Genomic DNA, 1,153,433 nt, shown 5'->3' on the forward strand with positions numbered 1-1,153,433 from the left:
ATGCCTTAGAATGCCATGCAAGGCTTTTACCTAATATGTATGACAGACTTGGATGGAAATTTTTTAGCAATGTTTTTTATTTTATTATAGGACTTTGATGAGTTTGTTTTTTCTCAATAATTGAATGTTAGACTATTGAATAGCACCCCAAATGGGAGTAGAGGCTAGTGACAAGTATGTACTGGTAGAAATTTGGTGAACATTTGAGCTTCAAAAACCAATTCCCAAGTCAATAAAATACTCTTGCTAATGCAAATGTTTGCATGTTAGGGCCATTCAGGTAGCAAGAACATAACCACCTTGGACTACCTCAAGGGATGAAGCTTTATTATAAAGATGAACAAGGAATTAAGAGAGATTAGAAACAGTTGCATAGCCAGGCTTCCAAGAGACTGGAATCATTTTCTGAATCCTTTCACAACAAACAAAGTTGGGCCTCATGGAGAACAGAAATGTCATTCAGTGTATAACATGTCTCTAAAGGCCTTGCTATCATTTTACCCCCCAAACAGTGGATTTTTTATGCCCTAATCATCGTGGTTACTCAGCTACTCTGCCTCTACTTCCTGTGCTCTGGCTGCAACTGATGAAACATCTCCTACTCTGCAGTCTGCCACAGAATTCTTACTTATTCACAACATCTGTTACCTCATAATTTCTACTGGATTATTGCTTCTCCTTGCTACCTTCTCTCAGGGTAAAGCTCCATACTCATGTGTTGTGTCCCTCTGCGTGTTTCATAGTTAACCACCAGATGCCATCGAGTTGACTCCAGCCCATGGCAACCCCACGTGTGTCACAGTAGAACTGTGCTCCATAGAGTTTTCAAAGGCTGATTTTTAGAAGTAGCTTGCCAGACCTCTCTTCCAAGATGCCTCTGAGTGGACTTGAACCTCCAACCTTTCTGTAAACAGCTGAGCATTTTAGATGTTTGTACCACCCAGGGTCTCAATTTCATATTTAAAACTCCCTAAAAGAGAGAATCTTACCAGATTTACTACTTAAGTCTTGGGTGCAGCTCTCATGGTAGCCCCCTCAGTAAGGTCACTGACTATTCTATAAATGTTTGGGTTAAAGCTGACATTCATTCTAGGTCTGGTGAGGAATGATAGTATTTCAGGGCCACATGGCACAAGGCATAACGTCCTATGCAAAGAAACCCTAACAAGGAGACAGTGGTTATGATATTCTCTGTGGAATATCAAAAAAGAGCTGTAAGTACTTTGCATGGTTTATGCATTAGAGTTTTATTGGATTTTGTACCTTCTTGAATGTAAAAAAAATAGCATTTTAAGTTTTTCATGCATAAAGTTGGTTCTTTTATTGTAATCATCAGCGGGATATGAGACTGCCCTTCAGGATCTGAATCACCATCCATCATCACCAAACAAAGCAGACTGAATGGCCTTAAGGAGCCAGAAATCTTTTCCTGCTGCTCCCATTAGCACTGTATGTTCACCACCTCAGCTAACCAGCACACTGGTTATAACACATAAGCACACCCTCACATCCAAACACAGCCATCACTAGCCAATGCATCTGTGATGAATGAGATTCAATCAACCTTCTGGCCATCCAGGCTCAAGATAACATTTCTGCTATTGATAGTATCAATCTATAATTTAATTTCAGGTCCTAGCTCTTAAGAGATAAGACTGTTTCCAGAGCTGAAATCTAATCCAGTAGAGGGTATTGGACAGAGTTCCATAAATTCTGATGACCACAAGATAGCCTGATTTCCTTAAAACCCTGCTAGATTATATTTTATAAACCTAAATTTCTAAGGTGAGTAATAATGAAAACAGTGAAACCAAATTTAATATTTGCTTATCCACCTACCCAGATTCATGAACTCAAGGGTCAACCTGACCGTACTCTTTTAAAAAGAGAAAGGAAAAAGAAATCCTACTGGTGATCTTTACAAAATATGGCTTCCTCTTAGGGTATTTTGTGAAAATTAATCCCGTATCTTTATTAGTTTATTGTTTTACAGAATTAAAAACAAAGGTCACCATTAATAGTTCCATATCTGGTTTCTTTGCTGTCTCAGGATCTGCCTTCTGTATCTTTATTTAAGCAGATCTGCCACTGTAAGACCTGCCACCTTCAGCTCTCCTTGAGTGCAGACGCCCCTCTCTGCTCCTTGATTGATGTAGGCATAGACTAAGTTATCAGGCAGCTCCTGACCCATCCAAGAAGGATAATATTACTGTGTGTCTGTTTAGCCTCTGTGGTGTGCTCTCTTGAAGGCATCAATTCTCCCAGGTGAAGAACACAAATAAAATTTAAGAAATTCTCCCTCAGACTAAGAGGTTAGAAATCATGCCAAGGTTTCTCCGAGTGAAGTCACTGTCTGCATAATTGCTCCGTGCTCGGGCCATCTCTGACAACCGGGTGCCGCACTTTGATTAGAGGAGAGTTAAAGGCACCGTAGGGTCACTCAGGGGTTTGATTGCCAGTTGTTTTCTTCTTTTATTCACTTTCTGTTTTATAGGATAATCCCCAGATGATCTTTTTTTCCTCCCCCCCCCCTTTTTTTTTTTGCCAGTTTTTGCACACAAGTGTGCATGCCTGTGTGCAGGAAACCTATGAAAGAGCACCAATCATAAACGAGAAGCAATCCCTCCCTCATTCTTTTTACTGCACCACACCCTTCTCCTCTCCTAACAAAGAATTTTTGAGAAACTGCCTTTTTTCCCCTGGTGCAGAACAAAATCATTAACTAAAAATTATAGGGTGGTTTAGCCAATTTCCCCACTATTCTGTGGATTCTTGAAAGCTGTTATCCCAAGATGCTGCCTGGGTGCTTCTCCCTATTCTAAGCTTCTTCCACGGAAACAGAAGCAGTAGTGATTATGTAGGAATCAGCTCATCAAACTGGTCACAGTTATGGAATTTAGGGCTTGACATTCAACCTCCAGTCTCCCCTCTCAGGCCAAGTTTCATCTATATTCATCCTTAAGCATCGTATCCTAAAGTAACGCAATGCTGAGTTCCTCGGAAAATAAATTTCTTCTTTACTGAAAAACTGGGAAAGGATAAAAAACTTCCTTCACAATTTAAATGTAAATAAATGTAAATCATGAGGGTGTAAAATATTTGTCATTAATAAAGTGCACTAGAGTGGTGGAGAATCAAACAAAAATTTTGCTAAATTCAATTCTTGATGTTTCTTAAGAATACAGATTCATATTTGCCAAATTGCCAAAAACTTTACAGGGTATTTTCAGAATGACATTTAAGAAAATTGACATCTAATCCTGGTTTTACTTCAAAGTCATGGGGAAACTTGGGCAATTTATTCCCCTCTTTTTCTATTCCATTAAATGAGAAGATTGGATAAGGTTTCTTTCCTGCCTTTATAGTTCATGGGCATCAGGGTAGAACACTCACTCCCCTACCCCTTCATGTTTCCATATGGAAGAACTTCCAGAAAGGATCACCTCAGGCCTCTCTCTGACTCTCTCGTAATTAATGAGTTTAAAAGCTCATTTCTTTTTGGGCATCAGCCTACCATAGGAAGCCTACTTTCTCTGCTTCTCCATACCTTAAGATTTCTTGGACAGACACTTGGGGGAAAAGCCTATGGTTTTCTAGCTCAGACTGTGACTGGATAAGTAAATTTAAGTCTGGAGTAAAGTATTAGCTCATCTCACACCACATTCTTCAGGGAATTTTATAAGCAATAAAGTGAATAATTTGTTCCTCATTTGCTCAACTCCTGTAGTTGTAAACTTGAAGGAGTAGCCGAGTAGAAGAGCACTGTTTTATGTTAGACCATCTAGAAATTCCCAACAAAAGGAGCAAGGGCTTGATGGAAACAATTAAAACTGATGAAGGAAGGAAGGGGAAAAGGAGGGAAGTAGAGAAAAATGGAAAGTCAACAAATATTTTGTTAAATGGGTCAATAAACTGATAGACAAAGAAATGAATACCTGTTATTATTTGGTAACAAGGAAATCTTATATAAATATTAATTTCAATGAAACAATCTAGTACTTACTGGGTTGTCTGGTGTGTGTGTGTATAAATGTGTTTTAACTTGAGTACATTTATACACAGACCACATTTCAGGTTATAGTGTATAATAGTACATCAACATTTATTTGAGGTTTCTTTTATGCACATTAAGTGACAGGTTATAAACTCCTATTGAGTAGGAAATCTATATCCGTGTTCTTGTGCCTAAGATCTGATTTCACTTTTACTTATATTTACTAAAATAAACATGTTGATGATTTGAAGGCACATCCCCAGCCCTCCCTGTCTGAGTGTTTGTTAGATGCAGGACACTGACTACACTGAACTCTGAATTTTAATTCAAAGGGACTCTTGACATGACCCAGGAAACGAAGGAAACTAGTGTGAAATTGTGTTTATCTATGAACACTAATCATTTATTTAATGATTGAAATCACAAATACTACTTTAATTTTTAATATTGGCTTTATTTTTTTTAATTAAAATGTCTTCCTAAAAATGGAAAATCCTTCATACCTGGTTGGTGGGAGTAAAATGTGATATGACCTTTTCTTAGAAAAAAATTGGCAAGATTTATCAAAAGCCTCGAAGATTATCATTGGCCCTCACCCAGAAGCACGGCTTCTAAATTTATTCTAAGGAAATTATCATGTATATGCACAAAAATTTGTGTTCAAAAATGTTGTTTTAGTGAGTATTGTTTATAATATCAACACTTAGAAATATTTTAAATGCTTAACGACAAGAAGACATGTTTATTTATTTTTTATTAGTAAAGCTACATTACTGATACGAGTCGGAATCAACTCAACGGCACTGGGTCTGGGTTGGATAGCCTATAAAATTACAGGGCAAAAATCACAATATATTAAGTAAGTTAAGGTGATAAAATAGTATTACAGAAGAATTTAATTTTTTAAATAAATATATGTATGTCTTAATATATCCACTAAAATCAGGGACTTTTTTCTCTGGGAAGTTGATTTGTATATGTTGGGAGACAATTCCAGTGAATTTCTCACATGTCTGTTTGCCTTGTGAATAGAGGCACTTACTGCTCTTTCTTCCAGGCTATTTTTCCAAGAATGTTTATATTGTGAACATCCTTGGAAGATAGGGATATTGCCAAAGGTCAGGCAGGCTTACCACCCACTAGGAAATATTCAAGTTCCCTAAGCTCAGTGTTCCCCTCCTGTAATGCAAACCACTTGTGTGTAAAGGTGCCATCTTGCTTTCTTTGTGTAACTGTGTAGGAATTGGGGCCCAGAGAACTGGCAAAAAACATACTGATACTCTGGCTACTGGTATTGGTATAATAAACTGGTGTCTATCTCAGGCCCAGGAGTCTCATGTCTTCTACCAGCACCTATGAAGATAAAAAAATATAATAGGTTAATTTTTCAGCTTATAGTTCTTGACAATGTATAGCTTTTATTTGTGATTTTCTAATGTATTTCCAGTTTACTACAATAAATGTGTATAACCAGGCTTTTAATGTTATTTTTTAAAAGAATTTGAAAGCCAGGCACAGTGTCACAATAATATGCCAACATTAATAACAATGGATGTTAGTTTATTATGGCAAGATGACGACTGGAGATGAGGCAGCGAAAGATATTTCATCTGTTAGCAAACTTGAGGCTTTTTGTGATTGCTTTTCAAATGTCAAGAAATTTTTAGGGCTCTACTTCCAGCTTAGACCCTGATGAAATCACAAACAAGCCACTGACTGTTCTTTATACGGTTCTTAGGACAAGGAAGTGTCCTAATGAAATGAACAGGTCTGCTGGAAAAATGTCAGCTGTGTCGTCTGATAGGGAACAGGTGTTTAATGCATAGGATTCAGAGTCAGGAGCCTGCTGCCTTTAAATATAACTGTCAAGTGATCAGCATCCGCTGGCAAATGGCACTGGGAACAGAGCCTTTCTTTATAGAACAGATGAGACTTTATAGTTGCTGGAGGTTATAAATGTTTGTGAATATGGCTGTGTGTACATATGTTCTCTCATTAGCATCCATGGGAATATAGATGCAAAGTGTTTACGAAAATGTCCTTATCTGGTGGTAGTTTCATTTCTATAATTGAAATGAGATTAAAAGAATGGATTGTAATTATCTAAAGGTGTCTTTGGTGTGTATCTCCACTGTACCTTGGCACTCAGAGATGGTGGTTTAAGGCAAAGAAAACAAAGGGAAGGATGGAAGGTTCTTTCCTTGCTTCTCAGCCATTGTGTTACATTCTGAGGAGCAGAAGGGCAAGGTCGGAGTCCATGTCTGATAGATTTCAAGGAATGCAGACTTAGAATAATTAAGTGGGACCTGCCATTCATCCCTAAAAGAATTTCAAAGTAACTATTCAGATGTAAATCCAACTTATAAGGAGCCGCTAAAGATTGACCCCCAACAATTAAAAGAGTTAATCCATTATAAATGAGTACGAATAAACCTAATCCAGTGCCCTAACATACAGTTGCCTCCCATTGATTAATTTAAGGTTGAGAGTGAGTTTTTTAACCTGGGCTTTGGTTCCCAGTCTTCTTTCTCTTGGAACTCAAGTTTTGTTTTGTTTTTTAAACCACAATGGCAAACCTAATAGTTGTTTCCACAAACATCTATTCTCACTGTCCACCTTAGTAACAGAACTCCAGTTGTATTTAGGATGGCAATCTGGCCATATGACTAAATTTCTGGTCCATGAGAAAAGGGAATGTTCTGTGGATTTTATACGCAGGTCCTTTAAAGGGGTAGTATTCTGTGTTCCTTCTTTTTCTCTTTTCTCTCTCTCTGTCTCCTTTTTTCTACCCTGGTGATATAGATGAAACTCCTGCAACCATCTTACACAGTGTAATTATCTTGTAGATTCAAGTCAAGGAGAACAGAAATGATAGAAGGATCTTGGATCTCTAGTGATTTCGTGTTTTCTTCAGACTCTCCTCTGAACTTTTTTTTGTTGTTGTTTTTACCTGAAAGAATTACCTTGTATGTATAAGCTGTTTCAGTAAGTTTTAACTGATCAACATGATTATAGTTGATACTGATAACCTACCCAGAAATTAACTATTTTTCACAGCTAACTTGGCAAATTTCTAAAACGGATTAGGAATTTTCAGGTTTTGAAAGAGATAAAGAAATTGTGTAAGAGACAGAAGAAAAAAACTATTAGAGAGGAGCTGGCTGTTTTCTAGTAAGGAACTTAAAAGGAATTCTAGATTGTTCCATATAAAAAGATTTTCTTTAATCAGTTTTTACCACATCAGAGAAGCATTAAGGTGATGTGACTTAAAGTTAGATGCCTGGGAGTGAATCCTGGTCCTGCCTCTTGCCAGTCGTGTGATACTGGACAAGATCCTCCTCCTTTTTATGTTTCATTTTTCCTCATTTGAAAATAACACCTTCTTCACAAATGTGAATATTACATGACTTAAATCAGATAGGTGGCCATAGACAGTGACTAGCATACGTTACCACTGTTATGAATTGAATTGTGTTCCCCCAAAATATGGAATCCTAACCCCTGCACCAGTAGATGTAATCCTGCTTGGAAATAGATTTTCTTTGTTACCTAATCGAGGTCATATCAGTGAAGGGTATGTCCTAAACCTAATCACTTCTGAGTTATAAAAAACAGCATAGACACAGTGACAAGCAAGCAGAAATAGCGGGAAGACTGATGCCAAGGAACCAAGGCTAGAGAAGCTGAAAGAGCCAAGGATCTTCCCCCAGAGCCAACAGGGAAAGAGCATTCCTCAATAATAGCTGGTGTCTTGAATTCAGACTTCTAGCGTTCTAAACTTTGAGAAAATAAATTTCTGTTCTTTAAAGCCATTCGCTTGTGGCATTTCTGTTACAGCAGCATTAGGTAACTAATACAGTCACATGTAATTATTATATTTATAAGTCTTCTAAACTTTAAAATGAGCCCTGGTGGAGCAATGGTTAAGCTCTCAGCTGCTAACTAAAAGATCAGTGGTTCAAACCCACCAGCAGCTCTCTGTGGGAGAAAAGACCTGTTGAGCTGCTCCTGTAAAGATTACAGCCTAGGAAATTCGATGGGACAGTTCTATTCTATCCTACAGGTTGCTATGAGTTGGAATCAACTGAACAGCATACAACAACATACTTGAAAATATTTTCATAAAATTTACTAGAGCAATAATCTTTGTTTTTTATCTAGCAAAGTGATAAAGCCCTATACCTCTGCAGGCAGAGAAAATTGAGGTGTGTGAATTTGTATGTGTTTTCTATGTATTAGAAGGTGAAGGGCAAAAATAATAAACAGACTGTCAAGAGCATGGGAAATTTTCTTTTCTCTTTAAACTTTTCCCCCTACTATTGCCAAGGGTGACACAAATGATAAAGTTGTTCAAGTACTGGATGAAGTAGTTTTTCTAAGTTATCCAGTGTTGCTATAACAGAAATACCACTAGTGGATGTCTTTACCAAAGAGAAATTTATTTTCTCACAATCTAGTAGGTTACAAGTCCAAATTCAGGGCTTTGGATCCCAGGGAAGGCCTTTTCTGAGCAGTAGGTCTCAACAGTGGGCTTAAAATATTCAATAAATCATGTTGTAAAAAGGTGTGCTGTCATCCAGGCTTTGTTGTCCCATTTATACAGCACAGGCAGAGTAGATTCAGCATAAGTCATAAGGACCCTAGGATTTCCAAATCGTAAATGAGCATTGGCTTCAACTTAAAGTCACCAGCTGCATTAGTTCCTGACAAGAGAGTCAGCCTGTCTTTGAAGCTTTGAAGTCAGGCATTGACTTCTCCTCTTTAGCTATGAAAGTCCTCAATGGCATCTTCTTCCAACATAAGGAAGTTTTGTCTACAGTGAAAATCTGTTGCTTAGTGTAGTCATCTTCATCAATTACCTTAGCTGGATCTTCTGGATAACTTGCTGTAGCTTCTACATCAGCACTTGTTCCTTCACCTTTTACTTTCATGTTATGGAGACGGCTTCTTTCCTGAAACCTCTGCTAGCTTCAGATTTTTCTTCTGTAGCTTCCTCACCTCTCTCGGTCTTCATAGAATTGAAAAGAGTTAGGGCTTTACTCCGGGTTAGGCTTTGGTTTAAGGAAACGTTGTGGCTGGTTTGATCTTCTATCCAGACCACTAAAACTTTCCCCGTATAAGGCTGTTTCATTTCCTTGTCGTTCGTGTGTTCACTGGAGTAGCAGTTTTAATTTCCTTCAAGAATTTTGCTTTCACAACTTGGCTAACTGTTGGGCACAGGAGGCCTAGCTTTCGGCCTGTCTTGGCTTTGGACATGCCATCCTTACTAAGCTTAATCATTTCTAGCTTTTGATTTAAAATGAGAGATGTGTGACTCTCCCTTTCACTTTAATACTTAGAGGCTATTGTAGCCTTATTAATTGGCCTAATTTCAGTATTGTCATGTCTCATTGATTAAGGAGGCCCAAGGAGAGGGAGAGAGATAGGGAAACTGCTGGTTGGTGGAACAGTCAGAACACACACATTTATCCACTAAGTTTGCCATGTTACGTAGGCATAGTTTGTTGCACCCCAGAAAAATTATAATAGCAACATCAAAGATCACTGATCACCGATCACCATAAACAGATATAATAATAATGAAAAAGTTTCAGATATTACAAGGACTACCAAAATGTGACACAGAGACACAAAGTAAGCACAAGCTGTTGGAAAAATGGCACCGATAGACTTGCTCAAGGCAGGATTGCCACAAACCTTCAATTTGTAAATAAATGCAGTATCTGCCAAGTGCCATAATGAGAAATGTAATAAAATGAGGTAAATAGACATAACAGGATTTAAGATACTATGATGAATTTAATTCCACTATTTGCTGCTACATAGTTTTGATTTGACAGGCTAAACGTTTAAATCTGTAAAATCTAAAAATAAATATTAATATCATTTGATTTGTTTCAAAACTTTTATTTTCTTTAAGGAAATGTCTTACTCATTTCCAGTAGTCTGTCATTATGTCACTTGAATCATTAAAAAATGATTTATATATTTTTTAATAACTGTCCACAGGAAATACAATGTTCTTTAGTAGCACTCAGTGTTCAGATCATCTGCATTGCTGGCCTTGTTCATATATCTGGGGTACAATGGGAACATACGATAGCTTTTGAATTCTCTTATTTATCTTTCCTTAGCTTCATTCAGCCTTCCCTCTCCACTTTTATTACGTTGTATTTCTTATTCTTCTCTGCTAATTTTTATTCTTGATTACTTTGTAGTATTTCTTATTCATCTACATTAAGGTTGTATGTCCTCAGAATTTATTACTGGAATTCACCCACAGAAGGAATTATCTCTTTGTCACCAAATTATGCCCTTTTTATTCGTTCGTAATTGAGTAGCACATAGTAATTCCTCTCTGGTCCTCATTATTAAAACTGAGGATAATAACAATGATTAATTATTTATTTTTTTGTATGGCCTAGTAAGCTGGAAAGATATTTTATGTACTATCTCTAGTAACAGTGAACCAGCTTTGTGAATCAGTCAAAATCATATTTTAATAAAGTAACTCCTTAGAAACATGCTTCCTGCTACCTCTGCCTAACCCTCCTATCTGCAATGCATTCATAGTTTCTTCTTTCCAAATCTCTACTATTGATAGTCTTTGCCTCGTCATGTGACTGCTGACCTTTAATCATGACTATTGACCATATTGCTGCTATGTCCAAAGATGCCAACCTAAGTTTCTTAGTTTCAATAGATGATATTTCAGTAATGGAGAATGTTTTATCTGCCCTCATAGCTTAAAATGTTTAGAATCCTTATTCTTTATGTCGCAAATCAAACAAACTCAAATCACATTCTCAAAGTGAAGAATCACTCAGAAGCAATTTAAAATAAATCCAAAGAGTAGCTATCTCCCAATTATCATCAGTGTTAGGACAGACTAAAAACTTAAGATTACAAGATCCCGGTGATGGTTTTCAAACTTTTGGTTTCGCTTGTATCTCCCAGTAAACACTTTGAACAGAATTGTTTAATTATGGCAGACCTGAATGTGCCAACTTTTTCTAACTTTTGTTTACCTTGCTTTCCTAACACCCTATTGTCCTGTTCTCCTATTCTTTCATAACTTACTATAATTGCCTCTGTTTCTCTCTCTAGCGTATACTTATATCCATTGTTGTAACCACAGAGTAGTCACATAACAACATAATTCAATAAATATTTGTTCGAGAGAAGGAAAGGATGGATAAAGCACAAACAAATGTTTAAGAAGGTAGCAAAGTTTCAAGTAGACAAGTAGAAAGAGGGGGAGAGAGGGTATGGTTATGAACAAACCCCGTATATTTGAGGTTATTATATAGATGCTAAATGTTTTCTTTTAAAATAAAAATGAGACAATGGCATTTGGTGCTTATTAACTTTTAAGACATTTTCTATTCCTTGTTTTGAGCTCTTCCTGTGTATTTTTTTATTAATATATTAATTTTTGTTCCTGCCAAAGAAGTCATTGGAGATAGGAACATTAGTTTGTTGGAGCAGAAGTATGTCAATATCACTCTAAAAGGAAAAAGGCTATATTCCAAACAAACTGCACACAAAGGCATGGTTTACATCCTTTTAAAGCCTCTCTCATTTGAAGCATTTTTTAGAATAACAGTAAGGGTACCAGTGTTTGAGGGCTTTCAGGGGTTCAGGCATGTTTGTAATATACATTATTGCACGTTATCCTTACAACAATCAGGAGGCAGACTTTGTGGAGAAAGGTTAAGAGAGCAGGGATATCTCTGTTAGAAAATACGCTTTATTACAAGTAGATCAGAGGTCTGGTTCCAATTCTGCCACTAACTACTTCAAGGAATTAATTCAAGTGACTTGACTCCTCTGGGATTTAATTTCTTCACCTATAAAATGAAGGGCTTAGATGGCAAGATCTAGCTCAAAACCCTGTGCATATTTCAACAAAGAAAATGCATTCCAACTGTTCATTTCAGAACCAGAATTCTTATTACCAGAGACAGAACTAACACAGGAGGCTTAAGGCATCATTCTAGGGAATAAGCTGCCTCCTTTTTGCCCCTCAGAAAGGCAGACCCCGTTACCCACTCACCACCCCCAAGAAAAGTGCGTTGTGTAACCTGGTCACATGCTTTGGAAATAGTCTCTTGCTGCCTCCCTGCGCCCTGCATAGGATCTCCTAGTGCAAATGGCCAATAGGTGCCTTCCAGGTAAGACCCTGGAAAGGCACCACTATGAAACCAACCTAAAAAACTGTAAAATTGGAAACAGGGAGAGAGCGAGTGGTAGAAATGTACAACAGCACTGGAAAATGAGGAGAAGGTTAACTATGTACCAGGAACTTTGATACATTTGGGACTGGCTTGAAGGAGGCATCATTAGCTGACTAACATCTCTGGTAAGTTAGTAGAGGAGATCCTACAGATAAAAAGAAACAAAAAAGAAAACCAGTTCCCATTGCTTCAATTTCAACTCATGGTGACCCCACATGTGCCATTGTAGAACAATGCTCCGTAGGATTTTCAGTGGCTGATTATTCAGAAGCAGATAGCCAGGACTTCCTTCTCAGGTGGTCCTGGGTGGACTCCAACCTTCAGCCTTTCAGTTACCAGCAGATCCCATTAACCTTTTGCACCACCCAGGGACTCTTGAACATCCCTGTTACTGTTGTTATATGTGGTTCAGTTGACTTTTGACACATGGCTTCCCCATGTGGCAGAGTAGAACCATCTCATAGGGTTTCCTAGGCTGTAATCTTTACGGGAGCGGATCACCAGGTCTTTCTCCTGCCCAGCCATTGGGTGGTTTGAACCATCAACCTTTCAGATAGTAGCCGAGCTATCTGTTGTGCCACCAGGGCTTCTTCTGGATATCTCTATATTCTCTAAATCAGTGGGGTGAGGGCAGTTCACGGGTAGGTACAGACATTACAGAAGCAGCAGGGTATCATCCTAAGTTGATGACTGGACACAGAACAATGGGCAAGGGTTTCTTCCAGAAAGGAGTGCTACATAGAACCAGGAGCATACCTAGCATATTTGAAACTTGGAGCAGAGCACTTTTGAACACTTCTTCTTCTATGTGAAAAAAAAGGCTTTTGGTAATAATCATGAAATAAAACAAGTTCTAATACTGGCCAGAAAAGAACCAGGGATATTGAAAAAATTCCTTTCATTGAATTTTGTCTTATAATGGTAAAAAAAATTACATTAAAAATTAAAAACAAATAAATTTCATAATACCAAAATGAAAAAAGTAGTGGAGTAATAATAATAAATTACATTTATGCACTTTTAAATGGAAATAAATCAAAAGCCTATATATTGGTGAGTTGCGGTATTAAATAAAAATACTAAAGTTTTTTTTTTTTCCAGATCTTAACCTTCTACAAATCAGTAAATAAAAAAAAAAAAAAAAAAAATAGCATCTCCAAAATTGTTTCTTTTTGCATACTCACAGTCATGGACAGTGCAGCCTGATTCGTCAATCTCCTGCTGTTGTTAGGTGTCCTCGAGTCAGTTCCAACTCATAGCAATCCTATGTACAACAGAACAAAACACTGCTAAGTCCTGTGCCATCTTCACAATCATCGTTATGCTTTAGCCCATTGTTGTAGTCACTGTGTCAGTCCATCTCGTTGAAGGTCTTCCTCTTTTTCACTGACCCCCTACTTTACCAAGCATGATCCCTCCTGATAGCATGTCCATAGTATGCGAAACTAAGATTTGCCATCCTTGCTTCTAACGAGCATTCTGGCTGTACTTCTTCCAGGACAGATTTGTTCATTCTTTTGGCAGTCCATGGTATATCCGACATTCTTCGCCAACACCATAATTCAAAGGCATCGATTCTTCTTTGGTCTTCCTTATTCATTGTCCAGCTTTCACATGCATATGAGGTAATTGAAAACACCATGGCTTGGGTCAGGTGCACCTTAGTCTTCAAGGTGACTTCCTTGCTTTTCAACACTTTAAAAAGATCTTTTGCAGCAGCTTTGCCCAATGCAATGTGTCCTTTGATTTCTTGATTGCTGCTTCCATGACTGTTGATTGTGGATCCAAGTAAAATGAAATCCTTGACAACTTCAATCTTTTCTCCATTTATCATGCTTATTGGCCCAGTTGTGAGGGTTTTTGTTTTCTTTATGTTGAGGTGTAATCCATACTGAAAGCTGTGGTCTTTGATCTTCATCAGTAAGTGCTTCAAATCCTCTTCACTTTCACAAGCAAGGTTGTGCCATCTGCATGAAGCAGGTTGTTAATGAGTCTTCCTCCAATCCTGATGTCCCATTCTTATTCAGATAGTGCAGCTCCTCAGATTATTTGTTCAGCATATGGATCGAATAAGTATGATGAAAGGATACAACTCTGACCCACAGCTTTCCTGACTTTAAACCACGCAGTATCCCCTTGTTCTGTTCGAACAACTGCTTCTTGATCTATGTGCAGGTTCCTCATGAGTACAATTAAGTGTTATGGAATTCCCATTCGTCACAATATTATCCATAATTTGTCAATATATAGTTGTTCATAATTGATCAAAAACTCTTTGTTAATTTTAATATCAAAAAGTGTTTTAAGTGAAGCAACATATATACTAATAGAAAAAACAATAAATGTACAGAAATGTTTTGCAGATATTTATAAAAATCCAACTTTATAGTAAATTCCAAAGCTTGCAATGATCCATTTTTTTATTTCTTCAGGATCAATTCTAGCAGCTCAAATGTCTCTGCACTCAAACAATTTCCACGAAAATAGCTTCACCAGAAAATTCATCATGTTCTGCTTCTTCCAATTTACAATCACTGTGCTCTCTTGTTCATTTCATAGCTACTATTTAACGCAGGAATATCTAGCTCCTCAGGAGTTGAAAACCTGTTCTCCACGCAAACTCAGATGACTGCAAACCACTACGAATTTATTCTTGAAAAGAACACGTGTAGCTAATCTCTGTGTGTTAAGAGCCAATTCTGTAATTTGGAGTTCTCCAAACTACCGTCCCTGTGGAATAAAACGCTTATTAGAGGATATGTGATTTTTGAAATGCAGTAATTTGAAGCCTTGCATGTTATTCAAACTCAACAATAACCATGGCAATTGTTTTGAACTTAGACCAATGAAAGATTTTAGGAGATGAATATTTTATCACTAACATTATTTGAACTTGCTGATACATGGTAATAATAAAAAGCAGATCAACATTTAATCAACCTTACTATTGTTTTTAAATCCTCTACATCAACTCATGCTTTAAATCAACCCATGCCCTTATGACCTGTGCTCAGGGCTGACCCTTCCCATGTCCCATGCTTTGTAGCCACTTACAAGAGGTAGAAGTCAGCCCAGCATAAGGGCTTCTCCAGGAATAAACAAACACCAGTTCTCTAGGTCAAGAAGGGAACACTGGGGAACTTAGTATGTTCCTGTTTTTCTTATAAGGCTATAAAAAAAAAAAAAAAAAAAACAGGAAACAGTTTTTTTTTCAAATATCTTGCTTTCAATAAAATTTTAAAAGACACTGTTGTTGTTGTTGTTGGGTGCCATCGAGTCGATTTCAACTCAGAGTGACTCCATGTGACAGAGTAGAATTTCCCCATAGGGTTTCCTTGGCTGTAATCTTTACAGAAGATCTCCAGGTATTTCCTCTGAAGAGACGATGGAGGGGTTCGAACCATCCAAGGATGGATTACCTAATAATCAAGGTACGGATGGGCTTAGTTGTGCTTATTACTAATCTGTAGTGTGCAATTTTTTCACCTATATGAAATTATTCACTACAGATTAGTAAACAAACACAGTTAAGCCAGCGTATATTTTGCTTACTGGTTAATCCTCTCCTGGAGCCACCAATCTTTTGGTGAGTAGCCAAATGCTTAATCACTGATGACTCTAAAGATGAAGGAAGCCTAAAGATTACTCCATGGAATAGAATGCGGAACCCAGAACCTGACTCTAGTAAACATGAGAAACTGGTACATAATAAAAACGACATCTGAGACTGTTCGGAGGAGAAGGGTTATGTAATATTGCTGGATTCCAGCTTCTGGTAATGCCATGTGTCAGAGCAGAACTATGTTTCATAGGGTATTTAGTGGCTGATTTTTCAAAGTAGATCACCAGGTCTTTCTTCCGAGGCACCTCTCCTTTGACTTGAACCTCCAACCTTTTAGTTAACAGCCACTTGTGCCACCCAGGGACTCCATGCAATATGTGCTGGGGCCATTGGATAAATACATATAAAAGAAATAATTTTCATCCCTTTCTTATTCCACACATCAAAATAAAGTCTATGTAGCCTAAAGAGTTAAATGTGTAAAAATAAAATAAACACAAAACTAGAAGAAAAAATAGATGAATTTTTATTTCCTGTTGGGTTAGGAGAGAGATTTCAAGGCATAAAATAAAAGGTAGGAACCATAAAGAAAAAGACTAATGTAGTCAATGGCATAAAAATTAAGTTTCACTACTTTAAAACAAAGCACAAACAAAATTCAAAGGAAAATGACATCCTGGGGAAAAATACCTTGGGTAATATATGACATAAAGAGTTTTCACAAATCAGTGAGAAAAAAGTAAGACTCCTGAATGAAAAATGGACAAAGAACATGAAAAAACTATTTACAAAAACAGAAATGTGAATGTCCAAAAAAAAAAAAAAAATCACCATTATTATAATCATTACAAAAAGGAAAACAAGAAAATAAAACAACAATAAAATATTTTTACTCCTCAGTGTGGAATTTATGTTACCATTTATCCAATGTTTGACAACGGATCAGCAAAATAGGTACTATTTGACATAGTGCAACGTGTAAATCACGATTCTGGGGAGCTAATATATCTGCAGTATAAATCAAAAGCTTTACAGATGTGACCTGTGACTCTACTTCTAGAAATGTACATTGAGAAATAATTAGTGATGCACCCAAGATTTATGTACAAATATCTTCAATGCCCTACTATTTTTTATATGAATACAGAAATAATCTAAATAACCGAAAGAGGAATGGTTAAATTATAATGTACCTGGTAACAAAATACCATGCAGATATTAAAAAAAAAAAAAAAAAACATAGTATTGAAGCATATTATTATATTTTCAAATGTTCATTATATAATGTTGAGCGTAAAAGACAGGATACAAAACTGTTTCTACAAGGCAATTTCAATTTTTGATACACAAAATGATTCAATTTTAAAAGTTATTTTAGATAGTGGGATTATGGCTTTTTTCCTCCCTCATCTATAATTATCTATATTTTCTACTTGTCCTGCAATGATCATATAATACTTTTATAATCTAAAATAAAGCAATCACGTTATTAGAAGGAAAAAAAGGACTGAACTTGGGCTAGCTCTGCAGCCAACAGCTGACTCTGTCTCCCCTCAGCTACAGTACTTGCTTACAGACTTCATCACTTCTTGGCAGAGGGGCAGGAAGGCAGCCTCCCCACCTTCCATCTGCCCTTCAAGCCAAGCTCAGCAAACTTGGTTCCTGACGATTCGTCAATGAAAGCATTGTGTAAGTTAACATGGTTCACAATATAGTTCAACTGGACCCTCCAAATGAAATAAGACCCCAAGGATTTTTGACACTTGATCAAGTAACTGTTTCTCTAAAGGTTGGAGCACATCAGAGGGCAATTATTTTTAGTTCAGGGCGCAATCACTTTATAATCCTTTTGCTTTGGCAAATGTAAAAAACAAATCCCATTCTCGGATGGAAAGGCCCAAGACCAAGAAGCTAAAATCTTTCACAAAATATTAAGATGGCCTTTGCCCAGATAGAATTGTACACCCACGGTTATTTTTCACTGAGAGAAATGCATTTTCTCTTTGGTGGTTGGGTGTGGGATTCTGGTAGTGGAGTAATAATTCAAGGAAGTCACTTTGGGAGCAAGAAGGCTTATTTACCTGACTGGAGACCACAGGCTGAGGAGACAGGGTGACCCCTTTTTGGGGTTGTGGATTGAGAATGACTATGGTTTCCAGTTTTATTCTCTCTGTATTGCAAATCTCTTCTATTACACCTAAGTCCTCAGGAAAATCTCCTTAAGGATTATAGGGGAATTTGAGGCCAGGGAATGTAATTTGCATGGGGGGAAGGAATTTTCCTTCAGGTCTTAAATTTAGTATCAGTTTCTCAGAGAAGCCTTCGCTGATCCTGAAATCTTAATCAACCACTGTTTTAACTTCTCATCACACTCTTTAAATTTGTTCCATTACAGCCATACTTTCTAATTTTCTAACTATATATTTATTTGATCATTTGTTTGTATAATATTGGTCTTTTCCACTTTTAAGACACATGAATGCATAAAAGATGTCTTAGTTTCCTAAGTGCTTCTAAAACACAAATGCTACACATGGGTGGTCTTAAAGAACAGACACTTGTTTCCTTGCAGTTCTGAAGGCGGAAAGTTCAAATCAGGGTCTTGGCTGTGTTGATTCCTCCTTTTACCAGTAGCCCTGGATCTTGCTTCTTGGTTCCTTGGTGTTCCTTGGCTTGTTTCATATGGGGTTTGTCTTCCCCTTTATGTGTGTCTCTGTGTATATTCTGGTCTTTTTACAATGCAGAAGTGATTAGGTGTAGGATCTACCCTACTCTGGTGTGTCTGCATTAGCATAACAAAAGGAAAAGCCCTGTCTCCAAACAGGATCACATCCAGAGGTATAAGGCCCAGGATTCAATGCTTATTTTGGGGGCTCACAATTCAGTCCATAACAGACAGCTTTCCTATTGGGCTCTGCTGTATTCTATCATGGCACAATTTTTGATACATAGTGAGTGCTTAATAAATACGTGATGAATAAGAAGGTAAATGCCCTTAACATAATACTTGAATGGGCTCTTAAAGCAAACACTGAAATATAATCAATGTTATGTTTTCAAGGCCAATATTATTTCTAATGGGGGAGATCTGTCTATATACTTTTAAAAAATGACAAATAGAATACCATGCAACAATAAAGAAAAATGATGAATCTGCGAAGCATCTTAAAACATGGGTGAATCTGGAGGGCATTATAATGAATGAAATAAGTCAATCACAGAAGGACAAATATTGTATGAGACCACTACTATAAAAAACCCATGAAAAGATTTATACACATAAAGAAAAAATCATTGATGGTTATGGGGGGGGAGGAATGGAAGGAAAAAACACTAAATAGACAATAGATCAGCGCTAACTTTGGTGAAGGGTAAGACAGTACACAATACTGGGGAAGCCAGCACAACTTGCCCAGGCAAGGTCATGGAAGCTCCACAGACACATCCAAACTCCCTGAGGGACCAAATTATTGGTCTGAGGGCTCTGGGGACCATGGCCTTGGGAACATCTAGCTAAATTGACAGAATATAGTTCATAAAGAAAATGTTCCACACTCTACTTTGGTGAGTAGCGGACACCCTGTTAGTTCAGTAATGAAGTCACTCCTGAGATTCACGCTTCAGCCAAAGATTAGACAGGCCCATAAAACAAAATGAGACTAAATGGGCACACCAGCCCAGCGGCAAGGACCAGAAGGCAGGAAAGGACAGGAAAGCAGGTAATGGGAAAGCCAAGGTGGAGAAGGGCAGGGTATTGACATTTTGTGGGGTTGGCAACCAATGTCACAAAATAATATCTGTATTAACTGTTTAATGAGAAACTAATGTTCTGTAAACCTTCATCTAAATTACAATTTAAAAAAGAAATTTAAAGTGACCAATAGAGCAGATCTCTAAATCTAGAATTTTTCAACTTCATAGAAACTGCCTTGCAAAGCTTCTCAACCCATCCACCATCTTGATGAAGTAAGAATGTCCAGGAATCTATTTTAGTGATATGCTTGAATGAAAGGCAGCCAGAATAATTTGACTTTTCTACCTCTAAACCTTGCTTATACATTATTTCATAAATTGTTCTTCAGCTTAAAGTAAGTACCAGTTTCTCTCTGAGAGAAAATACAGCCTCTTGCCTTGCCTTGTCTTGCCTTGGCTCTAACAATAACTAGGCATAAAACTTTGGGTCCTAGTTTTCTCATCTGTCAAATGGAGATAACATTTATTTTCCTGACAACTGTTTTGAGGATCGAGTGATTAATTTTTGAAAATTACTATGTCATAACATACCACAAAATATTAGACACAGAGCTATTACAAAACACTTATTCTTGATTCAGCGGTAGAATCCGCCCTGACCAGACTTGGCTTAGATTCCTGGCCAAGGTACTTCATGTGCGGCCACCACCTGTTTGGCAGTGGAGGCTTGTGTGTTGTTATGATGCTTAACAGCTTTCACGGGAGTATCCAGACTAAAACAGACTAGGAAGAAATGTCTGGAGATCTATTCCTGAAGATCAGCCAATGAAAACTCTATGGATCACAATGGTCAGATCTGAAACCAATCATGGACATGGCAGGAGAGTGTAGGACTGGCCAGGGTTTCTTTTGTGTATTACGGCTGCCATGAGTTGGGGGTGACTCAAGACAGCTAACGACAACACTGACTTACATAGACAAATGTTGCATTTCTAAAGAGTTTAGCCAATGGTTTTTACTAGCGTTTGTTCTTGTTTACTCCTGTCAGTAAGTCTCAGACTATGGCCAATCAGATAGGGAACCTGGGAATAAAGGAAAAAAAAGAAGAAACGAAACCCAGTTTGATTAATAAAATAGAAGCATTGATTTTTTTTAAGGTACAAATAAATTACCAATGCCAGCTTTATGTATTTTATTTCCAAAGCTTCTGAAAGTTCCCGTATATACTGTCTTAGCTTTCCATTTTGACAGTTTTATTAGTAATGCTGAAAGATTTTAAACTATCATAACTTTTAATCTTTTTCTTAAAGCTCCTTGTTTCTTTGGCAGTAAAGATATAAATTGTCATTGCCTATTCCTAGTGAACTTTGAAGTATAAAGTTCTTTTTTGCTTAGCTAACCTAAATCAACCATGTAATGTAATCCCTTTGGGTAATAATTATACCTGAAATATGCACCTGAGTAGAAGAAAGAAAAACATCTCAACTCCAGCTTCTTTTCATTCAGTTTTGTGATAACTGATTTATATATTTCTTGGGTCTCCTATTACTCAACAAGAATAAACCTCTCTACCTCCCAGGATATTTTGCAAATATATGCAATGAATTATCTAATCTCTCCTCCGTAATGTTTTTGTTTTTTAATAAATTAGCATAAAGCACATGCTTCTTGTCATTGTTCATCACTAAATTACTTTAGTAAATGCATTATTGAATCAATTTACAAATAGCAAGATTAAATTTTTGTAAACAATGCTGTAAATGTGCTATCAAGGGTTTGATACAAGAAATTTCACTACAGCACCTACGTCAAAAAAATTTTTTATGTCCTCAAAATATTGTGACTCATTGTAATAGTCAATTTTCACACCATCATCAGTAACAAAGAAAATTAATATTGATAAAGGCATTTTATGCTTATTGGGAAAACAGTTCTCCATTGAGCCATAACAAGAAACTCTAGGTCAAGTTTCAAGGATCTTTTCATTTTTTAATGAGAATATTAAAGTTATGAATCTTCTGCAAAATGTTAAAAAGAGATTTGGGGTTTTCTCATAGGTGCTTCAACACTAAAAAGAGAAGCAGTGAGATGATTTATCAGGGCAATTTCTTTGATGCATCTGGATGTCTTCACTGATAGCAAAGGTGCTGTGGGCTGGAGCAAGAGGGTAGCTGAGCAATTTAACTACCAGGATCATTGTGTCCTCCCTCCCTCCCTCCTTATCCTCCTCCTTCTTTTCTCACTTTCTTTCTTGCTCTCTCTCCCCAATATTAATCAACTGGGAATATCGAACAGTAGCAATAAAGAATACCTCCTTGGCATTCCACCATTTCCTGCGCCAGGTTGCTGGGCTGTTTGTGTACACTCAGAGTAGTGCCATTACCCTGCTTGATGAAAGAGACAGCTTCTTGTGTGTACATTCAAAGAAAGAGAGGCACCGTTTCTTTTCCAGGATATAGTCACTAATGAGACTCATGTTCATTGTATACAAATATGGCCAAAAATCTCTTTGGACAGTCTATGCACACTTTTTCTCTTTGCTTCAAAGTAAATCTAATACTTTCAGAACTTATCAGTTCTCATATTTACTACAATAATACATGTCTACAGCTAAAATTTATTAAAAGAAGCACAGTACGTGCAAAAAAGGAAATAGTTCCCCGTAATCCTAATATGCCAAGGCAAGTAACTTTCCAAAGCCTGTTTAATACATAAATGATAACTACAAATATTCAGAGTTCACAATCTGTTATATTTTTTTAGACATTATTTTTTATCTCAAGACATTCGTTTTATCTAATGGCAAGACCTTGATCTTAGTCAATTCACTGTAAACTCATTCCCATCAGTTTTTAGAGTCGATGCCGTATTTTCTCAGACAAATTAGAAGCTTTCAGTCAATAAGTTTTTTTCTGTCTCCTTTATCCCTGAGATGGTATCCAAACATTGGTTCAGTTTATGCAGTAACACCACACCAGGGAGGACATGAGTCCTCTTCCTTGTAATCTGTTTATAATATACTTTGGTCATTTGCAGGTATTCTTGGTGGTCTTTAACGAGATATCCTATATGGCATCTGGTGGCGTAGTGGTTAAATGCTATGGCTGCTAACCAAAGGGTCGGCAGTTCGAATCTGCTAGGTGCTTCTTGGAAACTATGGGGCAGTTCTACTCTGTCCCATAGGGTCGTTATGATTCGGAATCGACTCAACGGCACTGGGTTTGGTTTTTGGCTTGCACAGCATCTGAGTCTCTGTTTGTTGGGCCATGCCTTCTCCATCTTTCTCTTTCCAACAACAGGGCTTTTGATTCTCTAGCTCTCTGTCAGCTACATACACCTCCTGTTTGAGGGATATGGAAAATAATCAGCTACTCTCTGAAAATTCTGTGGGGCTCTTCTGAAACCTATCTGCCTACGTACTTCATGCAACCCTTGCTGCTCAACCTCTTTGGGGTCATGCAGGACATAGGGCTTCTCTATCACTCTCCTGTCCCCAACTATACTTTGAAACACAAGATATAGGTCCCTTCTGTATCCTGTTCCTCCCTGCTGCAAGCATAATTGGAATTTCTGGTCACTTGGCACTCAGTCATAGGTTATCTGAGGGGAATGTCACTTTCTCATGGACCACAAGTTTCTAAATTATAGTCACATCATCTCCAGTTCTCCTTCCTCAGATTGGTCAACTCTTACCTAATCTCCAGGGATAGGCTCCTATTATATTTCTAAACTATTAGTTACAGTAGACACTAGATGTCTTCTAGGCTTAGGCTTTTAGAAATACAATATTCTGACCCTTGCAGGTCAAAAGCCCTGGCTTGCAACAATATGTCTCTCCTATGGGTCTCAAGAGCCTATTTTGGAACTCAGAAGCCAAAGTATTGACACTTTGTCCTCTATATTCTATGTAATCCCTCCCCTGAGACATTGTATGTTAATGACTTAATAGAGAAAAGGCCACAGGCAACAGAGAAACAGACTGGAATTGTGGGAGAAGAACTTTAGTTAACAAAATAGAATTATTTCTGTCCATCTGCCTGCCTGTCTATCTATCTTTCCAGAACACTTTTTCTTTTTTCCTCTAGATTTCACATATGACCATTGATCGTATTTCTCAGAATTCCACAATTCTTCCACTTTGATGAAAGATCTACTTCTGCAAACACTTAAACTGTTTCTTCTGCCTTTATTATTTGGAATTGTTTCCTTTACCTGGCATTGAGTTGACTAGATAGTTTGTTTTTTCCCCAAATCATAGCATTCTATATGAAAGATCACCTCAAAAGTAATAAGCTTTAATTCATGTGGTACAGTTTTCTTGTGACTAGTTTGGAAATATCAGTATTTCACACTGGCTAAACTACTCAAAAGCTAAATGCAAAGTCTGTGGTCAATTTGGACATAAACACCATTTAGGCGTTCATCAGGAACCTGTAGCAAAAATTCTTCAATGCGTCTAATAATGACTTCTCCCATTCTATACTGCTAACTCCTTAATTAGTCAAGGTTTCCATAATCATCATTTAAACCAGGGGGGCCTACAATCTTTTTCTAGCAGATAGCAAACATTTTGGGCTTTGTAGACTATACAGTCTCTGGCTCAACTACTTAATTCTGCTGTTATAACATGAAAGTAGCCATAGAAAATACATAAATGAATTAGTGTGACTATGCTCCAATAAAATTTTATTTACTAAGAGAAGCGGTAGTTCAAATTCAGCACACAGGTCCTAGTTTAATAACCCCTGTTAGACTCTCTGGTCTCTACCTAAAAATGTCTTCCCGTTTCAAATCATTTTGCACTGTCTGCCTTGTTAATTTTGGGAGTGGGGGAGAGAGTACAGCCACACCTGCTGACATGACATAATTTAAGTATATACCAACTTCTTGGCTTGTCATTTAAGACTGTTCACAATTTCACTGTTAGAAAAGGAAAGAAAACTGGGATCAAGCAGACAAGAGTGTTGGGGAAAACTGCCCTAGCTATGGGTGCTGGCACTGGTGAGGACAGGCAAACTGTCCAAGGAGCATTTGAAAAGATACAGAAAATTCAGCCACAAACCAGATCAATATCAGTGCCCATTCACCCTTCTAGTAATATCAGACACCTGAGAGAAGGGTAGATTCACATGGCTGTCAAACACTAGGTGCTCAGGGAGTCATCCTCATTTTTTTTCCTATATATAAAAGACCTTCAGTCAGGAACCTAAGGGGATGAGGACAGGGTACAGCACAGGCCGTGAGTCAGGCACTTAGCAGGTTTATCTTCAATTCACAGTCAAGCCAAAGCTTTGTTGCTAAGCGTCTGGACACCACCCAAATAGCTAGAGTTCATGGCAGAGTAAGAGACTGGATCCATAATAAGCCGAGGATCTAGACTGACTGAAAAGCTGGAAGCAAAGAGAAGCCCAGTCCTATCTTACAGCAGATACTGTAGATCTATTCTGAAGGCTGACATTGGCCACAAAAAAAACAAAACAAACCAAACCCACTGCCGTCCAGGGGGTTCTGACTCACAGCGACACTACAGGACAGAGTATAACTGCCCATAGGGCTTCTAAGGAGTGCATGGTAGATTCAAACTGCAGACCTTTTGATTTGCAGCCATAGCTCTTAACCACTACCCCACCACTGGTCACAAAAAAGAAAAAAAAACCTGGCACTGTTGAGTCGATTCTGACTCATAGCGACCCTATAGGACAGAGTAGAACTGTCCTATAGAGTTTCCAAGGAGCACCTGGCGGATTTGAACGGCCGACTCCTTTGGTTAGCAGCCGTAACACTTAACCACTCTGCCACCAGGGTTACCAGCCATTGGTCACAGTACCATAAAAGGAAGGCTGTGTGGTGCTGGATCAGGCTTCCCTGGGGACCGCCTCTATTAAGCAAGTCACTGCAGAGGATCTGCTTTCTGTCATCAAGGTGCAATCTCCCTTCCTTGATGGTGGTCAATGGAGCATAAAGGTGATGAGAGACTGAATGACCCTAACTAAAATGCACCCAAGACTGGGGGAGACAAGTAAGTCCTGATCTGCAAGTTATTCAATCAGTATAACTGCAACACTGAGCAGAACACTTGCATTAGCAAGTATTCAGCTGCCATCTGGCTTTAAGAGAAATCAAATAATATTCAAAGATCACTTTATTAAGTCATCTTGAAAAATCACTGTCACAGACACCAATGATATCGTCTATTTGAGCAGTAAATGTTTGCCCGTAGAAAGAACTAAATAGGAAATCAAATCATAATTAGATGGTAACTAGGTAAGCATGGAATCAGCGTGGGATGATTAGATGTATAAATTGTTTAATGGCATTAGGCTAAGATAACTTAAAATATATCCACTTCATCACAGAAATATTCTTGTTGTGAATGGTTCCAGAACATACCATATTCATTGTGCCAATTCCTTGCCTCTATCTTCACAAAAGGGATGTCTTTCTTACGAAGGGAAGCACTCAAGCTCCTGAGGGATATTTAGGGGTACATATTCCCTTGAGTTTTCTTGGTCAACATCGCCAATATTTATCTACCTGCAACCCTCCTTTTCTATAGTGCCATGACTAGCCAACCTTTACTTTAATGGACACGGTCTTTATTTAAATAAATTAATATGGACAATTGAGTTGCAATCAAATCCTGTTAGCACGAGAACCATTCTTTACCTTTCACATGACTTGGCTTATCTCTGCTCCAGTTTTTTACCTAATGTTTTGATTCTCAAAGGATATTCTCTATTATTTAATTTCCAAGATGATAAAAGTTCTCACATTTTGTCAATGGGGAATACATGAAATGGAAACTACAGAGATACCCAAAGCGTACACTAGACACATTGGATTCCTCATCTGATTGGCAGAACTGGATATGTGAGGGCTCAGCTATTGGGGGCTGAATCAGTGACTCTCCTTAGAGAAAATTCAAGGCTATCTACACCAAAATCTACTTCCTGCCCCAATTATTGGCTGTGGAACAGATATGGAACAAAACTTATTTGGATAATTGGTGGGGGAAGGATGAATGAGGACATGCATGTTGGATGTCAGAGGAGACAGTTTCTGGGAAGCTGGTGAAAATAGGAGGAGCATGATATGGAAGCCAGCCATGAAGCATAATAGGAGCCCCTAGCAGGAAAAAAAGAGTCCCTGGGTTACCCAAACAGTTAAGCGCTCAACTACTAGCTGAAAGGTTGGCAGTTCAAACCTACCTGGAGGCCAGAAGACAGGCTTGGCGATCTGCTTCTGAAAACCCTATGGAGCAGTTCTACTCACCATGAATTGGAATTGACTTGATGGCAAGTAACAACAGTGGGAAAAAAGAGATGGTTAAATGTTGGTCTGTGTGAAGACAAGAGGAAACTAAACAGTACTATGGGAAGCTAAGAATCGGGGAGTTATAGTGAACACAGTTTGGAATAACAGCTAGTGTGGCATATAGAAAAGGAGAATACAAAAATAAGTAGCTATGAACAAACTAGTCAGTATTCTGAGGGCTTCAGTTATGGGCTGCTTAACCATGGACAAGTCACTGACACTTGCTAATTCGTTTGAAAAACGAGGACAGTGAAACCTAACTGACAGAGTTACTGTAAGAAGTAAATAAGACAGTGTATGTAAAGTGCTAATTATAATGTCTAATACATGAATACACTGATAAATCTTTTTCTTGAGTATAGGGGTTCTTAGCCTACAATCCATGGCCCCAGGGAGAATCATAGCTGGGTGTAACTGTGTGAACTTCTTCAAATTATTTACAAAAATTTCTCTCTCTCTCTCTCTCTCTGTGTGTGTGTGTGCATGCACCTTTCTAAGAGGTTCATAACTTTTATCCAATTTTCAAGAATTTCCATTACTGGAAAAAAGGTTGAGATGCACTGTGCTCCTACACAGTGGTGAGAGATAATTTCCAGATCCCACTTACTAATGGAGGAAAATGTGATCCTAATATATGAACAGGTGAGTTTCCTATTGATTCAGGCTGAGTAGGACTGTTGTTGTTTTTAGGTGCCATTGAATCTGTTTCAACTCAAAGCCACCCTGTGCACAACAGAGGGAAATGCTGCCTGGCCCTGCACTGTCCTCACAGTTGTTGCTATCTTGAGCCCATTTTTGCAGCCATCGTGTCAATCCATCTCGTTGAAGGTCTTCCTCTTTTTTGATGACCCTCTACTTTACCAAGCATGATGCCCTTCTCCAGGAACTGATTCCTCCTGACAACATGTAAAAAGTATGTGAGATTTAGTCTTTCCATCCTTGCTTTCAAGGGGCATTCTGATTATACTTCTTCCAAGGCAGATTTGTTTGTCTTTTGGCAGTCCGTGGCATATTCAATATTCTTCACCAGTACCACAATTCAAAGGCAATTCAAAGGCATCAAACTTCTTCTGTCTTCTTATTCATTGTCCAGCTTTCGCATGGCTTGCTTCAGGTGCACCTTAGTCCTCAAGGTGACATCTTTGCTTTTTAACACTTTAAAGAGGTCTCTTGCAGCCGATTTGCCCAATGCAATGAGTGTTGATTTCTTGACTGCTGCCTCCATGGGTGTTGACTGTAGACCCATGTAAAATTAAATCCTTGACAACCTCAAACTTTTCTCCATTTATCATGATGTTGCTTATTGGTCCAGTTGTGAGGATTTTTGTTTTCTTTATGTTGCGGTGTAATCCATAATGAAGGCCAAAGTCTTTGGTCTTCATCAAAAAGTGTTTCAAGTCCTCTTCACTTTTAGCAAGCAAAATTGTGTCATCAGCATAACACAGGTTGTTAATGAGTCTTCCACCAATCCTGATGCCCCATTCTTCTTCATATAGTCCAGCTTCTCAGGTCATTTGCTCACCATACAGATTAAATAGGTGTGGTGAAAGGACACAACCCTGATGCACAACTTTCCTGACTTTAAAACATGCAGTGTCCCTGTGTTCTGTTCCAAGGACTGCCTCGATTCATGCACAGATTCCTCATGAGCACAATTAAGTGTTCCAGAATTCCCATTCTCTGCAATATTATCCATAATTTGTTATGATCCACACAGTCGAATGCCTTAGCATAGTCAATAAAACACAGGTAAATTTCTTTCTGGTATTCTTTACTTTCAGCCAAGATCCATCTGACATCAGCAGTGATATCTCTGGTTCCACGTCCTCTTCTAAATCCATCTTGAATCTCTGGCAGTTCCGTGTTGATATACTGCTGCAGGCACTTTTGAATGATCTTCAGAAAAATTCTGCTTGCATGTGATATTAATGATATTGCTCAATAATTCCCACATTCCGCTGGATAACATTTCTTGGGAATAGGTAAAAATATGCATCTCTTCCAGTCAGTTGGCCAGGTAGCTGTCTTCCAAATTTCTTGGCATAGACGAATGAGCACTTCCACCACTGCATCCATTTGTTGAAACATCTCAATTGGTATTCTGTCAATTCCCGGAGCCTCGTTTTTCACCAATGCCTTCAGTACCATTGGTTTCTGGTCATATGTTACCTCCTGAAATGGTTGAATGTCAACCAGTTCTTTTTGGTGTGGTGACTCTGTATTCCTTCCATCTTCTTTTGATGCTTCCTGCTTAGTTAAATATTTTCCCTTCAAAATCCTTCAGCATTGCAACTTGAGGCTTGAATTTTTCTTCAGTTCTTTCAGTTGAGAAATGCTGAGCGTGTTCTTCCCGTTTGGTTTTCTATCTCCAGGTCTTTGTACGTGTTGTCATAATACTTTACTTTGTCTACTTGAGCCATTCTTTGAAATCTTCTGTTCAGCTCTTTTACTTCATCATTTTTTCCTTCTTCTTTAGGTACTCAATGTTCAACAGCAAGTTTCAGAGTCTCCTCTGACATCCTTTTAGGTCTTTTCTCTCTCTTGTATCTTTCTAATGACCTCTTGCTTTCTTCATGGATGATGTCCTTGATGTCATTCCACAGCTCATCTTGTCTTCAGTCATTAGTGTTCAACATGTCAAATCTATTCTTGAGATGGTCTCTAAATTCAGTTGGGATATACTCAAGGTCATACTCTGGCTCTCATGGACTTGTTCTAATTTTCTTCAGTTTCAACTTGAACTTGCATATGGGTCAGGCCCTGGCTTTGTTCTGACTAATGATACTGAGCTTTTCCATCATCTATTTCCACAGATGTAGTCAATTTGATTCCCGTGTATTCCATCTGGTGAGGTCCATGTGTATAGTCACCGTTTATGTTGATGAAAAAAGGCATCTGCAATGAAGAAGTCATTGGTTTTGCAAAATTCAATCATGAGATCTCCAGGGTCATTTCTGTCATGAAGGCCATATTTTCCAACTCCCAGTCCTTCTCCTTTGTTTCCAACTTTCACATTCCAATCACCAGTAATTATCAGTGCATCCTGATTGCATATTCGATCAATTTCAGGCTGCAGAAGCTGATAAAAATCTTTAATTTCTTCATCTTTGGCCTTAGTGGTTGGTGCTTAAATTTGAATCACAGTCATATTAACTGGTCTTCCTTGTAAGTGTATGGATATATTGTATCACTGACAGCACTGTATTTCAGGACAGATCTTGAAATGCTCTTTTTTCATGATGAATGCAACACCATTCCTCTTCAAGTTGTTGTTCCCGGCATAGTAGACCATATGATTGTCTGATTTTAAATGACCAATACCAGTCCATTTCAGCTCACTAATGCCTAGGATATTGATCTTTATGCATTCCATCTCGTTTTTGATGATTTCTGATTTTCCTAGATTCACACTTCTTACATTCCAGGTTCTGATTATTACTGGATGTTTGCAGTTGTTTGCAGGGCAACAAATACTGCCATATTTATTCTGGCTCTTCCTGGTCAGAGACCAACAAGATGGTCATTATAAACAGAAATACAGATTTCAGACAACATTCACCTCTTCCTACTCAGATGACCCTTTTGCCAATATTTATCCACATATTTAGCACTTAAGTGTTGATAGGGGAACACTCTAATAAAATGGATGTCTTCATTTATGATGAAAACAATGATGACAGAGAATACTCTCTATAATGACAGTTATAACATCTGAATCTACTTGACAACGTGGAAGTAACATCTTGAATTATTAAAGAAGAGGTTTTGCATTTATATAAAATAAAGAGTAGTTCTGGAAATAACAACCCATCTACCATTTTTTGTCAGATGAATGACAAAATCATAAATTATTCTGCTTATGCTGTAAAGATAGTAGGTTGAAACATGAATGTTTTTTGATAATTTTTAAAAATCTGTCAAATCAATATGTTTTTTCCTTGTTAATCTTTCAAAATAAATAGGAAAACATAGAAATAATAAATATGCAAAGGATCATAATTCTAGTCCACTTAAATATTCATGAGCCAATTAAGAAAATACGGCTGGCATTCCATTGTTGGTGGTTGAAGGTTTGGTTCAAAGCATTAATTAGTCTGCTGGTGGATGAGATTTTATACTGAATTCTACCTCATACATAACCTGCAGACAATTAATGTATATTTTAGGTCATTTAAAAAAAATTTTTTTTGGTGCTTATCTGGAAGGCAACAACAAAACGTTTCTAAGGACAAAATAAATATTTTATAGGTGATTCCCAGTACATAAGTAAGTATTTAGTTAGAATTGTATTTACAGAGCCATCAACTTCCTTCTACTAGAGCTACCATAATATGGATTCAGGCATTTGCATTTACATTGCTTTACTTGTCAATCAGTTTTACACACTGGAGTTTAATGAAGCAAGCTCAGGAGCCTGGGCCAGAGGAAGGGAAATGGTGAAAGTTCCAGTGCACCTGTTTCAGTAATTTAGAATAGCTAAAATGCTTTTTTTTTTTTTTAAATGCTTTGCAGGTAAACTAACCCATCACTAGCTCGAGTTTTCACCTTCAAAACTTTTTTTTCAGATTTAATGTAAACTTTTTCAGTTTACAGATCGATTAACTAAAGAAGGCCTGTTTAAGTTTGCAGAGGAAAGTAGTAGAAGGTGGATATGATGAAAGCTGATACCAAAAAGATAAATATTAGAGGGAGGTAAAATTTCTCATTATATATATGCGTATATGTATGTATATGTCTGGAACACTGATGGCACAGAGGTTAAGAGCTTGGCTGCTCTTGGTATTCTCTGTTGACAGAATGTGAGAACTTCTAATATCTTGGAAATTAAATAACAGAGAATATCCCTTGAGAATCGGAGCCTTAGGTAAAAAGCCAGAGCAGAGATAAGGTCAGCAGTTGGAATCCACCAGCCACACCTTGGAAACTCTACTGGGCAGTTCTACTCTATCCTATAGGGGCAGACACACCAGGCCAGTTATCAAAGGCACCTCTGGGTGGGTTCAAATTGCCAACTTTTTGACTAGTAGTGAAGTGCTTAGTCATTTGTGCCACCCAGTTACCTTCTTAAGAATAAAAAATCGGTTTCTTTCTGTTTGCAAAGTTTTTTTAAAACACCTTTCTAATGAAATTGTCCCCTTTAGACATTCAAATAATTTGTGATATGTTGTCATTTTCAGTGATTGGCAAGACCATAAATATTCAGCTTGACATTGCAAAACATCTGATCTTTGATTACAGTATGTTACTTTTATAGTTTTTGGTTCAAGAACTCTGAGTTTTATTTACATCTACTAGATTACTTTCTATAAAACTTGAAGTGACTGGTTAGCATTAAAACTTACAAATAATAACAACAAAATATATGCAGAAAAAAAACAATATACGCAGACACATGTTAATATGTTGGCCTTTATATTCTTCCCTCATGGCACAATAATTAATACCAGTTGCCACAGAGTCAATTCTGACTTACTGGGATCTCATGTGTATCAGAGTAGACCTGTGTTCCACAGGGTTTTCTTTCTTTTCTTTTTTGGCTTCTTTTATTTTTTTAATTTTATTTATTTTGTTGTTGTTGAGAATACACACAGCTAAATGTACACCAATTCAACCGTTTCTACATGCACAATCCAGTGACGTTGATTACAGCCTTTGAGTTGTGCAACCATTCTCACCCTCCTTTTTGCAGCTGTTTCTCTTCATTTTGAGTTGTGCCACATGAGCAAATGAAGATCCCAAAATCTTGGCTCCATCCATGTCATTAAGGTCCACTCTACTTTGAGGAGACAGCTCTTCTCCAGTTGTATTTTGAGTGCCTTCCAACATAAGGAGCTCATCTTCCAGCACTATATCAATGTTCTACTACTATTCATAAGGTTTGCACTGGCTAATTCTTTTCAGAAGTAGATTGTTGGGTCCTTCTTCCTAGTCTGTCTTAGTCTGGAAGCTCAGCTGAAACCTGTTCTCCATAGGTGGCCCTGCTGGTATTTGAATACTGCTGGCATAGCTTCCAGCATCATAGGAACGCGGAAGCCCCCACAGTATGACAAACTGACAGATGTGTGGGGGGTTTCCACAATAGCTATACCATTTTGCATTTGCATCAGCAATGGATGAGGATAACAATTTCCCCACATCCTTGCCAACATATGTTATTTTCTGTTTTTCTTTTTTTTTTCTTACCCATCTTAGTGGAAGTAAAATGGTATCTCATTGTGGTTTTGATTTGCATCTCTCTGATGGCTAATGATGCTGAGCACCTTTTCATGTGTCTGGTAGCCATTTGAGTGCCCTCTCTGGTGAAATGTGTCTTCAAATCCTTTGCCCATTTTATCATTGGGTTATTTGTTTTTTGGTGTCGTCAAAGTTTTTTATATATTTTGGTTATTATATTCTTATCAGATATATATGGTTTCCAAAGATACTATCCTACTTGGTAGCTTGCCTTTTCACTTTTTTGGTAAAGTCTTTTGATGAACAAAAGTTTTTTAGTTTTTGTGAGGCACCACATTTAATTAATTTTGTCTTGTTTGTGCTCTTTTTTTTTAATTAGATAATCCATTGTTAAAAGCTAAATCTGACAGCATTGCCCCTGCATTTTCACTTAAGAATTTTATGGTTTTAGTTTGCACATTTAGGCCCTTAATCTATTTTGAATTTTTTGTGTGTGTATGGTGTGAGGCGTGGGTCCTGTTTCATTTTTCTACATGTGGAAATCCATGAAGATTCCCAGTACAATTTATTGAAGAGATTCATCCTTACCCATCCAAAGGACTCAGCACCCTTGTCAAAAATCAGTTCAACATAGATGCGTGGGTTTATTTCTGGACTCATAATTCTATTCCATTGGTTAGTATCAGGCTGTTCTGGATTTCTGTAGCTGTATGTTTTTAAATCAGGAAGTGCAAGTCCTCCTGTTTTGTTCTTCTCTTTCAACATTGCTTTAGCTATTCATCCATAGGGTTTTCTATGGCTAATTTCTTGGAAGCAGATCACCAGGTCTTTCTTCTGAGAACATCTGGGTGGACTTGAACTGCCAACCTTTTGGTTAGCAGCCAAGCTCATTACCTTTGTATCACCTAGGGATTCTGAACTGTTAATAGTCCCTCACTAATTCCACAGAAGAATGGCAAGAACCCAGAGGGCTGAGAGTCCATTTCAAACTTGACTCTAATTTTACATACACGTAAAAGGAGTTAGAGTTTACGCCTAAGTTTTTTTTAAAAAAAAAAAGCAGGATATGTGTAGCAGAGGAGTAGGGTGCCATCAGGGAACCTTAAGGCATATATACCAAAAAAAACCAAACCCGTTTCTGTCAAGTCGATTTCAACTCATAACAACCCTATAGGACAGGGAAGAACGGCCCCATCAGTTTTCCAACGAGCAGGTGGTGGATTTGAACTGCCAACCTTTTGGCTAACAGTCTTAGCTCTTAACCACTGTGCCAGGTTTAAATGACACAGGCCCATTTTTCTTATTGAGATCTCAAAAGCAGTGTTCATGGTTTAAATTTTAATTTTCAGGGTGGATTTTCCCCAAATGTTTTGACTTTTATTAGAATATAAATTACTTAAACTTTGACCAGAAAGTGACTCTCCTAGGAATTATCAAAATGCTGTAAACTTTCTTTATAAGAAGTCATTTAAATGAGCAGAATTTTGAGTGGATACCTAGGACACTAGTCGTTTTAATTCACATTTGACATCAGTGTGTACACAAATATGAAACAGAGCAATAACAAATAGCTACTGTATACTTTAGTAAAAAATGTATTGCCTTAGAAATGTTAAGCAGAAAGATGAATAATCCATTTATTATATTGTCCAACACTGTCTAACCAAATAGAATTGTTACACATTATATTTTATACTCGTTTAGAGTCTAATAACTGCAAAATATTGAGGGAATTAAACCCATAGTAGCGCTGTTAGTGATTATCATAGTTCACATTTTCTGCTTTGAAAATGAATGCCTAGAAGCATTTCCAACCATCTTAGGTAATGTTTAACCTCTGAGCTAACTCTCCTCTGTCAGTTTCATGATGAGTTAGCAAGTACTCTAATTGGATGTTTTATTTCAGGTGCCCTGGATGAACAATTTCTGTTTAATCACGAGAAAGGCCCTGGGAAAGAAATAGAACTTCTGTTTATTGTTCACCATGTGACCAAATGAGGCCTGTGATATTTGTTTATTTTTAAATTATCTCCTTAAATGCAATACTAAGAGTCCCACATGATATATTTCTACTAGTTTTCTTAATTGCCAAAAATATACCAATATTATAGCACTGTGATAGAGCCCTAGTGGAGCAGCAGTTAAGAGTTAGGCTGCTAACCAAAAGGTCTGCAGTTCGAATCCACCCACCACTCCTTGAAAACCCTGTGGGGCAATTCAACTCTGTCCTATAGTGTTGCTATGAGTCAGAATCAACTTGATGGCAATGGGTTTGGTTTTGGGGTTTGCGATCTATTATATTTCACTAGTTTTAATATAAATTTAAGTAAAAACAAAAAAGTGTGGTTATATTCCCATTCTTGATTCTCTACTTTTTAAAAATAATCTATTTTACTTTTGTTGTCACTGTTGAAAATATACACAGCAGAACATTCACCACTTCAACAATTTCTACACGTACAATCCAGTGATACTGATCACATTCTTCAAGTTGTGCAACCATTTTCACTGTCCTATTCTGAATTGTTCCTCCCCCATAAACATAAACTTACTGCCCCCAAGCTTTCTATCTAACCTTTTCAGTTGCTGTTGTCACTTTGATCCCATATAGAAAGTTCTTCAGATTCGCTACTGTTTCAAGTAAACTGGTAGTCAGTCCAATTTATTAAGTATTCTTTTTGTCTGTTCAACAATTTCTTATTAAAACCCATCTTTGTCACGGATTAAATTACTACCCAAAATATTTTTGCATGTACTCTAGGCTTGGAGAAACTAAGGACAGAGAATATTTAGTGAGTATATACAATGTTCATATAAAATTTCATGTGGGCACACAGATACATATGTAAAATCTCAAAAATCAAAATTTGGCATCAGATTTACTACAGGGAAAACAAGTGAAATTAAAAATAACACCATAATGTTTAATAGTAAAATTTCAAAATGGAGCATATTGAGAAATTAATGATAGCTAGAAACGAGTGATACAGTGATGTCAAAATAGTAAGCACTTGAGAAAAATAATTTGTTAAAAAATACTAAGCAGTCTATAAAACAAGTCAAAAGATAGATATTACATAAACTTTTCTTCAAGCCAGGCATATTATTAAGATGTTCCGAGGAGGGGGGGAGAATAATAAAGGTCACTCTATGAATTGCCTTATGAAAAAAACACTGTGATTTTATTAATCCAAAATTATGATCTTCCAAATATACCAATGAGGCTTTAAAGTATTTGGGCCAGAATCATCTTGGCCAATGGTTTATTTTCCAGACTTTCCCCACCTGTCTACCAAAACCAGTTTGAACTGTGACTCCCATTAAAGTTCAAAAAAGCCAACTGCAGCAATTGCCAGGAACACCCTCCTAAAAGCCTACATTTAAAATAAGCGTGAACTTTCTCTGCATTCAACTTCAACAGTTAGCCACTCCCTTTGATCTCCTAAAAAAAAATTAAGTAAAGAGATTTATCCAAACGCTCCTCTTAGGCACTAAAAGTTTGAATATAATCTTAAATTGTTGTATGATCAAGGTTTCTTTTAGTGTATTTAAAGTTGAAGCTATCTTTTTCTGTCTTACAAGAAGTTACATGGGCTACAGTGCACTGGGACAAAGGCAGCCAACCCCATAAAATGACAAGATAGATACGATAAAATTGTTATCACATACCAAAATATTACCAAAACAATTTACTTCATATATATATATAAATGTGTGTGTATATATATGTGTGTGTGTGCATATATATCTATATGTATACACACACATATATATACATACACACACATACATATATATGTTTCTCTTCAGTACCAGTTAAACTTGACATTAGAAAATATTAATTAGAGAATTTCCCTATCCAAAAGGTGTCTACAGCACTGGCTGTTCACTCTGTACCTGGAGAGCTACTCATGTTTCTTCCCTTCCTCTTGACTTCAAAGGAAACCATCTCCTAATGACAGTGCCAGGAAACTCATTGCCATCCAGTCAACTCTGACTCATGGCCACCCCATGCGTGTCAGAGCAGAACTGTACTCCATAGGGCTTTTGATGCCTGAGTTTTTAGAAGTACATCACAAGGTATTTTTTCTGAGGTGCTGCTGGGTGGACTCAAACCTCCAAGCTTTCCATTAGCAACCAAGGATGCAAACTGCACCACCCAGGGAGTTCCATTGCCAGGAACTCAATCGCAAAAAGCCTTGAGCTGTTTTCCTTCAGTTGTTGTCTCAGTCACTTCACAGTCTCCCTGTTCCTTCCCTTCTGCCTGTCATCAGTGAGGACTGGTACACTCCCTCAAGAAAATCTTTTTCCATCTGACTTCGTGAGAGTATTTCCCCTTGTGTTTATTCAACAGATTCAGGTTAAGTCTCTTGTTTTTCTTCTGTGCATTCACTGTGTATGTAAATACCAACCATTCGCCCCACTAAAGCGTTTTTAAAACTTTCTTCATACTATAAGGGAAAATAAAGAAACCAAAATACCATCTTCAGTTTGATCTGAAATACATAAAATTCATGTAGCATAAAGACGGAACGGGATACTACAAATGTTAATAGTTGTCCTGGTGGCCTTTTTACTGCTTTACAGGGCCCTGGTGGTGCGTTGGTTAGGAGCTCAGCTCCTACCAACAGGTCTGCGGTTTGAATCCACCAGGCACTCCTTGGAAACCCTATGGGGCAGTTCTCTGTCCTATAGGGTCACTATGAGTCAAAATCAACTCGATGGCAATGGGCTTGGTTTTTGGTTTTTTAATGGATATGTCCTATTTTCAAAATGAAATATTACAATTATTTTAAAATTTAAAAAATTTTCTGATCTGTATTGTAATTTTGGAAACCCTGGTGGAGTAGTGGTTAAGAGCTATGGCTCCGAACCAAAAGGTCAGCAGTTCAAACTCATCAGGTGCTCCTTGGAAACCCTCTGGGGCAGTTCTACTCTGTCCTATAGGGTAGCTTTAAGTCAGAATCAACTCAACAGAAATGTTTTTTTTTTTTTTTTAATTGTAGTTTTCTTTTTAGCTCACTTTGAGGACTAAGGTGTACCTGTCCCAAGTCATGATATTTTCAATTGCCTCATATGCATGCAAAAGCTGGACAATGAATAAGGAAGACTGAAGAATTGATGCCTTTGAATTATGGTGTTGCCAAAGCCTATTGAATATACCAAGGACTGCCAGAAGAATGAACAAGTCTGTCTTGTAAGAAGTATAGCCAGATTGCTTCTTGGAGGCAAGGATGGCAAGACGTCGTCTCACGTACTTTGGACATGTTATCAGGAAGGACCAGCCCCTGGAGAAGGACATCAAGCTTGGTAAGGTAGAGGGTCACTGAAAAAGAGGAAGATCCTCAACAAGATGGAATGACACAGTGGCTGAAACAATGGGCTCAAACATAGCAATGGTTATGAGGATGGCGCAGTACCAGGCAGTGTTTTGTTCTGTTGTACATAGGGTATGAGTCAGAACCGACTCGATGGCACCTAACAACAACAACAACATTGTTGTTTTCTTTTTGACTTACATAAGAGTAACACTTTGAAATTAAAAAAACTAAGCAAATGTTCATAAAAATGATGAAATTATATGATATATAAGACTTTTGTCAGTATTTCAATTAAAGTTTGGAAACTATCATTAAAAACAAAAAATAAGGAGTACATAATAGATGCTTTTTAATCTTAAATTAAAACGAGAGCATAAAATCTATTTTTTTAATAGATGCTTTTTAATCTTAAATTAAAACAAGAGCATAAAATCTACTTCTTATATGAAAAAAGTGTTTCTGATTTTAAAAGATATATGATTATGGACATGTGCACATGTATTTTTTAGAAAATGAACAATAAAATTGTATTTGTATGCTTTACTTGTATTCATATTACTTTCCCACATTTTTTTCTTTTTTTCTACTTATTTTTATAAGATGCATATTGATTTGTTTTGTTTTTTATAATGAGCATCGTGCCTAAGTCACAACTAAGCAGAGAAGCAGAATACTCCGAGATGTTAGAAGGGCAACTTCAGTTCATTCTATCCCCACATGATCTCTGCTCAACATAACAGGGCTCTGGAATTGCCTAAAAGGAATTTAAAATGTGGGACTAAGTATACTTAGGAGTGCCTATACCTAGGCAGAAACTTAAACTTGTTCTACAAGTATTTATTCTATGGTGCCTTCTTTTCTGAGGTTACACACAGAAGCAAGAGCCATCCTTAACTGAAAACATTCACTAGTGAACTGACCACTTACCAAACGCCATCCGCCAGGTAACTTAATATCTAGTGATATCTTCGAGCATCATTCCCACCTTGATTTTGAGTCAGTTGATGATACCATGTAAATCATTTGCAAAGAGAAATTGAAATTGAAAGATTGCTTGAAAAGTACACAAAGCCTTTGACAAATTAATTTCTGGCAAAATTTGACTGACCAACACACAGTCTAGAAAAAATGGACAGAATGGTAAGGAAAAGCCAAGAATGATGGCTAACACAGAATTAAAGGAGACATTTTAGACAACGGATCTCAGGACAAATGACTCTATTTATGATTACACTGCACAGTCAAACATGAAAAGAAGAACATAATAAACTATTGTATTATTTTATCTGAAAAACTATGCCAATCAAAATTAATCCTTGATTCATTCTTAGCTTTAACTTATGGCATAATATATCACCTCATTTTTTAAAGATGACATCAAAACTTTTTTTTTTTTTTTTGGACTATTTACTAGACATTTTGGATGACTTTAAGTGCTTTTATTTTTTCTGAGATAACAATTTTTACTCTAGTACAAAGCGAAAGTATATTATTTTATGATATAATCCTTAACAAAAGATAATTGAGGAGAAGATCATATGCTAAAAGCTCAGATATGTATTTGGGAGAACAATCACAATCACATATCAGCAGTACCCCCTCCCATTCCCACCTATCCCCCAAGAGCTTCTGCATCTACAAAGCCATTAACACACCTGAACCATGTCTATTGGAGGTATAAATAAAATTTTAAAAGTAAGTAAGAATGGAAGTGAGATTCAAAGAGAAGAGGAATGACAGAGAAACAGTGTGTGACAGTTGTTAGTTGTATAAAACATGAGCTATATAGACAGCAAAGTCCCTGGGTGGCACATATGGTTTGCTCTTGGCTACCAAGCACAAGGTTGGTGGTTAGAGCCCACTCAGAAGCACTTCAGAAGAATGGCCTGGTGTTCGGCTTCCATAACGTTTTGTTGTTAGGTGCCATTGAGATGATTTCAATTCATGGAGGCCCTATGTGACAGAGTACAACTGCCCCATAGGGTTTTCTTGGCAGTAATCTTTTATGAAAGAAGATCACCAGATCTCTCCAGAGGAGCTGCTGGGTGAGTTCGAACTGCTAATCTTTTGGTTAGCAGCCAAGAGCTTAACTGCGTCATTAGGGCTCTTTCCATAAAGATTTACAGCCAAGAAAACACTTTGGAGCTGAGTGTGCCACTGTGAGTTGGAATTAACTCCACAGCAAAGGGTTTGGTGCTTTTGGATGTAGAGAGCCACAGGAATTATTTTAGTATTCCCAGGACCACTGCTTCGGAACCAGGAGCCAGTGAGAGAGAAAAACACATCATGCTTCCGCCTCACTTACCTGTCTTCTGTTATGTCATATGTATTCTTCTCCAATGTATTTATCCATTCTAATATTTCTGCCTAGAATTACCTCTGCCCTCTCATCCCCAGTTACACAAAACTAACCCTTTCTGCAAAGACCAAATTAAACCTCACCTCCTCCATGACTTCCATGATCACTCAGTTTACAATGGACTGACTACAGCACTTATATCTTCAACTCTAGACTCAAAATACTTTTGATGCTATTTAAATGTTACATTTGTATGATTGTTTCCACAATTACCTGTGAGCTCTTTGTGGGTAGGGGCTGGGTCTCATTCATCTTTGTAACCGTGGTGACTTGCATACCATCTAACACATAAAAGGCACTAAATAAATGGCTTTTTTTTTTTTTGAACAAATGAATAGGATATAATTCAGAAGCTTCACACAGATGAAGTAATTAATCAATTGATACAACCTGAGGCATACTTTTCTTTGTTTTAAAGCAACTAAAACTGAGTTTAGTAAACATTTTTCTGGTCTTTATATATGGCGTCTCCTATTATTTTTCTCCTTTATCTATCACTAGGCAAACAACAGAAAAAGGAAAATTTCAGAAGTTGAATTTCTTCTACCCAAGTTAGATGTATGTGATTGGTCACCTTTGCTGTTTGCAAATCTATCACTAAGTAATCAGGCCGCTTTTAAGGTAATTATTAACTCTGGAGTAGTTTTTCTTCTTCTGTTCTCACCACAGTCCAAATTTTGTTTTTATGTAAATAATTTCTGAAGTTGTAAAGAATTCCATATGGTTTTTACCTAACTTAAATCTCATCAGATCTGAGAAAAATCCAAAAATATCTCTCAGACAGAACTACTAAACACCAACTATCAAACCTTCAACAAAATAGTTGTAGAACATTTTCTTACCTAAATATACTAAATTATACTGACATTTCACTGAAGAGTAAGAAAAATATCGCTGAGAGCCACTAAGATAAACAAGTATGTGCTTGAATAAAAAAAGGATAGTGTATTAAAACCTTGTCATTCCATGGACTTGAATATATCATCCAAGTCCAGTCCCCTGGATTGAAATCATAGTTTAGTGTGAAAAGTAGGGTGAACTTAAATTTGACAATATCTTAGGTCCATCTTCAGATATGAACATTACCAAGTTCCATTATGTTTGAAAGTAAATTATTTCTGTGAAATTTTTTTAAATGCAGTAGACTTTCTCATAATTTTGAGCTGTCATATTTTCCTTATGCAATAAGTTTGTACAGGCTGAGCTCATCGTGCAGCTGTGTCAAACAGACTTGGAAATATAATTCCCTCCTGTGTAAGCCATTAAAACAGTCTCCAGGGAAACAAATGGGCTAAATGTTTCAGGCCACGGTCAGTTTTTCTTGCACAGCTATGCAGTTTGAAAGGGGAAGAATTTTTATTAGGCTTTTCCGGTAATTGTAGATATTATTCTTTGGTACTATACCAAAACTCAACAAGTGATGATTTCTTAAAGATTAGTAGCAATGTGGAATCTGAAGCCATCATAGTAAACTTTTTGCAATCTGTTACATTAAAATCCATTGGCCAATCTTTTATTTTGAATATATCTTTTGATCACATATGATTTTATAATATCATACATCGGTCTTTTGGAAAAGATTCGCTGAGTTATATAGATTTTCCAAATGTTAAAACTGTGAATTATGTGATACAGTAAAATCACATTTGTCAGTGTCACTACCGATCTCATCAGAAAAGACTAAGTATTGGGAATCTTTTAAGTTTATGGTGGCACATACTAGTTTTCTAAAATTCTAATTTTTACTTTAGTTTTATTATTGGTGATGAAAACTGCAGCTACATTCCTTGAAGTGACAGATTCACTTTCTGATTTTTTAAGAAAATATCTACCAAATAACCAAGACTGAAAAACCATAGTTTGTCTGCCAATCATTCTTTCAAGTAAAAATGGTGGCCCGTGTAAAACCCAGCTCACAACTCAAACAGTTGCACAAGCACATCATACTTTGATATGCAGCGGAAGTGGCTTATGCACAGAATATTTAAAAATATGTGTAATTAAAAGCCAAGGGTGAATTAAAATAATTTTTTTCACTGCTTCATCAAGGGGTCTCTCTTTTTTTTTTTTGGAACATTTTATTGTGATTTGAGTGGAAGTTTACAGAGCAAATTAGTTTCCCACTCAACAATTTATACACATTTTGGTTTTTGACATTAGCTGCATCTCCTCAATGTGATAGCACTCTACTCACTTCCTCCCTGGGTTCTCCATTTCTACCCGCCCATCTCTCCTGCCCCTTCCTGCCTTCTGAACTTTTTTTTCTTTTTTCCTGGGTAAACGCTGCCCTTTTGGTCTTGTAAGGTTGATTATTCTGAGCACATTCCTCACGGATGTTCTCATTCACTTTATAGGCCTATTTTTTGGCTGAAGCGTGATCTCTGGGAGTAGGTTCAGTTTCAGGTTTGTAGGGTGTCAAAGGGCCATAGTCTCGGACGTTCTGACAACCTCTATCAGACCAGTAAGTCTGGTCATTTTTATGAATTTGAATTTTGTTCTACATTTTTCTCCTACTCTGTCTGGGACCTTCCTTGTTATCCCATCAGCGGTAGGTTGGTAGTAGTAGCCCGGCTCCATCTAGTTCTTCTGGTCTCAAGCTAGTGGAGACTGAGGTTCCTGTGGTTCGTTAGTCATTTGGAATAATTGTTTCCTTGAGTCTTTGATCTTCACTCTTCTTTGCTTCAGATGGAAAGAGACCAATAGTTATATCTTAGATGGCGGCTTGAAATCTTTTAAAGCCCCAGTCACTGGTCACCAAAGTAGGATGTAGAACATTGTCTTTATGGACTAATTATGCCAGTTGATCTGGATGTTCTGAGAGACTGTGGTCCTAAACTCTCAAGCCCAGTTACTCGGTCCCTCAAGGTATTTAGTTATGGTTAAGAAGTTTTTATAACTTTGCCCCCTGTATACTCTACTATATATATGGATATCTTTGCAGCAATACAAATATATATGTAGAAGTATCATCTGCATATATATGTTTGTGGGTGTACTTGTATATGCCATCCCACACGTGTTCGGCTTACATATCTATCTATGTATCTGTTTGTAAGTTATTTTTGTGTGTGTGCTTTAGATGGAAGTTTACAGCTCAAGTTAATTTCTCATACAAAATTTTATACAGGTGTTGTTATGTGACACTAGTTTCAATCCCTATAATGTGACGGTATACTCCGCCTTTCCACCCTAGCTTTCCCATGTCCATCCAATCAGCTCCTGTCCCTTCTTGCCTTCTCATTCTGCCTCCAGACAGGAGCCCCCATTTGGCTTCATGTATCTGCTTGAATTAAGAAACACACTCTTCATGAGTATTATTTTATGCTTTATAGTTCAGTCTAATCTTTGTCTGAAGAGTGGGCTTCAGAATGGTTTTAGTTCTGGGTTAACAGAGTATACAGAGGGCATGGCTTCTGGGGTTCACCTGGTCTCAGTCAGACCATTAAGTCTGGTCTTTTTAGGTGCCATTTGTAAGTTATTGTTTGTTATTATTGTTATTGCAGGATTGTGTATGTAATAGTATTTACTGTTGTTGCCTTTTACTATTTCATATCTCCCAGTGTCTTCCTTTGCCTTGGTCATGTTGTGCTGACATCCCCCTTATGGCGCATTGCCTTTCCCTTCGCCAAGTTAATACGTGCCTACTATCTAGTTAGTGATTTCCTCTCCCTCCCCCTCTCATCCCTGGTGATCATCAAAAACTGTTTCTGTGTGTAAATCTTTTCTTAACTTTTTAATAGTAGTCTCATACAATATTTGTCCTTTTGTAATTGGCTTATTTCACTCAGCATAATATCCTCCAGGTTCTTCCATGTTGTGAGATGTTTCATGGACTCATCATTACTCTTTTAACATTGTGTAGTGTTCCATTGTGTGTACATACCATTGTTTGTCTATCCATTCATGCATTGTTTCCATCTTTTTGCTATTGTGAATAATTCTTCTATGAACATGGATGTGCATATACTTATTTGTGTTATGGCTCCTATTTCTCTAGGATATATACCTAGGAATAGAATTGCTGGATTGTGTAGTATCTTTATTTCTAACTTTTTAAGGAAGCACCATACAGTTTTCCATAGTGGTTGTACCATTTTACAATCCCACCATCAGTGTATAAGAGTCCCAATCTCCCCACACCCTTGCTAGCATTTGTTTTCTGTTTCCCTTTTTTTGTTTTTTTTTTGTCTTTTTGATCACTGGTGTGAGATGATATCTCATTGTGTTTTGATTTAAAGATTGTGAGCATTTTTTCATGTATTTGTTGGCCACACAAATGTCTTCTTTGGTGAAGTGTTTGTTTATGTCCTTTGGCCATTTTTAGTTGGATTGTCTTTTTGCTGTTGAGGTATTGAAGTTTTCTATAAATTTTAGAGATTAGTCCCTTGTCAGATATGCTGTTACCAAAATTTTTTCCCAGTCTGTAGGTTCTCGTATTATTCTTTTGGAGAAGTCTTTTGATGTGCATAAGTGTCTAATTTTTAGGAGTCCCAGTTGTCTAGTTTATTTTCTCCTGTTTGTGCATTTTTAGTTACATCTGATAGTCTATTTATGCCATAAATTAGGGTCCCTAGGTTTGCCCCTATTACCTTCCATGATCTTTATAGTTTTAGGTTTTACATTTTGGTTTTTGATCCACCTTGAGTTAGTTTTTGTATGTGGTCTGAAGTATGGACGCTGTTTCATTTTTCTGCAAATGGATGCTCAGTTTGGCCAGCGGCATTTGTTAAGGAGACTGTCTCTTCACATTTAATGGATTTTGGCCCTTTGTCAAAGATTAGCTATCCACAGGTGGATAGATTTACTTCTGGGTTCTCAAGTCTGTTTCATTGTTCTATGTGACTATTGTTGTACCACTACCATCAAGGACATTCTTAGGGCAAACTGGCGTTTTGTTTTTTAATGTGGGTCAGTGGTGGTGAGGAATAAAATGACTAACACCATAGTTTGCACCACTGCCTTTATCTGTGCTGAGGCACAAGTAGTTTTACCCAATATGGCTTTTATACCATCAGTACAAACGCCAACAGGATAAGTTAATCCATTGTCATTGAGTTGATTCCAACTCATGACAATCCCATGTGTCTCAGAGTAGAACTGTGCTCCATAGGGTTTTCAGTGGCTGATTTTTCAAAGCAGATTGCCAGGCTTTTCTTTTGTAGTGCTTCTGGGTGAACTCAAACTTCTAACTTTTTGGTTAGCAGTTCAGCCCTTAACTGTTTGCTTCATCCAGGGACTTCACAATAGGCTTGCTCTTGTGAAAACAGGTTTGACTTCACAGTCCTCTAAATGTGTTTTAGGGACTCCTCTAAACTGAGAACCAAATCCCATCACAATAGTAAAGTGTTCATCCTACAAAATAATACTGGTCAACAGTCATACAGACAGGTGTGGAATCTTTTCTAAAGCGGAGAAGCAGAGCATGTGGAGAAGTTTTCTGTTGACACATCCTTTCTGAGTTTCTAACAGATAGGTAGTTAGATAGGTAGATAGTGTTCATAGAGTTGGCTCTGACTCATGGTGACCTTATATACAATAGAACAAAACTTTGCCCAGTCCTGCATCCTCCTCACAATCACTGACATGTTCAAGCCCATCGTTGTGGCTATTGTGCCAATCTGTCTCATCGTGGGTCTTCCTCTCCCTTACTGGGCTTCTGCTTCACCAAACATGATACCCTCCTTCTGCCATTGATTCTTCACAATGACATGTCAAAAGCAAGTGAGTAGGACAATGTTTTCTAGTGATCCATAAGGTTTTCACTGGCTAATTTTCAGAAATAGATCCTACTCTGTCTTAGTCTGGAAGAACCCCTGAAATCTGTCCACCATAGGCGACCCTGCTATTATTTAAAATATGGGTGGTGTAGCTTCCAGAATCTGAACAACAAGCAAGCCACCACAGTACAACAAACAGACAGATAGGCAGTGGGTTTACATAATAGGTAAGTAGTTACAGAACCCTGGGCAGTCGCAGAGCCCATTCAGAATCAGTAGACAGATAAAAGAGCAGTATTCCATTTTCTTGAGTAAATCAACAGCTGGAAAAGACAGTGCCTGATGAAGGGGGAAATGAATGCATTATTTTGTAATCAATATAAAGACCATGGTTTTCTCTAAATTTTCTCTCTTGTTCACTATGCTATGTCCTCCCTGAAACAGGAATTGCTTTTTATTTATTTATTTTAATCTTTAGGCCAAATGCAATGATTAGTATATATTAGGGACTTAATAAATGTTGAATAATTGAACAAACACTCAAGCAGCTAAATATCGCTGTGACTATTGAGCATTGTTTGGCTTTAGGATAGGCAAAGCGGGAATTAATAGTTAAACTGTAAAACAGAATTGAGACTAAGAAGAGACTAAAGAAAAAGATACAAGCAAGAAAATTTTGACTGCTTGGGAATTTGTCTTTCCTTTGACTCGTCTCTGCATTACTTCTCAACCTATCAGAACAACTTTTCCCGTTTACCTAAGAATGTCTGCATCTGAGCAATTTTGCTAAGGAATTTAGTCAAAAAGTGTTAGAACAGTACACACAGATGTTATTTAAGTACTGAGGACCCCTAGAAGTTTAATCCTGCAATCACTTAGGAAGGGCAAATTTGATTGAGAAGTGTTGTTGAAGGTGGAACTTTCCAGTAATAATAATTTTTTAAAAATTTGGAGTCTGTATCCACCTTTTGGGTTTGAGTTTGGCCCTGCTCAGCTGCTAACCTAAAGATGGGGGTTCAAACTTACCCAGAGGCTCAATGAGAGAAAGACCTGGCAATCTGCTCCTGTAAAGATTACAATGAAGAAAACCCTATGGGGCAGTTTTGCTCTGTCATATGGGTTGCTATGAGTCAAAAATTGACTCAGTGGTACCCATCAACACCATAAACTCGGTTAACTATCCTCTCTGCCCAATCACCTCAAAAGCAAAGTTGAAATAACATCCCAAGATCTGCTTGCCTTACAATTTTAGGAAGAACAAACTATTGAATTAAAGACGGTAAGATAAACAATAAAGTCTTAAGCCAACAGAAAGTGTTTTTATCTTCCATTCTCCCTAGTTGCCACTAGGGAAGGTTAACTCTACTCCTTGGAACCACCAGTGGATGATAAAAGATGAAATTCATACAGACTACACCTCCCTCCAACGTGGCCTATGCAGACTAAAGCTTCAACCAACTCAAGCCACAGGGTATTTTTTGCTGGTTTAGCTCTGGATGTTCTCTCCGACCCTGCCCTGCCACCTCAGGCCAAAAGCAAAAAAACCAAACCCGTTGCCATGGAGTCAATTCCTACTAAAGGCGGCCAGCAATGTTAGGAAAAAAATGATGATAAAGAACTCAAGTAAATCTCTCCAGATAAGGAGAGGATTTAGTAGAGGAACAGAGAGAGAAGACAGATTTTTACCCAACACACCTCATCCTACCTTATACACATACACACACACACACACACACACAGAACTTTGCCACAAAGTCAAAGTATTGGTGGTTGATGACTACTCTGCCTTTTTTTATGGGCAAAGGTAGGAATGGGGGGAAAGAAGAAGCAACTTTCTTGCCTATATTCTTCTTTCCATTTCTTTCTAAAAAATGGATAGAAAACAAACATGGGCAAAGCATGCTTTGAATAAATAGCAATTATCTTGAATAAAAATAGCAATTACCCTAACATAAAAATACTTAAAATGGCTTGTAAGCATCAAAAAAGAGGAATACTCGGATACTTTTCTAAACTAATTATGAATAGCCTTACATTATTGAATTATCAATCCCTAAATAAAAACTCATAAAAACTCAGAATATAAATTGAATAAATGTGGTGAAAGGACACAGCCCTGACACACACCTTTCCTGACTTTAAACCACACAGTATCCCCTTGTTCTCTTTGAACAACTCCCTCTTGGTCTATGTACAGGGGCCATGAGCACAGCTAAATGATCTGAAATTCCGATTCTTCGCAATGTTATCCAGTTTGTTATGCTCCACACAGTCGAATGCCTTTGCATAGTCAATAAAGCACAGGTTAACATCTTTCTGGTATGCTCTGCTTTCAGTCAGGATCCTTCTGACAGCAGCAATGATATCCCTGGTTTTATGTTCTCTTCTGACTCCTGCTTGAATTTTTGGCAGTCCCATTTTGATATCCCGCTGCAACCATTCTTGAATGATCTTCAGCAAAATTTTACTTGTGTGTGATATTAATGATATTGTCCAATAATTTCCACATTTTGTTGCATCACTTTTCTTGGGAATGGGCACAAATATGGATCTCTTCCAGTCAGTTGGCCAAATGTCTTACCATAGACAAGTGAGTGCATCCAGTATTGGAAACTAGACAATATGAAGAAAAATGTGACATAAGGATTGGAGGAAGGTTCATTAACAACCCATGATATGCAGATGACACAACCTTGCTTGCAGAAACTGAAGAGGTCTTGAAGCACGTACTGATGAAAATCAAATATTACAGCCTTCAACATGGCTTACACCTCAACATAAAGCAAAGAAAAATCCTCACAACTGGACCAATAAACAACATCATGATAAATGGAGAAAAGATTTCATTTTACTTGGATCCATGATCAACAGCCATGGAAGCAGCAATCAAGAAATCAAATGACATATGACGTATTGTATTGAGCAAATCGGCTGCAAAAAAAACCTCTTTAAAGTGTTAAAAAGCAAAGATGGCACTTTGAGGATTAAAGTGTGCCTGACCCAAGCCGTGATATTTTCAGTCACCTGACATGCATGTGAAAACTGGACAATGACTAAAGAAGACCGAAGAAGAACTGATGCCTTTAAATTATGGTGTTAGCAAAGGATATTGAATACACTATAGATGGCCAGAAGAAAGAACAAATCTGTCTTGAGAGAAGTACAGCCTGAACGCTCCTTAGAAGCGCTGATGGAGAAAACTTTGTGTTACGTACTTTGGACATGTTATCAGGAGGGTCCAGTCCCTGCAGAGGGACATAATACTTGGTAAAGTAGAAGGTCAGCCAAAAAAGAGAAGGACCCTCAACAAGATGGACTGACACAACGGCTGCACCAATGGACTCAAAGAAAGTAAGAATTGTGAGAATGGCACAGGACTGGGCAGTGTTTCATTCTGTTGTGCATTGAGTTGCTTTGAATCAGAACCAATTTGATATCACCTAATAAAAACAAATAAAAATTAATAAATTTAGGTTGTCTACCTTGGAACAAATAATAGGAAGAAAATTAATTTCATATTGCACTAATATTTTCTTGAAAAAACAAACAACAAAAAAATCTAACTATTCCAAAAGTAGTGGGGATACAATTAGGTGTAAAAGCATTTTATTGCTCTTCTTGGTATCTGACATTTATTCAAATTAACAGTAACAAAGTCCCTCTTGAATTCTTTCTCTTTCAGAAAGTAAGTTTTAGGTATGTTACTTATTCCTGGAAAAGATATTTAACTCATTCATGCAAAAGATCACATCTTAAATCCAACATAAGAAAATAATGTAGAGAAATACACCCTTTAATACAAATTGAAAGTATGGCCTAAGCTTTTCTTAAGCATTAAAAACTTTTGTGGAGGTCACATGATCTTATATGTGAAATGGATGAAACCTTTTATTTGATGGATAATACACCAGAGAAAGAAGAGATGATGAAACCCATTTCCAATAATTCTATTTTCTTTTTTTTTTTCCATTGTGCTTTAGCTGAAAGTTTACAACTTAACTTAGTTTCTCATGCCAAAATTTATTCACACATTGTTTTGTGACATTAGTTGCAATCCCCACAATGTGACAGCCCACTTCCCCTTTCTACCGTTTGTTCCCTGTGTCCATTCAATCAGGTCCTGTCCCTTTCTGCTTTCTCATCTTGCTTTTGGACAGAACCTGCCCATTTGGTCTTGTATGTCTGACTGAACTAAGAAGCACAGTTCTCACATGTGTTATTTTTTGTTTTATAGTCCCGTCTAATCTTTGTCTGAAGAGTGGCTTTAGGAATAGCTTCAGTTCTGGGTTAATAGAGTTTCCTGGGGCCATAGTTTTGGGGGTTCCTCAAGTTTGACAGATTATTAAGTCGGATCTTTTTATGTGAATTTGAGATCTGTTCTACAGTTTTCTCCTGCTCTGTCCAGGACTCTCTGTTGTGTTCCCTGTCAGGGTGGTTATTGGTGGTAGCTGGGCACCATCTAGTACTTCTGGTCTCAAGTTGGTGGAGTCTCTGGTTCATTTTGTCCTTTCATCCTTTGGGCTAGTATCTGCCTTGTGTCTTCGGTTTTCTTCATTCTTGTTTTCTCCAAGTAGGATGGGGCCAATTGACGTATCTTAGATGGTCACTGTCAAGCTCTTAAGACCCCAGATGCCACTCACCAAAGTAGGATGTAGAACATTTTCAGAATAAATTATGTTATTCCACTTGAGCTAGATGTCCTCAAAACTATGGTCCTCAGGCCCAATAATTCTGTTTTCCACTAGAGACCTGGATTTAAGCACTGCTCTATGTTTTTTTCTATGTCTGTGCAAGAAGAGTGTCTGCTCAACACATATTCAGGAGAAAAAAATAATAAATTTATTGATGACAACACATTGTGACCTGCAAATATTTCATTAATAATTAATGTAGTTGATTTAAGTATGATGCTGTTTGAATCCTTTTGACAATGCTAAACTTGAAAACAAAAGTCAATCACTCATCATTATAGAGGACTATAGTTTCAGTTCTTTTAAGGCTTAACAATTAAACTTTACATTTCCTCACTGAAACTTACGTTTACCATGGTAAAACAAAGGATGATCATATCTTAATGGGTAGCTTAGTGTAGAGAAAGCAAACATTGACCTGTGCATATGAGTTAATACAATAACCATAAATATTCTCAATAGAAGGCGTGGACTTCTGTCCTTTTAGGACCAGATCACTAGAGACCATGACTCTCATCTTAACAACCAAAACAAGCCTGAGGAGCTACAAAATCATAGTTTTAATTCAAAAGAAAGTTGAAGACACAAAGAAACCTGAATGAACTAAATTCCAGAGAGTAAAAAACTTATCACGTGAGAGAAGAGTCCTGAGGCTGGTCTCGTCCTTATAATGCCAACAAGAGGAGGTAACCAGCCAAACCTTAAATCAACAGTTAATAGCAAAGTGTGGACAAGCATGAGAGATAAAAATTCCAAGAGGGTCCATACCCTGCACAGGCCTGCACTAATCTGAAAATTCTCTCAGAGGCCCTCACTGAGTGCTTAGAGGTTGTCCACCAGAGGCTGGGGGCAGGCAGGACAGCAAGATAAGAATGACTACAGACTTTGTCTCAGAAAACTCATAAGCCAGAACACAACGGAATGGGATAGGGTACTGAAAGAAAATGGCCAGCAACTTAGATTTCTATAACTAGCAAAAACATCTTTTAAAATAATGAAATCAAGGGAGCCAGGGCCAAGACAGCGGAGTAGTCAGACACTTCCAGTGATCCCTCTTACAGCAAAGACCCGAAAAAACAAGTGAAACAATTATATTTATGACAACCTAGGAGCCCTGAATATCAAAGGCAAAGTTAGAAAAAGGACTGAGCGACAGGGGGAGGGAGAGACAGTTTAGAGGCAGAGAAGAGTTCCAGACCTGAATCACTGGGAACTCTCAGGCACCATTCCCGGGTGCGACTGCGGCAGGCTGGTGGTAGCCTTCTGGCCACAGTTTCCTCAGGGAGAGACAGCCAGCCACACAGCCTACGCACACCTCTGGAACCAGACAAAACTGGTACTTTCAGCAACAGCTAAGTACTTGTGTATATTTTACTGCAACCCCAGCCCCCAAGCAGGCTTCAGTGGCTGTCAGTTTCCCTGGGCCCGAGATAGGATCTGCTGAGTACTCTGAGCCCTTTCACCCAGCTTTGGAGAAGGAATAAATTCACAGTTGAGGGAAAAGATAATCTGCAAACTCCACTAAGCTGGGGAGCTCAGGACGGAAGTGGCTTCTGTCCAGGCATAAATGGTCCATGAACTTTAAATATCTTTCCCCCCTGCATAGACCTGTGTGGACCTACTGCAGGAGAATAGGCCCTTGTTCGCAGGCTGCAAATGTTTCAGCCGTGCAGTGGAGAGGTGGGTGTACGATGTTTAACACCACTTTGCCTATTAAACAGGGCCCTCACCTACCCACATCAGGAGCCTAAGGACTGGTGGCTACACTCAGGTCACTTAGCCACCTGCGACAGAAGTTCAAGAATAACTGGTACCTCCCAGTCCTTACAACCAAAAGCACTGGGTACCCATGGCCCACCTACAGAACTGACCCACCTGTGCACTCTAGGGAACAGGGAAGTGTTTTCCTCACAGACACTTGGGGGATGGTTATCAGCCCCCTGCCTTGGTCAGAACGTGACCCCCTACTGATAATAGATACCAGCACCTACACCAATCACCCCTGCCAGTCTAAGACCGTGGGACAGAGACTTACCACACATTTGATGACCAACTACCTGGACACCTGAGCTAAATCCATATGAGAAATGTGAATAGACTCCTAGGCTGATACACTTGATAACAGCTATAGCCATCTGGTGACAGGACGTTAGAGCTTCAAAGGCAAAAATAATCGAGCTACCTCACTCAAACAACTTATTTGGGCATGTCAAAACAAAACAAAGGACGAAGCTAGGATACAGTAAGCAAGCATAAAACAAACTAATACATTAATTTATAGAAGGCTCAGAGACAACAGTCAGTATTAAATCACATTAAGAAGCAGGCCATGATCATTTCAACAAGCACTCAAAACAAAGAATCAAGGGATCTTCTTGATGAAGGTGGTTTCTTGGAATTACTAGATGCAGAATACAAAAGATTAATATACAGAAACCTTCAAAACATCAGGAACAAGATCAGGAAGGAGATCAGGCAATATGCAGAACAAGCCAAGGAACACACAGATAAAGCAGTTGAAGAAATTAAAAAGGTTATTCAAGAATATTATGTTGTGTGCTGTAGAGTCAATTTTGACTCATAGAGACCCCATGCAAAAGAGTAAAACTGCCCCATTGGGATTTCTAGGCTGTGATCTTTATGGGAACAGATCACCAGTTCTTTCTTTCATAGCGCCACTCTGTGAATTCAAACTGCAAATCTTTCAGTTAGCAGCTGATTGCTTAACTGTTGCACCACCAGGGCTCCTTATCGAGAACTATGCAGTAATAAAAAGAATGAGGAAGAGCTCTCTGAAATAATTTGAAGTTATTTACAAGATGTATTGTTAAGCAAAAATAAAAAGTAAAGTGCAAAAGAGTATTTATAGTACACAACCCTTCATGTAATTAAGAAGAGGATACTAAGATGGTTAAGATAAAAAAGACAGATAATAACAAGTGTTGACAAGAATGTGGAGAAATTGGAACCTCCGTACACTACTGGAAAGAATAGAAAATGGTGCAGCTGCTTTTTGAAAAACAGCCTGGCAGTTCCTCCAAAGGCTAAATGTAGAGTTATCATATATACTCAATCAATATATCCAAGAGAAATAAGAACACATGTCCACATAAAAATTTGTATATGAATGTTCATAGAAACATTATTTATAATACCAAAAAGTGGAAACAAGCCAAAAGTCCATTGGCTAATGAATGGATAAATAAAATATAGTATATCCATACATAGAACCAAACCAAACCCATTGCAGTGGAGTTGATTCCAACTCGTAGTTACCCTATAGGACAGAGTAGAACTGCCCCATATGGTTACCAAGGCTGTAAATCTTTACAGAAGCAGACTGTCACATCTTTCTCCCACAGAGCAGCTGGTGAGTTTGAACAGCTGACCTTTTGATTAGCAGCTGAACACTTATCTACTATGCCACTGGGGCTTGTATAGCCACACAATGGACCATGACTTCAGCCATAAAAAGGAATAAAGTACTGATACATGCTACAAAATGAATGGAGCTTAAAAATATTATACGAAATGAAAGCACCCAACCACAAAAGACTACATAGATTAGTGGTTGTCTAGGGCCAGGGGAGGGGTGGAAAGAAAGTGACTACTAATAGATACAGGGTTTTTTTTGAGGGGGTGATGAAAATGTTCTAAAATTGGTTGTGGTGACAGTTGCATATGTCTGTGAATATACTAAAAACCATTGACTTAATACACCTTCAACAATTGCATGATACCTGAATTAAGCTGTTACATTAAAAAAAAGAGAGAGAATTAAAGAAATACATATACATCTGCTCATTTATGCAAAAACAATACAGAAAGGATAAATCAGAAACTGTAGAGATTCGTCACCTACAGGGAGTGGGTGGTAAGGGGTAGGAAAAAGGAAAAAATGGGAAGAGGATGGTGAGGATGAAGACAAAGCAACACTTCTTGATAAGTTTTTAATATTTATGTTATTTTAAATGCAAACATAAGGTTTCTGGATCAAGACATATTATTCTTACTTACAGCAATAACCACATTAATTCCCCTTGCCCTAATCTCCCTGGAGCAATACAATGAAAGCCAGATGTCACCCTACATCTGTACTGCAGGAGAACAACTGGAAAATTATGAATCTAGCAGTTTGTATAGGAACAGAACAGCTGCTCTCCCCTCCCCCATCTGAGAGAGAAAGAGCAAACATTTGTTCCCCAGTTGTCTACAATACTTTGGAATGTAAATGATTGGCTGTGGGTTTCATCCTCATTTGAAATATAAACAAACTCTATCAGAAAGAAAAGATAAAGCCCCTACTCTGGAAGTTTTATTACTCTTTGAGTGGGAGCAGATGTCTCCAGGTCTAACACCGTTTAACTTCCAAGATGGTCCTTTAATCCAGGTTTCAGTTTTTTGTTTGTTTCTTTGTTTTGTTTTGATTTGTTTTCCTCAGAAAGCCCTAACTGCAGACATATGAAAATACTCATTTTGCTTCCTAATACTTCTCCAAGTATACCTTTATGAATAGCTTAGATTCTCAGAACCATAATAATGTTTCACATACCCATAAAACTAATTAATTAAATTCAACCAGAAACCCCAAAGTGGAATATAAAACATTAACAAATTAACCTAAATGTATTACAAATGAATAACATAACCACACTGAAGAAGTTGAGGAAGAAAAGTACTAATTTAAGTAACTTCGGAAAACAGTATTTTTTCTGGATGCTATAATAACTGTTTACAAATAATATACTCTAGTCAGTAAATATGTTTCTAACTGGACTATGTATACACTATGATTGAACAAATAAGTAAATTTATTATAGGTAATAAGATACAGATTTCCCACTGTCAAAAAGGAAGTTACACGTAAGAAAAAAGGAGGAGGCTAGAATTATCTCCATACTGTTGGGTTGGAATTAGAAGCATCATTATGAATTTATGGGTTTTAGTAAATATTCAGATAGAGAAATAAATATGCATGTATATGGATGTGTCCTTTGTGTACTTGTATATATTTCCAAGCTCTGTCTGTTGAGATGCCCTAAGAACACTAACACCTCAATAACAATGAACACTCTTTGTGCCTAGATCATGGTTTCTAAATACCATTCTCCAATAAAAGGAACTAGGAATTCTTGGAGAAGTAATTATCCCAAGGTTGATGCAGAGAGAATGGCATGAACCTGAAATATATTACAGTGTCATAAAACAAAGAAGTGCTCAAAAGGAATGGAAGAATATTAAAAGAACAATAATGCTACTATTATAGTTCATAAAATGAACGTTCATGTCTGTATCTTATAAGTAAATAATTGAATAAATAGAGAAATAGAGGTTTTTTTATTACAGAAGTGTTTAAATTAATAAATATAAAAGGAATGAAGGAAATACAAAATCATCATCAGGCAAACATCAAAGTAATCATCATTGCAGGCAAAAGTCACCAATAACTGCTAAAGTCAGCAGGCAAAAGTGTCAGGAGAGATGACATTTCCATAGTTTCAAAATATTGCCCCAAGATATTTATTAATTGTAAAAAAAGTAGCTTTACAGTAGCGAAAACTGGCAGACAACACAAATGATCATGTAATAAGACACAGTGCCATCATGTACCCCCTGATGTGTTGCACTAAGAAAGGGCACATCACTTCTGTGATATACTGGCTAAAAATGAATAAAATCAATCTAATAATGGGAATATCAGTTAAACCAAAATTGGAGAACATTCCATGACACAACTGACCAATTCTCATCAAAAGCATCAAGTTCATTGAAGACAAGGACAGACTGAGGAATTGTAACTGGTGGGCACTAAGGAGACACGCAAACTAAATAGAATGTTGGATTGGAATAGAAAAAATAATAAACTCGTGGAAAACTAATGGAATTCAAAGAGGGTCTATAGCTTAGTTAATAGTATTGTACCAGTGTTGGTTCTTTGGATAATTGTACTTGGGTAATAAACCCTGTTAACTAACATAAGGAAGTTGGGTGAAACTTTACATTAATTCTCTGAACTATTATTGCAACTTTTCTGTAACTGTAAAATTATCTCGAAATAAAAAGTTAAAGATAATTTATTGTTTAAAACAGAATATAATAATAAACTATTATGTATTTTATAACATATATAGATAAAAAATGTGTGAAAGCAATAGGTCAAAACATGGGAGAGAAGAAATGAAAGTGTATTGTATTGTGAGGCTTACAGCATATATAGAAGCAAAATACAAGGTAGTATAAAATATAGAAACAGTCCAATGGGAAGTAAACTACTACAGTGTTCTTAGACTCTTGGCAAAATACTATATTATTTGAAGGTAACCGTAATAACCTAAAAATGCATACTGTAATCTCTAGAGCAACTATCGAACACACACAGCTGTAAGTAAAAGAAAAAAATCAATACACAAAATAAAATGAAATAGCAAAAAATATAAAACTCAAAAGAAAGCAGAAAGAGTAGGAGGAATTGAGACAAAGTACAAATGGGACAAATAAAAACCAAATACCAAGATGGAAGACTTAAAACCAATCATTTCAATGATTACGTTGAATACAGATTGTCTTGGGGTAAGAGACAGGTATTGTTGGATTTTTTTTTTAAGCTATAAAATTACTATCTTTAAAAGTCTTTTTTTGCTTATAGATATGATGAATATATTATACATTTTTCAAATTGAGACACTTTTAAGAATGAAATGGATGCTAGTAATAATTATGCTAGACCAATAGGTATAAAAAATGTGTCGACCACAGGCAAGCCACAACTTATGATCTTTCTATCTGTAAACAACTATTGGTGGTAAAGCCTTTTCCAGTCCACAGCATTTAGATCACAGATACAGAAACTAAGCATTTGCCAGATTATCATCTGCTATCTCCCTCAACTTTTTAAATTCCTCTACTCTGTTATTCATTTAAAGCCATTCATTAAGGGCCTACTGAGAGGTAGTACCTAAGAATTCAAAGAAAGATAAAACACTTAAGAATTCCAGAATCTCACCAACTAGTGAGAGAGGCACACCAGCAAATAGATAAATTATACACCAGCTGATTAAGTCATATTAAGGTGAAAATGAACAGCACAGAATCAAATTTTTCCAGGAAATGTTTAGAACATTTCAGAGACTAGATGACATTTGAGTCTGCATCATAAAGAATTAGTAGAAATGGGTAAAAAAGGGTCAGAGAAAACCAAACACTCAAAGAAGAAACTAACCTACAGGAAAATTGCCTACATGAGCCTCAGCATTATTACCCTGAAAAAAAAAAAAAAAAATTTTTTTTTTGTTTTTTTATTACCCTGAGACCAGAAGAATTACATATTTTTTGGCTACAAATACCATCCATTCTAGTCAGGACCACCATAGACGGACTCTGATGAAATTTGAAGATAAATGTGAAACAGAATCTCAAATCCCTTTAAAAAAAAAAAAAAATCACACCTACTGTACTGGTTGAAGCTGGAGGACTCCTGGAGATATTGTCCTGAGATACTCTCCAAACCCCTGTAGCAAGTAACAAATTAGCTCAAAAAATAATGAATATCATCTGTAATGACAGTGCTCCTTTAAAAAAATCACCTATATGAGACTAAATGGCCATCAATTACTTTAAAAATAAAATGAGAATGTAAGGAGGCAGGGAAACTAGATAAATGGAAATGAAACAACCAGAATAGAAATAATGAGAATGTTCACGCAATGTGAAGAATGTAAGCAATGTAACTGGACAACTTGTATAGAAATTGTTGAATGGGAACCTGAACTACTGTGTAAACCTTCACTGAAAACACAAGAAAATATTATTGAAAAAGAACAAAAAATAGTTAGAGAAGGCAATTTCATAGAAGTGAAAAGTGAGTAGAAAGGCATGCTTAAAATAGTTTGGAGTTCTGGTCAATTGTAAAAATATTATCAAAGCAGTAACATATATTTTAGGTGAATAAAAGCTTAAAGGAAGATTGGTATAAGATGAGTCTGGAAAGCCAGTAGTGGGGATTTTTAAGGATATTTTAACAATTCAGTGTAAGGAGTTGGATTCTAAAACAAAGGAAACCAGTATAGGCTTCTAACGAAACTGGTGGGATCAGATATATAAGCGTCCAGTGAAGGTTAGGACAAACAAGCATTGGTTAGGAAAAATGAGGCCTAATATACTGAGGGCTGGGGACCATTGTCTCGAGAAACATCTAGCTCAACTGGTAAAACATAGTTTATAAAGAAAATGTTCTACATCCTACTTTGGTGAGTAGCATCTGGGGTCTTAAAAGTTTGTGAGCGCCTATCTAAGATACTCCACAGGTCCCACCCCATCTGGGGCAAGGGAGAATGAAGAAAACCAAAGACATAAGGGAAAGATTAGTCCAAAGGACTGAGAGACCACAACTACCACAGCCTCCACCAGAGTGAGCCCACTACAACTATATGGTGCCCGGCTACCACTACTGACTGCTCTGACAGATCACAGTAGACGGTCCCAGATAGAACTGGAGAAAAATGTAGAACAAAATTCTAATTCTCAAAAAAGACCAGACTTATTGGTCTGACAGAGTCTGGAGAAATCCCAAGAGTATGGCCCCTGGACTTCCTTTTAACTCAGTACTGAAGTCATTCCTGAGATTCACCCTTCAGCCAAAGATTAGACAGGCCCATAAAACAAAATGAGACTAAATGGGCACACCAGCCCAGGGCCAAAGACAAGAAGGCAGGAGGGAACAGGAAAGCTGGTAATGGGGAACCCAAGGGCAAGAAGGGGAGAGTTTTGTCATGTTGTAGGGTTGGCAACCAATGTCACAAAACAATATGTGTATTAATTATTTAATGAGAAACTAATTTGCTCTGTAAACCTTCATCTAAAGTACAATTAAAAAAAAATGGTAAGAGTGAAGGAGGAGGAGAGTAGGAACGAGATACCACAGACAGATTTTTAGAGATGAAGGGAGTCAAGGATGATGGATGTGTAACTTCGGTAGCTTGAGTGAATTCTGTTGCAATTAAATGGGTTATGACACCTAAGACAGAACTGGCTTGGGAAGGAAAAATAATGAATTTATTTCTGTAGATAATGGTATCGTTATGATAGTAATAAGGAGTACTGGTGGCAAAATAGTTAAGAGCTCTTCTACTAACTGAAAACTTGTCAGTTCAATCCCACCCAGTGGCTCCGTAGGAGAAAGATCTGACAATCTGCTCCAGCCTAGGAAACCCTATAAGGCAGTTCTACTGTGTCCCAGGGGATCACTATGAGTTAAAATTGATTCAACAGCATCCAACAACACGATAGTAATAAGGCTGGTGTTACTACAGGGCAGGATGGAACCCAACCTGAAATAAATATCTCAGCCTGCCCACTCTAGCCTTAGACACAAATGAGATGGGTCATATTCTATCAAACCTCCAAGAAGACAGTACATACATGCATCTTTCTGAAAAAGTCTAGGATTTTCCCATAATACCTGTATTTCTCTTCATTATTCCTTGAATTTCTAATTGATTTGGTTTCAGATATTTTAATATTGTATTATTTTTTCATGAAGGATCATGACTGCTAGAGCTGCAATGAGAACTGTTCCAGGTAATGATATGAAATGGTGCCTTTTGTCTTCTTTAGTGTTTGTTACCTGAAACAGAGGTTGCTATGCTTTTGTTTTCTGTTTGTATTTGTGTAATAAATGCTTGCTTGCTCTTTCATGTTAAACTTTTTGGTATCATTTGCTTTTTGGCATACCCCTCATAAAACAGCATGCAGTTGGATTTTTAAACCTTTCTGAGAGTCTTTGCCTTTAATAGAATATAAATATAAATTTATTGCAGTGACTAATATGTATTTGTTTATCCATATCTTGTTGTATGCACACTATTATGTGTGTTTTCTTGCTCTTTATTTCTTTACTTGAGTTAATAATGTATATTGCATTTGCTTTTTTTCTTTTCTAGTGATTTGAAACATGTATGTCTGTTTAAAGTTCCTCTAGTGATAATTTGTTTTTTCTAAAAATTTTAACTTAAATTTCTCTAATTACCAGGGCCACTAATGAATGAATCATTCCAGTATTCTTGTACACAAAAAAAGAACATATCTAAGTTATATAATCCAGGTTTTAATTTCTCTATTGACCCAAACTGTGCTTTTTATGCCAGTACTTAGTAAGACTTACTTGATATATTGATGCTAAGTAGCAAATAAGTTGACATGAATACAGGAAAAAAATTAAATGGTGACTTGATGTTAGGGGATTATGCTTGGAACAAATTAAAAGATATTTGCTTAAAATAAAATCTGTTGAAGTGAAACTCAGTATTCCTTTTTATCCCCTTTAAGGATACAAGGAAAGAACACTTTACTCTTATTCTAACCAAAAGTGAGGGCACCAATAGAGTGACGACATAAAGTTCAATATTCAAATAGCTGGCTTTTCCAGGGGGAAAAAAATGACTTGAGTTGACTTAATGAATCTCATTTATTGAAAGCACATTTTAAGTTTCATTTTCAGCTCAGACTCCAGGAACTGACTTAGTTAATTGGGACAATTAAGAATCATTGAGGGGAACCCCTGAGGGAGCAGGAGAACAGTGGGATGCAGACCCCAAATTCTCATAAAAAGACCAGACTTCATGGTATGACCGAGACTAGAAGGACTCTGGGGGTCATGGTCCCCAAACCTTTTGTAGGCCCAGGACAGGAACCATTCCCAAAGCCAACTCGTCAGACGTGGATTGGACTGGACAATGGGTTGGAGAGAGATGCTGATGAAGAGTGAGCTACTTGTATCAGGTGGACACTTGAGACTATGTTGGCATCTCCTGTCTGGAGGGAAGATGGGAGGGTAGAGGGGGTTAAAAGCTGGCAAAATGGTCACAAAAAGAGAGACTGGGAAGAGGGAGCAGGCTGTCTTATTAGGGAGAGAGTAATTGGGAGTATGTAGTAAGGTATATATAAGTTTATAAGTGAGAGACTGACTTGATTTGTAAACTTTCACTTAAAGTACAATAAAAATTATTTTTAAAAAACTCAAAGAGTTTTTCTTTAAGAAAAAAATTTTGAAATTAAGCAGAATGAAGACATCTATAAGGTAAAGAGTCTAGTCTTAAAAACTTTTTGAGAAAATTCAGATTTCTTCCTATTTAGAAAAAGATGTTCAATTTCCAGGGTAGCCCATGAATGTTGATAAATCTACAAAGATGCTGTCGTGGATTGAATTGTGTTCCCCCAAAATATGTGTATCAATTTGGCTGGGCCATGATTCCAGTATTGTATGATTGTACACCATTTTGTCATATACTGTGATTTTTCCTATGTGTTGTAAATCTTAGCACTGTGATGTTAACGAGATGGATTAGTGGCAGTTATAGTGATGAGATCTACAAGATTAGATTGCGTCTTAAGCCAATCTCTTTTGAGATATAAAAAAGAGAAGCAAGCAGAGAGACATGGGGATCTCATACCGCCAAGAAGGAAGAGCAGGAGGGCTTGTCCTGTGGACCCTGGGTCCCTGCGCTGAAAAGCTCCTAGACCAGGGGGAGACTGATGACAAAGACCTTCCACCAGAGCCAACAGAGAAGAGAACACCTTTCCCTGGAGCTAACACCCTGAGTTTGGACTTGTAGCCTGCTAGACTGTGAGAGAAAAATTTCCTTCATTAAAGGCAAAAAAAAATCTTTGAGGGTATAATTGCCCCTTTCATTTTGCTTTGGGAGGAAAGAAAGTGATTTATCTCAGAAAACAAGAGCCTAGGGCCTTCAAAGAAAGAGAATGAGAAAATTTTGGTTCAAGAGGAAGACAAGGGAAACTTTTGTAATCAACTCTACTCAAGAGATGACAAAAAGCATCTAGCTTCTCTCCAGGACAATGTAAATTATAGAATGTCTGAAATTAGTTGCTCTAAAAACCCTACAACCTGTGGTCTACTTTGGCAAAAAGAAAGATCTTGTCAGCCATATACCCCAGCTCCTATCCTTGATCAATGCTTTACACACACACACATACACACACAGATACACACACACGGACGAGCACACACTCAAACAGATCCATACATATACTCACCAGAACGAGTAGAAATGCTAGTGCTGATATTACTGGCATGACAATAAAATATATATATATTATCCTTCAAATCAGTACTATCAATAAAACTTCCAGATGCAATGAAACTACCTGGAGAACCTGGAGGAAATTTCAAGCCATTCTTACAATCAGTTAAGTGAACTTATGTTTTCTTATATAATAAATTAGTATAATTGCATAGATCTAATTTTTTAAATGCCATATTTGAAAAATCTTGAGGCTTCAGTACTTGTGAGTTGATATATCACTAATAGCACAAATCCATGAAGATATTTGAAAACATGAACCTTAAATCTTTTATGTATGATCCTATCATTTGAGCATATGAGACTTTGTTTATTGTTTTTAGAAATAGCTACAGTCCTTAATTTTTCACAAGTGTTCTGATCATATGAATGTGGGGGAGATGAGAAATCCATTGTAGGATGAGTCATCTTCTATATTTGCTGTGTCTACCTAACGCCAAAGTACAAAATTTAGTCAGATGTTCCACTGTTTTGTCTACACAAGGCCACCCATCTGGCTGTGGAATCTACTAGTATCAATTGTTCCACCCACAAAGAATATTTTGCTTGATAAGAATAAAAGATTTTTTCATCTTATATTTTGAAAACATCTGAATGCCTTCTGGTCTTTTCTTTTGGGATTCATCTAAATTTTACTTTAGGAAATTATGAGCCATGGAACTTAGGTTTGAAAATATTTGACTCTTGATTGACCTGAAAAAAATATGGAGGATGCCCTGTGTCAAGGTATGAAAATTGATATGAGAAAGGAGGGAAAATTATATTATCTATGAAGACTGAGGAAAGGGAAGTGTGAAATTGGAAAAGGCACAACTTCTGCAGACTTATCCCTCCTGCCAAGCCATCTCTCCCAGTGGAAGGAGACCTTCCAGTGAACTTTTAGAAGGCCTACAGGCAAATTTTTAGGCTGTTCATGAGAACTGCTCGTCTCCAGAGAAGGTCAAATTAAATTCCTAGATATGTATTCACTGAACGCTTGATGCAGCAAATGAAAACTTGATGTTAAACCTTGGTCAGTCTGTCATAACTTTCCTGTAATTTAAGTATCCCTTTGAGTTGAACAAGAACTAAAATTCTCAAGAAATGTGTTAGATATCCCTGTAGGCACATGGCACCACAACACAATTTCTTTTACAAATGTTCCTTCCAAAAATCTTAATACGGAACCATTAGTCGAATCAATTTGCTTTGACCTTTTCTCTTGCCAAAAAGAAACACAGGGTCAATGACATCCATAGCCCTCTCTACATGATGTAAAGTATGAAGCCACCAGGAAGTATAATATGACTGTCATTAAAAATCACAGCTCTCGTACCAGCCTAAAGCACCAACCATTTATGTTTTAGAAAACAATCATGAAGTAAATTTATCTACATGTCTAAGCTAAAATACATGTATCACCAAAAATCAGCCTTCTGGTACTTGCTCATTAACACTTTGACCCTGATTCATTTATTGGAAAATATAGTTTGCATCTTGAACCCTGAATAAATGAGATGCAATGAAGACTGAGAATATGCAGTTATAAAACGGTGGAAAGAAAGGCATTTGGGGGTAGGGGACATAATGAGGGTGGTATCTACACAGGACACATCTGGGATGGTAGTATGGGTGACTGAAAAAAGAGAACAGTCAAAGAGAAAAGATTAAACCAAATACCTTCACATATTCTTAGCTCTAAATAGACTCTTTTTCTACTCTAAGGGAACTAAAAGTAACTTGAAATGAAATTATTCTTTTAAAATTGTTTTAAATCCTCCAAGTGGAGTCATTAGAATTTGGTACCACTTGTATACTTTGAATCCACCAGCCGCTCCTTGGAAACTCTATGGGGCAGTTGTATTCTGTCCTATAGGGTCTCTGTGAGCCAGAATTGACTGGATGGCAATGGCTTTTTTTTTTCCCCCTTTTTTTCATATTTATTTTTGTATATTTAAGGAGCCTTGGTGGCACAGTGGTTAAGAGCTAGACTGCTAACCAAAATGTCAGCAGTTCAAATCCACCAGCTTCTCCTTGGAAACCCTATGAGTCAGTCCTATTCTGTTCTATAGGGTCACTACGAGTTGTAATTGACTCCACGGCAACAGGTTTTTGTTTTGCTTTGTGTATTTAAAACAGTAGGCTTTTAATTTCCTTTAAGGCAGATTTAGTGGTGATTACGTCTTGGAAATGGAGTCCCTGAGTGAAGCAAATGGTTAAGCACTGGTTAACTCAACAGAAGGGTTGGTGGTTGAAACAAGCCCAGAATCACCCTGGAAGAAAAATATGGTGAACTGCTTCTGAAAGATCACAGCCTTGAAAGCCCTGTGGAGCATAGTTTTACTCTGCAACACTTGGGGTCACCATGAGTCAGAATAGAGTTGACAGCAACTGGTAACTGGTATGTATCATAAAGCAGCTTAGGTGTGGACTCATGACATACCACTCAAAGTTTTGAAAAATATGTTTCTAATTTTCAGAAAAAAAAAAATTGTAAACCTTGACATCCTGCTCTGATTTTAGTACCACCCATTTCCCTCAAATTGATTCTGACTCATGCTGACCTCGTGTGTGTCAGGGTACAACTATGTTCCACAGGTTTTTAAACAGCTGATTTTTCAGAAGTAGATCTCCAGGCCTTTCTTCCAAGGAACCTCTCTCTGGGTGTGTTCAAACCTCCAAAATTTCAGTTAACAACCAAGTTCATTGACCATTTGCACCACCAGGGACCCCCCTGATTCTAGCTGATTTTAGTAGCTAGCTTTAAATTCTATTAGGTTCTCAACTATTTTTGCAACACTGGTAAAAAGCAGACTTAAAACTCAAGAAGTGGCTGGTGGATGCAAACTACTAACCTTCTGGTTAGCAGCCAATACTTAACCACTGCATCACCAGATCTTCCTCTAGTAAATAGCAATCAGTATTATGATTCAGGTCTTTCTGACTCTGAAGCCTATGGTCGTTATATTACATAAGGCTGTTTAAATAAATCGGGATTAGGCACATGGGTTCTGATTAAAATAATATGTGATGAAATTTTTGAAAGGTGGAATCTAATATAAATTTTGTTTCACATATTTTGATTGATTCTCTTTTAGGGCTAGTTTTAAAAAAAATGGGAATAATGTAGAATGCTCAAGAGTAATATATAATATCTATGGTTTTGTTTCTCCTGGGTCAAAATTTTTAACATTTTTCTAAAAACACATAAATATTATTTTAAATGTTTTATTTTTAGCTGTGGGAAAAATACTGGCTAGCTGTTGCTGAATCTTCCTTCCTTTTCTCCTGGGTGCTTAATGGGACTACAATTTGAAGTCACTCTAGTATTTAGATGTGGCCAAATGACTGAGTTCTTGTCATTGGAATGTGGGTAGATGTGATTGCCTCATTTCCAGGCATGATCCATAAAACCTCCCACACAATCTTCCATAATCTTTTTCCTCCAACTGCCTGCTGAATGGCAACACCCAGTATACGCTCAGAAGCCACATGCTGAAGATAAAAAGGCCTTGGTTAGCTTGGACCCACAAATAATTGTGTGAATCAGAGCTCAAAATATCCCCCACCCTGTCAGAGCCACTTACTTTAAGAGAGCAATAGACACCAAGTTCCCATTATTTTCAAGACAGCCTCAGTTTATAGATCTTGTCCAATCCAGTTTATAAGCTGTTCCCCTTTTCTCAAAGGTGCTCCAGTCTGGATAACAAATATGATCCCTGTAGTATTAGGCCACTGAGATTTATATATTACCACAAACAGATAGAGATCAATAGCTGCCCTGGAGTCAACTCTGACTCATGGAGACCTAATGTACAACAGAAAAAAAAGTTGCCCAGTCCTGTGTCATTCTCATAATTGCCAGCATGTTTGAGTTCATCATTGTGATCATCGTGGCAATTGTGCCGACTGATCCATCTCACCAAAAGTCTGTCTTAGGCTGAATTCTGTACAGAAGCAAAACCAATGAAGTGTGTATGTATATACGTGTGTGTGTGTGTGCTGTTGTGTTGTTAGGTGCCATGGAATCGGTTCCTATGTACAACAGAATGAGACACTGCCCAGTCCTGCGCCATCCGCACAATTGCTGCTATGCTTAAGCCCACTGTTGTAGCCACTGTGTCAATCCATCTCATGGAGGGTCTTCCTCTTTTTCCTTGACCCTCTACTTTACCAGGCATGATGCCCTTCTCCACGGACTGATCCCTCCTGACAACACGTCCAAAGTATATGAGATGTAGTCTCAACATCCTTGCTTCTAAAGAGCATTCTGGTTGTACTTCTTCTGTTTGTTCTTTTGGAGGTCAAATGGTGTATCCAATATTCTTCTCCAACACCACAATTCAAGGGCATCCACTCTTCTTCGGTCTTCTTTATTCGTTGTCCAGCTTTCACACACATAGAAGGCAATTGAAAACACCATGGCTTGGGTCACAGAGACCTTAGTCTTCAAAGTGACATCTTTGCTTTTCAACACTTCAAAAAGGTCCTTTACAACAGATTTGCTCGATGCAATGCGTCTTTTGATTTCTTGACTGCAGGTTCCGTGGTTATTGATTGTGGATCTGACTAAAATGAAATCCTTGACAGCTTCAATCTTTTCTCCATTTATCATGATGTTGCTTATTGGTCCAGGTGTGAGGATTTTTTTTTCTTTATGTTTAGATGTAATTCATACCAAAGGCTGTGGTCTTTGATCTTCATCAATAAGTGCTTCAAGTCCTCTTCATTTGCAGCAAGCAAAGTTGTGTCATCTGCATAATGTAGGATGTTAATGAGCCTTCCTCCAATCCTAAAGCCCAGTTCTTCTTCAATAGTCCAGCTTCTCAGATTATTTGCTCAGCATACAGGTGGAATACGTATGGTGAGAGGACACAACCCTGACTCACACCTTTCCTGACTTTAAACCACACAGCATCCCCTTGTTCTGTCTGAACAACTGCCTCTTCTTGATCTATGTACAGGTTCCTCATGAGCACAATTAAGTGTTCTGGAATTCCCATGCTTCACAATGTTATCCATAATGTGTTATGATCTACACAGTTGAATTCATTTGCATAGTCAACAAAACACAGGTAAACATCTTTCTGGTATTCTCTGCTTTCAGCCAGGATCCATATGACATCAGCAATGATATCCCTGTTTTCACATCCTCTTCTGAATCCAGCTTTGAATTTCTGGCAGTTCCCTGTGGATACATTGCTGCAGCCACTTTTGAATGATCTTCAGGAAAATTTTACTTCTGTGTGATATTGTTCAATAATTTCCACATTTGGTGGGGATCACCGTTCTTGGGAATAAGCATAAATATAGATCTCTTCCAGTCAGTAGGCCAGGTAGCTGTCTTCCAAATTTCTTGGCATAGACAAGTGGGCATTTCCAGTGCTGCATCCATTTGTTGAAACATCTCAATTGGTATTCCATCAATTCCTGGAGCCTTGTTTTTCACTAATGCCTTCGGTGTAGCTTGGACTTCTTCCTTCAGTGCCCTTGGTTCCTGATCATATGTTACCTCCTGAAACGGTTGAGGGTCAGCCAGTTCTTTTTGGTATAGTGACTCTGTGTATTCCTTGCATCTTCTTTTGATGTGTCCTGAGTTGTTTAATATTTTCCCTACAGAATCTTTCAGTATTGCAACTTGAGTCCTGAATTTTTTCTTCTGTTCTTTCAGCTTGAGAAATGTTGAGCATGTTCTCCCCTTTTGGTTTTCTATCTCCAGGTCTTTGGACAAATCATCATAATACTTTACTTTGTCTTCTCAAGCCACCCTTTGAAATCTTCTGTTCAATTCTTTTACTTCATTATTTCTTCCTTTCGATTTAGGTACTCAACATTCAAAAGCAAGTTTCAGAGTCTCTTCTGACATCCATTTAGGTCTTTTCTTTCTCTCCTGTCTTTTTAATGACCTCTTGCTTTCTTCATGAATGATATCCTTGATGTCATTCCACAACTCCTCTGGTCTTCAGTAATTAGTGTTCAAAGCATCAAATCTATCCTTGAGATGGTCTCTAAATTCAGGTGGGATATATTCAAGGTCATACTTTGGCTCTTGGGACTTGTTCTAATTTTCTTCAGTTACAACTTGAACTTGCATATGAGCAGTTGATGGCCTGTGTTCCACAGTCAGACTCTGGCCTTGTTCTGACTGATACTGAGATTTTCCATCACCTCTTCCCACAGAATGTGGTTGATTCGAGTCCCGTGTATCCCACCTGGCGAGGTCCATGTGTATAGTCACCATTTATGTTGGTGAAAGAAGGTATTTGCAATGAAGAAGCCATTGGTCTTGCAAAATTCTATCATGTGATCTCAGGCACCATTTCTATCACCAAGGCCATATTTTCCAGCTACAAATCCTCCTTCTTTGTTTCCAATTTTCACATTCCAATCTCAAATAATTATGAAATGCATCCTGATTGTATGTTTGATCAATTTCAGACTGCAGAATTTTGGAAAAGTGTTCAATTTCTTCATCTTTGGCCTTAGTGGTTGGTGCATAAATTTGACAAATAATTGTATTAACTGGTCTTCCTTGTAGGCATATGGATATTATCCTATCACTGATAATATTGTACTTCAGGATAGATCTTGAAATGTTCTTTTTGACAAGGAATGCAATGACATTCCTCTTCAAGTTTGTCATTCCCGGCGTAGTAGACCATATGATTGTCTGATTCAAAATGGCCAATACCCATCCATTTCAACTCACTAATGCCTAGGATATCAATATTTATGTGTTCTGTTTCTTTTTTGATGAATTCCAATTTTCCTAGATTCATACTTTGTATCCAAGTTCCAATTATTAATGGATATTTGCAGCTGTTTTTTTCTCATTTTCGGTTGTGCCACATCAGCAAATGAAGGTCACAAAAGCTTGACTCCATCCACATCATTAAAGTTGATTCTCGTTTGAGTAGGCAGCTCTTCCCCAGTAGTATTTTGAGTGCCTTCCGACCTGAGGGGCTCATCTTCTGGCACTATATCAAACAGTGTTCTGCTGCTACTCATAAGGTTAAATCTTTTCAAAAGTAGACTGCTGGGTCCTTCTTCCTAGTCTGTCTTAGTGTGGAAGCTCAGCTGAAACCTATCTTCCATGGGTGACCCTGCTGGTGTTTGAATACTGGTGGCATAGGTTCCAGCATCAACAGCAACATGCAAGCACCCACAGTACAACAAACTGACAGACGTGTGGAGGATATGTAGAGAGAGAGAGGGAGAGAGAGAGAAAGAGAGGTTTATATCAAAGAAATGGGTCATGCAGTTGTAGAGGTTGGAAAGTCCCAAGTCCATGTGTCAGGCTAGAGGCTTCTCCTGACTTACATAGCTGCAGGGGCTGATCAACCCAAGACTGGAAGATAAGCTGGCAGGCTGCTAGCTCACAGGCTATGGAGGCTGACGAATTCCAAGATTAGCAGGTAATCTGCTAGCTCAAGTCCCAAGAACTGGAGGTGAGATGAACAGGAGCCAAATGCAGGATCCAGGGCAAGCAAAAGCCCTGAAATTTGCCAGAAAGCAGACATATATTGAATGCAGGCCACACAACCAAAGAAACTCCCTTTCAACTGATTGGCTGCACATAGCAGATCTCATCATGGAGATTATTATATCAGATCTGACTATGGAGGTGATTACATCACAACACAGCTGCCAAACTGTAACTGCCAAACCTCTGAGAGTCACGACCTACCCAAGTTAACACACAACCTTAACCATGACAGTCCACCCCTTGTCAACTTGGCACTCATACACATCTCCCAAAACCAAACACAATCTCTAAAGATAATTATAAACAATACAAGTAACATACATGCAACTGTAAGCACACTAACCCTGTTTATATTTTATAAGTGAAGAAAACAAAAATATTATATGCACACATAAAAGGAAAAATGCTTCTAACAATTACTGTCCTCATTTCTGCAACTTGTCATGTGGTCATAGCTGGTATTTAGAGCCACTTTCTTCTACCACCCATTCTGTATTCCCTTTACTCTCATCAAGCACCTCAGCTGGTTGTGGTTCTTTGCCTGGTGAGGTGACCCAAATCTTCATTCCTGAAGGGTCTAGGCCATTAGCAGTCACGTTGGAATTGAGTTACTGTGGTTTTTCATTTACTTTAATTATAAGACATGGTAGTAGGAAGAGACATCCTAATTGCTTGCACTCTAGACATACTCTTCTTTACCTCCATTATATAATTATCAGATTTTCTCTTGGTAATCAGGACCAACCATACCAGCCAATACAACAACTCCCTTCTTTGCCTGTTGATCCAGGGGCATTAGGATCACAAAGTGGTTAGGTAGCATTCTTAATATCAGTTTAGTGTAATTAGTGTTGTGTCTCCTGGTGGGAGCATTCCTCCCTTTGGAACTAAGACCTCTAGACCTGCAGATCTTAGGAATTCAGGGACAGGAAGCAAAACTTTTGTGAGTGGGTCACTAAGGGTAACAATAAGTGGTGCCACTCCCTTATCCACCCCTTGATTCCTGGACCCATGAATCCTGGCTATGGGAGAAACAGCAGTGTATATTGGATGCCAGTTTAGAGCATATACAACCCTCTGAAGAACATTTCCCCAAGCATGCAAGGTATTGCCACCTACCTGTCTCCATAAGTGTGTATTTAGAAGGCCATTCCATCATTCTATCAAGCCACCTGCTTCAGGATGATGGAGAACATGGTAAGACCAGTGAATTCCATGAGCTGGGGCCCATTGCCATACTTCATTTGCTCTGAAGTGCATTTCTTGATCTGAGGCAATGCTGTGTGCGATATCATGATGGTAGATAAGGCATTCTGTAAGTCCTTGGATGGTAGTTCTGGCAGAAGCATTGCATGCAGGGAAGGCAAATCCATATCCAAAGTGTCTATTCCAGTAAGAACAAAACGCTGCCCTTTCCATGATGGAAGTGGTCCAACGTAATCAACCTGCCACCAGGTTGCTGGCTGATCACCTCAAGGAATGGTGCCATATCAGGGACTCGGTGTTGGTCTCTGCTGCTGGCAGATTGGGCACTCAGCATTTGCTATACTGCTGGCAGATTGGGCACTAGGCAGTTGCTATAGCCAAATCAGCCTTGGTGAGTGGAAGTCCATGTTGCTGAGCCTGTGCATAACCTCCATCCCTGCAACCATGGCCCTTTTTTCATGAGCCCAGTGGGAAATGACAGGAGTGGTTGGAGTAAAGGGATGACTGATTTCCATAGAATGCATCATCCTATCTGCTTGATTGTTAATCCTCCTCTGCCAAGGTCAACCTTTGGTGAGCATTCACATGAGACATAAATATCTTCACTTCTATGGCCCATTCAGGGAGGTCTAGCTACATATCTCTTCCTCATACTTCCTTGTCACCAATTCTCCAATCATGCTCCAAGTCACTGACCATGCAGCCAAACCATTGGCTACAGCCCATGAATTAGCATACAATCACACATCTGGCCATTTCTCCTTCCAAGCAAACTGAAAACCAAAGTGCACTGCTCAAAGTTCTGCCCATTGGAAGGATTTCCCTTCACCACTATCCTTCAGGGAGATCCCAGAAAGGGACTATAGTGCTACTGCTGTCCACTTGACAGTGGTGCCTGCATATCATGCAGAACCATCTGTAAACCAGGCACAAGTTTTCTCTTCCTTAGTCAACTGATCATAAGGAATTTCTCATGAGGCCATAGGTGCAGGCTGGGAGAGGGAGAATAATGTGACAGGAGTGAAGACCATGGGTATTTGGGTGACTTCCCCATGCAACTTACTTGTGCCTTCAGGTACTGCTTGGACCTGATCTCGTATATACCACTTCCATATAATGATAGAGTTCTTCTGTGCACATCTGACTTTATAACTCTGTGGGTCAGACAACACCAAGTTCATAATGGGCAGCTCAGGCCACATGGTGACTTGGTAGCCCATGGTTAAGTGTTCAGTCTCTACGAACGCCCAGTAACAAGCCAAAAGGTATTTATCAAAAGGAGAGTAGTTATCCTCAGAATATGGCAGAGATTTGCTCCAGAATACTAAGGGTCTGTGCTGTGATTCACCAATAGGGGCTTGCCAAAGACTCCAAATAGCATCTCTATCTGCTACTGACACTTCAGGCACCAATGAATTAGCTGGGTCATACGGCCCAAGTGGCACAGCAGCTTGCACAGCAGCCTAAACCTGTTGCACAGCCTTCTTTTGTTTTGGGCCCCACTCAAAAGTAGCAGGTTTCGATTCACTTGATGAATAGGCCAGAGTAGTGCATCCAAATAGGGGATATGTTGCCTCCAAAATCCAAAGAGCACACGAGACATTGTGCCTCCTTTTTAGTTGTGGTAGGGGAAAATTGCAATAACATATCCCTCACATAGAAGGAATATCTCAACATGCCCTACACAATTAAACCCCTAGAAATTTCACTCACGTGGAAGGTGCCTGCATTTTTTTTTTTTCAGATTAATTTCCCATGGTCTAGCATGCAAATGGAGCCCTGGTGGTGCAGTGGTTAAGCTTTTGGCTGCTAACCAAAAGGTCAGCAGTTTGAATTCACCAACTGCTCCTTGGAAACCTATGGGGCAGTACTACTGTGTCCTACAGGATCACTATGAGTCAGAACTGACTCGGTGGCAATGAGTTTTTTTGATTTAGCATGCTAATGTTTTATCAGTCAAGTCCAGTGTAATTAATACTTCTTCTTTACTAGGTCTAATCAGCATAATGTCACCAAGGTAATGAACCAGTGTGACATCTTCTGGAAGGAAAGACAATCAAGGCCTCTGTGGACTGAATTATGACATAAGGCTTGAAAGTTGACATTCCCTTGAGGTAGAGCAGTAAAATTGTACTGTTGACCTTGCCAGATGAAGGCAAACTGCTTCTGGTGGCCCTTCAAAACAGGCATGGAGAAAAAGGCATTAGCCAGATCAATAACTGCATACAAGGTAGTAAGAGATATATTAATTTGCTCAAGCAATGCAATCACATTTGGAACAGCAGCTGCAATTCAAGTCGCCACCGGGTTAAGTTTTTGATAACCCACTGTCATTCTCCAAGATCCACCTATTTTTTACACAGTCCAAATAGGAAAGTTGAATGGGGATGTAGTGGAAATCACCACTCCAGTATCCTTCAAGTCCTTGATGGTGGTAGTAATCTCTGCCATCTCTCCAGGAATGTGGTATTACTGTTGGTTTACTATTTTCCAAGGTAGGATTAGTTCTAATGGGTTGTACTTCGTTTTCCCTCCTAAAATAGCCCTTACTCCACTTGTTAGGGACCTGATGTGGGTGTTCTGCCAGTTGCTGAGTATATCTCTTCCAATTATGCATTCTGAAACCAAGGAAATCACTACAGGATGGGTTCAGGGACCCACTGAACCCACTGAGAGCCAAGGTTGAGGTAAGATTCCATTAATAACCTGAATTCCATATGCCCCCACTCTGACTGGTGGGCCACAGTGATGTTTTCGATCTCCTGGAACTAGTGGCAGTTCAGAGCCAGCATCCAGTAATTCCCAAAAAGTCTGATTATTTCCTTTTCCCTAATGCACAGTCACTCTCATAAAAGGCCATAGATCCATTTAGGGAAGACTGAAAGAAAGATTAATAGTACAAATTTTTGGCAATGTAGAGGGGTACTTCCTCAAGGGGCCTGACCTCCCCTGCATTCAGTGGGTTTTGGGTTTTTAAACTCTTTCAAGTCTGGGAATTGATTAAGGGGACATGATTCTCAATTCTGGCAATTTGAGTTAGACTGTTGTTCACTTGACCTAGAATTCTTCCCCTTGTACAGATCAAGTAAATATTTAGTTGATTTCCATCTATTTCACTCCTTATGGCACCAAGACTAGGTAGCCAATGCCATAAATCCATACATGTCAAACTATTCTGATGCTGCTTTGATTCTACTGTCCTTTAGGGTAACCATGCCTACCTTGTTTTGGTCAACTGAGTACCATCACTTGGCCCCTACCACCAGGGGGTCCCATCAGCCCCACGGTGTTTAGGAGTCTTAATTCAGTTAGGGTAGTTCCCACTGTCAGATCTGACTTACAAAAAATAACAACCACAGCAGTCTTTAAGGATTCTGGGGCCCCCTTCACAAATATGTTCCTCATCATTGTGGTAAAAGATGTGTCCTCTGGGCACTCCATGTGTGGGTCTGTGGGGTCTAACCTGATAAATACGCTCTAACATACCAATTTCCCTAAGCCTTTGGATTTCTTCTTCTATAGTATACCAAGGCAGGTCTGGCACTTCAATTTGATTTAGTGTGGGCCACCACATAATCCATGCTCCAGCAAACCAACCAAATAAACTATTAGATCCTTTGCTAACTAACCTCTTGATCCAGAACAATGAATGAAGAATATGTGTTTAGTGGGCCCATAACAATAAACTCAGACTTAATCAATGTTATGTCCCTAGCACCATTATCCCACATCTTTACTAGCCATTCCCACACATATTCCCCCAAGTATCTGTTTGTACATATTAGAAAACTCAAGCAGTTCTTTTGGAGTGTAGCATACCTCCTCCTGGACCATACTTTGTACTATACCTTTTGGGACTCACTGGGACTTGTCTAGTTATAGATCTAGGAGCAAAAATGAATGCTGGGAATGTGTTCTGAAAACATTCAGCAATGTCTTGTAAGGCATCTACCTTAGGGGATGCCCCAGGCAATGACTCAGCCTCCTACCCGGGGGGTGACTCAGACAAAGGCTCTTTAGACACAGCTAGGTTAATCTCATCAGATGGGGGTGGAGGGGCTAATGGTTTTACTGGGGAGGGTGGCTTAGAAGACAAAGATGGAGTAATCTCTTCAGATTGGGTGGGGGCAGGTTCTGTTGGCTGGAGTGATTCAATGAAATTTAGGGGCTCAGTGTTCCCAGCTTCCTTATTATCTGCTCATATGTCCCCATTCCAAGTTTCAGGATCCCATTTATTCCCAATCAATGTCCTCACTTTAACTTCAGACACCACTCGAGGTTAGGAATTTAGTTGGCATTGTAATTCAGCCACTTTTATGATAAGACTCTGGGTTTGGTCTTCACCAAATCTGCTCTGTTACTACAAGAAATAAGGCTTTCTTTCAAGGCTCAAGTGGAAACTCTGAGGTCATTTATGAGGCGCTTGAGCTATGACTCTGAAGCCCTGAGCTCATCTCTTTCTTTCACCACTTTATCTAGTAAATGTAGGACCCACCAACCAGCTTCCTTATACTTCTCATTCTGACAAAACCATAGGAAGGTATCAAACATGCTATCACCCAGAGCCTTGCCTCTCACCAATATCTGACCTTTTAGTGGTGATATTTTGTGTATTTCTATTGCCACTTCACACCATGGATTAGCAGTACCCTCTTTACTACTGGAAGCAGAGTCATCAACATCTTTAGGGCTGATCAGACTTGAGAGCTAATTTAGAAAACTCATCCTTATAGTTTTGTTTCTCTAAAACCACTCTTGGTACCAAAATGTCTTAGGCTGAGTTCTGTAGAAAAGCAAAACCAATGAAGCATGTATATACATATATAGAGAGAGAGAGATTTATATCAAGGAAATGGCTCACTGCTGATGAAAATAAAAATCAGTACAATATTTTTGAAAAAAAATAATCTGGTAAATTATTTAGGGTTCACTATGCTGTGCATGGAAACCCTGGTGGCATAGTGGTTAAGTGCTACAGCTGCTGACCAAAGGGTCGGCACTTCAAATCCACCAGGCACTCCTTGGGAACTCTCTGGGGCAGTTCTACTCTGTCCTATAGGGTCGCTATGAGTCGGAATCAACTCAACAGCACTGGGTTTAGTTTTTGGTTTTATGCTGTGCATAAGTAATCTCGTTTCTAAAAATCTATCTCCTTAGACAGGTTGAAAATGAAAGATCCACAATTCAAATTAATTTATACAAAAAGGAAGAGATTTATTAATCTAAATAATTGAAAATTTCAAGACTGTATCTTCATCTTCATGATGCAAAAGCAGATACATATGCAATACTGTTAAAAAACCATTATTTTAAAAGACAAAGAACTTGCTAGAGTTTAAAAAAAAAAGATGAGATAAATAAAAATTGTCTAAATCTACCAAACAGAAAATTAGAGGGGTAGTGTCTCTCCTGTCACTGTAGGAAAGTTAGATACAGAAAATTTTGAAGTGAAAGAATAGAAATATAATAGCGGTAATGCTTAAGCAGTTCAACAAATATTTGCTGTGCACTTACCCTGTAGGATGTGCTGCACCAGGACCTGAGCATAAAAGAGTGGTAAAGGCATTGTCCCTGTCCTCGTGCGGTCAGCCTATGTGTACACAGAAACTAAATACATAATTTAAACATATTATGGTAAAGCCAATGATAACAATGTTTAAGGATGCTAGGGAAATACAGAGACACTCCCATTAGTTAGAAAGGCTTGGATAACCCTTCCTGAAGGATATCTTATCTGAACTAAGTCTTCAGTACTAGATGAGGAAGGGAAGAAAGGGCATAAAGAACGTTTCTAATAGGGGAAAGCATATAAACAAAGGCACTAAAGAATAAAACAATGTATATTGATAAAGCAGTGGTAGTCTGCTTCTGTAAAGATTATCCGGCAGTTCTATACTGTTCTATGTGGTCACTATGAGTTGAATTTGACTCAATGGCAACAGGTTTTGGTGTATTGATCGAGGTGTTAATTCAATGTTCATGGACTTCAAATGCGAGTTAATGTTGACTCAAAGAGAAAAGCAGGATCCAGGTAATTGCTGACATTTTACATTGCACCAAGGAATTTTTGGATGTTATAGATTATGGAGAAGTACTGATAAATTTTGAGTGGAACAGCAGCTTGATTTAATATTTATTTTAGATAGACCATGCTGGTAGCAGTGAGCAAACTTGGAGACTGGGATATAATTATGAGTCTATTACAATATTCTAAGCAAGAGATCATGAAGACATCATAGGTAGTGATAGCTGGGTTGGAGAAGAGGTGACAATCAAAACAGATTCAGTATAATCAGTAGGATTTAGAGATGGATCCTAATATGGGTCAGGAGAGAGCAGAGTGGGAGAGGAGAGAATGGCGAAAACGAAAAGCACTTTAGACTGATCCTTTAGGTTTCTATGTTGGGTTGACTAAGTAGATGGTAATGTATTAATTGGGTGAATGAAGGTGCCAGATCAGGGTGAGGGAGGATAATGAATTTAGTTTTAGACATACCAAAATCCAAGGAGACTATTGGTTTTCCAGCAAATGTATCCAGAAGATATTTAATATATAGTTCGAATTTCCAAGGAAAAGCTGGCTAAGATACAAATTTGTGAACGGTCAGCACACGGATTTTAGTTGAATGTGTAAGGGTTCACGTAGAGGAAACAACACAGAGTGGAAATAGCAGGGAGAGCCGGAAAACAGTGAAGTATGAAAGCAGAACATAGAATGTTTTCGTTTTTAATGTTGAGTTGATTTTGGCTCATAGTGACCCCTTGCGATAGAGTAGATCTGCCCCAGAGGGTTTTCTAGACTGTATTCTTTATGGGAGCAGATGGCCAAGTCTTCCTTCCATGAAGTCGCTGGGTGGGTTTGAACCACCAAACATTTTAGTCAGCAGCTGAGCACTTAAGCATTGTGCCACCAGGGCTCCTTATGTAACCGAACTCTGCTTGTGTTCTTGTCCTGTACTATTAACCACCAAAATAAGAGGGACTCTAACTGCAAGGGAAAAAGGAAGTGGCAAGTTTATTGCCTGCGCAGGCAAGGAGCAACTCCGGGGGTCTAGCGACCATAAGACCACGTGCTCCCTGTCTAAGGGGTTTGGGGAGCTTTTTCTTTCCAATGGTGTCTGGGGCTTGGGTTTGGTACCCAGAATTCTCTGCCCTTAGCCCTCTCATGTCCACATTTTGAGGTCTGGATGCTAAATCATCTTCCGTAGGATGTCCATGTGGTGGGCCCCTCGCTACTCAAATGGAATCAGGTGAAACTATGGGCTTGGAAATATCTTTCTGTCCAGTGACAATTGGTTCCAGGGTTGGATGAAGGACCCAATCTCCTTAATCTGCACATGCTCCAAGGTGTGCTTTGGGCCAGTATAGTGGACCGAGCCACTACCTGCTGCGACTTCCTGAAAAATATTGCTCAAAACAAGCTCCTGGTTAGCAAGACAAAGAAAGGAGGGGGAGGATTGTTAACTAGGGGTTTCACTTAAAGAGAAGACACCACATAGGAAATCAAGAAATATTTGTCAGATGGTGACACAGGGGCAGGAAAAAGTCTTGCAAAACAATCCAAAAGAGACGTTTCAAGAAATAGATGATGACAGTATCACTGTGGCCAAACAACTAACTTCTCATCAAAAATCTATTCTCCCTCTTCCTTAGTAGAAAGTTGTCACTGGTTACCCACCCAGGACTATATTTTCCAACCTTCCATGCATCTGGGTGGGGCTATCTGACTGGTTTTCACCAACAAGATGTGAATGCCAAAGCAATTGAAATAGAGATATGCCTTCTCCATCCTCTTATTCCAATTCTGCCAGCTGGAAGCAGAGGATACCAAGGTGCTAGCTCACAGCAGAACAAAAACAGGGAAGGAGTCAGGGTTCCAAAAGCGCCACCCTCAACTACAAATACTCCCATCTGACTGATGTGAGCAAGAAAGAAACTTCTATTAAGGTACTTAAATGCTGGGGGCCATTTGTACTACAATTAGTGTTATCATAACTGCAGTAACAACTGAAAAGTTTCCATTGAATCTGACCACTAGGAAATGACTGACGACACAGGAGCGATGGGATAGTCACCACGTGGGATGCAAAGTCAAAAAAAAAAAGGTTCTTGTTCTCAAGTTAGGAACAGATCAGAGGCAGATTTAATCATGTGTTACAGGCTGAGCAAAAGAAGCCATTGGAGACAGGATGAGTCTATAGGAGAGACAGACCCATTCAAAGAGGAATATCAGGAGAGATTCTCAAACAGAAGAGGAGGAAGTGACCTTGATCAGAAGGCTAACAACTTATTCCTCTTCCTGTAAGAGCATGAAGACAGTAACAAAAGATAAATAAACTTGGAAGTAGACACGTTTAAGAAACACTTTTAAGATTCTAGTGACTATTATAACCATGAGAATTATTGAACACGAATGTTTTATCTATTTTGCCACTCAAATGCTTGTTATAATACTTTAAAGTGTTCAAAACGCATAAGAAAACACACCGATAGCTACACACTGTCATTTCCTACTTAGCATTACTGAAAAGGGGACCTTTCACATTCAGTTTTCCTCAACTTGCTCATTCTTATTCAATTCTCCTTTGAAAGTGATATACAAGATAAAGATCCCTTCCCACAAAACAGCATTACCGAAGATCTAACATCAAATACTGTCTCAAGAAGAGAACTACATATTAAGAGTAATTCTCTCTAGCTTTGAGACACTTCTTTCCTACTGAGAGCAACAGGACAAGGCAATCTGATTATTAGTCTTGGTAGTTGGTGATATTTCTGACTTAGGGATATATTTATCTCTACCCAGCCCCACTGTGGGACAGAATCTAAAATAACAAAATGAAACTAAAAATGTCCCCAAGTGCAGAATATGATTGAAATGAATGAGCTGGAGGACAGGGCGTGATGGGGGAAGGAAGGAGAAGGAAACTTAGCGCTTCTGTGTCTTTGTTATGTTCAGTTTCTTGAAGACGCAGTCCAGAGTCCCAGTCCAACCCTCTCTTTTCGTGGATTATTTCACAGTTTAGTTTTCATTGTAATTTACAATAAATATGTTTTTGTAATTTATAATAGATACATTTGTGTGTGAGGAGTCCCTGGGTGATGCAAACAGTTAACATCCTCGGCTGCTAACCTAAAGTTTAGAGTTTCAAGCCCACTGTCTTAGTCATCTAGTGCTGCTGTAACAGAAATACCACAAGTAGATGGCTTTAATAGAGAGAAATTTATTTTCTCATACTCTAGTAGGCTAAAAGTCCAAATTCAGGGCATCAGCTGCAGGGGAAGTCTTTCTCTGTCTGTTGGCTCTGGAGGAAGGTCCTTCTCATAAATCTTCCCCTGGACTAGAAGAAGGAGCCCCGGGTCCAAAGGATACTCTCTGCTCCCAGTGCTTCTTTCTTGGTGGTATGAGGTCCCCACTTTCTGGTTGCTTCCCTTTTCTTTTATCTCTTGTAAGATAAAAGATGGTGCCGTCTACTCTACAGGGAAACTCCCTTTACATTGGATCAGGGATGTGACCTTACTAAGGATGTTACAATCCCACCCTAATCCTCTTTAACATAAGATTACAATCACAAAATGGAGGACAACTACACAACACTGGGAGTCACAGCCTAACAAAGTTGATACATATTTTTGAGGGACAAATTCAATCCATGACACCCACCCAAACACTCCTCAGAAGAAAGGCCTGGCAATCTACTTTCAAAAAGTTAGCCATGGAAAACCTGACGGAGCACAGTTCTCTGACAACCTGGGGTCGCCATGAGTCAGAACCATCTCAGTGCAACTGGTAACTGATAACATTTTTTTGTGTGATGGTTGTCAAACCTTCCTGATAAACGAACAAGATTCATAATCATGGAGCAACTTTATCGTTTCTTCAATAATCCCTCTAAATCCTCTCTCTGGAATTTTTGTTTTTCCTTTCTGGATGAAATCTCAAGCAGATCCCAAAACTTTTCCATTCACACTCAGTCACTAGGAAAATTCTCATTTCAGATATGAAAATGTCCAGACCAACAAAATAGGTACAATTTTCCATGCCCTTCAAGTCATGGTATTTTCCCTTCCCCCAGTTCAAGCCTGATTCAGGCCTGGAGACCTCCAGTCACAGAGCACAATGTGTACAGCTTGCCCCTCCTAACTCCATCTCCTGGCCTTTGCCAGCTGGCACCACACCGAGAGCGAGAGGATCTTTGGGGAAAGAGTGCATACTTCAGAGGCAGATGAAGTTGTGGTCTCGTGTTGGTTCCTTCTCGATGGGACTGCTGCACAATCACCAAGAGCTCTCATGAGCACCTCTGTGGAAGAGGACCTCTGACTACATTTCTCTGAGGCAGGCCATGCTTCTCCTCCGCCTGACCACTTATAGCCCCCCTCCCTCAGACAGTAGGTATGCAGTGGTGCACCTTCCCATTTCCTTTTGAGGTTCCTTTGTTTTTCCCAAAGTGATTAAAGCGCTTGGATGCAAACTGAAAGGTTGGCTGTTCCAATCCACCAGCCACTCTGTGGGAGAATAATGTGGCAGTCTGCTTCCATAAAGATTACAGCCTTGGAAACCCAGTTCTACTCTGTCCTGTAAGGTTGCTCCCAAAAAAAAAACCCCAATGCTGTCGATTCGATTCTGACTCATAGCGACCCTATAGGCCAGAGTAGAACTGCCCCACAGAGTTTCCAAGGATCGCCTTATAAGTCGGAATTTGCTCAACAGCAACAATTTTGGTTTTTTCATTTTTTTCTTCCCAGCAGGTGTCGTGGACTCAGACTCATGTGACCATTGGGCCCATGGAAAACTCACACTTCCCTGTCCAGCAGTTTGGTGCAACCCTCTTTCTCTTTCTTCCTGTGTAGCCATTTTTATCTTGGCCATCACAGGGGTGCACCCCCATTTCCACAGTCTCTTGGCAGGAGTCAGACAGCAGCCACCCCACTTCTAAGACAATACGTGTCAAGCTCTCCAGATGGTTCTCTTAAAGCCCCTGACAACTCCTTTTTCCTAGGGAATTTATAATCTCATTCTCTCTTAAATCTCATTGTTTTATAGGCTGGCGGTGGAAAGTAGCTGATACTGGCAGATATGGTTTGCCCTTGGCATCTAATATCTTCTGCATGTGGGGTCTATGGACATGGAGTTATTTGGCAATCATGTTGTCCTCACCGCTAAGAGAGGTGAGAAGAACAGAAAGAACCCAACTGTAGCATTTTGATACAATGAGCTTACTACCCCTCTCTAGACTGGAAGGTTCATAAGGGCAGAGACCTTGTCTGTTTGTTCACTACTTTATTCTCCAGCACCTGATGCAGTGCCTAGCATATAATAAGTGCTCAAAAATATTTGTTAGATGAATAGATTCAGAATCATTTCTGGAAGAAAAAGAAGCGAACGAACTCTCCTTTCTTAACATGACGTGACTGCCCAAAGTCCAAATGAGCAACAAGTATAGTCTATCTTTGAAATGGGAACATCTTACTTTTTTTGCCACACAGTGGTAAGCCTTTGGATTGTTGTTGTTGTTAGGTGCCCTTGGGTTGATTCCGTCTTAAGGCAACACCATACGTGCAGGATAGAACTGCTCCATAAGGTTTTCAAGGCTGTGAACTTTCAGAAGCAGATCTCCAGGCCTCTCCTCTGAGGTGCCTCTGAATGGGTTTGACCGCCAACCTCTCAGGTAGTATTTGAACGCTTAACTGTTTGCACCACCCAGGGACCCTTGAGCCTTTGTGTAGACTTGGACTAATTAGAGTATTTTCCATGGTCTTTTCTGTTATTAGTATGTGGTTAAATGAAATGGTTTTAAATTACGTAATTTAACTGACAGAGGAGGCTTGAGAGATAGCCTAGCTCCTCAATTTAAAGAAGAGAAATTAAGTGATTTAAGCAAGGTCTCAAAAACAGATAGTTCTTGGCAGGGTGTAAGGCAGAACTCAGGGTGGTTCTCAGGCCAGTGTGGCAATAGGCTCTAATCCTTAAGCACAAGATGGCATCCAAACTACATTGTAGAGGACTTGCAAACCAGGTCAAGTTCAGGTTTTTAGTTTGAAGATAATAATAGGCTTTTCATTGAAAGGCCGCTGATCCACCATTTTGTAATTTTATTGGAATAGTGGAACTACTTTAAAAATGTATGCTTTTTAAATAAAATTCCAACCAAATTAGACATATTGGTTGTTTGAGCCTTAAAACTCAAAAAGGAACTTAAAGAAAAATGTTTTTAAGGTAATTAAGATATAAATCTGATCCTAGGAAAACTGCCTGATATTGCTATAACTTTGTCACTAGCTCTCATCATCAAATATCCATTTACTGTACATCTAATAGAACGGAGAGTTTTTTCTCCCTCTTTTTCCACTGAACCCCCATAGCAGTTACAACTGGAACTAGAACCCGTATAGAGAGGTCATGGTTTATTGCACTTCAGAGCATATTTCCCACTCCCTCTGTTAGATTATAAACAATGTGAGAACATTTCAAACAACTTTGTATCTTCTTACAATATCTAGCCCAGGAGAAATATTCATTAACATGTTTAGTGAACAAGTACACCAGAAATTATAGTTTGTATAATTTCTCTCTGGAACTACTGCTTTATTTTATTTAAGTATATATTGTCAGTATTTTAGAAAATTTAAAGTTTTTAAAGTAACAGAAAACCCCTACTAAATTCAGAATATATTTTTATAGTTTCTTTTATTTTCCTTCCGAATTTGACATCTTTAGTATTCAGTGGTATTCCTAGACTTGACCTTGATGTGCTCGCTACAAGAATTACTGTCCTTAGCAAGAGTGCAAACGCACAAATTTGGTTTTGGACTTACGGAGTCCATAATGAGTTATTGGCATACAGTGACTTTCTGAACTCCCACCTCACACCAGTTCTTGGATTCCAGAAAGCATTTAACATAATAATATTGAAGGCGTTGGCCTTTCCCAGAAACAGCTGGGCTTGAGTCTGGGTTCTTCATTTTTCTAGTGTATGATGTTGGCAGTTTATATGATTTCTCTAAGTCTTGGTCTCCTCTTTGAATTATTAGCAGAACCTACCTTGTAGATGAGAAAGACCAAAGAAGAATTGACGCTTTTGAATTGTGCTGTTGGCGAAGAATATTGAATATATACCATGGACTGCCAAAAGAACGAGCAAAAGTGTCTTGGAAGAAGTACAACCAGAATGATTCTTAGAAGCAAGGATGGCAAGACTATGTCTCACATACTTTGGACATGTTATCAGGATGGATCAGTCCCTGGAGAAGGACATCATTCTTGGTAAAATAGAGGGTCCATGGAAAAGAGGAAGACCGTCAACAAGATGGATTGATACGTGGCTGCAACATGGGCTGGAGCATAGCAATGATTGTGAGGATGGCACAGGACCTGGCAGTGTTTCGTTCTGTTGTACATAGGGTCACTATGAGCCAGAGCCAACTTGATGACAAATAACAACAACAACCTTGTACAGCTGTTATAAGAAATAAATGAGAAGAGGCCTATAAAGCATTGTGCATGCTACCTGATACCTACTTTGTTGTTGTTGTTAGTTGCCACTGAGTTGGCTATCCTGTAGTACCTTCCTGGAAGAGGATCATCTGCAGGGACTATATCAGATGATATTCTGTTGTTATCCATAAGGTTTTCATGGACTGATTTTTGGAAGTAGATCACCAGCCCTTTCTTTCCTAGTCTGTCATAGTCTGGAAGCTCCACTGAAACCTGTCCACCATAGGTGACCTCGCTGGCATTGAAATACCACTGACATATCTTCCAACATCATAGGAACACATAAGCCACCACCTACTAAGTACTCAATAAATTTTCTTAAAGTGCTTGGTCATGATTATCAAGATGTAAAAATTTTTCATTATGCTGACTGTAACTTCTTGACCTAAAAGGAGACAAATCACAAGAGATCACGTAAGCATAATTCCATAATGATACTCTGAATGTCACTGGACACAAGGGAAGACAATAAGAGATATGATGGTTACACACGTGAAGATTCTCAGAAATATATGGCTTTATAGTGGAAACCCAGCTGTATAATCAAGTACAGGAAGAACAGTTACAGCAGTAATTGTCAAATTCAAGGTTCTTAGAAATGCCCTGGCAGTTCTGAGAAGGTGATCACTTCCTATTAAGAGATGATCAGAGATAGCTTCAAAAATGGCTTCACTAAGGAGCTGAAACTTGAAGGATAAGGAGGAGAAAGCAATAGAGAGAGTGGCTTTGCCAACTGGAGAGAATCATACAAGGTGGCTTGAAGGAAAGAAAACATAGAGAGTCTTTGGAGAGCCTCTTTCTGTTCATGGAGTATGGCAGAAGTTGAGAGCAGAAGGATAGCTTGTTAGACAATCACAGAGTTCTATATTCTTACCAAGGACCATGGCCTTTATTCTGAAGACAACCACAATCAATTGTGCATTTTGGAAGCATTATTTTAGCAGTAAAAGATAGAGGGAGAAAGAAAAAAATTAAACAGGAAAATATTGATGCTACTGACATATTACAGTGATGAAGCCAGAACCAAGGCTGTTGCAGTGAAAATGGAGAGAAAAGTTGAATCCAAGCCATAGATTTGGCAGCACCAGAAGGCACAGATATCTTTGAGGTGTATGAATAAGATAAAAGGTGTGTTTTTGCTTACATGACGAATAGATGGTAAAGCAGGCAACGAGGTAAGAAACAGAAAACGGAACAAGGATTTGGGGTTAGTGGAGGTTGGTAGAGAAGAATTTATTGGCTTGAGACATGCTGAGTTCTAAGGGCTTACAGGAAATCCAGTTGGATATACCAATCTGGAATTCTAGAAAGAGTTGAGTTAGGAACAGAGATGTAGATACGTAGGTCAGTTGTGTGGTCAACACATTTGAGTCATGAGTGAATAACTCATGATAATAAACTCAAAAGAATTTAGGGATAGAAAGAGTCCTAAAAAACCTGCAGAAATGACTGCTGCTAAGAGCAGTTGTCAGAAGAATAAACAAAGAATGCCAAAAGGGAGAGCCTGTAGAGGCTGGTTTCAAACGTCAGAGACGAGAGAGCCTTGAGAATGCACTGAGAATCATCTTCCCATGCCCAAAGTCACACCATAGTTCAGTCCTCATATTTCTAGCCTGAATATCCTTCATGCTAGAGGGAATGCTAGCATTTGAGCTTTTTAAAAATAAAAATTTTGTCATGTCCCTTCTTGGCTTAAAATTCTTTAATAACTAATTCTCTATAACCTTCAGGATAAAGAAATTGAAGAGAATAAAAATCTCTTTGGGATCTAGCACTTGCTACACCTTCCATGTCATCTTATCTGTCACCATTCCTGTCCTTTGTGCTCTATGTTTTACTTGGAGTTTTCAAAAATAGCTACTGTCGCTCATGACTTGACCTTCAAAAAACACCCCTTTTATCTGGAATACCCAAATCTTTACCTGGATGAATCTGCTCACTTTCAAGCCTCAGCAGAGTATCACTTTTACCATTCGACCATCCTCCAGTTCCATCCAACATGTGGCACGTTGAACTTAATAGTAATTATAATTGCAGCTAAACTTATAATGTGTCAAACATTGCACTAAGCATTTATATACCTCATCACATTTTATGCTCTCAACAAATCTGTGAGGTATTATTGCTATTCCCATTTTACAAAGGAGAAAAAATGTACATCAGCAAATATGTAGTGACAAATACACAAGGTTATTCCTCATGGCATGACTAGTAATAGCAAAAGATTAAAGAGAGCCCAAAATTCACTGCAAGAGGAATGGTTTAAATAAATTATGTTACATCCACACAATGAAATAGGATGCACTGTATAAAAGAAATAAGGTAGATCTCGCAATACTCACACGGGGTAATCTTTGAGATATATTCTTCCATGGAAAAAGGAAGGAGCAAAAAATTCGTAAAAAGAAGCAAAGGAGGAATAACTGAAAACAATAGAAATGGTTAGCTATATGGGGAGGGAAGGCACAGGGTGAGGGTATATTGTTGTTGTTAGGTGCTATCAAATTGATTTCAACTCATAGCTACCCCATATGACAGAGTAGAACTGCCCCTAGCATAGTTTCCTAGGCTATAATCTCTACAGGGGCAGATTGCCAGGTCTTTCTCTTGTAGAGCCACTTGGTGGGTTCCAACCCCCAGCTTTTCAGTTAGCAGCTGAGGACTTACCCATTGTGCAACCAGGGCTCCCTGTGAAGGGTATAGAGATGAAAAAGACATTTCTTTGAAGATACCTTGCTATATTGTTTCAAATTTGAAATTGTGTAATAATTAAGATATTCAAAAAAGTTGAATTAAATTTTTAAAAATTCCTTAAAAATTGAAAACAAATAGAAATTAATGAACTTTAGTGTACATCAAATTAATAACATAAAGAAGACAATTTTGAGTGACATTAGAATACATGATTTTGATTTTATATATACATGTTGGAATATCTACTAAACACAAAGAGAATTGCAAAAAACATTTGAAACTTTGTTCATTAATCTTACTGTTAGTAATAAGATTGATATTACTATTAATAGATATAAATATATATACCCAACCCAGTGCCATCGAATATGTGTACACATATATATATTTACTAAATACATATAACACATACATATTTATCTTGAAATACAGATATAATATTAAAGAAATTGGAAAAGTCAGTATAAATTTGTGTTTTTTTTTATAAATATATATTTCTCAACTCTGTTCACTGTAAAATCTAGAAACCGTGACAACCTAGTATGAGAAAACCTAGTGTCTAGATTTTGGTCTTTCAATACCATTTCTCACAATAAGATTCACAGCTTTTTGGAGCAATGGCTAAGCCCAGGTCTGAAAATGTACAAACTGAGCCTAGGAGGTTTTTTGTGCCAGGAAACAGAATCTATCAAAGAACAATAGAAACATTTCAGAAGAACACTGGAGCCAACTTGAAAGGGCTCCATTTGTCCAAAAATGGAAAAATTTGGGAATCAAAATGAATTATGAGCCTACAAGTACAAACCGCAGTAGCAAGAGCACACCTAGGATCCAAATCTTGGTTTTCAACCTCCAATCAAAGGGCCAGGGCTCCTTGGAAAATGGCTCATTCTGGTACTGGGCAGGAAATATACAAGATGAGCTTGGAGTATTTGGTAGTGCCAGAAAGTAAGAAAAAGCTAACACACACACACACACACACAAAACACAATAATGGGGAGGAATAATGTCAAACAGAAATGTTAGAAAAATTTGTGCAACACAATAAATAATGTAGTATTATATTGTAACCCAAAGTATGAAAAAACTACCTATGAGTGTATAGTGATGTAGATGATTGAACAGATAAACAGAAGAATTCCAAATAATTTCTGTAGGTTCTCCACACTTAAGTATGGCCTGCTTAAAATGACTTCTTCCCCAAAAATACAGTATAGAAAGGTGAGAAAAAAGAGTAACTTTACAGTACAGGAAAGTGATCAAGGTCAACATCAACAAGGATCAATCCCATTTATTGTTTATACTCTTGATAGGACATGATGAAAATGGTATTTCACCTCTTTGTTCTTCCTCTCAAAATATTCATAACCTCAGTCTAATCTCAAGAACATCAGAAAATCGCAATCAAGAAACATTTTACAAAATACCTGACCAATACTCCTCAAAACCATCAAGACCATCAAAACCAAGGATAGTGTAAGAAATTGTCTCAGCCAAGAGGCACCTAAGGAGACATGAAAACTAACTGTAATGTGGTATTTTGGATGGGATTCTGGAACAGAAAAAAATGGCATTAGGTAAAAACTAAGGAAAACTGAATGAAATATAGACTTTTGTCAATGACTTGTTCATTGTTGTATCAAATATACTTACTAATGTGAAGCCCTGGTGGTGCAGTGGTTAAGGACTCGGCTGCTAACCAAAAGGTCAGCAGTTTGAATACACCAGCCACTCGTTGGAAACCCTATGGGGCAGTTCTACTCTGTCCTATAGGGTCACTATGAGTCAGAATCAACTCGATGGCAACGGGTATTTTTTTGGTTTGATATACTACTGTAGGGTATTAACAATAAGGGAAATTGGGTGCAAGGTATATGGCAGCTCTCTGTTATCTTTGCATTTTGTCCATAATTCTAAAACTGTTGTAAAACAAAATGTTTTTTCAAAAATAATAAACTATGACTACATTTGTTTCATACTCATGAATATATCAAAACTTTTCAATGAGTAATGAAAGAGTGGAAATAGAGAGAGAAAGACACAAAATCTCTTTGGTCATCATTGGATGTAAGTAAGACACTTTTTATACAGTTTGAAAATTGGCAATTAGTAGGCAAAGCATTAGGCATTTTCCTTGGATTTCCTGTACAAACCTTACTTCAGGATAGCCATATAGCTCCAAATAATGTGAAAAAGTGATTTTTCGTGATAAGCAGCAGCTAACACATATGGCAGAAATGATAGAATTAGACACCAGCATTCTGCAGCCCGTACTGAAATAATTGATTCAGGCAAAAACCATCAGTGGATGAAGCCATTAGCTAAATACTAGATTGGAACTTTTCAATGGAGGGTTCAGTCCTGCCCACTAAAAGTGGAAAGCCAGAAATGTTGTCTCTCCTGATAGGATGTAATATGAAGCCCACAACACTATTAAGCACCCTCACAAAACAAATAAATGAATAAAAAAAAAAAAGGTACCTAAATCTATTCAAGCTTTTAGAGATGGCTTCCATTTGTAGAAATTACGAGAGAGAGAGGAACAAATTTAATGACAACACAACGAAGCAAATGGATTAATTCAAATGTGAGAAATTTTACAAAACAATGCATCTAGTTTCTCTAATAAATCAGTTAAATGAAAAAGAAAAGAAAGAGGGAAAGAGGATCAAAGTAGGTTAAGAGAAAAAACAATGTGATATGTGAACATCGTTTGGACACTAATTCAAGCAAATGCAAAAAGACATTTTGAGAGAGCCTTGGAAATGTGAATATGTACTGCTTATAAAATAATACCAAGAAAGTGTTAGTTTTAAGTTTATTATATGTGATAATGGTATTGTGTTTTCATTAAAGTGCTCATATTTTATAGAGATGAATACATTTGTAGGGGTAAAATGGGATAATACCTGGGATTTGCTTTAAAATACTTCACCAAAGTAGGGAAAGGGAGGAAGGAAGGAAGGGAAAGAATGAAGGCAGGAAGAGAGGGAGAGAGGAAGGAGGGAGGAAGGAAGAGAGAGAGAGAGAAGTGGAGGGAAAGAACAGAGGAAACCCAAATGGTAAATTTCAATAATTGTGAAATCTGGGTAATGGCCATACTGGATTTCATCATACTTTCTTCTTTTATGTATGCTTGAAAACTTTCATATAAAAAACAAACAAAAACTCAAAGATTTTTTGCTTGTTATATAACTTGATGCTTTAAGTGCCATGTGTACAAAAGTAGATATTGATATTCTCATGGATATCAGTTTTTGGAATTTTTTTTCTCATTTCAGCAGTATGTAATAATGTTTCAATGTTAGCCAAATGCCATATTTTTACAACGCACATAACGTGTGCCTTCTACGTTTGTTTGCCAACTGTGCCCCCTCCCTGAGCTATTTGTAAACTCACTGTGCTAATTATTTTTTTACTGCAGCTTGTAAAAAAAAATTGACATAGTGGTGCTTTTGAAAATACCTCACGAGGGGAGAGTGCAGTTGGCCAACAAACGCAGAAGGTGCACATCATATGACAAGACACTCAGCCCATGTTGACTCTCATTTAGGCCAGAGAACTACAGTAGGGATTATTAAAAGTAAGACAGAGGCTATACCTTATATGCAGGCCTTAGAAATATATCAACATGATTACTCCTAAATTTCCTAAGTCAACATTGTAGCGTTAACTCTCATTTTATTACACGAGATGTTTGGTCAGTACACTAGTAGCGGAATTAGATGCAAGAGAAAAATGACCAGTTTTATTGGCTACATGAACATTTTCAAAAACTGTTTATAGCAGATGTATTTAATTACTTCAAGCTCTGGTAACTGTATACCATTTTGAAATGATTTCAGATAAAGTGATTATCATGTTTTTCATTGTTGATCTTGGCCATTATGTGTTCTTGATAAGGGACCAAAATTCATTTTTTGATATTTCTCATCCATCTAGGTAATAAACATTCTCTCACAAACTTCAAGTGGAAGATACAGCTACACTGCAAACTGTTTATTTTCCTTTAATGTTAACGTGAAATAAGCAGAAATTTCAAACATGATGAATAACTAAAAAATAAAACCTAAGTGTGAGACTTCAACATAGGGTAAAATAAAGTATCTTAGAGATAGCTTTCCAAAACTGATCATCTTGCTCGATGTATCCCAATTCAGGTACTTGAAATTGTGAAAATACTACCTGAACGTAACTTGCTAAATGCCTAAGGCAATGATGAAATTATTGCCCCATTTGCCAATCCTATATTCAGTAAACATCAATCTATTTCTATTATTGGTTTAATATGATTTTTGTTGTAACACATCTCAAAAGAAGCCTATGAGAATGCTCCAATTATTGCGTTCATTTTACGCATAAGGAAAAGGCATTGCAAAAGGCATATGTGACCTCCTGGAGGTCTACTGCTAGTGGGTGTGGGGAGAATGGAACCCAAATTTAGAACTTTTCAGCCTGAAGTTCAGTGGGTCATAGTTCTACTGCATGATGAAGACCAATAGAAGGAACAGTCCCTGACACAAAGGAGACTGTTACATAGTCAGTCTTTCCACGTTCTAATCTAATTTGTGGATTACAAGCCAAACAAGGGAAATTCTTCATAATACTACAAGATAAGAATGCAAGAGTGGCCCCCAAACAGAATATTATGCATCCCCAAATGAGTGAAGGAGAAATGTTTACTGACTTAACTTGTTTTATCATCAGTGTTCTTAACTTCTTTATATAAAATGCAGTAAGAAGGCAAAGATATGCTGTACATTAAGGTTGTTAAATTTCCATACATCTTGTAAGATATAACTATGTATTTCTGAGTGATTTTCATGATTAAACTATAATTGACAAAATAATGGGTAAGTCATCTGCTGTGCATTTTATGTTATACTTTCTCATTTAAACCTCAAGACAATACTGAGAGGTAGTTATTAGTCCCATTATACTGAGAAGAAAGCTAAGTCTTAGAGAGATTAAGTAACTTTACCATGAAAACACAGTAAGTGGGAGAGAAGCTAGCACTCCTCACCACAAAACCACATGTCCCCTCCTTTTCCTATCCCTTCCTAAAGTAGCAGTAACAGCGCCATACCAAAAAGAGCATAGTCTTTTTGTTTTTTGTAAATAGCAATCCTCTTCTTCAAATGGAATAATTCAGTCATGGATCCATTACATTTGTGTTGAACCTCTTCCACAAGCATACAAATATGTTACATGGTTTCTACTGTAAAAGATTTGCTTTCTACTTGAGAACACAACACACACACTCTTACATAGTACTACTACTAATAATAATTGCTGCTATTCACTGGGATCTTACGTGTCCAGCTCTGTTTTAAATATATCCCATCTGTTAATGTACTTAATTCTCACACTCCTACAATAGTTAGATTATTCCATTTATATGATCGAATATTATGTTGACTTATGTTTCAGGTTAATGCTAAGATTTTCTAATTTCTGAAATGGATGAGCAAGAGTAGAGTGTTTGGAGATGAGGATAGATCTGAGCAGGAGCAAGATTATACATGATCACCTCATGTTGCCCCAAGAATCCTCTAAAACCAAAAAGGGTCTGGGAAGACATGTTACGAAAGAGCACTCTATGCCCACCAAAACCTGTTGCCAATGAGCTGATTCTGACTTATAGCAACCATATAGTACAGAGTAGAACTGCCCCATAGGGTTTCCAAGGAGAGGCTGGTGGATTTGAACTGCTAGCCATTTGATTAGCAGCTGAGCTCTTAACCACTGTCCCACCAGGGTGCCTTCTGTGCCCACATGGCCCCAAATAACACCAGCAGGATTTAGTTTTGCCTAGATAATTCTGAGGTCTGCCTGTTTTTCCCACTCAGAATCCAATTTTATTATTCTTTAAAATCAGGTACCCACCCTTCAAGTCTGCATAGGTTGAATGGAGTCCAAATATCCTGCCAAGCTCTTGTCATTTCCCTTTTCCTGTCCCATAATCTATGACAAAGGGCCCTACTGTGTTGAGTAAATCTCCCAGGAAAACCACTGCCACCACCCCTAATTTAGCTCCTGATAGGCTCCTCCCATAACCCACCCTTTTGGAGACTCGGTATTAAAAACATCTGAATTTAATTGTGAAACTCTTATTTCCTTTGGGCCCAGAGTCTGGACTACCTGATTGCCCTCCAGGACTAATATTTGAAGTCAAATAAGTTTCCTCCAAACCCCTCTGGCCCCAGGGAGTAATTTTCCACTAAGTCCTGAGTCACTCCCTTACTTACTGTTATAATATCAAGGATGTTACCACCTTGCTGCCTCCTCCCCGTCACAGCAGAATAAGGCAAGTGACAAAAGGATGTAAACAATAACTCCAGCTTGGGTGACTGGTGGACTTAATGGAGTAGATGACATTAGAGCTATTCTTGTCCCGTTGCCTGACCCAGTTCCCTCACAGCTGAGACCACTCACATCCACACTCCCTTCTCCAACTTGTTGTTGTTGTTAACTGCTGTTGAGTTGTCTGTCTCATGGTACAATAGAATGAAACATTGATCAGCCCTGCGCCATCTTCACAATTGCTGACATACTTGAGTCCATTGTTGTGGCCACTACAGATTTCAGTGACTTCCAACCTAGGGGACTCATCTTCCAGCACCATATCAGACCAAATTCTGTTGTGATCCATAGGGTTTTCATTGACTAGATCTCCAGGCCTTTCTTCTTAGTGTGTTTTAGTCTGGGAGCTCTACTGAAATCTGTCCACCAGTCCATCATGGGTGGCCCTACTGGTATTTGAAGTACTGGTGGTGTAGGTTCCAGTATCATAGCAACATACAAGCCACTACAGTCTGACAAACTGATAGAGGGGTGGTGGCCCCAACTTATTAGATCAGTCCAATTCAGTTCTTGTCTCAGGGTCAATCAAGGCAAGAAATGTATCAGAAGCCTCATATCCAAATCCACTGGTTAATACATTGATTAATCTCATTACCAGAATTGGAATCTAAAGACTTCCATTTTGCTCCCTTTGCCCCCACCTTCCTTCACCTCCTACCATTCAAATGATTTTCCAAACCATCCCTATAAGTTCAACATGAATGTCACATGAAAATTTTACCCAGACAGGTGCCTCAGTGCCAGCTGGTCCTAATTGGGGATCTGTAACTCAGTAAGCTGGAGCCAGGAAGATATGATTTCTTTTATCCATCATACTGCTTTGATGTGAGTGATATGGCACCAAACAAATTCCTATACAAACTGCTTCTAGAGAATCTGTGATGGGTGGAACTTTCAGTAATATATGTTATTCATTTTAAATCCTTAGTATATATCTTTATTCACCACTCTAAAAGGCCGTGTTTTATTCATTTTTCCCCTCCACTGGGTCTGATTTAGTTCCTAATACATGAATGACACTCAATAAAAGCTGAATGGGTTACTGACTGACGTAATAATAATTAATTAGCATACAAACCAGATATAGGCTATGAGGTAAAGAACAGGCAGGATCTCTCAATTACAGCACTTTCTATTCATTTCTTGGGTGGTCCTGTACCCAGAACTAGACATCAACCTTATTTTTTCACTCTGCCATTTGCCTAGTTATTTTACCTGGTAGTTTAGTTGCTTTATAGGGCTAGAGGTCTACCCTAAAACCCAGCTGTTAACTAAAACTGGAAGACCAATTCTTAACAACGATTCCTTCAGAGGGTTGAGTCTTATTCTCCATATTTCCATTCTTTTGGCAAGTGGGCTTGTTCTATTTCTATTATCTCCAAAAACCCATTGTAATCCTGCTAGACTTCAAAGTTGGAAATTATCTGGAACCTGGTGGGACTTCTCACACCTTGTCTAAACCATACTTAGTCTTGACATGTCCTTTGGAAACCGGGCCTTAGAGCGTCCCTATCTGTTTGGTCAATATCCCTTTGCATCTTGTGTTTTAGAAAGTGGATCACTACCAAGCCCCAGAATCCTCCTTTTCCCCATATTTACTCATTGCAGAGAAATGAGCACATTCTCTTGGGTCTTTGAAAAATGGACTCTTTTGCTAGAAGCGGATTTAAAAGTGTTCTAGAAAAAAAAGTTGAGCAAGTGTGTGGAACCAAGAAAACACTTGGTTTCTTTAGAGAATGGAAAGCAGTCCTGTTTGGAGTATAAGGTTTATTTTAGAGATAAGACTGAAATGACTAATGAGACAAGAAATTAGGTAACTTTACATAAGCTAAATCTTCATAGTATGGAAATCTATCATAACCATACAAACTGCTATCAAAATGAAACATTGAAACCTAAATATATTAATGCATTTAAAAAAAAAAAGCAATAATGTTCTAAGAGTAGAAATTGGACATCTTTAGGCATAGGAAACATTCATAAGCCAGGGATTTGGGGTCATGGTTTGGGTGTAAGGTGGTGGCTGGTATGAAAATGAGATGGTGCTAAAATATTCAAAGTATCCCAAAGCAAAAATAGATGAGTTAAGCAAGATATTCCCACAGTAGGTACAAAACCAAAAAACCAAACCCAGTGCCGTCGAGTCGATTCCGACTCATAGTGACTCTATAGGACAGGGTAGAACTGCCCCATAGAGTTTCCAAGGAGCACCTGGCAGATTTCAACTGCTGACCCTTTGGTTAGCAGCCATAGCACTTAGCCACTACGCCACCAGGGTTTCCATCTTTCCAAAATACAGGTGGTTCTGCAGGGGCCACTGTACCCCCTACAAATAAATTCAGTCCAAACTATTCAAGGCTATATCCTTAGGAATATATTCACAGTCATAGAAGTTGAGCATAAAATACTTTCATGTCCAAAGTGTTTTTACTCAAGAGGGCACAAGAATTTGGTAGGACAGATCTGCATTCAGACTTTGACTCTTTTATTCAACAGCTCTGAGATCCAGGACCATTTCTATAGCTTCTCCAATATTGTCTTCTCATATGTGGAAAATAATACCTACCTCAAAAATACCCACACGCCCACTGCCGTCGAGTCGATTCTGACTCATAGTGACTTTATAAGACAGTGTAGAACTGTCCCATAGAGTTTCCAAGGAGTGCCTAGTGGATTCAAACTGCAGACCCCTTGGTTAGCAGCCATAGTGCTTATCCACTATGCCCCAGGGTTTCCCCCTCAATGATAGACAGAAGAATTATATGAGAGAATCTATATACACATGCCTAGCAAGGTGCCTGAGACATAAAAGCTGTTCCGTAAATGTCAGCTTTTCTTGCCCTTTATATCCTGCCCATATTAGTGTAGTAATTACTTCTACATTTATTATTAAATAGAAAACTAAAGAGGAGAATTATTAATGTTATGAACACTAAGGAGAAAATTAATAACCATGAATACTTTACAATATCAGTTTTAAACCTTAAATATCAGTATAGTAGGCTGAAAAAGAAATGAGAGGAATGGGGAAAATGAGTGGGTCACAAAACAGCCTCAGGCAACAAACTCTAAATGAATAAGAAGTCCAAAAATTTACCAAGGTGAATATTATTATCCCATGTGCCCTTTCTTCTTTTTTCACCCGTATATTTTTCAACTTTCCCATCTTTTCAGCAACTTTTGAAGTCCAATTTTACTCATGTGTTGAGAACCTCCTGTCTACCACATAGCGTGTGAGGGACTCAAGATACCACAGGTAGACACGGTACAATCTCTGCCCTAAAGTGGCTCAACCTACAGATGGTAAAGAAGAGCTAGAAAATATTGTGATACATTTCGGAGAGAGCTTTATATGGCACTATAAGAGCAGGCTCAGGTGCAGCCACCACGTATGTGCCAGAAGTGGTTCGCATGTTGCTGTGATGCTGAACAGGTTTCAGCAGAGCTTCCAGACTAAGCCACGCTAGAAAAAAAGGCCTGGCCATCTACTTCCAAAAATCAGCCAGTGAAAACCCTATGGATCACAATGATTTCCTTCCCAACTGATCACAGGGATGGCACAAGATCAGGCCACGTTTTGTTCTGTTGTGCCTGGGGTCACCCTGAGTCAGGGACAAACTCGAAGGCAGCTAACAACAATATGAGCGTAGACAAACATAGATCAAGTGGAGCCTGGTTTTGCTTGAGGAGCGAAGAATACTTTCACAGGGTAGGTGATAACTAAACTAAGCCCTGAAGACTGAATACAAGTTAAACAACTAGGCTAGGATATTTCAGTTACAGCACGTAATTAATATTTTCCCTATTATTATCCACTATGTCGTACACACACATACACACACACACGTAATTCTTCCTTCCCATTTTCTTCTTCTATATTCCAGGAACCTAAAGTTATTGATGAAGCAGATCTATTAATCTAGGACATAATTTATATCAATTATTTATTCAGTTGATTATTAGGAATTCTTAGAAGTTGAAACAGCAAATTTCATTAAAAAATTTAGTGAAAAGTTTATGCTTCCTGTGATCATAGCATCACCAGAAATCATTGTCTTCCACAGAAGCCTTACTGAGCTGCTATTAAATAAACCGATGGACTTCAAACTTGGGGGGTATATTAGAATCTTTGGGGGAATTTAATAAAAACTCAGGTGTCCAAGCATTCCACTTCCCTGCATCCTTCCTTTTGAAACCATGCCTCTGTCTACTAACGGTGGATCTGAATTTCTGGTGAAAGATTGAATTTGAGAAACTAAGGACTAAAATACCCACCATAGAAAGTTAATAGCTTTCATGTTAAGAAATGTGTACGCATACATATTTCCAATTGCAATTTTACTAAAACAAAATTTTGCTGTTACACAGACACTTCCTTAAAGAATAATGGGTTCTGATATTAACCAGTGGAAACACTTTTCTTAGTATTAATAAATTACCAATGTTCTCAACTTCCAAACCTCAAGTCATTAATTTAAAGGGAGGTTGTCAAAGTAATTTTAATTGTATTAAATTAAATCTTTTGTGTCTAAAGTCTCCAAGAAAAATATCTTTATCTTTACATAGTTCCTAAGCATAACAAATAAAAGTAATTTCAAAAAATTGTTACGGCAGAATTTTCTCAGACTACAAGTATTTTTTTCCCTCTGTCCTCATTATTATAATTTGCTGAATCAAATTGCAATAGCTAAAAAAAAAAAAAAAATGGTCAAAAATGTGTTCTACAGATGATTATTAAAAAAAAACAAAGAAGAGCAGATTAGAAAGAAATTTCACCTTTTAGAAGCAGCGGTCCAGATGGAGGTGTCACATGAGAGGAGCCGCTTTGCTGTTACTGTTGCTGTGTAATTCGATTATTTTAGTGAATGATTCAATTGTTTTATATCCAAGACTCAGATTAGGAAAATATCCTGAGACTTGTATATAAGTCACTCCTGAGAGGAGTGAGTGAGAATTTCATCCACAGAGATCCAAAACGGAGCTAATTAGTCAGGATCTGGAATTGGTGTTTGTTTGTTTGCTTTTCATAACATGTATCGCTATCCCTGTATTAGCTTCCCACTGCTGCATTAAAAAAAAAAAAAAAAAAATCTTAGCAACTTAAAGCGATGCGTATTTATTGTCACACAGTTTCCGTGGATCAGGCTTGACTTAGCTGGGTCCACTGCTCAGGGTCTCACAGATCTGCATGCAATGGGTTTGCCTGGGTCCATTCTTCTCTGGGGGACTGTAAAAAATAAAAATTTAAAAACATAGCTGCTACCCAGTCAATTCCAACTCATGATGACCCCACGTGTGTCAGAGTAGAACTGTGGCCTGTCTTCCAAGGCACCTCTGGGTGGACTCCAACCTCCAACTGTTCAATTAGCAGCCTGTCAGGGTGTTAATCATTTGCACTACCCAGGGCCTTCTTCTAGAGGGTTGGCTGGGGAAAATTTAACTTCCAAGCTCAGCCTGGTTGTTGACAGAATTTGTTTCCTTGTAGCTGTATGACTGAGGGCCCCGTCTTCCTACTGGCTATTGACTGAAGGCCAACCTCATGTCCTAAAAGTCACCCACAGTTCCCTGCCATGTGGCCTTCTCATAGATAGCTTACAACACAGGTGTTTGCTTCTTCAAGGCCAGCAGGAGAACCTCTTCCTACAATCTGCTGAGATGGAGTTTAATATAATGTAAAATGTTCATGGAAGTGACATCCCATCATCTATACCACATCCTAGGGTTCAAAGCAAGTCATACATTCTGCCCCTGCTCAAGGGGAGAGGATTATACAAAGGTATGACTCAATAGGGGTTGCCTTAGGGTGTGTTTGCCAAAATCCAAAATTACATTACACATATTTTATTAACTTTATTGTCTTCTCTCTGTCCTAAAATATATGCTCTTTGGTATTTGGAAAATTCTGTTAAAGTTACATTAAAAAGAAGTTAATTTTCTCAAGAATAAAATCTGGCACCTAGAAACTATTCAAATATTGTTTTACAAATTACTGATGAATAACTGTGAATGAAGGAGAACATTGCTATTTTCCTATTTTATTAGCTTAGTATGTTTTTAACTTAAACAACCTGCTCTTAGTTTTCTGCCTTTTTAATTGACTAGATCCTCTAATAATCGGCCGCAAAGAAATATATTTAATAATTCTCTTAATTGAGGCAAAAGTTAAGCAGATATTACAAAGAAGTCAATAATACAATGACTTAAATAAAGTGGAAGTTTGTTTCTCACACAACAGATTGGCCAGAACAAACTGGTAAAGCAGCTCTGTTCCCCAAAGTCATTCACATGCCCAGGTTCTTTCTATCTTCTTACTGTGTCTTCCCCCAAGGCATTATTCTTGTCTGTTTGGTCAGACCAGGACCAGTGACATGTCCATTTTCAGAGGACAGCAAAGAAAATAGAGCCAGGCTCCAGGGCAATCGGTTCTTCCTACACCCCATTGGCCCAAATGCAACTACAGGGTCACACATAGCTGCAAGGAAAGCAATGCCATCTAGTCTCCAGCTGTACAGTCATGTGACCAGGACAAAGGGAGAAACACCATGGAGGAAAACTAGTAACCTTCTGTAACAGTAAAACAATTTATCACAGTCCTTGATTAAGATCACCAAATCCACTGTACCTAACTGCAACTCTCTGATGACCCAGGTCAAGGTACAACCATGACATCACACCTGGAGGAGATGTGACTCACCTTCCAAATGCATCTACTTGCTCAGTTATAACATGGATTTAGTATGGGTTTTCCGGTGCTTGCCTTACAAGGTTGCTGTCAGGAAGAATGAGAGGATGGAGTTTCTCAGTGTGACTCTCTTGAGCTTAATAGGTTGCCTGTAATATTATAGTTGCACAAGGTCATTAAATAATTATACTACAATTTTCTTTTTGACAAGGGCAAGATTATTTTTCTCTAGAAAATAAGATAAAAATGTTTGCACTCTTTTTTTATAAAACAGTAAGAAATTCTCTTTTTGAATATTCATGGCTTTTAATTTTCAAATTCCTAACTTCCCAAATTTTACCTATTTGTGATTTACAAAAGTACTATGCTCTTGTTTTTACAAGTCTCGTTTGGCTCGTTACAGGCAGTACAAGCAAAATTCTTTCTCTACTTGCAAAATGCAGTGTTGAACAAATCATCTCCTAAATAACATAAGTTTTTAGAAGATGTAAGCAAGAGAGTTTCGGGGTTTTTTTTCTCCTGACACAGCAAATAGTTATTATTATTTTCACGTGCATATTTAACTTTTCCAAGGCATTTCCACGTGTCTTATGTAACAATTATAACTAGAAAAAGACTGTTCTCTTGTGTAGGGATTACTTATCTTAAGGGTCCTGACCCACTGAAAGAGTATTTTAAACAGATAAGGAGGTGCAAAGGCACTACAGTTACGACTGTGGATGAGACATCAGTTTGTTGTACTGATACATTAACGCAAAGAAAAGACAGGTAGGAAAAGGGAGAAGATAACCAAAATAGGAATCCAGAAAGTTCACACTTTAAAATTTATCAGTTTTAAACTGTTTGTCTCTTTACTCCTGATGCCACACACAGACATGTACACTTGCGTGCACACATACACACATGCTGTACTTCATCCAGTTGTTTGCTCAGACATATCTCCCAATCTGGCTTCCCTTTGTGTCCTCTGTTTTCCAAAATCGCTCAACTCATTTTAACCCACAGTTTAGTTATCATTTCCCCAAGTGGGTCTTTCTGTGCAGTTCAGGGTGGGTTGAGTGCACCCCCCTCTTGCCCATGCATATTTATCTGGTTACATTGACCACAACATGTTGTAATTATCTTCCACTAGACTGGAATTGGTGGAATCTTGGTGGTACAATAGTTTTAAGTACCAGGCTACTAACCAAAAGGTTGGCAGTTCAACTCACCTAACTGCTCTGTGGGAGAAGGACCTAGCAATCTGCTCCTGTACAGATAACAGTCACAGAAAATCCTATTGGGTAGATCTGTTTCATCACATGGGGTCATGATGAGTCAAAAATCAACTCTACAGCACCTAACAACAACAGGCTGGGGTCTCCTTAAAGGCCGCAACACATTTTATTCCTCTTTGTATTTAGATGCTTAGCTCAGTGCCTAATACATGATCCATACTCAAGAAATGTGTGTTGAATGAGTTAGAGGATATCACAATATCAATGACAATATTAAATGCCAGTCCACTGAATCATAGGTATAGTAATTTAAGGATCTAATTCATTCATAATTATCGTCAACATTAATCAAAATAATTATTTTCAATGTTCTGCTTTGTTAAAGGGGAAAGAATAAGTTACTTTTGGTTCAGCATCTATAATGTGTAGACATTTTGCTGGCCAAAATTGTCTCATCCTCTCATTCATCCAAAAATATTTACAGAATACCTACTATGTGCCAGCAAGTGTTTTAGGTAATAGACATACGCAGTAAGGAAAGAAGACAACAATCCTTGCCCTCATGGATTTCATCTGGAGCAAGGCGGGGTGAGAGGTGGTCAACAAGGGGATGGGAAAGAAAGCAAATAAGTAAAATATATTAAATAGTGCTGATTGCTAAGAACATTAACATAAAAATGGATATGAAACATAAGCGTTAAAATTTTAGATGGAGTAGGTGTGGAGACCTCACTAAGAAAGCAAATTTGAGTAAAGACCTAATTTAAGTGATGGCTTTGTGAGTGGACAAAAGATAGCACAAGTCTGATAAGAGCTGAGAAGGAACTTTCAGGTTCAGCAACGTGGAGGTCTTTGTGACCTTTCAGTAGAGAGGCAGAGGGAAAATTCAGTGGAAGTAGGTTCAAGAGAGAAAGTGAGGAAAGAATTAGGCAAAGGCAAGTCTAACCTAACCTTCTAAACAACACTGTGAGGTAAGAAGTTTTGGTCCATTTATAGATGAAGAAACTAAAACTCAAACACGTCAAATAACTTGCCTAAAGTGCTCATAAGGGACAAAATGGAGATTCTAACCCAAGTCAAATATATACCCCCAAGAACTCTCCACATTAGCAAACTGGTCATCAGCTATTTGGCCATTTTAGTAACTCATTTAATGTCAACCCCCCACCACACATGCACAGGAAGCAATAATTGTTAAGTAACTGATCATTATGACAACAAAAAAAGTGTGATTTAACTAGAAAGCTAGTAATTTAGCAACTGCATGGAGATGGGATTGCTGATTCCAACACTTGGCAAGACAAAATGAATGTTCCACATGGACATGTACTCAACAAAACCATCAGATTAAAGGGTGTTCATGAATCCCCCATGCAAAGCAATAAAGTAGACTATTCCCACAACCTTAAGTCAGTCAGGCCCAGATCCTATTTAAAACTAATAGGAATTAGAGCTGAGAATGTTATAATTAAAAGATAGTGGTGATGTTTTTCATGTTCTCATTCTTTAAAAATGTATGTGCACATGAAAGTGTGTGTGTGTGTCTGTGTGTGTGTATTTACTTTCCTGTAGGCTACCCTTCCCAACCACTAGAGCCAAAGATGAAGAAATAGAAGATTTTTATCAGCTGCTGCAGTCTGAAATTGATCAAACATGCATTGATAATTACTGGTGATTGGAATGCAAAAGTTGGAAAAAAGAAGAAGGATCAGTAGTAGGAAAACATGGCCTTGGTGATAGAAATAATACCAGAGATCGAATGATAGAATTTTGCAAGACCAATGACTTCTTCATTGCAAATACCTTCTTTCACCAACATAAACAGCGACCTATACACATGGACCTCACCAGATGGAACACGCAGAAATCAAATTGACTACATTTGTGGAAAGAGACGATGGAAAAGCTCAATATCATCAGTCATAACAAGGGCAGGGGCCAACTGTGGAACAGACCATCAATTACTCATATGCAAGTTCAAGCTGAAACTGAAGAAAATCAGAGCAAGTCCACGAGAGCCAAAATATGACCTTGAGTATATCCCACCTGAATTTAGAGACCATCTGAAGAACAGATTTGACGCATTGAACACTAGTGACTGAAGACCAGACAAGTTGTGGAATGACATCAAGGCCATCGTACATGAAGAAAGCAAGAGGTCATTGAAAAGACAGGAAAGCAAAAAAGACCAAGATGGATGTCAGAGGAGACTCTGAAACTTGCTATCGAACATCGAGCACCTACAGCAAAAGGAAGAATTGATGAAGTAAAAGAACTGAACAGAAGATTTCTAAGGGCGGCTAGAGAAGACAAAGTAAAGTATTATAATGACATGTGCAAAGAGCTGGAGATGGAAAGCCAAAAGGGAAGAACATGCTCGGCGTTTCTCAAGCTGAAAGAATTGAAGGAAAAATTCAAGCCCCGAGTTGCAATAGTGATGGATTCCACGGGGAAAATATTTAACGACGCAGGAAGCATCAAAAGAAGATGGAAGGAATACACAGAGTCATTATACCAAAAAGAATTAGTCGATGTTCAACCATTTCAAGAGGTGGCATATGATCAGGAACCGATGGTACTGAAGGAAGAAGTCCAAGCTGCTCTGAAGGCATTGGCAAAAAACAAGGCTCCAGGAATTGATGGAATATCAAGTGAGACGTTTCAACAAACAGATGTAGCACTGGAGGTGCTCACTTGTCTATGCCAAGTAATATGGAAGACAGCTTCCTGGCCAACTGACTGGAAAAGAGATCCATATTTATCACTATTTCCAAGAAAGATGATCCAATCGAATGTGGAAATTATAGAACAGTATCATTAATATTGCACACAAGCAAAATTTTCTGAAGATCATTCAAAAACACCTGCAGCACTACATCGACAGGGAACTGCCAGAAATTCAGGCTGGTTTCAGAAGAGGACATGGAACCAGGGGTATCATTGCTGATGTCAGATTGATTCTGGCTGAAAACAGAGAATACCAGAAGGATGTTTACCTGTGTTTTATTGACTATGCAAAGGCATTCGACTGTGTGGATCATAACAAACTATGGATAACTTTGTGAAGAATGGGAATTCCAGAACACTTAATTGTGCTCATGAGCAACCTGTACATAGATCAAGAGACAGTTGTTCTTACAGAACAAGGGGATACTGATTGGTTTAAAGTCGGAAAAGGTCTGCAGCAGGGTTGTATTCTTTCACCATACCTATTCAATCTGTATGCTAAGCATATAATCCAAGAAACTGGACTATATGAAGAAGAACGGGGCATCAGGATTGGAGGAAGACTCATTAACAACCTGCGTTATGCAGATGACACAACCTTGCTTGCTGAAAGTGAAGAGGATTTGAAGCACTTACTAATGAAGATCAAAGACCACAGCCTTCAGTATGGTTTACGCCTCAACATGAAGAAAACAAAAATCCTCACAACTGCACCAATGAGCAACATCATGATAATTGGAGAAAAGATTGAAGATGTCAAAGATTTCATTTTACTTGGATCCACAATCAACAGCCATGGAAGCAGCAGTCAAGAAATCAAAAGACGCATTGCATTGGGTAAATCTGCTGCAAAGGATCTCTTTAAAGTATTGAAGAGCAAAGATGTCACCTTGAAGACTAAGGTATGCCTGATCCAAGCCACGGTATTTTCAATCACATCATATGCATGTGAAAGCCAGACAATGAATAAGGAAAACCAAAGAAGAATTGACGCCTTTGAATTGTGGTGTTGGCAAAGAATATTGAATATACCATGGACTGCCAAAAGATTGAACAAATCTGTCTTAGAAGAAGTACAACCAGAATGCTCCATAGAAGCAAGGATAGTGAGACTGCATCTTACATACTTTGGATGTGTTGTCAGGAGGGATCAGTCCCTGGAGAAGGACATCAGGCTTGGCAGAGTGCAGGGTCAGCAGAAAAGAGGAAGACCCTCAAGGAGGTGGACTGACACAGTGACTGCAACAATGAGCTCAAGCATAACAATGATTGTAAGGATGGCGCAGGACCCGGCAGTGTTTCGTTCTGTTGTGCGCAGGGTTGCTATGAGTCGGAACTGACTCGACGGCACCTAACAACAACAGGTTACCCTTCTGATTTTATACACTTAGGAAAATTAGAAAAATTGGTGGTAGAGACAGACATCCATTGAAGAAGGATGATGTGTCACACAGATAAAGTAGGGGAATAGCTTTTAAATTCTTTATTATAGACAATCTCAAACATTAAAAAAAAATATAGAAAGTATTGTATAATAAATCCCATGTACCCATCACTCAGCATCAACAGCTACCAATTTATGGCCAAATTTGTTTCAACTCTATCCTTCCCTACTTCCCTTTCCCACAGCCAGATTATTTTAAAGCAAATAAGAGACATCATGTCACTTCATCCCTATATATGTCAGTGTGAGAAGATAGAAAAATAAGTAAATCATATGGTTTACTTATATGATAGGAAAAAAAAAGTTGCAGTCTAGTTAACTCCAATCCTATGTGTGTCAGAGTAGAACTATGCTCCATAGAGTTTTCAACAGCTGATTGTTTTGAAAGTAGATCACTAGGCCTTGCTTCTTAGGTGCCTCTTGGTAGATTGGAACCTCCAACCTTTTGGTTAGCAGCTGAGCACATTAACCATTTGTACCACCCGAGGACAAGGTGAAAAATATTTAAGTTCATCACTTTCATTTGTCAGTACCCAAGTTCTATAAGAATAATGGTGTCTATTTTAGATGACTACGTGGGCAAGGAAAAATTGAATCTTGGACCTCTCTTTGCATCTTATTGCTTTTCCATTTGTACTTTTCCACTTACTGCTTTTTTACTTCGTATTCTGGTCCCATCCTACAAGTAGATAAAAACTGTTTTCCAGATGTTCTCTGTACTGGTTAGTCCTCTTTTCTTGGTGCTATATTAAAACCTCTGTCTCTCCCAGGTCTAAAATACCACCACCCCTCTTCTCCTATTCAAAACCCACACCTCTTTCAAGGTTCTGCTCAAGACAACCTCCTTCAAGAAGTGTTCCTGAAATAGTAGGAATCACAATGGCCTCTTAATCACTCATCTGTCAGTTTGTCCTACTGTGGTGGCTTGCAAGTTGCTGTGAAGCTGGAAGCTATGCCACCGGTATTTCAAATACCAACATGGTCATCCATTGTGGACAAGTCTCAGCGAACATTCCATATTAAGACAGACTAGGAAGAAGGACCTAGCAGTCAACGTCTTAAAAAATTGGCCAGTGAAAACCTTATGAATAGCAGCAGAACACTGATACAGTGCTGGAATATGAGCCTCTCAAGTTGGAATGCCCTCAGAATAGGCCAGGGAAGAGCTGCCTCCTCAAAGTAGAGCCTACCTTAATGACACGGATGGAGTAAAGCTTTCAGGACTTTGAATTGCTGCTGTGACTTGACTCAAAATGAGAAGAAACAGCTGCAAATATTCATTAATAATCGAAACATAGAATGTATGAAATAGGAATCTAGGAAAACTGGAAGTTGTCAAAAATGAAATGAGACACTTTAAGATAGATACACTAAGCATTAGTAAGCTGCAATGGACTGGTAATGGCCATTTTGTATTGGATAACCTTATGTCCTACTATGCCAGGAATTACAAATTGAAGAGGAACGGCATCACATTCATTGTCAAAAACAATATTTCAAGATCTATCCTGAAGTATAAAGCTGTCAGCGATAGGATAATGCTTTTACGGCTACAAATAAAATGGATTAATATGATTATTTTTCAAACTTACACACCAACCACTGCAGCCAAAGATGAAGAAATTGAAGATTTTTACAAACTTCTGCAGCCTAAATTGATCAAATGTGCAGTCAAGATGCATTGATAATTACTGGTGATTGGAATGCAAAAGTTGTAAACAAAAAAGAAGGATAGATATTTGGAAGATATGGCCTTGATGATAGAAACGACACCGGGGGCTGCATGATACAATTTTGCAAGACCAATGACCTATTTATTGGAAATACCCTTTGTCAACAACATAAATGGCAACTATGCACGTGGACCTCACCAGAGGGAATACACAAGAATCAAATTGACTACATCTGTGGAAAGGAATAATAGGGAAGCTCAATATCATCAGTCCGAATAAGACCGGGGCCAACTGTGGAACAGAAAATCAATTGCTCATAAGCAAGTTCAAGCTGAAATTGAAGAAAATTAAAATAAGTCCATGAAAGCCAAAGTAGGCCTCGATTATATCCCACCTGAATTTAGAGACCATCTCAAGAATAGATTTGACCACCTAAACAATAATGTCCAAAGACCAGAGGAGCTGTGGGATGACATCAAGGACATCATACACGAAGAAAGCAAGAGATCATTAAAAAGACAGGAAAGAAAGAAAAGACCAAAACAGATATGAGAAGAGACTCTGAAACTTGTCCTTGAATGTAGAGTAGCTAAAGCAAATGGAAGAAATGATGAAGTAAAAGTGCTGAACAGAAGATTTCAAAGGGCAGTTTGAGAAGACAAAATAAAGTATATAATGAAGTGTGCAAAGATCTGGAGTTAGCCAAAAGGGAAGAATGGGCTTGGCATATCTCAAGCTGAAAGAACTGAAGAAAAAAATCAAGTCTCAAGTTGCAATGGTGAAGGATTCTATGGGCAAAATATCAAATGACACAGGAAGCATCAAGAGAAGATGAAAGGAATAGAGAGTCACCGTACCAAAAAGAAATGGTCAACATTCAACCAATCAATATCATTAATATCAGACACAAGTAAAATTTTGCTGAAGATCATTCAAAAATGATTGCAGCAGGACACAGGGAACTGCCAGAAATTCAAGCCCAATTCAGAAGAGAGTGGACTGAAGAATATCATTGCTGATGTCAGATGGAGCTCAGCTGCAATCAGAGAATACCATAAAGATGTTTACCTGTATTTTATTGACTATGCAAAGGCATTTGACTGTGTGGATCATAAGAAATTACGGATAACATTGTAAAGAAAGGGAATTCTAGAACACCTAAGCATGCTCACGAAGAACATGTACATAGACCAAGAGACAGTCGTTCGAACAGAACAAGGGGATGCTGTAAGGTTTAAATCAGGAAAGCTTTGCATCAGGGTTGTATCCTTTCACCATATTTATTCAACCTGTATGGTGAGCAAATAATCCAAAAAGCTGGACTGTATGAAGGAGAACAGGGCATCAGGATTGAAGAAAGACTCATTAAGAGCCTGCGTTATGCAGATGACAAAACCTTGCTTGCTGAAAGTGAAGAGAACTTGAAGCACTTACTGATGAAGATCAAAGACCATAGCCTTCAGTATGCACTACATCTCACCATAAAGAAAACAAAAATCCTCACAACTTGACCAATAAGCAACATCATGATAAACAGAAAATATTGAAGCTGTCATGGATTTCATTTTACTTAGAGCCACAATCAACACCCACGGAAGCAGCAGTCAAGAAATCAAAGGATGAATTGCGTTGACCAAATCTACTTGCATAAGAGCTCCTTACAATTAAAAAAGCAAAGATGTCACTTTGAGGACTAAACTGCCAGACTCCAGCCATCGTATTTTCAATCACCTCATATTCAAGTGAAAGTTGGATGATGAGTAAAGAAGACCTAAAAAGAATTGACACCTTTGAATTGTGGTGTTGGTGAAGAATATTCAATGTACCATGGACTGCCAGAACAACAAACAAATCGGTCTTGGAAGAAGTACAGGCAGAACGCTCCATAGAAGCAAGGATGGCAAGACTTTGCCTCACATACTTTGGACATATTAACAGGAGAGACCAGTCCCTGGAGAAGGACATCATGCTTGGTAACATAGAAAAAAAAAAAAAAAAAAAAAACATAGAGGGTCAGCGAAAAAGAGAAAAATGCTCAAGGAAATGGATTGACACAGCGGCTGCAACGATGGGCTGAAATAGCAATGACTGTGAGGATGGTACAAACAGGCAGTGTTTGGTTCTGTCATACTTAGGGTTGCTATGAGTCATAACTGACTGGACAGCAGCTAACACACACACACGAAAAAGGACTTCTCCATTTTTAAAATACTGTGGCTCTTATATTGGAAATTCACCATGTAACATTTTATTATATCTTCTCTTCCACGTTTTTCTCCAACTTTATTAAAAGCTCCTAATGGGCAAGAAATAGAATTTTTAATGTTTTAGTATTTTAAACTTCATAGCACCTGCCACAGAACTGGTTATATAACAAGTGTTTAATGAATATGTATCCATTTATTAATGGATTTAGTGGGGTCAAATATCAACACGAGACTAGAAATGCTGGACTGAGTTTCTCAGCATGTGTTACGTTTTGAATTGTGTCCCCCAAAAACACGTATTGAATGCCAGGTCCTTGTATCTGTGCCTGTGATCTTCTTTAGAAATAGAGTTTTCTTTGATACGTTAATGAGGTCATGCCAGTGTAGGGTGGATTCTAAACCTAATTACTTCTGAGTTATCAAAAGACCAGAATAGGCACATACACAGGAGTGAGACTGACTCCATATCAGGACTCATTTACAAGCAAAGGAATGCCAACGATTGCTAACCTTCACCGGAAACTAGGAGAGATGACAATAGAAGGCGCTGACATGGCTAAAATCCTGATTTGAACTTTTAGCCTATAGAACTGTGAGAAAAAAATTTTCTGTTCTTCAAAAAGACCCACTTGTGGTATTTTTGTTATGGCAACACTAGGTAACTAAGACAAAAACCAAACCAAACCCATTGCCGTTGAGTCAATTCTGACTCACAGCAACCCTACAGGACAAAGTAGAACTGCCCCATTCGGTTTCCAAGGAGCACTGGTAGATTCGAACTGCTGACCTTTTGGTTAGCAGCCGTAGCACTTAACCACTACACTACAAGGGTTTCCTGGGTAACTAAGACAGCATACAGTATATTTATTTAAATGTGTAAATTGCTGAACTTCCCCCAAAAGAAAAATTTAATAATAACCTACACTCTGTTAGCACATTTTAAAAATTCAAGACTCTGATTTTAACTCTTTAAGATTTGAGATTTAGCTAATCATGATAATAGTTCTAATATAGGTTTCTTTGATTTTTTTTTTTTTCTTTTTAGTCCCTGAAAGTCATCTCCTTAAGAAGTACCAGGAGTACTTGAATGAAGACTGAATGTTCTATCTTGTTTCAAGAGACTTCATCAATGCTGAGCAGGAGTTAGACTCGAAAATAGCATCACTCAATCTATTTCTTTTATATTTCAAGGCATTTGAAAATGGAATATTTCTGTACACTGAACCAATCTGATTTCTCTGTATGATTTACCATTCATGTGTTTTTTCTTTTTCCACTCAAGCCTATGCTTTTAATAGTGATTACATATAGTGACAAAAATGTAAATAAAAATGATATTGAATTTATGTCATTATTATTCTTGATGGAAAAAATATGCTGTTATGAAAATCTGGTATTAAATTGACTCCATGAAATATTAGGAAGAAAATAAGCTGTCTATCTTGATGATATTTATTAAAATATCTAGAGTAGGTGGTGAAAACCTTTAGGGGTTCTCATTTCCTGCACTGGATGTTTCTATATTGCAAATTTCTTTGAGGTATATCAACTTTTACTTAGCCTGACATCCCCAGAATGCAACATAGAACCTGATATCTATGTGCTTCATAAGTACTCGATGGAATGAATTATTGGGTTTATAATGCCAATTAATGCTAATTTCATGAAGGTACAGGAAAGAAGGTGTTTCTTTATGATAATATTTGGAAGAAATTATGACTCAAGTAAACTGATCATACCCCATCTCAAATTTCATTCCCCAGTTGGAGAATGCCAATAAGGGAAAGACAGAGTTGTAAGTTCCCCACTCTATTACCCTCAATCACTGGAAGGTACTACCAACATTCAGCAACTCAGGTATCAACCCCTGGAAGAAGTAGAGTAATAGCTTTGTGAGTTAGAACCATTAAAATAAATAATATTAGTTAAAATGGTGGTGGTGGTGCTTGCTATTAGCTGCAGTCCAATTGGCCCCCGATTCGCAGTGACTCCATGCACGATGAAACAAAATGCTGCCTGCTCCTGCACCATCCACATGATCATTTGAGGATCAAGCTGTTGTGATTCAGAGGGCTTTGACTGGCTAATTTTCAAAAGTAGATTGCCAGGCTTGTCTTCTTAGTCTGTGTTAGCCTAGAAACTCTGCTGAAACCTCTTCGGCATCATAGCAACATGCAAGCCTCCACTGACAGACGAGTGGCGGCTACACTTGAGATGCATTGGCCAAGAATCAAACCTGGATCTCCTGCATAGAAAGTGAGAATTCTACCCCTGACCCACCCACCGCCATTGAGTGTTTACTATGTATCAATCACCGTGCTAAGAGCTTTGTGGGCATTATCTCATTTTAACTTCATCACAAACCTATGAAGTCATTATCATTTCATGCCCAATTTGCAGATAAGAAAAAAGCTGAAAGCTCAGGGGCTTTAACCAAGAGCTCTCACTCTTAATATTGCCCCATACTGCCTCTCTATTGTTTTAAGTCTCTTCCCTAAAATAATTAGTGGACCCATATCTTAGGATTTATTCGCCAGTGTATTTCATGGTCCTTATGGCAAGCACCAATGACCAAACTTTCCCAAACCTGCCACTATAAAAATGGCTGCTTAAAAACAAAACTTATTGCCGTCAAATTGATTCCAACTCACAGCAATGCTATAGGACAGAGTAGAACTCTCCCATAGGATTTCCAAGGAGCACCTGGTGGATTTGAACTACCGACTTTTTGGTTAGCAACCATAGCTCTTAACCACTACACTACCAGGTTTCGGTAACTACTTAATGTATGCTTATTCTTTTGCTCACAGTCTTAATGTAACCCATAGCCTTTTGCGTTACTCTTACTCACCATCCTCCCTCGTGAAATTTTTATCTTCTGACAATATATGAACCATTATCAAACGTTAATCTCGGTTGTAGCACTTCAATTTGGCTTTCCTTTCCCTAATTGAAATAAAACTCTAATGTCTACTTTTTACTTTGTCCTTTGCCACGATACAAGCAACTTTCCCATACCATCATTTGGACTGAGCTCCCACTCTTAACCCAATCCTCTGAACTCACATCCCATGCCCATTTCCATTACATCCCCAGTTTTTAATGGGCCTTGTGATATTGCCTGGCTCCTGATCTCCCCTTTTCCCAGCCCCCAGCCAGGCTAATTCTGTTCCATTGCCCATCAGCTTCCATCCTCATACACAGGGAAGTAGCTACCTGAGGCTGGCATGGTTTCCTTCTTATCCACAACCCAAGGAATAAAATTTCAGAGCTCTTTTTGGCCCCAAATCCTTTATGAGTGATAGCCTTAAACTCGACATTCTTTCAATAGAAGTATTATACTTCTGCAGAAATATGTTTATGCCCAAAATTGTAATAAAATTAAAGTTATCTTTCAGCATCCTCTGGTGTCACCCAATCTGATGACATCTAATGAATCAGGCCAGCACGGCCATCCTTAGATGAATATGAGCAGTGGTGAAATGTGACCTCAGATCCCTCTGGCTTGTCCCCTTGATCACATTCTTCCTCCATTATGTTCACTCTCCACACAAGAAAAGTCCAAATGCTGCTGGGGTTGGCACCTCCATCAGGTCTACCTTCCTCGGGAGTTATACTACAACGTATTTTCTCTTCTCCATTTTACTCAAAACAAACAAAAAATATGACCCCTAACTTTTCCTTAGTCAGCTAGCCTCTGACAAATTCATAACACAGTAGCAATTACTTATAACAGCCTCATGTTTTATCCTTCTTGACAACAACTATATATTTAATGAGGACATTTGGGAAGCAAATGGCATAAGCCAAAGGAATACATTTCTATAGCTGGAGTTTCAAGAAATGTGATAACAGATAAATTAGAGGCAGAGAGATTCTCCTTATGCATCTAAATAACACCAACTGTTTAGCCTTTGAGTTGTGTTTCCAAATTTCACATAAAGATACACTCCGTTTAGAGAAGAAATATGATAATTTTTGAACACTGACTCCATGCCTATGTACTGTGTGTTTTGCAATGTGTAATTTCATTTAATCTCCATAACAGTTCTATGCAATAAACATCATTATCTCCCATTTTACTGTTAAGGAAATTGGAGTTCAGCAAAGTTAGGTAGATCCCTAATTTTTCCCAGCAAAACAGTAGACATAGGATTAAAACCCAGGCATAACTATCTGAAAACCATGGTCTTTATTCACATGCTCAATTTCACTTGGCCTGTTGATGGATATATTACTTAAATGGTTCCAGTGCAATCCTCGCTGGTCTTTCAAAACCCTGGCTTCCAATAGGAGGAGGAAGAGCTTGGGTTTTTTTTGTTGTTGTTGTTTGTTTTTTTGTGTTTATATACCTTGTACCTAGAACAGGGAATGAAATATGATAGTGGTTGCAGTACACAAAATAATGGTCCCCTGGGATGTTCATGTCTTAATCCACAGAACCTGTGAATATGAAAAGGACTTTGTAGATAGGATTAAGAGTAAGAATATTGAGAAGGGAAGAATAGCCTGAACTCTCCCAGTGGGTCCAATCTAACCACTTGAATCCTTAAACATGAAGAACCTTTCCAGGCTTTGGTCAGAGGGGAAGATGTGAAGATTAAAGAACGGTTACAAGATGTGCAGCATTGCGGACATTGATGACGAGGAGACAGCCATAAGTCAAGAATTGCAAGCAGCCTATCCAAAAACACCAAATCAAACCAGTTGCCATCGAGTCAATTCCAACTCATAGTGACTGTGTAGGACAGAGTAGAGCTGCCCCATAGGGTTTCCAAGGAGCAGCTGGTGGATTTGAACTGCCAACCTTTTAGTTAGCAGCAGTAGCTCTTAACCACTATGCCACCAAGGTTTCCAGACATGTTAAAGGGAACTTCAAATTGCCAAATAAGCTGATACGAAAAGTCCAAGAAGGTTTGTGTACTGGAATTCCAGGGTCAGAAGTTTGGAAAAAAGGAAAAGAAGGTGAAGGAATGTAAAAAAATGGGAAGGTACCCAAGGTGTCGTCGTCATATATACATTTTCTAAGGTTGGCAGAACACAATGATTTACGGCATTGAGGAGTCTCCTGATGGGTAATAAAAGGTTATGCTGAATGAAAATAAGGCTTATGGTTTCAAGTATAAAGTGTACATGCGGGGGAGCTGTTATTTAAATAAGCTATCTAAAATGAGTTTAACACTAATTCATCCTACTGATTGAAATAAACTACAGAAATTACGTTCAAATGTTATCTCCTAAAGCTATATCATATTTTATGTATGCTTTATTTTGTTAACCTAATTGACAATTACCCCTGTGCAAGTGACTGTTCAAGGAAAAGCAAAATCATATTGGCCTCAAATTACATACCTCTAAGAGAGTTCCACTACCTGTCTGTCAGTTTGTCTTACTGTGGTGGCCTGTGAGTTGTTAAGATGCTAGAAACTATGTCACTGGTATTTCAAATACCAGCAGGGTCACCCATGGTGGACATGTTTCAGTAGAGGTTCCAGACAAAGACAGACCAGGAAGAAAGGACAGGTGATCTACTTCTGAAAATCAGCCAGTGAAAACCCTATGCACCCACAACACAGCATTATCTGATATAGTGCTAGAAGATGAGCCCCCCTAGGTTGGAAGGCACTCAAAATACACAGTGGCTGCAACAATGGACTCGACCATGCCAGTGATCTTAAAGAAGGTACAAAACTGGGCAGCATTTTGTTCTATCGTACCTGGGGTCACCACAAATTGGCACAGACTTGACAGCAGCTAACAGCAACAACGAGTGAAAGTAACAATAAAATATCATAGAACAGGTGTATTACTAGCTCCTTTGGGACCCCTGAAATCACGGAAAGATCTCCTCTGCCGAAAAAGACAAGTGGAGTCATAGGTCCTGTCTATAATCAATCACATTGGGATAATTTTGGATCCTTCATCTCTTAATCAGAATGGATTCAGAATACTATAATATAAATCTTCCCTGAATCCAGTTTAAAAAAAAAAAAATACTGCTACCGACAATTTTGAGATCATCTTTTAAATAAACAGACACAGCCACAAGCATTCATGCGAAAGAAGAGGAAAATTGTGTCTTTCATCATGTTGTGAATTGACTCTACCTTAATTATGTCCAATAATATTCACAAATACACACATATTCTTATTTCAAGATTTCAATGTGTTTTCCATTCTCAGCAATTAGGTTATGGTATTCATTCTTGTAGTGCCTTGATGCTGCCTGGAGCTTTTTTTTTTCTTTTTTTCTTTTTTAATCATCCCTTGGCTGGTTTGAAAACATTTACCATTTTCTCATCAAGGATAAAAGACAAACGGTATTGATGTTCAGTCATTACAACCTCATGGATTTTAAAAACAATTTCCACGTATAGTATGAAGCCCGCAGATTCACGCTGTTGGAGTGTGCTTCTTTTTTATAATCCCCAAGGCCTTATGCATGGAATGGTGTCCATTTGCAAATCTTCTGCTTTGTGCTAAATTTCTCTCTACTTACCCAGTGCCGTTGAGTCGATTCCGACTCCTAGAGACCCCATAGGACAGAGTAGAAATGCCCCATAGAGTTTCCAAGGAGTGCCTGGAGGATTCAAACTGCTGACCCTTTGGTTCACAGCCGTAACACTTAACCGCTACGGCACTACTTAAGTCTGTAGGAATTTTCCACGAGGAGAACCAAAAGGCCACAAAGCATTCACACTCTCTATGGACGGCAGAAACGTGGACAGCAGACAGAACGGGAGTTGAGAGTGTTTTGGCAGAGAGCCACGTTAAGAGACAGTACTTGGCCACATTTAGGGCTACTCTGTATTTAGCTGTGATTGAAAGATGTGTAAATCATAGATTCAGCAGAAGTGCTTAGACACAGTAGTCACCTTGTAAAAATGAGCGATTCTATAGCTTTTATTTGACATTGTTCTCACACAGACATATGGCCAAACTCTAGTGAAAATACCAACTTAAAACATAGCTGTGAGACTTGTTTTATGCTCTTGGAAAAATCATCTCATTGCTTATCTGACAAGTCACTTCCAAAATACTTCTTCATTTTTCTTTAAAATTCCTCCTTCTTTGGCTTTTATCTTCTACCTTTAAAACTGGAGATCTGGCAATCTTCATTTCTCCCATATAAGAGATTATGTTTCTAAGTCTCTGAGTAGTGATTGTTATTATAATTATTGTATTATAATATGGCAGATTGTGCTTGTTGTTGTTAGTTACCGTCAAGTCGATTCCAACTCATGGCTACCCCCTGTATGCAAAGTAGAACTGCTCCAAAGGGTTTTCAAGGCTGTGGCCTTTGGGAAGCAGATCAGCAGGCCTGTCTTCTGAGGTGCCTCTGGGTGGATTGAAACTATCAACTTTTCAGCTACTTTTCAAGTTTGAGCACTTAACCATTTGAGCTACCCAGGGACTCCTAATATAGCAGAACGGCCCATACGGCTTCCAGGAGTTGCTGGTGAATTTGAACTGCTGACATTTTAGTTAGCAGCCACAGTTCTTTACCTCTGTGCCACCAGAGCTCCATACAGCAGATAGGAACTTGAATTCTAGAGCAAAGACTGTCTAGGATTCCATACTCTCCCCTACTCTCTCATCCTATGATTTTGACAAATATCTTTGCCTCATATCCTCATCTGCTCTCATGAGGATGAAATTATTTAATATATGTAACAATTTTAGCACATAGGCTTGCACATCTTGACTTGTTTATGTGTTTTCCATTGTTACTGACAGAAAAATAACGCCTTCTTGCAGGACATCAACTTCTAACACAATTGGTTGCAAGAAAAGTTACTTTATGGAGGTAAGGTTACACTGAGGATCCCCAGATTATTCAGAATAAAAGGCTCAGTTACAGACCCCAGCTGAGAGAGCAACTACTTCAACACAGAAGTTAAACAGCACTTCACCCTTACAAATCTTTCCTTATCTACGTAATAAACCCTGACCTTTGATGCTCAGATCAGCTTTCACCACAATCCTCTGGACATGAAGACTTAGAAGATCACTGAGAGAAAGCCTTTATCTGTTTTGTTTCTTCTTGTTACAAATCTCACAGAGTTTGTGAAAGGAGTACCCTGGCTGCTTCTGAAAACCCCTATCCACTTGGCAATGCAACAACCCACAGAGTCAAATCAGCAAAGGGTCCCCACTCAAGTAAAATTACATGCTAAGTCACTATTTGCTGAGACTTGATAAACCAAAAAAATCAAACTCATTGCCGTCGAGTCAATTCTGAATCATAGCAACAGTGGGATACAATTAGAAGCTGAATAGAATTGTTATCTTTTGTTCCAAATATCAACCCATTTCATTGAGTAATTCATTTGCTTAATGACTCAACAGTTATACACTAAGGAATGAGCTAAGCAAAGACAAATGTTGAGACTTTGAATAAGGAAGGCCTGGTAATCGGTATCACCTCTCCCACTGAGAATAATAAAAAATGCTTTATAAAACAGATTTTTTTTTTTAATTTCTTAAAAACAAAAAACAGCTAACAAGATAATGAAGAATATTCTGATCAAAACTTAGGGGAGTGAGAACTGGAGAGATGTCTGGCACTAAAAGCTTCCTAACGATATTTGTCAATTTTGGGGAAAAAAAAATCAACAAAACAGAGCTGTACTTTTGCAGAACATCAAAAGCAAACCAAACCCACTGCCGTCAAGTCAATTCCGACTCAGAGCTGTCAAAGTCTAGGATCCCAAATTTGGATTTCAGATAAAGCACACCCCAAATGCAGCTCCCCAAAACTGAAATTAAGAACTCAATGAGTAGATTTACATAAGGTTAGACGTAGCCAGAGAGACAATTAATGAATTGGGAAATAGATAAGAAAGAATTACCCAGCATATATCACAGATTGAAGAAGAAATGAAAATACAGAAAAAAAAGACATAGAAGCTAAAGTGAGCAGACGGATTGGAGAGAATGAAATAGAGGCATTATTTAAAGGTCTAATTAATTCCCAGAACTAAAGAGAAATATCAGTTCACAGATTCAAGAGTCCCAAAGAATCATCAGCAGGTTAAATAAAAAGAAAACCACATCTAGATACATCATTGTAAAATTGCATAAAAATCAAGATAAGTAGCATAATCTCTTCCCACAAGGAGTTTACAAACTAAGACGTTAAGAGTCAGGGTAGGAAGTAGAGAAGAACCAACCATGTCTTTTTCTTTGCTTGTTTTACTTTGGTTTTGCATTTAAATGATGAAATTTTACACACACATCACTTCTTCCATTAGCTGCAAAAGAACAGTTCTGCATTTTATTTAGCCCAAAATACAATACTAAAAGTATCAGGGAAAGCCCAGCTCCTTTGATCTCCCTGGGTTCCACAGGAACATACAGAGCAGCAAATGCAAATTTGAGAAATCTGCGAGGCCCTTGTTGTCTGTTACCGATAATGCTGAAGTATCTTAGAAACCCAATTTATGTCAGCAATACTAGAAGGGGAAAGTATAAAAAGACCCCCCCCCAACACACACACATACAGGTGTTTCTGAAGGTGAAGCATAGGTGGTTTTTATCTAATTCACAGGTAGCATCCAATATGTTTTTTTCTTAACAGGACACATTTCACTTGATAAAGAGCACGTTCAAAATGTATATCACATATTTCTATCTTCATCTCCAAGTAGAAAAGAAATACTATGTTTCATAGTTCCTTATGCCTTAGTACACAAAAAAGTGCTCTATACAGAGGAAGCTGGAGATTCCTGGTGTCATGGGTTGAATTGTTCCCCCCAAAATATGTGTCAACTTAGCTAAGCCATGATTCCCAGTATATAGGGAAGACAGTGAGAAACAAAAAGGATAGAGAGAGAAGCCCACAAACAGAAGAGATGAGAGTCAGCATCCTGATGGATTTTGAGATCTGCTTCCAGTTGTCTGCAAAGCCCAGCTATACTTTCACAACTTGGTTTTTCTGAGATAACCTATATACTTTCAAAAAACTGAGCTTTTTCCTTAAACTTTTTCCAATTAGGTTTCTCTCTCTTAAAACTGTAAGATTTCCTAGAAATATTATTTTTTGTATGAGACCAAAATAATCACACTTGTCTTGAAGGATTGTTGAGTGTATTAAAGAAATGGATATAAAGCTTATGAAGACCCATTTCAAAATATCTGACACATAAGAGAAACCATGAATAACTGGTGATTTTTATTAGCTCTATCACTGTACTCTAAGTGTTACAAGTATACTTCTTGTCAAGGTTGGGGTTAGATTGGGATTAGATTGCACCATGTAAGATGCAAATGGGATTCAAGGAAGCTCTAATAAAACCTTTTGGCTGGTCTTTCATTATTCTAACTTCCGAGAAAGCACATTTCCCAGTTCTAGCTCTGGGGAAGCTTCCCACCTACAACCACTCATACAGACTCATCAAATCTTAACTTTTGAAATGAAATTCATCCAATCCCAAATCTGTGCTCACTTTAAGGCTTTGGTCAGACTCATCTAATCTCCTTTCTTGTCTAACAGACTGCCTGAAACTCATAACCAGTTTCTCGATTCCTGTCTTTGCTTTTCTATTTCTTGTTGGGCAACTGTGTTTTCTACTCTCAGAGTCTACTGGCAACTCCATCCTGCCACGTTTTGTGCCACCCTCATTTGCCTGGCACCTAACCACTGGCATTGTATTGGAATTAGTAATTGCATTTAGCAAGATCACTAGAAACAGGGCCAACATTCAAAAATCAATTTTATTTTTATATAACACTATTACGGATTTAACCATGTCCCCCCAAAATACGTACTGTTAATCCTAACCCGCTGTGGTTATACTCCCATTTGGAATACTTTTTTTTATGTTAATGAGACATTATTAGTGTAGGGTGTGTCTTAAATCAATCCCTTTTCAGATATGAAAGAGATAAAGCCAGAATGAAAGGAGCAGAGTTGGGGGAAGAGAAATGCCAAGCCACATGAAGATTGTCCAGAAGCAGAAACTCAGAAGAGACAAGGACCTTCCCCCAGAGCCGACAGAGAGAGAAAGCCTTCCACTAGAGCTGGCATCTTAAATTTGGATTCTAGCCTCCTAAACTGTAAGAGAATTAATTTCTGTTTGTTAAAGCCACCTACTCATAGTGTATCTGTTATACTAGCACTACACAACTAAGACAAAAGATTTAAGAAATGACACATTTACAACAGCATAAAACATCAACCTCCCAGTAATAAATCTACTTTTAAAAGTGAATACAATCTTTACCCAATAAAGCAGTGCTCAGAGGTCAATTTATATCAATAAATGCACATATACAAAAAGAAGAAAGGGCCAAAACCAAAGAATTATCCCTACAACTTGAACAAATAGAAAGAGAGCAACAAAAGAAACCTTCGGGTACTAGAAGAGAGGAAATAATAAAAATTAGAGCAGAAGTAAATGAAATAGAAAACAGAAAAACAATTGAAAGAATTAACAAGACCAAAAGCTGGGTCTTTGAAAAAGTTAACAAAACTGATAAACCACTGGCCAAACCGACAAAAGAAAAACAGGAGAGGAAGCAAATAACCCGAATAAGAAATGAGATGGGCGATATTGCAACAGACCCAACTGAAATTAAAAGCATCATATCAGATTCCTATGTAAAATTGTACTCTAACAAATTTGAAAACCTAGGAGAAATGGATGAATTTCTAGAAACACTACCTACCTAAACTAACACAAACAGAAGTAGAACAACTAAATAAACCATAACAAAAAAAAGAGATTGAAAAGGTAATTTAAAAACTCCCAAGGGGAAAAAAAAAAAAAAAAAGCCCTAGCCTGGAGGGCTTCATTGCAGAGTTCTACCAAACTTTCAGAGAAGAGTTAACACCACTACTACTAAAAGTATTTCAGAGCGTAGAAAAGGACAGAATACTCCCAAACTCATTCTATGATGCCAGCATATCCCTGACACCAAAATCAGGTAAAGACACCATAAAAAAAATAAAATAACAGACCTATATCCCTCATAAACTTAGATGCAAAAATCCTCAACAAAATTCTAGCCAACAGAATTCAGCAACATGTCAAAAAAATAATTCACTATGACCAAGTGGGATTCATACCAGGTATGCAGGGATAGGAAACCCTGGTGGCGTAGTGGTTAAGTGCTACAGCTGTTAACCAAGAGGTCAGCAGTTTGAATCTGCCAGGCGCTCCTTGGAAACTCTGCAGGGCAGTTCTACTCTGTCCTATAGGGTCACTATGAGTCAGAATCGACTCAATGGCAGTGGGTTTGGTTGGTTTGTTTATGCAGGGATGGTTCTACATTAGAAAAACAATTAATGTATCCCGCCATATAAATAAAACAAAAGGCAAGAATCACGTGATTTTATTAATTGATGCAGAAAAGGCATTTGATAAAGTTCAACACCCATTCATGATAAAAACTCTCAGCAAAATAGGAAAATTCCTCAACATAATAAAGGGCATCTATAGGAAGCCAACAGCCAACATCATCCTAAATGGAGAGAGTCTGAAAGCATTCCCCTTGAGATTGGGAACCAGACAAGGATGCCCTTTATCACTGCTCTTATTCAACATTGTGCTGGAGGTCCTAGCCAGAGAAATCAGGCTAGATAAAGAAATAAAGTGCATCCAGATTGGTATGGAAGAAATAAAAGTATCTCTATTTGCAGATGACATGATCTTATACACAGAAAACCCTAAGGAATCCTCAAGAAAACTACTGAAACTAATAGAAGAGTTCAGCAGAGTATCAGGATACAAGACAAACATACAAAAAATCAGTCGGATTCTGCTACACCAATAAAAAGAACATCAAAGAGGAAATCACCAAATCAACACCATTTACAGTAGCCCCCAAGAAGATAAAATACTTAAGAATAAATCTCACCAGAGATGTAAAAGAGTTATACAAAGAAAACTACAAAACACTACTGCAAGAAACCAAAAGAGACCTACGTAAGTGGAAAAACATACCTTGCTCATGGATAGGAAGACTTAACATTGTAAAAATGTCTGTTCTACCAAAAGTGACCTATAGATACAACGCAATTCCGATCCAAATTCCAATGATATTTTTTAATGAGTTGGAGAAACAAATTACAAACTTCATTCAGACGGGAAAGAGGCCCTGGATAAGTAAAACATTACTGAAAAGGAAGAACAAAGTGGGAGGCCTTACTCTACCTGATTTTAGAACCTATTATATACTGCCATAGTAGGCAAAATAGCCTGGTACTGGTACAACAACAGATACATAGACCAATGGAACAGAACTGAGAATCAGACATAAGTCCATCCACATATGAGCAGTTGATATTTGACAAAGGCCCAAAGTCAGTTAAATGGGGAAAAGGCAGTCTGTTTAACAAATGGTGCTGGCATAACTTGATATCCATCTGCAAAAAATGAAACAAGTCCCATACCTCACTCCATGCACAAAAACAAACTCAAAATGGATCAAAGACCTAAATATAAAACCTAAAATGATAAAGATCATGGAAGAAAAAACAGGGACAATGCTAGGAGCCCTAATACATGGCATAAATAGCATACAAAACGTTACTAACAATGCAGAAGAGGAACCAGATAACTGGGAGCTCCTAAAAATCAAACACCTATGCTCATCCAAAGACTTCACCAAAAAAGTAAAAAGATTACCTACAGACTGCAAAAAAGTTTTTAGCTATGACATTTCCAACCAGCACCTGATCTCTAAAATCTACATGATACTGCAAAAACTCAACTGCAAAAGGCAAATAACCCAATTAAAAAATGGGCAAAAGATATGAACAGACACTTCACTAAAGAAGACATTCAGGTAGCTAACAGATACATGAGGAAATGCTCACGATCATTAGCCATTAGAGAAATCCCAATCAAAACTACAATGAGATTCTATCTCACTCCAACAAGCCTGGCATTAATCCAAAAACCACAAAATAATTAATGTTGGAGAGGTTGTGGAGAGACCGGAACACTTATATACCGCTGGTGGGAACGTAAAATGGTACAACCACTTTGGAAATCAATTTGGCACTTCCTTAAAAAACTAGAAATAGAACTACCATATGATCCAGCAATCCCACTCCTTGGAATATATCCTAGAGAAATAAGAGCCTTTACATAACAGATATATGCTCACCCATGTTCATTGCAGCACTGTTTACTGTAGCAAAAAGATGGAAGCAACCAAGGTGCCCATCAGTGGATGAATGGATAAATAAATTATGGTATATTCACACAATGGAATATTATGCACTGATAAAGAACAATGATGAATCCGTGAAACATTTCATAACATAGAAGAATCTGGAAGGCGTTATACTGAGTGAGATTAGTCAGTTGCAAAAGGGCAAATATTGTATAAGACCACTTTTATAAGAACTCGAGAAATAGTTTAAACACAGAAGAGGATATTCTTTGGCGGTTACGAGGTGGGGAGCGAGGGAAGGAAGGAGAGGGGTTTTCACTAATTAGATAGTAGATAAGAATTATTTTAGGTGAAGGGAAAGACAACACACAATACAGGTGAGGTCAACACAATTGGACTAAACCAAAAGCAGTTTCGTAAATAAACTGAACACTTCAAAGGCCAGCATAGTGGGGGCGGGGGCTTGGGGACCATGGTTTTGGGGTACATCTAAGTCAATTGGCATAATAAAATCTATTAAGAAAACATTCCGCTTCCCACTTTGGAGAGCGGTGTCTGGGGACTTAAACGCTAGCAAACAGCCATCTAAAATGCATCAATTGGTCTCAACCCACCTAGAGCAAAGGAGAATGAAGAACACCAAAGACACGAGGTAATTATGAGCCTAAGAGGCAGAAAGGCCACCTAAAGCAGAGACTACATTAGCCTGAGACCAGAGGAACTAGATGGTGCCGGGCTACAACCAATGACTGTCATGACAGGGAACACAGTAGAGAACCCCTGAGGGAGCAGGAGACCAGTGGGATGCAGGCCCCAAATTCTTGTAAAAAGACCAGACTTAATGGTCGGACTGAGACTAGAATGACCCTGGAGGTCATGGTCCCCAGACCTTCTGTTAGCCCAAGACAGGAACCATTCCCAAAGCCAACTCTTCAGACAAGGATTGGACTGGACTATGGGATAGACAATGATACTGGTGAAGAATGAGCCTCTTGGATCAAGTAGACACATGAGGCTATGTTGGCATCTCCTGTCTATAGGGGAGATGAGAGGGTAGAGGAGGTCAGAAGCTGACAGAATGGACATGAAAAGGGAGAGTGGAGGGAAGGAGTGTGCTGTCTCTTTAGGCGGGGAGCAATTTGGAGTATATAGCAAGGTGTTTATAAATTTTTGTATGAGAGTCCGGCTTGATTTGTAAACTTTCACTTAAAGCACCAAAAAAAAAAAAGTGTGGTATTTAGGCAAGGATTAAGAGGGCCTGTGTAGAAGAGAAAGTTCAGGAATAGGACAAAAGAGAAAGTTCAGAAACAGGCCCACACATTACAGATACTTGGCTTATGCTAAAAATAACAGAAGAGAATATCTTCAAGATTTTGCTATAGGCAAGAATTTCTTAAACAGAACATAAAAGGCATTATTCATAAATGAAAATTAATAAATTCTGTTTGTCAAAATAAACCTTTAAAAGATTTTAAAGTTTTGCCATAGATTGGAAGAAGCTATCATCTGAGAAGCATAACCAAAAAGAGACTCTAATACTAAGTAAATAAAGCTTCCCGATAGCAAAGTGGGCAAAAGTCTAAACACTTCGTAAAAGAGGATATATGAATTGTCAATAAACATAGGAAAACATACTATTCTCATTAGTCATCAGAGAAATGCAAATTAAAACACAATGAGATAACAATGCACACTCCAAATAAAGTCAAATTTAGTAGAGCCAAAATTCAGGAGACTGACAAAACCAAGTGATAGCGAAGATATACAGGAACTGGAAATTTCAGTGCTAATAATAATAAAAAAAAAAACATTCGGGGAAACTGTGTGGCAATGTTTACTAAAGTCAAACAGGCATGTATCCTATGACGCAGCACCAAAAACTGCAAAAAGGAAACCAAATATCCATCAAAACAAAAAAAACAAACCCACTGCCATCAAGTTGAAATGTGTTATACAAACGGAATTCCATATAGGAGTGATAAGGGACAATGTATTGCTACATATAATATATAACACGGATGACTCTTATTAACAAACTGTTGAACAAAATAAGCTGGACAAAAAGAATACATTCTGTATGATTCCGTAACATAAAGTTGAACTTCAGGAACAACTACAAGTTTTTTAAGTGGGGAATACAAAATAGTAGGAGGGGACTTTTGAAGTACTGGTAATATTTGTTGACCTATGTGGTGGTTATTCGTCAGGCTGTACCCTTAGAATTTGCGTGACTATCAGTATGAGTTCTACTTCAATGAATAAGTGTTTGTTTAGTTCTGTTTTTTACTATCCACATTACGTTCATGTTGATTAGATTGTTGATGGTAAGTTGATGCTAGGTTGAATTTTATTTCTTACTTTCAATGGCAATATAATCTCAAGGCGAAAATTTAAACTGAAAAAATGCTGCTAAGAAATTAGAAAAAAATACATATGCCAACATTTTCAAATAGATAATATTACTGCATTTCAGCTTCAGCCATGTGACCATTCTCAGAAACTACATCTGCAGGGAACCTCTGAGCAAAGGTAAAATAAGTTGATTAACCATGCTCTCTGATCTCTGAGAGTACCAATCAATCAACAAATATTTACCGAGCCCTTAACATACATAACATGAGATACTATAGAGAATTTTTAAAAAAGCATAGCTTTGATCTCTTTTCCTAGGGAGTTTAAAATCTGATGGGGAGACAAGCTACACTCAGGTACTTGAAAAAATGCATTTATCAATCCAGTGGAGTAAATAAACTATTATACAGATTGCAAAGAGAAAGGAAGCATCATAGACGGGGTGTGGTCAAGGGAACGTCTTTCTAGTGAAGGTGGTTTTAGCAAATTTATGAAGGATATATTTAAAGGACATTGAGCACTGAAGGCTAATGGTTAAAAAAAGGTTGAAATGTTTAAAATTAAATTGCCATTGAATAAATGAATGTTGGATACAAGTTATGTAAGGCTAAAGAGAGTGGAGAACCATTGAAGGTTTTGATCAAAGAAATTGTAAGATTTTTCTCCATCATGGAAAAATTAATTGCTGTGTCCTCACATAACATATGGCTTCATCTAATCCTGATTTGAATTACAGTTTGTTGTTCTGATGCTTGTCTTGCCCTTTAGATAGTAGCTAACCTTTGTAAAGGCAGGCATCAATTAACAGTCATCCTTATTTCTCCTAGAATGATCAAAATAGAGCCTCACACATGGTTAGCACTCAATAGTCATATGTTCAAAGAATCAATCAATCAAGATAGGTAAAAAGATAGAGACATCCTCAGACAACCATATAGTAAATCTAGGATTGAGGCAACAAGAGGCTCACATATCAATAAGTACATATTTATATTTTAGATAGTCATATTTCATGCTGCATCTGGCTCTAATGAGTTAATTGTGAGATTATGAAACTTAAAAAACATGATTGGAAATGAAAGAGCAGAAAAAAGGGGAACAGGTTCCCAGTGAATATGACAGAAAAGAAGGCCCTGCGTTATCTGGGGAATGGGCTTAGCAGCCAAGAGAGTTAGCACTTAAAGAAGGCCTGGCTCCTAAATTGGTAACTAAAAACAAAACAAATATGGTACCATCAGGTCAATTCCAACTCATATCAACTCTGTAGGACAGAGTAGAACTGTCCTGTTGGGTCTCCAATGCTGTAATCTTTTTTTTTTTTTTTTAATTGCCCTTTAGATGAAGGTTTACAGAGTAAACTAGTTTCTCATTGAACAGTACACATATTGTTTTATGACATTAGTTAACAACCCCACGACATGTCAACGCTATCCCTTCTCAACTTTGGGTTCCCTATTACCAGCTTTCCTGTCCCCTCCTAGCTTTTAGTTCTTGCCCCAGGGCTGACGTGTCCCTTTAGTGTTATTTTGTTTTATAGGCCTGCCCAATCTTTGGCTGGGGGGTAAACCTCAGGAGTGATTTCATTGCTGAGCTGATAAGGTGTCTGGGGGCCATACTCTCAGGGTTTCTCCAGACTCTGTCAGGCCAGCAAGTCTGGTCTTTCTTTTTGAGTTAGAATTTTGTTCTACATTTTTCTCCAGCTCTGTCCGGGACCCTCTATTGTGATCCTTGTTAGTGCAGTCAGTGGTGGTAGCCAAGCACCACGTAGTTGTACTGGACTCAGTCTGGTAGAGACCATGGTAGATGTGGTCCATTAGTCCTTGGGACTAATCTCTCCCTTGTATCTTTAGTTTTCTTCATTCTTCCCAAGGCTGTAATTTTTACGGAGGCAGACTGCCACATCCTTCTCCCCTGAAGTGGCTGGTGGGTTTGAACCACCGACCTTTTGGTTAGCAACCAAACCCTTAACCACCATACCACGAGGGCTCCTTTCTGAATGGGTATTAAATGCTTTGTATGTTGGGGACAAGCTCCTTTAAGACCAAGTAACTTGGCATTTATATGTTCTCCCCATAACTGTATTTACTTTCTTTTGGAAATTAATAGATAAATCTAAGTCTATAATTAGTTTGGTAAGTCATGAGATGAAACATGTTCTGTAAGAAGAAGCAAATTGTATATGTTCAACCATTTAGCCACATTCAGTTTCTAAACATTACTACTGAAAATATTTTAAAGTATGCAGTGAAAAGGGAAGCTTTCTTTTTTTTTTTTTTTTTATAGCTTTTAACCAACTTAATGATCTTTAAAGTGGCTTTGGTGTATTTAAATGGAGCGGCACTGCAGTACAGATTTTGTAAAACACACCTGAATAAATCCTACCACCCTGACCATGATCAAGATACATTTCTCCTTTACCTAACAGTGTTAAAGGGAGCACTAACTACACTAAGAACCAAAACCAAACCCACTGCGGTTCAGTTGATTCCTACTCATAGCAACCCAACAGGACAGAGTAGAGCTACCCCATAGGGTTTGCAAGGAGTGGCTGGTGGATTGAACTGCCGACCTTTTAGTTAACAGCCAAGCTCTTAACCACTGCACCACCAGAGGTCCAACTATACTAAAGCACAGACCAAACCACCCATTGTAGTCAAGTCAATTCCCACTCATAGTGACCCTATACAGCACCCAATACAATATGTGGCTCTTAGTAAGTAATCAATAAATATTCATTTCTTTTCTCTTCTTTCAGATATACCGTTAGTTGCTGTTGAGTCGATTCTAACTCATGGCGACCCCATGTGTTGCAGAGTAGAACTGCTCCACTGGCTATTCAAGGCTGTGAGCTTTCTGAAATAGATTGCCAGGTCCCATCTTCTGAGGTGCCTCTAGGTGAGTTCAAACCACCAAACTTCCAGCTAGTAGTCAAGTGCTTAACTTCTTGCACAAACCAGGGACCAGGTAAAACAAGTTAATAGACTATGGATGATGTAAAAACTTGTCATTTCCAATATTATTCTGTGCAATGTTAAATTATAAGGATTAAATTTTCTTTGACAAATAAATTTATAATAATTAAATTATAATTTATATCTTGACATGTAATCCTTCTTTCACCTTACCACCTGTAAGTTCTTAGAATCCCGTACTGAATATATGCCAAATAGATGTACTCTTTTTAGGAAGTCAAATGCATAATACTGCATCACCAATATCAAAGCATCTACTATAGAGCCTTAATCACTCTTACAGAGCTAAATTAACAAGGAGAAACCACAGCTTTGTGCCCTGGTTTAAAGCTATGAAGGATATAATAGGAATCTCCGATGAAAATCTAGTACTTGTATTACCACACGAGCGTACATACATAGAATACACAGTCAAAATTCTCTGGAGTAATTTCACATAATGTTTAGTGTAGAATTAATGACTTTATGCATTATGTGATTCTGGATTCAGCAATCTTGCCTCTGATTCCAAGGTGAAGGAAGGTTGCCAGAGAAATTGCAGAAGATGAGAAGTTCTTTGAAAATTGATTGTGAAGGATCTCAAGACCCAGCCTTCTTTAAATTCAATAGGGAAGCTCCCTCCCCTCCTCCCACTTTCCCAATTTATTCCAAAGTGTATGGAACCTCTTAATCATTAATATTACTCTTAGTATAATTAAATTTGGTGTGACTGGTTGACTGTCACAGCCAATATATAACTACAATTACCAAAAAAGAAAACCACAAGATATAGTTCTAGATGAAAACAAACCTTGTTTCCAGTTTATTGCTTTGACTCTCATAAGACTTGGTGCATTAGCTATAATCAGCAATTATAAAATAATAATTACGCTAGTTTCTAAATGTCATAAGTTTAATCTGTATCTCATCTTATTAGCTATCATATTATTGACTGCTTTTTCCATTGGTGTTTTGGCATAAGTAAACAAATAAATAAAAGGAGTTATTTAGGAAAATGAGCTAACATGCCTTCCTGTAAAATCTGAGATAGTTTATATGCTGTGTTTTCTTCCAGGTCAGGCATCGTTCAGTGTAATTATTCATAATATGTATAACAAGAGCTCCACTTGTTATATTCCACCAACAATCTGAGCCATATTCTATTACAAAATAAAGTTTTAAATTATAGATTATTTCCAGTTATTAATAGGGAAACAGAATGTAAGCACTACCCTTTCCCTTGTTATTATAATAGTCCCTCCTAATACAACTGCCTAGTGCAGCAAGAGCTTTGTCTAAGCAGACTGTCATTTATGTGGGAGGTTTCTTCCCCCCTCCCCTCTTTCCTTGACTACTGTTGTTTGATGGATGCTGTCTGAGAGAGGATGTGGTGTTTGCTTGATGTGTGGTGGGTAAAGAAAACACTGCAGTCTCAAATAGATGACAGAAATTCTTTCCCGATGAAGAAGTGAACATTAGACATGAACTCTCTGAATATAGTTGTAGCAGATACAGTCCATAATCATGTAAGCAATACCTTGATTTCTCTTTGACAAAACCGGTCCATTACTCACCAATGAGAGATAATCCCTAGGTAAGAACAAATCCTAATTTCGTGTGCATATCTGCTGCCACTGAAATTCAAACCTCAGGGAATGTTTGCCTCTCTCATGTACATTGAATCTGCAACTGAAAAATAAAATGCAAGTATAGTTAGCCATGTCTGAGAGGCACGACTGGAACGTCATGTTGCCCAGGTGGGAAGGCAGGCAAGTCTTCCTGGGGAAAACCATGGATTTAATCAGTAAAGAATTCTGGCTTTAATGTTTTTACCCTAAAATTAAGAATCATAAGACAGAATATGCAAAGTTTAGAGTCAAAATTCTCTGGAGTAATTTTACATAATGTTTAGTGTAGAATTAATGACTTTATGCGTTACGTGATTCTGGGTTCAACAATCTTGCCTCTGATTCCAAGGTGAAGGAAGATTGCCGGAGAAATTGCAGAAGATGAGAAGTTCTTTGAAAATTAATTGTGAAGGATCTCAATACCCAGCCTTCTTTAAATTCAATAGGGAAGCTCCCTCCCCTCTTTCCACTTCCCCAGTTTATTCCAAAGTATATGCAACCTCTTAATCATTAAGTTGTAGCTAAATTTGTAAAACCAGAAAACCAAACCCACTGCTCTTGAGTCAATTCCGACTCATAGCGACCCTATATGACAGAGTAGAACTACCCCATAGGGTTTCTAATGAGTGGCTGGTGGACTCAAACTGCCAACTTTGATTAGCAGCCAAGCTTTCCACTACACTACCAGGGCTCCAATCTGGTAAAAGGAAATAATAGTAATATGTTTAACTTTGAATCATATTTTGTGTAGGACAGGAGATGATAAAGAACATTGAAAAAGGCAGGTAAGCACTCATGCGCTCACACAGGCATAATTGTGTAGGAAAGAAATGGAGGTCAGTGTTGGTGGTAGGCAAAAAACTGGTATCTCTGTTCTTCACTAACCTGGGATCCTCATTCATCAGATAAAATGGAAAGTAAGGTTGATATACTCAATACCCAAGAAAAACGAATGAGGTCAATAATATTTAGAAAATCATTTTCCTTTCCTTTTTTTTTTTTTTTTTTTTGCAACAATGGAAAAAATACTGAAGCTTTCTTTTTAAATTAATTTTTCAGCTTTAGGTTTTTTCTTTACATTTTTTTCCAGATTCCAAGGTTCAACCGAAATCATATACAGTTCCTAATTTAAAATCTACCTTGTTTAGTTTTTCCTTTAAACAAAATGCTGATAATCCAGACACTTCCTTGAGTTGTTATTAATCTTCTTATTTTATTCTTTTCCATAATTTTCAGTTTCTTTCTTTCAGGGCTCTTAAAAGTTGTACATTCTTTGCCTTGTGGAGAATTAGTACTTAGAAATGGCCATAAATGGCATACCTCCGAAATTATCTTTAAACTGCTCAATGTCAGTTACAATCAGAGCCAAAAAACACTAGCTGCTCATGTCCTGTAAATGTTTTAAGATTTTCATAACCATATTGCTTAGAATCTAGTTCAAGAATTTTTAGAGAACCTTGTTTTTATATCATATTACCCTACCTTTGAGATATGATCTAGGGGTATGATCTTTAATTTTTTCTTCAAGAATCCTAAGGCATTTAGTAAATATCAGACCTCTTCTTTTTTTTTTAATTTTTTTGTGCTTGAGGTGAAAGTTTACAGTGCAAATTTGTTTCTCATTCAAAAATTTATACACAAATTGTTTTGTGACATTGGTTGTAATACCTACAATGTGTTAGCACTCTCCCCCTTTCCCTTTACACTCTGGGTTCCCCGCATCCATTTGTCCAGTTTTCTTGTCCCTTCCTGCCTTCTCATCTTTACTTTTGGGCAGGTATTGCCCATTTGGTCTCCTTTACTTGATTGAACTAAGAAGCATATATCAGGCCTCTTTATTTTTTATAACTAAATTTTCTCCTTCCATTTTTACATAGTCAATGCTTTTATAACTTTAATTTTTCATCACTTTAAAAAATGTACAACTTCTTAATAACTCCTATTCCAATTGTTTCTAATTTTTTAATTTTGACAATAATTACTTTTGAGAAATCAGTGTATTTCATTGCTTTCTCATCTACGATGTGTATGAATTAGATCAAATACAATTAATCTTGTTTTGAGAATTTTCACAATACCTTTTGACATACCCAGTCACACTCCGGTACAAAACCAGTCTTCAAAATTACTCCTTCTACTGCTACATCCTTGCTAGCACCTTCCAGACTCAAGGATTACAATTGTATCAGAGGTGGCTCCAGGGACATTGCTAGAATTCTTGGCAAGCAAAATTATAGACACATAGGAACTTAGAGCAAGAAGAGATTATCTGCACCAAATCCCTCAGAACAGACTGAGCTCTAAGTGGTGAAGGACTTGTCTAAGGTCTAGGCTCTAGTTCATAGGAATAAGAACCAGGGAATTGGGTAATCTTCCTTGCTCTGTTTTAAGCTGAAGACTGACAAATTAGTTGATGATATTGTACTCCAGTCCCTTTACCTTAAAATGACAGTTTTGTTCCTCTTAGGGAAGATGTGTCTAATAAGACAACTTTAAAACAACTTCATTTACTTAGAGGAAAAAAGTAATTGACTATGTGCCAATGTAAACAGTACAAAAAAAAAGCTACACTTTCTTTGCAGAGTTTTGCTAATCTTTATCTAGTTATACATATTTTTGAGCCTGAGTTTCCTCTTTAGAAAAAAATATCTGATTAGTCTTCCTCTGGCCTTTACAGGCTATAAAAATAACTCATTTAAATGCATAATAACACAAGCTAAGCATGTGTGAACTTCTATTCAATTTTGTCAGACTCGTCTATAAGAATGTCCATATCAATTAAATTTATTTTCAAATGACCTTCTCCAGAAGTTAAAAAAAATATGAGTGTATATGTATATGTATATGTGTATGTGTATGTATATGTATACATGCATTCATATACACAGAGAGAGACTATTCAATTTGATCTAAAAATGTGAGAAAATATGTTTTAAATGTGAAATATTTTAACTGATACCCATGGTCTTAGGATGGGTTCTCTAGTAAAGCGTATAAATATAGAGAGAGAGAGATTTATATCAAGGAAATGGCTCACACAGCTGTGGAGGCTGCAATGTTTCAGGTCTGTGAGTCCGGAAAAAGGCTTCTCCTGATTCATGTAGCCACAGGTGTGGGAGAATCCCAGGTTGGCAGGCCAGAGAGCAGGGCTGTTGCTCACAGGCTGTGAAGGTCAATGAATCCCAAGATTGGCAGGCAAGACCACAGGCAAGCTGCTAGCTCGAGTTCCAAGAACAGGAGATCAGATGAACAGCAGCCAGCTGTAGAATCTAGAACAAGCAAAAGCCCTGGCAAGTTGAGAGCAAGAACATGGTGGCGAAGGGCAGAGAGATGAAAGCTAAGGGGGGTGATAAGCCACCACAGGCCCCAACCCCACCAGTACTGACTCACAATAAATCCCACATGAGGGTGATCACATATCAAATCTCAACAGGGAAGTGATCACAACATTATACAGCTGCCAATACTCTGAGAATCATGGCACAGCCAAGGTGACACGCAATCTTAACTATCACACCCATATATGCTACATGTTTTATACATAAATATGATAATTATACCATTACTGGTGGTTACCATTATTTTGCTAGTTTCATTTTGCAAAGACAATAAAAAACTTAAGGACAAATGATGAGTCCAAAAATTCAATCAAAAAATGTGAGTTGCATTATTGTGAGAAAATTAGTTGTTGGATATCCTCAACTGCAATGATTTTCAGCCACCCTTCATTTCAGCAACTGACTCCCCAAGCCATTCTCTGCCCAAGCATGACCTATAAAATCATGAAGTACAAACTATACTCTGACTGCAACAGCCTATCCTTCTAGCTTCCCACTTTTTCACTCCTAATACCGTACTCTGTAACCCATACCCATTGCCATTAGGCTCACTGAAACCTTCAATCCGTGAATCACTCAGTTTTCTTCTCACTTTAGTCTGTCTCTTCTGACATCTCCAGGTTTCCACAGATAGGTCCAATCAATAGGAATCTTGTGTATCTGCCAGGTGACCATTTGTATTCTGTGCCAGCAGCAAATAAAGATGGAACCTATGAGCCATCTCTTCTAAAAACCTCTTACTATTATCCTTAACTGTTACCCTGCTTGCTGCTTTATCTCCATCTGCACCGGCCTTGCAAAACTCTAAACCTGAATGGGTAGAACTATCTCATGTCTCCATTCTAACACCTATTCCACAAACACTGCTGAGGAAATCACACAAGTTTAATTTGGTTTCACCACAGATTCATGCTGCCCGTGTTTCCTTTCAAGTCCCTCTCCCATTTCCTTCAATTTGAAACATTCACTTCCTTCTTCAAATTTCATAAGTGTTATCACTCTTTTTGAGCTTCAACAAATGAGTTTGCCTCCTGCTTCACTGTGAAAATTCAAGGCTTCAGAAAAGAGCTCTGCAATTTCCTCTGCTTTCCCCATCACATTTAAGGGAGCAAACTTTTCCATTCATTCCTGTTTCCTATGGGACATTTTTCCATCATTTATTGCCTCTTTCTCTTGTAGACTAATGTTTAAAAAATCGTGATTATATCCTGCCTAAATGAGAGTCTTTCCATTAATAAAATAAACAAAACCGTTAACCCTCCGTCGACTTTCAGCAACTATCCTATTTCCTTTCCTTCTTAGCCAGATTCCACAGAAGACATAGACTTGATCTCTTCACTTCCTCATTACATATTCATGACACCCTCCACTGTGACCTGATGTCCAAATCACCATTCTACTCACCAGGAGTCAGCAAATATTTTCTGTAAAGACCCAAAAACCCACCACTGTCGAGTCGATTCCAACTCATAGTGACCCTATAGGACAGAGTAGAACTGCCCCATAGAGTTTTCAAGGACCACCTGGCGGATTCGAACTGCTGACCTTTCGGTTAGCAGCGGTAACACTTAACCACAGCGCCACCAGGGTTTCCTTTCTGTAAAGGGCAAGGTAGTAAATATTTTAGGTTTTTTGGCCCATATGATCTCTATTCCAAGCACTCAACTCTGCCGCCATTGTAACATGAAAACAGTCATATACAATACATAAACAAATGATATTGGCTGTTTTTCAATAAAGCATTTTTTCTAGATGCTAAAATTTGAATTTCATATAATTTTTATATAATGTTCTTACTTTTTTTTTTAAAACCTTTTAAAAATACATATTTTTTTAATTGTTAGCTTACCGTCATATAAAGCCTTTGGGAAGTGTTTTCTAACCCCTGTATTGAACTCTTTCTTTCCAGGATTACCGTGATCTCCATATTACATACAAATCAATAAATATTTCTACTATCATTATGTCACTTGACTTTTATCTAGAATGGTCCCGTATACCACGCCCCTCTTGAAACTCTTCTCTTCCCTATATTTAATGACACTACTCTGCCCTACGGAAAGCCTGAGTGGAGCAAGCAGTTTGTGATTGGCTGCTAACCTAAAGGTTGACAGTCTGAACCTGCCCAGCAGCTCTGCAGAAGAAAGGGCTGGCAAACAGCTTCCATAAAGATTCCAGCCAAGAAAACCCTATGAAACAGTTCTACTTTGTAACACATGGTATCACCTATTCAGTAGAAGCTAACGACAAAAACAACTCTGCCCTATGTTTTCTTTTCCTCCTGTCTGAACTCATATTCTCTGTTTTCTTCCTGGAATCCTCTACTCCAGCTGCCCTTTAAATGTCAATGTTCTCCTGGGTCATACCTCAATTCCCTTCTTTTCATGCTATGCCCTCTTTTAGTGGGTGACCTCATCCACATTGATGGCATCAGGATACATACACACATACACGGTACATATTGATTTCTCTCAGATTTACAGCCACATCTTTGATCCTTGATTTCTGTTCTGAGCTCTAGATGATACAACTGGATATGTTTAAATATTCCAAAAATATTTGTATGTAACTATTCCAGAACTGAAATTAACATCTATGCACAAAGCCTTTTTCATCAATGAATGACACACCTGTTCATTCATTTGCTCAGACTATAAAAGCAACCCACAAATTGTCCTAGATACTCCCATTTTCTTCCATTTAATCTGGTACTCTTTCTCTTTCACACACACACACACACACACACACAATCACCAGTGCTGTTGAGTTTATCTCCTTAAAATCTCCCATATCTATTTACTCTTCTCGCTGACACTGCCTTAGTTCAAGTCTTGGTTAGTTCTTTCCTAGATTACTCTGCTATTCTACTGTGCTGGTTATTCTTAATTTACCATTATCCCTCCACCTCCAGGTACATTCTCCACGTCTCTGCCTTTCTCAATGTCCCAGGAGACTAAGGTCTTCTTAGTACAATTTGCAGATATCTTTCCCTGTGGTTTTCCACTGATTTCAGTTTCTGGTGACAGACCTAGGGTGTTAACAGTTCTCTACTGTCTTAAGTCCCTGAGTGTTTTACAATCCTTTGTTGATTCCCGTAACCCTGCCCACACCCCTGCCAATAATGCTTCCATTAAACTCTTCTCAGTGCCTTGTGTTTTCTGCCAAGACAGTAAAATACAAGATAACTAATATCCCTAATTCCAGTCTGTCCCTATTCATTCCATAGTATCACTAGACTAATACATTTTAGTCACAAACTTGATTATAGTTCCTCAATGACCTCCAGCATGTTTCAAGTTAAAGTCTATATCCCTTAGCTTAACTCACAAAGCCCTTCATGATTTGATCATATCTATTGGTACCTTCTACATCAATTTTCCCTCCCATATATGGAAAATTATTGGCTATTTCTCAAACAAATCATGATATTCATTCCTCCTTGCCTTTGCTTTTTTTTTTTTTTCTTCTCTTCATAGAATTCTTTACTCTCCATGAAGTTAATTAACTCCTACTTCTTTAAAAGTCAGCTCAAATACTCCTTTTAGGATCTTCCAGTCTCGCATAGATGCCTGCCAATGTATATATACCTATGATATTTTTACCAGACCTTAAAGACACAATTATTTTTTGCTTCAATTTTTTTATTGATATCATGTGTTTTCATTAATGGAAGCATGCTGAATCATTGAGTGTTGTTGAATTATGGGTAGGTAATATGGACTTTTTTTTTGCCCCCTCCAAAAATCCTACCCTGTGAGTCCTGAGGGACATATGTTGTCCCACTAATTCTACCTCAGACACCCCCTGGAGTCCAGAGAAACACACTGTGTCCCAAGAAAAATTTTCAAAATTTCTCTTTCTCCTACCAAAAATGCACACACCTCGTACAACACCCTGTAGAAACAGTAATTCACAGCATACGCCTGTTTTTTCTGTTTCAGTCAGTCAGTCATAAAGGCCTCTGCCTTGCAGCAGCACGCACTTTCAGCAGGAAAGCAGCAATAGGTGGTAAAATGAGTGGGCAACCGTATATCCCAAAGGTCACAAAAGGGTTTTAATAGCATATATGGATTAATATTATTCTCTTCCTTAATGTGACACATGTTGAAGGCAGGTGTCTTGGTCATCTAGAGCTGCTATTACAGGAATATCACAAGTGGATGACTTTAACAAAGGGAAATTTATCTCCTCTCAGTAAAGTAGGGTAAAAGTCCAGATTCAGGGGGTCAGCTCCAGGGGAAGGCTTTCCCTCTCTGTTGGCCTTCTCATCAATCTTCCCCTGGACTAGGAGGCTCTCTGCACAGAGACCCTGGGTCTAAAGGATGTGCTCTGCTCCCTGCATTGCTCTCTTGGTGGTATGAGGTCCCCCTATCTCTCTGCTTACTTCTCTTTTACATCTCAAGAGATTGCTTCAAGACACAATCCAGTCTTGTAGATTGAGTCCTGCCTCACTAACACATCTGTGGCCCATCCTCCCTTACTAACATCATAGAGGCAGGATTTACAACACACAGGAAAATCATACAATACTAGGAATCATGGCCTAACCAAATGGGTGCACACATTTTGAGGGGGGACATAATTCAAGCCATGATAGCTGGGAACACAACTTATTTTACTTCATAGATCCTAGCCACAAATTTGAGAGCCTTTGACTGGCACATTCCTTTCCTCCTGCTCTCTTTGTTGTTGTTGTTGTTAGTTGCCACTGAGTCGGCTTCAACTCATGGGAACCCCACGTATATAACAGAGCAAAATGTTGCCCAGTATCACTCCGTCTTCATGATCCTTGGTATGTTTGAGTCCATTACTACGACAATTATGTCAATCCATCACATTGAGGGTTTTCCTTGTTTTGCTCACCCTCCAATTTACAAACATGATGTCCTTCTCCAGTCATCAGTCCCTCCTGATAACACTTTCAAGGTAAAAAATTCAAAGTCTAGAACAATATTCTCCGATCTATGGTTTTTACTGCCTAATTTTTGGAACTAAATCAGCAGGCCTCTCTTTCTAGTCTATCTTAGTCTGAAAGCTCTGCTGAAACCTGTCTTCCATGGATGGCCCTGCTGGTATTTGAAATACGGATGGCATAGATTCCAGCATCATAGCATTTCACAAGCCATCATAGCATGACAAACTGAAATAAGAGTTTGAAGCAGCCAATTTCTCTCTCTATTCTCATAACTGTTAGAAATGCTCCTAAGTATACCAGAACTCTAATCCAGGGCTTTGCAACTTCCGTATTACTCCATATAGTGGTAAAATGGCCACTAGCTATTCTTTCCAGACCAGAGACTAAAGAACAATAGTAAAAGGGCCTGCCTGGAGGGCACATTCGAAGTGGCCACTCCCTCTCCTGCAATAGATCGTCCTCTTCCAAGGCACAAGGCTGAGAAGAGGAGTCTAAGAGGAACAATAGGGTATCACAACAGAGCCGAACAGGTTGAATACGCACTGGAAACAGATTTTTCTGTCCCCAGCCTTGGGAATTTTATACAGTGTTTGTTTGTCTTTAAGAGTCTAGAGAGCCAAGTTCTTTGGAGAGGAAGAAAACATGATGTACTTAGTAAGACATGGATTCAATCACTCCTGGCATCATCCTGGTCTTTCCCTACACTCCTATACTTAAGAAAGTGAGAGAGAGAAAGAGAGAGAGTCACTAGTAACGTGGTATTATCTTCTCCTGAATGGTCAGTCTAATTGTTAAAATGCACCACTTTCTATCACAACAGCATTTTTCCTTGAGTTACATCAAAATGTTTTCCCACCTCAGGTAGTAGAGATGGGTGCCAGAGGTAGTGCAGGGACTCTAACCAAAGGCCACTTTCATTCAGTCACCTACCTTTAAAGCGCCTCACACTCTCAAATCACACACATGGTTTTGGTTTGTAAATCACCATGGTAATGAGCACTACATAAATAACTCATAGCATTCAATGAAAAAAAAAACTGAACAATGAAAATGAATAATGAGGAAGTAAGGGCTTTGTGCACTCATACCAATAAACTGCTCAAAATAAATACACTCATGCTTTCTTGAACCTATGGGTGTAGGTCCTCTTTGCCTAGAGAAAATAAGGACAAAATAAGTAATAGAGAGGAAATAGATTTACTGATTCAAATACAGCTTAAAAAAAAAAAAAATGTCCTGAAGAGTAATAGAAAATAAGAGCCACTCACAAAGTCACTGTGTGCCCCTTCAAGATAAACAAGCTACATGAAAAACAAAGATTAAGAAGTATATATATACATATTTTAAAGAAAAAAAAAATTGCCGACAGGTTAGAGTTAAACATAAAACTAAAGAGGAGATAAAAATGTAAAATAAACAGTTAATAATCTTTTATAAGTTCAGCCATGACGGTGTTAATGTAGGAAAAGTCTGTCTTTGAATATTTTTGACACAACCTAATAAAGAACAAACAGGAGTTTTCGCACAGCACCTTAAAAGCCTATCTTATCCTTGGGGTTTCTGCAGCCAATGAAAGTTTGTCATGATGATGTAATGCTCCTGAGTTGTGTTTCAGCACCGGGTATGTGGTCACCGGGTAACAGGCCTGAGAGATAGGTAAGTTTCTGGATCAAATCTTTCTTTCCAGTCTGCTCCCCTGCTTAAACTAATTGCATCAGAAAGATCATTTGTTTCTAGTCTATTTTAGTAACTCTGAACATTTTTTTTTAAATGTGGGCTAAGGTTATTACAGAATTGTAAAGACAGCTGGTAAACAAAATGATGAGATCTTAGAGTCAATTTTCTTCTGCTATTAGCATGAAAGCTCTTACTCCTCAGCAATTTATCATCACCTCAGAGGAAAAGACCGGCAGTGTGATGTTTTATTTGTGAAGGGAGCTGTAGTCATTTAACAAAGAACTTTTACTAGAAAGGTATTTTCGGGGAGATGGAAAACATTTCTTTTGAAAGATTGACGTTGAATTTGACTGATATCATTAAATGAGCCCCCACTAAACTGTGAGCAGTGGAATAAAGTTTCAATGTTCTTTGTAAATAAAGAATACTTAGAGCCTACCCTCACAACAGAGATTAAAAATTTTAAAACCTAAAAAAAAAAAAAAAGAGAGAGAGAGGCAGCACACTTGTTTTTTATCAAGAATGTTTACTGAAGTAAGAAAAAGAAATTAGATTTTTACAATGAAAAGAAAATTAAAGACAGAAAGAAAGAAAAGAAAAGCTAAAAGTTTGTTTAGTGACCTTCAGGGTACTAACAGTTACATGAAGTTATGCGGGAAAAAGAAAAGTTAAATATAAATAAATATTCCAGTTTCAGCACATGGTTGTACAGATGCTTTTACATAGAAAAAACATTTTTAAATGTGGAGTCTTTTAAAAACTGGAACTAGGTAAGAAGCACAACCAATGGAAATATAGCTCTTTATTCTCCTTCTATGGTACCCTCTGCAGCTGTACAGATTTTTAGAGAACTATTATTGATATCAATCAAACTGGGTAGATTCAAGCAACAAGTACTGCAGAAAGCCATTATCCAGATAATTCAAGATTTTTAAGAAACGTTTTAAAAATTGCTGCTGAAGAAAAGGGCAGGTGTGTGAGGGTGTGGAGGGGTCGGTAATGCATTACTAGCTACGCTGATTGGATTATCCAGATGATTGCTCCTCTTTCCCCGTAACTCTGATTGTGTAGGCCCGGACTCTGTGAAGGGCACCTGAAATAACAGTGTGGAAAAGAATTATCTTCAGCAATGGAGAATGGGCAGAAGATGGGCAATGTTGTTGAAATTCTAACAAGTATTTTTTCTTGTTCTGTAGAAATTGATAACTTATGGGTCCTCTAGAGTGATTTCTTGTATTAAAAACTTCTCTACTTTCTATCTTGAGAACTACTCTTCCTCTGCCCTCAACAAGGTTTATCAATTACACATCACTTTCCACAGCACTTTCATTCACTTAACACTCCTAAGAATTAGGCCATCTCCTTCCTCATCAAACCTCCTGAAAGGTTAATAGGTACATGAAATTCCCTTCCTCCCCATCCCATTGTTAACTTATTCTTCTCCCTAATTAACACCAATGCCAATGCAATGTCCAATATTTTAGATCATGAAGTAAAACTTATATAAATAAAAATATGTACTAGTCTTCATAATGTGCCCATGATTCATTTTACTTTTTCATCACTATTTTCCATATCATTGCTCTGATGTAATAATTAGTACCGACACTTGGGACTTAATAGACAAAATTCCAGATTTCGATAGCATCCTATGCCTTGTTTTCTGCATCATGAGTTCTAAACAAGAAGATAACACAATTATAAGAGGCACAAAGTCGTGCTCTAAAACTGAGTGATTAAGTGTCTTACTTGAGAATGACTGTTGGAAAGATAAAACATTTCCTAGAAAGGGAAACTGTGTGGATAAAGGTGGGGAACAGTGAGAAAGATGTGAGATGACCTGGTTTCTGATACAGAATTGATTTGACTTTGGGGCCTTGGTCTACACTGGAAGCCTGTGCTTTTATCACAGGGCTGTGATGCGGTCTCTGTAGCTCATTAGACTTGGGTTCCCAATTATCACAGCACCCAGCTGGATGCAAAAAGTACATTGATGTGAAGTAAAGGAAGACTCATTAATCAGTCAAGTGAGCCTTCAGAGAGGCCTGGGAGGAATCTGCTTGAGGTTCTGCTTGATCTTTTTGATTCTCACTCTGAGCTGCAACTGTGCAGAAAAATTCAGAAATTTTTAAAACTCAGTTTTATAAGGACAATATTACTTAAAGAAAGACTTCAGGGTATGGTCACAGCACTGACAGTGACCAATAACACACCCTTGTGATTCATCCTGAGGACAGATTGGGCCTCAGAAAAGACCTTCCAGGATAGATCTCTGTATTCATAAGATCAGAAGGCTACAGTCCAATTTCAGAAATTCTGAAATCAGGAAGTTATATTTGAAAGACTACCTAGAGAATTTGTAGGTTGAGAGCCTCTGGTAATCCAGAGAATAAATTATTTTGTTGGAAAATGCAATATAGTGCTCACTGTATATGATAAGGGTTCCTGAGTGGTGCAAACAGTTTGAGCTCAGCTGCTAACCAAAAGATGGGCAGTTTGAATCCACTCAGCTGTGCCGTGGAAGAAAGGCCTGGTGATCTACTTCTGTGATGTTGTTGTTGTCAGTTGCCTTCCAGTCGATTCCCACTCATAATGACTCCAGGTATGCAGAGCAGAACTGCTCCACAGGGTTTTCAAGGCTGTGACCCTTCAAAAGCAGACCATCAGGCCTGTCTTCCAAGGTGCTCTGGGTGGATTTGAACTGCCAACCTTTTGGCTAGTAGTCGAGTGCTTAATTATTTGTGCCACCCAGGGACACCCTCTGTAAGATTAAAGCCATTGAAACCCTGTGGAGTGCAGTTCTACCTAAAACACATGGCATCATCATCAGTCAGAATCAACTGAACAGCGTGGTCTTTGTTTCTGTTATTTTTTGGTATTTGATAAAATAGGTAATGGTCTGGGCTCATTTAGTTCTTTTCCTTTTCATTAATACCGTGAGGGGTAAGCATGCTGGTGTCCCTGCCAGAGGAGACAACGGTGGTAGGAAAGGATAAAAAGGTGTTAGCTATGTCTCCCCAACATGACTATTGAGAGGTAATGTACTCCCTAAACAAACAGGGAGTTTGAATGTGGGAGCATATGTGAAGAGGAAGAATAGGTGTTTAAAAGCCATGCTTAGTTACGATTCCACAGTGACAGTCCAATGGGAACCTACCATGTGCCAAACACTAGATGAGATGCTGAGCATACACAAGAGGAGAAGGCATGGTTTCTGTCCTCAAAGAGCTCTTAACTTTCCTGGTACTGTTAAGTCTTAAAGAATAGGATAGGAGTTTGTCAGTTATAAAGAAGCAAATTGTGTGATAAAAGGAGGATCATGCATCTCAAGTTGCCAAGGATGGTCCCAGTTTGTGCCTGTCGTCCTGATATAATTGTCCATAGAAGTTCCTTTCACTTTCACAAGTGTCCTGGCTGCACACTTATGAAGGAAGGGCCATTCATTACAAGGTTTAAAACATGAGTTAATGAAAGGCCTTTAGCCTGGGCAAGGAAGAATGAGTCCTTGAACCAAGGCAGTGCTCATGATGATAGAGAATTGCAAACTGAGTCTGCTTCCTCTTCTTTTAGAAACAGCGCCCTCACGACCTTTGGGAGGATATCTCCTCTCCCTTTGCCAGAGATCTCTATGGCTCAGTAAATTAAGGACCATCTCCTTAACTTCTCTAAGCCACAGGGTGGGTATGTGGCCAATGGAACAGTCTCTCATGGTACTTTGACCCTTGAGCAGAGATGAGATAAGAGAAAGGGAGGGGGGTGGATATTATAGATCATTCTATTTGTCAGTAATAACAGATTGGCACAAACAATTCCAACAAGAAGTTCCTGCTATGGTGACCCTATAACAGCATGACCATTTTTTTCCCCCCAGAGTGTTCAGAGCACTCTTTTCTTTCATTATTGTAAAAATGTAGGTAATAGGGCATTTGCCAATTCAACATTTTTCACTTGTACAATTCAATGAAAGCAATTACATCAATCATGTTGTGCAACCATCACCAACATATATTGCCACATATCCCATCCCTATACCACCAATGTTTTCTGAGTTGATTTCTTCAACCTTCCTTTTATTCTGGAGTCCCTGGATGGTGAAAATATGTGCTTGAATGCTAACTGAAAGGTTAGAGGTTCGAGTCTGCCCAGAGGCACCGTGAAGAAAGCCTGTTGATCTACTTCCAAAAAATCAGTCACTGAAAATTCTATGGAGCACAGTTCTGCTCTGACACATGTGGGGTCACTATGATTCTATTTTTATTGTCATCTACCAACCTAAACATCATCTACCTACCTTAAATGGCACAAATAAAATGTTCTGATGTCACACTGTGGATGACTGTAACTAAAGAAACTTAAAGATAAAATTTGAAAAGTTGTGAACAGTGTATGAAAACACCTTTGGTTACCAAAAAAATCCAAACCCATTGCCGCTGAGTCGACTTCAACTCATAGCGACCCTATAGGACAGAACAGAACTGCCCCACAGAGTTTCCAAGAAGCGCCTGGTAGATTTAAACTGCTGACACTTTGGTTAGCAGCTGTAGCACTTAACCACTATGCCACCAGGGTTTCCAACATACTGTTACTTAGATGCAAACGGCAAGAACTAAGGCAAAGTGAGCTGATACGCTAGCCAGTGCATTTCTTTTTTGCTCTGTATCTTAACCATTATTTTTGGAAGTGAACTTCATACCATAATATCCCTCTATCACTTTAATATAGCTCTTAAAATAGTGTTATCGGCTTCTTTGCTTATTTTCCAATCATCATATACAAACCTATGCCCAGAAATGGGGATTGTTTTGTAAAAAGTGAATTGTTGGTATTGGATTTGGAGGTCCTGCTTCTGAAGGTGGATTTCTGTTTCCTTGTCTTTTGTGATGGTTCCACTACCTCACAGGGGATACAAAAACAAACAGCTAAGATTATTTGTAAACCAAACCAAACATCATGAAAACATCCTCCACAGACAGATCTTTTCTTGGAGGTTATTTGTCAATGAAACTAATTAATGAGAGGGTGGCCAGAACTAAATTTTCATTTTGGCATTGTTCTCCTTTAAACGAGTGGAGGCGTAGGGGGGGATGCCATTGCCTTTATAGCCAGGCTAGAGGGTGCTGAATGGTGATCTAACACCAGCAACACACACACACTTGTTTCCGGTGGGGGGAACAAATGAAAATTGGGGAGGGCCATATTATCCACTGTGATTGGCTGGATTTTGATGCAGCCTACACTCCAACGTCCTGATATATGGTCTGCAGGAAGTCTCCACAGATACACCCTGCTGCAGTTCTTGAAAGGCAGGAACAAATTTAAAGTGGATTTTGTGAAAACAGATGACATCATTCCTGCATAGCCTGAAAAGCTGCAGCCCCAATGGAGCATTTTTCCTATTTTCCCCTCTGCTCTTTATGTGTCTGACTGCAGGGTTTCAGGTTTTTATGCTCTACATTTAACTGGCTAAATCTTGCAAGGAATAACCTTTCATCACTTGCCTCTAAAAATAATAAAATCCAAAAAGAAGATACAGAGGTAGGTAAAAGTTCTTTGAACATCACATTTCGTTTCCATGTGGCTGTTATCTGAAGACATGACAGCGAATGGGAAGAATTCCAGTGATTTGAAGGCAACAATAACAAAACGCTGTTTTGGGGATTCCCATCATGGAAATTATGGCAGTGACTTATTTTGGTTTTGTGGTACAGTGCTCAGTGCTGGTGATCTGGAGGTCAAGGATTTCCATTTAGGGGTTTTTCTGGGTTTTCTCATTGTTAGCTGCAAAAGTAATCAGGGATCGGTTATACTTAAGATAGTCAGCTCAGGGCTGTCTTGAAATGCAGCTTTAGATGTGCTGTTCCTCACTGTAGAATTCTAAAACACAACAATGACCGAAAAGATCTGTGAGTCAGAAAGTTTTCAAAAACACAGCACTGCGAGCTGACTTTCAGAATATGACTTAATACTATGCTAGACACATAGTGATCTTCAGCATACCAGAATCTGATGGAAATTCTCCCTTCAGGAAAACATTCGTTTGATCACTGTCCTAAGCCAAAGGATATCCCAGAAAGTTTCCTATTTGTCAATGTCAGTCCTGTAAGAGCAACTGCCTGGACAAGTAGGGTGGGAAGTGCACCCAGCTCAAAACCTATCTGGTTTTCTAAATCCCACCTGAGCAACCCAGGTCTAATCGTTCATCTTCCTAAGACCAGTTTCCAGAGCTAATTCTGAAAATTACTTTTCTTTGCTGAGCAGATTATTAAAATATGTTCAGTTGAATTTTCTTCAAGATAGTTATCACATGGCAAACAGAAACTGAAACTACACAGATCAGTTTCATGTGAAAAACTATATGAGATGACTTCTGAACTAAGGTATGGATGTGATACCTTACATGCTTCAAACTTCCAGTCATTTATTTAGGAAGCAGAGGCAAGATGACGGTTATCTTTCTCTTTGAATGAACAAGCCCAAGGACAGTGTTAAAGAAAAATGAAGAAACAAGTCCAGGTGTTCACTCCCTCACTTTGGACATTAATTGGATAATTCCCGTTCTTGATCCTTTAGTCAACATAATCCCTTTGACCTTCAAACCTTAGAGGTCATCGTTGAAGACCTCACTCTTTCTCAAGCCTTTGTGTCTACTGTGTGAATGACATATACCAGCGAGAACAATCTCTAAAAAACAGAGATACATTTACTAGTCAAGAAATGTAACTGACTGTTTGGTTAAATAAATGTTTCTTTATCATCAAGGTTTCTAGCTTTTTTTTTTTTTTTTTCATTACCCAATCATTCTAAAAGAAAAATTTTAGAAAGATTTTTTTTTTTTTTTTAAATAATTGTTTCCCTTCAATTATCTGGGTTTTTTTACATTGAAAAAAAGAACACCCAGTCACTAAAAGTGATTTCCTCTTGCTGTAATGATTTGTGATGGTTGCAGTACTTCACAGGGGATAATGGAAACATTAAGGATACATTTTACATATGGAAGGCTGTATTTTTCCTGGTTGGAAAAAGGAGAAGTGAGAACCTTTCAGCATTTTCTACCACTTTCTAAACGCCTAGTGACCTTTCTTCCTCTTTCTTATTTTATCTTTTTTCACCTCCCCTGAACTGTTAGCCTTGAAGGAACTCAGCTGGGCTTCGGCCGCAGTGACTGCTTCGGCCCTCCATTGGCCCAAAGTTGCTTCGTTCTTAAAATTAAAAAAAAAAAAAAGTAAAGAATGCTAACTGACAATTTCTTAGCTCAAATTTCTCTGTTTGCATTTGTTGGCTGACATATACATGCTGCAGTTTTTACATAAAAACTGTCTCTGGCATTTCCTCTCAAAAATATGTCTTAGTAGGACTTAAGACTGGGAGACTGAAAAAACGGAGAAGTATTAGGAAAAGTAAAGCAATCTAAGTTCAATTTGATTTTGCTGATGTTATTTAGAAAATAGGGAGCCCTGGTAGCACCATGGTTAAAGCACTTGGCTGCTAACCACAGGGTCGATGGTTCAAACACGCTAGTCACCCTGCAGGAGAAAGATGTTGCAGTCTGATTCTGTAAAGATTTACAGCCTTGGAAACCCTATGGGGCAGTTCAACTCTGTCTTATAGGGTCACTATGTATCGGAATTGACTCAACGGCAATGTTTTTTTCTTTTTTTTCCTTTACTTAGCAAATAGGGAGAAAATTCTTTAATTAATTGAATTTGTCCAAAATTTGGTAGATAAGAACCCCACAATACTGACCAATTCTGTATATCTACCGATTTATGAAGCAAACAAATAAAAAGGTATTGTAAGGCCCAAATGTTATAAAAGCTCATACGTTTGTATATGAGGTTGATGACTAGAAAATCACCACAAAACCGTGCGAGTTCTTCCTGCTCAGAACTTTCCAGTGGCTTCTCATCTCTTTCAGAGACAGGCCAATGACCTTACAAAGGCCTCCATTGCTCTTTGCACTCTGCTGCTGCCTGTCTGACCTCAGCTCCTTCCATTTCCTTCTCACTCACTGAATCCCAGCCACATTAACTCTCTGCTGTTTATCAGACAGTCCAAGCACACACTGGCCTCAGGACCTTTGCATAAACTAATCCCTGCCTAGAACAGTGTTCCTCCAGATGGCTACAAGCTAGCTCCCGAGTTTTCTCCAGATCTCTGCTCAAATGCCATCTTAGAGACCTTCCTGACTATATTATGTAGAATAGAAGCCTTCCCCTTTAGTCAACAATGCTTGATACTTCCAGCATTCTCTATCCCAGTTGCCTTCTTTATTTTTTTCCAGAACACGTACCAGCATCTGACATTCTATACATTTACTTGTTGGTTTGTTGTCTGTATCCCCTCACTAGAAGGCAAGTTGATGGAGGTACAGACTTGGCTTTCTTCACTGCTATATCCCCGGTGTCTAAAACAATGCACAGCAGCACACAGAAGGAACTCAACAAATATTTGTTGAATAAATAAATGAATGAAGAACAAATGAACTTCTGATTTTTAAATCCTAAACCTCTTTTATATTTTGAAGACCTCTCCATTCTTAACTCCTCAGAGAAAAAAACTCCTATTTAACTTTTTTCTCAAATCTTAAATCCATGAACTTGCAATTAGAGATATTTAAAAGTAAAATAAGGTCTCTAGGTGGCACAAATGTTTTGCACTCAGCTACTAACCTAAAGGCTGGCAATGTGAACCCACGCAGTGACACTGTGAAAGAAAGTCCTGGCAATCTGCTTCCATTAAGATTACAGCCAAGAAAACCCTATGGAATAATTCTACTCTGTAATATATAGGCTTGCCATGAGTCAAAATGGACTCAACAGCCATGGGGTTTGGGGAAAATACAAATCCACAGGTTTTTTGCAAATTTAAAATTATACATTTATGTTACTAACAATTTCTCAAACTTAGTTCTTCCCTTTTTGTTCCTTAACCATTATACATATTGCTCTTTTTTTCCTCTTTCTTTCCTTAAAGACTAAACAGCAATGCTCACTCCTCTTTCCAGTGAACTCCCACAGAATAATTTCCTTGATTGGTTTCAGTCTGTGTTTCATTTGGCTCCAGAGAAGAAAGCTCTCCTTCACCTTCTCTTCATTCTTAAAGTTTTCCCTATTCCCACTCACGTCTCTGGAGCCCTGGTGGCACAGTGGTTAAGAGCCAGTTGCTAACCAAAATGTTGGCAGTTCGAATCTACCAGGCACTCCTTGGAAACCCTATGGGGCAGTTCTACTCCGTCCTATAGGGTCGCAATTAGACTCACGGCAATGGGTTTCTTTTTGTTTTGTTTTTAATTCATGTCTTTGGGGCGCTTTAAACCATGGAGTGTTCGCTCTGATCTCTCTAATTTCTCTGAGCCATGGTCCTACCCTGACCTGCTACATTGTCTTTTCCTTTTTTTCTTCCCTGCTGGCAATGTTGCCCTTTCAGGTTATCCCTACCGCAATCTTTAGAAAAACACAGTGGACTGGAAAGTCCTCATGCAGTTGAATTCTCCTGGAAGCCGTTTGAGCACAGGAGTCCCTGGATTTGATGAGTCCTGTGAAACATGTACTTCAAAACAACGTGGCTTAATCCCTTCCTCAAGAGTAATAAGGTGAGAAGCAGAAATAGTTGAATATAGAGTTAAAAGTTAACCCATTCTTTCTGGGTGTCTGCATTTTTTTTTCCATGCTTTTTAACTCTTAAGCTTAAAACTTTTCTTGTAAAGCTCTAAGTTTTAAAAAATTTAGGACTTTATACCTTTCCATCCTTTAAAAAAAAAAAAAAAAAACCCAACCCGTTGCATCAATTCAGACTTACAGCGACCCTGTTAAGACAGAGTAGAACTTCCCCATAGGGTTTCCAAGGAGCACCTGGTAGATTTGAACTGCTGACCCTTTGGTTAGCAGCCATAGCTCTTAACCACTGCACCACCAGAGTTTCCATCCTTTGTAACTTCACAAATGACCACTTACTGTTAAAACCTTAGTCCTGTCATTTTGGCCTCTCTTCTTTTTTTCTGCTCCGAACTCCCACAAGGTCTGAAATCTGTGTATAAGCACTACTGTACCACAAAACTTTCTGCAGTGATGAAAATGTTCTATATTCACACTGTTCAATACAGTAACCACTGCCACACCTGGCTATTGAGCACTTAGAAAGTGGTTAGTGCAACTGAGAAACTTAGTTTTAAATTGTATTTAATTTTATTGACTTAATCTTAAATTTAAGCAGCCACATGGGGCTAGTAGCTACTGTGTTAGACAGCACAGCATATAACCTGTCAGCCTATCAGCTTTCCGACCTACAGTTTCAGAGAGCATCTTTAATAAAGACAAATTTCCCTGACCAAACATGGTTTGTGGACTGTGGTGGCTTGTGTGTTGCTGCAGTGCTGGAAGCACTGTTTCAAATACCAACAGAGTCACCCAAGGGGGACAGGTTTCAGCAGAGCTTCCAGACTAAGACAAACTATGAAGAAAGGCCTGGCGACCTACTTCCAAAAATTAGTCAGTGGAAAGTCTGTAGCTCACAACAGAATAGAGTCCAATATAGTTCCTAGGATGGAAGGCACTCAAAACACACAGTGACCACAACCGTGGACTCGAGCATACCAGTGATCATGAAGACCGTGCAAGACTGGGCTGTTCTGTTGTGCGTGAGATCACCATGAATCAGAGCCAACTTGACAGCAACTAACAACAAACACGGAAGAGTAGATGGCACCTTGCCCGTTTTGTAATGCATGTCTATATTCACATCCAAATTCATGTCCGTTTCCTCTTTTGGTCACACAATTCATTATTCCCAATGTGTCTTAAGCAAATTTCTTAGAAAATTATTTGCATGCTTCAAAATGATATTGAGAGCCAATTCTTAGGTTTCCATAAGTGAAAGATTACATGTTTCTCAATAATGTAATGAAACCAGGATTTCACAGTAACTTTTGGTTTCCGTCTTCTACGTTGACCCTGCAGCTGCAACAGTGGAATATTTCTCACTCGTTTCATTCCTCTCGACAACCCCACAGAGTGCTTATAAACCATGATCGTTTTACTGGAAGCATCGGAAGGGGAAGAGAAATGGACACGGGAACCTTGATGACCTGAATTCTAAAATATCACCAATATTTGATTACGTACAATTTAAATTCTCCTATTTTTGTCGATGTATTATTATCACCTGTCATAATATGACATTCATTGGAAGTTTACAGTGTTCTTAGTAACACTGTGAAGAAAATATCAAAATTTAAATTTATTGAAATGAATTCATTCAACTGAAAATATGTTTAAGAGATTATATCAGATTCACTTGATTCTTAAATCTTCTATCTTTATAGGTAGATAAAAGCCCTCTACATTATGGGTCATCCTAAACTTTTATTTTTCCTTTGTCTCTTGGTATTTTTACAAAGGATTCTCTTTTTTATTACTCTCTAGACATCAAGTCTGCACAAAGTTGCTACAATGGTGCCATGCCAGAAAGTAGGATATTAGCCCAGAGCTAGACAACTTCTATCGAAAGCCCAGAAGGCAAAGTACACTTGCCCACAGTTCCACAAGGCCTATAGAGACGCTTCGTGTTTAATTTCCTGCTCTGCACATTACTATTTTTGAGATACTTCCTGACCAAAACAAATTGAAAAGTCTTCAACCATTCTGTCCTGGAAAAGTCACAATACACATTGGCATGTTAAATGTTCTGAGAAATCCTGCTGGTTTTTTTTTTCTTTTTTTTTTAACTCAGTGTTTCTGTGTATTTGGCCTCAAGACATTTTTTTTTTTTTTCCCATCTGGCATCTCTTAATACCCCATGGAACTAGTATTCTAAGAAATACACTTTGAAAAATCCTAAGCATTAAGCTAATCCTAGGTATCAATTTCCAATCTTAAAATATTTTGGTGTATTATAAATCTAGATGTATTCAACAGATACAGAAACCCCATAGATCCGACAGAATACCAGCTATGTCTAGGTTTGAGAGGTTTCCAAAAGGTAGACTAACAAACAAACAAAAAACAGTTCCTGTTGAACTGATTCCAACTCTTGGCGGCCCTGTATGTCAGAGTAAAAATGTGCTCCATAGAGTATTCTGTATGGTTTTTCAGAAGTAGATTGCCAGGCTATTCTCCTGAGATGCCTTTTGGATAGCAGTTGAGAGTGGTAACCTTTGCACCATCCAGGGGTAGATAAGACCCTAAAAAGGCCAATAAATGATTTCTCTGTGCATTCCCAGTCATAGTCCTCATTAAGAATATTCCCAACAGTTTACTGTTGCATTTCCAAGAGGTATCAAGCACATTGGGGACCACAATTGCTCCTGAAGCTACAAATTCGACATTAATTGCAAATGCAACTAGCTACATGGTTATAACCTATATCAGTAGGCTCTTGTAGACAAGATTTTCCTAGTGAAAATACCTGGAGGGCCTGTTACAAACAGCAGTTCCCGGAGCTGGATAACACAGAGCCGTTGTCATGATTTGCCCTGGTTTCAGCCTGAGACTACAGGAGTGAGCTCTCCTACATGATTTAGCTCAGGCAATTATTTCTGTAAGGATTGCCTATGAAACTCCTGTGTGGTGAAAATGAAAAGTATCTTTGAAAATCAAAAAGACACCATTAAAACCATTTTCCCTCAGGAACAAGACTGCTTAATGGTTTCTTCAAAAACAAATAATAAGTAAAAATGGAGGAATTTACAAGGTGTCCAGATTTTAGAATTTTGCAGTTCTGAGTTATGTTTTATCTCCCTAATAAGTACTATCTCCAAACCACTTAAAATGTGACTCTCGCTGATCTACTTTATCTACTTCACAAGTTCTTTTCTAGTAAAGATCTCTATCCATGCTTTTCATCTATATTTAAGAAGTTGAAGCCAGGCAGTGGGAGCAGGTTGCAGGAGATAGTGACCTACCGAAGAGAAACTTCAGAGTCAGAAAGATGTAGGTTCAAGTCCCTCCGCTAACAATTACAAACTATGCAACCATAGGAGGCTGCATCGTTCTGAATGTCAGTTTTCCTGTCTCTGAAATGGGCATAGCATCCATTTCTTTATACTACAAATCACATTCATTCCATTCCTTTATTAAACAAATGTCACTAAGGATCAGGAGATGAGAGAAAGTCCCTGCCACTGAAGAGCTCAAATCATGTTGCAGGGATAGCCATGGGCACAAATAATAATAGCATGCCATGGGAAGTATATTGTAAGAGAGGACATATCACAGTGGTATGGGAGAATGAGGAGGTAAGCAGCAAACTCTGCCTGAGTTTACAGGGAAAGGCTCTGTAAGAAGAGAATTGAGGACCTGTGCCCTGAAGGGCCAGCAGTCTTTGCTGGGTAGGGGAGAGCGGGCAGGGTCTTTCAGCAGAGGTACCAGGAAATTAGGTGTTCAGAAGGTTGGAGAATGCCTGTGGTGGCTTGTAGGGAGTAGAAGGAGGGTGAGAAGAAAAAGAAAAATGTTCAAGAGTGTCCATATAAGAGACAGATAAAGCCAGAAGATGGTCAAACTGTACAGAAAAGGGGAGGGTGGGGATAAAAAGGTCAATGAGCTACTGAATATCTAATATGACTGCATTGTGCTAAGTGCCTTACTTCCGCTCTTTCACTTTCACCTAAATCATAGGCTAACTCTATGAGATAAGTAGTATTATCTCCATTCGCAGATGAGGGAAGTGTGGCTCTCAGGAGTTAAGTAATTTGCCTCAAATTACATAAAGAGAAATTAGAGCACTTGGATTTCACCCCAGAGTTCTCTGACCACAGAGCCAGTGCCAACCTCTATTCTGAGCAAGGGGAACCAACAGGGGTCTTTAACTATGGAAATGACCTCACCAAAAAAAAATTTTTTTTTTTTAAAAGCAAGTGTGGTGACAGAATATAAGATGTTGGATTGGAGAGAGATAAGGCTGAGGACCAGGAGATAAATTAGAAGTTATTGAAGTTTTGTAGGTCAAAGATGGAGAAGGCCTCAGTTCCTGTGCATTTGGAGAGGAGATGAGAAACATTTCTTAGAGAGACTCAAAGGGGCTTGTTACCAATTAGATGTGAATGTGTCTCGGAATAAAACCTCCGAATCCAAATACACAATAGAATATGTGCGAGGGAGAAGAGTAAACTGCTCTAATTAAAACTTTTATGCTAATTTGGAACAACAGAACCAAACATGTGGCATTATGTCATCCACACCCTTGTTACTCCAAGTGAGGTCCACAGACCAGCACATCTCTTATGTGCTGGAAATACCGAATCTCATGCCACACCTGAACCTTCTAAAACAAGCTTCATTTTAACAAGATCCTCAGGTGATCGTATACACATTCAAGTTCTTTGTTGATAGGTGTTGTCAAGTCACTTCTGACTCCTAGCGATCCTATGTACAACAGAACGAGACACTGCCCAGTCCTGTGCTACCCTCAGGATTGTTGAGATTTTTGGGGCCATTGTTGCAGCCACTGTGTTAATCCATCTTGTTGAGGATCTTCCTCTTTTTTTTTTCTACTTTACCAAGCATGATGTCCTTCTGCAGGGATTGGTCCCTTCTGATAACATGTCCAAGGTACGTAAGATGAAGTCTCTCCATCCTCGCTTCTAATGAGCATACTGGCTGTACTTCTTCCAAGACAGATTTCTTGGTTCTTCTGGCAGTCCATGGTATATTCAATATTCTTCCCCAATGCTATAATTCAAAGGCATCAATCCTTCCATCTTCCTTATTCATTGTCCAGCTTTCGCAAGCATATGAGGCAATTGAAAATACCATGCACCTTAGTCCTCAAAGTGATGTCTTCGCTTTCTTACACTTGAAAGAGGTCTTTTGCAGCAGATTTGCCCAATGTAATATGTCCTTTGATTTCTTGCCTGCTGCTTCCATGGATGTTGATTGTGAATCCAAGTAATATGAAATCCTTGCCAACTTCACTATTTTCTCCTTTTATCATGATGTTTATCATTCAAGTTTAAAGAAGCACTGATCTAACAGAACTAAAATTGAGGGTAGGGAGTTGGAAGATGAAGGGGTCAGAGAATATAGGCAATTTCCTTTAAATATGAGCCTGGAATTTGGACCATGAATCTATAAACATTCAAAAGCATTCTGTTGAGCAGTGACTGTATTTCATATTACTGTTCCATCTTAAGAAGTTTCTAGAACAAGAAGCAGCCACAGACACTGACATGGCCAAATAAAAGGTAGATGCTCCTTCAAATTCCGTAGTTTATACTTGACTGACAAATCCAAGCTGTAACCGAATGATTAGGTAGCATTTGAACTGCTCATTTGGAAAGTCAGCAGGGATAATGCTTACATAAGTTCTATGCCACTTCATATTGTCCTTCAGTTACTGGGAAAATAGAAATCTGAAAGAGAGGCTATTTTATTATTATGATCTACTGAGAGTTTTTCTGAAACTTTAATCAATTGATCCAACACATATGTGTATTAATGTGTGGGCATATATGTGTAATGTTGAGGATGTCTTTTTGAATTTATTATTCTGCCCTCTAATTGTTATTGTTCTGTAAGTCCTTATGTTCTACCTAACAATTTATGAAAACTAGAACCAATAAGAGTGGGTTTGAGAGACTTCAGACAAAAAAAATAGTGGGAAGCTAGACTCGAGGGTCAAGTGCTCCAGGCAAAGCGGACAGAAAAGACAAAGTCCCTCAGGCAGAAGCATGTTAGGTGTATTTGGGAAGGCTCAAAAAGATCTACATGGCTGGAGCACAGTGAGAGAGAGGAAGATAAATGGGAAATGATGAGCCAAGGGCCAGATCATGTAGGTCCTTTAAGGACCTTGAAGGTCATAACAAGGTTTAAATAACAAACAAAAAAGAAATCTTTCATTTACGGAGACAGGCACTACACTAATAATGCATACATACATTACTTAGTTTAATCCTCACAATAGTCCTATACACGAGTATCATCATTATCCCAATGTTATAGTCAAGGAAACTGAGGCTTAGAGAGAGAATTATTTGGGCCAAGGTCACAAAGCTAGTAAGTGTTGGAGCTGGGATTTGAACCTAGGTCAGTCTGACTCCTAAGGCCATCATTCCTATCATGATACTGTTAGTACAGACAGATCTGTTGAATTAAAATTGACATGCAGTTTATTGGTGGTAATACTGTGAAGAAGGACAATAGAAGTATAGTTCTAGGTCCTTCTAACTTTAATAGTAGGGTAGGATTATATTTTCAATTAAATTTTATTTTTTATCATATTTTTTCATTATCTTAGCATAGGAAGATTCCATTGAATGTTCGAAGATCATGAATAATTTTCTGCAAGGATGTATTTAAAGTGTAAAATAATCGAATTTTGATAACCTGTCACCCCTCACCAGACCCTACAGATGATAAGCAATGAAGTACAGCTGTGAAAACACTTCACTTTCAAAAATATTTCATAGTAGCTACTAAATTTGAGATAGCGATGTTCAAAATATTTGGTACTTTCTACTTATTCCTAATTTACATCATCTTTTCTAATTAAAAAAAAAATTTCTAATTTATGCACCTGCTTTTCCAAAAGTATCTCATAAAACATGAAGACCTGGGCAGTACATCCTATCCTTACCCATCTGACTCTCCCCACACAAGAACCCTTTCCAGTCTCCCTCTGTCTGTTAAAATCTGGCCGTTCCTTTAATACCCTGCCCTTCCATGCTACCATTCCATGCTTCCATCCTGCTGAAGCATTTAATACACTGCCCTGCCTGTGTAATGGATTAACCTTTGACACACATGCTCTGCATCACCAGCTATGGACAACTTGACTTTGTCTTCTATGTCTCCAAGGACATCATTTGTCCAGAAAGGCTTTACCTGGAACCTCACTAGCCACTATATGTTAAGAGACTTTTTGAGCACCAACATTTGTTTCTGGCCTGCAAATCCCACTTGTATCTCATGCAGACTAGAATAGTTCTTTAAGTCCTTCATTTAGTTAAGTAATTCCTAACTCATGAGCAATTGACTTTATCTGTCGCCTTCACTACAAGATAGTGTGATTTTCAAGCCTGTTTGCAGGAGTTTCCCTAGAAAAGACCTAGAATCTGAGAGACCTGAACCACATGTTTTAATAACATAAATGCCTAATAGATTTGAAAATAAAATCCACTTAGGGCAAAAATAAACAAGTTAGGTCTCCCTTCTCCCAACTCCCTCTATCCTACAAACGAGTACATTTTAGAGAGAGTTCTTTTCAGGAGAGTTTTTTTCCATGGGTCCATAAATCATTGTAGAATAAATGGAATACTTTTGTTTTGAGTTAGGCCAGTGGTGATGATATTAAGCTCTGTATGATTTTTCTATAAACGCTCAAATAAGATTTCTATTGGAGTGGTTTATTTACAAAAATCAAGCTATTCTTATGCCGCTTTTGCCCTGTAAATGAACCTCGTCTCCGAGGCCATGTAAATCAGGTGTAAATTATAAATGGCTTCCATTTGTTTTCAGGACAACGATGTTTAAAATACTCTGTATTCTCTAACAGTTTGTTGAAGTGCAGAAGCTAAAAAAAATTCTAGGCTCGTAAAGAAACTGCAGGGCCTCAAAGGCTCCAGAAGCATGCGGAATGATGGGGCTCTCAACCAATAGACTGTGAGATGCAAGGAACACTCTGTCACGACTCAGCAAATAATAAGAAGCAGGTAGAAGTATGACATCATTGAAAGCCATTCTCATTGGTGGCTCCTTTGTGTGCTGGTTACAGTTCTATTTGTGGAAGCAGCAGCCTCATTCAAATTAACCTTTTCATGCAGAGGGGAGGAGGGAGGCGGTGAGTAATACGCTGCAGTCTTTTCCCTGAAGGTGATGTGCTTTCAAATTCGCTTGACATTGCCTTTGAGCAGACAAAATAAAAATAAATTCAGCTGCAGCAGTGTTTCACAGGGATAATAGCTGCTTGAATTAGATCAGGTCAGTGAAAAGGAATGGAAAAGAATCTGTTTCAGAGTTGATACAAATTTCTGAATTTTCTCTTCTCTTTTAATCCTTCTCCCGCATTTTTCCCTGCTTCTTCCTGGTCTCTAACACAGCGGAGACTTAACTTGGTATACCTCCCTCCAATCAGCCATTTGAAGGAGGAATTTCTCTGAATGCTAATACCTCTCGCCTGTGCTGTCTGGGGGTCTAGCAGATAGGTCGGATTAATGGATGGGTTTCTGGCATTATGGAAATACTCAGGAGTGTGAGGCTGATGAAATAATTTAATCACGTCTGTAAGGAACTGTCATTCTGGATCCTGTTACCGTTATATAATACAGGGTCTCCAGCTACATCAGTGATACGCAGGACGGTCCAGTCATTTTTCACCTCTTAGTACTTTGTATTAACTTATGAGCATCCCCATGTAGAAGGCAGCCCTTTAATAGTGTGTCTAATACTTCCGTAGATTTGTTTCTAGTACTTTGTACAACTTTGTTTAAGTAAAATGCTTAGGTCCTTGGCTCTATTTTATTATTTTACCTCTTCAAACTTCAGTTTCACCGTCTCTTGTCATCTACAAAGATCAGTCAGGATATAAGCTGTGTATATAATTTAGAATCCTGCTTTAGGGGAAATTTACTTCAGTCATTTCCCAACCATTTCTTGTGACTGTTTTTTTTTTTTTTTTTTTTTTGGTACTTATTTACGTTTTCTTCCCTTCACTTTTCACTTCTTCCTTCCCACCTCCAAACTTCTCTACTTACCGGAGACAAAAAAAGGAAAGAGAGAGAGAGAAAGTGATGAAAGTTTACAGAAAACGGCTAATAAACCCATTCTCTCTGTCACAATATGGAGTTAGGAAAAATGCTGTATTTCAGACCAGGAACAACCTGCTATGGGCGTAGAACTCTCTTTGCTCCGAACTCAGGAGTCCTTGCTTCACGATGGCAGTTCTCAGAGATTCTAACCTGTGAGGTCTTACAGTTTCCGTTGTTGTTGTTAGATGCCATCCAGTGAATTTCCCACTCATAGCAACCCCATTTGACAGAGTAGAACTGCCCCACAGGGTTTTCTAGGCTATAATCATTACAGGTCATTGGACAGGTCTTTCTCCCATGGAACCACCACTGAGTGAATTGGAACTGCCAACCTTTCAGTTAGCAGCCCAGCTCTTAACCGTAAGCGCCACCTCTGCTAAGTGTTAATAACCATGTCACCAAAAGTTAATGACAGTGTCACCAGAATAACATCAGATGTTATGATCCCATTCAGACTGTGCATTTCTTTTGCCTCTCTTCAAGTTACAAGTCCTTTAAATTTATTTGGGCATTGTAGCTGTTGCTGGGTTCTGAACAAAACTATAGATTCAGAAAATAGTAGCTTGTATGAGGATGGTTACGGCACAACATTTCTATCACCACTATTTCTTGATGTGAATAAATAATGCAAGACAAGAGTCTCTTCTGACATCCATTTTGGTCTTTTCTTTCTTTCTTGTCTTTTTTAATAACCTCTTGCTTTCTTTATGGATGACGTCCCTGATGTCATTCCACAACTCGTCTGGTCTTCAGTCATTAGCATTTGACACATCAAATCTATGCTTAAGATGGTCTCCAAATTCAGGTGGGATATACTCAAGGTCATACTGTGGCTCTCGTCAACTTGTTCTAATTTTCTTCAGTTTCAATTTGAATCTGCATGTACCAGTTGATAGTCTGTTCCACAGTCAGGCCCTGGCCTTGATCTGACTGGTGATATTGAGCTTCTCCATCGTCTCTTTCCACAGATGTAGTCAATTTGATTCCTGTGTCTTCCACCTGGCGAGGTCCACGTGTATAGTCACCGTTTATGTTGGTGAAAGAAGGTATTTGCAATGAAGAAGTTGTTGGTCTTGCAAAATTCTGTCATTTGATCTCTGGCATTGTTTGTATCACCAAGGCCATATTTTCCAACTACCAATCCTTCTTCTTTGTTTCCAACTTTTGCATTCCAATCACCAGTAATTATCAATGCATCCTGATTGCATGTTTGATCAATTTCAGACTACAGCAGCTGATAAAAATCTTCTATTTCTTCATTTTTGGCCTTAGTGGTTGGTACACAAATTTGAATAATAATTGTATTAACTGGTCTTCCTTGTAGGCGTATGGATATTATCCTATCACTGACAGTGTTGTACTTCAGGATAGATCTTGAAATGTTCTTTTTGATGATGAAGGCAACACCATTCTTCTTCAAATTGTCATTCCCGGCATAGTAGACTATATGATTGTCCAATTCAAAAGAGCCAATACCAGCCCATTTCAGCTCACTAATGCCTAGGATATCAACGTTTATAGGTTCTGTTTCATTTTTGATGATTTCCAGTTCTTCTAGATTCAACTTCGTACATCCCATGTTCCAGTCATTAATGGATGTTTGCAGCTGTTTCTTCTTATTTTAAGTCGCACCACATCACCAAATGAAGGGCTGGAAAGCTTGACTCCATCCATGTCATTAAGGTCAGCTTTACTTTGAGGAGGCAGCTCTCTCCCAGTCATATTTTGAGTGCCTTCCAAACGGGGGGACTCATCTTCTGGGACTATATCATACAGTGTTCCACTGCTATTCATAAAGTTTTTCACTGACTAAATCTTTTCAGAAGTAGACTTCAGGGTCCTTCTTCCTAGTCAGTCTTAGTCTATAATCTCAGCTGAAACCTGTCCACCATGGGTGACTCTGCTGGTATTTGAATACTGGTGGCATAGCTTCCAGCATCACAGCAACACACAAGCCCCCACAGTATGTCAAACTGACAGACACGTAGGGGCCCATGAGCTAGGTAGGGCATTTAAAAAAAAAACATTTTTTTAGCACAGCTCTGTTTCTTTTTGAAAAACACCAGTCTTGGCCACCCAGCCTTCCGTTTCTTGACTTTTTGCACCTTTCTTTGCTTAATCCCAGACCTTCCTTTGAAATCAGATGGCTTCACAGTCTACCTTGGCAAACCACTCTGTTGAGAGGAGCTCTAAGGTTGCCAGTTGGACCTGGTGTGCCACACATTTTCAGCTCATTATGCCTGCCTGAATGCTGCATTTTTCTCATGCTGAATGAAATTTTTTTTTAACATTTTATTATGTTTTAGGTGAAAGTTTACACAGGAAATTAGTTTCGCATTCAACATTTTATACGCAAATTGTTCCGTGACATTGATTGCTATCCTAGCAATGTGTCAGAACTCTCCCCATTTCACCCTGCCTTCCTCATTTCCCTCAATCCAATTTCCCTGCCCCTCCTTGCCGTCTCATCTTTGCTTTTGAGCAAACGTTGCCCGTTTGGTCTTCTATAGTTGATTCTTCTAAGGAGAACATTCCTCATGGATATTATTGTTTATTTTATAGACCAATCTACTTCTTGGCTAAAGATGACCTCCATCAGTTCCAGGTTAAAAGCGTGCCTTAGGGCGATAGTCTGCAGGGTTCCTGCAGTCTCTATCAGTCAAGTAAGTTTTGTCTTTTTTTATGAATCTGAGTTTTGTTCTACATTTTTCTCCCATTCTAACCAGGACCTTCTATTGTGTCCCTGGTCAGAGCAGTCGGTAGTGGGCACCATCTAGTTCTTCTGGTCTCAGGCTAGAGGAGCCAGTGGCTCGTTGGGCCATTAGTCCTGTAAGCTAATTGCTTCCTTGAGTCTTCCTTTCCTTCCTTCTCCTTTGCTCCAGATGGGAAGAGACCAATAGTTGTATCTTAGATGGCCGTTAGCAAGCTTTTAAAACCCCAGACACTACTCAGCAAACTGAGATGTAGAATATTTTCTTTATGAACTTTGTTATGCCAGTTGACCTAGATGGGCCCAAGACTATATGGTCCTTGGCCTTCAAGCCCTGTAGCTCAGTCCCACAAGGAGATTGGATATGTCTAAGAAGTTTCCATAACTGTGCCCCCATGTGTTCTATAATATATATATGAATATACATGCAGCATGTACAAATATGGGTATACAAATGCCCACAACTATACTATAACTCATCCATGTTATATAACATGTTTCGCAGACTCATTATTATGCTTTATTGTTGCGAAGTATTCACTGTAGGAAACTATATGCATGAACTTGCATGTACTCCAACGGGCCCTCCCACATCAATATTGCATACGTATCTACCTACATAACCACTTACAAATTTTTGGTTGTTATCACTGTTGTTGCAGAATTGTATATGTTATAGCATTTACTGTAGTCATCCTTTATTCTTGCATACATCTCAGTATCTTCATTTACCATGGTCACGTTGTGTTGACTTCCCCCATATTGTGTATTGCCTTTCCCTTCATCAGAATTAACATGTGTCTACAGTCTAATAAGTGATTCTCCACCCCTCTGCATTCCATCCCTCATAACCATCAAAGAATGTTGCTTTCTGTGTGTAAACCTATTTTGACTTTTTATAAAAGTGGTGTTCTACACTATTTGTCCTTTTGTGATTTACTTATTTCACTCAGCATAATGTCCTCCAGATTCACCCATGTCATATAAGATGTTTCGCAGACTCATTATTATGCTTTATTGTTGCGAAGTATTCACTGTAGGAAACCCTGGTGGTGTAGTGGTTAAGAGCTATGGCTGCTGAGCAAAAGATTGGCAGCTCGAGTCCACCATGAGCTCCTTGGAGACCTTATGGGGCAGTTTTAGTCTTTTTTTTTATAGGGTTGGTATTATTCAGAATCGACTCAACAGCAATGGGTTTGGTTTTGGTTTTTATTCCATTGTATGTATGTACCACATTTTGTTTATACATTCATCTATTTATGGACATTTAGATTGTTTTTCACCCTTTTCTATTGTGAAAAATACTGCAGAGAACAGAGGTGTATGTATGTCTATTCATATCACTGCTGTCATTTCTCTAGGATATATACCTCAAAGTGGAATGGCTGGATGATATGGTATTTCTATTTCTGACTTTTTGAGGAAGCATCTTACCATTTTCCATAGTGGTTGTGCCATTTTACAATTCCACCAGCAGTGTATAAGAATTCAAATCTCCCCACAACCTCACCAGCATTTGTAGTTTTCTTTTCTTTTTTTTTTTTTTGACCAGTGCCATTTTTACAGGGGTGAGGTGGTATATCATTGTAGTTTTGATTTGCATCTCTCTAATGGCTAATGATCGTGAGAACCTCTTCATGTGTTTGTTAGCCACCTAAATATCTCCTTTGGTGAAGTGTCTGTTTATGTCCTTTGCTCATTTTTTGATTGGACTCTGTCTTTTTCTTGGTGAGATATTGAAGTTTTCTATATTTTTAGAGATTAGACCCTTGTCGTTTATGTCATTGACAAAATTTTTTCCCCAGTCTGTAAGTTCTCTTACTCTTTTGGTAAAGTCTTTTGATGAGCATAAGTATTTAATTTTTGGAAGATCCCAGTTATCTAGTTTATCTTCTGTTGTTGTGCATTAGTTATGTTTGATAGTGTAAATAAGCCATAAATTAGGAACTTAGCTTTGTTCCTATGTTACCTTCCAGGAACTTTACAGTTTTAGATTGAGCATTTATTTAGGTCCTTAATCCATTTCGAGTTAGTTTTTGTGTATGGTGTGAAGTATGGATCCTGTTTCCTTTTTCTGCAAATGGATACACAGTTTTGTCAGCACGATTTGTTAAAGAGACTATCTCTTCCTTCATTGAAGGGACTTCAACCCTTTGTCGATGATAAGCTGTCCAATGTTCCTGGTTAGATTTGTTCCTTGGTATTTTACCCTTTTGGGGGCTATTGTAAATGGTATTGTTTTCTTGATTCCCTTTTTGGAGCTCCCCTTGTTAGTGTAGAGGAAATCCAACTGATTTTTGTGCATTGATCTTCTACCTTGCCACTTTGCTGAACGCTTCTATTAGTTCCAGTAATTTTCTTGTGGAATCTCTGGGATTTTGCCTTCTGGGAACAGGGATAGTTTTATTTTTTCCTTACCAATTTGGGTGAACTTTATTTCCCATTTCCCTTTCTTGCCTTATTGCTCTGGCTAGAATTACCAGTACAATATTGAATAAGAGTGGTGATAATGAGCATCCTTGTCACATTCCCATTCTCAAGTGGGGAATTCTTTCAAACTCTCTGTTGAAAATAATGACGGCTGTTGGTATCGTATATATGTCCTTAATTATGTTGAGGAATTTCTTTTCTATTTCTATTTTGCTGACATTTTGTATCAGGAAAGGGGGTTAGGTTTTATTAAATGCCTTTTCTGCATCAATTGAGATGATTATGTGAATCTTTTCCTTTGTTTTATGTGGTGAATTATATTGATTGATTTTCTAATGTTGAACCACCTTGCATCCCGGGTATAAATCCCACCTGATCATGATTTTTTTTTTTCCTGATATGCTGTTGTATTCTGTTGGCTAAAATTTTGTTCAGAATTTTTATATCTGCATTCATAAGGGGTATTGATCTGTAATTTTCTTTTTTGGGGGGGTAATATCTTTGCTCGGCTTTGGTATCAGGGTTATGTTAAGTTATGTTAGCTTCATAGAATTAATTAGGGAGTATTCCTTCCTTGTCTACATTCTGGAGTAGTGTCAGTACAATTCATGTCAACATTTCTTTAAAAGTTTGGTAGAACACTCCAGCGAAGCCATCTGGGCTAGGGCTTTTTGTTGTTGTTGTCGTCGTTGGGAGATTTTTAAATGACATTTTCAATTTCTTCTTTTGTTATGGGTCTATTTAGCTTTTCTACCTCTGTTTGTGTTAGCTTAGGTAGATATAGTATTTCTAGAAATTTGTCTCTCTTCTAGTTTTTCATATTTAAGTACAATTTTTTAAATTCTGTAATAATCCTCTTTATCTGGTTGGTTCTGTTGTAATGTTGCCCATTTCATTTCTTATTTTGGTTATTTGTGTCTTCTTATTTTTTTCCTTCATCAATCTGGCCAGTGGTTTGTCAATTTCATTGATCCTTTCAAAGAACTAACTTCTAGTTTTGTTGATCCTTTCTATTTCATTTATTTCTGCTCTGACGTTCATTATTTCCTTTCTTCTGGTGACTGTGGACTTCTCTTGCTGTTCTTTTTCTATTTGTTCAAATTGTTAGATTAAGTTATTAATTTTGGACCTTCTTTTTTGTTATGTGAATTTATTGCTATAAATTTTCCTCTGAGTCCTGCTTTTGCTACGCCTCAGACGTTTTAGTATGCTCTGTCTTCATTCTCATCTGATTCTAAGAATTTTTTTATTTAATTTTAAGTTCTTCTATGACCCAGTAGTTTTTAAGTAAGGTGTTATTCAGTTTCCATGTATTTGATTTTTTCCTTGCTCTTTCTGTTATTGATTTCTAGTTTTATAGCATTATGGTCAGAGAAGGTGCTTTGTATTAGGTCAATGTTTTGAATTTATCGAGTCCTGCTTTGTGGCCTAGAATATGGACTATTCTGGAGAATGATCCATGTGCATTAGAGAAGAATGTGTACTATGCTGCTGTTGTGTGGTGTGTTCTGTATATGTTTACAAGGTTAGAGTGGTTGATTATGTTGCTCTGTCCATCATCTAAAGTGGTGGCATGTTAAAGTTTCCTACTATTATTATAGAAATATCTATTTCTCTTTTCAATTCCTTTTAGTTTGCTTTATGTATTTTGGAGCTCTGTCATTGGGTGCATACATATTTATTATTATTATGCCTTCCTGGTGAATTGACCCTTTAATTATTATATAATGCCCTTCTTTGTCTCTTATAATGGATTTTGACTTAAAGTCTATTTTATCCAAAATTATTATCGCTACTCCTGCTCTTTTTTGGATACTGTTTGCTTGATATATTTTTTTTTTCCATCCTTTGATTTTTAACTTGTTTATGTCTTTGCTTCTAAGGTGTGTCTCTTGTAGGCAACATATTGATAAGCCAAGGTTTTTTAATCCATTCTAACACTCTTTCTCTTGACTGGTGCATTTAATCCATTTACATTCAGTGTGATTAATGATAGGTATGGATTCATTGATGTCATTTTGTTATTTTTTGTGTGTGTGTGGTGTTAACAGTTTCTTGTTCCTCTTAATTTTCTGTGTTGACTTCTTTTTGTATATGGGTTTTCTTTTCCTATCAATCATTGTTGTTGTTTTTGTGTTTACTGAGTCTTTTTAGTTTTCTTCTTCTTTATTTTGGTGAGTAGATTTCTTACTTTTCTTTGTGATTACCCTGAAATTTACCTTAATCATCTTAAAATTCAAAGTCTTCTGTATCTTGAAATTGCCTTGACTTCCTCCCCATATGGAAGTTCTATAACGACATCTTTATTCCCTCTTTTTGTTTTGAAGCTGTCGTCGTTTACAGCTTAACTCCTCTGGCTCCCTGTAGTCAGTTTTTAGCTTTATTTTGATCTCTCCTCATTTGCTGTTTTCATCCAGTTTCTTTTTCCAACTGGTGTTAAAACTACTTCTTTATCCATCCATTTGATGCTCAGGGTTCCAGAATTGTCCCCTCTATCTGTTTCACTTGGTTTCTCTGGTCTTTGTTATAGAGGGAGAGCAAGATGTGTCTGAAAGTCACCGCCATCTTGGACCATCTCCCTGAATGAAGTTTTGGAAACTGACTTTTAGCTGTTAGAATCCCTCCCTGGTACACTTTTACTCCCTCATGTCTTTTCCCATAGTTTACAGTCCCATAAAACTCATCAGCTTTGTTTGTCTCTGGACAAAACTGAAAAGGCTCATAAAATAGAATTCTAGATGAGATAGACTGATATAAATTTGAAATGTTACAGTTTATACCCCTACCAAATAATTTCATTATTGGCCCTCTACTTTACTTACCTTTTTTGGTTGTTTGCTTGCTTCTTTTGCTGTACCTCCTGTCTCCGTTGAGTTATTTTAGCCAGTGCCCACAAAATCCTGTGACTCTATCTGAACTCTGATCAGAAAGCCATCTAGCTCTCCCCAGGTTTTTTCCCCCCATGCTTCTTCCTCCCCCCTCCCACTCCCACCCCTTCAAACCAGAAAAGTAGCTGCTGAAAGCAGAACAGTTGCTATGGCAACCTCTTGGCAGCTTCCTCTGCGAGTAACTGTGTTGATTTCCCGAGGCCGGGTGGGAGGGGGTGGAGCTCTGAGGAGGTAAAGGAAGGTTACTTTGCACTTAGTTAATATGCAAAACCACTTGCGCAGTGCTGGATGAGCAGGGAGTAAGTGCAAACAAAGCCATGCTTGATCAGCTAACATGGACTTTACACACAAGTTGATCTGTCCAAGGATGCAGATGTTGGCTCAGAAAGAAATTTTGCAATTGGACAGTAAAGGACACACGAGGTAATACTACAAGAGGTTAAACACTATTTTCCGTAATGGTTGGTGAATGTGGAAGAAAGAAACAGAAGCTTGGGTGTGAGTGCCTCATTCCTCTTTGCTTTGTTCAAAGAAAAACAGCACTTTAAATCACAGGGATGGTGTTTTGTCTGCAAATCTAACATACTGAAGTTCAAGTTTGCATCAATTAAACTCTATGTAAGATAAACCAATATGTTCCGATATAAGCAAGCATAGCATAATTTGGTTTGTGGTTGAATGAAACATACGGCTCAAGTAGCATCTTTCACCTCGAGTTTTCAGACAAAGAAACAGCAGAGTAACTTGGGGAGGGAGGGAACGTGTTGGATCTCTCTTTCAACTTTGATAGATCCCTGTTTGTTTCCTGGGTCCTGGACAGGTTGGAAATGAATCCCTGCGAGAATACTGGTGAGACTCTGGTGCACCATAGTGCTGGCAGAGGTCACCTGCATGAGAAATGAGGAGACTGGCTGGAGTTGGGGAGGAGGCAGCCAGCCCACCCGAGCCCCTTACCTTGTGGCCTGCAGCTTTGCATTTTAAAGAAGAGGTAGGCTGAAGAAAATCCTGCAGTGAGGGAGCTGGGGTCTGCCCAGCACGTGTCACTAGGGGTTTAAAGCTTACCAGACCTTTGAGACAAGAGCTAGGAAACAGCCATGTAATTATTAATGAACCTCACTTTAAAATATTTTTGAGAGGCTGTATATGAAATAATTTTAAAGACCTCACCTTCCAAGAGAAGTAAAAATGACTGATACTTCTTGGTTAAAATGATTTCTGGACCATTCTGTCCAATGCTATCTCTCCATTTCTGAGTCCTCATTCCTAAAATCAGACATCGATATAAACCTCACAGTGGGAAAATGGACACACGAAGCCAAAGCAAGTACAGAAAATGATTGTTATGATAGAGATTCCTACTTGCAAAGCCATCATCCACATACTAAAACCACAGATGTTGATTTTATAAGTAATCTTAGCACTAAGACTGGCGTTCGCTGTAAAATAGACAACTGTACCTGAAGTCCTAGGATACCTGAGGTCAGCTTGTACTTTATCAATGGCTCCTATTTTTAACAAAGCCATATGAAGATTATCAAAACTTTAAAAAAAAAAAAAAAACTGCATTGAAGTTATTATTCAGCTTCTAATTTATGAACCAGAAACCCTGGTAGCACAGAGGTTATATGCTCAGCTGGTAACTGGAAGGTCAGCAGTTCCAACCCACCAGCCTGCTTCACTGGACAAAGACGTACCAGTCTGTTTCTGTAAAGATTTACAGCCTTGGAAACCCCATGATAGCAGTTCTACTCTGTCCTGTAGGATCATCGTGAGTTGGCATTAACTCCATGGCAATGAGTTGAAGAGTTTTTAATTTATGCATTAGGAATATGCATATGACTTTTAGGAGTCAGGGAAAATTTAAAGAAGAGGTAGGCTGAAGGAAAGCCTGCAGCGAGTGAGCTGAGGTCTGCCCAGCACGCGAATGCTTATTTGATATTTCCGTTTATGTCTTGTCTGCCCAGAAGCTCAATATTAAATTTTGCCATGAATTTCAATAGCTTCTCTAGCCTAAATATTTTTGTATAATTCTCTCCTCCATCCGTGTTCTATTTTTCAAAGAATGGCTTTTCCTGCCTTGTTTTATTCATTTTATGATTTTAAAATATCTGTACTTTTTTACCTGTACTTGCTTATTGTCTGTATTATCTCATATCCTCTTTAGCTGTTAGTTACCCACTCAGAAGGAAGAGAAGAAAAGAAAGGAAAGGAAGAAAGAAGAAACAGAGAATTGACCCTATTATCAATACTCAGAATCTTATGATAAGTTAGTGTCTCACTTTTGTCTTCAGTTATCCCATTGAAGGTAGCAAAAGGGAGACAGACTAGTGGTCTGGGAAGGCCTAAGCTTCATGTATGTACAAGTGCTCCTGATGCCTAAGAAGACAACTTAAACACCCTGGGTACTTGAAATGGTGCGGGAGCCACAATGTGGGAGAGTAGAAGCTGAAAGTCAAGCTGTGAGTGCCCCGATAAAATACACCTGCTTCAGGACTTGGCCGAGAATTGGTAGGCTGCCCTTACAAGCTCTTTTTGGAGCACTTCGCAAAGCATCCTTATGTGCAGTTTTACATTGCAATCTGAACAAAAGTTCTATCAAACAAATTTGATTCTTCCCATTTCACAGATGAGAGAAACTGAGGCTTGGAGAAGTTGTCATTTGCCAATAGTCACACACCGTGAGGTAACAGAACCAGGGCTAGAAACCAGGCTTCCTGTTCATAATTCTGCCACTGATGCTAATGACAGCATGAGAAGAAAGAAAGCCACAGAGCGTGAAGGGAAGCCATGCAAATCACCCTTTGTTTTCTGTTCTTTCCCATATGGGGTGCTCCTTTGCACAATACCACCAAGAAAGCTCTCCCACAAATGAAAACATCAGTCTGCTGTTAATGCAACTATGGCATCATTTTACTAAGATCTTAGTAAGCCATGATATTTATTTCTGTTTTATAAGGGAAAGAATAAATGACTTTAGTAGTGTTGGTGTCTATAGGCCCATTTTCTAACCACAACTGTAACCTTCTCTGATGGCTTAACTGGTGTTGTTTTAATGAGAGCCACTGTTACTATGCGTTACTAATAAAGGACCACCATTACTATTAATATCACTTGGGAAAGATTCTGTAAAGAGCTTTGAGACTGCAGATGCAATTAACAAGAAGCTAAATTCTCCATGGTGTGAAAAAAATCGGGTAGGGCTGGCTACGCGTGTTTGATCTTATAAAAGTGATATACCAAAAAAAAAAAAAAAAAAACCCTTTGTCATCAAGTCGATTCCAACTCCTAGTGACCCTATAGGACAGAGGAGAACTGCCCCGTACGGTTTCCAAGGAGTGCCTGGTGGGTTTGAACTGCTGACCTTTTGGTTAGCAACCTTAGCTCTTAACCACCATGCCACCAGGATTTCCTTAAAAGTGATATAAGGGGTCTTAAGTAGATTTCACTTGCCAAGGGGAAAAACCATGAGCCCCATGAAGATTGATGTATGTAGTATTTATCTTCCCCCATCTAGAGAAAAACGTGATGACTTGACAGAAACTTTCATAAACCTCTGACCTCATGACCATGGCAGTGGAATTGATTGTCTCACATTCAGGAAGCGAATGCTTACTGAAAAAATGGGTGAAAATAAGCATATTTACACTTTCAAATAGAACAGGGGATATTGGGTAAGGGGGAATGTTGTCATAATTCTCCTGGGTTTCATAGTACGTTTGTGAGCTAAGGACATCCCTTTCCCATGTCCTCTCTTTAATGACTGCTCCCATTGAAAGAATCCTCCTCTCCTTCGAAACTGCCATTTGCTAGTAAGCTTAGAGCCTCAGGATCACTTCATCCCTTTAACAAGGAAAGATGAAATTAAAAGTAGCTTGGAAACCCTATGGAGCACAGTTCTACTCTGACACACAAGAGGTTCTCATGAGTCAGAATTGACTCAACTGCAATGAGTTTGGTTTTGGTTTTGGTTTTGGGCACAGCCAAAGAGAACAGAGCCTTGATTGCTGACTCTGCTATCAACGGAAAAGCAAGTTTGGACTATGGGTTCCACATCTTCCAGGTGAGGGTGAAGTTCTGTGCTCAAACAAAATGATAACCTTAGCCAAGTAGGCCAATTGCTCACCATTCTGGGGAGTCCATCACGCTGTTTACATTTGTTCTCTCAGAAAGGGGGCTTATTTCACTGTGCCTGAAGGTTACATTTGAATAACACTCTCTTATCCCCTTCTAAGACTTTTTTTCCCTGAATCTGTTTTAAGGATTTGTCTCCCCCTGATTTTTTACACAAGGGTTGCCTGTAATAGTGGACTGGTGTTCAGTCTCATTCTGGGACAAAGAGGCCTGAGTGCATAAAGAGTGAGTCCACCTGCTGACTGATCACAGGCATACCTAGAAATCTTCCAGGCCTCCAATAAACTGACAAAGCTTTTTTTTTTTTGGGGGGGGGCAGGGGCAGTGGTGAAAATATACACAACAAGCCATACAGCCATTCAATAATTTTTATATGTACAGTTCACTGACATCGGTTATATACATCACATTGTCACCATTCTCCCTATCTCCGCCCATATTGTTTCACCACCATTAACTTAGACTCTCTGACCCTTAAAGTTCTTGTCTGTGTTTCAAAGTTTCTGTTGTCCATTTCATCTCATACAGATAATTCTTTAAAAGAGTGTAATGCTCAAGGTGAACACACACCAGGCTTTTGTACACATGTATTGATAAGACTCTTGCCAAAAGCCTCAGTCTCAATGAAATAGTAATAACCATTTATTTTTTCTAGAAATGCATAGGCTTTAGTTCTTTTAAAGCCCATAATTTAACCTCACTCAGGTCAGGTGAGCATCATTATCCTCATTTTAACAGATGTGGAAACAGAGGCACAGGGGTTAAGAATTGAGAAAGTCATGAAGCGAGATATTGACGAACCTGAAATAAAATCCCAATTCCTCTGAATTCCAGCTTGATGTTCTGTCTACATTTAACATATGCTGTCTTATTAGTTAAAACTCAACACCTGCTAAGGAGCGCCTGCATGAAAACACAGTAGGAATCTTTAGTTTATCCCTTGTCTAGATGCATTGATTTTTCTGTTTGATTAATGAAAAACTTGTGGGCTATTCCATTGGACTTATTTGCATTTTTACTTGCTTTGCTTTTTTTCCAAATTATGGCTCAGCAGGTAAAAGCAAGGAGGCTTTAACAGAAGTTTTGGATTATGCCAATAAGGTCTTGCTAATAATTTTAATCATCAAAGGAAAACATCTTGTTTATATTAGAATATTCATGAAGTAACCACTGAAAATGTACAGCAACTATTGAAACGTATCATTTTGAATTTTTCAAAGACATTTTCTCACTGGCTTAGATGATTCAGATAGAAAGGACAGTTCTGTGCAATTTGCAGCCTACAGTTCCTTTAGTAGCTCCAGTCGGGTAGGTTGAGAATTAATGTGCATATTGTTAGTTTTTAAGGAAGAAGAACTTTGCGAATTTTAAGACTTTTTATTTGTCCACTTGTAATTAATGTTCTTGCCAAATCATTGTAATCAATCCTCAGAACATATTTGCATTTTGCTGTAATAAAATCTATAAACATATTAAAAACAAAAATATGAGTGCTGAGATTATAGGGAACACAACAGCAACAACAATAGGACCCTAGAAGAGGCCTTTCCTGGTGGTAGAATTCTCACCTTCTATGCGGGAGAGCTGGGTTTGATTCCCAGCCAAAGCCCGATGGGCAGCAGCTACCACCTCTCCGTCAGTGGTGCCTTGTCTGTTGCTATGATGTTGAAAAGGTTTCAGCAGAGCTTTCAAACGAAGAAGAAAGGTCTGGTGACCTACTTCTGAAAATAAGCCAACGACCACCCTATGGAGCACAACAGTCTGATCAACAACCAATCATGTGGAGGACCAAGCAGAGTTTTGTTCCATTGTGCATGGTGTTGCCATGAGGTGAGTAAACACGATGGCGACTAACAACACAATAACAGGATGTTAGAATTATAAAACACATTACGAATCCTATAATCAAAAGACCCCCCAGAGGAGACTCTGAGACCTTGAGAAACCAAGTGACTTGCTGTATGTCACCTAGCATTCAATAATAGAACTCAAGGCATGATGGAGATCACCAACCTCTGGGACCCATCCCTATTTCATTATTTTTTCTGTTCATATTTTCTTCATTCTCCCTTTGGTTTGCTCTTCCTCCTTGAAGTTATTACCCCCACATTTGTTTTTCTGCACATGCTGTTGTGCCAAAACCTTGTGCAGATGCCCATAAATTTGAATTTCCATCATACTACCTCCCAGCAGGGGTGCCTCCATCACACTGATGCCAGGGTGGTGTGCAAAGATCTCAACATCATCACCCTGTAGCCCTAGGGAACCTCAGACCGTCAACATGCTCACTCTCTCAGTTCCCACCCCTGCAGTGTGAATCCATGGAAAACACTGACCATAATGCACGTGGAGAGCATACCTAGGTCCAATTGCCAAGCTTCATCAGCCACATACATGGCAAAGAAGAGCACTAGATTTAAAAGTCTTGCAACTAAGGCAGCATCTTAATCACATATGACCTGCTTAATTGTGCAGAATCTTAAGGCTAAATTTTCTACTAAGCTGTGAGCTCTGAAGATGAATATTAAATTAGGGTTTGGAAAGGAGAGTGTGCTCCATAGAAAAGCACTTTTATTTTAGCACTTAATTATGGAACTGCCCCACAGAGGAGCTTTGAGCTTGTTGCCCTTAGAAACTGAGTCATATGTGTAAAGGCTGTGGTCAAATTGTGGGTCCCACCCCCACTTTCCTCCAGCTACTCCAGTAATTGATTGACCTTACTAAGGTTGACTGAGCTGAACTTTAAGATGGTCCCGGGTGTTCAGTGACTCAGCCGCGCTTCTGAAGGTGTGTTCATGGGAAGGACATTGTTTTTTAAAGGCAGGAGGGAGCCCTGACTGACAAGAATTTCCAAGGAAATCTCTCAGTGCAGAAGCTAGTAATGTTTATAATAGGAACAGTTTTACATGCACCTGAAGAAAATGTCAACAAAGTTTCTGTTTATTTCAAACTGTTGTGAGAGGTATTGAATTATTGTGCAGGGAAAAATATTTGTCTCATACCCACTAGGAAAACTGCAATGATCTTCCAAAATGGAGAATGTCTTCTAACCAAGGACATATATCAAAAATTGATTTATGTGAGCCACTGAGTTTGTACATATTTTGACACTCTTCATTTTATAGCCTTATTCCATTACCTTGACAGAAGAAAATGTCTGTTTGCTTCTAAACTTACATCCTAGCTAATTTTGAAAATGTATTTATAGTTTAAACATACCTAAAAGTTACTTAATGTATTTTTTATAATAAAATATATATCCTGGTGCTTAATTTACTCCTACTTATCCAACCCCATTAACCGTTGCCTTCGAGTCGATTCCAACTCAGCGACCCTATAGGTCAGAGTAGAACTGCCCCCATAGAGTTTCCAAGGAGCATCTGGTAGATTTGAACTGCCAACCTTTTGGTTAGTAGCCATAGCACTTAACCACTATGCCACCAGGGTTTCCTGCTCATTCAAGGCAGGAACTAATTCTCCTTAGTTAATAATTTGCATCATATCCGATTTTTAAATGCGTTTCCTCCCTACGTGTCATGCACAAATACTCTAACATTATATACGTCTTAATTCTTATTTTCTCAAAGTTTTGAGAAGAGTGTCTGGAATCAGCTTCCAACTTTTCTTCTGATGACAGTCACTGAAAAACTACTTCAGCATCCCTGAGTGGTGGACAAATAGCGTTCGTAGCAAGTGAAATTTCTACCTCAACAACTCACAAAATGTGGTGAGAAATGGTGTGTGGCCCTCCTCAAGATGACCTTTTAAAAAAAAAAAAAATTGAGAGTTTTAAAAATCGTTCTATAAAAAGGGAAGATTAAAAGAAAAGGTTAAAAGGAAAAAATGAGCCAAAAAAATAAAATAAAATAAATGAAGCATGAGCATGCAGGAAAGTAGGAGGTAGAAACTGAGAGGAAACATCATAGCCATTTGGCAATGGATTAGAGTAGGTATTGCCCTCAATGAATTCCTCGTGGGAGAATGCGGTCTGTGAAAACTAGTGGCTATATGGTTATGGCTTCAAAGAAAGTATGTTCTTTAAACTTATATTCCTCTTTTCTCTCAACTTTTAGGTACAGTACTGGGTCATAAAATGTGAGTGTGGTTTCTACACACAGTTATACTTGTTTGCCAAAGTCTGTTAGGGAAAATAGCAGATAGAAGTGTTTGCAAAACAGCGTTTCCTGTGATTCTCACACAGTGGCTGCAAACCAAAGACTCTTTCACTGTTAGGTTTAATCCCATCCACTAGGGGATTTTCTACAATCGATTTACAGAAAACTAGAGATTGTGATCAGAGTTCATATTTGATCCAAAAATGCACTTCCCGTCTGTGTTTCTTTCCAAGTATTAGCCTCCTCTACCACACCCATAGCAGCAGTTTTCACTACCATGGAATGCCATCTGTGTACAGACTTTTGGTGTGTATTTTTACATTACTTTTGGACAAATCAGGTAATACTGCAAGCTCACTTCCCTGACCACATCTTTTATCAGCAGTCTAAGGAAAAAAAATTATGTTGAGCCTGCTTTCAAGGATTTCAATATTGAGAGAGACAGGGAAGAAGCTGGCAGTAGTTACAGGTTTGAAATCTGGGACAGATTTCTTAACCTCTCTGAGCAATTGTCTCTTCACCTATAAAGGAGAGATGAGACTGACTTGCAGATGTGTTGTGAGGATTGGCAATTGTTTTTATGCAACATAGTAGGAATTTAATAAATAGCAACTATTATTAATATGAAGCCCTCCCTGGTGGTGCAATGGTTAAAGCATTTGGCTGCTAACCAAAAGGTTCAAACCAACCAGCTGCTCTGTGGGAGAAAGATGTGGCAGGCTGTTCCCTTAAAAGTTACAGCCTTGGAAATCCTACGGGGCAGTTCTACTCTATCGTACAGGGTCGCTATGAGTCCAAATCAACTTGACAACAGTCGGGTTTTTTTTTTTTTTTTAATTACTGTGCTCACCAACCCACCAACTCAAACCAAACCCATTGCTATCCAGTCAAATTTTGACTAACAGTGACCCTACAGGACAGAGTAGAACTGCCCCAAAGATTTCTAAAGTTGTATACCTTTATGGAAGCAGGCTGTTGCATCTTTGTTCCATGGAGTGGCTGATAGGTTCGAACTGCTGACCTTTCAGTTAGCAGCCAAGCATGTAACCATTGCGCCACCAGGGTTCCTCACTCACCAACCACCCATGATAAATTAAAAAAAAAAAAAAAAGATTTGCACCCATAAAAAGGAAGGTTGCATTGTCCACCCTAGGGACATCCCACAGTGGCTGCTCGTGAGAAATAATACTGCTAGATCCACTTCCTTGTCCCATTGTTAAGACTGAAGGCACTCAACACTTCTGGTGTTCCACGCTTAAGACAATGCCCTTGTAAAACTCTCAGCTTCCAATACTGTCATCTATTACCCTATTTGCCCAAGCCCTACTTTCCTTTTGCCCATGAGAATAGTTCCAAGCTCCTTAGCACAGAATTTAAGGATCCTTAAAAATCTCAGACATACACGTGACAAAGTCCATTATGTACTCTTTACTCTTACTCTATTGAGCACACTGTACAACAGTCCCCTGAATGTAGTTTCACGTGCTACATGTTTTTATTCTGGTTAAACTTTCAAAAGAAAACAAAAATTCTCATACCTAGACCAATAAGCAGTATCACTATAAACAGAAAAGTTTCAAATTGTCAAAGATTTCCTTTTACTGGACCCACAATCAACACCGATGGAAATAGCAGTCAAGAAATCAAACAACAAATTGCATTAGGCAAATTTGTTATGAAAGACCTCTTTAAAGTGTTAAAAAGCAAAGAAGACTAAGGTGCAACTCATCCAAACCATGGTATTTTCAAATGCCTCATATGCATGCAAAAGCTGGACAATGAATAAGGAAGACCAAAGAGAAACTGATGCCTTTGAATTATGGCATTGGCAAAGAATATTGAATATACTATGGACTGCCAGGAGAGTGAACTAATCTGTGTTGGAAGACGTCAGCCAGACTCCTCCTTAGAAGCGAGGATGGTGAGACTTCATCTCATGTACTTTGGACATTTATCAGGAAGGACCTGGAGAAGGACATCATGGTTGGTAAAGTAGAGGGTCAGAGAAAAAGAGGAAGACCCCAACAAGTTGGAATGACATAGTGGCAGCAATGATGGGCTCAAGCATATCAACAATTGTGAGGATGGTGCAGTACTGTGTAGTATTTCCTTCTGTTTTACACAGGGTCGTTATGAGTCAGAACTGACTCAATGACACCTAACAACAACAACAAACATTTCAAAGGGAGATTTGGAAAAAAAAAAAAGATGGCAGAAAGTGAATTTTGCACCTTCTAAAAAAAAAAAAAAAAAAAAATTCACTTTCTGCCATCTTGTTTTGTTTTTTTTTTTTCCAAATCTCCCTTTGAAATGTTTGTTGTTGTTAAAAAAAAAATTTTTTTTAATGACATCAGCATGGACTGCTAACCAAAAGTTCAGCAGTTTGAACCCATTAGCTGCTCTGCAGGAGAAAGATGTGGCAGTATGCTTCCGTAAAGATTACAGCTTTAGAAACCCTATGGGACAGTTCTGTTTTGTCTCCTAGGGTAGCTCTAAGTCAGAATCAACTTGACAGCTGTGCGTTTGGTTTTCGTGTCCTAATAATATCAGACCTATGAAAAGTTAGAAAGAGCTGAGAAAATTGAGAGTAGAGATTGAAAGAGCATTTTTTGAGACAGCCATTGGAGAAGAGTGGGGTTGCTCACCTTGTGTCTTAAGTCAGAATGGCTTTAAAGAGACAATTGAAAGAATTTCATATACATCCTTGGCCATTTAGGGAATACAGAAGACAAATGCCTGATTCTTGCTCAGCAAATTTAAAGTGTAAGAGGTGGGCTGACAGGTTCCTTTGTGGAAGAGTGGAGTTGTTGCTGAACTGGAAATAATATGTAGGCATAGAGTGTGGCAGCTTGGTGGCATAACAAATGCATGAAATTTTCCTACCACGTGAATGAAAGAGAAATTGTTTGGGATCATAAGCTCCCCTAAGTAGGAACAGACCTCATCAGAGAGAAACTGATGGTATCATCAGATTCCTAGGGCCTTAAACCAAACCATTAGGAATAGGAAATAACCAGCCTAAATAGAGATCCTCAGCAACTGATTGGGGCAAGGAGGAGATGTTGGGAGGTAGGAAGTCGAGGGAAGTGGATAGGCTTCATAGAACTCAGGAGAGTATGTAACATAGAAAGTGTCAGCATCAAACATTCACCAATCCAAGAAAATGGCACTACGTGTCCCATGTGGTACCAGGCATAAAAGAAATAGCTTGATCCAAACTGTCTCTTCTCCTATCCTTCTCTGCACCAGCTCTGACCCCAAAAGAAAAAGAAAATTCCATTAAGAGAAGGTGAAAAAGTAGACATACACAGCAGGAAAGGAGAAGCCATCTACTCCCCATCCCTGGATTTCTGGGTACTAACTGAAATAGGCCTTTTTGGGGTGAAGAGAAGCTTCAACTTGACAGCAAGGCTGAAATTGAGATATTCCATGAGGCAGAACGTTCTAATTTCTAAATTGAGAATAGTGTTTTGTGCCCTATGAGTAAATAAAAAAGTCATAGGACCTGCCTGAGTTTTCATCTGGGGGAAGGGAAGGGACAAGCTTTATAGAGCTAATTTTAAGGGGGTCTGGAAAACAATTAACATATACTTTGTGATTGTACCCCCTGCACCATGTTTACTTCAATATAACCCTCATATCTGCCTCTCCACTGTGGTATCCCTGGTAGCAGCTACTCTGACTTCTTTATTTTTGTGTTCCCGGTACCTAGCCAAGTAACTGGAAATAGTGCTAAGTACTTGCTGAATAAAACAAGGGAGAATATCATGACTTCCTGAAAAGAGGTAAACAGAATTACAAGTTGGAACCAATTGCCATCGAGTTGGTTCCGACTCACAGCGACCCTATGCACAACAGAACAAAACACTGCCTGGTCCGGCGCCATCCTTACAATCATTGATATGCTTGAGTTCATTGTTGCAGCCACTGTGTCAATCCACCTTGTTGAGGGTCTTCCTCTTTTCCACTGACCCTGTACTCTGCCGAGCATGGTATCCTTCTCCAGGGACTCATCCTTCCTGACAATATGTCCAAAGTATGTAAGACACAGTCTTGCCATCCTTGCCTCTAAGGAGCATTCTGGGCGCACTTCTTCCAAGACAGATTTGTTTGTTCTTTTGGCAGTCCATGGTATATTCAATACTCTTCATCAACGCCACAATTCAAAGGCGCCAACTCTTCTTCGGTCTTCCTTATTCACTGTCCAGCTTTCACACATATATGATGCAATTGAAAATACCATGGCTTGGGTCAGGCGCACCTTAGTCTTCAGGGTGACATCTTTGATCTTCAACACTTTGAAGAGGTCCTTTGCAGCAGATTTGCCCAATGCAATGCATCTTTTGATTTCTTGACTGCTGCTTCCATGGCTGTTGATTGTGGATCCAAGTAAAATGAAATCCTTGACAACTTCAATCTTTTCTCCATTTATCATGATGCTCATTGGTGCAGTTGTGAGGATTTTTGTTTTCTTCATGTTGAGGTGTAATCCATACTGAAGGCTGTGGTCTTTGATCTTCATTAGTAAGTACTTCAAATCCTCTTCACTTTCAGCAAGCAAGGTTGTGTCATCTGCATAACGCAGTCTTCCTCCAATCTTCATATAGTCCAGCTTCTTGGATTTTTTGTTCAGCATACAGATTAACTAGGTATGGTGAAAGAATTCAACCCTGACACACACCTCTCCAGACTTTAAACCAATCAGTATCCCCTTGTTCTGTCCGAACAACTGCCTCTTGATCCATGTAAAGGTTCCTCATGAGCACAATTAAGTGTTTTGGAATTCCCATTCTTCTCAGTGTTATCCATAATTTGTTATGATCCACACAGTCGAATGCCTTTGCATAGTCAATAAAACACAGGTAAACATCCTTCTGGTATTCTCTGCTTTCAGCCAGGATCCATCTGACATCAGCAATGATATTTCTGGTTCCATGCCCTCTTCTGAAACTGGCCTGAATTTCTGGCAGTTCCCTGTCGATATACTGCTGCAGCCGTTTTGGAATGATCTTCAGCAAAATTTTGCTTGCGTGTGATAGTAACAATATTGTTCTATAATTTCCACATTCGGTTGGATCACCTTTCTTGGGAATAGGCATAAATATGGATCTCTTCCAGTCATTTGGCCAGGAAGCTGTCTTCCATATGTCTTGGCATAGACGAGTGAGCACCTCCAGCACTGCATCTGTTTGTTGAAACATCTCAATTTATATTCCATCAATTCCTGGAGCCTTGCTTTTCGCCAATGCCGTCAGAGCAGCTTGGACTTCTTCCTTCAGTACCATCGGCTCCTGATCATATGCCACCTCTTGAAATGGTTGAATATTGACTAGTTCTTTTTGGTATAATGACTCTGTGTATTCCTTCCATCTTCAAAAAGCAGGACAAAAAATATGGAGATTCAGAGACACGGCTGACCTCCAAAAATGAAAGATGTGACTGTGTTGGGTACATTGTACATGCATAATCATTATATAGTAAATGAAACCAAAAGGAGAACCATGATGATATTAGAAAGGCCAAAGCCGTTAGGCTGCTGGCGTGCCAGAAACAGAACGGATGAAGCTTGTTTAAAGAAAGTAGACTGGGAAACACACCAGAGGCCCATCAAGAGTGTTGCTGTAGATAGCATCTAAGGGATGCAGCCAAATCAGTGTTTAGGCCCAGGGAGGAGAGTAGTATCTACCCGATGTTTAGGCAGCAGGATGATTTTCCATACATAAAAGAACTTTGCTTCTCCAATCATCAAATTTGGAAGCAAAAGAGAGTTAGCTCACATAGATGGCAGAAGCTAAAGCAGTGAGAACAAAAGAGAAAAAGACAACTGGAAGAGAATGAAATGGCATAGCCTGACAGATGTATTGGGTTGATTCAAACCAACTGGGTTAAATAAGATGGACTGGTATCTATTCTATATGTAGTTTAAACTCTGAATTTCCTAACTCTCTTATAAATTTTGTTTAGTTCATTCAAATTGTTGACCCTTGCACCTTACCGATGCGGATGCTACTGCAGATAACATCAGAAGAGCAAGCCTGTTAATCCACGGTGGTGAAGTCTTTTGAGGAGAAAGTTCTCCAGTTCCCTCAGGTGGTAGTAATATAGTTATTTCAATGAAGTGACATGATAGAAAACATTGAAATGCCTCTGTTTAGTGATTTCTTCACAGAAGAAAATGTCTCAAGATTTTTTTTTTATCAACACTTTAGAATGATTTAGAGAGAATCAATGTATACATGACAGAAAAAATGGAGAAGAAAATAAAGTGTGAAGACTCTGAAGAGCCAAAAGACTTTAAGCAAAAGCAAGAGATGTCATCTACATTTAATGTTGCATAGAGTCTTCCCTGGGTTAGAGTCTTTCCTGGGAAGGCCAAATATATATTGTAAGCCTAGGAGGAAAACATAAATTACTAGAAAGGTCAAGGAATAAAAAGGTATTGAATGACTATTTTGTGCTCTATCCTACAAAACTTACCTCATTTAATCTCTATTAATGTCCTGCGAGGGTTTATTATCATTCTACCACTGAGCAAACTGAGATTCGGACAGGCTAAAAAAATTATTCAAAGCAATATATGTGGCAGAATCAAGACAAAAATCCAGATTTTTTTCCTCATAATACCAAGATGTCTTTGGGTATGAAATGCAAGCAGCAAAATATATTAAAAAGATAAAAGTCATCTATATGATGGTTTATTAAGAAAAGCATTACTTTTTATAGTAATGAAATCAGGTTAAAATGAATATCAAGGGAACTTAAAACTTAAGTAAATGAAACAAGAAATATGCAAGACCTGGATGTGGTAAATTATAAAACCATACTAAACAACTTTAAATAAGGTTTGAATTCCTAGAAGACAGTAGTGTACCGATTTCAAGATAATCTTCATTCAAATCGTCCAAAGTCACTGGAATTTTTAAAAACTTAATTATAACATTGGAACTCTGGTGGCACAGTGGTTAAGAGCTCAGATGCCATTAAAGCTCATATACAGAAAAAAATGCCCAATAAGAGGCAAGAGAATTTTGAGAAAAGAGTAATACAAAAGAATCCCTCCAACTAGATTTTAAAGTACACTTGCAAAGTGCAATAATTAAAATTGTGTGGTATTTAGGCAAGACAAATCCAAGAGACCAAAATAAAAAAAGTGAAAATTCCAAGTACACATTAACTCTATATATAAGAATTTAGTAATTTATACAAGTTGTATCAAAAAACCCTAACTGCTATCTCTAGGAAAAACCGATTATCTAATAAACAGTTTAAAGGCAATTGATTAAACTATAAAAGAATAAAAAGTGATCCTGTTAAAATGAATGTTGAGTCACATGACTTCTCTGCCTAAAGCTCTCAGTGGTTCCCCATCACTCTCAAAGTAAAGGCCTGATAGTGACCATGACGGCTATCTAATGTGGCCCGTATTTCCTCCCTGGCTTCATTTCCTAGTTCTCCTTCCTTGACTCACTCTGCCCTAAACAACATTGGCCCTCTTTGTGCTCCTCAGACAATACAGAAAGCCTCCACCCTCAAGGGTTTTGCTGTTGTGGTTCCCTGTGCCTGGAACACTTCTCCCCCAAATATTATGTGACTTCCTCTTCACCTGCTTCAGATTTTTGTTCAAATGTCACCTTCTCGGTGATATTTTCCCTTACAACCCTGAAACTATGAAAGTACAGGAAGAAAATATAGGTAACCATTCACATAATTTTCAGATATGAACAGTCTCCTTAACCAAGATGACAAAAGCAAAAACTACAAAATACTAATTAATAAATTACATCACATAAAAATTTAAAACATCTGCTTGTTCCAAATACGGGAGAGTAAAACAGCAAGCAACAAGTGGAAGAAATATATTGGCAACATATGATGGACAAAGGTTAATTTCTTTCCTATATTAAAAAAAAAAAAAAACTATTACATGATAGATATAAAAATGGAAAAAGAAAAGAAAATTTTTGGGTACTCATACAAATTGCCAACATACATGAAAACAATTTAATCTCCTTGGTAAAAAAAGTAACTGAAAATTAAAATAACAATGAAACACCAAGTTAGCAAAGATAAATACAATGACAACATACAACCTTAGTGAGAGTGAGAAGAAATAAACTTTTTTCTGTACACAGCCAGGATATAAACATTGTTGTTGTGTGTCACTGAGTTGATTCCTACTCAGAGCAACCCTCTATGACAGAGTAGAACTTCCCTGTAGGGTTTCCTAGGCTGTAATCTTTACAGGAACAGATTGCCAGGTCTTTTCTCCTGCGGGATGCTTCATGTTTAAACCACCAATCTTTCAATAAGCAACCAAGTAGTTAACCATTGTGCCACCAGGGCAAAGATGTATAATCTGTCTTAACAGCAAGTTGGCAATATGAATAAAAAATATTTAAAATGTATTTACCTTTTGACCCCAGAATTTCACTCCTGGAAACTGTTCATAAGGACATAATCAGGGACAGTCAGAAAGATTTAACTGCAAAGATATAATAAAATGGTAACTTGCAACCTTAGAGGGAATAAGAAATACGGGAGGAAGCAACAAGAAATACAAGAAGAGGCAGTGCAATTTCTCCCTTGTTGATGAAGATAGAGAAGAGGTATATAGGCTGGTTATATTTAAATAAGCCATATGTCTTTTTTTTTTTTTTTTTTAAAGCAACAGCTGGAAATGGCAGCTATACTGCATCTTCGCTAAGGCTAGAAAAGTAGTCGGCTCAAGCTTTCACAGAGGGATCTAGGTTAAATATAAGTAGGTATTTCCTTACAAGAAGGTTTGTAAACAGTGGTATTGGATAAAGAGGAAGGCAATACAATCACATCTCCTACCGGACTTTACTGCAGATTAAAATGATTTTTGGTGCAAGTCTACAATAAGCAGGATCTGATGTCTTAAACTGAAGTTCAGTCTATTTTTTAATTATGCTTTTTTTTTGTTTCCATGTTTGGTGAGTCCATTTGTGCATTTATAGTATGGGTTTATATTAGATAAATTGTCACTTCATGTCATAAAAAATAATCATTAAAGTTACTTTTTATTACTCAACTGTAGAGGCACAGTAGTGAACAGCTTGGCTGCTAACCAAAAGGTCAGCAGTTTAATACCATCAGCTGCTCTTTGGAAACCTTATGGGACAGTTCTACTCTGTCCTGTAGGGCCACTATGAGTCGGAATTGACTCAACAGCAATGGGTTTATGGTTTTGGTTTAATAGGTTTCCCAGTGAGAATTGGGATGGGAGACTCTATCTTCAACCCACCAGCTGCCATGCATTCCATAATCCCAGTAATACCTGAAATCCTTTGGGTTATTCTGATTTTTCCCAGGAAATTTTGAGCCTGAAACCAATTTATCAATCCGCTGAGAGGCCAAAGATATTCCAAGACCCCTTTTCCATTACCATGGGAGTTGAGTTTTCTAGTGTGCATATCATTCGGGATGGATGTTGTTATAGCTTTGTTTATTGAGCACTGATGACTATTACAACAAATACCAGACACAATTCTGGAACACAACAGAACAGGTCACAGCCATTGCCAAGTTCTGATACAAAGGGAAAATCTCCCAAATATGGAAAAAGATTTGTACATACTCACGGAAAAAGCTGGATATAAAAACCACATTACAGGAGTATATTAATAGGAAGTCAATTCTAATCATTTTTCAAGGCAATGCAGATATACTTACCAAGGAAAAAAATGAGCCTAAGAAGAAAAGAATATAAATTGCTCATATGGAAAAAGAAGGACTACTACTGTATTATTTACAGCTTAAGGAATCATTTTTTTTCACGTTTAATAAACTTCAAATATTCTCATTTACCAAACAAACAAAATATGGCTTCATTTCTCCAGTTGCATTTCAGTTACATGCCACAATATAGGGAATTCCGTAATGACTACCTAGCAATTATTTCTGTCCTTCGATTATTCCAAGCAGGGAAATAAAAATGAAAAGGAGCACTACTTGAAGGAATATTAGCAGAGAGCACCCCTTTGAAAAGAGATTCTGCATTTGTGGTTTCCCTGGCTCACTTTATTTTAAAGGAATACAGCTTCTCCTTTAAGTCCTAACCTTTAAAGCCAGTCTATCGTTTTTAAAATTCATTTTGACTTTTACTCCTTGGCTACACCGGGGTTTATCTTGCTCAGAAATCCAGGTGCCTGGTATATCAAGGTCTTACCTGCTTGCAAGTCAGACCCCTTCAGGGAAATTTTGCTCCTCAAATCACCTGAATGTCATCCTGACAATATTCCTTGGATTTATTAATTCTCTCTGCTGGACACATAGCCTAATTCTAAACATTTATGACTGTATTTTTCAAAATACCCTCTTCCTTCCTCCCAAGTAGATGAAATCTTTGTTCTTGTTTCTTACAAGTCTTTACTTTTACATTCTCTAAAAGCTCCGAGTTTTCTGCCTATGCCCCTTCCTGCGTCAACATTACCACCTGACTCTTCCTCCTTCCCAGAGCTGTGTACCTCATCTCTGCAGTCTTACCTTCAGGTCTCCCTGCGTAGGCATATTCTCTTGTCAAATACCTTAAAATGTCAACTAGCATACATATAATTTATAACATTTAAGTTTTACTCAGTAGCACTGTGGGTTCTCAATCTATAATTATTTTTAAGAATTCCTACTCTGTCCTCCCAATTTTTTTAACTTTTCTCTTCAATAACAATCCACAAATGTGACCTATGGTAGGAATTTCTGGCAAAGGAATGTGATAGTCTTAACTTAATCCTGTATGAATATATAGCTGTTATAGGAAAACAACAACAAAAAAACCCAGAACTCTTCCTTTCAATCCATTCTTTTTTGGGTTCCTGTGATTAGCATCCCAACACATCCCTAACTGATACAGTTGATAAAAAGTTTTGTAACAAACCTTAAACAAAAAAAGATATTTCAAGAAGTGGTATTTGTCATTGGAAAAGTGACTTTCCTTCTGAGTAAGAATTAAATTATTATTATAGATGTAGTTCATTAATTTATTTTTCTTAAATGGCTCTTCTACTTAAAGGTGTCTATTCTCTAGTACATGCAAATACAAAATGATCTTACTATTGTTTACTTTTTATTTTCTATTGGTCATAAGTTTACTCGGGAAAGAAGAGAAAATGAGGTGATTAGAGACTGCAGATCAATAGCAAAGCTTACCCTCAGTTCCCACGAAAGCTTTAGTACAATTTCTTACCATCACTCCTTATACCTATCAGAGCACTGGGTTGCAAACAACAGCAACTTACTCTAGCTAAGAAAAGCAAAAAAGGAATTTACTAGAACAATATCAGATGGTTCACAAAATTGACAGCATCCACAGGACTGTGCTTCCTTCAGAGCTTCTAAGGAAAAATCTGTTCCTTGCCTCTCTGAGCTTGTGGTGGCTATGTCACTCCTTGATTCGTGGTCATTCCTTGGCTGTGTTGGCCTGCCTTGATGGCATTTATGGCCCACCCAAATACTCCACTAAAATCTCATCTCAAAATCTTTAACTTCATCACATCTGCAAAGAGCCTTTTTCCAAAAAAGGTAACATTTATAATCTTCAAGGATTAGGATATGAATATCTTTTAAGGGGCTATTTTTTCAGCTGCCATATTAGGTATAATCTTGAGGAGAACCAAACCGTCTATCATCCCTTCTCCCCCCAACTCATGTATTCTGTCTATGGGAGAAATAACTCCATATATTGCTCTCCTGAAAGAGCACCCAAATCTTACAAAGTGTATCTCCAAGCTGGAGTCACATGTGAGCCTTTAAAAGGCCATCCCACTACCTGTAAGTGAACTGCTTTGGGGGTGCTGGGCTACATGATAAAACCAATTATCCCATGAGTACATTGCCTGACTTAATTTACAAAAAAAGCAAATGCTTGGTCAAAGCGATGCTGCACAGAGTATTTTGATGGAGTAAAAGAGTGGAGTTAAGGCAACAATCAATGGTGTTTCCAGAATTATAATAGGCAGAAAGAGCAAACCCATATTCTGAATGTTGTTTTCCAAAGGGTACAGATACTTGATGGAAAGTGTCCAAAATAATCAACCCACCACAAGTTTTGTCCAGGCTCTAGCTCCTTATTGCAGGCACAGCGTGGGCTAATTCTACTGGAAAACTGAGCCCTCAACAATGAGGTTAGCAAAATAAGCCTTAATGTAGAGAAGTCCCAATTCATAACTTGCATCACTGTAACCATTGCCACATTATTCATGAGACCATTATGCAAGCACCAAGAAGAGTGGGAAAGGAAGCTGGCTGACATACAAAGGTTGGGTCATCTTATCTAACCTGACCATTTACAGCCTTTTGATATGCATTTAATTGTACCCTAATGTTTCCCCACTCTAGGTCCCTTCCCAGAAGTTTATGTATACGCCTCTACCAAAATAGTCTCATTACTTCCAAATTCTGATCACCTGCTCAAACCATTAACAACTATCTATTGATTGTATCATTACTTAGCTCAAGCCTTGACTTTTTCCAGGCAAATTAGACAAGATGTACCTCCGTTTAGTATCACCACTGAGATGAGTGGTATGTTAAGATAGCATCACTCTACCTAAGGCTTTTTGTTGTTCTTAGGTGCCCTACAGTTGATTTAGACTCATAGCAAACCCATGTGACAGAGTAGAACTGTCCCATAGGGTTTTCTAGACTATAATCTTTTTTTTTTTTTTTTAATAATTGTGCTTTAGGTGAAAGTTTACAGCTCAAGTTAATTTCTCATACAAAAATTTATACACATATTGTTAGGTGACATTAGTTGCAATCCCCACAATGTGACAGCACACTCCCCCTTTCCACTCCAGGTTTCTTGTGTCCATTCAACCAGTTCCTGTCCCTTCCTGCCTTCTCATCCTGCCTCTGGACAGGAGCGTCCCATTTAGTCTCGTGCATCTGATTGAACTTCTTAGTTCTAAGAAGTGCACTCCTCATAGGTATTATTTTTTGTTTTGTAGTCCAGTCTAATCTTGGTCTGAAGAGCGGGCTTCAGGAATGGTTTTAACTCTGGGTTAACAGAGTGTTCAGGGGCCATAGTTTAGGGGTTCCTCCAGTCTCTGTCAGACCATTAAGTCTGCTCTTTTTTGCACGAATTTTAGTTTTGCTCCTCACTTTTCTCTCAATCTGTCTGGGACTCTCTGTTGTGTTCCCTGTCAGGAGGGTTATTGGTGATAGCTGGGCACCATCTAGTTCTTCTGTAGACTGTAATCTTTACAGAGCAGATTACCAGGTCTTCCTCCCATAGAGTGCCTGGGTGGGTTCAAAGCACCCATTTTTCAGTTAGCAGCTGAGAGCTTAACCATCGTGCCTCCAGGGCTCCTTATGTAAGGGTGGTACCAAGAAATAAAAAAAGAAGCATCAGCCAACCAGGCTTTGTTTATTTTTTTTAATGGTGTCTTTACTTCCCAGCCAACTAACTAGTCCTGGGAGCCCTTGTATGAGGTCATTCTTATGGTGTTGAGGGGATAGCAACATTGCTGCAGGAAAACACGCATTGGGAAGATGAACATACTCCTTGTGCAATTAAGATTGCCTTGGACCTACTGCTGTATATACCACTTCTGCTAGATAATGGTATAATGCTGGGTAAGCCTCACATTATGATTTGGTGGACAAGCTAATGATCAGTTTATAAGGAGCAGCTCAGGTCACAAAGTCAGGTATTTAGTCTCTACTAAGGTTCAATAACAATCCAAGGGTTATTTCTCAAAACAGGAATAGTTACTTGCTGAAGAGGTTATAGCTTTTATTGCTAAAATATTAGTGATCTTGACTGTGAATTTGCTGTTGGGGCTTCGTAAAGCATCCCAATCTGCCACAAACTGTCCAGGCTTCATTGGATCTGTTAGGTCATATGGGCTGCCTGGTAGAGCTGATTGCATGGCAGCCTGGACTGATTGCCAGGGGCTGTGTTGATTTGAGTTAGTAAGGAGACAACATCTGGAACAGCAGCTGCGCTTGGAGGCACCACCTAATTAAGTTTATAATAATCCACTCTAATTTTCCAAGACCCATCTGTCTTCCCCATCAGCCTAATTGGAGAGTTAAATGGAGCTGTGATAGCAATGACCACCCCTTATCTTTCCAATCATTGATGGTAGCACTAATCTTTGGGATTTCCCAGGAATGTGTTATTGTTCTTGGTTATTTCTTTTAGTGGAAAAAGTAAGATCCAGGCACTTTCATCCTTGGTCCTTGCCCTCATAATAACTTTTCCTTTAGTCAAGAAGCCAATGTGAACATTTTACCAGAATATACTCAGGAAGCGGTAGGAAAAAAAAAAGAATGCGTGTTCGAAGTCTCCACTCTACCAATGTGAGATAGACTTGTGTCAAACTTCCATTTATTGTCAGACCATCATAAGCTTCCACTCTGACCAGCAGACCAGACTGCTGTTCTTCTTTGCTGGGAATGTGTTATTTTGGAGGCATCCAAAAACAGCTCATAGGTCTACTTACATCCCTTTCTTCAGAATATCTTCCCCTGCCCCCCAAAATGACCACAGGTCTAGAAATATGGATGATGACTATATGTCTTTTTTGGTGAGCTCTATCCACAAATGAAGAAGCCCCAATGGCACAGTGATTAAATTCTCCGCTACTAACTAAAGGTTTGGCAGTTTGAACCCACCAGCCGCTCCATGAGAGAAAGTTGTGCCAATCTGCTTCTACAAAGATTGACAGCCTTGGAAACCTTACGTTACAGCTCCACTCTGTCCTATTGGGTCACTAGGAGTCAGAACTGACTCAATAGCAATGGTGTTAGTTTTTTGGTTATCCTCAAATGTGGCGTGTTTAATGCAAATGTATTAGGAATTTTGTGAACTGCCTATAGATTTCAAACTTATAGATGCCATGATCAATAAACTAATGAGAAAGACCCATGTGTCTCTATTAGGGAAGGCACAACTACATAGCCTCTGGATGTTAAGTGCCTGATGTGGCTTCTGCCCACTCCCCCCTCCACCACAGAACCTTCCAATCTCCACTGGAATCAGGCAAACCATTTTAATAGCAGTGTCTCCCAACAATATCCCCAATCTATAAGATAAGACACAACAGTGTTTTTTAAAGATCCCAATGGTTCCATCACTGAAGTATTTCTCAAAACCCTAGTAAAGGGAAGGCTGGCTTCTAAGTAGGTGAGATTTATATGATAAATCCAGTCTTTTGATTTATTTCTGTATATTATGGCAAATTATTTATGGCATCTTAACTTCCATTAGCATGACCCCATTTAATTCAGCTGCCTTTCAGCCAACCTAGTTAAGAATAAAACCACTTTGCCTTCACAATGAATCTAGATAATTGTACCTATGTAACTTAAAAAAAAAAAAAAAAAAAAGACTAATATAAAACTATATTTCTTCACTGTTTGGTTGAGCACTGTCATGGATTGAATTGTGTCCTCCCAAAATATGTGTCAACTTGGTTAGGCCATGATTCCCAGTATTGTGTGGTTGTCCTCCATTTTGTGATTCTAATTTTCCTATGTGTTGTAAATCCTAATCTCTGCTTGTGGTTAATGAGGCAAGATTAGAGGATTAGGATGGGATTGTAACACCCTTACCCCTTACTAAGGTCTCATCCCTGATCCAATGTAAAAGGAGTTTCCCCGGGGCATGGCCTGTACGGCATTTTATGTTATGAGAGATAAAAGAAAAGGGAAGTGAGCAGAGAGGGGGGAATTTACAACAAGGTGATCATCTTGGGGGTTCCTCTATCCTCTACCAGTTCAGTAAGTCACCTTCAACAAAGTTACCACTTATCTATCGTCTATTTAGTGCTTTTCCATCCCTACCCCTCCTCTACCTCATAATCATCAAAGATTGTTGCTTTTTGAATATAGACCTTTCATTAGTTTTTATAGTAGTGGTCTCATACAATATTTGTCCTTTCGTGATTGACTTATTTCACTCAGCATAATTTCCTCCAGATTCATCCAAGTTGTGAAATGCTTTGCAGATTCATCTTTTTTCTTTACCATTGCACAGTACTCCACCATGTTTAAGTACCGTAGTTTGTTTATCCAGTCATCTGTTGATGGGCGCCTAGGTTGTTTCCAACTCTTGCTATTGTGAACAACGCTGCAGTGAACATGGGTGTGCCTATGTCTATTCTGTGATGGCACTTATTTCTCTAGGATATATTCCTAGGAGTGGAATTGCTCGATTGTATGGTATTTCTATTTCTAGCTTTTTCCAAAATGATTGTAAAATTTTGCATTCCCACCAGCAATGTATAGGAGTTCCAATCTCCCCGAAGACTCTCCAACATTTGTTATTTCCTGTTTTTTGATGTGTGATAGCAATGTCAGGGTGAGATGGTATCTCATTGTGGTTTTCATTTGCATTTCTCTAATGGCTAGTGATCGTGAGCATTTCCTCATGTGTCTTAGCCATTTGAATGTCCTCTTTGGTGAAGTATCTGTTCATATTCTTTGCCCATTTTTTAAGTGGATTATTTGCAATCATTTTTGAATGATCTTCAGCAAAATTTTACTTGTGTGTGATGTTAATGATATTGTTCAATAACTTCTGCATTCTATTAGAATACTTTTCTTTGCAGTGGGTACAAACACAGATCTCTTCCAGTCAGATGGCCAGGTAGTTATCTTCCAAGTTTCTTGGCATAGATCAGTGTGCACTCCAGCACTGCATCTGTTTGCTGAAACTTCTCAGTTAGTAGTCTGTCAGTTCCTGAAGCCTTGCTTTTCACCAATGCCTTCAGTGCAGCTTAGACTTCTTCCTTCAATACCATTGTTTCTTGATCATATGCTACCTCCTGAAATGGTTGACAATCCATCATTTCTTTTTGGTACAGTGACTCTGTGTATTCCTTCTATCTTCATGTGATCTCCTGCATCATTTCTTTCACCAAAGTCATGACCCTCTTCTTTGTTTCCAACTTTCGCTTTCCAATCACCAGTAATTATCAATGCATTTTGATTGCATGTTTGATCAATTACAGACTGCAAAAGTTGGTAAAAACTTCAATTTCTTCATCTTTGGCATTAGTGGTTGGTGCACAAATTTGAATAATAGTCATATTAACTGGTCTTCCTTGTAGGCGCGTGGATATTTTCCTATCACTGACAACATTGTGCTTCAGGATAGATTTTAAATGCTCTTTTTGATGATGAATGCAATGTCATTCCTCTTCAATTTGTCAATTCCAGCATAGTAGACCATATGATTATCCAACTCAGAATAGCTAATATTAGTCCATTTCAGCTCACTAATGCCTAGGATATTGATCTTTATGTGTTCCATTTCATTTTTGATGACTTCCAACTCTCCTTTATTCGTGCTTCAAACATTCTACATTCCGATTATTAATGGATGTTTCCATCTGTTTCTTCTTGTTTTGAGTCATGACACATCACCATACGAAGGTCCCAAAACCTTTTCTCCATACACATCATTAACGTCAACTCTATTTTGAGGAGGCAGCTCTTCCTCAGTTGAATTCTGAGTACCTTCCAACATGAGCAACTCATCTTCTGCCACTATACCAGACAATGTCCCGTTTCTATTCATAAGATTTTCACTGGCCAGTTTTTTCAGAAGTAGACAGACAGGTCCTTCTTCCTATTCTGTCTTAGTTTTGAAGCTCCACTGAAGCCTGCCTACCATGGATGAAACCTGTTGGTATTTGAAATACCGGTGCCATAAGTTTCAACATCACAGCAACATTCAAGCCACCACAGTATGACAAACTAACAGATGAGTGGTGGCATGTAGCTATATGTATATGTATGTACGTGTGTGTGTGTGCGTGCGTGCGCGTGCATTTATGTTCATATATACAATAAAGCATGTGGGGGCACAGTTACAGATATTTCTTAGACATAACCAAGTACCTTGTTTGGTTGGTTTTCTTGGTTTGTAGCCACAGGAACATTGTCTCATGGAACAACTCAGTCAACTGAGTTCACAAAGTTTGTGTTCTACATCCTCGTTTTGTGAGTAGTTTCTGGAGTCTTAAAAAGTTGCTAGCAGCCATCTAAGATACAACTGTTGGTGTTTTCTCTCTGGAGCAAAAGAGAAAAAAGGAAACCAAAGATTTAGAGAAGTAACTAGTCTACAGGTCTAAGCCTGCATGAACCACAGCCTTATCTATTCTGAGACCAGAAGAACTAGAGGGCGCCTGGCTAACACTAATGACCATTGTGATAGAGCCACAATAGATGGAACTGGGTGGAAGTGGAAAAAAATGTGGAACAGAATTTAAATTCTTAAAAAGTCCAGAATTACTGGACCATTTGAGACTAGAGGACTCCTTGAGACTACCGCCCTGACTTATGCTATAAAACTTGAACAGAAACTACCTATTAGCTAAATAACAGACTGGCTCATAAAATAAAGAATATTACCAGTAACTACTGCATACTTTTAAAAAATCATCTATATGAGACCAAACGGTCAACCATTACTCTAAAGGAAAGATGAAAAAGTAAGGGAACAGGAAAACCAGATTATTGGAAATGAAACATCCAGAAGCGAATTAGATTATTAACACATTATGAAAATTATAATCAATGTCTCTGAATAATTTGTGTTGTAATTGTTAAATGGCGACCTAATTTGTTGTGTAAATCTTCACCAAAAAACACAATATTATTTAAAAAAAAAATAAAGTTAACGAAAGGATACCAACCACCAAAGCCGTTGCCTTCAAGTCGATTCTGACTCATAGCTACCCTATAGGACAGACTGAAATTGCCTCATAGGGTTTCAAGGCTGTAATCTTTATGAAAGCCGACTGCCACATCTTTCTCTCAAAGAGCTGCTGGAGAGTTCAAACCACTGACGTTTCGGTTTGCAGCCAAGACTTAACGACTGCAACACCAGGACTTCTTAATGGGTGGATACTGACACTGATTGGATACTCATATAATCAATAGAAGAACAAGATTAGAACTGGTCAAGATCCTATGGAACATCATGTTGCCTGAGCTTAGGTTCATATGAGCGCGTCCGAAGTAATGGGCAGACAGATGATATATCTTTCCATTCTCAACCCCCTTTAGCTTTCTTAGAAGAGAATTAAATTCAGTGTTCCACAAGAAATCAATATTGGTGCCATAGCATTGGGTGAATGTAATACAGGCTGCAAGTAACATAGACTACATGTCCTTTAAATGACCAACCTTTGGGTCCCAAACCCAGTTCTGTAAGCTCTTCTACTGGAATGTGTGCTCATAGAGATATGAGTCTTTATCTTATAGTTTTTGTTGTTTTTTTCCCCTAAATATCTTGTTGCACGTGATAGCAACTTACGTTGAACAAAGTATCTTTTATATTAATTTCTTCAATGTCTCTGAATTTTGTATGCGTTTGAGTGAGTTACTTAAACTATCTGTATCTGATTTTTCTTATGTCTAAAAAGCATGAGTAAAAATGTATATAGAGGAGTAATGTATTTTTTAAGTGGCTGTATAAGTCAAAAATGAAAAGGATTTTAGTTACAAGGATAAATAACTTATTTTAAATACCTATACTCTTCTAGAAATGAAAATGTCCCTGTCTTTCATAATCTTCATTAATTTGGTCATTCCTTTCTCTTTATGCCTTGGGACTATTGGAAAGTCAGTGTTTAAAACTGTTTGGCTCTGAGGCTGGTGTTTGGTATTTTATACTGAATCTTATTTTATTTTGTGTTGTATTTCCAACCTTTTAAAAATGATATTTGTCAACAACATTTGGGAGCCTGTAGTGTACATACTGTATTTTTTCATAGGAATGCATTCCTGGAATTGAGGGTGCTAACTGAATCAGATCATGCAGACCTTCTATGAAGACGCTTTCTTAGCATCTAAAATTGGCAATTACTCTCCTGTTCTTTTCAAATCCCATGAAGTTATAACATGTCTCAGGCCACAGGTCCTTCCAGCCACCATTCATGCAACTTTGATCAATTCTTCTTAGCTACACTTTCTTTTTTTTTTTTATTTAATTTATTATGTTTTAAGTGAAAGTTTACAATTCACGTCAGTTTCTCATACAAAAATTTATACACATCTTGCTGTATAACCCTAGCTTCTCTCCCCCTAATGTGACAGCACAGTCCTCCTCTCCATCCCATATTCCCCATGTCCATTCAGCCAGCTCTTGTCCTCCTCTGCCTTCTCATCTCAAGTCCAGGCAAGGGCTGCCCACATAGTCTCCTGTGTCTACTAGAGCCAAGAAACTCCACTCCTCAGCAGTATCATTTTCTGTCTTATAGCCAGTCCAATCCCTGTCTGAAGAGTTGGCTTCGGGAATGGTTCCAGTCTTGGGCTAACAGAGGGTCCCAGGGGTCACGTCCTTTGGGATCCCTCCAGTCTCAGTCAGACCATTAAGTCTGGTCTTTTTATGAGAATTTGAGGTCTGTATCCCACTGCCCTCCTGATCCATCAGGGGTTCTGTTGTGTTCCCTGCCAAGGCAGTCATCGGTGGTAGCCAGGCACCATCTAGTTCTTCCAGTCTCAGGCTGATGGAGTCTCTGGTTTATGTGGCCCTTTCTGTCTCTTGGGTTCATATTTACCTTGTGTCTGTCTTTGGTGTTCTTCATTCTCTTTTGCTTCAGGTGGGTTGAGGCCAATTGATGCATCTTAGACGGCTGCTTGCTAGCATTTAAGATCCCAGATACCACTCACCAAAGTGGGATGCAGAACATTTCCTTAGTACATTTTGTTATGCCAATTGACCTAGATATCCCCTGAAACCATGGTCCCCAGACTCTTGTCTCTGCTACTCTGGCCTTCGAAGTGTCCGCTTGTATTCAGGAAACTTCTTAGCTTTTGGCTTAGTCCAGTTGTGCTGACTTCCCCTATATTGTGTGTTGTCTTTCCCTTCGCCTAAAATAGTTCTTGTCTACTATGTAATTAGTTGAATACTCCAGCCTGTATGTAGTCTTTGGATGAGCATCAGTGTTTGATTTTTAGAAGCTCCCAGTTATCTAGTTTCTGTTGTGGTGTTTGTGACTTATTGGTAATGTTTTGTGTACTGTTTTTGCCATGTATTAGGGCTGATAGCATTGTCCCTATTTTTTCTTCCATGATCTTTATCATTTTAGATTTTATATTCAGGTCTTTGATCCATTTTGAGTTAGTTTTTATGCATGGTGTTAGGTATGGGTCTTGTTTCATTTTTTTTGCAGATGGGTATCCAGTTATGCCAGCACTATTTGTTAAAGAGACTGTCTTTTCCCCCATTTAACAGACTTTGGGCCTTTGTCAAATATCAGCTGCTCATATGTGGAAGGATTTATGTCTGGATTCTCAGTTCTGTTCCATTGGTCTATGTATCTGTCATTCCTCAGCCACAATTTCAATGATACAAGTGATGCCCTTCATAATCTCAGAGGACCAACAACAGCCCCTAACTGCCTAAAATCAAAAACCAAACCAAACTCATTGCCATTGAGTCAATTCTGACTCCTACATCTTGATCGTTTCTTTGAAGCCATCTCAAGTCAGTATAAAACTCAGATTTTAGCAGCCACCGTGATACTCTCCTGTGTTTCCGTACAACTCAGTTACTTGTACAACTTCTTTAAGCTTCAATTGTTCAAAACTGTAGAGCAGACCGCAAAGTATACGGCAAAAAGAGAAGGACCATTGAGGTGTGCAACACACATTTATTGCAGAGCACACTCAACTGTGGTCAGTACAGTGCTCTCTGATGGTGAGAATCTGCAGCATGTTGTGTTAATGTTCAGTGTCCAAAGGTGCCCAAAGTCACCTGTCATGTAGCCCTCATTGGCTGAGAGCTTACAAGAGCACTTAGAAAGTATAAAGTTTATTAGTGTACTGTAATGCACACACTTGTGTGTGTGTGTGCCCATTTTTTAAGGCAGATACTTTAGAGACAAATGGCTTTATAACAAGTCATTGCTACACACAGAAACATGAAATGAGGTACACATACATTTTTGTGGCCTTATTAATATTTTTATATATATATGCAATTTTTTAAACGTCTCTTGTCGTCGTTGTTATGTGTCATTGAGTCCATTTCAACTCATTGCAACCCATATGTTAGAGAGAAGATCTGCCCCATAGGGTCTTTATGGAAGCAGATTGCCAGTCTGTTTCCCAAAGGTCCTTTGGGTGGGTTCGAATTGCCAACCTTTCAATTAGCAGCCAAGCACTTAACTATTTGAGCCAGGGCTCCTGGAAATGTCTGTAGGAGATGTTAAAAGACATTAGATTCTAAATTGTGTATATAGCTGTATATGGAGCCCTGATGGCACAATGGTTAAGAGCTTGGCTGCTGACCAAAAGGTCAGCAGTTTGAATCCACCAGCCACTTCTTGGAAACCGTATTAGGTAGTTCTACTCTGTCCTCTGGGTTTCTATGAGTGGGCATTGACTCCATGGCAACAGTTTTTTGTTTTGGGTTTTTTTTTGTATTTGTTTATACACACACACACATATATATATATATATAATATGATTTAAAGAAGGAGACTGTATGTAGCCGCTTACTTGTTATTTTGCTATTTTATCACAACTCTTTTTTTTTTTTTCCTGGTAAGGTTCAGGAAAAGATAGCAGGCTTTTACTCAATCTTGTTTGAATACTATGGGCAAATAAAATTTCCTGTCATCCTCTATTGAATGCTTAAGCCAAAGTACTTTTCATTTTGAGATTCTTTTCAAAAATCGTTATGCCTCTCTTTAGAAAGTATCTGCATATCTATTATGGAAATTGCATCCATAAATAGATAAAATAATAAAAAAAAAAATGTGGTGAAATAATATTCTCCTATTCTGCTTATCCTCGAATTTTGTGTTTTTACCAGGAAAACCAAAATGCTTCAGAATTAAAAAAAAAAAAAAACCTGTTGCCTTTGAATCGATTCTGACTCATCGCGACCCTATAGGACAGAGTAGAACTGCCTCATATGGTTTCCAAGGAATGCCTGGTGGATTCGAACTGCGGACTTTTTGGTTAGCAGTCATAGCTCTTAATCACTACACTACTAGCGTTTCAGTTTTTTTGTTTTTTGTTTTTAATAATGGTTATTTATGTTGTTCTGTTTAACACTAGGTTTTTAAAAAGTATCTCTGCTATTTTTTTTAATTGTGGTAAAATATAGATAACACATTTGCTATTCCAAGTACATTTATGCATGCAATTCAATGACATTAATTACATTCACCATGTTGTACAACCATCACTACTACCCATTTCCAATTTTTTTCATCGCTCTTAATAGAAACTCAGTAGCCCTTAAGCAATATCTCCCTGTCTCTGCTGTCTTTAATGGGTAGTAATCTTAGCTTTTTAGTTTGTTTTATCTTTTCAAAATTTAGTTTGCTTTTCTCCCATAATCTACTATATATTTTTCAAAAAATAATGACCACGAAACTTGTACTCTCTTTTGCTCTTTAAACCAGTTTCTCTTTTTCTTGGTATCTGTATTATTAAGACAAATGGGTATGCATATTTCAATAGTTTAATTTTTCTAAGCATTCCTTACCAGTTTGCAATTACTATCTATTTTTCAGTACCTTCATTACTCTTCCTAATCACAGGATGTATTTCTCCTTTTTTTCTTCCCAAAACCCAATTTTATTTATTTTTTTCTTCTTCGGCAATTCATTTACTATACTTGAATTGCTGAATTGTGTGTGCCTCTGGTGGTTTAAGTTATCTCTTTCCAAAGTATGCAATGCTGGGCCTTGGAACTACTGAGTTAATTTTGTTCACAAGCATTTTGAAACTCCTACTCTGTGACGTACATTGCACATAACACTACAGAGGGGATACAAGAGAAACAGTCACCTCCCTTAACATGTTTATAAGTTCATTAAGTAAATGCTCAGAAGATGTAAAATCAATTATTCTTTTCAATATTAATCAGCCCAAAATGTCACACAAGGATTCAGCAAACTTCAATCAATGCCTACTATGTGCCAGGCACTGGGACAGGTTCCAGGGATGTGGCAAAATCATGGTACCCAGCCTCATGGTCTTTGAAGAGTATCCTGGAAGGATAATGGTGAAGAAGAAACTACAAGTGTGGTGATCACTACAAAGGATAAGCATTGAGTGCTTTTGGAGCAGGCAACAGGAAAACTCAACTTAATCGTGGGGATCAAAGAAGAATTCCTTGGTTTAATGGTTTTTTTAAACTAAAAAGATGAAAAATGTTGGATAAGCAAAGAGAAGGAAATAGAACAAAAAGACCGAGTGAATATTGACCAAAGGGATACTTAAAAAGGTGTGGAAAAGGCCTTTGGAAAGCAATAAGCACTAAATAGTATGTAATGCCAAATAAATAAATAAACAGTAGCTTTATTTTACATTCTACATGAAAAATTCTGTGTGCTAGAAAGGATATGGATCAATGTAATGATTGAGGAACTTTTTCCAAGGAAGGAGCAGGTTAACAAAGAATGATAGGCAAACATTATGTGTAGCTTGGCTTGATCCTAGAAGGGATGCTGCATTGATAAGTAAAGTGAAATGAGGTTGCACAGAGATAAAGAAAAATGGTAGAACCTTTAATATCCAAAGAACTATGCTCTTTTTTTTTTTTTTTATGCTCTAGAAGATGAATGAGAGTAAGGAGATTTAGACACTAGAAAGGGAATTCTTGGAACAATACATGTATTATTGCCTGGATTGGGTTGGTATGACAGATGCTGTTGGTGCCCTGCCCATATCCCCTTGGCATCACCATTCCCATTTCCATACACACCACCTGCTACCTACCACAAGCATCTGTGACTTTCTACCCTCAGGCTTTCTCTGGCCAGAGGGTCATGCTTGGTCTGCAGGGCAAAGGCCCAAAGTTTTGAGAGTTAACACACTTATGTAGAGAAGGATGGAAGTTAGTGTAGTCGTATCCCAGGTTCCTCGCCCAGCAGAGGGCTACAACTCGGGACATGTACTGCCCAATCTTGCAGAGGTCCCCAGCAGAATAGAGTTCCAGGTGCCTTGTATTAGCCTTCTTCTTTCTCTGTTTTACTTCCCCACTTCCCCATCAGTCTTCCTGGAATCACCTCCAAATAAATTTCTTGCACTCAAATTCTGGCTTCAGAGTCTGCTTCTGGGGGAACATAAGCTGAGCACTTATTTAGGAACTTGAGGAAGACTAAGGAACAGCTGGAGATGGTGATAAAGAGATATTCCCTTGTTGGGTATTCAACCAAAGAATTAGCCTGTTCCCCTAGCAAGTAGCCAGCACCATTTTCACCTAGTAACAAAGATTAAACAAACAGCTGCAGTTGAGTCTAGTCCTACTTATGGCAATACCGTGCGTGTCAGAGTAGGACTGTGCTCCATAAGGTTTAGGGTTGATTTTTCAACAGATGGTCCGGTCTTTCTTCTGAGGCACCTCTTAGACAACTTGAACCTCCAAACTTTTGGTTAGCAGCTAAGAATGTTGACTGTTTGCACCACCCAAGGACTCCACTAGCAAAGATAGACTTTCTAAATTGCACCTTATTTTTCCACTAAATGCAGAGCTTTGGGTCACCAATACTGACAGTGAAGAAGAGGCATGATCCTGCATTTACAAAAACACTATCCTTAGCTCTTTTCATAATTGTGTCCAGCTACTGATCCAGGCTTTTTTTGGTTTCCATCTCACAGTGAATGAGCACCCATGAAATTGGGACATTGCTGCATTAATAAGGGCCTAAAAAATACCTATCGGAAGATCCATTTTACAGGTAAGGCCACTGGGGCTCAGGTAAAGAAATGACTTCAGCAAAGTAACACAGCTGGTAAGTGGAGACCAGGGAATAAGATCTGGGTTTCCTGTCTGTCAAGTGCACCTCATTCACAATTGTCTGCTAACGGGGGGGAGACAAAAAAAAGAAACTCATTGCTGTGGAGTCGATTCTACTCATGGCAACACTATTGGACAGAGTAGAACTGCCCCATAGAGTTTCCAAGGAATGCCTGGTGGATTCAAACTGCCAACCTTTGGGTTAGCAGCCATGGCACTTAACCACTACACCACCAGGGGAAAAAAAAAAAAAAACTTCAAAAATAATATGGGACAGTTGTTTTATCATATGTATGGTAATAGACTAAGACAGGCCATTCAGAAGACAGTTGCCCTTTCTGGTAACAAAAGAACATGTTTTAGACACAAAAACCATGATTCATAAAATTCTAAAACTTGTCCTCTTGCTGTGTGCGTGTGCGTGCGTGTTTCCTGTGTTGAAAGATAATAGAAGTTAACATGTAAGCGAAGCTGTTCAGTACCCTCTGGTCATGATAAGATATGTATTGAGTGCACTTTGTGTTTAACACAGACAAGACCATTCAATTAATAAGGAGAATAGCTGTCAGTTGCTTACCAAAATACCACTCACCAGAAGCCAGAGATGAAAATCAAGCAGGGAAAGGTGGATTAGAGCTGAGCATGTCTAGAAAAAGGGTGCAAAGGCACCTGGGGTTGCACTGGAGTTTTGTGGGTACTAATACATACACTTGTGCAGCAGGAAGTAATTTGCATCCACAAAGTAAGATGTGCAAGAAATATGCCCTTTTAATTAATCTATGTTGTTGTTGTTAGTTGCCATCAAATTGATTGCGAGTCATGGCAACACCATGTGTGTAGAGTGGAACTACCCCATAGGTTTTTCATGACTGTGACCTCTCTGAGGCAGATTGTCAGCCCTGTTTTATGAAAAGCCTCTGGTCAGGTTCGAACCACTAACATTTTAGCTAGTAGTCACGTTGTTAACCATTTGCGCCACCCAGGAACGTCTTTATTAATTACAACTGAATTTATTTATTAATCCGTAACTGAATTTTCATATTAAGTTCACAGTCCCCTAGGGGACAAAAACTTAATCTGAATCCAGTCAGGGCCTTCCACCAGGGTTGCATCTACCTTTCTGAGGGGTCTTACCAGTTACCAGAGTATCAGTGAAGGGGGTGTGCTTTGGATCTTGGTAATCTAGCTATACATTTTCCAGCTACATCTGTTTCATGCTGACCATCAGGCCACTTGAGGTCTACTGGCTTTCTCAGCCACGTTTGCATCACCCTCAGCAGCATGGGAAGACGGTCTGCTTCCCCTTGGCCCATGCTGGAAAGTGTGGGGACTCTGGAGAGCTGGCGGAGATCCACCTGCCTGCACACTGCACATGACATTTCTTCTGCTTCTATGTCATGGAAGAACTGGGGGACCTTGGTGTCTTCCAAGTCTTACTGAGGAAAGGTGGCACCAATCTTTACTATGTCTCAGATTTCAAACTGCTTCCAGGTCCTGGGACCCAGGCCAAGGAGTGAAGGCAGAGGGTTTTCCAGGGAACAAGCAACCTCTAACGCTCTAAACCTCCCCAGAACACGCTCACTTTATCTAACCTTGACTGAGTACAGTTCTTCCAAATCTTGTCTTTGTGCTTTCACCTTAACTTTTTTTAATAGACTTTGTTTTTTTAAAGAATTTTTATGACCTCAACTTTTGAAAATCCTATTTGTTAAGAAATTTAGCCAGGCTACCACCACTGACTATTCTGACCAGAGACACAATGGAAGGTCCCCAACAGAATGGGAAAAGAAATGTAGAACAAAATTCAAATTCCTAAAAAAGGCCAGACCTACTGGACCTATAGAGACGAGAAGAACCCCTGAGACTATCACATTTGAACTTGAAACAAGCTATTTTTGGAGGTCATCTTTCAGCCAAATAATAGGTTGGCTTTTAACACCCCATGAATAATATGCCCCCTTAAACAATCAACTATATAAGACCAAATGGTCAACATTTACTCAAAAGCAAAGATGAGAAGGGAAGGAGGAAAAGGGAAGCTAGATCAATAGAAACAGAACAAGCAGAATGGAAAAAATGAGAATGTTGACACACTGTGAAAACTGTAACCAATATCATTGAACAATTTGTACAAAAATTGTTAAATAGGAACCTAATTTGCTGTGTAAACTCTCACCTCAAGCACAATAAAATATTTTTAAATAAATAAAAAACCAGTTGTTGCTGAGTCAATTCCAATGCACGGCAATCCTATATGTGTCAAAATGGAATTGTGCTCCATAGGGTTTTCAGTGGCTGATTTTTTAGAAGTAGATCTCCAGGCTTTGAGTGCTTAACTGTTTGCACCACCCAGGAACCCCTCACAGTACAGCTTAATGCTGATGAGCCACCCCTCTTCATTGCAACTCCCCTGCCTTAGCTGAAATGCTAGTACTATCCTGATAATTCACTAGTAGGCTAAATGCCTCAAGATCACACCCCAAGTAATTTACCTATTGGTGGAGCATCCCTTGATTATTTCATTAACCTTGCTCTACCGCACCAATCTGTAATACGGCCCCACCCGATTCACATGGTACTCAGCTTTTGATTTCACAACAAAAGTGAAAAGGGCAAGTTTCAGTGCCTTGATTTGAAATGTCCAAGAACCAGACACAGAAAGCAAGACAGGGGCAGAGCTACAACTGGAATACAGGCCTCTTTATTTAAGCCTTGTAGCATTCTGTTTTCCTTCTCACTTTTTACCCAAGCTGACTTCAGTGTTAGCCATTATCAGAGACAGGAGCACAGTGCATTTTCAACTTGAAGCTGCTCATTTTTGACTTCCTTAAAATAACTGGGTGTCATCTTCATAAATGATGACATTAGATTGGAACCTAAGAAAATCTGCTTGAATATTATGGAAACACAATTTTCTCCGCAGCAGCAGTAGATGGACAGACATTAGTGTTCCCACATAGAACAGTCTCATTTAGCAAGAAAACATTTCTTAGAAAATAATTTCTAGGGTAGAGACACAACGTTAACTAAGTAGAAATCATTCAATATAATAGAAGCTACAAATAACTGTTTTGTGGATATCCTTTTCAGGTAAAAAATAATTTAGTAAAACACTTTCTGAAATTATAACCATTTCAGGTCTCATTACATCATGTAATCGAAAGCCACAATGAAATGCTAATTAGTAGCCTGCTGCGAAATGATATAATATAAAAGGCTAAATGCCATTTAAGTGACAAGCAACTAAAAACTCAACTAGCCAGAATACCTTAAGCAAATCAGTATACTTCAAAATAATGATGGGATATCTCATCATTAACCCCAAACTTACATAAACCAAAACCAAAACCAAACCCAGTGCGGTCAAGTCGATTCCAACTCATAGCGACCCTATAGGACAGAGTAGAACTGCCCCACAAAGTTTCCAAGGAGCACCTGGTGGATTCAAACTGCCGACCCTTTGGTTAGCAGCCATAGCACTTAACCACTATGCCACCAGGGTTTCCCAAACTTACATAGTGGCAGATTAAACATGCTGAGTGAAGTTTTTCTTTGTGCCCAAAAGCCCTCTGTTATCATGTTGGAGAAGGACTCATTCTCATTTGTTAACTAGTATTTAGTGAAAACTTACTTGGGACTAGTTACCTGGTTAAGAACTCGGCTGCTAACCAAAGGGATGGCAGTTTGAATCCACTAGCCACTCCTTGGAAACTCTATGGGGTAGTCCTACTCTGTCCTATAGGGTCGCTGTGAGTCAGAAACGACTCTACAGAAAGAGTTTGCTTTTTGGTTTTTAAGTACTATGGAGCCTTAAAAGGGATAATAAAAACCATCCCTTCCTTAAATAATTATTTGTTAAAGAAGATGTATTTTAAAAATTGCTAAATTCCTGGAATTGCTAAATTATGGAATAACTTCCAGACATTAGAAAGAGCGGCACGATACAAGCTAAAGCAGCCAACCCTTGCAAGCACCAAAGTTATCTCCTGACGTTCTCCTTGGCAATCTCTTGCTAATAATCACAATAGCTGCCATTCTGAGCAGAGAAGTGTCCACCCTTAAGCTCTGTGGTCTAATCTAGACACCTTATCTTTTCTTAATCATTCATAGTGCCACTGAACTAAAGCCTGAATATTTAAACAAGGTGTATTAACAGCTGTTGTTGTTAGGTGCCATTGAATCGGTTCCAACCCACAGTGACCTTACCTTCAAGAGAACAAAAAGCTACCCCAACCTTTATCAGCTGAAAGATAACAAAAAGGAAATAAACACACATACACACACACACAAACACACAAATGACACTAGAAGTTGTGGGTGGCATAGAACCTATATTATTCACTTTCAACTTGGAGAGATGCCTCCCTGCTTAGCTTCCAGTCTGAGTCCATGTGGAACAGGATACTTTTATACCTTATCACCCTGGGAGCACAGTCAAGGGCTTCTGATTCAGAGAGACAATGGACAAAATGATTAAGATCATCAGCTTTATGTCAGATAGAAATGCCCTCAAACACAAAACAAATAAAATCCATTGCCATCGAATCAACTCTGACTCATGGTGACCCCCTGTGTTTCGGAAAAGAACTGCTCCATAGGGCTTCCTTGGATGTAAAGTTTATGGAAGCAGATCGCTGGGTGGATTCAAGCCACCAACTTTTAGGTTAGTAGGCAGTTGCAAACCATTTTCACTACCCAGGGACCTTTATGCCCCTGGAAAAATATAATTAATAATGCCTTCCTCATCAGGTTGTTTTCAGAATTAAAAGAAGCAACGAGTACTTGGCACACTGTAGAGTATATATTTAAATGCACAATAAATGGTAATTAGTGTTATCATCATTATAATAATGATAATCTAAAAGCCATAAAAGATAGCAAGACCCAGAGTGAATGAAGTTCCCTCTCTTCTTACCTACTTGCCATCCCAATTTTCATTTTCTGTCTCAATATCTGCCTCTTCCTAATTAAATGGCTCCAGAAAAATCTACCCCCATCAGAAAAGACTATGCTCACACTTAACAACAGACCTACTAACAGGCAAAAACAGGACAATTTACTCAATAAAATACACTAAACTCAACAATCCTATCTGACATATATATATATATATGTATATACTGTATATACTGAGTGGAGGTAAATTTAGTTATAAGTGTTAAACAATTTAGTTAAAAAGGTTAAACGATTCAGTTATAAGGGTTAAACAATTTAGATATAAGGGTTAAACAATAATTAATGTACAAGAGATAGTTCAAGGCTTCATATGATTAATTAGTGAACAAATTATATAGACCAGGTTTTCTCAAGAGAGAAAGAAAAAGGGTGAGAGAGGAAGAGATGTTAGTGCTATGCCTTTAAAAAGGCTTCTTGGTCAAAAAAGTTTCAGAAAACCTGGTTTAAACAAAAGCTGAAGAAGCTTATTATTGCAAGATGTTTCACAGCCTTTAATAAGCTAACGTGTCCCTTGGAAGTCAAATAGTGAGTACATTGTTTGCAGTATTTTCCTAACTTGTATTTTTTTTTTTATATGCTAGACTCTCGCAAACATTTTTTTTTTCTTTTTTGCTGGTAGAGATAGCTCATAAATGTGTTCTATGGAACATACTTTGAGAATTGCTGATAAATTTAAAACGGGATTTTTATTAATGTGTTTTTTATGGAACATACTTTGAGAATTGCTGATAAATTTAAAACAGGATTTTTATTTGAGTAAACAAATAGCTCTGTGAGTGGCTGAGTTTAACAGGCTGGCAAGCTTTAATAAACCAAAGGAATTTGGTCACAATGGATAGCATAGAACATTCAAAGTAGGAAGTAAAAGGAAAAATAAATAAATGAATATGTAGCTTCTTAAAAATATTTTTTACGTATTCATTATCTTTCCACTTTTATTCATTCATCATTTGTATATCCGCAAGGGATTTGAGGTGGCTCCAATGTGTATGTTTACCCCTCACGGCTGCCTATTACCACTTCTATTTTGTCCCTTATATTACGTGATGCATTGTGGTTTATAAAACCTTCATATGCAGAGTTCCCTAAGTACAAGGTGCATAAACATGATGGGGGCGGGGGGAGTATGTGGTCTTGCCAATACTACTGCTTCTCAGCCCCACGCTCAGATTCCTTCATGTTTAACAAGTATCTCAGATGACTCCAACCAGGAAATCGGAGACTACATGTTTTAAAATATGCCTTTCCTCGTTGCTGTCGAGTCAATTTCGACTGACAGTGACCCTATAGGACAGAAGAGAACTGCCCTGTAGGGTTTCCAAGGAGCAGCTGGTACATTCCAACTGCCGACCTTTTGGTTAGCAGCGGTAGCTTGCCGTAGCTCACCATAGCTCTTAACCACTGTGCCACCAGGGCTCCCTAAAATATAGCTTTAAATTAATGTTATTTAGAAAAGATCTAATTACAGGCTTTTATTCTCATACACTCTAAAAAAACATGGATATTTCCCCAGATAGGTAGATAGAACCCAAAGAGTTTTAAAAACATAAATTATGAATCACAATCATCTAGACCAGGGATTTCTATTCTATCCTGGAATGATCTATCCCAGCAAGGAGATGACTCACAATTCTAACTTATTTATTTCAACCTTAGAAATATAGGAAGGAAAAAAAAAAGTGGAGTGGGGGGGAGAAAAAGAAGAAGAATGGAAGGTAGACCCAGAGCTGTTAGTCAGAGTCAAATATCTCTGATTTTTCCAGTCCCTATTTTTTTTTTTTTTATGAGTTGGAACTGACTCAACAGCACCTAACAACAACAACACAATCATGATCATGGTTAATGAAAACAAATACTTTGATTTGGGGCCACTGAGCCCAACACCTGTAGAAAGTAACAGTTAATTCTCATAGAACTATATCAGCTTGGAAGGAACTTTAGTTATCCTTGGTAGCCCCTTACCCTCATTCTCCAAACGAGGGCAATAGAATCCAGGCACTGTGATATGCTGAAGGTTATAGAGTCAATGACAGTAATATGGTTAGTCTTCTACTGTGATTAGTGTGCCCTTGTCAAAAGGTGCAAGGGATGGGAATCCAAGGGGGTGTGTCTGAAACAGCCTGGGGCAAAGGGTTCACGCTCTTTCTGTGGTGAGGTGCTGGAGAGATGAGCAATAGCCCAAGTCACCATGTTTGGGGAGCAGGTGAAGTCAGCTGACTCCAGCTTGTATCTCCATCTAAGGGATCCTCTGAAGGGTGGAGCCCATCAACAAGAATCATCCAAGGGTATCAAAGGTTTGGGTTAATGCTCGTTTCATGTTGTTGTTAGGTACCATCGAGTAGGTTCCGAAGCACAGTGACCCTATGTACCACAGAACGAAACACTGCCCAGGCCTGTGCCATCCTCATAATCGTTGTTATGCTTGAGCCCATTGTTGCAGCCACTGCGTTAATCCATCTCATGGAGGGTCTTCCTCTTTTCTTCTGACCCTGTACTTTACCAAGCATGATGTCCTTCTCCAGGGACTAATCCCTTCTAACAACATGTCCAAAGTATGTAAGACACAGTCTCAGCATCCTTGTTTCTAAGGAGCATTCTGGTTGTACTTCTTCCAAGGCAGATTTGCTAGTTTCCTAGTGCTGCTATATCAAAAATACCCCAAGTGAATGGCTTTAAAGAACGGTACAGGAGGCTTGAAGACCAAATTCAGGGCACCTGCTCTAGTGGAAGTCCCTCTCTCTGTCAACTGTGAGGAAAGATCCTTGTCTCCTTCAGCTTCTGTCACCTCAGTGTTCCTCAGTTCCCTGGTGATCTTCCCCCGTTTTGTGTTTCCTTGTCTGTGTGTCTATGCTGCTCCTTATAACTCAGAAGTGATTAGGTTTACAACACACCCTACATTGATATGGCTCATTAATGTAACACAGAAAACCCTATTTCCAAACAGGATTACATCCACAGGTATAGGGGTTAGGATTCCAGCACACATTTTGAGGGGACATAATTCAATCTATAATAGTTAATATCTAGAAGCCTCTGGAAAATAACCTTAATAATGCTACTTATCAACATTTTTTTTTTTTAATAGCTTAGGGATAACAAAAGAGAAATAAACATACACACACACAAAACATGGCCCAAGACGGTATAGTGTGCAGGGTCCTTGCTGGGGGGGAGGGAGGGATGGGTACCTCCCCACATAAATCAAATTTACAGCTGTCGATTTCAGCCTGTCCCAGCCCCATCCCAACCTCCCCTAATAATTACCTGCCATCTGTGTCCTCAGCCACACCCATCTGGGCACCAATGACTGACTCAGCCGAGCAGAATTAGAAGCTTTGCCCCACCTACTTGCAAGTGGGCTCTGGAAACTGTCCATAGCTGTCTTCAGTCATCCAGCCTGGAGGTCAACAGAACTCTCTGTGCCAGGAAGAATATTACATTTCAGGTTCCCTAACTCACCCTCACAGTCACAGCCAGCAGGCCTGACCCTTAAGTTCAGGTTTGCAGTGCTGGTTTCTCTTCGGTGTTTTCCCCCAGGTGAGAAATCTGGCAGGAACCTATCTCTGGACACCCACCAGCCAACTAAAGAGCTGGACTTCTCTTACAGGGTGGAGAAGCGTGGGGAAATGGGAGAGGATGGGAGTATTTTAATCCCTGAGGAAAAGGAGGTGGCAAGAGGCAAGCAGTGCGTTAGGAACTCCGGCAAGCTGACAGCAGTTTAAAGCAGGGGCCCAGTCACAATGATGATCTGGAAAACAAAAGCCCTTGCCACAAAAAAGGGCAAATTAGAAAAGCACAGATGAAGGTAGCAGTGAAGGCCTCAGTTCGTGAGCCCACAGTGACATATCCAGACACTTAAGACATCTGGTCCAGGACTGGGGAGATGAAGCTTTCTTGAACTGGTGGCCCAGGGCAGGGCAGGACCAGGAACCAGGTGTGGCTGAGTCCAAGGACCAGAGGGCCTGGGTACCCTTGTACTCTTGAGAAGAACTGAGAAAGACGAACTGACTTTCATGTGCAGTGTTAAAACAGCAACACTTTCCGTTAATTATTCTTTGAATGTTGAGACGTTTTCTCTACCACTTTTGGCAGGTCTATCTCCTCACTGCTTTTTCAGCGCAGTGACTAATGCATGTAATGGTTAGAAGAAAAACATAAAACTTCGCAATGCTGGGATTGTTTTTATTGCAGCCTTGCTATTTTTCTATTTCTGGTGGAGTAAGGCCATCAGTCACTGGTGCGTTAGGCATAAGTGCCTGACAGACTTCTCTGAAGTGCTAGGGTTCCCGTTCCCAGAAGAGGGGCTTCCAACCTCTTCATTCAGAAGCACAGTTCTGGGATTCTGGCCCGCTTTGGCTCTACCCCTCCCTCAACACTTCCTTCAGCACTTCCTTTAGCAGTTCTCATGGTTCTAACCTTTTTCTTTTTCTATACCCCCACCACCACCTAAGTTCTCCAGGGCTCTTTTCTGAACACCTTCCTCCTTTTCCACACCCCTGATCCTTGTCGTCATCCCACCTGCTATGACCTTGCACACCATCTCTGTGCATATGATTTCAACATCTCTCTGGAGTAGCTTGTCATTTCTGTCAGTGAAATTTCTTACTGCGGAAAACAGAGCACTAAGAAAACAGATCTACTTTTTCACAAGCACGTGGCTGAATCTGTTTCTCCATCCCTCCTTCCCCAGCAGGACTGATTTCACCCTGAGTTCCTCAAATTTCTCTCACAAAGCGTGACTTCCTCCAGGAAGTTTTCCCGCTGGGGCCCTATGGTCTTTTGTTTTGGCTTGTTATAATGTCCTCCGCTCTGCTCTCCAGACCACACTGAATACCTCAGACGTATGTCATAAATGTGTCTCATTACTGAGCCCAAGATTGAGTGTCTCCAGCAAGGCTATCATGGTTCCCAAGTTTGGAAACTGTTGAGTGACCTGGCTGCCAAAGAGAGAACCTGAAATTGCAGCAGAAGAGCAGGACAGCCCTCTTCTCCCACCTCAGCCACTCAGGCGACCTTCTTCGGGGATGCACTCAGGCACTGGGAACCTCCGGAATTGTCTACTGACTCTGTCTACTTAATCAGTGAATGACTGAAGAAACTCCAGGTCGTTTATAATTTTCATATAAACATGTTTTTCCCAAGAAACCCATAAAGGATGTTCTAATCAAGTAGTCCTCAACAGAGCAGCAGGGATTAAATTTTTTAAAAGTTTTTCTTATGTATTAAAAAAAAATCCTGCTCATCAGAACTTTCAGAGTCCATATGTCTTCCTCAACATAATTATGGTTGATGAAAAGTGAAATTAAAAAGAAAGCTTGTTCTTCCCACCTCTCTCCTACTGTGTTCAAACTCCACCTTCCTGCCCTTCCCCTTCCTCACCTCCGCCAACAAACACTCTCCTATCTAAACCCATTCCTGGCCCCAAATGTTTGGGGAAAGTCCTGAGAAGCCTCTTGATAAGGTGTGCACATGTGTGTGCATGCGCGCGACAGAGAGAGAGAAAGAGACAGAAGGAGAGACAGAGGGGGAGAAAGGGTGAGGAAAGAGACAGGGGGAGACAGGGAGAAAGAGGGAGTGTGAGACAGACAGAGACAGAAAAAGCGATATTCCTGCTTTCAAGGAGTTCGCTGTGTAGTAGAACAGCAGGAACTAACATTTACTAATGTATTAAATATTTGCTATGCACTGTGGTGGATTCTTTATAGCACCAGATTGAGGATGAAGATTATCATAGGTTTTCAATTAAGTAGCTATTATTACCCTCGCTTTAGAAATCAACCAACCAACCAAACAACAGCCCCAAAACCCTGAGGCAGAGAGGCTAAATAACTCGCAGCAACACATAGCAAGTGTCAAGAGAGTCATGGTTTTGGACCCATGTTTGCCTGCCTCCAGAGCTCCTGAATTTTCTCAATTTCCAACAATCCACTTTCCCACCACCCCTACCCATGTTTCCAGTTCACTCCTCTAGTATCGCTACTCCATCAACCCTTCAGCCTCCCCAGAGAGAAAATCCATTGACCTTATCACGTTTCCACTGTCCCCCACCCCTCTCATGCCCTTCCTTCCTCTTCACTCACCTTAAAATCAATGGTCAATCATCATAATCGCTTCCTGGCACACTGTTGCACTTCCTTTACTGTCTGTTTCCTTTGCATGCTCACTTGGTAAAACCCCAACACTAATTAAACCCAACACTCTATCTCCTCTGTGCTGCTCCCCACCCTCTCTCCCCCAGCTACTCAAGGCTGGAGAGAAACACACAACTAAGAGGACTGGTCTCACGTGAGCCAGAAACTTCAGATGAACCCTCTTATCTGAGCAGCAATCCTCTATACTGCCCTAGTCCATTTTCTCACTCTCCTAGAGGGCTATTTCACAGCACCGCTCCTCAAATTTCCAAAACCTCCTATTTTACTGGGGAAATTGAGAAAAAAAATCAGAAGAAAATTTCCACCATTTCCCGCCACCACAAGTACCCAGCTCTCCAGCATATATTCTGAAATTTACAAGCACCATCTACAGCTGTGGTGGCACAGTAGTTAAGAGACTGGTTGCTAACCAAAAGGTCAGCAGTTCAAATCCACCAGCCACTCCTTAGATACTCTATGGGGGCAATTCTACTCTGCCCTGTAGGGTCACTCTGTATTAGAGCCAACTCAACAGCACCTAACAACGACAACATACACTGATGGGTATCTTCTATGGCTTCCCATTTCATGTATTATTAAACTGACTATTCTACATCACCACTTGGATGTCCAAGCTTAACATGTCCAAAAGTAAACTCCTGATCTTCCTCCGAGGATACTCTCTGCCGACAATCTTCCCATTAGTACAGGTGCTCAGGCCAAAAAAAATTGATGGTATCACTGAAATCTCTCCTTCTTCAGTCTTACAAATATCATTGGCTCTGTACAAATGTATCCAGAACACAATCATTCTTCCACCTGCGCTCCGTCTGCTCTGGGCTGGGACATCATTACCTCTTGCCTGAATTATTGTAATGGCCTCCTAACTAGCCTATGTGCTTCTACTCAGAATAAATGAAAAAGGTCTTTAAAATATTTAAATATTCTAAAAAGCTTTACATTATCTGATTCCCCCTGTACTTTCTAACCTCATCTTATACTATTTTTTCTCCTATTTGTTCAGCCCCACTACACCACACTGGCCTCTTGCTGTTCCCCATATACCCCAATGCAATCTCTCATCACAGGTCCTTCACTGTTACTCTTCCTTTGCTTGAAACACCTCCTCCAGAGGCCTAGACGGTTGGTTCCTCCACCCAGTTCATGTCTTTGCTTACTGTTAACTTCTCAGACCATCCCTGACCACCCCTATTTAAAAGTGCCAATCTCAAGGTCCCTGGGCAGTACAAACGATTTGTGCTCGGCTGGTAACCAAAAATGTTTATGGTTTGAACCCACCCAGCAGTGCCATGAAAGAAACAGACCTGGTAATCTGCTTCCATAAAGGTTAACCCACCAAGAAAATTCTATGGAGCAGTTCTGCTCAGTAACACATGGGGTCTCCTAAGTCACAAACCAACAACAAAATCAACAATAAAATTGCCAGCCTCCCTCTCTGCTATCCCAAATTCACCGTGCCCCTTCCCTGATTATTTTTGTTCACAGTATTTATAATGTTGTAATGTACTGTTTAGTTTACCTATTTATTTTGTTTATTTTTGTTTCTCCCCTCTAAAATATAAACTCCATGAGGGCATGGTTTTTTGTTGGTTGGTTGGTTGGTTGGTTTGGGGGTTTTTTGGGTTTTTTCTTTTTTTGGTCATCTTGATTTACCTCTCTATTTCCTGCAACCGGAACAGTACCAGGCCCATAGTAGACATTTCATACATGTTTGCTGGATGAATAATTAAACACTACACTGTTGCTTTACTGTTATTTTTTTTACATATATGATTGTTGCAACACGTCTGTGAAAACCTGATTATAACACAAAACAGAATGAAATAATTTCTATAACTTCCCAACTGCTACCCACTATGAAGCCTAGCTTATATATATGGATTATTAGTCATTGGCTAAAATTGCTTTAATAAAAGAAGGCTATTTCTCCTACTTTCTTTAGGCTCTCCTTCTTCTTCCTGGTAACAAGTAAGCTTTAGTTTTTATAACCAACATCCTCACCTTTGCTGAATTAATACAAAGGGAAATACAAATGACTACCACAGATTTGTGAAGAATAGCCTTTACCTTGGCCACAGTGATGCACAACGGTGTCAGCAGAGGAAAACTGGCAGGCTGCCTCCAAGTGTCCTCACAGCAATAACATTTTCACCCTCCATCTCTCAGGCTCGAAAACCTAATTCTATCAGGGCACCAAGAGCAAATGCAAGTTCTCAGTGTGAATTGATAGTAACTCACAACCAATGTAGAAAGCCAGACTACCAACTATAAATAAGCCTGTCACACAGTCCCCAAAATTTGAGTTGGCATAACCAGTATACCCTCCCCTAGATGAGGAGCTGAATCATAAGCAAAAAGTTGATTGGTGAGCACACGACCAGAGATCAAGAAGTTACCTTAACTAAGTGTATGACAGCACTAGTCTAAGGTAGCCTGAGGCATCCAACACCACAGTAATGATAATGTTGTTTTATGTCATGGAGTCAGCTCCAACTAGGGATGATTCAGTTTACAATAGAAAGAAGTGTTGCCTGGTCCTTTACGATCACTGCAGTCACTATGTGCTTTGAGTTCCTTCCAACCCAGAAAGCCCATCTTCCAGCACTATATCAGACAGTTGTAATCTTCCAGACACTATATCAGCTCTGTTGTAATCCATAGGATTCTCACTGGCTAATGTTAGGAAGTAGATCATCAGGCTTTTCTTTCTAGTCTGTCTTAGTCTGGAAGCTCTGCTGACACCTGTCCACCATGGGTGACTCTATTTGTATTTGAAATACCAGTGACATACCTTCCAGCATCATAGCACTACAGTGAGACAGGTGATAACAGCCTTGCCAATAAGACTAGAAATCTGATCACCTTTGGGCCCCACTGCCCCTCCACCACACAGCGCTTGGATGAGCACTTGTCCATACTGGCTTCTGTGATCCTCCCTCCATCATATTGACAATACCTTTCCATAGCAACATTAATTCATTCAGTCTGGTTACTGCTAAGTCTCACAGACCTGAAAACCATTGTGTGTTTAAAATGACTTGAAACAGCTCTGATCTTACATTTATTGGTTAATAGCTTCTCTTACCATCCAATTTATACCCTGACCTGTCCAGTCCTTCTCTGGCATGCTTCCGTACCTCCAATCCATCTGCCAGGTCACCCCCAGAGTGACCATTCCAAGTGACAATAATATTAATCTATTACTTTTATAAATTTAAAACATTTAACCACAACTTTGTTGCTTCTACTACCTTCTTAAAATCTGTCAGTGGTTCCCCATCACCTGCCTGTGCTTCTCAGTTTGGAGTAGACACATCCCAGATATACTGGCAACGTGCCAGGGAAATTGAAAACCACTGGATAACATTTTCTTGGAAATTCAATTTTCTCTAATGGCAAGCAATTTAAAACATTATTTTAGCATTAAAGTAATATGAAAACAATATGGTAGAATGCAAAAATATGTAAGGAGACTTTAAGTAAATTTTTCACTTATGATGGCCAGTTCAGTATGCCCCCCAAAACCCTTGGTGAGTGATGGGATATATTTTTTTTTTCCTCTTTGGAGTACATTAGACAAAATGTTTAAGAAGTATTGTGGATGAGGAATAAAATGCAGACTAGAACAGTATTTAAAACCCTCCATGATCCGGACCATGTCTGTCATCTCAATAGCCTCATTGTCATCTCCCGTTTCCCTCCCTCCCAGAGCTCCCGCCATGGCAAGTTATTTTCATCTCCGCTTGTGCTATGTTGCTTCAGGTACAAAGACATGAACTAGAAAAGGGTCTACGATGTGGGGGGACAAGGAATAACTCCAGGTGGTATAAGCTTAGGGGAAAAGAGCCTGGGTGCCACAAGCAGTTTCCAATCAGCTGCTAAGTCAAAGATTGGCAGTTTATACGTGCCCAGCAGCCCCAAGAAGAAAGTCCTGAGGAACTGCTCCAGTAAAGATTTCCGTTCTGTTCTGTAACACATGGGGTCACCACAAATCAGGCTCCGACTCGACAGCAGCTAACAACACGAAGTTTAGGAGACCTAATTGGGAGTAGAAAGAGATGAGTCTGGAAAGAGGTTGGAAAGGATTATTGAGGCCAATTTGTGAAGAACGCTGTCTGCCACTGTAAGAAGCTTGGGCTTGCAGGCAGCAGGGAGCTCCTTAACGTTTTAAGTAGATCATCTGTTTTTCAGAAATAAAAACTCTAAGCCATAATATGGTACTTCTGGTAGTAAAGTGGTGTATGGGTCGAAGGGATAAGACTGGTGTGGAAGCTCCGGGCTATGGTCCAGATAAAAAATGAAATCCTGAACAATCACTGAAGAGTCAACCCGTGGGAATGTAAGTGACACTTTTTACTCTAGGGGTTTGAGGTTAAAAACAAAAATTTCAACCACAACAGGAACTGTGATAATGATTCATTTTGGTAAACATCCGGTAGTAGATGGTTTAGATACCCACATTAGCACGTTCCATTTTTCTAGTCTAACCCCCAATACATATAAATTCAAAACAACAAGACAAGTCATGGGGCACTTCAGGTATCAGTTCCGAGTCTCTTTGGCTTTGCATGTGCATTCTGTTCCCGTTGCTTAGAATGCCCCTTGTCACCTCAGACACTTATTCCAAGTGTAGAACCTTGCCACCACAGACCCTATTCCAGCAATAGAACCCTTAACTGTATCTCCAGACCCAAGGCAAACATCTGCCTCCTTAAAGAATGCTCTGTGCCTGCCACCCACTGCATGCTGTGACACAAGCTGCATCCCTGAGGGCCCAGAAGTACACACATGATCCTGGTAGCCTCGCCTCACTGTAATATAATTACCTTTTGGTCAGCAACCGAGCTCTTAACCACTTTGCCACCAAGGCCCCCGTAATATAACGAGGTCTTTGCATGTCAGCCTCCCTTTTAGACTGTTAGCTTCCTGAGAGCAGGGCCAAGCTGTCTTTCCCTGCATCACAACCAAGAGTTCACCAGATGAGCACTTTAAAGAATTAAAACTCACAAAAAAGCCAGTTTCATGATGTTGTTAAGCCTCATATAGGCACATACTTGTCAAAGAAAATGGAGGAACTTGTGTAAACTCGTTGCATAATAAATATCTGTCTTACAAGATTAAACGTGCCTGCTATAAAACCTGACAGTTCAATGCATATATATTTTCCCTAAGTAGTAATGTTCTTAGTAAATATTTTATTATATTAGAGGAAAAATTAAGTATCAGTCATGCCTATAAATTACAGTTTTGTGTTTTTAAATTTAATTCTCCATTAACATTCTGTGAAGAGAGAGGAATGGTTTTTAAGAATCGTACTTGAAGGATTTGGTACCTGAGAATCAAAGCTGATGTGTGAATATCCAAAATTTCACCGCTGACCCCCTCATTAAGATGCTCTCGTGCGTGCTATTGAGGAATTTTAGTTTAAAACAAAATGCCAGGGGAGTAATATTTAAGTGGATGAAAATGAGTTTGACTGATTGCTTTCCTTTACCTTCAGAGATGACTTACCCGCTTCCAAGGGGAGAAACACTTCCCACCAAAAGATAACTACCAGCTGCCGTGGAGTTGGCTCCAACCCCTGACAACTCTGTGTGTATGAGAGGAGGGCTGTGCTCCTCAGAGTTTCCAGTGGCTCATTTTTCAGAAGTAGATCACCAGGCCTTTCTTCCAAGGTGTCTTTGGGTTAACTCGAACCTCCAAGCTTTCAGTTATCAGCTAAGCATGTTAGCTCTTGGCATCACCCAGGGACTCCCACAAAAGGATAACTCTTATTAATTATAAAAAACAAATATAAATAGAAATCAGATATTATTAATATGTCAACAGCGATTTCATTTTCTGTTCTTTTTCATATGTATTTTTATATACATATAGAGAGAGAGAGAGGAGAGAGGCCCTACTACAATTAATGTATGTATTTTAATCAAAGATGTATTCACACTATCTTTCTTCTTTTTTGGTCCTGTCTTTTGTAATTGAGGCATCTGAGATACTAAATCACCTTAAATCAGCAATCTAAGTCATAAAAACTAAAATTTTAAATGGATATAGGGAAGGGCAGAAAATGAATTATAACAAGGGTAACATTTATTGAATACTTGCTATGCATAATAACGAAGACAAACTCTCCACATGAATAATTTCGTTTAATATAAACCATATTATCTGGTTTTCCTAACAAACGCTTACCTCAAATAGCAGCAGCATGTGTTTTGTAATGTGAATTTAATTCCTCAAAAATTTACATCAAGTACCAAAACAAAAGGAATGAAAGCTCTATTTGTGCCTTAATCAATGGGGTTAATTGGAACCCTGGTGATGCAGTGGTTAGGAGCTTGGCTGCTAACCAAAATGTCAGCAGTTCAAATCCACCGGCCACTCCTTGGAAACCCTATGGGGTAGTTCAGCTCTGTCCGATCAGGCCACTATGAGTTGACTTGACAGCAACAGTTTTGGTTTTTGGTTTTATATAGCAATTAAAAGTCTGAGGTGCATCTGCCTTCTTGACTTTGGCAAACACCCCAGCAATCAACTAGTGTAATACCAGGGAGGAAATGATGACTGAACAATTTTTCCTGGGTTTCTAGCAGGCTGCACTGTATCAAAGAGATCATCGTAAGATGGAAATGACATACAATGTGTAATGCTGAGAAGAAAACCAGAGAACTACCTCTAAATCTCCAACATTTTATCCTGTAATTTAAAACTTCAAAAACTCTAAATAAAAGAGAAAGATATTTTAATTAAAATTAAAAAATAAATTATTCCTGTATATACATAATGGTCTTGGGCAGGGAAAAGAAATTTAGAGAGAGATCTCTGAAGCATTTTCAGAATTATAAAAATGAGTGAAAAAAACCTACAAAACAAAGGTAAATAAATACACTGAATGGTCTTAGAATGTGGGCCCAAACAAATTAATGAATGTTTATTTCTTCAGTAATTTCTTGTTAATTCTGGTTTACTACTAACCCTTGAAATCTGGAGAGCTTTTAAATGCAGCTTCACACATTAAGGACTGGATATTATCAGTTATTGGACATTTACAATGTGCCAGATACTGTTTTATGTGATTTGCCTACATAATCTAATATAAAAGAACTGGTTGTTTTTATCCATGTTTTATGGATGAGGAAAATAAAGTCAGAAAAAATTAAGCCATTGCTTAGAGTCATACAACTTTAGTAAGTTATAGATGTCAAATTTGAACCTGGGTCTTTCTGATTCTAAAACCTGCATGTTAACCACTGTGTTTTGGTGCTTCTCTTGGGATAAAGTTTACCTATGGGCTAATTTAATGTAGTAGTCATATATGTGTATATATATATATATATATATATTCCTAGAGTAGCACTTTTAAATATTTTAATACACTCTTATCATATGATGGGGAGTCCGTTGGTGGTGCAGTTAAACTTCTTAGCTACTAACCAAAACATTGGAGGTTTGGGCCCACCCAAAGGCACTTCAGAAGAAAGGTTTGGCAATCTAATTCTGAAAAATCAGCCATTGAAACACTTATGGAGAAGAGTTCTACCCTGACTCACATGGGATCTCCATGAACTGGAGTCAACTCAGTGGTAACTGGTTTGGTTTAGTTTATCTCGATGATCTGAAAAATGTCCATATGGTGACAAATTGCTGTATTATAAAATATCTTCTCTTCATTTCTAAAAAGTGTATTATAGATTTGAGATTAAAATTATTTTTATTCATCTCTCTTCAAACAGATTATTTAGCCAGCTGAAAAATCTCTATATATGTTTTATAAATTATTTTTAAATTGAGCATGATCATGATTTTCCAAACTAGAATACATAAAAAAATACATAGCCATCAAAAATGAATTGCCTTTAATTATTGCAGGTGATGGATGTACCTAGGCAAATATGCTTCTGGGAAAACTGGTAACAATAATACCTTTTTTCATTGTTTCCAAAACACTCTTCCCAAAGCAGTCTCACGTTCTTGCCTTGATGATGTGACATAGATCTCTGCAGGGACTGTTTCTAACCACAGGAATGCTTTTCTGGGCATGATACTGAGTGGTTTAAAGCCAGGAAAAGTGTACATCAGGGTTGTATCCTTTCACCATACCTATTCAATCTGTATGCTGAGCAAATAATCTGAGAAGCTGGACTATTGAAGAAGAACAGGGCCTGAGGATTAGCAGAAGACTCATGAACAACCTGCATTACACAGATGACACAACCTTGCTTGCTGAAAGTGAAGGGGACTTGAAGCACTTCCTAATGAAAATCAGAGACCAGAGCCTTAGTTATGGATTACAACTCAACATAAAAAAAAACAAAAATCCTCACAACTGGGCCAATAAGCAACATCAGGATAAACGGAGAAAAGATTGAAGTTGTCAAGGATTTCATTTCACTTGGATCCACAATCAACACCTATGGAAGCAACAGTCAAAAAATCAAAAGACTCATTGCATTGGGCAAATCTGCTGCAAAGGACGTCTTCAAAGTGCTGAAAAGCAAAGATGTCACCTTGAAGACTAAAGTGTGCCTGACTCAAGCCATAGTATTTTGAATCACATCATATGCATGTGAAAGCTAGACAAGGAATAAGGAAACCAAAGAAGAATCGAAGCCTTTGAATCAGGGTGTTTGCGAAGAATATCGAACATACCATGGACTGCCAAAAGAATGAACAAATCTGTCTTGTAAGAAGTACAACCAGAATGATCCTTAGAAGCAAGGATGGCAAGACTGTGTCTCACATACTTTGGACGTGTTACCAGGAAGGATCAGTCCCTGGAGAAGGACATCATGCTTGGCAAAGTAGAGGGTTGGCAGAAAAAAGGAAGACCTTCAAAGAGGTGGATTGACACAGTGGTTGCAACAACAGGCCCAAGCATAAAAATGATTGTTAAGGATGGCACAGGACTGGGCAGTGTTTCGTTCTGTTGTACTTAGGGTCACTATGAGTTGGCACTGACTCAATGGCACCTAACAACAACAGTGATGGAGAAAGGGTCCTGGTAATGCAATGGTTAAGTGCTCGGCTCCTAATCAAAAGGTTAGCAATCTGAACCCACCAGTTGCTCTGCAGAAGAAAAGACCTGATGATCTGGTCCTGTAAGGTTTACAGCCTAGGAAACCCTATGGGACAGCTCTGACTCATAGCAACTCTATCAGCAGTTCCTATAAGGTCACTATGAGTCAGAATCAATTCAGTGGCACACAACAATAACAGCGGTTGGAAGTCAAGGCTACCAGGCCATGGAATCAGGTCATCAGAGCCCTGAACAGACTATAGTGTCTTATTCGAAAAGTTTTTGTTCACAGCTGTAGCTGTTCGTGTAAAATTTGTGGACAGAAAAGGAGAAGCTTTCTCAAAGTGTGATCCTGTGGTTGATTGGTTTGTTTTGTTTAATAGAGGATCTCTTGTTCATAAGCAAGGTTCATAGTGGTCCAGACGGGAACTAGGGAACCAGAGCTCCCTAATGGTAAAATGAGGAGTTCCCTCACCTTTTGACAATGACCTCGGTAAGACTGTGTACTCTGAGCCTTAGATCTCTTTGTAGAAAAAGGAACTGTGATACTATTCTGATTGTCATCTACCAACCTAAATGTTATCCACCTACCTTAAATGGCACAAATAAAATGTTCTGATGTCACATTGTGGATGACTACAACTAAAGAAACTTAAAAATAAAATTTGAAAAGTTGGAAACAGTGTATGAAAACACCTTTGGTTACCAAAAAAAAAAACCCGTTGCCCTTGAGTCTATTTCGACTCGTAGCGACCCTATAGGACAGAGTAGAACTCCCCCATAGAGTTTCCAAGGAGTGCCTGGTGGATTTGAACTGCTGACCTTTTCATTAGCAGCTGTAGCACTTAACCACTATGCCACCAGAGTTTCCACACCTTTGGTTATGTGGATTCAATTTTCAGAGGTCAGAAATCCACAAGTCTCAATAGGACATGGTTGGAATGTAAAGCAAACTTATCAAAAAATATTTATTGAACCATTTTTAGACTCAGAATTATTAGTGGTATGAAAGCTAAACGAAGATGAAGAGATAACACACACAAGGTGGTTTCTTATCACAGAAACAGGACAAACATGCATGAAGGTAAAACCTATCCAGGTCAAACTTATGTAGTAGAAATTGAGATTTCCAGCGGAAAAGAGACAGGGTCTGATACAAAGAATCAAGGAAGTTTTGTTTTTTTTTTAAGTGAATGTTAGATAAAGGTTTACAGAACAAACTAGTTTCTCATCAAACAGTTAGTACACACATTCTTGTATGACATTGGTTAACAACCCCACGACGTGTCAACACTCTCCCTTCTCAACCCTGGGTTCCCTATTACCAGCTTTCCTGTTCCCTCCTACCTTCCAGTCCCTGCCCCAGGGCTGGTGCACCCATTTAATCTTGTTTTGTTCCATGGGCCTGTTCAGTCTTTGGCTGAAGGGTGAACCTCTGGAGTGACCTCATTACTTAGCTGAAACAGTGTCCAGGGGCTATAATCTCAGGGTTTCTCCAGTCTCTGTCAGACCTATCAGGCCAGCAAGTCTGGTCTTTCTTTTTGAGTTAGAATTTTGTTTTACATTTTTCTTCAGCTCTGTCCGGGACCTTCTATTGTTATCCCTGTCAGAGCAGTTGGTGGTGGTAGCCAGGCACTATCTAGCTGTACTGGACTCAGTCTGGTGGAGGCCATGGTAGATGTGGTCCATTAGTCCTTTGAACTAATCTTTCCCTTGTGTCTTTAGTTATCTTCATTCTTCCTTGTTTCCAAAGAGATGAGACCAGTGTAGTATTCTAGATAGCTCACAGGGTTTTAAGACCCCAGATGCTACTCACCAAAGTAGAATGTAGAAAATTTTCTTTTAAACTATGTTATGCCAGTTGAGCTAGATGTTCCCCAAGACCATGATCCCCACAGCCCTCAGTCCAGCAATTCCGCCCCTAAGGGAGTTTGTATGTGTCTATGGAAGCTACCATGACCTTGCCTTGTCCAGGTTGTGCTGGCTTCCCCGGTATCGTGCACTGTCTTACCCTTCACAAAAGTTACCACTTATCTATTATCTTTTAAGTGTTTTTCCATGCCCACCCTTCCACTCCCTTATAACCATCAAAGATTGTTTCTTTTTGTATGTAAGCGTTTTTATGAGTTTTTACAGTAGTGATTTTTCGTACAATATATGTCCTTTTGTGATTGACTTATTTCACTCAGCATAATGTCTTCTAGATTCATCCATGTTATGAGATGCTTCACAGATTCATTATTGCATAATACTCCATTGTGTGTATGTACCATAGTTAGTTTATCCATTCATCTGTTGATGGGCATCTACATTGTTTCCATCTTTTTGCTGTTGTGAACAATGCTGCAGTGAACATGGGTTTACATATATTTATTCGTGTGATGACTCTTATTTCTCTAGGATATATTCCTAGGAGTGGGATTGCTGGATCAGATGGTATTTCTATTTCTAGCTTTCTAAGGAAGAACCATATCGTTTTCCAAAATGGTTGTATCATTTCGCATTCCCACCAGCACTGCACGAGAGTTCCGATCTCCCCATAAAAAAAAAAAATAGCCTCAGGAAAATTTTCTTAACAACAATTATCAGTTTGGAAAAAGATAAGTAATTCTGAAACATACTACATCGTCAGAAGTTAACCTTCTGTTCAATGTCACCTTACGCCTTGGGAAGGTAGAGTTTTATGCTTGCTAGTGTTAAAAAACAAAAAAAAAATTTAGTGTTACTTTTTTTTTTTTTTTTTGAGCCCTGGTGGCATAATGGTTAAGACCTCAGCTGCTAACCAAAAGGTCAACAGTTCAAATCCACCAGCTGCTCCTTGGAAACCCTATGGGGCAATTCTACTCTGTCCTATAGGGTCACTATGAGTCAGAATTGACTCAACGGCAAGGGGAGAAATTGTTCCTTTTGTTTTTGTTGTTTCATAATCCATTCTCTATGAAGCACATAAATAATTAACTGTGATTCCCTCCCCCTTTTCATACTGTTTCACAATCCTTTTCTCTGTTAGCAATGGTCTCAAGGTAATTATTCATGAAATAAAGTAAGTTATATAAGTTCATGCAATGAATATAGCTTCTAGAATTTTAACACCAATATTTAATATTGCCAGTTCAGACAAAAATATTAAATTTCTTTTGAATATCTAATTTTCATAAGTTGGATGTTTTCTGCCTACTTTTCTCCAGACTATGCAGATTTAATGTAATAATGAAACCCAGTAACAAAATCAGATTTCCCAGACAGTAGAGTGTTTTCATTCCCGGATTTAAAATTTTGGTTGAGCCTATTTGCAAGCTTACAGTAATAATTCATGTTTCCAAGTTTCTGTATTGAATGTTAGATACTCTAAAAATGGTATGAAGGAAAGAGGCTCTCAGTTAGGGGGATTCAAACTGATTGCTAAGCTTCCACATTCACTTTACAGTTTCCTCTAATGTCAAATTTTGTCCTTATCTTTTGGTTGGATAAACCTGCAGAGCTCCAAACTTGTGTGTGCAGTATGGAATTATAGAGAAATCAAACTATTTGAAGGAAGGAGGTTTACTTCAAGTCCAAATCCTCAATCTTGTGACATTGTGACTTGGGGCACATCCCTTAGCCTCTCTTTAAAAAAAAAAAGAGAACCATTGCTTTCAAAAAAAACCATTGCTGTCAAGTCAATTCTGACTCATAGTGATCCTATAGGACAGGGTAGAATTGCTCCATAGGGTTTAAAAGGCTGTTGGATTCAAACTGCCAACCTTTTGGTTAGCAGCCTATCTTGTGACCACTGCGCCACCAAAGCTCGAATCCGAGTCTTAGAGCATCTCTCTATCTCAGATAATGGTTTTGTTCATCAAATAAAATGATGTGATGTTAAGAGCAAATTAGGAATCATTACAGATACCCAAGAGGTTAAGTGAAGATGTGGCAAGTGATTGACATATTTCTTCCTACTCTTTATTTTCTTAGCTTTTAATTTCTCAGCAATTAAAATTTATTAAGTGCTTGCTAAGTTTCAGGGATACACACATACAAATTACATGTTCTCTGCTCCAAAGTAGCAATGAAACAATATGATCTGACTTGGTTTTGTAAGCATCACTCTGGCTGCTTCTATTGAGAATGAAAGATAGCAAGGTAAAGGGAGAAGCAGGGACCCCTGATTTGCAGACTATTGTAACAATTCAGGTGAGAAATGATAGTGGCTTGGGCAGGGGTGGTAGCAGTGGAAGTGGTGAGACGTCAGCTAAGATCAAGACTTACGATCAAGTCATGAATTTAACATGGCAAAAGGAGGATTGGTGTTCTTGAGGCAAAAACAAAGTTCAGTCAAAGCAAGGAGATCAAGATAGGGTCCCATAAAGTGAATGAATAGGTGAAAGGGTTACTTACAAGAAAATGGGAATTCCATAGGAGACATTCGGAAGATTTGGAAGGAAGTCAGCAGGAGAATGAAGAAGAAGAGAGAAAATAGTACCAGGTTGCTTTTTGGGCAATGGATAAAGGCCTGAGAGGCATGAATACACGGAATGGTCATGAGGTTGGACAGATGGGGCTGTGGTGCCTGGAACTTATCCCAGGTACGTAGGGGAGAAAATCTATTCCCTTCATAGTTGCTCATTTTCATGCAAAATCAACTGACATCCATTTGACTAAGGGACTAAGGGAACCCTAGTGGCACAGTGGTAAAGAGTTCAGCTGCTTATCGAAAGTTTGGCAGTTTGAATCTGCCAGCTGCTCCTTGGAAACCCTGTGGGGTAGTTGTATTCTGTTCTACAGGGTCACTATGGGTCAGAACCGACTTGACGACAATGGGTTTCGTTTTTTGGTTTAGGAGACTACAATAAACATAGAACTAAATAGAGTTGTAGTGAAGCAGTAGAGTCCTAGCCCTTGAGAAGAAATTTTGCCACGTAGTTGGGGACAGGGTGGATTATATACAACTATGCCTATTATTTATTGAACACCTACTCTGTGTTTGTCACAGACAAAACCTCAAAAGATAGATGTTATCATCGCATTATAAAGATGAGAAAAGTAAGGCTCAGAGAAAGTAAATAACTTACCCATCTTTACTTAGTAAATGACAAAGCTAGGATAGAAATCCCATGTTTTTTTCCATTGTGATTTGAAGGACTATGAAAACTATGTCTTCTTTTTGAAGATGAAAATTTGGAAAAACAATATTTGGAACACAACATTTAAAAAAAAAATTAGACAGGACTAAAAGAGTCTGTATAAGAAACAAAACTGAGCTGGGGTTGGCCGAGGTTTTCAATCTTCCAAACAAATCCTTGTAGTTTACTGGGGTTCAGCCAATGGTTGTTAGTGGTTCACGAGCGGCTCCCAGAGAACAATGAAAGGCTGCAAAGTAACAGTTACCTTCTAAATTATAGAATCTAAAAGAAGCATTTATTATTTTAGATTGCTTTCCAAGTGTTAGTATGAATAAATAATTTTCATTAATTAAGACGATCATCATAAGCTCTTCCGCATTCTCACCCTCTCAAGTCTGACAGGAATAAAAAAAATGTTACCATGCATCACCTTCACCAGCACTTCTTTGCTTTTACAAGCAGCTGTGCACACTACAGGGCTCAGGAAACAGAATTATTGCCAAGCACAAGTTGGATCTGTGAACCTTGAATATTCAAAACTAGGAGTAATGAATCCACGAGTCAGAGGACTTTTTTTGGCCAGAATTTCCATCTTCAAAAATGTATTTTTAAAAATATTAAAACAGTTGTGGTCAACTCCAATTCATGGAGACTCTATGTGTGTCAGTGTAGAACTGAGCTCCATAAAATTTTCAGCGCTGATTTTTCAGAAGTCACCAATCCTTTCTTCCAAGAAGTCGAGCCTCCAACCTTTCGGATAACAGCTAAGCATTTGACCATTTGCACCACCCAGGGACATCAATTTAGTATTTACTGTATATTCTTACCTTGTTTCAAAGCTTTTTTCCCCTCCTGGAGAATACTCCTCTCCAATATAATTGTGCCCAAGTGTGGTATAACTTTGATGATGAGCTCTAAAAATCCAGGAAGCTAGGGATCATGGCAATATCATTATTTTGAGTCAATGCAAAATGCCATCTCAACTAGCAACTTTAAAGGAGTTTGTTCCCTTGTTTGTTTTGTCTTATAAGATGATCTGCATTATTGCTTTTTATTTTAGCGTGTAAATCCCAAGATCATAAGGATCCACTGTATTTAACTTTGAATAGACTCATATACTCAGCATTTTAATATTTGATCTTGGTGACGAAATGGCATTAAACTTATTTACTAAGTGTGGGGCACTAATGTTTGAGTTCCTTCATTTTTTCGTTATGCCAACTTAAAGAAAACCATAAAAACTGCATCACCAGGTCTCCTTCATATAATCTTTACATTGAAAAAAATTAACTAAGGGACAGTTTTTCTGTGTACCAAGTGTCCTGGCTTGAAGGGACAATTTTGATTTTAAATACTCTGTCCCATTATTTCCATTTAAGTAAAAGCCAACTGTTATAATATACTTCCTAGTTTTATGGTCAGATGTTATAAGCATCATTAAAAAAAACACCATTGCCATTGAGGCAATTTCAACTCATAGCAAACCTACGCAGGATGAGTAAAAAGATTTGCAGATTTGGAATCCGATACATTAAATTCTCATTTAAGCTTTGCCACTGATTTCTATTTGACCTTGGACAGGGCACTTAATGTTCCTAAACTTCATATTCCTAATCCATAAAATGATACAATTGGCCTAGATGATCTCCAAAGTCCCATCCTATTCTAAAATCTTATGAATATATAATGTTTTATGGGAAAATAGTACATAAATACTATTTCAAGGATTAAAAAAAAATGCAACCCATTATTTTAGAACATGATATGTCCAGCTCTTACTGGTTTGCTTTTCCAAAATATATTGTTTTCCTTCCAGTTCAATTTGAGGCTCTTTTCTCAGTTAAGTCTTGAATTGTTTTTGGTATATAATATGGTTTCAATTTTTCAACATTCAGTAAACAAAATATGACAAAATGCTCTACAACAAAGTGTATAAGAGAAGGATAATATTTCTCAGACACGGATGGTTCTGAATCTCATCCAAGTAGACAGGTAAAATAAGCTTAGGGAGAAGAAAACTGACATTTAAAATTGGTAGAGATACAAGTATTTTTGCAGAAATAACATCTTATACTTCCACAGCAATCTGTCTCCTTTTCTTTCTTCCAAATACACAAAAAAGACATTTGAAGTTACTGATTAACTTCAACATACTGATCTTTGGTTCTGTCTAAGGTCCATGAAAATTGACTAGATGTCTTCCTACCGAAGAGAAAACTACAAAATGAAGACTTATGTTTTGTTTTTGTTTTTTTTTTTGCTTGTTTGTTTGTTTGTTTAAGAATGAATTCTCTATTATCCTGATATATCACCCCAAACTTCATTTGGTTGGATTATATTATTATTTGTTCCTTTTCCTGAAGAAATTGAAAACTTTTAAATAAGTTGATCATTTTCTTAAATATGAAACTATATATTCATTATTAGAATAAACTGTATATTTTCAAAAGGTATCTTCATTCTCCTGATATTTTCCAGTCTAGAATGGAATCCTGGGATTGTAGGGAGTCAACTGTATAGCCACGAAGATTATCATCTATGGTTAGCCTTGGCTTTAAATGCAGGTAATGGTGAAAGAACTTTAGTCACTTTGAGTAAAATTATTTTTTAAACTTAAAAAAACTTTGAGCAGGACATCAAAATGAATATGTCAAATAAAAATTAGTTATTATTTATTACCTTGTAATGATCAAGAGACAAAAATACGAGAGAATGTAGACAGTTTATCTACCATTATTATGCAAGTCCTCTGTAGAGGCGCCATGATTCAATTTGGGGTGATACAAAAATGAACAAGGCAGCCCTTTCCCCAGAGAGTTTATGTGATATAAACCACAAACACACTAATCTAAGACATTAGGTGGTGTAACATTATGATGAATGTGCAAAACTCTGCAAGAGTACAGATTCCTGCTCTGACAGGCAAAGGAAGTTTTCTGGAAGTTGCTAATATATGAGCCATCCTTGAGGATTAAGAGGATTGTGACAGATATGGACAGATGAGAAAGGTATTCCAGACAGAAGGATATAAAAGCACAATTAGAGGCAATGGAGAGAATCATGTTTGAGTCAAGACAACTGATATTATGTAGGATGCGGGGGAAAGAAAAGAGTTAAGGAAAGGGTCACAATGAAAAGAAATGGCTTTACTCTATGTGTAATGGAAAGTATTTAAAAGATTTTTGAGACATGATTAGGACAAACAGTCTGACAACAACATGCAAAAAGCCTTGGAATTTGTGTGACTGAAGGCAAGAAGATCTATTATTTTCACTGGATTTTAATACTATCAAAATTATTATAATTTCACAGGATGATGGGTACATTGGGAAATAAACAAATCCATATCATTGTTTCCCAATCCCTACCAGCCCAGAAGAAGAGTGAGCCTTCTGTGGTTAAGTATGGCACAAGGTGCAGGATATCCACGAATGAAAATTAAAATCTCTGCCTTAGTCTAGTTGGAGACACAGGTGAATAAATAACCAATTATAATAGAGCAGGGTGTCGGCTCTACTGCAAAAGTATGTGCAGAGTCAAACAGATGCACTACAGACAGAGTGTATGGAGAAAACCATTTACAATTTGTTTCAAGGTACGCTAGAAGCAGGTAGGAGATAAAATAGGATGTGTTGGGGTTTTTTTGTTTTTTTTTTTTTAAATCAAAACCCATGGCTTTTAACATGATCTATTTGCTAACAACTCCAAAACCTCATCCCTAATTTTTCTGCTGAACAGGCTTTTATTTTGTACTGACTAGTGGATGTGCCCTTATGACTGTCCCACAGTCTTGTCAAATAGGTACATGCAAAATCAAACTCAGATTCCTGTTTCAGCTAGCTTATATCTCCTACTGTCTTAAATACCTAGTGCTACCATAACAAAAAAAATATCACAAGTTTGGTGTTTTTTTTTACCATAACAAAAAAATATCACAAGTGGGTGGCTTAAAAAACAGGAATTTGTTTCACAGTATTTGAGGCTAGGAGTCTAAATTGAGGGTGTCAGCTCTCTCTGTGGGTCCTATAGGAAGGTCCTTGTCACTTTTTCTTCTGTAGCCCCAAGCATTTCTTGAGCTTCCTTGACTGCTTTTAGATGCAACTTCATAAGGCATCTGTCTTCCCCTGTCTGCCTCTATTTTAATCTTTTTATAAGACACCACTCAGAAAGCATTTAGATTCAGTACCCACCCTAATCCAGTAATGGCCTCATTAACATAACAAAAACCCTATTTCCAAACAAGTCATATTTACAGGTACAGCAGTTAAGACTTCAGCACAACTTTGGGGGGTACACTATGCATGATACACTGAGTCTCTCAAGCCAAAAATTCCAAAGATGTCTTCTATTTATTTTTCTCCTTGTTACTCTCCCCCAAAACTGTCGACTCTTCCTGAGACACTTCTCTTGGGATTATTTCCTCCTCTCCTTCGTAAGAAACTCGGTTCAAGTTTCTATCAGCTTTCACCTGAATTGTTACATTAGTTTTCTCTCTGATCTCATTGTAGTTTCCTCTTCAAGACCATCCTCCACACAATTCCAAAAGTTAGCTTCCTAAAAATAAATCTATTCCCATCATTCATTTGCTTGAAATCCTAGATATTGATCTCTTACCCGGAATACAGAACTCAACCTCCTGAGTATGTCATGTTGTTGTCATTAGGTGTCATCAAGTTGGCTCTGGCTAATAGCAACCCTATGAAGAACAGAATGAAATGTTGCCCTGTCCTGTACCATCCTCACAATCATTGCTATGTTTGAGCCCATTGTTGCAACCACTAAGTGTCTTCCAACCTGATGAGCTCATTTTCCAGAACTATATTGGACAATATTCTGCTATTATTCATAAGGTTTTCATTGGCTAATTTTGGAAGCAGATTGCTAGGCCTTTCTTCCTAGTCTGTCTTAGTCTGGAAGCTCCACTGAAACCTCTCCATCTTGGGTGACTTTGCTGATATTTGAAATACTGGTGGTATATCTTCCAGCATTACAGGATCATGAAAGCCACCACAGAACGGCAAGCTGACAGACAGGTGATGGGAGATGGGTGAGGCCAGTTATAAAATTTTGAATAATCAAATCACTGTGATGGATCTACTTTTATATAAATTAAAAAGCACCAATTCTGATTTTAAACATCAGTCTCAATAATTTGGTTCTTGTGAGCCTATCCATGAGGAATGAATCTGTGGTTTGTGTGGGGATGCAATCAAATGTCTCAGCATCCAAGGCCTCAGGCTACAGGGTAAGTGACACTTTTCAGGAGTTTTTTTTTTTTTCCATATATTACTTATATATGGAAACAACCCTAGAGCGTACAGATCCAACAGTTGGTAGACTATGTCATGAAAGGACATTTTAAATATGACCACGACACAATATGCAACAAGCTCTAGCCACATTGAATTTATAAAGATCTCCCATGGATATACACCTAAATATTATTCTTTTATAATTTTTTTCAAATAGCATATTGCACATGCTATTTGCCGTGCCACAAATGTCTCCTTTTTCACTTCTAAGTCTGAACATCTCCTTTTCATCCTTCAAAACCCAGTTCGGGGGAGCAGAGCCAAAACAGTGCATAGCCAGATGCACCATACTGACTCTCTGCAGCAAAGACCGAAAAAACTAAGTAAAACGGATACAAATATCAATCCTGGTATCATCAGCATGAAATGAAGGGATAAAGAACTAGATTAAACGTGGAACGGAAGAAGAAACTAACAGAAAACAGAGAAAGAGGAGAGATACACAATGGAGGTCCCCTGCCAACTAATAAGGCACAGCATCACCATCTTGGAACACAGCCAGCAAGAACCCTTGACAGGGAGTATGGGAAGGCAAATTCATGGAGCTCCCAATGGCAGACAGAACACCTGGTAACCTGAGAAACATCCTTTTCTACCACTCACCTTTCTGCCCCGTATACCACCTCTACCCCTTCCCAGTGGGCCATGCCTCACTGCTCAGCTAGAGAACCACCAGCCTGCTGCCTCTCTGGGTCCACTGCAACCCCAGGTACACCCACCCCACCCACCAGCCCCCACCAAGCCATTTTATTTCCCCTTCTTCCTTTTCTTTTTTTTTTTTAAATTGTACTTTAGGTTAGGGCTTACAGAGCAAATTAGTTTCTCATTAAGCAATTAATATACTTATTGTTTCATGACATTGGTTGCCAACCCTATGATGTGTCAACAATCCCCCTTTCTCGACCATGGGTTCCCCATTTCCATTTGTGCAGCTTTCCTGTCCCCTCCTGCCTTCTCATCCTTGCCCCTGGGCTCCCTCCCACCTAGCCTCATACGTCACCTCTCCTCCTTTCCAACTGGCCCTCAGGCCTACTCTACCTCCACTCACTGGCCTCTACTATGCTACCAGTGTTTTTTCTTTCTTATGATTCTTTTTTGTCTTCTTTCCCTTTCCTTTGCTTCTCCCTCCCACCAAGCCCCATGCACAACTCTCCCCCCCTCCCCACCACCAGAACCTGCTGCACCAACGTGGCTAGAGAGCCATCAGCTCACTATTGCCCCAGGTCAGCCCCACCACCACCTGCTGAAACCTAACATGCTGCCATTTTTTTCTGTTTACTTTATTTTTCTTTCCATCTGCCATCAATCCCTGTAATCCATCTCCCCTCCCTTCCCACTGGCCCTCAGGTATCCCCTGTCTCCACTCGTCAGTTCCCATTGCACAGCCAGTTTTTTAAAGTTGTTACTATTTTTTTTTCTCACTTACTTCCTTTTCTTTCTCCCTCACACCAAGCCCTGTACACCACCTCCTCTCCTTCTTGCCAAACCCCACTGTGTCACCATGGCTAGACAGCCACCAGCACAACAGCCCACAGCTGCTCCAGGTCCACCCTGCCCTCATCTGTGGCCGGCATCATACAGCCACCATATTTTTATTTCTTTTCTTTCTTTTCTGTCTCCTCCCACCTAGCCCAGTACATCACCTCTTCTCCTTTTCCACCAGACCTGAGTCCGCCCCACCCCTACTGGCTCACCCTACTGCACCACCTTTTTTTTTCTTTCTTTCTTCCTTTTCCCTCTCCCCCACCCCCAGCTAGTCTCATATGTCCTCCTCCTTCCCACCAGACCCCACTGTGCTGCCACAGCTATAGCATCCGTGACACTCAGGTCTACTGCTAAACCAGACATGCACTGCCCCTCCTCTCCTTCGATCAGCCGTGACCCAGTACCACTCCATATCCAACACCTCCACATATCTGGCAAGGGGATGTGAATGCTTCTATATCTCGGGACCAGCATCAGGAGCCAGACACCACCGACCCAGTGCACTCTCAGCCACCTCACCAAAACAGTACACAGTGAAGCAAGCTCATTCCACCTGCTACTACTCTGCCTACCTGGACAAGCTGGTGAGAGTTATGCCCACAGATAAGCAAGAAGCAAAGCACACCTAGACCACCAACCCTAACATATAAAAGCAATACAAAGAAGCAGGACAAAACAAATGAACACACAATAAATGAAGAAAATAATACCTTAATGTCTCAGCAGATAATATCGAAACATATAAAAATGCAGAACAAAATAGCTCCAACACATGAACAAAGCGAATAATCCAATGACCTTCCAGTAAAAGAAAAGGCATAGGAACTCCCTGATACAAAATTCAAAAGACTATTATTTAGGGCTTTTTGAAAGATTAGGAAAGACATCAAGGAAAACATAGACAAAACCAAGGAAAAAATAGAAAAATCATGGAAAATACAGAAAAAATCAATGAAAACATAGCCAAAATCAAGGAACACAGACAAAGCAAATGAAGAATTCAGGAAAATAATACAAGTACAAAATGTCAAAATAAATGAACAATTAGAAATGACACAAAAACAACAATTAGAAATCCAAAAGATAAACAGCAAAATTTCAGAAATGGACTACTCAATAGAAGGTCTTAAGAGCAAATTTGAAACAATGGAAGACAGAATCAATGAGATTGAAAATAAATCTGTGACACCCATTTGTTTGAGAAAAAATTAGAGAAAAGGATGAAGAGAACCTAAGAACTATGTGGGACACAATCCAGAGCAAAAATTTGTTCATGGTCAGAGTTCCAGAACAGGAGGATAAAATGTAATACACAAGAAGAATGCTGAAGACTTGCTGACAGAAAACTTCCCTAATATCATGAAAAATGAAAAACTGACCATTAAAGAAGCTTGACAAACCCCATATAGGATAGAACCCAAAAGAAAGTCACCAAGAAATATCATAATCACACTTGTCAATACCAAAGACGAAGAAAGAATACTGACAGCAGCTTGAGAAAAGCAAAAAGTCACAAAAAATAAACAATAATATTGAATTCTGATTACTCGGCAAAAACTATGCAGGCAAGAAGGCAATGGGATGACATACATAAAACCTTAAAAAAAAAAAAAAAAAACTGCCAACCAAGATTATTATATCCTGCAAAATTCTCTCTCAAATACAATGATGAAACTAGGACATTTCCATATAAACAGAAATTAAGGGAATGCATAAAAATCAAACCAAATTACAAGTAAAATTAAAAGGAGTCCTTCAGTTACAGAATAAATATCGACAACATCCAGAGTCTAGGATGCAGGACAGCATCAGCCAGATATGAACCTAGGTAAAAAACTCTCAATAATAAAACAAAGCAAGAAGACTTCAAACAGGGAAACAGAGACCTCAATCTGTAAATGATGACAACATCAAAACAATAAAAGGGAGAATAAATGGTGTAGGTATAGAACTTCCAAATGGAGAGGAAGTCAAGGTGATATCAGAGTAAAAAAACAAGAAAAACATAAAGATTCAGTAAACACAAAATCTATTATAACAAAAGAAAAGAAAATCCACAAACAAAAAGAATTCAACAGAGGAAAGTAAAAGGAATGAAGAAAACATCAACACCACAGAAAAAAACACAACAATATGACAGTGAGAAATTCATATGTATCAATAATCACACTAAATATAAATGGCTTAAATATAACAATAAAGTGAGAGAGGGTGACAGAATGGATTAAAAACCTGACCCATTAATTTGAGGTCTACAAGAGACATGCCTTAGACACAAAGACATAAATACATTAAAAAATCAAAGGATGGAAAAAATATATATCAAGCAAACAGTAACCAAAAAGTGCAGGAGTAGCAATACTAATCTCAGATAAAATACACTCTAAGGCAAAATCAACCATAAAAGACAAGAATATTATGTAATGATTAAAGAGACAATCCACTGAGAAAACATAACCTTAAAAAACATCTACGCACCTAATGACAGGACTCCAAAATGCATAAAACAAACTCTAACAGCACAGAAAATGGAAATTGACGGCTCCAGAATAATAGTAAGAGACTTCAACATACCATTCTCAGTAAATGGCAGAACACCTAGAAAGAAACACAACAGAGATACAGAAGATCTAAACGTCAAAACTAAACAACTAGACTTCACAGACATACAGAGACCACTCCATCCAAGGGCATCAAAGTATACATTCTTTTCCAAAGCACATGGAACATTCTCCAGAAAGAGCATATTTTAGGCCGCAAAGCAACCTTCAGTAAAATCCAAAACACTGGAATAATACAAAGCATTCTTCCTGATCACAATGACATAAAAGTAGAAATCAATAACAGGAAGAGCAAGGGAAAAAAAATTACATAGAAATTGAATACTTGTTTGCTTAAAAAAAGACTGGGTAATAGAAGAAATCAAAGAGGGAATTAAAAAATTCCTAGACTCAAATGAGAATGAAAACACATCATAGCAAAACCTTTAGGTCACAGCAAAGGCAGTGCTCAGAAGTAAACTTACATCAATAAATTGTTGTTGTTGTTGTTAAGTGCCTTCAAGTAGGCTCTGACTCATAGAGGCCCTATGCACAACAGAACAAAACATTGCCTGGTCCTGCACCATCCTCACAGTTGTTGCTATGCTTGAACCCATTGTTGCAGCCTCTATGCCAATCCGTCTTGTTGAGGGTCTTCCCCTTTTCTCTGACCATCTACTTTAGCAAGCGTGGTATCCTTCTCCAAGAACTGATCTCTCCTGATAACTTGTCCAAATTTTGTGACACGTAGTCTCGCCATCCTTGCTTCTAAGAGCATTCTGGTTATACTTCTTCCAAGACAGATTTGTTCGTTCTTTTGGCAGTCCATCGTATATTCAATATTCTTCACCAACACCACAATTCAAAGGCATCAATTCTTCTTTGGTTTTCCTTATTCATTGTCCAGCTTTCACACACATATGAGGCGATTAAAAACACCATGGCTTGACTCAAGCGCTCCTTAGGCCTCAAGGTGACATCTTTTCTTTTCAACACTTTAAAGAGAACTTTTGCAGCAGATTTGCCAAATGCAATCTGTCATTTGATTTCTTGACTGCTGCTCCCATGGCTGTTGATTGTGGGTTCAAGTAAAATGAAATCCTTGACAACTTCAACCTTTTCTCCGTTTATCATGATGTTGCTCATTGTTCCAGTTGTGAGGATTTTGTTTTCTTTATGTTGAGGTGTAATCCATACCGAAGGCTGTGGCCTTTGATCTTCATTAGTAAGTTCTTCAAGTCCTTTTCATTTACAGCAACCAAGGTTGTGACATCTGCATAACATAGGTTGTAAATGAGTCTTCCTCCAATCCTGATGCCCTGCTCTTCTTCATATAGTCCAGCTTCTTGGATTATTTGCTTACCATACATATTGAATAAAAAAAAAATAGGTATGGTGAAAGGATACAATCCTGATGCACAACTTTTCTGCCTTTAAACCAAGCAGCATCCCCTTTTTCTGCTCCAGTGACCAACTCTTGATCCATGTACAGGTTCCTCATGAGCACAATTAAGTGTTCTGAAATTTCCATTCTCCACAATATTATCCATAATTTGTTTATGACCACAGAGCCGAATGCCTTTGCATAGTCAATAAAACACAGGTAAACATCCTTCTGGTATTCTCTGCTTTCAGCCAGGATCTATTTGACACCAGCAATGATATCTCTGGCTCCACGTCCTCTTCTAAATCCAGCTTGAATTTCTGGCAGTTCCCTGTCAATATACTGCTGCAGCCGCTTTTGAATGGTCTTCAGCAAAATTTTGCTAGCGTGAGATATTAACAATATTGTTTGATAATTTCCACATTCAGTTGGATCACCTTTCTTGGGAATAGGCATAAATATGGATCTCTTCCACTCCATTGGCCAGGTAGCTGTCTTCCAAATTTCTTGGCATAACCAAGTGTGCACTTTCAGCACTGCAGCCATTTGTTGAAACATCTCAATTAGTATTCCTTCAATTCCTGGAGCCTTGCTTTTCACTAATACCTTCAGTGCAGTTTGGATATCTTCCTTCAGTGCCATCGGTTCCTGATCATGGGTTACCTTCTGATATGGTTCAATGTTGACAAATTCTTTTTGGTATACTGACTCGGTGTATTCTTTCCATCTTCTTTTGATGCTTCCTTCATCGTTTAATATTTTCCCCATGGAATTCTTCATTATTGTAACTTGAGTCTTGAATTTTTTTTTTCAGTTCTTTCAGCTTGAGAAATGCTGAGCCTGTTCTTCCCTTTTGGTTTTCTATTTCCAGGTCTCTGCACATGTCATCATGATTCTTTAATTTGTCTTCTTGAGCCACCCTTCGAAATCTTCTGTTCAGCTCTTTTACTTCATTTCTTCCTTTTGCTTTAGCTACTTGACCTTCTACAGCAAGTTTCAGAGTCTCTTCTGACATTCATTTAGGTCTTTTCTTTCTCTTCTGTCTTTTTAACAATCTTTTGCTTTCTTCATGTATGATGTCCTTGATGTCATTACACAGCTTGTTTGGTTTTCAGTCATTAGTGTTCAAAGCATCAAATGTATTCTTCAGATGGCCTTTACATTCAGGTGGGATGTACTCAAGGTCGTACTTTGGCTCTTGTGGACTTGTTCTAATTTTCTTCAGTTTCAATTTGAACTTGCATATGAGTACTTGATGGTATGATCTGTAGTCTGCCCCTGGCCTTGTTCTGACTGATGGTATTGAGCTTTTTCCTTTCCACAGATGTAGTTGATTAGATTCCTGTTTATTCCATTTGGTGAGGTCCATGTGTATAGTCACCGTTTATGTGGGTGGAAAAATGTATTTGCAAGGAAGAAGTCTCGGTCTTGCAAAATTCAATCATGTGATCTCCAGCATTGTTTCTATCACCCAGGCCATATTTTCCAACTACCAATCCTTCTTCTTTTTTTCCAATTTTCAAATTCCAGTCACCAATAATTATCAGTGCATCCTGATTGCATGTTCGATCAAGTTTAGACTGCAGAAGTTGGTAAAAATCTTCAGTGTCTTCATCTTTGGCCTTAGTGGTTGATGCATGAATTTGAATAATAGTTGTATTAACTCATCTTCCTTGTAGGCATATGAATATTATCGTATCACTGACAGTGTTGTTCTTCAGGATAGATCTTGAAATGTTCTTTTTGACAATGAATGGTATACCATTCCTCTTCAGCTTGTCATTCCCATAATAGTAGACCATATGATTGTCCAATTCAAAATGACCCATACCAGTCCATTTCAGCTCATTAATGCCTAAGATATTGATCTTTATGTGCTCCATTTCATTTTTGATGATTTCTGATATTCCTAGATTCATACTTTGTACATTCCATGTTCTGATTATTAACAGATGTTTGCAGCTGTTTCTTCTCAATTTGAGTTGTGCCACATCAGCAAATGAAGGTTCTGAAAGTTTCACTCCATCCACATCATTAAAGTCAAGTCTACTTTGAGGAGGCAGCTCTTCCCCTGAGGGGTTCTTCTTCTGGCACTATATCAAACAATGTTCCACTGCTATTCATAAGGTTTTAACTGTCTAATTCTTTTCAGAAGTAGACTGCCATGTCCTTCTTCCTAGTCTGTCTTAGTCAGAAAGCTCACCTGAAACCTGTCCACCATGGGTGACCCTGATTGTATTTGCATACCAGTGGCATAGCTCCCAGCATCACAGCAACAAATAAGCCTTCACAGTACAACAAACTGACAGATGCATGGAGGTTACCAATGAATTCACACATCAGAAAAGAAGGATGGGCCAAAATAAAAAAGTTAGCCCTATGATTCAAATAAATAGAAAGAGAACAGCAAAAAGAAGTCTACAGGCACCTGAAGAAAGGAAACAATAAAGACTAGGGCAGAAATAAATGAAATAGAGAACAGAAAAACAATAGAAAGTGTTAACAACACCAAAAGTTGGTTCTTTGAAAAGATCAACAAAATCGACAAACCACTGGCCAAACTGACAAGAGACGAAGCAAATAGCCCACATAAGAATTGAAACAGGGGAAATTACAATAGACTAAACTAAAATTAAAAGGATCATAATAGAATACTATGAAAAATTGTACTTCAACAAATTTGAGAACCTAGAAGAAATGGATGACTTTCACTCTCAATTTAAACTAACACAAAGTGAGATAGAAAATCTGAACAGACCCACAAAAGAAGTTTGAAAAGGTTAAAAAAAAAAAAAAAAAAACCACCCCCTCCAAAAGAAAAAAAGCCCTGGCCCACACGGCTTCACTGGCGAATTCTATCAAGAATTGAGATAAAAGTTCACACCAGTACTACTCAAACTATTTTCAGAGCATAGAAAAGGATGGAATACTCCTGAATTCATTCTAAGAAGCCAGTTCAACCCTGATACCAACACCGGGCAAAAAATCACAAAAAAACAAAACTACAGACCAATATCCCTCATGAACACAGATGCAAAAATTCTCAACAAAATTCTAGGCAATTAGACATACTCAAACTCCTTGAGGGACCAAATTTCTGGGCCAAGGGCTGTAGGAACCATGGTCTTAGGGAACATCTAGCTCAACTGGCATAACATAGTTTAGAAGAAAAGTTTCTACATTCTACTTTGGTGAGTAGCGCCTGGGGTCTTAAAAGCCTGTGAGCAGCCCTCTAAGATACTCCACTGGTCTAACCCCTTCGGGTGCAAAGGAGAATGATGAGAACTAAAGATAGACAGGAAAGATTAGTCCAAAGGACTAATGGACCGCAACTACCATGGCATCTACCAGACTGAGTCCAGTACAACTAGATGGTGCCTGGCTAACACCACTGACTGCTCTGACAGGGATCACGATAAAGGATCCTGGACAGAACTGTAGAAAAGTGTAGAACAAAATTCTAACTCATACACACACAAAAAAAAAGACCAGACTTACTGGCCTGACAGAGACTGGAGCAACCCTAAGAGTGTGGCCCCAGAGACCCCTTTAGCTCAGTAACGAAGTCACTCCTAAGGTTCACCCTTTACCAAAAAAACAAACAAGACTAAAGAGGCACACCAGCCCAGGATCAAGGACTAGAAGGCAGGTGGGGACAGGAAAGCTCATAATAGGAAACCCCAGGTCAAGAAGGGAGAATGTTGACATGTTGTGGGGTTGTTAACCAATGTCTTAAAACAATATGTGTACTAACTGATTAATGAGAAACTAGTTTATTCTGTAAACCTTCATCTAAAGTTCAATTAAAAAATGAGAAAAAATTAAGATTCGAGTAATTGAAATGTCCCTTGAAAGTATAATGTTCATGTCGGTGATTTGATTATAATAAATAATAATAACACACCATGACCAAGTGGAATTTATATCAGGTATGCAAGGATGGTTCAACATTAGAAAATCAACCAACATAATCCACCACATAAAAATAACAAAAGAAAAGAATCACATCATCTCAATAGACATTAAAAGGCATTTGATAAAGTCCAACACCCGTTCCTGATAAAAACTCTTAATAACATAAGAATAGCAGGGAAATTCCTAAACGTAATAAAGGGCATCTATAGGGTCACTATGAGTTGGAAATGATTCCACAGCAATGGGTTTTATAGGGTCAATATGAGCCAGAATTGACTCAGTGGGAATGGGTATGGTATAGGTAGCCCTGGTGGCACAGTGGTTAAGCATTTGGCTGCTAACCAAAAGGTCAGCAGTTTGAATCCATGAGCCACTCATTGAAAACCCTATGGGGCAGTTCTACTCTGTCAAATAGGGTCACTATGAGTCAGAATTGACTCTACCGCAACTAACATCCTTGTGGTAGTGTGAAATCAAGATTCTGGCTGTGGAGAAGAGATTAGGGATACTCATTTTAGTCCTGGCTATCTTCTTTGCAGAGATAGTAATTGAGGTTTTGGAATAGGATGAGGATATCAAGGGATCAGGTGTAGGGACAGAAGAGTACATACATAATCCATGCTGACTCTCAAATTCTTCCTGAATATGCCACAGTCAAAACATTTCTGTTTTCGAGTTTGGTTGCTGTGTTATGTTTTAACTCTCCTTAACGTCATGTCTTTAATTTGTATGTAATCAAGGAGAAAGCCATTTCATAGTGAGAATGCTTTCAGTTGATTAAAAGCCCCAGCTTTCCTGGGTATTTTGCTCAAATAAAATGTAAATTTGGAAGAAACATGAAAATATTCTGCCTTTTCTGTTTTATGCACTTCTCTTCTTTTCCCATTCACTTGAGCATGTAATAATTTACCTGCCAATTCTTGAAATAGTTTTCCTGATAAAGTAAAACTGACATCCTTTCTTACATGCTTGGTAAAATTACCACGATATTCCTCTTAAATTCAACACATTCCTCATAATATTTATTCATTGTACTAATTAGAAAGAACTGATTCTAAGGTAGTTTCAGAGTAAACATAAAAATTGCTGGAAACTCAGAAATGCAAAGGTCTTCCACACTCTAGTAGAACTTTCATATATTGTGTGCCCAGTTACCTAATGGAGATTTAAAACAGTCAATTCCAAGCAGTTATATGCTACTAAATGTGATGACTGTTACAGGTAATGAAACTTGGGAGGAGCTAATAAGCTAGGGAAATGGAAAAAAGAACACTTCCACTTTTTTTATCTCCATTATTTAACATCAATTAGTCCTTTTGTGGGGTGTTGTCTGTCAGTTGCTTGGTTGGTTGTTCAGTTAGTTGACTTACTAGTATGTTAGTTTTCCCAGAGAGAAAGTTAACAGATCCTAGATTTTATAGATCTCACTAGGCTGAGTCAGGGGTTGAGGGACTTAAAACGTAGGAGAAGTGAAAAATACCAGGAACAAGTACTCAAGGATCTAAGAAATGTGTGTATTGAACCTTGCTATACCCCAGTAGTAGAAGCCCTGGTGGCACAGCGGTTAAGGGCTTGGCTTCTAACCAAAAGGTCAGCAATTTGAATCCACCAGCTGTTCCTTGGAACTCTGTGAGTTTTATAGGGTCACTATGAGTCAGAATCGACTTGATGGCAATGGATTTTGGTATACCCCCAGCATATAGGGTGGGGCCTCCAGTAGATTATTTTTTTAATGAATAAATGTGGTCAAACTTGTTTCATATTCCTACAGATGATCCATAGCTATGTTGATTACACTGTCTAAGCCATCAAATCTTTAAAACCAAAACCAGTTTCCTTCTAGTTGATTCCAACTCATGGCTACTCCATGTATGTCAGAGTAGAACTGTGCCCCATAAGGTTTTCAATGGCTGATTTTACATACACTATCCATGTTGCCTCTCAGATTCTTCAGTAGGCTTGTCTTCTGAGACACCATTGGGTGGGCGCAAACCTAGAAACTTTCAGGTTAGCACTGAGCACATTAATCATGTGCAGCACCAAGGGACACTATCAAGTCTTTAGTGCACATAGATTCTGAATTATTAAGAGATGTATAAGGTAGGGTTACAATATGAGTGGAAATATGATACCACGCCAGTGAGAGATTTCCTATCTTGGGTGAAAGAGCTGGAGAAGATTTTGTTTTTTAGGGAAAATATACAATTGTAGGAAAAGATAGGAGGGATAGCTAACATTTAAGTTCTTCATTACATAGGGTCCTCTTCTAGTAAATGGGTTTGCTGAAGAGACAAGACACTAGGTTTAGTGTTCTCTACTCCACAAATGGTAAATGTGGGAAAGTAAATACAAGAGAAATGTGTGGGTGTGCATAATACAGAATTGGTGACTGGTGGCCAAACTCATGTGACTGTAGAGGCCCTCAAAACAGTCACACTCAGTTGAAGCTATTGGTCAGCAGCACAGAGGCAAACTCCAAAGTTAAAGGGAAGCACAGAAAATTGACTGAGACTAATCTATGTTGTCTTAGTTATCTAGTGCTGCTATAACAGAATTACTACAAGTGGATGGCTTTAACAAAGAGAAGTTTATTTTCTCACAGTATAGTAGGCTAAAAGTTCAAATTCAGGGTGTCAGCTCCAGGGGAAGGATTCCTCTCTCCACCAGCTCTAGAGAAAGGTCTTTGTCATCAGTCTTCTCTTGATCTGGGGGCACCTCAGAGCAGAAACCTCAGGTCCAAAGGACACCCCCTGCTCCCACAACTGCTTTCTTGGTGGTATGAGGTCCCCCCACTCTCCACTTGCTTCTCTTTCCTTTTTATCTCTTGAGAGATAAAAGGTGGTGCAGGCCACACCCAGGGAAACTGTCTTTACATTGGATCAGGGATGTGACCTGGGTAAGGGTAGTATTACAATCCCACCCTAATCCTTTTTTAACATAAAATTACAATCACAGAATGGAGGACAACCACAGAATACTGGGAATCATGGCCTAACCAAGTTAATAAACACATTTTGGGGAGGACATAATTCAATCCATGACATATGTTGACGTTGATGTAGCTCAGCTTTGATTGCCCAACACAAAAGTAGTGAGAAGTGACCTCCCTGATCTTCTTTGGACCGTAGGGTAGTCCATCTTCCCTTTCAATTCCATTCATGTCATATATCTGGGGAGGCCTCACAAGATCCTAGAGACAGTTTGATGGCTAGACCTTTATTCCTTAACATAACAGAGTGCCTTCACCATATTTGACCCTGACATTTAGAGGCTTTCTTTTGTGTTGGAGAATATATAAAGAGGAGATGCCAGCGGAATCCACAGTAAATGAGTATAAAAGCTCATTGACTGTGTGGGGATGCATAAACTGTCACAATAGTCCAAAGAATTAGGTGAGGGTTCTCAGTAGATTTTGATACAACTTCTACTTGTAAACTCCCAGATATTATTTGCCGCATGTGTAGCTCCATCATCTCTTCATACTAAGTCACGCCCTATGATGGAACCACTTGATTGTGCATTGTTTAAATGTCAATGGCAGAGAACCGAGCCATTTACAATACCTTTGTTCACCCATAAAGCAAGTTACCCTTCCTTCCCTTTTCCATCCAGAAAATCCTAGCCAACTAAATTAAGCCATTTTAAAATCTGCAGAGCACCACAAAAAAAAAAAAAAAAGATCCAGATGTTTACAAAAGGAAAAAGGGTGGGGGTATTATATGCTTGTTTCCTTTTTTTGGCTTGTTTATTCAAAGTACTTTTTTTGTTCATTAAATCAACTAGGGTTAGCAGTTTCTTTTCTAAATCTTACAGACCAAGAATGCTATTTCAGAAAAATGAATTCAGTTTTATTAAATTCATTTGTTGTTTCATTTTACTATTATTGAGTTTCTACTCTGTGCCAAGCACTCAGCTAGGTTCTGGGAATATTTTAAGGAACAAGACCAACATGATCACTGTTCTCATGAAACAATATATTTTCTTTTTTAGTTAGTTGTAAATAAATCTTATCTCTTTTTGAAGAGCACAAAAATTACACACTATCATTTTGTTTAGCCTATCAATTTTTTTTTTTAAGGGGCTATCAAATCTCTGCAAATTTATCTACAAATATAATAAAAAAATCCAATATGATTGATTCAGAATTGTCAATTAATTGTAAAGCTCCTTTGGAAGAGTAAGTATTGGCAGCTAACTAAGCTATTTTTGAAAAGATAGAATAATAGTAGACGGATATCAACATATAACATGAAGTTATGATAATTAAGGTTGTGTGGTACTGGTGTAGGCACTGATCACTAAGCTAGCTCAACAAATAGAAATAAACATTCTAGAAACAAGCTCATGCACTTATTGCAAAAAATAACAGAATCCAGATGTTTACTCCTTCCCATGAAACTTAAAAAACCAAAAACTGCTAAAGATCCAAAGTGTAAACTATGAACAATGGTTTTTAAAAACTAAAAATACAGAGAAATTTGCTTCAAACCCAAAGAGAATGTCAAAAGTTGACTTACTACCTTCCAGATCTTGGTAAAGTATAAATTTCTCTGAAAAAAAAAATTTTTTTTGAGTATCCCAAGGTCTAACTTTTTTTTTTTTTTTAATAAATGCTAGAATTGGGATCTTGAGTGGGGAAGGCATAATGTTAGAGTTATATTCTACACTGTAAAATGGTGAGAGAGGTAAGAGGTTGGCTGAAAAATCTATGTGGACACATTTGTTATCTGTCCTCTCTTCCCTGACTAACTTTAATGTTAGAAAAATAGCCTTCAGTTATGGTGAAGTAAAAGTGTGTGAAGGGAACCAGCAAGAATTGAGCAAAGATTAAAAAGAAGAAGAAGAAGGAAGGACAGAAAGAGTTACCTTCAAATCGATTTCAACTCATGGAGACCCCATGTTTGCAGAGTAGAACTGAGCTAAATAGGGTTTTCGAGGCTGTGACCTTTCTTCCAAGGCACCACTGGGTGGGTTCAAACTGCCAAACGTTTCCACCACTCAGAGACCCCTGAGCAGAAGTAATCACCAAATAAAAGACCTGTAAACTACAAGGCTTCATTGCAGACCATTTGTCTTCTTAACCTATGTGATCTCTCCATCCCAAAATATGAGCTCCTTTTTAAAGCTAAAGAGCAATTGGGCAGACAGAACAGACTTTGGTAGGAAAGTGTTCTGAAACAACCTACCCAAATTAAAGCTGCCAGTTTCTCAAGATCATGTTCCCTTGATTAATACTATCAGTAGATATAACTGCCTTTTTTTAATATTTAATATTGACTTGACATAAATATAGAACCAAGTCATAAATACTGAGCCTAACAATCTGTTACAAAATAGAATGTGTTACAAATTTTGACAGTGTAAAAATAACATAACAAACAAAAAATCGAGGAATAGGCATGTGTAAGAAAGCATAATTGTGCTAAATTTTTTTTTTCATTTTTATGTTAGAGCGTTAAAAGGCACCCTATAAAGCTTAAATATCAAGGATTGTTTTAAGTAAATTATTTCGCGTTATAGAAGTAATCCTAAAGGACTAAAATATAGGCTACAGAATTTCCCAGTGACTTGGAATAGGGAAAAGCTAAAAGGAAAAAGTACATTGACCAAATAACAAAAAATTGAAAATTAAGAAAGCATTAAAAATAGAAATCATAACCTTAATATAAATAAATAAAGAGGAAGAAGACAAAATTTGTTGTATAAGCTTCCAATGATGGCAGGCTAGATAAATCAGAACAATTACACAACTGAGATGAAATATTTTAAAGACTCCTCTTAAAATCATTGGGGAGATAACAACATAATGACTTATTTTCTGGACAAAATCTAGAATGTAAGAATCCAGGGAAGTAAGAAAAGCACTTGTTCTATACAATAATCAAAATTAATAACTCAAACCATGAGTTTAACAGTAGATGAAACATAGTAAAAGAAAGAGTTCCTGGCCAAAAACTTCATCAAAAGAAATTAACAGAACAACGCACAGAGAGACAAAAAGTTGGAAAATACAGAAGAGACATAGAAGTTACAATTAGAAGTTTCCTGAAGATGAGAGAGTTGAGGCAGATGCAATATTTTAAGAAATAGTAGCTAAGAAATTTCCAAAAATCGATAAAACACGTTAGATTTAAGAATCAAGTTAAAAAAAAAAAAAAAAGTTTTAAAAAGTCCATACTTGGACACATTAGAGTGCAACTGTAGAAAAACAAAGAATTCATAAAAGTAACCAAAAAAAAAAGATTGTCTTCAAATAGCAACAGTTAGACTGAGAACTAACTTCTCAGCAACAGCAATCTAATACAAAATTTGGTGAGATGTTACCTTCAACAGGTTAATCTGGATTCAACACACAGCAGAAATATTCAAGTTGTTGTTAGGTGCCAACAAGTTGGTTCTAACTCATAGCGAATCTATGTACAATGGAACAAAACACTTCCAGGTCCTTCGCCATCCTCATAATCATGTTTGAGCCCAGTCTTGCAGCCACTGTGTCAATCCACCTTGTTGAAGGTCTTTCTGTTTTTCACTGACCCTCTACCAAGAAGGATGTCCTTCTCCAGGGACTGGTCCCTCCTGATAACATGTCCAAAGTATGTGACAAAGTCTCACCATCCTTGTTTCTAAGGAGCATTCTGGCTGTACTTCTTCCAAGACAGATTTTTTTGTTTTTCTGGCAGACCATGGTATATATTCAATATTCTTTGCCAATACCATAATTCAAAGGCATCAATTCTTCTTCTGTCTTCCTTATTCATTGTCCAGCTTTTGAATGCATATGAAACAATTGAAAAAGCCATGGCTTGGGTCAGGCACACTTTAGTCCTCAAAGTGACATCTTTGTTTTTTAACACTTTAAAGAGGTCTTTTGCAGCACATTTACCTAATGCAATACGTCTTGACTGCTGCTTGCATGGGTGTTGATTGTGAATCCAAATAAAATGAAATCCTTGACAACTTCAATATATTCTCCATTTATCACAATGTTGCTTATTGGTCCAGTTGTGAGGATTTTTGTTTTCTTTATGTTGAGGTGTAAGCCATGCTGAAGGCTGGCGTCTTTGATCTTCATCGGTAAGTGCTTCTAAGTCCTTTTTGCTTTCAGCAAGCAAGGTTGTGTCATCTGCAGATCACAGGTTGTTAATAAGTGTACTCCTCCAGTCTTGATGCTGCACCCTTCTTCATATAGTCCAGTTTCTCGGCTTATTTGCTTAGCATACACATCGAATAAGTATGGTGAAAGGGTACAATCCTGATGCACACCTTTCCTGATTTTAAACCACACAGCATCCCCTTGTTCTGTTTGAACAACTGCCTCTTGGTTTGTGTACAAGTTCCACATGAGCACAATCATTCAAGAGCAAGGTTGAAATACATTTTTAGAGATAAATTCCTAAGAAATCCCATATTCGAGAAAACTTTTTAAAGTTTTTCAAAATGTAAAGTGTACTCACTCAAAGTTCATGTATTTTTAATCCAGGAATTTCTCTCAAAAATTAATAGGACAAGCATGGAAAAATATATATACAAGATATTTTATTATTACAGGTTTGCTTATTTTAATTAAAAATTTGGAGACAAATGAAATGTACATCAACAGAGTATTATGGAATTAAAACATGATGTGTGCATAATATGCATTTAAAATATTACACAGATTTTTGTGTATTCACATGGAAATAAAGTCTCGATATCACAAAATTAGAAAAAGAAAAAGTAAAAAACATGTAATGGAGTAGCATTGTCATGTGATCTAATATAGGTTAAATACATAAATTTTATTTGTTGTAAATTTGCATATACAGAAAAGTCTGGAAGTATTTACACCCAGTCATTATTCCTGGGGTGTGAACTAAGGGGAAATTTTCAGTCTCTGTTTTTTTTTTTGCAATCTTTACTATCATCTTTTTCATCTGGAAAAGGAAAAAACAAAAGCTTTTCAGGAGTATCCCATCTTTATTGAAAGCTTTACTACAAAATTACATTTCTGAAGCTTACACCATGAGGTTTCCCATCTAGGCTTGTTAATCTCATTTGGTTAGGTCATGGTGTTAATGAAGCCTACCCTGATGTTTTGTTTCCTGTGTAGGTCAATTAGCTCCGCACAGAGAAGAAAATGACTCTTTTGTGCATTATCTATTAGCCCAAGGAGCCAGGCTCTCAAATCCTCACCTGAGTCTCAAGGCAAGAGACATATTGTACAGATACTGCAGAGGGTAGAAATGGAAAAAACAACTCCAACCATGTGCAGCCAGGGTTGGAGCATTTAGTATCACTTTCACCTACAAAGAATGACTCATAATTTGTTCTCTTTGAAAACCTTCCTTTGTTTTTCACAGACTACCACATTTCCCCGGTTATATTAAGTCAAAAAAAGAAAAAAAGTATTAAGTAAGAAGCTCTTATGTCTGAGTGCTCCCTTTCCGTTTGCCTTATTCTTTTCTCCCACTTTCTCTGCTTACAAGTATTTCCTGTTTTTCCCCTCTTCCTTCATAAAACAAATGGCCTCAAAAAAGAGAGGCCATTTTAACATAGAGAAAACTAAAGTGTCAAAACTAATTTCTAATTTTTCTTCAGTTATGACGAGGATCAATAATGGTTTTGGGGAATCTAATCTCACAATTTTCAAGCCTGAAGTTTTACCCCTTGAATTTGCAGCAAGTCAAGTCTAGTAACATTCTTTGGAGGCTTGCCTAATACAGATCCTGCCATATAAGCCTACGGCTTCATTTCAATTGGAATATATCACTGTCAATTTACAGCCAGAATCATGGAAGGAATTTGAACAGCTTGTTGGATTGTTTATATTTAATATATGGAAGGGTTAGGGTTATGCATTCCAGCACATTATGGTAAATGATGTACTATGTAAAATTCTAAACAAGTCATTTCAGAATTCTGGGTACTAGTTTTTTCCACTGGAAAGAATATCTAGTGTATAGATACACTGTAAGGACAAATGAGATCTTACAGCGTTCTCCACATGTCTTTTGCAATATGTCCTGAGCCTTTGGGCTAGCAACTAGCAATTTTTCAGTTGTCTTTACTTTGTAGAAGATATTTTACACTTTTAAAAGAGATACTACCAGTAGTGAACGTGAGAATTTTTTTCTTACCAAAAAATTATATTTTCTGACATTTAATATTCTGATGACCAAGAAGAAAAATAAATACGCTCCTAGAAATTTATTATTTGGGTTTTTCATTTTATAATTCCTGGATATTTCCTGAATATTTTCTCCTGGAAAATATGGAAAAAAATATGTGATAAAATATTTTCTCAAGATTTTTTTTCAGATATGCTGACTGCTCTCTAGATAATTAATATAAAGCCGTAAGTTTCCATAGAAAACTATTTCAGAAATAAAAGTCCTGAGAGAGAATTCATTGGCGACCTTAATTTGGGGGAACATACGTCCTCGTTTCTGGAACAGTCCTTGTTGTCATAAGCAGTTGTCCCTGGGTAATCAATAATAGCATCTATTTTTCTCTCTCAGAAGTTTTAAAAAAGAATTGTACAATCACTCTAATTTTAATAGTTTGATAACTTGTTGTGATAGTTTTCCCTTCACTGTGTCTTCTGGTGTACACGTCTCTCAGAAAGCGAGAGTAAATGAAGAATGCCGAAGCACTATCCTCACCTCCAATATTTATTCACCCACACCATCTGCTAAGGCTCGGGCAGGGCTGCCATGTTGCTCAATTCTCAGGGATGCCATTCACAGTATAATCTGCATGAATGGTGCCCTCCATTTCTTTTCTTGTACTTATTCCTTTAGAGGAAAAGTGTAATTTACATGGATTAAAAAAAAAAAAAAAAAAATTGATTAAGCTAAATTAAATAAGTTTTAAATCTATATCTTTCTTCTTTCTCATATGTGCTCCTGTGCTCAAATTCTCAATTCAATCTCATATGAGCACAGTTTATCATCTCTTTTTAACTAATCCTGTTTTCCAAGTGAAAAGCCTTTTTAAATTTCATATTATTGGTAAAATCTGGAGTCATATGAAAAAGCCTGGTGTTTATATTTAGTTATTTTTCTTAAATTCTGCCAGTGCAAAGTAAGGCTATTTTGTGTACATAAATTATATTCCTTCACTCTACTGAGACTTAATAATCACTTACTTATGTACAACACTATGCTAAATATGTGTTGAAAGTTGACTAAAGTTCTCTGTATGAGAAAATCTGGGTAACATATTTTTACGTATTATACATATGTACATATATACATATACATATATATAGTATAGCAAGCAGTGTTTACCTATGATATGCTCTTTCTAATATAGTATATATGTGTAGAACAGTATTAAAATTACCATATAATGTAGTATACGATGTTCTTAATAAAAATTGTCATGAATGAATGTGTGTTTAAATTTTCATTTAAAATATATGAACATCTAAGCACCACACACACATTCCAAAGATATGGAAACCAGAAAGGAAAAGGTGATGCCTTTGACTAAATATATTTTCTTACAGATATGGCCAGTGGAATACTTGGATTTAGTTTTATCACTGAACCTCACTAAAATGAGATTAAAGGGATTTTTAAAGTATAAACCCACAAAAATGAGTATAGATAGACAGATAAAGAATGTTAACCACTTAACGGTGTAAAAGAAACCCAAATTTGGGGGAGATATAAAAATTTGAAATAGTAGAGCTTGCTGTTGTTATTTGCCATCAAGTCAATTCCGACTCATGGCAACCCCATGTGCGCAGAGCAGAATTTCTCCGTAGAGTTTTCAGGGCTGTGACCTTCTGGAAGCAAATCACCAGGCCTGCTTTCAAAGTGTCCCTGGGTGGGTTCAAACTGCCAACCTTTCAGTTTGTAGTCAAGCACATAACCATTTGTGCTGCCCAGGAACTTCTACTAGGAGAGTTTAGAAGGTCGAATATTAAGTACGAGCAGAGACACTGCCTTGCAATCCCACACACGCTCATTACCCAGAGGTGCCAGTTACTATGAGGAGGCAGAAGGGATGCTAAAGTGTTGACTTCTGAAAGCACGTATAAGGAGAAGTCAGTTTCCAGGTTGTGTCCTAGATCAGGAATACTCTTGTGACTCTTCTCCCCTGCTCCAGAAGAAGGAGAAGCTCCAGACTCATGGGCACCAGGAACATGGAATGAAGGGGAGAAAAGTGCTGGACTAGAATAGAGGAATCATTAAAAATCTACATTTGGTACAGTAAGATTCTCCACCTCCCAACTTCTTTGTCTTCCTCAATTCTAAGAACACTAACTGCCAGGAACAAACCTACCAGGAAGGGAATTGGGGGGGTCTTGTTCTGGAAAATATTCCACCCAGAAAAATGACCTATAGGTACCAACATTAGAGAGAAAAACAGAGTTCTGCCACAAAATGGCCAGGTCCCCAAGTGGAAGCCCATCAGGTGACAAGTTCTAACCACAAACATAGAACTTCCAATCAGCATTTTCAGGATCTTTCTCTTAAGTGTAAAATTTCAGAAAAAAAAAAAAATCAGAAATTTGAGGAAGGCATCCAAATTCATAAAAGGCAGAGACCTGAACAGAAAAATAAAAAGAAAACCAGAGGAAACAAATATATGATAGGGTAAAAAAAATAAAGGTTAAAAAATTCTATAGTTGCTATCCTCAGAGATTTAAGAGAAGGTATTGCATCAATGAAATAATTATAGGTTGCGGGAAAACAAAAGAATAATTAGAAAACAATTTTATTTTTATTGAAAAATAAAAATAAGAATGCTACTTGGACCACAATGGAGTGAAGCAAGAAATCAATAACAGAAAAAAAAAAAAAAAAAAACCTGGAAAATACACAAACATATGGAAATGAAACAACATGCTACTAAATTACTAATGGGTCAAGGAAGAAATCACAAATTTCTTAGAGTCCAATGAAAATGAAAGCACAACATACCAAAACTCGTGGGATGCAGTGAAGGCAGTACTCAGAGAGAAACTTATAGAAATAAATGCCTACATTAAAAAAAAAGATCTCGAACCAACAACCTAACACAACAGCCCCAGCAACTAGAAAGAGAAGAACAAACTAAGCCTAAACCTACCAGAAGAAAGGAAATAACAAAGATCAGAGGAAAAATAAAATTGAAAACAGACACATAAATAATAAAAAAAAATAATAGACTCTATAAAATCAGGAGTTGGTTCTCTGAAAAGATCAATAAAATTGACAAACCTTTATCTAGACTAACAAAGAAAAAAAGAGAAAAGATGCAAATAACCCAAATAAACAGTGAAAGAGGGGACATTACCACCAACCCAAAATAAATAAAGAGAATTATGACAGAATATCCTGAAAACTGTTCAGTAACAAACTGGATAACTTAGACAAAATGGACAAATTCTTAGAAGCACACAATGTACCCACACTGACTTTAAGGGAAATAGAAAGTCTCAACAGACCCATAACAAGTGAAGAGACTGAACCAGTAATTGAAAACTTCCCACCAACAAAAAAAGAGTCCTGGATCAGATGGCTTCACTGGGAAATTCTACCAAAAAATTAAAGCAGCGTTGGCACTAATACTGTTTAAACTCTTCCAAAAGATAGAGAAGGAAGGAATGCTCCCTAATTCATTCTATGAAGCAAACATAACCCTGATACCAAAACCAAAGACTTCATAAGAAAAGAAAAATGTAGGCCAATATTTCTCATGAATATAGATGCAAAAATCCTCAACAAAATACTAGCAAACAGTATCCAACAGCATATTAAAAGAGTCATATATCATGACAAAGTGGGGTTTATTCCAGGAATGCAGGGATGGTTCAACATTAGAAAATCAATCAACATAAAACGTTATATCTACAGAACAAAAGAAAAGAACCACATGAACAATCACTATGGATGTAGAAAAAGCATTTGATAAAATCCAACACCATTTCCTGATGAAAACTGGAATAGAAGGAAAATTCCTCAATAGGATTCCAGGTATATATGAAAAACCAACAGCCCTTGAAATCGGGAACAAGACGAGGGTGTCTGCTCTTACCACTTCTATTCAATATGGTATTAGAAGTCTTAGCTACAGCAATAAAACATGAGAAAAAAATTAAAATATCCAGATTGGAAAAAAAGGAAAATTATATTGGGATGATATGATCCTATATAGAGAGAAAATCCCAAAGAGTCTGCAAGAAAATATCTAGAGCTAATAAAGGAATTTAGAAAAAGTTGCAGCGTATGAGGTAAACAAAAATCAGCTGGGTTTCTATGTACCAGCAATGAGAAATATGAAAGGGAAGTTAGGAAATTAGGGAAACAATTCCATTTACAATAGCATCTAAGAGAATAAAACACCTAGTAATAAATTTAATCAGGGACATGAAGGACTTATAAATGAAATTGATAAAACACTGCTGAAAGAGATTAAAGATGACTTAAATAAAAGGAAAGGTGTCCCAAATTCATGGATTGAAAGACTTAATATTTTTAAGAAGTCAGTACTACCCAAAGCAATCTATTGATTCAAAGTAATTCCAATAAAATTCTTTACAGAAATGGAAAAACCAATCCTCAACTTTATATGGAATGGCAAGAGGCCCTGGGTAGCTAAAGCAATGTTGAAAGAGAAGGGCAAAGTAGGAGGACTCACACTTCCTGATTTTAAAACATGCTACACAGCTATAGCAATCAAAATAGCCTGGTACTGGTATAACAATAGACATATAGACCAATGGAATAAAATTGAAAGTCCATAAATAAACCCACACATCTATGGTCAACACATTTTTGACAAGGGTGTTAAATCCATTAAATCAGGAAAGAAGAGTCTCTTTAATAAGTGGTGTTGGGAAAATCAAATCTCCACATGCAGAAAAATTAAACAAGATCATTGTCACACACTGTACCCAAAAACAAATTCAAAATGGATTAAGGATCTAAATGTGCAAACTAAAATCATAAAATTCTTAGAAGTAAATGCGGAGGCAACACTGTCAAGCCTAGATTTTAACAATGGATTCTCTAATACAATAACAAAAGTACAAACAGCAAAAGACTAAATAAGTAAATATGAACTAATAAAAATTAAAAAACTTCTATTTATCAAATGACATTACCAAAAAAGTGAAAAAACAAGCTATGGACTGGGAGAATATCTTCAGAAACCATCTATTTCATAAGAATTTAATAAACAAAATATATACAAACTTCAACAACTTAACAAAAATAGACTAGTAGTCCAATCATAAAATGGACAGCTATGTTAATGAGTCAGGACTCAATCTACAAGATAAGGTTGTGTCTTAAGTCAATCTCTTTTGAGATATAAAAGAGAGAAGTGAGCAGAGAGACATGGGGATCTTATACCACTAAGAAATAAGAGCCAGAAGAATAGTGTGTCCTTTGGACCTGGAGTCCTTTTGCCGAGAAGCTCCTCAACCCAGGAAGCTTGATGGCAAGGACATTCCCCCAGAGCCGTCAGACAGAGAAAGACTTCCCCTGGAGCTGGCACCCTGAATACAGACTTCTAGCCTCCTAGACTGTGAAAGAATAAATTTCTGTTTGTTAAAGCCACCCACTTGTAGTATTTCTGTTACGGCAGCACTAGATAACTAAGACAGAGGGTGAGAATGGTTGCACAACTTGAAGAATGTAATCAGTGTCATTGGATTGTGCGTGTAGAAACTGTTGAATTGGTGTATGTTTTGCTATGTATATTTTCAACAACAATAAAATAAAAATAAAAAAACCTAGTTGGCAGAAAGCACAGAGCCGAAGTGGTAAATGCTCAATAAAAATTTTAAAAAGTAGCAAGATTAATTGGTCGAATCTCTGAGAAAGGACAGAGCTTTTAGAGAGAAGATGGGGAGGGCAGGGGAAGGAAATATGGATACACAGAAGCTGGAATAGTACTCAGGGAGGACTCACACTCTGGAGATCTTGGACATCAAGACTTACCAGATGCTGAGAAGAATCAGAAGGGCTGTTATAGGAAATATGTGTCAAAAGGATCAAGGAGGGGCAGGCTATGTTGCCTCAGGTCAGTCCTGCTGGGGATCACTGAGGGAACCATTTGCCCAGTCAGCCAGAGATGCCAGTTCTGCAATTTTTTAACTTTTTAAAATTGAAGTAAAACCCTAGAGAAACAAGAGCCTTCACACAAACGGATATATGCACACCCATGTTTATTGCAGCTCTGTTTACAATAGCAAAAAGCTGGAAGCAACCAAGGTGTCCATCTACGGATGAATGGGTAAATAAATTGTGGTATATTCACACAATGGAATACTCTGCATCGATAAAGAACAGTGACAAATCTGTCAAACATTTCATAACATGGAGGACCCTGGAAGGCATTATGCTGAGCGAAATGAGTCAGAGGCAAAAGGACAAATATTGTATAAGACCACTATTATAAGATCTTGAGAAATAGTATAAACTGAGAAGAACACATACTTTTGTGGTTACGAGGAGGGGAGGGAGGGAGGGAGGGAGAGGATTTTTCACTGATTAATTAGCTGAAAAAAACTGCTTTAGGTGAAGGGAAGGACAACATTCAATACATGGAAGGTCAGCTCAACTGGACTGGACTGGACCAAAAGCAAAGAAGTTTCCGGGATAAGCTGAATACTTCAAAGGTCAGCGGAGCAAGGGTGGGGGTTTGGGAACCATGGTTTAAGGAGACTTCTAAGTCAATTGGCAAAATAATTCTATTATGAAAACATTCTGCATCCCACTTTGAAATGTGGCGTCTGGGGTCTTAAAAGCTAACAAGCGGCCATCTAAGATGCATCAATTGGTCTCAACCCACCTGGAGCAAAGGAGAATGAAGAACACCAAGGTCACACGACAACTAAGAGTCCAAGAGACAGAGAGAGCCACATGAACCAGAGACCTACATCATCCTGAGACCTGAAGAACTAGTTGGTGCTCGGCCACAATCGATGACTGCCCTGTCAGGGAGCACAACAGAGAACTCCTGAGGGAGCAGGAGATCAGTGGGATGCAGACCCCAAATTCTCATAAAAAGACCATAATTAATGGTCTGGATGTGACTAGAGGAATCCCGGCGGTCATGGTCTCCAAACCTTCTGTTGGCACAGGACGGGAAGCATCCCCGAAGACAATTCATCAGACATGAAAGGGACTGGACAGTGGGTGGGAGAGAGACACTGATGAAGAGTGAGCTAATTATATCAAGTGGACACTTGAGACTGTGTTGGCATCTCCTGTCTGGAGGGGGGATGGGAGGACAGAGAGAGTTGGAGGCTGCCAAAGTTTTCACGAAAGGTGAGACTGGAAGAGCTGACTCATTAGGGGGAGAGCAAGTGGGAGTAAGGAGTAAGATGTATATTAACTTGTATGTGACAGACTGACTTGATTTGTAAACGTTCACTTGAAGCTCAATAAAAGTTAATAAAAAAAAAATTGAGGTAAAACATATAATAGAAAAGTAGAGAAAGCAAAAATTTGATTAGCTCAGTGGATTATCACAAAGCAAATACTGCAATCACTAACCTAGTGAAGAAAAAGAACATTCCAGAGGGCTCCTTGGGTCTGCTCCCTGTTGTTTCCCTTCTCTCCTTGCCAGAAATAATCTCTATTTTGACCTCTAATGCTTTAGCTTATCTATGCCTGCTAAATTTTATATAAATGGAATCGTATCAGAAAAAAAGTAAGATTGCTAAAATTAGAAAGACAATAGAAGTATAGGAAGATAAAGTGAAGAAAGAATAATAAAGAACAAAAATACAGAATATTGGAGTAGAAAAATAAGATAATGAAAAGATCAGCTCAAGAGATAAAACGTCCAATAAAACAGAACAATAAGTTTTAAAAAGAACTCTTAGCAAAATTCATTTTAAAAATATTGGTTGTAAGGCACATGTATATGACATTTCAGGACACTAGAGATAAATAGAATATTACAAATGCTTTCAGAAAGAAATAAATGGATTTGAAAAAGGATCTAAAATCAGAATAGTGCGGGACAACGTTGCAATCACATTTGAAGCTAGACGATGATAGAGTAATGCCTTCAAATTGCTGAGGGAAATTTTTATTCAACCTAAAATTCTGTTCTCCAACTATCAAACTATCAAGTATAACAGTATACCCAAAAAAAACCCAGTGCCAGTATACTAAAACATTCTCAGACAGGCAAAAAAAAAAAACCCCAGTGCCATCAAGTCAATTCCAACTCATAGCGACCCTATAGGACAGAGTAAAACTGCCCTATGGAGTTTCCAAGGAGCGCCTGGTGGATTTGAACTGCTGACCCTTTGGTTAGCAGCCGTAGCACTTAAGCACTACACCACCAGGGTTTCCCCTTCAGACATGCAAGCCCTCAAAAATTTATCTCTCATGCACATCATCTCAAGATGTTACTGGATGATGAGGGTTGAAATTAAAACAAAGGAAGACACTGAATCCTTAAAATAAGGGACCTAGTACAGGAGGCCGAGAAGTCTCAGAATGACATCTGTGCAATTGCTCTGAAGAGAAACTAGTTGATATTGGAACAGGAGGATGAAGCACTCCATAATGGATGTTTCCAAGGGGAAGAGGGAAACTGATAAAACGCCAGATACGTTTGATCATATTGAAACAAGGATTCATAAGGGTTTCATTAAAAAGCTAGAGAGCTTGATATAATAATTGTGATATGCAAATCTAGGTAAATATAAAGTACAAAGGAATTACTGACCTTAGGAAAACAAAAAATTGCACAAGATAGGAAATATGATTATATTATACTACTTGGCTCAGCTCTGAACAAGACTATTGTAGTCTCTCGGTACCAAACCCTGTCTTAGTCATCTAGTGCTGCCATAACAGAAATACCACAAGCGGTTCGCTCTAACAAAGTCTAGTAGGTTACAAGTCCAAATTCAGGGCATCGGCTCCAGGGGAAGGCTTTCTCTCTCTGTCGGCTCTGGAGTAATGTCCTTGTCCTCAATCTACCCATGGTTGAGGGTCTTCTCAGGCTCAAGGACCCCAGGTCCAAAGGATGTGCTCTGATCCTGCTGCTGCTTTCTCGGTGGTATGAGGTCTGCTTGCTTCCCTTTCCTTTGTCTCTTGAGAGATAAAAGGTGGCGCAGGCCACACTCCAGGGAAAATCTCTTCACATTGGATCAGGGATGTAGCCTGAGAAAGGGTGTTACATCCCACCCTAATTCTTTTAAACACAGGCAGAGATTATGATTTATAACACTCAGGAAAATCACAAAATGGAGGCCAATCACACATGGCTTTACCAAGTTGACACATATTTTGGGGGGACATGATTCAATCCATTACACTCCACACGTTGGCTTCCCAAAATTCACATCCTTGCAACATGCAAAACATATTCACCCCATCATGTCATAGCAAAAGTCTTAACTCCAAGTCCAAAATCCAAAAATTCCTCTTCACCTGTGAAATCTAAAATACAAGTTATCTGCTTCCAAGGGAACGATGGCAGAATTCAACAAAATTAATTTAATAGCATGATATTGAGACAGTAGAGAAAACGTGAGCTGGAGTAAGAATGCTAAATCCTCATTTCATAGTAAGAAGGAAATACATAATAACTAAAATTGACAAGTTGAGAAACACCACTATAACATAAGAAAATCAATACCAAAGGAAATACCCAAAAGGATTTGTGAAGGAGAACATAGAAAATTTTTGGTTCAGGAGGTATTTTTTCAATATCGGCCTTATAAAAGTATTTTGCTGTTTAAATTATGTATGTGTATTATTTGGAAAAAAAATAATATTTCAAAAAAGTAGAAATAAAGAGAAAAAGAAAAAAGAAAGAAAAGAAGGGAGATAGGAAGGGAGGGGGAGGGAGGGAGGGAGGAAGGTAGGCTCCATCCATGTATTTCACATTAACCATTTAAAAGAGGTAATCCATCTGATCAATTCTAGAGATGTTGAAAAGTATTTGATAAAATTCTATATCCATTGCTGATATGTACTGACAGAAAGAAAGGAAGGGAAGAAGGGAGGGAGGGAGGGTAGGAGGAAGGAAGAAAAAGTTTCCTAGCACAATAGAAGTGGAAAGAGAAACTTTTTTTTTTTACCTGCCAAAAAGTAAAGTGATTAAAATGACAAACACCAATGGTTGCTCACAGCACTAAAATTCAGCAATGTGCTCACAGTCATACTGAATGCCACAGTAAAAGAAAAATAAATTCATTGTCATAAAAAATGGCCACAATATATATTTAAAATGAAAAAAATTTTAGTATGCTCCCATTTTTATACATACATACACAATATGTACGTATCTGTATATAGACACATGGAATCCCTGGGTAGTGCAAATCCTTAATATACACAGCAGCTAACCAAAAAGTTGGAGGATCTAGTTCAACCAAAGGTGACTTGGAAGACAAGTCTGGCAATGTACTTCCAAAAAATCAGTCATTAAAAACCAGACGGAGCACAGTTCTACTCTGACACAGATGGGGTCGCCATGTGTTAGAGTCAATTTGAGGGCAACTGGTCACTGGTATATACATATACATGTATGTATACACACATAATACTAAAAAGAGATATAAAATAAAATTTAGCATGGGTTACCTCTGGGTAGGATAAGGGAACTAAAGCCAAACCCATTGCCGTCAAGTCGATTCCGACTCACAGCGACCCTATAGGACAGAGTAGAACTGCAGCTTAGTACCACTCTCCTTTTTATTATAGAACCTCTCATATCTAAAATATTTTTTCTTATTCTTCTGAGACATCTGTTCTTACAACTCGTTTCCTTATTCTTCCTCCCTTCCTTTTGTTAATAAGCTTATCATCACAATTGTTACCAAGAATACTGAGTTGAAAATTTTATTTTTACACTATTTGTTACCATTCAGTCAATTCCAACTCATAGCAACCATTTATTTTCCTGCACTTCAGAGAAGGGTTGATCCTGGAAAAAAACAAAAATTTGAAGAGGTTTTTCTTCAATGACTCCCTGATTCCCTTATTGTCTTATTAACAAGACTACACAGAAAAAAAAAAAGAAAAGCCCAGATCCATTGCTATCGAGTAGATTCTGACTCACAGCGACCCTATAGAACAGACTAGAACTGCCCCCTAGGGTTTCCAAGGCTGTATGTAATCTTTATGGAAGCAGACTGCCATATCTTTCTCCAGTGAGAAGCTGGTGGGTTCGAACTGCCAACCTTTTGTTAGTAGCTAAGAGCTTAACCACTGTGCAACCAAGATGCTACCCCAGCAACCATTCATGAATTGCAAATAAATAAATAAATAAAACTTATTAAATCATGCATGTCTTAGGCTGAGTTCTCTAGAAAAGCAAAACCAGGGGGCCAAGATGGCGGACTAGGTGGACGCTACCGCGGATCCCTCTCGCAACAAAGACTCGGAAAAACAAGTGAATCGATCACATACATAACAATCTATCAACTCTGAACAACAAACACAGATTTAGAAACAGAGAACGAACAAATACGGGGAGACAGCGATTGTTTTCAGAGCCAGGAGCCAGCGTACTAGTCAGCGGATTTTCTGGAAAAACTAGTTTCCAGTGATGGCTCGGAGACAGCAGTCCATATCAAACCACATAAAGAAGCAGACCATGACAGCTTCTCCAACCCCCCAGACAAAAGAATCAAAATCTTTCCCAAATGAAGATACAATCCTGGAATTATCAGATACAGAATATAAAAAACTAATTTACAGAATGCTTAAAGATATCACAAATGAAATTAGGATAACTGCGGAAAAAGCCAAGGAACACACTGATAAAACTGTTGAAGAACTCAAAAAGATTATTCAAGAACATAGTGGAAAAATTAATCAGTTGCAAGAATCCATAGAGAGACAACATGTAGAAATCCAAAAGATTAACAATAAAATAACAGAATTAGACAACGCAATAGGAAGTCAGAGGAGCAGACTCGAGCAATTAGAATGTAGACTGGGACATCTGGAGGACCAGGGAATCAACACCAACATAGCTGAAAAAAAATCAGATAAAAGAATTTAAAAAAATGAAGAAACCCTAAGAATCATGTGGGACTCTATTAAGAAGGATAACTTGCGAGTGATTGGAGTCCCAGAACAGGGAGGGGGGACAGAAAACACAGAGAAAGTAGTTGAAGAACTCCTAACACAAAACTTCCCTGACATCATCAAAGATGAAAGGATATCTATCCAAGATGCTCATAGAACCCTATTTAAGATTGATCCAAAAAGAAAAACACCAAGACATATTATCATCAAACTCGCCAAAACCAAAGATAAACAGAAAATTTTAAAAGCAGCCAGGGAGAAAAGAAAAGTTTCCTTCAAGGGAGAATCAATAAGAATAAGTTCAGACTACTCAGCAGAAACCATGCAGGCAAGAAGGGAATGGGACGACGTATACAGAGCACTGAAGGAGAAAAACTGGCAACCAAGGATCATATATCCAGCAAAACTCTCTCTGAAATATGAAGGCGAAATTAAGATATTTACAGATAAACACAAGTTTAGAGAATTCGCAAAAACCAAACCAAGGCTACAAGAAATGCTAAAGGAGATTGTTTGGTCAGATGACCAATAATATCAGGTACCAGCGCGATACAAGGTCACAAAACAGAGCGTCCTGATATCAACTCAAGTAGGGAAAGCACAAAAACAAACAAATTAAGATTAATTCTAAAAAATAAATAAATAAATAAAATAATACACATAACAGGGAATCATGGAAATCAATAGGTAAAAGATCACAATAATCAAAAAGAGGGACTAAATATAGGAGGCATTGAACTGCCAGATGGAGAGTGATACAAGGCGACATAGAATGATACAAGTTAGGTTTTTACTTAGAAAAATAGGGGTAACCACAAAAAGGAATATCAACTCCATAACTCAAGAAAAAAGCCAAGAAAAACGTAACGACTCAACTAACATAAAGTTAAACATTATGAAAATGAGGATCTCACAATCTACTAAGAAAAACGTCTCAGCACAAAAAAGTATGTGGAAAAATGAAATGGCCAACAACACACATGAAAAGGCATCAAAATGACAGCACTAAAAACTTATTTATCTATAATTACGCTGAATGTAAATGGACTAAATGCACCAATAAAGAGACAGAGAGTCACGGACTGGATAAAGAAACACGAGCCATCTATATGCTGCCTACAAGAGACACACCTTAGACTTAGAGACACAAACAAACTAAAACTCAAAGGATGGAAAAAATATATCAAGCAAACAATAAGCAAAAAAGAAGAGGAGTAGCAATATTAATTTCTGACAAAATAGACTTTAGACTTAAATCCACCACAAAGGATAAAGAAGGACACTATATAATGATAAAAGGGACAATTGATCAGGAAGACATAACCATATTAAATATTTATGCACCCAATGACAGAGCTGCAAGATACATAAATCAAATTTTAACAGAATTGAAAAGTGAGATAGACACCTCCACATTTATAGTAGGAGACTTCAACACACCACTTTCGGAGAAGGACAGGACATCCAGTAAGAAGCTCAATAGAGACACGGAAGACCTACTTACAACAATCAACCAACTTGACCTCATTGACTTATACAGAACTCTCCACCCAACTGCTACAAAATATACTTTTTTTTCTAGTGCACATGGAACATTCTCTAGAATAGACCACATATTAGGTCATAAAACAAATCTTTGCAGAGTCCAAAACATCGAAATATTACAAAGCATCCTCTCAGACCACAAGGCAATGAAACTAGAAATCAATAACAGAAAAACTAGGGAAAAGAAATCAAATACTTGGAAAATGAACAATACCCTCCTGAAAAAAGACTGGGTTATAGAAGACATCAAGGAGGGAATAAGGAAATTCATAGAATGCAACGAGAATGAAAATACTTCCTATCAAAACCTCTGGGACGCAGCAAAAGCAGTGCTCAGAGGCCAATGTATCTCGATAAATGCACACATACAAAAAGAATAAAGAGCCAAAATCAGAGAACTGTCCCAACAACTTGAACAAATAGAAAGTGAGCAACAAAAGAACCCATCAGGCACCAGAAGAAAACAAATAATAAAAATTACAGCTGAACTAAATGAATTAGAGAACAGAAAAACAATTGAAAGAATTAACAAAGCCAAAAGCTGGTTCTTTGAAAAAATTAATAAAATTGATAAACCATTGGCTAGACTGACTAAAGAAATACAGGAAAGGAAACAAATAACCTGAATAAGAAACGAGAAGGACCACATCACAACAGAGCCAAATGAAATTAAAAGAATCATTTCAGATTACTACGAAAAATTGTACTCTAACAAATTTGAAAACCTAGAAGAAATGGATAAATTCTTGGAAAAACACTACCTACCTAAACTAACACATTCAGAAGTAGAACAACTAAATAGACTCATAACAAAAAAAGAGATTGAAACGGTAATCAAAAAACTTTCAACAAAAAAAAGTCCTGGCCCGGACGGCTTCACTGCAGAGTTCTACCAAACCTTCAGAGAAGACTTAACACCATTACTACTGAAGGTATTTCAAAGCATAGAAAAAGACGGAATACTACCCAACTCATTCTATGAAGCCACCATCTCCCTGATACCAAAACCAGGTAAAGACATTACAAAAAAAGAAAATTATAGACCTATATCCCTCATGAACATAGATGCAAAAATCCTCAACAAAATTCTAGCCAATAGAATCCAACAACACATCAAAAAAATAATTCACCCTGATCAAGTGGGATTTATACCAGGTATGCAAAGCTGGTTTAATATCAGAAAAACCATTAATGTAATCCATCACATAAATAAAACAAAAGATAAAAACCACATGATCTTATCAATAGATGCAGAAAAGGCATTTGACAAAGTTCAACACCCATTTATGATAAAAACTCTTACCAAAATAGGAATTGAAGGAGAATTCCTCAACATAATAAAGGGCATCTATGCAAAGCCAACAGCCAATATCACTCTAAATGGAGAGAACTTGAAAGCATTTCCCTTGAGAACGGGAACCAGACAAGGATGCCCTTTATCACCGCTCTTATTCAACATCGTACTTGAAGTCCTAGCCAGGGCAATTCGGCTAGACAAAGAAATAAAGAGTATCCAGATTGGCAAGGAGGAAGTAAAGCTATCACTATTTGCAGATGACATGATCGTATACATGGAAAACCCTAAGGAATCATCCAGAAAACTACTGAAACTAATAGAACTGTTTGGCAGAGTCTCAGGTTATAAAATAAACATACAAAAATCACTTGGATTCCTCTACATCAACAAAAAGAACACCGAAGAGGAAATAACCAAATCAATACCATTCACAGTAGCCCCCAAGAAGATAAAATACTTAGGAATAAATCTTACCAAGGATGTAAAAGACCTATACAAAGAAAACTTCAAAGCTCTACTACAAGAAATTCAAAAGGACATACTTAAGTGGAAAAACACACCCTGCTCATGGATAGGAAGACTTAACATAGTAAAAATGTCTATTCTACCAAAAGCCATCTATACATATAACGCACTTCCGATCCAAATTCCAGTGTCATATTTTCAGGGGATAAAGAAACAAATCACCAATTTCATATGGAAGGGAAAGAACCCCCAGATAAGCAAAGCATTACTGAAAAAGAAGAAGAAAGTGGGAGGCCTCACTCTACCTGATTTCAGAACCTATTACACAGCTACAGTAGTCAGAACAGCCTGATACTGGTACAACAACAGGCACATAGACCAATGGAACAGAATTGAGAGTCCAGATATAAATCCATCCATGTATGAGCAGCTGATATTTGACAAAGGACCAGTGTCAGTCAATTGGGGAAATGATAGTCTTTTTAACAAATGGTGCTGGCATAACTGGATATCCATTTGCAAAAAAATGAAACAGGACCCATACCTCACACCATGCACAAAAACTAACTCCAAGTGGATCAAAGACCTAAACATAAAGACTAAAACGATAAAGATCATGGAAGAAAAAATAGGGACAACCCTAGGAGCCCTAATACAGGGCATAAACAGAATACAAAACATTACCAAAAATGATGAAGAGAAACCCGATAACTGGGAGCTCCTAAAAATCAAACACCTATGCTCATCTAAAGACTTCACCAAAAGAGTAAAAAAGACCACCTACAGACTGGGAAAGAATTTTCAGCTATGACATCTCCGACCAGCGCCTGATCTCTAAAATCTACATGATTCTGTCAAAACTCAACCACAAAAAGACAAACAACCCAATCAAGAAGTGGGCAAAGGATATAAACACACATTTCACTAAAGAAGATATTCAGGCAGCCAACAGATACATGAGAAAATGCTCCCGATCATTAGCCATTAGAGAAATGCAAATTAAAACTACGATGAGATTCCATCTCCCACCAGCTAGACTGGCATTAATCCAAAAAACACAAAATAATAAATGTTGGAGAGGCTGCGGAGAGATTGGAACCCTTATACACTGCTGGTGGGAATGTAAAATGGTACAACCACTTTGGAAATCTATCTGGCGTTATCTTAAACAGTTAGAAATAGAATTACCATAAAAAAAAATTACCATACAACCCAGAAATCCCACTCCTCAGAATATACCCTAGAGATACAAGAGCCTTCACACAAACAGATATATGCACCCTATGTTTATTGCAGCTCTGTTTACAATAGCAAAAAGCTGGAAGCAACTAAGGTGTCCGTCAACGGATGAATGGGTAAATAAATTGTGGTATATTCACACAGTGGAATACTACGCATCGATAAAGAACAGTGACGAATCTCTGAAACATTTCATAACATGGAGGAATCTGGAAGGCATTATGCTGAGCGAAATGAGTCAGAGGCAAAAGGACAAATATTGTATAAGACCACTATTATAAGATCTTGAGAAATAGAAAAAACTGAGAAGAACACATACTTTTGTGATTACGAAGCGGGGAGGGAGGGAGGGAGGGAGAGGGTTTTTTATTGATCAATCAGTAGATAAGAACTGCTTTGGGTGAAGGGAAAGACAACACTCAATACAAGGAAGGTCAGCCCAATTGGACTGGACTAAAAGCAAAGAGGTTTCCGGGATAAAATGAATGCTTCAAAGGTCAGCGGAGCAGGGGCGGGGGTCTGGGGAACATGGTTTGAGGGGACTTCTAAGTCAATTGGCAAAATAATTCTATTATGAAAACATTCTGCATCCCACTTTGAAATGTGGCGTCTGGGGTCTTAAATGCTAACAAGCGGCCATCTAAGATGCATCAATTGGTCTCAACCCACCTGGAGCAAAGGAAAATGAAGAACACCAAGGTCACACGACAACTAAGAACCCAAGAGACAGAAAGGGCCACATGAACCAGAGACCTACATCATCCTGAGACCTGAAGAACTAGTTGGTGCTCGGCCACAATCGATGACTGCCCTGTCAGGGAGCACAACAGAGAACTCCTGAGGGAGCAGGAGATCAGTGGGATGCAGACCCCAAATTCTCATAAAGAGACCATACTTAATGGTCTGACTGCAACTAGAGGAATCCGGGCTGCAATGCTCCCCAGACCTTCTGTTGGCACAGGACAGGAACCATCCCCGAAGACAACTCACCAGACATGAAAGGGAGTGGTCAGTGGGGGGGGAGAAAGATGCCGATGAAGAGTGAGCTAATTAAATCAGGTGGACACTGAAGAGTGTGTTGGCAACTCTTGACTGGAGGGGGGATGGGAAGATAGAGAGAGAGGGAAGATGGCAAAATTGGCACGAAACGAGAGACTGAAAGGACTGACTCAATAGGGGGAGAGCAAGTGGGAGAAGGGAGTAAGATATATGTAAACTTACATGTGACAGACTGATTGGATTTGTAAATGTTCACTTGAAGCTTAATAAAAGTTAATTAAAAAAAAAAAAGCAAAACCAGTAATGCATATAAATATATAGAGAGAGATTTATATTAAGGAAACAGCTCATGGGATTGTAGGGGTTGGAACGTCCCAAGTCCTTGAATCAGAATAGAGTCCTTTCCCAGTTCACGGAGCTGCAGAAGCTGCTGAACCCAAGATGAGCAGGTTGGAAAGCAGGGATTTCGATCACAGGTTATGACATTAGAGGAATCCCCAAGGTCAGCAGGCAAGGCTGCAAGGTTTCTCCTGAGTCACTTAGCTGCAGGGGCTGGTGAACCCAAGAATGGCAGGTAGGGGAGCAGGACTCTTGCTTGCAGGCTGTGAAGATCGACAAATCCCAACATGGACAGGTAAGCTGCTAGCTCAAGTACCAGGAACCAGAGATCAGACAAGAGACAGCTGCTGGATCCAGAACAAACCAATAACGTTGTTTTTTTTTTTTTGCCTTTTTTACCTTTTTGTTTTTATTTATTTAAAAAAAATATTTTGTTGTTGAGAATAGACAAAACAGAGCATAAATCAATTCAAACATTTCTGTATGTACAATTCAGTGACACAATTACATTCTTTGAGTTGTGCAATCATTTTCACTCTCCTTTTCTGAGTTGTTCATCTCCCATTAACATAAACTCACTGTCCTCTAAGATTCCTATCTAATCTTTTGAGTTGCTGTTGTGATTTTTTTTTATTAACTTTTATTGAGCTTCAAGTGAACGTTTACAAATCAAGTCAGACTGTCACATATAAGTTTATATACACCTTACTCCGTACTCCCACTAGCTCTCCCCCTGAGTCAGCCCTTCCAGTCTCTCCTTTCGTGACAATTTTGCCAGCTTCCAACTCTCTCTATCCTCCCATCCCCCCTCCAGACAGGAGATGCCAACACACTCTCAAGTGTCCACCTGATATAATTAGCTCACTCTTCATCAGCATCTCTCTCCTACCCACTGTCCAGTCCCTTTCATGTCTGATGAGTTGTCTTCAGGAATGCTTCCTGTCCTGTGCCAACAGAAGGTTTGGGGACCATGACCACCAGGATTCCTCTAGTCTCAGTCAGACCATTAATTATGGTCTTTTTATGAGAATTTGGGGTCTGCATCCCACTGATCTCCTGCTCCCTCAGGAGTTCTCTGTTGTGCTCCCTGACAGGGCAGTCATCGATTGTGGCCGAGCACCAACTAGTTCTTCCGGTCTCAGGATGATGTAGGTCTCTGGTTCATGTGGCGCTTTCTGTCTCTTGGGCTCTTAGTTATCGTGTGACCTTGGTGTTCTTCATTCTCCTTTGCTCCAGGTGGGTTGAGACCAATTGATGCATCTTAGATGACCGCTTGTTAGCATTTAAGACCCCAGACGCCACATTTCAAAGTGGGATGCAGAATGTTTTCATAATGGAATTATTTTGCCAATTGACTTAGAAGTCCCCTTAAACCATGGTTCCCAAACCCCCGCCCTTACTCCACTGACCTTTGAAGCATTCAGTTTATCCCGGAAACTTCTTTGCCTTTGGTCCAGTCCAGTTGAGCTGACCTTCCATGTATTGAGTATTGTCCTTCCCTTCACCTAAAGCAGTTCTTATCTACTAATTAATCAGTAAGTAACCCTCTCCCACCCTCCCTCCCTCCCCCCCACCTCGTAACCACAAAAGTATGTGTTCTTCTCAGTTTATATTATTTCTCAAGATCTTATAATAGTGGTCTTATACAATATTTGTCCTTTTGCCTAATTTCGCTCAGCATAATGCCTTCCAGGTTCCTCCATGTTATGAAATGTTTCACAGATTCGTCACTGTTCTTTATCGATGCGTAGTATTCCACTGTGTGAATATACCACAATTTATTTACCCATTCATCCGTTGATGGACACCTTGGTTGCTTCCAGCTTTTTGCTATTGTAAACAGAGCTGCAATAAACATGGGTGTGCATATATCTGTTTGTGTGAAGGCTCTTGTTTCTCTAGGGTATATTCTGAGGAGTGGGATTTCTGGGTTGTATGGTAGTTCTATTTCTAACTGTTTAAGGTAACGCCAGATAGATTTCCAAAGTGGTTGTACCATTTTACATTCCCACCAGCAGTGTATAAGGGTTCCAATCTCTCCGCAGCCTCTCCAACATTTATTATTTTGTGTTTTTTGGATTAATGCCAGCCTTGTTGGAGTGAGATGGAATCTCATCGTAGTTTTAATTTGCATTCTCTAATGGCTAATGATCGGGAGCATTTTCTCATGTATCTGTTGGCTGCCTGAATATCTTCTTTAGTGAAGTGTGTGTTCATATCCTTTGCCCACTTCTTGATTGGGTTGTTTGTCTTTTTGTGGTTGAGTTTTGACAGAATCATGTAGATTTTAGAGATCAGGCGCTGGTCGGAGATGTCATAGCTGAAAATTCTTTCCCAGTCTGTAGGTGGTCTTTTTATTCTTTTGGTGAAGTCTTTAGATGAGCATAGGTGTTTGATTTTTAGGAGCTCCCAGTTATCGGGTTTCTCTTCATCATTTTTGGTAATGTTTTGTATTCTGTTTATGCCTTGTATTAGGGCTCCTAGGGTTGTCCCTATTTTTTCTTCCATGATCTTTATCGTTTTAGTCTTTATGTTTAGGTCTTTGATCCACTTGGAGTTAGTTTTTGTGCATGGTGTGAGGTATGGGTCCTGTTTCATTCTTTTGCAAATGGATATCCAGTTATGCCAGCACCATTTGTTCAAAAGACTATCATTTCCCCAATTAACTGACACTGGGCCTTTGTCAAATATCAGCTGTTCATATGTGGATGGATTTATATCTGGGTTCTCAATTCTGTTCCACTGGTCTATGTGTCTGTTGTTGTACCAGTACCAGGCTGTTTTGACTACTGTGGCTGTATAATAGCTTCTGAAATCAGGTAGAGTGAGGCCTCCCACTTTCTTCTTCTTTTTCAGTAATGCTTTGCTTATCCGAGGCTTCTTTCCCTTCCATATGAAATTGGTGATTTGTTTCTCTATCACATTGAAAAATAACATTGGAATTTGGATCGGAAGTGCATTGTATGTATAGATGGCTTTTGGTAGAATAGACATTTTTACTATGTTAAGTCTTCCTATCCATGAGCAAGGTATGTTTTTTCACTTAAGTATGTCCTTTTTAATTTCTTGTAGTAGAGCTTTGTAGTTTTCTTTGTATAGGTCTTTTACATCCTTGGTAAGCTTTATTCCTAAGTATTTTATCTTCTTGGGGGCTACTGTGAATGGTATTGATTTGGTTATTTCCTCTTCGGTGTTCTTTTTGTTGATGTAGAGGAATCCAAGTGATTTTTGTATGTTCATCTTATAACCTGAGACTCTGCCAAACAGTTCTATTAGTTTCAGTAGTTTTCTGGAGGATTCCTTAGGGTTTTCTGTGTATAAGATCATGTCATCTGCAAATAGAGATAATTTGACTTCCTCTTTGCCTAATCCAGATGCCCTTTATTTTTTATCTAGCCTAATTGCTCTGGCTAGGACTTCTAGCACGATGTTGAATAAGAGCGGTGATAAAGGGCATCCTTGTCTGGTTCCCGTTCTCAAGGGAAATGCTTTCAGGCTCTCTCCATTTAGAGTGATGTTGGCTGTTCGCTTTGCATAGATGCCCTTTATTATGTTGAGGAATTTTCCTTCAATTCCTATTTTGCTGAGCTTTTTTATCATAAACGGGTGTTGGACTTTGTCAAATGCCTTTTCTGCATCGATTGATAAGATCATGTGGTTTTTTTTTTTTTTTTATTTATACGGTGATTACATTAATGGTTTTTCTAATATTAAACCAGCCTTGCATACCTGGTATAAATCCCACTTGGTCGTGGTGAATTATTTTTTTGATATATTGTTGAATTCTATTGGCTAGAATTTTGTTGAGGATATTTGCATCTATGTTCATGAGGGATATAAGTCTGTAATTTTTTTTTTTTTTTGTGATGTCTTTACCTGGTTTTGGTATCAGGGAGATGGTGGCTTCATAGAATGAGTTGGGTAGTATTCTGTCATTTTCTATGGTTTGAAATACCTTTAGTAGTAGTGGTGTTATCTCTTCTCTGAAAGTTTGGTAGAACTCTGCAGTATAGCCATCCGGGCCAGGGCTTTTTTTTGTTGGGAGTTTTTTGGTTACCGTTTCAATCTCTTTTTTTGTTATGGTTCTATTTAGTTGTTCTACTTCCCAACAACCTTTGCAAGGCAAGCAGGAAGGAAGTAGAAAGCAGAAGGCAGAGAGATGAAGGCTGAGGGGATGATGAGCTTCCACGGGCCCCACCCATGCAGGTACCACTCAGCAGATTCCATCACAGAGGTGATCACATATCAGATTTCAACAGGAAACTGATCACAACATTATGCAACTGTCAAAACACTGAGAATCGTGGCCCAGCCAAGTTGACACACCATCTTAACCATCACAATGCATAAATTTAATATTGTGAATATTTTAATTTTAACTGTTTCTCCTGTTTCCTTTTCTGGTTTCCCAGGGCTCTCACAATTTCTGCTTTTCCCTACTTGCTGTTGTTAGGTGCTGTTGAGCTGGTTCCAACTCTTAGCAACCCTGTGTGCCACAGAATTTTTCTACCTATTCCATCCTAAATAAGCAGGACAGATTCTACAAAAGCTATTATCGATTGAGTGTGTAAATAAGTTTGTTGTGTATCCTTGTCAAGATAGTCTTCTAAGCCTTTCATCTTCAAAGCTGGTGCTCCCCAAGGTTCTCATGTAGGCCCTGCTTGATTTAATAACTACTCAGTTGCTTTTAGACTGCCTTTCCATAAGATCTAGTACATTCCACTTTAGTTTTAGTATTTAAGATGTTTTCTTAATAGAACTCCAATTGGTATATCAAAACTAAATGACTGCCATTGTCCATTCCCTTTGTGAAATATAATGGCTGATGCCCAAAACTTGCTAAACTTTCCCAGCTTTTGGCCTTAGTGAAGTAGAATCATGAACTTCCATTCCTGTCAGTTGAATCGTATGTTTACCAAAAATTTGGTGACATTTCTTCTCAAACCAGTGGTCCTTCTATTGTAATTACATAGTGAAATTACATAACTGATAAAATACTGTGTGAAAAGAAAATCGTTTCCCTGAAAACACATTTGAATATTTTGGAAAGACTGGATAAAGGTGAGTTGCTAGAAAAAAAAAAAAAAAATACTGTGAAATTAAGTGTTGGTGAGATAACTAAAATAGTAGTTTAAAAATATAATTCAAGTTTAGAAGAGTGAACACTCATATTACTTTCAAGAGTTTTTAACTTTTAAAAAAATCCAAATGGCAAATCATATACATGCATTATGTATGTGGTTTATGTAAGAAAGATGATATATACTTATAAGCAGAAGAGTCTTACTCAAAGAAAAGACCTTGACTCTATACCAAAAGAATGATATGTATCAGTGAAAGAATGCACATTTTTATATTTAAAATTAAAATATTAAAAGGTATTTCTTAATTCCCTCCTATAGCCCAATTTGATTGTGTTTAATAAGTCAAATTTTGGACCACATTGCATTAGATAAAAAAGCTCCAACTAAACATAAAAATCATTCATTTATATATCTGCCTCCCCTATTGAAATGTTAGCTCTTTGAAATCAGTTATCATGTCTTGGCCTTCTTATTCTTTGCTCCTCAGTACCAGCTTAATGTCTGGGCTGTTAAAAAATATTTGCCACTCACAAACCTTCATTGACTCTCCTTGGATAGATGATTTAATGTCCAGTTCTAGATTTTTAGGTTCAAAATTCCCCATGAAGTGTCTATTAAACACCACAAATCCAAATTGAGGCCTCTAGGCAAACTATTGCATATTACTTTCTTTAAAAAAAAAAAAAAAAAGACTCATCTGCCTCTCTTCATGTGGTTCTTCGACTTGGAATACTCTCTCACCAATTTCAATATTCTGTCCAACCATAACCCTAATTTAAACAATCATTCCAGACGAGGTGGTCCTCCTCTGACCCGAAATATTTGGTTATTTTCGTATACTGGCATTGAAGCACAATTCATAGTATGTCAGTTTCTATGAAAAATTTGGGGGCTGGCTCAGGACCCAAACACTGGACTGGCAAAGGCCTTGGGGAACCAACTCAGTTCAGAGCTAAATGCAGAAGTTCAAAGACACCATTGAACAGCTGAGACACAGCAAGTGGCAGCATTATAAGTTCAGACATGCTTTAGAGAAGAATCAGCCCAAGATTTCCAACAAGCTTAGAGCACAGGAAAGGCAATAAAAGGCTAAGAAACACAATTATGAATCAGGGTAGAAGGCTGCCATCATCCCTGAGATTTGTTTGTGAGCTCATAGACCCCTAACAAGAACCCAGACACTGCACAGGCTATGAGACCATGCAATTGCTGTGCCCTCCCTCCCACAACCTTGGCCAGGCAGGGTTGCCAGGCCAACTTCAGTGAGTAGTGATAAGTGCAGAAGCCAGATCATAATAGGACAAACATGCCTGTGAGTTGGCCAACAGTCAGGACTTGGAAGGAATAGAGACAAATAGTGGAAGCTCATGGGAACACTGGATCTAAGTTCTGGAGACCAACAGAAATAACAATTTATTATGAGAGTTCAAGAAACCAACTGGGTCACCGGGTCCCAGATCAAGAAGAATGACTTAATTCTAAACCATGAAGAATGGGGAACTGAAAAGGAGGCCCTGAATATAGATACTTCCTGCACTAGAGAATGCTCTGGAACTGATTGGAACATAACTCGCAGGAAGCGCATCAGTCCACCCAGATTTTATGACATTGGAAGAGACTTCATGTTGCTGCTGTTGTTGGTTGCAATTGCGTCAGCTCCGATTCATGGCAACCTTAATGTATAACAGAGCTAACCGTTTCCCAGTCCTGAGCCATCTCCATGATAGTTGGTACATTTGGATCCGTTGTTGTGGCTATTATGTAATGTCTTCCAACCTAGGGAGCTCAACAGTATTGTCTTCCACAGGGTTTTCATTGGCTAATTTTCAAAAGTAGATCTTCAGGACTTTCTTCCTAGTCTGTCTTAGTCTGGTAACTCCACTGAAATCTGTCCATCATGGATGACCGTGCTGGCATTTGAAATATCGATGGCACAGCTTCCAGCATCAGGGTAACAAGCAAGTCACTATAGTGCAAAAAGATGACGGATGCATAGTGGTGGAAGAGACATAGATGGGGGAATAGCATAGCTTCACAGTTAAAAACACTTGAACTTAGAAATTAGATTGATAATATTTTGTGGTATAGTGTACCAAAATAGTTTTTGGACCAGTCTCCTAAAATAGACTTAAAAACACAGTAGGTTTCAGAATTTTAAACAGGTTTTGGTGGTGAATAGTTGGGTAGAAGGAAGTGTAACCTTATTGAGCTAAGCACCTCATGGAAACCCTGGTGGTGTAGTGGTTAAGTGCTACAGCCGCTAACCAAAAGGTCAGCAGTTTGAATCCACCAGGCGCTCCTTGGAAACTCTATGGGACAGTTCTACGCTGTCCTACTGGGTCGCTGTGAGTCAGAATCAACTCAACAGCAAAGCATGGGGTTGGGTTAAGCACCTCATGAGAAGCTTCTCCTCTGACCTTAATAATTAAGAAAATTTTGTCAGTTACCAAGTTAACATGTTTTAGGACATGCTAGAGAATGTAGTTTCCTACGACTTGATAAAAACCTAAATCAACTACTATTGAGGTGTGTCAACTATTAGTTAAGGACCTGAAGTTTTTCTGAACTTGTTGCAATGATGTTTTGAGGTTTTTAAGAGCTGCAATTCAATTTCACTTATGTGATCGAAAAATCTGTGTCAATTTTGTAGTCTGGCCCCTATCTTTTTTGGGTTTGTGTGTGTGTGTATATATATATATATACATATGGAAACCCTGGTGACATAGCGGTTAAGTACTACGGCTGCTAACCAAAAGGTCGGCAGTTTGAATCCGCCAGGCGCTCCTCGGAAACTCTATGGGGCAGTTCTACTCTGTCCTGTGGGGTTGCTATGAGTCAGAATCAACTTGATGGCAGTGGGTTTGGTTTTTTGTTTTTGGGGGGGGTTATGTATATATATATATATATATATATATATATATATATATATATATATATATATATGTACATATATATATATATGTACATATATAGCGTTAAATTTTCTCAAATCTTTTAAAACATAGACAGGTACAAATAACAATACAGCTAGAAGTTATTCGGAGTCCCTGGGTGGCAAAAACAGTTAAGTACTTGACTACTAGCTGAAAACTTGGCATTTGGAACCCACCCAGGGACACCTCAGAAGACAGGCCTGGCAATCTACTTCCAAAAGATCACAGCCTTGAAAATCCTATGAAGCAGTTTTACTCTGCACACATGAGGTCAACATGAGTGAGAACTGACTGACGGCAACTAAAAACACAATAGTTGTTGAATGCTTATTATGTGTAAGAGCTTTGGCTGAGAATTTCACATACATTATTTAATTTAATCTACAAAAAATTCTGTAATGCATGTACTCTTCTATTTGCCATTTTGCTGGTGTAAAAACTGAGGTTCACAAAAACCAAAACCAAACACTTTGCCATTGAGTCGACTCTAACATGTAGTTACCCTATAGGACAGAGGAGAACTGCCCTCATGGGATTTCCAAGGTTTTAAATTTTTCCAGAAGCAGACTGTTACATCTTTCTCCCATGGAACAGCTAGTGGGTTCGAACTACTGACCTTTTGGTTAGCAGCCAAGCACTTAACAACTGCACAACCAGGCTCCTAGAGGTCCACATAGGTTAAGTAATTTGCTCAACATCATGCAGCTAGTGAGAGATGGAGTTGAAATTTTTAATTAAGGTCTCTAATTTTTAAGCTATTCATTTAACTATTAACTGTGTATGTTTGTGCATGCACATGTCTGTCAAAAGTTCTAAAATGTCCCTTTTTCTTCGTTTATTTTCTCCTATAGAAGTTTAAAAAAAATTTTTTTATAGAAGTTTATTAAATATTTAGTGCATTAACCAGTATAATGTCAAAATGGCTAAAAAACAATCCCAGTGCTCAGAAGGTTATTAAAAAACCCATTGCCTTTGAGTCCATTTGACTATTAGCAACCCAATAGGACAGAATAGAACTGCCCCATAGAGTTTCCAAGGAGTGCCTAGTGGATGTGAACTGCTGGCCTTTTGGTTAGCAGCTGTAGCACTTAACCACTATGCCTCCAGAGTTTCCCCAGAAGCTTATGGTAGATAGTAAATATTTTCTAATTAAAATGACAACTTTTTAATCAGAAAAAAAAAAAAATTAGGACTAGATGTTTGGCCCTCAAAGTTAGCCTAGGAAATTCAGATGTTGCAGGAAGGAAATTAAGTGGTTCTCACTCCTCTTCAAATAGAGTATCTTGAACACTGCAAAGAACATAATCCAATATGTATTGAATACAAATGGCATTTGCGTCATTATCCTTGACAGTGGAACATATTTTTAATATGTTGACTATGTGATAAGATTGTAGGTTCTTTAAGTGTCAAGACTTTTTATGCTTCTGTGCTACCACAAGCCTGTGCACTGTCATGTCAGTCAAGATTTTGTTTAATTGAATTAAGATAGGATCTTTTATCAGCAGTTAGAGCTTTTTCATGAAAAACGTAGGAAACCTCTCATCTTTTCTCCCTCCACAGCACTTAGGCCACTGTAAAAATAATCAGGCTACATTTTGCCCACAATTTTCCTTCCTAATGCAAAATAAAACTCTGCTCTTCTCCCTTTCTCAAGGAAGTGTCTCATATGCTATTTTATGATATCTTTTTCCTGAATTCTAATAGGACCTCCCCATTGCATTATAAATGATTAATGTAAAAGATTCTGATGACCCTTTTTGACAGGAAAGTAAAAGTTCGAAAGATTATCTTTAGAATTTAGGGACTCCGCCTTTCAACAAGATAATATATATTTCAACAAGATAGTATCACTGCCAAAAATATTAATGTTAGCAAAATGCTTAGATAAAATGTGTCTATTTTTTTAAAACATGCGTTCAATTTTTTATTACTATATTTTTCTCTCTTTGTTAATTGTACATAATTGTGATAGATAGGCATCCAAAATTTCAAATCCTTGAAGTAGCATGCTGCAGTGCTCTGAATTCCTGTGCATGCCAGATTCTGCTGCAAGGTTTAAGAGTCAGTTACGGTGAGATTTCAAATATATCCTTTAGACAGTGTCATGGATTGAATTGTGCCCCTCCCCTCAAAATATCTGTCAACATGGCTAGGTCATGATTCCCAGTATAGTATGATTGTCTACCATTTTGTCATCTGATGTGATATCCCTATGCGTTGTAAATCCTATCACAGTGATATAATGAGGTGGATTAATGGTAGTTATATTGGTGAGATCTACAAGATTAGTGTCTTAAGCCAATCTCTTTTGAGATATAAAAGAGAAAAGTGAGCAGAGAGACAGGGGGATCTCATACTGCCAAGAAAGCAGCGCCGGGAGAAGAGCATGTCCTTTGGACCTGAGGTTCCTACCCCGATATGCTCCCAGATCAAGGGAAGATTGATGACCAGGACCTTCCTCCAGAGCCTACAGAGTGAGAAAGACTTCCCTTGGAGCTGACACCCTGAATTTGGACTTGTAGCCTACTAGACTGCAAGAGAATAAATTTCTGTTTGATAAAACCATCCACTTGTGGTATTTCTGTTACAGCAGCTCTAGATGACTAAGACAGACAGCTTCTGCAGAGAAGAGTCAATCTCATTAATGTATTTTACCCTAATAACTAAATTTTGCAGGTTTACATAATTCATGTAAAAAATATGATTTGAATATTCCGTACTTTTTAAAAATATTGTACTTTAGATGAAGGTTTACAGAACAAACTAGCTTCTCATTAAACAGTACACATATTGTTTTGTGACATTGGTTACCAACACCGTGACATGTCAACACTCTCCCTTCTAGACCTTGACATGTTACCAGCCTTCCTATCCCCTCCTGCCTTCTAGTCCTTGGCCCTGAGCTGGTGTACCCCTTTAGTCTTGTTTTGTTTTATGGGCCTTTGTAAGCTTCAGCTGAAGGGCAAACCTCAGGAGTGACTTCATTACTGAGCTAAAAGGGTGTCCGGGGACCATACTCTTGGGATTTCTCCAGTCTCTGTGAAGGTAGTAAGTCTGGTCTTTGTGTGTGTGTGTGTGAGTTAGAATTTTGTTCTACATCTCTCCAGACTCTCTTTTGTGATTCCTGTCAGAGCAGTCAGTGGTGGCAGCCGGGCACCATCTAGTTATAGAGGACTCAGTCTGGTGGAGGCTGTGGTAGTTGTGGCCCATTAGTCTTTTGGACTAATCTTTCCCTTATGTGTCTGGTTTTCTTCATTCTCTCTTGCTCCCAACAGGGTGAGACCAGTGGAGTACCTTAGATGGCCCCTCACAAGCTGTTAAGACCCCAGATGCTACTCATCAAAGTAGAATGTAGAATATTTTCTTTATAAACTATGTTATGCCAGTTGAGCTAGATGTTCCCCAGGACCCCAGTCCCCACATTCCTCAGCCCAGTAATTCACTCCTTCAACGAGTTTGGATATATCTGTGAAACTTACATGACCTTGCTTTGTACAAGTAGTGCTGGCTTCCCCAGTATCATGTACTCTCTTACCCTTCACCAAAGTTACCACTTATCTATTGTCTATTTAGTGCTTTTCCATCCCCAACCCTCCCCTACCTCGTAACCTCAAAGATTGTTTCTTTTTGTGCGTAAACCTTTTCATGAGCTTTTACAATATTTGTTCTTTTGTGATTGACTTATTTTTCTCAGCATAATACCCTCCAGATTCATCCACGTTGTGAGATGCTTCACAGATTCATCATTGTTCTTTATCTTTGTGTACTACTCCATTGCATGTATATACCACAGTTTGTTCATCCATTTATCTGTTGATGGGCTTCTAGGTTTTTTCCATCTTTTTGCTATTGTGAACAACACTGCAGTGAATATGAGTGTGCATATGTCTGTTCGTGTGACAACTCTTATTTCTCTAGAATATATTCCTAGGAGTGGAATTATTTCTAGCTTTCTAAGGAAGCACGATATAGTTTTCCGAAATGGTTGTATCATTTTGCATTCCCACCTGCAGTGCATAAGAGTTCCAGTCTCCCCACAGCCTCTTTAACATTCATTATTTTCTTTTTTTGATTCATGCCAGTAATGCCGGGGTGAAATGGTATCTCATTGTGGTTTTCATTTGCACTTCTCTAATGGCTAGCGATCACGAGCATTTCCTCATAGGTCTGTTAGCTGCTTGAATGTCTTTCTTGGTGAAGTGTCTGTTCATTTCCTTTGCCCATTTTTTGATTGGGTTGTTTGTCTTGTTGTTGTAGAGGTGTTGGATTTTCCTGTATATTTTAGAGATTAGACCTTTGTCAGGCTTGTCATAGCCAAACATTTTTTTTGCCTGTCATTAGTTCTCTTTTTACTCTTTTGGTGAAGTGTTTCAATGAGTGTGTTTAATTTTTAGACAATCCCAGTTATCTAACTTATCTTCTGAAGCTTGTGTGTAGTTAGTTATGGTTCGTATCCTGTTAATGCCATGTATTAGGGCCTATAGCATTGATCCTATTTTTTCTTCTATGATCTTTATAGTTTCTGGTTTTATATTTAGGTCTTTGATTAATTTTGAATTAATTTTTGTGTATGGTGTGAGTATGGGCCCTGTTTCCTTTTTTTTTTTTTGCAAATGGACATCCAGTTTTGCCAGCACCATTTGTTAAAAAGACTGACTTTTCCCCATTTGATGGACTTTGGGCCCTTGTCAAAGATCAGGTGACCATAGGTGGATGGATTTTACATTTGGGTTCTCAATTCTGTTCCATTAGTCAACGTATCTGTCATTGTACCAGTACCAGGCTCCTTTGACTACCGTAGCTATATACTAGGTTCTGAGGTCAAGTAGTGCAAATCCTCCTACTTTATTATTCTTCTTAAATAGCATTTTACTTACCTGGGGCCTCTTTCCTTTCCATATAAAGTTAATGATTACTTTTTCCATCTCTTTAAAGAATATTGTTGGTATTTGGATCAGGATTGCATTGTATTTGTAGATTGTTACATTGTATTTGTAGACTCCGCATTTTGACAAAGTAGAGTCTACCCATCCATGAGCAGAGTGTTTTTCCATTTGTGTAGATTGCTTTTGTTCTCTTGCAGTAGTGTTTTGCAACTTTCTTTGTATAGGTCTTTCATATCGCTGGTTAGATTTACTCCTAAGTATTTTATTTTTTTAGAGGCTATTATAAATGGTTTTGATTTCCTGATTTCCTTTTCATCATTCTCTTTTTTGGTGTATAGGAATCCAACTGATTTTTTTATGTTTATCTTGTATCATGTGGCTCTGCTGAATCTATCAGTTCGAGTAGTTTTCTGGCAGAGTCTTTTGGGTTTTCTATGTATAGTATCATATCATTTGCAAATAGGAACAGTTTTACTTCTTCATTACCAATTTGGATGCCCTTTCTTTCTTTTTCTTGCCTTATTGCTCTAGCTAGGACTTCCAGCACAATGTTAAATAAGAATGGTGATAAAGGGCGTCTTTGTCTCAAGGGGAATGTTTTCAGCCTCTCTCCATTAAGAATGGTGTTGGCTGTTGGTTTTGTATAGATGCCCTTTATTACGTCGAGGAATTTCCATTCTGTACTAATTTAATTGAGAGTTTTTATCAGGAATGGGTGTTGGACTTTGTCAAATGCTTTTTCTGCATTTTTTGAGATGATCGTGTGATTCTTTTATTTATGTGGTGGATTATGTTGACTGATTTTCTAACATTGAACTATCCCTTGCATATCTGGTATAAATCCCATTTTGATATGATGCTGAATTCTACTGGCTAAAATTTTGTTGAGAATTTTTGCATCTATATTTGTGAGAGATATTGCTGTGTAATTTTCTTATTTTGTGGTGTCTTTGCCTGATTTTGGTATCAGGGTTATGCTGGCTTCATAGAATTAATTTGGAAGTATCCCTTCCTTTTCTAGGTTCTGAAATAGTCTGAGTAGTAATGGTGTAAGCTGTTCTCTGATTGTTTGGTATAATTCTCCAGTGAAGCCATCTGGGTCAGAGTTTTTGTTGTTGGAAATTTTTTAAATTACATTTTAGATATCTTCTCTTGCTATGGGTCTGTTCAGATTTTCAACATCATTTCGTGTTAGTTTGTGTAGGTAGTATGTTTCTAGAAATTAGTCCATTTCCTCTAAGGTTTCAAATTGATTGGAGTATTTTCAATAGTTTTTGAAAATATTCTGTTATGATCCTTTTTATTTCAGTTGGAGTTGTTGTAATGTCCCCCATTTCATTTCTTATTTGGGTTATTTGCATCCTTTCCTGTTTTTCTTTTGTCAGCTTGGCCAGCAGTTTGTCAATTTTGTTGATCCTTTCAAAAAACCAACTTTTGATTTTGTTGATTCTTTCAGTTGTTTTTCTATTCTCTCTCTCTTTTTTTTTTTATTTCTTTGATTTCTGTTCTGATCTTTATTATTTCCTTTCTTCTGGTGGCTGTGGGCTTCTTTTGCTGTTCTCATCCTTGTTCAAGTCGTGTAGCTAATGTTTTGATTTTGTCCCTTATTTCTTTTTTGATGTGTGCACCCATTGCAATAAATTGACCTTTGAGCACTGCCTTTGCTGCATCTCAAAGGTTTTGGCATGATGTGTTTTCATTCTCGAGTGCTTCTAGGAATTTTTTTATTCCATCCTTGGTTTCTTCTATTACCCAGCGGTTTTTAAGCAGGTTGTTATTCAGTTTCAATGAAATTGATTTGTTTACCTTGTTCTTCCTGTTGTTAACTTCTACTTTTATGGCATTGTGATCAAAGAAGATACTTTGTATTATCTGTGTTTTGAATTTTGTTGAGGGTTGCTGTGCGGCCTAAGATGTGGTCTATTCTGAAGAACGTTCCATGTGTGTTGGAAAAGAATGTACTTTGCAGCTATTGGGTGGAGTGTTCTATATATGTCTGTGACGTCAAGTTGGTTGATTATGGTCTTTAGCTCTTCTGTATCTTTGCTGAGTTTCTTTCTAGATGTTCTGTCCTTTACTGAGATTGGTGTGCTGAAGTCTCCTATTATTATTATGAAACTATCAATTTCTCTTTTCAGTGTTGTTAGTTTGTCTTATGTATTTTGGAGCCCTGTCATTGGGTGCGTAGATATTTATTATGGTTATGTCCCTGTGGTGGATTGTCTCTTTAATCATTATATAATGCCCTTCTTCATCTTTAATGGTGGATTTTGTTTTAAAGTCTATTTTATCTGAGATTAGTGTTGCCACTCCTGCTCTTTTTTGGTAGCTGTTTGTGTGCTATATTTTTTTCCATCCTTTTTTGCATCCTTGTTTCTAAGTTATGTCTCCTGTAGACAGCATATTGATGGATCCTGTTTTTTATCCATTCTGTCACTCTCTGTCTCTTTAGGGGTGCATTTAGGCCATTTACATTCAGTGTAATTATTGATAGCTGTGTGAGTTTATATATAGGATCGCTATGAGTCGGAATTGACTCGACGGCACTGGGGGTTCTGGGTGTGACTTTATTGCTATCATTTTGTAGTTCTTCTTTTTGTGGTGCTGATGTTTCTTCGTTCTTCTTATTCTCCTGTGCTGAATTCTGTTTGTGGGGTTTTTTTTTCATTTGTTTTTGTAGATTTTGTGTTTACTGAGACTTTGTTTTTCTTCTCAATTTTGATGAGTAGGTTTGTTAACTTTCTTTGTGGTGGCCTTGAAATTTACTCTTATCTTCCTGAGTTTGAACCAGTCTTTAGTTACTTAGTATTATCTTGCCTTCCTCTCCATCAGAAAGTTCTATACCTACACAGTTATTCCCTCTTTTATTGTTCTGCCTTTGTTGTCCTTTACAGATTAATCTCTCTGTTTCCCTGTGTAAATCTCTTAGTTTTGAGTAACCCTCGAGAGTTCATTTCCTAGGCTGGTATCTGGCTGGTGTGGTTTTGCATCCTAGATTCAGGCTGTCATCTGATGTTCTTTATTCTCAAACCAAAGGACTCTCTTTAATAATTCTTGTAAGTTTGGTTTTTACACATTCCCTTAATTTCTGTTTTATCTGGGAATATCCTAATTTCACCATCATATTTGAACAAGAGTTTTGTAGGATATATTATTCTTAGTTGACAATGTTTTTTCTTTCAAGGTTTTATATATGTCATCCCATTGCCTTCTTGCCTTCATGGTTTCTGCGGAGTAATCAGAGCTTAATCCCATTGTTTCTCCATTCTATGTGACCTTTTTTTTTTTTTCTAGAGTTGCTCTCAGAATTTGTTCTTTGTCTTTAGTTTTATCAAGTGTGATTATGATATGCCTTGTTGATTTTCTTTTGTGGTCTCTCCTATATAGTGTTCTTTGAGCTTCTTGGATGGTCAGCTTTTCCTCTTTCATGATATTAGGAAAGTTTTCTATTGTAATTCTTCGATAATCCTCTCTGGGTTCTCTGTTTTTTCCCTCTGTTCTGAAACTTTAATGATGCTGGTGATCTGGTATTATCTGGTGTTTTATTTTGGATGCCTACTAGAACCATCCTTTCCTATTTTTTTGATATGTTTGGATATTGTCTGTGGTCTTTGGGACATTCAGTGACTATTTTCTTTGTTTATTGATTGTAGATTTGTTTGTTTCATATTGCTTTTTTGTTTTATTTGGTTATTCCTTGAGCAGGTGGGCTGTGCATTCTTTGTTGTTTGCTCATCTGTGGGCATGATATTTCTCACCATCTTTCCAGTGGGCAGGGCCAGCTGCTCAGCTATGGTGCAATAAGGCATGTCCAGCTGTAGGGGAGAGGTGGCAATGGGTTGTTTGTGGCACACACTGGGACTGACAGGGGTCAGAGCCAGGGGTCAATGCAGGGCAGGTGGTGGTACCATACCTGTGCTGTGCTGGGGTGTGATCTTCAGTGTACAGTGCAGATAAGCATTGGAGGAGGGAGGAGGTTGTGATGTGTGGAGCTAAGTGGGTAAGCAAAAAAAAAGAGAAAGAGGAGAGAGAAACAGGAGCCCCCCCCAAAAAACGGGCTGAAGCAGTCTGATGTTGGAGTGGTGCAGAACTGGGGAAGCCATGTGCCAGTGGCTTTTTAGCTAGGCAGTGAAGCACAACCTGTCAAGAAGGGACAGATACAGCACATGCGGCTAGATGGGCAGGAGAAAGGAAAGGAAGGACAGGAGAGAGAGAGATAAGAAACTAGATTTAAAAAAAAAAAAAAGAGGAGAGAGAAAGGCACATGAAGCTAGATAGTAAGGAGAAAGGAATGGAAGGAATATAGAGAGAGGCAATAAACCAAAAGAAGGGGAAAAAAAAGATGACAGGTGGTTAGGAGGTAGGAAAAGAAGGATGATAAAGAGAGACAAGAAACTGAGAAAAAGGAAAGAAAGAGGAAAGAAAAAACAAAAAGAAAGAAAAAACGCCCCAAGGGAGCCACTGCTGGAAGTGGATCCCCAGTGAGTGGCACTGCATAGCCCATCCAGGAGGAGCAGAGATTGCACACAGCACCAGGTGTTCAGGAGAATGGTAAGCAAGGAAGGTAAGGAGAGAAAAGAAACTGAGAAAAAAAAGAAGAAAAAAAATGCCCCAAGGGAGCCCATTGGAAGAAGGTCCCCAGCCAAGTGGCACTGTACAGCTCATCAAGAAGGATTGGAGATGGCACACGGTGCCAGGTGTTCAGGAGAAGGGTAAGGAAGGGAGGTAGAGAGAGACAAGAAACTGAGAGAAAAAAAAGAAGAAAGAAATTAAAAATGCCCCAAGGGGGCCCACTGGAAGCAGGTCCCCTGCCAAGCGGTGCTGCACAGCTTGTCAAGAAGTAGCACAGATGGCACATGGCACCAGGTGTTCAGGAGAATGATAAAGGAGGGTAGAGAGAGACAAGAAACTGAGAAAAAAAAAGAAGAAAGATGGTAAAGAAGAAAAAAAAATGCTCCAAGGAAGCCCACCAGAAGCAGGCCCCAGCCGAGTGGCCCTGTGCAACCCATCAGGAAGGAGTGGAGATGGAACACAGCGTCAGGTGTTCAACAAGAAGGTAGGGAAGGGAGGTAGAGAAAGACAAGAAAACAAGAGAAAAAAGAAAAGGAAAAATGCCCCAAAGGAGCCCACCAGAAGTGGGTTCCTAGCTGAGCAGTGCTGCACGGCTCATCAAGAAGGAGCAGAGATTGCACAGGGCACCAGGTGCTCAGGAAAAGGGTAAGAAAGGAAGGTAGAGGCAGACAAGAAATTGAGAAAAAAAAAAAAAAAGATGCCCCGAGGGAGCCCACTGCTGTAGTGGCGTTGACCTGTGAAGTGATTCCCCAGGTCCAAGTCACTGCACAGCCCATCTAGAAGGAACAGAGATGGCAAATGGTGCCAGATATTCAGGAGAAAAGAAGGGAAGGATGGTAGAGAGAGACAGGAATTTGGGAAAAGAAAAGAAAAAAAATTCTCAAGGGAGCTCATTGGCTTGGGGGGGCGGACAGGGGAAGTGGCTCCCAAGCTGCACAGTTTAGCCCATCTAAAAGGGGCAGAGATGGCACACAGCACCAGGTATTTAGGAGACAGGAAAAGAAGATAAGTAGAGAGAGACCAGAAACCGAGAAAAGAAAATGGAAAAAAAAAAAAAAAAACCCAGGGATCCCACCAGCACGGCAGTTCCCCAGCCAAGTGGCACTTCACAGACTGTCAAGAAGAAGTGAAGATGGCGTACAGGGCCAGATGTTCCAGAAAAAGGAAGGGAAGGGGGTGAGAGAGAGGGAAGAAACCAAAAGAAGCCGAAAAAAGCAACAAAGAAATGGCACTGAAGGAGAAAGCTGGTGTGCACGGGGCGAATCCAAGCAGCACGGAGCTGGCACCTTCTGGGCCAAGCAACCTCCCCAAGCCAGAAAGTGGCAGAGTCTGAGCATGCGGAAGAAGGGTGGGGTTGGGAATGTGTGTATCGCTGTTACGGGGTGCTCTGCCTCCCGCTGGGAGCTCTGTGAAGTTGCATAACCATACTCCTTGTCCGCCGATCTCCGACAGGAGTCCGAGATGGTGAATCCATGTTGCGTCAGCTGATAGGGAACCTCCACTCCATATTTCTCCTGGCACTCTGTTCTCTGTCAGTTTCTTCTTACATTTGGTGCTTAGTTGAGTTCTTTATCTCTTCATTTGACACTTAGGGTTCCAGGATTGACGCTTGTCTGTGTTTTACTTAGGTTTTTGGGTCTTTGCTGTGGAGGGACGCCATGGTGCTTCTGTCTATGGTGCCATGTTGGCTCCACCTCCGAGTGTTTCATACTTTTTGACCTAACCCAGAATGGTCTTAAATTTGAGTATAAAATAAATTTAACTTCTTTGAACTTAAATAATACTGTTTTTTTTTTTTTTTTCCTCTTCATATTATATTTTTCTTTCACTGGGGACTAAGCTTCAAAATGTCTAATTCAATGATGAGCCAAGATCTGTAAAATACTTCCTACAAGGATACAATTCACTTAATCACCTGTAGGGCAACAGAGTAACATAGCAAGAATTATATTTTCTATTTTTCACCGTGGCTCAGGTGATAAAGTGATTTGCCCTGAATTATGAGATCGTGAAAAGAACAGTCAAGTAAGCACCCCCCTAGTGGCTTGAAAATGCAACAGGCTGTCATTTGACTTGAGGGGGATGGAATCCTTTTTCTACCACTTGCTGGGTGGCCTGGAACCTTCGATTCTCATGCTAAGAAATCAGAACTATTGTACTTCCCTGTTCCATAATGTGTTCTGTGCAGGACTTAGATAAGGTCTGTAAAGCAGAACAAAAGTGTTAATTAGTACATTTATTATTACCAGGGAGGCAGATACCAAACACTTGAAAAGTCTTAAAGACTGGCTTTAGATTCTTGACTGGTTTTTGTTCTAGTGCACAGGGTTAAATGAATCGCCACTGCATTGCGTTATGTTGTGTTCTGTTTCCCATAATCTTATGCATGATAAGCATGCCGCCTCATAAGAAAAAGGAAGTGTAGCTTAAACTGTCACTTCTTACTACAGGCTCATTCATTCTCATTCTAGGACCAACGCTTTACATTTTCCTTGTTAGAAAATTAGCAATGCAGTTCATATCCCTTGCATCAGTGGATGAAGGGAAAGAATAATTTGTATAGATTACCCGATTTCCTGTGGGTGAATAGGAACACAAAGAGAAGGGAAGAATAGAGAAGAAGGAAAATACCAGAGTAGTCAGAGACAAATGGGCTACTCAAAAGTGGTTGCATGGAATGTAGGGAATGGAAGCCTGAAGCACTTGTTTGAAATTGAATGAGTCAATTGTTTAACACTATATTAAAATATTTGAAAAATCTATATCCTCTAAGTAAAGTCAATGTTTTCATCACCAAGACAATCAGTATAGTACACAGCCATCACTCCTAAAAACACTTGAAATATAATTATTTTAGTTAGTGTTATAAAGTATGTTGTGTAAACCAGCTATTGAAATTTTTAGTGTAATCCGTAGTGTCATTATGAGTTGGAATTGACTTGATGGCAAAGGGTTTGGTTTTTATTTTTTAACATAAGAAAGGGCCTATAATGGGCAATAAAAACAGATGAGACGTGCTTTCCTAATTATTAGATGTCTAGATTTTATCATGGTTGGGTGCTATGGTTAAAAAAACAAACAAACAAAAAACACTTCAAGTCCTGGTAAATAAAATGGATCCAATCCAAGAACTGAAAAGAAGAGAAAGCAAATGACCTCTCCAGTAAGGCTATTGAATTCAGATGTCATATTAGCAAACTTAAATGTTCTGTCATCCTAGGGTCAGGCTGTTACCCACCAAACTACTGGAAACCCAGTTTACCACATTTAAAAGCTGTTAGTTACTGGTGACAGAGTTCAAATTTGAAAGTTCTCTCTTACTGCTATAATCTTAAAATCTCTGCCACCTAGAGTAAAGGTTTATCTTTTTACAACTCACCTGGCCCTTCCTCTTTGGTGTGGGCTTCCAATTCAGCTAACCATGTCCTCGCGGTCTCTGCCCAGTAATGAGCTGCAGTCTCTAGATGCTTTAGTTTCATTTGAATCTTCAGTTTGTTTTTTTAAATGACATACAGAGAGCCTATTTTCTCTCTATCCACGTGACTGTCAGGAAGATTATACAAGGGAGACCAAAAATATTAATCCTCAATCATACATGTTTATGCGTGCTCATGGGTCCAAGACCATATTTGTGGAGTCCCATCAATGTCAGGTTTTAGGTACTTTTTGTCTTTATGCACTTGAGTAAGAAGACGATCACACACTTCAGTGCCCATATGCCTGGCAGCACCTCTCACAAACCTCAGTCTATAGGTCAGCTGTCCCTGAACATCTAGTCAACCTCCAGTGTAAAGATTCCATTTGTCTTGGGAGAAGGAATTACATTTCATTTCACCCCAGGTGTAGTCACAAAGAACTTCATCTGACAACATTTTCTGATGCAATAAAACTTTGCCATCTTTTTTTAATGATGAATTTATTAAGTTATCTTAATTCAACAAAATGTATTTAGTGATTCCTTCTCCTCTGAACTCTGAGGGATTGGCTGTCAGTCTATGCCCTTAAGGGCTTTACACTCTAGCTAGTGTAGATGACCACTAGTGAAACAGGTTTTAGAATATTTACATAGCAGCATATAAGCAAAGACTGAAAAAAATACGGGGGAGCTCTTTCCGGGTCAAGGGAAGCTCACCTTACAAATGTAACCATAAAAGATCAGCAGTAAAATAACTCTAGAGTCATTTTCTTCCTTCAGCATATGCCCAGCTCTTTGGATTTTAGACTGTTTTCAGAAGAGACCAACACTCAAAGGGCTAGGAAGGCCTTCTGGAGTTTGCCAATGGTTGTAATAAATAAGGAAGACGTGGCTAGCAAGATCCTACAGTGCCATAATTAGCCCAAAAATCCCAAACATGCAGCAATGGTGGTGCGATCATCCAGCCAACCACGGATTCCTGAAGTCCCTCCAGACGCAATGCAGAAACCTGGGTTTTTGAATCATCAAAGTAATAGCCAGCCTCATACACAAAATGGAATTTTCAACATTTTTTTAAACACCAAAATTGCTTAACATTTAGAAGAAAATGAAGGCCTTTTAAACTGCAGTACTCTCTCCATAACTGGTAAGATGAGATTCCTAAAAATCTAAATAATTTTAATAAGAAACGTACTGTGGTTAATATACTTTCAAACTTAAAAGGAAGTAAATTAAGACGAATAATTATATTAAAGAACCTAGAAGAGATTTCATGGGTATTTTTGCTTTTACTAAAAAAAGAAAAATTTTTTTTTTGTTGTTATTGCTGTTGAGAATATGCACAGCAGAACATTCAGCAATTCAACAATTTCTGCTTGTATATTTTGGTGACATTGATTACATTCTTCGAATTGCACAACAATTCTCACCCTCGTTTTCCTAATTTTTCCTCCTCTTATGAACATAAACTCACAGCTTCCTAAGATTCCTATCAAATCTTTTGAGTTGCTTTGGCCAATTTGACCCCATATAGAGGTTTTTTATAGACAGTTCTTAAAAGGGCACAAGGCTCAAGGCAGACATTCTTTACTACTTAACCTAAATTAAGATGTGATTTAAAGAAGTCAGGGGATATTTTTGGTTTAATGTTTAAGGTTTAAAAATTATCTCAGGGCAATAGTTTTGGGGGTTTATCCAGCATCACTTTTAATAATAATAGCAAGCGTGCAAGCATTCTGATACTTTCTGTGTGCCAGGCACTTTGTATAGCTTACCTCTTGGTTTTTGCGATAACACTAAGCATCATTTCTACCCTACATACGAAGTTGCAGCATCAACCGCCCCATAGAGTTTCCAAGGAGCGCCTGGCAGATTCAAACTGCCGACCCTTTGGTTAGCAGCCGTAGCGCTTAACCACTACCCCACCAAAGTCTTACATGTGGTGAATAATGAAATCAGGATTCAATACTAGAGTGGTATCATTTCAAAGTTGGTTCTACGGCAGTGATGATGGTGGTTCTGGGGTAAAGGAAGGGAGACACTGTAAAATCTCCATTTACTTCGTATAACATCTCCATGCTCTTCTGGATGTTCTCCATCAAGTTTTGGAAAATTCATGATGTTCCTGTAGTCTCTGTGGGCTTCTTCAGAAGGTCTTTCTGCATCCAATCATTCAAGCTTTGTTTCTTCTGAGGGTCCATTTAGACATTATTTAAAATAGAGTCTTTAGGAGCTGGATATTTATAAAGCTGTTTTACAAAGTTTTTTCTCTCTTCAATATGCTCTTGCTAATTGCCAACTGCTTGCCATACTGGTCAGTGGGAATGGCTGAGTGATACTGTAGCTCTCTGTCTCTGTACCCTGAGGACTGTGTCTGCCTCTCTCTGACAGCTATGTTTTCCTGCCATAATTAGCCTCCTGTGGCCTGTGGCTGGGGAAAAGACATTTTTAACCTTCTTTGCTAGGAAGAGTCACTTCCTGCTTATATTCCGCCAAGCTGAATACAGATTTTCATATTGCATAGGATCATAAATTTCCTGTTTCACCATTATGCATCTCAACGACAGTGGTAACTCACAGGAGCTATCTTTTATCACCTTAACCTAATAGCCAGGTTGTTTTGGAGCACATCAGGAATCATAAGGAACCATAATGGCCTTATTAAAACAGTCTTTCCTAGGGAAATTATGCTACAGCCTGATATTTACAACTTGGTCTATTCATTTATACACCTGATGAAATGAAATGTCTAGGAAAAAAAAAAGTGATGTCCCATCCAACGTTCAGTTTGCCACCATCTCCTTGTATCTGGTCTTATTCCAGAGTGGAGAGATCAAAGATTCTCAAACAATAGTTTGGGATCTGTAACCTATTGGTCTCCAGATTTGTATTTGTGTTTGCAAATTGGTATCATCTCCTAGATGCTCCTCACATTCTCCACACTAGATGCACCCAGAAGAAAATTCCCCAACCAACTTCTTTTATCCAAGCCATAAATCCAGGAGTTTATTAAGAAATCACTAAGTTCTATCTTGTCAACTCCACCTCCTAATATCTTTCAATCAAACCTTTCTACCTTCTCCTGCCACTTCTTTTGTTGGCACCCTCATTATTGAAAATAATGCCTTCCATACCACCAAGATCTTCCCCCACCCTGTCTCCTTTAGGAAAGAATCATTAGTCTGTTTTTTTAACAAAGGTTGGCAGTAAATGGATTGGAGTACCCGATTCAAGAGTCTAGTCAGTGATTAATGAGGTTATAAAACTCAGAAAATTCTGCTCAACAGACAGGGGAATCTAGTAGATTAGTTCCTTCCTTAATTTGGATATGGAACATCAAGAGAATTCACCTGTCTATAGAAAGAGGCAAGTGGAGCAAATATACTGAAGTAAGCTAAGCATTCTGAGTGAGAAAAACAGAGAGAGGTTGGTCCTTAGAGGTGCTGCAGCGTAGACGGATTGACCATTGCAGGTCTGGTGCACAAGTACACTCAAATGGAACATCCATTTTTATTAAGGAAATTAGGCTCTATGCCTTACAACCAGAAGGAGGTGACTAATGCAGATAGATGGGTCATGTGTGGCCTTGCAGGACCAGACCTTTAGAGGGATATGAATTTGGCTGCAAGGCTATGGATGATTGGGCAACTCCTCCCAGGATGGAGAGCTAGCCATCCATGTGTGACAAAAATAAAGTGGATAACCTTGTGCTGGACTAATCAAGGCTTTGGTGATTTTGCTTTGGAATAATTTCAATCAAATGGGAAATGCAAATGAAATTCTCCCTCCCTCCTTATCTTTCTTTCCCCACTGCCCCTTCTGGAAGGATACACACCAAATTGTTAAAATTTTAGATGGTGGAAATACAAATAACTTTTCAAGATCTTACAAATTATTTGTATTTTCTTTTTTTTTTTTCTTTTTTCCCCAAAAATGTACTTGCTTTGGTTTTGGGAAAGAAATAAGAGGGCAAAAATTAAAAGATGAAAGAAAAAAAAAAAAGAAGAAAGAAAGAAATTCAAGAACACCAGAGCTGGATGAGTGCCCCTCATAGGATTAGACAGTGTGCAGTGGGGAAGCACATGCTATGTCCCAGGTTGCCTGGCTGAAAGCAGATAAGGAAACACAGGGCCACCATATGACTTGGCTTCAGGAAACCCTTTCTGTTTGTGACCGGTATTCTGAGACCACTTAAAATCAGATCCAAAACTAATAGTTCCCACTGCTGAATTGCAATGTCAAGCTAAAATGTCTGTCTTGCCAGATTTCTATGGTTAAAATTAATGCCCTGCTTGGCAAAGATTGTCATACTAGCAATTGGAGCCATCTGGGAGGAGCGAGAGAAGCCTGGACTTCCTGACTCTGGGGCCCCTCTGAATTATGTCTCTTAGTTCATTGGCTTTCCCTAAGAATGGAATGAGGTACAGGATAACCATCAGGATTCAAACACAGCAGTAGATCCAGTGATATGCAAAATCAGAGTATGGGAAAATGGAATTATAGAAGTTGTTTCAGGAATATGGGAAGAGCTTCAGAATATGTAGACATGAATTTTCTGTGTTTAACCAAGAAGCACAAAACAATTTGAGAAGATCAAGCCAAATTCATTCCAAGCTTGGGATGCAGAAGAAAGAGGAGGGAGGGGAGTACCAAAGGGTTTCAGCTATGTAGGTACATCCAAGAAGGAGCCCTGGTGGCACAGCCATTAAGAGCTCTGCTGCTAATTGAAAGGTAGGCAGTTTGAACCCACCAGGGGCTCCATGGGAGAAAAGACCTGGTGATCTTCTTCCATAAAGCTTACAGCCTTGGAATTTCTATGGGGCAGTTCTACTATCGTATAGGGTTATTATGAATTGGAATTAGCACACAACAGGCATATCCAGAGCCCTACAGTACCTAACAACCAGAGGGCGTGACTAACACAGATACAAGGCAGCAGTCAGCTTGCAGGCAATATACCCTAGGAGGGAATGTGAACTTGGTTATAGGATTGTGGAAGACTAAGGAACCATGAGGCCAACCCCTTTCAAACAACAGGTTGGGATCTACAATCTACATGCCATGACTTCCAAGTCAATTATCTCCAGCCAGATCTTTACCCTGAGCAGCCTCCTGCTCCTCTATTCTTTTGTTCTATTCAGCTGCTCGAAACTAGGCTCCCTTTTTGAACTGGAAGATATAACCTTCTCTCTGGTCATTCAAAATAATCTAATAAGAGAAGCCATCTTGGATGAAATAGTTTGGAAAAGGTTCTTGAGAAAGGTGGCATGACTTGAAGAGTATAACCAATGTCACTGAATTGTATGTGCAGAAACTGTTGTGGTGTTGTATGCTTTATTGTGCATATTTTCACCAATTAAGAAACGAAGGAAGGAGGGAGGAGGGGGGAGGGAGGGAGGGAGGGAGGGAGGGAGGAAGGAAGGAAGGAAGGAAGGAAGGAAGGAAGGAAGGAAGGAAGGAAGGAAGGAAGGAAGGAAGGAAGGAAGGAAGGAAGGAAGGAAGGAAGGAAGGAAGGAAGGAAGGAAGGAAGGAAAAAGAGACCTAAAAAATGAGAGAGAGAAGCCTTCTTGGGAATGAGAGGTGCTTTCGTGCCTGGTGCAGATAATGAAAGGGACAGCTACTAATAAACAAATAGATCATCTCTGTATATCTGCATTAAATAAAGTAATGGCACTCAAGGATCCATGGTATGTCTAAGGCTAGAGAATGAAGTCTAACACCCATTTATCTATGGTTTGTGCTCCTAAACTATAGAGTTTCAGGGAACCAGATTAACAGGCAGCCCAGTAAAGATCATCTTGATAGAGACAATACTAATAAACAAGACGACTTCCAGGGTTTGGGATAAAGAAAACCAAGGGAACGGATGATTCCATTTAGAAGGGTAAAGTACAACCACAGAGAGAAAGAAAAACACTCTATAATATTGAATTCATGTGGCAGATCAAATGGAGTAGTGAGACTAGCCAGTCTTGATTTCCATGTCCAGTTTTCACTCGAAGAAACCCCTTTTTCTGAAGGATGCCTGATTGAGTCTAATTTGGGCAACCAGAAAATTCTAACTATTGTCTCTCACCTAGACTTTTGCAAACTGGTTTTCTTAGGTTCTTTTACCTTCTGTCTTGTCTTGCCTTGGTCTACCTGCTACATAACTTCTAGAATATTTCTAAAACAATAATCTAGTTGGGCTATTCTGCTTTCAAACCCTTCATGACACCCAATAGTGCATGGAATAAAGCTCATATTCCTTAGAATGGCCTGTAAGTATCTATAAGATCCTGTAGGCCTTTCCAGTTTCAACTCTTAACACACCCCACAGATGCTCTATGCTCCAGTCACAGAACCATCACAAGTCCCTCCAGTGTATCATGCTCTATTGCCTTGGTAAATGTATGTATGGCTTTTCTTCCCCTTATTTTTTCCTTCCTAACCTGCCCCATTCTCCCAACCAGCCTTCTGGAAATCTGAATAATGCAAGACTAGGCCCACAAGATCTGCCTTCTCAGAGAGCCCACTGACTTGCCCTGGAAAAAGCACCATGTTTCCTTAACTCTGTTCTTTAGCTGCCTGCTGTCTTGATTATAGTGCTGATCACATCATTGTATCTCTGCTTACACTTCTGTTTCTCCCACTGGAATGTGAGTTTCTTAAGAATGAGAAGAATTATCTTTAAATCTGTAAATCATCTTTAATTATCTTTAAACCCAAGCATCTGGCATAGTTCCTTGGCTGCCATAAACACTTATTGAAAGAATGACTATTGATCTCTACATAATGACCCCAAAAGGCAGCAAATACCTAAAAGAGAAGTTGGAATTGCTAAGATAAAGTCTGTGTAGAGTTAAGAGGGGAGGTCACTCCTACCAGATCCATGCCATCCTCTTGGGGAAGCTCAGCAATTCTAAAAAACAGATAAAATCTGACCCCTCGGAAAATTTCCTATCTATTCCCTTACTCAGGTCTTTATTGTCAATCAACATGGCCATTCCCCTTTTACATAACTAATTTTTTTTTCACTTAAATATTACATAATAGAGCTGACATGATTGTGCCACCTTATGGGTAGAGAGAACTTCAGTAAATACTGCTGCTGTTTTTGTTATGTGCCGTTGAACCAGCTCCAGCTAACAGCGATCCTATGTGCTACAGAACGAAATGCTGCATGATCGGTCCCATGCCATCCTCACAATCTTTGCTATGTTTGAGCCCATCGTTGCAGCCACTGTGTCAATCCATCTAGTTGAGGATTTTCCTCTCTTTTGCCGACCATCTTACTTTACCAAGCATGATGTCCTTCTCCAACGTACGTGAGACAAAGTCTCACCATCCTTGTTTCTAAGGAGCATTCTGGGTGTACTTCTTCAAAGACAGATTTGTTCATTCTTTTAGCATTCCATGGTATATTCAATATTCTTCCCCAGTACCATAATAAAAGGCACCGATTCTTCTTCAGTCTTCCATATTCATTAGTAAGTACTACAATATCCTAATTCTGCTTATATGCCTATTTTTAAAATATGACATTCCTAGCCAGAATGCTCCTTAGAAGCAAGGATGGTGAGATTTTGTCTCACATCCTTTAGATATGTTATCAGGTGGGACCAATCCCTGGAGACGGATGCTATGCTAGGTAAAGTAGAGGGTCAGCAAAAAAGAGAAAGACCCTCCAAGAGATGGACTGATACAATGGCTGCAACAATGGACTCAAGCATAACAATTGTGAGGATGGCACAGGACCAGGCAGTATTTCGTTCTGTTGTATGTAGAGTCGCTATGAGTCAGAACTGATTTGATGACACATAACAGCAACAACGTTTTTTTTTAATATCTCAGCAAGCCTTTATTAAGCATATACTCAATGTCAGGCATGATTTTTATTGTTACAATATAGTGGGTGCATGGCAGGGTCAACAATTTATGCACTATTAATCAGGTGAGAAAGAAAAAGTAGTTTATTTTCTATATTTAATCTAATTTTGCTCTCAAACAATCACACTGTTGGGCAGTGGAGAAAACATGGCTGTTCAATTACAGTCTATAATCTTTGGGCAATCACTTTGCAATAAATCCTCAGTCCTTCCATTCTTCTCCACCCCCATTCACAAGATGACTCTTGGATACATGGGAGACTTTCAAGACCATAAATTACTGGAATAGAAGGGTCTAGAGGCCATGCCTAGGAACAGATGGCCTTTGAGTCCTTACTCACCTCTACAGTAATGTCCCACCTGCCTGTCACAGGATATCCTGCTGAAGTCTGGGTCTGGTGGACCCATGGGCTGTTCTCAAGCTGGTTCCATCCCACCTCAGCTCACTGACATTGTAGGCCTATTTGAGTCCTCCCTCCAGCTCTGGTTTTGGCTCTCTACCTTGCAGCTGGTGCTGTGGGGTCACATTTGTTCCCGCCACAGACTCACTGATTCTCCATCCAGGTACCTTCTATGTTCCCTACTGGTCAAACACACCTACTTCTGGATTCTTTCCAAGGCACACGAGGCTCAGGTGTGTGGAGAGTTGGAGGAGAAGTGGGAAACATGACCTCCAGGCGTCTATTTGGCTCCTCGCTTAGCCACTTGTAACATACCCTCTAGGACAGTGCTTTTCAAACTAGCTATAGTTTTTTTTTGTTTACCCAATGTATTGCAGAGCAATATTTTTGTATAATACAATAGAAATTAAATACTAGAAAAAAAAATAACAAAGAAGTGCAAAGTACAAGTACAAACCCCAGGTTTTCTTTAAATTTGATTCGAAGAGTGTAAAACTCATCTATCAAAATGCTATAAATATTTCTAAAAGCTTAGTTTCCATTTCAGAGCTTATCTAGTAGAGACGAGCAATTGCAGGCAGCACCTTCTCCAGACCACACTTTGAGTGCACTGGACTAGGACGCACACATTACCCCTAGCACTTCTCTGCACTGGGTTCTAATCTTCCCAGGCAGTGCCTGGGAAGGAAAGAACAAGCCCCAGAGCTCTGAGATTTGGCATAGTTCCTCTTTCATATTTTTTTCTAACAGCCTTCAAACACCACACCCTGTTATACTTGCTGGTGCCACACCCCAAGTTTTCAGCCTCCAAAGTAAAGCCAGGACACACTTGCTTTCCCTGCCTGGTCTCTCTCAGTGTCTGCCTCTCTGACTAAAAGCTTCTCCATTCTCCTCTTAGGCTCACTTTCCCTCTGTTTGGGATTTATAGGCAAAACCCTATCTTTGCTTTTGATATGTGAACAGGAGAAATTTTTTTTTTTTTTTTTTTTTTGGCATTTTAGAAAACTCTTTTCACTCTGCAAAAGGCTCAACTCTCTTGCTAGGGATTTTTTTTTTTTTTAAGTTGGCTTTGAAAACTCAAAACTGATCAATGCCCTCTTTGTTCTAGATGGTATCCACCCTCCTCCCAGAGGGATGACTGCCATTGACAAAATGGGTGGGGAGCCCCAGCAGCAAAAAAAAAAAAAAATTTACAGGATATGAAAATATTTCACAAAACGCCTATTACACTCATATCTGGGTGACAGAAATAGCAGTAATTTTGAAGGATTTTTAAATTTTTATTACTATTACACTCTCTACTTGTTGATAATTTCATAAAATGATGCCTTGGATGAAAATGTGTATATATGTCTTTACTACACACTCGACTCACAATGAAACAGGAAGAGTTTCCACGTTTTACAGCTTTAAATATATAGAACCAAAAATAATATCACTGGTATAAAATGAAGTTAAAACTGTAAGAGTTATTCCGTGTGTGTGTGTGTGTGTGTGTGTGTGTGTAAGCAACTGGAAAGATCATTAGTTTTTAACTGAGTGATTTTTCTGCAGTCTTGGAATTTTAACTTCATGGACCCATGAACTTCTGATTTACTCTCATGAAAATTGAGTTGTCCAGAGAAAATCAGATGGTTTCTCTTTAATATTCTGACATTTTGAATACTTCAATTTTGTAAATGTACCTGCAAAATTTCTTTATAGAATTCAAAATAGCTATCAAAAGAAACTAGAAATTCTAGACAGTGTTTGCATGTTTTTTTCTACCTGTTGTCAATTATTTATTATGACCACATGAATAATTCTAGTTATTATTTTCTGTTTCAATAGCCATTATATACTTGAAAGTTGCTAAAAATAAACCCTAGTTTTCTACTGCATCTCTTTAACATGCACAGCTGTAGGCAGGAACTTTGTCTTATTCATTTTGGTATTTAAAATTCTTGCTTGAGGCCTAGAACTTTGAAGAATTCAAATAAATGTTCATCAAGTTAATTAATTATTGGAAGTGAAATCTTACCTTTCCCAAACTTCTGTTAGGCACACTGTCCCTCATGTTGTGACCATTTTAGGTTAAACTAACTTAAAAAGAAATGTATAAAACACACAATTTTTTAAAAATCCTAAATTAACATTGCTGTAAATATTTATGGAAACCCTGGTGGCGTAGTGGTTAAGAGTTCTGCTGCTAACCAAAAAGTTGGCAGTCCCGATCCACCAGGAGCTCTTTGGAAATTCTATGGGCAGTTTTACTCTGTCCTAGAGGGTTGCTGTGAGTTGGAATCAACTCAACAGCAACGGGGTTGTATATAACTACAATGTCTTTTAGCAGTGTACTCACAAGAGCTCATTTAGGGTCCAGAATGGAAACAGATGGCACTCTCAAATTGCATAATTTGGGAAAGAATTTAATAAAGGGATTATTTTCAAATCCTGGTGGCATAGTGGTTAAGTACTAAGGCTGCTAACCAAGAGGTCGGCTGTTTGAATCCACCAGGCGCTCCTTGGAAACTCTGTGGTGCAGTTCTACTCTGTCCTATAGGGTCGCTATGAGTCGGAATCGACTCAAAGGCAGTGGGTTCGGTTTGGTTTTTTGTTTTCAGAGTATAGCGAAACACAAAGGATTGTGCAGTATCACAGGGCTGGTTACAAGGGCACATTGTTACCATCTGCTTGACAGTATCTGCACTTTAGGTCAAAAGACGCCACCAACCCACAGTTACTTCCCCTTCCCCGAAAGAAGAGCCTGAGGAATAAATATCCTGCCTCACTCCCCACCTTCCCTCTGATCTGCTGGGGTTCCCCATAGGCCAACTCAACCAGAAGCCTACAGGTGTAGATTTGTGTCCTAGTTTCAGAGCAGGGTGGGGGAGAGTGAAGAGTGGAGAAAGAGGAACAAACCCAAGACATTAGTACACTCAGCGTTGTACTAATATATTGTCTTGCGGTGTGTATTGTAGGAAGGCATGTGGTTGTGTGTGTGCTCTTTAAATTACTTTGCATGTGATATGTGTGTAAAAAGTATGAAAGAGCAAATGAAAGGGTTTATTCAAGCACATCAGAAATAAGGTATATTGTCTCATTTTCTTTTCATAATACCTTGTGGTAACAATAGTAAATACATTTTTTATTTTTACTGTGTGCCAGGTACCATACATTCTCTTTTTGTAGTGGACATTGATGCTTTGTTACTATCAGTCATAAACAGCCTCCTTAAATTTATGGAATTTTCCTTTTTGTGAATCTTGCACCCCAGGGTAGAAACCACAATTGGATTTCCCAACCTCAGGCATGTAGCCAAGATAAGGCCAACAAGACTCATCCAAACATGACTGGGTTTGGAAGAGAGCAAGTGTGGAAGGAGACCTCACATGGATTCTCTTTTCCTGGCCAGCATGGAGAAGCCTAGCATAGAAACATCCAGATTTCAGAGAGCAGAGTGGCAGGGTTCACAGCAGTAACTGTCCTATGCCTCTTCCTGCAGGGTGAGCTGCAGTGCCCACGCCCAGCATAGGTGTGAACTCGGTTATTTTTCTGATTTGATGTCCCTTCCAGAGATTCAGTAAACCATCTTTAATGACTTCATTTTCTACTAAAACCAGCTAAACTAAGTCTGCTCTTTTCAAGTATTAAATACACACACACACACACACACACACACACACAGTTTGAGTGATAGGCATTTTAGCCAATCTTTTAATACACTCTTATGCGATATTCTTGCCAATAAAGAAGCTGGAGCTTAGAGAATTTAAGATCATACAATTTACAGGTGTCCAAACATCAACCACAGAGAGATCTTTATGTAGCTAAAACCCATGCTCCATCCACTTTCCAGGATTGCCTCTGCTAGCTAATTCACCTAAGGGCTCAGCAACAAACTCAAAAGAAGGAAGTCCTAAAGAAAATACTTTGGGAAGAGTTGAGGCAAAAAGGTAGTTATCAGTTGAGAGGATTTTGCAGATTCATCTGCATCTGTGTAAAAGGAATAAAGGAAGCAAGCTGGTTTTCAATGTAAGCAGAAAAAGTGGTGGCATGATTCAATGTACAGTATATGGAAGTGACATCCACTTCAAACCCAAAACATTGGTTTCTTTTGTCTTCTTTTGGGCACCTTTAAATGTGAACCTCAGATGTCATCTAGGAACCTGTTGGCCCTTGTAGTGCAGCATATGTTTGACATCAGCTCTATTAATTCCTCAGGAGATAATTGGCAAAATTTCTGTACAATTTCTGCTCTATTCACTCTATTCTGATTCCTGAATCAGTGCATGCTCTGCTCTGCTCTGCACCCAAAAGATCACCTCCTTCACTAGTTGTCTTAGTTATCTAGTGCTGCTATAACAGAAATACCACAAACGGATGGCTTTAATAAGCATAAATTTATTCTCTCACACTCTTAGAGGATAGATGCCCAAATTCAGGGCACCAGCTCCAGGGGAAGGCTTTCTCTCTCTGTTGGCTCTGGGGGAAAGTCCTTGCTATCAATATTCTCCTGGGTCTAAGAGTTTCTCGGTGCAGGAACCCCAGGTCCAAAGGACACACTCCACTCTCAGCTCTTCATTCTCGATGGTAGGAGGTCCCTCTCCTTTCTGTTCACTTCTCTCCTTTATATCTCAGAAGAGATTGATTCAAGATACAACCTCATCATGTAGGTTGTACACTGCCTCATTAACATAACTGCCTCTAATCCTGCCTCGTTAACATCATAGAGGTTAGAATTCACAACACATAGGTAATTTCATCAGATCACAAAATGGAGGACAACTACACAATACTGGGAATCATGGCCTAGCCAAATAGACACACATTTTATGGGGGCACAATTCAGTCTACAACACTAGTTTTCAGGCACCACAAAAAAATTACTGAAGATTTGCAGGCACAATAAGGAGTTATAACATATAACATGCACCTTTCACACATCTTGTCTTCTCTTTCCTTATCCTCCCTTCTCTCATCTTTCCTTCCCAGATTGCTACCAGTGTCCAAGTTATGTTCCCTTCAGTAAAAAGAGAAACAGACATATATATCCAAACTCTTTAAAACAAAAAATCACTATCCACGTAATGAAACCCACCATCCTCAGAAGGCTATATCAAGAGGTGAAGAAACCAAGCTAAAAAGCAAACAAACGTACATTCATTCATTCCTGTTACAAACACAATTAGCATTTAAAATTATTTAATAAGGACGCATTAGCAATCATCAGGACTTTCCTCCAGACAGAAGGGACCAGAAAAAAGAGAGAAAATAAGAATCCTGAGGATGTATGAGACAAGAAAAAAAGTAGCTAGGAGAGAGAACAAGGGCTTTGTTTATAAGCCTGGTTCCTTCCACATCTTTAAATCACAAGTTGCCATCAAGTCAACTCCAATCATGGCAACCCCATATGTGTCGGAGAAGAACCCTACTCTATAGCGTATTCAATGGCTGACATTTTGGAAGTAGATCACCAGGCCTTTCTTTCAAGAAGCCTCTGGGTGGACTTGAACTGCCACCCATTTGGACTGTGAACAAGTGTGTTAACTGCATCATCCAGGGACTTCTTCCACATCTTTACTTGTTCTTTAAAAAGGAAATTCCTTAACAGAAAAAGTTTTCAGTATGATTCTAACCTAGAAGCTAATGTATGGGTGCGTATCAACAATTTGTGAAGTGACAGCAAGTCATAAAAAGAATAAATTGTATGTCAACATAATTGGTTTTCTTTGAAAACCTACGTATGTTGAGAATTTTAAGAACTACTTGGAAAAGGGGTCCACAGATTTCACCAGACGGCCCAAAGTGTCTTCTCATGTAAATAATGTCTCCTATGCCTCTTCTTTATGTACATTCAAATGCAGACAATAACTTTGCCACTGAACAGGCAACTTACACCCTTTTTATAAAATATGAGTGTCAAATTATAGAAATATAAAGTAATGAAACTGATTTCTCCTGCTACATATAAACATCCATTTCATTACCTTGTAATCACATATCACACTATGTGAAACCAAGCCATAATAAACATTCATAAATCATATTACAGAGCCTTGACACCTTACACATTCATAATATCTTTTTACAGATCCAATGGGTGTTTTTAGACTTCTTGGAAGTGATTTTTTAAAAGTAAAACCAGAGATTTTTCAAAGTAATTTTTTTAAAGTAAAAAATATTTGAAAGGAAAGACTAGATGTCTTAGTCATCTAGCCCTGCCATAACAGAAATATCACAAGTGGATGGCTTTAACAAAGAGAAATTTATTTCCTCACAGTCTAGTAGGTTACAAGGCCAAATTCAGGGCTTCGGCTCCAGGGGAAGGCTTTCCCTCTCTGTCAGCTCTGGAGGAAGGTCCTTGTCCTCAATCTTCCCCTGGTCAAGGAGCTTCTCAGGCACAGGGACCCCATGTCCAAAGGGCGTGCTGTGCTCCTGATGCTGCTTTCTTGATAGTATGAGATCCCCAACTCTCTGCTTGCTTCCCTTTCCTTTTATCTCTTGAGAGATAAAGGTGGTGCGGGCCACACCCCAGGAAACTCCCTTTACCTTGGATAGAGGAGGTGACCTAAGGGTGGTGTTACAATTCCACCCTAATCCTCTTAATATAAAATTACAGTCACGAAATGGAGGACAACCACACAATACTGGGAATCATGGCCTAACGAAGTTGACACGTACTTTTGGGGGGACACAATTCAATCCATCACACTAGGTATCCTAAAAAAACTGGTTTAAACTGCTACTTCTACTAGAATTTTAACAAACCGGCTTTTTACCTTGCAAAGAAAATGAATTGGAACAACCAGTCACGCTCTTTTTTTTTTTTTTTTTTTTTAATGATAACAGACTGTCAATATCAGGACAGCGGTCTGTATTTGTTTTTGAGGTCTTTGGGGAAGGACACATTCCTCAAGTGCCCATCAGTTTGCTGCCTTTTGTTTTCAAGGTTTAGTTAGCATGAGTTCCAATGTGTCTATTGAGGTTTTAGAATGGGCTGTGAACCTAAAGCCATGACGCCCAGCCAACATAAAAGATTTGAATTGAAAGGACAAAATGCCTGGCCTTCACAATTTATTTCAAAAACAGGAATCATAAAATTTTCAAAGAGGGGATTTAAATCAATCCTATTTTTAAGGTGCCACTAGTGAAGATAAAAATAATAAGTGAAAAGAAAGCTAAAATTTTACAGCATATATACACCAAATACTTCCTTCTACTTTATATTCAAGTGTGGTACTGTGGACAGGTGACGTATAGAGGTAGGAGCGGGAGCTCCCAAATGTGAGCCAGACTAGAAAAGCCATTTAACCTGAAAATCACTCCTATGAAGGACCTCACATTTAGACCTTTGCTATTACCTACAACTGAGGTTGTGCTCACAATTTGCACGAATATGTTTATGTGTATTAAAAAAAATATGCATATTTACTAAATGTAAGTATTTGAACTATGAACCTAGTTGCCATGGAGTCAATTCTAACTCATGGCAACCCCATGTGTGTCAGAGTAGAACTGAGCTTCATAGTGTTTACAAGGGTTGAGCTATTCAGAAATTAATCTCTAGGTCTTTCTTCTGAGGCACCTCTTCGTGGACTCAAACCTCCAAACTACTGGTAAGCAGCCAAGGATATTAAGCATTTGCACCATACAGGGACTCCCTTTAGCATTTCTTCATCTTTTGATGTAGCTGAAGCCTGATAAATAGAAACTCAAAATGGAAGTGAATTGGGCCTCTGTCACTCTTTTAGAAGTTTTGCTTTTCAAGAGAGTAAAGAAATAACTCATTTGTGGAGTCAGAGGCTGTATGCCTCCTAACATATCTTCTGAGTAGGCCTGTAGTCTACAGAGAGCTGTGTAGCCACCCATTGAGAATTTATTCAGGGTAATCCAAGGAAAAAGTCAAGACCACTTATTTTCTTGTCACAGGAGACATTCCGAATCCTGGACTCTGGAGCACATGGCTTTCCTTAACCAGGGAAAAGTCTGGCTTTTCATGAGACAGACATAGGAAACCTGACATATGAGGGGAACAAGCTCCTCCCAGAGTCCTTGTGTTGTGTAAATGTTAATGCTAACTGAATGGTTGGCAGTTTGAGTCCACCCAGAGGTGCCCTTGAAGAAAGTCCCGGTGATCTGCTTCCAAAAGGTCACAGACTTGAAAAACCTAGGAACAGAGTTCTGTGTTCACACACGTGGGGTCACCATGAATCAACTCCATGGCAACTGGAGCCTCTCCCAGGACTGCATCAGAATGCAGTAAACGTAAATGAAAACGAAGTTGGTTTTACTCAACAGAACAAAAAAGTTTTCAGACCTTTGGCCATTTATAGTCTGTGACACTAATAATGATCAAGAAAAAGGAAAATCCCTCCTAAGCCCAGTGATTAAGAGCCTAGTTTTTCCTCTGCATGTATATGAATTCTTTAACAGAATGGTACACCAGCTCTATTTTGCAATTTCAGACTTTTTTTTACTGAAATGAAAAAGCAAAGCATACATACGCATTATGCAAAAAAAGTAAACAAAAATAATAAGAAGAAAATCATCTATAGTCCTACAGCCCAGAAATAACAATTGTTACCATTTATGTGCATTCTTCCAGAATTTTCTTAATGTATGTGTGCATGCATACACACACAGATATTTTTCTACTGTAATAAGGTTCTTGTGTTTGCATTTTTAACTTAATGTTTTGTGATGAGCTTTCTAAGACAATGAAGTGTTTGTATACCATAAAAAAGAAAGGAAAAGGAAAATCATATCTTTGTGATAAAGCACCAATAAAGAAACCCCAGGCTGGGCCAAGATGGCAGAGTAGTCAGATCTTCCTGTGGTCCCTCTTACAACAAAGACCAAAAAAAACCAAGTGAATCCATTATATATGACAATTTAGGAGCCCTGAACATCAAAGGCAAAGTTGAGGAATCAGACTGAGCAGCAGGGAGAGGGAGCAACAATTCAGAAGCATTGACACAATGCAGGCCAGGTCAGTCGGCATGAACCATGAGGCAAGCAGTGGTGCTCAGGATGCATTTTCCACATCAGGAGAGATAGAGCAGCAGAGAGTCTGCTCAAGCTCTAGAACCAGTAAAAAGAACCAGTAAAAAGCTGCACTAAATTGGCAAAAGATAAGTACATGTGTCTAACCTACCACACAGATCAAAAAAACATCCCCTTCAGGAAGAACCTTCTCCCATTTACCTGCCCCCTACCTGCTCTGCACCAAGTCCTTGTCTGGCTTCAGTGATTGGCAGGCACTCTGGGCCAGAAGTAGGACCAGTCGAGAATCCTGAGCCATTCTCCTGGCTTTGGAGAGGGAACAAATTAACAAATAGGAAAAAATAATCTGCCAACTCCCCTAAGCCGGGAATTCAGGAAAGGCAAAGCCCCTTTGCCTAGGCACAGGCATAAGGGGTTCACAGACGTTGAACGGCTTTCACCCCTGCATGGACACGTATGGGCCCATTTCAACAGCATAGGCCCTAGTTAGCAAGTACAATGGGGTATATACGTGAAGCTTCTTTGCATCTGTATTAGCTATAAGGGGGTGTGGCCCATTCATGACATTTGACACCACCCTGCCCTTTAAGCGGGGTCATCACCTACCACATCAGGGGCCTGAAGACTGGTAGCTCCACCCATGCCACCTAGTCACCCTTGACAGGGGTCCAAGAATAAGTGACAACTCCCAGGCTTTACAGACAACAGCATTGGGTGCCCATATTCTAGCTGCAAAACTCACCCACCCACACACTTTAGGGAACAGGGACAAGCTTTCCTCCCAAACACTCAGGGGCAGTTGTAAGCCCTCTGCCTTGCTCAATGCATGACCCCCTACTGCAGCCTGATACCTGTGCCTACTGCAATCATCCCTGCCCTTCTAGGATTGTAGGTGAGCACCTACACCACACACTTGGTAAAAAAAAATCTACCTGAACACCTGAGCTGAATTCATATAAGAAAAGTAAATGGACTCCTGGGCTTACATACCTAGTAACAGCTCTAACCACCCGGTGACAGGATGTGAGAGCCCCAAAAAATGTCAATAATCAAACTGGCTCGTACAACAAGCTTATTTGGGCATATCAAAACAAGATACTAGGACACAGTAAGCAAACATAAAATGAATGAAGATAATAATTTATTGATGACTCGGAGACAACAGTCAATATCAAATCACATAAAGAGGCAGACCAAGACGGCTTCAGCAAGCATCCAAAACAAAGAATCAAGAAACCTCCTGGAGGAAGATAATATCTTGAAATTATCAGAGGTAGAATTCAAAAGATTAATAAACAGAGTTCTTCAAGAGATCAGGAAGGAGATTAGGCAAAATGCAGAACAAGCTGAGGAACACACAAACAAAGCAATAGAGGAACTTAAGAAGGTTATACAAGGGTATAATGACAAATTTAACAAGCTGCAAGAATCCATAGAGAGATGGCAAACTGAAATCCAAAAGATTAACAATAAAATTTCAGAATTAGACAACTCAATAGAAGGTGATAGGAGCAGAATTGAGGCAATGGAAATTAGAATTAGTGAGATTGAAGATAAAGCACTTGACACCAACTTATGTGAGGAAAAATCAGATAAAACATTTAAAACCAATTTAAAAAACTTATTTATGTGGGACTCTACCAAAAACAAAATTTTTTTTTTTTTTTTCTACCAAGAGGAATAACCTACAAGTCACTGGAGTACCAGAATGGGATGGGGGGGTGATAACACAAAAAGTAGAGAGAATTGTTGAAGATTTGTTGGCAGAAAACTTCTCTGATACCATGAAAGGTGAGAAGATATCTACCCAAGAAGCTCATTGAACCCCACACAAGGTAGATCCCAAAAGAAAGTCACCGAGACATATTATAATCAAATTTTCCAAAACCAAAGATAAAGAGAGAATTTTAAGAGTGGCTAGGGATAAATAAAAAGTTATCTACAAAAAAAAAAAAAAAAGAACTACAAAGGAGAGCCAATAATACTAAGCTCTGACTACTCAGCAAAAACCACGCAGGCAAGAAGGCAATGGAATGACATATATAAAGCACAGAAGGAAAAAAACTGCCAGCCAAGAATTACATATCCAGCAAAACTTTCTCTCAAATATGATAGCAAAATTAGGACATTTCCAGATACACAGAAGTTTAGGCAGTTTGTAAAAACCAAGCCAAAATTACAAGAAATAATAACAAGAGCCCTCCAGTTAGAAAATCAATAACATCAGATAAAAACTCAAGACTAGAACATAGGACAGAACAACCTGATGTCAGTCCAGACAGGAAAGTCACAAAAATACATCAAAGCTAAAACACTGAAGATAGGGAAACAGAGACATCAATACATAAAAAATGACAACATTAAAACAAAAAAAAGGGACTAATTATGTAGTCATAGATCTTTCATATGGAGAGGAAGTCAAGGCAATATCAAGAAATGAAAAATAGATTTAAACTTAGAAAAAGAGCGGTAAATATTAAGGTAACACAAAGGAAACTAATAATCCTCCATGTCAAAATAAAAAACAAGAAAAACATAGAGATTCAACAAATACAAAATCGACAAAAATGAAAAAGATGAAAAGAAAATACATAAAGAAAAACGACTCAGCACAGAAAACTAAGTGAAACAAATTGTGAACAACACACACACACACAAATTACATCAAAATGACAGCACTAAAATCATACCTCTCAACAACTATACTGAATGTAAATGGACTAAACGCACCAATAAAGAGACAGAGAGTGGCAAAATGGATTTAACAAAAAAAAATGAGCCCTCTATATACTGCCTATAAACTCAAAGACACAGACAAATTAGAACTCAAAGGATGGAAAAAATATATTGAGCAAACAACAATCAAAAAAGAGCAGGAGTGGCAATATTAATCTCTGATAAAATAGACTTTAAAGCAAAATCCACCACAAGGGATAAAGAAAGACACTATATAATAATTAAAGGGTCAATACACCAGGAGGTCATAACCATAATAAACATTTATGCACCCAATGACAGGCTGCAAAATACATAAAACAAACTCTAACAGCATCAAAAAGAGAAATAGACAGCTCCACAGTAATAGTAGGACACTTCAACACACCACTTTCAGTGAAGAACAGAATATCCAGAAAGAAGCTCAATAAAGACATGGAAGAGCTAAATGCCACAATCAACCAACTCTATCTCATAGACATATACAGAACACTCCACCCAAGGATAGCCAAGTATTTTTTTTTTTTTCTAGCACACATGGAACATTCTCCAGAATAAAACACATATTAGGCCCCAAAGCCAGCTTTAGCAGAATCCAAAGCATCGAAATATTACAAAGCATCTTTTCTGAACATAGAGCCATAAAACTAGAAATCAATAGCAGAAAAACCAAGGAAAAAAAAATCAATTACATGGACTCGAACAACACCTTGCTCAAAAACTACTGGGTTATAGAAGAAATTAAGGATGGAAAAAAGAAATACACAGAATCAAATGAAAAAGAAAACACATCCTACCAGAACCTCTGGGACACAGCAAAAGCAGTGCTCAGATGCCAATTTATAGCCATAAATACACATATCCAAAAAGAAGAAAAGGCCAAAATCAAAATATTAAACCTATGACTTCAAAAAATAGAAAGAGAGCAGCAAAAGAAGCCCTCGGGCACCAGAATAAAAGAAATAATGAAAATTAGAGCAGAATTAAATGAAATAGAGAATAAAAAAACAATTGAAAGAGTTAACAAGACTAAAACCTGGTCCTTCAAAAAGATCAACAAAATCAATAAGCCATTGGCCGAACTGACAAAAGAAAAACAGGACAGGAAGTAAATAACCTGAATAAGAAGTGAGATGAATGATATCACAACAGGCCCAACTGAAATTAAAAGAATCATAACAGAATACTATGAAAAATTTTACTCCAACAAATTTGAAAACCTAGAGGAAATGGACATATTTCTAGAAACACACTACCCACCTAAACTAACACAAACAGAGGTAGAACAACTAAATAATCCTATAATAAGAGATTGAAGAGGTAATCAAAAACTTCCAACAAAATAAAGCCCTGGTCCTGATGGCTTCACTGGAGAAGACTACCAAACTTTCAGAGAAGAGTTAACACCACTACTACTGAAGATATTTCAGAGCACAGAAAAGGATGGAATACACCCAAACTCATTCTATGAAGCCAGCATAACCCTAATACCAAAATCAGGTAAAGACACCACAAAAAAAGAAAATTGCAGACCAACATCCGTCAGGATCATAGATGCAAAAATCCTCAACAAAATTCTAACCAATAGAATTCAACAACATATCAAAAAGAAAAAAAATTCACCATGACCAAGTGGGATTCATACCAGGTATTCAGGGATGGTTCAACATTAGAAAAACAGTCAATGTAATCCATCGCATAAATAAAATAAAAGACAAGAACCACATAGTCTGGTTAATTAATGCAGAAAAGGCATTTGACAAATTCATGATAAAAAACTCTCAGCAAAATAGAAAGATAATTCCTAAAGATAATAAAAGGCATTTATACAAAGCCAACAGCCAACATCATCCTAAATGGACAGTCTGAAAGCATTCCCCTTGAGAATGGGAACCAGACAAGGATGCCCTTTATCATCACTCTTATTCAACATGGTGCTGGAGGTCCTAGCCAGAGCAAACAGGCTAGAAAAAGAAATAAAGGTTATCCAAATTGGTAAGGAAGAAATAAAAGTATCCCTATATGCAGATAATGTGATCTTATAAACAGAAAACCCCAAAGAATCCACAAGAAAACTATTGGAATTAAAGAAGAGTTCAACAAAGTATTAGGATACAAGAAAAACATACAAAAATCAGTTGGATTCCTCTACACCAACAAAGAGAACTTCGAAGAGGAAATCACCAAAATGATACCATTTACAATAGCCCCAAGAAGATAAAATATTTAGGAATAAATCTAACCAGAAGCATAAAAGACCTATACAAAGAAAACTACAAGATACTACTGCAGGAAACCAAAAGAGACCTATGTAAGTGGAAAAACATATGTTGTTCATGGATAGGAAGACTCAACATTGTGAAAATATCAATTCTACCCAAAGCGATCTACAGGTAAAATGTAATTCAAATACAAATTCCAATGACATTTTTTAATGAGATGGAGAAACAAATCACCAACTTCATATGGAGAGGGAAGAGGCCCCAGATAAGTAAAGCATTACTGAAGAAGAACAAAGTGGGAGGTCCCACACTACCTGATTTTGGAACCTATTATATCTCCACAGTAGTCAAAATTAACCTGGTACTTTTACAACAACAGATACATATACCAGTGGAACAGAATTGAGAATCCAGATGTAAATTCATCCACCTCTGAGCAGCTGATATTTGACAAAAGGCCTAAGTCCCTGGAATGGGGAAAAAGGCAGTCTCTTTAACAAATAAAACCCAAACCTATTGCCAAGTCGATTCTGACTCATAGCAACCCTATTACAGATAGTGCTGGCATAACTGGATATCCACCTGCAAAATAGTGAAGCAAGACCCATACCTCACACCGTGCACAAAAGCTAACTCAAAATGTGTGGAAGACCTAATTATAAAATTTAAAATGATAAAGATCATGGAAGAAAAAATAGGGACAATGTAGGAGCCCTAATACATGGCATAAACAGTGTGTAAAACATTACTAACAATGCACAAACACCAGAAGAGAAACTAGATAACTGGGAGCTCCTAAAAATCAAACACCTATGCTCTTCCGAAGACTTCACCAAAAGAGTAAAAAGATTACCCACACACTGAAAAAAAAAAATTTTGACTACGACATATCCAATCAGATCTCTAAATCTCTAAAATCTACAGGGTACTGCAAAACCTCAACAACAAAAAGACAAATAGCCTAATTAAAAAAATGGGCAAAGGATATAAACAGGCACTTCACCAAAGAAAACATAAAGGAGCCTAACAGATACATGAGGAAATGCTCTCCATCATTAGCCATTAGAGAAATTCAAATCAAAACTACAGTGAGATACCATCTCACACCAACAAGGCTAGCATTAATCCAAAAATACAAAATAATAAATGTTGGAGAGGTTATGGAGAGGTTGTGCTGGTGGGAATGTAAAATGGTACAACCACTTTGGAAATCGATTTGGCGCTTCCCTAAAAAACTAGAAATACAAGTACCATAAAAAATCCAGCAATTCCACTTCTTGGAATATATCCTAGAGAAACAAGAGCTGTCACAGGAATAGATATATGCACATCCATGTTCATTGCAGCACTGTTCACAATAGCAAAAAGCACCCATCAGAGGACTAATGGCTAAACAAACTATGGTATATTCACACAATGGAATACTACCCAATGATAAAGACCAATGATGAATTATGCTGAGTGAAAATAGTTGCAAAACGACAAATATTGCATAAGACCACTATTATAAGAACTCAAGAAAAGGTTTAAACGCAGAAGAAAATATTCTTTGGTGGTTACAAGGGTGGGAGGGAGACAGGGGTATTCTCTTAACCAGACAGTAGATAAGAATTGTCTTAGGTGAAGGAAAGGACAACACACAAAACAGGGGAAGCCAGCACAACTGGACTAAACCAAAAACGAAGAAGTTTTCTGAATACAACCAAACACTTGCACTGACAGAGTAGCAGGGTCAGGGGCCTATAGACCACGGTTTCAGGGGACATCTAGGTCAATTGGCATAACATTTTATCAAGAAAATGTTCTACATTCCACTTTGGTGAGTGGCATCTAGCATCTTAAAACCTTGTAAGCAGCCACCTAAGATGCATCAGTTGGTCCCAACCCACCTGGAGAAAAGAATAATGAAGAATACCAAAGACACAAGGAAAATATCAGCCCAAGAGACAAAAAGGGCCACATAAACCAGAGACTCCAACAGCCTGACACCAGCATGGTACCCGGCTCCCACCAATGACCACCCTGACAGGGAATACAACACAGAGTCCCTGATGGAGCAGGAGAAAAGTGGGGTGCAGAACTCAAATTCTAGTAAAACGACCAGACTTAACGGTCTGACTGAGACTGGAAGAGCCCCAGAAGACATGGTCCCCGGACTCTCTATTAACGCAGAACTAAAACCATACCCAAAGCCAACTCTTTAGACAAAGATCAGACTGGACTGTAAGATGTGAAATGATACTTGTGAAGAGTGTGCTTCTTAGGTCAAGTAGATACGTGAGAATCAACTGGCAGCTCCTATTTGGAGGCAAGACGAGAAGGCAAAAAAGGACAGAGGCTTGTTGAATGGACACAGGAAATCCGGGGCGGAAAGAGAGAATGTGCTGTCACATTATAGGGATAGCAACTAGGATTACATAACAAGGTGTGTATAAATTTTTGCATGTGAAATTAACTTGAGCTGTAAACTTTCACTTAATGAACAATTAAAAAAACAAAAACAAAAACCTCAGACGTGGCTTAGCCAGATAAAAAAAAAAAAGAAATGATAAATCAGCCACCTGCATGCCACAGATGCCAAGCTCTTTGAATTTCCTTGCTAATCCAAAAGCAGAATATACTGCTTGTCACATGCTTCCCATAAAATCCTTTGAAAAGGGAATTCATTAGAGAGTTCAGAATATAATGAAGCAGACATTTATTGCTAAAATGATTGCTGAGCTGGCTTTTTGGTGATTTGGATTCACATTAAGATACTCCTAGCTTCTGGCTTCAAAAGCTTACGGAGTGTAAAGTCATGTGCAGTGGTGCCCTGTGCTTCCAAGGGTCACACTTAGAGTCATTCCAGGCACCAAGAATACATCTGGAAATCCAAAAGTAATGGGGGAAAAGGTCTTTGAATAGTGAGGAAAACAGCTGTCACAAAGCCCATACACTTTTTTCCTGGAAGGAGGAAAGAATTGATGTGGCCATTGGAGCCACCTGTGGCAGTGAATCCTAGCTCTCCCATTTTATAAACCGTAGGTAGCCTGGGGAAACCCTGGTGGCACAGTGGTTAAGTGCTACGGCTGCTAACCAAAAGGTCAGCAGTTCGAATCTACCAGGTGCTCCTTGGAAACTCTATGGGGCAGTTCTACTCTGTCCTTTAAGGTCACTACGAGTTGGAATCGACTTGACCACAGTGGGTTTGGCTTGGTTTTTTTTAGGTAGCTTGGATTACTCCATCAGTAATAGGCAAATAATAATATCTACCTAATAGGGTTTATACTAAGTTTTAGTAACATAATGCCTATAAACACCTACCTGAAATATAACAAGCACTTAATAAATGGTAGTTGGATTCTACTCAAAAGCAACAGGTTATTGTTTTTTATCATAATCATTATTTTTGAAGACTCTTTGAGCCTCTTTCAGTCCTTCCTTCAGATGACAAAATATTAATTAAAGAAACAGATTTACAAGCCAAGAGCATATTCAAGTAAGTAAAAAGTAACAGCTGGGAGAAGAATTAAGTAGCCAGAAGAACAATAGAGGCATAGTGTTCAGGAGCCAGTCTTGGTCTTGGCAAAAAGTCTCCACTCCTCATTATTCCTTAAGGGTATCACTGCATCATAGCAGTTCGTGATGTCCATAACGATGACAGCTAAACACGAAAGAAATATTAACTTTAGTATAAGTCATCCAAGAAGGAAGAGAAATACACAATATGTTATTGAAAGATTTTTATAAATTTTTTTCAAAAAAACAAAAAACTGTTGCTTCTTCAAGAGATAAGCTCCATATTTAAACTACACTATAAAACAAACAAAAAACCAGTTGCCCTCAAGTCACTTCTGACTCATACCAACCCCTCGGGTACAGAGTAGAACTGTATTTCACAGAGTCTTCAAAGCTGTGGCCTTTTGGAAGCAGATCACCAGGATTTCCTCCCAGGCACCTCTGGGTGGGTTGGAACCACCAATCTTTTGTTAAGTATTCAAGTGCTTAATGATTTATGCCACCCAGGGACTAGACTAAGATATCTTTTTTCATCCGTTCAACTTGCAAAGATCAAAAAGTTTGGTTCATGGTGTTGGCATGAGTGTGAGTGAACGAGGCCCTTTCATACATTGTTGAAGAGCATGTATGTTGGTACGATCCCCACAGAGGGTAATCTGGCAATAATCTATGAAATTACTAATGCATATACCTTTGACCCAGCAAGTCTGCTACAAGAATGCACACTTAATATACATCTCAAGCGTGCGAATTGATGTATGTGACAAGATTACTCTTTGAACCAATCTTTGCAATAGCAAACAATTGCAAATACCATAATAATGTTTCTCCAATAGTATACTGGTTAAATAAATGAAAGCATGTTTATTTAATGGAATGGTTTGCACATATTAAGAAAAATGAAAGTAGAAGCACCTTACAGACTGGTCTAAAATAATCTAATTTAACTTAAGAAAAAAAAAATTTTGAAAAGCTTTAACGACATAACGAATGACTGGAGAAAGTGTATATGCATATGTTGCTTTTATGTGAATAAAATACCCCTGGAAAGATACAGCAGAAGTTAAGAACATTGGCTTAACTGGGTGATGGAAGGACTGGGTTAGAAGGGAGATATATCACTCTGTATACTCCTTTTGTACCTCTTGAATTTTGAACTGTGTGAATGAATTACCTATTCCAAAAAGAAACGACCTCTTGTTCACACTGTTAAGAGAGTGAAAAAGGCCTAGAAAAGAAGGGGAAGTGACATCTGGGGATGTTGATATATGTTCCACATATAAAGTCATATACATGAAGTAAGGTAGGTGTGGATTTGCCGCTGTCATCCATAGAAAGAGCGAGGAGTCTCTGCAGCCTCACCACTGTGAAGAAGAAAACGTGCCAGATACAGGCAGTGTTCAGGCAGAAAAGCTATTGATCTCAGGCATATTTTTGTTGTCCTGCTGTTTGTCTTACGAAACAAGATGAAAAATTAGTTCTCCAATTTTTCATATAAGCCTACCATTGTCTATAGTTCCTTTATGCCCTCTCTGCAAATAAATCATAAAGGAGGCTTAGAAAAAAACCAAGCCCACTGCTGTCAAGTCGATCCCAACTCATAACAACCCTACAGGGCAGAGTAGAACTGCTCCATAGGGTCTCCATGGCTGCAAATCTTTATGGAAGCAGACTGCCACATCTTTCTCTGAGGATAAGCTGGGGGGTTTCAACCGCCGACCTTTTGGTTAGCAGCTGAGTGCTTTAACCACTGCACCACTAGAGCTCCTTAAAAGAAGCTTAGCAGAATTTTTTTTTTTTTTCCAAAATGTGTTCATGGAAAAAATTGTCCCACAAAGAGATTCACTAAGAAGAGGGCTCCGTGATCAAATGGGTTTAGAAAATTCCGGGTGTCATTGTTTATGCTTGGAGAGTCACCTAGCACAGGAGAATTTCCTAACTTATTTGAGCAGGAAAATCACTTAAAAAAAAAAAAAAAAGAAAGAAAAGCTGAATAGCTACTAACAGCCCATGGAATACAATATTCAAATTATGGTTTAGGCAGACTGGCTCTTTGACCTAACTAGGTTTTTACCATCACGTTTGGTCAGGCATAATAAATGAGCTGCAATTTAGTAGATATTAAAAAAAAAATCACATACTTCAATTGTATTTATAATTTAGTAAACACTAAGAGATCTAGAACCATAGAGCTTCCAGTTATAGAATTTGATCAACTTCATAATATTTTCAGAAAATTATGTTTGCATTGAAGTAAAATAATTTTACTGTCAGTGTTCTGTTGTACAGCCTGAATGAGTCACATAATTTTTTCAACTTTATTGTGGTGAAATATATATACCAAAAGTTTGCCGTTTTAACCACTATTCTATTTCTAGATTTTTTTTTAATAATTTTTGTTGCGCTTTAAGTGAAAGTTTACAAATCAAGTCAGTCTCTCACACAAAAACCCATACACAACTTGCTACATACTCCCAATTACTTTCCCCCCCATGAGACAGCCCGCTCCCTCCTTCCATTCTCTCTTTTCGTGACCATTTTGTCAGCTTCTAACCCCCTTTACCCTCCCATCTCACCTCCAGGCAGGAGATGCCAACATTGTCTCAAGTGTCCACCTGAACCATGTAGCTCACACCTCACCAGCATCTCTCTCCAACCCATTGTCCACTCCAATCCATGTCTGATGAGCTGGCCTCGGGGATGGTTCCTGTAGTGGGCCAACAAAAAGTCTGGGGGCCATGATCACTGGGGTCCTTCCAGTCTCAGTCAGACCATTAAGTCTGGTCTTTTTATGAGGATTTGGAGTCTGCATCCAACTGTCCTCCTGCTCCCTCAGGGGTTCTCTGTTGTGTTCCTTGTCAGGGCAGTGATTGGTTGTGGCCAGGCACCATCTCGTTCTTCTGGTCTCAGGATGATGTAGCCTCTGGTTCATGTAGCCCTTTCTGTCTCTTGGGGTCATTATTATCTTGTGTTCTTGGTGTTCTTCATTCTCCTTTGATCCAGGTGGGTTGAGACTCATTGACGCATCTTAGATGGCCGCTTGGTAGCATTTAAGACCCCAGACACCACTCTTCAAAGTGGGTTGCAGGATGTTTTCTTAATAGATTTTATTATGCCAATTGACTTAGATGTCCCCTGAAACCATGGTCCCCAGACCCCTGCTGCTGCTTCGCTGACCTTCGAAGCATTCAGTTTATTCAGGAAACTTCTTTGCTTTGGTTTAGTCCAGTTGTGCTGACCTCCACTGTGTTGAGTGTTGTCCTCCCCTTCACCCAAAGTAGTTCTTGTGTACTATCTATTTAGTAAATATCCCTCTCCCATCCTCCCTTCCTCCCCCTTCTTGTAACCACAAAAGAGTATGTTCTCCTCAGTTCAAACTATTTCTCAAGATCTTATAATAGTGGTCTTATACAATATTTGTCCTTTTGCAACTAATTTCACTCAGCATAATGCCTTCCAGGTTTCTCCATGTTAATGAAATGTTTCACAGATTCCTCACTGTTCTTTATTGATGTGAAGTATTCCATTGTGTGAATATACCATAATTTATTTATCTGTTCATCCCTTGATGGGCACCTTGGTTGGTTTCATCTTTTTGCTATTGTGAACAGTGCTGCAATAAACATGGGTGTGCATGTGTCTGTTCGTGTAAAGGCTCTTATTTCTCTAGGATGTATTCCAAGGAGTGGGATTGCTGGATCGTATGGTAGTTCTATTTCTAGCTTTTTAAGGAAGTGCCAAATCGATTTCCAAAGTGGTTGTACCATTTTACAGTCCCACGAGCAGTGTATAAGTGTTCCAATCTCTCCACAGCCTCTCCAACATTTATTATTTTGTATTTTTTGGATTAATGCCAGCCTTGGAGTGAGATGGAATCTCGTTGTAGTTTTGATTTGCATTTCTCTAATGGCTAATGATCGAGAGCATTTCCTCATGTATCTGTTAGCCGCCTGAATGTCTTCTTTAGTGAAGTGCCTTTTCATATACTTTGCCCATTTTTTAACTGGGTTGTGTGTCTTTTTGTGGTTGAATTTTAGCAGAGTCATGTAGATTTTAGAGATCAGGCGCTGGTCGGAGATGTCGTAGCTGAAAATTTTTTCCCAGTCTGTAGGTGGTCTTTTTACTCTTTTGGTGAAGTCTTTGGATAAGCATAGGTGTTTGATTTTTAGGAGCTCCCAGTTATCTAGATTTTTTTTAATCACATCAACAAACTTAGTACTCCTTAAGCAATAGCTCCCCATTCTTCCCTTCTTCCCAGCTTCTGGTAACCACTAGTAAACTTTCGTCTCTATGCATTTGCTGGTTCTAGAAATTTCACATAAGTGGAATCATACAATATTTGTCCTTTTGTGTCCAACTTATTTCAGTTAGCATAATGTTTTCAAGCTTCATTCACGTGGTAGCGTGTATTAGAACTTCATTCTCTTTAAGGTTGAATAATACTTGATTTTGTTTTTTCACGTTGTGTTTATCCATCCATTTATTGAGGAGATTGATATAATTTTGATTTGTTTGGTCACTGGTATATTTCCAACTCCTAAAACAGTGCCTGGTGCATACTAGGTCATTCATAAATATTTGTTGGATGAATAATTGATAACACGAATAAAAAACCAAAACAAACCCAGTGCCGTCGAGTCGATTCCAACTCATAACACAAATTCATTATCTAAGAATTGGGTACACAAAACACCGAGATTGTACTAAACCAGTTTTTTTTTTTCTTTTCGTTGTTCCAAATGTACTTCCTAGACCTGGTCCTGCCTCAAAAAGACAGCATTGTATACATTGTCTTTTTTATATAAAAAAAAAATAGGAATAATTGTCATTTAGTAAGCCCTGATATTTGGGAAGTCAGATGTATTACATTTACTTAGCATTGTTAAATGACTGTATTTTCTTGGTTACACCACAGTCTGCAGCAACTCACAGTGCCTTGAGACTGGACTGGCTAGGATTTGTCGGTGTCTAAAACCATAAAATGTGCCAGAGTTGGGATCGTGTCAAAGTCAGACAGTGCCCAACCAGCTTAGCATATCACTGTCAAATGCCAGAATGTGGGTTTGCTGAGTCATCCTGGCATCCTTCAGGGAGCAGGAAAATATTATTCAACCTCTCTGGCCCCCGGTTATCCCTGGGGCAAATCAAACTTGGGCAAATTATTTAAGTCATACAGTCATTCAGTCTTGCATTAAATATTGACTTGCTATCTACTATGTTCCCAATGGAATGCTGGGAATTAAATCACTCCATATAGATTCCCTAACAACAACAACAATATTTAATGAGTGTTTACTACGTACTGAGAATCAAGTTTACATGAATTCCTCATTCAGCCTTCCCAGCAACCCTCTGAGATAGCTACTCTTGTTATCTACATTTTAAAAATGATGACCTAGGCACACAGAGGTTATGTAGCTTGCCCGTGGCCACACCAAATAGTAAAGACCAGCAGGCTTTTGAATCCAGGTTGACTAACTCCTGAGCCTACAATCTTAACCACTTAGCTATAATGGACTCTTTGTCCATGTACGCAAGCATGTATACTACCCGTTGCCGTCAAGTTGATTCCAGTTCATGATCACTCCATGTGCGTCAGAGCAGACCTCTGTTCCACAGGATTTTTAATAGCTTATTTTTGGAAGTAGATCATCAAGTCTTTCTGCTGAAGCACCTCCAGGTGGACTCAAACCTCTAACTCTTTGGTTAACAGCTAGACTCATTAACCATCTGTGCCACCCACAGATTCTGCAGACACATAGAAAGTACTATGTGTCTTAACTGTTACTATTGTTTCTAATATCGGTAGAATGTAGTTTAAATAAATAAAAAAGGCACTTTTTTTAAAATTATGGAGGGATTAGAAGAAAGCTAAATGATAACCATCCCCACCCCACACCCCACCGTGGGATGGTATGCAGCCACTATCCTTAGTTCCCGATACCACCTATACGATGTGTCTCTGAACCATCTGATGCAATTGCATACCTTCAGATGTACTCCCATATTGCACCCTTCTGGGAATTTCTAGCCACTCTGCTCCAAGCTGTCTCAGAATCCAGGACAACTACTTGGTCTTCTGTGGGGACTCTAGTTCAGGCCCCATCAATCTATTCTTTCAGCTGAAAAATGGGCTTTGGCTAGATCTTCCTGGCCCCGTGTAAACATCTGGGAAGGTAAATGCTGCTAAGTAAAATGAATTTAGCCTAATAAGTTTTCAGTGAAATGCATTACAATTGCCACAGAGTAAAACGAGAATCTACCAATGAGAAAAGCTGTTAACTAATCTTGATGTACTATAGTGCCCTAAACATATGCCCCTTGTTTTGCCATTATATGAGCTGAGAGATACGTGGGACACAGAAACACACACAAATTTTATACATATTTTTTTTCATTTGTATTTATATTCTAAGAAAAATACTTTTAAAAAAGATGGTCATTGGGTTATATGTCTGAGTTATATGTTTTGTTCTTTTTCTGAGAGATTCTAATGATTTTGATATGATTACACTTTTAAAGGATATGATATTAACTAGTGGGTATGAAAACTTCACTATTTTGAAATATTTAATTAATCACAAGTCATAGCCACACTCCTAGATCATCACTGTTCTGGATACAGAACTACGGATGACCTACAGCAAAATGAACAAGTATTACAAGTTAAAGTGATTAGTCTGGCCAGTGTTAGCACCATTCCAAGCTAAAAGCTCCAAGACTGTTATGTGACCCCTGCTGTGTCTTCCTACCATTCTATGCACAGCCCAAACTTCTTTGGCCCTAAATTACACTAAGCCTGTAGACTCATAGTGATCTGCCAATGAAGTTGAAATGACAGTCCAAACTGCTGATGGGTGAGTCAGAAAAAAATATTGTTGACTGGCTGAAGAGTTTACTTTTCAACTAGTTGTATATAGACATCTTCCTCTGTCCTTAGTCTTTAACTATTTTGAGACTTCTTTGATTTCTAAAGTTTATTGCTATAAATTCTGAGATTATTTAAAAGTATTTGGGAATGGGATAAAATGACCTAAATATAGAATTTCTTAGCATGTTATTGACTAAACAGGAAAAAGTATTAATTTTTTTTTATGGTTTATTTCTCAACATAACTTAAAAACAATATTGGCAGACATACTGACACTATTGTGAACCTTGATTCCATCTTGCTTAACCTGGAATCGTAAAGTTAATTGTTACAGGCTAGATAAATTCCTAGTGGGTAGTGGGCATGTTTGTCTAAATCATTTGTGCCTGATTAAAAGAGGCATTAATACAAACTCTTTATGATGGTCAAATGTTTGCACCAAATTACTATGTAAAATTAGTGCCAACTGCGTACTTCAATAGTAAAATGTCCAAATTATAGCACAATTACTAAAGTAACAAATTACTCTATACTTTGACACAAACACTGTGGTTTTCCTACACTAAAAAACTGATTGTGAAGTTGCATATTATTTAAAAACAGAACCAACAAAAATGCTTTTATTTCCAGTTAGGCCAACAGGTGGCTGGTTGGAATTCTATCAGTTGTTGTGTTACTAAAGATTGTGTCCCTCAGCTACAGCTAATGCTCATGGCCCACAGTGAATGAAAGCCAGGGCCCTCTGTGGATTGTACTGAGAGCGGATGCATAATTACAAAGTCTCCGGTAATTATGGTTTATCTGAGCATGCTTGTGAACATTTTATAATGGAGAAAACATTTGCTGGAAGAAATTCTCATCAAACCATTATTTGCAACAATGTTGCTTACACAGTTTTATCTCAATGTATATTACTGTATTCCATAAATAACAGTGTTAATTATTGCAGCATCCTTGGAAGGTAGTAAACAAAGAATATTATATTCATTTTTTTTTATAGTTTGGGAGAGGTAAAGGCTCTCCTGTTTTCCATATGGAATTAGGCACATCCATCTCTGGGTTCTCATAAAAATTTGTCATCCCTACAAGTCTGTGAGATCTAGGTAGCCTGAGACTCTATTTTCATTATCTTTTAAAACAATATTTATTAAGAATTTTTCAGACAGAAGGCTTAGAAAGCACAATATAAAGAATAAAAACTAAATGTCACTAAAAACATGTGGTATTTGAGAGCCCTCGTATGCTTCTTTTTCATGTTTCTCAAGCTTTATTGTACATATGAATCACCTGAAGGTCATGTTCAAATGCAGATTCTGATTCAGGAAGGTGAAGGTGGGACCTAAGTTTCTGTATTTCTATCAAGCTAGCAGGTGATACTGAGGCTGATGGTTCTTGGATCTCACAATGAATAGCATGGCCTGTATTATACCAGCTTCTGTTAACTTAATTAGAATGTACTATAAATGGTCTTAGAATCTTTATTTTTCCAAATATATTATGGATGAAATTTTTTTCTTTATTTTTTAATTATCCTGAAGTGGAGAATTGGTGCATAGTTTGGTGAGCGTGGTGATGTTTCCATAACCACAAAAAAAAAAAAGTTTTTGTGATTCAGGAAAAGAACTTACAGCCTTTTCCAAATGATGGTCAAAGAAGGTTCATGAGGAGTAACTTGGTTGGTGCAGATGACAGTATTTAGAAAACAGGAATGTTTTAGACAGTCTCAGTACTATGACAGAAATGCAAAGATGCCATTGAAGACCAAGAGGCTTGGAGAGTGGAGCTTAGATGCAAATCCATGACAAGTCAAGAAGACTTGGGGATTGGGAAAAGACAGAATGTTTATCAGAAGGCTGGATTTTTTAGCTACTGCGATACTTTCATGAGATGTCATCTTTCAGAGAAAATCATTCAAGGTATTTAATAGTCTAGCTACCACACTGTGTGCACTCGGTATTTATCAAAGGGTCATGGTATTCTAATAAGACTTGATAATGCTTGCCTCTCTTTTACTTTATGTACAGATTCTTTGATTTAAATACACTTCATTTTATCGCAGAGAGAAAGTGGGGTTAGTGCAGGTTGTCATTCAGAAATAAAAATATTTATTATCCAGCACTAAATTTTGACATAGTAGTTTTCCTGATAAGTTTTTTCTTGAAATAATATGCCTCATCTTTGAAAGAATATAAGAAATGTACTGCTCACATGAAAAATGTTGAATTGGAAAATGTTGTGCTATTTATATTTTTATAACAATAATAATTTTGAAAAAAAAGAAAGAAATGTATTCCTCAAGCCCATTTTACCACTTAGCCAGCTATATACGTCTGTGGCATGTTTGAACAAAATGGAAGGATTATTTTATCAGTTGTAACTATATAAATATTTTAGGTACCAGTATAAGAACTAAAAATAAAGTAATTCATTTTCTCCTGGATTTAACAAAATTTATTGAGTATCTACTAATTATCTAATAAGGTCTCTGTCGTAAAATATAGCAGGGTGTGAGCACCGGAAATAAATGAAGGCAAGGATGTGATAGCCGTGATGATACTATGAGTGCCCGATAGAAGGAGCGATCACTTGCACTTGAGAGAAAAATCACGGGAGGTGCTAAGATGATGTGACAGCTGAGAAGTAAAGTGGAAATGACTATTACAACATTGTTATATGTCAGTCATTGTGCTAAGGACTGCTAGAAATGGGTATGATGCAAGTTTAACATTCATTCCACAAATGTTTGTAGAGCACTTCATGAATGGAAGCCAGGGCCTACTGTTGATTGAACTGAGCACATATGCATAACAACAAAGTATCCAGTAATTATGGTGTATCTGAATGTAATGTAATGAGTTATAATCTTCACTTTTAAAGAGTCTAGAGTCTAGTTTGGGAGGCAAGACATACATGGGTACGTGTGTATGTGAGTGTGTGTGTGTGTTAACCTAGGGTTTAATTGCTAAATAATAAGTGGTAAAAGAGGGAGAGAGCTCTAGGAAGTCAGCTGATCCAGGAGCAACAAAGGGTGATGGTAAAACTTGGGTAAGACCTAGGTGAGGGAAAAGGTGGCCAATTTAGTTGGAGACAATGACACGGCAAAGGCATGGGCACAAGAGTTTATCGCTTAGGATGTTTCAGGTGCAAGCAACAGAAAACATAAGATAAATTGACTTGAACAATAAAGGGAATTTATTGTTCATCAGAACTGAAAAGTACAGAGGTAGGGTATTTGACCCAAAGGTCTTTGGCCCATTTCCTTCTAATTCTTTCAGCTCTGCCCTCTTCTGTTCCAAGATGGTTTTTCTCAGAGTAGCAGAAATGGCTGTAGCATATCAGGAAGCAAAAATTCAGGTCACAACATTCCAGGCATAATTCCTGAAATTCATTCTAACCAGACCGGCATGGGTCATTTGCTGTTCTTGGACCTGTCCTGTGCAAAAAGAAGGGAGGTGTTGACTGGATCAGCTCTGGTAGAGTCAGCTTAGCAGGAAATGCAACAATGTCCAAAGAGAAATAGGGGACTGTTGGGAGGTAGGGATGGATACCAGCTAGCCAGTCAATGAGTGGCAACTACAGCTTATCCAGAGGTTGCTCCCCTGCCCTCAGGACAAAATTGTTCTCGCCCATCTTTGTGCTGTCATAGGTAAGCACTCTGTTCATATGGCTTGTAAACAAGTGGTCATTTGTACTGTCTGCTTCATCTGGTAAATGATGAACTTTTTGAGGACCTGGACCATATGTCTTATTTGTATCCTCAGCACCAAGTAGAAAGTAGGCACATAGTAGACAATAAATAAATGCTGTTCAATGAATCAATGATTCAACAAATCGTCAAAGGAACTTTAATACAACTATGGTAAAGCATAAAATGAGAGAGAGCGCCTGAAGTTTAGAGACCATTATACAGTTGAGGCTTGAGTTGAAAAGGGTTAGGTTAAAGGTAGCATCTTCTGAAGTGTGTTCAAGAAATACGAGTCTTACTCAATGCTCCTGGAAAAAGAATGAATGGTCAAAACAGTTTGGAAAATACTACTTTCAATGTTCACCCACATGTGCCCTCAAGGAGATTTGTCATAAACATTACACAAATTTTAAGAGAAAAAAAAAAAGCTTAAAATATTTAACCCAGCAGTTCCTAAATTTATCTGACATATTTCCACTTCTCACGCACCTCCACACAATGCCTATTCATGTCTCGTGGAAGCAATGTTTGGTGTCTATAAGGGAGCTTTTCAATTATTCCAATGTGAAAATGCCAAGAACACGTTTTTTTTCTCCTGTGCATTCCTAATATAAAAAAGAAAATGGGACTGCTCTTCCCTCTCCCCACCCAGGGGATTCCTGGGTTTCCTCAGTAGCTAGTAGACATGGAGGAGCTCCTGATCCCAAGCCTTACAGCACGTCCATGTCCCCACGGAGGTAACAGAATGCGTTGTAAATCCTGCCATCTCCAGTGGGACACATTGCAGCCCGGGGCAGACCATCACATACGTAGTGTTAGTAGGATGTTTGAACTGATTTAAACCTAGCATAAAAATATGGCAATCTGCTAGTTTTCTAATTCTCTGCTCATCATGAACAGAGAAAATAAAATCATTCCCTGACAAAAGGAACCCTAGCTTTTTGTGTGTAGCTCTAAAAGAGACTTGTTTTTAAGGTCATAAGGTCATAACTGGCTGGTGCAAACGGTTAATGTGTGTGGCTGTTAACCTAAAGTTGGAGGTTCCAGTCCACCAAGATGTTCCTCAGAGGAAAGGCCTGGCAATCTACTTCTGAAAAATTAGCCATTAAAAACTGTATGGAGCACAGTTCTACTCTGACACACATGGGGTTACCATAAGTCTAAATGGATTCCATGGCAACTGGTGACCGGCAAAGTCATAAATAATCAAAAGAAATGGAAGTCATTTCCACTTTGTTTATTTGCTTATTTCTACAGTGATGGATTGGGCTTGTAATTTTTATTGTGGAAAATTTTCAAATCTGTAAAGCATAAGGAATAGTGTAAAAAACACTCATGTACCTGTCACCCAGCTTCAGCAATTACTGACATTTTTCAATTTGTTTTCATTTATGCCCTTCCACATTCTTTGTTATTTGTTTTCTAGACTATTTTAAAACAAATTCCAGGTATTATGCCATTTCTCCTGTAAATTCTTCTATGCATCTCTAACTGATATATATATATATTCATTATGCTGTTATCAAACTTAACAGAATTAATTCCTTATATCATCTGATTTCTAGTGTATATCTATAATTCTCAGGTTGTCTCAATGATACATTTTTACAGTTGGTATAGTCAAATCCAGTCAAGATAAAACATGGCCTTTATACTTTTGGTTGTTACCTCTTATGTCTCATCGTAATAAGTCTCCTTTTCCCCTTTTGTCTTTATTTCCTATTTTTGTATTTTTAAGATGTCTTTCCAGGATTTATTATTCTTATATAATAAAAGGGCATGAAAAACAAATCAAAGAGATAGATCCTATTTTAAAATTTGAGTGAAGTGCATACAAAATTAAATGGGCCTTAAATTTCAACCTTTTTAATGTCAGAATGATCTCAGTTTTCCTGAGAGTTTTCCTTTGTACAGGGGAAAAAAAAAAAAAACAAGCAAAAAACTCAGGAAGTATAGCTTCTGAGTAAGAATTATATTTTGTATTTATAATTTGTCACTTTTCTGAGGCAGGACTCCCACTTGAACTTACTGATTCCTGGGCATGTATTCTATCCCTGCAGAACGATGCCCATCCTTATGAAATGAGCCAAAACCTTAAGTGTGATAATATGTTCCTTTCGAAGGGTTTGCCTATATCCACATAGAATTTTTAGTTTTTTTTAAATCATTAGTGTTTAGAAGACATCATCCATGCATGCTTCATCTCACGTATGACATGATTGTGAAGAAATTCACAAAACAAATCTGATGATAATTTTCAGAAGCAAGATCAGGCCTTCTTAACAGTTTTGCCAGCTAACTCCCCCTGTTTCAGAAAAACTACATACTAAACGGAAAACTTCATTGGCAAAGGCAGTGATTTCTCGACCTCTATTTAGAAGAGATGAAGAAAGGGGGATAAATTTGTGAACAGAATTAGTAACACAATCTTTCAATTGCAGGTATTTCAATTGATTAACCGTCAGCCCAAACATTTACCTAAATTCAGCAAATCAACTCAATCTGTCTTTTGACATATTCTTTGCAATTTGTTAAGGCTTTTTGCCCAATCAAGAAAACCAAACACCTACTATTAGTTTAGGTTTGATATCTAGGTTGGAATTATGTTTCCATAGAGGAATCTATACACTGCATTATAACACACAACCGAGTTAATCAAAACCCTTACAACAGCTGAAGAATGTACTAGAAAGTCTTAATTAGACACTCAGATAATATCATTGTCTTTCAGATTTGCTACAAATATGATACCCCTTCTCGACCTGAACTTTCATAAAGTAGCTCCTCTGAAAGCTATTTTTTACCAACACGGGTAAGAACATTCCTCCTCCTTTTAAATACAAGTTAATTACGGGAACACTCAACATTATCAGATGCTGATTTGGGGGACTGTTTGCAAAGGAGAAGTTAGATACTGGTGAACCCATTTCTTAGAATATATCCTAATAATTACGAGCTAATAACCCCATTCACTCACTAAACCAAATGAGAGGGATAAAGCTATCAGTTTTCTAGCCACATGGACTATGCCGTTCTCCTGTGTTGATCTTGATAAAGAAGCCTCAGTTTTATAAGCTACTGAAAAAGTAGAATTTAACTGGCTGGCAGAAGAACCATGGCATCAACATGTCTTAAAACGGAGGTCAGGGAGAAGTTAAATTACCATCCGAATTGCTAAAAATCTTTCCCCTGACATATAGCTTAATTTTCAGTACATCTCAAGGCGATATTGTGTGGTTATATTCGTTTAAATCATTTTATTTCTACATTTTGCTCCACACTAAAAGAAGGATGGGTAAGCTGTGACATTGATACTCAAAAAAGGCAGTAGTATATAAGTAAGTGCACCTTCCTTGACTCAAGACTATTGTCAGAAAAGTAATCATCTACCGCAGGACAGATACAACCAATCATGTTGAACATACCCATGAGTCACTTCGAAGTTTTATTCATCTCAGCTAATAGGCAGATCTCTCAGCCTTTGCTGCGGTAATAGCTCCTGTCCAAACGGACTCTAACTACACATAGGAGACTTTCTTACCTCTCTTTTTTCATAACCGAAGGCTTTTGGATCAAGGAATCCAAAACCTTTGACAAGAGGGGCCTAAGTTGTGGATCTGATGGTCCAGGCTAGCAGCCTAGGTTTAGACTTCCTTGACCCAAGGTCCCTAGGTTTGCACTTGACTACTAAGCTAAAGGTTGACTGTTCAAACCCACCCAATGATTCCATTAAAAAAAAAAAAAAAGGCCTGTTGATTTGCTTCTGTAAAGATTACAACCAAGAAAACCCTATGGAGCAGTTCTACTCTGCAACACATGGGGCTGCCGTAAGTTGGAATTGACTCAACAGCAATGGGCTTTTTGGGTCTGACCAAAGGAAGGAAAGCTCTAAGGACTAGAGAAGTTTATATATGGCACATAGAGCACAGTAGACACTTGACCTGCAACTGACTGTACACAGTATGTATAAAGCCATTTTTTGAGGATAAGGCAAAAGGTTATGGTCTTAAAAATTAAAAAGAAACTGGATAACTGAAGAGTAACAGACTACATAAAGTGTCAATGAAACTGGGGAGCGGGATGAAAATGGGGATACCATTACATCCACTGGGTTGCCAGGGAAGCGAAGTATCAAAAGAAGACTCTGGAACTGGGAAGGATCAAGTAGAAAAATTCACCGTAAAACCTAGGCTTAAACAAATTATATTTAAAGAGACAGAGTCAGGATGGTGCCATCCTTGGTCCTTTCTATAACTGGGCTCAGTCTTAACCTATAGATTGGGATATGACCATACAGGAATATAAAAATCACATCTTTAAGAACATAAGAGATGAACCAGTCCTTAGTCATAAATGAGAAAGACACTTTACCACAGAGATTATCTTTTTTCTGTGACATCTTCATTCAATTTCCTGAAATTTAATATCAGCTTGAACCCTCTATTCTTGTGAGTACTACACAGAAGCACAAGGAAAACCTCTGGTCCTTTTAAGACAAAGATTGTCAAATCAATCAAGATAGCAGTATCCCCCCCCTTTTCTGCAGTGTTGTGCAGACACTGCTAATGCTTGCCTGCTAGAGATCAGTTTAGCCCCTCTTCCTTTTAAGAAAACCTGGACTTTTCTCCAGCTTGCAATGTGTGTAATGAAGACACTATTTTTCCCAGCTACGTTTGTGCCAGGGGCAAAAGTGATAAAGCAGGACCCATGAGTAGAGCTTTGGGGAAACCGTAAAAGGGGGTAGAATCAGCCAGCACACATCCTTTGCCCTTAAGTCATCCTCTTTGTCCTTCAAGGCATATGCATTCAATGCTTGGTGCCATGAGGTGAAAACCCCACATTAACATAAATGGAGAATTGATAGCTAGAAAGGACTGACTCCCTGGTGGCATTGTAGAATGCAATACCATTTCTGGACCACCTGACTCCAGACTTTTTTACATGAGGATATAAAACCCATAATTTGTTTAAGCCTGGGTTTTAGAAGTTTCTGTTGCTGGAAGTCAAACACAATCCCCAAGTGTATTTCCTTCATTAATATAATGTATTGCATACATTAGCTCATTAACATTTGATGATGTAAAATCCTCTGGGGTAGGGATGATTATTACAAAATCAAAGTGAATTATCTAGCATCAAGTCTTTTAGTTATCTCGAATTTTTCTCTCTGACTGAAATCACAAATTCATTTCCACCCCAAGGCCTTCTGGCCTCTCCTCTCTACCTGCACTGGCATAGTCTTAGATCAGACTTTCCGCGCTTAACTGTCGGAAAGGTCACCTGACTATTCTCTCTACTTTCAGGCTCATTCATTAACGCACATACTCGGTGACTATTGAATGGCAAGCACAAATACTAGATGCTGGGGAAAGGGTAGTGAAGTAAGTAGACGTGGTTCAAGCCCTTACACACCTTGGATTCTTCCTACTTACTGACACCAGCAACCTTCCAAAAAAGAAACTATAATCATGTCATTCCCTGATTTAAAATCCTAAAGGGACTTCCCATAGCCTATAATCAGTTGCTGTCAAGTCGATTCTGACTCATGGCGACCCCATGTGTTTCAGAGTAGAAATGTGTTCCACGGGGTTTTTATTGCTGTGACCACCCAGTGACTCCTCCATAAACTATAGGTAAAGCTAAACACTTTACATTTCGTGTAAGGTCTTTCATGTCCTTGCAATAACAAACCTAACTTTCCAGTCTCATCTTGCCACCTGCCATCATCTTTTTCTCTCAGGTTCATTATTTCAAAGTTCACTGAACTGTTTGCCAGGTAAAGTATAGAGTGTGCTTTACACAAGACTGGCAAAAAAAAACCTCACACTTAGAAGATGTGAGTTGCCATCTTCAGCCCTTCCCTACCCCATCTATACACTTTCCTACCCCTCTGAGTTTGCATATAATTTTGCCTGAATTTTTTTTTCACCTTCCCTCCCAGAAGATCTTCATTTCAGAGTTTAAGACCCACTTAAATATTGTGAGCTGTAGGTGTCTCTGATGAGGTAGAGAATTAAGTTTTATGCTTTCTACCTTCCGCATCTCAGCACAAAAAAAGGTTACTGAAAAAGTTGAATAGACTTACCCACAAGTGTATTTAATTCATTTCAAATAAATTTGATTCCTGGTAGCTGACCATTGATAATAATGCACTGTTAGAATCAAGGAAGGTCCTTTACAACAGGCTTGAGTGGGAAACTGGATTGTAGCAAATTCCCAGTTAAGGAAAAACCAAAAACCCACTGCCCTCAAGTCAATTCCAACTTAGAGCGACCCCAAAGAACGGAGTAGAACTGCCCCATGGGGTTTCCAAGGCCTTACAGAAGCAGAGTGTCACATCTTTCTCCCGCAGAGCCACTGGTAGATTTGAACCATCAACTTTTCTGCTAACAGCCAAGTGCTTAACCTCTGCACCACCTTAGTTCCTTCAATAAGGGAAAGGCAGCTAAAACCTCCAGCTCTCTAACGGTCAGAGGCAACGGTAACATTTAATGCGGCAAGTGCAACTAATTTAATAAATTCAATGTTTCTTAAGTATCTAATTGTGGACCTAAATGTAGGAGCTGAAAAAGCAGACAGTTGGATTGATGTAAATCAGGCCTTTTTCTGGGGAATTGGGAGAGTTGAGAGTATAGATAAAAGAATAAGTTATCAGGCCTCTGAGTTTAAATTAGATACAGAGGGAAATGAAAACCCAAAGAGACTGAGAAAGTTGGAGTAAAAAAGAGAGATTAAGCAACTGAACCCATCTCAATACAGTCACGGAACCAGTGCCATGGATGTGATGAGTGAGAATGCTAGAGCAGGAAACTGTGATTAGGAAATGGGGGCTTTGAGTTGAGGGCTAAACTGCTGAAGCAGTCCCTGGAGATAAAAACATGCACTGAGCGTCATGGCTATGGGGTGGAGTGAGGGTGGTGAGTCACTGGAGCTGAGGAGGACAAGGCACCATGAGGCTCAAACATTGGGCGGCCAGCCATATGGACAAGCAAGTCATCAGAATAATGGCTTGACCTGGGGTGAAGAGGAAGAATGTAAATCAAGTAAAAACTTCTATGTATTTGTAGAATATCATTGATGAGGAAGCACAGACAGTAGTAGAGCTAAATAGCATAAGCCTCACAGGAGAGAAGGGTGGAGGAACAATGCTTTGAAAACAGGAATAGGGATACAATAGTATATTGATATCCCCATTCCCTCCTCCTCTGTACCACTCACACACATGCATCAGAGCCTATTGCTTGAAAGGGAGGAATAATTAGTTTTATGTGATAAGACCAAGGGGAATTTTATTCTTGGGAGAAAAACGGGTTTAGATCAAATCAAGAAGGTGTAATGAGTCTTCTGTGAAGATGATTAAGATGGTAGAATTTTTCTTCATCATGAAATGGGATTTCTTGAAGATGTAATATATTGCCAATAGAAAGCTGGCCAGGGGAGAGGAAACAAAATTATTGGTATAAAATGTGGGAGAGAATAGATAGCTCTGGAGGAGTTTTTTGTTTTTTGGCAAGGATCATGTGTTGTGTGGCATGGTGGGATTGCCTGGCATCAAGGTTCTAATGAAACACTGGGGTCAAGTGCTCTCAGAGCTGATCCAGGCTGAGCTTCAAGTTTGTCCTAGGACAGGTAGAGTTAGTCTTCTGTGGCCTTTGCTCTAGGTTCACATGTAAACATTGGTGAGAAGTTGTTATGGTGTCTGAAGAAATCCTAGCCCAGGTACATAGTTCTGAATACTCACTACATGACGGCAACCTCCTAGCAAGTGGGGAGACTTATCCTTTGGAAGAAATAGACTGAGGCTTAAATTGGGTCTCATTTTAGGTATGCCCCTGATAACATCAGAGGTGAGATCCAGAAAACAGAGACTGTCACTCTCAAGGGCATAAAAAGGTCAGAAAATCAACTAATGGTTGTGTCTGAGGTATTAACATTCTTTTAGAACATAGAACTTTTGATACCACATTTTCATATTGCTGGGGAAAAAAGAAACAGTTGTCGTCAAGTCATTTCAGACTCATGGTAAACCCATATGTGTCAGGGTAGGCCTGTGCTCCATAGGGTTTTCAGTGGCTGATTTCTTAGAAGTAGATGGCCAGGCCTTTCTTCTGAGGCACATCTGGGTGGACTCAAACCTTCAAACTTTCGGTTAGCAGCTGAGCACTTTAACTGTTTGCACCACTCAGGGACTAAAGAACTGTAGGAGGTACTTGTTATTCTTTCTGGCCTCCCAGTATCTGAATCACTTTTCTGCATGGCACAATTCCCCTGTTATGAGTAAGAGTTAGAAAGTAACACCAGATACTCATTGTCCAGCCTCTCTTGAAAGTCCAGGGCATGCACAAGACCTAGGCTCAGCCAATGAGATGCGATTTTCTCAGGCTTTACATTGGGATGTAGAAGGTGGAATGGCAATGAAGTATGTCCTGTGGCTGAGGCTCTGGCAGCAGAATTAACGCCTGAGAGTTGCAGCAGCAGCAGAGGCAGGGACAGCACTCAGTGTTGCACGCTGGTGGTGTCTGCAGTGTAAGCTGCAGAGTGTTGTACTTAGAAGCAGTGGAAGCTGTGTTCTCACTCCAGTTCTTAATGCGATTTGTGGCATTCTTACCGACTACATGTCCTCTGATGCTGGTTTTTCACCCCACGTGATTCCTACCCAATATTCTTTTAATAAATTCAATTTCCCTTTAAATCGGATAGATACAGAAAATGATACAGATGTCCAGAAATGGGATGCAGAAAGTAACAGAGCCTAAGATGTAGAATTGGATGAATGAAGCAGATGATGTAGATGACAGCGAGGAACCTAACTGGGAAGTTAGTGACTCTTTTTATGAGACTGTGAAGCAGTAGATTAAACCACCTGTCGCTCTTGAACATGGACCATGAGCCTAAGGAGGGTTGGTATTTGGGAAAATGGTATGAACTTCAAAGGGTACTGGACACTTCTTGGAGTCTTTCGGTGAGGTTCCCTGGGGAAGAAACAAATTAAGACTAAGGATGGACCATCTTAGAGCAGAGAGAAGCAGGAGATTCAGCAGCATCAGATAAATTTGGACCAAAGGATAAGCTTAATCTTTCAGGCCTGTCTTAAACAATTTCTGCCTGACAAAGAGAAAAACCCAAGTGGCAAAGATTGGATTATGGGTATTGCCTCCCCACCCAAGGTTATTGTTTTAAATTGCCTCAGGGCAGAGGTCATTAATCCGAGGTCTAGGAGGACCGGCAGCATGTAGAAGCCCCTGGCAGGGAATCAGGAATTCTCAGACTCACAGTCTATTTCTAGAAATGATCACTGGCAGTGTTATTAGCCCGTGGAATTGACTGGAAGCACCTGAAGCCTACTGAGGTTTACAGGAATTGTATTACCAAAGAAAGCCCAAGGTTAATAAACAATGGCCTGCGATATTAAGGCAATTCCCTGAACTCCTGACCTACCACCAACAGGACATGGAAGAGTAAAGCTATGCAGCCCCCAGAAAGGGCATTTTCCCAAGTGTTCATCTCAAATGATGCCAGAAAGGAAAACTTATATTAGTCTTGGTAGAGTAACTGCCATAACAAATAGACCTAACATCTGAATGTCTAAAACACAACAGAAATTTATGTCTCATTCACATAGCAGGACCGAGCAAGGGAAAAGGTAGGTGGGGCAGCCTTCCACCACCACCACCAGCTGTTGAAGAGTTGATTCAGACTCATGAAGAGTTGATTCAGATTGCATCAGAAGAGAACTGTGACCCCTAGAGTTTTCAGAAATAGATCGCCAGGCTCTTCTTCTAAGTCACCTTAGTAGGTTCAAACGTCTAACCTTTTGGTTAGCAGCTGAGCATGTTAAACACAGAGATCCAGGCTGAAAGAGGCTCTACTACATTCAACGCATATCTTCTAAGCTTATTTTATCAGGTATTTCCATCTGGTGAGTTGGAAGGCGGGAAAAATAAACATGCGTGTGCACATGTGGGTAGTTTTATGGACCCAGCCTGGATGTGATGCATGGCACTTCTAATGATATTCATGGGCTAAAACTCAGTCTATATGGCTACAACTAAGAGGAAGGCTGGGAAATGTGGCCTAGATGTTTGCCAGGAAGAAGAAGATAAAGGTACTGGAGAGCAACTAGTAATTTCTGCCACAAGGAAGAAAACAAAGACCCTTGCTAGAGTGGATTTGGGCTTGTCCAATCAGGTTACCAGGTACTTCTCTCTACTGCTAGGATAGGGAGTCCTTGATACTCTCACCCAACAGAATTTAACTACTATGGACTGTGACTGTTTTGTTTGCTATTGTCTCCTTTTCAGAATCACAGTTGATTGTTTCTTTCAGTGGGAGGGGTTTATCCTATTTTATATTGGATGTACTAGTGGTGGAAGGCTTGTTTTTGAGTCATATCTCCACAAACCATGATACAAGGAGTTAAACACACACACACACACACACACAGAAGTCTCAGATAAGGCCTGAAAGAGACTGGAAAAACTCTGAGAATATGGCCCCTGGACACCCTTTCAGCTCAGTAATGAAGTCAGTCCTGAGTTTCACCCTTCAGCCAAAGATTGGACAGGCCCATAAAACAAAAGAAGACTAAAGGAGCACACCAGTCCAGAGGCAGGTACTAGGAGGCAAGAGGGAACAGGAAAGCTGGTAATAGGGAACGCAAGGTCGAGAGGGAGAGTGTTGACATGTCGTGGGGTTGTTAACCAATGTCATAGAACAATGTGTGTACTGACTGTTTAATGAGAAACTAGTTTGCTCTGTAAACAATCTAAAGTACAATAAAAAATTTACCAAAAAAAAAAAAATCCCAGATATGGAATTAGGTGCATTTGACTGATGAGACTGTAAGCTGTCTCCCTTGAGAGATGTGGTAGATATGTTTAAATAGATGTAAATACAGTCTTTTACAAGTATGAATGGATAAAGGTGTATATTTACGAGTTGGTTGTCTAAAGTGTGCACTTAAGGAGGTATTTTTGATTGCCGACCCAACATCAATTCACTTCTTCCTTCATTTGAAAAGAAATAAAATTCTGTTTTCGTAATCCATTCTCTTCTTGACTCTATTCAGTCAGCCATTGTCATCTCATCCTTTCCATGTGGTATAGGGAAGGCTCGTGATGCAATTCTACCCAATGAAACATGAGGGAAAATCTGTCAGAGGGCTTCAGAAAAAGATTTCATTACTGATAAAAGAGACTCATGAGGAGAAAAGTATCTCTTCTTCCATTTGACTTTGTTGTGTGTGCACACAATACCTGGAACTGTGCCGACTTTGTGAGACCATGAAGAAAGCTGGACTGAGGCTAAGTCAAAGGAGCATAACAGAGCTACAGACGGAAAACATCTCCGTTACAATCACGATACCATTAAGCTACTAAATTGACTGGCTTTGGAGCTACCTTTCCTCCAGATTTCTTACGTAGTAAAATACATTTTTATTAGTGTTTAAGACATTTAGAGTCAGGTTTTCTGTTACTTTTAACTGAAAACTTCCTAATTGATAAAGATCATTGGTGTTATCCAGTCCAAATACTTGATATTACACATAGGGAACCTAAGGTTTAGTGCCTCGTCAGATAATACATTGTTTACCTATCCATATGGGATCAAATGCACAACAGCAATGAAAAACAGATAGGAACCTTAGGGGGCAGTGAGTTCATGTTGATGGGGAGGAAGAGCTCAGAAAAAGAGGGTAAGAATGTTTGCACAGCTCAACACATATAACCAACATCACTGAAATTTACATGTAGAAACTGTCGAGTTAGTGTGTGCTTTGCTGTGTATTTTTTATATTCTCAACAACGATAATAAAGTACATAAACATTTTTTAAAAAGAAAATTGTTATACCTGATAAGTGTACACTACACTTTGTAGATGAAGAGAGTACTCAGAACACATGTCAGTAGTGTGTGTGTATGTTTCACTAAGGGGGTAAATTTGTATTGATCCATTTATGTTTTCTCAAACAGTCATCCTTGTAACTGAGAACATTTATTTAATAGCCAGTTGGCTGGGTGTTTGATTATGAAATAGGGTGAGGTTATGTCAGAGTAGAACCCTTTATGTTGTTCTCATTAGGATAGTGAGCTAGCCATCAGAAGTTATGCTCACTCCAAGAATAAATAACTTCATTACAAGCCCTGCAACATGAAGAGAATTGAGAATTCTCCTTCAGGTTCTATTATACACTAATTCTGTTGCATTGGGCAAATAAATAGTGGCAGAAATAAAGGTTTGCAGATGTGGGTGGCTTACATGGTATTTTAAGATCCAGTATTTGGTTTTTTTTGGGGGGGGGGAGGGGGAGCTGTGTGTTTTAGCAGCTGAACATTTCCCATGAATGTTTCTGAAGTTACTACAGATTATTTTCTTCCCATTCTATTATATTATTCAATTACTGTGAATACGTAATTGTCTTAGGCTGGGTTCTCTGGAGGAGCAAAACTAGTGAAGCACATGTGATGAGCCACGACGGCGCAGTGGTTAAGGATTCAGCTGCTAATCAAAAGGTCAGCAGCTCATATCCACCAGCTGCTCCTTGGAAACCCTATGGGGCCGTTCTTCTCTGTCCTGTAGGGTTGCTATGAGTCGGAATCGACTCAGCGACAACAGGTTGTATATATAGAGAGAGATTTATTTTAAGGAAATGGCTTACACAGTGTTGAAGGTGGCTGGGAAGTCTCAAATCCATGGGTCAGGTGTCAGACTGGAGGCTTCTCCTGACTCAAGTGGTTACAGGAGCTGACAAACCCAAAATTGACACGTCGGGCAGTAGGCTGCTGGCTCATGTCCCAAGAACCTGAGGTCAGAGGATGATGAGTCAGATGCAGAATCAAGAGGGAGTGAGTTTTGCTAAACATCCGTGTATATTGGATGCAGGCCACACCCTAAAGGAAAGTTGCCTTATATAGGATCACAAAATGGAGGATAATTATATAATCATGAGAATCATGGCCTAGCCAAGTTGACACAAAACATTAACCATCACAGTAATGATAAAAATAGCTACTATAAATAATGCATTGACTTTGTATATCACCTTTCCAAACAAACAGAAAAATTCATGCTGAGCTGCAGGGAGAATCAGATGGCAGCTACTGCAACATCTCAATAGGCAAAGATGGAAAGAGGCAACTTTTCCTCCTATTTGGGCCGAGATGGGAGGGAATGTGTACAGCAGCCATGCTGATGCTCCAGAACCCTCCCCAGTCACCCCATACTTCGGCATGGCCAAATTTAAAGACGCTCACTGTGTGTGGGTAATGTCTGGGAACACCAAGGGTGGTACTGCTTTGTTTTTCTTTTTTCTCAGGCATTAAAGAATCCTCAAAAAGACAGTAGAGGCAACCGTATGGACTTTGGGCAACATAATAGTTTTATTCTTAGAGGCAAGACATTAATTAAGTAAAATAGTACCTCACCATATTCTCAAGGGATGAATCATTCTAGAACCAATATGGGATTTAGCATCAAGAGGCTTGGGATGAACCCCTAAGTCCGCCACTTATGAGCTTTATAACTTTGCTCAGGTAGCTACCCCATCTCTAAAATTAGGGCAATAATAGTCAAATTATTCACTCATTCTTTTTTTTTTTTTTTAATTTTTTCATAGGTGCCCTCTTTCAAAACATTCGAAACAGATATAAAGGAAATTATACAATAATCACGTAAGATTGAAGAAAAAGAAGAGCAGAACAATGAAAAGGGAGAAAGTATGCTAACTATAAAGGTTGATATAAGGACCATAAATATTCATCACATTAGAATCTGAGGTTCCTAGAAGCCAGAGTACAAAGGGAAAAATGAGGTTACACATAATTGGATTTCATTAAGGAGGGTGAATATCACTTCCTCTGAGGACATATAGCATTTTCCCTGTACTGTATTCTCACAGAAATTAAAAACTTACAAGGATAATAAGTGTCCAACTTTCAGGGCTGTTAAGTGCATTAAATATATATAGGACCTTTGTAAATTATAAATTGCTATGGAAATATTCAAACCAAAACCCTTTGCAATGGAGTCGATTCCAACTCATGGCGACCCTACGGTAACACAGTGGTTAAGAGCTCAGGCTGCAAACCAGAAGATGGCAGTTTGAATCTACCAGCTGCTCCTTGGAAACCCTGTGAGGCAGTGCTACTCTGTCCTACAGGGTTGCTATGAGTCGGAATCGACTCCATGGCAATGGGTTTGGTTTTTGTTTGTTTGTTTATGTAAATATTAATTAAATGTATGTCCAGAGACTGAAGTTGAAAGCAGAGAGCAGAATTTTGTCATTTTATTCTTTTGATGGAAGCACTTCTAAAATGCTTTCCTGCTTTCTTAAGCCAGATCATACAGGGCATGTTGTCACTTTTAAAAGGGATTTGAGAATGTATGATCATAAATACCAATGGTTGTGGTATGTAATATAGCATGAAGGTGGATGAGGAAAAATGTCTGTGATATACAGGGAAGAATGGAAAGGATACCATCAGTGGGTCGGACACTTGCTTTCTGGAAAAAAAGAAATCGCCAATATTTGTTTACTTTTAAACAATTTGACTCTCGTAAAGGTAGAGTGAAAAATGTGCAGCTGCTGACCCTTGGGCAGTGTAACACAGCTGCTTTTCCCTAAAACTAATTAGCAAACTTAAAGTTGAAGCGAGCAGCCTTCTCCCAAGTGATTTTCTCACCCTCTGGACAATCTCCACTTTTGCAGTGTCTCTGCCTCCTCAACACGATTCAAAGCACTATCTTTTGTTTCTGCGTCATAACTCGATGGTCCAGGGGTGTTTTCTAGTCAGATTATAGCTCCTCTTGTAGCTCCTTTACACAGCATGAGGATGGAATATGTAGAAGGAGTTGCCCTTAATATTTCAAGAGGTTGTCCAAGGGCAAAGGGTGGCAGCTTACTCCAAAGCCTATCAGAAATATTAATACAGGCAACAGTTACATATCAATTTAAAATCTTAGAGAATGTATACTTATACACAATTTTGATGGTCACAATTATTCAGTGCTTTGTTATTATTATCTCCATTTTGCAGATGGAGTAGAACATACCTGGCTCTGTTCCTGATTATCTGTGGTCACTCAGGCAAATTATTTGGTATCTTTGTGAATCAGTGTCCTCACCTGTAAATCTGGCTTAAGATAGAATTGGGTTGTGGGAAAGACTGGATGAGATAATATCTGTGAAGCACCGTGTCAGACACATAGTTGCTACATGACGATGGTGATTATTACTAATTTATCATCTGAGCAGAACTTTGGCAGCCACAGATAACCTTATAAATTACATATTAAAAAGTTACAATACCATTGAAAATCAGAGTCATATTCTACTAAAACCTTTTCCAGGATGATATTATATTCGTAATACTTTGACCCAAAATTTGAAATAATGAATAACAATGGTTTTTTGAAAAGTCTACAAACACTAACCCAACTTCCCCAGAATGAGCCATAAACTCATCTAAGACTCTGTGAAGCTACCAAAAGACAACTAAATCAGTCTAAAAGCAATTCTGTCTCTGGTTGTGCTTAGTCTGTGCTCTGTACTCAGCCAGAAAATGCAAGGCAGTTGCAACACTCTAGAACTGTTGTTTTCAATTCCTAGTATTATTATATTATAGAGACCTTTACCACGAGTGCATAAAACCTTTTTCTTATTTGATTTCATCCCAGAGGCATCTGGTTATCTTTTAGGTATCTTCTGGATTAGAATTGCCACAGTAGCCCAGCTTCTTCAGTTTGGTAAACTGCTTATACGTGATTTACCTGAAAACAAGCCACAAATATTCTTCAGCAGCCTCCTAATTTGCTCTCCCGTTGTCAACAGTTATCTCAATTTCTGGTAACACGCCTCATTTTAAAACCCTAGCTATAGCTTTAAGAAAGTGAACTGCGGTCACTGCGTTTGCTTTTGTCACCCAGTCTTTGCAGCCAGCACCAGGTCAGACTTGGGGAGCGCTTTGATCTTTTCACTGAGAGGCACATGGCCTCCGTGTCAAATATCACCCATGGCACTATTTCACAAGTTGTTGCACCCAGGTTGGCATGAGGACTGGGCAGAAGTTAAACCTCAGAGTCAGTGATAGATGTACACAAGTAAATACTGAAAGCCAAGCATGTGTGTGCCAAAAGAAAGTTGTAATACAGGGAGGGAGATAAGATAAGGAGCCAGAGTCCAGTCAGGGATCAGAGGACAGTAACAGCCTGTTCAGCATCTAACACTGCTGTCCTCTTGCTAAGCTGTTTCTATCCAGTTACCTTCAGGCAGAGTAGCACAGAGTGTCTTACAGACACTAACACAGTCACAGACGACTCAGGATGCAAAGAATTTGAAAAAGCTACCATTCTGAAATCTTGATACGTTATAAGGTAAACAAATCTAAAACTCATTGACCTAAAGCTCGTTCATGCAATGATAAAATCATCTAAATTTATCTATTAAATAAAATAAGCATTTTATTTTTGGAATAACTATTCTAACCTATTATGGAAAACTTTGGGTTCTACTTGGTGTCTGTGAAACTTTTAAGTTTTGAACAATTTAAGAAAGTCGAGCCAATCTGTCAAAACATTCCTCCACTTTAACATCATAGCTTTAAAACATGCTTACCATAACTGCAAAGATAATTTACTCAATGTATCTTTTTTGAACAGTCCTGAATTTTAATGACTACTTTAACAAATTATGTAAATTTATTAAGTTAACAATAGCTTAATAAATTATTAAGTAATTTATTAATGTGTGTTTACTCCCATTTAATGAGGCATTGTTGTTTTCAGAATAGTAAAGATCTGCTGTGATTTTATGATTTAAACCTCAGGAACAATGAAGGACAATGAAGGAGTAAATTCAATGGAGAATTAAATTAAACATGAGATAAAGTATAAAAGCACAGCCCTTGGCATATGTTAGCTACTTAGTAAATAAAAGTTCCTTTTAGAGAAGTGAGAAATTCACTTTCGTTCATCGATTGCCTTGGCCAATGTTTCATATGCCTCAGACTCACCAGATTTTTACAAACTTTTCATTTCACTGTGAATCCCACTAACCTTGTTTTTATGATTTGAAGAGAAGGGAGATGAAGAAGTATTCCTTTTTAGAACCTATGAGGTTCCAGTTTATTTATTTTCCTTTCTTAGAAGTAGCCTCTGGGAAAAGGAGCTATTTTGACTTGACCCTATACTGGTTCCCGTGTGCTTAATACAAAACCTCTAGCCTTCTGTCCTCTGTAAGCCAAGGAGGGAGGTACACCAGATGTTCCAAAGCTTGCCTCTCCCCACAGGACATGCTGTGAGCAAGGAAGCCAATTCAGTTATGCCCTAATGCATTCTTCACCTGAGCATGTCTGTATGCAGTAGCTGGCCAGATAAAGAGAAAAGAATAAACAAGGTACAGGATCAGAGCATGTGAATGTGGGAGAGAGGACTGGAATATATTGGAAGAAAAGAGTTTGAGATGAGCCAAGAGAAGGATCAATACATAGTTTTAGTTTGGTGAAAGAAGAAAATATATTTTCGTTTGTCTACACTTGCTTCTGCGTATTTACAAAGGCACAATATTAGGTGCCAATATCTAATGAGAGAGAATGGTGGAAAAAAAGGAGAGAACAAAAATATGTGTTGTGGGTGTGTGAGTGTGATGGAAGGGTGGGTGATATAAATCAGTGAGATAACTTGGCTTTGGACGAAGGAGACGCAACTGAGCGTATACCTGAAAGAGGTTAAAGGAGGTGTGGAAGAATAACAGTGGGCTGTTAAGAGTATCAGATGTGTGGCACTGTGTATTTAATATTAGAACAAGTAGACGGTGAGACAGAGTCTAAAGAAAGAAACAAAAACGAAAGGCAATTAGTAGACAAAGAAAAGTGGAAAACAAAAAAATCACAGTGCCTTTTAGATCTCAAATGAATCATCTTAAAATAACATTTTTAAGTAATTTAGTACATTTTCTGGGTGTCTTAGGTCCAAATATCTGAAGCATGACAAGTCGTTCTACCTATTTTCATGTGTCATCACCTTCTACTGGGGATTCCAAAAAAAGGCTATAAAAGAAAATTAAAATATGAGTAAATTGCAGTAAAAACATAAGTACTTACATAAATACAGATATTTAAAAATAACATTTCCATGCTGACTCCAGATAATGTCTATTTAAGAAAGATACAAAATCAGCTTCTTAGAAAGCAAAGGACCATAAAAATGCTATTATTTTATCTTGGGAACAAAATAGAGGGGTTAAGTGACCTGTCAGTGTTCATTCAACTAGACAGTGATAATCAGGACTAGAACACAATCCCTCTTTCAGGTTAATTCTTTTTCCACTGTACAGTACTGATGTCCAAATGGAGACATGGAAGGACTGTCATAATAATTGGAATATGTTCCCTAGAAAGCAATGACCAGATATGGCATTTCCTGAAATGCCCTCTTAGTCATCTTCAAATCTTCTTTTATTATGTCATGCTCTTGTGCACTGGGCCTGTATTTCTAATTTTTTTAAATATTCATATTTTTCTTATTTTTTTACTTTTCTTTCTTATTTTCTCACCATTTCATTTGTTTCTTTTCTATTACTTAAACTTTCCCTTTCCTCTTCTTCTGATTACACACTCTATTTTACTCACTTGCTTTCATTTTTATCCCACCTTTTCCACCAAAGCCTAGCTTTCAGTCACTGAGCTACTCATCTATTTTCTCTGGTTAACATAAATTCATAGGACTTTACCACCTCATTTACTTTCATTGGCTTTTTTATAGTTCCTTTTTTTTTTTTTCTTTGACATAATTTGTTTTCATTTTTTAACCTCTTTTTTGTACATGCACTCTTTTTTAAAGGTACACTCTAACTTTTTATATACTATTTTATTCAATATATTTGGCCATTTTTCAAAGTTAGTAGAGCAGTAATAACCATGGGACCTGGGCCTGGCACTCTTGCCAATGTCATTGTGTTACACAGTTGATCTGTAAACCTCTACCAGTGGTAGAAAATAAAGACTATGCAGAGGCTAGAGAGGGAGCTGTGGATAAGCAAATGAATTCCTTTCCTAGGGCCTTCGTGACAAATATCGCAAAATAACCAGCTTATGAGAAAAGAAATTTATTCTCTCACAGTTCTAGAGGCTGGAAGTCCACGATCAGGGTGTTGGCCATGTTGATTCCTTCTGAGGCTTTGAGGGAGAACGTCTTTCATGCCTTTCTCCTAGCTTCTGTTAGCTCTAGGTGCTCCTTGGCTTGCTGATGCCATATCACATGGCACCCTTCCTCTGTCTCCCTCTCTCCGTATAATATCTTCTCTTTTTTAAGGATGCCAGTCACATAGGATTGGGACCCACCTTATTCCTGTATGACTTCCCATTAACCTAACTGATCTTCATATTAACCTAGCTGATAATATCTTCAATACTATCCTATTTCCAAATAACGTCACATTCACAGGTTCAGGGATTAGGTCTTCAACATACCTTTTTTTGCAGGGACCCAGTTCAGTCCTTCGCAGCAAGCTAAATCCAAAAAGGTAAGAAAGCAGTGAAGGAGAGAAGTAAACAGAAGGAAAAATAAACATCATTAAATTCTGCTATTTCAAAGCCATATTTCACGCATACAGACAAAAGAAAATGTACACGTTTACAGACTGATAGGATTGACTATTAGAGGAAAGTACAGGGCACCCCAAAATTAAGCATCTGGTTTAATTTAAGACTGAAACCCAAAGAGGTCAGAAGTAGGACAAAAAGAACCTGAGTTAAAGGTTAAAGATAAAAGAGATGATGGTCAAGGTCTCTTCAGTGTTGATCAATCTCTGTTGCCAAATAAGAGAGTTCTTTTGCAGCGTCATTCATCCACTCTGTTTGATGAGGAGGAGGACACTAGGCAAAGAGAAGATGGACGGAGAGTCTCATTTGTGTGGGATAACGACTGACTTGAGCACATTAGCTTATATCTTTTACAAGGTCCCATGGTCCTAACTTTGTTGCCACTACAGGTTTTATTGGTTTGTGATTCTGTAATAGAAATCCATCTCTTTTGGAAACAGAAGTAATGCCTGTTGCAGCCACTTTTCCAGTGTTCCACTCCACCATGAAATTTGTATACCTTATTAACTAAACTCTACATGATAGACAGAATATTTTTCTATAAAGGGAGTTGCTTAAAATGATAGATATAAAAAATACTAACTTAAAATATAATAATTAAATAGCACATCTCTATGTTAATCAAAGAATTAAAAGAACTTCTTGCATATTTCTTATGATTTCCCTTGACTCAGAAGTCTTTATGGGTGCTGTTTCCTGTGTGTTTTTGCTTTTGTATATGGAGGGCTTGAGGAAGTAAGAAGTGAGGGGAAATGAAAATTGCTCTCTATTTAATAGCTGAATAAATAAATTTACAGTCCCTATTTCTACAGGCAGAAACCCTGGTGGCATAGTGGTTAAGAACTATGGCTGCTAACCAAAAGGTTGGCTGTTGGAATCTACCAGGCATTCCTTGGAAACACTATGGGGCAGCTCTACTCTGTCCTATAGGGTCACTATGAGTCGGAATTGACACAACGGCAACAGGTTTGGCTTTTGTTTTGTTTTATTTGCATAGGCCACTCTGGGCTGGACCTAAAATTGAGGAATATGGGTTATAACAACAATTTTTTCATATACGGCAAGCTTGCTAAATCTCTAACTCAACTGCCCTCCACAAATCCTCCTTATGCAGTTTATGAAGCCTCACTAGGGTGCATTCAGAACATTCCATAACGCCCCAGGCTGATATCATACTCCGCACTCCTTCCTATGGACACTCGCCACACCAACTCCTTGGCCTCCTGCTTGGAATGTCACTATGTTTCCATCAGGGCTGCTCCCTTGTTGTCTTCTCATGGCTGTCTTGCTGAGAAGTAACTATTCCCTCCTCAGTCCTATCAGAACTTTTTTTTGTTTAATTGTGGCAAATTCATTTGTAACAAAACATTTGTCATTTCAACATTCTTTTTCTTCCCACAAAACAACAAACCTTGTATGCTTGCACTTAAAGTTAATTACAGCAGACCAAAACCTGACCCAAATTCAAGCCATATGGGTCTCAAGTTCCCTTAAGTCCACCGTCCAGAATTATTTCTCCCTGCTGACCCTCATCAGTGCACCCTCAGTCTCCAACCCTTGAGTCCCCTAATTCCTCAGAAGTTTCTTCCCCTTTCAGTACATGTGTTTCTGGAATTCTAAGAAGTAAACCTTTTTTCCTGATCTGAAGGTAGGTTTGTGGAGAAGGAGCCAAAACCCTAAGTGTCCTTATCGTCTTTAATCTCCCCAGGCTCACTAGGCACCTCAGTAAATACCCTTTATTTGGTCTATGGTCTCTGCCCTCTGAAAACTCTGAACATGTACCTGTCTTAGGCTGAGACCTTCCCTAAAAGCGCAGAAAATTCACTGTAGATAAATTTCCTTGTTTCCTTCTCTCCCCAACAAAGAATACAGGAATATATGGAGTTGTTAGCTGCTGTCAAGTAAGCCCCCGACTTGTGTTAACCCTATGCACAACTGAAGGAAATGCTACCCTGTCCTACCTCATCCCTGCAATTGGTGGTAGCTCTGACCATTGTGATCCACAGGATTTTCACTGGCTGGTATTTCAGAAGTAGATGACGAGGCCTTTCTTCCTAGTCCATCTTAGTCTGGAAGCTCCACTGAAACCTGTTCAGCATCATAGCAACACACAAGCCTCCAGCGACAGATGTGTGGTAGCTATATGTATTTGTATTTACATTTACATTTTATTCATATTTAGTGAGTATCTAGTTACAAGAAGGAGCCCTAGTGGCTCAATGGTTAAGAGCTTGGCTACTAACGAAAAGGTTGGCAGTTCAAATCCACCAGCCATTCCTTGGAAATCCTATGGGGCAATTCTACTTTGTCCTATAGGGTCTCTATGAGTTGGAATCAATTTGACAGCTAAGGGTTTGTTTTTTTTTAGTTACAAGATGGCATAAATATGATGAGTATGAGAGTCCTGCCAGCTGGCCATGTTAGACTGGGCCCCTTTAGGTGTCAGTGTATTAATGAGTGTACATGGGACCCAGAATTTAGGCTTCAGGGTGTGAAAGAAAAACGTGACTCATGCAAAGATTATGGGAACACAAACATCATGCCTTAGCCCTATACTGCAGAGGAAATTCTCTCTCTCACTTTTATAAGTTTTGAACTTGGATTTTCAATTCTCTCAGGAGCTTATTCATACTAACTAAATGGCAAAGGATTGATATACCTAAATGCCAAATTATTCATTTACAATGAGAAATATAACTGCCAGGTGGACTGGAATGCTCACTTTGACTAGTCGGAATAGTACTTTCTCTGCAGAAAAGCCCACTTGAGGGGGAAAAAAAATAAAATTAGAGGATACCTTGGTGAGTACTGAATGAGAGTAAAATTAATTGAATAACCTTAAGGTATAAGGCAGCTTCTCTGCCTTGGGGTTACACCTGCCAAACACACCAAAATATTTCTCCATTGCCCCAGAGTAGGCTAAAGTGATAATGGAATATACCCATTACCCAGCAATCAATTTTCAATATTCTTTATTTTTGTACAAAATTTCTGTGTTAGAATTATATTAATTATTACCCCCTCCCTCATTTTATTTTCAGTACAGTTTTAGGTTCAGGTTCCCCAGGTGGGAATTGAGAATGGTATTGTCATTTAACCTGTGACACACTGGTTGGGTACACTTCACATTTAGTGTGAAGTTACATTATTGGTAAAATATCCTCTTGAAAAAGCTCTAGTTGTATGCCATTGAGTCAATTCCAACTCATAGCAATCATGTATAACAGTAGAGTAGAACTGCCTTGTAGGGTTTCCCAGGCTGTAAATCTGGAATCTGCCGCCCCATTTCCAGGGCACATGTGGACCTAGGGGGCTCCAGTGTACTTAATCCCTAGAAGAAACATGGCAGAGTGGGCGTGCAAAGGACTAAGATCCAAGACACCCAGGTTCTGGCTTGAGTTCAGCCGCCAGGTACTTGCAATGTAGGAAACTCATGCCTATTCCCTTATATTTCCATGTAGAGAACTGGCATAGAAGATGTTAAAATCCCTCTGACTAGTACATCATAGGTACCCATGCTTGGTGAAGCAATCACCTCTAAGAGCTCTTTTAAATCTAAACAATTTTTTTTTTTAATCTTGGTGAATGATTTTTTACAAATCTATTTTTTCTCTAAGTATAGTTTCCATTTATTTATTCATGGAACATTCATTGCACGCAGCCTATGTGCTCAGCAAGGTCCTTGTCCACAAAGACTTTATTCCGCCCTATTAATTCCAAGCTTTTTCTTCTTTGTATTTTTGTTATCTTTCATCTACCCTACACACACACACATTCTGTATCCACAGATCACCTTCTTTTTACTCTAATAATCTTTCTTGACCACTAACTGCCTTGCTACATGTTTTCCTTTCTCATGATTGCCTCAAGGTTTGTTTCTCTCTGGAACTCACTTGTTTTGAACTCCTTTAAAAAAAAGCCTGCTTATTATTGTACAATCCAAGTTCAGAAGTTCAGGAAAAGCAGATATTAACAAGAAAGCAAGAGAATGAGTGAGGTATCCCAGTAGCCTTCTATTTACCTAATTCCAGAACATTGGCCGCTCACGTCTGCAACACTGGCAGGTCACTCTGACTTCCCAGCCCTGACGTTAGGTCGCTCTAAGTACCTGGAGCAAGCCCTGAACCTCCTCCCCTCTACTAATCCCCACAGGGTGGCTGAGAAGGAATCCAGCCAATCACCCTGCAGCCACACATATGTCTTTACTCATTTTCCAGCCCCCGCAGCCTTTACAGGTCGCTGCCCTCACAAGGACCTCCCCAGACCACCTACAAAGCCCTCCCCGAAGTCCCGAACATGCCTCCCTTCCTCTCCCACCTCTTAATCATGCCCAAACATGCTCAGCATTCACCCAAGCACTCATCTCCACTGGTGTCATCACAAGGGAAATTTTAAAGAGGTACATGATACTAAATGCCATAACATTTAACTTTGAATAAGAACAAACCAACAAAGTGCGGCAACAACTCACACAGTAATGAATTCAAGGATGAAGAGGAGAGAGGCACAGGAAGCTAAAAGGAACTTGTAGACTGAAACCTTTCCCTGACGCCAACTCTTCAGACAGGGATTGGACTGGACTATAAGACGGAAAATGATACTGGTGAGGAGTGAACTTCTTGGCTCAAGTAGACACATGAGACTATGTGGGCAGCTCCTGTCTGAAGGCAAGATAAGAAGCCAGAGTGGCACAGGAGCTGGTTGAGTATGGTCATGGGGAACACAGGATGGAGAAGAGGAGTGTGCCATCTCATCGGGGGAGAGCAGCTAGAAGTACATAACAAGGTGTATATAAGTTTTCGTATGAGAGACTGACTTGATTTGTAAACTTTCGTTAAAAGCACAATAAAAATAAAATTAAAAAGACCATATGTATAAAACCCTTTGAACAATGCCTAGCCTGTATATAATCTACTCTTAATAAATGAGAACTGTTATGACAATCCAAAAAAAAAAAAAAAGGGAGGGAGACTTATAGCCATTGTGGGGAAGGTGTTGGTGGTGGGTATACCTGCTGAGTGCCCTCTGAGAGAGCAGAATGTCTCAAACCCACTGAGTATCTTCGCTGGTCACAGTTAACCAAGACCCAAGAAAGCCAAATCCCAGATCTCTAAACTCCTTGTACATAACATTTTTTTTCTGATCCAGTAACTGGCCTCTCCCAGGATATTGACATTCTCTGTCTAGCATTTTAGGGGCCGGATGACAGTTCTGGAGTACAACTCAGAATTTTGTAATGGATTCACAGGGAGTCTAAGGGATCAGGGAAAACATGGTCATAAGTTGACTAGCTCCAGCCGTCACTCCGAGCTCCTCCTCTTTTGCTCTGTACTAGTATTTGTGTCCACCAAGTTATCAGATGCTGCTCTACCTCAGGGTCAATGAGCATAATCAACCTCCATCCCCACACCCACAAAAATTAAAGTAAAGCTGTGAGGAAACATCTTTTTAAAAATATAACAATTGTTTTTGTATGTAATTAGCTCAAGATTGGTAGAATAATTTGATTTAACAGCTCCTTCAGCCCTGGTATGAGGCTCTTGGCTGTAGGGTCAAGTAAACCATAGTATTTGACCATATGAGCTTTGCAAGCTCCATTTTAGAAATTTTTCATAAAGAGATAACTGAAAGAAATAAAGGTACATGTATGAGAGTATTTATTACAGCATTTTGTATACTTGGAAAATTTGATATATAAACCAAGTATCTATTGCTTAGTAAGATAGAATATGGTACATCAATACAATAGAACCCTAAAAAAAAAAAAACCTATAGCTCCTAGCAACCCTATAATACAGAGTAGAACTGCCTCACAGGGTTTCAAAGGAGTGGCTGGTGGCTTTGAACTGCTGACCTTTTGGTTAGCAGCCATATGCTTAACCATTGTACCACCAGGCTCCAATAGAACACTAGGCAGCCATTAAAGGTATATATCTTTATTCACTGATATAAAAAGTCCCCTGTGACTCCCTGTTTTTTTTCAACAAATATTTTATTTTATTGTTGGTTGAAAATATACATAGCAGAACATACACCATTTCAGCAGTTTCTACATGTACAATTCAATAACATTGATTACATTCTTTAAGGTGTGCAACCGTTCTCACCCGACTTTTCCAAATCATTCCTCCTATATTAACAAAAACTCATTGCCCCCTAAGCTTTCTATCTAATATTTTAAGTTGCTGTTGTCAGTTTGATCACATATAGACCGTTCTTTCAAAGGGCCCATTTCTTAAGGCAAATATTCTTTACTAATTAAGCTAAACTATTGTTTTTATTTATTTATTTATTTTATTGTTTGGTTTAAAGAAGGCTTCAAGGGATATTTCTGGTTTAAGATTTAAAGCTTACCTCAGGGCAATAGTTTCAGGGGTTCTCCAGCCTCAGTGGCTCCAGAAATTCTGGCTTCCTTGAGAATTTGAAATTCTGTCGCACATTTTTCCCGTTTGATCAGGATTCTTCTACAGAATCTTTGATCAAAATGTTCAGTAATGGTAGTTGGGTACCATGGTGCAATTTTTGTATTAAGCAGATAAAAATTAGAAATCAGGTGGAGAACCCACATCTAAAAAGAGAGTATTTTTGTGAGAATCCTTAAGGCTCTGCCAGGGGTGGGCAAACTATGGTTCATGGGTCAAATCTGGCCCACTGACTGTTGTTTTAAAAAAAATTTTATTGTCACATAGACACACACATTCATTTCCATACTGTCCACGGCTGCTTTTGTGGTACAACAGCAAAGTTGAGTAGTAGCAACAGAGATCATATGGCCTACAAAGTTTAAAACATTTACTATCTGACCCTTTTCCAAAAACATTTGTTGAACCTGGTCCCCATGCCCTTTTCAGCAACTCTAGGCTGATTTAAGGAAGCTTTTTTCTTGAAACCCAGCAACAAGCAGCACGAGTTCACTTTAGCAGATATGAAACTTGGATCCCAACAATTTCTTTTTCCCTTCCTCAACTCTTCTGCCCAACATGGAAAGTGGCCCAATAAGTGAAATGAAACTTGGTCAGATCAGCAAAATTGAGCAAGTGGAAGGTACAAGTATTGACGTCTGCTTGTATTTTGTGGCTGGAGTGTCTCTGGCACCATGTGATATGGTGAGAGTGTTCTGGTCAGCCAGGCATCTCACTTTCTGTGGTAGATCTTCTGGTGCTATCTGACCTCAGTTGGATTTATGCTTATGAAGAAATGCATCGTGATAAAAGATCTGCATTCCTTCCTACCTAGTGGCTTCCTGGTGAACTCTTCCTTCTTTCAGTTTTGACCGTTTCAGAATTACAAGAGACTTATCAGGATAAGTTCGTGGAAGCAGAGGTGATCTGGAGAGCATTCACACCACCATGATGTTCTGACTGGAAGAAAGAGAGAAGACTGTATTGGAAGTCTCCGACTGCAGCTCAGACCTTAACAAAGTTTTGGCCGGGCCAATGAGGCATCCTTGAGCCAAAGTTGTTACAGTCCCATGTCCCGAAGGAATGGGTTACTACTAGTATCTTCACGTGGCCAATCGTTGATTGGGAGCTGCTCAAAGGGTGTCCTTGGCATGAAAGTGGTGGTGGATCCATGGGGGTGGCAGTTGGGATGGTCAGTCAAATAGGCTACCCTCAGCAGAAGATCAGAGCCGCCATTTGGATAGCTGCCACACTCTTGTATGTCTTACATCTTCCCACCAAAGTTACCTTTTTCTAAAAACACAGAATACCCACCACATCATTTTCCCAACAGAACACTGATAGTTCCTCTCTACTTGCAGAATAAAGCTCAGGTCACTTAAGGCACTCTGTCCCTACTCCCCCTATCTTTTCCCCACCAAAAACATCACATTGCCCAAATGTGCCCTGAACTTTTCTGTCTTGAACACGTTGCCCATGTGGTTCCCTTTTCCTCTCATAACCTCCCTCTCTAAGTCACCCACTGGAATCCTACTTCCTTTTTTAAAAAAAACATTTTATTGAGTTTTAGGTAAAAGTTTAGGGAGTAACTTAGTTTCCCATTCAACAATTTGTACACCAAGTGTTCCATGACATTGTTTGCAATCCCCACACTGTGTCAGTACTCTCTCCGCTTCTGCCATGGATTCCTTGTTTCCTTTCATCTGCTTTTCCTACCCCTTCCTGCCTTCTCATCTTTACTTTTGGGCAAATGTTGCCCTTTTAGTCTCGTATAATTATTTGTTCTAAGGAGCTCGTTCTTTGGGGTGTTGTTTATTTTATAAGCCTGTCTATTACTTGGCTGGAAGGTGGTTTCCTGAAATGACTGCAGTTCTAAGTAAGTGGGGTGTCTTAGGACCATAGTCTCAGGGGTTCTTCTAGTCTGTATCAGGCCTGTAAGTCTGGTCTTTGTTTTTATGAATTTGATTTTTTTCCTGCATTTTTCTCCCACTCTGTCCAGAACCCTTTACTGTGATCCCTGTCAGAATGATTGGTAGCAGTAAAAGCACCATCTAGTTCCCCTGGTCTCAGGGTCATGTGGGTTGTGGTTCAGGTAGTCGGTTAGTCCTTTGGACTAATTGCTCCCTTCACGCTCCTTTACTCCAGACGGGAAGAGACCACTAGTTGTATCTTAGATGGTCACTCACAAGCTTTCAAGACCCCAGATGCTACTCACCAAAACAGAATGTAGAACAGTTTTTATGCAGTATGTTATGCCAATTGGTGTAGATGTTCCCCAAGGTGATTCATTGTTAAACGCAAAAAGAAAGTCAAAAATAACATTTATGCTCTCATTTATGATAAGTTTATACAGAAAGATGTTAATCAAAATGTTTAATACTTCCTGTCCGATCCCCAAAGTGGAATTTCAGGTGATATTAACTTTTTGTGTTTGTTTGTCTTCTGTATTCTTTGAGTTTTCTACAGTAAAATGAATCCTCTTTAGGGGAAAAGCAACTCAGTTAGCTATCTTTATTTTGAGAAGAAGGTAAAAACTGGGTATGGAAATCAGAATGAGGAAAAAGGTAGGTTCAAATCCTGACTCTCATGTACTGGTCATGTGACCCTGGACAAGTTATTTAAATTTGCTGAGCCTCAGATGCCTCAACTATATAATCATTCCCTATCTACCAAAAAGTTTGCTTCAGAATAATAGGAGATAGTAGTGGCAAAATATTTTACAATATTATCCAATGTATGTACCTTTCTTTTAATTCCTTTTTTTATAGTAGAGCCCTTCACCACTAAAACTAGACCAATAAAACTGAGACTTATAGCCTCAGGAAAGAGAGGACATAGAAAAACACAGTGAAAAAATATATAATGCGATCGATGGTCACATTTTTGTCTTTGAAATCTAAAATAAACTATTGTCATTTCTAGAGGAGACAAGACTTGAAAACCAAAGTTCCATTTAAAACATTTCCTTTCATGCATTTTTTCATAAGTTTTCATACTGCAAGTATTACTCTTGAAATAAAATACCTTTAATTTTAAATAAGAAGAGTTGAACCTCAAATTTCCAAACAAGCCTCCCAGTACCATGTTTAATTGCTTGTTACAGGGTAGGATACTTCATTCATTCATTCAATAATTTTTTTTTTCCAGGCACTTTTCTATGCACTGGGAATGTAATACTGGAGAAAACAAACAAAACTCTTATCTAATTTGTAAAATGTATTTTGTAAAATTCTTACGATATGTACCTTCATAAAGAGGGGAGGTACAGAGTAGCAAGGATGTGAAGCAGCCAGAGCTAATATATTGCTGTTAGGTGAGTCTAAATTGATTTAACTACTGTGGAAGATAATTTGGTATAATGCTGCAAAATTGAACATCTGGGTACTCAGTGAAAAAGCAAGCCCATTCCTAGGTATGTTCCCAAGAGATACAACTTGCACACATATATAAGAAACTTATAAGAATGCTTGTCATAACAATGCTCATAAGAGCAACAAATTGATAGCAACCTGTTATGGATTGAATTGTGTCCCCCAAAAAGATATGTTGGCATCCTAACTCCTGGTACCTGTGAATATGGCCTTGTTTGGAAACAAGGTCTTTGAAGATGTTATCAATTAAATTAACATGAGGTTATACAGGACAAGGTGGGTTCTAATGCAGTCTTAGTGGTGTTCTTATAAAAGAGAAAAACACACACAGACAGACACCTAGAGGGAAGAACGTTGTGTGATGAAGGAGGCAGAGATTGGAGTTACATAGCACCTATAAGCCAACAAATTCCTGAGGCTACTAGAAGCTGGGAGACACAAGAAAGGATCTTCTTCTAGACCTACAGTCTTCAGAGAGGGCCCTGAACTCAGACTTCTAGCTTCCAAAAACATAAGACAATAAATTTCTGTCATTTTATGAAACAACTTTGTGGTAATTTGTTTCAACAGCCCTAGAAAATTAATTGTTGTTAGTTAGTTGCAGTCAAGTTGGCTCTTACTCAGGCAATCCCATGTACAACAGAATAAAATGCTGCCTAGTCCTGTGCCATTTTCATAATCTGTCCATCCTAGGGTCAATATTTTGTCATGACCCATAGAATTTTCATTGGCTAATTTTTAGAGTAGATTGCCAGGCCTTTCTTCTTGGACTGTCTTAGTCTGGAAGCTCCACTGAAACCTGTCCACCATGAGTGACCCTGCTGGTACTTGGAATACCAGTGCCATAACTTCCAGTGTCATAGGAACACACAAGCCACCATAGGACAACAAACTGACAAACAGGTATAGAAGAAACTAATATACAACCCAAAAGAATAGATTAATAAGTTGAAATATTTTCATACAATGGTGAAAACATATAAGCTATAGCCACATGCACTATTATGGATGAAAGTTTGAAAAGTAATTGTGACAGGCTGTATTTTTCAAAAATGGCCATAATAGTATTTCCTATTCTATGTGCTTTTCCAGAACCTTACCGCCACCTTAGCCCTTTGCATCAAGAGATGGAGCCTATATTCCCTCACTTTGAATTTCGGAGGGCCTTCGTGACTGCTGCCACTAATATAGGACAAATGCTGTCTTAGTTATCTAGTGCTGCTATAACAGAAATGCCAGAAGTGGATGGCTTTAATAAAGAGAAGTTCCTTCTTTCACAGCTTAGGAGGCTAGAAGTCTGAATTCAGGGCACCAGCTCCCAACGAAGGCTTTCTCTCAATGTCAATTTTTGGAAAGGCCCTGGGCATCCAACTTCTTCTCATCTAGGTGCTTCTCAGTGCAGGAACCTGGGGTCCAGAGGACATGCTCTACGCCCTTCACTTCTTTCTTGGTGGTAATGAGGCCCCTCTCTTCTCTGCTTGCTTCTGTCTTTTATATTTCAAAAGAGACTGACTCAACGTACAACCTAATCCTGTAGATTGTGTCCTGCCTTATTAACAAAACTATCTCTAATCCTGCCCCATTAACATCATAGAAGTTAGGGTTTACAATGCTTAGGTTAATCACATCAGATCACAAAATGCTGGACAGCCACAAAAAACTGAAACTCATGGCCTAGCCAAGTTGACACACATTTTGGGGGGACACAATTCAATCCATAACACATGCTGTGTAACTTCTGAGGTTAGATAATAAAAGACGATACGGTTTCCACCAGGCTTTTGGGGCCCTGAGTTGCTGTGTAAGGAGACTGCCTGCCCTGAAGCCACCACTGTGGACAGAGTCCTGTGGAAAGAATACATAGGGGTAGAGAGGGATGCCTAGGAGTTCCAGTTGTTCCAGTCTCCAGAGGTTCTGGTCTTACCAGTCCAGGCATCAGAAATGTGAGTGAATATTTACCTGAGATAACTCCAACCCTAACAACCAACACACTAACTGCAAACACGTGAGGGACCGTGAGCCAGAACCACCCCATCCAGCTTCTTCTGAGTTCCTGACTCAGAGACACCCTGAGAGAGGACAAATGATTGCTGTTGTTTTAAGTCACTGACTTTTGGAATAATGGATAATGCAAGAATAGATAACCAGAACAATGACGTTGGGTGAACAGAAAAAGCAAGTCCCAGAAAAGCACTTATTAAAAGTTGTCATTATTATAGAACTCAAAAATGAGGAAAACACAACAGTAAAACTTCACTTTGAAAAAATCACTGGGGAAAAATGTAAAATTTTCTAGATTTTGATGTCAGTTTCTGATTTTATTGCTTTAGAATCTGAGGACATTTGTGTATTTCTACTTTTTGAAATTCATTAACGTTTTCTTCTTCAGGGTAATAGGTAACCAAGTTTTGTGAATGCTACTTGAGTAAATGAATGTGTATTTGCTATTTTGAAGATTCATAATATACATAATGTATATTCATATTATGCATTTGATATATACATAATATGTGTATTTATCAGATCTACTGTGCTTATCATGGAAACCCTGATTGGCGTAGTGGTTAAGAACTATAGCTGCTGACCAAAAGGTCGGCAGTTCAAATCTACGAGGCACTCCTTGGAAATTCTATGCGGCAGTTCTAATCTGTCCTATGGAGTCGCTATGAGTTGGAATCGACTCAATGGAAGTGGGTTTGTTTTGGTTTGGACTGTACTTATCATGATATTCAGGTCTTCTAGACTCAGTTTTGATCTGTCAGACAGCTGAATTAAGGACTGGAACTGCTAGCATGTTTCTTTCTTTTATGTATATCTTTTGAAATTTCTGCCTTATAAATGTTTTGTTCCTATTTTGGGGGAACCATAAACATCCATACTGTAGCTTCATGATGAATTACTACCTTCTTAGTTTTATTTGGAAACCCTGGTGGCGTAGTGGTTAAGTGCTATGTCTGCTAGCCAAAGGGTCAGCAGTTCAAATCTGCCAGGCGCTCCTTGGAAACTCTATGGGGCAGTTCTACTCTGTTCTATAGGGTCACTATGAGTCGGATTCGACTTGACGGCAATGGGTGTGGTTTGGTTTTTTTTGTTTAGTTTTATTTAATGCTTACTGGCCTGATAGCCACTCTATTTGATACTAAGATCATGACCCCTGCTTTCTTTATTTTTATTTGCTTGATGTAAGGTTGCTCATCTTTTTATTTACAACCTTTCTTAATCATAATATTTTAAGAATATCGTATATATAGCATAGCCTTTGGTTTTCTTTGAGATCTGTCAGAAAATCTTTCTTCTTCCATAGAGAGTGAAACCCATTCACAGTTATTAATAAGAGAAATCTTAATTCTGCCATTCATTCATTTAATAAATATTTATTGGGTGTCTACTATTCCAGGCATTATGGAAGCTGGGACTACAGAAGTGAAACTATATATATATATATATATATGAATGTATATATGTATGTGTATGTATATACACATAAATTTATGTATATAGAGTGAAACCTGTGAGAGCTAGAACTTGATGGAACTGCCTTGTTTTCCTGGTCTTGCACCTTTGACAGGGTGCAGCCTTTTCACTCTTCTATTGCTTGTTTTAGTGGAAAATATTTGAGTTTTCCTTCTCTGACAGGTTTCCACCTTACACAGGTTCTGACTTCCACAGGTTTTGCTGTATGTATTATTGTAATTATTGTTGTTAGGTGCCATCAAATCAGTTCTGACTCAAAGCAACCCTAGGTACACAGAATGAAACACTGACCAGTCATGTGCTACTCTCACAACCGTTCCCATGTTTGAGCCATTGTTGCAGCCACTGTGTCAATCCATCCCATTGAGGGTCTTTCTCTTTTTCACTGACCCTCTTTTTCACCAAATGTGATATCCTTCTCCAGGGACCGTGCCCTCCTGGTAGCATATCCAAAGTACGTGTGATGAAGTTTTGCCATCCCTGCTTCTAAGGAGCATTCTGGCTATATATTAGAGAGAGAGATACACGCACACCCATATACATATATATACATATGCATGTGTGCTTATATATGTATATATATGCCTTTATGGAGCTACAATCTAACAGAGATGAAAGACACTAAAGTTTTCTGCTTTACTAATTTTTTTTAGTTAAGCCTTTAACTCTATGGTCTATAGTTTTTGTGTCTGTGTATGTGTGTAGTTCTTCTATTATTTAGAAATTTTTGCATCCCTGTACTAGTGAAATCTTAGTAATTATAGCAATATAATATCCTTAGTTTTCCATTTCTTTAGACAGCAGCTATTAACTTACTAGAAACCCTGGTGGTGTAGTGGTTAAGTGCTATGGCTGCTAACCAAAGGGTCTGCAGTTCGAATCCGCCAGGCGCTCCTTGGAAACTCTATGGGGCAGTTCTACTCTGTCCTGTAGGGTCGCTATGAGTCAGAATCGACTCGACAGCACTGGGTTTGGTTTGGTTTTATTAACTTTCTATATTGAGCAATGATAAATTTAGCATGTTTTCTGTTTCCTCCCTCCTCTCCCTCTCCTTCTCTGTTATCTTTCCTAGTGTTTAATAGCACAGTTACATATGCTACTATTTCTATTACTTGATCTCTCATCTTTAAATGATATCCCTGATGTCAACTATTACAGATGAAGCAGTCAGAAAACTTATTCTACCTCCTATTTTCCTTCTACCTCTTCCAACTTTCATTAATTATATACTTTCTACATTGTTAGGGCATATAACACAGGTGAGAGAAAAAGAGGAAGACCCTTGATGAGATGGATAGACACAGTAGCTGCAACAATGGGCTCACATATAGCAAGGAGTGAAAGGATGGTGCAGGACTGGGCGATGTTTCCTTCTTTTATACAACAACATCTGTTCTGTCACCATATTCCCACATATTTGGTTTATATCTTTGTCTACAGTTAAATAGATTCAATGCTCACTGTCAGCTACTCAGTCAAAGTTTTCCAAGTCATCTCCAGGAATTTTCTAAGAAGAGTTCGTTGAGACAATACTGTCTGTGGCCTTGCGTGTTCCAAACAACCCAAACTGCCTTTAGCCTTTATATTTGAGAGATAGCTTGGCAAAGGATGTAATCTTTGGCTCACATTTCCTTTTGGGAGTATTATACAAGTGTTTTAAATATTGACATTTCGGTGCATGTTCTTCATCTACTGGTAATTTTTTTTTTTTTATGTATTTTTCTTATTGATAGTATTTTTTTAATTGATGTTGTAACAGCTCCTGGATATTTTAAATTAAAATAGTTTATTGGGTTTTCAGTGGACATTTACACAGCAAATTAGGTTACCATCTAACAATTTTTACACAATTTGTTCAGTGACATTGGTTACATTTTTCAAAGTGTGTCAACTTTCTTATTGTTTCTATTCTGGTTGTTCTATTTCCAGGAATCTAATTTCCCTTCCCCTTGCCTTCTCATCTTTGCTTTTGAGTAAATGATAACCATTTGGTCTCATATAGATGATTTTTTAAAGGAGTACAGTACTCACGCTCAATACTGTTTATGAGTCAATCTGTTATTTAGCTAAAACATGACCTCATGGGATAACTTTGGTTCAAATTTTAAAGATTATCTCAGGATGATAGTCTCAGGAAGTCCTCCAGTTTGAATTGGTCCAGTAAGTCTGGACTTTTAAAGAACCTGACTTCTGTTCCACATTTTGCTCTTATACCATCAAGATCCATCTATTGTGTTCCTGATCAGAAAGGTCACTAGTGATAGCCGGGTACCATCTAGTTCTTCTGGTCTCAGGATAGATGAGGTCATGGTTTACGTAAACTATTAGCCTTATGAACCAGTTTCTATTCAGAGTCTTTGGTTTCCTTCTTTCCCTTTTACTCCAGATACGCAGAGACCAATAACTACTTGGCCACTCACAAGCTTTGTGTGTATGTGTATGTGTGCACATGTGTGTGCTTTAGGTGAAAGTTTACAGCTCAAGTTAATTTCTCATACAAAAATTTATGCACATACTGTTTTGCTCACAAGCTTTTAAGACCCCAGATGTTACTCACCTAGGATGTAGAGCATGTAGGATATAAAACTTTATGTACTATATTATGCCACTTGACCAAGTTATCCCACTAGAGTGGTCCTAAGCCTCAGTTCCTGTAAACCAATCCCATGAAGTGTTGGGTTTCCTGGATGATTTTTTTGGTGAAGATTCCTGCTGGGTGAATGCCCCAGGGAAGCCTTTCAGACTTCATGACCTAATAGCTTTCTTCTAGAACAGGATAGACTATTTTCTGCAGTTATGGCTCATCTCTGTGACTTTTTGTTTAGCCCTGTCTCGTATGCTTCTTTGAACCAATGGATCTGGAGGGCCTCTGCCATGAGCCTTGCCCACCCCAGCTGCTGACTCATTGTTATAAACAAGCGATATAGAGCTTGCACTTCAGGATGTGCTTTTCATCTTCAGGAGGAGGCTCAATCTGAGCTCTGGCACACTCTGGGTTTCTTCTCTCCACTTCCTCCTGTCACTTTTGGCCATTCTTACATGACTTGGGAGCCAGTTGTTGATTTATGTACCTTGATTTCACAAAAAAATTAAGTTTTCAAGTTTCATTTTTATTTCTTCATTAGGCTTTTTGCCTTTTTCCTAGGAGAAGGGGCAAAAAAAGATGACCTATACAACCCTTTTCATGCCAAATATTTCAAAGTACTTTGGTTTGCAAGAAATGGGCTTAATGGGAAAGAAAAGGATTTGTGGTTTTTGAAGATCCAGGGCTTGCTCGACTCAGAGCATAGATGTTATTTGATAAGCTGGAGTGGAGAAAACCTTGTATAATGATTATAGAGCAGTTTCCCACATCTCAAAAGAGCTGATTTTGGAAGAAACATGGCTAGATCATCTAGAGGTCTCTGCGAAGTGTCTTGCACTCTGTCCCAATTTTGAGTCAAAATTATGAGTAGGGATAGCACCATGAAACCTATATTTGGGAATGAGTCTCAGAGCAGAGAAGACTATGAAGTAGCTCCCCAGAGTATAACTGGGTCTATTAATTTCTTAGGGCTGTTGTAACAAAGCATCAAAAACCTGGTGACTTATAAGAGCCGAAATTTATTGTCTCACAGTTCTGGATGTTGGGAGTCCAATAGCAGGGTGCCAGCTGTGTTGTATTCTTCCAAGGGCTTTGAGGGAAAATCTGACCCATGCTGCTTTCCTAGTTTCTGGTGATGGTCAGTGATCCTTGGCATAACTTCGCTTGTTATCACTCCAGTCTCTGCCTTCATCTTCACATGGCCATCTTCCCTCTGTGTCTCTCTCTGTGCCTCTTTTCCTCTTTTATAAGGACATCACTGAGGTTGGATTAAGATCTGCCTTACTCCAGTATGACCTCATGTTAAATTAATTGATAATTTCTTTAAAGATCATATTTCCAAACCAGTTCTGGTTCATAGGTACCAGGAGTTAGAACTGCAACATATCTTTTTAGGGGACAAAATTCAACCCATAACACCTGGAAAGGCATGTAAAGGAACAAATCTCCAAAACAGTGGCTGGATATTGGAAAAGAAGTGTATGCAAAAGGTCCCCATGGGCTCGAAGTGGCACAACCAAGAGAAGAACAAGAATATATAGTTCCTGAGACAGCCATGGATGAACCATGGGGGTCAGTAGCAGATGTAAGTGCACTGCAACCGGGACCAGTCAGTGAGAGTTACACCTCCTTGGAGGACAGCAAGTTCAGAAGGCATCACTTGGGCTGAACACTGCATGCCAAGATGACACATAAGCAACAGCCCTCCCCTCAACATAGATTATCCCGGAGAAGAGGGAAAGAAAGGGAAAACGTATTCAAAGGACTGAATTTTTAACTGGAATTAACCACATGTAAATTGGAAATGACTAAGTCACTCGAATTGCCCATGTTATCTTTCTGGTATCCTCAAAAAGGAAATTATAGAACTGAGTTCATTTTAGTTGTAGAGAAACAAGTAGTACTAAGCTTTTGCACTCCTAGATTAATGACTGTGAAGTTTTAAACGAGCTAAATGTGAGGGGTTGTCTGAAATTCCAAGAAACATACAGGCAAGGCGTACCTGCACCGTGAACTAATTCAGACGTTAGACATGAATTGGAATAAGTTAGACAGAGAGCAGACTGTGATCCTGTGAAAGAACTGTGTGCAGAAACAAGTCAATGTTTGGAACTCTAATCCATGACATCAAATTCACTCAGCAGGTATTGATACTCAACAGAGGAAAGAAGGGGCTATCTTAGACAGTTATATTTCAGGCCATTAGCTCTGACTCTGAAATGCTCAGAGAAATGAACCCCCTTATCATAGAAAAAAAAAGAGGGAAGGTTAATTCTAAGAGTACCAGTTTAAACCAAAAAACCAAACCTGTTGCCATCAAGTAGATTCCAACTCATAGTGACCCTATAGTACAGAGTAGAACAGCCCCATAGGATTTCTAAGGAGCAGCTGGTGGATTTGAACTGCTGACCTTTTGGTTAGAAGCTGTGCTCTTAATCACTGCACCATCATAAATAAGGTGGATGGCAGTATATTTGAAAACTTTGACTTTGGAGGAAGTAACAAGACCCAATATTCAAGCTGCAAGGAAAATTCACAGCTAATGATGTAGAAGCTAATAGGCTAGGGAATCCTTGAAGCCCCAAAGAGTAGAGCTACTGGGATCATGTAAAAGCCAAGGGTTGGCCAGAACTTATCATCTCTTGAGAAAGACTGCCAGGGCTCAGTGATGGTACAGTCACTACTCCTAGGAGCCAGGAGATTTAGATGGGGTTCTATACATCATTTCCTACAATCTTAAGCAAAGACATCTGCTCACCCTTATTAATTTCAGCTTCAGGGAAGCCCCTTCTATAGCAGAAACTAAGATCCCTAGGAGGGAAAGGGAGAAAAGAGAAATTCATGGGGAAACAGTGGTGACCCTACAGTGATAACAAACGAGAACTTCATTCATAGTGACATGCAACTCCATAGTCTTAGAGAATTTCAGGAGCATACTATGAATAATCAAAATTTGAACAGAGACCTAGCTACTATGCTTTTGGAAAAATAAATATTTTTTCCCCTTGGGATTCAAACTTTTACTAGGGGATAAAGTTTGCAAGATAATATTTTTGTATTGCAATTTGTATTCACAGTCATTCTTCAGTTCTTAATGGGCTCAAGGCTCTACTTGCTGAAAAAAAGAGTATTCATTGCTTCAGGAGATAGCCTGATTCAATCTAAAAGTCACTGTTTCATTTTAAGTTTGAAAGTAGAGGTTTAAAAAATCCAGAGCAGGCAGGCAGGAAGGTAAATTCCTGGGGGACATATCTAAAAACCCACAACTGTGGGTAATAGGTTCAGGGGGATCCCAGAGCAGAAGGGCAATTACTTGACTTCCCCAGGTAAAGCCCATAAGAATTGAAGCCTCCTAGAGAAGCTCTAAATCTAATATCAAACCAAATGCTCTTGAGTGACAATGGCTGAATAAGTTCTCTGAGTCCTTGGACCTCTGAGGCCCTTGACCTGAGTGTGGTGTAGGGAAATTCTCAGAGGTTTACACGGAGAGCACAGGTGAACCAAAAGAGACCTCATATTTGAAATAAGGAAAATGAAGAAAGCATCATCTGGCAACTGAGGACCATTGGTGGGGTAAGGGGTTGGCAATGTATGCAACGGATGCTTAAGTCCAGACAGGACCAGCTACAACTTGCTGGACTGAAGGAGCAAAGAGGATAACATCTAGAACACTTAGGGCAGGATGATATGTTTATCGGTCCCTCCTGCAGCCCCTTGCTGACCCAAGTTTTAGCTCAACACCTGGCTTAAAAAAAGAACAAAACAAACAAACAAAAAAACTGATAGAGAATCATAAACTGACTGATCAGAAAACTTAAATTAACCTCACTGAATTCAGGAAATGATTGAGTAAACTTGAATTGGCAATTCAAAAAGTTCCACAATCCAGGAAGACTGGGAGCTCCTAAGTTTAGATAATTTCAGATCTAATGGGGCCAAAAGCACTTTCATCTTTAAGACCCAAATTTTGTACCTATGTGAAAACTAAGCCCAGTATACATCTTGAGAGTGATTGGCACATAACCCAGAACAAACCCAGTGTGGTCAAGTCAATTAGAACTCATAGAGACCCTATAGGACAGAGTAGAACTGCCCCATAGAGTTTCCAAGGAGCGCCTGGCGGATTCAAACTGCTGACTCTTTGATTAGCAGCCATAGCACACAGCAAACATTTAATAAATGATAGCTTTTAATTATCATTATATTGTTATATCTTTCCATTTTTATCAGAACTTCAAACTTTGGTTTGGCCAACTTTTGGGTGTTAAGAGCCCTCTGTTTAAAAGCAAACATCTTTAAAATATCCTGTAAGTTTAAAGGGCGGTATCTAAGCATTAATAAACAAAATCTTTAGCAATAGAGTAAAAGAATGTGATAGACTAGAAGACTAAAGGTAAAGATTAATGTTTGAGAAGAGAGCAGTTTAGAAATATTTATCTAGTTCATAATTTTGCTGGAAAGAGAAAACAAGTGCACCTGGCCCCTAGGTCACACATGAATTATGTGTACCAGGATGACACTTGAATAATTAATAACAAGAAACTTAGCTTAATATTCTTACCAACCAGCCTGGGTTGAGAAACCAAATTTTAAAAATTGCTTGGTAAATCTAGGATCAGAATAAATGTGTTGGGTGGTCTTACAGGCTATTTTCATCATGTTGTATGTGCCCCACTGCTTTTCTCCATTAAAGTACTGTATCATCTAGAGCATCTATTTATATTCCAAAGTCAGGCCACTGGCTTGTTTGGGGAATACTGCCAAAAATGAAACATTCGTACATTATTAATTGCCTCTTTATCCTCTCTGAGTGCCATCACACTTTAGTATGTATTTGTCCACCTCATCCTTCTTCTTTCCAGCACATATTTTGAACACATTAAAAATTAAATACAGATTTTTTTTTCCTAACATTTTTGGTTGGCTCCTTTCATCAGCATATAAGGCGCCATCTTTAATCTTAATTTCATTACTATAATAGCTCCAAATCATATTGGAGATAGGTTACTTCTGTCAAGTCTACTTTCTGATTCATATATTTATAATTTCAATAATTTCCCTAGACAATGTTTCTTATGGTTTCCTTTGACTTTCTCCTAACTAAAAGAAAAAAAAATCAAACCCAGTGCCGTCCAGTCGATTCCGATTCATAGCGAGTCTATTGGACAGAGTAGAACTGCCCCATAAAATTTCCAAAGAGCGCCTGGTGGACTCGAACTGCCAACACTTTGGTTAGCAGCCATAGCACTTAACCACTACGCCACCAGGCTTTCCATGACTTTCTCGTAGATTTGGGAATTCTTCTTAGTTTGGGGTTTGTACAGCTTTGCCTACTGACTATAAATGCCTAATCACATCTTATTTTTATCCAGCTAGGATTACATTTTTAAAGGTAAATGGTGATATAAAAATGCCAATAAAATGACATTTTTTTCATATTATCTCAAGACCTACTATCCTTAAACTTCGGTTTTCATTATTTTCTCAGCACTCTAAAGCAAATTTTCCACTCATACTCCTAATTCCCTAAATGAGTTAATATTCGTACAACTAATTACAAATGAACTCATCAGCCATTTTAAATCTTAAAATTAATAATCAGGAACACAACATCATTATTTTGTTAAATTGTAAGTGATCAATAAAGATAACAGGAGTTTGTTTCTTAACTCATGGAAACAGATCTCTCTCCTTTAAAATACTAACTTCCCAAGTGTGAGTGTTAGCCTTTAACTGTATGATGATATTTTGGTGGGAAGGATTCCTGCTACATATATTAGAGTACTATTCATTATTTCATTAGATATTTACTGAGCACCAACAATGTTCCAGGTACCCTTCTAGACAACGAATATAACCAACAAAAATCTCTGTCCTTACTGAAATTACCGTCTGTTGTCGGGGGACAGAAAATAAAAAATAAGCTTGTTTTCAAAAGGTTATCTGGGAAGACCCCCCGGGCAGACTCCATAAGGAGGTGAGGAAATGCAACAGATACTATCTAGGCATTATGGATTGAATTGTGTCCCCAAAAAAGATATGTTGAAATCCTATCTCCTGTACCTATGAATATGACCCTATTTGTGAACAGGGTTTTTCTTTGTTATGTTAATGTGGTCATCAGAATAGCATATCGTATCAGAATAGTTGTAAACCTAATCCCTTCAAGTGGTGACTTATAGAAGGGAGTACAGACACAGACACAGACACACACCACACCACACACACCTCCCCCCGCCCCACCCCACGCACACACGAAGACAGAAGCAGATGCTTCTACAAGACCAGGAACACCAAGGATTACAGGCCACTACTAGAAGCTGAAAGAGAAAAAGAAGGACCTTCCCCTTTTTTTTTTCCCCTAGATCCAGTGCCCTTAATTTGGACTTCTGGCCTCCAAAACTATAAGAAAATAAATTTCCGTTCTTAAAAGCCATCCACTCGTGGTATTTTCTTAATTTTTATTATTACAGCAGTGCCAGGTAACTAATACACCTGGGGCGGAGCGTGCCAGGCAGAGGGAGTAGTAAGTGCAGGGCCCTGGGGCAGGAACAACAAAGAGACCAGTGTAGGTGAAAAACTGCAAGAGAAAGGAGTGGGACATGGGATTGCAGAGGTAGCAGGTAGACCAGATCATGACTGCTTCGTACTGCTGTGTAAGGAATGAGAAGCTTATAGAGAATGAGATGGAGCATCATTGTGGGGGCAATGAGCATAGGGGTGATAAGATCCGATTTATGTTTTAAGAGGTTTCCTCTGGTTGGTGTTTTGAGAAGGACCTGTAAGAGTGGGAGGATGAAAGTAGGAGGTTCGATAGGAGATTTCTGCAATAGTCCAAATGAAAGCTAAAGGATAGAAGCAATGGAAGTGATGAGAGAATGTGAGAGTCTGTCTATAATTTGAAGGTAGAGTCAACAGGATTTGCTGAAACATCATTTTTGATCTGTGAGAAAACAAGTGAGGCAAGGATGATACTAAGAGTTTTGCTTTAATAATGGGGAAAACAAAGGTAGTTCGTGTTTACTGAGATGAAGAATACTATGAAGAGTAGGTTTAGGGCCAGAGTTGGAGGACTGTAAGCTCTGGAGTTCAGTTTTAGACAAATTAATTCTGGTGCCTATTATACACATAGATAGAGTTTTGTTGTGTCGTTAGGTGCCATTGAGTCAGTTCCAACTCAGAGACCCTATGTACAACAGAATGAAAAGCTGCCTGGTCCTGCACCATCCTCACAATCTTTGCTATGCTTGAGCCCATTATTGCAGCCACTGTAACAATCCATCTCATTGAGGATCTTCCTCTTTTTTGCTGACCTTGTACTCTACAAAGCAAAGCGTCCTTCTTCAGGGACTGGTCCGTCCTGATAACATGTCTAAAGCACATAAGAGGAATTCTCACCATCCTTGCTTCTAAGGAGCATTCTAGCTATACATATTTGTTTGTTCTTCTGGCAGTTCATGGTATATTCAATATTTTTCACCAATGTCATAATTCAAAGGCATCAATTCTTCGGTCTTCCTTATTCATTGTCCAGCTTTCACATGCGTATGAGGTGATTAGAAATACTATGGCTTGGGTCAGGCGCAACTTAGTCCTCAACACTTGCTTTTCAATACTTTAAAAAGTCTTTTGCAGTAAATTTACCCAGTGCAATATGTCATCTGATTTCTTGACTGCTGCTTCCATGGGTGTTGATTTTGGGTTCAAGTAAAATGAAACCCTTAACAACTTCAATATTTTCTCCATTTATCATGATATTGCTCATTGGTCCAGTTGTGAGGATTTTTCTTTATGTTGAGGTGCAATCCATACTGAAGGCTGTGGTCTTTGATCTTTATTAGTAAGGGCTTCAAGTTCTCTTCACTATCAGCAAGCAAGGTTGTGTCATCTGCATGTTGCAGGTTGTTAATGAGTCTTCCTCCAATCCTGATGCCCCATTCTTCTTCATATAGTCCAGCTTCTTGGATTATTTGCTCAGTATACAGGTTGAATAAGTATGATGAAAGGATACAACCTGACTCATACCTTTCCTGACTTTAAACCATATAGTATCTGCTTGTTCTGTCCAAACAACTGCCTCTTCATCTATGCACAGGTTCCTTGTGAGCACAATTAAGTGTTCTGGAATTCCCGTTCTTCTTAATGTTATCCATAACTAGTTATGATCCACATAGTCGAATGTCTTTGCATAGTCAGTAAAACACAGGTAAACATCTTTCTGGTATTCTCTGCTTTCAGCCAAGATCCAACTGACATCAGCAACAGTATCCCTTGTTCCACTTCCTCTTCTGAATGCAGCTTGAACTTCTGGTAGTTCCCTGTCAATGTACTGTTGCAACTGCTTTTGAATGATCTTCAGCAAAATTTTAAGGTACAGAGTAGACAGTGCCAAACCAAACCATTGCCATTGAGTTGATTCCAAATCATAACAACAAACCCCATAGGACAGAGTAGAGCTGCCCCACAGGGTCTCCAAGGAGCACCTGGTGGATTCAAACTGCTGACCTTTTGGATTAGCAGCCATAGCTCTTAACTACTGCCCCACCAGGGTTTCCAAGTAGACAGTAGGATTTATAAATCTGGAGTTAACGGCACTTTAAGATATATATTTGGGAGTTATCAAAATAAAGGTGGTCATTAAAGTCATCAAGACTAGATGAGATCAATAAGAGGATGGGTGGAAATAGTCAAGAGATCAATCAGTGAACCTGGAATCAACGCTAGAAAAATTTAGGGGGAAAAAAAAAAAACACTGGGAAAGTGTGGTATTCTGGAAGGCAAGAGAAGAAAGTGTTTCAAGTAGGAGAGTGTGCTAAACTATCACGTTAACTATCAGTTTGTGTTAGTGTTAAACTTCATCTTCTTGATCAATACTGCTGACAGGTCAAGATGGTGAAGACTGAGGATTTACCTCGAGACTTAACCACTAGATTTAACTGTTGTTGACCTTGGCAGTTGCAGCTTTAGTACAGTGATGGGGGTGAAAGTCTTATTGAATTGATTTCAAGAAAGGATGAGAAAAGAGAAATAGAGTACAGAAAAGAAAAAAAAAAGAACACTTTTTGGCAGACTTGTGTTGTAGTAAAGCAGAAAAATGGAGTGGGATCTGAAGTAGACTCTGTGGTTAAGAGGGAGGTTTTAAAATATATTTTCTAATTCTGGGTAAAGGATAGCATGTAGTATACCGAAGGGAATGATTCAGTGAGGAAGGAAACACTGGTGATGCAGAAGTGAGGAAACAATTACTGGAGTAATATACGTGAGTGGGTGAGAATCTAAGGAACCTAAGGCCCAAAGTGGAAGAGTTGGTTTCAGATAGGAGCGTTGATGGTTTATCCATGGTGTCACAAGGGAAGACAGAGTTCTAAGAAGATGGATAGCTGGAGTGGTGAAAGCATATATGTGCAGATTCACTCCTGAGTGCTTCTGTTGTCTCAGAGAAATAAGAATCAAGGCTATCAGTGGAGAGTAAGGAGGGGTGAAGGCATATTGGAAGTTTGAGATGAGACAGGGGCTACAGAACAGTGAGCGGGCTGGGTAATGTCCTAGGATTGCTGGATAGTACATAATTTCCATGGGAAAATATTCCCAGAGTGTGAAAAGGTGTTTGAAAAATTGGGTGATTAAAATATTTGAGGAATCATTGGTTACTATGTGGCCCTGTCTTCTGGAGTCACAATGAAAATGAACAAGTTAACAGCCTGTTATGGATTGAACTGTGTCCCCCCAAAATATGTGTCAACTTGCTTAGGCCATGATTCCCAGTATTGTGTGGTTGTCCTCCATTACGTTATTGATGTCATTTTCCTATGTGTTGTAAACTCTAATCCCTTCCTGTGGTTAATGAGGCAAGGCTGGGTTATATTAAAGAGGATTAGGTTGGGATGTAACCCCATTACTCAGGTCACATCCTGATCCAATATAAAGGGAGTTTTCTTGGGGTGTGGTCTGCATCACCTTTTATCCTCTAAGAGATAAAAGGAAAGAGAAATGAGCAGAAAGTCGGGGACCTCATACCACCAAGAAAGCAATGCTGGGAGCAAAGCGTGTCCTTGGAACCCGAGGTTCCTGTGCTGAGATGCTCATAGTCCAGGGGAAGATTGATGACAAGGACCTTCTCCCAGAGCTGACAGAGAAGAGAGAGCCTTCCCCTGGAGCTGATGCCCTGAATTTTTGTAGCCTACTAGGCTGTAAGAGAATAAATTTCTGTTTGTTGAAGCCACCCACTTGTGGTATTTCTGTTATAGCAGCAGTAGATAAGTCAGACACAACTATTGCAGTATCCTCTTCAGATAAAGATGTTTAATATTGTGTAACCAATTTTTTTCCCCAGTGTTTAAAGCACAGAATTCATTTTGCTGCATTTTCTGTTAGCATCCTACAGAACAATGTTCCATGGACTCTGATATGGAAAATCACTTCCACAACTACAGCATCATCACAGGTGTCCCAGTTCCCCAAGAGAGGCTCTTGCAATCCTTACTCTTCCATCTACAAGGGGCATATCAGAACAAACTAAAAAATGCAAAACTTAAGAGACTAGGTAAAAGATTAGGAACCAAGCATTGTCATCAAGTCTATTCAAACTTATAGCAACCATACTGGACAGAGCAGAACTGCCCCATAGGGTTTCCAAGACTGTAAATCTTTACGGAAGCAGACTGCTATATCTCTCTCTTGCGGGGTGGCTGGTGGGTTCAAACCACCAATCTTTTGGTTAGCAGCTGTCATGGATTGAATTACGTCCCACCAAAATATGTGTCAACTTGGTTAGGCCATGATTCCCAGTATTGTGTGGTTGTCCTCCATTTTGTGGTTGTAATTTTATGTTAAAGAGGATTAAGGTGGGGTTGTAACACCTTGCTAAGGTCACATCTTTGAGCCAATGTAAAGGGAGCTTCCCTGGAGTGAGGCTTGCACCACCCTTTATTTTACAAGACATAAACGGAAAGGGAAGCAAGCAGAGAGGGGAGAGCTCATAAAGCAGTGCCAGAAGCAGAACACATCCTTTGGACCCAAGGTCCCTGCACAGAGAAGCTCCTAGTCCAGGGAAGAATTGATGAGAAGGCCAACAGAGAGAGAAAGCCTTCCCCTGGAGCTGATGTCCCGAATTTGAACTTTTAACCTACTTTACTCTGAAGAAATAAATTTCTCTTGTGGTATTTCTGCTACAGCAGCACTAGATAACTAAGATAGCAGCCAAGCGCTTTAACCACTGCACCACCAGGCCTCCATAAAAAATTAGAAAAGAGCTTACTAATATTTTTCTGAAGCCCCTCATTCATGAGCAGTAATGGGGGTATGAAAAGCCTTCAACAATAGTTCAGTCTAATGGGAAGAACAATGTGCTGGAATCTAAGAACTCAAACCTGACATGCACAGGCTGGGTAACCTTGGCAAATCATCAACACCGAAGTGTCTACATGTTCACCACCAAGTTACTTCCATCAGCTGTGGGCACAAATACATAGTGGTTAAGAGTACTCATGTGGAGTCAGTCAACCTAGGAGCAAAACTCAACTCCAACTCTTACTATGTCACACTGGACAATTTACTTAGCCTCCCTGTGTCTGTAAAATGAAGATGGTATCACCTATTTTACCGGCTATTGTAGGGATTAAATGCGAAAATACGCATTAAATACTTAGTATAGTGTTTTTTTTATACATATATTGTAATGATAAGTACAATGATGATAGGAAATAGCCTTCTAAATTAAAAGTTCTATGCAATCGCAAAGCAACTTTACTTTATAAATATTGGGGCAAGGAAATTAAGGGTATTTAAAAAAGAAAATGCATACCATAAATAAATTTATTTCGTAAAAGTATGAAGCTATTCCACCATCCAAGTAGTCTGGGATATTTTTTGTTTGTTTTTGTTTAGTTTTTAGTACTTTGACAACTGTCTCTGTCTGAGGTTTATCAAGCTTACGCTGCATTATTGCAGAAGGGAATGTCTCCTCTGTTGGGGATAATAATAGTAACAAAATAATATTGTTTTAGATCTGTGGTCTAGAATTTACTTTACAAGCAGGTATTGCTCCTGGTGGGAAAATAAAGGCTACCAAAGGGTTAACTGATTTAGAGAAGGTCAACAACGCTGTGCAATCATTCTGCCCATACAGCAGCAGGGCCCTCTTTTTTCTGACATATTTATAACTCCACAGTTAAGACGTTCGTTTAATGTTCTTTTTTATTCAAAGGTCTCTGTCCATTTAAACCTCTTCCTTTTCACTGAGATGTGCCACGGTAGCTATTAATGCCCCTTAAATACCTGTTTTATGCTCCCTTTAAGATCTGGACCTACCAATTTTCAAAGAGTTCTACTTTGACAAAATTCCGAGGTAATCATAGCAATTGTTTTTTTAAAAACATGTTCAAGTTAAAAATAAAAAATCCCTTTATGTTTGAAAATTTAAGGAACTAAGTTTGCCTGTTTGTTGTAAGAAGATAATGCTTAGATTTTGTGGTACTAAGAGTAAGAAATACACTCCAGTTTACCTATGGGTTTAAAGTGTGTTTGACTATGTTGGTTATTAACTTTGGAAGCTGATTCAAGAGCTAGGCTCAGAAGTAAGAGCTAAAAACCTGAATTCTAAGTTCCATTGCTAAATCCATAGAGAATTGCATATTTCTAACTTCGATGCTTCTAGATAAAATGGCAAAATATTCCTTAGCTGCTAGATTATATGTTACTAAATAAAAGAGACCTTTATTAGTGTCCCCGTGTCGAAATTATATAAATATTTTTATTAGCACATGATTGTTAGAGATACAGATTCCCAAAGTAGATGTGCATGAATGGACACAAGTCAATACACACACACAAAAAGAGATAGAATTACGCATGGTGTACATCTAGATTTTCACAGCAGACCCAGCCATATGTTTCTTGTCTAGCCTGCTGCCCAGAGAACTCAGGCATGCGAATAACAGTTCTAGCAGGCAAGACGCCATATAAACAATGAGCATAACTCATAATGAAACAAGCAGCATGCTAGTTGCAAATTGTGTCATTATAGAACACTACTCAACCAAATTTTTTTCTAAATGAAGAATTCTGGTAAATGAATAAATGACCCGTTAATAGAACCATCCATTGAAAAAGTCTTCCAAAGTCTGATAATAAAGGACTGCAGAGTATTTGGCACCATAAGATGTAACAGTCACATTCTCTCCCTGACTTTCCTCTCCAGTTATCTTCATTGTCTGGTAACCCTGGTGGCATAGTGGTTCAGAGCTACGGTTGCTAGCCAAAAGGTCAACAGTTCGAATCTACCAGGTGCACCTTGGAAACTCTATGGGATAGTTCTACTCTGTCTTATAGGGTCGCTACGAGTCGAAATTGACTTGACGGCAATGGATTTGGGTTGGTTTTGGTTTTAATCTTCATTGTAACCTTGCTGGAATCAGACAGTACAAAACTAAGCACAATGCCTGACACACAGTGGTTAAATTCTATGAAATCATTAGCTTATTTTTTCACTGCAATAAGAAAGAACTGCTCTCAGCTTCCGAGGAATAAAAAATGACTTTTAAATTTCTTTTCTCTTTATGTAATAAATAAAATGTATGCTTTCTACTTAGTGTGGGGGTAGGGTGGGTTGTGTATAAAGCTATAGAACTTCATTCATACTGGAAATTTTTTTTTTAAAGTAAGCCTTAGGTTTCACCTGATGTTTTCTGCTGAGAAAATACAATCGCCCTTTTAAATTCAATGAGCAAAATATTTAATAATTGATGAGGATTTGTGGAGTTGAAAATTATAAACAAGATAGTATTTCAACACAACAGCTCTAAAATAACCACATAGACTTTCTCTGTTGTATTTATTTACCTTTTTTTTTTTTTTATAGCGCCTATCATCTTAATACTAAAACATAAAATTACTAGGCAACTTGTGAGGAAGAAAATATTATTCTACAATCTAATTTTTCTCTCAGTGGTTTAAAATATATATGGCTGTGTTCAGCCACATACATATATATTCATATTTCTCCATGTTAATCTACTTGGTCACTGAGACTAAAGAATGGCAAAACTTGTTGCCATTTAGTCAATTCCTACTCGTAGCAACCCTATAGGACAGAGTAGAGCTGTCCCATAAGGTTTCCAAGGAGCAACCGGTAAATTCGAACTGCCGATCTTTTGGTTAGCAGCCAAACTCTGAATCACTGCATCACCAGGGCTCCAAAGAATGCCTTAAGCACTACAAATATGTGGTGTTTGGTGTGAAAGAAACACGAAGGTGTCACACTATATTTTAATTCAAAATTGCTATAGTTTATTTAAATACAAATAATATACAAATATGCAAGCTATAGTAGCTAGTGGCCATGTACTCGATTTTTCTTGTCTTGGTTTCATTCTCACTTTGGAAGAAACTGTTTTCTTGCTATGATCTGGAGAAAATCAGATAAGTTCCTGAGAGCTACAGTAATCTAATATGTTTGATGAGGTTATAAAGCTCTTTCAGGACAGGAAGAGACATATTGAAATGGTTTGTTCATAACAATGACAAATTTTACAAAAATCCTTGTAATTGTAGCTTTGGAAATAAAGTGATACTGGAGTATCAGATGCCTCGGTTTTCTTATCTGTGCAATGGGAATTTGTTCATTCACAAATATGTATTGAGTGCCTACCACATGCTGGGCATACTTTTCTACACAATAGCCTGCAGCAGTGAGCATGATAGAAAATATCTGTTCTTGTGAAGATTCCATTCTAGTGGGTGTGGGCTGGGGAGGGGTAGGTAGACCATAAACAACAAAAAAGTAAAATATATAGGATATTAGATGGTGATAAGCACTATATAAACCAGATGCTTTTTAATCAGCTCTGACTCATGGTAACCCCATGTGTGTCAGAGTAGAACTGTGCTCCATAAGATTTTTAATGGCTGATTTTTCAAAAGTAAAATGCCATACCTTTCTTCTGGTTTGGTTAGCTTGTTAACCATTTGCACCATTCAAGAACTCCCAGTGCTATATAAAGATAAAACAGGGAAGGAGGATCAAAAATGCTTGTGGGCTTGCACTATTCAATACTTTGGCAAGGTTCTTCCTGTGGAAGTGAAAGATAATAGTAAATCTTCATAGTAGTATTAATCTTCTTGCGAAGTTTGAATGAATTACTATATACAAAATGTTTTACCTGAGTGTGGCACATAGGAAATGGTTAATAAAGGTTAGTTAAAAAAAGAGGAGCTCATTTTGAAAAGGTTAGCAAGAATGGTTGCTCAACTTGAAAACTGTAACCAATGTTACTGACTTAGACATGTAGAGATTGTTGAATTGCTGTATTATTTGTTGTGTTTTTCATCACAATTAAAAAAAGAAAAAGAAGGAATTTAAAAAAACAGAGAGAGTGTGACAGGGTTGTTTTTAAGGAAGGTTTTTGTATCCTTTACTCAGGGCCAAATTAAGGCATGTAAGGACCCTAAACACTGACAATCTGTGGTGCCCCCTCCTCTACTTACTCACACATATGAACGTGATACGAGTTATACATATGCACGTATATATGTGTGTGTGTGTGCCTTAGCTATCCAGGATGTAACTTTTTAAAATGTAACTGTAGAATTAGTGACTGAACACAAAAGTGGTGCATGCCGTTTTAGCATAAGGAGATGAATGGATTATAAAATTTTTAGTGGATGTGGGGACTAAGATTTTTACTATATACCACATTTTCTACAAAAAGAATATTCCACATATTCCACAATGAAAGAAAATGAGTCAGTGAACTTAGTTGTTTCAACAATCAATTTAAAATTTTGTTGATCTCCCATAATGAAAAATTGGCTTTCATCAATCTTGTTTTAAATGACTTGTACTTGAATTTTGATGCTTGTTTCATAATAAATGCTATAATTATAAATGAACAAATGAAAAGATATCATAAAAGAAAATTTAATGGTCAGAAAACAAATATTACAACAAATTACTTTGTTTTTAGACAGATCTTTCATCTCTAAAATGTTGTCATTAAAAACTTTTCTTTCCGTTCTTTAGCCTTGCAAATTCTTCAGTGATTTCATTGCAATTAAGCTGCAAAACATTATCTACTTTCACATATAATAAGGACAATGGATCGAGTCTTTCTTGAATCATTGTCGTATGTTGAGGGTTTTTGAGTCTCTTTAGGGGCAAAAATGAGCGTTGTTCATTTGTTGTGCAGTTTGTGATCATTAAAGTTAGGGATATGCATAAAGCAATTTTAATATTGGGAAATATTCATTGTATTTTATCTTCTATTATGGAATCATACATCCCTACATGAGTAAAATTTGTCTTTCCTGAGCCGGTATACTTAGTTCTCATATAAGAAGGAAATTGTCTCACTTCTCTGTAAATGTTTGTATTTAAGTCCTAGGGAGAAGCCTGTACTCATTTCTTCAATGCTTTCATGCATTCTTCATCAGGTAAATCCACATTGTTTAAGAAGGAAAATCTATTTGAAAGAACTTCATACACTTCAGTCCTTCTTTTCATGCAAGATTCACGTGTGTCAATGATGGTGTAGTATGTTGTTATGCAAAATTGATCACTGGCACTCAATACTTCTGGAGCACTTCTGTCATTTACTTGTTTCTTTCTAATGCTTCAGCTTAATGGTGACTAGTTTGTGTTTGTATCATGGCAAAGGGTATTGCTGGCCCTCTTGGATGGACTTGCTGGATCACAGGCATCGGTATACAAGACAGTTCTCTCTCAATGGATCAGAGACTTGTATCTATTAATATAATTCATTCTCTGCCCATTAACCACTCATGTTGGATTCAGTAGCATATCGGGTGAATGTAGCAAGAGTTAGACTCAACAGCTCACCCTCACCTCTTTTTTATTAGAAAAATAGTATACTCCCAAGAGACCCACTAAGATAAGGAGTTTCAACTACATGCATGACAGGGCATCATAGGAGACAGATGTCAACGAAGGTGTTGAAGTGGTAGGGGCCTCATAGGTTAAACAACCTTGCGGGTGGGCACCCTTGTGACACTGTATGAACTTTATTTCTGGCTGGCACATTCTCATGCATTGGAGCTGGTATCAGTTTCATTTAGTGCCCTGCCAGTTCCCTTACACTTGTGGTGCTCACTTTTCCTTGTGTCCTGACAGCTTGGCATCTATGGATCTTTGCTTTGGACAACTGGTGTCCCTGTTTTGCTGATGCTCTAAGCACGTGCTTACCTTGCTTATTGGGTGATCTGTCCCTGCCTATACTGTGGCTCACTTTTATTTGCCACAGTCATTATTATTTGGAATTGAGAATGGAATTGTGTCTGCATTTTTCATAAAAGGCTCTAGAAGCTAATTTGTCAACCAGGTAAAAAGAAAGAACTGAGAATCCTAAGACTTCAGTGGGTAAGTTATCTACAACTTGTCCTTCTTTTAGAAAAAAAGAAAGGAAGGAAGGACAGGAAGAAAGAAGAAAAGAAGCATAAACAAAGTTTCTTTATTAAGATTCTACTTTAAGTATAAAATTGTTTTAAGTCAAAGATCTAGTGTAACTTATTTTAACTTTATCAGTGTTCTAAATTGGAAAAGCAGGTCAGTGAAAACAGATGCATGCCAAAGCTAGTAAAATAATAATCTTTACAAATTGAATTAACTGGGTCCAGACACTTTATTGAACTAAAGTATAGACATCTTACCTATTCCTCTAGATTATTTTTCCTGACAAAGAAAGACCTCTATTTTTTTAGTAGGTCATTGTATTAAGGTGTGTTTCAATAGTAAACAAACAATACATTATTTGTGTTAAAGAAGCTAATGGTTTCAGCTAATGCAAAAGGGAAATAAATGATTATAAGGCACCTACAAAAAAAAAAAAAACTTGTATTTTTACAATATGCTAGGCACTTTGGAAGTTCCTTTCAGTCTTCCAGCAAAAAGTTTTGAGGCTCTGCTGTGTGTCAGGCACTGAGTCAGGCACTGGTGGTATAACTGAGAAGTGGTCAGACACAATTCTTGCCAAGCCTTACAGAACTTAAAGTCTTGTAGGGGGAGGTACATAAGACCTCATTAGTTCCTCAAATCCTTGCAAAGAAGATGCTACCCAGGTATACAGTGAGGAAAACTGAAACCAAGAAAAATTGAGCAAGCTGTCAGAGGTCACACAACCAACTGGTGAAGCCCAGAATCAGTTTGGGTCTTTCCAGTTCCTAGGCACAAGCTCTTCCACTGCTGCCTCATTAATATTTGAACATGGAATACGAATAAAATTTATATTTAGGAGGGTACAGATCTACCTTTCTAATTGCCACTTGCTTATCCAACTTTTAAAACTTAATGTTCATTTCTCAAAGACATGTAAATTGATGGACTGGAAAGATGAGCCATAACCAGACTATATAACTGGATGAAGCTAACCTGGGATTCTGCTGTAGGTAAATCACATGTGGGGTATTTTAAAATTGACTACTTTATAATTTGTGCACTTTAATGGCTTATTTACCACATTCTGGGGAAAAGTACATGTTAAGAAACATCACAAAATCCTTTTGGCTGTTTACAAAGTGGTGTCTTTATAAGGATGATGGCAATAACTTGTAAGCCTACAGTATGTTTTTCTCTTTTAGGTGTCTGCTAGCAAGAATTCATCAGAGATTCTCAGTAATACAATGGCTTGCAATTTAAGACTAAAACATGACACAAAAGTGATATAGCAGAAGAGCAGACACTGTTGGTTGGCTGTCCTGAACTCCATTTAAGATGCCTTCTCCCTACCCACTGTCCTGTAATCGGTCTTGGGGAAGCCATGTGGCCCAGTTCTGGTTAGTGAAATATAAGCAAATATCATGGGTCAGGCTCCCAGAAAAGCTTTCTGAAAGGGAAAGACTTGGCCTTTGCCTTTAGTCTTTTTCCTTCTTCTTAAGCATGGAGGAGGGAGGGGGGAGCTACACTAAGAAGGGGGGGCAGGAAAAGAAAATGAAGTTGGGGACTTGGGGCACCTGAGAGCAGATACAACAGTCCAGAACTAGTGATGCTTTCCTTTGGACTTCTTGTATTCTTGCTCCAAAAACCAAAGCCGTTGCTGTTGAGTTGATTCCAACTCATAGGGACCCTATAGGATGGAGCAGAACTGCCCCATACAGTTTCCAAGGAGCTGCTGGTGAATTCGAACCTTTTGGTTAGAAGCCTGGGATCTTAACCACTGAACCACTAGGGCTCCTACATCCTTGCTACGGGTGGAGTATTAGTTTCTTACGGCTGCCATAACCAAGTGTCACAAATTGGGTCGCTTATAAGTACAGAAATTTATTGTCTCAGAGTTCTTGAGCTAGTAGTCTGAATTCAGGGTATTGGCAGGACCATGTTCTCCCTAAAGAGCCTTGTCTCTCCTGGCAGCCCCTAGTGCTCCTTGGCTTGCAGCTGCAGCATAGCTCCATGGTCAGATGGCCACTTTCCTTCTGTCTCTCTGTGTCTTTCTCCTCTTTTAGAGGACACCACTTAGACTGAGTAGGACCCACCCTGCTCTGGTAGAAACTCTTGTTATCTGATAACATCATTAAAGACCCTATTTCTAAACAAGGTCACATTCACAGGTACCAGGAGTTAAGACCTCAATATGAGTTTGGGGGCGAAGGGGACACAATTCAATCCACAACGAGTAGACAAAAATATATTCTTTAAAGCCAGCATTAGTCAGGTTCTCTGTTTTGAGATAAAAGCAATACTACTCAATACACTCATCTTTCTCCTTCCCATCCTTCCTTTTCCTCTCTCCCCTCTCCTATTTTTCTTTTAATTTAATTTTATTTCCAAGTTTGTGACCAGGTTTCAATCCTTTCTTTCTCTCTATTCTTCTCTACCAGCTATCTAATTTGTTATTTTGGCTTCAAATACAATGAAACTGATTTTCCTTTTAGATGACTTGCAAACTTATCAAATCTTCGTACATACTAAAAACAAGTTAATCATCCTGAATTCCATAGTTTTAAGACTCTTCTTCGTCTTATTACTAAGGCTTGAAATATGAGACAAAGGCTTTCCTAGCCTCTTCCCTTGTATTGCCTCCCCAAAATAACAAGTTGCTGAATTTTGGAGTCTGAATTTGTAATGTCTTTCACAGCTGTGCCAACATTAATTTCCTTTAGTACTCATCTGAGTTCAGACTCCCTTCCTTTCTCATCCAGGATATGGCAATAGCAGTTCTACTCAGCCCAAGCATCCTACCCACCAATGTTACATTTGTATCCCAAAAAAAAAATTAATCCCAAGAGTAAAGTTTAATCTCTAATAATCAAAGAATTAAAATTCAAGCCATTCTTCTTTATCAACTTAAGGTTATTGTTTTTGTTTAAAGCACCACCCAGCACTAGCAAGAGCACAGAGAAAATGGCAGTCTCATGGAGTCATTGTAAAGTGGTAAAATACTTTTAAAAAATAATTTTGAAAGTATATTTCTGGAACAGTAAAATCAAATTTATGTTATTTGTCTCAGTAACACATTTCAGAGGAATCCGTCTAAAAGAAATATTTTTTGAAAAAAAAATTAAGATTTTCACTATATTGTAGTTACAGTTGCAAACATTTGGAAAAAAATGTGGTGGAAATAATAAGCTAAATAATAGCAAGCTACACTCAGGAAAAGCGTTAACAAAAAACTATGATGAAATGATAATAGTTACCCTGTAGGGACAGGAGAGGGATGCAGCTGGGGATGACCATAGTGCAGGCATTGAGGTACTGGAAACATTCTACTTCTTAAGCTAGGGAGAGGCCACATGAGCATACCATAACGTATACATGATATGTATACATGATTTTATGTATTTTGCTCACGTTAGATTTCATATTAATAAAAAATAAAATATAAATAAAAATATGCCTTTTAAAGATCCTTTTAAGTGTAACTTTTACCACAAAGCCTTTCTTAATGTTTCCGGAGTATTTTAATTGCACCTTTTTTTTTTTTTTTAATGTTATAGTGGAAATCCTGGTGGTATAGTGGTTAAGTGCTATGGCTGCTAACCAAAAGGTTGGCAGTTGAAATCCACCAAGTACTCTTTGGAAACTCTATGGGGCAGTTCTACTCTGTCCTATAGGGTTTTTATGAGTCAGAACCAACTTGAAGGCAACACATTTGGTTTTGGATTTTAATATTATAGTCGATGCCGTGGATTGAATTATGTCCCCTCAAAAATGTTTGTATCAACTTGGTTAGGTCATGATTTCCAGTATTGTGTGGTTGTCCTCCACTTTGTGATTGTAATTTTATGTTAAGAGGATTAGGCTGGGATTGTAACACCACCCTTACTCAGGTCACCTCCCTGATCCAAGGTAAAGGGAGTTTCCCTGGGGTGTGGCCTGCAACACATTTTATCTCTCAAGCGATAAAAGGGAAGGGAAGCAGAGAGTTGGGGGCCTCATAACACCAAGAAAGTAGCACCAGGAGCAGAGCGCATCCTTTGCACATGGGGTCCCTGTGCCTGAGAAGCTCCTCGACCAAAGATTGAGGACAAGGACATTCCTCCAGAACCGACACAGAGAGAAAGTCTTCCCCTGGAGCCGATGCCCTGAATTTGGGCTTGCAACCCACTAGACTGTGAGAAAATAAATTTCTCTGTGTTAAAGCCATCCCCTTGTGGTATTTCTGTTATGGCAATACTAGATAGCTAAGATAGTCGGGAAACCCTAGTGGCATAGTGGTTAAGAGCTGCGGCTGCTCACCAAAAGGTTGGCAGATCAAATCTACCAGGTTCTTCTTGGAAAATGTATGGGGCAGTTCTACTCTGTCCTATAGGGTCGCTAAGAGTTGGAATCAACTTGATAGCAATGAGTTTGGTTTTTTCTTGGTCAATATAATAGTCAAGGTGCCCTGGTGGTACACTGGTTAAGTACTTGGCTGCTAACCAAATTTTTTCTTTTTTAACCAAAATGTTGGTGGTTCGAACCCACCAGCCACTCTGGCGAAGAAAGATGTGGCAGTCTGCTTCTGTAAAGATCACAGCATTGGAAACCCTGTGCGCAGTTCTACTCTGTCCTATAGGGTCACTATGAGTTGGAATCAACTCAAAGGCAATGGACATTATAGTCATCCATTAGTTTTTCATCTAAGTTCATCTTCATATAATAATAGTACCTAGGTTAGTGCCTTGTATGCATATAGGAGGAAATTAAAAGTTGTATTTTGTTAACTATGTACACTTTAACTAAATTTAATTATTTCCATAGGGGTACTATTTTTGTAAAACTAAAAAAGCCAAGGATAGCTGAAGTTCAAATCTTATATGCCTCAATTTGTTCTATTTGCAAATGTAGATGATTTCTTTTACATTACAGCTCTAAAGTTTGCAACCTAAGATCTTGCCAAGTACATTTTTTAAAAAACCAATGTGGATTTCTTCACTGGTATTGAAAAATTCAATATTAATTAAATACAATATAAAAAACAAAAACAAAAAACCCCAAACCAAACCCATTGCCATCAAGTTGATTCCAACTCATAGTGACCCTATAGGATGGCGTACAACTGCCCCACGGGGTTTCCAAGGAGCGGCTGGTAGATTCTACCAACCTTTGGTTAGCAGACAAATGGTTAACTATGGTGCCACCAGGGCTTCAAATACAGTATAATTTTATCTAATTCTAATTAAAAAATAAGAATGAAGAGTAGTATAACAGATGGAAATTTTAAATGATTAAATATGATAAGGACAATGTCTTAGTCATCTAGTGCTGCTATAACAGAAATACAATAAGTAGATGGCTTTAACAAAGAGAAGTCTATTCTCTCACAGTCTAGTAGGCTAGAGGTCTGAATTCAGGGCACTGGCTCCAGGGGAAGGCTTTCTCTCTCTGTTGGCTCTGGAGGAAGGTCGTTGTCATCAGTCTCCCCTTGGTCTAGGAGCATCTCATCAAAGGAACCTCAGGTCCAAAAGACGCACTCTGCCCCCAGCACCGCTTTCTTGGTGGTACGAGGTCCCCCACTCTGCTCACTTGCTTCCCTTTCCCTTTTATCTCTTGAGAAATAAAAGGTGGTGCAGGCCATGCCCCAAGGAAACTCCCTTTACACTGGATCAAGGATGTGACGTGGGTAAGTACAGTGTTACAATCTCACCCTAATCTTCTTTAAGATGAAATTACAATCACAAAATGGAGGACAACCATACAATATTGGAAATCATGGCCCAGCCAAATTGATATACACACTTTTGGGGGACATAGTTCAATCCATGACAGACATGAAATTAAGTAAAAATGCTCCAAATCTAATATATTCCTTCATATAAAAATTTCTAAACTTAAAATTGCTCAAGTGCTGCCAGACTTAATGTTCAAAACATACTTCTCAACACATTCCAGAGTTTTGCTTGTTATGTTCATCATGTGTAGTCAACACAGGTTTCTCCTAAATAGTGTTTTAGTGTATGTCATTCTAGTTTTACATACTCTGTTTCATTGATTCATCAAGTATTCATTAGTCACCTAATTATGTGCAAAATCCTGGTGGGAGGGGTAGCAGAAGGCTAAACCAATGATTGAGGTACAGTTCTTGTCCTCAAAGAGTTACATGTAATAGAGGAGCTAAGATGTGTACGCAAACCATATTTAAAGGAAGGCAGAAAGATGTAAGCACCTTAATAAAATATGAGGAAATTAACATTTGTTGAAGGCCCACTTGGGCCAATGTCTCCTGCGTCCACAAAATGTTATCTTTCCATGTGAAGAAAATATTATTTAATAGGTAGAAAAAGATTGAGGATCAGAAAAGAGATTTAAAAAAATCAGCTAGTCAGTGGCCGAGGCATTCTTTCCATGATAACAAGTTAAGATAAAAGAAGTTTCAAGAAGGGAACGATTATTTTTTTTGGTGAGGGGATGGGACATGTGTACATATGTGAGGGGTGACAAGGGGTCGTTTTTGCAGGATTCAACAGGAGCAAATGGAAGGGGACCATCAAGTGGAATAAAGGCATCAGGGATGGGTGGGGTGTGTAAGTGGGCCACATGGCTGGAGGGGTAAATTCAAGATTTGAGAATCTAAGTTGGGCCCTGAAGTGCCGCCATATTATATTAAACTTGTGCCACCGAAGGTTTTTAAGTCTATTTTTGTTGCTGTTAGCTGCCATCTAGTCAGCTCTGACCCATGATGATCCCATATACAACAGAACAAAACACTGTCTGGTCCTGCCCCATCCTCATGACCAGTTGCAGATCGGACTGCTGTAATCCATAGGGGTTTCATTGGCTGATTTTCAGAAGTAGATAGCCAGGCTTTTCCTCCTAGTCTTAGTCTGGAAGCTCTACTGAAACTTGTTTAGCATAATAGCAGCATGCAAAACTCCACCGACAGAGGGTTGTGGCTTTGCCTGAGGTGCACTGGCTTTGTTAGGCTATAATTACGGGCTTTGGGGTGGAAGGAATGGAGTGGTTCTAAGGGAAGAAAGAGACAGGATGCAAACCTGAGGGTAGGGGTAGGGGGAATTGGAAGCCAGGCAGGAGGAGGCCCGAATGAAAATGAGTGTGGAGGAATTTGGAAAAGAAGAGACACATCTGAGGTATGTCATGAATATTTAAACCAGAAGGACCAAAAGCTGTATAGATTGAGACCAAAGAAAGTTGTGAAATGACATTTTTTTCTAATTTTCAGTCAACTCCTCATCCAAACCAAAACATGATGTTTACCATGTAATCACGTAATATCACTAGCTCTTTGCATTTGCAGTAAGGCTTTTCCAGGCCTCTCTCATATCCGTATAGGGTGGCTATAAATCAGAATCAACTCGAGGCAACGGGTTTCGTTTTTTTGTTTTCTCATACTTCAACAGGAAAATTCCCCTTTGCTACATATTATTGCCAAAATAAGACATGTGAAAAACACAGGCATTGAAAACTTAACAATACATATTCACTCCTAACCCGAAGAAAATCAGGACTGTATTTTAAAATTTATTTAAAGCTCTGGGAATCACCTCTATTTTCACTTTTAGTCAATTCTAATACTAACCTTTCCTCAACAGAGCTTTCACTTCTGAAAATGGACACAATTTCCCCAACCGCCTGCGTGGGATTATATTAGTGTTAAATCATCCATGCAATCTCTGGCACCGCTAATCCACAGGTTTAAGAACTTTAAATGTACATAGATATTGAAAAGAGTTTTTACCTTACAGAAATCAGGGTGTGATACAACTAATACTCTTAGTAAGTAAAGATTTTTCTATCACTGACACTAAGTTTTCACAGATGGATGGAGCATCATGACTTGTTAACTGTAGGAAGGTCTGGCAAAAAGTTTATGGGTAAAAAAGCCTGTAGCGGTTGAGTTGATTCCAACTCACAGTAACCCTATAGTAGCTAACATTTACCTTTCTATTAGCAACTTAAAATCTGTAGTTGTTATATTTCACTGTATCCTTTACATTGAATTAGATACATTACCTGCTTCCGGAGTATTTGTGTATGCACTTCTCCTTTCTGGACAATGCTGTTAGGTAGCAGGAATCAAAGCATACACTCATAAGTTTCTAATACGTAAGAAACTCAGAATACCAACTTTTAGCCTCTTTGCTAATTCATTCTTATTTTGGTATTTGCAATAACAAAGTTAAGTCAAGCCTATACAGTCAGGGAAATGGGTAGGTAAGAAATGCCTCAGCAGCCTTGATTTTAAACAGGATTGAAGTATCATATGTAAGGACCGGATTTGACAGATATTTTCAAACCTGAAATTCCATGATTCTGTGATCTCTCTCCATGTATTCTTTTACTTGATCAGAATTATACATTATTAGTAAAATCATTTTGTTATGTTTACATTTTCTAATCTTTTTTCCCTGCACATTTATGGAAGTAGAGAAGGGAAAGTTCTAAACACAAAGATAAGCATGTCTTTGTCAGGGTAAGTATACTGCTTTTCTAATTTCTCTTCTGTTCACAGCTTACTTTTGGTTAAAACTAAGTGCCACACAGAGAGAGAATTATATGAACTGAGTTGGAAATGCATGTCAGTATATGTACACACACACAAAAAATCATTTTCCTCTAGTATCCACTCTTCCCATTAATTACATATCCATACTTTATCTTTGCTCTTCCACACCCATCCCCAGGTCACTCAATAAAGTGGTTCTCTCTTCTAAACCTCTACCTTAATCTAACATTTCCATTCCTTCTTATCTGTAAACACTTAAAAAAAAAAAAAATCTGCCAGCATTTTTTCCCTAATACTTTATGTGCTGATTTCTTTTAGTACACTGTTAGACTGTAGATCTTAACCTTGACCTACCCCTAGTTTCCTGATCCCTCTGAATGGCTTCTTGTACTTTATTTTGTCTCTTCCATCATTCTATTAACATGCCCGCAGCTGTTGCTCTAGGAAGGGAGTTTGCTTTTCCACGTGCAGAAGCAATCGGTATAGAATATATTTATGGTCTAACACTCAACTCTCTCTGAGAAAGAGCTGTTATTACAAAAACTGCCACGATGACATAATTTCTTATAGCATCCTTCTACCCTTACAGTTAACTCGCCTTTACTCCCTGCCCCCCCGCCCCGGGGGAAACTTTCAAGTGTTTCTAGTAGACCCAAGTTTTTCGTTCAAATGCTGCACGTTTGTTGATAGTGCCACCGTTTTCAAACTTGTGTTTTCACGTTGTTTCTCTCCAGATGTAGTGGAGTGTAGAGCTGTTGACATACGGTATCAGACCAGTGGGTGGGTTCCGCAACACAGACCCAACTCAAGGGACCAAGCCCTCAGTTTGCCGGTTCCATTTTCCTCGGGGTTCCTGATTGCCTTGCAGCACTCAGCTCTTCTTCAGCGTTTGGTTTCCGTCGTCTTCTGGCTCCCTCTGCTTTTCTAACGATACTTCCATTTAAGGAGTAGGCCACAATTTTCAGACACTTTCGCACATATTACCTCATTTGTTCTCCTTCAAAACCGTAGGACCAAGAGGGGCCCCTTCTTTTAATCCTGTTATATGCTAAGAAAAACGCAAGCCCACTGGTTCATTGTCAGGACTAGAAATGGGCTGTGGGAATCTTTGTCAAGGCTGGACCACCTTTCCATTTTCCACACACACAAAATGTGGCAGGAGGCAGAGCGCACCAAGCAAGCCAACTGCCTTTGTTTTCATTAATCACGCACACGAGGCCTTTATTAAGTGTTTGCAAAACCCCACAATGTCATACAAATGTAGAACAAGGCTTTTCCTGGCTCAAATTTGTTCCTTCGCTCTCATTTCCTGTTTCTCGGCCTCTCCCCTTGTTTCTCTTCCCATCCCACTTCATGCCACATTACTGAAAATCTTTCTCTCCTAACCTAAACTTCCCCTTCCCGGCGTTCTCACAGACAGGGCCTCGCCGCCTCCCGGGTGCAGGTCCCGGAGGCGGTTTCCCACGAAGGGCGGGCTCAGGGGCAACGTGCAGGGGTGTCAGCCCGGCCGGGGAGCCACCGCGCGCTCACCTTGGTTTGCAAGAAAGTGTCTCACGCAATCTCCAACAATCAATGACTGCCCAGCCTCGCCCAGTCCCACAGCACTACACCGCCCGTCCGCTTCCGCCCATCTCCTCCCCGCCTCCACCGACCCCCTGGCGCAGCGCTGACCCCCAGCCCTCCTAGCCGCCGCGGGAACTGCCGGGGCCCCGCCAGTTGCCTCCTCCTCCTCCCGCCCCAGAATCCCGCGGATCCGCTCCCCGGGGCGCAGAGGCGGGGCGGGCGCGGACGCCGGGGAAGGCGTCAAGGACTCGGCTCTGGGCCGCCCGCTTCTCTGGGCTCCTCTCTAGGGCGCAGGGCGGGGAGACTGGACTCCTTTCCTCCGACATCCCCAAGCGGACCCGGACCCTCCGGGTCTTTGGTGAGGGGTTCGCCCCTCCCGCGTTCTTCCCGTTCCCAAGTTTGCTTGCTTTCCTAAATAACTGTCTCGGGAGGTGCCCTTCCTATCCGGGTTCGGAAGCAAGGCAGGAGTCTCCGCCTCGGCCCAATTTATCCCACCTAGGTGAAACGCAAAGAGGGGAATGTGCAGGGGCGCCCTAATTCGCATCTCCACCGCACCAGCAGAGTACACCGCTTCCGAACAATGATTCCCCTTCCTCCCTCGCCCAGCCCTCCGCCGGCCCCACCCTCGCACCCGGGGCACCGCTCTCCAGCCCGCTCGGGATGCCCCCGCGCGGACCCCATTGTTGCAATGCGCGGGCGATGCCCAGCGCCCGGGGGCGGTCCCCGGAGCGGCCGCTCCGCCAGCCCCGCAGCCTCGCCCGGCTGCCGATCCGGCTCCGCCCACACCTTTCCAAGTTAGCTCGCCGGCAAGCCGCGGGGACTGCTCGGTTTCCGGGCCCCCTTCCCGCACGCCCCCACCCGGACCGGAGCAGGGGTGCGGGGGGAGGCGGCTCCGGGCTTTATTTGTCTCCGAATTCTCTTAGTAATGCTGTCTTGAGCGCGCTGACACAAAAGAGGGGACTTTCCCTAGCTCAGCGCAAGTCCTCGCCTTGCGAGTTGAAATCCGGGGGTTCCTTTCGCCGGGAGGCACCGCTGGCCCCCTTCGCCCAGTGGCTCACAAAGCTGTTGGCCATGTGTACATTATTTTTGGTGCCGCAGCAAGGTGGTGCAGGTGAAAGGGAAGGGCGGCCGAGAAAGGAGGCCAGGAGAGGCGGGAGCAGGGGTGGGGCGGGGTGGGGCGGGGTGGAGGCTCCGCGGACCAACCCCCCAGCCCGGCGGCCCGGGCGGCGAGACGAGGGCTGGGCAGTGGGTGTTGCCTTCTACCTCTGCGAGCGGGGAGGGGTTAGTTTCCCACAGGGGATTTCAACCATCACACTCAGAGCCCGCCTCCTAATCCTCGGGCGGAGCGGCTCGGGGGCCCCATTTTATGGCAATAAAGCGACTTAGCGCCTGCTGAGCGAGCCCCTCCCCGCCACCGCCCCCGCCCTCGGCCCCACCCCGGGGCTCGCCCGCAGCGGCGGGGCTTTGTTTCTGGGGAGGAGGACCCGGAGGTCTTTTGTTTGGGGGTTTGGTATTTTCACCCCCCCCCCACCCCACCCTCCCCGCCTCTCCGGTTTCCTGAGCTTGGTGCTGGAAAGGAGGAGAAGCGGCGTCTTGCAACCCCCTCGGCTGGGCCCCGGGGTAATTCGATGCGGGCCTGGCGAGGCTCCCCACGCTAGACCCGGGCTCGCGTCTCGGCAGCCTCCACCCACCGGCCCACCCTACATTTAGCGCATCATGTGATCCGGGTAAGTCATTTGCAAGTACAACAGTTCCCTGGGTTGCCCCCCATTCATTTCCTGAGAACTGCAGAGAGCAGCTGAGAGGCTCTGCCTGTGCGTGTGCGAGTGTGCGTGTGAGTGTGCGCGGGTGACGCCGTGTGTGTGTGTGTGTGTGTGCGCGCGCGTGTGCGTGTTTGTATGTGAGAGAGAGAGAGAAAGGGAGAGAGGGGGACTCTGTGTAAGGGAAAGAAAACAATTTCTCCTGCTCTGCAGCTTCTGTTCAGGTCTGTGCCGATTCCGTTTCTTATCAAAATAAACAACCCCCTCCTTTTTTTTTTTTTTTGCCATCCCAAATCAGACCGTATCCTTTTAACATGTTTTATTTTCCTTCTGTCATCTGCTCAAGTTAAATCATTTTGGTTGGTCTGTGTTCTTAAAAAGGGGAAAGTGTTGGGAAGCGGGAGGGGTCGGGGGTGGGCGATGGTACTGCAAAGCTAGTAGCGTTGGTCGGATTCGTGGAGAAGAAAGAAGGAGGTTTCTTCCCCCCCCATCTTTTTTTTTTTTTTTTTTAAGAACTTAACAAGTAACATGTATAAAGCAAATATTTTTTCTACCCCTAGTGGAATTGTTGGTTGCAATGTTTGCCTGACACTTGGCAAAGATGAAAAATAAAACACCGGGGCCGAATTGGGGGGTCTTGTTGAAGTAGTTTGCCCCCAGCAATAGAGAGGCTTCGATGAATAGCTGCCGCACTGGGGCTGTGGGCTGTGGGTGTGCGCTGGAGAGAGTGGCAGAGAAGGGGTTAAGGCGGAGATGACACTGCTGGCATGAATAGTGGTCCTGGTGCTACATTCATTATTGTCTCTTGTCGTAATGATGTGTAACTGTCACTTGCTACAGTGCGCGGTCCATGGAAGTAGCCAAGGGCTGGCCCGTGGCTGTTATTTTCAATTACTGGGGACCCGGCCGGAGTTGACAAGGGGCAACTTTGTTTGTCCACCCGGACTGGTGAGCCCGCGGAGTCGGCTTGCTAGTCACTTCTTGTCCTAAAAGCTCGCTCCGAAGACTCGGACTTGACCTCCACGACATTAGTTAGTGTTCCTGTTAGATCCTGTTAGATGCTCCCCTACGGGGACAATCAATCCTGCTTTTGTTGGGTAGAGAACTGCCTGTTAGAACTTTGAAAACTTTCATCTTTGGGGAAAGGGTGGGGTGCACTCAACAGTTCTGCTTCGCCGTGCATTTGAGGCAAAGGCTTGGAAAAAGTACCAATTCCTTTGTTATATGCCCTGCAGCTTCCCAACCCCCTTCACCCTGCGCTTCGAGTTTTGCATACTTTAATAGTAATAGCCTTAATTCAGCTGATAAAAGCTGACTGTGTTGAGTTAAGGAGTATTAGTACAACGGAATGTGTAATCTGGGTAAACGCTGTGTGGTTAATATTGTCAGCTCTCTAATTTCACTGTACAGACGGATTAAGTATCGTTCTATATGAATTGTTTTAACAATTCCACTGGCGAACAGGATTCTCTGCCCAGCCGTTGGATGTTACTTTGAATCAGCTTTAATATTCTCCCACTTTTCCTGTAACGCCAGGGACTTGAGCAGCTCTATTTATACCGGGAGCCTGTGCATTAGTTGCTTTGGTAGACATCTGCCAATCAAATACACGGCATTCTGAAAATCCACCTAGACGCCTCCATTCTCTTTTCTGACTGGAGGATAGAGTTGTTTAGATAAGTAAGTGCTTTGAAATAAATTTGGTGGCTTTTAGCAGGCAGCAGCTTGTGATGGGAATAGGAGTGGTCACTTTGAAGAGTGGGTGTAAACCATCTTCTAAGAAGTGGGCTTCAGAATTGGCATTTAATAGAAAAACAGTGATTCCCCCCAAAAGAAAAAAAAAAGCCTGGTTGTGCTACTTGCAGACTTCATTCACATGTTGTTTACATTTTTTAAAACCACATAGAAATTGCTTTATGATAAAGAGGTATGTTTTTAGCCTAGAAAATCAAACCGTAGAGGCTTAGAAATAGGATGTTGAAGGACAGACGTTTCAGTTGCATAAGTTATATCTTTATCACTGCAGCCTGGTGAGTCTTGGAACGAGAGCAATTATACTAAGCTCCTTACGAGTTGGGGATGGATCAACTTGAGTATATGACAATTGGCAGGAATTTGTAATGTATTCAGGAAGTTTATTATACCTTTTAATTCGGATCTGTTATGAATTATACTAAAACTGGTAAAATTTGGAAAGTTTTCACACACAATTTTCATGATTTATGAACTAAAACTGTGCAATTAGTATAGCTATGTCAGGTCATCAAAACATTCCTGAAGGGTTCCTGTTTATTTTTGAAGTGCTTCAGTTATTTATTATTATTTAGTAATGCACATTTGAAAGAAACTTCAGTGAGCTAAACTTTATTTTGGAAAGCTTTGTTATCTATTGAATGAAAATCGTTAAGTGCTGACGAGACCTTAATCATTTTTCCCCCCAAAAAGTTCCTTTGCAAGAAATGAATGCCATTTGGGTGAAAATTGGTCTTGGTGTAGCATTTGAGACCTTGACTTTAGCAACTCTTGGCTGGTAGTTGTTTACTACAGCTTTAGCCTGTGTGTGTGTACTGAAGGGAAAAAAAGGGACTGCAAACACTGGGACACTCACGCTTCTCAGGCCAAGGGAGAAAGGAATCAGGATGCTGGATGGGCGTTCTGAGAGCGAGCATCAGGCGCATAATATCGATAGTGTTCTGGTCATTTAAAAATACGTATTTTTCTCAGGGATTTCTTCCCAGTCTCCTGTAAAAGGCAAACATGCACTTTGACAGCTTCACCTTGAGTTTTAGATGCTCTATCATGAAACAGACTGTTAGCAACTTAATGAAAGAATTTGGTCTTAAATATAGGTGTGTTTTATCTCAACCAAGACAACATGAGCGCTTAGGCCTCTAGGCATACGCTGAGGGCATTTCGAATTCAGGCCAGTGTGTTAGTTATTCTGGAGTAACCTTACCCAGTGAGGTGATATTGTTAAATAGTTGAACATAGAAAGGTCCTGGACATTTCCTGCTTTATACAAATTGGAAAGCATGGAGAGTCATAATTTTGTAAATTAAACACCTTTAGAAGAATAATTACATTAAATTGGGGTGTCAAGTTGTTTTCCTTATACTCTGAGGAAAAGTAGTCTTCCTGTTGCCTTAATTTCATACATCTAGTGGGTGTTTTGCGGATTAATACAAAACAGTTACTGTACAAAACTAGAATGGCACGAAAGTATTTTAGAAGTTATTCTTTTTTTGAATACCTACGTGTCCCTTCTTGTGTGTGCATGTTGATTAATGAGCACAAGCTAAAAGGACACAACAGTTTTATTAAAAATTGACACCACGGGCATCCTTTTTTTCAGAAAACAACTCTCATTTTTGTAAATAATTCCTAAAATCGGTTGCAGTTGATTACCTCTTATTTATGTTTTGAAAATGCAGTATGATCCCGTTGCCATCGAGTTGATTCCGACTCATAGCGACCCTATAGAGAGTAGCTGTCCTGTAAGGTTTTCAAGGAGCGGCTGGTGGATTCCAACTGCTGATCTTTTGGTTAGCAGCCGAGCTCTTAACCACTGTGCCACGACAGTAGAGTGGAAATTTCTGTATTTTTGCTCAGTGTATTATTGACCAATATTTGTTTATTTTCATTTTCTTTTAAAAAAAAATTCACATGCATTTATTTTTCAGCCTACGTGTTATGCGCAGCTTTCAGCCTTAGGTATGTTCAACATCTTAGGGTAAAAATATTAAAATTTAATCACTGGCCACACCCTATAACCACAGCCTTAACTCATCTGCCACAAACACCCCTCCCAAAAAGCAAAATGCAAGTAAACAGATGGGCCTTGCCCTGTGCAGCAGCAGGTCAACAGCCTTAGGCTCTGTCCGACCTGCTTGGTTTGTAGATGCCAAGACTGCCCAGAGAGCTGGCTGAAATCAGCTCCCCAGAATTCATTCTAGGCCTGGGCCGACCACACCCGGTCTGACATCAGCTATTGAGTTCTGGGAGTAGGGAACACATGCTGGGGATTAAATGGTTACTTTCTCTATATATTCTCAGTAATTATGTTACAAAAGGATTTTTCGGTTTTGAGTGTTTATTGCCATAAAAGTGGCTACTTGAGTAGTCATATTGCTCCATAAAAATTTGTTTTGGTCTGGCAGGAGATTATAGGCTGTTGACTCAAAGAATTCTGCTTTGGTAAGGTCTTTCTTCCTGTCTCTTCTGTTTTTAACTTAAAGTCATATTTTTTTTTCTTTTGTTGCTAACCTCATGGTGTATATTTTTGAGTATTTTAAAATGTAGTAATTGGGCTGGTGCAAACAGTATTGGTGTCTAGAGGTACAGCGGGAGTAGCTGAAACCCCTTACTACTATAATGCTGCAGGGAAGGAGAGAAGGAAATCATTTGGAGAGCTTTGGGTAGTCTTGCCATCCCCACCAGAGGCTATGAGAGCGGACAGCTGCCACTGTCGCTACCTGCTAGCTTTGATAGCCAGGAATTGTCTTCCAGGTGCAGCATTTACCATGCTTATCAGTACATACAACTTTTCACAGTAATTCCTGGCCACGATGCCTGATGTATATGTGCATACTATGTGTACATATATATTCCTTATACATATAGTGACACAGTGGCTGCAACAGTGGGCTCAAACACAGCAATGATTGTGAGAATGGCACAGGACCAGGCAGTGTTTCATTCTGTTGTACATAGGGTTGCTATGAGTAGAAACCAACTTGAACTTGATAGCACCTAACAGCAACAATTATATATATTAAGGAGCCCTGGTGATGCAGTGGTTAAGCATTCAGCTACTAACCAAAAGGTTGGCAGTTCAAACCCACCATTTGCTCTGTGGGAGAAAGATGTAGCAGTCTGCTTCCATAAAGATTACAGCATTAGAATCCTATGGGGGCAGTTCTGCTTTATCCTAAACGGTCACTATGAGTTGGAATCAACTGGACAGCAGTGGGTTAACAGGTTATATACATTTATATGAAATATTATGTATATATAAAATAGTAAATATATATGTGATTGTGTGCATATATATGTATGTATATATATTCAGTTGTTGTCAAGTTGATCCTGACATGGTAATATGTACATGTCACACATATATACTACATATATTATAACCAAGAATTATAGTAAAAAGTGCATGTGTGCACACACACACTTGAAAGTAAAAAAGGAGAAAAATGCACAAAAGCCTGTTTTTTTCCAAATTATGTGTTTAGTGATAATATTCTCACTTTATTTTGAGATTTAACAAGCAAATTCAAAACATAAAAACAACTAAAGAAACAAACCAGCAAAGCTAACTGGCCACCAAGAGAAATTATTATAAAAAGTAAAAAAAAAAAAAAATAATAGTTAAAAAAAAACCAAACATTTTTCGTTTTATAATTAGTCATCCACTCAGGACATTTTATGTCTTGGAATCAGAACTGATTTAAGTGGCAGAAATATTTCAGCTTAGGTAGGCTGTCTTGGTTACTAGCTCTGACTGACCTTAGTCAAATCTCTTAACTTCTCTGAGTCTCAGTTTTCATCTGTAAAATGGGCAAAATAATATGTAGTTTATAGGCCTTGGCAAGGGTGAAATGACATAACGTAAGTGAAGATCACTTTGTAAGCCATAAAATACAGACATGACAACTGATTTGACGGGAAAATCATTCACACCCTCTCCCCCACCCCTGCCTTAAAAGGTTGAACTTTCCAGCTTCTCAAAGTGAGCGTATAAATTATACTTATGGAGAAGGAATTTCCGAGTGTGGGTAGTAAACTTCTGGCAGTCAAAGGTCATGAATTCTGTTCCTGTTTCACCAAAGAGTTGCTCTATAACCTTGATAAAGTCACTCTTAAACGGTTACAGTGTAGCTCACATAGAGGCTACTGACTGTTAACATTTATGGAATGCATGTAAGTAAAGTATCTGAGCTTTTCAAAAGAGAGGAATACGTACAGTTTACATTCTCATTTACAGAAAGTAGAAAATAAAGATCAACAATTATTATTTAGAGATTGTAAGCCTCCAGGCTATTTCTTTAATGAGTCAACTGAAACTTCTATCAACTCATCACTAAAAATGCCCTTAATTTCCATATAGAATCATGTAATTTTTGACTTTATAATTTAGAGTAGTCTATTTAAGGAGCCCCTGGTGATGCAAATGGTTAAGCGCTTGGCTGCTAACCGAAAGGTTGGCGGTTCGAACCCACCCAGTAGCTCTGTAAAAGAAAGATCTGCCAATCTGCTTCTGTAAAGATTACAACCAAGAAAACCCTTTTGGGGCAGTTCTGCTGTGTCACATGGGGTTGCTAATTGTTGAAACAGACTCAACAACAACACAACAACGTTAAACCTCAAATACCCAGTTAAGCCAAGACTCTGTTGATTAAACTATATCTGATTTATGGCTAAAATTGCTTGAACAGACTCCAACATTGTTGCCGTGTGACACTTGTTGCCCCTGACTAACATTATACAAAGTATACAATAAAGAAAGGTAAGAAAGATAGATGATGGAAATCGTAAATGGCTATTTGAAAAATTATTGAACATGTATTTTGTAACATAAAATTTATTAAACATATATAAAGATATGTCAACATATCTTTCCACCATGTACATTTCTTTGTTTTTTGCCCAGTGTTCTTCATTGAATAAAAGTTATGCAAACCAAAGGGTCGGCAGTTTGAATCCGCCAGGCGCTCCCAGGAAACTCTATGGGGCAGTTCTACTCTGTCCCATAGGGTTGCTATGAGTCGGAATCGACTCGACAGCACTGAGTGGGTAAAGTGTAGTAGCTTTGTAGTTGCTGCTGCAACAGATTACCAAAATCTCAGTGGTTTAAGACAGCGCACATTTGTCAGCTTATACTCCTGTAGGTCCAAAGTCTGACACTGTTCTCAACAGGCGAAGATCTAGTTCCTTTCCGAATGCTCCAGGAAGAATCCTTTTGCTATTTCCCCAGCTTCTAGATGCTGCCAGCCTTCTTTGGCTTGTGTCCCCTTCCTCCATCTTCAAAGCCAACAACATGGCATCTCTCTGACCCAATTTTTGTAGTAATATCTTTTTTGTTGACTCTTTTCTTCTAATATATATATATTTTTTTCGTCTGCCTCCTTCTTCCACTTTTAAGGATGCTTGTGATTACATGGAGACCATATGGGGACCTCCATTTTTTTTTTTTTTTAATTGTGCATTAGGTGAAAGTTTACGGCTCAAGTTAATCTCTCCTGCAGAAATTTGTACACATATTATTTTGTGACATTGGTTCCACTAAATACATTTTCTTATACGCAAATTGGAGAAAATTTTGAACAATATTTACATACTGACTCTACAACAACATTTTCCCTAATGAGGAGACAACAGAAAAATAACTTTTATCACACTGCCTAAACACTATGTTCTTGCCAGGCAAAGAAAAGGGACTTAAACTAGCTGGTCACTATAATTAACTTTACACTCTCTCTCTGTCACATGTATACCTTACTTAACTCCTGTTTGTGCTTCAGGTGTCACTGTGAGCATCACTTCCTGTGGGACTCATATTTATCACCCCCATCTAGAAGAATATGCTGAGTTCCAGTCTATAGTATATGACCCATAGCACACGGTATTCATTCTAGTGGAATTGCTTGTTGATTTGTGTTTGTCCCCTCCCAATAATAAGCCCCTTGAGAGCAAGAACTGAGTCTTCCCAGTTATTTTGCTGGCATCTCAAGCAGTGCCTAACATAGTGGCTGATATAGTTTAAGTGCTAAAATGCTTATTGAAAGAACATATTGATGAATAGCCACTGTGCGTCCAAATGACTATCCTTTCAGTGACTAAATATCACTGTCATGGTCTTTCCTACATGTGTTTTTTCATCTCAAGCTAAGTATTTTCAGTTGTATTAGCCAATCCTCAATTCACCGTATTTCTTGATTTTTTTGTATTTTTATTTTTTTAAGTTCTTGCAAAAAGAAGCCTTGTGGTGTAGTGGAACAAACACTTAAGAGTCGAACAGTGCTGAATTTGAAAGCTCAAACTACCCATATTTGAGCTGACTAACTGGGCAAGCTACTTCTCCAAGTCTAAGTTTACTCACTGGTAAATAAAAGCAAAAACAAAAACTAGAGCCAGAAATGTCAACATTTCAGAATGTTTCTGAGGATTAAAATGTGGTAATGTCTGTAAAGCATCAAGTATAGAACCCCGTACATATTTAGTGCTACATAAATATTAGGCTGCTTCAGTATAATAAATAGTAGCAGCAAAATAAAATACTCTTTATTGTGCAGGTACTATAATGGAGAAAGTTAGGCAATGTGTTTGTTTAATATTTGCTCCTCAACTAAACAGTTACTGGTAGCCCTTGGCTTTTGTGTATGTGACTTTCAGGAGATTAACACTTTGAATACGATATGTGGAGACCCCGAAGTGCCTTGTATACACTGAGTTTTTGATTTATGAATATCACTTGATGAATGCATTTTATTTAGCTGCTATATGATGATAAAAAAAAAAAAATGATGATACTGCCTGCTAATTAAGAGCTCACTTTCGCCAAGGCGACTTTGCTACTTTTGGGGATTATTTGAAAATTTTGTTGCTTTTTGGCCTTTCTTATTGTAACAAAGTGAATAGAAAAGGGGAAAGTGAAAGTGCTGCTTCTAGTTATGAGAAACTTAGGGCTTATTATCTTGACATACAATGAGACAAATCATTAGGTGTGCTGAAAATGGTTACTTTTTATTGAAAGTGCTTAATGGAGTTAAGTTGATGAATTGCAGAAAATAAGATTACAGAACATACAAAATGCTATACATCTATTTTTAATGGCTGTATCTAATAGATTGCATATAATTACAGGTTTTATAATTTTGCTTTAGTCTCTGGAAATGGATCTCCTTTAAAATGTAACTCTCTGTTTCCTTGACTTTTGTACAAGTTTTCAGAGTGGATTATGTATAAATATATGAGATTTCCTTCATTTATTATTTATTCATCAAATATTCATTGAGTGCATACTATGTACTATAGGATTTCCATTTGGTAGGTGTGGAGACTGATTTTCAGCAAAGTTAAGTAATGCAGTTATGGTCAATAGCCAGTCAGCTATAAAACAGGGATTTGAACACTAGAACGTCCTTGAACTTTCTCCTGTGTTTCTTTTATCTCTCTCCTGCATTGACTATGGTATTCCAGGGTTAGTCTTTTTGTAGAGTGGAGCAAAAATGAGTTGGAAGCAACTCGACGGCAATGGGTTCAGTTTTTGGTGTGCAGATAAATATTATGTTTAGAGACTACTTTATTTGCTGTAGATTATAACGACACGTTGCATTTACTAGAATTATGCTTCAGTGTGGTAGCCAATTCCGTGTTTGTTGATAAATGTACTAAAACTAACTATGAGACCTAACTCCAAAAAATATTTTAGAAGGCTACTGCTACAGGATGTTAGAGTGACGAGAGTAGACCAATAAATTCTGGTTAATGTGCATTCTGCTATTCGATAAAACTATTAAAGTTTGAGGCATAATAAAAGTGATAATATATATATTATCTATACCAAAAAAGCCTCATTATCCATTTGACCTATACTTATTTAGTTTCTGGAAACCCTGGTGGTGTAGTGGTTAAGTGCTACGGCTGCTAACCAAAGGGTGGGCAGTTCGAATCTGCCAGGTGCTCCTTGGAAACTCTGTGGGGCAGTTCTGCTCTTCCTATAGGTTGCTATGAGTCAGAATTGACTCGACGGCACTGGGTTTGGTTTTTGGTTTGGGTATTTAGTTTCTACTATGCATGTGAAAGAGCCCTAGTGGCACAGGGGTTAAGAGCTGTGGCTGCTACTCAAAAGGTTGGCAGTCCGAATCCACCAGCAGCTCCTTGAAAACCCTATGGGACAGTTCTACTCTGTCTCATAGGGTCTTGTGAGTCAGAATCAACTGACAGGAAGAGGGTATGTGTATGGAGAGGAGCCCTGGTGGCGCAGTGGTTAAGTTGTAGGGTTGGCAGTTCCAACCCACCAGCTGCTCCACAGGAGAAAGATGTGGTAGTCAGCTTCAGTAAAGATTACAGTCTTGAAAGTGCTACGGAGCACTTCTCCTCTGTTCTGTAGGGTTGCTATGAGTTGGAATCGACTCCATGGGGATGGGTTTATGGGTATGAAGAGGTCCCAGGTGGAGTACCATGTAAGAAAAGGACTGGAGGTTTGCTTCCAGAGAGATTATAGCCAAGAAGACTCTAAGGAACAATTCTACTCTGTAACACATGGGGTTGCCATGAGTCGGAATCAACTCCATGGCAACTAACAACATGTATATGGAGCCATATATAAAAATAGGGAGAAAATGGTTCTCATTATTAATGAGCTTTCATTCAAGCAGAGAAGACAAGACTCACATAGAAAATTGTAATACAAAATAATTTGTGATAAGTGGACCAAGTGCTGTAAGCTGCTTAAAGCAAAGTGGATGGGAAAAATTTGCTTATGGCTGGGGAACCAAGGCTTTCAGGGCTTTAGTGGATATATGGCAAAAGTATTTCATGGAAAAAAGTTCAACTTTTATAGAAAAGAAAAAAGCAAAGCAGAAAATGGTTGAAAGTTAACTAAAAACATAATTTGGCAACTGGGGTGATTTCACAACTACTTTTCTATTATCTTTTGGGCTGGTGACTTTATGGTGTTTTGGCAAACTTCTGTCATTTACCATATCAACAGAAAATTTTCGTGAGCAAACATAAATCCTGGATGTACTTGGCCAGTGAAGCAGACAATGTTATAATGAGTTTAACCTGTTGTCATTGAGTCGATTCTGACTCATAGCAACCGTATAAGACAGAGTGGAACTGCCGCATAGAGTTTCCAAGGAGTGCCTGGGGGAATCAAACTGCTGACCTTTTGGTTAGCAACTGTAGCTTTTAACCACTACGCCACCAGGGTTTCTGTTATAATGAGTTTAAACCAAAAAGAGCAAACCTGTTGCCGTTGAGTAGATTCCAACTCATAGCGACCCTATAGGACAGAGTAGAACTGCCCCATAGCGTTTCCAAGGAGGACCTGATAGATTGGAACTGCCGACTTTTTGATTAGCAGCTGTAGCACTTAACCACTACACCAACACCAGGGTTTCCATAATGAGTTTAGAGAGGGCTTATTTGGGATATAAAAGCAAAATGATAATAATAATGACTGATTAATACTTGAAAGCTATCTAATGAAGTTTGTTCATATTGCTGAAGGGATCTGATGTATAATATTTTATTTATAAATTATGGAAATTATGGCCTTGACCAAAAATCCTTTAAATATGGGAATAATAATATTTTTTTTAAATAAGAGAAAATATTGAAGTTGTAAAGGATTTCATTTCATTTGCATCCACAATCAATGGCCATCAAAGCAGCAGTCGAGAAATCAAATGACGTGTGGCGTTGGGCAAATCCGCTGCAAAAGACCTCTTTAAAGTGTTAAAAAGCAAAGATGTCACCTTTAGGACTAAGGTGCACCTGACCCGAGCCATGGTATTTTTAGTCGCCCCATATGCATGTGAAAGTTAGACAATGAGTAAGGAAGACCAAGAATAATTGGTGTATATGAATTATGGTGTTGGTGAAGAATATTGAATATACCGTGGACTTCTAGAAGAACGAACAAATCTGTCTTGGAAGAAGTACAGCCAGAAGGCCCCTAGAAGTGAAGATGGCTTTGCCTCATGTACTTTGGACATGTCCTGGAGAAGGTCATCATGCTTAGGAAAGTAGAAGGTCAGTGAAAAAGAGGAAGACCCTCAACGAGATGGATTGACACAGTGGCTGCAACAATGGTCTGAAGCATAACAATGATTGTGAGGATGATACAAGACTGGGCAGTGTTTGTTCAGTTGTAATGTAGGGTCACTGTGAGTTGGAACTGACTCAACGGTACCTAACAACAACAAGAGAAATGGTGGGAGAACATTGAAAACATAACTTTTACAGAAAGTCAGAGTCAATTGCAATGTGTCAAATACATTGTTTGAGGAATATTTAGAAAGAAACTTTACAGTGGGTGAATATTTAAAGGGTGCCATCCTCTGGAATGCTCATAGCTTTTTCTGCTTTAAGTTATAAATATGGGAAACTTTAGCCAACACACAAAATATTTTATTTAGAAAGATGCTATAACCAGAAGGCACTGAACTCATAACGAATCTATAATGAGCATTAATGGAATTCTTACTGTATATGGGGTACTTGTATAATGGCACTGTACCAAGGCTTTATGCTGAAGCAGCTACCTTGTGTTTTACTTATGTATAGCTTGGTAATTAAGACAGTTTAGAATACTTGAGAAGTACAGGGTAGCAAAAAATTGCTTAGTGCTTTGTGGTCTCCAAAGATGGTTTCAGTTTCATCCTGACTGTGCCATAAGGTAGATGGGGGCACATGTTACCCGTTTTATTGATGGAGATATGAAGGTCAAGAGAAAGTAAAATAACTAGAGAAGATGGCAAAGTCAGAATCAGAACCCTGTGTTCCAACACCAATCCAAGTGTTTTCTTCATTTTGTCCCACTGTTGCTTTCTTAACTTTCATTTATTTATAATCCAGAAATTGTGCGTTGTACTACTAACCTCTTCCCCAAGGAACTTTTAGAAAATGAATAATGTTAGGGAAGTCCATATTGCACGAAACAGGTGCCACCTTCCAGGGTGTAGCTCATGTGAGGTGTTCCCTGAATATTATTAGATGAATTCTAATCTCCTAAAATGCACATAAAAAAAGGCATAATTCATTTTAGGACCCAACTATAACAGCCTAGAGAGATCAAACTAATGAACTCTAGATTGTACAATGAGAGACAGCCATCAAACTAATGAACTCTAGATTGTACAATGAGAGATAGCCATACTCTCTGATGAAAATTAGGGAGCTGGCTTATCACATACAATGTGCCAGGGCTTGGCTAGGTGTTGAGAATGCAGAGGTAAATAAGACATGGGCCTTGTCCTAATGTACAGGCAGATCAGGAAACAAGCAGTGTGTGTAAGCACCAAGGGTGGGCACCATATTCTGATTTCATTTACTTTCTTCATTTAGATCTTTAGGCTATTATGCCCCTCCCCCAAATATTCTGGAAACCCTGGTGGAGTAGTGGTTAAGAGCTACGGCTGCTAACCAAAAAGTCAGCAGTTCCAATCCACCAGGTGCTCCTTGGAAACTGTATGGGGCAGTTCTACTCTGTCCTAAAGGTCGCTATGAGTCGGAATCTACTCATTGACTTGACTGCCGCAGGCTTGGTCCCCCCCCGCCCCCAAAATTCTAGCTATTCTAAGATTTCTGTTTTAGCCACATTTGAGTACTTTTAATTTCATTAGAAAATCTTTTTCCCTTTAAGTATGCGATTTTGTAAGTTTGTCTCTTTTCAAAAAAATGTAAACGATCCCGTGTATATCGTGCATCTGATGTGTATGATAGATTTTAAAGGCATTATCTCGTTTAATGTTTACAACCAACTCAAACCTAGCTATTTATGTATTTAAATGTGAATTTATTATTACATGACGACTCTTCAGTTTTCAAAGAATACAAAGTAAAATCTGTAGAAAATGTACAGAAATTCACTTTCTAGGCAATGTTTACAGACATATCTTTCTGATAAAAGTTGTTACATTGGCACAGAGACTTTTTAAACTTGATGTTTTAGTGAAATTCTTTCTGTCTTTTCTACTTAGGTTTCTTTCTTTAGCCAACAATATAGCACATGTCATAAGCACATGTGTCCTTTTGTATCTTTCTCCATGTTCATAAATGACATTATGTGCATATATGTATATGTACACACAGGATTTTTTGGTCGCTGTTCATAAAAATGGGAGCATTTTATGAAAGCTTTTTTTGGTCTTCCTTTTTTCATGCTGCCTGAGGGAAATTCTTCTACTCAATTGCTATAACTTTAGTCCATTAAAAAAAAAAAAAATCATTACATGATATTCAGGGTATAGTTATGTCATAGTCTATCCAGCTGTTCACTTATTGATGGATAACATTTTGTTTCCAGTTTTTTTGTTTTAAACACTAAAACCTGCCAGATTCCCCCCCACCCCACTAAAACCAGTGCTTCGATAAACACCTTCATAGACACACCTTGACAGGCCAATGGTATAGATTCCTAGGGGTAGGATTACCTACTTAAAGTGTAGTTTTGTTTTTAGTTTTCATAAATGTAGCCAGATTGCTTTCAAAAGGCCATAGCAGTTCACGTTACTATGAGCATTGTAGGCAATTTTGCTTTTCTTGAAACCCCATCATCAATAGTTCTTAACACGTTTCCAGCCTGATAGTTGTATAGTGGTATCTCATTATTACTTTAATTAGCATTTCCTGACTGTTGGTGGCTTTGAGGAGTCCCTGGGCAAAAGCAAACTGTTAACACTGTCAGCTGCTAACCAAAACGTTAGAAGTTCATGTCTACCCAGAGGCACCTCAGAAGAGAGGCCTGGCAATCTACGTCTGAAAAATCAGCCACTGAAAACCCTACAGAGCGCAGTTCTACTCTGACTTGTGAGGTCACCATGAATCAGAATCAACTTTGTGACAACTGATTTCTTTTTATTTTTTTAAGTGGCTTTGAACATCTTTTGCTGTATTTGCAGGTCAGTTGGAATTGCTTTTCTAAGAATTGCCTTTTTATATTCTTTTTCCATTTTTCTATTTGTTTTTCTTGGCAATTTGTGGAAGTTTTTTATGTATTATAGTTTTTAACGATTAGTCTTGAAGCCACATTGCAAATATTTTTTTTCGAAAAATGAATCTTTTGTTTTTTGCCCTTGTTTAGGAGGTTTCTTCTTTTTTCAAAAAATGTATTTTCTGCCTTTTTATTTTAAAGAACTGAAGTGGTCTTTTCTATTTTATATGACCGTTTAGAGATAACTTTTTCTTTGTAATTTTTGTTGCTGAGAATATACACAGCACAACATACACAGATTCAACAACTTTTACATGTATAATTAAGTGATATTGATTACATTCTTCAAGTTAGGCAACCGTTTCACCCTCCTATAAGAGGTCTCTTTTTTATATGACATTTAAATTTTTTATTTAATCAGATAGTTCCTTCTCTCTCTGTCTGTTACCACTGTTGCTGTTTTTTCTCTCTATCCTTTCCTATTATGTTGAAGAGTTTCTCTGTTGGTAAAATAGATGTGTAATTTAAGCCTAGATTTAATTTTGTTTTCCACTTTGGTCTTATCTTTCATTCATTTGGAATTTATTGTTGTACATGGTATAAGAGAAGAGGTCCATTTTTATTTTCTTTCAGATCCTTTGTTTTAGCGCTATTATTGGACTAATCGTCTTCCAATATAAATTCCATGTATTTTTATATCTTTTCTTCTGATATATGTATATATACTATGGTAGTACCACATTTTTCTTTCTTTTTTTAAAAAATAATTTTCTTAGATATTCTTGGATATGTACTTAAAGTTCATATATAGGGAATATTTTATCTACTACTCACCCCTTTTAGGGAAAAAAATATACAAATACCCTGTTGTGATTCTAATTGGAATAGCATTTAATTGTATCTAAAACCTTGAGATAATTAACATTTAAATGGTATCGTGTCCAATGTAAGAACATGGATTCTTTCCATTTTTTTTCACATCTTATAGTTCTAAAATATTTTTGTATTTTATTTGTTGTGTTTGCTTCCTTTTTAATTAACTTTATTTCTAAGTACTTTATGAGTTTTTGGCTATTTTATATCTAGTGAGATGATAAGGTTTTCGTTTTTAGTCTGTTGATATGGTGAATGGCATTGATTGCCTCGCAAAGAAGTCTCGCATTCTTTGTATAAATCTTACTTGGTCTTGATGTATTCTTATATATAACTGGGTTTGACTAGCTGGATTTGACTTGCTAATATTTAAAATTTTTTTTTTTTAACCTTTGTTCATGGGGGATAGTGATCAATGGTTTGTATTTTCTTTGCTTTACACAGCCTTTTCATTTAAGTTAACTGAATTTTTGGTGTAATATTTCCTTATTTTTCTCTTAATGTTTGTAGGGTCTGTTGTGATGTCCCTTCATTCTGTTTCGTTTTGATAAGTCTTGTTAGAGGTTTATCAATTTTATCTTTTTGGTTTATTGATTTTTCTCTATTGTTTTCCTGCTTCCTAATTTATTGATTTCTGTCCTTTATTATTTTCTTCTTTCCTCTTGTAGGTTTAATTTATTCTTTTTCTAGGTTTTTTTTGAAGATGGAAGCTTAGAACTTTGATTTGAAACCCTTTTTCTTATTGAAATATGTAGTGCTAAAAATTTTACTCTGAGCACAGTTATTTTTAATTTTCATTCCTTGTGATTTCTTTGACCCTGGGTTATTTAGAATTACATTGTTAATATTCAAATATTTGTGAATTTTACAAATATATTTCTGTTATTAATTTGTAGTTTTAATTCTATGGTTTTCAGAGAACATACTATCTATGAATACACATCTTTTAAAATCTGAGAAAAACAGTTTGGCAGTTTCTCAAAAACTTAAATATACACAAACAACAAAATAAAAAAATACGTATATGTTAAAAAAAGTTAAACATAGAATTACCATATGACACGGCAATTCCACTCTTATGCTTATACCCCAAAGACTTGAAAGCAGGAACTCAAACAGGTATTTGTACACTAATGTTCATTTTATCACTATTCACAATAACCAAAAAGTAGAAACAGCTGAAGTGTTTACCAACAAATTAATGAATAAACAAAATGTAGTATATCCATATATTGGAATATTATTCAGCCATAAATAAAAATGAACTTCTGATCTGTGCAAACAACATAGATGAACTTTGAAAATATTATAATGCAGAGTGATATAAGTGAGACAAAACAGGACAAATACTGTATGATCGTACGTATATGAAATACATGGAATAGGCAAATGAATAGAGACAGAAGTTTATCGGTGGTTACTAGGGACTGGGGGAAGGTTGAAAAGGGGAGTTATTGCCTAAGAGGTATAGAGTTTCTATTTAGGATGATGAAGAACATATGGAAACAGAAAATGGGTATGGTTGCACAACATGGTGAATGTAATTAATGTCACCAAACTGTATGCTTAAAAAAAAAGATGGTTAAAATAGTAAATGTTTTGTTATTTTTATTTTACCACAATAAAATTAAAAAAGAATTTGCTGACATTTGTTTTATGACCAAGAGTATGGTCTATCTTGATTAACATTCCGTAGACGCTTGGAAAGAATGTGTCTTGCTGATATTGGATGGCACATTCCATAAATGTCAGTTAAGTCAAGTTGGTTAATAATGTTACTCCAGTCTTCTATATCCTTACTGATTTTGTTTGTCTCCATGCTCTGTTAGTTTTTGGGAGATAAGTGTTGGATTATTAAAATCTCCAAATGTAATTGTGAATTTGTCTATTTCTCCTTTCAGTTTTATCAGTTTTTACTTTATTTATTTTGAAGCTTCATTATTAAGTGAAAGCATATTTTAGATCGTTAGTGTCTTCTTGATGAATTGACCCCTTTATTATAACGCAGTGTCCCCCCTTTTCCCTTGTAATACTCCTTATTCTCAAGTCCACTCTTATATTAATATATCTATTACACTTTCTTTTTATTACTGTTTTCATGGTATATCTCGTTCTGTCATTTTCCATCTAATCTATTTTTATCTTTATATTTAAAGGCGATTTCTTATGGACAATATCTCTTTTTAATCCACTCTTAAACCATCTTCAGCTTTTATTTGGGTTTGGACCATTTACATTTAATATAATTTTGATATGCTTGGTTTTTCATTTACCCATTTGCTGTTTGTTTGTCTTATTTGTTCTTCGTTTTCATTTTTCCATGTTTCTTGTCTTCTTTAGGATTGGTTATTTTTTAGTATTCTAATTTATCTCTACTGTTGGAGCCCTGGTGGCACAATGTTTAAGAGCTACAGTGAGCTATGGCTGCTAACCAAAAGGCCAGCAGTTTGAATTCACCAGCTGCTCCTTGGAAACCCTATGGGGCAGTTCTGCTCTGCTCTGTAGGTTCACTGTGAGTTGGCATCAACTCAACGGCAACTGAAAGGTATTGCTAACTGAAAGGTCAGTGTTTCAAACCCACCATCTGCTTCCTGGGAGAAAGATGTGTTATTCTGCTTCCATAAAGATTACAGCCCTAGAAACTCTATAGTGCAATTCTTCTCTGCCCTTACAGGGTTACTGTGTGTCAGAATCAACTCGATGTCAACTGGTTTGGTTTTTGGTATTGCCTTATTAGTTACATCTCTTTGTTTTGTATTTTTTTATGATTGCTCTAGGTTTTACCATATATATCCTTTATTTATCACAATCAATCATCAAAAAATATAGCATTTACTGTATAGTGCCAAAATCTTATAATAGTATACTTTCATTTATTTCTCTGTGTTTGTGCTATTTTCTTCATTTTACTTTTACATTTTATGAACCGTATGATTCACAGTTACGTTTTTTGCTTTAAACAGTTACCTTTAGGAATTAAAAGTAAGAAAAAAACTGTATTTAAAAAGTTTTTAAATATAAAATAAAATTATACCTAATTTTATATTTAATCATTGAATGTGGAGTAGCTAAAGCAAATGGAAGAAATGGTCGCGTAAAAGAGCTGAGCAGAAGATTTCAAAGGACAGCTCAAGAAGATGGAGTAAAGTATTATAATGAAATGTGCAAAGATCTGGAATTAGAAAATCAAAAGGGAAGAATACTTGGCATTGCTCAAGCTGAAAGAACTGAAGAAAAAATTCAGTCCTCAAATTGCAATATTGAAGGATTCTATGGGCAAAATATTACATGATGCAGAAGCATCAAAAGAAGTTGGAAGAAATACACAGAGTCACTGTACAAAAAAGAATTAGTGGGTGCTCAGTCATTTCAGGAGATAGCGTATAATCAAGAACTGATAGCACTGAAGGAAGAAACCCAAGTTGCACTGAACGCACTGGAGAAAAACAATGCTTCAGGAATTGACAGGATACCAACTGAGACGTCTGAACGAATGGATGCAACAGCGGAAGTGCTCATTAGTCTATGCCAAGAAATTTCGAAGACAGCTACCTGGCCAACCGACTGGAAGAAATCCATATTTATGCTCATTCCAAAGAAAGGTGATCCAACAGAATGCAGAAATTATTAAACAATATGATAAATATCACGCACAAGTAAAATTTTGCTGAAGATCATTCAAAAACTGTTGCAACAGTACATTGACAGGGAACTGCTAGAAATTCAAGCAGGATTAAGAAAAGGATGTGGGATGAGGGATATCATTGCTAATATCAGATGGATCTTGGCTGAAAGAGGAAAATACCCAGAAAGATATTTACTTGTGTTTTATTGACTATGTAAAGGCCTTCAACTGTGTAGATCATAACAAATTATGGATAACATTGTGAAAAATGGGAATTACAAAATATTTAATTGTGATCATGTGGAACCTGTACATAGGCCAAGAAGCAGGTATTCTAACAGAAGGAGGAGAGACTGACTGGTTTAAAATCAGGAAGGGTGTGCATCAGGGTTGTATCCTTTCATCATGCTTTTTCAGTCTGTAAGCTGAGTAAGTAATCTAAGAAGCTGGACTTTATGAAGAAGAACACGGTATCAGAATTGGTGGAAGACTCATTTACAACCTGCAGTATGCAGATGACACAAACTTGCTTGCTGAAAGCGAAGAGGACTTCGAGCATTTACTGATGGAGATCAAAGTCTACAGCCTTCAGTATAGATTACACCTCAACATAAAGAAAACAAAAGTCCTCACAACAGGACCAATAAGCAACGTCATGAAAAATGGAGAAAATATTGAAGTTGTCAAGGATTTCATTTTACTTGGATCTGCAGTCAACACCTGTGGTAGCAGCAGTCAAGAAATCATGAAGCATTTTGTTGGGCAAATCTGCTATAAAAGACCTCTTACTAATTAAAATGTTAAGCAAAGATAATCACTTTGAGGACTAAGGTGCACCTGACTCAAGCTATGGTATTTTTGGTTGCCTCATATGCATATGAAGGCTGGACAATGAATAAGGAAGACTGTAGAAGAATTGATGCCTTTGAATTATGGTGTTGCTGAAGAGTATTGAATATGAACTTCTAGAAGAATGAACAAATCTGTCTTAGAAGAAGTATAGCCCAAATGCCCCTTAAAAGACAGGATAGTAGCACTTCCGTCTCACATACTTTAGATGTTATAAGTAGGGACAAGACCCTGGAGAAAGACATCATATTTGGTAAATTAGAGGGTCAGCAAAAAAGTGGAAGACCCTCAACAAGATGGCGTGACACAGTGGGCACAGACAGCAATGTTTGTGAGGATGGCACAGGACTGGTCAGTGTTTCGTTCTCTCATACATGGGGTTGCTGTGAGTCGGATGCAACTCAACAGCATCTGGCAATAACATATTAAATCATGATTGCGAGCTGCAGAGTTCTTCATGTGTTGTTGTTTAAATCTACATTTCTGTGTAGTATCATACTACTTTTGCCTAAAGAATTTTTATTTTTTTAGCATTTCTTGTAGGGTATGTCAACTTTCAATGACTTTTCTCCACTCTTGTTTGTCTTAAAGTTTACTTACCATTGCTTATGAAAAACTTTTGTGCATATTAAATGGTAGAGTGACAAATATTTTCCCCATTACTGGCAGTCCTCGGATTATGAACAAATTCTGTTCCTAAGTCTGTCTTTAAGTTGAATTTGTGTGTGTGTTGCCACAGTTACGTACGGTTTGTATCTAATGTCAGTTAGTCAAATGTTTGTCTTAGTATGTATTACATAGTATACCGTTCTATGCATAGAAAACCTTAAACACTTCCACATACACTAAAACACCTTTAACAACATAATATAGTAATAATAATGTTTTGATACACGTTGCAAAGTAGTGCCTGTTTGGTATTACGAACCATTGTATGGACCTCTAATTGTTAATGTAATAGGCTTTATGGGGGCTGGTTCATAACTATGGGTTGTACCTAAGTTGGATGTTCATAGCCCAGAGACTGCCTGTAATTTAAAAGTGTTTCTCCATTGCCCTCTAGGCTACATAATTTCTGATGAAAAGTCTATTGTCGGTCATACATTTATATGCAGTGTTTCTCTTTTCCCTCTGGTTGCTGCCTTCAGGATATTCTTTTTATCTTTGTGTTCAGCGTTTTGATTGTGAAATTCCTAGTTGTGTTACCATTTGTAGTTATGTTACTGGGGGTTCTCTTTATATTTGTAGCTTATTATCCTTCTTAATTTTCAGTAAGTTTCTTTTCATTATTTATTATTGTTATTGTTTTTTCTCTTTTTCCTCTGGACCATATTGACAGGTATATTTGTTGTTGTTGTTAGGTGCTGTCGATTTGGTTCTGACTCATGGCGACCCTATGTACAACAGAACGAAACACTGCCCAGTCCTGTGCCATCCTCACAATTGTTGTTATGCTTGAGCCTGTTGCTGCAGCCACTGTGTCAATCCCTGTCATTGAGGCTCTTCCTTTTTCTCTGACCCTCAACTTTACAAAGCATGATGTCCTTCTCCAGGGACTGGTCCCTCCTGATAACATGTCCAAAATATGTGAGCTGTAGTCTTGCCATCCTTGCTTCTAAGAAGTATTCTGGTTGTACTTCTTCCAAGACAGATTTGTTTGTTCTTTTTGCAGTCTGTGGTATATTCAGTATTCTTTGCCAACACCACAGTTCCAGTATATGAGACAGCGTGATAATGTCCCACAGGTCTTAGGTGTTCCCGCTCCCCATCCTCACTATTTTTCTGGACAATTTTCAGTCTAGATAATTTTTTTGGTCGTCCCTCAAGTTTACTAATTCTTTTGCTGTATACAGTATGTTATAAGCTCAGTAAAATAATATATCTTTGATATAAAGTTATATACTTCTGCATTTTCGTGTTACTTTAAAAATTTTTCCACTTTGCTGAATTGCTCTGTTTATGCATGTTGTACCTTTGTCTCTACATTCTTTTACATCTTTATCATAGTTATTTTAATGCCCCGTTTGATCATTTTAACATCTCTGCCATTTTGGGGCCTAGTTATGTTGATAGATTTATCTCTTGACCGTGAGTATAAGTTTTCTTGTTTTCTTTGTATGTCCTTTAATTTTTCATTGACTATCTGACATTATATATAAAAGAATGGTAGGTACTGAGATAAATAATATTTATGCCAAGAAATGGATGTACCCCTTATTTTATGAGGTATTAGCATGGGTGTGTTTTGAGGAAGAAGAGGGAGATGAGTCAATTTAGTCAGTAAATGTGTGAGTTTGTGCTTCGTTTTAGCTATTTAATTCTCACCTTATCACAGACTTTCACCAGAGATATATCCCTTTTTCCCTAGTTTTTTAGAGATGGAAATTACAGAGTTTTCTCCAGTGGCATTTTGTCCTCAAATTTCAGCCAGACCTGAACTCCAACAACACAGTGGGTTCCTCTCTCTCTGCCTTTGCCTCTACCCCAACAGTATTCTAGGTGGAGTCAGAGAAGGAGGTCTCAGTTCTACTCCAAATGCAGTATCAGGCAAGCCCTGTGTGGTTTTTCTCAGCATTCCTGTCTCTTCTTCCTGTGGTAGCCAAACTCTGACTTGTTTCAGTTGGGGGCTTTTTGTGTGAGTTTCCTGTGCCTCCATCGGTATGACTGATCTCTGTTTGGTGTAAGTGCAATATTCTGGACCTGAGTACGTTTCCTGCCTCAGCCACAGGAGCAGATGGGTTTTACCTAGTGTCGTTGTAGGATCCGTCGTGTGTTCTCAGCCTCGCTTCTAGTGGCTGCTGTTCTTGAACTGGAGAGAAGGATAAGCCTCTCTCCCAGTTGCAAAGGTTATCTGCTTCTAATCTTCCTTCAAAGCAGCCAGCCTTTACCTGAGGGAGTCAGGAGTATTTACTTTCCCTGTCCCTGTGGGAAGTAGCCTTTGCTTTATTTGAGAATGGAGGCTGGGATGAGGGTAAATTTTGTACCCGATATTTTATCACCTGCATGCCTGTACCTCCAAAGTGTCCAGTGTTAAGTTTCTTGTCCTCCCTCCCCGCCTCAACTTTTGCCTCTGCACCTCAGCTTCCTGGTTCCTTTGCTAGCCCACAGTCAGCCTTTACAAATTTGTTTTTTGTTTTAGTGTTTTTCGTATCTGCTTTTATGACTTCTCACCCTTCTTCCATCATCTGCCAAAGGCAATGTCCTGTTTTTCTGTGGAGGGACTTGTCACCCTTTGAGATCGACTTCACCTTGTTGCTCTGTGAGTTCAACTGTTGGCTCCAAAAAAAAAAAAATTGTAATTTTGTAGATCGTTTTCTCATTTTTAATTAGGGTGTGGCCTTTTTTTCAGCTTTCTTCATCCTTAGTAGCTCTTGGATGCAGCCCTTCCATTATGGGCTATTTTAAAGGAAATATTTTTTCCCATTTTCTTTCATCTGCTTATTGCTATAATGGAGACAAGCAAATATATATATATATATATATATATATATAAGCAAATATATATTTATATTCAGATAGCTGACAAAATTCACTTATTCTACTTGCTATTTTTTTCTAGACACTTGCATTTGCTGGGTGTACAATTGGCTATATCATCCATAAAAATAATAATGAAAACATTCTTTTCTTTCAGATCTGCGTACTGTTTGATTTCCTTTTTTTCTGTTTTTTTCCTTAAAACTTTCTATTTTTTCATTAAAACTTCTAAGGTAATATTTAAATAATAGTGATTATAGCAAGCATTGATGTTAAATCAAATGGTATTTGTGTGCAATAATTTAGTATAATTTTTTTAATGATATTTGATAAATTATTGTATATAAATATTTTCTTTCTAAACCTAATTACATCTAGTGTGCTAAGATTTTGTTTCCATCTGGAATACCTGTTGAATTTTGTCATGGGTATTTTTATGGTTTTTGTCCTTTAATTGGCTGTATAAAGAATTGCACTGGAGAATTTCTTTCTATTGAACTATCCTTGCATTATTGAACATATTCTACTTTTTTGTAATTTATTTTTGTGTTGCATTGCTTGATTCTGTTTGCTGAATTTGAATGTTATTTAGAATGTTTATGTCTATGTTCATAAATGGGATTGGTCTATAATATTTTCTCTTGATGCTGTATAGTTGTATAAAAATTTTACTGGGTACATTAATGAATTGGGGAGAATATTCATGCCAGTCTGTGTGATGTAATTGGAAATATCCTTTCCTTAAAAGTTAGTACTTAGGTATGAACCCACTGGATAATGATTTTTATTTTATTTTCCAGTGGTAGATATTTAGTTTCTTTTCCAATCTCTTCTGTGTGTTGGTCTATTGAAGTTTTCAACTTCTTTTTGAGTCCCATTATTTGCTAGGAAATTGTCCATTTGCTTTTAAATTTGTTGCTGCAGAGTATCATGTTGTTATGTGTTGTCAAGTCAATTTTGACTCATAGCGATTCCATGCGACAGAGTAGAACTGCCCTTTAAGGTTTTCTAGGTTGTAACTTTTATGGGAGCAAATTGCCAGGTCTTTCTTCTGCAGAGCTGTTGAGGAGGTTCAAATTGTCAACCTTTGGGTTAGCAGCAGAGTGCTTAACCATTGTGCCCCTAGGGTTCTTTCAGAATATCATGTAGTATTCTCTAATAATTACTTTTTTTTATTGTAACAGATAGTTATCTTCTTTCTAAGATTATATACTTTTACTGTTTTCTTAAATATTTCTGCATGTTGTCTTTCTGTTTTCTTCTTCTTTTTTTTTTTTTAAATAATGCTTTTGGGTTTATCATTTCTACTCTTCTTCCCACCTTGTTTTCTTTTCCATGACTTTTACCTTATATTTTTATTAATTCTCTGTTCCCCTCACCTCTTTTCTGCTTAGTTCTTTAAGGAAAAAAATAACTACGTGAAGTCGTTAAAGTTAGAAATAGTCTTCTGTATATATCCTTTGCTATATTCTACATTTTTTTTTGGAGGAGTTATTCTCCTTTTTATTTTTTCTATATAGTTAGTAATTTTAGTATTTATCTTCCTTCAGTGAAGGATTTGTAAGAGTGTATTTTTTTGAGTATTACCAATTTTTAGTGCTTTTTTGTAATTTACTTTTATATTTCATTGCTTTATATTCATAGATTGTAGTTTGTAAAATATTCTCATTTTAAAATCTTTATGACTAAGTAGATGATTGATTGTTTTACATGTTCCCTAGAGATTTGAATAAAGGCATATTTTCCATTGAGGAATGTGATGTTCCATTTCTCAGCTATTAAATTGAGTTTATTGATTGCTTTATTATTCTATATTTTAACTTACATTGGTGTGTTAAATTTGATTAACTCAAAAGGTAGTATATTGAATTCTTACATTCATAACATATTTTATTATATACTTATTAAAGTTTTATAGCTGTTGCTTTGTATATTTGCCCGTATATTGTTTGTTATATATAGCTACATGGCTCACAGTTTTTTTCTAATTGTCTTTTTTTAAATACTTTAAAAATTAAATTTCCCCTAGACTGATATTAATATTGGCATTCTTGGAAATTTTTTTTTGGAGGGAGAGAGTTTGTATTTGCCTGATTTTACTTTATACCTTTCCCTTTGTTTTTGTTACCCACTTTGCCTTTCTTTTAAGTTTTTTTTGGTATGATTTTTTTTTTAAACCCACTTTATTATCTCTGCTTTTTTTTTTTTTAAATCAGGGAAACCCTGGTGGCATAGTGGTTAAGAGTTCGACTGCTAACCAAAAGGTCGGCAGTTCAAATCAACCCTATGGGGCAGTTCTGCTCTATCCTCCAGGATCACTGTGAATCAGAATTGACTCGATGGCAGTGGGTTTTGGGTTTTTTTTTAATCAAAGACTTCAGGCTATTCACACTGAATGTAATAATAACTATACCTGTGTCTGTTTTGTCTTTAATTATCATTTCTAAAAAATGAATGGTTTCTTGAAATTACTCCTTATTTTTGGTAGTTTGTCTTGACCCCTATCAGTTGGAAGCTGTACTACTCTGTGTTGTTCTGCTAGTGGTCAGTATTTCTTCCCAAACCTCATGTTTAGAGCAGCTCACCCAACCCGCTCCTGTCAGGTCAATTCCAACTCAAAGTGACCCTGTAGGACAGATTAGAATTGCCCCATAGGGTTTCCAAGGCTGTAAATCTTTACAGAAACAGACTGCTACATCTTTTTTCTTCGGAGTGGCTGGTGAGTTCAAACCGCCCACCTTTCAGTTAGCAGCTGAGAACTTTAACCACTGCACCACCAGGGCTCCTTTTAGTTTATGTAGTCCTGTTGTATGATAACTAGTTTATATAGTGCTGATGTATGATAAAGTGAGAAAGAAAATGGCATCATTTTCTTATGACAACTTTGCCAAAAAATTGCTGTTATATACTGCCACCTGCCACAAAATTCTAGTAATGGATGTATGAGTCTGTGATGTCTACAACATGAATGGCAGTGTAATATACAGCTTGTATATCTGGATTGTGAAAACCCTGGTGGCGTAGTGGTTAAGTGCTATGGTTGCTAACAAAAAGGTCGGCAGTTTGAATTTGCCAGGTGCTCCTTGGAAACTCTGAGACAGTTCTACTCTGTCCTATAGGGTCGCTATGAGTCATAATTGACTCGACGGCATTGGGTTTTTTTGGATTATACCTGGGTTAGGTGGATCTGCTTATATTCAGACACGAATACCTCCTTACATATTTGAAAACAAAATATCCCAATAAGAACTCCAGATTAATTATCCCTCTTTTTTTTTTCTGTTCCTCCCACCAAGGTGTGACTTTTGGAGTACTTTTATTCTGCTCTTCCTGACACTCTTCTTAACCTGCATCTCCGAATTTTTGCTGAAATTGCTACTACTTTCATCCTACACTCTAATTATAATTTTCACTCTTTTCAGGTCTTTATTTAGTCATTATTCTACACATACCTAGACCATCCATTTTTGATGGATCTGTCTCTTCATATTCAAATAATGCATTTTTCAGCATCGTTTCTTCTGCCCTTAACTGGAGGCCTCCACAGGGCTCTGATTTACTTGTTATTTGGTTAGAATCCTTAAGTATTCTCCTTAAAAAGCCTATATGAGTGTAGTTATCTCTAAATTGTGTCTTATCCTCAAAGACTCTCAAGTATTTCTTACCCAGATGGGTGTCACTTGAGTTCTGTTTCCTTTTTTCTTCAGTTCTCTATAGACTGCTGTTCTGCAACCTTCCAGCACCCTTTGTTTTGCGACAAGAATTCTGATTCCTTTTCCTTTGTGTATGTGGCAGGCCCTGTGGATTAGCTCACCAGCACTGTTTTCCAACAACCTCACGTTTACAGCTCTCTACTGTAAGACCGAAAGAGCAATACCTATGCTGACCCAGCCTCATTTTAGCTTGGGTTGGGTAATGAGGTAGAAATTAAAGTGTGCTGGAGTTTTTTTGGGGTAGTTTTTTATTTCTTCATGAAAGGGGGCAAATGATTAAAAATGCCACATTCAATGTCAGGGGCAATAGGGGCCACCCACGCAAAAATGAATTGACAAGTATTAGAAAGCCAACACAGAGAGGATGATGGAAAGACAAAAAAAAAGGGGGTGGGGGGAGTGGTTCCTGTTGGCATTTTGAGCAGCCGAACCAACCAGAAAACCACCTGACTCAACTGGCCTCCAGAAGAATAAACCCCTATCCAGCTGCTCCTTGGAAACCCTCTGGGGCAGTTCTAGTCTGTCCTACAGGGTCGCTATGAGTTGGAATTGACTCGACAGTAATGGGTTTGGTTATTATATTAAAAAAAAAGAAAAAGTCCTGGGATTATGTTATATGTAACATGTAGTTGAGGTATTCCTAATGATTGTAATAGCTTTTTTTTTTTTCTGTTCAGAAGGTGATACTTTTTTGTTTTTTAAATGATCTTTGGAATTTAGGAATTTTTCTGTGGCATGCCACAAACTATGTATTTCTCATTAGTCCTCCCTTCTTACCCTCAAAACTTTAAAATCTGTAGTTTCTTGTTTTCAGAACAGGCAATTAAAAAATTTAATTATTGTCTGTCTTTTATTTGTTTCTCTTTCTCCTTATGTTTCTTCTTATTCACATATTCGATCTCCTAGATCTGTCTTCCAAGTATCTTTTCTGTCATTATTTTTCCTCTTGTATTCTAACTTTTTCCTCTGAGATATATGTGTGTGTATGTGTTTGATTTATCTTCCTGGTTACTAGGTAGGAGCTCAACAATATCCATCCGTTATGTCACCACTTCTGTTTGGCTTCTTAGCTGACAGTTTGCTTTTGTTTTTGAATTTAGATTATTTTTTAAATGTTGTTTTTAAATTCCCTCATGTTATTTTTTTACATTTTTATCCTGTTACCATCTCTTTCCTCTAAAAATCTCAACTTCTTTGTGGGGTTATCCCTTGTCTTTCAGTTATTTTTAATCTCACTTGCTGCTGTACTCCTTTGAATTGGTTGTTATTTTTCTTGTTGAGTGTAAGGGGGTCAAATCTTGTTGCATTTTTCCAAGTGGCAGCAGCCCTGGGAATCTTGGAATGTGGACCGGCAGTACAGTAGTAGGCAGACTGAAAACCCTCACAGAAACTCCAGGCAGAGTCTTTCCTGTTTGAGTTCTCTTATACTCTCCAAGCCATGGGAACACATGTCAGCTTGGATCCTTTGGTAAGGCGGCACCATGACTGGATTAGATATGCAGAAGGTATCTTGGTGGACATGCTTGTGAAGAATAAAGGGGAATGGAGCGGGAGTAGGCAGATGGAGCCTTCAGACTGTGATACTGACCTGACACCTGTGAAAGGTCAGGGGAAGGGGAGGACCTTTGAGTGTGTAGAGCTGATGACAGCAGCACTTGTGAGGTCTCAGGTCAGTGAGGATTTCCTGAGCAAAGGTTGTCCATTAGAGGTGTCCTGCATTGGGCAGAAATGACCTGGTCTGGTACCCTCACTTTGGCCATTCATTGGCTGTCAGCATCCTGGGAGAAGCGTGGCCTTGGCAGAGGTGTTCTGGTGTATCTACAGGTGCAACAACACCTGGAGGCTGTGAGTCAACTATGCCGTGTGCACAGGCTTTCTTGAAGAATGCATCATATTTGAGTTTCCTTATGAGATAAGTTTAATTCAGTTGAGTCTAAGGTGGGAAAAATGAATACATATTTACTGAATGCCTATTATGGGAAAGACATTATGCTTAAATGCTAGGAGTACAGAGTTGTGCAGGACAAGGTCCTTGCTGTTCAGGAATTCAAAAATTTTTAATGAGAAAAGTAATAATAATTAAAATAAGTTGTATAATAAATGTTTGTACAGAGTGCTCTGAAAGCATCGAAGAGTGCATTTAATTTTGTCTGGAGGATTTGGAGAGTTAATTGAGGAAGAGGCGTTGGATCTGTGTTTGCATGGTGACTACAAATGTACCTGGAAGAAAAGGGGCATGGGGTGAGGGAGAGGGAAATGTGTATGAAATATCATGTCCTGCTCCATTAACCAACCCCCCTGTGTTTTCAAGTATTTAGAGTAGAGCAGTTTCTTGAAGCAACATTGTCAACTTGAAGCTGCTATTTCTCAAATTCTAGAAGTTTGTCTCTATAGTAACTATCATAAAATTATTTAAAAATCACCTTCCACCCACGCTTTATCACTTACTCTTCTGGCTGAATCCTTTAGGCAGCTTAGATGTGGTGTCTCGCCAGTGGTGTATACATGTGGTGATAATTATAAAAAAACTCTTTATATTCCACCACCAAACCAAAAACCAAACCCATTGTTGTTGAGTCAGTTCTGACTCATAGCGACCCTATAGGTCGGTAAACTTTTTGTAAAGGCCAGACAGTAAATATTTTAGGCTTTGTGGGCCACATAAGGTCTCTGTTGCATATTTGTCTTTCTTTCTTTTTTTTTTTTTTAATAGCCCTTTAAAAATGTAAAAACTGTTCTTAGGGTTCAGGTCTTACCAAAACAGGTAGCAGTAGGTCCACAGGTGATACTTTGCTGCCAGGTCACACTTTACTGCCCTATGATAGTGTATTAAATTAAGGGTCACTTTTTCTTTTGAAAGGAGGGTCAAGTATTCCTGCTATGAAAAAAAAAGCAGATATCAAATAGGAAAAATTAAAAATCTGAACCAGAGTATGATTGATTGAAATTTATGGCTTTGTAGTCTTAAATAGAGAAGCAGATATTGAACAAATGTAGAAATAGCCAGAAAAAATGCTTATGCTTTCTTTAATATTTTTGCCATTTATATAAATGGAAGTTTCTCTAATAGATCTTTCAGATGCCTGAAAAGAAAGTGGAAGTATGGCATCTTGACTTTTTCTCTCAGAGTAACACTTTTGAAAGACTGCATTTCTAGTTTAGGAACTAATAGTGCTTTTAAAAGACCATCTCTTTTTCATCAGCAAAATTTTTCCTGGTGCAAGATGTTTTATTGAATTTTTAAAGACACTTTGACAAAACTGTGTTCTTCAGAGTGAATGATTAATTGGACAGTTCAAATCATCTGTGAAAGAGCTTTGTTATTAGATTGTCTTCTTTTTTTCAGTCACAGCTCTGGAAACATCCCAAACAAATTGCTTGTAGTTTTAGAAATTGTCAACAAATTACATTAAGATGATTTTTAAATTCTCTTATGGTGAGCTACTTATAGACAGCTCCAAGATTATTTATTTTTAATTCCAACAAAACAAATACAAAGGAGGTATTATAAAAACTTTTATGCAAAGCTTAAAATGAAAAGAATATTAAGAATAATTCAGAAGATTTTTTTTTATAGTTCAAAGTTTCATTTAGGCCAAGTGCAGTTCCCATCTGTTCTCTTTTTTCCATTGAAGGCATAGAGTTCAAGTGAAACAGTAAAATTTGCTACAGCAAAAGGTAATTTTGGATATAAATTATACTGTTGAAGTCAATCTCAATTATGTAATTAGAATGCTGTACTTAGTATCTTTTTGTGCATCATTTGGTATTCGTATCCCGTCTCTAGATGACAAGCCCCTGAGTCCTTCTGTTCAGGCTCATTCTTCTTATTTTAGCCGTATCTCTGACTCCACTGACCTCCGTTCAAAGCAAGATCCCAAGTCCATTTAGTTAAACTCAGAACAACCCTGACATATGAATGGTGAGATCAGGCAACAAGCATTAGAATCCTGTTTGTTCCTGGGCATGTTTAGTTATTTAACTCCTCTGAGGGTCGCTTCTGTCTGTAAAATGGGGATATCTCTTTTGTGCTTGTTGAGAGGATTATAGAAGCTGTGCACAAACTATCCTCACAGTGCTTGGCACAAAGTATGGCCGATAGCTAGAATCTGATATTATTATTATCAGGCATTGTTCTATTCTCCAATCCAGAGGAGGAAAGAGAACCTGTTGGATTAATTCTAATGTCAGTCTGTGGTAAGTACTGTAATCCTTGTAGTAGAGGGCTAGTTAATGGTAATACCTACTGGAGGTTCCTAGGCTGCTCTGTTAGGGGACAGCCCAGGAGCCACACCTTTATGGGTGGGTTTCATTTGAAAGGGTGGAGAAGGAGGAAAGGGCTGTCCAGCCACAGGAAGCAACTTAAGCTCGGGGTGAGGCAGGAAGTGCTGGGTGTGTATAGGGCAGAGGTCCACTGTGGCCAATTTAGCCCACAGAAATGCTTTCTTTGGAAATATACAGTGCTTCAAAAGTTTTAAGGCAACCTGGGAACGTGGAAGCTTTCATCTAAAAATCCAGATTTCCAGTTTCGCTTGAAAAATTAGACAATCTTACAACTACTGGTTGAAGCTTAACAAATCCCACATGATTCTAATTAATATGTTTTAAAGATGTTTTGGTGTGTTTTAGTTCAAATCTTCCATTATTCTTTTTCAAAAAATGTCTTGGCTATTATTACCAATTGATTCTTCTCTACGACTCCTGTGATTATTTTTGTTTTCCTAAAAATATGGTCTGCATTTCCAGTTTATTCAGCTCTTCTTTTATGTTGTTCTTCAGTAACGTTTAGCAGTTTCGATGATTTGAGTTCTCTAAGTATTTCATATTTGTAATTGCTGTGGTGAATGTTCCCGTCGCCCCTTTATATTTTCTAACCGGCCTTTGCTGATACATGCTTGGAGGGACTCTCCACTGGCTTGGATTGGTATTTCTATCATGTTAAAAAAGTAACCGTTTCCTTAAAAAAAAAAAAAAAAGAATTATAATCATGGGTAAATGGTGAAGTTTATTAAATGCTTTTGAGCACCTTATATTACGATTTTACTCTCTGACGTACCCATGCTCTGGTATCCTGGTATTTTGCTTTTTAACAATAACTATAAAATTTTCCATCTTTTTCTAGACTCTGGAATAGTTCATTGAAACCCTGGTGGCGTTGTGGTTAAGTGCTACGGCTCTTAAGCAAGAGGTTGGCAGTTCAAATCCACCAGGCCCTCCTTGGAAACTCTGTGGGGCGGTTCTACTCTGTCTTATAGGGTCGCTATGAGTCGGAATCGACTTGAAGGCAGTGGGTTTGGTTTTTGGTTTGGAATAGTTCATATAGCACCTGAATGATCTGTTCTTTAACAAAAAAAAAACGAAGTATATTATTTATTCTTTAAACATTGGGAAAAGTTAATGTTTTATCTCTTTTATAATTAATTACTTGTTTATCCCTGTTCCCCATCAGATTTTTTCTGGATATTGATCCTTTCAAGTTTCATATTTCTTTTAAACCAATATTGATACTAATGGTTACCTACTAAATAATTCTATTTTCAAATTTAGTAGCATGATTTAAGGATCATATATTTTTAAAATTTTCATTTGAGGGTGAAAAACCCATTCTTGTTCCTCATTCCATGAATTTTATATTTTTATGTCTATAATAAACCAGCTTATGATTTGTCTGTTATTTTCTTCAAATTACTCTATTTGCTTTTTTCTGTTACATTTTCTAAATATTTCAAAGTTACTAGATTTTTACATTTAGTTGCTAATTTCTGATTAGAAAATTTGACATGCAATTCCTCATTTTTGTACTTTATAGAACATTCTTTTCATGCAGTGTACGACTAATTTAGATAAAATTTCCATGCATATTTGAAAACAGTATGTATTTACCCAGTATAAAATTTGATGTAAATATGATAAATTTCTTTTGTTTTTAATTTTACTTATCTATTTTTATTTTTGACAAGTTGTGCTGGCTTCCCCAGTATTGTGTACTGTCTTACCTGTCACCAAAGTCACCACTTACCTATTGTCTATTTAGGATTTTTCCCTCCCCACCCCTCTTGTCCCTCACAACCATCAAAGATTGTTTCTTTTCGTGTGTAAATCTTTTCATGAGCTTTTATAGTAGTGGCTTCATGCAATATTTGGCCTTTTGTGATTGACTTATTTCACTCAGTGTACTGCCCTTCAGATTCAGCCATGTTGTAAGATACTTCTTAGTTTCATCATTGTTCTTTATTGTTGCATAGTATTCCATTGTGTTTATGTACCGTGGTTTGTTTATCCATTCATCTGTTGATGGGCACCTTGGTTATTTCCATCTTTTTGCCATTGTGAACAATGCAGCAATGAACATGGGTATGCATATGTCTGTTTGTGTGATGGCTCTTATTTCTCTAGAATATGTGTTAACTTTCACCTTTAGTTCTTTAAGAGTTCAGTTTAGTTTCCTGAAGAGGGATAATGTATAAATGAACATTATGTTATAATTAAATTTTCCATTTTTGGAGTTTTTTTCATTGAGTTACGGAGCAGGTGGAGAAAGTAGGAATTCAGTAGCCATCTGATTTTCAAATACTATTGGAAAAGTTGTTCCAAAGAGAGTCTAAGAAAACCAGGGGACGTAGAAAATATTATTGCTGGTGCAAGAACATCATACATATTCAAGGAGATGAGGAACATACTTTAAAATAATTTGGAAAAGAGCTTATATAATCTCTATTAAGGGTTAATAGTATATTTTGTTCCTTAGGTGAATAATGCTAGGAATAAAGTGTTAAAAAAAAAAAAAAGGTGATCTAATTGTACATTGAAAACTTAGTCAACATTTTCATGAAATGAAAATTAAAGGACTGTATGTGCACTATGAGGAGCCTGGTGGCATAGTGGGTAAGCCAAAGGTTGGGGGTTCGAATCTACCAGCTGCTCCATGGGAGAAAGACGTGAGAATTGGCTTCTGTAAAGATTTACAGTCTTGGAAACCCCATGGAACATTTCTACTTTCTCCTGTAGGGACGCTATGAATTGGAATTGACTCAGTGGCAACAGGTATGAGTAGGAATTGACTCGATGGCAATGGGTTTGGTGTAGTTTGGGTACGTGCACTATATAAACCTAAACTTCGTTACCAAGACAAATTGTCTGGCATCATATCTCATGACTAAATATTTAGTACTTGCTTATTTGGAGTCCTGATGGCATAATGGTTAAGAGCTGTGGCTGCTCACCAAAAGGTCAGCAGTTCAAATCTACCAGCCACTCCTTGAAAACCCTGTGAGGCAGTTCTACTCTGTCCTATAGGATCACTATGAGTTGTAATTGACTCGATAGCAGTGGGTTTGGTTTGGGTTTAGTTGCTTATTTGTCCTGAAACTTTGAAAAGGATATTTGTCTTAACCACATATTGGCAATGGAATCTGAAGGTCCATGTGTGGACACTGAGTACTTTGGTTCCTTCTCTTTGCTCCTTAACAACTACTACTCTGACCAAGCTTAGGTGCACAAGCCTTCAAGTACAAGACCAGCCTTAATGGTTTTGTGTGGCTTTCCTTGATTTCTAGTTTCAGTTGCCATGAATCGGAGTTGACTTGACAGCACCTGGTACTGGTTAATTTGTGGTTTATTTCTCCAAGCTGCCTTTTATCCTTTAAACTGGCGTATAAATGTAGAGGCTTCACAGGTAAAGACGCAGAACTTAGAATGATCTGAGAGTGCTGAGTTAATGTTCCTTTTTATTATAGAGATACTGTTTATCCTGAAATTCAGCGTGTTTCTTTATCTTAGCTGAGTGATCTGTGATTACAAATTTTGGTTGGAAAGTTTGGAGAAAAATTGATTGTCTTGGAACTCTACCCAGAATATTCCCTACTTAGAAATTAAACTCTGTGTATACATGTGTTCCATAGAGGTATCTTTATCCTTTTTTCCTTTGAGCTTTTTTGAATTGTAACTAACTCCTTGTCAGGACTTTACTGTCATAATACCAAAGAATAAGAAAGTCTTTCCTGGAATTGTTTGACTTGGCTGTGTTATATGGACAGTGGAGAGCTAGATTTGAGCTGCTCTATATTTTATTGTCTTTTTAGTTAGAGAAAAAGACAGTTCTTGTGTTGGAGCAGACATGTAATAATCATCTGTTTAGTGTCATGTAATCTCTTTTCTAGGAAGTTATGTTTTGTTGAATATGATTTAATTCACTGTCTTGATAACTCACTGAAAATGCAGAATTCTTACGAGCACAGTCATATACAAGTATGCATTGAGTTTATCTCTAGAAAATGTCGTTATTGGTTGTCGATCAGATGAATAATTTGAAAATATTTTTAAAAAATTTATATCTTGAAATGTAGTTTTGATTATAAGAAGTGGGAATTCAGTTATAAAGTGCTCTAAATTGGCCTCAATTTTATTATGTCAGAAATAATAAATTTCCTCTTGTAGTGAAGTCTATTAATCACAATGTAACCGATGTTTAGAATAATAAATATATTTTTCAGAAACTTAAGTGAAATTTTTATATTCAATATTTGAAGACACTTTTTATGTCTAAGATGTCCAATTAAAAAAAAAGTTGGTGTGGACAACTGTGAACTACCCATATTATCAAGATAATCTCCAGTATCATTTTAGAGAAGTAGCTGTTTCAGGCTCTGCAAGCACTTCCTATTTACAGGTAAAACATAGATGAAGTGTTTATTAGCTAGTAAGCATCAAATGTGATTATGAAATATAATTGACTGTGAGTGCCTTGAGGACAGGGACAATGCCTTATAAAGAGCCTTGAATTCCTGATTACTGTGTGATACAAGCTATATAGAGTTAGGGGTTCAATCAAGTTTATGAAATTCAATTACATTGTTTTTAAAGCTGACAAGAAAATGCTTTCTCATAACTACCTTAATTTTATTATAGTAAGAAATGATGCTGAGAGCATTAAGGGCTGAGTCTGATTCTCTTTTCCTTTTTTCTTCCTCTCCATGCTTTTTCTCTCCTTGCATGTTGTATAAAAGGCGTTTTTTTCCTTTCACCTTACAAAGCCTTCTTCCTCTTCTCTTTTGAAGATAATTAGGCAGAGTATGTATTAATTTTTGTCCTTTCATTTTCAGTGCTTGAGTTTTGAGTTATATGAACTAACACTTCGTCATTTTATGGGAACGGTCCCTCTTCAGACACCCTGTTTTTGTTAACACATTCAGATTGGAAACAAAAATACTGTCCTCTCCCCTTGTACATTTGGTGAGATAATTAAGTAATTCAGCAGAGGCATCCAGTATGTGTGAATTTTTTAACAAAGCCCCTTTCCTTTCTTCTCTGTCCTTTCATCTTGCTGCTTGCCTTCTCAGTATATTTGCTTTCTTTTGTTTTGTGGATAATCTTATGATAATTTCAAACTGTTCTACTGTGTATTGTATGATGCTTTTAATTAACTGTTTCAAATATGATAATGATGTTGTATTATTCTCCTTCATTAATTAGATTGATATTTTTTTAAAAAATTTAAACAAATAGCCTGTGATCAAATTAGGGATACCCAAAACCAAAACCAAACCTGTTGATGTTGAATTGATTCTGACTCGCAACGATCACATAGGACAGAGTAGAACTGCCCCGTAGGGTTTCCAAGGAGCAGCTGGTGGATTTGAACTGCCGACCTTTTGGTTAGCAGCTATAGCTCTTAACCACTGTGCCACCAGGGCTCCAAATTAGGGATAGTTAGGGGCAAAACCCAATTCTGTTTGGGAATATAAAACTTTTTTGGGGGGGGTGTTTTTGAAAGCTTTTTTTTAAATTGAGCTTTAGGTGAAAGTTTACAGTGCCAGGTACTTTCTCATTCAACAGTTTATACACAGACTGTTTTGTGACCTTGTTTGCAATCCCCTTGATATGTCAGCACCCTTTCCCACCCTGGGTTCCCCCGTTTCATCCATGCACCTTTCCTGTCCCTTCCTGCCTCGTCGTCATTACTTTTGGGCAGGTGTTACCCATTTGGTCTTGTATACATGATTGAACTAAGAAGCACGTTCCTAACATGCTTCGTTTTTTGTTTTATAGACCTGTCTAATCTTTGGCTGAAGGGTAAACTTCAGGAGTAGCTTCAGTTCTGAGTTAGCAGGGTATCCCAGGGCCATAGTCTTGGGGATTCCTCTAGTCTCTGTCAGACCAGTAAGTCTGGTCTTTTTATATGGATTTGAATTTATCTACATTTTTTCCGGCTCTGTCCAGGATCCTTTTTTTTGATTCCTTTCAGACCAGTGAGTGGTGGTAGCCGGGTACCGTCTAGTTGTTCCGGGCTCAGGCTGGTGGAGGTTGTGGTCCATTAGTCCTTTGGACTAGTATTTCCTTTGTGCCTATGGTTTTCTTCATTCTCCTTTGCTCCGCCTGGGTGAGACCGGTAGATGTATTTTAGATGGCCGTTTGCAAGCTTTTAAGACCCTAGATTCTACTCACCAAAGTAGGATGTAGAACATTTTCTTTATGAACTATGTTAATGCCACTTGACCTAGATGACTGCCGTGACCATGGCCCCCGGCCCTCCGCCCCGGTAACTCAGTCCCTCAGGGTATTTGGATATCTCTATGAAGCTTCTGTTACTTTGGCTTGTTCACGTTGTGCTGACTTCCCCTATATTGTGTACTGTCTTTCCCTTCACCAAAGTTAACACTTGTCTACCATCTAGTTAGTGTTCCCCCTCCTCAACCCTCCCCTCCCTTGTAACCATCAAAGATTGTTTCTTTCTGTCTGTTAACCTTTTCTTGAGTTTGTATAACAGTGGTCTCATACAGTATTGGTCCTTTTGTGATTAACTTATTTTACTCAGTGTAATGCCCTCCAGATTCATCCATATTTTGAGGTATTTAATGAATTCATCATTGTCCTTTATTGTCATGTAGTATTTTGGGCATATAAAACTCTAGTAGTTGTATTTCTAGAAAATACTTCTGTCTTAAAAATTTTGAAATTCCTTAATAAGTCAGTATCTCCTTTGGCAGTCTACCTCCTGATCATCCTTATAGACCAGCAGAACTGTATAATCATGTCTCCAACCTGTCTTAAGAGATTCGTAAATACAGTCATCCAATAAACCTTGTTTTATTTAGTAAAAGAAGAGATCTCTCTTCCCAGCAGTGAGACGTTGATTTATGATGTACTTTGCCCTGGGGATGTAGTGGATATAATGGTGACCCAATCCACTGTGGTCTCATGCCTCTTATCATCTAAAAGAAAAGACAGCCATCAAATAAATAATTTCAGAAATTAACTCAGTAGTGGGCAAAGAGCTTTAGAGAAAAAGTACATGGTGTTGCTGTGGCATTTGTATAGGGCAGAAAGGGAGACCTCACCTCTTTTTTGTCATGTTTTCTAGTGCAAGTTTAAATATGAGCGCATATGCACTTCATATCTTATCTTACTGTAACCACTGTCTCTTGGTTTTCTCTATTCTATTATTTTAAAAAATAAATCTAGTGAATTTAGAAGTTGCCAGATTTAATTAAGGAACATTGTATGTGTTTGTGAATTTACACTAACCTAACAAAAAGCCTTCTTGAAATAGAGCATTATGGACTTCCGAAATTGTATACTAGATCAAGCTGTGTTATATTTTCAGTCTATGAGATTGGGGGAAAGGTGGTGCCGTTAACAAAATAAGGAAGCTGAGAGCAGTGTGGGGGAGCAGGAGAAAGATACAGGAAATATGACATCTGACATGACCAGGAAAGTGGGATCTGGTCATTGAAAGGATCGGATACATAGATTCACTGAAGTTGAATACAATTAAATCCTTAATGATTCCAAGGCCATGCAAGTCAAGAAATTTGATACCTTCAGCATCTTTATGAATCTCGGTTTATATGAATGTACAGAAATATCAGGCAATGGAGTTATGGTTGAATAAATGCTGAATAGCACAGAGCAAGAGTTTAATCATTTACTGAATATCTCTACCCGTCCACCGAGGAATAATTATGCACTGCTCAAAACTGTCTATAAAGAAAATGTACAATTGAAGTATGTTCAAGTGTGATGACTCACAAGTCCCCATAACACCGTATCTGGAAAATTTCCTAAATCTGTATATTTCTCTATTTTTGTATGGGATGTGTGTGTGTATTTTAATAACAAAGGATAAAATAAGTTTTATAACTTGTTACTGGAAAAGTACTCCATTGGGAACGTTCTTCTCACCTTGTCGCATTAAATTTACTTTTTGGGGTATGTTATGGATTGAATTGTGTCCCCCAAAAGTATGCGTTGTAAATCCTAACCCCTATACCTATGATTATAATCCCATTTGAGAATAGGTTTTTTTTGTTATTTTAATGAGGCAGTGTTAGTATAGGGTGTATCTTGAGTCAGTCTATTTTGAGATATAAAAGGAGCAGATTAAGGAAACAGAGATGGGGAAAGATAGGTGCCACACCCCATGAAGAGCACCAAGGAATCAAGGGCCTTCCCCGAGAGCCAACAGAGAGAGAAAGCCTTCCCCTGGAGCCGGCACCTTGAATTCAGATTTTTAGCCTCCCAAATTGTGAGAAAATAAATTTCTGTTTGTTAAAGCCACCCACTTGTGATATTTCCATTATAGCATCACTAGATAGCTGTGATAGGATCTGTTACAAGGTCAGCTTTTAGCTAACTCCATCACCTTTAACAAGATGTCTCTCTTTTTGTTTCTCAGTCATTATGTAAGCTGTGATGCTGTGCTAAAGTAGGTCCCGTGTTGTGATGATGAGTTATCATCTATAATCTTTGTACTGCATTTGATAGTAGTGCAGCAGAGCAGACCTTTTGAAATAAAGGCATAATTGAATTATGGCTCATCAGTACATATTTAGTAGTGATTTTGAAGCTGTCTTTTTAGTTTGGGATCTTTCAAGGAGAATGAAACATTTCCTTAATTTTGGTTATTTATTTTTTTCCCTTAAAAAGATCTATAAAATCAAATACAAATAGCACTTTTTAAATATAGCCCAGTAGGTCTAATTGAAGATGTAGACTTTGTTCTTCAGAATTCTCTCTGGAGTGTACTGAAGCCCCTTAGGAGATTGCCTGTTAGTGACTGCTGATAGGGACCAGTGTGTCCTTGCTCCTGCAATGCTCATTGCTGTCTTAGATCCAGAGTACCTCTGAATGGGCACTTTCTTTTCTGCACTGGTAATGATATTTTTTATCACTGGACTAACATCTTTACATACCTTTTTCTTTTAATTGTGTTTCAGATGAAGGATTACAGAACAAATTAGTTTCTCATTAAACAACCAATACACATACTCTTTTATGACCTCGGTTGCCAACCCCATGACGTGTTAACACTCTCCCCTTCTTGGTTCCCCATTATTAGCTTTCCTGTCCCCTCCTGCCTTCTTGTCCTTCCCCCTCGGCTGCTGTGCCCATTTAGTCTCCTTTTGTTTTATGGGCCTGTCTAATCTTCGACTGAAGGGTAAACCTCAGGAGTGACTTCAGTACTGTGTTAAAAGAGTGTCTGGGGGCCATATTCTTGAAGTTTCTTCAGTCTGGTAAATGTGGTCTTTTTTTTTTTTTTTTGGTAAGTTCAAATTTTGTTCTGGATTTATCTCCAGCTCTCTCTGGGACCCTCTATTGTGATCCTTGTCAGAGCAGTCAGTGGTGGTAGCCGGGCAGTATCTAGTTGTGCTAGACTCAGTCTGGTGGAGGCTGTGGTAGTTGTAGTCCATTAGTCCTTTGGTCTAATCCTTCCCTTGTGTCTTTGGTTTTCTTCATTCTCCCATGTTCCAGATGGGGTGGGACCTGTGGAGTATTTTAGATTGCTACCCACGAGCTTTTAAGACTCCAGACACTACTCACCAAAGTAGGATGTAGAACATTTTCTTTTTAATAACCTATGTTCTGCCAGTTGAGCTAGGTGGACTAACATCTTTGAACACACAAATTTTTAGTTTTAATTTGCCACCATGAAAACATCTAATGATTTACTGAAAAGGTATTCTTATTTAGTAGTCTTAAATATATATATTTTTTAAGTCTGAAAATTTTTTCAATGCTGAGATAAAATTACATGGTGTTCTCGAATTAGTTTTGTGGTAATTGTTTTCTAAATAATAATTTAAAAAATTATTTACTAAGATATAATTTCAAAGTTATAGCATGTTTCAAGAACAGAACAGTTGTTAGCATTTTGTGATGTTGGCTCTGTGACATGCCTCTTGCTCCCCAGTATCATTGGTATTTTTCCCAGCCAGTTGAGAGCAAGCTCTAGACATGACACTCTATCATCTCCGTATACTTCAGTGTGTGTTTTCTCAAAACAAGAACATTTAAAAAAAAATGTTTATTTTGTTGTTGAGACTATGCACAGCAAAACATACATCGATTCAACAGTTTCTACCTGTACAATTCAGTGACACTGATTATATTCTTGAGTTGTGTAACCATAGTCACCCTCCTTTTCCAAATTGTTCCTCCCCCATTAACATAAACTCACGGCCCCCTGAGGATCATATCTAATTTTTAGAGTTGCTGTTGACACTTTAATCCCATATAGATAGTCTTCAAAAGAATATAATGCTAAAAGCAGACATTTTGTACTAGTTAAGCTAACCTATTTGGTTTTGAGAAGACTTTAAGGGATATTTCTGGCTTAAGGTTTAAAGATTATCTCAGGGCAGTACTTTAAGGGGCTCATCCAGCCTTCATGGCTCCAGAAAGTCTGGAGTCCATCAGAATTTTAAATTCTGATCTACAATTTCTCCCTTTTGATCAGGATTCTTTTATACCATCTTTGATCAAAAATTCAGTAATGGTAGCCAGGCACCATCCAGTTCTTCTGGTTCCATGGCAAAGGAGGCAGTTGTTCGTGGAGGCAATTAGCCACACATTCCGTTTCCTTCTCCTATCCCTGACTCTCCTTCTTTCTCTATTGCTCCAGGCAAATAGAGACTAATTGTTGTGCCTTAGATGACTGATTGCAAATTTATAAGACCCCAGGTACTACACAACAAACTAGGAGGTAAAACAGACGCACTGAATATATTAGGCCAATTAACTGGGGTGTCCCATGAAACCATGACCCTAAACCTCCAAACCAAAGAACCAAATCATATGAGGTGTTTGGTTATACATAAGCAGCCTGTTTTTTTTTTTTTTTTTTTTTGGACCTTGTTGTTGACATATCTATCACACGACTCTTACCAATTCAACCTTTGACAGGTGTACAGCTTATTGACAGCACTTATAATAACCACCTGTACAACCCTACCCGTAATCAGTGTGATTTTTCCATCACTGTAAACCAAAACTCAGTATTCCATAAGCATAACCCCACTTTATGTCTTTATTTTTTAAACTATGAGTTCATACCTGTATCTTTAATTCCAGTCTAACACCTCGGGGTTCTTTCCAGCCTTCATCTATTCTGTGTTTGTAAATACCTGCTACATCAGTGAGAAACATGGTTCTCCTTATTTTCAGAGTATTTATTTGCTCACCATTTTATCTGTTCTCCCCATCCACTCTGTCTTACCTGCCTGGTAGTTCCTCACCCTCCATCCCCAGTGCACTGTGTCCTTGTTCTGTAGTTGGCAGCTGCCAGTGTGCCTCCTTGCTGCTTTCATCTCCCCTCAGCACCTCAGGTGCTAGGTACAAGTGGGCATGCTTATCTCAGCGTGTCCTCCTCCTTCCTTCCAGCATTCCCCGTCCTCAAGTGCTGGTTGGCACCAGATACTATGTGTTAAGGCTGAATTTGAAAACCATATACCATTTTGTACCATTGTTATTTCTGTTGATAGAATATGTCTTTTCTGTTTTGTTTAAATTGACACTTTTTTGTTAAAACAATGAGTGCTTACCATGTGCCAGGCATCGTACTAGGTATATTACAAAAGAGCAGAAGATAGACATAGTCTCTGCCCATGTGGTGATTGAAACAGCTAAATTATTGATGACGAGTTTTACAAAATCGCAGGAACAGGATGCTATGGAAGCAATTGGAGGTGCTTCTCAGTACTCTGCACTTAGGCTCTCCTCTCATCTTCTTTGCCCGCCAAGATTTACTGAATGAAATGTTTGGTGTTTTTGGTTTAGGTATGTGTATGTGGCCAGGTATAAGCCTGTCTAAAGGAATGACTCAGTGTCAGAATCTTAGTATAAGACCAGCACTTGGACTTGATGATTTCACATCTTCCTCTGTTGGTCAGAGAATGATAGCTCAGGTTTTTGATCACAGCAAGATTTTTATTCTCGAGCTTATATGTTTATGGGGCTTGATGTAGGGCCAAAAGTCTTCTCAAAACCATTTATATAATGATAATTAGGGAATATAAGTCCAGTAGCAAAAAATGAGTCATAAAAATATCCTTTCCTAACCTTCTGAAAACAAATCAAGTTTAATGGCATTGCACTCATTTTTATTATAAAAGAAGGCCTGTGGCATATGACATATTGTACCTTAAGGATTTGAAAATAATAAGTGTTTCATGTGAATTTGTTTGCCTAAATATAAAGCTCTTTACATGTCGAACCTAATTGTTTAATGATAGTTTAATGCTACGTAAACTACCTAAATATAAAAAAAACAAACAAGTTAAGCCTGTTACGAAGACTGCTTGTGTAAACACTTAAAAAAGAATACCAAGATCTAATTTATGTAATGGTTCTTTCCATTGGTATTGACTAAATATCTATGAAGTATGCATTGCTGCCTTGGGGCAAAAACTCAGGTATGAGGTTTGGTGCAGCCATTCATATTCAATATATAGTTCACCAGGGCATTGAGTATGGACTTATAGAGTCCTGGAGGATTGGAAGGAGCTTGGGAAACTCTCTCCTGTAGATAAAGGTAAAATTTACTTACAGTAGATCATAAAGCTTGAATGCAGTAGAGCCAGGAGCCCAGATAGGAACTTAGCTTTTTCAACTCTAATTAAGACCCTTTATGCCCAAGGTCTTAGTGTTTCAGGATTTGGTGGTAGTGGTGCTGGTTGCAGTTATTTTCATTATTATAATTTGGTGGCTTGGAAGCTTGTGACACCGAGCTTTTGCCAGAACGTAAGTAATACTGAAGGTTAATAATTACCTAGACTATTACCTAGACCATTATTAGCACTTAATAAAAATGGGTACAATGCCCTGTAGCCTATGTGTAATTCCAGATTCCAAGCAATGGGTTCTGAATTAGCTGTATGTGGTAAACTGGACATCTGACTTGCCTTAAGCATTACGGTTGGATTAGTTACATTCTTGGGTCGGGATTTCTGAGATTCTGTGAGGAGGAGGTAAATGGTATGAAGGTATGAGCTTATGGAAACTACAGCTACTAGCCTAAAATTCTATTTGATAGTAGTGGCAAACTGTAGCCCCCTCAGATTAGTTTAACTGGCTGCTTATTTCCATTTCTTAGTCCCTTTCGTTTTTTGATTTATATGTGTTATAATAGGGAGGTAGGAAAACAATTGTATTCTGAATGTCTGACTCATGGACCAGTAGATGCACCTCTAAGTTAAAAGGAATATTTAACATGAAAGTGTTTAGAGGAGCAATTTGTAGAGTTAGGGCCTGTAGTATAGAAATAGGACTTGCTTCTTTAGAAAAAAGTTGCTTTGCCATTGCAGAGATTTAAACTCTAAAAGCACGTGAATATATGAATAATAGGTTCAGATTTTAGAGTATGTTCTGCAGTTAAATATTTGAGAAATACTTAAAACTTAAAAATGTATTCAAAATATTGGAATGTACTCAGCAGCATGTGTAGTATTTGGGTCTCTGCAGCCAGGGTTGTGATGCCTTACACGTTACTGTGATTTAATAGTGGTTATCATTTTTTTTATCAGAAATTTGAGACTGTTCAACCAAATGTACAACTCACCCATGTTGCAATTTGTGTCTCAGTTTTCCTTCCTTTGTTGATTGTTGATGAAAAGAAAGTTGGAGCAAGCTTAGGTGCCGTGTTCCAGCGAAGATGTACAGTACAGAATAATCCCATTCTCCTTTTGAAGGATCACTTGCAGATGTTGGTAGAAGTGGCACTTTATTGTACTTTTTAAAATGCTGTGTTTCTGTGTAAACTCTCAGAGCATTCAAAAAATACCTTTTACACTAGTCATAAAATCCTTGAGAAACTACCTGTTTTATCATCTTTGCACATGACTTGGAGAGCCTGGTGAGATATGAAACAAAGGCAGGATCAAGAGGGTAGGAGATTAGTTCTGGATTTGGTGTTTTATATTCATTTTTGAATGGAATTATCATCACCACAGTGTGAGCAAGGTATTTCCCCTTTTGTAATCTTTTTAAGAGTTAGAAACTGAGGTTCAGAGAAGTGACTTACCCAAGGAAAGAGCGAGGAAGTGATGGATCTGGAATTTGAACTCAGAAATGTCATGCCTGATGTATCTGTCAATTCCAGGTTTTTAAAAATCTTTTACCTCACCTTTCACATAATGAATTAAGCTAAGTGCGTGGGCACTTACTGACCTATATCATAAATCACCTTTCAGCTTTTTGGAGCTCTCTGGGCAGGCTTTTATTGTTTGCTCTTCTGTCATATCCCAAGAGGAGAAAGAAGCAAGCTGTATTCTATGTCCTTTCTCATTTCATTGTGATTTTCAATGATACTTAGAAGGTAATTTTTTTTTCTCTAATAACAGTAACCACAAGTGTGAGCCAAGGATAAAAGGAACATGACACTGGAAGAGTTTTTTTGCTGTAGGTATTACCTACTTAGTTTCCTAGGAAACAAATATGATTTCTAAATATTGATTTGAAAAAGCTTAAACGGAATCCTAGGCCATTGTTTATGCCTTTAAAATAGTTTTTCCAAAGAGATCAAGTTAAATAATTGTACCCTGGCCGACCACATTTTATTTAGAATTCATCTTGCATGTTAGATGAATCTGTGAAGCTTGGATTGAGGTTCATAGTCATTGTAATCTTTGGGAACTGTCTTTAATCAACTGTGCAGGAGAAATGTCAGTCAAGTTGATTCCGACTCATAGTGACCCTACGTGACAGAGTAGATCTGCCCCATAGGGTATCCTATTCTGTAATCTTTATGGGAGCAGACCTCCAAGTCTTTTCTCCCAAGGAGCAGTTGCGGGTTTGAACTGCCAAACTTCAGTTTGCAGCGAGTGCTTAACCACTGTGCCACAAGGGCTTCTTGCAGGAGAAATAGGGGATCTTCTTTCCCTGTCAGTACGTTTGGCCTGAGGAACCCTGGTGTCGCAATGGTTAAGTACTCAGCTGGTAATTGAAAGGTTGGTGTCAAGTTGATTTCTACTCATAGTGATTCTATTGGACAGAGTAGACCTGCCCCATACGGGTTCCTAAGCTGTGTTACAAAAGCAGATCCACCAGGTCTTTCTCCTGTGGCCTAAAAAACACAACAGTGTGTAGCCTAAGCAGCCACCTTTTCACTTGTTGAACACCAAGGAAATGGAGAGTGGGCACAAAGGAAACCAGAACCAAAAACCAAATCCACTGCTGTCCAGTCGATTCCGACTCATAGTGACCCTGTAGGACAGAGTAGAGCTGCCCCACAGAGTTTCCAGGGAGCACCTGGCGGATTCAAACTGCTGACCTCTTGGTTAGCAGCCGTTGTACTTAACCATTATGCCACCAGGGTTTCTGGCACAAAGGAAGGCACACATAATTAAAGACAAAGCTTAAAGTTTAGTTAGAATGATGAACTCTTGTTGCCCATTTTATGAAAAACTTTTGGAATTGGTGGTACTCAGTGTGGAATGAGATAGAAGCTTTCTGAGCTGTATAGCAAAGATGGGTAGAGAACCTTCAGGAATGTCCCCTGACAACTCCTCAGCAAATTAACATGACTAACAACCTGAAAGGAACTGTTCCCGAAATGTGTAAAAGTTGAGCCTCTTCAGACCATGAATGATTGAAGACAGTAGGAATTTGGGTGGGGAAACCACTGCCTCCATCAAAGGATTCTCTGAAGGTGTAAGAGATATAATAGTGTGTGGAATTGTGTGTCCTTGATGTTATCAAAGTACCACACTGAACACAACCCAACGCACCCAGTATATTCTGGAATCAGACATGTTGGGGAGAGGTAACTCCTTACTGAAACAGGTGTTCGGGAATTTAATTCCAAGTCACTAAGGATAGTTTAAGTTGTTTTCAGTACATTCTTTTTAAAGAATTGATAGTATGTAATATAATTTATAAAAATAAAATTAAAAAAATGTGGCACTTGCAAGTGTGTAAAAATCCAGGCATCTTGGAGGACTTACTCCTTGAGAATTTTGAATATGGAAGCGTCGCTGAAGACAGTTTTATTGTTGTAAACCCCTGAAATTTCTGATTTGAACTGTGGAGCGTTTAATTCACCTGAAGAAAGACTTGGATCTGAAGGGATGTTAACCAATCTTTTTTCTACCTGGACATTTGAAAAATATGAATGTTTCAGTATACAAGGTGTATGAGCAGAGTCTATAAAATGTGAGCTTCTTTATCAAATCTTAAAATTCTATGCCAGAACTGAGTTTTTCTGTGTCATTTGAAAGATATTACATGAAAGAAAATAATAGTTCACGTGGTGAGCAGAGCATTTGTAGCTTATGTTACCTACGTGAGGTGTTTTGGGCCGAAAACATGTAGCTTCAAAAATGTAGCTGAATCAATACAATGATAGATCCGTATGGGAGATAAGCAGCTTTGCTTGTGGGAATGTTAGTTACTGAGTGTCTGCTGTATGCCAGGCGTTGTGCTTGGCTCTGTGGACTCCTGACTGAGTTTTGTCTTCTTAGAAACCCACAGTTTGGTGAGAGGAAACAAAGTAGTGAGTAATCCGTGATCTGTAAAGGCAAGTGCAGAGGCTGTGGAAGCCCACTGCACCATGGTCAGTTTCTTCCCCTTGACACAGACATGTACATGTACTTCATAAAGGCAAGATCTGTGGTTACCTAAATGCATGCCAGGTGTAAATTTTATGTTTTTTTTTTTTTTTAAATTAATTTTTATTAAGCTTCAAGTGAACATTTACCATTCCAATCAGTCTGTCACATGTAAGTTTACATACATCTTACTCCCTTCTCCCACTTGCTTTCCCCCTATTGAGTCAGCCCTTTCAGTCTCTCGTTTCGTGCCAATTTTGCCGTCTTCCCTCTCTCTCTATCTTCCCATCCCCCCTCCAGTCAAGAGTTGCCAACACACTCTCCAGTGTCTACCTGATTTAATTAGCTCACTCTTCATCAGCATCCCTCTCCCCCCCGCTGACCAGTCCTTTTCATGCCTGATGAGTTGTCTTCGGTGATGGTTCCTGTCCTGTGCCATCAGAAGGTCTGGGGAGCATTGCCTCCGGGATTCCTCTAGTCTCAGTCATACCATTAAGTATGGTCTTTTTATGAGAATTTGGGGTCTGTATCCCATTGGTCTCCTGCTCCCTCAGGAGTTGTCTGTTGTGCTCCCTGACAGGGCAGACATCGATTGTGGCTGGGCACCAACTAGTTCTTCTGGTCTCAGGATAATGTAGGTCTCTTAATTTTTATGGTTTTATTCTTAATAAAACCCCTGCCCTTTGCTTTTTCTGTTCCCAAGGGATTAAAGTATAGATAATTTGGATGAACAAGATTTTAAACTTTTTCTCTTTGTATATATGTATGTATTTGTGTGTGTGTGTGAAAGATATAAGTATAGTATACATGTATAAAATATATATGTTGTTGTTAGTTGCCGTCGAGTTGATACCAACCCATGGCGACTCCATGTGTGCAGAGTTAGAACTACCCCATTGGGCTTTCAAGGCTGCGATCTTTCAGAAGCAGATTGCCAGGCCTGTCTTTTGAGGTACCTCTGGGTGGGTTCGAACTGCTAACCTTTTGGCTGGTAGTCGAGTGCTTAACCATTTGTGCCATCCAGAGTCTCCTTATAAAATATAGAGACAATATTTAAAATTATGTACATCAGAATCTAAAGTTATACTGATTTAAATTCTTAAATATGTATTTGTGTAACTTGAATAGGGAGCAACTTCTAGACATCATACAATCTTTTTTCTTAGTGTTTTCTACTAGTATATCTAGTGAGCTCTGAAATATTTGGGAAAAATTTTTCTTCTCTAAGAAAGGAATGCCTTTTAAATGTTTTTAGTGAGTACCTTATGTTGCAATCAAAGTGATTGTTTGGTATTTAAGTCTGAGTAATGCTCATTTGCTTAGTTTGTATTTTTATTACCTAGAGAAATTAACCTGAGGTATACTGTATTGGTCACATAGTGGTTAAGTGCTTTTCTGCTAACTGAAAGTTCAGTAGTTCAAACCCATCAGCCGCTTTGTGAGAGAAAGATGTGACAGTCTGCTCCTTTAAAGATGTACGGCCTTGGAAACCCTGTGGGGCAGTTCCACTCAGTCCTACAAGGTCACTATGAGTTGGAATCTACTCAACAGCTGTGCGTTTATAATGTATTGACTGTAGACCTTCTCACTATGTATAATTTTCAGAGTCAATTCTTTACCGTATTTTCTTTTTGCATAAGGTTATATATTTCTGAAAATTTAGAATTGGAATTTTATAGCTGGAAGGTTCTATAAAATTATTTTAGTCTTAGTCCTTCAAGTTATTTCATACAAATGATAATGACTATATAATGGTTACTTATGGTTTACAAAGTTCTTTTTTGTTAGATGGAACTCCAGCTTTATCCAGATCTAAATCCTCCATATTTTAGTTTCTTTATTCTTTGAGCCATGTTATTTTGGATGGCAATGTCAGCAAAGGCCACTAAAAAAAGGAGCAATGAAATCTCCATAGCAACTGGGAGACTGTTTTTAGAACTTTGTAAGTGTTCATGTCAAATATGTTGATTAATGGATGGAATGTAATTGTAAGAACTAAGTTAAGAGACGCTGGATATGATTGCTTTACATGGATGACAGAAGGAAGAGGAACCTTTTTTTCATGGAAAAAAGTGAGGAAAATAGCTGAACGTTTGCATCGGAGAAAAAGTAGACTAGGTGTGTAAACCAGAAGTTACTTTTTCTAATTTTGGGATCACTATATATATATATTTTTTTCTTTATTTTTTATCCCTAGTCTGTACCCAGCCCATATAGCGTCCAGGAGAATTAGTGCATAATGTTTCTGCTACACCCACAAGCCATCATGCAGAATAGAATGTCCTGGGTTAATGTTAAGCCCAGAACATGGTGAACAGCTCAGTATATTCCTGTGGCTATTGGTGTGGGCACTGGCATGGTGCCCTAGTTCAGGAAGCCACTTCTTTAGATGCAAAATTGCTTCTATTGCCACATCAAGTCCCAGAACTCTGAATCAGGATAGAACCGCCATCATGTACCTTTGGATTCCAGAGCTCTGTCCATTTTTTACTTTCTGCCCTTTCTTCTCTTCTTTTCTCTTTTAAACCCCATTCACAAGTGTATTCTTATTATATCCTCTTTCCCTGATTATGGAGCTCTGTCTATCCCTTTGAACACCTGGAAAAAAGTACCGCTGGGGGAACCCTACTTCCATTTCTTTGAATGAAAGCTGACTTTAGTGCACAAAGATTATTTATTCTCCTAAAGATGATAAATGAAACAACCACTACCACCACCACCACTACGGCCTTCAGTTGGGGCTGATGGTAGTAGATTTTGGAGCCCTATTGTATAGCTGACTCTACGGCAACGGGTTTGGTTTTTTGGTTTTATTGTATAGCCAGTGAGGGATATAAGGGAACTTTTCAAGGAGGACAGCAATATTCATGTAGATTGGATTAAATGAGGAAAAGGTGGAGTGAAGAATCCTAAGTAGAAAGCTCAAATTCTGGGCTAAGCCTAAAATAAGGAAAAGAGGTCTGAATTAGTATAAAATAGAAGAAATAGGTAGAATTACAAGTATTTCTTGAAGAGCATTTTGATTCCTGAGATTTCAAATATAGCAAAAGAAAGGGAGAGTCAAAGAGGATTCAGACGGTTCATGACTGCATGATAGGGAGAGATGTGATGCCATTCACATAGAGATATTGTAAGACAGGCTTGATTTGGGCTTAAATTTTGAGCTCATTATTGGTCATATTTGAGCTGAGAGTAGAGCATTTGGGTAGATGTGTGCTCTCGTCATGAGAGTTATGGACCTGGAGCTCAGGTGAGATACGAGCATAAGATTCTGTGTGAAGTGTCGAAACATGATTCAATATACTAGGGGAAAACATAGTTTGCCTTTTTTCAAAAATAGCTATTTCAATCCTGTTGCCTCCAAGATTATATTTCTGCTCCATTTATCCACTACCATTTCCTAATTGTGTAATTTAGTCAGTTAAGATGTTTCCAATTATGAGTAAAGAAAATGAACTCAAACAATTAAATAATAAAGAGGACTTTGGTTGCCTGATAATAGAAGGTCCAGAGGTAGGTAGATCTTCAGGTAGGTCTTGGTGTAACATCTCTGCAATATCAAGGGTGTATCTAGTTGCTTCTGTCTGTCTGTGTCAGCTAAAACTTCAGTCTGGTATCCCCTCAAGTGTGCAGGAATGTGTCTGGTTTCCACCTGTAGAGTGAGAAGGAAGTTGGCTTCAGGCAGCTCTCTCAGAAGAGTAAGGATACTTCTTTCTCAGATGCCACTTGTGAATGAAGAAGGCACATCTCATTGGTTAAGTTGGGGTCATGGGACCACCCCCAAATCAATAACTCTGGCAATGGGGTGGCATTACAATGATTGCTTTAGGCCTGAGGCACGTGCTCTAGTGATAGGGCCAAAGGTGGAGTCAGCTCCCTGGAGGATACAACGTATAGTCTGCCCTGGGGAAATTGAGATGGTTTATCAAAAATGACAATAATATCAAAAATGACGGTAATTATCAAGAGAAGGAGGATGAGTGTAGGGAATGTGATCACTGTCTATGATCCACACCATGAAGCTTTTGGTAGTGTTCTTGGTTGTTTCCATTTAATGTTTATTTTACTCTTCCTGCTTATGGTAGCACCATTTTAGCTCATCTCACAGCAATTCCTTTGATATTACACCTAAAGGCATTGAGTTAGATGAAGGTTAATTACCACACTGATAATTTGGCCAAAACTAAATTACTAATTTCAAGTGATTCTCAGTGATCATTTCATGGCGAGAATGACTTGTTAGAGACACTGACAGAACACATCTGAGGTCATGAAGATTTACCCCTAACTCATATTTGAGTTAATTTTTGTAAATGCAAAGTATCGGTCCAACGTTATTCTTCTGCATGTGGCTGGCTGTCCAGCTGCCCCAGCACCATTTATTCAAAAGACAATTTCCCCATTGAATGGTCTTTGCACCCAAGTTTAAAATCAGTTGACCGTACCAGATTAAAGCAAACCAATTGCTGTTTGAGTCAATACTGACTCTTGGTGCCCCCGTATGTTGCAGAGAACTGCGCTCTGTGGGATTTTCATGCTGTGACCTTTTGGAGGTAGATTGCCAGACCTTTCTTCTAAGGCACCTTGAGTAGGTTTGAACTGTCAACCTGTTAGTTGCTGAGCACTTGCTTAACTGCTCTACCAAGGGACGTCTAGTTGACTATAGACATATGAATTTATTTCTAGACCCACAATTCTATTCTGTTGAGCTGTGCGTTTATCCTCATGTTAGTATCACACTGTCTTGATTACCTTTTTTTCGTACTAAGTTTTGAAATTGAGAAGTTTGAATCCTTCTATTCTTTCCCAAGATCGTTTTGGCTATTTTGAGTCCTTTGCAGTTCTGTGTGAATTTTAGAATTAGATTGTCAATTTGCATAAGGAAGTGAGTTGGGATGATGATAACAGATTGCGTTGAAACCTGTAGATCGTTTTCGGTAATTTGACATGTTGACAGTACTAAGTCTTTCAATCCATGAGCATAGAATGGCTTTCCATTCATTCAGATCTTCTTTAATTACTTTCAACAATGTTTTGTTGTTTTTGGAGTATAAGTTTTACACTTCTTTTGTTAAATCTATTCCTAATTATTATATTATTTATAATGGTGTTATAAATAGAATTGTTTCTTAATTTCACTTTGGGATTATTCATTGCAAGTATATAGAAATACAATTGATTTTTGTATGTTGATCTTGTATCCTGAAACCTTGCTGAACTCATTTATTAGTTCTAATGGTATTTTAGTGAATTCCTTAGGATTTTCTATATATGGGATCATGTCCTCTGTAAATAGAGATCTCTTTTTACTTCTTCCTTTGTGAACTGGATAACTTGTATTTATTTGTTTTTCTTGCCTAATTATCCTGACTAGAACCTGCAGTACAATGTTGAATATAAGTGGCAAGAGTGGACCTTTTCTCCTGTTCCTTTTCGTTGGGGGCCAACATCTAGTCATTCACGTTAAATGTGATGTTAGCTGTGGGGTTTTTGTAGATGCCTTTTATCAGGTTTAGGAACTTATCTGGAAAGGGGGTTGGATTTTGTCAGATGCTTTTTCTACATCTATTGAGAAAATCATGTGATTTTTGTTGTTTATTCCGTTAATATGGTGAGTTACATTAATTGATTTTTAGATGTTAAGCTTATCTTTTCATATCTGGAATAAATCCCACTTGATCATGGTGTATAATTCTTTTTATATGTTGCTGGATTTGTTTTTCACGTATTTCGTTGAGGATTTTTATGCTCATATTCACAAGAGATACTGGTTTATAATTTTCTTGTGATATATTTGATGCAAATAATTGATTTTTAAATGCCTAGATATTTGGATTATGTGTGGAATTTTCATCATGTTATCGATGACTCAGGAACTGTTTCTCCATAGATACATGTATATTAAATTAGATGGTATAGGGATTAAAGTCACCTAAATAATATTTTGAAGGTATTTGATTTTGTTTAGGGTTGGAAAGAGAACATAGAAACACCTATTTTTAAAATAGAATGACAAAATCTATTGTATTCATGAACCTGGTATGTATCTTTTCACTATTTTTTTTTTTATTTTGTTGAAAGTTTTTTTCTGATTGTGTGTATGTGTTTATAAGATTCACTTACACCATCATTTACCTGAAAAGCAATGAGTATATTATGGTGTGAATTAAGTATAAATGAATTTTATGGAGATTAGGGTTGAATGTGTATTTAGGGTTTTATTACCTTTTGCAATGATTAAGACATAAGAATTCTTCAAATGATAATTGTCACGGTTCCACTAGAGGTAGCAGAATAATTTATTGCACAGGTTTCTTATTTCTCCAGAGCTTTGATATAAAGTGGTTTACAACCCAATCCCCAAAATTAAAATCTATTGTCTTGAAACATCCCCACACACACACAATCAAGTTTGCATCTTTAATCAGAATTCCTTGTGGTGAATTTTAAAACTTCACAGTGCTTTTGTATTCATAATCCCATCTGTCATCATTATAAAGTCTTGTAAAGAAAGAAAGTAGAGTTAATATTACGCTCTTCATTTTTCAGAAAAACAATTTCAGGCACTGAAAGAAGGTTGCAGATCTGTGTAGTGACAGAGGAAAGATAGTAACTCAGATGTTCAGAATTCCTGCCCTGTGTTCTTTCTTGTAAATCACATTGCTATTTCCGTAAGGTACCATCTGATGACCAGATTCTGATTTCAGAATGGCCCTAGTCTTTTGCGTTTTGTGTTTTTGTATTGAGAGTAGAAAGATAGCAGCAGCCAACCATTTCACTAGTGCAATAGTTAAATTTCTCTGGAGGGTGTTTACCCTTAGGGGAATTTCTGAGCAGAAGGTGTACTGAAAGCAAAAAAACCCAAACCCGTTGCCTTTGAGTGGAATTGGACTCATAGTGACCCTATAGACAAAGTAGAACTGCCCCATAGGCTTTCCAAGGAGCGGCTGGTGGATTTAAACTGCAGACCTTTTGGTTAGCACCTGAGCTCTTAACCACTGTACCATCAGGAAAAGGTGTGCTAACTGGTGGGAATGCATGGTCTTTGGGCCTGAGCTCACTCTCTTTCATGGAGTTTTTAGCAGACTCCTATCTCTTAGGGTCCCACTCTGCTAAGAGAAAGCAAGACCATGCTTCCCCCCGCCCCCCAATCGGTAGTATACCATTCCCTCCTCCAGTCACTCATCCCTGTGAAGTTGCTAGGAATAAGATATACTGATAAAACTACTCTGGGTCATGCCCTTCAGTGCTCCCCTGGTTAAGAACGCGCTTGGCTGGCAGTGCCTTCTTTCTCATTACAGGATAGGCCGTTTCTGGCTTCCTTTGTACCATACATTGAGAAACACAAATTAATTATGTATTAGTACCTTAAACTTTACCGGTATTATTTCCTTATGATGCTAACGAACGAAGAATTTATTGTTGTCTCTAGTTCACAGATAAAAGAAACCCTAGAGCTCAAAAATTTTAAGTGATTTGCTTGAAATTACATGGCTGGACTTTGGCAAAACCTGGGCTAGAAACCAGACCTCAATTAGAGTATAAGCTCCTTGAGGGCAGGAAGTACACGTTATTCACTGGTTTAGCCCCAGCCCTTAGCACATACCTTGGCCTATGGTTAAAACTCTGGTAGAGGGTGAATCAGATGTTGAGCCCCTGCTCCATATCGTGCGCTGACCCAGATGTGTGCTTTTGTGAAATTACCGATGCAGAAGAAGGAGTCTCTTACAGTGAACCTGAGCTCTCTTCTTACAGCCCAGGGGGGCACCATCTACTTTCATGTGGTGAGAAAATCCTCTCATGTTTTTTTAAGTCATTCTGCTGACTCGTCTCTGACCTACATAACTCCTGACAGAGGACCTGTGTCAACATTCACGTCATGTGCATTGCTGGTGGTAGAGAGAACACGGCAGAGTTCATGTAGCTGCTGCTTCATATCTAAAACTCACTGCTTGAGTGGTACTATCTACTCCTTATGCAACAAGTTGTATTGTCAAAATTAGGTCCAAATAAAATTACTTTCAAACAGTGTATAATAATAGTTCTTCTTCAGCATATAATAATAGTTCTTCAGCATCTATAATGGCACGTAAGTAAAATGTTCTAGACAGTGTATACTTTGGAAAATACAAGGAAAGAGGTACAATAGATACCAATCTCTAAAATAAAAATGCTAGCAGATGTTCATCAACCCCTCCATGCTTAAAATATTAATGATTTCCTTTGTTAATAATTTCTAACCTAAATTTGTTTTTCTGTATTTAAATACTTTTTGTTATATATTTATAAAAATATTAAAAACCCAGTATATATTTCATAATTTTAATTCAGAAGCAATATTAAACAGTCTAAACTAAAATTTGCCTTAAAATTTACTGTGATTTTTCTCATTTAGGAGAATTATTTGCTTAAATTATTGTTTTAGCAAGCACCAGCAGTCTGTATTTTAATACAGATAACTTTGTTTTTTGCTTGGGAGCTATGTGGTATTATAGTATTTCTCAGTATTTGTCCCACTGACAACTTGCACCAGAATTACCAGAAGTATGTGTTAACATGCAGAGTGTTGGGCCTAACCCCAGATTAATAAATCAGAACCTTTGAAGGTGGGGCCTAGGTATTGGGATTTTTAAAAAGCTTCCTATTGATTCCAGCAGACGGTAAAGTTAGAAGTCCACTGGCTATTAGATAGCAGCTCAGGACCAGACTCACAATGACCTACATTTTGTCCTTTTTCTACCATTTAAGGTTGATCAATTTAGGAGGAATTACTCCATCTCCCTGAACCTTGGTATTGATATCTCAGAGTAGGAATGATAACAGTAATGGCTACCTCAAGGAAGTGTAAGGATTAAATGAATTATGTGTAAACTAATTAGTGCAGTGCCTGGTCTATAACAAGAAAAAAAAGTGTTTTTTTTTTTTTTTTTTTGTCTATAACAAGCACTCAAGAAATATCTTTGGTAGCAGGGGCAATCATAGTGGTTCTTGTTGTTGTATTATCATTGCACCAAAATGATATAACAGCTGGTGGAACTTCTTGTTAACTGCTGTTGAGTCGGCCCCCTAATCATCGTAACCCCATAGACAACAGAATGAAGCACTTCCTGGTCCTGCACCAACCCCGTGATTGTTTGTGAATTGGACTGTTGTGATCCGTAGGGTTTTTATTGGCAGATTTTTAGGCAGTAAGTTGCCAGCCCTTTCTTCCTAGCCCATCTTAGTGTGGAATACTGGTGAAACCTGTTCAACATCATAGCAAAATGCAAACCACACTGGTAGACCGGTGATGGCTGTGCATGAGGTTCTCTGACTGTGAATCAAACGCAGGTCTCCTGCATGGAAGGTGAGAATTCTACCACTGAACCACCAGTGTTCTCAGATATCTAATAGCCTTTAGTAAAAATGTTTTGAAAGATCAAACAATTTGGATGGTATTCAATGGTCGTGTGCATTTATTTGTAGGTGCTTTGTGTGTGTGTGTGTATTTCTTTTTTCATTAAGTATTTTGTATCTTTCTTTGCATGCCTGTTTCATTTTCCCTGACTTGGTCTCCTAACCCAGTACTTTGCATGTTTAACTGGCCATGATATAGAACTTCAGTGTATCCCTTGAGTCCCGTATTTATACAGTATTACTAGCACAGCATTTAACATTTCTCTTCAAAACAAAACAAAACAAAACAAAAACAAAACCTTTCAAAACAAAAACTAAAAGACCATTTATGTGTCCTTTGATTAATCTTTCTCTTAGGTCACTGACTCTCCAATAAGGAAAAAAAAAATTCTGTCCCTTGTTTTGTTGGCCTCTTTGTGTTGCTGGCTCTGAGTGTTTTATTGTTTGATGGAGTAGATAAAATTCCTCTGATATTTCCTACTCACTCTAAATTTGGAATACACCTACAGTATTCTTTTAGGCTTTATTATTTCCTAAAGCATCTATTTAAATACAGCCCTAAGCTTAAACGGAACACAGTTATTGTGGCTAAGAATAATATGTGTAATGGAGCAGTAGATTAGACTTCATTACCATTGTCATAACCACGTGAAAGCCAGCCAAACTGGTGCTTCCCAAAACTTGGAACAAAATTAATGCCATGGTTTAGGAAGTTTGTTTGTGTTACATTTCTTTTAAGTATTTTCTAAACAGAAGCAACATTGAGGAGTGATGGTTTACAGAGGAAGTGTATGGGTTTGTCTGTCTTTAATATTTACTTGTTTCTTTGACATAGACTCTTCACAAATACACAAGTCAGCAACTGTTTTAAAAATTAGCAATGATATTTTGTATTGATTATGAATTTTGTCAGATGGTGGAAATAGCATGGCCTGGTGTCAGGCATACCTGTGTTCGGAAACTCAGCTTGCAAATGTGTAAGTTGTGGCCTAGTTATTCTCTCTGATACTAACTTCTGATATGTAAAATGCAGAAATGACGCACATCTTCTGACTTTTTGATGGTCATAAAGCATTCTCACATAGTAGAGAGTAGTGCTAAAGATTGTTAAATTTTGCCAGTACTACGTAAATACAATTCTTTGTTCCGTGAGTGCAGTGGTGGGAAGAACTTAGCCATTAAACCCAATGGGATCTTTCAATAACCTGATGTTTTGGGCAGAGGCAGGGGCAATCAGGAGGACAATACTCACTTCCTCTGATAGAAAAGGAAATCCATTGCCCATCGCTCTACAGAACAGTGCGATCTGAGAAGTGACCCCGTTGCATCTAGCATAGTGGGGAGCTCTCAGTGGTTTATTTTCTATTGAGACTCCTACGAAGTTGAGAAAGTTTGTAGCCCTTTTATAGGGAATGGTTGATTTGACTGTCTTATTTTACCTTTTTTTTTATTTATCGGAAATCTTTATATTTGTTTCATTATCCTAAATTTTTATTGCATTATGAGATGCATGATATTAAATTCACAAATTGAATTGAATTGAAATGAGTTTTTAATAATGAGCCTCACATATTGTTCTGTAACATCAATACAGATGATTTTGCTATTTGAGTTATTCTGTGACACTTCATGGGCCTGAGCTATGTTCTTGGTTTTCTCTATTTTAAAATTCCCATCTCCTGCCCTTTACCCTTCTATATTCTCTCTTCTAATTATCGTTAAGTTCCCAAAATCCAAAGCATACACCATCTGCTGTAAGAAACCATTCTGCCTTGAAGTCAAAATGAGTGATGGCTTTTTCTGCATTCTGATTTCTGTACTCCAAGAGACATTTTCCCTAGAATTCTATTTAGCAGTTATTTCACTAGCTTTAAATGATAGGTATTATATATTAGGTTGACCGTATGAAATTGCTATTATTCAACTATTTATGAGCTAGGAAGTATGTCAAGTTCATGTGGTTTAACCTAGTCTATATGTCAAAATGAACTGGACCAACGTTTGAAGATAAGGTGTGTTGTGAGTTACTTAAAGCACACCTTGGACTTGGATTTGTGTGTCTCTTTATCTTAGAGTGTTTGCAGAGCTTTGCACATGAGAATGTGGTTAATAAATGTTTGCTGAATTGGCTTCAGTTGGATATGTCAAAATTACCATTGTTCTTTATTCCCCCCTAACAATTGATGATAGTGGGAATGATGCCTGGCTTCTGGGCCACACCCTTTTAAAGTCATGGTATTTGAGTCCACTGTGTACTTTGGCTAACCAGTTTTGATATTGTTGTCAGATAACGAAAATTAAACTTATTGCCTCAAAGTCAATGTTTCTTATGCTTCAGTTTCATACTATGGAGCTCTGGTAGTACAGTGGTTAAGTACTCAGCTACTAACCAAAAGGTTGGCAGATCAAATCCACCAGTGGTTCCTTGGGGGAAAAAAGGCCTATCGATCAGCTCCCGTAAAGATTACAGCCTTAGGAAACCCTATGGGACAGTTCTGCTTTGCCCTATAGGGTCGCTATGAGTTGGAATGGACTCAGTGACACACAACAGAAACAGTTTTATCCTGTATCATCCTTGCTAAAACATTTTTCTTTATTTTGCAAGTACTTGTTTTATTTTGCTTTACCTAATGCAAAAGTAATGTTGTTTTACTTTCTACTTTTCTTCTCTCAAAACTTTTTACCAACCAACTCTTGATTGGGGGTCTCTCAATATGTCTTTTCCCCCCTTTCTGGAAAATACCCCCTGGCTTTCTTTGTTCAATCATGGAAAAAATCCTTTCCTTTGTTTGAAGTTATGTTCTGTGCTTGTTAAAGGTCCAGTTAAATCACAGGAGATAAAAGTTGCAGTGACAACCTTGGACTCTCCCTGCCCCTTTGCCAAAAATAGCAAACTAGATACTCATCTTGTATAAAAATATGTGTATGTGCATCCTCACTAAAAACACCTTGTATTTGTTATTCTCAGAGGAATAGAGGCCTCCGTTAACCTAAGGGTGTGGGGAAAGCAAGGCTGGAAGGTGCAATTGGAGGAGAAAGAGCAGAAGAGAGATAAACCGTGATGTGGAAGAAATGGAGAAAATTGGGTTTTTTTCTTTGACAAACTCTTGTTTAACCATATAATCTCTTTCTTAGCTACTTACAATACAGGATGATTTCCTTTGGTATCTTTTTAAGTTCACTTGTCCTTTTTTCCTAATTGGAAGAAATTTTACATGAGAAAAGGAAATTCTATAAATGGAGAAAACTCAATCTGTGTATATAAGTTATAAATATATTTACATATGAATTTATTTGTTTTATACTATATATATAATTCTATGTACATACACTATATAATACAAGCTACATAAGACATATTTATATATCCATTGCTGTCGAGTTGATACTGACTCATAGCAACCCTATAGGACAGAGTAGAACTGCCCCATAGAGCTTCCAAGGAGCAGCTGTTGGACTCCAACTGCTGACCTTTTGGTTAGCAGCTGTAGCTCTTAACCCTGAGCCACCAGGGCTCATACTTTTAATTAGGTTTAAAAAAAAAAAAAAAAAAGGTTGGCTTTATATAAGGCCTGTATAGAGAACATTTTTCATATTTAGACTGATTGGTTGAGGGTACTAGAGCATGAGACACCATAGATAGGTATACAGTTGAAATTGGTAGTTTTAATAATTAAATAAGGTGACTTCTTTTCTGACAGTCTTTTGCAAGAGTGGAGTGGAGAACAGATAATTGTAAATCTATGAAAGGTTTTCCATGCCTGTGTGTAATGATATATGTGTGTTTCTGTTGTTTCCATGAATAATTCAGTAAAACAGAAGAGATTTTACTGAGTGGGGATTGTAAACTGAAAGGAGTAGAAGTCACTGCATCGCCCAGTGCCTAGGACAGTGCGGTGCACATGGCAAATCCATAATTACCTGTTGAGTGAATAATTGAGTTGATAAATATCTACTTGCTGCCTAGCACTGTGCGATAAGCTCCGAGAATCATAGAAAAAAATCTAATAATATTAAACATGGTTCTCGAGGTTATAAATTAGAAGTGGAAGCAGAAATCTGTACATATTAGTAATTAGAGGATGGTTAGTAATGAGCTCTCATAGTAGTAAAGGTAATTTTTTAACAAAAAATGGGAGACGACATGAAAGGCAGCAGTAGTAATAATATGATGAATTACAGAATACCTGTTTTGCACCTTTATTGTGCAAAGTGTTTTACGTATTATCTCAGTGACGCTTCATGACAAAACTATTGCAGTTATCTTTGTTATTCCTGAATGAGGTAATTGACACTTAGTGTCTTACTCAAAGTTAAAACAAACAAACACACTGCCCTCAAGTCATTTCTGACTTATAGCAACCCTATAGGACAGGGTAGAACTGCCCTGTAGGGTTTCCAAGGCTGTGGATCTTTATGGATACAGACTGCCACATCTTTCTCCCACGTAGCAGCTTGTGGGTTTGAACCACTGACCTTTTGGTTAGCAGCCAAGCACTTCACTGTGCCACCAAGATCTCTTTGCACAAGGTTACCCTAGCAATTAAGTGGCAGAGCCAGGTTATGAGATCTGCTTTGTCTGCCTCTTTTGTACTTTGCTGTTTCACTACTTTCCTAGTTTTGTAGGGTTGTATGTACCAGGATTGGCCCATCTCTGGAAACCTGCAGACCCAGTAGAAGACTTGGGTTCTTCCTAAACTAAAAGTGTAACTCATTGTGATGGTTAAGATTGTATGTCAGCTAGGCTGGGCCATGATTCTCAGTGTTTTGGCAGTTGCAGAATGTTGTGATCACTTGTTGAAATTTGATACGTGATCACCCCGATGATGGAATCCGCTGAGTGGTACCAGTAGGGGCGGGATCTGTGGTGGCTAACTGCCTCCTCAGCCTTCACTTCTCTGCCCTCCACTGCCTGTTTCCTTCCTGCTCACCTTGCCAAGGTTTTTGGCTTGTTCTGTATCCTGCAGCTGCCTCTTGTTCATTGACCGCCAGTTCTTGGGACTTGAACTAACAGCTTGCCTGCCGATCTTGGGATTTGTCGATCTTCACAGCTTGTGAGCAAGAGTCCTGCTCTCTGACCTGCCAATCTTGAATTTGCCAGCCCCTGCAGCAACATGAATCAGGGGAAGCCTTATGGTCTTGCTTGCCAATCTTGGGATTCATCAATCTTCACAGCCTGTGAGCAAGAGTCCTGCTCTCTGACTTGCTGGTCTTGGGTATGCCTGCCTCTGCAGCTATGTGAATCAGGGGGAGCCTTGTGGTCTTGCCTACTGATCTTGGAATTCATCGATCTTCACAGCCTATCTTGCTCTCTGACCTGTCAGTCTACCTGTCAGTCTTGGGTTTGCCAGGCCGTGTGGCTGCATGAATTAGAAGAAGCCCTATCCTGAACTGTGGTCTTGGGACCTTCCAGTCTCTACAATTGTGTGAGCTGTTTCCTTGATATAAATCTTTCTGTCTATGTATACATTTGTACACTTTACTGGTTTTGCTTCTCTAGAGAACCCAGCCTAAGATGTTTGGTACCAGGAGGGTGGTGCTGCTCTAACAGATACCTAAAATTTGGAAGTGGTTTTGAAATTGTGAATGGATAGAAGACTCAGAATGAAGTAAGGAGAACCGTTAACAATGGAGAAGGCGCAGATGGTGAGAAACGGCTACAGAGGACCGGCAATAGGAGCTAATTGGCAGCAGCAGAACTAGGTTATCAGTTCGAGACACATGCTGAGTTGACCCATGGAGTAAGAAAACAAGAGTACCTGTGTGCAGGAGGCTTCCTGATGGGGTGGGATGCCTCTGGGCACTTATTGGTGAAGCTACCTAGAACACTTGCCCCAGCAGGGCAGATACAGGCATGAGGCCCGAGGGCTGAGAGGCCAACGAACACAGGAAGCCGAGTTGCCTTGGTCTCAAAAGGTATGGCCGCAACCTCTGGGGTTTCAAAGGGTGGAGCCATGGCCTCTGGTGTTTCTAAGGGAGGAGTTGCCACTCAGGTGGACTAGGAGAATGGTGCATCTAAAGCCGAGGGAGCAGAGTTACCATCCCAGTGGGCCTGGAAGGCAGAGCTGAAGCCCAGACCCTAGGGGCCTCCACTCAGAACCCGGAGAGTGTGGCCAATACCTAGAGTCTAGAGGATAGAGCTGTTGTGTAAATGGTCTCAGAGAACAGAGGATTATTTTCAAAGCCTTGAGGGTGAATGTAATGTGTTCTGCTGACTTGCTTCCTGCCCATTATGCCTTCTTTCCTTCCAGTTTCTCCTGTTTGTAATGGAAATGTCTGGCTTGTGCCTGTTCTACTATTGTACTTTGGAAGCAGATTGCTTGTATTCTAGATTTCATAGATGAAGAGGAATTTTTGGATTTTGGACATGGAGTTGATTTAAGACTTTTGCTATATCATGGGGTGAATATGTTTTACATGTGGCAAGGACAAGGAATTTTGGAGGGCCAGTTGGTTGAATGTCACCCAAAAATATGTGTCAACTTGGCTAGGCCATGATTTCCAGTATTGTGTGGTTGTCCTCCATTTTGTGATTTTCTTGTGTGTCATAAATCATAATCTTTGCATGTGATTAATGAGGCAAGATTAGATTATGTTAAAGAGGATTGAGGTGGGATGTAACACCCTTGCTCAGGTCACTTCCCTGATCTGTTGTAAAAGGAGTTTCCCCGGGGTGTGGCCTGCACCACCTTTTATCTTACCAGAGGTAAAAGGAAAGGGAAGCAAGCAGAGAGTTGGGGACCTCACACCACCAAGAAGGAAGCACCTAGAGACAAGAACCTTCCTCCAGAGCTGAAACAGAGAAAGCCCCCCCGCCCAAGAGCTTACACCCTGAATTTGGACTTCTAGCCTACTAGATTGTGAGAATTTCTCTTTGTTAAAGCCATCCACTTGTGGTATTTCTGTTATAGCAGCACTAGATGACTAAGATGCTCATATACATCCACAAACAAACCTGGCTTCCTTTCCACGGATATCAGTTCAGTGATGGGGGTTCAGAATACTGTAGAGAGACTTGAGGGGCTTCCTTGCTGTCCCCTCATCAATGTCAATATTAAGTTTACTATTTTTTAGTGATATTTTCAAGCTGATCAGTTTCCGTTATAGGAAATACTTTATGATGCACCTATAAGTTGTTAAATACAAAATGAAGTGATAAACATGGTTTTCATTGTGTTTGATTCTTTTTTTTTTTACAATTTGAAAACCACTGTAATTGACGGATCTCTGCTGGTTCAAGTCCCATCACCTGGAGAACTTTTTTTTTTTTACTACAACTACTGGTATTTTAGCCCAGTGCCCAGAAATTCAGTCAGTAAGTTTGGGATGGGCCCAAAACAACTTTGAAAAGCCCACTGGTGATTCTGACTGTAGGGCAGGTCTGTGAACCACTATCCCAGCAGGGCTTTGTGTTCAGAGTCTGCAACAGTGCCAACTTCAGGAATTGGTAAGTGGAGGATAGCAGAACTTTCTAGTCCATTGAGAGAGGCCTCAGGATTTCTGCACAGATACAGGTTTCTGAGAAGTAGTTATATATCCAAATTAACTAATTGGTTGGCTTCAATTTAGGCCCTTTACTGATCAAGATTTTTTTAGTTTTGTGGTTCTGTTTTATACACTGTTTTTCCTATGAAAATATTTTGTGCATTTTTTCGTTTACTTGATAAACATTTACTGAGTGCCAATATGAGAGCTGTTATTATTGTGTACTGTTGACTTGATTTCAACTCATGGTGACCCTATATGTCTTTTCTCCAGTGGAGCCCACTGGTGGGTTTGAATCACCAACCTTTTGTTTAGCAGCCTAGAGCTTAACCATTGTGCACCAGGGCTCATTAAGGGAGTTAGAATCTAGGATGCACATTCTCTTCACCTCCCTTGCCCTGTCCTGTGTTTTAACATCCTTGAAGGCACCTTGTTGTTAAGTGCCATCAAATACATTTCAACTCATAGTGACCCCATGCGTTAGAGTAGAACTGCCCCATAGGGTTTTCTAGGTTTTAATCTTAATGGGAGCAGATTGCCAGGTCTTTCTCAGAACTGTTGGGTGGGTTTGAACCACAAACCTTGCAGTTAGCAGCCAAACACTTAACCATGATGCCACCAGGCTCCTTAGCATTGTATAATAGTTTAAGTGACAGGGTTTTTGTTTCTTGGTTGCACATAAAATATTGTTGCATTTTACAATTGATGGTAACATATTTTCCATATAGGTTGGGTGGGTGATTTTGGTTAGAGAAAATGATTACTTAGAAAACATTGATTTGGAGATATCCTCATGATTCCCAGAATGTAAATGTTTTAACTAAATAAACAGAAAAGCTATTTGATGTCATTAATCAGTATATTTGAATCATTACTCTGAAAGATCATGCTTCATTTATTTTGTGTCAAAGTTTTTCCCACAATAATAGGGAATAAAAGTGCATCATTAATTACAGTTTGAGCTGCTAACACACATGTGGGTATATATCTTTCTTAGTTATCACACATTGAGGGGATTTAATAAAACAAATAATCCTTACAAAAGAGTTGAAGATTTAATTAAATAACAGTATTAAACTCACGCCATTTATAATTATGGCTTAAAACAGTTTTAAGTAATGCTTTGAATGGTTTGGAGAAACATTTCCACTAGATGGAAAGCACTTCTCATATTGTCGCTTTTCCTTTGGGGTAACAATTACGTGCTTTTGAGGAAAGTGCAACTAGTTTTTGAAATGGGGTTGCTTAATTTGCCGAGCTTCTCCGTGATGGAATTTATGAAAGAGGAAACAAATTACTTGTAAGAAGTGACAATTCTATGCATGCATTTGCTCCTTTACTGTAAATATGGAGGCTTCCTGAGGAGAACCACTGTGTAGACCTGCTTTTCTAGGTACCAGAGCCCCAGGCCACTCAGTCATTGTTCCTTCTAGTCCATTTCCTTTCCTCTGAAGGGCCAGGAAACTTGTTAAAAAATCACAAAACAAACAAACAAAACCCATGTGCAGTATTATAAAAACATACCATATCTTCCTAGATCTAAAAGGCAGACAAAGGAAGCCAGGCCGTCAGTTTATTTCATCAGCTGCACTTACTTTCCAGAGCTAAGTAGAGGCCATCATTTATAGTTTAATAGCTTCTTAAAAGGCAAATAAACATGTCCCTCTTTTATAGCCGAGAAAATACGAAGACAAGAAAAATTTAAGTGGCTTGATGGATGCTACAGGGACAAGTTTAGAGATTTTTGAGGCAACTCTGCCCCAACTCCTTTAGAAACAAAGCCAGAACAATTTCAACACTGCTTTTTTAAACCACCAGACAATTTTCCAATGCTCTCTTAAATGTTGTTTCAGTTTATTCTCACAATGAATTTGTGATTTATAATTTTTACAGCAATTTTGAATGGTTTTTCTAAGGACACTCATGTCACCAATGATGGAGTCAGAGATAGGATTCAAGATTTCTCTTAGGCCCATTTCATGTCCACCACATCACAGTGATTCTCACACTTAATCAAACCCTACTCCTCATGGTATTGCTTTTTTTTTTTTTTTTTAATTTTAATTGTACTTTCGGTGAAAGTTTACAGTGTAAATTAATTTCTCATTCAAAAATTTATACACAAATTGTTTTGTGACATTGGTTGCAATCGTTGCGGTATGTCAACACTTTTCCACCCTAGGTTGCCTTTATCCACTCGTCCAGTTTTCCTGTACCTTCCTGCTTTCTTGGCTTTGCTTTTGGGCAGGTAGGTGTTGCCCATTTGGTCTCATATACTTGATTGTTCTAAGATGCACATTCCTCACAGGTGTTATTTTTTGCTTTATGGATCTGTCTAATCTTTGGCTGAAAGGTGGACTTTGGGAGTGACTTCACTTCTGAGTTAGCAGGGTGTCAGGGAACTGTGGTCTCAGGGGTTCCTCCTATCTCTGTCAGACCAGTAAGCCTCGTCTTTTGTTGTGAATTTGAATTTTGTCCTACGTTTCTCTTCTGCTCTGTCCTGGACCTAGTATTGTTAATATTTAATTTTTATGAAATTTTCAATTTTTAAAAATTTTTATAGATTCAAATTTTTGTACAGTTTGTGACTTTTAAAAGCTGTTGAAGTCATAACTCTTCCAGTATAGAATGTACCCTTGATTAGAAAAATGTGAGAAAGAAAAAGATTTAACATTAAAAAATAACTTCTATTAATATTTTGTGGAAAACCCGTAATCCACATACAATCATGAAAAAACTCATATTGTAAATACAGACTCGAGAAAGAAAATCTACTTTAAAAATGTTTATGTAACAGGTTTATTGAGATATAAGTCACATATCATACAGCTCATCCATTTAAAATGTACAATTCAGTGATTTTTAGTATATTCTCCGAGTTGGACAACTATCATTACATCACTTTCGAACATAAGAAAACCTACTTTTAAAGGAATGGTGGGCACTCAGGGACATCTGGGTTGTTTTCAGTTTTTGGCTGCCTATAGAGAAATTACAGGTAATCATTATGGAATGATTAATCTTCAAATTAATGTCAGAATTAGGTAACTGAAAACCTTTACTATTTTAATTATTTTTCAGCTTTAGGAACATTTGCATTTTCAATGTGCTGTATGAATACAGCTCCCCCCGCCTTTTAATATCAGGGTCCTAGTGATTCTCAACTCCTGTCTTTACAAGTTTTGACGAGGAAAGTGAAATGGATGCTGTTTGTTTAAACAGGCAAATGCATGTGTCATGTGTGTGTCAGACATGGTTGAAATGGTTGGTTACATTTCTTTTTAGCTTACCAAGTTCACAATGGAATTGCAGGCTGATGACTTTACACAGCATTTTTAATGAGCAGTGGTTCTCAATTGCTGATGCACGTCAGATTCAAATAGTTATTTTTAAAATACTGATACTTTCACCTACTCCCCAGATGGTAATTTAACTGGTAATTTAACCCGGCGTGGGACACAGGCACCAGTGGCTGGCTAATTGAAAAGCCTTGTGTGATTCTAATATGTGGCCAGGATTGAGAACCATTGTTTTAGATTCTTGCTGTCAAAATTTAGTAATGGAAACCTGCAGCTTAATTTTCAAAGCTAGTTTACCTTTTGTCCAGCTGTTTGACAATTCAAAAAAAAAACACAAACTGATCCAGTAATAACCTGATTAGAGAATATGGAAGGGGATCCTAATTAAATGACTGACCAATACCTCTGAAGCTCTTTGCCATATGGTTCATCTTTGCAGCCTCAGTACCTAGCTCCTGCCTGCCTTAGAGAAACTCTTTCCTTCTTTCCTCCCTTCCTCTTCCTCCCCCCCTTCCCTTCCCTCCTTCTCTTTCTTCCATTCATTCATTCAGCATTTCTGAAGTGACTACTGTCTGTTCCAGCACTGTTTTATACCCTGAGGATATAAGTACAATTTGGAGCCCTTGCAGTTGAGTTGGCTAAAGATGCTTTGTGTTGGAATCGACTCGACAGCAATGGGTTAAAGATGCGTAATAAATATTTGTTGAATAGAATCACAGTTGGGCCCTCTTGGCATACTGCTGTCCTGTGCCTCAATTTCTTTGTAGGAATTATGCCTTTCATTCCAAGTATTGTCTATTACTTCTCATTTGTCTGTGTCCTTACCCTTTATATTCAGGAACATCCCAACTTTGTTGCTTTTAGGTGTTATCTAGTCGGTTCGAATACATAGCGACGCTATGTGCAACAGAAGGAAACACTGCCCTATCCTGTGTCAACCTCAGCAGTTGTTGCTCTGTTTGAGCCCATTGTTGCAGCCACTGTGTCATCTCATCTCATTAAGGGTCTTCCTCTTTTTTGCTGACCATCCACCTTACCAAACTTGATGTCCTTCTCCAGGGACTGGTCCCTCCTGATAAGGTGTCCAAAGTACATTAAACAAAGTCTTGCCATTCTTGCTTTCAAGGATCACTCTGGCTGTACTTCTTCTGAGACAAACTTATTCATTCTTCTGGCAGTCCGTGGTATATTCAGCATTCTTTGCCAACACCATAATTGAAAACCATCAACTGTTCTTTGGTCTTCCTTATTCATTGTCTAGCTTTTGCATGCATATGAAGTGATTGAAAATACCAAGGCTTGGGTCAAGCACACCTGAGTCCTCAAAGTGACATCTTTGCTTTTCAACACTTTAAAGAGGTCTTTTGCAGCATATTTGTGCAATGTAATGTGGCATTTGATTTCTTGACTGCTGCTTCCTTGGACGTTGATTGTGGATCCAAGTAAAATGAAATCCTTGACAACTTCAGTCTTTTCTCCGTTTCTCATGGTGTTGATTATTGGTCCAACTGGGAGGATTTTTGTTTTCTTTATGTTGAAGTGTAATCCATACTGAAGCCAGGCTTAAACTATCAAGATGAAGTTGGTTAGGACTGGCCTACCAGGGCAAAAAGTTACCTTAGTAACTTATTTCTCACTTCTCCATGAATCACAAATCCACCAAGCATCCACCAACTAACTTCTCTGAGTTTTGGGTAAAGTCTGAGTTTTTGACTCAGAGTCAAGTCAGATGACATGCAAAGGGGCACTGTGACTGATGGGCTGTAAGTCAGAAAAGGCTACCCCAGGGAGAACTTCTACAGCTGACCTGTAGGGCTTAGACCCTAGCCTTCTGTTCTGCCCTGTGGTGAATTTTCCTCTCTGCAGCAGGGAAAGAGGGGGCATAGTTAGGGTAACCCTGGACCAATTTGTAAATTCTCGTTGGTTTTATCATCTTTCCTGTGCTCTCCTCCAATTACTTGGGTATTTTAGAACTACGTTAAGGATGGGAAAAAGGAAAAAGTTTTTGTTTTTTTAATCAGCAATTCCTTTATTTGGTTGTTTCTAGCTTTTCCAGCCTCACATATGAAAAGTCTTCTGAATTAGAGTAATGGATATGTTTTGCCAGATTGTGCATCTTGATGCAGTGCTTCTGTTGGAAATATACAGTGGGGGTGGGGAGAAAGAAAGCTTGCAAGGTTTATTAGCAGGACAATCCTTGTGATTGAGTCTTTGACGCCACTGTTAAAAAAAAAAAAGACATTGTCATAGAGTTGATTCTGACTCAGAGTGACCCTACAGGACAAAGTAAAACTGCCCCATACAGCTTCCAAGGCTGTAATCTTTATGGGAGCTGACTCCACATCTTTCTCCCACAGGCTGCTGGTGGGTTGGAACTGCTGACCTTTTGATTAGCATTTGAGCGCTTAACCATTGTGCCACCAGTGATCCTACTATAACCAAAAAAAAAAAAAAAAAAACAAACCCATTGCCTTCAAGTCGATTCTGACTCATACCAACCCTATAGGACAGAATAGAACTGCCCCATAGGGCTTCCAGGGAGCGGCCGGTAGGTTCCAACTGCTGATTGTTTGGTTAGCCACTGAGTTCTTAACCGCTGCACCACCAGGGCTCCTGATGCCACTGTAACCAAAAAAAATCAGTTGCCATCGAGTTCATATGCACTCATAGCGATCCTATAGGACAGAGTGGAACTGCCCCCTAAGGTTTCCAAGGAGCCGCTGGTGGATTTGAACTGCTGGTCTTTTGATAACCAGACAAACTCTCAACCACTATGCCACCAGGGCTCCTATAGGTATTATTAAATTTACACATGTGATAGTGAATAATATTAACTAAGACATAGCATGCCTCCTTTATATGGAACTGTTTTAAGAAATTCTTTTTTTTTTTTTGTAAATGAAATAATTGAAGTTTAGTCATTGAGTTTGAGGTTCTTGCATCACCAGGCATCCCCACCTCAAGTCTGATAAGTTTTATTTAGGCAGTTTGACCTACTTATTTCATTTTTCAAGTAATTTATTCTGTGGGCATATGTGTACTTGTACGTGTGCTTTTTAAAGAATTTTGTTTGTTTGTAAATCTTTTCAAGATAGCAAAGGAGCTTCTGTGTGGCCACCATTAGAACAAAGCTTCCTAATTTCACAGTGTCACTAAATCAGCAGCTGGCACAGCTGAATTCAAAGGAACAAGCATAGTTACTGACTGTTTTCTCTAAAAATGGCCTGAACAAAGCATTTCCTGAAGCAATGTCGAGCAGGATTTGGAACTTTCTGTGCCTCAAAAAAGTCTTCGGAAGGTTTACGGAAGTGCAAAGGTCAACACTGCTGCATGTGGTTTTTTTTTTTTCCCTTCTCAATCCCTGGCAATTGACTCCTTTTAAAAATGCTGCATTTTAGAATCATGTGATCAGAAACCATAAACAAAAAATCATGAAATAGCCAGTAAAGTCCATGGTCATATCAGTTTCTCCTGGACAATCTTTGGTTTTGTCAGGGGAGTATGATAACACATATGTAGGCTAATGTAAGAACAAGCAAGTTTCAAAAATTATAGCTTCCATTGGAGTGAGCCTATGCTATTTTAACAAATATGTTACTTACTTTCTTGTAGATATTTAAGGGGAGGAATCTTTTATAGGAATTTATAGTTCTTACTCCTATAAAAATCTTGGAAATAGTAGGGATTCAGTAATAGGGTTATCAAGAACTTATTTATGTGTTTTTCATAATCATGATTTCATTAGTTTTTTTCATAATAATCATTGCTTCTTTATTAATTTTTTAAAATGAACGTGTACCATGTGCCCAGCATGGTGTTAAGTGCTTATGGATACAAAAGAAGTATGTGATAATATGCATATAAACAAGTAATAATGAAAGTGAAGTATAATTTGGGATGAAGGTGGGTGGTATAGATTTCCTCTCATCTGTTGTATTTCTGGGTAAATTTGTATGTGCAGTTAGAATTTCTTTTGTAGAAAGGACTTGGGGATTCTAAATGTTTGACCTCTACCCCTACATTCCATAATCTGTATTTAAGTTTCTATGGTAGATTGAACAATTGTTATGTGAGGCAGGAAAATTTAGTCTTAGAGATGGTTTTATTATAGTGTATTTTACACTCTTCTGGGTGGTGTAAATGATTAAATGTGCTTGGCTGCTTACCAGTAGGTTGGAGTCTACCCAGAGGTATTGGGAGAGAGGCCTGGTGATCTACTTCCCAAAAAATCAGCCCTTGAAAACTCCACGGAGCACAAGTCTACTCTGACACACGTGGGGTCATCATGAGTTGAGGCTGACATGACTGCAACCGTTTTTCTGGAATAATGAATGATTGCTCATTATTTTTCCTTGGCATAGACTTAAAATAATAAAAATCACCACACAGGGCCAGACCTAGGGCCAATCCAGCAGAGTGTTGTGTCTGAGAGTGCCTTGATGTGAATGCCTCTTTTAACATAGTGCACTACAGTCTTGATTTCTTTGATCTACCACTTGTTTTTGTTTAATCCATTTTAGTTAGCCATTATTAATTTTTAGAACTTTAGAGAACTAATTATTTCTTAAGATTTGGTGGTTAGTATTATGAATACCGTTACAGCTCTATAAAGATCATGTCTGTTTTATTTTCAATTTTATGTAGGTAATGCTTACATTTTGTTAAGATTTGTATGTATATTAAGAGTGTATTAGAGGGATTTCTTCTATGACTTGTTCATCAGTGAGTGTTGTGCTGATTTCCTAAGTTTATTAATAGCCTAGAACACATGATTTGATAAACATAAATGGATAAATCCATAAATTGAATTATCCGATAGTTATCTGTAACAGAAATAGCATATACCCATTCTTAGAGTCTCAGGAGGTCCTTTGCATTTCCCATCGTGGAAGTTCCAGAATTTCACTTCTCTTCTCATCCCTTCTACCTGAACAATGCGATGCTCACTCTCATAGATTAGTGTCTGTGTTGTTGCTCAGACAATAGATCACGTAAGTTAGGAACTTCCTCACTTCCTTACTCCACCAACTTGCAAACCTATCATCCTTAGCCTCTGTCTTCCTCTCCTTCCTTTAGGCTCCAAGGAAGGCGAATGCTTTTGGTGTGGGGATGTTCTGACTTTGATGCAGTTGATCTGGTCCTTTCCTAGCTCTTTTGAGGTTTTGTTTCTTCATTTAGTGCTTTTCCGGTGTCTCTTCATACTGGTTTTCCTCTCCAGTGACGACTCCTCCTCAGCCTATGAAAACCTTAACATTTTTTTTTTTTTCATGTTTCATTCTCCAGGAAAAACTTTCACTCTTCCTTTTTACTTCCCTCAAGAGGAGACCTTCTTCAAAAACAAACTTATTTCCACTTTTTCATCTTCCATATATTCTCCAACTCAAGGCACTGTGAACCGATGCACCAGCTAATACGCTCAAACATCTTTTGTCTCTTAACTGCTAAACACAGTGGTTTTGTAAGTTGTTATCTTATTTGACCTTGTTTTTGCATTTGACATGGTTGATTGCTTGCTTCTTCAGTTTCCTTCTCTTGACCACCATATCATCCCCATGCTGCTGCTGCTTCCTTTCTGACTGTTACTTCTTAATCTCCTTTATGGGTTTCTCCTGTACTCCTTGCCCCTAAAGTTGGTATTTAGAAAAGTTTCATCTTATCCCCTCCTTCCTATATTTACTCTGCCTTAGTAAGCCCATTTATTTCTACCACTTCCAGTTCCACCCATACAGTAATGAATCCTAAAGAGGATTCATTATTGAATTCATTACTGTATACTTTAGCGTCTCTTTATTGCTAGCTCTAGATAGCCAATTTCCTATTGAATATACCATTCCAGATATATGATAGCATTCCAAACTCATCATGCCAACAATGATAATCTTTATTTGTTTCTTTAAAATGCTTTCCTTTGCTATCTTTAATTAATGAGTCTTTGGCCACCAGGTGCTAAATTCCCAAACCTGGTTGGTAATTACCCTGGACTCGTTTTTATTCTTCAGTCATCAGTTGTCTCATCAGTCGCTTCAGTATTGTTCTATTTTTTTTTTATTTTACTTAGATCGTATTCATTATCTTATAATTGGTCTCCTGTCTTACCCCATTTCTGTCATTCATTTTCTAAACTGGAGGGGAAGATAGTATGCTAAAATACAAATATGATTGTGTCACTCATTTGTTTAAAATATAATGATTCCCGTAATTATGGTCTAAAACTCAAATAACTTTGTTCATTGTGGCTCCCACCCTACCTTTTCAGCTTCTCTGCCATCTGGGAGAACTTTCAGTACCTGGGGACTGTGGTGCTTCTTAATTCTGCCCTACCTTTATGTATATCTTTTGTCTCAAAGGTGTTACCACTCAGTTTAATTCACCTGAACTCACCCTTCAAGTCTCAACTGAAACTTCACCAGCACTACCAACTCACCCAACTGCTCTCCATTCTAAGTTATTTATTATTATTTTTGATGCTTAATAGAATACGTTTATTTATAATACTTAGTATAGTGGATAGATATTATTTGTTAGCATGTCGTGTCCATCTACCCCATTAAATGTGGATCTCTTGGAGGATAAAACCTTTTTATTTTTCCTTGCATTTATAGTACCTATTATAGTGACTGGCACATAGTAGATACACTGATAAACATAGTAGACCCTCTTCAGTAGAAGAAATAAGGGTCAATATTTGGTCAGTTAATCAAAAAAGAACATAAAAGTGGTATATACAGATCTTAAATATTTTATTGAAATAAGACATATAAACATAAACTTTTTAGCGAACATTTGATAAAGAACCACGACTTTTCATTTGGGTATGAATCTGTAGATGGAATCAGTGTCATCTTTCTTACCAAAACTGCACCCATAATGGGCTGTAATTTTGTTCTTTTTTGTTTTTTTTTTTGATTTAAAGTGAAGTAAAAAGTTAGAGATACTTTTGAAGATATTTATGATTTATTTTCCCCTGGTCCTGTACAATTATGATACCCATACCTTATTCAGCAGATCCCTGGTGGCACAGTGGTTAAGAGCTCAGGCTGCTGACCAGAGGGCAGCAGTTGGAATCCACCAGCCACTCCTTGGAAACCCTATGGGGCAATGCTTTTTCTTTTTTTTTTTTTTTGGTCCCTGCCCTGCGTCATGTACAATCATGATCCAAATCAAAACCAAACCCATTGCATCAACTTGATTCTGACTCAAAACAACCCTATAGGACAGAACAGAACTGCCCCATAGGGTTTCCAAGGAGCAGCTGGTGGATTTGAACAGCCCACCTTTAGGATACCCATGCCTTATTCAGCAACAATTTTTACAGATTGTTTTATAATGGGCTAATCTTTGAATTTTTTCAAAGCATTCACCTTATTTTTCATAGAACTAGATACTGTGCTGTTTTTCATACTCCTGTTTTACTTTTTTACATATACAACATTTAAAGAAATCATACTATTACAATAAAGTATAGCTGCATCAGAACGTTTAAGAACAGAAACTACTATTTGTGAAAGTATGGCTCAGTTGGGAAGAGCCGATGTACTCAGGCTGCTCAGAAGGAGCCTCTAGTTGGAGCGTTCCCTGTACACCAATCAGTGTGATTTACAAAGGGAATGGAGATCATTGGTTAATCTGGACAGTTGGTTAAGTTGAAGTTGGTTAAAAGGATTCTACTGTATTTGTCAGGGCAGAGTAGAACTGCCCCATAGGGTTTCCAAGGAGCGGCTGGTGGGTTTGAAATGCCTACCTTTAGATTAGCAGCCTAGCTCTTATGTTCAGGTATAAAGCCAAAAGAAAAGAAAAAGAAAAACCCACTGCCATTGAGTTGATTTTGGCTAATGGCAACCCTACCCTGGTGGCGTAGTGGTTAAGTGCTATGGCAGCTAACCAAGAGGTCGGCAGTTCAAATCTACCAGGCACTCCTTGGAAACTCTATGGGCCAGTTCTACTCTGTCCTATAAAAAAAAAAAAAATAGGGTCGCTATAAATGGGAATCGACTCGATGGCAGTGGGTTTTTTTTTTTTTTTTTTTTCTAGGGCAGGATTTCAACACATATTTTTTGGTGGACACAGTTCACTGCAGAGCATAAAGCCAAGGGACAGTCAGTCAATTTCATGTACTCTTTCACATCTTAATTATATGCTTTGCACCCAAATCTTACTTTATTTCAAGGGGTTTTATCTTTTTAAGTAATGCTTTTAATTGGCGTTGGAGTATGTTGCAGGGTGCCTCTCAGATTCTTTCTTGGCAGGCCTAATTATTTGTGCTTGACCTGCTAAACTTTGAGGGTTTCCCTGTGTTCCTTGATAGGGCTCTCATTCCAATTTTCGAAAGCTTTCCCTTTGCCAGTTAGCCATTTATATTCTTTCCTCCCCTTTCCAAACCCTACCCAGAGCCTGATCTTTTTGATCCTTGGCAGGCATTTATCTTGGGCTATGGATTAGGTCTTTAAAATAGTCTTCAAAGTGCCTGTGGTTTATTTTCTTAAAGTGGTGCATTTCCTTTATAGGAATAATACTCCGTTTTTAAGAGGTGACTAATAACTTGCTGTAGCAGCCATCTTCTGAGGCCACAGTGCTGGAGTTGTCAAGTGTGGTAGCACTTTTTCAGTGTGCGCTGTCTGACTTTTAAAGGTTAAGTGGAACTCTCCTGCCCAATACCCAGAGTATGGGAAATGTGTACGCTAACATACTGCATTACTTACTCTTTTTTTTTTTTTTTTTAACTACCTTAGTTAAAACTGTGAGAATATTATCTAAAAGGAACATAAAAGCAGTACCTCTTACTTTGAATATATAGGCTCTTTCAATAAAATACGTGTGTGCGTGTGTGTGTGTGTGGCCATGCATGCATGTTGGTAGTGGCTGTATCTACTAATAGAGACCCTGGTAACACAATGGTTAAGCGTTTGGCTGTCACCCAAAAGGCTGGAGATTCGAACCCACCTAGTGACCCCAAAGAAGGATCTGGTGATCTCCCATTAAGATTACAGCCTAGAAAACCCTATGGGACAGTTCTCTGTCACATGAGGTCGCTATGAGTCAGATTTGACTTGATGGCACCTAACAACAACAATAACATATCTTTTAATAAAGAGAAATTATTTTTGGAGAAAGAAAGGTATGCTGGACTATTAGAGCAGGTAGTTTAGGAAAACCACTCTTGACAACATTGACCATCTGCTTCCGTAGGCTTTTTTGAGAACAACGTAGTATAGTTGAAACCCACAGGCACATACATGCATCAGCATTTCTCTTCATATTCTCATCGTCTCAGTATCACCTCATCACCTATAAGTGCACAGGCCTTACTAGACTGTGGCTATGAATAGGACCATATTGCCCACCAAAAAAAAAAAAAATGGTGTCATTGCATTGATTCCAACTCATAGCGACCCTATAAGACAGAGTAGAACCACCCCATAGGGTTTCCAAGGAGCAGCTGGTGGATTTGAACTGGGAACCTTTTGGTTAGCAGCCGGATGCTTAAACCACTGCACCACCAGGACTCGGTATCATCTACAGTAACTCACATTTTCTGTTTATGTACCTGCCTGCTCCTCAGGGCCTCCAGCCCACTTCAAAATCTTCCCCAATCCTTTTATCTCTTACTCCCCAGGAAGCATCTTATATGTACTTATGGACAGTTCTATCAGCTATTATCATGAAGAGAGTGAGCCCTGGTGGTGCAGTGGCTAAAGCAATTGACTGCTAACTGAAAGGTTGGCTGTTTGAAACCACCAGTGGCTCCACGGGAGAAAGATGTGGCAGTCTGCTTCTGTACAGATTTACAGCCTCAGAAACCCTATGGTGTCGCTCTGAGTTGGAATCGACTCAATGGCAGTGGGTATTATCATGAAGAGTCTTCTCTATGTCTCTCAGTCTTTTGCTTCATCATATCCTCTCTTTATAAAGCCTCTACATTGCTAATTCTGATTACAAAGAATCCTCATTTTGTGTGTCTAGGGAGATTGTTCAGAGGAGTCCCTCGGTGGTGCAAACGTTTAAGCCCTTGACTGCTAGTTGAGAGGTTGATGGTTCAAACTCACCCAGAGGTGCCTCAGAAGGCAGACCTGGTGATTTGCTTCTGAAAGGTCACAGCCTGGAAAACCCTATGGAGCCGCTCTCCTCTGCACACATGGGATCGCCATAAGTTGGAAATGACTCGACAGCAACCAGCAACAACAAGAGATTGTTTACAAAGCTCACTAGATTGTTAGCCTTCGAGCAGAGGGGAGAATGCCCCTTCAGGTCACACTTTGTAGCTGGGGGTCCCAGGCCATACAGCTCAGGCATGCCACCCACGTCCCACCTACATTTGTGTGCTCGGAAACCAGAAATTTGTCCTCTACCCCTAGCTTCCGTGCATGTCCCCACCCCGACTCCATCTGATAGAAAATAAGCAACACTAATAGCCCCAACCTTGAGCTAAGAAACAGAAGCCCTCATGCAAGTGAATGCCTGTGTGTTCATCAAATTTCCCACGTCATCATGTACACCTAGGTGTGTCTCATTTCAAGTCCTTAGAGACTCCTGTAGAGGTAAATGGAAGTCCAGATAAATTCCTTCCTGATATGAATTATAATAACTTTGAAATGGTTACATGGGTAGTGGTTCGCATTTGAATTTATCACTTAAAAGTGTATATATTTTGGACATGAACATAATTTATTATTTTGAATCGTAGTGTGTATGTGTATATATGTCAATATGTGTGCATATAAATCAGATACAGAGTAGTGTAAAGTGGATGTATGTGAATATATGAATCAGATGCAGAGTGGTATGATATATGTGTGAGTATGTTGTATATATGAATCAGATACAGAGTAGTAGAATGTATATGTGTGTATGTGTATGGATCAGACAGAAAGTAGTATACTGTGTAGTATGTATGTATGTATGTGTATGTGTGAATTAGGCACAGTAGTAGAATATGTGTATATGTGTGAATCAGAAGCAATTTTTTTATATATGTGTATAGGAATCAGATACAGATAGTACAGTGAGCGTATGTGAATCAGAGGCAGACAGGTTGATGCGCACGGGTGCGTATGTGTTTATGTATGAATCAGACACAGAGTGGTAAAATGTATATATGTGTGCATAGGTGTGTGTGAATCATGGAATAAGCATGGGACAGATGAAACTTAATGTTGATTCCAAGATGATAACTTAATACCTGTGTGACTTTGCACAAATCATGCAGCCTTTCTAGGCACGATTAATAAAACATGAGGCTTTTACTAGGTCTCACCTAGGTACTTAATGGCTCTGAAATGAGGTGGTTAGTGTAGTCACCCTCACAAACCACTGGACCTGGTCCATCACTGTGTGAATTATTATACCTGTAACACATTTGTAACAAACCTCTCAGCGTTTAAAATCTCTGTTGTATCTTTGTCTGTTAGCCTCTGTAGGAGAGACAAATGATAACTATTAATTTCACAGATATTTTTCTGAACTATGCCCAAAATATCGGTGGTTTTTATAATTAGGGAATCCAACACTTCCTCGGTTGTACCATCAAAACCAATATTTCAAAACCATTGGATTACCACAAAGAAAACAAACCGTAGTAATCTAAGTCCCATTTGTTAAGGCTGTGTGGCTGTATAATACTTTAAAACTAAAACTGATTGAGTGAGTCAAATCCTTGACGGTAACACTGGTGTTACCTTCATCTCTGTAGGGAGTACATTCATAGCACCTGCCACATACTAGATTTTCAGTAGATGTTTGTGGAATGGACAGATGATTGTATGGCAAAAACCTTTGTAAAAACCCATATTATATGTGTTCCCATATATTCCTCGAAGATTCCTTCCTTACATTTTGGTTGGGACTGGTTTCCTGCCATCAAGTTTGCAAAATGGCGGTGCTTTTTAGATGCTATTTTTAACTATGACAGATAGTAAGTAAGAGGAATTGAGGGGTAGTGGGAATAGAATGTTAGTGGTTTTTTTTTCTTGTGGGGCCAGTGAGTGTACCCCTTTCAGAAGAACCATCTTAAATCAGTGAATCAAATTTTTTCCTTAGCTGTATGTCCATAGAGTCATATGGGAGCTTTTTCTCAGGGCATAATATATCTTGTGTCCATGGAGCACTGAGTTATGATTCTGGAACATCAGAAGGTTCTACTTAAAAAAACCCATTGCCATCTTGTTGATTCCAACTCATCGAGAACCCTATAAGACAGAGTAGAAATGCCCCATAGGGTTTTCAAGGAGTGGCTGGTTTAGCAGCCAAGCTGTTAACCACTGGGCCACCAGGGCTCCATTCTCTTACTAAAACCAAACCAAACCTACTGCCGTCCAGTCGATTCCGACTCATAGCGACCCTATAGGACAGGGTGGAACTGCCCCATAGAGTTTCCAAGGAGCGCCTGGCGGATTCAAAGTGCCGACCTTTTGGTTAGTAGCTGTAGCACTTAACCACTATGCCACCAGGATTTCCATTCTCTCTCTTACTAGCATGTGTTAACTATAAAAGGAAGTGAAAAACTCTATAAGGGAAAATTTTAAACACTAAAATAAAATTGGGTGGTCTAAAAAAAAAAAAAAAAATTTTTTTTTTTTATAGTATAGAAGAGCACCTTTTTTATTGTGTGAATGCCTTACGCATTTGTTTTTTAAAATTCAAAATTCATTTGAGCATTATTCATTAAAGCTGGCTGCAATGCTAAAAAATACTTTTAAAGGCCCTCTGTCATCTTATGCTGATTAGGTGTAAGTGGTGATTAATTCTTACCCTGATACCTTGTGTTGACATCCTTACTTGGGGAAGAAGAGCAAACATGAGAAGGATGACCTTAAAAAATTTGGGTATCAGTTACCAGTAAAATTTTTGGAGATCATATTTTGCCCTAACATGAAGGAAATAAGAGTGTGTTATTTAAGGTGAGTTTACACAGCAGGTTTGATGCCCTTGAAGTTTCGCCTGAAGAAATCATAATACAGTGTCTAGGTGTCTGACGTTGGCTTTAGGTTAGGTCTTTTAGGTTCAGACATTTTAAAACATCTTGAAATTCTTGCATTCAGAAGAGAGACTTTTTCCAGAGTCAGAATGAAACTAAGTATTCATATTATGGGGAGGTGGGGGGGCAAAATTCCAGAAAACCATCTTCCCATCAGGAGCAGACTGCATCAGAGTTCTGCCAACTGGCCTGTTTGTGAGAACTAGTGAAGTCATCCAGCCAGTGCTATTTTAATACACTGACACAGTGCACCAAGGCAGCTGGAGGTGCCGCACAGAGGAAGCTCAGAGAGAGGTTTTCAGAAGCAGAAAATTTCCCTGGTGACTGACAGCATCACCATTTCACACCAGCTGGGGCTCTGACAGCTCAAGGAAGCGTGAAGGGTTGTGTAATGGTCCAGGCAGAGGGAGGTTGAAGAGGCTCCCTAGCCTTCACAGGTTATCTGAAGCTGTGTCTCCTTGTTGAGATACCAGGACTCTCTAACAGAATAGGTTGCCATGGGTAGGGAAAATGGTGACAGAAAAAGCTGGAGACAAAATCTTTTGTTTGTAGAGCAAGACCAATTTTTTTTTTTTAAACTAAAAAAGGTCAGAAATGCAAAGGCTGCCCTTTTGCTGACACAATCCTATAGGCGATTTTGAGCAAAGTAAAGGAAGTGGGAGACACATATGTAATTTACCAGCACGGTGAAAACAAATTGAATACCATGCTGGACAGTAAACTACTTCAGAATAGTCCCAAAGTGGGAGAAAATGCTGTTAAATTGTATTTTTAAACCCTTAAGTAAACATCTGTTACTTTAAAAAAAAAAAAATTTTGTTTTTGGTAACCTGAAATGCATTTTTAATTTTTCTGGTTGTGAGCTCTGTCACTAGAGATCCTTAAGAAAAGCATAAATGAATGTTTGGTTGTAAAGTCATGTACCGGAAGCTGTTTTAACCACTTCCAAAACGATCTGAAAGTGTGTACACAGAGCCCCACTCCTTTAGAGACTTAGAAAAAATCCAGATACATCAACCAAATGGAGATAAATTAACAGAAAATGAGATAGTAAGTTTTGAGTGCAAGAAATTAACTGTTTTCAGCTTCACTGATGAAAGTATTTTAGATTTTAAAAGCAAGAGGCATCGTCTGAGAAGTATCTCCTACAGTAAGGAGTTAATTGAACCAGACAGTCTTCACCATGAGTGCGCTTGAGGGTCAGGACTATGAAAACTGCTACGATTCAACCCTGATTTAGCAGTGGGAACCCAGAGACAGGAAGCTGCCTTGTTTATTAGCAGTAGGGTAACCACAGTCTCAGACAGCCAAGGGAAGATTCTGCTGTACTTTCATTCTGAATAGCAAAGCCCTAGTGCCAAAAAAAAAAAAGTCAATATACTTGTTATAGGTATTCATACATTGCTAAAGCTTACAGAGTCTTTTTGTTGAGTTTAAAAAATTTATAGTTAAAAAAAACACAACCTCGCCATTTCTTATTCAGTAATAGTTACCGCAGCCACCAAGCAATTGTATAAAGTCAAGGTATGAAAGAGTGCATGGTTCTGATTTCTACAGTCTTTTTGAATTTGAAGTAGTGTAAGGTTTACATAGGAAGGTATTTCTTTCAAACTACCCCAAAAGACATCCATTCAGCCATCTCCACCAGGTTTCAGCAGGGAAGAACATCGCAGTTGCCGTATGATTACTGGAAAGGGGAAAGATGTTGCAGAGTAATTTTTTTATTATTTGATAGAATTTAGAGCACATTTACAGCATTTTCATTTACGGTTGAAGAAACTGAGACTCCAAAGCATCTTACCTGAAGACTCACAATTTAGAGGGTATCATGAAAATTAAATGGATGAATCTAATTGAGAGCTACCTGGTGGCGTAGTGGTTAAGTGCTATGGCTGCTAACCAGAAGGTTGACAGTTCAAATCCACCAGGTGCTCCTTGGAAACTCTGTGGGGCAGTTCTACTCCGTCCTATAGAGTCGCTATGAGTCAGAATCGACTCTACAGCAGTGGGGTTTGGGTATGTTCAGTAATTGGCTTGCTGCTTTTTTTTTTTTCATTCTGCCACACTCTCTTGGTCAAGGTAAGTCAAAAGGTCAGTGCAGATTCAAGGAGTGAGAAATAGATGTCATGTCTTGAGGGAAGGAGCTAAAACCATTGTGGCCGTTCCTTTAGTCTTCCATTCTACGTGTCGTGGGATGAGTAAATGACAATGTGCGTGCTTGTGAACATTTTGTGTTTTAGGTGAAAGTTCACACAGCAAATTAGTTTCCCATTCAACAATTCATACACAAATTGTTCCTTGATATTGGTTGCTATCCCTGCAGTATGTCAGCACTCTCCCCATTTCCGCCCTGCCTTCCCCGTTTGTATCCCTCAGAGTTTCTCTGTCTCTCCTTTCCCTCTCATCTTTGCTTTTGGGCAAATGTTGTCCATTTTGTCTCTTATAGCTGATTGTTCTAAGGAGCACAGTGCTCATGGGTATTGTTATCTTATAGGCCAATCTATAATATAGCTGAAAGTTGACCTCTAGGAGTGGCTTCAGTTCCAAGTTAAAAGGTGCCTTAGGACAATAGTCTCAGGGGTTCCTCCAGTCTCTATCAGTCCAGTAAGCCTGGTCTTATTTATACATTTGAGTTTTGTTCTACATTTTTCTTCCATTTTAATCATCTATTGTGTCCCTGGTCAGAGTGATCTGTAGTGGTAGCCAAGCACCATCTAGTTCTTCTGGTCTCAGGCTAGAGGAGGCTGTGGCTCTTGAGGACCTTTAGTCCTGTGGACTAGTTGCTTCCCTGAGTCTTTGATTTCTTTCACTCTCCTTTGCTCCAGACAGGAAGACACCAATAGTTGTATCTTAGTAACTGTTTCCAAGTTTTTAAGACCCCATACACTACTCACCAAACTAGAATGTAGAACATTTTATCTTTATGGACTATGCTATGCCAGTTGACCTAGATGTCCCCCAAGACTATGGTCCTTAGCTTTCAGGCCCAGTAACTGAGTCCCATGCAGTGTGTGGATATGTCTAAGAAGTTTCCATAACTGTGCCCCCTACCTGCTCTGTTATATATATGAATATCTGTGCAGCAGAGGGCTTGCTGCTTTTGGGAGAAAATCAGGAAGACTGAAATAGTATTATATTAAAGCTTTTCTGGGCATAGTTTACCCTGTTTCTAATACTTAGAAGGTACTTAGAGATCCTGATGTTTGATATAATGATTAGAAGCAGGGCTCCAGAACCCGCCCATCTATGTTTGAAACCTAGCTCTGCCCTTATTGCTGTGGGTCTTGAGCAAGTTACTTAACATGTTTCAGCCTCATTTTCCTTAGATATAAAGTGAACTTAATAATAGAACTTACCTTAAAAGACTGTTGTGAAGTTTTGATAGAGTAGATCTGAGATGTCTGGTGTGGCACTTGGTGCACAGAAAGAACAAAATAAGGATGAACTGTTGTTCTGGTGATTAATAGTGTTGTGATAATATTTTATCATGCAATGCTTCAAGGCCCTGATTTGAAAGACCGTTTTCATATGTGTGGAAGCGTCGGACTATACAAGTTAATCCAGGGACCCAGGTTTGATTTAGCTCATGTGATGATACCACCGATTTCACCCCTGTGGACCAAAACCCCAAGCCTTTGAGTCCATTCTGACTCATAGCAACCCTATAGGACAGAGAAGAACTGCAAGGCTGAAAGCTTCACAGAAGCAGACCTCCACACCTTTCTCACTGGTCTTATCTTTCTGTCTTACCACCAACCTTTTGGTTTGCAGCTGGGCGCTTAACCACTGCGCCACCTGGGCAGCTTCACCCTTGTATACTGGAAAATAATTTCCCTCTGGTTGGCTGCAGTAAGTGCTCTATCAGGAATAGCCTTCATGAAGTTAAAGCCTGTGAATAGAAGCCCACGAGCATTTCCAAGAAAGGAGGTAATAGGAACAACAATCCCGAGTTCACAGAGCAGTTCTCACTCACAGCTTTTTCACCTTTTAAGATCTTCTCTTTCCTTCATCTCCTCACTCTACTTCTTACTCCTTGGCATGGATGTGTGTGAGTTTTCACATGTGTACTACTTTTACATGTGTGATTTAAACAATGATGACCAAATTACAAGAGACATTGTACCCATTTTACAGATACGTAAACTACGGCTCTGAGAAATTTATGAAAGATTACACAGCTGAAATATGGTTGAATGAGCTCTGCTTCCGTTTTTGTTTTTCTCTCTCCCTGTCCCTCTCTCTTCAACTGCTCCTTCCCCTCCGTCTACAGCCTTGGATCCTTTTTTTTTCCACCCTTCTTTATCTTCTACTTTGCTTTGCCTGCTACCATTCCCCTGTTTTATTTTTCCCCATTTCCCTTTTGTATAGTAAAAATAACCATTGTAAGTAGTTACTGTCTCAATTTTTGGAGTTTTGTAGTAAAGTTTCAAAGCAGATGGTATAATATCATATTTTCTTTGAAAAAGTTTTTTAACTCAGTTGCAATTTGTGACCATTCATTCAGCTTAACCTCCCCTGTGCGTCAATAACTGTGATTAAAAAAAAGTCATTTTGTTTCTCCAGTTTAGTAGATGGAGTCAACTCAGTGATATATATTGAAAATTATCTTTTTCATTTTTAGACATTTTTTATCTTTTTCAGCTATAGACATTATACCTTATTTTATCAAGTGCACTGGTTTTTAAAGGAACCATATTGACAGCCATTTCAAAATATGCTGTAGTCGCTCTTATGGGAGCCCAGAATATTAGCAAGATGCTTTTCCAGAGTAATGAGAGGGAGCAACAGTTTCAGCCTCTGGGAATCAGGGAATGGTGGGGAGAGTTTGGGCAGCTGGCCTCCTGGTCTTGCTTCTGTCTTACCATCTTCAACTGGGTGTATCTGTTCTACTTTGTACCCACCCACACATGAACACAGCCTTTACTTCTTCACAAAGATCATATAAACTTTATGACGATAAGGGGAGATCGAAAAGTTTGAAGTTCAAAACAAAAAAGCTTGGAATTAAACACTAGATCATGTTTTTAAAAGTCCCTCATTAGTGTCTAACAACTTCAGCTCTGGCAGCCCATCCTGGTTTTGACCCTCTTTCCCTTTCCTCGATAATGGTTCCCAGCAACTTAAAAAAAATAATTCCACACTCTTAGTTATGCAGGGTGGGTTAGTTATGCAGAGTGCTATAGCTCTCTCTGGCCCTCATGACAAGATCCCATTCTGGGTCTCTTTTTACCCCTCCAAGGGCTCTGTAAGATTTTCTGCCCCAGAGTGGACTACTAACTCTGGGTCTTCCTTTCTCCTCTCCTTTACTAGGCCCTTCAAGAGAGGGGTATCATATGCAGATTTATTTTTCCACTAAGATGAATTGCACTCCCCTCCCCTCCTCAAAGAAGGCAGACGTGGCTTCTAAATATTTTTCTACTTTTCTGTTAAATGTAGCATTAAAGCCCAAGCAAATTATGGTAATCTCGGCTTTTTGGTTGAGAGGATTCTGAATGAGTTGGAGTTTACTGTAACTTTGACATAACATTTTGTAGTTTGATGCTAGAGTTGAGAACACAGTTTTCATTTTCACAGACTACTTTTCGGAGACTATTTGTAGAGCAGAGCACAGCAAGTACTTAAGTTTCACTTCTCTGCGTAGGGAACTTTTCAAGTTAAATAGGATGCATGTACACTCAAAGGGATATGCTGCATAATTTCACACCTAGTGCCATGTAAATAGAATATCTTATTCATAACATTCCATATGCAGTGTTATTAATCTTTACTGTAAGTAGAATGACAAGTAAGCAGTAAAAGCCAGGCCTTTAAAAAAAAAAAAAAAAGCTACCAACAAGCATACAGGAGAAAAAAACCCCTAACAGATGCTTTAGAAAGAAGTGACAGTCATTGAAGTTTGGGTTTCATGTATGTTACATAACTGATGTATCACTGTAGACACTCAATATGGTCCTTGGTTTTCAATTCAAATCATAATATGGGCTCCATTCTTCTTCTCTCTCTCTCTTCTTTCTTGCTCCCACTTAGCTCTCCTCCCATCTATTGAAAAACGTGTTCTCTCATTGGGAACTGCTTGGAGCATTACTGTTACAAGTCAGGGCTTCCCAACTTGGGACTAAGCCCTGCCTAGGTTCTTACCTTCTTCTGACCAAGAATGACCAGGAGATGCTCAGAGATTCCATACGAACAAAGGTTTTTTAGTGACAGAAAGAAAAATGCTCGTGAGGGAGAGACGGAGAGGGGTTTCCGCCTATGCTAGCCTCCAGTCTCTCGTGAACAAAGGATTTCTTAGGGTTTATAAAAGGTTTTCTTCGTTCATTAGATGGGTGGAGATTTCCAGGAGAAGGGGGGGGGCGGATTATGAAAATCAAATGCACGCACAGTTAGAATTTAAGATGGATTTCCTCTCAGAGGTTGTTGGAGCTAAGATGGAGTCTGTTGCTAGGGGTGCTGGGGTGTCGAACAGGACTTATTCTGGGATGTTGTGCATGTGTGATGTCTCTGGATCCTGGTTCGAGTCCTGGCGAGGGATCCCAGAAGGTCATTCATAGGTTGCCTTGATTTTTACTGTGCATGCTCTGCACCTGTTGGGGTCTTGAAAAACAACTCAGGAAGCGGATCAGTAATTTCATAGCTGGTCAAGCATGTAGGGATAGGAAATACGGCCTTATATCTTGTGTAAGTACCTAGTTTGTTAGTCACAAGTAGTCCTCGAGTGGCAGCAGTAAAAGTTATATGGTGGTCTGCACTTAGGTTTAGATTTCAAGAATACTGAATCAGAGGTTATGTAATTATAGCTGGTCAAGCACACAGGGTCTTGGAATGTAGCCCCTTATCTTGTCTGAGTACCTAGTTTGTTAATCACAAGTAGTTCTCTGGTGCTAGCAGTAAAAGTTATATGGTGGTCTGTACTTAGGTTTAGATTCCAAGAATACTGAATCAGAGGTTGTTTAATTATAGCCAGTCTGATCTCTTGCCTGTCTCATTACTTCCTTTTCTTCACTCCTCAGACAGGTGTCTGCATTTGTCTCTACCTGAGGTCCAAGGCTTGCCCATATTTCCCTGAACTGGGTTGAGCACAGCTTTAGAAGGTGGTTGACACTGCTCACACTTGTTGGTTTTTTAATCCTGTGCCTGTTTCTCTGCTTTTGTTGCCTGCCTGTTCTCATTCACTGCTGACTCGAAGGGCTGATGTTGCTATCATTTTCTTTGCCTGTTCCGTGCACCTCTGAGTTGTTCCTGGTCCTAGCATGCATCCGTTTACCCTGGACCCAGGTTTGATGCTCCATGTCCATGGCCTCCTGGCATCTGTTACCTGGAACAGCTCAGGGTTCGGGGTAGATCGGTGCTCTTGTTTTTCTGTCTAACTGTATGTAGCCATTGCTTATCCATACCCTCCTATGCTACACGAAAAATCATCTGTAGACTCATTTTGACTATATTGTGATCTGAGTTATGGTGAGTTCTGCTGGTGGATGCTAATACCAAAAGCTGGTGATGTAATAACATTGTGGAAAATAGGCGAAAGGGTGTTGATTGTGCCTACAATGTGTTTCCATACTATTGGGTGGGTGGTGATGAGCGTCATATGTGCACAGTGATTTAGAGACCAGTCCTACTGGGGCAAGCTTTGCTGCTTTCTCTTGCGCCATATAAAGAACCAAGAAAATATAATTTACAAGTAACCTCAGATACTCTGATGGCAAAGTAAATGCTTGATATTGATTTGTTATTAAGGCCCATAAGCACAAGCATCATTTTTTTTTCACTGCTAATAAATTGCTCTACAGTCAGGGTTTTGCTGTTGAAAAGGCTTGTAAGTGAATGGAATGGATTTTAGGAAAAAAAGAATAAAACAAATAAAAAAAAAAACAAGCCCACTGCTGTCATAGATTCCGACTCACAGCGATCCTATGGAACAAAGTAGAAGTGGTTCATAGGGTTTCCAAGGCTGAAATCTTTATGGAAGCAGACTGCCACATCTTTCTCCCATGGAGTGGCTGGTGGGTTTGAACCATCAACCTTTTGGTTGGCAACCAAGCACTTTAACCACTGCACCACCAGGGCATCTTTATAGAAGCCTAAATTTTCAACTTACTTGATGCCAATACTCCAAGGCATTGTGTGTGAGAGAGGAAGGGGCAGAAGCTGACTTGTTAAAATGTCAAGTTAGCTTTCTCATGATAGTGTTTTTTAACAGTTTTTCTACATCCTAGTTATATAAAATATTGTATTTAATTTTCCACATCCTCATTGTATAAAATATTGTATTTACCTAACACTTAGCTGGATTTCTTCAAGACTTTGGGGATGAAGGAAAAAGATTGGACAAAAAGAGATAATGCTGTCAATGGCTGGTATTTTGGGACTTCAGTAAGTTTTATTCTCTATGGCACATCCTACGAGATGCTCCTGAGCCAGACATGTAACTTCTCTTTATCTTAATTTCTCTGCCCGTAGATGCTAATTATTATAATTTTTCCCTGCTTTCTTCATAGTGATATCTTGATACTCCACTGTGATGTTTTAGAATAAATGTTATATGTAAATATAAAGTACAGTGTAAAAATGGAATTTTTAACATTTTCTTCAATGTTAAATCTTTGCTAATGTTAAATTAGGATAGATGTGCACTGAAGATATTTAAGCTCAGTAGTCATTTTTCTTAATTAGATCATAGACTTACTCATTCTTTTTTTTATTTTGGAAAATTATTATGTACACCAAATAATTGTATGAACGGCAAAGGCAATATAGTGGTGAGAATGGCATTGGCAAGGATCCTTAATGTGTGACCTTGAAGCTGTCTTTCATTCGCTGTGTGCTCCTGGGTAAGTCTGAGTTGTTTTTTTCATCTGGAAAATGAGTCATTTGAACTTGCTAATTCTCAAGTTGCAATGAGTTTTCTCATTCAAAACCCAGTATCCACTTCCCTGGCCTTCCTTGCCAGCCTCTCCTACCAATATCGGGTCCAGGGTTTAACCAGCTAATAGGGAACTGATGAGGTTAGGCCCCTGGATGGTGTAAATGGTTTGTGCTGAACTATTGACCTAAAGGTTGGTGCTTCAAACCCCTAGTGGCATCGTGGAAGAAAGGTCTGGTGACCTGCTTCTGTAAAGATTACAGCCAAGAAAACCCAATGGAACAGTTTTACTTGGTAACACATGGGGTTGCCATGAGTCAGAATTGACTCCATGGCAGCAGGTTTGGTTTTCTGGTTTAGGGAACTGTGCAAGGCTTGGTGAGCTAACACTCTGTCTGGCTTTTGTTGCTGATAAAAACTCTAGCTCTGAACTATAGTGCCCTTATGGCTTTTTTTTTTCTTTTTAACAAAACATAATTTTAATGAATTCTTTTGTTCAGAAACAACTTATGCAATTTAAAGCTATTTTTTTCATTGTACTTTATGTGAAAGGTTACAGAGCAAATTAGTTTCTAATTAAACAGTTTATATACAAATTGTTTTGTGACATTTGTTACCAACCCCGTGATGTGTCAGCTCTCTCCTCGTCTCCACCCCAGGTTCCCTGTTTCCATTTGTTTAGTTTTCCTGTCCCTTTCTGCCTTCTTGTCTTTGCTTTTCAGCTGTGTGCCCATTAGTCTTTTATGAATAAATTGAACTACAAAGCACGTTTTTCACCTGTGTTTTTGTTGGTTCTATAAAAAAAAACCAAAACCAAACCCATTGCCATCAAGTTGATTCCGACTCATAGTGACTGAATAGGACAGAGTAGAACTACCCTATAGTTGCCAAGGAGAAGCTGGTGAATTCAAACTGGTGACCTTTTGATTTAGCAGTCAAACTCTTAACCAGTTTACCACCAGGGCTCTTTGGCTAAAGGGCGAACCCTCAGGAATGACTTTAGTACTGAGTTAAAAGGGTGTCTGGGGGCCATATTCTCAGGGTTTCTCCGGTCTCTGTCAGACCAGCAAGCCTGATTTTCTTTCTTTCTTTATTTTTGTGAATTTGAATATTGTGATCCCTGCCAGAGCAGTCAGTGGTGGTAACTGGGCATCATTGTCTGGTGGAGGCTATGGTAGTTGTGGTCCATTATCCTTTGGACTAATCTTTCCCTTGTGTCTTTGGTCTTCTTCATTTTCCTTTGTTCCCCTTACGGATTTTTTTATTTTCTATATCATGTATAAATTATTTTTGGCCAAAGGGTCTGGAAATTTAAATGACTTCTATGAAGCCAGTTGTTTTGATTTCTTCTTAAGAATTGTCCTGGCTTTTTTAATAGCCTGTTGATTGTCCATCTTTTAAATCAGGGGTGGATTTTCTTTTATATAAATACACACACACACACACACACATATATGAAACACATTGCTGTCAAGTCAATTGTGACTCGTAGGACAGAGTAGAACTGCCCCATGGAGTTTCCAAGGAGTAGCTGGTGGATTTGAACTGCTGACCTTTTGGTTAATAGCCAAATGCTCAACCACCGTACCACCAGGGCTTCTGTAGTAGTGATTGTGTTAGTGATAGTAGTAGTTGTGATAATGGTAGTGGTAGTAATTGCCGTAGTAATAAAGACAAAGAAAATAGACACCCACTACTGCCAAAAATTTCTAATTTTTGCCATTGTGATAACAAGAAATGTTCATAAAGTATAAATAATGTTAAGAATAGAGTCAGTTTTTCACCATAAATAGCAAATGAAATTTTTCTCCGAAAGATATTCAATAGAATTAACTTAGGTAGTATATTAAGTATACTTTGACACAGTTCATCCTTGATTATTTTAGGTAATTTATTATAGCAAGGATCTAAAGATGCTCGTTATAAATATTTGGCCTAACTGTGGGGGGGGGGGCACTAGATATTAGACTTCCTGATTAATAGAATGGCTTTCTGCTGTTTATGTGTACATTAATATGTAAATTCTTAATGAATGCTGGTATGGCTATAATGGATATAAGGTATAATGCAGCCAGGGTAGACTCCAAAGGTTTTAGAAGGAAAGTAAGGCTATTGATTGGCAAAAAAGTTGAGGAACGGCCTAGAAGCAAAGGAGTATAAAGCATTTTGGAAGTTTATGAGGCAAAAATGAATAGGGAAGAGAAAGTCAATTGTTTTCCAACTCTTTGTCCCAGTTGTGGGTAGTGGGAGAAAAGGGCAGATGTCGAGAGGTGGCTGTGGTGTCCAAGGGTTGCTTCCGCGATTTTAAAGCTTAAGAAAGTGAAATGGCCAGCTGGCTTTAGGAAAGAATTCTCCCTTTGAATCCTGTGTGATGTGATCTGGCCAAGACTATAGGATGATGTTGGGTAGGGTAGATAACCTACTTCCTTGCCTATTAACTTGGTTCTCAGCTTTGATAAATGGACTCAGTGTTATTCCCTTCTGTAGAATATCAAGAAACTTACTTTTCACAGTGTTCTCTAGAATGGAACTAGTAGAAAATATAAAAAAAGAAAAGTTGAAAGTAATTGATTAAAAAATGTAATTGTCAGAATTACCTAATGGGCAAACCTTGAGAATTCCTGCCTGTTGACACAGTTATCCTAGAGAAATGCACACGATGTGCGCTACATTTCTATGCCAAAAGGGACACTTTACATTTAGGCCATTTTTTTTTCTTCAATTTTTGGGTTTAATTGAAAACAAAACCTGGCATTTATAGAGTATTTTTTTGTTTAATCTTCACAATCACACTAAGAAGTTATTTGTATCTTTTTTTTTTTTTTTTTTTTAACCACAGGAGGAAACCGAGGCATAGAAATATAAAATAACTTAAGTCATAAAAATTCAAGGTTTTGGAACCCGGCTTTTGAAATCCATGTCTTCCGATTCCACATCCTTTTTTTTTTTTTTTTCCCTACTCCATCCGACATCAGTATTTCTCCTTTTGGGGAGTGGGGTGGTGGTGGGTGATGGTGGTGTTTTTGATCCTCTGACGTAGACAGTTGAGTCCTTTGTATTCCCGGTTCATTGGTCCCAGGAAGGCCCCTCTTCTGTTTTACTCATTTTCCCTTGCTGTATTTTCAACCCCCATCATCATGCCCTATCCCTTGCCATCAACCAAGCACACTTTCCAATGTGCCTAATTAATGTCCGTAAATGTGTGTGAATCCTTGCAGAGTTAGTGGCGGTGTTTGTGTGTGCTTTTAATTTTCGTAAATGGCTGCATGCTGTAAAACTTCTTTTGCTTACAGTTTTCACCCAACACTATGTTTTTAAGTTAAATCTGTGTTTCTGTTCTCACTACTACCTAGTATCCTATAGTATTCACCTACATATTTTACTTTCCGTTCCCTAGAGGACGCCTTGAATGCCTTCAAGTTCCATAACTACAGTGTTTCCTTAAACATTTTCAAATGTGTCTTCTTAAGAAGAGTGGAATTGCCTGATCATCTAGGCATACATGATTTCACTAATTACTGTCACATTTTCTTTCCAGAATGGCTGTACTAGTTTAAACACCCTCTAGCTGTGCATCAGTTTTTCCAAATCACCACTAAAACTTAGTGCTATTCTTCTTTCTAATTTTCTTCATTCTTATTGGTATAAAGTAATATATTGTTATTTTGATGTGTATTTCCTTGATTTTTGGTGAGTTTTAACCTCTCTCTCCCTCTCATTTTCATATCATTTGCTGCTGTGGGAATTCAGATCCTGACTCACTAATACCAGATCTTTTGAAATATCATTCTAACTGGAGCCTGTGCCGCTCATCTCTACCTCATGCTTCTCAATCTGTTAGTTTTCTGTGCTGCCAGATTAATTCTCATAAAACTGAGGCACCTGGGTCCCCTGCTCAAGATTTCCAATGGTTTCACATTGTGGTATAAAATGAACTTATTGCATGTACTGTGTGTTTCGTCTCATGTTCGTTGTAGGGTAAAAACATCACAAAGTATAGTAAAGCAAAAAGAAAGTTTTATTTGGCATATATTCAAAAAGACAAAAGTTGAGAGGTGGACAAGCATATTGCCAGAGCCATGAGTGCCTGAGTCTAAGGATATTACAGAACAGACCAAACCAAAACCAAACCAAGCCCAGTGCCGTCGAGCTGATTCCGACTCATAGCGACCCGATAGGACAGAGTAGAACTGCCCCATAGAGTTTCCAAGGAGCACCTGCCGGACTGGAACTGCGACCCTTTGGTTATCAGCCATAGCACTTAACCACTACGCCCCCAGGGTTTCCACAGAAGTGGGAAATGGACAAGCATGCTACCACAGCAAGCCTGCTGGCGTCTAAGGAAAGTTACAGTCATCAGTATAAACATTACAAATGGGCAACAACATTGAAAGCTTCACCTTTTCACAGATTGGCTAGAAACTGTGATCCTACATTTTGAATTGTCTTTCTTAACAATCATGGGTCCAGGTTCAAGAGGGTCTTCCTTGGTCCACAAATTTTTTATTCACTAAATGCTAATAGAAAAAGATGAGTGGCAAGTCTTTTGTGTTCTGTTTGATTGGCTTTATGTGAAAAGTTCCCTAAAAGATATTTTCCAAGATTTTCTTAGCTATTGTCTTTATACCTCAGGGCCCAGTTGATGTATCCTCGTGAGTCCTCGTGAACCCAGATCCAGCTCGGTCACATTCTCTACGCTCAAGGACGAGGAATAATGACTCCAATATTACTTCCTAAATCACCGTTGTAGTGTTAGTTTTGGCCTCCACAGCTCCCCTGGGCTCCTGAGACACCCTGTCTCTTCACTATGCTTTATGCCATGTGGAATGCCCCTCCCCCTGTCAGTAATCCTCCTCATTTTTAGTATTAATTTTTTTTTTATCAGAGTTTTGTGAGTCAAATTCTCCAACAAAGCTTGTTAAGAAAAAGTGGAAGTTCTTTGCTTTTCTCTTGCCCTGGTTTTTCTATCCTCTGAGAAACTACTGTCTACTTGTCTTAGTATCTTAGTACTGCTGTAGTAGGAATACCATAAGTGGCTGGCTTTAATGAACAAAATGCATTTTCTCACAGTTTAGGAGGCAAGAAGCCTGAATTCAGGACATAGCTCTAGGGGCCGTCTCTCTCTGTCTGCTCTGGTGGGAAATTCTTCCTTCTCAGTACTCCTTGGATAGCTCTTTCCCCATTCCTGCTTGGTTTCTTCTGTGCCTAATCTGCTCTTTTATATTCAAAAGTGTTAGGTTTAGGACACACCCTACACTGATAATGCCTCATTAACCTAAAGAGAGCTCTATTCCCAAATGGGATTGCATCCACAGGTATAAAAACCCATTGCCATGGCTTCCATTCCGACTCAGCAACCCTACAGGACAGAGTAGAACTGCCCCACAGGGTTTCCAAGGAGTGGCTGGTGGATTTGAACTGCCAGCCTTTTGATTAGCAGCTGAGCTCTTAATCACTGCCCCACCAGCGCTCCTCCACAGGGATAGGGGTTAGGATTTACAACACATATTTTTGGCAGACACAGTTCAATCCATAACACTACTGTTTTGGCTAATTCTTTTGATTTTTAAAACTTAGGTATCCCTGAATAACTTGTATACTTTATTTTTCTTTTCTTTCTTTCTTGTTTTATTTCCTTTAGTTTTAGCCCTTACCTACTTTCCCAATATGTAATATGAGGACTAAGTTCTCTTCAATGCCATGCTGCCGACCAAATACATAACTTACTTATCCCTCCAATATAATTATGTTATAACTTTGTTTAAATCAGTATTAAGTATTTAAATTTTTGCATAATTACACACCCCCAGATATGCTACTCATAGTTGAGCCACATAGTATACAAGCATTACTTTCCTTTCCTGTAAATTTTGTTGTCCAATATTGTGTTTGTTTGCTTAGTTTTCAAAGTTCTTATCACTGTTTCAATCCTAGGCTTTCAAAAAAAAAAAGTCCCCAAACCAAACCCTTTGCCAACGAGTCCATTTCGACTCATAGAGACACTATAGGACAGAGTAGGAGTGCTCCATAGGGTTTCCAAGGATGCCTTGGAAACCCTGGTGGCATAGTGGTTGAGTGCTATGGCTGCTAACCAAAAGGTCAGCAGTTGGAATCTACCAGGTGCTCCGTGGAAACTCTATGAGGCAGTTCTACTCTGTCCTGTAGGGTCACTATGAGTCGGAATTGACTTGATGGCAACGGGTTTGGTTTTTGGTTTTAATCTTTATGGATGCAGACTGCCACACATTTTTCTCCTAAGGAGCGGCGGGGTGGGCTTGAACTGCAGACCTTTTAGTTAACGGGTGAGTGTCTAACCGCTATGCAACCAGGGCTCCTCCTAGGTTGTCAGAGTTGTCTTCATTCCACTCTCAGTACATCCAGATTCCTGAACTGCTCTGTCACTCCTACCCTCTGGGGGCCTTCAGCCCTGCTGTGCCTCACAGCTCTCTTCCTGGGGCTTCCATAACCATCCCCTTCCTTGCCTTGCCTCCCCCATCTCATTGTTTCCTCCTTCTTTGTTTAATCCCTTCTCTGCAGAAGCATATCTACCAGTAGATTGCTGAGAAGGTTAAATGGGAGGTAAATTTTTTGATATCTAGCTTGTTTAAAAATACCTTTACTTTTTAATAGTAGAGCTGATTCTAGAATTCAAGATTGGAAGTGATTTTCCTTTGGGATTTTGAAGGCATTTCTCCACTCTGACTTCAGTTTGGATGCCTTTATGATTCCTAACCCTTTTGCTAATGTTCTCTCCCCTACTGTCTTTTTTTCTGTCTCTGAAAGCTTGTTGGAGTGTCTCTTCCTGTTCCAAGTGTTCTGAATTTCTCAATGATGTGCCTTTGTGGGGTTTGTTTTCATCCAGTTTTGCAGAGTACTCAGTGGGCTCTACCATTCAGCAAATGTAAATCCTTCCTTTCAGGGCAATTTTCTTCCAAGACAGAAATCTCGTTATCCAAGCTGATTTGCTTGCTGAGTACAGATAACAAGTAGTCAGATAGGGATATGTCAGAGGATACGAGGGTTACTGTTTCCTCCCAGGAGTCCTGGTGACGCAGTGGTTAAGAGCTCCGCTGCCAGCCAAAAGGTCAGAAGTTCGAATCCACTAACCTCTCCTTGGAAACCCTATGGGGCAGTTCTACTCTGTCATACAGGGTTGCTATGAGTCGGAATCGACTCGATGGCAACAGGTTTGGTTTTTTGATTGGTTTCCTCCCAAGTGTACTACCTCAGAATTTTTTTTCAGCTATCTGTTCAGTTCCTGAGTTCAGAGAATGAGTTTGGGGAGCATGGGGTCCCCATTTGGTTATGTTGGATATTCTAGGCTAGATTTCCAATTATTATTTTGCTGCTATTTTCTTTCTTTTATTCTACTTTCTGAAAGATTGTCGTTATTGTTATGTTTTACTATCATACTCTTAATTTCTAAAAACTTTTTATTTTTTCATTCTCAACATATACTCCTTTTTAAAGGTATCCTCTTGCTTTGTGAATGCAACCTCCCTTATCTCTTTGAGGATGTGAGTTGTTTTGGTTTTCTTCTCCTTTCATCTCTCTGTTGCTTCAAGTTCCACTTGATCTCTATCCTTCGCTCTAAGGTGTTTCTCAGATAGCTGCTTGTCTTGAGTTTGGGCACTAAACAGCTTCGTGGAAGCTCTGAGCTGGTTGGTTGGCTTCATTGTGGGGTCATCTGGCTGACCTTGGGAAACCCCTGATGGTAGGAAGTATCCTTAGGCTTTATTCTTACGATAATCAGGTTTTCCATAGAAAGACCTTCCAGATTCTTGCAACCTGAAGAAAACTGGTGTCTCAACACAGTTTCCCAAATCACTGTTTTTTCTGTATTTTTTTTTTTTTTTTTTTTGGTATCACTGTGCCCTTGCCTGCTCAGTCCAGGTCCCATGTTTTATCTGGGGATAGGGTAAACTTTCCATCTCCTAGGGAACTCATCTAGCTGTGTTCAGTAGGACAAGGTATCAGGAGATCTGGTTAATTCTTAAATGATTTTCAATCAATCTTCATCACTTTAACTAAGCTTTCACCCTTATTTCTGGAATCATATGGAGCTGATGGTTTCCCAGGGCCTGGGAGGTTTTGTTGGTAAGTCAGGTTGCTTCTCAGTTTTTCTTAACGATTGTCTTAGCATCATTCAGCTTTCTAGGGTTGACTAAATAATTTATCTTTTTTCTGTCTGCGTTTTCTCTTTTCAAAGAAAAAATTTTTTTTGCTCTTATTGACTCATTTCACATTTAATTTGTCCTTACAGGTTTATGACTAACAAAAAAAAAATCTATTGCTATTTTATTAAAACTGGGGAGATAGGAAAAGTTGATGTTTGTAATCAGTCTGCTATCATTACCCAAAAGGCATAACCTTATTGGCCTTTTGGGTTTCTCATTCTGTCAATTATTTATTCACACGTTTTGCCAGATTTTTCCACTGGGTTTTTTTTGTCTTTTTCTGATTGATTTATAGAAACCCTTATACAGTCTAGATTTTAATTCCTTATTGAATTTTATGTCCTTATGTTTGCAACTTTGGACCTTAATGATAAAGTTCTCAGTTATAAAATGTGAAGTTATATATTAATATTTTTGACTTATACCTAAGTACACGAGGGTAGTGGTGGTTCAGTGGTAGAATTCTAGCATTCTGTGTGGGAGACCTGGGTTCAGTTCCCAGTCAGTGAACCTCACATGCAGCCACCTGTATGTCAGTGGACACTTGCCAGTTGCTATGATGCCAAACAGGTTTCTTCCACACAAGGGTGGAATAAAAAGAAGAATCTAGTGATCTCCTTCCAAAAATCAGCCAATGAAAATCCTGTGAATCACAATGGTCGTATCTGCAACCTATCATGGGCATGGCACAGGAACAGGAAGCATTTTGTCCCGTTGTGTGTGGGGTGGCCAGAAGTTGGGAGCCCACTGGATGATAGCTAGCAATAGCCAAGAACAACAACCAACCTAAGTACATGTCATTGTTTTGTGAGATTCCTAAAACATAAATAATATAATGATTTATGCTTTAATGGTTTTTATCTTATTTTTAAACTATAATAGAATCATTGAAAAAACATCTATTATATAGAATGTGATTTTTATTCACTGTTTTGGTTAGAAATTATAGAAACCCAGCTGTGGCAGAGGCTGGTTATGCCATAGTAGCTGTGCCTTCCTTCTTCCACGATAATAGAATTTTTACCTGTGTATGTGGCTGCTCAGAATAAAGGTTACAATTCTTGGCATCTCGTTGTGGTAAGCTCTAGCCAGTGGGATGTCAGTGGATGTATAATGTCGCAGCTTCTAGCAACCCACCTTTAAACTCACCTGGTGTATTCCTTTTGCCTCACTTATTTATCCTGTTTTCAGTTTTTTTATGTGGAATGTGGAAGTGATGGCTGGAGGTATAACTGCCAAATTGAACCATTAGGATGAGGTCATACTCTAGGGATGGTGAAGCTGTGAGCTGGAATGTACATGGGTTCTATGAGACTTGGTGGAACAGAGCTTCCATACCCATCCTGACTGTTTGGATTTGTGCTCCTGATTGAAGAAATACAAACTTCAGTCAGGTCTAAGTCATTGTTGAGTTGAGTTTTCTGATACTTGCTGCTGAACCTAACCCCTAACTGATACACCAGCTCAAACTTGCCTAATTAGAAAAGGGAATTCATTGCTTAGTGGAAGTGGGACATCCAGCAAGTGAAGCTGGTTTCAAGACCTGCCTCATGTAACAGTTTAAATACTGTGATTAGTTCTCTGTTCCTCTGTCACTTTTCAGCTTTGTTGCTCCGCTTGGCTTTACTCCCAGATAGGCTATCAAAATGTAGCAGAAGTATGGCTGCCAGTAGCCTCAGCCTAAAATTTCTATCATAAAGACATCTTCTGATCTCAGAGAAAGAGCAAGCACTTTTCTTGATAATTTTGGCATATTTTTTGGAAAGACAACGGTTGGCCCGGTCATCATTGTCTAAACCAATCAAGGTGACTGGGGAGGATACTCAGATGGATTAGACCTGGGTCATATGTCCACTTCGGGAGTAGAAGGGAAGGAACATCCTTACCCATACACATGGATGAAGCAGAATTCCCACGGAATAGAGGAGGGCTGCTTCCAAGAAGATGCTGTGAAGGTAAATATATGTCCAATTGCATCATATACAATTAGACTTCATATTGGTATGGTTTTAAAAACCAATATATATGTTAATTTCTTGGTTTTACAGTAATGCTTTCCAAAGAAAGCAATGAATGTTAAAATGAATAATTTATAGGAGAATCAATGGAAGCAAAGAGGTAAAATTTGAAATTAATATATAGTGATGTATAGTCAGGAAAGCACAAAATATTCTTTGTCCTTATAGAATACAGTAGTAAGATTATCAAATGAAAATGTTGCTGGTTTAAAAAAATAGCGTAATAATGTTTTCTAAATAGAGATAATTTCTGTTACTGATACTTAACCATTCCTTATTAAAGGGGTACAATGTAGCTGAGCAAACTCTGTCAACACCAGTTTAGAAAAGGACAGACCTATGTTTGTTTTCTGGTTACTGCAATCTTTTTTCTCTTGTGATCCTCTCTGAATGTGCCACTCACTGATACAGATGTTCTCAGTTTTTCTTGTTTTTGTGTTAAAATCTCTAAGAACTCACAGAATGAAATGAAATGTTTTGTTTCTTTTCTAAAATGTGAAAGTGTATACTTTTTTTACACATAATTTGTAGCTTTTGTAGTCTGTGAACAAACTAAGTACTTCCATAAACTTAAAAAAAAATTAACCTTGTGTGGCTGGTGAGGCAGACTTTTTTTAAAAAATAAACTTTATTTTTTAGAAGTTTTAGATTTAAAGAAAAATTGTGAAGATAGTATACAGAGTTCCTGTATACGTCCAACATTGTTTCTCCTTTTATTAACATCTGATGTTATTAACAGCTTACATTAGTATGATAATTTGTTATGATGAATGAACCACAATTGTCACTTTGTTATTAACCAAGGTGCATACTTTATTCAGAGCTACTTAGTATTTACCTAGTATCCTTTTTCTGTACCAGGATGCATCCAGGATACCACCTTATATTTTGTTGTCCCGTCTTTTTACACTCCTATTGGCTGTGATAGTTCCTCAGACTTTCTTTGTATTTGATGACCTTTACAGTTTAGAAAAGTATTGGTCAGGAATTTTGTAGAATATGCCTCAATTGGTATTTGGCTGATGTCCTTCTCATAATTAGCCTGAGGTTATAGGTTTTTGAAAGGTAGACCACAGAGGTAAATTGCCACTCTTATTATAGTTTATTAAGGATACATACTGTCAACATGACTTACTACTGTTGATGTTGACCTTGGTTACCTGGCTGAATTGGTCATGTGTTTCTTTCACTGTGAAATCACTGTTTTTTCTTTTCCTTACTGTATTCTTCTGAAATATAGCCACTATGTGCAGCCCACACTTAAGTAGGGAGTTAGGGTCCATCTTCTTGGGTATAGCGTATCTACATCAATTATTCGGAATTATTCTGCATGTTGGATTTGTCTCTTCTCCCTCATTCATTCATTTGTATCAGCATGGACTCAAGGATTTTTTTTTTTCCTACTTTGGGTTATGATCCAATACACTTTATTTATTTTATTTTGCAAATTGGTCTAGTTATGGCCATTGAGAACTCTTTAAGTTGGCTCCCACATCCCTTGACATGCCCCATCATTGTGATCATTGTGTTTTTTTCTTATCTTTGAACATTTTCCTACTTTTTGGCACTACAAGAGGCTCTGGGCTCATCTTGTATGTTTCTTGCCCCAGACCTTGAATCACCCCTGGTTCCTTTTTGTGGAGAATGATATTATTAGCAACCAAGATCTGGGTGCTAGGTGTGCTTGTTGCTGTTGTACTGTTGCAAAGCAGGCTTTTTATTACCCATTTTAACAGACTTGGAATTGGAGATCCCAAATAACGATTGTAGAAAATGGAAGGGGGCTTGGGGATGAATGTGGTCAGAATGTAAAATGAGGTACTTTGTTTCTGAGTAGTTCTTCTTCTGTTCCTCTGTAATGTGGGGACTAATAGATTTTTCTCTCACTGATTTTGTTAGCTGGTTTATTTTCCTGGGTATGCTGATGAGTCATTCATCTGAGGACAAACTGGAAGAAGGTTTTTATTAATACTCTGACTGTAGAAGTTATTCATTGATTGACCACATCATTCTTTCTTCTCCAGTTTTACCAAAAAGGCATAAAAGTGAAACATAATCTGTAAAAGAATATTTTATATTTTTTGGTGAAAATAAGAATAGAAGAAAAATTCCCCCACAAGATCATCAGTAAAGATACATCTTATTAAGGGTGTTTAATGGATTTAATGCCACCTCTCTTCTCCCAACCCACACAGCAATTCTGAGAACCTGCCTGTTTTGTTATAACTAGATTCATTGCCACATTTTTACAATTTGAGTTTTTATTCAAAACAATATTACCTTGAATAGAAGAATGCCAGTTTTTCTCAAGGAACTCTTTCTTTGAGGAAAATTTAAATCCACTATGCCTTTATAGAACATATACTACTTTTGTCCTGTGTTAATTAATCACTGCTCTTTTGAAATGGGAGTTTAGTAGCTGTAACTGGTTGTCATGGTTAAGGACCAAGATACTTATATAACTTCATTTGTTATAGTTTAGTAAAATGTAGGCAACAGTGAAATCATTATGAGAATAGTACACACACATACACACACACAAAATAGTTAATTTCTCTCTTTCCAGTAGGGCATGTTATATGTTCGTAGGGAGGTTGGAAAGAGTTTTCTTGAGGTCTCAGTTTTATTGCTCCTATGTTATCATAGACAGAATGGCCCTAGATCAAGCTATTGTGAATTATCGTACCCTTGTCTGGCTTCTCCACACTCACATTTAGTCATCACTAAACATATTCCTATTCTTTGAAGCATTTGAATGCATTAATTTTTAATGTTTGAAGTGGTTTAATCTGTCAAAGGATGAGGGTCTTAATTTTATTTTTCTTCTGGCCATTAGCAGGATAATTAGAAAAGCTTGAGCAGTACTAGACCCTTCTATCATCCAATCTTTCAAGTTTATAGACTTAATGAAAAAATAATATTTCAGAGAGGGAATCTCGGCTTAACCTTGTGGAGAGGTTTCTCAGTTAGTCAGATCCTACTTGTCATGTATGAAATCTTGTTTACCTTTCTTCTTCTTTTTTTTGTATTTGGTTAATCTTGGGAAAGATACTGACTAATCTCCAGTTTCTATTTTACTTGGTTTCTTCCTACCCTTGCTTTGTCTCCTGAGATATCTGGGCACTGAGAAGTCTTCCTACCATAGAAATTCAGTGTGCTGTCTCAGTTTTAATTTGTGCCTCAGTTAAAGCTTTTCTCATGTTCATTTAAATGCTTTGCGAGTTCCTGTTCTCTGAAACATAGATCTTATCTGTTTGATTGACTGACACATTGCAAATATTTAATGTTACATATTTATGAGGACCTTCTGAATTATTTTATTACTCCTTTGGACATACTTATTGGGTCTTACTTAATTGATGTTAAGATTCAGCAATCCATTAAGTCTTTCCGTCAATTCAAACTCACACTGTTACCAGATTTTTATAGCCCTAACTCCAACAGTGTTCCATATAGCTGAGTCAAAACGGAAGTACTGTTCTGGATTTGCTTCTTTTCAGCAGGCTTTGGGACTTTTGGCTTTTGATATTGTTTTTAGAGGGATAACATGGAATACCAATTGGCAACAGAGATGCTGCTAGGCCAGATAAATTTTCAGCATTAGATCACCCTGCTGCTGATTGCACTTGAGACCTTAGTCAGTGGATAATTTCATTCTAAACATTTAAGTAAGTTATAAGTAAACCATATACATTACAAAAAATATTAGTAAGAGCAAATACTTTTATTTAGCATATACATGAGAGAGGTACTGTATTATAACCCTAATTTTGCAGATGATGAAACTAAGGCACAGAGAATTTATGTAACTTCTGTAAGTTTACGCAGTAACAAGTAGTGGAGGCAAGATTGGACCGAGGCAGTCCAACTTAAGATACTGCTTTTAAAATCTTTGCTATCCAGCCCTGAGGTTTTTCTCTCTGCTTTTAATATGTGTGTGTTTAAGTCAGTGAACTGAGGAATTGTGTTGCCATATCTTTGATTTCGGATTACTTTTTCATTAAGTTGAGCTGTCGATGGTGGTAATTTTGAGTAATGAATTTTTAAAAAGAACGGTTTCTGCACTAAATTGAACTATTAAAGTCCTCATCCTCCCATCATCAAATTTTTAGCTCCAGTTACATAGTACTAGCATTTGAGAGTATATCGGTATCTTAAAATGAATCTTCAAGGTTCAATTCCATTTGATAAGTATTTATTAATTGCCTCATGTGTACCACATCCCATCTGAGGCCCAGTAATCACAGAAAGACAAATAAGGCACATTCTTGAAATGGAGCAAGACAAGTCTTATCCTTACATAAATACTTTTATAAGTACCTAGAGTACAGGGCATAAGAATGTTACAAATATTGTGTGGTTTTAGAGATGGTAAAGATGATTTTAGGAAGGAGAATCAGGACATTTCCTTCTTTAAGGAAGGTGTTTTAAAGCTAGGCAGTGGAGGAGCTGGGATTTCTGTCAGAGAGGTAATCCAGGTGGGCGGAACAACATGAGCAAAGGGGCCAAGGAGGAAATATACACATAAGTACTGTAGTGTGAATGTTGGGTAGGATATGTATGTCCTGAGAAATAATTTTGCGAAGCTGGTTTGGGGTTATATTGTGGATTTTATTTAATGCCACCCTGGACAATTGTTGTGGCAGTGCAAATGGAAAAGAAGGGATCAATATAAGAGTCATTCTCAGAATCTATAAGACTTGACAGCTGATAGAATGGGAAAGGTCTACATGGAAGAGGGTCAAGGGTGATGTCAAGCTTTAAAGTCAAGGAGACTTTAAAGAGTGTGGGTGGAAATCAGAAGAAAGAGCTGGCTTTCATTTTGGCCTGCTTTGCTGAAGCAGGGATTATTGTGCTACTTGGTATAAACGTTTTTTTGACTACCTCGGCTATTGAAAAACTGGTCGGTATGACCTTCTATTGTATAGAGGGTGTGTGTTTAAGGAGAGCGAACAGCTCCCTAAAGGAATCATGGAGAAAATGCCTAGTATAAAAACAGCTTTGTTATGTAGTGCATTTGATGTCTAAATGAAGTATTCTGAGGACCTCTTTGTCCCGAGTGGCTTGAAAATGGAAATGGAGAGAAGTTGTAGGCATACTGAAATGTTGGCACTGAGTCTGTTTCATTCCTGAAACTGTTCTTGGAGGCCCCTGAGGTCTCTTGGATTCCTTCACTGCATCCAGTGGAAGCATCAGTATTTTTCAGGAACGGTGTGTGGTCTATATTATGTAGTACTGTATTCCATATGGAAACCCTGGTGGCGTAGTGGTTAAGTGCTATGGCTGCTAACCAAAAGTTTGGCAGTTCGAATCCACCAGGTGCTGCTTATAAATTCTGTGGGACAGCTCTACTCTGTTCTATATCTTCTTTATGAGTTGGAATTGACTCGACAGCAATGGTTTTTTTTTTTTTTGGTTCGGTGTTCCATATGCAGGTGTCTGGAGCACATCTCTTCGTCTTCTTCGTAAATGTGCTCCACGATGACGAGAATCTTGTCTGTTTTGGATGACTGTTGGATCCCTGGTACTTGGCACTATCTCTGGTACATGGTAGACTCAAAAAAACATAATTGGTCCTGAGGTGTGGCCCATAGTCTGTGGCTACTGCATCTGTACTGTTATTAGTAACCATGTGATAGGTACATTTTGAGCTTCTAGATAAAATGCTGAGAGGCATAATAAGCTTATGACCTGTTGTTATTGTGTGCCTTTGAGTTTATCCTGGCTCATAGTGACCCTATGTGACAGGGTAGAGCCGCCCCATAGGGTTTCCTAGGCTGTAGTCTTTACAGCAGCCAATCGTCAGGCCCTTACTCCTGTGGAACCACTGATGAGTTCGAGCTGCCGATGTTTCGGTTAGCAGACGAGGGCTTGCTTGACCACTGCTGCACCATGGCTCCTTAAAGTTTGAATTAAGGGGCCTGTATTTCTGATTTAACCATTTACATATTTTATCTCGTAATACCTGTGATTGAATTCTTTCAGCTAAAATATCTATTTAATACCACAGCCTTTGACATTCATGAGTTTGATTTTGAACAAGCCATACTATATAAGTACACAGCAACAACGTTAAGGTACTTATTTATGTTGAGTTTTTGGACAATAGATCATGAGTGAGAGTTTTGAGGCATCACTGCATGGTGTTATTTGTCAGTCAACAGTTTATTTTTTTTGTCTTTGCCATCTTTCATTTGTCTTTGTCAGTAATCATCCAAGGTGAGGCTAAAGATGTGCACAGAATGTCCATCTTCATTAAGTTTTTAAAACCTAGAATCAGTATTTTACTTTTTATTTTCCCCTTTTCCAAAAGTAATACTTCTCATAATAAATTAATAATAAGACCTAAACACAATGATGACAGTATTCCTCTTTTCATTTTTAAATTTTTTACAGAATTGTGTTTTCTTATGTAGAATTTTCTCAATATAATATTAGAAGTATAAGGGAACCCAGGGATCTGAGTAGAACAACTTGGCAGAGAGACCGATAAGTTAAAATTAAGTATCAAGATATTGTTAACTGAAAATTAATCAGAAGCAAAGAGAAAGTACAGTCAGTTCTCATTATTTGCAGTAGTTATCCCATTTGTCAGTTTGCTGTTTTGTGGGTGACTTGCGTGTTGCTGTGATGCTGGAAGCTGTGTCACTGGTATTTCAAATACCAGCTGGTCACCCATGGTGGGCAGATTTTAGTGGAGCTTCCAGACTAAGACTAGAAAGAAAGGCATGGTGATCTGCTTCTGAAAATTAGCCAATGATAACCCCATGGATCATTACAGAATATCGTTTAATACAGTGCTGGAAGATGAGCCCTCTAGGCTGGGGAAAAAAAATACCCGGTTGCCATCAGTCAGTTCCAAATCATGGTGAGCCCTTATGTGTCAGTAGAACTGTGCTCCATAGGATTTTCAATGGTTTTGACCTTATGGAAGTAGACCAGGCCATTCTCTAATCTGGGTGGACTGGAACTGCCAACCTTTAGCTAGTAGTTGAGCACTGAGCCATTTGTGTCACTCCTTTTTTTTTTTTAAGTTGGAACCAAAAAACCAAACCAAACCTGTTGCCGTCGAGTTGATTCTAACTCATAATCAACTCACAGAGGAGAACTGCCCCATAGGGTTCCAAGGAACGCCTGTGAATTCAAACTGCTGACCTTTTGGTTAGCAGCCGTAGCTCTTAATCACTACGCCAACAGGGTTTCCAAAGGAAGGCACTCAAAATAGATAGTGGCTGTAACAATGGACTCAAGCTTACCAACAGTTGTGAAAATGGCGTAGGACTGGGCATTGTTTTGTTCTGTTGTACATAGGTTTGCCATGAGTTGGAGCTGACTGATGGCAGCTAACAACAGATATTCTATAAAGTTGCTAGAAATACTGAATTAGTGAATACTGAACCAGCCTTGCTTGACTTCAGCACGGACTGTGCCCTTCCTTGACTCAAGTTTTTTCTGCCAACTGTCCCCTTTCCACCAACAAAAACAGAACAGGGAGATCCCATATTCCTTCACCCACTTTTCCCCCAATGGTAACATCTTGCATAACTATAGTATAATATCACCACCAGGAAATTGGGATTGATGCAATCCACAGTTTATTCAGATTTCACCAGTGTTATGTGAACCCATTTGTGTGTGTGTATAAAAACAAAAAACCCATTGCCCTGAATTTGATTTTGACTTATAGCGACCCTATAGGACTGCCCCAGAGGGTTTCCAGGAAGTGGTTGTTGGATTCAAACTGCCGACCTTTTGGCTAGCAGCCTAGCTCTTAACCTCTGTGCCACCAGGGCTCTATTTTTTTTTTTTTTTTTTTTAAAACATAGAAGGGAAAAATCATGTTTGTAGGAGATTGGTCCTTTATGAAGTAGTTCAGAAGGTTTGAAAGTGAAAATAATTGACTCCTGTCACAATGTTTAAAAATAGACAGGAAGACAAAGTTCACATATAAGCTATAAATTTTTCAAAGAGTGGCCTGTCCTGTTGTCTTGGGAGAGAAGGCACAAGATGTCTTCCTTGCCCCAACACTCCTACTTAATTACCTCTCTTTTCATTATGCTAGAAGATGGAGCAATGGGAGGTTCTTGGGAACTTCATCAACGGTAGTGAAAGGACCTCCAGGCAGGGCTGACTAGCTTCTTCTCTTCTCACCCTGCCTTCTTCTGCCCCACCCTGCAGCTCCTGCAAGGGCTGAAGCTAGCATGAAAAACCTGTTTGGTAAAGAAAAGCCTCCAGGCAACACTCCCACTTTGTTGGGATAGGAAAAGCATTGCCACCTCCTCAGGTTTAGAAAACATCAGGGTATCTGGGAATGCAGTGTCCCCATTGGTCCTCATCCTGTGTGTGTTTGTGTGTGCACTGTGAGCCTGGGGGTGGGTGTGGGGGCACGAAGTCTGGGTTAGGGTCAGGCACAGCCTTTAAAAATAGTTTCTTGTTTTTGATTTTTTGGAACATAACCTTCCTGTTCCAGTTTATTAACAACAAATTTGTAACTCTCGCATTAGGCTCTGTGGAACATTAAAGAGCATTTTTCATTGTGGAATTAACAATCTCTTCAGAGGATTTAACTACTAGTAAGAGAAAAAGAGATTTACTCTTAAGTCCAAAATAACAGGCCATGGTAAAAATGGAATATTTAAGTACTAAGAAAGTAGCACTGAAAATTATAGAGGTGGTCTGAATTAAATCTGTGAAGATATAGAGGATATTCATTTTGAGATGGTTCATAAAGAGTTGACAAATCACGGGCATTGAAGAAGAGAGCGTTGAGAGAACAGGAGGAAGGGGTGTGGCTGTATGTGGAATGACCAGCCAGAGGACTGGGTCAGAAGTTCTGGGCTTAAGTCCTTCCACTTAACTAGATTTGTTCATTCACAAGGAGTTCTTTCCCTGACTAAAATCCCTGCCCTGCATTAAAGCTGTAAGTAGTTGTGAAAAACAGCTTGGGGGTGGTGCCTGACCTCCTCCAACTTCACAGGGTTAAGGAGGATCAAGATCAACAGCCCAAGGCTGTGTCCTGTGAGGGGAAGGGGGTGTCAGACTTGCCTCCTCTCTCCACCATCTTTACCAGTTCTGACATCTGTCCTCTCTGCCACAGCACTTTGTACTGGGTTCAATAATTCATTGCAATGGCCGCACAGAACTCACAGAACATACTCACAATTATGGGGTTAGTTAGGGAACTAACAGTTACAATTCAGGCTCAGAACACTCAAATACAGTTCTTCCATCAGGATAGCCTCTTCGCAGCTGTGTTAGCAGGCACGCCTCTGCCTGGCCCTTAGCCTCTGCCCAGAGGCACTCAGCTGCTCTCTCCCTGGGCCAGGAAGGCCACCACGCCATCTCCTGCTGCCTGGTCTCTGCTCCTGGGTCTCGCCTTCCTTGGTGGTGGTGGGCTCCTCCTCTCTTCTCTGAAAATGGCTCTCTTTTAAGGCAAAACTGACCAATCCCGTTGGTAGGCCACAATTACCCTACCATACAGTCACCTGGGTGGGAGTTACAAGATCATGGCTGGAAAGGCCACACACAAAAGTAATTAATCGCACCCCAGTAGTACATCAAATAATGTTTGTAAAAGGGCTTTTTAAACTGCAAAACCCTGTACAGATTTGTGTTATTACTCTGATTACCAGTCTTACCCATAAAAAAAAATATGTATTTTTCTTTTGTGTACAATTTAAAACTGAAGAGTGCCTGAAAGGATGCTGATATTTGCCCATTTTTAAGAATATGAAATGATACTGAAACATACAGTTCAGAGAAAGCTCTTAAGACCAAGTGTGTATTCTCCTTTCATCCCATCAGAAATGAATTTTTAGAATGATTATGATCCTCTTTAGTTGTTTTAGAAATGTGTGAGGGAAAGATTGATTACTTCCAAAGAAAAATTATATACGTACTAACTTTGTGTTTGGCTTCAGTCAGACTTTATTTAATTTTCCATAGAAAAATAGCCATAAGCCATGAACTTCTCTCCCCTCCTGCTAAACGTATTTATCGAGCACCTGCAAGTGGGGATCAGAAACAGTTATCACTCCTGCCATGGAACAAATAATTGTGTTAATGTAAATACATGTATCACTACTGATTGAGATCTGCTGTGGAATAAAGGGATAAATCCTGTGAATGCTTAGAACAGACACCTGGTGAGATAGTCTTTCCTGAGGAAGTAATATTTGAGTGCACATGTGAAGTAAGCTGTGGGATACACGTGCCTGGAAGTCAGAGGTGAGGTATCTGGATTGGGATAAAAATTTATTTCTAAAAATAGTGACAGTATTAAGCCACTGGATCTGATGTGACTTTTTATCGTATTCTATTCTGGAAGCTTAGGTAAAGCCTCTTCTATATCATCCTTAATGTGGTGGTTTGTCTAGGTGTTATGCTTTGTCCTACATGAGGTATTTTCAGAAATAATTTGCTAAGGTTTCAAATACACCTTCCAAATACTTTGGTCCATATAAACCGATACAAAGTGATGTACAAAAGGCACTAAACTAAGAATTAGGGGACTATTCTTAGATATCTGCTATGGAGAAGAGAAAATTTCTGAATAGTGATACCAAATCCAGAAATCATGAATTGCAAATAGATTAATATATTTAACTACTTAAAAATTAAGCACATTTTTATAATAAAAATTTTTATAAATCTATAGGATAAACTATAAACTGCAAAGAATTATTTATCATATATGACAATAAAATTAAATTTTTTAATGAAGAAAGCTTTTAACTAGAATAAGGCAGCTACCCCAGTATGAAGGTGGGAAAAGGTTTGAACAGGAATTTCACAAAAAGGAGACATACAGATAGACAATAGACAGATGGACTGATGTTTAACCTCACTGGTATTCCACGAAATGCAAATTAAAACAAAAATGGCGCTATTTTCCTGCTATTAGATGGGGTATGATTAAAAAGATGGGCCATACCAAAATTCTGGAGAGAGTATCATGAATATACGTAATATCCTCTGATGAAGTGTGTGTAAATTTGTACCATTTTTTTGGTGGAAATGGATATAAATATTTAGCATGTGGGTACCCTTTGACTCAGAAATTTTTGTTCCAGTAATTTTTTCCAAAAAAATCTATTTATGAATATATGCAAGAGTTTAGTAAAGTTATGCTTGCCAGGATATGATTATAATTAAAAGTTGTGAAGGAATCAAAATTTCCAAGAGGGAAGTAGTTAATAAATGATGGCACATTGATATGAACAACTAGGCTGCCATTAAAAACAAGGAACTTTCAGATTTATTGATGGGGCAGTCTGTTTATGAAAACAGCATTTATGTCAGAGGTATATAGTAATATATATTGAAAACTATTCCATATTACATACTTTGCTAAGTGCTTTTAAGGCAGCATTTCTTCTAAGTAGATATTATTAACTCCATTTTACAGGTCAGTTAACAGAAGCATTGGTGGACTAAACAGCTTGCTCAAGATCACACTAGTAGCAAGTGTAGAGCCAGGATTTAATGTGCAGTCCCCAGAATTTGTACATTTGTGTATGTACCATGTTTTTATGCAAATATGTGCACGGTATACTTTTTTGCCAACTGTGCGACCCCCTTACACGTTATTTTCCTAGGTGCTCTATGTATGTTTTATGTGTGGGTGCGTTTACATGGGGGCATTATTTGCAAAAAGTCAGTATGTATGTATATGAAAGCATGTACACCAAATATAGCAACAGTGCTTACTGTTTGCCGGTAAGCATTTTAGGTGATTTAAGTTTTTTTGTTTATACTTTTCTGTATTGTCTGAAGGATTTAGAATATGCACTTAATGTTTTTCTGATCAGGAAAAAAAAAAAAGCAAAACTATTTATCTTTTAATGCTTGTGTAAGAGATGTAGCAGATTTTCAGAGGGGCAAGCAACAATACTTTTAATTGTATACAACGTGTGTCAAGTTTTACTTCTGCAGGAAGATATGAAGAAATATATGAATATTTAGTGTACATAGTTGGCATTTTTGATAACACCGTTGAGCACTGCATGCATGTTAGTAGATGATGTTTTTTTGAGGTACTTTCTAATAGTAAATGCAAAGTGCGAGAATTTTAAACAATACAAATAATTGAATATTAAACACACAGTTTAAAATTTTAAATACTTTTTGGAAAATAAAATCCATGTAAAGAAAAGTTTATTTTTATCATGAAACCATCCAGTACTTACTGAATACCAAGCATTGCCAGGAAGAAAGAAATAGTACAAGATGCAGAATTAACAATCTAGTGAAAACAAAACTTCTGAAAGAGGTAATCCATATTTAAAACAGAACATAACCAGGTTGAGAATTGTAAGCTTCAGCTGAAAATATAGAAATAGGCCTGGGTCATGAAGGTGGGGTTGAATAGAAGATGGCTGGGGTTATGTAATACTTGTAAAACTGAACTTAATGTGTAAAAGGGAGGGTGCTTGGAAAAAGTATGCATTGAGTTTCACATACTGAAAACAGGAGAGAAAATGGCCGAGATGGAGAGCATTCCGTAGATAGATAACTTGAGCAAGTGGCAGAAGCAAGAATGAGCCCAATGGTGGGACGAGTGGTGTCTTAGTCTGGGTTCCTTAAGGAGCAACACTGGTGAGGGGTGTGTGTCTGTGTGTGTATGTATGCAGTGCCCAAGTTACCACAGAGTTCTGTCCCCATGACTCCGTTGTCTGTTCTGCCATAAGTTGAATACCTCTTGCTCTTTTTTTTTTTAGTTTTCATTATTATTACATTTTATTATCAGTATCTTTATAAATCCAATCTCTGACCATCTGAGAATAACATAAGCAAATTGTGCGCTGCAATGTTATATGTAGTACACATATATTACTAATGATAAGATGTACAAAAAAAAACCCAAAAAACAGATGGTTGTAAACGCAGTTCGTTGTAACTTGAGTAAGTAACTCGAGTAAGTCGTAAATCGGGGACTGTCTCACACACACACACACACACACACAGATTTACTTCAAGGAAATGACTCACTTCATTGTGGGGCTGGCAAGTCCTAAATCCATAGGTCAGGCGGCACACTGGAGATTTCTGCTGGCTCATGAAATCGTGGGGGCTAGCAAATCCAAAATCTGCAGGTCAGGCAGCAGGCTGGAGACTTCTTCAAGCTAAGGTTCCAGGAACCGGAGGTCAGACGACAAGAAGAGGTACAGAGTCGAGAAAGAGTGAGCTTTGTCAGAACATCCGTTCATATACTGGAGGCAGGCCACATCCCCTTTCAACTGATTGACTGATCACATCAGATCGCATTGTGAAAGATGGTTACGTTATGGAAGAGCAAGCAGTCCAGCATCTGCCACACCACTGAGAATCATAGCCTAGCTAAATTGACACATAGCATTAACCGTCACAGTAGGCGCAGGTTTGTCTGTCTGGTAAGGGGGGAAATACAATAAGGTGAGGCCAGATTATAGAGAACTTCCATTGTGAAGCATTTATATAGAAACTTTTTAGATAAACTAAAAATACTTCAAGGCCTTCTGTAAGACCTAATTATATTGGTTATCTAAAAGTTCCTCTTCAGTTTCTGTAGAAATATTAAGGAAAGCCCTGTTCTGTATTATTATGCAAATAATGCCAACCTTCTATGGTTGTTTGCCAACTGTGCCCTCTCCCTGTGAGGTATTTTCATAAGCACCTCTATGTCAATTTTTTTTACATGTTCCTGTAAAAAAAAAAAATTAAGATAACACGTTTACAAAAATACCTTGGTGGGGGGAGGGTGCAGTTGGCAAACAAACGAAGAAGGTGCGCATTATTTGTGTAAAATACGGTAATCAAGAGTTCAGGCCTAATACATCACAGGTATTATTTCCAGTTTTTCAAACTATATTTTTTATTGTATATTAACAACACTACATGGATTTTACATGAGAAGTAATGAACCTGATTAGTCTGATTAGAAAAAAAAGGTCTGATTGGGTCTTCTTAATTAAGAGACTCTGGGTTGGAAGGTGCTTTGGACGTCAGTAAATCTCACTTCCCACTCAATAGAGGAATATCTTCTATAATAATCCAAAAAATGCAATTAGCCTAAGATAATAAATAGAAAGAGGAAGATGATGATTGAGTTAGTTGCTAAGTCCAACGTTTAAAATAGGGTATTTCATCTGTTGAAAATGTATTTTATTTCCGAATAAAGATTTACAAGCACACCCTTGTTTTCTAGGATAGTTGTACTTACTGTTGTGAAAAAATCATGTGGAATAGTACATTATAAGTAATTTAATCTTTGAAATAATTGTTATTTTATTACAACATGGAAAATACCTTTAAATCTCTTAAAATTAATCTAGCAAAGTGAATATTATTTTATCTTGCCAGTGACTTTATAAATATTTTCATTAACTTTGATAAGTGACATAAATAAGATGCTACTTGCTCTTTTAAGTAATTGATCAGATATTAATATATTTTCATTCTGTTAATGATATTAACTATTTTGTCATTGGAGTTATTTTTTTAAAATGTACTCTTTATAGATGAAATTTATATTTGCGAATCAGTAGGTAGCACTTTATGGAGCCCTGGTAGTGCAGTGATTAAGTGCTCGACGGCTAACCGGAATGTTGGCAGTTCAAACCCATGAGCTGTTCTGAGGGAGAAAGATGTGGAAGTCTGTTTCTGTGAAGATTTAGAACCTTGGAAACCCGTGGGGCAGTTCTCCTCTGTTCTGTAGGGTCGCTATGAGTTGGAATTGACTTGATGGCAATGAGTTTGGTTTGGTTTAGGTAGCAAATTAAGGGTATATGCAAAATAATTTCTGGTTTGGTAAAAGATTATATTATCCCATTAATAGTAATGATTTACATCAATTTGATTATTTTTTATTAGTAAAGCAATGAATACTTGTGCGCCCCACCCAACAGCTAGATTATTGTTTGCAACATACACCTCTTCTAAATAAAATAAAAGGGACCTATGATGATAGTTTCTTGTAAACCTAAAATGAGGATTAATCCAACTATGTGTAGTTGGAATTACCTCCAGTCAAATAGATTTGTTCAAAATCTACTGGATACTCAATAAACAGGGTATTATAGGTGCAACTGGTAATTTGGGTAGAGAACGCAATCTCTGCATTTGTTGCTTGTGAATCTAATCCATGAAGCCATGCAAACAAGGGAAAATACAGAAATGAATTTTCAACCCCATACAAAACCAATAATATTGCTAGACTTATTGATAAAAAAAGAGAACTGGTCAAGGAAAGCATTATGGAAAATTTGAGCAAGCGTTTTGAAAAGCTTTTTTCAAAAAGTCAGGATGGATTTTGGTGGAGCAAAGGAAGGCTTTCATCTAGAAATGGCAAATGGTTGGAGTCTGTGAATCTACCAAGGCTTGAACTGCTTACTTAATCTCCTTAGTTCCAGGACATACAGCACAATGCGCTGTACATATTGGTACTCAATTTTTTTTAATATTACACCTTTAGATATTAAAACCACCATCTGTCTGTCAGTTTATCGTACTATGGTGGCTTATGTGTTGCTGTGATGCTGGAAGCTATGCCACCGGTATTTCAAATACACTCAGGGTTGCCCATGGTGGATGGGCTTCAGTGGAGCATACAGACTAAGGCAAGATAGGAAGAAAGGCTTGGTCATCTACTTCTGAAATTTAGCCATTGAAAACAGTGTGGATCATAACAGAACATTGTCCAGCTCGGTTGCTTTGGGCACATCATTAGGATGGGCTGATAACTGGAGAAAGGATATCATCTTTGGTAAAGTAAAGGGCCAGCCAGGGCGAGGGAGACCCTCGGTGAGAGAGATTGGCATGATAGCTGCAAGGAAGGATTCAAACATGCTGGCAAGCATGGGGATGATGCAGGACTGGGCAACAGTTTTGTTCTGTTGTACATTAGATCACCATGAGTTGGCATCCACTCGACAGCAGGTATCATCTCATCATAAATATTAAAGAGGTTAAAGAAAAAGACTTTACCAATGAACAACATAGTTTAGCACTTCAAAATTCACTTTTGGATATGAGAGGGTGGAGTTTGAGTCTTGGCTTTTCCACTTGTCTCCATCTCCGTGATGTTAGGCAAGGTCTTTATCTGCTGTGTTATAATTTCCTCATCTGTAAAGCGGTATAGCAAGAGTACTCATTTCAAAACTTGTGATTTTAATGAGATAAATCTTGCCAAGAGTTTAGCATGGTGTCAGCTTAAATGTTACCCTTAAATAAACACTATGGAGAGATGACAGGATGCTATTTTGTGGTCTGCATTAACATATAAATGTATTTTTTAGAGTCTGTAAGTCATAAGCTTCTAAGAAGTGACGTTAAGTGGCTTGAATATTATCTGTGGAGTATGATTATTTTTTCTATAAATTATATTGATTGGAAGGGGGCCAAATTGGGGGAGAGCTCAGGAGATGCACAAAGAATGGCAGAGTTTGGTCCTTCCTTACCTAGATATTTTACAATTTAGTTAAATCCTGTCTTAAAGGACGGTGAGGTATTTCTGGCATAATGAAAGAAATTAGTATTTGACTGGACTAGAGATTGGCACAAGGAAAGATACAAAGTCTGAATCAGCGACAGGAAAAGAGGAGGAATAACATAGGTGGAAAAAAATGTAATGCTGGGAAGAGCACTCCTGTCTCCTCCCTTGCTCTTCTCTAAAGGATTCTTTTCTGACTCTTATTTTTTTGCCTTCTCCCAAAGAGGTGGACCTTTTATGCCCAGTGGCTGCATTTCTTGTGGCCTCTTTTGTTTTCTGGTTTCTTCTAGTGAGCACCTCTACCATACTGGTTAAAATAAAAAACAAATATCCTCCTCTCCCCAGGTCTAACTTAACTTAGTTCTAGCCCTGGATCTCCAAATATCTAAGAGCATCTTGACTTGTACTTTTGGCCATGAATTTACTCAAATAATTGAAAATATTTAAAATAAATATAATATGAGAAAATCTACTGTGGAATTTTATGGAGAAAGTTAACATATATTTCTAAGACATGATTTCAAACAACTTAAAGCCATCAGAGAGAGGCAGGTTCTACCTGTACCAGCAACTCTCCTTCCTGTCACTGCCATTCACTTGGCCCTGGTTCTGCATTTAACCAGAACCCAGAGGTAACATTTGGCAAACAATGACCTAAGAGATTAAGTTATAGAACTTAATACTCATAGGGAACCAAACATTTTGTTTGGGAATGGAGCTAACTGCCCAGCGAGCCTTAGAAGGTACTGTTGATAGTAGAATGTGAGGTACTTCCACGATGTTGAGACTTAATCTAGTGTATAATATGGGACACCTAGGAATGCACGAGAACAAATTTTAAGAGTGATACTCAGTGCCCTAGATAACCAAACCCATTAATGAGTCTTACTACGTACTTACCTCAACAACTAGCCCAAAGGTTGGGGGTTCGAATACACCCAGAAGACATGTCTGATGATCTGCTTCTGAAAGGTCACAAAACTCTATAGAGCAATTCTACTCTGCACACTTGGGGTCGCCATGAATCAGAATTGACTTCATGGCAACTAACAACCACCACCAAGTACTTGCCTTAGAAACCAGGAGTGGCTTAGAAACGCTAAATAAATAAATAAAAATATATGAGATCCAGTATATGGTGGCAAATTATTCCCGGTGAAGTGAAGTCTGATCTAAAATGATCAGGAAACATACCTGTATCAATTTTGTAATTTTAAAAAGTATTTAATTGGAAACATTTAGTAGGAGACATATGTTGAAAATGAAATAGATGACCAATCATGTTGAAGTTTTCTTGTGATCTAGTTTGTCAAGTCTACCATCTCTGTTGTAAAAACAACAGAGTTAAAGCAAATCTAATGAGTTTATGTGAAGAAATATAAATAAAAATGCTGATTTTAAATGATTTATAATTTTTTTTAAGTCTGATGAGTGTTTGGAAAAAAATAGGAAACATAGGACCAGAATTTGGTTCAAGTCCTAGTTTCCTCCATTTATTATTGGTTGGATATCCTCCATGTAACCTTGGACAAATTATATTTCCTATTTTAGCTTCGGTTTCCTCATTTTAAAAATGCAGTTATTAAAACTACCTACTAGGTGATGTTCTTGTTAGGCGTCGAGTCGATTCTGACTCATAGCAACCCAATGTGACAGAGTAGAACTGCCCCATAGGATTCCCTAGGCTGTAATCTTTATGGAAGATCACCAGGTAGTTTTGTAGTGAGTGTTAAATGATAACTGTATAAAATATCTGAGAGGGTGTCTGGAAGTTAGTACTCAGTGATCGTTAACTAAAAATGATAATAATTTTAGTGGTAAATAAAAACTCCCTTTTTATATGTCATACGTTATTGCTGGTTATTTCTCCACAATGTCCATATTTAAAAATTTTATAAACGTTCTTTTTCTATATTTGTTTCCCTTTTATATTTAAAAAAACCAAAGCCCATTGCTGTCGAGTTAATTCTGACTCATAGTGACTATAAGACAGAGTAGAACTGCCCCATAGGGTTTCCAAGGGTGTAATCTTTACAGAATCAGACTGTCACATCTTTCTCCTTCGGCATGGCTGGTGGCTTCAAACTGCTGACTTTTCAGTTAGTAGCCAATCCTTAACCACTGTACCACCTGGGCTGCTTTTAAAAAATAATTGAAGGGACAGCACTGGGCTACTGGGTTATGTTATATAAGCTTTATGATTTAAATGTATATAACAATATGGTTCTGTTGTCTTCTTTCTCTTATACATTATAACTCTTTGCAGCACTTAGCAAAGTTCTGTTTAAATTCCTGTTAACTTAAATAAAGGCTACTTTAACACTTTAAAACTTGAAGTGTTTTCTGTGGAAAAGCTATATTTATTATATTATTTGTCATATTAAGACAGATTCTAAATGTGACCTTGTTAAACTTTATTGTATTTTTTCTCAAGCATTGCTATTTGAAATCTCTATTAATAATCAATATTCTAAAATATTAGAAATATAATTTTAATATATATAGTGTATCTATAAAAAATAATTTATAGGTTCTTAGAAAAACATTACAAAATTATGACACTAATATTAGTTGAAATAGGAATAAAACCCCACTCAAATCACCACACTGCACTTACTCAACAAATATTTCTTTGCTTTTTTACTAATTTGTCTTCATGTATAGGTTATTTTTTACTTAATATTACATTATAAGCTTTCCCCTTATTTTTCACAAATGTGCTTTTTAGTGGAAGTTTAATAGTCTATTTCATTGTTTTTCCAGAATTGAATAGACTATTTTCTTGTGACACATTGTTCTGAGTTTTTTAAAATTGTTGTAAAAATATGTGTAACATCACATTTGCCAGTTCAGCATTTTTCAGGTGTACAATTTAGTGATAGCAATGACACCCACAATTGTTGCCAAATTTCCAGTCACCATAAACACTCACTGCTGCTTCCTCGACAATGGCTTCCCCTTACCCTTCTCACCTGCTCCTGTAACCGCTAATAAACTTTGGTTTCTACAGTGAGATCATACAATATTTGTCCTTTTGGGATTGACTCAGTGCCAGTCAGTGTACTCAATGGATTTTACTGAGCATAAGGTTTCCGAGGCTGTAGCATGGATCCCACCCCCAACCCCGTGCTGTCGAGTCAAATCCGACTCATAGCGACCCTGTAGGACAGAGTAGAACTGCCCCATTGAGTTTCCAAGGAGCGCCTGGCAGATTTGAACTGCCAGCATGGATCGGGATTTCATTTTTCTTTATGACTGAGTACCCAAAACCCAGTAGTATTCCATTATACGTATATACCACATTTTGTTTCTTCATTCACGTGTTGATGGTTGTTTCCATCTTTTGGCTATTGTAAAGAGTGCTGCAATGAACATTGGTGTATAGGTGTCTGTTCGAATTGTTGCTTTCACGTCTCTTAGGTATACATGTGGTAGTTCTATGTTTAACTTTTTGACGAACATCTTGTTTCTGGTTTTTAGGTTCCAGGTGGTGTTTCAATGAATATTTTTACATTTATAGTTTTGCCTCCATTACTTAATTTTTCTTTGGTGGGGTTAATTTAGGAGTATTGTTACTTGGTTGAACAGTATTGATGTTTTTGTGATTTTTGAAACAGAAGTACCTTTCAGACTGGTTCTGATAGTTGGTATTGACAGGCTTGTTTACCAGTTTGTCGCACTGTGGTGGCTTGCATGTTGTTATGACGCTGGGAGCTATGCCACCGATATTCAAATATCAGCAGACTAAGACAAACTAGGAAGAAAGGCTTGACGATCTACTTTTGAAAATTAGCTAACGAAAACCCTATGGATCACAAAAGAATATTGTTCAATATAGTGTTAGAAGATGAGCCCCTTAGGCTGAAAGAACACAATAGACTCAGATGGTGATCATGAGCATGGCACAGGACGAGCAGCATTTCTTTCTGTTGTCCGTGGGATCACCTTGACAGCAGCTAATAACAGCAACAACATCATATGAATAAAGTCCTTTCTATACCTCTCTTGCAATAGATATAATGGGTATTCATTTTACATTGGCTAATTTAATGGATGTTAAGTGATATATTAACTTTTCTTACTTCTTTAGAAGGAAGGGAAATGACCTTGTAGTTAATTTCAAATTGAAGTAGTTATATCTTGAAATATTCTAGAATTAGAAGTACAGTTACTAAAACATAGAAAAGCATGCACTGTTAGAACTAATTAAAAGAAACAAAATTCGTTAATGCAACTTGACTTTTTTGTATGATAAATTTGTATGCTTACAATAGAAACAGTTTATAGGAAAATTTTTTAGATAGTCTTTGAAGTAAAAAAAAAAAGAAAAACCTTAAAAATACATTTCCAGTTTTTAGATTCAGTCACTGATTAGTTGGCTTAATGTAACATTTACTTTAAACTCTTGCTATCTGAAGTACCAGTCACTAAATATAGAATTGGAAACCGCTGTTTTGATTTTATGGGCATTTAAAATAGCCTTAGGGGATCTTTATCTTGTGTTTTACTATTAATTTGACTACACGAGGTCTTCCTCAGCCATCTCTCTCTTTTACCTCGTTTATGGGAAGACAGATCTTAGTAGTATTAAAGCAGCTATATATGCCACCCTGACTCTACAGACAAAACATAGGCACGTTGGATGAACAGATGTATAATTAGCTGGTGAAACACAAAAAGGGAGAAAAGTGTGAGAACTAAAGAGAAGGAAAATAAGGAGGAAGACATGGAAATATGAAAGTGATTAGATTCACTTTGAGTTTTTATTGCCTTCTGCTGTTTCTATAAATTCCGCTCTAAGTTAGGCTCTCCTTTAGGATGTGCAGTTGATTTGTATTTTTTGGTCAGATTAATTCTGCATCTCCTTCCCATGGCCGTTTTCTTTTCCTTTATTTTATCCTTAAGAAAAAAAAAAAAATTAAAAAAAAATTTTTTTGCACCATCTAAATTGCTGGTTCTCTGTGCCCTATTGTTGCTGTGGCCCAGCCTTGTGGCCTCACCCTGGGCCTTGTGGCCTCACCGCCTCATGAATTTGCACTTCAATGGCACCATTTCCTGTCAGAAACTGCAGACAGGCAGGCAGTCTCCTATCCTTGTTCTGAGGTGATAAATCACACAGCAAAGGACCCAAGAAGCTTCATCAGAGCATATGACTTCATTGTGGCACAAGCTGGTAAATTTGGTGCACAAATGGATTCCTGGACCCCTTTCCATATCTTTTGGCCTTCCGTAAGTCCAAGATATTGTGGTCGGAAAAGTTAAAAGATGGATATAAGCAGATTCCAGAATATAAATTATAGAAAGTTGGAATTGATGTTCAGATTCACCTGAATAGAAGTTAAGGTGAAATGATACTGAAATCAAGTGATTTTTCTTTAGTGTATACTTAAAACTTCGAAAGGAAATATATAAAATTTTATTAGAGAAGCATGAAGCTAAATAGTCAATTTGCAAATCTTTCACATTTTTTTTTTTTTTTTACTAAAATAACTTTCTTTCTTCTTATACTTTTTCTTCTTTTTTCTACACCTATATTTTGGTAGTTGGAGTTTTGCCAAGCTCTTTTAACCATGTCTTTCTTACAGTGCAAGGAGCTCTGGTGGCACAGTGGCTAAAGCACTCAGTTGTTAACTGGAAGCTCTATGGTTGGAACCCACCAGCTGCCCCACGGGAGAAAGAAGTGGCAGCCTGCTTCTGTAAAGATTACAGCCTTGGAAACCCTGTGGGACAGTTCCGCTCTGTCTTACAGGGTTGCTATGAGTCAGAATTGACTCGACCACAATAGGTTTGGTTTTTTTGGATTTGATTTTCCCACAACGAAGAGATCATTTTTTTTTTTTACAAGGACAGTTTCTTCCTGGAATGAATTTGCAATTCATATAGAGTCATTCTTAATAAAAAATAATTTGAGATTGACATCTGGGGGTACATTTTAGTTGGCATGAAGTACGATTATTAGTAAAGTCAAATTTTGAATAAGGATATTAAAAAACTCAGCTGTTTGACTGAAAAAATTTCAGCAAAGTAACGTTTGTATTTTTCCACATAATGTTTTTAGCCCTATTATGGGGACTCTAGAGGAGTGGTTATCTGGCGGTAATCAAGTCTTAGGAAATTAGATGCCTGTTATATCTTCTTGGCCTCCTACCCGAATCTGCAGTCATTGGGTTATCTCATCTAATCATTCCAATGCATTTCATTTTGCTTTATCGATAGATGATATAATCTACATTATTTGTATTTATGACAATGACTGTTTATTTATAAAAAGGCAGAGCATAAACTTGTGTTATTCTGCATTCATTTGGGTATTTTTCATGCTCATGAGGTGTAAATAAGTGATTATTATGGACTGGATAGGACTTTGGCAATGAATTGCTAGAACTCTGCATGTATTTAAACTATTCATTGATTTTTTTTTTTTTTAAACTCTGGAAGAAAATCTAAATGTCCAACATGTGTAATTCACTAATGTTCATAGCCAATTGGCAGCACAATTAATGACCTTCAAAATGACCTTGAAGCTATAGCAGTAGATGGTGCATCAAATGTATTCGGACTCTTCTTTTGAGTGGATTAGCAGCTGAGGTTTCTTTTCTCAGAAAATAGAACTACTTTGGAAGGAATTACATTTGCATAAAGGCACTTCCTTTTGTCACCTTTATTTTTTTTTTTTAGAAGTAATGTTTAACCGTTCTCCTGTTATTAAACTGCTTTAAGCTTCTTTCCAAGTATCACAGCCAAATTGAAGGATTTATTTCCTTGCTTGTACTATAAAACATTGCTGTCAAGCAAAGTAAGCGAAGGCAAGTAGTAGAGATACATCCCCTTGTATTTTCCGTTTATTTGCATTTGTTTATGACTTCTAAGGTATTTTAAATTCCCAAAGCAGTTTGCTTGCTTTAAACTCTATTATATATAAATTGTTTCCTGAAAAGGTCTGTAAGAGAGACCAAAGTAAGTGTCAGCTTAGTAACAGAAGAGATTTTTTTTCTCTTGGCTGTGTTATAAAGGGAGATTCTTTTGCCTTATTTATGCATAGAATTTAATGGAGTTAGGTAAACAGTGCGTTATTAAAAATTGGGAAGTGTTGAGGAAGATGTGGGTGCTCTGTTTATCGAGAGTCTCAAATATTTGAAGTCTATCGAAGCTGAAATAATTTGATCAATAAAAATCTTTTAAATTACTTGGGGTTTTCTTCTTCTTTGCTAAGCTTTTAGAGAAGTTTTTTTCTTTTTTTCCTTCTTAATATTTTTCCACATAAAGACAAAAGCTGGCTTAAATAAATGCTTCCTGCACATTTCCCATGAAATAGTGTTTAAATGAATAATATTCATTTGTAACTACAGCGGGTTATTGTCTAGGATGCTTCAGACAAAATAAGAGGAAATAATCAGGGATGCAAAAAAATAATTCGGACCTATGGAATTATTATTTTGGTCAAAAAGTTTTTGGACTACATATATTCATTGTATGTATATATGGGTGCCCCCTTTGCATGTGTGTATGTGTTGTGTGTGCATGTGTGCATGTGCACATGCATGCACACACACACACACACACACACACAAGATAATGGTCCAGCTCATTAGGGGCTCTTAGTGTATCAAAAGGAAGTTGTTGAGTAAGACAGAATGACACATGTATTTATTTTTTCTATTACTGGAAACAAGCAAGAAAAATTCTGTGCTAACAATTAAATATACAAATCATTAGATGGACAACTAAGGTACTAGACCATGGAGAGTTTCCTGTTTTGCTGGGTGTTTGGTAGAACGTGAATTTCTCTAGCTTTATGGATATATCATTGATCTGTACTGGCAATGTAAAAGTTTGGAATTCAGAATGCATTTTCCCCCTGAAATATGATTGGCCATTGGGTGTGTGTTTGTTAGGGGTGAGCAGCCTTGATGGCACAGTGATAAAAGCCCTCAGCTGGTAACCTAAAGGTTCGTGGTTAGAACCTACCAGCTACTCTGCTGGAGAACTATGTGGCAGTGTGCTCTCGTAAAGTCTGCAGCCTTGAGGAGTTCTGCTCGGCCCTATAGGGTCGCTATGAGCTGGAATCGACTAGACAAAAACGGGCTTGGTTTTTTTTTTTTTGTTTTCTGTTAGTGGTACAGAGCACAGTTCCTCTATAATGTCCCCCTGAATAGAATATGGTACAACCATTATATGGTAATCTTATATGTTATAATGCATCTATTGGGAAATATTTTCAGATGAATTTTTAGGAGCATTGCTATAGCATGGCTATGCTATCAAGTCAGTGAGAGAATGGGAGTTAGAACAGAAGTGCCAGTAAATTGATGGTGCCTTGGGGTCTCTTTCCAGTTTAATCCCTTAGGGACACTTTAAACTAGATCTACTATACACATCTCCGTCTATTCTTTGACATCGCCAAAACGTGGATAATCTGCTACCTGTCAAAACCTGATGGCTGTCTCTGGTCTCTCCCCGCCCCTCCCCCCTCCCCCGCCCTTGCCAGTAAGCAGAAGAAAACATAATCTCTCAAAGTTTCTGTATTCCAGGTGTGTTCTTGGAACAAATGTTTAAGCAACTTTAAAGTTCCTGAAGGGTTTATACTACTAGAAATAGTGCAAAAGTGGAATATAAAAGAGGAAAAGTTATCCAAAGAAATTCCAAAAGCAGAACTGAGGACCTGTGTTTGAAGAGTGTTCATTTTCAGCCATAGCTTCAGTTTAGTTATCTTATGGGAGAGCTTTTCTGTGCTTGAGCCCCATTGTCAGAGATTTTAATTAAATTGGTGTAGTGTGGGGCTTGGGCATCTGTATATTTAAAAGTGTCCCAGGTGAATCTGGGAGTATGCAGCTAGGATTGAGAATCACAATGTAGGGCAAGGAGGAAGACAGATGAGGTCTAGAGGCATAGTTCTCTACCCTGGCTGTAGATTGGGCAGCTTTTTATACCTACTGATGCCTGAGTGCTTATCCTACAGATTTTCTTGTGATTGGTGAGGGATGCAGATTGCTCTTAAAAAACAAAGCAAACAAACAAAAAACCCACTGTCGTTGGGTTTCCGAGGCTGTAAATCTCCATGGAAGCAGACTGCCACATCTTTCTCCTTGAGCTGCTGGTGGTTTCGAACCGCCAGCCTTTCAGTTAGCAGTTGATTTAACCACTGCAACACCAGGGCTCCAAAAGCTCATGGTGCATTCTGAAAGGAGCCCTGTTCGCACAATGGTTAAGCACTTGGCGGCTACCGAAAGGTCAACAGTTAGACCCCACCATGGGCTCCGTGAGAGAAAAGATCTGGCAAACTGCTTCCCTAAAGATCACAGCCTAGGAAACTCTATCGGGCAGTTCTGCTCTGTCACATGGGGTCACTAGGAATCGGAATTGACTCGATGACAGCAACAGTGCATAGTAATATATGGGCAAAGTTGAGAAATACTGGTTTATAGGCCTTTGCATTCCAGTGAATAACAGGGAAATTATTAAACTTTTGGATGTGTGTGTGTGTGTGTATATATAATATATATATACATAGAGGGTCGCTATGAGTCAGAATTGACTCGACAGCAAGGGTTTTTTTTTTTTTATAGATACACACGTACACACACATATACGTATATATATATATTTTTCTTATGAGAACTGGGTATGTTTGTGGGGGGAGGGGGGATTTGTGTGGTCACTGGTGGTATATGCCAGTTGGCGTGGGGGAACGTGTGCATTTTAGGTCTACGTTTCTCCCTCATTTTCTCTGTGCCATTGCCAGTTGTACTATTGTAAAAACCTGTCGTTGGGCCACATTTAAGAAGCTGTGGTGGTGCAGTGGTTGAAGTGCACAGCTGCTAACCGAAAGGTTGGTGGTTCGAACCCACCAGCTGCTCTACAGGAGAAAGATGTGGCAGTCTGCTTCCATAAAGATTTACAGCCTTGGGAACCCTGTGGGCAGTTCTACTCTGTGCTATCGGGTCACTATGAGTTGGAATTGACTTGATGGCAATGTGTTTGGCTTGGATTTGGCCCACATTTAGGAGGTAAGAATGAAAGTGTAAGGTTGCAAAAGTATAGGAGATGAGTGAATTTCACAGTGAGAAGGAATACCAAAAATAAAAATAGAATAGGAAAAATGCCATCTAGCGGAAGCCAGGAGGCAAAGAGGTGCTATAGCTACCGTGGCTACTTAAGTATGAATGTGAAATGCCTATTAAATCTGTAATGAAGGCACTTGTGTGTATGTGTGTGTGTACACATGTATGCAGTTATTTATCTAGTTAGCAGATAGTTTTGTGACATAGAAATGTGTGCATATAATAAATTAGATTCTGGTTTTTTTCCCCCAGAAATTCTATTTACAGTGAATGTCACGATGGTATTATGTGAAGGTTTCCTAAAACATCATTCCTCTCTGTCTTACAGTTCACCTTGTCCTATGTAGACTTGATATTTGGACTGTGCCTATAATGTTATTGACTAAAAATATGTCATTGTTAATAAAAACTCTGATGTTGTCCTGGTGCCTCATTTCCAATATTCTATTGCTATCATTTCATACATTGTTATTGTTTGCTGTTGAGCCAATTCTGACTCATAGAGACCCAGTAGGTCACAGTAGAGCTGTTCCATGGGGTTTCCTGGTTATAATCTTTACATGAGCAGATTGCCAGGTCTTTCCTTCTGTGGAGTGGCTGATGGGTTTGAACCACCAACCTGTCAGTTGGCAGATGAGAGCTTAACCCCTGTGCCACCAGGGCTCCTATTTCATGCATAGTGAGATAGTATATTTCAGATATTTAAGAAGACATACAAAATAGCAGATCTCATGCAGGTCCATTTCATATAGAAGGCTTGGAATGAACACCACTTTACTGATACTCATTTTGTACTGGCTTCCTTGTCAAATCCACATGTTCTGCTTATCTCCCAGTGGCCATAACTGTGTTCCTTTTCGTTTTTGTTTCTAAACTACATTGTTGATTTGGCTGCAGTTGAACTATTTGAGACCTGTAATATAGCTAGCTATACCTTTATACCTTTAAGGAGACCTCTTCCTTGGTGAAATTCTTGAGGTGGATTTCTAAGATATACATTTGATGACTAATTCTTTATAGTAATAATAGTTATAAAAACGAAACCAACCCATTGTCATTGAGTCCATTCTGACTCGTATTGGCCCTGTAGAACAGAGTAGAACTGCCCCATAGGATTTCCAAGGAGTGGCTGGCAGATTCAAACTGCCAACCTTTTGGTTAGCAGCCAAGCTCTTGACCACTGCACCACTAGAGCTCCAGTAATAGTTATGTTGTGGTGATTATGTGCCCTTGAGTCAGTTCTGATTCACATAATAGTTTAAAACCAAAAACCCACTGCCGTTGAGTCGATTCTGACTCATAGCGACCCTATAGGACAGGGTAGAACTGCCTGATAGAGTTTCCAAGGAGCGCCTGGCGGATTCGAATTGCCGACCTCTTGGTTAGCAGCCATAGCACTTAACCACTACGCCACCAGGGTTTCCATAATAGTTATAAATTCAAGAAGCCCTGGTGGCTCAGTGGTTAAGCGCCCAGCTGCTAACTGAAAGGTCAGCTGTTCAAACCCAACAGCCGCTCTGTGGGACATCGGTGTGGCAGTGTGTTCCTGTAAAGATTACAGCCTTGGAAACCCTATAGGATAGTTCTACTGTGTCCTACAGGGGTTGCTATGTGTTGGAATCAACTGGACGGCAACAGATTGTTTTTTTTTAATCTGAAATTCCTGTGTGTCTACTAAGCTCTCTTGTATTATTTTGTTTAATCTTCATAACAATCCTTTAGGGAGATAATATCACTTCAATTTTATTGGTAGGGATTGTCACTTAGCATTGTAATTTGGATCTAACCAATGGTGTGCTGGTAAATGGCTTTCTGAAGAAAAAGCACTGATTTGCCATATTTCCTGATCTCCTTAATGTAAATACTCCCACCTTGATGGATTTCAAACTACTGAAGTGCAGTCCTGGGAGTTGAAAAGAGATGGGTCCAGTTAGCCCCCATACTCACGTACTAGCCAGCTCCAATACACCTCTGGATCTTACCCCAAAGATAATGTTCTTTCTGCGATGTAAGCCACTTCCCTCCCTCCACTCCTCTTATTTTTTATTTTTTTTACTTCCTCCCTCCCTCACTACCTGCCTCCCCAGAGGGCAAGTCGTCTCTGTATCGCTGTCTCAAGAACATCATGTCCTATATGTAGCCACTTTATTGAAATTTTGTTTGAAATATGAAATTATAATCAACTGTCAGATTCCAGGACCCTTACTGCATTAATCAAAGTAGAATTTATAGAATACGATATATGATATTAAGCCATCTTTTTCTTTAAATTCTTGGTGATAAAGAATGGGGTACGTTATGAAGTCAAATGCCTGATACTTCCAGTTGTGAGTACCAATTTTATGAAATAATTAGTGACAAATCAAACTGATTTTACTCATGCTGACGGTTCCTTTTGAGTTTAAATTAAAAGGCTTTTTTCCCCCGTGCTCCCTTTTTTTTCCTGTACAGCCTTTACCGGAAACCACCTTTCTCTGGGATAGGGTTCGCTTGACACAGCTGTGTAGTAGCACACTTGGAAGAGATCTGGAACTTGATAGTAATGAAAAACCATGCAAATTGCCAGTCATCCCTCTTCAAAATTGTGAAGGAAGTGGCAGGTGTTCGAATTTCCTTGCCATTCCATATTTTGACGGAAAAGTCTAAACACTTACCTCCTTCCCTTCTTTATTTCTACCTGATAGTAAATCTAAGAAAACATGTGTCTTAGAGAGTTTTCACTTTTTCTTGGTTCTGGCTATAACACTGACTTCCTTAAGAATTGGAGTGCATTCTAAGTCATTGCATTTCGTCAAGTTTCCTACCCGTGCTAAGACCTGTGTGTGATGTATCAGGCATCACGAAAGTGGTGCCACCATCTTTGGAGGATTTGACCTGTAGTGATTAGGGTACCCATCTGCTTTCTTCAGCAGAGTGTGACAGGCTGCTGCATGGGTGTAGAGAGTACTTGAATCCAACACTGCTATGGGCTGCTTGCTTTTTCTGGGTTACTTTGATTATATAAAAGTTGTATTAGTCTATGAGTACTATGTAATTTTTTTAAAACCAAACTTTATAAAACAAAATTTCTTAAATTGCTTCCTGAAACATAACCCATTGCCGTCTAGTTGATCCCGACTCATAGCAACTGTATAAGACAGAGTAGAACTACCCCACAGGGCTTCCAAGGAGCAGCTGGTAGATTCGAACTGCTGACCATTTGGTTAGTAGCCATAGCTCTTAATGACTGCGCCACCAGGGCTCTTCCTGAAACATATATGCATGAAAAGACAGTCTAGTGAGTATATAAATATGAGGGTTGTTACATTCTCCCTGGGTGGTACGAACAGTTAACATGCTGGTCTGCTGACCAGAATGTTAGAGATGGAGGTTCGAGCCTACCCAGAAGTGTCTTGGAAGAAAGGCCTGGCCATATACTTCTGAGAAATCAGCCGTTGAAAACCCTGTGGAGCACAGTTCTACTCTGACACACAGGGGATTGCTGTGAGTTGGAATCAACTTGACGACAACTTTTTTTTTTTTAAAAAACCATGTCAGAGTGACTTTGTTTTAAAGGCAGCCCGGATTTTTCTTTTCTTTCCCAGTGCCTCAAATTCTTTAAGACATGACTACAAGCCATGGGATTTCCCGCACAAGGGAATGTCATTTTATGTTTGCTTCCTAAAATTGTTAGAGTTGTTGAAATATTTGTGAGTGCTGGACACTTATATTTTAATGTTCAGGCCATGACACTGAGCCATGAAGAGCCTATGGGCACAGAAACTGTGGACTGAAGTGCAGTTATTGTAATAGCAGTCGCTGAATAAAAACACCAGTGAGTTTGATGTAGTTTGCTGTCTGGACAGCTGGGGGAGTAGTTAAAGGAGTAGATTTTTATCTTCTCAAGATGCTAAGATTGGAAGAATCCTGAACAAGTAGAAGGAATTTTCAAGAAAAAAGAAATTTCATTTCTTAGTCTAATTACAAGAGGAAATGCAAAGCTGTGTTGATCCGTTTCCTACTGTTGTTTAAACAGTTGATGTTAGAGCTTTGATTGCAAGGGATTTGTAAGTTAAAAGACCTATTATCATGAGTTAGCCTCTTTACAAGAAATCTGATTTTTCAGTATGAGCAACACAAATGGGAATCCCTTTCTCTCTCTGATAGTTCTGTATGAATGACACTGGTTTATGATGAATATACTTATTCAAAGAGAGTTAGTAAATGGAATTAAAGTCAATTACTTTATGGTCAGAAACTTTCGATTTGGAGTGTTCATATGGCCTGTTAGTAGAATGGGATTAGGGATACAGTTTTTGTATGGGAAGTTTGAGAGTGAGTTCTATTTGGCAAACAATTTAATAAGTTTGAACTTCAGGATCAAAGGCCAGTCAGTTTCTGCATAACATGGAGGAAATGAAACACACACACACCACGTGTGTATCAAGATTCCCCAAATAAGACTTGATTTGCCTTAGTTATCAGATCCATTGATGACCTCTAGATCTAAAAATATATGTTAAAAATATAAGTTAAAAAGAATATTTTTCTACTCCAGGCTTTGCAAAAACGTTTCATCTGTACATCTTCATAATTTCTATTAAATGAGTATAGCATACCTGATAGTGGTTATTGGTTTTGATCAATAATAAAAATAAATTAATTAAAAAAAAACCAAAAACATGGTTTGACTTTCAAAGTAATAGGTCTTGCTGAATAATTGTGTTAAGGCCAGAATGAATGTCTTGATATTTGAATGTTATAGAATTAAACATAATTTCCAATGAAACAGAAACTCAGTGTGTACTTAAAAACTAAATTTGTGAATGTTCTGAGCGGTGACCCATCCCCAAAGGTGAATTTGCCTAGTTGAAATTGTATGTATGGATTTATTTTTTTTATACGTTTTCAGCAGCCGTTAGTGCCCCCTGGGGACATTTATGCATCTTAAGTCACTTTTGCAGGAGATAATTGGTCATGTATTATGCATAAGAAAGCAAAACCACTGGTGAGGGAGGGGGGCATGTGAGGGAGAAAAAGATCCTGAAAATTTTCTAGTGAACAAAGACTTGAAAATGGGGAATTCGTTGAGCAGAAACATTACTAATTTAAAATTAGTAAAATCCCATCGAGGTTTTCCATATTGAGTATGTTGCTTTTGATAGTAAAAAAAAAAAAATTAGAAAGCAATAATTTTAAGTACTTTCCACCTTCTCTTCTGCGACAGCCTTCAGGAAGGTACCATGGAGCTGGCAGGCCCCACTGACCATTCCCATGCTCTGGTACACCTTCACAGCCTGTAGCAGCCTGCAGTGCCCCTTGGTGACAGGCTGGGGAACTGTCTGCTCTGAGGCTTCTTACCACCACCTCTTTTCTTCTCTGCTGGGAGGGTAGTCATTGATACGCCAGGTCTTCTGCTTTTTTGTAAGATATTTTTCCAGTTATTTCTGACTCAGATCATTTGTTTGAGAAATATGTATAAGAATACTTATATATGTGTATCCTTTCTGTCTCATCTGACATTGGCCAACTTATTTGAGAAAAAATTTCTTTCCTTTTTCTGCCAACTGACATAAAAATATATAATGACCCTGTTTTGATTGTTTCATCACTTTTTATGGCAATGTTAAATCTATGTGGATGTAGTCTATATTTAGCAAGTAGCTTAAAATAGACTTTCCCAATGAAGACAAGAGTTAGAAATATGGTCGAGATGAGATTGCAAATAGAATCAGTTGATTACCAGGCTCAGAAGATTTCTGACTTCATGGAGATGTGTGACTCAACTGTGTTGATTTTTTTTTTTTCCAGGTTGGGGGTGTTCCAGGGCAAGGCTTCCCAGCTCGGGACCAAGCCCTGCCTAGGTTCTTGCCTTTTATTGACCACAAATGACCAGGAGAGGCTCAGAGGTTCCACATGAACAAAGGTTTATTAGCGGCAGAAAGAAAGTGAGGGCTCGTGAGCGGGGACAGAGAGTGACCAAGCACAGCTAGCCTCTGTTCTCCTGAATAAAGGTTTTTTGGGGCTTATATGGGATTGGGGAGGATAATATAGTAATGAATGTTTAGTGGGTTTCTTTCAAGGGGCAGGTACTTCTCAGAATGGCGGTGCATACTAAATTGAGCTCCATGCGCATATGGAATCCAAGATGGAACCCTTAGCAAAGGCTCCTGGGACTGGTTGGCAGGACATAGTATGGGGTGTCGTGCCTGTGTAGTCTCCATGTGGTGCCGTTTTGATTCCTGTCACAGGTACTTGCATCAGGTGGAGGTTATCCATCGGTTACCTTGTGGATATCTGCGCATGCTGTAGGGAGGGACCAGATGGGGTAGGTCCTTCTGAAAAACATCCTACAAGGGAGTGCATTGTTTATTCTTTCCTTAGCGCACATTTCAGGATGGGGATTTTGCATTAACCAAACACATAGTATTGTAAGTAAGTTGCAAGTTACAGGTGTAACTTGCCTAGGGGCTCAGTCCATGTTTCTTTCCTATCTCAGGGGCATTTGTTTATTTATGTATTCATTTACTGTTAGTTCACCTTACCACTGAAGCTTAATTCCCAGGCAGAAAAGTGCACACATTGCAAGCGTACAACTCAGTCAACTCCTACAAAGTGAGCGTATACACATAACTGCCAACCAAAGACATGAAACAGTCCTGGCAGCCACCCATACAAAAGTCAACCATTGTTTCACCTCCATCACCATTGACTGTTGTTGGTCCCTGAACACCACACAAGTAACATGGATATTCTTTTGAGTCTGACTCCTTTCACTCAACATAATGTTTTTTGAGATTCATTCTTGTTTTTCCTTTCTTTTCATTATCATATGACAGTCTATTGTATGAATTTATCAAAAAGCTTCCAGAAAATTATTTATCCATTTTGCTGTTGGTGGATATTTGGGATATTTTCAGTTTTCAGCTGTTAGGAATGGGCTGCTATGAATATTTTAAGTGTCTTTTGCTGTACACATGTACATATTTCTGTGTGGTATATACCTAAAAATAGAATTGCTGAGTCTTAAGGAATATATTTTTAGTAGATACTACTAAATAGTGTTCCTAAGGGATCATTCCAATGTGCTGTTTGTACCGTCAACAGTGTATGAGAGTCCCTGATAATCCATGTTCTCCCATTTCTCCATATTCTCTTTCTCTCTGTCTCCATTCTAACAGGTGTGTATTGCAGTTTCATGATGATTTTAATTTGCGTTTTCCTAATGACTAATAATGATGCATGCCTCTCATGTGTTAATGGCTCGTTGGCTATCTTTTAGGCAGAACTTGTCCAAATTTTTTTTGTCCTTTTAAAAGAAGCTGTCTTACCTTTTTTTTGTTGTTGTAGTTTATTTCTAAAATTGAACAAATCCTAAATGTGCTGTGACATTTGTTGAGGAAAGGGAGACTGATTTAAAAGTTATCAGATGGAAATATTTATTTAATCATTCAGCTAATAAATGTTTCTTTAACATCTCTTATGTCCTACACCTTTACAGTGGTAAAAAGGTAGTGTCTGCCTTAAGGAATTTGCAGTCAATTGGGATATTAAGGCAGGTAGGAGGACATCAAGAATATTTTGTGTTAAGTGCTTTGATCATTAGGGACAAGAAGAGAAACCAATGAAAGCATAAGTAGCATCTCATGCCAAAGGTTCTGAGTTTAAGAAAAGGCTCCTCACGAGAGAAGAGAGGCCGCTGAAACCGGGATGAAAAGTGGGAGTTGACCAGGTGAAAGATTCTGGTTAGGAATAATGTTTCATGCAAAGGGAATGGAATACGGAAGGTCATGTCTGAGAGCATTCAATGTCTGTGGAGAGAAAGGGTGTGTGAGAGTATGTATGTGAGTGTATTCTTTAGAAAGTTTTGAAGAGTTCATTAACTCATTTAAGGATTATTTATTGAGCTCCTGCCATGTGCTCAGTCAGACCTTGTACAAGACATAAGGATATTCGAGTGAATAAAAGTAATTATAACAACAATAATGATAACCACTATCATTGAGAGAGAGAGAGAGATAGCTGCCATTGAGTCAGCTCTGACTCAGGGTGACCTTATGTACAACAGAATAAAACTTTGCTTAGTCCTGTGTCATTCTTAAGTCACTGGCATGTTTGAGTCCATCACTACATCTGTTGTGCCAGTCTACCTCACTCAGAGTTTCCCACGTCCTTTTTGGCCCTCTGCTTCACCAAACATGATGTTCTACTCCCATGATTGTGCTACCAGAGCTCCGCGTTTATATTATATATACTATACTAATATTATGTATTATAAATAAATATGAAATACTTTTATGCATTTGTTGGAGCTTTGGTGGTGCAGTGGTTAAGAGCTTGGCTGTTAACCAAAAGGTCAGCAGTTCCAATCCACCAGCTGCTCCTTGGAAACCCTATGGTGCAGTTCTACTCTGTCCTATAGGGTCACTATGAGTCAGAATCGACTGGATGGGAACAGGTTTTTTGGGTTTGGTTGCATTTATTATCATGAAAAAAACAATAAACTGCAGTAGTAAAGACCACAGATTCTGGCGTCAGAATCTGTGAGTTCGATTCCTGGCTCCATCATTTACGTTGACAAACTGTTAACCTTGACAAACATTTAACCTCTCTCTGCTTTACTTTATTCATCTTCAAAATATATATACTAAATGTTTATGGTTGTTGAGATGATTAAATGGGTTAATATGTATTACATATTATATATGTACAAATATATGTAAGATACATAGAATAGTGCTTAGCACTACTAGCGCATATAATAGTACATATTAGTATCAGTAATTATTGTTCTTACGGAAGGTGGGTTCAGGTAGATCTTTATTTTCAAGCCACAGATATAATAGTGGGTCTTTGCTCTGCATCAATTCCTTTTACAGATATTTGGTATAGATCAAATTTAGGTCTATGTCAAATAAGCTAGTAATGCTTATTTGACATAGACCTAATGCTTTCTAGAAAATGTAATTTAAAAGTAGCATAAAAGTAAAGCATGTTTTCATAATTTTCCATGTTGTCCTTTGTTCAGTTTACAAAGTCCGAAGTTTTGGTCTCTTAAACAAGGATGCTTATAAATGTATGTATGTGGAAGTAGGATATTGGAAAAACATTGTCTTCAATCCCTTCTAGATTCATTTCAGAATGTGGTAGTCCTGTGAGGAAAAACATACTCAAATTTGCCTTTGGTCTTTTTCCTGAACGTTTCAATCTGCCGAACACTAACAAAAAAATCATTTGCAGACTGAAACCTTGTAAAGTACATTACTTTTGGGCCTGCAGAAAATTTTGAATTGAACTGAAGGCACTGAAAATAGAAGGTTATAATTGAAATGTCAGCAAATATAACTTTAACAATTCCGGTCGATGCTACTGGAATATTAAATATACCTGTTAAATACATTTTTCTTCTTTTTAGTATATGAATTATAATATACATTCTATATCTCTCCAGCCATATTTCCTATATCAATAGTCCCCTGTGGCAACTTTGTCTCTGAATACAAACTATTCTTGTTCAATATTTGAGTAGTGATAATGGGTTTTATTCTATAAATAACAGCCTTAGTATCCTAAAGTACAGCCAGCATAACTTTATCACTTGCAAGAGCTGCAGTGCTTTATATTCCAAATGGCAATTTTAATGTTTTATTCATTGCCAGTAAACAAAAGCAGGGCAGGCGAAGAACAGTGTTGATTAGTGTAGAACGGGCAAATGTATCACTATGGTAGTGGGGTGCCCTGTATCCATTGGGGTGGCATGCCTGAGCTGCCGAAATACACCTGTGATCCATCAGCCTTCTGGAACATCTTGACATTGCTAATGATTTTTGAATCAGCACACTAAGCAGCCCAGAGCTCACAAGAACTCCAAAATATGGAAGAATTCTTGGAAATCGTATTTTTTCAGAGCAAGTTCAAGAGGTTGTTATCCCTTCTGGGTTTGCCTAAGAGCCTATTTCTCAAACTCTTCCTCGGAAAAGAAGAGTAATTCCAGGTGTGTGGTTGAGAGTATCCCACTAAACCAAAAAAAAAAAAAACAAACTCACTGCTGTGGAGTCGATTCTGACTCATAGTGACCCTATAGAACAGAGTAGAACTGCCCCATAGAGTTCCCAAGGAGCGCCTGGTGGATTTGAACTGCTGACCTCTTGGTTAGCAGCCATAGCATTTAACCACTATGCCACCAGGGTTTCCATCCCACTATAAGCAGCGAATTTATTCTTACTCTCCTGGTTTACTTTGAATCATGTGATTTTTGATCTGTGTTTACAATATATTGAGTTTATATTACTATAAATTCTGAAAAATTCTACAAGTAAAATTGATGCTTCAGTAAGAAAGTGCCATATTTTGCTACATGAATTAAAGTTCTGGCATACCATTGCAAGGGTCCAGTTATATCTAGGATCTAGGGTCTTTGTAATTTCCTTGTTTTTCTAGATGTTTGGAATCTGAAGGTCAGAATAGTAAAGTACATGTCATGAACTGGCTGATTTAAAATAATTCAGCCAATATTTAAAAAATTAGGAGATTACGTAAACAGATGCAGATTCCTCGTTCCACTTGAATTGTAACTACAGGGCATCCATCATCAGGAGTTAAGTAGCAGAAGCCATTTCCAGAGAGGGCATCCATTGTTCCTGCCACTTCAGCCTTCTATTTTGGCTGGCTACCCTCCACTGTTCCACTTCCTGGTGTCTGCTAACAATTAGCCTAGCTTCCCAGCTGGGAAGCGAGGGTTGCTTACAGGTATGCTTCAGTACTGATTTCCTCAGACCATTGCGGATGCTGTGAAAAAAGTTTGGGAAGCATGGAGCTAGCTTTTTGATCAGTCCCTGAAAAGGCTGGCATCCCTGGGTGCTGCTGCAAGGTTGTGAGTTGAGGGAATTGTTTCAAAATAGGGCCTCTCCTAGGTTTATGCCAACCTGTTTATTCCATCTTTTAATGGAATTGAGGCAATTCATTAGGAGCACATGCTTGAGCTGTATTTGATTTTCATCAGCGTTCTACTGTTTAATATCCTCTAGGCCCAGATGAGAAGAATTGTCAACTCTTAAAGGCCTTCTGCAGTTTTAGAAGAAATAAATCCACGTGCTCTTTCCCAGGTGGAATCTCCGTTTATTGGCATAGGTTTTAATTCATTTGTGAACAACCAATGTCTATGGAGCACATTCCTGCTTATGTCGCATAGTAGGAATGGTCCAGACTTATGGTACCCTTCATTCACGAAGCACATCTCATTGGAACCGGTACGCATAAACTCATTGCTGTTGAGTCCATTGCAACTCCTAGCGACCCTATAGAACAGAGCCTCATAGGTTTTCCAAGGAACAGCTGGTTGGTTCGAACTGCTGACCTTTAGGTGGATTCAGACTGCTGACCTTTTGGCCAGCAGCCGTAGCTGTTAACCACTGCACCGCCAGGGCTTCCGAACCAGTAGAGGAGAGATATTTGGTATTGATCATATGATCAATAACACTGTTTTTACATGTAACTCTGTAGAAGAAAAAACAATGGATATATGTGATTTTTTTGTGGGGGTTATTGCTACTTGTTTATACAGGAGCTGAAAAATTACTTAAATGTATGGTGAATTCTTTCACCATTTTACACATTGTGAAAGATATAAACTCTGAATCAAATTTATGCCTGAGGAGAAAACATACTAGGGGCAGCATTAAGACCCTCACACAGAATGGATGGCAGTGTTATTGTCAGTAGGTTTGAGATTTAAACATTTAGGAGGATTGTTTGGCCTGAATTATTTCCATGTGGTACTTTCACGTAATGTACTTGACTAGACCCAGTTTAATATATATTTTCCACTGCATTTCCCATTGGACATGTGATGCAGAATAAGTGTGTATTTAAATACAGAATGTAACAGTGGACTCAGGAATGGATGTTGGGTTAAACTTCTGGTTCTCTGGGAATCTAGGATGTGAGGATGATGGAAAGCCCTTGGCCGTTCCGTCAAGGCATGGCTGTGCATGAGCGAGTGTGCTTTGGAAGACACACACAACTTGTTTTCTTTTTAAATAATTTTTATTGTGCTTTGAGTGAAAGATTACAAATCAAGTCAGTCTCTCACACAAAAACCCATATACACCTTGCTGCACACTCCCAATTACTCTCCACCTAATGAGACAGCCAGCTCTCTCCCTCCACTCTCTCTTTTCGTGTCCATTTCGCCAGCTTCTAACCCCCTCCACCCTCTCATCTCCCCTCCAGGCAGGAGATGCCAACATAGTCTCAAGTGTCCACCTGATCCAAGAAGCTCACTCTTCACCAGCATCCCTCTCCAACCCATTGTCCAGCCCAATCCATGTCTGAAGAATTAGCTTCGGGAATGGTTCCTATCCTGGGCCAACAGAAGGTCTGGGGGCCATCACCACCGGGGACACACACAACATTTTTGAGGTCACTTTACAGAGTTTTCAAAGAACTGAAGATTGATAATCCGGGGAGATGAAGATCCAGTACCAGCAAACATCAAATTAATCCTGCACAATTATAGCTCTCGAAGGGGCTGACGATTGCGCTAAATTAGCAGTACATGTTGTGATAATGTTTACATCCAGATACATTAAACGCTAAATTAAACAAGGAAGCGTATCTTTTGGGAGGTTAGTGGACAAAGAAGCATGTTATTAAGGTCTGTATAAAGTACAATTAGAGGCCAGGAAAATTCCCAGTGTTTTATATGAGGCTTCAAAGTGTGGGACCTGGATTAGTACTGTCCACTAGAGATATAATGCAAGCCATTTATGTAACTTTAGAGTTTCTGAGGGCTACATTAAAAAGTAAAAAGCAGGTGAAAATAATTTTGGTAGTATGTTTTATTTAGCCCAATGTATTCAGAGTATTGTTTCAATATATAATTAGTATAAAATGAGATTTTTAAAACTTTTTTTTTTCATACGAGGTCTTTCAGATTGGGTGTGTATTTCACACTTACCAAACACCTTTATTAGGGTGAGTTACTACATTTTAAATGCTCAGTAGCTACGTGTGACTGGTGGCTACTGGAGTAACCACTAGCCATTCTGGGCCTCTAGGCTCCTCAGTGCTGTGAGCAGAAATTTTATATTCTTCCAGTTCATCTTTACATTGAAAAATTTGTATTATTCTGAATTGTGCTTTCTGAAATTTAGGGTCCTCCTTTATTTTAATTAGAACAGGGATTAGTCAGAAGGAAGAGCATAAGTATTTGTTGATTCAGTGAATAAGTGGCTAAAATTCATAGTGAAAGAGGTCAAGCCATGGCTTTCCTAATAATTAACGAAATATGACTGATATTAAAGAGTCAGTAAAACAGAGTATAGAAGTTAATGAAAATCAAGGTTTGACTAATTCTGGAATAAATATATATATATATATAATATATATATATAAACAGAAATACCAGTACTATGTTAATACATAAATATTAATGTCATTAAAAATAAGGCATAAAAAATCTCCATACATAGGCATTCTGGATGGTGGATACTAACAATCATTACCTATGTGGGTCTTTGTTTATTTAGATCATATTACTATAAAAAATTGTAAACTCCTCTTCTGCTGTTTCTCTTTCTCTGTGAAAAGAGAGGATGGCAAATTAATGTATATTTTCTGGAAACTCAGTTGTCTTTAGTAACTACATTTCTCCTTTCCTAAATTAGCAAAAATAATAGAATACCCAAAGAGGTTCCTGTGGCTTTTCTCTAATCTTGTTGGGGTCCAGTAGCTCAACACTGCTTCTGTGTTTAAACCAAAGTAGTATTTATCAATAAGAAAAATAATCTAATAATACCTACTATTTTTATTTAGAGCCCTGGTGGTCCAATGGTTAAGCATTCCCCTGTTAACCAAAAGGTTGGCAGTTCAAAGCCACCAGACACTCCTTGGAAACCCTATAGGGCAGTTCTACTCTGTCGTATAGGGTTGCTATAAGTTGGAATTGACTCTACAGCAATGAGTTATTTTTATTGAGTGCCCTTAAAAATTGCATTTCTTAGATTCTCCAAACCTGACAAATATATTGCAAGGTAGGTATTCTTTTAATCATTTTGTAGATCAGGAAGAACTGAATTTCAGAGTGAGTGTGACCAAGCGGTGGCCATAAATCTTACAAGTAGAAAAGCTGGAATTTGATTTCAGGGCTGTAGTATTCCAAAACTCACCCAGTATCAAGAGATGAATAAAGTGTTTTGAGGAAACATAAGCACCTCTGTGAGTTCCTAGGTAGTGCAAACAGTTCACACCCTGAGCTGTTAACCTAAAGGCTGGAGATTCCAGTCTACTCACAGGCTTATTGGAAGAAAAGCCTGGCTATCTACTTACAAAAAATCAGCCGTTAGCCACTGAAAAGCCTATATGGAGCACAGTTCTGCTCTGACACACATGGAGTTGCCATGAGTTGAATTGCCTCCGTGGCAACTAGTTTTTTGGTTTAAGTGCTTCTGATGAACTCTGCATGTGTTGTTTATGGTCTTATAAAAATAAGGGAGGTGCTTTCCAGTAACTTCTGAGGCCCCTGGGACTTCCAGTGTGTGGAGATGTTCTTACGTAAAGTCTCTGGGAAAATTCTACATTAAAAACAAAATGCGCTGCCTGACGAGATCTCTGTTACACTTTGTTTAATTTAGATCCCCTTTAGTTCATTAAAAAAAAAAAAATTTTTTTTTTTTTTTTTTAGTTCACCAGAGCCCTTGGTGGCGCAGTGCTTAAGACCAAAAGGTCGGCAGTTCATATCCACCGGCTGCTCCTTGGAAACCCTGTAGGGCAGTTCTACTCGTCCTAGAGGGTCTCTGTGACTCAGAATTGACGTGACGGTAATGGGTTTTAATTTTTTTTTAGTTCATAGAACACACATGGGATTAGTAGTGCAATTCGTACATCAGTGGCTCCTGGTCAGAACCTGATGACGAGAACGCCAGACCCTATAGCGGCTACTTGGGTCCCCCCAAAAAATGCTGCAGTGACTGTGCTTGCCATGGCAGTGCTTTGTAGCACCCCTGTAACTATATCTGTTTACTATAACTGTATCTGTAATTACATAAATTTGTTGTATAAACCTGTAGTATTGCACACACTAGCAGAATTCAGTAATTTACAATTATGTTGCTTCTGGAGTTCTTCAAATATTACCACTCTATCTCCTTACCTCTGGTTGTTCCCTGTCTCATTCATTCAGCCTGCTGCCTCCGGAACAATCTACCATACACTTTTGTCAGGTTCACAGCTCAGAAGCTTTCAGTGAGAGGCATAATGGTATGAAAAGAGTATGGATTTTGGGATCACACAAAAATATGTTCCGATTCCAACTATGCAGTTTGATCGCTGTTGAACTGTTTCTTCGCTTGTAAAGTGGAGGTTAATATTCTTTCTTCACAAGGTTACCATCAGGATTACCTAAGATAATGTGCGTAACGTACTTACCATGCTGTCTGGCACATATGTGATTTATGGATTTTATTTTTACTGCTGGGATCCTGTTGTAAATAATATACTCTTCTACATTATACCCGACAATGTGACAGATACATTTCTGAGCCTTCCAAATGACTGTGGTAAAACTGTAGGGAAAGACATTATTTACAGTTACAGATACATCCTGATATAATGCAATGCTTTATTGAACTCTGCTTAGAAAAGAAATCCCCTCTGCTCACCTTCACAGTTCTCCAAGGCAACAAGTATACCCTTTGCCACCTCCAGAGGATCATTTAGCTACTGCTGTGTCCACAGCCACAGCTTTGGAAATAGGGAAAATATTCCACTCCATAGCTCCCATTTTTATCCCTTAAGAATTTCTGTTCAGAGTGGCATACAGTAAAGACGTCTGGAGTGCTATGTTACAGATGCTGTAGTAGTTATACGTTTTATGCCTACCCAAAGCAGGATGAGAGCTACTGGGAATGAGAAGTTGGGTTAAATTCATGAGTTCACCAGTTTGGAAGTAGAATTCAGACATTATTAGCCAATATTAATTTATTTCAGTTCTTTCTATGTGACTTACAGACTTGCTCATTTTTCAAATAGATGCTTCATAGGATCCATAACTTTATAAATGGAGACTTTGAAGACCCTACAATCCCTTGATTTAGTTGATGAGGAGCTGAGGCCCGGAGACGTTGACTAACTTGCTACTGGGCACATAGTAGTTAATGGTAGTGTTTAGAGTGTAGTTGAGGAAAAGTGGTCATTTTGTGGTTTTCCATGTAATTTGATATAAATCGCATCAGTCAATCGAATAAAGTTTACTGATCAACTACAAGAATTCAACATGTTGTAAAGCACAATACTAATCCCAAACAAAATGTCTCATGTAACTTGCTTGTATTGAAAACCAATGCCAGGTTTAAAGGGGTTTTCAAGAGAGCTGGAGTACTAGACGTGTTTCCAGGTGCTTGCTCTCCCATGATGGTGCTGGATGAGCAGTGGCTCGCATGCTGTCCTCTTGATAATCGATTGGCCTGTGGGTAATTACTGACTTTGAAGTGACCCATGCATACACTGGACATTACCATAGAATTTGGATTAAAAAAAAACCTGTTGCCATTGAGTCAGTTCTGACTCATAGCAACCATATAGGACAGAGTAGAACTGCCCCACGGGGTTTCCAAGAAATGGCTGGATTCGAACTGCCAAACTTTTGGATATCAGCCAAATGCTTAACCACTGTGCCACCAGGGCCCCAGGAATTGAATAGTCTGACTTAAAAAATATGAATTGGTTCAATCAGATTTTCTCTTATAGGAAAAGTTATTTGTTTTGGTTAGTTTTTATGAAAGTATGATCTATAAAAATTTATATACATCCCAAATATGTACCTCAATAAATATTCATAAATTGAACATGTGCATGTAACTACCACCGAGATAAAAAATTAAAATCTTAACCACCCCAGACGTCCCTCTTGGGTCCTTTTCCAGTCATTACCACTTTCCAGAGGTAACACATTACTTTGACTTCTAGTGTTGTTGTTACTGGTAGTTGCTGTTGAGTCGATTCCGACTTTATTACCATCCATTAATTTTGTTTGTTTTTGAATCATACTGTGTGCACTTTTGTGTGTGGTTTCATTTTATTGCACATTATGTTTGTGATTTCATCCATGTTTTTTACATGTAGCTGTATTCATGCCTTCTCATTGCTGTATAGCATTGCGTTATATCTGTATGTCACAATTTATATACCCATTGTATTGTTGATGGGCATTTGGTATGTTTATAGTTTTTGCCTATTATACATAGTGCTGCTGTGATCTTCTTGTTTATGTACTTTGGTGAATATATGTACACATTTTTTTTTTTTAAGTTGGGTATGCACCTAGGAATAGATAATGGAATTGATGGGTTATAGAGTACGTCTGTGTTCAACTATAGCAGATTGCCCACAGTTTCCCAAGTTAGTTGTATAGTTTACCCTTCTGCCGTTAATGTTTGAGAGTTCTAGTTGCTCCTTATTCTCACCAGAGCTTGGTACTGTCAGTGTTGTTAATTTTAGCCATTCTAGTGGATATGCACTGCCATCTCATTGTGGTTGAGTTTGCGTTTCCATAATGCCTGATGAGGTCGAGAATATTTTCATTTGTATATTGGCCATTTTGATATCCTGTTTTGTGAAGTATCTTTTCTAATCTTTTGTTCACTTTTGGGTTTTCTGTGTTTTTTTTATTGATTTGTAGTAATTCTTTATATGTTCTTGATACTAGTCTTTTGTCAGATATATGCATTGCAAATACCTTCTCTGTGTATTTGATTTGCTTTTCACTCACTTTACGATATCTTTTAGTGAACGGAAGTTGTTGATCTTAATATCGTTCTTTCCTATTAAGGAATTTTTACCTATCACAGGTTCATGAAGGTATTCCCCGTTACTTTTCCTAGAAAATTTATCGTCTTACCTTTCATATTTATATTTATGTCCATCTGAAATTGACCTTTCTGTATGATATGAGGCTGGTCAAAATTCATTTTTTCCATATCAATATGTAGCTGACTGAGCACCATTTATTGAGAAGGTCATCTTTTTCAAATTGCAAGCAGTACGACTTTTGTCATAATCAGTTGAATGATTATATGTGGGTCCATCGATAGGTTTATCTGGTCCTGTTTGTCAATTCCAAGCTGTCTTAATTATTAGAAGTTTATAATAGTTCTTGATGTATGGGCATATAAGTCCCCCAATATTTTTTTTTTCCTGAAAATTGACTTCATTCTTCCTGATTCTTAGCACTTGCACTTTAAATTTAGAACCAGTTTCTAGTTTTTATGCATGCACAAGCACACACATATCTCGTTGTAGGATTTTTGATAAGATTTTTTATTGAATCTGCAGATTAAGTTGAATTTATATTTTAATATTGAGATTTACCGTCCATGAACATTTTTCTCAGTACTGTTTTGTTTTTTCAATGTAGATGTCTTGAACATTTTTATTGGGCTTGTTCTTATGTGTTTAGTTTTTAATGTTATAGGTTTTATTGGCTTTTAAATTTCTTGCCAAGATTGTTTTTTGCTGATTTATAAAAATCCACTGATTTTTGTATGTTGAACTTGTATTCCATAACATTGCTAAATTCATATTCTAATATTTTGACTATAGATTCTTGTGTGTTTTCTACCACATAATCATGTTTTCTGTGAATAACAGTTTTCACCCTCTCTCCCTCTTTTCCTACCTTCCTACTTTCCTACCTGTCTACCTGCCTACAACCTACTTGCCTATCTGTCTACTTACCTATTTACCTACCTATTTTATGGCACCGGCTGGGACCTTCAAGTTGAATTGAAGTAGTGATAAGAAACATTTTTGTCTTTTTATCTCAGTGGGGAAAGCTTTCAATATTTCACCATTCAATAAATTGTCTATGGTAGATTTTTAAAAATAGATATTCTTTAACAGGTTAAGGCAGTTAATTCCCTATTTCTAGATTCTAAGGTTATTAACTTTTTAAAAACTGTTACTATGTGTTGAATTCTATCAGAGGCTTCTTTGCATCTATGTGAAAAAATTTTAATTCAGGAGAAATTTGGCTGGAGGCAGAGATGAATCTCTTTCTAGGGGGAGGAGAGGAAACCTCAGCTTCTCTTGAAGGGCCTTGAAAGTCAACAGAAATTTAGACTAATTGGAAAGAAATTGTGAGTTTTTGAGATTGGAAATAATGTGATGAAATATTTTAAATATTAGCTGGTATGTTTGCAGTGTGCCTTGAAAGGAGAGACTAGAGACAGATAGTGTAACAATAATCTGAACATGCTAAATGAAGGCCTGAAGGAGCTGAGGTGGTTGTGCAAAACAGAAGTGAATCTGAACAGCTTTTGGAAGTGAACCTGAGTAGACTTTATGCTTATGGTTTCAGAGACTGAAATGGGAGACTGGGAAAAGGATTTTTTAGAGAGAAAAGCTATGACTTGAGTTTTGGGTGCTTGGAAGTAAGGCTTTTTCCTCCTCTAGATGGTAAGCCTTTTGTGTGCAGGGGACCTCTCTTGGCTTGGATTTCCAGTGTGTATCGTGGTTCCAGGCAAATGATACAAAGTTGATAAATACTTGTTAAATTATTCAATGATATCTATGCAGGAAAAAAATAGTGAGATTTAGGTGGAAAAGTAGGCCTAGAGGTGTTCATTTGGGAGTTACCAATGGAAGTAGTAATTGAGACTGCGGAAATTAAACTTCTTAAGAGATCAAACATAGTGAGAGCACACTTAAAATTAAGGACCATCTTGGAATATGCCACTTGGTACAGATGTAGAACCTCCAAAAAATATCCAATGGTAATGGTTAGAGAAAGTGGAGAAAAGATTAAAAGAAGTCAGTGAAACAAGGGAGGAGAATTTTCTAGATGCAGGAAACCCTGGTGGTGTAGTGGTTAAGAGCTATGGCTGCTTATGAAAAGGTCGGAAGTTTGAATCCACCAGGTGCTCCTTGGAAACCCTGTGGGGAAGTTCTGCTCTGTCCTATAGGGTCGCTATGAGTCGGAATCAAGTCGACGGCAACGAGTAGGTTGTCTATAATGCCAAATATACGTCTGTGATCAAAAAGACTATGGGGAAGAAATGTGGATAAAAGTTGAGCTAACGAATTGTGATCACATGTCCGAGGAAGGAAAGTCATTATTCTGTAACTACATGCAGTGGTAGCCCAACCTGTTGCCGCTGAGTCGATTCCGAGCTCCTAGCGACCTATAGGACACAGAGTAGAACTACCCCATAGGGTTTCCAAGGATTCAGCTGCTGACCTGTTGGTTAGCAGCCTGAGCTCTTAACCCCTGGCCACCAGGGCTCCATGCAGCAGTACAGTAGGCTAAAAGTTAGTAATTGAGATAGGGACCATTTGAATATATTTAAAGCAGGAGAGAAGCCTTAAGAACGGTATGAAATGAGAACCCAAATATGGTGACGGAAGGGATAAACCTCGAACAAAATAAAAAGGTTTTAAAAAGGATAGCTGGAGTATGACAGTTTGAACCTTTAAGACCTGACGGTTGAAGCACACTTGAGTTTGAAGCGTATGATTGAAAATGAAATGAATGTCATTATGGAGGCTAGCAACAAGGAACCTTCCTTGATGAAAGAAATAAGCATGTTTTAGATAAAGATAGGTAGCAAAAAATTCTTCAAATTGCTTGGTCTTATCTGGCACTTGTGTTTGTTTAGATGGTGGTTAAATGTTATTCTCAAATTAAAGTTGAATCGCAAATTTGTGTGCATACTTCATAGCTATATTCCTGATAATCAGCAAGTTTTATCTACTTGGTTCCACTAGGTTGAAATGCAGGTACTTTCATCCTCCATAGTGTGCATTTTGAAAAGACGACCTATGTGTCAAACCATAATACCTGGTGCTTACTGCTGCTGGATTTACCAGAGCTCTTCTGCAGCCACAGTAGTTTCTCACGTTGCAGCATACCACCACCAATTTTTATTTAATCATAAAAAAAATACGTGCTATATGCCTTTCTCATCTTTGAATCTCCAGTGATTGGCATGGATATTACATGAATAAGAGAATTAATGAGTACATATGACCAGAGATTTTATAGTTCTTTCATATTTCTTTCTATTTTTAATGTCATTTTAGAAAGTTAATGATTAAAAAGCATGAACTATTTCTGGTTAGCTTTATTTATGATATACAAATTATTATTTGATTAATTTATTGAGATTGCTTAGTATTATGTTCTTGTTAGTACATTCAGAATAAGAATAGAAAGTAATACAATTTAGTTACACTTGAACAGTCTGACCTGAAGGAAAAATGTTTTGCCCAAATTATGATAAATTACTTTTCGAAATTATGTTCTCTAATAGTTGTTGTTGGTTAACAGACTTAAGCACAGATCAGAGATACTCCTTTAATGTGTATTTTCAGAATTGTCTATTGTATATTGAATACATTATCAAAGATGCAGTTTATTTCTCATGTGAAAAGTTAAATTCTTTTTCTACCTGTGCACTTGTTGGGATGTCTTGGGGAAGGAGGGTAAGAAAGGTTTTTCATGAAATTCATTAATCTAGGGTTTCATGTAGGAGATGATACAAAAATTCTCCAATCTCAGGAACATTTCTAAAAACTTAAAAAATCATCTAAAGAAAGTGTTAATTTATAATTAGTAAGAAAACTTTAAAAATATTTGACTTACGATGCTGGCAGGATTTCAAACGAAGTCATATTTGGATATGTTTTCCTTTGTTGGAGAAGAGTCTGAGATTACGCCTGTTGTTCAGAAATACTTATTTTAATCTGTTTGGGAGAAAAATACCAAAACTATCTTGTTGCAATTGGCTTGCTTATCTATTTTCCACATATAAAGATGCCACGCTGTTGTGCGTTTCAGGCCGAGGTTATGGTGAGGTTATTTATGAGATAGCATACATAGAATGGTGAATAAAATCATGAAGATGGGAGCCCAGCTGCCTGTTTTTTCTGCTCATTAGGCAAGCTACCTAACTTCTCTGTGTTCCTACATCTGTAAAATGGGAATAATAATTCCACCTACCTCATAGGGTTGTAAGGAATAATGCAAGTTAATATATACTAGTCCCATATATATAGTTGATTAGGTACACACACAAGAGTCCTTGGTGTGCACTGTTTAAGAACTGGGCTGCTAACCAAAAGATCGGCAGTTTGGATCCACCAGCCACTCCTTGGAAACCCTACGGGCAGTTCCACTCTGTCCTATAGGCTCACTATGAGTTGGAATTGAATTGATGACAATGGGTTTCGTTTTGGTTTTTATATATACATATACACAGCTAACGGAACAGTTCCTAGCTCCTAGTAAACTTGAATAAGTGTGTGCTGATGCCACGTCTAGTACTACTGTTGCTGCTAGTACAGCTATATCTCCTGCTGATTATCGATACCTTTCCACTCAGTGGGCAGTTTGAGTTCAGTTCCTTGGTCAGCAGTTTTCCCTCCCCTGTCTCTCCCAAGATGTATTTGGCCACCTTTTGGAATAAAGTGAGAGAATTTAACTAAATGTCCTTAGTGCCTGGCACCTTCCTTTTAAAACCTGATGATTTTGAATTGTAGCATATTTAAACTAAAATGTAAAAATATATCCCCTGTGCCTCTTTTAGGAAAATACCTTTGAGCACTTAATCTGCTTCTTCCCAGTAATTACTTGATAAAGTTCTTTCACTTGTGAACATTTCTTAAAAACTAGAATAGACATTAGCCTATATATTATTCATTTATGGGACTAATCTGGATTTTAGTATTTTAGCTTTATGTAAATTTCTGAATAGGTTGTTAAGGCTGCAAATGGGCAATTTTTGTTTTAAAATTATTTTCCAAAATGCTTTTGACATTCCTTGGGTGCTGTATGAGTTTCCTCAGGCTGCCATGACCACAGAGTCCCACAAATTGGGTGACTTATGAAAACAGACATTTAATGTCCTACACTTCTGGAGGCCAGGAATCTGAAATGAAGGTGTCGGCCTTGTTGACTTTTCCTGAAAAAGCCTGTCAGTTTTTCATAGAATTAGCATATTTTAATTATATTTTAGTACTGATTTAGTGTATAAAATACAGATACTATTATAACATAAATTGACACCTCCTCACTGTTAAATGCAGGGTAAACACTTAATGGATGGTAGCTGTTACTGTGAGAATTATTTTACCTTTTTACATGTGGCTCACCTGTGTTAATTGTGGGCTTCTTCAGAGCAGATACTGTGACATGTGATTCTTAATGTCCTTAGTGCCTGGCACGTAGGCGATTCATGAATGAAATAATAACAAATTATATGTACCATGTAATATATATCACTATTATAAATTAGCGAACTTTACCACCTGCTAGCAATTGGTTGGATTATGTTTGTGTTGACCTGCTCCAAATTCAGTATTTTTCAGTTTTTAAAGGGGTCTTTTTCCTGTACTTAAAAAACAGGAGTTAGCCTAATATATCATTTGTCATTCTCAACAAATATTATTTTGATTTTCTTGTATTATTTAGTTATGAGGGAAGCATATGGTTAAGCAGTCTATTTGACAGTCTACTAATTTGCTCATCATTGAAATATCCTAATTGATTATGTACTTATTATGACAGCTGGCTATCAGTTGTGGACCAGATTATGAGCTAGCTACTTAGGGGCAAAGATTATGATGTTTGAATGCACAAGCTGAATTGATGAGTTCAGCCAGTCAAAACTATTGCTCAATAAGATATTCATTAAAAATATCAAATAAATCCTCTTGTTTCTGTATCGCAATGTCAAAACGCCAGTAAACAAATCTATTCAGTTCTTTGATGTATTTCTCAAATTATATTGTGAAATCTGCCTATGTTAAAACTGCCTTGGGTTCAGATGTGTGAAGAGATGAAACATAAAAGTGTCCTAAAAATACCTCAAGTCTGATATTTTGTAATGATTGTAAAATATTATGAAAATGCAAATTTCATTTAAATGTCAACAGTAATTAAGCATGTGCCATTTGTTTTTCTACTCAGGTTTTACAGTTTGATGAAATGTTTTTCCCACAATTTAATAAATATTTGTTTTATTTCACATGAATTAATTCAAAAGTGGATAAGAGCAACATATTTTAATCAACTACTGTTGTGATGGACTAGAAAATAAATTCACTCCCTAACAAAGTGTTTACTATACATTTGAAAGGGATTTATCTTGGTTAGCACTGGTAAGCTAAGCATACAAGGCAACAATTAATAGGAAAGTCAAATATATATACTGCATACTCAATAAGGCAACTTAATTCTGTTGAATATGTCGCAGATCTTTAGTGTGTAAAATTTGTTATTATTTATCCTATCGACTTGACAGCAGTGGGTTTTTTTTTTGGTACCTAGGTCTGTTCAGACAATAACTGTTAAAGTGAAGTGTAGGAGAAAGCCTTATATTATATAATTATACACTTTTATAACTGAAAGGATGGGGGTTTGAATCAACCCAGCGTCTCTGCAGGAGAGAGTCCTGGTGACCTGCTTTCGTTTAAGATTCTAGCCAAGAAGACCCTACTGGGCAGTTCTACTCTGTCACGGTTGCTATGAGTTGGAATCAACTGAACAGCACCCAACAACAACATGTGTTTTTTGTGATAATTATTTTCAATTGCCTTTAGAAATTAGTTTCTTTTTCTGTGTATGAACCACAAAACCATGTTTAACTTAAATAAAATGATAGGAAGTGAACTGGAAATTAATATACAGTTGGGTACCCTCATCCTGTTCTTCCCTCCCTCCCACGAACCTCTCAAAAAACCTCAAATTTTAACATCTTCAGCATGAAGATTAAAAACACATCCTGATAGAGAAGCTTAAGAGAAGGACGTCAGTGTCCTTAATATAGGAATGTACACTTGTGCCTGGCCAAGTTAATTTTGGCAGCATGTGTGATATACGTGGTCATTTTGTGTGCAAGTACAAATGGCACAGGCTTTTTTTTTTTGATAGTGGAATCAAAATTACGTAAGTTAGACATACGAAGACAAAATTTAATCAGCTTGTCAGTTCTTCGTAGTACAAATCAGATTTTTGACCACGCAGTCCCAATAAAATGACAATTACACTTGAATATGAGCGTGGCGTAAACGACTTTTCAAACGGTTATAGTGAGTACAATATATGTAAAAGAAATACTTAAATTCATTTGCTATGGTTACTTTCTTTTAAAGGTTTATTTGTTCTCTGGGTGCATAGAAGGACGTAGTGTAATGGAAGCTGCAGACATTAAGAGGGTAATTTCCATCTCCGTGTATTTCTGCTTTCCCTCTCCCTCTGAAAACGGGCTGCTCTTCAGTTACCTTGTTTCTAAATGACTGCTCAAGCTTCAGTGCAAACCGTATTCCACGTGGGACCTTCCTTCTTAATGTTGGCTCTTTCTGTGTTACTGTCTGCTTCTTCAATACTGAAGAATTCCTGGGTAGAAGTATAATTTCAGGGAAACATAAAACTGGGAATAAGAAAGAACAGTTTCATAAATGGAGAATTTATAGTTGATTTATATGCAATGAAAAGAGTTCTGAGGGGATCATTATTGGACATGGATCATCAGTGGCCTTTGAATTCCTTATTTTTGATTTCTCTTGTCTATGCATCTTGGATTCTCTTCCAAACCCGTTGCTGTTGAGTTGATTCCGACTCACAGTGACCCTATAGGACAGAGTAGAACTGCCCCCATAGAGTTTCCAAGGAGCGGCTGGTGGATTCAAACTGCCAACCTTCTGGTTAACAGCCAAGCTCTTAACTGCTACGCCGCCAAACTCACTGCTGTCGAGTCAATTCTGACTTACAGAGACCCCATAGGACAGAGTAGAACTGCCCTATAGGGTTTCCAAGGAGTGCCTGGTGGGTTTGAACTGCTGACCTTTTGGTTAGCAGTTGTAGCTCTTAACCACTGTGCCACCAGGGTTTCTGCTACGCCACCAGGACTCCTTAATGGATGAATTACAGACATTATCCTGTGAGACCCTACCTTCACAATCTTATGGTCTGTGTATCCTCAGTGCCTTCCTATAAGAAACTCTATCACGGTTGAATGTGGTATTGAGGAAAAGCAACTTAAACTAGTTCAGTCATTTGTTTCTAGTTCTCAAAGTTTAAGTAGAAAAAGAAGTTTTTGCACTAGATTATAAATGTAGGGAGTGGTGATAGGTCTGACATTTGTTGAATAACTAATGTATGCCAGGCAGTGTGCTAGGCGCATTATATACACTCTCTTTTTAAATATTCCTACCCAAAGCAAAACAAAATAAAAATTAGCTTTTATGATACTAGCTTAACAGATGAGGAAAATGAGGCATATAAAAGTTAAAACAAGTTACTCAAATCACATTACCCTGATCGGTAAAACTGGTGATCATTCTGTCTGGTGTTCGTCCTTGGATTTTCTCCATGACACCACCCAGTGTTTCGCATGTGCAGCGGACCATGACATCAGTTGATGTGAGATCCTGAAATTCTGGGATCTAAAGAAGCTCCTGACGGTTCCATATTGTCATCTGGATTGCCTGATGAGTCAAAGGAGAGGGGGTGGAACTTTGAGCCTTGAATTTTGGCTCGAAAAAGGGATGTAATGCTGGAAAGTAAATGTGTAGTTATTAAGTGTGTCCAGGAAGTAATCTCCATTGAAGTTTGTGTGTGTGTGTGTGTATTCTTTTCCTTTTGAATTCATTAGTACTTTGGTTTGATGGTCTTATGCTTATTCTATGGATTCCCGTTAGCACAACTGAAAAGATGTCTATCAAAATAGTTTGGCAATGAGCCAGAATCAACTTTCTTTTGATTTTCTTTATTTATTCATGTGGGTAACAAACCACAGTGTTATAAGTGGTTTCTGTGACTTTATTGCACATAGATTTGTCAGGTATTTTCATGTTACACTGTATTTACATGGTATTTCAGATCAAGGCATTTCAGGTCATGAAATATCTTCATGATGTTTCAGATATCTTGAAATATCATTTACACTCATCACTAGGTGGAAATTATGGTATCTGTTAGAATTATTCCTTAGGAGCCCTGGTGGCTCAGAGGTTAAGTGCTCGGCTGCTAACCGTAAGGTTAGTGGTTTGAGCCCACCAGCCACTCCTTGGGAAAAAGATGTGGCAGTCTGCTTCCATAAACATTACCCACTGGGACAGTTCTGCTCTATCCTGTAGGGTTGCTATGAGTTGGAATCGCCTTGATGACAATGGGTATTAGAATTATCCGTAGGTCTACTTATTTGCTACACTAATAAGCATAAACATTATATCACAAACTGTTACTTTAATGTCATAACTATATTTTAATAAAACTAGTTTCCTTTCTTTAAAAAAATTTTTTTTTTTTTTGGTGATTCTTAAGTGTTATAAAACTGAAAAAACCTGTTGCCGTTGAGTCGATTCTGACTCACAGCGACCCTATAGGACGGAGTAGAACTGCCACATGGTTTCCAAGCAGCGCCAGGTGGATTTGAACTGCCGACCTTTTGGTTAGCAGCCATAGCATTTAACCACTACCCTACCAGGGTTTTCTAAGTGTTATAGATATAAGAATTACCACTCTTTAATCACATATATTTGCATATGATGTAAATTATGTTAAGTATTTCATGTGTAGACTTTACTTAAAATACAGGATATGTATACCCAAAATGACAGAAATAGATGAAGAGCCGTGGTCTTCTATGGCATCTTTAAAATCATGTACTCATACAGACATGCTTTTCTGACTACCTATGGCCTATATCAGGAAATACATCTGAATACTGGTATGCTTCTCTGTAGAGAATGATATGTGTCCAGTGCAAATCTGTGTCTTTGTAGTAGATGTCTCATGCTGTACAAGTTCGGAACGGATACAGTGTCACCTGTCACCTAGCAACAAACACACTGCTTTGTGCCTTTGGCTTCTCTTTTCATTTCTAGCCAAAATAGCTATGAAAACTTAGCATTTAGACTTGCATTTGCCTCCAGAAATATTTAGATTAACCTTCAACTATTTTTACTTCCCAGGAAACCTCATTATGACAGATAAAACAGAAATAACTTTAAACAGAAAAAATAAAAAAAAAAGTAACTTCTTAGCAAAAACTTTGATGCATGGGTCAGTTATTTAATATCCCAGACTTACATGCACAAAGCCTACCTCTTGGGTTCTCTAATCAGCTTTAAAAGTTATGGTAAATGAATGGAATATGTATATAAACCTTTATTACTTGAACGTTTTTTTTTATCAGTACTGGAAAACATAAGATCACAAATAATGAAGCAGTAATTTGTAACACTGAACCTGGAAGACAGAATCCCATATAGAACCGGTGTACCAGCAGCAGAATTCAATTTACTTTAAACAGAGCACCTGAATTACCTTTAGAATACCCTGACTAGTCAGATGCTTATAAACACCTTTAAAACTTGTTTCTCTGTCTCTATTTAAAGGTACAGAAAGAGTATCCCAGAGGAACTAGGAACAGGTGTACTTATGGGTCTTGAAGTATTTAGCATGTATTAAACACTGACCTTTAAAGATTGAGAATATAATAGATCATTTAAGAAGTGATGAAGAGGGAGCAGCCTGTATGATAGTGAATATAATGCCTGTACTCAGAGGTCATTATTCTGAAGTAACTCCTTATTCATTACAGTGGAGAGCGGCCACTTCCATTAATGGCCAAGGTCATTTCAGTTGTCCCAGATACTCTCTTTAGATTCTAAAGGAAGCTTTGGTGATGATGTGTGGAAACTGTTGAGGGAGAAAAAAGGAATTAGAAAGTGAAGAATTTTAGAAAATCATTCTCTCTTGCTTGCATCTACTAAATAGAAACAGGTGTAACTAGGATTTTAATTTTAAAGTAAACCTAAAATTCTTTTCAAAATGTACTATTTTATGCCCCGATTATTTTTCTTGCGACCTGCCTTTTGCCTTTCTTCACCTAATGACAACTGAGAATCATTTTTGAAGCCCTCAACGTGAGCATCAAACTGTGTATAACAGGTTTTTTGGTGAGGACAGTGGCCTTTAAAACTTCTGTGCTTTGGGGAAATTTGCTGGATAATTTCATAAATCTGTTTGGCAGAGCTCAGTAATCTTCTACATAGGAAATGATGAGATATTAACTGTTACTGGAAGTCTGCCATTTTTCTTTTTTCTGTTATGGCTTGGTTTTGATAGGGATTTGGGGAACAACCCAAAGATCCCCTTTGCATGAGTAAAACTGGAGATTAATCTGTTCTATCCTGTGGCCTCAATTTAAGGAAATCCTTTTTTTCCTGTTAAGTATCTGGGCTGTTGACTAAGGAGTGATAATTCTTCTGTGTGTGACATTTAAGAATTTACATATTGCTGTAGACATTATTTTAGTTAGGGGAGGTAGGGCAAATAGAGGAGGGATTAGTTTTATCCCTGTTTCTGTGGAGGAGGAAATTTGGCCTCAAAGAGTTTTTCAAGACCACACAGCCAGTGGATAACAAAGGTGAGACTTGGGATAGATCTTCTCAGCACTAAATTGTACCTTCGTTCCTTTACTGTTATTTGTGCTAAAGTAAGGGTATCTGGTGGGGGAAAAGGCGCCTGTCACAGAGGTTAAAGATTAAGAGATGGATCTTGAGTGTTCTGTCAGGAGGTTGACTGATAGAACGTAAAAGTATTGTACCCAGTGGTTCCTGAGTTTATATAGAAGTATACATTTAAATTGTCAGTGGTTACAAATAGAGCTGGCAGAGAAATCACAAAGGGCTGTGCTCTGAGATGAGAGACTAAGGGATTTTCGTAAGGACCCTGATAGTATCTGTCTGACTTGTTACCTGGATACTTCTCCAAGAGCATTTTCATCCTTATCAAATAAATCTACCAGTAGTGCTGCTGTTCATCTCACATAATTATCGTCGCAACAAATGATAATGTGAGGATACTCTGTAAATCCCAAAATGCTGTAGAAAATGTGTGATGTTGTGTTATGTATAGTTGTTATAATTTAACATTCATTTTAGTCCGCATGTCAGTTGTGCCTAAAAATTTAAGTTATATCGTTAAGGCTTAAGTGACTTGTGTGAGAAATAGGTACAGAATTGATGTAAAAGAGTATTTCTCTGTTTGAATTTTCTTCCATTGCTCACTATTCACTTCCCTTGTTCATCTGACCAGCACTTAAATCTGCTAGCGCTGTACTGTGTCTCATCAAAGTTGAGAATTGTATTGTTGGCACTTCCTTCTCCCTTGGTGGGAATTTGTTACTGTTTATTTTGAAAGCAGTTTCATGACATAGTTTGAAAGCCTGAAAAAAGTTTGTATTAATTGGATCCTACTTCTATAACTTTATTCTGAAGAAATAATTAAAGGTACAGACTCCAGCTGTTAAGTATAACAGTGCAGGGTGGGGGCGCCTTCGTGAGGGGGAGGGGCGGAGACTGAAGTCTGCACTGGGCTCCACTTTGCAAGCCCCTGTCCTCATTAGAGTCAGTGCCTGCCCAAAGGGGACATCCTTTCTAGTTACCAGAGACATCATCATGTAGACTAGCAGAGGCACTGGTGCATACAGGATTTATGTAGAAGGGTGTTTATTTCAAATGCTAAATAGTCAAAACCTATAAATTATTAGACAAAAATGGTGGAATGTATAATAAGTGTTGCTGATAATGAATTATTATGACTTTTTGATTAAGCATTGTTAAGTTTAATATCATGTGAAAATGCCCATGATATATTAAACCACCTCCCCAAAAAAACCCGAAAACACATTGCCATTGAGTTGATTCCGACTTACAGCGACCCTATAGAGCAGAGTAGAACTGCCCCATAGAGTTTCCAGGAAGCACCTGGTGGATTTGAACTGCCTACCTTTTGGTTAACAGCCAAGCTTTTAGCCACTGTGGCACCAGGGCTCCAGGATATATGAAAGTATTAAAAGATTACAAAACCATATTTTGAAATATAATGAGCTAGTTTTAAAACATTTTGCTAAAAAGTTGGAACTTATTGGGTAGACAGATACATTTTTCAAGATCGGAAAGAACAAGATCTGTGGTGTCTTAACTCACTATTCATTTCTTTCAACGGATACCACGTTTTGGTTTCATAATATAAACCGGGAGAGTAGTACTATGAATTTCAAATGAATATTTTAGCTCAGCCACCATAATATTAAAATATGGCTTTTATATTATATTTCTTTTTCAGTAGCATTTCTAGTAATAGTAAAAGCTATAGTGTCTAGATAGTGTATAGTAGCAAATATGTTCACAGACTTACAGAGACATGTATATGGATATATTTAAAACTGTGAATAAAGTTAAAGGCCAGTTTCCTTCACAGGCCAAGCCCATAAAACTTGTGAGTTCTTCTACATTTCATTTAAGGCCTTAAGAGTGAGCGAGCTTTTTCTGCTCAGATGTATGGAAGTGCATACATAGGAATGTGGGTCCACTGCTGTGTGCACAGACATTGGCACAAAGTGGGTGCTGGGGCTGCTAGGAACACCAAGGCGTGTCCCCTTCTGAGTGTAATTCCAAAAGAAAAAGAAAGTCAGCTGTGTCTAATAAGCTGGCTTAACCGAATGCCAAAGAAAATTTGCCTCATGAAATGGAAATTCTGAAGCAAGTCACATAATGCCAAGAGAGAAGATTTTCCAAGATACATCAAAATGGGGCAAATGGTCTATAGTAGCCAGAACTCTCCAGTCCAGCAACATTTAATTATTTTTGGTGAGATCAATGTTCCTGGGGATTTGAAAACTTCTATAAATTTTTTTACATTCGTACAGATTTGTTTAATTTTTAAGAAGTTACTTGAGTGTTGGCCAGTGTAGAACCTCTTCCTTCTCCAAATTTCCCACCTTCTAGTCCTTTTTCTCCCCTGGCACCTCCCTTCCTTCTCCTCCTCTTTCTCCAGGTCTTCATTATCTTATGTTTGAAATGTCATAGCTGTGTCATGGTTGGTGTTTCTGCCTTTTACATGGCTTTTTAAGAGCAAGCAAAAAACAAAGAAGAAAAAATTGTCAGCTATCATTTTTAGTATGTCACTTCACTAACTAAGAGCATAAAGAACTGTACAATTGTTAAGATTTGTTCCTTTGTTCGGTGGAGGAATGTTAGCAACATGGGGTACTTTTTCTCATTATCTCTCTTTTTTGTTTTTCTTGCAGGATCAATGTGACTGACTCTAGAAACAAATGGATGAATGAATATCCATATGAAGAGGAAAACAATAAAGGTTGGTTGGTCAAACTATATAATTGTGTTGAAAATACTACAATTTTAAGCATTGCTTTGTGCAGTTATTCTCATTTGAGCATATACGTATCTCGATATAAGACAAAACGTCAGGTCAGTGCTCACACAAACACATCTGTCTATAATGTTTAGTTTTCATTTTTAGCCCCTCAAGTATAAGACATGGAGTCCCTGGGTGGCTCAAATGGTTAAGCACTTGGATACTAACTGAACATTGGTGGTTCAAATCTGCCCAGAGGTGTCTTAGAAGAAAGGCCTGATGACCTACTTCTGAAAGGTTGCAGCCATTGAAAATCCTGTGGAGCACGGTTCTACTCTAAAACACACGAGGTCACCATGAATTGAAATCAACTCAATGGCAACTGGTTTTATTTATTTTTTGGTAAACATAAGACAACCCTGTGGAGCATGGTTCTACTCTAAAACACACGAGGTCACCATGAGTTGAAATCAACTCAATGGCAACTGGTTTTATTTTTTTTTTGGTAAATATAAGACAACCCTATGGAGCATGGCTCTACTCTGGCACACATGAGGCCGCCATGAGTTTATACGGAGACAACCAGTTTCTATATAAGTCTAGGGGCCCTGGTGGCGAACTGGTTAAGAAATAAGCTGCTAACCAAAAGGTCAGCAGTTGGAATTCACCAGCTGCTCCTTGGAAGACCTATGGGGCAGTTCTGCTCTGTCCTGTAGGGTCGTTATGAGTGGTAATTGACTCAACAGCAATGGATTTGTTTTTTGTTTTTTTTTTTTTTTAGCTATCATTAGTTTCCATAACTTAAGTTGATATCTTAAGAATGAACTCTCAGGTAATAATAATGAATGGAAAAATGATACAGTTGATCACTAGGACAAAAACAAGGCAAAACAATCATCAACTGTGTTTAATATACATCCATTTCTATAAGCGCGAGCCCTGGTGACACAGTGGTTAAAAGCTACTTTGAGCTATGGCTGCTAGCCAAAGAGCTGTCAGTTCGAATCCACCACCTGTTCCTTGGAAACCCTACAGAGCAGTTCTGCTCTGTCCTGTAGGGTCGCTATGAGTCAGAATCAACTCGACGGCAACATGTTTGTTTTTTTCGGTATTCCTACAAACATACCCTAATACCAGCACCATGTAGTGCATACCCAAAACCAGTGCCGTTGAGTCGATTCTGACTCATAGCGACCCTATAGGACAGAGTAGAACTGCCTGATAGAGTTTCCAAGGAGCACCTAGCAGATTTGAACTGCCGACTCTTTGGTTAGCAGCCATAGCACTTAACCACTACACCACCAGGGTTTCCATATATAATGCATACTTGCTGTCAAATGTCCTCTTTGCACCTGCAGTCTCTGCTTTCCTAAGAAAAGTAGGCTCATTTAACGTGGGTTTCTCACAAACAAATTCTACTATTGAATGGTGGGGGTGGGAGGGAGAAGACCTGTGAATTTCAGTAAATGCTGGACATCAGTTTATTTGAGGTAGTTGTTTGAGCTTTCTACTACACACCAATTAGCTTATTAAAAAAATTATAGGTAATACTGAAAAATTACAATGTGTTAAACCATCTGTGTTTCATACATAGGGTTTTTACACTGAACAGATCTTGATGGTCCACAGGTATATGCCTAGTCCCTCTTCCTATAGCTGAACAACACATATGATTTCATATTTACCTCTGCTGCTAATTACCCTTGGTTCATTCGAATAAATGTATGTCATCCCATGTCTTTTTTGTTTGTCCAGTTTCATAGTTACTTACAAAAGTTTTTTCCGGGTTGTATCCTACAGATTGTTTTCTTCCATCCTCCTTGCTAAAATTACACTTCCTTAGTATTCGTATCTGGGAAGTTTTCAGACTTCTAAAGGTATTAATGATTAAGAGATGGCGCAAGGGAAGCTTCTGGGGTATTGGTAATGTACTGTTTCTTGACATGGGTAGTGGCCGTATTTACTTTGTGATAGTTCATGGTACTGTGTGCTTATTTATATGTGGATTGGTGGTGTACTAGTAAACCAGTTCTCTGTGGGGGAAAAAGGCCAGATTTGTAGTGTTTGCCAGTTTCCATGGTGTAAATATTCTCACTGTGGCTGATTTCCAGCTACCAACGTTTTAACAACTGACTTGCAAGGTTCCTGAAAATATTCCAGTTGACTCTCATGTGCTGCGAATGAGCTGCCTCCATCAAACCACTGATATTCAGTTAAAGAAAACAAAAAGCAGAAAAAAAAAAATGCTCCTTAAGCCTTAAGCCTAGTAGAAAAAAAAAAACCCAGTGCCATCGAGCAAAGTATATTAAATTTTGTTGGCTCATCTTTATGTAAACATAAAAACCTTCACTTATCATCATGCATATCAAAATGTGTTTATCCTATTCCTTATGCATGATGTTGATACAGTATTACATTAAATTATGTTTTTGTTCAGTTGTCATGAAACTTTAATATTTGTATGGATCAGTGTTAGCTTTGTAAGTTTATAAATTTTGGCAGTGCCATTGTTTTGTAACTAATTTGACGATGACAACTATAGATGATGGCAAAAGGAATCATTAGGCTACTACTTACCCTGAGGATAAACTCTGGAAATATTATCATGAATGACTATATTACAAGTGATTTGTTCTGAAAGATTGTGCCTCGTAGCTTAGAACTCATGAATTCAAAAGCCTTTTATAGAGGAGGGGGCAGTGAGTATTTCACTTAATATTTCTCCCTGTTAAATTATTTTTTTCTCATTTCTGTTTTTCATATTATTAATGTTTTCAGTTATAGATGTCTTAGGACAGAGAATACATTGGCGCTTGCTTTTTGCCTTCTTGAATCTGGGGCTGATTGTTTCTAACAAAGTCTGATTCAGGAAGAAAATTGCAGAGCTTGAAAATTTATCTTTTCTGTATTTCAGAGATCCTGACAAGGCCAGCAGGAGGATGAAGTTTTAACAATGTCAAAAGTAGAAGGCAACATTGCCACTGTCTACGTAATTGAAAAAGGATTTGAATATGGCTCTTAAAACTGTTTTACCCATTTCTAGTTTGCTGGTAGTGATAAAACCTTGTCAGAGAGCCAAAGAATATCATGTTGTGTCTTTCTGCGCAGGCACTGATATTTAAACAGCCTCCACAGGGTTGTAAAATTTCTATTGTGGACATACGGAGAAGGTTACTTCCAGGAGCATTCTTAGTCTGCCCTTTCCTTTAAAAAAAAAAAAATATATATATATACACACACACACACACACACACACACACACACATATATGCATTAAATTCTTTGATTTACTGGATTTCTTTCCATTTGAATTTTGTCCTGTTACTGGCTGCTATCAGAAAACATCAAGTAAATAAATTCCAAACAGATACCAGTCATCCATTATTATCTGCTCACAAACAGCATAAAATCTGACCTATTTACTCTTTAAATGTATTTCGGCAGTTGCTCTCACTGTGAATATGGTGGCTTGTTTGTAGACCTGGCTCCTGGCTTTACTCCATTTCTTTTCCATCCATTTCAGTATGTTTACCTAGTGCTTCTCAACAATTGACTTAGGGCAGATGTCTAAAACATACACTTGAACATACATACGTTAACCCGGCTTGTCAGAATCCACAGTAAAACTTTTGCTCTGTGACTGCCTGTGATCAGCAGCTGCGTAAACCAGCCAGCGTTAGCAGTGTGGTGACTAACTTCTTGCCTTTGGAAACCAAGAGGACAATAGCAAGCCTTTCTGAGAAGGCTTTAATTCCATACACAAAATGGTTTTATTTTGTAGTGACTGATTCAGGGAGAAAATTGCAGTGGTTGTTTTCAATTTCTTTCCTGTGAAATTCCAAAGCTGCTGCTTCACGTAGAATGGAAAGAGTATAATAGCAGCAATCCAGCCCTCCTTCCACTTTGAACTAAGTAGATGTAGTTGCTAAGAAAATCGTAGTTGATGAAACGTGCCTGCACTGGGCTACAGTAAGTGGACAAGTGGTAGCTGTCTGGGCAGTGAACTTGAAATTTAAAAAAAAAAAAGGACAAATCTTGGGTCTGCAGTTATCAGCTTGTATAATCTTGGACCGGTGAGTTCTTTCGGAACGTTACTTTTTTCCACTGTGAAGTGTAGTTAATACCACCTGTCCTAACTATTTAAAGAGTTCTTATGGAGGTGGAAGAACATATGACATATTGGTGAAAACATTTTCAAGGTGTGGAGTTATAAAGTTGTACAAGACATTGATACTGTTTCTGTAGTAGAAGACAAGAGATTCACGACCTCGTTATGTCACATCATAAAGTCAAATGTTTTCAGAGTTAGAAGGGCCCTCAGAGGTCATAGACTTCACCATATACATTCTATAAGAAGTGTTTGTTCTTTAGCATCATGTTGACTACTTCTTGGAATTCCCTACATTATGTGGCAGATAATCCTATTTTCAGGCATTTGTGATTATATTAGAAGTTTTTTTCTTTACTGAGCCAAATCAGTAGATTTGATAATGATCACTAGTGAAAAATTAGTAGGCATGTCACAGTGTTCATTAAAACGCTATTCCAAGTTAGGTGACTCTTATCAGTTTCAACATGTATCTGGGAGATGAGCACAAAATAATACACAGGGATTTGGAAAAGATATAGCTTTATTAATTATATATATATAATTATATAACTTTATTATTTGAAAAAAGATGATGCACTGCTCATTTTAAAAGCATTAAAGCACCTGAAGCACCTTCATCTCCCTGCCACCCATCTACTGTTAACATTTGGTGGCCATTATTTACAGCTGCTCTGTATGCCTGTATACAAGTAGATAGGCATAGTCTTACATAAGCAGGATCGTATTTATACTTGGTATTTCTAGTGAAAAGTATTATGCTTTTAGTTTACTTCCATTGTAAAGGAAGAAATAGGAACTGAATTTAAACAGAAGGAATTTAGTAATTTCAGGTTAATAGTCTTTCACCAAAAATGATGTTATTACTTAAGAGTGAAGGAAAACAAAACAAAAACAGAACAAAGCTTTGTGTTTAAGTAATTCTATTTTTTAAATGAACTAATTTAACTTTAAACAGCATCTTTTGGCTTTTTGCTACTCTCATTTTTTAATTGTTAAGGTTACAAATATTTATTTTCTGATTATTAATCATAATTATCAAACGTATTTAGTCATGAATATTATTTCCCTCAGAAGTATGAGAGAACATTGCTTCACTGTTTCCTGGCATTTGGTATGTCTGTGAAAGCTGAAGTAATCTCATCCTTCCACTTGTTCTTGTTTTGCTTATTATCCAGGATGACCATGGACTATTTTTATTGACCTAGAAGTTTAGTAACTTTATTGATTATATCTTGATTTTTATCATTCTATATTAGTTTTTCTTAGATCCTCTCCTCAAACTCTGAGGAGTAGTATCTGTTTTTATGTCAGGAAATTTTAAAATTATATTTGAAATGTATTTTCATTTTTATTTGTTTTGTTCTCTTCTTTAATAACCTTGATAATAGGTATAATGCTTTGAACCTGTTAGAAGCGTTTCAGTCATGGCCAATGAAGAGAAACCAAAACAGATCTGAACTTTTAACATTTAGGTGAACTGGAACCATAATCAGAATGGGAAAAATTACAGGTCGAAACCCTGGAATGGGAGACTTGAAGAGGTGTAGTGAGCCCTTTCAGGAGCCCGTTGCATGAGATTGGATTATGGCCAAGACTGAGGAGAGCGACACAGATTCAGAGCGGCGTGGTCGATTGCCATCTTTGAGTGGGGCACTTCTGTATCTGACCGCGCAAAATCCAGCAGGCAAGGGATTTGGTTGCTATGCAACGTGTACACTGCCCTTGTTTTCTAAAACAGAGATTTCTAGTTGGGCTTCTAACCATAATTTTTCCCATTCTGGTTATGGTTCCGGTTCACCCAAATTTTAAAAGTTTGGGTCTGTTCTGGTGTTCCTCGACCTTGATTGAACTAGGAAGAATACGTTCAAAGCCCTGGTATAGTGTCTCTCCTTTGTCTTCCATGTCTCTCATCTTCATCTTTAACTTTTTTATGTCTCTAATCTTTTAAAATTTAATTTAATGTACTTTACAGTTTAATATTTTTTCTAGGTTTTCAACTTTATTTTTTTTTGTTTCAAAAGTGGCTTTGCCACTTACTAACTTTGTTGAAGGGAGAGAGAATACACAAAATGGGGAAAGTAAGCACAGCATTATCAAAACACAATACATATACAATCCTGCAACAATAATAATAACAAACAGAAATGTACTAGTGGGTACACAGGTAGATATAAAAGCTGAACAGGGGTTGGAAGGAATATGGAAGTACACCCACATACATGTGTATATGTGCATGCTGCAAATATACCCATGTATGTAATAATGTGTACAGGGTATACAGACATGAAAACTTCTTAGCCTTAACCATACACCACCCAGGACTGAGATCCTGGGCTTGACGGCTAGAGGAAATAGTCTTGGGGAATTTCTAGATCAATTGGCATATTATAATCCATATAGACAATGTTCTATATCCCACCTAAAACCCCTCCCCCCCAAAAAAAAACAAACCTTGTTACCGTCTAGTGGATTCCGACTCATAGCGACCCTATAGGACAGAGTAAAACTGCCCCATAGGATTTCCAAGGGTTTCCTGGTAGATTTGAACTGCTGACCTTTCAGTTGGCAGCTGTAGCTCTTAACCACTGCACCACCAGAGCCCTTGGTGAGTAGCAACTGAGGTCTTAAAAGCTTTCAAACTGCCATCTAAGATATAATAATTGGTCTCTTCCTGTCTGGAGCAAAGAAGAGTGAAGAAAACCAGAGACTCAAGGAAATAGTCCAGAGTTCTAATGGAACAAACACATGAACCAAAGCTTCCACTAGCCTGAGACCAGAAGAACTAGTTTGTGCCTGGCTGCCACTACCAACTGCTTTGTCTTTGACAATAGTAGGTCACGGATAGAGCAGGAGAGAAATGTAGAATAAAAGTCAAACTCATAAATAAGAGCGGACTTACTGGTCTAATGATAGAGACTGAGACTATGGCCCTTCGACACCTTTCAGACTTGGAACTGAACTCATTCCTGGAGATCACGTTATAGCCATACCACAGACAGGCCTATAAAGTGAACAATCAACTATACGAGGCCTAAAGGGCAGCATTTGCCCAAAAGCAAAATTCAGAAGGAGGGTAGGGTCAGGAAAGCTGGGTAAATGGATATGGAGAACCCGGAGAGGAGGGGGGAAAGTGCTGACTCAGAGGTTTGCAACCAATGTCACGAAACGAGCTGTGTATAAATTGTTGAATGGGAAACTTAATTTGCTCTGTAAACCTTTACCTAAACAACACTAAAAAAATTTTTTAAGCATCCTTCTCTGTAATATTTCATGGTCTGTCTGCTTGTTTTCATTTCTTTGAGTTATCTTCATTTCTATCCTATGAACCCTAGTACTTCTCCCTGAACTTTTATATCTCTTCTTTGAATGTTTTTTTTAGAGAGAGAGATCCCTTTACTTGTAATTTTTTCACTTTTTTTTTTAGTCTATGAAGTGTTAGTTGTCTAAATTCTCCCTCCTGTGATTTTAGTCTTCATGGACCTTTCTTGCTCCTGGTATTTGCTGCTGTTGTGCACATTTCCTCAGTGACTTCTCTCTGCTTATGACCCATCTTTAAATGGGACCAGTATTTGCCAAGGTCAGTTGTGGGGAGGGGCACATATGGTTTGGGTGTGAGCTAAATGGGTCCAAATCTTTGACTGAGTTTGCAATTTCAAATATCCTCTAAGTAAAGATGTTATTTCTAGAGTATCCTTTCTGTTTCCACCATACAGCAAAGCGCCGTAAGACAAAGACTCCTGTTTCCCTTCCTTTCACCACGTCCAGTAGACCCTTTGACGATGGAGATAGGCTCTGTAAAATGCTGTCTGAATGGTTGCTCTTTTATCATCGCTTTTTATGATTTCTGAGGTATTGATCTGTATTCACTTGCTCCTGGATGTCTTTGTTCTAATCAGAGGGTCGTTGGGTAGGCCTTTCGTAACAGTGATTGCTACTTCTAGGAAATTCTTTGTCTTGCTTAAGATCTAAGGAGGGTGTGGGTCAGCTCCCAGTGTTCTCCCAGGTTTCACAGTACCTCACAGGTATGCTTTGATTGATAATGTAAGTTTGTGACTGTTTTGTAATTTCACTGATGATGGAATTTTTTTTCTAAAATTCACTTTAAAAGTTTTCAGTGAGTTTTGAAGAAAGGGTAAAAAAAAAATGCCTCTATATCACCCTCTTTAATAAGGAATCTTTTAAATCCATTTAAGGGACACATTGACCCCCTTGAACTTGCTAGTATTTGAAGAGCATGGCTCTGTACTCAGATGGCTGGGCATTCAGTCTTGGATCTGCCAGTGTTTGTGACCTTGTGTGAGTTGCTTAACCTTGCTTCTGTATCTCAGTTGCCTCTTCTGTGATATGGGGATAATAATAGTGCCTGCTCTATAAAATCTCTGTCAAGGTTAAATGAGAACAAAAAATACTAAAGCATTAGCACATTTGCCTGAAATTACTACACAGTCATTAAAATAGCCATCATTATTATTTTAAGCTATGTTATTGTGTTTTTATGTTATTGTGTTTAGAGTATAGTCGTTTTGGCTTAGGAAAATTTGCAGCTCAGGGCCAATACTTGTGTATTTTTCTCTGTGGACAGAATAGTATGCTGGAGATGAGAACAGAGTGTTCTATCTAAGCATCTGGTTTTAGATCTGGTTGAGGACTTCTACGTTGTTGCACTGTATGTCTGTCAGAAATACTTTCTCTTGGAGGAAATACATTTTTTGAAGACATTGGTTGTGCTGTGGCAGTTGGCACACATGTTATTTGGCTTACTCACAGAATGTTGACAACACCTAGCCTGTAGTGTGATTGAATTCAGCAGTCATGCATTTAGCATTTATTATGTGTTAGACCCTGGGCTACAAAGACAAATTTGATTTAGACTCTGCCCTCAAGGCTTCATTCTTTCAGAGACAGGCAAATAAGTTACCAGAATTTGATATGATTAGTGTTATAATAAATTTAATTAAGCCTAGGGAGTTGGGGTATGGGTCATGGAAGGCTTCACACATAAAGTGACATTTGAGGTGGGACTTAAATGACAGTATCACATTGACTGGAAGAAGTGGGAGCAACCAAGGAAAGTTAGTCTTTTAATTATTATTTTAAAGTAATTCTTTGTAAATACAAAAGTGCCCTGCAAAATTTCCTTTTGGAGTCAAGGGTGAATGTAATATTCAGTGATATCATTAAACATTTTAGTCGTAATCTATTGAGGCTCGTTTATGTGTTCAAATGACTGTCTTTTTCTCCTTTGTTCACACATTTTCATATTCTGGCCACTTTATAGTATAGTATTCAGCTAAGCTTTATGTCACTTGGATTACATCACCAAAGTAGGTTTTATAATTTATTTTACCAGAAAATTTCAAGAATGGCCATAAAAATTATATAAACATTTTTAAACATAACCATTTTAAACAATTTTGATTTAACAAGAACATTGTAGTATTAACCCAACATATTAATTGATTATTAAAGGCACATATTGAAGTATAACATCTATATGGTTAGCTTTACATGATCATTATGTTAAAAAAGTAAAAGAAAAAAAGCAAACTTCTTTCCATATCCTGAGAATTTGGTTTAACAAAAGCATGAATAATTATTGACTCAGTTATGGGTATGTCTCTTCAGCCGTATACATAGTTCAGTCCTTCAGTATGCCTTAAGGCCTAATTACAGTAAGGCTCATAAATATTCTTACTTGAGAGACAGTTGGTTATTAGCATTAATATTCAACTTGCCTCAGCGGTATGTGCCTTTAAAGCAAGGGAGTTAATATGAAATTGAATTTAATCTTCTGAGAAATTTTGTATTTGTTTTTATGGCTGTGGTAACAAATTACCACAAACTTAGTGGCTTAACACGACACAAATTTATTATCTTACAGTTCTGGAGGTTAGTAGTCTGAAATGGGTCTCACTGAGCTAAAAATCAAGGTATTGGCAGGAAGGTGTTCTTCCTTGGAGGTTCTAGGGAGAATCCATTTCCTTCCTCTTTCCAGCTTCTCAAGGCCACCCACAGTTCCTGTCTCACTGTCTGTCTTCAAAGCCACAGACATTGGTTTGAGTCCTTCTCATGGTGCCATCTCTGTGGTGCTTCACGTCTGTTTTCTCTTCCAAATTTAAGAACCCATGTGATTGATTGGTGGCACAGTGGTAATGAGGTCATGCTGCTAACCAGATGTCGGAAGTTCCAATCCATCAGCTGCTCCTTGAAAACCTATGGGGCAGATCTGCTCTATTATGTAGGATTGCTATGAGTCGGAATCAACTGGACGGCAACAGATTAGTTAGTTAGTGATTGGACCTGGTGAAAACATGTGAGCCATCTGGCTGTTAGTGGCTTATCCAGGTAGTAAAGTAGAGCAAAATAATGAGCGAGAGTGATATCAGTAGTTTGCGGTCAGAGTATGAAAGAATATTCTGGTTATAAGCAAGGTTGACAGGCAGTAACTGGGAGAACTTCTAATAAGGAGGCATGTAGTAATGCAAACTGAGGGTCATGCACCAGGAGACAGTAGTACTGGAGCGAAGAACACCAGCAGCACATCAGAAGTGGAAGCCTGCTGTCACTGAGAAAGGTGATTTCTACAGCTGGGTTGGGATGGCAAGTGGCTTTGATCTCACAAGTCAACTCTTAAATCTTAGTAAGACTTTTTGGAGTTCTGTGTTGAGCCATGGTACAGGACTAGGAAATCCTATATACCTGGACATCCTAGATGAAAGATAAAGGGAACACTTGGTGAGGTGAGTGACTGTAGACAGGGGGAGGGTTTAATTAAAAACAGAACAGCTGTTGTCAAATCATTTCCGGCTCATGGTGATCCCATGTATTTCAGAATAGAGCTGTGATTCACAGGGTTTTCAATGCCTGTGATCCTTGGGAAACAGATTGGCGGGTCTTTCTTCTGAGACATATCTGGGTGGATTCGAACTGCCAAACTTTTGTTTAGTAGCTGAGCACTTAACTGTGCCACCCCAGGACTCCTAGGGAGAAGGTGCTAGCTTCTTACTGGATACAGGGAAAAAGAAAAAAAAAGAAGTTTTTTTTTTTTTTTTTATTAAATTCTGAGTTTAAGTTTCTGGAATTCATCAATAACCATAGGAAGGATTTGACTCTAACTCGAGGTTTAAGGTAAATTTAGAAGTAGCATTCTAATCAGATAGAGAATATGAATAGGTTGCTAAAAGAAAAATCAGTCACTGGTGGAATATACTGGTTTATATTTACATGTTTATTCTTTCAGTAATTGTTGTGTATGTGTGAGATTCTAGCTTTTGGATAAATGCTTGCTAGGTTTTTCTGAGTTGTTAGTTATACTTTTTTTACTAAAAATTATTTTTAAACTGAATCTCAAATATAATTCACCTTCCTTAAAACACCAGGAGCATGTGAATTGAGACACTTGACCTGGTTATTCTCATTATAGACTTAGTACTTTCAAGCGGTGAATACTTCTTGTAGGGATTGACTTTGACAAATGATAAATGTGAGTGACAGTAAATGTTATATATAGAATTTGTGCTTGTAAACTCCTCTCACGTCCACAATATACTCATTCTAAAATGCTGAAAGTGGTAGAGTCTGGCTGCTTGTCAGATTCATGGTGTCTGTAACAACATTGATCAGTTTTTCAAATACCGAGGGACTTGCCTAAGATCGTACAGCAGTTAATAGCAATATCCATACATCTATTTTTTTTTTTAAAGGAGCACAGTACTCATGGGTGATATTCATTATTGTTTGAGCCAATTTGTTACTTTGCCACGTGGTGACCTCAGGGGTTAGTTTCCATTTCAGATTCGAAGAGTATCTCAGGGCAGTAGTCTCGAGGAGTCATCCAGTTTCAAGTAGTCTAGTAGGTCTGTTTATCTATCTACGTATCTGCGTACCTATGTATCTACGTACCTACGTATCTACCTACCTATCTACTTACCTACCTACCCCACCCACCCACCCTATCTATCATCTGTCTATCATATCTATCTAATCTATCTATTTTTAAGGAATTTGAGGTTCTGTTCCACATCTTGCTTCCATTTTATCAGAATCTGTCTATTGTGGCCCTGATCAGAACTTTCAGTAGTGGTCATCTGGCACCATCTAGCTTTTCTGGTCTCGGGGTAGGTGAGGCCATGGTTTCCATACAACTAATTTTTGTTTTATACATTAATCTGTACATCATTTCCTAAAAGTGACATTTAAAGTAAAAATACCCCAACAGAGAAATTATAGTGAAGGTGGTGCTTGTGACAGTACTTGTGTGTATATGTGGCTGGGAAGGGGGGTGCGGGGGAAGTGTTAATTGATTATAGATAGAGGAGTAGTAAGCAAATGTTTCCTTCTCTAAGCAATTAAGTGATAGGTTTACATGTAGAATTTCTTTTGGTCTACATTAGGACATAAATGCATCTTAAATGCTTACCTCCCCAACCAGATAATTGTATTCCCTTCTTACCTCTCAACACTCCCCATAGAGTATGAAGAAAATTGAGATATCAGATAGTCAAAGGTAGATCTAGCATGTGATTTGGTGATTCCACAGCCCACTGCTAGCCATCTTAGTACAAACAGTAAAGGGGAGGCAAAGAGAGGAACAACCAAGAAATTTCTGTGTTGGAACTGAGGTTGAGAATTGATTCTCTCCTCTTGCCTCCCTTTTTACTCAATTATAAAAGAGCTGTTCTTTTTTTGTTCTTGCAGATACAATAAATGTTGTTATAATATAAGCATTTAATTACAGTGAAAAAGCCTCTAATGCTTTTTGAATGAAGTATTTTATCTCAGCCTTACTCTGCCTCTAACTGTGAAACTGAGATACCATTTAAGCCCCTGCAGAAACGGCTGTTAACAACAGTTGCTCTTTCCACATTGAAATATGTGTGCGGGGTTGAGAGGGGAATGTCACTGGGAAAAGTGGGTTAGCTAATTGTTATTCTTTTTATGTCAGCTCCGTCTTGTTAAGTAGTCCAGGAGGCAGGGTCTGCGCTTCAAGAGGATGATGCCAGTATTGGCATTAAGAGTGCTTCTAGATGTTCTTCTGAAGTAATTCTGAAATTTCAAGCATGTATCTTAGAAATATAGAAATTTTGAGTTGGACAGCACTATAAGAATTATCTCATTCAACTGGCTAATGTCAAAAGGAGGAAAAAGATCAATAAAAATGAAGCTGATTACTCAAAATATAACAGGAACATGGTCACTTGCAGTTCACAGATAATTTTTAATTCCCGGTTTTAGCAAGTAGATTTAACTTCTGTTTATTTCTGAATTTATATATATATATTTTTTCATCAAGGCACCTGATAAATGCTTTTAATAAATGTTTAATAAGCAGATGAATGGAGCATGAATGAGAACAAAAGAAAGACAGTGAGAGAAAGAAAACAAGAATGGGCCTGTCTGTTAACTTACCCTTGTCTTTTGAAAAAAATGTTAAAGAGAGTGATCCTGTGTGATGGAATAGGAAGACAAAATCCTGAGAAACTGATAAATGGGTCACACAAAACCTGAAATACAGAAAATTTCTTTTATTAAGGTTTATTTTTCTGGTAAGTGATAGTCGAGAGAAAACCTCTCATTTACAGGCATTAATTATGTTGAGAATGACAAGAGGGAGATTTTCCTAAACAGTTACCCTACACAGCTATTCTGATACCATGGTAAAACAATTGATTTTTTTCTGTGATAATTTTGTCTTAATAAAGTAAATCATTTGTATATGTGAATCGTGTGAATCACATATTTATATATGATTTAAAATTGATGACAAAGAGGTCTGGGGAAGAGGTATGTGGATAGACCTCTCTACCCATTGCTGTTGAGTTGATTCTGACTCATAGCAACTCTATAGGACAAGAGTAGAACTGTTCATAGAGTTTCCAAGACTGTAAGTCATTACAGAAGCAGACTGCCACACCCTTCTTCCACAGAGCAGCTGGTGGTTTCAAAGTGATGACCTTTTGATTAGCAGCCAAGTGCTTTAACCACTGCCACCAGGGGTCCTATAGACCTCTCTACGTGGGTATAAAATACCAAGGTATTTGCATCCCATGTGAATGCTCACCAAAGGGTGAGCTCATCAGAGGAGGATTTTAGTAATCAGAGGAGGATTTTAACAATCAAGAATGACTCATTCTGTGGATAGTAGTCAGGCACTCCTGTCTTCAGTCATATCCCCAGCCACTCCTGTCATTGCCCAATGGGCTCGAGAACAAAGTGGCCATGGTTATAGGGATACATGGACTCAGAAACATGGACTTCCAATCAACAAGGTCAGCCTGGCTACAGCCACTGCTGAGTGTCCAATCTGCCAGCAGCAGAGTATCTGATATGACATCATTCCTTGGGAAGATCAACTAGCTACCTTGTGGCAGACTGATTATATTGGACCGCTTCCATCATCGGAGAGACAGCGCTTCATTTTTACTGGAATAGGCAATTACTCTGAATTTGGGTTTACCTTACCTGCATGAAATGCTTCTGCCAAAACTACCACCGTGGATTTACAAAATGCCTCATCCACCATCATTGTATTCTGCACAGCATTGTTTCTGATCACGGAGTTCGCTTCTAGCCAATGAAGTGAGACAGTGGGCCCATGATTGTGGAATTCACCATTCTTACCTTGTTCCCCATCATCCTGAAGAAACTGGCCTGATGGATGGAATGGCCTATTGAAGATGCATTTACAACACTAGCGAGGTGACAATACTTTGCAGTGCTGTGGCAGTGTTTGCTGGGAGGCTGTTTATGCTCTAAATCAGTATATGATGCTGTTTCTCCCATGGCCAGGATTCATGGGTCCAAAAATCAAGGGCTGGAAATGGGAGCATCAGCATTCACTATGACTCCTAATGATCCACTAGCAAAATTTTTGCTTCCTGTTGTTGCATCTTTATGATCTCCTGGCCTAGAGGTCTTAGTTCCAAAGAAAGGAATGCATTCACCAGGAGACACAATAATGATTCCATTGAACTGGAAGTGAAGACTGCCACCAGGTCACTTTGGGCTCCTCATTTCTCTGTATCAGTTGGCAAAGAAAGCAGTTTCTGCGGTGGCCAGAGTGATTGATCCTGATTACCATGGGGACAGTGGAATACTATTACACAATGGAGGTAAGAAAGAGTATGTCTGGAATACAAGAGATTAGGGCATCTCTTAGTCTGTGTGTGCATAGACACACATACATACATATATAGGTATATACATATGTACCCATACACATTCATATATATGTGTTGTATACATATATATCGATGTGTGTGTGTGTGTTCTGTTTCTCTGGAGAACCCTGACTAAGCTGTCTCCAATTTTTTTTTGACAAGTGCTTGTAACAGTTTAAGCAGCACTATTTGTTTCTTTTTCTCCGCATCTTTACCAATTCTTGGGTCTGGTGACAAAGTTTTGTCAGCCTGGTATGTGTTAAATGGTATCTCAGTGTGGCCATCTTTGCATTTTCTTGCTACTAATGGTTTATATGTTTACTAGCTATTTGGGTGGAATTCCTTTTCCTTTGAATATTTTTTGCCTATTTTGCTATTGAAAGTTGATCTATTTTTTGGATAGGGTAAATATTCATGATCCATTAAATGTGTGGAAAGTATTTTCTCAGAGATTGCAGACTTCTTTTTCCTTTTTATGTTGATTTAATTTATAATTTTGTTAAATTTATAAATATTTATTCCATGATTAGTCTTTTTCTGTCCAACTTGATTATGATAATGTATCTCATGGGGTTCTGCTCAGTAATATTTTATATAAAATATTTGCTTATCTTTTCATAAGTGCAATTGGCCTGTAATTTTCTTTTATCGTAATACTTTGGCTGGGCTTTTGTATCAATGTTACAATATTTCTTGTTTTCCTATTTAAAAGAGTATGAATAAGATTAAGATAATCTATTACTTGAATATTTGGTAAAAAATTCATTTGTGAAGCTATCTGTGACTAGTGTTTTATTTGTGGGGGAATATTTGAATTGGAGATTCAGTTCCTCTAATACAACTATTTGGGTTCTCAGTTTCTTGAGTCAGTTTTTGCAAGTTGTATTTTTTCTATAAAGTTATTCTAAGTTTTCAAATTTATCAACATAGTTTTGCTCAGAGTAGTCCATTAATTACATTACTGATATAATAACATCTGTACTTACGTTTCTTTTTTCATTTAAATTTATTTCACAATTATTATTTTCATTTTCTCCCTCTCTTTTTATTTCCTTCAGTAATTCTTGTCAGGGATCATTTTAATTAGTCTTTTCAAAGAGCTCATTTTTACTTTTTTTTTTCATTGTATTTTTGTCCTTTATATTGTTAGTTTTTGTCATTATTAAATTCTTACAATTTGTTTATTCTCATATTCTTTGTTTTAAAACTTAAATGCTGAGTGAATTAATATTTAAATGCTAAATTTAAATGCTGAGCTAATTAATATTTAGCTTTTCATTTTTATGCTCCAAGAGTTAAATATGTAATTTCCCTTGAAACACATTATTAACCATAACTCACAAGGTTTGATGTGAAGTATTTTCCATATCATTCAGTTATATTTGCTTCCTATATTCTAGTTTCATTTAGGAGTTCTGAATTACTCAGAAGTTTTAATTTCCAAATGTATTTTTTTATGCCTAAATTCTAATTTAATTGTAGTATATTCTGAGTATGAGTTCTGCTTAATAAAAATTCTTTATGACCTTGGTCTATGGACTAGTTCAAAGGTAATCTTTGTAAATGTTCTTTACGTATTTGAAAAGAATGTGTGTTCTCTTATTTCTATGTATATCCCTGCTGTATTTGTGCAGTAGGTCAATGTTTTTAATTATATCAGTTAAAGCTTCTATAATTGTACTGAATTTTCTCAACTGATTTATCCATGACTGAGAGAATTGGTTGAAACTTTCTATTCTGATCATGGTTCCGTCAATTTCTCCTTGTATTTTTATAAATTTTGGCTGTTTTTTTTGAACTATGCTAGTGGATACATACTCATTAAAGATGTTTAAATACTCCTATAAAATTGAGCCTGTGTCTCATTACATAGTGATCTTTCCTGTTTCTCTTAATATTTTGCCCATATGCCTCTTTTGTCTGAGTTTAATACACACATTCGAGCCATCTTGCTGCTTTTTTTTTTTCAGCCCTCTGAGGGTATTTCCATTTCACTTTAAAGGCAAATCAGAATCCTCGAAGGATTTTAAGGAGGAACGTCAAACGGGCCTGTGTAGGGAGAATGGATTGGAAGGTGGCAAAAAGCTGTGGTCAGGGATGAGATTGTAGTGCAGCGTGAGACAGTGGTAGCTTCATGTGGAGAGGTAGCCCGCACCCGAGGTGGGGATAATGAGAAGTTTCGTTGTATGTTTCAGAGGGAGAATTGACAAATATTGGTGACTGGGTGTCAGTGGTGACAAGGGGGTTATGTGAATGATAAAGCTTCAGTTTCTATCTTGAGCAACTGGTTTCTTGAAATTATTCAGCAAGTGCTAGAGAGGCAGTTACCTAAGTTCATTTTTGTACATTTGTGTTTATTTTTTTATCAAGAATTTATTGAGAGCCTTCAAAAGAAGAGCTTTCATTTTTGTTGCTTTAGAGAGAGAGTGTTGTGGGTTGAATTATGTCCCTCCTGATATCTGTTGAGATCCTAATCCCTGTACTCTTAGATATGACCCTGTTTGGAAATAGGGGGCTTCTTTTGTTATGTTAATGAGTCATACCAGTATAGGGTAGATCCTAAACCTAATCACTTCTCACTTATAAAAAGACCAGAATACACAGAGCTGCACAGAGAGGTAAGACAGATGCCAGGGAACTCAGGGATTTACTGACAAGGAAGGACCGCTCCCTAGAATCACTCCTTGAATTTGAATTTCTAGCCTCCTGGACTGTGAGAAAATAAATGTCCGTTCTTTAAAGCTACCCACTTACGGTATTTATGTTATGGCAGTATTCGGTAACTAAGACAGAGAGGATAAACTAAGCTTAATAACAGGAGCCTGCTGTTTTCTCTCCTGACCCCATTCATTTAGTCCTTAACTTTTTTTTTTTTCTATCATTCAGTATGTGCCAGCCATAGTGTTAGTTTCTTGGCTTCCGACAGTGAATATGATGGATATTGACTGAGCCCACATTTAGCTCAATAGGGAATACAGACCAGTAAAACTACATTTATCAATACAGCATAGGAAAAGCTTTGGTAAGGGGAGTATATGGTTATGTGGCAGCACATAGCAGGGGTACCCAACTTAAATTTGGCAGGTGTAAGTGCTATGATGATTTTCCAACAAAAATGAAGTCTAAGCTAAAAAAGTATATTCAATATTCTTCTCCAACACCACAATTGAAGGCATCAATCCTTCATCGGTCTTCCTTTTTTATTGTCTAACTTTCAAATGCGTATGAGGTGATTGAAAACACCGTGGCTTGGGTCAGGCTCACTTTAGTCCTCAAGGTGACATCCTTGCTTTTCAACAGTTTAAGGAGGTCTTTTGCAGCCGATTTGCCCGATGCAATGTGTGTATTGATTTCTTGACCTCTGCTTCCATGGGTGTTGTTTGTGGATCCAAGTAAAATGAAATCCTTAACGACCTCAGTCTTTTCTCCACTTATCATGATGTTGCTTATTGGTCCAGTTGTGAGGATTTTTTTTGAATTGTGGTATTGGAGAAGAATATTGAATATACCATGGACTACCAAAAGAACAAACAAATCTGTCTTGGAAGAAGTGCAACCAAAATGCTCCTTAGAAGCAAAGATTGGTGAGACTGTGCCTCACATACTTTGGACATGTTATCAGGAGGGATCAGTCCCTGGAGAAGGACATCATGCTTGGTAAAGCAGAAGGTCAGTGAAAAAGAGGAAGATCCTCAACAAGATGGATAGACACAGTGGCTACAAGAATGGGTTCAAGCATAGCAACAATTATGAGGATGGTGCAGGACCGGGTGATGTTTCATTCTGTTGTGCATAGGGTTGCTATGAGTTGGAACTGACTTGACAGCATCCAACAACAACAACAAACTAAAAGGGCCCTTGGCTATGGGGATAAAGAAAAATAGATTGATTTGAAGGCTATCTAGGAGATCAAATAATAAGAATTGAGTTAATGGATATATAGGGTGGTAAAGAAAAGAGAGAAATCAGAAATGATACCCAAGGTATGGCTTGGAATGCAGAATGGATGATGTTACCATTCACCTGAGATAGGAAATATGGGGGAGAGGATCAGGTTTGCACAAGATGAGGTCTTTTAAACCTTTAAGATTTGGATCCACTGTGAGATATCCAAAGGAGTTGTCTAGGATGGATATAGGATATATAGGTGTGTCGCTCAGGAGAGAGTTCCAGGCTAGAGACTTGAGAAAACCAGTTGCCCTTGAGTCTATTCTGATTCATAGTGACACTGTGTGTGTCAGAGTGGAATAGTGCTCCTTAAGGTTTTCAGTAGCTTTTATTTTCACAAGTAGATCGCCAAGTGTTTCTTCAGAGATGCCTCTCAGTGGACTTGAAACTCCACCCTATTGGTTAGCAGCTCAGCACCATTAACCATTTGTACCTCCCAGGGAATCCAGGAAACTTGGGAGTCAGTAATATATTGATAGCACTTCACGCTGTGGGAGTAAATGAGATCACCAAAGTAATGTTTTGGAATGCAAAGACAAAAGTGTTTGGGAGGGTCACACATGAAGGGAAAGCAGGTTAGTACACATTGCTTATAGTGCAAGAATATGATGGTATCTAAGAAGAGATATATATAGGGTCGCTATGAGTTGGAATTGACTCGACAGCACTGGGTTCTGGGTAAGAAGAGTTATAAAACGTACTATGAGATTTTAAAGAAGGGAGTATACTGTTAAGGGATTAGGAAAGTCTTCAGGTGAGGTGATCATTGAAGAATGATGGTTAATATTTTGACAGATTGTTAAAAGATCAAAGCAGAAGGAACAATACAAGCCAATCACATGGAGTGGGTGGGAAATGGAATCTCTTTAGAGGTCAACGAGTAATTGAGTTTGGGATAGAAAAGTCCATTGGGGCCATTTTACAAAAATATCTAATACATTATTAGAATATAGTTTAAGGTATTTGAGTTAATTCATTAGCATATCTAACAGTTAACAGTTCATAGGTGTTTTTTACACTTTGTGTGTTTTCCCTTGATGTCCTTAATTGAATAATCTTTTTGAGATGTTTTTGAAAATCTGTTTCTTTTTCAAAAGAAATATTCAGATTGTATTCTACAGTATTCATTTATACACTGAATTCATTGATCTGATTTTATTCATATGTTAAAGTAAGCAAGCATGTGTTATTAAATTCTTTTAATGTCTATTTATAGAAAAAAGATGGTTGAAATGATGAAAAGATAGCTTTGGACATATTCGTACTTGCTAGGTCTTAAATAGAAGAGCCCTGGTGGTGCAGTGGTTAAAGTCCTTGTTTGCTAACCAGAAGGCCGGTGGTTCAAACCTACCAGCTACTCTACAGGAAAAAGATGTGGTAGTAGGCTACCATAAAGACTTACAGCTTTGGAAATTATAGGACAGTTCTACTCTGTCTTATAAGGGTTCCTGTGAATCAAAATTGACTCAGTGGCAGTGGGTTTTGTTTTGTTTTTAAGGTCTTAAATATTAAAAAAAAAAAAAATGGGGAAGGGACTCATAGGGGTAAAATCTTGTCTTCCCAAACTTTCTATATACTTTTCTGTTAGGGCAAAGAAATTTCTAAAATTATAAGGTTGCTGGACTGTATGAAGAATGTGGCATCAAGATTGGAGGAAGATTCATTAACAACCTGTGATATGCAGATGATACAACCTTGATTGCTGAAAACCAAGAGGACTTGAAGCACTTATTGATAAGATCAAAGACCACAGTCTTCAGCGTGAATTATACCTCAACATAAAGAAAACAAAAATCCTCACAACTGGACCAATGAGCAACATCATGATAAGTGGAGAAAAGACTGAAATTGTCATGGATTTCATATTAGTTGGATCCACAATCAATGCCTATGGAAGTGGCAATCAAGAAATCAAACAACATGTTGCATTGGGCAAATCTGCTGCACAAGACCTCTTTAAAGCGTTGAAAAGCAAAGATGTCACTTTGAGGACTAATTTGCACCTGACTAAAGCCATGATACTTTTATTCACCCTCTACGCATGTAAAAGCTGGACAATGAATAAGGAAGACGAAAGAAGAATTGATTCATTTGAATGATGGTGTTGGTGCAAGAATTAAGCTTTTTTTTTTTAAAGGAAACGTAAAATGATCTTGCCACAATGAAAGTGCACTTTTTAAATATCAATAGTTCCTTTTACTAATTTATTAAAAAATTAGTAGACTTATTGGCTAACTTATGGTGTAGAACTTTGTACCTAGTTTTGAAAAGTAAGAAACCTACATAGTATTCCTAATGAGTTTATCAATTTGAATAGCAGAATATTTTTATATTTGAATCAGTTTGATGTTCATCCCTGGTTCTTTTTCATGGCCTTTTTATTCTTGAGTTACTTTTATCTGTTGGGCACCTATGTCTAGTTTTCAAATTATTTTAAGAAAATATCACAAATCCTGCATTTCCTAGGATATTTTGTATTTGCAAACCTTAGTCTGCTACTTTTATACTCTAAGGCTAAATTGATTTAAGAAAATAAATGGGCTTAAATAAAGTAACTGGAACATTTTTTTTTTTCCCCCCTCAGAACCTTGTAGTTTACTGCCAAACTAGTCCTTTTGCACTGGCTTCTACCTTAATCACTTGTTTGACTGGGTTTTATTATTGAATAATTTATTTTATGCAGATCTCATGAATACGGCATTCCCTGGCTTCTTGCATGTTTAATTATGTTTCGTTTATTTTCAAAGGATAGTTTGCCTTGTAAAATTCTTGGATCACACTTAGAAATCTATAGATATTGCTTCTTTGTATTCTGATAATGTTCTTAATAGAAGGGGGAGGCTGGTATGGCTTTTCTCGCTCCTGTAAGTCAGTTGCTGTTTTCTACCTGAACACTTGAAGAATTTTTTATTCTTTAATCTTGAAAACCAAACCCGTTGCTGTTGAGTCGATTCTGACTCATAGCGATACTGGGACAGTAGAACTGCCTCATTGGGTTTCCAAGGAGCAGCTGGTGGATTTGAACTGCTGACCTTTTGGTTAGCAGCCGAGGTCATAACCATTGTCCACCAGGGCTCCGTTGTCTGTAAGTTCAGTGATTTAAAGATATAACTTGTTTTTGATCATTCTGTATCAATTTATCCTGGAACTCTGTCTTTCAACCTGTTCTTCGTTCATGTTAGGGAAAGTTCACGCTAGTATTACTTGAAACATCTTTTTTCATCCAGTTTTTGGTTTCTTCAGGATCAGCAATTTTCAGGCTGTCTTTGTTCTTCGTACCTCTTACTTTTCTCCAATAAAAAAAAAATGTATTTGTCATTTTTCTCTGTATTCACTGGAATTAAACCTTTCCTCTAGATCAGAAATTCAATATTTAGCCATGTCTCTTTAAGTCTTGCCTCATTTCACGGCTGTTCTTATTTACTAGTACTAATCGATTAAGTTTGGTCTTCAATATGTGTTGATAGCTCTGCATTGTCTTTTACATTTCTTTCTATTGTTTTGTCATTTCATCTTTGAGCCCCTGTTCCCTGATTATCGTTTTTGTTAAGTTCCCCTTTAACGTGAAATTCTTCAGTCCTTAGGCCTTAGATTGTGTTTTCTTTAGGAATGAGTGTTTTGTTTCCTCCTTTGCATTCTTGTTCTTTCCTATCTCTCTTTTATTCATTTCTTCATTCCTTTCTTTTTATCTGGTGGTGTATTTAAATACTTGCTGTGCCATTTCTCTTCATCTTGTCGTGTGTAACGTGGGCAGATACGCCATTTGCTGTGATACATACAGTGCTGGTTAATTTTTTTACCTTCCCTAATGTAGTTGAGACCTATCAGTTTTCCCTTGAAACTACCATTTGAGAGTTAGTTACTGTCTCTTCAGCTTTTCTGTGACTCAAGGGTAAGGAGTGGGATGGGCCTTCCTCTCAAGAAGTGGAGGGAGAGGAAGGACTTGACCGGAGTATGTGCAAGCTGTGTCAAAATGTTCTCCACCGCCTGTTGCCATTTTGGCCATGCATGGACAACGATGCCCTTTCATGGCAGCACCCAGGTGTAAACTTACTTATAATGACACACAAACCACTTCTGTACCTCTTCAGCTAAGTGGCAGGAAGCCACTCCTTAGGGAGCGTTGTGCTGTTACGTTCCATTCCTTGGGTTCCCTCTTTACAAATATGAAGATCTTTGTTCATGAAAGAACTGAAATTGACAGAGTAATTATTTTAAGTATTGAAGATTACTTTGGGGCCAGTAGGAGCATCTTTAGTGTTAAATTCAAGGTCTTTTTACATGTATCCCAGAGTAAAGCATAAATTCAGAAATTCTAAATGGGTTTTATATTTATCCTATTTGTATATTGCTATTGCACCATTTTTCCTTTACAAGAATATTGTTGTTAGCTACCATTTAGTCAACTCCTACTCCCGGTGATCTCATGTATAACCGAACAAACTGATACCCAGTCCCGCGTCCTGCTCGCAGTTGCTGGCATGTTCCAGTCCCTTGTTGGAGCTATTGTGCCAAACCCTCTCAGTGAGGGTCGCCCTCGCCCTTTCTGGTCCTCTAATTCACCAAACATGTTGTCTTGCTCCAATGATTGATCCCTCCTGATGACTTGTCCAAAGCAAGCAAATTGGCCAGCATTCTGTTGTGACCTATAAAGTTTTTATTGGCTGATTTTTAGAAGTAGATCGCCAGGTCTTTCCTCCTAGGTTTACTTAGTCTGGAAGCTCTGTTGAAACCTGTAAACTGTGGGTGACCAGTCAGTTATCTGAAATACTGATCGTATAGTTTCCGGCATCACAGCAATGAAAAAAGTGACCACAGTGGGAAAAACTGACAGGTGGTGGTTTACAAAAATAGAAATAACTTCTTATAAGGTGCGTATCGTTTTAAGTTATTCTCTCATTTGACTTCCTGATTTTCTGTCATTCTTTGTGTACATAAAAAAATAAAATAGGTACATAAAGAAACAAAAAACCCACTGCCGTCGAGTCGATTCCGACTCATAGTGACTGTATAGGATAGAGTAGAACTGCCCCATAGAGTTTCCAAGGAGTGCCTGGCGGATTCGAACTGCTGACCTTTTGGTTAGCAGCCGTAGCACTTAACCACTATGCCACCAGGGTTTCCAAAAAGTAAGCTTTATGAAATCACAATGTACAGCACTTTGTAGAAACATATCCTTTACTTGATTGTATTTGTCTTACGGGAAGGGGGTGATTCTTTTTCAGTACAGATATAAATCCAGCTCTTGCATGGTGAAAACACACACACCCTTCAGTGTGCTGCTGGTGATTCATAAGTCTTTAGAGCGCAGAAGGGCAGTGGTGGGCCAGATTAGGGCACGATTTCAGGCAGGAATCTGTCACCTCGTATCGATCTACCGGTTATTTGTTTCACTGATGTTTGAAGTTGCTCTGGAGCTGTGATTACTCTGTATTCCACCTGAGACTTACTAGATGATAAAAAGAAACTGAAATTTATAAAGTTTACACCGAAACCTGAAATCAACTTTTACATCTAGTTCATTATGTTTATGTTTAAATGCAACTGGTGTCAAACTCAACTACTATTGAGGTGACTTCTAAGGAAATTATTCATAATATGCATTATCCGATTGACCATCTATGACTAGGAACCACTGTGCTATTCTGAACAATTAAAAAAATTAGTATTAGTCAATTGTATTGATAACCTTATCGTCGGTATTAATTGTAGGGAGTCAATCTTTGAAGACTGTATTAAAGATCTCACATGATTCCTTGATAGACATTCGCAGTGAAACTGTTATCAGGATAATGAGGGGAGTTTATCGTTAGAGTTTCTTTACCCTGATTAATCCAAACTAATGTTAAAACAGTCTTAAAATTCTCATTACGATAATCACGTTATTTTAACAGGTTGCTGTGGTTTTACATACATACTTAGGCTTTTTTTTTTTTTAAGTAAGCGTTCCAGATTTTTAAGGATTTCTTTGGCATTATAACTTGGCATTTTTTTTTTCCTGAGAATCAATTTGTTCCATTCAGATTGACTGCATAATGCCAAAAATGTGGTTGATTTGGCCAGTTTAGCTGCACAGCCAGTCCGTTTTTAAGTGGAAAACGAACAAACAAATGAACAAACAGAATCAATAAAGACAAAACAAAATGCTATTTTTTCTTTTAAATCATCAATTCAGCTTAAAAAATCAATTACCTATATTAATTGCTATTCATGTTACCAGTATGAATACAGTATTCTCATTATCATGAGTTGTCATGCACAAAATCTGTTGGAAATTTTGGTGGCGATGAAACCTATCTGGCCGCTGTTAGTTAATAAGGGGTTTTTGTGCTCTGAGCTTCAGCAGAAACTTTTACCATGCATTTCTTCACCGGTGGCCTCAAAGGAATCAGCTATATAGTTTGCAGTTTAATAACTTTTCCTTTCTTGGAAGATATTTCCAGGGATTGCTGAACTAAACTGGGAAAGGGCAATGTAGCCCAGCTAAATTATATATGAATTACATTGTTGCCTAAGAACAGGAGTCAGTATTTCTCCTGTCTCTTAAAGGTATGCTGCATTAGAGGCTGGCAGCATGTCAGAGTTTCTGTCTGTTATTTTGTTAGTGGAGTTTATGTGTTTGGATTGTATTATGTCTTTTCCCCAAATTTTTAACCTCAATATTGTTGTTATTGGTAGTTGCCATTGAGTCTATTCCAACTCATGGTGACCCCATGTGTGTGCTGTGGAGTTGCTCCATAGGGGTTTCAAGGCAGTGTGACCTTTAGGAAGCAGATTGCCATGCCTGTCTTCCGAGGTGCCTCTGGATGGGTTCCAGCATCCTTAATTGTTTGCACCACCTGAATCCAACCTCAGTGTAAAAACCCTTAAATGTGTTTGTGATTGGCTGCCTCTTAAAAGTCTCTGGCAAGTGAAGGGTTAATTATAATCCCTAACTTCTTTTTTATTTTTCTGAGATAACCTGCTTTATTCCTCTTGTATTATTCTGTTTTCTATTTTCCATATTTGGATACTAACATTTGTTAGTGATTAATTTGAGAGTTAGTTATCTGGATAAATTCAGTGCTTACACATTTTTATTTCCTTAGTCATAGGCTATAAAATATACTTGCATTAACTGACAAAACGTAAGTATTTGCACCTTGCCATATGGTAACTGTTTTATATAAGTATCTTTAGGCATTACTAAAAATATATATATTTTTAAATTTAGAAGGCAAAAGGCAAAGTGAAGGCCGAAAACAAGTCATACATACACCCCAAAAAGTATTTGCAGAGGCTAAGTTTTTTTTTTTTTTTGGTTAATGTAACAATACTAAAGAAGTTAATAAATGTAGTAACATAATACAAGGATGGGAGTGTGACTGTTCTGGTCCACCTGACATCAGACACAAGGGATTGATAAATACAATTTTTTTTGTCTTTTTTTTATGGTTTGCCTTCTTTTGGTATAATGCAGTGTTTTTATTGCGTGTAACCCTAGGACCTAATCTTGAATTCAAAATTCATCAAATGAAAATTTTGGAATCTAGAAATTTCATCTGTAATATCTTGGCTCCTTGCGTGATTTTATCTGTTTTTATTTAATTTTTTTGGCATGTGATTTTATTGTTACGGGCAGTGCCTGGGTTATGAACATCCAACTTACGTAGAACCCATAGTTACGAACCAACCCCCATAAAGCCTGTTATATTAAAAATTCGAGATACTTGGAATGGTTCATAATAACAAATGGGTGTTACTTTGTGACATGCTTCAGAACAGAACATTATTACTGTATTATTACATTAAAGATGTTTTAGTGTTTCTGGTAGTGTTTCTTCAATATTTTTTATTCATAGAATTGTATCATATATGAAATATACTAAGACAGACATTTGACTAACTGACGTTAGATACAAATCATATCTAACTGTTCCCACTTAACGTGCAAATTCGACTTACAGGCATAGGAACAGTACTTGTTCATAATTTGGGGACTGCCTGTATTACAGATTTTTAAAAAAATAGCCCAGCTTCTTTCCCTTGCCAAATTTTCTGATAACTTTCTCATCTTGTAGTTTTTATATTTTTTTAACATTTACAATTGGTTTAAAAAAATTAATTTTGAAAACCACTAACAACCTAAACTCGTCTTCTATGTTCGTTCAGTGATGCTCTCAGCAAGTTGCTATTAACATATTTTTTCAGGTTATGCCATTTTGTTTAAAAAACATTCCATGCCCTTCTGCTGCTTCCAGCCCTTGATTTAACCCACTAAAAATGGGTGCTTTTGACAGCATCTGCACTGGGAAATGCGTTCCAGAGAAAACATTTGTTAGAACACACAAACGATTTATTTGGGTATTTTGGAGAGCCTAAACATTTGATTCAGCTGCCAGTATGCATTCTGTTGGCTAATGTTTCTACAGTGTTTCCACATTTTCATAGGCTAGCAGCCAAGTTGTCCAACAGTCTGGTACCTCTTGGAGGTGAAAGTGGGTATGTATGTGGGGAGTGGGTAGCATTAGAATGCTCCTGTGTATAGCCAGTTGGCGTATGTTGGAATTAGCAAAAATTATTTGCCCCACCAACCTGGAAGCTAGCATATATACATACTAAAGAGCTCCCCCAGCTGAAGCAGGTCGAAGAAGTCCACTCAGATTCCCTGTGACATTAATCCAAGGAAACCAGAACTCTTAGGGCAACTTATTCAGTCATATGTTGGACCTAAGGTAATTAAGACATTTACTACAACTCAACTCTAATATGCCATTATTGGACAAAGGTATGGTAAAAAAATAAACAACACTTGTGTAATGCTGTATAGTTTATAAAATGCGTTGCCACATCCCGTTGATAAGTCATAATTAAAAAATACTGTGAGGTAAATGGTATTCTCTGTGTACACATGAGAAACCAGTTACAGAGTTTGGAAGTGTTGGTGCTATGGGTTAAATCTTCATCATCTCATTCCAACTTTGTGTTCTCTCACTATGCTACACAGGAAGTAAGGCATGGCCTATGGAAGACAGGTTGTTATGGATTGAATTGTGTCCCACAAAAATGTGTATCAGTTTGGCTAGGACATTATTCACAGTATTGTATGGTTGTTCACCATTTTGTCAACTGTTGTGATTTTCCTATATGTTATAAATCCTACCTTTATGGTGTTAATGAGGCAGAATTAGAAGTAGTTATGTCAATGAGGCAGGACTCAATCTACAAGGTTGAATTGTGCCTTAAGCCAATCTCTTCTGAGATATAAAAGAGAGGTGAGCAGAAAGACGTGGGGACTTCAACCCACCAAGAAAGCAGTGCTGGGAGCAGAGCACATCTTTTGGACCCTGGGTCCCTGCACCTGAGAAGCTCCTAGACCAGGAGAAGATTGATGACAAGGACCTGCCCAAAGCAGACAGAGAAAACCTTCCCCTGGAGCTGGTACCCTGGATTTGGACTTCTAGCCTACTAGACTGTGAGAGAATGAATTTCTCTTTGTTAAAGCCGTCTACTTGTAGTATTTCTGTTACAGCAGCACTAGATAAGTAAGACCCAGACTGACCTAGTGTAATACAAAACTGCATCGAATATAGGTCAAATTAAGGACCAAAGAACTCTGCTTGTACCAACCAGTGTCCAATCAGTAACAAGAATTTGTTGACGCTAAATAAGCACTATGAGATTTGTAAAGTTTTGATTAAATCAAGTCGATCAATAAGTTTAAGTCATTCTGTATATAATAACAACAAAAGATGAGTAAGTAAAGATGAAAGTTTATGTATATCTAACAGATTGACAGTAATCACATATCTGTGCTGATGTCAATAATATGTTGTCTGTTTGTGTGGATACTGCATTAAAAGATGCAGGAATTGGTGGTAGCCCTGTGAAGAGAAAGCCGTGTTGTTAGTTGACTGAGATCAGTGGACGGGCTTCTGTTCCACATGATTCACTGAGTGTGTTCCAAGATGTGCTTGATACGTAGCAATAGGCTGAGGACCAGGGGTACAGAGGCAATACACAGGGCTCAGCCTTTGAGGAATTTAAATCTAGGGAGAACCTGAACGCAGTGGGGGAAGCGAATTCTTCTTCTTCGTAGAGGTAGGGAAATCTTTCCAGAGCTGTGTTTGAACTAGGGCTTGAAGGATGAGTAGGAGTTCAGTCACCAAATAAGGAGGAAAAACATTCTTCCCAGGATCAGCTAAGTATGGGTGTGCCCTGAAGAGTAGAAGGGAATGCGAAAAGTTCTGGTGGTTGTAAATTTTGGGGGAGTGAGTGTGTGTGTGTGGAAGTTCTAGGGATTTTTTTGCCAGCTTTCCTTTCCTTAGAGGCACAGAATAAATCGAAGAGAATTGCATATGTTACCTAGTCAAAGCTTACTTTGGACGTTGTCAGGAAAGACCAGTCTCTAGAAAAGAGCATCATGTTTGGTAAAGTAGAGGGTCAGCAAAAATGAAGGAAACCCTCAGTGAGATGGATTGACATGATAACCACAGCAACGGACTCAAACATAGCAAGAATCATGTCATGTAGGATTTTATCATAGAAAATTAATAGATATTCAGGTTTGTCATGTATAATCTCGTTTAGTGTATTGCAAGGCAGTCATGACAAGGCACACAAGTAAGACCTCACAACATTCATTTAGAACCACAGAATCAGAATTAACATTTACAATTACAATGTTAGTTCAATGGTCAGAATAAAAATCTTTAGATTTCAGGGTTTTACCTTTAATGAGAGGTCTCAGGAGGAAGGCCTAACCGTGGCTCAAACTTGGCAGAGGTTCCATGTAGCTAGAGTCCAAGGTCGGCAGCAGCAGATAGAAATTCAGTTCCATCTCTGCCTTCTCTCAGTGAGTGAGCAGAAATTTAGGGTTTATATATGAATTTTTCACCTTGCTTCCACATACAAGGGCCAGTGTGATGTCAGAGACTAATATGTTATTATTTTCTGCAGGGTCAGAGAGTAGCCAAATGATGGATCTTCTCTTCAAGGTTAGAGACTAGGGAGGTTGTTTAGATTTATACGTTTTCTTGCATCACAGCATGCTGGGTTAAAGTGAACTTAAAGGTTGTTTACATTCTTTGCATACTTTACATGCTTCTGTGTTTCTGTGTCTAAGTTCAGAAATTTTCTAAATCACTGACTTATGATTTACAGGTTTCTAATGACTTTTTTTTTTTTTTAATGACTTAGTTTAGAGAGCCTCACAAAAGTATACATATTTCTAAGTTCATATTATGAGTGCTGGTTAAGAGCTCAGGCTGCTAACCAAAATGTCGGCAGTTAGAATCCACGAGCTTCTCCTTGGAAACCCCCTGGGGCAGTTCTGCTCTGTTCTGTAGGGTTGCTATGAGGCGAGATCAATTCAGTGGCAACGGGTTATACATAAGTATTTTGAAAGCATAATAACGTCCTATACTTAATGGGATTTGAGATCATTATAGAAACATATAGAACAGATCATGAAGATGTTGTTATATATAAGATTGGAGCTAAGGAGGGCAACTAATGACAACAAGAAGTGGTTTTTAACTCTTTTTTTACTTTTATATCTTCATTTAATCAAGTCACTCTAGCCAGTATAATTTTTCTTTATTTATACTGGTTGAAATTGTAGTTGTTTAGAACATGTTTTAGAATTGTTATGAAGATAGCTTTTTACTTTGGATTTTGACCCTTTCTGTCAGCAGTTCTGATCCATTTTCCCTGGCCACCGCTGCCTCCCCGCTTTCCCCCTATACACATTGGGAGTCCTAGCTCTGCAGCAGTCTTTGGTTAGTACCCTCCAGCTGCTGACTAGCATAAAAATTTGAGAACCATTGCCAAAAATGACAGGAAGACATTTTTAAAAAATATAATCAGGGAAATACCATGAACCTATAGGTTTTATAGAAATATATCTCATTGCTGATGATCAAAAAGATGGGAGTGGAAATCGTTGGCAGCTGGGAAACCAGTCAGGGGATGTTTAATATCCCAGTTGAGAGATGACAATCTGTATTGAGGTTGCAGCAGTGGAGATGGTGAGGATGGGCTGGAGTGTAGAGATGTTTGTGAGGTGACATTAATAAGACCTGGTAATTGATCATAAAGTGAGAAAAGTCAAGGGAAACTGTCAGATTTCTCATGGGGTGATTGGGTAGACATTGATATCATTAATGTGGGTATAGTACAGAAAAAAAAAGGAACTGGATTTTTTTAAAAGTGTGAATGGGAAGAAAAATAGGAAGATGAGCAGTGTACATAAACTTTTTTGGACACTTTTTAATTTACAAGAAATCCAAGTAGAGAACTGGAGAGAGAATAGGGATGTAGAGCTCAGGAGAGAGGTAAGAACTGGAGATGGATTATCTGCATAAGATGGAGCTGAAGTGTAGAGTGTGAATCTGAGGAGGGATCCAGACTGAGGTGAGGGTTTTCAGGTTCCTTCCCATGATATCAAATGCCTAATAGAAGAAGTCATGTGCTGCTGCTCTTGTTGTGTGCTGTTGAGTTGATCCCGACTCATAGAGACCCTATAGGACAAAGTAAAACTGCCCCATAGGGTTTCCTAGGCTGTAAATCTTTTTTTTTTTTTTTTAATTGTGCTTTAAGTGAAAGTTTACAAACCAAGTCAGTCTCTCATACAAAAACTTATATACACCTTGCTATATACTCCTAGTTGCTCTCCCCTTAATGAGACAGCATACTCCTCTACACTCTGTATTTTCGTGTCCATTCAGTAGGCTGTCAATCTTTATGGGAGCATATCTCCACGGCTTTTCTCCCATGGAGCTGCTGCTGGATCGGAACCAATGACCTTTTGGTTAGTAACCAAGTGCTTAACCATTGCGCCACCTGGGCTCCTTAGTCATATGGTAGGGACTGCAAAAGAAAAAAGAAAAAGATGACTGAATTTCCCTCCCTTGAGGAGTTTGAGAAATATTCTGTACATTTGCACTCTTTTGTGTTTTATTGCCATGACCCATCGGTCAGTCTGTTGTGCGGCAGTGGCTTGCATGTTGCTATGATGCTGGAAGCTATGCCTCCTCTGTTTGAAATACCAACAGGGTCATGCATTGTGACCGTTTCAGTGGAGTTTCCAGACTAAGATAGACTAGGAAGAAAGGCTGGTGATCTACTTTAGAAAATCAGCCAGTGAGCACCTAACAGATCTTAACAGAATATTGTCCGACTCGCTTGCTTTGAATCTGTCATCAGGAGGGATCAGTTGCTAGAGGATGAGACATCATGTTTGGTGAACTAGAGGGCCAGCAGTGGTGAAGGGGAGACTCTCAGAGAGGTGGATTGGTATAGTAGCCGCAATAATAGACTAAAACATGCTGCCAATTGTGAGGATGGCACAAGACCGGGCAACTTTTCCATTGTATGTAAGAGTACCATGAGTTATCATATCTACTTGATGGCAGCTAACAACAACAAATATCTTTTTTTTTGCCTTTTTTTTTTTTTTTGTACTTTAGATGAAGGTTTACAGAACAAACTAGTTTATCATCAATCAGTTAGTACACACATTGTTCTGTGACATTGGTTAACAACCCCACGACATGTCAACGCTCTCCCTTCTCAACCCTGGATTTCCTATTACCAGCTTACCTGTTCCCTCCTGCCTTCTAGTCCCTGCCCCAGGGCTGGTATGCCCCTTTAGTCTTGTTTTTTTCCATGGGCCTGTTCAATCTAACAACAAATATTTTTGCATATACTGTCTTTTAGAAGACTTTCTTATTAAGTTCTGTCCTTTAAACAAACATTTCGTAAGGCAAAGAATGCCCCCAACTTAGTCAACCACTTTGATGACAGATATAGGTGATGAGATATACAGAATATGCTTTTAGATGACCTGAAATAGAGGGATATAAAAAAATCAATTATTTTACATTCAGAATATTGGGTAATGTTGAAGACAGATGTATAGCGATATTTAACTAATAGGATCTTAGTTAACCAGCAACCTTAACTGTCTGTAACCCTTCCAGTGACTGGGAGTTATACAAGCAAGGCCTCTCAGAAGCCAATTGGATGTCACATGGTACATCTACTTCACTTAACAAGAGAGAATATTTCATCCTTAGGATGTGTCTTATATTTGTTTCTGTGCAAATTTAGGTAGCTTCTTTTTCTGGTTTCGAACAAAGTATACCTCTGATGAGAAACAGCAAATTTAAAATGGCCATCTTAGCAAATAAAAGAACCTTAAGAATTAATTAGTTGAATTCCCTCATCTTACTTAGAACCGAAGAGGTTAAGCGATTTTTTCCAAGGTCACTCGCCTCGAAATAGTAGCCCAAATCCACTTGACTCTTAATCCAACGTTCTTTTTATTCCACCACAGGGCAGAAGGAAGACTCTATAAAAAGAACATCACAATACGGAGAAGTAACAGCGTGACAGGCTATAGAATGCAGATAAAAGAACTCAAGAAGCACGGCAGTTTCAGGTCATTTAGGGTAGACACACTTCAGTGGGCTCTGAAGTTATCCCCTTATGCAGCATTGCACAGTCATTGGTGCTGATAATCATTAGTCTGAGTCATCAAGAAAAAGTTAACTTATACCCCTTACTGTCTATTTAAAATATACTAGGAATGTTTCCATCCCAAGTGGTTCATTTTTTTTTTTTCAAGTTTGCGGTTAAAAGAGATAAACCCTAACCCATTTTGAAAACGAAACTGTTTAGAACATAATGTTCCCAAGAATTCTGTGTAACTGAAGCTTATTGGTAGAAGGTATAAACTTCTCTTGTGATCTGCTCACTGAATCATTATAAAAGATAAGACTCAGATGTTTGGCACAGAGAATAACATGCAAAACCAGAACCAAACCCATTGCCGTCGAGTTGATTTCCGCTTTTGGTGACCCCAGATGTTACAGAGCAGAGCTGTTCCATAGGGTTTTCTTGGCTATAACCCTTGTGGAAGCCAGTCTTCAGCCATTTCTTCTGTGGCACCACTGGGTGAGTTGAAACCTCCAAGCTTTAGGTTAGTAGTCGAATGCAAACTGTTTGCTCCAGCCGGGGACCCTTAGAGAATAATATAGCCTACCGTGTAGTTGTGTGCTCTCCAGTTGATTCCAACTTGTAGTGACCGTATGGAACAGAATATACCTGCCCCATAGGATTTCCTAGGCTGAAATGTTTAGGGGAGCAGATAACCAGGTCTTTTGTCCCGTGGAGCCGCTCGTGAGTTGGAACTGCAGACATTTTAGTTAGCAGCCAAGCACTTAACCATCATGCCATCAAACTCAAAAACCGATTTCTGTCTAGTCAATTCTAATTCATAGTGACCCCACAGGACAGAGTAGAACTGCCCCGTAGAGTTTCCAAAGCTGTAATCTTTACAGAAGCAGACTGCCACAGCTTTTCTTCTGTAGTTACTGGGGGGTTCGAACTACTGATTTTGATTAGCAGCTGAGCGCTTAACCACTGTGCCACTAGACCTCATATTCCTTATAACCGCCCTTAAAGGTTACATAATCTTGTTTAGAACAGAAAACGCACTACGGTCAAGTCAAGTATTTATAGAAGGGAGTGATCTATGCCAAATGCCTTGCTTATAAAGCTGATGGTTTAACCCTTATCCTTGGAGGAAAGCAACAGAGACTCAGCAGTTTTTTTTTTTTTTTTTCCTCTTTTATTGTTCTTTTAAACTTTGATTTAAAACGGAGTTACACATTGCTTGCTTTTATCTTTTAGCTTTGAACACCACTATTTTCGGTGTCTGTTATGTGACTATATATTCCAATCTTGGCCGATTCTTTCATATTTGGCATTTTTATGGCTCTCTGCCTGCACTTGTTGGGACTCATTTTCTCAGTTTTGGTGGCTGCACAGCCACATCTTTTTTCTTTTTTATTGTACTTTACATGAAGGTTTACAGAACAAACTAGGTTCTCATCAAACATTTAGTATACACATTGGTCTATGATATTGGTTAACAACCCCATGACATGTCAATGCTTTCTCTTTTCAACTCTGGGTTCCCTATTACCAGCTTTCCTATTCCCTCCTGCCTTCCAGTCCCTGCCCCAGGGCTGATGTACTGCTTTAGTCTTGTTTTGTTCCATCGGCCTATTCAATCTTTGGCTGGAGGATGAACCTCAGAAGTGACCTCATTACTGAGCTGAAAGGGTGTCCAGGGGTCATACTGTAAGGGCTTCTCCAGGCTCTGTCAGGCCAGCAAGTCTGGTCTTCCTTTTTGAGTTAGAATTTTGTTCTACATTTCTCCCCAGCTCTGTCTGGGACCCTCTATTGTGATCCCTGTCAGAGCAGTCAGTGGTGGTAGCCAGGCACCATCTAGTTGTTCCAGACTCAGTCTGGTGGAGGGCATGGTAGATGTGGTCCATTAGTCCTCTGGACTAATCTTTCCCTTGTATCTTTAGCTTTCTTCATTCTTCCTTGCTCCTGAAGGGATAAGACCAGTGGAGTATCCTAGATGGCTGCTCATAGGCTTTTAAGACCCCAGATGCTACTCACCAAAGTAGAATGTAGAACATATTCCTTATAAACTACATTATGCCAGTTGAGCTAGATATTCCCCGAGATCATGGTCCCCACAGCCCTCAGACCAGAAGTTCGGTCCCTCAGGGAGTTTGGGTGTGTCTGTGGAGCTACCATGACCTTGCCTTGTACAGGTTGCACAGCCACATCTTAAATGGTCATTGCTCATTCTTAGTTTAACCCTCAGGCTGTCAACTGCTGCCTTCCAACTCTTTCTTGTAAGCTGGAAAAGCTGATGACCAAATAAAAATATATTTCATTACAGGCTTGTTATATTTGTAGTCATAGGAAATACCAGAAAATGAATTTTGTGACCTCTTTAAAGGAAAGGAACTTGTCAGAACTGAACATTTTTATTTGTCTTTAACCATATCCTGGTATTTATTTTGGTCACCATTTTTAACATTTTTAGCTATAAAATGTATAGGTAAACTTACATAAGATTTTAAATAGGGACCAACATTTTCTTTCTTTCTTTATTCAATTTGGAATATTTAAGTGGCCTATAATTACTTACAAGCTTTCTGTAACGTGGAAAAGTCAGTTTGATTGAAGTTGATTGTGCATTGCAGAATATTAACTCACATTCGACTCTGTTTCCTGAGTAAAATGCTGGCAAATTGCTGGGCATAGAAATTCAAGGTCATTAGGTTTTAGTGCTGGTGTAAGACATTAGGGTTACTTTCTCTTGAATAGGTTAAAGGGTTGTAGGAAGATCGAGGGCAATGTGTGGAATGGACCACTTTGTGACAGTGTATGAAATTTGTATTTTGGTCCAGTCTTTTTGCACATGAAGCTGGACGAGGCCATGGAGGTCAGGACTGCATTCAAGCTTTCCTCAAATGAGAGTTGGCTACCCTTTTCTTACAAACTCCCAAAGAAAACAGATTCCATGACCTCTGTTGACCACACATTTCAGAGTTGCACAATTGCACTTGTAAGGAGTTCATTCTAAAACCTGTTCCTAATGCTTTTTCTTTCAGTTAGTGTCTTCTAACAATCTTTTTTTTTTTTTTTAACTTTCTTTGTTGTTTGCCCCCACACCCTTATTTTTTCTTTTAAGGAGCCCTGGTAGCACAGTGGTTGAGTACTCAGCCCCTAACCAAAAGGGCAGCAGTTCAAACCCACCAGTAAATCCACAGGAAAAAAGCTGTGGCAGTCTGCTTCTGTAAAGACTACAGCCTCGGAAACTCTATGGGGCAGTTCCACTCTGTCCTATAGGGTAGCTATGAGTCAAAATTGACTCAACGGCAACAGGTTTGGGTTTTTTGGTTTATTTTCTCTTTGTCAAAACAGTATATACTCATCCTAATTAGAGAAACATCAGAACACTAAAAGGAAATAAAACTAGAAATGTAAAGCTACCGTAATATGTTATCCATAATTTGTTAGGATCCACACAGTCGAATGAATGCCTTTTCTGTGTTTTAATGACTATGCAAAGGCATTTGACTGTGTGGATCCTAACAAATTATGGATAACGTTAAGAACACTTAATTGTGCTCATGAGGAACCTGTACATAGACCAAGAGGCAGTTGTTCGAGTAGAACAAGAGAATACTGAGTGGTTTAAAATCAGGAAAGGTATGCATTGAGGTTGTATCCTTTCATCACACTCATTCAGTCTGCATGCTTAGCATCTAATCCGAGAAACTGGACTATATGAAGAATGCAGGATCAGGATTGGAGGAAGGCTTATTAACAACCTACAATACACAAATGACACAACCTTGTTTGCTGAAAGGTAGGAGGACTTGAAGAAATTACTGATGAAGACCAAAGACTACAGCCTTCTGTATGGATCATTCCTCAACATAAAGAAACCCTCACAACTGGACCAATTAGCAACATCATGATAAATGGAGAAAAGATTGAAGTTGTCAAGGATTTCATTTTACTTGGATCCACAATCAATGCTCATGGAAGCAGCAGTCAAGAAATCAAAAGATGCATTGCATTGGGCAAATCTGCTGCAAAAGACCTCTTTAAAATGTTAAGAAACAAAGATGTTACCTGAGGCCTAAGGTGTGCCCTACCCAAACCATGATCTTTCCGGTCACTTTATATTCATGCGAAAGCTGGACAGTGAATAAGGAAGACTGAAGAAGAGTTGATGCCTTTGAATTATGGTGTTGGCAAAGAATATTGAATATACCGTGGACCGCCAGAAGAACGAATAAGTCTGTCTTGGAAGAAGTACAACCAGGATGTTCCTTAGAAGGGGGGATGGCAAGACTTCATCTCACCTATTTTGGACATGTTATCAGGAGGGACCAATCCCTGGAAAATGACATCATGCTTGGTAAAGTAGAGGGTCAACGAAAAAAAAAGAAGGCCTTCAATGAAATAGATTGACATAGTGGCTGCAACAGTGGGCACAAATATAGCAATGATTGTGAGAATAGTGACGGACTGGACAGTGTTTTGTTCTTTTGTATGTAGAGTTGTTATGAATTGGAACTGACTTGACAGCACCTAACAACAAAAACAATAACCATAATTTGAATATAAGATCACTTCATAGATGCTATTTGTATTTTATTTTTCTACTTAAAAATGTATACTCTAAGTTTGTGCACGTCAGTGGACACATTTCTACATCTTTTGAAGTGATCCCATGTTGCATTTATTTTATGGCTCTATGATAATTTATTTAACCACTATCTTAACTTCAGACATTTAGGTTGCTTCCAAGATTTAGTAATTATAAACAGCAGAGAAACAAATATTCATTTGTACATCTTTATTTATTACCTTAGGATAAATTCCAAGAGTTAGAATTGCTAGACTAAGGGCATGTATTTTTATGGTTTTTGATATTCTCTGCCAAATTGCCCTACCGTTTACAGTCCCACCCACTAGAGAATGAGAATGGCCTGCTCTTAATTAATTTATATTTTCCCCATAGCGCTAGAACTTGGAAAAGATAGCCCACTGGCATAAGATGGTCATTTCCTAGTTTGAAGAGCATATTTTAAAAGGTGCCTAATAACTATGACCCTTTTCCTCTTCCACGATTCCAGTTACCTCATGTATTTTAGTGACAGTGGGAAATTTTAATATATTTATTCTCTTTTGAAAATGTGAAGAGGAATGGTGAGAAAAGGAACAGGAGTTTGGAGCATTGTGCAATTGTGTATCTGACTGTTGTCTGCATCTCCTGCCCTGAGGATGTTTAATCAGCCTCCACAACGTTTGTATGTGCGTGGAGCGCTGAGGGTATCACCAGTTGCCATGTTGATACAAGTACAGTCTTTGAATGGGTGACAGTCAAAGTCCCTATCCATTGCCTCTGCCTGGTCTACGAACCCCATCCGTCTTTGTATAGGACTGTTCAGAGGTATGTAGAGGCTGCAATCCCTGGGTGTGTTAGTTGGAAAAATTAGGCTGATACAATTCCTAACTTTTCTGAAAGAATGAAGAAATGGGCCATCAAAAAATATATTGTGCTTTTAACATAAAATATTTCTTATGGGTATTTGATTGAAATATTTCCCACTGAAGAGCCTTTCATCAGAAATGAAAAACCTATTGTCTTGGGAAAATGTCTGTTTTTTTTTTCCTTACAAATTCCTTTATTAATATTAAGTCACAGCAGTGTTCCAAGACCTGGGTGCCATAACAACATGCCTTTAAGATAATAACTGTTTGTTTTTTTCTTAGAACTTTTAAATTTAGACTGCTAAGAATGCCAAGAATATTAGATAAAATACCAATTTTCATATTCAAATATCATCTTCCCCAAAATATTTGCCTAGTAAGACTGATTTTCAGCTAGAAAAATGTCAAGCTCATACCTCAGTCTATATACATCAAGCTTAGTATCAAGACAACCCTTTTTAAAAATTACTTTATATTTGTCATTGTTGAGAACATATACAGCAGAACATACAGCAGTCCAACAATTTCTTGTACAATTCAGTGACACTGATTACATTTAATGATGGTAGCTTCTATAGGGTCGCTATGAGTCGGATTGGACTTGACGGCACTGGGTTTGGTTTGGGTTTTGGTCTGTGTATTAAAGTATAAACATTATGATGGTGCTTGGATTCCCAACACTGCAGTTATTTATATATATATTTAACTTGAACTATGCTGAGGGCACTCAGTCCTAAGGCAAAGGCTTTCATCTGGTATGGTATACCCAGTCACACTGGCTCACCACAGATGGGTCACAGACAGGTCTCAGGTATTCATCCCTTCAGCCCTAGGGATTGTAATGAAAATTTAAGTATACACTAAAACTAGGGTTAACTAAGATTCTTATAGAGTGGTGCTGAAATACAAGGGTAGTTTCGCTATTTTCAATGCCCTTTTTCCTGAAAAACAAATCTAGCCAAGCTTGGTTTGGAGCTGGACACCATGTTAAATCACTTGTTAACAGCCAGTAAGAAAATAGGAAGTTCATTGTTGTATGGGTCTGCTCAGTTAATACTTGTGTTTTCCTGAAGACTGCTTGTGTGTCTGACCCCTTGTCTGCAATTGATGTAGGTGTGAAAGAGTACTGGATACTTTTCGTTTCATTGTAGAGAGTTATACCATAGCACAGATCACTTTCTCCTTGTCTCTTATTTGGATTGAAGATTCTGAGTCATATAAAATAAGACATTGGAGATTTGTAACAATACTTCAGGAAAGATTTATCAGCTATTTCAAGTTAGTCCCTCTTTGTTGGTTTCATTGGTAATAAATGGTGAAAATAAGCCCAAAATTGAATCCTGCTTAATAGATTCCCCCTCATAATCACAGAGTGCTATGTTTTCTTCCCATCTGTCATTGAGGGGTAGAATCATTTTCCAGTTCTCCTGGGTTTTTGAGTTCATCAATCAGAGAACCAGACTTTACCACCCAAGTTGTATATAGATTCTTATATATGAATCTATATGTATAGATCTTATATTGATCTGTATGTATATGGAGTCTTGTATATGAGTCTGTTGGTATTGTTAGCATCATGTTGTTGTTGTTGTTGTTGTGTACTGTAGAGTCAATTGAGACTCATAGTGAACCTGTAGGTCAGTGTAGAACTGCCCCCTAGGGTTTCCTAGGCTGAAATCTGTCTTTTCTCTTACGGAGCTGCTGGTGGGATCAAACTTTCAGTTAGCAGCTGAGTGGTTAACCATTTGTGCTGCCAGAACTCCTTATTAGCGTCATAACAAGCAATAATTTATCAAAGAGACTTTAATAGAAATGGAATTATTCTGATGAATGCATTTTTAGCTTGAGCGATAATTGATAACAGCAAAACCTCTCAATACACTGTTGAATGACCTGCCCTGTTTGTTAGAAATAAGTAGTAAAATTTATTACTTAAAACTGTTTTTAATGTTTATATAATAATTCTAAAATTAGAAACTGAAAAGTTAAGGTCAGTCAAAACAGAGTCTACAGTGACTCAAAACTTGCAGTTCTGTTTTCCCCACTAGACATTTTCCATGGACATGCAATTCAGCACACATGGACACACATTTCCTTCTGATAACTTCTCTTTTGACACAACAGTGACTTTTATTGTTTTACTTAATTGTATGTAGTCAAGTGTATAACACATACACCGGATGACAATTTTCTTTACTGCCAGTAGAAAAATGATTAAATATAGCATTATGTATTTGCTAATGTTGCCTAGTATTTCACATTATTAACCAATTCCTTCTATTGGCTTTGACAAAATGTTTATAATTCATGTAGAGCAAGAGCATAACATTTGAATCTCTGTTGTAAGTATATTTAAGGAATATAAAATACTTTAGGAGAGTAGTGTATTTCTTTAAAACTCTTATGATAGCACCTTGCTACATTTGATAGGTTGATAGACTTGCAGTGGTCATTACTTTTAGGAAATGGTATCCTTGCATATGTTTACATTATTATTTCTAGTATCTTCTGAATAAAGTAAGAAATGTATTCTCGAAATGTCCATGTGTTTTTTTAGCTGCTTTTTTTGTGAACCAGTGTACAGAGTATATTCTTTATGTTTTGAATTTAGAAAATGGAATTCGTGGTTGAACTTCGAGCAGAGAATATTTTTAGTTCTTCCAAAAATGCCTTGTTGATGACAAGCCAATTCTTTCTCCTCTAACTCTCTAGAAATTTTCTCAAATAACATTTTCCAATGTTGTTACATAATCTGAGAACATGGCCTTAATGATAAAGGCCCAGAGGATTATGAGGTCTCCATGAAGGCCAGAGAGTCTAACTGTCTGTGGTAATTACAAGATAGTATGTTTTGTTTAAAAACATGATAAGTGCAAATCTTTCTGCTTCTGGATACTTTTCCAGACAAAATTGGAAAAGATTGATTTTTCTTGAGACTAAAATCTTTAAAATACACTCACTGACTACTATATGTGCTCGAAAAAATAAAAGTATTTGGCACATAATTTTTTTTAGGTTACAAAATACTTAGCACAAGGTAATATTATGTCCTTTTGGCTATTGTCGTCTCTCTTTCTTTTAACCAGCTTGTTTCCCTTTCTAGCTAAAATTACGAACTCAAGTATTTCTTTTAAATACATAAATTATGTAAGAAATTCATGAAAAGTGAAAAAATATGACAGAGTTAAAAAAAAAAAACCACACCGTATATCTTGTCACCTCTAATTTGGGTTTATATGTCCTTTTAGCTCGCTCTCTGTCTCTCTCTCCCATATGCATTGTTTTTAAAGATATAGGAGCACACTCTTCTGTTATCTGTTTTCCCCTTAATTGTGATCATTCAGCTACATCAAGAAAAAGAACTGTGTATCATAGATTTAATGGATAAATATTATCCAGTGCTTTTAAAGTCCCATAATCCATTCAACCAGTTTCCTATTGTTTGGCATTGAGATTGATTCTATGTTTATAAACAAAGACTGTAAACGGTTCTGTGTTACACACACTCAGCCTGTACCTGTTCAGTTATTTTCTGGGAATAGCATCATCTGTTAACTTCATTATTTTTATCAGGGTGCCAGTAAGTCTGTATGTTTTTCCATTCATATGTGCATCTCTAGCTTTTTTTCGGAGAGTTTGGTTGACTTTCAAGTTAATGTTAAAAGAAAAAAATTTCATTTTGCAATATTTGAGACTTGTTGCTGCAATTTCCTACATTTAAAAGGTGGTGACAGTCCACCATGACCTGACCTTTAGAACTAAACCATTTATTTATGAGCAAAGTAAAACTTTACCATGATGTACACTTTTACAATCTAGCGGCAATATTCTTGTTTTAAAGATAACATTTATCTGGTGTGGTGTTCAAAAATAATGCTCCTGAAATAAATCTCTTTGTATTTGCTTTAAATAACCATATATAATAATGGTTACAATTTAACTTCCGTAACTTGTGGTGATTTTATGTTGTTCTTTTAGTCAATATTGACTAGATAGAGCAACTTATAAGGATGTATTATATGTTACATACAATATGTAAGTGTCTCACATAGGACATAAATTTATAACATTATACATAAATAGTACATAAAAATATACATGTATTATATGTTGTCACATGTATAATATGTGCTTATATATAACACATAACCATATATAGTACTGTAACTCCTTTGTAAATCACTTTTAGGCCTTACCTACTAATAGGCTTAATTTGATTTTCCTTCATCTCAATCTTCTTGCCTAAAATGCAGTCAGATTTTCTGGTGGTTCCTCATGACTTCAGAGATGGTATAAAAGATCAAGGAGGTTTTCCTCTGATACTAGTTAAATTAGTTAAGTCTCAGACATAGTTAGGGGGACAGTTTCCTTCTGTTTCAAGAATCTTTGGCAGCAGAGTAGAAGCGGAGAGGGTAGCAGGACTCTTATATGGGATGAAGACTAATGTGGATGGAGATGAGAGGCTGACTGTGACTGACCAAGGAGAGATTCTGGTGACTAATTCCATGTGAGGTAGTAAAGAAAAAAGAAAGCCTCAAGAACAGGGTTGATGATGATGTCATTCTTAAGGGATGATTCAGGAAGCAGAGCAAGATTTTCTTTCTTTTCTATGTTTTTGAAACATGGCGGAGGTCAGACATACTTAGTTTGGTTTAGATTGACTAATTGTGCCATGGCCATGGAATATCCAGTAGAAGATATCAAGCTGTCAATTGGGATGTAGTTCAGAATCTTGGGAAAGCAAGGTCAGGGTTGAAAAATAAGTTGGGTCTCAGCAATTAATTGTTGAAGTCAGGCAAACGAATGAGACCACATGCCTGTTGTTCAATGGAAGCACAACTGAAATTTTGAACAGGACAATTCAGTGTATGGGGTTGACTCATGTATTGAGGATTTTTAGCATCCCTGGCTCTTGGGCACTAATGGTCAGTGGTACATCCCTAAATTTCGTGACATTGCAGCCTTCCCGGTCATCTCCTCCAGTTTTCAGAAGGATTGGGTGGAGGCTAGAGAGAAGATCATGCTACCTACCAATAAAGACTGAGATCCACTGAAGTGTTGGTATAGAATGGCATTGACCAGCAAAAATAGAATGTAATTTATATGTAGAATTTAAAATATTCTGGTAGCCACATTAAAAAAGTAAAAAAGAATAAAGATAATTTCAACAATATGCATTATTTAACCCAATGTAACCAAATATCATTTCAACGTATAATCAATTAAAAGTTATTGAGACGTTTTATATTCTCTTTCATACTAAGTCTTCAAAATTCAGTGTGATGTAGTACATCTAAATTTGGACTAGTCACATTTCAACTGCTCAGTAGCTGATTGTGGCTAGTGACTAACATGGACAGTTTAGGTACAGACTGTGCAAAGAAGCTGTATATACCAAAATGAAGTGAATTTGTCCAGCACATCCCCCCGTCTTCTAAAAAAGAATTCCTTCTTATTTCTATGAATCAGCAGTAAAACTTTTAGGGACTGAGGTTCTGAAATTAGAAATAATGTTTCTTGCCCTGTTACCTCTTCTGTCTTTTAATTTTTTGTAAGAAGACGCCCCTTCTCTCTTCTTTAGCAAGGGCATTGTTACAATTTAACTTCCATAGCCTGTGGTGATTTTATAAGAATGTATTGGATTTTGGAAACTCTGTGGGGCAGTTCAACTCTGTCCTATAGGGTTGCTATGAGTCAGAATCGACTCGATGGCACTGGGTTATTGGATTTTGTGGTGGTGCAGTGGTTAAGAACTACAGCTGCTAACCAAAAGGTCGGCAGTTTGAATCCACCAGCTGCTTCTTGAAAACCCTATGGACAGCTCTACTCTGCCTTCTGTAGGGTTGCTGTGAGTTGGAATCGACTCGATGGCAATGGGTTTGGTGTTTTTTTTAAAGGTAATATTTTGAACAAAATAAATATGTTGCTGTTTTTAGTTGCTATCAAGTCAGCCATGACTCATGGCAACCCATGCACAACAGAACAAAACACTGCCCAGTCCCATGCCATCCCCATGATCACTGGTATGCTTGGATCCATTATTGTGGCCACTGTGTCATCCATCTCACTAAGGGCCTTTCTTGTTTTCTCTGCCTCACCTCCCCCCCCCCGCCCCAGGTGTCTGGCAATTTTTGAAGGCATTGGCATAACTGTGGTGGGAGCAGTGGTGGGGCGTGCTAACGGCATCTAATGGGAGAACCCAGGGATGCTGCTAAACATCCTATAGTACACGACAGCCCCTCTCACCCCAACCAAAGAATTATCTGGTACACGTGTCAGTAATTTAGACACTGAGAATCTCTGATCTAAAAGAATATCTGACTTTCAGCCAAGTAACAGGATCACTCATAAATAATATCATCCATGAGTACCATGCTCTTCTAAATGATTGTCTAAATGAAATCAAACAGTAAACATTTACCATAGACCAAAGATGAAAAGGTGTAAGAGGGGACAGGGAAGCTACCTTGTTGGAAACAGAAAAACCAGAATGGAGATAATGAGAAGGCTAACACATTGTGAAAAACGTAACCAATGTCACTGAACAATAATGGGAACCTAACTTACTATGTAAACTTTCACTAAAAACACAATGAAATATTTATAATAAAAAATAAAAGAATATCTGAGTTACCTCAGTGGACTTCCTAGGCAGAGTATTTTGACCCTGTCTGTCAGCACACTGAGTGGTGCAAACAGTTAATATGCTGACTGTTAACCAGGAGTTTGAAGGACCCAGTCCACCCAGAGTGCTTTGGAAGAAAGGCCTGGTGATCTGCTTCTGAAAAATCAGCCACTGAAAGCCCTATGGAGCATAGTTCTACTCTGACAAAAGTGGGGTTGCCAGGAGTCAGAATCAGCAGCTGGTTGGTTATCAGCACGTTTTTTTAGTCATATTCAGTATTAAGTAGCAGAAGGTCATAGAAAGTTTCTGAGTACAATAAGTTATACAGATTCAAAATTATACTGTTTCTATTTTTATACATCAAGTTTATTAAGAAATTGGCCAGCAGTAATAGTGCTTGCGTCTTGTGGAGTTATATAATTCCTTAATAAAACTGTGTACTCCATATTTCTGTTGAATGAATTTTGTTCCTTTTCTGAGTTTCATTGTGTTACATTTTACAGTTTGAGAAGTACTCATACCATAATGCTGATTTAATTAAAAAAATACATGTATATGTATACACACACAACATACATACATACACCCTCCCTTTCTCTCTCGGTCAAGTATGTTACAGAAATTCTGAGAAGGGGTAGACATGGATGGTTGCTAAAATGCAGAAGTGCAGATGTAGGGGAAGGGCATTGAAGATGATGGCAGCACCATGAAAAAAGGCATGGAGGTGTTAGGATTATGGACTTGATATTGCTCTAAAAACAAGCAAATCTTAAAATTTTAGCAACAAGGATTTATTTTATATCTTAAATGGTTCTTTTGCTTTCATCAAATAACTTCGGAACTTTTTCACAGGTCAAATTACAGGCCACCTTCTAAGTACTTTTCTAGTAACTTCTGTTTGTTAAGTGTGTTACTGTAGTAAATATCTTTCTTTTACACAATGTATTCCTGGATAGTCTTGGGAGAAGGGGAAGCATAAGTAAACCTTTTCAGCACAATATCACATGTACATTCGATTACCAGGAAGGGCTATCAGACATTTCACTATTGTACCTAGTAATGGGAGAACATGAAATGTCTTCATTAGGATCCCCTTGAAGTGGTGAGTTATGTCCCAGTGTAGTTAGTGTGCTTGCTTGGTTTTAAACAGATAAAATAGTTCATTGCTGCCATTTTTCACAAATATATGTTAATTCTATGGGTCAATCTGGCATCAGTGTCTTTCATCGGTATCTTTAACAAAGCTACCACTTCCATTAGTATTAAATAGTATTTACATATATATGTGTTATTAGCTAGTGCTGAGCTGGCCCCTGACTCGTGGTGACCCCATGCACAACAGGATTTGACTGTTGTGATCCATAGGATTTTTATTGGCTAATGTTTTGGAAGCAGGTCACCAGGAAACACACACTTATATATAATACGTAAAACTATATATACATATGTGTATATATGTACCACCACTCATCAAATTTTTTTTTTTTTTTTTTACTCATCTGTCAGTTTGTTGTAGTAGTGACTTGCACATTGTTGTGATGCTGGAAGCTATGCCACTGGTATTTCAGATACCAACAGGGTCACCCGTGGTGGACGGATTTCAGCAGAGCTTCCAGACCAAGACACACTAGGAAGAAGGACCTAGCTATCTACAATCAATAAACTAGGCCTTAGTGAGCTGAAATGGACTGATATTGGCCATTTTGAATAGAACGATAATATGGTCTACTATGCTGAAATGACAAATTGAAGAGGAATGGTACAGCATTCATCATCAAAAAGAACATTTCAAGATCTATCCTGAAGGACAATGCTGTCAGTGATGTGTTGTATTTCACTGACATATGCCTACAAGGAAGTTGTCTTAGTCATCTAGTGCTGCTATAACAGAAATACCACAATTGGATGACTGTAACAAAGAGAAGTTTATTCTCTCACAGTTTAGTAGGCTACAAGTCCAAATTCAGTGCATTAGCTCCAGGGGAAGGCTTGTTCTTTCTGTCGGCTCTGAAGGAAGGTGCTTGTGATTCATCAGTCTTCCCTGGGCCTGGGAGCAGCAGCTCAGCTCAGGAACCTCAGGTCCAAAGGACGCGCTCTGCTCCCGGCACTGCTTTCTTGGTGGTGTGAGGTCCTTAACTCTCTGCTTGCTTCTCTTCCCTTTTATCTCTTAAGAGATAAAAGCTGGTGCAGGCCACACCCCAGGGAAACTCCCTTTACATTGGATCAGGGAGGTGACCTGAGTAAGGGTGGTGTTACAATCCCACCCTAATCCTTTTAACATAAAATTACAATCACAAAATGGAGGACAACCACACAATACTGGGAATCATGGCCTAACCAAGCTGATACACACATTTTTGGGGGGACATAGTTCAATACACACCAACCACTAATGCTAAAAACAGAGAAGTTAAAAAAAAATTTTTTATTGTGCTTTAAGTGAAAGTTTACAAATCAAGTCAGTCTCTCGTACAAAAACTTATATACACCTTGCTATATACTCCTAGTTGCTCTCCCTCTAATGAGACAGCATGCTCCTTCCCTCCACTCTCTATTTTTGTGTCCATTTGGCCAGCTTCTGACCCCCTCCGCCCTCTCATCTCTTCTCCAGACAGGAGCTGCCCACATAGTCTCATGCGTCTACTTGATCTAAGAAGCTCACTCTTTACCAGTATCATTTTCTATCCCATAGTCCAGTCCAGTCCCTATCTGAAGAGTTGGGTTTGGGAATGGTTCCTGTCTTGGGCTAAGAGAAGGTCTGGGGACCATGACCTCTGGGGTCCTTCTAATCTCTGTCAGACCATTAAGTCTGGTCTTTTTATGAGAAAAATTAAATATTTTTACCAACTTTGGTGGTCTGAAATTGATCAAACTTGCAATCAAGATTCAATAATAATTATTGGTGATTGGAATGCAAAAGTTAGAAACAAGAAGAATCAGTAGTTGGAAAGTACAGCCTTGGTGATAGAAGTGATGCTGGAGATCGAATGATAGAATTTTGCAAGACCAGCAACTTATTCATTGCAAGTAACTTTTTTCACCAACATAAATGGCATCTATACATGTGGACTTTGCTGGATGAAATACGGAGGAATCAAATTGACTATATCTGTAGAAACAGGCAATGGAGAAACATATCATCAGTCAGAACAAGGCAAGGGCCAACTGTGGAACAGACCATCAATTGCTTATCTGCAAATTCTAGTTGAAGCTGCAGAAATTAGAACAAGTCCATGAGAGCCAAAGTATGACCTTGAGTATATCACCCTTGAATTTAGGGACCATTTCAAGAATAGATTTGATGCATGGAACACTAAAAACTGAAGACCAGACAAGCTGTGCAATGACATCAAGCACATTATACATGAAGACAGCAAAAGGTCATTAAAAAGACAGAAAAGAAGGAAAAGACAAAATGGATGTCAGACTCTGACACTTAATCTTGAATGTAAAGCAGCTAATCCAGATGGAAGAAATGATCAAGTAAAAGAGCTGAACAGAAGATTTCAAAGAGTGGCTTGAGAACACAGAGTAAAGTAGTCTTGTAATGAAATATACAGAGACCTTGAGTTAGAAAACCAAAAGGGAAGAACATGTACACCACTTCTCAAGCTGTAAGAACTGAAGAAAAATTCAAGCCTCGAGTTGCAATACTGAAGGGTTCTGTGGGAAAAATACTGAATGATGCAGGAAGCATCAAAAGAAGATGGAAGTAATACACAGTCACTATATTAAAAAGAATTGGTTGATGTTCAGCAGTTTCAGGAGGTAGCATATGATCAGGAACTGATGGTACTGAAGGAAGAGGTCCAAGCTGCACTGAAGGCATTGGAGATAAACCAGGGCTTCAGGAATTGATGGAATACCAGTTGAGGTGTTTCAACAAACAGATGCAGCGCTGGAGGTCCTGCCTCGCCTATGCCAAAAAATTTGGAAGACTGCTACCTGACCAACTGACTGGAAGAGATCTGTATTTATGTCCATTCCAAAGAAAAGTGATCCATCAGAATGTGGAAATTATTGAACAATATCATTAATATCACATGCAAGTGAAATTTTGCTGAAGATAATTCAAAAATGGTTGCAGCAGTACATTGACAGGGAACTACCGGAAAGTCAAGCTGTATTCAGAAGAGAATGTGGAAAGAGGGATATCATTGCTGAAGTTAGATGGATCTTGGCTGAAAACAGAGAATACCAGAAAGATGTTTCCGTGTGTTTTATTGACTATGCAAAGGTATTTGACTATGTGGATCATAAAAAATTATAGAAAACATTGAGAAGAATGGTAATCCCAGAACATACAGAACCTGTACATAGAATAAGAGGCAGTTTGAACAAAACAAGGGGATACTGAGTGATTTAAAATCAGGAAAGGTGTGCATCAGAGTTGCATCTTTTCACCATACATACTCAAACTGTACGCTGAGGAGATAATCCAAGAAGCTGGACTATATGAAGAACGTGGCATCAGGATTGGAGAAAGACTCATTAAAAACCTGTGATATGTAGATGACACAACCTTGCTTGCTGAAAGCAAAGTGGACTTGAAATAATTACTGATGAAGATCAAAGACTACGGCCTTCAGTATGGATTACACCTCAATATAAAGAAACAAATATTCTCACAATTGGACCAATAAACAACATCATGATAAATGGAGAAAAGATTGATGTTGTCAAGGATTTCATTTTACTTGGATCCACAATCAATGCTCTTGGAAGCAGCAGTCAGGAAATCAAATGACATATTGCATTGGGCATATCTGCTGCAAAAGACCTCTTTAAAGTGTTAAAAAAAAAAAGGAAAGACGTCGCTCACAATAACTCTACAGCACAGAGTTCAACTACCCCATGGCATTTCCAAGGCTGTAATCTTTATAGAGGCAGACTTCCACATCTTTCTCCCACAAAGTGACTGATGTGTTTGAACCGCTGACCTTTAATATATAGGTAAAAATAGTCCGGATGTTGATTCTAACCCACAAAACTTAGTTGGTTCTGCAAGGAGTTAAAGAAAAAAAAAGTTTCGGAAACCCATTTTTAAAAACCAGTTTGGGAAGAATGGGAGAAATTGGTACTACTATTAGAACTACTAATTAATATTAACACTCATAAAATTCTTATAATGTGATTAATACTTCATATGATTATCTCATTGAATCCTTAAAAGAGTTCTCTGCAGTAGAAAGCTTTCTTCTTCTTACAGATAAGGACACTGAAACCATGAGAAAGTCACACAGCTGGTGGATAACACCGTCTTACCTGGGCAGTCTTACTATCAGGTCCATTCTTGTAGGCAATATCCTATCCAAGCTAACACTTCCATTCAATTATGAAAGTGTACAGAAGAAAGCACAGATACAGAATATATAATGCTTTTAAAAATATATAAGGCAGCCAGAATTCTTGAGGATGGTATTAAAAAAACCTGTTGCTGTCGAGTCAATTCCAACTCATAGCAACCCTATAGGGCAGGGTAGAACTGCCCCATAGGGTGTCCAAGGAGTGGCTGATGGATTTGAACTGCTGACCTTTTGGTTAGCAGCCGAGCTCTTAACCACTGCACCATCAGGGCTCCTTTAAGATGATATTATTTGGGTAAAATGAAAATATTTAATAGCATTGCTGATAATAATTTTAAATTTGTATAGGAATTAGATTATACATAAAGTATAATTATTACAATTAGAGACATTATTTGTGGAATCAGGAAAAATCATAATCTAAAGGTGGATATCCTTGAAAAACTGAAATTACGTTTTGAGTTGGTTCTGTGCAGTTACCATTTGCCAGTATCTTTCTCACTGCATTTTCAGATCCAGAGGTTTGGACGAACAAAGAGAGAGGACAGATACGGCCATTCTTTTGATGTGTCTGACATGGCTGTCCAGGCAGTACACATTTTTTTTTCCCCTAAATTTTATTTATTTTGTTGCTATTGAGAATACCCACAGCAAAACATACGCCAGTTCAGCCCTTTCTACACATACAATTTAGGGACATTGATTACATTCTTTGAGTTGTACAACCATTTTCACTCCCCTTTTCTGAGTTGGTTCTCCCTCATTAACATAAACTCCCTGCCCCCAAAGGCTCCTGTCTAATTTTTCATTTTTTTTTTAGTGTGATTCCATATAGATAGGTCTTAAAAGAGTGTATGCTCAAGGAGGGCCTTTTTGTTAGGCTAAATTGTTGTTTGGTTTTAAGCTAACTTCAGGGGATATTTTTGGTATAAGTTTTAAAGATTATCTGAGGGCAGTATTTCAGGGGTTCATTCACCCTCCATGGCTCCAGAAAGTCTAGAGTGCATGAGAATTAGGAAATCTGTTCTGCATTTTCCCCCTTTTGATCAGGATTCTCATATGGAATCTTTGATTAAAATGTTCAGTAATGGTAGCCGGGCACCATCCAGTTCTTCTGGTCTCATGTGGAAGCAGTTAGCCACACAGTCCATATCCTCCTCCTGTTTCTGACTCTCCGTCTTCCTCTGTTGCTCCAGGTGGTTGCTATAACCTTTTAATAACAATTACTTTTGATATACCTTTAAACAACAAGACAAACGCTGCTACGTAATGTTTTTAGGTGCTTTGACAACCCTTCTTGCACAATGTAAGAATATAGGTCATTTTTCTACCTTTACCTTTTTGAAACATACACTAAAAACCAGTATCACGCCCAGGGTTTTCAAGTAATATAAAATTACATATTTGGTACATATATTGGGATTATAAATATGAGAAGGGAAAGAATATGGCTTCTTGGAGAAAAAGATAAAACCCAGTTGACTTATTCAGTAATTGACACATTTTTCTGGCCTCTGCAGAGAATTTAAGATTTTTCTCTCCTTCTGTAAGCATCCCCATCCCAGCAGGTTTTCACTAGAGTAGTTATAATTAAAAAACAAATTAACTTGGGTTTTACTTTTCCTCTGAATTCTTTTACTTACTCTCAACGAGTACTATTCCTTAAAGCTGCCAGTGTTTTAAAAAGATAATCCATTTGGGTTTTGATAAGGAGCCACTTGACATCATTTGTGGAGCAGGAAAGGTGAAAATATAGGTCAAGAATCATTTCCTTTGTTTCCTACATGAAATAAATGACTTAATACTTGATAGTAATCTCCTTTTTCTCTAGGCACAAAAGAACCAGTGATGTGATTTTATCTCATATTCCATTCAGTGTTCTGGATTTTTTTTTTATTACTATCCAAATGATTTTTCATAAAGGAAAATGACCAATGAATATGTTAGTGTTCATTACTTGTAAATGGAAAAAACCTTTTCTGTTTTTTTTTCTAACTGTGATAGTCTGTAGAACTGAAATCCAGGGGAAAATAGTAGTAAAACAGTTAATTTTTTTCCTGAATATGTAGCTAAGAAGATAATTTGTCATTTTTTCTTTATTTCAGCCAAATTTGGATAAATTTGATTATGTTGATATCTATCATATGAACATATTCAGCTTAAATCTTCCCCTATATTTAACAGATTTTGACAAAGCAAAAATAAATAGAAATGTATTCCAGAGTACCATAGTCCCTTGAAAGGAATATAAAAGGAGAATATGATACGATTTGCTTTTCCTACTAGATTTCCTGCCCCACCTTACTGTACAAGCTGGGAATCAGTGCCATCATTGGCATTCTTCTCCCTTCTCTATCTACGACTACGCTTCCTGCATCTAGACCTTCATCAAAGGCTGTCCATTCTTCCTATGTACTGTTTCCAGTATTGTTCCTTCTCTCTATTCCCACTGCCACTGCCTTGATTCATGTCTCACCACCTCACCTGGGCCATGCTGGTAAACTGAGCTGGTTGCTCTCCTTTCTGAATCAAATCATATGTGTGTGTGTGTGTGTGTGTGTATGTATTTTTTTTTGTGTGTATTATGTGAAAGTTTACAGAGCAACTTATTTTCCCATTTGTTAGTTTGTACATAAAGTATTCCATGACATTGATTTCATTTTCCACAACGTGTCAGCACTCTCCCCATTTCCATCCTAGGTTCCCTGTTTTCTTTCATCCTGGTTAAAATCTTCTGTCTTTATAAAGCATTTGCCAAATGACTTCTAGTGTTCTTCCTAAACGCAAAGCTTAAAAAGGTTACTCTGTTTCTTAATAAGCCTCAGAACACACCATCATTGGTTGATGCCCAAACACATTTCTTCCCCACTTACCTTGAATTCTGTTAAGGCAAGGAGTCTTTCTGGCTTGTTCATTTGTACCCCTAGCAGCTAGCACATTGTTGTTGGTTGCCACTGAGACAGCTTTGACTCATGGTCATTGCACGTACATCAGAATGAAACTTCCCCAGCTTCACAGCGGTTGATGTGCTCAAGTCCATTATTGGTGCCACAATGTATTTGTGGTGCCTTCCAACCTAGTGGACTCATCTTCCAGCACTGTGTTGGACAGAGTTCTGTTGCGATCCATAGGGTTTTCATTGGCCAATTTTTGGAAATAGATCACCAGACTTTTCTTCCTAGTTTCTCTTAGTCCGGAAGTTCCACTGAAACCTGTCCACCTGCTGGTGTTTGAAATATAGATGGCATAGCTTCCAGCATTATAGCAACATGCAAGCCACCACAGTACGAAAGACTGACAAATAGGTGGTGGAACTAGTATATAGAAGGCATTAAAGAAATAAGTTCTGAATGAATAAATGAATTACCATAACGTGTAAGACCTTTTGTGACCTGGCCCCAGATTTCCTGTTTAGTCTCATCTCTAATTACTCTTTTAATGAATGCTGTGCTTCAGCCACACCAAATTCTTTATCACTCCTCAGAAATATGGACAATTTCATAGCTCTAAGATTTTGCCAATGCTCTTCTTCCTGTTTGTCAGCTGCCAGTTTATCACCTCCTAGAACCAGAAGAATGAATTGGTCTTATATCTATCTACATTTTTTCTTTTGTTAGCCCAAGAAATATTTGCTAAGCACATGTGATATGCTAGGCACAGCCATAAGTATTGAGAATAGGGATACAGTTGTGAACAAAAAGACAAAGCCATGGCCCTCCTGGAACTTACATTCTAGTATATTAAAGAATTTATCAGGTACCGATGAGTTCAGAGGTTTCTGGGTGGCTGAAATCGTTTGCCCTTGATTACTAACCGAAAGGTTGGCGGCTCTAATCCACCCATTGGAGCTGTGGAAGAAAGGCCTGAGGATCTACTTCCATAGGTTCCCAGAAACCCAGTGCCGTCGAGTCGATCCTGACTCATAGCGACCCTATAGGACAGAGTAGAACTGCCCTGTAGAGTTTCCAAGGAGCGCCTGGTGGATTCGAACTGCTGACCCTTTGGTTAGCAGCCATAGCACTTAACCGCTATGCATGAAAACCCTATGGAGCAGTTCTACTCTGAAACAGATGGAGTAACCGTGAGTTGGAATCAACTCGGTGGCAATGAGTTTAACAGGTTAGTGAAAACAAAGATGGAACAGAATGTGCAAAGAAAGGCCTGGAGGAGAGCAGTTCTTGACGTGGTCTAGGAAAAACTTATCTTTACTTGATGTGAAGTCCACTTATTAGCTCATCCTGACACCCTGATACCTGTTTCCACACATAGGTTCTCTTCGTGGTATATGCATACCTGCCTGACTGAACTGAAGTTTCGTCCTCTCTCTTTAGGGTTTGGTTTGGTCTCTTGTCGTGTGATTTCCCAAGTAAAATATGCTTGTTTACTTGAAATATGTAAGTGTAAAATACACTTTTACACTTAATTAAAGGGTTCCTGATCACCCGTGTTCCCCAAGTCTGTGGCTTGCCTCTTGGTTCATGAATGTTGTGAGAATGGAATGAGGGGACTTTGGCACAATGACTAGCACACCAGAGGCACTCGATGCATGTTTATGGGGAGATTTGGCCAACTCACAACCCCCAAGTCTGTGCAGCTCTTCAGAGTATGAAGGATGAAAATAATTTCCCATTAACAATTTGCATTAATGCTGGGACAGAAAGTGTTATTTAGAAGCTCAGATGCCTTTTTATCAATCCTTTACACAATAAACAAAGGGATGTGTCTGTTGTGATTTCTGAAAGTGTATCAAGGCCCTTAGAAAATGCCATTGGTAACTTTTGGCTCCCACTTTTGGTTGGTTGTTTGCCCTTTTGAAAAGCAACCATTTGCAGCTTGAATAAGAACTTCTATCCATTTTTTCATGGATGTTTTAGAAACTATTCTTTTTATAGAAGACATTTCTAAAATATTAGCGTAAACTGCGCGTTGTTGTGGGAATTTAGCACTTTACCAAGAGAGGAAATAGAATGATCTTTGCTATGGGGAAAATAAGTCACTGTGACACACACACAGTATTTACCAGTTCTTATGAGAGACACTGTTTCTTATGTTTCAATATGAGGATCTTCAGAGAAGGCTTTTGGTTCTGAGACTGGAAAGAAATATTTCAGAGTAATACGTATATGGATCATTGAAACCACTGAAGGGGATTTAAGTTGCACTCCCCAAGGGTCTATAGTTTTGACTCTTAGTTCTGTCAATAAAATAAGGCCGTTACCATGATATCGACTCACCCATCCTGCAAAGGAATGAAAAATAAGGGGCTGGAGTAGGATGGCAAATTCTGTTTTTGAACTGATTTTTGTTTTGTACCATTTCAGGTACTTTGGTATTCATATGCCCTCTAGAAGATCAAGGTATCAGTGTGAGCAGATAGAAATATGTTTTTGTATTTAATTGAAGTGATTATGAATTAAATATGATGCCAAAATTTATCTCCCCTGAGTATAAAATGTATAAGATGAAATTACTATATCATCTAAGTATATGAAACTATTGTGAAAATATTGAATAAGCCACCAAGGATATGAATATTTTTGAAAACACTGAGTAGCAGATAAGATTACTATAGATTTTCTAGATGGTGAAATCAGGATGGGACTGACTTGCTAAATTAATTATGAGATGTTTCTAGGGTAAAACCAAATCCCTTGCTGTCCATAGGAGTGTATAATCTCATCAAGCCAACAAAATAAATTAAAAGCTTAATTTAAGGGGGGAAAAATGAAATAGTATTGAAACCAGAGGCTTATTTGACTTCTTTTATTACTATTCCTGAAAATGTTGATACTCATAGTCACCAGAAGTTATATATTCAGTTCAGTGACTGTTATGGATTGAATTGTGTTCCCCAGAAATGTGTGTCAACTTGGCTGGCCTATGATTTCCAGCAATGTGTGATTGTCAACCATTCTGTGATCTGATGTGAATTTTCCTGTGTGTAGTAAATCCTACCTCTATGCTCCTTGGAGGCTCTATGAGGCAGTTCTACTCTGTACTGTAGGGTCGCTATGAGTCAGAATCGACTCGCCAGCACAGGGTATGATGTTAATGAGGTGGGATTAGCGGCAGTTATGTTCATTAGGCAGGACTCAATCTTACAAAATTAGGTTGTGTTTTAAGTCAATCTCTTGAGATATAAAAGAGAGAAGCCAGCAGAGAGACATGGGGACCTATTTTAATCTGGGTTCTCTAGAGAAGCAAAACCAGTAAAGCATATAAATATATAAAGAGAGATTTAATCAAGGACAGAGTTCACTCGATTGTAGACGCTGCAACATCCCAAGTCTGTGGATCAGGATAGAGGCCTCTCCCAATTCACACAGCTGCAGAAGCTGGCGAACCCAAGATTGGCAGTTTGGAGAGCAGGGCTACTGCCCACAGGCTGTGAATGTTGACGAATCCCAAGATTGGCAGGCAAGACCACAAGGTTTCTCCCAATTCATGTAGCTGCAGGGACTGGCAAACCCAAAATCAGGTCCGGGAGCAGGACTCCTGCTCACAGGCTGTAAAGATTGACAAATCCCAACATCGACAGGTAAGCTGCTAGCTCAAGGTCAGATGACAAGAGACAGCTGCTGGATCCAAGCCAAAAGCCTTGGCAAGGCAAGCAGGAAGGAAGTAGGCAGCAAAGGGTGGAGAAATGAAGGCTAAGGGGGTGGTGAGCCACCACAGGCCCCACCCCCACTGGTGCCACTCAGCAGATTCCATCATGGCGGTGATCACATACCAAATTCAGCAGGGAAGTGATCACATTATACACCTACCAAAACACTTGAGAATCATGGCCCAGCCAAGTTGACACACAATCTTAACTATCACAGGACCTCATTAACACCAAACAAGAAGAGCCGGGAGCACACATCCTTTGGACCTGGGGTCCCTGTGCTAAGAAGGTCCTAGACTGGGGAATACTGATGACAAGGACCTTCCCCCCGAGCCAACAGAGAAAGAAAGCCTTCTGCTAGAGCTGGGACCCTGAATTTGGGCTTCTAAACTCCTAAGCTGTGAGACTAAGTCAGTTTAGCCCTGAAGGTACTTCTACTGAGATACACAGATCTTCTGTTGGGATCTCCAGTAAGACCCTCATATTTTTCCCATCGTGATATAGGAAATGTGCGTGCGTGTGCTTGTGTGTGTGTAAGTAATATATATTGTAGTAGTTAAGAGCTCAGCTTGGGGTCAGACTCACTGGGTTTGGAACACAGCTGTACCATTTACTAATTCTGTGACCTTGGGTGATTTAATTAACCTCCCTGGGTCTCAGATTCCTTATCTGCAGATAATACAGCATCTACCTCTTGGGTTGTTGTGAGGATTAAATGGGTATCTGTTTGTACAAGTCTTAGCACAAGGTCTGGTACACAGTAAATTTCAAATATTAGGTATTATTACTATGCTTGTTACTGAGCTAATAAAATGACTGTTTTTTTATGCCACTAACTTTTGGAGTGATCGTTGCAGGGCAATAGATGACTATTACCTACCCATCACTCTAATCAATTAGGTTTGTTAACTCTTATTTATAAAGAGAGGAAGGAATTCATTAATTCTTTGCATTTCAGCACAGGTTTTGGTGTCTGCGGAAAACAGTTCTGATTTCCCCAAAGAAACGACCTTTTGGTTGACTGAACTGCATATATGTGATAAGGATTTAAAAAAAAAAAAAAGTGCTCTTGCTGGTTTTTGTTGTTATGGTAGAGGTGAATCAGGTAAGGGGAGATGTTGGCTTCTCTACAATGTCTTTTTTTTTGCAAAAACCTGATTTTCCTAGTAATCTGATTCTGTTACTTTCTCTATAAGACATGGTCCCCACAGGATGATACTTTTCACCATCTGGCAGCATGCATGCATTATAAACCTTTAAGAATCTGCCATGAAAGTGCCTTAACCAACTTGGTGCAGTGAATCCTGAATCACCACACATGTGTTCATTACATCACTATGTTGTAATGACCACGTCTGTGGTAATTCAGGATTGGGTGGAGGTTATTCATGTTTCTCATCACCTGTAGCTAAACAGGAAACCCTGGTGGCATAGTGGTTAAGTGCTGTGGCTGCTAACCAAAAGGTCAGCAGTTCATTTCCACCCGGCGCTCCTTGGATACTCTATGGGGCAGTTCTACTCTGTCGTATAGGGTCACTATGAGTTGGAATGGACTCTAAGGCAACGAGTTTGGTTTTTGATTTGGTAGCTAAACAAGAAGATTTAGAATATGTCCTGTACCTGCAGAAAGCAAGTCAAATACTAGCAGGTGCTTTTGGCTTAGTAAGAGACCTTTTTTTTTTTTTTTAGTTTTTTGTGCTTTAAGTGAAAGTTTACAAATCAAGTCAGTCTCTCCTATAAAAATTTATATACACCTTGCTATATACTCCTAGTTTTTCTCCCCCTAATTTTTTTTTAATGAGACAGCACACTCCTTCCCTCCACACTCTATTTTCGTGTCCATTTAGCTAGCTTCTGACCCTCTCTGCCCCCTCATCTCCCCTCCCGACAGGAGCTGCCTGCACAGTCTCATATGTCTACATGATCCAAGAAGCTCATTTCTTCACCAGTTATCATTTTCTATCCCATAGTCCAGTCCAATCCCTGTCTGAAGAGTTGGCTTTGGGAATGGTTCCTGTCTTGGGCTAACAGAAGGTCTGGGGACCATGACCCCTGGGGTCCTTCTAATCTCAGTCAGACCATTAAGTCTGCTCTTTTTACGAGAATTTGACGTCTGCATCCCACTGGTAAGAGACCCTTTTAAGGAGCCCTGGTGGCATAGTGGTTAAGCACTTGGCTGCTAACTGAAAGGTCAGTGGTTCGAACCCACAAGCAGCTCCCTGGGAGAAAGATGTGGCAGCCTACTTCTGTAAAAATTACAGCCTTGGAAACCTACTCTGTCCCACAGGGTTGCTGTGAGTTGGAACCGATTCGACAGCAACAGGTTTGGTTTTTGGTGAAGAGACCCTTTTAAAAAAATTTAGGTTTATTGAATATTGAGTGGTTGGCATTTTATTACCCCAATTGTGCAAATAGTCAGGGAGCATGACTGCAGTATGGGGGCAGGAAGAAAGTTACTCCTATGTTTTTATAAGTAATAATAATTGAGAATCAGCCCATTCTTCTTGCTACACATTTCATTCAGATTATTTTGAGACGTTGGACTCAAAGACATTTTTTGCTTATATGGCCATTACCAGGAGGCTTTTAACTGTAGGCTGGACATCTGTGTTGCCAAATCTTATCTGGCACATAGAAACGTCCAGTATACCATTTTCATCTGGTGTACATGGGACTGGTCAACAGCCAACTAACAAGTCCAATGGTAAATGTTGATTTAATCGATAAAATTCAGTCATATGAAACATGTATAAGAGTATATGTGTGTAAATCTGTGAATATATGTGTATATATAGACACACACACAAATTTATAATTTTGATGGTTGTATAGTATCAAAATATTGCAACATAAATACAAGAGCATCATAATGCGAAAATTGATGATTCTGTAATATAATTTACCTCAGGAATCAATTGAACTATTGATTCTACAGCATATGTGTTTTGATTAAGATCATGGCAAGATATGTGTGACAGCAATTCCAAGTTATTAGAGGCTATTACGTATTTAAAGTCTATAGTCTTCTGAGATTGTGTATATATTTGATCTGAGCTTAGAGAGATAAATCTATCGGTATTTTGTTCCAAGGATTGTATCTTCAATGCTTTATAATTACATGTTCCTTCCTGGATGGCTTGGAACACGCTGTGATGCTCAGTGCTTATGCTAAACAGGGTTAGAATTGTGAAAGCAGAGATTAATATACTTTGCATATATTAGCATTGTAACTTTCAGGCATATAGACAGATTGAACCTGTAATAGCTGAGTTTAACAGGTAAGGTTTGAGTCCCTAGCTGTGAGTGTTTTTAGTTACAGTGTTCATTACGATTGTGTCTGTGAGGAATTCTGGAAAATCATGGAAAGAGAAATAGTTCCAGGAAAAACTTGATTTCTTTAAAAAAAAAAAAAAATCACAAATGTGTTTTATTTTAGTCACTTTTACATGAAGCTGAGCTGTACATCCTGACTTTACGACTTGTAGAATTGTTCAAGAACAACAAAACCGGATGAAAATACAAGGACATTGAAATGTGCTAAATGGGACATGGACCCAGTCAGGTTTCTGTAATTTGTCAGTTTTTAACTTCGAAGACTCTGGTTAGCTTGCATTTTTTAAACTAATGAGTTTATCACAACCAGTGGGAAAATGGTTGAAGTATATCAGCTGTAAATTGTTACAAAGCACTAAAAGGGACATTAGCCTCTAATCAGATTCCAACAGTTCATTAAACCTGCCTTTCTGGAATCGCTCTTTGTCTTTTCCCCTTCTAAGCATGGGCCTCCCTTATAAGGCAACTTCTTCCTTCTTCATCTGGGCAAGACCTCCTCCAGGGTAGGAAGCAATAGCAACTCATCCTTCATTGTCTACCAGCCTAGCAGCCTAGGGGATGCTTTGTTACAGTAGAATTCTGGTGCTGCTGTGAAAAGGAGGGCTAGCTGCTTCCAACCATGGAGGCAAGCAACGCATTAGGGTTTGAGATTCACGCCTGATGTGTAAACAGCTCACAGGCCTCCATGAAAGGATTTCAAGTTTGGAGCAAATTAACTTAGATGACCGGTAATATCACAGTTCCTTCTATTCTAAGCTGCCTGTTAGGATGTGGTATCACTAAAAAGTATGGACATGTCAAAAGCAAAAAAAAAAAATTATTCTACTAATTTTAATAATATTGTACATTTCTAGGGAAGAACATGAAAATAATTTGTTTTTTTCTGTGAATTGCCTAAAAGGCTAGGTGGAAGTAGAATTTTAAAATGCTCATTTATGAGCTCTAGCACTGGGTTGAGTTAGAGTTAAATTTGCTTTTTCTTTTTTCTAATAAGAGGCCCTGTAAATTTTGTGTCTTAGAGATTTTTGTTAAACAAAAAGAAGAGTTAAGAAATATGAGAAATAATTAGAGTTTCACTCTACTGCACTCTGTTGGTATAATTTGGTAATAAAAATGTTTAATTTATTATTTGTTGGCATGGGAATTTTTTTTTTTTTCTTTGTCAGTTTGGTGGGAGAACAGCTTATGAAAGGTGAAAACCTGAAAGTTTAGAAATGTATTAATGTTTATCACCATATAGGCAAAATAACCCTGGTGGCATAGTGGTTAAGTGCTATAGCTGTGAACCTAAAGGTCGGCTGTTCAAATCTGACAGGCACTTCTTGGAAATTCTATGGGCAGTTCTACTCTGTCCTATAGGGTCGCTGTGAGTCGGAATCGACTTGACGGCAACGGGTTTTTTTTTTTTTTTTTGGTTAGGCAAAATAAATAGAAGCAGACTTTTTTTCTTTTAATAAAACACTAAAGTCATGGTTACATTTACTGAGCAAAAATAAACACTTATGTAGAGCCAGATTTCATCATGTCAGTTTCTTAGTCATGATATAAGGACAGAGTTTGCATTCTGAACATGTTTTAAAATATAAGTCAGATTTTGACCTAAGTGAGCACTGACCTATGACTTTCTTCCTCTTCTCATAGGTTATTGACTTCAGAAAATCCCCAAAGCAGTGAAAATTAGTAGACAATAACCTTGGTTGCAGCTTTTTATAAATATGGTTTAAAATCCTATTGAGCTACAATAGAGATAAGGTTTTCCTTTCAAGAAGTAGTAAATTGAACTAAACATATACCGGATTAGAAAACAAATTATTTATTCCTTGATTGTGACCTCAACTTATAAATTCAGCCTCACTCCTGGACATACATTGGTCATTTTAAAAACATGAGGTGTTCAAGACACACGTAGAAATTCTCACTTGATCAGAATTGTCATGACATCCAAATTCAGTGTACCTAGAATTATCTTATTTTTAAAATTATTTAGACTTTGATAATAGTGTGACCATATATAAATTACTTTTTCATTTGATCTTTTTCTTTATGGATTCCTGTGCAAAAATATAACCTTCAGAAGAGAAGAAGCTAACTTATAGTTCCTTCCAGTATTGCAAAAGTATGATAAATTGTTCCAGCACCATATAAATTAATGTAAGGTTTCCACATTCCAGGTTATTACAGTCTGACCTCCAACCCAGAGGTCAGAGAATCAGAGTGATTAATTCAACTTCTTGGCCATTACTTCAAATGAAAGTTCAGATTGGGGGGATAATTGGTTACGCTGATACTCTCATTTAATTACACCTCATTGTTAAAAAATTGGGTTAGCCATACTAAATGTACTACAGTGAAGAAAGACTCTTCCACTTGTCCTTTCTCGAATGCTTTATAGCTGACATTCCCCCTCTCTCTTTTTTTACTCTCAGAATATCAACACCTTTGAGAACAGAATGTTAATGCTTGATGGAATGCCGGCAGTCAGAGTCAAAACAGAGCTGTTGGAATCTGAACAAGGGGTGAGTAGAGATTTCTAGACTACACCCTCACTACCCTCCTCTTTATGATAGTGGCAGCCATTTCCAGAGCATCTTGAGGCTTGTAGAACCCTTCAGTTTTTGCCCTTGCCTAAGCTTTCATCTTTCTAGCAAAATCATCCAAGACTGGCTGATTCTCACCCACTTGCAACCTCAAATATTACTCACTTGCAAAAGATATCTTCCTTTCGGAAGGAATATTGACCTTAGTAGACATTATGACTGTGTTTAAACTGGTACATGTTTTAAAAAGATAGTAAAAATCCAAAGCAAAGAGGAAGCAATAATATGTAAAGTGGGAATGTAATCTCAATATCAAAACAACTTAGTTCTTGGTAAATTAGGAAATTACGCAGAGTTACAAGTATAGAACTATTTTTTTTTGTTGTTGTTGGATGGATTCCTCTTTTGACATTTCCATTTACCCATTTTACTCCATGAGGACTAGGGGATAGTTGCTGTATTAAAGTCAGTGAATTTGAGAAGTTCTTAAAAGCAAAAGATTGAAAACCAGACATACTGCATACATTGAGACTGGAGGACCCACTGACTCTATTGCCTGAAAAAAACTTAAAAGCCTTGAACTGAAACCATCCCTTGAAGTCATCTTTAAACCAGACAACAATAAAAAAAAATATAGCTCATTTAATAAAAAGAATGTTTGCTTTGAATATTGTGCTCTTTGAAAGAATTATCTCTATGAGATTAAATGGACAGCAGTAACTCTGAAACACAGAGGGAAATTTTAAGGGATGGAGATAGGGGGAATGGTAACACAATGTGAGGTATGTAACCATCCTCAGTGTACATGTAAAAATTATTGAATGGGCATATGTTGTGTGTATTTCTATCAAAAGAAAAGAAAAAGAGTCTTTAACACTACCTAGCCAAATTGATGAATTCGTTTATGGCTACTGAAAAATATAAAGAACAGGAGCACAGTAGAGCTTTTTAAAAGGCTATAGAAGATTTCATAATTGTTAACATTTATAGCTTTACTAGTTAAAATAAGGCAGCATGATTGGTTGCAGTGTGGGCTGCCCACTTCATGCAGAAAGGGAGAAAGTACTATTCACGTGCCCCAGTGCACCCTGGCTTCTTTCTTACCAAACATCCTCCACTGATGCAGCACAGCTGACTGAAAAAAGGACATAAATCAAATAAGTAATGTAATTTACTATATATTTAGTGTATCTCGTATTTAAAAAATCAAAACAAAAAAAATCAGCAATGATTTGCAATTGAACAATCAAAATATAAAAATCAATGTGGATGAGTTTGTCTAGGATCCCATTTAATGAATGAGGATACTGATATACCAGAAGGATTTCAGTATGAAGACAAACAAAGGCATGTATGTGAAGGGTGGCATTAGAGGGTCTTTTAAAAAACTTTCCTGTTCCAAAGAGTTTGTGGTAGAGTCTGCAGCATCTCAATATATATTTGTCCTCTTCAGCGTAAGTCTCTTTTTGAAACAGATCCCATCATGGTAGAGGCTGTCATTCCATCTTTAGGATCCAGGCTGCGTTTTCCAGCTCTGAAGTGAATTTTTGCTGAATATGTCAGCCAGTAATGTGGCTCCTCAGTTCTATGCAAGACGCAGTAACTGACTCACTTAGATTCAACCCAAGATTTAGGCAGCGGAGCATCATGAAAGAAGAGACATTGTGGCAGTTTTTAAAGTTATTTGTTAGCGGAGGCTAACATTCAGAATAAGTCATGTGTTTACCTCAATTTTCTGTCCTGACTCATCAAGTTGAACTATATATCCTCCAAACTATCTACAGAGTTTTACCTTTACTGATTCAAAACCAAACCATAGGAAGCATTTGTTTTATATCTTTGGAGTTCTGTTTTCTTAATTCATTTCATATTCTAGATGTGTTATCATCAGTTTAATACAACCAGTTTCCGAGGGGTCAGTTCAGACTCCTGGTGACCCCATGTGTGTCACAGTAGAACTGTGCTCTGTAGGATTTTCAGTGGCTGATTTTTCAGGAGTAGATTGCCAGGTCTTTTTGCTAAGGTGCCTCTGGGTGGACTCAAACCTCTAAACTTTCAGTGAGCAGCCGAGGATATTAACCGTTTGTACCACCCGGGGAGTCCCTGGGCAGTTAACACACTTGGCACTCTGTAAAAAATTGGAGGTTTGAGTCTACTCAGAGATGCCTCAAAAGACTTGGCAGCCTACTTCAGAAAAGTCAGCCATTGAAAGCCCTGTGGAACACAGTTGTACTTTGACACACATGAGGTCACCATCAGTTGGAATCGACTCCATGACAACTTACTTTTAATAAAATGCATTTCTGTACCACTCGTAAGTGTAACAAATCATGTAGATCATAACATTTTATTCAGAGAGGATAGCTTGCTGATGAAAAAGAAGTGAAAAATCAGTCTGCATTTCATAATGTTGCCCTTATTTCATAGTAGTTTCTTCAGCTTCGTTAGGAGTGTATCTATTCAAACTGTGCATGTTAGAGAAAGTATAACAAAAATATGGAAAGCCTGTCAGAAAATATGACCTAGACCAATGGTCACAGCCAGGATAGTACATTGTTGTCGCTAGTCCTGATGACCCTTAACAAGATTCTGGTAGTTTTTTCCCTTCACTATCATTTTTAAGTTTTAAGGCAAGGCTTTGCGTGAAAGATTTAGGTACACAAAAACTAAAAGCCAGTATTCACAGGGGTTTTACAGTATCTTAAGGACCCCATGCTACATCATTTATAGAAAGTATTTTTTTTTGTCCTTAAGTGAAAAGAAATGTGGGTTCCTAGGTTTTACTTAATGTCTGTTTGTTAAAATCAATTTCCGTCTTTTGAATGAAGCTGATGTTACTATTTTATTCTTAATTTAGTTTGTGCATATTGAAAGGAGATAGAAACTTTATGTACTTTTTCTGTAGTTTTGTGTGTACTTCTTAAATATATGATGGGTAAAATTTCATCCTCTTTTATAGTAGAACTTCAAGAGAAGCAGCCTGCACTGTTTGATGCCATGTATTACAACCAAACTCTTTATAGAATACAACTGTTTGTATTCCACAATTGGTGACACTTTACATCAATTCTTCTTTAAAATTAGAAATAAAATCTAATATTTCAGTGAGCTTTATTTTTGGTCATTTCACTGGATTTTCTTTGGGGATGAGGCAGCAGGTGCTATGTATTGTTTATTTGCAGAATCGAATCGTAGAACTGTTTTTTTGATAAGGATGGCTAGAATTTTGAAGATTTCTTGACTCCTAATTTACTATTAAAGGGTGACTGAAGTTTTATTTTTCATAAGAAAATGTTAACATATTGGCAAAATTAAAATAAATAATGATAGATGTGATTGTGGGCTTCGGAAAATGATGAGACATTTGTTACAATAAACAAAATGTTACGGAAACCCCTTATGTGTCACAAGAATGAATGAGGAGACCTGAAGAAAACCAAGTCATTACATTGGTTGGAATCTGTAATCACTCTTGAAAACCTGATTTTAAAACTCTGTCTCTAGAATGTAGACATTAACCACAAGCTTTTAGAGAAGAGAATTTGGTCTGTCTTTCACACCGCAGGCAGCATTTTAAAGATACGCTGCTTTACTTGGACTTTCTGTTTCAGTGCATCATCAGGACACATGTTTGTTCCCTTTTGCTTGCTATAAATAGTCCCTTAGGTTGTCTGCAGTCAGCTGGTCTCTGCGTGCCCCCCTCCCCTCTAAGGAATTCAGGACCTGTTGTGTTCATTTCTGAGCTTGCAGAAAGACCATGGAACAGGCCTAGGTTAGCCACTTGGCTTTCTCTTCTCAAGACCTAGCTGCCTTGCCTCATTCTCTGCATAGTTTTGTGGTGTGGATGTGATCATGTCTCTTCAATCAGGTTGTAAGTTCTTAGAGGGCAATAACTATTTCTTATATTTCTCCTGTATCTCTTGCATTTCCTGGCACATGGTAAGTGCTGAACAAATACATGATTTATTAAACTTGTCCAGACATTATAACTGACATAGTGAAAAATATAAAACCAGTCAATACCTAAAGCCAGTCAATAGTTGTAAACCTGTGCTATCTACTTCGTAGGGTTGTTGTGAATATAAAATTTAAATTGTAAATATTGGAAATACACACTATCGCTAGTGGTAGAAGTCCTCGTCTTATAGCTGTATGAAACGTGTTTGTTGTTGTGTTGTTAGGTGCCATCGAGTCGGTTCCCGCTCATAATGACCTATGTACAACAAAATGAAACAATGTGCAGTCCCACGCCATTCTCACAATCGTTGCTATGATTGAGCCCATTTTTGCAGCCACTGGGTCAATCCGTCTTGTCGAGGCTCTTCCTTTTTTTCATTGACCGCCTACTTTACCAACCATGATGTCCTTTTCCAGGGAGTGGTTCCTCCTGATTACATGTCCAAAGTATGTGAGACGCAGTCTTGCCATCCTCGCTTCCAGGGAGCACTCTGGCTGGCATGGCTATTTGACCCCAACTCTTTGTGCCTTCTGTTTGGCGTTCTCTGACTTTTGCCTCATTAGTGATGTACTATCTGAGTAGATTGTTATTGCAGTCTCCTGAAATGTGCCCTCGGTTTTCTCCAGGCTTGTGGGGAATACAGCACATGCTGTTAAGCAGCCCACAGGAAGGGCATGGGCTCTTGTGATACACTTCAGGGGCACAGCAGGAAGCATTTGACTTTGCCCTGCTGTTACAAGAGCTTCCCAAATGCTGTCAACCTTTGGATGTGCTAGCATGTTACTGAGCAAAGGACTAAAGCCAGGAGGAAGACCACTAGAATTATTCTGAGAGATAAGGCAGTATATAGAGAAAGGGTATTGTCTCAAAGACATAAAATAAAATGTCATTTTGGGGTGTGATAGTGATATTTGGTCACATTTAAAAAGGACTTTTGAGTTCATATGCTTTAAAGATAATTGCTGAAATATTTACAGATGAAATGATAGGTCTGGGATTTGCTTCAGGATAATATGGGAAAAGAGAATGGGTGGAGATAAAGACGAAACAAAATTTGTCACCATGGGGGTCTGTTGAGCTATTCGGTTTACTTTTGTATAAAGAATTTCAAATTCTTTAAAATAAAAAGTTTTAGGAAGAAGCAAAGAGCTCTTAAAATAGTAATGAATACCTAAATGCAGAGGCTCCAGAGGGAGACCTGGAAGAACATTCCTCACTCAGCATCTTAGTTTCCTAGTACTGTTATAACAGAAATACCACAGTGGGTAGCTTTCATAAAAAAAAAAAAAATTATTTCCTTGTAGTTTAGGAGGCTAGAAGTCTGAATTCAGGACCCGGGCTCTATGGGAAGGCTTTCATTGTCTCCTCTAGGGGAAAATTCTTATCTCAACTTCTCTGGCATTCCTTGGAGATCCCCATTTGGCATCTATCTTTTCGCCTCTTAAATTTGCTTCTTTGCCCAATCTGCTCCTTTTATATCTTAAAAGTGATTGTTTTAAGACACACTGGCTTTGTTAACATAACAAGGAAAACCCTATTTCCAAATGGGATTGCATCCACAGGTATAACCCATTACCCAATGCTGTCCAGTCTATTCTGACTCAGAGCGACCCGATAGGACGGAGTGGAACTGCCGCATAGAGTTTCCAAGGAGCAGGATTTATAACACATATATTGGGGCAATACAATTCAATCCATAACACTCAGTCAGCCACACTGTTTCCCAAGGACTGAGGAATCAACCACAGGGAAGTAGCTGACTGAGACCCTGCACCAACCATAACAACGTTGAAACACAGAGTTCCTCCACCCCTCTCCACTTGTAAAGGCAGGTGCACTTCCTTGGTAGATATGGAATAGTGGCAATAGCGTGGCAGAGAGAGGAAAAGAGATTAGATATTTTACCAATGTTAAGTGCTCTGTGCAGTCACAAAAGTGTATCAGTGATTACCAGGAGATGGGAGTGGGGAAATGGGAGTAATCGCTTAAGAGGTACTAGATTTCTGTTCGGGGTGATAAAAAAAAAATTTGGAAATGGATAGTGGTGATGGTTACATAGCATGGTGAAAGTAATTCATGTCACTAAATTTACACTTAAGATTGGTTAAAAGAGCAAATTTTTGGTGACATTTTACCACCAAAAAAAATAAAATAAACTCCTCTGTGTTACCGTTGGAGGAGAGAGCCAAAAGTCTCAGCCATAAGCCATGTAGGTTGCAGGTATGATCTCAGACAGTAGGGTCGACTCTCTATTCCATGTCTTGCTAGCAGAAAAATGTCAGTCCTGATCTGACCAAAGAGACTCCTATGAGCTCCCAAAGTTTATCTGTAGGACCAAAGAGAATAATGGAGACCTGTGATCTTTTCCCTTGAAGCAGCTCGCAGTAACTTTTGCAAACCATCCTGCAAAATGTTCATAACAAGGTGTCGAGAATATTTCTGTATCACAAACAGCTGATTAGCACCATTAAGCCAGCTGTATTGTAAATTTCTTAGAGCAGAGCTTTTGCTTTGTGTTTCTCATTATTCCTCATCCTCCCAGCACAGGGGCTTATGAAGAGCCAGTGCTCAGTAAATATTGATTAATCCCGATGCTATTTACCACGAGCGCCAGTTTACCACGCTGTGAATTGAGAGGATTCTGAAATGGGTGCTATTTTGGGAAAGACCCTAATCATTAGGCTTAATAAAGAAGTATGGATAAATGTAAGTATTGTAGCTGTATCTACAAATGTGCTATGGGATGCTTATTTAAGACAGGTAATTACGTTAAAGTTCAGTAGCATTAGATAAAACAACCACAACAGCCTCAACTTTTTTTTCCCCCCTCACTGAACCACTATGTTTAATTTCTCATAAAAGATTTAATGTATGTCTGAATGTAAAAGCTTAGTAAGACATTGTTACTTTAACGGCTTCATCAGAATGAAGAAAAGGCTTTGTACAAATGCCACTTGCATTACTGTGTAACAGGCTGTCATTATTACCTCCCCTACTGTGGAACAGGGGCCAGCATTGCTAATAAATACGTAGAATTATCATCGAAATATGAATTTGCTTATCCTTCAATATTCTCTCATGATCCACTGCTTGGGCTCTTCTAATCTGTAGTGAAATCTTCGCGTGTCACTGCCTGGCTTCAAAGGAGAACATATGTAGAAGCTGTGTTACTGCTAATATGAGAAGACCATTTTTTTAAAGCAGAAAAAAAAAAAGCCTGCCCTTGCAGAACTCATATTTTAGGGAAGAAATATCCTCCACTACAGAAGCAGAGAGTTGGACTGATTTGAATAATGTCAGAATGGCCAATAAATGTATTAATAGAAAGAATTGAAAATCAATGAGCTGTGATAGTAATTATAGATAGTACCCAAGGGAAATACAGCAGGCAGACAAAGTCTTTCCCTCTGGGCCTGCCCTGGGCAAAGCTCTGAAGTTGGTAATTCTGCCTTCCTTCCTTCCCTTTAGCAGTCTACTTTCACTTCCAACTTCATTCTCCTGCCACCCCAACCCAGACATCCCAACCCTCTGATTGTGCTGTGATGCCTCAAGATACCAGCAGATGGATGACCAGCTCTAACTGAAGTCTTATTAATTGATGAGGATATATAAATCTTTTCCGAAGGTTATTTGCATTTTTATAGGGTTAGTGCTTTATGAAAATAAATACTTCTTAAAGGAATTTCACGCTATGAATAATTCGAGGATTTTGATTTGAGGCAAATTAACCTTTCTAGAATATTTCAGTATATTATACAAGTTAGTACTCCATCAAGTACACTCTGTGGTTGAATGGAAAAAAAAAAAAAAAAAAACTTCACCCTGAGAAGAGTGTATCTTTATCTAGATTTGCTTTCCTGTACTAACATTTACATACTAATTCACAACTGATAAAGTGCCTCACAAATACTATCTTATTTAACCCTTTGGGATTTTGCTTCTGACCATGAGTGACTAACTGCTGTGGGAATTGACCTTCCACCATACATAACCAGAAAACCAGAAAAAATATATGAAATGGTTTTCACATATTGGACAACAGGCAGTTAAGGACTATGATCCTTGAGAGAATGCCAGAAAAAGGAGGCAAACCCAAAGGCAGTTCCTAGCTGCAAAGCAGGGAACGGGGAGCTCAGACAGAGGCTTGTTGTTGTTGTTGTGTGCTTTCGAGTTGATTCCAACTCATAGTGACCCTATAGGACAGAGTTGAACTGCCCCATAGGGTTTTGTAGGGTGGAATCTTTATGGGAGCAGTTTGCCATGTTTTTTCTCCCTTGGCGTGGCTGGTAGGTTCAAACCGCTGATCTTTTGGTTAGCAGCCAAGTTCTTAACCATTGTACCCCCAGGGCTCCTAAACAAAGTCACAAGTTAAGCAAGCCTTGATTGGGACTTGGAGAGGCCAAGGAACTAATTCGGAGGGGAAGAATAGGAGAGAGGAAGGATTTGCATAAAGAGAGAGTTGTGGAAATCTTTGGAGGACTTCCCTCAGAGTTTGGCTGAGTACTGATTTACATGCATGTGAGAGGAACACACAAAAGAACAACTGAAAGGCAATATACTAAATAATTCCTGGACCTCACATAACGCTCACACAAGCCAGAGTATAGAGACTTCTTCGTACATGGGCAGTGGGTAGAGGACTCAGAGGATCATAGTGGGGCTGAACTAGTCTCAGGAAAAAGTCTGATCAGAACTCTTAAAAGCAAACCTTGAAAGAGCCAAATTGATCTGCAACTTACTTAACAGTGCCAGAACAAAATCCAGCACTCTAAAGGAGTACATCAAAATCCGTTGTGCAACAGTGTAAAAGTGATAGTGTCTGGCATTCAATCAAAAATTACCAGACATACAAAGAAGCAGGAAATTATCGTCCATAACAAGATGAAAAAATTAATCAATAGAAACATTTTCAGAAATGATAAAAATAATGAACTAGTAGACAAGTACCTTAAAACAACTATTATACATCTTATAAATACGTACAAAGATTTGGAGGAAAACATGAACATGACAAGACGAGAAATAGAAGATGTAAAAAAATTAAAAGTTGAGACATGAAAAATATATCTAAAATTTAAAAATGCAATGGATTATATTAATAAACACTGCAGAAGATCTGTGAATACATAGCAATAGAAACTATCCAAAATAAAACACACAGAGAAAAAAAGACTTTAAAAAATGAACAGGGACTTAGTAAGCTATGGAACAATATCAAGTGGTCTAAGATAGGTGCAATTGGGATCCCAGGAGGAGGGGAGCAGGCAGAAAAACACATTTGAAGAAATAATGACTGAAATTGTCCAAATGTGCTGAAAATTATATCACAGATTCAAAAAGCTAATGAACTCCAAATAGGAAACCACACCAAAGCACCTAATGATCAAATTGCAGAAACTAATGATAAAGGGAACAGTCGTGTGTGTATGTGTGCGCGCACATGCGCGCTTCATTTGAAAGTTTACAGAGCAAATTAGTTTCTCGTTAAACAGTTAATACACAAATTGTTTTGTGACATCAGCTGTCAACTTGTGATGTGTCAACACTTTCCCCTTCCCCACCCTGGGTTCTCTGTTCCCATTCATCCAGTTTTACTGTCCCTTCCTGCCTTCTCATCTTTGCTCTTGGGCTGGTATGCCCATTAGTCTCATATACGTGATTGAACTATGTGGCATGTTCCTCACATATGTTATTGTGACCCTATAGACCTGTTTAACCTTTGGCTATAGGGTGAACCCCAGGAGTGACTTCAGTACTGAGTTGAAAGGGTGTCCAGGGGCCATACTCTGGAGGTTTCTCCAGTCTCTGTCAGACCAGTAAGCCTGTTTTTTTTTTGTTTTTTTTTTTAATGTGTGTGTGTGTGTGAATTTGAATTTTGTTCTACATGTTTCTCCCACTCTGTCCAGGACCCTGTATTGTGATCTCTGACAGAACAGTTGGTGGTGATAAATAACCTGGTACCATCTAGTTGTTCTGGAATCATTATGGTGGAGATTATCGTTATGGTCTCAGTCTTTTGGGCTGATCTTCCCTTGTTTTTGGTTTTCTTCATTCTCCTTTGCTCCAGCTGGGATGGGACCAGTAGGTGTATCTTAGATGGCCTCTCACAGGCTTTTAAGACCCTAGACGCTACTCGTCACAGTCAGATGTAGAACATTTTCTTTATAGACTGGGTTATGCAAATTGAGCTAGATATTCCCTGAGACCATGGTCCCCAGCCCTCAGCCCCGTAGCTCAGTCCCTCAGGGCAGGGGATGCATCTGAAAAGCTTATGTCACTTTGCCCTGGTCACATTGTGCTGCCTTTCCCAGTATCATGTACTGTCTTACCCTTCACCAAAGTTACCGGTTATCTACTATTTAGTTAGTATTGTTTTTTTTTTTCTTACCTTGTAACCATCAAACATTGTTTCTTTCTATGTGGAAATATTTTTATGTGTTTTTATAATGGTGGTTTCATGCAGGATTAGTCCTTTTGTGTTTCACTTATTTCACTCAGCGTAATGCCCTCCGAATTCATCCATGTTGTGAGATTCTTCTTCGTTGTTGTGTATGGTATTCCATTGTGTATATGTACCGCAGTTTGTTTATCCATTCATCTGTTAATGGGCACTTAGGTTGTTTCCATCTTTTTGCTATCATGAATAATGTGCAGTGAACATGGGTGTGCTTATGTCTATCCATGTGATGGCCCTTATTTCTCTAGGATATATTCCTACCAGTGGGATTGCTGGATTGTATGGTATTTCTATTTCTAGCTTTATTAAGGAAGCTCCATATCATTTTCCAAATTGGTTGTACCATTTTGTATTCCTGCTAGCAGTGTCTAAGAGTTTCAATCTTCCTTCAGCCTCTCCAACATTTATTATTATTATTATTTTTATTTGTGCCAGTAATGTTGGGATGAGATGGTATCTCAATGTAGTTTTGATTTGCTTTTCTTTAATGCCTAGTGATCTTGAGCATTTCCTCATGTGTCTGTTATCCGCTGGAATGTCACCCTTGCTGCAGTGTCTGTTCATATCCTTTGTCCATTTTTCAATTGGATTGTCTTTTAAATATAGATGTATTGGATTTTCCTATAGATTTTAGAGATTTAGACCTTTGTTGGATATATCATAGCCAAATATTTTTCCCTGTCTGTAGGTTCTCTTTTTACTCCTTTGGTGAAGTCTTTTGATGAGCATAAGTGTTTAATTTTTAGAAGATCCCATTTATCTGGCTTATCTTCTGATGTGTGTGTATTTTTAATGATGATTTGTACCCTGTTTATATAAAGGGAATAGTCTTAAAAGCAGCAAGAGAATTAACCAAAAGACACTTTACATTTGAAGAAACAAAAATCAGACTCTGTCAGAAGCCATTAGGGAGAGAAGAAAGGAGGTTATTCAGGCAAAGAGGAAAATGATACCAGGTAGAAATTTGGATCTACATAAGGAGATGAGAATCATTCAAAGTGATAAATATATGTGTAAGTGTAGATTTTTCATAGGAAAATTGACTGCTTAAAGAAAAAAATAATAACAATGTGTATTATGAGGTTTAACAACCAGGTGGAGTTCATTAAAAAAAAAGTGGAGATGAACTGGAATAGAAAAACTCAATTCATCTAAAAGAAGTCAGGGAAAAAGGAAAAATTAACAAAGAACAGATAGGAGAAATAGAAAACAAATATCAAGATCTTATATTTAAACCTAGTCATATTGATCATTACATCAAATGCAAATAGTTTAAGCACTGCAATTAAAAGACAGATTGTCTAAATTGGAACAAAAAGCATGATCCAGCTATGTGGTATCTATAAGAAACCCCTTTCAGAGTACAGAAATAGGTTAAAAGTGAAAAAGCTATATCATACAAACACTAAACAACAACAAAAAACCATTGTGCCTGTATTAATATTAGAAAAAAATATACTTCAAAACAGGGATAAAATGGGACATTTCATAATAATAAGGGATCAATTCTTTAAAAGAACCTAGCAATCGTAAATATTTATGTGCCTTATTAAACCTTGTGTTTTCCCCACAAGTAAAATTGCAGACATAGTACGTCCAAGAGCACACAACCAGTAAGTAACAGGAATATAACTAGAGTCCAGATCTGTGAATCAGAATCTTCTCACAATTTCAAACTCTATGTTTTTGTATCCCAATTTTGATAGTTATTTAACTAGTTATCACATTGGAAATAATCTGATATAAACGAATTCCCACTATAATATTAATTTTAAGAAGGATTTAATTCAGATCTTATGAAAAGTTTTAGTTCAATACCCCTATAAATGCAAGGAGCACTGGTGGCATAGTGGTTAAGAGCTCGGCTGCTAACTGAAAGGTCAGCAGTTCGAATCCACCAGCTGCTCCTTGCAGACTCAATGGGGCAGTTCTACTCTGTCCTATCAGGTCGCTATGAATCAGAATCAATTCAGTGGCAACGGGTTATAAATGCAAAAGGTACCCACAGAGATTCAGAGATCATTGCTTAAAGTAGCCTGTAGTAAGCATGAAATTTTTTGAAGTTGCTCTTTTATCTTAATTTCCTAAAATTAAAAAAAAAAAAAAATTTACGTAAGATGTGTATGTTTTAATATAAAATACAGTTTTCAATTATTTAGCAGTAGGTTATGTAAATATGTACAGAAATATTCCACGATGTTCAAATGGAGAAAGCACTATTTCACCGTGTCTATTAATTTCAGACCCCAACATGCTTGTCAGTTTGTTGTACTGCGAGGGCTTGCGTGTTGCTATGATGCTGGAAGTTATGCCACCGTTATTCGGATACCAGCAGGGTCACCAGTGGTGGGCAGGTTTCAGCCGAGCTTACAGACTAAGACAGACTAGGAAGAAGGACCCAACAGTCTACTTCTAAAAAGTATTAGCCAGTGAAAACCTTATGAATAGTAGTGGAACATTGTCTGATATAGTGCTGGATAACATTATGGATCACATTGCTAAGAATGGGAATTCCAGAACATTTAATTGTGCTCCTGAGGAACCAATACATAGATCAGGAGGCAGTTGTTTGGACAGAACAAGGGGTACTGCATGGTTTAAAGTCAGGGAAGGCGTGCGTCAGGGTTTATATCCTTTCACCATACCTATTCAGTCTTTATGCTGAACAAATAATACGAGAAGCTGGAGTATATGAAGAAGAAAAGGGCATCAGGATTGGAGGAAGACTCGTTAACAACCTGCATTATGCAGGTGACAGAACTTTGCATGCTCAAAGTGAGGAGGACTTGAGGCACTTACTGATGAAGATCAAAGACCGCAGCCTTCAGTATGGATTGCACCTCAACGTAAAGAAAACAAAAATCCTCACAAGTGGATCAATAAGCAACATCATGATAAATGGAGAAAAGATTGAAGTTGTCAAGGATTTCATTTTACTTGGATCCACAATCAACAGCCATGGAAGCAGCAGTCAAGAAATCGAAAGATGCATTGTATTGGGCAAATCTGCTGCAAAAGACCTCCTTAAAATGTTAAGAAGCAAAGGTGTCATCTTGAAGACTGAGGTGTGCCTGACCCAAACCATGGTATTTTCAGTTGCATCATATATATGTGAAAGCTAGACAATGAATAAGGAAGACCGAAGAAGAATTGATGCCTTTGAATTGCGGTGTTGGCAAAGAATATTGAATATACCATGGACTGCCAGAAGGACGAACAAATCTGTCTTTGGAAGAAGTATAACCAGAATGCTCCTTAGAAGCAAGGATGGCAAGACTGCATCTTACATACTTTGGACATGTTGTCAGGAGGGATCAGTCCCTGGAGAAGGACATCATCGTTGGTAAAGTACACGGTCAGCGGAAAAGAGACGGATTGACACAGTGGCTGCAACAATGGGCTCAAGCATAACAATGATTGTGAGGATGGCGCAGGACTGGGCAGTGTTTCGTTCTGTGGTAATGGGGCTCCTATAAGTCAGAACCTAACAACAACAAAAATTAATTTCAGAAATCAACAGAATTGAGCAGAGCTGACACCTCAGTTTAGACTCAAATTCTAGAAAATTTCTCTTTTCTGTCTGTCAGTGTTTTAAGAATGTAGAATTTCATACATATGTAGCAAGGTAAAAATGCCAACACTTTTTTTTTTTCATTGTTTCACAAATTATGTCAAAGTCATCACTGAGGAAAATGTCCAGTACCTTACCTATCACATTTGACCTGGTAGAAATTTTGATCAATTTAATGTCTTTTCGTGTCTGTAGCCACTGGAAGAATGAAGCTGACTGTGAGCCACTGGTCAGTCCTTTCCTTGTCTTAGGGAAGTATTGTCAGAAGATGTTCTTAGGGAAGAAATATGTACTTCTCGTCAATTTTAAATGAACTCTGATGCACAGATGACTCATAGTCCCCATGGTCAACTCTCTCCCTCCAGCTCTCAAACTTCAATTTCATTGCTATGTTCTTGTCATAATTAATTATATCTTTTCCTATAAAGATATGCAGATAATGTTCGGTTATCATTCAGTCTCAAAACCTGTATCTGCTAAAGAAGACAATCCAGCTATCCTTTAAAATTAAGATAAATAATTAATTTTTCTTCTTTTTTTAAACCCTTGGTTTAACTTTTTTTTTTCTTGGAAGAAATTAATGCAACTATAAGTTAAAAATTTCCAGCCTCCCTTGGTTAAGTTAGTTATAGCTATATAGCAGAATAAGTTTTTTTGAGTCACTTCCTGTTTTGTTAAACATTTCATATAAAACATGAGAAGACCATTTAAAAATGGATCTTGGTTATGCTGTTTTATATACTGAAAAAACAAAAAGACAAAGTATTTTTTTTTTTTTTTTTTCTATGAATAGTGCCATAGCTACTGGTAGATGTTAGGGACACAACAGTCTGAATATTGTTTTGCTCCCATAGATAGGACTTCCTCATATATAAGATCATATATTTTCCCCCCAGTCAATATTGTACTCATAAAAAACTTAAATATATTCTTGAAAATTTCTTAAGGTTTTTACCTCAAGTATTTTGCAAGTAGCATGATTTTTATAGACATCATCATTATTAATATGGTAAACAAGTACTAATACTGTAATATGGCAAAACCCTTGATGTATATTGAGTTACCAAGTCATCGCATTAGATTTCTCCATCCTTTCATATGTCATGACTGTATGCTGCCATTTTCTCCAAAATTTTATTTGCCGTAATGATATCTCGTCCCCACATTGATGCTTCTGTAAATAAGTGGACACTTTTGCCTTAATCCTCTTTGGATTATTGTCCTTGGGTAAATTCATGTTTCTGTGCAGTATTTTTGAACTCTAGAAGCGTTTCTGAGAAAGACGTGAAACATTTGCCTGTCTTTAAATTCAAGTACAGGAAAGTACTTATAGTATTCAGCTATACTAGATAGATACATAATGCTTAGCATAGTACACAGTGTATTAAGTAATAAGTAATCAATAAAAAGGGATTTCTCTTGCAACCACTATTGCTAATCTTTCTTCTTAATTTGATGATATAAACTGATATTTTGCATTTGTAAATTAAAATAAAAATTCATTTATTCAGCATGGATATTTCAAAAAGATTTAACCTTAATGATGCTCCAAAGTTATTTTATATGACCCCATTATCAGGAAATAATTGTACTCTCTATATATGTTTATAAGACAGAATGTATTTATATTGTGCTTTTTTATAGCTGCCTTTTACCCATAACTGACACTTTAGAATAAATAAATAATTATTTATTCTGTGGAAAGAAAGTACACATGTTTAATTCCGTATTCTTGGACTTTTGTCTACTATTTGGAAATAGTTATGTCTCGCTTGTAGCTAACTTTCCTTAAACATAAAGAACTAAAGGACGGTTGTTATCGTAGAAAGAATTTGGAATATTATTCAGAAATATATATGCCCATGATAGTTAAATGAGTAATGGTTTAAAAATAACTTTCTATTTCCTAAATTAAAAAAAAAAGAGCCTAACTCTTTTCTAGTGAGTATTTAGTGTTCTATCTCAAATTTTGAGTGTGCTAGTTTTTTTTTTAGAGATAAAATGGGTTTCTGGAAGAGATAAAATATTGCCACCGTTCAAATTAAAAATATCCATTATCTGGGAAGAACGATCCTTACAAGTATAAAAGTGAACTATAAGAGACAAAAATAGTGTGATACATAACGTAACCATTTTCCTAAATTAATAGTATTTGCTTTTTTCTTATAAAATAGGACAAATGATGGGTATTATTATGCTACATTTTTTAAATAGTTGGAGAAAAGTCACCAAGTTACTGATATTCCCAGTGTTTGAATAACTTGTGTTGCCACCTTTATATTCAGCTTAGAAAAATGTCTTGCTATTTTAAGAAACAGCCTGTGTTGGAAAGTGTAAAATGTTACCAAATGAAGTGCGTTTGCACCTACATGATCTGACCCCTGCTTCTCAGCCTGCCTGTAATTTGAGTGTGTAGTGGCCCTTTGTGATTGCATGGCATCTTTTGTTTACTGTCTTGTCATTTTGTTAGCTTCTTGTGTTTGATTCCTATCCTCTCACCTTATAATCTAAAAAACTAAATTGCCTAGACTCTCTTGCAGCTAGGATATGGGCTTGTTGCAAATCAGTTGTACCATGCATGAGAGGAATGCAGAAAGGAACAACACAAGGTTGCTTGTACATACAATGATTGTTCTTTCGGCAAAAGTGGTGGCAGGAATTTCTGGTTCTGCCAGGGAGGCTGTGGCAGACTTTCTCCGATTAAATGCTGAGAGGCAGCAGTGGTAGTATTTTCATTGGAAGGGACCCATGATGAGGCTGAGGTTTGCCCCATCCATGTTTTTTTTCTGGTTATGTAGTGTTCAGGTTTTGTTCTCTGGCTGTCCAGGAGATTTTCTGAGCTATTATATATATTTAGTTATCTCTCTACTTAAACCAGTCAAAGTGGATTCTTTCATTTGCAACTGATATTTTTTTTCTACTTGGGTATTTCTACCTGGATATTTCTCAGGGGTTAAGTGTGTGAACTCTGCAGACAGACTGACCCATTGCTGTCAAGTCAGTTCCAAATCATAGGAACCATATAGGACAGAGTAGAACTGCCCCATAGGATTTCCAAGACGGTAATCTTTAAGGAAGCAGACTTCCACATCCTTCTCCCATGGAGTTGCTGGTGAATTCCAACTGCCGATCTTTTGGTTAGCAGCCGAGCGTTTAATCACTGCACCACCAGGGCTTCTGCAGCCAGACTACCTGTCTTTAAACCCAGGCTCCACCACTTTTTTCTCTGACTTGGACAAGCTACTTAATCTCTGTCTCAGTTTCTTCATGGGTAAAATGGGGATTATAATAGTAGCTACCTCATGAGGTTTCTGGGGAGATAAAGATATTAGTACATGTAATATTTATTAGCTACTAACTGTTGCTCCAACCAGAAATATCTACTTTGTTCCTTTAGTTTGGACTGCCTAGGTGGTGTAAACCATTAACATGCTTGGCTGCTAACTGAAAGGTTGGAGGTTTAAGTCCACCTAGAGGCACCTTGGAAGAAAATCCTGGCTATCTTCTGAAAAATCAGCTTTTGGAAACCATATAGAGAACAGTTCTTCTCTGACACACCTGGGGGTCACCAAGAGCAGAATTGACTGCAGCTGTTCCCCGCCACCCTTCATTTATTTAGGGCACCCCTATCCTCCAAGCCCCAGCACAAAATCTCGAAAGCATTCCCATTGATCTCCCTCCTCTGAATGTCTGTACAAAATCTCGAAAGCATTCCCATTGATCTCCCTCCTCTGAATGTCTATTGAATCTATTTATAGTCATGACCTACCCAATTTAGCACTTAATTGAGCTCAAATTGTATCATGTGTATTAACTCCCTTCACAGCTTGATTTCAAGCACATTCATTTGTTAATTCGGTCTCAACAGAATCATTTATGGTGTGGGTTGCTAGGGATCAAGGTAGGCAAGAGGCTGACTTGAAGGAGCCCCATGTTTTATTTGAAGAGTGGTTCTCGGATACATTTCTCAATTAGAATAGCTATGGAGAGCAGCAGTTATGGAATACTTGATGTGTCTGGTTCTTTATTTACATTACCTTACCTAACACTCGAATAATCCTGCAGTGATCATATCTCCACTTCACCTTTAAGGAAAATTATAGTTAACAATGGCTAAGAAACTTCTCCAAGGTCACATGGATGCACAATGTCAGAACCAGCTCTGTTTAACTCAAAAAAAACTGTGCTTTTCTGTGAAACAAATGCTAGAAACATCCTCGGTAAGACAGACATGTAAAATCATTGCTTTTTGTGTGTCTTGAAGAATCATTCTCATTATTTTCCATATTCATGAAAAATACTTATTGAAATAATGTCCTCTATCAGTTTTTTGTTTTTTTTTTTTTTATCGGTTTAACCCATTGCTATTGTAGGACAGAGTAGAACTGCCCTATAGGATTTCTTAGGCAGTAATCTTCACGGAGAAAACCCTGGTGGTGTAATGGTTAAGTGCTACAGCTGCTAACCAAAGGGTCGATAGTTCAAATCTGCCAGGCGCTACTTGGAAACTCTATGGGGGCAGTTATACTCTGGCCTGTAGGGTTGCTATGAGTCAATGAATTGACTTGATGGCACTGGGTTTGGTTTTGGTTTTTTAATCTTCACCGAACCAGACTGTCACATCTTTTTCACATGGAGCTCCTGGTGGATTTGAACTTACAATTTTTTGGTTAGCAGATGAGACTTAATCACTGTGCCACCAGGGCTCCTTCCTCTATTGATTAGTTGACTGGAAGTTGATTTTGTTAACCTAGTCTTAAATTTCTTTCATGTTGAAAATATTTCCTCTGACTTCTTCATGTTCGTTAGTCTGAAGAAAAATGGCAGCAACAAGTAGTACTTTGTGCCTGTATATCTCCCTTCCATGTTTCCAGCACTCTCTTATACACTATCATATGGTGTTTGCATCAATTCAGTGGGAAGATGGAATGGAGTGAGTGTTGTGATCACCGTTTTTCACATGAGAAAACGAGAACATGATTAGTGAAATGATGTGCCTAAAGCCCAGCGATCAATACTGACAGTTCTGGAATTAGAGCCCAGGGTTTCTAACAGCCTTCAGTCAAAGGGTGTTACTGCCAGCATATTTCAGGTGCCAATATGTATGCAGTTGAGGGGTTTCCTTAAGTACCATGAACAGACAGGATGAGGAGAAATCATCCATCAGGAGCTTAAGTGGGTACGTGGAAGTGTTGCCTGATGACATACGTGGAAATGGAACTTAGTCTTAATGGCAAGGGCTTGGAGAGGAGATGAAAAGACATTCTAGACTGGATGGATTCTGTGGGGAAAAAAAAAATGAGTGGGGATGAGGCTTATCCTTGTACAGACTGCTATCTGAAAGCAGATATTTTAGTAAAAGAGGACTTACTAATCCTTTTTTTTTTTTGGACAACAGAACTCTGTTACTTGCAATATAGGGGGAGAATGCTGGGCTAGTAATGTTTTTTTTAGGGTGATCCACAACCTATGGGGCTGTCGCCTCTCTTAGCTGAGATATGGTTTCTCTCCTCCTCACCTTCTCTTTTCTACCATTCCCCATATCTTCCTATGGTACTGAATTTTCAAGCCTGTTCAGCTGTTCCATAATTCATTTCCATAAAATTGGAATGATCAGTATTTGTTCACATAAGAGCTGTGTTATAGATAAGTGGTTAGACATTTGAGTCTCATGCTTCGCACCCTTTCAAATTCTTTATGCCATTTCATTTATCCAAGATGATGTTATTATAATTCTCTGTAACAACTTGGGAATAATACATGGGATTTTGTGGGACATAATGCTTTTATGGAACGAGGGTGTTATTTAAGTACTGCTCTGTGGTGTTCTCCGTTGACTTCTAAGATGGTGTGAATGTAATTCTAAAGACCCTCCATTTTACTGAAATCTTACAGCCCTATAGACATGCAGTGAATGTAGCCCAATTCTCTGTAACCACAATTCCTTGGGTAATTCAAGTAGAGAAATCACATGCGCTTAAAACCTAACCATTTATTCTGTGTCTATGAGTCATGAGTTAAAGAGATTTAGTTTTGCAAAATAAAATAACCTTCCACAAGACCGTTGGTTATTATTTATTTGCCTGTTTATTTCGTAAAATACTGAGAGGGCGGCCTTGAATAGGAGCATGTTGAAAATACATGAAGTTATGTGTTGAATTCATGTTTTAGGTCATTATATGTTGTTATATATTTTACTCTTCATCGAGTTGGCCTTGCTATGCCTGAGTACTACTTTACATCTTTGTGCGTGATCACTTGATGTTTTTATTGATTCAAGGAGAAGATGAAATAAAACAAGTATTGTGATCATCATTTTTCAGATGAGTTTTTACCCTGGTGTAATATAGTTTGATGATTATCTTCCACAGATGGCCTACAAATGCTGGTGTGCTTGCATGGTATTTGATGATCCAAGTGTGAGCCACAGTGAATTGGTGGGAGGATATGACAGTCTCAGGGCTTGGGAACCTGGGTATGTGATGAAGCGTTTTTTTCAAAATCAGGAACATGGTTTCAAAATCTTCTGAGTTCTCACCCCAAACCTAACAGTCAGAATCTCTGGGAATAGGAAATGAAAACCTGTGTTTTCAATGAGTTCCCCGGGTGATTCTAATGCTACAGCATATCCAGAACCACTGTTATAAAGTGAGGTGGTATTGGCGTTGGCTCATTAGGCTTCTGGTGACTCCTAAGGCATGCCCATCTGAATCAAGGAGACCTGGTGGCCCAACCGTAAAAGTGCTTGGCTGTTAATGACAAAGTTGCTGGTTTGAACCCACCCAACAACTCTGAGAAAAGACCTGGAGATCTACTCCTGGAAAGATTAAAAAAAAAAAAATCCTGGGAAGATTACAGCCTAGAAAACCCTATGAGGCTGTACTACTCTGTCACATGAGGTCACCAGGAGTCAAAATCGACTCACTAGCACACAACAACAACAGCCTCCTGATTCAGAGAATCTTCCTTGGATAATGGAAGAAAGACAGGCTTCACGTTGCTGGCTGTGAGCTTCTGTCAAGGTCTGTCCTTGCTGATGGACTGGACCTGTCAGAAGGGCCAGGAGGTGCTAGAAGCATCTTAGGGATTTTTAATACTTGATAGGAAACCCTGGTGGCTTAGTGGTTAAGAGCTACAGCTACTAACCAAAGAGCTACAGCAGTTCAAATCCACCAGGCTCCCCTTGGAAACTATGGGGCAGTTCTACTCTGTTCTATGAGTCGGAATCAACTTGAAGGCAGCAGGTTTGGTTTTGGGTTTTATTGATTAGTAGTTGCATGTCAATTCTGAATGGGACAAATAATTCCCTTAAATCTTAGCAGGAGTTACGACTCAATTGTGTAAGTGTAGTAAACACAATAGTCCTAGTGCTAGGGCCACTTTCTTTAGGAGACTTTGAATTCCTGAGGAGCCTAGCAAATGCCATTGTCATGTGTAGCATTGCATTTTCAAGCTCCAAGCCAATTACCTTTGAATCATGAGAAATGTACTTCATCTTTGAAGAAGTAGCTCACATTTTAGTCATTGACATTTTATTTTACCTCTTCTCGACCAAGAGAGTGAATGACTCATTTAGAAGTTAAAAAACACTTGAACTGTTTAAAATATTGATGTTATAAGTGCCATAACTGAGAAGAGGAAGCATGACAACTGGCATTTAAATGATGTCTCCGGAGGTTCCATATCTTTTGTACTGAATGAGACTCGCTATTTGAGTGAACCTGTGAGGTTGGATTTGGGATTTGTCTCTGAATGCAGACCAGCAGGCTGCGGTGCCTAGTTGGACACCACACAGAGCCGCCCACCGAGGGACCCTGGGGCTGGTATTCTGTCTGTGCTTTCCAGGACGAGCAGCAGTCCTGGCACGTGGTTTTCCTGGGTTACCTTTCTCTAATTACTCATCCTAAAGAGGTATTTTTATTTTCTGATTTTTAAAAAAGATTTAAACAAGGGCTCTTTGGTTAGCTAAGTCTTGCACTATATCTATGACAGTGCATGTAAAAAATCACCACCAACTCAGGGCGACCCCTTGCACCCTGGGATCAGACTGTTGTGATCCATAGGGTTTTCATTGGCTGATTTTCAAAAGTAGATCACAAGGGAGGAACGCTGGTGGTGCAGTGATTAAAGCACTTGACTGCTAACCAGAAAGGCTGGCAGTTCGAACCCACCAGCTGCTCCTTGGGAGAAAGATGTGGCAGTCTGCTTCTGTAAACATTCACAGCCTTGGAAACCGTATGGGGCAGTTCTACTCTATCCTCTAGGGTTTCAATGACTCGGAATCAACTTGTTGACAGTGGGATAGATCACCAGGCCTTTCTTCGTAGCCCATCTTAGTCTGCAAACTCCCCTGAAACCTGTGCAGCTTTATAGCAACCCACAAACCTCCACTGGAGGCTGCGTTTGAGGTTCATGGGCAGGGAATTGAACCTGGGTCTCTTGCATGGAAGGTGAGGACTCTACCACTGAAACACCACTGTCCCTGATGCATATAGTTAAGTTCTCAGTAAATATTTGTTTCACTTTAATGTATTCAGCCTGACTGAAAATCTGAGACTGGGTGTTTGTGTACCTGTGGCACACTGTAAGGGTATCGCTTTTCACCTCCAACATGGGATTCCGGCTTGGTTTGCTGGTCAGAATAGTCTGCTTCTCTCCTGGCTGTAAGTAATGGTGCATACCCCCATTTCCCAACCCCCAACAAAATGAAACAAAAAAATAGTAAATTAAAAACCTTACATATAAGACCCGGGTCACAGTATTCCCCTATCCCACTGACGCTCCAGTTTTGAAAAATCCCATCCCTAATTTCTCTTTGGCAGTGGAGTCCATCCACCTCTGTCCTTCCCTAGCAATTGGACGTGCGTGTATGTGAAAGTTGCATTTAATGTCAGAGTAAACACACATACTCTAGTGTCTCATTTTATTTATTTATTTTTTTTGTATTTTAGGTAAAAGTTTGCACAGCAAATTAGGTTCCTATTTAAGAATTTTTGTGCAGTGTTTTAGGTGAAAGTTCTAGTGTCTTTTTTTTTTAATTCGTTGACATTTTATATTTTTTAAGATGGGAAAATATCCTGTTTTATAAATACATCATAAGTGTTTGTTCTGAAAGAAGTCTAGGATACCATAGCTAAGGGAAAGGACAATGATGATATTTATTCAAATAATCAGAATTTTTTTTTTTAATGTGCTTTTCTCTGAACTGTTCCCAAAATCTTAGTTTTGACCTAAATTTTCAGAATAGCGTTGATTCTCTGTTGTACCTTTTCTTCAAATACCTGGCAAATGACCTGTTGCTTCGCTGCAGTAGAACGGCTCATAACTCCAGTCACTTACCTTGTTGTGAATGCTCTTTGGAGATGTGGGATAACTAGTGATCCGTTTCCCTTGTTGGCAAAACACCGCCAACCACTTAGAACATCTTTCACTTATATTAACCCTGACAGAGATCATCTTGAAGCCAGAACTATACCGTTGTTATCTGGATTTTTTTTTTTTTTTTAGGAAAATCAAAATCATTGAAGAAAAAACTGGCATAAGCCCTCATTGATCAAATATTCCACATCATTGTACAAAATAAGGCCAGGTTTCTGATTTTGCTGGTTTTTCCTATGGATACTGAGATGTTTAGCTCATCTTCTGTCCTGTGATGTACGTGAGTTACATGAATGATCTAGTTATGACACCATGCAGATATCTGCAGGATTCCAAAAGTAGGACTCTGAAAGGATACAGAAAAAAAAAGTTTGACCGACTCAGATGTGAAATCGTTAAGGCAAAGATGAGTAAGAATCAAGTAATTTTTGGTGAGCTTAGAATGTGAAGGTGTTACCCCTTGAAGGTAATGTCAATATAAATGAGAAACAATTCAGTGGAAGCTATACAACAAATTAATTCACTTCAAGGGAAAGTAGTTATCAACCCCATTGCCATCCAGTTGATTCCAACTCATAGCAACTCTATAGGACAGTGTAGAACTGCCTCCATAGGGTTTCCAAGGAGTGCCTGGTGGATTTGAACTGCTGACTTTAAATGGTTAGCAGCCGTAGCTCTTAACCACTGCGCCCCCAGGGCTCCGCAGTTAACAATAGAAAACAAAAAAAGTTGCCATTAAGTTGTGGAGGGGGGGGAGGAAAATCATCTCCATACAATAGTTAAAAAAAAAACAAACCCTCAGATTCTTTGCATTGCTCAAAGCACATGACTTCTCTATGGGAGGGAGGGTAGAAGGGGAGATTTTGTATAATTAAAAACATAATGCTATTGATGACTGCCCTGACAGGGAGCACAACAGAGAACCCCTGAGGGAGCAGAAGATCAGTGGGATGCAGACCCCAAATTCTCATAAAAAGACCAGACTTAATGGTCTGACTGTGACTAGAGGAATCCCGGCGGTCATGGTCCCCAAACCTTCTGTTGGCACAGGACAGGAACCATCCCCGAAGACAACTCATCAGACATGAAAGGGACTGGACAGTGGGTAGGAGAAAGATGCTGATGAAGAGTGAGCTAATTATATCAGGTGGTCACTTGAGACTGTGTTGGCATCTCCTGTCTGGAGGGGGGATGGGAGGATAGAGAGAGTTGGAGGGTGGCAAAATTGTCACGAAAGGAGAGACTGGAAGGGCTGACTCATTAGGGGGAGAGCAAGTGGGAGTAAGGAGTAAGATGTATATAAACTTATATGTGACAGACTGACTTGATTTGTAAACGTTCACTTGAAGCTCAATAAAAATTAATAATAATAAAAAAAAAAACATAATGCTATTTATAAAGGGCAGTGTTGGTTCAGTGGTAGAATCCTTCCCTTCCGTGAAGGAAACCCAGATTCAGTTTCCGTCCAGTGTACCTTCTATACAGCCGCCATCTGTCTGGCAGTGGAGGCTGTCATGGTGCTGGGTTTCAGCAGGGCTTCCAGGCTATGACAGTCTAGGAAAAAAGACCTCGTGATCTACTTCCAAAAATCAGTCAATGAAAACCCTATGGATCGATCACAAAAGTGTGATCCACAGCCAATCATGGAGATGGCGCAGGACAGGGCATCGCTTTGTTCTGTTACGTGTGGGGTTGCCGTGAGTCTTGGAGGCTGATTCCACAGTAGCTAACAACAAGAATAACAGCCGTGTTATAGGCAATTTCTTTATAACCCTTAGGTGTGATAATAGAGGCTTAATATTTCTTTTGATCTTTTACAAATCAAGAGGAGGCTTCTTCCTGCCTGTGAGCAGGGGACAGAGGACAGCTGAAATAACTGTAATGACATGGCATCAGAAAGCTGACAGCATGTGTTTTCAATATGTGTATTATTTAGTCCCCAGGGGGAAGCACTTTTTAAATACTTGAGTTACTTTAGAACTTATCAAGCTAAAAAAAAAAAAAAAGAAAAGCAACCCTAGTGTTTATGTTAGAGGGTACTGTTGAATTGCACGGCAATTGAGACCAGATTGATATTAACGGGCACTTGTTGCAGTCTTTTAAAATATACAATTACCTTTGGTTCTTGCAACAACCTTTTCACTTGAGGAAATTAAGTCTTGAATATGTAAGTGTCCATCAGACCTTAGGAATGCTCTTTCCACTTTTCCCAGAAAATGAAAACAAATGTTATCTTCATTTGTTTTATCTTCTAGCATTTTTTTTTTTCCTAGCATATTCTCTGATGGGCATATGAGATAGGAAAAGATGTTAATGTGGAAGTATTCATGCCTCTCCTTGTTTCCAGCTGCTTTTTGTGGCAGGCCATTGTTATGCAGAATGTGGGTAATGAGAAAAAGATGGAATTTGAGGGTGGTGATGGGGGTACAAGTGAAAAGCTGGCAAACCAGCATGATTTGATTTATATTGGAAAGGGAAGAGAATTGTTGGCAAAGAAAATAATTGAACTTGAAAGGCAGTGTGGGGTATGGGGTTGGGGGATTTCACATAAGAGCCAAAAATAATTGGGATAGAAAGGTAAAATTTTTGTTGGGCAGGAGGTCTGGATCTGCCAAATGTTTCAGATTTTGAACACATGGGAAAGAGGATTTAAGAAGTTTGTGTGTTACAATTATATTTTAATTTTTAATCTTTTTTTGGAGAGAAATACTTAAATTGTTTTTGAATAAACCCATTGTCTTCAGGTTGAATCTAACTCATAGCAGGGTAGAACCGCCTCATAGGGTTTCTAAGGCTATAAATCTTTACAGAAACAGACTGCCGCGTCTTTCTCTTGCAGAGTGGCAAGTGGGTTCGAATCACTAACCTTTCAGTTTGCAGCCTAGTGTATTAACCACTGTGCCACCAGGACTCCTCTGTTTTTTGAACAGTGGACTGGAATTTCCTTGAATTAAGCATTGTTCTGCCTCACCTCTAAGTAACTCACCTCTACTTAGATTACGGTATTTTTTTTTTTTTTTGAAGTGTGTGTGTACAACACATATGTATATACATACATGCATACTCATATACATACAAGTATATAGTTTACATATGTAAATATATGCTATATGGGTTTGCACTCATCTACTAACCTAAAGGTTGGTGGTTCGGACCTAGCATGTGGTGCCGTGGAAGAAAGCCCTGGCAATGATCATCTTCCGTAAAGATTGCAACCGAGAAAACCCTGTGGAGCGATTCTGGAGTGGTAACACTTGGGGTCACCATGAGTCAGAATTGACTCGACAGCAACAGATTTTGTTTTTGTTTTTTTTGGATTTGTATAAAATACACACTTGTATACACAGAGAGTAAATATAAATGTACATGTGTATATATGTATGTTATGTGTATATTTCTATATATTAAATACATACATGTGCATATTTATACATGTTTATGTTGGGTGGGTTATGTTTATACACACAAACATGAAATATTTCTCACAATATTGGCCATGTTATAGTGTTTAAACAGGATATTCAGACTACTTTTCATTTTTCTGAATTGGAGGGGAAAGGTATCCTGACAGTGAAATCCCTCAGTGGAATCTGGGGTAGCTACTGCTGCTGACTGGACTTCCTTCCTTGCCATAAATTGAGGACATTTAGGAAAGAAAAATTTGTAAGAGCTAAAGAAACGATGGTAGCCATCAGCTTGGGTATCGCTTAGATAAGGGTTCAGAATCTAAGGCCCTATCAAAGTCTATTGGAAGGCAAATCTGGCTCAGGAGACAATACCTCATGTGAAGAATGAAAGCCTTTGATTTTTAACCTTGTAAGTCCTTGAGGAATATTTTGCTTTTCATGATATTGTTGTTAGTTGCCTTTGAGTTAATTAACATGGTGTGTTGACTGCAATACTTAGATTTCTGCATACATTCAAATGAAATCTTAAGTTTTGTTTCATGACAATATGGTATATTGTGTTAATGATAGAGTAGGAATTGGTGATGATTTAAAAGTTGAGGGAATTTAGGCCTTTTTAAATGTATTCTTTTAGTTTCTTTCTACTCTGTTTTATATTTAGAGTTTAGAGAAAAACTACTTTCTCTCCTCTGTTAAGAGTCAACTGAGAGAAAGTCCAGGTTTTAGAGAGGCCATAAAATAGTAATTTTGATACAGGGAGTTTTAGGTCTTGCTGTAGCAGTCAAGGAGCCCTGGTGGTACAGCGATTAATCATTTGGGTGCTAACCAAAAAGTCAGCAGTTTGAATCCACCAGGCGCTCCTTAGATACCCAGTGGGGCAGTTCTTCTCCGTCCTATAGGGTTGCTATGAGTTGGAATTGATTCGATGGCAATGGATTTGGCTTTCAGTAGCAGTCAAAACTCTGTCATGGGGATCAGCACGTTTTCTGTGTTAGTGATCCTATTTGTGAATAAGCATTCTAACCATTTTCTTGGTAATTCTTGAGAGACCCTTTAATTAGGAGCTTTCTGCTTTAGAATTCTGGAACACCAGGACTTAATCCGTGAGTCCGCCATCATTTTAAATTTCCTTAAAAAAACAGTCCTTTGGGCTTCTTCTTTGAGAAAATACCGAATGGCTGATGACGCCAGTACTGCAGGAGGCTTGGAGGCCCTGGGAGCCTGAGGATAGGAATCCGTGGCAACTTCCATGGAGGCTTCAGCAGTAGCCTTTGAGGCTGGGGTTATGGCTGTGGTTGGGGCCAGGGCCAAGGCTGTGCAGTTAGAGGAGGCAAAGTCGAGAACAAGGAGTGGCTGCCTGGTCAAGGACATGAAGATCAAGTCCCTGAAGGAGATCTATCTCTTCTCCCTGCCCACGCCCATCAAGGAGTCTGAGATCATTGACTTCTTCCTGGGGGTAGCCCTCAAGGACAAGGTTTTGAAAATCATGCCCATGCAGAAGCAGACACGTGTTGGCCAGCAGACCAGGTTCAGGGCATTCATTGCTATTGGAAACTACAATGGCCATGTCAACCTAGGTGGTAAGTGCTCCAAGGAGTTGGCCACGCCATCTGTGGGGCCGTCATCCTGGCCAAGCTCTCCATCATCTCCCTGTGGTGAGGGTACTGGGGGAACAAGATTGGCAAGCCCCACACTGTTCCCAGCAAGGTGACAGGCCACTGTAGCTCTATGCTGGTGTGCCTCATCCCCCCATGCCACGCACAGGCACTGGCATAGTCTCGGCCCCTGTGCCCAAAGAGCTGCTGCTGCTAACCATATTGATGACTGCTACAACTCAGCCAGCGGCTGTACAGCCATCCTGGGCAACTTCCCAAGGACACCTTTGATGCCATCTCCAAGACCTAAAGCTGTCTTACTCCGGACCTCTGGAAAAAGGCTGGGTTCACCAAGTCTCATTAGCAGGAATTCACCAACTATCTTCTACAGACCCACACCAGAGTCTCTGTGCAGAGGTCCCGGGCTCCACCTGTGGCCACCACATAGTGGTTTTTACATAAGAGAAATAGTGAATTAAAAAAAAAAAAAAAGTCCTTTGAGCATGGGAGGGCCTCCTAGGGACCGTACTCCTGAGGATTCCTCTTGGTTGTCAGCTCAGGAGAAGACCTGTAAGTTAGTGCCCACAGTTTGACCCCAGAGCAGCCTTTTATTAGTGGCACTTTGGCAGATGTTCTCCAGAATCTGACTGGTTTTCAGAGTAGTCAAATCAAGCATCTATTCAGAGGTAATGGTGTGTTTCAGATCTTTGGGACTTTGGCAGCACAACTCAAAACAGAGGAATTAAGAGTAACTCAAGCAGCGTTAAAGAGCCTAATAGGAGCAGGGCTTAGAATACATTGGTTGAAACCTCCCAAGAGCAATTAGGGTTGACTGAACAGTTCTGAGGCTCTGGCAGGCTACCTCAAGTGTCTAGCCAAACTCAGGATCAGGTGGTAGGAAACAAGTCCTGGTTGGATAACTTTTTTACTGGCATTGTTTCCTTCTTTCTGGCTTTAATTGTTAAATACATCCCTAAATATTGTCTTGGTACTGAGCAAAGAGCTTCAATCTGAACAAACTTGAATCATCTGTAATTCACATCACAGAGTCTTTAGAATTATTTTGACCTTCTTTCTTTTCATCACATATGAAAATGCACTGCAAATAGTTGTATGTGAGAACTCCTGTATAATACTGGGGGGTAAGGGGAAAATATTCCTTAACTTCAGGGGAGGCATTGAGGTAGTTCACCTTCCACATGTTGTAGAGACTTGCATTTTTCTAGGGCCGATATAAAAGAGAGAGCGGAGAACTAGTTGTAGACTGAATGGAGGCATTCCAGGGATGGAATTTCAAGGTGGAAACATTGCCACGGAAGCACAGATTTGAGTAGGAGTAAGAAGAATTGCAAAGAGATGTATGTATGGAAAAAATGAAGGAAGGAAAAATAAGTTTAAGTTTTTCTCACTTAAAATTGTGGTTGCCAAGTCAGCACTGATTTTTGTACCGCTCCCTTGGTCTTTTTCACTCACATTCCTGCGAGTGGAATATATTTATACTTATTATATTACAAGTATTTTTAAACTACATTCCGCTGTTGAAGATTTAAAGGTCAGGAATGATGCCTCTTTCATCTCTCACTTTGCTTTCACAATAAAAAAAAAAACTCAACAAATGTTGTTCAACTGGTATTTTCTTATTCAATTATATTTAAAGTATATCCCCTGAGGACCTACTGTGTGCAAGGTGTTGTCCCAGGTGCTGCTGGGACACAGATACATAATACAGCCTCCATTATGATGGGAGTTTATATCCAGAAAGCTGGATGAGACCATAGCAGTAATAATAAAATTAACTAATGCGCATTACTTATTGGCTAAATTTAGGACTTTACAAGCATTATTTCATTTAATTCCTATGGCAGAGCTAGGGGGTCAGATATAGTTATCCTCTTTGTTAAGGAACCTGAGTCTCTATAAGGATAGGCCAGCCAATCAGGGTGACAATATAATAAGTGGCAGAATCCAAGTTGGTATCTAGTGTAAACCAAAGCAAGCTATGCTGTATACCTCTATGTGGCCATCATATACACAGAAAATTACACCATAAGCCATTTGTGTAAGTGCAAAAATATGAGTGTTAAGAAATACTAAGAAATTAGTGAGGCTGGGATGATTGTATCTGGTTTAGATCTGGAGAAGCTCAGAGATGGTGATAACTGATATGGGCCTGGAACAGGTTAGGATAGGGATCAGAGAAGTCATTCTAAGCAGAGGGAATAGCGCCAGGAAAAGTGTGGAGATACATTACTAGAATAAGCTTTCTCTCTCTTTGAAAGAATGCTATGTATTGATTAATTTTAACAGCACTTATGAAATGATCATTTTTATAGCAGATAAGTGAGGCGCTAATAAAATGGAGTGATTTCTCTAAGGCAGGGCCAATCAGACTCTCAGTATACAATCCGGGCTGGACCTCGGATAGTATATTTTTTGGTGGTGCTTGGTCAAGTTTGAACAGTGGTTACAGAGTGTGATTTGAAGAGTTGATTATTTTCCGATTTAGTTGGATGCAAGAACGTAGGATGAGATTTTAACAGCACATACTCTTACCTTCAAAATAATTACTGCCAACATTTTACTGTTTTCAAAATGTGCTTTAAACTTGTTAATTGGAGACCAATCAAGTTAACCATTTAAGTAGGTATAGTGACAGCATTGCAGGATCTCAGGCCAGTCCTTGTACTTGTGGCCTAAAATTGTAGTAGCAAGATGCACACACCTGGATTCCTCATCTGCCATTTCTTTGTTAAATATTAATATATGACCACAGTCTTTGACTAAAGCTTCTGCCTCATAACCCCATACATCAAGTTAAATGGCTGTACTTAAGCTTTCATTTACAAAGTAACTTAGAGACTCTGGCTAATTCATCATAACACTTCTTCGAGGGTTTTTATTTAAATATTATGATTGCTATTTTATAGACAGAGAATAGGAGCAAAGACATTGACAGTGTTTGTTTACGATGGCCATATAAAGCATTAAGGTGGACTGTCACGTTCACTGTAATAGCAGTAATTTCGTTAACAATATGTTTACTTTTGAGATTCTCAGGTGTTGAAGGGTAGATCCTTGTAGAGGTAATCTAGTGTGGCTTCTCTGCTACAGCCAGATAGAGGTATTTATTAGATGGTTAGCATATGTGGTCCTAATGGTCCATGCCAATCCTGGAATTCAATGAATCCATAGTTTATAACTAGCTCTCTTTTTTGTGAACATCGGAACAGTGATGATTTACCTGTTAAACACAGGATTTATGCTGGTTAACAACAGCAGCCAAATCTCTCTAACCATGCTCCAGATATCTATACAGATTAACAAGAACTGATAAAATCATTAAAAGCCCCATGTTTTAGGTATAACAATAAGACAGAAAACACTACAGACTTCAAATTCTATAAGAGAAAGGTAAACCAATTTCCAGAAAAGGCATTTCTTAAGTTCCTTTCTCAAGCCTCTGTGGAAAGCTGGATTTTTGGAAAAGTTGCACAGGAAGAAGAAAGGGTGATTGAGCTGAAATTCTCCCCAAAGAGAACATCAGTCCTAAGTGTAAAATACCAAAACCAAAACCATACCCGCTGCCGTCAAGTCTATTCCGACCTATAGTAACCCACCCTATAAGACAGAGTAGAACTGTGCCATAGGGCTTCTTTACGGAAGCAGACTGCCACATCTTTCTCCCACTGAGCGGCTGGTGGGTTTGAACTGCTGACTTTTGGTTGGCAGCTGAGTGCTTTAACCACTGCACTACCAGGGCAATAAAAATACTTAGGGGTGGGGAAGACAGAGAGAGAGACCGGGGTAGGTCAGAGCACTGACTGCAGGGAAGGAATTTTAAAGGGTTTGTAGAACTCAAGAAGATAGTCTTAGACAGACAACAGAAGGTACCGTAGGGAAGATAATGAGCCCCAAAGATATGCATGTCCTAATCCCTGAGATCTGTGACTCTTACCTCATATGGCAAAAGAAAGTTCACAGTTGTGATTAAATTAAGGATCTTAAGATGGGTATATTATTCTGCGTTATCTGGTTGAGGCCTGTATCTAATCCCAGGTATACTCACAATAGTGAGACAGAGGGAGACTTGACCACAGAAGTGGAGAAGGCAGCATGATGACAGAACAGAGATTGGATATAGCTAGCTATAAGCCAAGGGATACCTACAGTCACCAGAAGCTGGAAAGGCCACAGAGTGGTGACCACTCTAACCACTGGAGTTCTCAGAAAGAAACAAGCCTGTCAGCACCTTAGGCCTATAAGACTCATTTTGAACTTCTGGCTTCCAAAACTGTAAGAGAATATTTGTTGTTTCAGACCACTAAGTGTGTGGTATTTTTTACAGCAGCAGTAGGAAACTAATATAAAGGGCTAATAGGGAAAATTGCCTTTGGGGACTGTGTAGTGAAGGCAGAAAGAAGCAAGAGAGTAAATTTAAGATGTGGAAAAACAAGAAATAAATAGAAAATACACAAGCCCCTTGCCCACCACAACCCTACAAAACACCTGTTAAAGAAACCACACTTTGGCTACACTGACAAATAAGAGAACTCTTGAGGTAAAAATTGTATAAGCCACAGCAAACCACTGTCCCTGTTCATGAAATGAAGTCATAAGCAGTCTTCAGAGCTTTTATAAGAATAAAGAAAATGAGAACCAAAATCTGTCAGCTGATGAAAATTTCCTCAAAGCACAAACCACGAAGCAGGAGAAATTTGTAACACAGTACTACGAACTGAATTAAATACCCTCAAACAATTATTTGGGAATATAGGAAAACAAAGCCCAAAGAGTGAAATAAAATTATATATCTAAGAATAAAAATGGACCTAAAACAGGAAGAATTGAAACATGATTCAGTTGAACCGATATTGAGTTTTTCCATCGTCTCTTTCCACAGATGTAGTCAATTTGATTCCTGTGTGTTCCACCTGGTGAGGTCCATGTGTATAGTCGCCATTTATGTTGGTGAAACAAGGTATTTGCAATGAAGAAGTTGTTGGTCTTGCAAAATGCTATCATTTGATCTCCAGCATTCTTCCTATCACCAAGGCCATGTTTTCCAACCACCGATCCTTCTTCTTTGTTTCCAACTTTTGCATTCCAAACACCAGTAGTTATCAATGTGTCCTGATTGCATGTTTGATCAATTTCAGACTGCAGCAGCTGATAAAAATCTTTTATTTCTTCATCTTTGGCCTTAGTGGTTGTTCCTTGTAGGCATATGGACATTATCCTATCACTGATAGCGTTGTACTTCAGGATAGATCTTGAAATGTTCTTTTTGATGATGAATGCAACACCATTCCTCTTCAAATTGTCATTCCTACCATAGTAGACTACATGATTGTCTGATTCAGAATGGCCAATACCAGTCCATTTCAGCTCACTAATGCCTAGGATATCAATGTTTATGCGTTCTTTTTGACAATTTCCAATTTTCCTAGATTCATAACTTCATACATTCCAGATTCTGATTATTAATGGAAGCTTGCAGCTGTTTGTTCTCATTTTGAGTCATGCCACATCAGCAAATGAAGGTCCTGAAAGTTTTACTCCATCCATGTCATTAAGGTCGACTCTACTTTGAGGAGGCAACTCTTCCCCAGTCGTCTTTTGAGTGCCTTCCAACCTGGGAAGGTCATCTTCCAGCACTATATCAGACAGTGTTCTGCTGCTATTCGTAAGGTTTTCCCTGGCTAATGCTTTTCAGAAGTAGACTGCCAGGTCCTTCTTCCTAGTGTGTCTTAGCCTGGAAGCTCAGCTGAAACCTGTCCTCCATGGGTGACCCTGCTGGTATCTGAATACCGGTGGCATAGGTTCCAGCATCACAGCAACACGCAAGCTCCCACAGTATGACAAACTGACAGACACGTGGGCTGTCAATTGGGGTGTTTCAACAAACGGACGCTGTGCTGGAGGTGCTCACTCGTTTATGCCAAGAAATATGGAAGACAGCTTCCTGGCCAACTGACTGGAAGAGATCCATATTTATGCCTATTCCCAAGAAAGGTGATCCATCTAAATGTGGAAATTATAGAACAATATGATTAATATCACATGCAAGCAAAATTTTGCTGAAGGTCATTCAAACACGGCTGCAGCAGTATATTGACAGGGAGCTGCCAGAAATTCAGCCTGGTTTCAGAAGAGGATGTGGAACCAGGTATATCACTGGTGATGTAGGATGGATCCTGGCTGAAAGCAGAGAATACCAGAAGGATGTTTCTTGTGTTTTATTGACTATGCAAAGGCATTCGACTGTGTGGATCATAACAAACTATAGATAACATTGTGAAGAATGGGAGTTCCAGAACACTTAATTGTGCTCATGAGAAACCTGTACATATAGATCAAGAGGCAGTTGTTCAGACAGAGCAAGGGGTTACCGATTGGTTTAAAGTCAGGAAAGGTGTGTGTCAGGGTTGTATCCTTTCACCGTACCTATTCAATCTGTATGCTGAGCAGATAATCCGAGAACCTGGACTATATGAAGAAGAACGGGGCATCAGGATTGGAGGAAGTCTCATTAACAAACTGCGTTATGCAGATGACACAACCTTGCTTGCTGAAAATGAAAAGGACTTGAAGTACTTACTAATGGAGATTAAAGACCACAGCCTTCAGTATGGATTGCACCTTAAAGTAAAGAAAACAAAAATCCTCACAACTGGACCAATGAGCAACATCATGATAAATGGAGAAAAGATTGAAGTTGTTCAGGATTTCATTTTACTTGGATCCACAATCAACAGCCATGAAAGCAGCAGTCAAGAAATCAAAAGACGCATTGCACTGGGTAAATCTGCTGCAAAGGACCTCTTCAAAGTGTTGGAAAGCAAAGATGTCACCTTGAAGACTAAGGTGCGCCTGACCCAAGCCATGGTATTTTCAATCCCATCATATGTATGTGAAAGCTGGACAATGAATAAGAAAGACTGAAGAAGAATTGATGCCTTTAAGCTGTGGTGTTGGTGAAGAATATTGAATATACCATGGACTGCCATAAGGAACGAACAAATCTGTCTTGGAAGAAGTACAACCAGAATGCTCCTTAGAAGCAAGGATGGCGAGACTGTGTCTTAAATACTTTGGACATGTTGTCAGGAGGGATCAGTCCCTGGAGAAGGACATTATGCCTGATAAAGTACCGGGTAACGGAAAAGAGGAAGACCCTCAACGAGGTGAATTGACACAGTGGCTGCAAGTATGAGCTCAAACATAGCAACGATTGCGAGGATGGCGCAGGACCGGGCAGTGTTTTGTTCTGTTGTGCATAGGGTCACTATGAGTCGGAACCAACTCAATGGCACCTAACAACAACAACAAGAAGTAGAGAAATAATATGATTATTTTCATAGATGGTGAAAAAGACTTTGACACTGTTCAGTACCCATTGTTGATTACAAACACTTCAGAAAAATAATCGTGAATACTTTCTTACATCATAAAAACACACATAGGCACTTTAACCCAACAACAACATCTTACTGGATAGGGAAACACTGGATACATTTTCAGTAAGTAGAGGAATAAGGGAAAAATGTCTTTTATCTCCACTACTGTTTAGCATTATGCTAGCAGTAACAGGAAACCCTAGTGGCGTAGTGGTTAAGAATTGTGGCTGCTAACCAAAGGGTTGGCAGTTGGAATCCACCAGCCACTCCTCTGAAACCCTGTGAGGCAGTTCTGCTCTGTCTGATAGAGTAGCTATGCATTGGAATCGACTCAACGGTAGCAGGTTTGGGTTTTTTTTTTTTTTTAGCAGTAATAGCAAGTGACATTACCAGTGCTAATGTAACAAAAGAAAGTAATTAGAGGAATAAGAATTGGAAAATAAGGGAAATTATTTGTAGATGATACATTGGAGACCTTGGAAACGATTGATAAAACTACCTGAGAAGAATTCATACAGCAGTCAGTCAATAGCCTTTATGTACAGGAACAATAACCAGTTGTATGATAATATGGGAGAGACAGACCCATTTACAGTAGCAACCAAGAAGATAAAATACTTCAAAATAAACTTAAAATCAAAACGAAAACAAAACCCATTGGCATTGAGTTGATTCTGACTCATAGCGACCCTATAGGACAGAGTAGAACTTTCCCCATAGGATTTCCAAGGAGTGGCTGGTGGATTCGAACTACCGACCTTTTGGTTAGCAGCTAAGCTCTTAACCACTGTACCACCAGGGCTCCAAATCATATATGAAGAAATATTTCAAACATTTCTTAAAGACTCAAAAGTATACATGGGCAAATCAAAAGATATTACTTGTTCTTACGAAGACTCAAAGCCTCCAAGGTAATTTCTGAAATTAATCTAATCCCAATAAAAATGCCAACAACCAATACATTTTTTTATGGAGCTAGTCAAGTTGATTCTAAGGTTTATATAGAAAAATAAGCTTGCATGTATGTATAATAAAACATTGAGCCCAAACAAATAGTAAACCTTTCTATAAGCACGTAAATTAAAACATTGTGGTACTAAACACATGAGAATAGACGGGCAGACTAGTAGGATAGAATAGAAAGTTTACCAATAGTTGAAGTATGTAAGGGAATTTCAAATAAGATGACATTTCATATACTGAGCCACGACTGGGTCAACTAGATAACCATTTGGAAAAAGATAAACCTTAGATTCATAGTTCACACTATTAACACGAATAAACTCCAAATGTATCCAATATCTAAATGTAAAAAGTGAAACCAGTTAAGCACTAGACAAAAATATGTGTGGAGCCCTCTAACACCTGGCTGCAGGTGAAGACTCTAAGGTTAGATATAGTAAAAGGAAAGTGATGAAAAAATTTGACTACATTATCATTATTGTTGTTTTGGAATGGATGAAAAAACAAAGTCAAAAACAACAGACTAGGAGAGTGTTTGCAATATGTGTCACAGACAAAGGGCTAATATTGCTAATATATAAAGAACTCTTTAAAAATTAGGGGGAAAGTCTCAAAAACATGGTAGAAAAATGGAGAAAAGTCATGAAAAAACAACTACCAAAAAATAAGTATGTAAAAATGTATCTTAACCATATTAAAAGCAGTTCAGCTTTTTAGTTTACTAAGAGAAAATGTAAACTAAAAGTACTCTGCTGTGGGATTCCTGACATTGGCGAAACAACAAGAACAACAACAAAATGACCATTTATTCTCTTAGAAAGATTGTGGGGAAAACAGGCATTCTTAAGTTCTGCTGGTTGTGATACAACTTGACGCGGTTTGAAGGGAATTTGGCAATACTGTGTTTATGTGTTTCATTCAGCATTGTTGTAATTGAAAAATACTGGAGATCAAAATGCCCATATATAAAAAACCGAAAACCAAACCCGTTGCCCTTGAGTCCATTCTGACTTATAGTGACCCTATAGGACAGAGTAGAACTGCCCGTATAGGATATCCAAGGAGGAGCTGGTGGATTTGAACTGCCGACCTTTTGGTTAACAGCCGAACACTTAACCACTGCACCACCAGGGCTGCACCCATATATAGGAGACTATTTAAACTATGGTATCACCGCACATGAAGTGCTCTAAAACTGTAAAAATGAATGAGAAAGATTTCAAAGAACTAACATGGAGTGATTTCTAGCATGTACTGGATACATACTAGGAAATTAGTACGAACTTAAGGTTCTTTGATAGACGATAGGTAGGTAGGAAGGAGCCCTGGCGGCCCCAGTGGTTTAGCACTTGGCTGCTGACCAAAAGGTTGGTGGTTCGAACCCACCATTTGCTCCATGGGAGAAAGATGTGGCAGTCTGTTTCCATAAAGATTACAGCCTTGGCAAAGCTATGGGGCAGCTCTACTCTGTTCTATAGGGTCACTATGAGTTGGAATTGACTCCACTGCAATCGGTTTGGTGGGTTTGGAGGTAGGAAGGCAGGCAGGCAGGCAGATAGGTGTATTTACATGTACTTTTGTATGTATGTCTTAGTTTCTTAGTGCTACTGTAACCGAAAGACCATAAGTGGGTATCTTTAATGAACAGAAATTTATTTTCTCCCAGTTTAGGGGCTAGAAGACCGAATTCAGGGCACGGGCTCTAGGGAAAGCCTTTCTCTCTCCTTTGGCTCTTGGGAAAGGTCCTTGTCTCTTTTCAGCTTCTGTTCTCTGTCCCTTGGGGATCTTCACGTAGTGTGGCATCTGCCTTCCCCTATCTATGCTTCCTTCATTTTGCCTGATCTGTTCTTTTATATCTCAAAAGTGATATGGCCTCATTAACACAATAAAGAAAACCCTATTCCCAAATGGTTATTACATCCAGAGATACAGTGGTTAGGATTTGCAACACATATTTATAAAAAAAAAAAATTTTAATCCATAACAATATATACGCATATATTTCCTAATTCTGTTTGCTAAAAGAGCCTGGAAACAATTGTACCCAGTAGCAGTGAGCATACTTAGAGCCCAGATCATGGAATGTAAATACAGCCTCCACTAAAAGTAACCAGGGCTCTTTGGAGAAATGACTGACTCCAGGAGTTCTGTGTTATTCCTGCCAAAAACACAGGGAAAGTACAAAGTAAGCTTGGAACATCTTGTGCTAGAAAGTAAGGAAGGGCTCACAGAATGATGTCGTGTGTCGATTCCGACTCATAGGGACCCTGTAGAACTGCTGGATAGGGTTTTCCTCAGCTGTAATCTTTATGGGAGCTGATCACTAGGTCTTTTCTCCCCTTGTGGAGTGGCTGGTAGATTTGAACAGCTGACCTTTCAGTTAGCACCTGAACACTTAACCATTGCACTACCAGGGCTCCTTCAGAGAATGGTGCTGTTACTCTTGCAATGTGTCATTGAGTTTATTCTGACTCACAGCAACTCTGCATGATAGGGTAGAACTGCTATGTAAAAAAGGAGACAGGGCAAGTTGAGGGGGTACCCTCAGGCCAAATATGAGACATTTCTATGGTATTCTTGCCCAAAACACTTAACTGGAATCTAATTGGGACCCTGGTGGCATCGTGGTTAGGAGCTCAGGCTGCTAACCAAGAAGTTGGCAGTTTGAATCCACCAGCCACTCCTTGGAAACCCTATGGGACAATTCTACTCTGTCCTGTAGGGTCACTTTGAGTCAGGATTGACCCCACGACAGTAGGTAGGTAGGAGCCTAATCAGGAGCACACATCAGATAAAGACAAATTGAGGGATATTAAAAATTAACTGGCTGAACTCTTTGAAAATGTCAGCATCATGAAGTTAACTAAAGATTAAGGAATTGTTCCAAATTAAAGGAGACTAAAGACATTTGACACCAAATTACTGTGTGATCCTGGATTTGATCTCAGAGAAGGGAAAAAAGCTGTAAAGGATCATTATCAGGGCAATTAAACGAGTATGAATAGTTGTATCAGTGTTAATTTACTGATTTTGATAATTGGATTGTAATTATATAAGACAGTGTACTTGTTCTTACAATATACATGCTGAAATATTTAGGAATAAAGGGGCAATGTGTTGGAGCCCTGGTGGCACAGTGGTTAAGAGCTAAGACTGCTAAGCAAAAAGTCGGCAGTTCAAATTCACCAGCCATTCCTTGGAAACACTGTGAGGCAGTTCTGCTCTGTCCTATGGGGTCGCTATGAATCGCACTTGATGGCAACGGTTTATTTTTTATGTTTGTAACTTAACTCTTAAGTGTTAAAAAAAAAAAAAAAGTGGGTATGTTTCTGCACACACACCCCCACATATAAGTCTTTGTATACACACGTGTGTATATGTATGTTTAAATACAAATACATGTGTGTATGTACATATGTGTTTGCATAGATAGATACCAACTGTAAACCAAACCCCTTGCCCTCCAGTGGGTTCCAACTCATAGCGACCTTATAGGACAAGTAGAACTGCCCCATAGGGTTTCCAGGGAGTGACTGGTGGATTCAAACTGCTAACTTTTTAGTTAGCAGATGAGCTCTTTACCATTGTGCCACCAGGGCTTTGCATATGTATGTACATGTATATGTATATATATAGAGAGAGAGAGAATGAATGACTCAGCAAATGTAGTAAATAGGGTAACAGTTTTGAAATCCAGGTAAAGAGTAAATAAAAGTGTTTTGTTTGTTGTTGTTGGTTTTTTTTTTTTTAATGTCAATTTTATATACGTTTGAAATGATTTCACAGTAAAAGTTCCCTCATGAAAGACAGAAGAGGTCTGGGGAAGTGGGCTATGATAGCCCTGAGTAATGTCTCCTGCATTTGTTCCTCTTGAGGAATATGAAGATAGAGGCCCTTCACAGTGGTGTCCTCCAGCCTTCATTCAGTTTTCACAGAGTCATGCTTATTGTCCAGAGCTACATGTCTCTTTGCAGATAGTTGTTTCCTATCGAAGAAAAAAACCTCATTTTTTCAATCAGCAAATATTGGTAAGTGCCTGCTATGTGCAGTCAAGATAGCAGGGAGTAAAAATGTCTCATTTCAGTGATACTCCTGGGGCTGGAATAAGTCCAGCAGCCCTGTAGTCATGAGTATCTGCCCCAGACTTAAGGTCCCAGAGGACAGGTGGGTGGATTGATCTTCTTGGTGTCTGCTCTGACCTATGGCAAGATGACTCACATAGGGAGGGTGTGTCTGTTCAGGTGGCAAGCCACCTGGTGGACTGATAACAATCAGGGCCAGGGTGCAAAACAAAGACCCTGAATGGGAAATTCAAGAGATCAGGAACAGTTATCAGAAAACAAGTCAGAAAATGGGATTTAACATAAGTCAAATAAAGCGGTGTAGGATATCTTATTCTTCTTGTTAGCTGCCATTGAGTTGGCCCCCAACTCATGGTGTTCCCACGCACAACAGAATAAAAAGCTGCCCACTCCTGTGCTATCTCAGTGTTAGCTGTGGGTTGGACAATTGTGATTTATCGGGTTTTCATCAACTGACTTTTGGAAATAGATCACCAGCCCTTTCTTACTAGTCTACCCTAGTCTGGAAGCTCAGTTGAAATCCAGCAACACACAAGCCTCCGCTGACAGATGGGTGGTACATTGGCTGGGAATCTAATCAGGTCCCCCACTTGGAAAGTGAGAATTTTAACACTGAGCCATGAATATCCTCAAGAGTTTGTGGTATAGCCTGGGAAAATGAAGGTATCATGGCCCATCTTACTGTTGGCAGAAACAAGCCGGTTGGCTTAAAGGCTCAGAGCTGGACTGGCCAGGGACTAGCAAAGATAAAAAATAAATTCATTTAATTTGTAGATATGCAGTGTAAATATTTTCTTATAAAACATTGGCTGTGCTTTTCCTTTTTTACTTCATTTTTTCTTTTAACAAGAAGAATGTTTATAAACCTCTTTCAAATGCAATTATAATTTTGTATTGCCATGTTTAGAAATTTGGCATATGCTGCTTATACTGTACAGTTTTAAAAGTGCTGTAGTTAAAACAGTAACAGCTGAAAATATGTTGAAATAAAGAGCATTTCACAAATAAATTTAAAATTCTGTGGTTATTTTGAAGGTATGAAAATTTATTATTATGATGATTTTATATATATATACATTTTTTTTTTTTTTTTTTGAGCTAAGCTCAAATCTGCTACTTTGTTCATGGCCAGTGTGCTTGTTTTCCTTTATTTGTTAACACATCCAGTCCAACTCTTGCTTTTCTCACTCTGTGGGAGGTAGCACATGCCTTCTGGTGTCACAGAGGAGTGAGAATTCTCAGTTTGTCAGTAGGAAGGAAAGGATTCTCTTATCCATGCCTGTTGTTAGTAGCTGTCAAGTAGGCACCGACTCATGGCGACCCCATGTTTAATAGAATAAAATGTTTCCTCGTCCTGCGCCATATTCATCATGATCAGTGCTATGTTTGGGTCCATTGTTGCAGCCATTATGTCAATCTATCTCACTGAGGGCTTCCTTTACCTTCAGCGGCCCTCCACTTTACCAAACATGATACCCTTCGCCAGCTATCGGTCCCTTCTGATGACATGTCCAAAGTAAGAGAGAAGTGAAGTCTCAGACAATATTGTGTGATCCATAGGGTTTTCACTGGCTGATTTTCAGAAGTAGATCACCAGGCTTTTCTTTCTAGTCTGTCTTCGTCTGGAAGCTCTGCTGATCAGAAGTAGATCACCAGGCTTTTCTTTCTAGCCTGTCTTAGTCTGAAAGCTCTGCTGAAACCTGTTCATCACAAGTGACCCTGCTGGTATGTGAAATACTGATGGCATACCTCCCAGCATCACAGCAACATGCAAGTCAACACAGTACAACAGTCTGACAGATAAGTGGTGGTGTTCATGCTGAGAACCATGGAGTGCTTCTCCTGCTGATCTGACTGCTAGACTACCAGTGGGATCTGGACTGTGATTTACAGGTGGTGATTAAAATTATGGGAAACCTGAGGAATAGCTCAGGTTCCTATGGCTCACCAGTAGCTTTCATGTACAACATTCACTGGTTTATCTTAGAATTGCACCAAGGAATTAGTCAAAGAAAGGAAACTCTAAAATTAAACTAAATTCTAAATCAATGATTAAGTGATGCAGAAGAAAAGAAGGGGCAATGTGAAGAAGAAAGGTAAATCCATGAAAAGGCAAATGGGAGTGGTTCAACCATGGAGCAAATACTATATACCTTCATTACCAGTAAATTTTGGTCCTGGGGGTACAGTGATAAGAAATAGCCACTACGCTTTGAGAGCTCACAACCTAGTGGAGAAGACAGACATGAGAGAGAGAAGCGTAGTATAAACCCCTTTGTTATCAAGTTGATGCCGACTCATAGGGACCCCATAGGACAGGTTAGAACTGCCCCACAGGGTTTCCAAGGCTGTAATCTTTACGGAAGCAGACTGCCGCCTTTTCTTCCTGAATGTCGGCTGGTAGGTTCAAACTGCTGGCCTTTCGATTAACAGCTAAGTGCTTAACCACTGTGCCACCAGGGCTCCAAAGTGTAGTATAACTGGCGAAAACTGGTGTTTACCACAAACCCCAGAATGAGAGGAGAGTAAGGAAGGTTTCTCGGAGAAGGTAATTCAGAAGATGAGTGTTGAAAGATAAGTTAACAAAGTGAAGAAATGTGGGCAAGAGGGAAAGAGGAATACTATGGCAAAGAGGAGGACGTGCAGAGCTATGTGTTGTATGTGAGGGGCCTGTAAGTACTTGGCATTGTAAGAGGAAGATAAAACATTGACAAGAAGAGATAAACAGATAAAGAGTTGAGAAAAAATGTGGTGTGTCAGTTAGTATCCATAAAAAGAGTTCAGGTTTACGTTTTCTCCTGGCAGTTGCTTAGAGGAAGTGGGAACCTGTACTCCTGAACCAGTAAACCATGGTGATTTTCTAACAGTGAACGGAAGAAAAATGGGCAAGCCAACATAACGAACTTAGAAAAAGAACACTAAACATTAACAGCTCTGGCAGCCCTTGTTAAGTAAACAATTGGTAGCATTTTTCTGAGAAGCTGTGTAAAAGCTATTTGAGAAACTACATTTTGGGAGTTATTGTGAAGGAGAAGTAAATAGTTAACGCCTTCAACAGGTTCTTTCCTAGGGCAAAAAGTGCCCGGGGCACATCCTACCCATAAATCATTGAACCTTAAAAGTAGAGAAGCATAAAAGGAACAGAAACACTGGAGCAAACCAAGGGGTTCTGGCCTACAAAATAGAGTTTTATTTAAAAGGACACATTTGCTTTGAAAGAGTCACAGGATGAAAGCACAAGAAATGTTGCACATTCCTGTGGTTCGAGGCATAGGGAATGCAAGTTTTAGCACAGTGCTTTTTTTCTTCTTCTAATTATTTGAATATTTTTCTTATTTTTGTAACGCCTTGTGATGTTTATAACATTGCAGAGGCCTTTAACAAAATCTATAGTCCTTCAGTTAGAACAACTAAATGAATATGCTCTAGTTTATAGAAACTCCCTGCATGTACACTCAATCAGGAACAATTCTTTTGCGGGGGGGGACCTTAAGAACCCGTCTTCTGTAAGTGACTCTGTTTTGTTTGTGCCTGTTAATCTCCTGCGAGCACGGATGGTTTTGAAGCCATGGCTTACACTAGATGCATCTTCACAGATTATCCTGCCACTCTACTACATTTTATTATTAGACTGGGTCATACTGACAAAACACACCAGTTCAAAGTTTCAGGATGTACATCGCATCCTAAGTAGGAGAATATAAATATGGCAGGATCTTTCCAGATTTTGTTTTTTACTTCTTCTTAGAGCATTTGCTGGGCCTACAAACCTGGCATCAGTGACAGCAGAAAGAGTTTGGTTACCATTAATTACGGAGTCAGATGAAGACTTCAGTGAATGATGCAATAGTAATGATGAAGAGACAGCCAGTACACATTTTGAATCAAAGTCCCATGTGATAAAATATATCTGGTATAAGGATGAAGGAAAATACCAATTCAAACAGTGACTTTCATTCTGGATTTTATGACTAGAACATAGGCATTGAGAAAATCAGGAAAGCTGAGATGAAGTAATTTATGGGGAGACGAGGTGGTTTAGTTTTAGATAGGTTAATTAAGTTTGGGGAAATTGTGGCATATTGAAATGAAAATTTTGTATGGAAACCCATCCTTATGAACATTTAAAAATTTCTGATGCTTGATGTGAAGAAAAATTTGTTACATAACCATAAAATTTTAAATGCTTTATTATATATCCGGAGTCTAAAATATAAGGGTCACTTACAGTGCACTATTTCAGCTCATCATCCTCTTTTATATATGTACTGCAGTGATACTGTGAAAATGAAACAATACAAGTTCAGTTGTTAAGTTTAATTGGAAATTGAATTTCTGGAAATGGAATTTTCTTATTAACATACATTAACTGTATGGTAAGATTGGAAACCTTGGTGGCATAGAGGCTAAATGCTACGGCTGTTAACCAAAGGGTCGGCAGTTTGAATCCACCAGGCACTCCTTGGAAACTCTATGGGGCAGTTCTACTCTGTACTATAGGGTCGCTATGAGTCGGAATCGACTCGACAGCAGTGGGTTTGGTTTTTGGTTTTATGGTAAGATGAGAGGCCTTCATGCTTGCAGAAATTCTTGGAATTGGGAAAATATGTTGGTTTTACTCCAAATTATGTATTTTAAAAGCTATTGTATTGTTACCTACCCAGGTTATTAGTTTAGCAATGGAATAATTAACCATGATGATAACACATTTCAACAGAGCCTCGTGAAAATGAAAAGGTTACTGCCTCAGATTTCAGCTAGGCCAAAAAGATCAAAATGGAAAACTTTACACAAGTAAAGCAATCATTTCAAAGTCAGAGGTGACTCTGAATAACAAAGAGCAGTGATAAGCTGCAAGCTAAATTGGACTAATGAATGGATCCCGTCTAAAGGGGAAAAAAATCTTAAATACCTCTAAAATTGTTTTTAATTTTTGGGTTAAAATCACATGATGTATAAGAGCCTGGATGATGCAAGTGGTTTGTAGTTGGCTGCTAACCTAAAAGTTGGAGGTTTGAACGCACCCAATGGCTCTGTGGAAGAAAGGCTGGCAAACTGCTGCCCTAAAGATTATAACCAAGAAACTCCATGGAGCAGTTCTACTCTGTAAGCACATGCGGCCACTGTGCGTTAGGGACCGAATTTATGGCAGCAAACAACAACAGAGCGTGGTGGCACAGCAGTTAAGAGCTACGGCTGCTAACCAAAAGGTCAGCAGTTCAAACCTACCAGCTGCTCCTTGGAAACCCTCTGGGGCAGTTCTACTGTGTCCTCTAAGGGGTGCTATGAGTTGGAATCAACTCAACAGCGTTTTTTTTTTTTTTTTAATAAAACATTCCATGGAAAAGTATACATAAAAAACGAGCCTTAAAAAAGAAAATTTTGAAATATGAAAACAAAAATATATGCAAATTCAGTGGAATCAACACTTCAACCATTTATAAAGTTCACGTTAACATCATGTCTATGATGATTTTTTACAGAATGTAAATTTTTGTCGCCATAAATGGCTACTGACTGTTGAGGCACAGATTTTCTTAACCTGGCAGTCCTGCTCTACTGAGTTCTGTGTATTCCTACTACCTTCCACTTTATGAACTACCAGGTAACTGTCATTAGGGCTCCCTGTGCTGTCATTTGGCATAAGCTTCACTCACATGCATCCCTAAGTCGCCTCCCTTCCTTTTCCATTAGCTCTGAATGTTAACGTTGTCTCTTAACGTGTTGCTCCTACAATGGTAAACACAGTTCCGAACTGAGACACTCACACAGTTCTGTAAAGAAATGATCCAGAATGTGGTTGCATTAATCTTTAAGATAATCCCTGAAATGAAATGTTATTTTTCTAGAGATACCTAGGATTTCTGTATTATGTCCCTTGTTCCTTTAGGAGCCAAATTTCACAAACAGTAAGATAATGGACTCAAAGTTAAATATGCTGAGATTAAAAAAAAAAAAAAAATACATGTGAGAAACTACTGTCCCATCTCTTAGTAAAGTTGGTGAACTTAAAAGTATATTATTCTGTTTTATCTGATGAAAATTGTATTTCTTCTAGACTGAAATATCCCAGAGGACAGGGAACTGCAGAGATCTGAGGGACATGATTCTTACCTAAATCAGCCTGTATGTCCCAGAAAACATATGTGTGCGCTTGTGCTAGCAGGAGATGTAGGAGGTTCATTTTATTAAATTGCCTTTAATAGCGGTAATTATCATGTAGAACCTTCAAACATGACCGAAAACTTTTTTTTTTTATCTGAAGTCTTTGATTGGGATCATTTTACATACTCATTTTTTGACTATTGAGCCTTCGTTTCTAGCCTTGCTTTTACCTGTCCTTGCCTTCCAGCCGTAATCAGAGTTGTTGACTACTTATCTATATTATTTAAAATATCTGCTTTTAGTCATCCTTGATGTGGACCACTTTTTTGCATAAACTAGGATATCTTTAGCTTAACTTTGTTATAGATTGAGCCCAAGAGTAGTGGAAGGTTTTGAAACTTCTGGCACATTACCTTTCTACACACCCAGTAGTTAAAATTCAGTTGATGTACCTATTTGAGAATTCTGTGGCTTGACGTGTGCATGAAATTTTACATATAATTACCTAGGTCCCTGGGTGGTACAAACAGTTTGCGCTCCACGGCTAACCTAAAGGTTGGCAGTTCAAACCCACCCAATTGTGCCATGGATGACAGGTCTGTCAATCTACTTCCGTAAGGATTACAACCAAGAAAACCCTATGGAACAGTTCTACTCTGTAACAGATGGGATCGTCATGAGTCAGAATCGACTCAATGGCAGTGGGTATGCTTGAGTTTGACTTTAGGTACAAAAGCTATTATAGTTCACACTAACATTAATATCCTAGAAGGATGGTTAGGTTACTCTTTTAGTGTGTTTTCAAATATTATGGCTAATTTATCAATCCCTGTTGTTTCCCCAGTACCGCCTAGTTACAGGCTTATCCTGTATTTGTGGAATGACAAAATTAACAAAACTTTGGACTCTGTGGTTAATTTTAGGGTTTATTGCCCACCACTTCATGTTAAGATTACTTCATCACTGTCTCATGTGTTCCAGCACGCACACATGCCACACACAGACAGCGTTACTCTAACAAAATGGTTTTGCTTTAAAAATGAATATCAATTAGACCTCAGTCATGAAAAGGTATCTTCTCTTAGATCATGTTATGTAAAAATGCTTGTTAACGCAAATGAAAAAGTATAATGTCTTGATTTATGTGTCAACTTTTTGTCAAAAAAATTTTTTTTTTCAGTAGCACAGGCAGAGGTCCTGCTCTGGATAAAGCAGCTGGATCCTATTAGGATAAATAAATGCAGACTGCAGATGAATGTGATTCTCTGACGGAAACAGTACACACTCTCTTTCTCTGTCTCTCTCTCTCTCAGGGTCATATTGCTTGTGTTGGGCTTTCACCAACCCTAGTTAATCATCATCTCACTGTTGGTGACGTGAGACTATTGATGGATTTTTAGTATTTATAGGAATCATCTTTGAAGATGCCATTAAAAGAATGGAAAGATAAACTCTTTAACAATGAATTATTACTGAGTGTTGAGAAAGTATCTTCATTATTTAACAGACATTTCAGAATGTTTTGGTCAGTGTGGCTACTCTGCTAAATAAAGTAACACACAGTCCTTCTTTTGCATCTAACATAATACCACAGTGAAGTCCTAGAAAGAGCACAGAGTATTGAGTTAGGATTAATTTTTCATTTCTTAGCAACCCTGGAAGCATATCTGTAACTTAGACAAGTCACTTCATCTCTCTGAACACTGGTGTTCGCTTCTATAAAAATGGAAGTAATGTCTAATACCACCTGTTCCCATGGTTGGATTTTCTAAATAATTGAGAAGACTTATGTTAAAGGGTCATGTTACAATGGTAATCTTGAATTACAAAATTAAGTATGTAAAGTGACCAGAACATACAATGCCTGCCTCAAAGCAGTTGAGCACTAAAAATTTTAATGTCCCCCTTTACCATTTCTGGATCTCATACCCTCCTTACATTCTTCTCCATTCCTTCCCTTGTTACCATCTCCCTGATGTACCATGTGCATTATGGAATAATAAAAGTCCAAGGGATTACGCATTTATTGTTTTACTTTTTAAATTATCCCTTACGTCTAGTTAGGATTATATGTTTAGATGGGTTTAAAAACAAGTACATTGAAGCATACGCACTATAGATGATTTAAAGTTTTCTTTCAAACCTAGAGTCCCATACTCTATATGCATGAATTTTCTAGAGAAATGTTTTCAACTATGTAAAATGAATTTTATAATCTTTAGCCATTAACATGCCTCAAGTTCATTTGATTCTTTCAAAAAACAACCTTTAAGATCATTGTAAAACAGGATATAGAGGACCCCTCCCCTTTGCTGGGTCTTAACTAATGATTCTTAAAATGCTTTTTTATGTTTGGGTTGAAGAGATGAGATTTATTTTCCTGTTCCACAACTGAGTGTGATCCCTTTACTTTAGGAAGCCACTGGCCCCGGAGCTTAGAATGAAGAGAAGGAATACGGAGAACCCTGCTGACCTTTTTCTTTGCTGCAGTATGTTTTCCATTGAGCCCATTATTCAGGGGTTGCTGTCACCAAGAAGATTTGTGTTCTCCATTTTGGGGAATGTTTTAGAACTAAGGAGCACATATCATTTGTAACCATTAGGATAGGATGAGTTATTCTGTAATTTGGGCTAATATAGACCCTCCCAACCCTCACACAGAGAGAGAGAGAGACCCTTAATAGCAGGTTAATGTGAAGGTAATGTTCAATGCCAAGGTCAGGGTGGCCTGAAGATATTTCTATGGCAACCGAAAGGCCCCTACAGATAGCTGCCTTCTGAAGTTGATGCTATTTATTAGAGGCTGCCTGTTGTACAGTCTGTAATTATCATTAGGTAGAGAAAGGTTGTTGAATGTGGGTGGACTGCTTGGCTAAAGCGTTCTGACTGATTTGTTTAGCACATCTTTGAAATGGATTTCAAAGAAATATTAAGAGCCTAAAATCACTGTGCTCCTTGTCTCTGTAGGTGAAGCCACAGCTAATTATAGGATGTTTGCTGAATGCGAATGAAGCTTTCAACAGACAACATAAACAGCAAAACAAAAACACAATTAAGAGCCATCAGTCTGTATTATATGATTTTTAGTGTGTATGCAGTTATCCTGTTTAGAGAAGTCTATTATTTCTTTTAGGGGAAAAGACACTTCAATCAAGATGGCCTTTGTATTAATCAAGTTGTCACTGGAGTGTTTTTCAGGGATAACAGTCGATGATTCCGAATTTATCCTTCTGTTTTTATAACTAGAACTCAATTTCTAATATTTTTCTTGTTTTCTGGCATAAAATTTAAAGCAGATGTGTGTGGAGTGTTTTGTATCTCTGCGTTTATGACCGTGAGAAGTAATCCAGTAACCTAATACCATGTCTTTGCTAAAGGAAAAACGTGTAGACATTTTATTAATCTTGGCGTAAGTTTGAGTTTTTTTTCCAAGAATGAGATTCCAGTTGTAGTGCTGAGTGTTTCAAAAATAAATGTCCTGATATGTATGATTAGTTTTTCTTGCAAGTTAGAAACTGCGGTGCCTTTGGAGGAAACCAATTTACCAAAAAATTAAATCTTCTTTACTTACTCTAGGAAGACTGGAAGAAAATGTGGTTGACTGCTTTGGAGATATATTTAATGAAAATTTTCATGAGTAATAATGTAAAGGTATAAGACCTTATATGGAAAACATGTAATCATCTATTAAGATGTAGAGCACAGAATGAATTTCACTGATGTTTAAAATCATACTTCAGTGTATTATATTGAAAAATATATATATTAGAAGGTTTAGGAGGTATTCTGGTGTTTTGTAGTCACCTGTTTTGATAGTTGTTATGACTAGCAATTAACTAAACTTACTGAAAGGAAAGGCGGTTAGTAAAGAAATCGTTTTATATCTTGAGTTTTATGGAAAGCTTGAATGGATTTTTCTCTTTAATATGTGGAGATCTAATTAGATGCTGACTCCACTCTACTCTGGCAAATCATTGTCCCACTTGGACAGTTTCACTTTTATGTATGTGCCTAACTCCTTACGATGATTAGATCTCTGATAAGTTTAGTAAAACATCTAAACTTGGTAACATAGAAACATGACATGATTTTATAGTTTTCCTGAGCCTACTAGGAATTTCCCACCCATATTCCTCACTCCCTTAATTGACATCCCAAGCTTTTTCTATAACATATTAATAACTTTTGATTATTTTTTAAAAAGAAAGCTTTCAGTCCAGTTTCATGTCTAACTGAAAGCTCTTTTTCTAAATGGCTCAGAGGACAGAAGTAAAATTTGCTCTTTTACTTTTGTTCCCCTTCCTCACCTTGGAGTGTGAATGGGGTAGAGGTAGGCCCTGACCCATTTCCGTCCCCTCCTTCTAATAAGTGGGAATGAGGGGAGACCCTCTATGGTTTAATCTGGCTTGTCTTATTTCTTTGTTGCTGGTGGCCTCAGTGATGTGGTGTTCTCTGTGTAGATGATGTTCACTTTCATTCCACCCCTCAGAGGACCTGCCAGAGTGGGGCGGCCATGTTTCCTTTCAGTCTCTGCCAATGGCCAGGCCTTCAGCCCCCTCTCTGGGCAGGTTGGTCCTGGCTAGTGGCCTCCTGGACACCTCCACTGTGTAGTTCCTGCTGTGGAACATCTGATGCTGGCATGACCTTTTCCAGCCCTTCTTCCTCAGCTCTTGTCATCAGAAGCACACCTCGCTATCTGTGGTCTCTTTTTGCTTCAGTCCTCTTGCATGGATGGGTACCTTTTTGTCTCAGGTAGTCCAGCTTTTTTCCTCAATGTCCCTTAATGCTGGGACCTTCACATCATTATGATGCCAAAAGGTGGGGATGTAGGCTGTGCCCTCACACCTCCAGCCTTCATTATCTGCTAGTCTTTAATTCTTTTTTTACCCATTTTTGGATAGGTGGAAGGATATCAGTAAGTATATTGCCTAAGTGCATGTGTGGCCGAAGATTGAAATAAAATTCTTGCTGGCATTGTTACATTTATGATGGATTCTATTGGTATACATCTCGCTTACTTTTGGTTAAAGTGAGCATCTAACCTCCTTCCTCCCTCCACCTTGCCCACCCAGGCTGAGGGCACGTGACTCCATGAATCTTTTTCTTCCTAGTCTTTTTCTTGTGGACTCAAGAAGTGCGTCAAGCTTGGATGATGGTTATGAGTAACAGCTTTTTCAGTCACTGAACGAAGTGTCTGGCCTTATATATATATATACACGGCTCTCTTTAAAATGAGGGAGAAGTTTTTCTTTACTTGTGTTCAGTTTTGGGTTAGTGACAAATCCAGTACGATAAGAAACATTGTATGAATATGCTGTAGTACGGTTTAAGAGTTTATTGTGTGTGAGGCACAGGTAAGAGGAAGAGAAATAATTAAATAGAAAGTACAGGTTGTTACTTGAGGACCAAGGAGGGCTGCCTAACCTAGAATTTGGAGGTCAAGTAATCCCTCCTTCAGATAGTGAAATCTAAGTAGATGCCTTAAGGAAGAATAGATGTCAGGCAGGTGAACAGAGCATTCCCAGACAGAGGTAACAGTTTGTACAAGGGTCCAGAACAAAGAGAAAACACAAATTTCTGAAGAACTGAAGGTCTAGAGTAGTAGAAGCTTACATGGCAAGTAAGGGCTAATAGTGGTAGTCTTAAAGGATTTGGGGGAAATAAACAGAAACCATACTGTGAAATGAGTTTGAAAATTATCTTAAGAAAATTGGATAGCTATTGATACATTTTAAGTAGGGGCATGATATAATGAGATTTGTATTTTTGAAAGAACACCGATTTGTTGGGAGACAATAGATAAAAGAGGGCAAGAGGAAGACAGGGAGATAGATCAGTTCAGCTATTGTAATAATCTAGGTGGGGTATGATGGTGGCCTAAGATAGGGTTGTGTAGTTGGTCTAAAGAGAAATAGATGAATTAGGGAACAATTTAGAGTGTGAGGTAGTCAGCACCTGAACACTGATGGCATGTGAGGATTGAAGGAGGAGTCAGGCATCATTATCTTACGTCTGGTTAGAGTAAAAAAAGTAAAAGCGAATTTCTATCCTGGAATTCTAGGTAGTTTGCTATTGGCTTATACTGGGATAGAGAATGCAGGAAAGACCTGATGGGGGGGAAGAAGAAGATGGGTATCATTTCACATGAGCTAAATCTGAAGTGTCCAAAGACCACGAACCTGAAAATGTCAAATAGATATTTGAAATACCAAAAGATATCTGGCCTGCAAATACGGGGTATACAGATTCTGCTTGGAAAGCTGAATTCATTACCAGTGCTGTTAGTTCATTCAAAAAAGAATTAGAGGACACTGACCATATTGTCTTGACATGTGTGCAGTGGGTTAGCCAAATCACTTTTTACAGTTGAGACAAATTTTTCATTAAATGGATTTATTAAATTTCTTCAACATGATGTAAATTTGATATTCCCTGTATCTACTATAACTCAGAATTTTTAGGGTTGTTTTACCATGGGAAACAAATTCAGAGCATAAATCCAAACTTATCTAGATTGAATTTTTGTGTGAGGGTACATAAATGTGACTACCATGTCAAGGGTAAACATGTTAGTTCTAAAAGTAACCATTAGTTTTGCAGGCCAGTTGCTTTTTGAAACTAGATATGAAATATTGCAAATACGTTTGCCCAGGAAAAGAAACTTTTATATTATAAATTCAGAATTTTTAACACGGTAAAACACAGAACCAATAAAGCTGAAGTCTCCAACAATACAAATGCTCCAGTCTATCATTCTCTTGGAGGAAACCAACCATAAGCTGCTGGATTACGTCAAAAGAAAAGCTGAGTCCATCACTTAGGATCCACATAAAATGCATTTCAATAATCTCCATGATCAAAACAGAATTTTTAGATTTTCAGGTAAAGAACAGAATATGAGGGAAATGGCTAATTCTGAAGGTGAAATCCTAGATGAGATTATACTACACGTTAAAAAAGCTTCAAGGAAGATGTGAGTTACCAAACCAAAAACCAAACCCGCTGCCATCGAGTCGATTCCAGATGGGGGTAAAAACTCATATCGGTCCTAGCGTATGCGGCTCTCATGATTTTTATATTAACTACTTCTTCATAGTTCATAATTTAAGCTGAATACCGCACTTTACTACCATCTCCCTGTAGTGTCTCAAAGACTTGGAGACTCGCTGACTTCGTAGCAGGGCTCAGCAGTCCTTGTTAGCCTATTGCTTGGCATGTAGTGAGTTATCAGAAACTCCCTCCCCTCACATTTATATCTCTCTTGAAAAAATACAGTTCTCCACGTTTTAGTTTGATTTCCTCTGAAACCGTTTTTCATCAAATGTTTTAAAATCATTTCATTGGGAACTGTTTTTTCAATGTAACCTATTATCTTAGTTACAGTGAGCAAAAAGGAGATGCAGTGTGTTTTACCTTCTAGCAGGTAATTTTGATATTAACTTCTTTTGAATGTGCAGTATGCTTAAGACATGAGTCTTCAAAAAATCATCTCCTTTGTACTTTTCCCACCTGTAGAATCCTGTGGTAATTTCTTGTTGACCTATTCATGATGATCAAACTTCTGGTCTAGAGCTGCAGAACCTCCAGCCTAATATCAAATCACCTTATGGCCCAGGCCCTCCATTCCAGTCAGATCAGTTTTGCATGGTTCCCTGTCATTCATTCCTCCCTGGTATATCCCTGCCACTCCTCCTGTGCACTTCATACTGCTGTCCGCTCCTTATTTGACACATGGATCGTAATTCTCTCTATAACCCTTCTCTTCATTGTCAGCGTTACTAACTACCCACTACGAAGGTTAGAGGATTGCTGCCTTAGAGCAAAGCACCTATTTTCCTTTTCTAGTGTTTCGGTACTTTATATTCACCTGTGACAAGTTCCATTACCCCAATCCAATGCACAAGAGAAAAATTGTGATCTGTGAAAATATTACCTGATTGGGAAGATAAGATCCAGTGCTGAGACTACTAGACAACTTCTGCATACCACTGAAAACATAACTTCAAGGGTTTAGGTTATTTGGTTTTGTTTTCTCTGTATAATGGCAGCAAGTGTCCTAAGGTCTTTAAGAGTTCTAGGATCTCATGAATCTATAAAATAAATTCCTCTGTTACATACAAGTTAGACTTCCAGTATCCTCAGCCATCCAGAACAGCTCTGAGTCTGAAAACTGAATAAAAGCAAGAATCTGGCAGCAAAGAAGCAACTTCTCATTATCTAGCAATGATGAAACTAATGAAGAGGTATTGAAGAACCACAGACACAGCTCAGACAGTGATTGCGTAGTTCATATAGGCGAGTAAAACCAGTAAGATATACCTCTGTTGGCTGACTTTATTATAAAACCCAAAAACCCACTGACTTTATTATAATGCCAAGTTATTTTGGATATAAGCCAAGAAATAGAGGAGGATTAAGAGGAAAAAGAGATTGAAGAAAGAAGAGAAAAGGAAATCCATTGTTAAATAAAAACTACTACTTTATAATCCTCTCAATAAATTCTGACTTTTGATAGAATTCAACAGCATTACTATAAAAATGCTAAAAAATAGAACTTCTTTATTGTGGGAATGGGTGTTTCTTCTAACCAATAATCAAGAGTACACTGAATAGAAAAAAATGAGAACTTTTCATTACAATTAGAAAATAACCTGTTACCATGATTCTTATTATTTTGTTTTAGAAATTGTACTCAGTGTGTACATGGACTACAAATAAAGGAGTATTAGATAAAATTAGATAAAAAGTTTATCATCTCCAGAGGATGAGGTTGAATAGCTAATATTAGAGGGGCGAGAAAGTGATATACCACTGACCTTTAAGTTAGCAGCTGAGTACTTTAACTAATGCGCCACCAGGGCTTCTTATTGTTTAGTAAAGATGCTTAAATAGCATATCTGTGTTTCGTGAATAACTAAATTTAAAATGTCATTGTATTCATAGTGGCAGCCTAAAGTGAACTACTTAGAGGTCAACTTAAAAAGATCAGAAGGGCGATGATACTGGGAGTCAAGAGAATCTCTTAGATCCCTGTAGGCTCTACAAGCCAGTACTCTCTGTGTGTCCCTTATACTGTATATCACTTATATAAGGCATCATTTCACTGTAAGGATGTCTGAGCCTGTGTACACTTACGTGCACACGTGTGTGTGTGTATGTGTCTTGTAGACATCTTGAAACAGATAATACTTCCATAGGTTTCGAAAAGCTTAAATAATATTTAATCATTACTGAAGTAATTATTGCCTGCTTGCATTATCCATTCCCTGGCCCTCTCTTGCAAACTATTTCCCCAGTTCCCTTGCTGACTGGCTCCTTCAATAAATTCAGCCTGTGGAAGGTATGGGAGACTACTGAGAAGGTTAAAAAAGGGGGGAAACCAGAGTACTTCTTCCTTTTTTACTGTTAGTTGGGCAGCATTTTTTCAGCAGTGGCTGTGTCTTTTTTGTTGCCCGCCCAGCCCCCTCCTGGCCGCCCTCACCGGGGTTCTAGCTCTCTTCAGATGGAGCCAGTCCTGGATTATGGTAACATGGTTTTCTCTCTTTTTCCTTCCATTGCTAGGGATGAAATTGGCTTTTAGACTTTCTGCTGTTGCTAATCTGTCACTATGAGTTGGAATTAACTCAGTGACAATGGGTTTTTGTTTTTTTAATCTGAGTTACTTGACTGTTCCCCTTTTGCCTTTTCAGCTCTCCTGTCACCTGTGTTAAAGTTTCTCTTGTATGGTACCCATTTCTTGAGTGGACTCTGATTTGTACAAGGACATGATTGTATTTGTTTCTTCTTTTTTGGGTCTATACAGAACAATATCTGGTACATAGTAAACACTCAATCAGTGTTGTTAACTGAATACATTTTAAAATAATGAGGCAGAGAAAAAATTAACTGATCAAGTTCTTTGCAGCTATCCAGTCAACTAAAGCTAATGAGAATATCTGCAGTATACACATAATTAAATTAGATCACATGGATTTTGTTTATTTAGTCATTGTTAGAAAAGAGATTTGAAGGCACCCCTCTCTCAGGCCCAGTGCTAATTGGAAGAGCAAAGCAGAGGTGTGGGTCATAGATTTTTGGAAGTGTGTCTTTTCAAAATAAGATATATTAGAAAGTCAGCTTTAGGAGCTGATTGGCAGCCAGCAAAATCAGAAGCAACAAGAGGTTTTTTGGGTTTTTTTTTTGTACTTTCAAAACTTTCTCTTCTGAACACAGTGTATTACGTGAACAAATTTACATTGTCAATAAAAGTGGTTGATTTCAGGTATCCATTTTGGGAGATTTTTTGTTTGTTTTAACGAACGCAATGTATTCCTGTGAAAAAAACATTTCAAAGAAGTTTATGGATAAAAAGTAGCTTACCTCACTAACCCATCCCCCCATCCCCACAAATATAAAAAACCACAAATATACTCACAGGTAAATAATGTGCTATAACCAATGAAATGGCCTGTGCTTAAATTAAGAATATGCGAATTGCTTCTTGCTATGCATACTGTTTTGCAGACTTTCTTTTTACTAAAGGGAATAACTTAGACATCTTTGTCTAGCAATCCGCAACTCTATATGCCATTCTTTTTAATAGCCGCATAGATAAAATAGCTGCGTAGATATAATGTAGTTTATTTATCAGATTCCCCATTTGTGGGCATTGACGCCTTGGCAGTGGTTTTTGCTTTAGTAGATGGGAGCTTTAAACAAGATAAGGAGCGTTTGACTTTTTTTTCCGTAGTTTCATAATGTTCCTATTTTATTTAAAGATTTTATTTGTGCAGTAGATGTTAAAAACTTTAGTGGCTGTAAAATTCCTATGTTCTAAAGCTTTTAAATATACCCAAATACATATGTGGACATTTACTCCTTTTTAAATTTTTACTAAAAGTTCTTTTCAAAATCAAGATTATTACTTGAGAATAGGAATGCTGCTCCATTGCTGGAAAATCTGAGAGTTCATCCTGAAGAAGCCGGACCACTATTTCTTAATACTTTAACTTTCTTTACCTTTCGTTGTTGCCCCTTTTTTTTCATGGTTATTTCATATAATTATTTGGGTTATGCAGTAGATCAGATGAGATTTCTGATAATGTAGAAGAATTTGTAGATTTTAAAGTAAGGTCTTCCTAAAACCGCCTCTGTTAGCAAACTGAGCCATAAGATAACTAAATACTCCCTGTAAAGGAGCTGCTTGTAGTAACAGTGAAATAAAATACTGTGAATGAATGCTATTGAAAAGTTGGCCAAACAGAGCAATATTGAGGAAGCGGTGTTCTAGGAGGTTGGGCAGCCACTGGGAAATTATTACTTTGGCTTTTGAATTCAATATTACTTCTCGTTGGAAGACGGTCATATTGCATTGCCTAGGAGTTTATACATGATTACTCTGCCTTTTTACTCTGCCTTAGTCATAAGAAAGAGATAAATAATTCAAAAATGTAGGTTGTCAATGGGAACTTCCTTTTTTTTTTTTTTTTGGTGGAAACTTCTCTAGAGAAAAAGATTATAGGAACACTGTAGAATTTAGCAATTTCTGTATTCCTTGTCATCTACACATGTGGCGGCAGCTCCATCTTCAGAGACGGACAATAATTGATGTACTAATGCTGACCCTATCTACCAAGAAGAGATTATAGTATCTCCATTTTGGTTAAGCAGGGACATGCCTAATTATCTTAAAACTCCTTTCATCCAAAACCAGCTGTGATTATAATTATTTTGAAGGCATATTTGTCCAGAACACATTCCCCAGGGTTGTTAAAACCTGCATTTCTGGACCTTCATTCCATTCTTAAATTTCACTTTTAAAGCAGAGGTAAAACAGCTACTGCACGTCTTAAAAATTGAAAAAAAAAAAAAAAATCCAAAATTATTGAATAAATGACCTTTATTTGTCCCAACTTTAATGTATTCAGCTGTTCAAAGGAGGAGACTGTTCTTACTCTGCTTCATTCTAGACAAATGGTATTTTTATCTTTGTGTACAGAAAGTGTGGAGAAACAACCTATATTTTCTGAAATAGCACATGAAAATATATTAAATAATGTTTCTAATTTTAATATAAAAATGTAACTCTTTTGACCAAAGTTTACTCTGGTGATCCTTCTTAACTTACCCATAGTCATCAGAATGCATTTGTATATACACACATATTAGGAAAATGCTTTCCATATTTTGATGTTTCAACAAAAGTTAGAATTCAGATTCTTGCAGATATTTTCAAGGGTTTTGAGTAATTAAAAAAAAATCCATCTTCATTGTTTACATTGTCTTTACAGTATAAAAGTGTTATTTCCTTTTGGATTCTTTCTCTGAGGACAGAGTATTGAATTGTTCATGATAAAGTCAGGTAATTTTTTAAAGATTTCATTAGGAGATTAAAACCTTTTCCCCCCTTAGGCATCAGTGTTTAAAATTCTACAAAAACAACTCCACTTGCAGGTATATAAAATGGTTTTAAAAAATAAGTCTTGGGAGGAAATTTTGTTTGTGGGGAAAGTTTTTTGTTTTTTCCTTTTTTTGCTATTATTTTGCCACATAGTAATTGTCAGGTATTCAAAGACTTTACTAATCTCTGCTATTTATATTTAGTGTAGGTTGAATTTTAGGCTCCTAAAGTTCTCTATAAAGTCTCTATAAAGGAAATACGTAGATGAAATGGAAAATTTACTTTAATATGTGTATGCCTGTATGTACATATATTGTGTGTGTATGTGTGTTTTGGTTTATCTGAAAATAACTATTTCAGAATTCATTTTTTTGTTATTTATGGCAATAAAGCTTAGCCAATCTCAAATAAAAGCTTATTCTGAAGCTTAAAAAAGATTTTAAGACTTTTAGATGAATAGTTTTTTTTTTTTTTTTGAGAAAACAATGTGAACAAAATAAACTTAAAAAAAAAAATGCAGTTACCTGTTATTAGCTTGGCTTATCTTCATTACATTATCTCTTAATGCTTGTGTATGGTTTTAGACTATATCTGGTTTAAGCTATCTAGATTAAAATTAGGCGGTTATACTTGGTTATTAGCACATATATTGCTAGTTTCTATTTTTGAAGATGTTTTGGTGTCTTTGATGATGGTTATTACCTGTGTGAGTGAGTGTTCTTGATCTTATTATATACATTATTTAAAAAAGAAAAGTATACTTTGGTGTATTTACTTTTTTACATTCTGACATTTTCCAGCATCTCTGTCTTGTGATATGGCTATTACCCTTAAACAAGGAGACCCCTTGCTGTGTACCATATTGTTACAATTTTATCATTTTATTACTACTAGGCACACACCTGGGCAGAATTAAAGGAAGTCTTGGAAGGCAACTGGAGAGAATCAGAGAAACTCTATATATTCCAGCCTGATGAATGAAACTGTTTGGTGGCTCTACCTGACTATCGAGTAGGAATGGCAAAGTTCCCATGTTCAAAATATCAGGGACATAGTAAGAGTAAATGTCATTTGGGGAGTAGGATTTCAAAGTCTTTCATCTTGTAGCACTCCCATAGATTGGTGCTTTGACCTTTATCCCTTTTTGAACCTGTTTTTGTTCTGCTCCTGCAAAAAGAAACTGATTCTATCCACCACCACCACCATCAGCAGCACTATCTAAACTGTTCCTCAGTGTACCTTCTGTATCTCAATAAGTAGCACCAACTTTCATTGAATTTCATAAGCCAAAATCTTAGTCATCCTTGATAACCTTGCTTCCTTCACCTCCCATATCCAATTCATAACTTTAAAATGTCTTTATCCAAATTCACTCCTACCCCTCTAATCACTCACCTGAACTATACTAATAGCCTCCTAACAGGTTTCTGTACCTTCTGCTCTCCTTTAATCCGTTCTCCGCGTAGTTCTCCCAAACTTAAAACCTTTCAGCATCTTTCCCTTCCCTTTAGAATAAAAGCTATTTTGCTTTTATAACTTGTGGCCTTTTCTTGCCCCCCTGCCTAGAGTTCTCTTTTCCTAGATATCTGCACAGCTTGCTCCTCTCTTTGAAGTCTTAATTCAAATGACCCCTTCTCACTGAGTCCTCCCATGACTGCCTCTTGAAAAGTGCAGCTGCTTCATTGAGTGAAGAATTGCAGGAGATGAATAGAGATGAGGCAAGTGTGCCTGTGGAAAGACAAGTTTGGAGACTCGTGCAGTAATGGAGAGTATAGGCGGTAGTGATGTGGACTAGGTTTGTGATAGTAGAGATCAAGTATGGTAGACTGATTTTGATCTGTTTGGAGGTATAGTTAAAAGTTCTCACTTACGGATTGGATTTGGAGGATGATGAAAGAAGAATCAAGGATAAGTCCTTAGTATTAGCCTGAGCAACTAGGGAAATGTTCAGTCCATAATGGCATGGGGAAGACTACAAGAAAGGATGGCTTTTGCAGGGGAGAGAAATAATTAAGAGTGTTGCTCAGGTTTTTTTTTTACATTTAGATGCTAAGTGAAGTTTTCAAATACACCATTGGCTATGGGACTCTGTGTTTGGAAGTTTCATAATGATTGACATATATTGCACTGACTTAGATTTCCTGATAGTGTAGATAGAAACTACAGGAGTGAGGCCTGAAACATTTCAGTATTGAAAGTCTGAGCAAAAGAGGTACAACTAGCAAAGAAGAGTGAGAACAATGTCAGGGATATAAGCAGAAAACCAGGAAAGTGTAGTGCCTAAGAGGTCAAAAGAGAGAATTACTTGGTGAAGAAGGGTTTGCTCGACTATGTTAAATGTTACTGAGACATTCATTAAGATGAAAACAAAGATTCAAATAATGGATTGGCAACAAGAAGGTCATCAGTGGTCTTGACCAGAGGGTTCTCTGTGGCCAGTATTATAGCGACTAGCCACATGTGGCTATTTAAGTTTAAATTTACGTTAGTTCAAATGAAATATAATTAAAATTTTTTCAGTCACTCTGGCCACATTTCAGGTGTTCAGTAACCCCATCTGCCTACAACCCGTTGCTGTCAAGTTGATTCCGACTTATGGAGACCACCTTTGTTACAGAGCAGAGCTGAGCTCCATGGAGTTTTCTTGACTGTAATGTTTATAGAAGCAGATCAGCAGGACTTACTTTCTTGTATCACTGAGTGGGTTCAAACTGCCAACCTTTAAATTAGTAGCTGAGTGCAAACCTTTTTTGCTACCATGGACCTTGTGAATGAATGAGGACAGCACAGATACAGAGCATTTCCATCATCACAGAACATCAGAATGTTCTACTGGATAGTACTGCTGTGGAAGGGAAGTGCAGGGTCTGGGTGGGTAGGTCCTCCCTTGACCTGATAGATTCCTTACCCTCTGGGTGGAGGTGGCTAGAGGAGGACCAGAGCAGGGCCCTCTAAGGCACTAGATCAGTGGTCTAGAAGATGTGAGGAAGTGGAGACAGGCTATAGACAACTCTGGTTTTTTAGACAATGAAAGTGATTATCACAGCTATTTCTTTATTGAATGGGTTAAATTATTTTGTGCAGTAACACTTGTGGAAGGTCAGGGACACTGGAGGAAGTAATTGTGAGGGCTTTGGTTGTCTGGGAAATTTTAATTCAACAGACAGTACCAAAGATGGCTTTGAAAATGGATAAGATTTGGATTCACGATGGGGCGTTGATAATGTACTTCGGCTGAGGAAGGAGAACAGTACAGGTATAGCTGTATTTTAAACATAACAACTCATTTGATCCTCAGAACACTTTAAAAGATAGATGCTGTTAACATTCTCATTTTCCAGATGAGAGAAGAGTTCTGTCTTTTTCCAAGAAATGAGAAAAAAATAGGTAAAGGAAGGTTTTATTCCATAGACTCAAGTAGTAGTGTTATAGATTTAACATAGTGGCCAAAAAGGACTTTTTTTTTTTTTTTAAAGTTTATTAAACTTGGGGAAGGTGCCCAGAAAGGCTGATGCAGTCTCCATATAACTTGTACCTATAATTAAGTTGGTTGCTACTCCATTTTAGCAGTTTGTCCTTTATAGTAGAAGAGTCACTTACCATGGAATAGGAACGTTCTTTATTTCACATATTCTCAGATAGCACGTGCCCAAAATTTGATTCTTCTAAGAAAAATCAACTCTTTGTTAAAGTAAAAGAGTTAATTATTTTATCAACAACCTATTACAAGACAAATGTTCTACCTTTTCTTACATTGTACCTTAAATGTGAATTAGCTATGTATATACCTATTTTTTACACTGTGTTATAAACTCCTTGAGGTAAAGATGGAGCCTCCCTGGGTGGTACAAACAGTTAACCTGCTTGACTACTAACTGAAACGTTAGAGGTTTGAGTTCACTGAGAGGTGCCTCACAATAAAGGCCTGGTGATCTACGTTTGGAACAACCAGCCATTACAAATCCTGTGGAGTACAGTTCTACTCTGACACACGTGGGATCGCTATGAGTTGAATTTGACTCAAGGCAGCTGGAACTGGGTGTATTTTTTGTCTTGTCCAAAGCTTTGCAAGTGATCAGGGATTTAACAGATATAAGTCGAATTAGCTACCATGTTTCTGTTGCTGAGTCAGTTTTGGTCCAACAATATCCCCTACTTACTTACTTTTTTTTTTTTTTTTTTTGCTTGGCCTTCCTCATCACATCTTTTCAATTATTTTTTTTTTTTTCAAACACAAATCCCTAACTGTATTACTTTGCCATCATTCCTATTGTAAGTCATCTCATTGATATAAAGCAAGTTACCAATTTGGCAAGAATATTTAAATTTGTCTGCCTGTCTTCTGGAGTATTATACCATATTTTCCTGAAGCTTATATGATAAGGATGGGTGCTTTGTTTTTTGCAACAAAGAGAAACTTTTGAGACTTTGATAGAATCACTCTTTTTTTTTTTTTCTAGTGCAAATAACTGTTTTAGGTTTTAATGAGTTTGCAGTTGCTCTCATTGAAGTTCCTTATTTTAGTAAATGGAATTAATAATAAGGCATAATCTTTTATTTTATTCAACTATCAAGGAATTTCAGAATGTGTAAATAAAAAAAGAAGGGGCCATATCATGTCGATGTCAGCCATGGAGCAGGTATTCTTAATTTAGCAGTCATCCCCACAATAACTGGATTAGTAAATTTTGCATTCAGGGACGGATGAGTGTTTTCATTTCTCCAGTTTTCAAAGACATTAATGTAACAATACAATGAAAATATATATATATGACTCCTTCTATAAAGACATTTGGCTGATTATGAGATGGTTGCCTAGTCTATACATGGTCCTTCTGTTTCTCTCCTTCCATAATTTGCTTTATAACATATAAATGATGAAGTCTGTTAATGTATAATGTTTGGTACTGCTTCTGGTTTAAAGTATTTCAGCTCTTAAAATGTTTATTAGATTAAATATCAAAACATTAGAAGCATCGATTTTGAATTTGGTCATTGGCTCTTATGGTTTCAGATACTTTGATTTTTGTTAAAATCACCTCTTAGCAGTAAAATATGGGCTAATGATTGGTTATGATTCCTTAAGTTGTTTTTTTTTTTTTTTTTTGTCAATATGCCAAAAATCCAGAGTCTACAAAATCAAATTCTGTACTTGACATATCTCCTGCATACTATTTTTAAAATAAGTCTTCTTTTTATTAGTGGTTTAAAAATACTTTCATGTTTATTCACTCAATTTATTTACTTTTTTTGAAATTCAGAATAATTTGTTTCTTTAACTTCATATATACTTGGTGTGATAAGTTAAAATATGAGTATAAATGTGTTTCTGTCTCTATGGCAATATATTCTCTGTCTCCATGTCAGTATATTCTGTGTGATCATAATTTGTATGAAAGTCAAAAATGACCAGAAAGAGAATGATTTAGGAAGATTCACTTCTGAAAACTCCAAAAAGGGTATCTCCTTCAAATGCTGAAGGAGAGGAGTTTTTAAACTCAGGGTCTGTCTGCAGAGGTCAGTATTTCAAATCCCTTCGAGGGATATATGGGTGGCATAAATCAGAGAAACAAGCCACGTGAAAGACAAGAGAAGCTAAGCTGCTACTGTTGTAACAAACCAAATAACTACCTTCACTTTGTCTCTTAAAGTGCAGTGAATGCAAAACTAAATGCCTAAATGCCCCAGCAAAACCTTTTGCAAGCCCTTAGTTTTAAATTTCTGGTTTATTCAATTTGTGGGCAGAGGCACAAATGAAGCTGTTTATTTCAGGTGGTACTGATGAGAAAGACACGATTAGCTGACTATTTTATTTTACAGTGAGATTTGTTAATGTCATCTAGATAACATAATGCCGTGTTATTAGACTTAGCTACCCTATGAGCACTGTAAGTAAAAAATGGGAGAAGAAAATTCATGGCTTTGGATGATGAACATATTTCTAAAGCTATTAATATTTTGGAATATAAGCAGTTTATAAATATGAATTAGTCCTTATATATAGAAAGTCTTTTTTTAACTTTATCTGGTGAACAACATAGTTGGTTTACAAAAAATAATAATAGTGAGAAGGAAAACTCCATACCACCACCCACCGCCTTCAAGTTGATTCCAACTCACAGCAACCCCACGGGATTTCCAAGGCCGTAAATCTCTGCGGAAGCAGATTGCCACTCTTCTCCCATGGAGCCGCTGGTAGGGTATGCAAAAAATACCAGTAAAAAAAAAACATAATAGAGGAAACAAAGCATATAAGGTAGCAAAAGCATAAAATCAAATGTTTGGGAAACTTTTCATATGGGAGAGTAATTCCACGTAAAAGATTATAACAGGAAATTTCCTGACCTTGCCAAACTATAACTGTATTACCCTCATTGTGTTATATTCAATGATCTGTTTCTTAGAATTTATAAATGAAGAGGTCTTTGACTGGACTTGAATTGTTTCAGTGTGAATAAATTGAGGTGGTTTTTTTTTTTTTGGCCCTGTCTCATTAAATATAAGAAAAAAATTACCTCATCTAAATAAATGAGCATTTTTTTTACTGCCTTAAATTCCCATGAATTTGAAGAAAAAAATGTTATTTTAAATATTTTTATCTAATATAGAAAATAACATTTAATGACTTTATATGTGAATGCCAAAATGCAGATATACATTAAAAAAACAAAACAAAACTATAGTATCTTTACATGACACTCCTTTACAGAGTTTGGAAAAGTTATATCTTGTTTAATTTCACAGATGTCTGCACATAATGGTTTGTAAATCTGAGTCATAGATATAGAATAATTCCCCTTAATTTACCTTTCTTTTCCACCCTTAAATTCCCTTTCTTTTCCGCCCTTAATTTCTCTGATTTTTGCTGGAGAGTGACGTCTAAACTTTTGACGTTTGTTTCTTGACTTTTGTTTTCTCCAGAAGAGTATATTCAGTAATTAACAATTGTAACAAGGTACCTAAAAGAGTTTTAATCTGTTTTAGACATATTAAGTATCAGACTTGCTTAAAATTGGGTGCATGTTGAGGGCTAAAAAAAAAAAAAAAAGGGCGATTTTTTTTTTTTTTTAAATAACAATATAGCTTCTGTTTGCTTTTTATATCAAGTAAAGTTCTTTATAGATTATGTTCCTTAATAAGGTCAAGGTGCAGTTTTCCATTCTATGATAGTTCAGTTAATTGTACTGAGTTTCTGATTTAAGAAAAACACCCATTTAGAACACGGTCAAGAAAATAGAATTAAAAAAAAAAAAAAGTCTGGAAGTGCAGCCCAGTTCATGCACCTGTGAAAGAAAATCTCCTAGGTCCTTAAAAACCTGTCTATTCTAATTTTTGATGCCAGTTTTACCAAGTGTTTGCTCTGTTTTCCAATGCTTAAGGTAGTCTTGAAGTCACAAATTAAGAAGGGAATGCTCAAGGCATGGCTGGAGGCTCCTGGAAGCAGCAGGGAGTGACAGAGGAGAGTCCTTGGTACTTTTGGAGGCAATTCCTCACAGGGACCCAGGGCTCTATAAAAAAAAATATACTTTAAATAGTGATATCCCTTTGTAAGTTTCTTTCCCTTAAACTTATGGCCTGTGATCACTTTAGCATGTTGACTTATAGTACAAGGAGACAATAAACTTAATTTGAATTCCATTCTGACTCATTTAACTCTATCTTAAAAAAAAAAAAAAAAAGTTTGACAGCAAATTGATTCCGACTTACGGTGACTCCATGCCAGAGGAAAACTGTGCTCTGTGGGGTTTTCAGTGGCTGATTTTTTGGAAGCAGAGCACCAGGACTTCCTTTTGAGGTGTCTCTCTGGGTGGACTCGAACCTCCAACCTTTTGGTTAGCAGCCAAGTGTGTTAACCATTTACACCACCCGGGGCTCCCTCTGAGTCTAATAACTTACATAAATTGAAAAGTTTAGCATTTGTTCATTTGGATGAGAAATGCAAAGTCTGCCCAATGTTTTCTGTTTCCAGAGATCTGGTATTCAATGGAGTGGCAAGAATATGAATAATTAAAACCAGGTGGACTCTGTGTCAGGTTCCAGGTATGCATGAGTTGATGCGAACCTGAGAGGAGGCCACTTTGGGTAGTGAGAAAAATTTTGTTAGAGATAGCCTTGAGCTAAGTCTTAGAGGAGAAATAGGCTTAGCTAGACAGAGGAGATGAAAGACAACACTCCAGGCAGAAGGACCAGCATAAGCTGTGTTATGAATTAAATTGTGTCCCTCCAAAATGTTTGTCAACTTGGCTACGCCATCATTCCCAGTATGGTGTGATTGTCCACCATTTTGTCATCTGATGTGATTTACCTGTGTGTTGTAGATCCATAATGTAAATGAGGCAGGGCTTAATCTACAAGACTAGGTTGTATCTTAAGTCAATCTCTTTTGAGATATAAAAGAGAGAAGTGATCAGAAAGACTTGGGGATCTCATACTACCAAGAAACTGGAGCCAGGAAAATAGCATGTCCTTTGGACCCGGGGTCCCTGCGGTGAGAAGCTCCCCAACAGGGGAAGATTGATGACAAGAACCTTCCCCCAGAACCAACACAGAGAAAGCCTCCTGGCACCCTGAATTCAGACTTCAAGCCTCCTAGACTATGAGAGAATAAATTTCTCTTTGTTAAAGCCATCCACTTGCAGTATTTCTGTTAAAACAGCACTAGTTTGGAAACCCTGGTGGTGTAGTGGTTAAGTGCTACGGCTGCTAACCAAGAGGTTGGCAGTTCAAATCTGCCAGGTGCTCCTTGGAAACTCTGTGGGGCAGTTCTACTCTGTCCTATAGGGTCGCTATGAGTCGGAACCTACTTGACGGCAGTGGGTTGGATTGGGTTAGATAACTAAGACAAGCCATTACTGAGAACTGGACGACTTATTTGAGAACCTCAAGTAGTTAAGGAGCTGATGGGGAAGTGAGTTAAACAAGGGTTAGCAATTTTTTTCTGTAAAGGGTCAAATAGTAAATATTTCAAGCTCTGCGAGCCATCCGGTCTGTTGAGTCTACTCAGCTCTTCCCATGTAGTGAAAAGGCAGCCAAAGACAATGCATAAATGGGTGCCTGTGGTTGTGCTCCAAACCCATTATTTACAAAAATAAATGGGTTGGCTTTGGCCTTCAGGTCCTAGTTGCAGACCCTTGGTGTAGAGATTGAGTGTGCCCTGGTGGTGCAGTGGTTAAGCACTTGGCTGCTAACCTAAAGATCACCAATTCCAACCCACCAGCCACTCCGGTGAGAGAAAGATATGACAATTTGCTTTTATAAAGAGTTACAGCCATGGAAACTCTATGGAGCAGTTCTACTCTGTCCTAAAGGGTCACTATGAGTCAGAATCGACTCATCGGCCACTAGTGGATAGAGAGATTGTGTTAGCACCGGGATCCTCTACTGCTTTGAGTAAGTTCGTTGTTGCATTTGTTGATACGTCTATAGGATTGATACCCGCTATAGACAAAATGATCCTTTTAAAATGCAAATCGGTTTGCTCAAAGGCTTCCCTTCTCAAAATAAAATCCCCGATCCTTGCCATCTCCTAAAATGCCCTAAGTGATCTGGCTTCTCCCTCCTCTGATCTCAGCTCCTCCCATGTTTCCTGCTTGGAGTCCATAGTACACCCAGCACACTGCCTTCACTCAGTCCCCACCCTTCCTTCACAAGGATGTTGTTGTAAGTTGCTGTCATCACCCCTGACTCATGGTGACCCCATGCACAAAGGAATGAATGGCTGCCCGGTCCTGCGCCATCCCCATAATCAGGTGGGGATCAGACCATTGTGATCCACAGGGTTTTCACTGGCTGATTTTTGGAAGTAGATGGCCAGGCCTTTCTTCCTAGTCTGTCTTGGTCTGGAAGCTCTGCTGAAACCTGTTTAGTATCATAGCAACACTGAAGCTTCCCCTGGCAGACAGGTGGTGGCTGCACATGAAGTACATTGGCCCAAAATTGAATGTCTGTCTCCCTCATGGAAGGCAAGGATTCTGAACCACCACTACCCTCTTCACAAGGATACACCTGTTGCCATCAAGTTGATTCCGACTATGGAACAGAATAGAACTGCTCTGTAGGGTTTCCAGGGAGTGGCTGGTGGGTTTGAGCTGCTGACGTTTTGGTTAATCACTGAGATCTTAACCACTGTGCCACCAGGGCTCTAGACCTATATTACCAAAACCAAACCAAACCTGTTGCCGTCGAGTGGATTCGGACTTTTAGAGACCCTATAGGACAGAGTAGAACTGTCCCATAGGGTTTCCAAGGAGCGGCTGGTGAATTCGAACTGCTGACCTTTTGATTAGCAGCCATAGCTCTTAACTAGTGCGCCACCAGGGTACCTTCACGAGGATTAAAAAAAAAAAAAAAAAACCCGTGCTGTTGTGTCGATTCCAACTCATAGAGATCCTATAGGATTGAATAAGGTTAGCACCTTTATTTTACTCAGGTTTCAGATCAAATGCCACTTTATAGACAGGCCTTCTAAAAAGCACATCCTTTCAGGTCACTCTGTGGCTCCTTATCCTGCCTTGTATTTTTCTTTTTAGGAAATGTCTGCTTTAGAAAGGTGAAATCTGATTTCACAGTAGTGGTTGGGCTAAGATGTACTTGGTGACCATGGGCCAGATGAAGAGATGGCAGTAACCTAAACTGAGGAATTATGAGACATGTGCAGCAGAGAACCAATTCTGGATCCTTCAAGCCAGGATTTTTTTAAAACAATTCAGGGGAGTTTTGTACTCACTTTACGTTTTTATTGTTCTTCATTCTCCTTTTAGTTTTGCCTATATAGAACAGCTCATGCTCAAATGAGAAAGTCTATCTGTAGGTAAGAAACATTAGATTTTTAAGGTCAAATTTTAAGTCTGTTTGACCCCCTATCGGAAAAGGAAAGGAAGATTTTTTTTTCCTTTTTTATTAGCCTCTGTATAATTTTATGTGATTCTCCAGATAGCATATAATTTTCTAGTGTGAAGAGAAGTTGTAGAGTAGGTAATTTAATTAAATTTACTTTGAATTCCTCCTTTTCCAAAACCAGGTATAAAAGTCAGTATAACCCTTAGGATCCCTTAACATTCTGATTTATAAGAGATAGCCATTAACACGGTTTTAGATTTGAATTCAAGGGAAAGTATCAGTAAAGTTATAACTATTTTCTCAGGAAGTCCTTTATGGCAGATGAAATGCTAAGAAGGGTAGCAACTAGATTATATGTAATAATTTATGAAGTAGATAAACACCTGTTAAAGGGTAAAATACTCCGGATACAGGAAAGGATGTATCTGACAAATATGTCATATGAAGAAAGCTGTTACAGGTACTCTCTGAGGCTCTCTGACTCCTGTCTGGGGCACATGTTCATTAAGGTGTGAGAGTACCTAGATGGATTTAAATTAAATTAACACAGAACTAAATAAACACAGAGGTGTTCTTGGTCATTCCTGGTTGAGAGCTCGGCAAATTATTTTTATTGATTTCTTCCTTCTTCTTCTTGTTAGGTGTCATCTAGTTGATTCTAACTCATAGCAACCCCATTGACACATTAGAACTGCCCCATAGGATGTTCTTGGCTGTAGTCTTTCTAGGAGCAAATCACCAGATCTTTGTCCTGTGGAACCACTAGAGGGTTTGAACCGCCAACCTTTTGGTTAACAGCCAAGCACTTAACCATGGCACCACAGGGGCTCTTTAAGTAAAACCTATGAACTCATGACAATTTTTCTTGTCCCTACTTCTGGACAAAAAACCCCAATACTTTCTATAAATAATGTGACAAGGGGTTTTTGTTCACACTGTAAAACTTTGGGAAATACTGGCTTTTGTTTTTTTGTGTGTGTACCTAAATCTTTCATAAATCTTTCATGAATATGAGAGATTTCAGTATATGAAATAATGAACCATGATAGTGAACTGTTTGGGGAAATTACTTCAGGAGCACATCACTGAATATGAAGAAGTAATTTTTTTTTTTTTTTGCCTGAATTATGTATTGATGCCTATGGAAAGCAACTTTATGGTTTTAATGTCATGTGTGCAAGGGCTACTTTTTTGAGTGCCATTGGATAATTGAGATTTAATATGCTGGGCCAACTGGGTTTGTTTTCTGTGTGTATATTGTTTTAATTTTTTATTATGTTAAAATATGTATAACAAAATTTGTCATTTTAACCTTTTTTAAGTGTACAGTTCCATGACATTAATCACATTTACCATGTTGTACAACTGTCACTACTATTTTTAAAAAAGTTTCATCACTGCAGATAGAAACTCCGTACCCATTAAGCACTAACGCCCCATTCCTCCTTCCCCCAGCCCCAGGTAACCTTGAATCTACTTTCTGCCTCTATGAATCTATCTATTCTAGATATTTCATGTAAGTGGAATCATACAGTATATGTTCTTTGGTATGAGTTTTATTTCACTCAGCAAAACATTTTCAAGGCTGATTCACATGGTAGCATGTACCATTTTTTTATTATCAGAACTTCATTCCTTTTTATGGTTGCATGATATTCCATCATATCTAGATAACCACATTTTGTTTATCCATTCGTCTACTCCTGGACACTTGACTTTTTTTCTACCCTTTGGCTAATGTTAAGAATCTTGCTATGAACATTGGCGTTTAGGTTTCATATTTAGTCCCTGCGCTCAAGTCTTGTGACGAATTGTCAGTGCCATCCTGTAACTGAGAATTGCTGGGTCATATGCTACTTCCGTATTTACTTGTTTGCGGAATGCCAATCTGTTTTCCACATTGACTGTACCATTTTACATTCTCAGCAGCAATGCATGAGGGTTTTCTCCACATTCTCACCAACATTTGTTATTTTCTGTTTTTTGGATTGATGGCACTGGTTTTGGGTTAGTGGTTATGAAGTAGTATTCCATTGTGATTTTGATTTGCATTTACCTAATGACTAATGGGAGTCCCTGAGGGGTACAAATGGTTAAGTGCTGGCTACAAACCAGAAATTTAGTGGTCAAACTCACCTAGAGGTGCCTCAGAAGAAAGGCCTGGTGATATGGCTCTAAAAGATCATAGCCATGAAAACCCTATGGAGCACAGTTATGTTTTGACACACATGGAGTTGCCATGAGGAGAAATTGACTCAGTGGCAACTGGTATTAATGACTAATGGTGCTGACCATCTGCCGGCTGCTAACCAAAATATTGGCAGTTTGAATCCACCAGGTGCTCCTTGGAAACCCTATAGGACAGTTCTATTCTGTCCTACAGGGTTGCTATGAATTGGGGTCGACTCGAAGGCAATGGGCTTGGTGTTTTCTTGGGCATTTGTATATCTTCTTTGGAGAACACATAAAAAGCCAAAATTAAGATGATAAAAATAAAGCCAAATATCAGTAATCATAATGTTATGGAATGAGCTGTCTCCCCCAAAAATATGTGTTGGAAACACCATTATCTATGCCTGTGATTATAATCCCATTTGGGAATGGGCTGTCTTTGTTATGATAATGAGATGGGATTAGTGTAGGGTATATCTTAAGTCAGTCTGTTTTTTTTTTTTTTTAATTGTGTTTCCGGTGAAACTGTACATAGCAAGTTAGGTTTCCATTTAACCATTCTTATACAGCTCGTTCTATGATATTGGTTACATTTTTCACAATAGGTCAACATTCTCATTATTTCCAGTCTTTTTGTTCTGTCTCCATTAATCTAGCTCCCCTGCCTCTCCTGAGCTTCTCTTTTCTGTTTTAGGGTAAATATTGACTGTTTGGTCTCATATGGTTGATTAATTTAAGGAAGCACAGTATTCACAGGTGATATTGTTTATTTTATAAACCAATCTCTTATTTTGATAAAAGGTGACCACCTGAAGTAACTTCAGTTCCAAATTCAAAGGCAGTAGCCTCAGGGGCTCTTCTAGTCTCTATCCCTCCAGTAAGCCTGGCTTCTTTTAGGATTTTGATTTTGTTCTACATTTTTCTCGCATTGTAACCAAGACCTTCTATTATGTCCCTAGTCAGAATGGTCAGTAGCAGTAGCTGAGCACCATCTAGTTCTTCAGGTCTCAGGCTAGAAGAGGTTGCAGTTCTTGTGGGCCATTAGTCCTATGGACTAGTTTTTAGCTTGAGTCTTGTTTTTTCTTCACTCTCCTTTACTCCAGATGGGAAGAGACCCATAGTTGTATCTTAGATGGTCACTTACAAGCTTTTAAGACCCCAGAGGCTACTCACCAACCTAGAATGTAGAACATTATCTTTATGAGCTATGTTTTGCCAATTGACCTAGATGTCCCCTGAAAGGATCAATCCCTTTTGAGATATTGAAAGTAAGCTAGAAGCAGAGATGGGGGAAGAGCGAGGCCAAGCCACATGAAGATTGCTCAGGAGCAGAAGCTCAAAGAGACAAGGACCTTCCTCCAGAGCTGACAAAGAGAGAAAGGCTTCCCCTAGAGCCAGCACTGTGAATTTGGACTTGTAGCCTCCTAAACTATGAGAAAATAAATTTCTGTTTGTTAAAGCCACTCACTTGCGGTATTTCTGTTGTGGCAGCGTTAGATAACTAACACACATAATAAATGTAAATGAATATGGTAGGCAGAGCTCCACATGGTTCCCAAGGCTTCCTGTCTTTCCCACCCCAGGGTACATGGGCTGCATAATCCTGGAACTGTGAGTTTAATGAGTTTCATCTCATGATTAGGTTATATCATATGGCATAATTGGCTTTAAGAAAGGAAGATGATTTGGAGAGATCTGACCTAATCACATGAGCATTTTAAGAATGGAGTGTTTTCTCAAGCTGGTCTTAGAAAAGGAAGCAGAGAGATTTGCCAGGTGGCAAGGAACTGAGAGCAATCCCCAGCTGAAAGCTAAAAAGTCAGCAGGGACCTCAGTTCTACAACCACAAGAAAATGAATTCTTCCAGTAACTTGCAGGAGTTTGGAAGTGAACCTTTGCTAGTTGAACCTTAGATGACGGTGGAGCTGGCTGACACTGATTTTATCCTTACAAGACCTGGAGAAGTGGACTCAGCTAAAATGTGTTGAACTCTTGACCCATGAAAACTGTGAAATAATAAATTCGTTTTAAGTCACCATGTGTGTGGTTACACAGCAACAGAAAACTACTATGAGTAAAAAAAAACCAAAAGGTAGAGATTATTAGATCGAATTTTAAAATTCTATTTGTATGGGTTTTATAAACAACACAGGTCCCTGGGTGGCATAATCAGTCTACACTCCTCTACTAACTGAAAGATTGGCAGTTCAAACCCACCCAGTGGTACTGTGGAGAAAGGCCTGGCGATCTGCTTTTCTGTAAAGATTATAGCCAAGAAAACCCGATGGAGCTCAGTTCTACTGTGTAACACATGAGATCACCACGAGCAGAATCAACTTGATGGCATTGGGTTTTTTTTTTGTTGTCGTTGTTATTTGTTATAAGCAATGCAGCTAAACTAAAACAAAACAACCACAACAAATCAACAACAACAAAGTTGAACATAAAGGAATGATAACAGGTTTACCATGACAATACATCCACCTTATTTCAAACCACTCAGATTTTAGGCCAGAAAACCTGATTAGGTTAGGTTTAGATTAATTCTATAATTTATCAAGAAGTTATAACAATTCTAAACTTGTGAACAACTAAAAAAGTAGCATGAAAATATATAAAGCAAAATTGATTAAAAGCAAAGAATTGAAAAATTCACTCACATAAAGGAATATTTCAATGTATCTTTATGTCAAACAGAAAAACAAAGCTAGTAAAGTTAATGGTTATTTATGTAACACAACTAATAAAGTAGATGCAATTAACATATATAGATCTCTGTATCCAACAATCAGAAAGTAAGCATTCTTCTAAAGTACATATAACTTTAAAAATTCACCACAAAATATGCCATAACACAAGCCTTAACAAATTACGATTTTATTATACAAACTAGAATTTCTGACCATTGTGTTTAATTAGAAGTCAGTAACGTAAAAAAAAGAATACATTTTGAAATTTAACATTTTTTAAAGTAACTCATGAGCCAGGAAAGAAATCATTATGAAAATCAAAATATATTTAGAACTGTATGATAATGAAAACACTATTTTGTATTTTTATGCAAATAACGTGTGTTTTATATATATATTTTTTGCCAACTGCGCCCCACCGCATGAGGTATTTTCATGAGCAGAGGGTAGGGTGGGCACCACTGGACAAAAAAAATTATAATAATAACATATGCATTATTTGCATAAAAATACAGTATATCTAAACATTTTAGGATGCTGCAAAACTGGTATTTATAATTGTTGTTGTTAGATGCCATTGAGTCAATTGCAACTCATAGTGACCCCGTGTGACAGAGTAGAACTGCCCTATAGGGTTTTCTAGATTGTAGTCTTTACAGCTCATAAAGATTACAACCTAGAAACCCTATGGGGCAGTTCTACTCTGTCACGTGTGGTCATTATGAGTTAGAATCTACTAGATAGCAAGGGATTTGGTTTTTGGGTAGCAGCCAGAACTCTGTTATGGGGATGACCACATTTTCTGTGTTAGTGATCCTATTTGTAGATAAGTATTCTAAACTCCAAACTCCTGCAGGCTGTTGGCAGAATTCAGTTTCCTGTGGTTGTAGCGACTCTGTAGGACTGAGTAGAACTGCCTCATAGGGTTTCCAAGGCTGTAATCTTTACAGTCTGTCCTATAGGGTCACTACAGCACTGGGTTCTGGGTTAATCTTTACAGAAGCAGACTGCCACATATTTTTCCCTCTGAGTGGCTGCTGGATTCAAACTGCCGACCCTTCAGTTAGCAGCCAAGCATTTAACCACTGTGCCACCAGGGTTTCGAGTGTGCCTATATGAATTGCATTCTTTTGCGTATGTCAAATTTTGTAAAAATAGATCTGCTGTTCAAATTTTTTTTAATATTGAGTGGTCACTGATCTTTCTAATTTGGCAACAACTACCACATTCTCCTTATTTGACTTCTTTTGCTGGTGACATGAAATATGTCAGTGTTGTTGAAACAGGGTAGTAAACAACATTCACATTGTTTTGGGCCATATTTTTATTATATATCTCATCATCATTAGCAATGATTTCAAATATATACAGTGCTATTTTTTTTATTGCAATAAAGAGCTATGATTCTTAAAAAATTTTTTTCCATTATATCTAATTGAAAAGATGTTTTTGTGAGGTTCAACTTCAAAGAAACCTAGCACTGAAAACATTAGAGGTAACACTTTACGTTATGCTAAGAAAATAATACATTTATCAAGGTGATAGTCCATTGTTGTATGTTTCTTAGTTTCAGTGACTTAAACTGGTAGCAGTTGATGGTTCCCACCCAACAAAAGGGCAGGTCATTTGCCAAAACAGCGTGTGGTACAACAAGGTACCCTATGCCCATCTGTTCCCAACTCTATGCAAGTGCTTATACTTTGGTGCATAGTCATTGCCCTCTGCTGGGGGGAAAAAAAAGTTGTTGGGCTGATTATAATTCAGAATAGATTGACATCACTGCTGCTGCATTGTCCTAAATAATTGATTTTATCAGGTCTGAGTTTTATTGGAAAAGGGGTATCATGTCATTTATTTTACATGGGAATATGGTTTATCAGATGAACTAATTGATTTATAATCTCTTCTAATTTACTATAGTGCATAATTGCTGAAACTTACTGGACAGGCTAGGAATGTTTCACAGCAACTCCTGCCTCCCAGCATTCCCTTTGGATAATTTGAATGATACAGAACTGCCTATTTCCCCTTATAAAAGGCAATCTATCTAGTGTCCATAAAATAGTTCCAAGGTCAAATCTTCAGGCACTCCATAAATACTTTATCTGAAATCACCACCGTATGAACAAAGCTCAGTAATAAAAATTCCGGACTACTGCTTCCTTACTAAGTCGTCCACATCTCTGAAGGCTGCAGTGAACCTCCTCAGAATTCTCCCTGGTGAACGCTCCTCAACCTGGCCTTTTTAACTGCCCTGGTAGCTTTTGATTCCCTGACTTGCTTTTTCTTCCCAAATTCACTTGTATTCATTTGCATTTTTAATGAGTTACTTGCTTCAATGCCTTTTTTTGAGTGATGGCATATGTTTACTATTCAGATTGTAAATTCAGAGTGCACTCTTAATTTAAACGCTGCAGTAGGGGGCCTGAATCCATCATTAATGTGAATTATTTTTAGATATTTTGAAATGTCTGACTAATACATATTGCTGTGATTTCGTAACCCTATATTTTTTCTTCTTGGAGTACAGTGTGAATTAAATATTTTCGTATCAGACCTTTTTTTTACCTGAGGTACAAATAGAACGCTGTCACATTCTTGTATTTTCAAAAATAAAATAGCTTTTTTAGAAATATAGTTGTTAGAAAATCCACAAAAATAAATACAGGCATAGGGAAAGAATAATAAAGCAGGGCTTTAATAACTCATTTTCCCAGTGATTTAATTACAAAATATAATTTTTGGTCCGTTAGAGCCATACTATAAATGTTTATTTTAAGCTGTGTTATGTATAAGATGCATGCAGTTTCTAAACAATAAAAGGACAACAACTGCACGAAAACCAAAACCAAAACAAATTTTTGACAATGCTTTGAAAATTGCTGTCTATCTTAAATTAGGCTAATGACAAAATGTAAGAAATCTATGGCCACATTTAATAAAGGTTTGTCAGCGAGTCTCTCTGGTACCATACAGTTGGTTCCCTTGGCTTATTTTGTGTTTATGCGTATTCTCCCTTTTGTTTATTTTTAGAGACAAAGTTTACTAAAGTGATTTCCCTGACTTCTTACTGAGGTTCTCACTTCACAGGGGAGCAGATGACAGCTAAGTTGGTCAAACTGATCATTGATTAGATTGCTTTAACAGACCATTATTAAAATGGCCAAGGCTGATAAAACCACTTATTTAGATCAATTGCTATAGCCATTAGAATGCTCTGTGACAAGATTATGCAATTAGTTTTTCACCCTTACTTTTAATGTAATTCAAGTTACATTTATTATTACAAGCACACATATTTGACATAATGAAGTTGCTAGCTCTAGGCTTAAAGTCATGAAGCGATGGTCAGAACAGTGACCAAAGGAAATAACCAAGAGTGAAATGAACAGAAAGGAGAAAGAGAAGCAGACATCAGCACTAGCCTCGTTTTACTCAATTCAAACATTCCAGGTTTTGGGATGGAGCAGTGAACAAAACCAAGTCCCCACTCTCAGCATTTTTCATTCATTTCTTTTGCCCATGAGAGTTCTGGTCCCCACAGCTGAGCCTGCTAAACTCCTCTCCTGAAAGCTCGACCCTGTTTTTGGAATGTTCTGGAAATTCGTCAGAGAATACTTCATTTCAGGCCTCCATTCCTCACCCCATTTACCAGCCCCATACACACGTACAAAGATGTCTTATTCAAGTGGAATGTTAAAAAAAATATTTCTAACCACAGATAGAACAATGACTGATCAGTCAGAATAAATTCTGGCCATATAGTGGGAGATTCTGCACCAATCAGGAGCTCACGATCCATTAATATCTAGTGGCTTCCTAGGTGCTCCTGGATTTACCTTCCCCTTTCAAAAAAAAAAAAAATTTTTTTTTTTTCTTCTGATCAGAATCCCTGGATTTCTCAAGCAATTAAGCACACAGCAGCAAACTGAAAGGATAGAGGTTTGAGTCCACCCAGAGGCACCTCAAAAGAAGGGTCTGGCAGTCTACTTTGGAAAAATCATCCATTGAAGACCTTAGGGAGCACAGTTCTAGTTTGAGAAGTGTGGGGTTGCCATGAATTGGAGTCAATTCGACGGCAACATTTTTTTTTCCCACCTCCTAGTCAGTGGAGTCTGACTCCATTCCCTTTTCTACCTTGGACAGTGGCGGAGGTCTCCTACCAGAATCCAATCCCATTATCTCCTCTCTCCCAATTCTCAAAGGAGTGAACACCATACTTTATACCCTATCCTGAGATAAGGCACTGAGGAAGGAGCCTTGGTAACCCGGAAACTCTCTGTCTCCAAAAACCTGAGAGTTTAGAATACTGAACAAGATTCAAGGTTGATTTTTTTTTTTTAATTCCTATTTTTGCATTAATATATGGCATTCATATTGGAAGGGATTTGAAAACCTAAATGAGAAACTTTGGTCACTAAATCAATTTACACAGGGTGAAGGTGGGTGGTGTGGAAATATATGTGTGTAGATTAAATTTTGAAATATATTTGCAGTGTGAATGGTCAAACATAAATGAAAATCCAGACTAAGAGTCACATTATTCACCACAAATAGGACATGTCAGAATCCCTTGCCTTTATTTAGGTGCAGGACCTAAGCATATAGTCTTCTTCCACACTAAAGGAAAATAGCTCACAAGGAGAATCAAAAGTTTATCTAGGAAATCTTGTTTTGACTCAAAACTTCCTGTAATCATTCCATGAATATTTCTGTAATTCCCTTTAAAAGCAGAACACTACAGAAGTGTAACCTTTCATCATATCCCGTGGGAATACACACACACACACACACACACACACACACACACACACATATATTTATACATATGTATATATACACATACACCCATTGCCGTGAAGTTGACTCCGACCCATAGCGACCCTAGAGGACAGAGTAGAACTGCTGCATAGGATTTCTAAGAAGGAGCTGGTGGATTTGAACTGCTGACCTTTTGGTTAACAGCCATATCACTTAACCACTATATTAAAAAAAAAAAATTAGGGCTACATATATATATGTTAAATATATATCAGTTAAATGTATATTTATGTATATATATCAGTTAAATATATATTTAACTGATATAATTCTCTCCTCTTTGGGCAGGCAGAACAGTGAAAATTACAGAATCATTCTCTCATTTACTCATCAGCAAATGTTTGTTGAATGGGGTCCCAGGCTTTAAACAGCTAAGAAATACAGACACATAGGCAGATAATTTTAATACAGCATGATCAGTGGAAAAATTGGATGGACACAGTATATTATGGAAATACAGAGGAATACTAATGAGCCCATGATGACTATCAGAGGAGATGCCTGAACTGCGTCTTAGAGATGCATAGGTAAAAAAAGGATCTGGAAAAAAGTTTGGGGTGGAGGAAAAGTGGTTGGGAGAGAATTGTATTCAGAGGTAACAGAAGGTGTGAAAAGCTTAGAATTTCCATGGATCTAGGAAACTATATGCAATTTTGGCAGGGAGAGTGGAAGCATAGGAGAGGCCGTGTGGGACTATGGCGTGCCATGTATACCGTGTCAAAGGAGCTAGAATTTATATGCTTAATGATGGGTAGACATACATTTTACTGCCCCTCTTCTACATTTCTTATCTGTGTTCAAAACATCTCTTTTCTAACTTCCTTACAATTAATGTCAGTTAGTACAGGAAACAGCAGCCACTCTAAGTTATTTCAAACAGGCAGGAATTTAATACGTAATTAATTAGATTCTTACAGAATCAGTAGAAGACAGACAGGAATGGAAGTCAAAGTCTGTCTCTACCATTTCAAGGAAACACTACGAGAGCTATCAGAGATTGGGAAGCTGCTGATGTTGCCGTTACTGATACTGACTCACTGCCTCTCACCCACATTGGTAACTAGACCCTGCAATGCCAGTTATAGGGCAACAATGAATACTGTTGCCAGCAGCCACACCAGCAAGGTGAACTCCATCTCACTTTCATCTTCTAAACCTTACATGAGGGTATCTCACTGACAGAATGTAAGAACTTCAGTGTAAGGAGTTCGTCGTTCTAGCCCGTGAGCTTTAGAGACTTTTAAGCCACTAGTGGCACCGGATGACCAGCAGCAACTAATCATATCTAGCACAACATTCCGTTTCATACTTGTTGACATGCTGTAGAAAATGCTAAATTTGATATTTTAAAGTCCCAGTTCCCTGGAAGAATCTACCTTTGTAAAATGGTCACCAGAAAGGAAAAAAAAAATCAAGAAAGTCAGTATGGGAATGAGGAGAAGTCTGGAGATTTGAAGGGCACGGGCTAGGGTAGAGAGAAAAGAAGTACATTTGAAGGACAAAAGAAGTGGCAAGGTTTAAAGCGAAGTCCTCATGGTAGCCAGTTTAAAAGATTGTTCCCAATGATCATTCCTATACACTAATTTCCTCTTTAACATTCTGTATTTCTCTACTTTAACCTCATTGAGCCCCTGAAGACAAATGTTCTCCTGGCATTGTAGATCTCATAAAGCTGAATGACCATATGGACGAGAGGACAGAAATATTACTTTAAGAACCTTTGTAGGAACACCAGTCTAAACACACACACACACACACGTATTTTACACTTTTTGGCATTTTACCTTTAAGTACCTTAAATACCAGAATACCTTTTCTCTACATCAGAATATGGAGTAAGATATGAACTTCAGAGGAAATGATTTGGAAAGTGATGACTACAGGTTGTAACAAGTTTCTGTTGACAATACATTTTACACTGTGGTTCTAAAAAATCAATGAGGTAATGTGTGAATAACTCAAATTATATACATAAAATATGATTTGAGCATAATAATGAAGCATCCGGTAAATCTTAAACTTGTTGACAGTTTTGTTACCTGATGGAATAGAAAGTAATGAGGGAAAACTGATGATATGCTGATTTAGTTTTGAATAAGAAGGGAAACTGCTTGGTGATTGTTATGGATTGAATTGTGTCCCCCAAAAATATGTGTCAACTGGACTAGGCCATGATTCCTGGTATTGTGTGGTTGCCCTCCATTTTGTGATCTGAATGAATTATCCTGTGTGTTATAAATCCTAACCTGTATGAACTTAATGAGACAGGATTAGAGGCAGTTATGTTAATGAGGTAGGCCTACCGGATTGGGTTGTATCTTGAGTCAATCTCCTCTGAGATACAAAAGAGAGAAGCACGCAGAGAGGAGAGGGACCGCCTACCAACCAGAAAGAAGATCCTGGAGTGGAGCACATCCTTTGGATCTGGGATCCCTGCACTGAGAAACTCCTCAACTCAGGGGAATAATGATGACAAAGACCTTACCCCCAGAGCCGACAGAGAGAGAAAACCTTCTGCTGGAGCTGGCGCCCTGAATTCAGACTTTTAGTATCCTAGACTGTGAGAGAATAAATCTCTATATTAAAGCCATCCACTTGTGGTATTTCTGTTATAGGAGCACTAGATTTTCCATCTCATTAAATTGGGAGTCTTCCCTGAACTCCCCCATGAAAAATTTATGCAATTTAATGCTTGTTTTGAAACAATGAGAAAACTTTTTGGAATAATGTGATCTATAAACCCATTGCCACTGAGTTGATTCTGACTCATAGCAAACCTATAGGACAGAGTAGAACTGCCCCGTAGGATTTCCGAGGGGTGCCTGTAGATTCCAGCTGCTGACTTTTGGTTGGCAGCTGTACCTCTTAACCACTGTGCAACCAGGCCTCCAAAAATGGGATCTATAGAACTACTCATATATTACTTTTTTTTTTTTTTTCAAATACTTTCACTAACAGGAAACATAAGGTCAGGTTTGAAATTCAAGCAATCAAGTTGATCTTAACATCTGACTTATTTTTAGACTTTTTTATATTATTCTTTAAATTATTATAATTTAACCGTATGTGACTTTCATCATATAGTTTCTATCAGGGCTTTCCCTAAACCTTCACTTAAACAATTGAAGTTTTCTTACCTGTTACTCCATGATGAGTTACTCTTTAAATATTGGTTTTAAATTAAAAATTGTTGTTGTCAGCCAACTTTATTCAAAGCTGCCAATGTTAAATCTTCAAAATCCTTTTTATGGTCTTTACTACTTTTATTGCATTGATAATTACTGGTGATTGGAATGCAAGAGTTGGAAACAAAGAAAGAAGTTTCGGTAGTTGGAAAATATGGTCTTAGTGGTAGAAGTGGTACTGGAGATCTCATGATAGAATTTTGGGGAAGAGTTATGACTTAAAACCAAACCCAGTGCCGTCGAGTTGACTCCGACTCATGGTGACCGTATAGGACAGAGTAGAACTGCCCCATAAAGTTTCCAAGGAATGCCTTGCGGGTTCGAACTGCTGACCCTCTGGTTGGCAGCCGTAGCACTTAACCACTATGCCACCAGTGTTTCCGAGCAATGACTTAGTCATTGCAGATACCTTTTTTGAACAACATAAACGGGAACGATACAGGTAGACTTCGCTGTATGGAATACATAACAATCAGATCGACTGTATCTGTGGAAAGAGACTTTGGAAAAACTGAATATCATCAGTCAGAACAAAGCCAGGTGCCAACTGTGGAACAGATCATCATTTGCTTATAGGCAAGTTCAAGTTGAAGCTGAAGAAAATTAAAACAAGTTCATGAGAGCCAAGGTGTATCCCACCTGAATCTTGAGACCATCTCAAGAATAGATTTCACACGTTGAACACTAATGAGCTAAGACCAGATGAGTTGTGGGAGAAAATAAAAAACATCAGACATGAAGAAAGGAAAAGGTCATTAAAAAAAAAAGGCAAAGAAAGAAAAGGCCAAAATGGATGTCAGGAGAGACTCTAAAACTTTTTCTGAAACATAGAGTAGCTAGAGCAAATGGAAGAAATGATCACATAAAAGAGCTAAACGGAAGATTTCAAAGAGCAGCTTGAGAAGACAAAGTATTATAATGAAATGTGTAAAGACCTGGAGTTAGAAAATCAAAAGGGAAGAGCACACTTGGCATTTTCAAATTGAAAGAACTGAAGAAAAACTCAAGCCCTGAATTGCAATTTTGAAGAATTCTATGGGCAACGTATTGAAAGATGCAGGAACCATCAAAAGAAGATGGAAGGAATACACAGAGTCACTGTACCAAAAAGAATTGGTCGACATTCAACCCTTTCAGAAAGTAGCATATAATCAAGAAACCGACGGTATTGAAGGAAGAAGTCCAAGCTGCACTGAAGGCATTTGTGAAAATCAAGGTTCCAGGAATTTACGGAATACCTGTTGAGATGTTTCAGCAAACGGATGCAACACTGGAAGCTCCCACTCATCTATGCCAAGACATTTAGAAGACAGCTCTCTGGCCAACTGACTGGAAAAGATCATATTTGTACCCATTCCAAAGAAAGATGACCCAACAAAAAAAATAATAATAATTTTTTTTTTTTTATTATTGAACAATATCATTAATATCACACACAAATGAAATTTTGCTGAAATCACTCAAAAGTGGCTTCAGCAGTACATTGACAGGGAACTGCCAGAAATTCAGGCTGGATTCAGAAGAAGACTTCAAATTGCTGATGCCAGATAAATCTTGTCTGAAACAGAGAATACCAGAAAAATGTTTAGCTATGTTTTATTGACTGACAGTCATTTGACTAGCCAAAGGCATTTGACTGTTTGGATCATAAGAAATTATAGATAACATTGTGAAGAATGGGAATTTCAGAACACTTAATTATGCTAATGTGGAACCTGTATGTAGACCAAGAGGCAGTCATTCAAATAGAACAAGGGGATACCGAATGGTTTAAAATGAGATAAGGTGTGCATCAGGTTTGATCCTTTCACCATACCTAATCAATCTGTATGCTTAGCAGATAATACGATAATCTGGACTATATGAAGAAGAATGCCATATGAGGATTGGAGGAAGCCTCATTAACAATCTGCAATGTGCAGATGACACAGTCTTGCTTGCTGAAAGTGAAGAGGACTTGAAGCACGTATGGTGAAAATTAAAGACTACAGCCTTCAGTATGAATTATACCTCAACATAAAACAAAAATTCTCACAACTGGACCAATTAGCAACATCATGTTAAACTGTGAAAATATTGAAGCTCTGAAGGATTTCATTTTACTTGGATCCACAATCAATGACCATGGAAGCAACAGTCAAGAAATCAAATGACATATTTGCATTGGGCAAATCTGATGCAAAAGACCTCTTTGAAGTGTTGAAAAGCAAAGATGTCACTTTGAGGACTAAGGCGGACCTACCCTAAGCCGTGGTGTTTTCAGTTGCCTCATGTGCATGTGAAAGCTCGACAATGAATAAGAAAGACTGGAGAAGAATTGATACCTTTGAATTATGGTGTTGGTGAAGAGTATTGAATATATCATGGACTGCCAGAAGAACGAATAAATCTATTTTGGAAGATGTACTGCCAGAATGCTCCTTATAAGCAAGGATGGGGAGACTTTGGACATGTTATCAGGAGGGACCAGTCCTTGGAGAAAGACATCATGCTTGGTAAAGTAGAAGGTCAGCAAAAAAGAGATGGATTGACACAGTTGCTACAACAGTGAGCTGAAGCATAAGATTGTGAGGATGGTGCAGGACCAGGCAGTGTTTTGTTCTTTTGTACGTAGGGTCACTATGAGTCACAACCAACTCGATGGCCCCTAACGACAACAAATTGCTAATACATTCCCTCGTTCTTCTGTAATCTTCTCATATGTGTTCCTGAATGAAGAACTCTGTATTGATTGTTATTCTTGTTGAAGAGAATTCCCAGCAAATTCTGCCCTGGCAATGAGATTAGCTTCTGAACTCCTTGGTAGTTTAAAATCCTTCTGACTGGATATATTTTATTTATAGTCATTAATACTTTCTTCATTCATAAAAATAATATTTACATGTCAGTGAATAGTATAAACCCTTTTCTTTCTTTTAACATGCATCTAAATGTTATCTCTCCTTTTTGTTTTGGGGACTATTTAAAATCTGATATGAAGTATATGCTCTTGTGATAAGATATGGGTATAGGTCAGAGTTCTTGTCTTTTCAACTCAAAGAACCTAGCCCATTTCTTTTCATATTGCGTATGTTCTTTCTTATCTGCTGACCAGGGAAGTCCTTGAAGATTTTAATAGCCCATTAAAACTCAAAGTTAATTAATGATTAATTTGGCTGCCCAATAAAGTATAGCTCTGAAAGATTAAAACATAATTGAAAAACAAGGGGAAACTGATAATACCATCTATATGTCACCATTGTACAAATTAAAATATCTGAATATTATCTTTAGAAATTAAGGAAAAAATAATTTGGGCTTGAATTACTATTTAGGAAATTATCCAGAACCATCTTTTGTAAAACGAGAGAGAAAAACAAACAAAACCAGTTGCACTGGAGTTGATTTTTACTCGTGGCAACCCCATGTGTGTCAGAGTAAAACTGTACCCCAGAGAGTTTTCAAGGCTGTGACTTTCTTGAAGCAGATCACCAAGCCTATCTTCTAAAGCACCTCTGTGTTGATTTGAAACACCGACCTTTCAGTTGATAGTTCCTTTAATTGTCTAATGCTGCTACAGCAGATACATCACAAAACCAAAAAAAAAAAACCAAACCCATGGCCGACAAGTCGATTCCGACTTATAGCGACCCTGTAGGACAGAGTAGAACTGCCCCATAGAGTTTCCAGAGAGAGTCTGTGGATTCGAACTGCTAACATTTTGGTTAGCAGCCATAGCTCTACAAATATATCACAAGTGGATGGATGTAACAGACAGAAATTTATGTTCTCACAGTTTGGGAGACTAGAAGTCTGAATTCAGGCTGGCTCTAGGGGAAGGCTTTCTCTCTCTGTTGGCTCTGGAGGAAGGTCCTTGTCTCTTCTGAGCTTCTGCTCCTAGGCAGTCTTCGTGTGGCTTGACATCTCTCTTCCCTCATCTTTGCTCTGCTTGCTTATTTAATCTCTTTCATATCTCAGAAGAGATTGGCTCAAGATACACCCTACACTAATCCTGCCTCGTTTAGATAACAAAGACAGCCCATACCCAAATGGGATTGTAACCATAGGCATAGAGGTTAGAATTTACAACATATGTTTTTTGGGGAACATAATTCAATCCATAACAGTAGCCAAGCACCTGTTTGCCTCACCTAGGAACTCTAATGCAAGAGAAGGATTTTTAATTCCTCTATTATTATTTTACCCTGTAACGCTATGATATGTAGTACACTAGTAATGAACAACTAGAATTTATATTAATGATATAATTCTATTTAATCCAGTTTCAACATCTCTTTTGTATAATTCTGAAATCCTTACAAGATCTGAAAAATTTTAGTTTTTTTAAAAACTCATTTAGATTTAAACTGGGCTGAATTTCATATGTTAATATTTATTTTATTTATCCTATTCGATGTAAATAATCATTTGTTTTAGTAGAAATATTAATGTGTCTGAGTATGTATGCAGTTCTGTCCCAAACCTTCCTAACAGAAAACAAATCAGTTGCTTAAAAATTGATGTAGTAGCACTTACAAAAATACCTCGCGGAGGGAGAGCGCGGTTGGCAACAAACATAGGTGGCACACATTATTTGCCTAGAAACATGGTAATTTATTGAATAATCAAATGTCATGTCATTGTATGGAAGTTAATTTGGTACGAACATCAAATGTAATACTCTCTCTAGCCTTAGCACTAGAGTAAAATAGATAAAGTAATAACTGCCGAGAAAAATGACAACCACGGTAAACTATAATTGGCTACCTACTCTGTGCCAGGTACTGTGCTGAGTATCTTATGTGCATTAAATAATTTAATCTTCAGAACATCCTTCTGAGGTAGCACCATTTCATAAGTGACTAACGGAAGTTTAAAAAGATAAGAACTTGCTTATGGTCACAGAGCTAGGTCAGAGCTAGGGTGTAAACCCATGTCTGCCTGACTTCACAGCCCAGGCCCTTAACACCTCTGCTATACTCTTATAATGTATCATTTTTAATTAATCATATAAGACTTTTAATAAATATGAAATGCAAACTCACTATCAATTTTTGATTGTCTTCATGTGGGTTATCTACAGGAAAAATTCTAATAGCAAGTCAGCTTCCTTTTGTCATCCAGCATGTATCTGGAATCCTCCACCCAGCTGTCAGTTGGTTTGTGCTCAGGAAATACAAAAGAATTTTAATATGAGCCTGGAGGGGGAGTATTATTATGGTGGTAAATCTGCTGGAATCATGTAATGAATTTAAAACCCGACATAAATGATTTTGAATTATCTATCATTTGGGGTTACTTATACTATGATCCCTTCTATGACTGTAGATAACTGAACTCTGGCTAGTTTAATGCAACTGAAAGTATTGATGCTAAGAAGAAAATGAACGAACCATGTAAATGTGATTTTGCTTATTTATTTTATAACTAACTTGGGCTTTCAACACAAGAATCATTTAAAACCAAGAAGACAGAGTAAGTTTATCTCATAAGAACAAAACTTCTTCTGTTATTTTGATTAAAGATATAATTTATGTGCCTGACTTTTCCTTATTTATTCACTAATAAATAAGTCAATAGTATACAGTTGCATTGTTTTTTATTAGAGGTGTTATAAGGAAAAGTAATGAAGGGAAAATAACTCTTCTAATGCATGTTAATAAAATCTGTAATGTTTTGCTTAAACTTTTAGACTGTTTCTTCTTTATTAAACAGTATAACCTATTACCATCGAGTTCATTCCAACTCATACTGACCCTATAGGACAGAACAGAACAGCCCCATAGGGTTTCTCAGCCTGTAATCTTTAGGGAAGCCAGCTGCCCTGTCTTTCCCCCATGGAGCAGCTGATGGGTTCTAACTGCCAACCTTTCAGTCAGAAGTCAAGCGCTTAACCACTGTGCCACCAGCGTTCCTTATTAAACAGTATAAAAAGCAAACCAAAACCAAATCCGTTGTCCTTCAGTTGATTCCGACTCACAGCGACCCAATAGGACAGAGTAGAACGGCCCCGTAGGGCTTCCAAGGAGTGGCTGGTGGATTCCAATTGCCGACCTTTTGGTTAGCAGCTGAGCTCTTAGCCTTCCATAAATTGCAGGAAATAAAATGTTTTCTAGGAGTGATTTTTCAGTCTTTCTTGGTCCACTGTAGGCATAGGTGATGGAATGAAATGTAGAATTCAGCGTTGCATTGTGTATGAGGCCACAGGTTTTGTTGTCAGAGTGCACTAAAAGTTGTGTCTTAACACTGTCCCTTACCACCTGTAGTAACATGGCACATTTTCTAACCTCTCCAAATCTGTTTTCTCTCTGTAATATGGAATTAATGATAGTTTCCTTTTGAGGTGTTGAAGGAGCCCTTGTGGTGCAGTGGTGAACACTCTCACTCCTAATGGAAAGGTGGACGGTTCAAACCCACCAGCTGCTCCATGGGAGAAGGTTGTGGCAATCTGCTTCTGTAAAGATTACAGCCTTGGAAACCCTGTGGAGAAGCTCTGCTCTGTCCTGTAGGGTCACTGAATCAGAACTGACTCGATGGCAGTGGATACTGAGATGTTGTGAAGAACACCTCTGTAATGCATGTACATAATGCTATTAAATGTTAGATATACATGTCTTTACACATTTATTTGTGGAGAAATGTTGCCTCTCTCTGCTTAAGACTTGCGTGTGTGTGTGTGGAGAGAGAATAGCAATGTGCTAAACCCATTGCTGTTGAGTTGATTTCAACTCATAGCAAACCTGAAGGAAAGAGCAAAACTGCCCCATAGGGTTTCCAAGGCTGTGACCTTTAATGGAAGCTGACTGCCACATCTTTCTCCTGAGGAGTGACTGGTAGGTTCGAATGGCGAACCTTTTTGTTAGCAGCCAAATGCTTAACCACTGTCCTAGTAGGGCTCCTAGGAGTGTGCTAGATTTTTTATTTTTAATACTTTTTATTGTGCTTTAAGTGAAAGTTTACAAATCAAGTCAGTCTGTCACATGTAAGCTTATATACACCTTACTCCATACTCCCATTTACTCTCCGCCTAATGAGTCAGCCTGCTCCCTTCTTCCAGTCTCTCCTTTCGTGACCCTTTTGCCAGTTTCTAACCCTCTCTACCCATCTCCCCTCCAGGCAGGAGATGCCAATACAGTCTCAAGTGTCCACCTGATACAAGTAGCTCACTCCTCATCAGCATCTCTCTCCAGCCCATTGTCCAGTCCCTTCCATGTCTGATGAGTAGTGTTCGGGAATGGTTCCTGTCCTGTGCCAACAGAAGGTTTGGGGACCGTGACTGCCAGGATTCTTCTAGTCTCAGTCAGACCATTAAGTCTGGTCTTTTTATGAGAATTTGGGGTCTGCATCCCACTGTTCTCCTGCTCCCTCAGGAGTTCTCTGTTGTGTTCCCTGTCAGGGCAGTCATCGGTTGTGGCCGGGCACCATCTAGTTCTTCTGGTCTCAGGATGATGTAAGTCTCTAGTTCATGTGGCCCTTTCTGTCTCAGGCTTATAGTTATCGTGTGACCTTGGTGTTCTTCATTCTCCATTGATCCAGATGGGTTGAGACCAATTGATGCATCTTAGATGGCCGCTTGTTAGCATTTAAGACCCCAGACGCCACACTTCTAAGTGGGATACAGAATGTTATCATAATAGAGTTTATTATGCCAAATGACTTAGAAGTCCCCTTAAGCCATAGTCCCCAAACCCCTGCCCTTGCTTCTCTGACCTTTGAAGCATTCAGTTTATCCAGAAAACTTCTTTCCTTTTGGTCCGGTCCAGTTGAGCTGACCTTCCCTGTATTGAGTATTGTCCTTCCCTTCACCTAAAGTAGTTCTTATCTACTAACCAATCAGTAAATAACCCTCTCCCACCCTGCCTCCCTCCCCGCTCTCGTAACCACAAAAGAATGTGTTCTTCTCAGTTTATACTATTTCTCAAGAACTTATAATAGTGGTCTTATACAGTATTTGTCCTTTTGCATCTGACTAATTTCGCTCAGCATAATGCCTTCCAGGTTCCTCCATGTTATGAAATGTTTCACAGATTCGTCACTGTTCTTTATCGATGTGTAGTATTCCATTGTGTGAATGTACCATAATTTATTTAACCATTCATCTATTGATGGACACCTTAGTTGCTTCCAGCTTTTTGCTATTGTAAACAGTGCTGCAGTAAACATGGGTGTGCATATATCTGTTCCTGTAAAGGCTCTTATTTCTCTAGGGTATATTCCAAGGAGTGGGATTTCTGGGTTGTACAGTAGTTCTATTTCTAACTTTTTAAGAAAACACCAGATAGATTTCCAAAGTGGTTGTACCATTTTACATTACCACCAGCAGTGTATAAGAGTTCCAATCTCTCCGCAGCCTCTCCAACATTTATTATTTTGTGTTTTTTGGATTAATGCCAGCCTTGTTGGAGTGAGATGGAATCTCATTGTAGTTTTAATTTGCATTTCTCTAATGGCTAATGATCAAGAGCATTTTCTCATGTGTCTGTTAGCCACCTGAATATCTTCTTTAGTGAAATGTGTGTTCATATCCTTTGCCCACTTTTTGATTGGGTTGTTTGTCTTTTTGTGGTTGAGGTTCAACAGAATCATACAGATTTTAGAGATCAGGCCCTGGTCAGAGATGTCATAGCTGAAAATTTTTTCCCAGTCTGTAGGTGGTCTTTTTACTCTTTTGGTGAAGTCTTTAGATGAGCATAGGTGTTTGATTTTTAGGAGCTCCTAGTTATCTGGTTTCTCTTCGTCATTTTTAGTAGTGTTTTGTATTCTGTTTATGCCTCGTATTAGGGCTCCTAACGTCCCTATTTTTTCTTCCATGATCTTTATCGTTTTAGTCTTCATGTTTAGGTCTTTGATCCACTTGGAGTTAGTTTTTGTGCATGGTGTGAGGTATGGGTCCTGTTTCATTTTTTTGCAAATGGATATCCAGTTATGCCAGCACCATTTGTTAAAAAGACTATGTTTTTCCCAATTAACTGACACTGGGCTTTTGTCAAATATCAGCTGCTCATATGTGGATGGATTTATATCTGGGTTCTCAATTCTGTTCCATTGGTCTATGTGCCTATTGTTGTACCAATACCAGGCTGTTTTGACTACTGTGGCTGTATAATATGTTCTAAAATCAGGTAGAGTGAGGCCTCCCACTTTCTTCTTCTTTTTCAGTAATGCTTTACTTCTCCGGGGCTTCTTTCCCTTCTATGTGAAGTTGGTGATTTGTTTCTCCATCACTTTAAAACAATGTCATTGGAATTTGGATTGGAAGTGCATTGTATGTATAGTTGGCTTTTGGTAGAATAGACATTTTTACTATGTTATGTCTTCCTATCCATGAGCAAGGTATGTTTTTCCACTTAAGTAGGTCCTTTTTAGTTTCTTGTAGTAGTACTTTGTAGTTTTCTTTGTATAGGTCTTTTACATCTTTGGTAAGATTTATTCCTAAGTATATTATCTCCTTGGGGGCTACTGTGAATGGTATTGATTTGGTGATTTCCCCTTCGAGGTTCTTTTTGTTGATGTAGAGGAATCCAAGTGATTTTTGTATGTTTATCTTGTAACCTGAGACTCTGCTGAACTCTTCTATTAGTTTCAGTAGTTTTCTGGAGGATTCCTTAGGGTTTTCTGTGTATAAGATCTTGTCATCTGCAAATAGAGATAATTTTAATTCTTCCTTGCCAGTCCGGATGCGCTTTATTTCTTTGTCTAGACTAATTGCTCTGGCTAGGACCTCTAGCACAGTGTTGAATAAGAGCAGTGATAAACGGCATCCTTGTCTGGTTCCCGTTCTCAAGAGAAATGCTTTCAGGCTCTCTATATAGAATGATGTTGGCTGTGGGCTTTGTATAGATGCCTTTTATTATGTTGAGGAATTTTTCTTCAATTCCTATTTTGCTGAGAGTTTTTATCATGAATGGGTGTTGGACTTTGTCAAATGCCTTTTCTGCATGAATTGATAAGCTCTTGTGGTTTTTGTCTTTTGTTTTATTTATATGGTGAATTATATTAATGGTTTTTCTAATATTAAACCAGCCTTGCATACCTGGTATAAATCCCACTTGGTCGTGGTGGATTATTTTTTTGATGTGTTGTTGAATTCTATTGGGTAGAATTTTGTTGAGGATTTTTGCATCTATGTTCATGAGGGATATAGATCTGTAATTTTCTTTTTTTGTGGTGTCTTTACCTGGTTTTGGTATCAGGTATATGGTGGCTTCATAGAATGAGTTAGGTAGCATTCCGTCATTTTCTATGCTTTGAAATACCTTTAGTAGTAGTGGTGTTAACTCTTCTCTGAAAGTTTGTAGAACTCTGCAGTAAAGCCGTCCGGGCCAGGGCTTTTTTTTGTTGGGAGTTTTTTGATTACCTTTTCAATCTCTTTTTTTGTTACGGGTCTATTTACTTGTTCTACTTCTGATTGTGTTAATTTAGGTAGGTAGTGTTTTTCTAGGAATTCATCCATTTCTTCTAGGTTTGCAAATTTGTTAGAGTACAATTTTTCATAATAATCTGATATGATTCTTTTAATTTCAGTTGGATCTGTTGTGATATGGCCCATCTCGTCTCTTATTCGGGTTATTTGTTTCCTTTCCTGTATTTCTTTAGTCAGTCTGGCCAATGGTTTATCAATTTTGTTAATTTTTTCAAAGAACCAGCTTTTGACTTTGTTAATTCTTTCAATTGTTTTTCTGTTCTCTAATTCATTTAGTTCAGCTCTAATTTTTATTATTTGTTTTCTTCTGGTGCCTGATGGATTCTTTTGTTGCTCGCTTTCTGTTTGTTCAAGCTGTAGGGACAGTTCTCTGATTTTGGCTCGTTCTTCTTTTTTTATGTGTGCATTTATCGATATAAATTGACCTCTGAGCACTGCTTTTGCTCTGTTCCAGAGGTTTTGATAGGAAATGTTTTCATTCTCGTTGCATTCTGTGAGTCTTTTTTGAGCAGGGTATTGTTCAGTTTCCAAGTATTTGATTTCTTTTCCCTGATATTTCTGTTATTGATTTCCACTTGATGCTTTGTAATATTTCGATGTTTTGGATTCTGCAAAGGTTTGTTTTATGACCTAATATGTGGTCTATTCTAGAGAATGTTCCATGTGCACTAGCAAAAAAAGTATATTTTGCAGCTGTTGGGTGGAGTGTTCTGTATAGGTCTATGAGATCAAGTTGGTTGACTGTAGCAATTAGGTCTTCTGTGTTTCTATTGACCTTACTGGAAGTCCTGTCCTTCTCCGAAAGTGGTGTGTTGAAGTCTCCTACTATAATTGTGGAGGTGTCTGTCTCACTTTTCAGTTCTGTTAAAGTTTGTTTTATGTATCTTGCAGCCCTGTCAGTGGGTGCATAAATATTTAATATGGTTATATCTTCCTGGTCAATTGTCCCTTTAATCATTGTGTAGTGTCCTACTTTATCCTTTGTGGTGGATTTAACTTTGAAGTCTGTTTTGTCAGAAATTAATATTGCTACTCCTGCTCTTTTTTGCTTGCTGTTTGCTTGATATTTTTTTTTCCATCCTTTCAGTTTTAATTTGTTTGTGTCTCTAAGTCTAAGGTGTGTCTCTTGTAGGCAGTATATAGACAGATTGTGTTTCTTTATCCAATCTGAAACTCTCTGTCTCTTTATTGGTGCATTTAGTCCATTTACATTCAGTGTAATTATAGATAAGTATGTGTTTAGTGCTGTCATTTTGATGCCTTTTTGTGTGTGGTGTTGACAATTTCATTTTTCCACTTACTTTTTTGTGCTCAGATGTTTTTCTTTGTAAATTGTGTGTTCCTCATTTTCATAGTAGTTGAATTTATGTTTGCTGGGTCATTATGTTTTTCTTGGTTTTTATTTTGAGTTATGGAATTGTTAGACCTCTTTGTGGTTACCTTAATATTTGCCCCTATTTTTCTAAGTAAAAACCTAACTTGTATTGTCCTATATCACCTTGTTTTCCTCTCCATATGGCAGTTCTGTGCCTCCTGTATTTAGTCCCTCTTTTTGATTATTGTGATCTCTTACATAATGACTTCAATGATTCCCTGTTTTGAGCATTGTTTTCTTTTTAAAATTAATCTTAATTTGTTTTTGTGATTTCCTTATTTGAGTTGATATCAGGGTGTTCTGTTTTGTGACCTTGTATTGTGTTGTTATCTGATGTTTTTGATTTTCTGACAAAACAATTTCCTTTAGTATTTCTTGTAGCTTTGGTTTGGTTTTTGCAAATTCTCTAAGCTTGTGTTTATATGTAAATGTTTTAATTTTGCCTTCATATTTGAGAGGGAGTTTTGCGGGATATATGATCCTTGGCTGGCAGTTTTTCTCCTTCAGTGCTCTGTGTATGTCATGCTATTGCCTTCTTGACTGCGTGGTTTCTGCTGAGTAGTCTGAACTTATTCTTACTGATTTTCCTTTGTAGGAGACTTTTCTTTTATCCCTGGCTGCTTTTAAAATTTTCTCTTTATCTTTGGTTTTGGCAAGTTTGATGATAATATGTCTTGCTGATTTTCTTTTTGGATCAATCTTAAATGGGGTTCGATGAGCATCTTGGATAGATATCCTTTCGTCTTTCATGGTGACAGGGAAGTTTTCTGCCAACAGATCTTCAACTATTCTCTCTGTATTTTTCTGTTATCCTTCCCTGTTCTGGGACTCCAATCATACGCAAGTTTTTCTTCTTGATAGAGTCCCAAATGATTCTTACAGTTTCTTCATTTTTTTAAATTCTTTTATCTGATTTTTTTCCAGCAATATGTGTGTCAATTCCCTGGCCCTCCAGATCCCCCACCCTGCATTCCAATTGCTCGAGTCTGCTCCTCTGACTTCCTATTGAGTTGTCTAATTCTGTAATTTGACTGTTAATCTTTTGGATTTCTGAATGCTGTCTTTCTATGGATTCTTGTAGGTTATTAATTTTTCCACTGTGTTCTTGAATAATCTTTTTGATTTCTTCAACTGCTTTATCAGTGTGTTCCTTGGCTTTTTCTGCAGATTGCCTTATTCCATTTCTGAGGTCCTCCCTGATATCTTGAAGCATTCTGTAAATTAGTTTTTTATATTCTGCATCTGGCAATTCCAGGATTGTATCTTCATTTGGGAAAGATTTTGATTCTTTAATTTGGGGAGTTGTAGAAGCAATCATGGTCTGCTTCTTTATGTGGTTTGATATCGACTATTGTCTGCAAGCCATCTATAAGATATTTTAATGGTTTATTTTATATTTGCTCACTGAGACTTATCTTGTTTTGTTTTCTTTCAGTGTACGTAGATGGGCTACTAGATTGTGCTGTCTTGATTGTTGTAGGCTTTGAATCTCTTATGTCCTCTTACCAGCTGGTTTGGGCCATTACCAGAAATATAAGCCAAGAGTCCATTCACTATTCTTGAGTAGAATCTGATTTTCGGTCACCAAGTGTGTGGGGTAGACTGTCACCTATTTGCTTAGAGGAGTAGTGGTGATATTTGTGTGCACCAGATTCTAGTAGCAGCAGGGAGTCACATTCCAGGGGTGGCAGGATGCTGACAGGCTTCCCCCAAGTGCCAGTGAGGTAGGTGTGTCTCTATTCCTAAAGCACTTTGGTGGGTGGGCTCTGCAGCTATACCTTAGGCACCCAATGCATGTACCTCTACAGACTGGTAGACGTCACTATCCTCAGTCCCCTGTGGCAGGAGGTTAGGTAGTTTGGGTGAAGCTTCAGCCCTCAGTTCCCCGTTGTGGGTCACTGAGGGCTCTGTTTAATAGGTAGAGATATCAGACCTGGGAAACTTGTCTTTCCATTAATCTGCTAAAACAATTACAGTCAGATCCCTATCAGAATTGCCTTTGCATTATAATAGTCACCTTGTTGCCTCTAGGGATGAAAGCCCAAGACTGTGGATCTCAAATGCTTGGCTGGAGCTGGTTCTGTATTTTTAGTCCAATTTTGGGAAGTCAGGGAAGGATTCTTGGTCCCTGGGTTTTTTTGTAGCTGCTTCTCTCAAGCCAGGAGAATGGATTAGGAAAAGACAAAACAAACAAAGAAAAAAAAACGCTGAGCACTTCACTCTCTGGCCCAGGAAATTCCAATGTTAATAAAGCCGCCTGGGAAGGGAAGGGGAGGGAGGGATCAGATAGATAGGAGAGAGTAGCACCCTGGAATATAGACAAATTTACTTATCTTGCTTGGGATGACTGTTTTTATCTGAGATTCCCGAGGGGCGCGTCCACTGTGTGCGCTGGCTGGGTAGAGATTGCCCCCGAGGATCAGGCCCGTGTCCCCTGCTTGCACTGTCTCAGAAGCAGCCGTGGTCAGTTCCTCCGCTGCCAGTCCAAAGCCCAGCGCAAAGGTTCCCCGGCTGGGACGCTGCACTCCAGGCTCCAGAACCGGTCGCTGCCTCCTGGTGACTTCTCCTTCTGTCAGCTGTGTCACTGCGCTGCCTGCATGCTCCGGCTGGGCTTCCCCCGAGGACACTTCTGGGGGCTAGGGCTGTGTCCCAGGTTTGCGCCATCTTAGGATGCCATGCTCAGCTCCTTTGCACCCAGTCCAAAGCCCGGCACCAGGGTTTCCTGACTGGGACACTGGCTCCAGGCTCCGAAAGCAGTCGCTGCTTCCCCATGGTTGTTCGTTCTCTCGTTAGCCCCATCAGTGTGCAGCCTGCTTGCACTGGCTGAGTCTCTACGGAGGTTACCCCAGGGGGATAGAGGTTAGGGCTGTGTCCCGTGCCTGCCCCACCTCAGCAAGCCGTAATCAGCCCCACCACTTGGCACCAGGAAACTGCCGGGGCTCAAGGCTGTGGGGTGGGTCGTGGGTTACAGAAGCAGTCACTGGTTCAGGACGCAGCTTTTTGCTCACCTGTCACTCAGGTCAACTCTTTAGATCTGTGTTTGATGGTCAGGGTTCGTAGATTGTCATGTATATGATCGATTCACTTGTTTTTCCGAGTCTTTGTTGCAAGAGGGATCCGAGGTAGCCTGCCTAGTCAGCCATCTTGGCCCCCTCCCCGTAAATAATTGTGCTAGATTTTTAAAAACATGATTACTGGTTCTAAAGTAGTTTAAAGGAGCCTGGTTGTACAGTGGTTAAGTGCTCAGGTGCTAACTAAATGGTCTGAGGTTCAAATGCACAGGCCTTTCCATGGGAGAAAAGGTCTGGCGATCTGCACCCATAAATTGAAATATAGCCTAGGGATCTCTATGGGCCAGCTCTACCTTGCCCCACAGGGTCACTATGAGTCAGAATCAACTCAACAGCATGCAAGGACAACACAAGAACAACATGGTAGTTTAAGACTCTTGAGACATAATGTCCAACAGCATTCCTCAAAGAGTGTACCCATTAACACACCTAACCAGCAGCATAATAGGGTCAATTTTGCTTCATTCTTGTTAGCGTTACTATTACCATTTTTAAAATCCTTAATTTTTCATAAATAAATGTCTTCGCTATGAAGAGTGCTGGTGAAGAAGGCTGAGCCCAGTCTTCCCTCCTTTTAAATCACATCTAATTAACATGAGTCTTGTTGGGCTGGCAAGTCCTTCTTTTCTGTTCTATCGCTTGCCTTAATTGACTCAATGGTACTGGGTTTGGTTTTGGTTGGTTTTCCTAGTTCTCAGTTTCTGCTTTCCAGTTCCCGAGGCACTAGCTTTCCCCTTCTTCTTTTGCAGGTGTGGCTGTCTTGATGGGTGTAAGCATCACGGGCTAGATTCGTGCTGCTCATTCTTCACTCTTGTAAAGACATCAATTACGTACACCTATGTGTGCACTTTGGTGATTGTGGGGGTAGGGGACTATTAAAAAACTCTAGAGCTTTTTACTCTCTGGGATCTCCACAAAGATTTGCATGAAGCTATATATATATATATATATATATATATATATATATATATATCATGCTTTTACAAGAGGTCAGCAGCCTAGGCTGTGTTGGTTTGCATGAGGACATTTTACTAATCCTGTAGTGAGATGGAATTAAATCCACAGCTCACAAAAAAGTTCTGGGACTTTCTAAAGCTGTTGCTTTTTTCCTGTGGCACTTTCGCATTACAGCTGCTTCTGATTCTAGAGAGAGATGGGAAAAGATGTATTTCTCCACACTTTACCATTAATGATGTTTTGGCCTGGTGGTTTGTCTCTCTTTAAAGGCATTTTCTATGAGACAAGAATCCCATTTAGGCTTTTCTCAACTATTTGCCTTCTGTAATGTCCCAAGCAATAAGACTCTCCTTTGCAAATATACCTTCTTTTACGTAAGAAGGTGACATTATTGTATCATATGTTTGTAACATGTTAGAGTTTCCACGTGTATTGTTTGACTATCTCTACCACTTGGGAATTCAGGTTTACATTTCTCTTAATTTTATGTATTTGACTGCTATGATATATCATTGTTTTAAAAAATAACTATTTATGGTGAATATTATGTAAAACAAAAGCGGGGTCTATCTAGTAGCAGAGAAAATTAATCTTTTTGACAATGGTGAACATGGTAACCAGCAGAGAACATTTACCTCAAGCGCTAGGGTGAGAATAAAACTTAGGATGATGATTCAAAAGAATCTTTTCTTCTTAAAAGTCTAAAAGATATGTTTTCTTCTCATGTATCTTGTCATCCACTGAATAATAATAACAGTATTAAAACCAAGAGAACAACAAAAATTCCAGTTTTAATCATGAGGTAGAAAAGATAAGCCTATTACCCTTACCTCTTTTTTTTTTTTTTTTAGCTTATAAATGTCATGCAAAGAATAGTAGTTAAAATAATAGACCAAATTGGGTCTCATCACAGCATTAATATTGAACTCTATTTTTATTAAAACATCTTTGTGGCTTTGTGAGATTCAATTAAAAGTTCTTTCCTTGAAAGGAATTGTAAGAATATAAGAACAAAACTAACTTTGTAGTGTTTCTTTCTCAACCTTTGTTTTAGTGACATTACTTCTTCATCTAATGTGAGAAGGTGAGTAGGGTTTAAGTGGTTTAAGAGTCAAAATATTTTGAACACAATATTGAATGAGTAAGTTATGTGGTAAAACAAAGTATTATTTATTTGCCAAATATTTGTATATTCGCAGGTAGCACATATGTTTGTATCCAGATGTTTGTTAAGTCTTTTCAGTTCTTAGGATTGTTTGTCATTAATTCTTAAAAATACGTAAACAGAATCCATTCTCCATCCTCCACCACCCTAATGGAGATCCTTCTTACCCCATACCTCCCCACCCAACACACATGTGCCAAACCGGAGTTTCAGACTTACATTCCACCATAGAAATAGTTACTGAATGCTTTAGGCAAATAATAGGATTCATGAAAATCCTGGGAAATAGTGGAAAAATGGATAATTAAGAAATAAAATTTTTAGAATAAATTTACATGTGTACTTTGAACTCTTTTAAAAGCTTGGCATTTTCAATTCAGATGTGAAAACAAAAGAATTAATTGTATAGTATGTTATGCATATACTCCAGTTTTTCTTAGGGAATCAATCATTTCTTGAACTAATTCTTGAGGGATCAATACAAAGCAGTCGAATTAAATATTCACTCAAATATCTTCCCATTAAACAAAATAGATAACTCATTCCATACTTTTACAAGGAATTTCTAGGTTGTCAATTTTGGGTATTTATACTTGTTTCCTGTCATTCTCTCTTCTGTACTTTTAGAGGATCTACAAATTTATCTCTTTTCTTTAGTATATTTGGTTTAAGTTGTTCTTTTATGTATGTGTGTTAGTTTTATAATTCACACTTGAAAAGCATTTGTGTTTAAGAGTTTGCCCTTGAACATTTTAGAGTCAAGAAGAAAAATCACTGGGCTGAAAGCAAGGTAAATTATGACCATCAGGACACACGCAAGACAAATCTTGAAAAATACTTCCCTTTTTAATAATATAAAACAACAGAGAGGAAAGTGAAGTGTATACTCCACTCACAAATGGGCGTTTAGTGACTTTTACACCTAGATTCTAAATGGCCTGTCAGAATTGCAAGTTGCTTGCCTTAAGCTCGGTGCACACATCTTTAAAATTGCAATTATTAATGAGGGAAATTAAAACATTAAAACTTAAGCATGTACCTACTGTGTACTTCAAGTAAAAACATGGAAATCGGCTCCTTGTATTAGTTTTCTAGAGCTGCCTTAACCAAGTACCACAAATTGGGTGCCTTGAAAAAACAGAAATTTATTGTGTCCCAGTTCTGGAGGCTAGAAGTTCCAATTAGGGTATTGGCCTTGTTGATTCCCTGTGAGGGCTCTGAGAATCTGTTCTGTGCCTCTCTCCTAGCTTCTGTTTTTTGCAGGGCTTCCACCTGGTTCTTTGGGCCCGAACCCATGCTGAGAAATTTGCATCTCTAACAAGTTCCCAGCCTATGCTAATGATTCTACCTCTACAGTTTAACAGGATCTTGTTAAAATGTAGATTCTAGTTTAGTATGTCTATGGTAGAATAGTTAACATTGATGGATACTTTTTTAGAAAAGCAAATTTCTCAGCAGAGGTTCAAACCAGAATGAACAGGTTTGAAGCCCTGGTTTTTTGTTGTTAGGTGCCATCAAGTCCATTCTGACTCATAGCGACCCCATGTGGCAGAATAGAACTTCCCCATAGGGTTTCTTTGTAATCTTTACAGGAGCAGGTCACCAGGCTTTTCTACTGAGGTGCCACTTGGTGGGTTCAGACCACTAATCTTTCAGTTGGCAGCTGAGCGCTTAACCATTGAAACAAACATCAGGGTAACTCCAGGCAATCCTTGGCTTGTAGCTGTAGTGTTACATGCCATCCTTCCTCTAACTCCCCTGTCTCTTTATCTTCTCTTTTATAAGGGCACCGGACACTTAGGATTAGTACCTGCCCTACTCCAGTATATAGAGACCTGGTGGAGCAGTGGGTAAGAGCTTAGGCTGCCTCCCAAAGATCAACAGTTCAAATCCACCAGCTGCTCCTTGAAAACCCTATGAAGCAGTGCTACTCTGTCCTATAGGGTCGCTATGAGTCGGGATGGACTCGATGACACACAACAACAACACTCCAGTATGACATCATGTTAACCTGACTGATAAAATCTTCAAAGATTTTCTTTCCAAACAAGACCATGGTCACAGGTGCCAGGGCTTAGGACTTGAGCATATCTTTTTGGCGGATGTAGTTCAGTCTGTAACAGCTCTTTAATTAAAATGTACTTGTGTTTAAAATAACACTATGAAACTTAAAAACTCAAATGATCTCAGGATGTGGTGTCTTAGATTTAGCTTAATTCCTTTTTTTATATGAAGTGCACAGTCAGTTTCTTTAAGCACCTCCCATTAAAGGTACACATTCAAATAATCACCGAGTGAGACCTGAACTTTATATAAACCAATTTTCAACTGAGACAGAAACAAATATGCTCTGCACGTAGTAAGACTGTTGAAGAATGACCAGTATCTCAAAACAGTTAATATATTTGTGTATTCTTATTGTAATTGATACAAACTGAAGTATAGATTGATATAAACCTGTTGATTCTAAAGGACAGAGTTGATTCTAAAGGACAGAGCAGAACTGCCCCATAGGGTTTCCAAGGAGCACCTGGCAAATTTGAATTGCCAGCCTTTTGGTTAGCAGCTGTAACTCTTAACCACTACACCTATAGGTTATATGTATTGTTAGAATTAAGAAATCAGACCTATCAATTAAAATGTATTCCGTCAGTTACTATATTATCATGTTGTGGGCCAGTTAAGCTCAAAATGCAAAAAATAGTAAACAGCATCAAATGACTGCCTTCTATATTTTAAGAGAAAATATGTTTAAAATGAGTGGACCTTAAAAATGCTGACCATATTCAGCCTGGTTCAGCTGCACTTGAAAAATATTTATTTGTTTTTTTAGCAGACACTGTATCTCTCCAATGGCTGTCATTTAGGTGATCCTGCATCAGGATATATCTTACACTAAGTTCAGTTCAATTTTGCAAGACAACTTACTCATCACAGATACCTTTTACAACAACATAAACGGCAGCTATCCATGTGGACCTCACTGTATGGAATACACAGGAATCAGATCAACTACATCTGTGGAAGGAAACCATGGAGAGGCTCAATATCATTAGTCAGAACAAGGCCAGGGGCTGACTGCGGTACAGACCATCAGTTGCTCATATGCAAGTTCAAGTTGAAGCTGTGGAAAATTAAAATAAGCCCATAAGAACCAAAATACGACCTTGAGTATATTCCACCTGAATTTAGAGACCATCTCAAGAATAGATTTGACGCATTGAGCACTAATGACTGAAGTCCAGTTGAGTTGTGGGAGGACATCAAAGATGTCCTACAGTAAGAAAGGAAACCAAAAAAAAGGAAAAGGTCATTAAAAAAGAAAAAAAAAAAGGGAAAGAAAGAAAAGACCAAAACAGATGTCAGAAGAGACTCTGAAACTTGCTTTTGAATGTGGATTAGCTAAAGCAAAGGGAAGAAATAATGTAAAAGTGCTGAACAGAAGATTTCAAAGGGTGACTTGAGAAGACAAAGTAAAATATTATAATGAAATATGCACAGACTTGGAGTTAGAACACCAACAGGGAAGAACACACCCAGCATTTCTCAAGCTGAAAGAACTTAAGAAAAAATTCAAGCTTTGAATTGAAGGATTCTATGAGCAAAATATTGATTGACACAGGAAGCATCAAAAGAAGATGGGAAGAATACAGAGTCACTGTACCAAAAAGAACTGGTCGATGTTCAACCATTTCAAGAGACAGCATATGATCAAGAACTGATGGTACTGAGGGCAGAAGTCCAACTTGCACTAAAGACATTGGTGAAAAACAAGGTTCCAGGAATTCACAGAATACCAGTTGAAATGTTTCAACAAACAGATGCAGTATTGGACATGCTCAGTTGTCTATGCCAAGAAATTTGGAAGACAGCTACCTGGCCAACCAACTGGAAGAGATCCATATTTGTGCCCATTTCAAAGAAAGGTGATCAAACAGAATGCGGAAATTATCAAACAATATCATTACTATCGCACACAGTAAAATTTTGCTGAAGATCATTCAAAAGCAGCTGCAGCAGTGCACTGACACAGAACTGCCAGAAATTCCGTCTGAATTCAGAAGAAGACGTGGAATGAGGGATATTATTACTGATGTCAGATCGATCTTGGCTCAAACCAGAGAATACCAAAAAGATGTTTACCTTTGTTTTATTGACTATGCAATAAATGATGATGAATAGCACTGCGAATAATGGGAATTCCAGAACACTTACTAGTGGTCATGCGGAACCTGTACATAAACAAAGAGGCAGTTCTTTGAACAGAACAAGGGGATACTGCGTGGTTGAAAGTCAGGGAAGGTGCGTGTCAAGGTTGTATTCTTTCACCATACTTATTAAATCTATATACTGAGAAAATCTGAAAAATTGGACTATATGAAGAAGAACATGGCATCAGGATTGGAGGAAAACTTACTAACAACCTGTGATATGCAGATGATACAACCTTGTTTGCTGAAACCAAGGAGAACTTGAAACCACTTACTGATGAAGATCAAAGACGATAGCCTTCAGTATGGATTACACTGCAACATAAATAAAACAAAAATCTACACAACTGAACCAATTGGCAACATCATGATAAATGGAGAAAACAGTTGAAGTTGTCAAGGATTTCATTTTACTTGAATCCACAATCAGTGCCCATGGAAGTAGCAGTCAAGAAATCAAATGATGTATTGCATCGGACAAATCTGTTGCCTGACTCATGCTCTGGTATTTTCAGTCTCCTCGTATGCATACAACAGCTGGACAATGAATAAGGAAAACTGAAGAAGAGTTGATGCCTTTGAATTTTGGTGTTGGCAAAGAATATTGAATATACTGTGGACTGCCCAAAGAAAATGAACAAATCTATCTTGGAAGATGTACAGCCAGAATGCTCCTTAGAAGCAAAGATGGCAAGGCTTTGTCTCATGTACCTTGGACAAGTTACCAGGAGGGACTAGTCCCTGGTAAAGGTCATCATGCTTGATAAAGTATAGAGAGTCAGTGAAAGAGAGGAAGACCCCCAATGAGATGGATTGGCAAAGTAGCCGCAATGACGGAACAACGGACTGAAGCACAGCAATGATTATGAGAATGGCTCAGGACTGGGCAGTGTTTTGTAGTGTTGTACATAGGGTCACTATGAGCTGGAACCAACTCTAAGGGACCTAACAACAACAACAAGTTCAGTGAGTCGCCTCTGAGATATAGTCATAGATTGATTCGGTTCTGTTTGGGATTTTTTGGTCCATTGAAGGGAGAGCTCTGCTCATTTGCTTCTCTCCCTCACATTTCTCTGTCTTAATGTAAAACCCGTTAATTCATTCTTCACAACAATTGTGTTAGTTTAAAATTAACATAACTCTTTTCATAGATGGATCAACTAAGAACTATAGAATTTTAATGACTATACCAAGATTGGACAGCTAATAAGTGATAGGGGTAGGTTATGTATTTAAGTCCTCTATGTTCAAATTAATTTTTTTTTTCTATAATACCACACAAAATCCATTGTAGCCACCCTATAGGATTGAGTAGAACTGCCCCCACAGGGTTTCCAAGGAGTGGCTCATGGATTTAAACTGCCAACCTTTTGGTTAGCAGCCAAATGCTTAACCAGTAAGCCACCAGGGCATAGATTATATAAAACAAAGATTCTTTTGATAGTTAAGCCATGATCTGTGCACTTTTAGCCAAATCACTTTTTAATCTTTTCTAGAAACTCCCACAAGATTATTTCTTAAAAAAATAGTGAAAGTAATATTTTAAACGTAATTAATTTAAATGATGGATGGATGGATGGGTGGCTGTTTGGGTAGGTAGTTAGATGGTAGTTGGGCCACCCAGTGTATGTGTGAGTGCCACATCTCAATGTGCCTTGGGCCGCTTTAGAACAAACTGTGACTGCATGTAAATCTTGGGTAGCTGAATTTAACAGAATACTAGCCAAATGATCCTCAACCCTGACTACACATAAGAATCTCTGGAGGACTTTCCAAAACTACAGACATAATTTATTTTTCCCTTTTTTAGTAATACCACATGATTGAAATATACAGCTAGTATTAAAAATGCTGTTTGTCCATTGATAGACCATAATAAGGTTTAGCTGAGGGTAGTGACTATCAAAAACACTTTTGGTAGCTTGAGAGCTAAGGTCCCTGGGTGGTACAAACGGTTAAGCAGTTCAGACCTACCCAGAGGCACCATGGAAGACAGGCCTGGCAATCTGCTTCTGTAAAGGTTACAGCCAAGAAAACCTTATGGAGCAGCTTTAGTCTGTGCACCGGGTATCACTCCATGACAACTAACAACAATAGTCTGAGGACTAACGCATAGGAAGTTTTAGATTCAGTTTTACGTTTATTCAACAAATTGCCTAAAGCTGAAGTTACATTCTTAAATGATCATTCAAGAAAATATTATCTGATTAGAAAGACTAAAATTTAATGGCCAGATCATTAAAAAGATCATGTTTGCTAGAATAGTATGTGCAGTGTTTTTTTAGTGGATTATTCTGAGTCACCATTTTCAGACTTTGAGAAAAATTAATAATGTGCAATGATTATACATTTTTTTTAGGTTTTAACAAACACATTGTTTTTTTATGAAGTGGGTTGTTACGTTTGCCTTGTTAGGTTTTTGTGTGTATTTAGAATTCTTAACACATATAAAAATATAATTATAAAAATTATTTTAAAAATTCAGCTTTATTGTGGATCCTTTGAAGGGATATTATATAATCGTTTAGAAAATATAATTAATTACTCTTATCCTACTTTATAAAAATCTAGGATTCTCATACAAACTTCACAGCATTAGAGTCTGTAGTATTTTCATTTAGATAATATGAATATAGTGTATGTTTGATGTTTACACACCAACGACTCAACAGCAGAAAAATCCGCTAAAGTTACCCCTTCAGGCAAAAATCTTGATGGGTTCTTCTTAAAAACAAACAGAAGTTTACACTATTGTGGGTAGCCCATTTGTGCCGTATCAAGAGTTGAGTAATTAGTAACCAAGGATAAAATTTGAGTATGGAATCGCTTTTTTATTCCTTTTGCAGTATTTCCTCTTTCTCAGGGTACTGAAAACTTAGAACCTTTGTTTATTATTTCTGGTATTTCATTGTCCCTACTCTTAGTGGCCATTCCTTGGGTGGTGCACCCTCATCCTCTCTCATGGTCTCTGAAATGTGTGGCCCTTTGATTTAATTTCAAGCTGTTGTTTGTACATACTTCCCTTTTGGTGTTTTCTCACTAGTGTTTTCTCAGTTTTTGTTCTTTCTCTTGTGCGACTCCTCATTTCCCCTCACTACAGCTCACATTGATGTATTCAAACTTCAGAACCAATATCTTTTGACTGTCTACTTCCTAAAAGTAATGAAATGAATTCCTAATGACGAGTTCAGCATCAAGCCATTCAGCTCTTTTCTCTTTTGTGACAGGAGGAGCAACAGTGTGTCTTAGGTATTTTAAAGTCATATTGATGCAGTGTTGCCTGCTTTTCAAATATGTGTGTGTGGCCTGAAGCTGGCATCATAGACACCTTTACATAGTATATTGTCACAGTATAAGAGATTAGTCTGGGTTGTTAAGATATATTATGTCAACACTGTAAACAGATGAATTCTACAATAAGAATTTTATCCCTTTTATACTGAGAAAGCATTAGTTTTGAACATGTGGGCTGTATTTCACCTACTCCATATGAAAAAGGAACTAGCATGTGTCTCTGTGCTGTTTGTTCTTATAAATTCATGCATAATACGTCCAAGGTTCCAAGTAAGATATGTCTTTGGTCCAAAGGTTTGAATTATCCTTTCTTATTTTTATGAACGTTTTCTATATTTTGGGTTGAGCTCTTGCAAAAGCTATGCAAGTCTCTAGTATTTCAAAGCACCTCGGGGTTCTTAATATTTGGTATTCATAGCTTTCTAGTATATACAACAGAATTGTATGAAGATTGCTTCTCGTCTCCTGTTGTTGTAAAACAGTTTGAGGAGTGGCTATTTCCCTCAGTGAGGGATTAAGCAGATACCTACCAAAGGTGGACTCTTACTCATAACGTAGAGAAGCCTAGGCAGTTTGCAAAGCTCTGTGAAGCTTGATGCCTTAGATTCAATGTCTTTACAAATAAACTTCTTATTTACCAATGTTTGGATTATAATCTGTTAAAGTGGTCTTTCTCCTGCTTTATGGAATGCTTCTACATTGATAAATTAAACCTTAGCCTTTGGTTTGCAAACATATCTAGGAAGCTTGTGTCTAAGTAAGTAATTAGGAGGAAAAAAATTTAAGTTAGAAATAACCGCCATTTCCAAATTAAGAGTTTTGGATATTTCAAATACAGTAAAAAGTAAGAAAGTATTCAAGACAATGTTTGAAGTCAAGCAAACCACTGGTGTTTAATGATGTGTGCTTAATGATGTATTTTATGTTTTTTAATCACAAACCAGTTGGTATCTTTCATGAAAGCAACTTCAGCAAAGAATTCCTATCTGGGTATAATGTATGAATAAAAATATATTATTCTACGAAGAAATTAAGCTATAATGCTGAGAACAGATTGACATACTGCTTTAGTAAGGAAAGTAGATGGTGGTAATCACCTTATAAGTCATATAATTTATGGTGTTTTTTTCCATGCTTCTTAGTGTTTGTGAGAAGATTAAAAAGAACCTTTTTTCTCAGTTTCAACACATAAAACAAAAATCTTTTTATTTAGAATTTTATGCAGTGGATACTTTGAAAGGTTCTATTTTATTTTTTTCTAATTCACATGTGTTTGTGGAAGTAACTGTGTTAGTTTAGAAGGAAAAAAACAATAAAACATCAAACCATTTCCCTTTTTAGTTGATCTGGCACTGTTGTTACCTTAACATTTTCTTTCTTTTCTCGTTGTTGCTGAATAAAATGCCCTTGCACTACTACTGCCTATTGTATATTCTGAATGGAAGTATAATTATTTTCTATAAAGAAAAGCTTTAAGAAGCCTGTTTTGTTCCTTTAAGTGTATGCTGAAGCTTGGGGGGTTGGGGGGGAATGTAGCAAGCTAAATCCTTTATTCAACAAAGAATGAAATGAACCAATTTAATATAATTTTAGGTATTGTTCTGATACCATAACAAAAAAACCCCACATTTGTGGTCTTATGTAATAAAGGAATAATGTCTATGTTATTCTGGTCAAATTAGATGTAACCAAAATAGTCTGTTATAGTCTAATTCTCTTTGTTAAGGATACATTGACACACACTGACCAATAGAAAGAACTCTTGAGCCATCTGGGCCTCAGAAGTAGACGTTCAATAAATATTTGTCAAATTTATGAGTGAGTAAGTGTATAAATAAATTTGTATTTGTGTGAATAATAATATGCTGAGAACAGTAGTCTGGGTAAAATCTTTATTACCATTACTAAATTTTGCTCGTTAAAAGTTAAAAAATGAAAATAAAGTCAGACAAAATTATTATTATTTCAAATTAAAAGCAGTCATATACAATTTAAAATTTCCAGGATAATTTGTTCTTATTATTATTTCCTAAAATGTGAGTTGTAGTTGCTCAGCACATTGTTTTGAGAAACATTTGGTCATATTCTGAGAGTAAGTTATAAGCTAATTGTTAGAAATGGTTTGTATTTAATAATTTTGTGATCAGGTGTGAGAGGTTGGAGAGTTTTTTTGTGCCCATTTTTGTAATGCTTCTAATGAATGAGGTATAGTAGTCTTTGCACTAAATATGAAAGCAGGCAAGTTTTAAGGCGCTTCCCCAGTACTGTTGCCATTTGGTCTCTATAATAGCATCGGGTAAAGCTTAGTATAGAAGCGTGAAATTATGGAATTTTAGGCCGGGAAGGATATTTAAGGTTATCTCATCAAAGCTCTCATTAGTTTATAATTGAGGAAACTCAAACTCATAAATTTAGTGATTGTTCAAAATACTAACAAAATGAATGTTTTCTAATAAGTAGTATCAATACAGTTTTAAATATATTACACTTTGCTTTTTGAATTTGTCTTTTAAAAGGTTTCCTGCAAAATTGCTGTTCTTTTTTAGGTTCCTATGGCCTCTTTTTCTCCTCCCTAGAGAACTTATTTGAGTGAATTTTAATGATTGTGTCTGTCTCTCCCAAATGAACAAAAATGTCTTTATGGCAGAGGGCTTCTTTTACTCTGTCTTGTATTTTTGCTAATTTTAATCATGGTAAGTGTCACAGAGCAATCCCTCAAATATTTGGTGAAGGAATTAATGTTCCATTTAGTAATCAGTGAAAAATTTTAAAAAGATTCAACTTAATAAATCAGCATCTATTTAAATGCATGATTAATGAAGACAAATATGTGTTTTATTTTTCTTCACACAGTCTCCAAACGTCCACAACTATCCCGATATGGAAGCTGTTCCCCTGTTGCTAAATAATGTGAAAGGGGAGCCCCCAGAGGACTCGGTATCTGTAGATCACTTCCAAACACAAACTGAGCCAGTGGACTTGTCAATAAACAAAGCCAGGACATCCCCTACAGCTGTTTCATCCTCCCCAGTTTCCATGACAGCGTCTGCCTCCTCACCGTCTTCTACTTCAACCTCTTCATCGTCTTCTAGTCGTCCAGCCTCATCCCCAACTGTTATAACATCAGTATCTTCAGCGTCATCTTCGTCAACAGTATTAACGCCAGGGCCCCTTGTTGCCTCTGCATCTGGTGTGGGAGGCCAGCAGTTTTTGCACATTATACATCCTGTACCACCTTCAAGCCCCATGAACTTACAGTCTAACAAACTGAGTCACGTTCACCGCATCCCTGTGGTGGTCCAGTCGGTGCCTGTTGTCTACACAGCTGTACGGTCACCTGGAAATGTGAACAACACTATTGTAGTGCCGCTTTTGGAGGATGGGAGAAGCCATGGCAAAGGTAAGAGACACAAGTGAAGTCTTGGTTTATTTCAGCACTAGAATTAACTGTTAACTTTTTCAGTAAAAGGAGCTTACAGCATCACAAACATACTGCATCCAAAAAAGCTGCTCAGAATACCACAGAGGCATCAGTTGGTCAGCCACTGAGTAGGACACAGTTTAATAGGAACTAAAGAAACTCTGGTGGCATAGTGATTAAAAGTTTGAACCGCTAACTGGAAAGGTCAGCAGTTCGAATCCACCAGATACTCCTTGGAAACCCTATGGAGCAATTCTCCCCCGCCCTATAGGGTTGCTATGACTAAGAATTGACTCGACGGCGATGGGGGGGGGGTGTGTGTAACCCCACATTTATGTACGTATATATATTTTTTTTTATATATTTCAGTTTTACTTAGTCCATAATTTTATTTTTTTAAATATTATTCATTTTTATAGATCAAGACATCTAATGTCAGAATTTTACTATCTAAATTTGCAAAATAATGCTTACTTTCAAGTGCTCAGACAGGAAGGACAAGTTATGGTTATAGAAACTAATGATAATTAAAAAAAAAATCAATATGTATCTTTTTTCATCTATTCAGAGCGAAACTTATTTGGATGACAACAATATAACATGCCCATGAAGTTGCCATGCCTGGAATGCCCGATTATTTACATTTGAGTAACTTATATATTATCATTAGAAGTTGGATGTTTGGCTATAAAAGTAGCTTGGGTTCTTCTTATAAGTCTAAGTTATACTCTTATTTTAAATAATAGGATGACTCAATATGATGGAGGTATTTCAAAATACAATATTAATATTCCCTTCTAAGGCTTAGAAGGCAGGAAGATACTTTGCTATATGACTGTATCTAACAATACCCATTTACATAACTCAGTTGGATAGTTATATAGCTGATCACGCAGCTTTTTCTGTGTATGGAATTTCTAATTCCTTTTGGAAGGAATTGTAATAGCATCATGTTCTAAATGCCTTCCCATTAATCTGAAAAAATAAGCCACCCTTCTATAGAAATGTAAAAGAGCCCTGGTGGTGCAGTGGTTAAGTGCTCTGCTGCAAACTGAAAGATCAGCAGTTCAAACCACCAGCCGCCCCTCTCCACGGGAGAAAGATGTGGCCGTCTGCTTCCGTGAAGAGCTACAGCCTTAGAAACCCTACAAGGCTGTCTTACTGTGTCCTATAGGGTCGCTTATGAGTTGAAATCGACTCAACGGCAGTGGGTTTGTTTGCTTTTTTTTTTCCTCCTGTAGTAGTGTGTGTCACATGCCCATAATAATCATTGACTCCTTCCCTTTTAAACTGAATACTCATGTATGTATTTTGCCTTCAGAATTTAGAAATGATGATGGATTAAGAATTTTTATTTTCATTACTTTTTGCTTTGATATTGTATTACCATTGAGGCCCATAATTAAAATATGAATACATAAAACACTGCTTTCTCATAAAATGGTTGTTGTATAAGGTAGGATTCAGTAATTAGAAATAACATTTGATTGTGAACTGAGATACATTTTTACAAACATACGGTACAAAATTGTGTATTTACCATTGCCAAGTTGTTTTATCTGCAGCGAGTTTCTTCATAGCACGTGACATAAATTCCCCCTTCTCAGTTTCATCAAGTTAAAAATCTCAACATTGACGTCAGATAGGAATTTTAGAGGCAAACTTGAGATGCAGACATTCATTGCTTACCTGACAGCCTCTCTCCTTTGTACTTTTAGGGGCAGAGGCCAGGAACTAGTCCCCCAACTTCTCGTAGACAAACAAACAAAAAAACTTGTTGCTGTCGAGTCAATTCCAACTCATAGTGTGACCCTAAAGGACAGAGTAAAACTGCTCCCTAGAGTTTCCAAGGAGCAGCTGGTGGATTCAAACTGCTGACCTTTGGGTTAGCAGCCATACCTCTTAGCTACTACACCACCAGGATTTCCTCTTGTGAACAAGGAGAGTAAAACTAGGGATTGGTGTCCTTTTCCTGGATTTTACTTGAGCTGAACTCTGTTTGATATTGTTAATCATTCTGATGGAAATGATCAAATCTATTTGAAGAATAATAACATAAAAGAGGGCCATACCAGATATTTATTTTCTTTTATAATTCACCAATATGTGTTTTTTGAGAAGCAGGAATTAACCAATAATGAAACCTATAACCTTGCCTATTACATAATTTTATATATGTGATGTGTACGTGTATACCATAGAATCTCATCTTTGCGCTGTCACCTTTATGTTGCTTTGGTAGTTCATATACCACTTTGATTATGAAATTGTTAAAAACTTTAATGATGTTTTTGACCTTTTATGCAAGTTTTAGTTCTTAATGAAGGAAATAAAAGAGATGTCTCCCTTACTTGCCCATTATCATTTTACGGGAGAAGTTATTTTGATTTAAAAAAGTGAAACATATAAAATATAATGCCAGACTTTAATTTCCTGGAAAATGTGTCTTTGCAGAAGGATTTTGTTAAGGCTCATGCTATAATTTGTTCTTTGCATGAGTGTATTTAAGTTATTTTCATTCAGTGGTTTTTACTTGGAAGTTTTTTCATATCGAGAATAGCAATTTATGTAATCATAAACCCTCTGGACTGTGACATGGTGGTTAGGAGCATGAGATTTGAGATCAGGGATGTATGAGTTAGAATCTTAGGTCTTTTATTTACAGCTTCAGACTTGGAAAAGTTGTTTAATCTCACTAATCCTCATCTCTGCAGTGATAAAATGGGGATAATAGCTTGATCCATTTTAGATTGTTAGAAGAATTAAGATCATATGCATAAATGGTTAGCATTCATCAAGTATCAGTAAATGTTTACAAGTATCATTCTCATTATTATCTCAAAAAAATACAGGAAACAATAAGGCTTAGATATTGTGGGGGGGTATTATTATTATTTCTTATAAAAACAAAAAATTAGGGAGAAAAAATATGAATGGAAAAATTTTAAAAAACTGCCCCAAGAAGTTGGTATGAAAGTTCTCCTCAAAGTGCTGCTATAACAGACTATGAGGGGTGAGAGTTTAGTATGACCATCTGTGGAAACGTCCCATGTTTTCTATGTATGATTAGTTTATATTAAGTTTTTATAACCGCCATGTTCTACAGATACTGCTATGGCGTTTTATAAGGTTATTATTATTTTTATTTCTTAATTGATTATTTAGATCATAGTAAAAGTGCCTGTTGGAGAAAGCTGTCCTTGTCACTGAATAATTCCTCACAACTTGACTTTACGTAATTGCAGCTGGGCACTGGGTCAACAATGAAATGGCTAAGTGATGAAGAGAGCATCTACTTCCATTCCCACTTAGGACTTGTTATCTGGTGTGGGTGAGCAAAAGAAAACATTGATAGCGGAGCTAGACTTTCAAAATGTTAACTAAAGTAAATAAATTAAAACACAAAATCTAACTCTCATAAAGGTAGATGATGGTAATGGCTAATGACTTAGAGTTGATAACATCTGGTTACTGTTTGAGAAATAGATTTCCCTATATGTGATAATATACAAAGGACTGTACATGTTCATATCTGTGTCTGAGGCACTTTATCATGTGAATTGAGTTATTTTCCCATTCATGTATTTACTGGACACTTAAACGATGTATCAGGCATTTTATTGACACCATGGGTGACCATGCTGGTATTTGAAATCCAGTAGCATAGCTTCCAGCATCATAACAACACACAAGCCACCACAGCACAACAAACTGACAGATAAGGGTGGGGAAATCCAATTAAAGAACTAAACACATGCACAAAAACTGATTTATCTCCTCCATCCCATACTCGAACTAATTCTTACTCCATGTAGCTGGAAGAGCAGGTAATATCATGGAACGAGGTTAGAGCAAGGCTGTGATTGACCAGTGGGTTGAAACTGTCAGAACCTGAAAAGGTCTGGTCCAGCCAAGTGCATATTTCATTTTGCCAGATTTTCTTCTGTGCCCATTTTCCCTTTCTTCCTTATTACCTTATGTAGATAGTCTACAACCCCCCACACACCCCGGCCCCATTATTGTCTTCTCCTTAGCCACCTAAAAGTAATCAAGTGTCCACGTGACAGACATAAAACACATTGGCTAGAAGGAGAGCGCTCAGCTCCAATTTCCTAAACAGCTACGTTTTCTTTCATGAAAATGCAAGATCAGCAGCCTAATCTGCCAGGATCTACAAAATATATTTACTTCATTAAGATTTTTTTTAGTGAGATGGTATAATACTTGAAAAATAATTTATCGTGGGTCATAAGTGCATTATCCCTGACTCAAATCAATTATGCGATTAGAGCCGTAAGTATAAAGTACTTCCCCCCGCAAAAAAAAAATCTAAATAGAGCTTGTCGATAACCACAGTTAAGTAACCAACCCCCTTTGGTATGGGATGTCTTTGGTCACCTCCTTTAAAAGAGTGTTGCTTTTTCCTTATATTTAGATGTAGGCACACAGTGAAGAGCCTTCCAAAAATATGTCTTATTTTCATAGCAGCCACCCATTCAGGAGTTTTAAAGGGATGTGGCCTTGGGCAAATTTGAAATAATCGCACCCCATTTTCTTCCTACAAGCTGTTGCTTTTCTCAGCAGCGTACAGGAAGAAGCCACAGTGTATTTTTAGTCTTAAGCCGTTTATATTTGTGGGAGGAAATATGGTCATCGCAGTGATTGTTGCTCCTGTCCCATGAAACTACCCATTTGAGATTTCCTTGTGTCCCTAATTTTCTTCTGCTGTCAGCCTTTCCACTTGTCATTAATGATGTCATGTTTCAAGTGCTGGTTCATTTTGTCACAGACTCGTGGCTTCTGTCTACCTTACACAGGGTGGTCCTCTTAGTTCCCCATTTGGTGGGGTCCTGGTGTCACCTGTCCCTCTGACCAGAATAGTCCAGGGCAGCTGGTCTGTGATTATGTGTACAGTTGTCCTGGCTCCTTGAGTGTTTGAATCACCAAGTCTTTCTGCGGTAAATGTGTTCCTCTCTTAGCTTTTAGGTCTGGTAACTATGAGATAGAGACAAATGTTTTAATTCTTAATTTCGTTTTTATCAGCAAATCCTCTTGTTACTTATGTTATTTAATTTGCTTTTTTAAAATACTGTTTATTGGGAAATGAGACTGGAACATCGCTTTTTTTTATGTATTATCCTTAACTATAGACTTTAATAGGACTTCAGTGTTTCACTTAATTATTATTTTGAAAAGATAGAAACTTGTTAAATAGTGAGAAAGGCAGCAGCCCATATTTGTGAAAACCTGATTTTAAAATAGGAGTTTAGGAAGTTTTATTCTGTACTGATTGCATCAGTCATTTGTTGTTTGTTACCTGATTTTCAACACGGAGCAGAAACTTGTCTGTATATTTTCACTTCGGGGCATGTATAAGAGGCTGAACAGATACTACCCAAAATTTGGCTTCTTATGCTCTTGTTACTGTTTATCTGAAATACCTACAATCTGTCGGCCCTACTGCTTCATCTGGCATAGACTGGTTTTAAGATTTGATGATAACAACTGGCTGAGAGAGGAGGCAGAAGCTGTCTGTACTGTTCTAAGAGAGTTACCAGAAAAGAGAAAATTCTAAGTCAGCTACCCATAGGCTGTAAAATGCCAAGGAGTGAGTTTGACTGCTTTTCCCCTGCAGAGTTAAATAATAAATAGCAGTACAAAGGGGAAAAGAAGAGAAAAGGAGAAATTATGGGCACACGTTAAAAGCTATTTATTACTTAAAGAACTAAAGATGTTGACAATAAACAAACCCATGTATTAGATAAAATAGCTAAAGCAAGAGCTTAACAAAATGGACTTTGTGTTCATTCTGTTACAAGGCGATATTAAAACAAAAAAAGAAAAAGCAAACCCACTGCTGTCCGGTCGATTCCAATTCATAGCAGCCCTACAGGACAGAGTAGAACTGCCCCATAGGGTTTCCAAGGAGCGCCTGGTGGATTCGAACTGCCAACCCTTTGGTTAGCAGCCATAGCACTTAACCACTACGCCGCCAGGGTTTCCAAGGTGATATTAACCAAAAAAACAAAAAAAGGTGATATTAAGAGCTATTAAATAAAATGGCCAAAAATGCCATTTTAATTTTTTTAACAAGTTTCTGCTATTAAAAAAAAAATTGCTGTTGAGTCAATTCCGACTCTTAGTGACCCTATCGGACAGAGTAGAACTGCACCATAGGGTTTCCAAGGAGCAGCTAGTGGATTCGAACTACCAGCCTTTTGGTTAGCAGCTGAACACTTGTCCACTGTGCCACTAAGGCTCCTCTGCTATAAAAGAAAGACTTAATTTATGTTTAAATAAATCTAAATTTAAATGTTAAATTTAACTAATATGTTATTCTAATGTCTTCATATGCAGTTTTCATTGCACTTGAAAAGCTCTCTCTGGTAATAGTTAATACCTTGAACATTAAATACTGGATTTGGAAATATAATATCTTTTATTTCCTTTATGTATAATCTTATCTTGGGAAAAAATCTTTTTTTTCTCTGCTGGAATAATGCTCTGCTTAGATACAAAGCTTTTCATTTCACATAATATAAGTCTTGTTATGCTACAAGGAAATTCTTATTTTACCTATTTATTAGGTTGCAAGTATTTCGACGATATTTGGACATACGTGCTCATCGCAAAAAACATTTGCATTTGTATACAAATATATATCAAATAAGCATTTTACCCAGTGACTATTCAAATGTAGTAGGAACAAATAAACGAAGGAAGAATAAAAGATCCAAGAGAGAAACTTGGTCTTAGACTCCCTGCCAGCACTGTTGAAATTGGCCTTTTAATTATTTACAACTCTGTGGATGCAGTATCTGTTTCCTATTTTTTCTTATTCCCTTAATAATTCTTTTTCTGTTCCAAACTGTGTTACTATTTTCTGAGCTCTTTCTCTCTGCCTGTTTTCCATTGTTAATGGAGTATTTGATTAACTGGTATTCTGCTTTGTATTCTTTAGAGAAGAACTAATTGGTATTTGTCTTTCTATCTAATAAATAAGAGCTACCAATTTACAGAGTGATAATCACATCCTGAATGCGTTCTCTAGCCATCTTTATGTGGGGCAAATGCTCCTCTGATCATTGGCCAGTTGGGTTTTTTTATGACCAGGTGGCTTCATCATCTTTTTTCTTACATTAACTAGTTAATTTTTTTCAACAAATATTTTATGGGCCATTTTATATGGCCAGGAACATCCTCCACTCCCAGCTATGGTGTTTTTTATTTGTTTGTTTGTTTTCTTTTAACTCTAATTAAAAGCCAGCTCTTGCTTATGAGTTACTTAATGTTGCCCACTCTGTGGACTGTTTCCTCTTGGTGAATATTGCAATCAATTTAGTAGCTCACAACCAGCAGTTTTAAATAAATAGAGTGAAGTAGAATAAAAAATATCTGAAAGCATTGCCCAGATAAGTATTATTTCATGAAACTTTTATTCAGTAATATATCTATGTAATAAACTGGCATGCAGATATAGTACCATTTGAGAGAGAGAGAGAGTGTGTGTCTGCTGGATCATAATGAAATATATGTTTTTTACTGTGACTGCACTGGGTTTCTGTGTTTTACTGTGACTGCTGTCCCAAAAGTTTGTAAGAAATTCTACTGGAGTTTTTCCACCTTTAGCTCAGATTCTTCCTCTTTTTTATCTCCTTTTTGCACCTACTTTTCAAAGTACCCTCCTAGGCTCCACCATCACTTCTCAGCCCTCTTACTCTTCCATCATCCTTCCGTTTCTCTATCTTCTTCTTTCTCTCAGTTGTCCTCAATATTCCTCTATCCCTCAGACCATTCCACCTTTTTCTGAATCTTGATTCTTCTTTCTCTTCCATATCTAGCCAGATCCCCTACCCGTCACGTTATTTTTTTGTGCAACTGTGACCTATTCTGAGAATAACAGTCTTCGTACTGCCATCTAGTGGTAGAATTTTTAAACAACGTGACTCTCTCCAGACTGCCAATTAGGTTAGGAGCGCAATAAAAAAAAAAAAAAAATTTTTTTTTTTTTTCTAGGTATGACTTGAACCTGAATCCCTTTGTTTTTGTAGGGCCCTAGTATATGAAATCTCATATGAGGTTGCTATGAGTCGGAATCGACTCGACAGCAATCAGTTTGGTTTGTTTTGGGTTAGTATATGAAATATTAAAAAAAAAAAAACTGTACCTTGGGTCAGAAAGAAAAAGTGTAAATTTGTTCTGCTCCTTGCTACTTCCTGTGCTCTACATTGCATGTGATTTCTCTTTAGTAGAATCAAATGCTACTTTCTGTATATCTGTGCTCATTTTTTTTAAACTATGGATTATGTTTGTTAGAGAACTGGAAACATGTATATGCCAACTTGTGTACTATTAACAGATTTTGCAGGGAGCTAAACCCACTGAGAGCAAGGAAACCAATACCCTGAAATGTTGTAGGGAGGAGAAAACAAAAGAAAAAAGGGGAGTTGTTTTTTCTTGAAAGAAGGAGAACCCAGGAAGACAAAAATTAAGAGTGTTCAGTGAAACTGGGAAAGCTGGGTATAGCCTTCTCAGCTAGGGCTTCTAGGAAGTTCAGTAGAAATAGGATAGAATCACAAAGATATCCCTACAGTATATGGCTAACTCACTTCCCTGGGGAGAAAAAGACTTAGCAGGACTTTGGTGACCTGCAATAAGCTTTTCTGTAGACAAGAGCTATAGATGCATATGTAATGTTGTGTATATTGTTATAAACCCTCACTGTTCAGGTAAAATAGGTTGGGGTCTCCCCAAATTCTTCACTAAAATTTAAGCTTCACGAGGGTAGGTACCATATAAGTTTCATTAGCTGCTGTTTCATCAGTATTTTTTATTGTGCCCAGCACTAGTAAATGCTCATTAAGTAGTTATTGAATGAAAGAATGAATGTATCCTGCTACAGATATATGTTTCTGTGGACTGCTTAGGAATGCTGTGGCCAGTAATGTCTGCAGCCCATCAATAACATAAAATGATAAACAACAAGGATCCTTATGTTTTCCTAGTCCAGCTCCTACCCTAACCTGTGGCATTTCACCAAATATATCATCATGTCCCAGCAACTATTTCCATAGCTTTCGTATACATCTTGGAAACTCTGGTGGCATAGTGGTTAAGTGCTACAGCTGCTAACAAGAAGATAGGCAGTTCAAGTCCACCAGGCGCTCCTTGGAAACTCTACAGGGCAGTTCTACTCTGCCCTATAGGGTTGCCATGAGTTGGAATCGACTCGACAGGAATGGGTTTGGTTTGGTTTTTTGGTTCATATATATCTTATTGGTTCTGTTTCGTATATATACAATATGTATGAGAGAGATTTATTGTAAGGAATTAACTCTCAGAATTATGAGAACTGACAAGTCCAAAATCCATAGGTGAGGCAGTAGGCTGGAAACTCCAGCAGTTTTGTGTCTGAAATCGGTAGGCCAGAGAATGGGTTGGAAACTTTGGCAAGATATCTATGTTAACTGTCTTGAGGTAGCATTCCTTCTCTGCTCAAAACCTCAGTTTTTGCACTTATGGCCTTCAACTGATTGGATGGGGACCCCTCCTCCCCCATCTTATCAAGGATAACCCTTGCTTAGAGTTAACAGATTGCAAATGAACAAAATACCCTTACAGCAGCACCTAGACTAGCATTTGACCAAACAACTGGGCACCATAGCCTAGCCAAGCTGACACATAAAATTAACCATCACAACACGCTTACCCTTATCCTTCTAGTCCCCTTTTCCTTGGAGATCTTTTCATTCACTGGCACAAAACCTGGTTCAAATGCCTTCTTTTCTAGGGGGGAATAAAAAAACAGTTGCCGTCAGGATGATTCCTAATCATGGCAACCCCATATGTTGCAGGGTAGAACTGTGTTACGCAGGGTTTTCATGGCTGTGGCCTTTTGGAAGTAGACCACCGACCCCTTCTTCCACAGTGCATCTGGGTGAGTTTGAACTGCCAACCTTTTTAGATATTAGTCAAGTGCTTAATTGTTTGTCCCTTCCAGGACAGCGATTTCTAGGCAGACCAAAACCAAACCCATTGCGCTGAGTCAATTCCGACTCAGCGACCCGATGAGACAGAACAGAATTCCACGTAATGTTTCCAAGGAGCAGCTGGTAGATTCAAACTGCCAGCCTTTTGGTTAGCAGCTGTAGCTCTTAACCACTGCACCACCAGGGCTCCTTCTAGGCAGAAATGGTTCCTTGATCTCTTTTCCCTGAAACAGGGTAATTGTTGTCTGTATGTATGCTAAAGTGCATACCAGATTGTCTTCTCTCTTCATTGCCGTACTTCCTCGTCCAGTGCCTGGCACACAGGAAACACTCAGTGAGTGTTTGCTGAGTGAATAAATATCATCCCTAGGGTGTTACTGCCGTATGTCTTTGGGCTATCTGTTGTTCCCTGGTGTTCTTGAGTACATTGTTTCAGCTATATCACTAACTTTTTTATTTCAGTTAATATTGAAGAATAATGTTTGGTAGTGCATTTTTGGTGCTTGATATGATTTAGGTTTTAATGTTTTCTGGACTCGAACCCCTGCATGTGAGCAATAGCCTTGTGGTTTCCAGTCTTAATAAGAAGACATTGCCATATGAAAACTATAAAAAAAAAATAGTTCTTATTTATTTTATTCTCAGGTAAAATATTTTACCTGTGAAACTAGGATAAATAATGGCTTTGATGACATCTAGGCAATTAATAGAGTTGGCTAGATTTCTTAAATAATAGTAACGCCAATTTCATTTCCCAGTCGGTGAAACAAAATTATGCCTCCTACCCAGCTGCAGTTAGCTGCATCAGCGTCGTAGTACCATAAAATCTCCATAAAATCTGAAAACTGTGGAGTATGGATAATCCCACCATAAATTGTCATAAAAATTACCCCTCCAGACTCTATATTCTCTCCATTAAGTTCATAGACACTGTCTCTTTGTACATAAAGTTTTATGAAATAAATCGACCAGTGTTGCTGTCCTTACCAGATAGCAAGCTGTTTTGATTTAAAAGCTGATAAAGGTGCAATCAGTTTTTGGTGTTTGCAGTGCATTTAAAAAACGTAAATTTCATCTAACAAACCCGTAAGTAGAAAGAAAATGCTACTTTTATTTGCACTATGCAGTGAATATCTCTTTGTGTGGAAAAAAAATAAGTAAATAAATGGCATATTTACCACAGTGGGCCCATGTGTTGAATCCATAAAACCAAGATTGGGTTTCCCACTGCGGTTCTCTAATCTTAAAGGTGTATAAAGCCAACCTAAGTGCAGATCTAAAGCAGCTTTTTCTGGATCGTTTCAGATATTCTATGTTTAGAAGGAGTTGTCAATTTCTTGATTGCTTTTGTTTCTCCTGTGTTCAGCGCAAGGACTCCCTAATCATCTCTGGGGTGGCCTCTGCCAGAAGTGGATGTTTTAAACCAGGCCTCATAAACACAGAACCCTTTTAAAGAGAGGAAACTTTCTTGAGATCTAGGTTGTAAATCCTTAAAGAACATCAATTAGACCCTGGAGGAAGTCATATGTTATAATGAAGGGGGCTGAGTAGGTGGCATTTGAGATGAAAGTCAAAGAAACGTAAGGCTTTCTGTGAGAGCAGAGAACTCACGGTATAGAGAGAATAAAGAAAGTGTGGTTTTACTGACGTGTTGGCTATGATATACATACAAACATACACATGCTATATTACATATGATTTAAAACAGTCAATGTGTAGTCTATACTATTCATTACTTATAGGAGAAGACCTTAGACCCTCTTTCAGAGCTTTTTTACTCTTAGTTTAGATACAATTCTTACATTCTCTGTGAATATGATTTTCCAGCTGTGCATAGATGGAAAATATCAAATAAAAATGGCAAAGGAGAGAGGAACATTTCTCAACATACTCTTAACTGAGTGCCCGTAAAATGTTTTCTTATTAGATTTTTATGTATCCCCAATAACCACAAAATTGTTGCAGCACTTCCCTTTCTGTGGTTGTCCTTAGTAAATGAAAATAGGTCTACTGGTTTTGCATTATGAATCTACATACTTCCTACCCAAATTAAGGAATGCCCTTTGTCTGTAGAAGCAGTAACAGTGACCACCAGCAACTTGAAGGTGACAAAATAATTATTGAAATAAGCACTCAAAAAATCACAGCAAGGCTTTTGGGATGGAATCGGGAATACTGCTTTATTCAGTGTAATAATTGCTATTTGAAATAATTACCATTAGTCATGAAAGAAAGTTAAATTATGGTCAGTCTTTGGAAGAAGGCAAAAAAAGGTATGTAATATAAATCTTAATAAAGATATTTATTAAATTTCATTTAAAGGTAATGACTAACCTGTATTGAATGCATATATATTCTTTTTGTTTACCTGTGTCATCTTTAAGCCCTACGATAACCAACATTTAGGTATTATTGTCTGTTTTTTACAGATAAGAGAACTGAGATGCATGTGACTTCCTTAATATCATAGCTTGTAAGTGGTAGACCTTTAAATAAAATCAAAACTTCTAAATATTCCAAAGCCATTTTTGCCATTCTTGGGCTTGATGCTTAAAGACGTATGCCTTAGTTACTTCAAGAATTAGTTAATATTAAATATCCCAACTCCATGTTTCCTCAAATTAGGTAGCATTGTATTTTTAAATAGTTTTATTTTGTTTCACCAAAGCTTAAAATCTATTATCAATTATTTATTTGTATGTATGAATAAAAGCATGAAGTAATTCTATGTTGCTAAATATTGGCATTAGAGTACAGTTTTATGTATTTCCATTTCTCCAGTATCTTGCAGCATTATAATAAATAGCCCCAAGCTATAAATTAGCATTTGTAGGTGTAGGGAAATTTTGTCAAAGTGTGGTTCACTGACTTTCAGAGATTGACATCTGTGTCATTTCTGGACTTATCTGGTTCATGCCTGGAGCTGTTGTGAGCTGAGAATTGGTTAGAAAGACATACACAACCCAGACGTGCTTGCTCCATCTTGCCTCATTCTTGTAGTGGTTATTTCCAAGACTCACAAGGGAAAACCACAAAATAAAAATACAACCAGCATTTATTATTACTGTTATAATTATATTTATTTTTCTTAGATTAATGAGTTCAATAAAATTCTAAGTACTAGCCAATAGTTAATGATCATTATAGCATTGCAGTTTTAGAATTATCCTAGTTTATATAGCAGATGTTCAGAAATGCCTTCTTTGAAATTGGAAAATTACAATAAAAATGTGTGTTTGGTTACAGGGAGCAGTTTCATAGTGAGATCTGCTGTTTTCCATTTTTTGTTTCAGTTTATCTTCTGAGCCCCATATATTATCTTTTTTTTTTTTTTTTTAGCTCTTTTACTGTTTTATTAAGTTTATGAAAAAGTAAAAGTCCTTGCATGTTGTCCAGAATTTATGGGTGGAATTTCACGATATGTGGGAGCAAGTATTTTCCAACACATTCTTGAAGTCATGGTTATAGTGGAGCATAATCAACCCATCATCTAACCAATGAGCGATAACTGGTGATACATGACTTAGCGACATTATTGTGCCCATTGGTATAATCTACAGTAATCAAGGTAGTATAACCTCCAATTATGTGTTTTATTATCTCATTATCCACCTTGCAACTAGTACAACTATTAACAGCCAATTTCCTTCCTTAGACAATTGTGATCACTTTTTATGTTAATCACCATACTAAGGCCTGAATACTTAATAAAAGTAAACCCCTTTTCAGCTATAACTTAAACTAGTGTAACTATCAAATTTTGTCTGATTCGATATAAATGTGGGGAAGATTTTTTCCCCACGAATCTAAATAAGCCCATTGAATGGTTTAGAGCCACTTTTCAGGGTTGTGCTCGGTATTTTTAACTGATTGACACTGAAAATGGAGACGTTATTAATAATAGCACAAATAACCCATCACAGACTCAGGCTCTATTTGTTAACATTATTTATTCCGTACCTTATTGCAGAAACGATATAAAGACTATTGGCCATATTATTGGTATTGAACCAATGGGTAATTTATTTAGAAAGGCCTTGCATATTTTTAAGGTTCGGGATGCAGTAGCCATCTGATACCTGGGCATGTTAGAATGTTTTCAGAGAAGAGCTTGTTACTGTACATTATTTATATATGTGTATATAAATTTAAATAGACACATGCACACTGTCTTAGTTACCTAGTACTACCTTAACAAAATATACTACAAATGGGTTATTTTAAAGAACAGAAGCGTATTTAGTCATAGTCGGTTTCTTCTGTGGGCCATTCTCCTAGTTGTTGATGCCTGTCAACGGTCCTTGACCTTCCTTTGCTTGTAGACAGATCCTAATATGGTATGTTTCTTCCCCCTGTATGTGTGTCTTTGTGTCTATGCTGCTCTTTTTTATAACATACCATTCAAAAGTGATTAGGTTTGGACCCATTGTACTCTGGCTGACCTGATTAGCGTAACAAAAGAAACCGTATTTCCAGATACGGTCATATTTACACATAAATAGGTTAGAACTTCAGTATAACTTTTTCGGGGACATAATTCAATTCATAACACAAAAACACAAATATATTTTCATATACAAAATGACACCACCTAAAAGCTGTTGCATTTATAAACAAAGTGAAATTAGTTGATTTGCTATAAACTTGAATTTTATTCCCTGTATCATTTAATGGGAAAATATCTTCATACTTATTATTCAAACAAACATTGATTATAGACCCCATTTATTTCCCTTCTTACTCTCTTATTTATCAAAGCTAAATAAAATTTGAACTACCATATTCAAAAACTAATTAAAAAAAAATCCTTCTTCTCCTACCGTCAATTTTTTTAAAACCTTTTTATATACCCAGGAATTATTCAGTATATTCCTTTCCATTCACTTATTTTTTTGATCATTGCACCTTTGTGCATGTGGACAATAGACAGTCAATGCCCCCAAGAAGCTCACAGACAAAAAGAATCATAATGAGACATGTTGTGTAATGCAGGTAAAGGTAGACCCACAGAGGTGGATCACAAAGGAAGAAGGAGCACTAAATTCAGTAATTGGTGGGGAGGTGGAATTTATCAGAGGAAAGTATTAGTTGAGCTATCCAGGTAGATAAGAAGAGGAAAGGACAATCAAAAAGAAAAAAAACATGCAAAATCCTGGAAATATGAAAGAGCATAGTATGTTCTGAGAACAAGTAGATAGACTGATATGATTCAAATGAAGCGTGTTTGTAAGAAATGAAATGAGGCTCAAGGGGTAGTCAGAGGCCTTGTGAGCTAAGGAGTTTGTTATGTTTATTGAATGCTACAGGGAAACACAGAAAGCTTGTAAGTAGTTAGGAGGAACATGATAATGTTAAAAGCTGTGGCTGAAGGACTGAATGTAGTGAAGGTAGAGAAAGACATGTTAGGAGGCTATTTCAGGAAGCCAAGAATTTTTAAGAGCTTGGGCAGAGGAAGTGTGGATAGAAATCTGATAGAATTTATTGGCCAATTAGATATACAGGCTGAAGGAGAAAATAAATGTAGGATAATTCCCATGCTTTTTGTTTTAGCAAGTGGAATGTTGAGAAAGTTCAGTGGGAGAATCTATGAATTGAAGGATTGTACTGAGGATTTCACCAGGAAAACGTAGAGGAAAAACATTGAAAAACACATGAAAGAAAAGTTGGGAGACATGAGTTGAGGTGGTACACAGTTGTAACCAAAAGGGCTTCTATAAGATACAAATAGGTTGAATGCAGTGTTCAGGAAAACAATATTCAGAGAGATAATTGAGAATTTTGGAAAGTTAAGGGAAGTCATAAATCTTAGAGTGTAGAAGAGTAAGTAAATTAAATCCATACCTAGACAATGCAGTGAAGCTATCAAACGTTCGAGTTATAAAGAAAATCTCCAAAGCTTGTCTACGAAGTAATTAGAGAGTGACAAAACCACCTGCAACAACAAACGCCAAAAGGCAATGCAGTAATGTCTTCAAAAGCTGAGAAAATACAGGAAGGTGTTCTCAGCTAAAGTAAAATTCAGTTGACAGCAAAATAAGAATATATTCTGACATATATTGACTAAGACTTTACCACTCATACAAATTTGCTAAAAGTACTATTAAAAGATACAATTTGAGAGGAAGAAAAGTTAACTCAGAAGAAAAGGTGAGCTTAGCACTTGGTTTAAAAGTACATACGAATATCTGCCTAGAGAGGTCAATTTTAATTAACTGTTCACAAAAACATGAACCAAAAATCTAGATGGTAAATGAAAAAGAACATGAAAAGATAGAAGTGTTTGGTGGATGCTTATAGTGCATTAGATCTTTGTCATGTTTCAGAGAAGAATAGATACATTGAATAACTTTAGACTTTAGAAAATTTAAAAAATTTGGCAATATTACCATATTTTTATGCAAATAACATGTGCCTTCTGTGTTTGTTTGCTAACTACTCCACTCATGAGGTATTTTTGTAAGTGCCACTATGCCAGTTTTTATATATATTGTAAAAAAAAAAAAAAAAATTACTGTAGTGTGCTTATAAAAATACCTTGTGGAGGAAGGGAGTAGTTGACAAACATGTAGAAGGTGCACGCCATTTGTGTAAAAATGCAGTAAGTCCTATAAAAGTGCGGCAAAATGTAGATATTCACATGCCAGTGGGAGTGTAAGTAGATTCAACCACTTTGCAGGCCAATTTGGCAATATCTGATAAAACTGAAGGTATGGAAAAAAAAAGTATGAATACCCCATAATTTCCAAGTATATACTATTAAATTTGCAATATCATTTGTAATATTGAAGATATTATAAACTTCATTTTCCATCATTACAAGAATAGATAATTCTAACATGGAATACTATACAGCAATTAAAATGAAAGAGTGTGAAGAAATTCCAAAAATTTAATGTTAAGTGAAAAAAGCGAATTGTAGGATATGATAGTGTTATATGCAGTTTTTTAAAGAAGAAATCATGTAGGTAATGTCTATTGATATATGTATGTGTGTGTGTGTATATATATATATGTATTAGTTAAAGCATGAAAACATAAATGGAAAAAAATACAGACCTATTCAGGATACTACAGCAGAGGGAAATGATAAATAAATTAGAAAACACAAAGGGGGTTTCAACTCTTTCTGTGTTTTTTGGTTTCTTACTACTTTGAAGGAAATTCAACAAAATAAGATTTTTTTGAAATTTTTAGTAGGATAAATAGGTGATCATTATATGTGTGTTTGGAGTTTCTTTGATAAAAATAACAACATGAAAAGAAAAGCTATAAGTAATTTAACTCACAAGGAGCTGTGGTGGCACAGTGGTTAAGCACTTGGCTGCTAACTGAAAGGTTGACAGTTCAAATCCAGCAGCTGCTCCAAAGGAGAAAAGACCTGATGTACTGTTTCCATAAAGATTACTGCCTAGGAATTTCTATGGGGCAGTTCTACTCTGTCATATAGGGTAGCTATGAGTCAGAATCTCAACTTAATGGTGACAGGATTTTTTTTGAAATTTAACTCACATTTATAAGCAAATTAATGGAAGGGCAAGTACTAGAATATACCTTAAATGGTTTGTGTTTTAACTTTGAGATCAAGGATAGTTGGATGACAATGGGAAGAAACAATTTTTTTCAGGATTTGGATTGGTAGAAGGAGAAAGAGGAATAAAAATATTGAGGAATTGATTTGGCCCCTGACTTTTTTTTTTTCCCCCTGACTTCTTATTTAATTGATAGTCTAAATGTGGAGGCACACTGGAGGATTACCTGCTCTCTTATTAAGAAGTAAACTTGGATGGATTGTAATATGCTTCCTGGCACCACTGATTGCAGCCTGGTCTCGGGAACAGCAAGTGCTCAGTGCCAAGGTGACCTGGCAGCTTTAGTCAAGGAAATCGTGGCACAGTGGTGTCCAGAATGCACATTAGTACAGCAGTAGAAATTTTAAAAGTTTTCCAAACATAGATACCTTGGTTTTTACCAATGAAAATTCTCACTTTTTTATTACTGTAATCAAAAAAAAGAATATAAAACTTTTAGTATTTGTTTAATACTGAAATATACCAACCTCAAGTACCACACAACCTACCAGACAGTTACTGGGGAAAGGCCCAAGACCGCATCCTCCATCACAGCCCTAATTTTTTTTCAGAAATGCTCTCTTTTCCTCACAAAAACAAGATTAACTTTCACAAAGAAGTTAGTGTAAGTCAGTTTGAAGTTATGAAAGAAAAAAGAGCAGTGTGTACCTTCTTTGCTATCTACCAGTTTGGTACATACAGTAGTGTTCTCAAAACAGGTGTTTCACCTGGCCTGCCTTGAGGCAGGATGCCAACTTTGACCTTGTTCTTCAAGAGTCCTTGTCTTAGTCATCTAGTGCTGCTATAACAGAAATACCACAAGAGGATGGTATTTATAAAGAGAAATTTATTCTCTCACAGTCTAGTAGGTTACAAGTCGAAATTCAGGGCATCCCTGTGTACACAGCAGAATGAAACACTGCCCATTATCACAACTGTTATTATTCTTGAGCCCATTGTTGCAGCAACCGCGTCAGCCCATCTCATTGAGGGCTTTTGTCTTAGTCATCTAGAGCTGCCAGAACAGAAATACCACAAGTGGATGGCTTTAACAAAAAGAAATTTCTTTCCTTGCGGTAAAGTAGGCTAAAAGTCCAAATTCAAGGCATCGGCTCCAGGGGAAGCCTTCTTCTCTCTGTCGGCTCTGAAGGAAGGCCCTTGTCCTCAATCTTCCCCTGGTCAAGGAGCTTCTCAGGCACAGGGACCCTGTGTCCAAAGGACACGCTCTGCTCCTGGTGCTGCTTCCTTGGTGGTGTAAGGTCCCCAACTCTCAGTTTACTTCCCTTTCCTTTCTCTCTCTTGAGAGATAAGAGGTGGTGCAGGCCAAACCCCAGGGAATCTCCCTTTACCTTGGATCAGGGAGGTGACCTGAGTAAGGATGGTGTTATAATCTCACCCTAATCCTCTCGACATAAAATTATAGTCACAAAATGGAGGACAACCACACAAAACTGGGAATCATGGCCTAACCAAGTTAATACACACATTTTCGGGGGGGCATAATTCAACCCATGATAGTCCTATTGGGAGACAGCACCACCTGCCTGCGTGGGCTCCTTTCTGGACCAGATCAGAGGCCTGAATCACTGGGTGCATGAAAAGGTTTGGCCAAACAAGCTCCAATGTAGCAGTCCTACCCAAGAGCGAAACCCCCGTTGCCTGTTGAGTCGATCCCAACTCATAACGACCCTATAGGACAGGGTAGAACAGCCCCATATGGTTTCCAAGGAGTGCCTGGTGGGTTTTTACTGCCGACTTTGACTTTTGTTTAGCAGCCGTAGCTCTTAACCATTATGTCACCAGCGTTTCCAACCCAAGAGCAAAGGAAGTGCAGAATTCCATTCCACAGCTTTCCCAAAGACTAGAGAATTTATCATCTCGGGGAGCCTATTAGCAAAGTATCAAAATACCTTCTCTTTAATAAACAAAAAGAAGATGCAAGTTTCTCACAGATTGATGGAAGCTAATAGAAATCTCCCTTCTTATAAAAAGATACAGAACATAGAAGTTATATTGAAAACAGTCATAATGCAATTTCATTGATCAAAATAACAAAAACAAACAGAATACAATTTTTTCTTTGTAGTTTACATAAAATGAGGAAGTGAGCCAACACATTCTTCAAGCTAGATTGAAATAGGTGGAAAATGTAAGAATACTTGCTTGTGGGTCCAAAGATATTCTTGGATAGCTATGTGCTCCACTCTAAGGCAGTGCCAACCCATATACAGGAAAGTGAATAGTCAGCACCTGCTTTTGCCCTCCAAAAAAAAAAAGAATTACATTTCATGATTTTAATACAGTGGACCCTGGCATTCACAAATATAACATCTGGGATTTCTGCTTTTCACAGGTGTCTCCAAGTCTTTTATGTGGTCACTGTATTTTGGTAAAAATTAGAATCACATACGCTGGGAGTCAGTTAATGAGATGAACCCACACAACTACAGCACGCATCTCAGTGGGGCTGTATTCTTTACTTTGGCCCACACAGTAACTTCTGAAACGGTGGGGGAAAAGGCATGTTTGTGTGTGTGTGTGTGTGTGAAAAGTGTACTGATCAAATGAGAAAGAAAACTTTCATATTTTTTTTTTAATTATATAAGGATAGGCACAGAAACAGAACTCTTGGTGGAACTGTGTTACACAATGGGGAAAAGGACACTGCATATATAAATAATTCACAAATTTGAGAATTTATAATGTCTTAGAACATAGCCTTGAGAATACCAAGGATCTATTGTGTTTCTAAGGAGCCCTGGCAGTGCAGTGGTTAAGTGCTGGGCTGCTAACCGAAAGGTCAGCAGTTTGAACCCACCAGCCACTCATCAGGAAAAAGATATAGCAGTCTGCTTCCATAAAGATTTACAGCCTTGGAAGGCCGATGGGGCAGTTCTACTCAGTCCTATAGGGTCGCTATCGACTCCATGGCAACTGGTTTAGTTTGGTTGTTGTATTTCTAAGAGGACTAATTAAATCACTATTACATATCAGGATTTAATCCAACAAGTTTTAAATATATTCTAAAGATGAGGCATGCAGGAAAAACTGGTTGAAGAGGGGTGTCAGGTTAAGCAGCAGCATTGATTCTAAATGTGCCATAATAGTTCTGTGAACCAATTTTTTAAAAACCTTTTTAGTTTTAAAGTAGCAAAGAACCTTTCCCTAAGTCATTTTCATGCCAACTAACTGTACCTAGCATAGCTGAGATAGAAGCAGAATTATGAAATTCAAGGTAGATTTCCTGCCCTTAGGCTGCTAACCAAAAAGGTCGGCAGTTCGAATCCACCAGCCGCTCCTAGGAAACCCAATGAGGCAGTTCTGCTCTGTCCTATAGAGTTGCTATGAGTCGGAATTGACTGGATGGTGACTTTTTTTTTTTTTAAGCACCAAAAAATCAGGACCACGATTCAGTGATACTTAAAATTGTTACAAGAAAAAAAAAGTCACTGTCCAGTCATTTCCGACTCATAACGACCCTATAGGACAGGGTAGAACTGCCTCACTGGGTTCCCAAGGAGTACCTGGTGGATTTGAACTGCCGACCTTTTGGTTGGCAGCTGTAGCTCTTAACCACTATACCACCAGGGTTTCCAAAATTTTTATAGCAAATGTGAATCCATTTCTTGAAAGACTCAGTTCTACCCAGTCCATGAATCAGAATACCAAGAAGAGCAAAAAAAACAACTGAGTGAAATAAGAAAGGTGGAAACGAAGGGCCATGTATTAGTGCCTAAAATCTTTGCATTACAGATGAAGATGAGTTTGGTAGTCTCATTATTCTCCATGTGTTGTTGTTATTGGGTACCATCCTCTCCATTCCCACTCATAGTGACCCCATGTGACAGAGTTGAAGTGCCCTGTAGGGTTTTCTTGCCTGTAATCTTTACAGAAGGAGATCGGCAGGTCTTTCTCTCATAGAGCCTCTGGTAGGTTCAAACCAGCCAACCTTTCACTTAGCAGCTGAGTGCTTAACCATTGCACCACCAGGGCTCCTATATGTATTCACCATAAAATCACTCTGTTATTATCTCAAATCTTCCCTGCTTAAAGTAGATTCAGTTTCTAATAAAGCAATCGCAGCTGGTTGGCTTGGGTTTTGAGCGTTTATACTAAATTGATGAAGTACAAAAGTAATGGGAAACAGGGTTGTGGTGATATCTCAGAAGGCTCCCAGAGTTCAAGACTCTTCACAGACTCTGAAGTGTTTGTTATATAAGGCTATCAAGCATAGTGTAAAAGGCCAGATGTTAATGGAAAAGTTTATGAACCCTTTTTAGTCGAAAGATCCTTTTGTACTCTTAAGACTTTCTTCCGGTGAACATAAGACAATTGTAAATCTGTGTTCATTTTCTTTTTACAAATGAGGAATGTAGTTTTAGTCATGTTTCTTTAGGAAAATGGAACTCTAGTAGCTGATGATGTAATCTCAGCAAACATTACTTTTTAAACTATATAGGATGAAATTCCTTCATTGCTGTTTCCAGGCAGTAACCCATGTGATAGAAATGATAAGAATGTTGAGGTATTTAAAATGATTTCCTGAAAGGAAAGGAAAGCCTGTTAAATGTAATTCAGCTAAGAAGCGAAGAAAAATTATGAACGTTTTCATTCCCATGTCATCCTATGACCTATTCAAAGCAAAAATACAATTATCTAAGACTTTACAGAGTAATAGAAATTTAATGATTGTGACTTTTCCCCCACAAATGCTTATATTAGAATGTAAGTCAGAATGTAATTTTAAAAAGAAGATGTGGAATAGACATTTTTATCATTAGGTTGCTGAATCTCTTGCCCACTGGGAACCACTATATTCATTTTAAGTAGAGACCTATGCTTATTGCCATCATCTTCATCAGTAAATGTTACATTTTACTGTGTACAAGGGATTATAATCAACAGAGTTTCTGTTCTCAAGGAGTAGGCAGTATAATAGGATGTAAAATAAATATATGCTTAAGTGTAATTCAAAATGGAAAGTGTAAAAGTGCCATGAAAAAATATGTAAGTACAATAGTATAGGTGTTTTTAAAAAAGGAGGGATTGCATTTAGTGAGCAAATGAAGGAAAGGTATCATGAAGAAGGTGTCAGTTGGTAGGAAGGGTAGATTTTTGTTTGCAGAATATATATGGAAGGGAATAGCCAAGTACAGCTGGCTTAAGGGGTTTTGAGGATAAGACTTGTAAGGATCCTGAATGAAAAGATGAATTGTGGAGTGGTTATAGAGGGCTGTCTTGTAAAGCTGAAATGGTTGAACTTCATTTGCTAGGTGGTGGGTAAAATTCCTTTCAAGCAAGGAATGTCTTAAGGAGAGTCTTGCTTCATTCAACTGCTAGAGAAATGTGCAAAATGCACTTTGAGGCAGTTCATTGAGAGGAAGGGGCTCCAGAAAAAATGGGGGGGTAAAAGCAAGAGCAGTTAGCACACAATTTAATGAAAAGGAGCAAATGAAATGAATGAGTGTTTTGAATGTGGGTGACCAGGAAAATGATAGGTCCGTCAATAGATACTGGAAAACCCGGGGGAAGAATAGGACTTGAATTTGGAATGACTATTGAACATGCAGGTGAAGAGGTGTTCAGTAGGTGCTGGAAACAGGATACTGAAGATTAGGAGAGAGGTTAGAGTTGGGAACATAGATTTGGTACACATTTCCCTCTGAGATAGTAATGGAGATGGTAGAGTTGTTTGAAATTGGTGATATCGTCATCAATGAAGGGAGGCATAAAGAAGAGGTTAGACAATAGAACATGGGGGGAACTAACATTTAGGTGTATGAAGAAAGAAGAGTCAAAGAAGAATATAAAAGGAGAGATAATCAGAGATAGAAAAAAATTCAGTAGTATACAACAAAGTCAGCAAAGAAGTTCTCTAAAACCCAAAAACAAACCTGTTGCTGTCAAGTTGATTCCGACTCCTAGTGACCCTATAGGTCAGAGTAGAACTGCCACGTTGGGTTTCCAAGAAGCAGCTGGTGGATTCGAACTGCTCACTTTTTGGTTAGCAGCCAAGTACTTAACCACTGTGCCACAAGTATTTTAGACTTTGCAACCCGTATGGTCTCTGGCAACCACATAACTCTACCGTGGTAGCGTGAAAGCAGCCAGAGACAAAACGAATGAGCATGGTTAAATAAAATTTTATTTACAAAAACAGGTACCAAGGTTCTCAGGTTTTAGTTTGCCCATTCCTGAAGCTAAGGGAGGAAAGGGCTTTAAAAAGTGGCTGGAAGTGAAAATGAAGAGAAATAACCAAAAGTCTTGAAAGCTGTAGAGAGAGGTCCAGTGGCATAACTGAGAAGTGGACCTTTAACTAGGAAATTGTAAGTACATTATGAGGTTATTATTTAATATAATGGGAAAAGAAGCCATTACACTGTGCAGTATGCATACAGGAATGGGGGGGGGGAATGACTGAATTGCTCATTTCATCTGCACAGTACCAGACATCCCAGAATTTCCATAATTCACTGAAATTTTAAATCTTCTTAGGTGTTATATGGACAGTCACAGTTGTTATACTGTACAGTCATACAGTCTCAGTAGCAGTAGCAAAAGTAACAGAAGTGAGATGCAAGTATAGTCCAAACATTAGTAAGTAGAGTGCGACCCTGGAGAGCCAGGTCTAATCTTGGAGTTCATGATACTTTGAGTCAAGCATATGCTTTATTTACTTATGAATTTTTCTCTCATCATGTCTTCATGGGCTAGAAAAATTCACCAGTAAGAGATAACATTTACCAGGGATAAAGTAAGCTTCCTCGTTTGGTTTCAGAATATCAGTTGTACAAATATATTACAAAGGACATGCTTCGTAGCCCTTCACGTAATAAAGTCCTGAGTTTTAATTGACAGCTGGGTGTGCAAACAGCTTGAGACGACAAAAGGAAAAAAAAAAAAAAACCTAACGTAGATGTTAGGAAGAGAAAGGAGAGTACATTAATATTAATGGCACTGATGAGCCCCACATGGGCATCTCCAGCTGGGCCTCCGCCTGTCCTCCTGGCTCATATAGGCAAGTTGTTCCTTGTGAAATGGCATCATTCAAAGCTTGTCACTCTTATGTATGCTCAAAAGCCTTCAATGGCTTCCCTTCCCATCAGCCTCCAAGGCCCACCTGCTCTGTACACCCTATTCTGTCAGTGCTCTGTTCAGTCCCTTTCCAGGCTCCTTGCCTGTATTGGGCTTCTTACAGGTCCTGACGGAGCCCTGGTGGCACAGTGGTTAAGCACTTGGCTGACCATAAGGTCTCTGCTTTGAATGCACCAGCTGCTGTGCAGGAGAAGGATGTGGCAGTCTGCTTCTGTAGGGATTGAAACCAAAAAAAGCCAAACCCAGTGCTGTCGAATCGATTCCGACTCATAGCGATCCTATAGGACAGAGTAGAACTGCCCCATAGAGTTTCCAAGGAGCGCCTGGCAGATTCGAACTGCCGACCCTTTGGTTAGCAGCCATAGCACTTAACCACTATGCCACAAGGGTTTCCCTGTAAAGATTACAGCCCAGGAAACCCTACAGGGAATTTCTGCTCCATCCTATAGGGTCACTATGAGTCCGAATCCACTTGATGGCAGTGAGTTGGTTTGTTTTTGGTTTGGGGCTTGTCTTTTTTAATTTTTTTGGTTTTACGGGTCCTCAGGCCCATAAACACACTCCCAGCTCAGAGTTTCTGCACCTATCATTTGCTCTGCCTGGAATGGCCCTCCCTCACTCAGCTCCTTGGGGTCCTTGTTCGAATGTCATGTTCTTCCTGAGGCCTTTCCTGGCCACTCTCTTTAAGGTTGTCTGCCTGCCTCTCAGTAGCCCCTATCTACCCTCCCTGCTTTAGTTTTCTCCAAGACACTTATCGTTCTCTGAAACAGTATACCAATACGTTGTTCTTATTTATTATTTTATTATACGTTTCCCTCTAGTGTGAAAGCAGGGATTTTTATCTACTTTGTTCACTGGTCTATCCCAGTACCCAGTAGAGTGCTCATTACCCAGTAGGTGCTTGATAAATAGTTGCTGGCTGAATACCTAAATGCATGTTTTGTTTAAGGGAAGCAATAGTTTTATATATTATCCAATTATATATTTTTTCTCTATAATGGTACCTTCAAAGAGCCCTGGTGATGCAGCGGCTAAATGCTCGGCTGCTAACCGAGATGTCGGTGGTTCAAACCCACCAACCACTTGTGAGAAAGGTGTGACGGTCTGCTTCTGTAAAGATTACAGTCTTAGAAGCCATATGGGGCAATTCTGCTCTGCCCTGTAGGGTCACTGTGAGTCGAAATCGACTCAACAGCAATGGGTATGGGTAGGGGTACCTTCAGTATAGGTCAATTTGAAAACAGAACTGCTTAATTTAAATAGGAGCCCTGGTGGCACAGTGGTTAAGAGTTACAGCTGCTAACCAAAAGGTCAGCGATTCGAATCCACCAGCCACTCCTTGGAAACCCTGTGGGGCAGTTCAACTTTGTCCTATAGTGTCGCTATGAGTTAGAATTGACTCAGTGGCAACGGGTTTGGTTTTTTTTTTTTTTTTTTTGGTTTTTAATTTGAATAGCTCAGTAAACGATGAGGGATTTAGAAACAGTGTTATCTGAGATGTGTGAGGAAGCACTAAATTTACTAACTGTGGGAGCACAACATAATAATAATTGACTATGAAGTCCCAGGCAGGGTGTAGAATGCTTTGCATGTGTTCTCTAGTTTACTCCTTACAACAGCAATGACAGGGAAGAAACTGATGGTTACAGGTGTGAAATGAAAAGCCCAAGGTCTAGTGGCAGCACATGATGGAGCCAGAATTCACACTCATGCTCTCTGAGTCCAACCAGTTCCCCTGGAGTTGATTTCAACTCATGGCAACCTCACGTGTGTCAGAATAGAACTGTGCTCCATAGGGTTTTTCAGTGGCTGATTTTTTGGAACCAGATCTCCAGCCCTTTCTTTTGAGGCACCTCTGGGTAGATTCCAACTTTTTGGTTAACAGCCAAACACACTAACGATTTGCATCACCCAGGGACTTCCTCTGAGTCCAGACCTGTGCTTTTATCCCCAGTCCCATAGAAACTCTTCAGGTCCTCCATTTTGGAGGGATTCCTGCATAGAATGTGTTAGAGGAAGACTTTTCTACTCTGTCACCCTGTGAATTTCCTCCCTGCATGTCTCCCCCGCCCCACACATTCATTTCCCCCCTCCTCTCCCCACTGTTCATCGTTCTTGTCTAAAACAGCAACTTTCTGGAAGTCAAGATTCCTCTAACTGGGACATGTTTCAGCCTTGGCAGGGTGAACAATTAGGGCATCTGCAGGTAGCAGGCAGGCTGTCACTGGCTGAAAGAGGAGAAAAAAAAAGCCTGTCACCACTACTGCCCCTGGCCCGCCCAGCTGCCTCTTATCCCTTCCCTCAGTGTGTGCTCCATGTCCCATCAGCTCAATGGAGGGAGAAGAAAGGGACTCAGTGTCAACTTCTTTGATTCATTCTTGTGAGAAAGTGTTAGCCTGTATGTTGTAATTTGTGTTCACAGCCGGTTTTTGTACACATTTAACATGGTGATTTATGGAAAAAGATTCTTTCCTTTAAGAATAGCTAAATGGACCAGTTTATCTCTAAAGAAGTTAGCAGAGTATTTAATCTTTTGGCAGCGCCAAGGGTCGCTATGATTTGGAATCGACTTGGTGGCACACAACAACATGCTTTTGTGGGGGAAGGTAAGAAAGAACATTGATGCCACTGTGTCAGTCCACTCTATTTGGGGAAAAAAAATAGAGTGAAGTTTAAATTTCTCATGTGTATTGAAGTGAGCCAAAAATATGAAATATAGTTTTGAGTAACCACGTGGCTGGGAGGACCCACTCATGTGAGCCCCCTATCAAGTCTGAACTTGGGAGAAGTGTAGAAAAGCTTTGTTCCACTGAACAGTATAATCAACTAGGAACCCTGCCAGAGGAATGGTGAAAAAACAGGGAAGATGCTGATAAAGCCAGACACCTGTAAGTTCATTTTAGAATATTTTGGATTGAAATGCAAATAGTATAAAATCCTGTATGTGGCTTTCATTTTTTCTTTTTTGTGTTAATATTTCACTCAAGTTTGTAAGTAGTTATGTGGCCAAAAACAGGGTTGTTTCTTGGGAGGAGAATAGAGAGGGTTGTGATAGACTGACCAGTTATAGCAGTAGATTGTCCACAACATTGCTAAGAAATTTCTAGAAGGATCTAGGGAAGTAATGTAGTACATTGATTATCTATTGCTGTGTAACAAATTATCTCAAATCTTAGTAGCTCAGAATAACATTATTTTATTAGTGTATAATTCTGTGAGTCAGAAATTTGGGGTGGGTTTGGTGAGGAAAAAAAAAAAAAAAAAGAAAAATTTTTTTTCTTTTTTTTGGTGAGGTGGTTCTCATTGCTGATTGCTGGTCTCTTATTGCTGATCTCACCTGGGATCACTCATATGATATATTAGTTTCCTAGGACTGCCATGACAAAGTACAGAAATTAGGTGACTTAAAACATCAGAATTTATTGTCTAGAAGTTTGGAAGCCTTGGAGTCGGAAATCAGAAGGTGTATCAAGGTGTCTACAGGGCCATGCTCTCTCTGAAGGCAGTAGGGGAAGATCTTTCCTTGTTTCTCCCTAGCTTCTGGTGGTTCCTTGTTGTTCCTTGGCTTGTAGATACATCACTCCAGTCTCTACTTCTGTCTTCAAGTGGCTTTCTTCCCTCCGTGTTGTTCTCTGTGTCTCTTCTCCTCATTTATAAGGACAAAACTCATTGGATTAGGGCCAACTACAGTATGACCTCATGTTAACCTAAGTGACAGCATCTTCAAAGACCCTATATCCAAACAAGGTCACATTCACAGGTACTGAGGGTTACAATATCAATGTATCTTCTCTGGGGACACAGTTCAGTCTGTAACATGGCTATAGTCATCTGGCAGCTGGAATGTGGCTGGTCAGTCTAAAATGACTCATTCACATGTCTTGGCAGTTAGGCTTGGCTGGTCTCTTATAGGCTTTCCCAGACTTCTTCACTTGGCCAGGTTCTAAAAAAAGCAAAGAGAGAGGGAAAACCCAATGTGCAAGTGGTTTTCAAACCATGTCCCCCATCAAGTCATATAGCCAAGACCAGAACCATTGTGTGAGGTGACTACACAAGAGAATGGATACAGGGAGGCATGATTCACTGGAGACCTTAACAGTAACAATCTACCACAGGTGGGTATTTGAAAGCCAGAGTAAATAGGTTTGACTTCAGGTATTAGAGTTCTGTAATTATCTTCTCAGGGAGTTTGTCACATGAAGTGAAGCTCACACAAGAGAAACTAAGAGAAATGGCACCTCCACTAGCAAGGAACTGGATTAACCAAAACTGTCTCATTACTTTTTCATTTAAGAGGAATAGAATTTCAAATGTGAATTCTTTTCAAATGTTTATAGATCATCTGCTACTCTCTTACTTAGGGAAGGAGTTATTTTATTGATTCTGGTGCCTAGGTAACTTTCCCACTATCTGTGCCTGGATGCCCCAGAGAATCAGTCCTTCCTTAATGGGCTGAGAAATTAAAAGACTAGTGGAGGTTAACTAGGGTAGCTGTCCCTATCCCACATTTAATAAAAATAGAGCTGAATTATGCAAGTATGTAGATAAGCTAATCATCTGACCTAATCAGCAATGCAGATTTTAAAAAGCCTTTCTAATTACTTCCTCAGCTTGGCTGAAGGCATGGGTAAAAAGAGTTTCCCAGCATGATGGTAGCAGATGTATTTCATAATATTTATTGAAAATATTGGAAAGAAATCCTCTATTTTAATGTTCCTGAAAAGTACATCAAGAAAAGATACCATGTTTAACATATTTTAAACTTTGATTAAGATATAAACATAACACGTAATTTAAATGATGATGTAACAACTCTCACACCAATTATTTGGGATCTTTCATAGAGCTAGACTTTAATTTCAGATCCAGACTGCTTATTGGTTAACTGCCTAAAACTTTCTGGAATTATATTATTGACCTCTGAGAGTTCAGATTGTTGTCTTGGGCAAAATGATGCCACCAGAATATTCTCTTTTCTTTGGCTGTTTACTAACTTGGTGTCTTGGCAAAGGGACTTTTAGTGTATGATGTTTCAACCACTTTCAATGTTAAGTTGTTGACAATTATAGGCATATGTAATGCCACACAATATGTGACTTGGAAACCTGGATAGGTTTAATGCTCATTTTCTTGGCTGAATTTGAGTAGCTATGAACGGCTGTTAGGTGAATCATTCTATAACAGCAGGGCCCACAAAGAAGCTGCCTGTGAATTCCTGGCTGAAATGTTTGTTATCATCCGTGGGTCCTGTGCTATTTGAGTGCTGGTTCATCTTTACCTTCTGTCAGTGAGCTGCTCAGTATCTTTCTAGTACGTTCCTTTTTTTATATAAATGAGCCTACTAAGCCAGCTTCTATTGCCTGCCACCACAATAAATCTTAAATGATACAGTGCCTTCAGGGCCATTGGAATAACTGAATGCTTAAGAAGCAGTTTGTTTTCAGGTGATGGTGGAACTGGTTACTTGACCCTACAAAGAAATTCTCTAACATCTCCTCTAGAGACCAAATGGAAAATAAATATAGTCTATTTGTCCCACAGTTTGTGGCACACAGAACACATTCAGAGACTATTACTGAATGTTACTGCACACAAAGTCTGCCATTTGAGGAGTGAGTACTGTGCTTGAGGAAGCCATGAGTGTAGAGTCACATAAAAGGAAATCTTTCCATTGGCAAGAAAATATGGACAATCCAATGATTGGTGTCATTTTTTTGTTAGTGACTTTGAAGCTAGAACATAGTTATACAATTGAAAGTCAGAAGGTGTAATGCTTTCGTATGTCCAAACTCTTAAATTTCTAGATCAGAGTTTCTCAACCTCTGCACTATTGAGGTTCAGGACTAGTTAATTCTCTGCAGGAGGAGTCTAGCCTGTGCATTGGAGGACGTTTAGCAGCATCTCTACCCTCTCTTCACTGGATGCCAATAGCAGTGCCCTCACCCCCTACAGTGGTGACAGCATTGCCAGGTATCTCTTGGGGTGGTAAATTTGCCCTTAGCTGCTTTTTAGATTACTTGAGTTCTTTTTAATACGTCTAGTGTTTGCCAGACACTATTGTGCAAAGCACGTATTGACATACCCCAGATTTGGTATGTGTCAAGCATATTAGCACATACCAGGTTCAACAGATAAAAATTCCTTCCTACTGAACTTTCGTTAGAAATACACTGAAAATCTGTACGCACAGCTTTTCCAGCCATATTGTAAATATTGGGTAGCACCATAAGAAATTGCCATTTTGTGGGTGAAATATTATCATTTCCTTGTGGTTCTATCTAATGTATGATGCATAGCCACAAGAAAATGATTTGAGAAAAAAAGAGAAATGAAATTCCAAGTGTACCCAAATTTTATTGTAACCATAATTTTAAGTGCATTTTGCTTTCCTTTGCAAGCCGTGGTGGTTCTAGAAATCTTATGCAGGCAGGTTTGAGGAGTAGCAATCCGATTGGAGCTGGTGGGGTTGGAGCCATGTATTTTAAAGCTCTAGTTGCATAGCTAGTGAGTACTTTTAATTTAGAGGGTGTGCTTATTTTGTGCTTGAGGTGAGCACTGACTGATGGAGATTTTGGCAGTGGTTGCTAAAGCTTCTCATAGAGAGGAGGAGTTGGAAATGAACTCTTAACTCATAAAAATATGTGTTGCCTTATTAAATGTCGATGGTAATCCTCTCATTTGCAAGGATTGGATGGTCCTGGTCACCTGGGCTTAGAACATTGGGCTGTTTCTTGCTTTGGCAAGTTCACAGTGGGAAAAGAATCATATTTAGAAACCAGGATGAAGATGAAGAGCACTTCACAGCATACCTAAACAGATATTTAAAATGCTCCTACTTCTGTCATTTCTATGAACGTGATCAAAGCTCCACTTACAGCAGTCATGAACTGCAAGACCATGATTCACTGAAGTGGGAGAAATAACAAAAACTTCATTTTAGTCATGTAAACCTTATTCTTCTTTAAACTTACTAGGAGGGCTATAAGCAAATTTTTTTTTTTTTTTATAAGCAAATGACATTGCCTCTCACTCCTGCTATCTACCTTCCAGGGAAAGTGCTAATGAGCAGTAATACAGCCAGAAATCTGGCCCCAGGAGCCAGGAAAAGGAAAAGCCAGAGGGTTGAACAGTAATTCATGAGCTACATAATCAACTTCTAACCACTCAGGAGTTGATAATATTGTAGATTTTGTAATTTCTATTCTATAATCAGAAGCCCTGGTGGCACAGTGGTTAAGAGCTCAGGTGCTAACCAAAAGGTCGCCCATTCGAGTCCACCAGCTACTCCTTGGAAACACCATGGGGCAGTTCTACCCTGTCCTGTAGGGTCGCTATGAGTTGGAATAGACTCCGTGGCAAGAGGTTTTTATTCTGTAATCATACCCTGAGACTCTTGGTAGCTGATATAGATTTTATGAATCAAATGAACAAGGAGGAAAAAAATCAGTGAATACTCAGTACATAAAATATTTAGCTTTCTCCAATTCTTGTGATTTCTAAAAAATTCCACTGGCGTGATAAACACAGAAGAGACATTCCATGCTTGATGTTGGTCCAGGACAAGGTTAATTTTCTGCACACTAATTTTAATTCATTATATATGCCTTTTTTTCCCAGCACAAATGGACCCTCGAGGCCTATCTCCCAGGCAAAGTAAAAGTGACAGTGATGATGATGACCTGCCAAATGTGACCTTAGATAGCGTTAATGAAACTGGATCTACGGCCCTTTCCATAGCCAGAGCAGTACAAGAGTAAGTATCACATTCTCAGGATGAAATAAGAATTGCCAAGGTGTTCAATGGATAATGGAAACAGCAGCCTCTCCTGTTCCTCAGACATGTCACCCTAGCTCTAACTGGCACACACGTCAGCATCTTTCCACTCAGCTGTATGCTCTTTGGGAGAAGAGTAGAGGAAAGAATGGAGAGTTTTAAATAGTTGAAAATTTGTTTTGATTAGCAATAAGACCTCTATACATCTTTTCTAATACCTCCTGTGTACCTCTTATCACTGGAAAAAAAAAATTTTTTTTTGAGTGTCAGTATCCAATTATCATTATTATTTATGCATAACAGCAAAGAGAAAGAAAATATGGTATTATCTTGATTCGATATAAAATGAAAGAATAGCTTTTTTGAAAATTAAAATTTGGATGATAATTTTGTTAATACTTTGAAAAATAGGAAGCATATGCAATTTTTAAAGAGTTCTTTTCTCTCCCCTTTTATCTGGACCGTGGGGTTGGATTTTATCCCTTGTTTAAACCCTATAGGGACAGTTCTACTCTGTCCTATAGTGTTGCTATGAGTCAGAATCAACTTGATGGCAATGAGTTTTGGTTTTGGTTATTCAAAATAGCTGTTTTTCCTTCATTGTCAACTCCGTATATCTAGAATTAAACCAATGGCTAGTCCATGTATATTTTTTCTCTGAAATAATTTTTAACAACATAACCTTAAAGAAAAGATGGATTTACATAGCCACAGTCATTACTGACACACATGTTAATTAAGTTTGCTCAATATAATCTTAGTTACTTCTCATATATTGCTTCCTTTTCCCATATGTTAATTAAGTACCTACCATGTATTAGGAAACCCTGGTGGCATAGTAGTTAAGTGCTACCTCTGCTAACCAAAGGGTTGGCAGTTCAAATCCTCCAGGCACTCCTTGGAAACTCTGTGGGGCAGTTCTACTCTGTCCTGTAGGGTTGCTATGAGTCGGAATCGACTCGACGGCACTGGGTTTTGACCATGTATTAGGCTTTCAGACTAATAATATACATTCATGTAGCCTTTTAGCATGTACTAAGTGTGTGTATATGCGTATGTGTGTATATGTGTGTATAAAATGAGTAATATATGTTATGTAGATAAAACATGTATCATATACACCACACACACACGCAGAGGATATGAGGAAACATGATACAATGAATCTAAAATAAAATTTGGAGTCAGAAATATCTGGATCCAGATTCACATTCAAGCCCTTAATAACTGCCTGACTTCTGATAACTTATTTAACCACTCTGAGATGTTTCTTTAATATAGAAGAAAATAAAAATACTTACCTGACAGGCCTATTGTGAGGGTTTGATGTAGCTACAAGATATAAAAAGCAAGTAACAGAGTTGTTGGTACATAGAAGGCATTTAGTTAATGATGGAATTAGTATTGCCACTAGTAATGGTAGTAATAGTAACAGTGTACTAGTGTAAGTATATAGCAACTAGGAAGTACAAATGTGGCACATTTCATTACTCTAATTTTACAGATGAAGACATTGAGGATCAGAGAAGTTGAGTGACTTGTCCAAAGCTCTATAATAAATGGTAACAAGACATAAAGTTTAGGATTTCTAACTCCAAAAAACAGACCTTTTTCTAAGAGTACGTGTAGTACCTGTTACCAATAGTATCCTTCCATTTGAATACTTAGGAAAAAAAAACTTTTTCCCTCTTATTTGTTCAAGTAACTGTCACCTTATTATTTCCAAAGCAAATGTTAACCTGAGCCCAGGATAGGCAGTGAACCAACGGGGTTGCTGAAATTGTATTTAAAATGGCGGCATGCTGAGTTTCTCAACCCTGATTCGTAGTGATCAGCACAGTGACCACAGTTTTGTGTAAGCTAAATCTTAAGATCTAGGATTCCATTTTCTCATCTGTCAAACTAGGCTAAGTGATGATAATTCTGGGATGATTTTTAAGTTCCACTTATTATTTGAGTCACATTATTTTCCTGCATCATTATGATACATATGTCATCTTTATGTGTGCCCTTATAGACACATGTGTATATCTTTAGTTCAGTGTAAAATCTGGGACTGTGACTAGTAAAATCTAAATTATACTTACTCCATTTGGGTTTTATATAGCAAATGATACTACCTTCTTAAATATAACCATTTTTGTTCTTTTAACATTATATGATTATAATGTAATAGTACATTTCAATGTGAAGCTTTTCAATAGCAGCCTCAGAAATAAGGGTGTCATTTTCAAAAAATACTTCTCTGACTTGCTTTGTGTACATAGTTTCAGGCCACAATATTTTATGTAAGTGTGCATATACCTGTCTTTATTGCAAAATTTGCATGTGTCTCTTGGTAAATGCCAAATTAATTATTAGTGTAAATATTTTCATTAAATGATTAGTAAAGGGAAACCCTGGTGGCATAGTGGTTCAGTGCTACGGCTGCTAACCAAAGGGTTGGCAGCTCAAATCCGCCAGGCGCTCCTCGGAAACTCTGTCGGGCAGTTCTACTCTGTCCTGTAGGGTCGCTATAAGTCGGAATCAACTCGACGGCACTGGGTTTTTTTTTTTTTTGGATTAGTAAAGAATACACTGATCTGTCAGCCTGCGAATCCCTAGGATGCCAGTACCCGTCGATAGTTGACTAACCGTCATTCAAGGTGGAGTATGTGTATGTAGACACTGGAGGTGCTAAGATGCTGTTAGATGAAGCAAAAAGAATGTTCTGTAGAAACCTCTTGAATACAGGTTTATTTCAAAACTTAATATATTGAGGACAATTTTATTCTGGGACACGTAATATATGATCAGAGCTATAGAATTTTTTTTTTAAATCCTGTACCTAGTTTTACACAATTTAACTTTTAATGTATACAGTTGTGAATTTGTTTCTCTGCTTAGTGTCTCCTTAATTCAAATCACAATTTCACTATATTTCTCTTTCCTCTTTTCTGTTTGCTTTTGTACTCTGATGCCCTCTGTTAACTCAAAAGCTGTCCAAAAAAAAAAAAACCCACATTCAAACATACCAGTATATTATCAATAAAATAATGCATGAAACCATATATTCAACAAGAATCTAATAACCAGAATATATATAACACTTCAACAGCTTAACAACAAAAAAATGGGCAAAGGACCTGAATAGATATTTCATCAAAGAGGACATTCAAATGCTCGTCAGACACATGAAAAGATGCTCAGCATCATTTACTATGAGAGAAATGCAAATCAAAACCACAATGAGATACCATTGTATGGCTAAAATTAAAAAAAAAAAAAATAACAAATGTTGATGAGGATGTGAGGAAGTTAGAACCCTTACCTGTTGCTGGCAGGAATGCAAAATGGTACAGTTGGTGTAGAAAACTGTGTGGCAGGTCTCAAAAAAATAAAAATAGAACTACCATATGACCGACCAGCAATTCCACTCCTAGCTATATACCCAAAAGACTTGAAAGCAGAGCCTCAAACAGAGACTTGTACACCAATGTTCATTGCAGCACTAGTCACAATGGGAACCAAAAGGTGAAAACAACCTAAATGCCCATAAACAGATGAATGGATAAACAATATGTGATATGTACATTCAGTGGAATACTACTCAGCCATTAGGAGAAATGAAGTCTTGATACATGCATGCTACGATAAGAATGGAGCTGAAAGACATTATTCTGAGTGAAACAAGTCAATCACAAAAGGACAAATATTGTATGACCTAGCTTATATAAAAAGTCAAGAAGAGGCAAATGTATAGAGAACAAAGTTTATTAATAGTTATCAGAGGTGGGAAGGAGGGGAAATACTGCATTGATTAAGGGTAGGGTTGCACAGCTAATTACTGTAATTGCTGTCAATAAGTAGTATACCTGTAAAAAGTTGAATTGGCAAAAGTTGTGTGATAAGTATATTAACAACAACAACAACAGTGTTGCTGCTCAGGCTGCTCATGTACAACCAAAAACCTCATGGGATTTGGTTCCTTGGTTTGGAGGTTTAGAGTCATGGTTTCAGGGGACATCCCAGTTAATTGGTTTAATAACATGTTTAGTGCCTCTGTTCTACCTCTTAGTTCAATGCATAGTGCCTGGGGTCTTAAAAGTTTGCGAGGGACTATCCAAGGCACAACAATTGGTCTTTATTTGCCTGGAAATAAGAAGAAGAGGAGTCAGAAATAGGAGAAGAATGTGGAATGTATGGCTAATTGCCTCTATAAACAGCTGCCTCCTTTTCCTGAGACCAAAAGAACTAGATGGTGCCCAGCTACCATTACTGAACATTTTGACCAAAGATTCCATAGACGTATCCTGATAAAAAGGGAGAGAATGCAGAACAAAATTTTAAATCCTCATGGACTCCAGACTTCTGTAGACAAGAAGCTTGGATGAAACTGTTGCCGTGAGATAATCTTTAAACCTTAAACCAAATATATCCCCTGAAGTCTTTTAAAACTAAATAATAGTTTAGCTGAATTAGTAAAAAATGTCTGCCTTGAGCATTATGTTCTTTTAAGAACTATCTATATGGGATCAAAGTGACAACAGCAACTCGAAAGATTAGTAGGAACCTTAGGGGCCAGTGAATTTATGTTAATGGGGGAGGAACAACTCAGAAAATGAGGGTGAGAATGGTTGCACAACTCGAAGGATATAATTAAATCACTAAATGGTACATGTAGAAACTGTTGAATTGGTGTGTGTATTCTCAACAACATCAAAATAGATAAAATTATACTGAAGAAAAATAATGCATTAAATAATAAAAGGATGAAACATCTTCATATGTAAAAGATGAGAGTATTTCAAAAGACGTGTGTTTTTTGACCTCTCTATTTCTGCATTTGCAGAACCTTCTGGAGAGAGTCAAGTTGAGAAGAACATCTGCAGGTAGAGAGGTGATGAAATCACAGGTTTATGGTAGTACATGGTAAAAGTCCTAGGCAACGAGTAAACATTTGTCTTTCCAGTCAAAGACAAAGACTTGTCTTAGAAGGGTTCAAGGCTGGTGTCTTATTTTATTGGCCAGCAACGGAGGATCAGTGAAGAGAAGGGGAAAGTGAGAAAGGAGAAAGATAATACTAACCAGGATTGACACAACAGGGGACATTAAAGAGCTTGTTCTATGCCATCTCTGCTGTCTGCGGGCCTCTGACAACAAGATGCTAAATCACAAGATAAATATTTCCAGCTGAAGCTCTTCTTTCTCCTTCCCCATTCAAGTTCACAGCCCTGCCTCATGAAGTAATTGTTATGGTTTGGATTTTTAATTTGGTGACTGACTTTATCGAAGTTAGTATATTTCCATCACGTAAACCTTAATATTATCGTAAATAATGACTTCTCTAAATGTCTAGTCTTATGAATTTTAATGGATTTTCAAATGAAAATTCATTAAATCTTGGGATGAAAACGTTTCATTAGGATTTGACACACAGAAGGTGTTAATCAAAAGTACATTTTACCTCCTCCCCCCGCCCCAAGTGTTCAGCTATACCTGTCTTTAAGCAAAAAAGACCATTGTGTGGTGGCTAGAACAGTAACCTGAGGCCACCTCTGTTTATATAGATGTATGTAGTGAGGAACTGTGCTTGAACCGATCATTTCAGTCATTTCATTGAATCCCATTTATCGGCTGAGCTTCATTGAATTCCTTTAAATTGGAAGACCCAGCCACAGAAAGACCCACTACTGGCTCTACCCTTTCTTCCTTCAATTGTATAGCTACTCCCCAAGTTAGAAATCATGGATTCAGCAATTCTGACAAAGCCAACTTCCAGCAATTCATAGAACATCTGTTGTATTTAGAGCTGAGTTTTCTTTTTCCCTCGATGGTAATATAAAGTCATTACCCTTAGCAACTTGACAAACATAATTATGAAATGTTTCCAGAAAGAGAGGTAAAGGCTCATGATTAGAGGAAATTATTATAATTAACTCCAACTCTAGCAAAACAATGACATTTTTTAAATACGTAAGGTTTGACTTCATTACCCAGAGCTTCTAATTTCTGTACCCCTTTCTTTTCTTTCTCTCCAGTTCCAAACAGTCATGATCCTCATTTATTAATGTGAGTAGAATAATCAAGTTACAGCAAACTGAAGTGTAAATGAATAATAACATCTGTGGAGGGGGGACCTCTTCAGAGGAATTTCTTTTGTGCCAGGAACAAGCCTTAAGCTAAAAGAGTAACGATCTCAATATAATAATTTCAGTAAGAGTGAAATGGGGAAGGGTAAGGTGGGGGGTGGAGAGGCTGATGAAGATATTAGGAGGGAATTTTGATGTTAGTGCTTTCAGATAGGTGAATGCATTATTTCTGTTGAACTCACACTGTGTCTAAGTAGCCTACTGTCTCTGATCTGGATTATAACCAAAAAACCCATTGCCATCAAGTCGATGCCAACTCTTAGCAACCCTACAGGACAGAGTAGAACTGCCCCACAGAGTTTCTGAGGAGCGCCTGCTGGATTTGAAACGCTGACCTTTTGTTTAGCAGGTGTAGCTCTTAACCACTACACCACCATGAAGTAGTAGTGTTAGATACTTTTTGCTTTGACTAGTATCCTTGGTATTTTTGCACTTGTTAACTATTCTTTTTAAATGACTCGTTGTCCATTACATTTGAACTAATTAAAGCATTTCACTCTCTTCCTTCCTTGTTTTTATTTTATTTAATTCACAGTTGGTGAATTTCTGGAAACGAATGGTTTACCTCTAGTACATCTTTGTTAAATGCTCTTTGGAAGAACAGATACAGCAACAAATTAGATATCCTTTTGCTTCATTCAGATTTCTGTTGTTGCTAGTTCAGACATCAGGGTTCTTAATTTAGACAATTGCATTTAGTGACAAAAGAATGTCAGAATTTTTTGTTGTTCTAAACTTCTTAAACAGCTAATGCCCCTCCCTGTTCCTCTTTACCTTCTCAGGTATGATTGTGGTAATGTCTTTTAAATTACAGTAGAAAGCAGCACTAGAGATGAGGAAGAAAGGGAAAACAACAGAACTGTTATTGGGAATGGACTTTTTTTTTTTTTTTACAGATTCTATATCCAGCACCTTACATATAGTTTTTATTAAATTCTCCCTGTGATCTTGTTTTTATCCTACAGATGGAAAAAACTGAGGCATACAGATGTTTACTGTATCCCTAGAAGTCTCACAGCTGGAAATTTGCAGAGCTCTCATTCAAACCCAAGTCTGTCTCCTGCAAATCCACGTTCTTTTACGAAGGCAGCCCCTGTTTTTTCTACTGGGGCTCTAAAATCTCTAAACCCTGACCATGTGAAATTAGCATGGTTTTTTAAGTCTTTAACCTCAAGAAGAATACAACTGGTGTCAAATAATTTCAGACTTTCAAATTTCAAAGTCAGTATTACTTTAAATATAATCCGATTGGGGGGAAATAACTATATTAAATACATTCCCAGATATATATTTTTTAAAAATTATTGAGCTTCTGTAAATCACATTATATTGAACTATCCAGAAATAAATATGTATATTTATATATTTCTTATATGTATGGTTGCTCTTTAGATAAACTTTACGATTACTATTATTTTATTTAACAAAATTATTGCTAGGAAAAATATGCTTTCAGGTATGTTTTATTTATTTTCGTTTTTTATTTTCTCTTTTCTTTCTCTCTCCCATTTTTTTTTCAAATTGTGCTTTAGATGAAAGTTTACAAAGCAAATGAGTTTCTCATAAAACAATTAGTACACATTGTTTTGTGGCATTACTTGCCAGCCCTATGACGTGTCAACACTCTCCCCTTCTCAACCTTGTGTTCCCCATTTCTATTCGTCCAGCTTTCCTGTCACCTCCTGCCTTCTTGTCCTTGCCCCTGGGCTGGTATGCCTATTTAGTCTCGTATACATGGTTGAGACTACATGTATTATTGTTTGTTTTATGGGCCTGTCTAATCTTTGGCTGAAGGGGGAACCTCAGGAGTGACTTCTGTACTGAGTTAAAAGGGTTCCTCCAGTTTATGTCAGGCCAGTAAGTCTAGTCATTTTTTGTGAACTTGAATACTGTTCTACATTGTCCTCCAGCTCTGTCTGGGACCCTCTATTGTGATCCCTCTCGGAGCAGTTGGTGGTGGTAGCCAGGAACCATCGAGATGTGCTGGACTCAGTCTGGTGGAGGCTGTGGTAGTTGTGGTCCATTAGTCCTTTGGACTTTTGTATCCCTTGTGTCTTAGGTTTTCTTCTTTCTCCCTTGTTCCAGACAGAGTGGGACCAGTGGAGTATCATAGATGGCCAGACACTACTCACCAAAGTAGGATGCAGAACATTTTCTTTATAAGCTATGTTATGCCGATTGAGCTAGGTGTCCCCCAAGACCATAGTCCCCAGCCCTCAGCCCAGTAATTCTGTCCCTTGGGGAGTTTGGATGTCTCTATTAAGCTTCCATGACCTTGCCTTCGTCAAGTTGTGCTGGCTTCCTCAGTATTGTGTACTGTCTTACCCTTCACCAAAGTTACCACTTATCTGTTGCCTAGTTAAGAGTTTTTCCCTCCCCACCCCTCCTCTCTCCTGTAACCATCAAAAATTGTTTCTTTCTGTGTGCAAACCTTTTCATGAGTTTTTGTAATAGTGGTCTCATACAGCATTTGTTCTCCTGTGATTGACATATTTCACACAGCATAATGCCCTCCAGATTCTTCCATGTTATGAGATGTTTTACAGGTTCATCATTGTTCTTTATTTTTGCATAGTATTCCATTGTGTCTGTGTACCATAAGTTGTTTATCCATTCATCTTTTGATGGGGACTTAGGTTGTTTCTATCTCTTTGCTATTGTGGATAGTGCTGCAATGAATTTGGGTGTGCATGTGTCTATTCACATGATGGCTGTTATTTCTCTAGGATATATTTCCTAAGAGTGGAGTTGCTGGATGGATCATATGGTATTTCTATATCTAGCTTTTTAAGGAAGCACCAAATCGTTTTCCAAAATGGTAGTATCATTTTCCATTCCTACCAGCAGTGCATAAGAGTTCCAAGCTCCCCCACAGCCTCTCCAACATTTGTTATTTTCTGTTTTTTTTTTTGATTCATGCTAGTAATGTCAGGGTAAGATGGTATCCCATTGTGGTTTTGATTTGCATTTCTGTAATGGCTACTGATCTCGAGCATTTCCTTGTGTGTCTGTTAGTTGCCTGAATGTCTTCTTTGGTGAAGTGTCTGTTTATATCCTTTGCCTATTTTTTTAATAGGATTCTTTGTGTTTTTGTTGTAGAAGTGTTGGATTTTCCTGTAGATTTTAGAGATTAGACCTTTGTTGGATATGTCATAGCCAAAAAATTTTTCCTAGTCTGTAGGTTCTCCTTTTACTCTTTTGGTGAAGTCTTTTCATGAGCATAAGTGTTTGATTTTTTGGAAGAACCGGGTTTCTAGTTTATCTTCTGGTGTTTGTATTAGTCATGGTTTAGATCAGGTATGTTTTAGTATAGGTATTTAGGCTACTGTATAAATGTGGCTTTGATAGCAATTTATTTTTTGCCTCTCTGTGATGTTCATCTTATACGCCATGCATGAACTCATGCTGAAGTTCCTGAGCCCAAATAAATGAATGTCCCTTTTAGAATTGTTCTTTGTCTCTCTGTAAAAGGAAAAGTTTGTCCAAGGGCTGAAATGGTACTGCCATCTTATTTTGCACCCGTTGACTGAAAGATACGAGAATGTTTGGCTCATCTATCTTATCTTCTAATTGGAATAGACCCAAATGAATTGATTGTGCCCAGAGACAAAAACAGAAGGAGCTCAGTGTGTTTGCTTCTTAAATTCTAAGTATCAAATGATTTCAATTTTCTTCTCACTTAGGTCCCTCCCAGATTCTTGTCTCATTAAAAGAAACTATAATTTTATTTAATAAAAATATTTAATGGGTTCAGGACTCCTTCAAATCCCTACTTCATGTCCAAAAAAGGAATACATTTTGACCCAGACCTTTAGATGAAAGTTTAACTCTCCAATAGTGACTTAATATCATGATTGGTGTGGTCACTGCTGATAGAGCATTCTTTCTCTTTCCAGGCAAGATAAACACTTTTAGGTTGCTCCTTTTTTGATGGAGGTCAGAAGGAATTGCTGATTTGCTCTGAATGCGTGCAAATAAAATTTAAAGTATATGCTTAGATGTTATCACCCCACCAGTCTTCCAAATCTAAAAAAGAAAATTAAAACATTGTTGTTAGGTGCCACCGAGTCAGTTCCAACTTAAAATGAACCTATGTACCACAGAACGAAACACTGCCCCGTCTTGCGTCATCCTCACAATTGTTGTTATGCTTGAGGCCATTGTTACAGCCGCTGTGTCAGTCCATCTCATTAGGGTCTTCCTCTTTTCTGCTGACCCTGTATTTTATCAAGCATGATGTCTTTCTCCAGGGACTAATCCCTCCTGACAACATGTCCAAAGTACGTAAGACACAGTCTTGCCATCTCTGCTTCTAAGGAGCATTCTGGTTGTACTTCTTCCAAGACAGATTTGTTCATTTTTTTGGCAGTCCATGGTATATTCAGTATTCTTTGCCAATACCACAGTTCAAAAAAAAGTATCAGTTATTCTTCATCTTCATTATTCACTATCCAGCTTTCACATGCATATGATGCAATTGAAAACACCACAGCTTGGATCAGGCACACCTTAGTCTTCAAGGTAACATCTTTGCTTTTCAACAGTTTGAAAGAGGTCCTTTACAACAGATTTGCCCAATGCAGTGCGTCCTTTGGTTTCTCGACTGCTGCTTCCATGGGTGTTGATTGTGGATCCAAGTAAAACAAAATCCTTGATAACTTCAGTCTTTTCTCTGTTTATCATGATGTGGCTTATTGGTCCAATTGTGAGGATTTTTGTTTTCTTTATGTTGAGGTGCAATCCATACTGAAGGCTGTGGTCTTTGATCTTCATCAGTAAGTGCTTCAAGACCTTTTCACTTTCAGCAAGCAAGATTGTGTCATCTGCATTACGCAGGGTGTTAATGAGGCTTCCTCCAACCCTGATGCCCTGTTCTTCTTCATATAATTCAGCTTCTTGGATTATTTGCTCAGCATACAGATTGAATAGGTATGGTGAAAGGATACAACCCTGACGAACACTTTTCCTGACCTTAAACCACACAGTATCCCCTTGTTCTGTCCGAATAACTGTCTCTTGATCTATGTAAAGGTTCCTCATGAGCACAATTAAGTGTTCTGGAATTCCCATTCTTTGCGATGTTATCCATAAATTAAAACATAGCAATCACTTAAGAACTCAGTCCCTGGGTATTAAGAGCAAGATGGAGACTGTATGCCCATACATTGTCCCTTTCATCTGCTTTAGTGGAACAAGGTTAGCCACCCTTTAGATTAATAAAAGTGTTATATTCAAGTCTGGTCAGTAATTTCCTATTCGAATTAGCAAGTTAAGTAATGTAGTCATTCAGCAAGTCAGTAATTCCCTCCTTCAACCCTGTGTTACATCCTGGGGTTACTGAGCAACTCATAATCCTGACCACAGGAAACTCCGGATGATAGTATAGGAGATGAGTGAAAGTACAGTGGGATGAAAACATGAATTGCTGCCAGGAGAGAATGCAGGAGATGTAACTAACTCCAGACTGGACCAGATGAGAGCATTGGCATGCAATAGGAGTGGGTAACTGCATAATGGCTGGCACATAAGCGAGTGAGAGGAAAGATGGGAGATAAGGCTGCTTGGAGAGGAAGGTAGAGACCTGATCAAGAAGGATTACTTTATTCTGTAGACAGTGGGAGCCATTGATGGGTTTTAAGGAGGACTGGCTTGATTGCCTTTGTGTTTTTAGATATCAGTCTCAAGGAAGTTGGGCATGATTGTGCAGATTGAGCACTGTACGTCCTGAAGGGCACCATTTACATCATAGAAGCTTGTGGTACAAAGCTATGGGCGTGGGGGTGGAAATCGGACATTAAAAAGCTATGACCGAAATATAAATAAAATTGAGAAGGTTGAGTCAGTAGTAGGGAATACTATATATTATGTAAGATATTCAAGGAAGAACTCTCGATAAGATTATGTTTGAGGAGAGACCTGAAGAGGTATGAGGTCAAGCCATGTGGATATCTGAACAAAGAGCTTTCCAGGCAGAGGGAATAACAAGTCCAAAGGGCCTGAAACAGGAATATTCTTGAATGAACGAATGAACAGACTCACTGACTGACTAGAGAATATTTATTCTAATTCCTTCATTTTGTAGAAAAATAACTGAGTGCCATAGAATCCAACTGATGATTTCCAGCATCACATCTCTAGGGAGGAGTCAGGACTGAATGAATCACCTCATTCACTATTCATGCTTTTCCCATGATGCTGTTATAAAAATTCTCTTCAAAGGAATCAACGAACAGTTTAACTAGAAAAGAAATATATATATATCATAAAAAGCAAAATTTTTATTTCAAAACATTTGTCTACTTTGTATCTTTTTTTAGCCTGGGTTCTTGAAATCTAATTATATATACATGCAAACATTTGTTCTAAGAAATATTTAAGTTGTTTATAAAAAAGGAAAAAATCCATATTCAAATATTAATGGTTATGATAACAATTTGTGTTTGTATTTGTTTATTCTTTCAAAGTGGTTTTATAAAACATACCTTCTGTTTCTCCTCAATAATGCATAAATTATCCATTGATAAATCAAAAATATCTATTTTCCTGTTATGTTTTATATGTTCCTGTTGTTATGTGCCGTCAAGTCAATCCAACACATAGCAACTCTATAGAAGAGAGTAGAACTGCCCCATAGGGTTTCCTAGGCTGTAATCTTTATGGGAGCCAATCGCCAGGATTTTAGCCCTCGAAGCCACTGAGTGGCTTTGAACTGCCAACCTTTCTTTAGCAGCTTAACCTTTATGCCACAAGGTTCTTTATGTTTTATATAGTATTAAGAATAGTAATTTTTAATACAGTATTACTTTATTTTCCAACAGTTAGTACTTTTTCCCTAAAAATATTACATTAGTTCCAAGTGAGAGCTTATACTCAATCTTTTTTGATCATTAAAAGGTATTGTATATGATGGTTACTACATAAATGCTGTTTTGATAGCAATTTATTTCTCTCATATCAAAAATTTTCGGTTTATACCCTATGCATAATGCTAAATAGAACAACTAAATTGAGCATCTTGAGCATCTTGTTCTGTTATAAACAGACTCCTTTTTTTTTTTTTTTTTTTGCCTTCCTACCACTCACTTGCTTGGAGATTATTGGGTTTCACTCATTGTTGATTTATTTTTTGACTTGCCGTGCCTAATTCTAGTGTAAATTTATTACTTCTTGGGAATCAATTGAAAAATAGAAATCAAATTTCTTAACAGCAAAGCTCTTGCTTTTGTTTTTAATTTCGAGAGTCCAAATTACATCATAGATAGCATTGATGAACCTTTTTTTATTTGTTAGTGGCTGTTTATTTTTGCTACTTTAAAATTATGTTTAAAACACTTTTTTAGTATTAGTAATTTCTAAGATAATTCATAATTTAAAGTATAAGGGTATTTCATGTGGTCATACTTTATACTCCAGACTGCTCACTTCGGATTGCATGATATACTTCTCTACATGAGATCTTAATGTAGCTTTTGTCTTGCTATATGTTCTACCTATAATCACATTGCAAATCTATGTACACCATTTATATTTCTCACATATATATTTCTAATAGATGTAACTAGTGAATATAGTCATTGCTTGTGCATTTTTAATGTGTGTTGACATAGACACTCAGAGATAACATTGAAATATTCATGTTTCACTACAAGCTTCCATAATCACTCATCACTATTTCATTTATTAATATAGTCAGTGAGAGTACAAACGATAGAAAAATATACAGTAATGTGTTTGAAATTAACCTAATTCACTAGGCTATACTCTCCTCTAAGTCAGATGCTTCAGATACTCACCCTTATTACTCTCCATGGGCTATAACCATTGTACCATAATTCTCCTTTACTTTATAGCACTTCCCTATACACTTGAATCTCATTAAATATATTTACTCACATGCATCATTTGAAAGTTAAAAATTGAAGTATAGGTTTTCATGGTGAATCTGCTGCTAAATAAAAGACATGATATAGACAGAAAAATAGCTTGGAAGAGTGAATTTTATCAAGTTGACGTTTACCATGGTTAACTCTGATGATATTTTCCATCTACTTCCACATTCACATAGCTGGGGGCCGCCACCCAGTTGAAATGTATAAATGTATCATGTCTTATCCTAAAATTAAATCCCAAACCATGTGTAGTTTGCATAATAAAAATTCCAGCAAATTTTGAGATTATTCCTGATTACTATTCTGCAAAATTACTAGTGTAGGGGAAAGAACTCCAAATTTTAAATTATAAAATAAAATATACTAAGATACTTCCAGAGTGTAACTTAAAACTATCTGATATGTACATTAGTGTTATTTTATCCCTACTTACGGAAAATCAAATCTAATATATAAAAACTGAAGCTTTAACTTAATTTAAAAGTAATTAAATATTCCTACCTGAAATTACCATCTTATCAACCAATCTTTCATATCACCAACAAAACTCATTGCCATCAAGTCAATTCCAACTTGTAGTAACCCTATAGGACAGAGTAGAGCTGCCCCATAGGTTTTCCAAGGAGTGGCTGGTGGATTCGAACTGCCAACCTTTTGATTAGCAGCTTAGCTCTTAACCACTGCACCACCAGGGCTCCATATTAGACTAAGTCAATTAACATTTCTAGATAAAATTCTGAGTCTTTGTTAATAATCTGAATGAAATTCTCTTCCTCTTTCTATTTATTCTTCCAAATATGGGTTAGTGTTACTTCAGGCTGCAAATAACAGTAAACCTATAATATAGTAATATAGAGTTTAAAAGGAGCCCTGGTGGTGCAGTGGTTAAGTGTTCAACTGCTAACCGAGAGGTCAGCAGTTCGAACCCACCAGCCACACCATGGGAGAAAGATGTGGCAGTCTGCTTCCATACGGGGCAGTTCTACCCTGTCTCATAGGGTCACTATGAGTCAGAATCGACTGGACAGCAGTGCATTTTTTGCTGTTGGTATAGAGTTTGAACTAGGTAAACAGGACAAGCTGGTGGAACTGCTCAGAATGTTAAGTTTTCGTCTCTTTTCTCATTTTGCTCTTCTTCACTTGTGGCTTTCTTCTCAGTGGTTATTTGAACTATTGCACCTCCAGGTAATTCTGCCCTTATTCCATTTAGAAGAGAGTGAGTAGTAACCACATAAGCCAAAGTAACCACACATACATACAAAAAAAATCAGTAACTCAACCAAAGTTACGTACCAGCTGACTGTGCCACTTCCCAGTACCTCCACCTGGCTCAGTTGTTTATATCTCATTGGTCAGAACTAGTTTACATGGCCCCAGCTATTGGAATGGGGTTAAGGAAAAGGGAAATATGGATGGAGATTAAGTCAGTTAAACAGTAATGTCTGCCACCACTTGTAAACTTTAATTTAATACTTAAAAAAAAAATCTATGGCAGCACCCTGATTCCAATGCCATGTTGTGTGTGTGTGTGTTTTTACCAGTCATCTATTTCCATAATAATGCTATGTAGACAACCATCCCAAAATTCAGTGGTATGCCACCACAAAACATTTACTTCCCTACCATGCATCTGCAGGTCAGCCATGGGAGGTCTACAGGTTGTTGGGGCAGCACTGTTCATGTTTAGCTTTTTTCTGGAACCAGTGGGCTACCCAGGACATGCTTTTTTCATGGCAGTGGCTGGAGCACAAGAGGGAAACCCAATTATGCAAGCATACTTCAAGTGTTCGCTTAAGTCATCTGTCTGTCCATTGGCCAAAGCAAGCCACGTGAACATCAGTCAGGCGGGAAATTGTATTCTTCCCATTTAGATGTAGGCTTTGGAGCACTGATGACTGATATACTAATATTTTGGAAAAGAAAGGCTTTTGTATATAGAAACAATTCAAACAAACAAATTTACCTCATTTTTTCTCATCTATTTTCCTACATTGTAACAAATTTTATCCATTTTCTCTTATAACATTTCTAGGTGGTTCTGTGGTTTTCATGAACTCTTCTCCCTAGGCATACTCAATATTGAATTTTTTTAAAAATCAGTAATAAGAGGTATGGTAGTAACATTTATTGGGTCTTGATATCTGGGTTTCATAGTGTAAATCTTTATCTCTAGGGTTTATAGTCTTAGAAATATTTTGCTTTGTTTTGCCAAGTAGGATAGAGAGGTGTTACTAGAATATAGAGCTTGACAAGAGGCTCATTCCACCTGAATAGACAAAGTCTGTGAAATCGGTTATGCTTAGTCTGTTAATTCAAATTACATTTATTAGCCTCTTTTTTTTTTTTTTTATACACAAGATGGCAAAAACATCATCTATTGTTACCTTTTTCCCCCTCATTTCTGGAATTGTGTAACTATGAGCTATAATAATGAAAAAACACAAATAAATATAAAAGTGAAGCTATTATTCAGATAATTGAAAATAAAGTCTATGAGCTAAAATCTCATGACCTTCCAGCAAGAACTGTTTTGGCCTTCATTCTCTACATCATTTTGATAAGTAAGCACTATTTCAGCAAGACAAAACATGACACTGAATCTTGAAGTATCTAATACAGATGTAAAACTAATTTTAAATTGTACATTTAAAGAAGATTTTCCAGTATATGGCAGGACAAATATAAGCAGGAAAATTGATAGGAAAAACAAAATGATGTTTTTTTAAATCAAGAAATTAAAATATCTTCTTGTCATTTTGTATTGGGGGGATTACACTGTGGGGTTAAAATATTAATTTTTCACAACAACTTTGCTATGTGGCTTATTCTCCAAGTCAGCAAACCAATAAAGGTTTTTAAAATGTAAGAATATCTAGCAAAATTAGAAATTATTCAAGAAAAACCTAAGTAGTTATTGGAAAAAAACATGTAATCTTTTATTTACTAACCCAGCCCTACTAAAGTCAGCCTGAATTCTCTTGTAAATATATTTCTTTGATAAGAACTTTGGTATTTTACCCAAGCTCCCAGGCTGATAGTTACATTGAAACAAATGTGAGGCTTCATAGTCTTGACATCATTGATACCATTAACAGATCGCAATTACACTAGTGTTTAAGAAGAGATCTCATGGTAAATTATCAGTCATGAAAATGAATAATGGTTTTGTCACGTGCCCCAAAATTCACAAAAACTGTATAAGAAGTTATTGAAGTAGTTTAGACATGAGAAGTATTGGCCATAACTAGACCATAAAGGATAAGATGAAGGAAGGGGAATGGCGGTGCCTTTGAACTAAATAATGTCATTGAGAGGAGTGGGTGGAAGAGTTTGATATAAAGATGAAACATTCAGGTAGAGCTGTTCTGTTGTTATTTGGAGACCTAAAACTGGAACCATTTAGTGAAGACTGGAAATATAGAAAAGGAACGACTGACATAAGAAGAGTTATTAAGGTTTTTTAATTTTTATTTGTGAAGTGTTATTTACATATAATAAAACACTTATTTTCAGAGTACAGTTCAAAGAGTTTCACAGTTGTATACTGTCATATAACTGCTACCCAAATCAAATTGTAGAATGTTGCCTTCTGCCGCATTCCAGTAAATTCACTGCCTCTTCCCAACTGCCACACCGCCACTTTCTGATTTCCGTCATCATAGATTAGTTTACCTGTTCTAGATCTTTATTTATGGAATCATACACTGTGTATTAAAGGCCCAATATATGCCAGAGACATTTTTGTCTATCATATGCATTTAATTTTCATCCTAGGTACAACATCTTTGTCTTCTTATTCACATGACCTTTCAGATCCTCCTTTCTTTTGATATCTTAACTTCAAAATGAATGAGTATTTGTAAACTATAAACCCAAAGCATAGATTGGTTCTTGGTACATTTCGATGAGAAAATCAGGTACTACTCTTTCAATGACAGCCCTTTCATATGCTGTCTCGGTAATATTTTGTAGCTCTCTAACCTTGCTATCTTTTATCATTTAGAGATAGGAGAGGCTCTTAAGTGCCTTCCAGATTGTTGTGATTGTAAAACACCCAGGTACTATAGAATTACTTCTCTGTTTTTTTTTTTTTTTTTTTTATTGTATGGAACTAATATCATAACAGCAAAATTGCAGATCAACATTACTGATTCATCCAGAGACACCTATCAGATGCCTTTGAGTGAATGCGTTAAGGACCAGAAAGGAATTACTTTATTCTTATACATCATTCATTCAACACTTGTTGGACATTTGCCATATGTAAGACACTGTTAGGTTTTGTGAAGGAAAAAAAGTAGAGAATGACATCTTCAACATCCTAAGAGTTAGTTTATTTTATTATTATTTTTTTTTATGATATGTAAGTCATTTGTATTAAAAAAAAAATTCCAGTGAATTAAAAATATTCCATGTACTTCAGTAATTTGTGTTCTCTTTCACAGAAGCTCACATTTATTGAGTATTCAATATATGCCAAGAAATCACCATTTTAAAACTCTACCTGCAGCCCTCGTGCAGCCATCTGGGATGGTTCAGTGGTAGAGTTCTTACCTTTCATGTGGGAGACCTGGGTCCGATTCCCAGCCAGTGCCTCTAATGCACTGCCACCACACATCTGTCAGTCGAGGCCTGTGTATTCCTATGATGTTGAAGGTTTCAGTGGAGCTTCTACATGAAGATGGACTAGGAATAAAGGCCTGGGAATCTACTTCTGAAAATCAGCCAATGAAAACCCTATGGATCACCATGGTGAAATCATGGGGATTACACTTGATCAGACGGCATTTTTTTTCCACTGGGATGCAGTGTGACGGGCTGACTTGACTGCAGCCAACAACAACCACCTGCAGCTTAGCAGTCAGCGTGGAAGATCTGCAGCAGTCAGATAAAACCATCTTTGTCACAGGAAAAAGAGATTCACTATTGCCTCAAATGTCTTCAAGATTTGGCCAAAAAAAAAAAAAAAAAGCATTATGGCTTTATTTTTAATAAATCCAATGCTTGTAAGAGCTAGACTTTGTTGATTTTGAAACCAGTTATAAACAAATAGAGCAGAGGAGTAGTAATCTGGGTATGTACAGAAAGCAGGGAGCACAAAGATGTCACTATTATGTCTTTCAGACAGCCCATGCAGAGCAAAGCACAGAGTAAATAAGTGATCTAATAAATGTTTGTTCATCTAATTAGATTTCTTAATTTTGTGGGCTAGTTAAAAAGAAGGTAAAGCCTGAATAGTAAAAATACCAAACCAGTGATTGCCAAGTCAAACTCATGGCAACCCCACGTGCATCAGCATAGAACTGTACTCCATAGAGTTTTCAGTGGCTGATCTTTTGTAAGTAGATTGCCAGGCCTTTCTTCCAAGGCCTCTGTGGATGGACTCAAACCACCAACCTTTCAGTTAGCAGTAACCGTTTTGTACCATCCAGGGACCCCAATAGGGGCAGGTTAATATAAATATTCCTCTGTGGTTCTTTAAAGAAGAATATAGGGAATTGAAGAGGTTCAAAGGATACAATGACAACTGGGAAGGGTTTTTAAATTACTTCATCACGAGAAGGGGGACGTTTGGATGTTTTTAAAGTTATCTTTATTTTTATTTTATATTTTTAAGTTATCTTTAAATGTATTGAATAGTATCAGCCACAACCGGCAGGGTTGAACTATGTTTCTATTGGTAAGAATGTATAACTATGCATTTATAATTTTTTTTTAAAAGGCTATTCCAATATACAACAAAGAATCACATTTTTAAAGGTGATTTGAGGAGGTGGGCCTGGTCCACCAATGTCAAGCAGTAGACCTGGAATGTGTCATTTAACCTTCTGTGAATCTTTTTCTTTTCAATCAGAAAACAAGGGGTTTAAACTAAATTACCTCTCAGGTCCTACCCAGGTCTATTACATAATGGGTCCTACTACTTGTTTGTCAGTTTGTTGTACTGTGTTGGCTAGCTTGTTGCTTGATGCTAGAAACTATACTACTGGTATTTCAAACACCAGCAGGGTCAGCCATGACAGATGAGTTTCAGTGGAGCTTCCAGACTAAGACAGACTAGGAAGAAAGGCCTGCTTCTGAAAATTAAGCAGTGAAAACTTTATGGATCAAAACAGAGTATTGTCTAATACAGTGCCGGAAGATGAGCTCCCTAGGTTGGAAGACATTTAAAATACACAGTGGCCACAACAATAGACTCAAACATGTCAACGATCATGAAAATGGTGCAGAACTAGGCAACATTTCCTTCTCTTGTACGTGGGTCACCATGAGCTGGAGCCGGCTAACAACGACATGTAATGAGCCAATGACTTTTCAACATGCTGAAAGACCTGAGTCCTCCTTGGTATTTATAACTTCTCGTAATCACGAGGATCAGTTGCTATTTAATTATACAGTTCAAGGTTTCTGTTTTCATTCTACTGTTACGATGCGAGGTGACTATGTTTAGAATGATAACCTCACTTTAAGCAGGAGAGTCTGTATATTGTGGTTTTAGTACAGTTGGATTTACATTTGTATGTATATTCCTTAACAATAGTTTAATTTGCATAATTTAAATAATCAAGAGTTTGGAATTTAGAGTTTCAGTAATAAATTTGTTAAATAAGATTTAATTTAATGATAATAAATTCTTTATAAGAAATACAGGAAAAAGGATCAAGAATGTTACATGTGAAAAATATTAATCATAAAAGACAGTAGCTATTAAGAAAGGGAGTTCTGATCCAGGAAATTCATCTGGGGCTTCAAGCTTTATTGACTGTTATCAAGGGCTAGCAAAGGAGTTTGTCAGCTAGAAATCTCAGAATAGAGAAATAGAAGTTCAGTTTCAGAAAAGCAGCCTTTTGATGCTTTTTCGATGGTACCTACAGAATCCTAGGTTTTGTAGAAGTGTTTCGGAGGGTCCATTTTAATATATTTTTAATTATTTTTAAAGCCACAGTTACAACAAAATCAACATACATGAGATCCCCGCCAACGTTATACAAACTGGGAACCTACAAGTGTGTTAACTTGCACTGTTAGATTATTTTATTTCGGAATAGATCTCAGAATAAATCTCCTGCCATCTCTGTTCATATATTTAAAAATACTGTAAGTGCATTCTTGAGGTGGTGAATGCAAAAACTTAGCACAGGGCCTGTAAGGTAGTAAAGTCTCAATAAATGTTAGTTTCTGCTTCTTCCTGTTATCACTCTTTTTATTATATATCATTGGTTAGAAAGGTTGTCACTTTGCACTAGTTCTTTTCAGATTCATGTCTCCAGATGTCCACTCACATAAAATTGTACAGTTGAGTATGTCACTAAAGCACACATGTGCCAGACTCAATTAAATGTCAGGCAGAGGCAGGCACATGAGTTCAGCATGTGTCCTAACCTAGCCTAACAGTCCCTTTTACAATGGCAAGTTAATGTGGAATGTTCGCCATGTGTGGCCACAATAATATAAATTTTGGTTCTTATTTTCTAACTTTTTTTCTTTTTATGATAATGATAAAGAATATAACTTTGTTAGAAATTTTTATTAATGTAACTTTGGAACAAAAATTTCCGTTACTCTTTGAAGCTTCTGGGTTTCAGCTTTATTATTAAGGTATTCCGTATACACGGTTAAGTGTACAGATCTTAGTTTTAAGTATACCACTCAGTGAATTCTTACATGTGAATACACCAGTGTGACCATCATACAGATCAAGATGAAGAATATTTTGAGCAACTCAGAAGGTTCCCTCATACTCCTTCCATCCAGTAATAATCTAGATTGTTTTAATACTTCATCTAGCAGAACATTGACAGGGAACTGCCAGAAATTCAAGCCCAATTCAGAAGAGGACGTGAAATGAGGGTTATCATTACTGATGTCAAGTGGATCTTGGATGAAAGCAGAAAATGAAAGAAACACAGTTTACCTGTGTTTTATCGATTATGCAAAGTCATGTGAGTCATAACGAATTATGGATAACATTGTGAAGAATGAGAATTCCAGAACACTGAATTGTACTTATGCAGAACCTGGACATATGCCAGGAGGCAGTCCTTCACACAGAACAAGGGGATACCATGTGGCTTAAAGTCAGGAAAGGTGTACATCAGGGTTGTATCCTTTCACCGTACTAATTCAGTCTATATGCTGAGCAAATAATCTGAGAAGCTGAACTATATGAAGAAGAATGTGGCATGACAATTGGAAGAAGACTCATTAACAGTCTTCGATATGCAGATGACACAGCCTTGCTGAAAACAAAGAGGACATAAAGCACTTACTGATGAAGATCAAAGACTGCAGCCTTCAGCATGGTTTATACCTCAACATAAAACAAAAATCCTCACAAGTGAACCAGTAAACAACAGCATGATGAATGGAGTTGTCAAAGATTTCATTTTACTTGGATCCACAATCAATAGCCATGGAAGCAGCAGACAGGAAGTCAGACAATGTATTTCATTGGGCAAATCTGCTGCAAAATACCTCTTTAAAGTGTTAAAAAGCAAAGATGTCACTTTAAGGACTAAGGTGTACTTGTCCCAAGCCATGGCATTTTTAATCGCCTCATATGCATGCAAAAGTTAGACAATAAGGAAAACTGAAGAATTGTTGCCTTTGAATTACGATGTTGGCAAAGGATATTGGATATACTGTAAACTGCCAGAAAAATGAACAAATCTGTCTTGGAAAACGTACAGCCAGTGTTCCTTAGAAGCAAGAATGGCAAGACTTCGTCTCACGTACTTTGGACGTGTTAGCAGGAGGGACCAGTTCCTGGAGAAGACATCATGCTTGGTAAAGTAGAGAGTCAGTGAAAAAGAGGCAGACCCTCAATGAGATGGATTGACACAGTGGCTGCAACAATGGGCTCAAACATAGCAATGATTGTGATGGCGCAGAACCAGGCAGTGTTTCGTACTATTGTACATGGGGTTACCATGAGTCGGAAACTGACTCAATGGCACCTAACAACAGCATCTAGTGATAATCTAGGTTGTTTTAATGGCAGAGGATACTGAGATTGCAAGATCACCTGTCGAATTCTCTTACCACTTTTAACTGTGAATCTCAGTGAATCTGGATAATTTTATACCCTCTATGCCCGGGTGACACAGTGATTAAGAGCTACAGTTGCTAACCCAAAGATCAGCAGTTCAAATCCACCAGCTGCTCCTTGAAAACCATATGGGGAAGTTCTACTGTGTCATACAGGGTCACTGTGAGTTGGAATCAGCAACAACTGGTTTAATTGAAACAAAAGCAGGATAAATTAGATGCTAATATTGATATTATAAAAAAACTGTCAGATTTTACTGTTTATCAAAATACATCATTGTTCTTTTCATCTTCACTTCATAATATTAAGAATTTATAGTCATAAATTTTATTATAACTAGACATTGCTTCTATCTTTTTATACTATGGAATTCTGTGTACAACTTTCATTGTAAAAAGGCTTCCGGAGCCAGCAGATTTCAACTAAAATGTCAATACACATGTTGAAATGGGTTAAGAGGAGATAGAGTTATAGCTAACTTGATGGAAATTTCATTTAGCCTACTGTGCGTGACAAACCCATTGCAATTGAGTCGAATTCCAACTCACAGTGATGCTATACAACAGAATATAACTTTCCGTAGGGTCTCCAAGGCTGTAATCATTGTGGAAGTAGACTGCTACATCTTTCTCCTGCAGAGCAGCTAGTAGGTTCAAACCACCAACTTTTCGGTTAGCAGCCAAGTGCTTAACCACTGTGCCACCAGGGCTATAGGGTCACTATGAGTCAGAAACGACTCGACGACAGTGGGCACCAGGGCTTAAAAAAGAGGGTATAAAATTATCTGTGACCTTCATAAACTAGGCTTGTCTATGTGTATTTGTCTATGTCTATATGACTAATTCTATGAACATGGGAAAAAGAAAACAGTTGAAAATAGCTGATTTAGGTCTGTGGTTTGCCAAATTTAGTCCATTCTACCAAGAGAGCATATTTTGGAGAATATTTTTTTAATCTACTCCAGCATCATTTCCTAGTACACTAGACTCCTGTATTGGTTATTGTATTCTCTGGTCCACAAGGATCATAATTTCAGACCAGTAGCCATGACATTTGGTCTGACATCAAGACTGAATATTCCATTTCTTTATTTACTCTCTTTCCAGTTCATAAGAAATTTGGGGATACTTTACATAAATGTATCCAGTATAATAGAATTGAAGAATAGCGGGCAGACAAACAAATCAAAGTAAAGGAAAAATAATACAAGAATAGTTAGGTAAAGCTAGGGAAATGATATTACCTAGATATGCTTAATAAATAGAGGCAGGATGCTAGTTATATCCATATATACCTAAAGGTCATTTAAGGTCATACTGTAGAGAAATAGCCACAAAATATTGTCCTAAAGAAGACAATGAATTTTTTTTTTGATCTGACAGTTTATTTGGAATGACAAACATTGTAGCAGAAAAATGTCAATTCAATGAGGAATTGCGACAAATCGTTTTGAAATTCTGCTACAGTATCACTTTTTATATAAAAAATGCTCTAGTATCAGCTGTATCATCAGATACTAGGGTAATAATAAATTATAGTTTTCACAACATGTTTATGGACACATCACTACACATTGGCATTAGTTAAATCTAATAAAAATTTATACTCTCTGATCTTATAAAAAGTGTAAATTATACATAAACCCTGGTGGCATAGTGGTTAAGTGCTACGGCTGCTAACCAAGGGGTCAGCAGTTCAAATCTGCCAGGTGCTCCTTGGAAACTCTATGGGGCAGTTCTACTCTGTTCTATAGGGTCGCTGTGAGTCAGAACCGACTCGACGGCAGTGGGTTTTACTCTAATTTCTGGAAACCCTGGTGGCATCGGGGTTCACTGCTACAGCTGCTAACCAAAAGGTTGGCAGTTCGAATCCACCAGGTGCTCCTTGGAAACTTTCTGGGGCAATTCTATTCTGTCCTATAGGGTCACTGTGAGTCGGAATCAACTCAACAGCAACAGGTTTGGTTTTTGTATGGTTTACTCTAATTCCAATCATACTTTGTGCCTGTTTAATTTTCAGATAGCTTCAAGAATGCAAAATAAGTAAAAGGATGTTTTAGGGCTCTTGAGAGGAGTGAAAATGGAGTCTTTTTAAAATTTCTCTTTGGTGACTTTGAAATGCAGTGCATATTTTCAAAGTATCAGTTCCTCCTTTTTGTCAAGAATTTCAAGATCAGAATAGAAAAATTTTCCATCCAAAGCAATCTGTTGTCTTTATTTCATAGAAGAACAGGGAGGATTTTCTTAGAAGAGAGTATGATTTAGTGGAAGCCCAAGGCTGGAAACCATTACTCCTAAATTTTAGTTCCACCTCTGCTGTGGCTGCCTCTGTTTGCAATCACCCAGCCTCGGCACCCACTTCTGCCAAATGGAGATAATGATACCTGTTCCTTCCTCTTCCATTAGATTATGAGGAGGGAAACATCGAAATTAACCTGAGTGTTCTTCAATGTCTTAGTAAAATTGGTCCTACTTGCTCTGACATTCCATGGAGATTCTACAAGGTTGTTTTCTCTGCAGTGTTTGACCCTAGGATCATGCCCAACACTACATGCAGTAGATATAATGTAATATAAAATTGTACGTGTATCTGTTACTTGGGTTGGAATACCACCCTGGACCATATTGGCTTCTATTGCTACAAGTAGCATCAGCAAGGGCCACTTCACAAAGTATTTGATAACTGTAAGGGTGAACTCGAATTGTAGACACAAAACAATGTAACCTAAAGAAAGAAATTACAAAAATAAACTAAAGCTGTAACAAATGTATTGGCCTAAGTAGACTGATACGGGTTTTTACTTAAGTTTTAAGACAAATTATAATACAGTTTAAATTACAATACAAATAATAAGGTTTACTGTTCAGTATTTTAATGAAAAGGGCTATATATAATGAAAAGATTGCACAATTAATTAAAACTAATTTAAGGATTACCTATAAAAGTCAGAAGCAATTAAAGGGATTTGAAACCTAGTCTATAAGCAGCTTTGGGTTGCTGAAGTGTTTTTAATTTAGGAAATGAACTTTGAAGCTAGGTACCATTATGTAAACAGTGCATTAGAAAGATGGGAAGAAAATAAGGTGTGTTGAGCAGTGATTATTCGTCAAGTGCACCATATTCCTTGTCTGTTTTGGTCCCCACAACTGCATAAGGTAGGTATAGTATTCTCATTTCAGGCATGAGGAACCCAGAGTTGAACGAGTTTAGGTAACTCACCCAAGATCAGAGAGAGTGTATTTTGCAACTTGGTTCTAAACCTAGCTTTGCCTGACTCTGCAACATTCTTCTTTCCGTTACACTCTGGAAGAACACAGAGTAAGTTCTTAGTCCCTGTGTGGCCAGAATCTCACTCTCTGGCCTTGAACAAATCTTGTCATCTCTTCCATCAGTTTGAGGTGAGATGGGCACAGACCAGATGATCATCAAAATATTTTCTGGCTCTGAATTCTGCCATGGTATTGTATTTGATTTTGTGGAAAACAAAACACATTTATTTAGGATTGGCTCTTGTTTCTGTCTGATTAGAGTTATTGTGACACCCAACAAGTCCCAGAATTCTAGGGAACATTAGGGAGCATGTTAACAGAATACTAATGTAGTAATTACTCTGTTCCTACTGCAGAACGTTTGTGAGGCTTCAATGAGATGCATGTGTGAAGGTGCTTTCTGCACATGAAAGTTCTTCACAGACGTACGCTATCACCTTGATCCATTGGCCACAGCTTCACTCAAAGACCAGTGATTGGAAATATCTGTAGAAAAACAAGGGCATGCAAACCTTCCATTTATAGGAAGCAATTAATAGTGCTCATGTGTTATGAAGAGCGTTCATGCTCTTAACTCATCATGGCAACGTGAAAAGCCATTCTCATTAATTTGAGTTTTATTAATTACTCAGACTGTTACAATTTGAAGAAAGTGCAGTCTTCATAGCTTTCAGAAATAGTAACAAATTTGAAATGTACACAACGTGTGAAATTTTGTTTAGTGAGAACTCAGCAGCGTTTGTACTGAGACTGCATGTGTACCTACTTTAAAAGGCCTGACAACTCATCAGTTTCCACTGGAGTATGCCTTTTATTTGTATCTTCATTAGCAGAATGCGTAGGTGCAAGTTTCACACTTTAGAAGAAAATCAATTGCAGAGAATTTCCCTTGGTCTTAGCTGGTTACTTAATTTGAAATTTAGCATATGAAATTGAGATGTTCTGAAACAAAAATGTACAGTGAGTTAAAAACAATTTGGTGGAAGAAACAAAAAAGGAACTAGGAAGCAAGCATCGAGGCAAAGAGAACATAATGTGCCGCTTAATGAAGAAAAGAAAAAAAAGTTGCCTTCAAGTCAGCTCCAACTCATGGTAAGCCCGTGTTTCCAAGTATAACTGTGCTCCATGGAGTTGTCAGTAACTGTTCAGGCCTTTCTTCCAAGTCACTTCTGGGTGGACTTCGACCGCTGATGTTTCAGTTTATAGCCGAGGGCATTAACAATTGGCACCAACCAGGAACTCTGTGTATTTGATACCAGGGCACAGAGGGGGTTTCCATCTGCCCCATGCAGCCCCAACCTGTACAGAGCTGCTCTTGCAGTCACTACAAATCATCTTTTAATGATTTGTCCTGCCGACACATGCATTTGAAATGTGGCTATATTGTTGGCCATCATTTTGACTGTTCATTGCTTGACTAAACGGCAAAAAGAATATGGAGGAAGGAGCAAAAAAGACCTTCATAAAGGCATGACACATTTGGGTTGAACTAGAGCTGACACCTCAAATTCTCTTCCATAACTTCAACTTCAGTTGCTTTGAAAGCAAAGACTTGAAATAATTTTAGCTATATGTGAGTTGCAAAAACAAATACACTTGTTGGCATTAGCCAAATTTTCTATAGTAAAAGCTTTACAAGGGAAGATTTATTATAAAAGTCAATAAACAACCAACTACAATTTTCTGTATTAAAATAAGTTAACTAGGGAAAGAATCGCTTTTCAGGAAGGAACCAAAACAAGCGTGCCTTGAGGATTTAGCCAGTAATTGTTTTTATTAAATAAAATATATGTGGATTAGTATGGGAGCACTGAAATGTCCGTCATCATTCTCTCTTTTCCATTGATAGTATTTTTCCCCAGGTTCCTTTTGCTATTCCTAGCCCTCTTGTTTCCCTGACTTCCTTTCAGATGCTCAGTTCTTTGGTTATTTGTAGCTCCCGCAAACTAGAAATCCTAAAGTTGTCACAGTAATCATGATGGCTCTTAGAATAAACAAAATATACTGTACTTTGTTTTGCTTGAAAATAAACTGTTTTCCATGATCCTTTGTGTTGAATGATCTCCCATTTGAATCAGTATATGTGTGAGAACAGAAGTAGTTGCTGCCCAGTGTATGAGCTCTGGAGCCACACACTTGGGTGCATATCCCAGAACTGTCTGGTACCACCTCTATGACCTTGATAACTTATTTAACTTCTCTAAATTGCACTTTGGCTTTTTTTTTTTTTTTTTTGGTAACCTTTAAAATATGTAAAGCACCTAAATCATACAGTGGTTGAGTGGATTAAATGAAACAACGCTTGTAAAGTGCCCAGCAGCAGGAACGGACTAACCAGTAAGCAAGGTACACGCGGGCTTAATTGTGTTTACTTACTAATCTGTAGTGCACAGTTGCACGTGGTGAGGTGAAACCCATGTGAAAGTGTGCACTATAGATAAGTAGGAAATCCTGGTGGTGTATGGTTAAGTGCTATGGCTTCTAACCAAAGGGTCAGCAGTTCAAATCCGCCAGGCGCTCCTTGGAAACTCTATGGGGCAGTTCTACTCTGTCAGATAGGGTCGCTATGAGTTGGAATCGACTCGACGGCACTGGGTGGTTTTTATAGATAAGTAAGCAAGCACAAGTAAGCCTGTGCATACCTTGCTTATTGGGAAATCCTTCCCTGCTCAGCAGAGAGCATGGCAAACAGTAAGTTCTCAAGAAATGTTCATTTAAAAAGTGAACTTACTTATTCCACCAGTAGTTGGATAAAGTATTTGGTGAGTGCTAGCTCCATGAAAGGAGCTATATTTTACCCTAGAGAGAATACACCCTGAGCATCTATAGATCTGAGTACAAGTCTTGCTTCTCTCACCAATTCCATGACCTTGATCAAGCTATATAACATCTTTGAGTTTATTTCATCATCTGTAAAATGCGCCAGTAATTCCACATGGTTGTTAAAATGATGAGAGATGAAATAAATGCCTAAAAGAGTGCCTGGCAAACAGTAAAAAAAAAAAAAAAAAAAAACTCATTGCCATCCAGCCTATTCCAACTCATAGTGACCCTATAGGAAAGAGTAAAACTGTCCCATAGAGTTACTAAGGAGCACCTGGTGGATTCGAACTGCCGACCTTTTGGTTAGCAGCTGTAGCTCTTAATCACTACACCACCACCAAAAAAAATCGTACCGGTTGCTGTCAAGTTGATTCTGACTCATGGCAACACTACAGGATAGGGTAAAACTGCCCCATAGGGTTTCCAAGGTGGATTTGAACTCCTGACTTTTTGGTCAACAGCCATAGCTCTTAACCACTACACCACCAGGGTTTCCCAATCCCACCAGGGTTTGGCAAATAGTAGGTGCTCCCTAAATTAGCTATATGGTTGTTATTATAGGTGTTACCATTTATATTCCTCAAGAATTAAAATATGAGATATAAAACTTGTAAATATATACAAGAAATTACTAAGAACACAAAACAGAAGAAAAATATATACTTTGACAAAATAATATATTATGTCTGTTTAGAGAAGTGGAGAGAGAGAAATCATTCCTGCCTGAGATTCCCAAGGAGGGCTTTCGTGGTGGAGATGGGGCTCGTTCTGTGCTTTGACAAATACCTAGAATTTATATGTCAGAGGCAAAAGAGAGAGGCATTTCCAAGGAGTGAAATGGTATAAGCTAAAACCCTGTAGTAGAAAAATAAACCTAGAGGTAAAGGGTAGTACAGAAAAATGGGGCCAAAGAGCACTAGTGGGTTAGGCCACAATGTGCGGGTCTTTAATGTCATGTTAAGGAGTCTGAGCTTTATTCTGTAGCATCAGGAACCCCCTAGATGGTTATTGAACAGAGGGTTGCTATAATAAGGCAAGTAGTTCCTAAAGTTTTGGGGTTCTTAGTTGTTGTTAATAGAATCTACCATAGTAATTTATGGTGAAAGGGAGTTATCAAATGGTGTTAGATGCCAACGGAGCAGTCAGAGGACAGTTCTAGTGAAACACCTCTACCGCTCCTGCCCACCAGTTGCACCTCTAAATTTGAACCAACCCCAAATTTGAAAATGTGAAACATAAGTCACCTCTCAATCACTGGGTCACACTTTCTAATGAGCAGATAATTTGAGTAGTTGGTTTAACAGAAGCTCCTTTGCCTGTGCTGACGTCCTTGCCAGAGACCCCACCTCCTTGCACAGGCCTCCTCCTCCCGTTGCTCACTTCTGCCTTGCTTCTGATGGGTGGAGGGTACCTCATGTGTAGAGGCTTAGTTGCAGGTACCTCTGGGAAATGTAGTGTTTAGCTTCCTAGGCTCTCTTCTCTGCTGTTGTTAGCTGCCATTGGGTTGATCCCCAACTCATGGCAACCGCATGTACAACAGAACAAAATTCTGCCATGTCCTGTGCCATCCTCAAGATCAGTTGCAGATCAGACTATTATGATTTATAGAGCTTGCCTTAATTTTATTTCTGGGAAACCATAGGGTTTTCATTGGCTGATTTTTGGAAGTAGATTGTCAAGCCCTTCTTCCTAGACTGTCTTAGTTTGGAAGCTGTGCTGAAACTTGTTCTGCATCATAGCAACATACAAGCTTCCACTGACAGGTGGGCAGCAGCTAAATAGAGGTAGAATAATGCAAGTGTGACAACTTCCAGTATCTGCCCAGATGACACATCCATTAGTAGTAAGGTGGTTTGGAAGGGACAGGAAGTCATACATGGCATGGTATCCAAGGGGCGTTAGTGTACTAAACATGAGATATAACTACCTCATTTGAGGAATTGTAAGGGCAGTAGAAAATAAAGGATAGTTGAAAAATGTCAGAGTGAATCAACAAGTGATACTGGTGATAAGGGACAAGAGAGAGGGAGTCAGGAATAGTTTCAAGGCTCTAAACTCTGATGACTTGAAAAATACTCATTTTACTAATGGAAATGAATAGAGGATTGGTAATGGAGAGAAGACGGATTTGGTTTAGAAATAGTTTGTATCGGCAGTGGGATACCTAAGTACGCATGTGTAGTCTGGAGTTGGAAATAAATGTAAAATTTAGAATTTGGGCAGGATTAGAGCTGAAGATGCCACTTTCAGGGACTCTGGTTTGGGCCACCTTAATGAATGCCCATGGAAACTAAGGGGAGAAGAGGAGCTAAAGAGGGAGTTGGAGAAGCATCTGTCAAAGATTTGGGGGAATGGGGTGAGGATAACATGGAGACGTGGAAGCTAAGAGAAGGGCAGGTTTCAGGTCTGGGGTAAGGGTAGTGGGTGATCAACAAGGCTAATTATTGTAGTGAGTTTATACCAAATTAAAGCCAGAACTGATGTAGTCGAGGTAGAGGACAGATCACAAAAGGTAAAAAATAAGAATTTGAGTCAGATGTAGACACCCATTGCAAAACTGATGCTGTGAAAGAAGAAAGAGAAATCGTGACCTTTTTAAAAAAAATTATTCTTTTATTTAAAAGAGAGCCAATTCAGAATATTTGTAGAGCCAGGGAAAGAATGTTAATAAACAGAAGTGATTTAAATCAGGCTTTTCCTATCAGAAATAAAAATGTTGATGACATTTTAAAAGTTGCTGTTGGGAATCCAAGTAAATATAGTACTGTTTTGTGAACTTGTTATATTGGAGGTGGTGTGAAATTAACATATATATGTATATGTGGAGAAGTTTGATATTTGATAGCTGATATTAAGGATTTATCTGCTTTAGACCTGTGTGCGGTTTACAGAGCAAATGTTCAAGTTCAAGAAAATGCTAAGATTGTATGAAAAATAATAGGAGGAAAAGGATGGCATAGTTTTAATATTGTGAAAATATATTTTCAAATTACATACTTATGGATTAATTCATAGGCAAGGCAAAAAGTTAGGGTGTATACCGGATTTTTACACAAATAACGCACACCTTCTGTGTTGCTTTGCTGACCAGCCCCCCCCACCCCCCCACCATGAGGCACCATCATAAGCGCTGCCGTACCAATCCTCTTCCACATGTTGCTGGGGAAAAAAAAATTATAGTACGCTTTTATGAAAATAGCTCATTGGGGGGAGGGCAAGACCAGCAAACAAATGCAGAAGGTGCGTGTTATTTGCATAAAAATACGGTACAGACCCTCATGAGACTACACTGCATTATACGATAATTCACGTGAGCAAAATAGAAATACTCAGTTTTTGAAGCCCTTGAACTCTTATGTTGGTCATGCTGTTGCCTAAAAAAGCCATAGCTTAATCCATCATAATTTGCTTTGCATGGTGTAAATGATTGAAACTGGGAAGCAAACGTGTGTTTAGCATAATGACACCTAGGTGAGAGGAAGGGAATTTCAAGGTCCCACTCTTTGGCACTGCTATGCATATGGAATACAGTAAATCAGTTCAACTCACCCCTGTTTTGCCCTGTCTGGATTGGCCGCACTTTTGTAAACACGGCCACAATTAGGAGATGGCATGGTGAATTAGAGCCCCAAACATAAATACAGTAATCATTTTTGACTCCCATGCCAGCCATTCATCTGATATGCAATCAACCCCAAATTTGAAAGTGTACAAACACAAAATTAAAAAGAAACTAAAGTCATAAAAAGAAAAAAAAACTAAAGTCACCTCTTAACCATGGGTCATACTTCCTAATCAGCAGATAATTTGTGTAATTGGTTTAATATTTAGTTTCCAAAATATTGGTTACTCTGGAATTTTTATAGAATACAGTCTGTTACAGCTACAATGATTTAAGTTTCTCTTGCTATTTAACAGGATATCACAGCGCTCTGATTACTTTTTATTCTAAAATTAAGCCTTTAAACATTTCTTCATGATGAACTTCCTAGTTATGTACAAACTGGAAGTTGGCTGTTTTGAGATAGTCTTTATTATAGGCTCTCGTACCTCCAGGGTAGAAAGGCAAGAATGAAAACATCAATTGGTCTTAGTTTAAATCTATATTATGCTCTAGTAATATGCAGTTTTTAGGCCTGTGCTTTGGGTATTATTGTATGAAATTTTTATTGAATTTGATTCTGCATTGATTCTTCTAATTTCAGCAGATATCTCAGGGGCTCAGTAAAGACTGCGTTTGTGGCCACTTTCAAGGCCCAGATTATTTTGCATATCATCTGTATTTAATCAGGGACTACAAATTTAAGCAAACTGCTCTAATCATATTTTGTAAATTCAGTTTGTTGTGATTATTTAAGAGGACATATCAGGACTGGTGGATTTAAATGTGGGTTAATTCTACTTTATGGCCGTTTGTCCATCTACATTTTCTAGTGGCGATGATTGAGGGAGAGTAGTGCCAACAAAAAAAATGACAGAATTTTTTTTTCTTTTTATTATTATTGTACTTTAGATGAAAGCTTACAGAACAAACTAGCTTCTCATTAAACAATTAATGTACACATTGTTTTGTGACATTGGTTACCAACCCCACGACATGTCAACACTCTCCCTTCTCAACCTTGTGTTCCCTATTACTGGCTTTCCTGTCCCCTCCTGCCTTCCTGGGCTGGTGTGCCCCTTTAGTCTCATTTTGTTTTATGGGCCTGTCTAATCTTTGGCCAAAGGCTGAACATCAGGAATGACTTCATTACTGAGCTGAAAGGGTATCCAGGGACCATACTCTCAGCGTTTCTCCAGACTCTGTCAGGCCAGTAAGTCTGGTCTTTTTTTTTTTTTTCTTGTGAGTTGGAATTTTGTTCTACATTTTTCTCCAGCTCTGTCAGGGATCCTCTAGTGTGATCCCTGTCAGAGTAGTCAGTAGTGGTTGTCGGGCACCATCTAGTTGTGCTGGGCTCAATCTGGTAGAGGCTGTGGTAGTTGTAGTGCATTAGTCCTTTGGACTAATCTTTCCTTGTGTCTTTGGTTTTCTTCATTCTCCCTTGCTCCCGACAGGATGAGACCAGTGGAGATGGTCTCTCACAAGCTTCTGAGACCCTAGAAGCTACTCACCAAAGTAGAATGTGGAACATTTTCTTTATAAACTGTGTTATGCCAGTTGAGCTAGATGTTCCCAAAAATTGGAGAATTTTTAAAAGATGGTTTTACTTACAGACTTTTACAGTTATAATCTCACTTATTGGATAATAGTGTTAAATGCATTTTACTGGGGTTTGACCAGACCACCTAAGAAATCTGTGTATTGTGAAAGCTCAATATAAAATAATTTGAATGATATATGCAGACTAATATGTATATTATAAGTAATATGTTTATACACAAGTTAGGTGGTCACTTAAAGAGCCCAGAATACCTCATGACTACTTAGAAACATAATGCTTGCAGTTTATAGGGCAATGGCAGACAACATCATTGTTGGGGAAATACAAAACTGTCAGTAACTAACTTTTGCTATATACTGTGATATTCTTGCTTATCTCCACTTATCATTTTTTTTAATATACTTAATTCTTTGCTTATAAAATAAACAGACTAGGAAGTTGTGTAAGAGTGCAGCATGAGACTTGAGTTTCAACTTTGGTGTGTGACCTCAGGCTGGGAATATAGATTTATGAGCTTAGTTTTCTCATTTGCAGAGTGGAATAATGATACCTACGTCACTGGTTGTGTGTGAGTACGTGAGAATGTCTAGTAGAACTCCTAAAAAAAAAAAAAAAAAATCCATCACCATCGAGTTGATTCCAACTCACGGCAACCCTATAGGACAGAATAGAACTGTCCCATAGGGTTTCCAAGGTGTGGCTGGTGATTCAAGCTGCTGACCTTTTGGTTAGCAGCCTGAGCTCTTAACGACTGTGCCACCGGGGCTCAGCATGGTACAAAGTTTACGGTAGGCTGTCACTTTTAAGAAAATATTTGTGTATTTGTAACTGCTGCATATTATGGAACATGGCTATGCCTCCTCCACCCCTCTAGGATTCTTTACTGTTTTTTTCCTCTCTACCGTGTTCAGGTTCTCCTTTTCAGTTGGCTCCTTCCGCCTAACATGTAGAATTTTGGCTTCCATTTTCTTTAAAAAGAAGAAAAAGAAAAACCAAATGACTTCTTTTACCCATCTAGCTATTCCAGTTATTTCTCTTCTTTCATAGACCAAAAAAAGAAAAAAACAAACCCATTGCCTTTGAGTTGATTCTAACTCATAAAAAAAAAAAAAAAACTCATAGTGACCCTATAAACCCAGTGCTGTCAACTTGATTCTGACTCATAGCGACCCTATAGGACAGAGTAGAGCTGCCCCATAGAGTTTCCAAGGAGCGCTTGGCAGATTTGAACTGCTGACCCTTTGGTTAGCAGCCATAGCCCTTAACCACTACGCCACCAGGGTTTCCAGTGACCCTATAGGACAGAGTAAAACTGCCCCGTAGAGTTTCCAAGGAGTGCCTGGTAGATTCAAACTGCTGACCTTTTTGTTAGCAGCCGTAGCACTTAATCACTATGCCACCAGGGTTTTCTTTCCTAGAAAGGCTTCTCAAACAAGTATTCTGTTCCAACATTCCCTATTTTATCACCACTTTGAAGCCTTGACCCTCTGCAGCCTGACCACTAGTTGACCTGTGTAATGGTCCTTTCTCAATTCTCACTCCTGGTCTTTATAGAAAATTTGACAGTGACTCCTTTTGGTTCTGATACGATCTTTTTACTACAGGTTTTCCTCTTATTTTACTGACTTTTGCTTCTGATTCCTTGATTCTTCCTTTTCTTCTTGCACCCATCTATAAAGTATGTCAGAGTCAGAATCCCCATACTCCTCTGTCTATATAGTTTTCCTTTTAGAAACCTCACCCACTTTTTCACCTGCAGCTTTCCCCTCTATATTTACGAAAATTAAATCCGTTTCTCTAAAGCCCACCCTCCCTCCTGAGCTGCTGTCTTATTTCTAGCTGCCTAAAATCAAAACCATGTTTTCCACCATACTTTTAGTCTCAAAATTTTTGTTATTCCCTTTATCTTCTGATAGCCAGTATCAACAGGTTTTGCCAGTCCTTCTTGTTAGCTCATCTATTCTTTCCCCTCCATTCCCTCAAAACCTCTTTGGCTTAGACTGTTTCTTTGCATGTGAACTATTGCAGTAGCATCAAGATTCTCTAGCTATTAGTTGTCTTCATTCCCAGGCATTTTGCACACCACTTGCAGATGAATTCTTAGGTGATACTACATTCTCTGCATGGCTCCTCTCATCAGAAATCTTCCAGAAGCTTTTCACTTTCCAAAGAAATCTCAAAACATCTATCGCCAGTCATCAAAGACATCTCACCTTCTGAGCTGCACATGTTTGCATGAACTCTTTCTTCCAACTGGGGTGCACATGTTTGCATGAACTCTTTCTTCCAACTGGGGTGCTCACATGTTCAGCTCATCTTCCCCACCTCTTTCTTTTTCCTCAAAGTTCTTTCCTCAGCTGCATACCTGGTTGCTTCTCTGTGCCTGTGCAAAAGCTGTATCTTTTGAGAACCAACCCAAATCGTACACCATTAGCTTGAAGTGATTTTTCTCTCCTCTGAATTCCAAATTCCGTTATCTCTTTATTATTTAGTTATCTACAGTCTTGTGACATCTCTTTTATTTGGAGATTGGGTGCTCTTAAACTTATATTGTTACAGTTTAATTTAACCTTTCCCACACTCTTGTAAATGTACCCAACTGAACTACAGTCTTCATTAAGGTCAGAGGCCCCAGCTTAGATTTCCTTAATAATTACCTAAGTTGGTTGGGAAGTGCATTGAACACAGTAGTGCTCAACATGTTTTAATCAGTTCTTTCCTATTTATCTTTTTTTCCTTTTTAATCATAGTAATTGTAGGGTGCTCTGTAAGCAACCAGACAATGATGTAGTGATCTGTATCAAATTAAAAAACAACCAGAATGACTGAACTAGATGTGCTTTGATTTGGCTATTTTGTTAATACAATAATAGCTCATACATGTTTTGTGTAGGCTAAACACTGTACTCTCATTGGCCTGTGCCACATGAAGCAGTGGAAAGAGAACGCAGGTGGCTGGAAGTGGGGCAGAGGAGGGAATGGTGAATTCGGACAAGTTTAAACAAGGTCAGTCAATTGTAGGAGGCTTGGTGCATTTTGGAAGTGCTGACGTGGTAGGCGCATTGCTGTTTGTCCAGTCCTATTGATAGGCTGGCGCATGATACCTCATATACTTCTTGCCAGTCTCCATAAGCACCTCTAGCCCTACAGATACTGATTGGTGTGTTTAGCAGCTTTTGGCCCTGAATGTCAACTTCTGAAATAAAATGTCTCTGCATAAGCTGCTAAGTGAGTTTCCAGCTCCTTTGCCTTGGATTTTTCCAAGCTTCTTGGCTGTCAGTATTGGCAGTGAAAACACTGCCTCCGTAGCTGTCTAAGGATGAGACTACTTTATGATTCAGTGCTGACTCCATCTCTTGGATACCATTTCCTTTGGTTTATATGGTGCCCACTTAAAGAAAAAAATAAATCAGCATTTAAAATATACATACATATATACACACATTGCTCTTAAACAAGTTATTTAAAATAATTAAAAACAATGGTTACATTTAATTACCAGATTGGGGCTTTTTCTGGCATTGAAAATTTTATTATAAGTGAAATGTAAGCTACATTTTCTCCTTTTAGCTGGATTATCATCTTTAGAGTCTAGTATGTCATTTTCATTATATCTGTAAACCAAATGATATAAAATTTTGTCCTAGTCCAAGGAAAAAATGGTACAGCCTAGTGAGCTGTAACACCTGCTCAAGAGAATGCTAAATTGTGAAATGCAGTTTGGGATGACAAAATGCCCATGTTACATACTTGAGCTTTACCCCTCTTTTTAGCCTAAATGAGGCATCTCAAAATTAATGCAGTCAGAGAGCAAAAGCTTTGGAAATAATTCCTTAAACTACTTTTTCTCATCAGAGTTCACCAGGTAAAGGCATTACCAGAGGGACTAAGAGAATAACTAGGAGTAAGAGTGTCTACCAACTCATGCAATTCCCTCAACTCAGTCCACACTAACGGCTAAATGAAAGCATTTCAGTTTCATGTATTAAAGGTCACAAACCTTAATGCGCCATATACTCAGCACTGAAGAAATATTATTTCAGACTTTTATATACGTGCAAAGTGAAGTTGAAAATTGAAGCAATTATCAGGGCATCTCAGGTCATAGCAGAAATTTGGAATCTGTATTACTAGGATAAATGTCAATTCCACAATACAGGTTATATTACACTGTAGAAAAAATCTGAATTTTCTCCCCCAAATTTCACCATAGCGTTAAATTTTATTAACCATTAAACATTTTGTTCTTCATCTTTTTTTCTGTCTTTTCTACAACTCTTCAACATTTTTTATTGATAATTCTGTATCCAATGTAGGCAAAAACCATGAAGGTGGAAGTGATAGTATCAATGAGTTTATTACTAAATGACAGAGTGTGTGTAAACAGATATATATTTGTAAACACATATAAAATGAATGTCACTAATAATATCAAAGATAATGCAAACATACATTAGTAAAAGCCAGAAAACAATTCCTAGAAGGTCTGTATTGCTTCTCTTCTTATCCTAACTAATAAATGGCATTTTAAATTCTTTCTATCTTGAAATAATGTTAGGATTTAGAGAAAAGCTGCAAAAATAGTATAGAGAATCCACATATATCCTTCACCCAACTCCACCTAATGTTAATATCTTACATAATCATTGAACAGTCATTCAAACCAGAAAATTATCATTGGCATAACTTTTTAACTAAGCTACGAAATTATTCAGATTTTACCAATTTTTCCACCAATGCCCACTATTCTTCCATTAATTTCTTCAGAAGTGAGGGACATGAAGGGCACTTCTACCTTGGCCCCCTAACTCAGGATGTTTCCTGCTCCCAGACAGTTCTGGACATGAGCCGATGAAGTCCAAAAAACCCAGCTCCCGTGGGGCCAAAGCTTTCCTTAGACCCAGACCATATCACTTGTCATTTACCTTCTCTTCCACTTTATTCTTTGCCATACACAAAGATTTTGTTTTTCCATCTTAATTGTCAATAATACTTGAAGATTATTGAAAGAGCAAATCCTAGGAAAAATAGAAAGGCTTTTACAAGTTCTCATCACTTCCATTGTATGCATGGAGTAGAATTTAATAATTTGTCATTTTTAATCTAGTTTGTACCAGACATAAGGTCTGGAACTGAGAATATAGTCATGAGTTAAATAGTTTCTCCTTTTCACCAGAATCATACCTGTATATAATTAAATCCTGAAAAGTACTATGCAGGACAAACACAGGGAATAATGAAAGTATGTAATATAAAGACATGATCTGGCTTGGTGAGTCAGTTAAAGTGCAGTGATAGTTGAGCTGAGAGCTGCAGAATGAGTAAGAGTTTACTAGGTGAAGGTCCTGGCAGCCTGGTACCAAAAAAAACAAAACCAAACCCACTGCCGTCGAGTCAATTCTAACTCATAGCAACCCTATAGGACAGAGTAGAGCTGCCCCATAGAGTTTCCAAGGAGCGCCTGGTGGATTTGAACTGCCGACCTCTTGGTTAGCAGCTGTAGCACTTAACCGCTACACCACCAGGGTTTCCGGCAGCCTGGTAAGAGAGTTTAAATAGAAAGAATAACACTTGCAAAGGCACTGAGCTGAGACACAAAAACTGAAAGGAAGCCAGGGTAACTGGATCACAGAAAGCAAGAGGAATATTGTTGGAAAATGAAGCTAGAGAGGCAGGCAGGAGCCAGATAATAGGCTTTTTTTTTCCCCCTCTACTTAATTGAAGTTTTACTGTAGGAAAAAGGATACAAATGAACAGACCCATAATACAAGGTCTGGGAGGGTTCCCAGCACAAAGCTTTCATGTCCCAAACAAAGGGCTACCTTCGTGTGCATCGATGTCTTTCACCAGCCAGGAAACCCATAGAGTTTCCATGTCCAAAGAAGCCCATAGAGCTTCTGTGTCCAAAGTCTTTATTAGTTTTATTATGTAGTCATGAATGATTGGCTTAGCCCACCTCCCTTGAGGTCAGTTGACCGATAATAAGCTTTTAAGCCATGTTGAGATTTGAGTGTATTTCATGAGCATTGGGAAGCCACTAAAGGGACAAGGTAATGAAAAAAAAAGAAAAAGTTTGTTTTTTAAGAGTATCACTATGGCTGCAGTGAGAAAAATGGATTGTTGTTGTTGTTAGGTGCCATCATGTTGATTCTGACTCATAGTGACCCAAAGTGACAGAGTAGAACTGCCAGGGTTTTCTAGGCTGTGATCTTTATGGGGGGATTTTCACAGGTCATTTCTCCTCTGGAGCCACTGGGTGGGTTCAACTGCCAACCTTTGGGTTAGCAGACAAGCTCAAAACATTTGTGCCACCCAGATGTCTAAGACATTCATAATGGTCATGTAATCACCGGCTTGAGAAAAAGTTAAGAATAAGCAGGGCCCACTTAATTTAAACACTGGATCCACTCTCATGTTTTTAAGTGTAGGATTATATATATTAAAATAAAAACATCCAAATTAACATAAATAATCATGAAAACTTGTGTTCAGTACAGTTATGTGTAAGAAAGAAGCAATACCAACAGTTATTTTTCAATTATCTTCCATGTGGCTCTGCATCAAGAAAATTCTGGTATTTAATAATAAGTGGAATTATTCCTAGATTAGTATTTTCTTCTACAAGTGTAGTAAACTGAGCTATTTAAGTATATATTAATATTCAACAATTTGAACTACTTATGAATAAATGTATGAGCTAATAATTTTACGACATAAGGTAGGAAAAAATTGAACTTGGAAAGAGAAAAATAGTATTTGTACATAACAATTACTAATCTCTATATACAATTTCCAATCTTACTAGATTACTAATGACCTACAAGAAAAAATTTATTATTCCATGAAAGAATAGTTTATTCTGACTTTTCTCAGCATTAAGCAGTCTCTCTAACATGTAGGATATGACAGAAAGAAAGAACTCAATATTACTCTAAGGTTTTGGGCCTGAGCACCTGGGTGAATAATACTATCATTTTTGAGATTGGCATGATATGAAAAAGAACACTTTTTTCTGGAAATGTTGAGATTGAGAACTGTGAGTCTAGCATTCAGAGAAAATTGAGGGCTGGAGATAGAAATTTGGGAGTGATTATTATGTAAATGATGTATAAGACCTTTAGACAGGATAGTAACACCAAGAGAGTGAGGGTAACTATATAAGAGAATATTGCAGCTGGGAAGTGAATTTAAACAGGGAAGAGAAAAGGTCATATGAAGGTGACCCTGAGCCACACCGACATTTAGAGTTCAAAAGAGTAAGAGGAGGAGGTTCAAGCAGAGGACAAAGAGGAGAAAAGGAAAACCAGAGAACATCAGTGATGCTGAGTAAAGGAAGCTGTTTCAAGGATGGTGTGATCAGTTATGTCAGTTCCGTTGAGAATTTGAGGACAATGAGGACTGAGAATTAACCATTAGATTTGAAAACATGGAGGCTATTGATGACCGTGTAAAGAATAGTTTTTTCAGGGGGTGGAGCCACAAACTGGATTGGCTTAAGTTCTAGAGAAAATGGGAAGTGAGGAAGTGGATATAGGTAGGACTAATTTCTACCATCTAAAATTTCTACGTGTGGTACATTATGATTAAAATGTTGTTAGGTGTTGCCAAGTTGGTTCCCACTCACAGCAACCCATGTACAACAGAGGCAAACACTGCCTGGTCCTGCACCATCCTCACAATCATTGCTATGTTTGAGCTCATTTTTGTAGCCACTGTGTCAATCCATCTCATTAAGGGTCTTCCTCTTTTTCTATGACCCTCCAGTTTACCAAGCATGATGTCATTCTCCAGGGAGTGGTCCCTCCTGATAACATGTCCAAAGTACATAAGACAAAATCTTGCCATCCTTGCTTCTAAGGAGCATTCTGGCTTTATTTTTTTCCAAGACAGATATGTTCCTTCTTCTGGGTATTCAATATTCTTTGCCAACACCATAATTCATATGCATCAATTCTTCAGTCTACTGGAAACTAGCACTAATGTTGAGAAATTTGCATAAACAATTGAAGGGTGAACAAAATATATTACTATGGCTGTATTTCTTGTAAGCATCTGCATGCTTATTATTGAGGTCACTGCCGATTCTAAGCCAGAAAAACCAGTGGTTTCACTTTGCATCCACTTACATTACAGAATCTTCAATTGGGCTTAAATAATTGCTGGACCTCCCAATTAAGCCCCCGGTACTATTTCATTCATTTACATCTTCTGAGGTAGGGTGGAAGGTGTGTGTGTGTGTGTGTGTGTGTGTGTGTGTAAATATTGGATGGTAATTAGGAGTAGGACAAATCCTGTAATGTTCAAATTCTGACTTGGCTGTTCACTAGCTGTGTGACCCTACCTAACTCTTCAAAGCTTGCTTTCTCAAAGATAAAATGCAGATGATAATGATATGAGGATCAAATCAGATGATGTATGTAAAGTACATATGGTACCTAAAAAAAAAAAAAAACCACCATACTCCTTGCCGTCAAGTCGATTCTGACTTATATAGACCCTATAGCAGTAGAACTGCCCCATAGGGTTCAAGGAGCTGTTGGTGATTTTGAACTGCCAAGCTTTTAGTTAACAGCCAATCTCTTAACCACTGCACCACCAGGGCTCCAAGTAAAGCCAAACCAAGCCCATTGCCATCAGATTGATTCTTACTCATGGTAATCCTGTGTGTTATAGAGTAGAACTACTCCATAGGGTTTTCTTGGCTGTAATCTTTGTGGAAGCAGATTGCCAGGCCTTTCTTTCATGGTGCCCTTGGGAGGGTTTAAACCACCAACCTGTAGGTTAGCAGTTGAGCACAAACTATTTATAGTAAACAAACAAACAAAAAAAAGTCAAGTCGATTCTGACTCATAGCGACCCTATAGGACAGAGTAGAACTGCCCCCATAGAGTTTCCAAGGAGACCCTGGTGGATTCAAACTGCTGACCTTTTGGTTAGCAGCCATAGCACTTAACCACTACACCACCAGGTATATAGTAAGGGCTCAGTAAATGGGGGTGATTTTTGTATTGCTGTGATGACTGTCTTGTTCTTGAATGGGGCATAGGTGAATACCATATAATTTAGTAACTAGAAGCTAGGTCTTCCAAAAAAGAACAGGAAAATGAGATGCCAGAGGGTAAGCCATACCTTGTAAACCACAGTATTTGTTTAATATTACTCTATGTTTGTTTATTTCTGTTATATTCTCACCTTTAAAGGTAAAGCCATATAAGCATAGTAGTTAAGACAGCAGGCTCTGTAGAGCACATTTGTAACCTCAGTCCCCTGGATTTTGCTGAACATTCCAGTTCCATCTTCCCATTCTTTCTATTCTAGTCATCACTGTTCATGGTAAAAACTAACATGTACTGAATGCTTCCTGGGTGCCAAGCACTATTCTATGCACTTTACAACTATTAAGTCATTTAACTCTCACAGTGCTAGGAGGTAGGTACCATTATTATGTACCTCCATGTGTATAGATGAAGGAACTGAGACACCAAAAAAAAAAAAAAAAAAAAACCCATTGCCATCGAGTTGATTCTGACTCATAGCCACCCTATAGGATAGAGTAGAACTGCACCATAGAGTTTCCAAGGAGCGCCTGGTAGATTTGAACTGCCAGCCTTTTTCTTAGCAGCTGTAGCTCTTAACCACTATACCACCAGGGTTTCCAAACTGAGACACCAAACCAAAAACCAAACCCACTGCTGTCAATTCCGACTCATAGCAACCCTATAGGACAGAGTAGAACTGCCCCAGAGAGTTTCCAAGGAGCACCTGGTGAATTTGAACTGCCGACCTCTTGGTTAGTAGCCATAGCACTTAACCACTACGCCACCAGGATTTCCGAACTGAGACACAGCGAGGTTAAAATAACTTGCCCTAGAATGACACAGCTGGTAAATGGTAGAGTTGGGATTGAATCCCAGGCAGGCTGGCTACACAGTTTACACTCTTAAATACTTCATCCTAATTTCAATGGAGGTTGTAAGATTGGAGTTAAACTGTCACAGCTTTCCTGTGGTGCAGTTAGTAAAAAAAAAAAGTGCAGTCAGTATCCCAGCGACCCTATAGGACAGAGTAGAACTGCCCCATAGGGTTTCTAAGGAGTGGCTGGTGGATTCAAACTGCCAACCTTTTGGGTAGCAGCTGAGTTCTAAACCACTGCACCACCAGGACTCCAGGAATTCATTAATGCTCAATAATGTGAGCTGGGCATCTGGGTTTCACATCCCACCGCCAGCCACCAGGCATTAAAGATTTTTAGGTAGGTTCTGGAAAACAGTGATCACATAATCTTGATTAGCTATAATGTTAATCATTAAAATACAGTGTTTGAGGGTCAGGTTTTTGGGTACTTATACCCAAAGGAGGAAGAGTTTTTGTATTAAGATGTCTAAAATATTCTTAAATGCTTAGCAAGAAAGCTAAATTAAGCGCTGCATTGGGTAAAATTATAAACATGCTGCCTGGTTCAGATGACTAAGTGTATATAAATAGAACAGTTGGTATACATGGCCTTAATGATATAGCTTTTTTTTTTCCTATGTAATGTAAATCACCAAATGTGAACCTACCCATCTGACATAAACTGGCAGTCTCAGAAGAGCACATTGTAAGATTCAATACGTGTTTCACAACAACCAAGATTGCCCTTTTCTTCAGCACGGTGATTTTTTTCCCCCTTTCCATATCCAGCGGTTAGTTCTAAGGCCTGAAACCCTTAGTTACAGAACAAAGTGGCTAAGCAGTAAACGAGCCTGTATGAGGGTAAGAGAAGAATAATGAACGTTCCCTGCAAGCTTCCTGCCTAGATGCAGGTGCAGGAATCAGGAGGTCATGAATAATGCATGACATGAGATGAGGTGGTGCTTTCCCCGACTGGGGTTTGACTTTGCTACCTGCCTGGCTGCAAGAAGTACAGGAAGCTGTATGTGGAAACAAGAAAGGCGATGTTAAAAAGGGTCACAATTTAAAGACTGAGCTCACAAAGACACTGCATATCTTTATGAAGAAGTAAAGACTTTTTGGTGGCTGGAATGCAAAACAAGTTTGATTTGGAAATAAAGTATTACTCAGTAATCTTTGAAGACTGCTAAACCATTATAGAAATTATCTTCTTATAGTATTTGATGTATGGATCAATTAAATTTTGTTAAAAGATACAAATACCTGGTGAATATGGTAATAATAGCTTAAACAGGCCCATTTTTCTCCACCCATGAATCCAGTGATCGGCGTTTGCTAGTGTGTAACTGTCAAAAAGAGAACACTTGATCGTCAAACTCCACCTGGTGGAAATATCGTGATGAATAGAAACCCAGTTTCACTCTACTTCTGGGTCAAGGAGGGGGCAGTGAAAGAAGTAGCTATTTAAAGGTCGTAGAGTGAGTTAAAGAAGAAATGTGAGTATTTGAGGCTGGTTAGTCCTTAAAATCTTATTTAGGCAGTAGGACTCTGACACCCCAGCAGGGGTGTAGGAAAGGGTCAGGAGGGTTTCCTGCATTTTCGCTTAGGTCAGAAGGAGAAATATTTTTGGCTCAGATGTCTACCTCGAGGATTATATTTCAAGCATACAGACAGAAAGAAGGAGAAAAAGAATAGAAGAAAAGAAAAAAATGAGTCTGGCTACCTTTTGTATAATACGTTTGCCTTTTCATTGCATCTTTTCTCTCTCTCCCCAATTTGGGATACTGGAATATGAGCTGGCTTTCGTTTCTAGCTCAGTCTGTCATTTCCGCTAGGCCCCAGCTTGGCCAGATGCCAAGACCAACAGGTGATCCTTGTAGCTGCAAAACAGCAGGAAGTGGGCCGTGCTTGAATGAGACAGTTCACCAGAGGGGCTGTCTGGCCTCTCTCCATCTTTCTGCATAATTAACACCCCCTCCCCCATGCCGAGCAGAAAATCTGTGCTGAGCGGCTCAGCTGCAGCAGCCATTGAGAAGCGCTGTGAGGAAAAGAATGTTAATAAGGGACGTTGGAAGAAATAAGCCTTCAGAGTGCAAAGTGCGCTGTAGCTCTGGATTTACAGAAAGGCTGAGGTTGGCCCTTCTGAGGACCTGGAACTGTATTATCTGTTTTGAAATGATTTTCACTTGCTAATTGGTGGCACAGTGGTTAGGTGTTCTGCTGCTAACCAAAAGGTCAGCAGTTGGAATACACCAGCTGCTTCTTGGAAACTCTATGGGGCAGCTCTACTCTGTCCTATAGGGTTGCTATGAGTCTGAATCAACTCGATGGCAGTGGGTTTGGATTTTTGTTTTGTTTTGAATGGCTATAGGGACTGGGGTTTTAATGAACCTTGGAGCAGTTGGTTCTAATTTGTCATTAAGCCTGGTTTAAAATCCCTTTCTTTTTCTTGTCAGTAAGATGTCTGAGGCATAAAGAATAAAGATAACACAAGCTAGATGACTGCCTAGATCTCATAAATCCTACTAAGGTAGACCAAAGCAGAAAGTTGGCAGCGAGGACGCAGGAGGCAGGGCATGCTGTTTTGCCAGGTAGCAACCACGAAGAGGTGGAGGTTCAACAGCTAGCCCCTGAGTGGAAGATATCAGCAGTTAAAAAAGCAGTTATGGAAACCTTAAATTATTTCCAGTGGATGATTCCAAGCTTGGAAGCTTGTATAACAGTTCGTTCTTCACTTCTCCAAATGATCTAGTTGAAGTTTTGAATCAGCTTCACTTTTCTCAAAGCCCAGCTCTAGAGAATCACTTCCAGAAGGCCTTTCTGTTCAGAAATACTTGCTCACCCTTCCTTCCTCTCAACTCTCACATTTCTATTTCTGTGCAGTTAGATAAAGCTATCTTGCTTCCTAGCATTTTAAGTCTAGGGGTTGCTGAGTGAGTATGCATTTAGACTGTCTCTTTGTGCCCCTTAGCACTGCCCACCCTGATGGAGCTAGTCCTGAAGAGGGCTCATGGAAGGTCGGCACCACACCTTATGTAACTCTTAACCACCCTCGTACCTAACAAAAATTAAGTATTCAGTACCTTTCTGTTGGAAAGTGTGAATCAATCAATCAATAAAAAATGGTGGTCCTGCCTTTGGGGGTGTTCACAAAGAACATTGTGGAAAATACACGTTACCTTAAGAGTGATAAAGAAGAAAAGATGGACTGTAGGTTTGCAGGCAGAGAAATTTAATTGTATCCATTTACTAAAGGTGATCGATTTCAGGGGGGGTTTATATCAAGGAAATCTAAAAGAGATTGATTTATAAACTGGAGGCCATTGTTTTTTTCATTTGCAATTGGGAATATGCTTTACCAGTGACTGGATTCCTCTCATCTGCCTACAGGGTACATCAGTCCCCAGTATCGAGGGTCCGTGGAAACCGAATGAATAATCAGAAGTTTGCTTGGTGAGTGTACAGTCTAAGTTGTGAATATTAGAAAGTCTTAGGGGGAATTTTAATAGGGCAGTGTTAAAACTAAGAAAATTATTCTTGTTTTTCTATAGTGAATACATTTCTTATCTGGAATGTACACCCTTCTTTTCCCTGGGACAGTTCTGGATAAATACCGATAGAGTCGCTTTCCAGCCAAAACTCCTCTCTCTTGAGAAACTGAATGCAGGAGTTTTTCCTAAGAGAGATGCATTATTTTCTGGAATTATCAGCTATTCATTGCATTTTTAGAAAATGTTCTTTTTATTGAAGATTCTGTAGGCTTTTTAGTGCAATCTATTTTTTTATACAATAGCCCAGATTTTTCTCAAATATCACTCCCAATTTCTCATTAAGATTTTCACAGTTAATAACTAATCTGTTATATTAATTTTGTTGATTACTACTTAGATACTTTCTTTAGGAGTCGAAATCAACTCCATGGCAACAGGTTTGGTTTGGGGGGGGTGTGTGTGTGTGTGTGTGTGTGTGTGTGTGTGTGTGTGTGTGTTTTAAATAGCCTTAAGTATCCAGGGTTTTTGTTTGTTTCTAATTTGGGCAGTACTAAAACCTTCCTTAACTGACTCTGGTCCTTAACTGACTCTGGTTCTTATTTTAAAAATTAAGAATAACCTAAATAGTTTTTTCAGCCACAAAATTTTGACTGTTGATTCTTTGAAAAGACAACTAAGAGGAAAAATAAAATTTTCATGTTCACTGTTAGATAAATTAATGTATTCTCAAATCCTTATTTGCTTATATTCATTCCACAAATACAACTTTTTGACATGTAATGTATCTGCAAAAAGAAGAGGAAGAAAAAATGAGACTGTCCATTGCATTACTTGAGAGATGAATGAAAATTCATTCTCCATTTTTCTTCATTGAATTGCACTTAAATGGGATTTTGATTAAAAACTTTTTTTTTTTTAAGTATGGAAAGATGATTGTCACAGATTGAGCTTCCAAATTAATTTCATACCTATAAGTCAGGATTATTTTTAGATACAAAATAATGATACTTTGAATAGTGCCAAATCAGCTCACCTCCCTTCCTCCATTAAATCTAATTAACCCTCACAATAGCTTGGAGATGTTGTGAAATATTATGCTTTTCTTCTTCACAGAGGGGGAAGGGAACACAGAGAAGGTAACCATTTGCTTACACACTGCCTCCGAACTGGGCAGTGCTCGTGGTTTCTCACAATCACTAATGCATATTGTTCCCTGTCAGACCTGGAAAGCTGAAAGCATAATGATGCTGATGGTCATCATGTGAAAGAAAGGAGAAAATCAGGCTCATTCCTTGACTACATGGACTGTTTATTCCTTCTCAGCACAAGGCACACTGTGCCAAAGAATCTTCATTACATACAGAGAATATGAAACACTCAAGTGAACAACGGAAGCTAATGGATAGAGTATGGAGTTGTTCGTGTTCCTACAGCCTCTTTCTCAGTGGCTTAATGGTGAAACACTGAGCAAATAACAAATTCTCTTTTCTCCACTTTTCCTTTATGGAGGATTAGAGTAAGGATATCTTGTTTCTCCATAATTCATAGCACATTATTTGGTTAGTAAGTATAAACCATTTTTATCTCCAGAGAAGAAATCTATGAAAACAAAAAGGATTTTACTACTAGCCTTGAGATGATTCAGATTTTATTTATTCAGCCACATTTATTTATAGTTCTAGTGTAAAAAGCACTAGATTAGAAAGATAAATACAACATGGTTTCTGTCCTCGGGGGCTCACTGTCTTGAGGGGAGATGTGTGTGTGGCTATACACACACAAAAATAATACTGTATATCACACACATATAAAATAATGTCACATAAACACATATAATATATAATGCAGTGTGGATACTGATCTAAAGAGATATATTTATAGTATAATGTTCAGAAGGAGGACTTATCAACTGTATTTAATCCCAGTTTGAGGTGGGTAGGTAAGGAAGGGAACTGTCAGGATACCCGTCCCAGGGAAGAAGGGTTTGTGTACAGATCTAGAATTAGTAGGAGACCATTAACTGAAGCGTTGAGATAATACTTTCCTTATAGACTGACCTGGAGATATTTCTAAATTAACTTCAGTAAGAGCATACGTGGATTTAATATGTGTACTTTATTTGGTCATGAGTTAGCTAAAATTTCTATAATGTATATTAACGTGAATCTTAAGGCTGGTGTGTGAAATTACGGTAAATCACATACCTAGGAATAATTCCAGTGAGTTACCTAGCATCTGTATCTGGTAAAGCGATAACCACTTATTTTTTCGTGCATTGGCCTTGAAAATTTAGAAAGTGCAGATAATCATGCTAGCAATAGAGAAAGAAAAGTGGTTGTTGCTTTCTCAAAAAATAGAAGCTTAGGATAATTTGTAAAATTAGATACCAAGTTCAATACTAGCTTGGCTCTCTGACTTCAGTTAGATCCACAAACATTATACATGATTATTAGAAGAGTGATTTTGTAAAGTTGGGTTAACAAGTACCCCAATCAGTTAAAGTAAAATTTGTTCAGGTGAGGTATTTAACCTCAGCAAAAGATAAAAAGACTTGAGTTTATACCATTAAGTTATGTATAGGAAATAAATGACGCTTGTAGGGTTTAGTGGGTTGGCAGGCTGTGAACATCAGCAGTTGTGGTAGAGCTACCAAACCAGTCTTTATTGTTGAATAAAGAAGACTTAAAACTATTCAGTAGCATTTTTCTTGGAATAATGTTAAAATGAGGAGAGGCTTCAGCTGGCCCTACTCATGTGGAAGTTTTTCCTCTGTTGTCAGGTGCCATCAAGTCAATTCTGACTCATAGCAACCCTATGTACAACAGAACAAAACACTGCCCAGTCCTGCACCATCCGCACAATCATTGCTATGTTTGAGGCCATTGTTACAGCCACTGTGTCAATCCATCTGGTTGAGGGTCTTCCTGTTTTTTGTTAACCCTCTACATAACCAAGTAGGACGTCCTTCTGCAGTGAGTGGTCTCCACTGATAACATGTCCAAAGTATGTGAGACAAAGTCTCACTCTTCTCACTTCTAAGGAACATTCTGGCTGTACTTCTTCCAAGACAGATTTGTTCATTCTTCTGGCAGTCCATGGGTATGTTCAGTGTTCTTTGCCACAAGCATAATTCAGAGGCATCAGTTCTTCTTCAGTCTTCTTCATATCCAGCTTTCGCATACATATGAGGTGATTAAAAATACATTGGATTGGGTCAACCACACCTTCTTCTTCAAAATAACATCTTCGCTTTTTAACAGTTTGAAGAGGTCTTTTGCAACAAATTTGTCCAATGCAAATATACACTGTTTGATTTTTTTGACTGCTGCTTCCATGGGTGTTGATTGTGGATCCAAGTAAAACGAAATCCTTGACAACTTCAGTATTTTCTCCATTTATCTTGTTACCAATTGGTCTAGTTGTGAGGATTTTTGTTTTATTTATGTTGAATTGTAATCCATACTGAAATGAAGGCTGTGGTCTTTGATCTTTATCAGTAAGTGCTTTAACTCCTCTTCACTTTCAGCAGGAAATCCTGGTGTTTTGGTGGTTAAGTGCTATGGCTGCTAACCAAAAGGCCAGCAGTTGGAATCCACCAGGTGCCCCTTGGAAACTCTATGGGGCAGTTCTACTCTGTCCTGTAGGGTCGCTCTGAGTCGGAATCAACTCGATGACAATGGGTTTGGTTGTTTTTCTTACTTTCAGCAAGCAAGATTGTGTCATCTGCATAACACAGGTTGTTACTGAGCCTTCCTCCAACCCTGATGCTGTGTTCTTCTTCATATAGTTCAACTCCTCAGATTATCTGATCAACATACAGATTGAATAAGTATGGTGAGAGGATACAACCATGACATACAGCTTGTTAATGACTTGAATATAAAGACAGACCTTTGTTCTTCAGAGATCCTTTTGCTTGAAGCCATTAAATTCTGGTATCAGATCCCCAGAGTGACCATTCCCAAGTCATCTTCTTGGCTGTTTTATTCCCAAATATATAATAGAAATCTAGATACTGTGTTTTGGCATGTATGTATAGGTTGGGGCAAGACAGGGACAGGTTTGGTGAGGAGTATCTGCAAATTGAATATTGTAGTTGATTTAAAGTTTCAGAAATTTCTAGGATCAGTGGAGTATTTTGAAGACATACATATTAGTATATGATCATCTTGAACTTTTCACCCTTTCTTCTCCCCTCTCCACTACTCCCTCCAACCTTCTCCATTCTTAAAGTTTTAAAGGACTTGGACATATGTTGTTGTTATAGTTTGATGATGTGGTGGTTGTTCTGTACCCTCAAAACATCTGTTTAGGGCTGTTACATAACAATGGCAGTGGGTGTCATATAATATAAACTTTATGAATTATTTCCATGATGACATAGAAAGTAAAACATTAATAGGAATTGTCCTCAGCAAACTAGAATAATTTCTCTTCTTTAACCAGTTGCAAGCTGCCACAGCCCATCTCTAATTGTGGTTTATTTCTTACTAACATGCCTGAGATTTAAGGTAGCCATATACGCAATATACACAAAGGAGCCCTGGTGACATAGTGGTTAAGAGCACGGCTACTAACTAAAAGGTTGGCAGTTTGGATCCACGAGCCACTCCTTGGAAACCCTATGGGGCAATTCTCCTGTGTCCTGTAAGGTCTCTAAGGGTCAGAATCAACTAGACAGCTGTGGGTTGGGGGGGGGTTTATGCACACAAAAGGTACGGTGGGTAAGAGCTCGGCTACTAAATGAAAGGCTGACAGTTCAAATCCACCAGCTGCTCCTTGGAAACCCCATAAGGTCACTGTGAGTCGGAATTAACAGCAACAGGGCTTTACAAGATATACACAGAAATGATCCCATTTTAATAGCGTGTCTGTGCAGATTTTGCATTCTGGTCCTGAATCACATGTCGCATTTGGATATGGAAATTTTCTATTTTACACATTTCTGTGGAGGGCAGAAATAGCCTTTTCACACTTTAATGTTTTATTGTTGGGTATGCAGTGCTCAGTGTGCTTAAATATTTTTATGCGTGTCGTTGTAAATGTTAGACATGACTTTGTGCATATTTTTGAGACATGTAAGCAGTAGGGTTTTTGTTATACAAATAAGAACATTCCTTCTTATTTAAACAGTTTTAATCTCTCAGAATTCTGACATGGGACCAACCCAGACTGTGCATTTAAGGAGGGACAGCATTTCTAATTGTAGAAGTCATCCGTTTCAAAGCTGTAAAGGAAGCCTAAGGATTATCAAGGTTAATTTAACCTCCTTGTTTTATAGAAGTGGAAGCCCAAAGACAAAAAAGGTTATGTGTCAGAGGTGGGCATAAACTCAGGTCCCTGGACACCTGTCCGATAGTTTTTCTACTGCATGGCACGTACCTACCAATGTGTAGAGCACGAGAAATATGACGGATTTAATAAGATAGATGTTTAATTCTTTAAAAGCTAAGCAGAAGGCTTTTGTCTGGGAAATTCTTGTTGGATTTGATGATATGGGGAGAGAGAAAGGAGCGATAGGATAGGCCTAATGAAGACATTGCTGCCCACACCAATATGTGGCCATTACTCCCTGCCAAAATGTTTGCTCATCACCTGGCAGATCCTTGCACACTCATTATTTATAGATAATATTGATTGCGTTGTTTTAATTATCAGAGCATGCCGCTGTCCTGCTTCTTGACTTACAGGTAATTATGATATTATATGTGAACTTTAATATGTAAGCTTCCGATTACCAGAACATTTGACATTGATATATATATATATTTTTAATCTGTATGAGTTATTAAAGTATACAGCTTGGCAAGTAACAAGTAACAGGAGGTTGTCTTTAGGTTTTGTTTGGAAACATGCTCTCTCTGATGTTTGACAACAAGCAGTTCAGAAAACAGGCTGTAGTTGATGTCATCAAGAACTGGTTTGCATGTTCTCTGTGTACATACCGAATTCCAGTGCAAAGAAGTGCCTCCAGGGTGTCGCTGCATTTTAAATCCCTCCAAATTAAAATTGTTTTATTATTATTATAATGTAGTGTCTTCTATTAAACTCTTTAATTACTTCAGCCACTTCCTCAAATTAGCTTACTGACAATTACGTATACTTCACATTTGAGTAAAATCTTTCAAATTGACCTTATTGAAGACCTTTGGTCTAATTTTCTTAAATTCTCTATTACCCAGAATTTCAGCAAGAAAGCTCCATAATAAAAGTGTTTTCACATTCCTATTAGCATCAACTGATTCTGGCTCTAGTGTTGCTTCAGTCGCAATAAAGATGATTGGAGGGAAAAGTTGAAAGAGATTGTCTTCTGTAATTATTTCCTTGATTATTGGAGAACGAGGGCTGTTTAAGATCGTGCTCAGCCACAGGGTCATCACTTCTGTGGGATGTTCTTCTGTTAAGAGTCCATGAGTGTTTTGTTTTACCAGCCAACTGCTTAGATCCATATTAGTTCCTTACTGAAAATCTGGTACTTGAACCTATAGGGCACATCAGTGTACTTTTTGTTGATTTCTTGGCATCTTCCCAGCACTATAGCCAGCTGTGGTGAAATAAAGTATCTGTGTTATAGTGACTAATTTTAGCGTGAATGAGAGATACTGGTTCCGTATTCAAAGTGACTTGTTTGTAATTTCATGATTTGTAGCATATTTTTCATATAATTGCTACTTTTGTAGCTAAGGATATTTTAAACTCACACAGTTGGGAATAATGGGTGACTCTAGGAAAGCTACTTAAATTTCAGATTGGTATAGTGTTTTAAATTGTGTGGTGTGTGTTATTCTCCCACACAAGGAATCCCTGGTTGGCGCAAATGGTTTTAAGCACTAGACTACTAGCCAATAGGTTGATGGTTTGAACCCATCCGGGGCATCTTAGAAGACAGGCCTGGCAGTCTGCTTCCAGAAGGTCACAGCCTTGAAAACCCTGTGGAGCACAGTTCTACTCTGACACACAGAGGGTCACCATGAGTTGGAATTGACTTGATGACAATTAACAATTCCATTGCAATCCCCTCCTTACTAAACTTGCTCAGATGTGGCACTTTAAATAATGTCCATGTTGTGATGAAATGTGAAGGGCATGAGGATGTGTGGTCATTAAATATGCCTTCTTCCGTTTTTTCCAAACAACACCCAAATCATATGAGACACTCAGAAAGCTGTTTCTCTGGATTAATGGTGCTAATAAATAATGCAGGGAGAAAAAAGAAAAAACAATATGGAAAAATATATAACTGTGATAACACTGGAAATCTTGGTGACGAAAAGGTCAGCAGTTCAAAGCCAGCAGGAGCTCCTTGGAAATTGTAGGGCAGCTCTACTCTGTCCTATAGGGCCGCTATGAGTCGGAATTGACTCGATGGCAATGAATACAATAACACCAGTACAAGTTATGTTGTAATTAACACATCAAATTAAAATGAAGAAATCTTATTTTATATGTATCTAGAAAAGCCAGATTCTTTCTTAGTCTTTGATAGTATTTTTCAGTGGATATATTTGGGCTAAAATATTGACTATCAATGATAAACTAGAACTGTCTTCTTAATGTATCTTTGAAAAAAATACTAAGATTGGGACACAATCAAAAATCTTAATATATTTGCAAATACGCTAAGTCTACTGCTCAGAATAATAAATCTTTAGGCGATTCCCCTGCAAGAATGTTTAGTGTGCCTGTAATTTTGCTATGGTTTTCATCTGTCAGTCATAGTGACAATAATCATCTTTCTAGCCACTGAGATTTCCCCAAATACACATGGACAATGAGCTGGCAATTTTAAAATCAAATATATTCTCATTTGTAATTTTTAACTGTCCACTAGATTTTTATAAAGTTTATTAATAATTTCATTAAAGTTGAATATTTATTACATTCTTGATGTGGCACTAGATTATCTAAGGTAGGTCCAATATGCTCATACTTAATATATTTCTTTTAATCAGTTTTAAGAGAGCAATGGATACTGCATGGTATATTTATCAAAAAATTTTGAGCCGACTCAGTATCAATGTCCAGTCCATTCCAGTTCACGGTGACTCCATGTGATGGAGTAGAACTGCTCCAAAGGGTTTTCTTGGTTGTAATCCTTACGGAAGTAGATCATCAGGCCTTTCTAAGGTGGCATGGTTGGGTGTATTTGAACTGCCAACCTTAAAATTAGCAGCCAAGTACAAACCATTTGTGCCTCCCAGGGGCTCCACAGCTAGTAAGTGCCCACAGGGCAGAGAACCCTACTGAAATCCACTGTCTACTTGTAGCTATTGTCTCTAAGTTTTCATTCAGATTAGTCCCCTTTATCTAGTGACATTTTTTTGTTGGAAGTAATGGAAAGTAACTTGCCTGACCAACTTAAACAAATGGTAATTTATTTGAAGGACGTGAGGTAGGTCATGGAGTTCAAGGAAAAGCAGAGGAACAGAGCCTCAGGTAACACATGAACCAGGGTTGCACACAGGTCCAGGAGCAGCATTTAATGCACACCTTTTTTTTTTTTTTTCCAGGTATAGGGCCCAAATCAGCTCCAGGTATTAGCTGTTCAAAGGGAGGGCAGGGTGACTTGGTGCACAGTCCTGCCAAAACCACATGTAATGAAGATGGGTTAGTTTTCTAAAGGAAAATGGTGCCAAATAATGATGGGAAGAGCATCAGGCACACTGAAAAACAGTTGCCACTAATCCTTGGAATGCTAGCATCATCAATTTCCCCAGCTGTGCAGTGAACTAGAAGCTGTCATTGAATTATGAACTTTAATGTTGTTCTTCTGTGGCCATTATTTCTTATCATATTTTAGATGGTAAAGGTACTTAATCAGTAGTAAATAAAATAAGTGATTTCTTTCAGGCCTCACTCTTGGTTATTGAATAGAGCATAGGAAGAATATTTAGTCAAAGTAGACCCCATTCTCCTTGAAATTTATAGGTTGATCCTAATCACCTCCAACCATTAATTTCGCCAGAGATTCTACTTTGAATTACATATTTAAAGTTTCAGCATTCAAGACCAAGCATATATACTTACTGTGAAAAGATTTGTGAAAAAGGCAGGAAACAGAGGAACCTCCAGTGAAATGTGAAAGTTTGTGTCTACAAGCTTGGGTTCTAGTATAAGTTTATCACATACTAATTTAATCTTTATGCTTCCTACTCTTTAATATTTCTATTAAATAAATAAATGAATGTTGTCTGACCCAACTATTCAAGTTAGTCTTGTAAAGAGTGGAAAAGAGATAATATTCCTCATAGTATTATCTGGAAAGAAAATACTTCATAAATCCTAGGTATTAGCTCACAATCACATTTTACCTTTACCTAAAAGGAGTCTCTTTATTAGCCCCTAAATGATCCATTCACACACTGTAACCTCAAACGAGGCTGTAATTTACTTTAAGCCCCTTGGATCCTTCTTAACTCTAACAACTTAGAATTCTGAGCATGTAGGTATGTATACATAGAACTGTGGTTCAATCAGTACATAAATATGTGTTCCAGAAGGGGCACATGTCACATCTAAGCAGAATGGTAGCTTTTTAGGAAATAGATGTAGCCAGTTTACCTCTGTTTCCATTAAGACCAGATAAACCAGAAGAGTAACTCTCTCTGGCTTCAATTTGTGTGATAATTAAATCTTCACTTCCATCCTATAATCTATTTGGAGAGCTCTCATAAGTATAAAGTCTGAAAACCCACTGAGTCGATTCTGACTCTTAGCGACCCTGTGGGACAGAGTAGAACTGCCCCATAGGGTTTCCAAGGAGCGGCTGATAGATTTGAACTGTCGACCTCTTGGTTAGCAGCCGTAGCTTTTAACCACTGCACTACCAGGACTCCTCATAACTATATACAGCAAGTTATATCCTATAGCAAAGCAATGATTTAAATCATCCAGGGGATTAAATTAACATAATTGTAAAAACACAAACCTCTCCAATTCCACCTATTTTCCCATTCCTCTACTCATGGCCTTTTTTCCTCAGAGGTCTGTAGTGAAAAACAAACATTGTTTTTCTTAGAGTTTGCAGCTGACAGGTATGAAGAAAGAAAATACATTTCTATTATTTTTTGCTTTAGACCTGAATCATTTTATATTCTTTTAAGAACCCTGTAGCTTAACTGCAAGAATGGACTGGTTTCTTAGAGTGAAAGTGGCTTACAGTAATCTTCCCCAAACTGCACAGGCTGTGAAGTATTTATTTGGCAGAGAGAAGCAAGTATGGAATTAGGTGGAGGTTGGAGGTAGGAAACAAGGTTTAGGAAACAAAGGCGGAAAGGCGACCATGTTGAGAACAGAAGAAAGTTGCTGCCACCTAGAGGTAAAAGTTGATAAATGTTGTGAAATGATATAGGTGTGATATAATCATAAAGCTGAAATATAGGCAAGTTATTCAGTCTCTACCTGTGGGGGGACTAGACTCATCCCACCTATGAAAATATACCCCACTCCTCATTGGTAATGTGCCAGTGTTCCACATGACATTTTATTGACCGTGGTGGATTTTTCCATTTTTGCGAACATTAGCTTTGCTATTGATCATAAAAGCTTATGTTAAGTCATTGGAATCTGCTTCCTGTACAATATAATCTCAGGTATCTGGAAATCATCACCTGGCTGATAAAGAATGTCTTTTCTACAATCCAGGCCATCTCTTCCAGTTATTACCTCAGTAGCTCAGCTAAGTCTACATTGTTTGGAAAATTGTGTGACTGAGCTCTTCTTCTGTCTCCCAGAAAGGGACAGGTAGCAAGAGAAACCTGTGTGATGAAAGCAAGAGTCCAGGGACCCATTGAGAGGAAGGGACCCTGAGACTCAAGTAAGTTATGCTAAAACCTCGAACCAAATGAAGCACCAGCCTCAGGAATAATAGGTAATTGGCCCATTTTCGTTTTAGTTATAAGGAATTGACTATAGGTAGCAGTTACTTTTTTTATTGTCTTGTTAGGATTTTTTTTTTTTTAATGGAAAAGCCGGCCTCATATAGAAGCCTGTAGTCGTTGTTAGCCACCTTCGAGTCAGTCCTCAACTCATGGCAACACTAGACAGCCAGAAATTTTATACGGCTACGTTTGGCTTGCTAGATCCTTTTTAAGGCTGCCATATTGTACCACTCTAGGGAGCACTATTCATATTGTATTTCCTGCGCTTACCTGGAGCACTAAAGCAAGAAGTATTTGCGTAAAAATGTGAGAAAATGTGAAGAGGATATGTCTGTGAGTTAATACATGTGCTTCTCCTGTCCTGAATGGGAGACTTGATTGCATGTTGTTGATGACTGTGCTGATGGTGTTTTGTTTTGAGAGGGGTTAAGTATTTAGATTCTGTGTCACTTACAAACCTGATCACTTCTGAAAATGCTAGACCCCAAGGAAAGTTATGATTTCTTCTACTCAATAACATCATCTATAGAAGTCTTTAGTGCTGGAAGAGCCCTTGAAATACCTGGTTCTTCCATATCTCTGAACTCTGATCTTCTTATTCTCTATCCACACAATTAACCAAGCCAGAATCCTCATAGTAGCTCTGATTCTATCAAAAACCCAGATCCATTTGATCACCCAAGCCTAGCATCTCTTCTCCTAAACAGCTCTTGGCAATGTTGCCTCTTCCTCACCCCCCACGCCCTCATCATCTCTTGCCTGAAATATTACACTAAGTTCCTAACTAGTCTCTTTGGATTCAACATTTTCTCTTCCTCCTCTAAAATCCAGTCTTCATCATGCCAGTGGTGATCTTTGTAAAATGCAAATGGGATTGCCTTCTCTTTAAATCTCTGCGGTGGCTTGCCATTATTTAGAAGTCCAGAGCCCTTAGCATAACTCAGGAGGCCAATTGCAAACCGACTCTTTCTCCTCTCTCATCTCACTTTCTATCGTTTTTCTTGTCATCAGTGGAACCTAAGTTACAGCCACAATGAACTTGTTAAATTTGTCCCCAAATACTTGTCATATTCCCCAAAATACCTTGATCACTAAGGAAACTAATTCTGAAAGAGTCAACTTAAGAATTCTCTTGTGAACTTAAGGGGCAGTGAGTTTATGTTAATGATGGAGGAATAATTTGGAAAAGGGGGATGAGAATGGTTGCACAACTTGAAGAATGTAATCAATGTCACTGAATTATACATGTTGAATTGCTGTAGACTTTGCTGTGTACAACATACACAAAAAAGAAATTATTAAAATAAATGAACATACAGATAAATAAATAGTTCTTTTCTGTGTAAAGACTTCCCTACAGCTTCCAACCCATCAGCCTTTTCTTCCTCTCAGCTCCCATACCACTGTATGAACCAAATTACCACCCTTATCACAACTTAGTGTGATTTTGGGTTTGCCTGAGTGCTATGTTCTTCCTGTATCTTTAGATCTCAATACTGAACCCTCAGTAGTGTGAGCATCATTGTTGCCTGCCTTTGAGCACTGCGCATGGTGCGGTATGTTCGGGGCCTGTTGATTAAGAGAAGGAATACATCTCTTCCAACGTCTGCATTTTGTAGGTACGAAAAATAAGGTCCACCAAGTTTAAATGTGTCCACGTTTTCACAGCTAGGATTAGAACCTCTGTCTCCTGACTTAGGTGGTTCCCCTCTACTTTTTTCATAGCTGTTTTCCATTCCTCACTCGGTGTCTTTAGAAAGGTAGAAATATTCAAATTCAGAGGGCAATGAGAATTTTTTTTCAAGTGAGAAATGTCTTTAAACATTGGTTGTATCATCTCTGCCCTTTCTGCGTTTATAATTTTTATACTTGGCAGAACGGTTGAAAGATAATGGAAGAATATTGACCTGAACTTCAGGCACTGTGGATCTGAGGCTTGGTTCTGTCACTTGATAATTATGTGATAGGGGAAAGATTGAGTCCCTCATGCCTGCCCTTGCCTGTCTCCTTCACAGGGACGATGTGAAAGCAAATGGAGGGGACTAGAGAGGAAAGCACTCTCTGCTATGAAAGACAAACTGCTACAAAATATCTCAGTGATCTAACTTAACCACTGTTCACTTTTCTCTGAAATGAAACCTCCCTTATTGATACTTAAAAAAAAAAAAAAAACTTGATAACTTTCCTTTTTTGTTTCCACAAACCAAATAGTATTGTAAAGGATTAGGATTCCAGTTCTTACGTCCACCTGACTTTTACTGCCTTCCCTCTGATCCACTTGATCCGGAATTTAATTATCAGGCTTCCGTTAACACCCTGTCTTTTTGTTTTCTTCCCGCCTTGTAGTTTTTCATGGCTGAGTGAAAAGAACTTGATTAATAAAAGCTTGCTCTTTTATATTTCCTTGTAATCAGCCCAATAAAAACAGATCGCCCCCTAGATGGGCATTGTGTTGGTAAATTTTTTTTTCTTTGTCCTTTGAGGGGCTAATTCCATGGCTTTTTTTGTTTCCTGTATATACTGATGGGTTTGAAAATCAAGCCTGTAGCTTTTATTGCCACACTTTCAAAGACACGAACACCCTCAAACATCCTAACTCTGGAAATAGGATTTGGAACAAGATTTAAATGCTAGGTCTGTGGTTTAACAGAATTAAGCCATATGACAGGCTCACATGAACAAAGAATAAATATTTTTTTTTTTCTTTTTAATCTGTTAGCTAGTTTAGGTACTACTAGGTAATTTAAATACACAGTTTAGAAGATTAAACATAGATTAAGGAATAAGCTATCTTTAATTTTTCTATTAGCTATTTAAAAAAATCATTCATAATATTATGCAAATTAACAGTCTCTATTTCTTGATCAAGCACTTGCTACGAGCTTAATACTCTGTTGTCAGGGTGGGGAATATAGTTCTGCTTCCCCTCTTCTTAAAAGAACTTATGATATGCCTAGGGAGGGAAAACTAGGTACCTGAAAGAGAAACGAATGATGTAGAGCAATACAAAGGGGAGCCTTGATATTGAAAAGGCCTGGCATGCAAGGCCTTGTGGGATCACAGAATCCCAGATACCACCATCCATTAAGTCTGTTCACAACCCTAAATAGAAAATAGCACTTTGTCAGTGAGAGGCAGGTGCTGGGTGACAGGCTAGTCTAACTCAGCATCCCAGTGACTGTGTCCCACATACCAGGCATGTGACAGAACTACTCAAATTCATGCCTTTGAAATAAGTAAGAACTTGAGTAGAGTGCCATGATCTACAGAGAGGAAGATCATGAGAGCTGAGTGAAGGCAGGCTTTAAAGAGAAAGCAGCTTTTAAGCCGTGCATTTAAGGTGGTTGGAGATGGGCTTTATGGTCCCTGGGTGGCGCGGTTTACTCTGGACTGCTAACATAAATGCTGGCAGTTCAAACCCACCCGGCAGCACCATAGAAGAAAGGCCTGAAGATCTTCCGTCAAGATTATAGCCAAGAAAACTCTGTGGAGCAGTTCTGCTTGTATCCACATGGGGTCATCATGAGTCAGAATAGACTCTACAGCGGTAGGTTATGGGTTGCATTCCCTTTGACAGGAGGGGGCTATGGGGAACAAATGCAGTAAAGGACACAAGTCATGTGGAGCATCTGACTTGATTAGAAAGGAAGAAATCTGTGAAGTGATACTGGATGAGATTTGAGAGTTAGGGTGGGGCCTGTGATGATGAAGGCAGGGATGTGGTAGATAGTAGGGAGCCATTGAATGTTGCAAACAAGATTATCTATTGAGAGCAGGACATATGTGACTTGGCTTTGAGGGAATGCCTGAAATGAAGAATGCTATCTAGCAGTTGTAATTAGAATAGAGCCGTGGTTTTCATCTAGGGGTGGCTATATTCCCCAGGGGACATTTGGCACTGTCTGGAAACATGTTGGCTATCACGACTGGAAGGTGCTACTCACCTCATGTAGGCAGAGTCTAGGGATGCTGCTAAACAGCCTACAGTGCACAGAACAGCACCCTCTTTTCCCCTACCCCCGACAAGGAATTATCTGTCTCAAAATATAAACAGTGCCGCTGTTGAGAAACCCTCAGCTGTATTAAGTGGCCTGGAAGTAATGGTATTCCACTTGAGCAGATGGTTACAATCGATGTAAAAACACTTTGAAGGAAATCCTGGAAGGACTTGGTGATTTGTAGGGTGTGGAGGATAAGTAATGAGTAATTGATTAGGCAAAAAATTTCCTCCAAAACTTCAAGCCTGGAAGAATGGCAGCCATGGAGAGGAACTGGAAAGAGGGTCACAACAAGGGTTGAATTTTAAGGGACACCTTTCTGCAAAGTGTTGATCCATGCTAGTATGAAGAGTTAAATCGTTTATCTTTCCAAGAACTAAGAAGCTGGGCCTTCCCAGGAACCTAGCAAGCTGTGGGCTCATAGTACATGAGCACCCACCGAAAAGGGTCTCCTTTCAGCCTCCGAAGATAAAAACGATTTACCGTTGGGGAAAGTGCATCACCATGGGCTTTTGCAGTGACTGTTGGAACCTTGGTTTTTCTTATTCAGCTGTTGCTAAATGACAAGTGAAAGAGGAGTTTCCTAGAAAATAAACTAAAAATGAGAAACTTTCATGCATAGGGACCTATTTAGGATAAAGTCAAATATTGAAGGGCTACATTTTTTCATTCAAAATGAAAATACTTTTATTGAGTTTCATGGGGAAAAGATGTATACACACACACATATATGCCATTGTTAGTTGCTGTCAAGTTGATTCCAACCATGTGTGCTGAGTAGAACAGCTCCATAGAGTTTTCAAGGCTGTGAACTTCAGAAGCAAATCACCAGGCCTGTCTTCTGAGGCATCTCTGGGTGAATTCTAACCCTCAACCTTTTGGCTAGTAGTCGAGCACTTAACTGTTGCACCCAGGGACTCCTATGTATCTAGATAGATATCTGTCTATGTAAGTATATTGGTATATGCATGTGTAGGAGCCCTGGAGGTACAGTGAGTATATACTCGGCTGCTAACCGAAGGTCAGCGGTTCGAACCCATCATGCACTCCACAGGAGAAAGATGTGGCAGTCTGCTTCTGTAAAGATTACAGCCTTGGAAACCCTGTGGGGCAGTTCTCCTCTGTCCTGTAGGGTCACAATGAGTCAGAATTAACTCGATGGCAGTTTATATTAGTTTATCCAGCAGACAAACACTAATGGTAAAAAGAAAGCACTGTTTTTTAACCACTATAAAATCGTGATATTGAGATTTGTAAGGAATAGCAAAACAAAGTCAGCTTTCTAATATCTGATCTTGAATTTATGTCTTGGACTATATGGCAGAGTCTGGCCCCAATGGCTCATTACTGAAGTAGGGGCAATAGGGGAGGGTCAGTAAATTAGCTGTTCTCTTGCATTGTAACTGGGGCTTACCTTATGGCCAGAACAGTAATTGTAAAATGATGAGGGCTTTGATTAGCTTTTAATTTATGCTCATACCAACATCATATGATTATAATGATTTTACCTTAATGTTGCTTTAATCACCCTAGTATATAGGCTATCTGAAAGATCACCTTTTAACCCGTTTAATATGCACATTTTATACTCATCCAAGTGGCAGTTTTCAAGATGGTGGTGGCTCTAAGAACATACTGATTTTTGATTATCAGCCTTCAAATCAAATTTGTCAGAGCCTATGGGAAGAAGTTTTATTTATTATAGTGTTAAGGAGCCCCGATGGCACGATAGTTAAGCACTTGGGTGCTAATTGAAAAGTCGGCTGTTCTACTCCTGTAAAGATTAAACCAACTGAACCAAGTTGCCGTCAAGTTGATTCTAACTCATAGCGACCCTGTAGAATAGAGTAAAACTACCCCATAGTGTTTCCAAGGAGCTGCTGGTGGAGTTAAACTGTCAACCTTTTCTTAGGAACCAGGCTCTTAACCACTGTACAACCAGCTCCACTCTGTCCTATAGGGTCGTCATCAGTCGGGATCCACTCGACAGCAATGGGTTAGGTGTAAAGATGACAGCCTAGGAAGGCCTATGGGGAAGTTCCACTCTGACGTATAGGGCCGCTAGGAGTTGTAATTGACTCGACGGCACACAACAGCAACAACATTATAGAGGTCAGCTTTATGGTACTAATTTTTATCCTGAGATAATATTTTTTAGCCAGGTATAAGGAAGTGTATATACCAAGTGATTCTCACTAATTGAGGAAAAGAGCTAATCTGGATTAGTCATAAGCCCTGATTATAGACCATTTTAAAGATACATCACTCCTTACTTTTAAGTACTTATGTAAGCTTTAAGCAACTGTTAACAAAGTGTTTCCCAGGTAACTTTACTGGCCGACTTAATTAAATCAATTAGGCAAGATTCCTTTTTACTCCAAATCCTGTTATTTACATTCAGTGTGATAAAGTTCTCCCAGACAGTTTACCCTATTAGATTGGTTAAACATCAACACTGTAAATAATTAGTTTGGGGCTCCTTCTTCCAGGTTAGTAAAAAAAAAAAAAATTAGTAGGAAGGTAAATTTCCGTGCAGCCAGGTCTGCAGATCACCATTCTGACAGACCAGCATGAGAATAACCTGATAATAGTTGCCTCTGTAGCAAATGGCTATCAAAGCAGATCCAGTCATATAATTGGTCACAAAGGGAGATGTAGCCTCGGAAGAACTGAATGTAGATTTTTATTCTCCAGTAATTTTTTTAAAGCCTTTAAACCTGACCTGGGGTGAATACATCTGAAGGGCAGAAATCCAAGCAACTTGGTGGAAAGAGTACAGGCTTTGGGATCAGGGAATGTTGGTTCAAATCCTGTTATATTTACTGGCTGTGGGGCCTTGAGAGAATCATCTAACTCTTCACCTCTACTTCCTCTGGGATAAAAAGCAACAAAGCTACCTCCTTTGCAAGGACTCAGTAGATTAAACTTTAAATATGTTAGTTCACATTAGAAGCCTGGACAGAATAGGATCATGTTAGTTATTATTTTTGTTAAAATGCCAACTCCTGATTACCAGCTCCCCCACTGAAACATGTCTGACTTTGCCTTCCGCATGGATTAAGTGGCACGCAATGGCAGAGGGGATCGGAATGGGATTCGAAAAGGACCCTGAAATCAATAATTTGCTCCCAGGCATAGCTGGTTTTATTGCTGGTAAATAATTCATCCTCTGGTGTAGAGGTAGGTCTCCAAAGTGATTCTCCACAAACTCCTGCTTTTCAACACCTCTTGAAGCGATATTTTTATTTCTGTTGAAAGGGAAAAAATGAAGTTTGCTTTCACGGGGTAATGGACAATGTACTTTGTTAGATCAGCCTTTCCAATATTTTACACTCTTAAGCTTTTTATGGTTTTCACCATTTCATATATATAACTTCATTTATTCCTCATAGTCATTCTATGAGATGTCTTGAAAGAGTATTACAGTTGATTCTTATTCACAATAATTATGGTCTGTAAAGTCACCACAAACATTGATTTAGTGAATATTGAACCATTGCTCCTCAGGGAAGTACAAAATTAGGTACTTGTGAGCCTCTGGTCACAGTGTTTTCATCAGCTGATCAATGGTAACTTTGTTTTATGTGTGTTTTTGTTAAAAGACACTTTGTTTAGTACACATTGTTGATTTGTTGACATTGAACTTAAGGCCCAACAACAGTATAACTCATAACTTAATGAGGCTTATTGGAAACCCTGGTGGCGTAGTAGTTAAGAGCTACAGCTGCTAACCAAAAGGTGGGCAGTTTGAATCCACCAGGAAACTCCTTGGAAACTCTGTGGGGCAGTTCTGCTCTGTCGCATAGGGTCGCTATGAGTCAGCAGTGGGTTTGGTTTGTTTTTTTTTTTTAATGAAGCTTATCTAACACATATATTTTCTCCGTAAGTCATATCACAGCCTTCTTGTGCTGAGGAACACTAGACAGCACTCAGGGATCAGCCATTTTAAACAGCAAAATATCCAACAAAACACACAAAAAAATGTGAAAGCTGTGGTATTATACAGACTGAAAAGACACATGATTATAGTATGAGAGCTGGAACAAGAAGGCAGAGCATCGGTTTGTTGGCTCTCAGCTGGGAACATGTATGTTGCATGACTCAAATTTTTCATCTCTTGTACATGTCTGTGAATGACCACAAAAATGCTGGCAAGTTTGATTTTGGGATTAGAAAGAAATTTTAATGAGTAGATAAATTCACAAGTACAGAATCTGTGAATAATGACGATTGACTGTGTTTGAATTTTTAAATCAAGAGCAGCAGAATAAAGTAGTGATTATCAGTCTACTTATTTTCATATTCTGGTTACTGTGTATTATTAGCTCTGTAACCTTAGGCAAATTTCTTAATATTTCTGTGCCTCAGTTTCCTAATCTGTAAAATGGGGCTTGCTAATACTAACTGCCTAATTGATGGTTATTGTATTAGAGCCCTGATGGTGCAGTGGTTAAATCTCTCAGCCGCTAACCGAAAGATTGGTGGTTCGAACCCACCAGCCTCTCCACTGGAGAAAGATGTGGCAGTCTGATTCTGTAAAGATTTACAGCCTTGGAAATCATATGGTGCAGTTCTCCCCTGCTCTATAGGGTTGCTATGAGTTGGAATCGACTCAATGGCAGTGGGTTTGTTTGTTTGTTTGTTTTCCTATTTTTGGTTTAATGGTTATTGTGAGAATTAAATGTGTGAATACCTATATAGCACTAATGATAGTGTTTAGCAAACTCAATTAAGCTCTCAGCTGTTAACCGAAAGGTTGGCGGTCCCAAACCACCAGCTATTCAGCTGGAGAAAGAATGTGGCAGTGTGCTTCCGTGAAGACCACAGCCTTGGTAAATCTTATGAGGCAGTTCTACTCTGTCCTATAGGGTTGATACAAGTTGGAATCAACTCGATGGCAATGGGTTTTGTTTTTTAAATTATTATTATGAGGAATCCCTAGGTGGTGCAATCAGTTAACATGTGTGGCTACTAACCAAAAGGTTGGAGGTTCGAGTCCACCCAGAGGCACCGTGGAAGAAAGGCTTGGTGATCTACTGAAAAAAAAAAAATAAGCCATTGAAAACCGTATGGAACACAGTTATGCTGTGACACACATAGGGTCGCCATGAGGCAGAATCTACTCACTGACAACTAGTATTGTTATTATGAGTGAATGTCAAACTAGTTTATGTAGATAGGACCATAGCTCATGCATTAACCAGTTGCCACCAACTTGACTCTGACTCGTGGCAACCCCATCTGTGTCAGAACAGAACTGTGCTCCATAGGGTTTTCAACTGGTGATGTTTGGGCAGTATGAATTATTTGCCTTCTGCATGGATTATGTGATACGTTGATCATTGGCACCACCCAGGGATTCTCATCTTCCTTTACCTGACCTTTAAATGCTCATCTCCTCCGAAGTTAGGTCTCATTCTACGTGATCTCTGTTGATGATAATCACCCTTTCTACAGCTTAAGCCCCATCTCTGTGCTGCTGACAGCTTGGATTGTTTATTCCCTCCTCTGGCTCCACCAAGTATTTCTAAAGTATGTACATGTGTCAGTGTGTGTATATATGCCTCTCTCTTTTAAACTGTAAGATTCCAGCTCCTAGCATATGCTCTGGCCCATAGCAGACACTCAATAAATATTTGCATAAAGAAGAAAGAGAGTGATGGGGTTTGACTTTAAGCTGAATTGATCTAATTCCTCTAGCTCCATCTCCGTAATAAAATTATTCTTAATTTTTGGGGGAAGATACATAGACCTTGAATGAAATGGAGTGTTTGGAGAATTTTTTTTTCTTCCAAAATTTACGCAAAATAATTTGCTAATTGAATGCCTGAAATGTTTGAAACAAGTACTATGTGCCAGACATTATGTTCATACATACTGGGATGAAAAGATACCCTCAAGGAGCTTCTTGTCTTTGGGGGAGAGTTGAAGCTCTCATCAAAATTATGTTGTTGTTATATGTTGACAGTCTTTTAAAAATATTGTCACCTAAAGTAGCATCTGAGGTCTTAAAAGCCTGTGAGTAGCTATCTAGATACTCCACTGGTCTCACCCCTTCGGGAAGAAGGGTGAAGAAAGGAAGAATGAAGAAAATCAGAGACACAAGGGAAAAATTAGTCCAAAGGACCAATAGACCACATCTACCAAGGCCTCCACCAGACTGAGTCCAGTACAACTAGATGGTGCCCGGCTCCCACCACTGACTGCTCTGACAATAGAGGTTCCTGGGCAGAGCTGGAGAAAAATGTAAACAAAATTCCAACTCAAAAGAAAGACCAGACTTGCTGGCCTGACAGAGACTGGAGAAACCCAGAGAATATGTCTCCCGGACACCCTTTAAGCTCAGTAATGAGGTCACTCCTGAGGTTCACCCTTCAGCCAAAGATTGAACAGGCTCATGGAACAAAATGAGACTAAAGGGGAGCACCAGCCCTGGGGCAAGGACTAGAAGGCAGGAGGGGACAGAAAACCTGGTAATAGAGAACCCAGGGTTAAGAAGGGAGAGTGTTGACATGTCCTGGGGTTGTTAACCAATGTATTACAAAAGTGTGTGTACTAACTGTTTGATGAGAAACTAGTTTGTTCTGTAAACCTTTATCTAAAGTACAATTAAAGAAAAAAAAAAATTTAAAGATGCTAAAAATAAATAAATAAAGTTTAAAGTTGAAAAAAGAAATAAAAGTACTGTCACCTCTTTTTCACAGGTGAGTCTTTCTATATTGTATGCCTCACCAATATAACACATTTAGATTGCATCCTGGATCGGCCCGGAAGTTAGCCTTGTTTGATATCGTGGAATTCATGAGAAGTTGTTGTGTGTGTGTATGTGTGTTTTCAGTTTGTATGTTTTTCATTTTGTTTAGACTATTTTAAGTTACAAAGATGTATGTCAGTGTTCATTGCCTTTACCCCTTCAGTGCTTCTCCTAGAGCAATTTCCCATATGCAGAACTGTGAACTATGCAGTCCTGTCATTGTTTGCCCACATGTCCATATACACATTCCGAACTGTGAAATGCAGCGTTTTCCTTTGTTGTTTTCATCTGTGTATCTTCCTCAGCCTGACACCTCTCCATTGTGGGACATCTCAGGAATGCTGGTTTCTCTGCCAGCAACTCATTTTGAAGGTGACAGACATTTCAGCAACACCTCTTTGCCTGGCGCAGACACCATGTGCTACCTATTTAACAGGACATTACTATTCCTTGAATTGTAAAACTGATACAACATTTATCGCATGGCCACTAACTAATATTTTTTCCACCATTATTGATTCAGTCATTTAGTGACAGGCCCTTGGCTTGTGTGCTTTTCAGTCTGATGGGTGTCTTGAAAATAGTATTAAGCGAAACCAGAATCATGATGCCTTTTTTCCTTGGCACCTTCTGAAACAGTACCTTTCTTTTCATGCTGGTTTTTATTAATCAGATTGGAGGCTTGTGATTCTAGGAATTAGGTATGTGCAGGATAATAACAAGTGTTGACAAAAGAGTATCTCTCTCTCACTTTTTCCTTTGAGCATTTTGTACTCTGACGTAGTACATGAACTATAGTTATTTTTGCATGTGATATTGTCTCAAAATATGAAACCAGTGATTGAGAGTACAATGACCCTTGTTAGATACATATGGAGGGTAATAATAATTGCATTTAACATGTACACACACGCATGATTATAATTATTGGTTAGAGCATGTCCTTCAGCCTTCCTCCTGGTTGACCCACATGCCACGTGGTTTGGTGTGTGGGAGGAGAACATTGGCCACTGACACAGCTCCACTCAGGGTGAGCTCTTTTGCAACTTCATGGTTTTAGTCAGCACTGGATAAGAGTAGTGTCACTGCTTTCCAACCAGAGACATATCCTTCAAAGGAGCTTGCATTTGAAATATGAGTTCTCTTAGGTTCTCCGGGGTCAGAGAGCCCAATATAAATAAAATAGTCCCATACTGCAGATTCTTTATGGTAATCAGCCATCTTTTTAAAAATGCATATAGTTCCATTTACAACTACTTTTTTTTACTACCACAAGCTGCTGTGGAGCCGAATTTGACTTTGGTGACCCTGTGTGTGTCAGAGTAGAACTGAGCTCCGTAGGCCTCTAACAGCTGATGTTTTGGAAGTGGATGCCTGTGGGTAGACTCCAACCTTTCAGTTAACAGCCGAGCACATGAACCATTTCCACTACCAGGAATTCCGCATCGACAACAACTCATCATAAATAATACTTAATTTTTTTTATTATGTTTTAGGTAAAAATTCACAGCACTAATTAGTCTCTCATTCAAAAATTTATACATGAATTGTTCTGTGACATGGGTTATAATCCCCACAATGTGTAAGCACTGTCCCCCTTTCCCTTTGCATCCCGGGTTGGTTCTCCATGTCTATTCATCCAGTTTCCCTGTCTCTGCCTGCCTTCCCATCCTTGCCTTTGGGCAGGTGTTACCCATTTAGTCTCATATACTTGAGTGAATTAATACATAATTTTTAAAAATTTATTCTAATAAATAATAGCTACAGCTTTAGGTACTCATAAAAGTGACTGATTACATTAACAAGCCTTGTTCCAAAGTTTGCAGCTGGCTAAAACTGAAAGATTCTGTTGCCTTGTAATTTAACACACACACACAAACCCGTTGCCGTCGAGTCGATCTCGACTCATAGCAACCCCATAGGACAGGGTAGAACTGCCCCACAGAGTTTCTAAGGAGAGCCTGGCGGATTCAAACCGCTGACCTTTTGGTTAGCAGCTGTAGCTCTTAACCACTAAAGCCACCAGGATGCATAAATGTGGGCATTCTTCTTTTCTGAAATACTAGCCCTCATTGTGGTAGCCACAACTAGCCACACTCAGAAGTTAATGAACTCTAATAAAGTAGACCCCCATGTGTCTGTCAGTTAGTCGTACTCAGCGGGCTTGTGTGTTGCTGTGATGCTGGAAGCTATGCTACTGGTATTCAAATACCAGCAGGGTCACCCATAGCAGACAGATTTCAGCTGAGCTTCCAGACTAAGACAGACTAGGAAAAAAAACCCGGCAGTCTACTTCTGAAAAGAATCAGCCAGTGAAAACCTTATGAATAGCAGTGGAACGTTGTCTGATATAGTGCCGGAAGAGGAGCCCCTCAGGTTGGAAGGCACTCAAAATACTGCTGGAGAAGACCTGCCTCATCAAAGTAGAGTCGACCTTAATGACGTGGATGGAGTCAAGGTTTCAGGACCTTCGTTTGCTGATGTGGCATGATTCAAAATGAGAAGAAACAGATGCAAACATCCATTAATAATTGGAATGTTGAATGTACTAGGTATGAATCTAGGAAGATTGGAAATCATCAAAAATGAAGTGGAACTTACAAAGATCTATATCCTAGGCATTAGTGAGCTGAAATGGATCAACAGCAACAATAAAGTAGAGGAACACACACAAATACACACATGTTCATATACATCCCTATGTCACCCTGTTGTTAGGTGCCTTTGAGTCGATTCTGACTCATAGCGACCCTATGTACAAAAGAACAAAACACTGCCTGGTCCTGCGCCACCTCACAATCATTGTTTGAGCCCGTTGTTGCAGCCACTGTGTCAGTCTATCTTGTCAAGGGTCTTCCTCTTTTTCACTGACCCTCTGCCTTACAAGCATGATGTCCTTCTCTAGGGACTGGTCCCTCCTGATAATATGTCCCAAGTACATTTATCACCCCACTGATTTTTTTTTACCCTTATACACGTCTTTTAAATGGTGGCCGTCATTTTGTCATGTTAGGCCTAGGCAGGACATGCTACTTTCCTTTCTCTTCAGTGCTACATACCTGTTCCTGCTAGGCTGGCATGCCACAGCAGTTCTTCCTGTGCTCTCTCCTCTCCCCGTGGCTGGGCTTACCACTGCTGCCGCCATGCCTTCCCTGTACTAGACTAGCCCTGTGTTGGTGACCCAGACTCCAGGATGTGCACCACCCGAGCCCGTCACCTCGTCTCCCCTCCTGCCACAGACCTGTCTTGAAAAGACCCCTATCCCAGAGGGCCTACTCTCATCCTTTTAAAATGTTTTTTCAGCCATATTCTCATGGGAACTTCACAACCAATTTTTGAGACACTAACATTAGGTGTTATTGACCCCATTTTTCTCAGTGATGAAATGGAGGGTCCAATAAAGCGATTCAGTGCCTTGTCCTATGTAACAAAGTCGTTGTGCAACAGACCGGCACATCTAGGCCTTTTCATTCCAGGTTCAGCGCTGGATCTACCCATGCTGCCCAAAGTCAGACTTTGGGTTCTTATTTGTGGAAAGGAAATTTAAAAGCAAACATACCAACTCTTATTTTTATTCACATCAAAGATGCTGTAGATCTTGGCATCAGGGTTTGTTTGAAGTATGGAAAAATATTTGTAGATGGGGGACTTAGCTTACATAAGAAGAGTTTCTAGATACACATGAGAGGTTACTGAGGTTGTTGAAAATTCTTTGCAAAATCTTTTGAAAGTTTAAATTAGTTCCTCTACCTGGAATGCTTGAATGTGATCCTGCCTCATGGGACTGGTGGATTATAAGAGCTCTCAATGTACTTTGTAGGCAGCTTTGTAGAAAGCTCTCTTTCATAGCAGCCATAATTTCCTGGAAACCAACTTTCATGCAACTGTAACTATGGTATTTCTCATTAACTTTAAAAATAATGTGATTATTCTGGAATCATTGGTACTTCTGGAGCAGGCGGATGTGGAAACAGATTTTAAAAATGTGCTTTGGAATCAACTTGTCCAAATATACACAAATTGCATATACGCCTGTTCATATACAGTCATATGCGTAACCATATCTTCCGGAAGACTTTCTAGAGGCCATTTTGAGGAACATTTTCAAGTAACTTTAACTGACTTAACAGGCATTACTTCTAGTGCTTTTTTTTCCCCCCTTAGTTTTAAAATACATTAACTTGTTAAAGAATTGAACAGTAAAACTACATTCTGTATTGCTTTCAGGATCTTTAAGCACTTGTGTATTTTATGAAGGACAGCACTGATCAGACAACAGGTTTGAGGGGAGTGCAGACAGTTAATGTGCTCAGTTGCCAACCAAAAGATTGAGTCCACCCAGAGGTGCCTTGGAAGAAAGTCCTGGCCATCTGCTTCTGAAAAATCAGCCATTGAAAACCCTGCGCTGCACAGTTCTACTCTGACACACATGGGGTTTCCATGAGTCAGAATCAACTCTGTGACAAGGTTTTTTTTTATATGTATCTAAGAAGAGTCTACCTTCAAGAGAAGTAATGTTAAACCATTTCTGCCATATTGTGTAAGAGGGAGTCATAGTAACAATACCTGGCACATAAAGTTCATGTAATTTGTAGAAGGATGTGGTTAATTCCTCACTCCCAGTTTGTTCATATTCTAAGCCTAGGTTTTGGAAATAGAGTGTAAACCCAGGGCTGAAGAAAGCGGAATCCACTGTAAAATAAACATGACGCCCGCAGTCCATTTGGAAGGCTCCATATTACTCTTACCTCTTTTCTAGCAACATTTCCTTTGAAGTAGAGAAGCTACTGGAAAGATGCAGGACTTTCTTATGTAAGAGGAAAAAAGGAAGACCAGAGGAGGGATGGGACTAAAGGCTAACTTTTTTCTTTGTGCCCAGGAGTGCACTAAAGCTCTGCCTCTCCAGACTTAATAAGAGGACGATGTCAAAGAACTAAGAAACTATCACCCCTTTGAGCAGCAGGAGGCTGAAACCGTATCTAGTCCTTCTAAAGGATAGATTATTGTCTCTTCTGGCTGAAATGTTTTCTTAAATAAAATATCAAATTACACTGTTTAGCTGTTATTTGAAAGTATATGCCCTGCAATGTTATATCCTCAGGGTTGCTATTAGGAACATTCTGCCATTCAACCTCACTCTCTTTAAGGTTGCTTAGCCTGCCTAAGTTTTATTTTGCTTATCTGTAAAATGGGAGTGATAATGTCATCATCTTAGAGTGCTGAGAGAATTAAATAAAATAATGCATGTAAAAATTTTAAGTGTCTGGCAAACAAGACATTGCCCTTTAAAAGTGAGCTATATTGTCATTTGAATACCAAAAAATTCAAAGAAAGGAAAATTACTGTTTTTAATGCTCTAAATAGAGACTGAAATCGATTTATACTCTGTCCTTTGAGCTGAGGTTTGACTGAAGGAAGCTAGCAAGTAGTTTCAGAGATTGAGCTCAGTCCTTAAAATTTTCTGCTTTTCTAAGTGAAAAATTGTGCATGTTCCACAGAATATCTCTTAAATATTCAGAAATCTTCCCCAGGTCTTATGTTTATAGCAAGAATTTGAAATATAAGCATTGTCCTTTGTTGCTATTATTTTTTCTTTGTTAATATCTCTAAATACCCTGCATTTTATAAACAACTCACTCAACAACAGCAAAACAAAAGAATAGTCCATGAGTTGGACTTGACACTCACCATGTCAATTTCCAACTTTTTTAAAGGTCAGGGTTACTTGGTGGCATGTGTTTGGCTTTTAACATATGTGTCTCTCCTCACACCCTGCTCATTCCCCAGAACTGAGTGCAGTGCTTAGGGCACATAGTAGGTGCTCAGTAAATGCTTGCAAAATGCTAAATGAGTGACCAATCGTATGAGGAGATTTTCTAGAGATTTTTAAAAAAGCAACAGTAATTTTGTTCAACTGAAGCTTACATGAAATATTTAAAGAGTTGAGTGGCATTTTGTTAGTTTAAATTTATATACTGTTATTTTTTTTTTTTAAGTTTAGATTTCTAATTTATTATTTTAAATTCAACCACTGAGAGCAATGGACTTGTTGATAAGCGTATGAAATTTCTAATCAAGGGTCCAAGGCGAGTGTTGTCGTTAGCATACTTAGTAGGGACCATGATATTCTGAAGGTTCCCATGATATACAGTTTACAGACCACTGCCATGGAGTTGGAAACCCTGGTGGCGTAGTGGTTAAGTGCTACGGCTGCTAACCAAGAGGTCGGCAGTTCAAATCCGCCAGGCACTCCTTGGAAACTCTATGGGGCAGTTCTACTCTGTCCTATAGGGTTGCTATGAGTCAGAATCGACTCGATGGCAGTGGGTTTTTTTGGTTTGGTCATGGAGTTGAGAGAGAATGTGTGGTTGTCATAGGAATGGTAAAAATAATAGAAGACTTTGGCATTACTCTTTGTAAATCTGAAAGCATGTTTCCTGTCCTGCCAGGAAACCAGAGTTTGAGGCTTTGAAACCATAGCTATACCTGACCAGCCCAAACTTAACTGTAGGTCTTAGGAACCTTGTTGTAATCCACTCCCAGGGGCAGGGAACTGACCCTCCCAGCTTTCCTCATGGATGGGCAGTTTCATGGGTTGCCATGACAGAACATGTGTGAGCTATTCAGTTATATTCCTAAGCTCCTCATGTTGACAACTTTGATCTAATTGGGCTTTGGTTTATCTCTCTTGGAGCCCTGGTGGCATACTGGTTCAGAGCGCGGCTGCTAACCTAAAGATCAGCCATTCAAATCCACCAGCCGATCCTTGGAAACCCTATGGGGCACTTCTGCTCTGTCCTATAGGGTCACTATGAGACGGAAACAACTCAGCGGCAGCAGGTTTGGCTTTGGTTTTTTGGTTATCTCTCTTATGTGATGCAGGTAGGTTTCTTTCTGTGGTCAAGGGAATATTGTCAGGATGAATTGAAACTTTAAAAATAAATACGAAGTCTTCACCAGAATTTTAAGTCCTCAGAGGAAAGATGCTGAAGGAATGGAAGGAGTTATTGTAAACTTTAAAAAAGAGAGAGAGAGATGTAACAATGCCGTTAGCACTTTGAGATTGTGTCCCGTTTTCCACTGTATGTTTTGCTTTTGCTCCTGCAGTTTTCCGGCCTCTCTCATCGATACGTAAATCGCCTTAGCACTGGGGAGGCTTTTCATACATCAGCTGTATTGTCTGTCAGAGCATACTGCTCTGCTGTTTCCCCTGCATTTTCCTGAAAGTACCCCCACACACTGAGAGACTGCAGAGGCTCCCAAACTTGCACCATAAATTTTAGAGCAAAACATGTTTTCCCCTCAGGACTGTTGGGGTGCTTAAAGAATGCTTTCCTGGTTCCTCCTTCTTGAGAGAAAAGGACATTTGACAAAGGGAATCTAAATAGTTGCTTTGAAAAAATAAATCAAGAATTAAACTCATTTAATGAAACTAAAAGGTGTTTGATGTGTTGTTATTGTTGTTAGGTGCTTTCGAGTCGGTTCTGACTCATAGCAACCCTGTGTACAACAGAACGAAACATGGCCTGGTCTTGCGCCATGTTCACAATCATTGTAGTGTTTGAGCCCATTGTTGCAGCCACTGTGTCAACCTATCTGGTTGAGAGTCTTCTTTTTCGCCGACCCTCTACTCTACCAAGCATGATGACCTTCTCCAGGGCCTGGTCCCTCCTGATTAACATGTACAGAGTACATGAGACAAAGTCTTGCCATCTTTACTTCTGAGAAGCATTTTGACTGTACTTCCTCTAAAACAGATTTGTTCATTCTTCTGGCAGTCCACAGTATATTCAGTATTCTTCGCCAACACCATTAATTCAAAGGCATCAGTTCTTAAGTCTTCCTTAATCATTTTCCAGTGTTTGACATGACTAATCCTAAATTACCTTTTGTGAAAAAGTTTAAGCAGGTAAACACTGGAATTATTAACTATTAATGGTGATCTAGTCATTTCTCATGAGTGTTTCTGAGAAGATTTCTTGTTGCACTTTGAGAACATTTGAACAGGCCACATGCTTTTGATCACATGGGCCACAAAACTGAATAGTTCTACAGGAGCTGTGCCCTTTTAGCCCACCAGATCAGCTCTGGACGAATAGTCTACTATTTACTCCTATGCGTAAGACCAATTTTTTATATATATAATTTTTATTGTGCTTTAAGTGAAAGTTAACAAATCAAGTCAGTCTCTCACACAAAAACCCATATACACCTTGCTGCACACTCTCAATTACTCTGCACCTCCACTCTCTCTTTTTGTGTCCATTTCACCAGCTTCTAACCCCCTCCACCCTCTCATCTCCCCTCCAGGCAGGAGATGCCAACATAGTCGCAAGTGTCCACCTGATCCAAGAAGCTCACTCCTCACCAGCATCCCTCTCCAACCCACTGTCCAGTCCAATCCATGTCTGAAGAGTTGGCTTTGGGAATGGTTCCTTTCCTGGGCTAACAGGAGGTCTGGGGCCATGACCACCGGGGTCCTTCTAGCCTCAGTCAGACCTTAAAGTCTGGTCTAATGAGAATTTGGGGTCTGTATCCCACTGCTCTCCTGCTTCCTCAGTGGTTCTCTGTTGTGTTCTCTGTCAGGGCAGTCATCGCTGTAGCCGGGCACCATCTAATTCTTCTGGCCTCAGGATGATGTAGTCTCTGGTTCATGTGGCCCTTTCTGCATAAGACCAATTCTTAATTAACAAATTCAGAAGGTAGTGTTTTTCTGCTAAAAGGAAAAATTATGATTCGGAGTTGGCAATTAGACAACCTGTTTAAAAACTAATAGTATCCAAGAATGTGCTAACCACAGATAAATTTACAAATGTTTTTATCATTGGCAAAGCTAACTTAATGTGTTTTCTGATTATTTACCATCATCTCTATGTAAATACAAGAATGAATCAGGTGCTATTAGTAGTCCACAGTGGTACAAAAAAGTCTCTCTAGGAAGTATCAGATAACAGTGAAAAAGAGGTGTAAACAGTATGTTTGTTCGTCCAACCCTTGCCCTGGTGCAATGACTTCCAACCTTTTTAGAGATATAAAACTCCTTAATTTTTCTTTGATTTTGTACCTTCAATTCTAAATCCGACATGGGCTATTTGACATTCATTTTTTTTTAACTGTATTTTATTTGGAATCTTTGCACTTTTCCTTGAGGTAAACAATAATACCTTAATATATTCCCAACGCAGATTTTAGGAATGTCTTAGGCTGCGTTCTCTAGAGAAGAAAAAACAAGTGAAGCATGTGTAAATATATATATTTATACATATATACACACACATAAGTATACACACATATATGTATGCACACACATATATACATATATATGTATGTGTGTGTGCGTGTGTGTATATATATTTATCTTAAGGAAACGGTTCACATGATTGTGGAGTGTGGAGGCTGGCAAGTCTCAAACCCATAGATCAGGCGTCAGGCTGGAGGCTTCTTCTGACTCACGTTGTTGCAGGGGCTGACAAACCCAAATCGGCAAGTCAAATGTGACAGGCTGGTAGCCCATAGGGCTACAGAAGTTGGTGAATCAGGTCAGACAATAGGCTGCTGGCTCACAGGGCTGCAGAAGCTGACAAATGAGGTCAGATGATATACTGATGGTTCACAGGGCTGCAGAAGCTGGCGAATCCCAGAATCAGTAGGTTCAAGTCCCAAGAATCGGAAGTCTGATGTTGATGAGCCAGATGCAGAATCTAGAGCAAGAGCAGACTTTGCCAGAGCATTCATATATGTTGGATGTAGGCCACACCCTCAAGGAAACGCCCCTTACTTGAGCAAGGCAGTGACTTGAGTAAGGGTGTGACTTGACTAAGGACGTGACTTGCGTAAGACAGTGACATGAGTCATACCCTTTAGTAAGGGAGTGACTCAAGGTACACCCCACACTAATGCTGCCTCATTAACATATAGAGGTTTAAGATTTATAACACATAATTATGCAGTATCACAAAACGGCAGGTAATTACATCAAATCACAAAATAGAGAATAATTACACAATACTGGGACTCATGGCCTAGCCAACTTAACACATAATATTAACCATCACAAGAGACAAGGTGAAGTAACATTTATTGAGGCGTACCAAGTACCAGGTACTCTCTTAAGTGCTTTGCATGTATTAACTCATTTAATCCTTATATCAGCCCTATAAGGCAGGTCGTTTATTTTCCCGTTATATGGAAAGGAAGCCAGACTTGCAAAGTTAGATGGCTTGGGCCATATGATCTGACTGCAGAACCAGGCACTTGACCATAAACCGATTCTCTACCAGGATAGATGGCCAGCAGTGCAGAGCTTAATAATAATAAATGAAAGCTATGTAAATCACTCTTGCTGTTGTTGTTAGTTGCCACTGAGTCTATTCCAACTCATGGTGACCATATAGGTGCAGAGTAGAACAGCTCAATAGGGCTGACCTTTCAGAAGCAAGTCACCAGACCTGTCTTCCAAGGCACCTTTGGGTAGGTTCAAACCGCCAATCTTTCAGCTAGTAGTCGAGTGCTTAACCGTTGGCTCCCCCCAGGGACTCCTATCATGGTCTTTGTTCTTTATACGTTTTCAGTTATGCAACGCTAGTACGGTAATCTTGCCATTCTTATCATAACCCTCTGCATTCAGATTCTGTCTGGATCGTTCTGTAGTTGCTCACATTTGGTCTTTGCATTATTTTTGTTAGTGTTGTTTCACAAACCTAATACACATTTACTCAACCAGATTTTAAGTTTTTAAAGATCAGAGACAATGTCTTTTACCAATTTTTTATTAAAAAAAAAAAAAAGACATGAGAAAACAGGTATGCTGAATAAAATCGATTTAAGAAAGTTAAAAAAAATCTCTATTTTAATAAATAAAATATTTCTTCTGGTATTTTGGTATCACGTATTAATGCCAAAGTGCATTTGACCAATCTGGATGTCTTCGGAGAGGTTCTGACAGAAAATTTTTCCAAAGAAGATGCTTAATTAGTTCTCATTGATAGTGTACATTTTATTTAACTAATCTTGCTATAAAAAAGAGATCTCAAATAAAGCTAAATCAGACGGTTTCATATATTTCCACATATGCACAGAAATAGAAAAAATCAAATCTTTGCTATTTTACATTAAAGTATATTTTAATTGCCAATGAACAAGGAAAATTAAAGGGGTAATTAGTGTGAACTTTGTATCTGATTCACAGCTTTTTTTTTTTTAATCCTTCAGTGTACTATACTAGAATCATAGAATTGTAGGATTTTAAAGGACAAGAAAGATTCCTTAGTTCTACCCTTTTATTTTACTGATAAGAAACTAGAATCCAGACATGAGTGACTTGCCCAAGATGATACAAGTTAACACAAATCTTCTGACCCTTGGTGCTTTCCACTGGCCACATTCATTTTTAAGGGCTGTTGACGAATGTTAGGAATAGACCACCCCAACAGCTTGTGAAGTAAATTTGAATAATTAATAAATAAATGTAGTTCTAGATGAAATTCTTTTTTACTTGTGGCATAGAAAAAGGTTACACTTATAGGTGAAGAAGGGCAGGAGATACCTGCTGATGCTGCCAGTAATACATTTAAGCTCCATAATGACTTCTTAGGTTTATGAGCACACCAGTTTTATGAAGTGCCTCAGAAGTTGCCCTCAGGTAGTCTTGAGAGAAGACAAAAGAAAAAAAAAAAAAAACCTTGTATTGATTGAGAAATAGGGGAAAATCTCAGAAATTGGATTACATAATCCTTTTTTAATTAGAGCATCCATTTATTTTTAGAAGTCAGTGTATAATGAAGAAAACTGCAAATTAAGCAAGTAAATACTTTATTTATTGCTCTAAAACTTATAAAAATGGAAGTCAGAAACTGTATGATATGTATTGAAGTATATTTTTTAGTGTGTAATTTTCCACTTGTACCTGAGTGGCATGAACAGTTAAGGGCCTGACTATTAGCCACAATATTGACAGTTCAAACCTACCCTGAGGCACCTTGGAAAACAGGCGCAGCAGTCTGCTTCTGAAAGGTCACAGCCTTGAAAACCTTATGGAGTAGTTCTACTGTGCACACATGGGTGGCCATGAGTTGGAATCAACTTGAGGGCAACTAACAACAACAACAATTTTCTACTGAAAAGCCTTTTTGTTTTGATCACTCTCTATTTATGTAATGAAATAAGCATTAACACTTCATTTTCTGTCTTAACTGTTCCCTGAACAACTTTCAGTGATGACGTCAAACATTTTTGAACAGTTGAACACAAAGTACCCTGTTAGTCAGCACAACTTGATCAAGGCAAGTTCATGGAAGCTTCATAAACACATCCAAACCCCCTGAGAGACCAGGGCTGAAAGCTGGGGACCATGGTCCTGGGACCATCCAGCTCAATTGGCATAACACAGCCTATAAAGAAAATGTTGAGAAGTGTCTGGGGTCTTAAAAGCTTGTGAGTAGCTAAGATACTCCACTGGTCCCACCTCGTCGGGAGCAAGGGAGAAAGCAGGAAACCAAAGATACATGGGAAAGATTAGTCCAAAGGACTAATGGACCACAATTACCACAGCCCCCACCAGAGTGAGTCCAGAACAACTCCATGGTGCCCAGCTACCACCACCAACTGCTCTGACAGGGATCACAATAAAGGATCCCAGACAGAGCTGGAGAAAAATGTAGAACAAAATTCTAACCCACAAAAAAAGACCAGACTTACTGGCCTGACAGAGACTGGAGAAACCCCAAGAGTATGGCCCCCGGACACACTTTTATTAAATTCACTTCTGATATTCACCCTTCAGCCAGAGATTAGACAGGCCTGTAAACCAAAATGCAGCTAAAGGGGCACACCACCCCATGGGCAAGGATGAGACGGCAGGAGGAGACAGGAAAGCAGGTAGAAAGGAACCCAAAATCAAGAAAGGAAGAGTGTTGGCATGTCGTTGGGTTGACAACCAGTGTCACAAAATAATATATGTATTGTTTAATGAGAAACTAATTTGCTGTGTAAACCTTCATCTAAAGTACAATTTAAAAAAAGAAAAGAAAATGAATTTAAAAAAAAAGTACCTTGTTAATTCCACACAGTGACAACCCACTTTCTGGTTCTCAGGATCTCGCTGAGACGCTACCCGATAACCCATCTCTAGGCTGTTATTTGGCAGCTGTAATATACATTATATGGGGATCTGCAGGTTACCTATTAATAAACATAGCAAATGCTTGATAACACAAAGTCCCTCAATGGCAATATAATCTTTAACTTTTAGACACCTACATCACCTGGTAGTATGTAAACTAAAACCAAAACCAAACCCACTGCCATCGAGTCGATTCTGACTCACAGTGACCCTACAGGACAGAGTAGAACTGCCCCATAGAGTCTCCAAGGCCCTAAATCTTTACGGAAGCAGAATGTCACATCTTTCTCCCACAGTGCGGCTGATGGGTTTGAACTGCTGACCCTTAGGCCAACAGCTGAGCATTTCACCACTGTACCACAAGGGCTCCTTGATAGTATGTAAACTTGTGGAAATTATGAGATAATTATGAGTAAGTTTTCTAGTGCATGAATCATTTTACTGATTCTTGGAGTCAAACGGATCGTCTTAGAGTTCTACAGCTTATATTAACAGCTGGAGGAATGAAATATTTATTATGTTGATAATTACCTTTCTGAGTTGGGAGGAATAGATAGCAATTCACAGAAACTCGGGGCTTTTTGGAGACAATATCCTTAATTAATGTCACTAGTGTATGAAGTGGTCCTCAAACTACACAGCCATTTTCCCAGTAAACAAATTATGTTACACGGGCCTTTTGATGGTTGTGATATAGGTCCTTGAATGGTGGAGCCAGAAGGTATATTAAGGACAACAAAGGAATTTAAATTAGCAAGGCTTAAAGGTGACAATCTAATTAGAACAGGCAGAGGCTGGGGAACTCATCTTAAAGTATGCTTTTTCTACTTAGTGTGATATTTGGGTTAGCTTGGGAAGGGGGTAGCTGATGGTGTTTCACAGCCACACCTGGGAAGCAAGCACCACTGGTCATTATCAAGACAGGGATGAAACTTTAAGTCAGATTAAAGAAAACCTCAGAGCATGCAGGACAAAGGCGAGTAATTCATTACAGCATTCAAAACCTTTATCCAGTCTACCTTTGCATTCCTGCCTCGCTATTTAATCTCCCTTAGTCTCAGTTTTCCAACCTGTTAACTGGGGATAGGAGCGCTGGTGGCACAGTGGTTAAGAGCTATGACTGCTAACCAAAAAGTGAGCAGTTCGAATCCACCAACCACTCTCTGTGAGGCAGTTCTGCTCTCTCTTGTAGGGTCACTATGAGTCAGAATCAATTCAGTGGCAATGGGTTTGTTTTTTTTGTTTGTTTATTCTCAATTTTCCAATCTGCTGAATGGGAATAATAATATTTATCTCATAGAGTTGTCCAGAAAATAAAATGACTCTCACATAGAGCAGAGCCTCTGGGTGGTGCAAAGGGGTAATGCACTCGGTTGCTATCCAAAAGGCTGTAGGTTTGAGTCCACACATTGATTCTTCCGAAGAAGGTCCCGGTGATCTACTAACAAAAAATCAACCATTGAAAACCGTATGGAGCATAATTCTACCGTGGCACACACGGAATCACCATGAGTCAGAGTCAACTCAACAGAGTCAACTCAACAGAGTCAGCTCAATAGAGTCAACTCAACGCAGTCAACTCAACAGCAACTGATTGGCTTAACTGTGGGCAGTGGTTCCAATTTTTGTAAAACGTGATATGGATGCACATGAGTAGTGTATATGACAGAAAAAAAAGGCCAAGGGCTTGACCCAAAGAAACTGGTGGCCACATAGCACACAGCACAGTGCTTGCAGTCTCTTCTAAGTGCTCGATGAGTATCAGCTAATATTCTTTCCCCTTGCCAACTCCTTTAGAGGTAAACTTTGAATTTCCAGTAGGCTACCCAGTGTTGGCCAAATACCCCTCATTGATTTTTCTCTTTAGGCCAGGGTTCAGGTGATTCACTGAGTCTGGAGTGAACCTCCACCTTACCCCCACCTCCCTTATCTAATCTCCTGTTCTACCCCTGCTTCCTCCAGGAGGACTTCCCAACCATCGCAGCCCCAAGGGTTAGCTCCCTCTGAATTCTTCAAATGGTGAACAGGAATGGGAGCCACCAAATCAATCCCTTGTATTGTCATGCACCTTTTAAACTATGTATATGAATATATGCCTTGTCTCATTAATATATAACTGCAACAGTGGACTCAAACAAACCAACTGCTATGAGGATGAGGCAGGACTGGGAAACGTTTCGTTCTGTTATATATCAGGTTGCCATGAGTTGGTGACAAGCTGACAGCAACTAAAAACAGTATGCCTCGTCACACTAAACAGCATGCTCCTGAAGATAGAGATTGTGGGTTCCAATTCTCTGGGGCCTCCAGATTGCTGACTGTGCCGTCTGGCAGCATGGCATGGTAATAAGCAATTCGTTTTGGAGTCAGATAGTGTCTGATTGGAATTCCTGGCATGCCACTCACTGGCTGTGTGACCTTGGGCAATTTATTTCTCCTAAGCCTTAGTTTTCTCATCTGTGAAGGGCAGATAACCTTAAAGAATTCTGTGAAAACAGAAATTATGTATATTAAGCACCTAGTACAGTCCTGGACACAGGTAGAAGCTTAATAGTGTTTTTGTTATCATTCAGTAGATATTTCTTTTTTAACTGCTGAATAAATATTAGCAGAATTCCTGGGGTGGGGGGAAGAAAGAGGAAAAGATATATATTTTTCATGTATGGTCATCTCTGATGAAAATGACAAAATAGGTAGATTAAGATTCTGTACTTTAAAAATCCAAAACTATTAAGCTTTTATAAACATACACCTACTGGACAATGAAAAAGGAGGACAGAAGAAGAAATAATGCATCTGAATTGTGATACTGGTGAGGAGGCTTGAATATACTGTGGATTGACAAAAGAACAAATCAATATTAGAAGAAAAAATACAATCAGAATGCGCCTTACAAGCAAGGACAGCGAGACTTCAATTTGCTTATTTTGCACATGTCATCTGGAAAGACCATGTTTTGTAAAATAGAGGGCCAGTGAAAATGTGAGAAACCTCTCAGTAAGGCGGACTGGCACAATAGCCACAGCAATGGACTGAAACATACCAACAATATGAAGATGGCACAGGACCAGGCAACATTTTGTTCTGTTATATACAAGGTTGGCATGCGTCAGAGCTGACTTGAGGCCAAATAACAACTCTTTCCTTTAATAATTATTCCCTACTATTTACATAGGTCCCTAGGTGGCACAAACAGTTTGAGCTAGACTGCTAACCTAAAAGTTCACATTTCAAACCAATCCAGTGGTTCCTCGGGAAAAAAAGGCCTGGCAATCTGCCTCCATTAAGGTTATATCCAAGAAAACCCTATGGAGCAGTTCTACTCTGTAACACATGGGGTCACAATGAATTAGGATCAACTCAAAGGTAACTAACAACAGTAACAAACTATTTACATAGTACTGTTTTAAGAATTTGGGATACAAAAGTGACTAGTTCTTGTTCACATGGAACTTATATTCTGATGGGAAAGACAATGAGCTAGTAAATATACCACATAATGTTAGGAGGATGAGGGCTATGAAGAAAAATACAGCAAAAAAGCAAGTAAAGTGAGATGGTTTGGATATAGTGGGACCAGAAAGGCTAATTTAGATCAGGTGCTGAAGAAGTGACATATGAACAGAGACCCATATTAAGTGAGACAGGAAACCACGTGATAATGGTAAAAAATTGTTCTAGGCAGAAGATATAGCAACAGTGAAGACCCTCAGTTGAAATGAGTTTCACATGTTTAAGGAAAAATTAGAAAGCCAGTGTGGCTGGAACAGAGGAAACGAGTGAAAATGATGAGGTTTGAGGGTTCCCAAAGGGCATGGAAGGAGACTTGGTGGTGCAGTTGTTAAGCACCTGGCTGCTAACCAAAAGGTCAGGGGTTCAATCCCACCAGCCACTCCAGGGGAGAAAGATGTAGCAGTCTGCTTCAGTAAATATTAACCTGTTGCTATCGAGCCGATTCCAACTCATAGCAACCCTGTAGGACATAGTAGAACTGCCGATTGGGGTTTCCAAGGATTGGCTAGGGGATTCGAACTACTGACGTTTTGGTTAGCAGCTGAGCTCTTAACCACCATGCCACCAGGGCTCTTCAGTAAAGATTATAGCCTTGGAAATACTATGGTGCTGTTCTACTCTGTCCAGTAGGGTCACTGTGAGCTGAAATCAACTTGACAGTAGGATTATAGGGCCTTGTAGCTAATAATAAAGACAGTCTTTGTTCTAAGCAAATGGGAAGCCATTGGCGTTTTGATGGGAAAGTATTTTATTATAAAGATTGTAGGTGGGTAAGTGCATGGAAGTAGGAATTCCAGTTAGAGACTGTTCTGGGAATCTAGATAAGAGATAAGTACATCTGTGATTATAGGGGGAAATATTCAAATTTGGGATACGTTTTGAAAACTGAGCCAGTACGTCCTACCGATAGACTAATCACAAATAATTACAATTTTTGCTCTGAGTAGCCAGGAGAGTAATGGTCGTTTCTTGGGATAGTGAACATTGGAAAAGAGAGCAAGGCTGGGAAAAAAAATCACAAATTTGGTTTTGGACATGTTAGGTTAGAGATGTTAATGAACATAAAAGTAAAAGGTTGAAAAGATAAATTTTGAGTCTGGAGTTCAGAGAAGGGCTATAGAAATAAACGTTGTTGTTAGCTACTGTCAAGGTGTCTCCTGACTCCTCGTGACCTCTTGTGCATTGTGTTCCATAGGATTTTCCTTGGCTAATTTTCTGAAAGTAGATTGCTAAGCCTTTCCTCCTAGTCTGTCTTAGTCAGGAAGCTCCGCTGAAACCCGTTCAGCACTATAGCAATGTGCAAGCATCCACTGACAGACAGACTGTACATTGGCCAGGAATTGAACCTGAGTCTGTGGAAAGTGAAAATTCTACCACCGAATCACTACTGCCCCAGAAGTAAAATTAGGAAACATGTAAAAAAATGGTATGTAAAGCCAAGGGAATGATTGAGATCACCGAAAGAAGAGTAGAAACAGAAAAGATAAGTAACTAAAAGACGAAGCTCAAAGACCCTCCAATATTCAGAGGTTAAGTGAAGATGAGAAGGCATATATGTGAGGTGTTTTTCATTAATATTCAGCTAATGTTTATTGAGAACTTACTCTGCTAGGCACTGTTTTCGGTGCTTGTAACAATTACTAATAAGATGACATGATGGAGCAGGAAAAAAAAAAACACCAGCTTTTTAAAGTACTGACTTAGATTTCTGTCCTAACTCCGTCTTTTAATCTGCGTGTGATCTTGGGCGTGTTGCATAACTTCATTGAGCCCTAGATTCCTCATCTGTAAAATGGGGTTAATAATTGAAGTTAGCACAAAAGGAAACAATAGTAACATCAATCATTGGCTGAACATTCAACTTATTCACACGAGGTGTTTTCGTCAGAGTAGAACTGTGATCCACAGGGTTTTTAATGGCTGATTTTTCGGAAGCAGATTGCCAGGCCTCTCTTTTGAGGGGCCTCTGGGTAGATTGGAACCTCCACCCTTTGGGTTAGCAGTCGAGTGTTTTAACTGTACCACCCAGAAACTCCTGATTAGTTCTGATCCTCTTATAAACCTTGCGAAGTAGGTATTTTTGTATAATAGAAAAAGAAACCAAAGCTTAGGGAAGCTAAGAAATTTTTCTAAGACACAACTAATATTAACCAGCAAGAGTCTTACCCTGGTAGTTCTGAACTCACATCTTTCAGTCCACCCACTATTTCAAGCTATTCTAATACGTAAAATACTCAGTGAGATTCCTAAGACCATAGTAAGTACTTCTGATACACATCTTTCATCCCTTTGTCCTCTTCTCCTTTAAGTGAATCTCTTTGAGGTCCTGAAAAACGAACTCCTATAACTAAAACCAATCAGAAAAGCAATCACCTAGATCATCAAGTATGTAAGCTGCCAACTGGAAACTCAGTAATACCCTAAAAGAATTTATTGAATGTTAATCAACTGAGTAAACAAAAACTATACATTTTTAGTCTAATTTTCTCTACAAAATACCTACCTGCCTTTTAGAATTATCACATTGGACAGTGTTTAATGAAAATCCATTACCATTAAATTTATTTTATGAGCTTTCTTTTATAAAAAATTCATTCAGGTTATCCATGAAAATACTTCTTTTCTATCTCGCTTCCATTACGCTTTTAAATGATTGTCTAGCAAATGAAAAAAGAAAGGACACTCTATGGTCTTTTAAACATAAATCTATCGTTTACATATAGATTGATTTTAATAATTAGCTTCTCCAGTCTTGCCACTTTTCCTCTGGAGTCTAGGTTGGTTAATGACATTACCATTATTCTAGTCACCCGAGCTAACTTGTTGGGGTCACCTTTCATTCTTCTCTTTCCTTTGTCCCCCATTATCCAGTCAGTCACCAAGAACTGACACTTGTACCTCTGAAATGCTTTGGAATTAGTCCCCTCTGATTCAGAATTAAAGGCACTACTTTTGTTCAGGTAGAATTCACTTGCTTAGATGATGACAATAAATAGCTCTCTACCGTATTTTTATGCAGATAGCGTGCACCTTCTATGTTTGTTTGCCAACTGTGCCCTCCCCCTACAAGGTATTTTCATAAGTGCATTATGCTAATTTTTTAAATAGCAACATGTAAAAAAAAATTGGCATACCTCATGGGTGGAAGGCCTAGTTGCCAAACATATGTAGAAGGTACCAGTTATTTACATAAAAATACAGTGATTGATAGGGGCTTTGACTTCAATCGCTTCCTCATCAATGAACCCTGCTTTCATAGGCCAGAATTTTCTTCCTAAAACTCGGAAATAATCCTGACACTTCCGTGGCCTACAAAATGATGTCCATTGTACCTGGCCCTGATCATCTTATCTACTCTGTGTCCTCTCCTACCTGCCTACCCATTAGGAACACTGCACACTAGACAATTCATTATTAAGAATATGTATTCTGTATTTTTTATACCTCCAAAATTATCAGTTCTCTATTCTGCTTTCTCTGTATTACCCACACATTTGCTTATCAATATTCTTCAAGACCTTTTCTTCGTGTCCTCCATTAAGCTCGCCCTGATCTTCCCAAACAGAATTAGACATTTCCCCCCTTCACTCCCACAGCACTTCATTATGCTGCTCTTTACCACATATCATTTTTATAGCTTGTATAATTATGATTTGCATACATAATAACATGGAGAAAATTTTATAATCTTAACAGCTGGCGCCAAAATTCCACAAGAACAAAACTCCCCTGGTGTGGAAAAATGTGCCTTTAGAAATGCTTGGGAGTAGAGCGTAAGCTGAACCCTACCACCGACCTCCCAATCACGGACATGGATATAGCTTTACCTTCATGGCTTTTGACAGGGAAAAGCTTCTCTGCATGTGCCATGGGAAGGAATTTGTTGTTTTTCTCTTGAACAAAGTTAGGATGGATTTAGGGGAGAAAATGAGAAAAGAGATGAAAGAGAAAGTGAGTGAGTGAGTGAGAACAGAGAGCTGAGAAGCATTTTACCTGTGTTTTATTGACTATGCAAAGACATTCGACTGTGTGGATCATAACAAATTATGGATAACATTGCAAAGAATGGGGATTCCAGAACACTTAATTGTGCTCACAAGGAACCTATACATAGATCAAGAAGCAGTCGTTCGAACAGAACAAGGGGATCCTGCATGGTTTAAAGTCAGGAAAGGTGTGCATTAGGGTTGTATCCTTTGACCATACTTATTCATTCTGTATGCTGAGTAAATAATCCGAGAAGCTGGACTATATGAAGAAGAACAGGGCATCAGGAAGACTCATTAACAACCTACAATGTGCAGATGACACAACTTTGCTTGCTGAAACTGAAGAGGACTTGAAGCGCTTACTGATGAAAATCAAAGACTACAGCCTTCTGTATGAATTCTGCTTCAATAAAAACAAACATCCTCAGCTGGACAAATAAGCAACATCATGATAAATGGAGAAAAGATTGAAGTTGTCAAGGATTTCATTTTATTTGAATCCACAGTCAACACCTATGGAAGCAGCAATCAAGAAATCAAAGGATGTATTGCATCGGGCAAATCTGCTGCAAAGGACCTCTTTAAAGTGTTAAAAAGCAAAGATGTCGCTTTGAGGACTAAGGTGCACCTGACCCAGCATGGTGTTTTCAGTCGCATCATATGCATGTGAAAGCTGGGCAATGAATAAGCAGACTGAAGAAGAATTGATGCCTTTGAATTATGGTGTTGGTGAAGAATATTGAATACACCATGGACGGCCAAAAGAATGAACAAATCTTTGAAAGTACAGCCAGAATGCCAGACACTAGAGGTCAAGACAGTCCTGAGAGTATAAATCTCCCAGATTGACATACGTCTTTAAGAGGACTTTAGACTTCCATGGGTCAAGAATTTGAGTCAAGAATTTGAGTCATTTTTCACCTAACAGTTGAGGTAAATAGATATCCATATCCTATAACCCGCCGTGTTTCTGTGACCTAACAGAAAATATTTTTGTGTGTGTTTTATTCAGTTGGTAGTCTAAAGATGAAAAATAACTAATTTAAATTCTCTCATCCTGCTGACTATCTCAATAGGGGCAAATGAAGTAAAAAATACCAGTAGTGCAAATAATAATTCAGTGATCAATAAATATGATTTAATGTTGTCATCTTGATTAACTAGAAATGTGTTTTATCTCTCCATAAGAAAGATGTGATATAGGAGGGAGAAGAACAGACTAGAGCTCTTAAGTGTATCATTTCTGAGCTAGTCTTTTTCTTAGCTATAAGACTGCCAATAACAATATCTACCCTACCTACCTTTACATAATTTTTGCAGTGATCCTCTAAGTTTAAGTTTGGTGATACATAAGCCATTTATTATGTCACCTGCAGTATTTTAATATACATTGAGATTCTAACAATAATATCCAACATCACTCTGATCCTGAGGACTATGGAGAGGGTTTTGCCAATGATGGAGAATATAATTGGGAAGATAAATATATTTACATGATGATTTAAAACTTGCAAAGTTTTTATCTGATGTTTCCTCTTAGATGAATAGGAACAGGCCAGGCCTGTGCATTTGGTGAATACAATAGACACAGGATTTTAGTGATATGAGAAGTTCTGCATGCAGGTCAAGCCAATAGCATAGGAATCTCAGAAACATTAAGACCAGAGAAGCAAGCTGAGAGCAAAGCTGATGTTGCAAAGAAAGGAGTAATATCAGCAAATGGAAACAGTCCACATAGCATAGCCCAGAAATGCAAGGTTGATCTGACATATGGAAATCAATAAATGTAATACACCATATTAGTAGAAAAGACAGAACCACCCAATCATCTCAATAGATGTAGAAAAAGCATTTGACAAAATCCAACATCCCGTCGTCATAAAAACACTCAACAAAGTAACTTCCTCAATCTGACAAAGAGCACATATGAAAAACCCACCTCTAACATCATACTTAATGGTGAAGCACTTAATGCTCTCCTCGAAAATCAGGAACAAGAAAAGGATGTCCGCTGTCACTATTGTTTTTTCAACATTCTAGCCAGGGCAGTTAAACAAGAAAAAGAAAGGGAGAAACTCTCTCTCTTTGCATTTGACATGATCTTGTAATATAGAAAATCCTAATGAGTCCCCCTCAAACTGTTAGAACTAATAAATTCAGCAAGTTTGCAGGACAGAAGATCAATATACAGAAATCAGTTATGTTGCTATATACTAAAAAACCCAGTGCCATCAAGTCAATTCTGACTCATGGCTACCCTACATACTAGCAATGAAAAACCCAAAACGGGTACTAAGAAAGTGCCATTTACAGTAACATCAAAAGGAATAAAATACCTAGGAATAAATTTAACAAAAAATAAACACTGAAAACTATAAAACATTACTGAAAGAAATTAAAGAAGACTTAAATGGAAAGACGTCCCTTGTTCGTGGCTTGAAAGACTTAATATTGTTAAAATAGCAATACCATATTTTTTACTTAAATAAGGCACATGTTATATGTTTTTGCCAACCTTGCCCCTCCCTTGCACGTTATTTTCCTAGGAACGCTATGCACGTTATATGTGTGGGCACATTATTTATACTAGTGAGTTATTTGCGAAAATATAATGCTCTGCAAATTGATATCTATATATTCAAAGTAATTCTTATCAAAATCCTAGCTGCATTTTTTGCAGAAATTGACAAATTGATCCTAAAATTAATACAGAAATGCAACGAACCCAGAATAGCCAAAACAATCTTGAAAAGAACAAAGCCGGAGGACTAACACTTTTCAATTTTAAAGCTTACCTCAAAGTTATGAAATCAAGACAGTGTGATATTCAGATAACTATGCATATGAGTATAGTTATGAATAGAATTGAGTTTATAAATAAACTCTTATATTTATGGTCAATTGATTTTTGACAGAGGTGCCAACACAATTCAATGGGGATAGAATAGTTTTTCCAACAAATGGTCTTAGAACAACTGAAAAATCTACATGCAAAAGATTGAAATTGAATGCCTTCCAGCCTTACACCATACACAAAAATTAACTCAACGTGGATCGTAGATTTAAATGTAAGAGCTAAATCTGAAACTCTTAGAACAAAATATAGGAGTAAATTATCAAAACCTTGGGTTAGGCCAAGTCTTAGATATAATAGCGAAAGCCAACCAACAAAAGAAAAAATAGATAAATTGGAGTCAATTAAAATTTAAAACTATTGGGAGAGAACAGGAAAGCTAGTAATAGGGAACTCAGGGTTGAAAAGGGAGAGCGTTGACATGTCAGGGGGTTGTTAACCCATGTCACAGAACAATGTGTGTACTAATTATTGGATGAGAAACTAGTTTGTTCTGTAAACCATCTAAAGTACATTAAAAAATTAAAACTATTGTGCTTCAAAGGACACCATAAAGAAAGTGAAAAGACAGCCCACAGATTGGGAAAAAAATGTTTACAAATCATGTATCTGATAAGGGACTTGTATTTAGAATATATAAAGAATCCTTACAACTCAACAATAAAAAGACAAATAACACAATTAACAAGTGGGTAAATTATTTAGAATAGACATTTTTCCAAAGAAGATACATGAATGGCCTATAAAAAAAACAAAACCAAGCCCTTTGTCCTTGAGCGATTCCAACTCATAGCAACCCTTTAGGAAAGAGTAGAACTGCTCCATAGGGTTTCCAAGGAGTGGTTGGTGGATTCCAACTGTCGACCTTTTGGTTAGCAGCCAAACTCTTAACCATTTCGTCACCAGGGCTCCATATCTCAACAAAGCTGTTATTAATCACAAAAAGAAGAAGGACTTACAAGGTTAAGAAGTGTTGGAAATATATTATTTATCGGGCATTAGGTTAGCTTTACATTCCTCTCTTTAATCTTGATAACAACTCAATAGTCAGTATTAAATATGCATTTGAAATATATGAATCTGATAATCAAAGAGATTAAATGTCAAGATGCCATACCTGATAAGTGCAAGAGCTATAGATTTTCAGACTGAGTCCCATGCTTCTTCTGCAACAGCAACAAAAAACAAAATTCTTGTTTTGTTTTTCTCTTTGAAAACAATAATATGAGCTTATTCACAAAATTTTAGAGATCTGTAAAATGAAACCTAAATTCAGATTTCACATGGTTTTGTCCATTTTTAAGAGCATCTTGTTTTTTTCCATTTCCTTGTTTATCATTAATACTTCACTGAGTTCAGAAGGAATACGATGAGACATACATTAAAAAAATTACTATATAAAATCAAAACCATATCGTTTTGAGGTCAAGATCTTATAATTAGAGTACAAAATAAACACACCAATTTCTAGGCTATTACAGCCAAGTTTTCTGACAGCCAAAACAAAAGACAGGATGAGTTTTGTAGGTCTAATTATCTGATGAAAAAAGAAAGAATATCAGTTTTTCAAAATAGATTTTCCTTCATACTAAATAAAAATAACTGCCCAGGCTTCTCTACAGCCTCACTGGAGAGTAGAATAGTTCTAGCTAGAGGACAGGAAACCCAGCTTCGAGTCCCAACTCTGGAACTGCTTAGCTGTGTGGCCTTGGAACTAATCTTTCAGAGCCTTAGTTTCTTCATCTTCTAAATGTCTTCCAAATGTGAGTTTGGGTCATATTAATTATAATTCCTCACTCTTCCAACATTAAATTGTTAGAATAATCATACATTAAGGAAAGATTTTAGGAAGGGAAATCAAAAGCAGGTAAAATATTTTCTTCCCCAAATGGAAATTTTTTTTAATTTTTATCTAAAATTCAAATACATGGACATTTTATTATAGGAGAAATGCCTGTTATGTGGCACTGGGCAGCCATCTCAGCCAACAAAACATCAAGTAGAACAGAACCAATGAGTTCTGCTTGGTCTTGTTATTTATATATCCCATACTAGCAATAAAAACTGTTTCAATAATTTATGTAAGCTTAAGTACTAGATAGTTAACTGATACAATTTTAGTGCTCCTTAATAAAACAAATCTCTAGTGTAACATACAACTGGTTAATGATCAGCATAAAATAGATGAAAGCCTGTTTTGATGGTCACTTCAAAAGTTTATTACATGGTTTCATTATAGTATCTCATTAGAACTATATATTTGGAACATTTTATATGTGTTTTAATATTTAAAACATGAAATTTCATTGTATACTGCCCTTGCTGAGGTATATTCATGGGACTGCCTTCTTGGGGAATCTGCCTTATAATAAGATCCTTGATACTGGCAAAATTAACCTCTTTGTATCAAATTCTGCTCTAGAGCACTACTACAGTGAGGCTCAGTGCAAATGCTTGGTAAAGTCCCCAGGTGTAGTCTATGCTCCCCAAGTTCCTCCTTCCTTTCCTTTCTCTTCCTCCTTTTAAGCTTTCATTGATGTGCAAGCTTCTAGAGACACATGCATAAAATTATATGTTCACCTTTGAGGAGTTAAAAGTTTAACTGGAGTCAAATAAGACAACTTATTTTAATTTAGCTTGATTTTAGAGGACTTTGAAAGCAGGTGCTAAAAGCAGGTGTGTTCAAGGACCACACCAGTAAGACAAATGTAAATATTGCTGCCCTTAAAAGTCAAATGGTAGAGATGAGGCCCATTCCAACCTGCGGAAGACAGAGGCTGCCTTAAAGGCACTCGAAATTTTAAAAATAAATGCTATTCTGATCTAAAAAGTTTTTCAAAGCTTAGATGACCCACCAAGCTACAATTCCTGGTATAAAACATAATTTAAACCCCAGTGCTTTGTGAAGAAATTCTGGGGGAAAGTTCATCAGAGTATTTAAGTCAGTTATATATCTTCCATTCAATGGATATGCCCGGTGTAATTCAGAAATCCATACTTGTTTCCGAGCCCTTGTTTAATCCTACAGAATTGATTTTATGGGGTGAAGTCTTTACAGTGCATGTAATGTGTTGGAGGAAACCCTGGTGGCATAGTGGCTAAGTGCTACAGCTGCTAACCCAAGGGTCGGAAGTTTGAATCTGCCAGGCGCTCCTTGGAAACTCTGTGGGGCAGTTCTACTCTGCCCTGTAGGGTTGCTATGAGTCAGAATCGATTTGACGGCAGTGGGTTTGGTTTTTGGTTTTAATGTGTTGGAAAATGCATATGGAAAATAACTACTTAAAATAGACAATTTATATCTGAAGATAGACTTTTTTGTTAACAAACAATCCTGTCTCAACTTGTAGACTAAAGTCATCATAGTTTGATAACAAAACCAGCAGCATTAATGCTAATGACATTAATGATGCTTTTTTTTTTTTTTTCTGTTTTGATTATCTTTAGACTTTTTGCTTAATACAGCTCTGGTCTTACTTGCTAAATTGTGATGAATTCCAAAAAAGAAAAAAAAGACAAAGCTAAGCCTTCAATAATACCAGAAAACCAAACCAGTTGCCATAAAGTGGATTCTGACTCATGGCGACCCCACGTGTTGCAGAATAGAACTGCGCTCCATAGGGTTTTTATGGCTATAACCTTTTGGAAGTAGATCTCTAGGCTTTTCTCCCAAGATGCCTCAAGGTAGGTTAGAACTTCCAACCTTTCAGTTAGTAGCTGAGCACTTAACCCTTTGTGCCACCCAGGGACTCCTTAAGCCTTTAATAGGTTTAAGGGCTTTTTTTTTTTTTTTTATGGCTTAGAAAGTAACGTAGAAAAATACTTGTAGCAGCTATTATGTTTAAGTAAAAAAAAAATATATACTTTGAACCTATTTGCAGACCCACCTGAGAAAAAAACCTCATTAGTAGACCATTATCTTTTAATTAGTTTGGTAGAAGATATCTCTTCCCACAATAAAACAATAATTAGAAATGCATTTGGACATATTTTGTTCATATGAAAAAAAGTGCCAAACTCTGTTTTGAATAGATGCTAAGATTGTGCTTTTTGACATATTTTAGCAAATGCATTACCCTTGATTTCTATTATCTAAAAAAAAAAAAAATCATCGAATCTAAATTTGAACATGAAGTGGTATAATGTCTTAGTCACAGCTTCTGGAAAGGTTGGCAACTACTGATCGTACAATTTCGATCTGTTCAATAGTTTTCTATAGGAAACTACAGCCAGGAATGGAAGACGCGAGTTATTTGCTCTGCCTAGGAACGTAGCTGTTGGGGGGCTAGGGAGTGAGTGCGTCTGAATAGCACCTTTCCCCCCAGTTAATATCATAGAAACGGCCTACAGGGTCCCTGTGAGTCCGAAGTGACTCGATGGTACACAACAGTAGGCTTGATAGGAGCCTGAGTCTGGTGTTGTGTGGAAGATAAATATAAATATTCCTGCTCCTGAGAGCCATCTGCTGGCTAAGAGAAAGCCTGTAAAATAAGGCACATGTCTGACTTGTTCACGTGCATAAAACATCTGCTACTGAGGTGTATGTAAGTTCTGGTTAACAGAAGGCCTTGTCAACTTAATTTCGGCTCGTGGAGTTAATATCTCCTTCCCGACAGGGTGTTTGATTTACGAGCATGTAACTGGTTCTACTCATGTGTATTTTGTGGCAGAAGCTAATTCAGGATTTCAGTAGATGATATTTAATCTCCTATTCAAAACAGTTTTAAAGTGAACTTTGGAAAACAGTACAGATTATACTTTTTACACTGAAATTTCCCAGTTCCCTTAAGCTAACTCGATCGCTCAGCACCCTCAAATTGTTTTTGGAACAATTGTAAATAAACTGAATGGCAATGAAAGAACACATTTCTGTGGGCATTAATGGTCAAAGAAGACATTTTCACACACCTTTGCCAAACTCAGCCTTCTAAAAACACCTCCCTGAAAATAAATGCATATTTTACAACAACTTTAAGAAAACATTGTCTTGGGTAGGTTAATTATAAGTCATTACACAGAGTACTGTCTGACAGTATTTATAAAACAGTTTACCTTAAAAATCTCAAGAGAATACGATATGCCTTATTATAAAAACTGGTTGCCATTGAGTCTGTTCTGACTCATGATGACCTCATTTGTGTCAGAATAGAACTGTGCTCTATAGGGCTTTTTTATTTATTTTTTAATTTTTATTTTTTGAAGTCTATTTTCTTAAAGTTTATTTTTAAACTGAGATATAATTCACATACTATAAAATTTGCCTTTTAAAAAGTACAATTCACTGTTTTTTAGTGTCTTCACTAGGATACACAACCATCACTGCTAATTCCGGAATATTTTTATCACCCCAAAATGAAATCCATTCCCATCAGCAGTCACTTCTTGTAGAGGTTTTTTTGTTTTTTTTTTTAGCATTTTATTGTGCTTTATGTGAAAGTTTACATAGCAAATTAATTTTCCGATCAATGATTTTTAAATTTCTTCCATGACATTGTTTGCAACCCCCGCAATGTATCAACACTGTCTGCATTTCCTCCCTGGGTTCCCTGTTTCCATTTGTCCAGTTTCCCTGTCTCTCCCTGTCATCTTATCTTTGGTTTTGGGCAAAAGTTGCCGTTTTGGGCCAGAGTTGCCCTTTTGGTCTCATATAGTTGATTGTTCTAGCTCTGTAGGGTTTTCAATGGCTGATTTTCCAGAAGTAGATTGCCAGGCCTTCCAAGGAACCTCTGGGTGGCCTTGACCACCAACTTTTAGGTTAGCAGCTAAGTATGTTAACTGTTTACAGTGCCCAGGAACACCTCTCCCTTATTTTACTAGGCTACATTTAAGAATTGTTTTCTACAGTTGGGTGAGAGGGAGAATTTAAATGACAAATTATTTGGTTGCTTTTCATAATTTTATTATCCTCTGATTTTATACTACCTTGTGTCTTCATCTGAATCAGTGTAAAGTAATAGTTTAAGATTGGGTTCTGCAGTCAACCACTTGGGTGGTTCCAATTCTGGCTTGGCCACCTAGTTTTTTTTTTTTTTTGGCCTTCACCTTAACCCCTGAATGCCACAGTTTCCTCACCTGTAAAATGGGGATACGTAATAATAGTATCTACTGTAGAATATACATACCGCAGAGGTTGTTTTGAAGCCTAAAGCATGTAGAGCAGTGCCTGGCACATACTATGCACTCTGTGAATGCCAGCTGTCATTGTCTTCTCAGCCATGGCTCTTGTAGTTCTGTTGAGACTGTATGTATAAATTTGCTAAAAACCAAACCCAGTGCCATCGAGTCAATTCCGACTCATAGTGACCCTATAGGACAGAGTAGAACAGCCCCATAGAGTTTCCAAGGAGCGTCTGGTGGATTCAAACTGCTGACCCTTTGGTTAGTAGCGGTAGCACTTAACCGCTACGCCACCAGGGTTTCCAAATTTGCTAAAGCACCCTTTATTTCACTGTTTGCGGCCCTTGTTTTTAGGTTTGGAATGTGGATGTCCTCTCTCCAGCCTTGAAGGAATAGCCTGGCTTTTTTTTTTTCTTTCTTTCTTTTTTTCTTTTTTACTCCTATGGAAACTCCAATTTCAGTGAAGGGCATCTCATCACGCTAAGGTCACACGTGACAAATGGTCTTTTATTAGCCGCTGATTACAGTTAACCCTAATTTCTTTTGTAGCAGCCGCACAGTGCCTTCTATTTAAATAGAGCTGTTTCCTGGATGTGACTTTCGGAGCCTCTCTGGGTTTAATTCTAATTTAACTTGCCATTCCAGTGGGAACTATTGTGCAACTGAAGCCATGATTCACTCATTTGTTCTCTGTAAATCTAATTACTACAGCGTGGTGCCCCTGAGGCCCCCTCAGGCTTTCATTCACTACTCTAAATGGTCTGCCCTTCTGGGGAAGGGAGTGGGCCTTTAGTTATTGTTCTTTTGAACTGAACAAATGTGATTAGTACAGTGTTTGGGAGCACACTAACAACTGTTCTACCTCGGCCACTTTCATGATAGCAGGTTTATTACTGACGACGGTTGGGAGAATCCCACACTGGCGTACACAATAAATAGTGACTTGCACATTTTCATTCCACAGAACAAGGCCAGTTTTGGAAGCGTGGAAGTCAGGTTGCATACATTTGAGGATACCCCAAGTGTCTTCTAAAGAAAGGCCACATTGCTTAGAAAGCACAAGAAGGGCAAAGTAGAAATGTGGTGGTTGTTATTAGATGCTGTCGAGTTGGTTCCAATTCATAGTGACCCTACGTACAGCAGAGTGAAACACTGCCCAGACCTCCGCCATTCTCGCAATTGTTGTTACTCTTGAACCCATTGTTGCAGTCACTGTGTAATGGTAGCTGTTACCAGATGCCTGTGCTTAGAGGTGGCAGCAGAGTGAGACGAGTCAGGATAATATTTCTGGGGATACAGGTCATTACTTTGCCTGTTCCTACTTACCTGGGATCAAAGAGAGATTTATTATTGTTAATTTTTATTTCATTCATCAGCATCCTACTTTTGTTCTAAGAGATCCCCAGTGGCCTCCAACTGAGAATTGTAATTGTAAGCAGTGCATTAGAATGCTCTCTCCCGAACTTAGAGGGGAGAACTGAGGCACTCACATACATGTTTTAATGGTCACTCAGATTCCTGATATTCGGTGTTCAGTAACAAGCTTGTATAGCATTTAAAATATGACACTTAGTGAACTGGAGGTGGGCGTAAAGAATGGAGTACCCATTATCTGAAGACTTATAATCAGAAGATCCTAAAAAAAAAAACAAACAAACCCAGTGCCGTCGAGTCGGCTCCGACTCATAGTGACTGTATAGGACAGAGTAGAACAGCCCCATAGAGTTTCCAAGGAGCACCTGGTGGATTCGAACTGCCAACCTCTTTGGTTAGCAGCTGTAGCACTTAACCACTATGCCACCAGGGCACTTAACCACTATGCCACCAGGGTTTCCCAGAAGATCCTAGTAAGGATTAATTAATCAATTAAGGATTAATTAGATTAAGTTAAAGGTAACCTGTTGCTGTCAAGTTGATTTCAACTCATGGAGACCCCGTGTATATTTGTATCCCAGTAGCACTGTGTTGTTCCACAGGGTTTTCAGTGGCTGATTATTTGGAAGTAGATTGCCAGGTTTTCTTCCAAAGTGCCTCATGGTGGACTCAAACCTCCAACTTTCAGTTAGTAGACGAGTGTGTTTGCACCACCCAGGATTTAAAAATTAGGAGTATTTTATTTCTAATGCTTGTTCGTTCGCTCACTCTGTTTAACAAACATTTCTTGTATGAATGTATTCTAGAGGTGACAAACTACTTGGTGCCAACACCTTGACTGTCATTTTTCCAGCTATGCACTTGGCTTGGTCAAATCCCCAACCCATGATAGCCATCCCCTGCAGTGCCCGCCAAGTATGGACTCATGCCGTGGACCTCAGCACAACAGAAGTCCTCCTTGAAATTGGGTTGTCCTCTCTTGTTGCTGTGTTCTTTAAGCTTCTACACTTTTCGACCCCATTTACCCCAGCTGCACTTACTTCCCTGCCTTTCAAAAAAGATATCAAATAAGTAGTACTGAAAGGTAGATCCTGGCCAAGGGTTCTTTGACATCATCTGCCATTTAAAAATGGGAAGCAAGGAGAAATTTCACCTACTGAATATCACTTGAAGGCAGTTTTGCTGGGTGTAGCTATTTATTGCACATACGACAAGATACCTTCAGGTGATCAGTTCTTTATAGTTATCCAAAAATATTATCCACTTTAGAGTGGGGAAAACCAGGATATAAGGTTTTGAAGCATTAAGGTCATCCACCTAACATGTCTTCATTTTAATGTAAATCTGGAACTCTTTGTGAATTTCAGACTATTCTGTAGCCTTTGCATGTGTTTCTATGCTTGCCATGTACTTAAGTAGTTGATGGATTGTATAGCTGCATTATTTCATCGGTCCCTTGAGGATGGTTTAGTAGTTACTTGGTTTTGACTTCAGGTTTATTTTTCACTTTTCTTCGTATGCAGGAATATACAGAAAGATAAATAGCTAAAAATCAACTATGGGCAAAACAGTATGTATGTGTTTATGCACAGTTACATTTTGACTTCCATGTATTAATATGTAGAAATTGTACAAAACAAAGCATTCTTATTATGAACCTCAAGTTATAATCTAAAGAAGGAAACAAATACCTTACCATTTTCTCCATTTTAGAAGATATCAAACATTGTACAAAACAATGGCTTCTATTTTTCAGGTCTCAAGTGCCAGGACCCATATTTATTTTCATGGCTAGAAATGCAAGAAATGAATTAATTTGCTGTATTATCACACACAGTCTTATTTATTCACAGGAATCACGCCCCTGTGCCAGAACATACCTTGTCAGGAGTGGCTAAAACACTTTTTTACATGGGAAGGCCAATCACACTGTTTTGACTCTTTTCACAATAGGTTCCCAGCCCTGCAGCAAGTATGTGGAAAACCACAAATCCACATTAATTGATAAGAAGGCTGAAAAAAATCGTTTAGCCATACCATAGATTCTACTAACATAGATTTTGCGTAAAACCAATTATGACACAGATAGATAAACACCATTTATGTCTTTAATCTTTTTTTTTTTAATAACTCTACTTATAAAGCTTTGGTTGCTGAATTTGTTATTTGTACAAGAGTAAAAATACCTTAAAAACTTAAAAGACGCAGATGAAGAAGAAAACATTCGAAAAGAAGTTCATTGGAGCAATGTAATCGGAAATACTGAAAATCATCTAAAGGTTCGTCACTTGGGAAATAAATTTTAAAACTCCGAAATGCGTATTTATTGGGCTATTTTGGCAAACTGTAATCTATGGGCCAAATACAGCCCACTGCCTGTTTTTGTAAATAAAGTTTTATTGGAACACAACCATGCTCATTTGTGTACATATTGTCTATAGCTGCTTTAATACTGCAGTGGCAGAGTTGATTAGTTACAAGCGAGGCTGTATGGTTATCAAAACCTAAATAAATAATTATTATCTAGCCCTTTACAGAAATTTACTAGCCCAGAACTTAAGATAAAATGTCCTTTATTGTAATATGCACCATTATTTTATGTATCACTAGTAAAGAAAGAGATTATACTACTTAAACTATGACATGCCATCAATTGTAGGAAGGGTCCTGATTTAAGAGGTGTTAAAATGTGAAAGAAAATTACGTATTCGAATTGATGAAATGCATGCAGCACTTCAGATGAATGAACTACAACAGTTTGCGTCAACGTGGCTAGATCTCAAATGCTTAATGTTGAGTTAAAATAAAGGAAAATGTAGAACAATTTGTAGAATGATGCAAATACTGTGATATTATGTGGCTTTAAAAAACATATGAAACATTATTATGAATGCCTGTGAATATGAAAAAATACATATAAGCATTTTCAAAGACTTGGAAGGATCTAAAGAAAACTCAGAGGAGGAGAAAGGATCAAGGTGTTGGTAAAGACAAGGGGGGAATTTATTTGTAATGTTCAATTTTTCTAAAAGAGATGATTTATTAATAAATGAATTAAATATTTTTAAAAGCATTAAATCATGGAAAACTAGAAGAAAATATGTCAAATTATTAACAGTGGCAAATTTTCATAGTGAGAATGTAGATAATTGGGTTTTTTATTATGTTTCACAATAGTTTTAAAGAACCACATGGATAATAAAAGGAAAAAAGAAAGATGAGTCATATTTCTGTCTCAATCAAAAGAAACTAAGGTTTGAAGAAGTACATATTAATCAATTACCTGACATTACCAACTAATCCTGTTTTTCTACTAGAGCATTCAAAATAAACAACGTACAAGTCAGGGCCAAATTTCGTAGCTAAAACTGTTTTTTTAATAATGGTGGTACAGCTAATCTTTGAAAACAATACACTTTATTCCTCACCATGAAAAACCATCAACTGGAAAAGTTAAATGTCAGGTACAATTTCCTGAATAGAAATAGCTTGTCATGAGTCACATTATTAATGTACTGATGTCATTTCTTTCAGCCTAATCTCACTGGTTTTGAAAAATACATTGTGATCTCACACTGTTTTGTATATTGTCACATGCAATTCAAACCAGCCTGTTATTTATTAAATGCATTTGTTTTGTTATTTTTCCATAGCAGGGCTTCCTAAAATGTTCTCCGTAAATGTATTCAAAAGCTGAAAATTATGAGGTATAAATCTAACACCCACCAGATTATTTGTTCTGATAATGGGGATTTACTTAACTCACACTGCTTTCATTTAGGTTTTTGGGTTTTTGTTTTAACTGATCTTTTTCCACCTGGAGTATTTCACCAGAAATGATAAGCCATGTGGCTTGCCTTCAAGATTGAGAAATGAGATATGTCAGAGAAAGTGGCCACAGGAAATGCAGACATGGTGGCCTTGAGTCTATTTGAAAATTAAGTCCCCCTGCCACTAGGACCAAAGAAGAGTGATTAGTTTCTCACCACTGAACTCCATTTATTTTTTTTTTTTCTTTCTTCAGTTCAATTTCACCATTTAGTATTGAGAGCACAAGACGCCAGAGACGGTCTGAATCCCCAGACTCCAGAAAACGGCGTATCCACAGATGTGACTTTGAGGGATGCAACAAAGTGTACACAAAAAGCTCTCATCTGAAGGCTCATCGGAGGACACATACAGGTACCTCTCTGCAAGGCTTTTCACCGGCCGCTCAGTAAGAATCCAAAAGGAGACTGGTGCTTGACTCTGGAGCCATGCCCTGCAATGGTGGCATTTGGTACTCACCCATATCACACACATCTAGAGCTTAGTTTATTTCTTCTGGGCAGAATGTATCTTCTCTGTCCCCATCAGAAAAGGCTAAGTCTTAGTGAGCTTTAGAAATTAATGAAATATTTCTTCTATTTTGTTGGTGTGAAGGGGGTGATTAATTTTATCACAATCAGGGTTACCGCTTAGTTATTACATCATTTATCAGGTTCAAAAATGTCCTTGTGGCACATCATGAAAGTGTGGAAACGAATTATTCTCCTCTCTTAAAGTTAACCTATGCAACTGGTGGTGCAGTGGTAAGAGCTTGGCCGCTAACCAAAAGGTTGACGGTTCAAATACAGCAGCCACTCCTTAGAAACCCTATGGGACAGCTCTACTCTGTTGTGTGGGGCCGCTATGAGTTGGAATTGACTCAACAGCAGTGGGTCTTAATGTTTTACCGTCCCCACCCCAATCATGTTTTTTTTTTTCCCCTCCTCTATAACATTTCCCCAAATAACCAAACAAATAAACAACAACAAAAAAGTACAAATACATAGCACTTTGGGCAGTTTTACAAACATTTCCACATAATTTCATTTGATTTGCACTGATTCATTTTTTATATAGGGAGAGGGTTTTTTAGCATTCACAGTTTACAGAGAAGAAAATTAAGACCACAGGTGATTCATTGACCATCCCAGCATCCATCCATCCACCCATCCTTCCATCCACCCATCCTTCCATCCACCCACCCACCCACCCACCGACCCATCCATCCACGTACCCATCCATCCATCCATCCATCCATCCATCCATCCATCCATCCATCCATCCATCCATCCATCCATCCATCCATCCATTTACCCATCCACCCATCCACCCATCCTTCCATCCACCCATCCACCCATCCTTCCATCTACCCATCCACCCATCCTTCCATCCACCCACCCACCCATCCATCCACCCACCCACCCATCCATCCACCCACCCACCCATCCATCCACCCATCCACCCATCCATCCATCCAGGAAATGACTTAGTGATTCTTCACTCAGTCCCCTGCTCACCTGCATCTGTCCCCTGACTTTGGCTATCTCTCAACCAATATCACCTGGATCTCATTGCTTCTGGATCCTTTTGGGTACCACCAGGCACAGGGAAGAGACTAAGGTGGTAAGAGTACCCCACAACTACAGTAAGTTTTCTAAGAAAAGTGACCAGTGACTGGAATGTGTGAAGCTCAAAGAAGCATATAGAACAGGGAAACTCATTCACACACATCCCTGGTAGCAGTGTACCAAAGAACGAACAAGGCTTTGGCAGGAACTAAGATTTAGCACCTTCCTCAAACTGGAAACTCCAAGTACAACAGACTTTCATATGCTGTGTAAATAGTATCACCCTCTCAAATGTGTTAAAATGACCACACTGTGCAAACTGTTTCTCAGCTCAGGTAACAAAATAATTTAAATCGCCGTTTATCCCCGTTTAGTAGCCCACATTATTTCAGAGTATTCCCAAAGTATTTCATGACTCTGAACCATGAGGTTAAGAATCATTTTTTGTGGTGAAATCATGGGCCAGGAGATTTGCATGAAGTTAGAAAAGCATTATAGAATCTGGAGTTTTACTTTTATTCTTCTGAAACTTTATACTTCTAGTATTTCTAAGATAGTTAATTCGACACACTTTTCAAACTGTCTCTTCCATTTTTCCTCCCTACTCCCAATTCTTTTCTCTTTTCTGCTTAATTCCAGATTCTTCCCCTTTCCATTGGTTTTGAGCTTCCTTACAAAAGATTTTTACCTGTTTCTTAAAAAGCAAAAAAAAAAAAAAAAAAAACTGTCGCCACTGAGTTGATTCCAACTCATAGTGACCATATAGGACAGAGTAGAACTCCCTTTCGAGTTTCCAAGGAGCGCCTGGTGGGTTTGAACTGCTGACCTTTAGTTTAGCAGCCATAGCTCTTAACTACTATGCCACTATGGTTCCCACCTGTTTCTTAGGATTGCTTTTTAATCAACTTCTTTATCATTAAGGCAAAGACGGAATTTAGAGAAGACATGGAAGTAGAATAAGCACATTCCATCGTATCAGTATGTAACCCGTTGCCGTCGAGTTGATTCTGACTCATAGCGACCCTATAAGACAGCGTAGAATTGCCCTATATGGTTCCCAAGGCTGTAAATCTTTATGGAAGCAGATTGCCACATCTTTCTCCTGCAGAGTGGCTGGTGGATTTGAACTGCCAGCCTTTTGGTTAGCAGCCAAGTGCTTAGCCACTGCACCTCCAGGGGTCCTTTGAATGCTAAAGTGGAATGAATTAGTTTGACTTATTAATGAGATGAAATCACAGACTTGTAGGATCAAAATGGACTTTCTACGTCACAGGCTGGTTTCTCTCCTAGTTAGGGGGACCCTTTGCGTGTCATCTCTCACAGAGAATGCATCAGTGCTCTGCACTTTTCTGCGCGCGTATTTTCTTTTTTCTTCGGTCCTCGCAGCAACCTGGTAGTTGCATTGTCATCTCCTTTTTACCAGTGTGATGCCTGCTTTAGTATTGTTCCCACAGCAGTGATTTTCTCACCTCTTCTTAAACATTTCAATTAAAGTGACAGAGAGCTTATCTGCAAGACAAGTTGGGTGAAATCTGTGAAGGCAGAGTCTTCATCTTTACGGGGTTGGATTTTCTCTCCCAGCATTGTTTGGCGCTCCGTACATCCTGTTCGAATGGGCTGGCCCTCATTATCACACTGGCTAAAAGTGGCCTCTCTGTAATTTTCACTCGCTGGTCCTGGTGTTCTTCTCAGTGCTGTCATGAGCTGCTGACATCTTCATTTCTCCAACTCAGACATTCTCACTTCTCTCAGCCATGTCTTTCTATATACTCTGCAATTTATGGGCTGTGTCTTTTAAAGTTTTCATACCAAAATTTGAGGGAAGAGATCTTGGTAATGAACTTCTCTTAATTCATGCAGAGATTAAGGTAAGTATCCCTGTTAGGTTATCTGAAGCAGGAGCTGCTGACAACAGGATTTTGTCCATCCCATGTATGTATAACTGATTTCTTTTAAATTGGAACATGTAATGTTATATTCCTACTTGGAGCTGCCCCTCAAATGATGGCTTCCGTTTGAGAGTATTGCATTCTTTATTGCCGAAAGTGTTTAAACACAAGCTGGATAATCTTGTGTTGCATAGGAGAATTATTCTGAGAGTTGGATGTATATGTTCAAGTCTAGAAATTATTATTCTAGATCTGTCTTACTGATTTGGACTCATTATTCCAATTAATTGAATCCGCTTTGGTAGCTCTCCCTGCCTCCTGGCTTTTAGTATTTTAATTCTGCCCTTCAGCGTCTCCATTTTTGCCACGTAATTGATGAACGTATGGAGTAGGACAGGTTCAAGGAAAAAGCCCTGAGACATGATCCTAGAGACTTCTTTTGAGGTTGGTTTTACTTCTTTAACCAGTAGCTGAGAATCCACCTAATTGTCCTACATCCAGCTTACATTTCTCTCCCATGTTGTTGTTAGTTGTTGAGTTGATCCTGGCTCATGGCAACCCCATGTGTGCAGAGTAGAACTGTTGCTCCGCAGGGCTTTCAAGGCTGTGACCTTTCAGAAGCAAATCACTACACCTGTCTTATGAGGTGCCTCTGGGTGGGTTTGAATGGCCAACTTTTTTGTTAGTACTCAAGCACTGAACCATTTGCATCACCCAGGGACTCCATTCTCTATTTCATAAAACCCACTGCCACTGTGTTGATTTCAACTCATAGTAGAACTATCGCATAGGGTTTCTAAGGCTATACACCTTTACAGAAGCAGACTGCCACATCTCAGGCTGCCACATCTCATAGTTACGTAAAAAAGACCTTGTCAGATTCCTGCCTGAGTATACCATTCATTCATTCAGCAGAGAGATGCTTATTCTGTACAAGGCAGAGCCCCCTGAACTGTCAATCTGATGACACTATTTAAAAAAAAAAGAAAGGAAAGAATAAAATGTAGTTGATTTGCTACAATTGGTTCAAAGCGAGTCCATGCTAGCACCTGATTTGTAATTATATATGAGATTTCATAACATATCATGCAAAACTGAACACCACCAGTTCTATAGGGATTCAAGTTGGCTTGCATTGCTTTTAATAAATATCTTCTTAGCATTACTTTGCTTCAGGCACATTGAGTAAGCTATTTGTGTGTGACCGATAATAATGAATGTGGAGTTTGGGATTATAACAGATGACTTGTGAGAACCATGCACGGTGTGGGTTATGAGCACGTAGCAATGAGAAACTTTCTTTGAGAAAATCATGTTAAATTTGCCATTTAATACTTGACCTCTTTGTACTTTTTTGGTAATTGATAAGTCTTATGTTTATGGAGGACTTATACAGTAAATTAAACATATTTGTAGGAATGTGAACAAAGAACATTTTCTAGGTAAGAGCTAAGAATTTAAAGTAAAAAACCATGCTGTAAGAATGCCTTTTTTAAAATTAAAAATAATTAACTGCATTTTCATGAATGTGCAGTTTAGATAATAACATAAATATTTGACCAAATATTTTAAAGTGTGTTTATTAATTAATTCCTGACTATGATATTTATAATGAAACCCCGGTGGCATAGTGGTTAAGAGCTAAGTCTGCTAACCAGAAGGTCCACAGTCCATATCCACCAGGAGCTCCTTGGATACTCCATGGGGCAGTTCTGCTCTGTCCTATGGGGGGTTGCTATCAGTCAGAATTGACTTGACGGCAATGTGTTTGGTTTTTTGGTTTTATGAGTCAAAGGCAATGGTTTTTTTGTTTTGTTTTGTTTTGTTTTGGTGATAAATATGTTTAGACTCTTCATTAAAAAGGAGGAAAAAATACATCTCAGCAATCATGTATACATTATTGTCAGTAGTTACGTTGTTCATGTTCACTGCTGGTCTAAATTGTGTGTGTTGAGATGAATATGTAAATTAATATAGTCATTTAAATCTGTGCTGTACATAGCTATGAATTTCTGTCATTTTAAGGATTCTATTGCTTATGAATGATTTAAATTTTAATTTTAGAATAAGATAGTTTTATGAATTCGGTATTGGTGTTTGGAATTCTCATTGTTTTTAAAACGGTATGCCACAGTAATCTCTAAATCTCTAACACTCAGACATCAGTAATTCCTGCAGCCACTAGATGGTGCACCAGAACTAGCTGTTATATGTAAGAAAAGGGTCCAGAACAGATAAAACTACAATCTTCTAGTAGTATGTACCGCGTGACTTAAAAATGGAATATGATTATCAGTTCTGGAGAATATTACAATTTAATGATAAATTTTTTAAAAAGGCAAGATAAAACCAGATTTTTCAAAAATTGCAACACATAAAAATATTTGATATCTAAAGTACAGTGGAAACCCTGGTGGCACAGTGGTTAAGTGCTATGGCTGCTAACCAAAAGGTCAGCAGTTCCAGTCTACCAGGTGCTCCTTGGAAACTCCACGGGGCAGTTTTTCTCTGTCCTGTAGGGTCTCTTTGAGTCGGAATCGACTTGATGGCAATGAGTTCTTTGGGGTAAAGTACAATAAAAAAAAAAAAAGAAAATTAAATTCACAGTTCCAAATGAATCTGGAAATATTCTATATTCCAAATTAATAACCTGCCCTCTGATGATTCTTTGAGGCTCATTTAGCCAATCTTGTCTATTTTTCATTTTAATTCATATACCTGTAGATTTAAAAAATTAGTAAATTTACAGCAGTCACATTCCTTATCTATCTGGCTTTGCCAAAAATGATTCATATCTGAATTTTGCATGTAAAGCCATATATGTGCTTTTAAAGAAAAGAACCACTTTTGATTAAAAAAAGTTTCCAAAATATACCTTGTCCTACCTTTATCAAGTTAAGAAAACTGTGCATGATTTAACCCTTTTCTTCAGGAACAAAGCCTTTAAAATTAATATTGTGCTATAATTAATATTAGACGACTATATATTTGAAGTACACACGCACACACACCGATCCACTTCTCACTGCTGTACCTGTATTTCTTGCCTCTTAATTTGACATTTTACCTTAATGAATAAGATCCTCAAGTGGTTTAACGCTGTCCCTACAAAGTAAAATCATGGGTGTTGTGACAGCTATGCATCTTGGTGGCATTTGGGTTTTCTTTCATATTCACAGGTGCTTAAGATTGCTCGATCTGACCTTCGGATAGAGGAGGCACTACTGTTCCTAATTTCACATCTGTATTCACTAATTAAGTAACTCATGGCATGTAAACCTCCCTTTCAGAACCCCTGTCTAGATTAGTTAGGTAAAGCTTCAGGCTTAGTGATGTCAAGATTATTAGCAATTTAAAAGCAAACTGACTGCTTTCAGGAGAAAATCTTTTCCCAGAAAGTTGCCGGTAAGCTCTAGCCAGACAGTTTCCAAATATGAGACATATTAGTAACTGCTGAGAAATAGGAAAATGTAATAGAGATAATCCTAAACTTGAATTCAGGAGACATAGGTTTGAATCTGTTTTTACCCTGTAACCATTTGAGTGAACTTAAGATGCTCGTCAACTTCTGTGAGGCTCAGGCTTTCTGTTTCTTTTTTAACTTTGAACATAAACATAGCAAATCATTGCATAATTACCACAGGGGACATCACTCATCTTCAGATCCCCAGTACAAACAGTGACTAACACGTAACAGGGACTCAATAATTATTTGTTCAGTTGAAATGGTGTGTCTAAAGATATACAAATATAAACCCATTGACATCTGGTCTATTCCAACTCATAACGACACTGTAGGAAAGAGTAGAACTGCCCCATAGGGTTTCTAAGGAGCAGCTGGTGGATTCAAACTACTGACCTTTTGTTTAGCAGCCAAGCTCTTAACCACTGGGCTGCTAGGGCTCCAGATACAGATATAGATGTTTGTTATTCTTGTGAGTAAGTAGGTTCAAAACAAGAAAGTTTGGATGAATTAGTACATACTCGTGAAAATGAAGCATAATTATATAATTTCTTTACGTCAGATTCTACTAATTTAAAATTTATATAATTCAGGAAATGTTCGGACTCATACTCATACCGACCCTATAGGACAGAGTAGAACTGCCCCATAGAGTTTCCAAGGAGCGCCTGGTGGATTTGAACTGCCGACCCTTTGGATAGCAGCCGTAGCATTTAACCACTACGCCACCAGTGTTTCCATAGGGTCCCCGTGAGTCAGAATCGCCTCAACAGCCCTGAGTTCGGTTTTGGTTTGGTTTTTCAGGAAATGTGGGGTAAAGTTGTTGTTAGGTGCCATTGAGTCAATTTTGACTCATAGCGACCACATGTGACTAAGTAGAACTGCCCCATAGGATTTTCTAGGCTGTAATCTTTATGGAAGTAGATTGCGAGTTCTTTTATCCCGCAGAGCCACTGGGTGGGTTCAAACTGCCAATCGTTCAGTTAGTAGCGAGCACTTAACCATTGTAGCACTAGAGGTAAAATTAACTGTTGTTTAATAAGCCCCTTTTTGCCATCATTTTAATAAAATGATACTATAAGCATTGTTTTAACAAGTACATTCAAAATATTTAATAAAACATGTTGTTGATGGTGATGTTAGGTGCCATCTTGTTCAGTACCTACTCATAGCAATCCTATGTATAACACAGTGAAATGCTGCCCAGGCTTGCGCCATCCTCACCGTTGTTGCTATGTTGGAGCCCGCTGTTGCAGCCACTGTGTCAGTCCATCTCCTTGAGGGTCTTTCTCTTTTTCACTGACCCTCTACTTTACCAAGAATGTTGTCCTTCTCCAGGGACTGGTCTCTCCTGATAACAAAAAAATGTTCAGAGTAATTAAGATGAAGTCTAGCCATCCTTGCTCTAAAGAGCATTCTGGCTGTATTTCTTCCAAGACAGATTTGTTCATTCTCCTGGCAGTTCATGGCACATTCAATATTCTTCTCTCACACCATAATTCAGATGCATCAATTCTTCCTTTAGTCAGTAAACTTCTGTTTGTTTTCCAAAACTTACCTTGATTGTTTCCTTGTCTGTTCAGGCCTCTGACCATACCGCTTCCCTAAGACAGGTAGAAATTTCATCCTCCGTGACTTAGAACACTTGGTGGTGGTGCTGCTGGGTGCCGTTGAGTCAATTCCAACTCATAACAACCCCATGTGACAGAGTAGCACTGCCCAATAGTGTTTTTTTGGCTGTAATCTTTACAGGAGCAGATCATCAGATCTTTCTCCCTCAGAGCTACTGGGTGGGTTTGAAGCACCAACCTTTTGGTTAGAGCACTTAACCATGGAGCCCAGGTGGCACAGTGGTTAAGAGCTTGGCCACTAACCAAAAGGTTCCACTCTGTCCTGTTGGGTTGCAATGAGTCAGAATCGACTCGACCTCAATGGGTTGACATCTGATGGGGCATGAGGGTAGGTGAGGGGAAGACCTTTTAACGATTGCCCTGATTTCTAGCGTGTGTGGCTATGAAGGGGAAACGCTATTAACAGAAACGGAGATCACAGGCAGAAGAGAACTATGTTTACTGGGAACCTGAAACGTCTCAGGCACGGTGCTAAGCTCTGCTACTGCTTTATGTATTTAATTACATATTTAAATCAAGTAGCGAGATTAGAGCACTTGTCCAGGATGTTGTAGTGGAGAAGCATTGGAACTGAGATTCAAACCCTGATGTCTGCCGAGCCTGGGCCATCGTCATCACATCACCCCAGTCTCAAGTCTGTTAACAACCTGCCAGGCTCCCGTGTTCACTGGAGCTGCATGCCTGTGTGGTCCCTCCAGCAATAGCTACCTGTTTAGTGTTGGTTTCCAAGGTAGTTTGAAGTAATAAGATAGCAAGCTACTTTAAATGATCTATTTTTGAGGCTTTTCACTAATTTAAACTGGGCTTTCTCCCCCAGAAAATCTACTGCTGTTGAGTCCGTTCCGACTCATAGCAACCCCATAGGGTTTTCAAGGCTATAAATCTTTACAGAAGCAGGCTACCACATCTTTCTCCCATGAAGCCGCTGGTGGTTTCGAACTGCCAACCTTTTGGTTAGCAGTCAAACACCTTAACCACTGCACCACCAGAGCTTTTTCTGCAGTCTAGTAAAATTTTTCTCTGTTAGAAAGCCAGAGCATTAATATTTAAATAGTTTTTTGACCACCGCAACGCTAAAAATTAGACAGAAACCTTAGGAGGCGGTGACTTTATGTTAATGAGGGAGGAACAACTCAGAAAAGGAGGATGAGAATGGTTGCACAACTCAAAGACTATAACCAATGTCACTAAATTGTACATGTAGAAACTGTTGGATTGGTATATTCTCAACAACAACAAAAAACTAAATAAAATTTAGAAAAAAAATAGTTTTTGAGTGCTTTCTCAGCATACATCTCTTTGAGAGCTGATTGGGGCAATACAGAGATGAGGACAGCAAGGAGTTCTAAGCCTGGTGAGGGAGGCAGCCACCTCTGCACATCCCCACCATGTAAAGCGTGGCAGAAAGCCGTGCAGCACTGAAGGAGGTCGTGGATTCTGACCGGGCAGTGCCATAAGCATCAATGATCTATGTGAAAAAGCACATTTTAGTGCTGCTGCCGAAAAGGAAACAGATCTAGATTGGTTCCAAGATGCTATGAAAGTGTTGTACTCATTTTTTTAATGGGGAAAGGGTGTGTTATTTTAACCTATCTTAGAGAGTTTTGGAAGTTTTGGAAACCTTGGAAGAAAGGCCTGGTGATCGACGTCTGGAAATTCAGCCATTGAAAACCATATGCAGTGCAGTTCTACTCTGACACACATGGAGTCACTGTGAGTCAGAATCAACTCAACTGCAACTGGTCTTGGGTTTTCCTTTGAAACATAGGTACCCATCCTATGCATACCAAAACCAAATTCATAGTGACCCTATACGGCAGAGGAGAACTGCCCCATAGGGTTTCCAAGGAGCAGCTGGTGGATTCAAACTGCTAACCTTTTGGCTAACAGCTGGGATCTTAACCACTGCACCACCAGGACTCCATCGTATATACAACCAAAAAAAAACACAAAACCTGTTGCTGTCCAGTCGATACCAACTCATAGTGAGTGACCCTGTAGGACAGAGTAGAACTGTCCCATGGGGTTTTCAGGAAGTACCTGGTGGATTGGAACTGTTGACCTTTTGGTTAACAACTGAAGTCTTAACCACTACACCACCAGAGTTTCCTATCCTATAGCTGATTAAATATAAGTTTAAAAGTTTTACTTTATTTAATTTATTTTAAAAAATAAATTAATCTTTTTTCAGATATTCAAAAATATAAAGACTTGTTAAGTCCTATCAATTGTTACCTCGGTTAAATAGATGAATTACCAAATGAGTTTTGTGTCTTAATTCTATTTGTGTTAGCACATAAATTATCAGCATATATTGAAAATTAAAAATGACTGCATTCCCCTTTTTCCTTCCTTTGCTTTTGGCTTTCTTTTATTAATTCTTTATCATGCATTAGGTGAAAGTTCACAGAGCAAATTAGTTCCCCGTTGGATAGCTCATACATAAAGTGTTCATGACATTGGTTGCCTTTCCCAGAGTGGGGCAGCACTCTCCCCATTTCTGCCTTGGGTTCCCTGTTTTCTTTCCTCCTGATTTTGTACCCCTTCCTGCTTTGTCATCTTCACTGTTGGACAAATGATATCCTTTTGATCTCGTATAATTGGTTGTTCTAAGGAACACATTCCTCTCAGGTGTTACTGTTTATTTTATGGGCCTGTCTATTGTTTGACTAAAAGATGATCTATGGGAATGGCTTCAGTTCCAGGTCAGAAGGGTGACTTACAGTCATAGTCTTGGGAGTTCCTCTAGTCTCTGTCAGATCAATAAGTCTGGTCTTTTTGGTGATTTTGATTTTTTGTTCTATGTTTTTCTCCTGCTCTGCCTGGGACCCTCTGTTTGATCCCAGTCAGAGTGGTTGGTAGTGATAGCCAGGTACTGTCTAGTTATTCTGGTCTCAGTGCCATGTAGGCACTGGTTCGTGTGGCCCGTTAGTCCTTTGGACTAACTGCTCCCTTGAGTCTTTGGTTTTGTTCACTCTCCATTGCTCCAGATGGGAAGAGACCAATAGTTGTATTTTAGATGGTTGCTTACAAGCTTTTGAGATCCCAGATGCTACTCACCAAAGTAGGGTGCAGAACATTGTCTTTATGAATTTTGTTGTACTTTGGGCTTTAACTATACGCCCACCAATGCTGTGTTGTAAGGGGTAATAATAGTTATTCTTAGGTAGAACATAATGTTAAAAGCAACTAGATTTGGGATTGTTAGCCTATCCTGAATGTAAAATCAACTGGTACTTATATAAAATTTGTGATTTTAATGGAATTATTAAAGACAATGAGCTGATTTTTAGTAGAAAATACCTTCACCATTACCCATTACCATCAAGTAGAGTTCGACTCATAGCAACCCTATAGGACAAAGTAGAACTGCCCCATAGGGTTTCCAGGGAGTGGCTGGTATATTTGAACTGCTGACCTTTTGGTTAGTAGCCATAGTTCTTAACCACTGTGCCACCAGAGCTCTATATCCACCATTACAGAATATATAAAAAGAATGTTTATAATGCTTAAAATAATTCAATAAAAAATCTTCATAACAAAGAATAAAAATTATAAAGTAAGTATATTGTTTTAAAGATTAAAATAATACTCATTTCAGCAACAAAATAAAACCTCAATCACATATCATGCTATTAAATTTAAAGTTTTCAAGTGAGATATTTGCCTTCAGACTAGACCTTTAAATGGCATTAGTTTTAAAAGAAACCTCCCAGATTTATATTTAGTTTCAAACATACATATTCTGATTCATTGAAGAAAAACATAGAATGGATATGAAAGTAATAGACTCTTATTCTCACAAAATAAATTATTCTTAGGTTGATTCTTACATGTTATATTTTAAAAAGAATAGTATTTGAGTTAAAGTGATTTCACTCATTTAATCAACAAATATTTATTAGCACAGAGTACTGTGTTAGGCTCCGGGGGTGCAATAATGGAGAAAGTTTAAGACCATACTATGTACTGCAGCAGACAGACAGGGAAACCTTCAATTATAGTGGGGCGTGATGAGAGTTATAATACAGACATGCCCAGGGTGCTATAGGAAGGAGCGAGTGCTTAATTCAATTTGGGGAATACCAGGAAAGTACTCCAAGGGAAGAAATGCTGGGACTAAATCTAAAAGATCAAATAGTACTTGGGAGGAAAAGGAATTCCAGGACAAGGGAATATCACAGAGGCATACACTAGCAGGGAATGGCCAACATTCCCATATGACTGAAGGCTGGGTTGCCTGTAAGGGCAAAGCAAGAGATGAAGCTAAAATCAGCGGAGACCTGGTCACCCAGACCCTATTTGATGAAATAATGAGTTAGCTTTTATCCTAAAAGAAACTGGAAACCGCTGAAAGATGTTAACCTGAGGAGTGTCATGATCAGATTGTCTTTCAGCAAGTTCTCCTTTGAATACAGCGTGGACAATAAATTGGAGGGAGTAGGACATAAGACAAGAATACAAAGCCATTAGAAGTTGGTCCTGGTGAAAAGTGGCAAGAACCTATAATGAAAGGTAGACCATGATTAAGAGGATGCTGGATAGAGATTTTGGAATGCAGGACTCACATTCTGATAATGATGGTATGGGGCAGTTAGAGAACAGTTAGGGAAGTTCAAGAAATCTTTCCAACTGGGGAGATGTATGACTTGGTACCTGGATAGAAGGGGTTGCCTTTCCCCAGATAGTAAAACAGGAGAGGGACATGGATTATTTAGGTGGTGATAGACATGAGTTGAGGGCTGAATTGACAGCTGCTAACAACAACAACAGATGGTGAATAAAGGCCTAGTTGTGTTGCAGTTGCCTTGGGACTGCCCAGTGGAAATGTCCTATATCCCTCTGTGGTGCTTAGGAGAGAGACTGAGGTAGACACTTAGGAACCTTTCCCTTATAAGTTGTTGTGGAAACCATGAGAGCCAAGGGAAGCATACGCAGATGAGAAGAAGTCAAAGTCAAAATCTTGGTAAACATTTAAGCAACAGGTAAAGGAAGAGGACTCTGCAAAAGAAACTGAGAAAAAGTAACCAGAAACATAGGAGAACAAATGATGTCACTACATGGAAATATAAACTCAGAACAGCCAAATAAAACACTGCTTCACACCTTGAGCTTTTACAGTCAGTAAAGTGCATTTTTCTTACATTAAAAAAAAAATTAGGATATTTTAATTCATTTATAGTTGATTTCTAGATGAGCCTGGCTAACCTCTATTAATTAACACATTGTCTATAATTAGTAATTTGTTTCACATTCCCAGTCAGCTTGTCCGGTTCTGACCAGATATCCTGGTTTATTAGTAATTTAAAATGTTGAGAGGCAGTATAGAGTAATGGTAAAGAACATGACCTTTGGCGTCAAAACAAAACAAAAAAATAACCAAGGCTCAAATCCCACATCTACCATGTAGTGACTGAATGACTGTGGGTAAAGTGAGATTAGTTATTGAAACTCCGTCTGAAGAAGTTGTGAGAATTTAATGAGTTAATATCCATAAAGTACATGTTATATGCTTTACAAATATTATTTTTATCAAATATATCTCCTATAGAGTTGCATGGGGAAGAAAGAACAGACACATTTGGTCTTGTTTACACATAATGAAAGAGGTTATTAATTTGGTGGTACAATTCAGTGGGGCAGAGAATCACATATTGATTATTTGATTGAATTGATGACCAAGTGGATTAAGCATATTGTAGGATAGATTGGTAGGCTTGGCGTATAATAGTAGTTTCATACTTAAAATGTTGGGAAAATCAGGATTGGCATCCAGTTACCTGAAAACTTTAACTTGTTCCTTAAAAATAGTGAATAAAGGATCTGTTCTTAACTTTATATCATTTGTATTTTTTTAGAAAGAGCAGAAAAATCTTAAAATTTATACCTATAAAATTAGCGGTCTTTACTGAGTACCTATCTTAGGCCGGGCAGGTGACATGTGGTATTCTAAGCTTCACAACAGCATTGCAGAAGTAGCAATCATTGTTCACATTTTACAGATGAAGAAACTTTGTTTCACAGAGCTTAACTCTCTAGCCTGAGATCCAGTTGCCAATCAGTGACTGAGCCTGCGTTCCAGCATGCGTTCTGCCTGATTTCAGAGCCTGTGGTATTTTATGCTACCCTGACACCATGAAGAGGGAAGGCAGGTTGGTCACAAGCCCTTGTAATCCCAGCTTTTTCTTGGTCTCTAGGTTTCTGTTTCCTCTTCTTGTAAGTGCCTAATTTCCTTCCAGATCTAAAATTCTGTGAACTTTTATGAACTAATGTAACAGAAACCAGAGGCAAGATAGGAATCTTGATTCTTGTTTTTATCCTCATATGCAAATACCATTCCTCCAATGAAAGCAGGTTGTCACAGAAAATATGTTGAGTCTTGAATGTAATGAAGCTCATTTGTCAGTGTCTGAGGCCCTGTAACTTTATAAAAGTTAAACAGGGACACGTTTTAGAAACGCGCTTCTGAACCAAAGAAAATGCCTGTGTTTCCTGTTGCAAAAGGCATCCTTTTCAGTTGCTTGGGAAAATAATATAGAGAAGCTGATGGGAACATGGGTGTTTTATGTAAGACACGCTCTTTCAAACTGCACATTCCTCTTCTGTGTCTTGCTCTCATGTTATTTTAATATGAAATGGCCCTGGACATTGTCTCAGTACACATTTACCTTTCAGCATTTCAGTTGGTGAAATGGGAGGTACCTGCAAAAGTTATTTTTGTTTGGTGGGTTTTGAGAATTCATTCAATAACTGGTGTTTTCTTTAGACTTCGTTATTCCTCCTGCTTGGTACATGTCATGGAAGTGCATATACACCCATTGCCGTGAAGTCAATCCAGACTCATAGCGATCCTATAAGAACTAGAGTAGAACCGCCTCATAGGATTTCCGAGACTGCCACATCTTTCTCCTTGAGGAGAAGCTGGTAGATTCAAACTGCCTTTCCATTAGCAACCAAGTGCTTTAACCACTGTACCACCAGGGCTCCTTGGAAATGCATATAGTGACACTTAATCCTTTTCTTTAACCAGAATTGAAAGGGACAGCTATTCTCATAATAAATCAGTTTGTTTCTCGACTGTTTCAGCAAAAAAAAAAAAAAAAACCACTGATGTGAGTTTTCATTTCCCCAGGATATTTCATTGGAATTCCATTTAAATAAGGCCTGTGTATGTGTGTGGATGGATGGATGGATAAATAGTGAGTGAGTGGGTCCTGAATGGTGCAAACAGCTGAAAGGTTGGCAGTTAGAACCCACCCAGGGGCACCTCGGAAGGCAGGCCTGGTGATCTGCTTCCAAAAGGTCACAGCCTTGAAAACCCTGTGAAGCAGTTCTACACCTCACACACGGGGTCACCTTGAGTCAGAACCTATTCCATGGCAGCTAACAGTAACGTGTGTGTGTGTGTGTGTGTGTGTGTATCCTGATCGGTTACATATACATATAAAGTTGTGTGTACATGAACCCCAAACATGGAATTAGAAATAATTTTTTAAAATGAAAAATAACAAGCCTTCTTTTTTGTGTTCTCTCTTTAATCTATTTTTTAATCTATAGAACGCTATTTCACCTTAAAAAGAATAGAAGCTCTTGCTAGTAGTTTTGCTTAAGATCTTCCTTTTTCAGAGAGTTTTGCAGATGAGTCCAGGTTTTTTACAGAACTGGAGGAATACAGATTATGCTGAAAATGGCCAGATTCTTTTTTTTTTTTTTTTTAAATACAAAATGTAGAAATGGTTTAAGGATTTGTCATGAGACAGACACTTCACTTCAGGACTGAAGACCCAGAAGTTAATAAATTCCACCTGCAGATACTATATGGTATTGAGTCATCAGTCCTGCAAATACTGCCCTTTGATTTTTTTCTTATATTTTAGCAACTTAATATCCCCCCAAAAAAAGTTTACTTACGAGACTTACTGATAAAGAAATAAACCATATCATTTTCTATAATTTCACTGTTTCATGACATCCATATTAAAAAAAAAAAAACCTGACCTAATGGTGGAGTCAAAGTTTCAGACTAGCTTGAAAAATATTACATACATTTTCCAACATTTTGCCAGAATCTATGCTTGTGAACTAGACAAAGGAGCAAAAAAAAGGTGGGCTTTTGTGTTTATATTTTTTAGTAGATCTCTAGGGGAAAGAGTTTTGAATAGCACTTTTTCAGAATTTTAAGGAAAACTCTTGTCATAAAGAATGGATGGAAATCACGTTTACTGTTGCCATGGGTCAGCATGATGCAGAGCAGCTCAGTGTTAGTAGCTCAGAGTCTGTAAACTGTCTGACTCCTTTTGTTATCCAAGCCAACTCTTTCCATAGGAAAATTTTCCTGGAAAATCCACCTACCACTCAGCCCCTACCACTGACTTCTTTAAATTAAATTTAGCTTTCTATTTTCTAGCAAATTGTTAAAGGAAAAAAGGCAGGATAGAAGTGCCTGTTGTTCATTATATCCTTCAATGCTTGTTTACATATGCTACTACATATTCTTATAAGCTTATGTATCATTTTAATTGTTTTCTACCCACATTGTGAAGTTAGTTTCTGTTGTTTTCAAAGCACAAGCATAAAATATAATGTGCAGTTAAAAAACACAGCACAATAGCTACTAAAATTGTTTATTTGTAAGCATTTCTAAAACATGATTAGCCCCAAGAGAGAATTTATCGGTTGATTTTTCTAAGCACTGGACGGGTATAATCGAAACCTAGGCCTCTCTCTGTTGAAGGAAGGACAGAAGCCAGCTCTCTGCCCCGCCAGAGTAGCCGCCCAGCTCCTATAGCTCAGCCTCTAGCTTTGAAGAGATGTGAAGGTCCTGTTTTTCTTTTTTTTTCCTTGAACACATGGAGAGAGAATGCTCAAACTGTAGTCTTTATTAAAGCAATGGGGGCAAGGAATATTAGGCGTAAGATTTTCTCCTATTTTATAATCCAAGTTTCCATTTTTGTGAGGAGAATTTCAAGGAAAACTCATTTACCATTTGGGTAATTAAATTTACTATTTCTTGATTGATATACTCCCTTCTTTCTTTCTCTCAATGAAAAAGGGTTGCATTCCTTATTATATACTTTTCCTCAGTCACTTAGCCCCTGCTAACTTATTAACCTATATATTGTTAAACTTTGGTTTTATCCATGAAGTAGGTGTTTGCCTCTTGCATCGTGTGAGGTCTTTTCACTTGTCTTTTACAGTTGCTCATTGCTCTTCTTACACCTCACAGAATGCTTTTCAAATTTTGCACCAAGCTTTCCTGACCCACATGGCGGACTCAAATTCTTGCTGCCAGTTGTTGCTTTCCCTGCCCTCCCCCCTTTAAAATATTCATCTTAGAAATGATTACAGACATCTAAGCTTCTACCCTGCGATCCTTGCCATGGCGTGTTCTCGTTTCACAAACACTGTAGGTTAGTAAGTCATCATGGTTCATAGTGACAGAACACAACTGCATTTAAAGGACCGGGCGGGGGGATAGCATCATTATGTGAAAGAATTGCTTTTGGTTATCAGGTAGAGGACGATAGAGACATTTCTGAACCTTTCTCCCCCTGACTCTCATGTTCATAGGAAAGACCTTATTCATTATTTTACCTTTTTTTTTTAATGAGCAGAAAAGATCTTTAAGATACTTTTAAAAGCCTGGTAGAGACTTGCTGTGGGGAGCCCTGGTGGTACAGTGGTTAAGTGCTCAATGGCAAACCAAAAGGCCAGTGGTTCGAACCCACAGCTGCTTCATGGGAGAAAGATGTGGCAGTCTGCTGCTGTAAAGATTTACAGCCTTGGAAGCCCTATGGTGCAGTTGTAGTCTGTCCTGTGGGATCACTATGAGTCGGAATCAACTTGACAGCAGTGGGTTTAGTGTTGTGCTTTAGAGCCTTTCTGAAGCCCTTGAGGCTAGATGAGCCCCCAAAACTGTTGCCTGAGATATCTTTAAACTTTGAAACAAAACTATCCCCTGAAGTCTTCTTTGAGCCAAAAAATAGATTTTAATTAGTAAAGTATGTCTGCTTTGAGCATTGTGCTTTTTTAAAGAATTATCTATGTGAAGGGGAACAGGAGCTGGTTGAATGGATGCAAGGAATACAAGGTGGAGAGGAGGAGTGTGCTGTCACATTAGGGAGAGAGCAGCTAGGGTTACATAGCAAGGTGTGTGTAGGTTTTTGTATGAAAGACTGACTTGAATTGTAAACTTTCACTTCAAACACCATTAAAAAAAAAGAATTATCTATGTGAGGTCAAATCGCCAACAGCAACTTGAAAGGTTGGATGGGAAGCTTAGGGGGCAGTGAGTTTAAGATAATAAAAAATTGCCATCAAGTCGATTCTAACTCATAGCAATCCTATAGGACAGAGTAGAACTGCCCCATGGAGTTTCCAAGGAGCGCCTGGTGGATTTGAACTGCCAACCTTTTGGTTAGCAGCCATAGCACTTAACCACTATGCCTCCAGTGTTCCTGAGTTTAAGATAGTAGTGGTGAAATAACGTGGAGAAGGATAGCAAGAACGGTAGGTAGCGCAGCTTGAAGAAAGTAACCAATGTCACTGAGTTGTATTTGTAGAAATTATTGAAATGATGTATCTTTGGCTGTGTATACTTTCACCAAAATAAAAAAAGTAAAGCCTGGTAGAATTGAGTGAGCCCTTTAACACAGTCATGCATATCTTGTTGCCCAGAACTTTCAATATAAAAGTGTTTGACATGAAATACCACGCATGCTTATTACTGAGAGGACAGTTAATGTTTTATTTGAGAATTCTCAGTTGAGAATAAGTGACTATAACTGTAGCCAAAATAATGCCTCAACTAAGAATGTTTAAAATATACCCCAATCCAATAAGTTAACATATTCAGGAAGCCTACAACTAGCAAGGTATGTATATATCCAGGGCCAGCATACTTTTTCTGTAATGGGCCATATAGTAAATATATTTTACTTTGTGGACCACATGGTCTTTGCTGCAGCTACTCAACTCTGGCTTTACAGAAAGCATCCATAGACACAGTAATTAATGAACAAGACTATGTTCCAATAAAACTTTATTTATGGACGCTGAAATGTGAATTTAAGGTAATTTTCATATGTCACAAAATATTACTCTTCTTTTGATTTTTTTTTCAACCAGTTAAAAATGTAAAAACCATTCTTAGCAGGGTTCTGCTCAGAAACCCGCCTCAGGCTGCATTTGCCTGCAGGCTGTAGGTCGCCACCCTTTGGATAGGTTTTCAAGTAGAAAGGGGCATAAATACTATTTTTAACCAGGAAAACTAGACCATTATGATTTTGAAGGAGAAATTAGATCATTTTAAATGCCTAAATTGGGTGTACAAAGAAATCTAGAAAACGCTTGAGACAATGTACTTTGAAACGTTCCAGTCTCCAGCACCCTTCTTGCCCTGATATTGGAGCTCTCTGTCTCCCTCCCCTTGTCCCGCTCACCTTCCAGACCCGCTTCAGTGATGGAGCCCTTTTATCTCACTCCATCGCAATGGCAAGGTCAAGCCCAGCACAGTGCGAGGGTTGTAAATTGGCGTGGAAATGTAAAGCAGGTTCTTATTGGTCCATAGCACAAGTGAGTTATCTGTGAGGATGGTCATTTTTTCATCTTCAGTTGTCTTTGATGCAGCTTATACAAAACAGTTGTTCTGTTAACTGAATACCACTCTGTATTTGCAAAAAAAGAAAAAAAAAAGGAGGGGGAGGGGAAAGTGAACTATTCTGTTGATATTCTGAATGCTTTTAAGTAAATACAATTTTTTAATTCGTTTCAAAGAAAAAGAAATGGCAAGGTGAGGATCCGCAGCTTTTCTCACCTGAAGGTAGCAGGCGTGCCTAGTGTATGAGTCTTTCTAACCGAGAGAGAAACACACAGCCTTCCATCAGCAAGTGAGAAATGCTTCTTCTCAATTAAGAACATGTTTCTTATTTGTAAGCCTCAAACTCTCTGTAGCTGGTTCCTTAGTAACACAGGGGATAACTAGGAGGTTTTACTGATTTTTATTTTTTAAATTTCTGTCAAATTCTGTTCGGTTGGTACCCCCAAATGCAAATTTTGTCTCCATAGGACATGCAGAATGAGTCAGAAGTTAAGGTTTGGGGTCAGTCCAGTCAATAGGCTCCTATTTGAAAAGAGCCATTTCAGAGTAACCTGGGGCTTTCTGTGGGCCACAGTTAGTGCATCAGTATTTCAGATTTCACTGGCTTGTACTGTTCACTCCTGAATGAATGGACAACTTGATCCTAAAATGACCCTTATATATAGCGTTGATTTACCAGTTGAATGAAAAATGCCTGGGTCCAATTCAGTTTAGTTTTCCCATGTAGGCATTACTTGTACATCTGATTTACAGGGCTGAGTAGTTTGGTGTGCATGCATTCCTTTGTGCATGTGTGTGATATGGAGTCTTACTAATTTGTTCAAGCATTTGCCTGACACCTGTTCTAGGCTCCGGGGATACTGAACTGAGTAGAGGCATGGTCCCTGCCTCCAATTATTCAGAAACTTGTAGGGGAAAAGTCATCTAAACAAATCTTTATGATGTATTTTGATAGGTGATATAATAGAAATGTGAAGTAAACAATATGGAAGTTCCTAAGAAAGTGGTACATATAAACTGAAATTTATATGAGGAAAGAATTAGCCATTCCACTGTAGCATAGTGGAAGTGGCTGGATTTAGAGCCAAATGCAATTTTTTCTGTTCTTGGGCCAGTTACTTTACTACTTTGCACCTCAGTTTTCTCATCTGTAAAATGGGGTTAATAATACTTTGTAGCTGTATATATAAAAAAATAGGGATCAGTAAATAGCTCCTTTCCCTGTCTTAGGCCCTTTTCACAAGAGACTCTGTGTGCCCAAGAAGCACATTGTTGGCTATTGGGTGGAAGGGACAGAAGGAGAGAATAGGTTTTGTGGGGTTGCGTGGGGACAGAGCTTCCATTCTGAACAAGAGCCAGGAAAACAGCGCACCTGGGTCAGCTATTGTCCTGTTCCTCCCGGGAGCTCGTTTGGACAGTGGATAGTGTGTCTTTTCCCAGCAAAGCCTGTGCATATTTTACTGTCCTTACAAGTCGACAGAGGAACCTGGTCAAATTACATGATTCATTTTTTTTTTTTTTCAGACTGCTTTATACCATGTGTTTCAAGTCTGGGACCCACTTGATGGTTCCTCAGGGCTCGCCCTAATTCTTAAGTCACTGAAGAAAAATTATTTAAATTTCACACTATTAAGATACCCAGGATTCTTTCTCACTGGACAAGCGAATGAAATTCATATGTACTTAATAGTTAATTTTGGGAAACCCTGGTGGCGTAGTGAAGTGCTATGGCTGCTAACCAAAGGGTCAGCAGTTCATATCCACCAGGCGCTCCTTGGAAACTCTATGGGGCAGTTTTACTCTGTCCTATAGGGTCGCTATGAGTTGCAATCGACTCGACAGCAGTGGGTTTTGTTTTAATAGTTAATTTTAGGGGGTGGAGAGTGCTTTACCTTTGAATGAAATTCTGTGTGTATCCTCAGTAACAGATATGCGGATGTTGTCTTAAAATGTTGTTAGGCCCTCCAGGTGGTGCATGTTTGCTGGGGGCGGGGGCTAATTAGCCATTACAGTTCTCTGTGACTCAGAGCCTTAGAGCCAAAAGTAAAATTACCTTTTTAGTATCCAGTGGTAAGTGTTTATACTCAGCAATCAATCCATGCCTTGAGAAATTTTGACTGCAAAGAGGTTAAACCCATTCCTTAAGGATGCAAGTGCTAATTCCCTTGCCAGAGGGCACAGTCAGGGAGCTGTGATTGAATTCCCCACCCCTGTGAGATAGTGAGGTTTCCTGACAAAGGATCACCAAATAGAAAATAAGTTGAGAACAAACACCCAGACTTTAGCGCTGGCTGGGTTATGATGCAAAGTTCTGGAGCACCAAAGTCATGTCCCTTTGTTTCTTCTAGGAGAGAAACCTTACAAGTGTACGTGGGAAGGCTGCACCTGGAAGTTTGCGCGTTCGGATGAACTGACAAGGCATTACCGCAAACACACGGGAGTGAAGCCATTCAAGTGTGCGGACTGCGATCGCAGCTTTTCCCGGTCAGATCATTTGGCACTTCACCGCCGCAGGCATATGCTGGTGTGAGGAAGGCTACCTGTCCAGCTGAGCGTAAGAGCTGGATCTCTTAGCGGCACCTGATTCAGCAGGGCTGGATCCCCTTCACAGTGTTAACACAAAAGGGCATCACCATCCCACGATGTCTGAAATCAGAGCAGGAAAAAGAAGTAACACTTCTTTTGGTCCGAAGGTAACCCCCATCATGACTACCCGAGAAACGTCTTCACGCTGGCCTGGGAGATCAGTGGCATAAATGCTGAGGAGACAGGCATTGTTTTCCATGCTGTGTACTCTGCCATTTAAAGATGTTTGTAGCCTGTACATTTTCTGAGCTGTCAGACATTTTATTATTAATATGTTAAAGGTCAACTACCACAAATTGATGGCTAGAGCAAGACCTTTATCAATTTGGATTCTTCTCCCACCCTCCCACCCCTTCACCCCTTTTTACAAAAATTTTAGTTACTGTCTGAGTGAGCTAGAACACACATCCAATCTGTTACCAGCAAGCAGCCTGAAAGTAGAAAAGAAGAAGCTGTTGGAGAGGTTCCATTACCTGCAAAGAAAGGGGCACTCCAGCAGCCCTCTGCAATAGCGATGACGGCAATTAGATATCACCCGCAACTTGTCATTATGCCATGCCCTGAAGAAAACCAACATTGAACCTGTCATTTGTTTGTTGTTGATTGTTTCTGTTCTGTTTTTATTCTGTTTTGTTCATCTGTTCAACCGGAGGGGCAACGACATTTCAGTGGAACTCGAGTCCCAGTGTATACCCTGGCATGGTCTGGCACAGAGGTGTGCGTAGTTGAATAGGAAGAGCCTGACTAAAAAACTACTGCCCCACTTCAAATTGCAGCGTTCTGTCACCTAGGCCTCATCTCTCCCAGCCCCTAGTATTCAATTACAAGGAATCAGGTGGGGGGAAAACTTTCTTAGACACACTGGCACCAAGGTAAGAGGTGGGGCGGCCCAGGCAAAGTCAGTGAACATGAAAAATCAGACAAAGCAGAGATGGAAATAATGTGCCTCTTGAGGAGAAAAGCAATAATGAATAAAAGGACTTCCCAACAATAACTTCACTGAGGACTCACGTTACCAATTTTCATGCTTACTAAAGGGATGGTAAGAAACACCCCAGCATTTTAGATGTCTTGGTTACGTTTACGGCGCTGAGGTCATCTTTCTGCTGTTTGTTGTCCTGCTTGGTTGAGTACCACAATTAAATATTATGCTCCCCTTTTCTTGTTTGAAAACAGTTATTTGGTGACTAGAAAGGCCAGGGAGGCATAGCAGAAAATTAACTCTTGGGTTAATGGGTCAGTTCTCCTTGGAACTGAGTCAGCGGAAAGGGAGTACTCTCCAAAGAAAGACTGACACGGTGCTAGTTTCCTCTCTTGGAGAGCCAAGGAGAGGCAACTCTCCAATAGGTTCTTCTCTAGAGATTTCATTTCCTAAACTGTATGAGGACCCAGTGGTTCATTGGTATCTGCAGGGATGTTGAACCCACTCATCCTGTGCTGAGGATGAAAGCAAACTATAGTCCCATCAACGCCTCAAATTATGAGCCTTTATTGCAACTGGGTTATTGCAACTAGCAAAGTACACAGTAAACAAAGCAATACATCAACAATGAGCATTCTTTCAGAAAAAAAGATCATATTTTTTTCCCCACTAAAGGCTGTTTTTTTTCCAGCTTTATGTGGCTAAGAGGCTTGGTGAGGTTTCTTTGTTATTGTTCTTGTTGTTATTAAGAATTTTTATAGCTTAGATATAAAGGGTCTTCAGAAAAGGCCTTTGCAATATATTTTAATTACAAACACTTGATTTGGGCAATTGTACAAATTAACCTCACAATATTACTAGCTCATTTTTTAAATATTTCAACATGCTGAAATAATTTCTGGTTATGGAATTATCCTTTTAAGGATTATCTTCTAATTCAGATAATCTTGTTCTGATGGAGGAAGAACTATGAACACTGAAACAAGGAAGAATTGTGTTGGGTGGTATTAAAAAGGAATTTTTAATGACGTTCAAGCAAAAGTAGAATGATTTTCAGGTCAAATTCTGTCTTCAAAAAATATGTGCTCCACTTTTTCTGCCAGGTCTGAAAAAAGTTCATTGGGCAATTTCCCTCCAACAAGGGCTGCAGTTCTATTGATAAGTAACTTCTTTGGCTGCACAATCTACTACCCACCAGGCACTGGTTTTTTTTTTTTTTTTTTTTACCAACTGGAAAGTTTTTTTTTTTTATCAGTACTGTGTGCGACTCCTACTTCTCATTGCCTGTGACCATTCAAAATAGAAAAAAAAAAAAAAAGCTTCTTGATGGATGCCAACATTGGTGACTGGTCAGTGGCAAAGATCACAGAGAATGGCAAACACAGCTGTGAGCTCCTGTACACTATTTCCAGAACCTAGTTGGTAGGTAGTAAATGAATCACTCAGGTAAAGTATAGATTTGATTTAATTCTACCTGTGCTCATCAGAAAGACCAATCCATTTCTCTGCTGAGAAATGTCTTGGGAGTGTTACAGGTAGAAATTGTTGTTAGAATTCTGACAGGCCGTGGGAGCCTCCTGAGTTACAGCTTGGTTTAAACTTAGCACAGAACTAAATAATCTGCTCCTCTCTAATAACATAGGAAAGATTCAGGGAATTAAGCTTTTCATCTTACCCTCTGAAAGTGGAAACCAGACTGAGACGGTAAGTTAAACGATGAAGCCTGTCACCATTATGCCATTTCTCCCTCTTAAGGTATCAATACTTCTAAGGAGGGATTCAAGCACAAATAAGTGAACTAGTTGCTGATAGAGCAGAGATGTTTAAATCAGGCCTCAGGAGCTGAAACTTATTTGGGGCTTGGCTTGGGACATAGCAGATTCTCTTTGCTGGGCTTTCTAAAAGTGTTTTCCCATGGAACGGAAAGTGGTCTTGGACAGAAGAAAATGGGTTTTTAAGTAGGGTTATTGTTAAGCATGGAAAAGACACCATCTCATCTTATGTCCGTTTCTAGCCTCTTTGCAAAAGCACAGTATGCGATGAGCAACAGAAAAGGGTAGAGTCCTAAAGGGACGGGCAGATTGTTCCCTAACTGGAAGCATTCTTCGGTTTTATATTTGAAACTGTTAGATTTGCAGCTGGAGATGTGTGTATGTTTGTGAACGTTATGCATATTGCTGTCATAGTTTCAGAAGCCGCAGTAGACATGACTCTCTTTGTATTGTAGAGATTGATTTCGGGGAAGTTTAAAGGATTTCAAGGAAAAGTTATGAGGTTCCGACTAAGATGTTAATAGAGTCCCTTCTCATATTCTGATCTTAAATTGTTTGGGAAAAGATTCCTGCTCCCTTACCGCCCTCTTGCCCCATCCTGACAGTTGTGCGTAGGCTTGGAGAATCCTGCTTTAATAAGTTGTCTTTAAGTTCTGTTAAGGCGTTTAGATTGAAGTTCCGAATGGCTTTACCATAAAAATTATACTACTGCCTGGCATTCCTTTTACAAAACACTATAGAACGCTTAGTTTCAAAAGCAGTTAAATAACAATAACATATAAACCACATTTTCTTTTATTTTTTTTGAGATGGGCACTTTTTATTCACTTTAACGTTTAAGTGGGAAATACGAAGACCCTTGTCGGGGAAAAAAGCTTACAAAATGCTACAGTGTTTACAAATACCAGTTCCAGATGATTAGAAAGGCCATTTCATTATGGTTGAAACTTGGAATAGCTTATGCAAAGGCTGTGTTCTTTTTTTTTTTTCTTTTTAATACAACTTTTTTTTTTAACTTCAAGTTACCATTTGTATTTTAAACATAAATATAATTCTGCACTTTGAGATCAGTTCCCTAGAATGATGACCTGGATGTGGATAAAGATGCAGTATTCCTTATTCTGTACTTTATTTATTATACTTACAAAACTGCAGTTGATTATATCTGGTGAGGTGAGGCCTTCAAGTGTATTACTCTGCCTTTGTTGTTATAACTGCTTAGAAATGTAGCGTCGATATTGTTATAAAGGTGTCTTAACATTTCTAGTAAGGATTGACAGAATTTCAGCAGTGTTAAGAATACCAGCATCCATGTTGTGTTGAGAGTTACAGTCTGTGTGTAAAGGACTAAAGTGGTATAACTTTTATGAATCATCATAGGCCCAGGAAGCCTTAATACTCCTAGTCCATGATCCAACCTCAGCTTTTTGCTCTTTACTAATTCCTGTAAATTTAGCAGGTAAAATGCATTCAGTTCCAACTTACATTGATCAAATCTCTTATTTTAGTTTTTCTGAGATGGTGTACCCCATAAAAATCTTCACAGTTTAATTTTTTTTTTTTTTAAGAAAAGGGGTTGGTAAGTCATGTCTTCCATATTATATTTCTACTTATCCCCATACTACCTTTTGCTTACCTGTACAGGCACCCCCAACACAAGCCTGTGTGTATACACATCTGTATATGTAGCCACTTGGCTATGCATACTTAAGAAGTATCAACATGGACTTTTTTTAAAAGAGAAAATTTGTAATAATCCATGCTGTCTGGAAATGTAAGTTATTTACCTTATTAGGGAATCAGCTTATAATGCTATATATGACTTTGCCCGCATTTTATAGTTAAGAAATGTACATAAAACTAAAAATGCTATATTTTCACAGTTTCATGATGGAGTAATGTCTGTTTAGCAACTCATGCCCATTGATACATTAAATATGCTAAATACTGAGCAATTGCAATAGAAATTCAGATTTTCATAAGAAAAAGAAATAGGAGGATACTGCATCTTTAAAAAATAGATTGAAGATATTTTACTGTATTCATAACATATGTGATAGTGGAAAAAATATTTTCAAACTCAAATTTTACAGAGGTTGTAAATAGTTTGATGAAGTATGTTGGGGAAAAGAGCTTCTAGTTTTCATCACAATAAATAAAATAAATTAAAAAAAAAAAAAAAACAAAGCTTGTTCAGATATGCCTTGTATATCCTCCACACAATTAGCCCTATTGCCATGGAAACTCAGTTGTTCCACTTTGTCAGAGCACGTCCGTTGTCTTCAGAGTGGAGCGGCCACTTGTCTCGATTTAACCCAGATGGTTTCAAACACAATGAAGTCATTCTGAGTTGCAGACAACTGATTCCAAACTCAAAAATATCTTTGCCTAAAAAGGGGAAAACAACTGCACAGCCTTTTACTTGTGCTAATTTTCTCAGTGATATATTTCTCTAAAAGCGGTTCTTGATCAAAAAACTAACATACAGGTGTTTCTATTTCAGAGGTAACAATTTTAGGTGTAGTTACCTGTTGACCAGATTAAGTTTTGTGCATATGGCCACAGGTTAAATGAATCTCTTCTGGCAATAGGAATAAGCTAATTCCCATTTTCAGAAATGAATCAAAAGCTGAAAGTGCCTGTCAATAAACATTATGACCGATGAGAACTTACACAGCAATAATTTCATCAGACTGGGTTTTTCCTCCACATTTAGAAAGCATACACACACAGTAAATTTATGCACATAGTGAATTAAATCTATTGACTCACGCTCAAAAAATCTTTTGTGTGTTTTTGATATACCTAACCTTATTTGCATTAGTGTTTCTTATAATTTGATCTTTCTCACTTGCAGAATGTGAAAGTGCAAATCTGAACATTAAAGTCAACTTCAGTGTATACTATGACATGGCAATTATAATTTTTAGATAAAAGCTTCACTGTGATTTGTCCTAAACTTATAAAGCACTATGTTTGGCTCATAAAGCTTTGTTCAGTAAAAAACAACATAAAACAACTGTTTAGAGCATAACACTGAGGGTTTTTCGTTTGGTGGTTTTTATCCGCTAATATCAACTGCACAAATTACATTTCTTCTATTCCTTTTTCCTTAATATTTCCTGTTATCATCTAAGAACCATTTGGGGATAAATATTAACAAAGTTATTCCTATCCAAAAGGTCTACTGAAGTACTACTAGTAAGACTTAGTAAACCTAATCTTTAGCCAAAGTTTGCAGCTAATTCTGAAAATTACCAGGTTTACATTCAGAAGTTCACCATTTTTTCTCCTATAGTTACTTTACTGCTAAAAGTGGAGTCAGGGATAGAAATACTCAAGATTATATGAATAGACATGAACCCTGGAAATTCTCCAACCCTACTGTCTCCAAGCACAAACTCACCCAAACAAGCTATTGAGGCTATCAGTAAAATTATACTCTTTCAGAGCTAAATGTTTTGTAAGAGCAATTAAAAAAATATGGCTGTGATTAAACATCCAGGCCTCAGACAGTGAACACGATTGCAATGGACAGTGCTCTCTAGAACCTGACCACATGCCTAGAAAGCCATCTACTGTTTCCTCTTTCAAGTTGCAGATAAGAGGAAAGGGAGAAGGAAATATGCTGGCGGGGGGGGGGGCGGGGGGGTGGCGGTAAGTCCCTCTGTAAGTGTCAAAGGAATGCTGCTGGATTCCTTCATCTCACTGAACTCAAGGAAACCCAGGTGGCATAGTGGTTAAGTGCTACAACTGCTAACCAAGAGGTCAGCGGTTCGAATCCGCCAGGCACTCCTTGGAAACTCGGGCAGTTCTACTCTGTCCTACAGGGTTGCTATGAGTTGGAATTGACTCGATGGCAGTGGGTTTTGTTGTTGTTTTTTTTTTTTTAATTGAACTCAAGTCTTACACCAGGGTGTCCTTCTGCATGTCGTCTGACAGTGTTAAAATAAATTGGAGGGTTAACGATTCAGCAAACCATGAAAATAATAGCTATCCTTTATGGAATACTTGCTGTGTACCAAGAATGATGCTAGGCACTCTTTGGACAAGCTGCCTCTAATCTGCACAACAGTTCTACATTTTAGGGATGGAAGAACCGAGGCACAGAGAGGGTGGCTGTGTTGTCTGTAAGCACAAAAATGGCAAATGGTAGAGTAGGAAGGTGAAGCCACCTACCCCTGCCTTCGAAGCATGTGTCCCTTCCACTCCACCATACCTCACCTCTATGCCCCACAGCCAAGTTTCCATATTTCTAACTCTAGTTCTATTATGGGCGGCATGCATGCGTAGGCATTATATTTTCCAAGTAGAATAACTGGAACATGATGTAACACGTGATTTGATGGTGGTACAGAATATTTGAAATAACTCTCCCGGAAAAATCAGACATGAAGGATCATTATTAAAAAACAGCAACGACCAGATGGCTCCCTGAACTTGTCACTTTCTTCCTAAATGGTTGGCCTGGAGCCCTAAAATCAATCAAAATTCTTCCCTACTTGGTAGCATTTTCGTCTGAATTGGTTTTCTCAATTCTGCATATTTGTTTGAATGTGTAGTAAAAACTTTCCCGATATAGATTTGCAATTTTCACCTCCACGGAACCAGTTCTTAACATCAGAGCCCACTCGTGCAGTGGTTAATGGGGTGGTAAACACAGACATATTTGGTTGGTGAACAAGGAAGAACACCAAGACCATTCCTTTTCAGAATTCTTGCCTAAAAGCACGACCTTGGAATGTTTTAAATAGTCCCATAAATGATTTGTCGATATTATTGTTGCTAGTTAAATTGAATTTTCTGTTAAAAAGCTACCCAACATGAGAGAAATGCACCCGCCGCCGCTTTTCTGTGTAGAACAAGGTCTCTGACAGTATTGATTTGTGGAAGTACTAATGGACTTAGCAGACATGAAGAGAATGTAATTTCTCACAGTGTTTCTGTTTCTGAAAATGAATCTCCTCAGTTATGACCTTGTTCCGTGTTACTTGGCTGGGGGAAGAGACAAAACCTGCATAAACAAATTCCCTTCCGTGCTGAAAGCAAGGGTTCTGTGTGTACACCCTACTGAAGACTGGGACTCAGTTAATTGGGTTTCGCAAGCAATAATTTCTCAACAACAAAACCACAATTTTAAGTGAGTTGAAGAGAGATGAGTAGTGGAAATAGTCACATCAGTACTTTTTCTTTCTGGATTTCATCTTTAGAAATGTGAAGTGTTTGAGATAAGAGAGTCTGCCATTTGTGCAAAGAAAGAACCAATGACTTCTCTTGTATGAATTGTATCTTGCTTTTTCCAAAGCAGGTTAAACCAAGGTGTTCACAGAGATTCATTTTTGTTGAGAAATGAGGGTGGAGAGGACAGTAGAATGTGGGTCCAAATCCAGTAGTAAAAGTGCCCAAGCAGTCAAAAAGTCGGGTATTTTAGGAACATACCAATACCTTTCCTTTCTGCTAATTTCATGCTCTAGAGTTATAGCATACCACATATAGAAAATGCATTTGCCCTACTTGTATTTCTAATTTTTTCCATAGCGAATTTTGTAATTACATCCAGACTATACTATATATTTTGTTCCTCAAGCTTCATTATATTGGATGGGTATTGTTGAACTGGGGCACTGGTGCCTATGTTCAAGGCTCTTTCCTATCAACTTGTCTGTCCACAATTTGTAGTGTTTAAAATTTCATTTTTTTTTTTAAATCACTATCCCCCCACGGGATGGTGGCTGTATTGTTTTGTCCACGTCTGTGTGGGACACATTGCATCACATGGCTAACCAACTCTCTGTGGATGTGAGATAACTACTTACAAAACCAGCTTGAAAACATTGTCTTATGTATTATGTCATCCTGCATCATCATGCAATTATGTGTATCATAACATGCTCATTTAAAAAAAAAAAAAAAAGAAAGAAACCAGCAAATTCATGTTTGTCCATAGAAGAATGTACTCAGAACTTTGTGTGTTGTGAAACGATGAGAACAGACCACCTTCAAGATACCCACCTGCCACTTAAAATGACTTAGCTATAATTAGTAGTAGTCTAGACGTCGCTCTTGGTGTGTGGGGGTCAATTCAAACGTCATACTCTTTTGAATAATTCTCTCAGTTGTGTTTGAAAAAATACAGGAAAATAAAGCAAAATATCATCTTTGGCCAAATCAAGCAGGCATCTTTTTTCTTTTCCTTGACATTTAGCTCATTATACACGGTTATTGGATCACAAGATCTTTCAGTGTAAAAATACAAAAACATCCTTTAGTTTACAAAACAGTTATTCTAGGCTGGAAGCCTCTGAACAGCAAATTGAGTAGATGTGCTGCCTCTGATTCACTTTATGGATGTAATTTTAGAAAAGACTCTTGTGTCTCTGACCCCAGAGAGTTAGAGTGCCCGGAGGAGGTCTTACGCATCAAAAGAGGGAAAACCCCCAATGATGCTGGCAAGCAAATGTGTTAATTTCTTAAATTTTCGTTTTGTTTTCTGTTCAGAGTTTTAATTGCAAATGAATTTATTTCTCCGGCTTATCTAATGATCTAATTTCCCAATAGTTTCCTCTGCATTTATATACTCTGTAGTGTTTAGGCAACCCCTGTTATAAGTTTATTAATATTATGTAAGTGTTGTTCTTGTATTTATGTATAGTGTATGTATTGTAAATATACTCAGAGCTTTTTTCCTTTTACTGTAAAATGGTGATTTTTTTGCCCTATGATATGTAAAGGGAGACCCTCCTAATGAGATTCTCTCAGAGGATGATGATTCCAGTCTATTCTCAGAGATTTAAATGAACAAGTGTTATCGTTTTTAATGGTGTCTCAGACATATTCTGTTGGTGCATTGCTTTTCTGTATTCAACTTTCCTATGAATCGAGCTGTGAACTGAAATAGAGTTTAAACCTTTAACTGTATGCATTTGTATAATTATCTGAATGAAGGCATGAAGGTTAAATAAAGCATTTTGTATGGAACAAAACTCCCTAATTATTCCTAAGGCCAACTCAGACACTTTGGAAATCATAGTTGTTAACCATTCTAATTAAACCTTTGTTATGAAAAGTTCTACCATTTGTGTATAGTAATTTAAAACACAGAACAAAATAGGATCTATACGAAAAAATGAACTGGGCTTGTATTTCCTAACAACCATCATCTTAAAGGGACTCCTAACTTAATATTTTAAAGAATATAAAACTAAAAAGTGGTCCGAACTCTAGAAATGAATCCTCATGAATTGTAATTTTCCAGACTTTGTGTATCATTTAAGTGTAGCACACACCAAGGTTACCTGGTTTCTGTAGATTTGTAAGAAAGCTGGATTATAAGAGCTTTTGAAAGTAAGACCATTCATGAATAGAATTTTTTTTTAAATAATTGCTAAAAAATGGCCCCTGAAAAACCTATTTAAGTATCTTATTGTATAGTGTATAGTGTCCTTCAGTTGAAGACCTGCTAGAAAAATCCATCCCTAAAAGGGAAGTAATGATAGTAAATACTACTAACGATTACACAGAATGGAGATAGATGGTAAATAATTATGAAAATGACTAGTATTTGAGCGCTTACTAGGCGCCAGGCAGTGTTCTAAGTGTTGTATTTCTTCCCTTCTAGTCATTAAAAAAAAAAATCCTGTGAATTAGGTGCCATTATTATCCTAATTCAAGAGATGAGATACTGAGGCATTGAAATTAAGCAATGTTCCTAGTCAGTCTGATTGCCACTAAACGGATACGGGGTAAAGGGATGGAGAAACGATGTACAATTGGGGGTGAGGGGGAGATTGGGGAGAGAGTTAACAACAATGAATATTGTAAAAATATTCAACAAGTACTTTTTTATTATGTATATATGGATAAATATAAATAAACCTCACAAAATACCATCCTTTATTTCATACTCAGCAGACCATAGTGTAATTTAATAACTCATAAAAGTCAGAGACTAAAATAGATTTGGAGTTACTTTATTACTGATTCCAATCCATTCCTAAAAAAAAAAAACCCTTAACAAGTTACCATCTGGTTGATGCCAACTCATGGCAACCCCATGTCTGTCAGAGTAGAGCTGTGCTCATAGTGTTTTCAAAGGCTGGTTTCTTGAAAGTAGATCACCAGGCATTTCTTCCGAGGTGCCTCTGGGTGGATTTGAACCACCGACCTTGTGGTTAGCCGCTGAACATGTTAACCATCTGCACCACCCAGGGACTCAGAGAATGCTGAGTTCTGCAAAATCATTCTGTTCTATTCAGATGAAAATGTACAGAGAAAGCCATGCAGGTTGCATGTCACACCGCCTTCCCATCAAAGCCTTTACATCAAAGCTCATTCCTTTTGTACCCGGCTCGGAGGCTAAAAAAAAAAAAAATTTTTTTTTTTTTCCGGAGGCTAAGTGCACTGTTGTTTTGTCTTTCGTAAATCCTGGCACTCCTTTGAGCACCACAGAGGGGTTGGGGAGTTGGCTACTCCTCCAGTGAGAGCGTCCCTAGTACTTTCATGGTGATCCCAACACCAACCTTACAAAGGAAATCACTCCTTAAAAGATTGCAAGATTCTTTGAAAATTGAGGCAATAAACTGTAAGTACATTTTTACTGAATTATTTTTAAAGATTTTAAGTATGCCATTTTAAAAATATTCACTTAAGGCCAGCCAACCAAACCAGTTGCTGTCAAGTAGATTCCAACTCCTGGTGACCCCATGTGTGTCAGTGTAGAACTGTGTTTCCTAGGATTTTCAATGGATGATTTTTTTGGAAGTAGACCACCAGGTCCTTCTTCCAAGGAAACTATGGGTGGATTCAAACCTCCAACCAAGCGCTTAACCATTTGCCCCACCAAGGGAGTCCCTCATTTAAGGCCAAACCCATTGCCATCAAGTAGATTCCGACTCATAGAAACCCTATAGGGCAGATTAGAACTGTCCCATAGAGTTTCCAAGGCTGTAATCTTTACAAACGCAGACTGTCACATCTTTCTTCCACACAGTGGCTAGTAGGTTTGAACCAGTGACCTGTCAGTTAACAGCCAACTGCTTAACCACTGCATCGCCAGGACTCCTTCACTTAAGGGAGGGGCCGATAAAGTTAGAAAAGTCCATCTTGTTTTGCAATCTGATCAAGTCTAATAAAACCTGTGAGGCTGAATTTAATCTACTCAATTACTTCTTTACTTTTGATATGATTTTGTAACAAAATGGCAAATTGGATGTTCAATTAAAAATGCCTTTGACCTGATTTATTGAGAGTTCTTTTTACACCCCACAAGCAGCCAACCAGCTCGCCAGCACTTTGGTCGTGTTTTGTTTTTCAGTTCACCCCAGAAGGCTGTGTCATATGGACAGACCATTGAGAAAATCTTGTGGGCTAGACCACACAATGCTGTTTTACTCTCAAGGTAATTTATTCGTCAAGTTTTCTTCTAGTAGGTGATTCCTGGATATTTCAACAATGTTGTCCATTTCAACTCATGGAACCCGTTAGGTGATATGGGTGATAAGATATGGGCACTGGATAATTCAGTAACTTCTTCAATCCTCACTTTCTTCTAGGTGTTTCTCCATGGCTGTGATTTCTAATCTAAGCATTGATAGTTTCATTGTGCCTTATTCTCTCCAATTTAATGACTTCAAGGCAACAGCATGATATAGTTAAAAGTAGACACACAGCAATATGCTTTAGATTAGGACACCCTAGGGCTTTATCAAGAAAGAAAAAATCCCATGTCAGAACAAAATCATACTGCCTAAAAAATTATTTTAGTCCCCAATGGCCACTCATAGTTTTCATGCCGTATAGTGTATTATCTTCCCACCAAAGTTGTGTGGTTTCCTTCAACACAATGAGCTCTTTGTGCCTTGTCCACACTCTGTCTGGATTTAATATATTTCTCTCCCAGTAGTGTAGTAAGTATAATTTACATCACTTCCTGTTTACTCCAAATTTACCAGTGAACACCTACACAGCCCATAAGCCTGAATGATTCTCTATTTCCAAAATAAATTACATTTTCTTTGTGCAGGAACAACTTTTCATGATCTTTTTCTTTTGTAGTTTTGCTGTATTAAATTTTTGCATGGATGTGAAACTCAGTTTTATGAGGCCATGATGACGTTAGCAACATCAGACTTAAGCAGATAGACTAAAAAAAAGTTTCATTCAAGAGAGCCCAAGAATCATTTAAATACATGTATAGTCACCATGTCCTTTTTCCCTGTTTTATTACATCTACAGTTTGCCTGCACATATTTTTTTCACTCAAAAACTTCAATTTAATGAATTATACTGCCAGAGAACATAGAATTATTTTCAAGCCTTGAGAGGTAATGTAAATTCTTCTACTGAGTTTTGGACTTACTTGATGTTGACTATCCCTTCTTTCCCTCCATTTTCTCCCATTTCAATGGAAATGTCTACCTTGTGCCTGTTGCACCATTGTACCTCGGAAGCAGATAATTCGTATTCTAGATTTCACAGGTTTACAGAGCAAGAGGAATTTTGCTGAAGGATGGAACACACCCAAAGTTGCACCCATATTTGATTTAGATGATTCAGAAGATGAGATTTTGAACTCAGGGTTGATTTAAGACTTTTGGGATGTGTTTTGCATGTGGCAAGGTCTTGAATTTTGGAGGGCCAAAGGATGGAATGGTATGGATTCAATTGTGTCCCTCCAAAATATGTGTTGTAAATCCTAGCCTCTATGCCTGTGGTTATAATCCCATTTGGGTATGGGTTGGAAGCACTGGTGGCATAATGGTTAAGTGCTATGGCTGTTAACCAAAAGGTCAGCAGTTTGAATCCGCCAGGCGCTCCTTGGAAACTGTACGGGGCAGTTCTACTCTGCCCTATAGGGTCACCATGAGTCAGAATTGACTCAACAGCAGTGGGTTTGGTTTTTTGGGTTGGTTTGGGTATGGGTTGTCTTTGTTATGTTAATGAGACAGGATTAGTGTGGGGTGTATCTTGAGTCAGTCTCTTTTAAAATATAAAAGAAATTAAACAAGCAAGCTAGCAAGCAGAGAAGGGAGAAGATTGATGCCAAACCACATGGAGATCTCCAAGGAACCAGGAAACGGAAGCTGAAGAGACAAGGGTCTTCCTCTAGAGCTGACAGAGAGAGAAAGCCTTTTCCTAGAGCCAGTGCTCTGAATTCAGACTGCTAGCCTACAAACTGTGAGAAAATAAATTTCTGTTTGTTAAAGCCATCCACTTATACAATTTCTGTTATAGCAGCGCTAGATAACTAAGACAATTAGTATAAAGCCAAAGCTTGTAACCATTATCCATGTCAAGGTCTGTTTTTATATTTATGTTGTCTTTGTTTTTTTTGTTTGTTAATTTTTTTGTGTGTGAAAATATGCATGGCAAAATACAGACCAATTAAACAATTTCCACATAATCAATTCAATGACACTGATTATAGTCTTCAAGTAGTGCAACCATGCTTGGTATCCTTTTCCAAATTATTCCGTTACCATTAACATAAACACAGTGCCTGCACATAGTTTAATCCATTGCCTTGAAGAGGATTCTGTAAGCCTGAGCTATGAACTGCCGGCATACCCAGATCCCTTAGAGCTTTCAATCTGTACCAAGGATACAGGCCACTTTTAGCATTTGAAGGGTGGGCTATGTCACTGCCCCCAACTCTTGCACACTCATAAATTTGACCTCAATGAATCACAAATCCCATGAAGTATTTGTGGCCATGGGGCATTAACATTATTGATCACCTTCATGGCCCTTAAAACTCACATTAGTGTCACCAGTGCATTTCATTGCTGAAATAAGTTCGTGGACCCTACTTTGCTTTTCATTGCCGATTTACAGCCATTGCTTTATAATATGGTCAGCATGAATCCATATAGTCACTTGGCCATTATTGTTGACTCTTTCGTAATATATGTATCAAGAAGATATCTCTCAAGGGAGCTTTCAAATCACATTTAATATGTCTAAAACATGGGGAAAATGGTTAGGAAATTTCATAAAGTTTACTTACTCAGCCACTCACAGGAATACGTTATTATGGTTACTAATAACGATTTTTACTTGCATAAAATAAGGAAAAGCACATTTTTGAGTTATTACTCTGTGTAGGTATTACTTGATACGGGGCATAAAATTTCTACCTACAACACAACTCCTGACCTGAAGCAGGTTACAGACTACTGTTGCTGCTGCTGTTGGATGCCATCGAGTTGATCCTGACTCAGTGATCCCATGTGACAGAGTGTAACTGCCCCCATAGGATTTTTTGGGCTGTAATCTTTTTTTTTTAATCTTTATGAAAGCAGATCATCAAGTCTTTCTCCTACAGAGCTGCTGTGTGGGTTCAAACTGCCAACCTTTAGGTTAGCAACTGAGTACTTGACTGTTGTGCCACCAGACCTTCTTTACAGAATACCAGAGTAAATAAATACACAAATCCTGTCATATAAAGTATTCAAACATAAGCACCGTCAAAACCGGCTGAAGTGCTATGGAAGTTTAAAGGTAGGGAACATAGCTTCTGTAACACAGGTAATCAACTGAGCCTCCCTGTTACCTGAGATCTACATTGCATGTAGATTAGTTTATATTCCTAATTCCATGCCCAGTGAGAGACCAAAGCCCTCCCCAAGATTTCTGTGAACTGCCAGGTTTGAAGGTGTTTTTTTTTTTACAGCCCTGGGGGGAGGAGGGAAGGGGAACAGCAATGCTTGCCTTATCACAAGCACCTCACTCTCCTGGCTTATGGATCATTTCATGAACTAAAGTATGCTGTCTCTGTTTTCCATCCTGTCAGCTTCTTGCTTGATTTTCCATATGCATGCACACACGCATACACAATCACACGCACACATATATAGATTGTGTATTTATTATTTGTATACCTCAGTTTTGTGACACAGTGGCAATGAAATTCAAGGCCAAAAAAAAAAAACCAAGCCTGTTGCTGTCAAGTCGATTCTGACCCATAGCAACCCTATAGGACAGAGTAGAATTGTCCCATAGGGTTTCCAAGAAGCACCTGGTGGATTTGAACTGCCGACCTTTTGGTTAGCACCCAAGCTCTTAACTGCTGCACCATCAGGGCTTCATTTTAAAAAATGAAATAACAGAATGGGATGGCATAGAATAGGCTAGAATGGAAGATAATGGAATGGAATCCTTTGGAATGGTGAAGATAAGAGAAAATGAGGACTAACTTCTGTTTCTGTTATATACACATGGACATATGTGTAATAGTGCACAATGTCAAAATTAAGTTTAGCACCCCTGGCTGACTAGTCTGCCTCTCCTCTCACCAGCCCACTTCTCTGGGGCAAATCCAGGTGTGCTCGTTTCTCATGCTGAGCAGCTTGTCCATCTACTTGGTTGCTCAGGCTACTGTCCCCCTCCCTGACCTCAGAGACTTACCTTCTTCTCCATACGTCCAGTCAAAATGTTGTGCTAAGCACAAGACTGATATAATTGGTATCACTGAATTGTATACATGAAAAATGTTGAATAGGCAAATGCGTTATCGGTATTTTTACAACAATAAAAAAAAGAGCTAAACAAAGGTAGTTCCTTCTTCACAAGGAATCTGGAACTAGACACCGTTTAGAATAGAGAGGTCAGCTTCTTGAGGGAGGTGGGCACTTGAGTGTGAAAAAAAAGGCAGCTTAAATTTGGGGCTTGTATCATGATGGGTTTGGCTACGAGTACTTAAACTAACCTAAACAAGAAGGAAATGATTGATTCTCATAACTGGAAAACCAAAGGTAGCGTGGTATCTTCAGGACTGATTTCTGTTCAGCTTCTCTGAACCTTTTGGCACCCTTTTTCTTCTGGCAGCTTCCTCTTCAGGCTGGAAGTGAGATGACTACAAAATGTCCTGGCCTCACACCCGCGTACAACCATGAATAAAGGAAAAGAGAGACTTGCTTTCAGAGCTCTTCCAGGAGTGCATGCAGGAAGGAAAACCCTCAGCCAATGCTCTTCAAGATTCGTTGGCCCAAATTTGGAAACAAGCACATTCCGGACCTGGTCCTTGCCAAGGAAACCCTTGCCAGTTAGACCCTGGGTCTAACCAGGCCAATTTCCATGTGCTGGAGGTTGGAGTCAACTTCTCCTGAGAAACCGGAGCTCCATCAACGAGCAAAACTGAGGTGCAATGTGAGTAGGATTAGTTTTTCAATTTTTTAATTTTGAACAATTTTAAGTCTACAAAGAAGTTGCAAGAACAGTGCATTGAACATCCATATACCCTCCAACTACATTTACAATGCAGTATATACACATATTTTTTAACTACTGAAAGGTAAGTTGTGACTATCTTTAGACTTCTCCCCTAAATATTTCAGCATGTATCATCTAAGAACTAGAACATTTTTCCATCAAACTTGCAAAATGTCCTAATAACATCCATTATGTGTTTTAAGTTTTTGGATCCAGATTTAAACAAGGATCAGTCACTAAAAAAAAAAAGTCACTAGCCCCCCTTTTTTCTTTTTCTTTTCTTTTTTTATCTTCGTTTGCTTGTTTTGTTTTTGATGGTGGTCTTTCATGATATCGACAATTTTAAAGAATCCAGGCCAATCGTTTTAAAGGTGTCTTTAAATTCAGATTTTTTGGGGGGAGAGGTGTTTGTTTCCTTATGATTAGATTCAGATTAAACAGTTTTTAAGCAGGGATACTACATAGGTGATGTTGTACCCTCCCATATGAATTGAATCGTGTTCCCAAAAAATATGTGTTATAAATCTTAACCCTTGTGGTGGTTAGAATCCCATCTGGAAATGAGGTTTTTTGTTATGTTAATGAGACAGTATTAGTGTAGGGTGTGTCTTAAACCCATCTCTTTTGAAATATAGAAGAGATTAAACAAGCAAGCAGAGATGCAAGAAGATAGATGCCATGTCACACGAAGATTACCAAGAAGCCAAGGAATAGAAACTGAAGAGACAAGGACCTTCCCTGAGATCTGGCAGAGAGAGAAGCCCTCTCCTAGAGCCAGTGCACTGATTCAGGACTTCTAGCCTCCTAAACAGTGAGAAAATAAATTTGTTGGTTAAAGCCACCCACTTATGGTATTTCTGTTATAGCAGTGCTTTATAACTAACACACCTCCTTAGCGCATTGCATCAAGGGGAATATGAATGCAGTTTGCCCCGTTATTGGCAATATTTAGTCATCATTGTAAAGGTGCCTCATCCTTCAATGTGAATTTTGTTATGTAGTAAGGCTTTGTTATATCCTTAATCAGAAAAGATTTACCAGAAGTTATTTTGTTTTACCAAAATATATATAATTATTAAAGTAAAGATCCAAACCTTATTTCTTTCTTAACCTTTTACTTTTGCTTACAAATATTATTATTAAATGTCTAAATCTAGCAAATAAAACATTTGTTTGTAGGGAGCTCATAATAAATTCCCATAAACATTAAAAACTATTTTTATAAAATTAACATATGTGCTTTCTCTTTTAACAGCTTTAGCAGATTAACAAGCAGTCCCAAGAGTTAAATACTTTTATAAATCTATTAAACTTTAAATATTGTGATTCTTCCATTTTCCTGTGTTCAAATATTGCATACAAAATTTGCAAGATTTCAACTTAAAATTTAAAAAAATTTCAACCAACTACTTAAGTTACATGTATTAAATTAAATTCATGAGGGTAACTTCTAATAGGCCAAGTTCTCTCAGTTATCACGAGTGTAAAATTACCATATATGCCCAATACCCCTGCATAAAAATATAAATACTATGATTTTAATTCTCAAATATTTTTATACTTAATTATAATTGCTTTGGGACTAAAGGGAAATAATTCTGAAATCTCAAATAGTTTGGGGTTACCTTCTCAGATGGTAGAAGTTGCATAGACTATTAGATTACATCTGAGACACTGATCTATTGCCCTCAACACTGATGGGAAACTTTTAGGGTTATAAACAGGGAGCCCTATTAGAATGTAGAGTAGGAAATTATAACTTAGTAAAGGCAGTCATGTACCTCACATCCTTGGGTAAAATTGTTTTATTACCTAATTCTTCCTCTATCTTCTTGGGGAAGTCTGTACATACTCATTGTTATTGACTGAATTGTGTCCCCCCAAAATACACCGGTGGAGGTAATCCTGTTTGGGAATAGAAGATTCTTTGTTATGTTAATGAGACCATATCAGTGTAGGGTGTGTTTTAAACCAATCACCTTTGAGATATAAAAAGAGACCATTAAGCAGAGAAAAAAGCACAAAATGGGGGAAGATACACACATGGAGATCTCCAAGGAGCTATGGAACAGAAGCTTAAAAGAGACAAGAACCTTCCCCAAAGCTGACAGAGAGAGGAAGCCTTCCCCTAGAACCCACTCCCTGTATTTGTACATCTAGCCTCCTAAACTGTGAGAAAATATTGTTTGTTAAAGTCACTCACTTGTGGTATTTCTGTTAGTAGCACTAAGAAAAGATGACATTCATACACACGTACACACACACTCCCAATGCAGGCTACTATTCTAGCTGATTAAAGGTAGTCCCCGAGTTATGACAGGGTTCTATTCTGATGGCTCCATCATAAGTCGGTTCTGACATAAGTTGAATATCTTATTTTTTTAGTTTTCGTTATTATTACCTTTCATGATCAGTATCTTTATAAATCCAACAGTGTTTTGAGCAGTAAATCACAAAGTTGAACACCTGCGAGCCCTGGTGGCACACTAGTTAACAGCTCAGGCTGCTAACCAAAAGGTTGGCAGTTCAAATCCACCACCCACTCCTCGGAAATCCTATGGGGCAGTTTTACCTGGTCCTATAGGGTTGCTATGAATTGAAATTGACTCAACAGCAACAGGTTTGGTTTTGGTTTGGAATGAACACCTGAGAATGACAACATCAGTAAATTATGCACTGCATCACATTACTAATGATAAGATGTACAAAAACCAAGAAAACAGAAGATTGTAAGTGCTGTTTGTTTTAACTCAAATACTTCATAAGTCAGGGACTGCCCGTATTTGTATTTATTTGGCTTTTAATATACACTTAATTGTATTCCATATAGCCCTAAAGACTTTTGAACTTGTTAGGATTTGTGGGGTTCCCCCCCGCACCTTATAATTCTCCCTGTCTAGTCGGGTCATAACCCTATCCAATATTAAAGTGACTATGTGATCACATAGATGCAAAGCAGTGGCTCTCAGGTAGGGGTGATTTTTCTCCCACAGAACATTTGGCAATGACTGGAAACATTTTTGATTGCCCAGACTGGTGGAGGCAGTGGCCTTGCTACCGGCATCTAGTGGGTAGAATTCCAAAATGCTGTTAAATATCCTACAATGTACAGAATAGCCTCCCACAACAAAGAATTGTTGTTTTTAGTTGTCATGGAGTGAATTCAGATTCATGGCGACCCCATGTGTGCTGAGGAGAACTGCTCCACAGAGTTTTCAAGGCTGTGACCTTTCGAAAGCAGGTTGCCAGGCCTGCAACCTTTTGCCTAGTAGTCGAGCACTTAAGTGTTTGTGGCACCCAGGGACTCCACAACAAAGAATTCTAAAACCAAACCAAACTCACTGCCTTTGAGATGATTTCCAACTCATAACGATCCTATACGACAAAGTACAACTTCCCCCAGAGGGTTTCCAAGGCTGTAATCTTTATGGAAGCAGACTGCCACATCTTTCTACCATATAAACCCAGTGCCGTCGAGTTGATTCCAACTCATAGCGACACTATAGGATAGAGTAGAACTGACCCATAGCAGCTGGTAAGTTCGAACCCAGTGGCATCACTAGGATTGGTGTCACCCAGTTAGTGTGGTAACTGGTGATGTCACTCCCCCCTCCCCCACATTGACCCTCCTTCTGTACCAGACCATACAGAATCCTTAGGAATATTTTTTTGTACTAATGTTACCTGTAAATTGTGATTCCCATGTATCACAATATGTAACGGCAACAGTAATGACAAACTAGCAAAATTAAAATAACACCTTTAAATTACAATATCATATCCACAGCCTAAATGTATTTACATATACATAGTTTCATGTGGTTAAAATGAAAATTTGGTAAGAAAACATTAGAATTTGAAGTAACAACTTTTAAGAACTACATCAAAATTATGTTCATCTGAATGTTAAACTTTACCGTTACATGAAATACATTCAAGGATTAGGTTTGCATAGTCAGTAACAGCCCAAATAATGTAGAAGTTGTAGACAAATGCATATGGAAACATACTGATAAGTGAAATAATTTCATAAAAATAAACAGGAACAAATACACAAGCATTTCAGCGCTTTGTGAACATCTTTGCTAAGTCAGACTTTCCTTCCCGACCTTCAAAGCTGCAAACCTGTGAAAGACTTCGTCGAAATCAGTGCTTTTACCAACTCACTTTTTAATGTGTCACTATTATTTAAACCATAATTCAAACTTAAACTCTGAAAATTTCATTAAAGTCAGATATATATGTGCAAGACAGTGATGTTTTTAATGAAAATTTTAAAGACAAATTAAAAAAAAGAATTTCAGATTTAAACTGTATTTCTAAATATGTATCCAGAAATATAGCGCTTCCCCATTTTGTGTTTTAAACTCAATTTCTCTAGTTACCAGAGCTATATAAGCAATAATTGTTATATACGTGAGTTTATTATCAATTTTAATCATAGAATATGTTATAAATATAGGTGTAAATTGGTATTATTTCTTATAGGAATACTAACAACAAAATCATTTTGTAAAATCTTTCTACATTGAATTATAGCTTTATTAGTTATATTATTAGTAGCTGAACAGAAGACTTTTTAAATTTTTCTTTTTTTTTCCTTTACTACTTCATACTTTAAAAAGTTATTGATATAAGTTTACAAATACTAACTACCACAATATTGTAGCTAAAACACCAGAAAATTTGACAGAATCCTTGACTATAAAAACACCACAGCAATGAAAGCAACAGCTCACGCTTGTAGCGTGTGCAGGTGAAACCAGGTGATCTGAAGCATCGCTGTAATGTAATAATGACAGCTCGGAGCGGATTGCATTAGAAGGTTCAAAAAGTAAATTAGCATAGAGTTTTTGCCTTGTAGGTGTATTGGTGTATTTCAGCTGGGCTTAAGAAAAAAATTGTTGTTATAGCTAACCACAGGGATAGTTTTATAAAAAATAATAAATTTCTGCTGAAATACTGGTCAAAAATTTTATAGACAGTCATTTCGGTGTCACCCCTTCTGACATTGTCACCCAGTGAGGTCTACATCTCCATCTCCCGTGCCCCCTTGTGACACCACTGTTCAAGCTACTGACTTTTCAGTTAGCAGTGAAGGGCTTAACTACTGTGCAACCAGTGTGCCTTACAACAAGGAATTACCCGTACCCGTTGCCATAGACTTGACTTGTACTCACAGCGACCCTGTAGGATAGAGTAGAACTGCCCCACAGGGTTTCCAGGGCTGTAATCTTTATGGAAGCAGACTGCCACATCTTTTTCCCTTGGAATGGCTGGTGGGTTAGAACCACCAAGTGCTTGGATTAGGTTTGCATAATCAATAAGAGCCCAAATAACATAGAAGTTGTAGACAAATGCAACTTTCGGTTAGCAACGAAGCACTTAACCACTGCACCACCAGGGCTCCTACACAAAGAATTATTTGGTACAAAGTATTAATTGTGTCACAATTGAGAAATCCTGGCCTAAGGTCATGCATGCTAAAGACATTAGTTTCCCATCAGCAGCCAACATTATCCACTCTAAGCTGCAGAAATGGCAGAATGAGCCATGAACCAAGGGATGAACGGATGGACTGCATTTGGAAGACTGCATTCTGTGTTCTAGGAACAAACATCTGTACTTGAACAGACCCACATTCCTGACTCAAACTTCTGGACCTGTGCACAAGCTCTTCCCTCCCCTACAACAGCCTTTCTACACGCTTACTCGGTGAATTCTAATTTATTTTTGACCTCCCTTGTATACTCTTTCCTGAATCCATTACTTATCTGGCCAGGCAGTGGTTGGCATCTCCTCTTGTGCCTTAAACACACCTCGAATGCTGCACTTATTCTCCTCTAAGGAGCTGGTTCCATATCTTCTTTCCCAGATTATGAGCTGTTTGATAGCAGAAGTTTTGTCTTATTCATCTCTGATCCCGCAGATGGTAAGCACTCAATAAATATTTGATGTTTATGTAAGTGATCCAGTTTATAGGTAGAATTTAATAAGGAGAATAGAAACAGTAAAGTTGAAAGGATACTTTTGGACCAGATTCCAGAGAGCCATAAAGGGCTAGATTTTGGAATTTGGGCTTTATGATTTAGGCAGTAGGGAGTTAGTAATACTTTTTTTTCCAAAAAAATGAAGGTTTCAGTAAATTTTTTGAAAAGTAAATCTTATTTTAAATGCACACAATTATACACACCCAATAGGCTTGCTTAAAAAAGGAGTATAATAAAATAATTGATAATTAAAAATCTACTCCCAGGTCAAAATTAATATCAGTAGGAAGTGATTTTTTTTTTTTTTAAGGAAGTAAATCAAGTTGTATTCACTAATCTTTCACTGGAATTTTCCTACCTATATATTTTATGTTAAACTGTGAAATTCTTTTATTCAAAAATTAGAAAATAGACTTCTTATCAATATATCAAAGCATTTAATGGGAATGAATATTGTGAAAACCTCAAAAATTATTAAAATTGCAAGGTTCCATTTTACCCTAAAGTTTCTGCTCAGACTCTTTGCCAGTGAGCATACTGATTATCATCTGATTACCTCCTCGGGATTTCAGTCCCCCAAATCCTATGCCAATTAAAAGTATTTCTTACTTCTGGGACTTTAATACTTTTGTATCCTTCAGAAGAAAATCTCACGTGTGGAAAGCTCCTAATTGGTATCAGACCTCAGATGTAAGTCCCTCTTGGGAGATGGCTTTCTTTGGATCATTTGATTATGCTTGATTTCAAAAACATTATACGATAAAGAATTTTGAGACTTGGAATGGCAGCTGGTATGTAGAATTCACCCCAACAAGCAAAGAAATTATTTTCTTCAAAAAAAAAGAACGTGTTGACTATAGCTCTTGCTGAGTAAGTGGAACCACAGAGGAGAAACTTAATTTTCTAGTCCAAAGTGTGGTTTTCCTTCAAGTAGAAGCATTCACGTAGATCAGTACCTCACCCCTGTGACAGTAGGCACCTAAGGAGCAAGAAGGCATGCGTCTACACAGTGCTTCCTCACGGCCAGGGCAAGCAGGAACAGGCTAGCTCCTCACGCCGTTAATTGATGTTTTCTTTCTCCTTCCAATATAATGTCTTTTATTCCAACATTGTCATTTCCTGTCTTTTGTGAAGGATTCTGTAATGTTAGAATCACTCAGTCCAGATGGGGCCTAAAAAAGAACTTTGCGTTTCCTTTACCCCGCCCCCCCCCCTTCATCTTGTACACCAGCTAGGCTGTCTTTACTCACATCGAGCCAAAACATTAGGCTTTTTTTTAATGAAGTAACTGTGGTGTATTTATTCACCCATATGCTGACTATCACAAAATCTAAGGCCTTTGACTGTATCCAAGCAGTATTTATTTAGACTTTGTATATGTGCAAGGAACTACTAGCCACGCGCTAGTTATATTTTACTATGACCCTGGCGGTGGAGGGTGGGAGGAGTACTTGGATGTTTTCTCGGCCCTTATGTTGGGGCGGTGATTTGTAAAATGGTTGTCAACCGTGCGGGGGGTGGGGAACATTTTCTGTGGAAATAGGCGTGCCTCTCTATTAAAACCTTTAAGACATCAAAGACGACAAAGGAAACCTTGTGACTTCTTTTCACTGTTTAATCTCTTGGCTTTCTGTGTATATAAAGACTATCACTGGACAGAAACCAGTAATAAAGTCCAGAAGTAGATAAAAGCACGAATAGTGAAACCAAAGTATTTGTAAAGCTCTATAAATCTGTTAACTCCAAGTTGCAGTTTAATCTTTACATACAGGTAAGTCTCAAGGTTAACTGCTCTATAAAGCGCCACTTAGGCACTGGTGTTTGACGTCTCTCCACTTCCTTATCAACTGAAGGGGCCTCCCCGCCATCTTTCTTCTAGCGCTGCTTCCTTTGAGTGTGTTCTTGATGAGAGCCCTCTGCCCTAGATTCAAGAGCTGCCATTGGCCTGTTGGCATCGGCTCACAAATGTGACATTTGCTGAAAATGTAAAAAGGACTGACAGTGGCCTCAGTCAGTTGTTGGTAAATCGTGTCATTGCTGGCATTTTTCCGTGATTAAAAAAAAGAAAAGAAAAGAGATTCCACCAAAACTGGAAATGTCTTCTCTCTCTGTAACAAATGAGCTAGGCATAAACATACGCCTGTTAGTGTTTTGAGCATAGAGAGGTTAAGAAAGAAACTTTTGATAAAACGTACTAGTAAAGCTTCAGCCTTGGACTTTGTTACAGAAAGTTAAATTCTAATATTTAAAATGTTGTTTGTTGCTGTGCAGTAGGCTCTGACTCGTGGTGACCGCGTGTACAACAAAACAAAATGTTACCTGGTCCTGCTCCATCTTTGTGATTGTTGGTAAGTTTGAGTCCACCGTTGCAGCCACCATGTATTTTAAGTCCCTTCCAACCTAGAGAACTCATCTTCCAGCGCTATACCAGGCAATATTCTGTAGTGATGCATAGGGTTTTCATTGGCTAATTTTTGGAAGTAGATTGCCAGGCCTTTCTTCCTAGTGTGTCTTAGTCTGGAAGCTCTGCTGACACCTATCCACCATGAGTGACCCTGCAGGTATTTGAAATACTGGTGGCATAGCTTCCAGCATCACAGCAACTTGCAAGCAACTACAGTACGAGAAACTGACAGACAGGTGGTGATTTTTTTTTTGTAACATTTAATATGTTAGCACAGTAGATAGAGCATTCACTTTAAGACTAGATAGATGTGGTTTTAAATACTGGTCATTCTGTTTACTATCAGAGTGATTCCTGCAAGTTCCTTGCCTGAGGAACACCGGGGGTAACCACACAGCTTTCCTGGGGTGTTGTGAAGTATAAATAGAATACACAGGACATTACTTAAAGCCTGGCACAAAGTCAGCCTTCAAATAAGGGCTTTGTTGTCAATCCTGGCTCAAGTTCATAGAAGGAGGGAATTTCTGCTTCACTCTGCAGGAAGAAAGCTTCAGGAATAGCTCCTGCCACTCTCCACCACTACATGTTTTGTTCCCAAGGGAGAAGGATGCCATTTAGTAGAACTGCCCCATAGGGTTTTCTAGGCTGTAATCCTTACAGCAGCTGATTGCCAAGTGTTTCTCTCAAGGACCCACTGGGTGGGTTTGAACCACCACCATTTCAGTTACCAGCCAAGTGCTTAATCACTGCACAACCAGGGCTCCTTAAAGAGAAAGAGTAACTTATCTAATTTGAATTTGGGAGAAGCAGGGAGCACACAGAGACTCAGTTCCTCCACCTCTAGGAGATCACCCTGTCCTTAGGACTCATAGATTCTCAGTCGGATCTAAAGCAGGGATCCCTTTATCATCATCATGGTTGGCTTACAAGCAGTTGGGGACCATTCTCCCCTGCAATCTCCAATAAAGTGAAGGTGTCATTTTTGCTTGCGAGTCAGAATTTTAAGATCTTGAGACAAAGGTCACATTTACTTCATGTCTAAGACCCAACCTGCCTTAAGCATTCACAAACAAATAGCTACTTTATTTTGGGGTCTGCTAAAAATACTTCCTGTAGCTCATCTCTCTAGTAAATAGATCCCCTGTTTGCTCACTAGTGTTTGAAATCACATATTAGACATCATCTGTTTGCCTACGGCTTCTTATCACTTACTAAATAAGCCTGGAAGGGCAAAAGTGGCAGTCTTAGAAACAGTCACACCTTGGTATGAACATGTTTATCAATGTATTTAGAAGAGCAGGTTTGGATTAAGAGGAATGATCAAGATCTTTCAAACCACTGGCCTCCTGTTATAATGCTGTTTTTGAGGTGGTGTTGAGTGTTAGTTTCAGCAGTTGGGACGTACAGAAGTAACACGAGGTAGAGGAAGAAGTGTGCAATGGTACATAAAAGACAGATAAGAGCCCTGGAAGATAATCTTTTCCTTATTTATAGTTTAGCTCAAGAAAATTCTACGTAAGTGGTAAAAAGCATATTACTCAATGAGAAAAACAATGAATTGTCAAAACACACACTCATGCACCATGGTCCACACGAAAAAAATTTTGCAAAGGAAGTTTCGTACAAATCGCTTTATTGGAGGTACATCTCTTTTTTGAGGATTCTGGGCCAATCAAACCTATTTTGTTCTCACTGCTTCGTCTACTTTTAGGACGAAAACAGCTATCAAATACCAAAATTAAATACGTTGCTCTTGTTGCAAGGTGCCGTCAAGTTGTTTCCAACTCATAACCATCCTGTGTACAACAGAACAACACACTGCCCGGTCCTGTGCTATCCTCACAATTGTTGTTATGCTTGAGCTCATTGTTGCAGCAACCGTGTTAATCCATCTCATTAAGAGTCTTCCTCTTTTTTTTTTTAATGGAACTTTAGATGAGGGTTTACAGAACAAGTTAGTTTCTCATTAAACAATTAGTACATATATTGTCTTATGATATTGGTTAACAACCCCACAACATGTCAACATTCTCCCTTCTCGAGAGGGACTTCCTCTTTTTTGCTGACCCTCTACTTTACAAGCATGATGTTCTTCTCCAGGGACTGATCCTTCCTGGTAACATGTCCAGAGAATGTGAGACGAAGTCTGGGCATCTTTGCTTTTAAGGAGGATTCTGGCTGTACTTCCAAGACAGATTTGTTTGTTCTTTTGGCAGTCCATGGTATGTTCAATATTCTTTGCCAACACTGTAAATCAAAGGCATCAATTCTTCTTTGGTGTTTCTCACTCATTGTACAGCTTTCGCGTTTGAACACTTGAAAGAGGCCTTTTGCAACAGATTTGCCCAATGCAATACATCATTTGATTTCTCGACTGGTGCTCCCATGGATGTTGATTGTGGATCCAAGTAAAATGAACTCTTTGACAACTTCAAACTTTCTCCATTTATCATGATGTTGCTTATTAGTACAGGTGTATTTTTGTTTTCTTTATGTTAACATATAATTCATACTAAATGTTGTAGTCTTTGATCTTTATCAGTAAGTACTTCTTTGCTTTCAGCAAGCAAGGTTGTGTCATCTGCATATCAAAGTTTGTTAATGAGTCATCTTCCAATCCTGAAGCCTTGTTCTTCCTCGTATAGCCCAGCCTCTTGGGTTATTTGTTTAGCATACAGATTGAATAAATATGGTGAAAGGATACAACCCTGACACATACATTTTCTGATTTTAACCCACGCGTTATCCCCTTGTTTTGTTCGAATGACTGCCTCTTGGTCTACGTACAGGTTACGCATGAACATGGTTAAGTGTTCTGAAATTCCTGTTCTCCACAGTATTATCTATAATTTGTTATGATCCACATAGTCAAATGCCTCTGCATAGTCCATGTAACACAGGTAAACATCCTTCTGTTATTCTCTGCTTTCAGCCAAGATCCATCTGACATCGCAATGATATCCTTTGTTCCATGTCTTCTTTTGAATCTGGCCTGAATTTCTGGCAGTTCCCTGTCAATGTACTGCTGCAACTGTTTTTGAAATATCTTCAGCAAAATTTTACACGCATGTGATATTAATGATATTGTTCAATAATCTTTCGCATTCTGTTGGATCACCTTTCATTGGAATTATAACGTATGTGGATCTCTTCCTGTAGGTTTGCCAGGTAGCTGTCTTCCAGATTTTTTGTCATGGACAAGTGAGTGCTTCCAGTGTCACATCCATTTGCTGAAACATTTCAGTTGGTATACTATCAATTCCTGGAGCCTTGTTTTTTGCCTTCAGTGTAGCTTGGACTTCTTCCTTCAGTACCATTGGTTCTTAATCATATACTACCTCCTGAAATGGTTGAACATTGACCAAGCCTTTTTGGCACAGTAAATGTGTATTCCTTCCACCTTCTTTTGATGATTCTTGTGCTGTTCAACATTTTGCCCGTAGAATCCTTCAGTGTTGCAACTTGAAGCTTAATTTTTTTTTCTTCAAGTCTTTCAGCTTGAGAAATCCCTAGTGTGTTCTTCCCTTTTGGTTTTCTACTCCAGGTTTTTGCACATTCCCTTATAATACTTTACTTTGTCTTCTCGAGCCACCCTTTGAAATCTTCTGTTCAGCTCTTTTACTCCATCGTTTCTTCCTTTCACTTTAGCTACTCTGCGTTCAAGATCAACTTTCAGAGTCTCTTCTGACATCCATTTTGGTCCTTTGTTTCTTTCCTGTCTTTTTAATGACCTTCTACTTTCTTCATGCACAATGTGCTTGATATCATCTTACAACTCGTCCAGTCTTCAGCCGTTAGCGTTCACTCTGTCAAATCTATTCTTGAGATGATCTCTAAATTCAGGTGCTATTTTGGCTGTCATGGACTTGTTTTATTTTCTTCAGCTTGAACTTGCATATGAGCAATTGCTATCTGTTCCACTATTGGCCCCAGGCCTTGTTCTGACTGATGATAATGAGCTTCTCCATCATCTCTTTCCACAGATATAGTCAATTTGATTCCTGTTTATTCCATCTGGTGTGGTCCAAATGTATAGTCACCATTTATGTTGTTGAAAAGAGGTATTTGCAATGAAAAAGGCATTGGTCTTGCAAAATTCTATCATGCAATCACCTGTGTCATTTCAATCACCACAGCATATTTTCCAGCTGCTGATCCTTCTTCTTGGTTTCCAACTTTCACATTCCAATCACCTGTAATTAGCAATACATCTTGATGGCATGTTTGATCAATTTTAGGCTGCAGAAGTCAATAAAAATCTTCAATTTCTTCATCTTTGGCGTTAGTGGTTGGTAGGTAGATTTGAATAATAGTCATATTAACTGGTCTTCTTTGTAGGCATGTGTATATTGTCCTATCACTGAAAGCATTGTATTTCAGGATAGAGATTTCTTTTTTTAATATTTTATTATGTTTAAGGTGAAAGCCTACAGAACTAATTAGTTTCTCATTCAACAAATTGTACAAAAATTGTTCCATGACATTGGTTGCAATCCCCATGCTTTGTCAACACTCTCCCCATTTCTGCCTTTGGCTCCCCACTTCCAGCCTTCTCATCTTTACTTTTGGGCAAATGTTGCCCTTTTAATCTAATTGTTCTACAGAGTATGTGCTTTTTGGGTGTTACTGTTTATTTTATAGGCCTGCCTGTTGCTTGCCTGGAAGGCTCAGGAGAGATTTTGAAAAGTTCTTTTTGATGATGAATGTGATGTAATTACTCTTCAATTCTTCATTACCGGCATAGTAAACCATGTTGTTTTCTGACTCAAAATGGCCGATACCAGTTCATTTCAGCTCACTAATACCTAGGATATTGCTCTTTAAGCATTACGTTTCATTACTGGCAATCTTCAATTTTCCTTGATTCATATTCTACATCCAAGTTCTGATTATTAATGGATGTTTGCAACTGTTTCTTCTCATTTTGAATCGTGCCACATCAGGAAATGAAGGTCCCAAAAGCTTGACTCCAGCCATGTTATTAAGGTCAACTCTACTATGAGGAGGCAGCTCTTCCCCAGTCACATTTTGAGTGCCTTCCAACCTGAGGGGCTCATCTTCCGGCCGTATCAGACAATGTTCCACTGCTATCCACAAGATTTTCAGTGGCCAATTTTTTCAGAAGTAGATCGCCAGGTCCTTCTTCCCAGTCTGTCTTTAGTCTGGAAGCTTAGCCGAAACCTGTCCACCACAGGTGACCCTGCTGGTATTGGAAATACCAGTGGCATAGCTTCCAGCATCACAGCAACACACAAGCTGCCACAGGACAACAAATTGATAGACAAGTGGTGGAAAATTAAATATATATATGGAGCACTGGTAGGGGTTAAGCACTCAGCAACTAACCTAAAGGTCGGCAATTCAAATCCATCAGCCACTCCATGGGAGAAAGATGTGGCAATCTATTTCCGTTAAGATTACAGCTTTGGAAATCCTATGGAGCAGTTTTAGTCACTATGAGTTGGAATTGACTCAGAGGCACACAATAACAACAATATATATAGTTATATATATAACCCAAACCCATTGCTGTCGAGTTGATTCTGACTCATAGCAACCCTATAGGACAGAGTAGAACTGCCCCATAGAGTTTCCAAGGAACGGCTAGTTGATTTGAACTGCCAACCTTTTGGTTAGCAGCCTGGGCTCTTAACCACTGTGCCACCAGGGCTCCATATTTATATATGTATATACACACACACACACACACACACATCTATGAGCAAGTGGGGAAAAAACTAGAAATGCAAAAGCATAAGTTGAGAGAACTTTGGAGTGCTTTTATTTTTCTATAAAAATTGATGTTCTTTCCTCTAAGAGAATTGAACCTCCCTCTGGGGTGTGGTTGAGAGTTAATCAAGGCAGCAGAAGGATAAATAAAAACTGTTTTGAAAGTTTGCTAATGTCTTGCCAGGAGTAGTTACAATAGAAATTTTGCATCACAAAACAGATTTTGTATATATGAATAAATAAGTATATAGTTGAATAAATTTGCTCAGTGTTCTTTGTAGCTTTCTAAGCCATTTGTCATTTTGGGAGACTTTTTTCCATCATTGAACAGAATGTTATGTGTAATAATACTAAGGAGATGAATTCAGTTGGATGAGTTTTTATGCCATAGAAACTCCACAGAAAGTGAGGCTTTTTGAAAAATATGTAAAATACATACTTTATTCTGCACACAAAATCCAATGTCTCCAAATGTCTCTTCTCTGTGTTAGGCAAAAAAGCCATATCTAAAGGAAAATTCCTTCTGTTTTCTGGCCAATTTCCTTGAGAACAATAATCAACTCTTTCTCATGTTTATGTCTCTACAAGCACATATTCAAAGCCTTGAGCACAGAAAGAACTTACAAACAATAGTTAACATTTATTGGGTATTATTATTTTTTTATTATTGTTAGGTACAAGGAGCCTTGGTGGTGCAGTAGCTAAGCTCTCAGCTGCTAACCAAAAGCCAATGATTCAAATCCACCAGCAAGTCCTTGGGAGAAAGATGCAGCAGTTTGCTTCCGTAAAGATTACAGCTTTGGAAACCCTATGTGGCAGTTCTACTATGTCCTATAGTGTTGCTATGGGTCGGCATCAACTCAACGGCAATGAGTTTTGGGGTTTTATTACAACCAATCACTGTGCTTAGGGCATTTCATTATTACTATTATTATTATTTGTTAATGTGCTCAACAATCCAGCTACTAATATCATTTCATTTTGCAAATAAGGAAACTGATGATGTTCACAAGGTTTAAGGAACTTACCAAAGGTCACATGACTGGTAGAAATATTTGGAACTCAATCCCACGTTTTAATCACCATATGCTAATAAACACTTATCTACTATAGTTGTTGAGTTATACAGTAAATAAGGAGAACACTCCCCCCTCCCCTTTTTCTGAAGAAACAAAGAAGTATTCATATTTTAAAGAACGTTCAGAATTCTACGAGTCTTGGTGGCCAACCCAGTGACTTGCTAGCTGTGTGGGTCTTGGGCAAATAAACCAGGCTTGCTAATTACCAATTTCTTAATCTGTAAAATGGGAATAATCCATAGTAACTACATAGGACAATAGATCATTTACATAAAATATAGTATCTGAAGTTTTGGGTCCTGCTTATTTCCCCTTACTCCATTCCGTTTTACCTAGGACGTGCACACCTCTCTGTGGCTCTAAAGAAAGCAGAGGGCACTCTATGGAGTGTATTGTTGCTTTCTAACTAAAATATCTGGTCTTTAATATGCAATGTGAGTAGCCATATCTTGTCTCAAGAAAATGGATTTTTAAAGAAAATAGTGAAAGAAGCTAATATACAGTTGACAAAAAGGGCATGCCTTTCTTATTTCAGATTGGTTCCTGATTTTTACCAATGACCTTTTATTTAACATAAGAGTGAGTAAACCCTGGACTTTCCCGGATTAAAAATACACATAAACCTGGAAGCAGCCACCACAAAGCATCACTGTGTAAACATGATAAAATGCAGAAGTAGATCATTTACATTCAATAAGTAACAAGGTATTTGCAGGAATTAGCTGTCCTTGACCAGCCCGATTCTGTTCATAGAGCTTATGCTTTCACTTTATTGAGGCCTATAAATAAACATTTCTAGTCTTCATGCGCCCTGGTTGAGAATTCAGCACACAAAGGGCTATATTTTATAGCCATGGGCTATAACTCAGCCTTCAGGGAAACCGCTCGATTCTTTCCCTCTTGCGTAGCCTTGGTTTCTGCTGTGGATCCCTGGAACTTTCAATAAGAATCAGTAATTTGTTGCTTGTGGGTTAGTACTCACAAATTAGCCCTCCTATCCTTCTATTCCTTCTGGCTGTCTTTGAAGGGGGTTTCATTACTCTTTGAAAGGCAGCTATTGTTCTGCAGAAAGAAGCAAAATTCACTTGCATCTTCAGAAGCCTAGGTTTATGTGGGTGGTAGAAGCCCTGGTAGCACAATGGTTAAGCACTCGGATGCTGACCCACCAGCTGCTCAGTGGGAGAAAAGACCTCGCCATCTGCTTCTGTAACAAACCTCAAACCAAAAAAGAGTAGAAGTGCCTCACAGGGTTTCCAAGACTGTAATCTTTAGGAATGCTTACTGCCACATCTTTCTGGCTGGTGGTTTGAACCGGCCAACCTTTTGGTTAGTCACCAAAAGCACTTAACCTCTGCACTACCAGGGCTCCTCTTTGCAAAAACTACACCCGAGGAAATCCTGTGGGACAGTTCTACTCTGTCCCATAGAGTCGCTATGAGTTGGAATCAACTTGATGGCACACAATAACAATGTGCGTGTCGGGGAGGGAGTAGGAGTGAATATAGTTTCTATCTGCTTTTCTCCCCGAGTGATGAGAAGTTAGATATAAATTGGAAAGAGTCTGAGGAGACCAAGCTTATATTTTAAAAAGATTTTGATCACCAAAGATGGCAGCAAGCTGTACGCACATGCCTAAATGGAATTTGTAAATACTCTAATAACTCTTGGAAACCCTGGTGGCATACTTGTTAAGTGCTACGGCTGCTAACCAATGGGTCGGCAGTTCGAATCCACCAGGCGCTCCTTGGAAACTCTATGGGGCAGTTCTACTCCATCCTTTGGGGTCACTATAAGTCGGAATTGACTCGATGGCATTGGGTTTGGTTTTTTTTTTTTTTTGGCTAATAGCGCTTAGCTCTCATATGTTGAGACTTACTATGTAACAGTCCTTGTATTATGGACCTGATAAATATTATCTCATTTAAGTCTTACAGTTCCCTGTGAGGCAGACATTACTACCCCAATCTTAGAAGTAAGAACCGTGAGGCTTAGAGAAGTGAAATGCCTGCAAGAGACACACAGCAATTAAGTGGCAAAGCTGGAATTGTCTGCCCTCAAAAACCAGGCTCTTAATCACATCTACACGATATATAGCCATCACAGTAACACAGTCTTAATCAGAGTTCACATCCTGACCCCAGTGAAAAACAGCTCAATTTACACAATGTAAATTACTCAGCAGTAAGTAGATGGCATTAACCAAGTTTATCCAGTTTATTTTTTCCCCTAATTTTTAAAAATTTTCTATAGCATCTTCTAGTTTTTTTTGGGGAGTTTAAATTTTTTAAGAAGCAATTGTGAACAGATGAATAAGTATCTTTTGAGGGACTGTTAATATCTCTCAGTTGCTACAACAATCACCAACTGTGTATAAGACACAATTCCTGCCCTAATGCGCTTATTCAAAAAATATTTCTTGAGCACCCATTTCTGTGCTGTCAGGTCTTGTTTAGACACAAGGAACGAAATAGCATGTATGACCGACTTGTTAGCTGCCATTGAGTCAACCACCAACTCATGACAATTCCACATATAAAGGGCTCAGACCGTTGTGATCTACAGGGTTTTCACTGACTGATTTTTTGGAAGTAGATGGCTAGATTCTTAATCTGCAAGCTCTGCTGGGACCTGTTCAACATCAAAGCAACACACAAGCCTCCGCTGACAGACAGATGGTGGTTGTGCATGAGACAGATTGGCCGGGAATCAAACCCGTCTCCCATGTGGAAGGCAAGAATTATGCCACTGCCTTAAGCCAAAAAAAAAAAAAAAAATTGCCATCAAGTCAAGTCGATTCTGTCTCATAGTGGACTTATAGCAACCCTATAGGACAGAAGAGAACTGCCCCATAGTTTCCAAGGAGCGCATGGTGGATTCGAGCTGCTGACATTTGGGTTAGCAGCTGGGCTCTTAACCACTGAGTCACCAGGGCTCCAGCGCTGCCTTACCGCCCTCAAAAAGATTACAATTTGTTGACGAAGACAAGTAGGAAGAAACGAGGCGGAATATAGTGTGATCACTGCTCTGGGAACAACACGAGTACACATGGCAGAGGCACGTAATTTAAACTTGGCCAATAGGGAAAACTTCCAGCGTGAGATGACACTTGATGACTCAAGTCATAAAAAGGTAAATAGGAGTCAGTCAGGTAAAGGAAGAAAAGGTGAGAGAGAGGGGGGAAAAAAACAAGTGAGCTTTGGAAAAAGAGTTTTCTGATTTGGGGACAACAGTGAGTGGTTCATTATGGTTAAAGTATAGGTCAATGGTCTCAAATTTGCTGGAAATTAGAATCACCTGGTAGATTGAAAATTCCCTAATGCCCAATTGCACCCCATATCTGTCAAGTCAGAATTCTCTGGGGGTGGGATGCAAATATCATAGTTTCTAAAGCTTTCTGGGTGGTTTCAATGTGCAGCCAAGTTAAGTTACCAGTGGTATAGAGCTTAGTTCTCAAAGAACAGTCTCTGGACTTGTAGAATTTGTATTTCACCTAAAAATACAAATTCTATGCACGCTATTGGAGGAGAATTGATAGAACTACTAAAGCAAAGACTTTGCAGAGTTTCTGTTTCAGTAGGTCTGGGGTGGTACCTGAGAATTTGCATTCTTAAATGTCAGCAGCTGGAAACAATCAGGCGCTCCTTGGAAACCACATGGGACAGTTCTACTCTGTCCTGTAGGGTCGCTATGAGTTGGAATTCACTCAAAGGCTTTGGGTTTGTTTTTTGTTTTTTTTTTTTGAGAAGTTCCCAGGTGATGCTGATTCTGCTGGTCTGGGGACAACACTTTGAGAACTAGTGATCAAGAGAAGCTCTTCTCAAACTCCAATGGACATATGATCACCTTGGGATCTTATTAAAATTCAGATTCTGGTTCAGTAGGTCTGGGGTGGGGTGCCAGGTTCTGCGTTTCTAACCAATTCCCTGGTGATGTCAGTACCGGTGATCCTCAGGTCACACTTTGAATACAAGAGGACACATGAGGAGAGATGAGGCTAGAAAGGTAACTAAAGACTAGATCCTGAAGAGCCTTATAATGTTTAGGATGATTTCAAGTCAGCTTAAAAAAAAATAAAGTGAGTTGTGGCATGTTCAGGACTGACGGGCACGTTCCTTCCATGTTTCTTCTTTGCCATTTACAACATCAATTTCAATCTGTTAAGACAGCAGCCAAGAGAAATCAGGGCCACATTTTTGTTGTCATTGTTGTTTTGTTTAATTACCTTTGAAAGAATGAGAATGCTCCTATTTATGGAATAAAACTCCCTCACTTCAGTCTTAGGTTAGCTCAACTTAGGTCACTATAACCACAGCTCCATCAATAAATGTCACCAGGGGAACATCCAGCACTGACTGACTTAGTGCTGGGTTCCCAAGTCAATCACAGAAAAGGAGGTGGAATGGTCATCATGGGCTAGACTAAGTAGGATCTACCTATGAAGCAGGAGTCCCCGGGTGGCACAAATGGTCAAGCTCTTGGCTGCAAAAGGAAAGGTGGGAGGTTTAAGTCCACCCAGAAGCACCTTGGAAGAAAGGCCTGCTGATCTACTTCTGAGAAATCAGCCACTGAAAACCCAAGGGAGCACAGTTCTACTCTGACACACATGGGGTCACCACAAATTGATTCTATTCATCGGCAACTGGTGAAGCAAGGGTCAATTCCTAAACCTACTTTCTTGCCATGTAGCAGGAGGAAAGAAGAGGCAATAGATGCTGAGAGGTCAATCACAAAGAGCAATACAGACTATAAAGGTCATGCTGAAAATATTTATTTTGGGAATCGTCGACGGATTTCAAGTAGCAAGGCGTCAATATCACGTGTGCCTTTGAATAAGAGCACTTGGAGTTGGGGGTAAGTACAAACTTATAATGGAGCAAGAAAGCCAATGAAGATGATGCTGCATTCATCAAGAGTTAATAATGGCAGTTTCATCTTGGGCCATGGCAGTACAAATGATAAACCTATGAAATTAAGTGATAGTTGGATGTAGGGTTAGGGAAACAGAGGTCTTGAAGATCATTCACATTTTTCTGGATCTAATAAGGAACAAGTAAGAAGGAGAGAAGACTTTGGCTACGGGGTGGAAAAGGTGGGGGTGGAGTGAGGGAGTGAAATGGATGGACCCTAAAGGGTTCAGTTCTGAGCAGGTAACATTCGAAGTTACCAGAATACATCCAGGCAAATTGTCCCAAAGCAGTTTCAAATATTTGTATAGATCTGGACATCAATGGACGGAACAGTGCTGAAGATTAAAGTCAGGAGTGTCTACTTTATAGATGGGGGTGTAGATTATTAAAAAAAAAAAAGACAAAAACAGAGCCTGGGGAACCTCAATATTGAGGTCAGATAAAGGGATACTCGTAAAAGAGACTGAGAAGGGCCAAGTAGAGAATCAGGCAGAACACAGGAGAATATAGTGTTGCAGATGCCAGCAGAAAAGAATTTCAAGAAAGACACACAGAAGTTCATGGTACAGAATGCTGCAAAGTACAATAAGTACAGGAAAGTGTTCAGCAACCTGACTAGGTAAAATATATTGGTGTGGATAGACTTACAGTGGAATCAAGGAATGAATGGATGATTTAAGCGTATGGAGTTAACAGGTGTAGACAACCCTTCCATGGAAATCAGCTGTGAAGGGCTATAACCAAAGGGGAATGTGGAAAATCTAAACATATGACAATTGTCATGTTTATTGTGTTGGTGTTCAGGAGCTGACTTGTACTGCTAATGAGAGACAACTGTGTGTGCATCTCGTCCCAACTTCTTGTGAAGAAACATCATACTGATAGCTTGAAATTAGCCATGGCTAGAGTATTTTCACTACAGAACTTGGCAAACTCTACAAATCAAAGCATTATCCCCCTGGGGTGCCAGTTGTTAAACATCTACAGCACACCACTGCCAATTAGTAAAATTTTTGAAGCTGCAATAGATATTTTTCATGTTGTTGGCTGCCCAGCATCTGAACTCCCCTTTTTGGAGAGTTTCTGATTTCCACTGGACAGCAATGGGTTTTTCTGAAGTGAGGGGTAGAGTCCATCTCCCACTTCCAAAGTTGAAAATATTCACGTCCCTGGCAGTCAGGATTAAGACGCACGCCACTCCTGTCTAGGACTTTGAATCTGATTGAAAAAAAAAAAAGTGATATGAATAAAAAAGGGCAACAGAAGATTCCTTTCAGCAGGGGAGGCAGTGACATGTGGTTTTCAGAGGCAGTAGTAGACTGCCAGAGGAATGAACAAATCAGTCTTGGAAGATGTACAACCGGAATGCTCCTTAGAAGCAAGAATGGCTTACTTTGGACACGTCGTCAGATAAGACCAATCCCTAGAAACGGACATCAGGGTTGGTAAAGTAGAAGGCCAGGGAAAATGAGGGAAACCCTCAGTAAGAGGAGTTGACATAATAGCTGCAACAATGGGCTGAAACATACCACCAGTCATGAAGATGGCACAGGACCAGGCAACATTTCCGTCTGTTACATATCGGGTCTCCGTGAGTTGAAGCCAACTCAATGGCAGCGAACAACAGTAGCAGGGGTGCAAGCGCAGATGCTCACTGCAGCAGCAACGTCTTCACTATGTGAATCCTGTGCTGTGAATTTGGCTGTGTCCTGGCTGCCAAGCCTCCTTTTACTTTTTCTTCTTTTCTAAGCCATGTCTCTGACTTTCCTGTCATTTCTGAATTCTCCAATATTCCTTCAATATATTCCTTCCTTTGTAAGTGCATTAAACATTAGGGAATAAAAAATGACTGTCTCCACATCCACAGAGTTACATTCTTCCTAAACAACCCAAAGGTGTTCACAGTTGCTTATAAGCCCAAACTCAGTTTGATAGCAAAGTGGTCCATGTAAAGCTCAAGGATACCATGATCATTATATTGCAAATTGGGTTCCCTGGGAAGCAGACTCAGGGCTGGAGTTTAGTGTGAAGGATATTTATTAAGAAGTGTCCTTGAGACTATTGAGAGGGCATAGTAAGAAGCAGGATTTGGTGAGGGAAGAGTTGAGCTGCTAAGGAAGCAAAACAAAAGCCTTGTGCAAATTCAGGGGAGATTTGGAACTAGAATGGCCCTTCAGAGTTGTACCAAATTGGGCCAAGATCCATCATCATTGGATGTGGGACAACTGGGATAGGGTGTGTCCCTGGGTAGGTGACTCTGCAGCTGAGGCAATCTCTGAAGGGGCTACGTGTCTGCTGGCAGTGCTGCCATAACTGGGGCAACAAGTCCATCCTTGAAGTAGATCTGGGCAACACATCACGGAGTCCTTACACACTGCTGCTATGCAGCATTGCACACAGACAAACAAAAACGGGAAAAGAAAGTGAGAGACAGAAGGCTTAGAAAGGTGATTAAAAAAAAGTTGTTCGCAGCCAAAAAGATTGTATACATAAAAAAAAAAGATAATCTAGAGGCAATAAAACCTTACAAGATTACTTGATAGATATAAACATATAAAAATCAGCAGCATTCTTGAACATCAGTAATAACCAAGTAGAAATCACAATAATAAGATCCAATTTATAATAACAGTAAAAACTCTAAATAGATATCAAAGAATAAATTTAAAAAGAATCTTAAAATAATGTGAAGATCATTATGAAGAAGTTCTAGAGCATTGTTGAAGGATGTGGAAGAAGACCTGGATAAATGGAGAGAGATTTTGTCTTAGTTATCTAGTGCTGCTATAACAGAAATACCACAAATGAATGGTTTTAACAAACAGAAATTTATTTTCTCAGAGTTCAGGAGGCTAGAAGTGCGCATTCAAGGCGCCAGCTCTAGGGGAAGGCTTTCTCTCTGTGTCAATTCTGGGTGAAGGTCTTTTTATCCTTTCAACATTTGTGGGCCCGGCTTTCCTCAGAAATTTCCATGTGTCTTGGCATTAACCCTCCCTGGAATCTAGAAGGCTCTCAGCACAGGGACCCTGGATCCAAAGGACGCACTCCACTCCCAGCACTTCTTTCTTGGTTGTACTGAGGTCTCTCAATCTCTGCTCACTTCTCTCTCCCTATATCTGTTGTAAGATAAGACGCAATGCTGGCTACACCCAGGAAACTCCAATTATGTCTGATCAGGGCTGTGACCTGAGTAAAGGTGTTGCATCCTACCCTAACTGCCTTACAACTGATTGGCTGATCACATCAGATCACATCATGGAGGATGATTACATAATTACATAGCTGCCAAATCACTGAGAATCATGGCCCAGCCAAGATGACACATATTTTTGTGGGGCACAATTCAATCTCTGACAGACTCCATTTTCAAGAGAATAGAGGGCTCAATATGTTAAAGATGTCAATTTATCTCCAAATTCTATGCAATAACAAACAGGATCCCAATATAATGTTTTCATGGAACTTCACAAATTGGTACTGAAATCCACATGAAAAAGTATAAGAATAGCCTACTCCAGTTAAAAGAAAAAAAAAACAATTTATCATCTCAAATATTAATATTTATTATAAAATTATATTAACAAAAACACTAGAGTACCAAATGAAATAATGAAATAAGATCACCCACAAAAGACCCACACATATAAGGGAATATGGGGGTGAGAATATGATATTTAATAAAATGTCACTTTCCTATGATAAAATCAAATTGAATTCATATTTCATAATATACATAATAATTTTGAGATTGATAAAAATATTCAAATGAAAATTAAGACAAACAAAAAATATAGGAAAACATTTTGTATACCATCAAGGAAAGAACTTCTTTAAAAAGACAGAAAAGTAACAATTACAAAGGTAAAGACTAATACATCTTATTACATCAAAAATAAAATTTTATATGAGAAAGGTACTATGAACATAAAATAATCATAATAGTTAACAATTATTGAGCACTCTGAACCATGCACTATTCTAAGTCCATCCCATGTAATTAATTAATCAGTACAACAATCCTGTGGATAGCGTTTTTAAAGATCAAGAAACTCACACAGGAATTTTAAGTAACTTGTCCAAGGTTTCAAAACTCACAAGTGATGCAGCTGGAAATAGAACTCAGATAATTTTTCTCAGAGGAGCCCTGATGGTGCAATGGCAAGTGCTCACCGCTAAGCAGAAGCTTGGTAGTTTGAACTCAGCAGCCGCTTTGTGGGAGAAAGATGGGGTGGTTTGCTTCTGTAAAGGTTACAGCCTTGGAAATCCTACAGGGCAGTTCTACTCTGTCCTACAGAGTCGCTATGAGCTGGAATTGACTCAATGGCAACAGGTCAGTTTTTCTCAAGAACTCACAAATTTACAAGACTAGCAACAGACTGGGAGAAGATACTTTGTACATACAGAACAAAAAAATCTGGGACAGAATATATTTTTAAAACTGCCTATAAATCAATAAGAAAAAGACAAATACACCAACAGAAAAATAGGCAAGAACTGTGAGCAGGTAATTTATAGAAGAAAAAAAAAAAAAAAACAGATGGAAAAAATACATAAAAAGGTGCTCTACATTTACTAGTAATTGAGGTAATGTGAAATAAAAACAAAATGAAATACAGCTTCACACCTGGTTGGGAAAAAGAAAAAATCTGACAATATCAAGCGGTATCAAGGAAGCACAGAACAAAATTTTTCTTGCCTTGTGGATGAAAGAGAAAATGGGTACAACTACTTTGAACCAGGGCTTCAAACTGGTTCATTCTGATTTAAGCCCCTGCTGATAATTTGCCTAACAAGTTCTCAGGCGATGCTAATGCTGCTGCTTAGGGACCAATTCTGAGAACCACTAGTAGAGTAGTCGAGTCAAGACTCTTCTCTCCTAGACCTTAGGTTCCCTATTACCAGCTTTCATGTTGCTTCCTGCCTTCTTGTCCTTGCCCCTGGGCTGGTGTGCCCCTTTAGTCTCGTTTTGTTTTATGGGTCTGTCTAATCTTTGGCTGAAGGGTGAACCTCAGGAGTGACTTCATTTCTGAGCTATAAGGGTGTCCCCGGGGCCATACTCTCGGGGTTTCTCCAGTCTCTGTCAGACCAGTAAGTCTGGTCTTTTTTAAATTTTTTTGTGAGTTAGAATTTTGTTCTACATTTTCTTCCAGCTCTGTCCAGGACCCTCTATTGTGATCCTTGTCAGGGCAGTCCGTGGTGGTAGCCAGGCACCATCTAGTTGTGTTGGACTCAGTCTGGTGAAGGCTGTGGTAGTTGTGGTCCATTAGTCCTTTGGACTAATCTTCTCCTTGCGTCTTTGCTTTTCATCTTTCTCCCTTGAGGAGTGCAGCTTTTCTCTGACACACGTGGGGTCACCATGAATCATAGTCAACTTGAGGGAAACTTTTTTTTTTTTAAATAATACAAGGTAGTCCCGACTTAAAACAGGGTTCTGTTTCAATAACTGTCATAAGTCAGTTTTGACGTAAGTTGAATACCTCATTTTTTTTTTTTTTAGTTTTCATTATTACTGACTTTTATTGCTAGTATCTTTATAAATCTGATCTTTATTTGATTTTGTGAGTCAGAAACATTATATATATACTTACAGATATGATGACATTAGCAAATTACCAGCTCCAATGTTGTATGTAGTGCATATTACTAATTTAAGAAAAATAAATAAAAGATGGTGGTAAGTGTGGTTTGTTGTAACTGGAATAAATCTTACAAGGGGGACTACCTGTATATATAAACTATAAGAGAAAAGAGAATTGAAGCATGTTTACTTGTTAATGGGAAAGTGGAAAAAGCCAGAAGAGATAGAAGTTGTAAGAGAGAAGGGTTAATGATGGAACCAGATCCCTGATGAGTTAGAATCCAAGGACTGCTTCAAGCCAAAGCACAAGTGGGAAACTTGGTCTTCTGAAGGATTAGTTAAGCAAGAGGAACATCTCATCTACTTGACAGGAGTCAAGGAGCTACGGACTGGGATCTATATCCCTCCATCCATTCCTCTTCCAACAGACATGCATGAAGCACCTACAGGTAAATGTGTGTGGTGGGGGTTTGGGAAGTGAGGTGGGTGTCATCACAAAGTGGCAGAGACTCTATCTGGGATTGTCCCTTTTCTCACTGAAGTAAGGTCAATCATCTACTGAGGGTGAGGGGAGAAGGGGCAAGGCAGTTAACAGTTTCTTGAGCTCCAAAGTGTTTTTGATGAGTTTTATTGTTTTTCAATTTACTTGTTGGTTAATCCAATAAAAGTGTTTTCATTTTTAAAATGAACCTATTTTTAATTTTTTCCAAGTCCAGAGCCAAGTTGTTGTTGTTGTTTTCACTTGAGCATCTGGCATTTTGCAAACTATTGACAAGACGATCCATTTGCCAAAGAATCCCTTTCTGCATGTGGCTCTTAACATTAGACCCAGATGCATCTTTGAGTAATAGTACTCTACTACTTATCACAGTTCCAAACATAAAGGCCTCAGAATTACTCCTGGACAAAAATGAATCTATTTTTGGGACACTGTTGACATTTTCAGCTCTATTGGCATTTAAAAATGGAACCAAAGAAATTGAACTTAAGTCAGAGGCACAGTTGAGATGAGAAACTGTACTTTCTGACTCAAGACTGAGCTTTGGCTATAAGGCCTCACATCTTTTCCCCAGGGCAGTTACAAAGGTTTGAGCTCTCTGAATAGGCCAGCCATCAGCATATGGATAGAATGTATTAAACAAAAGACCCAATAACATGAATGCAGTTTTTGAAAGCCCTAAAAAGAGCAATTGAGCTAATTTTGGCATCAGTGACTTTACAAGAAAAGAAACTGAGAAATGGGGGATCCAAAAATGTTCTTTCACTGGAGGCCTATTACCGGTTACACATACAATTACTGAAGTTGCTCTTGCCCTCTCCACCTGCAGCATTGTGTGTGAGATAATTATTTTTTCTTTGCTCATTAGAACAAACAGACCTCCCAGGGAGTAATGTGCATTCTTATTTATTTATTTATTTTGTAGTGGATTTATGGACTCAAAGTATTGAATACCAAATTTTCTGTGGGTTACTGAAAAGGCACTGAGGAATTCTAGAACAGACTGGTTGTCCGAGTCCAAGAGCCTTGTATCAAGGAAATGGACTTAATTTAATCCAGGTGACAGCTACTCAACCAAATCTTTTCTTAATTAGTGGTACCTTGACCTCTTCTTGTGGAGTCTCTTTCATGATCTACATTTCTTGCAACTAACTAGTCTTATTTTCCCACACAACTTCCCACAGTTTAATTATGATAGAAAATCTATTAACAAAACAAGTTCCTTCGATTTGAAGTATATCCAAGTGGCCAAGAAGAGGCAACTGTTCTCTGCGCTAGTTTTGTGAAGGTAATTTTTCCCCCAAAACAAGATGGTTAAAGGTGATTCTTGGATTTTCAAAAATCTCAGCAGCAACAAGTATTAAAACCAGGGGAGATCTTCCATCCTGAACATAGTAGGCAGAATTCTAAGAGGGCTCCCAAGATACCTGACCCCTGGTGTATACATATTATCCCAGTTATTCAATCAAACAGTAATCTAGCTGCTACTATGAAGGAGTTTTCCCAATAGAATTAAAGTCCCTAATCCATTGACTTTAAACTAGGGAGATTATCCTGACTGGGCCTAACTTGATCAAGTAAACCCTAAAACGAAGTCAGGGAAATTCTCCTGTTGGCATTGAAGAAGCAAACTGCTATGTTGTGAAGATGGCCATGTGGCAAGGAACAACAGAGGGCCTTTAGTTGCTGAATGCCTCAGTCCTAAAACCACAGGAAATGAATTCTTACCGTAACCAGTGAGTTTGGAGGAGAATGCTGTTCCTCAGATAAGATCACAGCCCTGAATAACATCTTGACTTCAACCTGGGGAGATCCTGAGCAGAGGACCCAGCTCATACATCCCCAGGCTCCTGACCCGGGGACATTGACTGCTAATCTTTTCAAACTACTAAATTTGTGGTGATTTGTTATGTGTCATTGTTAATTGTTGTCATGGATTAAATTGTGTTCCCCCCAAAATATGTATCAACTTGGCTAGGCCAAGTCTCCCGGTATTGTGTGGTTGTCCTCCACTTTATGATTTGATGTGATTATCCTATGTGTTGTAAATCTTAATCTCTGTCTGTGGTTGATGAGGCAAGAGTAGGTTATGTTAAAGAGGATTAGGTCATGTCCCTGATCTGATGTAAGGGGAGTTTCCCTGAAAAGCGGACTGCATCACTTTTTATCTTATAAGAAGTAAAAGGAGAGAGAAGCCAGCAGAGAGTGCGGAACCTCAGTACAACCAAGAATGAAGGGCCGAGAGTGGAGCACATCCTTTAGACCCCAGGGTCTCTGCTCTTAGACCAGGGGAAGGTTGATGACAAGGGCCTTCCGCCACAGCCAACAGAGAGAAAAAGCCTTCCTCTTGAGCTGGCATCCTGAATTCGTACTTTAGTCTTCCTAAACTACGAGAGAATAAACTTCTGTTTGTTAAAGCCATCCACTTGTGGTATTTCTGTTACAGTAGCACTAGATAACTAACGGCACTGGGTTTCTGGGTAGATAACTAAGAAAAATGCTGTTGAGTTGGCTCTGACTCATGGTGACCTAACAGATATCAGAATAAAACGTTGCCTTGTCCTGCATTATTTCCATGATCGTTGGTACGTTTGAGGCCATTGTTGCAACTGTTGCGTCAATCTATCTCATCAAGCATTTCACTCGTTTTTGCTGACTCTCTATGTTACCAAATGTGATATCCTTTTCCAGTGATTGGTTTTTCCTGATGGCATATTCAAAGTAAAAGAGTTGAAGTCTTACCATTCTCACTTCTAGAAATGTTCTGGTTCGCACCTAGACCTATAAAAAACATCATGATAAATAGAAAAGAAAATATGTTATACAGCAATAGAAAATTAATACTCTTAAGAAAGTGCTGATTCTAGCTTCTTGACTTGAATGTAGAATATTAGTTACCACTTTGGTCTTCTTGTTCCCAGAGCATATGGATCTACCCTCGGTACAAAACACCCTTTTTAGAGAGGTAACTTCCAATTGTCATTCGCATAGTCCTGCCAAGTGACGGAGTAAGAGAAATGATAGAGAAGATCATCTAAGATAGAAGTTCTCAACCTTTCTTCTACGTTGATGGACCCGATGGACGAGGCTCACTTCCATGGTAGTCTCCCATGACTCTGTTCTTTTCAATTACCACTTGTAGGCTGTAATTACACCCTTTTCTCTCCCACTTAACAAAGCAAATGATTGAAAGCAACATTATAATAGAGATAGTCTTGAGTCCACCTTAATTTATTTTTTAAGTAGTAATTTGTTTTCAAATTTTGGAACTTCACTTACTATTAGTAACAATTCACTTGTAACAGACTTCACAACTTGTGTTTATTCATCAAAGTTTAAACCTTCTAATTCAGAAACTATGCTTTCTTTTGTTCCTTCCATTCATCCTTCCACCTACCCATTCTTCTTGGTGTTCTAAAGTTTGCTATTTTTGTATCTGATCTTGGAAGGCTGCATGTTTTAAACAATAGGATCACTTCCATATTTAATATATTTGATGTCAGAATTTACAGAAGGATGGAGGTTGTTCTTCAAATCAGCTGCATTTTCAAAACAGCTGCATTTGTTGGGAATGCTGTTGTTGAAAACAACTATTCTTTCTTTCCACAAATATTTATTGAATGACTTCTCTCTGCCAAGGACAAGTGCTAAGGATGTACTGATGAATAAGACACACACTCTTACTCAAGAAAGTATGATGTAGTGTTTGGTATGAACTCTAATAGAGGCATATTCAGGGTGCTTCGGATGGCCCAATTCAGCCTGAATAGCCCAGGAATGCTTGAGGTATCTTGAAAAAGCAATATTATGGATTGAATTATGTCCCCTAAAAGATATGCTGAACTCTTAACCCCCAGTGTCTTTAGAAATAGGATATTGAAATATGTTATCAGTTAACATGAGGTCATACTTGAGTAGGGTGGGTTTTTAATCCCATCTGAGTGGTGTTCTTATAAAAGATGAGACACAGACAAACACTTAAGGGGAACATAGCCATGTGAAGACGCATCTACAAGCCAAGGGATGCCTGGGGCTACCGGAAATCAACAGAGACAAGACAGAGTCTTTCCCTAGAGCCTTTGGAGAGAACATGGGTCTGCCAACACCCTGAATTCAGACTACTAGTTTGCAGAACTGTGGAACAATGAATTTCTCTTATTAGCTACCCAATCTGTGGTACTTTATTACAGAAGTCCTAGGAAACTAATACAACTGGAAAGGCTTGAATGAGGGCAGGCACTGAGAAATGATGATGGGATCTGGAAATGCAGATCATGAAGGCACCAGAGATGAAGACTACTTTGGGACTGGCACAAGGGTCAATATGGCTAAAAAATAGGGGAAGCCTAATGGTGAATTGTGAGAAACAAGACTGCAGATGCAGGCAGAGGTCTGTGATCTTTGAGGCAACGGGGAGCCATTGAAAGATTTTAGTCAAGAGCTTGAAATGATCATATTTGAATTCTAGAAAGGTCATTACTACAGAAGTGTGGAAGATAGATACTTATACCCTGTAACCACTGGATCCAGTTGATTCCGACTCATAGTAACCCTGTAGGACAGAGTAGAACTGTCCCATAGAATTCCAAGGAGAGGCTGGTGGACTCGAACTGCTGATCTTTTGGTCAGCAGCCAAGCTCTTAACTACTACACCACCAGGGTTCTGGAAGATAGATAGGAGGGGGCAAACCTGAACTTAGAGAGACTGATTATGTGGTGAGCCCAGCAGTTAATGTTGGAAGTAATGAGACCCTGAGCTAAGGCAATAGTGAATGGTATGAAGAGAATAGACATTTAGGAGGTTCAGGGTATCCTTTTTGTCCCCTAATACAAAATTTCAGAAAAATAGCTTGTCTCCCCTATGTTGGAAAGAACATCGATTTTTGAGTCAGACAGTCCTGAGCTTAAATTTCAGCTCCCCACATATTAGCTAAGAAAATATCTTGAGTCTTCAGTTTCCTTACCCATAAAAAGAAAATAATAATATCTTGCTCACAAATTACAAAGTTATGAATCCAAGTTACAAAGGTTGTAAAAATTAGCAACAACATATTAAGTGCTTAGCCTATTGCCTGGAACTTGGTAGTTGACCTGTCTTTATGTAATGTACATGTTTTACTTTTTTGTTTAAATTTACAGGAAGTTCTGAGTTAAATGTAATGCCCATCAATAGAAATTACATTAGACCTCACGACCAACATATGTGTTTTCCCTTCTTTCACTCCTCCAAATTTAAAGAGTCCTATGTGTTACGATGAAAAGAGTGTGAGACGAGGATTCAGATTTTCCTGGGTCCAAAAAACGATTTTCTTATTACTAGCTGTCATGAGCAAATTCCAGATATGAAAGGGAAGTTCCAGCTGAACTCCCTACTTCATCAGTTTTTCAAGTGGTACCACTAGTGAATTATTACTACTGGTACTAATAGCTGGCATTGAAGCCTTCACATGACCCTATGAGATAAGTACCAGTATTGTCCCCATTTTATAGATGAGGAAGTTGAGGCTTAGAAGAAATTAAGAAATTGCCCTAAGATACCTGGCACAGCTAGCATTTGAGCCCAGGCATTCTGACTCCAAAGTTCATTCACTTAATGGTCTCACTATACCCTACCCCCTAAACGTAAATAGTTTCATGAAGTTTACCATTTCAGAATTTTCACTTTAAAATGCAGGTATTACAAGTATAATGCTGAACAGCCATTATTTTTTTCTGCTAAAAGATAACCCTATGTAAAGAAAAAACAAAAAACCAAAACTCATTGCCACTGAGTCAATTCTGACTCATAGTGACCCTATATATAGCACAGAGTAGAACTGACCCGTAGGGTTTCCAAATAGCTCCTGGTGGATTCATACTGCCAATGTTTTTGGTTAGCAGCCATAGCTCTTAACTGCTTTGAAACCAGGGTTTCTCCTGTAAAGGAAAGAAAGTTTAAAAAAGGAATTTCAGAGGTAGCAACAATTATAGCAAAATGGGTACCTGTCTCGTTTTGTGTCTCTGTACAGAGGAATGAGCCAAATCGGCTATATGGGAACTCCTTCTTCAGTATAGTATGTGATAGTATAGTACTTTTAAGACTGTTACTGTGTGTAGTCACGAATGTAATGGCCTTGCCAGAGAAGAGAGGGAAGAAAAAGAACTGTAATAGCCAATTACTTGGGACACTCCTCCAAATTCAAAGAGTATCACGTGGAACGATGAAAAGAGCACGAGACGTGGATTCAAATTTTCCTTGGGCCATAAACTGATTTGTCCATTACTAGCTGTTATGCTGCGCAAGTAATTTGAAATTCGTTTTTCTCTACTGAAAAGTGAGAGTTTATCACTTTCCTCCTAAGATTGTGGAGATTAAGTTACATGTGCAAAGCATTTGAGTTCAATACCCCAAAACCCAGCCCAGAATAAGTTCTTCTCAAGAAACTGCAGCTATTATTATATTCTTAAACCCTTTTGAAATAAGGTGGGAAAAAATAAGTAGTTATTCTAATACCAAAATAAATTTAAAAGTTTCCAGCCGACAAACACTACTTTCTTTTAACATCAGTACTCTTATAGTCATTGCGTTCTTGGCCTGTTTCTTATTTTCTTTTCCATAATTTTTTCCAATCTTCACTCCATCCATCCATGGGTTACTTCCTTCTCAGATCAGTGGACTTACTCTTTCTCTTGTCCTCCCTTTCTTCAAATACTATCCCACAATCCTTTCTTTTGGTGATGACATTTGCCCTGCTTCTTGAAGAACGTCAATGGGTAGAGAATGAGCAATGATCTGCAGATTTATGATATTTGCATACTGGTGAGTAGGTTGGTATGTCTGAAACACAGGATATTACTGGTGGAATTTTTTATAAAGATAGGAAGCAAAGTGATAAAAAAATAAAGCACTATAAATTCCATAATAAGAAATGTAGATTTTACTGTAGGCATTGTAGGCTTTTTTAAAGTTTTCTAAACAGCAAATAACATGACAGATGTATTTAACAGGAGGGTAACTTTGGTACTGGTATAAAATTAAAACCAGTTGTTAGTGAGCCTACTCTGACTGATGGAGACCCCATATGAGTCAGACAAGAACTGTGCTCCATAGCGTTTTCAATGGCTGAGTTTTCAGAAGTAGATTACTAGCCCTTTCTTCCAAAGCACCTCTGGTGAACTGAAACCTCCAACCTTTTGGTTATCAGTCAAGTACCTTAACTATTTGCACCACCCAGGGACTCCAATATAAAATTAGGTAAGAGTAAAGAATGGATTGAACTGAAGGGAGACAGAAAATGGGGAGATCATTTAGGCTCATTTGGGGCATGGTAGTAGCCCTGGCCAGATAAGGAGATAACCTGAGCCAAGGCAGAGCAATGGAGAAGACAGGACAGATCCGAGAAGCATTTGTTGCTTCAATAAACATTTAGAGAGTATCCACTCCATGCCAATAAATGTTCTAGGTACTAGAGAAAAAAAAAAAATGGACACAGTTCCCAAAGGTCCCACCTCAGGACAGACATTAGGTGGTGATGAATGCCCTGGAGAATAATTCAGGTGGGAAAGGGGAAGGGAGCTCAGGGTGGGAGCTGCTGTCTCCCAGAGGATGCTCAGAGTCAGGGTCTTTAATGCAATAATGCCAAAAAATGATTGTGAGGAACAGAGAGCAGGGACATAGCAGAGAAACAGTTCCAGGAAAGGGGTCAGCAGATGCCAAGTCAGGAGCTGCAGTGGAATTCCTGGACCAGCAAAGCTGTTAGTCTTTGGAACAGGGTGGAGGAGGTCAAAAGCAGTGGAAAATAAGATACAGAGATCTCAAGGGGCTCGTTTTTAGAGGGCCTTGCAGGTCATTTAAAGGATTTTTTTGCTTGTACTCTGAGATGTAAAGCACGTTGGTCTGCTCCTCATCAGTGACGAGTATTTTTCCAGTCTTTTCATTTACCTTCACTCCCACAGTTTCTAAACCAATTTTTCTTGTGCAAGCATCTCTTTCTATTGCCAGCAATGCCGTATTATATTCTCCTTTGATGGTTTCCTCACTATTGGTGGACTGCATTACCATTTTGAGTTGACCTGGTGTCCCTGCATTAATTCGTTCAACTTCTATTGGTACAAATTGTCTTATAAACTTAATGCCATGTTCTTTCATGCGTTCACCAATTTTGTTGGCCATGTCAACGTGTTCAAACAGAACAAGAGGATACTGCATGGTTTAAAGTCAGGAAAGGTGTGTGTCAGGGTTGTATCCTTTCACCATACTTATTCAATCTGTATGCTGAGAAAATAATCTGAGAAACTGGGCTATATGAAGACAGCATCAGGATTGGAGGAAGACTCATTAACAACCTATGATATGCAAATGACACAACCTTCCTTGCTCAAAGTGAAGAGGACTTGAAACACTGATGAAGATCACAGACTACAGCCTTCAATATGGATTACACCTCAACCTAAAGAAAACAAAAATCCTCACAACTGGGTCAATAAGCAACATCATGCTGAATGGAGAAAAGGTTAAATTCATCAAGGGTTTCATTTTGCTTGGATCCACAGTCAATGCCCATGGAAGCAACAGTCAAGAAATCAGATGACGTATTGCATTGGGCAAATCTGCTGCAAGAGATCTCCTTAAAGTATTAAAAAGCAAATATGTCACTTTAAGGATTGAGGTGTGCCTGACTAAACCATGGTATTGTCATTCGCCTCATGTGCATGGGAAAGCTGGACAATAAATAAGGAAGACCAAAGAATTAATGCCTTTGAATTATGGTGTTGGTGAAAAATAATGTATATACCATGGACTGCCAGAAGAACCAACAAGTCTGTCTTGGAAGAAGTACAGCCAGGGTACTCATTAGAAGCAAGGATGGCAAGACTTCGCCTCACTTACTTTGGACACATTATCTGGAAGGATCCCTTCCTGGTGAAGGACATCATGCTTGGTAAAGCAGAGGGTCTGTAAAAAAGAGGAAGTCATTCATCAAGATGGACTGACACAGTGGCTGCAGCAATGGAGTCAAACATAGCAAGGATTGTGAGGATGACTCAGGACCGGGCAGTGTTTCCTTGTGTTGTACATAGGGTTGCTATGAGTCAGAGTCAACTCGATGACACTTAACAACAATAACAACTCTGAGATGGAAGTTGTTTTACATGTCTTGTAATTCATTTATCACTAACTCGCCACCACCTCCAGTTGTTGTCAAGTTGATTTCAAGTCATGGTGACCACATGTGTGTCAGAGGAGAACTGTGCTCCATAGGGTTTGCAATGGCTGGTTTTTTCTCCAGGCCTTTCTTCAGAGGCATCTCCAGGTGGACTTGAACCTCCAACTTTTTGACTAGCATCTGAGCTCATTAATCATTTACACCATCAAAGGCCTCCTTATCACTAACTAGATTAGCCTTGTTTCTTATTGTGTGTCATTGAGTGGATTCCAACTCATAGTGGCCCTACAGGACAGAGCAGAACTGCCCCATAAGGTTTTCTAGGCTGTAATCTTTATGGAAGCAGATTGCCAGGTCTGTCTCCTGAAGAGCTGCTGGTGCACAGATTGCTCTTAATGTATCCAAATGTCTTTACTCTACGCTTGCCACCCAATTGTCTTTGTCTTCCTAAAGTGGAACAAGAAGCTGATTAAACTGTAAAACAATACTCCTCTTTTCCCTGGTACAGGCGCACAACCTCCTTCTGTCCTCTGAGCACCACTTGCTCCAAAGGGCCCTAAATCCGTGTCCTGGTGGTGTCCTGGCAGTAGAAAAGGCTTGACAGGTTTTGTCCTTTTTTCTCTATGTAACTTCCACTAGATGCTCTTCCCATTTGTTTATCTCTCCTTCCAAACTCTTCTTTGTGTCTCCTTCCCCTTTAAAGTATACACATAGGAAATATACACTTCCTCCACCCTTCCACTTACAATAGTATTGTTTCTCATTTTTATAGACTGGCCTTGGATTTCACTGATTCCGAATCTGGTGTCTTGCTGTCATTCAAATATAGAGCCATATGTATTTAAACATTCCTGCAGATAACATCACCTGCCTAAGATACCAGGGGACGTCATCCACAGACAGTGTCCCTTTCCTCACTTGTCCCAGGCAGTATCCAAAAATGGCTTGGAGGAGGATCCACAGAGACCACACTCAGGATCTGAGCAGATAACCTTGCCCACTCCTGCATTTCCCACCCTGACAATGAGGATGCCACACTCACTGTGAGAATCTAACATCCCCTGTATGCCTGCAGTTTTAAACCCTCCACATAGAGAAGCTTCGCTTGCCTAGCAAAGGCATTTTATTGCTTGAACCAGTTTCTTATTTTGGTCAATCCCATGATTTCCCTTAAAGCTCCATCCCTTGAAGTCACGAGTTATAGCTAATCCTTTGAAATTTCATCATAGATTTTATAAACAGTATCTATCTGTTTCTACTACCTTCCTTCTCTCTTTTTCTAACCTTCACTCCTGCTAGCATCCCTTGTGTCACAAGATGGGCCATTTCATTATTATCCCATTTACCTCTGAAAATAGTAGCCTAAAGTACACTGGTGGTTCAGTGGTAGAATTCTCAACTTCCATGCAGGAGATGCATGTTAGATTCTCGCCTGATGCACCAAATGCACAGCCACCACCCGTCCGTCAGTGAGGCCTGTGTGTCACCATGATATTGAACAGGCCTCAGTGGAGTTTCCAGACTAAGACAGACTAGAAAGAAAGGCCTGGAGATCTACTTCTAAAAATCAGCCAATGAAAACCCTATGGATCTCAATGATCTGATCTGCAAATGATCATGGAGAGGGCACAGAACTAGGCAGCATTTTGTTCCATTGTGCATGGGCTCACCATGAGTTGGGGCCGACTCACCAGCAGCTAACAACAACAAGGTGTGGACAGGCAGGTAGCACCTCAGGAGGAATCCAGGCATGGAATCAGCAAATCCAGAAAGCGTGGCTCCTCTGCTGAAATTTCTGCTCTCAAATTATTTGCTTTTTCTTGACTACGTGTCTTTGCACCTAGGAGGATACTGTGAACTGTTTATCTTCATCCCCAGACTGCCTTCACCATCTGCTTGTCTGAAGCTTGCTTCTCTTTGTTCTCATTAAGTCTTGTAACTTCTGGGACGACTTTGTTGATAAATTCAACACCTATTTCTCCCCAACAGTGGGGTAGGTGCTTCTGCCTGTGGGCTCAAGAACACTATATTTACCTTCTATAGTAGTCTATTGTCTGTTGACGTGTCTGCCTTTCCCAATTGAATTGGGATCCTCTGCATCCCCTAACCCATCCCCCCAACAGAGGACCTCACCTTCCTCAGCAGTGAACCTGAGTAGATGCTCAATAAAAGTTTATTAAATGACATTTCTTTTTTATTCTTTCATCAGCATGCTAACATTAAATAAGATTTTTAATTTTTTATCTCCTAAAATCATTTCATGAAGTCCCTGGGTGGTGCAAATAGTTAATGCGCTTGGCTGCTAATTGCAAGGTTGGAGGTTTGAGTCTGCCCAGAGGTGCCTTGGAAGAAAGGTCTGGTGATTTACTTCCAAAAAATGGTTCATTGAAAACCCTATGGAGCGCAGTTCTTCTTTGACATTCATGGGGTCGCCATGAGTCAAAATCGACCCTATGGCAAATGGTGGTGGTGGAAAATCACTTCAAAAAGGAATTCTTTATTATGTGAAATTTCTTCTTAATATCACCGTAATTTTTCTATTTCCTAAAACAATCATCTTTTTATTCCTTCTGTTTGTGCACATTTTGAAATATTTTGAGATGTGCCTTTATTTTTACCTGGTAATCATCTTACCACCCTGAATTAAGTGTCTTTAAGCAGTGTAGCAAGCTATCTCACAATCACTTCTGAAGCTTTTCTCAAACTATATATCCGCCTCAAGAAATCTGAGAGCCCCTGTGAGCTGCCAGGTCTAGCCCTTCTCCCCACCCTGTCTTTATTTTAGAACTAGCCATCATTTCAGATGAAAGTTTGTTATATCTATCAGATGTGTTGGGACTAAAAAAAAAGAAAATGAGAACTATTAGGTACTATATAAATATTTCTCAATTTTTCTTTAATTTTCTCGTGATTGTAAAGCTCAAACCAAACTCAAATGTGCAAGAGGTATAACTTTTTTTTTTTCCTTTTATTCTAATCCAAATTCCTTCGTCCCAGGAATAATGGAAACTCAATGTCAGTTAATTTAGAGTTCCACCCTCTTTTCTACAGAATTTGGAGGAGGAGGGCTTTGGGTCCTCTGGTATCATTTATTCATTTAAAAAATATATATTTAGCACCTACTATGTGGCAGGCACTGTTTTAGACTCTGGGATATAGCAGTTAGCTAAGCAAAGCTTCTGCTTTCATAGAAATGCACACACACATACCTATGGTGATAAATGCCATGAAGAAAAATAGCTCATGGGGTGCAGGGACAGAAAGTCTCAGGTGAGCGAAGACAAGACCTCTCTGATACAGTGACATTTGAGCAATAGGAATAGGTGAGCACATAAACAAAGTAAATATGCAAATACAAAAGAAAAAAGATAATAAGACTGAGTCCTGGGGCTTTCTGGATAGAGTAGCGGAGAAATTTTGAGTAAAGAATAAAGGAATAAATGAGTAAAGAAGATGGAGAAGGATAGACCAAGAAGGTAGGAGGAGGAATAGAAGGTGTAGGAGGCTAGAAATCTGTGAAGGAAGTGTCTCAAGAAGAAGGAAATGGCAAGCTGTACTCAATGCTTGAGTACAGTGGTCTGAGCTATATGAGGGTTGAGCATTGACTATCTATTGAAGGGGATGCTCCCTAAGATACCGATCACCCACTCTGGCCCTTTGCCTTTGGTCCACGTAGCTCTCTGTCTGTGAATTCCTACCTTGTCCACTAGCCCTGTGAGCTGCATCTGTACTGTTTCTGGAACCAACCTACTGTTCCAAGCCTGCTGGTATGTGGGGCCCAGCAAAACTAAGACCCTAACTACCTAGACACATGAGACAGCCATTTCTTTATAAGGCTCTTAAGACATCTTCTGTGGTCAATTTGTAAAATGGGTACAGGATTCTTCTTCGGTAGGTTTTATAAAACCCATTCTGAAGATTCTGTCATTCCCCACCTTCAAGTACCTCAAAAATGGAAGGGGGTGAGGCTCAGGATCCTTTTCAGAGACCAACCAGCATTTAAGTTCTTCTTTCCATTCCAAGGTGACTCCTGGGCAGCCACAGGACCAAAGCAGAACTCCACACCCCACAGCAAGATGGCAGAGGTTTTATAGTGGCAGTGGACAATAGTGGCTACATGCCGTGGACTAACATAAGCTTGACTTAGCAAACTGTAGTGAACTAGTGGACCACTCATGTTGGTCTTTGCAAAGCCTGTTTCCCCTTCAGTCCACCCCTGGAGTTCTTACAATCTGGCACACTCTCCGACTTGTGTTGTAGTCCAAGAGACCCTGTTTCCTCCCTACTGGGAACAGATAAAGAAGTGGGGTTGGCCAGGTGCCAAATGGTGCCGGTGCGTGTGCAAGGGACAGAGAAAGTTATTGTGTGCCCAGAACAGGAAGAAGGCTTCACTGGTAAGGAGAAGGGTCTGGGAGAGAGAAGGCAGCCCAGTTCCCAGCCTCCTTATCAGAGGATGCTCTGGGCCCAAGACATTTACTTAGGCAGCCTGGATGGGAGGCTTAGAGTTAGATCATTCCCCTAACAGGAAGAGTAACCAGTTGGAGTGGGATGGGAGACTCATTGTGAATTTTTTCTCAAGCATTGTTTATTCTCTGAATTCTATGAACTTCCCTGAGGACCTGGACTTTTACTCAAAACTTAGAAGCTTTCTTGGCTATCTGCTAACAATCTTGCTCTGATACCCAGCAACGGTGGCTTCTTGAATACAGAGAAGGATTAAAGAGTAACAGAAAATATTAGGGGTAAGTTTTATTTTTGTCCCAATTTCTTTGCCTTTCTTTTTCCATGGGTTTTCTTTATTTAAGGACTCCTGGTGGTGCAGTGGTTAAGTACTCAGCTGCTAACCAAAAGGTTGACAGTTCAAACCTACCAGCTCTGCAAGAGAAAGATGTGGCAGTCAGCTTCTGTAAAGATTCACAGTCTTGAAAATCCTATGCAGCAGTTCTCCTCTGTCCTATAGTGTCACTATGACTTGGAATCCACTTGACGGCAATGGGTTTTTGGTTTGGTGCCACAAATGGATAAGCACTCAACTGGTAACTAAAAGCTTGGTGGGAAAAGACCTGGTGATTTACTTCCATAAAGATTATAGCCTAGAAGCCCTATGAGGCAGTTCTACTCTGTCACAAGAGGTCTCTATGAGTTGGAAAAAAAAAAGGACTCAACTGCTCCCTATAACAATTATTTATCTTATCTTTCTGCCCAAGAGGAGAAATATGGATTTGGATCTGTCTGATTATAAGGCACTGAATGGAACACATCTTCGAAGGAACGAGCATTGCAAACATCTGCATGGACTTCATTCTGTTCCCTCATGGTAAGGGCCAAGCCTACTCACTTAGGGAGGCTCTTTTAATTTTGCTTTTGTGGTGGCTCTCTCTTTTGATACCTGCCCTTCCTCCCATTTGTCAGCCAAGCCAAGGGACTTTGATTCCTGCCTAGCTCAGGCCAGTTTGGCCTTGGACACTAGGAGCAAGCATGCTCCTTTTTATTCTGCTTTCTTTTTGTTGTTGCTGTTGTTTTCATTTTTATTTCACTTTTCCCTGATGCTGACAGAAGGATGATCCTAGACTTTGTGTCCATTGTAGGAATAGAGGTGAATTTTATCTTTGGCATAGCATGCAGAGTAAAGAAAATAAAATAGTCTTTGTGGCTTCCTTTAAACCAAAGCTTAAATTTTTTTAATTGAAATATTATTCACTTAACATAAAATTTACCATTTTAAAGTGTACAATTCAGTGGTTGTTAGTATATTCACTATCTAATTCCATCACTTCAAAAAGAAACCTTGTAACTACTAGCAGTCAGTCCCCATTCCTCCCTCCCCTCACCCTTTGGCAACCACTAATCTACTTTTTATCTCTATGAATTTGTCCATTCTGGACATTTCAAACAAACAGAATCATATAATATGTGACCTTTTGTGTGCAACTTCTTTCACATAGTATATTGTTTACATGCCTTGCTTGTTTAGGAAAAGGAGTCTACCACGTGTCCAGTCCAGCTCACTAGAGGCTGGCATTGGAGTTCAGAGCTCAAGACTCAACTGTCAATATGGGGTTATTGTATTATTCATTGCCTTGTCTGCCATTGCTCCATCAACATCAGAGGACCTGCAGTGGAACCTGGCTAGGCCAAATGGGTATGTGTATATCTTAGGACATCTTGGCTATAATACCTAACAACAGCATAAAAAGTGTGTTGTTGTTAAGTGCTGTCAAGTTGATTTTTGACCCATAGTGACCCCACGTGACAGAGTAGAACTGCCCCCATAAGGTTTTCTAGGCTGTTGTCTTTATGAGAGTAGATTGCCAGGTCTGTCTCTTCATGGAGCCACTGGGAAGGTTCAAACTGCCAACTTTTTGGTTAGCAGCCAAGTGCTTAACCCATTGCGCCACCAGGGCTACTTATCCAAAGTATACCTCAACCTAATAGAAACAAGTTGCTTCATGCTTCTTGTGGAAAACATCCTTTATATATATTATTCTAACTTCCACCACCAAACCAGGACCAAGACAACCTACCCTTTGAACATTTTCTTGTTATGTATCTTATTTTATCCTAACAAAATAAATCCTAGTAAGTTTTCTCATCCTCCTAAATCTCAGCCAAGTCTCTTACTATGAAAAATAAATTATCACAATCACATGATTGAAAGGTACACTCATTACTACTTTATAATTGGTATAATTTTGATTTTTCCTTGGACCTAAATCTTTCCTATAATACTGGACTACCTTTCCTATTGATAGTTAAAGTCCTGGAAGTTAGAATAGTGAAGTTAGGGGTGGAACACTGAGTTGAGTGTGTCCCAGTTTGAACCTGTGCTGAATACTGATTTCGAACATGTCTGGTCACACTTGGTAAACTGGTGGAAAAATCCACACAAGAAAGATACCTCCTTACATGGGTGCACAGGGTTTATCGTAAGAAAGATGTTAGCCATGGACTTGGTCCAGTAAGAATGCCTCTGGAGGCCAAGCATGGACATAGTCTTTGTTTCCTGGCAGTGGATCAATCCATTACACGGTATAGGAGTGGTACCAGTGGCACTAGCCACTCTGAGAGCCCCAGATGGTCAATTGTGCTCTCCTGGTGGGCTTGGGTAGCAGTGAGAACATGAAGTGAATCAAGTAACTCTGCTAGTGGCATTGAGAGGACCCAACGTCTGACATCATCTGGAGTAAAAAAGGAAAAAAATGTTGGATACCACATGGTAGTTGAGAAGACTCATTACTGAGCCCACATGAGATACACCCTTGGAGACTCCTTAAGATAAGGTGAGGTATACTTGAGTATGTGAGTATGAAAGAGAAAAATTTTTATTAATATCAGTATGACCTCATTTGTATCCCCAGGCTGATGCCTTGGGTTTCAGGGATTAGTGTTATAAACAAAAAATTAAGCCTCTTTTTTTGAACTGATAGATTACTTTTTGATTGGCACCTAATCAAACTCCCAAAAAGATCTTCTAAAAGAAAAAACAATACCTCAAGTAACTGGGGAGGTCCATTCTCACCCAAGAGTTCCCTATTTAGCCTCAGGAGGTAGCAGTGATGCTTAAAATTCCCTGTTCTTCTCTGGCCATTCCAAGAGGCAGCACTGAATGGGAAAAAAAAACAGAGTCAGAGAGAGTTGGCTCTGCTACTTACCAACTGGTGATCTTGGGCAAGTTATTTAATGTCTCCAAATATCATTCTTCTCATCTGTAAAATGAAGGTGATGATACCTCCTACTCCCTAGGTATTTTGAGAGACTCTACTGAATTAGTATCTGTAAAATGACCAGAAGCATAACTAGGGTATGGCAGGTTTTGCACTGGCCTGAGCAGTTTCTATTAACTGGATATGGCCAACGGTGACCAAAAAAAAAAAAAAGACAAAAACCAAACCCAGTGCCGTAGAGTCGATTCCGACTCATAGTGACCCTATAGGATGGAGTAGAGCCGCCCCATAGAGTTTCCAAGGAGCACCTGGTGGATTCGAGCTGTCAATCTTTTGGTTAGCAGCTGCAGCACTCACTTAACCACTACACCACCAGGTTTTCCAGCCAACGGTGTATCTATGGAAAATAGCTTCTATGGCAAACACTGAAATTGTGCCCCTGTTCAAACATCTGACACTCTTCTTTTAGATAATTTTACCATAATATCAGCCCAAAAGACAAGTCAAACTCATGAATCTTTTTTTTTTTTCTTTCTTTATTCATTGTACTTTAGATGAAGGTTTACAGAGAAAATTAGTTTCTCACTAAGCAATTAATACACATTGGTTGCTGACCCCACAATATGTCAACACACTCCCCCTCTAGACCTTGGATTCCGTTACCAGCTTTCCTGTCCTCTCCCGCCTTCTGGTCCCTGCCCCTGAGCTGGTGTGCTCATTTAGTCTTGTTCTGTTTTACGGGGCTGTCTAATCTTTGGCTGAAAGGTGAACCTCAGGAGGGACTTCAGCACTGAATTAAACGGGTGTCCAGGGACCATATTTTCTGGATTTTGGCAGTCTCTGTCAGACCAGTAAATGTGGTCTTTTTTGTGAGTTAGAATTTTGTTCTACATTTTTCTCCAGCTCTGTCCAGGACCCTCTATCGTGATCCCTCTCAGAGCAGTCAGTGGAGGTAGCCGGGCACCATCTAGTTGTGCTGTACTCAATCTGGTAGAGGCTGTGGTAGTTGTGGTCCGTTAGTCCTTTGGACTAATATTTCCCTTGTGTCTTTGGATTTCTTCATTCTCTCTTGCTCCAGTTGGGATGGGATCAGTGGAGTGCCTTAGGTGGCCATTCACAAGCTTTTAAGGCCCCAGATGCTACTAACCAAAGCAGGATGTAGAATATTTTCTTTATAAACTGCGTTATGCCAATTGAGCCAAATGTCCTCCGAGACCATGGTCCCCAGCCCTCAGCCCAGTAATTTGGTCTCTCAGGGAGTTTGAATGTGTCTATGAAGCTTCCATGACGTAGCCTTGGTCAAGCTGTTCTAACTTCCCCAGAATTGTGTATACTGTCTTACCCTTCACCGAAGTTACCGCTTATCTATTATCTGCTTAGTGTTTTTTCCTTCTTACCCTTTCCCTTCCTAGTAACCATCAAAGATTGTTTCTGTGTGTAAAACTTAGCATGCATTTTTATAATAGTCGTCTCATACAGTATTTGTCCTTTTGTGGTTGGCCTATTTCACTTAGCATAATGCCTTCCAGGTTCATCCATGTTATGAGATGTTTTACAGATTCATCGTTGTTTTTTATTGTTGTGTAGTATTCCATTATGTGTATGTACCATAGTTTGTATATCCATTCATCCATTAATGTGCACTTAGGTTGTTTCCATCTTTTTGCTATTGTGAATAATACTGCAACGAACATGGGTGTGCATAAGTCAATTTGTGTGATGACTGTTATTTCTCTAGGATATATTCCTAGAATTGGGATTGCTGGATCATATGGTATTTCTGTTTCTAGCTTTTTAAGGAAGAACATATCATTTTCCAAAATGGTTGTACCATTTTACTTTCTCATCAGCAGTGCGGTAAGAGTTCCAAGCTCCCTAAAACCTCTCCAACAGTTGTTATTTTCTGATTTTTTTTTTCTTTTTTTGATTCGTGCCAATAATTTCGGTGTGAGATGATACCTCACTGTGGTTTTGATTTGCATTTCTCTAATGATTAGTGATCTCAAGCATTTCCTCATGAGTCTGTTAGCTACCTGCATGTCTTGTTTGGTGTCTGTTCATATTCTTTGCCCATTTTTTAATTGGATTATTTGTCTTTTTGTTGTAGAGGTGTTGGATTTTCCTGTAGATTTTAGAGAATAGACCTTGTTGGATTTGTCATAGCCAATTTTTTTTTTCCCAACCTGTAGGTTCTCTTTTTACTCTTTTGGTGAAGTCTTTTGATAAGCATAAGTGTTTAATTTTTAGAAGATCCTAGTTATATAGCTTATATTCTGGTGTTTGTGCATTGTTAGTTATGGTTTGTATGCTACTTACGCCTTCGTATTAGGGCCTCTAGTGTTGACCCTGTTTTTTCTTCTATGATCGTTATAGCTATTGGTTTTATATTTAGGTCTTTGATCCATTTTGAATTAGTTTTTGTGTATGGTGTGAGGTATGGGTCCTATTTAATTTTTTTTACAGGTGGACATCTAGTTTTGCCAGCACCGTTTGTTAAAAAGACTGTCTTTTCCCCATTTAATGGGCTTTGGGGCTTTGTCAAAGATAAGGTGACCGTAGGTGAATGGATTTATATCTGGGTTCTCAATTCTGTTCCATTGGTCAGTGTGTCTGTCGTTGTACCAGTACCAGGCTGTTTTGACCTCTGTAGCTGTATAGTAGGTTCTGAGGTCAGGTAGTGCAAGCCCTCCTACTTTATTCTTTTTTTTTCAATAGTGCTTTACTTATCTAAAGCCTCTTTCTTTCCCATATAAAGTTAATGATTAATTTTTCCACCTTGTTAAAGAATGCTGTTGGTATTTGTATTGAGATTGCACTGTATTTATAGACTGCTTTGGGTAGAATTGACATTTTCACAATGTTGAGTCTACATATCCAAGAGCATGGTATGTTTTTGCACTCATGTAGAGCTCATCTGGTTTCTCGAAGTAGTGTTTTGTAGTTTTCTTTGTATAGGTCTTTTATGACCCTGGTTAAATTTATTCTTAAGTATTTTATTTTTTTAGGATCTGTTATAAATGGCCCCCACATATCTATCAGTTTGTCGTACTGTTGGGACTTGCGTGTTGCTGTGATGCTGGAAGCTATGCCACTTGTGTTCCGATACCAGCAGGGTCACGCATGGAGGACAGGTTTCAGCTGAGCTTCCAGACTAAGACAGACTAGGAAGAAGAACCCAGCGGTCTACTTCTGAAAAGAATTATCTAGTGAAAAACTTATGAATAGCAGTGGAACATTGATGTAGTGCAGGAAGATGAGCCCCCCCAGGTTGGACATCACTCAAAATACGATTGGGGAAGAGCTGCCTCCTCAAAACAGAGTTGACCTTAATGATGTGGATGGAGTCAAGCTTTTGGGACCTTCATTCGCTGATGTGGTATGACTCAAAATGAGAAGAAACAGCTGCAAACATCCATTTATAATCGGAACGTGGAATGTACGAAGTATGAATCTAGGAAAATTGGAAATCGTCAAAAATGAAATGGAACACATAAACATTGATATCCTAGGCATTAGTGAGCTGAAATGGACTGGTATTTGCCATTTTGAATCAGATAATCATATGGTCTACTATGCCAGGAAAGGCAACTTAAAGAGGAATGGTATTGCATTCATTATCAAAAAGAACATTTTAAGACATATCCTGAAGTACAATGCTGTCTGTTATAGGATGCTATCCATACACCTACATACAGTGAGCAGGATGTGGAACAGGACTGCCACCGGGGCAAAGGCCACCAGGAGCAACAGGCACAGCACCGCAGGTCGGGGTGCCAGGATGGCCAACAGGGTCCGCAGATCCCCCACCAAGTTGCTATCACCAGGACCTCTGTTAAAGATGGTGCCCACCACATGCAGCTGGCAGAAGCACCAACGAGTGAGCAGGAACTCCAGCAGATAGCGGTACAACATGATGCTGGTGTTGCTGAAGACATGGAAGAGTAGGGGCTCCTTCTCAATCTCTTAATCAAACAGTAGCTCAAGCAGCTTCTGGGGCAAAACAAGAAGTGAAGGGATGCCCAGGGACTCAGGGAAGAAGACCATGTGCCATGGGGCTGTGCATCAGATCATGATGCAGCCCCTTTTATGGTAGATGGAGCTGTACTTGTCAAGGTTCTTGTCCGTGGAGCCACCCTAGCCCAAGAGAATCACCACAGGCTGTCGAGTCCCCACCTCCTTCTTCCTTTGCCCTGGGCTGCTCTCCCGGCTCCAGCAGGGCTGATCTGGGATCTAGATGGCGTAGTCCAGTTCAGCCGAGGCCATGGTGAGGGAAGATCTACAAGGAAGAACAGTTAATAAGATTATTATTCAAATTTATGCACCAACCACTAAGGCCAAAGATGAAGAAATTGAAGATTTTTATCAGCTTCTGCAGTGTGAAATTATTCGAACATGCAACCAAGATGTTTTGATAATTACTGGTGATTGGAAAGCGAAAGTTGGAAACAAAGAAGGATTGGTAGTTGGAGAACATGGCCTTTGTGAGAGAAACAATGCCGGAGATTGTGTGATAGAATTTTGCAAGACCAACGACTTCTTCATTGCACGTACCTTTTTCACCAACATAAACAGCGACTATACACATTCACCTCGCCAGATGGAATACCCAAGAATCAAATCAACCACATCTGTGGAAAGAGAAGATGGAAAACTCAGTATCAGTCAGAAGAACAAGGCCAGGGGCTAACTGTGGAACAGACCATCAATTGTTCATATGGAAGTTCAATTTCAAACTGAAGAAAATTAGAAAAAGTCCACAAGAGCCAAAGTACGACCTTGAGTATATCCCACCTGACTTTAGAGACCATCTCAAGAACGGATTTGACCAGTTGAACACTAAAGACTGAAGAACAGACAACTTGTTGAATGACATCAAAGCCATCATACATGAAGAAGGAAAAGGCCATTGAAAAGAAAGAAAAGACCAAGATGGATGTCAGAGGAGACTCTGAAACTTGCTCTTGAACGTCGAGCAGCTAAAGCAAAAGAAAGAAATGACGAAGTAAAAGAACTGAACAGAAGATTTCAAAGGGCGGCTCAAGAAGACAAAGTATTGTAATGGCATGTGCAAAGAACTGGAAATAGAAAACCAAAAGAGAAGAATACACTCAGCATTTCCCAAGCTGAAATAACTGAAGAAAAAATTCAAGCCTCAAGTTGCAATGGTGAAGGGTTCTATGGGGACAATATTAAATGATGCAGGCAGCATCAAAAGGAGATGGAAGGAATACACAGAGTCATTATACCAAAAAAGAATTGATCCACGTTCAGCCCTTTCAAGAGGTAGCATATGATCAGGAACCAATGGTACTGAAGGAAGAAATCCAAGCTGCACTGAAGGCATTGGCGAAAAACAAGGCTACAGAAATTTATGGAATATCAATTGAGATGTTTCAACAAACCGATGCAGTGCTAGAAGTGTTCACTCAACTATGCCAAGAAATTTGGAAGACAGCTACCTGGCCAATCAACTGGAAGAGATCCCTATTTAAACCTACCCCCAAGAAAGGTGATCCAAACGAATATGGAAATTGTTGAACAATATTATTAACATCACACACAAGCAAAATTTTGCTGAAGATCATTCAAAAGCAGCTGAAGCAGTATATCAACAGGGAACTGCCAGAAATTCAGGCCGAATTCAGAAGAGGACATGGACCCAGGGATATCATTGCTGATGCTGAAAGCAGAGAATACCAGAAGGATGTTTACCTGTGTTTTATTGGCTGTGCAAAGGGATTCGACCGTGTGGATCGTAACAAATTATGGATAACATTGCAAAGAATGGGAATTCCAGAACACTTAATTGTTCTCATGAGGAACCTGTACATAGATCAAGAGGCAGTTGTTCAGAAAGAACAAGGGGATACTCTGTTTCACTTTAGTCAGGAAAGGTATGTGTCAGGGTTATATCTTTTCACCATACTTATTCATACCTATTATTTGCTGAGCAAATAATTCCAGAAGCTGGACTATATGAAGAAGAATGGGGCATCAGGATTGGAGGAAGACTCATTAACAACCTGCATTATGAAGATGACACAACCTTGCCTGCTGAAAGTAAAGAGGACTAGAAACACTAATGAAGATCCAAGACCACAGCCTTCAATATGGATTACACCTCAACATAAAGAAAACAAAAATCCTCACACCTGGACCAATAAGCAACATCATGATAAATAGAGAAAAGATTGAAGCTGTCAAGGATTTCATTTTACTTGGATCCACAATCAACAGCCATGGAAGCAGCAGTCAAGAAATCAAAAGATGTATTACATTGGGCAAATCTGCGGCAAAGGACCTCCTTAAAGTGTTGAAAACCAAAGATGTCACCTTGAGGACTAAGGTGCACCTGACCCAAGCTATAGTATTTAAAATCGCATCATATGCATGTGAAAGCTGGACAATGAATAAGAAAGACTGAAGAACTGACACCTTTGAATTGTGGTGTTGGCGAAGAATATTGAACATACCATGGACTGCCAAAAGAATGAACAAATCTGTCTTGGAAGAAGTACAACCAGAATGCTCCTTAGAAGCAAGGATGGTGAGACTGCATCTGACATACGTTGGACGTGTTGTCAGAAGGGTAAGTCCCTGGAGAAAGACATCATGCCTGGTAAAGTACAGGGTCAGCGGAAAAGAGAGACACCCTCAATGAGATAGATCGTCACAGTGGCTGCAACAATGGGCTCAAGCATAACGATTGTGAGGATGGTGCAGGTCTGGGTAGTGTTTCGTTCTGTGGCATGTAAGGTTGCTATGAGTCAAAATTGACTCTATGGCACCTAACAACAAGAACAACATTATAAATGGTATTGCTTTCTTGATTTCTTTTAGTAGTTCTCTTTATTGGTGTATGGGAATCTGTCACGGATTGAATTGTGTCGCCCCAAATATCTGTCAACTTGGCTAAGTTGTGATTTCCAGTATTATATGATTGTCTACCATTTTGTCATCTGATGTGATTTCCCTATGTGTTGTAACTCCTATCACAGTGATATTAATGAGGTGGATTAACACGAGATCTACAAGATTAGTTAGTGTTTTAGGCCAATCTCTTGAGATATAAAAGAGAGAAGGGAGCAGAGAGACATGGGTACCTCATATGACCAAGAAGCAGGAGCCAGGAGAAAAGCACATCCTTTGGGCCCTGGGTCCATGTGCTGAGAATTGCCTAGTCCAGGGGAAGATTGATGACAAGGACCTTCCTCCAGTGCTGACAGAGAAAGCCTTCCCTTGGATGCCCTGAATGCGGACTTCTAGCCTACTAGACTGTAAAAGAATAAACTTCTCTTTGTTAAAACCATCCACTTGTGGTATTTCTGTTATAGCAGCACTAGATGACTAAGACAGGAATCCAACTGATTTTTGTACATTTGTCTTACATCCTGCTACTCTACTGGGTCTTTCTATTAGTTCCAGTAGTTTTCTTGTGGTGTCCTTTGGGTGTTCTATGTATAGTATCATATCATCCACAAATAGCCATAGGTTCACTTCTTCCTTACCAGTTTGGGTGCCATTTACTTCTTTTTCTTGCTTTATTGCTCTAGCTAGGACTTCCAGCACAATGTTAAATAGAAGTGGTAATAAAGGGCGTTGTTGTATTGTTCCTGTTCTCAGGGGGAATGTTTTCAGCCTCTCTCCATTAAGAGTGATGTTGGCCGTTGGTTTTGTATAAAAAAAACACCCTTTATTATGTTGAGGAATTTCCTTTCTGTACATATTTTATTGAGAGTTTTTTTTGGGAATAGATGTTGGAGTTTATTGAATGCCTTTTCTGTGTCATTTGAGACAATCATGTGATTCTTTTGTGGTGGTAATGTGGTGGATTACATTGGCTGATTTTCTAATGTTGAACCACCCTTGCATACCTAGTATGAATCCCACTTCTTTGTGGTGTATTATTATTTTTTTTGATATGAAGCTGAATTCCATTGGCTAGAATTTTGTTGAGAATTTTTTCACCTATATTCCTGAGAGATATTGGTCTGTAATTTTCTTTTTTTGTGGTGCATTTACCTGGTTTTGGTATCAGGGTTATGCTGGCTTCATGAATGAATTCAGTAATATTCCTTACTTTTCTGTGTTCTGAAATTGTTCGAGTAGTACTGGTGCAAGCTCTTTGCTGAGTGTTTGGTAGAATTCTCCAGTGAAGCCATCTAGGCCAAGGCTTTTTTTGTTGTTGGGTGTTTTTTTTTTTTTTTTTTTTACCTTTTGAATCTCTTTTCTTGTTATGGCTCTGTTCAGATTTTCGACTTCAGTTTGTGTAACTTTAGGTAGGTAGTCTGGTACTAGAAATTTGTCCATTTTCTCTAGGTTTTCAAATTTGTTGCAGTATAGTTTTTCATAGTACTGTGTTATGATCCTTTTTATTTCAGTTGGGTCTGTTGTAATGTCCCCCATCTCATTTCTTATTTGAGTTTTGTGCATCCTCTCTTTTTTTTTCTTTTGTCAGTTTGGCCAATGGTTTGTCGATTTTGTTGATCCTTTCAAAGAAGCAACTTCTGATTTTGTTGATTCTTTCTATTGTTTTTCTATTCTCTATTTTATTTATTTCTACTCTGATCTTTATTATTTCCTTTATTCTGGTAGCTGTGGGCTTGTTTTGCTGTTCTTTTTCTATTTGCTTGCTTTGTATAGCTAACATTTTGATTTTGTCCCTTTCTTATTGAATTCTTTATTGAATGCCTTTTCTGTGTTAATCGAGACAATCATGCAATTCTTTTGTGGTGGTAATGTGGTGGATTACATTGATTGATTTTCTAATATTGAACCATCCTTGCATACCTAGTATGTGTGTGTGTGTTTCTTTTTTTTTTTTTTGATGTGTGTGTTTATTGCTATAAATTGACCTCTGAGCACTGCCTTTGGTGTGTCCCAGAGGTTTTGGTATGATATGTTTTCATTCACAGAAATTTGTTATTCCATCTTTGATTTCTTCTGTTACCCAGTGGTTTTGAAGCAAGGTGTTATTCAGTTTCCATGTATTTGTTTTTTTTTTTTCCTTGCTCTTCCTGTTATTAATTTCTACTTTGATGGTGTTGTGACCACAGAAGATGCTTTGTATTATCTCATTGTTTTGGATTTTGTCGAGGGTTGCTTTGTGGCCTAAGAAGTGGCCTATTCTAGAGAATGTTCCACGTGCAATGGAAATGAATGTATACTGTGTTGCTGTTGGGTGGAGCGCTCTGTATCTGTCTATGAGGTCAAGTTGGTTGATTGTGGCCTTTGGATCTTCTGTGTCTTTGTTGAGTTTCTTTCTGGATGTTCTGTCCTTCACCGAGAGTGGTGTGTTGAAGTCTCCTACTGTTATTGTGGAACTGACAATTTCCCTTTTCAGTGCTGTTAAAGTTTGTTTTATGTATTTTGGAGCTGTGTCGATCGGTGCATAGATATTTATTATGGTTATGTCCCCATGGTGGATTGTCCCTTTAATCATTATATTATGTCCTTCCTTGTCTTTTATGGTGTATTTTGTTTTAAAATCTATTTTATCTGAGATTAGTATTGCCACGCCTGCTCTTTTTTTTGGTTGCTGTTTGTGTGATATATTTTTTTCCATCATTGGATTTTTAACACATTTATGTCTTTGTTTCTAAGGTGTGTCTCTTGTAAAGAGCATATTGATGGATCCTGTTTTTTTTTTCTTTTTATCCAGTCTGCCACTCTCTTTATCCTTTTGTACGCATTTAAGCCATTTACTTTCAGTGTGATTATTGATAGTTGCGAGTTTACTGCTGTCATTTTATAGTGCTTTTTTTGTGGTGCTGATGTTTTCTTTGTTCCTCTTACTCTCCTGTGATAAATTCCTTTTGTATGTGGATTTTTTTTTTTTTTTTTTGCTCCTTTTGTTTTTACAGATTTTGTGTTTACTGAGACTTTATGTTTTCCTCCTTTATTTTGATAAATAGGTTTGTTAACTTTCTTTGTGGTTACCTTGAGATTTACCTAGCTTCCAAACTTTATACCAGTCTTTTATTACTTGATAACACCTTGCCTTCCTTTGCATTTGAAAGTTCTATACCTACACTGCTTATTCCCTTTTTTATTATTTTGACGTTGTTGTGATTTACAGATTGACGTATGTGGTTCCCAGTTGTAAATTTTTTAGTTTTGTTTTATCCTTGAGAGTTAATTACCTAGCCTGGTATCTGGCTGTTGCTGCCTTGCGTGCTAGATTCAGGTTATTGTCTGACGTTGTTGGTTCTCTAAACAAAGGACTCCATTTAATAATTCTTGTAAGTTTGGTTTGCTTTTTACATATTCCCTCAATTTCTGTTTATCTGGAAATGTCCTAATCTCACCATCATATTTGAGAGAGAATTTTTCAGGACATTTTATTCTTGATCCGCACCGTTTTTCTTTTAAGATTTTATATATGTCGTCCTGTCTATAGCACCATGTTGGCTCCAGCTCATGTTAATCTTTTAATTAACATATTACCACGCTTGGAGAAGGATGTTGGGCTATCCTGGGCTAATAGAAACTGTTCAGTGGTGCCACGTGCCTAGGGCCAGTGAAATACCCTAGATAAACTACTGAATGTGACTAGCAAAATGCTTTGTATGGTAGACACTTAATCAATATGAGTTTTCTCCCTGGATGGTGCAGATGATTAATGTGCTTGCCAATTAACCAGAAGTTTGGATGTCTGAGTCCATCCAGAGGCACCTTGGAAGAAAGGCCTGGTGATCTGCTTCCAAAAGTTTACAGCCTCGAAAACCCTACGGAGCACGGTTTTACCCTGACGCACAAGGGGTCGCCATGATTCAGAATTGACTCTGTGGCAACCGATTTTGGTACTCTTTTTTACTGACTTGGGCTGGGGGCCTGAAACAGACCACCCTGGATGATGCTGAAAAGGCGAGTCCCCACAGAGAGCTCTCAAAGAAGCACATCAGAGTCAGCCTCCATTAGCACAGCTTCTCTTTGGGAACTCTGTCAGCTGTTACCTCTAACCATGGTCCATTTTCTGCTTTCTTTGTTCTTCTTTTTCAGTATCAGTCATGCCCCTCTTAGCCACATGGCCACTTAGCCTGACTTCCTCCACCCTGTTGTGTAGCTAAGGTCTCTCCAGGCCCACATGTTCTGTTCCAGCCCAGTCACTCACTCCTCTGATGCACTCTCTTGGCCCCATTACCCTGACCAGGTGGTTCTTAGCCTACCTCCGCACTCCTGATTTTGCATTTGTGATGCTTCCCAGACATTGGTGAAAGAGTGGGGATGCAGCATCAACATCTGCTATCTTTCCTTCTCATACATATTCGTCCTCTCCCACCTCCCATCCTACATCCTGCCTCAATTTATTCCTTTCTTCCATTTTTTAAGTTCTCTTTTGAGGTTGATGAGGGAGAAAATAAATCTCAAGAAACAATAGATACCCTTGTCTAAGTATTTCCAGAAAAGACTGATTAGTGTCAAATCCGCCAACTGAAAATAATCACTGTTCTTGGCAGACACTCACCAAAGTTTATGTAGACAATACTAAACAATTTTACCTTTGCATGAAAAAAGATTCGAAGATAATCCTTAAAGAAAATCCTGACCTCAACTGTAGGCATCCAGTGACCCACCTCTTTTGAAGGTGTGTGCTCTACTCCTCATTTGAATGTGGAGTCAGTCAGCTTTATGGGCTTGCTTACACATGCCTCTCATGATACATAAGGATCCAAAACATAAGGGTCTTCCTTAAGCCAGGAGCTCAGCACAAAATCTGTATCATGTATTTGTTAAAAGCTTGACTCTGACACAGGGCTACTGAGATTTAAAGCACTAGCTGATTGACCATGGGAAAATCATCCAATAAAATCTTGGTTTTCTAATGCATAAAATAGGTAGAATAATGGTTTTTACCTCATAAGTGTGTATGTTGTTGTTGTTAGGTGCTGTTGAGTCAATTTCGATTCATAGAGACCCCATTTGATGGAGTAGAACTGCCCTATTCACTTTTCTAGGCTGTAAGCTTTATGGAAGCAGATCGACAGGTCTTCTTCTCATGGAGCTAATGGGTGGGTTCGAACTGCCAACGTTTTTGTTAGCATCTGAGTGCATAACCGTTGTACCACCAAGTTGCCATGTAAATGCATATGAGACTTATGTATTACTATCAACGCCTGGAACATAGAGAGTTTTCAAAATGCACTAGCTATTATTGTTAATGTAACTGTTACATCATTATTTAAGCTGAAGCTAAAAAAAAAGAGAACTTAATTTCGGGCTGACTGTATTAAGCTAAGCCGAGCGGCCTAATACCTAAAGAAGATGATTTGAAACATGATTCTTTAGTGTATGTCAGAATTATCTTGAGGGCTTGTTAAACACAGATCGGTGGGCCCCGTCCCTAGAGTTTTTCTTGGTAGGTCTGAGACCGGGACAGAGAATCTGCATTTCTAATAAGTATTCAGGCGCTGTTGATGCTGCTGACCCTGCCTACAGGCCACACTTCGAGGGGCACTAATTTATAGCGTTTCTTTTCTTGCCCAGGTTTTCAGAAAACTCCATTCGAGGTGCTTATTAAATTAGATTCCTAGAGAGATAACTTTACTGAGATATGTTTTAGTGTTATAAGTTTAGTTTTTTATCAATAGTATCTGTGATCTACACTTGACATAAAACATGGCTGCACGTTTCTATACCTTTTTTCTGGCAGCAGGTTTGAGATGTTACTCACCTGTTCCCAGTGTCCTCTATAAAGATTCATGGTAGGTTGGCTCTTCTTGTTGAACAGGCTTACGAATGGAGCACCTGTGATGTACCAGGTCCTCTGTTACCAGTAGCAGTTGCTATCGAGTCACCTCCAACCCGTGGTGACCCCATGTGCACCAGAGTAGAACTCCATAGGGTTTTCAGTGCCTGATTTTTTTCAGAAGTAGATCGCCAGGGCTTTCTTCCAAGGCACCTCTGTGTGGACTTGAACCTCCAACCTTTTTTTTAGCAGCTGAGTGCCTCAACTGTTTGTGCTGCCCAGGCACTCCAGGCACTGTGCTAAGTCCTAGAAATACAGCAGGGGGTAAGACAGATGTTCTCCCTGCCCTTATGGACCTAATGACTCACTGGGGAAGATAAGCATTAAGCAAATAATAGCACGAATGCAAAATTACCAACACTACTGAGTGAAAAAATCTTTAATTCTAAGAGCCACTCAGTGAGATATAGTGCAGATATTATTATTTCTATTTTAGAGCTTGGGAAAGTGGTACAGACTCAAGTAATCTTAAGCTAATATTAGGCTGGTAGAGCTCTTTGAAAAAAAATTTTTTTTCTTATATTGCCTGAAAACTGAAAACATGACCTTGATGTTTTATAGCATATATGCCAACTATGTTAATAACAACAAAATAATAACAAGGGAACTAGCAAGTAACATAAATAGACTTTCTGCCACACTAATTTAGAGCATTGTGTGGTATTTATCATTTCTGCTTCTCTTGGTGGCCTAGAAGTCAGCCTTTACTCTTTTATTGTACTACTTGGTGAGTGTTTTTCTCTCTGAATTTTGGAATATACTGTCAAAAGGAGACTTTACCATGTCTGGTGGAATTTTACTATAAATCATATATTTGAAAATGGGAAGCTTAAAACAGTCTATATTTTGTGAAAGCCACTTATTTAAATTTTCATAAGAATATAATTTTAGTTCTTTTTGCAAAACACCTCTAAGTCAGGTACTCAGTGACCTGGTCAATTTTTTTCTCAGATCTAATAACGAAACTGAAAAAACCAAACCATCTCCATTGAGTCGATTTCAACTTATAGCGACCCTATTGGACAGAGTAGAATTGCCGCATAGGGTTTCCAAGGAGCACCTGGCGGATTTGAACTGCCGACCTTTTGGTTAGCAGCCAAACTCTTAACCACTCTGCCACCAGGGTTTCCATCTGATAACAAGGAAATTTAAAAGTTCATAGAAAGTAGATAAGAAATATTGGTACTAAATAGAACACTTCAAAAGAGAGCGATGAGAAGCTTATACGTATTCAAGGTCGCTAGTTTTAGAGAACTAAACTTCTAAATTACACCAGACAGGTTCACAATATGAATATTTTAGTTAATTAGGTATTAACCTCAATTAAATAATTTGGAACATGGTTACAAGGGATCCTATTTCTAAGTACTGTAAGTGGCTAGGTTGTTGTGGAGTGCTATCGAGTCAATTCTGACTGATAGCAACCCCATGTGATAGAGTAGAACTGCTCCATAGGGTTTTCTTGGCTGTAATCTTTACAGAAGCAGATTGCCAGGTCTTCCTCTGAAGGAGCCACTGGGTAGGTTCAAACCAAACCACTAACCTTTCAATTAAATGAGTACTTAATTGTTGTGCCACCAGGCCTCCTATAAGTGGCTACCAGTGGAGTATAAATCACATTAAAAAATTACTTACCATAAATATATGATCACCAATGTCAAAGATGGCAGACAGTATTTCCCTCGTGTCTTTGATCTTCTTTACTCTCCTTTGCTCCAGCTGGGATGGGACAAGTAGATATATCTTAGATGGCCACTAGCAGGCAAGTAAAAGGTTAGCCCAAAAGACTAATGGACCGTGACTACCATAACCCCCACCAAACTGAGTCCAGGACAACTAGATGTATAGGGTTACTTTCACTGACTGCTCTGGGAGGGCTCACGATAGAGGGTCCTGGACAGAGTAGGAGAAAAACGTAGAACAAAATTCAAATTCAAATTCACACACACAAAAAAGACCAGGGTTGCTGGTCTGACAGAGACTGGAGAAACCCCAAGAGTGTGGCCCCTGGACACCCTTTTAACTCAGTTCTTAAGTTACTCTCCAGAGGTTCACCCTTCAGCCAAATATTAGACAGGTCTATAGGGCCAACTATAATACACGTGAGGGATGTGATTCATAGTTCAATCATGTATACAAGACTGATGGGCACACCAGCCCCAAATGAAAGATGAGAAGGCAGGAAAGGACAGGAAAACCAGACAAATGGAAACAGGGAACAAACAGGGAACCTGAGGTGGAGAAGGGGAGAGTATTGACACATCAAAGGGTTGGCAACTAATGTCACAAAACAATTTGTGTATTAACTGTTCAATGAGAAAATAATTTGCTCTGTAAACTGTCACCTAAATCACACACACACACACAAATGGCAGACAAGATGAAAATTTTAAAAAATCAGTCAAAGTAACATTTTTGAGCCAAAAGAGAACATGGAAAATTGTCTACTCTGTCCTCCTCATTACATGGATGAAGAAACCAAGGCCCTATGAGGAAATGACCTGCCCATAATCACATGAGTAAACTTCCAATCTTCTGATTTCCTGCCTGGTTCTTTTCTCTAAACAATGGCAAGGGCATAGTATTTTGTAAGTTATACAGCACACTGTCACCTTCCCCCCATGGCTGTTGTAGGAGTTTCTTGTACATAGTATCAAGGGGGAGAAGAAATTACAAACTCTGTTCCTGGCTTTTGTGTTTCATAAGCTTAGATCCTAGAATGAGACAAAAGATTTGGAACAATGCTTAATGATGTAAGAGCAAGACTTCCTGCCCCAGGTTAGATAAAAATAATCTGGGATGAGGAAGGAGAAATTCAAAAGACCAGTTGTTTTCTGGGAAGGGGCCCTGTGTCCTGCTTCCTCTGAGGAAAACCCCTAGTGGAGAGGGTTCCATGGAAACCCAGATGCAGTTGCAACGTCCAAGAGCAAAGTAGATCCAAGTCCATACCTAAGTCCAGATCCCTTGGAGTGGGATCAAAATTCCAGCATTCCCAACCTTCAGCATGACAGGAAGCAGAGTAGTGTTGGTTAGACAGGCCCAGGCAGCCCCACTAAGTTCTCCGTGATACCCCTAGGCAGAGAAACAATGAAATGATCCCATGCACCCAAAGGGGCTGGACATGACTCAAAGGGGAGAGCCAGAGAGGTCTGAGGTTGTGAATGAGGAGTGAAGCTGCAGTGACCTGCAAGACCGAGACAAGGATGTTTCACAAATGCCAGTATGCGTGTCTTCCGTCCCCCACACACTGCCTGCACCTTAACACAGTGTGGTTGTTAGTTGCTGTTGAGTTGGCTCCAACTCATGGCAACCCCACATATAACAGAGGGAAATGTTGCCCAACATTTCCTGGTCCTGTATCATCTTCACAATCAATCATTGGTATGCTCCAGTCCATTTTTGTAGTCACTGTGTATTTTGAGTGTCTTCCAACTTAAAGGGCTCATCTCCCAGCACTATACTGGACAACATTCTGTTTTGATTCATAGGGTTTTTCACTGGCTAGTTTTTGAAAGTGGATTGCTAGGCCTTTCTTCCTAATATGTCTTAGTCTGTGTGCTCCACTGAAACCTGTCTGCCATGGGTGACACTGATGGTATTTGACATGCTGGTGGCATAGATTCCGGCATCATAGCAACATACAAGCTGTCACAGTGTGAAAAACTGACAGACAGGTGGTGGTAACATAGTGTAAACCACCCTAAATTTTGATCTAATCCTTGGAAAAGCAGAGAATAGGTAAAGGTGGGTGTGGAGAAGAGAAGCCCGTGTACTGGCTGAGATCAAATTTCCAAGCGCTTGGCCAAATGAAGAATGAAAGTAAGTATTAAAGTTCAGTTAAATCAAAATAGAAACATTTCTCACATAAAAGTTTCTGAGTGAGTTTTTGTCCAGTACAAATTTTATGGCTTATTTGACATTAAAATAGTTCTTCCAGATCGCAAAAGAGTTGCTTTCCTGACTCTAACTTAAAAAATAATTTAGTTCATTAGGTCAATTGGCATAACATAGTTCTTAAAGAAAATGTTCTACATCCTACTTTGGTGAGTAGCGTCTGGGGTCTTAAAAGCTTTCAGCCATCTGACATACATCTTTTGGTCCCATCACATTTAGAGCAAAGGATAATGAAGAAAACCAAAGACTCAACGAAAATATTCGTCCAAAGGACTAATGGACCACATGAACCACAGTCTCCACCAGCCTGAGCCCAGAAGAGCTAGATGGTGCCCAACTACAACCACTGATCACTCTGACAGGGATCACAAAGAGGGTTCTGGACAGAGCAGGAGAAGAATGTAGAACAAAATCAAAATTCACAAAAAAGACTAGACTTAGTAGTCTAACAGAGACTGGAGGAACCCCTGAGACTATGGCCCCCAGACACTCTGCTAACTCAGAAGTAAAGCCACTCCTAACGTCCACCTTTCAGCCAAAGATTAGACAGATCTATAAAACAAACAATAGCCTGGTTGAGGAATGTTCTTCTTAGTCTAATCAAGTATATGAGACCAAATGGGCAATGTCTGCCCAAAAGCAAAAACAAGAAGGCAGGGAGGGGCAGGAAAACTGGATGAACCCAGGATGCAAAGGGAAAGGGAGAAAGTGCTGACGCATTGTGGGGATTGCAACCAATGTCACAAAACAATTTGTGTATAAATTATTGAATGAGAAACTAATTTGCACTGTGACTTTCGCCTAATCACAATAAGCTTAAAAAAAAAAAAAAGAACTAATAGTTTAGTTCAATTAGTTGGTACATAAAGCAAACTTAAATAGCATTTTAAGAAGCATGGGAACTCCTTTTATTAAATGAAAAACTGTTGGGAAAAACAATTTATGCCTTTAAACATTTTAATGTAAAACTGTGTTGGTGTTACATTTTGGATTTGAAGATCAAGTCAGCCCCCATACATTCCCCTCTTACATCCTGTGTGATGAAGCTGCCAGAAGCCCTACTGCAGTGAAGGCCTCCAGAGAAGACCTCCCAGCTTCCTTTGGGACACTCCCCCAGCTTACAGTCCACAGAGTCTACAAGCTTTTCCTTATTTTAATCCAAATTGTCCTTCCTTCTTTGCTATCTTATTGTTATTTACACATTTCAGATGTTCTTATGTTTATTCCTGAATTGCATGCAATTAATTTCCAGATCACATTTAACATGCCCTTGGAGGTTACCATTGGTATCTTTTCTTTTCAGTGGGTCTCACTCCCTTCCTTTGTGTGGGAGGTGTCAGGAAGCAGCACTGTCGTGTGGTTAAAGCAGAGACTTCCGAGTCTCTCCAGGCTCTGTCATGTACAGGCATTGGGTCTTTAGACGAGTCACTTAATATATGTCTTTATCCCTTAGTGTCCTAATTTATAAAAATGAAGATATATAATGATAGTTCTTACCCTGTAGAGTTCTGAGATTTAAATGAGGCAACCCATGTAAAATATTTAGTGCAGTGTCTTAGTTACCTAGTGCTACTTTAACAAGAAATACCACAAGTGGGTGGCTCTAAAGAACAGAAATATATTTTCTCACGGTTCTGCAGGCTGAAAGTTCAAAATAGGGTCTCCACCATGTGTCAATTCCTTCATTGTAGGTAGTCCTGTGTGTTCCTTGGCTTGTAGGCGCTCCTTACATGTTGTCTGCCTTCCCCTGGTGTGTGAGTATCTTTGTATCTAAAATGCTCTTTTTATAACTCAGAAGTCACTAGATTTAGAACCCACCCTATCTGAATATGGTTGAATTAACATAACATAGAAAACTATTTCCAAACAGAATAATATACACAGGCATAGGGGTTAGGATTCCAACACATATTTTGGTGGTGGTGGTGAGAGGGCATAATTCAGTCCACAACACACACAGTTTCTGGCAAATGGTTAGAGTTCAAGAAATGTCAGCTCTTACTAATATGAGACATGGGATCAAAGAATTTGCCACATCTGCCCTCCCTCCAACTTTTTTCCTCCCTGTTTTGTGCTGCTTTATTCTTTAATAAATGCTTGTTCAGTGTATTCTAAATGAACCATTTGCTTTCAGTTTTGAGTTCAGTAAACTTCAGTGAAACTCATATCATGTGACAGGCACCATGGCAGTGCAACAAAAAAATGAAGAAAATGGAGTTTCTGTGCTTTATGTCATAGGTTAGAGGGATTTGTTGATTCATAATTTCACATGCGCACATATTGAACAAGAGGGGCTGCTGGAGAGTTATTGACAGCTTCCTGGAGGGGGCCACCTTGAATCCTGTGTGACAGCCAGGGAAGAATGGTGGGCAGGTCCCTCCAGGCAGGCGGAAGAACCTGGAACAGAGATGGAAACAATAGGGAAGGCCTGGTAAGTCGGAGAAAAGACCTGACCCTAATATTTGCAGGAATCAGGGCAAGGCTACAAATGGAGACCACATACCTTATGTCTTAGTATTTAGAAGTTATGTATCAAACTAACAAACTGCTAGATAAAATGTTTTATTTTCCTACCTTGACATATATAACTTCATAACATCCTGGAAGGTCAAGCTATAATTTGGAATTTTGGGATTTATTGGAATTTCAGGCTAAACATCTGATAATGATGTGAGAGCCAGCCCTCAGCCCTTGGCCCATCTGCTTTCTTTTTCCACCCCTCACCTTGGCCACAATGCTAACATTTACCTCCCGACCAGCCCTCCTCATGCCTAGGTGTGCCCAGAGGCACATTCTACTCTTGGGAGCATAAACCAGGAAAAGAGGCCTTAGAGGAGGCCCTGGGTCATTTTCCCAGGGAATCCTGGGATACCAGATACCATAGCATCGTCTACAAGGAGGCAGCATGGGCTTCAGGTGAGCTTTTTCTCTTAGCCACATATACTCCCCACCTGTGAGGAGGAGTATGGCCAGAGAGAGCCAGAACAGGACCCTCAAAAGAGCAAAGTTCAGAACAGATACCTTGCATGCCCAAGGGTGGTGCTAAAAAGAAATGAACAATTATCAAAAGAGCATGAAGAGTCAGGCAGGGAGTATGGGGTAGGAGGCTGGAGGTGGGGCTAGGAGCCGTTCCCTGAAGATCTTTGAGTTACAAGGAGGCTGAACTTGAATCTATTGGTTAAGTGAAAACATTGGAAGATTTTGTGCAAAGAAATGTCACGATTACACTTTTTTTTTTTTTTTTTTCTGAATTATGGCTACAGTTTGGAGGACAGATTGAGAGTCAAGGGTCAAAGTAAGACAGGCGTAGAAGGACTGATGTTGGAATAGTTCACTAAGAGATGAAGTAGATGGGGTCAATACATTTTGGAGGTAAAATGGATAGGAATTATTGATTGGAGATGGGGTGGGGGAATGTGTGAGTTGGAAGTAGGGGAGGAATAGAATAAGACTTCCATGTTTCAGCTCAGTGGCTCTGTGTTAATTTTCTTTACTGAGATAATTCCCAAGCTCTTTTAGATTGTTGGCCTAATTCAGTTCCATGTGTTTCTAGAACTGAGATTCCTGTTTCCTTGCTATTTGCCCTCTGGGGCCCTGTCTTGGCTCCAAGAATTCTTGGGTATTCTTCCATCTTCTTTCTCATGATTTCCATGTGAACCCTTTCCAGCAATGGCAGGTTGAGTCCCTCTCATTCTTTGAATCACTCCATCTTCCCCTTCTGTTGCATCTGGGTTTGAAGAAATCATGTGATTATATCAGGCCCACCAGGAAAACCCAGGAGCATCTCCACATCACAAGGTCCCTAACTTTAACCACATCTGCAAAGTTCTTTTTTTGCAATATAAGGTAAAAAAAAAAAAAAAAAAAGTAACATATTCACAAATTACAGTGATTAGGCTTTCCTTTTTTTTTTTTTTTTTGTGAGGGAGGACAATTTTGCCTACCACAGGCTGTAAAAAGCTTCTGGAAATATGCAGTATAATCTGCTCATTCACAGATGTTTTTTTCTAAGGTCAACCTTTGGTCAGTAGCAGAAACAAGGCGAGAATCCAGCTTTCCTGACTTCTGGTTCAGGCCATTCATGACCACCCTATTGAATAGTCCAGACTCTTTCTCCCCCAGCCCTACCATTAGTCTCTCTCAAACCACCTTATTCATTTTCTTCATTGACACCATACACCCTAAAAAATAATGTTATTAGTTTGCTTATTTATTGACTGTCTTCTCTCACAAGAACTTAAACTCCTAATTAAGCTAGAAATCTAAAACAGGAATTTTCTCTGCCGTGTTTACCATTGAATTCTCCGCTCTGCAAATAGAGTTTGGCACATACAGAGCTTCAATAAGTAGTTGTTGAGTGAAAAAATGAATGTGTGATGATGATAAGATTTGGCCTGATTTATGTGAGTCTTCAGAAAAAGAATCAACATCATAATCAGAAAAATTTCAGTCTTCACTTTGTTATTAAATACAAGGCCTGTTCAGTTATCCACTAATTCTTTTTGCAAATCCCCTTGATTTCAAACATACATCTGCAGCGCACCCACTCTGAAGATAATTCAACATCTCAGCCTGTTGAGATTGACTGTGGTTGGATTTTCCATAGACTCTGTATTACGTTGTGCATGCAAAGCAGACCATTTTAACCTTCTACAGTAATGTATCTTCTGCGAGTGGTCCTATTAAAATAAATCAGCAATATTAAGGCTTTTTTTTTTTTCTGTTTAACATGCTAATGAGAGTTAGCCGAACTTTTGTATATGTTTATATTTTCTACAATGTTTCATTGCAAATTCTATCTCTTCTTAAACCTTACTTGTCTTATTCTGTTGGAAATAACTCAAGAGGTCAGCAGATCCTTCTTCTCCCCTAACTCGTACATGTATGAATATCATCCATAAAGGCAGCTGAGTAGCTATTTCTTAAATAGCTTGCAAAAGAAGAGGCACCTTGACGAAAAGCCCCAAGTTTCACAAAAATTAAATTCTGTCTAAAGCTATCCTTTCTTCATCCTGCTACTATTTAAACTGTATTGAATTAATTACCCTCTTGTATTTATCTCAGTAGTGGGAGCCCTGGTGGCACAGTGGTTAAGTGCTTGGCTGCTAACTGAAAGGTTGGCCGTTGGAACCCACCAGCTACTCTGAGGGAGAAAGATGTGGCAGCCTGCTTGTGTAAAGATTTACAGCCTTATACCAGGCTTACTGGTCTGACAGAGGTTGGAGGAACCCCCTAGACTATGGCCCCTGGACACCCTTTTAACTCAGAACTGAAGCCACTCCTGAAGTTCACCCTTTAGCTGAAGATTAAACAGGTCTATAAAACAAACAATAACACACGTGAAGAACGTTCTTCTTAGTTCAATCATGTATATGAGACCAAAAGGGCAACACCTGCCCAAGAGCAAAGATGAGAAGGCAGGAAGGGATAGGAAAGATGGATGGAAGGAAATGGGGAATTGGGATAAGGTAGGGGAGAGTGTTGACACATTGCGGGGATTGCAACCAATGTCACAAAGCAATTTGTGTATGAATTGCTGAATGACAAACTAATACGCTCTGTAAAGTTTCACCTAAAGTACAATAAAAGAGTTTTTTTTTTTTTTTCAAAAGAGAAAAATGGAGTAAAAAGATTACCTACAGACTGGAAAAATGTTTTTAGCTATGACATTTCCGATCAGCGTCTGATCTCTAAAATCTACATGATACTGCAAAAACTCAATTACAAAAAGACAAATAACCCAATTAAAAAATGGGCAAAGGATATGAACAGACACTTCAATAAAGAAGACATTCAGATAGCTAACAGATACATGAGGAAATGCTCACGATCGTTAGCCAGTAGAGAAATCCAAATCAAAACTACAATGAGATTCCATCTCAGTCCAGCAAGCTGGCATTAATCCAAAAAACACAAAAAAATAGATATTGGAGAGGTTGTGGAGAGACTGGAACACTTATACACTGCTGGTGGGAATGTAAAATGGTACAACCACTTTGGAAATTGATTTGGCGCTTCCTTAAAAAGCCAAAAATAGAACTACCACAGGATGCAGCAATCCCAGCCCTTGGAATATATTCTAGAGAAATAAGAGCCTTTACAAGAACAGATATATGCACACCCGTGTTTACTGCAGCACTGTTCACAATAGCAAAAAGATGGACGCAACCAAGGTACCCATCTATGGGTGAATGGATAAATAAATTATGGTATATTCATACAATGGAGTATTACGCATTGATAAAGAACAACCATGAATCGGTGAAACATGTCATAACATGGAAGGCATTATGCTGAGTGAAATTAGTCAGTTGCAAAAGGACAAATATTGTATAAGACCACTATTATAAGAACTTGAGAAATAGTTTAAACAGAGAAGAGAGTATTCTTTGATGGTTACGAGAGGGGGTAGGGATAGTAGATAAGAACTATTTTAGGTGAAGGGAAAGACAGCACATGATACAAGAGAGGCCAGCACAACTGGACCAAACCAGAAGCAAAGAAGTTTCCTGAATAAACTGAATGCTTTAAAGGCCAGCGTAGCATGGGCAGGGGTTTGGGGACCATGGTTTCAGGGGACATCTAAGTCAATTGGCATAATGAAATCTATTAAGAAAACACTGTGCATCCCACTTTGGAGAGTGGCGTCTGGGGTCTTAAATGCTAGCAAGCAGCCATCTAAGATGCATCAATTGATCTCAACCTACCTGGAGCAAAGGAGAGTAAAGAACACCAAAGACACAAGGTAATTATGAGCCCAAGAGGCAGAAAGGACCACATAAAGCAGAGACTGCACTAGCCTGAGACCAGAAGAACTAGATAGTGCCTGGCTACAACTGATGACTGCCCTGACAGGGAACACAACAGAGAACCCCTGAGGAAGCAGGAGAGCAGTGGGATAAAAAAAAAAAAAAAAATACTGACCCCAAATTCTCCTAAAAGGACCAGACTTAATGGTCTGACTGAGACTAGAAGGATCTGGGAGGTCATGGTCCCCAGACCCTCTATTAGCCCAAGACAGAAACCATTCCCAAAGTCAACTCTTCAAACAGGGATTGGACTGGACTATGGGATAAAAAATGATGCTGAGGAAGAATGAGCTTCTCAGATCAAGTAGACACACGAGACTATGTTGGCATCTCCTGTCTGAAGGGAAGGTGAGAGGGTAGAGGGAGTCAGAAGCTGGCCGAATAGACAGGAAAAGAGAGAGTGGAGGGAAGGAGTGTGCGGTCTCATTTGAGGGAGGGCAATTAGGAGTATATAGCAAGGCGTTTATAAATTTTTGTATAATAATCCGACTTGATTTGTAAACTTTCGCTTAAAGCAAAATAAAAATTTAAGAAAAGAAAAAGAAAAAATGGACAGCCTTGGAAACCCAATAGGTGCAATTCTGCTCTGTCCTATAGGGCTCTGTCCTATAGGGTTGCTAGGAGTCAGAACCGTATCGATGGCGATGGGTTTGGGTTATCTATCTCAGTGAGCAGGGGCTAACATCAAAATAATTTATATTCTTCACCCCACTTTAGGCTTCTTTTGTAGATGATAGCTACAAAGTTAGTTTTTATTCATTGGAATACTTTTTTCTTAAGGGATTATCCACACATTCCTCCAAGTTGCATTTCATTTATGGGATCTCAAAGGGAACGTGCTATTTTAATAAGGTCCTAATTTTTTTTTTTTAATTAATCATGTGTGGCAAGTGGTACCTTCTCTTCCCTCTGCTACATTTCTTGAGAATGTATTTCCTTTCTGTCATCTTACTCTTCTTGTGGTCCGTGTGGCTTATAAACTAAGAGTGTCGCCTGAATTGAGTTTTGTGTGCATTTTGGTAGGAATTAATTTAAAACAAACTTCAAAAGAATCAAATTGGTTAGCACAGTCAGTTCTTCAATATTTCCTAGAATATCTCATCTCTATGATCCATCTTATTTCTTTATTACAGGCCAATTTTTCAATTTTTAAATCCTATTCGTTTTTAGTGTGATTAAATACATAAAATGAAACATCTACCATTTTGGCCACTTTTAAGTGTACAATTCAGTGACGTTAATTACATTCACTAGGTTGTGCAACCATCACTACTATCCAAGTGTTTTTCATCACCTTGAGTAGAACCCAGCACCTAGTAAGCAATAATTCTGCATTTCTGTCTCCCCACAGACCCTGGTAACCACTAAGAAACTTCTGTTTGTATACATTTGCCTATCCTAGATATTTCATATAAGTGAGATCATACAGTATTTGTCCTTTTGTGTCTGGATAATGTCACTCAGCATAATGTTTTCAAGGTTCGTTTATGTCATAAGATGTAGCAGGACTTCATTTCTCTTCATAGGTGAATTATATTCCATTGTATGATGTACCACATTTTGTTTATCCATTTATCTGTTATGGACACTTGGATTATTTCCACCTTTTAGCTATTGTGAATAATACTTCAGTGAATATTGGTGTACAGGTGTCTGTTTTTGTTCCTATTTTCAATCATTTGGGTTATATACCTGCAAGAGTTATCACTGGGTGTCATGGATTGAATTGTGTCCCCCCAAAATATCTGTCAACTTGGCTAGGTCATGATTCCCAGTATTGTATGATTGCCTGCCATTTTGTCATCCGATGTGATTTCCCTATGTGTTGTAAATCCTATAACTATGATGTAATGAGATGGATTAGTGGTAGTTATATTGATGAGATCTATAAGATTGGGCAGTGTGTTAAGTCAATCTCTTTTGAGATATAAAAGAGAGAAGCTAGCAGAGAGACAGGGGAAATTCACACCACCAAACGCAGTGCTAGGAGCAGAGTGTGTCCTTTGGACCTGAGATTCCTGAGCTGAGATGCTCCCAGACCAAGGAATGACTGATAATAAGGGCCTTCCTCCAGAGCCTTCAGAGTGAGAAGGTCTTCTAGAGGCGGCCCCCTGAATTTGGACTTCTAGCCTACTGGACTGTGAGAGAATAAACTTCTCTTTGTTAAAGCCATCCACTTGTGGTATTTCTGTTATAGCAGCACTAGATGATTAAGACACTGGGTCATCTAGTAATTCAATGTTTGACTTTTGGATAATCTACCAAACTGTTTTCCACAGCGGCTGTGCCACTTTACAATCCCAGCAACAATGGATGAAGATTCTAATTTCTCTATATCCTTACCAACATTTATTGTTTTTTTTTCTCATTATAGCCTCCTAATGGTTTATGGTTTTTAATGGATGTGAAGTGGTATCTCATTGTGGTTTTGATTTGCATTTCCCTATAAGATCGCTTTGAGTTGGAATCGACTCGATGGCTCACAACGATGATTCGACGTGAGCATCTTTTCATGTGATTATTGGCCATTTCTATATTTTCTTTAAGAAATGTCTATTCAGATCCTTTGCCCATTTTTTAACCGGGATGTTTATCTCTTTGCTATTGAGTTGTAGGAAGTCTTCATATATTCTGGAATATTAAAACCATTATCCTGACGAATCGTCCTCCATTCTGTAGGTTGTCTCTTCTCTATCTTGATAAAGCGCTTTGACGTACAAAAGTTTTGTTTTTTTTAATGAAGTTCAATCTGTTTTGTTGTTGTTGCTGTTCATACTTTGCTGTCATATCGTCTGTAAAAAACAAAACAAAACAAACACCAGATCCTGAAGCATTTCCCCTATGTTTTGTTCTAAGAGCTTTATGGTTTTGATTCTTATCTTTAGGTCATTAGTTCACTTTAAATTTTTAAACATAGATTTTTCTACCTTTAGTATTCAACACAATCCCGTTTGAGTGGGTGTGTGCTCAGACCCTGAAACTCGTTTGATTACGGAGACGTACTCAGCTTCATGTAGGCAAACCCTGAAACTCGTTTGATTACGGAGACATATTCACCTTCATGTAGGCTAGGATCTCATTAGTGAGCGGCTGCCAAGGGACAGCAAACACAGGGCATTTTGCTGGTGGTGTTCCCCAGAACCTCTGTGGTCTTAGTGGACTTAAATATTCTATTGCTCTAAGCAATAGTTCACGAACTGAGTTTAGATTCAGTTTTCCTTTTCTTTTCTTTCCTTTCTTTTTTTTTTTAAGTTAGGTGTTTTTAAAATAATTTCCAGCTTGTCTGGGACTGTAGTTTCTGGACACATTTGTTTTTTCCTTCTTCTACCTCCAAATTTTCCTTATTGTAGCTTCTCATTCTGTAGCGGTGCCTTGCTGCTGTGGGCTGTGAAAGACAGCACTAAAAAAGCAAGCAATGCTATGCTTGCTACTACATAACAATACAGTTCATTAGTCCATTTTATTGTCACTTGGCTAAGAAATAATGTGCAGGGTAAAGGGGAAGGCATATCACAACCTACATCTACGACCTTGATATCTTTCACTATTTTTGTTGTTGTCACTACTATTCCTTCAGATGTCACCTTAACGTGGATGTGACCACAATATAAAGAGATATAAATTTTGCTTTGTTCTCACTTTTCATATGTAGTTAATTCAGACTTATCAGATTTCACAATTTCTGAAAATATAAAATTGTTATGTCTTCTCCAACCCCTGTTTTGATCCTTTAGGTGGTAAGATGCACTAGAAATCATTATATAATAAACAGATCATTACTTGACCCAAAATATAAGCAAACCTGTGAATCAAAAAAAAAAATTTTTTGCCTTTACTGTGTACTCTGTATTATCCATAGTTCGCATCAATAGAAGTTTCTGATTCAAAAGACATTCAAAAGAGTATATTAATTCCTATTAATATACTATTTCTTTCCCTAACCCCTGACATTTTCCCTCCTGGGAAATTATTTAAGCTCTTTCTTACATTTTGTGTATTGTTGAAAAGTTCCTACTTGGAATTTTTGCTTTTGTTCAATATTTACAGTTCATCATGACTCATGCCAAGAATTTTTATGTATCTTTGGGGCTGTATGCCCAGATTTGGAGTGGTATTTGTTATAAAATATATACATCCCTTAGGGAAATCTAATATATGGTAGGGAAATCTAATACAGAGTTACTTTGTAAATAATAGCATCCTCTTTAAATCCATATTCTTTTGTATTGGATAGATAAGATATATGTGAGAAAATGCATGTGCCCTTTTTTTTTTTTTGCACCCTATTGTGGGTGCAAATATTAGTTTTCTTAATACAAAATAAATCACAGTCTGTAAACTCCCAGGATGTATGTAAGCAGACAAGATGGATAAATATATTACAGACATAGAAACGCATCCTAAAAACCCTCACGAACCACAATTTAGCACATTCTCAGTTGTATGCCACTATTTCTCATTGCTATACTTTTTTCAATACTTGATGGCTTTCTCATACACTTTCATGCTTTATCAAAGATCCTAGAGAAAATTAGATTAGATAGGAAAAAAAAATTGAAAGATGGAAAATTGGGTAAATAGAGCAAAATACTTCTACTCTGTTGATAAAAAATTGCAACAATATACTTCTTTCTGAAACAATTCCTGTGTTGCCAGTGTTTTCAAATAAATCATAAAATAGGTAAGTTATTGTTAAGAAACAAAAGAAACAAAACCCCCCTGTATAAAGAAGTACTGATTATAAGTAAATGGATTAAAACGAACGCGTGAAGGAATAAAACTTGCATCCTGCACTCTCCTATGCATTTCTGAAATGTTGGACTTGAAAATGAGTTGCTTTAAAAGTGGAGAGACCTAGAGAGAGAAAAGAGTTGGGCTGTGCCTGGCAGATAGGAATTTGCTGGGCCGTATCTTCTGACAAGTACTAAAAACTGGGACAGACAGGAGATGGGATAGTGAAAGTCATACAGATATTGACACCTGGTTGATTAAGTCCAGTAGTCTTCAGCACCCGGTCTGTGAGCCCTTGCCATCCAGATCTCATAATACTTCCCTGTGCTGTTATGGATTGATTTGTGTCTCCCCAAAAGATATAGTGAATGTGACCTTATTTGGAAATAAGGCTTTTGCAGATGTAGTTAGTTAACATGAACTCGTATTGGAGTAGGGGGGCCCCTAATTTAATATGACTGGTGTCCTTGTCAAAAGTGGAAAGCAGACACAGAGACAGAGAGACACACAGAGAAGACAGCCCTTGGAAGGCAGAGGCAGAGATCACAGTGATGCGTCTACAGGCCAATGAGCATCTGGGGCTATCAGAAGCTAGAAGAAGACAAGGAAGGGTCTTTTGCTAGAGCAGACGGAGAGAGCATGACCCTGCCAACACCCTGATCTCAGATTCCTAACCTCCAAATGTCAGGAAATAAACTTCAATTGTTTTCAGTTACTCAATTTGTGGTACTTTATTATGGCACCCCTAGGAAGCTAAAACACCTCCTAAGGCATTTAGAGTGCCTTTTTTTTATATATATATATATATCTATAGGGGAAACCCTGGTGGCATAGCGGTTACGTTCTACAGCTGCTAACCAAAAGGTCGGCAGTTCGAATCTGACAGGCGCTCCTTGGAAACCCTACAGGGCAGTTCTACTCAGTCCTATAGGGTCGCTATGAGTCAGAATCGACTCGATGGCAGTGGGTCTTTTTGGTTTACATCTATAGGGCCACCAGGGCATTTAGCATGCCTTGTATTCATAAGGTTGCTAAGGCATTTAGCATGCCTTGTATCTATATAGACGGCACTGGGTTTTCTGGTTTTGTATTTATAGGGTTTCTAAGGCACTAAAAAAAAAAAAAAAAAAAAAAAACCCACGCATTTAGCATGCTTTTTTTTTTTTTTTTTTTATATCTATAGGGCCGCTAAGACATTTGGCGTGCCTTTTATCTATAGGGTCGCTATGAGTTGGAATTGACTCCACAGCAGTGGGTTTTGTTTATTGGTTTATCTACAGAGTTGCTGTGAGTTGGAATTGACTTGATGGCAATGGGGTTTGGTTTTTTTGATTATATCCCAAGATATATAAAACAAAAAAACCAAATAAGCACAATCCATATTGCCAACAACATTATGAATGTGTGAAAAAGAACATTGAGACTGTGAGTTATCAATGCATCTGTTGCTATTTGTATACATGTCTCGTGTGATACTGAGGTTATTGGACTGTAACCTGATATGTTTTTTCATTTGGGATATTCAGGGGTAAAACCTCATCACTCTGAGTCCAGAGTGGATCTCATACGAAAGGTAAGATTATTCTTCCTGTCATCACCAAGGACAGATGGACCTTTAGCTCGGACACCTGCCTGAGAAAGTTCAGGCGTATGAGAGACTTTGGGGGATTTAGGAATCTATGACTGTGTTTCCACTACTAGGAAATCCCCTACCTTTAATAACTAAGGTTCCTTGGGTCCTGGAGTAAAAATAAATACAGATCTCCCCGGGTTGCAGACTTTTAGGAGGTTTTGTTGACTTATAACTTTGTGTATCCTAGGAGCAGGACATGCATTGTCTCAAAAATACTTCTAGTGGCTTCTCCCTATCTGGCTTTCTCTGACACATAAACATGTGTGCACATATATGCAAAAATATTATCTTCTCCCCGTTTTAGCACTTCTCAATTTACTATTGATTCTTTATTCACCCCATCTCCGTTACATCCCCCATCCCATATTAGGCAGCAAGTATGTTATCAGCAGAGACAACAATGAGGCATTTACTACCAATTTGGCCTTAGAGATCTTTCTTATCTTTGTTCTCATGAGCTCTCAGAATCTTACTACACAGAACACCGATCCTTGAACGTTGAAAATATTTGCAGATAAATCTGCACCTGACTATCTTTATACTAAAGGCATCTCCTGGATTCTGTCTTATGTCCCATGTCAGTAGATCAGATGGATATCAAAATTACATTTGTCTAACATATCAACTAGGCAAATGTGAAGGCAAAATGTTCTAAGAAAAGAGTGCAGCTTATCACTATTAAAAGATAAGGACATGCAGAATGGAAAACAGTTGTTACAGTGTCCAAGCTAAAGAACAAAGGGGCAAAGAGACCAATTCAGACTCCCCCTGCTTAAGCCATAGACTCACCAGTACTCCTCTGATTAAAAAGAAGCCCACCCTCAGGTTTCCTCCAGAATTTGGAAGGATGTGGACTGTCATGTCAATGGAACTACAAGTTCTAGAGGAGGAGACCCAGATAAGATGTCTTTTTCTCTTCTGGGTGTTCATACCCATAGAAGATGCAGCATTCTTCATACCTAGGAAAGAAACTTACTACTACAGGTTACAGTAAACTACAGCCATAGCACTCTCTTTGTTTATTTCCATTCTTATCATTCCTTAGCCAGTGGTTGGTTCTTAACCAAGCCTGAATATCAGAATTATGTGCTGAGTAAGATGCTTTATAAGTATCCAGAGGCCTGGACCTGCCATGGTCCTACTACCTCTCATTTTCTGAAGAGTCTGAGATTAAATTCCATTGAAGCTTTATCTCTGTAGCCAACTTGGTCCAATCTGATGAGAAATTTCTTATCATAAGCACAGTCTAGGAGCCCTAGTGGCACAATGGTTAAGAGCTTGGGTGCTAACCAAATGGTTGGCAGTTCAAATTCACCAGCCACGCCTTGGAAACCCTAGAGGGTCACTATGAGTCAGAATTGACTCAACAGCAATGTATTTGGTTTTGGCTAAGCACAGTCTACTTCCATAGATATCAGGAACAACTCCTGGATCCCTACATCCATTACACCAGGGACATTTTCCTTTTCCTTATATATAAGGTGAAAATGCACAAAGTCACTGGGGAAACTACTAAGGTGTGACACTGGATTCCTCATACATTAGGCAGATTCTAAAGAGCCTTGGGTTTCTCTCTTGTTACTGCCCTTTGCTAGTTCAGCATATTTGAGAAATGATTTAGTCCCTTGAAGCCTCAATATTTCTGCCTAAAACAGGGTTAATATTCCTTTCTCTAGGTATTCTTTTGGTTTAAACAGTGCTTGGTGGCATAGTGATTAAGAGCTACAGCTGCTAATCAAAAGGTTGGCAGTTCAAATCCACCAGGTGCTCCTTGGAAACCCTATGCTGCAGTTAGTTCTACTCTGTCCTCTAGAGTTGCTATGAGTCAGAATCGACTCAACAGCAGTGGCTTTTTATACAATGTTCCTAGCATATAGTAGGAAGTCAATACATGTTAGTTCCATTTCTGTTCTACCTTCACTATTGACTAAATTCAAGAAGCACTTAAAATATAGGCGCCACTCTATGACCCAATTCCTCATGTATAAATGATGGTAATAATAGTACTAACTTCAACATTCTAGAGTTACTGGGAAGACGCAATGAGTTATTACATGTAAAGCATGTAGCACCAGGCTGGGCACATTGGAACATCCAACAAAATCTTAGCTAGTACTGCTTGTAGAATTATTAGATACTGATGGAAACAACATCCATAACTTAATTACACAAACCATTAGTTTGATAATAAAAAATGCCAACAGGCAATATCTCCTAAACATTTAAATCAATGATTATAATACTAGTTGGTTTTGTAGCCTTTGCCTATTTATTCAGCAAACCTTTGTTTTTCTGTCAGGAACTGAGTTTAACACAGGATATCTATTCAACATAAAAGAAGGATCCAATATCACACCTTAGCACCTCCTCCCCCCAGTGCCTTTTGTGCAGTTTCACCTTATACAGAAGAAAAGGATAAAGTCCCTGGTGTAATGCATGTGGAGTTCCAGCAGCTGTTCCTGATTTCTATGGAAGTAACCACACTCAACTGTTCGGGACTGAATTGTGTACCTGAAAATATGTGTTGTAAACCCTATCCTTATGCCTGTGCTTATAATCTCATTTGGGAATGGGTTGTCATTATTATGTTAAAGAGACAGGATCAGCGTTGGGTGTGTCATGATCGATATTTTCTGAGATATAAAAGAGATTAAATGCAAGCTAGAAGCAGAGATAGGAGAAAACAGATGCCAAGCCACTTGAAGATTGCTCAGGAGCAGAAGCTAAGAAGGGACAAAGACCTTCCTCTAGAGCAGACAGAGAGAGAAAGCCTTTCCCTAGAGCTAGCACCCTGGATTTGGACTTCTAGCCTCCTAAACTGGGGGAAAATAAATTTCTGATTGTTAAAGCTACCCACTTGTGGTATTTCTGCTACAGCAGCACTAGATCATCGAGATACCAAGGAATTCCTGAGTGGCACAAATGGTTAAGCATTGGACTATTAACCAAGAGTTGGCGGTTCAAACACACCCAGAGGTACTTTGGAAGACAGGCCTGGTGAGCTGATTCTGAAAGCTCACAGCCTTGGAAACCCTGTGGAGTCATGGAAGCTGGACAAACTTCTGAAACTATTGCCTTGAGATAACCTTTAAACCTTAAACCAAAAATATCCCGTGAAATCTTGTTAAAACCAGACGATACATTAGCTTGACTAGTAAAAAATGTCTACCTTGAGCCCTATGCTCTTTTAAGAACTATCTGTATGGGATCAGGTTGACAATGACAGCTCAAAAGATTAGAAAGGAATTTTAGTTTATGTAAATGGGGGAGGAACAACTCAGAAAAGGAGGGTGAGAATGGTTATACAACTCAAAAAATGTAATCAATGTCATCGAATTGTACATGTAGAAACTGTTGAATTGGTTAAGTTTTGCTGTATATAATCTCAACAACAACAACAAAATACATAAAATTAAAAAACAATAACAACAACAAACTTTACGGAGCAGTTCTACTTGTACACACAGGGTAGCCCTGAGTCAGAATCAACTCAAAGGCAACTACCAATTTTAACAACAACCAAACTGACTCATAGTGACCTCATGTGTGTCAGAGTAAAACTGCCCTGCCTAGGGTTTTCCATGGCTGGTTATTTGGAAGTAGATTGCCAGGCCTTTCTTCTAAGGCTCCTCTGGGCAGACTTGAACTTCCAAATTTATGGTTAGCAGCAAGTGCTTATGTTCAAAATTGCTCCTCTATCTTATACTAAGTTGGCTACGGAGACAAAGCTTAATTGGAATTTAATGTATTCTGTGAGTCTAAACATCAGCTCCCAAAACAAGCCCTTCAAAATTGGATCTCAAGTTAGATTTCAGGTAGTTCTCTCAGAAAGTAAATAAATGTAAACATCATCTGTCAAATGTCAAAAAATTGCCAGACAAAATATTTTTCTTCTTGATTCAATTCCATTAAATGGTGTGATTCAGAGCTGTTCATATGATTAGGCTAATTTCCATAAAAAATCGAAACAAAAAGATTTAAAAAAAAAAAAAAAAGCAATCTTGAATAAAAAGACATAGGGGAAAGAAGTTGCCAAAAACATAATCTTGGATATAACTACATACGCAAAGTTACATGGCTTTGAAGAAATTTTCTAGAAGGGAAAAAAGCCTACTCACTTTTGTTTCAAATAGCCTTCGCCAGAATTATCAGGTGATTAACTCGATTCTTCATTTAATTGTGTGTGTTTAAGAACGGTTTGTATTGAGGTAGGCATTAGTGCAGTAGAAAATCTTTTCCTAAGTAAGGGAAGGTATGTAGCCCACACAGTCATGAATGAGCATCGTTGGCAAGGGATGAAAATCCCCCATGGGCAGTGCTATTTAAGTAGTTCTATTGCCATGGGGGATGTCAGTCCAGAAAACAGTGGGCATCTTGTAAGACAGCTCATGTGAGGGATGGAGCCTTGACGGCACCTCGGCAAAGAAAAACATGTAGCATTCTACTTGCAGAAGTCAATCTTGGACACAACAGAGTTTTATTCTTCTTTAAAGTCTAAAGGCAGCTTCTGTGTTTGAGATCTTCCATACATCACTCAGTAACGGCCACCTAAACTCTGCTTCCTCATGGAAACTTCTCCTCAGATTGCAAAGTACACAAAAACAAGATGGGGGGAAGCAAGGGGGGAAATTCCACTTAGAGTTGGTCCACTTGTGTAATTTTAACAACAGTGACATTGATCAGATTTGCTCCTATGGGGAAGTAACAGGAGATGGAATTATTGCCCAGTGGTATAGCCAGACTTCCACATCTCTATTTTGGGAATAAGTACTCTTTAAGAAATCCTTGAGATGAATGATTAACACACAGGGAGGGCCAAACAGCCAGTTGGAAGATTTGTAGACCTAGGTGGTGAGGCTGTGGCACTTCCCTTCTCCCCTCTCAGGTTAAAGGGCCAGCTGCCCCCTCTGAGTCCCACAATGGATCATTTCCCCAACAGAGCCACAGAGCAAGGCACTTCCAGTTAACATGAAGTTTCTATTAGCATTCTAAAGAGAAAGAATGCTTCTTTGCTATTTGTCTGGTTTTGTCTGTGATTTTTAAAAGGGCAATTTCATTCCAACTAAGAGCATTTACGAACATATTTAACCAAGATGGGGGTAGGTTAGATATAAGAGGCTGGAAAAATCACACCTTGGGTAATTTTATTGTGGGAGTTTCCTTCTGCAATAGTTTACAATACTTTCTTTAACTTGAACAAAATTTTGTTCTGTAAGGGAAATAAACTGAGAAACAAAATGGGAGAGACTAAGTACAGCCTGGAAAAAAATGTTAATTAGACACAAGGATGCCAAATTGAAGAGGATATTTAAAATACGATGAGGTCAGCCTAGACAGCCCTCTGTGGACTTCACATGCAGCCATCTTTCCAGTGGCATGAGAGGGAGCAGGGCTTCGCACCACAGGATTTGGAGGCACATAGCTGGAGGTAGAAACTCATCTCTGGTACTCTAGCTGTGTGATCTTGATTAGGCATTAAACCTCTCTGGGCATCAGTTTCTTTATCTGCAAAACAGGGACAACAAAAGCATCTCACATCTAGAATTATTGGGAGTACAAGTGAGATGATGTCTGGAAAGCATTTAGTAGTACAGTGCCTGGCTGTTGTTGTTCTTAAGTGCCATAGAGTCAGTTATGACTCAGCAACCCTATGCACAACAGAAGGAAACACAGCCCGGGCCTGTACCATTCTCACAATCTTTGTTATGCTTGAGTTGCAGACTCTGTGTCAATCCATCTTGTTGAGGGTCTTCCTCTTTTTCTGTGACCTTCTACTTTACCAAGCATCCTGTCCTCCTGATAACATGTTCAAAGTATGTGAGACGAAGTTTCACCATCGTTGTTTCTAAGGAGAATTTTGGCTATACTTCTTCCAAGACAGATTTGTTCATTCTTCTGGCAGTCCATGGTTTATTCAGTATTCTTCATCAACACCATAATTCAAAGCCAAATCAGTTACCCTTAAGCCAATTCTGACTCATGATTCTTGTTATGGATTGAATTATGACCCTCCAAAATGTGTGTCTACTTGGCTAGTCTATAATTCCCAGTATTGTGTGATTGTCCACCATTCTGTCATCTGCATATCAAAGGTTGTTAATGAGTCTTCCTCCAATCCTGATGCCTTGTTCTTCTTCATATAGTCCAGATTTGTGGATTATTTGCTCAGCATACAGATTGAATAAGTATGTGAAAGGATAAAATTTTGATTGCTCCTTACAATTGCTCAATGCAATGTGTCTTCTGATTATGTTAATGAGGCTGTGGTCTTTGATCTTCATCAGCAAGGATGGTGAGATTACCTCTCATGTACTTTGGACAGGTTATCAGGAGGGATCAGTTTCTAGGGAAGGACATCATGCTTGGTAGAGTAGAGGATCGGCGAAGAAGAGGGAAACCCTCAGCGAGATGGATTGACACTGTGGCTGCAAAAATGGGCTCAGCACAACAATGATTGTGAGGATGATGCAGGACTGGGCAGTATTTCATTCTGTTGTGCGTGGGGTCGCTATGAGTTGGAACCACCTAACAGCAACAAAGACAATAAGTAAGTGGTAACTTTGGTGAAGGATAAGCCAGCAGAGAATATTGGAGAAGACAGCACAACTTGATGAAGACAAGGTCGTGGACACTTCATAGGCACATCCAAACTCCCAGAGGGACCAAGTTACTGGGCTGAGGGCTGTGGGGACCATGGTCTCAGGAGAATACTAGCTCAATTGGCATAACATATATAAAGATAATCTTCTACATCCTACTTTGGTGAGTAGCATCTGGGGTCTTAAAAGTTTGTAAGCAGCCGTCTAAGATACTCCACTGGTCCCACCCCATCTGGAGCAAGGCAGAATGGAGAAAATCAAAGACATAAAGGAAAGATTAGTTCAAAGGACTAATGGACCACAACTACCACATCCTCCACCAGACTGAATCCAGCACAACTGTATGGTGCCTGACTACCACCACAGACTGCTCTGACAGGAATCCCAATAGAGGATCCTGGACAGAGTTGGAGAAAAATGTAGAACAAAATTCCAACTCACAAAAAAAGACCAGACTTACAGGCCTGACAGATACTGGAGAAACCCTGTGAGCGTGGCCCTTGGAAACCCTTTTAACTCAGAACTGAAGTCACTCCTAAGGTTCACACTTCAGCCAAAGATTATGGACAGGGCTATAAAACAAAACGAGATTAAATGGGCACACCAAGCCAGGAGGAGGGACAAGAAGGCAGGAGGGGACAGGAAAGCTGGTAATGGAGAACCCAAGGTTAAGCAGAGGAGAGTGTTGACGTGTCATGAGGTTGGCAATCAATGTCACAAAACAATATGTGTATTAATTGTTTATGAGAAACTAATTTGCTCTGTAAAATTGCATCTAAAGCACAATTAAAAAATAAAAAAGTATTCCTCTCTCTTTTTCTCTAATATGGGATATGCTTAAACAGATAATAAAAATGGAACTAGAACCTTATATTCACAAAAAAACCTGTACATGAGTATTTATTACCTCTCTAGACATAACTGGAAACCCTGGTAGCGTAGTGCTTAAGTGCTACGGCTGCTAACCAAAAGGTCAGCAGTTTGAATCTGCCAGGTGCTCCTTGGAAACTATGTGGGGCCGTCCTATTCTGTTCTGCAGGGTCGCTATGAGTCGGAATCAACTCGACAGCAAAGAATTTGTTTTTTTTTTTTTTTGGACATAATTGTCCCAAACTGTAATCCACCCAAATGTTCTTCAGTCTTTGAACAGATAAAGTATGGTGTGACCATATAATGTAATACTACTTGGCAATAAAAAGAAGTAGAAACACAGACTAACCTGGATGAATCTCAAAGACAGTATATTGAGCAAAAGAAGTCAGTTTCAAAAGGTTGCATGCTATATGATTCCATTTATATGATATTCTCCAAAAGATAAAACCATAGGAACAAAGAACAGATCAGTGGTTACTAGGGGCTAAGAGTGTGGGGAAGTGTGACAATGAATGGACAGCATGAGGGAGTTTTTTGGAGCAATGGAACTGTTTTATACGCTGATTGGGATACTGAGTCCATGAATATATCCATATGTTAGAGTTCCTGGGTGGTGCAAGCAGTTAACACCCTTGACTGCTAAGCAAGTCGTTGGCAGCTCAAGTCCATCTAGGATGCCTATGAAGAAGTCCTGGTGATTTATTTCCCCCCAAATCAACCATTGAAAATGCTATGGAGCACAGTTCTACTCTGATACACAGAGTCACCATGAGTCAGCATCAACTTTTTTCTTAATCCGTGCATTGAAATTAATAGAATTATATGCCAAATAGTCAATTTTACTGAATATTAATTTAAAAATAAAACAATTTCACTAAAATCCTCACCAATGTGCTTTTACCCACCATTTCATAAGTTTCTAAACAATGTTTTTAATTTTTTGAGGAATAATTTACATATAGTAAAATATAAAGATCTTGATTGTATAGCTCAATGAGTTTTGGCAAACATAACAAGCGTATAGCTTTTGGCATGCAATACGAGACCCATTTCTCTTGAGATAGGTAGTATCTTTTAATTGCCATATTCTTAGCATGCGTACCATTAGTGTACATCTTAGCGATGTCATGATATCGTATTTTCTTTTTCTTACATTATCTTTTTGTTTTTTCTTGTATTCTGTGTTTATTTGTCCCACATACAGTATAGTTTATTCAAGAGTAAAAGGCAGTAATTTAACGTATCAGTTAATCCTTCTCACATGAATAAATGCTTTAATTGAAATTAGTGTATTATTTTTCCTGATTCATCTGTAATAAGACTTCATATTTTAATTCTTTATTGTTTTAATTCCATTCATATTATGACACTCTGGTGGTACAGTGGTTAAGAGTTCAGCTGCTAACCAAAAGGTTTGAAGTTTGAATCCACTAGCCACTCCTTGGAAATCCTATAGGGTCGCTATTAGTCTGAATCAACTGGAAGGCAACGGGTTTGGTTTGTGGTTTTTATTCATATTATATTAATTTATGGAAAGTTTGGAGATTGCATAAAAACTTTGTAAGCTCAGTATTCAGCATAGACCTGACATTGTAAAGCCAGCAATAAGTAAGTATAATGAAACATAGTAAAAAAGCCTCTCCTCTGGAATACATGGCAAAATTAAATAAATAAAAAACTTCTCCTTTTCGGTATGTTTTCTTTCTGTATATCTATAACTTCCTCAAATATACTCATAGAGCATTAGTAAGTTTTATAGCCAACACGATTATAAAAGTGTACAAACATTTTATAACCAGTAACTTGGAACATGACGACATCTAGAACACGACAAAAGTGTCTAGCTCAGTGGCCAAGAGAATCAGAAACAGCACTTGAAGCTTATTTTAGCCAGTTGGAAATGAATTTGTAGTCAGAAAAAAAAGATAACCAAGCAACTTAAAGGGAACATAATGGTACATAATAAATTTTTATAAAAAGACAATGAGAACAAAACAGAAGCCCGTTCAAATACGCACGATTGTTGTACGATTCTTTCACATTTTAACCCTGAAGAAATCTACTGACAGGACCAAACCTGTTCTTTAACCGGTCATGCGAGTGGAAAATATGAGAAATACTATAAAAAGAAAACCTAACTCAGGTTTTAGACTGAGAATGACCACGAGTTTTGGACAACAGGCAAAGCATCACTTTGATCAATGGTTTAATGCTTCGAAATGCCTGGTTTAACACTTTCTGAAGTCCAGTGTTAACCTGAGCAATTAACCTACTTGCCTACTCACTCCTTTCCTGATTCATATTGGGCTGAGAGCTAGTGAGTGTCCCGGGAATAATTGCTGACAGGCATTTCTGAAGGTGCTTCCTCTCCTTATTCTACTGGGAACAGAATGTAATGTGGACCCTTTTCTGGCTCCCTACTTTTAATTTTATGAAGATAGTTCATAGCACATATGAACGGAGTGCTTCTACTCCTGAAAAAGTCTTGTTCAGTCAATTCTGTAAGAGGTGCGGCTTTCTGGTCTGCCAGCTTCACTCACCAGGACTCTGACAGCAGCTGTGAGGTGGGGTGCACCTCACCTGCTCAAGCTGCTATGCTAATAACACTGGAAGAAGCTTCTTTATTTCAGGACTTTGTAAATAGAGTTAAATCAGTGAGTTCCACTAAGTAGACTCTCATACGGGGTAAATCGGGATCCTCTACAGAGTCGCTGTAAGCTGGACTCAACTCCACAGCAACAGGTTTGGTTTTTTGTTTACTTTGGGTGGTACAAATGGTGAAGTGCTTGGCTGCTAAATGAAAGCTTAGTGGTTGAAGTCCATCCAGGAGTGTTTCAGAAGAAAGTCCTGATGATCTATTTCTAAAAAATCAGTCATTGAAAATCCTATGGAGCATAGTTCTGCTCTGAGGTACATGAGATCTCCATGAGTCCGAGTCGATTTGACGGCAGCTGGTTTGGACTTGTTTGTTTGTTTGTTTTATTGGATAAATTATATGGTACACTGAACAGTTAACCTAATCATTCGTGTATTTAAAACAAATTACAAATCCCATAAAGGCCTGTTTTTACTTTAACTCCTATCCTTTTTTTTTTTTTTTTTACAAAGGGATTGTTCTATTCCTATCCAGATCCTCTTATTTTCTGTCATCCTGGTTTTATGACATTCACTGATCATTTTGGGGGAACTATATTGTTTAATTGGCCATACTGATCCTGTATCAGGACTTCCCTCCTCGTGGCAGAGCAACCTCAGCCTCTTTGACTGTAAATAAACAAGGTTCAACCTTCAGGTTCTGCACTCACTAGCTGTGTGACATGTACTTTCTCTCCACCTCAGTTTCCTAAACTGTTTAATAGATATAATAATAATAAATGCTGTCTGGATTTATTGTGAGAATTATGGCAGTTGACATATGTAAGAGATGATAACAGAGCGCAGTACAGAGTGGGCACTACATAAATGTTAGCTGTTATGTATTTACCACAGGAAGCTCAATGATAGCATATCCAGAGGTCTGGATAACATGAGCCCATGGAGTGAAAATGTCAAGGAAAAAAAGTATGGATTAGAGCCCTATGGCTTACTCTTGTGAGATTTTTTTCTGTGCAGGAATTCTTCTGTGAAAGGAAAAATGTTTCTCACCTCTCCAATTTCAACACATAACAGTAAGACTTTGAACTCTATGAGGGCAAGAAAGGAGTGTATTCATTTTTGTGTCTTTAGTGCCTAGAATAGGACCGACTATGTAATAGATGCTCAGTAGATGTTTCTTGAATGAATGTTGTTGGCAGAATTGGGGTGTATTGCTGGCCTTAGGAGTAATTATCTTATTTTAGGCCAAGCTCTAATTTATTCCTGTAATCCAGGGAATATTAAACTCAATGAAAGGGATAAAACTGCAAATTTGGAGAATACTTTTTGAACAGTTTTGTAGGGGCAGGAGCCTATAGATGGAGGTGTCATTCCAACAGATTGCGAATGAGAATGTCATGAGAAGCAATCAACCCAGGAACCAGCTTGAGAGGCTGTTGACATTCCGTGTAATTACTCCAAGTGCACCCTGGGTAGCCCACATTGTAAACTGCATTTATAACATTGTGTGGCATTTAAAAAAAAAAGCAATGAAGTTATAACCATTAGCAAAGCTGAATTGGAACTCCTAGAAAATGTCAAGGAGATCTTAATTGTACTTTATATAATGGTCTTCTAGGCTAATAAGATATGATCTAAAGCCATTAGGTATGAGAAGGTAAACATTTTAAGAGCACTTTTTTTGCCAAAAGGCTCTTCATCTCTATTTGACAACTCTCACTTGGCCTTGAGGTAAGGCATTGCAGTGTTCTGAAATTACAGATATTGTTTGTGACAGCATCAATGAGGCCCTGTGGTGTGGCAGAGTATTCGAAGATAACGTATATGGAGCAAGGAGGTCTATAAATCTGATTCTTAAGTCACACATCACCGCCCCCCAGGCCCCTGGCAGAAGGGGTGGGCAGGTATGCTCTAGAAGTTATTCCCCTGTCATGTAGCATTCAACTCCAAAATGCTGGGAAACACTCATTATTCTGACAAGCTTCAGAACACATAAATCTATTTAACCTTAAAAATGGCTGAGATTCATTCTCTCAAGGTCGGAATCTCACCAACAGAGAGCCATATATTCATGTCTTATTTTCACAATGAGCTTCTGAGCTAAGACTGTAGATCCTTGAAGCCCTGCAACTGTTGGAGATTTCACAGAGTTCCTGATCTCAATTATTGATGGAAGTCACCAGCAATCAAACACACAGGTCAATGTTACTCTGCTTCACGAGCTCAGAAGTCTCATCCTCTATTTCTGGTTAAAGGTGTGCACTTTATATCTTCTGTCTGATTTTGAATTGATTTAATGTAAAATAGCATAAAGAAATATTATCTACTGTCCAATAAGACATGTCAAAATGAGAGGGAAAGGGTCGCTTTCACCCTCTTCACCACTCAGTTAACAAAAGGGAGAAAGTGTTGACTACCTTTTTTGTTGTTGAGTGTTGTCAAGTCAGTTGCCTCATAGTGACCCAAGTGAAAGAGTAGAACTGCCCCATAGGGATTTCTAGACTGTAATCTTTACAAAAGCAGAGTGCCAGATCTTTCTCCCACGGAGCTGCTGGGTGGGGGTTTAAACCACCAACCTTTTCAGTTAGTAGCTGAGTGCTTAACCGTGGTGCCATCGGGGCTACTTGACTATCCTTAAAGAGGCAAATATGCTGGGGAAAAATATTAAAAATTAGCTTGTGTTTGAATTTTACGAGCGTGTTTAATTAAAATTCATTAGTTGGAAATACAATTATCAAGGCAGAACTTAAACAGACAATCCAGTTGGAAATGGTGAGTGGTTACAATTTGCAATTTGGCTCTGTTTGTAAATGGAGCTTATAAAATATTGTTAGGACATGTGCTCTTTGGTTCCAGTTTTGTCTCTATCTTGTGTGTATTCTGGCAAGCAACCTAATGCTTCTTTCCACCTTTCTCTGTTTGTCGAGGCGGGAACATTACCACTAAATGAAATGTGTGTAGTGCTTTGAGACACCTGCACAAATTGTGCTGTTTCTAGCAGATATTAAGATGGTATTTGTTTAATGTACAGCAAAGTCAGAATAATACTTTCCTTAGCATTGGTTGGGTAGCGTTTACCAACGTGTGTTTGTTTTGTTAAACATTAGCTCTTCAGGGTTCGATGTTACATGAAACAGCCTACTTTTGTCCAATAAATTTATGAAACCCTAAGGTAAGCAAAGTTAAAGTCGTTTGCTAAGGGACCTATCAGATCCTTTAGTATGCTAATGAATGTTTGACTGTCTCGGAAGGTATGGAAGATGGTGTTTCCAAACTTATTTAACCATAGCGGGTTTTTTTGTTTTAACATTTTTTTTTTCTTTTGGGGTCAGAGGAAAGCTATTTTGGGAAAGCCCTGGCAGAAAAATACGTGCCATTAGTAAGTGTAAAACCCTTAATGAGGAAGCACGGTGGTGAAAAGTAGCTCTGTTCTTCCCATATCATAATAGAAGCTGCCTTACATTACCTGCGTTAACTAACTCGCCAGACCCGCTTTTCATCACTTCTGTAAAACATAGTGGCTGAAGCATATTAAAGTACTGGTTGGAAGTTAAGAAAATGATTGAATATCTGCTTTTGCGTATGTTTCCACCTAATATCAATGCCTCTTGTAGATGGAAGCCTTGGGGCAAATAAACTGAATTCTAGCAAGCCTGTAAACTTTCAGTACCATGAATTCAATTGTATGTATGCCACAGTCAATTGTCTTTGTTTCCAAACATTTTATGACAGTTGTCCTTTTCCCTATCATTGCATAATTTAATCAGATGTTATGTAAATACAAGTATGAAAAGAAAGTCGTTGTTTCTATGAAGACTGGGTTGAATGCTTTAGTATGACTCATGGTGTGATTTAGAATAGCTGTTGAGGTATGGGTGAGATACTCTAAAAGACTGAGGAGGGGAATCTTAAAAACAGAAGTCTATGGCCTGTCATTACAAAATGATTTTTAATTATCAATACACAGTAAGGACATTGAAACTGGAAATAAAGGATGATGTGTTCTGGGTGTGATTTATGGAAGAAAGATTCAGAATTCCCACCAGGGGACTCTTACGCAAAGCAATGACCTTGATCCTATGTCAAAAGATTGATGAAAATATGGGGGTTATATGCGAATATTTTAATAACTGGTATGGCGTTGATACCAACCAATCAGAAAAATACCTGTCTCATCAGAAAGGATGCTCAAACTTAATTGTACAGCTATGCCAGTGTATGCTGGCTAAATGTCAGGCTACTACTGTTTGAGTTTAAAATACAATGTTTGATGTATTTACATCACTTTTAAGTGATTCCTTGTTTAAAACAAATGTTTTAATGATCTGACCAAATGTTATTCCTGATCACCTCAGTTAGGAAGGCTTCTTTGGAATTATTACTACTACTAGCAATAAGAGGTCCCTGGGTCCTGAAAACAGTTTGGGTGTGACTACTAACCTAAAGGTTGGCAGTTCAAACCCACCCAGCAGCTCCGCAAAAGAAAGGCCTAGCAACCTGCTTCTGTAAAGATTACAGCCAAGAAAACTCTGTGGAACAGTTCTCCTCTATAACCCATGGGGTTGCCATGAGTTGGTTTTTTGGGTAACATCAAAGGTTCTAGTACAGTACAGTTCACAAAGTACTTTCCAGATGCATTATCCCCTTTAATGATCGGGAACTGAAGAGAAGAAGGTTGGCCCCTGTAAGCCAATGTCCTGAAAGAAGTTCTTTTGTAGCTGCCACAGAGCAGGTAGAGATTATAGAAAACAGAGTTTAATTACATAAATTGTTTCTTTGTGAATTAGGCATTTTGATGAAAGGAAAATGTCACCAAGAAGGAAAAAAATAGTTGGAACCGGGATTCCAGGTTTGGGCAGAACAAACAATCAGTATATCTGCTGCCAGAGACAGCTCCTGACCACAGGTGAGTACCCAGTTGGGGGCGTTTGGAAGCTAGGTATGTGACTGCTTAATTGTTTTTTTACGGTCTAACCGTTGTTGGTCAACACGAGGTTTTATCTATGCGGCTTTCCAGCTAGGTGTCTGAATCACAACCCAGCAGCTTACCCAGGATATTAAGAGACTCACAAATCGGGAGTAAATCCAGACGCAAAAGAGAAAAATATCACAAATTCTAACTCTCAAAGGACAAGAAATAATAAGGCCTATCCACCATTGTCAGTTTTTAATTGGCTAGAAATAATATATATTTAAGAGTAATTCTTAAAATGAAGCAGATCAAAGTGAACAAAAATTGGTAGTTGTACCAAGGCTTTACTTTTCTTAATTTTCACTTCTTTGAAGTAATTCATTTCTTCCTTTGAGATATCAGTTTTCTGTTATCAATACCTGCAGAAAGTCTCTGAGTTAGACTTGCCACCTGGATGTGGCTACTGGAATTGTAGGCCTATTACCAACCTGCACATTAGAATCGCCTAGGAACTTTAGACAACCACTCATGCCCAGGTACCACCCACAGAGATTCTGAATTCACTGGTCTGCAGTGCTTCCTCGGCACCTGGAATTTAAAAGCTTCTGACACAAGTGTTGTCAGTGGACAAGCAGCACCCGTACCCCCGGGAGAGTGTTAGAAAAGCTGTATCTCAAGGCCTACCCTAAAACCAGTTGTCAATGGCTTGACTCTGACTCATGGCGACCATATGTATGTCAGAGTAGAACTGTGCCGAATACAGTTTTTGGCCAAGAAACCCCTATGAAACAGTCCCACTCTGTTACACATGGGGTCACCATGAGTTCGAATTGACTCAATGGCAATGGGTTTCAGGGTCGATTTTTTTCAGAAATAGATTGCCAGGCCTTTCCTCTGAGGCACCTCTGGGTGGACCTGAACCTCCAACCTTTCGATTAGCAGCCAGAGGCTTAACCGTTTGCACCACCAATCTGCATTTTAACAAAGCTCCACATGAGTTGTAGGCACACTGAAGTGTGAAAATCTAGAAAACTGTTTCTCAGAGTATTGTTGGAAAACTTGCATTAGAATGTCCTGAGATATTTTATTTGTTAAAAAGAATGCAAATCTCTTTGGCCCAAGTTTAGCTACTGAGACTAGGGGTATAGGGGTAATGGGAAATGAGCCTGAGGAATGGGAAATGAGCCTGAGGTATGAGCACCCAGATAAGTCTTATGAGCATTTAAACCGAGAACCACTGTTTTAGAAAATACTTCCTGAGATTATTTCTGATGTGGCTAAGATCCTTAAATAGACACCTCAGTCAGAAACAGACCAAGAAAGACCCTGGAAAGGGTTGTCAACAGGGAGGGGAGGGACAGCTGTGAGTGTTAACAGGTACAGTTAACTCAGTCATGAAGGTGCACCCTTTAAGTTAAATTAATATTAACTTTCAAAGACAACGCTTAAACCATCAATTCTAGGGCAATTTCTGTCCCCCCCCCCTTTTTTTTTTAATGAACGAGTCAGATTTGAGGGTAGAATCTGAGATGGCCACTTATCCATCCTCAAGCCAAAATTTAAGTGAGGCTTGGGGCCAGTTCCAATGATTTGTTCCTTGACAAAATTTCTCATTTCCATTCTCAGGATAAAGTTCATTAGTAGGGAACTTAGAACCTCTCATAAAAATGAATGACACAAGTTTGTCTAAGCATTTTTTTTCTACTCATACTTCTGTTGAACAAGTTTGGCTATGTTTCTAAATACAGGAGGGATTCCGTTCTATGACAGTGGGCTGTTACACAACCAGAGAGGTAGCATAAATGAAACCAGGTTGTTGTTGCTGCTAGTTGCTGTTGCATCAATTCCGACCCCTGGCGACCCCGGGTGTATGGAACAGAACTGCTCTCAAAGCTGTGACCTTTCAGAAGCAGAACGCCAGGCCTGTCTTTGGAGGCACCTCTGGGTAGGTTCACACTGCCAACCTTCTGGCTGAGAGTAGAGCGCTCAGCTATTTGTGCCACCTGGGACTTCCTAAATTAAACAATGTTGTTGTTAGTTGCCCTCGATTTGATTTGGACTCATGTCTACCCTGTGTGTGCAAAGTAGAACTGCTCTACAGGATTTTCAAGGCTGTGACCTTTCTGAAGAAGATTGCCAGGCCTGTCTTCTGAAGAGCCTCTGAGTGGGTTCAGACTGCCAACCTTTTGGCTAATAGTAGAGAGCTTAACCCTTACGTCACCCAGGGACTCTTAATTAAACAACTTTGTTGTTGTGTACCATGGAGTCTATTCCTACTCCCAGCAACCCCACGTGACGTGGGTGGAACTGCTACATAGGATTTTCTTGGCTGTGATTTTTCTGGAAGTAGATCACCAGGCCTTTCTCCTACAGAGCTGCTAGGTGTGGGTTTGAACTGCCAACTTTTCGGTTAGCAGCCAAGGGCTTAACCATTGCATCACCAGGGCTCCTTGGCAAAAACAATTCTGTACAGTGATAGTCTTAGATAGTGTCTTAGTTATCTAGTGCTGCTATAACACAATTACCACAAATGAGTAACTTTAACAAACAGAAATTTATTTTCTCGTAGTTTAGGAGGTTAGAAGTCTGAATTCAAGATGCCAGCTCTAGGGGAAGGCCTTCTCTCTGTCGTCTCTGGAGGAAGGTCTTTGTCTCTTCTGAGTTTCTGATCCTGGGCAATCTTCATGTGGCTTGGCATCTCTTTTCCCCTAGCTCTGCTGTTCATTTGCTTATTAATCTCTTCGATATCTAAAAGAGATTGACTTAAAACACCTTACACTAATCCGGTCTCATTAACATAACAAAGATGACCCATTCTCAAATGGGATTATAACCACAGACATAGGGAGTAGGATTTACAACACGTATTTCTGTGGGACACAATTCAATCCATAACAGATAACACAGCATTGGCTTCTTGTATGGGTGTTAATATTGTTAACAAATTCCAGAATAAAAAAGAATTTCACCGTAGCCTGCCTGCTTGCCTTCCTTCCTTCTTTCCTTTCTTCAAGTAACTCAGGTGTATATACATCAGCTCATGGCCATTCTCATGGGTCCAATCGGGGACCTTTTTTATTTTCATCTTGTTTCATTATTTATTTATTGTTTTCCCTTTATTCCTCCTCCCATTCTCCCTCATCCGTACATATACTAAACCAATCTTATTGCTGTCGAGTCGATCCTGAGTTGTAGTGACCCTATTGAACAGAGTAGAACTGCCCCATATGGTTTCCAAGGCTGTAATCTTTATGGAAGCATATTGTCACATCTTTCTCCTGCAGAGCAGCTGGTGAGTTTGAACCACCTACATTTTAGTTAGCTGCCAAGTGCTTAACCACTGCGCCAGCAGGGCTTCTTATCCCTATACATAAAACCGAACCAAATCCGTTGCCGTCGAGTCGATTCTGACTCTTAGAACCCATATAGGACAGAGTAGAACTGCCTCATAGAGTTTCCAAGGAACACCTGATGAATTCAAACTGCTGACCTTTTGGTTAGGAGCCATAGCTCTTAACCACAATGCCACCAAGGTTTCCATCCCTATATATAGCACCTTTAATTATATTTAACATATGTTCTTCTGTTCCACTTTGTGTAGGTACATGTGCACCCTTGAAAATGCAGTGTTGCTTTTAAGTTTATATGAATGATTTTTTTGAGTGGAAATAAATGGTTTTGTGCTATAAGCATCATTCTATGTCATACCTGATTCATTCATTTTTTTTTGTTGGTGATCCTCCATGTTAATATGTACACATTTAGTTGATTTCTTCTCACTGTTACATATTCCATCACATTATATGCGTGTATGTCCTGGTAATGGACAACTAGGTTACTTCCATCTGTTTATTACCACAAATCACCATACATGGTGTGGTTGTTAATGTTATGTGTCACCCTGGCTAGGTTATGATTCTCAGTGGTTTGGCAGACAGTGGACTGGTTGCTTTTCCATAATGGAATATAATGGAATCACTTTCCATTATGTGATTCATGTGATCAGCCAATGAGTTGGAAGAGGGTGTGGCCTGCCTCCAGTATTTAAGTGGATTATTTGGCAAAGCCCGCTCAACCCTGCACTCTTCTTGTCCATTGCCTGATGTCTGGCTCTTGGGACATAAACCTGCAAAAGTCTCTGACCTGCCACCTGACCTGCAGATTTTGGATTTGCCAGCCCCCTCAATCCCATGAGCCAACAGAGGTCTCCAGCCCACACCTGACTCACTGATTTGGGACTTGCCAGTCCCCACAAACGAGTGAGCCATTTTCTTGAAGTAAATTCCTCTCTCTCTCTCTATATATATGTTTCACGGGTTTTGCTCCTCTAGACAACCCTAAGATGTTTGGCAGTCATCAACTTCATCCATGTCTCCTATGGACTTGCACAGAATTCTCTGGGACATATATGAGAAATAGGACACCCTTGCTGTATCATAGGGTGTTAATATATTTAATGCCCTATGTGCCAGTCAGCTGTGCAGAATGGCAGCACCAACCCACACTCTGACCAGCAGCAGCTAAGAATTTCCACTTTTCACATGTACTTTTAACACTTGATATTTTCCAACTTTCTAAATTGTGCCCATCTGATTGTGAAGAGAGGTATCTTGTTGTTTCAACTTGTAACTCTCTAGTTACTAGTGAGGCTGAGCCATTCAGTATGTTCTTCTTTGAATTGCCCATTTTTATCCTTTCCCCATTTCTATCGGGTTTCCTGCATTTCTCATTTTAATTGCCTTGTTGTCCGCGACCCCATTCATTAATTTTGCCTATGGGATCCTTCACTGAGTAGAAATCTTCAGTTTTGGTGTAATCGAATCCACCAGTTTGTTTCCTTTTGGTTTGGTCTTTTCAGATCTTATTTATGATCATCCTTTTACCACTCATCTCCACAAGCCTTGTCCCTGGTATCATGAAAATATTTTCCTAATTTAGTTTTTGTCTGTTTCTTAGGCTTGAGTTTTCCATTCACATCTCTATCTTTAAATTTATAAGCCATTTAAGCTACTTAAGATTCTTCAAAGATGTTCTTTACTCAGAATAGATCTCAAAGTCCCTGTCATAGTGTATAAGGTACCTCTTGAAAATTCCCAGCTGAGTCTTCCAGCCCATCTCTCAACACTTTCCATCTCTTCATATCTTAATTTGCTGAATTGGTTGTATTTCCCTAAGCTTGTCAAGCATTCTCTAACCTTCTGGACTTTGCATGTGGTACACTGTCCTCATAGTTTTACCTGATTTATTCCCACTCATCCTTTAAGGCTAGGCTAAGAGATCACATCCTCCAGGAAGTCTCCCTGGACTGCAGAGTAGATTAGCTCCCCCTCTGTGTACTACCTGTCCCTGGTTATATTACAGCTCTGATATATCCCTCTACAATGTAACTGTTTATGTGTGTTTTTACCACAAGATGACAAGCTCTTTGAGGGTGTTGACTTGTTCTTATTTATTATTTGATCCACAGTGCCTAATCCACTGTCTGGCACATAGAAGGAAACAATAAGTAATTACAAAAAAGAATAAATGCATCATTTTCTGAGTCAGAAAATTTGGCTCATATTTTCTCCATGGGCAGAACTGCATTACTACTTTTGAGTATATTCATGGACAGACTAGTACTTATTCTAAGTCCTATTTCCTGATATAATAAAAATAATATTTTAGGGCTCTTAAACCATTCTCTTTTTTCCCCCACTAAAAACCCATTGCCATCGAGTCGATTCTGACTCAGTACTCTGTAATTCATAGTTGTTTTGACTATATTACATATAGTTTCTGCCATTATGTAGAGAAGTTTTTCTTCCTACCTGTGTTAGCTTGGCCAGGAGGCTCACTGCCTTGGGGAAAAAAGACTTTGACATGAAAGGAGGTCTGAGTGCTCAGAAAGAAGAAGTTGAAACCTCACACCCTTTCTCCCAGGAGTTAGTGAGTAAAGGGGGATGCACGTAGGGGGAAAAAAGCAATGTGCAAATGCTTTCCCCTAAGGGCCAGAAGCTTGCAGGGTGTCTTAGTGATCTATAGCTGTGTAACAAATTACCCTGAAACTTAGTGACTTAAAACAGCAAGCTTCTTTCTATGGGTTAGGAATGTGGGCATTTCTTAGCTAGATTCTTTGGCTCAGGGTCTCTCAAAAAGCTACCATTAAGGTATTGGCCAAGGCTGTGGTCTCTTCTGAAGGCTTGACTGAGGGAGGATTCACTTCCAACCTCACTTACGTGGTTATTGGAAGGATTCAGTTCCTCCTGAGCAGTTAGATTGAAGGCCTTTGTTTCTTGCCTGCTGCTGGCAGGAAGCTGCCCGCCACATGGGCCTTTCCATAGGGCAGTTCACAACGTGGTAGCTGGTTTCCATCAGAGTGGGCAAGTGAGAGAGCCAGAGAAAGCACATGATAGAAACCGCAATCATTCTGTAAACCTGTGTGCCTGTCTGTCAGTCTGCACTGCACATGCAGACAGGCTGTGCCTCAAACTTCCAGGCAGCCATAAGACTGCTAGGAATGAAACACACGCACCCACTGGCATCAACAATTCCATGGGTGCTACATTCATCTGTGCTTAAGCCAGACACATGAGACACTTACACGGTGTTGACAAAGTGAAAGGCATTATTATTCTTTATAGAAAGCAAATGATGAACTGATTACCCTTTCCCAAAATACCTACGTCCATTATTATGTTGCTGGGCAGGTGCACTGAGGTTCTGGTCAGGTGCTGTGTTCATGTCACTGCTGCCTCTGACTACCACCACGCTGCGGGAAGACCCTTGCACCAGATCTCCTGAGCCTCTGCCCTTCTAGGCCCTTCTAGGCCTCTGTTGCTGGCAAGGACGGATTACCCAATAAGCAAGGTACATACAGGTTTAATTGTGCTTACTTTTATCAGCGATGTGGTGAAACTCATGTGGTAAAAAAAAAAAAAGTAAGTAAACATAATTAAGCTTGTGTGTACCTTGCTTACTGTAAGATGGTGCATACCATGCATACTGGTTAATCTGCCTGTGGCTTGTTGGCTCCTGCCACTCTACCCAAGTCTGCATGGTTCTCTCTCTTGCCACTATGCTGCCTGGACCCATGCTGCCCAAGGGCCTGAATGGTTCCCACTGTGCTCCAGGGTTGTGGGGGAGTAGTGTTGCACAGGGCACACTTAGGCCTCTGCCGTGCACGTTCAAGTGTTACAACTCTTTAGCAGCAGGCAAACTCTGCCAGTGACCTCCCAGCTTTCTATCTGTGGGCCAGCAAGCCCTCTGCAGCTGTCTCTTTCTCTGTGGGCCAACTAGCCTACTGCCACTCTCTCTCTTGGTGGCCCATCATCTCTATTACAGCTTTTTCTTCTGAATCTAGATGGTAGTCAGTACAGGTACTCTAGATCCAGAGGAGACGTTCTGCTCTGTACTCTTCTTCATGGTAGTGAGGTCCCCACAACCTCTGGGATTGGCCTTATATAAGCCTAGTAAGATGGCAAAACTGACAAGTCTCCAAGCTGGATGACAAGGAGCTCAGTCTTATTGGATGGATTTTCAAGCCTGTTGTTTGCTTAGTAAATCAACCAATCCCCTAGCATGATTGTGACCTAGCCAATCATTTTGTGTGAGTTATAAGACCATGGCTAGAAAGACCACATAATGATTCATTGTACCACAAAACTTAATCACGGAAGTGATATCCTATCACATTTGGTATATTCTATTTGTTAGAAGATGTCCCTGGATGGCAAAGATGGTTAAGCACTCAACTATTAGCTGAGAGATTGGCGGTTTGAACTCTCCCAGAGGTGCCTTGGAAGAAAGGCCTGGTGATCTGTTTCTGAAAAATCACAGCTGTAAAAACCCTATGGAGTACTCTGACACACATGGGTCACCATGAGTTGGAATTAACTCAATGGCTCCTGGATTTGCTTGGTTTATTTGTTAGAAGGAAGTCATTAGGACCAGCCCACACTCAAAGGGGGAAGATTACACAAAAATATGACTAGCAGGAAATGATTATCATTGGGGACCATCTTATAGGCTACCAGACATTTAAGGATTAGAGTTGGACTGAGAAGATCAATAACAGTATCGAGGTTTTTGCCTGCCTTCCCAGTTAGAATTCTGGGAAGGAAGAGTTTCTGAGGCAGCATCTAGCCCCATCCATCTATGTTGGGTGACTATTGGGAAATAAAAAAGTTGGCATGATACAGTTAGGTAGAGAAGACTGGAGTTAGCATTCCTGAGACTCCCTTTGCACCTGAGTGGGGTGGCATGCACCTAGAAGCTCTTGCATTGCTAGCAACCTGTAAAAAGTAAGAGAAACATGACTCTTATTTCTCTGAGGCCATGCTGCTACAGATTATCTAGAGGCCAGGTGGAGTATATGGGTGAGATTCACGAGATGGACCCAACCATTGAAAGCCAAGGTCAGGGGCCACATGAGTAAGGGACCAGACCCTGATCAAGCCAAGTGAATAGACTTCAATGTTCTTGTCCAAAGACTTCAGCTGTGGATGTCAGCAGAGCACCCAGTGGTCAGGAAGGCACAACACAATTCCACCCAGGCCAGAGGAGCCAGGAGGTAGTACAGATCCAAGACTCTCATCCTCTGATGCCAAGTAGTCTTCCACCATTCAGCCAATATCACCTTGAGAAGGAGCCGATGGAGGTAGAGGACATAAACTGAGTTACCCACAACAGACTGTCTACATCAGAGGAGACTGAGGTACTTTTCAAATTTAAGCTCACCCCTGCTGCACAGTAGGATGGGGGGAAATTAGACTAGTTATAGGGTATAAGCATGCTACATTTTCTTGGTACATTTGAGTGGTGGTGTCTGTTTGCAACCCTTGCTATATTAGGAAATAGGATTTTTCCCATGCAGAATCTGTTATGAATTAGTGATATTGTATGCTCAGTAATTATTTCTAGCTACATAATACATGGAATGGAAACAATTCCCAGCTTTCAAGAAATGGGCTTTGGTAATACAGTTTGTTCATTTTGTTTTAATTTTTCTAAGTTTCTTGCTTCCTTCCTCCTCTAAGGACTGCCTTTTAGCCATTCACTGCTTGTTTTACCTCCCTCCAAAGACATGGCACAGTGGTTAAGAGCTACGGCTGCTAACCAAAAGGTCAGCAGTTTGAATCCACTAGCCACTCCTTGGAAACCCTTTGGGGCAGCTTTACTCTCTCCTATAGGGTTGCTATGAGTTGGAATCGACTTGACAGCAATGGATTTGGTTTTTAAAGGCACTGAGCACATAATCCACAAATATAAACATTGAATGGAGGAATAAAAACGTTAAACTCAATCAATCCGGACACTTGTTCATTGTGCTAAAGGTTTAATGAGAAAAGAGGTTAAATAAATAAATAAAGGAGCTCCAAGTTGCATTAATAACTAACAACTTAATTCATCCATGTCTTTCATCTTCCCCCAAAGTCGCTGTAATTAAAGGTTGCTGGTGTCACCATCTATAATAATACCTCTATTTGTATATCCCTTTCAACTTTGCAAAGCATGCTACATCAATCATCTCACTGTATCCTTACAACACCCATGTGAGGGCAGTGAGGCTGACATTATCCCTGTTGTAAAACTGGCATGCAGCCATGTAAAGTGGGCTGCCTGGGATCCTCCACCAGTCCTCATGGTGGTGTCACTGGGAATGAGATCGCCTAATCCCGTCATGTGTTTTTCCCCACTAGAATACAGAGACTCTCTATCAATAGAGATCAACTTAACAAGCAAGATAATAAAGTCTACTTTTTGATCTTGAACATGGAGAAATCCAAGTCGCCCATAAAAGTGTAATAACAGCACGATTTTCAAAAGCAATCTCACCCCAGCAAGCACATTTCTATACACACTTCTAGTAGTGAGTGGATATGAGCCTGAGCTGTTCAGAAAGGGTCTGTACAGGGATTAGCAACATTTTTTTCTGTAAAAAATACCAGATAGGAAATGTTTTAGGCTTTATGGGCCACATGTGGTCTCTGCTACATGCTTTGTTAATTTTTACAGTCTTTTCAAAAATGTAAAAATCAGTCTTATCTCATGGGCTGTACAAAAATAGGCCACAGGTTGGATTTGTCCTACAGGCCATAGTTTGCCAGCCTTTGACTTAGGACACCAATTTGTCCACAAGAAAGAATGTGACAGCAACTATCCAGCTGACAATGCTGCAGCATCAACTTGCTCTTGCCTTCCAGCAGGCTTTCGACCTGCCCCGTGTTGCCTGTGTGGCAGTTTTCTTTAATGACAAATTATCCACTTTCAGGTGAGAGATGCCACCTTTTGTCTCTGAGTTTCTTGCCCTGCCAGCTGATGTGCTGTAGCTCCCTTTTGGCGCATTTCTGGATTTTTGGCTTCCATTTGTGAAGCATTTGAGGCTCCCATTGCAGCTGGGAGCTGTAGGCGTGAGGCTCCAGTTCTGCTCTGGAGAGCTGAATTCTATTGCCTGTTTGCTGATCTCAGACCTCCCCACATCCTTTCACTCCCTTGCTCCCTTTTTATCCCCTGTCGTGGATTGAATTGTGTCCCCCCAAAATATCTGTCAACTTGGCTAGGCCATGATTCCCAGTATTGCATGGTTGGCCTCCATTTTGTGATTGATTTTCCTATATATTGTAAATCCTAATCTCTGCCTGTGGCTAACGAGGCACGATTGGATTATGTTAAAGAGGATTAGGGCTGCTAACCAAACGGTCAGCAGTTCGAATCCACCAGACACTCCTTGGAAGGTCTATGGGGCAGTTCTACTCTGTCCTATAGGGTCACTATGAGTCGGAATTGACTCAGCGGCAACAGGTTTGGTTTATTTTTTTTTTTTGTAACACCCTCGCTCAAGTCACATCCCTGATCCAATGTAAAGGGAGTTTCCCTGGGGTGTGGCCTACACCACCTTTCATCTTTCAAGAGATAAAAGGAAAGGGAAGGGAGCAGAGAGTTGGGAACCTCTTACCACCAAGAAAGTAGCTTTGGGAGCAGAGTATGTCCTTTGGGCCTGGGGTTCCAGTGCAGAGAAGCTCCTAATCCAGGGGAAGGTTGATAACAAGGACCTTCCTCCAGAGCTGACACAGAAAGCCTTCCCCTGGAGCTGGCGCCCTCCATTTGGACTCCTAGCCTACTAGACTATAAGAGAATAAACTTCTGTTTGTTAAAGCCATCCACTTGTGGTATTTCTGTTATAGCAGCACTAGATGACTAAGACATTCCGTGTCCTCTCTACTATTTCTTGTGAAAGCCTATGAGGGTGGAGATTGGGGTATCTAGGAGTTTGGTTGAGGGCATTGGATATAACCCAGGTGATGATAAAATGGCAAGAAACCAACGCAGGCTTCATTTGTTTCTTTCCTCTTGGAGTCCTGGTTACCACAGTAGGCAAAAGCAGTGCCAAAACTTAAAAAAAAGTTGCCGTGGAGTTGATTCCAACTCATAGCGACCCCATGTGTGTCAGAGTAGAACTCTGCTCCACAGGGTTTTTGATGGCTGATATTTCTGAAAGTAGATCAGCAGACCTTTCTTCTGAGGCACCTCTGGGTGGACTCAAACCACCAACATTTCAGTTAGCAGCCAAGCATATTACCATTTGCACTGCCCAGGGACTCCACCAGAACTTTAGGAGGTCAAATTCTCCAGCAAGCTAGGCATGCCTATCATAGATGTATGAACTATGTTAACATTCATGTATTTGCAATGTAAATCAATGACTTTATGTGAGTTTACCCTACTGGTTTTTTTTTTTTTTAATTTTGGCATGCACACACATGCACATATTTCTGTTGTTTGTTTTTGCTGAGCAGTATGTGTTTTGTATTAGTGTACAACGTCTCCTTAAGGAGTTTACGTCTTTGAAGGAGATAGATACATACATGGGCTATTAAAATACAGAATAAGTACAGATACAGACCTTTGCACAGAGTGCCACAGGATGAGATTCCTAACTCTTCAGGGGAAAAGAGTGATTAGGAAAGCCGTCAGAAAGGAAATGATGTCTAAGATAAGCAGAAAAGAGACTGAGAAAAATGGTCAAGGCAGAGGGAACAATATGCGTACAGAGGCGTGTTCAAGTATGAAATGATAGGAAATTACCCGGAGCGTAATGTGACCTGCACATGTTGTGTTGAGAAGGAAGGATGGTTGGTAAGGCTGCAAGTATAGGCATGTGCCAGAATGTACTCCATGCTGAGCTGTAAAGTTTTTTTGTTAATCCTGAAGTCAATGGTGAACAGTCATGGTAGGGTAATGACAGGATGAGACTGTGTTTTTGAAAGATCTCCTGGGCTATGGCATGAAGGCTGGACTGATGAAATCTAAGACTGGCAAGAGGAGGTTATTACAGTTGTCCAGCAGGAGATGATAATTGCTGGAATTGCGGCAACAACAAAGAAGGTGAAAAAGGGAACATGTTTAAGAGATAATTAGGAAATGGCAGATTTTGGTGACTGATTGTGAATGTGAAACAAGGAAATATCTAGAACAATTCCCAGGCTAATGGCTTGCAAGTTGAGGAAATAATGTTGCAATCCAGTAATGCCAGAAACAAGAGAGAGGAAGAAGTTAGGGGGGCAGGTGACTCTTTCTGTTTTAGACATGTCAAATCTGAAAATCTTCTGGGGTGTCCAAGTGAAGATGTTCAGTGTATACTGTATTTGGAAAAACTGATTTGAAGTACAGAAGTGATGACTTGGGAAACATTAATTACTAGTTGGTAATTGAGGCCATGGGTTTAGATGTCATTGTCCAAGGAAGATACAGAGCTTGAGAAGTAAGCAGGAGCAAGGACAGAACCTCAAGGAGCCCCAGCTTTGAATGGTGCAAGAAGAACCTGCAATAGCTATAGGAGATCAAGAAGGAAAAAGTCAGAGAGATAGGAAGATAACTGGAACTGTATGCCATATGGAAAGCAGAAGCAGAAAGAGTTTTGAGTCTGGTGAGATAAAGATGAAAAAATATTGATCTTATGTCGAAAGTAATAGGTCACTTTGTAAAAACATTTCTGGAGGGTGGTGAAAGTAGAAGCTAGTTTGGAATGATTTGACAAGTGAATAATTAAAGGAGATAATGTAAATGTTGGATATAAAGTCTGCAAAAACACTTTGCATGCTGTAAAGAGTTATGTAAGTAAAACACACAGCAGACTTTTATCAGCATATAATCTCAGGCATATGCTCTGGACTTGGAACTACCATTTAGAATGATGAATCCATTCATTTTGAGAATTAACATATCTCACTGATAATAAAATTATACATAATAGAATCAATAGATTCATAAGAGTATCTAGAACAACTTCTTACCCACAGCACAAATCCCCTCTACAACTCTATCCATTCTCTGCTGGGAACTCATTACCTTAAAAAGAACGCCAAACTTGTTGCCCTTAAGCCAATTCTGACTCAGGATTACTGTTATGGATTGAATTGTGACCCCCCAAAATGTGTGTCAACTTGGCTAGTCCATGATTCCCAGTATTGTGTGATCGTCCACCATTTTGTCATCTGATGTGACTCTCCTATGTGTGGCAAATCTTACCTCTGTGATGTTAATGAGGTGGGATTAGAGACAGTTATGTTAACGAGGCAGGACTCAGTTACAAGATTCCATTGTGTCTTAAACCAATCTCTTTTGAGATATAAAAGAGAGAAGTGAGCAGAGAGACATAGGACCTCATACCATCAAGAAAGCAGCGCCAGGAGCAGAGCTCATCCTTTGGACCCAGGGTCTCTGCACTGAGAAGCTCCTAGTCCAGGAGAAGATTGATAACAAGGACTTTCCTCCAGAGCCAACAGAGAGAGAAACATTCACCTGGAGCAGATGCCCTGAATTCGAACTTCTAGCCTCCTAGACTGTGAAAGAATAAATTTCTCTTTGTTAAAGCCATCCGTTTGTGATATTTCTGTTACAGCAGCACTAGACAACTAAGACAGTTACTCACATGTGTCAGAGTAGAACTGTGCTCCATAGGGTTTTCAGTAGCTGGTTTTCCAGAATTAGATCACCGGGCCTTTCTACTGAGAATCCTCTGAGGGAACTCAAACCTCCAACATTTCAGTTAGCAGTGAGTGTGTTAACCATTTGTACCACCCAGGGACTCCACCTTAAAAAGTCCCCTGTCCATTTACTGAATAACTCCAGTTATTAGAGGTCTCTATCAGGCTTTTCTGTCTTTATGACCTGAGGCCCCTTCCCAGCCCTAGACAATGCATGCATTCTCTTTTCTTGCGTGCAGGCAGATCTCAGACACTTGGCCTCTGTCACACATCACTCTGTTCACTGGGATCTGCTCCCTAGCCTTGCCCCCAAGTTTGAGGAGCAAGGAACCATGCATGCATGACCTTGGTTCCCCTTTACTTGCTCTTTTCTAAGGTTATCGTGTAGGTTCTTTGTGTTACAAGGATTTGAGAAATGTTCCTGCTAATGGTTACAGGGAAATGAACAATATTTTTTTTTTAATAATTTTTATTGTGCTTTAAGTGAAAGTTTACAAATCAAGTCTGTCTCTCACATATAAGCTTATATACACCTTACTCCATACTCCCACTTACTCTCCCCCTAATGAGTCAGCCAGCTCCCTCCTTCCAGTCTCTCCTTTCATGACAATTTTGTCAGTTTCTAACCCTCTCTACCCTCCTATCTCCCCTTCAGAAAGGAGATGCCAACACAGTCTCAAGTGTCCACCTGATACAAGTAGCTCACTCTTCATCAGCATCTCTCTCCAACCCATTGTCCACCCCCTTCCGTGTCTGATGAGTTGTCTTCGGGAATGGTTCCTGCCCTGGGCCAACAGAAGGTTTGGGGACCATGACCGCCGGGATTCCTCTAGTCTCAGTCAGACCGTTAAGTCTGGTCTTTTTATGAGAATTTGGGGTCTGCATCCCACTGTTCTCCTGCTCCCTCAGGGGTTCTCTGTTGTGTTCCCTGTCAGGGCAGTAAATGAACAATATTTTAAAGCAATAGCAAACATGGGAAGGGTTCAAACTTCAGAAGTCTTACAGTTAAGATCTTTGGTTCATAATCGTGGGCCCCATGAGTGAGGTGGAACATGATCCTACCCCTCTTTACTACGTTGGGTCCCACCAAGTCACTTCTTCCATATTTCTTCCTTCTGACTCAATGACATGTTCTTCTTGACCCTTCCACCAGGAGGGCTCAAAAATGAAATCAAGGCAGTGCAAGGGCCTCCCTTTGTAACGCTTCTGAGAAGCCACAGGCTAAATTATCCCCATCCAATTGGCCTCAGCCCTTAAAAGAATGTACACATTTGAGCATTACCTCACACAGAACTGAAATATGAATCCTAATTCTGAAATACAAATATTTTCCATCCTTTCTAGTTCAACCTCATATGTGAATTTGATAATCTTGTTATTTATGTTCTTATGTAATTCATTGATTTTAAATAAAGAATAGGTCGAGACCAAGGAGAGAATCCTGTGGCATGGCTCTTTGTAATTGTAGTCCATCTACTAGCTAATGTTCTTTAGGAACAGTCATTCAGTAAGTTATGGACCTACTTACCCATTATATCATTTTGTTCATGAAACTATTAAGAGAATTTTACTGATAGGCCTTGCTGAAATTCAGATACACCATGATGACAGAGGTTAAGAGCATGGGTGCTAGAACCAGGTATCCTGATTTTGAATCTTGACTGTGCAATTTATTAGTTTTGTGCAAGTTATTAACCTCTCTGTGCCTCAGATATCTCACCCATAAAATGGGGATAATATTAATATCTTATAGGTTTTTCTTATAGGATATTCATGAGAGTTAGGTAACATAATCCATACAAAGCACAATACCTGATACAAAATAAGTTTTCAGTAAATGGTAGCTTTTTAAATTTATAATGGTAGCTCTTGACTGGGTCAGGGGGAGGGAGGACTTTAAAGAATCAGAATCTCAATGTGGGAAATGGGGACAGAGAATATATTATTTGGAAAAATGCTTCAGTTGATTCTAATATGCCACTCCTCCACCTTGGTTGAAAACCAATGATCTTTGCTTGTCTTCTGTTTGGCTGTATCATCAATAAAAGGAAAAAAAAATCTAAACTAACCTAATTAGAACATTGACTCCACTCTGTGACTCGGGCACTTTTAAGAGTCTCTAAGATGTTTATTTGTTAACCCTATCTAGAATTGCATCTGGAATCAGCAGCAAATTCAGTTTACGGTATGTGGTTTGCAAGATCTAGTCTCTTCACCCCTTTAACAATTGAGCATTTAGCTCTTCAGTACCTTTTTTGTCCTCCACAGATCACTAGCACAAGCTTTTTTTGTGGCCCAGGATGTAATTTGTATGGGACATAAAATTCAAACTCATTAAGGTAATTACATATTCTCTTTTTATTCTCTCACCAATCTCAGGCTTCAGATGCCTCTTCTCAAGTGTGTTTTCTCTTCTCAGCCAATCATGTTGACAGACACGATAAAAGCAAATTAGAACATGAGCAAATCCGTCTTCTTTCTGTCATCCTGCACAAGCAGTGAGTTTATGAAATTCTTGCTCTTATTACGAATATATTTAAATCTGTGGTCTTTTAAATTTTAGCCTTGTCTTCATCTGAGGTTCTCTCTTTTTATTCCATTATTACAGATTAGAAGCACTCTTCTGTATTTTTCTGGAGTAGCAGTCTCTCCTGCTGTCTTTTGTAGGATGGAAGCATTGAACAGAGAGTCAAAAATTAGGGTGCCATTTATTAATTGTATGACCTTGATCAAGTTGCTTAATCTAAGTCTCTTTACCTCTTTAAAAAGGAGCTAAAAAATACCCCACCTTACAAGGGAAGCTACTATGAAATTATAGTTAAGTTACATAATATATGCAAAAGTACTTTGTAAATTACATATTTCAGATACATGCAAAATACTCTTATTATTGTACTACAGTAATTACTGTTGTTAGGTGCCATCATGTCGGTTCCTAAATGTAGCGACCCTATGCATAACAGAAGGAAACACTGCCCAGTCCTGTGTCATCCTCACAATTGTTGCTATGTTTGAGCTCATTATTGCAGCCACTGTGTCAATGCATCTCATTGAGAGTCTTTCTCTGTAATTATCAGAAATATCCTTTTAGTTCTGAGTTTCACAGATATTTATGAAACCATGTTAGTCGCTTCATTTACTTAGTTCTAATTTATGTATTTATTTATATTTTAAATTTACTATAATTGTATTTTGGTGAAAATACACACATCAAAACATGCTCTTATTCAACAATTCCTGCATATATTGTGCAGTGACATTGGTTACATTTTTCACATTGTATCAACTTTCTCGTTATTTCTGCTCTAGCTGTTTCACCCCCATTAATTTAGACTTGCTGTCCCCTAAACTTCTCATCTATGCTTTAGAGTTACTTTTGCCCCTTTGATCTCATAGATAATTTTTATTAAAAAGCTTTTATTTATCTATTTTTAACAATTCACATTTTCCAAAATTCAAATCATAACAAGGTTATATAGGGAAAAGTCTCTTTCCCACTTCTCAGTCTCCCAAGGCTCAGCATCCTTCTTTGGCTGCAACCAATATTCACTTGAGGATGCCTCCAGAAATAGTCTATACATACTCATATATACCCCTTCTCCTCTCTTCTTTTTTAACCTGAGGAGTGACATCACACCAGTTTCTTTCTATACCATCATGTTTTCTTCCTCACTGCCACAGTTCCTTTGCTGAGAATATTCTCTCCCTACTGAGTTATTTTTCCATTCAAATTCTCTGATTATGGTATCAGAAGTTTATTTTCTCTCCATTTTTTAAATCCATCTTTGACAACCTATGCTGTTGTTAGTTGCCATGGAGTCAATTCTGATTCATGGAGACCCCATGTGTTATAGAGTAGGACTGCTTCATAGGATTTTCTTGGCTGTTATTTTAAGAGGAGCAGTTCACCATGCCTCTTCTTTCATGGAACCATTGGGTGGGTTCTAACCACCAACCCTTAGGTTAGCAGTGGAGCTCAAATCTACATTGCATGCCTAACTTTGCATAGTACGGTGACAAGTTGCTTTCCCCTCTGACTTTCAATGGAAGAAGAGAAGAAAACACCGTCTTTGAAAGCAAAAAATTAAAAAAAACGAAACCATTTGATTATTGCAGACCAAATATGAGATCAAGTTTTGTAGAGTGGTTGTGTTTTAATGTTTTCATTGAAGGCCTCATGGTACAGTGGAAAGAGGCTGTGCTTTGGAGTCAGCCAGACCTGAGTTTGAATCCCGGCTCTGCAGATCTTAAGTTGTTTGGCTCTGGCCAAGTTCTTGAACTGAATCTCAGTGAGCCCCCATCTCCTCATTTGAAAAGTGGAACTAATTGATAATTATCCTAAGGGTTAAATTAGAAGCATATATAAAAAAACAGTTGCCATCAACTCAATTCCCACTCATGGAGATCCCATACGTGCAGAGTAAAACTGTTGCATAGTGTTTTCAAGGCTGTGATATTTCAGAAGCAAATCACCAGGCCTGCCTTTCTAAGTGCCTCTGGGTGGACTCAAACCTCTAATTTTTGATTAGCAGCCAAGCACGTTAACCATTTGCACCACCCAGGGGCTCCAATGCATAGATATAGTGCCTGGAATATTGTACATGCTTAAAAAATATTGGTACCTTTTTGTTTTAATACTATTTCGCATGTATTACATTAATGTTTTCTTCCTTCTTTTTCTAAAATAACTTTCATTAAGCAAAATCCAAAATAAACATTTTATACTTAACAACTGAATTTAGGGGACTGGGCAAGATGGTAAAACCACCAAGAGGGAAGGATAGGGCCCTTTCTGCAAGGGTATTACAGTCTAATTGAGGGGCAAAACATATTTACAATATAGATGGCAGAGCATGGCCATACTATGAATAGGAATGAAGCAATTTAGTGATAAAGATCAAAGAAAAGACTTTCACATGAAAGAGAGAGAGGTGAAACCAAGCTAAATACAAAATGCTGTATTACAATATCTAGTGCCATTATTCCAAAATTATGACTAAATCTTTAGAGGAGACAGCAATAAGTAGGAAAACGATGTAATGAAAACAACAATTCGTACACATTTTTCTTCAATGAGGATTATGCCCTGAAGATTCGTCATATTGGAATAAAATTAATTTCCTTTCAACAAGAACTTGAAGTGTTCCATTTTCTTCTACTCTATAGGATGTAGGAAAGTGGTGAAAGATACAGCATCATGTGAAGGCTTTGTTCCCTAAAATTTGAATTCAATGCAGTAAATACAAGACACAATTGGACTAACCATCAATGGAAACTCATTTCTTGTTGACACAGTTACATTTCTGTAAACTTATTTTCATTATTGAAGCTATTTGTCCAGGGTCCTTAAAAACAAAACGAAACAAAAAACCTTATGACTAAGACAGTACTTACTAAAACAAGAAGCAAATAAACCTGCCTTGATCACATTCATGAGATAATTCCATTGAACTCTAGTGCATGAGACCTGGAACACAATGGTGCAAATCTCTGAATGTAGCGGGATAAGCAGGGTGGAGAATTTATTGAGGTGATGATTAAAAATTGCATCAGAGAAATAATGATCTGTCCTTTAATTACTTTCCTTTGTAGTGAGCTTAGATCAATATCAACTGTTTGTTTTATTCAAGCCCTTTTATTTTTCCTTTTAAAGAAGACATTGCGTGACTGTGTAAGCACAAGAACTAAGAGAAACTCATAAGCAGTTGGCAGGTAGGGTAGAAAGCACAATAAAAGTGACATACACTTGGTCGCTTGCAAAGGAAGGCTTGTGCTAGGTCAAAGACCTAACAGGTCATCCAGGATAAGAGTCAGTAAGATCATCATCTTTTGTCCAGTTTTTTACTAAAGTACAGTGAAATGGTGACAAATATATGAAAATGGAAGTTTGAGATGACATGTGGATTGACGGTTTAAGTAAATTTTCTCAGTGTCCTCTTCAATGCAGCTAGACAGTGGAGTGGCTTAATTAGTTGCTACTTTTAATCTCTGTCTGGGTTCTCACTGTTACTGCCAAGTGTTATAACTATCACTGTTGTTGTATTTTTCGCCAAGGAAAATGAGGAAATAGATATTAGCTTTTTAAAAACAAAGAATGCTCCAGAAGTAAACCCAAAGAGGCCCTCCTGTGCCAAGTTGGAAAGAACATATGGACGTGAACAAAAACATACTTTGAAGGTGGCTTGTGTTGACGGCACATCTGTGATCTGGTAGGGACATTGCACCTGGTTCCCAACGCTGATGCCACAGACAAATAAAACTGCATACTTCAATTGGGTGTGGCATCATACTGAAAGGAGGGCTCCTTTAAATAAGATTCTTTTGAGTGGGAAAATTTATATACAATTTGGAAAATAATTCAGAAGCAGTCTTGATGTTAATCCTATAACGGACATAATTCTTTGCTGGGATGGAGGGTTGGCCTCTCTGCCCTGGGGGAGCCACTTTTTTAAGGGTTGGCCTCTCTGCCCTGGGGGAGCCACTCTGTCACCCACGGTGGTGCGGTAGCTTTGAAAAGAGGTATGCTGCTGTATTGCCTATTGCTGGGTCATGTTATCCTGCCGCATCCCAGCCAACAGTAAATTTACCAGGGATTTCCCTTGTGGTTTAGCGGCCTTGCAATTTTCAACCCATTGGTGGATAGAATAGTACAGTTAAGAATCTGGGCTCTGGATTTGAGTCCTGGCTTTACCACTTACCAGCCGTGTAATTTACCGCTCTGGGCCTCATCACTGCCTTTGTTGTTATGTTGTTGTGAAGATTAAGTAAGATAATACACATAAAATTGTAGAAAATTAATTGGCATATATACCCAAACCAGTGTCATCAAGTCAAATATATAAGTGTTCAGTAAATGTAGGAATAATTATTATTAATGGTATATCATAAATACTATAAAATCATGTTTAATTTAAATATTCAGAGTATGAAGTATTTTGTAAATGACCAAGAATTAAATGGAAACTTCTTTTTTGTCAAAATCCTTGTAAATATAACACTAAAAATATACTTATGGGGGTTATTGCTTAAGGGGTACTGAAATTCTGTTAAGGATGATGGAAAATTTTGGAAATGGATAGTGGTGGTGATGACGCAGCATGTTGAGTGTAATTAATATCACTGAATTATACATGGAAAAAATGGCTGAGATGGCAAATGTTTTGTGATTTATGTTTTACAATAATAATAACAAAATGTACTCATGATATTTCCTGAGACTAGCGTAGTAACGACAATGTAACATCTGGTGACAACCTTGAAATGCCTCAGGACATCCTTCTGAACACGACTGATCATTATAAACAACTGGAAAAGGTATGGGAATTTAGGATCAATATGCACTGCCCCAAGTAATCCCCTTAAGTATTTTTAAAATTTTAATATATATATTTTGTATGAGCTTTTTCTCCCCCTTACAGTTTGCCTTTACAAACAGAACAGAACACACAGACCTAACTGGATGGTTCAGTTAGTCAGTTATAACTAATTGACATTTCACTGTACTTCTCAAGTCAGGCACACTTCCTTGCATATTCATATCCTTTCGACATGGACTTTTAGATCCATTTTTCAAAAACTGACATTTGAAGCTGTTCTTTGCTTGTGAATTCCTGTATAAAAGATGGATGCTTATAGGGTGCAGCCAAGATATCTGCATTTAGAAATTTAAATGTCTTATTTAATAAACAAGAAAGAATAAAATTAAATGAATTAAACTTTCAACACAAGAAGGTAGAAAAATAGCGACAAAATAAACCTAGAAAAAGCAGGAGAAAGGAATTCAAAAAAGTAAAAGCAGAAAATAATGCATTAGAAAATGCAAGTAAATAGGATTTATAAATAATCTAAGAGCAGTTTCAGTGAAAAGTAGAGACAAAATTTGGCTGTTTAATCAAGAAAAACATAGGAAAAAATTAAATACCACATTATAAATAAGGAAGATTATGTAACTATTCACCCATAGGAAATTAAAAACTATGAGAGAATATCGTCAACAATTATTAGCTAGTCCATTTGAAAAACCTGATGGAACATATGATTTTTCCAGGAAATATATAAACTTAAAAAATGGACACAGGAAGGAGTTAAAAAAAAACAAAGGAACAAATAACCACAAAAGAAACCAACAGAGCTGTCAAAGAATTACCCCCTTATCCCTACGTCCCTGTATGTCTTATGCTACATTTCTGAAAAAAAAATTTTTTTTTCTTATATTTTGTTCTTAGGCTAATGAAACCAGTTACAGAGCACACAAACCTATGGACATTGTAGTTCACCCATTACGTGTGGCTAGCATAGTCTACTATTAAAACCTGATGAACAGAGCAAACAGAAATAGAGTTGTAGGATACAGAATCATAAATAAAAACTAGCAAATACATCAGGGCATTTAAAAAGAATACAGGTTTGAAAAATAACATTTATTTTAGAGATGCTATGATAGTTCAACACTATGAAATGTATTAATATGATTTACTGCATTGATAGGACAAAAGTGAAAAAAATACATTTCAACAAATGTCAAAAATTCCTTTGATAAAATTTAACATTCTTATAAAAAGAAAGAAAGAAACTCTCAGAAAAGTAGAAAAAGAAGATATTTCTATAACAGGACAAAGCATTTTTATCACAAACTAAAGCCAGCATTATTTTATTAATGGTGAAAAATAAAGAAATTTACAATGTAATTATGCTTACTATTTTCCAATATTATTCTGGAGGTCCACCTAATGAAAAACAGCAAGAAAAAGAAATAGGTGCATATCTCTTAGGTATGTGAAATTATTATTACTTACAGACTATAAGATTTGTTACCTGGAAAACCCAAGAGAATCAACTAAAAACTTCCAGATTTAATAATAAAGCTCAGGAAAGAGGTCAGATACAAAATAATGACAACACAGTGAGGGGCTTTTGTCTGTGCCAGTAATAATAGTCAACAAAACCGTGTAAGGCTTGAAGAATTGTTAGACGCAGGGGTACTTGAAAGGACAACCAAATAGGATATAGAAAGAATGAAAAAAAAAATCCTTATTATTTATCAAATCAATATAAATTGAAATGACATTGAAATAATATTTTATTTCTGAAATTAGTCAAGATCAAAATCTGATCATTACCTGTGATAGTGAAAGCAACAAAACAAACATCCTCCTATATCATTTGTAGACTGTAAATAAATACACCTTTACCAGAAGTTAATTCTGAAATACATTCCAAAAACCTTAAAATAGGCATAACTTTGACACAGTGATACCCTTCTAGAAACTCATCCTAAGGAAATAGCCAGAAAAAGTTGCAAAGATATATGTGTGAATATGCTTATCATAGCAGCCTTTCTAATGCTTAATACTCTATAACCTAAGCGTTCATCAGGAGAGACTTGGTCACATCAATTTACAGTAAATACATTACTATCCAGTCATCAAAATATGTGCTGTAGAAGAGTATTCGGTGACTTGGAAAGATGTTCATGATATAGTAAATAAAAAATGGAGATTATAAAATATTGTACAGTTTAATTGCAACTTGGTAAAACTACAGGCACACACACACACAACACAAACATTCTCTGAGCCTAAGAGGGCTTGATGATTCCATCTCTCTCTACTTCCTCCTTGTACATTGGCTTTTATCGGTATGTGTAAGACCTTTAAGGAGCCCTGGTGATGCAGCCGCTCCTCAGGAGAAAGATGTGGCAGTCTGCTTCCATAAAGATTTACAGCCTTGGAAATCTTACGGGGCAGTCCTACTCTGTTCTACAGGATCGCTACGAGCCAGACTCAACTCAGCAGCAGTTCAGTTTGGGGTTTGGTAAAAGAACTTTGGTTTGAGCTGGAGGAACAGGAATAGATCAGTACACAGGTATCTGGATGTAAGAGAGTTAAAGGAGTGGAAATGGTGGCACCTGGCTCCTTCGGACTGTTCAGAGCCCTACTGGAAAGAAGAATAGAGTTAGATTTTAATGGAGCTATTTCCATGAGAAGCTTTATGAAGGTGAACACTAGCATTGCTACTTTAAGGCCCAAGTGACAAAATAAAAAGCAAATTTTTGGATATGACCATTTTCCCCATTACATGAAATTCTATGCCTCTGAAGAAAACACAGATGGCAGCCATCGGCAGGGGAGACAGTATGGGCACTAGAATCAAGGATCTGGCTGGCACTGGACTTTATGAAACAAAAGAATGGAGCAGACATGTTCCATAACGCAATTCAATTACCTCTCAGTCTCTCATAAATACTTGGATAGGGCACTTTGCACAAAAAAAAAACACATACACTTTGCAGTGGGTTAGAATTACCGTAACAGCAGTAAGGGATTTTAATTTAGGGGAATGTGTTTTTAACTGTTAATATGACATCGGTTTAGTTTTTCTGAAAGTATCTTTATTTCACCTTCATTATTTTTAAAGAATAATTTCCATGAGTATAGAATTCTAGATTGCAGTTACATTGTTTCAGCAAAGATGTTACTTCATTGTCTTCTGGATTCCATCATTTCTACCAAGAAATCTGATGTAATTTTATTGTTTTAATGTTGCTTCTAATCTTCGCTGCCTCTATAGACTTGAACTTAAATTTTTGTCTCTTTAGTTCCATTCAGCTTCTTTGTCAGTTAGCTTCATATTTCTGTTTAGCTTCTCAGCTCTCAGACATGCCCCAATTATAAACCAGCAAATAACTCGAAGGGAAAAGGAGCATGGAATGTTGGGCTTACCTTCATGTGCTTCCCTTCTCTTTGGTACCTTGGATTGCCAAGTTCTGGTTGTGTTGAAAGGGTTCTCCTGCCTTCAAACATGCTTGTTTTTTTGTTTTGTTTTTATTCCATTTTCTAATTGTTCTTTGGAAGAAAACTTGTCTGATAAAAACTAGTCATTTATAACCAAAATCAAACCAAACCCAGTGCCGTTGAGTCGATTCCAACTCATAGCGACGCTATAGGACAGAGTAGAACTGCCCCATAGAGTTTCCAGGGAGCACCTGGCGGATTCAAACTGCCGACCCTTTGGTTAGCAGTTGTAGCACTTAACAACTACTCCACCAGAGTCATTTATAGCTAAGGGACAGTCCTCCTTGGAGTCATTCTTGATTCCTTTCTTTCTCATACACCTCACTACTAATTTCTAAGCAAATCTTGTTGGCTCTAGCTTTAAAATATAGAGTGTCCCCGTTTTTTACCATCTCTACTCCTATAACCCTGATCCAACCCACCTTAATCTCTCACCTTGTTAGAGAGATTTAACAATCTTTTTATTATTTGCCTTATTTCAGGCCTTGCCCACTATGGTCTATTTTTAACACAGAATCCTGAACGATCTATTGAAAATTTAAGTCACTCTTCTGCTCACAATACTGCAATGGCTATTTCACTCAGAATAAATTCTAAGCCTTTTATCATGTTGTGGCAGATAGCATTTTCCAAAGACGGCCACATGATATATACTGTTCTACATACTTTTCTAGAACTTTTCCATTCCCCTATCAATTTTTTTTTTTTATAGAGTCTTTATCCCTTTCCATCAAACCTCGACAGGTCTTTATTGCTGACTTGGCCAATAGAGTACAGCAGCCATGATTCCTGTGACTTCCATGGTAATATAAATACCATGTACTTCCTCTTTGCTCTCTTGGGGAACTCGCACTTGTAACCCAGCCACCATGCTGTGAGGAAGCACAAGATGCCTGTAGAGAGACCATCAAGAGAAGAAATGAGGCCCATGGCTCATGATTCTGGCTGAGCTACCATATGACAGCCAGCACCAAATTGCCAGTCATGTGAATAAGCCATCATGTAAGTGGATACTCCAGCCCCCAGTCAAGCTGATGCATCTGATGCTATGTGGAGTAGAGATGAACCATTTCCACAAAGCCCTGCCTAAATTGCAGACTTGTGAGCAAAATAAGTGATTAGTGTAGTCTTAAGTCACTGGGTGTGTTATGTAGAAACAGATAACTGATATAAGTGATCTATAACATCCTTCATAATGTGACTCCCAGTTACATTTTGATCTCATTTATTATACTTTTCCTGTCACTTATTCTACTCTGAACTCTTTGTTTCAGTGTGTCACGTATTCCCCTGCCTTAGGACTTTACACTTTTATCTGCTGAAACTTTTTTTTTTCTCATTTATTCCCAGGCACTGCTCCTTCACCTTCTTCAATTCTGAGCTCATATATCACTTTATGAGTGAGAACGTTTATGACAGCTTTGTTTTCCTCCAGAACACTTATCACTAACTTATATATTGCATACTTTATTTTGGTTAATTGTCTGTCTTTCCCCACAAGAATAAGATACGTGAAAGAACAAATCGTGCTGAATCCCAAGTGCTTACAACAGGCATGTAGGAAGGTATCAGGATATATTTTTTCTTGAATAAATAAATGAATGTATATTTAATTTGGCTTTGTTGACAATTTTAGCTATTCATCTCTTTTTAACTAACATACAGTCATTAAATGGATAGGCTACATACAAATAATGAGAATTCCTGAGAAATCTCAGTCTTCAAAATGCATTCACCATTCTCAAAAACATTTTATTTGTTTCCTCAAACAAGCATATGACTTCTGTGTTCTGTCTTCCTGAGAACAAACTGCATCCACTAAGCCTTAGAAGTGATCAGGAATCTTCTTTAAGTTCACTTTCCTTTTGGGAAATCATAGATTGCATAGTGGCTCTTGCCCATGTAGTTTTACTTTCCACCAAAGCCTCTAAAGTTACCAGAGTGAAGGAAAACCTAAACCCTCTCCCCATTGTTTTCCATATTTTATCTATTCTTCCATTTACATTTCCACAGCACTGGGGGGATCTAGGTCAAACTGCCTCTTCTTGTTTCCAGTAGATCCTAAAAGGGCCTTTCTATCATTTAGTTCTATAGCCTGCCTTTCTCTATTTTGTATCCATATTATATAGCCTTGTTATCATATATAACAGAATAAATGAGCAATATTCTCAATTTCTCCCTTGACCACTGAGGAGTAAAAAGTCAATTGAACTATTCGATTGGATCAAGTACACGTCCACTCTACGCATAGCTCATCAATGGGTATGCACAGATCAGCTCGCTTGCTCTTTTCTAACTAAAAAAATCTCTCTAGAGAACATTCCCCTTAGATGACACACTATGAAGGTCACCATCTCTGGGGCTTAAGAGCCACTATAATCATAGCATTGAACCTCTCAACAAATCCCGACATCATAGCCCAAAAAAGCTGCTGCTTCCAGTTTATTTTTTTTCATTAAAAGAAAAATGAACAAGAGTTTATTTGACTGAAGATATTCTGTAATAAAAATAAAGAAATCTGCTAGATCTGATTCTTTGCTTTCTCTGTGATTAAGGCACTCCAAAAAGGACAGCGCTCTTGCTCATAGATTTCATAGATTTCTTTTTAAGTCAAGCTGTCATTCTAAAATCAATCTACTGGGTTAAAAAATAACTTGCCAAGCGATCAGCCTGCCTATCAAGTGGTAAAAGCACAGCTGTGCTAAGCATGAACGTATCACCTTCTCAGACAGTTATAAGTGAAATGAACAACTGAACAGTGTGTATCTGAAGAAGGGATACGAAGGCATGACTAACTCAACGTTCAAAATAGCAAAATGGATAAATTAGAGAACATAGATTCAGTGTAATTGGAGAGTTAAGAACACAGACTGGGTCATAGTGTATTTCTGGTAGATTAATTTCATACCTATTTAAACATTAGAAGTCAAAGAAGACCCAATAGATTAACTGAACACTCCTCTCTCATATTGCAGATCTCTTTCTTCAGGATTGTTGGAGCTCTTTAAAATTCTTGCTTTACTACATTTTTTTCTCCTTAACTTTTTTTTTTTTTTTTGGTGGCATGTGTTTTCAGTATTGGAATGCATGCTTACTAATTGAGTGTGTTTAAATTTTTGGTTGGTAATACGGTCATTTGAATTATGGTGTTGGCAAAGAGTATTGGGTATATAATGTACTGCCTGAAGAATGAACAAATCTGCCTTGGAAGAAGTAAACCCGAAGCGCTCATTAGAACCAAGGATGGTAAGACTTTGTCTCACATACTTTGGACATGTTATCAGGAGATACCATTCCCTGAAGAAGGACACCACGCTTAGTAGAGAGAGTGTCAGCAAAAAAGAGGAAGAACCTCAAAAAGATGGATTTACACAGTGACTGCAACAGTGGGCTCAAGCATAACAACTATTGTGAGGATGGCACAGGACCGAGTAGTGCTTAGTTCTATTGTACATAGGGTCACTGTGAGTCGGAATTGACTCGATGGCACCTAACAACAACAATGTGGATTTTAAGAAATATGATCTGGTAAAAAAAAAAAAAAATTTTTTTTTTTTTTTTAATACAAGCTACCAATGCGGCAAGTGGCACTATGACACAACCGATCTGTGGTGTGACAATGCAACAATGAGAGCTATATAGATAATTTATTGCAGGTACCTTTCCATTAGGTTACATGGGGAACCCCTGGCTTTCCAAATATGACACAGAAAAACCAAAAAAAAACCCATGAGGGCTCCCTAACTATCACACAACCCACACCAACCCAGTGCCGTTGAGTCGATTCCGACTCATAGTGACCCTATAGGACAGAGTAGAACTGCCCCGTAGAACTACGCCACCAGGAAAGCCATAATCATGCTTGCAAGCCTTATCTCACAGAAATAAAGGAAAAAGTTTACAAAGCTAACACATCCAGGAAGCACCACCTAATAGAATACTCAACCTACACAACAATGAGCCTCTACTCCAGTTGATTGAGCTTCATGCATTTCAAAAAGGATCCACCCTGATGCTAAATGCACTATAACTGGAATAGCGCCTTACCTCTGAGGTCCAGAGGCATAAAAAGTGGCCCTGTAAAAAAAATCCATTGCAATCTTGTCAATTCCAACTCATAGCAACCCTATAGTACAGAGTAGAACTGCTCTGTGAGATTTTCAAGGAGCGGCTGGTAGATTGAAACTGCTGACCTTTTGATTCACACCCGAGCTCTTAACCTCTGCACCGCCAGGGCTCCAAAAACTGGCTAGTATACCATTAATCCAATAATAATAAAAGAGTTGAAAGACTGGGGAGTCTGCTGCTCTTCAGCTTTGTCTCAAGACTGATATTGTTAAAAGAAAAAAAATTTTTTTCACAGGTGCTAGCAATTTAAGATAGCCCTCCAAGCCCAACAGTTTTCCAGTTTGTACCTCAAATAGAGAAGAAAAGGAGTGTTAACTGAAATTCTGTTGATTTCAGTATAAGGTTACAAGAGCAGTTGTTTACCACTAACTACCTTATATTTGTGTAGCGCTCTTTCCCTGAGTCAGCCCTCAAGTTTGAGAAGCTGTGGGTGGAGCCTTTGAGTTGGAATAAACTCTAACTCGGAGCTTCTGGGATTCCAACTCCAGAAATTTCCAACAGATTTTCAAATAGGAAACTTGACTTTTTTTCTCCATATGATGATAAGTAGAAACATGAATTGACTTCCTTTAAGAGAAACACATTTTGAAAGAGAGCAATAAATAAAAAACCCTCTCTAGCACAACCCCTTTCTGTGGTTCTCATTATGGCTCCGCTCTTGGGCTCCTGTAGCAGCTGTTCCTCTCTCTACGGGCCCCTTTCAGTAACGGTTGACAGTAGTGCTTCCCAGCAGTCCAAATCTCCTGCCGGATCCCACTGTTTCTCACCTCCTCAAACAGCCAAGAACTGCTGGAACCCTCTGTAGATATGACAGCGCCACATGAACAGAGCCACCCTTACTCTGATGAGCCCACCAAGAATATAATCCTTACAAAGACTGTCTACAGCCTTATAAAGTTACTTTGGAGAAAAAAAATCTACAAGGTACCACAAGATATCACACTTTTAATGTTATTTAACACTCTTCTATTAATCCCAGAGGCCGTATATCATAGATTCCCTAACCCTCTTTTAATTGAGAGTGAGCTTTTATACTTCCCAAGGGTACCCCTGCAAGGCAAGGCAATGTAGGGCCCTTCACTTTCTCCTAGGAGTGGTGGACCTCAGGTGGCTAGAGTATTTGGCAAACAAGCCACATTCCTCTTCAGACATTCCTCCATAGGGCACAGGAACAACAAGTACCTTAAGCCTAAGAAAAATCTCTAGATACCCCATAGTACCACAGGATAGGTATGCAAAATAAAATCTTTATGCCCTATGACACAACTTTGTGCATGCATGTGCGTGCATGTTCACACACACACACACACACACACACTGCATTATTTCCTGTGTGTGTGAGTGTGTAAATCCGTAGAAAATACTTACTATTCAGACCTATGTGAGTGTGTATGTGTGTGTGTGTATTGTGGTGCGCCCATTGAAACACCATTTACTCTTTCACTTCGTCCCCTATTACATTACAATTATGTCTGGAACCCAAAATGAAGCCCGAGGTGTACTTCTGAGGTCTAAGAGCACTAGAAGCGTGATAATAAATATAGAGTATGGTGACAATAGGCAGCAGAGTCTACAGAAAAAACACTGGACTGAGGATTAATGTATGCTGTATCATGGATATAGTTCTGACTTTAACGATTTGCTCATCTATAAATTAGAAATGACTAAATATATCCAGTGAGATCACAGATGAACTCAAACTGCACTCCAATGTGTAGAGAAAATGTGCTGTTTTTATTTTTGTTATGACTGATTGGATTTCCTTTGTAAGTTCCCACAGTGCTAGGTATTAGCAGGGGACAGCATTATATTACAGACAAGTTAAGTAAATGTCTGATTCAATAATTTAAATAGCTTCTCTATGTACATTCTCAGTCTCTTTTGGATAAATTGCCTAGAGTACTATTTTTCCAAGCTTTTCTCCTCTTCGGGATGGTATTTGGGCACTTGGAAAAGTATGATTCAAGTGACTTCATGATGGCAAAGGGGGACTGGGTCCTCAGTTGTTCTGGGCTGCTCCTGGACCCAAGAGAGATACTACCTGATCGATACTGATCCTTGTCCCTTCATAGTTCACTGGGATCACCTGTTGAGGTCTGTGGCTGGTGTAATTGTGGGCTGATCTCTCAGGCTGACAGGGCCTGGTCATCCTTTCCAAGGACAAGGTTCCTCTCATCTCCTTTGTGGTATGACTGTGACACCCACACTGTCCCTGTCAACTCTACAACTCTTGTCTTTGGCACCAATTTGCCCCACAGGGCAACTGTAACCAAAGTTCTCCATCTCAAATGTCATTAACTAGCTATCCCCACCCCACTCTGAGGACAAGTGGAAGCTCGTGGGTTCTGTATATGGGACTGAGAATATCTTGTATATGAACCAGCTTGCTCCTTGCGTAACCATACTACGTTGTGCCCCAGGTTGCAAAGGCAGCCTGCAAGGGGATTTCCTCTCAGAATCCTAAATGGTAAGCCTTTTCTCTCTGAGAATTTTCCTTGGTATATTTAAAGTGCTTTCTCTCACCTCTTGAACTTCAATCTAAAGAGGAGAGATCAGAACAGCTTGTCTCTCTATCTCCTTTTGCTCTCTCTACTTTTCTCACAATACCTTAGAATAAGAAGACATGCTTCTCCTTCATCCTGTAATGACAATTAAAACTAAATATGTAGTGACACAAAATAACAGAAGCTTATTTTTTGCACATATAAACTCTAGGGTTGTGTTGTAGGTAGAAATTGTGGGTGGAGGTAAGGTAGTGTTTCAGTTTTCTATTGATACATAATAAATTACCCCAAAACTTAGCATCTTAAGATATCATTCATTTTTATTGTATTTCATGATTTTGTGGGTTCATAATTTAGGAAAGGCTCTGCTGGGTGGTTCATCTCTGCTGTACAATGTATCAGCTCACCTGGGGCAACATGATTTATGCATATGGCTGGCAAATTGGTGCTGGTTTTTAGGGGCATCTCAAAGGGACTGCTTAGGTTTTCTAATACTATGGTAGCTGGGTTCTAAAAGTGGGGTCCCAAGAGGCCTAGGTAAAAACTTCAAGACAGTCTCAGAATGACTCTTCATTCTATTCAATAAATAAGTCAATAAGGCCAGTCTAGATTTAAAAGGAGCAGCCAGTCTAGATTTAAAAGAAGTGAAGGGATAGACATCATCTCTTTATGGAAGATGGCATTTATATATAGGTACAGAAGAAACTGATGTTGGCCATTTTAGAAACAATATCTGTACCATTCAGTCATTCAGGGACTCAGTCTGGCAGTTGTTCTGCCATTTTCAACATATAGTCTCTAAGGTCTTCTGAAGATTTTCTTCATCCCAGTCAACTGGAAGAGAGATGGAGCACAGGTGGGACATTTTTGAACCTGACTTGGAAGTGGTACCAGTACTTCAACTTGCATTCCATTGGCTAAAGCCCAGCCACATGGTCATACTTCACTGCAAGGAATGTTGGGAAAATAATCTCTCTGATACTCAGGAAAAAGAAAAGAACACAATTACTGGTGAGGAGTGGTCAACACACTCTGTAATCAGATCAGTCTGGCCAAGCTGTTGATATAATATACGTGAATTAAAATAATTGAGAAAAGCCTGTCTTTCTTGGCAGTGATCATCCTCCAAGCCCATTTTCTCATGGTGAGTTTTTTAAAATCTATTTTGGCACTCAAAACTGAGCAATGACCTTATTGCTCAAGTGGGTCCCCTAAAGCAGGGAAGTGGCTTGCTGCATAGGGTGGGAAGCTCTAGAGCAACAAGATTCACAAGATATAGAAATGCATCTCAAAATAGCTTAAATATTCCTATTGTCATCATGTATGTTTTCATTAGGGTGTCTTAAAACTAAAATAAATTCATACACCTTATTTATGAGACAATCACACACACCAAAATGTTGTCAGTTTGAAAAAAAAAAAAGGTAGAATGAAATATTTATTTTAAAAATTGACTGGATCTCTAATATCAAAAGTAGATCTGTCTCCAAATGCTCCTTAGACCACGTAGAAATGGAAAAGGCATCATATGCAGCTTTTATCCATCTTTTCCATCCCAGAATATTACTCATTTATTCATCAAATATTTATTGAGTGCCTACTATATTCTAGGCACTGTTTTAGATACTGGAGATCCATCAGGAATGACCAAATCCCTTTGATGATGTAGGCTACATTCTATTGTGAGATTTACATTCTGGTGGGATTACGCCTAGTATCTAGCCCAATGTTTAAACTTTATAAACACTTTCAGAACGGGAAGGAACTGAATTAATAAAAAAAAAAAAAAAAATTTTTTTTTATTTAGAAACTGTAAAATGCAAGGTAATTTTAGGTTCTTTAATCTGCTAGGGAAGAGGACATATTGGGACCACGTGCACCACAGTCTACACGACCCCAAAAGACAAGAAGAACTAGATGGTGCCCAACTACCACTACCGACTACTCTGACCGAGATCACAATAAAGGCTACTGGACAGAGCAGGAGAAAACGTAGAACAAAAAAATCCAGTTCATAAAAAAAGACCAGACTTACTGGCCTGATAGAAACTGCAGGAACTCCCAAGACTATGGCTCTAAGATATCCCTCTGGCTTGGAACTGCAGCCATTCCTGGAAACCACCTTCCAGCCAAGGAATAGACAAACCTATAAAATAAACAATAACATCCAAAAGAAACATGCACCATAGAACATAAAATTACATGAGACCAAAAGGCAGCGTATGCCCAAAAGCATAGATGAGAAGGCAGGAAGGGGTAGGAAAACCACACGAAAGGAAATGAGGAACCCAGGGTGAAAATGGGGAGAGTGTTGACACACTGTGAGGATTGAAACCAATGTCATGGAACACTTTGTGTACAATTTGTTGAACGGGGCATTAATTTACTCTGTAAACTTGCACCTAAAACACGATAAAATATTTCTTTAAAGAAAGAGCATTTTGGATCTGATAAAATGAAATTTGCAAAAGAAAAAAAGTTAAAATACAAAACATGTATTCAGTAGGCACAAAGTATTGCTAGAAATGTTAAAAGAGCTCCAGATTGTGCATTTTACTCTTTTATTTTTCCTCCTGTTTCATATCACATTGACTCACTTTGATACCAATTTCATAAAATTTAGTTGAATGAATTACTGTTGTTTTTGTTGTTAGGTGCCGTCGAGTCAGTTCTGACTCATAGCGACCCTATGCACAACAGAACGAAACACTGCCCAGTCCTGCACCATCCTCACAATTGTTATGCTTGAGCCCATCGTTGCAGCCACTGTGTCAATCCACCTCGTTGAGGGTCTTCCTCTTTTCTGCTGACCCTGTACTCTGCCAAGCGTGATGTCCTTCTCCAGGGACTGATCCCTCCTGACAACATGTCCAAAGTATCTAAGACGCAGTCTCACCATCCTTGCTTCTAATTACCATTCTGGTTGTACTTCTTCTAAGACAGATTTGTTCATTCTTTTGGCAGTCCATGGTTTATTCAATATTCTTCACCAACACCACAATTTAAAGTTGTCAACTCTTCTTTGGTCTTCCTTATTCATTATCCAGCTTTCACATGTGTATGATGCAATTGAAAATACCATGGCTTGGGTCAGGCACATCTTAGTCTTCAGGGTGACATCTTTGCTCTTCAACACTTTGAAGAGGTCCTTGGCAGCAGATTTGCCCAATGCAATGTGTCTTTTGATTTCTTGACTGCTGCTTCCATGGCTGTTGATTGTGGATCCAAGTAAAATGAAATCCTTGACAACTTCAATCTTTTCTCCGTTTATCACGATGTTGCTCATTGGTCCAGTTGTGAGGATTTTTGTTTTCTTTATGTTGAGGTGTAATCCATACTGAAGGCTGTGGTCTTTGCTCTTTATTAGTAAGTGCTTCAAGTCCTCTTCACTTTCAGCAAGCAAGGTTGTGCCATCTGCATAACACAGGTTGTTAATGAGTCTTCCTCCAATCCTGATGCCCCGTTCTTCTTCATATAGTCCAGCTTCTTGTATTATTTGTTCAGCATACAGATTAAATAGGTATGGTGAAAGAATACAACCCTGCCGCACACATTTCCTGGCTTTGAAACAATCAGTGTCCCCTTGTTCTGTCCAAACAACTGCCTCTTGATCTTCGTAAAGGTTCCTCATGAGCACAATTAAGTGTTCTGGAATTCCCATTCTTCACAGTGTTATCCATAGTTTGTTGTGATCCACACAGTCAAATGCCTTTGCATAATCAAGAAAACGCAGGTAAACATCCTTCTGGTATTCTCTGCTTTCAGCCAGGATCCATCTGACATGAGCAGTGATATCCCCGGTTCCACGTCCTCTTCTGAAACCAGCCTGAATTTCTGCCAGTTCCCTGTCGATATACTGCTGCAGACGTTTTTGAATGATCTTCAGCAGAATTTTGCTTGCATGTGATATTAATGATAACTAAAAACCCAGTGTCGTCAAGTCAATTTTCACATTTGGTTGGATCACCTTTCTTGGGAATAGGCATAAATATGGATCTCTTCCAATCAGTTGGCCAGGAAGCTGTCTTCCATATTTCTTGGCATAGATGAGTGAGCACTTCCAGAGCTGCATCTGTTTGTTGAAACATCTCAATTGATATTCCATCAATTCCTGGAGCCTTGTTTTTCGCCAGTGCCTTCAGAGCAGCTTGGACTTCTTCCTTCAGTACCATCGGTTCCTGATCATATGCTACCTCTTGAAATGGTTGAATATTTACTAATTCTTTTTGGTATAATGACTCTGTGTATTCCTTCCATCTTCTTTTGATGCTTCCTGCATCATTTAATATTTTCCCCATGGAATCCTTCACTATTGCAACTCGAGGCTTGAATTTTTTCTTCAGTTCTTTCAGCTTGAGAAACGCCAAGCATGTTCTTCCCTTTTGGTTTTCCATCTCTGGCTCTTTGCACATGTCATTATAATACTTTGTCTTCTCAAGACGCCCTTTGAAATCTTCTGTTCAGTTCTTTTACTTCTTCACTTCTTCCTTTTGCTTTAGCTGCTCAACGCTCAAGAGCAAGTTTCAGAGTCTCCTCTGCATCCACCTTGGTCTTTTCTTTCTTTTCTGTCTTTTCAGTGACCTCTTGCTTTCTTCATGGATGATGTCCTTGATGTCATTCCACAACTCGTCTGGTCTTCGGTCACTAGTGTTCAATGCATCAAATCTATTCTTGAGATGGTCTATAAATTCAGGTGGGATATATTCAAGGTCATATTTTAGCTCTTGTGGGCTTGCTCTGATTTTCTTCAGTTTCAGCTTGAACTTGCATATGAGCAATTGATGGTCTGTTCCACAGTCAGCCCCTGGCCTTGTTCTGACTGATGATATTGAGCTTTTCCGTCATCTCTTTCCACAGATGTAGTCAATTTGATTTCTGTGTGTTCCATCTGGCGAGGTCCATGTGTATAGTCACCGTTTATGTTGGTGAAAGAAGGTATTTGCAATGAAGTCATTGGTCTTGCAAAATTCTATCATTCAATCTCCAGCATTGTTTCTATCACCAAGGCCATATTTTCTAACTACTGGTCCTTCATCTTTGTTTCCAACTTTTGCATTCCAATCACCAGCAACTATCAATGCATCTTGATTGCATGTTCAACCAATTTTAGACTGCAGCTGCAGAATCTTCTATTTCTTCATCTTTGGCCCTAGTTGTTGGTGTGTAAATTTGAATAATGGTCGTATTAACTGGTCTTCTTTGTAGGCTTATGGATATTATCCTATCACTGACAGCGTTGTACTTCAAGATAGATTTTGAAACGTTCTTTTTGACAATGAATGCAACACCATTCCTCTTTATGTTGTCATTCCCAGCATAGTAGACTATGTGATTGTCCAATTCAAAATGGCCAATACCAGTCCATTTCAGCTCACTAATGCCTAGGATATTGATGTTTATGCATTCCATTTCATTTTTGGCAATTTCCAATTTTCCTAGATTCATACTTTGTACATTCCAGGTTCCGATTATTAATGGATGTTTGCAGCTGTTTCTTCTCATTTTGAGTCGTGCCACATCAGCAAATGAAGGTCCCGAAAGCTTTACTCCATCCACGTCATTAAGGTCGACTCTACTTTGAGGAGGCAGCTCTTCCCCAGTCATCTTTTGAGTGCCTTCCAACCTGGGGGGCTCATCTTTCAGCACTATATCAGGCAATGTTCTGCTGCTATTCATAAGGTTTTCACTGGTTAATGCTTTTCAGAAGTAGACTACCGGGTCCTTCTTCCTAGTCTGTCTTAGTCTGGAAGCTCAGCTGAAACCTGTCCTCCATGGGTGACCCTGCTGGTATCTGAATACCAGTGGCATAGCTTCCAGCATCACAGCAACACACAAGCCCCCACAGTACAACAAACTGACAGACACGTGGGGGAATGAATTACTTGGGTGTGAAAAATTTCTATTAACTGTGAGATATCTCCATTATTCTCTTCTACAGGAGTAGTGACCAAATCCAGTTAATACTCAATAATAACTTATAATTATTAGTAAAAGGCAGAGCATGCAACCACAGGAGCTAGCTGTAGGATCCAGAGTAAGGAAAAGCCCATGAACCTGGCCAGAAAGTCCACCTATATTGGAAGGAGGAGTCAAGAAATCAAATGACACAATGCCCTGGGCAAATCTCCTGCAAAAGACCTCTTTAAAGGGTTAAAAAACAAAGATGTCACTTTAAGGATTAAAGTGCACCTGACCCAAGCCATGGTGTTTTCAATTGCCTCATATGTAAGCGAAAGCTGGGCAAGGAATAAGGAAGACCAAAGAATTGATTCCTTTGAATTATAGTGTTGACAAAGACTATACCACGGACTTCCAGAAGAATGAACTAACCTGTCTTTGAAGAAGTACAGCCCGAATGGTCCTTAGAAGCAAGGATGGCATCTTAGGCTGAGTTCTCTAGAGAAGCAAAACCAGTAAAGTGTATAAATACGTACAAAAAGAGATTTATATCAAGGACATGGCTCATACAGTTGTAGAGGCTAGAATGTCCCAAATCCATAGGTCAGGCTGGGGGCTTCTCCTGATTCACATAGCTACAGGGGCTGGCGAACCCAGGATTGACAGGTCAGACAGCAAGGCTTTTGCTCACAGGTTGCAAAGATGATGAGTCCAACAATTGGCAGGCAAGGCTGCAGGTAAGCTGCTAACTCAAGTTCCAGGAACCAGAGGTCAGATGAACAGGAGCCACCTGCAGGATCCAGAGCAAGCAAAAGCCAGTAAGCCTTACCAGAAAGTCCACTTATATTAGATGCAGCCCCAAGGAAACTCCTTTCAACTGCTTGGCTACTCACAGCAGATCCCGACACAGAGGTGATCACATTATATCAAATCTTATCATGGAAGTGATCACATCATCATAAGACTGCCAAACTACATTATCACTGCCAAGCCATTGAGAATCATGGCCCAGCCAGCTGACACCCAAGGTTAATGATCTCAGATGGCAAGACTTCTCTCACATAATTTGGACATGTTATCAGGAGTGACCAGTTCCTGGAGAAGGACCTCATGCTTGGTAAAATAAAGGTTTGGCAAAAAAGAAGACCCTCAAAGAAATAGATTGAGAAAAATGGGCTCAAGCATAACAAGGATTATGCAGATGGCACAGGACTGAGCAGCGTTTCATTCTGCTGTCCATAGGGTCACTATGAGTCCTGAACCAACTCGACAGCACCTGACAACAACAACAGAGCATGCCACTGAAATGAACACAAATATATTCTAGGAAAAATATTTGGAAAAAAAAATCTCTTTAATAAAAACAATGTAAAATAAATTCTTCAAAATTATTTTGTTAATTTGCATAATTGCCAGGAAAAGCCTTAATAGCTTCATGTATTTAATCACAGCTTATGATTGTAACTGCTTTCGTAATCAAGCAATTATTTCAATAAATACATGAATACCAGCTAGAGTTGCTGAGCAACAATAATAGAATCAGAATATAATTATCTATGAAGTACTCTTAACTTTATATCCTACCTTCATATGCATCCTCTCATTTTATTTAGCCGCTCAGTGATTTGTAAGACACTGAAAATAAACTTAAACAGAGATAATATTATGAGGTTTGCAGACTGAACTGTGGAAAGTGAACAATTGGAAGGGGCATTGGGAACACTCAGTATTAGTCCATCATTGAATTACCGTGTCACCTTGAGCCAGTTCTTTAACTATCTGCTCCTTAATCATTTACCGTCTGTTAGATGGGAAAACTTCCTCCATGGTTTTATAAAGATTAGATAATATCTATAAAGTAGTTTCTGGAAAAAAGCTCTTGGCAGACATGCAGCAGGGATAGATAATAGTTTATTATTAACCAAACAAATGGAATCAAGCTATCCAAGTCATAGGAAGCAATATTAAGTAAGGGGTCTGGGCAGTGGTGGTTCATAACAGGCACGGACTAGTAAAAATTAGGACAAATAAAGAGAACATTATGCATAATGCTGGCCTCGAACTTCTTCATGTCACATAGACCTACTTAAACTTGACACATGAGTCCTGTGTCAGTCATAAAGTAGTAAAAAAATTGAAAATATGATTTTCGAGCATAAGCATTTAAACTTTTTGGGGAAACAGATTAATTAAATGCACTTGTAGGAAAATGGAAGGTTAATTAGAACAATGCACAGCTGGGAATGCTGTATTTGGGATCTGGAAAATTTGTCTCTGTAGTAGGTAAGTCTCCAGCATGATTTTCCAATAGCAGCCTGTTGAACAAAGAGTAACTCTCTTGAAGGCGATGAGGTCACTGACTCAGAAACAAGCTAGGGACATCTGACTTGAAAGTGAACTTAGATTAGGGAGTAAGACTACAGATTAGATCACCTCTCTGAGAGCCAACCAGGAAGTCTCCACCGGAAAAATGAAGATATGATATTATTGTAAGGCTGGTTTATTAGTTGGCCTTTATATTTTTTCCAAGGAATTCCAACAAAAACATGGTAATAACCCAATAAGTCAAAATCCTAGGAAGGTTGGTAGATACAGGTGTGTGTTGTAGGCGTGTTTTACAAAAGCTCCATGTGATTGTGTTTTTATTTAAAGATATTGGCTTACTTCCCTATTAAAGACATCCCATTGTGAATTCTTTTGTAAAGAGAAGAAACTTTTGCAAGGAAAAAATTACCAATCAATTGATGCTTTTAAGTGTGATATTTGCTTAAGGTGTGGTGTATACTAATGGGTAGTAAGTAGGTCTGTACATAGGAATATTCAGACAACAAATATTTGTATAAGCCCCTACTATGTGTGAGGCCTTGTGTTTGGTTTGTAGGAAAGAATGAATAAGACATCACCTCTCATTGGGCTCGTGATTTAATGTGGAAATAGACTCTATACAGTTAATTACCATGTGAGTTGAAGAATAATACTAATAAGTCATATATTTTTAAATGTAGAGAATGCTAACTGGGTGTTATGGATTGAATTGTGTCCCCCCAAAATATGTGTTGTAAATCCTAACCTGTATGCCCATGGTTATAACCCCATTTGTGGATGGGTTGTCTTTGCTAAATTAATAAGATAGGATTAATGTAAGGGTATGTCTTGAGTCAATCACTTTTGAGACATTAAGAAATTAAACAAGCAAGCAAGGGTGCAGAGATGAAGGAAGAGAGATGCCAAGCCACATGAAGATCACCCAGGAGCAGAAGAGACAAGGATCTTCCTGCTGAGCTGACGGAAAGAAAACATTTCCCTATAGCCAGCACCCTGAATTCAGACTTCTAGCCTACTAAAAAAAAAAAGCTCTGAGAAAATAAATTTCTGTTTGTTACAGCCATCCACTTGTGGTATTGCTGTTGTAGCAGAGCTAGATACCTGAGACAGAATTTAGTACTGGGAATGGTGTGCTGCTCTAAAAAATAACTGCAAAGTAGAAGTGGTTTTGGAATTGGGTAATGGATGGAGGCTGGAAGGGTCTTAAAGCGCCTAATAGTAAATGCCTAGATTGTCTTGAAGAGACTGTTGGGGGAATTATAGACGTCAAAGTCATTCTGGTGAGGGTTCAGAAGGAAGTGAGGAGAGCTATAGAGAAAGTCTCCACTGTCTTAGAGAATACATAGAGTGCCAGCAACAAAATGTGACTAGAAATGTGGTTGTTAAATGTGCTTTCTGGTGAGGCTTTAAAAGGAAATGATGAACATGTAACTGGACAATGAAGAGAGGATGATGATTTTTATGCAGTGGCAAAGATTTTGTCTGAATTATGTTCAAATGTTTGGTGGAAGGTAGAACTTGTAAGTGATGAACTTGGATACCTGGATAATGAGATTTCTAAGCAAGATCTTAAAGGGTCCTAGTGGTTTCTCCTTGCCATTTATAGTAAAATGTGAGAGAAAAGAGATGGACTTAAAAATAAACTGTGCAAAATGAAAACAGAACTTAAGAATTTGGAACATTCCATTGTACAAACCAAGGACACATGTCCTAGAATGTTCCCCAAAGATGTGACTACACACCCTTTTGTTAAAGAGATTAAGCCTGTGGCTGATGGATCTAACCAACTACCACAGCAGAAAACCCATCGGCCATGTCCAAAGGGGATAGAGAAAGAATGAGATGAAATAATGCTATCTGCCTCTTGGAATTCTACAGCCAGGAAACAGGCCAAAGGAGCTACTTTGGTTGTCCTCCAAAAAAGGAAAAAGACCATTCCTGGAGTAGTTTGGAGACTAGCAGAACTGTTGTAAGGAGCATGGGAAGCAGGGCTGCATTGGTTTCAAAGGGTAGAATAACAGACTCCTAGGTTTAAAAGAGTCAGATCTTCACCAACTGGATTCCAGAGGCTGAGGCTGCCATTCACAAGTGCCAGTAGGTTGGGGCTGCTGCCCAAAGCTGAGAGACCAGAGCTGCCACACCAAGAGGCAGAAGAACATGGCCTGTGGGGCCAAGGGGGTGGGGTCACCACTCAGATGAACTAGGAGAATGGGGCCACCCAAAGTTGGGGGAGCAGAGTTGCCTTCCCAGTGGCAACATGGAGCTGAAGCCCAGAGCTGAGGAACCTCTACCCAGAACCCAGAAAGCACAATCAACACCCAAAGTCTGGAGGACAGGGCAATTGTCCAGATGGTCTCAGAGAACAGGGGAATGTTTTCAACTCTTGAAAGCTAATGTTATTTGTTCTGTTAAGTTTTGGGCTTGCCGGGTGCCTGTTATCTCTTCTTACCCTCTGATGTCTCTCCTTTGTGGTGGAAACATCTACCTTGTGCCTCTTCCACCACTGTACTTTGGGAACAGATAACTTGTAGTCTAGATTTCATAGGTTTACAGCTGAAGAGGAATTTTGCCCCAGATGGAATAGACCTTAAGCCTCACCAATATTTGATCGAGGTGATTCAGAAGATGAGATTTTGGACTTGGAGTTGATTTAAGACTTTTGGGATGTTGAGATGGGTTGAATGAGTTTTGCATGTAGGAAGGACATGAATTTTTGGTGGTCAAGGTGTGGAATGTTATGGACTGAGTTGTGTCCACAAAAAATATGTGTTGTAAATCCTATCCTCTATGCCTGTGGTTATAATAGCATTTGGAAATGGGCTGTCATTGCTATGTTAATGAGACAGGATTAGTGTAGGGTGTGTCTTGAGCCAATCTCTTTTGAGATATAAAAGGGATTAACCAAGAAAGTAAGCAGCGGACATGGGAGAAGACAGACGGCAAGGCACATGAAGATTGCCCAAAAGCAGAAGCTCAAAAGAGACAAGAGCCTTCCACCAGAGCTGACTGTGAAAGAAATCCTTCCCCTAGAGCCAACACCATGAATTTGGACCTCTAGCCTCCTAAACTGTAAGAATATAAATTACAGTTTGTTATAGTCATCTACTTACAGTATTTCTGTTGTAGCAGCACTAGATAACTAAGACACTGGATAAAATTGAGAAATATTTCATGGAGTAGGTAAAATTTGAGGTGGACCTTGAAAAACGAGTAGAATTTTTGACAAGTGCAAAAAGCAAGGAAGGGTACTAAAGACAAAACAAAAAGGAACACCACCCAGGACAGATGGTGTATTGTATATCTTAAACTCTAGGAGTGGTGCAGTGTGTCTGGAGTATAAATTTATATGGTGGAGAGTGTGAAGTCAGGGATGTGTCCAACATGATGAAGAGTTGTTTCTTCTCTTTATTACATAGATAATAGAGAATCATTGATTGTTATTGAGTATAGAAATGGCATAATTAGATTTTTCTTTTAAAAAAATTAAACGGTAGCATGGTGAATAAATCTCAAAGCAGGGAGTTTGTGGACAGAGTAAATGAAGTACTTACTAGGTTACTTGGATAGTGTGCATGAAAACATCAAGTAAATTGATAAAGAACTAAACTAAGTGCAAATTGCTATTGTTATTATGGTCCAGGATAAAGATGAGTACCTAAACTATGGAAATGCCAAAGCAAATAGAAAACAGCAAATATTCATGGAACATTTTAGAAGTAACAATAATGATAATAAAAGTGAACATTTGAGCAAATACTTGTATTAGGTACTGAGTGTTTTGCATGTTTTACTTAACTTATTCCTTACATTTTTTTAAGAAGGGTCAATCATTTGAAAGACCTAGAAACTGAACAAAGACAGATTAAATAACCTTCCCAGGTCTCACACCTGATAAGTGGTGAAGTCAGGAAATGAATTCAAATAGTCTGGTTCTAAGACTTTTGGTTTTAGCTACAAAGATGCACTCTCAGGTATAACTAACTATAAGAGGAGGTGACAAGTTTGATATAGTGGTTAGGGCATAAAAACCAAACCCAAACGCACTGCCATTGGGTCGATTCCAACACCTAGTGACCTTATAGGACAGATTAGAACTGTCCCATACTCTTTTTACGGAAGGAGACTGCCACTTCTTTCTCTCAAGGAGTGGCTAGTGGGTTCAAACCACCAAACTTTCAGTTAGCAGTCAAGTGCTTAACCACTGTGCCACAAGGGCTCCTGTTAGGGAATATCAAAAAGACCAAACCCATTGCCATTGAGTCAATTCCAACTCAGCCATCCTATAGGACAGGAAAGTACTGCCCCATGGGGTTTCCAAGAAGTAGCTGGTGGATTTGAACTGCTGACCTTTTGATTAGCAGTGAGCTCTTAAACCACTGCACCACCAGGACTCTGTTAGTGGATAGGAAGAGTCAAAAACGGTCTGGAGTGGCTGTTCTCAAAGTGTGTTTTGTAAACATTAGTTTTTCAGAATACTAGTAGATGCTATGCAAGGAAGGTGTCCAACATCAGATGAAATACTGGGCTAAACAAAATATGTTTTCTATCATAGGAAACCTAAGAGCCTTTAACAGTTTACACTTTAATATGAATCTCCAAGAAAATGTGATAGAGTATGCAGAATTTCCCAAACTTATTTGACCATAATTCTCTTTTTTTTTTCCAGTTTAAGCTTTTGGGGGATAGTGTTCCTGGAATACTATCTGGAAAATGCTGATGTAGAGTTTCTACTGTGGGCACCAGATATAGGAACAACAGGGTTATGGATACAATGTTTCATTTGGACATCTTGAGTGTCAGATGCCTGATGGGAAGATGCATAGTAGTAGAATGCTGTAAATATGGTTCTTGAGGGATGGGTCAGAACTGGAGATGTAGATAGATGTACAAGTCCCTCAAATGTGAGTGACAACAAAGACTAGAGCTTAGTGGGAATGACTGAGCTTGCCAATAGGAGAGGTGAAAGAGAGAACCCAGGAATACATTGTGTGTGTTTTAGGTGAGTTTACAGCACAAATTAGTTTCTCTTTCAAAAATTGATACACAAATTGTTTTGTGACCTTGGTTGCAATCCCTGCAATATGTCAGCACTCTTCTTCTTTCCCTTTCCACCCAAGGTTCTCCTGTCCATTTGTCCAAGTTTCCTATCCCTCCCTGTCTTTTCATCTTTGCTTTTGGGTAAGTGTTGCCCATTAGGTCTTGTATACTTGATTGAACAAAGTATGTTCCTAACGTGTGTTATTATTTTTTTATTGGTCTGTCTAATCTTTGGCTGAAAGGTGGACTTAGGGAGTGGCTTCAGGTCTGAGTTAGCAGGGTGTTCAGAGGCCATAGTCTCGGGGGTTCCTCCAGTCTCTGTCAGACCAGTAAGTTTGATCTTTTTTTGTGAATTCGAATTTTGTTCTACATTTTTCTCCACCTCTGTCAGGAACCCTCTATTGTGTTCCCTGTCAGAGCAGTTGATGGTGGTAGCCAGGCACCATCTAGTTCTTCTGGGCTCAGCCTAGTGGAGACTGGCGTTCATGTGGTCCATTAGTCCTTTGAACTGATATTTCCAAGGATACATTTTGGGTGCTGCCTACATGCAACGTCAGTTTGTGCAAGACCCAGCTGACGTTTAGTTGATATTTAAATTTGATAATATTTTATTGTATTATTCCTAACGGTGAATCATCTGCTACATTTCAGTACATTCGTAGTATAATTTGAACTCCTGGTGAGGTAGTGCTTAAGAGCTTGGGTGCTAACTAAAAGGTCAGTAGTTTGAATTCACCAGCCACTCCTTGGAAGCCCTAATGGGCCATTCTACTGTGTCCTATAGGGTTGCTATGAGAAAGAATCGACTCAATGGTAATGGGTTTGGTCTATGGTATAGTATAATTTAAACCATAATTATCCTTCTTTTTATTATTATGTTTTATTTTATTGTATTTTAGGTGAAAGTTTACACAGCAAATTAGGCTCCCATTAACAATTTTTTGTACGAATTGTTCCATGACGTTGATTACATTATTCACAGTGTGTCAGCATTCTGATTAGTTCCATTCTGTTTGTTCTGTTTCCATTGATCTACTTTCCCTGCCGCTCCTTACCTTCTCATCTATGCTTTAGGGTAAATGTTGACTGTTTGATCTCATATAGTTGATTATTTAAGGGAGAAGCCATAGATATTCTTAGAATAACTATATCTCTTCAGTAAGGCTATCCAAGTAGGAGCGTAAATTTCCTAGTTTATAAAAACATTAACCTGGTTGATGCCTCTCTTCTTGGGAGAGATGGTCTTTCATATGAACACAACGTAACTCAATCTTAAGTGCAATGATATGGACCCCGGGTTCACATTCCGAATATCACTTGTCACCATACTGCCTTACGTGAATTTATGAAAATACTAGTGTTTCCTAATATTTGAATAACCTTGGATTTTAAACAAGTATCTGTTAATTTAATCCATGGCGACAGGGATTCTCTCAAACCAAATAGTTCCAGGAGGATATATTTTAGCAGCAACATCTGTGAACCATTCTAAAGGCTCACAATAAGAATTAAAAAAAAAAAAAAAAATCATATAATATCTGACCAGAAACAACAAAAGCCAAATTGGATTCCTCCCTGGAAAATGAACTTCAAATTATGTTTTAAACCTACGGACTTTTAGGGGGGAAAGTTGAAAAAAAAAATCAGGTTTAATTCATTAAAAAAAAAAAAAGTAGTTTCAGGCAAATACACTATTGAATCCTAGATCTCATTCAGGACATGTTTCCAGTGTCAGGGCCAATGTTACCCTAAGAAGAGAGAGGCATAGGAGAGAGAAGGAGTTTAGCTAGTTTTTTTCATCTTCCCAACCCTTCCGCCATTTATCCCATATACTTCTGCTAGATGAATGCACCTAAAGCAGAGCTCTGGATCCATTAATACCAGTGTTCACAAAATCTTAATGGTTCCCCACTACGCAGATGATGAAGGCCAAACCTCTTTATTGACCTGAGGAACTTATGGCTTTCCAACCTGACCTTACTCCTTGTAGTAAACACAATTCTACTTGTGTTTACTACACAAAAATCCTCCTTTCCTCATTCTGCTCCTTTGCTTTTGTTGTTCCTCCTTAGATTATTTTTCTCATCTTGCCAACTCCAAACCAAGTAAAACTCCGTTGCTGTCGAGTCGATTCCGACTCATAGCGACCCCATAGGACAGAGTAGCACTGTCCCATAGGGTTTCTAAGGAGTGGCTGGTGGATTTGGACTTTCGACCCTTCAGTTAGAAGCCAAATGCTTAACCAGTGCACCGCCAGGGCTCCAGCTAGAGGTAAATTTCTTCCCTAGTTTCCTACATCACTTGATGTAGAATTCTTAACTCACTTAGCCACTTTCCAACTTGTATTATTGCTATATAGGAAGGCTGCATGGTATGGTAGAAAGATTCCTGCAGCCTTGGGAATCAGTCAGAATTCATTTTCAAACACCATCTCTGTGTCTTATGAACTAAGTGAACTTTGGCAATTTTCTTAACCTGGCTGAGTCTCAATTTCCATATCTGTAAAATGGGAATAAAACGCCATGTGTAAGAGTCTTTAGCGCTCTGCTTGGCACACAGATATTAATATATACACTAATCCCATTTTTGATAGATTTTAATTTCATTTTCCTTTTCATCTGGGTATTTATGATCTCTAATAAAAGACTGGAAACCCTGGTGGTGTAGTGTTAAGAGCTGCTACGGCTGTTCCCAAAAGGTCGGCAGTTGGAATCCAGCAGGCACTCGTTGGAAACCCTATAGAGCAGTTCTACTCTGTCCTATAGGGTCACTATGAGTCAGAATTGACTCGATGGCAATGGGTTTTTCTTGTGTTCTGGTAATAAAAGACTACAAAATTGGAGGAAAATTGCCTACATCATATGGTTGTTAAAAGAATAAAAGTGAATTACATAAAACATATAGTATAGTTCCAGACACAGAGAAAGCATAATAAATGGAAGCTTTATTACCATTGTTCCTATTACTTTAGGAACACAAACCTCAGTAGGTAAGAATTTTTGTGTAACTCATCTTTGCATTCCTACTAGTGCTTGCCCAATAATAGGTGCTTGATTAATATATGTGGAATTAGTACTTCCATATTCTTGGGATTGGCCCTGTGAAGTGAGAAACAGTGATTTAGGCAAACCCAGAGAAAAGTCCATTTGGTAAATTTTATTTCTAAAAGAATTCCAGTTAATAAGCATTTGATTAAATTTGGCAACCACTTCAATACCCAAAAACGTAAATAACAGAGATCATGAAAAGCACCTTAAAAAGGAAAGAGATTTCTATCATGAGTATTTCATCCATTAATTACCAAGCAAATGAAAAACAGAAAACACTAATAAACAGAGTGCTGTCCCTAGCACAGGGAGCTTGTCACATGTAGAGTTAATGGGACTGAAACCTGGAGCAAGCCATCGTTGGCCTGGGAGTCAGAAATGAACATCCAGTGCTGTCTGGAAAGCAAGGGCGGAGTAGCTCAGCAAGGCCAGAATCAGTTTCTAGATGTCAGATCAGAGAAACCCCAAGAGCTGAATTAGAGGATGTAGGAGAACCACAGTCTCAGGGCGAACAGGAGACACCAGTAAGAAGGCAGGCTGGATATGGGGAGAAGGGAGGAAGCAGGAAAGTGCAATAAACTTAATGCCTGTGGGTGAGTCTGACTGTCTTGGGCATCTTCTAAGCCAAACATGGGCTCTTGGGAAATGCTTCAAGGGACCTTATGGCATGTGCACAAGATTGGTGGAGGAAAGAGCCATGCTTGCCACTTCTCCACCCTGACCAACTGGTAATCAAGAAAGAAAGGAGGCCTGTAACTCTTCCACCAGATTTTACTAGTTTGGAAATACTTTTGGAGGGGTGGGATAGAGATGCTGGGGGGAAAAAAAAACAGGATTTATATGGGTCCCACCTAGTTTTCTGATAGGCCTGCTGGGGAAAGATGGTGCATAATGAGAACAAGAAAAAAATAACCTCTTTAAACTGAAAATCATGAGGTCTAGATTTTTTTCCAACTCCACCCAGTCTTTTTGTATATGACCTTTGGCTGGTCCAATCTACTGGCCTTTGGCTCCCCTTAGGATCAATTTCTTTGTAATTTTCAAGGACTCTGTATAACAAGTTGATTCCCTGAATAAAATCAGATATTTTCTTGCTCTTGTATGGTGACTTTTTGAGTGTTTTGATCCTCAAGATTGTTCCATGATCATATTAAAAATTAATACTCAATGGTTCACATGCCTAAAAATTGAGGTTAACCCAGAAGGACGAAGCGAAATGAACTTTAATAAATGATTTATCTGCTATAAATAAATCAATGGCTCACCCATGAAATACTGAAGGACAAACTTCCTTCTTTGTTCACACCTAACTTCCTTAGAATTCCATGGTAGATTGTGCAGGCTAAAAGGACAGTAGATGCCTGGAGGGAGGCGGCAGGCTGTTATATAAATGGCCTGTGTGTATTGACCCCAAGTTGTTTACTTCCTCATAGCACGCTGAGGCCCTTTAGCCTACAAAAACCTGTTGGCACCAAACTCAAATTTGTACATACCCAATTATTTTAAAAATAAACAAATAAGCAGATTTTTAGCCACTTACAGCCTGTCTAAAGAGCCCTGGTTGTACAACTGTTAAGCAGTCAGCTGCTAACCAAAAGGCTGTCAATTTGAACCCACCTACTGGCTCTTTTTTAGTGGCTCTTTCGCTACGAGTCGGAGTCGACTCAACGGCAGTGGGTTTTTTTTTTTTTTGGTAGTGGCTCTTTGGGAGAAAGACCTGGCAATCTGCTCCCATTAAGATTACAGCCTAGAAAGCCTGATGGGGCAGTTCTACTCTGTCACATTGGGTTGCTATGAGTTGAAGTCCACTTTACAGCACCTAACAACAAAAACAACAGCCTGTCTGCTTTACAGACCCTGCAAAAGTACACCCTATATCTGGTAGCCCTAAATAAGACAAAATCCTATAGTTATAATGACCCTAAGGTGCTGCTGCCTTTGAAGTTCCTGACCCAAAGGCTCCCTACCTTGCTGCAGGAGGACCTTGTCTAAGGTGCACATAGTTCCACCTTCGCCTTTCTTCTCTTCTCCAGGGTTTTTCATGTCTCCCTTCTCCTTCTGTGAGCTCCTTGCGCTTGCTTCTGGTAGACATCCTACTTGGGGCACTGCCCCCTGCTTATGGCTATTAGTGCACCAGCCCCAGTAAATAGCTTGCTATGAAAAGCTATCTCTTGGTCATATCTTTTTCCTTGATCAGCCCCAAATTCTCTTGAACCCACTACACAGGCTCTGAAGACAGATGTAAAATGCCCCATTATTGTGCAGTGAATGACGAATAGACACACATAGCCCTTTTGCTCATAGAGCTTGTGGGCTAATGTGGAATACCCATGTGGAATACCGAGACAAAAAAAGACAATGTGGAATAAGGGAGCTTATATTCTGATGTAGGATAAAGAGTTACATAAGTAAACTAGAAAAGAAATAATATAGCGACTCCTCATAAGAAAGCCTAGAAAGGTAATAAACATCAGTAGTGAATACAACAGAAGGAGAGATCATTGCAGAAGAAATACTTTTGGATAGAGAATAAAAAAACAAACCAAACCCATTGCTGTACAGTTGATTCTGACTCAGAGCGACATATGGGACAGAGTAGAACAGCCCCATAGAGAAGGTGTGGCTGGCGTATTTGAACTGCCAACATTTTGGTTAGTAGTCAAATGCTTAACCACTGTGCTAACATAGAATTACTGTGAGCAAACATGTGTACATGACTTATTGTATTTCAGTGCCCAGTCAGCTTCGGTTTTTTTGTCTGTAATCGGCCAGCGCGGTGCTCCTGCTGAATAATCTCTAGACCAAAAAAGGGGATTGGCTCAAGTTCACCTCCCTTTTCTCTGCCTTAATCCTGCTTCTTTCTCTCTCCTTGCCTAGACTAGAGACCTCATTTTCTTGTCCTCCTGTGTCTTAGTTTCCTGTTGTTTTTGTAACAAGTTAGAACAAACTTACGCAAATTTATTATCTTACACTTCTGTAGGCCAGAAGTCCAACACTGGTGTCATTGTACTAAAATCAAGGTGTCAGCAGAGCTACCTTCTTTCTAGAGCCTCCAAGGAGAAAATCCATTTTATCTCCATTTCCCGCTTTTAGAGGCCCAACACTTTCCTTCACTCATGTCCCCTTCCACGACCTTCAAGACCAGAAATGTGGCATCTCTCTGAAGCTGGTTTTGTCATCATATCTCTTTCTCTGACCACAACCTAGAAAAGTTATCTGCTTTTAAGCTAATCACTCCTGGGATTAGCTTGGGCCCACCCAGTAATCCTGGATAATCTTTCCATCTCAGGTTCATATATTTGCAAAGTCCCTTTTGCTACGTACGATAACATATTCACAGGTTCCAGGGACTGGGACATAGATAGACATCCTTGGGGGCCACTCTCCTGCCCACCACACCAGTTACCCAGATAGCCAGAGCTTTCAGGTTTGGCTGCTAACCAAAAGGTCAGCAGTTTGAATCCAGCAGCCACTCCTGGGAAATCCTATGGGGCAGTTCTACTCTGCCTATAGAGTCGCTATGAGTTGGAATCGACTCATCGGAAATGGGTTATGGGAGAATTAAAGCCTGTCATCCACCCCAAAACTCCCACTCACTGAGTTGTTGACTAAGAGAATTACAGAGAAATAAGTGAAATAAATTCACATTGAGGTTGTAATAGCTGCTCAAGTCTATAGTTTCTTGCGGCATTGAGTTATAAACTTTAAAAGAATTTCTAAAAGGTAGGATTTCTGCTGTAGTAAGTATAAATATATATATAATTCTTGGTTTCAACTACAATAGATTGTTTTCTTCTGAGTGCTTTACCTCATAATGTAGAAGGAGGAGGGAGAAAATAAACTTTGTAGACCCCTGGTATCGGGAGGGGCAGGAACCACTTTGCTTTCCCTTCCCTACCGAGCCAGTTTTGTTTGGAGCTTAGGTTCAAGCAACCTTGGTAGAGTCCTGGCTTTCACATCTGAATGACTGGCGCTAACTCGCCCCTGAGAGGAGGGGCTTAAAACAAGGAAACCATGCATGAAATGAAAATACCTGTTTCAACTTTGCCTGGGCTTAGGCTCATCAATTGTACAGACTTTCTGGTTTTTGACAAATTGTCCTGTAGAAGCAGGAATATCTGGCCCTTTGGGACTCCATAAATGATCTGCCAAGAGGCTCAGAGCAACTTCCCATTGCAGTCTATTTCTTTCTCCTCAATCCCAGTTTCCAATTCATGTTTCCCCCTACCTCAGGAACAGTTTATATTCCACTGCAGCACCTAATGGAGCATGTCGGCCCACACCAACAAAGTACCCTCGAGGCAACTCCATTCATGGCAACCCCATGAGTATCAGAGCAGAACTGTGCTCCATCAGATTTCAGTAGTTGATTTTTTGCTAGCAGACTACCAGGACCTTCTTCCAGTGCATCTCTGGGTAGACTTGAACTGCCAGCCCTTCAATGAGCAGCCACATGCTTAATCGATTGCCCCACCCATGGACTCCTGGTTGAATTGGTTGAAGACATGAGTCAGTTTTTGTCTAGGTGACTGAGCTGTGATGCTGCGAGGCAGCTACCATTTATTGAGTACCTACTCAGTGTACTTTCACTTATTTTCTAGGTCTTCACACATCGTACATCTCTAATCTTCCTAACAATTTTATGAGGTTGGCATTATTGTCTTTATTTTAAGAACTGGAACTTTAAGAAACTTGCCTGAGTTCTTCCAGGTAACAAGCGAAAGAGCCAGGACTCAAAATGAGGGCTATCTGAACCCTCAGACCTCTCTTCTTCACTGCTCTGTCCTGATCCCTACCTTGCAGCCATCCTGGTCCAGTGACAAACCCAGGATCAGCCTTAGCTGACAAATCTTCAGTATCAGTCCCAGAGTGGCAGAATGGGGAAGAGGGGGCCAAGGAGCAGAAATGCCATCAGTCTGAGCATAACTGTGAACAAAGTTGGTTTTGGACTCCACCAACCTCTCATACTCCCTACACACAATGCTTTTAATAATGCTGTAATGATTCTATGTATTATTCAGTATGGTTCAGAATACATTTTTTCTTTTTTTCATTGTGGAAAAAATATTTTTAACATAAAATTGTCCATTTTAACCACTTTTAAGTGTACAATTCAATGGCATTAATTATAACCATCACCTCTTCCAAAACTTTTTCGTCACCCCAAACAGAAACTCTGTACTCCTTAATAACCCCACATTTCTCCCTCTCCCCAGCCCCTGGGGGCCCTCATATGCTTTCAGTCTCTATGAATTTGCCTATTCTGATATTTCATGTAAGTGGAATCATATAATATTTGTCCTTTTGTGTCTGACTTATTTCACTTCGCAGTAGAAAGATGTGGCAGTCTGCTTCCTTAAAGATTTACAGCCTTGGAAACCCTGTGGGGCAGTTCTACTCTGTCCTATAGGGTCTCTGTAAGTCAGAATCAACAGCAACAGGTTCAAATGGGTTAATTCAGTTAACACATTTTCAAAATTCTTCCGTGTAGTATGTATTAGAACTTCACTCCTTTTTTTTTTTAAATATCCTATTTATTTTTGGTGGTAAATATACACGACCAAACGTACATCCATTTACAATTTCTACATGAAATTTCAATAACATTGGTTACACACTTTACATTGTGTCACCATGTTATCTTTACCCACATTGTTTTATCACCATTAACTTAGGCTCTCTGCCCCTTAAAGTTCTCATCTGTGTTTTAGATTAACTGTTGTGAGTTTACACTCATATAGATCATTTTCTGTAAGTGTGCTATGCTTGAGGCAAATGTTCTTTATTAATTGGACTGTTGTTTAGTTTAAAGATGGCTTCATGGAATATTTTCTGTTCCAAGTTTAAAGATTATTTCCAGGCGTTAGATTCAAGGGTTTGCCCTGTCTCAATGGATCCAGTAAGTCTGGTTTCCATACGAGTTTGAAGTTCTGTTCCATGCTTTTCCTCCTTTTGATCAGAGTTCATTTGTTGGATCCTTGATCAAAATGTAGAACTTCATTCATTCTTATGGCTGAATAATATTCCATTGTGTGTATACACCAATTACAAGCTGTGATTGATCAGTTCCAGCTTGTGATGATCCCATGTGTATCAGAATAGAATTGCACTCGGTAAGGTTTTCTTTTTTTATTGTAAAAATATATATAACACAACATTTGCCAATTCAACATTTTTCAAGTGTACAATTTAGTGATATCAATTTATTAATCATGTAAAACCGTCACTCATACCAAATTTCCCATCGCCATAAACAGAAGCTCACTGCTTCCTAAACAATGATTCCCCCTTCCCCCATCCCTCCTGCCATTGGTAACTAATAAACTTTGGTCTTTATACATTTGCCTATTCTTGTTATTTCATATAAGTGAGATCATACAACATATGGCCTTTTGTGACTGACTTATTTCACTCCATATAATGTTTTCAGGGTTCACCAGAACTTCATTTCTCTTTATGGCTGAGCAATATTCCATATGCACCACATTTTGTTTATCCATTCATCCGTTGATGGACATTTAGGTTGTTTCCACCTTTTGGCTATTGTGAATTGTGCTGTAATGAATATTGGTGCATACGTGTTTGCTTGTGTCACTGCTTTCAAGTCTCTTGGATATAAACCTGGGAATGATTCAGATGATTTTTTTGGACAGTTTTATTTGATTACTTTCTTTATGAGAGTACGGCCTGTTCATTTTTGCTCATGTACATGATTGTCTGCTCAAAGCACAAAAAACTTAGTAAAAACTCTAAAGGAGAATCAATGGCCAAGTCTTATAACTTGGTCCTGCTTGGGCTGGTTTTTTAGCGGGCCTAACCATCACCCTGTGCACCTCCTCAACACCTGCCACGTATAAATCAGAATTTTTAAAAATCCCTAAACTACAAACTAACAGAAACAATGACCAAATTAGATAGATAGATAGATAGGTAGATAGATAGATAGATAGATAGATAGATAGATAGATAGATAGATAGATAGATAGATAGATAGATGATAGATGATAGATAGATAATTGATAGATAGATAGATAGATAGATGATAGATAGATAGATGGATGATAGATAGATAGGTAGACAGGTAGACAGGTAGACAGATAGACAGATAGACAGATAGATAGATAGATAGATAGATAGATGGATGGATAGATGGATGATAGATAGGTAGGTAGATAGGTAGATAGATAGATTAGATAGATAGATAGATAGATAGATAGATAGATAGATAGATAGATAGATAGATAGATAGATAGACAGACAGATGGATGATAGATAGGTAGACAGGTAGACAGGTAGACAGACAGATAGATAGACAGATAGATGGATGATAGATAGGTAGGTAGATAGGTAGGTAGATAGGTAGGTAGATAGATAGATTAGATAGATAGATAGATAGATAGATAGATAGATAGATAGATAGATAGATAGATAGACAGACAGATGGATGATAGATAGATAGGTAGACAGGTAGACAGGTAGACAGACAGATAGACAGATAGATGGATGATAGATAGGTAGGTAGATAGGTAGGTAGATAGGTAGGTAGATAGATAGATTAGATAGATAGATAGATAGATAGATAGATAGATAGATAGATAGATAGATAGATAGATAGATAGATAGATAGATAGATGATAGATAGACAGATGGATGATAGATAGATAGGTAGACAGGTAGACAGACAGATAGACAGATAGATAGACAGATAGATGGATGATAGATAGGTAGGTAGATAGGTAGGTAGATAGGTAGGTAGATAGATTAGATAGATAGATAGATAGATAGATAGATAGATAGATAGATAGATAGATAGATAGATAGATAGATAGATAGATAGATAGATAGATAGATAAAGACAGACAGCCAGCCAGACAGACAGACAGACAGACAGACAGATAGATAGATAGATAGATAGATAGATTGATTCCTGGGATGCTTATTTTAAAACTCTTTTTGAAATACAATTAAAAAAAATTATTTCTGTGTTTCTGTTGTGCTGGTGCTCCCAACATGTGCTAACATTAACCACTGGGTTACCCTGTATTGGGCTTTGCTGTTAAGTCACTCTATCTTTAGATATTGAGAGGGACATAGGGAGAAAGCTGGGTGGTCAAGTCAATTGAGCAAGCCCAAAGAGACTTCTTGAGGTCATTTGGGGTGGCTTTAATATTTTTTTCCTGCTCAAATCATTCCTTCCCATTCTTTCTTTACTCAGAAAAGCTAGGTTTGCACTAGCTGTCTAACAGGTAATTATGCTTCACCATTTGTTTTAAACTAGGGTGAAAACTGCGCCTTTTGAGCATGTACATACGTTTTTCTTCTTTGGGCTTTCCATCAGTTAATTTGTAAAAATCCTTCTTCCATAGCGTTATTATGACGAATAGCCTGTTCATAAAAACTACCAAGTGGCTTGCAATTGTAAATGTCTGCTCAAGTGCCAAGAAACAACTCAGTCACGCTAATCTTTTACATGCGACTTCTGTTATTTGTTGGAGGAGTGGTAATATATAATCATATAAGACCCTTACAGTTATGTCGTCAGAGATCCCCAGAGGATATATTGGATGGGATCCAGTATTTGTTTCAACACATCAGAAACCATGTGAGGTACTGAGGCTACAAAGATGAAAATGATTCTCCAAATCAATCAGCCACGACAGTGTTTCCCTCTGAAATACCAGCTCATCGTTGGCCTGTTATTTCTCAAGTCACACATACATAATTACAATTTTCATAAGCATATGTGAATATCCTGTTATTTGTTTAATACTCTTGTTGATAAAATATCTTAGGTATAGAGCTCTAGGAGAGTTTCGGGATTCTTAATTAAGCCAATTTTAACTACAAAATAAATAAAAAGATGCAGCAGTAAAAATTGAATTGGATTAATTCATGACAATTAGCCCCTGGGGTATTATCCAAAATATTATCTGCCTACACAAAAAAGAAAATGAAGAAACTCGCTTGCCAAGAGAGGAGGAGGCTTGGAGGTAAACGGAGTGCAGACCCCTCATCTGGATGATATTGTCGTTTTATTAATGCACATCTGGTGCATCGGGGCTTTGCTATTTCTTTATGATAAAATGGTGGCCCACAGATCGCCCTGAGGTGATAAGTAGAAACGTTTTAGAGAAGCGAATGCTGAAAGGCCTTGGGAATAGGGCCAAGGAGCAAGAGAACCTAGGGAATTGCTGGAGGCACAAGGATCTACCCAGAAACTGGGGGAGATGGGACAGTGAGGTAGAAGAGGATAGAAAAAGAGCACATGGGTGATACCAAGAGAGAAAAGAGAAAAAAAGAAATAATGAAAGAGTGAAAATCACAGAAAAGATATTTTATGGAAAAAAAAATGAGAGAAAAAAGGGCTATAGACAGAGGGAAAGAAAGGATGTCTAAAAGTAGAAGGCAGGCTTCCGTGAGCGCTGTGCTGTATTAGCTGCTGTGGAGTCTGCCCCTGACTCATGGGGACCCTAAGCACAAGCAAAAGAAATGTTACTCAGTCCTGTGCCATCCTCACTGATTGGTTGTGGACCAGACCATCGTGATCCACACGCCTCATTTTCAGAAGTAAATTGCTGGGTCTTTCTTTCTAGTCCATCTTAGTCTGGAAGCTCCACTGAAACCTGTTCAGCATCATAGCAACACACAAGCTACCACTAACAGGTGGGTGGTAGCTGCGCATGACGTATGTTGGCTAAGAATCAAACCCAGGTCTTCTGCCTGGAAGGCAAGAATTCAACAACTTAAACACCAACACCTTATTTAATGAGAGAGATGGCATTAAATGCTCACAACACTCTCTCTCCCAGTGTTGCGTACCAGGATAAAATGTCTGTTGTTGCCATGGCCAATTGACGATACTAGCATAAACCTTTTAATAAGAGGACATGTCTTAATTCAGAGGACTGCTTTCCAGTTGATGTCTGTGAGCCTAGCAGAAAGCTCAATTCATTAACTATCCAGGAAGCCTATCCCTGGCCTGTTACCATCTTAACTTTGACCCACGGCTTCATTTGGGAGATTTAAGGAATGTACAGGGTTCTCTATACTAATGGGCTTGAGCCAAAGAAGAGCATGCCTAGCTAGAAGGTAGGTTGAAAGCCAGCCCCAACCAGATGAGTAGGTAATCTTCAGCTTCCATGATTACATAGCATAACAGACAAAATGTGTCTCTGCCTCTTAATCCGGCTTTGAGAGCAGAGGAGGAATGGGTACTGGGCAGATCAGAGCAGGAGAATGAGCAAAAAAGTAAAGGGAACTTCATCATCCTAATTGCCCATCAAGACTCTTTCCTAACTAATAAAAACCCTGAATGAAAACTTACTTTCCTTAAAGAGTGCTATCTGTTCTCTTCCGGCTCTGCAGTATACCATTAGTGTTTGTGAAATGGTGTTAGCAGCACTGTCAGTTGGTAAGCAAAATAAATGCCCTCGGTTTTTCAGTAACTCCTTAAACATTGGCATAATTTGATTTGTAGGCAATGAAGGGCTTGGTTCTGATTAATACTATTTTAAATGTAAAACAGAACAAAGTAAGCATTTGGCACATTGGTTGTTGATCTTTTAGAGGGCCTACCTCAGGTTTGTAATGTAATGAATCAGATAATGGGCCATGCTTGGCATAATGGTGTGATTGCATTGCGAGAAAATTGCCATCATTTTTAAGATTGATTCTCCTACCTCTGGACGCAGTATGTCTCACTACATAGTTTTTATTGTTAGTTGATGAGGAGTTGATTCTGACTCATATTAACCCCTTGTGTGCAGAGTGGAACTGCCCCATAGGGTTTTCAAGGCTGTGACCTTTCAGAAGCAGATCACCAGGCCTGTCTCCTGAGTCATCTCTGGGTGGGTTCAAAATACTAACTTTTTGACTGGTTGTAGAGCATTTACTCATAATTTCAGCCACGTTATATCTCTAAAGAAAAGGAACCCTGGTGGCATAGTGATTAAAGCGCTCTGCTGGTAACTGAAAGGTGGGTGATTGGAACTCACAAGTTGATCCAGGGGAGAAAGATGTGGCAGTCAGCTTCTGTAAAAATTTACAGCCTTGGAAACCTTATGGGGCAGTTCTATTATGTCCTATAGGGTCGTTATGAGTCAGAATCAGCTTGATAGCAATGGGCTTAGAGTGCTTTACCACCCAACCAGGGATTCTGTCATGGGTTGAATTTGTTGTTGTTGTTACGTGCTATTGAGTCAGTTCCGACTCATAAGGACCCCATGCACAACAGAATGAAACACTGCCCAGCCCTGCACCATCCTCACAATTGTTGTTACGCTTGAGCTCATTCTTGCAGCCACTGTGTCAACCCACCTTGTTGAGGGTCTTCCTCTTTTCTGCTGACCCTGTACTTTGCCAAGCATGATGTCATTCTCCAGGGACTGATCCCTCCTGACAACATGTCCAAAGTATGTAAGACTCAGTCTCACCATCCTTGCTTCTAAGGAGCATTCTGGTTGTAGTTCTTCCAAGACAGATTTGTTCGTTCTTTTGGTAGTCTATGGTATATTCAATATTCTTCACCAACACCACAATTCAAAGGCGTCAGTTCTCCTTTGGTCTTCCTTATTCGTTGTCCAGTTTTCACGTGCATATGGTGTGATTCAAAATACAATTGATTGAATTGTGTACCCCAAAAATATGTCTCAACTTGGTTAGGCCATGATTCCCAGTATTGTGCGGTTGTCCTTCAGTTTGTGGTTGTGGTTTTATGTTAAAGAGGATTAGGGTGGGATTGCAACACCCTTACTAAGGTCACATCCCTAATCTAATGTAAAGGGAGTTTGTTTCCCTGGGGTATGGCCTGCACCACCTTTTATCTTACAAGAGACAAAAGGAAAGGGAAGCAGGAAGCAAGGAGAGAGTGGGGGATCTCATATCACTAAGAAAGCAGCGCTGTGAACAGAGTGTATCCTTTGGACCCGGGGTCCCTGCACCGGAGAAGCTCCTCAGCCAGGGATAGGTTGATGACAAGGACCTTCCTCCAGAGCCTACAGAGAGAGAAAGCCTTCACCTGGAGCTGGTGCCCTGAATCTGGACTTGTAGCCTACTAGACTCTGAGAGAACAAATTTCTCTTTGTTAAAGCCATCCACTTGTGGTATTTCTGTTATAGCAGCACTAGATGGCTAAGATAGACTCCTTACCACATAGTTACAAATAAACAAACAAACAATATAAACCAAACCTGTTTGCCTTGGAGTAGATTCACACTCAAAGGAACCCTATAGGACAGAGTAGAATTTCTCCACAGGGTCTCCTAACCTGTAATCTTTAAGAGAGCGGATCACCAGGTCTTTTCTCCCTTGGAGTGGCTGATGGGTTTGAACCACTAACCTTTCTGTCAAGCGCTTAACCACTGCAACACCAGGGCATTTTACCACGAGATGCTAAAAACCAAACCCAAACCCACCGCCATAGAGCCAATTCTGACTTGTAGCAACAATGTCATTCAATAATTTTATAATTTTTTCTAAAAAGAACTTGTACACTGTTGTTAGATTTATTCCGTATATTTTTATCATCATGTTTACATTATACTTTTTAAATTATATTTTCTGTTTGTGGATAGTACAAAGAGAAGTTATTGCTTTTTGAATAATAACCATTTATCCTATAACCTCGCTGATCCAACTTCCTTAAGCATTCTGATTTTTCTGCAGATTCTATGTTGATAATCACATCATCTGTAAATAATGACAGATATTTTCTTCTTTTCTAACTTTTTTTTTTCTACTGACTGAGAGTTTCAGTTGAAGTGGTGAGAGTGAGAATCCTTTTCCTGCTCCAGATTTTATGGGAATATTTTTAAAATTTCCTAGAATATATGATGTTTGTTATAGGTTTTTTGAAAGACATTCTATATAAGGATGAGGAAGTTACTCTTATTCGTAGTTGACTAAGAGTATTTATCCGATAAGAAGTCGATAGATTTTACCAATTTTTTTTCTGCATCTGTTAAAATAGTCATATGACTTTTTTTTTTAATCTGTTAATGTGGTGAGATGTAGTTAAATAAATGCTTTACTAGGCTTGGGCCTACTCTATTCAAAAGAAATTTCATATTTGTGAAGATAAATGAGGGTGATACATACTTTTTCTTTCTCCTATTATCATTTTCTCTGATTTAGGAATCAAGATTATGACCCTGTATAAAGAGTTGGGGAGCTATCTCGCTTTCAGTGTTCCCTGGAATAGTTGGGTATGATAAGGATTATCGGATTCATGAATATTTGGTGGAACTTATTTGCAAAGTAATGTGGGCACTGTTATGTGTTTGTGTGTGTGTTGAGGTGTATTTTTTTTTCCTTGAGTCATTTTTGATAAGATATGTTTTTTCCTAGGAAATTGTCCATTCAATTCAAGTATGCAAATCCATTAGCCCAAAATTCTTGATAGTATTTTCTTATTATTTTCTTACTAGGCTGGGTTTGTAGATATGCCTGGGTTTTTCATTTCTAACATTGTTTATTGTTCCTTCTTTATTTTTTTTCTTGAGAAGTCTCACCAAAATTTATTCTCTTTTATTGCCTCTTCAGAGAAAAAATTATTGGTTGTTCCTCTCTAAGGCATTAGATATTTTTTCACTGATTTTTGCTTTTTTACTGTTTCTTCTCTTCTTTTTTCTTGGGGTTTACTCAGTTGTATTTTTTCTGATTTCCTGAGTTGACTGCATAAGTCAACTTTCAATCTTCTTTTCTGTAGCATTTAAAGCTAAAATTTTCTTTCATTACTGTTTCTGTTGCATCTCACAAATTTTTATATGTAGTAATTTTTAACATTTCAGTTCTTAGCATTTTCTCATTTACATTATGATTTCATATGTGTATATATATGTTATACATGCTAATTTCCAAATGCATCTTTTTTTCAGTTATCTTTTCATAACTGATTTATAATTTAATTGTGATTAAGAGCTCAGCTACTAACCAAAAGGTTGGTAGTTCAGATCCACCAGCCCCTCTACTCTGTCCTATAGTGTCACTACGAGTAGGAATCGACTCTACAGCAATGGGGTTTTTGGTTTCAATCAGAGAACACTGAAACTGGTGACTGTTTCAGCTTGGCTCTAGCCCAAACATTACAGTCTGTTGAGTTTCTGAAATGAAAGAGAAAAATCCTGTATTCTTCTGTGGAAGTGTTGAAGGCTGAAGGATGTTGAAGCGACATGATACACACCCTGTATACAAAAATCACCCCTTTCAATTAGTGAGTCCTCCTTTCTTCCACTCTTCATCCTGATCCTGACTCCTTATTCATCAGGGTTAGTCATTAACTGTTGCAATTATTTTTTAAATCCATATTTATGTGCTAACTTCAGGGTAGCAAAAGTCCTGGGGTATTTTTTGCCCAGCTGAAAATCTGATTTTGCTTTACAAACAGGTAGAAGACATTAAAAACCACTTAGTTTTGAAAAACACAAAAGCCTCTTTTTGCTTCTCTTTCTCATTAAGGAAATATTCTGGTCACCTAATTGGGCAGGGATTTGAAAAAAAATAGAGCTTTTTTGATTTGTTTTGTCTTAGTTTTGAGAGGAATATTAGAGATCAGTCAAGCCTCTCATTTAAGAAATGAGGAAACTGAGTCCCAGAAAGGTTTAGTAACATATCCATGGTCATACCCCTTGTTCCTGGAAAAGCTGGAAATGGAATACAATGTTTTGCTTTCCTCATCACACTGCCTATTTGAATGCTGTTTGTAAACTTCTAACCAAAGATATTAACGTTTCTTTTTTCCACAGCTGAAAATTAGCTTGTAAATGTACTGATGAGCTACAAAACTTGGCGGAGCTGAGAACCCTACAAGAGTAGGTGGTGGGAATTTCCATACTTCTTGGATTACCAAAAGTTGAAATTGATGACATACGCTGTTGCTAGAAATTCTGAGATCCTAGCAATCTGATGCTACATGTTCGGGTTTTTTTTCTTAGAATACGAAGCCTGGTTCTTTACTCAATGGAGGGCAAATATCAGACATAGTGTGAGACCCACACATGGGCCCTCTACAACCATTACAGATAAGGAGATTCAACGCTAGGAAAGAAACATCTAGTAATGATAAAATTCAACAAAAACCTGAGTGTGTGATGATGCAGGCAGATAAAATATCGAGCCTAATTACTTAGGCCATTTAAGACCATCTTTTCAGACTTGATAAAAACTTGCAGTATCTTCTGCTCCAGTGGTCAGGTCACCACTTTTCTGTTAGGCAGTGGCTGGAACATCTACTGTGGCCTGGGGAGAAGAGAGGTTGGGAGTTAGGCAGAGGGCAAGCTACATCAGGCCTTACACGCCATGCTAAGAGCATTGGGGGCCATTAAGCAATGAGGAGCCACTGAAGGGTTTTATGTAGAGGAGTCATTTAGTTAGATTTGGATTTTTAAATAATTATTCTGGCTGAGGTGTGGATAATCAATTAGCTGTGTGCAAGATTAGAGTCAGAAAAACCAGTGAAGAAACTTGACGTTCTCCAAAAAAAAAAAAGGTAACGGGTTTGTACTGAGGCTTAGAAGTTAAGTGGAACCTGAGAAGACAGATTTGGGAAATGTTAAGGAAGTAAAGGTTTGAATGTAAGGAGGGGGCAGCACTTTGGGCCTGGATTGCAAAGAAAGGTGGTAGGAGCATGTTTAGGAGGAAAATTAGGGTATGTTTTCAGTTTTGTTTTACTTACCTTGCCTATTCAGATGTAAATGTTCACCTGCAGTGATGAGAGGAAACTAGGCTGGGCTGAGGCCTTCTATCCTGGGCTAAGGAGTTAGAGAGAGTGTTCCTGAACAGAGAGAATGGATAGTTCAAAAATAGCAATATAATTTTGCAACAACACCAACAACAACCAAAAAAATGTGTTTACATAATATATGTATGTATGTGTATGGGTGTTCATGGTATATATATGTGTGCACGTATGTATATACGTATGTTGTTATTGTTGTTGTGTGCCATCGAGTCAATTCTGACGCACAGAGACCCTATACTACTGAGTAGAACTGCCCCGTAGAGTTTTTTAGTCTGGAACCTTTATGGAACCACTGACCTTTCAGTTAGCAGCCAACCACTTAACTACTGTACCACCAGGGCTCCTTATATACACATATACCGTAGGCGTATCTACAGGTAGTCCCTGATTTACGGACATATTCTTGCGACAATGAACCACACTTTTTTGCTGTTGTTGTTTGTATATCTTACCGTTAGTAATATACATTACATGCAGTGTTGCAGCACGTAATTTGCTGGAGTCATCATTCTCACAAAGAGGTGAAGTCTATGCCTGGTTTCAAGGCATTTAAAGACAGAATCACGCTGCTACTTGGAGAAAAATGCTGCTGGATTTAAATTAAAACTTTTCCTTGCTTACCGTTCTGAAAGCCCCACAGCATTCAAAAACATTGACAAAATAAGCTGCCAGTCTACTACAAGAGTAACTCTAAGGCCTGGGATGACGATTGAGTTAGTCAAAAACTGGTTTTAAAATTGTTTAACCCTGGAAGTGCATGCCTACTGCCTTGAAAAGATTCTACTGCTACTTGATAATGCCCCAGACATCTTCTCACACAGGTGATCTAGATCAAGATGTGAAAGTGGTGTACCTACCTCCCAGTACGACAGCTGTGGTTATCCAATGGCTCAAGGTGCAATCACCACCCTCAAGGCACACTACCTCTGGACTACCTTTGCTCAGGCCATAGCAGCAACAGATGGAGGTAAGGTAACATTAAATGATTTCTGGAAGAATTATAATATTCTTCAGTGTATCTGGAACATTGCATCTTCCTGGGAGGAAGTGATGGGAAAAAAGTCTGCAGGGGATATGGAAAAAATTGCTGAGTTATGTCAACACACTCTCACCATTTGATCAGGATAATATGATGAAAGAGATCAGTAGAAAAATCATACAGGTGGCAAAAATGCTGTATTTAGAACTTGATATCACCGATGTGGAGCAGATCATAAATCATGAAGAAGGGGAATTGACAGATCAGGACCTAATGGATTTTGAGGAGGAAAGAAATACTGAAGAAGAAAGAAATAATGAGAAAGAGGAATGAGAGAAGTTGTCAAAAAATTTTACAGTGAAAGGATTAGCTGAAGTATTTTCCAAACTAAATCAGGGTCTTCAAAACATGGAACCAAATGCTGACTGCTTCGCTAAATTCCATAGGCAGATTTCGGAAGCAGTGAGATGGTACCGAAAAATATTTGAAGAAAAAAAGAACCATACTGAGAACTTCCACTAGTTTTCTCACTAGAAATGCCATACTCATTCCCAGAGATAATCCAGATGATCCAGAACCTTCCAATAATTACCCTAAAGCAAAGATGAGAAGGTAAGGGGCAGGGAAAATAGATTATTACTGGAAATGGAACAACCCGAACAGAATTAATGAAAAGAAAAATGTAATCAATGTCACTGAATAATTTGTGTAGAAATTGTTAAATGGGAACCCAATCTCCTGTGTAAACTCTCACCAAAAACATGACGAAATACAATTTTAAAAGATAAATAAAGCAACTATTGTAATACAAAAAAGAACAACGATGTCTTAATGAAGGTGGTGAGAATAATAAACTTCTGTGATGAACTGCAACATAGCAAGGAAAATGATTGTCAGGGAACACTGAGAACCCAACTTATGATGAAAACACCAGATTTGTAGTGGCAAGAGAAAATGGAGTACATTTTTCTTTGCTATGCAGGATGTGAAGGAAGGAAGAAAGAAGGAAGGGAAGGAAGAAAGAAAAAAGGAAGGAAGGGAGGGAGGGAGGGAGGCAAAAAGAAAGAAACAGAAAGAGAGGAAGGAATGAAAGAAGGGAGGGAGGGAGGAAGGAGGGAGAGAGGGAGGGAGGGAGGAAGAAGGAAGGGAGGAAGGAAGGGAGGGAGGGAGGGAGGAGGGAGGGAGGGAGGGAGGGAGGGAGGGAGGGAGGGAGGGAAGGAAGGAAGGAAGGAAGGAAGGAAGGAAGGAAGGAAGGAAGGAAGGAAGGAAGGAAGGAAGGAAGGAAGGAAGGAAGGAAGGAAGGAAGAAATCCATTCTTGGAGTGGTGATGGTGGTGGTTTTTGGTTTCATCAAGTTGGCTCCAAGGTATGGTGACCTTATTTATGTACAACAGGACGAAACTTTGCTTGATCCTGCTGCATTTCCATGATGGTTGATATGTTTGAGTCCATTATTGTAGCTATTCTGTCAATACTGTTTTGAGGGTTTCCCTCACCTTTACAGGCCCTCCACTTTACAAAACATGTCCTTCTCCAGGAATTGGTCCCTCCTGATGACACAGCCAAAGTCAGGAAGTTGAATATTCTCAGACAATATTCTGTGATCCGTAGGGTTTTCATTGGCTAATTTTCAGAATTAGAACACCAGGCTTTCTTCATAACCTGTCTTAGTCTAGAAAACTCCACGGAAACTTGCCCACCATGGGTGATCCTGCTGGTGTGTGAAATACCAGTGACATAGCTTCCAGGATCATACCAACACAAAAGCCACCACAGTACGTACCACAAACAGACAGGTAGTGGTGTAACGTTTGAAATGACTGTTTTTGCCAAATGGAGTGCCTCTTTCCTATGGACTGGACTGAATAGACACTAACAGAGAACACTAACAATTTCTGTAATGTTCAATTACTGTTTTACTACTTACCAAAATCACTATTACCTCTTGCTGAACACGTCACAATACAATGCAGAGTTCCATTAATTAGAATGAGAAATGTGCTGATCCTATCAGCAACTTAGTTATAAAGCAATTTCCAGTATGGGTTACTGCACAGACAACAAAGCTATCTAATATATATTGTTGTTCATCTAGAGTCAAATTCATAGAGTGGTCTTTCCTTGACCTGGTCATCAAATTTTGGAGTTGTATGCTATCTAGAGCATCTGGCCATTCTGTTGGAAGAGCTCTTGAGGATGAGAGATGCAATAAAGCGGGAGGGTGTCTTATGCTGCAAACACAACTGAGTCACACTTCAAAGGAGCAGGAAGCGGGGCAGGGGGTCAGGAGGCAGGAAATGCTACAGTACTTCTCTGCCGTTCCCATGGGCATCCACTTTTCTTTTTCTGCTTAGTTTTAATCTCTCAGTCTATCTTCTGTCTGATTCACTCCTTCTCCAAAATATTTTTTTTTCTCATTTTCCACTCATTCTTTCCTTTTGATTATATCTCTGCCTGCCTGTGACTTCTTTGTGTTGCAAGACCCCATTGGAGACTGAATTTGCAGGCTAAATGATCTCATGGGATCTTTATGACTTTCTCTTTAATGATGACTTTTCTTCCCGGAACTACTTGAGATTGACCTCATAGTGAGAAATGACCTCTTTTTGTTTCATGAAGAATGTGCATACGGGCTGTTATTGTTGTTGTTAGCTGTCATAGAGCCAGCTCATGGTGACCCAATGCACAATGGAACGAAACACTGCCTGGTCCTGCACCATCCTCGTGATGAGTTGACTGATTTTCAGAAGTGGATTGCCAGGCCTTCCTTTCTGCCTAGTCCATTTTAGTCTGGAAGCTTTGCTGAAACCTGTACAGCATCATAACAACATGCAAGGCTCCAGTGACAGATGGTACACTGGTTGGGAATTGAATCATGGAAGGCAAAGCTTCTACCACTGAACTACCACAGCTACCATGTGTATCAGCAGCCTCCCCTTTCTACTATTCCTCTGCTTGGACAGGGCAGCCATATAGCATCCTGTCATGTCACTTCATGATGCCATATCTTTTCATTCAATGAGTTACCACCACTTTAAACACACAAAGGTAACCTTCTGGCTGTGCACATAATTGCCATGAGGTGGGTTTATTTTCAGTTGGGAAAGGAGTCTCTCTATGCTCATTACATCAAAAAGTAGAAGTCTTCTTATGAAGGGGAAACTATCTGATGAAGAAGACTGGTGAAAGGGAAGCTATAAGTCATCAAGAATATATCTACCTTAAATTATTTAGAATCTTGGCTCACATATCTCTGGCATATAATAGACAGTAGATACTTGTGAAGTGAATGAAGAAGTTATGATTTTGGATTAAAGTTATTTTATGGAACATGTGAGGTCTCCAAGACATTTATTTCATCTTTTCGTACACTCTTAAAGTTAGATGCTCTGCAGGGTTATTTGTTGTCTTTAGTCCACAGTAATTCTCTTTAGAAATGTTAAAGACATTAATTCAGTCCATAAAAATGTGCATATAGTTCATGGACTTTTCTTCAGTCTTTTACCCAAATAGGGGTGTAGCCTGGAATTTCAGTTTATTACAGCGAGTCCTCAGCTGTGGCTCCCCTCTTAACTCTAATGCACAACCGCAAAGTCACATAAACTCATCATTTATCCCCAGGACACAGTTTAGCATGTGTTTGTTTATGAATCGATCTGTAATAAGCCCACAGGAGCTCAGCAGTATAAAATTTGAAATAAATAACACCCATGGCCAAGAGTTGTCCACAAAATGAACTTCACCTCACTATTTTCATAAACCTCCAACCCCCACCTGCTGATTGCAAATCTCTTTTAGCTTCAGAAAAGCCAGATGTTCTTTACCCTGTGTACTCAAAACCACCACTCTGAGCTCCAGGAAAGTGAAAAAAGGAACATACTCCAGTGTCCACTGCCAAGGAGCTCCACCAGGATCCAGAAGCCTGGGAACTCTACCCTGGGGAAAGAAAGCAGGAGTTTCCCAGCCAGATTCACCTCCCACCATGGGAGGTTGTTTTTAATTGTTCTTTGAAAAGTCTTTCCAAGTTGTTTAAAGCCTTGTCCACCCACTCGGGGCAGGCTTTCATGGACTCCGGAACGCCATGGTTTCTTCCATTCTCTCTCTTAAGGACACAGAAGCTGTGGGCACAGCCTCTTCTTTCCACTCTTTCCTCCAGTGATGCTATCCAGCTGAGGACGTCTGCAGTGGTGACAGCTGAGATCTTCCCACCACAAGTTTTAGCTGCAATTCGCTTATCATTTTCAAAATATCCCTGGGGGAATTGGTATAAATAAATATACTTTGCCTTTCATATTAGTAGTGAACAGGGGTCTATCTATGGAAAATAGCACCTATGGCAATTAGTTTTAAATTGCTGAATGATCTCTCACAGCTGGTGATGGAAACTGTGCTGGACAAGGAAACTTCTCATTAGCGCCCCTCCTCAAGCAGAGCCCAGAGCATGTGCCCTACCTGCCATACCTTAGTTACCCCTCTGATTGACCATGCTTTAAGTGCAGTCATTTAAATTTGAGAAGTATCAACCAAAGATGTAGCCAATCTGACAAAAACTGGTAAATGGCCTATGAGGCTATCTTTCCCCACCCTTTTATTTAAATTCAGTTATAACTCAAAAGTTTGAACATGCGCCTTCAATTCCACAAAATTCTTTGGTACCATTATTTGTCCCCAGTTTTCAGATGGGAAAAGTGAAGCTCACACAGAAAATGGCACTGTAGGGATTGGAAAACTGGTCTATCCAAATCCAAGGCCTACAGTCTTTAGCACCATATTCTACATCTCCCCATAATTCTACATTAGAACATACAAGAGCCCCATAGGAGCATTAGTGGGTATAAATAATGCAAAGATGGCCCATTATTATTTAAATTAGCCATTGAGTCTTGAAGTTTATGTAAATTGTCTTTGAAGATAAAAATTGGTTTAGCTGCAGGGGAAAACCTATTTATTTATTTACTTTACCCGTTCATTTTGAAATAATTTCAGACTTACAAAAAAGTTGCAAAAACAGTACACAGAGTCCCTGTACACTTTTCACTCAGTTTTCCCAAGTGTTGTCATCTTACACAACCACAGTACAATTAGCAAAATCGGGAAATTAACATGGGAACCAATATTATTAACTAAGCTACGAATCTTATTCCCATTTTACAAATAGTCCCCTTAAAGTCCTTTTTTTCAGATGCAGAATCCAGAATTTAAAATTGCCTTAAGTCGTGGCCTTTTCTTAGCCTTTTCCAATCTGAGACAATTCTCCAGTCTTTCTTTATCTTTAATGACCTTGATACTTTTGAGTAGTGCTGGTCAGTTGTTTGGTGGGTTTTTGAGTCAATTGTTTGGTAGAATGTCCTTAAATTTTGGTTTGTCTGATGTTTTCTTATGATTCAATTTATGAAGTTTTGACGAGAATGCTACAGAAGAGATGCCCTTCTCAGTGAATAATCACATATCAGGAGATGTGTGATGTCGATATGTCCCATTATGTGTCATGCTCACGCCATCATCATTTGGTTAAAGTGGCATCTTCCAGGCTTCTCTACTGTAAAGTTACTGTGCTGCCCTCTGCAATTTTTAAGTATTTATTCTTTGCATTTAAACCTTCTTCCACTCATTAGTTATGTCATTTAATCTCTTTGAGTCTCAGTGCCCTCATGTCTTAACTGAGGTTAATAATCACTGCTGTACACGTCAGTCAGCGTTGTTGTGAGGCAAAAATAAAACAATGCATGTAAAAGTGCTTTCTAAATTATGAAGTTATATAAATGCACCAACTAACATATTGTATCAACTATATAATAAGAAACCAAAGGTTGACAGATTAGCCAATATTTATTTATAGTCTTTCAGATTTCCATTGTAATCAATAAAAGGGGGGGAGTTAGAAATTGGTCTGTAGTCAGCCATACTAAGGAATTTCTGTGCTGCAATGTGCCCTAATAGACATCCCAGAAGAAGCAAAATCTTTGAGGTTTCTAGAGTTTCTGCTAATCTGAGATTCCCCCGACCTCTCATTTAAATTAGGAAATGTGAAGGAAAAAAACACAGTATGTATTGTGATTGGGATTACTTTACACAAGGTAACATTGTATTTTCTCCTTACAAGCCTGTCCCGATATATTAACCCTGGGGGACACAAAGCAGTCTTATTCTTTTATTTTTCCAATGAACATCCACATGACTTGTTAGTTAGAAGTCTAGCATCTCACCCTTGAGACCTCCTCTGAATGCATTCCCCTCCCACACACTTACCAAAAAACAAACAAACAAGCCCATTCCCATCTAGTCAATTTCGACTCACAGCGACACTACAGGACACAGTAGAACTGCCCCATAGGGTTTCCAAGGAGTGACTGATGGATCGAACTGCTGATCTTTGGTTAGCAGCTGTAGTACTTAACTGCTACACCACCAGGGTTTTCCCACACACATACAGACACTTTAAAAAGCTCAAGGCCTACTCAGTCCGATGGGCAAAAGAGCTTGATCTTTCATTCTTGTTCTGCTTTTTGCTACTGTTGAATGTCTTTACCGAAAACTAGTTCTGCATCATGCCCTGAAATCATGTCCACCGTGCAATGACACCCTCATACTGAACCAAAGAGTGCCTCACATTGTAACACTCAGCCTTCATTCTGCAAGCCACAGCAAAGTGCTGGGGTAGCTAGATCCTGAGGGGATTCCAATCTCAGCCACATTTTTTTTTTTTTTTAATTTTCAAAACAATCCTCCCCTGGTGTAGACCAAGGGTCATCATCTCTAATACCCATTTCTTTTTGGTGTTTTTCCCTTTGAGGGCTTCGGATGTCCTTCCTGCAGCACACCTTGGTCATAGCCATCCTGGTTTACCCCAACAGATGAGCAGGGCCTGGCATCTCTTTCTCTCTAAGGTCCCTGGGTTCCTCATGTAAGTTGAAAAAAAAAAAAAAAAAGTTGAAAAGGTGGCTTCCTAATGACCAGCTCTGCAGATTAAGAGGTATGATGAGCAGCTAGCCTTGGTCAGGCCACAAAAGATCCCTATTATACAAAAGGTCCTTAAGTAGAGGCTGTCCAGTCTGCTCGTGCTTATTTAACTAAGGAAACTATTCAAGAGATTCTGGAAAATGGTCGGTTGCATGGTGGTTTACTATGTTCATCAACAAAAAAGATGGGAACATTCTCTGGTACTTATTATGCAAATATGTATAGTTAAATATTCAAGGCTCAGATGCATGTCAATATAAATAAGACCACATTTCCTTTCAAAGTTCCCAAAATGATAGAATGAGTTCTACCTACTTGTTTGCCATAAATGAGTCATCCTCAAAGTGTCTTTGGGCTGTTTCTGAGAGGAGATAATGATTCTCTCTCACACTTGCTCAGGATAAGTTTCTTCACGTTCTTCTCTACCCATTTACTTATCATGGCTGCACCGTGCAGGCATTGTCCTAATAACCCTTGTCAGATGCTCTCTGTACTGGACACGGCTATCCTCTGCTGATGACCACAAATACGCTGAGCCTGTGGCCTCCGAGAGGGCACTCTGCTATTGCCCTACAGCAAAGCAGAGATCAGGTAGTAACTTCTAATTAGGCTTTATTGAAAGTTCATGGATAACACAAGGGACTATCCTAATACAGAAAAAATTACAAGTTATACATAGATGTGTTCAGAGCACTCAGCGCCAAGGCCAGCACAACTCTCTTTAGGGAGCCCCTAAAGGATGCTTCTGCCCAGTCTGTTGCCATTTGAAAAGGGGACAGCCAATATGCTTTCCACAGCATGCCTTCTAGAGTGTCTACTTGTTCCCTTGAGGTTTCAGAAAAAGGAGAAAAATTCTCCAAACCCTCTCCCAAACTTTTACTCTAAAACCTGTAATTCTGAGTTTTCATTTATAGTCTCATGATTGTCTCTTCCCAGAATATTTGATGGTGGAACATCTAGTAATTTTAGGAGAAGCCCCACTTTTCTCCTTTACAGGTGTGGTCTGGCCCTATAGCCTCAACCTGGTATACACAGAACACTACAACTTTAATATATTTCCCCAAATGTTACTTATTTCATTTTAAATAGACACCAACTTCTCAGTCCAGGTTGTATACCAGCAAATTCCAAGAGTTTCTTGCCTTCCTTAGGATAAAGTCAAGATCACTGATATGGTCCTAACTTTCTTATGGAAAAAATAACAATAAAAAGACTCAGGCAAGAAATCACTCTTCAAGGCCACTCAATAATAAACAGGAAGACTTGGCAATACCTCACAACAGCAACAACAGGACATTCCAATGGAGCACAAGGAAAAGAAACATTGGCCCCATGGAGGCAACTGCTGAAACACACATTCAATTTACATTAACAAACAGAACTTAACTTCTTAGTCTGAAACATCTACATTTAGTTTATTACATTATATTCAAGTTTCCACTTAACAACTAGGATGGACTGCTTTATCTTTTACATAACAACAAACACCTCTTATGAGGTTTCCTCCAGCTTGCTCTAAGCATGAATTTGGGCTTCTCGCTCTAAATAAAGACAGAACAGAGCTTACAACTTATAAACCACAGTTTTTTTCCCCACATCCTCGGTAGTGCAGTGGTTAAGAGCAGCAATTCAAATCTACCAGGCACTCCTTGGAAACCCTACGGGGCAGTTCTATTCTATCCTATGGGGTCACCATGAGGTGGAGTCGACTCAACAGTAACAGGTTTGGTTTGGTATATTCATCGAAGGCCCCTGTATTGTGCAAACGATTTGCGCTCAACTGGTAACCAGAATTTGTGGTTCAAATCCACCCAGCGGCATAATTCTACTCTGTAACACACGGGGTTGCCACAAGTCAGAATTGACTTGGTGGCACAAGACAACAACAACATATTCATTGAGGTTTTATTTGTTTTGTTCTTAATCCTAATTTTAGTCAAATCATTGGATTTAACCTGGAAAGGCAATACAGCAGGATCTTCCTCTGGTCTCATGGCCACCACCTGTGGTTCACTTCCCCTCATGCATTTACTTAAGCTGCTCCCTCACAGTTGACTACCTGGAAGCCCTGTGGTCTCCACTCTGTGCCTAGTGTCATTAGGGACAGAGAAGGTTCCCAAGATCCCAGAGCTCCTGCGGCACCCTGGCAGGATCCAGAAGCACTCCAAGCATTACGGTGAGGACTGAAGGATTTTTACAACTAAGAAGTTCACATGGGAGTCCAGAGGTACAGTTTAGTTGGAGTCTACAGCAAAGTAGAGATGAGGTGATACTTCTAATATAGCTTTACTTTCTTTACTGTTAATCTGAAAGGGCTGGTTGTAGACCTCTGGTTCCTTCAAACTCTGAATTCAGTGACACTATAATATCCCTGGAGGTGCCTCGGAAGAAAGGCCTAGCAACCTACTTGTAAAAAATCAGCTATTGGACACCCCATGGAGCACAATTCTACTCTGGAACACATGGAATCACCAGGAATGGGAACCCTAGTGACATTTCACAAGACTTTGGCAGCTGTGAAAAAGCCAGGCTTTTAAACATGTTTGGGTATGCTCCTGGGCAGAAAACTCATTTCTGGCCATAGGAAGGTAGCCAGAGCTTTACCAAAGCTATGCCAATCCACAGGCATAGTAAGTGTGTGATACTTTTCATGATGACGTTTAAAACGTGGTGTAATAAGTTAATAAGTATTGGGTTCTAATTAGTTAAGATTACCCCCTCTAATCTCACCCTGCTTAACAGCATGAAGAAGAAAATTTAGCATATTTAACTCACAGATTTACTGGCCTTCAGGATATAAACAGGACTTACATTCCAGAAAAACGAAGAAGGGATTCTTTCTCTTTCAAGTAATCATTTTATATCTGGAATAATGCATTGCTTTGGAAGGAAATTAAATGATTAAGTCTTACAATAAATTGTCTGAAAAAAAGAATGATTTATCTTTCATGTTTACAAATGTGGAATAAAAGTGCAATAGGTCTCCTCCTAGTCTCTGGGATTTTATGATACTCATCATATTTTGAGGCATTTGCTAAATGTTCTTGTCTCCTTCTGGAAGGCTGTCCCACCACCTTTTTGACTGTCAAGACCATCTTTCAATAAACAGCTCCAGTGTAACCATTCATTGAACATCGTCCAACCCAGCTCTTACATACCTGTGGCCATCAAGTTGATTCTGACCCATGGCAACCTCATGTGACGGAGTAGAACTGCTCCATTCGGTTTTCTTGGCTGTAATCTTTATAGAGGAGCCTTGATGGTGCAATGATTAAGTGCTCAGCTGTTAACCTAAAGGTCAATGTTTCAAACCCTCCAGCTGCTCCACAGGAGAAAGATGTGGCAGTCTGCCTCAGTAAAGATTACAACCTTGGAAAACCTATGGGGCAGTTCTACTCTGTTCTGTAGGGTCAGTATGAGTTGAAATTGACCCGATGACAACAGGTTTGGTTTCGAATCTTTACAGAAGCAGACTGCCTGGCCATTCTTCTGCGGCATGCTGGGTCGGTTCACACTGCCAACCTTTAGGTTAGTAGTCGAGCACAAACCGTTTGCGCCTCCCAGAGTCTCTGGAATATCTGTTATTCTGTGAAATCCCCTCATGCTAAAATCAGTACTATATATTTTAGTAATACATTACTTTTTTTGGCTTCTTGGTTGGTGTTATGGATTGAATTATATCCCTCCAAAATATGTATCAATTTGCCTAGGCCATGATTCCCAACATTATGTGTTTGTCCACCATTTTGTGATCTGATGTGATTATCCTACATGTTGTAAATCCTAACCTCTATGATATTAATGAGGCAGACTTAATGAGGCAGTTATCGATCTGTAGGATTAGGTTGTATCTGAAGTCAGTTTCTTTTGAGATTTAAAAGAGAGAAGGGAGAAGAGAAGAGAGGGACCTCATTCCACCAAGAAAGAAGTGCCAGGAGCGGACCGTGTCCTTTGGACCCAAGGTCCCTACACTGAGAAGCTCCTAGGCCAGGGGAAGATTGATGATAAGGACATTTCTCCAAATCCTACAGAGAGAGAAAGACTTCCCTGGGGGCTGGTGCTCTGAATTTGGTTTTCTAGCTTCCTAAACTGTGAAAGAATAAACTTCTTTGTTTGTTAAAGCCACCCACTTGTGATGTTTCTGTACTAGATAACTAAGTTTGGTCTTATCAGCTGAATTGTAAACCTGGAATTAAGGACTGAATCTTCTGCCTCACACAGTGTTTAGCATTAAAAGATGCTCAATTAAAATATTTGTTGATTGACTATATATTTACCCACCTAAGCTAAGACACAGGTATGTCCTCTGCCATACTATGGCTAAATGAAGACTAAATTGCGGGGAGAAGGAATGCATAGAAACTGAAAATTTTCTGTCAGTGATCAGAAAGCTAATACCCTGGCAAAGTATCTTATTTGTTTTGTTCTCAGATAATTTTTACACTGCTGCTAAGGCTAGCCAAGACCTGCTCAGAAAACTTGGGTTCATTTTAGAGGCTATAGGTTTATTCAGAGGTCTCCAGTTTAAAGTAAAACTTTAAAAGAGTAATCACGGAGTCCAAAGGTCAAGCTGTGTTCTGTAAAGCAAACGACGAGGATTCTGAAAAAAAAAAAGGGGGGGTTGGTAACTTCTAAACCCTAGGCAGAGGATAGAATGCTCTGATAATCTAATTCCTTCCTCAGATCCCATCTCCATGTGAGCAGGAGTGTTACCTTACGGCATCACTGAAGTGCCAAGACAGTCTGGGAAATATGTATACTGGTAGCTGCGTGGGAGCTACTAAAAGTCATGAAGATAATGTAGGTTGTATATCTCTACAATGAGTTTTCTAGTATTCTACGATATATGGAAAATATCACACTAGGGGAAGCTAGGAAAAAAATGTTATTTGTCATAATTTGGTAGTAAGCCCATTCCTAAACTTATTACCATGTGCCTGCTCCAATTTACTACTGTATTATCTAGATCCTACAGAGATGACACTTGAAAGTGGTTTCAGCCACTCACTTCATGCAGCACTGCTTTCTCCAAGGTCATTTTTGTGTTTTCAGTGTAAATGATTCAAACTCAAACGATCTTTCTTTCAGATTTCCATATAGCACTGGTAGTTTGATCCCCCTTCATGTTTTATATGGGAGTCTGTTTGAAAAAAAAAAAAAATTCTGTCAACTGAACAAGTTCAATAGGAAATTAAAGACGTATTTTTCCTGACAGAGAAAAAATGGATGACAGTTGTTATAAGTAAGTACGCAAATGCACTTCCCATTGCCAAGGTTTTCCAAAGCAACTTTCAGCTTGCTCAAACAATAGGCTAGATCCGAGATCTTCCCACTACAGGAACTTGTGGTCTTTGGTAAATATTAGCAGAACACGCTTATTCACAAAGACTGAGCACCTGACCATTTGATCTCAGACACAGTGAACCCTCGCCGCTTCTGGGAAAGACCAGTCAGAATTTTTTATACATTGGACGTGATTAAAATGGACATCATGTGCCACTTGTATTTATTCACCTCTCCACCACCAACTTGTTTAGCAAATTCTGTTCATTAGCAATGCACTGTGGAAAACAGCTAATAAGAAAGAAAAATTCATATCCCTTCTTAATATAAGCAGATAATAATTAATGTAATCATTGATTCCATTTATTTTGCCATTAGACCTCCCTGAAAGCCAAATTTTATAAAATTGGGCTACTTGTTTCTTCTTCAGTTACTGAAAACAACGCCGTATCTCTTGAGATGAGAACAACTTTTACATTTTTAAGTTTTTTTTTTATATATTTGTTTATGTGTCAGCTATTGGTTAATGTTTTTGTCTAATGTGTACTAAAACCTTTGATATATATCATCAAAACAAAAATTAGGATAGATACTAATTATCCTTCTAAGGACAAATTATAGCGATTTCAAAGATTCGACCAATAATTTTTTACTCTGTGTTTTGAAACACATTGATAACTATCATTGACCCTATAACCCCAGCTACAGTGAGGCTGATAAATGGCATTTCTTAGGTACTGACCCAGAGAAATGGGGCTATGTGATTTACAGAACATATATAAATCCCTAGCCATGTCTTCCAATTGATTTCACATGAATATCTTTATATTTTATTATTTCTCTGAGCCATCTGTGCTTTGGACCCTCCACATTTATTGTTTATGAGCTTGTTGTTGTTAGATGTCCTGAAGTTGATTCCAACTCACAGCAACCCTATGTACACCAGAAAGAAACACTGCAAGGTCTTCCGTAGCCTCACATTTGTTATGCTTGAGGTCATTGTTGCAGCCACTGTGTCAGTTTATCTCGTTAAGGGTCTTGCCCTTTTTCTGTCACCAAGGACTTTGTCCCTCCTGATAACATGTCCAATGTATGTGAGATGAAGCCACGTCATCCTTGCTTCTAAGGAACACTCTGGCTATACTTCCAAGACAGACTTGTTCTTCTGGCAGTCCGTGGTATATTCAATATTCTTTGCCAACAACATAATTTAAAGGCATCAATTTTTCTTTGGTCTTCTTATTCATTGTCCAGCTTTCGCATGCATATGAGGCAATTGAAAATACCATGGCTTGGGTCAGATGCACCTTAGTTCTTTAAGTGATATTTTTGCTTTTTACACTTTAAAAATGTCTTTCGCAGCAGATTTACCTGTTGAAATACGTCATTCGATTTCTTGACTGCTGCTTCCATGGGCATTGATTGTGGATCCAAGTTAAATGAAATCCTCGAGAACTTCAGTCTTTTCTCCGTTTATAATGATGTTGCTTATTAGTCCAGTTGTGAGAATTTTTGTTTCCTTTATGTTGAGGTGTAATCCATACTGAGGCTGTAGACTTTGACCTTCATCAGTAAGTGCTTCAAGTCCTCTTCACTTTCAGCAAGCAAGGCTGTGCATCTGCATAACACAGGTTGTTAATGAGTCTTCCATTAATCCTGATGCTTTGTTCTTCTTATAATTCAGATTCTTAGATTTATTTGCTCAGCATACAGATCGAATAAGTATGGCGAAGGAATACAACCTTGACACACACCTTTCCTGATTTTAAACCATGCAGGATCCCCTTATTCTGTCCAAACAACTGCCCCTTGATCTATATACAGGTTCCTTATAAGCACACTTAAGTGTTCTGGAATTCCTATTCTTTGCAATGTTATCCATAATTTGTTATGATCCACACAGTCGAATGCCTTTTGCATACTCAATGAAACACAGGTGAACATCTTTCTGGTATTCTCTGCTTTCAGCCATGATCTATCTGACATCAGCAATGATATCCCTTGGTCCATGTCCTCTTCTGAACCAGGCTTCAATTTCTGGCAGTTCCCTGTCAATGTACTGTTGCAACCACTTTTGAATGATCTTGAACAAAATTTCACTTGCGTGTAATATTAATGGTATTGTTCCACATTCTGTTGGATCGCCTTTCTTTGGAATGGGCACAAATATGGATCTCTTCCAGTCAGTTGGCCAGGTATCTGTCTTCAGAATTTTTGGGCATAGATGAGTGAGCACTTCTGGTGCTGCATCTGTTTGTTGAAACATCTCAGTTGATACTCTGTCAATTCCTGGAGGCTTGTTTTTTGCCAATGCCTTCAGTGCAACTTGGACTTCTTCCTTCAGTACCATTCATTCTTGATCATATGCTACCTCCTGAAATGTTAGGACGTCAACTGATTCTTTTTGGTTTAGTGACTCTGTGTATTCCTTCCATTTTCTTTTGATGCTTTCTGGGTCGTTTAACATCTTCCCTGTAGAATCTTTAAATATTGCAACGGGAGTCTTGAATTTTCTCTTCAGCTCTTTCAGCTTCAGAAATGCAGAGCATGTTGTTCCCTTTGGGCTTTCTAATTCTAGGCCTTTGTTCATTTCATTATAATACTTTGTCTTCTAGAGCTGCCCTTTGAAATCTTCTGTTCACCTCTTTTACTTCATTTTGTCCTTTCATTTTAGGTACTCTGTGTTCAAGAGCAAGTTTCAGTCTCTTTTGACATCAATTTTGGCCTTTTCTTTCCTATCTTTTTAATTCCACAACGCGTCTGGTCTTTGGTCATTAGTGTTCGATGAGTCAAATCTATTCTTGAAATGGTCTAAATTCAGGTGGGATATACTCTGGATCCTGTGAACTCGTTCTGACTTTCTTCAGCTTCAACTTGAACTTGCATGTGAGTAATTCCACAGTCTGCTCTTGGTCTTGATATTGAGTTTTTCCATCGTCTTTCCACAGATGTAGTCTATTTGATTCCTGTGTATTCTACCTGGTGAGATCCACTTGCATAGTTGCCATTTATGATGGTGAAAAAGTTAATTGTAATAAACAAGTTTTTGGTTTTGCAAATTCCATCATGCAACCTCTGGAGTCGTTTCTGTCACAAAGGCCATATTTTCCAACTACTATTCCTTCTTTGTTTCCAACTTTCTCATCCCAGTTACTAGTAATTATCAATGCATCTTCAATACACATTTGATCAATTTCAGACTGCAGAAATTGGTAAAAAATTTCGATTTCTTCATCTTTGGCCTTAGTGGTTGGTGCGTAAATTTGATTAATAGTGGTATTAACTGGTTTTCCTTATATGGATATGAATATTATCCTATCACTAACAGCATTGTACTTTAGGATAGATCTTGAAATAGTCTTTTCAATGATGGATGCAATGCCATTCCTCTTCAATTTGTCATTTTTGGTATAGTAGACCATATATTGTCAGATTCAAATTGGCCAGTACCAGTCCATTTCAGCTCACTAATGCCTAGAATATCAATGTTATACATTCTATTTCATTTTTGATGATTTCCAGTTTTCCTAAATTCATACTTCATACATCCAAGCTCTGATTATTAATGGATGTTTGTAGCTGTTTCTTCTCATTTTGAGTCATGCCACATCAGCAAATGAAGGTCCTGAAAGCTTGACTCCATCCACATCATTAAAGTCGACTCTATGAGGAGGCAACTTTTCCCCAGTTGTATTTTGAGTGCCTTCCAACCTAAGGCACTCATCTTTTGCCATTATATCAGACAATGTTGTGCTGCTATTCAGAAGGTTCCTTTCTCCTAGACTGTCTTAGAAACCTGTCCACCATTGGTGACCCTGCTGGTATTTGAAATACTGGTGGCCTGGCTTCAAACATTACAGCAACACGCAAGCCTCCACAGTGCAACAAACTGACAGACACTTGGGGTTATGAACATATTTTTCTCAATTTGTAAAATGAAAATGTCATCCAACTAATGGCTCTTTGGCAAAGAAATAAACCCAGTGAATATTTGACTGGCAGTCTTTTTCTTTTAAACACTTGGTAGCTTCAAATGACATTGCCAGCTTTTGTCCAAGATTTGAGAGAACCGTAACATCCAGACTTGTTCATGGTTTTTCTTTGAGCTATTCAAATAAGAAAATAAGTCCGTATCTTCCAGATAGTACAGCTGAAAGTAGTGTAAGGAAGTGTGGTTCAGGTCCATGAGGTAATTGAGGAAATGTCATGACAACCAAAATTGAAATGAGCAGCCTCACATTTGCATGTGCTAGCTCCCCTCAGGAAGTCTTTCTGGCTGCTTTTTGTTCCCATTAGACATGCTAATGCGGCTGCAAATTATTTTCAACTGAAAAGGAATTGACTCATGCTCAGCAAGTATTGTAGGAGCATACAAACCCTGGAAGAATGACATTCAGAGAAATAGCTGAGAGCAAAGCAAAATACACAGAGAGACAGACTTTAATTTTTCTCTCCCATTTCTGCTTGATAGTACTAAAATTCTTAAAATTGAAAGTCCCTGTTAACTTTATACCACTATAAGTTGCCTTGTGATTTATTTATTTATTTATTTATATATTTAAAACAAAACAAAACAAAGCCCAGTTGCCGTTGAGTGGGTTCCAACTCATGGCGGCCCCACGTGTGTCAGAGTAGAACTATGTTCCACAGGATTTTTAAGGGCTGATTTTTTAGACACAGATACCAGGATTTTCTTCTAAGGTGCCTCTGGGTAGACTCAAACCTCCAACTTTTCCAATAGCAGCTGAGCATGTTAACCGTTTGCACCACCCAGGGACTCCTATGTATATACAGTGCAGAGCAAAATGGTATGTGAAGGCCGTGGCTTCTTCCTGTAGTCACTCGAAATGTTCTCCAGGAAGACAGTATTGCCATTAGAGGGTATCCAAGTTATGGGCTTCTTAGTCTTGAAAAGTAGATGCGTAATAACCGTTGTGAGGCCTTCCTCGTGTCTGACACTCAGATACGATTTTGCTGAGCCTGACAGAGATAATGTTTTCTTCATCTGTACACCCACGCACCTACCCTTCCCAGATTTGGAGGTCAGCTCTTGTGAGGTCTCTGTACCTACCACATGTCCCAATGAACTGGGAAATGGGACATCATGTTACGGAAAGTCTCTGGGACTTGCAGTGACTTGGAGAGTTGCTTTTTTCCATCAATTGCTGGTATCTTGTGTGGCTTCTCAGCAGCTCTATACTAACTAAATCATCACACAATTTTCTCCTTGTCTGTTGCTTAGCCGGGCAAGAGGGAATTGGCATATTAGCTGACTTGATGGCTCAAAGCCCCACAAAAGAGGAACAACTTTTCATTAGGCCAAAAATCTTCCAAAAGATACTCAGGCTCTGTTTACTACCCTTATAAATTCATTCAAGAAGGTACAAGACTATAAAAATAAATGCTCCATCTAAAAGTAATATCCCCAATTTTTTTTTTTTGTACTGTATAAGACAGTGATTTCAAGTCATAAATGCCAAAATCACCTGAAAGTCTCCAGAAAAATTTACTGTTAAGACCTCTATCTTGTTAAGTTATCATAATAATAAAGTCTCAACCTACTAAGGTAACATTTTAAACAGGTTGGAGCTTGAAATTCTATGTTATAAGCCTCTACATATGAAGAAAATTATAAGTTTATTTACTGGAGTTCAAACTGTGGAAATCTGACAGCTTGAAGGCCTTTAAAAGATACTGACTCAATGGCTATAAAAGAAATCCACTCTGACAGTTTTAATTCATACAATATTACAACTGGAGAAACTATTTGGTGATTTATGAAGGGCATGTTTGTGGCCTGGATTTTGGAATTTTTGCATGAAGGGTGAATTTGTGCTCAGAATGCTTGCATCTTCAAAGGCTGATGAGTTTGGCTGTTGACGTATGAAACATTTTGCTTGGAAACGTATAAAAGAAATACTGCTATTCCTTAAGCATATGATTTAACTGTCAATTGGCTTTGATACCCTGATTTAATGTTGTGAGTTATTTTGTATGTACTATTATTTGTGTACGTCCACAGAAGTTAAGGTCATCTCCATGTAACTCAGCAATTGGTAGACACTGAAGTCAGCTAGGCTTTTGACATTTTAATGTTGAAGTTGCTGAATTCAGTGATATCTCCTCAATTCTATTTGATCACAAAGGGATTGTGAATGGAATAAATAAAAGACTGAATAAGTTCAGTTAAATGTAGCATAGATGGTGCTTCTGGAATGGCTGCTCAACTTTTCCGATAATATTCAAATCAGTCTTAGAGGAAGTACAATAAGAATATTCCTTCAGAGCGAGGATAGTGAGATTTTGACTTGCTTCATTTGGACATGTCACCAGGAAAGACCAATTGCTAGAAAAGGATGTATTTGATTAAGCAGTGAGCCAATGAAGGCACAGGAAAAGCTCAATGAGATATATTGACACAATAGCTGCAACAGTGGACTCCAACATATAAACTGTCATGAAGATGGGACAGGGCCGGGCAACGTTTTGTTCTGTTATATGTAAGGTCACCATGAGGTGGAGGTAATTTGATGGCAACTAACAACAACAACAATGTAATAAAAACAAAACCCATTGCCTTTGAGTTGATTCTGACTCACAACAACCCTATAGGACAGAGTAGAACTGCCCCATAGTGTTTCCAAGAAGCAGCTGGTGGATTTGAACTGCCGACCTTTTGGTTAGCAGCTGTAGCTCTTAACCACTGCACCACCAGGGCTCCATTCAAAGCACATCAGGTCAGGTGTTGTTGAGTCAGTTTCACCTCATAGCGACCCTATGTACAACAGACTGAAACACTGCCCAACCCTATGCCATCCTCACAATCATTGTTATGCTTGAGCCCATTGTTGCAGCTACTGTGTTATTCCAGCTCCTTGAGGGTCTTCTTCTTTTTTGCTGACCCTCTACCAAGCATGGTGTCCTTCTCCAGGGACTGACTCCTCCTGATAACATATCCAAAGTACATGAGACATAGTCTTGCCATCCTTGCTTCTTAGCGTAGGATACAAAAAAAGAAAGCATGATCCCTGAAATCAAAACTGCAATCCAGCCTATTTGGAGTAGATAAATACGCGCACATGATTCATCTACAGGCTAATTTTGAAGCAGTATTTGAGCACGTTTAAGATTCTCCATTGTTTCGTATACACTGAGTAGAAAATTGCTAAAGAGATGATGAGCAGATGGTGATCAGCCCCGGGCAAGCGGTGGTCCCTTTCCTCACTTTTGGGCTCCTCCCTTTCATTTGATCAATCCTCTATCTTTTGATAATATGCTCTCCAGGAGCTCTATCACTTGCTGATCCAATAAAAACCTATGAGATTAAAGACTTCTCCATGTCTCCCACATACATCTACTTAATGACCAAAGTATCAGCTATGCTGTAATAAACTAAAACAAAAGAAGATGAGATTAATAGATCAGGTGACCTTCTAGCACTTCTCAAATCATTCCATATAAATGATTTTCTTTCCTGCCTGCTGGCTCCATAATCATCAGAGACTTCTGAGAACAGAGGAGAGTAAGAGGCACCTCATTAAGAGAAATGTGTTTGCATTTTTCATTTTATTTTTATTGTGATATATATACACACACAAATATATACAAAAATATTTACCATTTCAACATTTTTAGATGCACAATTCAGTGATATTAATTATTCATCATGTTGTACAACCATTACCACTTTCCATTTCCAAATATCTCCATTACCCTTAACAGAAGCTCAGTGCTCCCTAAGCAATGACTCCCTCTTTCCTCCTCCAGCCTGCCCCTGATAACCATTAATGAACTTTGGTCTGCATATATTTGTTAATTTTAAATATTTCATGTAAGTGGGATAATACTATATTTGTCATTTTATGACTGATTTATTTTACTCAACATAATGTTTATTTAGGTTAATTCATATTGTAGCATATATTGGGGCTTCATTTCTCAAGAATTGTTTTTATATGTGAGGCATAGTAGAAATCTTTATTCTCAAACCCTCAGGAGTTTGGAAATCTGCAGACCAAGACTAGGAGTAGGTTGGGGTGAGTAACACACTCACCTTGGGCACAAAACTTAACCATGCTCCAAAAGTTTCAGTAATCAAAATAAATAATAATTTAATGATGTATACTTTAAAAATTAATGCAAAAATATCTTTGATGAACAAAATATTAAAAAAAAAAAAAAGACCACTATTACCAATTTTGCCTTTTGCCTCAAGCTCCAATGTGGCTTTGCCATGACAAAGTACTGATCTTACCTTTGTAAAATATTTTGCTTTGGAGGTGGAGCCAACATAGCAGCCTGGACGGATGCATCATGCTGTCCTTCTGCAGCAAAGACCAAAAAAACTAAGCAAAACAGATACAAACATGAGTCCTGGAAATGTAGGAATCAAATGAAGGGATAAAGAAATAGATTGAACACCAAATGGAGAAAGAATCTGAAGGAAAACAGAACAAGGAGAGGTATGAAATGTAGGTGACCTGACAACTAACACAGCACAGTGTTGCCATCTCAGAGCACAGCCAGCAATGACCCCAGATAAGGAGTAAAGGAAGGCAACTTCATAGAGCTCCCAACAGGAGACAGCGCACCCAGTAACCAGAGAAACATGCTTTCCCACCCCTCAACCCCTTCCCACCATACCACGCCTCACCACCTTGGCTAGAGTGCCACTGGCCAGCAGCCAGCCTGGGCCTGCCCCCCCCCCCCCCCCCAGTGCAGGCTCTGGCCATGCCACTTTTTCCACATTTCTTCCTTTTTGTCTCCATCCCACCTAACTCTCTACTCTATTTATTTATTTTTTTGTTCTTTTTTTGTTTTTCCATTCTTTTCTTTATATCTCCCACCTAGCCCCATACTACACACCCTCTTCCCACTGGCCTGCACTATGCTGCCATGGATAGAGCATCCTCGAAGCTCAGGCACATCACCACACTGGGCCTGCACTGCCCCTCCCCTCCTGCTGCTCAATCAACTGCTGAACAATGGGAAGCAAGCCTGTACCACTCCCCATCTGAAACTCATGCCTATCTGACAGGGGCTGTGAATGCTCTCATGCCACTGGGTCAATATCAGAAAGACACATCACCAAACCAATATACAGTGAAGTGGGCTCATCCTCCTTGCTGCTGCCCTGCCCAACCAGACAAGATGGAGAGAACTATTTTTCCCACAGATGACCAAGCAGCAGAGCATGTCTGGCCCATCTGCCCTGAGACATCAAAACAAAACAAAGAATCAGGATGAAACTAAAGAGCATACAATCAATAAATAAAGGAAATAATACCTTAATGACTCAGAGACAGCTGATATTATCAAAGAATATATATATATATAAAAGGCAGGACAAGATGGCTCTGGAAAGTGACCAAAATAAAGAATCAGAAGAAAAGGCAGTGAAATTACCTGATATGGAATTCAGAATACTAATATTTATTGCTTTCCAATACATTAGGAAAGAGATAACGGAAAACACAGAAAAAAAACCCAACAAATAACAAAAATCAAGAAAAACACACACAAAGCAATAGAAGAATTCAGAAAAATTATACAAGAACAAAATGTCAAAATAGACAATTAGAAGTCATACAAAAACAGTAACTAGAAATCTAAAAATTGAACAACAAAATTTCAGAAATGAACAACTTAATAGAAGGCTTTAGGAACAAATTCAAAACAGTGGAAGACAGAATCAGCAAGAAAAAAAAATGAAGAAAACCTAAGAATTATGTGGGATGCAATCAAGAGCAAAAATTTGCGTATGATCAGAGGTCCAGAACAGGGGAAGGAAATGGAAAACACAAAGAAGATTGTTGAAAATTTGCTGGCAGAAAACTTCCCAAATATCATGAATGACGAAAAGCTGACCATTCAAGAAGTTCAACAAATCCCAATAGGATAGACCCCAAAAGAATGTCACCAAGACATATAATAACCACACTTGCCAAAACCAAAAACAAATAAAGAATCCTGAGAGCAGCTCAAGAAAAAAGAAAAGTCACTTACAAAGGGAAAACAATCAGACTAATCTGTGATTACTCAGCAGAAGCTATCTAAACAAGAAGGCAATGCGATGACATATATAAAACCTTGACAGAAAAAAACTGCCAGCAAAGAAAAATAAACACATCCTGCAAAACTCTCTCTCAAATACAATGGCAAAATTAGGACATTTCCAGATAAACAGAAGTTAAGAGAATTCTTAAGAACCAAACCAAACTTAAAAGAAAAACTAAAGGAAGTCCTTCAGTTAGAGAACTACAAAACATCAGACACAACCAGAGTCTAGGACATAGGAGAGCATCAGCCAGATACTAATCAGGGTAAATAACTCTCAATAATAAAACAAAGTTAAAGGACTTAAAACAGGGAAACAGAGACATAAATCTGTAAATGATGACAACATCAAACCAATAAAATAGGGAATAAACACTGTAAGTTTAGAACTTTAAAATGGAGAGGACGTCAAGATGATATCAAATAATAAAGGACTAATTCAAACTTAGGAAGATAAGGGTAATTTCAAGGTAACCACAAAGAAAGTTAATAAACCTACTCATGAAAATAAAAAAGAAAAACATAAGTCTCAGTAAACACAAAATCTATACTAATGAAACAAAAGAAAAGAAAATCCACAAAAAAGAGAACTCAACACAGGAAAGCAAGAGGAACAAAGAAACTGTCAGCACCAGAAAAAAAAAAAACACAATACGACAGCAATAAACACATACATATTGATAACCGCAGTGAATGTAAATGGCTTAAATCCGTGTGTAAAGAGACAGAGAATGGCAAAATGGATATATATCTGTACATAGAGAGAGAGAGAGATAGATATATCAGGCAAAAGTTTACAAAAAAAAGGCAGGAGTGGCAAAAGTGATCCCAGATAAAATAGACTTAAAGGCAAAATCAACCATGAAAGGCAAGGAAAGACATTATATAATGATTAAAAGGACAATCCATCAAGAAGACATAACCTTAATAAATGTCTACACACCCAACAACAGGGACTGAAAATACATAAAACAAACTGTAACAACACTGAAAAGAGAAATAGACAGTTGCACAGTAAGAGTAGGAGGCTTCACAGTAGTCAAAACAGCCTGGTACTGGTACAACAACAGGCACATAGACCAATGGAACAGAATTGAGAACCCAGATATAAATCCATCCACATATGAGCAGCTGATATTTGACAAAGGACCAGTGTCAGTTAATTGGGGAAAAGATAGTCTTTTTAACAAATGGTGCTGGCATAACTGGATATCCATTTGCAAAAAAATGAAACAGGACACATACCTCACACCATGCACAAAAACTAACTCCAAGTGGATCAAAGACCTAAACATAAAGACTAAAACGATAAAGATCATGGAAGAAAAAATAGGGACAACGTTAGGAGCCCTAATATAAGGCATAAACAGAATACAAAACATTACCAAAAATGACGAAGAGAAACCAGATAACTGGGAGCTCCTAAAAATCAAACACCTATGCTCATCTAAAGACCTCACCAAAAGAATAAAAAGACCACCTACAGATTGGGAAAGAATTTTCAGCTATGACATCTCCGACCAGCGCCTGATCTCTAAAATCTATATGATTCTGTTAAAACTCAACCACAAAAAGACAAACAACCCAATCAAGAAGTGGGCAAAGGATATGAACACTCACTTCACTAAAGAAGATATTCAGGCAGCTAACAGATACATGAGAAAATGCTCTCGATCATTAGCCATTAGAGAAATGCAAATTAAAACTACGATGAGATTCCACCTCACTCCAACAAGGCTGGCATTAATCCAAAAAACACAAAATAATAAATGTTGGAGAGGCTGCGAAGCAACTGGAACTCTTATACACTGCTGGTGGGAATGTAAAATGGTACAACCACTTTGGAAATCTATCTGGCGTTTTCTTAAAAAGTTAGAAATAGAACTACCATACAACCCAGAAATCCCACTCCTCGGAATATACCCTAGAGAAATAAGAGCCTTCACACAAACAGATATATGCACGCCCATGTTTATTGCAGCTCTGTTTACAACAGCAAAAAGCTGGAAGCAACCAAGGTATCCATCAACGGATGAATGGGTAAATAAATTATGGTGTATTCACACAATGGAATACTACCCATTGATACAGAACAGTGACGAATCTGTGAAACATTTCATAACATGGAGGAACCTGGAAGGCATTAGGCTGAGCGAAATTAGTCAGAGGCAAAAGGACAAATATTGTATAAGACCACTATTATAAGATCTTGAGAAATAGTATAAACTGAGGAAAACACATACTTTTGTGGTTACAAGGGGGGAAGGAAGGGAGGGTGGGAGAGGGTTATTTACTGATTAGTTAGTAGATAAGAACTACTTTAGGTGAAGAGAAGGACAATACTCAATACATGGAAGGTCAGCTTGACTGGACTGGACCAAAAACAAAGAAGTTTCCGGGATAAAATGAATGCTTCAAAGGTCAGTGGAGCAAGGGCAGGGGTTTGGGGACTATGGCTTAAGGGGACTTCTAAGTCAATTGGCAAAATAATTCTATTATGAAAACATTCTGCATCCCACTTTGAAATGTGGCTTCTGGGGTCTCAAACGCTAACAAGCGGCCATTTAAGATGCATCAATTGGTCTCAACCCATCTGGATCAAAGGAGAATGAAGAACACCAAGGTCACACGATAACTATGAGCCCAAGAGACAGAAAGGGCCCCATGAACCAGAGACTTACACCATCCTGAGCCCAAAAGAACTAGATGGTGCCCGGCCACAACCGATGACTGCCCTGACAGGGAGCACAACAGAGAACCCCTGAGGGAGCAGGAGATCAGTGGGATGCAGACCCCAAATTCTCATAAAAAGACCAGACTTAATGGTCTGACTGAGACTAGAGGAATCCCGGCGGTCATGGTCCCCAAACCTTCTGTTGGCCCAGGGCAGGAACGATTCCCGAAGACAACTCATCAGACACGGAAGGGGCTGGACAATGGGTTGGAGAGAGATGCTGACGAAGAGTGAGCTACTTGTATCAGGTGGACACTTGAGACTGTGTTGGCATCTCCTGCCTGGAGGGGAGATAGGAGGGTAGAGAGGGTTAGAAACTGGCAAAATTATCACAAAAGGAGAGACTGGAAGCAGGGAGTGGGCTGATTCATTAGGGGGAGAGTAAGTGGGAATATGGAGTAAGGTGTATATAAGCTTATATGTGACAGACTGACTTGATTTGTAAACGTTCACTTAAAGCTCAATAAAAATTATTAAAAAAAAAAAAAAAGTAGGAGGCTTCAACTTACCACTCTCAGTAAAGGACAGGACACCTAGAAAGAAACTCAACAAAGATTCAGAAGATCTACGGCCAAAATCAACAAATTGGACCTCATAGGCATTTTTAGAACACTCTGGCAAAAGTAGCAAAGTATACATTTTTTTCCAAAGTACACTTTTTTTTTTTGCCACAAAGCAACCCTCAATAAAATAAAAAACATTGAAAGACTACAAAGCGTTCTTTGATCACAATGCCATAAAAATGGAGACCAATAACAGGAAGAGCAAGAAAAGAAAAAAAAATCACATACAAGGAAACTGAATAATTTCTTGCCTAAAAATAACTGGGGGAGAGAAGAAATCAAAGAGAAAATCAAAAAACTCCTAGAATCGAATAAGAGTGAAAACACATTATACCAAAACCTTTGGAACACAACAAAGGCAAACTAGAGTAAATAGAAAGAGAATAATAGCAAAAGAAGCTGGCAGCCACCAGAAAAAAGGAAATAATAAAGATTACAGGAGAAATATAAGAAATAGAGACAAAAAAAAGAAAGAAAGAAAGAATCATCAAGACCAAAAGTTTGTTCTTTGAAAAGATCAACTAAATTGACAAACCACTGGCCAAAGTGACAAAAGAAAAACAGAAGAGGAAACAAAGGACCCACATAAGAAAAGAGATGAGGGACATTACAACAGGCCCAACTGAAATAAAAGGGATCATAACAGAATATTATGAAAAATTGAACCCCAACAAATTTGAGAACCTAGAGGAAATGGACAAATTTCTAGAAACACACTACCTACCTAAACTAACACAAACTGAGGTAGAAAATATGAACAGATCCATAACGAGAGAGATTGATGAGGTTAAAACAAAACAAACAAACAAAAAAACCTCTCAACAACAAAAAAAAACCCTAACCTAGATGGCTTCATTGGAGAATCTACCACATGTTCTGAGAAGAGCTCACACCAGAGCTACTCAGTTTATTTCAGAGTATAGAAAAGAAGGGAATACTCCCAAATTCATCCTATGAAGCCAGCATAACCCTGATACAAAAGCGAAAGACACCACAAAAAAAGAAAATTATGTACCAATATTTCTCATGACTACAGATGCAAAAATTTTCAACAAAATTCTAGCCAATAAAATTCAGCATCATATCAAAAAATAATACACCATGACCAAGTGGGATTCATACAAGATATGCAGGGATATTTCAACATTAGACAACCAGCGTAATTCACCACATAAATAGAACAAAAGAAAAGAATCAAATGGTCATCTCATCCTTTGCAGAAAAGGCATTTGATAAAATCCAACACTCATTCCTGGTTAAAACTCTCAATTAAATAGGAATAGAAGGGAAAATCCTCAACATAACAAAAGGCATCAATACAAAACCAATAGCCAACATCATTCTCAACACAGAGAGGCTGAAATCATTCCCCATGAGAATGGAAACAACACAAGGATGACCTTTATCACTACTCCTATTTAACATTGTGCTGGAAATTCTAGCTAGAGCAATAAGGCAAGAAAAAGAAATAAAGGGCATCTAAATTGGAAAAGAAGATGTAAAACTATCCCTATTCATGGAAGGTATGATTCTATACATAAAGAACCCCAAAGGCTCCACAAGAAAACTACTGGAACTAATAGGAAGATTCAGCAGATTAGCAAGATACAAGATCAACATACAAAAATCAGTTGGATTCCTATACACCAACAAATAAGACTTCAAAAAGGAAATCAGGAAAACAATACCACTTATAATAGCCCCTAAAAAGATAAAATACTTAGGAATAAATCTAAACAGGGATGTAAGAACCTATACAAAAGAAAACTACAAAACACTATTGCAAGAAAACAAAAAAGACCTACATAAATGGAAAAACATACCATGCTCATAGATTGGAAGCCATCTACAGGTATAATGTAATTCCAATCCAAAATACCAAGAGCATTCATTAACAAGGTGAAAATACAATGGAAAGGAAAGAGGCCTCAGATAAGCAAAGCATTATTGAAGAAAAAGAACAAAGCAGGAGGCCACACCTGATCTCGGAACATACCTTACAGCCACCGTAGTCGAAACAGGCTGGTTCTGGTACAACGACAGACACATAGACCAATGGAACAGAATCAAGAACGCAGATGCAAATCCATCCACCTATGGTCAGCTGATCTTTGACAAAAGACCAAAGTCCGTTAACTAGGGAAAAGACAGTCTTTTCAACAAACGGTGCTGGCAAAACTGGATGTCCATCTGTAAAAAACGAAACAGGACCCTAACCTCACCCCATACTCAGAAACTAACTTAAAATGGACCAAAGACCTAAATATAAAACCTAAAATGATAAAAATCATGGAAGGAAAAATACAGACAACCCCAGGGGCCCAAAGACATGGCATAAACACAACATAAACCATAACTAACAAGAAGCAAACACTGGAAGATGAACTTGATAACTGGGAGCTCCTAAAAATTAAACCCTTATGCTCGACTTCACCAAAAGTGTAAAATGAGAACCTACTGACTGGGGAAAAAAAATCGGCTATGATATATCCAACAAGGGCCTAATTTCTAAAATCTATAGAATACTTCAACACCTCAATAACAAAAAGACAAATAATCCAATTAAAAATGGGCAAAGGATATGAACAGACACTTTACCAACAAAGATATTCAGTCAGCTAACACACACAAGGAAACGCCTGCAATCATTAGACACTGGAGAAATGCAAATCAAAACTACAATGAGATACTATCTCAGCCAACAGTACTGGCACTAATAATTAAAAAAAAGAGAGAGAGAAAATAAACAAATGTTGGAGAGTTTTTGGGGAGATTGGAAATCTTACTCACCGCTGGTGCAAACGTAAAGTGGTATAACCACTAAGGAAAACTATATAATGCCTCCTTAAAAAGCTAGAAATAGAAATTCCACTTCTAGGAATATATCCTAGATAAATAAGAGCCATCACATGAATAGACATATGCACACCTATGTTCATTGCAGCATTATTCACAATAGCAAAAAAAAATGGAAACAATCTAAGTGCCCATCAACAGATGAATGGATAAACAAATTATGGTACACACACAGTGGAATACTATGGAAGGATAAAGAACAATGACAAATCCACGAAACATCTCACAACATGGATGAATCTGGAGGGCATTATGCTGAGTGAAATAAGTCATTCACAAAAGGACAAATATTGTATGAAACCACTATTATAAAAAAGAAAAGGTTTATACAGAAAAAAACAATCTTTATGGATACAAGGGAGGGGAGGAGTGGGAGGGGAAGCCACTAACTAGATAGTAGACAAACGTTAACTTTGGTGAATGGAAAGACAACACACAAATAGGAGAAGTCAGCACTATTCTAATAAAACTAAGTCACAGGAGCTTCCTGTTGCTGCTTTTAGGTACCATTGGGTTGGTTCTGGCTCACAGTGACCCTATGTACAACAGAACAAAACACTGCCCAGTTCTGCACCACCCTCACAATCGTTATTATGCTTGAGCCCATTGTTGCAGCCACTGTGTCAATCCATCTTGTTGAGGGTCTTTCTCTTTTTTGCTGACCCTTGACTTTACCAAGCACAATGTCCTTTTTCAGGGACTGATCTCTCCTGACATCTCCAACGTATGTGAGACATAGTCTCACCATCCTTGCTTCTAAGGATGCCTGTACTTCTTCCAAGACAGATTTGTTCATTCTTTGGGAAGTCCATCGTATATTCAATATTCTTCACTAACACTACAAATTCAAAGGCATCAATTCTTCTTTGGTCTTCCTTTTTCATTACCCAGCTTTCACATGCATATGAAGCGATTGAAAACACCATGGCTTGAATCAGGTGCACCTTAGTCTTCAAGGTGACATCTTTGCTTTTCAACAGTTTAAGAAGGTCTTTTGCAGCAGATTTTCCCAGTGCAATGCGCCTTTTGATTTCTTGACTACTGCTTCCATGGGTGTTGATTGCAGATCCAAGTAAAATGAAATCCTGACAACTTCAATTTTTTCTCCATTTATCAGGATGTTGCTCACTGGTCCAGTTGTGAGGATTTTTGTTTTCTTTATGTCAAGGCGCAATCCATACCAAGGGCTGTGGTCTTTGATCTTCATTAGTAAGTGCTTCAAGCCCTCTTCACTTTCAGCAAGCGAGGTTGTGTCATTTGCTTATCGCATGTTGTTAATGAGTCTTCCTCCAATCCTGATGTCCCGTTCTTCTTCATATAGTCCAGCTTCTTGGATTATTTGCTGAACATACAGATTGAATACGTATGGGGAGAGTATACAACCCTGATGCACACCTTTCCTGACTTTAAACCATGAAGCATTCCCTTGTTGTATTCGAATGACTGCCTCTTGATCGGTGTACAGGTTCCTCATGAGTTCAATTAAGAGTTCTGGAATTCCCATTCTTCTCAATGTTATCCGTAATTTGTTATGATCCACACAGTCAAATGCCTTTGCATAGTCAATAAAACTCAGGTAAACATCTTTATGATATTCTCTGGTTTCAGCCAGGATTCATCTGACATCAGTAAATGGATCCTAGACTCATCCAAATGCCTTGGAAGACCAAGTTACTGGCGCTGAGGGGTGGGGACCATGATCTCAGGTGACATCTGTGTCAATTGACATAGCATAGTTTGTAAAGAAAACGTTCTACATCGTAATTCGGTGAGTAGCATCTGAGGTTTTAAAAGCTGGTGAGCAGCCAGCTAAGATACAGCTATTGGTCCCATCACATTCAGAGCAAAGGAGAATAAAGAAAACCATAGACACAAAGAATATGTTAGTCCAAAGAACTAATGGACCACATGAACCACAGGCTCCACTAGCCTGAGCCCAGAAGAGCTAGATGGTGCCCGGCTACCATCACCAAATGCTCTGACAGGGATCATGTTAGAGGGTCCCTGACAGAGTGGGAGTAAACATAGAACAAAATTGAAATCCACACAAAAAGGCCAGACTTACTCCTCTAACAGAGACTGGAGGAACTCCCAAGACTATGGTCCCCGGACACCCTTCTAACTCAGAACCGAAGTCACTCCTGAAGTCCACCACTCAGCCAAAGATTAGACAGATCTATAAAACAAACAATAGCCTACGTGAGGAACGTGCTTCTTAGTTCAGTCAAGTATTCAAAACCAAATAGGTAACACTTGCCCAAAAGCAAAGATGAGAAGGCAGGAAGGGACAGGAAGACTGTAATAATGGACACAGAGGAACCAGGGTGAAAAGGGAAAAGAAAAGAGTGCTGGCACATTGTGGAAATTGCAACCAATGTCAAAAAACAATTTGTATATAAATTTTTTAATGAAAAACTAATCTGCACTGTAAACTTTCACCTAAAACAGAATAAAATTTCAAAAAATGTTGTTTTGTACATCATAAATATTCTTGCTTTAATTTTAACTTGTAGAAGAAGTTGCATTAAAACATCTTTTGTCTGGATTACGGAGTTTTTTTATGTCCTGGTAAATCTTTTATTTTTTTTCCTTAATATTTTGTTGTGTTTTTGGTGGAAGTTTACATAGCACATTAGGTTCCCATTTAACCATTTCTATATAAATTGTTCAGTGACAATGGTTACATTTTTCACATTATGTCAACATTCTCGTTATTTTCATTCTAATTTTTCCATTTCCAGTAATCTAGCTTCCCTGCCCCCCTTTACCTTCTCATCTTTGCTTTAAGGAAAATGTTGACAATTTGGTCTCATATAGATGATTTTTAAAAGAAGGACAGTACTCCCAGGTGATATTGTTTATTTTATGAGCCTATCTGTTATTTAACTGAAGGGTGACTTCTGGGAGTGGTTTCAGTTCAAAGTTTAAAGAATATCTCAGGGCAATAGTCTAGGGGGATCCCCTAGTCTCTACCAGTCCAGTAAGTCTGGCCTTTTTTAAGAATTTGAATTTCATTCTACATTTTTCTACCGTTCTATTTGGGATCATCTGTGGTGTCCCTGGTCCGAATGGTCAGTAGTGGTAGCCTGGCACCATCTAGTTCTTTTGGTCTCAAGGTAGATGAAATTGTGGTTCATGTAGACTATTAGTTTTGTAGATTAGTTTCTTCTTTGAGTCTTTGGTTTCCTTCTTTCTCTTTTGGTCCAGATAAGGAAAGACCAGTACTTGTATTTTAGATGGCCACTTGCAAGTTTTTAAGACCCAGACGCTACTCACCCAAGATGTGATCATAAACTTTGTGAACTATGTTATGCAAATTGACCAAGTTATTCCACAAGACTGTGGTCCAATGCCTTCAAACCCAGTACACCTGGCCCACAAGGTGTTTGGTTATGTCTAGGAAGTACCTGTAATTGTTTCCCCATGTGCTTTATTATCTATGTATGAATATATATGCAGCAAACACATACATGTATATACATATGTCTACAGATGCATGTATACCTGCACGTGTATATATACACATATACCATTCTATACACATATATGCATACATATCTACCTACGTAGCCACACATGTATGTTTTGGTTGTTACTGCTGTTGTTGCAAGATTATAGCATTTACCAAAAACCTCCCTTACTCTTGTTTATTTCTTTTTGAACATTTTATTGTTGTTTAGGCAATAGTTTACAGAGCAAATATGTTCCCCAATCAAGAATTTATACACAGCTTTTATCATGATATTGGCTGATCTTGTGTATTTCTTAGTGTCATAATTTACCTCGGTAAATGCTTCATCCACATTCAGTGTTGCTGTTCCTGTTACCAAAAATAATAAGTGCCTACTATCTAGACAGTGATTCCTCCTCCCATCCCCGGTAACCACCAATGAATTTTCATTTCTGTATGTATACTTATCCTTGTCATTTTATAAAAGAGAGATCATACAATATTTGTCCTTTTGTGATTGACTTATTTCACTCAGCATAATGTCCTCCAGGTTCATCCATGTTATGTTTCATGAAATCATCATTATTCTTTATAGTTGCACAGTATTCCATTGGATGTTATGTACCACAGAGCCCTGGTAGCGCAGCGGTCAAGAGTTCAGCTGCTAACCAAAAGGTCAGCAATTCGAATCCACCAGCCCCTCCTTGGGATGGTTCTATGCTGTCCTATAGGGTTGTTTCAATCTTTTTACTATAGTGAATAATGCTGCAATGAGCATAGGTGGGCATCTGCTCTTATATCTGTAGGATATTTGCCTAGAAGTGGTATTGCTGAATCATAAGGTGTTTTTATTTCTAGTATTTTGAGGAAGCACCATACCTTTCTCCATAGTTGGTTGTACCATTTTACAGAACCACTGGCAGTGAATAAATATTCCTATCTCCCAGTAGCCTTACCTGCATTTGCTGTTTTCTAGCTTTTTTTTTAATTGCTGCTTTTTTCTCAAGGGTGAGATGGTATCTCATTGCAGTTTTGATTCGCATCTCTCTAATGGCTAATTAGTTGAGCACCTAATTGTGCTCATGAGGAACCTGTATGTAGATCAAGAGGCAGTTGTTTGGACAGAACAAGGGAATACTACTTGGTTTAAAGTCAGGAACGGTGTGTGTCAGGGTTGTGTCCTTTCACCATACCTATTCAATCTGTATGCTGAGCAAATAATCTGAGAAGCTGGACTATATGTAGAAGAATGGGACATCAGGATTGGAGGAAGACTCATTAACAACATGCGTCATGCAGATGACACAACCTTGCTTGCTGAAAGTGAAGAGGACTTGAAGCAATTAATGATGAAGATCAAAGACCACAGCCTTCAGTATGGATTGCACCTCTACATAAAGAAAACAAAAATCCTCACAATTGGACCAATGAGCAACATCATGATAAATGGAGAAAAAATTGAAGTTGTCAGGATTTCATTTTACTTGGATCCACAATCAACACCTACGGAAACAGCAGTCAAGAAATCAAATGACACATTGCATTGGGAAAATATGCTGCAAAAGACCTCTTTAAAGAACTGAAAAGCAAAGATGTCACCTTGAAAACTAAGGTGTACCTGACCGAAGCCATGGTGTTTTCAATCTCATCATACTCATTCAAAAGCTGGACACCGAATAAGGAAGACTGAGGAAGAATTGATGCCTTCGAATTGTGGTATTGCTGAAGAATTCTGAAGATACCATGGACTGCCAAAAGAACAAACAAATCTGCCTTTGAAGAGGTACAACCAGAAAGCTCCTTAGAAGCAAGGATGGCGTGACTGTGTCTTACATACTTTGGACATGTCAGGAGAGATCAGTCCCTGCAGAAGGACATCATGCTTGGTCAAGTACACAGTCAGTGGGAAAGAGGAAGACCTTCAACAAGTGGCTGCAACAATGGGCTCAGACATAGCAATGATTGTGAGCATAGTGCAGGACCAGGCAGTGTTTCATTCTGTGGTATATACGGTTGCTATGAGTTAGAACCAATTTGATGGCACCTAACAACTGAATATCTTCTTTGATGAAGTGTCTGTTCATATCCTTTGCCCATTTTTAAATTGGATTATTTGTCTTCTTCCTTACTTTCTGTGCTTAATTCTTTTGTATTTGATTTTCTTTTCCTTTCATTTGTTGTTGTTGTTTTAGTGTTTACTGAGTCTTTTTAATTTTCCTCCCCTTTATTTTGGTGAGTAGATTTATTATTTTTATTTGTGGTTACCTTGAAGTTTAGATTTTCCCTCCTATACTTAAAACAGTCAGTTATATCTTAAAATCACCTTGACTTCCTTTCCATATGGAAGTTCTATAGCTATATGATTCAGTCCCCCTTTTGTTTTGAGGATGTCTTCTTTTACAACTTAATATCTCTGGTTCTCTGTGACCAGTTTGTAGCTTTATTTTACTTCTGTGAAGTCTTTACCTGGCTCGGTATCTGGATGATACTGTCATGTGTCTTTATCTCAGGTTGTTGTCTGATGTCATTGGTTTTCTATCTGAAGGGGTCCCTTTAATATTTCTTGAAGGGCTGTTCTGGTGGTTACGAATATCCTTAATTTCTGCTTACCTGGGAATATCCTAATTTCACCCTCATTTTTGAAAGACAATTTTGTTGGATATATAATTCTTGGTTGGCAATTCTTTTCTTTCAGGGCTTTGTATATGTCATTCAATTGCCTTCTTGCCTGCATGGCTTCTGATGAGAAATCAGCACTTAGTCTTATTGATGCCCCTTTGAAAGTAGTATTCCACTTTTCATGAGCTGTTCTCAAAATTCTTTGTCTTTTGTCCTGGAAAGTTTGATTATGATATGTCTTGATGATTTTCTTTTGGGGTCTATCCTGTAATCAGTTTGCTGAGCTTCTTGGATGGAAATGTTCTCATCTTTCATGATCTTTGGGAAGTTTTCTGCCATTATATGTTCAAAAATTCTCTCTGTACTCTTTTATTTTTTATCTCTTCTCTTTTTGGGACTCCTTGATGGTGTCCCACATAACCTCAGACTTTCTCATTTTTTTGCAGTCATTTTCCTGATTGCTCCTCAAACAAATTAGTATCATGAAATTTTTCCTCTATTTCACTGACTATTTCTTCCATTGATTCCATTCTACTTCCACGTCCTTCCACTGAGTAGTTTATTTCTGATATTTTATTATTAAGCTTCTGGATTTCTAGTTGCTGTTTTTGTATAATTTGTATTTCCTTACTGAGTTTTTTGTTCTTGTGTTGTTTTCCTGACTTCTTCTAGGTTTTTTTTCCTCTGTTTTCCTTGATCTCTTTGGAGAACTCTAAATATTACTGTTTCGAATTCCTTGTCAGGTAGCTCTATCATCAGTTCTTCCTCAGAATGGTTTTCTGTCCCTTTATTTTGCTTATTTGCTTGAGCTATCTAATCCTGTTTCTTCGTATGATTTGTAATTGACTGCTATCTACAGGATATTCAGGTATTATTTTGTTTCTATACTTCTCTAGGAGCCCTGGTGGTGCAGTTGCTAAGCACTCAGCTGTTAAGCAAAAGGTCAGCAGTTTGAACACACCAACCATTGTGCAGGAGAAAGATGTGGCAGTATGCTTCCATAAAGATTTACATCCTTGGAAATCCTATGAGGCAGTTCTACTCTGTCCTATAGGGTTGCTATGAGTCAGAATTCTACCTGACAGCAGTGGATTTGGTTTTGGTTTATATATCTCTGTGGGTTGTATTTTTGTTTGTTTACCCTAAATTTTGTTTTGATATATCAGGACCTTACCTTCACTTTCTTTTTAGAATGCCTTTCTTCTTTTGTATTATTTTAATTATTGTTTTGATACTGGTCTATGTATGACTTTGGTGGTGTCAGTTGGCTGAGCGTAATGTCCTCTCCCTAGTGGACATGGTAGGTCACACATACATGGGAGGCCTCTGTCATTAAGTGCATATGTCTTCCCTTTCAGGATCGAGTGGAGGTATGAGAACAGTTCACTTCCCTGATGTGAGTCAAATGTTGGGTGGCCTGGGTCCCTCCTCAACTCTTCAGGGAAAGCATGGCCCTTTCACATCAGTGCTGGGAGTTACTGCTTCTGCTGGAGAGCAGGACAAGTCATCTTCATAGCCACAGGGAGGCAGTGCTACCTAAATGGATAGGGTAGGCCCCCTGTGTGGGCACGTATTGGGTCTCAGCAGGTGGTATGAGAACAAAGAGTCTCATCACATGCACAGTTGGCCTATGGAAATGAACGGGGTGTTGGATGGGTGTTGCCACAGCCAGGCAGTTGCTGGGTGAGGGTACAGGGAGCACCTGCTTGTCACTGGGTGAGGGCAGGGGGCACTCCTGCCAGGCCACATCAGGTGATCAGGGCTTAGCCTGCCTAAATGTGAGGGGAAGGAAAAGCACCTTCCAGGCCGTGCCATGTGGTTGCAGGTCAGGGGATGTGCCTGCCTCGCCATGCCAAATGATCACTGGACAGGGGCATCCTGCTGGTCACTGGGTATGGTTGGAGAGGCACTCCTGCAGAGCCACACCAGGTGATCAGGGCTTAGCCTGCCTAAATGTGAGAGGAAAGGAGAGCTGCATAGGGACTGCCTGTGTGGGGGAACTTTCATTGTCACTGTACGGTTCCACTACCCAATAAGCACTTCCCTTCCAAATGGTCAGATACTGCTTGCATCCTGCTCACCTGTTTCATTACAGTTTGTTTACATAGTATGTCTGCCTCCAGTTGAGGCCTCCATGGAGCTGCCTCCCTGTACTCCCCACCCAGGAATGCTGTTTGGTTTGTCCCAAAATGGCCATGCTGGGCTGGCTGGCAGGGTGCTGACAATCCATAAATCTCCAAGTCCACTGTTTTCATTCTGTCTATCCTTCTACTTAGTGCTTGATCTAATTCTTCAGCTTTCCACTTGTTAAAAATCTTATGTAGTGGAATACCCTATTGAGAAAGCAAAGTGTATCATTCTTGCTACTGTAAACTCTTCAGAAAGAAACAAAAGTAATTATTCCACTACCCCTCAACACCAGACAGGTAATAGCAATGAATGAAGCTAGCTGGAGTAAGATAACCCGGATAGTGGGGATTGTAACCTGGAGATTACATGCCCAGTTTAAAGGCATGCAAGTTCAAGTAAAACACAGTAAACCACTATGTGAGATCAACAATTTGTGATTTTGACATTCTGGACCCAACAAGAAAAGTAAACCAACTACCTGAAAAAGACAGGACTTTGGAGGCTTGGTGATTGAAAATTTGATAAGGGGAGCTATCAGCTCCTCTGAAATTGGCTTGATTCCTACAATTGAGGAGGAAGAGAGGATCAGTTTCAACAAGTGACATAGGTTAGAGCCCTTTAGAACGCAGTACCTTACACTGGAAGAACTGAGAATTAAGTCCTGTGATCTTGGAAACTTCGGCGAAGGTCCCCAAGCCACTCATGGCTGGAAAAAATGAAACCCTCTGAGATCTACCCATATTTGGACAAACCATTAAAACATGGGCTATGGCAGTCACAAACAAGCAAAATTTGAGGAATGGTGCTGTCCTTTACTTTCCTGAACTCCAGAAATACTAGAATTCTTATATATAGCCCAAGGTCAGAGAGGGTAGCCTTGGAAATCATTGAGCTTAGACTTCTCAGCAATCTTGGAAAATGAAAAGCACAAGCTGTATTTAATGCGACTTAGCAAAATGAGGAAATGTTGCTTCTTGCACACAAGCTATAGAAGAACAATACTTGCTTCTTTCTTTTAGAGAAGACAATTTGATAGCAGACCAGCCTCATTTATGGCAGTAGCTTAACAACTGTTGGTTTACAGAGTAATATATGGAGCCCCATCTGTCTCCCCCACTCCAAGAATTTGCTGAGAAGCCATCAACTTCTTCACAGCAATGGGTGAGTCAGTTGAGAATTATGTAACAGTTTAGAGAATACTAAGCAAGCTACCAACAAAAGACTTGCTTCACAGTCAAACACAGGTACTGAATGAATCTCAGTGGAAATCTGCTTCCAAGCAAGCTGCCTAAATTCCATTTCTAGGAGTACAAATTATAGAACAGGGAGCGATATATGGGACAACAAAATAATCAATAAACTAAGTTTATTCAACAGAAATAGGAACTCAGAACCAGAAGTATGGAAGTAAGCCATAAGCCATCTCTGCCTTTCTAGAACTGCCTTCTAGAATAGGTGTCAACAAACTATGGCCCATAGGCTAAATCTGGCCACTTTTTTCTGTAAATAAAGTTTTATTGGAACACAGTTATGCACATTCATCTATGTATTGCTTCTTTTGCATTTCAGCAGCAGAGCTGAGTAGTTATGACAGAGACCGTATGGTCTGAAAAGCTGAAAATATTTAGTATTTGGCCCTTTACCAAAATAAATTTTACTGACGCCTGCTTTTGGAATAAAAAAAAAAAAAATTTTTTTTTTTCTTTTGGAATAGAGACTTTCAATTCACTAAATTCATATGAAATATAGCCCAACTGCATTTCATTTACATCTCAAAGGACAGAGTACCTCAGCAACGTGGCCACTATAATATCTGTGAACAAGTGTGACAGAAAATATCAATATCTCTAACCTGGAGGAATCTAAACATATAGTCCCTACCTGATGACACCTTTCAGTCTTTTTTTAGGCTTTGGCTTTCATAATAGATCCCAAACTTCAGGTCTTTCTAATCCTTTAGCTTGATTCCAAGTTGGATGAACTACTGTCATGGTCTACCCAGAGTTATCACAAAAAGTAAGAAGCCACTTCTGGCCCTGCCTGACATTACTCTGCATGGGTAAAATAAATAGGCAAATTTGTTTTCCTAGTTCCATGCCCCTTGTTCCCTTAGAAGCATCTTCTCCTTCGAGTAAAGCAGTCTGGTGTCCTCATACTCTCTTTCTATGAAGATACATCCTCAAAAAAGCATCTGAAACTTATTCACGGTAAAATACAAATAAACCCAAAAACCAAAATACAGGTAATACATGATAATGTAAGATTACCCCTCCCAGAGAAATTTGAATTTTAACAAAGAGATCAAAATCCCAGAAGCATCAACAAGCAAGTGGGGCAAACAAATCTTTCTTTCATTCTTTGTCTCTCTTTAAGGTGGGGATATCAAAAACCCAGAAAGAATGCCAAGGAGGCCAGCAGCTTTCTTCGCTTAGAGCCAAGTCTTTTGTACTTGATCCATGACTCAAGAACACCTACATCAAAGTCTCTCCGAATGCTAAAAAAAAAAAAAAAAAAATGTAGATCTCAGGGCCTCATCCTGGACCTATTGAATCAGAATATTTGGAGATAAGTTCCAGTAATCTTCACATTCAACAAGTTCAATTCCCTCTTCATGATACTTATGTTGGGTGAAGTTTGAAAACCATTGCACTATAGTGTAATGTATGCAATCATCCATTGTCCTGCCCACTGGACTTGTACCTTGATGAGCAATGATGGTAGGCTGGCCATGTTCCAGGATCTGATTTGGTCAGTCCGATTGGCTATTTAATAGCTTCCTGACTTGCACGTGAGCTAATGAATTTCTCACACTCTAAGGGCCCTCTCTGATGGGAATTGGTCTCACAGCTACGCCTTGGCGTAATAGGGTGTGTCAAGCACGTTCACATTAACTGCACAGAACAATGCTATGAGGTAAATATTATTATGTTTTAGGAAAGTTACCCTGTTTCCTTAACTGTAAAATGGGAATTTCAATAAAGTTTATTTCATACAGTTATGAGAATTAGTTGAGATAATGCACTTAAAGTGCCTAGCATGAGGAAAGCAGTTAATAAATAGCAACAAATATTGTTGCTAATGTTATCTCAGAGAAAAAATTAAACCCGGAAGTCTTATTCAATAGGTAAATTATACACCTTGCAATATGCTGAGAGCAAGATTTGGAAACCAGTACTTTTCTGGACTGTCTTTCTTCCACCAGAAGTCAATTTACCATGAAACTAATAACGCTTATGCTTCAGAGTCCCCTAACTTGTATAGGCCCCTTCCAACTCCCTTAAAGGGGGCCCAGCAATATGTTCACAAAGTCAAAGGTTTCATAATATTTGAAAAAGTTAGATAATTGAGTCACAATGGACACAGAACACTAAGGAACAGTTTTAATTCTCCTGGAATCCAGATTTCCAGGGTCCATGTTGTTGGGATAAGCCACCCAGGCCATTTCCCTTAGGTATTCTTTTGAACCTTGAGCCTTGAAGAGACTGGTTTCTAAAAGTCATCTTTGGGTCAAATAATGGTCTAGATAAATAATAAAGACCATTTTGCTTCAGGCATTGTGCTCTTTTAAAAGAATCATCTCCATGCAGTTTTTCAACCACAGAATGTCCAAAGGTCAGACTAGGGTAAATCAGTAATTATTTTAATTGTTCTTCCTGACCACAAATTTTTTATTAGCTCTGTTGCAGCCTTTATTTCATGGCATTATTGATAAGATGGGGTATAAGATTCTTTGGAGGGTCTTTCATCTTTGGAGCATTTTTGACTCTGTAGTTAAAATGTTACACCGATTTGCAAATTGTATATTCAATAAGCTTCAAACAATTTCTATTATTGGCTTAATATGAGTTTGTTTTAACAACATTGTCTGTTTAAAGTCTTACTCTGTAATGGTTTCTCTACTTTCGTTGGCATTGGAGTGGCAACAGACATTTTAGTGATCCCTTTAGCTAAAGGGAAATTGAGTTGGAGATTCATTTAACTTAGATTTAGTGGGATACGTTTTATGTGGTTAGCAATCACTTCTGTGTATAATTACAGTATTACTGACAGTTATAGTTTAGGATTGGCTTCTGATAATAATCCTACTGCCCATTTTCCCAAGCCACATGACACAATAGATTAGTCTCATGACACAAATGTACCTAGTCCAGAGCTGATATTATAGGAAGGTGCGCCATGGTACCTAACACTGGAAACGCATACATGGTGAAAGTGAAACAAGTTATGAATTATGTGGAGCCAGGAGCTAGTCTGTGGCAAATGCTTACAGATAGCATACATAATGTTATAAAATTTCCAGAAAACAGAAGAAAATCTTTGTGATCTTGAGTTGTGACAGCAAAAGCATAATCTATTTAAAAAAAAAAAAAACTGATAAATTGGACTTCATCAAAATTAAAAACTTCTCTCTTCAAGAGACACCATTAAGAAAATCAAAAGACAAGCCATAGACTGAGAGAAAAAAATTGCAAATAGTATGTCTGATGATGAACTTGTATAGCAAATATATCAGGAACTCTTACAACTTAATAAGCAAACACCCCAATTGAAAAAGCAGGTAAAAGATTTGAATACCATTTCACCAAATAAGATATATGAGTAAGTAATAAGTACATAAAAGATGTTCAACACTATTATTTTTTAAAGAAATATAAATTAATACCACAATGTAATACCACTACTCACCCATTAGAATGGCTATACTGCAAAAGATTAACAACACCAAACACTGACAAGAGCGTGAAAAAACTGGAATCTTCGTATTGCTGGTGGGAATGTAAAATGATATAACCGCTGTGGAAAATAGATTAATTTTTTTTTAATTGCAGTAAAAATATATGTAACAAAACATTTGCCAATTCAACAATTTTTGTATGTACAATTCAGGACATTGGTTATGTCCATCATGTGCAACCACTACCATTATACTTTTCCAAATTATTAACAGAAACTCAGTGCCCCTGTCCCTTTCCTCTTCCCTCCCGCTCCTGATAACCATTAATAAGCTTTGGCCTCTAATCATTTTCCTATTTTGTATAAACAGGATCATAAATTATTTGTCACTCATGACTAACTTATTTTACTCAGCATAATGTTTTCAAGGTTCATCCAAGTCGTACCACGCATCAGGACTTTATTTCTCTTTATAGCTGAATAATATTTTGTCGTTATCTATATACCACATTTTGTTTATCCATTCATCTGTTGATGGACATTTAGATTGTTTCCATTTTGGGGCTATTGTGACTAGTGCTATAATGAATGTTGGTGTACAATTTTATGTTTTTGCTTCTGCTTTCAATTCTTTTGAGTATTCTGATGGGTAAGGTTATGTGTCAGTTTGCCTGGGTCGTGATTCTCAGCGGTCTGGCAGTGGTATGATGCTGTGATCACTTCCATGATGAGATGTGATATAATGTGATCACCTCCATAATAGGGTCTGCTGTGAGTAGCCAATCAGGTGAAAGGGAGTTTCCTCGAGCATGCGGCCTATATAGAATATAAGTGATCATTCTGGCAAGGCTCTTGGGTTTTTGCTTCTTCTGGATTCTGCAGCTGGCTCCTGTTCATCTGACCTCCAGTTCTTGGGACTTTAGCTAGCAGCTTACCTTTGGTCTTGCCTGCCGACCTTGGAATTCGTCAATTATCGCAGCTTGCAAACAAAAGCCCTGCTCTCTGACCCACCAATCTTGAGCTCACCAGCCCCTGCAGCTATGTGAATCAGGAGAAGCCTCTATTCTGACCCACAGACTTGGGATATTTCAGCTTCTACAATTGCATGAGCCATTTCCTTGATATAAATCTTTCTCTATATATGTACTTACACAATTTACTGGTTTTGCTTCTCTAGAGAACTCAGCCTAAGACAGGTGTATACATACGATTGAGATTGTTGGATCATATGATACTTCTATGTTTAACTTTTTGAGAAACTGCCAATTTTTTTTCCAGTGTCCGCAACATTTTACATTCCCACCTGCAATGGATGAGGGTTCTGATTTCTCCACATCCTCATCAACACCTGTTGTTTTATGTTTTTTTTTAAATCATAATCATTCTAGCAGGGGTAAGGTAGTATCTCACAGTGGTTCTGATTTACATTCTCTTAATAACTAAAAGCACTGAGCATCTTTTCATGTGCTCTTTGGTCATTTGTACATTCTCCTTAGAGAAATATCTATTCAAGTCCTTTGCCAATTTTTCAGTTGGGTTGTATGTCTTAATAGTTTCTTAAATAGTTAATTATATACTTAGCACTTGACCCAGCAATTCTAAGTCTATATGGTCGCTGTGAGTCGGAATCAACTTGATGGCGATGGGTTTGGTTTTAGATTCAAGAGAAATACAATTATATGTCTACACAAAGACTTGCATACAAATATTCAAAGCAGCATTATTCCTAAAAGCTAAAAAAAAAAAAAAAAGAAACAACCCAAATGTCCATCAACTGATAAATGGATAAACAAAATGTGGGACATTCATAAGATGGAATTTATTCAGCAATAAAAAGGGATGAACTACTGATACATTCAGTAACATGAGTGGACCTCAAAAATATTATACTAAGAGAAAGAAACATGATACAAAAGACTATATACTGCATACTCTATTCACGTAAATGTTCTGTTGTTGTTAGGTGCCGTTGAGTCAGTTCTGACTCATAGCGACCCTATGTACAACAATGAAACACTGCAGAGTCCTGCACCATCCTCATGACCGTTGTTACGCTTGAGCCCATTGTTGCAGATACTGTGTCAATCAATTTTATTGAGGGTCTTCCTGTTGTTCACTGACCCTCTACTTTACCAAGCATGATATCCTTGTCCAGGGACTGATCCTTCCCGATAACATGCCCAAAGTATGTGAGATGAAGCCTCACCATCCTTGCTTCTAAGGAGCATTTGGCTGTACTTCTTTCAAGAGAGATTTGATTTGTTTGTTCTTCTGGCAGTCCATGGTGTATTCAATATTCTGGACAGACACCATAATTCCAATGTATCAATTCTTCTGTCTTCCTTATTCATCATCCAGCTTTCACATGCATATGAGGCGATTGAAAATACTATGGCTTGGGTCATGCTTACCGTAGTCTTTAAAATGTTCTAGAAAAGGAAAATCTAGAGACAAAAAGTTAATCAACGGTTGCCTAGGGCTAGGGATGGAAGTGCAAATGGGCAAAAGGGAACTTTTGGGGTTGACAGAAATGTTCTAAAACTAGAGATGATGGTTGTACAACTATATAAATTTATTAAAAATCATCAATAATATATTGACTTACAATAATGTATCTTATGGTATGTAAATTATATCTCAAAAAAGCTCATTAAAAGTATATAGAAGGAAAAAATTTAATTATCTTTTCCTCTCACAATAAAAAAAAAAAAAAACTTGCCATCAAGTTCATTCTGACACATGACGACCTCGTGTGTTTCAGAGTAGAACTGCACTCCATAGTGTTTTCAGAGGCTATAATCTTTTGGAAATAGATCATCAGGCCTTTCTTCTGAACTACCGACTTTTCAGTTTATAGCTCAGTGTTTAACCGTCTGTGCCAACCAGGGACTCCTTATTCTCAAACTAGGAAAGAGTATTACAAAAGTATTGTCATATGACGAGTCAATCAAAGATTATGCAGCAAAAACTTAGGGCAAACAGTGTTTTTAGAGGTTTGTGAGGCAATTAGTAAATAAGATAGTCTTTTGTTTTTTATTTTTTTGGACTTCATGGTGTTTGTGGTATTCTTCAGCTTTAAAAAAATGTTTTCTTTCTAAATAAATGTTGGTCTTATTTTTAATATATATATTTTGTCTTAAAGTGGGCCCTGAATTTTTATAACTGAGTACCACAAAACCCACTTCAGTTCCCACCCTTGTTCTCTAATTCCCTTCCCTAGAGGGAACCACTTTTACTATTTATAATATGCCCTTTTTTTTTTCTTCCAGAGATAATCTGAATTAATAATGATAACTAATAATAATATGAAACCCTGGTGAAGTAGTGCTTAAGTGTTACGGCTGCTAACCAAAGGGTCAGCAGCTCGAATCCACCAGGTGCCCCTTAGAAACTCTATGGAGCGGTTATACTCTGTCCTATAGGGTCGCTATGAGTCGGACTCGACTTGGCGGCACTGGGTTTTAATAATAATATAGTCTTACTAAGTGTAGGATAGTGTTGTGAGTCAGCATCAACTCGATGGCAACGGATTCATGGTTAAGTGTCAGACACTGGTTTAAGTGCTTTCCATATATTAAGTCACTTAATACTTAACAGTGACCCTATGAGGTATACCCCTTGTTACAGATGAGGACACGGAGGCACAGAAAGTGAAGTGTCGAATCTGGGCAATTAAGTTGCAGAGTCTATACTCTGAATTATTGCAAAAAGTTGCCTCTCAATACATGCTTAGGTGTATGTGTGTGAGAAAGCATAGGTAGATAGAAGTCTCTATTTTTTACACATACTGTACATACTTTTCTTCACTGCTTTTTTATGCTCAGCAATATATCTTTGAGACAGGACCAGCTGCAGAATTTGCGGGACTCAATGCAAAATGAAAATGCAAGGCACCTTTTGAAAAATATTTGAGAATGTCTAGGTGACAACAGCAGAGCATTCAACCAAGTGTTGGGTGCTTGTAAGTGCCGGGCACTGGAAGAGCACAGGTCACACGCCCATGAATTCAGTTCTGCGTGGAGATCATGGGACCCAGTACTTTTGCCTCTGACTCTTGTCACACAACCGTAGCTGCTTCCCACTGTCTGATCATTAGCCACCTTGGTGCCACAATCTAGGGACATGCCAACTCTCCTTTGATGGTTATGAACTCTTGGGAGACAGGCAACAAGCACACCCTCATAGCTCCAGTTGTTGACTAAGAGAGAGAATTAAGAGTCTGGCTGCATGAATGTATTGATAACGATCTGGGGATTAGAAATCTGTAGTCTGTAGCTACCTTGCCTCTTATCTTTTGCTTTATTTTTAGCAAGGTAATTTAGGTGACTAATACTGACGAGTTCACCAGATCTAGTGCTAAACTGTTTCCCTTTCACTGCACTTCCTCCGACCAAAACCAAAATTATTCCCAAACAGAGCAGTACTGTACTTTTAAGTAAAATTATCAAGTCACCCAAACAACACTAAAAATTGGATTACTAGATTTTTTGCAGCATTTTATAGCATTTGGATTTTTCTTTCCTGTCCCTGGGTGGTGCAAACAGTTAGTGCACCTGGCTGCTAATAGAAAGGCCCAACTAGAGGAGCCTCGGGGGCGGGGGAAAGGCCTGGTGATCAATCTGCTTCCAAAAAAACCAACCATTGAAAACCCAATGAAGCGCAGTTCTACTCTGACACACATAGGGTCACCACGAGTCAGAATCAACTCCATGGTAACTCGTGGTGGTGGCAGTTGTAGGAGAAATCAGGACCATCTTAACAGCATCTTGGTTCAGCTGATGAAATCAGAGGTAATCATCCACTGATCGAAGACCCTCTGTACACTTTTCTGACCTGCTGATGGAAGATTGGTTTTGTTTTCATCTCTTCTGCATTCCCCAGCTGATGACCTATGGTGATGTAAGAAATGAATTTGTCACCTTGTTCACAGGCTGATCGAACAAATAGCTGACAACAGGGTTAATTCTATAACCAGAATCCATACAGAGGATGAGACACTGGCCAGGCAAAGAAAATCCAATTCAGAGTCATCCAAAAGATACCAATTTTTTTTTTTTTTTAAAGTAGCAGCAGCAGCAGAGAGGAAAATTTCCAGAACGTTTTCATTTAGAAGCATGATGAAACTTGTTGACTAAGGTATTGACGTTATCTTGGGCATGCATTTGACAATCTAGCACAGGTGATGAAACTGACGAACACACAGAAGAAACTAGCACGACATTATCTGTAAATTGGTTGTGATTGAATACTTCATGTCATCAAGGGAATTGAGGCCATGAAAGAAAAGCCTTATTTCTCTGCAAAGAAAAGCATTTCTGTCAGAAAGGGACTAGGAAATAAAAAGAGAAAAATGTCTTAAGTGAAATCACCATGCATCCGTAAAGTACATACTGTAAAAGGAGAAGGAAGAAGCCGTTTGATTCTGAAATGCTATTCAGTGTAATTTTGCGTAAACTGTTCTCTAAGGAGAGAGACTGAACCCTAATCAGCCAGCATCTTCCTCCAGCTGGCTCTTAGTGCTCCGTAATCTGTTTGTTTTTTGTGTTTTTTTTTTTAAGAGAGGGTGGAGATGATTCCCTACTATCAGGAAAGGCACGTATTGAGACTTGATCAAAGGGTTTTGCCAATACATATTTATAACTTAAAGAGCACCCTAAGAATGGTGTATAAGAGTTTTCCTTTTACCCATTCATTCTCTGCCTGGCATTTGTTGGCTCATCATTACGGAGATGATGGCATGCTTCAGCTGAATTCTGGTTCTTCAGCAGCTAAATGCCAACTACCAGGCTTTTTTTTGGCAAGAGATCCTTAATATTTGTTGAATGAATGAAAATAAATGATCACATCCCCATATACACATCCAGTAGGAAGTGGATGAGGAAGGCCAAGTTGATGTCCTTCAGCTGAAGACAAGGAACCAGGGAGCCATCCTTTTCTACACCAAACAGGGTGATGTGAACACAGGCTGCAAGACTTGATCCTGTGTCACTTCCAGCTTCATGAGCAATTTTAGCAGCTTTTCCTATGAACACAGTGACAGGGCTTTATCTTTAGAAAATGCCATTGTGCCAAAAATGAAGTTATAATTGTTGAAAAGGTACCGGGAGAGGGGATTCCTGAGAAAGGATTCCTGGTCTTTGCACTAATTCATTCAATCATTTTGTTTATTCATCCAGTTATTTATTGAGTATCTATTAAGTCCCAGGTACTGTGCTAAATCCTGAGAATAAACAGGTGAATGAAATACATACCCTCCCTCAACTACAATAGAGTTCGATAAGTGCTATTATGTCATAGTGTGTTATGGGAACATATGAAGGCTGCTTAACCTTCATATGGAAGGTTAAGCTATAAAGCCTTCCCAGAGGAGACCTTTAAAATGAATATGACCTGGCCAGGCAAATAGGTGGGGAAGGATATTTCAGCCAAAGGGAACAACATTTGCAAAACCCCGAAGGCAAAAGCCCAAAAACCAAAGGGAACTATAGAGTCCCTATGAGTTGGAATCAACTCGACAGCAAGGGGTTTGGTTTTGTTTGGAGGCTAAAGTTGGGTTTGCGTATAGGAGGTGGGGAGGGTGTTATTGGGAGGGTGGAGAAGACAACAAGAAGTCACTCATTCTCCTTTACACTTAGATTTAAATGAATTAAATTCTGCAATCTCAGATCCCTGTAGAGGTAGACCCCAATTCCAACTATGGTAATTACTGGGAGAAGCAGGAGGATCAGCAGGAAGCTGCCTCTGCCCTCAAGGAGCCTGAGTTGAAGCAAATTCTCAGGGCCCAGCATCTATGTCAAGTCATGCACAAGTCGTCCATGAGGTGGGAGATGTCCCCCAATGACACTGAGTGCAATTCAGAGGTGCTGGCTTCTGAAAAGAAAATCATCTTGTTCTTTCATTTATGTGCTTCAGCTGTGATTTGGGGATGTGTATGTGTATATGTTTAAAACACACCAGCAGAGATTCTTGAATTGCCTGCATTCTACCTACATTAAGAAATGAAGGGAATATAAGGAAATTAAACATCAAAATCAACTCTTCTGAATTCTAGAAACAATGAGAAGAGGGGAAGTTCTATCACATGATAAAATCACAATATGTGCTTTGTGATGCAGTGACAGCAAGAAGCACCTAAAAACTCAGAGAAAAAATTAACCTCAAAGCTGCCTTTCCTTTAGGAGGAGTTTGAATGTCATCTGATTTAGTGGTGTAATGATAGAGTATCTTTTGCCCCTTCAAGGCCCATATGTTTGACTAATATATAAGCTAAAGAATCTTCTGGGACTTTGAGAAAGTTCTCAGAGTGAGAAGAAATTTGCAATGTTAGAGATTTAAAAATAAAGGCAGTGCATATTTTAAAGTCATAGATATTTAAACGAACATGCTGAATCTAACATTAAACGCCAAGCTACTCATCATCTTGAAGGAAAATTGCTGATATTTAATAAGGTTTTCTGTTTAGCGTAATTTTGGTGGGATAATAATCAGAGTTTTGACTTTTTGAAAGGGTCTTGTCCAAGCCCCTGTAGAGGTAGACTCCAGTTCCAACTTTGATCAGAGCTATGATTTCTTAATCATCAGAGTAAAAGTTCTTTGAACAGAGAGTTACCTTGCCAGTTACAACCAAATAAACAAACTAATCAAAATAATAACTTTGGAAACTACTAATCTGGACTAGAGATTTTCCAGTCTCTGATCAGAAGACTTCTGGTGCTGTGGTAAAAACGTTGCAAATCCATGTGTTTACTAAGCACTGTGTCTAGATTACACAAGGAATCTTACACAAATATTTGTATCTCCTCTAAAAATATATTTAGTTAGGTTTATGTTTTAATAAATTAAAAAATTTGAAGGTTCACTAAATTCATGGTAGTTTTTTTGTCATATTCTCAAGCAATATTTTTTTTCCTTTTTTAAATTGTGCTTTAGATGAAGGTTTACAAAGCAAATTAGTTTCTTATTAAAAATTAATATACATATTGTTTTGTGGCCTCTGTTGCCAACCCTTTGAGGTGTTAACACTCTCCGCTACTCAACCTTGGGTTCTCCACTGCCATTCGTCCAGCTTTCTTGGCCCCTCCCGCCTTCTTGTCCTTGCCTCTGGACTGATGTGCCGATTTGGTTTCATACACATGGTTGAGCTACATGTATTATTGTTTGTTTTATGGGCCTGTCTAATCTTTCACTGAAGGTGGAACCTCAGGAGTGGCTTCAGTACTTAATTAAAAGAGTGTCCAAGGGTCATACTCTTGGGATTTCTCTGGTCTCTGTCAGACCAGTAAGCCTGGTCTTTTTTTGTGAGTTAGAATTTTGTTCTTCCTTTTTTCCCCAGCTCTGTCCAGGACCCTTTATTGTGATCCCTGTCAGAGGAGTCAGTGGTGGTAGCCGGGCACCATCTAGTTGTGCTCGACTCAGTCTGGTGGAGGCTGTGGTAGTTGTGGTCCATTAGTCCTTTGTACTAATCTTTCCCTTGTGTCTCTGGTTTTCTTCATTCTTCCTTGCTCCAGACAGGGTGAGACCAGTGGAGTATCTTAGATGGCCACTCACAAGCATTTAAGACCCAAGACACTACTCACCAAAGTAGGACGTAGAACATTTTCTTTATAAAATACGTTATGCCAATTGAGCTAGATGTCCCTCAAGTCAAGCAATATATTTTAAAAGCACAATTAAGAGATAGGGTGAAATGTCTCTACCTTAAAAAAGGATCCTCCTTCATCATGGGATCAGGAAGGCTCGTTTGTGTCTTTGCAAGGGAAATAGTTATTTTTTGTTATTTTTGTTCTAATTCACAGGCCACTTAAAAGAATATTATACATGACCTTGCAGATATATACAGGTTTACCCTGTTATCTGAAAACAGAGTTTTCCTGTGAAGGCTTTCATAGCCAAAATGGCATAAAGCAAACAACCAATTACCATTAATTTATATGGGAAAATTTTTTGAGTATTCCCAGACCCCCAAAATAACCTACCAAATCCAAATCACGGCCTAAAATATAACTAACATATAGTAAAAGCAGGATTGGTACACTAAAAGGAGCTTCGCGACCCGTTCCCTCTGCTCAGGGTGTGCATTACCTCTTTAAGGGCTCACTTCAAAACAGATATGCTGAACGCCATTTCAGCTTTTTGACTTTTTCAGTTATTGAAAACAGGTACTAATGTAGATCTTTTGGAAAAGCGAAGTGGTATAAAATGAACTTTCACAGAATGGGGGATACCTGTAGTTTGAGGAACCAATTAAGCCCCGAAGAATTTTAGCTGGTCTGAGAAATGTGCTATCCCCCACCTACCCAAAGTCCCACAAAAACCTCAGGTCTGTTCAAAAAGAGAACATATTACCTTGTCTGCTAAGAACTGCAAAACTATATTTTAATCTCAATTGCAGCAGCTTTCCTTGGTCTAACTTATCAGGTAAAGTTATCACCTTTTTTCCATTGCCTGGTGATTTCACCCTGTTTTCAAAGATGTAATTATTCATGTGACTCATTGCAAGTGATCTTAAAACTTTTTAGAAGTGGGTGTGGCATGAATAATAACTAATTAATTAACTTGCTCTGTTTTGTAAGAAATAGATTTTATTATAAAGCAAGAGTTCTTAAAAAAAAAAAAAAACTATGGATATTTTTCTGAATAATGTGTCTTACTGGGCCTAAATCTTTGTCAGAATGAGGAACAAGATTTTCAGTGCCAGGCAAACAAAACTAATTCAACAAACACCAATTGACTGTTTCCTATGGCGCCAGGAAACAAAGACAAATTAGAACCCACCTGCGGTGATCTTCCTCTATATTAGCTCAGAAAATGATGGAGATGGGAGGTGGGAGATGTTTCCTGCGGTCACATTCACAATTTTATTTTTGTTTGATGTGCTATAGAAACAGAGAAAAAAGAGCAGTGACATTTTCATGACACTTGGGGAAGTGGGACATGAATCAAGAAAGTTTCACTTCCCGGAGGAGACATTTGAGATCTCTGAAAGGATTGGCTGTATTTTATCCTTCAAAGAAGATAGGAGGTTACTCCAGAGAAAGAGATGAGTATGAACAAAGACACATTCTCAGTTTTCCTTCTACTTCTCAGGCTGTTTTATTAGTTCTTCCTCCTTGACCTGTCCCTGAAATATTGGTGTTACTCAGGACGGGTAGCCTGGGCCCACGTATCACCTCACTCTACAAATGAATCTTAACCAATCACATCTACACCCATGAATGGCTTGATTCCCATCTTTATGTAGATGACAACTAAATATGTATCTCCAGCCCAGATCTCTCAGAGAGAGATCCTCCAGGTGAGGATAACCAATGCCTTCACGCCATCTCTTCCTTGGCAGTGCACAGATACCTCAAACTCAACATGTTCAGAACTGAATTCATGTCCTTCTCATACTTGTTCCTCCTCTAATTTCCCAATTTCAGTTACTGGCACTATAATGGCCTGGGTCCTCACACCTAAAACCTGGGAATCCGCCATTATTCCTCCCTTTCTCTTTCCCCAAAACCCCATCCAGTATATTGCCAAGTTCTGTCAAGACAGCCTCCCAAGTATTTCATGAGTTTATTAGCTTAGCTGTGCCCCTGTTGCTACCATCTCACTCTTAGCCACATCTCTATGTCCTAAATTACTGAGTGGTAACTATCCAGCTGAAGTTGAGGAGAGGATAAGCCGGATGGTAAGGTATGATGGAAATGGTGCACGCTGGAAGTGAGAGGCAGGGCATGAAATGCTACTAGGGAGGACTTGAAGTTAAGTGCCATTGACCATGACAGTGAGTCTGGCTGTTTCTGAAAGCTATAAACTAAGCAAGCCTAAGCACTCACTACTCCAGTGCAGTGGTCCTAGGAAATCTGTATGTCTGGAGTCCAGGGTATGGTCTCTGTGGCCACAAGCCCAGGAATATTGATTTAAAAAAAAACAGTTGCCATCGAGTGTACTCGACTCGTAGCAAGCCTGTGAGTATCACAGTAGAACTGTGCACCACAAGGTTTTCCATGGCTAAGTTTTTTGGAAGTAGATCATCAGGCCTTTCTCCTAAGGCACCTCTGGGTGAACTTGAACCTCCAACCTTTGTGTTAGCAGCCAAGCACCTTAACCATCTGCACTATCCAGGGACCCCTGGAATATTGATAGAAGCTCCTAATGTGTAGGAGGTAAGGGCTCTTCTCCTGGGTTTCCAGCATTGGTTGGTCTCAGGTACCTCATGACAATAGGCAAAGCTCCTGTCTCAAAAAAAAAGAAAAAATAGTCAATAAAAATTAAGTTAATTAATTTAATTTTTAAATGAATGAATGAACTGTATTTCCTCATTTGAGAGCTGTGGGTTTACACACTTAGTCCGTTTATCTTAGTGTATGTTTAATGAACACGCAAAAGAAAGTGACCCTATGTATGTCACATTTGTGCAAAAAGATTTTTTCTAGGTTTTGTGTGTGTGTGTGTGTGTGTGTATGTTAGCAAATTTGTCTACATGTTTGTCATGTTTTCTCTGAATTCCAGACACAGGAACTTCTCCTGCTTTGGCATGTTCCCTGAGCGCTTGAAAATTTCAAATGGGTAAGGGCAAGGGGGAGCCAGCCCAGAGGGGCACTCCAGATCAATAGTCAGACAGGTCTCAAAACTAAATACTGTAATTCAGGTAGGCCTTTTCAGTTTAACGTAAAACGATTCCACGTTAAAAAAAAAGCTCTACAAACAACATACACTCAGTTAACAGAACTTTTGGAATAAGTTTCTAGTATATTTTAGTATAATTTTAAAAAATATTTTTAAAAAACAGCAGACAGTTAACTTTTGGAATAAGTTCTTAGTATAATTCATCTCACTTGAGTATGTCTATTTTCAGAATGGCCATTGTGCCAAGGGCAAGTTGGTCAAGTGACTTCCCCTAAGTGTTTTGGCAATCCACACTGACCATACACTGCCAGTTATCAAAAAGCATAATCAAGTTCAGTAGGACTGAAGCCTAAATGCACAGGACAGAGGCCACTGTGCTTCAAAACAGGACCCAGGGTGCTGAGCCCTGTTCTGATATTGGCCTTGATTTTCTTACATTCATTTAAAACAGTTATTTAGAATGTGAACAGTATAGAAAGTGGGGAATAAAGACTGACTTTCTTTCTCCAGTCCCTCAGAAAAACCAAAAACCCATTGCCGTTGAGTCGATTTTGGTTCATAGACACTGTAAGATAGAATAGAACTGTCCCATAGGGTTTCCAAGGAAAGCCTGATGGATTTGAACTGCCAACCTTTAGGTTAACCAAACCAGAACCCAGTGCCATCAAGTCGATTCCAACTCATACCGACCCTATAGGACAGAGTAGAACTGCCCCATAGAGTTTCCAAGGAGCACCTGGTGGATTCGAACTGCCAAGCCTTTGGTTCACAGCCGTAGCACTTACCCACCACGCCGAGCTATTAATCACTGTGCCACCAGGGCTCCTCCAGTCCCCCCAACTCACCCTACTCCCATTTTTAAGAGGTAACCAATGATTATTTTTTCAGTATGTCATCAGATATTTTCTATGCATTTACAAATATATGTACTATATACTTTTTAACCAAATAAGATTATAATATATACACTGTTCTGCACCTTACTTTTTTCCCATAAAAATATACATGCTTTATGTATTTATAATTTGTGTATATATACCGAATTTTTATATTGATAAACACTACAACATATTGATAAGCCTTTAGCAAATATAATTAAGAAGAGAGTGAGCACAAAATCAAGGAAATATATCACTGAAGTAACTATAGAAAGAAAAAATTAAAGAATTATAATATTGTTATAATATTGTGAAGCTAACTTTTGAGGGGAGCAAATGGTTAAGCGCTTGACTAGTAACCAAAAAATAAGTGGTTCGAACCCATCCAGAGGGGCATCAGAAGACAGGCCTGGTGATGTTCTTCCAAAGATCACAGCCTTGAAAATCCTATGGCATGCAGTTCTACTCTGCAAATACGGGGCCCCCATAAGTCAGAGTCAACTCATCAGCAACTGGTTAACTCTATAAAAAGAAAGTTGGAAGTGGAAGTCAATGGATGTTTTACTTAAATAATTTGTAAGGCTGTATGGGACCCTGGATGCTGAGGCCACTTTAAATTCAGGGTACACTAAGCCCAAGCAGGTCCAGCTGATTCACTTAACAGAGTTACCACACTTGCATAACGAGATATTACACCTCCAATAAACTCACTGTGCTATGTTTAATAAGTGCCTAAAAGTGCCTAGCACTCATTAAATATTTGTGGAATGAAGGAATCCACTACATAGAGTGAACCAGTAATGAACTTGAGAGGTCACTCTCTGAAGTGCTTTCTTCTATGGGAATACCACCGTGGATCCTATGACAGCCTCCACCTGCCTGTTCCAGCATCAGTTGCCATTGAGCCAGTTCTGACTCAGGGCGACCCCATGTGTATGAGAGTAAACTCGTGCTCCATAGCATTTTCACTGGCTGATTTTTCAGAAGAAGATCACTAGGGCTTTTTATCTGAGGCACCTCTGGATGGACTCCATCCTGCAGCCTTCCCGTTAGCAGTCAAGCGCACTAAACGGTTTGCACCACCCAGAGACCCTATATCTAGCTGCATGTTAGACACTAAATTTTTTCCTTCTCTTTAGCCCTACTGTCTTCGGGATTAGAGACAGGTTCTGATTAAGTCACTGCTTATTTTTCACAATTATTTTTAAGCTCTCCTGCCTCAGTTAACTGCAGGTAATTAAATCCATCCCGGCTACGTCAGAACTCCATGGTTATCAATTTTCACCCTGACAATTGAAATTAATATCCTTCTGGGGATAATACAAGGACAGTGAAGCCCTTTGACCTTGATTTGGGATCACGTGACTAAATGAATCACTTCCTTGGGCAGATGTCTAAGTCAGAAATATTTTTCCATTAAAATCTAGTTTTTATGTAGTCTTTAAGATCCCTCCTAAGTATTTAACAATGTCAAAGTAGATACTGTTTTTGCTCCTCTAAGAGGCTTAACTTTACTGTTTAATCAGTTTAAGACTTTGTTCATTAGGAAGGAGAGAGAGAGGAGCCATTCCACTGATATCTAGCAATAGGACCCACATCTTATTTTGGGGTGTGAATAAGCAAGAATGAAAATGGAAATTGGATTTCGTTAGGTGAGAAAGAGCTTCATCAGACGAGGCTGGCAAGAAACTTGTTCATTACGGCAGGTCAGGGGTCTTCTCGTCAGGAAAAGAAAGAGGAAAAATATGAACATCTCACTATTTTGAGAGGAAAGTAGCCCTCTGAGTTTTATTATGTGGTTTAATTGATAAAGAGGACATCTTGGTTCTGTTCCCATAATTTGAATGCTTTCACATTGCTCTCTCCGACTTGGGCTTTTTAAGGCAATTGACTGTGACTTGATCAAAATACGTGCAGTGTGCAGTGGTTAAGAGCATGGCTATGTAACCACCATTAGAGAACAGGCAATCTAAGTAAGTCATTACATTTAAAGTACTCCTTAATTCAGAAATACAGGAACTAAATGTAGGCAGAAGATTTAAAAGTCCATAATGGTATCAGCTTAAATGAGGCTTCTGGAGTTGCATTTTTTAAAAATCTGCAGTATACTGTTATTCAAAAGCTACTTGGAAAGTTGGAACCTACAAACAGTCAAGAAAAGAGTGTTTATCATTGCCCAGGACTTGCTCCAGGTGGAGAAAGGACATGAGATCCATTTTCCTGATTATATTCTTTTTGAAAGGAACCCTGGTGGTGTAACGGTTAAGTACTCCGCTGCTAATCAAAAGGTTGGTGGTTCAAACTCGTCCATATGTTCTGTGGGAGAAAGATCTGGCTATCTTCTCTTGTAAAGATTACAGCCTAGAAAACCCTACAGGGCAGTTTTACTTTGTCATGTGGAGTTGCTATGAGTTGAAGGCAAACAACCACCACCACCCCTACCCTTTTGGAAGAGGTATTATCACCCCAGTTCATTCTCTCTTGCTCTCATACCTGAGAGAGGAAGTGTTCTCTAGTATTGGGTCATCAGACACCTCTAGCTACAACCTTGACCCCAACATGTCCTGGTCACTTAAATCTGCAATACCTAGTGTGATGGATCTTAGCTCTGGCTGCACATCGGGATCTCGTGAGGCATTTAAAAAATAACTGATGCCCGGGCTCCAATCCAAATGATTTAAATCAGAATCTCTGGGGCTGGAGCCTTAATATGAGCATTTTTTAAAAGCTCCATAAGAAATTCTAATGTGGAGTTAGGACGGACTTTAGTCCTGCAAGGGGGAACAAAAGATGTCCCCAAGATCCGGTCTTCACAAGGCTTTCCATCAGAACCAGCAGGTCTCCGGCATGGCAGAGTTAGCCCCTGCACACATCCTGGCTCCTCAGGGAAGCCTGGCTTGATATTATAGGTTTGGGGCCAGACTAACGTAGAATGAGACCTAATTCACTGCTTCCCAGGCCCAAGGCAGGGGTGGAAGTAGTAGTTACACTTTGTTGTTGCTGTTAACTGATGTAGTGTCAACTCTGACTCATGGTGACCGAACGTACAGCAGAATAAAACATTGCCAGGCCCTGCGTCATCCTTATAATTGCCAGCATGTTCAGGTCCACTGTTGCGGCTATTGTGCCAATCCATCCCATCATGGGTCATCCTCACCCTTACTGGCCCTCCACTTCACCACAAGTGATGTCCTTCTCTAGTGATTGATCTCTTCTGATGACATGTCCAAAGCAAGCGAGTCGGACAATGTTCTGCTGTGATCCATGGCATTTTTATTGGCTAATTTTTGGAAGTAGATCACCAGGCATTTCTTCCTAGTCTGTCTTAGTCTGGAAGCTCCAGTGAAAGCTGTCTACCATGGGTCCATGGGTGACCCTGCTAGTATTTGAAATACCAGTGGCATAGCTTCCAGCATTGTAGCAACACACAAGCCACCGTAGCACAACAAACTGATAGATGAGTAGCCAATTTACTTCTAGATTCCCCTAATGAAAAACCAAAACCCTGTAGCAGGGTGGAGGCCTGTCAGGGTTAATTTTATGTGTCAGCTTGGTGGAGATATACCAAAAAAACCAGACTGAACTCGTTGCCATTGAGTCAATTCCGGCTCATAGTGACCCTATAGGACAGAGTAGAACTGCCCCATAGGGTTTCCAAGGAGGGGTTGGTGGATTCGAACTGCTGACCTTTTGGTTAGCAGCCTAGCTCCTTAGGTATGTTGTTGTGGTTAGCAGCCCAGCTCGGGCTAAGGTATGTTGTTGTTGTTGTTGTTAGCAGCTGTTGAGTCAGTTCAGACTTATAGTGACCCTGTGCACAACAGAATGAAACACTGCCTGGTCCTGAGCCATCCTAACAATCACTGTTATGCTTGAGCTCATTGTTGCAGCCACTGTGCCAATCCACTTGTTGAGGGTCTTCCTCTTTTCCGCTGAACCTGTACTTTGCCAAGCATGGTGTCCTTCTCCAGGGACTGATCCCTCCTGACAACCTGCGCAAAGTATGTAAGACGCAGTCTTGCCATCTCTGCTTCTAAGCAGCATTCTGGTTGTACTTCTTCCAAGACAGATTTGTTCGTTCTTTTGGCAGTCCGTGGTGTATTCAATATTCTTTGCCAACACCCCAATTCAAAGGCGTCAATTCTTTGGTTTTCCTTATTCATTGTCCAGCTTTCACATGCATATGATACGACTGAAAATACCATGGCTTGGGTCAGGTGCACCTTAGTCTTCAAGGTGACATTGCTGCTTTTCAGCACTTTAAAGAGGTCCTTTGCAGCAGATTTGCCCAAGGCAATGCATCATTTGATTTCTTGAATGCTGCTTCCATGGCTGTTGATTGTGGATCCAAGTAAAACGAAATCCTTGACAACTTCGATCTTTTCTCCTTTTATCGTGTTGTTGCTCATTGGTCCAGTTCTGAGGATTTTTGTTTTCTAAGGTATATAGCACCCAATTATTTAATCAAACACTAATCTAGGTTTTGCTATAAAGGTATTTTGTAGATGTGGTTAACATATACAATCATTTGACTTTAAGTAAAGGAGATTACCCTTGATAATGGGGTGGGCCTCATTAGGCCAATCAGTTCAAAGGGCTTAGCAGCAAAAACTGAGGTTTCCAGAGAAGAAGAAATTGTTTTAGGACTGAAGCATCGACTCCTGCTGAGTTTTCAGCCTGCCTGCCTGTTCTACAAATTTTGAATTTGCCAGCCCCTACAATTGCATGAGCCAATTCTTTAAATCTCTGTATATATGTCTCTATCTATACCTATTAGCTATAGGAAAACCTGGTGGCATAGTGGTTAAGTGCTACTGCCGCTAACCAAAAGGTCGGCAGTTTGAATCTGCCAGGCGCTCCTTGAAAACTCTTCGGGGCAGTTCTAATCTGTCCTATAGGATCGCTATGAGTCGGCATCAACTTGACAGCACTGGGTTCTGGGTATACCTATATCTATAGCTCCTATTGCTTCTGTTTCTCTGGAGAGTTCCAACTGATAGAAGGCCTTAGAAATGCCTTAGAGAAGATGTCATCCTTAGTATCATTCTTCTAGATTTAGAATAGTTCTTACAGACTGAATTCAATGTACTTACCAACTTTCATGTCTCATTCTACCAGGACATCAACGTCTTTGAGCACAGCAACCTCTTTGACTAACAGCCCAGTTTACAGATGAGGAAACAGAGACAATTCAGAAAGCTTAAGTAAACAACACAAGGTCACTCCTCTGAGAAGTGGCCAAGCCAAGTTTCCAACTCAGGTCATTCAGTTTCCAAGTCCTGTTTCTTTCATTAGATAGCACAGCTACCCTCACTCTGACCACCATGCTGCCAGTGGGCAATCAAGAAGCAGATATTAGCAGGAGGCAAACTGCTTTGCTTGGTGATATTCTGACCACTGTTTCCAATCTCAAGTCCCTGGGTAGTGCAAACCATTAATGTGCTCAGCTGTTAACCAAAAAGTTAGAGGTTCAAGTCCAGCCAGAGGCATCTCAGAAGAAAGGCCTGGCAATCTACTTCTGAAAAATCAGACATTGAAAACACTATCAAGCACAATTCTACTCTGACACACTTGAGGTCACCCTGAATTGGGTTGACTCAACAGCACCTGGTTTATTGGTGGTCTCCAATCTTGAGCATGGGTCTTAGCTTTTGGACATTTTGAGATTTTTTTAACCCAAAAGGACACCTCTTAAGACAATGTGATAGGAGAAGCACTTCTCATTCCATTCAGATTTAAGCTTTGAGAATTCAGCTACCTGTGCCAATACACAGGCTCTCGACTTTGTGTCTTTTTTCTGAACCTGAGAAGAAAGGGGGGTGGGTACTAAGGAGAGGTGGGGAAAGCAAATAGTGGAATTCTGCTTCATTGTATTCTACTCCCTGAGAAGTGAGGAAAAATAGAGGAACAGAGCCCCCCGAAACTTTGTGAGGAAATCAAGAATGCCCCCTGTTCCACTGTGTGATCCAATAATTAAAGATTGATTTAAGGTCACAAACTCTCTTAAATAGATGGAGTTAAACTTTAAGGACATCGTGCTTGGTAAAGTACAGGGTCAGCGGAAAACAGGAAGACCCTCAACCAGATGGGTTGACACGGTGGCTGCAATAATGGGCTCAAACATAACAACGATTGTAAGGATGGCACAGGACCGGGCAGTGTTTCGTTCTGTGGTATATAGGGTCTCTGTGAGTCGGGACCAACTCAACGGCACCTAACAACAACAACAAACTTTATTCTCATCTTAACAGGATTTAATTATCAGACAATAGAAGTGTTCACTGGAACCAAAAAGGGGGTGTTTTCTTGCCTGTGGAACCCCTGGGTAAGATGTGTAGACAACCAGAATGTAGATAAATTGGGCATAAACCAAAAAAGCAAACCAATTCCAACTCATGACGACCTCATGTGTTTCAGAGTAGAATTGTGCTCCACAGGGTTTTCAATGTTTGTAATCTTTTAGAAGCAGATTGCCAGAACTTTCTTCCATGGCACCACTCGGTGGGTTCAAATCAACCACTTTCATTTAGTAGTGAAGCACAAACTGTTCTTGTTGTTGTTGAGTGTTGTCGAGTCAGTTCCAACTCAGAGCGACCCTATGTACAACAAAATGAAACACTGCCCGGTCCTGCACTATTCTCATAATCATTGCTTTGCCTGAGCCCATTGTTGCAAACATTGTCAATCCATCTTGTTAAGGGTCTTCCTTTTTATCTCTGGGATTCCTTAATTGGATGTAAAGAGTAAGAATAACCCATTTTTTTTTTGATGCATTTTTAAAACAAATAATTCCCAGATATGCAACTTCAACATTTGTGTTTCATATTTTGAAGAGCTCTGATCATTACATGTTGTTGTTGTTTGGTGCGATTGCGTCAATTCTGACCCATAGTGACCCATCACACAACAGAACAAAACACTGCCTGGTTCTGCGCCATCCTTACAATCGTAGTTATGCCTGAGCCCGTTGTTTGTAGTCACTGTGTCAATCCAACTCGTTGAGGGTCTTCCCTCCTTATCATTACATAGAGGACATTTAAGAGCCAAGTAACAGCATGTTTTAGAGTTTTACTGAACACTTATGGCATTGAATGAAACTGACCGAGTTGGGGTGAGGTGAGTGTCAGGGAGAAAAGACAAAATTTGTCTGCTTTGTACTCTCCTTAACCAGGACTGCTAAATAGCATTGGAATTCCAATCAGTAATGTGAAATAAGGATGCTCTCAGTTCTTGGGCAGACCGGTGGGGCCTGTGGTAGGCAAAGTCCTCAAGCAAGCAACTCACCTGCTGCGTGGGGGATCCTCAGCTATGTTCCAAATACCCTTGAATTTACCCCAATTTGTGGTACAAATATTTTAATTTTATATGAGTAGCATCATGGGAGAAATGTTGAGAAACCCTCTAGACCCAAAGCAACAGAGAATGTGAAAACAAACATTTCTACTGTGCATGGCTCATGACAGACTGAAAGTATCTAGATTTCCTGTTGCGTGCAGTGCCATCAAGTTGGCTCCAACTCATAGCAACCCTATACAGCACAGTAGAACTGCCCCATATGGTTTCCAAGGCTATGGAAACCCTCCTGGTGTAGCGGTTAAGAGTTCAGCTGCTAACCAAAAGGTCAGCAGTTTGAATCCACCAGCTGCTCCTTAGAAACTCTACTGGGCAGTTCTACTCTGTCCTCTAAGGCCGCATGGAATTGGAATCAACTTGACAGCAATGGGTTTTTTTCAGTCTTTATGGGAGCAGATCACCAGGTCTTTCTCCCAAGCGGCACTGGTTGGATTTGAACCACCAACCTTTTGGTTAGCAGCCAAGTGCTTAACAGCTAGGCCACCAAGGCTCCTTAATCCCAGCTTCCCCCTCATTCAGCCCACGCATCCTGTGTAAAGTGGAGAAATCCAGCTACTCTCTTCAACCAGGCATCCCCCAACAGGAGGAATACACATGTGTTATGTCCTGCCCTTTCCAATATGTCTATATCCAGGCAAGAAAGGGTTGCCACACAAAATTCATGGAATGCCTATATTTGATATAATACTCATGGAATATTCAATATTCATGACGTGTTTACATTTACTAGGTAAATAACAATTAATAAATGCTATTGTATTCTAGACTTGAGACTTGATCTAAAAGAAAACACCAAAAAGTTGTGTTTTTTGAAAGTAGAACTTGTTGTAGGGGAAAAATACACACACACACATATTTTGATATTTTCAAACGTCAGCTCTTTGAAGAAATAGAATGCCTTAGAATGTTCACCCTATTACATACCCTGGCAAATAAACATAAAGGCAACTATTTAAGAATGAGCATCGGGGCCTACACTGGGTAGAAAGCCTGGCATTCTAGGATTACAATTATAATTCTGCTTTTACAAAATTGAACCGTACAGCTTTGTTAGCCCTACGTGCCTTTCCCTTGGCGTTATATAAAAGAATGACGGTATATTGAATGACCTTTAATTATTCAGTTTCCTGCTAAGGATAGCGATCTGTATTATAGATCCAACTGTGGGCTGGAGACTAAATAAGAGAAACTCAAAGAGACTGGCAGCCAAAGAACAAATGAATTAAAAAAACACAAGCACCTGATCTGTCTCCTTCAGAGAATTCCGTTGCTCCTTAACGCACATACGTGTATTTATCTTTTTTTCCCTCTTTTGAAATAAACAAGCCTAATAACACCAGATGTGGATGGCAAATTCGAATGTTAAATTTTGAAGCACTCTGAACACTTCATGTTAAGAAGCAGCCAGCAACTGGAGAGAAGAGTATCACCTTCCAGAAACATGCCCCACCTCCTGCACGACAAACGGGGCCTGGGCAACAGGAGACTGGCAACACCGCAGCCCTGAGCTGCCTATACTACTGCTTTCTGCACGGTGAGGAAATGGATGGCAGTGCAGTCAGCGTCCCAGAAACACAGCAGCCCACCACGCTGAACACTCCATGAGGCTTGGCTCTCGCATAAGTGCCAAAAGGATCCTCCTTTTTTTCCATTTCCAGGAAGGGGCAAGCTATAGGCTCAACGGGAGTCCCTGGGTGGTGCAAACAGTTAACCCACTCCACTGAAGCTTTAAGTCCACCCAGAGGAGACTCGGAAGAAAGGCCTGGCAATCTACTTTTGAAAAATCAGCCATTGAAAACCCGATGGAGCACAGTTCTACTCTGACACACATGGGGTCACCATGAGTTGCAGTTGACTCAAGGGCTTTATAAGCTCAACCAAGTAAAAGAACACCTTGATTTAACAAGCGGCTGCCAAGGAGGCCTTCAGTTTATGCTGACCTACATTCAGCCCAATCACCTGTTTAGCCGGCACAAACCACCCCGTGCACATAGGACATTTGCCAGAGGGGGCAGCACATTCTACTTGCGTGCTCCCAACTTCACACACTGGCATTTACACCAGAGGGGCCCCTACCCACGCCAGCCCCACACAACATAAAAGCATTCTTTAAAGCGAGAAGTCACGCAAGAGATGATGTTTCTAAGACCATAGCCAGATGGTAAAGAAAGGCAAGTTTGGAATTTCTAGAGAGGCTGTACTAGAACAATGTTTTCAAGTTCAACCAAAGGTCAATAGAGTTTGTAAGATGTGAGAAACATTGAAATAAATGTTCTTTCTCTTTTCCAAGTGACTTGAGGAAAATATTCACTCTGAGAAAGCACTTCCTTATGCTTCTCGAGATGAAAAGAAGGTTTCTATTTATGTAGCATCCAAATGTCCTGGTGAGAAGCAAAGCTTATTTGTCAAACACATTGAACCTACCCACCCATACTGACTCATCCACTGTTATGTTACAGACACACTCGGCAATCCAGGACCTTTTTAAAAAGGAAAATCGTGTGTTTCGTTGGCGTTTCTTTCTGGACAGTTATTTATTCTGATTTTGGTAACTTTGCAGTTTGTGTGTATGTGTGTGTACATTTTTAAACTCCAATATGTTACTTTTAAAAGCTTTTCAGTTTATTTCTAATTTCCCCCGTTTCAGGCTCAGTAGTACAATATGGTATGTGTGTTGGCTTGAAGCTTTGGAGCTGAATTTATGGGCCTGCTATAGTTCAAATGATATTCTATTTTTTGCTTGTTTTATTTTTGCCTGGGCTTGATATGTTTTATGAGGTTCTTTCCTATAGTACTGGCATTCATATCTGGCATAACCCAAATTCTGTCTCTTATTTAATATTCTGTCAGAGTTTCAAACCTAAGTACTTTCTTTTCCTTTGTGTGATGTTAGAGCTTGTTTGAGTTTTTTTTTTTTTAATATCTGGAAACATTTCCTTCCACATCAGAAACTCAAGTTTGCAAGAAATCCCGTTGGGAGTCTTTAAATGTGTATTTGGAGGGCAGCAAGGAGAGACAGCCAGCAGTGGACCTCCTGCTCACTGAGTCCCTCTGTGCAGCGAGGGAAGGGGGTCGGGTGGAGTGGGGAGACGGAGAGTCTGATTCTCCACCCCCACCACCCCACACCGGCCTCGAAGCACTTACCTGCCTGTGTTTCCTCTTTCTGACACTGCCTCCCTGCTCCCATTGGAAAACAGACTGCTGTTTTCTAGGTGTCTCATTTTCACAGTAAAAATCAACCAGGCTGCTAGAGTTGAGATCTTCTGTACAGGCTGGCTGGACACTCCAAAGAAAATTTGAAAACAAAGATCAAAACTGTAAAGTGGTTTGGGGAAACACAGGGCAGCTCAGAAAAAAACTGTTGCCTGCGATGGTCCGAGGGATAAACATCTTCATAAACGACCTTACCCAAAGGAAGCTATAAAAAGCTTAATGATTTCTCAGGAGAGCCTAGATCTAGCCTGGCTCTTTCTCTAACTAGCTATATGGCTTTGCACAAGTAATTTTTCCAGGACTGGTTTTCAGATAAGCCAGAGATGAAGGGAGCAATAGAATCTCCAAGTCCAACTCCTTCTGTTTCTATCGGAGAAATGGAAGGTTGGAAGAGTCGAGTGACCCTGCCAAGACAGCCGGTAGTTAGAGGCAGGTCACCTGACTCAATAAAACGTTTTGTTTTTTCACCACATCATAAAGTTTCTCTCATCTATAAACCTCAGGTGATGGGCAGCAAGGGGGTTATTGTTAAAGTGTCTCGAAGTTTTAATGTGCTACAAGTCTACGACTTGCCGACGACTACAGAAGTTGTGTTGGAGCACGTTCAGAGCAGCCAGTTCTTATTCCTCTGTCTCTTCTTCCCTTGTCTCTTTCTTCCTGGTTTCTCCCCATCGCTGTCTTCTACTAGGTCCCATTTCTCTAATGTTCTTCACCATTTCTCTAATGTTCTGCATGATTTTGAGTGTGAAACACCTTATCGGAGGGTTGTAGCTGTTGTTAGCAGCTGCCATTGAGTAGGCCCCTGACTCATAATGACCCACACACAATGAAAAGAAATGCTCTCTGCCCCTGAGCCATCCCTATGATCTGCTGCTGCTGACCAGACTGTTGTGCCCCACAGGGTTCTCATTGACAGGTTTTTCGGAAATAGATCACCAGGCTTTTCTTCCTAGTCTATTTTACCTGGGTTAGTTTATAGCTTATTTTGCATAGTTCATTTCCTTTGGAAGAAAAGTACTAGAGATACCCAACTGGAAAGTAAAAAATATGTTCTTTCAAAGAGAAAGTGTTTCCAAAAAATATTTTCTTAAAGAGATGGAATTAGAGGAAAAAATATTTTATTTTACATTTTGGGTTGCAGAGTGTGAACCATTTTTATTAAAGAGCGCTCGAAAGAAAAGTTCGGAGGCTTGCTTCTGGAAACTGCAGCATTCTAATTCAAGTGCTGTCTGAGAAGATAACGCTGAGAGTACTCATTGTACTAATGTGAAAAAGATGAATGACACCTAAATGGGTTCTCTTTGCATCACCGACCATGGTTAAGTGTTTTCCATGCATTTGTCACTGCTTGTATTAGTTATCTAGTGCTGCTATAACAGAAATTCAATCCATAACGCTGCTATTAATGTAATCGCATAAAACTTTCTCTTGTTCTCAAGTGCTTTTAAAGTGAGCTATTTGAGCTTTTGATACTGCAGGTTTTTCTTCTCTTTCAAAATTAGCAAAGGTAATACATAAGCCCTGAAACTTTTTTTTCCCTAATGTAAGAACAGAAGTAAAGAAAAGAATACAGTAGTTGCTGGGGTAAATTGAGAAGTGCGGACGTACATTTCAAGGGCTGTTACCCGTAATTGTAATAAAAATATCCTAAGAGAATCATAAATGAGGTTGCAAGTGTTTCTGTATTATATAATATTAATGCCAGATTATCTAGGCAGGCCTTCCACACAAGCCTTTTTCCCCCTCTGTGATTTCCCTCTGACTCAGGCGCTCACAACCACCTCACAGAGAAAGCTGTGAGTCCTGGCTGAACCCACCCAGCAGGGGAATCTTAGGATGGAGACAGGCTTTGCTATGTTGCTGGTTTCTGGAGCCTGCCTACTTATAACTAGGGTGGGCTCTTAGCAGGCTGTGCCAACAGGAGCCCAGTAGACAGGCTACAAGAATCTCAGGTATGCCAGGAAATGGTTGCGGGCTGCCATGAGTTTTTGCTGATATAAGGACCTAATGGCACCCCCTGCCCTACCTCCAAGAATGGAGAGGATGCTTGCCTCCTGTCTCCCTTCAACTAGAAAGACCTGGATTTGAAACTTGGCTGTACCATTTCCTGGCACTGTGACCTTGGGCAAATTACTCAGTCTTTCTAAACCTCAACACCTCATGAAATATCCACCTTGTAGGGATTCACTGTGATATCAATGCCTGTAAGCACCTAGCATAGAGCCTGGCACACAAAATGCACTTATTAATTAACGCTAATTCTGTCCACCATCCAACCGAGGGAACATGAAGTGACACTAAATGTCCTTGAAAGCCCTTAAAGGTTTCTTTACCTTGTCATAGTTGAGACGAAGCAAGCTCAATTTTTTAAATGCTGAAAATTTCCTTGGATAAAAGGGTACATTTCTATTACGAGTCACAAACATTTGCAAGTCTCTGTATTTTGTTTGCATCCAAAAGTTATTAGAATTTCTAAAAGACTCGGACTCAATATCCCAATAGCTCCCTACATCTGAAAGTTATTTCTTCCTATTATAATGACCCACATGGGAAAAAAATTATTACAGGCATGATAAGGTCAAAATTTTATTTTTAAAAATAATTTTTTTTAATTGAAACCTAACATACATCAAAAAAAAGAATGAAAGAGAAGAAAGGTTATTCACAAAATACGGAAACCATAAAACCAATATATTTGGGAGATATTTCCAACAATAACAAAAAAATAATGCTGTGGTGTGAGTCTCAGGAGAAACTAAAAAAGAATATAGGTATTGTTTATGGAGCCCACGTGACCATTTGCTGATTGAATTTATATTAAGGTATGATGTTGCATGTTCATCATTGTATCCTACCGTGACCTTACACTAAAAGTACATCATAAGAAAAGTCTAATTGTTTTACAACCTTCTCAAGAGACAGGCTATGGTAAAGAGGGTGAGAAAGGAAGAGGAAGGGGATTTGAGTGCTGATTATTTGTGGGCTTTATCCTTGAAATTAGGGCAAGCGTCTTTGAGAAACTTCTGTACAAGCTAAGAGTTCGTAGACTATAGTGCAAAGGTTTTGCCTAAAGCTATCTAGCTCCTCACGTGAAACTTTGGAGAAATCCCAATTTACAGTTGGTCAACTAAGAACCAGGCAAGCTTTTTGATGGATATCCAGTTAGCCAATAGATCTCTAATTTGCAAAGGATAAAGAATCACTGTTTTTTAAAAAAGTAGTCAACCCACTTCCCAAAACCAATGGAAAAAGAGGAGGAAATGTTTACTTCTCAGCATCGAGTACAGCCTCCAAGCTTGCTTAGGCAATTTGAGAACACGAGGTAGGCTGGGAGAGCTGAGAAATGCGAACTGTTTATAAGACTTATAAATTCCACTCCCAGAGTGGAGAGGGGTGGATACGAGACCTGAATTAAGCTTAGCCAAGAAAATACCCCGTGGGTTCTCCCGACAGACAGGGACTGTGCCATCCAGGAACCCTCCCTCACCCCCCACCCCCACAGCCACTGTGCCCAACAGGGCAGGCTGTGCCAACAGGAGCCCAGTAGACAGGCTACAGGAATCTCAGGTATGCCAGGAGATGGTTGAGGGCTGCCAGGAGTTTTCGCTGATACAAGAAGGATGGAAGCTTTCCTTAATACTTGACTTTAATAAGCTGATAAAAATATGTTTTTGTCTATGTTCTGCTTTAATTTACATAGATTATGTTGTTGTAGATTGTTGTAATCATGTGAGAGGAAAATACTAATTAAAAAATGCAAAGCCCTAAGAATTGCATGCGTGCAAACACACAAACTCACATACACATACGCACATACACAGATACAAGAGGTCAAGTACCCTGAGTCAGACAGCAAATATGTCCACTTTTTGTGGCCGTAAAACTAAATGTACTGAGGTGAGAAGGAAAGAAGGAGCTGTTCACACACCAGTGGGTAAAGCAGCCAGTACTCGGGACAGACTACAGGAAAGAAAAGAAAGTCCTGGAGGGTCTCCGGGACAGCCACAACAAATGAGTAGGTGTGGCCATTTCCCCTGGCAGAAAAGAACCCTTCTTCCCCACAGCACAGCTTCTCTGCTGGTCTCAGGCGCTAACCCTGCCTGCTCCCTACTGACTTTTCCTAACTGGACAAGGTTTTTGATCCTGGACAAGGAGATGCCCAGAGATGCCATCCTTTCAGGACCACAGCCAGGAAGGCTGGTGATCTGTAGGGTTCAGCAGAGGTAGATTGGACAGAGCAAAATATGTTGGAACAAAAAGGAACATGGGATAAAAACCCAAGGGGGACTAGATTTGAGAAGGCAGAGGTGGCAAAAGGGAGAAAAAGCAAGAACACTCATTGAGTTAAATCTGTACATGCCTAAACAGATGATTAAAACAAAAACAATTTCATGTCGTTATTAATACATATATATGCAGTCTCAAAAGTATCACAAATATTGATTGGTTAAAAAATTAAATTGTAAATGTTTAACCCCTTTCTACTTGAGCTAATGTTCCCAGGTAGTTAGAGGGAAAGAAGAAAAACCATACTGGCTGGGTCTGTTCCCAGCAATTGTAACTTGGCAGCTTTTTCGAAGTTTCACTCAAGTTCTCAGGTCAAAGGAATCAAGTAGAAGAGGTATTCATGTAAACACACTGTGTTTTTCTGTGAGTAACAAACCTACTCCAGTTATTTATTTTAGATTTGCAAAAATGTTCTCATCTCTCCCAGTAGCTTCAGGGCATGTGACACTATAAAAATTGAGACTCATTAGAGGAAATTTCTATGGGTTTCATCCCTACACAATAGCTTCCTCCTGGTCCTCTGAAGCAGTAGGATAAGGATTTTTTTTCCAAATAATATTTTATTGTATTTTCTGTGAGAGTTTACACACCAAATTAGGTTGCTATTTAACAATATCTACACAATTATTCAGTGACATTGATTTCATTTTCCACAATGTGTCAACATTTTTATTAATTCCATTCTGGTGGTCATGTGAATTCTTTTTTTTTCTTCTCAATTTTATTTATTTCATTATTGTTGAAGATGTACACAGCAAAATATACACCAATTCAACAGTTTCTACATGTACAATTTAGTGACATTCTTTGAGTTGTGCAACCATTCTCACCCTCCTTTTCTAAGTTGTTCCTCCCTCATTAACATAAACTCACTGTCCCCTAAGGTTTCTATCTAATTTTCGAGTGGTAAATTTGATTCTGTATAGATAGTTCTTAAAGAGTATAATGCTCAAGACAGAACTTTTGTACTAGTTGAACTAAACTATTGTTTGGTTTTAAGATGACTTCAGGGGATATTTTTGGTTTAAGTTTTAAAGATTATCTCAGGGCAATAGTTTCAGGGTTTCATGCACCCTCCAAGGCTCCAGAAAGTCTAGAGTCCATGAGAATTTGAAATTCTATTCTGCATTTTCCCCCTTTTGACCAGGATTCTGCTATGGAATCTTTGATCAAAATGTTCAGCAATGGTAGCCAGGCACCATCCCACTCTTCTGGTCTCATGGCATAGGAGCCAGTTGTTCATGGAGGTAATTTAGCCACACATTTTTTTCTATATCCTTCTCCTATTCCTGACTCTCCTTCTCCCTCTGTTGCTCTGGGTGAATAGAGACCAATTGTTGTGACTTGGATGGCTGCTTACAAGCTTTTTTATTTTTTTTATATAATTTTTATTGTGCTTTAAGTGAAAGTTTACAAATCAAGTCAGCCTCTCACACAAAAACCCATACACACCTTGCTACATACTCTCAGTTACTCTCCCCCTAATGAGTCAGCCCACTTTCTCCCTCCACTCTCTCTTTTCATGTCCATTTCGCCAGCTTCTAACCCCCTCCAACCTCTCATCTCCCCTCCAGGCAAGAGATGCCAACATAGTCTCAAGTGTCCACCTGATCCAAGAAGCTCACTCCTCACCAGCATCCCTCTCCAACCCATTGTCCAGTCTAGTCCATGTCTGAAGAGTCGGCTTCGGGAATGGTTCCTGTCCTGGGCCAACAGAAGGTCTGGCAGCCAAGACCACTAAGGTCCTTCAAGTCTCAATCAGACCGTTGAGTCAGGTCTTTTTATGAGAATTTGGTGTCTTCATCCCACTGCTCTCCTCCTCCCTCAGGGGTTCTCTGTTGTGCTCCCTGTCAGGGCAGTCATCAGTTGTGGCCGGGCACCATCTAATTCTTCTGGTCTCAGGATGATGTAGTCACTGGTTCATGAGGCCCTTTCTGTCTCTTGGGCTCGTAATCGCCTTGTGTCCTTGATGTTCTTCATTCTCCTTTGATCCAGGTGGGTTGAGACCAATTGATGCATCTTAGATGGCTGCTTGCTAGCGTTGAAGACCCCAGATGCCACTCTTCAAAATGGGATGCAGAATATTTTCTTAGTAGATTTTATTATGCCGATTGACTTAGATGTTCCCTGAAACCATAGTCCCCAGACCCCTGCCCCTGCTACGCTGGCCTTTGAAGCATTCAGTTTATTCAGGAAACTTCTTTGCTTTTGGTTTAGTCCAGTTGTTCTGACCTCCCCTGTATTGTGTGCTGTCTTTCCCTTCGCCTAAAGTAGTTCTTATCTACTATCTAATTAGTGAATGCCCCTCACCCACCCTCCCTCCCTCCCCCCTCTTGTAATCACAAAAGAATGTTTTCTTCTCAGTTTAAACTATTTCTCAAGTTCTTATAATAGTGGTCTTATACAATATTTGTCCTTTTGCAACTGACTAATTTCACTCAGCATAATGCCTTCCAGGTTCCTCCACGTTATGAGATGTTTCACAGATTCCTCACTGTTCTTCATCGATGCGTAGTATTCCATCGTGTGAATATACCCTAATTTATTTATCCACTCATCCGTTGATAAGCACCTTGGTTGCTTCCATCTTTTTGCTTATGTAAACAGTGCTGCAATAAACATGGGTGTGCATAGATCTGTTCATGTAAAGGCTCTTATTTCTCTAGGATATATTCCAAGGAGTGGGATTGCTGGATTGTATGGTAAATCTATTTCTAGCTTTTTAAGGAAGGGTCAAATAGATTTCCAAAGTGGTTGTATCATTTGACATCCCCACCAGCAGTGTAGAAGTGTTCCAATCTCTCCACAGCCTCTCCAACATTTATTCTTTTGTGTTTTTTGGATTAATGCCAGCCTTGTTGGAGTGAGATGAAATCTCATTGTAGCTTTGATCTGCATTTCTCTAATGGCTAATGATTGTGAACATTTCCTCATGTATCTGTTAGCTACCTGGATGTCTTCTTCAGTGAAGTGTCTATTCATATATTTTGCCCGTTTTTTTAATTGGGTTATTTGACTTTTTTGCAGTATTATGTAGATTTTAGAGATCAGAAATGTCATAGCTAAAAACTTTTTCCCAGTCTGTAGGTAGTCTTTTACTCTTTTGGTGAAGTCTTTGGATGAGCATAGGTGTTTGATTTTTAGGAGCTCCCAGTTATCTAGTTTTTCTTCTGCATTCTTAATAATGTTGTATATACTGTTTATGCCATGTATTAGGGCTCCTAATGTTGTCCCTATTTTTTCTTCCATGATCTTCACCATTTTGGATTTTATATTTAGGTCTTCGATCCATTTTGAGTTAGTTTTTGTGCATGGAGTGAGGTATGGGTCTTGTTTCATTTTTTTGCAGATGGATATCCAGTTATGCAAGCACCATTTGTTAAAGAGACTGTCTTTTCCCCATTTAACTGTTTTGGGGCCCTTGTCAAATATCAACTGCTCATATGTGGATGGATTTATGTCTGGATTCTCAATTCTGTTCCATTGGTCCATGTATCTTTTGTTGTACCAGTACCAGGCTGTTTTGACTACTGTGGTGGGATAATAGGTTCTAAAATCAGGTAAAGTAAGGCCTCCCACTTTGTTCTTCTTTTTCAGTAATGCCTTATTTATCCGGGGCCTCTTTACCTTTAATATGAGGTTGGTGATTTGTTTCTCCATCTCATTATAGAATGTCGTTGGGATTTGGATCAGAATGGCATTAAATGTATAGATCACTTTTGGTAGAATAGACATTTTCATAATGTTAAGTCTTCCTATCCACGAGCAAGGTATGTTTTTCCACTTATGTAAGTCTGCTTTGGTTTCTTGCAGAAGTGTACTGTAGTTTTCTTTGTATAAGTCTTTTACATCTCTGGTAAGATTTATTCCTAAGTATTTTATCTTCTTGGGGGCTACTGTAAATGGCATTGATTTGGTGATTTCCTCTTTGATGTTCTTTTTGTTGGTGTAGAAGAATCCAACTGATTTTTGTATGTTTATCTTGTATCCCGATACTCTGCTGAACTTTTCTATTAGTTTTCTGGAGGACTCCTTAGGGTTTTCTGTGTATAAGATCATGTCATCTGCAAATAGAGATGCTTTGACTTCTTCCTTGCCAACCTGGATGCCCTTTATTTCTTTGTCTAGCCTAATTGCTCTGGCTAGGACCTCCAACACAATGTCGAATAAGAGCGGTGATAAAGGGCATCCTTGTCTGGTTCCAGATCTCAATGGGAATGCTTTCAGGCTCTCTCCATTTAGGGTGATGTTGGCTGTTGGCTTTGTATAAATGCCCTTTATTATGCTGAGCAATTTTCCTTCTATTCCTATTTTGCTGAGAGTTTTTATCATGAATGGGTGTTGAACTTTGTCAAATGCCTTTTCTGCATCAATTGATAAAATCATGTGATTCTTGTCTTTTGTTTTATTTATGTGGTGGGTTACATTAATTGTTTTTCTAATGTTGAACCATCCCTGCATACCTGGTATGAATCTTACTTGGTAATGGTGAATTATTTTTTTGATATGTTGTTGAATTCTACTGGCTAGAATTTTGTTGAGGATTTTTGTATCTACCTTCATGAGGGATACCAAACCAAAAACCCAGTGCCATCAGTCGATTCCAACTCATAACGACCCTATAGGACAGAGTAGAACTGCCCCATAGAGTTTCCAGGGAGTGCCTGGCAGATTCGAACTGCTGATCCTTTCATTAGCAGCTGTAGCACTTAACCACTACGCCACCAGGGCTTCCTCATGAGGGAAATAGGTCTATAATTTTCTTTTCTTGTGGTGTCTTTACCTGGTTTTGGTATCAGGGATATGGTGGCTTCATAGAATGAGTTTGGTAGTATTCTGTCCTTTTCTATGGTCTGAAATACCTTTAGTAGTAGTGGTGTTAACTCTTCTCTGAAAGTTTGGTAGAACTCTGTAGTGAAGCCATCCAGACCAGGGCTTTTTTTTTTTTTTAGTTGTTGGGAGTTTTTTTTTATTACCTTTTCAGTCTCTTCTTTTGTTCTGAGTCTATTTCCTTGTTCTGCTTACAAGCTTTTAAGACCCCAGGCACGACACAACAAACTAGGATATAGAACAGAAACACTAAACACCTTATTAACCAATTAACTAGGATGTTCCATGAAACCATAACTCTAAACCTCCAAACCAAGAAGCCAAATCTCATGAGGTGTTAGGTTGTACATAAGCAGCCTCAGCAGCTACTTTTTTTTTTTGGTCATTGTAAATATATCTGTCACAAAACTTTTGCCAGTTCAAGTTTTTATAGGTGTGCAATAATTGGCTATGCAATCCTACCCTTAATCAATTTTTGTAGCTACAATTTGCATCACTCCCTACAGGCCAATGACTTAAAAAATGTGTCTTAGGACACATCTATAATTAAACAATGATCTCATCAGAGGAGATTTTTTTTTTTTAATGACCCACTATTATAGATTGTAAAAGGAACCCTTGTAGTGCAGTGGTTAAAGCTTTTGGTTAGCAGTTCAAACCCACCAGCCAATTCACAAAAGCAAGATGTGGCAGTGTGCTTTTGTAGAGACTGCAGCCTTGGAAACCCTATGGGGCAATTCTACTCTGTCTTATAGGGTCACTATGAGTTGGAATCAACTAGATAGCAATGGTTTTGGTATAGATTGTAACGAGTCTCTGGGTGGAGCAATTGGTTACTCACTCGCCTACTCACTGAAGGGTTGGCAGTTCTAACCACCCAGAGGCTCCTCAGAAAACAGGCTTAGTGATATGCTTCAGAAAGGTCACAGCCTTGAAAACCTTATGGAGCAGTTTTAATCTACACACAATATGTTGCCATGAGTCAGAACTGACTCAACAGAAATAGGTTTATAAAGTAGAATGGAATTGTAAAGTAGAATCTAAATATTTTCCCCTTTCACTTTTTTCAAATACTTCTTCAGAGGTTAGGATGACTGGTTATTTGGATAGTTTTGGTGTTTTCTCTGCAAGCACGTACCCTTTCTACAAAGCTTATCATTTATTGCATTTATTGATGAGTTAGACCTGGGAAATCTAATCCAACACAACGGACTGTTGGGAGAGCTGCGCTTTGCTTTGCTGCGTTTAGAAGGAGGAACCTCTGTGGTGAGTCATCCAGATACATTATGTATAGCAAATTTGCATTAGAATTCTGACACAGCTTCTCTTTTAGAAATTGAAATCTATGAGTGAAATAATGCGCCATAGGTAAACTTTAGATGGTTAACATTTTGGCCATTCCAGATGGTCATTTTATTTTCCTTTAGTAAATAGTTTTCCAGTATATAACCTTAGTACTATAAAATCAGGATTTTGATGGTTATGTAAAGATATGGTAGTCAGTTAACACATATTTATGGGGCACCTGTGGCATACAAATCACAGTATGGGGCTATTCAAAATAAAATGTCAAAACAAGGAGTAAAGTATTATATCCCTTTTGTTGAGGAACTTACTGTTTCTTTGGAGAAAACACGTAAGCAAAGATCTAAAAAAATGATTGTAAGAAAATATATCCCCCCAAAAAACAAACAAACCCATTGCCGTCTAGTTGACTCCAACTCATAGTGACCTTATAGGACAGACCAGAACTGCTATAAGAATTCCAAGGCTGTCTGCATATCTTTCTCGCACAGAGTGGCTGGTGGGTACAAACTGCCCACCAAGTGCTTAACCACTGCACCACCAGGGTTCCTAAGGCAAGTTATAAGCACATGCAAAATAATAAAGGGTGGTCAGAGGGCTATAGAGAGAAGCTAGAAATGGAATGAAGAAGAATCCAGAATGAGCTGGGTTAAGTTGTGATGGCTTCCAGGTACGCATGAGTTTTGACCCAGATTTTGATGGCTAGTTAGGAAAGGAGAGGCATGACAGGCAGAGGAAGGGCATGTTAAGGCAAGAAAGACAGCTAGCAAGTCTAGGACACAAAATCCCCAAGTTAGTTAGACCAAAAGGGAAGGCACATAATATAAATAGGAAAAATGGACACAGCTAATCAACTTCAACTTTAAATGTATTTGAAATTATGTTTTAGGATTAACTGTTTTTCTTGTATTAGCTAGGACTTTTGTGTTCAAATCATATAAATCAACTTGAGATCGCTAAAGTCAAAAAGGAGGATTTATTATATACACTGGGAAACCCACGGAACCCTATGGGTTCTGAGGGAATAAAAGGACCATATTGTGGGCATTTGCTATATGTGAGAAAAGGTCCACCTCATCTCCACCAACGTTTTCTTCCTTTCTATCTGTTTCTCCTATTGCATGTGTTACTCTCTTTCTTCCTCTCTCTCTTTTCAGATTATTTTCTCTAGTACGTGCTTACATCTTCTTTCACCATCCCAGACCGAGGTTGGAATCTCTTAGGCTCCATTCAAAATTGTCAAGAAAGGCTTAGCTGATTTCAGCGGCCCACCCCTGGATCAAAAAATCAGCCCCTGCAATTAAGAGCGAGGTATAAAGTATGGCTCCCAGAGAAGGGCAACTCAGGCAGATAACCCAATTGGTGTCCACTATATTTATGTATCTAAATTCTCATTCTTAAATCCAGTGGATTCACACTTATGAGAGCTATAGCCTGCTCTAACAAATTATTGGAAGTCCCTTGGGTGGTGCAAATGGTTCATGGGCTTGGCTGCTAACCAAAAGACTGGAGGTTCTAGTCTACCCAGAAGTACCTCAAGGAAAAAGGCCTGGTGATCTACTTCTGAAAGACCATACATTGAAAACTCTATGGAGCACAGCTCTACTCTGACACACATGGGGTCACCGTGAGTCAGAATTGACTCGACATCAACTGGAAAGAGAATGAATTACTAGGAAGCCTTGAAATAGTCCCCTGTTCCTGGTATCAGGGTGGCCTTTCCTGTGGCATCAGTCAGGGGCAGTAAGGCTGAGGAAGCCTGAACCTTGAAATTAGAGAAGAGGGGGTTGGAGGTTCCTGTGGCCTTTCATAGTGAGGGCTCCTCAGTCTCCTTCTACTGCATTTACTGAATAACAAATTTATCATTTTGATCAAGTCAAGTAGACTCTAAGTTCAGCTGGTCTTTTCTTTAATAGATCCTAGATACAAAGGGGAAAATAATGCCGACCTCCCAAAAAGAAATTTTAAGAAAGCTCTTGTGTTAGCTAGGGTTCAGAAGACGTTCAACATTCTACTCATCGACATTTTATTCTGGAATTTGCTTTTGATTTACAGCAGACACAATCGTTCAAAAAAAATGAGGATGAAAGTAAAATATAATTTCTCATTCTCATAAATCTTTCTGTTGGCATGTCCACTATCACTTAAAATATTTTTATGGACCTTGTTAAGAGTTTTGGACTAAACTGGCGTAGCTACCAATTTGGTCCATGCAAACTCCTTTGCTACTTGAAACTGAAAAATCCACTGAGTGGGCTAAATGTTATGTCCTATCAATGGACACTACAAAAATTCATTTTCTAGATATGCCTGGAAGGCCACAAGAGAGGTACTGAAATGTTTAGAATTGTGGCTATCAGTACACTCAGCCCAAGAAAAAAAGTGACCTCTAAAAATCAAGCCACCATGAGCAAAGCTCATAAGCCATGAGACACCTGCTCTACTTTCAGCCCTGGACTCCAGTAGCTCATAATGGCTCTGGACCCCACACCTGCAGATCACTGATATACAGAATACAAGGAGATTCAGGTACTGATGATGGATTCTGCTGCTTTGGGATCTGTCTTGATTCAGTGCCATACAGCGTCAGATAAAAAAACAATTCCATCTCAAGAAATAATTTAATTCTTCTCATGACAAAGAACATTAGGATTCATTTTAATATTATTTGTTCCTCCTATGAAAGAACAATAGAATAATAAAATTTCATGCTATGGTTGTTGCTTTATTTTAATAGAGGAAATAACATGAAAGAGGAGGCACTCAGTGAATAGGCTCAAGGGAAAATATAGGGGCATTACAGTGCAAACAGTCAGTACTTGGTTCAGAAAAAAGGCCTAGCAATCTACTTATGAAAAATCAGCCATTGAAAACCCTGTGAAGCACAGTCCTACTCTGACGCACATGGGTCACCGTGAGTTGGAGTCAACTCAATGGCAACTGGTATTAAAAAAAAATTCTACATATAAAAGTCCCTTACTATGCATTAAAGTAAAATTTGCTAATGAACATCTTCACTTGTTTGTTCAAAGTGAAATGGATTAATTTTCACAGCTTGTTTTTCTCAGCATCTAAGAAGGTGTTCCATTCGGGTCAGATCTGGAGGCTGAAACTGACTTGGACTGTCCTTCAGCAGGCCCAGATGTAAAGGAGCAGCTCTCAAAGCTTAGGTTTTGTCCTGAAAATTCTCCAAGATTATACTGAACTAAGAAGGAAAGACAGGAGAAGACTAAGAAATTGAGGTTTCAAACTGAAAAAGGATAGACTGTGTTTCTATCTGATGGATTAAAGGTGGGCAGCAAGGCTGCTGACTCATGAAGGCAGAGGGAGAACAGTAAGAAGCCAGCTAATGGCACTTCCTAGAAGTAAGCTCAGTGGAGAAAGAAACTCATGGTCTGATGTGCCACTGCAGTAGTGCCTACAATAGTGCACATTGTAGATCCTCAATGAATGTTTGCTAAATAATAAATGGTTTTAGACATGTTATCAGGAGAGATCAGCTCCTGGAGAACATCGTGATTGGTAAAGCAGAAGGGCAGCAAAAAAGAAGAAGAGATGGCTTGACACAGTGGCTGCAACAATGGGTTCAAGCATAGCAACAATTGTGAGGATGGTGCAGGACCAGGCAGTGAGTCAGAACCCATTCTACGGCACCTAACAACAACAACAACAAAGGAATAAATAAATGAAGGGGTGAACGGAAGAAAGGTGAATTTGTGCAACTGAGTACACGAAATAGATGTTTTTTTCATGTCAATTTCAGTATGTGCTGCATAAAATGGCTTTTAAAAGGATCTTTTTTACTTAACTATATCAGAGTGGATAATATACCCTGTATAGGGTAAATGCATGTAGGAGAAGCTATCCTACAAAAAATCTTTCCCTTCCTATTTCATCATAATATTTATGCCTATTATTACCATAGTAATCGAGCTTCCATTAAATATACGATGTGTCTTCCAGTTTTTCCTCTGCTGCTTGAGTGTATTATATTTTCTCTTCTTTATTAAGAGAAACTTCAGAAATATTACTGAGTGTAAGTGAATATAAAATATTACCACAATAATGAATATACCTTCTGCATTAATGATACTTTCTTAAAGTATACTATTTTCCATTTACTATTTTCTAGACTTGGAAAATGCCCTATTGACAAGATCAAGCTCCTCCCCCTAACTTTTGACTCTCCCTTACAATAGCCACACAACAATGGACTCAAACATACCAATAGTCACGAAGATGGCACAGGACCGGGCAATATTTCATCCTGTTATGCATGAGATTGCCATGAGTTGGAGCTGACTTGACAGCAGCTAACAACAGCAATGCTTATTGGACCTAACTCAATTAACTCAACCTCATTCCCATCCATGTATGCATTGCTTTGTTAACTGACCTTCTCGCTTATCTCCATCATGTGCAATTTTATTTCCTAGATTTTGTTTATGTTTATCCCTATATCTGGATGCTATCCTTTTTTTCCCATAATTTGCTATTCCTACTTTTCAAGCTCTCATTCAAGTTGCACCACTTCCTAAAAATTTTCTGTGCCCATTCTTCACGGAGTTTCTATTGCATTTATAGTTTTTAGAACAAAGCCAATGTTTTAGGTACTTTCCATATATGTTCTTTTGTTGTAGGTATTTGACAAATATTTGCTAATTTTTTTTTTCAGACTGTGGTTTTGTGAGTCAGTATTAATTTTCATGGTTGTGTTTAAAGACAACTACACTTTAAAGCACTAGCTAGGATACTCTGAGCAGGTCATGTGTCACACATGATACGTAAGCACGTTACGCAACACAGCGTTCCCCATTTTTCTGAAGTAGGGGCATATGGATAAGATCTGGAGCCAATGAGTTTTTGTTCATTACAATGCAGACTACTAATTCTAAATTTCCTAAGTCTTTTACTTTTCTTTGATTTCTCTTTCTGTAGAAGCATCAGTCTGTTGGTCACACCAGGTCAGGACTAAAAGTCTTTGCTCTGAGTTTATGAACTCTGCAATGACTTTTTCAGAAGCAACATCTGGCTATAAGAAGAATTTCAGAGACAGCTGCAGTGAACGCTGTGCAAGCGACAGCAGGTTATCTTGAGTTCAAACTGCTGTAGGGCTCTGTTTGAACTAAGATGTTCTCTTCTGTACTTGTCTCCTACTCATTAGCTGTCCCCTGATAAGCTCAAAGTCATCCGTCTAAGGATGGCAACTTATAAAGCACTTTTTATGGCCAGATGTGGGGCTATGCCAAAAATGTAACGGCCATAGTTCTCTATTGATAAAAAGGTGATTAATATTTATAACATAAATTATTGGAAATGTATGCTTCTGGCTTTTGGTAATGGCAGAGTAGCATATGCCAGAATAATCCTTCTGCCATTAGCAATTATAAATTCTGGACAAAATCTAAAACACAACTGCTCAAAGTACTGAAGAGTAACCAAAAGCTGGCAGAAAATGGAGGGGATATGATCCTTGGTGTAAAAGAAAGAAACTGAGTGAGGCTCATATTTATCTGGATTTTCCTTTAGGGCAATCCCCATTCCATGCAGCATCCAGGGTCTGGAGTTCAATCAGAAGTAGATTCCAGAAAGTAGAAGTCTTTTTGTTCTGAGAAATCAGATGTCAAAGTGCAGAGCTGCCAGACCAGCTGGACTTTGAGAGATCAAGTCCTAGAAAGAAAGCAGTCAGAGAGTGGAGGAGATTCCCAGTATCAGCACAAAATTACCCACAGATTTTTTAGCTAACTTTTGAACTTCACAACTGGGGAGCAAGAATACAGCATATTCAGTGGAAAGCAAATGTAGGAAAGCCTAAAGAACTGAGCAGAGATTTCAACATCTGCTGATGCTGGGGAGACAGAATCTGGCATTTAAGTCTTACTAAGTTAGCAGGGTTTGGTGAACATCTTGGACTTTCCATTAAAACCCCAGAAGGGCCACACCTTAGGAGTTAAGAGTCGCATACCAGAACTAAACGCAAAACAGAAATAGACTTACCTTAACAAAACCCCAAACTAAATCCAAGCATTGACAGGATCGAGGTGAGCTGCCAGTAGTTTAATTGCCTGCTTAAAAAAAAAAAAAAAAAAAAGCCCTAACCACTTCATAGGAAGTTGCAAAATACAGAATCTTTACAATGTATCATCATGCACAGTGCCCAATGTAAAAAAAAATTTGAATTACTAAATGTGCAAAGAAACAGGAAAATGTAACCGATAGGCAAGAAAAAAAATCAATCAAAACAGACCCATTGATCATTCAGATGTGGAAACTAGTAGTCAACAGTTTTTAAATAAACAAATGGAACTTCTAGAAATAAAAACAATACCAGCCCAGCGCTGTTGAGTCGATTCCGACTCAGAGCGATCCTATGGGACAGAGTAGAAATGCCCCATACAGTATCCAAAATTAAGAAATCATGTTATGGGATCAATAGCGGATTGGAAAATGCAGAATAAAGGATCAATAAACTTGAAGTTGGATCAACAGGAACTATTAAAACTGGAGCACATAGAGAAAAATGATTGAAAAAATTTAACAAAACTTTAATGACTTATGTGACGATATCAAACATGTATTTGGAGTCCCAGAAAAAGAAAAGGAAGGAATGAAACAGAAACAATATCTAAAGTCTCATTAGGCCAAAAAAAAAAAAAATTGCAAATTTAATGAAAAATATCAACACTCAGACCTCAAAATCTCATCAAGCCCCAAATAATAAATTATGTACCTAGATACATCATAGTAAAACTGCTGAAAACCAAAGTTAAAGTCTTAAAAGCAGCCGGAGAAGAAAGACACTTTGCATACAGGGGAACAACAATCAGAGTTACAAGAGGTTAGTCACCAGAAACGAAAGAGGAATGACATCTTTAAAAAGGGGCAAAAAGAAAAAAAAAAAAATTCTGTAACTTTCGAATTCCATATTCAGAAAAAAGTATTCTTCAAAAATGAAGGCAAAATAGACATTTTCAGATAAAAGTTGAGACAACTCGTTGCCAGCAGATTTATCCCACAAGTGAGACTAAAGGAGTTCTTCAGACAAAATGGAAATAGTATCAGATGGAAATCTAGAAATACAGGAAAGAATGAAGAGTGAAGGAAGTGTAAATAGGTGAATAAATATAAAATATTTTTCCTTCTGAATTTCTTTAAGGATAACTGTTGAAAGCAAACATTTTTGGAAGTTATAATTTATTGAGAGCTCACTTGGTACCAGGTACTGTCCTGAATGTTTTACAAATATTAATTCATATAATCTCCACAACACCGTGACGAGATGCAAACATGTGTCGGAACTTGCCCGAGGTTACACTTCGGCATTTAAGAGTATGTTATGAGTTTTTTTTTTTTATGAGTTGGAATTGACTCTACAGCAACGGATTTGGTTTTTGGTTAAGAGTATGGTGGATAATAACGTGGCTTCTGGAATTAAATTGAACTGGATTCAAATCCTGTTTTTCTGCTTAGCAGCTAAGTGCCCTTGAAAAATGTGCTCAGTGATTTAAAGCTCAGTTTTCTCACCTGAAAATTATGTCATAAATTTTCTAAAGCTGTGAGAATTGAATGAAACAACGTGTGTAGAGAAAAACATTCCAAAGCTGGACATCTCTCCACAAATGTAAGCAGTTTTTTGATGTGATCTGGAATTGGAAGTCAGTAGTGACTGACTGTGTGTTGCTGGGCAGTACAAACGATTAAGCGTTCAACTACTAGCAGAAACATTGGAAGTTTGAAACCACTCAGAGGCACCTCACAAGACAAGTCTGGCGACCTGTTTCTGAAAGGTCACAGCCTTGAAAGCCCAGTGGAGCAGTTCTACTTTGCACACATGGGGCCGTCGTGAGTCGGAATCGACTTGATGGCAACTAACAGCAACACTTGTCTGAGTGAAGCCCATGCGCTTAACCAGGGTACCACAGTCCCTCTCCCTCTTAATGAGAGGGCAGCTCAGGACCACGATAAATGCAAGAACAAAACCCTTCTCTGTCAGGGAATCAAGAGTATAGAAAATACAAATATCCCTGCCAAGTTAAGAAGAAAAAAAAAATCTGCTACTTTTCTTTGATAGAAGACATCTGTTTTGAAAACTGTTAACTCAAGGGTGGAAATGTTTCTTTTAAATACCTTTAGATACCCCAGATTCCATCTCACACAGCCTTTTACGGTTTTGTCACAGCAGCACATTTTCTGTACCAACAAAAACAAGCAAAGCGTCACCAAAGACATGCATCTCAGAACATGAGCCAGGATATCAAGCACTTGGAATTGTTGGGGCCAAATGTATTTTTCTTGTTCTGGCTAGTTACTTTAAAAAAAAAAAAAAAAAATTTTTTTTAATTGTATTAATCAATCTGCTGATCTGACAAAATTACTGTTATGATTTATAAGTTATTATCTTGCCTTCTTTTTGGACTTTTGAAAGGGCCATAGTGGCAAGGAGGCCTCCCGTCTAGAAAAACGTTTATCTCTATTTAGGGTCCAGGAAATTTTCCCTTTTGTTATTCATTGCATTTAAAAATGGCTCCATTCTAGGCTGTTAGATAATCAACGAGGCCATTGATTAGTTCATTTGTTCCCTGAAATATTTTAGTGATCATGTACTATGCGGCAGGCAGTTATGGGTAGGGCGTTATGGGGCATACACAAAAGAACAGGACATTGAGAAGTGACAATCTGGGAGAGGAATCAGAGGAGTCTACAAGTAATAACATACATTCAGTGTGACAGCTGCTGTGACAGAAGAGCAGGGCAAAAGACAATAGGAACACAGGGACAGTAGAGTCACTAGAGTTGGTGTCACACAGTGTGATAGCTCATGGTGTCACCCCTGCCGCTCCCAGCCCTGTCCCCCGCAGCACCTCCCCTAGCCCCTCCCCCCTCCCGTTGGCCAAGGCGGAGACCCTCCTCTCTGCCCAATGGCAGGTGCTGAAGCCCGGTGCCTGCACCCTCACCGGCTGGTGATGGGGGGTGAGTTATCGTCCTTGGTGATGGTTGACACCAACTCTAGTGATGCAGCTGCCTTGGTGGCCCCTCCTCTGGCAGTGCTGGCCTGCCTGCCACCTCCACTGCCGCATGGACCCTGGGGACATTTTGGTGTCAACTTCTCTGACAGTGTCGGGGGGTGTGGTCTGCACCCCCTGCACCCCTCTAGTGATGCCACTGCAAAGGGCAGTTATGGATACTTCCTAGACATAACCAAACACCTGGCAGGATTGGTTTAATACGTTTGAAGGCTTAGGACCACAGTGTCTTGGGACAACTCAGACAACTGGCACAACACGGTTCATAAAATTATTTTCTACATCCTACGATGATGAGTTTAAATCTACCAGTCGCTCCTTGGAAAACCTATGGGGCAGTTCTACTCTGTCCCATAGGGTTGCTATGGGTCAGAACTGACTCGATGGCACCAAATAACAACAACAACTGTATGGTGAGTAGTGTCTGGGGTCTTAAAAGCTTGTGAGTGGCTATCTAAAATACAGCTTTTGGTTTCTATACGTCTGGAGCAACAGAAAGAGGAAACCAAAGACTCAAAGAAAAAACTAGTCTACAGGACTAATAGCCCACAGGAATCACAGCCTCATCTATCCTGAGACCAGAAGAACTAGATGGTGCCAGCTACCATGACTAACTGTTCTGACCAGGGATATAATACACGGTTCTGAATAGAATGGGAGAAAAATGTCAAACAAAACTCAAATTCTTAAAAAAGTCTAGACTTACTGGACCCGTAGAGACCAGAGGAACACCTGAGACTATCACCCTGAGATACTCTTTAAACTTTGAGCTGAAACCACCCCCACAGGTCATCTTTCAGCTAAATAACAGATTAGCTCATAAAATGAACAATATCACCCATGAGTTCTCTGTTTCTTTAAAAAATCATCTGTATGAGACCAAATGGTCAACATTTACCCTAAACTAAAGATGAGAAAGTTGGGTGGGGGGTGGTGGCCAGGGAAGCTAGATTAATGGAAACTGAACAACAAGAATGGAAATAATGAGAATGTTGACACAATGTGAAAAATGTAACCAATGAACTATGCGTATAGAAATTATTTAACGGGAACCTAATTTGCTGTGTAAATTTTCACCAAAAACACAATAAAATATTATTGGAAAAAAAAAAAAAAAGGAAATGGGAAGACAGAAGAACTCTAGAATGGCTTCATAGTGAACTGAATATTAAAAGATGGAAAGATTAGCATTTCAAACCCACCCAGCGGCACCTCGGAAAACAGGACTGGAGATCTACTTCTGAAAAGTCACAGCCCTGAAAACCTTATAAAGTAGTCCTGCTCTGCACACGTGGAGTGGCCAAGAGTTAGAACCAACTGACAGCAACTAACAACAACGACAGGAGCTAATCAAAAGAACAGTTAAGAAATACACACTCTAAGAGCACAAAGATCCTTGAGGATAGTGTTTTTAAAGTAAATCAACATTATGTTAGGTACTAAACGTGCCAATCTTTAAATTCAGCCTTTTCTGGGTTCCTGTAATTTTTCTCTAATAGTCTATAAATGAATAAACTAAAAATAAAACTATGTATAAAACTATATTTTCTCTCTGAATTTCTTCCAGCATTTATTAAAAACTAACGTACATCATGAAATGGGATTTGATATCAATTCAGTAACAAACGTTTTATAAAATGAGATTAAATCAAACAGCTTGAGCCAAATAGAGATAATCTGAATTAATGATGTACAGTAACCAGTAGACAAACTACCCCATATTTCTGTTTTCATATGCCTTAATTTAGGAGGTAGTTTCTGGTCTTACCTTGGCAAAAATTTTAAAACAGGCTGATGTCCTATTTACTTATTTTATTTCTCACATAGAATATGTGCCTTAAGAAAACAGGTGTTTTGGCACAACCCCTTGGAGGCATTCTTTAAGCTTTATGTGATTTGCTTAAAGACTCAAGTAGGTTATGAACACCTTGTTTTGACACAGGTTAGTAAACGATCCTTACTTGGATTTAAATAAATGATGATTTGTCATAAAAAAAATACCCATGGCTCTTATACCAATCTCTTCGAACGTGCTCTTTGAAACCACTAATGATGTCAGACTTCATGCTTTGGGTTTTAGGGGCTTTGATAATGTAGGATAAAATCTGAAGAAAATTGCCGTAACTCTTTAACACACTATTGGGTCTTTTTAGTGAGTAAAGATATTCTCTCATACATAAATAGTAACAGTAATAATTATTATTATAAATGCCTTGAGTATTCTGGATTTTTTTTTTTTTTTTTTTAAGGAAGAACGTGAAAGAAAGAGAAAGCAACATCTTGGTAGTCTTTAATTTTATTTCTTCCAAAGGGGCTGGAAGGCACTGATAGTACTGACGTGCAAGTGGGAATGTTTTAATTGACTCATCTTGCTTTGAACAGAACTAGAAAACTCCAAGACAATAAATAGTCATTAAATTTCCCATCACCTTTAACAGAAGTTTGGTGTTCTGTAAGTAATGAGTCCTTGAGCTTCTGTTAAGGGTGAAGGAAGTATTTGGGAATGAATAATGGTGATGGTTAAACAATGTGAGAAATATAATTAACGTCACTGAATGTACGCGGGAAGAATGTTGAAATACCAGATGTGACATACGTATTTACCACCAAAAAAAAAAAAATGTCATTAAAGCTGTCTTGAGTATCCACTGTAAAGTGTGCTTTGGGGTGAAGCCTAAAGAAAAAATGGCTCTTCCTTACCATTTGCTTTATTTGTTTAATTTTTATCCTGCTTTAAGTGAAAGTTTACGAATCAAGTCAATCTCTCATACAAAAATTTATATACGCCTTGCTATATACTCCAAGTTGCTCTCCCCCTAATGAGACATCACACTCTTTCTCTCCACACCATTTGCTTTTTTAACTAGCAAAGAAAACACAAACAACCTCCTAGGATTAGGGTTAAAAGATAGGTAAAAAGTTAACTGGTCTGAGGATCTGGAAGCGGGATAAAGGCAAGTTCCAGCTGCTCATGGCTCACCTTTGTGACTGAGGACTCTACTTGCTCTTTGTCTGCTGCTTAGTAAGAGAATCAGTTGCCATTGAGTCTGACTCTTAACTGTGCTCCGTAGGCTTTTCAATGGCTGATTTTTGGGGAAGTAGATTGTCAGGCCTTTCTTCTGAGGTGCCTCTGGGTGGACTTGAACCATCAACTTTTTGGTTAGCAGCCGAGCACATTAACCGTTTTCACCACCTAGGGGCTCCTGCTCAGCAGAGAGGAGGTGTTACACATAACTGTGAATCCCGACAACTTGAAAAATCACCTTCCTTCCAGGTATCTTCTCATCACTGTGATTAACCCTGAAACAGACCCTCCCCATTCCAAGACATTGACCTTTCCCAGACCTCCTCCCTTTCCTCCCACTCGAAATCCCATTTGGATTTGAGATGTTATAAGAAAAGAACCCCCCACGTGTCTGTCAGTTTGTCGTACTGCAGGGGCTTGTGTGTCACTGTGATGCTGGAAGCTATGCCACCAGTATTCAGGTACCAGCAGGGTCACCCATGGAGGACAGGTTTCAGCTGAGCTTCCAGACTAAGACAGACTAGGAAGAAGGACCCGGCAGTCTACTTCTGAAAAGCATTAGCCAGTGAAAACCTTATGAATAGCAGTGGAACATTGTCTGATATAGTGCTGGAAGATAAGCCCCCCAGGTTGGAAGGCACTCAAAAGATAACTGGGGAATAGCTGCCTCCTCAAAGTAGAGTCGGCCTTAATGAGGCGGATGAAGTAAAGCTTTCGGGACCTTCATTTGCTGATGTGACACTACTCAAAATGAGAAGAAACAGCTGCAAACATCTGTTAATAATCAGAACCAGGAATGTATGAAGTATGAATCTAGGAAAATTAGAAATCATCAAAAATGAAATGGAATGCATAAACATCGATATCCTAGGCATTAGTGAGCTGAAATGGACTGGTATTGGCCATTTTGAATCAGACAATCATATAGTCTACTATGCTGGGAATGACAACTTGAAGAGGAACGGTGTTGCATTCATTGTCAAAAAGAACATTTCAAGATCTATCCTGAAGTACAAAGCTGTCAGTGATAGGATAATATCCATATGCGTACAAGGGAGACCAGTTAATATGACTATTATTCAAATTTACGCACCAACCACTAAGGCCAAAGATGAAGAAATAGAAGATTTTATCAGCTGCTGCAGTCTGAAATTGATCGAACATGCAATCAAGATGCATTGATAATTACTGGCAACTGGAATTTGAAAGTTTGAAACAAAGAAGAAGGGTCAGTAGTTGGAAAATATGGCCTTGGTGATAGAAACAGCGCTGGAGATGAAATAATAGAATTTTGCAAGAGCAACGACTTCTTCATTGCAAATATCTTCTTTCACCAACATAAACGGTGACTATACACATGGACCTCACCAGATGGAACACACAGAAATCAAATCAACTACATCTGTGGAAAGAGATGATGGAAAATCTCAATATCATCAGTCAGAACAAGGCCAGGGGCTGACTGTGGAACAGACCATCAATTGCTCATATGCAAGTTCAAGCTGAAACTGAAGAAAATCAGAGCAAGTCCATCAGAGCCAAAATATGACCTTGAGTATTCCTCACCTGAATTTAGAGGCCATCTGAAGAATAGATTTGATACATTAAACACTAGTGACCAAAGACCAAACGAGTTGTGTGTGGAATGACATCAAGGACATCATCCATGAAGAAAGCAAGAGGTCATTGAAAAGACAGGAAAGAAAGAAAAGACCAAGATGAATGTCAAAGGAGAGTCTGAAACTTGCTCTTGAAAGCTGAGCACCTAAAGCAAAAGGAAGAATTGTTCAAGTAAGAGAACTGAAGAGAAGATTTCAAAGGGCGTCTTGAGAAGACAAAGTAAAGTATTATAAAGACATGTGCAAAGAGCTGGAGATGGAAAACCAAAAGGGAAGAACACGCTCGTTGTTTCTCAAGCTGAAAGAACTGAAGAAAAAATTCATGCCTTGAGATGCAATACTGAAGGATTCCATGGGGAAAATATTAAATGATGCAAGAAGCATCAAAAGAAGATGGAAGGGATACACAGAGTCATTATACCAGAAAGAATTAGTCGTATGCCATTTCAAGAGGTGGCATACGATCAGGAACCGATGGTACTGAAGGAAGAAGTCCAAGCTGCTCTGAAGGCACTGGTAAAAAACAAGGCTTCAGGAATTGATGGAATATCAACTGAGATATTTCAACAAACAGATGCGGTGCTGGAGGTGCTCACTCGTCTATGCCAGCAAATATGGAAGACAACTTCCTGGCCCACCGACTGGAAGAGATCCATATTTATGCCTATTCCCAAGAAAGGTGATCCAACTGAATGTGGAAATTATAGAACAATATCATTAATATCACCCACAAGCAAAATTTTGCTGAAGATCATTCAAAAATGGCTGTAGCAGTATATCGACAGGGAACTGCCAGAAATTCAGGCCAGTTTCAGAAGAGGGCATGGAACCAGGAATATCACTGCTGATGTCAGATGGATCCTGGTTGAAAGCGGAGAATACCAGAAGGATGTTTACCTGTGTTTTATTGACTATGCAAAGGCATTCAGCTGTGTGGATCATAACAAATTACTGATAACATTGGGAAGAATGGAAATTCCAGAACAGTTTATTGTGCTCATGAGGAACCTGTATGTAGATCAAGAGGCAGTTGTTCCGACAGAACAAGAGGATACTGATTGGCTTAAAGTTAGGAAAGGTGTGTGTCAGGGTTATATTCTTTCACTGCACCTATTCAATCTGTATGCTGAGGAAATAATATGAGAAGCTGGACTATATAAAGAAGAATGAGACATCAGGATTGGAGGAAGAGTCATTAACAACCTGCACTATGCAGATGACACAACCTTGCTTGGTGAAAGTGAAGAGGACTTGAAGCACTTACTAATGAAGATCAAAGACCACAGCCTTCAGTATGGATTGCACCTGAACGTAAAGAAAACAAAAATCCTCACAACTGGACCAATGAGCAACATCATGATAAATGGAGAAAAGATTGAAGTTGTCAAGGATTTCGTTTTACTTGGATCCACAATCAACAGCCATGGAAGCAGCAGTCAAGAAATCAAAAGACGCAGTGCATTGGTTATATCTGCCGCAAAGGACCTCTTTAAAGTGTTGAAGAGCAAAGATGTCACCTTGAAGACTAAGGTGCACCTGACCCAAGCCATGATATTTTCAATCTCATCATATGCATGTGAAAGCTGGACAATGAATAAGGAAGACCAGAGAAGAATTGATGCCTTTGAATTGTGCTGTTGGCGAAGAATATTGAATATACCACGGAGTGCCAAAAGAACAAACAAATCTGTCTTGGAAGAAGTACAACCAGAATGCTGCTTAGAAGCAAGGATGGCAAGACTGCATCTTACATACTTTGGACATGTTGTCAGGAGGGATCAGTCCCTGGAGAAGGACATGATGCTTGGCAGAGTACAGGGTCAGCGTAAAAGAGGAAGACCCTCAACAAGGTGGATTGACACAGTGGCTGCAACAATGAGCTCAAGCATAACAACAATTGTGAGGATGGCTCAGGACCTGGCAGTTTTTCATTCTGTTGTGCACAGGGTCGCTATGAGTCGGAACCGACTCCATGGCACCTAACAACAGCAACAACAACAGGAAGAGAACTCTATCTTGAAATGCTTTCATTTCTGATAAGGCCTGGTGACCTTTGAAGTCCCTCTAGTTTGTTGTGTCCTTTATTATCAAACTCTATCCTCTCCTTACTTGGATTCTTACTAAAGATGAGATCTTTAAAAATATATGTTGAAGTGCCCAGAAATTTATGAAGTTATTGGCTACATTCTTACAACCATGCTGGGTAATAGCAATAATGATTGACCTGTGAAGGAAAATGTGGAATGATTTTTATTTGCTCTGAGTATAACTGTCTGATGTTAGCATTTGGCATTTCCTTGTGGGAAACCTATTATGACGACGTCCTGCCAAGATAAAGGAAGGAGGAAATAAGCACCACACCCCAGTAAGACTATATGGAGGTTTTAAAAAGCATTTTTAAAAATAGCTTGTCTGATCTTAGAATCAACTGACCTTAAGGAGTATTTCCTATTCCTACTGCCATGATCTGCTAGTTTCCAAAATTTATATGACAGTCATTTTGACAGTGGTCCCACCTCCCTCTTGCAAGGGTTTCCCAAATCCTACTCCTAGCTTTAACGCCAGAAAATCAGTTGCCCTCAAGTCTACTCATGGTGACCTTATGCGTGTCAGAGTAGAGGTGTGCCCCATAGGGTTTTTAATGGCTGGTTTTTCAGAAGTAGATCTTCAGGCCATTCTTCTGGGGCACATCTGGGTAGACTCCAACCGGCAATCTTTTGGTCAATAGCTGAGTGCATCAATCATGTGCACCACCCAGTGACTCCAGCTCCTGTTTAGAAGGGGAGATAGTTCTCAATCCATCAAGCTGCTATGCCTCAGGATCACAGTTGTGTGAGTAGCAACAATCTTTGCTTTTCTTCATCCTTCGGTAGAAGAGTCTTTTTTATTTGGGCTTGTCTTAAGTGTTCTATTGGAAACCCTGGTGGCATAGTGGTTAAGTGCTGTGGCTGCTAACCAAAAGGTCAGCAGTTCAAATCCACCAGGTGCCCCTTGGAGACTCTATGGGGCAGTTCTACTCTGTCCTATAGGGTCACTATGAGTCAGAATCTACTTGACGGCAACGAGTAGTAGTAAGTGTTCTATTAGCACCATGGCAAGGAGAGATTTTTCTTTCTGAAGAAGCATGGCTTAGAGTTTCAGGGTAATTTTCCAGTTAAAGTCACAATTACTAGTTTGAGTTGGCAGGAAAATGATACCCTGAATCTCAAGCGAGAATAACCCATCCTTTCACATATGTCAATCACAAGGGGAAGGGAGAAAATGCTTGCTGAATTTCTCACTACTAGTCTACCTTGATTAATATATGTGGGCCAAAATTATAATCTGAAATTCTGATAGGTCTCCGAGGATTGGTTTGCACTTCTTTTTTTTGCAGACATACACCTTTGTAACTTAGCATATCTGAAATTACTAGATGTTTTGAGTGGGGGGTTCCTGCTAAGGAAGACATAGATCCTTTTTGATCAAGACTTGTTACAATTCTCTGTGACTACAATGGGAAAAGAAATATACTTTTCAAAATATAATTTTGGTAAGATGGGAGAAGGAAGTGGCATAAAGGAATTAAATATTTTTCTTAGGCAAGCAGAAACAAAAGTCTGTATTATCAACCAGGCCTTGATAAAAAGTCATTTTACTTCACTGGGGCCAACGTGGTCGACAGCACAAGCACCTTTCCTGTGGCAAACTTGTGTGTGTGTTCACATAACAGATAGCTTTGAACACGCAGTGTGTACAAAGCAGTGTGGTTTTTCTAGGACTCGGGAATACAGAGGGGAAAGAGATAGGGTCTCTGTCCCTAACAGTAACTTAAAACTCTATCAAAGTTGTATAGCACATAGCAGTAATAAGATTTCTATCACAATGTAGTACCAGGTCTGATATCCTGCTTCAACTATCTTAGATAATCTTTTGTGGAAGAACATTAATTAGGCACTATTGTTTTGGGGTAGAATATTATATCAACCATCTGCAGGAGAAAATTTATTTTGCATGTTAAGCAAACATTAGCTAATTCAGCTTCATGGTCACTGTGTACAAGAGCTAAAAATAGTTAAAAAGCATGGTTGAATTCGAGAGTTCTAAAGACTCTAAAGTAGTATATTTTCCCCCCCAAAAGTGAACAATACTTGAAATATATCACTTTATATCTATTGACCTAAAAAAGAAGTCTGTGATGAGGTTATACATTGGTTAATGCTGATTATTCATGAGAGAAGCTATATGTCAATTTAACAATAGTTTTTCTGCTCATATTACTTTCCAGTACTATGCTAGGGGAGTCCTTATGTGGCATAAATAGTTAAGTGCTCAAATACTAGTCAAAAGGTTGGCCATTTGAACCCACTCAGAGGCACCTTGGAAGACAGGCCTGGCCATCTGCTTCTGAAAGTTCACAGCCTTGAAACCCATATGGGCCAATTCTACTCTGCACACATGGGTTCACCATGAGTCAGAATCAACTCGACAAGTACTAACAGCAACAACAACAATTATGCTAGATGTTTCAGGGGATACAAAGATGACTAAGATTAGGGGCTCACTTACCAATCCTTAGTTAAGTAATCCTATTACTTACGGGACTGGGACAACCATATGAAAGGATAATATTGAGAGGGATTACAACAAGGAAAGACACCTTAGAGGAGGGGATTTCTTAAAAAAAAAAAACTAAACTTCGGGTGAGTTTCTACAGACAAAGCTGAAGCACAAGGACCCTAAGCTTTAGCAAAGCCTTGAAGCCTAGATAGCAAAGGGGCGGGGCGGGGGGGAGGGAATTGCCCAAATGTGCTAGAATGGAGACTTTTAGAAACTTAGGTCTACTTCTAAACATCAAAAATGTTTGCCCCCAGCCAAGATGATAATTATTGGACTTTTAATAGTCTGTTATAGAAAAAAATACGTGAGGACAAAAAAGTTCCTATGAATTAATTAGCACGATAAATTTACAATAAATAAATACATTTACAGTGGCAAGTATATGCATTTGAACAACACTGAAATTAGATGTATGAGGCGTATCACTTATTTAATCTAATGTTGACGTATTCATGAATTTGTGGATCCCTTAATACAATAATTCAGTACCCCCAGGGATCTTTAGTCCACTGCTTAGAAAATACTGGTGTAAGGCAAAGCAGTAATGGAAGACAAGGCTGGAAAGATAGGCTAGGACTTTATTACAAGAAGATATTGAATGAAGGACTATAAAGTTTGTTCTTAATTTAGAAGAAGATATTAAAAATCTTGACAAATGGCATGATCCAAAATGTGGTTGAGGAAAACTAATTCAGTTTAATGTTAGGTCCATAAGGGTAGAGAGCTTGTCTGTCTTGCTCACTGTTGGATGCACAATGCCTAGCACATTGCCTAGATTATATTCAACAAATAAGTGCTTGTTGAATAAATGAATACACAGATGGATGAAACAAGTTAGGAGGACAGAGCTTCAAAAAGTACAGAAAGGTAAAAAGTGTCAACTTCCACAAAGAAATCAAGGAGGATGAGGTTAGAAAAGAGAATGTTAGATTGTGAACAACGAGGGGTCTGACAGGATCTTCAAAGGAACCCTTCCTGTAGAGGGGAAGAAATAAGAACCAGCCTAACCAGTGTCTGTCTGGTTGACTCTGACTCATGGAGACCCCATGTGTGTCAGAGTAAAACTGTGCTCCACAGGGTTTTCAGTGGATGATTTGAGGGAAGAAGATCAGTAGATAGTCAGGCCTTTCTTCCAAAGCGTCTCTAGGTGAACTTGAACTCCAACATTTTGGTTAGCAGCTGAGCACATTAACGTTTGCACCACCCAGGGACAGAGAGTCCAGAGACCAGTCTAGCTGATATAAACGACAGATTAGTTGATGAAGATGATGGAGACCACAGGGATTTTTCAGAGTCTAACAAGCACTTTGGAGAATAAGCTAGCATTGTCCAAAGTAGCTAAGACATGCATAGCCTAAGGCTCATGGGTTCCAATGGTAGAACTGCACATAAAGCAGTGTGGCTCCTCAGGATGAAACAGTATTGAGGTCACTGTCCCCAATAATATTTGGGGTTGATGATGCACCATGCTGGCAACTTAAACTCAAGTAGTTGCGAGGAGAAAAAGTTTCTTGTACCATACTTGTACAATTTCTGTAAGACTCGGATGGTTTCAAAATTAAAAAAAGAAATCATTAAATATGTTTTAAAATTTTTTAAAAATTGATTAAAAAAAGCCTAGAGATAGGGCAGGAATTTGACTAGGAGGCATTGTAAAAGAAAAGTTTATTTTACTTTATTTTTAAGATCAAGAAATGTTGATATGTTTGTAGACAGAGGAGAAGGATCAAGTTAGAAATACAACTGGAGTCTGTTCTAATAAATGTTTCAATCCAGCGTGCTAAATTTTACAGGATGGTGGGAAGAAAGGATCGGCAAATAAGCCAACAGTTTCCACTTTTGCCTGCTGACAGATTGGTTGCAAATGTCTCAGAGCACGGGTACTTACCCTTTTACCTCAAAGTGACTCTAGAGTATAATAGCAGTTGGACTGCAGGTCAGTCTTGGTGGGAACGGACATTAACAGATTCTAGAATTTTCAGGACCACGGGTGCCAATATCCTTGGACCTTGACTTCTATGGGACTGTGATTTAGCCTTCCTCCTGATTAGAACCCCACCGAGGTTATGCATAACCAATGGTATTGCGTTTATATTCATCAGTATATCGTTACCACTTAACAGACTTGTGTTCCTAGGAACAGTTTCCACAGCAACCAAGGGACCTGTTACTACTTGTTCTTTAAGTAGGCCTCAGGGAGAGGGAGACGCTGTGGTATGGGGTACAATAGATAGGGCTATGTAAAAAGTGGCTTAAACTGGCTACCCAGGCAGATAGCCATCTTGGGAGATTAAATGGGCAGGGCTGCAATTTGTTTTAAGAAAAGATTATTTTTTTTAGTGCATTGTAACCTCCAAAGCTATTGTGGCTGAGGGGGTAAATAATGTCATTCCTTTGTCTTTGGCACGCAACATCGGTTGTAGAAGGCTCGTATAACTCTGTTCGGTTAAATACTTTGGCAAAGCAGGCATGGCAGGGGTACTAGGACACCCATTCCACAAACAACATCAATAGCATATTTATTTTTGCTGGAAAAGATACATAATATTATATTCTAATTATACGTCTTTAATCACCGCAGAGAAAATTTGAGATGAGAATGGAGATTAGACAAGGGCAATCTTCTTAAAAGGGAAACAAGGCGTATCTTGAAGAGCATGGGCTTTGGATTCAGACAGTGGTTCTGTTTCATCCTTACTTTGTAACCTTAAGCAACCCAGTTTATCTCATTTTCCTCATTTGTAAAATGGGGCTAATGGTACCGTATAAGATTTTTAAAAGGATTAAAAATAATATATGTAGAATGCCTAACTATTATTATTTTTGCTTACTCATACCCTGGCATACTGCTCATTAGCTATTATTGCTTTTTATATTTACTGTGAACAAACTACTTTCTAATCCAGTAAATCCCTAACTAGAGTCTTACCAACAACTCCAATCATCAAAACTCAGCAAGCATATAGATAAACAAGTATAAACACAGGGTTTAAAAGCTCTCTTGGGTATAGGTGTCTTCCTATAAGTCTTCATGTTTTTCTTTAGCTTCCCATTCCTCAACATGATGAATAAAAACAAACAAAAAAACCTGAAACTATGTCTTACTGGGAATGAGGACGTTGTTGTTAGCTGCCATCAGGTTGATTCCCACTGATGGAGATTAACCAAAACCAAACCAAGCCCATTGTCGTCCCTCATGGAATTTAGGAAGACTTACATTCAGCAAAAGGTAGCCAGATTAAAGAATTAGGTATTGCATTTATTATGCCCTTCTTTAAGATATCAGAACATTTAAAAGAGATCTATCTAAATCAGCAATCTCAGGAAGAATCTACATTCAATTATGACAATTTCCCCACATAATACTTTAAAAGCTTTCTCTAAATAGGGTGATCCTATGCCCCAATTTGCCTGGGTTGCTTCCTGTTATTCTGTTTATCCCTGTTATTCTGGCTTGATTATTTAATAAAACCAAACCCCTAGCTGTCGAGTCAATTCCACCTCATAGTGACCCTACAGGACAGAGTAGGCCTGCCCCATAGGGTTTCCAAGGAGCATCTGGTGGATTTGAACTGCCAACCTTTTGGTTAGCAGCCAAACTCTTAGCCACTATGCCACCAGGGTTTCCAATTATTACTAAAAATAAAATAAAACAAAATGAAACCCATTGCCATCAAGTCAATTTCGACTCATAAAAAAAAACAGTCCCCCCCCAAAAATTATTAAGTCCCCACCATTCCTTCACTTTCTAATGTGTCCTTGTTTGGACTATAATATAGTCATCCTACATAAAGCATTTTACACTTGGGTTTTCTGAGAACTAGGATTAGATGCAATGCCACAGAGGTTTCAATATTTTATCTACAATCGCAATAAGGTATACAGATGGGCACCTAGGCTGTGAAATATTTTTACAGGAAATTTTCAAGTTAACGTTTTATTAATGGCAAGACATTCCTGAGTGTTGCAAACCATTAACCCACTTGGCTGCTACCTAAAAGGTTGGTGGTTCAAGTCCACTTGGAGACACCTCAGAAGAAAGGCCTGGTGATCTACTTCCCCAAAAAAATCAGCCATGGAAAACCCTATGGAGTACAGTTCTACTCTTTATACCCTTACATGTATGGGCTCATCATGAGTTGGAGTAGACTGGACAGCAATCGGTTTCTTTATTTTTTTTTAAATAATATAGCAAAAGAGATAAAACAAGGAAGACAGATTTACAGGACCAAGAGGTGACCCAGGCATGACCAAATGGGAACCTCTTTCAGGTCACTGGTGGTTGGGGCCTTATACAGCACTTTGGCATCAATGTGCTCATGCCAGGCCCTGGACATTTTGGAAGCTGCTTCTAAAACTGATAGGAAAGATAGAAGATACTTATTTTGGTTGACTAGGGACTGATTTTTTAAAATCTTAAATATTATGTTTTTTTTTTCCAAAATTGTTATCAGAGTCCAACACTTAGCTCATTTTAAGCATTTTGAAGTCCGAGGTCCTATACTCTGAAGAGGTGCCCTGGTGGCACCGTGGTTAAAGGTCAGCAGTTCAAATCCACTGGAAACCCTGGTGGTGTAGTGGTTAAGTGCTAGGACTACTAACCAAAAGGTTGGCAGTTTGAATCCACCAGGCACTCCTTGGAAATCTTGTAGGGCAGTTCTACTCCGTCTTATAGGATTGGGTTTGGTACTCTGGAGATGTATTCACTACGTAATATTAAAGAGCAACATGATGTGGAAAATATCCAGTGCCTAGACTGCTCTTCCATTTTTCTCCCTTTACTTCACTCCCTTCCCCACTCCTTTCCAGAGTACCTACAAAATTTATAATATTTCAAGAAAGAGAAAAGCAAGAATCATGCTTTCTACTTGTTAAAAACTGAGATTTCTGAATTCCTAGTTGTGAGAAAATGCAAACCTATTACCTTTGGTTACATAAGTTATCAAAACAACAATTAAATTCATTTAAACATTGCCATTTCATGAAGCATAAATGTACTGATTTGTGTTGTAATGTCAACTTATCGCTTTAGATTTTTAAGCATTGTGCTTCTCAATATTTATTATTTACTCAGTCTTACCTCTATTGAACTTATTACTCACCAGGAAAAACAAAATGGATATCTTGGCATGGAACACAGATAGAACAGATGGCTATCAATGCCAAATACCAGAACAAAAATTATTCCAAGTCTAATGAGTTCTAGGAAATTATAATCACAAAGTAATTGTGAATCACAGATTTTTTTTCTTTCATTGACTTGCTATAAGTAAATTCCCATGAGTAAAAATTTCTGTAAAATCAATGCTTAACAAAAATTCAGCCTGAATTTTTATGAGAGGCCTCCTCTGTTCATAAATATATTAATGTTTTCCATTACTGAGTGCACAAAGAGACTTGCACTTATTTGCCTATTTACTTTTACAAATTACTTCAAAGGACTTTTCTGAGTATGACACCCCAGAACAGAAATCACTATGAAAAAGATCTATAAAAAAAAACCCACTCGTCGATATGATAGATCTGACAATGTAGGAATGATATCTCCTGTAGAGCCAAAAGCACCAAAACAAAAATTCTAAAGACAGAATATGTACAATATGTGACAGATAAGGTGTTACTATACTAACACAAGAATTCTTACAAACCAATTGAAAAACAATAATTGTTCCCCATAGAAAAATAGGAAAAGATATGAAGAGTATTTACATCATCCAAAAACCCATTGTCATCTAGCCGATTCCGACTCACAGCGACCCCATAAGACAGGGTAGAACTTCCCCATAGGGTTTCCAAGGAGAGCCTGGTGTATTTGAACTGCTGACCTTTTAACCACTGTGCCACCAGGGTTTCCGCTTACATCATAAGACATAAAAACAGCAAAAAAGAATAAGAAAAAATACCCTCATTGATAATCAAAGGAATTCAAATTAATGTAACAACGGGATAGAGTGTTTTCATCTAATAGACTGACAAAAGATTTTTAAAGTGATAATGCTTATATAAACCTATTGCCATCAAGTCAATTCAGACTCATAGATCAAGAGGCAGTCATTTGAACAGAACAAAGGGATACCCATGGTTTAAAGTCAGAAAAGGTGTTGGTCAGGGTTGCATCCTTTCACAATACTTATTCAATCAGTATGCTGAGAAAATAATCCAAGGAAGTTGGACTATATGAAGAAGAACAGGGCATCAAGATTGGAGGAAGACTCATTTAACAACCTACGATATGCAGATGACACAAGCTTACTTGCTGAAAGTGAAGAGAACTTGAAGCACTCACTGACAAAGACCAAAGACTACTGCCCTCAGCATGGATTATGGCTCAACACAAAGAAAACAAAAATCCTCACAACTGGACCAATAAGCAACAGCATGATAAAGGGAGAAAAGGTTGAAGTTGTCAAGGATTTCATTTTACTTGTATCCACAATCAACACCCATAGAAGCAGCAGTCAAGGATTCAAATGACGCATTGCACTGGGCAAATCTGCTGCAAGAGACCTCTTTAAAGTGTTAAAAAGCAAAGATGTCACTTTAAGGGCTAAGGTACACCTAACCCAAGCCATGATGTTTTCAATCGCCTCACAGGCATGCGAAAGCTTGACAATGAATAAGGAAGACTGAAGAAGAATTGATGCTTTTGAATTACGGTATTGACCAAGAATACTGAATACACCATCGACTGTCAGAAGAATGAACAAATCTGTCCTGAAAGAAGTGCAGTCAGAATGCTCCTTAGAAGCAAGGATGGTGTGACTTCATCTTACATACTCTAGAGATGTTATCAGGAGGGATCAATCCCTGGAGAAGGACATCATGCTTGGTAAAGTAGAGGGTCAGTGAAAAAGAGGAAGACCCTCAATGAGATGGACTGACACAGTGGCTGCAATAATGGGTTCAAAGCATAACAATGATTGAGAGGACGGTGTAGGACCAGGCAGTGTTTCGTTCTGTCGTACATAGTGGTCGCTATGAGTTGGAAGCCACTTGACAGCACCTAACAACAGCAATAATGCCTATATACTAGTGAGGATGAAGGGAGCAAGTCACTTTCATACATTGCTGGTGAGAGTGTCAGAAAAAAAATTTCTGGAGAGAAATTTGGCAATATATATTAAAAGTCTTAGTGATGCCATGAAAATTCCCCTTCTAAGGATTAACCCATTAGGAACTGATTGAAGAAAAGCACAAAATACTATATATAAAGATGTTGGCCACAGGGATTCACACTTTGGTAAAAACTGGAAAGAGCACAAATGTGTATCAATACCGAATTAGTTAAATAAATGTAGTACATTTATATAGAGAGCATTATGAATTTATCAGGGATATAAATTTATGTTTATGGATATACAAAAAGTCCAATACTATGTAACCAAGCCTGCTCCCGTCGAGTCAATTCCGACTCATAGTGACCCTACAGGACCAAGTAGAACTGCCCTTAGGGTTTCCATGGAGCTGCTGGTGGATTTGAACTACTGACCTTTTGGTTAGCAGCCAAATCCTGACTTAATTTTAAAAAGCTAGTTACAAAAAGAATGTTTCTAGTAGGATCTCTTTATACATCAAAATTATATCAACAGTTCTTTCTCGGTGGTGGGGTTATGTGACATTTTTACTTTATTCTTTATTTGTTCTATATTGTCTAAATTATTTACAATCATAATAAACACAATCAAGTTATTTCCATTAAGAAGGGGAAAATGTCACAGTAAGTAACTTCCAGCCATTTTCTATTAGGCATGTGCAAAATTTAATTCTCTATCCAGAATTAGAAAATCAAACCAAAGCAAACCCAGCCTATTGCTATTGGGTTGATTCTGACCCATAGTGACCTAGAAAACAAAGTAGAACTGCCCCATAGGGATTCCAAGGAGCTGCTGGTAGATTTGAACTGTGGACCTTTTGGTTAGCAGCCATATCACTTAAAACAACTATATTTACAATCTAAGAAAAACACAGACGGAAAGTGAATTTTACCTGAGGCGCAGGTAATGATTGTGGAGAATTTCTACATAAGGAGGCTCGGTGGAACTCCGCAAATACATGAAACGAAGGGCCACATAAGTTGCGGTTGAAACAGTTGTCTGGACCGGGCAGTCTATTTGGATGGGAGACTC

General features: G+C 38.6%; 1 protein-coding gene, 1 long non-coding RNA gene and 2 pseudogenes across 16 annotated transcripts; 2 read left to right on the plus strand and 2 right to left on the minus strand.

Annotated features, from left to right (window-relative positions):
* Positions 1 to 171,346: 171,346 nt before the first annotated feature.
* Positions 171,347 to 213,491, minus strand: LOC135227978 (uncharacterized). 3 transcript variants are annotated; one of them, XR_010318182.1, is made up of 4 exons: positions 213,097 to 213,491; positions 210,281 to 210,433; positions 194,194 to 194,364; positions 171,347 to 171,919 (listed from the first exon to the last, which is right to left on the minus strand). It is a non-coding gene; the product is annotated as an uncharacterized LOC135227978 (long non-coding RNA). The 3 variants fall into 3 exon arrangements; XR_010318181.1 differs by lacking the exon at positions 171,347 to 171,919 and adding an exon at positions 184,220 to 184,807; XR_010318180.1 differs by lacking the exon at positions 171,347 to 171,919 and having other exon boundaries at positions 191,690 to 194,364.
* A 176,830-nt stretch (positions 213,492 to 390,321) lies between these two features.
* KLF12 (KLF transcription factor 12) lies at positions 390,322 to 892,807 on the plus strand. Of its 13 annotated transcripts, XM_064270038.1 has the most exons (11): positions 525,951 to 528,561; positions 529,544 to 529,688; positions 531,996 to 532,131; positions 549,409 to 549,476; positions 610,529 to 610,693; positions 612,852 to 612,941; positions 723,290 to 723,836; positions 756,127 to 756,262; positions 803,891 to 803,953; positions 860,612 to 860,769; positions 882,893 to 892,807. In XM_064270038.1, the coding sequence occupies exons 5-11, from the start codon at positions 610,634 to 610,636 to the stop codon at positions 883,072 to 883,074; spliced, it is 1,236 nt and encodes a 411-aa protein (XP_064126108.1). In that variant the 5' UTR covers positions 525,951 to 528,561; positions 529,544 to 529,688; positions 531,996 to 532,131; positions 549,409 to 549,476; positions 610,529 to 610,633; the 3' UTR covers positions 883,075 to 892,807. The 13 variants fall into 13 exon arrangements, with proteins under 13 accessions (XP_064126107.1, XP_064126109.1, XP_010587713.1 ...); XM_064270037.1 differs by lacking the exons at positions 525,951 to 528,561; positions 529,544 to 529,688 and adding an exon at positions 390,322 to 390,539; XM_064270044.1 differs by lacking the exons at positions 525,951 to 528,561; positions 529,544 to 529,688; positions 610,529 to 610,693 and adding exons at positions 390,553 to 390,796; positions 646,229 to 646,306.
* LOC135227980 (small ribosomal subunit protein uS5-like) lies at positions 612,948 to 646,220 on the plus strand (annotated as a pseudogene).
* Positions 892,808 to 946,467: 53,660 nt separating the features above from the next.
* LOC100665596 (transmembrane protein 53-like) lies at positions 946,468 to 947,292 on the minus strand (annotated as a pseudogene).
* Positions 947,293 to 1,153,433: the final 206,141 nt, after the last annotated feature.

Source organism: Loxodonta africana, chromosome 17, assembly GCF_030014295.1.
Source record: "Loxodonta africana isolate mLoxAfr1 chromosome 17, mLoxAfr1.hap2, whole genome shotgun sequence".
Classification (NCBI taxonomy): Eukaryota; Metazoa; Chordata; class Mammalia; order Proboscidea; family Elephantidae; genus Loxodonta; species Loxodonta africana.

Bases quoted from the DNA above. Each gene is read 5' to 3' on its own strand.
- KLF12 (XM_064270037.1), top strand. From the start codon at position 610,634: ATGGGACATGGACCCAGTCAGGTTTCTGTAATTTGTCAGTTTTTAACT. The intron at 612,942-723,289 runs GTGAGTAGAGAT...TTCTTCACACAG, and splicing joins TGTTGGAATCTGAACAAGGG to TCTCCAAACGTCCACAACTA. The intron at 756,263-803,890 runs GTAAGTATCACA...ATCTGCCTACAG, and splicing joins ATAGCCAGAGCAGTACAAGA to GGTACATCAGTCCCCAGTAT.